The following is a 1153433-nucleotide window of genomic DNA, read 5'->3' on the forward strand; positions in this document are numbered from 1 at the left end:
GTTCTCCTTTCCCCATCTCGCCCTCGTCTGGTAAGCTCTTCTCAGGCTTCACATCTTGGCTCCATTGTCTGTTTCCTCGGGAAGCTTCTCCTGACTCTGCTGACCAGGTCCTTTATCCCTATAGGCTCCCAAAGCACTGCGTAGCTTCCCTCTGTTGCTCTCAACACAGACGACCATATTTACATGTATTTATGTGATGATAATATAACCGGCTGTCTCCCTCCAGCCTACATCACTCACTCCCGAGGGACTCTTATTTATTCTAGTCCTTACCACGTTCCCCGTGTATCACACAGTTGCTGCTACATGCTTAGTGAATGAGTGAATGAATGAATGACCTGCTAAAGCCCTAGATCGCCAACAGCGAACGATGACCTCCAAGATTATTGTCTTCATCTACTTGAAGAGAAGATGAATCTCTTTTCTTTCAAAAGTGTGTCCGTTTCTAGGCCAAATAGGCTCCTCCTCCAATGCCAAGTCATCTCTGTAATCCACTCACGTCTTCACTGGCCTGTCATTCTGCAAGAAGATGATCTGACTCTTGCTCCCTCAGATGAGCAGGGCACCAGTCCTAGTGTATTCTCAGAGCCCCTCCCCCGGGTCCATGGGGGTCCCTGGTCCTGGTGTGTGTCCGCTGAGCACCTTCCTTGTCCTCCAGAAGGGCTTCTAGTTCTCCATACTGTCTGGAAGGGTCTGGTCATCCAGCCATGCTCCAAAGAGGACAGGAGTCAAAGAGGAACCACAAACACTGTCCCCACTTGCCCAGCAATGGAGAAAGGGTGGGCAGTGTGGCCACTGGAACTCTGGAAGCTGGTTCTTCCAGCAGCCAAGGAGGATGACTCGCCTTCCCAGAGTGCTGGGTGCAGCCCGATCATACCATGTCCTGACAGCAGAAAGGGCAGGGCTTGACCTCATGCACAGGACGGTCCAGTTGTGGGGGACACGGGACATCCAGGGCTTTGCTCGACCAGCATAACAACTGTCCAGCAGTTGTCGGGATGTGAACTCTAGACAGTGGGTGCCCAGGTCCCAACACAACCTCTAGTGCCTTAGTTTCCTCCTAGGGAAAATGGGCTTTTAAATTTAAAAGCACCTATCTTTTAGGGGTGATAGGAAGGTTAAGTGAGTTATACAGGCAAAGTACTTAAGACAGGGCGGGTGCTATGGGTGCTATAAGATTAGCTATTAACTCTTGTTATTATTAGCGATTACAGTCACTGCTGAGTTGGCGTGCTATAAATGCCATCTCCCTATAAGCATCAGAATGCTCATGGTATAAGATGGATTGATTAATCCAGTTCTAGGCTGGGGAACAATCCCTGTGCATATCAATTTTCAAACAATGCACTATTTTTTAACTATTCTGTATTTTTAAAATAACACGGATGGAAGGAAACATCAACCCCTTTGATGTGTCCAAAGGATGTTTCAGAGACACGCGGGTGGCTCAGTCGGTTGAGGGTCCCACTTTTGGTCTCATCAAAATGTCATGATCTCAGGGTCAGGGGATTGAGCCCCATATCGGGCTCCGTGCTCCGCACAGAGTCTGTTTAAGACTCTCTCTCCCTCTGTCCCTCCCCACCTGCTCATTTGCTTTCTCTCTCAAATAAATTTTTTTTTAAAGGATGTTTCAGACTGCATAGGGCTCAGAAATCCCTTCAAAGAGCCCAGGGGTCCCTGTGATCCTAATGCAGGCAGCACGGAGTACTGTGAACATTGTAGGCTCCGGGACCAACCTCACCTGGGTTCAAGTCCTGGCACTGCCTTTTGCTGTAACTCCCCTGCACGCTCCTATGGACCTTTTCTCTGTGCCCATTTGGAAAATGGGGATAATACTAGCATTTTGGCAGAGGGTCATTGTGATCATTGATTTAAAAGCACGGAGCATATGTCCTAACACAGAGTAAGTCCCTGATAAATGTTTGCTTCTATCTGTTAGGATCAGACACAGTTCAACGCTATGAGGCACGGCGTCTCCCTGCAGTGGCTAAAAGCGTAGAAGACATAGGCTGATCTGTAGGGTGTTTAAACCCAAACCCCATGCCGTCTTGTTTCTCTGCCAGTCCTCTTGCTCGTAAAAACCAAGGACCTAGAGAACACTGAGTGATGCGAGTCAGCTCACTGTCTGGGTCCTGGGTCAACAGGAGTTGCCAGTAGGGATGTGATGTGATCAGGTTCAGCTTTTAGGAACACTCTTCCAGAATTTGAAATAGAGCAGCCTCCCTGCTCGGCCCCTGTAGAGGGGATTTGTCATTTTGTTTCCAGCGGGCGATGGTTTCCTCTCTCACACCTAATCCTAGCCAGAGCGGACACCGGCTGCCTGCCCCGGACTGGTCCAGCCGCCATCTATCTTGATGAGAAGCAATTTCATAAATTCAAATGGGGCAGGTTTCCTACGCAATTTATTTAGCTTAACAAGTTAATCAGAGTGCACGAGCCCAATTTGTCACTGTGCTGTTTTCTCTCGCTTGCCGCTCTAATTGTATAAATATGCCCAGAGGTTTGATGAAACTTCTAACGCATCAAACAACAAATGGCCCACTTACAGAGCGCACCGTGGCTATTTTGAAACAGGCGTCTCCCTCTTGAAGCTGGCAGATTCCTAACCATCCAACAGCCTGGCACGGTTAGGGGGCTGCTCCTTTGGGTTCAGCTTCGGATCCCAGAGCCTGGAGCAGAGCAGGCAGGGGGTGGGTAAGGAGTGCGGATGCTGTAGAAGGCCGCTGTCCCATCCTCCCTCGCATCCCCTCTCTCTTTGGGATTATTCAGGACGACCAATGGCCAGACTCAGGGACTCGAGAGCTCGATCTCTCCGGGGTCCAGGCCTCTTCCTCAGATTGTCATCTGAACTCCTTTCAGCACCTGATTTATTAAGAGGCTCAGGGAGAGGATGTTCTCCTGGTCCCTGGAAACTGCTAATAAATCTGGGGCGAGAATACAGGTGGCGGAGCTCTTGAGGCTGGACGGCCGAGGGAAGGGGGGTAAACCAAAACGAGTGTGTCCGCATTTGGTTCTGGAAGTGTGACTTTTCAGGATTTCCTTTTCATTTGTTTTGAACTCCCGCCTTTTGGATGCCAGCGCTCTGTCTCCTCTGTGTTCGGGTTCGCATTTCACCCTATAAACGTAAGTTTCATAAAGGAGGTGTCTAGCGAGGAGATAAAACATTCTGCAAGGCAAAGCACTCCTGTCCCCACCCCACCCCCCATCTTTCACACATTTTTGTCTCAAGCCACAGATGTTTCCTCTGCCTTATCGTGTGTGCCGAAAAGAAATCCAATATGCTGGGCTTTCAAATTTTCCGCCACAGAAACAAAGACAACAGGAGGGGCAGGGAGGGCATGCTTCGCCCCGAGCCCGGAGGCTAGGAGGGAAACGTGGAGGGCAGGTGCCCTGGGAGAGGTAAAGCATTCAAGTAAGAAATGCATCACCCACCTGTGCCACCCCAGAAGCCTCCAGTCGCAGGCCGGGCTGGGACTGTGCACATGGCCCTGGGGACTGCTGCCCAGACCCTCTATCCTGCTGCCTCACTCCCTAGAGATTTCCGTCTCCCTACGAGGTTAGCTGCACGCACCCTTGTCCAGGGCCGGGTGTCCTTCCCACCACGTCACCACAGCCAGGACGCCCCCCGGGGACCGGGTCCTCCGCCTCGTCCTACCCCACCCCACCCCAGTGTCTCAGATGTAACCTGACCACCAAAACTACTCTATGTAGGGTTTTCACCTTAACGCCCCCCATAGAATCTCCTGGAAGGCTCACACCCCCAGGTGTCTGAACCGTGTCATGAGTCACCAGACCTAAAGCGTGTCCAAGGAGGCCCTCACCCCATTCCAGCCATTCATTCTATCATCCTGTTGCCATGTCCCCTGGGCCCCCCTCCTTCTGTGACTACAGCCCCTGCCTGAGCTCACACACGTCTCCCTTCAACCCCGGCATGGGCAAATGCTTGAGCTTAACAGATATTTATTTTGATGTGGAATAGAAAACAAAATGACTTTTTTTCACTTATGATAGTGATACAAAGCTCTCTTTTGGATATATATATATCTAAACAGAGAATCAAATCCCTTTACACTTTGAGAAACCAGGCTACCTGACATGCCGGTGGGGCAGACTGGGTGAGAGCATGCACTCGAGTCTGAAACCCAGCTCTGCAGTGGGGCCCTGGGTGGGGCCCTGGGCAATTCCTTAACCTCTCTGTCCCTCCCAGGACTGCAGTGAGGGTTAAGTGAGTTACAGCTTATTCTATGCAGCGTGGGGTCCGTATGGTGTTCCTGCATCACCATCAAGGAACTCTGGACTGTCAGGGCTCCTCTCTGTGCTTCTGGAATAATGTTCTAAAGGCTGCACCTGATCACATCACATCCCGACTGAAAACCCTTCCCATTGCGCGTAGGAGGGAGTCTCACCACAACGGCCCCCAAGGTTTTCCACCAGCTGCCTCCATCCAAGTTCTACATCTTCTTCCCCTGCTCTTGGCCATCTGCTCTCCCTGGTGCTGCCACACCAGCCTCCAGACTGTACCCCAAATGCACCTCGTCTGCTCGTGCCTCCCGCCAGATGTGCTTTTCCCTCTACTTGTCCACTGGGCAAACTCCTCCTCGTGTTTCAAGATACGTTTCAAATATCAGCGTGCAAAGGGATCTTCCTTGTATCTGCTCCCCAGACAGGGTTCGGCTCCCTGAAACACACACACACAGACACACACACACACAAATTGCCCAAAGTGATTCCCTTTAAAATCACAAAGCTAAACTTATTCAAGGTTAAAATATCTTTTTAAAAAATGATTTTATTTATTCATGAGAGACACAGAGATAGACGCAGAAACATAGGCAGAGGGAGAAGCAGGCTCCATGTGGGGACCCTGACGTGGAACTTGATCCCAGGACCCCGGGATCACGATCTGAGCCAAAGGCAGACGCTCAACCACTGAGCCACCCAGGTGCCCCTTGATCTATTTTTTTTTTTAACATTACAAATGGAATCCCATGTTAGTCGTGTAATTGTGCAAAAGGGTTTGGTTTCGAGTTTGTCTTGAAAAATGAAAGGGAAATTATTTTAGACACGTTTATCTGATGTTTAACCACATTCAAGCTTCAGTGACAACTGAGTTCTTTTTGAGAACTCACAAAGAACAGCTTCGCTCTCAGCTATAATTCCCCCAGAACTGGGTTCTGTGTTGATACAACGGCTGTCCCGCCACGTCTGGCTTTGAAGGCAAAGATTATTGCAAAAAGGCTCATTTTGTGAACACGTCAGAGGACTTCATTCATTTTCTCAAGACCCTTTTGGGACCTCGACAGCTAGCTCTTCCTCTGGCAAGGCCCTGAGTGGGTGATCATCCCTGGAGCTCTTCCTTTGTTCGTTTGCCATCTGCCTTAGCTCCACCACGTGCCCTTCCAGCGGTGGCTGTGAGAGCAGCTCCGAGGACTCCTCAGGGATCACCTTCGCCAGCTTCTTGAAATGCATCTTTGGCGAGATGGGTGATTTCCAATTGCAGGTCATTTGAGTTGTGTCAACCTGGTGTTTTATGACACTTACAACATGGGGATAATGGAGAAGAACCTGAAGACAGATTTACGCAGGGCCTGAAGAGGTGTTCTTGGGATATTTGCTTCTCTCCACACCCTTCAAAAAATTAACACTCAGATGGCAAGGCCCTTGGTCTCTCTTCTATTTCTTACTATCTCCTGGATTATAACTGGATGCTTGTATTTGAGGGCACACACAACATGTGCCCCATATCTCCCTTCTGCATCTGTTCTCCTCACTCCTCTCCCCTTTGCCAAGCCTCCCCAACACACTCCCCCAATACCCACAGGCAACTATATACACAGACTTTCCTTCTTTCTCTCATTTTCTTTTCTTTTCTTTTCTTTTCTTCTTTTCTTTTCTTTTCTTTTCTTTTCTTTTCTTTTCTTAAGATTTTATCCATTTACTCATGAGAGACACAAAGAGAGGCAGAGACACAGGCAGAGGGAGAAGCAGGCTCCATGCCGGGAGCCTGACGTGGGACTCGATCCCAGAACCCCGGGATCATGACCTGAGCCGAAACAGATGCTCAACCACTGAGCTCCCCAGGCGCCCCTCTTTCTCTCATTTTCAAACATGTGATGTTGAGAAAGGCAGTTCTCGTAGATAACATCAGACGGGAATGGCACATATATTTTCATTATTAGGCTGTCTTATCAATTAACATGGCTGCCCCAGAGCACTGGGTCAAGGGTCTGAGACCATGTACTGCCTCCGTGGGAAAGATCCCCATTGTAGAGGATCTATGCCTGCCCTGAGCTCAGCCAGAGAATGGTGGGAATGAGAAATGGGATTCCAAACCTGGTCCAAGGGGGACTCTAGACCCATGGCTCCTCTCCAAGAGTTCTGCATAGCAAGTCCCATCTCTCGTCTCGTCTAATAGTCTAGAAACCATCTACAGAACCTCTTCTAAGCCAGAGTTTGGCCCAGAGCCCTGATAAAGGAGCAGTTTGAGCCCCTGTAAAGAAGCCCCTCATTTGCTGACTGGGTTGAGGGTGAGGTAAGGAAGCCTTTTTTTCTTCCTTTAGAAATACCACCAGCCCCAAGATACTCACCTCTCCAGTCCTGAGGAAGAGTGTGAGCCACATTTCCCACATTCGCCCAAATTGGTCATAGAGCCCCTTGAGCAGAAACACCAGAAATAGGTCATTGAAAGACAAGTATCCATGTTGGTAGATCCTACTCGCTTTCAATGAAACAATTCATTCATTCATTCATTCATTCATTCAGTGAGACAGACCATCGTCAGCCATCCTATGGCACAGGGGGGCCAAAGTCAGCCAGGTGCACCCTGAGGGCAGAGCTGGGCATGTCAAATAGATCTCTTAGAAAGAGCAATATTTTGGGGAGGCCATCATTTTTATAATGCCAACTTTATTTTTTATTTCTTAAATTTTTATTGTGGAGGATTTGGACAAATACAAAAGCTGACAGAATTAGTAAACCACCGCATATCCTTCACCAAATCCCATCAATATATTTACTGTTAATTACCTAAAGAGCACATGAATACATCCATTTGTAAAACTTTTTTTTTCAGACAACTGATATAAAGCTTGAGACCTCCTCCCCTAGTCCCATACCCCTTGCCAGCGCTGACTACTATCATTAGTTTGGTGGGTCTGCTTCCTGACCTCTTTCTGTAGATGCTTCTAGAAATACATGGTATTGCTCTGGCTTAGTTCTGTAAGTTTGTTTGTTTGTTTGTTTGTTTTTTAAGTGTTCGTTTTATATAGTTTATTTTGTACTGTTTGGATCTTCCTGCATCTCTCTCACTCTTGTTTTTTTGTTTGTTTGTTTTTATGTTTACCAACAAGAAGTTTTAGAGCGTTTTCCAAGTCTGTAGATAGAGTTCTACCTTTCGGTCATCACTGACAGTCCGTGCTAACCAGAGGACTGGAGCATGAAGTAAATCCTGGGGAGACGATAGCTGCCCCAGCACGTTATTTAACCGTTGCCCCAGGATGGACCCTTGGGTTGTTTCCAGCTGCGTACTAAACAATGTTGTGATGAACATCTTTGTGCAAATTATCCTTAGTTCGTGTGCAAGTACTTTCCTAGGGCAGATAGATACCTACAGGTGGAATTACTGGGTCAAGGGGCATGCCCAGGCAGTTTTAATGTTAGTAAATCCTGCTAGATTTTCTCATTTTCAAGTTATACTGCCACTAGAACTAAAAAAAAAATGTTCATTTCCCTACATTACACAATACTGAAACTGTTACACTTGAAAGTTGTTTGTAGTCTGATAGGTGAACAAATGAATATGATATAAATTTTAATTTGCATTTCACTGATAACTGGTAGATCTGAGTTATCTGTTCTTTCCTTCTTTGGGCCATTTTTATTTTCTTACATTATTTAGTGAAGATAAGGATATTTGATGCCAAGGCACATGGCCTATAGTAGCCACTACCAGGGTTTATTTCATGTCTCCTGTCCCCTCTGATTACTAGTCATCCTCAGCAATGCTGAGTGGTCCAACCGGTTGAGCACTGTGAGCTCTATGGTTTGGGATTATCATAGAAACACTGGACATGGGCCCTGACATCCAGGATTGGAGGAGATTCCAGAAAAATGAGAGACTTCTCTGACATCTTTAACCAGGGATGGCATCTTGGAGCAGAAGCTAGACAGGCTGTGTCAAGCAAGGGTCTGAGATGGTCTAGGGAAGAGCAAGCCTGAGAGGCCTTGGCTCCAAAGTGTGGGTTCCCGTTCTTGGCACCTCTCCACCACTCCTAGGCCCTATGCGGAACAATCAAAGCCACAGACAGCTTACCCCCATTAGGTCTCGGCCTCACTGGGACCCAGTCATCTCCAGAGAACTGGCACCAGCCCCGGGAGAGGACACAGCTGCAGAAGAAGCTTATGTTACAGGTAATTTTGGCAATTAAGACTCATGTTCAATTAAATGGATTTATATCATGTTACTTGGGAGGCCTAGTGATCTGGGGCAGGTCCCAAGTGGAATTAAGCACGGAGAACTCCAAGTTCCAAGCCCAAGCCCTCCCCAGTCTTCCTATCCAAGAATACTTTTCCTGCTCCCCGTCTGAGAGCTCGCAGGAAGAGAAGCGCCTGACTGCGCAGCCCCTTGTCCCACTTCCCTGAATTCCTCCTACACAGAGCCTGGCAACCCAGCTACTGGGTGGCCTCTCCTTTGCACCTTACAACAACCTTGTGAGGACCCTCCCCGTTTTTCAGATATGGACATTGAGTCTGGGAAAGCTCTCCTTCAAGGACACTCATCAGATAACTTGGAGATTATGACTCAGAGATTATGACGGATGATCTTGAGGTCTCTTTCTTATACCGGTATTTAGAGCTTTTTGTCTTGTTTTTTTTTGTTGTTGTTGTTGTTGTTGTTTTTATTTTTTGTTTTTTTTTATTTTTTTTATTTTTTATTTTGCTCTATCTGTATGTCAACCGTACCCTATTTGCTTAATATTTTTCTCTAAATCAACTTGCTTTTAAAAACGTATATACTTTTGTCTAGCAGGAAATCATGGGGTTTGTGTGTGTGTGTGTTGTGTGTTGTGTGTGTTTAAGATTTTTTTTTATTTATTTATGAGAGACACAGAGAGAGAGGCAGAGACATAGGCAGAGGGAGAAGCGGGCTCCTTGTGGGGATCTCGATGCGGGACTCGATCCCAGGCCCCCAGGATCATGACTTGAGCCAAAGGCAGACAGACACTCAACCGCTGGGCCATCCAAGTGCCTCAGAAATCATGGTTTTGTTGGATAAACTACATATGTTTTCTTCTCTGCCCATGTAACTATGGAATAAACAGAGTGCTATATATCACCAAACAGTCTCCTGGCGATGCCCAGGACGCCACATTTGTGCCTCACCTTGGAAACACTGCACACTGCTTCTTTAGGGGGCTGTGCCCCCCATACCCAGAGGCCAGCCCTCTGGTCGGGGGTCGGGGGCAGGGGTTTGTGGTGTATAACCTCTGGTGTCAGGCACACCAAATACCGGCCTTGCTACTTACTACCTTTCTGAACTTGACCAAACCTCTTAGTCTCTCGGAGTCTCGGTTTCTGTGTCTATAAAATGGGACTAATAATAGTACCCTCCTTTGGGGCTGCTGGCATAATTAGATTAAATAACACAGGACATGAATCTGACACTTGATAGCTCTCATTAGTTTCTGTGGCCTCTGGGAAGGAAAGGAAGCAGGGCATGGCCTGGTTCCCACCTGCAAGAGACCAGGGTAGAGTTCAGGTACAACTTGATGGGCTGCAAGGGCCAGTGTTCATACTCTGGGCAGAATGCAGAGTCTTCAGAGCTTCTGCCTTGAGCTCAGGCCTCCATTTGGCTACATTTTGAGCTCAATTCTGACAGGAAAAGTAATGATCCCAGAGCAGCTAGTCATCCCCCCGTCCCGACCCGTACAGAGCAGGCAAGGCCAGGACATGGGAGTCAGAGCAGCAGGCACTTGGGGCTGCTGCCCTCTCCACAGACCACACTAAACAATTCAGGGCACATCTATCTGCTTTGATGGTGGGCTCCACCTGGGGTTCCTAGGAAGCTGGAACCCTCACATGTGCTTAGGAGCAGGGGCATGGACAGGGCCGTATTATGACGTTGTTTGTGGGACTTGGGCACTTTTAGTATTGTGTTAGTACTGTTACACTTGAAAGTTGTTTGTCCCTTCCTTCATAAAAAAATATATTAGAACCTCTATTTTACAACTGTGTTGGTATAAAGACAAGTTGAATCCAGGCTGGATTCCTTGTTATATATTTATCACTATCACATTCATCTTCTTCTGATTTTCAAAGAAATTAACATTAAGACCTTCTCATGCACCCTAGAAGTACTGTGGGCCTAGCCACTGTCCTACTTGGAGGACAGGCTATCGTGGGGTGTAGGTGGTCTCAGGGTATAGAAGTTTTCCCTAGGGCTGAGCCCAAAGGGGAAAAGCCCATGGAGGAGTTTCTCCCAAACTGACTCTCGGGTACTCTGGGGCACACCTGAGTTTTCCAAATAGTCTGCAAGGAGCCATCCTCACCTGGACAGTGGAATCAGACCAGAGGCTAGAGCAAATGGGCCCAGGCTGGATCTGGGGTTCAAATGCCAGATTCCAGCTCCTCCCCAAATGTCAAAGGTAGAAGGAGAAACCCAACCAAGGAGAGGAGCTTGATGGGCGCTCCAGCCCTAGAAACAAATACCCCACACCCAAAGTCAACATGACCCTCGACAGACTCCTTCCTGACACATTTCCATTCCCCACCCCCACCCCCAAACTGGATCCCAAATACAAGTTCCTAATAGCAAGACGAGCCCTCAGCCTGGCAGCTCTGTGTAGAATACTTTCCTGACTCTTCGAGGCAGAGCTCTTGGTTTGAAGATGGCAAACCAACCCACATTGCTTCTGCAAAAGGGAGGACTTGTCACGCAGCTTTAGGATATCTCAGGGAAACTAGGGGCAGGAAAACCCTACTCTTTTGGGGGAGACTGGACCCACGAGCTAGAGAGCCCTCTGGGGTGGGGGGCCCTCTCCCTTTCATCTCTAGGTCTGTATACTTCACTCTTCTTCCTCTGCAACCTGGCCCAGTGGCAAATATATGGCAGCCCCATGCCTCCTTAGACTACGCATTCCCGTTCAGGGATGCCCTCAGCCACAGCAGTGCTGTCTCTTCATCTTGAGTTCCTGATCCCCAGGAAAGAGAAGCTGATTGGCTCAGCTTGGGTCAGGGGTCCTTCCAGCACTCCTGGGTGCCTGTGTCCTGTAGATTAAAAAGCATTTCCCACAGAGAGTTTCAGTGAGTGGTCCTAAGGACCCAAGAGTCTAGCTGGGAAGCTCCGTTGGCTTGGGCCATCCAGCTGAATCACATAGTTCATCAGAAGCAGAAGGAACGGAAGTTGAGTCGGGTCGCCAAAATGCATCCATCCAGTCTGCCCGTTGAGAGCGACCACGGGTAGGCAGAGCCATCCTGACGCAGCTGTCCTCACCCACGTTGCTTACAATCCTTCAACCAGAGTGTGATATTTACCCAACAGCCGCCCCTGGGGTCTTGGTCACAAACACACAACCCGGACCAGGCCACACAGAGGGCCACGGGCCGCTCATTCGTGCCTGGACACAACCCACTTTGCAAGCAAAGGATGGTTGCCTGACAGACGCCCCTTCTTCTCCCCAGGCCCCTGGGTGAGACTCAGCAAGAGGAAAGCAGCTCCGGGCCGGGTAGGCCTGGGAGACGGGCGGGAGATGGTAGTCCCCATCCAATAGCTCAGCTCTGGGCAGTGGCTGAGCCCTTCCAGCCAGCAAAGTTACGGCCAACATACCAGCATCCCAGACGCTGAGCAGATGACACTACTCGTCTGCCATCTCTCCCAGGGAGCCTGCCAAGTCCCCAGGCCCGGCCAGTGCTGACATTTAAAGCAAAGTGTGTGTCAACCATATTAAACAATATCCCAAGCTGTGGGTTATTAAGTGCAGGGTGAATTGACCACAGCAATTAAACTGAGATTAGGGAGTGATAAAGCCAGGGTCCCGGGGCCGCAGGCCCTGTCACACGGGGAGGCCTATTACAACGTGTGAAAGCCACATCAGAAACTCCGTGGCGTGGCCTTCAAAGAAAACTTGCCCTATCACCCCAGCCCCCCAGCTCCTCACCTTGATTTGACTTTTCTACCTCTGGCCATCTGAGGTCCTCAGAGGACACAGCTCCTGCCCAGCATCTGGGAATGACTGGAGACTGGCAAGTAGGGTCATGGGAACCTGGCCTCAAAGCAGTGTTCTACCCGTTGCGTCTGGAGGCTCGCTGCCTCCTCCTTGCCCCTTTCCCAATTCGGATGACACACGACGTGGGATCAGCCTTGAACTCCAGAGCAGGTAGGAGCCTCGTTGTGTGGCATCCTGTAGCCCCAGGCAGCCGCAGAGGAGCAGCTGGAGGCCACACAGGCGGGGCCAGCCAGGAAAGGCCCAGGGAGGGCCAACCCTATATGCCATCGACTGGGCGGAATGTAAGGGTGAGGGGAAGATATGCCGGCGCTGGACAGACCCCACACACCTTGAGGCAAACACGCGCTGCCCTTTGAGTCACTGGCTTCAGTCCCCTGGGCACCAGGGCCGTGCATGGTCTTGCCACAGCTCCATGGCCTGTCCTCCAGGCTGTTGGGTGGCCCCAGACATTTACACGCTACCTGGTGTGTGGGTGGGGGAAGCGGTGTCCAGAGGAGGCTCTCCTTCTAGATCCGGGTCTGAGCCCTGCACCCTGCCCAGGGAGCTGCCTCTGTCTCTCGGGGACTCAGCGTGCAGAGAGAGGCGGTGTAGCTCCAGAGCCTGTTGTCCCAGGAGCCTCGGGGGTCCAAGGCTCTGTGGTTGAGGCCATAGTGCTTGCAGTCAAGGCAGCCTGCAACCCAAGCTTTGGTCCTGCCTCTGGCTCAGTACGGCACCTCGAGCAGGTGGGCTGCCTCCCATTTTCTCATGTATAAAACTGCCCAGCAACAGGATATATACACACATATTTACGGTTGGGGAAGAATCTTTTTTTAAAGATCTATTTATTCATGAGAGACACAGAGAGAGGCAGAGACAGAGGCAGAGGGAGAAGCAGGCGCCTGCGGGGAACCCGATGCAGGACTCGATCCCAAGACCCCAGGATCACGCTCTGAGCTTAAGGCAGGTGCTCAACTGCTGAGCCACCAGGTGTCCCGTTGGGGAAGAATTTAACACAAGGGAGGCGCTCTGCTACATTGGTGGTGGTCATTATTTTATTTTTCCAGGAGAAGTCACCACTGAATTCTGTGGATTACCCCTGAGGATCACAGCGAGTTTATTCTCTGGGCTACTATACAGGATTTTGCCGAGGCCTCCCTTCCATGGCCGGCCACCGGCTTTGCACACACGTCCAGCAGAGCTGGAGGGGCCGCCGACTCTGCAGGATGCCCGTGGATCTCAGGCTCCTGCAAACACCGGCGTCTAAGGAGTTAGCTGGGAGGCCGCCCCCGTGGGAGCCTGCAAGGTGGGGAGACCGAAAAGCCAGTCCTTCACCCCGCTGTGCTGTGTCTCTCTCTCTGCCTTAGGTGGCTCTCAGAGACTGCATCTGCCTGTGGCACAGGCCCTTGGCAGACAGGAAGCTACGGGCCAGGCCGTAGCTTCCACTGGGTGACCCTGGTCCCGGTGCTTGGGAAACACAGCCTGTGCCCTTTATCGCGCCAGCCCCGGGAGGCTGGGGTGGTAGCTGCTTCCACCGCATGCCCCCACCCCCGACCCCTGCTCAGCACCTCTACCCCTCCTCTAGCTGTCATCAGTCCCCTGCCTTCACTCCCCTCTGTTGAAAACACTCGAGTTTTATGTGGAATTCAAGAAACAAAACAGAGGAGCACAGAAGAAGGTGGGGGGAATGTAACAGGATGAATCAGAGAGGGGGACAGACGGTAGGAGACTCTTAATCATAGGAAGCACACTGAGGGTTGCTGGAGGGGAGGCGGGAGAGGGGATGGGGTAAGTGGGTGATGGGCATCAAGGAGGGCACATGACGGAATGAGCGCTGGGTGTTACAAGCAATAATGAACCTCTGAAACCAATAATTCACTATATGCTAATTAGAATTTAAATAAATTAAAAAAAAAACAGCACTTGACTGGCTGGACCCTAACTCATCCACATTCCTCTCCAACGTGTCTTTATTGCATTCAGAGAGGGCAAGGTCCTAGAGAATTCCTCAGGATTTGACTTTTAATGGATAATGTGCCAAAACATACAGGCTTGATGGTAAGCCCCGGGGTGGGGGGACACGGTGGGAGGGGGGGAATGTTTGGTTAACACTTGCGTGCCCACAGCCCAGAACAGTGCTGACCCATAGCAGGCATACCTATAAATAGGTAAACTAATGATACGAAGGGAGGGCTACGAAGGCAGCCCCTCTTCTGGGGGAGGGGGTTCCATGATCGTGGTTGGGTCCGTTGAGGAAAGTTTCGCTTCTGTCTCAGCTGGTCTTTTATGACTAGAAATAACAATGATGGTGTTCAGAGGGTTAAAGAAACAGATTCCATCCTAGCTTCCAGAAAGGCCAAAGTTGCCCCCTGGACCAAGTCAGATGCAGTCCGGTGAGACGGGTTCCTGGGATTAGTGGAGAGCACTCCAACCTCACCTTACTTGAGCATTCTGCTCTACATTCATTTTCCTCCTTGCTTTGCTCTTTAAGGGGGCGGGTCAGTCAGGGGGGCTGGAGACCATCTTGTTTTATTTAACATATCCCTATATCCTTATAAAATGTCCAAAGTCTCTTCCAGTTGGAGAAAGATCTGAACACATGAATGCAGCAATAACGTAACCCAGAAATAGTGTGGGCTGGGGAAACGGTTGAACCCAATGCACTGGGCCTAGTTGCAAATGGGCCCCTGAGGTTAAGATGCCACTGGCCAAACGTTTCGAGCATTTTTGGGTTCTGAGTGGTCAGGAAGGATGAGGAATCTCTGCCCAAAACTCAGTAGATTCCAAACTATAAAAGCCTTGGGTCAACCATAAAGACATATATATTTGGTGCCTCTGGGAAGGGGGAAGAGGGGGTCCTCAGGCTGCCATCTGGCTTCTCAGCAGCCCCACCCCCCAACCGCACTGAGGCCAACTTAGCCTTAAGGACTCCAGGCTCTACCTCTACCCTGGATCACAATTTATCTGCCCCTGGAACTCCCCAGCAAGACCCTACTCTCACACTGGAAATCTTCTGATAAACTAACTCTGACTACAGTGTGAATAGTCCTGCATGGGCTTAACGTGTCTGCATGTGAATAGGAAAGGTGCCTTAAAATGCAAGCCCTTTGGGAAGGATTCTAGATACCATCAATGGAGCTGTAATATGGGAGATTTCTAGAAGGGAAGCCTTCCCACCGATAATCTATTGACTTACCTCTAAATTGCCCTTCCTGGTTACAGTTCAGCCACAGCAGGACCTGAACAAGCTACATCCTCTTCCTGAGCCCTGGTTTTCCATCTGTTACTTAAGTAGGTTGAATAAAGAGACATCTTAGGTCACTTTAATTCAAAAGTTGGTTCTTTGAATGCAAATTTCTTAGCTAGACATTTATATCTTCCCATTATTTGACCCTAAACTCAACTTTATTATCCATGACTCCCCTTACAGAAACAAGAGGGATCATATTAACAATGCTATTAAATAATCCTATAAAATCACTGGTGTTTTGGTGTTTCTTGAGTACTTACCATGGGCCAGGCATTACTTTAAGCACATTTTCCATTTGACCTCAGACAGCCCTAATGATAAGATTCCCATTTTACAGATGAGGAAACAAGGGCTTAAGTCATGTGCTGGTCCAGCAAGTAAAGGCTGGGGCTAGAGTTCAAACCCAGGCAACCTGTGCCCTAAGACATGACATCATGCTGGGTAGGCTTGTTCCCTGGACAAGATAGGGCCCCCCTCTCCCTACATCAATTCGAAAATTAGGCTCAGAGAGGTTAAGTCACTTGGTCAAGGTCACACAAGCAGTAAATTGAGCCTCTGAAGCACTTCCTTTGGGCTCCACCCTGTTTCCACTGGATCCCAAGACCTTCAGGCTGCCCTCTGGCTTTTCAGCAGCCCTTCCCCATCACGGTGGAGCTGCTTTACAAGTACCTCCCTCCCTCTCTCTCTCTCTCTCTCTCTACACTCCTCCACCCCTGCCCCCCCTCACTGCCTCCTGTTCGGGCTTTTAACTACCTGAACTGCCTCCTATCACTTGGCTGGAAAAGCATCAGAAAATCTGGATAAGAGGGGGACAGAGGGTCTGGGAGACTCAGCAAAGGCAGCTCTTTTCCATGAAAATAAAAATCAAGAAAGCCCAAGTCTTTTAATCTGACCCAGAAAATAAACTTCCTTTCTTCTGGGCTGGGATAGCAGATGCCAAGATCCACCTCAGGCCTTTAAAAAACAAAACCAAACCAAACACTACTAAGCCTTAAACCCCTCTATGATTCCGTTTATAATAAAAACATTGACTTCCCCTCTCCCCTGGTGGGGCGAATTGCTGCGGTTAAAGAATCTGTTTTTGTAGTCAGCTAATTACCCCCTTAAAGGATGGCTGATGATCTAACTTCCCGCCCTCAGCTTGGCCTCAGAGCTCCCCAACTTGGCTCCAGAGGGCTACGGGGCTGAGAATCAGGCCTGAAGAGGTTAGGGAAGAGAGGGACAGAAGCCCTCAGGGCCCCCACCCCCCAGAGCATGGCATAGGCACCCTCAAGGCAGAAAATCTGTCTTCCAACCTGCCTCTGCCACCTCCTGTCTTCGCAAGTGATGCTACTAACTTCCTGAGGCTCAGGCTTCTCATCTGTGAAATGGGGACACCAACGGTACCATGAGAAGTTGAAAGTCCGGGGTCTAGCACAGAGCGAGTGCTCAGTAAACACTAGATTCTTCTCCCTTGCCAGTCCTACTTTCCCTTTCCTTCCTGGACTACCCAACACTGAAGAGCCTGGCTAAGCACCTGCCTTCCCAACTTGCTCTTGCTCAATCATAGCAGCCATAATAACTATAACGAACATTTAATGAGCACCACCAGCCAGATGTATATTGAGTGGTTTAGAGCTGTTACCTTATTTAATTCTAGGAATGATCTTGAGACACATCCTATTCCTACTATTAGGCCCATTTTACAAAGGAAACAACTGAGACTCAGTAAGGCTAACTTACCCACCTAGGAAGGTTAGCTGTTGTAGAATTAAAAGTCAGCACTTTGATTTGAATGCCCATACTGGGGACCTCCCTAGAAGTCAGAAAAATTTATCTCTCCTCCCGTCCTTGGGAGATCGAAGAGAAAATTTAAGGCCCTGGGCCTACTATGGATACCAGACCAGAGGCAGAGGCTCTGTTCTCTACCGAAGTGCAGGTTATAGTAGAAAGAGGTGGTGCCGGGCCCAGCTCAGATATCATTGGATCCTACTGTATATGGGAGGTCCTTCAGTTCTCCACGATGCCCATTTGGAAGAGGAAAGAGGGAAGGGTGGAGAATACCCAACAATTCTTCCTTAAGATGGGAGCTAAGAAGGAAACTGGCAAAAGTCAGCACCGCAGAAGAATATGGCGGTCAGGGAGCCTCCCTCAGGGAAGCTAACATTGTAGGTGACTCCTAAAGGCAGAATGAGAATTAGCTGGGTGAATGTAGTATTCCAGAAGAGGGAACAGCACAGGAAAAACCACCAGCTCACAAAGAACTCCAGGTTTGTGCCTCCACTGTGCTTCCCAGCTCCATCAGCCTCTTGGTCCAGATTTCCAGTCTCAAACACATTGTTTTTCTTCTTAAATGACCCCCTCCTATGGCCCTTTGGGTGTATGCCAGGCTGGGAACTCTCCAGACCTGTGCAATGCTCTGTTCCTACAGCTTCTTGTTTGCCTCTCCCTCTGGCTTCCTGGATTCCTTATCTTCCTCTCTTGTGGTTTACACCCTTGTTATGGTCTGAACTTTGGGTCCCCACAAAATTCATAACTGGAAGCTCTAAAACCCAATGTGACTAGATTGGGGATGGGGCCCATGAGGAACTGATAAAGGACAAATGAGATGGTAAGGGTGGATGCTAATCTGATAGGGCTGGTGCCCTCATAAGACAAGAAAGAGATAGCAAACCTCTCCCCCACCCCCACCCCCATCCCTCCCTCTCTCCCTTTCTGCTGTGTGAGGACACAGTGAGAAGGTGGCCAACTATATGCCACAAAGAGAGCTTCCACCTGAACTCTAGCTGGCTAAACCTTGGTCTAGGACTTCCAGCTTCCAAAACTGTGAGGAAAAAACTTTCTATGGTTTTTAGCCACCTAGTTAGTCTATGATATTTTGTATAGCAACCCATATATGCTCATCTCGATGAAATAAACCTTTCAGTAGCTCTCTGGGAGTTTCAAGGTGGGGGGGTGTAGTTTTGTTTTGTTTTGTTTTTGCTTTTTAACTCTGAAAAATATTTTGGACAAAGAATTTGCTGAGTGTAGAATTTTAGGATGAGAAGACTCTCTTCCTAGGGTTTGATGGCTATTCTCCACTGTCTTCTAACTTCCACTGCTGTTGTTGAGAAGTCTCTGGATCTTCTTAACCCCCAATTCGTGAAGTGTGATTTTTTTTCTCCCTGAAATCTTTTACAACCTTCTCTTTATCTTTGTTCTGAATTGTCACCATAAGAGGACTCAGTGTCAATTGTTTCTCATTCATGGCTCTGGAAAGCCAATGGGTCATTGAATCTGAAAACTTCTGGGCAGTTTTCTTGCATTTTATTTTCCTTTCAAAATGTCTCTGTCTCTACTTACTGTGTGTCTACTTTCTGACCTTCCTGACCATAGAATCAAGATACATGAATTTGGCCTTTTTAAATAGATCTTTTCCCATAATAGCTATCTTTTGGGGTTTTCTTTTCCTAATTTGATCTTCTGATTTTCTCAACATTATCTTCCATCTCTTATTATTACATGTTAGTATTTTTGCCATTATACTTTCAGTTTCCAAGAACTCCTTTTTGTTCTACACCAGCTGATTTTCATAGATATAATATATTCTCTTATCACTCTGGGGATGTTATAGTTTGTTTTTTAATATTCATTCTAGCTCTTGTATTGTCTTTCTTTTTTCTTTTTTTGAGAAGGGTCTGGGTTTTTTCACACTGAAGACTTTTCTCAAATATATAAAGATCCTTGGCCTTCTGTTTATATTTAATAGAGAGGACCTAGAAAGCAAGTGGAAATCTGTGAGTGTGTTGATGACTGGTCAAAGGCCATATTTTGCTTTTGGAGACCCCCAAATGTCAATATTTATTGCTCTTTCCTTGGAGACCTTCGTTCTCCAGAGGGGGAATCTCTCATCTCCTGGGGGGTGGCAGTGAGGAAAAAGGGAGGGGGAGTCAGTACACAAGAAGCTAGAATTCAAGGAACCAAAGACAGGATCAGCCCTTTAACAGTTCAAATAGGATGGTTATTGAGATTCTGTGTACTGGGTAGAGGGAGAGGGGAAGGGGAAAAAGGGACTGGGAAGAGGGAGAAGGGAAAAATGGGTGGGTGAGGAGATGTATGTTATTGGTATCTTGGTTAAAACTCATTCTTGTCTGAAAACCCCAACACTTTCACTTATGCATTCTGTGTGGTGATTTCTATCTCAGATGGCATCTAAGAGGCTGTTAGATTTCTGTTTTATTCTCCCCTTGAAACTTTTTTGAGAGGTATAAATATGGGAAATAAATATAACTCAGTGTCTGACAGTTTTTCCTTTATATGTCCATCTTTTAGAAGGGACAGTTTTCGTATTTAAACCCCATAGTTTATTGCTTTCTGTTTTAGTGTTAAGTCTTTCTATTATACAAGTAGGAGGTATTTGTTACAGATAATCTAGACCAGGACTCAGCAAACATTTTCTGTAAAGAGCCAGCTAGCAAATATTCTAGGTTTTGTGGGCTAGGTTTTGTTGTCCCTACTCAACCCTGCTATTGTAGCTCAAAAGTGGCCATAGACAATACATAAATGAATAGCCCTGGCTGTGTTCCAATAAAACTTCCTTATAAAAACAGATGGTGGTCCAGCCTTGGCTCACAAACCAGTTTGCTGACCCCCCACCTGCAGAATACAGACTAATAAAATGAAGAAAACAAAACTACCAAAGATAATCGACGTTGGTATTTTGATGTGTATCTTTCCAATCTTTTCTCCACGTATATATATTTCATTTTCACAACAGGACTGTCATCTACACACAGTTCTAAACTGTTTTTCTCCCATAATATTTCAAGAATATTTATGCCATGAAAGAGTCTTCAATAACATTACTCTTACTAGCTGGGAAGTATTCCATCACATAGATCGATCACAATTTATGTAACAATCTCCCTATTGCAAGATTTTGTTTTTAATTTCCATCTCTCCTATAAAGAATCAGGGCTAATATTTAGTTGCTGTGCATGAGTCCAGTGACACCAATGCTGTACAGGAGCCATCTGTTCTGATTAGTTTGTGCTCTTGCCATGCCAGCCATTAAATTTTTTTTTTTTAACATCAAGCCTATAAACTATATGGGAGTAAATAACATGAGAAGTAAGTCTTAATACGATTTAATAATTACTTTAGGATAAATTCCTAGAGAAGAACTTGTTGCTTACAAAGTACTCACATTTTTAACATTTTTGACAAGCATTGTGAAATCAACGGCCAGAAAGGCTATGCCAATCTTTAATCCTACCAGCAGAATGTGAGGGGAACTTTTTTTCTACTAAGGATCTTTTTAATAAGTAAATTTCACATGTTATCATAAATTCTTAAATTTGTACAAGATATCTAGGATTAATGTCTATTCTCCCTCTCAGAAACACCATATAGAGTAGATTCTCTTAGCACATTTCAGGCACATAACTTTCAACTTCATCTTTCTCCGACACCTGTGCCACAGACTTTCATCACAAGAAGTACACTTAGAAAAAGGGATCCTGTGGTTAAAGACGTTCAGGAGAAGTGAAGGACTGTCATCCTGTTCTTTGACAGTCCGAGAGCTCTCCAGCCCCTTAAAAGCATTGAGAAGACCTGCATTCCATTTAGAACCATTTACTTCTTCAACCTAGAATTTAGTAAACAAAACTCTCTCTTCAAGTAATAGCGATAAGAATTCAAATGACTTAGTTCTTCAGAACAAGTTTGGGGAATCTGGTCTCAAGTGTGGACAGAAAGCATTATCTTATCGTTGTTCAATACTATGGTGTTCCCGCCCAATAATCCCACCACTAAACAGGATGGTAAACACAACACCACACCACAACGAGGAATTAAAATTATTGGCAAGTTCTAGAAAAACTTTTGGTGAGCACAAGCTAAAAACAAAACAAAACAAACAAAAAAAAAACAACAAAAAAACCCCCACAATAATATTAAGACTACTAATTCTAGATAAAGGGATGATGAGAGGGGCATAAGTGAATTGAAGTTGCTTGCCATATCCTGAGATATGAAGTAGGCAACCCATAGAGCATAAGAGACATAGTTTTACCTTCACAGGTAATAGCAAAGTTGAGGAACTCATTACCCCATCAAGTTCAAGGAACATTTAGGCAAATTAGTGGATGTCAGATTCATAATGGATTATTGGAGGAAAGCTAAAGATTCGGGGAAAGACAGTATTTCTGACCTTTTGGAAACTGACATCATAGAAGGAAATTACCATGTTCTTTCTTGGAGTCTGCCAGTCATCACTTAGTTCTTTTCTTAAAGGTCCCTAAAGGAGGAATTCTTTGCCTCCCTTAATACCCCATCTCATGCTATTCTATCATTAATTGTTGGGAAAGATCATCCTCATGCCTCATCAAAACCCTTCATCTTCTTTCTAGCCAGGAGCTGAAAAATAACAATTTGGGACTCTACTTCTTTTATTTATCAATATAAAGGGAGGAGAGAAGAGTTAAAATGTAGGGAGGGCCCTGAAAACTCACTCTTTCTATTGATTTTCAGTAATCTTCCCAGAGTAACTTAGAATTTGAAAAGTTTTATCAAAATGTGTTTCGCATTCACACATTAAAAAAGGAATAGCTCCCCCAATCACCCTCCTGCTTTCAATGATTCCTGAGTGATGTAAGTTCTATAAAGATGATATTCATTCAAGCTTGTTATGTCCTCTCTCCAGGGGCCTCTTTCATAACAGGGCACCTCTCAAGATCACTAGCAGCAAAATCTCAAAGTTTCTGGGCACTGTGGCCACACAATACATAACTCAGGAGATTCCCCTGTAGGTCAGCATCTCAAGGTCCTCTATGAACTCATTAACTTTCTCAGCCTTGATTGACAAAGAAGACAGAACACCTAGGAAAGACTGTCATTCTATCATGGAGAAGACATCATCTTACATTGCATCCAATCCATTTCATTTTGTGTATACAATCCGTATGCAAATGAGCTAGTGATAGGAAGGAATTTGCCCAAAACTCTGATTATTAAGAAGTGTGGCAAGGGTTAGAACCCTGGGTCCCCTCTTCTGCAGAGAGCTCTCTCCATTTCCTTCTGTTCCTCTCTACACTGTACACTTTTTGCCAACCCTATGGGGGAAGTTGATGGGTCAGAAGGGTCTAGGAAGATTCCTTTGTGAAGATAAAATCCGTCAATTTCTAGTCTTTAGAAACAGTAGAAATCTCATTTGGGGTTTTGAAGCCTTTGTCTTGTGTATGTTTAGAGTTAAACCTTTGGCTGGATGTGAAATGTTCCAGAACACTCTCCCCAACTGCCTAGCAAGACCCTTCCAAATGCCCTCCTTAATTATGCAGAAAGCATCTTTCTTGCTAGGTTGCCAAATAATATTGCAGGAACTAGAGCAAAGCTGGGACTTGTTTTCCTCTCTTCTCTTGACTGTACATCCTTAGTTTGGTTTTAAATTTCTCCATTCTCCATGGCTATTGGCAACACCGGATTAGTAATGCTAAAAAATTTATCTTTACAACCTATTGTCTTAGGTAAGATTGTATCAACAGCTCCAGATGGACCAATCTCTAAGAATAATTTCACTTCCTCTTATCATTGACAGGAATCACATTTACATATTCTACTGGTGGGCGAGATAATGCAGAGATGATTAATGTCCCTCGATGTACAGATACCTGTAGACTGTTTGATCAATGTCTCCCCAAGAAAGTGTCTTTCATTCTGGATGCTCAAAGTCCAAAAACGTGCTGTGATTAATGTAACTAAATGTTTGGGGTCGGCAGAAGCTGCAGGCTCTGTTCCCTGCGTCCCCGTCACACTAAAGAGAGGTCACGGGAGACTGGATTAGTCATGTGGAGAAAAAGTCTGTGGGGCGCATGTGTGCATGGGATTTCAAACATCCCCTTAAAGAAAGAAGCACAATCTTCCCTGGAATAGCTCCTCCAGAGACTCACAGGTCTGATTCTGTGCGTTGTATTAAAGTTAGGATGTATTCTGATTTATTTCACATATTTGTTAACCAGAAATATCTGGCTTCTCCAAGTTATCCCTTAGAGAGGCATTGGAACCAGCTAGAATCATGGAACATAAGGCATGGAAGGGAGTTAGATATTGTGCTTTGTTTTCTTAATCCTTCAGATTTACTTAAACATTTCCTCTGCGATGCCTTTAAAGAGGTACCAGTCAGGGTGGCAGAGTTTGAGCAGGGAGTCCGGGGGCAGCCTGGACTGCATTAGATGTCAGCTCTTCCTCAAGATGGGGGGATGTGGGGCAGGTTCCAAAACCCTCTTGTGCCTCAGTTTACTCATCTGTAATCTGGGGGTAATAACCACAAGTACTCTTAGGGTCGTTGGCAAACTTAAATAAGAAAACATCTTTAAAGTGCTTAGTTCAATGCTTGGCACTTCACAAGAATTTAATAACTTCTAGTTATTGTTGTTGTTATTAATCCTAAAAATAGCTTGTTGAAATGTCTCATACTCATGCATGTCTCATGCACACTTCATGCAAACAATGAGGCTTTCTTCAGGTACTGCCTGGCTACGTTCCTCCTGCAAGGAGATCTATTTTCCATTGGAAAATATTTTTAAGGAAATTATATTCAATTCAAGGACATTTACATAATAATATGCATATCTAAAACCTGACTAAGCCAGGCTGCCCCTAGCTGTGGGAGCTGAAGAGGCCATATTTAGGAATACAAATTACTTCTGGAATATGTTTCTGTGCCCTGGACTGCTCCCAAGGAACACACGTGGGTCACAATTAAATGGCAAAACTGGAAGATGTTAGAGGAATTCAGAAAGAAAATCCAGAACCACATAAGGTGTTCAAATCCAGAAGATGGAGTTTGGAGAGGATGAGCCAGAGGTGAGAGTGGTAGGAATTTCTCAAGGGTGAGGACCATAGGCGCTGGGAAATTCATTAGGACAATTCATCCATTCATTGATTCATCCATTCATTCAAGAAACATTTATCAAATGCCAGGTACAGTTCCAGGTGTTGAGATAATTCAGGAAACAGGTCAGACCCAGTTCCTGCTCTTGCAAGGTTTACATCCCAGCAGAGAGAACAGACAGGGCAAGCAGACAATAAATAAGGCTATGTCTGCCAAGCACAGGGCTGCAAGGAAAATGGAGCCCCACCCTTGTTTCTCCCTCTCTGGGCAATGAAGACGTGCTCCATAGAGAAGCAGCTCCTGTATGACTTTGGGGAAAAGCCATGCCCTCACCAGAGCCCGCTCTTTGGAATGTGAGACCCATAATTCTAAGTCCCCAATGTGAATCCTTGGAAAGATGGCTGCCAGCAGTTACACAATCTGGCCCAGGTTAAGCAGCACCCACTATGTCCACTGCCAGGTCCCCTTCCCTAGCCGCACCCCCAATCCACTATGACTTGCCTTGGACATAGTCTATTCCCAGGCCGACTGTGTCAGTCAGTCAGAATGGGTGCTAGTGGGTAAGCCTTTGGCCTCTACACCAGATGAGATTATGAAAGTCTAAGAAAAGACAAGCTTTCCTTGCTCACTGACACAATCAGAAGATGTGCTGACCCAACCATACAAGTAGGAGGGAGACCACTGTAGGGTGATGTGCATCGTATCCAAGCTTGTCCTGATGGAAGCCACTTTCGTCCCCTTCCACCGCCCATTTTTACCCACCAAAGGGCACAGGGCTCTCTGGAACCCCCAAACCCTGTGGCCCAGCCCCTTCCTCAGTGTCACACAAACACCTTGCTGTGAAGGTTCACCTCCAAGGCTGTGCTGGATGGGCTCAGGAGTTAGACCAACCAGAGTTTAAATCCTGACTCCACCCCTTGCCAGCTAAGTGACCTTAACCTAGCTAAACCTTAATTTTATCACATGGAAAATGGGGGAAATGCAACTAGCAGTATGAGGGCATCAGTGAACTCGTACTTTCAAAGCCTTGCAAATTGTTAGCTCATAACAAGAAGAAAGGAAGAAAAGAAGGAAGGAAAGAAGGAAGAGAGAATGAAAGAGAAAGAAAGAAGAAAGAAAGGAAAGAAGAAAGAAAGAAAGAAAGAAAGAAAGAAAGAAAGAAAGAAAGAAAGAAAGAAAGAAAGAGAAAGAGAGAAAGAGAAAGAGAAAGAGAAAGAGCAAGCTGCAAGAGCGCTTCACTGGGACGAAAATGCCTATTGCCTGCTAAATAATGCAGAGTGTTTGCCCTTTCTCACTGTGAAGGTTTAGAAAAAGGTTTATGTGATTTTGCATTTTTCTCCAACTGGGAGAGAGAGCCAGGAGGTAGAGCAGCAGCAGGGGGATGGGTCTCCAGCAAAAAAAAAAAAAAAAAGAAAAAAATATACACATTCAATAAATGGGAAAATTATTTAAATAAGCAATCCTGAGGAAAAAAATATGGAAGCCAATTTTATTCATAAAACAACTGATTTACAGCATTCTAGCTAAGAGCAGCTTTTAACTCAAGCCTCTGAGATCCTATTTATTATTCAGCAAAATATTCAAGATTAATAAAGGTATCTTTAATACTAATATAGCAGCAAGAGCTAATATATGTAAAATAATTATTATGAAAAGTATTATCAATATTTGGGGGAATAATGTACATGCATAATGAATGAATTTTGCCCCTGGGTTTAGGCTTACATCTTGGCCTGATTTTGCATGGAGAAATTCTGCATTATAATGAAAGGCAAAATGATCACACATTATAACTGCGAGTTTTTTATCACTGCTTAGAAGGATCCTAAAACTGTCACCTAAACAGGAAAAATATATATATATTCCATATAAGCATGCAGATGGTGAGATTTATCATTCTTTGAGTGGTGGAAAACACCCAAACACCCAATTGCTTTCAAAATGACAACTATCAGCCCTGAAGAAGAAAAGAAGAATTTTTTTAATAGCCAAATATCACAAAAATCTACTAAATTTTAGGCAAGGGAAGTGTTGCTTAGGTTTATTATTTTATTTTTAGAAATCCTCAGGTATTACTCAAATGGCATTTATAAATTAAATCGGATGAAGAATTATTTTCGTCTTTATGAGCCACTGAGGATGTTATAAAATTGAATAGAAACTCCTCCCCCACCTCTACCCTCACACCACACTTGCGGGATAAAAAATAAAATTCTATTCAGCAAAACTCTGAGCATGTCTCCTTGCATCAAACCTTGTTGGGGAGGAAGGGCAAGAAAGAAGGAAAAATTAGGGACCATTCCTTTCCTTCTAGAGCACTGAATCATATAATAGAACGGGTATCTCGGCAATGAGCTCTCTAGTCTAGTCCCTTTATTTTACGGATGAGGATGAATGAATGATGAATCCGTGCAAAGCTATGTTTCCTTACTTCTAAAGCAGAGGACTTTCTACCACCCCTCCCGCACCCCATCCACCAAGTTCACCGGGGCAACCGAGGAAGATGCAGTGTCTGCCGATGATGTCAACCGTTGCCACACAGAATCTGCACCTCCTCCACCGAGGAGGGGGTCACACTGAAGTTAGCCTTCACCACACTCAGCGCAGACCCCAATTTTAGCAAGAAATCAACTCACCATTTCTCAGGACCTACTCTACACAAAGCATAATGTGGACTCCACTCAACAGCCGCTATTCTTCTCTAACTGAAATCTCTGTGGCGAAGTCTTCTACCGTAAATGATCCCTCAGGTGGGGCACGCATGTTCAGCATCATCTAAAGAAAACAAAAGTTTCCAAGCATTTGCTAGCTCTGGAATTTATGTGTAAGAACTCATGTTTGAGAGGTTTTATTTTTTATGTTAAATGACGACACCATAAATCTCATGAACCGCGTAAATCAGACTTGACTCCAGCCCCGTGAGTGAGGCCAGGACCGATTTATGACGAGGCACAAGAGAAGAACAGTGTGTTTTATTTGTTTTACCACCTGGCATTTGCACGCAGAGGAGCCTTCGGGGGAGCTGACGTGTACAGGCCAGGGAACAATCCACAGGGCTACGATAAATCCACCTGCAATGAGCAACCCACCTTGGGTTGAGAACTTGGACTTGACTTCAAAGATAGGCTGTGTGGCTGTGTGGTGGAAGATACTTAGTCCCAAGCAGCGACGGCCTTTGGGTTGGAAGTCCACTATGACAACTGCCATATCTTGCCTTCAAACACTGCTACTTATTATGATCAACAGAGAGAGTCCTTTGTGGACTTTTCCCATCTTTATTAATGGGAAATTCAAGATCAATATGAAACATTTTAAGGGACATCGTATGAGTTCTGAAATGAAGATAATTTGCCTTAAAGAGTCCCAAGTCACTAAAGCCGTTTCCCTGAATCCTGTCTCTGGGATAATAGTCATTTATTAAACAAATATTTAATGAACATCTACTAAGGGGTGAGTCCCTCCTCTCATGGAGTTTACTGTCTAGTGGGGGAGACAGAAAATACAAGAGTAGTAGATCAGATGAGAATAACTGCTATAGAGAAAAATAAAGTAGAGTGACGGAGTGATTTATAAGATAGGAGAGTCCGGGAATGCCTCCTAGATAAGTGGCCATTTCATTAGAGGCCTGAAGTCAGAGAAAGAGCCACGCAGATAGCAGAGGTGAGTACAGCCACGCAGGGCGAAGACTGGAGATGGGACAAGGCTGATGTGTTCAAGGAGTACCCAGGGAGATTAGGACGGCCAGAGTGTAATGAGTGAGAAAGAGAGTCATATGATGAGACTGGAGACATCACTGGGGACCAGACCCATAGAAGGACTTGGGCTTTAATTCTGAGTGAGATGGAAATCTTAAGAAAACTTGAGCAAAAAAAAAAAAAAAAAAGAAAAGAAAAGAAAAGAAAACTTGAGCAGAGGAGCAGAACGATGTGAACTGTTTTGAAAGTTGCACTCTCCTTTTGGAGGACAGAGGGTTAGGAAGCAAAGATAGAAGCCAGGAGATCGGTTAACATACTACTGCAATAGTCCAAGCCAGAAGTCATGGGCGCCACTGGCAAATTCCCTTCCTCTATTTTATTTACTTTTTTTCTTTTTTTCTTTTCCTTCCTCTACTTTAATCTCAACTTGCACCTCATGCATATTTCTCACTAACCATTAAACACATTTTAAGGACAAAATCACAGTTGAACGTAGAGTCTGAGAGCTCTGGATAATTTGGCGAGCAGGGGAGCAGGGGGAGAGATGTTTCTGAAAACTAAGTTTTAAGTCCAGAGGACATAAGAAGTCCTTTTCCTTTTGAGACATATCGAAGATACTACAGTTCCATCTGTTAGACAACAGGATGCACCGGAGGATGATACCATTCTTTCTGATGACCCTAAAACCAATTTTTTTGTGCTGTAGGTTCAGCTTCTGGGGAAAGTCTTCCCTACACCCGTCTACCAATGTGTCCAGAAAGCAGTACTAGAGACCTCACCGGACTTAATGAAAGCTCAACTGCACTTCATAGAAAGGAGAGAGAAAAAGAGCATCAGGAGAGAGAGGGAGGGAGGGGGTGGGGGCCGCTCTGCTGTATCCTCTTCCAGCAAATTGGTTTCCAGTCATGTGAGCGGATTGGGAAGAGAACACTTACGAGTGATTACTAACACAGGAAGGTTGCAGGGGGGTGCACCGCGTAGACAGTGAAGAATGGGGCCAAATGGGAGGGAATGGACAAATTAATGATTAAGGAAGATTTTTTTTCTTCTAGGAGTCGTGTCCAGCCTGGCCTCCCAGATTTGAGCAATCTTTCACTGTCAAGAGAGGCTGGGAGATTGATTCAATTAAGATTAGCAGAGTCGGAAAAATGGCATCTGGGTTAGTTTTGGTGAGTGGTGTCCTCTCTCATCTCTTGGTGGTGGTGGTGGCCTGAACACACGCAGGGTCGAGCTCCATCGGGTCCCCGGGAAGGCGACGCAGGCTTCGGAAGTGGGGTTCGCGGACCAGACACTGGGCAGGAGAGGTGGCACTTCCCGGCTCTCTTCCTTGGAGGTCTCTTGCATGTGTCCTCCTTGGGGTTGATTTTCTTATAATTAACCACTCGTTGGAAAGGAAAGCACAGGAGATGGGGAAACTCTGAAATGGGGGCGGGGGGGGAGTCCTTGCTGGAATTTCCACTTGAAGCAAATGAATGTAATTGGTGGTCTCATTAATTCCGAGACGAGGCCCGGGTGCCCTCACCGGTGCTTCCCAGGGGCCGGAGGGCTCCGGAGACGCGAGCGTGTCTGCAACAGAGAGCGGCAGGCAGCGCCCCGTCTGCTGGCCAAGAGCCTCACAAGGCTTGAGGTCCGGGGGAGAAGGGATGGGGGAGGACATCACTGTCGCCTCGTCCCACTGCCACGCCGAGAAACCCAGATGCGCAATGCTCCGGCTTCTGCCCCGTGGATCTCTGCGTGGAGGGGCGGCGGCAGATGCTGACAACGGATGTGCCTTGCAATTCACCGCTGCCGCCTCTAAATTCGTATTCAGACCCTGTTGCTGGATAAGTTTAATGAAAGTGGTACTTTCCACGAGGTCCCTGGTGGCATTAGTTCACATTACAAAATCATTATACATAATTTGACACTATTGTGCACCGTTAGCTTAGAAAAAGAGCTTGTTTTACAGCTCTGGGGACAGAGGTCCCTCCAGATAAGGTTGGGCTTAAGAGAGAGGAGAGAAGTGCCTCCCTCTGGTTAGTAATGAGGACTTTGATGTTTGATGCAGCTACTCCCTTTATGCCCATCAAGACAGATATTTAGTCCAAGGGAAAAAAAAAAAAGAAAATAACTGAGTTAGGCTCCTAAAAGGCAGCGGAGGACCAGGCAGTGAGCTCTACCACTCTTAAAAGCAAATATTTCATCTTGATTTTAAAAGCCTCTCCCAGTGCCACAGACCCCTGCTTGATTTTTGTTGTTGTTGTTGTTGTTTTGAAAGGTCCTAAAAAAAAAAAAAAAAGGTCCTGCTCCTGGTGACTTGGCACAACTTGTCACACACTGTTCCACCCTGTTCCGCACAGCCACGCAGGGCTGGCATCCTCGTGGGCTGTGCAGGAGTGGCCTCACCCATCCTTAGAGATGAAAATGCTTATGCCTGCACGCAGGTAAATGGGTCCGTTCCTGAGTGCCTAAGCCCTGAATACCCCAACCCTTCCCTCAGGACCCCAGATGTCCTCAGGAGCCAGCAACTAAAGGGTTGATATCTGTCACTCCAGGGGACATGTAGGCTGAAATGGATTAATTTATGCCCCTCCCCAAACTCTTATATTAATGTCCTAATTTCTAATGTGACTACATTTGGGATGGGGCCATTAAGGGAGGTAATTAAAGTTAGATGAGATCCTAAGGGTGGGGCTCTAATCCAATAGGGCTAGTGTCCCTATAAGAAGAGGAAGAGGGGCACCTGGGCTGTTCAGTCCCTTAAGCATCTGTCTTCGGCTCAGGTCATGATCCCAGGGTCTTGGGATTGAATCCTGCATCAGGCTTCCTGCTCCGTGGGAGAGTGTGCTTCTCCCTCTCTCTCTGCCCTTCCTCTCTGTTGTCTCTCGTAGGCAAGTTCACTCTCTCTCTCTCTTTCTCAAATAAATAAAATTTAAGAAGAAGACGAGGAGGAGACTGCTCTCTGTGAAACACACACAGAGAAAGGGCCACGTGAGGACACAGTGAGAAGCAAGGAGAGAGGTCTTAGCAGAAATCAGCCCTGCCAGCACCTTGATCTTGGACTCCCAGGCTCCAGAACGATGAGAAGAGACATCTGTACTGAAGCCACCGCACCTGTGCTATGTGTTGTGGCCGCACTAGCTGACTAACACCCAGGGAGTTCTCATGGGTTAGTTCCCATGCCTCATATCCTTCAATAAATCATTTTGTTTTCACCTGTTAGCATCCTTTCCTACAAAAAGAAGTCATGTACCTCCCTCTAGCTACCTTCCAAAAGTACATGGTTCCAAAACAGAATTAGTTCACACCTACATGCCGGTGTGGACTTGGGGTGCCAGGTGTCATCTTGACCCCTGTCCCCTTAGACAGGTTGGCTAATTGGTCAGTCACCCAGGCCCCTGGAGCCCACCTGCTCTGATATCTAGTACCTGTCACTTCCTTCCACCTGCCCAAACCCTCCCTTGGCTCACAGACCAACATGTGTCCCCCTTACTACACTGGCAGCCACCAAAAGTCTGGCCTTCCTGCTCCAGGCTGTCTCTCTCCCACCCAATCGCCTCTCTTCAGAGACATAACTTTTCTAAGACCCCGAGCACTTCACTGGCCCACTTGAAACTCATCCGTGGATCCCTATCCCTCTTGGATAGAACCTGACAGCATGGGGCAGGCCTCGCAGAGTGGAGCTTTCCCCTTCCAGGTGATGCACATGCTTTCCCTTGTGCCTGAAGCAGCTCTCCCAAGCCCCCCCCCGCCCCCCCCCCCCCCACACCACACGGCCAGCTCTCACATGGCCTCCCATGGAGGGCACTGCTTACATGAGTCTGGCAGTTGGTCATTCTGACGCCCTCAAACACTTCCCAAGATGAGGACCTCGGCCCCTCTGGCTCTCCTATGGGCAAGTCCATCTTATGACTGATCTGAAATCGTGCTCCTTCCTATACTCTCCCTGCTGGTCCTCCTTCCCTCCCCCTACCTCCTCCTTGTCCCCCACAACCTTTCCAGCCTCTCAGGTTTCCTTAGCTCCATGAGAGTGGAAATGACATTACCCCTTACTCACTGCTGAATTTCCAGTGCCCATGAGGCCTGCCACCGCAGGGTAGGTGCCAAGTTAATACAGGATTAACTGTATTAATATGTTGAATACAGGATTTATTTAAATATTTAAAATACCCACCATTTGCTTTGACGTGGATGGAACTGGAGGGTATTATGCTGAGTGAAATAAGTCAATCGGAGAAGGACAAACATTATATGGTCTCATTCATTTGGGGAATATAAAAAATAGTGAAAGGGAATAAAGGGGAAAGGAGAAAAAATGAGTGGGAAATATCAGAAAGAGAGACAGAACGTGAGAGACTCCGAACTCTGGGAAAAGAACAAGGGGTGGTAAAAAGGGAGGTGGGCAGGGTGTGGGGGTGACTGGGTGATGGGCACTGAGGGGGGCACTCGATGGGATGAGCACTGGGTATTATGCTATATGTTGGCAAATTGAACTCCAAAAAAAAAATCATTTTTACATAAATAAATAAATAAATAAATAAATAAATAAATAAATAAATAAAATAAATAAAATAAAATAAAATAAAATAAAATAAAATGAATGCTAGGGCTCCAGGAGACCTCAGGGAGTAAGATCGAGTTAAACTTCCTCTTTATTAGGTGAACAAACCAGGGCTCGGCCACGGGAAGAGAATGGCCCAAGGTCACAAGGTGACAGAGTGGCCAGGCCAGGCTAGAATCTGGACGTCTGAAAGGGCTAGGAATACACAGCCAACCATAGGCCATTTGCAGGTGATCTAGGGAGAGAGTCGCTGGGTCCTTTCCCAGAGGCCGTCATTGGGATGGTGCAAACGTCAGCAAACTCCCATACCTGGTCCCACTACCATTTGTTCTCGAGAATACAATTTGAGATTGATGACATTTTAAAGGGTGTCATATTCTGGGCATTCACAACTTGGGCTAGAGTGCAGGAAATCCTGCTTGTCTCACAGAGGATGACAAATGTGCTCTGGGAAATTCCCCGAGGGAAGGAGAGCATCTCGGGGAATCTCCATCACATGGGTAGGTCTGGCCTAAGAGACCAGAGTGAGAAAGGGTGTTTAGGCAATTCCTTCATATTCTAGAAGTTTCTTGGGACACGTGTAATGTGGGAGGAATGTGTGTTTCAGATGGAGGGTGGGAGAGGAAGGTATGGTAGGAGGGACTTCAAGTCACCAGGGAATGGCTTCACCCCCAAATGCCTCTCCCTTCCTTGGAGGCCCCACTCCTTCCAATAAGGGGGAGGAAAGGTTGCTTTCAGGAGATCCAGGTGAACCTCCCACTCCCCAACCAAGAACAATGGAGGGAGAGAGATTCTCAGAGATTCAGGGGCAGGAAGCCACATTCCAAGGGAAATAGGTGGACAAAGAGAATCTAAATAACCACCCAAAGCAGAGGGAGAGAAAGGGACACAGCCTCCCAGGGGCTTCAAACCTGCAAATAAAGAAGAAACAACTCATTCCCCAGGAGAACCATGAAAAGGGAAAGACGACAAACAGACACGTTATTTTCCTCTGTCTCTCTCTCCGTCTCGCCCTCTTCCACCTCCTTTCTCCTCTTGTCTCTTTCTTCTTTCTGAGCCAGATGGCAGAGCCCACAGGGACCCCAGGTAAGTTGTCCGCCTCCTTGTGGGAATGGTTTTAGTCACACAAATAACGATAACGCTAAAGACACCTGGTATTTATGGAGACTTTACGACACACATTCCCGTTCCAGGTGCCTTGCATCGATTCCCTCCTTGAACCTTCCCCACCCTGGACCTGTGGTGCTGGGATTACGCCCCTCTTCCAGGCAAGGGCACAGAGGGCAGAGCAGCTGTCATCCGTCCCAAGTTTCGAGCGAGCCCTGTGCAGGGCTGGCATCCACCAGGGTGTCCTTCCTCCTGTGTCTCCAAGCTCCTGGCACTCACTGGATCTTGGAACTGCAGCCTTGGGGACCCCCAGTCATCTCAATGTGGGTTCATACACCCACGTTCACACTGGCCTTTACAACTTCCAGTACAATCCCTCATCTTCAACCTCAGTAGCTTCCCCTCTGAGGGCTTGAGGACTCCATCTTGCAGACCAAGAGGATTATCTCAAAAGAGCTTCAAGCTGTCCCCCTGCCAGGTGATCTAGTGGATTCCACACTCTTCTTCTAAGCTCCCCTATAGGCAAGGAGAGGAAGCAGGTAGCCCTGATAGACATTGGGGATAGAAGTGGGGAGAGAGGACAGAGTCCAAAGGCATGGAGGGCAAGCTCCAAACATCTATGGAAGCTCCTTTTTAATCTAAAAAGTTCACGAGGGGTTCACATTCTACTGCAGATTATGTCTGTCTCTGAGAAAACAGAAAAAATCATGTTTTTAACTACTTTGCTCGGAATAAAACAGATGATCTAAAAAGTGGCCCACATGCATCTCCCGACTTTATCCCCAGGTGGAGAAGGGCCTAGTCTGAGAGGATCGGAGCCAGCCCAGGCCTCACCTCACCCAACCATGTTCCAGCAGAGGCCCAGAGAGTGACGTGATTTGCCCAAGCTGCCCAACAAGACAGAGTCTAGGCCCCACACCTGCAGAGGCCTAATCCAGAATTCCTGCACCGCCTCTGATGCAGTGATTGAGCGCAGAGGCAGAGGGAGCTGGCAACGCTGGAGAAGAGTCCCCTTGTGGCTGAGGAGCCTCACCTCAGTGGGGTGGCCATCCTGACGGAGGCAATGACACCATCCACAGCACCCTTCTTGGCATTTCTGTTTCTGGATTGTTGATTCTTATAAAATGGGAATGATCATAGTATCAACTCCACGGTTTTGATATAAGAATTCAGTGAGATGCCACCAACGCCTGGCACATAGGAGGGGCCTCAATAAGTCAAACTCTTAAGACTGCCATCATCTTAAAGGAGGACGCTGCTTTTTTCCTGGTTCCCTTCTAAGACCTGCCACACTGGGAAGCTTCCCAAGGAAGCCCTTGTAGAGCTCTGATCACGTTAACCTGCCTCCACGGGGTGGTGTGGGGCTTCTCCAAGTGAACACCTGCAGAGAGCCCAGTCAAGGCCCCGGTACAAGGGAGCGCCTTACAGAGAGTTTCTGGGTATGCCTGTGTGCATATTGACTATTTTATATTAGGTAGTTTCAGATGGACAGCTTTATAATTTAATGTGTGCCTACGTTACAGAGCGATGGCCACCGTGTGTCCAGCTACCACCCATCACCGTATAAGTGACGCCCTTTTACCCACTGGTGCTTAACAGCAATGACCTTTTATATACTTAGAAGTAACCTCTACCTCCTTATATATATATAAAGACTTATCCCCTCCGGGCTTCTTTTCACGAAGCGCTATTTGGGTTGTCTCTCCAAGCGAATCTCTTTAGAGGACGCAGGAATGAGCATTCTGGGAAGATGACGTCAGGAGATCAGTGTTTTCTGGTGTCACAGGGGAGAAACTTCTTAATCCACACGGCGCTGACTTTTCCCCTCCCCGACCGGCTTGAACCCCCTGTCCGCCCAGCGCTGCCCTGGCAGGCTCCCAGAGCCCTCTGGCTCCATTCAAAATCCCCTTTTCAGAGATTTGGCAGTTTTATGGCCTTTAATGACCTCCTATTGTACCCTGATTGCCAATCAGGGCACACGTAATGACCGAGCAGCATCACTTAGCCCTTATTCCGATGACAATGGCCAGAGTGGCCAGCTCGCTGTTTTGACATGAGCGGGGTCACAGGGAAAGTTTTCGGGCGGGTGATTTAAGGAGGCCGGACCAGCCAGCACCCTCGACTCCTCCGTTGCTGGGACTTGGACAAAAGAATGAACTCTGAACTTTTCCTTTGACGGATGGAGGTCATTAAAACCGTGGTGGGGGCCCCTTCAAAGGCAGGTGTAGACCAGGCTGTCCCTCAAAGCGCCTAATAAAGAGAGAACAGGCAATTGTGTGGGACTCAGAGAAGGGGAACTTCTGAGAGATTCACTCAAGTGGTTCAAAGAAATCAATGAGCCGCTCTGGCCGATTGACAGGGGGCAGAAGTGCCGCGACATTCCCTCTACCACCCATTGAATGGGTGGCTGCCCCAATTGTTCCCAAACAGGGGCCACCACAATAAATGCTTGGGGTCCTTTCATGGGTACCCAGGGCTCCCGGGTCTTACGCCAGCAAGAGAATCCACAGAAAGGGACACCACCAACGCCCATTTTAAATTCCATCCATTTTAATAACGTGCCTAGAGATCTCCAAGCAGCTTAAAATACTAAAGGTTTCTTTTAAACATCTGGAAGATAACATCTAATTACTCGATCCTGCTCCAGGTTATTAATATGTAATCGGAGCTAATCCCACCCTACCCAAACAAACAGCAAACAAAAGCACTTCCCCTAGAAGTATCATCTTCACAGAGCACGGAGAGCCCCCAACATAGCTTGCAGATAACACCGCCCCCCAAGCCTCGTTCCCACCACAGCACAACCAGCTGGGACCACATGCTGGCCCTGGAGGGGCAAATCCAGAAATGTTGACCTCCTGGCAGTCGGCAGGACAAGTCAGCTAAATAGATTGACTGCAAATGACTTGAGTCATCCAAGTTCAACCATGAAGGGAAATGAAAGCTCAGGAAATTTCACCTCCCTCCTCTGTTTTTTTCTTTTTTTTTTTCCTTTCGAAAGGTGTTTTTGCTTTTCGCATAAGGGTCAGGAATTTTGATCCCAAAGGTCTGAGCGGGAATATAAATGGATTTGGACAAACTGGAAGCCGGCTCTTGGGGGAGTGGTGTGCTGAATGCATCATTAGGATCACTTGCCCGGCACATTACACACACATGCTCTCAGGATACCGAATTCGGCACCCCTCTCCTGCCAGGGCGATGCTTATTAAGGGTAATGCGATCGGATGAGAAGGCGACACACAGGCAACCACAAAGCCCAGAGGAAGCAGCTGTGGAGACAAATAATGAAGGTCCCGCCTCCCTAAAATGCACCCACGAGGCAGAGCCACATCCTTTTTGCATTGTCCAAGGACAAATCATTGCGGGTTCTTGAGCAGTCGGTGGTGTCAGCAAGACTGAAGGGAAAAGCCAGGGCTCCCCGGTCCCTGGAGGGGCCCCGGAAGCACCTAGCGGATGGAAGTCCACTGGAACCCCAACCTCTCCGTCCCTAACAGTGAAACTGACAGAAAGGAGTGGGGTGAGCCTCATGGAGCTCTAGAAAGAAAAGACAAAGGAGGCCATGAGAAACCATGAGGACTTTCCGTCTCTCCAGATCCCCAAGAAAAATGGTCTGACTCATCCCAGCAGGTCACCGTAGTACAACTCAGGCTTTTCGGCATCTGCGAGCCCGAGCCAGGGCGGAGAGTCCTAGGTGTTGGAGTTAAGGGTGGACAGCATAGACCCAGACCCCGTCTTCACTGGAAGATGGAAATTAAGCAGATCATTTCTCAAATAATAAATATTCTGACAGATGCTCCAAAGGAAAAACACCAGCGCTCTAAGAACCCAAGTGATGGCTGGGATGTCTGGGGGGATGAGGGTAGGAGTAGAGGTGCTTCAGGCCGTAGGGGCTGGCGGATGCCCCTCTTCACTGCAGAACCAAGTTAAGGAAGGAAGGGGAGAGGTGGGGGGGGAGGCTGGGAAGGGGGAGGGAGACAGGGGGAGGGGAGATGAGGAGCAGGAGGAGGAGAAGGACCAGAGAAGAAAACTAGGTTGTTTGGCAGGTCAGCTCCCAAAGAGGTTGGGGCAGAAATGTCTGGAAATATCTGGAAGGTGCAGATCTACCTAATTCCTGGGCCGGTTAAATCTGCCCTGAGGCCAAAGACCCACCAAGAGCTTCCATCTTGAGTTCATGCCATCCCACGCTCTCTGGACCGTGGAGGGAAGGAGCATCACAATCAGACATGACCGTCACCTTACTCAGCTGAGGGATAACCTATAAGTCTCGCTTCTCACCATCTCCTGCTAAACAGAGTTATCTATTAAAAGGTGGAAGGAAAGGGCACTAACTTGGCTACTGAGCATCTGCACGTTCTCACCTGCGATCCCTTTACCAGGGATGAGGGCCCGGGCACCGTCTTCAGCCGGATCTCCTGGTCGGGAAACACCACGACCTGCGGGTCATTAGCATGTGCCTGTTTCACAGATGGGAAAACCGAGGTTCAAAGAAGCCACGTGCCCGGAGTCACACGGCCTGTAAAAGCGGATCCGGAACTTATGCCCACGCAGTCCAGCTCCAGAACCCGTCCCCTGACCCTTTCTCCCAGGATGTGGGACATGGAAGAGCTTCCAGCCCTTCCCCCTGGCACCCGACTCCGAGGCGCGTCCGGCTCAAGATGCGGAGGCTCAGTTTCCCGAGAGACACTACACGCGCCTCGGGATGCGCAGCCTCCAGGTCGCAGGATGGAGGCCCGTTCTGAGCCCCACACCGCTAGGGGTGGCGCTGCTTTTTTTTTTTTTTTTTTTTTTTTGTTCATTCTTTCTTTCTTTCCTTTTTTTTTTTTTTTTTTTTTTTTTTTTTACAGGAAACATCTCAGTTAAATATGCAAGCGTGTTTAATTGCCGGGGCTCAGGCAACTTGTTTATCTTCCTTAAACACTGCCAGGGTGGCTCTCGTTTGTTATCTGGGGTGTGAAATGGAGGCTGACAACAATTAATACCTCCTCCCAGGCAGCTCGGCGGCTCTCTGACGGGAAGCTGTGTACTTCCGAGCAGGCCTGCGAGGAGGTGGCGGGCCCGGCCGTCACTCAGGATCCGGGCTGGGGGGAGTGACAGCGGCAGCTGACGGCCCCTCCCGCCGCCTCCTGAGAGGCCCCCATGATAAAGCGGCCTGCTTTGTGGTGTAATCAACTTGCTATACATGCATTACCTCCTAATGAGCGCCGTGTTTAAACAAGTGTATAGAACACATCTGTCCGGGCCTTGAGACTCGAGGCTGTGTGACCAATTTCAGCATCTGAAAGTTAAATTAATGGTAAAGGGTTTAATTGTGAGTAAACAATACGGCATTAAGGAGCAGTAAACACAGCAGTGGGGACCCACCGGCCGGGCTCCGGCATCACAGATGCGGCTGCCTCCACGTGACTCTTAATGGTCTCCCCCACCCGGACTTTCTGACGGTGTCCTGAAGCCCATTTGTCATCTAAATGGCCCGTCCCCCTTCTCGAACAGCATTTTGGCCCACGGTCCATTCCCGGGGCCTGCGGGGTCTGTGTGCTCTGGAAGGTGGGCAGGCCAACCCCGAGGCCGGCGGGGAGGGTCTGGAGAAGTTCCGAGGGGGCCCAGACGGGGACAGCCACCCCCCCAACCCATCCCCACCCCACCCCACCCCCGACACCCAGGCGACTGGCGTCCATCCGGAGCAGAGAATCCGCCTGCGACTCCGGGCTTCAGTGACAATGCTTCCAAACCTGGTTTTAAAACACCCTAGGGTGTCTCCCGTGAACAAAGGATGCCTCAAAAGCAAATTAAGTTCCCTTTAATTAAAGATCATAACATACGCCACGGAACATTCCGTCACGGTAGGGGGAAGGAAGAGACTGTCACATGAAATGAATAGGACTCCACAACTCTAAAAAGTTAAGAATTACGCCACAAAGACTCTGCACCTTCCCAACGTGTTCGCGGCGGTAGGCAATGCCATCCTGGAGCTGGAGGGTGAACTTGGCCGTGGGGGTAGGATGCGGAGGGGTAGCCGGGTGTTTCCCCGCCGGCGTGTGCACACAGCGAAGCCCTTGGCCTTGGGAAGGAGGAGGGCACAGGTCAGGTCCTCCCTGTCTTTCTCTCCATCCCCTCACTCAGCTGGACACGGCCCGGGGCCCAGGTCCTGGGAAGGTTCAGAGGCTCACAAGAGCCCAGGAAGATGCTCTCCCCAGAGGGACAGGTGCCTCTCTCTGCACCCTTAGCTGTCACCACCTGGGAAAGCCTGCAGCAGGTAACTCAGCCGCCCAGAACTTTCCTCCCCTTTGCCCTGCTTGCATCCCGAGCAAAGGAGTGTGTCCTGCAGCCCAATGCCCGTTGGCAGAACACTGAATTGGGGTCTGCTGCGGGGGGAGCTCAGCTCTGAACAGAGGAGCCCTGGTTCCTCAAGGACCTCACAGAAAAAGGGGCTGGTGGTGGCCAAGATCAAGCCATTTCTCTCCCTTCAGATGTAGGGCTGTGTGCTTTCAAAGACAATAGAGTCTCGTGGCGTCACACCCAGACTCCAAAGTCAGGGTCAGATCCAGGCTCTGCCACTTACAACTCTTGGAGCCTCAAATTCCCTCATCTGTGAAATGGGGTAATAACGGAGTTGATGAGAGGATTAGATCCATTAGTACTTGAATCCATTGGGAAGGGGCTTTGAACGCATATGGTAAGTGTAAATACTCAATTAATGCTGGAAGCATTATGATGGGTGTGCAACGGGTGCCCCTTTGCACAAGACCTAATCAAGCTGACGTGCAGGAAGAGCTCAAGGAAAAGCAGGGCCACCGCCGCGTCTGGCTCACGGGGTGCACCAGGCTGCTGGGCTCGCCGGCCCGGGCGTGTGCGCTGAGTCTTTTCCTCCGCCTGCTTGGTCCTCCCGCCTCCACAGCCAAGCACACAGGGCAGCCCCAGACCCTCTGGACGCCAGCTGTGCAGCACGAAGGTCACCGCAGCTCCAGCCCCGCCTAGCCAGGCAGACCTTCCACTCCATTCCGAACGCCCGGGCTCGGTTCCCACAAATAGTGTAAGTAAATTCTTGCCTCATAAAACCAGCCCCACGTCAAAACCAGCTCTCAAGCTGCAAGTCAAGTTTGCAGAGCTGCATTTCTTAGAAAGTCTTCCCAACATGTTGGCTCATTTCGAATGTTCTAAATACAGATAACCTCATATTTCTATTTCTGAAACCATCTTGCCAGTGATTTCTTTTTCTTTTTTAACACTAAATGGTTTTCTATATTCGTGTTGGGCAAATCTGTGTGCCCCTCAGAGACCCCAGAATTTCTAACTATGAGCTGTGACACCTGCACTGGAAGGGGGCTCTAGGGGACCTGCTTGAAAATGGCTCTGGGACCTACAAATGGCTGGAAGTGGGGTATAGTGGCTGGGCCTCTTCCTTCCTCCTCCACCTGGCTACCCTTTTGGTGGCAATCTACAAAAGTCTGGTTCTTCCAAAAGATGCACAAGAAATTATTACCTCACTTTGCCACACATTGGGTAATGGAGTTGCATCCCCACTAAGCCTATGTTGCCAAGTCTTTGTTGTCTCTTGCTTTAAAATTATTCCTGGTCTGACAAGTGCCACCTCCTGTTTCATGTCTGACAACCAGACCCATGGCACATGGAGACAGAGAATGACCAGGTTGAGACACCCCTTTTGTGACAGAGGAGTCCTTCTATGTTTCCAGGAATAGCCAGAACCAGAGTCCATGGCCCACCTAGGCCTGGTACCGACTCTACTCCTGCTGATCCTGCCCTGCTCTCCAGAAGAAGGTGGAGCAAGTTCAAGCTGGATTTCCAGCAATGACCTGTAGGCATGCAACAGATGTCTGTAATCCCTCAGAAGTGGAAAGAAAGAAATTCAGAAACCCTCTCCTTCACTGATTCTTGCCAAACTTTTGCCTCTGCTCTGAAATTCTACCTTCTGATGAAATCTTTTCCAGAGCTCCTATCAAGACCAAGGGATCAGAGCCTTAAGTCCCCTGACTTCAATATCAACCCTGATGCCCACCCTTCAAACCCAGAGCACATCTGCTGTGTTCTCTCATCAGGCTGAAAATCATTGTACCTTATCTGATTCATTTTGATTGATAAGACATGGCCCAGAGAAGTACATCTACCAGCAGAAAGTAACACAGCAATTAATTTACCAGGGTAAAATATAGACCCATCCCAAATACCATCATCATCATCGTACTCTGTGGTCCCTTCAAATAATGGTCTCCCTGCCCCTGAGGTCTTGTCCAACAGATATACCCTGTATATTTTAAGGATTTATTATTATTATTATTATTATTATTATTACTTGAGAGAGAGAGAGAGAGAGAGAGAGAGAGAGAGAGAAAGTGTGTGTGTGTGTGTGTGTGTGTGTGTGTGTGTGTGTAGGGAGAAGGAGAGGGGTAGAGGGAGATGTTGAGAAAGAACCTCAAGCAGACTCCATGCTGAAGACAGAGCCTGATGTGGGACTCAATCTCACAACCCTGAGATCATGACCTGACCCAAAATCAAGAGTCAGATGCCAAACCGACTGAGCCCCCCAGGCGCCCCTGGACACCCTGTGTATTTTAAAAGAGGAAATGCACTCGTTTTCTGCCCCAACTCCTTTAAAAAAACAAAAACAAAAACACAGGCCACGGACCCAGCTATATAAGCAGGAAGGGAAAAGGTAACTCATTGAGCCAACAGATCCTGTTTTCGTCCCTCTTCTGTGACTTTAGTTTGTCTTTAAAGTCCATTTTCACCCCTTATTGATTTTAGCTTTCTACTGGTCTATGAATGACAACTTGAATTAAGACAACACAGGCTGAGAGGCCACTAGGCAGTGCTCAGTGATATCCTGGGCTGCCTGGTGGAAAGCATCACAGCCCTGCAGCCTCCTGCCTGCCCTCAATCTCTTGAGGAGCGGTGGGCAGAAAGACGCCCCTACCCAGCTGTCTGGCATGGGGTCCAGTTAAGTGAGAATGGGGTTCTGAGGGGAGAGCCAAGCATCACCTCGCAGCTGCCGGCCCCATGGCCTCTTTATGGACAGAGGTGGTCTCTTCACTAAAGGGACTGTGTGTTAATTAGCAGTTCCAGAAGAGATTACAGATTCGGCCCTGCCTCTGCCTGCACTGAGCAGAAAATCTAAGCCTGGTTGGCCTGGTTCTTCCAGACTCACAGTTGCAGAGAGCAAACCCACCAAGGCACCTTTAAGTGACTGCATTTTCCTTCTCGCCAAGGCTCTTCACCTTGCACAACCTTTTGACAGAAGTGCCAGTTAGCCACCCATCAAAAGTCGTATTGATGATGTATCTTATCCCTTCATCTACTGTTAAACACACACACACACACACACACACACACACACACAAAATGTAACACAAATCTTTTAACCCAGGAATCCTGATTTTACAAATCCATCTTAAGGACATCACTGGGTAAGTGCATATGTTTATATAAGGACATTTACTGCAGTACTGTTTATGACAGACAAAAGTGGAAACATTCTAAATATCCAACAAGGACGGATTGGTAAATACCTTTTGATAAATCCATTTGATTAAATACTAGGCAGACATTTAAAATCATGCTGATCAACAGTATTTACAATGGAAAGATGTTTACAATATTTATGCTATGTAAATAAAAAATTAACAAATTACTGACTTAAATATGTATAGTCTGGGCAGCCCCAGTGGCTCAGCAGTTTAGCGCCACCTTTAGCCCAGGGTATGATCCTGGAGACCCCGGATCGAGTCCCACATCAGGCTTCCAGCATGGAGCCTGTTTCTCCCTCTGCCCCTCTCTCTGCCTCTCTCTCTCTCTGTCTCTCATGAATAAATAAATTAAATTAAAAAAAAAAGATGTATAGTCCTATTCTTGAAAAAAGAAACAAAAAACCCGACCACTTCCTGGAAATCCTCTATTGTTATTTGCATAGCAAACAAAGGAGAAAGGAGACAAGCCAAAATGTTAAGATTTGGGGAGGTTTTAATTCCCTTCTGAGTGATTTCTCCATGCATTCATTTATAATCAGGTAAAAAAATGATAAAGCTATTTTCATGGTGAGTAGTTAGAGCTGCATGGGCCAAAGAGATGGCCCGGAATAGTGCTCCAAGCTGTGTAATGTCACCCGAAGAGAGTTCCTGTCATGTCATATTTGGAGCTTTCGCTGCTCAAACAACAGCAATACAACCAATGCAGGGCACTTCCTATTTTCTCGTATCTTCCAGCATCCAGTGGGAGGCCCTGCACACAGTAGACTAATTTAGAAAGCCTGTTCCCACAGTCACTGTGGACAGCAGGAGGTTGATGAGACTTTTTTCTTTTGACCAAATAGACAGAGAAGACAGAGACCCAGAGAGAGAGAGTCTGACCCAACACCACAGTATACCAGGAACAACGTTCATCTCCATGGCTCCCCCATATTCCCAAAGCTGGAGATCCAATCCTGAGGGACAGACTGATAGAAGACCTCTCCATTTAGGAAGCTCCCAAGAAGATATTTCTAAACCCATTTTGGGGCCATGGATAAATCTGGTACCCTTGATGGGAGCTATAACCGTCTCCAAGAAAATACACACAAACACAATTTTGCAGACAGCCCAGGGGGCTTACGGGCCGTCATGAACCTTCTGTGAGTGACCCTGAGCCAACAAGTCCTGGGGAGGCTCTGCTCCTGGGGACCGGTCTCCATGGCAGGCCAGCACCCGTCTCCAGTTCTGATAATGAGCGCTTGCCTGCACACTTCCCACACCTTCACGTCCACCCCCAAGTTCCAGGCTCCGGGCCCCCCCAGAGCAGGCTGTGTAAGGGCCAACAGGGTGGGGAGATGATGGGAGAGGCAGTGAGCGGCAGGGGAGGTGGCCTCTGTTCTATGAGGAGGCCGCCATCTTGTCACTCCACAGCGCCTGACGGGGCTTCCTCAGGAGCAAGAGCACTTCCGCGTTGTGCAGGGATGTTAAAGAGGGCAATTAGAAGGTACCACAAGTCAGACCTCACGCACGCACGATCCTTCCAGATCTGAGGCCCGGCCTTCTGATCCTCTCAGCTGGTACAGAACTGGGGCCAGTAACAAAAGGTGTTAATAGCCTGATGAGGAGCCCATGCTGATAGATGACCCATTATGGTGATCGCTCTTGTGCGAATGGCAAATAGGTTTGATCAATTAGATTTTAATGTAAAGTGGGGCCTGGGGGAGAAAAACAGCAACCAGGAGAGGGAAGACCCTTTGTTACTAATGTGTCTGGAAAAAGCACTTAATTGAGGTCATAATAATATTAGCAGTTCTCATCATCAATAATTCAGCCTTATTTATTACTACCCGATAAAGTCCTGTCAGGTGGGGAATGTAGGGGGCTTTTGTTAGGGACAGGATACATGGGGTAGCCTCTCTCTCTCTCTCTCTCTCTCTCTCTCTCTCTCACCAGCTGCAGCTGCTGGGCCTCAACATCCAGGTTTCTCTCGTTCTCAAAATACTTTCTAGCCACCCTCTCCCTATAGGTAGAAACGGGGCACAGAAAACTGAAGTTCATCACCAGGCACGATGGACCCATCACCCATCCTCCCTGCCTCAAAATAAAAAATAATAATAATAATTTAAAAAATTAAAAAATAAATTTTTAAATTTTTCTTCGAAACGGCAACTAGTTTTGCTTCAGAAACCGCTCAGGAGAAAAACAATTTCTAGTGCCACCTGATTTAGTACCCTAAAGAATAACAAAAATTCTGCCTTTTTGCACACTCGGAGTCACCTGTGGTTTGTTATCTTTTGAAGCAAAAGAGAGAGCGCGCGCGCGCGTGTGCTAAATGAATGTATAATTGTACAATTAAAGATGCTAGCTCCAGTGCTAAAATTTAAAATGTATTAGTCTCATAAAACCGCCTCATTAGTCTCCGTGTCTTAAAGGACATACTTGTCCATAATGAGGCGAACGCAGGAAATGGTGCAGGGGTGAGGACAAGGGGAAGGAGGAGACATTTGAGCCGGCTGCCATTTCATTTTTCAGAAAGGGGGAGGAAAAACACTTAATAAAGATAATTGGGCTGGAAGTGCCTGTTCCCATCTGGAATCTCAACACAGTCAGACCCCAGGGCAGACGATCGGTCATTAACCAGGAAAATAACCTATTTGGAAGGGATCCGTTTGTTTTATAAATGATGCTCCACTTTAGAACAGCTTAACCGCACTAATAATAAAAGTTCCTCGAAACCCCGGCCAGGGGATGGTGCACAAATATCGATCCGGCTTCTGCTGGTAATGGCTGGACGTGGCTTCCGCTCTGCTCGCAGGAGAGAGCTTTTGAAGTTTGGCTTCTCCTTTTTTTTCAAGTCTAAATAGAATTTAAACTGCCCTTCGGTGATCAGTGGCTATTAGCGGCCTGAGTTAGGAAATAGCGAGTCGTGGGGTCAGGAGCGGGGGGCCCAGGTGGAGGATGGAGGGGGGAGGCGAGGCCCCCAGCGCAGGGGAGGGGAGAGGTCAGCTCGGAGCCCAGCAGCCTTGCAGGGTGGGTGGGACCCGGATTGCTACAGCCCTGGCAGAGACGAGGCCGTGGAAGCATTAATGCCACCCCCCTTAGCCTCAGCCCGGTCACTGTGTTCCCCCGACACAGACACACGTGTGTGCACACACACACACACACGCACACACACGCACACACAGGTAGGGCAGAAGCAGTCAGAGAAGTCATTCATCAAAGCCGAACTAGGAATTGTATAGATCAAGGCAGTGAGCAGAAGCCCAGCGCCTGATCCCACTGCCCCAATGGTGAAGACAACGGGGAGCGATTTACTATAATTAGAAATAAGGTTTCGGTGGCAAAGCTCCTCTGATCCACCTATTTCCAGGGAAGGTTGCTTAGCTGCTTAGGAGGGCGTGTGAAAGCGGGGTCTTCTGAGACAAAGGGAAACTGGGAGGTGGGGACTGAACCTGCAGGCAACCTGCCTTTTAAAGAAAAGGAGGGATCTGAGCCCCGAAGGAGCCAGCTCTCCACCAGTGTTCTCCGCTGGGGCAGCTCTGCCCCCCAAGGGACACTTGGCAAGGTCAGGGATATTTGGGGCTGTCACAACATGGGGGGCAAGGCACTGCTGGCGTCAAGCAGGGCAGAGGCCAGGGATGCTGCTGCACATCCTCCAGGGCACAGGGCCCACCCCACCCGCCCACATAACTATCTTCCCCAAATGTCAGCAGTGCCAAGGTGGAGAAGCCTGGTCTGCTCAGATCACCTTCACGGAGGTGATCACCCTCAGATCACCTTCCAGTTTACTCTGCGCACCCCCCCCCCCCAATGCTGGCCTCTGGCCTCACACGCCCTCTCCCTCCTCCCTTTCAGTTTCACTGGTTAACATGTTCCAGGAAAACGTCTTCCTTAGAAGTTTCTCAAGGACCATTTCTAGACATCACTTCCTGAAGGCATTGGTCTCTGCCTGGCAGCTGAAGGGAAAGGGGATGAAGGACCTGGGTGTCCTCTGTGGCTCCACTGGTCACATCTCCAGGGCACCTCCTGTAAATGGGGAGGATAAGAATGCTGCTCCGAGGGTCATAAGGAGGACATGGGGAAACATTTAGTTCAGGACCAGGCATGGATTAGTTGCCCAGAAAGGAATTCGAGGGGGCACCTGAGTGGCTCAGTGGTTGGGCGTCCGCCTTTGGCTCAGGGTGTGATCCCGGGATCCTGGGATCGAGTCCCACATCGGGCTCCCCATGGGATCCCACTTCTCCCTCTGCCTGTGTCTCTCCCTCTCTCTGTGTCCCTCATGAATAAATAAATAAAATCTTAAAAAAAAAAAAAAGACAGAAAAGAATCTGAGGAGACAGAGAGAGAGAGGTGGGGAGACGGGAGATAGAGACAGAAATGTTTGGGCAAGGGGGAGTTGGGAGTCCGCAGGTGCCGGGCACCATGGTGGCAAAATGGCTGCAACCCCCAACACCCATGGGTGTCCACCACCCATCCAGGGATGCCTGCCATTTTCTAACCATGAGAAATAAAGCTCATGCACAAAGCTCTTTAGAATCATCATCCCCATCCCCTACAAAGCTAAAGTGTGTGTCTGAGCAAAGCCCCCTCGTTCACCTTTCCCCCTCCCTTCTCCACCTTGATTCAGGAGAGAAAGGAGGAGGGTGGGGCATGGCCTTACCAAATTTCTCCCTGCATGCTCCACTGTTTCCTCCTGACAGCATTTGACTGTGCTTATTATTTCCAGCAAAGCCCTTATCATTTTCAATGTGAATTTCAAATCACACTGATCCAGCCCTTCTTAGCTAAAGTCAGCTTTATCAACCACAAGAGATGTGGGATTTGAGAGAGATCTAAGTAAATTCACATTGTTTGGATAAACTCATTCAGGGAGCTCAACAAATCAAAGCCGAAATGGATATGTATTCCAAAGAGACTGAGACAGCCGGGGGAGAGGAAAAAAAAAGAGAAAAAGTTACCATTAACATTTTTATTTCTTAACACACACACACACACACACACACACACACACACTGCAGCCCCTTTTTAATGAATGTGTTCACAACCTCCTTTTGAACCATTACCAGGGCTCCTTAGGACACCAGGTGAAGCCACAGAAGCCGCGCTGCTGATGACAAGGCAAGCAGGTTGCTGGAGAAATCACATCGCCCACCCCCACCGCCACCTCCCAACTTCGGTCAGCGAGACCACTATCAAATATGGTAATGGGTGAATTTATGCATTATCCCATAATTTAAGGAACTGTGTGTATCATGTATATTTAAAACTATTTCTCTATAGTTTTAATTATCTCAGTCTGCAGGGGCAAAAAGAAAAAAAGCAGGCAGCTCCCTTGCCTGAGACCGAAATGAAAGCATTTGCCTGCTGACAGCTAAGATGTCTGTCCTAGCTGGTTGAGATTTCCTATGAAATTTGCATTGGAAAGGCAGCTTTAAGTATACTTAAAATAAAAAGGGGGCATTTGCATCTAATTTGCTACACTTGCAGTATTAGAGTTTTATCTGAATAAAGACACGTCAACTGGATTTATATAGCTAAGCTGATAGCTGGGAAAGTCAACACCGAAAACATTAGCTAAATTCAACAAAGTTGGAGAACAGCTAATAATATTTACAAGTTTGGGGTTTGTGTTGGGTTTTTTTTTTTTTTCCCACTCCACTGATGACTTTAAACCTGTAGCAAATTATCTTCTTTTTACACAAGTTGGGTAATTACAAGGTTTTAATGAAAGGCATCTTCAGAGATGGACCCCTTCTCTCTCCCCCAACAATGCCACAATGTATGCTTATAAAATGGAGTGGTTAGGAATGTGATGTCATGGTGAATCCTGGTGGTTGGGGACTCAGGCAGTTTTGACTTCTGACTCGGCCACTAACTGGGCAAGTACCGCCTTCGGCCTAGTTTCTTCACGTGTAAAATGGGGATCGTGACATTTGTCATCCAAGGGCACCAGGGTTGTGCAGACTGGGAGTTGCAGTAAGGTGCCCAACCAAGGACACCTATCTGCTTGGTGCCCCTTGAAATCCATCCCCTATCAGCTTGGCAAGCCAGTCATGTCTGCATCCTCCCGGGATGGGAATTCACCCACCGGTGCTGCATGGCCAGCAGCCCCACTGCACCTCGCAGGGAGGTGAAGAGCTTTAAAATGAAATGGCAGAGGGGCACCTGGGTGGCCCAGTCGGTTGCGCCTCCAACTCTTGGTTTTGACTCAGGTCGTATCTCAGGATCCTGGGATTGAACCCTGACTTGGGCTTCATGCTCCACGGGGCGTCTGCTTCTCTGCCTCTCTTCTCTCCCTCTGCCCCTCCCTCTGCTCACACACATGCTTGAGCGCTCCCTCTCCCTCTCTCTCTCTAAAATAAATAAATCAATCTTTAAAAAATATATATTAAATGGCATAGGGTAAGCACTTGAATAGCATCTAGCACATAGGAAATGTCTGAAAAATGCCGGCTTGATGACAACGGTGATGAAGATCAACAATGAAATGCCACACAGCTGATCCATTTCTTCTATTGGAGGAAGAGCTTCAGCACTGTCTTCACTCACTTGAAAGGCTCCACTCTCATGGGGGTCGTCTGCAGACCAGCCTCGTGACCCCTGCAGCAGGAAAGGCAGGGGTGGCCCCGATGCCTTTTCGATTTAGAATGCTTTCCGCGCCCCCCAACACCCTTTCCTCAGCTGGCTGGGGGTGCAGTAAATCCCAGGCTCTTGGCACAGCCTCACACAGCTGGGACCAGATTCCTGCGTGCTGGGAGGCCCCTTCTGTGGCCACTTTTCCTAACCCAGCGTTGAAGGAAACACCCCGTTGGGAAGGGAGCATGACGCCCCCCTGTGTTGGCCTCCCTGCCTCACCATTCTCTGAGAAGCCCATGCAGCCTGCCCCCAAAGTTCCTCAGACCCCAGCTGCATCTCCAAGGAACTAGATCCATAGGTCTTTCTACCCGGAATCGTGGAGCTTACCCCAACCTCCTTCAAGCTCCACCCCTGAGGCTCTTCCCTTGGCTCAGAGCACTTACCTTTTGGGTGCGCAGGGGCAAGTCTCTTATTCCCACTCTGAGCCTTGGTTTCTTCATCTGTAACATGGGTATAGAAAGGATACCCACTTCTCAAATCTGTCGTGGTACAAAGTAGCTGATGGCAAACTACAGAGAAGGGACAGGCTGTCACATACCGAGGCCCCGCTTGGCGGAACAGGTTCCTGCCACCCAGCCACAGACCCACAACCAGAAGTCCTGACCTCAGGACCCCGAGCTAGGAGCACCTGTGTCCATTTCAGGGGCTGGTCAGAATCACTGGCTGATTCAGATATCCATGCTGATGGAAGGAAAAGAGCCTCCCACCCACTTAAGCTTGCCAAAGCCGGCCATCTGGGGGCACCGGCACACCGGCTGCAGGTTCTAATGTTTTAGTGGGAAAAAAAATGTTAAAACTATCTCCAATGTCAATAATCAGGATCCCCAGAGCCAAGAACACAGTGCCGCCCGGCTGGCAGCTTCCTCATGGCACACAGGATGATGTCACCAGACAAAAGATCCTGCTATTTAAAAACGATAAGCAGTGTGCTTTCACTACCCCGTTGACCCCCTGCAGATGCTGAGGATTGTGTTATCCCTAAGCAACAAAATGTCATCTCTGAGCAGGACATGGAGCACCTCCATGGTAGTGTGCTAGGGAAGCACCCCCACCAGAGCAAGAACGGGTGCACCTGTTATTTGGAAGGTGATCTCAGGAAGCACTGCAAGGGGACGAGGAGGTGAGACAGGATGGGGGGAAAGTCTAGCCAGAGTGGCTTCATGATTAGGACACCAGCCCATGTTCTGACCGCAGCCCTCCCCCCGTCTCTACTGTCCATCCTGTGAAAGCTGGAGACAGTGCAATGAGAAATGATGCGGATTACATGTGGACAATAATGGTAATCAAAAACCAGAAAAAGTAGATCAAAATCACTTCTGCTTGCTACCGTTGAAATAAGTGCTTAACACAGCGAGTGCTCAACACGGGTTAGTGTCTATGTTTCTAACTGTCTGAACCTCTTTCCTGACAAATACACAAATATATCTCCCTTTGGAGAAAAAGAAAAAAAAAAAAAAGGCAGGAGCTCAGAAGACTCGGAGACTGGCACACTCCCTCCCAGCAACCAGGACAGCTATGGAAGAGATGAAGGTTGCCCAGAGACTGCCGCTAAGCCCTATCCACCCAGCACTGGACCCCAGGGAGTCCAGATCCGAGGCCAGGAGAAACTAGAGGGGGCTGCACCCTGGGGCTCACAGGACCAGGCTAGATTGGGCAGTAGGGTGGGGAGAGAAAAGAAAAGGGACAGAGGACACTCAGAGGCCCACACAGAGGAGAATGTTCCCTGGGTGACTCTGGAAGCCTCGCTATGAGCTACCCTCAAAGAGCCTCCCTTTGTAATAGCCTAATGGCCTGAAATGTCCCATCAGCCAAGTTTTCTTTCCCTGGCATGTTTCCTAAGTCTGAACTGGCACATTTATAATATCTGAAGGTGCTCGATTCAGCAAATGGCACTTTTCTGTGTGGCCATCCCCACCTCCCAGAGAAGCCAACAAGCCTGTCTAATTCTATGTCCAGCCTGGATGCCAGAGCCAAAGCTTTACAGTCGCCTGGAGCTGCAAGCATCACCCTCGACAACTGAGCCTTTCCTCTCTACAGTGTCACTGCTCTACGGGCCTGGCAACCCAGAATGAACCCGAAGTCATCCAGGGCGCTGACTTCAGCAAGTCTACCTTTACGGACATCAGTACTAGAGCCACACAGACCTGAGCTTGAATCCTGTCTCTGTCACGTACTAGCTGGGCAACGCTGGATGTGTTGTTTACCCTCTCTGAGTCTCCAATTCCTCATCTGTAAGTTGAAGATATTTGGTTACTGATCTCAAGGGAATGTTTCTAGAATTAAGAGCTCATCTGTCTGATTCAGTATTATGACAGAATAGACGTTTAGGAAAAACCTTCCTGCCACATAACACATTCACCATAAAAAAAAGGTTGGATAGAGTATTTTGTAAGAAGGCCCTTTTTCCTCTAATGCAGGAAAGAGCTGGCAATAAAAGCAAATGAAATCCTTGGAGACCAGAAACAATCAGAATGCTCAAAAGCAAGCAGAAAGTAAGCATAGACTAGTGTTGGCCCAAGGAGCAGCTGCTAACACCTGGTGGATGCAAGCCTTCGTTGTAAAGGGGCTCTGGTGTGTGGAGCAGCAAAGATAAGGCTTTGAGACTCAAGCAAAGTAGCTGTTGAGATTGGTGACCCCTGAAAGGTGACCCTCTCCATGAATGAATTAGGATAGGAAATACCATCCCGTATATCAATAAAGCTGTTACAGAAAATAACTCGTCATCCCACAGATGAGAGACCATGGAGCTTTTACCAGTCTCTCCTAGGAGCTTAGACATGAGCCTAACTTGGGTTTCAAGTCAGAATCCATTCACCAAATCTATATATATGGCACAAAAAGCCCTATGCCTTTTAAATTTATTTTTAAGTGGCCCCATGTTGGTAGCTAATCAGGAAGACTGGCAGAAACAAATGCAAAATTTCTGTAGAGCACTGCCCCACGTGTAGGCCTCAAACTACTCCTACCGATAAAGAGCCAAGACAACATAACTTCATAAGAAAAACTCACAAAATCACAAGGAAACAAACCACCATGAGAACAAGACCTGCAAATCTGTATATATGTGAACAAAGAGAAACAGACCATAAAACCACCCATGTCTAGTGTGTTTTTAGAATTGAATGACTTTTATTAGTAGATTATACACACAATTACATTGATGAATTTCAAAAAACATGTGACTGAGTAAAAGAAGACAGATACAAAAGGGTTCATATTGTGTGATTTCCCATATTCCATTTAGGGAAAGTTGAAAACAGCCAAAACTATCTATGGTGGAGAAGTCAAAGAGTGGTTTCTGTGGAGAAGAAGGTGGGTGATATAGGGAGGGAGGGAGCAGCTTTAGGGGTGCTGGTCAGCTCCTGATTGCTCACCTGGGAGGTGGCTCTATATTATGTCCACTCTGAAAATTCATCAGGCCATAAACCTATGATTTCTGCCCTTCTCTCTATATAATTTATACTTAACATTTAAGCAAGAAAATAGGTAACTTAAATTGCACACAGTGTGAGGGGAAATTAGTGAACTTGACAACAGGTCTGAAGGAATTACTTAGGCTATAGCACAGTGAGAAACAGGGGTGCAAAAATTGAAAGAGGAGAGTTAGAAACCAGGGAGAGTAGAAGGAAAAGATCTAGCATACAGCTAATCTGAGTTCCAGAAAGAGGGGAGACAATACTCAAATAAGAACAGTTGAGAATTTTCCATATATTTTAAAGACTTTATTTATTCCTGAGAGACACAGAGAGGCAGAGACATAGGCAGAGGGAGAAGCGGATGCTCCACCACTGAGCCACCCAGGTGCCCCTTAGCACAGGTCTTGATCTCAGGGTCATGCATTCAAGTCCTGTGTTGGGCTCCATGCTGGGTGTGGAGCCTACCTAAACAACAACAACAATAAGGTTTTGGTAAAGCTGCAATGAGGTAATATAAGTCCAGTATTTGGCACTTAGTTAATGTAATGTAACGTTGGCTTCAAAATCAATCCCCTGTTGGGCCAGAGCAGGCGTGATAAGAGTCAAGTTCATCTTAAATTATTCCCAGAGGCTACTACCTCAGGATTCTCACTTGAAGCCTCAATTTAGCTCTCTACCTATAGAAAGTATTTATTTGACAAATGCCAGCTAAGGGCAGACTTATGTAGGAGCTTCAAGAAAGGAAATGTAATGGATGGATGCCTGGGTGACTCACAGTTGATCCTCTGCCTTTGGCTCAGGGCATGATCCTGGGATCCGGGATCGAGTCCCACACTGGGCTCCCTGCATGGGGCCTGCTTCTCCCTCTGCCTGTGTCTCTGCCTCTCTCTCTCTCTCTCTCTCTCTCTCTCATGAATAAATAAATAAAATCTTAAAAAAAAAAAAAAAGAAAAAGAAAGAAAATGTAATGGAAACCCACTCCCCACACCAGTCCCAGCCCACTTCCATTTCTAGGAACAACAACACTCCCTACACACCCACACTCAATATGCCCATCCGATGAAGAAACAAATCTAATAATTGTTCTTGTGAGTGCATTCTGCTTGTCACTCCAAAGTGACACACTGTGATCACAGTGAGATGTCACAGAGACTTTACAAAGTTAGCAGAGCAGGTTGAGAATCAGAGACTCAGAAGGATGAATGGCTTGCCCTGGGAAATAATGCACATACCTGTCAGGCAGACCTTGAATCCAGCTTGCATCTGGCTCACCTGCTTCCCATCTGGGGCCTGACCATGGACTCTAAAGCGCCCCCCCAGTCTTGCAATAAATGACTCTCTGTCATCATTCTGGTCCCCTTCTCAAAGAGGTCTTTCTAATTCATTCTCTACTGCTCCCCCATTTTCACCTCCAAATAGTACTCCCCCACTATTCCTAGTTACCTTCTATTAGCTGTCCATTCGGTTACTGCCTTTATCCACCAGAGCGTCACCCAGTGCCTACCAGAGTGCACAGCACGTGGTTGCCAGTCCATAAGTGTTTGTGGAGTGGATAAATTTAAGTCGAGTGAACTCATAAAATTGAATGAGCTCATTTATGCAGTTATCTTTCTTTAGGTAAGCAGCTATCATCACTGAACAGGGGTCAAATACTATACACACACACACACACACACACACACACACGTATGTATGTATTTCTCCTTACAATCCTTCCCCACCCACACTGAGCAGCACTCACTGGACAAAAAGTACTGGATGAATAAAGGGAATGGTTCATGAACATGACCATGACCATATGTACCTTCTGACTGCTGCCCTTTCTCACTCTAAGCCACTCCTGGGACAGAAGAACCAAGATCACTAGGAATTAAAATAAATCCATCCCTAGAAGCCGCTTCTCACCTTCTTGTTCTCATTCAATTAAATGAAGACAATGAATGGGAGTGCATCCCACCTGGTGATGGCCATTTAGAAAGCTTCCTCCTGCTTCTCTACCTTTGTTTTGTGGCTCTAGGACTTCACTGAGTCCCATCCCATCGCTAGATGGTGCAGAGGAAGGGAGAGCAGGGAGAGAGAGAGAGAAAGATAGAAATATGTTTGAAACAAAAAGAGAGAGAGGGGGAAAGAATGTAACAGTGTAAGGTTGGTCACACATTTGTCATTAAGTCAAAGCCGAATCCCAGTGTTTGTGTGAGGTAGAATTATCTCATTCTTTTAGCCTGTGAGTCTCTGTGATCCACCAGTCAAGTATGTGATTGGATTTCGGCTCAACAAAACCTGAAATTACACACCTATTGTGCTTGAGCTAAGCCTAGTTTCACAGTGGTGGAGAAGGCTTCTCCCAGCTTCCTTGGCAGTGTTCGATCCAACGCCTGTTCTCAGTGGCTGGTTGATGAATGAGTAATAGGATTAGAGTCTCATCTCGAGCCACATGGTAATTGTCATGTTGGGTGCAGGGAGAAAGGCTGGGGTGATGGATAGAGGCTACAGAGTGGAGGTGGGCCTGTTCCCTGACATGTGCCCAGTAACACAGACAGGCCAGGGGCTGCAGGGAGGACAGAGCCATGGCCTGGGAAGAGGCCGGCTAGCATTTACCAAGGGTCTTCAGGGTCGCTGATCATGCTAGGCACCTGCTGAGAACACATCCACCTTATCGAATGCTCAGAACTGCTCCCTGAGGTGGAGGAGGGGACATCTTTGGGGTTTTATCCTGCTTCACATTTATTCCCCACTTCTTGATACAGGACCCTCCTCCTTCTCATGGGGAACCAAACCATGCTCACTTCCAGGAGAAGCTTCTGGAAGGACTAACTCTACCTCCAGTTCTCAGGAAGGTCACATGACCGAGCTAATAGGAGATCCTGGCAGTAACTGGCAACAGTGCCCCCAGGCAATAGGCATGTTTGTTCCCCAGCCAGTGAAATGGCAGAGCATGAATCAATAGGGGAAGCAGGAAGAGCAACCACCAGGGGACATGAAATTGGGCCGTGGAATTCGGAAAGAGAGGGCCATGTTTTCTCTTTCTACTAATACCTCTACCTCTAAGACTAAGGTCAAGTCCACCCGCTGAATTTTTCAGCAAATAAAAGCTAGTAAACACCCCTTTTGGTTCCAGAGAACTTGACCTGGTTTTTCCATACAAGTGAATTATCGAATGTTTTACAAATGAGGAATCAAAGCTCACAGTAGTGGGGCTACCCACTCAAGGTCACACAGCTGAGAAGTGGCAGGGCTGGGATCTGACCAAGCCTTTTGGTTCCAAGCCCCACATGTTTTCCCAAACGCTGTCCATCTCCACCAGCTAGCTGTGGAGGGCCCAAAGACTCTGACACCACAAGGGAAGGAAAAAAAAAAAAAAAAAAAAAAAAAACTCAGCAGCCTGGGAGACCCAGGGCACATTTTGGGGTGAAGAAGGCCAACACCTGGTTTCCCATTCTGTCCATTGCTCATGGTCTTTCCCACTCTGGGCAAGAATCCACAGGGATTTTGAATGATGAAATTAATAAGAGCTTTAGAGACAGACCTAAGTTCAAATCCTGACTCACCAGTTTATTCCGGTTAAGTGACTTTGCATGTCTCTTATCCTCTCTAACATCGCTTCATCAAGCCCTTCTGGAACTGCTGTCCTCAGGGTTGTTTCAAGCCACGATTCACAGCCTGCTGCTTCTCCAACGCCAGCTCTGGCTCCGTCCCACCAGCCCTTTCCTCACCAGCCTCTTTGTTTTGTTTACAGGAAAGAAGATCCTGTCCCCTGGCCCCCATCTATGAAATGGAAATAAGTATACCTCCCCCTTATGGTGACTATGAGGATTAATCAGATAAAATACAGTTGTCTATTATGCCTTCTGGTTGCAAGGAACAGAAAAACCCATTTACTGTGATTTAAATGAAGAGAGGTATGTAGTTTTCTTGCATAACAAGTTATCAGGAATAGACAGTTACCTGATTACCTCAACGGCTCTACAATCCGCTTGCCTTTCTTTCACCTTGTGGTCACAAGGTGGCTGCAGCTGCCCTAAGAGCAGAACTCGCAGGACAGTAAGTTTTCATTCCCATCTTTTTAAAGACAGCATCCCGTGCACTGCCCCTTAGGCCTCACTGGCCCGAACTGGATCACATGACCACCCCTTGCCTTCCCGCCCACTTCCCCAGGGCCTCCAGCCCTGGCTCCTCTAGCTGCAAGGGATGCTGGGAAGACAAACCTGTGGGCAAAGGGAATGAGGAACTTCGGTGGCTTTGCCAATCTTTCTCTATCCTCTGGTCCTCTAGTAAAAGGAATAAGGAGGAAAGTGACCTCCAAGGAGACAATCACCACAGTCACCAGATTATATAAAGTGCTCTGGACAGAATCTGGTGCATATAAAATATTCTGTAACTGGCAATATTATTATTATTTTATTTTATTTTATTTATTTTATTTTATTTTATTTTATTTATTCATGAGAGACACACAGAGAGAGAGGCAAAGGGAGAAGCAGGCTTCTCATAGGGAGCCTGATGTGAGACTCAATCCCAGGACCCCGGGATCAGGACCTGAGCCAAAGACAGACATTCAACCACTGAGCCACCCAGGCATCCCTGTAACTGGAAATATTATTGTTGTTGTTGTTGTTACACTAAATGTTCTGCAGATCTCTCAGGAAAAGGCCTCCTACCACCCTAACCCTCCTAGGTGCCAAGCTTTAAGAAGCACAGCGCCTGCAGGCATCCAGCTCTGCCTCCCTTCCTGCGCCCGCACAGCCACCAGGAAGAGAGAGCTGGCTGGTGCTGGGAGGAGGCTCGGCTGTGGAATGTCTGGCCTGGTCCTTGCCACAGAGAGCAGCAATCATAGCAGCCTCTGCAGACAGAGAGCTGGAGCTGAACGATCCCATGCAAAGCAGATTTGGGAAGTGAGTTTCTACAGGAGAACGGCTCAGTGGGTGCTAAAGCCTTTCTGCGACTGTTGTCCTCAGGGTTGTTCAAGCTATGATTCATGGCCTGCTGCTTCTGTGACACCAGCCCTGGCCCCATCCCACCCATTCCTCACCAGCCCCTTTGTCTTGTTTGCCAGAAAGACAGTAGCTGATCATTCCCCATCTGTGAGAAGACAACGTGTTAGGGAAGTCGTTCTTTCCTGGAACATACGGGAGAGTGGCCCATCCTCCAGTCCCTCTGCACTCACTGGGTCCCCAAGGACTGATGCTTTCATTCATTAATTCAATAATTCATTCACTTCATTCATTTATTCAGTCAATCATATATTCCACAGATAGCTTTGAGTGTCTACTAGGGCTCAGTGCTGGGGTTATAAGCCAGCAAATAAACCACACATGCTGCTTGCTTTTTTTTTTTTTTTTTTTTTTTAAGATTTGATTTATTTATTCGTGAGACACAGAGAGAGAGACAGAGACAAAGGCAGAGCAGAAACAGGCTCCCTGAGGGGAGCTTGATGTGGGACTCAATGCCAGGACTCCAGGATCACAATCTGAGCCAAAGGCAGATGCTCAACCCCTGAGCCACCCAGGTGCCCCTACACATGCTGCTTTCAATCACCTCTCCTGACCTTGGCCTGGGACAAGTCCCCCAGACCTCCTTAAGGATGTTACCCGGGACACTCCCAACATCCCCATTCTTCCTCCTGCAATTCATGCTCTGGTCCTTCTAATCACAAGTGTCACCTTGTCCATGTCCGCAGGCTTCCACTTCACATACACTGGGATGGCTCTAATTAAAAAGGCAGACGATAACAAGTGTTGGAGAAGACAGGAAGAAATCGGAATCCTCATGCATGGTTGGTGGGAATGGAAGATGGTGCAGTCCCTTCGAGAGGCATCTGGAAATTACTCAAAGGTTAAACAGAGTCATCCTGTGATCCAGAAATCCCATTCCTAGGAGATTGAAGACAAACGTCACACAAACACATGTACACAAATGCTAATGACAACACTATTCATAAGGGCCCCAAAGTGGAAGCCATCCAGCTGTCCATCACCTGGGTAATATTATTCAACCACAAAAAGGCACGAAGTACTGATGTGTGCTAAAACGTGTGAACGTAGAAAACACTGCACTCAGTGAAAGAAGCCAGACACAAAAGGCCACATACTGTAGCATTCTATTTCTGTGAAAAATTCAGAGGAGAGAAATCCATTGAGGCAGAAAGTAGATTAGTGGTAGACATGGGCTGAAAGGGGGAGGAACCAGAAAGTGACAGCTAATGGGCTGGGGGCTCCTCGGGGGGATGATGAACATTCTTTGGGGGATTATAGAATTAGTGGTGATATTTGAACAACCTTCTAAATACATTAAAACCACTGAGTGGTCTATTTCAAGAGAGTCAGTGTTATGATGATATGTGAATTATATCTAAACAAACACACACACATACCCCTCCCTGGCTGCCCTAAGAAAATTAAGGTTTAGCTGGAGAAGCAGGGGCTGACCCATTGGCTTCCTGTCTTCTCTGGCATCAGCCCAGACTACCAGTCCTCCAGAGACGGGCCCTGCATGCTAAAGCCCCGCCGGCCTCCTGCAGACCCTGCTGCCAAGGGCTTGCTGCTGCAGCTATCGCCTCTCCCTCCACTCTCCTCTGCCCTGAGTTCACTGCCTGATGAGGCAACCCTGGTGGACGCTGGGCATGTCCTTGGGAAGGACGCCGGAGTGGAGGCCTCAGCGGTGTCCTGTCACCCACCAGCCTGGCCTGACTGTGTGATTCCGGAAAGGAGAAGAGGAGCACAAAGCAGCCACCAGTGCCACTGGAGGTGACTTTCATCACAACCCTTGCCCCAGTCAGAGCTGGCACACCAGCTTGGAAGAGTCACCATGGGGGTTGAGGATCAGTTCCTTTTTTCCTTACAAGTTTTCTAGCGAATCAGGCTGTACTTCAAGAAGCAACTGGGTGGAATTTTCTTTCAAACACAAAAGCTGGAATAGAAATGCCAGACAGTCCTCAGGCTGGTCTGCTAATTAGGAAGCCAGTTAACAAGCCCATCCTCCTTGGAAGACCTTAATGCCTTGAAGTGACATTTCCCCACCACCACCACCACCACCCCACCCTACCCTCGATCCAGTTAGATGCATCATCTTCACCTTTTATTCTCCAACTGTGTTGGGAGCTGGGGGGAAAAGCCCAAGTCCCACATTCCTGAGGTGAAGGGTGCTGTGCTTCCTAACAAACCAGCTCATCCTCCTCTCAGAAACTCCACTGCCCCTCTCTGCCTAACCCGCAGGCTTGTGTGAAGATCTCCTATCCTATAAAGGCTATGAAGATCCAGTACTGTAGGGAGGGATTGGGATCAAGAGGACAATTCTAATGACAACCACTTCCCTTAAGTACACGGAATTGCAGAGTCCAATGAGATTGAAGCACAACATGGGTGGGTGCCATATTGGTATGTGTTGTTTCTGAACCTGGAAAACAATAGCGTCAAGATGGACAAGCAGGGATCCATGGAGACCCCAAGCCCAAGGCTGCTCTTACCAAAGAAGGGGTCAGCCAAATGGGAGAAAAGATGCACACAGGCAGAAAGGGCTCTAGACCCACGAAAGGAAGGGTGGTTGCCCTTGGCTGTGCCACTCTTTCCAGGCTACTGCTGAACATCCAAAAGAGAAATGCATCAGCCTGGCCAATACCTGCTGCCAAATCCAGCACCCAGGAACAGGGTCTGGCTGGAGGAGGGGGATCCTTGAGCCCTCACCGAATCTGTTAGTTCCTGCAATCCTTCAGCCTTGGGGATGAATCTCCGACCATCAACAAGCCTCAGTTACAAAGCAGGCTCTTTTTACACTTCATTTCCCTGCCTCCCAGGGCAGATGTGAGGATCAAGAAGGATCACACAAGAGAAACAGATTAATATTCCAGAATGCCATGAAAATCTAAAAGAGACATGTCAAGAAAACACATTTGTCAGAAGGAACTCTTCAAAGATGGAAGAAAACTCTTGGTGTTAATTCAGCCCCTTATGGGAGTTTATGTGCCCCTTCAACTTACTCTATTTTCTCAGTGCTCCAGAAAGAGATAAAGTCTACAGAAATGTGGACATTCAGCCAAGTTAATACAACTCGAAGACTTATTCTTCCCTTGAACATGTATTAAGTGTCCACTGCATGCTGGGTTCTGAGCCGGATGCTGGGTTATGGACACGAGGCACACACAATCCCCGACCCCTTCCAGCAGGATAGGTAGACATTAAAAAAAAAAATTACACACTTGGTGGAGGCTCTGGAATAGTGTTCATGGTTTATCGAGGGCACAGCTCTGAGCACGGTGACAAGAGCAAGGAAAAGTTTCAGACAGAAGCACGAGCTTATTGTCAAGAGACTAGATTTGGGGGCCATGCAATCCAAGGTTTTATTTTTTTTTTAAGATTTTATTTATTCGTGAAGAGACACAGACAAAGAGGCAGAGAGATAGGTAGCGGGAGGAGCAGACTTCCTCCGGGGAGCCCGATGCGGGACTCGATCTCAGGACCCCAGGATCATACCCTGAGCCAAAGGCAGACGCTCAACCACTGAGACACCCAGGTGTGCCCAAACCTAGGGTGGAATAGCAACTTATTTGATTGGGTGACCTAGAGCAAACGACTTGAACTCCCCCTGCCTGGGTTTCCCCATCTGTAATCTAGAAAAGACATCAGGTCTACCCACAGGGCTGCAGGAAGAATTAAATACACAATGCATGAAAAGTGTTTAAGATGGAGCCTGATACACAGTCAGTGCTCGGTAAGGGGGGGCCTAGAGAGTGATGCTGCACTGACTTTTGAAAAAAAGACTATTCACCATGGAGCTGGCAAGGTCAGGGAATGAGTGTATAAAGGAACACCCGAGAAAGTGTTCAAGAAAGACCCAGAAGCCTAGTGCCCTTGAAGAATTGTGAGGCGGTGAAGGGTCCGTCTGCACCCCACCTCACCACCCCCAACCGAGATTCTCCCTTTGTTCAGTTCTCACCCACAGAAGCCAACAAGATGTCACCTGCCAGGCTGACCTTCACCTAAGGAAGGCTCCCCCCAGGCCGTGGGCGTTTGTTGCCGGCCTGATGGCGAGCCCCTCCTGGGCAGGGACGTCTCCTTGCCTGCACAGAAAACTGGGCCATACATCTCATTAAACCACCGGATTAAAATCCAAACTGGTTCTGCCCTGGCTAATTTGCTGCATGTACCAATTAAGTCCCCACCCCAAGGCCTCAGAGAGGCTGCTGGGAGAGCAGGTGGCCTGGAAGCCATGTCATGCGGTCAAGCAAGTGATGTCCGAAGAATGTGACCAGATCAGTAAGGGAAGCCTTGAGCGATGGCAGGAGGCACGGCGTCCAACACACGGAGAGAATTCTCTTTCCTTGCAATGTTCGTGGAATGGGAGACTGTTTAGCTGGTGAATAACTTCCCTGAAGAAATTCTGGGGCATTTCATCATCACCAGCTGGTGTTTCTTGGCAGCTGAAGCAAGATTATGACCGTGTTGAAATGGCACCTACTGCCTTGTAGGAACAAGGCATGACTTGCTACCTCCGCAGGCCCGCACAGCCTCCGCCTGCCTCCGTGGTGTGTCCCCCAGGCAGCCCCCCGGGGCAGCTCACTCCCAAGGCAGCTCCTTGGGCTTTACAATGAGAGAAGCTGGTGGAATGGGGGCCTCTGAGCCAGCCCCGAGACAAGTGCCACCGGCCGGCCACCAGCTCCCCCAAACACCGCAACCACCTCCGCTTCCAGAAACCCTTCCCGTTTTCAATTCCACCCAGGTGTACTTGGACACACTTGAAAAATCTGTTCAATAAATTACCACCTCTACATGACCTGACAATAGCCACAGATAATCCAGGGCTATTAGAAGGCTTGTTTACAACTCCTATAATTCTAGGTTGTGCAAAGCCCAGTAGGTTGGGAAAGGTGTCAACCTTCCCTCTGTTAATGGCACAACTTGTGTTCACAAATTATACATAATGGATCCAAAGATGTTACAGACATTTGAAAAACAAAAGCCGTGCCTCCTCCCAACCTCCCTTCTGGGAGTTTACCCTCAAGGAAATTACTGTGAATGTGGGCAAAAAAAATTTGCACAAGACTGTTGTTTATAATAACAAAAACTTTAGAAAGAACCTACAGTGCACAACAATAGAGGATTAGTTCAACAAACCTTGGAACACGCACGCACACAATGAGGCTCTAAGTAGCCATTGAAAATAATATTGCTGAAGACAGCGGGACATGGGGAAATTGTTAATTATCTATTGTTAGAGGGAGCAAAAAGCAGGTTACAAAGCAATAGCTGCAACTAATTCTATTAAAATATCTTACATAAATATATATATATATATATATATATATATATATATATATATATATATGTTTTTGGGGTTTTTTTTGAATAGTGTTTGGGAGGCAGGTGTGCTCCCCAGGCAGCCAGACAGGTTTGGGGTTTGAAGCTTCCAAGCTCTGTGACCTTGGGCAGATTATAGAACCTCTCTCTCTCTGGACTTCGGCTTCTCTATCTGTAAAATGCAGAAAATACCAACTTCATTGGGCTGTTGGGAAGAGCAATAAAATTACCCACATAAAGTGTTTAGCACCATGTCTGATATGAGATAAATGTTCAGTAAGAGGTGATTCTTGCTGTCGTTGTTGTTATGTGACAATGGTTGACTCCAGGAGGTAGCATTATAAGGATTGGGGGTTGTTTCTGCTTGTCCGTTTCCTAGAAGGTACTACTATTGTAATGACCAAGAAGAATTTTAAACTAATAAAGGTGGGGTAGGAATTGTTGCTTTTAAAGAGGGAAACTGGGACTAATGAGAGGTGAGGCGTGTCTGTGACCTCCTCTGCAAGTGGGGACTGAGGACCTGATTCTAATAGATCCTGCTGCCCAGACAGGAGGGGAGGAGCAGTGGGCTCAGGAGGACCCACATCTAAGGCAGGGGTTCTGGAGGAAGCAGGGGGCAGATGGTCCCAGACATTTACAAGCAAGGTGCCTCCCCTGTTCTCCCTTCCATTTCAGCTCCCCTAGGAATTTAGGTGATGGAGGGGTTTGAGCCTGTGGGGGGGAATGGGGCCTGAGGGAAGGGATGGATGGGGTTATAAATAAAAGAGGTGAAAGGGTGCTGGGGCACCTGGGTGGCTCAGCAGTTGAGCATCTGCCTTCAGATCAGGGCATGGTCCCGGGGTCCTGGGATCAAGTCCCACATCAGGCTCCCCGCAGGGAGCCTGCTTCTCCCTCTGCCTTCTCTCTGCCTCTCTCTGTGTGTCTCTCATGAATAAAATAAATAAAATATTTAAGAAAAAGAGGTGGAGGGGTGCTGAACTGGGGACACTAAAGGGGTCCCCATAAAAGGGGTATGTGGATGACTCAAAGCTAGTGTAGGTCACCCGTGTTTCGGAAAGTGCAAATTTGCCTAGTCTTGGGGCCCCAGAAGGTCAAGAACAGCGTCAAGCCTCTGGAGGTCTGGGTGGCCTCCTGCCCTCCTGCACAGGCCACCAGCTCCCAGCGCACCTCACCCAGGAGCCAGGCAGGCATCCACCCCGGGCCCTGAGAGCCTCCTTAATTAGCTCAGGTCTCCCAGGTGCCAGGGCATGTGGCCACAGTAGCTCAGGAGGGGGAAGGCCTGGGGTCCACAAAATCCAAAGCCAGTGTCGCCCCAGAGCAGAGTGGAGCCCAGGGACAGGACCAGAGGACGTTGCTCCTTGACACAACAGAGAAGCAGCCCCCAGATCAGAAGCTGGGATCAGACGGAGACCTGTGCCGGTGGTGGCGCGGGGCTTGGTTCTCAGGCAGAGAAATCCAGAACACAGAAAACACTGAGCCCAGTGTGGCCGCCTCCCTGGTGCCCTGGAGGGAGGTGAGGCCCAAGAGGACCGCCTGATAGCAGGAGGTCCCCACTGGCCCCAATTTCCCAGTGCACTGCTAGGATGGAGGGGCGAGGGGGGTGGGGAGCGCTCTGCCTCCAGCATCTCTGTGGGGAGAACTCGTAGCCCTACCTGAGGACCAGCAGCCCTGGTCCAGCTGATCAGCATTGCAAAGCCACTTTTTCAGGAAGGTGGGCCATTCAGACCCCAGGGCCATCTTCCTTTATGCCATTCCTGAAAAAAGAATTCTAAGATAGCACTTCCCACCCATCAGCATGGCCATAATCCAGAAATGGGAAATAACATGCGTCGGGCGAGAAGTTAGGACCATCATCTACTGCGGGTGGGAACGTGATATGGTACAACCCTGAAACAGTTCGGTGGCTCCTCGACAAGTTATACAGAGTGTAACTTGTATCCACTCTTAAGTGGATGCCCAAAAGAATTGAAAACAGGACCTCAGACTAGTACATGGACACACGTGTTCACAGCAGCATGATTCACAAGAGCTGAATGACGACAACCCAAATGTCCATCAATGGACAAATTACATTTTCTGGAATGTGGCATATTCCATAAAATGAAGTGTTATTCGGCCATGAAAAGGAATGACACGCTGACACATGCCACAACATTGATGAATCTCAAAAAACTATGCTAAGTGAAAAAAGCCAGATACAAAGGGTCACACATTGAGTATGAGTCTACTTACATGAAATACCCAGAATCTATAAATCCATAGAGGCAAAAAGCAGATGAGTAGTTTCCAGGGACTAGAGTAGGGTGGGAGCTAGGGGCGGACTGCTTAATTGACATGGGGTTTCCTTTTGGGTGATGCAAATGTTTGTTTTTGGAGCCACATAGAGGCAAATGTACTAAATGACACTGAATTTTATGTATAAACTGGCCAGTTTTGTCAGGTAAATTTCACCTCCATAAAAATAAACGAACCTTAATTATGAAATTACTGGGCCGTGTGTTTCACCCACGTGATCTATTTCATCCTCAGAACAGGCCCACGATGCAGAGATTTATTATCCCATTTTACTGATAAGAAAACTGAGGCTCAGAGAAGTGATGTAATTTGCCCAAGGCCTCATAGCTCATGCTCTGCCCAGCTGTCTCAGAGGCTGTTTCAAAACTGCCCAGAAATTCCCCAGAGTTGAGCAAGATGGCTCAGCAGTGTGCCGGGAACAGGCATCCTGGCCTGGGTGGTGAGGGGACAGGCCAGGGGCCTCAAGGGTGGTTCCATGCCCCTTTGGGGTGCCAGGATTCTGAGAATAATGGCAGGGGACCACAGAGGAGAGGGATGCCTAAGGTTGAGCATGGCCTATGGGAGAATTGTGGGGGTGTTGGGGCTGGGGCAGAGGCTGGGGTGGAGGCTGAGGAGGCCAAGGCCCTGCCCTCAGGAATCCAGACACCTGGGATGGTCAACTGTCCTTGATCCTTCAAACCAACACTGCCTGCGCGCTCCAGTCCTTATCTCGGAAACCTAACTCAGAACAGAGGCCGCGCAAGGAAGTACAAGGAGCCCTGGCTTCCAGGTCATAGCCACTGAGTTCTCTGAGTCGAGAAAAGGTGCATCTTGTCCTTCCTCTCTTCCTCCTCGTCTCCTCTTCTTCCTCTCCTTTCTTTCCGCTCTTCCTCTTCATCTTTCATTTCATAGCTAAGATTTATTGAAATGGCCATCCCATTACCCTCATGCTCTACAGCATCCTGAATAAGCACGGGACCGATTTCAGCCAATGAGGCACGGAGGGAAGACTACGGGTCTTCCAAGACATGCTTCCTTGCTCCAGGAAGAGATGGTCCTGCCCCTTTCTCTAGACATTGTCCCATTGGACTGTGTGGCCGGAAGCTGCTGCAACCATGCCACCCCTGGCCTCAGAATGCAATTACCATGAACCGGGGGAGCCGAGAAGGAAGGACATCGCCACTGCCACTGCCACCGAGCCACTGATGATGCTGGGCAGGGACCCATCATCATGCAAGAGAATAAATTTCCTGATTGCTTAATTGGTGTTTGCTCTTCCTTGCAGCCAAAAGGATCCCAACTGGCAGATACATAACGCTGATAAGAACTCTTGGGCAGAGAGGGGTTGAGTAACTGGTCTAAGATCACACAGCTGGTGGGACTGGAATCTGAGCCTGAGCATCTGGCCCCAGAGCTCTATCTTCCCCTGTAAGATGCTGCCTCCCCCCTTTGGACAATTGCCACTGCAAATAAAGTGCCTGGCACAGGTGGGGGTAAAAATATCTCCTGCACGGGGAGGGATAAAAATACAGGGGTAAAAATACCCCACAAGAGACACAAAGGGCCCAGGACAGAGCAGAGGGCGTGTCCAGTGGACATGCAGTCCCCACTCTTTCCATTTATCAGCCCTGACTTGATGTCTGCTTATTCCCAACAGCTCAGAAGCCAGACTTCCGCGTTTTTGCCAACGTCTGTCCCTCCAAGAAGAGCACAGGTCTCCACAGTCTGGCCCCCACCCTCCTGCTCCAGGCAGCCTTCCAAGAAATACCCCGAGCAGCTCCAACGCCCCCTTGCCTCTGCCTCTCCTGATCATCTTCCCTGACACACACGCATCAGTAATTTTGCAATAACCTGTTGCTCTGATCGATGTAGTGGTCAGAGGGATCTTCTAAAAATCAGACCACGATTACATCAGCCCCTTGCCTAAAACCCTCACCTGTTCCCCCTGTACTTGGGGTAAAGCCCAAACTTGCAACCATGACCTCACAGGCCATATAAGTCTGGACCCCGCCTTGTTTTCCAACCTCTCCTTGTACGAGGCTCCCTGCCCCCAGCCCCCCCCTACAGGCAGCTACCCCGGCCTGTTAGTTCCTCCAAACTGAGAAGCTCCTTCCTAACCCAGGGCCTTTGTCCTTGCTGCTCCGCGGCAGGAATAGCACCCTTACACCCAAGGTCTTGCCATAGTCAGCACATCTCAACACTCGGGTCTCAGGAGAGCACCCCCCGCCTCGGGGACCATCCGTCTCAGTCTCTACAAATCATTCTATCTTATTTCTCAATAGATCACATATGCTTCTCTGACATAGTGTCTTGTTTGTATGACTTTGTTTCATTATTTTCCACCATCCCCCTTGGAACGTAAGTTCTAAGAAACAGAGACAAGTCAGTTTGATTCATTGCCAAATGCTCACACCCAGAACAGTGCCTGGTACACAGCAGGTGCTCAATGGATACCCACAGAAGGCACAGAACTCTGTCTCCAGGAAGTTTTGCTGTCTACACTGCTTCTACGAGAAGCCACGCTCTCCGCGTGGAGTGCCTTTTACACCTGGGCTTATCTGGCCTTTCCAAGAACCTTTTCTCGTTGTCAGACGTGCTTTTCTCAGACTCGCTGTGGAAAAAGGGGTTTCAGTGCTCATCTCAGCCCTGCCAGTTTGTCACGATGTGACCTTGAGCAAGTCACTTCACCTCTCTCGGTGTGCCTCCGCTGCCCTCACTGTCACCCAGGGTCATGATTATTTTCACGACCTTCTTGTGAGGAATGAGTGAGGAAATGCACGGGCACTCAGCAGTGTCCCCGGTATAAAGGAGCGGCCTGTGTTTGTAACTTAGGACAGAATGTAAGAGAAAGAGAGGGGGTGGGAAGGGGGGGGTGGAAAGCTGCATGGGAATCTTGTTGACAGGTTCTGGGGCAGCCAGCCTCCTCTGGATCTCTTGGAGCAGCAGCATCTCAAGAGGACCCCTGCCCTGGGGAAAGAATGCAGGACATCTGGCTAGACACGGGTGCAAGCAACCTTTCTCAACTCCAGTAGGTTCCCTGATAGGATCAGGCAGTGATGGCGCCCAGAACTCAGCACTTCCCCCATCCTTGTTCTGGGGAGTGAGCTTTGGGGCATCGAGGGGCCAGGGAGGAAATCCACCCTCAGTCCCCAGGGCTCTCAGCAGTGGCAGCCGCTGCTAGGGAAAAGCTTCATGCCAGGATGGTTGGGTCTTAATAGCTGCTAATTGGTCATAAGGCAAATGGGGGAAGATATTAACGAGCAATCCATTTGGCTCCAAGTGAACGGACTATAACCCAGGGGATTTTATCGGTCTGGCTCTGCATTTTAAGAATTTTCATTTCAGGAGTGGCTTGGTGCTAAGATGGTGCACTGTGACCAAGGCTGTGTGACTGACAATGGGGGAGAGAGCTGAGGGTGACAGGATTCAGGCATCTGCAGCACAAGCCTCCACCATCTTCCTGTCCTCCTGCTGAGCTTAGGGTTGCTCTCAGACCTAAGAGGACCCCGCCCACCCATAGCATCCCACTCCCTTCTCCTACTCACCCCACTGACCCCTCCTGAAGGAATCAGGCCCACTCTCACAGAGGAATCCACCTTCATTTCTAGGTGGGGCCTTACCCAGAGAATGGGGTATTCTCTGAGAATGACCACATCTGGCATGCATGGATTACCAGTTCTCTTTGTCTTCTTCTTCTTCTCCTCCTCCTTCTCCTTCTTCTCCTTCTCCTCCTTCTCCTTCTCCTTCTCCTCCTTCTCCTCCTCCTCCTCCTTCTCCTTTTCTTCTTCTTCTTCTTCTTCTTCTTCTTCTTCTTCTTCTTCTTCTTCTTCTTCTTCTTCTTCTTCTTCTTCTTCTTCTTCCTTTATAATGGCTCTTAGAACAATATGTGCTAATTAAAAATTCAACAGAAATATATCGAGTAGAAAATGAAATAGACTCCACTCCATAATCTTGTTTCTCAGAAGTAACCACCATTAACATTTTGATCTAGAGCCTTACAAATACATGAATGGATAAATCTTACCTTTGATATTAAGTATTTCAGAGATTAGTGTAATGAATATCCAAGAGTGTACCTTCCATCTAAAGAAATGAAACATTACAGACAAAATTGAAAGTCCTTGCATCTTTTCCTTGTCTCATTTCCCCTTTCTCCAAAGGTAACCTTTGTCCAGAAATGATCCTTTCTATACCCCTGTTATATTTCTGACTATGTGTACTTAGATCCATATGCAGTATGTAACATCATTTTACTTAATGTTATTCTTCATAGAAATAGAATCATTGTATATGTAGCCTTCTGCAACTGCTGTTTCTTCTCTAAATTGTTTTCAGATTCTCCATGTAGATATTTGGCAATATCCAACAGTGTATGAAGGTTCCTGTGCTCCACATCCTCACCAACAAGGCATTGTTAACGCTCCAATTTTTACCAACCTATGGGATGTCAACTGATATTTCATGGTTGTTTCAACTGCATTTCCATGATTACTAATGAGATTGATTATCTTTCATATGTTTACTGGCCTTCCAGTTGTCTCTCCTGTGAATTGACTGTTCATACTCTTTCCCTAATTTCGATAGATAGATAGATGATAGATAGATAGATACTGATGATAGAGATGGAGGGTCTTGACACAATTTTCAAATTAGCAATTTATAAAACATTTCTTGATGTATAAGAGACATAGTCCCTATTTTTTTTTAAAGATTTTATTTATTTATTCATGAGAGACACAGAAAGAGAGGTAGTGGCACAGGCAAAGGGAGAAGCAGGCTCCATGTGGGGAGCCCGATGTGGGACTTGATCCCAGGATCCAGGATCACGACCTGAGCTGAAGGCAGACGCTCAACCACTGAGCCACCCAGGTGCCCCATAGTCCCTTTTCTATATAATATTCTGCAACATGCTTATTATGTTCTTACTATAGCTTGTACATCTTACCAGGTCAGCACTTTCTTGTGTATTCAGCCATTGCATAATATCTGTATATTACGATTTATTAATCATTCCTCTGGACAGACATTTCAAGGAGTTTCTCTTCTCCATTATAAATAATTAGTATTTTTGGAAAAATTATTTAGGTATAATCGCAGCTATTTCTAGAAAAGATGGTCAATTCTCAGTAAATTGTAAGTAGTAATCTATAACAAAGAGGAAATTAGAATTCAGTAAAGAGTGCAATGTAATAAATTCAGCATTAAATCTCTTCCAGACTTAATTCCTCCTCTTTCAGAAAAATTTTTAAACCAAAAAGTAATCTGCGAATAACCACTTTGGAATTCTGTTTGGCAAAATCCACTAAAGCTAAACATGCACCTGCCTATGACTCAGCAGTTCCACTCCCGGGTACCCAGCCAACAAAAATAAGTGTGCATATCCATGAAAAGACATGTATGAGAAGGTTCACAGCAGCTTTATTCATAAGTAACTTAAAATTGGGTATGAACCTGAGTGTATACCAACGGATACGTACAGTAACATGGATGGATCTGAGAACATTGTGTTGAACTGGAGATGCCAGACACAACAGAGGATATACTCTATCATCTCATTTATATGAAGCTCCAGATCAGTCAAAACCAATCTATGGTATTAGAGAAATCAAGATAATAGTTGCCTCTAAGCAGGGAAGGTATTGAAGGAGCCCACAGAGGCTTTCAGAGGTGTTGGAAATGTTCTGTATCCTAATTTGGGTCCTGGATTTATCGAACTTTACCTTTAAGAGATGTATACTTTGTATTTATTATGCTACTATGGCTTTTTTTTTTTTTTCTGAAACAACTTGGTTATTTTAACTTCTTTGTATCCTGCCTAAGTGAAAGGAAGGAGGAAACATTTTATTAGGAACCTAAGTGCTAAGCAGTAAGCTGAGCATTTTTATGAATTTTTAGTTATAAGTTTTAGTTTTAAATTGTAAGTTTTAGAAGTGCCCCGTGATACACGCATAACTGTTCCTTTGTTTACAGATGAGGAAACTGAGTGAAAAATTGATGTAACGTGTCCAAGATCATGGAGCCACTCGAGCTCTATTAATGACCATGTGAATTACAACTATAATAGTTGGCATTTGTCAGGCACGCCATGTGCGTGGCATTATTCTTAGTGCTTCACATGTACAATCTCACTTGTAATATCTCGTGTTATCTGCAATATGATCCTGTGTGCCAGGCATCATTATTAATTCCCATTTTACAGACGAGGACATTGTGGCTTAGAAAGTCACTTCCCCCCGGGGACACAGGGCCGATAAGGGGCGAGCACCATGATCTTCTCATTTCTGCATGACACCAGTCCCATTTCTGAGTTTTCCAGCTCCAAGAGTAGAATTTGCCTCACACTAGATAACCCTGGGGATGCTCTCCTTGTAGTGAGGCTGGCAGCTGTTTGCCTGGTTCCAGTGTCTTCTGATGGAAGCCTCTGTTTATTTGTTGACTTGTTTTTCACACTTGCTCATCTGTTTAGAAAGTCGGAAAACAGACCCATTCAGCATGGGAGCCCAAACATTCCAAGCTAAATTAGCAGGCATGTCTCCCCAAGGCCAAGGGGATCAGGGAGGGGAAGGAGAGAGAGAAAGAGACAGAAGAATCAGCACCCGGGACCCCAGGGACCCCAGCGCAGATAATAAACTAGCAGCAAAAGGCTTGTGGTTACATGTTTTTTTGTAGAATTGGATCTCACCTCGGGACCACAATTTAATGGGAAATACAGCTTGAAGGAGGTGAATGTTGAGGGCTTATGAAGAAATGGCCATCTAACTCAACAGGACCAGCTGGTCACCCTGAGCAAAGGGTGAGGGGGCAGAAAGGGTCAGCAGGGGTGGGAAAGGACAGAGAGCCCCTGGCCCACCACTGGCGGACTGTCCTGCAGTCCTGCAGAGGAGGCCTAGCAGAACCGAAAGGATCCCATTACACAGCCAGCTCTCCTTGGTGTCACTACTCCTCCAGCCACAGGGCTTCCATCTCTGGCCACGGTCATCCTGCTGCCAGCGGTAAGTCATTTCCACAAAGGAAATCCCCACCTCCGTACACCCCCAGCCTTCAGCCCACCCACCACGCTGCATCCCTTCCCTCACCTCCATGGGGGACATAGCTTCCCACAAGGCCCTTGGACAGAAGCCCTTGGGTTGGGAGGAGAAGGAAGTAGGGTCCCGGGGCAGCCTCAGGGACCCCAGACTCACTAACAATACAATAATAATAAGCTCAGCCGCCACCTAAGAGCCTACTGGGTACCATGGCCTCCAATCCCTTAGATGACCCTACAAGGGATATATATTAGCCCATCATATGGAGGTTTGAAGGAGAGTAGGCTGTCATTGTCCCCACATGTTGGCCTGGCTCCAGATTCCCTCACTGCCTCTGCAGAGGAAGAAGGAAGCAAGGAAAGAGCAGGTAAGGGAAGCAAGGACGTTGGCTTAACGCTCTGTATGCAGTAGGTGCTCATCGAGTACCGGGCTACTTCCACCATGACGGTTAACACGGTGATATATGCCCGACAGGGTTCACACGGCTCCTGATCCCTTCCCAGGGAAGGGGCCACTCTGACAGCCACTGTCGGTCGTCTGGGGCTCTCCTAGCTGCATCAGTGATGTTTCCAGAAGAAAAGATTGCTCCCTGGGGACGCACATACACTCACTCAGCCTCCCCTTAGAACCCCACAGCCAGGGAGAAGTCCGAGCCCCGACAGGCCACCGCCCAAGTGCTGGAGGGCTGGGAGCTCGGTGGTTCCGCCGGGGGTGAGGCTGACAATGCTGGAACGCAGTGAGGTCGGTAGGCAGGTCAGCTCTGCGTGCGAAGGGCAAGAGTTTCCCAGGATCGGAGAGGGATTAACACCCCCTGGAGGGCTTCCGGGTCCCAGCGCCCCAGGCGCTGCTGGTTCAAGAAAAGCCAGGCTCCCTGTTGGCCGCATCTAGGCTTACCCACTCAAGGACCCTTCGGCGGTGTGGATGGAGAGGGCGGCTATTGGGTGGTTGTTCTGGAAGAGTCGGGAAGAGCTTCAGCTCAGCCATCCTGGAAAACGATGGGCCTCAGATGGTGGCAGCCAGGAGTCCTAGAAAAAGGCTTCTTGCTCCAGTCCCCAGAGGCCAGCACCTGGAGAAACAATACCAGATTGTTCCCTGGAGGTGAAAACAGTCTGTTCAATTCCTACAGTGTGAAGAAGGAAGGCCCCGGGGGGACATTATTCACCCAGAAAATGCTTTTAGAATGCAAAAAGAAAGCCAGGCTTCCCTGAACGGAGCTGTTAGGAAAACCGGATTTGGAAGGCAAAATTGTTCATAGTCACATTTCCAAGTGATTACGGCCCGCAAAGTCATTTCCAGCCATGCCACCACACCTGTCCGGTCACCAGGGGACCTTTCAGTTCTGGGCAGCTGGAGTCTGGATGCTGATTATACGAGCTGTGCAACCTCGGGCAGGACCTCTGCTCTCACTGAGCCCTGGCTTCTTCGTCTACTCCCATAACCTACCCTTTCTGCTTCAGCCTCTCAGCCACTTGGCTGCCTGAGCAAACATTCCGGGAGTTATGAAAATTTCACTCCCCACGGTTGATTGATGACCCAAATTGCACAAATTTCTCACTTTCCCTGTAACCATGCCCTTGGACCATCAAAAGGTAGAGCCTGTTTCCCCAGCTCTTAAATCTGGGCTGCCTTGTGACTGGCTTTGGCCAACAGGATGCGGCGAAGTGACAATATTCCATTCCCTTCGTGTTTCTACTTGCTCCCTTGCACCCCTGCACTTGAGCCTGCAACCTGACACATATGGAGCCATGCTGAGTCCACCTGACACCTCAGACTTGCAAGAGAAGCCACTTAAGCAAAGTCACCTGCTGGTTCAAAGCTAACCACAGGGCAGTGAGTGAGCCCCTCCAATGAGTTCAGAGCAGCAGAACCAGTCAACCCAAAGACTTATAGGTACAAATAAATGTATTCTTCATATGTGCCACTGGGGGTTGGGTGGTTGTTACGCAGCATCACTGTGGTCACGTCTAACTGATACGCACCTACATACCCTGTCACTCACCAAATAAAAGCACAGTTGTTAAGTGGATAATGTTGGAACCAGTCCTCCTGATTTTGAATCCGACCTTCAACCCCTATCTAGCTGTGTGATCTTGGGCAAGTTATTGAAGTTCTTGGTCCCTCCATTTTCTCATCTAAAATCGCACTTGACCATGGGAGAGTCCACCTCATAGAGCTGCAGTGATTAAATGAATAAACAGCGCACCATGCTTAGAACAGCACCAGGTACAAAGTTAATGCTGTGTAAGTATTTGCTACTAATACGGTGTTCTCTGCTAAGTATATTATCAATCCACTTTCCTCTATCCTCTACTGATGTCACCCTAATCTAGGACATTTTCTGGATGGTTCTCCACCCCCATCATATGCTATTAATCCACTCTCTATAATGAAGCCAAAGGAATCTTTCCAAGGTGCAGGACTGACAGTGTCACACTTTGATGAAAACCTTTCAGTAGTGCCCCTTTGTCCTTGGGACAGTTTAAACTCCCCCACATGATTCCATGAACCTGCCTCTGTTTAATTCTCTGGCCTCCCCTCCCCCTGGCTCCCCACACACACGTCATCAGTAACAGCAAGAGTGATCAGAGCTGTGTTGGCCACTTCCCCACACAGAATTCCAGACAAGTTCTTCAAAGAGGGCTCTTCTACGTCTGGACCCAGGGGGTATTGTAATTCCTTGTCTCTGGGACTGGTTGTCACAGCCGATGAGACAGGTTGCAGGTGCAACCCTTCACCGTGTCTTCCCCTTTGTGTGGAGTTGCCAGTGGCACAAGAGGACCGCACCCCCTTGGCCTGAGTTCCTGAGTGACAAACGGCATGGAGTGGGGTTTACGCCCCTCCCCATCCTGGGCTTCCACACCACACCGTGCTGGGCGGGAAGCGCGAGTGAGTGATAAACCTTTGCTTGAAGTGACATTGGGCCTATTCGTTTCTGCACTATAACCTTGCCTCCCCTGACTGGTATAAAGGGGCCAGTCAGCTAAGACAGGAGGTAATCTCAGGTCCCTTATACTCTGGCAATCATTAGAGGTGACCCATGGTAGGGAGTGTACAGAGGGGGAGAGTTCTCGCAGTGTCGTTACTTAGATTTCAGTGGGAATAGCATGTACTTTCTGCAGACGGGCAGATAGATCTTTCCCATCTGACCGGAACACAATCCAAATGTTAAAATTAGAGACAAAAGTTAGCTGCTGAGGAAAACATCAAAACATGATCCTCCATTAGACCAGATTGGATTGGAAATGCCCCCATGGCTGCTGCGGTAACTCACAGGGGTAGGGCGGGGTGGGGGGGTGCTCTATTCAGATACAGAGCTGATTTGGCAGGACGGGGCGGGGGAGGGAGGGGTAAACCCCTACCTCCCACTCCACACACATACACCGCCCGCCCCAGGCTACGGCAGGCCGAACCACTGTCTGACCACAGTCTGGTCTCCTCTGCCCACCAAATCTGCTCCACAAATACATTTCAAATGATGTCTTTCAACACTTAACAAATGCCCAGAGATCTGCTAATATCAGACTGCTTGGAGACAACTTTTTTTTTAAGTTTTTATTTATTGATTTGAGAGTGAGAGAGAGAGCATGAGCAGGAGGAGGGGCAGAGGGAGAGGGAGAAGCAGACTCTCCGCTGAGCAGGGAGTCCGATGCAGGGCTCCATTCCAGGACTTTGGGATCATGACCTGACCTGAACTGAAGGCAGATGCTTAGCCCACTGAGCCACCCAGGCGCCCCTGGAGATAACTTTTTTGATGCTTATTTCGAACCTTCCTAGTAGGGAAGGCAGTCGTAAGTCTTTTTTCCCCCGCCACCTAGCTTCCCAAGGCTCCCCACACATCCTATCATCAGCCAGGTCAGACCCCCAAGCATGTTTTCCCACCACAGTCGGGGACCCTGACCACTGGCCCCCAACAGAAGGGCCACATTGCAGAACCTCTCCTATGTGACAAAGAAGGCCTGGAGGTTTGTGCAAGGGAAAGGGGAGCTGCATTCTGGCGGCACGCACTTTGATATGAAATTCTGGTCAGGGCTGGGCCCTTTATTAATTTGCTCCCCATGAGCATCAATGGAACTATTTCCGAAGACTGAAAACCCAGAGCGGGGGAGAGGCAGAGATCTCCTAAAAAGTACCATCTATGGAAAGTCCGTGCACCAAGACATGGGATGCCTCTTCACTTGCTTTCCTCTCTACTCCAAATCCTTCCCCAGTTCTGGGGGCATGGAGCAGGAATCTAGGTCTTTACCTGGTTCACCTTTTGACCAGATGAGGAGCTCAGCTCTACCTCAAATGAAGGAGGGAAAGAAGGCAGGACCAGAGCCATAATTTCCTGATGGTAGAGACACAGGCTTTTCATGGGGGTTGTCTTGCCCCCAGCTGCCCTGCCTTTTGGAGGCAAAGCAGCCTACAAGGGTAACACAGTACCTAAATCTTCATTTACTCAGTATTTATCGAGCACTTGCTATATGCCCAGTGCTATGCTGAGTCCCCACTTTGGCTAGTCAGGGTGGCTGGTGTGAATCTACAAAACACACCAGGGAGAAACATCTATCATATAGAACCAAGGTGAGTGCCATGAATAAGCAAAGAATGTGCAACAATTAGACATGAAAAATGAGACCCAGCTTTAGACTGGGGAGATGAGGACATCAAGGAAGGTCACTGTGAGGAAGCAGCATTTAGGAGGAAGCTGGGTATGGTTGGGCTAAATGGTGTTTTAGGCCAAGAACCCAGTTTCCCCATGGAGTTTCTGAGACTAGAAACACTTGAGACTGGAAAGCCAGGGAGAAAAGGCCGCCGTGGCCAAATAGTGTGGGGAGTTGAGGGACACTGGGTGCGGAGGAGACCAGGGAAGTCTGAGTGACTCAAATAGGCATTCATAAGAAGGTAAGTCTAGCCACCATGGCCCAAAGTGGGGCAGGCCCTAGAACGACCTCATTGACCTCAAAGGAAGCCCATTTATCTTCCCAAGTGAGTATGTTTCTTAGGGCTTAAGTGTACTGGACTCCTGCTGTGTTCCTCAAACCATCCATTTACTCCTCATCAGATGTATATTGAACATTTACTAAAACAGGCCATGGGATTCAACAGTGAATAAGGCACAGGTCCTGCCTTCAAAGAGCTTCGTACCTGGTGGTTGAAACTGTCCCCAAATCCATCGATTACAATATAGTGTGATAAGTGTTAGCATTGAGGCAATTCAGCCTAGAAGATCAGGGAGGCCTTCTTGGAGGTGACGACATGTCAGCTGAGTCTTAAAAAGGCATTTTGAATTTGTTGAGAGGAAGAAAAAGCCTCTCCAGACAGGGTACAAAGCATTTAGAAGCAATGACACTTTTGCTTTAATCACTGGTTCCCAACCTGTCACACATTAGACTTGCCTGGGGAGTTTTGAAAAACTGGGCTATCCTAGCTTCACCCTTTAGAGATTCTGATTCTGGCCTGGAGGTGAGCCCTGGATGATTCTAAAATGCAGCCAGGTTTGCGAACTCCTGCTCCAGTTAGTCCTTAGTTACAATCAGAACCTTGGAGGACATTGCCCTTTTGTCACCCAAGAAGACTGTCATTTTGCTCCCAGGATGCTTGATATCTGCCCCGAGAGCCCAGGGCAGCCATGGGGTGACCTCAGGACAAAGTAACAGCCCCAAAGTTCTCGGACTGGGCGACACAGACGTTTACTCCATACCTTCTCTCAGCCCTGACAAAGAATTCCCAGCCGATGCAGTAGACATGGAAGCCAACCACGCAAAGACTCGGGGGGAAACAAGAGTGAGGCAGGAGGGGGTGCCAAGGAGCCTCCGCTGACCTCCAGGCTTGATGCTGAGTCCAATTCCAGCTTTGTGATCTTGCCCTACCCATGCACTTGATTTACCCACCATTTCTCCTGGCTTAGTAAATAAACATGTGTGTTTCCAAAGGAAGCTTTGTACCAAGTGGATATTTGGAAATGGGAAGCTGGTGTTCCCGGTCCTCAATAAAAGGCAACCTTAAGAGTCAAACAGGGTACACCTGGGTGGCTCAGTGGCTGAGCATCTGCCTTCAGCTCAGGGCGTGATCCTGGGGTCCTGGGAGCCTGCTTCTCCCTCTGCCTGTGTCTCTGCCTCTCTGTGTGTATGTCTTTCATGAATAAATAAATAAAATCTTAAAAAAAAAAAGAGTCAAACTGACTTCTTAATAACGCTATTAAAGTCTGTTTGGATGCATTTGCGTACCAAAGCCTCTGTACCTGAAGCTTCCTCTGCTTGTGGTCTTGCTTTGGCTTTTTGCTTTTACTGTGGTAAAATATATAAAACATAACATTTGTCATTTCGATCATTTTCAGGGGCACAGCTCAGTACACTCATGTTGTGCAATGAGGACCATCATGCATCTCTAGACCCTCCTTCATTTTCCCAAACTGAAACTCCATATCCACTGAGCAACACCTTTCCTTTCCTCCTCTTCCCCTCCGCCACCCCCCCCCCCCAATTCCCAGGCAGGTTATTTTCTCTTTCTGATCTGTTCGTTTTAAAGGGAGATTGACAAGAATTGAAGGGGTATTAAGGACATATGAGCACCAACCAAGGTTCTTTTTTTAACTTAGTTGTGATTGGAAAGAGGCTGAGTGGGCAAAAGTTAGAGAGGAAGACAAACCATGAGAGACTCCTAACTCTGGGAAACAAAGGGTTGCAGAAGGGTGCGGGGATGGGGTAACTGGGTGACAAGCATTAAGGAGGGCACAGGATGAGATGAGCATTGGGTGTTACACTATATGTTGGCAAATTGAATTTATTTATTTATTTATTTATTTATTTATTTATTTATTTATTTTTAAAGATTTTAAAAATTTATTTATTCATGAGAGACACAATGAGAGAGGCAGAGACACAGGCAGAGGGAGAAGCAGGCTCCCCGCAGAGAGCCCCATGTGGGACTTGATCTGTGGTCTTCTGGCAAACACGCAATAAAATCTGAGTTGGACACCCAAAAAGGGAGCAAAGAGCAGGGAACTGTCACCATGATTGTCTCTCGGAATCCAACAAGGCTGAGAAAACTTATCCCCATTTTCCCAAAGAGGAAACTATAGCTCATCAAGGCAATACCTTACCCCAAGTGACACAGCTAGCCCACATCCAAGTCTCTGGGGCCAACTACATGCCTCTGCCCGTCTCACCCCATCAGACTGATCTCCACGGGCCAGCTTCAGGCTAGCCCAGCCAGAGGATGTGAAGAACGGGGACCCTCGGCATAGAGGCTGCTCTGAAGCTCTGTATAAACACGGTCCACACTCAGGAAGCGGACTCCTAACAAGTTAATCAGAATCAATCAGAACAGTGCATGCCCGGGTGACACTCTTCCTGGTGCATAAGGAGTGCTGTCACTCTCTGGCCATGGGGCCACCAAGCTGGTCCTTTAATGAATGCACATCTGCACATCCCAGGGGAGCCCACCCTGCGCCTTCCCAGGCCTTCACTGGGCAAACAGCTGCGTGCATACTCACTCTACATTTGGGTGTTCCTGCCTCTGCTGGATTCTGATGCAAATGGATTTGACACATCCACCGAGCAGCAACCTCCCAGCTGAGCTCCCCTGTTTGCTGATGGTTTCCAGCATCCTCTCTGGACTCCTTACCTCCATCTTTCGTGTTTGTTTAAATAACAGCCAGGTAGAGACCTCAGTTAGACATCCTCCAAGATGCCAAGACTGGAAGCAGCATCCCCTGCACGCCTCCCCACCCTCGACAGCCGTCTGTATGTTTGCAGATCTTTGACTGTCTCCATTTATTTGTGAGGCTGGGATGGACCCATATGAATAAAGCTTGCACATTAGTAGGAGTCTCCTGCATTTCCAGGCTCCGGGCTGCTGCCCGGTACTGCTTGACCCTTCAGCTGCCTGCACGCACCTTATTACCCACGCCCTCCCCAGCATGAGATGGATTATATGCACCGGCCTCCGAGACATCACGAACACAAACCCATTAAAGAGTTTGAGAACTTTCTTTAGAAAAAAAAAAATCTAAAAAAAAAAAAATCTACCATTACCTTTTATCCATCCTTTTTTGGGGGGGATGGAGAGGGAGTATCCATCTTACTATGATGAAACTGAGTTTTAAAAAATGAGTCTAAGATCTGTGTTTTCCCCAGATGAGAGCCCCACCAGGTGTTGAGAGAGAAGTGTTCTCTGCCAAGTGGTCAGGAGACGATGGGGTGGGTGAATGTGGCCCTCAGGAGAGAGAACCAGAAGTCAGGCTTGAGTCTGAAAGGCCTAAGGTGTCTGGCACAGAGAGGACAGGAGGTTATCTGCCCTGTGCCCCCAAGGCCAGCTAGGGATTGGGGGGAGCCTCCTTCACCCACAAGAGCTGAGTGGCCACTATGGCCTGGAGTTTGAGAGCAACTTTGAGAGGAAAGAGTTTATAAAATACTCCAAGATTTCCAGAACCTGGGCCTGCTAATCCTAAATTGTCCAGAAACATTGTTAAAACTTAATTGTCTTAAAGATGTTTGTCACTTGCCTGAAACAATTCATTCTCTTCCTCTGAAAATAGAGGCACTAAATATTAGAGAATAAAATGGCCTTTTCCATTTTTGAGACTAGATGTTTAAAAGCAGTCCTGCTTAAAAAAGTTCAAAGGCCATTTGATCCTGAATCAGTTTTTCCCTAAAACCCCATTATTTCCACCAAACCCAAATCATGCACATTGGGGGGTGAGAAGCAAGGATGAACAGGGAGCAGGGGAACCTGGAATTGGAGAGATCTGAGTCGGAGTCGGAGCCCCCCTTCTGAGGGGTCTCCAGCTACCCTGTAGAAGTGTGAGGATTCAAAGAGAATCCCTCAGCCCCATCCCTGACACACGGTCACTGCCAGGTGCCACAGCAGACACTGTTTGATGCCTTCCACCCACCATCCACCCTGCCCTTTCCTGCTTGCTGGGAGATCTCCCATGTCGCTCAGGGTGCTGTGTGTCCAGTGCTCATGAACCATGTCAGGCCAGCCACTGGAGAGCTGCCTCCCAGCACACCCTTCAGCTGGACGACCATGTGACTTAGACTGGACCAAAGCCACAGAACGAGAGCGTGTTACCTGCTTTCAGAAGAGCTTGTCCCCCTAGTATCTCTCCCTCCTACCTTTCATCTGGCTGCCATACTGTGACCGAGGTGCCCAAGCCGGAGAGCGAAGGCCAGCTGGCTGAGGAAAGCAGGGGGAGTATGTCCTCTGTGAGCTGGTCGGACTCCTCACCAAAACGGGAGCCACCCTTCTCCAGACCTCCTCTGCTAGCGTACGATTAACCAATTGCTTGGGTTGGTCGATTGGATCTTCTATTTTATTCTGCTACTGGTGGGGGACACCTTTCCTACCCATCATTCCCAGACCTGTCCATACTTCCCTTCCCGCCGGGGGATCCGGGAAGAACCATAACAAAATGGAATTCCAAAGGAAAACAATCCAAAATTTTAAGATAATCATTTTCATGACTGGGTAGTTCTGGTGGTTCCCAAGATACCAGCAACAAACCCCAAGGTCATCCCCAGCCTGGACGGTGAGGGGAGCTCCACCCAGCTCCACCCAGTGACCCCGGACAAGTCACTTACCCCTCCACCTACATATGCCTGTGTCTCTAGCTGCAAAAACAGGAATCGTGATACCTAATTTACAAAGCTGTTGACGAGGCCCTTCCTTGGAGGGCCTTTTGGAAAACACAAATCAGCACTACCGCCTACCCCCCTGGGTTCACGAGAGGCTCCCCCATCTACCACCTGCTGACCTCCTGGGCCTCGTCCCTCGACACTCACCCACGTCCTGCCAAATTTCCCTCAGGGGCTGGAACAGGGCCTGTGCTCTCTCCTCCATGTCTTCAACTATCTCCCCGTGCCTGGCACACTTGTTCTCCTGCCCTCTTACCTGCCTGGTCCCTGCTCCATTTTCTCTTCAGCTTAAAAGAGGCACCCGGGTGGTTCAGTCGGTTGGGTGTCTGCCTTCGGCTCAGATCATGATCCCAGAGTCTTGGGATTGAGCCCCATGTGGGGCTCCCTGTTCAGTGGGGAGCCTGCTTCTCCCCCTGCCCCTCCCCCTACTCATGCACTCGCTCGCGCTCGCTCTCTCTCTCTCTCTGAAATAAAGAAAATCTTACAAAAAACCAGTCACTTCTTGGAAGCTTTCCTTGATCTTGCTTGTGCGCCCGTACGTGCACACACATGCGCGTGCACACACATAGCCTTCTTAAGACTCCGTGGTCCCATTACCTGTCCAACAGCTGCCTTCCCCCATTGACTTCACCACTGGGCAGAGATCAGATCCTCCGGGCTCACCTTTGTACCTCCAGCTTCTAGCCCAGGCTGGACTCATAGTAGGCACTTCGTAAATATGTATTTATTAACGGTGCACACGCTCACGTGAAGCAGTAAGCGTAGACGCTAGCACAGCTGCAGGTATGGGGCAGGCACACAATGAATGCACACCTACGAGCAGACGGCTAGTGCAGCGGTTAAGGCCCCTCCCGCGCAGCAGTCCTGCCGGGGCTAGAATCCCAGCTGTGCCACTTATGAACTGTGTGACCCTGGGCAAGTCACTTAACCTCCCCGAGGCCCCGTTTCCTCGAGCACAAATAAGCATAACTAATAATAACCACCTCATAGTGTTGTTGTGGGAGTTCACATAGTTGATAAAAATAAAGTACCAGGCCATGGTTAAGTGCTAGCTATTATTACCGTCATCAAAACTGTTATTATGCCGGAGCCGTCCAAGTGGGGGGCTGGGGCAGTCCAGCCCACAGGGGACCCTGTCACCAGGTGTTCTCCGATGCCGGGCCCCGGCCCCCTCTGTCGCTGCCCACCCCGCGTCCCCAACAGAGATGCCACCCCCGAGGCTTGCCCTGCGCCCACCCTCCAGCCCTCCCGCCCGTCCACCAGCGGTCACAGACGCACACGCCTGATTGATAAAGTCCCTATCTGGTCATTTACGATCTGGCTGCTGAAGAGGCAGCTCCTGCCAGCTCGAAAAGCAATTAATCTACAAACAAGCTGGGCAACAGCAGGCCTGGGCATTGCAGTCTCGGCCGTGGCCGCTCCAGAGAGCAGATAAGGCTGCAGTCGGCTATTTATTGTACATTTTAATTAAGTGCTTGTTAACGACAGTTATTTTAACAGTCATAAAATTACTGTTGTAATGCATTTTGTTGGAGGGAGAATGGAGGGGCCGCAGGACTTTATGAAAGCAACCACAGATTGCCTTCACTTTAAATCAAAGAATAAATTCTGAAGAGGAAGGACGGTCCTGTGGTCCAGGCCGAGACGCTAATGGTTATTTAATGCGCTCATCAGTGTTTGTAAGTCCTGAGCATACGGCGCGGACACAACAGCCTCCAAACCCTCTTTAACACTTATTTGAGATGACAGGAAAAATGAAACCGTTTGTGCTTTCAATGGAAAAGCAATCATTGGTACATTATATTCGCCTTGCCCTATCATGCTAATGCATGGTAAAAATGTCACCAAATGTATTTAAGGGCCTGATGGACTGTTAACGTTGGATCCCTGGTACTGGACTGATTAATAAAAATCTTCAATTTGTATGTAAATGCAGCGAGGCCTCATATCATCCGCATACCTGCACCCAGAGAAAATAATAAAGTGAAGTTTAATGCGGGAATTATCAGCATTTATGGAGCTCTTAAAGCAGTGGCGGCCCTTGGAAGCAGGCGTGGAGGGAGGCGCTGGCGATGGGCAGAGATGTTTCTCGTGGGATGTGTGGGCTTCTCCCGAGGGCTGGCTGCCGCTGAGCTGCTCATACCACACCCCGGCGCCTTGCTTTCATCTGAGGCCTGAGCCAGGTGAAGGGACTCTGGAGGGTGAGTTGGGGCTGCTGCCAAGTTGTTCCCAGATGTGGCTCCTCTAGGGCTGACACCTCCATCTTGGGACATGTGCCTGTGTCCCTCCCGGCTCTGATCTAGAGGAACCCCATTGAGGGGTCAGACCACCTGCTAGGCCAGAGAAGTGGAGATGCACTGCCTGCTTGTAGGGACTTGACACCTTGGTACAAAGGGCCATAGTGACAAGAACAGCCACTTACTGCTGTGTGCCAGGCACAGAGCTACGCACTTTGCATGATATCTTAATCCTCATGATGTCTGTGCCAGGGACTGGCTCCCTCTTCACCAGACCCACTTCCTTTTCCTCTTGGACATGCAGCTGAACTACATTTCCCAGAGTCCCCTGCAGCTGTGAGTTGTCACGTGTTAGCTCAGGTTAGCTGAGAAGTGAACGCAAAAGATGGGATTAGACACAGAAGGATTTTATTGGTGGGGAGGAGGAGCAGAAAACAGCTGGGAGAGCCTTCAGGCCACATGAGGGTCTGAACTCTGTGGAAATGGAGAGAAAGGAGGATTGAGTAGAAAAAAATCTCAGATTGAGTCATGCTTCCAAGAAAGTTTCTGCCAGGCCAATGGGATATCTTTGAGCTACAGGTGCCCATTGGAAGAGGCTCTGATCTTGCTAGAGGAGGCCTGGCTAAAGACCTCCACCATGCTTGGCACCAGCTGGAAGAAGCATGGCCTCTCTCCACGTGAATGTGATGGTAAATCCAGGACAGCAGTTGGGGTTCTGCTCATTTAAGCTCCCCAGAGTAGGAATGCTGAGAAGTGCATTTTCATGGCTGCCACGCTTTTTAGCTGATGGAAGGTTGGCAGGACTCATGTGCACCCCTTCCAGGCCTGACCTATAAACCCTCCCATGGGCCATCTATACTCATTTCTCCTCCTTCACTTGATATGCACAAGTATGGGAACCTAGGATCTGTGTGTCAAAGAACCAAAGATGGAAGAAGCTTGAAGCTTGACCTGCCATTTGAAGGAGAGCTCCCTCATCCATCAGAAACATCCATTTAGGGAATCCCTGGGTGGACTCAGTAGTTTAGTGACTGCCTTCAGCCCACGGTATGATCCTGGAGTCCTGGGATCGAGTCCCACGTCAGGCTCCCTGCATGGAGCCTGCTTCTCCCTCTGCCTGTGTCTCTGCCTCTCTCTCTGTGTCTTTCATGAATAAATAAATAAAATCTTAAAAAAAAAAAAAAAGAAAGAAAGAAACATCCATTTAGGACATCACTGGAGTGGTAAATAAACTTGAATTGCATTAAGGCATTGAGATCAAGGCATTACATTAAGGCTATCACAGTGGTTAGGTTAAGTGTTAACCTAATATCAACTGCAGAAAGTGAGTGTCCTGGCTCTTGTTTCTCAAGTGAAAAAATAGTCCAGAGAAGTGACTTTCCCAAAGTTATACACTCTGGGTGCAGCAGCCCTGGGATTCACATCTGACCATCTCCCTCCTGACTGGCCAGAAACACATAGACCAGGAACACCAAAGTCCTTCTAGCACCCCTGCACCTTGCAGACATTAAAGGCCTCCATTCCTCACTCTCTGGGGTCCCCCTGAAAAAGGAAAGAGGGCAAGCTTCTAATGGAACTTTCAGAGTGTTGGAGTCTGTGAAGTTTATAGTAGGGAAAGGGTGGCCAGTAGATATTTGGGGGGACCAACCCTGTCCCCCCAAATTGCTCCTCTCTCTGGCTCCGGACAGCCCTATGAGCACACCAATCTTCCTGCCAGTGACAGCAAACCTCACGAGCCTAAGTCAGTACAATGATCTTGCAGCATAACTGGACAAGAGCTGTTAGTATTTTAAATGTAGCTTCTCCTTTGGCTAGAAATTCCATTTCTCAGAACTGATCCCATAAGAATGCCAACACCAGGGTGCCAAGAATATTTGTAAACAGACTTACTGCACGTTGTTTATATGGAAAAATACTAGTTGCAACCCAGCAGTTCACCAATCAGGTCTTGGTTATATAAAGTATCATATGTTCTCCTACTGATACACTGATACATGGAGCAGTGGGGTAGGTCTAGAGGGACTACTTTGGGAGTATATATATTATACTGGAGCAGGGGGGGGAGTTACAGAACATTATTATAATAATGATTCCATTTTTTAAAATGTAATAAAAAGTGTTCTCTTTGTTGACAAAAGGAAAAGGATATGCAGAGATGTTCACCGAACTGGTAAGAGTAATGAGGAGGCGGAAGTCTGATTTCTAAAAGAACTATCATTTCCTAGGCCACGCACTTTTGCGGTATCAGAATTGTTTACCATGAGCAAGGATTACTTCTCTAATCAGAATGAAATTTAAGAACCATGCTTTAAGTATCCTAGGGAGATGCTAGGACCTCAGGAGGCACAGTGGAGTGAGAAGTAAAACAGGGAAGAAAGCCCCAGAATGATGGATAGTGGCTGGGCTGTTGGTGTGAACACCCGGGGCTCCATCGCACCCAGAACCTTTTGGGGGAGGACGCACAGCACACCCCAGAGCCATCCCACCTAGGGGCGAAGAAGCGGGCTCTTTCTCCACCGACTCCCAGACTCCCACCTCTCACTAGTTGCTCCTGCTCCTGATGGTGTTAACAGCACTTGGCCTGTTCCACCCAGAGCCTGAGCATGTTCCTTCTTCCTGCCAGAAAAAGCCTTCGGAGAGCAGAGGCAGGTGCCCGAGGTAGGAGCCATCATCCACAGATCTGTCCACGGAGGCCTGCAGGTGACCTCTGGGGTAGACGGCAGGGATATGGGTGGAGACCAAGAGGCTCTGCTCCAACAGCATGCTTCTCCTCCTTCATTCCACGGTGTCCTGCACCGTGCTGACGTGCTGAGCTCATGTGAGGGACCAGGAAACACACAGTGAATCCAACTCTATATATATTAAATATACAATAATAATAATGTTGGGGCACCTGGGTGGCTCAGTGGTTGAGCGTTTGCCTTCGGCTCAAGGTGTGATCCCAGGGTCCTGGGATCGAGTCCCACATCAGGGTCCCCACAGCCAGCCTACTTCTCCCTCTGCCTGTGTCTCTGCCTCTCTCTGTATGTCTCTCACAAATAAATAAATAAAATATTTTAAAAAAGAAGAATATTATTAATATGTAGACATTTCAATGAGGCTAAGAACTCCTCACCTCCCAAATAAGAAAGGTTTTTGGTTTTTTGCTTTTATTTTTTTTCACACTTTTCCTCAATCCTCAATAATATCCAGGACTCCAAAATAAGGATAATAATAGTATAAGTAAAAAAGCCAATGACTGTGCTTGAGTAGCAACGATTACGTGCTAGGCATCATACAGTCCTAGTCTCTAATCGACTCCTCATAGCCCACCTGGGAGGAGCATGCCATCAGTAGCAGCTGTGGTCTTGGCTGTGGCCTGTCCCATCAGCCATACCCAACAGGGAGGCTGAGCTTGTGCTTTTGGGGCAGAGCAAGAGCACCCAAATTAAAGAATAGAATTAAGGCATTCAGCAGCTGCTGCTCCAGAAATCATAGGAGCAGGTGTCTGAATGCAGGCCCTTGTTGAATTCTCTTATGCTTTGAGTACTAGTTGCACTTCGAAATACATTCTTGTGAGTTCCTCTGTGCTTTGGGTGTCTATATAGGTCTGTATGGGGTCTTTTCTTGGTTTTCCTCTTACTGCGGCCATTTCTATGGACATTGGTGACATGCCAACTTCTTGCAGTTCAGGCACAGAGCCCCTTGCAAAGTCAAGACTCCATCATATTCTTCTTGCTTCCTGTCCTGAGACTCCCTCTGACCCCATGGGGCTCCTCAGACCCATGGAGACCCACTTAGCATTGGCCAGTTGGCCAGGCAATGTGTACCCCAAAACACCAGAGGCCATCCTTGACCAACAGGGGTGGAAAATGATGGGGATAAGCTTTTCCTTTTGTTGCCCAGGCAGATCATACTGATACTCATTTCATAATGCATCCCTGTGGTGTGTCTCCCATGCTCCTTGTATGACCTGACCACCTCCCCCCATCCCGTCCCACCCACCCCTGGCACCTCTGCTCCCTCTTTGGCTCCTGCTTCCTGGGATTCTCTCAAATAAACTACCTGCACAATAGCCTTTGCCTCAGGATCCGCTCCTGGAGGAGTCCAGGCCAAGACAAGGTTTTAATCAGAAATAATCAGAGTTCCCAAAGGGACACAGGCTTAAACAGGGTTTTTAAGTAGAAGATAGAAATTGCTTGGCAGAGAGAAATGAGATGGGGAACATTGGAAAGACAGGGAGAAAAATTAAGCCAAAAGAGAAAGAGAGGGAAGGAAGAAAATAAAACCTCAATTTGCTGGTTAGCCCGCAGCCTACCTCTCTTTCTAAGTTCCAAATTGCCTTCATTTTTTCAAAATTCCAATCAAGTCTATTCCAGAGGAAGCAATTTCTGCTAGTGCATGGTCCCCTCACCTCCTGACCCAAGAGAAGATCTCAGAACTTGAGCTAAAAGAAACCCAGCAGACATTAGCACATCAACTGGGAAAAGAAAAAAAAAAATCTATCCACAAGTCACTGCAGAGTATGTTCCATCTGATACAAAGGGTTCGCTCACCATCAGGACCCTAATGAGAATGTGGCCGGGACACTGGCAGGAGCTTTGTGACAAAGGAGGAGACAGTCGGGTGTCTACAGCAGCACATGTTCACACGAACCAACGGGGCAGCAACAACAACACACAAGATTTCTCCCTTTCCCCAAAGACACATGGACAGAAATAAAATAAGACTTTCCCTCCCAGATTTTGAAATTAACCCATTTTAAAGACCTCCTGGCTGCCTGCCTCGCACCACTGGCCCTTCTGGAGGAGGGGCGAGGACACATGTTGGCCATGCATGCCCACTCCCAGTAGGAGGTCCATGGCTGTCGGTCACCAACCATGTCACCGCAGCACTTGTTCAGGGCAAAAGCGAGAGATAGAGTCACTGATGGGGTAGCCACAGTCTCCAGGTGAACAACAGAGGGACTCATGGGAAACTGAGCCCTGTCTCCTCTTTCCTGCAGCAAAGGCAAGGAGGCAACTCTTTTTTTTCAATTTTTTTATATTGTGGTAAAATACACACATCGTAAAAATTACTGTCATATCTATTCAACTGTGCAGCTCAGCAGTATTAAGTAGATCAGCATTGTTGTACAACCATCACCACCATCTGCCCCTAGAGCTCTTTTCATCTTGGAGAAATGAAACTCTGTGCTTTTGTTCTTTTTTTGAGACAGAGAGAGAGAGTGAGGGTGAGAGAGACAACATGAGTAGGGGAGGAGGAGAGGGAGAGAGAATCTTAAGCAGTCTTCATGCCCAGCATGGAGCCCAATGCAGGGCTTGAGCTCACAACCCTGAGATCATGACCTGAGCCGAAATCAAGAGTTGGAAGCTTAACCAATGAGCCACCCAGGCGCCCCAAAACTGTGTCTCCATTAAACACTAACTCCCTACTCCCATTCCAGCAAGCTCTATTCTACTTTCTATCCCCATGAATCTGGTTATTCTAGAAGTAGCTCATAAAAGCGCAGTCATACAGTAGCTGTCTCTTTGTGACTGTCTCCTTTCACTCAGCACAATGTCCTCAAGGTTCATCCATGTCATAGTAGGTGTCCTTTATTTTTAAGGTTGAATCATATTCCATCGTACGCATTTACCACATTCTGTTTGCTCCCTCATCTGTTCATGGACATGGGAGTTCCTATCACTTTTTGCTATCGCGAGTAATGCTGTTTCTAATGTGAGTGCACAAATATCTCTTCCAGACTCTGCTTTCAATATCTTTGGGCATATCGGGAGGGAACATCTCTTAACTACAAGTGGCCCCATAAGAAGCCAGAAGAAGGGATGCAGGACAGTTGTTATCAACATAGGTTTTGCTATTAGAATGGGCTCTGAATCTTGATTCTATTTACACTCTCCACACGTGACGAAATAACACTTGTTGGGCACCCACCATAGGAACCCATTCCTCTAAGGTCTTCTGTATATGGTATTCGTATATGTATATGTATATAATTCTCATAGCGATTCTATAAGGTAGGTTTCATTATTAACCCTTTTTCATAGAGCAAGAAGGTGCATGGAAGTTGAGCAGTTTCCGTGGATTCAAGTAAGTGGTAGAGCCAAGATCTGAATTCAGACAGTCTGGTTCCTGAGCCCTATAATGATCATGATAATGAGAGGGAGGAGGAAGAAGAGGAAGAAGAAGAGGGAAGAAGGAAAAGAACGGGAGTTTTAAAGGAAACTGAGTACCATCTCCTGGGGCAGAAGAGGGGCAACATTTTTTTTTTCTTTTCATCAACATGAAACATGAAAAAAAAATCTCAGGACGGTGATGGTGATAATTTAGCCATCACTCATGTGTGCTAACTCCACATGAGTTGGGCATGGCCATAGCATCTAAGTGCTCATACTCTAAGCACTCTCTGGGCTAAGTATATTAATCCTGTTTTGCTCACAAAGAAGCTGAATGTCTGAATGGTTTCATGACTTGTACAAAGTCATGTGATGAACAAGAAGAGGATCCAGGTTCCAAAACCAGATCCTTCTGTCAACCAAGTCTTCCCCTGTCTGTTCGTTCAATCCCTGGTGTCGGCGTGAAACCCCCGATAAAGAATGAGGAAGGACCTGGAGCAGAGTTCATGTGTTCTTCCACCCTTCCGGCATGTTCTTTGGCCCAAGCAGAAATTCCAGGGACATCTGGCAAGAGGCAATAAGGTGTGACAGTTGGAAAGGAGGAAGAGGAAATGCCACGTAGCTGGAGATGAGGAACAGATTTGGGGGCAGCTTTTGGAGAACGAGCACCTTTGTGGCAGCTGCAGGACGCATGAGGATGAGAGCCGGGAAAAGAGGATTTTAGGAAGTGTCGCTCTAGATTACGACTTGAGTCCACGTGGAAGTATTTTAAGAGTCACAAGTAAAGATTAGGGTCCTTTTAAAATTATGTATTTTTTTTCAGACCCTGATCCTCTAAATACAACAATGAAGTAAGACTGGGCCACGTAGGGCCCCAGCTTATATTCGGGTTAAACCAGGTGAATAATAATATTGGGTGGACACTCGGTAGGTGCCACGCACTGGGTTTATGGCAAAACTGAGACAGAGGTGTCCCTCCACTCAGAGCTCTCTCTTCACAGGCCAAACCCAGCGGAGGGGATGGCTCAAATCAGGAAATGGCACTGTTTAGAGATACTTGGGGGCCTGAGATTAATACAGTTTTCTCCTTTAACGAAGAAGGGAATATCCAGGTAAGTCCAAGCCCTCCTTTGGTGTGGGTGTCTGTCCTGGCCTCCTCCGCCTTCCTCCATTCCTTGTGGCTGGGCTTTCTCCCACTCCCTACTATCCGGCTCCCCATATTCCCACTCTCCTGCTTTCCGACTCCAATTCTAATGGCAAATGTAACATCAGTCCTTCCTCCCTCATTCAGGGTGCTCCCCAATGGCGTTTCCCACCCCAGCCCTGGCTTCCATGGCCCACTCAAAACCTTTGGGTTTCCAACTCACTCCCAAAGAAGACTGGCGTTTCTCACCAATCCTTGGACCCAGTTCCCCCCAAAGTGACTGTTGATTGCTTCTAAATTCCACTCTCTCCTGTTCCCCTCTTTCCTCTGCCCGGTGTGCTCCAGTCTTGAGAAACAACCTTTTCCTTTTCTAAGCACTTACTGACTCTCTCTTCATTTAAAAGATTTACATATTAACTGTACCAAAAATTTTTTTGAAAAAATGAGAAAAGGTAAAAGAAAATGAACATCACCCAATCCCTCTGCCCAGGGATTAATCCCATCATTAGCTGCCATGTTGATGTGAAAACCCTGTAAGAGGCCCCCATTCCTCCCCAAGATGAGGAAACTGAGGCACAAAGAGGCTAATTGGCTTCTCACATCTTGCCCAGGTGGTAAGGGCCAGAGCAAGGATCCAGGTCTGTCTGACCCCAAAACTCTTTTTTTTATTTTTTTATTTTTTATTTTATTTTTTGACCCCAAAACTCTTGTTCTTAATCTGTCCACTCCCCCATCCTCTTGCTGTCCCTCCAGGGCTCTGGCCACTGGGGGCCATGTTCCTTCTCTGGCACAGATGGAGCAGGTGCAGCTAGTCTGGGCGGGCTATTTATCAAGACAGCATGTGCCCTCTGCCCATGGGAACAAACACCCACTCGGGGTGGCCAGTCATCAGAGAGGTATGAGATGCCCTCCCTCATCCTTACACCACAGAGCACCTCCTCTCCCGGGGCTTGTGCCAGCATGAAAGAAAATCCACACCTAATAGTCCGGCACATTTACCTTGTACCCGCCTAAGCCCCCCTTGAGAGGCAGAAAGCAGCTATAGGGAGAAGACATGGAAACATGGGGACAGGTTACCGCCTGAGGAACCCACTGTGGTGGTGTTCTTACCAATTCACATCATAAGCAAATGACTTTGAAGGTGCCTGGAACACATATTGGCTGGAGTGCCATGTCCTTGCTGCTCTGAATCCTCCCAGATACCCCTCAACATGTGTCTCATTCTTCTCCTAGGAACAAACCCCCACCCCAGGGGGTCATCCTAACCTTCCCCCAGCAATTTACATCAGCAACTCATTCACAAGAACCTTGAGGGCATAGGAGCTATGTGTATACACACACACAACCCACGTCTACACCTCTAATGTTATTACTGTGATGACTTGCTTAACACCTGTTTTCTCTGCTCAACTGTGAGCTCCATGAGGGTAAAAATGGTGTCTGAACTACCCACTGCATTCCTCAGCTTCTAGCACAAATTGCGCAGTGATGTGGGAGCGAACAGCAATCAACCTGGCTTGTCTCCATGTGTTTTCTTCCCTTCCTCCAACTCTCCCGTTCCTTGATCCCTGGCTCACTACATTCAACATTCCACTCAGCCACTGGTCAACACAGATCTCAAAACCTCCTGAGAATATCTAGCCTGATTTCTGCCCTTGGGAAAAACTTACAATCTGGTTGGAAAGGTAGGACCGAAAAAAAACATCAAATATTATTGGCCATCTAACACTTAGTAGATATATTTTGGGGGCCTTTTGGTTACAAGAAACAAAAACCCAACTCAAACTGACTTATGCAAATAGGGCAATGGTATGGATTTCAGGCATGGCTGGATCCAGGACTTCAGCTGTGTATAATAAGTCTCATCAGGCTCATTCTGTCCCTCTCCTTCCCCAGTAAGGACTGCATGTCTCAGTTCTGTCTTTCTCTGTGTTCCTTTCATTATCTAATGGAACCCTCCCTTTGTAGTGGCAAGATGACCATCCTCATCCCTATGCCTATATCCTATAAGTTCAGCTTTCCCTAAAAGAAACAGTCTCTTTTTCTCAACAGCTGCAGAGTAAAAAAACAATGGTAACAGAATTAGCATCGCAGGCCTAACCTGAGTCTTGTGCTCCATCTTGAACCCATCACAATAAATACACTTAGTAGCAAGGTCAGGGTCACATGCTCACCCCTGAAGCCAGGGCAGGATCTGAGCCATCCTAAAAATCATTCTGAGGTTGAGAGAGATGTTATTTCTCAAGAAAGTGGGGATGCTGCTATCAGAAGGGGGAAGGGATCTTGGGCAGCGCTGACTACATACCCACCAGAACAGGGATCAGCCACTCCTCCTTTAGACACATCCTTCATCTCTATTCTTCTCCTAGGTAAACTCCTTTGGCATTTACACCACAGTGAGAAAGTGGGCTGGGGGTGGTGGTGGTGGAGATATGGGTATTATTATCTTAATGTTATTTCACTTAATGGGTGAAAATCTAAACCCCTGACAGGTAGTAACTGGACAAGATCGCAGGGCTGGTTGTTGTCAGTCCTTTAAATCTTTATTTAGAATTGCAAAAATCTTTATTTAGAATTGAGAATCTGGGGTATGATTGGGGTGGGCCTGGGACTGGTACCATAGACCCAACCTGCTGATGGCAGTGTCTTTTTTTTTTTTTTAAAGATTTTATTTATTTATTCATGAGAGACACAGAGAGAGAGAGAGAGAGGCAGAGACACAGGCAGAGGGAGAAGCAGGCTCCATGCAGGGAGCCCGACGTGGGACTCGATCCCGGGTCTCCAGAATCAGGCCCTGGGCTGAAGGCGGCGCTAAACTGCTGAGCCACCCGAGCTGCCCCTGAAGGCAGTGTCTTAATTTGAGTTCCTAAAAGCAGGTGCTGAGCAAAGGATTTGGGTACAGGTAGTCGTTAGGGGGGTGATCCCAGGAAGCTCACTGAGGCAGGGAAGGGACGAAAGCCATTCAGGAGTGAGTCAATGGACAGGTTCCCACTGGGGGTTAAGCCCATGGGACCCCCTCAGATGAACCAAGTAGAACCTGCCTTAGAATGAGCCCACGAAGAGAGAAGAAAGCTGGAGTGTTTGTTCACGCAATCTTGTCACTCATTAATTAGCTAATTATAATTCTAAATATGAATATGGGGACATCTGGGTGGCTCAGTGGTTGGGCATCTGCCTTTGGCTCAGGTCGTGCGTGATCCTGGGGTCCTGGGATTAAGTCCCGCATCGGCCCCCCTGCAGGGAGCCTGCTTCTCCCTCTGCCTGTGTCTCTGCCTCTCTCTGTGTCTCATGAGTAAATAAATAAAATCTTAAAAAATAAAATAAATACGAATATGAATGGGAACATAAAAATCCTGTGTCGCAGAAGTACAATTCATGATACTCTGTGCATGTTTGTTAAAAGCATTCATGTGCTGGTGGCAAATATTGGGACAAACCAAAATCTTCCGGAACTTTATGTCGATGTTTCTTTACTCTTTGGGGTGACTAGGGAGCTCATGATAAAAGAAGTGGGGGTGCTGTCAGACGCTGGGGGGCCCTGTGTGCCATTGCCCTGGGCTCCACTCCTGTGACTGGGACAGTGGATTTTCTGGGATGCTGGGCACATTCTGGTGAACTAGCCTAAGATTTGGAATTTGTCGAGTCCCAAAGCCTTCAGCAGTGGCTCTCTGGACCTCAGCTGGACTCCATGCAGTGGCTGGATCATCAGAGCACAATGCAGATGACCCGGGGTTGTAGCCCGGCCACCTGGCCCAAGTCGCCAGCCCTTCCAGCTCCCCAAAGCTATCCCGGCAGGCCCTCTGCCCAAGGGTGAAACTTCCCTCCTGGGGACCTTGAAGTCTAAGACCCCAGCACTTTGGATCCCTCTCCTTCTGCAGTGGTCTTCCTTCCTTCCTCTGACCTTGCACAATGGAGAAAGCCCCGTTATCATCAATCACCCAGGGGCCTCCAGGGAACTACAGGATCTCTAAGTCCTTCAAAGCCCAAATCAAAAGCAACCACTCCATTTGGATCCTGACTGCTTTCACCGAAGCTTCCAAACTGGTTCTGTACTTGTCAGATGCGGAAGGAGGAAGGGGAAGGAGTAAGCAGAAAGGGAGGACGTCCCCAAGGTTTGGCCGGTGGGGGTATATGACAAAACAGTGACCCCACCAACCCCACAGCACCAACCACATCATTCACAGGGCCCAGAGCAAACTGAAAAAGTGGGCCTCTTGATTGAAAATTATTAAGACTTTAGTAGGACACCAAGAGCAGAGCATCAGAATGAGTGCACAGGACTGTACAACCACAAGGCTGGTCCTGCTCCGCTTCACAGACATTGCTCCCCTCCACCTCTCTCCCCCAGACAGGTCCTTTTTTTTTTTTTTAAGATTTTATTTATTTATTCCTGAGAGACACACAGAGAGAGACAGAGACACGGGCAGAGGGGGAAGCAGGCTCCCTGTAGGGAGACAGGATGGATACAGGACTTGATCCCAGGACTCTGGGATCACAACCTGAACCAAAGGCAGATGCTCAACTGCTGAGCCACCCAGGCCTCCCCAACACATCTTTCTAAGCCATCGAATGATATCCTCCGACCGGCTTTCCTGAGCTGTCTCCAAGGCCACCTCCCTCCCCAGTTACTTTCCCATCCTCCGGTTTTATTCTTTCATTGTTTTATCAGGCTCTGAAATTACTTGTTTAAAGTTGTTCATGAGTGTCCGTGTTTATATCTGAGTCCCCCAGGAGAACGTAAGCTTGAGAAGGCAGGGGTCCGGCCAGCTTTGCATGCCACCGTGTCCCTGGTGGCTATCACATGGCGGGCCACAGAGGGAGCCCACAGTCAGTGCGTGGCGAGAGGCGGATGAGCCAACCAGATCACGCACAGTGGGTTCAAAAGGCGACAGGGGCTCCGTGCCAGGCTCATGCCCTCCCTGGGAACAGCCCCAGCGTCCGCCCCAGGGCTGTTAGCTGACTTCTTTGCTTTTCAGCTCAACAGTGACATCGTGAAACTTGCACGGTTTGCCCTTTCGGCCCACTTTACAGGAAGAGGATATCCTGCAGAAATTAAAGAAAGGTGGGATGTTTAACAAAACCCCATAAATAAGCCCCTGGCATGCCTTGGTGACTCCTCCTGCCACTAGGTCCAAATGTCATGTTTTATTTCCAGTCAATGGTCAGAAAGGGAAATCACTTACGAAATGCCCAACCCCCAAAGTAAGTCCCCAACACCATGGCACTGTCCTGAAAATAATTTGGCAAACTAGCAATGTCTACTGAAGCTGAACATGTCCACATCCTATGTCCCATCCGTAGGGACACACCCAGCAAAAATGCAGCTGCATGCCCAGCAAAATGCATGAACCAGGATATCCCCAGCAGCCTTATTCATGCAAACTACCTCAATTCCCATCAGCAGCAAAGTTGATTAGAGAAATTGTACATGAAGCACCTTGCCAGTAACAGGAATAAACAATCTTCAAGCAACAATATAACATTGAGTGGAAGATACCAGAAACAAGAGAATACACTCTGTATGATTCTGTTCTCACCAAGTATAAAACCAGGCAAAACTAACCTTTGCTATTGGGAGTCTGGCTAGGGGGCACCGTCGGAGGTGTTGGGGTGACTAGGAGACCCAGGTTCTCCTGAGGGGCTGTCACCTTCTGTTTCTGGATGTGGATGCTGCTTACATGGGTGTTTTTCACTATGTAAAAATGTATTCTATACATAGGATACTTGCATTTCATGGATGTATATCATTCTTTGATAAGAAGTTAAAATTTTTATTGAAAAAGGGAAATCCTGGGGCTCCCAGGTAGCTCAGTCAGTCAGGGTCAGACTATGCAGTTTCTGCTGAGGATCATGAGATCAAGTCCAGAGTCAGGCTCTACAATCAGCGGAGTGTCTGCTTGAAATGCTCTCCCTCTGCTCCTCCCCCCACTCGCATGTGCACTCTCTCTCTCTGATAAATAAATCTTAAAAGAGAGAGAGAGAGAGAGAGAGAGAGAGAGAGAGAGGCACCTGGTGGCTCAGTGGTTGAGCATCTGCCTTTGGCTCAGGTCATGATCCTGGGATCCTGGGATCAAGTCCTGCATCGAGCTCCCTGCTTCTCCCTCTGCCTATGTCTCTGCCTTTCTATCTGTGTGTCTCTCATGAATAAAAAAATGAAATCTTTAAAAAATAAAAAAATGTATGTTAGGTACATAATCATATGCCAAAGTGCTTCCTTATGTGTTCTGAGCACTTGACATGGATTAAGTCATTTTTCCTCAAGGCATTTTACAGATGGGGAAACCAAGGCACAGAGAGGCCAAGTAACTTTCCCAAGATTCCCCGGGGAGTAAGAGACAGCGCTTGGATGTGAGCACAAGACTTTTTCCCAACAAGCCAGGCGACCCTGGAACCCGGATCATGATCCATACCCATGACTCGATGGTATGTGGAAGACACACACGTAAGGAGGAAACAACGGGTTGACTCCAGTGCCCAAAGAGCCAATAAGACAATCCCCCCAACCAATTTAATGAGGAAATGACACAAAAGCTCCTTGAATTGTGTATGGGTGAGAAGAAGGGGAGTGCATGGATCTGGGAAGAGGAAAGGAATGAGTTATCCAATTAAGATTTCACTTTCAGGAGTGAAACCCCAAATGCAGGTGGCACACGATGGCATGAACACTGCAAGAGCCTGGGTTGATTTTTTTCCCCCTTTCCTTTTTCCTCAAAGCCGCGAGGCGCCAGAGGGGGAGGGAGGTGAGAGCCCACACATATCCCAGCATGCCAGCCTGTGCCCTGCCGAGCAACCTGACTTGTCTACCGCTTCTAAACAGCTGGAAAAATGTCAAACTGTCATCAGTGATTAAAGTGGGATTTTCCAAAGGTTTCAAAAATATTTCAGAATTCAAGACCTTATTCCTCTTGCAGAAGATAAATCCAAGCAGCATTCCTTTAGCAGATGCATCATGGGACCCGTTTTCCCAGCTGGAGGTCTTCTCTGGGTTCCCGGGGTAGTAGAGGGCAGGCTTGGCCTTTGCTGTAGTTCTTTTAAAGATTCAAATAGGTCTTCTTGGCTGCTTCCAACCAACCACGATGCATGGGAACACATGCAACAGGCCCCAAGCTGCCCCAGAATGCATGTAACTCTGAAATGTGTTTATGGTGGGCCCATTTGCCCACTTCAAAAGCCTACAAGGCTCCTGAAGAATGGACCTGTGCCTTGTCCACTTCTGTGTGCAAGGTCAATTACACCACCTTCAGGGCTCAGTGCCAAATAAGAAGATGGGCTCCTGGTTCGAACATTAAGAATTTCAAGATTGCCGGGGTCCCTAGGTGGCTCAGGTGGTTAGGCCTCTGACTTGGTTTCAGCTCAGGTCGTGATCTCAGGGTTGTGAGATCTGGGCCCCAAGTCGGGCTGACCAATCAGAGTGGACCCAGCTTGGGGAAGGCCTTGCTATGCTATGCCTTGAGCCCTTTGGTCACTGGGACACTGGACCAGGGAAAAGACGGAACAGCTGGGGCAACAGGAGAGCTCTAGGAGGCTGAGGGTAAAGCAATAGGAATGTTGCCATATTTTAACAACCAACAAACTGTGCATGTCCAGACCCGCTGGATACCTGCCTCCTCATAATTATAGAGTCCTCCATGGTGGTCCAGACAGTGCACTGCTAATTCCAATCCCTAAAAGCCAATCTAAATCCACAAACATTTGGCATACCTACAGTGTACCATAGACTGAGGAAGTACCTGAGGAGACAGTAGACAAAGAACAGAATGGGGCATTCTGGAATATGATTGAGACTGGGCCTGGCACACAGTAGATGCTCAGTTAATACCTATGAAATTAAGCTAACTGAAATCAGAAGCCCCACCCAAGACATACAAGCCCTGTTAGACCCACTGTTCTAGATCCACAAGGCTTTGTAGTAGTTACCTATCATTACGGCACAATTATTCTAAAATACATCAGCTTAAAACAGGAATCGGCAAACTTTGCCTTAAAGGGCCAGATAGTAAATATCGTAGACTTGTGGGTCATATGGTCTCCATTGCAACTACTCAACAACTCCTGCTGATGGAGCGGGGAAGCAGCCGTAGACAATGTGTACACCAATGGTCTGTTTCTCTGTCCCAGTAAAACTATTTACAAAGACAAGTGGCCAGTCCACAGGCAACAGGCTCCTGACTCCCAGCATCCAACAACAAACGTGTATTATTTCACAGTTTTTGTGAGTCAGGAATCCAGGTGCAGCTTAGCTACGTGCTGGTGGCCTGACATTCCTCACGAGCTTGCAATCAAGTGGTTAGCCAGGCCTGCAGTCACCCGAAGACTCTGCTGGGACCGACTAATCTGCTGCCACGCTCACCCACACGGCTGCTGGCAGGCCTCAGTGCCTTGTCCTGCAGGCCTCGCACAACGCAGGAAGCTACTTGTGTGTGAGAGATTGGGAGAGAGAGAGATTCAGAAAGTGCCCAAGACTGAAGCCACAGTCATTTTATAACCTAACCTAATCTCAGAAGTGGCATCTCATCACTCGGGCCATATTTCAGTCAGTAAAAGTCAAAGTAAATCAGTAAGTCCAGCCCACACACAAAGGGAGGGCTCTCCAGGAGGACAGGAGCTGGGGATTAGTGGGGGTCACTGGAGGCTAGATGCTGCAGTCACTCATCTTGTCATTCATATAGTAAACATGGTTTTGCACCTACACCCGCTCAGGGTAAGCACTGGGAAGAAATATCCTGGAGACAAGACACACACGCCCCTGTCCTCCTGGCACTGCCAGCTTATATTTTTCTTAGAACTGATCCTGTTATAATAAATGAGAAAGTGAGGGGCGCTTTGGTGGCTCAGCTGGTTAAGCTTCTACCTTCTGCTCAGGTCATGGTCCCAGGGTCCTGGGATCGAGCCCCACGTGGTTGGGATCCCTGCTCAGCAAGGAGTCTGCTTCTCCCTCTCCCTCTGCCTCCTCCCTTCTGCTTGTGCTCTGTCTCCATCTCTCTCTCTCAAATAAATAAATAAGTAAAATCTTTTAAAAAAAGATAGAAAGAGACACAAAATTAGAAAAGAAAAAGAAAAAAAAAAACAACCTGAGAAAGATATTCCTGCATAATAAAAATGATTTTCCAGAACTCATAGATGTCTATCTAGCTCAACCAACAGTCCCGATAATAGAGAGCAAAACCCCAAATGCCTTCTGGAGCCAGAGAGACAGCATGAAAAAGTAAAGACCCCCCCCTTCCCACCTTAGAGCACAAATGTGTTCAACAGAGAACCTTGGGTCCCATCTCAAGAGAGCTATGACCCCCATTCAAATCCAGCCTGTTGGGCTCTGTCAAAATGTGGATCCAGTGTTGTTGGAAGTTATTTTTCAAGAAAAGTCTTAGAATTGGGATTTTATGTTAGATCTCTTAACTTTTTAAATATGGGCGATGGTGAGAGACTGTGTATGGCTTCTTCTATTCTCTGTCTCGGCTAAGCTTCCCCCGGTCTCAGGTCCTAAGGCAAAAGCTTACATGCAGGTGGTTTACATGGAAAAGGATTCCAGAGAGCAAGGACAGGGAGTGAGGGGGGACGGGGGAGAGCCACACAAAGTCTTGCTCTTAGGCTGACCATTGCTGTGGGAGCCAGATGCTGCTAACCCTTCTGAGGCACTTAGGGCCACGGGACATCGCCTACTCCAGGATGGAAGGTGGCAGGCATCCGTCCGCTGCCTCCCCTTTGGTCAAGGGAGCCCCACAGGTGTTCATTCCCCTGCACTTCCAGCTGGCATGCCCCTGGGGACCCACAGCTTGCCGCTGGCACCCCAAGCCAATGCATCAGAGGAGCCAGAGGTGCACTGTAGGGCTGTCAGGTGAACCTGCTCGTGCCTGTGGAAGCAGCAGCTGCAATAGGGTGAGGCTGAAAGTATTTGAAGTGGGTACAAGACTGGTCCCGTCCAGCGGTCCCCCTGCAGGAGGCACATATAGCCTCTTGCTGTTGAAGTCAAGCTTGGCCACGTGATTGTCCTGGCCAATGAAAGGTGAGCAGGAGCAACAGGTGTCACTTCCAAGCATTCGGTTCAAGAGCCACTATGTGACTCATCGTACTCTCTTGATCTCTGTCACCGGCAGGCAGCAACACTCCAGATGGGAGCTGCTCTGTCACCCTAGGTTCAGGAGTAAAAATGTCACGATCGGAACCATCGCTAATGACAGGTGGCCTGGGTGATTATCAGCCATTCAGGTTGAAGGATAGTTTGCGACCGAAGCAGAGCCCAGCCTAACCTGACTGATGCAGCAACCAAACCAAAAAAGAATGTTAAAAGTGTGCAAGGTGATCGAAGAGTGCAGGCTTTAAAGCCCAGGACACCACAATTGTGACCTCTGTCTTAGAAGAACAAAGGTCTAGGGATCCCTGGGTGGCGCAGCGGTTTGGCGCCTGCCTTTGGCCCAGGGCGCGATCCTGCAGACCCGGGACCGAATCCCACATCGGGCTCCCGGTGCATGGAGCCTGCTTCTCCCTCTGCCTATGTCTCTGCCTCTCTCTCTCTCTCTCTCTGTGACTATCATAAATAAATAAAAAATTAAAAAAAAATCTTTAAAAAAAAAAAAGATATATTTAAAAAAAAAAAAAAAGAAGAAGAACAAAGGTCTAGCTTCACAAGTGAACTACTGTGGTCCTTGAAGCTCACTTTGCAAGCTGTGGGTGTGGGGAATGGAGGGCTCTGCTGTGGACCCTGATACCGTGTTCTTAATACCATAATACCATCAACAGACAAGAAGGCTTCTGGAGCTGGCTTTGCTCCAAGTTGTTCATGCTAACAAGCACACAGAGAGGATGAGATGATGAGCAGAGTTGATGGGCAAGAGTTTAGGCCTATGAGAGTACATGGGGTTGGAAAGTAGAAAGGAGGCATCAAGTCGAAGGGCTGAATTTCATGACCTCCCTCTCCACTGAGGAAAGGGACAGAGACTCACGTATTCACTTCCTGTAAGTTCTGCAGGGCTTCCCAGATCAGCATCTTAGATTCAGCAATATCATCAAATAAATATCAGCATGCAGGCTGACTACAAAACACTTGAACACAAGGACTTCTTCCCTCACCACAGGGCCTTTGCACATGCTGTTCCTACTGTTCAGAACACCATGCAATGGAAATACAATGTGAACCACATATGCAACCTTAAATTTTCTGATACCCACATTTAGAAAGGTAAAAAGAAACAGTGAAATTAATTCTAAGAGTCATCTTTACTTAACAATATATCAAAAATATCCTCCTGGTTTCTCTCTCTGTGTCTATTTCTATGTCTTTTCTCCTCTTCTTACAAGGACACTAGTTTTACTGGACTGAGAACCCATTCCACTCCCGTAGGACATAAAACTCCAGCATACATTTCTTTTTTTTTTTTAAAGATTTTAAGATTTTAAGATTTTCTCTTATTCATGAGAAACCCAGAGAGAGAAACAGAGACATAGGCAGAGGGAGAAGCAGGCTCCCTCAGGGAGCCTGATGTGAGACTCGATCCCAGGACTCCAGGATCATGCCCTGGGCCGAAGGCAAATGCTCAACCACTGAGCCACCCAGGCGTCCATCCAGCATACATTTCATTTTAGCTAATTATATTTACTATGGTCTGACTTCCAAACGAGGTCACATTCTGAGGTTGTGGGAAAGAGATGAATTAGAGGAAGACACTATCCAACCGGGTACACCCGGTATTACTGTGTTGCTTTATAGTACTTGATGCTATCTTAATTTGTCCTGCTTGTTTTCCTGGTTAGTATTTCAATGCCCCACTAAAATGCAAGCTCCAGGAGAAAAGCTAGCTCCTCACTATCTGCTGCTCTTAGCACTGTTTCTAGCCCACAGAAGACACTCAATAAACATTTGCTGCCAAGAGAAATGGAGAAAAGGAGACAAGGAGAGAAGAAGCAGACCTTCTGGTTTGATTTTTTTTAAGGAGGAGGGGGAGAGGGAGAGAGAGAGAGAGAGAAAGAATCTCAAGAAGACTCTATACCCAAAGCAGAGCCCAACATGGGGCTCGATCTCACGACCCTGAGATCATGACCTGAGCTGAAATCAAGAATTGGTCGCTTAACCGATTGAGCCACCCAGGGGCCCCTGGTTTGATATTTTTAAGATGGTCCATGGGAATCAAGAAAGGGCTGATGCTATGGGGGCTTCCTACAAATGGTGGTTTGGGGACGAGCCTTCTATTCTCTTCCCAGAAGATTTAGAACAGGCCCAACTAGGGCTTTTGGACAACCTCTTAGAGCTATTCATTCCCGTGTCTCCTAGGAACTTGCCCTCAACCTCCCAGCTGTTCACCAGCCCCTCCTTGCCCCCCCGTCCCTCCTTGCCCCCCCCCCCCCCCGTGGAAAAGTAACTGCCAGCTGACCAGAAGAATGGCAGAGACAAAAGGAAAAAAAGGGACACTTGCAACTCCTGCCCAGGTGACACCTTGTGCCACTTTCTTCTCTTCGGAGGAGCAGTGTCTACCTGTAAGGGTGGCTGGTTCGTACAACTGAGAATGCAAGCAGTACCAACACTCCGCTGCCTACAGGTCATTGACAGAAGGGGCTGGGTAGGGACTGGAGTACCCTGGAGCGTACCCAGGTAAATGGGCAGCGGCCATGAACTCTAGGTTATGTGTTCACAAGGGAGAGGCTTGTGTTTCTTAGCCCTCCAGTGTTTCAAACAAACTGGGATCTAGATTTTTTAAATAAAATTACCTAATTAGCAAGTGTTGGCAAGCAATTCAATTTTTGAAGAACTCAATGGAAGCCAACCTCACCATTCCCTCCCCCCTAAAAGTATGCCTATGGCCCACTTCTAGGGAATGGGTCCTCAGTGTGTCTCTAACAGTCCAAAATTGCCAATCAGTGTGGACAGGAGCAAAATGGTACTCTGGTCTATAGACTCATACAGGTAAGGCTCAATCAAAAAAAGCAAGGAACAGGTTCCAATACCTACAGTTAGGCCTAGGCCAGCCAGAACACTTTCACCCCTTTCCTAAGCAGAGATAATGCAGCCTTGACCCAGGTCCCCTCCAAATATTTGCATGAAGTATGAGGATTAAGGTGAAGGGAAAGCTCAGCAGCCTGGCTGTCCTTTTCTTTCCCTCAATCCAGGGACTACTCTTTGCTTATCTCCCTTCCAAACTCCCAGCACCACCTCCCCAAGTCCGCAGAAAACCTTCCTCCCAGAGGGATCATAGTTAAGAATATCCAGTCTGGTCTGGACTCTCTATGCTTCAGTTTCCCCATCACTAAGATTAGGGCTAGGTCTTACCCAGCTTTGTGCAAATTAGAGACAAGCACTTTTCTCCCAGGGCAGCCCTAAGCCAGGGCACCAGCTTGATGAGTGCAGAAGGACTGGACTTCAGGACCCTCTTAAAGGCCCCTCAGCTGGATGCCTTTGTTCAGTGAGCAGCCTGCACAACCATACATGGCCACCCTGGATAGTTTTTCCTTTGTAGACCTTCTATGTGATACTGTTGAACACACATTATTTGTGATAATTAATAATTAATAATTATATTGCTTGATAATTAATGCTTGATACAATTATTTGCTAATTAATTATAACTCAACATTTTTTTTAATCCTAATTTTTTTTTTTTTTACATGCTCTTCAACAGAGTATGGGTTTACAGTGGTAAATTTTAAACCAGTGCAGCTTTTAGGGTCCTCAATATGATTTCAGGTATCTTGGAGACAGAGAATTAACATTGTTGAATAATAAGAAGCATTCCCTTTTCAATTCTCTCATTTTCTTCCAAAAGAGATTCGGTACTTAATATTTCCAACACTTGCTAATGATTACACACACACACACACACACACACAGGTCCTCTAGAAGTCCTTCCCAAGCAAGCAACATGGCTCGCATGTTTTAGATTGCCTGGTTTTAGTTGTTTTTTTATCTTTCCCCATTTCCCTTATGGTAAGAGCTACTTTTCAATTTACAGTAGCAGTATCAAGTTTTCTTTCCAATAACATGTATGTAAGTATTGAAAACGAGTCAACTGTAGGGAAAAAAAAAATGTTAAACAAATAACAGTAGAGGTGGTAGTGGAGGGTTTGAAGTTTGGGAAACCCGACACCACCCTATTCCAGACCAGGCCAGATCTGGATGTTTTCTCAGCTTTCCCGGCTTGAAGTTGGGAGGAGAAAGAGGGATCAGTGTAAACGTCTGACACCCAGAGGTCCCCTGCTCCACTGTGTCTGGAGCTGGGCCTCCGCGCCCTCCTGACTTTCCAGGACTGGGTTCCCTCGGAGCTCAATTCTTCAAGCACTTGCTCCCTGGAAGCTCCTGACTCTCATAAACCTCCACCTCTCCGAGAGGCATGTCCTCCTCCGAGAGGTCCTGTCTCTTGAGCTCTGGGGACCTCCTCAAGAGGGACGTGCCCCTCGAGAATGAATGCGCCCTCGGGGTGGGCTCGGGACGGCCCAGGGGTCTGCGCGCAAGCTGCCCTGGCCCGGCGACGGCCCCGCGCGCTCCCCGACCACGGAGGGAGCGGAGCAGGGTACACAATGCGGCTGTGTTCGATCCCGCGACGTGTCACTCACAATCGCCAACAATTTATTGCCATTAGACGACGTTGTCAGGCGCTAATTTCCTGGTGGCGCTCCATCACAGGCCTCGAAGCACCAGGGGAGGGGGCTCAGAGGCCCACGGGCCCGGGGGCGCGAGGGATCCGGCGCGAGCCAGGCGGGGGTTCCCGTAACCAGGCTTTAATGAGGGGCGCGCGGCCGGCCTTTGTGGAGGAGCCCGAGGAGGCCGCGCGCCCCCGGAGGTCACTTCCTCCCCGGGGCCCGAGCACCCCGCGATCCCGCTGAGGGCCGGCTGCGGCCACCAGGCTGGGTGCCCACTGCGGGGCCCCCCGGGGGCCGCGCCACCCTCGCCCGCCGCGAACTGCGGCCGGAAACGCAGTCTCTCCATGCAACAATGCAAACGCGCTCATTACCATCTCCTCAATATGCATGAAGAAAATGCGCGAGGCTGGCCGAGCCCCATCACCGGCGCTGGCCTCGGCATCCAATAAGGCGACAAATTCATCTCCCAAGACGGATGAGAAGGGGGCGCCGCGGGGAAGGAAGATCCACGGAGGGGAGGGGGGGAGACAGGTCCTGAAGAGGGAGAGAGGAGAGAAGAGAGAAAAACACACGCAGAGGAGAACCCGAGAGCCAGACCGAGGAGCGGAGAAGCACGCAGACCGGGAGGAAGGGGAGAAGGGGAGAGAGAGGGAGCGCTGGGGGCGAGAAGGGGGACCGTCACACGCACACGGGCAGGCAGAGATGAACAGAGACAAAGTCAGGGCAGGGGGGAGGAGCCCGACTGAGAAAAGTGAAGCGCAAAGTGGTCCAGAGGAGCAAATAAAACACCGGAGGTGGGGGTGGAGGAGGGAGCGGGGGAAAGGGAAGGGAAAGGGATGATTGGGGAATCGAATGCCTAGAAAGTGGGGGAGACAGACAGCCGGGGAGCGAAAAACAAAGGAGAGGGCGGCAGTGAAACTGCTGCAGTCAGGTGGAGACGAGGTTGGTCGTGGAGAGGTAAAGGAAAATCAGATCACTTGCGCTGCGGGCCAGGTTTTCCATCCCCGCCATCCTGGGCGCGGCGAGTGGCGGGCCGCGGCGGGGCCCGGGGGCGCCGGCCGGGCGGGGTTAGCGCGGGGGGCGCAGCGCGGAGCCGGGGGCCGCCGGCCGGCCTCGCGCTCCTCCTGCGGCGGCCCGGCCGGCTCCCGGGTGCACGAGCCCCGCTCGGGGCCCACCGCGCGCGTCGCGGCCCGCAGCTTCGGCGGCCTGGGCCGGGCGGCCTCTCCCCCGCCGAGAGCAAAGTTGGCAAAGTTTCTTGCAAAGTTTCCCCGACGCTCCTCGGGGCCCAGGGGCCGGCCTCGAGGCCCCGGCGACCGGCGGGGAGCGGCAACCCGTTCCGGGGCGGCTCTGCAAGGCCGCGGCCCCGCGCCTCCTGGGATCCCCGGGTCCGGATTCCGGCCTGATGCAAATCCCTCCGGGCGCGGACGCCGGGCCACGCACTCGGGCGTCCGCGAGGCTGCTAATAGCGGAGAGAGAGAATGCGGAAGAGGGAGAGAGAGGGAGAGAGAAGAAAAAAATATTCTCAGCTCAATTTAAGTCTCATGGAAAGGGCTTACAACTGTAATTAAATCATTAAATTCTTGTCTACGCTTCACAGAGCGGAGAGAAATTAACTTCCCACCAACCTCATTTTCTATTTGAACATGAAATAATGATTTTCTGCCCGTCTAATTACAAAGCCAACATCTGATCAAGCCAGCATCCAGAGGGGATTATCGCATGCACGAGTATTAGACCTCATTACCAGCTTGAGTGCAAAATTATTACATCTTGTAATTGGATGGTGAGATTTATATACAGATCGGCCCGGTTTCTGTAAGATTGTAATTACAAGCTTCGTTGGTTAGCTACTTATCAGAACTTTGCAGGAAAACAAAACAAATGACTGAGGAAAACGAGCATTTCATTAACCTGTAACCCGAGCGCGGGGGGAGGGAGCGGTGGGAGCGTGCGCCGCGGCGTCTGCAGGCAGCGGAGGGATCGCCGGCCGCACTGCAGCCCCGGGACTCCGGGTCTGGGAGGGAAGGACAGAAGATGGGCCTCTGCGGGGACACCCAGGGCTGCAGCGGCGCCCCCCGACGGGGACGCGCGCGCACCGTGAGGCTGGGCGAGGCGGGGGGCCGAAGGGGGCCCCGGTGGTGAGCCGCTCGCGTGCAGTGCGTGGCGCTGCCCCTGAGCCTGGAGGGCCGCGGGCCCTGGGCAGACGTCGGGCCGCGCGGCCCCAGGTGCGAGTCCAGCGAGCGCTGCCGTGTGCACCAAACGTGTCCTGCGGACACCCTCTGCGTGCACTGCCGCGCTCGGGGCCGCGTAGAGAGAGCGTCTACAGCAAGCCTCCGAAGCGCTTTGTGCGCTGGGAACGTTGGAAGGCGGCGAAAAGACGGAGAAGCTTTTGTGTGCGGCGGTTTGTGCGCGCACGCCCTTCCCAAATCAACTTCCCGTGCACCTGCTTCTCCTCCCTGTGCGAGTGTCACTTTAACCTCATCCCTTGGATTAAAAATCTCTGGAGATGGCTTGGCTGCCCTCGAACCCGCGAGTTCAGTCCGGGGGCCGAGCGCCACTGGCCGGTCGAGTTGCAGAGCCAGGGCCACGTCGGGGCTCGGCCGCCTGGGACGCTGAGTCCCGACGTGAAGTGCGAGCTCCCGGGCCAGGGCAGGGCCGATCTCTGCTGGACACTAGGGTAGTGGAGAGGCCGCTTCTGCTCGGGACCTGGGGCTCCTGGAGGGACCTAATGAATGGAGGTTCTCGGGTACGCGAATGGGTCTAGGGTTCGCCTTCGGGGCCACGGGCGCCCCCGGACCTGCGTGGTTGGTTCGCAGAGAACAGCCTCGCCCGGTCCCTGGCCTGTTTCCCACCTCCCGCAGCTCGACGCAGCCCAGTCGATAGCTGGTTAGGCGGGAGAAGCATCTCCGAGGCTCATAGTTTTCTCTTTTCCTTCTGGAAGAGCGGAGTTAAATAGCGAGCGTTTCATCCGGGCGTTTACAGCGCACCCCCCAGAGCCCCCGCCTCGGAGTCTGGCTCCTGGCTTGCTCGGGTCCGATGCCACCGCTTTGTGCAAACTCAAGGGTTCAGGGCCGTCGAGGCTCAAGGTCTGACACCTAAGGAAGCACTCGGGGAAATGATGTTACCCTCAATTCTGTAACCCCTGAGATCTTCCGTGAGAAGCTGAGCCCAGGATTCCCGAAGCCACTTGGCTGAGAGGTTTAACTGGAAACGAAATCAGGCGCCGGGGAAACATTTCAAAGCCAGAGCTTCCCCTGGTATCTCCCCCTCTGGGGGAGACTCCAGCTAAGGCGAGCGCCAGGTATCAGACAGAGAAGCAGGTGGGGAGGGGATATGGGAAAGAGCTCAGCCGCACGTGAGAAGGCCACACGTCCGTTTCCCCAGTTGAACCCCAGACGGGTCGCCCTCGAACCCCAAACTGGTCTCCCCCAAACTTTCCCGTCTCCTCACTACCACCACCACCACCACCACCACCACCACCACCACCTGCATTTTTCTCGGAGCCGCCGCCCTGTGCGAAGACCGGTGAAAGGAGCCGGGAGTGAGGGGTGGGGTCAGAACTGGGAGCTCATTCCTGAACTGCCCAGAGCTGCCCAGACCAGAGGGACAGCCTGGGGCCGGGACTCTCCGATCCCTCCACTCCGGTGGAATTTGGATTCAATTCCTCCATCAATCGGCGCGGCGGCCAGTTTCCGCCTCGCAGCCCGGGCTGGCCACTCCAGAACAGTCACCGCCTCCGGGTTGTCCCCGGAGCGCGGCACCGCTGCAGGCCTGGCCTGGGCGGCGGTCGCGGCCGCGGCCTAAAGCTTTCAGCCCGCAGTCGCCGCGACTCCGGGAATTTCAATCCCGCGGTGGGCTGCACGCCCTAATCCGTGGAGGCGGGCGTTCGGGTACTGGGATTTCAGGTTTGATTTAGGAAATATCCCACTGTGAAACTCAAAGCCTTGCCTCCCATCCCCACCCGAGATGGCGATAGGATCTTTGCAGAGAGAAAACAGTTTGGCACGGTGACCGGAGAGCAGAGGAAGGGGCAGGGAAGCGAAGGGTGTCTACGGACCGAAAACCCCAAGACAAACTTGTCGAGGCGCTCTCGGAAAGTTCCCGGAGCCTTCGCCACCTGGCTTTCTGCTCCTCCCCCCACGCACAGCCGCTTAGGGCGCCGCTGGGCTCCGCTCTCCAGTCGTGGCTCCCCGGGATCCCCAGGGGTCCGCACTCCAGCCCCTCCAAAGGCAGAGCCCGCCATTTCCATCAGACATTCGCACCCGGACACAGGCCGCGTTCAAGGAGCTGATTTCAGGGTTTGGTCCTGGGGGGGCGGGGTGGGGGGGCTGCTTCGCTCCCCCGGGCAATGAGATGGCCTCTGAAGCCTCGGCTAGAAGGCACCCCTTCCCCCCTCGCACCACTCTTCTAGTTCCTTCCTCTACGCCGCCGAGCGTGGCCTGGAGTCTCGGGGTGCGAGACGAAAAGGGGGCCCGGAGCCGAGGAGAGCCCCAGCGCCGGCCCCGGGCCGAATTCTGGTCCCGACCCAGGCCCCGCGCGGCGGCGGAGGGGGGGAGGTGCCGAGGGGCTGGCAGCCGGGAGGGGCCCGCTGACCCCGCACTAACCCGCGGCCCCGCGCCTCCCGCGGCCCCTCCCCGCGCAGGCCGGAGGGGGCGGGCGGGGACTCGGAGCGCCCGGGCTCGCGGCCCCGCCCCGCCCCGCCCCGCCCCGCGCGCAGTATCCTCCGGGGTGGGCGGCCTCGCCTGGAAGGCGCCCCGGCGATTGGCGACTCGGGAAGGAGACGCGAGGAAAAGTCGAATAAGAGGGCGCGACGTCAGACCCGAGATTTGGGGAAGGGCAGGGGAGGAGGTGAGGGCGGGGACGGACACACAGACACAGCCTCAGACCCAGATGCACGGACTCACACCCCCCGCACGGCACCTTAAGTGTCCCCAACTTTAGGCCGCCTGAGCCCGGGGCGCCGAGGCCAGGGCTGGGGGTGGGGGGGGGAGCCGTGGGAGTTGACTGAGTGAGATAAAAACAGGGGAGAAGAATGAGTGAAGGGGGCCGAAAGGGGAGAAGAGGAAAGGAATAGAGAGGACGGAAAAGCAGGAGAAGGAAGAGAGTTTCCGAGCGTCCAGGAGAGTGCAAGAGCCCGAAGGAGCGGAAGCGATCCTAGGGGGAAGAGGAGCGCGGGGAGGGCGGGGAGGGGAGAGGAAGGGCGAGGAGGAGGAGGAGGAGGAGTGAAAACTAGAGGAGGGCGAAGGAGGCGAGGCGCGACACCGCTCGGGGAGAGGAGGGCAGAGAGGAACGAGGCGCGGGCAGAGGCAGCTCCGGCTGCGAGAGGAGGGAGCGCGGCGCAGAGAGGAGGGGCTTGCGGGCCCGTAGAAATGTCAATCAGAGCCCGGAGCCCCGGGAATCTCCGCCAATCTGTTCGGACCTGACCTGGCTCCTCGCCGCCGCCGCCGCCGCCGCCGCCGCCGCCGCCGCCGCGGAGCAGATCAATAGGCGAACGCGGAGCGCAGCGCAGCGCGGGAGGCAGCGCGGCCCCAGCCCGGCCCAGCCCCCGATGCGCGCCGGAGCCCGCGGGCGGCGCTGAGCTGGGCGGCCCCGGGGGCCGGGCCCCCTCTCCGTCCGTGCCCCGCGGGCCACCATGTCCTTCCCCCAGCTCGGATACCAGTATATCCGCCCGCTCTACCCACCCGAGCGCCCGGGGGCCGCCGGCGGCGGCGGCGGCAGCGCGGGGGCCCGGGGCGGCCCGGGAGCCGGAGCCTCGGAGCTGGCCGCCTCGGGGTCCCTGTCCAACGTGCTCTCCTCCGTGTACGGGGCGCCCTATGCCGCGGCCGCAGCGGCCGCCGCCGCCGCCCAAGGCTACGGTGCCTTTCTGCCCTACGCCGCCGAGCTGCCCATCTTCCCGCAGCTGGTAAGCGCCCAGGGAGCCGGGGTGGCGGGGGGAGGGTAAGAGTTGGGGCGCGGGACAGGGTGAGCGCGCGGCAGTAACGAGCGGGGCCCAGGCCGGGAGGGTGGAGGCGGTGACGGCTGGGGCTCACCCGCGCGCCCTCCGCGCGTGTCCCTTCCCTCTCCATGTGCGTGCAGGGCGCGCAGTACGAGCTGAAAGACAGCCCGGGGGTGCAGCATCCGGCCGCGGCCGCCGCGTTTCCGCACCCGCACCCCGCCTTCTACCCGTATGGCCAGTACCAGTTCGGGGACCCGTCCCGTCCCAAGAACGCCACCCGGGAGAGCACCAGCACGCTCAAGGCCTGGCTGAACGAGCACCGCAAGAACCCCTACCCCACCAAGGGCGAGAAGATCATGCTGGCCATCATCACCAAGATGACCCTCACCCAGGTGTCCACCTGGTTCGCCAACGCGCGCCGGCGCCTCAAGAAGGAGAACAAGATGACTTGGGCGCCCCGCAGCCGCACCGACGAGGAGGGCAATGCTTATGGCAGCGAGCGCGAGGAGGAAGACGAGGAGGAGGACGAAGAAGACAGCAAGCGCGAGCTGGAGCTGGAGGAGGAGGAGCTCGTGGGGGAGGAGGAGGACACGGGGGGCGAGGGCCTGGCGGACGACGACGAGGACGAGGAGATCGACCTGGAGAACTTAGACGGCGCGGCCGTGGGGCCTGAGCTCGCCTTGGCCGGGGCGGCGCACCGGGACGGCGACCTCGGCCTGAGACCCATCGCAGACTCCAAGAATAGCGACTCGGACGACAGCTCGGAGGGCCTGGAGGAGCGTCCGCCGCCGGTGTTGAGTCTGGCCCCAGCGCCACCGCCGGTGGCCGCGGTGCCGCCGTCCCCGCCCTCGCCTCCCGCGGGCCTGGACCCCTGCGCTCCCGCGCCGGCGCCCGCCTCGGCCCTGCAGAAGCCCAAGATCTGGTCCCTGGCCGAGACGGCCACGAGCCCGGACAACCCGCGCCGCTCGCCCCCGGGCGCTGGGGGTTCCCCCCCCGGGGCAGCCGTCGCGCCCCCAGCCCTGCAGCTCTCGCCCGCCGCCGCGGCCGCCGCGGCTCACAGACTCGTCTCGGCGCCGCTGAGCAAGTTCCCCGCTTGGACCAACCGGCCGTTCCCAGGCCCGCCGCCGGGCCCACGCCCGCACCCGCTCTCCCTGCTCGGCTCGGCCCCTCCACACCTGCTGGGACTTCCCGGAGCCGCGGGCCACCCGGCCGCGGCCGCTGCTGCCTTCGCTCGGCCTGCGGAGCCCGAGGGCGGAGCAGGTGACTACGGAGCGCGGGCCGCGGAGGGCAGGGGTGGGTTCGGGTCGCGCGGGCGCGGGCGGGGGCGCGCAGGACCCCGGGGGCGCAGGGCGCTTTCCGCGGCCCTGACTGCGGCACTGGAGCGCTCTAAAGGCCCTCCTTTTTCTTCCCGGCTCCCCTTAGATCGCTGTAGTGCCTTGGAAGTGGAGAAAAAGTTACTCAAGACAGCTTTCCAGCCGGTGCCCAGGCGGTAAGAGACCCCGCGGTAGGGGGTGGGGTGGGGGGGGCGGGGATGGTGGGATGGGCAAGGGGGGGAGGGACAAACGCGGAGGCACACGCGCGCCTTTCGCCCCCGGGGGAGCGCAGCCGGGACGCGCTTTAGAAAGGGGCCGGAGCGCGGGGCCCTGGGTAGTCCCCGCGGGCGCACAGCCGGCCCCGAGGTCCCGGTCCTGGACCCCGGGCGCGGCCCAGGGTGCGGCTCGCTGGGCACCCGAGCCCGGCGGGCCCCTGGAGCGGGCGGCGGCTCCGGGAAGCCCACCTGCAGGCCTCCCAGCCCGGCCCCGCGATCTGCCGCCCTCCCGCCCTCGTGTCGGTGAAGGCCGACATCCACAGCGGGCCGGCATCTGACACGGAGACGCCTCCCAGCCCCCGGCCTCAGCCCCGGCCTGGGTCTCCCGGCCCTGGGCAGCGTCGGTGCTCCGAACTTGCCTTTGCAACCATTGCTTCTCTCTTCCAGGCCCCAGAACCACCTGGATGCCGCCCTGGTCCTATCGGCTCTCTCCTCGTCCTAGTACTTATTTTTAAAAATTTTAAATCGTTGTAATAATTGTAAAAAAAAAAAATCGCTCTGTATAGTTATGACTTGTAAGCATGTCCGTGTATGAATACCTTAAAAAGAAAACTAAACAAAAAAGAAAAAAAAATAAAACAAGTCCCCCTGAGTCCTCCCCAAGTGGCTTCTGTACCCCACATTAGCAGAGTCTGTGAGGGTTTTTGGTTTGTTTTTGTTTTTGTTTTTGTTTTGGTTCGGTTGATTTTGGGGGGTGGAGTCTCCGTGAGAATAACCGTGTCTGACTTTTTTTGTATATACAGAAAAATGTACATATGTGTGAACCAAATTGTACAAGAAAGTATCTATTTTTGGCTAAATAAATGAGCTGTTGCCACTTTGACTATAACCCGCCTGTCTGCCCCCCACCCCCCACGACCGATCGGCTTGGTTTTTGTTGTGTTTTGTTTCATCCACTCCCCCCACGCCCCCACCTTTGAGGAGTCGCCGGGATGAGAGGAAAAGGAGGAGAGTCAGGACCGTGTGATCGGGAGAGCGCGGAGGCCGAGGAGACACAGCAGTGGCGGGCCCTGGGGTTGCCGCTGGAGGTGAGGCAGTTGGAGAGAAGAACGTGGGGCGCCCGTGGGAAAGGGCAGGGGAAGCCTCAAGATGCCCTCGGAGAAGTCCGGGCAGTTGGGCCCACCTGCCTGTCCGCTTGAGCCACCGAGGGTTCTTGGGGCCTGCTCCTATGACAAAGCAGAAAGACTCAGAGAAGGGTCTGGATGCAGAAGGGTTAGGCTGGGAGGTTCCCATCACTCCCAGCCCCATTCGTAGAGACAGGCACAACTGAGGGGTTCTCAGTCTTCTGTAAGGGCATGTGCCGGCTCAGTTCAAGCCTCTTCCAACCTCCTTGCACCCTAGACTCCTCCTTACAGATGAGAGGGTGCGGGGTGGTGGTAGCAGAGGGTGGGTAGGGAGGAGCAGGGAGCCTAGGGATGAACATCCTTTCCTCTCCGGGACTGCGCCCAGGGCGAATTGAGTTGGGGGACCCGTGTCCTGGTAACATCGGTTTGTCTTGGCACCCCAGCGGGTTTTCCGCAAGTGCCCCAGAAGGACGGCTGTCTGGGGGTCCCGGTTGGGGGGGGCAGGGGTGTTGGGCCCCTGTACCTCTGCATCCGGGACTCAGGCTCCCAGCCGTCCAGGGGTGGGCGGGTTGGGGGAGGGAGCCGAGAAATTTGGGGCTGGAGCTCCCTCTACAGGACAAAAGGGCCACTCAGCGCCTACCTCGGCGGCCTCTCCAGCCAGGCCGGCGGCCACCAGCCCCCTCCTCCTCCTCTTGTTTTCTCTTTCAGTGGCCGGCGGCGGCCCAACTTTGACTTGAACAAGTTGTAGGGAGCGCCAGAAGAGTGCCGCCTCGGGGCATGAAGCGGAGGGTACCTCTTTTTGCATCTCCTTCCTCGTGATTAGTTAGTAAATTTAGAGGGTGGCCAGATACCAGGAGTTTGCCACCCACTCCCACCCCCTTGTGTGGAGCCTGTGACAATCCTGCAGGTCTCCTGGGAGGTTTGGGAAGCGCTTGCATGCCTGAAGCCACAGAACAAGGCAGGCATTCTATTTATAGTACCCCTTCCAGGTTGGGGAGGGGGAGCAGACCTGGATCCTAAATGCCCAGGCAGCTGCCTGCATGGCCCCCAAGGAACCTCACTGAGGCTGGGGAGTCTGGGTGTGGTGGCCCCCCAGGGGCAAGGGGGAAAGAGGGTCTGTTGGCATCTCGTGTGTTAGTAAGTGGCCTTTCCCAGAGGACTGGTGAAGCGGAGGCTGCTTTCTGAGCACAGACCTTCCAAGCAAGGCTGGGGGCTCCCCCTCTAGCCCTTTCCCCAGAAGTGGGAGATGTCTCTCGGGGCTCTGTCACCTCCCAGCTCTTTATTAATGGTGTTCATGGGATTCAGACGCCTTCCCAGGTCTCAGGTGGAGGCTGTGGTTCAGCTCAGGTCCTGGGCAAGGCTCCCCTGCCCCATGGAACGGGCTCCAATCCTCTGGGCCTGGAACCTCAGAGACCAGGGCCCCGGGCCAGACAGAGGCCTCTGCTGTTAGCCTGAGTGCCTATAGGTGGGCAGCCCCCCCGCCATAGCCTGTCCACTAGTGCCTCCCGAGCTCCACTGTGGCACAGATCTAGTTCCCAGGTCTATGTACGTCCTGTGAAACTCTAGGCAGATAATTAACTTCTCTGCACTGTTTCCTCATCTGTAAGATGGGAGTAATGCCACCTACCTCGCAGGATGTGCGGGTGAGAGAAAGCTCGTCCGGGGCTGGCCCGGGGTCACAGGGGTAGATAGCCCTGGTCTGACTAATACTCTATTCCAGAATCTCAGACGGCTCTCTTCAACTCTGGGCAATATTTCTGCCCATACACAACCTTCAGCCAGAAGAGTGAGGTGTCGGCCATCAGGCACCACAGGACCCAGTTCAAACCAGGGAGAAAGGAACGTCCTAGGCCATGGTGGTCAGGGAGAGGGTGAGAAGGCAGGCAGCCTCTCTGCCCTGAGCACCCACCAGGGGAGGAGGAAATGCCTCTGTTCACAGGGAGGTGGGTGTGGAGAGGCCAAGCTTGGAGAGATCTGATTCCCTGTGCTTGGCGTCTCTCTGGTGTAAACCCTGAGGCTTGCCCACTTCGTCAGGATGGTGGCCCTCTGATGAAACAGTCCTGCCTCTACGGAGCAGGCAGTGTGTGGGGGGCGGGGGGGGGGGGGGCAAGGACAGCTGGGAGAGATCTGGGAGTGGCTCCATGTAGCTGGATCTTCTCCGTCCAACAGAACACATGGGCCCTTCCCATGGCCCCAGATTGACCCCCATAGGATAACTTCAATCAAAACAAAAAAGATCCCATGGGCTTTCTAGCCAAAGGAGGGAAGAAGAAGCAGCTCCCCTGCCCATTTCACCATTTCTGCATCCTCCTCCCCAAGCCATCCCCTCCTCTCCCTCCTCTCAGGGATCCTAGGAACTCTCTCCATCCATACTTTATTGTGTGGACCTAAAATTTTAAAAGGAAAAAATAAGCTGGAGGGAGTACAGTTCAGAGAGAGAGAGAGAGAGTGAGGAGGAAGCCAGAGAGAATAAGGAGTAATAGAGAAAGAATGTCTGGGAATCTTATCCTGGGTCCTGATTAAGCTTCAATTAGAAATAAAATATGTCAATCACTCCTCCTGGAAGGGGTTCCTGCTGTCGGGGCTGGTTATGCAAAGCACGCCATGGTGTGTGGGGATAATCAATTAGGTCAGAGGAAGGAGTGTATGTCACCGCTTCCCTCATTATCTGCACGGAGCTGGAGGTGGGGGTGCATCACCGAGCCAGAGAGCCAGAGGAGAATAAAATTATCTCCCTAAGTGATGGCCCACCTCTGGGACTGGCACATTCATGATTTCCAATTGAATTTATTTTCACTGGAATACAGGGAGGAGGAAGCGGGGTCCAGTCAGAGGGCAACCTGGAAAAGCTACTGCGGTAGAGGCTTCCCCGGAGAATAAAGAGGGCTCCAGCCACTCACCTGCTCCAGGGGAGGCACGAGGAGAGGGCAAGTCCTCCCCAGCTGGGCCGATGGTCTCCAGGCCACCTGGAGAGTCCACTGTCTCAGGCCTGGGTTTTGGAAGGTGAGCCATAGGGATTGAATCCTTGGATGGGAATTGGATGTCAGACATCTTCACTGATTTGTTGGGACTTTTCATCAGGAACTCTGGCTGTGGGCCTAATATTCGTATCCTTCTAGAAACGTTGTCTGTATCTTCTAACTCCTAGCTGCATGTACCCTCTACTTCTGCCAAATGAAAGAGGGCAATCACGGGTATGTACAAATTATGTCTATGGGGCAGAGCTAACTCGAGCTTGAGGGGAGGCAGTGTCATCCCGACCTGGGCCTCCACCCTCACCATCTGCAAGATAGAGAGGATTGGAGTCGATGAATCCAAGGTTGTCGCATTTTGGGCATAAATAGAGGGAGCCCATAGCCTCTCTGGAGACTGCTTCCTGATCTTGATTAGCCACTGTCAGCGGATCCAGCCGGCCAACGTGACCACACTGAAAATGTCCATCTATTGGTGGCCTACCTGGCTCACTTGCAGCTCCTGCTTCCCTCTCAACAGAGGCTCCAGCCCCTCTGAAGACCATCCAGATTGTTTGCACGGAAAACCCCACAGGGCACCTCTTCCTGAGTGTGGGAGAGGTGGGTAGCCATGGCAAGAGGTCCCTAGGTTGAGCAGTGGTTCTCCGCTGGGCAATGCCCCCACTCCCAGGACATATGACCATGTCTGGAGACACTTTCCATTGTCTTGACTGTGGAAGGGTGCTGCTGGCATCTCATGGGTGGAGACCAGGGATGCCGCTGACACCAGGGATGCTGCCCCACAGACACTGGCCAGCCCCGACAGCAGAGAATTAGGAGGTCCGAAATGTCCATAATGCCTCGGTCAAGAAACCAAGAGGGTGAGGGAGGGGAGAGGCGTCTGGGGCCATTAGAGCAGTGTGTTTTCTCCCAGAAAACTCAGCTGTGTGGAAGGGAAACATTAGGGGAGGATGCTAAGTGGGGCCACTTTTTGCTCTTTAAAACTCTGGGCCCTGGAAGGAGGCCGTGGGGATGGGGGAGCACAAGCACGCAACTTTGCCAGCCTGGGAAATAGAAGAGGAGGTCTCTGCTCCCTGAGCCGCTGGAGGTGGGACCGTCTCAGGAGGGAGAGACAGACTCCTCTCCAAAGAGGATGTGTGTCTGGAAAGTTGGGGCCTTTCTCACTGGATATTTATATCAGGAGCAGGTTACGGGAATGTTCTCGCAGATGAAAGCCTAACTCCTGTGGTTTGGCTCATAATAATTGCCACCTCTTAACTGCCGCCAGCCCTTCCTACGCATAAATGTCTCTATTTATTTACTTGCTTATTTTACCCCAGAGTGGGTGTGGGCGTGTGGGTGTGGGTGCATGGGTGTGTGTGTGTGCACGGGTGTGTGTGGGTGCATGTAGGAGTGCGGGTGTGCGTGCATGTGGGGTGGGGGGTGCGTGTGGGTGTGTGTCCCGTGTCAGGGAGCAGGAGGGAGACAAAGGCAGGGTAAGGTCTTACTCTGGCCCGGCCTGTCTAGGACGGGAAGGCTGTGATTTCATGGCTTTTGTGCTGGTGGGGAGCCCTGCATTCTCCCACTGCTCTGGGCCGCTAACAAGTGGGCCCGTAGCCCTCCGGGACCTTTGGAGTGCACTCATCTGAGAGATTGTGCTTTTCTCAGCCGCTCAGATTTATTTTGCTAAAGTTACAGGGCAATTATGGAAATGCGCCCTTTGAAGCTGGGCTGATTTCTCTTTATTTTCTTCTCCCTGACAAAGCAGAGCTTCCCTGCCTCTTGTGGGCTTTTTTTCCCCCCTGCTCGCTCTCTCTCTTTCTCTCTCTCTTTCCTCTTTTTTTTTTTTTTCTGATAATTATTAGATAGCGGGAGTTTCCAGGGGTAATTTTAAAAAAATCTTTTGAACAGTGATAAAAATGTGTGTAGATTAAAATGACATTACTATTATTTTGATATTATGTTATGGTTTTTTTTATGGGATTTTGATGGCCAGCAGGGGAGAAATGAATTAATGATAGCAAGAGATAGGCCTCATGCTCAGATTGTGGGCCTGTGACATGCTGGCCTGCCTGAGGCCCCGAGTGGGGAGACCCTTGGCAACCTGGCAGGCCACCTGGTTGGCTCAAAGACTGGCTCAGCCTCCTGGGGCTCCCACTGGGCCCCCCAGAATGCAGAGCTCCAGGAATTTAACAGGATGAACGCCCTGCTTCCCCTTTCCTCACACCTCGGGGAGAAAGAGGCCCAGACTCAACAGAGCTGCGTTTTCTGGGCTTTGTACATTATTTATCACTGTTGCACAGAATCTGGAGGCTCTGTGTGAACCAACCCAACTTATTTCTCTCCTCCCACCCCACTTTGCTTGACTTGACGCTGGGGTGTTGAGGAAAAGTGTCTGAAGCCAGATGGTGTCCACCTCAATGCCGGGGAGGCCTTCAATGCGGGATGGGGCCTGCTTAGAGTTGGGGGTGGGGCTCAGTTTCTATTTTTTAGAGCGGCTTTGAAGTTTTCTTTGTCCATATTTTTCTTTGCTCCTTCCTCTTCCCTTCTTGTCTTTGGGGTGAATGGCTCATGATCTGTATACAAATGCTGACAGGAAGTCTCGCCCCCTTCAAGAGCTGGGCATTGGCCTCAGTGGCCGGAGTGGAGGCCGTGTCACCTCCTATTTCCTTCACCCTCTTTCACAAAATAAAATAACTAAAATAAAACGAATAAAATGGGGTTGAGTGCTTATTATTTGATAGGCCTAACCATTAACCATGCTAACTGCTTTCCATGAATTTTCGTTAATGCTCACAACCCCTCCTCAGGGAGACCTGATAAATAAATGAAGGCTTAAAGAGGTCAGGTTAAGAGACTCTTCTGGTACGAGGAGAACATTCCATAGGTATGTAGCTGTCTGGATTAAAGGGGTAATATAAGGGCACCTGGGTGGCTCAGCTGGTTACGCATCTGCCTTCAGTTCAGGTCATGATCCTGGGGTCCTGGGATAGAGCCCCATGTCAGGCGCCCTGCTCAGTGGGGAGTCTGCTTCTCCCTCTCCCTCTGCCCCTCCCCACTGCTTGTGCCCGCGCTCTCTCTCTCTCTCTCTCCCCCTCTGTCAAAGAGATAAATAAAATCTTACAAAAATAAATAAAAATCAAAGGGTAATATACATTTGTTTGTACAAGGAGCTGGTGTGATTGCCTCGGGGAAAGGACCCAGGCAGCTGAGGGTCAAGGACGGAGGGATGTTTTTTAGTCTCAATCCATTTGCTCCTTTTGAACCTTGTGACTGTGTTAACTCCTCAAGAAGCTTTTTAGATTTTAAATGACTAAAATGCGTGAGAGAGAGTGAGAAGAAAGACAGGCACACAGAAAGCCACTTCCCTGGATCCCACAGCATTCATTCATTCACTGACCCCTCAGGTAACCCTCCAGTACCACCCATATGTGCCAGGCCAGGCACCTTGGGTGCGGTGGTCCAGAGGGTGGGTCCCGCCATCAAATTGTCTTGGTTTAAATCCCAGCTCCGCTGCCCCCTAACTGTGTGACCTTGAGCTATTGACTGCACCTCTCTGAGCTTTGCCCCCTCATAAAACAGAAAAAAAAATCATTATAATTTTACCTCCCGCATAGACCATTGGGAGGATGAAATGAATTCATGTGCACTTAGAACAAGGTACCATGCAGAAGGATTTGCCTCATGCATACTAATTACCTAGTCTATTACAAATGTTATTTGCATTAATGGTAACAACAACGACCCTGGGCAATGGGCATGATTGTCCCCCACTTTATAGGTAGGTCAGCCCAAACTCAGCCACTTGCTCAGTGAAGCCAATGAGGGGTAGAGTCAGCATTCTGACCCCGTGTGCCACTTGCTTGGGATTCAGGGTGGAGTGCCCATCGGCTGTGACACCACTTTGCTCCTGCCCCACCTGCTTACCTGATCCGTGTGGACCTGACCCTGTCTTGCTGGGGCCAAGATCCTAGGAAGCCCCTACACCCTGCCTCCCACTGCAGCCCCCCATTTCCATCACAAAGTCAGCAAATTGCAAGGGCATGTGAATGGCTGTGTCACAGACACCACCTTGAGTCTGTGGCCTTTAAATTAAATTTTTAAAGTAAGTACAGGACAGAATGAGGATCTCTGTCCACCTGTTCAATTCCTCCTCACCTTTGGTCCTGGTGGAGAGGGGCTCTCAGGACAGTTACATGCCAGTGGCTTGTTGTAAGCAGTCATCCTTCCAAATCTCTCTGCATGTGCTCCCTGCAGCAGCAGCAGCAATCTGGGAGCTGGTTAGAAATGCAGAAGTCCAGGCCCCTCACAACTCCACTGAATCAGAATTGGTATCTTCCTAGGATTCTCTGGGGGACGTGGGTGCATATGAATGTGTGAGAAGCACTGGTCCCTATGCTTTTCAATAAAATATGTGGCCATTCCAGAACGGAGACAGGAACAGTCTCTGAGACCTGGACCTCTATGGGATAGGCAGGATGGAGGATGCACGAGGGAGGGTGGAGCAGAGGGGAGGAAAGGAAGGAATGAGAGGGGTAAAAGGAGAAGGTACCAGGCTTCAACATGAGGCTGAATTTATCAGGACTAACAACATATTGTGCCCCTTCCTCTATTTTTAATCATATTCAAGGTTGGCTGCGTGTAACAACAGGCTCCTCATGGCCACAGCTTCTGCCCTTCCAGATATTTCATGGCATGCGGATATATGTAATTAGAAAATGTGGGACTTTATTAACAGGAGCTGATTTCTAACAGCATGCCTCATAGTGATCCCCACTAAACTTGGGCGATCTTATGAAGGGAGGGGTGAGTCAATATGTCGGCATCTACTGCTACATAACAACCCCCGCCTCCCCCCCCCCCAAAAAAAAACACGCAGAGATAGGAGAGAACAAGCAGTCATTCTGAAACATGTTCTGTGCATCCGGATTTCAAGAGTAGCTTAGCTGGGTAGTTCTGGCCTGAGGTTTCTCATGGGGGTTACAGTCAAGATGTCAGGGCTGGCTGGAGTCATCTGGAAGCTTGGCTGGGTCTGAACATCCAATTCCAAGACAGTTTGCTCACACAGCTGTGGGCAGCAGTTCTCAGCTCCCTTCCACATGAATCTGTCCACAGAGCAGCCTGAGTGTCCACAATATGGCAGCCCTCTGCCCCCAGAACAAGGGGCCCCAGAGGGACCGAGATAGAAGGCACAGTTCTTTTTGATCTCTCTTCAGAAGTCACACTGTATCATTTCTGCAATATTCTACTAGTCAGCCCTCTTCCATATGGGAGGGAACTATGAAAAGGCATGAATATCATGATGCAGAGATCATTGGGGCCATCTTGGAGTCTGGTTACTACAGTCACTGACACATATGTGTGACTTAACTCAGCACCAGCTTTCCTTTCGAAGAAAAGACATTCCTGAGATCCTGAGCATCTGAGTGCCTGGGTGCCAGAGATAGAAATCCAGTTCAATAGCCTTTTCTAAAAAAGTTTTTGTTGGTTCATGTAACCAGGGAAGCCAAGACTGGAAGAAATAATAATGATAGTGTTTATTGATCACATGCTATGAGCTAAGTACCTGCTTTAACTCATTTAATCCTCACAAAGATTAAGAACTTGAAACCATCAGTACTTTGTTTCTTTTTTAATTTCAGCATCTACATCAGTGTTGGCCATCTTCTCAGAATTCCCCAGGTGGCAGGTATACCATCACCATTAACTCAGTATCCGTGGCCTTGAGAGCTGGTGATCCAAACAAAGGGAAAGAAAGAAACGGTTTCAATTGGTTCATCTCAGTTATAAAATCCCAAGGAAGAACTCTGATTGGCTCAATTTGGTCATGTGTTCATTACTGGGCCAATCACAATGGCCAGGGATGTGGCAGGAAGAGGAAGTTCTTTGAAGAAAGATAGGGTGCATCGTAGAAAGGGCAGATGGAAAGGGTGCAGGATGGGAGAGGGAAAGAAGATCTGCAAAGAGGTTTGGGATGCAGGTGATGAGAGAGCCATCGGTCAGTACCTCAAAGGCCAGGATCCCAGGCTGGTTACTGCACGAAGGGCAAAATCAAAGGCAGACCACCTCAGCCCTTTCCGACCAGCAGATTCCATCTGGCCGAGATGGACATGAGTCATGGCCCAACTTCTGGAGCTTCCCCACGTGAGTATCATCCCTAGGAAAAGAGCTGAGTGAAAGTACACCTGGAGATTCTGACGTCAGACCCAAAGTGGGGTACAAAAGTGCACATTCCCTTACGTCTTATTTTTTATCTTAGTTAGGAGCTTGCAACTCCGTAATATTTCCCTGTTTGTCTTTTTATAAAAGTAGCTTTTCTTGAAAAGATCTTTAGAGCCCCCATGGGCCCTATGGCTTTGATACCTCCTGGGGAACTACTGGGTACCATGGAGGTCTGCTGATGTGACTCAAGAAACTTGGAGGCAGGGGTCAACAAGAACCAGATCCCAATGTCTTGGGAGGGTGACAAGGGAGAGAAGAATGGGGTTGGTCTGGGGGAGCTCCTGGGGACTCATGTTTTGCTTAAAGTCAGTAGAATTTTAGGGCTTGGCATCCCCTCTTCTCTTCATGGTCCCTCTACCTCTTTTCCCCTCTGACACTTGATCCTGAGCTGAGGGATACACTTTGTCCTGGGGATTCTCTAGGAGCTTGGTGCATCCCAGAGCCTCATGTTACTGAGCACTTGATAAATATTCACCGAGTGACTTGCTGCTTTGGAATTTGATGATAAAATCAGGCTCTTCCTAATTTCCTTTTGGGTCGTTAGGACAATCTTTTGCAAATATTTTCTAAAATAAGAATTATTAAATACTCTAATTATAAATACCATTCTGTAAAAATAGCTTAATAAGTGCCAAATAGAAGAAGTTTAAATACAATTATAAAGTGTAATCATTCTATTTTAGTACATGTGCTGCCGAAGTGAGCACTAAAGTGTCATCATTATAAAAGAGTTAGTAGGGTACTAGAGTTCCCCTTTGTTCAGGTTTGCCATGTGACAGTGACTTGTCGTCATGCTTTTCTTTGCCAAGTCAGCAAGAGAGTCTCGTTTGAGGGCAACAGTTATTCCATTTGTCCTGTGTCCTCTCCCTGCCATGCCTGAGCAAACTCAGATATATGCCAGCCCTTCCCGAGCTCCCAAATATTAAGGTGGAGTCAGGACTGTTCTTGAGGTCACTCAGTAAGGTTGGGACTTGGGGTCCCTGTCACATGCTCTCACTGATTTTCCTAAGACGCTCCCTTATTGTCCACATAACAGTCAGGCCAAGAGGTCTCCACACCAGGGTCTGTCTTCCCAGCAAAGCTCCTGACCTTTTGTGTCCTAGAATACAGCAGAAGAACAGGATGGCACAGCCTGGCTGGAAATAGTACTTGGGAAAAGGCCATAGACTCAACGACTTGCTCCACAGCATGCAGAGGGGCCATTGCCAAAAAATATAATTATCCAGAAATGTGGAGCAGAGACACTGCAGGAGAGAGGGGCTGAGCAGAAGGATGAGAGGGGAAGGGAGGCAGAGGCAGTACCGATCTGATGGGTGGGCAGAGTCCCTCTCCATCAGTGGTGAGCTGTGACCAGGGGCGGGGACACATCCACAACTAAGGTAGACTGGTCTGTCAACTCTGACCTTCTAAGAAAGCTGTCTCGATGATTCAACCCTTCCAAGAAAGAGGCCCCTTCCATCCTGCAAAACTGTGGATGTTCATCCTCACTCTGCAAAGAGAGAATCAGACAATCTCCCCTAGAGGAACCCACCTGGGTAGGGTCCCGGGTCCTCAGATGGGATATTTGTGATGGGAGCAAAAGATGGGTGACCAGTTTGCCTGTGGGGAAACCACAGTGGAATATTCTCATCTCGCTGCCTCTGAGGTCTTTGGCTCATAGATTTTCAAGCATCTGCTGAGCTTCTTCTGAGTCAGGTTCCACTCTTGCTCTGGTTCTCATTGGTGTGACAGTTACAGCACATTGGTATTTCTCTTTGCTCCAGCAACACCCTCTTGAAGTACAATACAGGAGTATTAGTGGCAGGTTATAGGACCTCTCTGAATTGATACTAGTGTCTCCAACCCTGAGAACGCGTCATAACACACACCAGCACATAAGTGTGACATTCAAAATATTTAACAGCTGGGACCTCACTGGCATCAGAGCTGGCAGGGTCCTGAAGACTCCTGCTGTGTGCCAGGCATTGACAGGTCAGTCTGTGAGTCATGGGAATGTCTGGGAGGTCCCAGGGTAGAACCAGAGCAAAAGAGGGGACACTTGGGGATCTCAGGGCAGCACTCTTTACCAACTGCCATGGAACTATTTCAGGATTTTCAAAACAGAAAGAATTGGATATCCACCTACAGAATAAGAAAGTTGTATCCCTTTCTTATTCCATACATAAAAATTAACTCAATATATCAGAGAATTGACTATAAGAGCTAAAAACTATACAATTTATAGAAGAAGATATAAACATAAATCTTCGTGACTTGGGGTATGCTAAAGTCTTCTTTATTTTTTTTATATATTTTTTATTTATTTATGATAGTCATACAGAGAGAGAGAGAGAGAGAGAGAAGCACACAGGCAGAGGGAGAAGCAGGCTCCATGCACCGGGAGCCCGACGTGGGATTCGATCCCGGGTCTCCAGGATCGCGCCCCGGGCCAAAGGCAGGCGCCAAACCGCTGCGCCACCCAGGGATCCCTACTAAAGCCTTCTTTAGATATGACTCCAAAATCACAAGTAGCAGAAGAAAAAAAAAAAGAAAAAGAAAAACTTGACTCCATCAAAATGTAAGGCTGTGGGGATGCCTGAGTGGCTCAGTGGTTTAGCGTCTGCCTTTGGCCCAGGGTGTGATCCTGGAGTCCTGGGATCCAGTCCCACATCGGGCTCCCTACATGGAGCCTGCCTCTCCTTCTGCCTGTGTCTCTGCCTCTCTCTCTCTCTCTCTCTCTCTCTCTCTGTGTATCTCTCATAAATAAAAAATAAAATCTTAAAAAAATGTAAGGCTGTGCTACTATAAAGGACACCATCAAGAAAGTAACCAGAGAACCATAGAATGGGGGACATAATATTTGCAAATTATATATCTGATAAGGGAATTGCATCTAGAATATATTTTTCAAAAACTATTACAACTCAATAATGAAAGAAAAATAACCCAATTTAAAAATGATCAAAGGATCTGAATAGACTTTTCTCCAAAGGTAATATACAAATGGCTGATAAGCATGTGGAAAGATGCTCAACATGATTGATCATCAGAGAACTGCAAATCAAATCCATGATGAGACATCACTTCACACCGTGAGGACAGCTGTAATCAAAGAGTCGAATAATAACAAAGGTTGGACAGGATGCAGAGAAACTATCACCTTCATAGTTGGTGGGAATGGTGCAACCCCTTTGAAAAATAGATCAACAGTTATTCAAAAAGCTAAACATTGTTTTTATATGACCCGGATTTCCATTCCGAGATATATACTCACGAGAGATGAAAGCACACATCCACACAAAGCTCAGACATGAATCTTCAGAAGTAGCAGTATTTGTAACAGCCAAAAAGTGGAAACAGCCCAATGTCCATCACCTGATGAATGGATAAACAATATGTGGTCTGTCCATACAATGGGAATACTATTTAGCTATGAAAAAGATTGAAGTCTTGACATGTGCCATGATGTGGATGAACCTTGAAAATGTGTTAAGTGATAGAAGGCCATTGTAAAAAGATTGCATGCCATATGATCCCATATATGTGAAATACTCAGAATAGGCAAATCGATAGAAACAGGAACTGGTTTCCTAGGGTTGTTCCAGCTGGGAAGAAATACCGAATGACTGCTAGTGGGGCAGGGTTCCTTTTTGAAACAATGCAAATGTTCTAAAATCTATGTAGTGATGATTGCACAACTCTGTATTTTAAAGTCTGCTGAATATTGTACATTTTAAATAGATGAATTACAATCCATGTGAATTATAGCTCAAGAAAGTCACTGGATATGTCCCACTGGGGCAACACATAAACATACTACTTAAAGACACTCTCCAAAATGTTCAGACACGCATGCCTACACGTATGCATATATACGCACTAAGCAAACACAAGAAGAAGGAGAAAATTGGTTCGACACCAATAGCTGTGAATATTCCCCTCTAAGGCTCCTCTAAGTGAATTTTTGTTGCAAAGCTTTGGCATAAGAGGTCTCGCTGAAAACACATAGAATTTTATCTCCCCCAAAGAATAAAAAGCTTTTGTAACCTCAAATAATTATGTTCTGGAACTTTCTTATATGGCAAGCTCCCTGAGTCGTCTCTATAGCCTTCGTACAGTAACAGGATTCCATAGGACAGTATTTGCAGGGAGACCTGCCAGGGGCTTATAAAAGCCTGGTGCTGTTATCCCCTCAAAAAGCAGACAACTTCCCCCTGACGCCAGTAAACTGCTGTCACCTCACACTAACCTAGGAGAGGTGGTAGGGGAAGATGTTTTCCAGAATATTACAGTGCAGGGATGCAGCTCTGAGTGCAGGGAAGATGGAGGCTTTAGTGACACACCCTGTGGCTAGGGTCGGGAGCCCCCAGTCACACACCATGTGGGAGACTTGGAGAAGGCTGGTCGACAGGTAGATGAAACCCTTGTCTTCATCAGGAGGGCCCCGCAAAGCTCTGAAATGCACTCACAGGTTAACTGCCATTCCAGGCAAGATGGGTCCAGGTTGGAAGGAAGGCCTTCCTTCTCAATGGCTCGTCCTTGGTACTGCTGCCTGAGGTCACAACCATACACTCTGCTATGATGACAGCTGGTATCTGACATTTGTTGAGCACTCTGATAAGCATCTACAGGCTTATCTTGTTCTAGCCTCAAAGCCACTCACTCAGGTCAAAGCTATCATCGTGCCCCCTCTGCAGGTGGAGCACCAGAGTCTAAGGGGGACAGGGTGAAGGTCTGGGCCCAGGTCTCTGCCTAACACCGTTGCCAAAGTCCTCATCACTTACGCTTCAAAGGCAGGTGCTCCGACCCATACTTACAAACTAATAATTAGGGGAGAGATAGCAGAGGAGGGAAGAAGCTCGTTCTTTTCTTTCCTTGGCCACAGTGAATTACTGCTGAACTCAGCTTTCATTAGTGAATTACTGTCAAAACTCTTGAGAAGCAACATTTTGGAGGACAGAAGGGTGGGGGACAAATAGCCTCTCCAAGATAAAAGGAGAGAACAAATGGAGTGGAGGGTCTCTTACACTGAAGAAGTCTTCCTGCAGGTGTTTAGGAAGACAGCAGGACCAGTACGTTAAGTAAGATAGGGGAGCACAGACGCCCTCAAAGGCTGGGCCAGTCCCCTGCCCTTGGTCGCACGGGGACCCAGATAGAGGCCTCCTCACCTAAGGCTCCACGAGCTGTCCCCTCACAGAGGGCACCCCCTCCTTTTCTCTTCCTTCTGCCTGTGCGCATGTCAGAGACCCGTCCTGTAGATGAATGAAAAGGGGTTGAGGAAACCCATTTGCCCAGCCTGAGTTCCTCCATAGATCCACACTAAATGGCAAGGAGACCGCAGGCCAAGAAAGAGCCCCAACTGGGGCCAGACACACTGAGTTCGAGCCTCATAATCAACTCTAACAAGCCGTCCACTTGGGTTTCTTTCTTTTCATGTTTTTATTTTGACATACTTCTAAATTTACAGAAAAATTGCAAGGATCGTACCAAGAATTCCCGTAAACCCTTCACCCAGATGCCTCAAATGTAAACATTTTACCATATTTCTCTCTTTCTCATCAACGGATAGATAGCCAGAGACAGGCAATACTTGTTTTAGGTACTTATCTTTCACTTGTATAGATATATGAGTATATCGGTATTTAGATTTATCTATATTTACACAAGTGATAGCTATGTAAATATAAAGATCTCCACATAAAAATATTTATATATGTGTACAGTACACATATACAAGCCCATATCTACCATATACACATGTATGTGTATATATGTCCAAGAATATATGTAATTTACACTATGTATATATATATAAGTTGATACTTCCAATTCCGATCCAGCAGGGCCGAGTTCGTCAGATCCTTGTGCTCTCCGTACACGTCCCTCCTTTGTCAGTGAGAAACCTGGCTACTATGATGCACCATGTCTTCCCTTATTAGCCCAATCCCAGAATACACAGCATTTTCAGAATTGCTAACCTCTACGATTACAAAAAAGGAACCAACTTTCAAGAGCTAAAGATTCACACTGAGCTCTTTTGTCTTTCATCCAAACGCTGTTTCAAAACCACCGGGCTCTGCTCTCCCAACCCTTCCTTTCAGTGTGGTTTATTGTTTCATTTGAAATATAGTTCAGTTCATTTGTTTTCACTTGTACCTCATTTTAAGATTTTCCGCCAACCTTGATGATTTTACTCCCTTTTTTTTTTTTTGAGTGCATGACATTATTATCATGGTTCCCAAAGTCAGAATTGAACCAAAAACATATATTAAGAGAGGCTTTACTTCCTCCCATTCTTTCTTTTTTTTTCAACCCCCTTCCCACCCACTTCCTAGAACTAACCAATCTCATTAGTTTCTGTTTTATTCTTTTAGCTGTTGTTTTCTTGGCTTTGTACAAATATTTTCTTTTTCCCTTCCTTTTCCTACACAAAAAGTAGCATCCTGCTTGAGCAATAGGTCCTGGAAATCACCCCCACCCACCTAAGTCCCAGATGTCGTCTTCATTCTTTTGTACAGCAGCGTAGAACTCCACTGGGTGGACAGCACCACAATTGTTCAGCAAGTCTAGTAGTATTTAGATTGTTTCCAATATTTTGCAATTACAAACAATGCACCAAGACATAACCTGGTGCATTATTTTCACATTATTGGAATGCCATCCACTTTTAAGTGTTATGTAACAGTAGGGATTAGATCCAACTCCATGTAATAGAAAATCCCAAATAACAGAAATATATAATGGGTTATTCCCATATGCATGACAGAAGTCCAGAGGTAAGCAGTCCAGGGTTGGCACAGTGGCTCCTTCAGGGCCGTCAGGGACCCAGGCTCCTTTTGTCATTGTATTGTTCCATTCCTAGCGTGTTGTTTCCATCCCCATGGTCACCTCGTGACCCAAAGTGGACCTGACGCTCCTGCCATCACATCTGTGCCCCAGAAAGAAGGAATCAAGGGCAAAGAAAAAAGGGAGGGCCTTCCTCAGGGATTATTCTTTTATGAAGACATTCTGGAAGAATCTCTCAGCAATATCTACCTGCATCTCATTGACCAGAATTTAGTCACATATGTACAAGGGATGTTGAGGAAAATAGTCCTATAGCTGGCCACAGTACTGCCCTCAGTGATTAGGGCTCTTTTGGTGCAGAAGCAGGAGAGAATGGGTATTGGCCGGGCAACTAGCAATCTCTACCCCATGTTACTACAATTAACTTTGCAGCCCTTCCATTCTACTATACAACCTGTGAATCTTCTGTGAACAAGAGCAGACAAAGTCACCTCCCTCCCTAGAGTAGTTTGGGACAATCTTAGGAGCACTTTCATCACACCCAGCCAGTGCGAGGCCCTTCCCCCTTGGGGACCAGAAGCACCCTGGAGAAAGCAGCCACTGGGGACCACCTGTTATCTACGCCACGAGGAGGGTCAGATGTTTTCACGAGAAGAGGAAATACAATGATCCTTCAGCAAGCAGAGGAGATAAGCCCAGAAGCCAGATGCCACTGTCTCTCACCAGGCGCTAAAGGAACAATGTACTCAATGTTACCCGGAGAACCAAATGTATCAAGAGACATTTAAAAAAGTCCCCCGGTTTGTCCCAGGGGGATAGGAACTGTCCTAGGAAGCAGCGTTAAGTGTAACCTGAATAATGTCAGAGGGGCCAGAGGAGGCAGCGCTTCTGGGGTGAGTTTGGGAGCAGAGGCGGGGAGGGAGGAGCGTCGGTTGGGACGAGCAGGGGACACAGCTGCCAGACTCAGACTCCGAGACAAGGAGGGGAAGGGGACTCCCAGGGTGGCACGGCGAGAAGCACCGGGGTTCTGGTGGCCAAGGGACCCCGCCTTGATGGGTGACAACCATAAAGTCACTTCCCCTCTCTGGGACCTCCATTTGCTCACCCACAAACTGCTCTCTAGTTTGGAGCAGGTGGGAAGAATTCAGTGATGGATTAAAGCCCAGCAAGGAGGTGGGGCTCATGAACAACTAGCCTATCTTGTAGTGTGCCAGCTGCCGGGCAGTCCTCCCGCAGGTAGCAATATCCGGTCACCAGACCCTCCTGCACTGGACGGAGCCTTCGAGAAGGCAGGAGAGCACGCGCCTTCCTGGGGGAGGCCAGAGTCCCCTGTCTCCCTGGGACACAGTTAAAGGATCTGCCTGTTCTCACGGCTGAGCCTCGTTACCCTCTGCTACGTGAGGCCGGAGCAGGATGGCCCCAGGGGCCGAAAGAGGCCAGTCCACCTCAAGAGGTGGGACATTTTCGGTTTCCTGTTTCCTGCTTCAACATGCTGGTTCTAAAGGAATTTTGTCCCCAAGGCACTGTTCATTAAGAAATCACTTTCCTCATACTCAGGACTCCTAGGATGTCAACCTGTAATTTAGCCTTGTCCCAGTGTCCACTGGACGTGCAGCCCTGGACATGTCTCAGCCTCTGGAAGCGGCCCTCCCTTCCCCCTCAGGGTGTTTTGAGAAGCCAACAAAAGCTCTGCTCTCCATGGTTAAGTACCAGAAAGTGCTCATGCCCATAAAACCAACTCGTGTGAAAAAAGCACATTCATTCTTGTCCATTAAGCTCTTGAATAAGCCAAAAAGAAAGAAAGAGAGCGAGAGCGAGAGCGAGAGCGAAAGAAAGAAAGAAAGAAAGAAAGAAAGAAAGAAAGAAAGAAAGAGCTACCATGTATTGAGCACCGATAGGTCACCGATCTGCTAAACGGCAGAGCTGAGATTCAAACCCAGTGCTCCATCACCCCAAACCTAGACTCTTAAAAAGTTAGACCTTCTGGCAGAGGGCCTTTCTGAAGCTCAGAAGCAGAGCCTAGAAGCAAGGGCGCAGGACGGGTATCCTGTGGTGTGGGTGTCCCCAGGAGCCTTCCTCCTCCCGGGCGGTGCCCCCCTCCCTTGAAACCCAAACTCCTCCCTTCACTTCTCGGCCACAGTAAAAACCAAAGTTTATTTTCGTTCCCTCCCTCCCCATGTTAAAGGAAAGCAGAGCTTGGGCTCCACATTCCATTCTAAATAAGGGATCGGAGGACTGTTCAATCTAATTAAGATGATTTGGCAGTTTGGAAAGCCATATTTCACACACCCACGTGCACACAGGCACACACCCTGTGCACACACACACACACCCTGTGCACACGCGCACACACGCACACACCCTGTGCACACGCGCACAGACCCTCTAGGCAGCCCCGGCCCATCATCCCCAGCCAGGTGCTCTGCCGCCAACCTGGGGCCGCAGAGGCATCTGCCCCGCCACTGCTCCTCTGCAGGGTCTGGGGACGGTCCGCATGTCATTGCAGGGATTGGTCGCTCAAATGGGGACAGTGAGTCACCCGGCTCCTTCTCCTGCCTATTGATTGCCTTCTGGGACTTCCACGGCTCGGGCCCTTGCGTGCTCCAGACAGGAAGGCAGCTGTCAGTTGTGAGAAACTAGGGTTCCCTTTTTTTTCATAATTGAGTTTTTATTGGTTGTTCTGAGGATCAGTACAGACATTTCAATTTGTATACAGTTCTTAATGTATGTACCGAAAATCTAAAAAATCATGTGGTTGTGATTCTTTCCTAAAAGTTATTCCAGTGAACTTCCAGCTTAAAATTTGGAGGCAAATTTTCCTTAACAGTATAGAAACTAGGGTTCTGCCTCCAGGACGGCATCAGCTGGAGGGCAGGGTGCGGGCGACCACTACCAAGGGCAGCGATGGGCTGTAACCACCCACTCAGGTCTGAGGCCTCCCGTGCCCTCCTTGGTGATCAGCCAGCGGAGGAAGGGGGTCCTCTAAGACCGCCCTTCTCAATACGAGGTCTGTGGACCAGCATGTAGGTGTCACACAGGAGCTTATTAGACGTGCAAACCCCACATTAACACATGCACAGGAAAGTTGGTGAAACTCTGCTCTCAGTTGAAAACCTGGAGGCCTCTGCCACCCACCACCCCAGATGCAGATTCCTTAGCTTTCAGGGCTGAGTACCCGGCCAAATAAAGAAAAAGCTCTGCAGGAAGAGAACTTTGAGAAATATTATATTCCATGTTCTTCTCCAGAACACACAAAACCTATCAGCACATTAGAGGCACTGATAAGTCCTGCATAAAGGAACATTTACTTTTTTGTTTAACTGAATGCCTCCTAAATTTATTTAACCACTAAATATTCTTTTCATAGAACACCCACTGATGGAATATATTTGGGGAAATATTACCCTTACTTGTAAGAGGCAAGCAAAATTCCTCATATTATCTTTGGGAAAAGAGCAGCTGTGGTGTCCTCACGACAGTACATCTTAACAACCAGGTCTGAGACCTCAGGATGTCCAAATCAGGAACCTATTTCATTTTTTTTAAGATTTTATTTACTTATTCATGAAAGACACAGAGAGAGAGGCAGAGACACAGGCAGGGAGAGAATCAGGCTCCCTGCGAGAAGCCCGATGCAGGACTCAATCCAAGGATCCCAGGATCATGACCTGAGGCAAAGGCAGATGCTCAACCACTGACCAACCCAGGCACCCCTCAGGTACCTATTTCAAGGGTGACAGGAACATTTACATCACTTACCTTTGACTAGGGCCACACCCAAACCTCTTCAGGATTCCAACCTGGATTCCCATGGTCCCTCAAACTTAACATGCCCAACCCAACTGCATTCCAGAATACTTACCTATACCAACAGGAATCTTCTCCCAGGCTCCAGAACTGTGTCTTTACTCCCCTGACCCCTTATTGCCCCTCACTCCTCCCCCACCCCCTTTGCCTTGTCCCCTCCATCTGATCAATTGCCAAGCTGACTCTATTTTCTCTTTGTCACGTTTGTCATCTCTTCCCACTCTGCTCCCTCTCCTTATGACTAAGCAGGCGTCTTGTCCCTTAAGCACCTCCCTGTCCCGATTTCTCCATAATTCATCCTGCCCACTGTGACTAGAAGGATTTCTCAATGCATGGATGTGCTTCTGTCATTCGCCTGCTCAAACAAGTTCAAACAATATCATCACCATCAGCATCCTTGGGGATGACATTTACCAAGTGCTTGCTTTGTTCCGGTTCTCTTCCCATTTTGAAGACGGGGATGTTGAAGCACAGAGAGGGTAAGAACTTGTCTAAAGCTCCACATGAAGTAAACGGTCGCAAGAAGATTTGAGGTTTAGGAGATATGGCACCAAAAGCTTGGTGCTTCCTCCTTGCATGGCACTACCTCCCTTCACAGACCCTGGGCTGAGGTCTCCCTTGGCCTTCTGTTAGCCCTGTATGTCCCTTCTTTCTCACCCAGGCCAAGCCGCCACCATAGTGGAGTATGGCACCATTACTCATCTCCATCCATCAGCACCGCCATGAAATCTTTGCTGAAACACATTTCCTCCACTCCCAGCCCCACCACCCTCCATCTGTGTTTACTAGGATCCTCTCTCATCCCGAAGAGATGGCCATCTTTTAGAGGCCCTTAGCCTCAAAAAGGCTTAGTCTACCTGTGTCTCCTTTTGCCAAGCCTCCCACAGGGTCGGTGGCCCTCTGTCCCCTCCAGTCCATCCTGCACCCTGTTTTAAAAGATCTGGAGTGAGCTGGAAAACTTCTTATTATAGAAATACACCAAAAGGAAATAACATTTCAATTCAGCACATTATTTGTTGGGCACTGCCAACATCTGGAGCCGGATGAGAAAAACTTACAGCCTGGAAAGACAGGGTGTTCTTTTATTTAAACCCCATAATATCCCATGAGGTCATTAAACCACGATCATTCTCTTTCTATAGAGGAAGACTCAGAGAGGCAGAGACAGTTTGCCAAGGTCACACAGCAAGTAAACGAGAGAGCACAAAGTCCCTCCTGAGCAAATTGCCTCACGGGATTTTTTTAACGTGTTATTTTTAATTGCAAGAGAAATATAAATGTGTAAAAAATAAACCAAACAAATCTCAAACAATACCAAAGAGCATAATGGCAAAATGCCTCCATTCGGATTCTGAAATCACTAATACTGTATATTTCTAGGTGTTTGTATAGATCTATAAATGTACACGTATATTGTATGTATATGTGCTTATATCCTACGTACATACCACCCACCCACATAGGCAGATGTACGAATACTGAAGTAGTCTGTGCATGAGCTCCTGAACGTTTGCTCTGTGCACTCAGCAGTCTCTCCCAGGCATTATTCTAGGCTGGCCTGTGTGCTTTGCACCAAGGCCAGGATTAGTGAGAGCGGAGAGGCGCTGGGCACTTTCATGACGTCATGAGCACCTCCTGAAAATTTGCATCCGAGGCAGGTCTTTATTTCTACCCCAGTTCCCCACCCTGCCTTGTACACATTTTATTTAATCCTCAGAGGGAGTCCATGTTGTCAGAAAATATAGTTGACCCTTGAACAATATGAGGGTTGGGGTGCTGAGCTACCACACAGTCGAAAACTCAAGTATAGGTCTGACTCCCCAAGAACGTAGCTACTAATGGCCCATTGTTGACCGAAGCTTTACACTCACAGTTGATAACGTGCATTTGGTAGGTGACATGTATTCTCTATTATCTTCCTATAATAAAAGAAGCTAGAGAAAAGAAAACATTATTCAGAAAATCGTAAGAGGGTGCCTAGGGGGCTCAGTCAGTTAAGCATCTGCCTTCAGCTCAGGTCATGGTCCTGGGGTCCTGGGATCGAGTCCCGCATGAGGCTTTCTGCTCAGCAGGGAGTCTGCTTCTCCCTCGCCCTCTGCCCCTCCCCATCTCTTTCTGTCAAATAAATACATAAAATCAAAAAAAAAAAGAAAGAAAGAAAGAAAGAAAGAAAGAAAGAAAGAAAGAAAGAAAGAAAGAAAGAAGAAAGAAAGAAAGAAGAAAATCATAAGGAAGAGAAAACACATTTCCGGTCCTGTATAGTCTGTATCAGAAAAAATCCACATGCAAAGTGGACCTGCAGAGTTCCAACCCATGTTGTGCAAGGGTCAACTGTATGATGATGATGGTGGTGGTCTCTGTGTCACAAATCGGAAAATGGAGATGCAGAGATGTAAAGAGATTTGCCCAGCTTGAGTCCAGGCTGAACCTCAGGCTGTGTGTGTAGTTCCTAAGTCCTGGTCTACACCATAGGGCTCCATTGGAGCCTTTTTTAAAGAGTTTTATTTATTTATTCATGAGAGACACAGAGAGAGAGGCAGAGACATAGGCAATGGGGAACCTAAGGCAAGACTCGATCCCAGGACCCTGGGATCATGACCTGAGCCAAAGGCAGACACTCAATCACTCAGCCACCAAGAGGCCCCTCTGTTGGATCCCTTTAAGATTGAGGAGTTGCACCAGTGAAGCCTTCCCCTGGCAGACAGCTTCCTGAGAAGAGCAGGGGGGCCAGAACACTCTCGAGGAGGGAGGGGTCACGGAGGAGGTGGCATTTGAGATGAGTGGTGCAGCACGGCTGGGATTGCAACAGGTGGCACGTTGGGGGGGTAGCGCCCAGGGGAGGGAACTGGAGGCACAAGGGCCTGGAGGTGAGGAAGGACCGGAGCTGTTCCAGGACAGTCGGGTTTGGCTAGATGGGGTCAAGTGCTCAGAAGGCAGTGGGGAGGATTCACGAGATGAAAGGCGTGCCAACCCAGGGGCCCCCCTGGGCGGGGTGGGAGGCCTTCACCCTGTTGTGCGCAGGGGCAAGGTGACTTCTCTTAGGGCTGGAGTGGGCACCAAGCCTCTGCTGCGCTGGCAGCTGCCCCCATCTCTGCGCCTCGGCCTGGAGCAGGCCATTGCCTTTTCTCACCGGAGAAATAGCAAGAGAAGCAGACGAGCCCCTTGGGCTGCTGGCATCTTTCTGCCTTATATTTTGGCACAAAGGCACTCAGCTCTAAAGCATGACCCAGAAAGTTCTAGTGAGTCACGCGTCGTGGGCTGAGTCCCAGGGGTGCAGCTGGGCGGTCGTATGGCAGGGGCTGGTGTCTGGGTCCCGGGCGAAGCCAGGGCAAGAGGCAGGTGTGAAGACAGGGCGTGCCCCGTGCACGTGATGGTAGGAAAGGGCCCCTCTCCTCCCTCGCCCTCCACGGAAAAACATCTTCACTTCTGCAGTCCTCGCAAGCATGAGAATTTCTTCTGAGGGAGGCTGGAATGCCCAGGTTTTAGGAGAGCAGGCTCTTTCTCAATTATTTGTGTCCAGACTGCCCTTTCTGTGGATCATCTGTGGAAAATTGTTAATCCCTTAATGGGCTCCAGAGCCACCCAGCTTGTTTTGCTGCTAACCCCCATCATGCACTCGGCGTGGCCTCCCAGAGCGTCTGTCTGGCCTCTCCTTTGAGATCTGTATCCTCGGCCCAGAGAGGCGTGTCGGGGCCAGGGCAGAAGCAGCTGGATTCGCAGCTCAGCCTCACACAAACAGCTTCCCCCCATGCCTCCCCTCGGCCCACTCAACTACATCGTGGCCCTTCCCAGGCCGCTTCCGGCTGGAGGCTCCGTGGGAGGAGGCCCGCCGGTGCCCACCCTCGTGGCCTCACTGCCAGGCATCCAGGAGGTGCTTGCTAAATTACTAGAAGAAATGAGTTTTTCTAATGGGGCTGCTGCCAAGCTCCCCTAGCACTTGACACCTCGGTCACCTGACAAACACCACAGGCCTCTCGTGGGCGTATAGGGCCAACTGAGTTTTCCAGGAACTCCCCAACAACTTTTTTTTCTTCTTCTTCTTTTATTAGATTTTATTTATTTATTCATGAGGGACACAGAAAGAGACAGGCAGAGGGAGAAGCGGCTCCTTGCAGGGAGCCCAATGTGGGACTCGATCTGGGACCCCAGGATCACGCCCTGAGCCAAAGGCAGACGCTCAACTGCTGAGCCACCCAGGCATCCCCATTTCTTCTTTATTATAGAAAAATATGTATAACATCAAATTTACCATTTTACCAAGTTTAAAGTACTACTATGCAGCCATCAAAAAAAAAAAAAATGCAATCTTGCAATTTACAAGGACATGGATGGAACTGGAGGGTATTCTGTTGAGTGAAATAAGTCAATCAGTGAAAGACAATTCTCATATGATCTCACTCATATGTGGAATTTAAGAAACAAAACAAAGGATCATAGGGGAAGAGAGGAAAAAAATAAAACAAGAAGAAATCAGAGAGGGAGACAAACCATGTGAGATTCTTAACTCAGGGAAACAAACTGAGGGTTGCTGGAGGGAAGGTGGGTGGGGGGATGGGGTAACTGGGTGATAGGCATAAAGGAGAGCACGTGATAAGATGAGCACTGGGTGTTATATAAGACTGAGATATATATCTAGATATATATATCTATATATATATATATAGATATATATATATATCACTGACCTCTACCTCCAAAAATAATAATACATTATATGTTCATTAATTATGTGTTAATTAACATTTCATGTTAATTGAATTCAAACAAATTTAAAATAAAATAAATAATAAAGCGCACAATTCAGTGACTCTAGACTATTCAGTGTTAGACAGTCATTGCCACCATCCAGGTTCCAGAATATTTTCGTCACTGCCCGCCCTACTCCAAAAACCCTATAGTCCAAAACCCTAAACCTAGGCAACCAGTTTCTGTCTCCATGGATTTGACTATTCTGAACATTTCATATAAATGGAATGCTACACTATGTGGTTTTTTTTTTTTTGCATCTGTCTTCTTTCACCGAGCATACTGTCTTCAAGGTTCATCTTTGTTGTAGTGTCTAGCAGCACTTTGTTCCTTTTTTGGCCAAATAATACTCCATGGCATGGATGCACCCCAGGTTGCTAATCCCTCCACCCACTGGGGGACTTTCGAGCTGCTTCTATCTTGTAGCTATTGTGAATGCTGCTGCTATGAGCCTTCGCGCACAAGTTTTTGTTGGAATATTTACTTCCAATTCTTTCAGGTATATATACCTAGGTGTGGAATTGCTGGGCCATATGGTAATTCTATGTTTAATTTACTGGGGGAACTGCCAAACTCAATTGCCACCTTTTCCTAAAACACATTCATGTTGATTCTAGGACATTCAGAAAATGCCTGCACAGTAAAGCAGAAGTTAAAATCACCTGAAATCCTGGCACTGAAAGATACATATTGTCAACTTTTCTGAACATTTCCCACCATGATTCTTCAAAATGCCTTAAATATGGGGTGGCTCAGTTGGTTAAGCGTCTGCCTTCGGCTCAGGTCATGATCCCAGGGTCCTGGGGTCGAGCCCCACATGGGGTTTCCTGCTCAGCAGGGAGCCTGCTTCTCCCTCTCCTTCTGCCCCTCCCCACTCCCAATTCGTGCTTCGTTCTCTCACACTCTCTCACTCTCTCAAATCAATAAAATCTTAAGAAAAAAAAAAAGAATCCCCAGATACATGGTATACCTTCCCTTGAAAAGTTTTTACAAAGACAGAAAAGCCACTTAATGCCACCTTCTTGGTGACACTCAAGGCTATTTAAAAGTGCAAGGTCACCACTCCCCTCTTCCTTTCCTTTATTTTGCTCCCTAGCCCTTCCCTGTCTTCCTTATCTCAATAGCGCTTAGTGTAACCTGTCAAGGCTGGAGTTCTCAACTGTTTTGCTCGCTGCCCTGCGTGCAGTAGGGACATGGTAAGTATTTGTCGAATAAATTCATATTCATGAATAAACGAAAATGCAGTGGCCAATTTAAGAGTGAACTGCTATTTTATTATTTTTTATTGTTTTTAAAGATCTTATTTATTTATTCTTACGAGACACATAGAGAGAGGCAGAGACACAGGCAGAGGGAGAAGCAGGCTCCCCATGGGGAGCCGGATGCAGGACTCGATCCCAGGACCCCAGGATCATGCCCTGGGCCAAAGGCAGATGCTCAGCCACTGAGCCACCCAGGCATCCCTGAAAAGCTATTTTAACTGTGTTTGTCAACGTGCGGCAGAAATGGTTGTGTATTATTCCTCATGGGTGAGCAGCCACCCTGGAAATCTCTGCAGCCGGCCTCCTCCTCTGAAGAAGGATGGCATGCCTTAACCTGGCCATGGACATGGCCCCTGGGAATTCCATCAGCTGGGACCAAGGCCTTGCCCGCCCTTGAACATTCTGGGTTCTGTTTTGCAGGAGAGGCCCTGCTCATTTCCATCACAGTCCTGGAGAGGCCTGGAAAAGACGGTCCTGAAAGATCTCCTAACAGCCCAGAGCCCATTTGGTCCTAATTTCAGGACGGGCTTCTTCCGAACTCTAACCGAAGTCAAGGGTCCCCAGGGGAGACCATGTCTCTGCCTCCACCTCCCTGCCCAGGTCAGAGCAATTCTGCTGGCCACCTTGTCATGGGCCCGCTCCGCTCCTGATATTAGTTACAGATGATGGCAATTAGAGGCCGAATCTCCCTGGCTCCTGGTCGAATATTGAGACAGGGCTACAGCTATTTTAAGATTTTAAGCAGATTTATACTTAGTGCTTCAAAGACGGCCAGGCAGCAAGGAAAATATGGTAACTGTTGCTTTAAATTATAGCTATCATTACTTCAAAAGGAGATTCAATCAGAAACCACTGAAGACTAAAACTATTTACATCTCCTGACACTTAAAAGCAAGCGAGCAGTTTTAGCCTGTCAGCCTTGGACATGTTGGCTACAAAGAGAGAGGTACCTCACTGGCCGGCGAAGGAAAACATTTGCAAGGAAGCAGGAACCGAGAAGGGATCCTGGGGGTCCTCCCACTTGCCTGCCTCTCTCTCCCACAGTCTCGGAGGAATTCAGGGTCTGGGGCCCGCAGCAGTCTCCAAACGCCTGGCAAACCGGGCTCTCCCCAAGGCCAGGGGACTGCCCTTTCCTGTCTGGCCTCTGGCCTTCGGTCCCAGCCCTGGGGAATTCCTGTCTCATCCCATTAATACGAGTCCCACGACAGGACGGTCCCCTGCTTCTTCTGGGCTAAGCTGCACAGACAGGACAGGAGGGCTGGGTTATGTATCAATCAGAATCTGAGCCGCAGACGGGGCTCAGAAGTGTGGGCGCTGGAGACGGACTCCTCCGGGATAGACTGTGGGCTATTTAATTTACTAGCTGTGTGACCTCAGAGAAGCCACTTAACCTCTCTGAGACTCAGCATCCTTATCTGTAAAACTGGGGTATTGCACAGGATTTCTGAGAAGCTTAAACGAGACGGTGTGCATAAAGCATTTTATTAACAAGGATAGCGCTAGATGCCGTAATACATAACCCCTCTAATTTCAGCATCGCGACACAATGAGATTTATTTCTCACTCATATGACAACTCAGAGAAGGTGCTTATGGTCCCTAGGCAGCTTTTCTCCCTGTGATGATCTGGGGATTCAGGATCCCTCCATCCTGTGGCTAGACCATCTCCTAGTGTTTCAGAGTCCCCCGCGGCCGGTCTCAGGCAGGGCAAGAGTGAGCGTGCCAGGTGCCAAGGACACATCTTGGAAGATCCATGAAGGCAGCAGTCGCCTTGCCCTGTGTGTCAGTGCCTCTGAGAAGCCCCCCTTTCCCTCCCAGTCTGAATTAGAGGTCCTCCCTACATGCTTCCCTAGCACTTGTGCTTCTCTGTATCTGTCGCAGCCCCTGGAATGTAACTTTGCAGGCAGAGCCTGAGCCTCTGTTGCTCACAGCCAAATTCCAGAGGGACTTTGCACCTGGCACACAAGAGGGGGTTCAATAGATGCTGGCTGGAAGAATTTAAGAGTAAGATCCAGAACCTTGCCACATTCCTGCACACGGCAGATGCAGATCAGCGAATGGTGCTTAACAGGTGATTAGTGAACATTACTAGCTGGTAAATTTAGAAAAAGGATATACAGGCATTCTCTATACTAGAGGCTAACTATGGCCTGTGGGCCAAATGCGGCCCACCACCTGTTTTTGTAAATAAAGTTTTATTGGAACACAGACCCCATCTGTACATGAGGAGGGCTGAAAACCATCCCCAGATGGGCTGCTGCCTCCTGGGGGGAGCTCCACACAGGAAGAGCTCACTTGTTGGGTGGACAGTGGCTGTCACCTGCCACAAGCACTTAGTATACTGTTTTCCATTAACGTTGATATTATTTTACTTACTAGTGTTTTATTTTTTTTAAGATTTTATTTATTTATTTATGAGAAACACAGAGAGAGAGGGGGCGAGGCAGAGACACAGGCTGAGGGAGAAGCAGGCACCATGCAGGGAGCCCAATGTGGGACTAGATTCCAGGACCCCAGGATCACGCCCTGGGCCAAGGGCAGGTGCCAAACTGCTGAGCCACCCAGGGATCCCCCCTTACTAGTGTTTTAAAGCAATCTTGGAATTGCACAAAGGAGATGCAGGGAGATGTGTGATTACTGCAAGGTTACAGCTGGTACGCGGCAGAATGAGGATTAGAACTAAAGTCTCTTGGCCTCTGACCCACCCTGGAAACTAGGAGAAAGAATAAGAAGTTTCTACTTTGCGGGCTTTTTGCTTTAGACAGGCAGGGACCTTGGAAGTTTTGCTCTAGGTTTCAGGAAGCCGATGTTTCAGGGCTGCTGGCCATTTTGCAGGTTGGAAGAAGGTCAGCTCTGTTTTTCCTGGGTTCTGGAATAAAACCTTCCCAACCTGCAAGGCTCATCTGCAATTCCTAGCCCAGTATCACTTGCCCCCATCACCTATGTGATCTGGACCCTTTTTCCAACAAGAAAGTCATGGCAGGTGTCGTGGCCAGGCCGGTGTTCTCCAGGTGAGAGCTGGTGCCTGCCCATCCCTGGTGAGAAGGTATTAGAAAAAGGCCGCTTCTCCCTGCCCCCACCCATGGCTCACTCTGCCTCCATCCTGTCCGGGGCTCAACCCAGCCCCTCCCTTGCCTCCAGGCCCCGGATGGCCTAAGTAGTCACACACATACTACGTGACCTGAAGGACAGCCAGGGTGGGGCCCGTGGTGGCAACAGATGAGTCCCTTTCAGTTCTAGAGTTTTTTAAAAATGAGGAGTGTGTGGGGCAGCCTGGGTGTCCCAGGGGTCTAGCACCACCTTCAGCCCAGGGCCTGATCTTGGAGACCTGGGATCGAGTCCCATGTCGGGGCTCCCTGCATGGAGCCTGCTTCTCCCTCTGCCTGTCTCTGTGTGTGTGTGTGTGTGTGTCTCATAAATAAATAAATAAATAAATAAATAAATAAATAAATAAATAAATAAATAAATAATCTTTTTTAAAAAATGAGGAGTGTGGGAGAGAGACCCCATTCTCTAAGTGGGTGCGGTTGTTGGCCTGTTTTTCTGATGGGACGCCTTCATTATCATGAGACACACCCTCAGGCTATCAAGGATGTGCTTAAACTCAAGGAAGCCTCACGTCCTGGCTGTTTTCTGGCAGAGGAGTATCACTGTAGAACCATCAGATGTCCCTGAGGGGCAGCCATCGATTCCCAGAAGGAGCCAAGCCAAGGCTGAGACCCCGGGTGGTCCAGGGTGCTGGTTCTCACCCACACTGCTCAGGGCCCTAGGGAACTTAGGTGGACCTGGAAGCACAGCAGGCAGGGAAGATGTTCTCCCACACAACACGGCTGTAGGCAGAACCTGACAGTGCTGGGCATCCGTGTGTCCCATCCCCTCAAAGCTGCTCCCCACTCTCCCCTCCCTGCTCTATGGCCCAGAAGGCTGATCCAAATAGTCAGGTTCGTTCCCACACCCTCCCTGCTCATCTGTCCCTCGAACCCCCAGCTATCTCCTGATATCTCCTTAGCAATAGGGAGCCCAGCGAGGGACTAGAGGAGGGAGGCAGAGAGGAAAGGAGGAGAATGAGTTGGGGCAGTTACCCGCCAGCTCCCTGTGGGGCATCCAAGACAGGCCAGGAGGGGGCTCAGCAGGTGGCTCGAGAAGACCCTTCCTGTCTGGATTCTCTCGTCTGGATTCTGATAACGGCTCCCTCCCTTTGTCCCTTTGGGCAGAGGGGCGCCACAGCCCTGCTGTCATGCCTTGCATTTCTCAGCATCCTTGCCCACATCCTTGCAGATAGTGCCTTGTGAAGCTTCCTCAAATGATCCTAAGTGTCAGCTGCTGCAGGCCTGACCTGGTGGTGACAGTGCCAGCCCTCGCCAGACCCTGGTTTCCATCAGCCCCCGTGACTGGCACAGCCCTCCCAACCTCATCAGGGAGATGGTTGTGAAATATGCCCCCCTCGGGAAGGGCTCAGGGAGACCAGGGAACCCCGCCCCTGCCAGGTGGGCAGGAACCCCAGGCATTCCAGGAAAGGCCACTCTACAAGTAGCCGTAGATCTTTCTAGGCAAGATGCTGGGAGCATTTCGACCACAGTGAATGGTGGGGTGGGGCGGCCAGGCTAAGGAGAAGGACTGAAGGAGACAGTGAGCCCTTCCCTCATCTTCTTACTACCCCCGGGGAATTCCATGTCCAAGCGGTCGTAAAATACCCACCTGATTTAGGAGGAAATGGTGACAAAAGATGTGGCACCACCAGGAACACTCGTCCTCGTGATAAGTCGTGGAGGATTTAAAAGGGTTGCTGACATTTGCCGTTATGTATCTTTTCATTAGAGGTAACTATCACTTTAAGCAAATTGTTTCAGGGCCTGGAATGTAGCAATAAGTGATCTAATTAGTGTAGGCTGTAATTTAGGAAGGTTCATTATGTCACAGACATTATGACTCCTGGGTATTACTAAAGGACTCATTTGTAGCCCTTCGAATGATTTTCTCATGAACACACATAATGTCATCCATCGGACTAGCATGGAGCCTTAAGAAGATCGACTGGACGAAGCTGAAACTCCAGGCTTTTTTGGGAACTAGGTTTCAGGATAGTGGTAATAAACGGGGGAACAGGTAGTTCAAGGAAAACCGAGTTTCGACAAGAGCAGCATGGAACCCTTCAACTCTGCCACCCAATGTCAAATACGTCCCTTAGGACGAATGTGACATTCGTTGTGAACAGAGCAGCCTCTAACATCTAAAGATTTTAGCTCTTTGGGAGCCAGAGAGTCTGAGAAATGGCTGGCTTTGAGGTTTAGTCATTTTCTTTTGTATTCTCAGTCTCCAAAGAAAGAAAGCACACCTGTGATATCCATAGTCACAAAAATAAAACATGCTGTCAGCTGAACCACCAACTTGGGATTGTGTTACTGGGGCCAGGCCGAGGCTAGCCCGCTACTGTCTACCTACCTGTTTGCCCTTTCGTCCTGGGCATCCAGGTAGACTACATTTCCCAGCCTCCTTTGCAGTTCGGGTGGCCATGTGACCCAGCTCTGGCCAATGGGAAGTGGGCAGAATTGATGGGCATCGCTGCGGGGCTGGGCGCATCCAATCTTAGCGCTGAGCTCCTGTTTGCTGTCAGGATGCAGTTAACGGGGTGGAGGGTTCCGCGGGTGCAGGGGGTGATGAGAGCACCACCAGATGGAGAGGCCCTGAGTGACCTCCGTGGGGTCTCCTCCTCCATGGATGGACACGGGGCATAGACCGGACTAATCCCATGCCTATGGGGCCCCATTAAATCCTTGTTCCTCAGCACCCCCAGCCAAGATCTTGAGCAGCTCTTTTTATTATTTATTTATTTATTTACTTATTTATTTACTTATTTATTTATTTATTTATGTTCAATTTGCCAACATATAGCATAACACCCAGTGCCCATCCCATCAAGGGCCCCCCTCAGTGCCCATCACCCAGCCACCCCCACCCCCCGCCCACCTCCCTTTCCACACAACCCCCCCCCCCTTCTTTTCCCACAGTTAGGAGTCTCTCATGTTCTGTCTCTCTTTCTCATATTTCCCACTCATTTTTTCTCCAAGCAGCTCTTTGTGTTACAGGAGCAAGGCCATTCTTTTCCCGGCCTCTAAATATTTTTTTTAAAGAGTTACAGAAACTTAACCAATTTCCAAAACTTTCAACTTTATGAACATTCACAGACAGGAACAAAGCTGGCGTCCAACACGGTCAGATCTGCTCCCCGGGAACAATAGTCGTCAAGGGCAGGGAGTTAGTCTCTTTGCTTCTGATTGGATGGGCGCGGATGGTGGGGCTGGAGGGAGGCAGCATTCTGAGTGTCCGGCCAGGGTCACGGGGCAGGTGTAACCTCGACGGATCACTTGCACACACATCCAGGAGAGAAAACTAAGGAAAAACTTCCAGGGGCTATGCCAAGATCAAACAGCTAGGAAGGGCAGCAGAAGGAAACCCTCCTCTCCTATTTCTGCTTCCTCCCCGTCACCCATGTGGCGGCACAGGACAGCATGTCCACGGAGCAGCTGTTTTTTGGTGTGATGACCCTCAAACGGTCAGCAACTGTGGATAATTATAACCACAGAGGAACCACGTTCCCTAATGCATGGACCATAAACCCATCAGTTGTCTGGAGGCCACAGAGGGATTTATAAAAGGCCATTCGTCTAATTAATAATTGGTCCGCTGCCAACTTAAGTGGTTTGGTGCTGTTAAGTGTAAGTATATTTTTAATGTAAGGAACTTATTCCCATTAGCTGTCTTCTCTTTTGAAAATATGGCCAAGTGAGAGGCTGAGATTCCACACGCTGAATCACCTGGATTTGCTGGCCTCTTAAGAGTTTACCTGTCAGGCCAAGTTTATTTCCCACACCATGCTCCAAAGGACAAAGCCCATCTTTCATGCAATAAACATTGAGGGAAAATCCCGGCAACGGCAGGCTCATCCTTTGGCACTTTTTTTTTTTTTTTTTTTTGGTTCCAGGCCTGCCTGTGTAAACGTTGCCTAGCTCACAGCACAAAGCGCCATGTGTAGAGCCAGACCTTCTGCGTGACTGTGTGACCCACACAGACAATTAGGATATTTCCCGCCTTTGTGCTTAAGGGAGAAGCATCTCTAACAGACATCACTGGGGAAGGCATTTGTGTCTTGGTTTGTTCAATGTTTTGAGGGTCCCAGAGGCGACTTGGTGCTATGGAACTCGTGCCCACCCCCCCACCCCTTCCCCGGCAACCCCTGCCTGAACTCATATGTTGAAGCCCTAACTCCCAATGTGATAATATTTGGAGATGATGAGGCCTTTGGGAGGGAATCAAGTGACCCAGGGTGGAATCCTCAGGATGGGGTTAGTGGCCTTATAAGAAGAAACAATGGGAAGAAAGAGCTGTCTTTCTCTACTAAACGAGAAGACCATCTGCAAGCCAGGAATCAAATCAGCTGGCCCTTCGAAGTAGGACCTGCCAGCCTCCAGAACTGTGAAAAGTAACTTTCTCTTGCTCAAGCCACCCAGTCTAAGGTATTTTGTTAGAGCAGCCCAAGCTGACTAAGACACTTGATGAGGCCCTCTTCCGTCTGCCAGTTACCCTGCTGAGCGCCCTGCAGTTTATGGAATAAAACAAATCCTTTTTCCCTTAAGGAACAATGGCAGTAATTTGCTCTTGGTGATCCTTTCAAAATATCCCCAAGAATATTCTTCTGAGCCGGTCGCAAATCAAATTCCTCCAGCTGATTGTGATTTAACAATACGAGTTATTGAAATGTTTCATTTGGTCCAAAGCTTGCATCAGCTGCTTGATCTGATAGATTTGAAACAAAAGAGGAAAAAATGTTTTTCCATCCTCCTAGGACTTTTCCAGACTTGCTCTGCTTTTGCCAGGCTGTGATCTAATCCTAGAAACCTCTTCAGGACTGCTTGGGCCTAGGGAGTGTTATTTAAGGCAGGCCGGCTGCACACTTTGCAAGTGGCACTCAACACTCATCCATAATCAGATGCCTGGGCCATAGGTGCCTCTATTTAAATAGGGCTGCACTTTATGACTTCTCACTTGTTTAATCCACCCTCTACACATTGGGAAGTTTCAGGAAAGCCTTTGCACAGAGAGAGAAGAGAGCTGGTTTGGGGAAAATCAACTCAAATCCTTTCTCTAAATGTGAATCGCCTTTATAAAGATGTTAAGCACATTAGACATTTTCCCTCCAACATCCAGCTGTTTCTTCTAACTGCTTCCAGAAAACCCAGACAGAACCAGAAATGCTCCAAGGGGGAAAGAGCCCGGAATCACTGAAAAACAGCAACAGTCCCCTCCTCCAGCCTCCAGTGGAGGGGCCTCGAGTCTTCCAGAGACTCCTCCACCCAGCAAGCTGCCCTGTCACACCTACACAGGTGTGCTATCGGCGGGGGGCCCCCGCCTCCCCCGCAGCTGACTTGCCCACCACCCATTCCACCCACTCTCTCTTGTGTGCAGTCAGACCCAGATGTAAAGCAGATTACGGTGTCCGTATTCTTTACGAGAGAAAACACAAACACAGGTCTTTTCCTCGTTCCCTGCAGCAAAGCCAAACCCATTCGAGAGAACCTGTGGGAGAATGTCACCCGAAGAGTCGGTGCCCGGCAGCTTGCTTTAGACGACGACGGCGCCGCAGGGCTGGAAACATCTGGAGTGTGCAGAAGAGGCTCATCACTCTTCGAGCTGGAAAAACACGCACAGCCTGAGCAGGCTGCCAGGGACCGAGAGGAAGGCTCTCGACTTCCCAGCTCACCCGAGCCTCTCGAGGTTAATATTCCAAAGGCAAACACTGCATTTGCACAGCATGTTCTGTCTCGAGCCTTCACTCTGCTGAGTAAGTCACTTGATGCTTTTGAAGCAATTTTGAGGCCAAAGGCAGAGAAAAGCCTGCAAACAAATGATAGGACACTCAAAGCAATGATCCTGCTCACGTGTGCCCTTGTGTGCTTGGACAAGTGCCTCCGAGCCCATTCTTCTCTTCAGGATCCTTTCAGCAAAGCTGCCCATAGAGACAGGATGGTGACTGGCATCCCCATTTTATGGATGGGAAAACTGACATACACGGCCCTGGGAGGGATCTTCGGGAAAATCTCCTGCATTGGGCCTAAAGTCCCAGTGATACCTTGATGCCGTTGGGCTTAAGGAAAGCCACCGAAATCATTCTTGCCTGCTCTGCCACCCAATAGCATGTCTGATCTTAGCTGAATGCCTTCCTGTCCCAGAATCCTGTGACAGAGATAATAATCATACTTGCCCCAAAACATGGGTAAAAAAAGACTATCAAACTCTTGAAACAGTACCTGGCACATGGTAAGCACTTAATAAATGTTAATGATGGTGACGGTGGTAATGATTTTGAAACCTATGCTTAGATAGATTTCTAGAAAAAACTAAGTATAAACTTGTCCATCAGAATTCCAGATAAAAGAAGATTATAATTGGATGATGCTATGGGCTTTTAATTTCTCCCTTCCAAGATCAAATATTTAAAGAGGTCAGGCCTGACCTTCTCATTTCCATTTTGGTACAGGGTTCTGGTTATATTTGTAAGGTTCTTGGGGATGCCTGGGTGGCTCAGTAGGTTGAGCATCTGACTCGTGATTTCAGCTCAGGTCATATTCTCAGCATTCTGAGATCAAGCCCCACATTGGGCCCTGAGCTCAACAGGGAGTCTGCTTGAGGTTCTCCCTCTCCTTCTGCCCCTCCCTTGGCTCATGCTTGCTCACTCTTTTTCTCTCTAAAATAAAGAAATAAATCTTAAAAAAGAAAAGAAAAGAAAGGTTCTGAGTTGAGATGTCAAAAAAAAAAAATTCTCTGCTATCTGTTCCTGAATACGCCAGCACTGATGCCTCAGGCTGTTAGATCAATTGAAGAATCTCCCTGCACTTGGCAGCAGAGGTAATAACTAACTTTCTGCCAGGGAAGTAAAGGAAATCCAGAAATCTTTGACCTACCTCTTTGTGTTGGTATCTAACATTTTACTGTTTCTTTGACATCAAAAACCATCTGGAGATCCAATGGCAGAGCCTGCTGGCGCTTCTAGTGTGCGTGTTCTCCTCGCCTTCCTGGGCACACAGCCACCCTTACTGTCAGCTATGGCCATAGGGCTGAGCTCTGGCGGATAGAATATGAGCAGAAGGGATGTGCACCACTTTCAGGCCTCACATAGTTGATCCTTATTTTTCTCTTTCCTCATGTACCAGCAGACTGTAAAGAGCCCCATGGACTATAAGAGGGTTGAGTTTCAAGATGGAAGGAACCAGAGCCCCTGAGTCACTACACGGAGGAAAGCTGTCCATCAATCAAGAACACTTATTTTGAATCATGAATAAGAAATGAACTCATGTTGGGGTGCCTAGGTGGTAGAGTCTGTTGGGTGTCTCGCTCTTGGTTGTGGCCCAGGTTGTGATCTCAGGGTCATGGGACCAAGTCCCACATCAGGCTCCAGAATCAGCTCAGAGTCTGCTTAAGATTCTCTGTCTCCCTCTCCCTCTACCCTTCCCACTTGCGCTGTCTCTCTCACTCTCAAATAAGTAAATAAATCTTTAAAAAGAAAGAAGGAAGAAAGAAGAAAGAGAAAGAAAGAAAGAAAGAAAGAAAGAAAGAAAGAAAGAAAGGAAGGAAGGAAGGAAGGAAGGAAGGAAGGAAGGAAGGAAGGAAGGAAGGAAGGAAGGAAGAAAGAAAGAAAGAAAGAAAGAAAGAAAGAAAGAAAGAAAGAAAGAAAGAAAAAAAGAAGAAGAAAGAGAAAGAAAGAGAAAGAAGCTAACTTATATTAACCACTGGAGTTTGGGAGAAATGGTTTAAAAAGTCTGCCTGCCCCTAACTAGAGTAGCTCCCAATTGTGGCAAACTCTAAAGCAGTGACTTAGCTAAGTACACACAGCTAATTAGGGATTTAAGCTTCAACTTCTTATCCAAGGCTGTCACCACTAAAAGCCCCTTAGAAGATGTCATCCACTAGTGCCTGACACATAACAGGATCTCCAAAGTTGATGGATGAATGGATGGATAGATGGGCATGTAGGCTATTAAATGTATGGATATATGGGTTGAGGGGTTGGTGGATGGATAGAAGGATAGGTGGGTGGATGTGTGGATGAATGAGTGGTTGGATAGATGGATGGATGGGTAGGTGGATGGATGGGTGGATGGATGGGGGTATGGGTGTACCGATGGATGGATGGATAGATGGTTGGGAAATGGATGGATGGGTAGATGGATAGATGGGTGGATGGATGGGGGGGTATGGGTGGATAGATGGTTGGGTAGATGGATGGATGGGTAGATGGATGGATGGGTGGATGGATGGGTGGGTAGGTAGGCAATAACCCTATAGTCATTTATCCATTAAACTGTCTTCAGTTCACAGGAGAAGGAACAGAATGAGTTTGTTTTTCTTTGGGGTGGGATGGGGTTTCATGATCAACCCTGAGATCTCAGAGATGGGCAGTCCCATTCAGGGTTGTAAGGCCTGACCAAGGGCTGGTGAATGCACATTGGAATCAGTAGGGAAATCAACCATTCAGACTCCCTGGGGTCCTGATTCAGTCTTCCACATGGTGGAACACACTGCCCCCCCAAAAAGACAAGACTAAATAGACACAAGCCCAGCGAACTGAGGCTGGATTTTTTACGTGGCTAGCTGGAGGAGGGTCTGCCAAATATGAATATGGTGTTTATCAAGAAACAGAGGGCATATCAGCCAGCTGGGCCAGCCCCACCTCACTTGCCACCTGCTTATCTCCCCCCCCCCACCCCGCGTATGCCATTTCACTGTGTTGAGGTGCAGAACACTCAGACCTCCGCTCTGCCCAGGAACCCCCCTCTGCAGGGCTGCAGGGGCTGAGCTCCCCATGTTCAGCTCTCTGCAGGGATGGCTGGGCTCCCCTCCTCCCGGGGACGCGCCAGCCTCTCCGCCTCTGGCAAGCAGGCCCTTTCAGCCTGTCTTTATGTCCTTATCAGGGCTCCGCGGCAGGCCCAGGTGCCAGGCCTCATTCACTCAATTACCGTCTTCACGGGACACAATGCTCGCTTCTGAAAGCCTACACTGGGCGCAGATAGAGACACTTTCATGGCAAGGATTCAGAGCTAAATCCTCTTTTGATACTGTCAGAAACTCCCTGCCAAGCTGACACTGTATGTTAGAGGGAAAAAAGCTCACCAGCGCAGAAAGCCGAAATTAAATTAAACAGGATATTAATACCTAGTAGTTAAGGAAATGATATTTCCTTTTCTTGATTTCTCTCTCCCAACGCTGGAGCCAAAAAATGCATCCCAGCTCAGCTGAGCCAGCCGGGCCTCAGGTTTTCGAAAGCACAAGCAAATCCCCAACCATGACTGCTCTCAAGGCAGATCTTCCTTGGGGTCCCTTGGCCACCCCCAGCCCGACCCCACCAAACCCAGGCTTTCCAGCTCCCCTCCATTCTACTGAAGGACAGTCTGTTGAATCCCTCTGAAGTGGAAGGAAACTGATACTCAGTTCAAGTGGTGAGATTATGGGTGGGACTTTTTTTCCCTCTGCTGTATTCTAAATTTCCAAAAACTATGGCCATGTTATTTTTATAATAGAAACTGTATTTATGTTTTAAAAGGACAACCCCCTATGCCCTCTCTTCAAGTTCAGAGCTTTGTGCTATTTCTCGATCACATGCTTGGCAGCAGATCATCACTGATAATAACAAGCTCAATTGTCATTGAATCTGTATTGAATGGTGTCCATTTGGCACCTTCTGCGTGCCAGGCCCTGTGCTGAGCACTCGTGTGAATTGTTTCATTAAATCCTCATGACAGGTGTGTCAGGTTAGTAACTGCTACCATTCCCGCTCTAAAGATGATTCGCACACCATGTTCAAGGTAGTGTCATTTACAGTAGCCACAAGGTGGAAATGGCCCAAATGTCCATCAAGGGATAAACGGATCAACAAACTAGCAAATACATACAATGGGACAGCAGTCATCCTGAAAAAAAGGAAGGAAATCCTGACGCTACAGCGTGGATGGAATTTGAGGGCATGACGCTAAGTGAAAGAAGCTGGACACAAAAAGATAAATACTGTCTGATTCCTCTTGTGTGAGGTGCCAGAGTGGTCAAATTCACAGAAGAAAGGAAAATAGAACGGCGGGTGTCGGGGGCTGGGGTGGGAAGAATAGGAATTTTTTGTTTAACAGGTACAAAGTTTTAGTTTGGAAATGATGGAGAAGTTCTAGAAGTGGATGATGGTGATGGCTGCACAACTGGAATGTCCTCATTGCCATTGAACTGTACACTTAAAAACAGTTCAAAGGAGGGATGCCTGGGTGGCTCAGTGGTTGAGCGTCTGCCTTTGGCTCAGGTTGTAATCCTGGGGTCCTGGGATCGAGTTCTGCATCAGGGTTCCCTGAAGGGAGCCTGCTTCTCCCTCTGTGTCTCTGTCCCTTTCTTTGTGTCTCTCATGAATACATAAATAAAATCTTTTTTTCAAAAGATTTTTCATTTACTTATGGGAATCATGCTGGTGATAAGAATGCTCTAAAATAAATTTTGTGAGGATTGTACAACTTGATAAATAAAGGCCTTGGGGTGTGTACTCAAAAATTGTAAACTGTAGGACATGCAAAATATGTCTCAATCAGTTATTAAAAAAAATACAATCCAAGTTCTTGGGTAGCCTACAAGGCTCTATAGATGCTTCTCTGGTCACTTTCTTCTACTTCTCTCCCTCTTATTCACTCCACTCAAGCCCCAGTGGCCTCTCCCTGTTCCTTGAACATCCAAATGTGCTTATGCCTCAGGCCCTTTGCACTTACAGTTTGCTACTTCTGGATGAACACTCCCTCAGATGTGTATATGGCTTTCTCACTCCATCCAGATCTCTGCTTGCATGTTACCAAATCAGAGGGACCTTCCCTGATCCCCGTCTAAACTAGCCCCTAATCTTTCTGTCCCTTTAACCTGTTTCATTTTCCTTCTTAGTATGTATCGCCTCCTCTTGACCTATTATGTCTTTATTTAGTCTCTCTTGACCTAACAATGTAAGCACAACAAGAGCAAAGGATTTGTATGTGTTTGCTGCTGGCTCTGCCTTGTCTGCAGTTACTTGCCCTTGGTCAGCCTCAGAATCACACCCAGGTGTAGACAGACCTTAGAGAAGACCCGAGCCCAGCCTCTTCCAGAATGGCTTCCCCATGATGTTTGGCCAACCATGGGCAGACAGATCCCGAAAGTGCTAAACATGGAAGGGCTCTGAGAAGTTCTGTGTGGAGCTTGGTTGGACTGCTTATAACCTTCCCTAAATAAATTTGACCCCAGAACCCTTCCTCCTTCTTCCTTCCCCTCACTGAGCTATAGAAGATGCAACACCCATAGGGTCCTGGGGTAAACTTCCAGAGATGCCGTGTCCAGGCAAGCCTTTGTTTTGCGGGTGAGAAATTAGTGTCCCAGAATGGGAGAGGGACTTGCTCAAGCCTGGGGACTACAAGCCAGGCTTCCCAGCTCCCAATCCCATCATCCTTTCCTTAGTAACCTTTGTTTTTGACCTTCAGGGATACACGACATTGGCTGGATGCAGAAGAGGACCAACGTGCTCTGTTTCCCAGAGTTTGCCCTAGAGAATGGGAGAAATAGGGAAAAAGAAATACACAATTCTCCCTGTAGTGCTGTGACTTTACCGGGTTCACCAGCATTTATGAGCACTTACTATACGCGAGGCACTGTGCCCACGGCTTCACGCACTTCAACTCTTCTCATGGTATGTGAGCCCAGTGAGGAAGTCCCACTTTACAGGTTAGGAAACTGAGGCTTGGCGAGGCTCACTGACCTGTCCAGGACCACATAGCAGGGAGTCTGAGAGCCTAGATTCGCACTCCAGCTTTCCCAGCCGCTAAGATCCACTGCCTCCTCGGACCAGCTGCCTCTCACTGGTCCCCACTGGAGCCCCCCTGCCTCCACCAAGGTTAAGAGCTTTGCAAATCCCCCTAGGGAAACTCTGCCAGGGTCTGTAAGGAACAGATCAGGGAAAGGGCAGCTCCTCTACTTCACATCCTTTCATGTGTTCCAGACGAGAGGGGGCGTAGGGACAAGGCAGGTGACCTGGGCCACAGTCCGGGCTTGTTCTGGAGATCTCCTCCACTCACTTGTGGCCTGTGGGGTGTTAAATAATGAAAGGTATAGGTGGCAGAGGGGGTAAAGAACACTGTTCTCAGGCCTCCACATGTGCAAGTACCCTTTCCCTGTTTGTTTTCTCTCTTCTAGTAAAATGAGCTTCTCTGACAACCTCCTGGCACGGAACCCTGCGGAACGGAGACCAGCAGAAAGATTGATCCCCCATAAATCAGTACAGTTCAGTCTAACAAGCAATTATGTGATTGCAACAAGCGCTGTCAGAGGGGGCAGACCGCGGCCCAACACGCAGCCGCAGCGTCACATGATCTGCCCTCGCCGTTGCTGGGGTTTTTTTTTTTTTTCAAACAAAAAGAAATTCTCCAAATTCATGAAAAATAAAATAAAATAAAACCCCGACTGGAAGTAACAGATGGAAAAGGTGGAGCAGCAATAACTAGTGGCTCAAGAGGAAACGAGGGGAGGCCGCCCTCCTCGACCCCCACCCCACGGACCCCCCCCCCCCCCCCCCCCCCCCCCCGCCGCAGCTTCCCTACCCCACCCAAGTCTGAGTCACCCCCTCCCTCGCCAGTCCCTGCTCTGTTGGGTGTCTTCTTTTCTAAAGCTTTGCTATTTTGTTTATCATGGATTTTTCACAATAATTTTGATTCTAAGAAAAATACGGCATTAAAATATTATTTTATCCTGATCACTGGGTTTTCTGGCTCCTATGCAAATTTTGTATCACCTGCCTCACCTTTGACTCAGCCCTGGCTGAATGAATGCGGGCGGGAGACAACCAGCGTGCGGGGCAGCAGTGCTAGGTGCACTGATTCAGTGCAGGCGAGTGGGACAGGAGAGGACAGAAGGCCATGCAGATCCAGGTCAGCTGGATCTTCTCTCCTCCCTAAACCCCATGAGTCTAGACAAACCCCAGGAAAATGAACCCCCGTGAGGACTAATTCTCCCGTGGGCCGCAGAGCACAGGTGAGAATAAATACCGGATCAACTAACCCTCATAGGCTCTAGCCCCGTGCTCTGCGCATTCCTGAGTTCTGTACATGTGCCTGTTCATTAATTTCCCCACGACTCGTGGGTACGTCCTAGTAGGACGAACCATACGCTATTGCCACTAATCGACTGTTTCTGACTCGCACTGATGGCAGTTTCATGTCATGTGGCCTGAGAGTGTTATCCCCATGTCACTGATAAGCAAACTGAGCCATAGATGGGGAAGCTAACTTGCTCTAAGCCCCAAGGTGGTGGAGCCAGGATTCCAACCTGGGCAGTCTGGCATGAGGCCCTGCTCAGAATCACTCTCCTCTCCTCCTGCTCCCCCTGTAGATCCTCTCACTGTCATAGTAGGTCCTGTCCCTGATCAGGGCTGGTGGCTTTACTTTGTAAGGGGGTGGTGGTGCATGCTCTGAGAGATCAAAGAAGAGCTGCACAGGAGCCTGCCCTAACTTAGGACCAGCAGCCCAAGCAAAGGGGTGCCCTGATGCCTCCTCCAGACAGCCCAAAGGATTTGTAGCCTCAGCTGGCTTCTTGGCTGCAGGAACGTGTGTGGTGAAGTTTCAGGCCCCTGGAGCCCAGAGGTGATGGAGAAAGTGGACATACCATCATTTCATTATTTGTGGTGGTTGGCCCAGGGCAGGGGGCCCACAGGGAATGTGCCGCATTCGCTCCTGGAGGACAGTGGTCCCCTGCAAATGCAGTTCCAGCATTTATGGATGAGGTACATCAGGCGGCATTCCTAACCTGAAACTCCCACCCAGCCCAAATCCAGCAGCAGCTTTCCTACGATCCTGGAGGTTTCTAGACGGTGGGCAACTCCAGGCGGAGCTAAGGTCGAGCACCCAAACCACAGCCCTAGAGCACAGATCCAAAGAAGCACTGGATGAGCACACTGGTCGCTTTCACATGCCAGCCCAGAGTGGAACAGAGGCCCAGGACCAGAGTTCAAGCCGTGGTGGGAAGGCTCGAGGGCTGGGCACAGTTTTTGTTATTATGACTTCTAAACCTACCAGCTTCGCAGTGACAATCAGCAGTCAGTCCCCAACAGGCCTGAACTCAGCCCCTGAGAGGACGGAGACCTCAGCGGCTGCCTTCCTATCTGGGTGCAAGCTGGTGAGCGCACACCATTCAAACATTCCTTCCCTCCTCCCCAAAGGCCATCTGGGCCCAAGAACTCTTCTTATCTGATGCATCGTAGCCTCCCACGAATGCTCACCACCACTACCATTTCTGATTTTGTAGTTAATGCGAGGCCTCTGCATTGTAGCCTGGCGGCAGAGTCCAAATGAAGAAAAACTGCAGATTTGCAATTGCTTGTCTCTCCTCATTGTCTCCCCAGTTTTGGCAGGCAGACGATGTGAGCAGGACTCAGGGAGTTAATATTTGAAGCTCCTTCCCTGGTAGCACCAGCTCCCCGCGTCTCTTTTGTGCGAGTTTAATAAAATAAATTTTGAATATCAATAAAGTACGTCCTATTTTTCTTGGCATGTCCCGGCCCTGCTCCATCCTTCTATTGCAGAAGTCATGCTACAGACAGATCACTTTTCCACAGATCATTGATGTGGTGCCACGAGGGCTGCAGATGATTTGCTAAAATGCTCCAAAGGTATTCAAATTTCTTTAAAGAAGAAATTCAATTTATGTGCATTTATATTACAATGTCTGTCAGGAAGAAAGGTTATAATCACCAGCATATTTTAGATTTACATTTTCTTCTGTACATGAGGTAATGGTATTAGAGGGAAACTTTGAAGCTTAGGGTTGAATTGGACGCATGGTCCTATTTTCATTGCTGCTAAAAGCAGGTTTTTGAAGTTCTTGAGGAAAGCATATGTTAGCATATGTTAGAGAAATATCAAGAACAGGAGGCTGGGTGGCTGAGAGTTTAAAACATTTGTCTTTCCTTCTGGCCTCTCCATGTGGGGCACAGATAGGCTATGCCTCTACACCTCGACCCCTCCGGGAGCCATTTGGGGTGTCAGCGCCTGACACAGAGTCCAGGAGAAATGAGTGTGTGCCAAGGCCACTGCCCTTCCTCACCCTGGGAAGGCCCAGAGAGCCAACTCGGCGGTCCAGGGAGGGCAGGGAGGGGTGAACCACAGATTCACCCAGGAAGTAATCCTTGATCCTGGATATTTTTAAATTACTTCCAGTGCTTTCTTCTGGGAAAACTTCTAGGTTTTCCCAGGAAAATTTCTTCTCGGAAACTTCTGTTTTCAATCCTTTCACCATCCAATGGGCCAGTACAAGCAAGATGGTGGCTGAGCCTACGTCATGTAAACAAAAAACTGGCATCTGGGATTCTTGTCCAAGAGCCAAAGCTGGTAACAGGCACAACCAGGATTCCAATCCAGGGATTTGGTTCCATGGGCCACTGTGTTAATCCAGTTGCCTGGGGCCATCCAGATGGAGACCACATTTAGTGTCTTTAGCTATGCTCCCTAGACAAGGATCTGTGGGAAGCTGAGTGAACAAATGTTCTTTAGTGATCCTGACCCGATGCTCAACATCTCCCTCTTCTGCTCCATAGCAGAGTCTCGGACACCTGGCTTTGCTGCTTCCAAATTGCATATTTAAAAAATTGGGCCAGGGAAGGATGATGTTTTCTCAACTTCTTGTCCATGGTTAAGACTACATATTTTGTTTGGTGGGTATTTCTAACTGAATGTCACCACCTCTTTTATTGTGTTTCTTCCTAATGTAAAAATAATAACCACCGAGTATAAAACATTTAAGTTTACACTCAATTATAGAATTATGGGAGAAAAGGGAAATTAAGATCAATCTTAATTCTATTTCCCAGAAGTACCATTGTTAACATTTTGGTATATAACTTCCTGTATATCTTTTTTTAAAGATTTTTTTTTAAATTCATTCATGAGAGACACAAAGAGAGAGAGGCAAAGACACAGCAGAGAGAGAAGCAGGCTCCCCACAGGGAGCCCCAAGTGGAACTCGATCCTGGGACTCTAGGATTATGCTTTGGGCCGAAGGCAGGCACATAACCACTGAGCCACCCAGGAGTCCCAACTTCCTGTATATCTTATACACACACACATATATAACATGTTGAACATGTTTTATATAAATACATTTTTCATAAAAGTGAAATCATACTAAATTGTTTTATTGAGATGCTGGTTCACAACAGATTATGAGCATCTTTTTATACCACTGACTATCCTACAAGAGAATTTTAACGGCTGCATAGGATTCCCCTCTATGGTTGTACTTTAAAGTATTTAACCAATCCCTTTTTGTTGGACATTTAGGTTATTCCCAATTTTTCATGAATATAATTGATACCATGATGGACTTCGATGCAGCTAAATCTCAGCTCATAGCCACAATTATTTATTTAGGACAGACAAATCAATAAAAGTGAAATGTGGGGGCATACAGGATATGTATATTTTTAATTGTTTTGGTCAAGATTGCCACACTATCTCCAGAAAGATCATACCACTGACTTTTTCCATCAGCAGTGAGTGAGAGTCCATGTTTCATTGACCTAAACTCTAACTTAATTGGTTAAGAAAGCCACTTTTAAGTTATTATTCCACATGGAGAAAGGTAAACAATGTATTTCCTGGGAGCTCAGCCTCTTCTGGGAAAATAGGAAAAAATTACCTTAGTTAATGTAGAATTTGGGGAGGCTTCCCATGGGAGAGAGCTCACAGCTTGTAGACAGGTGTTCATGTGATATCCATGAGCCTTTTAGGGTGATGGAGACCTAAGGTTGGTATTTTACTTTCTGACCCTCCAGCAATCACTTAAACTTGGTAGGATGGAAATTCCTGGCTATGACGTGACAATGAAATAGAAGGCTTTGTTCTGTGTTTTAAGAGAAAAGAAAAAATCAAATAGGAGTTAGATGGAAGAGCACAATATGTGTCTTCCCCAAAGCCATGAACAGAGAAATGGAGAAGAGAGGTTAGTAACTGAAAGGAAAGACGCAAGGATTGGCTTAAAGGAACAGTAGTCTTTCTCCCGGTTCTGAGGCTCAGCTGAGCAGCTCTTCCTTGGGTTTTCCCTGGACCCAGTCATGCAACACAAGTCAGCTAGTAGGTGTACTAGGCTGGGAAGTCCCAGCTGACCTTACCCACCCTGGCTGCCACTGGGCACCTCAGGACCCTCCAAGTGTCCCCTCACCCTCTGGAGGGTGGGACTGGCTCCCTGGCTTGGCAGTCTTGGGGAGGTGTTCCAAGAGAGCCAAGGCAGGAACTGCGAGGCCCTTTAAGGCCTAGGATCCAAATTCACCCAGCCTTGCTTTTTCCAAAATGTCTTCTTATTGTGATAAAATTCATGCAACATAGAGGTTACCACTTTAATCATTTTTAAGTATATAATTCAGTGACATTAAGTACATTCATGTGGTTGTGCCACCATCACCATCATCCATCTCCAGAACTTTTCCATCTTCTTCCCAAACAGAAAGTCTACCCATAAAACACTAAATCCCCATTCCCCAGTCTGCCTAGCTACCAGCAGCCACCACACTGCCTCCGCCTCCAGGAATTTCACTACTCTGGGTATCTCCTAGAAGTGGAATCATACAGGGACACCTGGGTGGCTCAGATAGTTGGGTGTCTGCCTTCAGCTTGGGTCATAATCTCGGGATCCTGGGAGCAAGCCCCACATCCAGCTCCCTGCTCAGCAGCAAGTCTGCTTCTTCCTCTCCCTCTGCCCTCCCCTTGCTTGTGCTCTCTCACTCTCTCTCAAATAAATTTTTAAAACTCAAAAATCTTAAAAATAAAAAGAACTGGAATCATACAATGTTTGTCCTTTTGTGACTGGCTTATTTCACTTAGTATAGGGTGTTTAATCCATGTTGTGGCAGACGTGAGAATTTCCTTCCTTTTTAAGGCTGAATAATATTCCAATGTATGGATATAACACATTTTGTTCACCCGGCTATCCAAGGACACTTGGGTTCTTTCCACCTTTGGGCCACATTCACTTTGGCCACATTCTCTAAGTATAAGCAAGCCCAAGACCAGCCCAGAAATAGACCTACCGACTGCTGGGAGGAGCAGCAATATCACACTGGGAAGCCCATGGTGCAGGAGACCTGGTTTGTTGGGGCCATTCTACAATGCTCATCTACAGGAGCCAACAATAGCACTGACAGCCGGAAAGATCCTGACAGAAGCACAAGAAAATGTAACAGGTTATGAGTGCAACATCCAGAATGCTGGTGTAAAGAATAACTTTAGCACACACAGGAACGGGAAAGTAGGTGTGTTCACGGCACAGAGCTTCTGAGCCAAGAGAACTACCAGTACCTTCCAGTTCAGAGACATCGTGAGCTTAGTGCTTGCTTATGAGTTTAATCAAAATGAGCTCTGCGTAATGAGCGTATTGGTCTGTGCAGCGGCTGAGATGGAATTTGTGGGAAAAGAGGCAGGGATAGGGGGCAGAGGCCGTGAGTTCTAGCCTCCCGGACCCCCAAACAGGAAGCAGCCATGCTATCTCCCCAGAGTTAATTCCATACCTTCTCTGGGGTTGCAGTTTCTCAGTAGTAAAATAAAAATCACCACCTCTATCTTGTCATGAATAGATGAACTCATGTTTGTAAAAGTCGTTTAAAAAAAACACATGAAAAGAAAAACACGATTATGTCTTGCTCCTTCCTCCTTCCCTGGGTGATGTCTTTCAAGTAGCCACGTGCTCTTCCCTGGTGTCCGATTCTCTGTTCCTTCCCATCTGGGGTCCCTGACAATGGGCTTGTCTTTGCTTCATCTGCTTTCTCTCTGAAGTACAGCCAGGTGCCCCCAAAAGACTAAAGAGCTAAGTTTACCAGGGCGCTTCCTGGTCCATTTCGATTTCAAAGTGCGCTGCGGGTTCTGGATGCATGTTAAACAGTAACCCGGTCCTCAGCCCAGCGGCCCAGCTGCCCCTGCTTCCGTGCTGGTCACTGTCTATTTTCCTGTTCCCCTGCGAGGGGTGAATGACTGGAGGAGCAGAATAGAGGCCGCTGCCTTGTTGTCGCTGCCCCTCAGTTATAAGGCAGGAGGAGACACAGTCTCCCCGAGCCTCGGTTCTTCATCTGCAAAATGGGGTGATGCAGAGCCAGGATTAGCATGAGGCCGAATCACACAAGTGCTGTCTTACTTAAAATCTTGATAGTTTGGTCACCCTGGATTTTGTTTGCTTGTTTGTTTGTTTGTTTTTGCATTTACTTTTTAAAAATTGCATTAAAATCATTTCTTGGTTACTGAGTTCTTTGGCACCCCCTTCAATCTTGTATCTGTAGTGAGGGTCTCACTCGCCTCACCCTGGTCTTGGCTCTGATACCAGTGCTGATCTCAAGGGCATGTCGCAAGGGTTAAATGAGGTGACACATGGGAATCTGTGATGGACACACCGGCAGCACCTGACACAGTGAGCTGTGGTTTGCATCACCGTGCTTATTTCATCTGTCCCCATGCCTGGACAAGGAAACTATGGCTGAGAGTGGTCCCACGACCTACCCAGGGCCACCCAGCAGTTCAACACAGGTCTGCGTGACTTCAGAGAAATCCTTCTAATCCACTCTCCTCCATGCAGACAGGGTCATGGTGGCAGGGGATGGATTGGGAGGGCAGGAAAGAGTGGACTCTTTTTCCAGCCTAGACAGTCCATTTCATTTCATGTCACTGTCCCCGGAAATGGGTTCTGTCCAGAAATAAGCTGAGGTGTCTCTCCCTATGGCCCCCCAAACTCAGGTCAGGTATAACCATCTGCCATCCCCTCCCATGGTGCCCGGTTCAGATCACAGCAGATGTCACTCTCTGTCTCCTGCACCAGGCCAGGATGGGGCTCCTCCCACGCAGGCACCTGGCTGACTTTGCTCACACTCTGTCCTGGTGACTCCGAGCACAGCCTGGCACCAAACAGATACTCTAAGAGCACTGGCGGAAGGGAAATGAGTGCAGGGACAAGACAACAAAGAGAGCCTGCGCTGAAGTCCAGCAATCTACTGCAATACCAGGTTTCTCCTCTGCAAACCAGGGGCCATCACAACACCCACATCATGGTCTCTGTAAGGGTCAAAAAAGTAAGACACCAAACCCAATGCCTGGCACATAGAAAACACTCAATACGTAATAATTTAGATTTTTTTTCCTCTTGCATCCTAGAACCACAGAGTAATAGCCCAGAGTTTCTCAAACGCAGCTCTCTTGACATTTTGGGCTGGAGAGTCCTTCATCATAGGGGCTGCCCGGCACATTACAGGATGTACAACATTGCTGGCCTCCATCCACTAGATGCCAATAGCATGTCCCCAAGTGTGACAACCAAAAACAAAAACAAAATAAAACAAAACAAAAAAACATCTCCAGATCTTAACAAATGCCCCCTGAGGGACAGAATTGCCGCCGGGGTTGAGATTACTGATGCAGCCCCTTGACAGATTTTTTTTAAAGATTTTATTTATTTGGGGGGGGTTGTCGTGCATGAGTGGGGGGTGGGCAGAAAGAGAATCCCAAGAAGACTCCATGTTGAGTGGAGCCCAATGCAGGGCTCAATCTCACGACCCTGAGATCATGACCTGAGCCCAAATCAAGAGTCAGATGCTTAACCAACTGAGCCACCCAGGCACCCCGACACAGATATTTGAATGAAAAATGGATGATTCTCAAGAGGTTCTTATTTGCTGAATACTCTGCAATATACATGAGTTTGAGCTGGGTGGGTAGATATTAAAAGAAAAAGAAAAAGAATAGCGACAACATTCTGATCACAGATGGCAGTAATTGAGGGGTTCCCGGGGTTCCGGTGTATGTTGACTAGTCTTCGGGCATCACCTCTAATCCCAATGGTAGCCCCGTGGGGCAGGCATTACTAGTACATGTTCCAGAGGAGGAAACTGAGTTTGCAAGAGCACCAGGTGACTTGCCCAGGGCCACAGACCCATGAGTGGCAGGTCTGAAATGCCAAGCTGCTGGGTCCAGCTCCAAAAATTGTGTCTCTCCACAACTCTGTTGTGTCTTTCCAGAATCTTCCCAGCTACGTTCCAATTTCTACTTGAATAATCTCCATTGGACTGTGTATCTCTCCGCCTCTCAGCCTCCCTCCCCCACCAAATGGCCAAGAATGAAAATATCTGAGAAAATAAGCCGAATTTCTAAAAACTTATATCCAAATGTCTGGAAGGCTCTTGCATGGGTGATCAAATTAAGGGAAAGTATGCTTACACAGGAAGGGCCCCTGCCAAATTGAATTCTTGCTTGCCGCGTTGTTTTTGGACGAAGAACAGGACCCTCGGAGTATGGTTAGAGCCAAGATGATTCTGCCCCCAACAGCCCAAGAGCAGCACACAGGCTCCTGAGGCCCTGGTCACACGACCCTTCTGCCTTTAATTTCTGAAACTCCCTTAGGAAAGTATCTCCACTTGTGCCATCCAGAGCCACTTGGCCCTTCCTCTGCAGGTTCCAGCACCCTCCAGCCAAGATGAAGAGGGGCTGAGGTCACTGAGGCTCTTATCATTGCTACCTTGAGTATGGTCCCTGGATCACCCGTGGCGGCAGCGTCTGGGAGCTTGTTAGAAATGCAGGTTCAAAGGCCCAAGACCAAACCTGCTGAATCGGAAACTCTACAGGTAGGGCCCAGAAATCTGTGTGTTCACCAGCCCTCCTGGAGACTCTGATGCCACTGGTCTTGCCCCACACAGGCCTTCAGCCCTCTCCTTTGATGGGCTTCACTTGAAGGAAAGAGGTCTCTCCAATTTGGCCAAGATAAAGAATATGGGGTCTGAGCAAGGGAAAGGAGTTATCTGAATCTTGGATGCAAAAAGCATTTAGAAAGAAAGGGATAGAACAGGAAGAAAAAGGAACAAACGAGGAGGCCTCATGGTCAAGATGAGCTGCTTCAGCAGGGTCACTGTCTTGGCAACTAAATAGAGGACAGAGCATCAGAACTCAAAGCGACCAACATCTACTTTGCTCGCCATGTCTTCAGTCCCACACACAGAGCTGTCAGAGAGATCTAAGTCACAAATCAATGTTGTCACTTCCTTCTGAGCCTCCCCATTGACCTTGGGCTAAGGTCTGAAACTCCCTAGGCATGCCCCCCTAAGCTGGTCCTGCTACCTCCCTGGTGCCGGCCCCCGCCTGGCACTGAGAGCCCCAACACTACCAACCACTATCACTTCCCACACTCTGCCTGGCCTGTCTTGGTCTCCAGACTCAACATGCCTCTCCCTCTGTCGGGGTTTCTTCATCAACAGGTGTGTCTCCTAGGTACCTGCTCCCAAGAAGTCAAGGCCAGAAGTCAACGGCTGTGTGGACCCTCCAACCCCCAGCCAACTTGGCACAAAAGATATCCGTCTGGCTTCAACTCTTCCGGACCTTAAGGTCAAAGATAACCCATGTTGACAATGGCATGCCATTCGGTGATGGCTACCGGGAACTGTTCAGAAAAAAGTTGGCACCGTGTGGTACGCTTAGTTGGTAAAGGCAGAAGTTCGGGGGTCTGATGCCTTGTACTAGAAGAAAAAATTATCATCCTGCATCCCACCATTCCAAACCCTTCTGGTCCATCACTGGGGCATACCTCTTTTTTACATTCCAGGCTCCTTTGTTATTTCCAGGCTGACTCTCTTAATTGCCACCCAGGTTGAGCCTCAGAGTAGCAACCACCTGCATATTAAGAAGCCACAACCCATTTTCTAGAAGAAAAAAAAAAAATCAGGTTTTCACTTCAGCCCTTACTCCTGAACAAAGATATTTGGTAATCATCGCCCAACTTGCTTTAATATTTAGCCAGCATCTTGGTCAGGGAGCACTCATTTTTCATGGACCGTTCATTACAACGGTTCTCCACAATCGAGCACAACGCTGGGCTATCTTTTTCCAACCTTCCAAAACACAGCGGACCTGTGGTTTGCAGTCTACTCATTGTGGCCCAGAACACCAAGCGTCACAATCCTGGGGAACACCCAAGGTCAGAAGCGTATACCAGCCACAGGGGACACCCAGCAGTGGGGAGGCCCCTTGAGAAATGCCTTATGGGAGGGAGAAGGAGGGGCAGTCACCGGGCGGGACAGCCTCAAGAGAAGGCCAAGAGCAGAGCCAAAACAGTTGAGTGGCGAGGGGGAGGCTGGGTCTCGTGCCAGCTTATGGAGAAGTGACACATGTTTCTGCTTTAAGTGATCAGTTTTTACTCTTAACATTGAAGATTAAAATTAAGTGCATTACCATAGATCAGTTTACAGGGATTTGCTACATCTGTTTTGGAAATGTAAAACAAACTGAGTAACATCATTATGCGTATTACCAGAATTGGAGAAAGGTATCAGTCACAGCCCGGCTGCTCGGCCCAAGCTCTCCATCTCGGCGTTTCTCACGCGCGGCGGCGGGAGGAAGACGTGGGGCCAGGAGGGGAAGGAGGAGCCCGCGCTCCGGGCCTGTGCGGACGCCCCGCGGCCAGGTCAGCACGGGTCAGCGGCCCCGCAGGAGCCCCGCCGCGGCTGGCCCGGGGCGCTGGGGTCCCCCGGAGGGGGGAGTTCGAGTCCCGCTGCGGGAACGAGCGCGTGCTTTCGGGGCGCTCCTCCCGCCGCTCCCCCGGAGCCTTCCAAGCGGTGCTGCAGGGTCCCCCGTTTATCCAAGATTCCACATACAATCCCATAGTCAAACCCCCGCCTGCCCAGAGCGCCGAGTGACTGCCTACAGACCCGGCCAAACCCAGACATCTGCACCGAGGCGGCCTGCTCCGGGTGGATGACCACCGCCGCCCGATTCACCCCTGCAGCTCCCCGGGGGTAGCCCCGCCCTCGGCCCGTCCTGATTCACCCCTGCAGCTCTGGGGAGGCAGCCCTGCCCTCCGGCCTGATTCACCCCTGCAGCTCCCCCGGGGCAGCCCCGCCCTCGGGCCCGTCCTGATTCACCCCTGCAGCTCCCCGGGGGCAGCCCTGCCCTCGGGCCCGGCCTGATTCACCCCTGCAGCTCCCCCGGGACAGCCCCGCCCTCGGGTCTGGCCCGATTCACCCCTACAGCTCTGGGGGGGGGGGGGAAGGGCAGCCCTGCCCTCCGGCCTGATTCACCCCTGCAGCTCCTGGGGGCAACCTGCCCTCGGGCCCGGCCTGATTCACCCCTGCAGCTCTGGGGGGGGGGGGCAGCCCTGCCCTCCGGCCTGATTCACCCCTGCAGCTCCCCCGGGGCAGCCCCGCCCTCGGGCCCGTCCTGATTCACCCCTGCAGCTCCCCGGGGGCAGCCCTGCCCTCGGGCCCGGCCTGATTCACCCCTGCAGCTCCCCCGGGACAGCCCCGCCCTCGGGTCTGGCCCGATTCACCCCTACAGCTCTGGGGGGGGGGAGGGCAGCCCTGCCCTCCGGCCTGATTCACCCCTGCAGCTCCTGGGGGCAACCTGCCCTCGGGCCCGGCCTGATTCACCCCTGCAGCTCTGGGGGGGGGGGGGACAGCCCTGCCCTCCGGCCTGATTCACCCCTGCAGCTCCCCGGGGGCAGCCCGCCCTCGGACTGCTCCCCTGCGGGCGCCGGCTCCACGGCCGCCAACTGCCTCATCTGATTTCGTATTCTGCTGACAAACGATGTGCGCCCCCGCTTTATCTGGCTGCTAATATTAAATATCCGCGTGCAGCGAAGGCCTCTTAATTTGCTGGTTTCTCCCGGTACGGGGGGGGGGGGGTGGTGGACGGGGGGGGGGCTCCGAATGAACACGTGGTCCGGAGGCCGGGGGCGGGCGGGCCCCTCGCGTTGTGTCACTGGGTCCTCCCCGCGGCCTTGATTTGTCCCTCAACGTCCTGCTTCAAAGAGTGACCCAATCACCGGCTCAGCAAGCAGTCTGTTTATTATTACTTTTGATAGAAAGGCTCATAACATCCTGCAATGCGCGTGCATTTTTTATTCCGTTTGGCTCCTAGACACTAAAACCATTCGGGACCTTTATTAGGATGCACTCAGCCGCTCTTTGGGATGAGGTTGAGGTGGGATTTATGCCTCTGCGCTGCGCCCTGCACAGAGCGGCAATAATGCCTGTTTAGCAAGCACTTGGTTCGCGTGCGGGATGATCGGCCGTAAAAATTAAAGGGATACAAAGATAGATAAAAAGGAAAAAAACAGAGTGATCTCTTCAAGTGGGGCCTCCAGTAAGCCATTGCACAGGGAGGAGAAATTCATTCTTTTTTTTTTTTTTTTTTTTTAAGATTTTATTTATTCACGAGAGACACAGAGAGAGGCAGAGACACAGGCAGAGGGAGAAGCAGGCTCCGTGCAGGGAGTGGGTTGCGGGACTCGATCCCGGGTCTCCAGGATCACACCCTGCGCCGAAGTTGGTGCTAAACCGCTGAGCCTCCCGGCCGCCCTCTAATAGGGAATCTTACTCTCTAGTTGCATGGGCCAGGCCAGGGGGCCGGGGCTCGCAGAAGTCAGGCTGATGGCTCCGGGCTGTCACTTGCCAAAGGACTTCTGTGCCACCCGGCATGGACTGAGATGCCTGCATAGCCACACTTCCTTCCCATGTTTCCCTAATTCCTTCCAACCCCAAAGGCCTGTGGCCTTGAGATAGACGGGAGCCTGCGAGAGGGCCAGTCAGATGCCAGGGCTCAGGCCCCTGTGCCGGCCAAACCAGATGGACTCAGCGAGATGTGACACGAGTTTGAAGCAACTTCCCGACATTTGGCTGGGTGTCCAGGCAGCCGGCAGAGCACGCATGTTCCCTATGTGTTGGTGAGGTGCTTGCTTCCAAGGGCAGACATGATCCAGAAAACCCTTGGAAAGCACCCAGCACCATCCCCAGGAAAACCGGCCCCTTCAAGAGCTGTGTCCCAGGCAGGGCAGCCGAGGGCCAGTGTCCTTCCCTGTGGGAAACGGGCTTGGAGGAGGACGGTGAGTTGTGAACGGGAAAGGTGTCCTCTCCAGCTGCCCCTCAGCTCACCTCACCGAGGCAGGGGGTGCACAGCGAGGAGAAGCAACCCCATTCTCCAGCCCCTGCAGCTGGGTTCTCGGGGATTAGATTGGAGGCTTTGCCCTCTGCTTCCACCCCAAGTGAGGGCATGCAGGCTAAACGCGAGGTCCACAAGGCCGGCCGAGCTGCTGGCACCCACCCTGCAAGATGGCCACCCACCCACCCACCTCGCTGCCCCCCCTCTCTGGCTCTCACCCCTGCATTCCATTGGCCCCCAGAGATCATCTTAAAATAGAAATCAGACCAAGTCACTCTGTCACCTGTTCCAGCCCTCCCAAGGCTTCCCATCACATGCAGGAGAACATCCAGATCCTTCCCAGGGCCTGAGAGGCCCTCTGCATTGTGGCTTCTGCCTCTTTCTATCACTTCTCTCCTTCCACTCTCTGCCACGTCCTTTCTATGGTGGCCGCCTCGGCCTCCATTCTCTGCCTCTTGCTCTCCAGACTCTGGAACTTCACATATGCTGGTCCCCCTGCCCAGAATGCTGTTGCCCAGATAGGTGCATGGCTGCCTCTTCATCATACAGATTCTAGCTTAAACAGGGGAAATGTTTTGCCTCCCAGGGGAAATGGGGCCCCTATCTTATTCACAGCACCCTATTTTAATTATCAGCATAGCATTTAGTGCTACTCCCCCCCCCTTGTTTATTTATTGCTATTGTTTATTCAGCCTCCCTGTGCCAGGATATAAGCTATTTCAGAGCAAGGGTATCACCTGCTTTCTTCACCCCCATGTGCCTATTCCTTGAGTGGGGCCAGGCACAAAGTCAGGCTTAATAAATAATTAGTTGTTAGATGGATGAAGGGCAGTGGATACCACACAGCGGCAGTATAAGTACTTCACAAACATGATCCCTTGTGACAACCCTGGGCTCTGGCTACCGGGCTGTTATTATACCCATTTTACTTTCACCTAGGGGAAGGACTTACCCAAGGTCACACATCCTAGCAAAAGGTGGCAGTGAGGACTCACGCCCAGGGTCGTTTCTGATCCCAGAGCTGGTGTCCTCGACCACCAAGTTACACAGCCTCAATTTGTGGATGACGCACAAGGACATGGTGTCTCCCCAGATAACCCGAGTAGAAGGCAAGTTGGGTTCTTGCCTTATAAGCACTTCTGGGCAACAGGGCCTGTAACCACTTCCCTGCTTTCCCCATCCTGAGACTACTCTGGATTCCTGGCCTTGGCAGTGCCATGTATAAATTTAGCTTATGTGCAGTCCCAGCCTAATGCAAGAAAGCATGTTCCCTTCCCACCCCTCCCCTCTTATGCATCCCCGACTACCTTTCTAGACCCGCCCAGGGCCCCCTCTCTGTGCCTTCCACCCTCATGCACATGCCCTGAGTCCCCTGTCCCAACTTCTTGTGGGTCCCACTGTCCTCTTCTCACTCCCACCCTGAAGTCAATGACTCCTTAAAAAAAATTCACACAGCACAAACCATAGCAGGTCATGAGAAAGCAATGGAAAGAGGAACAAGCTTGACTGTCAATCAAAAAATTTTTAATGGATCCTCTGGCTTCCGACAGCTTTCACTACGTGCCTGTGGCTCATTTGAGGAATTATTCTCGGGTACCATTTGCTCTCCTGGCACCGCATCTCTAGCACGTGTATTAGACATGTCCCAGGGCGGAGTGTTTTGCTTAGTTACAGTGGATGACGAATGTTTCCACAGCTGCAAACAAGACACTTTTGCTAAGAAGTTGGGGCTGTCGGAGAGGCATGAGGACCTTACTATTGGTGTTTGAATGAAGAAAGAGAAGGAGAGCGGCAGGGATTCTTCTAGAAAGGCACCAGGGCAAACAGCAAATCGAAGAAAAGACAAATACAGTCGGCCTCTGCGGTGTCTCAACAGGCCCAGTGTTTATCTGGGAGCATACTGAGTAATTACATTAAAATTGGCAGAGACCCACTGTGTGCCCCAGTCTGAAAGCCATCCTAAGGACCAGCATATACCAAGGTCTTGCCACATGCCTGGCGTGGGTAGTACTTCACTTGCTCCTCGAGATAACTCAAGTTACAGATGAGGACACCAAGGCTCAGGAAGACAAAATAATTTGCCAGGGCTCGGAGTGCCAAATGACATCCATCAGCCTCTTAGCTACCCTGCTAAAAGCTTCTATCCTCTACTCTGCACATTTAGGTTAAGGAAAATGTTTTTCAACTCAGTGGTACAGAATCACCTAGGGCACTCTTTTCAAAAAACACCAATGCCAGAGCCCAGCTTAGACCAAATAAGTCAGAACCATTGGCAGTGGGCCCCTCTCAGGCAATGGTATTTTTGGAAAGCTTTCAAAAAGGTGGTTTTGAATGTGCAACCAGACTTGACATCCACTGAAGTGGTTCTCAAAGTGGGGTTCCCTGGACCAGTAGCAGCAGCACCTGGACACTGGTTAGATATGCAAACTCCAGAGCCCTACCCTAGACCCATTGAATCAGAAACTCTGGTAGAAGACAGAGCCCAGCAACTGATATTTTAATGACTCCTCCAGGTAATTCTGAAACATGCTAAAGCTCAGGACATGGTATGCTGATATATCTTTGAGATTCTGATTTCCATGGTTTTTTTTTGGATATCTTCCCAGAAGTGGGATTGCTGGATCACAGGGTAGTTGTACTTTTGGGAGGGAACTGCCACACTGTTTTACACAGAGACTGCACCATTTTGCATTCCCACCAACAGTGCTCACAGGTTTTAATTTCTCTGTATCCTCACCAGCACTAGTCTTTTTGTTTTTTGAGGGTTTTTGTTTTGTTTTGTTTTTGTTTTGGCAAAGCTACCTTAACATGTGTGAGGTGACATCTCATTGTGGTTTTTGTGTATTTCATTTCCCTGATAATTCATGACATTTTTTCATATACCTGTTGGCCATTTGTATAATCCCATGTTCATTGCAGTGCTATTCACAACCGCTAAGAGGTAGAAACAGTTTAAATGCCCATAGACAGATGAATGGATAAAGAAAATATTGCATAGACACACAATGAAATACGATACAGCCTTAGAAAAGAAGAATAGTCTGCAATGTACAGCACGTGGATAGACATTGAGGACATCATGCCAAATACAGAAAGACAAGTACTGCATGATTCCACTTAAATGAGGTATTTAAAATAGCTAAAATCAGGGACGCCTGGGTGACTCAGTTGGTTAAGCGTCTGACTCTTCCTTTTGGCTCAGGTCATGATCTCAGAGTCATGAGATGGAGCCCCGCAGGCTCCCTGCTCAGCATGGGATCTGCCTAAGATTCTCTCTCTCCCTCTATCCCTACCCCTGCCCCCGTCCCCAAAATATATAAATAAGATGGCCAAAATCATAAATTCAAAGACTGGAATGGTGGTTACAAGGGGCTGGAAGGAGGAAGAAAAGAGGAATTATTAATCAACAGGCATGAAGTTTCAGTTAAGTAAGATGAACAAGTTTCAGTTAAGTAAGATGAACTGGGCAGCATTGCAGCGATAGCTCGCAATGACATATAAAAATTGTTGAGAAGATAGAGCTCATGTTGTGTTCTTATCACAATTTTTTTAAAGATTTATTTATTTATTTACTTATGAGAGAGAAGGAGAGCATAAGTGTGGGGAAGGGCAGAGGGAGGTTCTTAAGCAGGCTCCATGCTCAGCATGGAGCCCGACTTGGGGCTCAATCTCATCCCCCTGAGATCATGACCCGAGCTGAAATTAAGAGTCAGATGCTTAACTGTCTGAGCCACCCAGGTGCCCCCACAATAATAAGGCATATTTTAAACCCACTGATCTTTGGGCCTTTGGCTCAGGTCATGATACTGGAGTCCTGGGATCAAGTCTGGCATCAGGCTCCCCACAGGGAGCCTGCTTCTCCCTCTGCCTGTGTCTCTGTGTGTTGCTCATGAATAAATAAATCAATAAAATCTTTAAAAAAAATAATAAACCCACTGCTCTTTCTAGAATATAAATTCCAAACAGGCAAGTTTTGTTCACCCCTGTATTCTCAGCATTCAGCACCAAAATACTTAAAACGTGAACGGATGGATAAATATTGCTTGCAGTATGACGCAGATGCCACTTCCCCTACATTAAGACAATCTGAACCGGTAAGGACTGAGATCCTACTTTGCAAAGCTAGTTAAGGATTCATTTCATTGGATTTATTTAACTATCTATATTGGCAAGATGAAAATCTTTGCAGGCCAAAAGCGTTTAGTCTGTTGTTTTTTTTCTTTCGAAACAAGCTACAGGGAGAATGAAATTAACACCAGCCACAGTTGGTAATTGCCCGCCTGGCCCTGCTGTGATTAGTCCTGGTTAAGCAGGCAGGTAGCTAATCTGCAAGGCTGTTTTATTTTCTGCCATCACCGCCCCCCAGCCCCCCCCCCCCCCAGGGTGGAGGACTGCTCATTATTGACAAAGACCGAGAATTTTCCCAGCAGTTCAGAGAGTGGATCCCGCATTCTTCTGCCCAACCCAACACTCAGACCGAGCTGTAGCTTCATCAGAGAGAATGAACCAGCCTTCCCGCTCTGCTCATTAAATGCTGGAAATGCGCTTTCTGCAGTGGCCTCCTTCCTGCAGGATTCCCTTTCCGCAGCCCGACCGCGGTTTTACCGTGTGTGTGATAAATGTCTGGGAATCGCAACAGTACTGCAAGGGAGCAATGGTGAAATTTGTCCCCACAATTAATGTGTCCGTGATTGGCAGAGGGGAGGGGAGGGAGGGCCGGAGCAGCGGGTGTTACAGAGCAATCAGCGATCAATGGCGGGAAGGTGACCTGACACCGCAATCGTCCGCAATCGTAATCAATATCACTCGGGCTCCGGGCTCCGGGAGCCTCTCTCCACCTCCCCTGCTTCATCTCGACAGAGTTGATTCTTGTATAAATACCTTAAATAAATAGCACGAGGAGAACACCCAGGGATACTTGAAATTACGTCCATATCGCGCCAAGGCAAAAAGCGGGTTCCGCTGGGGAGATCTGTCTCTCAGAACCAAACAAGCTTCTCCTTTAAAAACCCTCATAATTGGTTATTTACACACACCACGACTTCGCATTTAGGCTGCATCTCGATTATCATAAGCATTTCCAACGTGAAGGACCCGAGCGCTGACTGCGCAAGCTCCTCTAATTTCTGACAGTTCTAACTGGAGCTGGAGAGAAGCGGTGATTGATCTGCTTGGGATTTGAATGGGATACCGCCTGTCTCCAAGCCAGGGCTGTTTTCTGGGAACATGTGTTGTCTTGAAACCCTGGCTGACACTCTTCAGGAATCATAAGGATTAGAGGGGCCAAGATTTTTGTGTTCCTTACTGGCTTGCCTCCCACCCTCATCCCTTCCTCTGGTAAGGGGGAGGGAGGAGATTTTGCTGAGATTTTGTTGTGGAAAAACAATGCGGCCCCATGGATAGGGGTCCGCTCTGCTGGTTGGCGAGAAGCAACATCAATTACATGCAGATCAATTTAATCACAAACGCCAGAGCAGATTGAAAACAAAGGCACCTCCTGGAGCCCGTGGGGCCTGCGGGATGCTAAGGGAGGCAGGTCCCCAGGGACCTCCTAGAAATGCTCTTATTGATGGGAGCCTCCTAGCGGGGAAGGATCCTGGAGCTCCCAGCGGCTCTACCGCTCTAGGGCATCCTGAACGTCCTCCTTCTCTCCTGGTCCACAACCGCCCCCAAGCTCCCCCCCCCCCCGCCCCGCCTCCCACCTCAAGGCCCAGCTGCTGAGAATCCTCCTGAGAGCTGGAGAGTCCATCCCTACACCACCCTGATCCACGCGCCAACAGGACAACCAAAGTGGCCCTTTAAAAATTATACCGCAGGTCTTGGTACACCTGTGTTTACCACCTGCCGGTGACTTCCCCTGGCATTTGGAATGACAAGGCTCGGTGGCAGCAGTCCCCGTGCACCTCTCATAGACTACTCTCCCACTCAGTCACTATACTCAGGCCTTCTTTCTGTTCCTTGAACACACAAAGTTTATTCCTACCCCAGGGCCTTTGCTAATGCTGTGGCCTCCACCTGGACTGCTCTTTTGTGCTTCTCCTGTCTCTTCACATGGCAGGACATAACATAAGATGTAATATATAATATATGAGGTGTTATATATTATACATCATATATATTTATGTATGTAAATATCTTAGATCTGCCTCAGCTCAAATGCTACCTCCTCAGAGAAGCCTTCCCTGGCTTCCCACCTCAGGTCACCTCCCAGGCCCTTGTCCACCCCACAATAGCCATTCTCTAGCACATCACCATGGCATATTTTCTTCATAGTATGATCTCACCTGTGTATCCCTCTTATCCATTTCCCACCGGCAGAGGCTGGCCTCTCCTGCTCAGTGCCCTACCCACAGCATCTCAGGCAGTGCCTGGCACACAGTAGGTGCTCAGGAAATATTTGGGGGAAAGAAAGAAAGAATGAGCTTCAAAAAGGAAGCTCAGTGGCTAGACACCCCTCTGCCCTAAGTCCTGGTCCTGCCCACTTGATTACCAATTTCTCCAATGGCAAAATTAGGAGCCCCACCCCATGAAGCTCCCCGATCAGAGATGCTGGCCGTGTTGAGGACCCTACTGCCAGCCCTTTCCTTCTTCTGTCTCCTTCTGCTGGCTCAACCCCAGTGCTTTTTGGAGGCCCAACTGAAGACCCAGGAGGCTTCCAAAGCACTTGTGCCACCAAAGTGTCCTGTCCATTTAGGAAGGCTTGGGCCCCAAGCTTCCAAAGCCCTACATAGAGTAGTCTACGGGCCCTTACACTGTCCTCACCCCATTCTGGTTCCTTCTATCCCCTCTCATCCATTTGCACCAGCCTGGGAGCTTCCCTGGCATCCCTCAGGGTCTTTAGAGGGGACTTACCCCACACAGTCAGCATCTTTGCTCCCCAGTCAACACAACCACCAAAAACAGCCCCCAGGGAGAAGAGCCATGTCTCCGGCTTTATTTATTCCAGAGTTGATGTCTAGATTGCACAGCAGCTCAGAGCATGGGCTCTTGGGCCTGCTGTGGCCCTGCCACTCACTAACTGTGCAGCCTTGGTCAAGCGGCATAAGCCTCCGTGAAATGGAGATAATAATACTTAAATGAAATTAATGCTGACCATATTGTAAAGTACCTGCCCTATTATACCGCTTGTGGCAGTGGTATGGCAAACACGCGTGTGCACACGCCCACACATACTAGAATTCTGTGATTCTCTTCTGTTGGCATTAGTTTGTCATATCTGGTGCCCCATATAAATGAGCTCTTTTCCCCACTGTCCTATAGCTATACATTCATAACTTTTTTTTAGCATTATAGCTTTTTTCTCGGTAATCTGCCTTATTTTTTAAAGGCTTTTTTTTTTTTTTTTTTTTTAGAGCAGCTTTAGTTTCACAGCAACTTGGAGAGGAAAGATTTCCCATGTGCCCCCTCCACACACACGCACAGCCTCCCCTACCCTCAACATCCCCCACCAGAGTGGGACATTTGTTACAACTGATGAGCCGATAGCACATCCTTAGCACCCAGAGTCCAGAGTTTGCATTAGGGCTCACTCTTTGTGTTGGGCATTCTATGGGTTTGGCCAAGTACATAAGGCATGCATCCCATCATTCTAGTATCACACAGACCCTTTCCACTGCCCTAAAAATCCTCTGTGCTCTGCTTAGCTATCCCTCTATCCTAACCTCTAGTAACTGATGTATTTTACTGTCTGCATGGTGTTGTCTTTTCCAGAATGCCATGTCGTTGGAACCATATAGTGTGTAGTCTTTTCAATTGGCTCCTTTCATTTAGCAATACGTGTTTTTAGGCTCCTAAGTATCTTTTAATGGTTTGATCGCCCATTTCTTTCTGGTGCTAAATAATATTCCATTGTGTGGATGGACCATAGTTTATTTATCCATTCACTTCCTTTTTTTTTTTTTTTAAAGATTTTATCTATTCATGAGAGACACAGAAAGACAGAAAGGCAGAGACATAGGCAGAGGGAGAAGCAGGCTCCATGCTGGGAGCCCGATGTAGGACTCGATCCCAGGTCTCCAGGATCACACCCCGGGCTGCAGGCAGGCACTAAACTGCTGAGCCACCCGGGCTACCCTATCCATTCACTTCCTGAAGAATATCTTGGTTGCCCCCTCACCTTGGCTGAGGTGAAGCTGTTCTGTGAGCTTTCCCTGTCAACCAATGCCTTTGTGATCAAACTGTACAGTACTTTGTGCATTTGGGGTTTTAAAAGTTTTTTCTTATGCATTATATCAAATCTACCACTGCATGAGTGGAAATTAGGACTTAATATAGTTATTAGACATTGTCATATTTCTTCAAAAAAAATCTCTCCTATAAACCGTAAGAATAAGTATTTATAAAGGTGCTATAAACATCCATGTACAGATTTTTGTGTGGATATAGTTTTTCAACTCATTTGGGTAAATACCAAGGAAAGTGATTGTTGGATCAGATGTTAGCATTTTTAAAATTTAATTTAATTAATTTAATTTTTAAAATTTCCTTTATTTCTTTTAGACACATAAATAAAATCTTTATTTTAACATTATAGCATGCACACGAGCAGGGGAGGAACAGAGGAAGAGGGAGAGAGAGAGAATCTCAAGCTGAGGGCAGAGCCTGACCTAGGGCTCAATCCCAGAATCATGAGATCATGACCTGAGTCCAAAACTAAGAGTCAGCCACTTAGCCAACTGTGCCACCCAGGCACCCCAGCATAATAGCATTTTAATCTTTGAATTGTTCTCATTGGTTTCAACCACTCATCCATTTATTCCACACTTACCTCCTCGAGGGGCCTATCTGAGGGCTCAGTGCTAGGTCCTAGGGAAATGATGGGTATATAACAGATTTGGTGTCCACCCTTGGGGAAGGTACAGTCCAGTGGAAGAAACAGATAGGAGATAAGGAAACAGGTCAACATGTCATCACCGATGGGATGTGCATCATGAAGGGATTGTGTGGGCCAACAGAGACAAAGCAAATGAGACTAGATTCAGGAGGGAGATGTACTTAGCCAGAGCCATGAGGGAGGCCCCTATGAAGGGGTGACACCGAAGTCAGGACAAGAAGGGAGTGCAAGAGTTTCAGTCATGAGAAGGGCCCAGGGAAAGAGATCCTGATGGAGGGAATCAGGAAAAGAACTGGTGTATCCTCAAAACCAAGAAAAGCCATCATGAGGAGGGAAACTGGACTGCAGGGTCATATGAGTGCTTCTGGACAGTCCCTAGCCCCAGCTGACTGGAAGGAGACAGAAGCAAGTATGTCTTCCAGAGTGCCATCTGCCCAAGCACCTCCTCTGCCATCTGGGCATGCACAAGTCTTTAAAGCCCCTGTGCTGTGCACTTCTGACCCTGCCCAGGCCTAGGAACGATGTGGGATAAACCACACCGATCGCAGAGGGAGTGCAAGTAGTCTCAGCAAGCTTGGGAAAGAGGCCAGATCCTCGACCACCACCCCCCGTAGTGAGGAGGGCTCTAAACTCCACCCAAGGCCCTTGCATAACTCCTCTTCAGAAGAAGGCAAAGCAGAGATGCGTGTGTCGTGTGCTGCCCAGGCTCCAATGGGGCCATGCAACCTCAAAGGAGCCTCCTGTGCTAGTGCTCTGAGCCCCTGGCTTCTCCGCAATGGGAATGTCGCCCATGAGCCCTGGGCTGGGCTATTTCCTTCTTCACCACCATAGATTCAGGACCACCACCCCCTTTTCCCCATAGCGAACACCCAGCTCTGCCTGGGTTCTTCTGTTCTCAGGGCAGTAGGCCCAGTTACCATCCCGTGTGTTTCTGGGGAGGCTCCTCTGGCTGCGTCTGAGGACCCTATCTGTTCCGGTCCCTGAGAACTCTCCCTACTGAAGAAAAAGGAAACAGGAGTTTAATTCCTAGCAGGGCACTCCCTCCAAAGATGGGTGGCAGTGTAAATTACGGTAATGAGGGCCTGCCTTACGAGTTGCAGAGGAATTTATACCTCTCAAGTAAGCATACCGTCGCCATTCTGCCCAAAATACCACTTCCACTTTCCCTATATTTCACCATTAGGGATGCATTCCTTTGTGTTGACCAGATGCAGTATTAAGATACAGATGAGTGGGGAGATTGGGGGAGGTCCATAAGTCATGCATTCACCCGTGTAAAGGGGAGGAGGCTATGGATCAGTAGTTCTCAACCCTGGTGTATATTAGAATTATCTGGGCCACACTCCTGAATAATTGAAATTAAGTCTCTAGAGACAGGGCCCAGGCATCTGTAGTTAGCGAAAGCTGCCCAGGTCCTTCTGCTGCTATGCAAGTACCAACAACTGCTGCCATGGGCAAATCTTCACAAAATATACTAGGGGTCACCCAGTAGATGGCTTGCGCTTTGCAGGTTGAAGCCAAAGGAGAAGCCAGCCACTGTTCAGCTGGGGCCATACCAGATTCTCATGGCTGAGCTCTCTCAGCTGGCAGGGGCCCTTGGCCAGGTATGAGATGGATCCCCTGGCCTACTGGGGCCTTCCCAACATTCCCAGCATAGGGGCAGGAGCAAAGGACTCTGGGTTATATGGGGGAAAGAGAAGAATTTACTGATAAATGAGCAGGACACGCAACCAGAACCCTGAGCAGCAAGCTCCCTTCTCTGGCAGGAGGGGAACATTCTAACTCAGAAATCAGGAGCAAGCACCCCGTGCATTTCAGTGTAACACATACCCTGGTCCCGCTGCCTCAGCAGCAGCCTGCCTTGAGGGATCCAGGGGAAATGAAAATTAATGGGGTGGGGAAGGTAATCAGCAGTGAGTCCCACTTTTGTTAATAACCACCCTCCATCACGGGTAGAATGAGACAGAGCGTCCATTTGAGGCCAGGGTCACCTTGGGAGAAGAGGGTGGGAGCCTTGGAGGGGGTCTTCCTCCGGCCGGGGCCTCCCCAGGTCACAGAAGATGGTCCCAGCAACACACTGGCCCTCTGGAGCTTCTGGGCCCCGAGTGTGCTTTGAAGAGGGGCTCCAAGGGCTCCAAGAGAAAGGTCCCCGGCCCGCGGGGGGTGCCTCCCAGGCCTGCCTTTGCTGAGTGGTCGTGCCCACCACCGCTCTGCTTTTGTCCCTGAGACACTGCACTCCCGGGTCGCTGACCCCACCACGTCTAGCCCCTGCTGCTTCACCGCCACTGACACAGTCACCCTGAAAGACAGAGACACTTTGCGGTTGAAGGTCCTGCCAGCAGGAGGGCAGTCCCCAGCCTCTGAGTCTCTGAGCCCAGCCCCGCCGCCCCCATGGTACCTTCCCGATGCCACCCACCCCGCCCTGCCCTGCACCTAGAAATCACCAGGGCCTATAGACAAACTGCTCTCCCAAGTTAGCTCTTTGTTTCCAAAGCCATTTTCATCTCCCATCTGCTTGCTCAGCCTCCCCCGCCAGCACCGTGCTGCTCGGATGGGGAAGATGGGTGCAGGAGCCCAGATCGCAGGGCTTTGGCCTGTGCTGCTGGGCCCTGGGAACCCTGCCACGTGGCTGATGTCGCTGGGGGGAGACCCCGCAGGTCAGCAGGGCAACGGAGCCATCTCAGCCATTTCCCATATGCCAGGCACTGGAACGAGCCACATGGATATAGCACCTCACTAATTCAGCCCCACGAGCCAGTCAGGTCAGCGCGGTACAGTGGGGTTAAAGCTTGGATTCTGGAACCTGGCTTTCTGGCTTCAAATCCCTGCTCTGCCACTTACTAGCTGTGTGACCTGGGGCAAGGGACCAATCTCTCTGGGTCTCAAATGCCTGCAGCTGATCTGTCAGTGGAGTGCCAAGAAGGCCGCATACATAAAGAGCACTTAAAAACAAAGTCAAGGGTTGCTGCAGGGGAGGGGGGTGGCAGGGCCAGGGTAACCTGGCTGATGGGCATTAAAGAAGGGGGCCTTGATGGAATGAGCACTGGGTGTTCTAGGCGACTGCTGAATCACTAAACTCTACCTCTGAAACTAATGATACACATTTTTTTAAAATTTAAATTCTGTATTAACAAAAAATAAAAATAAATAAAAAATTGAAAATTTGAAAAACAAAAAGAAAAAAGAAACCAAAAACTTTTTAATTTAAAAATAATAAATAAAATAAATAAAATAAATAATAATAAAAATAAATAAAATTCACAATTTTTAAAAATAAAAATAAATGTGAAATGAATCTTTAAAATAAAAATTTTTTAAATAAAAAATAACTAAAAGTATCAAATTTTAAAAATTAAATAAAAAATAAAATAAAAATTCAGAAATTCTTAAAAATAAGTAATAGACACTAAGGAAAAACAATAAATAAATAAATAAATAAATAAATAAATAAATAAATAAATATTAAAAAATAAAACAAAGTCAAGTGTGTTAGTCTGGTCAGGCTGCCATAATAAACACACAGAGACCCATGGCTTACACAACAGAAGTTTATTTCTCACAGTCTAGAGGCTAGAAGTCCAAAATTAACTTTGCTGGCTGATTCGGTTCCCAGTGAACTTACACTTACAGAAAGAAGCCAAAGAAAGGACAGCACAACTTGAGAGAGGCTGAGAGACAGAGTCCCAGTGACTTTGTTTAAGCTCCTGGATATAGCTGTGCCTGAAGCCAGAGTTGTGAGATTGAGCCCTGAGATCATGCTAGACCTGAGCCCTGCTTAAGACGCTCTTTCTCCCTCTCCATCTGCCCCTTCCCCCTTTTCTCACTCTCAAAAATAAGTAAACAAATAAATAAATAAGCACATATGTACATACATAAATAAATAAATTTGTAAAATAGAGTGAAGAAACAGAAATTAGAAATTCTAAATAGGTCAGAGGCACTCAGGAGCCAGCTTGGAAATGACAGTCTTACCGTCTCCCTCTGTCATGCGGAGCCCTAGCATCAGCCAGAGGTGTATTCTAAACACGGTGGAGCGCTCCCCAAATAAATGTGGCCACTGGTCAGGCTGGGCCAGAAAAGACGATGGGATTTTCAACATCGCAGTTTGGAGGCACTGGGCTCTTCAGCGCCCAGAAATCAATGCACTATCACAGGGAGCCTCCATTTGAGAGGCACATGGCACTGATTGGGGGTGAGTCGGGCTGCAGATAGGTCAGGCAGGCCTGAATGAGCTCCTGGCGGTGTGCACACCAGAGCAGGCTGGGTGCGAATGCTTGATTCCAAGCAGCTAATGAGTCAGGGGTCAGTGGGTAGTTAGAATGGAGAACGGCCCCTCTCGGCCCCCAAGCTCCACTCTGGGCCAGGGGCAGGACAGGAGCAGATGACCCAGGGCAGGTCTGGGCCCCACAAGGATCTGGAGCCTTCACCCACTCAAGGGAAGAGGAGTTTAAGGCTGAGGGTCAGGGCCCCTGTGGAGACTGAGAGGAGGGGTCCCCCCCCCACACACACACACACAATACCCTTGCCCCTGAGTCTGTGGGGGAGGAGAATCAGAGTGAGACCCCTTGGCCATGGTAGCCCCACCCCTAACCCCAATCAGAAGTAACTCCTGCAAGGAGGACCTGATGGCTAAATTCAGCGCATCTGGAGATACCGCTACTAGGACCGAAGACAGGGTGGGGATGCAAGCAAAGGCAGGAAGACAGCTGAGGCGGGTGTGAGCACCAGCCTGAGTAATGGATTGGGCCTCAGAGAGTGAGGGGTTCATTAGCAGGGCAAAGCCCAGGCCCCCTCGGAAGAGCGGCCGGGTCGCTGCTCAAGCACTGCTCCCGGATCCCTCGCAAGCCGGATCAGCCCAGCTCTGCAGGATGGGAGGGAGGGCGGCCGGGGCTGCCCCCCTCATCACGGGCCACCAGAACGCGTTGGCTCCCGGTTCCACTTGGCTCCTTGAATACCCGAAAGGCACAGCCTGGGCCCATCAGGGCTCCTGGGTGACCAGCAACGGAGACCAACCCTGGCTGGCGAGCTCGGAGGGGCACTGTCTGGAAGGCTGTGGGGCAGCTCTCGGAATCAGAAAGGGCTCAGTGCTAGGCTCAAAAAGGCAGAGGAGAGGGACCCGGGGGAGGCGGGCAGGAGCCCGTACAGAGCCCCCTCGGTTCAGAACTCAGCCCCAGCCATTTTTCATCCTGAGAGAGTGAATGCGAATGGCTGACCTCCGGGCGCGGGCTCACCCATTGGCCAGAAGGGAGGGGCGGTGTCAAAGCCCGGGAGAATCTCATTGGCTGAACTCGAGCCGCTGCCCCACCCATTGGCCAAGCACCTTGATTGACAGTTCTGCCAAGAGCCGCCAGTGGGAGGGGAGCGGCCAGTCCCCGGAAGTAACGCTGGAGGTCTTACCGGAAGTGGAGGGAAGCGGGAGGACCAGTGGACCTGGGAGACGAAGGAAACCCCGAGTGGCCGTCGCAAGGTCAGCAACGCCAGGATCGGAGAGGCCGTTTTCCTGACGCTTCCAATTTACTCCGAATCTACTCGTGCTCCATCAGGTGGTCAGAAAGCATCCCTCCAGTGCCGACGCCCACGCCGTAGGGGAGCGGTCAGGAGGAGCCCCTGCTGGAGCTGCGGTCGCGGGCCTCACCTTGGGCGGGTCAGTGGCCCAGACGGGGTGCTCCCGCCATGGCTTCTCGCCCACCGCGGCCGCACCAGGCGGTGACTCTGGATGAGGACACAGGCTCGCCACGGACTCGCCCACCGCGGCCGCAGCGCCAAAGCCCGGGGTTGACGGTGATGCCGCGCGGATTCCCGGGGCAGGGTGGGCCCGGCGGTGGGCGACAGTGAGGAGGAGGAGGAGGAGGAGGAGGAGGAGGAGGAGGAGGAGGAGACGACCGTGTGGGGGGACTCAAGGAGCCGCCACGCTGAAGAAGGAAACCCAGGCCTGCAGTCAGGTTGTGTCTCATCCCAGGAGTGACCACAAAGCCCAGGCGCCACTTGGCGGATGTCCCTGCTGAGCCCGGGACGGAGGGGCTGGCAGATTCACAGCTGTGTGTGCCCAGGTAGCATCACGGAGTTCTCTGACCGACCTCTGGCTTCCCCTACCCTCCACCGGGTATCTTAAAACACAAGAGCCAAAATCAGGGAAAGCAGAGTGGATTTCCCATTTATTGAGCACCTCCTAAGGGCCGGGTGCTTTTCCTACAGCATCCCTAAGTCTCGGGACAACCCTGAGAGATGGACATGCTGGCTGGCTCCACCTTACAGTCCAGGAGACGGAGGCTCAGGAAGATGAGCTGCGATCGGTGCCCAGGAGCAGCTAATAACCAAAATCCTGGCTGGAGGGCACGTGGGTGGAGGGGCGAACGGCTGCCAAGGAGCCCACTTTTCCTTCCTCCGCTGGCACAGGGACCAGTGGCACTGGGTGGCCCTGCCGCGTCTGCTGGGCACAGGATCCGTGAGCCCTGGACACCTGCCCTCGCTAAGTTATGGCCTCGCTTAACCAAAGTTTGTCAAAGGGCAACCCTGAGAGAAGAAACAGACTTATCTTGCCAGAGCCCTGCTAAAATCCCAATAAGCCCGTTGCGAGCTAGAGATTGAAGTGCGATTTTGGCATCTCTCCTCTGGTGTGGAAAGAGCTTACACTGAGTCATATTTCAAAAAGGCACAACTGACACAGTATAATCTCTGGTCTTAACTCCCCCTGACCTTGAGAGAGCAGCAATAAAGCGCAGGGGCTGCGGGGCTGGGAGGAAGGCGGGCCGCCAGGAGAATCTCATCAGGCCCAGGCCCTGGCCCTGGCAGCGATGCCACGTCGCCGCAGGGGAGCAGTGGGGCCTCTCCTGCCATCCCCAGGCAGGGACAAAGCTCCCAGCCACGGAGGGGCAGCCACCTCCTCCTGGAGCCCCAGCGCCTCCCTGACTCAAGCCCCCTCGCCAGCCACTCCCAGGACTCACCGCCACCTCCTCTCCTCCTCCTCCTCCTCCTCCTCCTCCTCCTCCTCCTCCTCCTCCTCCTCCTCCTCCTCCTCCTCCTCCTCCTCGTCTTCCCCTTCCCACCCCTTTCTCTCTCCCAGTGACAATAATGAAGCTGAAAATGTCGCCAGAAAAGGCATCGATCTGTTTATCTATCACTCGCTAATCAAAAGTTTCCTGCCTCCTGTTAAAATACCAATGATTTCCTTTGCGAAATCAAACAGGTCTGTTCTCAGAGACGGGAGCGCGTCAGTGGAGACAGTTTAATTACCGCCCGTGATGCCTCTTCCCTGAATACCAATCTTTCCTAAGTTACATGATGAACACACTTTAGGGGAAGAATTAAATCAAAAAGCAGGAACTGACTAATGGTGGGCCGTCTCCCGTGGAATCGGGCTTCCCTGTTACTCGCTCTGTCCTCTCCCCGAGGCCCCTGTGATGCCAAGCACCCCACCCTAGGGAATCCCAGTACAGTGCAGGGGGGCCTACTGTTACATCCCCAGCCCCCTTGACACACAATAAACGCAAGGCTGAAGCCTGGGGGCGTTAGAGGCAAAGCCTGGTGCTCCATTCCAGTCCTGGTTCTGGCCATTTAATTTCTAGGAGCCTCAGTTTTCCTGCATGTAAAATGGGCATAGTGAATACCCACATCAAAGGCTGCCGTGAAGATTAAATCGAACGCAACAAGCCCAACCTTGATCATACGAGAGGTCAATTAATGAGAGTGGTTATTAGCATCTCATTATAACATTAATTAGAACATTAAATGTAACTGTAAGCAGATGTTTTTCATAGATTGATATCATATTCATATAAAATATGTGACTGCAGTTTTCTGTTAAGTAGGAACATGTTCCGTGTTTTTGGTCAGCTTAATATTTTTCTGTACCTCCTACTTTCCTATCGTCAGATGTTACTTTCACAATAAAGAAATTATTTAAAAACATATATGACCACACACTGATAGGTTTTTATGATTTTAGAATGTTGTTATAAAATGTAATTAGCACGGGGGCCTGGGTGGCTCAGTCGGTGAAGTGCTTGCCTTTGGCCCAGGTCACGATCCCAGGGTCTGGAATTGGGCCCCATGTTGGGCTCCCTGCTCAGCGGGGAGTCTGCCTCTCCCTCTGCCGCTCCCCCTGCCCCCAACTCATGCTCTCTCTCTCGCTCTCTCTGTCTCAAATACATCTTTTTAAAAATTTAAAAAATAAAAATATAAGAAGTAGTCAGCCTCCTTTATCTCCTTTATTCTTTATGAATTATTACAGACACAGGGAACAGCATACACCAGCGCACGTAAGCACTGCTCCTTCCCTGACTGCCTCCTGATGAGAGGAAGAAGCACAGTCACTTATACGATGTTCAAACCTCCCTCACCCCTCTCGCTGTCACCTCAGTGTGCCTCGATGAGCCTTTTCACCTCCACGTCGTCCTTCAGAAGGGTGAGCATGTCCACACCACCAAAGGGCTTGCTCCCCAGGCTCACCCAGAGTGCTGGCAGGGGGGTCCCTCTCCTGCTGATAAGCTCCTTTTGACAGGAAGAAATGACTACAACGTGACACCATTTATGGAAAAGAATAGACACACAGTTTTCAGATTTTATATTCTCAAAGAAAAATGATAACATTATGTATAAAAATAAAAATAATTCCCCTCTTCTGTCTGGAAAAATGGTAAGGCCCACGGCCCTCACATCCTTCCACCACCATTCCCACGTCTCCATTTCTTTCTCACACGCAGGTGTGTGCACACGTGTGCTCACACACGCACACGTGCGCGCACACACACACACACACGGCTCTCTTCCTGTCCTGATAATCTCCCACCTTCTTGTGTGGATGGAAGCCGGGTTTCCCCTGCCATTCATCACACCCCCCACTGATGCCACTCTGGACTCCCGCATCAGGGGACCAGCTGCAAGCCATGTCCCCAAATTGCTGACTCTGACCTTTCCTGGCCAGTGACCTCAGGAAGCATCCAAGCATTTGGAAATGAAGCCTGCCGGGCCCAAAAAGGAAGTCAGGTTTAGCCCTGGTGGGGGTGGGGGTGGGGCTTTCTGGGCTGGTTCCCCCAAAAGGCTTATCCCTGGGGCAGCTTCTTGACTTCCATCCTGCCCAGTGTCATGAGTGATGCCAGGAGGAGAGAAGGGATGCCCTTCAGGCTCTCCCAGCTCTCTCTGGGCACTTGCTGTCGGATTCTCTTCCCATCAGAATGCAGCTGGCAGGAAACTGAGGCTCAACTAGCTTATTCCCTGCCCCCCCTGAGCCTCCAACAGAAGCTAGATGCAGGCTTCCTTTAGAGCTTTGACCCAGGAGATCCCAAAGCGCCACGTACAAGAATAAGGAAGAAGACACTTTCCTGAGACTCTACCAGAAGATTCTAGAAGAGACTAAAATGTACCACACAATTTAACAGATATGCCTCGAGGGCTGGCCCCCGGAGGTGCATTACCTGACTGTGGACCACAGGCAGCGGTGACCAAGGCAGGTCTCCACCCTCAGGAGGCACACAGCCCTGCATGGACACCAGCGCCACTGCTGGCAGCTATGGCCCCAGGCTGGGAAGTCCTGTGGTGGGCAGGCCAGCCGTTTGGGGGCAGAGAGGGAGTTTTCAGCAATCAGGTGAGGCTTGGGGGGTGGGGGCTGGGAAGGGTGTGCAAGGGTGGAGGGCAGGCAGGGCACGTGGCCCAGGGCCTGGGGAGCCCATGTGGAAGAGCTACTCCTGAGGTCACTGGGGGAGCCATCGGGCAGCTCTGAACACAGCAGTGATGTGACCCTATCCCCACCTCACCTTGGCCCCATGTGGTATTTAAGAAATGCCCCCAGGAGGCTGATGGTTTGGTCCTGTGATTAGGAGTGGCTGGCATCCCTGCCTGTGACCAGTGACCAGCACTAAACCAGTGTCGCCCTGGGGCGGGGGCGGGGGGGGAGGCACTGGGTGCAGGCTTGTGGTGGGCCTCCACTTCTGGCCTCCATCCCTGCCTCCCTCTCTGCGTCCCCTTCCTCTCCATGTGTCCTCTCTCCCTCCCTCCACCCCGTTTTCTGCTCTCCCCTCATTTCTGCCCCTCCTCTTTCCCCGCCTCCCTGGACAGGTCCCCACCCACCTTCTGAGCACCACCAGCCTGGAGAGCAAGCGGCATGTCATTTATTTTTGTGGGCTCTTCTCACTGTTGGCACACACACAATTCCCACCCAGCTCATAATGTAAATATGACCTTTCTGATATTCATTATCAATTAAAGGAACAAATCTCCTTCTTTGAGCAGCACAAGAGACCTTTCCAGCCAAAGAGCACAAAAGGACCCCTCGGGCTGGCTTCCATCTCCATCCCATCCCCGGGCGCTGTGTGGGTGGGGTGGGTGGGGAGGCAGGGCAGGGCAGTCAGACAAATAGAAACAAACGTGGGTGGGAAGTCCCTGGGAAGTCAATGCTGCAATTGCCTGGGACCCCCAGCATCACAGAGGCTCCAAGGCAAGTGGGCTCCCCAGTTCCTTACCCTTCTTCCCCTGCTGGGTCCCCGCGGGAGGACACAGGCCCCCCACAACCCCCCTGAGCTGCAGCCACCAGAGCTCCAGCTTCTCAGGGGTCCCCTCCCACCCATGGCCAGGGCCTGATCTCAGCCCATGGGAGGAGCAGTTTCCAGGGCCTGCACCCTGGCACCTTGTGGAAAAAAGAAGAGTTTTCACATTTTATATAGATTTGTTTACAGAAAGTCGTTTTGCAAGGAGGTATACTTTCTCCCCTAGGCCCACGGTGCCCCAGCAACCCTTCATCCCTTTTGTTATTCATCCTTCCTCCTCCTCTTCCTCCCCCTCCTAGTCATTGTGTTCTGGAAGCACCCTCACAGCTCCCTCCCAACAGCGTTTCCCAGTTTCCTGCAGGAGCCAAACAAAAGCCTCGAAGGAGCTCAGAAGCTGTGGGAGCCAGCGCTGGGCCCTTCCCCTCCGGTGCCCCCCAGAGGACTCCTGCTCGCTGCTGTGTGGTCAGGGCAGCTCACCTGCAGCTCTGAGGAGGGGCTGGGGCCCCAGGCAGCTGAGAGAGAGAGAGAGAGAGAGAGAGAGAGCGCACCAAGCGAGGGGCAGGACGCCTGCCTAGGACGGTTTCAGGAAGGCGGCCTCAGAGCAACAGTCCTGCGCACACCCCAGCCCTCTCCTGCGGCTGCACCCCCAGCGCCTCATCCCAGATCCCCCCAGAGCCCCAGGCCCACACACCACCGCCCAGGACGAAAACCCCGACCCCCGGTCGCCTGTTGCTGTCACAGCCCGGGCCTAATTGCCGGTTAGAGAGGGGCGGCAATCCGGACCAGGCCGTGCGGCTGGCTGGGCTAACCACACCCGTCTGGGGCGCCTGGGGACCATGCTGTGTGCATTAGAGGCTCCGGGTCGCACAAACGGCATTGGGCACGGTGGTTGCCCAAGTCTGGTTCCCATTCCTAGAGCAGCGTGCCCACCAGCAGCCAGATTCCGACGGGGAGGCGGAGGGCAGTCTGCCAGCGGGCGGTGGAAGGCACAGTTGGAAAGCCGGGGCGACACAAAGCCAGGGGAGGTAGGGGTAGGGGGGAGAGAGGGAGAGGGCAAGAGGAGACCCAACACCCCCAAAAGGTTAGGTGGTTTGGCTTCCGTGTCAGAAACGTCCTGACCTGGAGCCCACTTTGTCTCCCTATTCGCTCCTGACAAGTGGATTCTCCAAGTTCAGTCCAAGGAGAAGAGGCAACAACAGCTCATGACCTTGAGTCAGAATCTGTTCTGTACTCTCCGAGGCCACAGCAGCAGGGGACACAGGGTGCTCATCCCACATCCCTTTCCAGATGATAGGCAAGCCAGGTCCACGCAGGCCTTCACTAGCTGCCCTCTAGAAAGAGCCAAGGCTCCCTTGGGGGCCTGCCCGCAGCCCGGGGCAGGCCAGGAACCCTTCCTCAGGCCTCTGCCCGCCTTCCCTCGGGGGCCAGGTGCACTCTGGTGACACCACAAGGCTGCCGGGGGTACTGCGGAGGGGAAACCCGGACTGGGCTCAAGAGGGGCACACAGACAGCACCTAGAGGGTACACACACACACACGTATTCACATATGCATACACCTGCGTGCGTGCACACACATGCACACACACACGCCCACATGCATATGCACACACACCCATACACACACTCACGTGCACACTTGCATACACATGCACTGCACAGGAGTGCGCATGTACCCAAGAGAACAGCGTGTGACCCACACATTTGCCAACATAGCATGGGCCCCTCTGTCTGGCCACATCTCCCCTCCCAACAGCCTTGGTTGACTTAAAATGTGACCCAATTTTGGGAGCTGGCAATAGGAAAGGGACTCCAGAAAGCGTCTCCTACATCATCCTGCCTCAGGGCACGACTGTTCTCTAAGCCACCTACCTGCTCACTGTCCCTTTACAACCCCTGGGTCTCCTGCCATCAGGGTATGTCCCAGATTTAGAAAACGAAGAATGGGAACATCCCATTCTTCAACCCATGTTCCCATTGGATGGGAACATCCAATGTACCCCTTACCAGGAATTTAATCGATGGGTATGCCAGGCATTTTTCCAGATTTTATTCATTGCAGCATTACTTATACCAGCAAAATAACTGGAAACCACCTTATCATCCATCACCAGGGCCGGGCTGAGTACAAGGTCGTGTATCCAAGACATGACAATCAAGTATCGACTAGGGTAACAGGGATGGTGAGACTCAGCCCTTATCCCCATGGAGCTCGTAGGCCACTGGTGACATCTGCATGTGGCCACTGGTGGCTGCCCTCACCCAGAGGCACAGCCATATCCACATGGGGCCTGTGGCAGCCAGGATGGAGCAACAGTGGGGAGCTCTCCCGGGTTAGGAATACAGTATCAGCAGCAGCATGGAACAATCATTGTGCCGGCTCCCTTTCCGCCTTGCTGGGATGAAACATGCCTTCAGCTGAAAGTTCAGCTACCATTACAAGCTTCCCCGCTGAAGGGAGCATGGCAGCCCAGACAGGGGCCAGGAAGGAGTCACTTTAGCAATTACATTTGCTATCCATTGTATCTATATCATTAACCTCATTAACCTCGGGGCAATTTTTAAGCCCAAAACATTGTGGCTTAAATAAACAAGAAGCATGTATTATCTGGCACAGTGTCTCTAGGTCAAGAATCTGAGAGCAGGGACTGAGAGCCGCCCTGGCCCAGGGGCTCCTCATCTGGCTGCAGTCAGGATGCCAGCCGGGATCGTGCTCATCAGAAGGCTTGACGGGGCTTGGAAAATCCATTTCCGAGGTGGGCATGGATGCAGCTGTGGACAGGAGGCCCCAGTGCCTTCCCCCTCGAGCTGCTTGAGCTTCCTCACACAATGGCAGCTGCTGTCTCCAGAGCACGTGGCCCCAGTAAAAGTAAGCTGAAAGCCACAGTGTCTTGCGTGCCCTGACCTTGAGGCGGCAACCATCATTTGCACAGTATTGTATTGGTTACTTGTCCTTTCTATTTAGTATGCAAGGGAACTACTCAAGGGATGACTACCAGGAGGTAGGGCTCACTGGGAGGGCCATCTTGGAGGTTGGTTAGCACGGTAAATAATATTCAGATTTGGCAACCCTGAGCGCCACCACCCTGATCTGCCCCACCCTACCCCTGGTCTCTGGTCCCCTCATCTGTCCCACAAATGTTCCCACTTGCAATCATCTCTCAAGTTTCCTTTGGAAAGGAAGAGATTGTAAATTGATTTGTTCATTTATTGAAATAGTACCCCCCCCCCAAAAAAAAGAAATAGTACCCATACTATTGTTCTGCATAGAAGGCCCTCATACCCTCTCCCATCTCGTGTCTACTGCGTCCCTTTCACACCCTATGTTCCTGCTAACTTCTATGACCTAAAAATCCCTAAATGTGGATGCTCACACCTGCTCCCTGCAGGCTGTATGTTTTAAAAATAGCTGTGTGACCTTTGATAGGTTTCTTGACCTCTCTGGGCTTCCCTTTCTTTATCTGTAAAATGAGGTGACTAAAAGTACCCGCCTCTCTGGGAATAAAGTGAAATAACACATGTCAAGTACTTAGGACAGCACCCGGCTTGGAGTAAGCACTATTAATATTCTCATTGTTGTGACCCTGTCAACACCTTATCCTCCCCTGGGAACCCCCTCTTCTTTTTAAAAAAAAAAATATTTTATTTATTCATTTGTGAGAGACACACAAGAGAGGCAGAGACATAAGTGGAGGGAGAAGCAGGCTCCCCATGGGGAACTGGATACGGGACTTGATCCTGGGACTCTGGGATCACACCCTGAGCCCAAGGCAGATGCTCAACTGCTGAGCCACCCAACCCTCTTTTCAACTCCACTTACCAGCATCCTACTACTCCTTTCCATAAAGCCCCCCTGGATCTCCTCACCATCTCTGCCAGAAATGAATCTCCAGTCCCCTGCACTAGTGGAGCCCATTCCTGCCTTCCTCAGCCTGGTGACATTCTGTCTGGTGACACCCAGCTCTTCACCCTCTCAATCCCACCCCACCCCCACCCCACCCACAGCTTAAATGCCAGCTCCTTGAGACTCCCCCAAGCCTCCAGCACACAGTGGGGGTGAGTGGGAGTCCCCCTCCCGGAGGATCAGTGAACAGGTGTTGAAGAAGACCTAGGAGAAATGAATGAGCAGAGACAAGTGGGGCACACCTGAATCTCTGCAAGATGAGACTTTGATGCTGCTTCCTTTTTTCCAGAGCCTGCTTTCTCAGCTACAAAAGATAACTTTAAACTTTTTTGAGTGCACCATTCAATAGCATCAGGTATATTACATTGTTGTGCAACCATCACCACCATCCTTCTCCATAAACCTTTCATCTTCCCAAACAGGACTCTGTCCCTATCAGACAGTAAGTCCCCATTCTCCCCCCACATTTCTACTTTCTTTTTCCATGAACTCAACTCTGCTGTGTGCCTCATAAGTGGAATCAAATAATATTTGTCCTTTGTGTCTAGCTTATTTTTCTTGGCATTCTGTTTCAAGGTTGTTGTAGCACATACCTGAGTTTCCTACCTTTTTAAGGTTGAATAATACTCCTCTGTGTGTTTGTATCACATTGTATTGATCCGCTTATTCATTGATGGACTTTGGAGCTGCTTCTACCTTTCAGTTACTGTGAATAATGCTGCTATGAACATGGGGTGTATGGATATCCGTCCCAGCCCCAGCTTTCAACTCCTTTGGATGAACACCCAGACCAGAATGGAATTGCTGGATCATATGGTAAGTCTACGTTTACTTTTTTTGAGGCATGCCACACTGTTTTCCACAGCAGCTGCACCACTGTATACTCCTGCTGGCAATGCACAAGAGCTCCAATCTCTGCACATTCTCACCAGCACCTGGTGTTTTCTGCTTTGTTTCATTTTCTGTTTTTTAATAGCCATCTTCGTGGATAAGAAGTGCTTAAGTCTTATCCTCTTATGGCTCTTGCCATTATTGGCCAAGAAAAACTTCTTGGTGCCCGGAACATAGTAACTACTCCATGAATGCTGGTAACTTCCATTATGTAATGCTTTGGCTCATGGGACTGTCCCTGGGAGGGAAGGACACTAAAGGCCAGTCATTGGCTCAAGAGGCAAAGACTCCATTTGGCTTTGCACCCAAAGCCAGATTCCAAAGTGTTAACCAGCACCAGCTCTGTCATCTTTCCTTTCGCCCCTTTGCTAGGTGACTCACATACCACACATCTGCCTCTATTTGTGGCCTTGGTCTCTTCTGTTCCCTAACGACCCCTTGAAGAGAAGTAAGTGACCTCACTAAATGTAGTGATGGGAGTGACCTAGGAATCAAGGGGTCCCTGGCCAGAGCTCTCAGAGACAAGTTGCTGAGGGATCAGCTTGGGTTCAGTGTTCCACAAGGAAGCAAAGGGTCTCTCCCAAGACCAGTTTATGAAGCACAGTTTCAGAGGCTGGTGAGTCCAGGTCATAGTCACTCTGCTTTGCTTGGTGCCCTAAACTGTGTCAGAGAGCTGCAAAAGCTCTCTCCTTTTGCATTCTTCTCTCCAGTTGAGCTGACCCTCCAGGGACACGCTCACTTGTCTCCTGGAAGCTCTCAAACAAGGGGCCACATGGTGCGGCGGCTAGATAAACCTAGGTTCTCATCCCAGATCTATCTCCTGCCAGCTGTGCCAACTGGATGAATTACTTCACCTTTCCTAATCTAGGTGAGGGGGAAGGGTGAGAACGTTCCATGCCCCACCCACCCCTTCACCCTCAGCCACAAGGGTAAAAATCTTGCCACATCTGCCACCCTGAGGTGCTACAACAGCTCTGCGCTTCATTTGGAGGGAAAATTCTCATGGACAGATTAGGATTTTCATCATAGAATCTATCCTCACAAAGATCCCCAGACCTGTTTACAGAAGGTGCTACACGAGGCAGAGTCCTCCTTTTCTAAGGACAGCAGAGCTACTTTCTTCATCTGGTTCAACTCAAAGCACTGCCTTCCAGCCAAACTCAGCTCCAGGAGTGGCCTTCCCTACTGCAACCCCAAAGGAGCATCTTCAAACGTACCAGAGTGATTGGGACTTGGATGTTTCTAGTTATTGTCAACAGTGTGATCAACATTTCCAGCTGAGGAGGGACCCCCAGCACATAAGTCAGACAGAAGAGCACCTGCTCCAGTTGAGATGGGAATTTGAGGGGTCACAGTAGGAAAGGGTGGTGATTGGGTGTAGAGAGTGATGTGTAGCTAAAATTGGTAACATGGTTTTGTTTCCACTCATTTTTTAAAAGATTTTATTTATTTATTCACAAGAGACACAGAGAGAGAGGCAGATACTCAGGCAGAGGGAGAAGAAGAGGGAGAAGCAGGCTTCCTTCAGGGAGCCTGATGCGGGACTTGATCCCAGGACCTCGGGATCACGACCTGAGCCAAAGGTAGGTGCTCAACCCCTGAGCCACGCAGGTGCCCCTGTTTCCAATTTTTTTAAGTAATCTCTATCCCTAATGTGGGGCTTGAACTCACAACTTTGAGATCAAGTATCTCATGCTCCCTGGAATAAGCCAGCTAGGCACCCCCTGTTTCCACTTCTTTAACAGGTATTTTTTATGTACTGCAAATGATACTGCTCGCCTTTTGTAGAATTCATGTATTTTCCTCTGAAATAATCTATTTAAATAAAAGAGTAATCCTTTGGATGGAAGGTATTAAGTAAATAACTATATAGTACTCAAAAGTGTCAAGATGGCCATCAAGATAGGGGTGTTTGGAGAAAGGGATCTAGCAGGCCAAGGATGATTACAAAGAGCGCCTTTACTTCTACACATTTGCTTCTGTCAAGTAATTAGTGCCAGTGATTATACAGAGTGGTTCGGGCTGTGCTGGGCTGTGCTATTGCTGTCTGCTGCCAACTCAGCACCACCACCAGCCATCTCCTTCCCAGGATTCCTGGGCAGCTGGGACTACATTTCCCAGAACCCCCTATGCAAGCAGGGTTGAAAACCTGTGAGAAGTTCGGAGGTGGGACCTGCAAGGTGGAAGAGAAGTCATTTTTCTTTGGAGGCAGTTGGCAGCCAAGTGCTTAAGATGATGTGGGGTTTAAGCAGCTTCCCAGAGAACTTCAAGAATGACTTACTTTGGTGCTACAGACTGAAGGAGTGAGGAGGAGCTTCCTAGATTTTAAGAATTGCAGGAACTTGCCGACAAACTCTTGAATAATCACTCACATATGTGCTAAAATGACATTATAGGAGCTCTGGAAATCAGTCAAAGATCCACAGCAACCTATCTCCAACCAAGAAAAAGTCACATTCAGCTGGTGGAAAATATGGTCTTTTTACTGGCCCTTGCCTGGCATTGCATGGTACAATTTAGGGGAAGAAGTAGCCTGATTCCCAGTTCCCTTCTAGAAATAAGCAAGAGCAGGGTGGACCTAATTTGCAATGCTCTAACCTGTGTGGGGGCTGCCAAAGGGATTCGCCTCCTGACCAGGAGCTCACGCTCATGCTCACGTAAGGATTCACAACCTGGATCTCAGGCAGGAAGTGGTAAATGTGGCTCAGGAAAATTCAAGAGGACTCCAGACCAGCAGACTCCTGACGCCAGCAATTATTGGTTGGGGAAGCAGGTAAGGTCTAAGAAGAAAGTGGAGACATTTAAAAGCAGTCACCTATATGGAGCAATACACAGGCCCAGGGGAGACCTATGTCCAGAAAAGCCCTGAGAAGACCTCAAACTTTCATGTGAGGCTGATCCCCAGGCTCGGTACTTGCCCTGCTGGTTGGTGAAGGTCCTGCCTGCCAGTCCACAAAGACTGGAAGAGGTGGCTGATTTTTTTAATACCCAATTTTAAACGAAGATCATGAAGTTTACAAAGAAACAGGAAAACACGGCCCACACAAAGGAACAAAATAGATCTCCAGACACAGTCCCTGAAAACACATGGGCATCAGACTTGCTAGGCAAAATCTTTACTTTTTTTAATGTTTGATACGCTTTAATTTTTACATATTATTTAATACATGCTATTTAATAAACATATTATTGATCTTACATTGTCCCCCCCCCAAGTTTGCTAATATAATCAAGCTATTAATTCGGTTTTTTCCTTTGTTAATTTGTGAGCTCTAACATGCTTTACCATTTCATAATGGTTGCCTCAACTTTCCAACACATAGGCCTCTACCATTATTTGAAAACATGATTTTTTCCCCTATGAGGATTTAAAGCTACACCAATATTTTTATTTAGAATATTTTCTTATTTACTTGGAATACTTTCATTTTTCTCCCTCTATTAAATTCATATTTTTTGATAAGGTCTTTAGAATGTGTTTACTTCTCTGCACTCTTTTTTTCTATCCATAACTCTTCTTTTTCTTTTTTTTTAATTTAAATTCAATTTGCCAACATATAACATTTAGTGCTCATCTCATCATGCGCCTTCCTTAATGCCAATTACCCAGTTACCGCATCACCCACCCCCTCTCCCCTTCAGCAACCCTGTTTGTTTCCCAGACTTAGGAGTCTCTTATGGTTTGTCTTCCTCTCTATTTTTTCCCCACTCAGTTGCCCTTCTTCCCTTATGGTCCCTTCCACTATTTCTTATATTCTACATATGAGTGAAGCCCTCTAATAATTGTATTTCTCCACCTGACTTATATCACTCAGCATAATGGGCAAAATCTTTAACAGAACTGTCTTAAACATCATTTTGTATGTCATAAGCACTATGAGTGTGCATGCCATGGCCTGATGTGCGTCTCCCTCAAACCTTATGACCTTGACACATTATCCATCTAACACACACACACACAAAAACCCTATCTGAAATAGGCTCTAACAGCTAAAAGAAAACACAAAGAACTAAAAGAAGTCAGGAAAATAATATGTGAACAAAATTTACACATGAACAAGAGACTGAAACTATTTTGAAAGAACCAAGAGGAAAATTAGAGGCTGAAAAATAGAGTAACTGGAAAATTTACTCATGCGGTTAAGAGAACAAGCAGAGGAAACAATCAGCAAACTTGAAGAGGAGTCATTTGAAATGATGAGTGTGAAGAGCAAAAAGAATGAAGAAAAGCAATAAGAACCAAAGGGACATATGAGATACCACTAAACAGGCTAACAGATGCATCATGGCAGTCCAGGAAGGAGAAGAGGGTAATAAAGGAGCAGAGAGGGATCCCTGGGTGGTGCAGCGGTTTGGCGCCTGCCTTTGGCCCAGGGCATGATCCTGGAGACCCAGGATCAAATCCCATGTCGGGCTCCCGGTGCATGGAGCCTGCTTCTCCCTCTGCCTGTGTCTCTGCCTCTCTCTCTCTCTCTGTGTGACTATCATAAATAAATAAAAAAAATAAAAAAATAAAATAAAGGAGCAGAGAGTTGAAGAAATAATGACCTCAAAGTCCCAAATTTTAGAAAATACATGGATCTACCTATCCAAGAATCTCAACAAACTTCCAAGTTTATTCAAGGAAAAATATGCATGCCCATTCGTCCAAAAATCTGGCTTCTGAGGAATTTTTCCATAAAGAAATATGATCATCTTAAACAGGAACATGGGTGGATAATCAGCTGCAAGTATTTGTCACAGCCATTTTGTAATTGTGAATAGCTGGAGCAACCTATACTTTCAACAAGGAGTTTGGGTAAATAAATCATATCTGTAAGATGGTACGTTGTGCAGCCATTACAAAATGTTGACAATGTCCACAATTGAACATAAAGAAAAGAGAGGGGCTTATAGGCATTCTAATTTTTGTAACGCAATATATATGTCTATATATGAAACAAGATTTGGAGAGATAGCCATGAAAGAAGGAATAGTAGGTTTTGTCTGAATGCATGGGATTAAGGATGTGCTTTTGTTTTCTTCATTTTGCTTCCGTTAAAAAAAAAAAAAACAACTATGAGAATAGCTAGGATAGAAAAGACAAAAAATAACAAGCATTGGCAAAAATATGGAGAAAAGGGAACCCCTGTACACCATTGGTGGGAACATAAATTGGTGCAGCTACTGTGGGAAACAGTATGGAGATTCCTCCAAAAATTAAAAATAGAACTACCATATGATTCAATACTTCCACTGCTGGGTATTTACCCAAAGGAAAACAGTAATTCAAAAAGATATGTGCATCCCGATGTTACTGCTGCTGTTATTTACAATAGCCAAGATATGGAAGCAACTGAAGTATCCATCGGTAGATGAAGGGATAAAGAAAATGTGGTATATGTATACAACGGAATATTATTCAGCCATAAAAAAGAATGAGATCCTGTCATTCGCAGCAACATGAATGGACCTAGAGGGCATTACACTAAGTGAAATAAATCAGACAGAAAAAGACAAATACTACATGATTTCCTTTATATATGAAATCCAAAACCCAAAACAAATGAACAAACAGAAAAACCCAAACAGACTCTTCAATAGAGAGAACAAATGGGTGGTTTCCCAGGGGGTGATGGAGGGAGGTAGGCAAAACAAGGGGATTAAGAGGTACCAACTTCCAGTTATAAAATAAATAAGTCATGGAGTTGAAAAGTACAATACAGGGAATCTAGCCAATAATACTGTAATAATGTCATATGGTGACAGATGGTGACTACACTCATCGTTATGAGCATTTTTTAAAAACTATTGGATTTATAATAAGAGATAAAGCCTTTCTTCAGAGAGTTAGAACAACTTATTTTAAGATTTGTGTGGAATCAGAAAGACCCCGAATAGCCAGGGGAATTTTAAAAAAGAAAATCATATCTGGGGGCATCACAATGCCAGATTTCAGGTTGTACTACAAAGCTGTGGTCATCAAGACAGTGTGGTACTGGCACAAAAACAGACACATAGATCAGTGGAACAGAATAGAGAACCCAGAAGTGGACCCTGAACTTTATGGTCAACTAATATTCGATAAAGGAGGAAAGACTATCCATTGGAAGAAAGACAGTCTCTTCAATAAATGGTGCTGGGAAAATTGGACATCCACATGCAGAAGAATGAAACTAGACCGCTCTCTTTCACCATACACAAAGATAAACTCAAAATGGATGAAAGATCTAAATGTGAGACAAGATTCCATCAAAATCCTAGAGAAGAACACAGGCAACACCCTTTTTGAACTCGGCCTCAGTAACTTCTTGCAAGATACATCCACGAAGGCAAAAGAAACAAAAGCAAAAATGAACTATTGGGACTTCATCAAGATAAGAAGCTTTTACACAGCAAAGGATACAGTCAACAAAACTAAAAGACAACCTACAGAATGGTGAGAATGGGGCAAATTAACAAGGCAGGAAACAACAAATGTTGGAGAGGATGCGGAGAAAAGGGAACCCTCTTACACTGTTGGTGGGAATGTGAACCGGTGCAGCCACTCTGGAAAACTGTGTGGAGGTTCCTCAAAGAGTTAAAAATAGACCTGCCCTACGACCCAACAATTGCACTATTGGGGATTTACCCCAAAGATACAGATGCAGTGAAACACCGGAACACCTGCACCCCGATGTTTATAGCAGCATTGGCCACGATAGCCAAACTGTGGAAGGAGCCTCGGTGTCCAACGAAAGATGAATGGATAAAGAAGATGTGGTTTATGTATACAATGGAATATTACTCAGCTATTAGAAATGACAAATACCCACCATTTGCTTCAACGTGGATGGAACTGGAGGGTATTATGCTGAGTGAAGTAAGTCAGTCGGAGAAGGACAAACATTATATGTTCTCATTCATTTGGGGAATATAAATAATAGTGAAAGGGAATATAAGGGAAGGGAGAAGAAATGTGTGGGAAATATCAGAAAGGGAGACAGAACGTAAAGACTGCTAACTCTGGGAAACGAACTAGGGGTGGTGGAAAGGGAGGAGGGCGGGGGGTGGGAGTGAATGGGTGACGGGCACTGGGGGTTATTCTGTATGTTAGTAAATTGAACACCAATAAAAAATTAAAAAATAATAATTAATTAAGAACAAAAAAAAAAAAGAGAGATAAAGCAGGCTATTTTAAAATGAGCCACATACCTAGGAAGTGTCAGAAGTGGGATTCGAACTTCTTTTGCTCCCAGTACACCATGCTGCCTTCTGTCCCAGCACCAAATGCCCTGCTGTTGAGTTTCCCTTCACTTAGAATGGCCTCTTTCCCAGGGGATGCCTCCCACCACAATGTCTCAATGAGGGCTCCCTTCATAATTTAAAGTGCTTTATCAGGCCTAGGGAGGATTTGTTAGCTGAGAAAACCTAAAGTTTCATCACTCGGTGGGCTTTCTAGTCTAAATTAGCTATTACAGAACCTAGCTTTTTGCTTCTGGACGCTAAACCTCAACCATCATTTCATTTCACCTGCAAATAAGAAAGCCACACACTCTGCAAGCCACACCTGCTCCATGCCCTCTTCAGACCTCCTTCACCAATCATGAGTGCAAGAGCCATGTATCAGGATGACCCAACGGTTAAAGCTGAATATTCTCATTTCTGACTTTGTCAAGGTATCTTCACAAATTTCCTCCTTAATTTACATAATTTCCCCTAGCATCGCCTTCCCCCAAGGGGCTTTGGATATCAAACATAAACAGGAAATACAAGTCAGTCCCCTCACCTTTGCCAAAGCCTAAATGAAATCAAATAAAAAAAGTAATAAAATAAAATGAATGATGATCATTACCTTGCCATGGCTATTTCAGAGTAACAAGGTCTGACAAGTATTAATTCACCATGCAGCCATATACATGCCCAGATTATATGATGCTATACTCACTTTCCAGTACCAGGGACTGAGATGTTTTCAACCCAAAGAATCTTTAGCCTTCAAGTTTAGGAACTTTGAACTGTGCAGTTTCTGCAAGGATAAAATTCCACCAGGAAAGGGATTCAGACAGAAGTCAACTGATGGATGGCTCCCCTCGGAATCTGCAGCTTTTAAAAATAAAATTGATCTCATCACAAATCCAGGAATACTTTGTCACCAAGAGTAGAAAACAGGACCACTGGAAAGCCATGTACTCACAAACGATGCTAAAGCCTCGAAATCACGAACTAGGGAATAGCAAAGAAGCCTATTTTATAGGTGAGGACAGATGTTTTCCTGGCACACTCTTTCAAGTTTCAAGAGAGCCCCAATGTCTAGAGCAGCAATGCCATTGGTTAGAAAACTCAGCTTGGGTTCAACAGGGCAATGAGGGTGATCTTCTCTGGGCCTGGGGTTTCCTAGGAAAGAGCTCGTCTTATACTAATAAGGCAGGAGCAACAAAAGTACACAGTCAACCTCTGGAAAAGAAGGAAAAATCAAGAAATGAAGGAAGCCCCAGGTTTCCAGGCAGAGGCTGAAGAATAGAGTCGACTCTCTGTAATACTACTAGTCGGGAGATACAAAATAGAAGGATCCAGAATCAAAGTCCTAAGAGTGTAATGTTCACTCACAAGAACTACTTTTGTATTCCTAGCAAACTACAACCTTACACTAAAACTTCTAAAAGGGAAAATGTGTAGGTCAAACCCATACCAAGGGAAAGCAAGAAAAAAAAAAAAGAAGAAAACAGGGTAGCGGGGGTGTTGTCATTGGACTCTTAGGGCATCAGGGTTTGTAGCTGCCAGCCTTTCCTTTTCAGGGGTTATTAAAATTTTTGAGATATATATATTATTTATATATAAAATATAAGTATATAAGGACCTATAATATATAAATATGTAAGTATATAATATGTAAGTATATGTAATATATAAATATATGTAAGTATATATAATATATATTCATAGTCCAAAATGTGAAAAGAAAATCATAAAATTAAAATTAATCGGGGTTTCATTAAAGTGTCTGCAAAACTTAATGTTATATCAACCTCATTAATGGCTAAGTTTAGCATTCATAAAAATTCCATTATGTTGGAAAACAGTTTGAAGGGTAGATATTTCTCCCTGTGCAGGGATTCCTAGGTGCAGCGATTGCCAAGAGATCTCAACCATCATAAACAAAACGGAGGTACTCAGAGCCCAAGCATTCCAAAGGCAAAACGATGTTTAAAAATCTTCTGGGCAATCGTAGCGAACGTGCGAGGTGGGTGCACCGCAATAGGAGTGTTGTGAGGCAGGGAGGGGTCTCGGAAGGTAAGGGTGCCTCCGCATCAAAGCAGCCCTGGCCCTGGGCCACCTCGGAGCCCGGGAGGCAGCAGCCAGGGGAACTGGCTCAGCAGCACCCCCACCCCAGTCCCTGGTCGGGTGGCCCTAGTGGCCCTAGTGCTGCCCGGCTCCCAGGCTCCCAGTGCCTCCCTGGCTAAGCTCCCACCTCTCTCTTAAGCTTCTATCACAACAACAGCCCCAGGGCCAGACCCCTAATTGTCAGCTTCTTCTAAGTGCCAGGAAAAAAACCCTCTCCAGTCCTCCTCCCCCCTCCCCAGCACAAGCCCAGGGGGTCAGGCAGGTTCAAAAGGTGAAATAAATGAATCTTTACACATTATAAGGACCCAAGCAACATTCTCTGTGGCATTAATGCCTGAAATGGCAGCAAGTAAAAGCAGGTGTGCTGGGCGCCCTGTCAGCTAATGACACTGATAAGCTTGCCATGCCCGGTTCTGCTTCATTTCAAACAGACTGCTGGAAAAAAAAAAGGAGGGGAAAGCCAGAGCAGAAATAATTGCGGGAGCTTCCAGTGAGCTCAGAGAGCCTGCAGGCAGAGACCAACGTGCCTGATTTCATCCTCTTCCTTTTATTTCTAGAACCTTAAACGTTCTGCTATTATAAAAGTCATCATGTCAGCCTTCTCCCCAGCCTCTCCGCTGCCCATTTTCAAATTGTATCAATTGGTAAGGCTTTTGGGCTGAAGGATTTTCATCTTGATTTATGGTTTCTGTGCTTTAGAGAGGAAGCAAGCCCCACTGACCTGATTCGAGCACGGAGGCCGCCGTCCTGGGCACGTGTCTATAATCGGATCCTCCCGAAAGCCGGGAGAAACCGGGCAAGGCTTGGTGTCTCTTGTTTCCCTTTTCTTTTCTTTTTTCCTTTCCTTTCCTTCCTTCCTTTTTCTCTCTCTTTCTTTTTTAAAAATACTATTATTAGGAGAGCAAATGGCAGGTGAACAGCACTGTCATCAATCTCCAGCTCAAGTGGGTGAAGGGTAGTCTTTGATCCTTAGCAGTGATTTGGCGGGGTTGGGGGGCAGGCTCTCGGTTCTTCAGGGTACTGATGACCACTGGCTTGGGCACCCGGACCCGGGAAATAAGGCCCAGCAGGGACCTTGCAGAGGGGCTGCCTCCAACTACTACCTTCTAAGCAAAGAAACCACAGGGTTGGAGAACAAGTGCTGTGCTGGCCTTTTGAACCAGAGGGCTGCATACGCAGTTAAAAATGAATAAATAGGGATCCCTGGGTGGCACAGCGGTTTGGCGCCTGCCTTTGGCCCAGGGCGTGATCCTGGAGACTTGGGATCGAATCCCACGTTGGGCTCCCGGTGCATGGAGCCTGCTTCTCCCTCTGCCTGTGTCTCTGCCTCTCTCTCTCTCTCTCTGTGACTATCATAAATAAAAAAAATATATATATATATAAATGAATAAATACCTACCTACATACATACACACACGCCTAAATGCCCATTTCTGCAAGCCCACGGGTGTGCGGGGAGCTGCTCCCATGTCACTCTCCAAGCTGGCCGGTGGGGGCCCCAGGGCGTGGGGTGTTAAAATGTTCAGCTGAGTCATGGGGAGGGCTTGGGAATAAAAAGCAACAGTCCTCTTGGCACAGTGTCCAGCCACCGGGGCTCTGGAATAAAGGATCTGCTGGCTTGGTCATGCAGAGAGATGAGCCCTGGTCCCACCTGTCACCCATCGCCCCGCGGGGGCAGCAGGCAGGAAGGGAGCCAGGAGATAGGGGGCCTGAGAAGGGGGTCCTTCCTCCACCCTGGGGGGCTGCGCGGACCGGGTTGGGAGCCGGGGCAAGCTCGGGCCAGCGTGCGGGGAAGGCCCGAGACCCTGGTAGACGTCAGGTCAGGTTCAGGGGCTGCTCGGTGCGGGCGCAGTCAAACGCACAGGTAAGTTCATCAGGCACCTGCTCTGAATTGATCGCGGGGCTCCGGGGATGAGGATGGGCGCCCCAGAGACATGAGGCCCCCCTCCCAGGTTCCCCACAGTCTCTTTCTTTGCTAATTCTCTCCACTTAATCTAAGTGTGCCTGTTACAGGCCTGTTGACTTCCAGCTTTGCTTTTCCGAGCCTCACCTCAATAAACAAACAAATAATAAAAATTAAAAAAAAAAAAATCACACCTCCCCGAGACTGGAGCCCCTTGCAAAGGCGCCAGCAGGAGAGGTGGCTCTCTATGGCCCACGTCAAACTGGCGAGAAATCAACCCTGGTGTTGAGAGACAGAGAAAGAGAGAGAGGGGGAGGGAGAGAGAGAGAGAGAGAGAGAGAGGAGAGAGAGGGAGAGAGAGGGAGAGAGAGGGAAAATGCTAATTGTGCCAGGGACGCTGACAGACTTGACAGTGTCTTCATTGAGAACTTGCCATCTGAAGTTCTCCCGGGCTCCTTCAGACACCGGAGGAGAGGCAGGAGGGAACCTGACAGGAAGTGAGGATTCGAGACTTCAAATACAAACATTATGAAAAACAAGCAACATCTGCAAACAGTAAGTACTTATTTATATTTTATGGAGTGTGTGCCTGGGATTCTGACAGGTTTTTAAACAGAGACCATATTAGGCCCATTCAGAGTGGAGAATGTCCCTTTTAAAAATGCATTACCCCGCTGCTCGGGCAGGTCGGCGGCTCCGCAGGCCTCAGGTGAGCCCTGACCCCGCCCGACCTGGTCTAACAAAACACACATGCGGGTTTGCAATGGGACCGTTTACGGCTCCCCTCTCAAGGTCAGCGCAGGTGGGCGCTGGAGGGTTAGTATTCAGCAGGCTTCTCCCTCAGCTGACAGAGCCGCTTTGAACTTTTCCCTTTTGAACAAATAGGACGGGAAACCGCAAAGAAACAAGTGCTGGGAATCATAGAAGAGAGTGCGCGCCGCAAATAAATAAATAAGCCGCAAATAAATAAATAAGTGGCCAGCCGTGTCCCCGGCAAATGAAAGGCACCACTCCTGGATTTCCAGTGTCTCCCTGCATTTGGGGCAGATGAGAAACTTTAAAATAAAAACAACAGAATAAACCGGCTCTCTTTTTCTTCCCCCACTCCGAAGGACGAACCCTTTATTTTTGACAACAAATAAGAAAGCAGTTGGCAGGTATGGTGTGCTGTGCACCATGAAATATTTAGTAAGGCGGTAAGGACTCCCCGGACAGCTTAAGAAAACCACGATTATATTCAGAGAGAAAGCCATGAACAAACAGAGGGGGGGAATACAAAGAAAGATAAAGGAAGGCCTTTCATCAGGACTTCCTGTCCAATAATGCAGCCAGGCTTGATCCATATGTTTTGAGAAAAATCAAAGTGTCACAACTATCCAAAATGTCAATAGCTCCGGTAAGGAATATTGTCTAACATTTTCTATTACACCGTTCAAGAATTTGCCTCCCAGCACAATTTGGAAGAAAACACTCTTTTATTTCAAAAACACTCAAAGAAAAGAAAGGAGTTGGGGGGGGGGGGAGAAGGAAGCGAAACAAGGCGCATTTCAGTGCCGCGTGTAATACAATAATGCTCTGGGCTCCCAAACCAGCCTGAAAGCCGATCCTCTGATGAAAGTGAGTTCTCCTCCACACCTCTCCTCTGTTCTGTCCTTTCTTTGCAGACACTCTCGCAAAGGCACTTCCTGGACAGTTGGATGTAACCGAGCAATCTCTGTGCAGCAGGAAACCAGAGAAGGTGGACTTTCAGCAGCCCTCATATTTGGATAATCCCGCATAATGATTTCAGGGCTTCGTCTGGAAAGCTCCACTGGCTCCCCTCCACGCTAGGCGCCTGGCCCTGCTGGTTGACCCCCGTTAAGGGAGGGGAGAGAGAGAGAGAGAGAGAGAGAGAGAGAGAGAGAGAGATCCTGGTGTGTAAACAAACAATTTATTGCTGCTTCTGCGAAATGTAAACAAAGTCCACACCCCTTGCCCCGGGATCAGTGGGCCTGGCCGAGTCTAGTTTGACAGCACAAGCGTCCTGCGCCTCCGAGTCGCCTCCTCAACATCCTGGAAACTCTAGAGGGAGAAATCCTGCACGAGTGGCTGCTGTCTGCGCCTCGTGGAATCTTAGAAACAGGCCTCCGACAATCAATATTACTGACAAATTAATCTCTGCGAATAAACTGTTGTTAGCTTCCAGGCTGTCCCGGTGCCCGACATAATTGTTTCAGTGAAGTTGAGGCCTGCGTGCCCGTTTGTTGGTATTTTTCCTGGTCGGCTACCTGTGGGTAGCCCTCCGACCGGCCCGAGGGCTTTGGTCTCATCAGATGAAATCCTCCAGCGGCCCTGGCCTTGCTGCTGTCCTTCCGTCTCTGCTAGGCCTTTTTCTCTGCTTCCCGACACATTCTGGCCAAATGCTGAGAAGATGCCCTTCACCCACCTCGCGGGAGAGACAGGGTGAGGGGGTGGGGCGGGCCGTAGTTGTCTACATTTCTGCCCAAACTCAGAACTTACCAGAAGCAGTTTGCAAGCACGAAGTGAGTCAGGCACTCCATGGCAGGGTTCCAAATTCTCCTTTAAAAAAAAAAAAAAAAAGATTTTATTTATTTATTTGACAGAGGCAGAGTATAAGCAGGAGGAGTGGCAGGCAGAGGGGAAGGGGAGAAGCAGACTCCCCACCGAGCAGGGAGTCAGACACAGGGCTCGGTCCCAGAGCCCTGGGATCATGACCGGAGTCAAAGGCAGACACCCAACCGACTGAGCCACCCAGCCGACTCCCCTATTTTTTTTTTCTTAAGGAATGGAAAGGGCACACGATACCTCTGTGACTTCAGGATTTCTAAGTGTGTGTGCAGTGGTGGTGGTGGGGGATTCCTATCCAGAGCTAAAATTCACCCAGTCTGCATCAGTATTAAACATTGGGATGCCCTGTATCACCTGCTACATAGCCCTTCTCCCCAGTCCCTCTGTGGCTTGTCACCCTGGCTTTCGCAGAACGCTCTACTTCCCTTAATTCAGCACCTAAAGGGTTAACGTCTGGCAGAGCAGAAGGAGCCTCCAGGACACCCCTGCCCAGGACCCATTGGTGAGGGCCGCTGCCCACTGTTGTGTGGTATCTTGGTATAACCCTGCCTCAGTTCCCCACATTCATTGCCAAGCCTGAGGTCATGCGGCCTTGCCCTTGGGGGAGTTCCTCAGGAGAGCTTTTCCTGAGCCCTCCCCTCCTTGGGACCCAGTTTCCCACGGACCTCAGTCTCCACCCAAGACATAGAGGGATGCTGTGGACACCCAGGAACAGCAGAGCAAACAGGCGAAACTCAAACGCCTCTTGCCCGAGCCACAAACAGTCAACAGCAGCAGAAATCAACAGTCACAAGGGTATAATTGTCATTAGTATGTAAATTCTAAAAGCTCAGTCAAAAATATCAATACCTCCCACTTAATTTATTACTATATAAAGATGGATGGTAGTGGAGCAGAGCATTGATTTTCAGAGCCCTTAAAAAAAAAAGGCGGGGAAGAAAATCGTCAAAGACAACTTAACACAAAATGCTGTGTCTCAAAATTAATCATCGCGCCTTTTTAAAACACACACGCACACTTACAAAAAAAAAAAAAAAACAACACTGTACCGACAGCGCGTGTGGTTCAATCTTCCTTGATTGGCTTTTCTGAAAATGAAGAAATGGAAGAGGCCATTTCTGCAAAGAGCCCTCTCAGAATGGATTAGATGTAAAGACGGGTTAGCATTTTTACTGTATCGACAGCCGACCATTAGGCCCGCGCGCTCCAGCCCCGCCGCCCAGAGCAAATCGAACAGGACAGAACAGAAGGGTTGCGGGCCGGGCGGGGGCAGGACGACCGCGGCTGCTCCTGCGGCCCAGGCTGTCACGCTCCCGCTCCCGCCGCCTGTAATTACGCCACCGCCTTCCTATTTACCAGAAAGTGTTCCTAGGAATAGTCATGACCGCTAAATAAAGAAATAAATTCATCATCAGCTTTAAAACTGTGCCGAGGAGCCCCGAACCCCGGGGACTGTGCCTGTGTCTGAAATGATGCCGAGATCAGAGCAGAGTCGTCCCCTGTGCTGGGGACGGATGGGTCACTTCTCTGCCTCTGACATTTTGAGATGTTTGCATTTATACGGAGGGGGAAGGGGGGGCGGGGAGGGAAGGAGAAGAGGGAGAGAAGACAATAAAGATGTTGAGGCGGGAGATTTTGGAAGTGGATCCCCAGGCCGCTGGTTTTGTCCTGTCCTTTCGGCAGCGGGACTCTGCACTGGGAACCTTCTCCTGACGACAGCGACCGAAGCCTTCTCTCAGCCCGGCCGGCCGGCGTCGTGTCTCTAAGTCTCCCGGAGAGATTTCCAGGAGAACAGGCGAGCCCACGGCTTAGGGTACTAAGGATGTTGTCTGTCTCCTATTTCCCGAATGCCCAGGACCGTCTCTCACGCTCCTCAACGAACCCTGCAAACTACAGATTATTATCTTGGGCTTTATTACGGCATCTGCAAAAACTTCTTTTTTTTTTCATAGGGTTGCTCCACTAATAATCAGGCTACGAGCCAAGGGCAGTGCCTCACATTGCTCAGCCTCGAATTGGGCACCTTGTTGAGGAGCATTTTATCCGAGGGAACCCCAGTCCCCGATACAGGCTGTTTATCAGGGTCCATGCTACCAGGCTGATATTTCTAATTTATCGAGATGCTTCAGAGGTATTCAGCAGGAATCCAGTTCTCCTCCTCACTCCGCTTGTGAAGTGGAACTGCGGTTTGAAAGGAACATCAACTTGCTAGCTGTCTTCCTGCTGTAATTGGGTTTAATTCATTATCTTTCATTTCAATAAAATCACAGAAAAACACAGGGATATAAATGTGTAGGCTAATTGCTTATGGAAATTCCGGGGCCGTACTTGGTATAAATTTACCTCTTGCACCAGGAAGACACAGTTGTGTCATTATCGTGGAATTTTACAACAATATGTAATTATAGAGAGAAGCAGGTGTAATTAGCAAGTCTTCCCACAAAGCAGGTAGCATTCTTGGTTAAATATTTACAGCTGCGCCAACAGCCAGTAATAATGAGAGTTTTCTCAGACGCACGTTACAGAGCATCCAACAAATATTATGAAAAGTGGTCATTATCAGCCCGGCAAGCACTGCTTTGCCTTCTCGTTTGCCAGAAATGCTTCTGTGTGGTTGCTGGACGGGAATCCGGGCTGGGTCGGCTGCGCGGTTTCAATGGTGATGAAGACAAGTAACTAAGATCTCTTCCCTTGTTGCTGCCGAGAGGAGCAATTAAAGCTGCATATTTAGAGATGACATCAGCCAGGAGTCCTGCACAGAGAGAGAATGCCTGGCTCTTCTCCCCTTCCTTCTTCCCTCGTCCCCTTTTCTGTCCAAAGCAAACCCACGGGAAACTGCAAAGGTGCAAAGAGTCTGCAGGCTTGCACACTCCAAACCGCTGGCCAGGGGTCAGGCTGACCTGCAGCTGGGGCACAAAATAAAATCAACGCCACCCACCCTGCGCAAACACCCTCTGTGGCTCTTTATTAGCAAATGATACGAACTTTGACCCAACCCAAACAACCTTTAATATTTTCCCCCCAAATATTTAAAAAAAAATTCATTCTGGGGCTCGAGAGGAGTCAGGGAGTCTGCGAGCCGTAATTTGACATCTGAATTATTCTGAGGCTAATATGGAAAGCTATTCACAAGCTTATTTGGAGACGTGTCAATCAAGATAGCACTTGTGCAGGGAAGATGGACCCGGGCTTAGGACTGCAGATAGCTTTCAGGGAACCACAAAATAAAAGGAAGCCAAGCTCTGATGATTATGTTACGTCTTCATTCTTGACGATGACATGGTTTTTTTCTTCTTCTTTTTTTTTTTTTTTTCTTGGTAGAGAGTACAAACGTAGGAGAGCAGTGTCCCCGGGATGTGCCTTTCTCCACACCTGTAAAAACATTTTAACGTTTATTAATGATGATAACCATAAACAACAAACATGGTGTCGGAACTCGCCTCTGTTAATTTCAAGGCGCTGATTAAGATTTTAAGCAACGCTTCTAAATTAGACTGTCAGGCTGCTGTCTCCGACGCAGGGTTGTTTGAGCAAGCAGCCTTTCTGAGTTGATTGTGAGCCGGGCTAGCAACGTTCAATGTTCTTTCATTCATTTTCCATGAGATGGGGGTGATTCAATTAGCCCTGATTGTCCATGAGATGTGGCCCAAAATAAAACGGCTGGGCTCTGACATCCTCCTCCCGAGGTATTTCCCAGCTGACAAGTAACAATGTTAATTACCCATTGTTATGATCTGAAAGACACCAGAATTTTAATTATGTAAATTTGAAGCCATTTTGTTCATAAGACCAAAAAAATAAGCAGACAGTGTTTTTCATAGAGGGAACTGTAATCCCTGTTTGGAATCTCCACAAACTTAGCTGCAGTGTGTGTGTGATGTGTCAGAGAAGAGTCCACTCCATCCATGCCTGAGCACCTGGGGATGACTTCTTCCTCTAGAGACAAAGAATAGGGCATTGTCTTTGACATTCTGTTTCTCCTGGCATCATTCTTGGGAGGCTCTGACAGCCCGTTTGTGGGGCCATGTCTGCTAACATAGAGGGTGTCTATAATGGATGGCTTTGCAAAACGTAGGAAACCCTTCCAATCTCAATACCTGTGAGGCCCCGACCATTGCCCAACAGAAATTACACCAGACACCTTCAACAGGTCCCCCCCCTCCCCGGGTACGTTGGAAACATTTTTTTTTTTTTTTTGCTAACCACCAAAACCCCAGTTAGAAAAATTCTGCTGGCTGGAAAAAAAATAGAATCATAGTCTCTTTGGAGCAATGGAGAATTCAGGAACCTTCTCAGTTCCCCAGAAAACACTTTATTCCAGAATGATGTGCTCCATGACTGTTGCCTTCCTCGAATCATCATACCCTGCATCCCTAGGAATCTATCAAATGTCCAGGAGGTATGTGGTACCCAAGAAAAACATGTTGGGTATTCCTGGTGGTCAAGCTGTACCTGATGTCAAGCTGAGACACTCCAATCTTCCCGGGGTTACGTGGTGGTATATCTCTGTGCCTTGGGAAAACTAATGGGGTAGAGAGAAATCATGTAACTCATCTAGAAAAGAATATAAAATTTTATTATTATATTAAAATGAACAGTGATAAATTATGGACTAGAATTTAAATTTATTGATTTTTAAAGATGAACAGGAGACATTTGAACATTTGAAAGAAAATGTTTCCCTGGAGTCGATTGCCTAACTCATGTCCCCATCACACCCTGAACCCTGAGAGGCTGAGTAAAGGGTGGTCCGAGTTTAACCCCCTCTGCTGGGTAATATCAGTGAGAGAGTTTGGAAGGTCTGGTATGTCTTGGCCCTCAAAGAGATTCCAATCTGGAGCCTTTTCCTCTGCTTCCTGGTGTGATTAAAAAGATGAACCAAACCGTGTCCCAGAGGACCTGGTCCTACCAATGGCATACTCTTTAATACAAAGGACCAGAATGAGAAGAGAAAGCTGGGGAGAGCAGGGGTAGGGAGGGAAGGGGTAGGAGAAGGTGTACTTCACTAAAAGGTGCTTTTCACATCAAGAGCCTGGAATACAAGTAGCTGGACTTAAAAAATATATATATTTTATTTATTTATTCACAAGAGACACAGAGACAGAGACAGAGGCAGAGGGAGAAGCAGGCTTCTCGCAGGGAGCCTGATATGGGACTCGATTCCAGGACCCTGGGATCAAGACCTGAGCCGAAGGCAGATGCTCAACACTGAGCCACCCAGGTGCCCCATAGCTGGACTTTATCTGCAAGGTAAGGAAACAGAGACCTCACCCTAAAACTTATCCTGCTTTCAGTAGGATTTTGGCAGAGTAGACTAGATAAAAACCTAAGAATAGCTTATAAGCAAGCTGGCCACAAGATGATAAAGGAAAGGAAGTAAAGTAACTGCCACTAATTGAGCACTTATTAGGTGCCAATTTATTATCTTCTCAGTCGTGGTCACACGCCCATTTTCCAGAGTGAGAAACCAAGGCTTGGGGAGACTGAGCCTCTTGCCCAAGGGACATACCCAACAAGTGATGGAGCCTGTGATCTCCACTGGCCACACTGCAATACTGTATTCCGGGTGCTTGAAATTTGGGGTGTCCGTAGATCTGGCTTGGGGAAGAAGAATCAAAATGGAAAAGGTCTCAACTAGAAAGATACAATGTAACTATTCCCGGGGGGTGACTTCACAGCCTCCTACCTGGGCCGGCTGTGCCTGTTGCCCTGTCTCCCTTCTCAGCTGCTGAGAAGCTCCCACCTCACGGATCCCTCCTTCCTCATCTACTCGCTCTTCCTGAAATGTCAGACTTCCTCCAGGTTCCATCCAAGACTGTCTCCTCTTCTCCCTCTGCCTCGTCTCTTTCTCCACCTCAGCGCTGCTGAGGGCATTCCAGGCTGGGTAGGCTTTGCTGTGGGGGCCCGTCCTCTGCATTGCAGGATGTTAAGCAGCATCCTTGGCTTCGACCCCCTAGACGTGGGCAGTAGTCCCCAGGCCCCCGGATTGTGACGACGGAGAATGTATTCCAGCCGTTGCCAAATGGCCCTTGGGGGCAAAGTCGCCCCTGGTTGTGAACCACTGCTCTAGATGATTTTACCCATTTCTATGTGTTTAATTACCAACCAGGCATTCAGAGCCTGACCATCTCCCAGAGGGGCTTGTCCAGTCCAGCCCTCTCTCCCAAGCCTGGACTTACTTACTGTCACTTAAAATCAGACCTCGTCTAGCAAGCGCCACCAGCTCCACATACTCCAGACTGAACCTGTCATCTCCCCCGCTGATGCCCAAAGCTTCCCCTCCTTTAGGTTTCCCATCTCAGAAACAGCATCAGAAAACTGGGAGTCACCCCTTATCTGCACCTCTCACCCCGTGCGCCCACAGGTGCACCTGCGCACATCCATGCCCCCAATCCATTACTATGTCCTGCTGGTTCTGGCTTCTAACCCACCACTTCCCATTTCCAGTGCCATCACCACCCCCCCTTCAAAACACCAGCATCTCCTGCTAGAACAGGTGCGCTAGGCAATGGGCTGTCCTCCTCGGCCCTGCCCTCCCAGTCCACGTGTACACATCATCCACCAGGGACTATTTGTAAAGATCTGATTGTGGTCACTGCTCCACTTCCTTATGACCCTTGGGTGGTTTCCCGTTGCTCTCAGAAGGAAGCCCAAATGCCCAGCATGGCTGCAGGCTGGCCTTGCCCACCCTGCCAGACTCACCACAAGCCACTCTCCTGGGACTTAGGGCAATTGAGCAGGTGTCCAGCCAGCCAGCCAGGAACATGGCTGAAGTCCAGCCCCACCAGCATCACCACCAGTTAACTGACCCCCATTCATCCTTGAGGACACCACCTAATTTACCCTGACTTGTGTCCCTCAGCCATGCTCCCTGGGTGTCAGGATCCTCCCCGCCTCCCTTACCACCACTGTCACTTATTGAATTGTGGATCTCCTCCAGGCACTGAGCTCTGTGAGGACTAAGACCATGATTGCTTCCTACACGTCATCTACACCTCCATGAGCTGTTCAGTACTATAGCCACGGTGCCTACTGGGCAAGTGTGACACAAGAATAAACACTGGATTTCAAAGATGTAGAACAACCAAAAAATAATGTAAAATGTTCCTGGATATTTCAGTTATATTGGGTTAAATGATTTATTAAGTATAGCACCTGCTCTGTTTACCTTTTAAAAGGTGGCTACTAGGGGCATCTGGGTGGCTCGGTTGGTTAAGTGTTTGTCTTCAGCTCAGGTCATGATCCCAGGGTCCTGGGATCGAGCCTCTCTTTTGGTTCCCTGCTCAGTGGGAAGTCTGCTTCTCCCTCTCCCTCTGCTCCTGCCCCCAATCGTGTGCCCTCTCTGTCTTTTGGTCTCTCTCAATTAAATAAATAAATAACATTTTTAAAAATAAATAAATAAAATGTGGCTACTAGAAAATTTAAAACTACTCATGTGGCCCACATTATGTTTCTGCTGAACAGTATTGGTCTAGACTCAGTGTAATGTCTGGTATGTAATAGCGGTTTGTTTTTAATATACATTAATAAATAGAATGAGCAATCCCATCATCCACATTAATGATCTAAAATCCAAATCAGATCTTGTTGCTTTGTTACTTAAAATCCTTCCGGAGCTTCAGGAAGGAATTCAAGCTCCTCCCCATGGCGGGCAAGGTCCTTCCAGACCCCTGGATCCTGACGGGGACTCGAGCCTGAAGTCTTTGCAGGTGCTATTCCTTCTGCCTGGGTCCACCCTTCCATGCCTCCTCTGCCCAGCTGTTTCGGACCTCTCTTTAAGTCCCTCTCTGGAAAGTCCTCCTGAGTCCCATGGGACGGTGTAGGGAGCCCCACTGTATTGGAAGTCATTCATTCAGTCAGCCATTCATTTGCTTACTCCATTAGCTCCTGGGGGTGCAACAGGGAGCCAAGTCAGAGATGCTGTCTGTCTTCAGGGAGCCTACAGACCTGCTGCTCTCTCACCAGAGTCTGGGTTCCTGACAAGCACCACATCTTCCATCTCTGAAGCCTGGGGTACAGAACATGCTCTGTAAGTGTGGTTATAGATAACACAATATTGTCTACCCCAATGCCACGGGTCTCACGCTAACGCACTCGCCAGTGGGTGTGTTCCCACACCAGCCTCAGCCTGGGGTGTGGGCCTCACCTTCTCCCTTCCTGACTATCCCTGGGGGGATGGGCTGGCTCAGCCATGCAGTTACCAGTTAGGCCAGGCATTTGCTCAGGGATTACTGGGCCCCTTCCAGAAGAGGATTACCTTGTGTCCAAACCCACTGGGCGTGGGAACAGCCTTCCAAATATTTGCTGAGAGTTTCTGACCTTTACCTTCTGTCCCACGGCCCCCCAGGGCTGGGATGTGAGCGATGCTACAGCAGGTGATTGGCAGCTCAGAGCTCCTCCCCTCTCCCTTCCTCCCTCCACCCCCAGAGGAGCCTCTGGTATTCAGTCCCAGCCTGGCTGGAAGGGCAGTGCCTCTGCTTAGTCACTCTTAATATTACACAGGGAATGCACGATGCTCTCCGTGTTGACTCTGCTAAGACCATTAATGCCCTTGGTGGCATCACTTTAATTTGCACTCTTGAAGGAAGGCAAACTGCTGTCCTTGGAGCCTGGGAGGATATTGCTTATATTAAAGATGAAGACGGAGTGGGGAAACCAGCTCTGACCCTCAGCAGTGGATAGGAGGATGTTGAGGGAGGGCCTGTGGCTTCTGGAAATTCAAATCCTGCCACCCCCACCCCTGGATGAGCCACTTCACCAGTCCAAAAGATATTGCCAGAGGTTCTCAGCAATGTTGGGGTTCTCCCTGCAGGCGAAGCCCAGGGGACTGAGCATCAAGGTCATTGCTGATCAAGGGGCAAGAACAGAAGAGGAAGAGCCTGGGCAGACACGCCCTCCCATCCAGGCTGCTGATGAGGGCAGGGGTAGAGCAGAAAAGGAGAGAGCCTGCCCTGCTGTGGAGGGACTTCCAGGAAGAAGATACTAGAGCTCCTGAAAGCAGCCATAGGAGCCATGGTGTGCTGGGAGCAGGGTTGCCCAATAAAATATAGGATGCCCAGTTAAATTTGGATTTCAGAAAAATCCTCGTTTCTTTAACAACTTTATTGAGTCGTCTTTGATACATAAAAATTGTATATATTTAAGATATGCAACTTGATGTTTTGATAGATGTATATACTGTGAAAAGAGCATCACAATCAAGCTGTCGCTTCTGCGTTACCATGGGCGGGTGTGTGCCGAGATTTAAATCAAAATCTACCCTCTTCGTAAATTGCAAGTATACAATATAGCGTTGTCGACCATCGTTACCATGCTGTACTTGAGGCCCCTAGAACCCACTCGTCTTGCACTACTGGAGCTCTGTACCCTTCGGCCCAAAGAAAATGTGGTATATGTTTATAATGGAATATTATTTGGCCTTTAAAAATTAAGAACAACCCTGCCATTTGCAACAACACAGGTGAACCCGGAGGACATTCTGCTGAGGGAAATAAGCCTGATGCAGAAAGACAAATATTGCATGATCTCACTTATATGTGGAACTTAAAATCGTAAAACTCATAGAATGGTGGTTGCCAGGAATGGGGGGAAGGGGTCGGAAGGGAAAATGAGGAGGTATTGATCGCAGGACACAGGAGTTTTTTATTATGGTAAAATACAGGAAACATAAAAATTACCATTTTAACCATGTTCCAGTGTCTATATATGACCCAGTGGCGTTATTGTGCCACCATCACCACCTTTTAGTTTCAGAACTTTGTCATTTTCCCAAACAGTAACCCATGAAACACTCACTCCAGGGGCCCCTGCCCCTTGGTTCCCCTATTCCAGACCTTTTGCATGAATGGAGTCATACAGCATGTGGTCTTTTGCGTCTGGCTCCTTATTACCTGGCATAATATTTTCGAGTCTCAGCCAGCCTGTAGCATGAGCCGGTCGTCGTTCGTTGTACGGAGAGATCACGTTTTCCTTGCCCATCACTCACCGATGGACACGTGAGTTGTTTTTACCTCGTGGCTCCTGTGAATGGAGCTGCTAGGAGCATTCGTGTAGAGGTTTTGATCGCACACCTGCTTCCGATAGTTCGGAGTCTATACCTCCGAAGTATGATAATGGGGAATTGCTGGGTCACATGTTGAGGAGCTGCCAGCAGCTCCTACTGGGTTGGCATCACTTGACATTCCCACCAGCCACGTCTCAGCGTACCAACAACTCCGTGGGATATAGCCGGATAGAGAGAGGGCTAAAGGGACAAATGCAGAACACACAGGGCAGAAAGTGAAGTCGGTGTGATTTGCTGCTGGCTGACTACGGGGAGCGGAAGACAAAGAAGTGTCAGGATGATGCCTGGGTTTCGGGGGGAGAGTGGTAGCTCTCACTGGGGTGGACATACCAAAGAGGACCCGGGTGCGTGGGTGGGGGGTCGAGCAGGGGCTCAGCTGGGGACACGTTCACATTCTCAGAGTGCCCACCCTGTTCCAAACCCTGTTTCCCAAGGCTTGCCTCCATGAGCGTATTCAATCCTCACCTAACCTTCCAAGGGGAGCTCACAGAGGGTTGGTAACTTTGCTGAGGTCACAGAGCTGGAGAAGTGGAGTGGCCCAGACTTGAGGACAGGTATCTCAGACACAAGGGCTGTGATGCCACGCTGCCCTCTCAGCAACCATGCCTCGTAGGAAACCCTGATGTGTCTACACCCCAGATGGGTGTTCTGTGCAATTATCGTGTACCCTAAGCGAGACATTTGTTTTTGTTGTTTATACACTCCTGAATTATCTCAAGATTTATGAAAACAAAAAATGTGTTTTATTTTTATAATTAGAAAGAGGATAGACCTTAAAAAAAAAAAAATCCAGCCAAACAGATGAAGTTGCAGGGAAGGCCAGAGGCCAACGGGCTTCTGTGGGATGAAAGACCTCCAAATAGGTGTCCTCGGCCTAGAAAAAGAAAGTCTAAGGACAGACAGGATCAAAGACCGAGACATTCAAAAACATGTGGCTGGGTGAATACCAAGTACCCTGGCTCCCCAGGACCACTGGAGGGGCTGGGCTCCCCTCGAGGCCGGGAAGAGGCTGTGTGCAGGCACATACAGGCAAGCACTACCCACATACGAGGGCCCGGCAGTTTTGCCACATTCCCCCCAAAACTATGTGTCTCTGCTACACTATAAAGGGGGAGATTGTAAATGGAGCCGTGGTTCTGAGGTAACTCCAGGGGTACCTGCGAAGTACAAGCTGGTGTGTCCTGCTTCCCGACCCGGCAGGTGGGGCCTCTGCTGACGGAGGGGCCCAGGCTCTTGCGGTGGCCCCACAGCGGGGTGAGGAATGCTTCGCAGACAACCCCCCATCGCAGCAGCCCCCCACTCTTCAGCTTGTGCAGCTGACAGTTCCTCAGGGTGGCATAAAGTGCCGCCAGACCCAGCTTCACCTCCCGGCACCTCACCCCCACCCCGAGGCTGGCTTCCCTGAGCCCCCTTAGAGAGACGGTCCCCCCCTCCCACCCGGAGAAGGCGACAGGTCTCGCACGGGAGAGAGCACCAAGCTGAGTTCTCTGAGAAAAGACTGGTCCAAAGCAGAAAAAACAAAAAAACAAAAAACAAACAAAACCCTTCCCTTCACAAGATAACAGATAGACCACCAGGGCTCCCTGAGTCCAGAGTGGTGGTGGCCAAAAATATATATAAACGGGCACAAGGAGAATGTGGGCATAATTCCAAGCGTCAGAGGCATGAGGGCTTCCAGTGAATCTGGCTCTGCCCACCCTGGAAGTCGCCTCAGAGCTGCCACCTCGCCCTTGGCACACCCTCGGGTTACTGGACGTTAGCCCTGAGTCTACGGGATCCTCTCCTTCAAATAACTTCAAGGATCAAGGAAGTCCTCGCATCCCCAAGCCTAGCACTTGACACCGCAAACGTTTATCATCCCAGGTCGGGAATCCTGGCTCGGCCTAGCCGGGTCCTCTGGTTTGGCATCGCTCACAGGGAGGAGCCCCCGTCGGGTGTCAGCCAGCGCTGTGGTCCCATCTCGAGGTTCAAGGGGAGGAGCCACCTCCAGGATCCCGGGTCCTCCTGAGCGGTGGCCACGTCGTTCTCTCCAGAGGGCAGCTCACAGCAAAGCTGGTTTCCCTCAGAGGGGGCCAAGGTTCCTGAGGCATCTTACTGGTGACGTCCAGAAGGCTACTGGGTAGGCGGGTCTGGAGTCTGCGGGAAGGGTCTGGGCAGGAGATGCAGTTGGTGAGTCACCAGCAAGTAGACGGTATTTATGTATTTATGTATTTATTTTAAAGATTGTATTTATTTATTCATGAGAGACACAGAGAGAGGCAGAGACACAGGCAGAGGGGGAAGCAGGAGCCCGATGCGGGACTCGATCCCGGGACCTCGGGGCCACGCCCTGAGCCGAAGGCAGCCGCTCACCCGCTGAGGCTCCAGGCATCCCCATGAGGGGACCGTATTTAAAGCCACGGGAGGGGATCCCTGGGTGGCGCAGCGGTTTGGCGCCTGCCTTTGGCCCAGGGCGCGATCCTGGAGACCCGGGATCGAATCCCACGTCGGGCTCCCTGTGCATGGAGCCTGCTTCTCTCTCTGCCTCTCTCTCTCTCTGTATGACTATCATAAATAAATAAAAAAATTTAAAAAAATAAAAATAAAGCCACGGGAAAGCGTTGGCTCGCCCAGGGAGGGAGGCGGCTAGAGACGTCGGTGCGCTCGAGGCTCCTGTGATGTGGTTCTCCGCAGGCGCTGGCAGGGCGGCTGGCGGCTGGCCCGAGCTGTCAGCCTCTTCATGAGCAGCATCTGTTGAGGACACCCTACGCTCCACGGCCTCGCCAGAGTGGCTGGTATCCGAGGGGGTGGAAGGGCCCAGTACCATCATCCCAACGCAGAGCTAGTCTGAGGGGTCATCCCAGCCTCACGGCTCTGGGGTGGAGTCGGGGGCAGGCGGGAGGAGGCCTCCCTTGATACTGCACCACAGCCCGCCCCTCCACCCAGCACTGCCTTGCCCTGCCTTCCCCTCCTCCTCCTGCCCTGCTCTTCCCCAGGCAGGAATCCCAGGTGTCCTGCCGGCCTCAGACCCGCTGGCAGGGAATGCCACCTGCCTCATGAGCACTGGCCCCTCTCCCTCCACGCCTCCCATCACCCGTGAACTTCCCATCTCTCAGCTCAACCACGGCTTCCTCAGGGGACTGCTGTGGGACTGTCCCTCCCTGCCACCAGAAGCCAGGGTCCTGCCATTATTGGTTTTCATAGGCCTCTGGGGTCCCCTCTCCTGGACACCTCTGCGTTTATGATTACACATGGATTTCTAGGTTTGTTTGGCTGTCGTCTGAGTCTTCTACTAGCCCACAGGCCCCACAGGGTCAGGAACAGCATCTCTTGTTCACCCCACATGCTCAGTCTCATCATGGGTCTGGCACACAGTAGGTCATCAGGACGTACGTGTTTGACGAACAAGGTCCCTGGTAATGACAAATGTCGGGGCTCCAATCCGGGTGACATTTCTGGCCTGAGGAAGACCAACCTACACTATTCCACTGAGGCCAAATTCCTTCTCCTGTGAATACCTTCCTTTAAGGGTGGGATTTTTTGTTCTCACGGAAGAACAGTGAGCCACCTGCCCAGCCCTTGCAAAGAAGGGAAGGGCTCGCCCTGTCCCTCAGGCCAAAAAGCATGTGTCTCTTCCCACGTGCGCCATCTCCCTTGTCTGGTCACCGCATCCCTACAAGGCCCTGCCCTGGGCTTGGCCCCAAAGTGGTACCTTGTTTTTCTTCCTTTGTACACAGGTTGCAGGGAGTGCTGGCAAGCCGAAGGCCCCATCAGGGCTGAGGGTTCAGCTCCTCTCATAATGGGAGGTCAAACGAAATGAAAACCCACCTCCCTTGCCCCATCATCTGAATTCCTACATTGGCTATGACATGGCTAAGGGGAAAATATTGGATTTATTTTTATGAGTTAGTCATCACCCTAAGGCCCTTAAGAGGAACCGGGCGAAGTGAATCCATTCAGAAGGTCGGGAGGTCATAGCTAACTTGTAAAAATAAATCCAATATTTTTTACTCTGTCTTATTAGATTTATATGATGCAGACATCCAAGGGAGGTTTGTTTTAAAAAAAAATGGTCATTTCCCAGCGCTATGTAGAGTATTTCTTCCTAGCCTCCACCAAACACCCATTCCATCTCTAGGCTCTCTGCTGGTCATCTGGCCAGGTGGCAATTTCTTGATTTTTAAAATAAAAATGGTTTGGAAATGAATACCTGAGAGTCTACATGTCCCCTCTATCATTTCATCTCCAGAAACCAGCGCCAATATTTCTTCTGAGCCTGAAGTAGCTAAACACGAAGGTCGGAAAGAACTGAATACATCTATTGGGTAGCGCTACCGGTAGGTTCAAAAATTCACTTCCCATCTGAAAAAATGAAGCAGTAAATAGTGTGGGATCAAATGGACCCATTGCTGTCACTCAGGAAACAAACTGTGCCGTCCACAGGCTTCTCTCCTGGTTCCCAGCCTGGTGCTCCCTCAGCTGGCGTCTCCCAAGTGACAATGAGGAGCATGGGCCTGCTCAGAGGTCTGTGGGGGACAGTCAGCAAAAATCCATCCCCATTCCTGGATACTTGCTCAAGCACCTTCCCCGTCTGCTCTCTCATTCCTTGCTCTCCAGATGTTGACTTTCTCTGCAACAGTTTGACAAGCCCAAGATCCAGGTGTGGGCGAGCCTGGTTTCTCCTGAGCCCTCTCTCCTTGGTGCACAGATGGCTGCCTTCTTGCTGTGTCCTCACGCGCTCGTCTTCTACGTGTGCACTCATGTCTGGTCTCTAAACTTCCTCTTGAGAGGGATGCCAGTCAGATGGGACTTGGGTCCAATCTAAAGACCTCATTTTAATTTAATTTCCCCTTTAAAGATCCTACCTCCGAAGGCAGTGATGTTTTGAGGTACAAGGAGTTAGGGTTTCAACATATGAACTTGAGGAGACAAAATTCAGCCCCTAACAGCCCCAACCCCGCAGACTAGACATCGAGCTTTCTACTGACAAGGAGGGCCTGTCTTCAAACAGTGTTCGTGCTCGGGACAGAAGGGGCACCGAACCTCCACAGGAAGAGGAACAATGATGTGCGAATCATCTTTTCGTGATGAGACTGTCGAGTGACCCTCATTCTTGTTCTCTCACAGCTGCATTTCCTATTTTAGTTGTGCGTGCGAGCCCGCAGACACTACCTTCTCTCCGATCACCCCTGTCTAACTACAGAGCCACTTTGGACAGAAAAAGAAGTAACGAGATCAACTGTTTAATCTGCCAATTATGAATGGTGGGAACGTGGAGAGCCCCCCATGGTTCGTTGCATTTCAACCTCTTTCTTGAAGCTGAAGTTTTGAATTATCCTGTGTTCTCAGGAGAAAAGCCATCAGTTTCTGCTCTGAATTTCCAAGGCCACTTTCCATCCCGTGATAAATACCCAACGCTACCCAGATTGATCCTGCTGGGCTGTACGTGTCACGGCTCCCCTGGAGAGAATGTGAGCAATAATGTCATCACACGACTCTCCGGCCGGCCAGCCCTTGCTCTGGCCTTCCACTACCCCACCCACTCCTCGTGAAGGATTCAGTGGAGAGACTAGGGCACCCTGGTTAGGCCAGGAGGCCTGGAGGAAGGTGAGTCCTGGCATTCTACGATAGCCATCAGCCAGTGCTTTAAATTCTGACCATTGCAAGCTTTGTTCACTCTCGGAGACAGGTCTCTATGTAAGCCAACTAGGCTGCTCTCCAAATAGTATGATTTTCAGGGCGCTGGAAGACTCTCCTGCACCTCAAAATTCCACCATCAAAGCCACTCCTTTGCATTAAGGAGGTATTTTCCAAGGTGTGCTCTGTGAAGCGCTGGGTTCATTTAAATCAGTATTTGGGGGAGGGTAAGGAAGGGTTTGTTAAGGAAAGAGAAGGACACTACATTTTCTTTCGCGTCATCTTCCCAGATGCTGGCCTGAGGTCTGCCACGCAGCAAATTCAATAAATTGACATAGGATGACTGTTAAATAGTCAAGTAAGTTTGGCAAGCAGCAGACAAAATCCAAATTTTGGGCTTTCTCAAACTTTCAGTGAGCTGACATATAGCTTAGGAAATGCCAAGAGAGGGGATCCCTGGGTGGCTCGGCAGCTTGGCGCCTGCTCAGGGTGTGATCCTGGGATCCCGGGATCGAGTCCCACATCGGGCTTCCTGCATGGAGCCTGCTTCTTCTCTGTCTGTGTCTCTCATGAATAAATAAATAAAATCTTAAAAAAAAAAACTTTAAAAAAAAAAAAAAGGAAATGCCAAGAGAGGGAACTTCCCGGCAAACATTTATTTGGGTTTAATAATTTCCAAGTGCAGGGGCACCTGGGTGGTCCAGTTGATTGAGCGCCTGACTTTTGATTTCGGCTCAGGTCATGGTCTCAGGTCGTGAGATTGAGCCCCATGACAGGCTCTGTGCTCAGCTCGGAATCTGCTTGGGATTCTCTCTCCCCTCTCCCTCTGCCCCTCCCCTGTGCGTGGGTGCTCACTCTCACTCATGTGTGCAAAATAAGTTAAGAAGGTAAGTAAATAAATACATAAAAATAAAAATTTCTCTAAAAAAGTGATAATATGCAAGGGCAGTTAACCACCTGACTGACTGACTCCTCTTGTTCTATGGTGGAGTCGGCTTATAGATTAAGAGCTTCATATGCAAAAAAAAAAAAAAGAGCTTCATATGCTAAAGAAAAGCACTGAGGAGGACATGAAGGGGTATAAACCTGATTTTTAAAATGGCCTTTGGGGCACCTGGGTAGCTCAGTAGTTGAGCATCTACCTTCGGCCCAGGGCGTGATTCCGGGGTCCTGGGGTCGAGTCTTGCATCGGGCTCCCTGCAGGGAGCCTGCTTCTCCCTCTGCCTGTGTCTGCCTCTCTCTGTGTGTCTCTCATGAATAAATGAATAAAATCTTTTTTTTAAAATGGCCTTTGGGGTGACTTGAAAAGCAGGTGTGCAGACAGGAAACCTGAAGATCCTGCCAGCCCATTTGAGGGACAGGATGCCTGAAGTTTCGTCTCTAGAATGTGCCCGATTCAAGGTCACATCAGGTCTGGGAGAGAACAGTAGAACGTTCTGGAGGAAGTCAGTTTCCTCAGATTTGTCACTGGGTCCCCAGCACAGCGGCCCCTGTCCAGGGCAGGTGGGTCTCCACCAGGACGGGGCAGTGAGCAGGGAGTGCTTGGGGACGAGGAAGGAGAAGACCCGGGAGAGCAGGGAACTGGGGCCTGGGAGAGCCATTGAAGTGGGTGGGGGTGCAGAGCTTGGACCCCAAAGAGCCCCAAGATGAATGTTAGGTAGCTCAGTTATGCCATAGCCTGAACCTGCTCCCCGATGCCGCCAAATAAACCACCACCTCCTCATCTAGAAACTAAGGCCCCTCTTCTCCTTCTAGAAAAAAGAGACAGAGACAGAGACAGAGAGACAGAACAGTTCCCATCCCTCAGAGCTTCAATTTAGCCCCCCTCTTTGATGAGCTGCCGGCAGGATGTGCACAAACGAGTGCAATTTAAAACTCCGGAAGCTCGGCTTTCAATAATTCCCTGCTAGGCTTCCGTCTGCGAAGAGTAAATAACACCACGGCTACAACCCTGGGAGCAGAATCACCAATAACAGCGCCACGCTTATAAACTTTCCCAATTTTCTGCAAATCTCCGCCGCTTTCTCTCTTGACTTGGGTCTGTATCAGATTTTTTTTTTCTTTATTGAACATCTGCCTTGGGAGCCACTGTCACAAAAAGTAATAAACACATCAATCCAGAAGAAAAAGAGAGGATTGTGCAGTCCAAACTACTTAGCCAATCAGATTGGCAGCTGGCAGCCTGCAGGGGTGGGGTGGGAGCTTCGGGGACCCCCTTCCCGGGGGACCTTCCTGGGGCGCCCCGCCCGCCGAGATGCGCCCAGCGCCTTCCCCACCTGTTAATTGCAGTTTGCAACGCTAATCGCAGATTTCAGCCTTTGCTGAGATCTCAAGCCCTGGGATTAATTTGGAAGTCTCCCGTTCAGCCAAACCGTGACAGCTCCTGTCTTGCCTTTGCCTCTTCCCAAATACTGGGGGGACAGTGCAAAGACTCGCCCCAGAATAAAGAATTCCTTAAGAAAATAAATCCAAACAATAAACGGTTGCCTCTCAGATCGCTACCCGTGGATTCTGCAAACATGTACTGGAGACGTGATTGCGGCGTTCACGGTCCCCGAAGGCCCCCCACCCCCCATCCAAATAACAACAACAAAAAATTATGCCTGAGAGGGAAACAAAAGCAATTTATGTTTTCCAGTTATCGTCCCAAAAATAGCCAATGATTACTTGCATACCGAACAGGCGAAATCAAATCTTTCACTACTGCTTAAAAAAAAAAAAATCCTATTACAAATTACATTTAACTCAGGTGTGTATAGTTTGCCAGTTCTTATCCAATTGTAAATTAGACCAGGGTTGCCTGTTGGGAGCGAAAAGTGGCTTTTGAAACATGTCTTATTGACTGGGTATAAATTACCTGCAGCAGATTTGTGAAGCAAATTTGAAGCAGGAGATGCCTCCAGGCAACACTGTATTGATTGTAGATTGATATTCAGCTGATTTTAAGGTGAAAAATAAATATTGTTTTAGCAGCAATTTAATTAACAAATCATTGCACAAATGGTAAGAATATTGTGTTGTCTAATACAGGGATTTGAGCCTTTTCTTTTTTCAATTATCTGATAAATGCTTAGTTTCACATGTAGATAAATTGTCTTTGGTTATCACTCTCCGTCTCTGTGAATCCGCATGAAGCAAAATCATGGTCCTGGACACCTTGCTCATTTTTCTTTAGACTCCAGAAGTGAGGTTTTCTCTGCTCCTAAGTGAAATGAACGTGCTCTTGGTCAGCACTGGCAAAAACTGAGCGGAGCCGTTTTTAGCAGAGCCCTCGTGGGACAGCGGGAACTGGGGGCATCAGGAGACCTCCGGCCCAAACCCCATCAAGCCAGCCCTGTCCTCAAGCTGTCATGTGATCCTGGGCACATCACTCCGCTTCTCCCAGCCCCAGTTCCTTGGTGGGTTGGATCTTCCCTAAAGTAATGGTGATGACCAGCTCTTGGAGGCAGAAGGCCTGGTTTCTAGTGTTTGCCTGTTCCCGCCCGTGGTGTAAATTCTCCCCCTCTGGCTGATTTGAAGCAACCAGTTGGACATGACTGCATGCATCATTGGGAAGAGATCCTGCCAGCACCCCCAACCAGCTCCAGGATGATAATGATGAATGTCAACATGGTTTTTTATTAATAGCATGTCCAGAATATCCAACATTTCTCTTTTGTTCTTTTAGGGGGAAAAAAGCAAAACAATGACAAAATCATCCAATGTGGAGATAACGTCTATAAGCATTCTCAGAAATCTTCCAATGAACCGATTTTTAAAAAAATATCTTTTCTCCCTTGATACAAAAATATTCCATATGCATAAAAAGAATGCAGGCAAATTCAGGGAAGTAAAAGGAATAAAAGCACGTAAATCTGTATATTGACCTCACCCAGGGATTAATATATTGGGGTATTGCTGATTCAGTTACTCCTCTGTGCCCTCTTTCTCCTTCTCCCTTACACACAGACTCACCCACACACACAGACACACACACATACACTCACACACAGACACACACTAATTTTACAAACATGAGATCAAACAAGCTTTTGTGAGTCTTGTTAACCAATGAAAATGTTATTATGTCATTAAATATTCCTGCATTTTTTAAGGGCTGCATCTCCAAGCTTTCATCAATCAGTCCTTTATTTCTGACCTCTAGGCTGTTACCAGCTGTCCGTTCATGTGGGACGACTATGGATTCATCTTGGACCAAATCTTTGTCCACAGCTATAATTATTCTATGAATCAATTGCAAGATCAGGAGCTGCTATATCTACTGTTGTTGTTGTTTTTTTTTCTAAAGATCAAACTTGTCACTGAAAGAAACCTCTTATTACCATCTCTGTATAAGATCAGAGAAACCCATGATCTAGGGACAGGCCCTACATTGATTGAGTGACATAATATGGTTTCTTTTGTTCATATTTTTCATTTAGTTTAATTTTGTTTTATTTTTGCAATGAAGAGCCAGTTAAGGGGTTGGTTGCTGTCATCTCGTCCATCAGATCCCACCGTTCTTCATAAGGGTGACCCGTAAACCTGGAGAAAGGGGCCCAGGAGGCCAGCTCCCCACCCCCTTGTCATTTCAGAGCAGCTGACCTGTGAAGGAAGGGGAAGAAGCCATCACTGAAGCCCATGGAATTGTCCCCACTTGGAGCAGGGAGAAGGCAGGAGGAGTGGGCAGGGAGAGCTCCGCACGCTTAGGAGCACTCACAGGCCCAAGGAAGGAGGCCCCCTGAAGGGCAATAGAAGCCACTCTTTTGCCATGGAAATTTACTGTGAAAAATAGACAGCTTTAGGATATTTCTGATTTGTCTTTTCAACAATATTCAAGAGGACATTGAAGCCAGAAATGAGACCAAGCGGGATGGGAAAGAAACAATCTGAGATAAGGGGAGAGTGAATGGAGAGAAAACACAATTGATTAATTAAAAACCATCATCTGAACAGCAGGTTGGATGCTGCAGAAAATCAATTTAATGAAGTAAGAGACAAATTCAAGACATCTTCCATTATACACGTGGGGACGTTTGATAGATACCGATTTACGGCGACAGAGAAAAATGACCAAAGACGCATTTGAAAAACTTAACAGTCGCCACTAACAGAACAAAAATGGAGTACCTCCTTCTAGATTATTTGTTTATTAAGAGGAAGAAAGTAAATGTGATATGTATATTTTTAAAGGAAGGGAAATCAAGCCTAAAACACAAAACAAAGTAACAGAAAACCAAATATTACCACCATTATTTATAATAAGATTAGCTGCTAAATATAAAACCGTATATGTGAGTTCACACTATTAAATTCAGAGATTTACAGACATAGTAAAAAAAAGTTGCTATTTGGTTAAATGGTCCTAAAAGAGAAGAACTCAAAAGTATCACATAAGGATATAAAAGATTTGAATAAAAAAGAAAAAAATATTTGAATAATAAGGTTGATTTAAGATATAACTCTCAATTTTGTTTCCTACCAAGGAGACCAAATTCTTTTAAATTTTCCAAAGAATCTTTATAAAAATTACCTTTGGCTTCCAAGGATGGTGACCTTAATGAATTCAAAAAGAATGATATTGCTCCTGACAGGTGGCTTTAAGATGGAAAATCGAGCCCCACCATTCTTTCCCCTTCATTTCCAAAATCCCATAGACATGTGTAAAGAAATCTAATGACACAGAACAAACTATATCTACCCCAGAAAACTGACAGGAATGCAACTAAGGGACCCAAATGTTATAGTAGTTCTAAAAAGTCACAGAAAGGGGAGTGAAAAATAACCCAACAAGTGACACAGAGCCTGCATTTCATGGCAGCCATGGGGGAACCTGAGAACTCCTGAGAAGACTCTGACACCCCAGGAGGCTGGAGAAACCTTCCTATCAGAAGGCGGGGCTCAAGGGGCGCCCAGGGGGCTCAGTCGGGTAAGGGTCTGCTCGGGTCATGACCCCAGGGTCTTGGGCAGGTCCTACATCAGGCTCCCTGCTCAGCGAGGAGTCTGCTTTTCCCTCTCCTCTGCCCCTCCCCACTGCTCATTCACTCTCTCTCTCTCTCAAATAAATAAATAAAATATTAAGAAAAAAATAAAAGAAGGGTAGGGCTCAGGATGAGGACAGCCCAGGGACAGCCAATCGGGCACTCAAGCAGGGTCCTCGGGATTTCTGATGCCAATCTCACTGTGATCAATGACGGGAATGGTCACCTGGGGGAAGCCCCTGGTCTGTGGGCTCCCTGTGACTCTGGGCTCTGGCCCCTTGCCCTCCTGACAAATTAAAGTATGAGGTGGTAAAGCCCCACAGAAAAGTCGTCATCATGTAATACACTTATTCAAAGCACAATTTTCTCATAGTCTCCATATGAAAAATGCAGCATCTCCATTCTCTGATTCCCAAATGATGAGCTGAGAGGTATAAAAAAGTTAGAGGTGTGGGGTGGGAATGATAGCTGCCTCATCCAGTTTTCTCATTCCCCTCACCCTTTAGTAGGTTTTTCCAGGAAAAAAAAAAAAAATCTAGGCATACTTTTTGAGTTGTTTTCCAAATTCGAATTGAATACAAATCATACATTTCTGATGTTTTTCCAAACTTTGAGACATACATCATTTCTTCAGCTCCTTGGAAGAACCCTTTTAATTAGGCTCAGTAGTATCGAGCCCATTTGACAGATGATGGATGAGAACACTGAGGCCCAGAGAAGTCAACTGGTTTGCCCAGAGTCACAGAGGGGTGGAGCTGACTCTTGAGTCCCCAACTTCTGACTCTCAGCCCACTGTTCTTGTCCCTTTACTGACAACCATAAAACCTTGACCCGAGTGACAAATAAATAAGAGCCTTGGCCACATTCGTGGGAGCCAAGATGGTTCTAAGTGAGTGAATACAACTAACAGGAGCAGCTATTACACGTGAACTTTTCTGTCCGGAGCTCACCCCGCTCTTTGACTCATTCTTCTCTCTAATGAAACGGGAAAGTGGCTGGAGCTTCTGCAGACCCTGTTTGTCCCTTTCCGGGGGGCCTGCCTGCTGGTCCACTCCGGGAGGTGAGGCCGGGCGGCGGGTGACTCCCCTGCAGGGGCGCGGGGGGCCGGGTGGGCAGGGCCCCGGGAGGGAGGGCGGCCTGCTAACATCGCTGACGTCCCAGCGCCGCTCCGTGTGACTTGCCCGCGGCTGAGGACCAGGCTCCCTGAGCTGTGGACTTGGTTGGCTCTTTCGTCCGAGGCCTGGCACGAAGATTTATGTGCCTGGTGTGACCGCACTCACCATCCATCACGATTAGTTACAATAAAATCTCTCTTCGTGTTTTTAAAAGCCCTTCGAGTTACATTCCATTATGCAGTTAACATGTCGCAGATGGTCGGGCCATGGCTCAACCAGAGAACCATTTTTTGATCTCTGAAAAGGAGGGCAGGGAACAGCGCTTGACCTCCCCAGAGCACCCCCCGCCCCCAGCCCTTGAGCCTGGGCTAGAGGAGAGAGAACAATTAGAAGGGGGGCCCTGGCTCGCCCCCCCCACACCCCCAAGAGCTCGGTGGCCAGAACGAAGCCAGTGGCTGAACAAAGCAGAAGGGCTTGGGTTACTGCCTGTCTCTTGAGGGAGGTTAACCTGGGTGCCCTCTGCGCCCGAGAACATTCCCCCAGCCTCCCCTCCATGGGCCTCTCCAGGCCGGCCTGCGTCTGACTCGTTCAGTTAACACTGGCTCAAAGCCCCTGCTGGGAACTCCACTGTTGAGAGGTGAAGGGACGATTGTTGATGGTGTCCCCCCAAATCTTGCCGCTCCCCACCCTGGTCTCAATGGCATGAGCTGCTAGCCCGCTGTGCTCTCAGGTGGTCACTCCCGGGTCCTGTCACTGCCTGCCGCCTGCCGTGTGGCCCGCTGGGGTGCGGGGGCTGCAGGATCCCCTCCCTTGACATCAGCCTTGGCCGTGTGGCTTGCTCTAGGCCTCGGCCTGCGGGCGGATGTGAGGTTGGCAGGAGCTTCAAACCGTTGTGTTCCCGCCGCTTTTCTTCCTTGTTTCCAATCCATCCAGAGACAGGGCCGCTGCCTCAGGCTGAGGCTTCAGAGAGCTGATCCCCCCAGCAGCTTACGGTGACCTGCAGCCACCCTGGGACCTGGTTTGTTTTATAAGCTGCTGTGATTCTGGGGCACCACTCAGGAAGATCGGGGCTCAGGCCCCAAACTCACCCCCCTAGCTCCTTCTTGCCCTCCTCTCCACACCAGTCTAACCCCAGTCGGGCCTGCTCTGCCGTTGCACCGTCCCCGCGGCCCCGGCCCCATCCACGGCTCCTGGTCTCCCCACCTGTGCTCTGCTCCAGTTTGCACGATCGCTCCTCCCCGCAGCTGGCCTGGGCATCAGAGGAGGCCACTGCCGTGCTTGACCTGCCTTCCAAGACTTTTCGTGGGTTTTTACAAAAGAAGTCCAACTCCTTGCCTGTCCCCATGCTCCGTGTGACCAGGCTCTTCACAGCTCTCCACGGCAGCCCATCCTTCTCACTGCCGTGTTTGGGGGCATCTGCCTCCTGGGCGTCCCCTCTCTTCCTCCGATGTGCCAATTCCTTTGCTGTCCCCCGATCTCCTCCTGTACTGTTCCCCCGCACATCACTTCTCCAGGAACCAGTGCAAACGGCGCTTCCTCGGAGAGGCCTCCCTGACCCACTCCCTCCCTTCCTGGCTCTGTTCAGTGCATTTATCATTACCTTGTTTGTTGGCCTATTTGCTTTCTATGTGCCCCTATACCCCACACTAGAATATAATCCCCAGGAGAGAAGGGACAGTTGTCTTTTCCTCTGATGCGTCTCCAATGCCTGACACACGGGTGCTTGATAGAATTTGTTGAGTAACAATAACATTCACTGAGCACTTGGATGCATTAACTCATCTAGAAACTTCGTGTGTGTCAACCCTCAGAAACTTGAGGTAGGGATGATTACCATCTTCATTTTATAGGTAAAGACTGACTCCAAGGCACAGAATGGTTGTCTCGCTTGGCGAAGGTCACACAGCTAGTGAGTGGGGGACCTGGGATTTGAGCCCAGGCAACCTGCCTCTAGAGCCTGGACACTTAACTACCTCCGTCTCTTGAGCAGATCTATGGCTTCGTAGGACTTTGCCAAGTCACACCCAACCAGAAATGACACCATCCTGAGAAAATAGACACGTTGTTGGAAGGCACCACTCTTCCTCCTGCCCTTCTGGAGGCACAGTGATACCGTGAAAGGAGGTGAACTCTGAGGCCAGACAGGTCTGGGTGGGCCCTTAGCTGTCATTCATCGAGGACTATCCATGTGCCTGTCACAGGGCCAAGGACTGGGCATGTGTTATGTCATTTCACAGATAGGGACACCGAGGTTTAGGAAGGTTGAGTGCACTGTGTATGCTCAGAGGCAGAGAGAGAGAGAGAGAGAGAGAGAGAGAGAGAGAGAATATTCCAGCTCAGACAGTGTGACCGTCTGATTGTGGGCAAGATACTTAATCCCTCCGAGTCCCAGGTGACTCATCTCCACAATGATACAAACGAGTAACACAAACTCACAGGACACCCAGAGCACCGAGCGGTCCCCGGAAGGCCGTCCGACGGCAGCGACAAATAGCAAGGAGACACCCCACCGCTGGGCACCATTGCTCATTAGAAATAACTGCCTAGGCCTGGCCATCAAGCAGTCGGGGATTCCAGAGACTCCCGAGAAAAGTATTGATCCGCTAACGACCCGCCTAAATCACTAGAAAGCCATCTGCAAACAAAACGCCCTTGAGAAATCATTAGTTGTCACCAGCTCCTTAACCTTCACGGCCAGTGGGGTCAGACGGCGAACTTCATTCCCCTAATGCTGTGGTGTCGCCGTCTCCCCCTGCCCGAGCTTCCCGGCCGCCCAGCTAACAGCTTCGGGGACAGGAGGCTCACCTTTCCAGACCCTCCGCTTCCCGCTGAAAAGGAATCCAGCCCAAGGCCGACCCCAGAGAGCTCCAAATCAGATTCATTTTCTCTAAATCCTAATAAATGAGAAGAAGGCAGGGTGTTTCATCTCCTGCTTATCAACCGCGTGATCCATCGTGGGGACATGGCCGGGAGGCCGGGAGCATGACAGATCCCTCTCCTTAGGGGGCAAATTCATCACACCTTCCATCTCCACCCTAAGTGCCTTCTCGGCCAACCCCGCCTGCCTTCGATCTACTCAGGGGCAGTCGGCCCGGCCCAGCCACAGGGCAGCAGCTTAGAGGCTTCACTTGAAACACACCAGGAGTCCCCTCCTTGAGGGTCTTAGTTCATTTATTTCCATTATAGATCCGAAACTGTGGCGGTGCCCAGGCTGCCAGCTGGAAGCTGACGGAGGGAAGGGGGCCAAGCAGGAGAGGATGAAGGTGGAGATGAAGAAAGCCACAGTCTGATTTCAGACTCCACGCATCAGGCTCAGGGATCTTCGTCAAGGACAGAGGGCAGGCTGACCTCCCTGAATGACCACAGCATCTCCCAAGCTCTGCAGGGTTGTGATCTGCCCAGGCTCCTGCTGGTCTCCCCTGCTCTGGGACAGAGGAGGCCCCTGAGGGACCCTGTGAGGACCCTAAGTAGCTCTCGGAATGAATTCCAGCAGAGCCCAGAGTCAGGGCTTTGTCAGAACCACAAGCCCTTCGGAGGGCATTCAAAGGGGGGAGGACCAATAGGGCTCAGACCATCTGGCCTGTGGAGAGCAGGGTGCAGGGATGCCCCTGAGCCATCAACAGTAGCAGAGTCGGAGCATCTGGCTGGCTCAGTCGGTGGGGCATGGGATTCTGGATTTTGGGGCTGTGAGTTCAACCCTCACATCGGGGGTAGTGTTTACCTTTAAAATCCCCCCAAACCCAAAGAGTAGCAGAGTCTACCATAGAACTGGATTCATGGCCAAATCAGAAGGGTTCTCTGCCATGCAAAGTCGGCTTCTTGGAGGAGAATACGGTCACTTCTTAAGTCAAGAAGCCAGCAGAGGATTTGAAAAATTGCAGAGGCGAGCTTAATATCTGTCTCTTTTAAATAGTTCATATTTGCTCCTTTCAAATGAGATGCAAGAGATTTATAATTGGATATAACCCTGACCCACAATTTATTCCTCAAACACCTTCCACCCTACCCACTGGGAACAGTTTCCCAGCTGCTCCCACAGTGCTACCCCTCCGCATTCTCCCTCAAGAACATTTTGAGAGCCCTGGTCAGCTCAAAAAGAAAAAAGACCACTCTTTAAAACAGAGAGATGCAGTTACCATCTGAATGTTGCTGAGTGTCGTCTTGGACAAGAAATGAAAGAGGGCCCTTAAAAACCTTTGGACAGATAGGATACCGAAACCATAGGCAACCAAAGGAGAGGAGAAAAAAATAGATACACTGAACTTCATCTTTGTGCTTCAAAATACACCATCAAAAAGGTGAAAAGACAACCCACGGAATGGGAGACTGTTGAGAGTCAGTATCTCATGAAGGACTAGTAACCAGAATATATAAAGAGCTCTTAGAACTCAACAATAAAGATCAGAAATAATTCAAGTAAGACATGAGTAAGGGATTTGAATAGACATTTTTTTTCCAAAGACAATCTACAAACGGTGAGTAAAATACACAAAAACATGCTCAATGCCATCAGTCTTTAGGGAGAAGCAAATCCAAACTGCAATGAGATGTTGCTTCACATCCCTTAGGACGGCTATCATCAAAAAGAAGGATGGTGATAAGGGTTGGTGAAGATGTGGACAAATGCATTGCTCATCAATTGCTGACAGGAAAGCAGAATGGTGCCGTTGCTTTGGAAAACGGTTTGGCAGGTCCTCACAAAGTGAAACATACAGTCACCGTATGACACGGCGATTCTAGGTATAGCCCAGGAGAATTTGAAGCACAACCACGTAAAAACCTGTACACAAGGGATCCCTGGGTGGCTCAGAGGTTTAGCACCTGCCTTCAGCCCAGGGTGTGATCCTGGGGACCCGGGATGGAGTCCCGCATTGGGCTCCCCACATGGAGACTGCTTCTCCCTCTGCCTGTGTCTCTACCCCTCTCTCTCTCTGTGTCTCTCATGAATAAATAAATACAATTTAAAAAAAAACAAATTTGTACACAAATGGCCATGGCATCATTATGCATAACAGCCTAAAAGTGGCAAAAACCAAAATATCCATGAGTTAACGAATAAATAAACCAAATGTGGTTCTATCCATACAATGGAATATTATTCAGCCTTCAGCAGGAACGAAGCATGTTACACACTATGACATGAATAAACCTTGAAAACAGTATGCTAAGTGAAAGAAGCCAGACATGGAGGTCACAGGTTGCAGGGTTCCATTTATATGAAATGCCCGGTATAGGTGAATCCATAGAATCAGAAAACAGACCAGTGGTTGCTGGGAGCTGGGGAGAGAGGAGATTGGGAGTGGCTTCTAATGGGTATGGGGTTTCTTTCTGAAGTGATGAAAATGTTCCACAGCTAGAGAGTGCTGGTGGTTGCATAGCTTGAAAATGTACTAAAAATCACTGAACTGTACACTTTAAGAGGGTGAATTTTATGGTATGTAAATTATATCTCAATTTTAAAAAATGAACTCTTTTGGCAGTGATTACAGGGATCAAAGGAAGACTTAACCTTGAGAGGGGTATACTCGCTAACTTCAGCAAAGCAGAAAGGCTAAGGGAGTCACCAGCCTGAGCAGGCCTGGCGCTGACTGAGCCAGGGAGGAAGGGGCTGGTGGATTGAAGGGGAGGGAGGGACGGAGGGAGGGCGGCCAGGAAGTTGCTGGCTTCCCAGGCAAGGTTCACCCGGAAGAGAGTCAGGCTTGTGTCTTTAAAGGTAAAGGAAGCTCCTCTGCTTCCAAGTAGTATGAGCCTCGATGAGCCCAAGGAAGATGAACCAGTGTTTCTGTGTCCTTTAAAGGTTCAGACGCTGAGGGTCCCCCCGAGAGCATCAGTTTTGTCCATGAGACACACACTAAGGTGTGGAAGCCAGGAGCCTTGGGTGATGGCCCCAGTTTTGACTTTACTCGCTGTCGAATAGCCCATGTCCTATAACTGTTTGGGATCTCAGCTTCCTTCCTCAAAAGAGAAGAAGTTAGAACAATTGATTTCCAAGATCCTCCTAGCCCAGGAAGGGCTAGGATCCTTGTTCCAGGATTCTGTAACAAGATGCCCCGAGCAAGTGACACTTTTCCTGTTTCCTGAAGTCTCATTTTTTTTGGAATCAGACTTTGATCATGAATCATATCATGTTATTTCCATCGTATTCCTCTTTCCTCCTCAAACTGGGCTAGAGGTTTGTCTAGCCGGAGTCTTGACTTCCCACAGGAGTCAAGAGAGAGGTGAAGCTCTTTGTAGGTGTTTAATGAATGTTTATGGGATGGCAGCTTGTAAAATGTTCTTTGGTATCCAAGCTAATGATCTGGTTTATGTCTGTACGGTTATGGAAAGCCTGGCCACTCTGTAGGTTGAGCACTAGGAAGTACTGTTGGTCTGAGACCGGACTCCAATTTTTTGAGCCCTTGCTGGTTCCAGAGGTGGACCCTGGGACTGTTCTTTGGGAGACTTCATCATGGAGAGATTTGGTAAGACTCTCCTCACTGTGCGGGGGAAACGAGGTCACCTCTCAACACACGCTTTAGATGAAAGTGCTAAGATGTCTGGTTTTTATGTCAAAGGCCAGTGTCATGGAGTACAAGGCTTATCTCTACAAGGAATTGTGATATTTACTGATTTTAAAAACCCACTTTCTCTTTTTTTTTTAAATTTTTATTGGAGTTCAATTTGTCAACATATAGCATAACACCAAGTGCTCTTCCCAAGTGCCCCCCTCAGTGCCCATCACCAGTCACCCCAATCTCCCACCCACCTCCCCTTCCACTACCCTTTGTTCATTTTCCAGAGTTAGGTGTCTCTCATGAAAAACCCACTTTCTCTTAAAAAGGTTGAGCAATGAGGCCTTTGGACCAGAGGTGGGGAAAGAAAGAACCTTAGGAAGGAGCTTCTTGCCTGCCAAGGAGCCCCATTGCCTCTCTGGCTGTCACTCTGGAGCATGGCCAGAGCCAAATGGATGTCACGTCTGCAGATGGAATCTGAAGGGCTGGCTATCCAAGACACCCCCGGCCTAGGTCTCCATCAGGGAGCCTTACCCACGTCAGTCCTCGAAGATTCCACACAGACCCATCACTCGGCAGAGCCTTAAGAACATCCCAGAATTTTAGGGCTCCATTTCAGTCCTATGAAAGGCTTAGTTCCAATAAAGATGCTGAGTTTTCTAGTTGCACTTTCTGTGTTCTCAGGGAAACTTCTGGATAGAGTCATGCAATCATGCTGTCATCTAAAGAGCACATCCAAAAGAGCCTGATTCCAAACACAGTAAACAAAACAGCAGCACAGTGGATGCCGCCACGATTCAGGATGTGGCTTGTGGGCATGGGGCATCCTTTCCGTGAGGCACTCTTGTCTGTGTGATTTAATTTCAGGGGCACCCCACCCCGAAACCTCCTCCTCACTGAATTTTGAACTTGTGCCATCGGCAAGCTATTCCTCTGGGTGAAACCCTCTCTGTGTTTAAACAGGAGGTACTCCCGGGAGGTCTCACTTTCTTGTTAGCGGAAATGCGTGCATTAGTGGGGGAAGAGGGGCTGTAAGTAGGGGCATTTGCAAAGGGGCCTAAGACACAGGAAGAATCGGTAGAAAAGTCTGAATTCATCCATGTCAGACCTTTGCTTTGGGCTGCTTTCATACCTAGAACCAAACGGAATGCATTTCTCTGATTTGTAGGGACTGTATGATTCCCACCAGGCAAACAATGGGTTAAGAAGAAGGGACGCCTGGGTGGCTCAATGGTTGAACATCTACCTTTGGCTCTGGTCGTGATCCTAGGGTCCTGGGATCGAGTCCTGCATCCGGCTCCCCGCAGGGAGGCTGCTTCTCCCTCTGCTTGTGTCTCTGCCTCTCTCTGTGTCTCTCATGAATAAATAAATAAAGTCTTTAAAAAAAAAGAAGAGGAAGAAGTTTGGACCACAGTGAGATACCACTATATACGTATATATGGACGTGGAGAAATTGGATCCCTTGTGCATTGCTGGTGAGAAAGTAAAATGGTGGAGCTGCTTTGGAAAACCGTATAGCGGTTCCACAAAAAAGTTAAAAATAGAAATCCCATGTGATCCAACAAGCTATTCCACTTTGGGGGGTATGCTCAAAGGAATTGAAGGCAGAACGTGAGTAGCTATGTGTACACCCGTGCTCCTCCCAGTAGTATTCACACTGGTTGAAAGGTGAAAATAACTCAAATGCCCACTGACGCATAAGTGGGTAAACAAAATGTGGTGTACACGCACCATGGGCTATTCTTCAGCTTAAAAAGAAAGGAAATTCTGTCCCCTGCTACAACATGGATGAACTGTTAAGGACATGACGCTAAGTGAAATTAGCCAGACACAAAAGAACAAATACTGTATGAGCCCACGTACATGAGATGCTAGGAGAGTTGAATGCATAGAAACTGAAAGTAGGGGTTATTGGGAAGGTGGATAAGAACTCATTGCCTGATGAGTACAAAGTTTCCGTATGAGAAGATGAGAAAGCTCTGGAGATGGATGATGGTGCTGGTTGCACAACAACGTGAATGTATTGAATGCTGCTGAACCGCACACTTAAAATGGTTAAAATGGTAAATTTTATGTATGTTTTACTACACACACACATTTTTTTAAAGGAAAGAAAAAATTCAGTAGCTGAAAAATAGGCTTCCCTTCTCTTTCCTCTAGAAATACCAGGGTTATAACCAGGGTTCAGATTAGAGTAGGAGCTGTGTCAGTTAGAATAAGGCTAGGCTGTTGCTAGGTAACAAGCATCCACCCCCCATTTCGCACCTATGCTATGCATTCATCATGGGTTGTCAGGGGAGTTCTGTCATCCTGCTCCTCCTGGCACAGCAGCACGTGCCAGAAGGAAAAGGATGTCCGAAGGGTCTTGCACAAATAAGTAAAGGCTTTGGCTTGAACACTACATGTGACGTATCTACTCTAAACTCTTTGGCCAGAACTGATCACATGGCTGTACCTGAGGCTGGGAAGTTCTATGACCGTGTTGTCTGCAAGTGGAGAGTCTGAAGTCTTACGCAAACACTACTAATGATTTCTTTAAAAGTATGTAGACTAGTCCAGGGGAATAATGCCCCTTGCCCCTGCTCATTGCCCTTGAAATGGAGAACGTCTTCTGATATGTGAACGTTCACCCAGCCACATCATTCATCTGGTCTCTTGTCCAACCACAAACCTCTTCTGAGAGTCTGCTAGATGGGCAAGATCTTCTTTGTGGGCCTGGTCACCTCTTGCCATCACAGATGGTTTCTGGTTGCATCAAGGAAAGGCTCAATCTCCAAGTCATCAAGGCCTAATTCCTCATGGTCTTTGGTGGTCAATCCTCTCCAGCTCAGTCACCCAGGCAAGGGCTCCTTCAGGGCTCTGGTCACTTCTTGCCACCTAAGATACTCTCCAGCTATTTCTAGGATGACTGAGGCAGCCATGCTCTGAGGGTCACTGGTTACCCAGGAGGACAGAAGCTCTCCAAGCCAAGACTGGAACGGCTGCCTCACTGGGCCAAGTAGAAGAATCTCCCCTAGAAGCCTTCTGTTTAAACTCTTGAGCAAACATTGAGCTGGGACAATGCATTCTAGGTCCCAAGGACAATGAGAGCGCCTGTGCTCATGCATTACATCCGCCTGGTACACCAAGGCCAGCAGGTCCCAGCATGCCATTCATCCTCATCTTTCCCAGTCTCTTCTCTCACCTCTTGCATTTCCTTCTCTCAGCTCATTCTCCTGTGTCTTCTGGGGGCTTCTTTCCATAGCCAATGAGCCCCCCAACCTTCATTCATTTATTCTATAAGTGCTTACTGAGCATCTCCTTTGTGCCAGGCACTGTTCTAGGGGCCAGAGACAAAGCAGTGAACAAACCAGACAGACATCCCTGCCTTGGTGGAAAAAAATTGCCGCAATCCACAAGGGAAGATGGCAGCTTACCCCGAGGTGCAGCGGTGGGAATGATGAGGAGTACCCAGATTATGGACGTATTGGACAAACTCCACTATTCTTCCGGATGCTCCTCCACTTTGCCATAATCAAACCCTTCTCCGTAACGAATCACTTCTTACGAATGTCCTACTCTATTGCTGCTCTTAGTCAATGGCTGCTTACTCCTTCACAGAGAAAACGGAGGCCTTCGATGTAAACATCCCAGCTCCTTGTGTGTCACCGTCATGCTACTCATGTGGACATGCGTCTCCACTCAGGATGAAGCTCTGCTGTTCAATCCAGTTCCCTCCCTTTCCGGAACAAGACTTCTTCTAGCATCTTTGAGCTTTCCTGAATTCTTCAGTCTCATCCTGTATGCTGTATTCTCCCTTCATCTTGTTAAACATGCTCAAGATGATTCTCCTTTAAAAATTAGAATTTAGAATATTAAAATGATGAACTTTCATATCAGTTTGGGAAAGTACTGTCTGTCCATTGACTGGGGAGACAAGACAAGTGGACACACTGTGGGGAGAGGAGGAAGAGTCAGAACCTTCTCTAACACATTCACTAAGAGAAGCGCAAGATGAATTATAGATTTGAAGGTACAAGCATAAAACAAAACAAAAAAGCAAGAGAAGAATAAGGGGAGCTTATAGGACAGAAACAAAGAAATGACAATGGAGAACACTGACGGATTTGACTATGTTAAAAATCCAAACATTTATTTATGATGAAATAGACCATATATGATAAGAGATTCCATAAACAACATTAAAAGACAAATGATAGACTGGAAAACATTATTTGTGACACATACAAGACAGGGATCATGTCCAAAATATACAAAGAGCTCCTGTAAATCAATGAAAAGAAGGGACTGAACTTTTTTTTTAATGACAAAGGATATGAACAGGCAATTTATAGGAAATAATCAATGGCTAGTATGCACATAAAATAAGGTTAAAAAAAACAGCCCCTTCTTTTCTTCCTTTCTTATACAGGTTATTGAGGCAGTAAAATGGTCTCTCCATTGCAGCCACTTTGTCTTCACTCTTAAATCCACTGCAGTCAAGCCTTGATGCCAAAATCACTAAAACCTCTCTGGCAAAGGCACCAATGGAAGGTATTTAGCCCTGCTAGAAAGACTGGTGTATTCGGAAAATAGGAAGCATCCTCTGATTGGAAGCAGAGGCTTGGTGGGGCTGAGGGTGAAGAGGAGCTGGGTGCAGGGATAGGAATGAGACAGGTGCCTGGGGACCAGAGGGCTGTGTGGCAGTACGTTTACTCTTTCAGAGGAAACTAGCTGTGGTCATTGCTGGGGGGAACAGCCTAGAAAGGCCAGACTGGAAGAGAAAGACCCAGGGGAAAGCTGTTGTCATTGTCCCAGTGGAACTATCAGGAGCTGGAATAAGGAGGTGGCAGACAGAGAAGGGACGGGCCCCTGGGGCCGTGATGAGCCTGCGGACTCTGGACGGAGGGAAGGAGGGTAAGCAGTGAGTCACAGCCAGAGAGGTGCTCCTGCCGAGGACACCTGTCCGAGACACGCATTCATCCACTGCGCCTTCCTGTTAACGCCACAATTGTTTTTAGGTCTTTGAAGAAAGACCAAGAAAGACTTCTCACAAGTAGGATGGTTTCTCCAGGGGTCCGCCTGCCCATATAGTCAAATAAATGAAAATCAAGCTGCCAGAAAGGGTAGTTTGGGAAGACATCTGACCCAAAAATAAATCCAAATGAACCATCCGATGCCCTATAACCTAAGTGTTTAAATATTTTCTAGGCTCCCTCTTCCCCAAACACGATCTCGATAAGCCTGGAGTCTCTGTGTTCCCACCCTCCGTAGGAAGAGGTGGATCTGCATCATCCGTCTTTTCTGCATCCCACGAATCCAGTTCATTGTGGATTTTATTTCAGATGGTGGAGGTGCTGGCACCCTGCGTCTCGTCTCCCTGGCACTGACTCCTCCCTCCACCCCCTTAGCAGCGGGGGGTGGGGTGGGGGCTCCTAAAAGAACAATAGATTTATAATATGAGCAAAACAAAGGAGTCTGGAAGGAACAGCTCGTGGAAATAAGTAGGTCAGCACACGATCAATTTCCCAAATTTCACATTATGTTTGAAAAATGCACCTCTACTACAGGAATCTGCTTCGGCCCTGTGGGCTAAGGCATGGAAAGTTTAAGTTCCTGCGAGGCTGCTTTATCAAGTAGCCCGAAGTTTACCCTGGAGGTGAAGCAATAAAATGGAAACAAAAAATAATTTAGCAGTTTTGCAGTTAGTTTAACCTGGCTTTCACCAGGTTCAACGGCTTCCTTCAATGGCTTTCACCTTCCTGGGGCTTGCCAGGCTCATAAAGCTACAAGCTGCATTTCAAAGCTATGAATTTGCTAAATAGAACTTCATTTCCTCTTCTTATTAGAGGTAATTAAATTTATTAGACGCCAGTAAAAGCCTTGTAAACAGAAAATATGAATGCTTATAAAATCTGCCCTGTCTTTTCAGCCTTGATAATTAAGATGTAACCAGAAAGCAGCTAATAACAGCTCATAATTTATGAGGTGCCGTTCAACCCCGAATCTGAGACATATTGTGGAGGTATTAAACACCGAGATGAAAATAATACCCCACTGAAACACATTATTTATTAAATACATAACCACTCAGAGAAATAAACACATCACACACAGAACTTGATATTTCTGATGGAAACAGTATATATACATCATCTCCTGCCTTGGATATATTACCCATCAAGCCAAATTCTTAAATCAAAGTCACAACTTGTTTAAATGCAAACTGCCCGTGGCGGCCCCAGCAAGCCCCAAATTTCCTCTAGACATTCACCTTGATGTCAGTTTTCAAAGACTGAGTCACTGTGAAGGTTTTGCATTATTGTTGTTTTTAACATTCGCGTGAGAAAAAGAAATCCCCCCAGCAAGCATTAGAGAAAAGAGAAACCGAGAGAAGACAGGGAAAAGATTTTAAAGAGAATAGCAAGAATCATAAATAAATGAAAAGATTTCCCTCCTCCAGCACAGATGCACTAAGAACCAACTGCAGACACCATGTCCCCCGCCCCAATGTTATCTGACCCCAAATGGAATCCTTTTATTGCAGATTAAGAATTTACGTTATTATCTTTATCAATAGTCCATCTGAAACCTGTACTTTAGAATAACTGGGTGGTGGACACTTTAAACACCATATTTCATCAGTTCAAAGTTGCCTTGATTATAAGGTACAACATTATTTTATGTATCATTAAAAAAGAAGAAATAAAACACTGCAAATTAAACTATGACACGTCACTGCTGAATCCTGATGTCAAAGACATTAAATAGAAGTGGTCAAGAAAGGCCTCACTGGAAGGTGACCGTTGAGAAAGAACCTAAGAAGGTGAGGGAGACAGGACGCCTGGGTGGCTCAGTGGTTGAGTGTCTGCCTATGGCTCAGGGCGTGATCCTGGAGACCTGGGATCGAGTCCTGCATCGAGCCTGCTTCTCCCTCTGCCTGTGCCTCTGCCTCTGTGTGTGTGTGTGTGTGTGTCTCATGAATAAATAAACAAAAATCTTAAGAAGAAGAGAAGAAGAAGAAGAAGAAGAAGAAGAAGAAGAAGAAGAAGGTGGTGAGGGAGTTGTGTGGATATCTGGGAGAAGAGTGCCAGCAGAGCAAAGAGTCCCTGCAAAGGCTCTGCGGTGGGTGAGTTCTTGGTGCAGGGAAGCCAGAGTGAACAGTGCAGAAAGAGATGGCTGGGGCTGAGAGTGGGAGTGGACAGGGCCATAGGAGATGAGATCAGAGAGGTGAGAACATATATAAAAGTTTCCTCCAGGAATGCCTGGGTGGCTCAGCGGTGGTTGAGCATCTGCCTTTGGCTCAGGGTGTGATCCCGGGGTCCCAGGTTCAAGTTCCGAATTGGGCCCCCTGGGAGGAGCCTGCTTCTCCGTCTGCCTATGTTTCTCTCTGTGTGTGTGTCTCTCATTAATAAATAAATACAATATTAAAAAAAAAAGTTTCCTCCAGTTTTCTGTGAAGTTGAGCACAAATTTTTAAATATCCTTTAAAAAATTTGGGGGAGTGGTGTTATCCATCAACTTCACTCTAAAACCCTACAGGGTAGCTTCTAGAATAGTTTCAGAATCCATGCGCCCTAGCATCCCTGCCATCTTTACAGGGGGTCCTCCTCCCAGACCCCCCTTCCCTGGCAGACTTGATGCCGGAAAGCTGTTCACTCGCCCAGTTCGTTCAGAGGGGACGCGTTTGTTCAATGGCCTCCAAGCTATGAAGGGCACCGACTGCTTTCACAGTGCGGGCTTCATGAGCTAGTGCCTTTGTTTCTCATCAGAGATCAGAAATTGCTTTTATACAATAATGCTCATGAAGAAACTGCCCCCGTGCCCCAAGTCACCACCCAGCCCCAAAAAGCAAAGTTTCTCACTGGAAAAGCTAGGTTTCTCTTTTTTGAGCAATTGCGGGGAGTCTTGCAGTATGCTAAAAGCTTCGTGTACTTTCTCTTTTTCACCCCTCAAACAATGCTACATCATAGGTGCTCTTAGGAGCCCCAATTAAAAGAAGGGAAGTGGGGGCACAGAGAACTCATAACCCGGAGATCAAATGGCAGAGGCTGCACGTAACTCTAAGTTACTCCTGCCTCTACTAGAGCTGGTTTCTGGTATGTCTGGTGAACCAAGGACCGAGGCAGAACCGAAAATGGTGCTAAGGTCAAGCACCGGAGGCCCAGTGCTCCCTGGCTCTCGAGCCAGACAGCCTGGATCTGAATCCAGTCTCTGCCAGCTCCTAGCTGTGCCATGTGGGGCACCCTCTATGGCCCGTCCATGCCCAAATGTTGTCACCTGGAAAACACAATGTGTTTCCATGTTGTGAGACAGCGTACCTCACGTTGTGCGCGGCGCAGATGGTTACCAGTCCCATGCACGGGGCTCCAAGGACACTCGGGCACAGCCTAGGCCAGCGTATCCAACAGGCCATTTCAGGTCACCAAAGGTCAAAGTGTCCTGCGAGTGAACGGGGGAGATGGGTCTCCTTCCGGCAGGAGTCACCAGGATACAGCAGCAGCACCCAGGGAAGCTGCTTCCCACGGGGCGGGCGTCGTCCTGAGGTACAGGCATGAGCGAGCTTTGTGCTGCCGGCGTGGAGTCCCTTCTTATGAGGGGTCCACTCATGAAATCACGTACAATTACTCCTAAGAGTCCCCTGGGGGGCTGCCATGCTGCAACTCGGTGTGCTGTCTTTTGTCTTTTTGTTTATTTATTTATTTTTTAAGTAAGCTCTAGGCCCTTGTTGGGGATTGAACTCATAACCCGGAGATGAAGAGTCGCATGCTCTACCAACTGGGCCAACCAGGGGCTCCTGTTCAGCACAGGAAGCTGCCCCCAAAATGTACAGGGAGCCCCAGCCAGTTTCCCCAGATTGTAACATCTTGTGTAGCTGATACACAGCATCAAAACCAAGAAACTGGCAGAGCTGGGATCCAGGGAGGTGATTCCAAATTCCCAGGGTGCCCGTGTGTGTGTGTGGGTGTGCACATGTGCAGGCAGTTCTCCACAACTGCATGCGTAGATTCACGTGACCGCCCCGGTCCAGGTGCAGAGCCGTTCCAGCACCTCGAGGCTCCCACCGCTGCCCCTGAGAAGCCACCCCTTCCCGTCCCTCTCCTCTGGCAACTACAATCTGTTCTCTCCAGCTCTATGCTTTTATTAGTTCATATTAGGTCATATGATAAATGGAACCGTTTATTTATACACATTTCCAGCGTATAACAGATTGGATTCTTTTCGCTCAGCATACGTCCCCTGAGACCCACCCAAGGTGCTGTGCGTATTGGTAGCCTATTGCTTTTTTATTGGTTAGTAGTGTTCCGAGGCGTGGATCTACTCACGTTTATTTACTCACTGCAGGTTGTTTACATTTGGAGGCTCTTGTGAATAGCTACTTAGCTCATGTGTGTACAGGTTTGGTGTGAATATAGATTTGCCTCCTGGGGGATGAATTTGGGTGCTCTTGCTGGGTCATGTGCTAACTGCTGTTTAGTTTTATAAGAAACTGCCCAACTATTTTTTCAGAGCGGCTCTGCCTTTCTACGTTCCCACCAGCAATGGGTAAGTGACCCCCCTCCTCCACGTTCTTGCCAGCATAAGGTGATACCACTACCTTTAAAAGGCAGCCAGCCGTAGGGGCACTTGGGTGAATCAGTTGGTTGAGTGTCAGACTCTTGATTTCAGTTCAGGTCATGATCTCGGGGTCATGGGATTAAGCCCCATATCGGGCTCCAAGCTCAGCGGGACGTCTGCTTGAGATTCTCTCTCTCCATCTCCCTCTGCCCCTCCTGCTCATGCTCACACCCTCTCTTTCAAACAGATAGATAGATAGATAGATAGATAGATAGATAGATGAATAAATAAAATATTTTTAAAAATAAAATAAAATAAAATGGCAGCCATTGTCACAGATATGTAGGGGTATACCTTGTGGTCTTATTTGCATTTCTCTCTCTTTTAAAAAAATAGGTTTTTATTTATTTATTCATGAGAGACACAGAGAGAGGCAGAGACACAGGCAGAGGGAGAAGCAGGCTCCCCGCAGGAAGCCCGATGCCAGACTCGATCTCAGGACCCCGGGATCACACCGTGAGCCAAAGGCAGATGCTCAGCCACTGAGTCACGCAGGCGTCAGTGGTTTATTTGCATTTCTCTAATGGCAAATGATATTGGCCATCTTTTCATGGGCATATTCACCACCTGTATGTCCTCTTTGGAGAAAGCTCTGCAGGGTTTCTCCTCCGGTGCTGGAACACGTTGTGGTTTTACATGGAGCACCAGGTGTAGCAGCTGGCTTGTGATTTAAGCCACGGGTAACTTCCAGAATGAGGGAACAGGGATTCTGGTCCCATCTCCCCCGACTCCTCCAGGCTGTGTACCCCGAGTGTAACTTGGGGAGGGAATCACCAGGCCATTTAGCCCTTATGTTTGTGTGTCCTTCCCGAGCACACAAGATTGGGTTAAATGTCTATGATTTGAGAGCAGTGTCTTACCAACTTTATGACCCCAGGCCAGTAGGGTCTGCAACTGTCTTGCCAACCCAAGCCCACTGCTCCAAGTCTGTGTCCGCTGAGGTCTTCCAGCTTTCCCTCGACCTCCGCGGGCCCCGGCAGGCAGTCTGCTGTTTGTGATCTTGCTCTCTGGAGCTGTGCTGGGCCTGGATCCCCAGGGCCTGCTGCTCGGAGAAGGCCTTGCCGGCTTGTCCTTGGGCTGCTTCCTCTGCCTCTGGGAGACCCCTGCTGCCATGCCCCAAACACCAGCTCAGAAGCCTTGGCTAACCTACTGGCACCTCCTTGACCGAATGTGTCTTTGGGACATGAACATTGCTGGCCAGAGGCTCCCTGGCCCCACCAGGCTCGGCTTGTCCTCTGGCCTGCCACTGAGGCCCACCATGCCCGGGGCCCGCACACGTAAGACACAGCACTGGAGCCACGGAAGGGTCCAGATGTTGTACAAAACACAGGCGAGAGGCAAATTTTGGGGGGTGAAGTTGGAGAGAGAGGTCAGGGGTAGATACGTAAGCTGTGGAGTGGAGACTGGACAGCAGGGTGACGGTCAGATGAATTCCACTCCAACGGGCAGCCAACGAATGCTTACGGGGTACTTCTTACATGTCAGACAAAGGTTCGCTCGATTGATAGCTAATAAATATTAACGGGTTTGGGGGGAGGGAGCGTCCTCCTGAGTTTGATGGACGTGCTAACCTGGAAGTCAAGAGCGCTGCTGTGAGCTCTGCCCTCCAGCATCCCGTGGTCCGCTCTGGAAGCCCAGTCTGACGAGTCAAATTATATTCCCAAACTGTCCGGGGACGGCACAAGCGGGAAGGATCCACGTGGGGTGGCTTGCAAGCGAGTCAAGGATTGAGGTGGCAAGAGGGGCCGCCCGCGGCCTGGACGGCGGAGGCGCAGCGCGGGCTGCGGGGAGGCGAGGAGGAGCAGCACAGCGACGGATGCAGGACACGGCAACGGGCACGCAACTGCGTTTCGGCTCCAACGTCCGCGCGCCAGCGAGCGATTTGGAAGTCCCTCCCGGAGCCGGAGGCCCCCCGCGCTGACCCTCTGTGAGGACACACGGGTCAGCCCCCCACGTTAGGGAGCGTCGCCCGCTGCCTCCCAGCACCCACCTTGGAAGAAGAAAAAAAAATCATGGACCAGGCCCCCCCACCTCTCCTCGTGAGCCATCGGGACCACGCGAGCCTGGGCCCAGGAGCACGCGGTCCGGAGCACCCCGCCAGGCCCCCCGGGGCCCGCCCTGCAGTCCCACTTGGAGGGGCAGGCTGCGGCTGCTGAGGCCAGACGCCGGCCCCAGAGCCACCCCCCCCACCCCCCGGGTTGGCCTCCCCGGCCGCATGGCTCAGGCTTCTCGAATTCAGGAAGAGCCTTAGGTTTGGCTCTTGGTTCTGTTTCTCCCCTTAAAAGAGCTGCCCTGGAACGCCTTTATCATCACTATTTTTTTTCCACGTTGCTGTATGGAGAGCGGTCTTGGCATGAGTGCTTGGATCCGGACACCGTAATAAGATTCATCGTCGTCATTTATACCCGGTGAGTCATTACTAAGTGCTGGACAAGATGTTAATCACCTAACATGCACAATCGCCGGTGGTAGGGCTAATTTTCTGAGTGAGTCTAGGGCTTGGCGATCCTTTTTCTGTAAAGAGCCAGGTAGTAAATATTTTAGGCTTTGTGGGTCCTATGGTCTCTGTGGCAACGACTCCATTCCGCCACGGGAGTGAGGGGACAGCCATAGACAATGCACAAACCCAAGTGTGGCTGCCTTCCCACACGACTTTATTTTATGAAAACAAGTGACGGGCCAGATTTGGCCGTAGGCTGTAATTTGTTGACTCCTGCTCTGCATTTTGCTCTTGTCACTTTTGCTTGGCCTGTGTGTTTGGGGTGATCAGTCTTGGCCTCTTTGATTTTAATAACCTGCACCATGAATTCCAATGGCTTGTTTGGGTAGTTAAAAAAAATCGCCAAAATTTTGTGGACCTTTGTGGCCCAGGGGAATGAGAATTAATGGCAACCAAACTATTTTCTAGACTATCAGAATTTCTTCTTTCTGGGCTGGAATTGGAGGGGTAGGCTGTTCTTGTTCTTGTGAGCACTCTGGAGCTGTCTTCTTCTTCAACATATTGGGGTTTATTTGGGAGGTGGATCCAAGAATCTTCATACTCTTCCCAAATCTTAGTACATACCAGGAGCTTAAAATCCAGTTTCTAGAATTCACCTTCAATAACTTAGTTTCTCCCATCTGTAAAACGGGTACAGTGTGTAAAAATGAGCGAGGGCCTGAGATCAGAAATGCTGGTCAAGAACAGGACTTTGAGGACACGGACCTTGTGTCCCTAGCACAGAGTCTGGCATTTAGGAAGGAATCGAGTGTTCGAAGGATCCACTTGGCAAAGGCTGAGAAGACGAGTCAACACAAGTGTTGGCAGTATGGCAGCCACTGGCAGGCCAGAGCGGGGGAGAGGGCATGGCTAGCTTCCCCACCTGGGGAGCTTCCACCTTCAGCTCGACAAGCTATGCCCCAGTGAGGAGGCCCCTGACTCAGCCACACTTCTGTTGCTTTGTGTGGGCAGAGTTTTGCTGGCCCAAGGCTGTCAAATTCACTTCGATGTTGGCCTCAGCTGGGGCTTCATGCTTTCAGAAAAATTTCCCCCACTGCCTTTCACTTGAGGTCCTTGGCAGGGATGCCTCTCCCATTCTGCACGCACAACTCACTTAATGGGCACAAAGATATGGGAGAAAGCTCAGGGAAAGGAAAAAAAAAAATAACAACAACCAAAAACCCCCCCATTCGACCCAGTCTAAACCTTGGGAAATCTAACAGGGTCTGCATCTCTTTAAAAACTATACACAGACATTTCTGGTCGAAGTGAAACCATGCTTCTCACAGAGGACTGGAGACAGCAAATGAAGCTTTAGTCATACACAGTTAGTTTCAAACTTATGTTACCGCTCACGGGGAGAAATCAATGTACAGTATATTAAAAACAATCACTGTGGCCCTTCAATGATCCAATAGTTGAGCTTTGAATGCATTCGAGCTAATGGGGGCTCTAATGGCTTCTGACAGATCATTCCATTGATCAAGAGGCATGTATGAAATACGCTGCCTACTAAACTCTGTTTTGATTTTGAGAAAAGAAAACTAAACGTCCATGGTAAACAGGGCTTTGATTGTTCACATGTTCACCAAGGGGCCGCTCAGCCTGACCCTGGTCGGGAGCCGCGGAGGGAGGGACAATGGGAATCCTATATACCTGGCCTGCTTTTCCCCGACTCTAATCAAGGCGTAATCAACTGGAAATCTCTGTCTGAAGCACTGGGGTGGGGGTGGGGTGCGGGGGGCAGGGGGTGACCAGAGGTCCAGTTTTCTGTGTTGGATGAGTTACGAGCGGTCTCTTGAGCCACTCTGAGAAATTGACTCAGCCCTTCCGGGGGGCTCTGGGGTTGCTAGGTTAGCTGCGCATGGTCCAAAACGAAGAATGGGATTCCCTGTTTGGAGGGATGAGTGGGGGTTTTCAGCAGGGAGATGACAGTTTTCCCAAGAAACTAACTAAAGCGTGTTCCCTTCACCTGGGGGTGCCCCAGTGCTGAGCACACTTATCCGCGGGTACAGGGATTTTGGCAGGGGGCATGAGGTCTGAAACAGATTTTTTAAAAACGTAGACTCCATGCTGCATGTGGAGCCTAACGTGGGGCTTGAACTCACGACCCTGAGATCCAGACCCGAGCTGAGACCAAGAGTTGGATGCTTAACCCACTGGGCCACCCAGGTGCCCCGGGGTCTGAAAAAAATTTCGAAAGTTCTTGGAGACTATTGTCACGCAGAAGGCCACTCCAGTGCCCCCTGGTCTAGCTGCTTGTGTGTGTGGGGGTGGTGGTGGTGGTGGGGAGGTGTTCAACTGTGAGCCATACGCCGCTCCCAGGTTACACGGGCCTTGCCCTAGTAGGGCTGATGAAAACGCACACCAGTGCTTCCATTGCCCATCCGAATCCTACTGGTCTCACAAAATAATCATAATCTTGCTTCCTTGCATGGGCACCGGACCTCAGCATCTACAAGCCCTTCCGTTGCTGTCTCTGTGGGGGTGCACCGGGGGGTGCTGGGATTCTCCCGTGGGGTTTCTTTCCACAGCAGACCCTCCCCTTGTCCCAGGAGCTGGGAAGGGCAGGCGGGATGCCCTTGAAACTGGCGCCACCAAGGGCAGGCTAATCCCTGGTCTTTATTTCATCTTTAATATCTAGCAAGACTGCGGAGGTGCTTCCTGCGGACAGTCACTCACTCAGCAGGTCAACTTGCTCTAAGCACACGCGGTCCGGTCCGGAAGCCCTGTGCTTTTCCTAAACTTCCTGTAGAACGGCCTTGACCTTCCTGTGCGTGGGGCACAGAGCTGACCTAGGCCAGCGCTTCCCATCTCGCAGCAGGAAGCTGCCCCACTTACCAGATTAAAAGCAACAGGAAAACCCTTGTGCTAGAAGCACTTCATTTGTATTGGTGCCATGTTTAGTCAGTGGCTTTTGTAAAATTGATGAATTTTGTCTAAAGGCAAGTGCAGACAGGCAAACAGATCTGTATCTGCTGTTATCCATTTAGCTTGACACACATGTGCAGAAGAACTATTTTACCTCGATTCTTTCAGGACTGATGAAAAGTAAATGCAAGCAAAGTCATGAACTGCATCATTGGAAAAGAATCACGGAATCTAATGCTGGAAGTTAATTAATGCTTCCCTCCCCTTGAAATAGACTGACCCTGGTGCTCAGACATTCACAGTCAATAAACAATTGTTGTACACAGATCATCCATTAGAAGGTGATGGCAAGAATTTTTTTAAGCAAATCTAAAATTGCAGCGGGTGACCTAATCCCACTGGAGGAAAGCAAGAGTGAAGAATCATTTTTCATAGGATCTCATTTATAAGAAGTTCCATGCCATCTGCCTAGAAAAAAATGGAAGCCGGGAGGTGCAAACGGGGAAATATAAATGGTAACGTGTTGTTCTGGCACTAAGTACGAGACACGATGTGACTCACTATACGGGCAGGATCCTGGGGACGGAACAATCCAGTGAGCGAGGCATTACTGTCCTCCCTGTTATATAAACAAAGACTGGCGGGCAGCCTGGGGGGGCTCAGCGGTTTAGCACCGCCTTCAGCCCAGGGTGTGATCCTGGAGACCCGGGATCGAGTCCCACGTCGGGCTCCCTGCATGGGGCCTGCTTCTCCCTCTGCCTGTGTCTCTGCCTCTCTCTGTGTGTGTCTCTCATGAATAAATAAAATAAATAAAATCTTTAAAAAAAAACAAAAACAAAAACAAAGACTGGGGCCCAGGGAGGTCAAGTGATTTGCCCAAGTCCCAAAGCTACCACGGTTATCAGAGGATAATAAACATTATAGCTCATAGACCTGCTCTCAAGACCTGCTACAACAGGCACTGCTGCAGGCATTTTATATGCACAGTATTTTTTTTTAAAGATTTTATTCATTTATTTGAGACAGCAAGAGAGAGAACAGCAGTGGGTGGGGGGCAGAGGCAGAGGGAGAAGGAGATTCCCCACTGAGCAGGGAGCCTGACCCGGGGCTTGAACCCAGGACCCCAGATCATGACTTGAGCCGAAGGCAGATGCTAACCGCCTGAGGCACCCAGGCGCCCCGCCCCCATGCACCGTATTGAATCTGCACAAGGACCTTAGGCGGTAGATCCATTACTATGATCCCCATTTTGTAGACAAGAAAACAGAGGCTTAAAAGGACGGCAGCCTTCGGGTCAGGCACCGGACCCGGAGTCAAAGTGGGGAAGCCCGCCGCCAGAAGCCTCTTGCTGCCATCCAGGAGTCAGAAGGAAAGCTGGTCGATGGGAACAGGATAAATGGAAGGGGGTGCAGAGGGGCCTAGTTTTCAACCGTGGGACAGGGATCTGCGCAGGTTATCTGGAAGGATGTCTTGCCTCTAAATGGTTCAGATCGCAGAGGAACTGGGCCCGTCCTGTGCGAACAGCGGGGCCCGGGGGACGGAGGGCCGTGGGCCGCGCTGCCGGGGGGGCCGGGCTGCAGCACCCGCGGGGCTGGCCATGTGCTTCCTCCTTACTGGTAGGAGACCACCCAGAGGCCGAGCCTGCAGACCCCTGCGTGGAGTCCCCAGCCGCTCTGGGAATGTGTATCGGGGTCTCTCAGGTGAGCATGAGTCGGTGTCTCCTTTTCCCTACGGCACTCAGGCCTGCCGCAGGTGCCCCTGTCCCACAGGAAGCTATGACCTGCACCTCCCCCTCCCCCCTGGCCCCTCGCCCCCCAGGCCCTAAAGCAGCCCAGCTCTCCTGCAGCCGCCGTCAGTACAACACACTCCTGGGCCTTTCCTCCCCCTTTATGGCTGTCAAATTGATTTCACCATCGTGGTACCTATGGCTCTCGATGAGACTTAATTAAAAATACCATTTAATCACAAAGTGACAAAGGCAAACTGGATAAATGGCATTACCACATCAGCACATCCTGATCCGCTCTCTCCTCTCCTTCTCAATCTGTTTGGAGGAGAATTGCCTTTTCAAATAAGAATCCCCCTGTCTTCTGTGCACTTGCCTCTGACAGATCTCCAAAATAAACAGTATTTAGCATGGCATGGATCCAAATGTATGCAATTTGCCCAGTGGTAAAATCAGCCTTAACTAGAGCAGAGGAAAAAAAAACAAAACAAAACCCACAACAGTTGCATTCGAAAATACCTTCCCCTGAAACACACAGAAACTGTTCTGCTGAATGTGGGGCGTCTATTAAATAGGGCCTATGGAATCTCATTTCCAGCATCCCTCGATTCAGTTGGTGATGGATTTAGCAGCTTATTACTAAAATTGTGTCACAGGTGATGCCATGACCCCGCTCTTCTCTGCCTAGCGAGCTCCCCTGACTGGGAGGCTGGGGTGGCAGGAGAGGCACTCCCCACCCCCTCAGTGCAGGAGTGGCTTGTTGCGAGGTGGCAGGGTGGGACGACCCCCATAATTGCACTTGGAGGGCCCCCCAGGACAGCTTCCCCATCTCAAGGTCTGAGCCACCTTCTGTCAATCCCCAGTGGGTCCCCTTCCCGGGACGTACGACCATGTGAAACCATCATGTTGTTGATCTGCAGGTATGCTGTACGTCCCCCCACTATTTCGGTCACTGTGTATCGCTCGCCCTCAGCACGGGGCTGGCACAGGGGAGCCCTTGGATGCCCGGGGTTCACAGAAGCCGCTGAGCCATGGTAGGTGGTCAAGAAAGGTTTGGGGGTTGCAGAAGGGAGGGGAAGAGCAACTGAGGGCAAGGGGATCTCTTCAGATCACTTTTCTCAAGAGAGTTAGGACTGGTGGGGGGGGGGGGAGCCAGGCAGGAAGCAGGTGGGGCTGCTGATTCCAGGTGGTCCCTGGGGCCAGGCCGCCTGCTCCCTCAACCACACTGTGGCCCATGTTCCCAGGAAAGTCCTTTCCTAGCTCTCAGGGGGAGAATGAGACCTTCCTTCGGCCTGTGGGAACTGGTTGATGGCCAGTAGCCCCAGAAACCCCCCTTCATATTGTCTCTTGCTGTCCCTCCTTCTACCCACCTGAACCCTCCCCACAGAGCATCCATAATCCCCAAGCACGCTGAGCTCACACTTGCTGAAAGCCATCATCTCTTCTGCGAAAACGAGATCTCACTTGTTAGGCTTGCTTTAGGCAGTGGTTTCTCCCACCCCTGGTGCATCACCTGGCCCCACCTGGAGGGGTTCGAGAACTATCTCCACCTAACCCCAAGCCAAGGAAGCAGGCCCGCCCACTAGCATTCAAGGAGAAAAGAGTGGGACCTCTCTCAGTTTCTTATCATATCTTTTTAATATTTTTATTGTTTATGAGTGACGTACAAGACATATTACTACAAGTAGTCCACAAATATAGCTCAATAGTAAAACACACACATTGGGGAAAGCACTAACCATGATTACCTATTTCTACGGTAGGGGAGCAAGCAAGCAGGTCTGGAGAGTGCTGACAGTGAGGGGTCGGGTTTATGATAAATGATTACGGGGAGCACCGGGGGCCATGGAGGCCCCTCACATCCTGCCCAAGAGTGAGAAGATGCTACTTAGCCCGTTGCCATGCCAGGATGGAGGCCTAGGGCTGCCAGATGTTCTGAATTCTAAAGAGAATGCACATGTTTTAATTTTTCTATGAGATCTCCCAATTTTTAAATATTGGCACCTCATGAAATGGTAACACAGAAGAAGCTCTGGCACGAAATCAGTCCAAGAGCAGGCCACACGGCCTTGGTGCCTAGAATGTGGTTTCTATGTGCCACACACTCCTTACCTCCAGGAGTTCATCTAATCTCTATGATAGCCCGGGGATGGTGAGGCAGGCAGCACTTCCTTTCTCTTTTACTGATGAGGCTCAAGGACATGAGGGGATTCATCCAAGGTCTGAGAGAACAGAGTCTCCAGATGATGAAACCCTGGCTGCTTTGGGTAATGTGGCCTTTCGGCGGTTGACTCCGTGGAAGTGAACGCTACCTTGAACTGGGGACATTCTAATGGTGGGACAGAGTCGGGTTCTCTGTGTGCCACTCAATGCGCAAAAGAGCTCTTCGGCTTCCAAACTACAGGTAAACCACTACCAGAGAAGGCGATGGGCTGGGGCAGGGGGCTAACTATTCTCGTGATTTCTGGGGTCACCATGGGGCAGGGGCCAAGCCAAAAAGGGAGAGATGTGTTAATGGCATCACGAGACAAAATCAGCATGAGGGCAGTGGGGGCCAACGTCTACATCGGGTCAGCTTACAGATACAGAAGAATACTAATATTTACCAGGTATCTACCTGTCAGAATTTGTTCTATACCTGTAGCTAGGTTATTCCATTTACTATTCACTTTGTCAGTTGGTGTTTTTAGTACCCCCGTCATAAGGATAAGGAAACTGAGGCACAGTGACATGTCAAAAGTCACAGAGCCAGTGTGCTGTTTTGATCCAGACACTCCAAAGCCAAAGCCCAGGTTTCCACCTCTACTAAACGTCTCCTCTCTGATGCACCGATATCATCAGAATGGGCCACTGGGACTCCCCGGGCCTCCATCCCATCTTTCGTTATGCATGGATGGATGGGGGAATTCTAGAAAAATGCATGTGTGGGCCAAGTCCATGAGGCAATGCAAACAGGTCTGCGTCTCTTTCATTAGATCAGGGAAACTTCTCAACGACAGATGTCAAGTGTATTTTAATTTCCAATACCTCCTCGTTCCCAGGGGCAGAGGACAGAACTCATAACTTGGGCTGTTACTGAGGTCTGGCTCACAGAAGGGACAGTGGCTGCTCTTCAATGACTCATTTCTCTTTTCATTCTTTTTGCCAATGGTGATGGTGGCTATAGACAAGTGGAGAAGAGAATTTCCTGCTCTCAAATTTTTTATAGAAGCATTATCCAACAGGACTTTCCACGATGGTGAAAATGTTCTGCATCTGTGCTGCCCAATATGCTAATCACCAGACATGTGTGGCTACCTAAGCAGCTGAGGAACTGAATTTTTAATTACAATGGAAACTGGATTTAAGAAGCTGCACCCAGCTAGGGGCTACCATATAGGACAGCACAGCCTCTAGAGGGCGTGGTGAGAAACTGGGGGGACCGGCATATAGGTTCTGTCTTCCCCCGGATGACTAAGAGTCTTCTATTCTAGAGTCTCTGAAAAGGCTTGGGAAGGTGGAAAGTAGGTTGGGCTCTGCCATAGACAGGGCCCACCCCTTGGCTCTTGGGAGCTGAATGGCTCCCATGAAAAATCCTAGTGGGGAACAGTATTTTGGGGGCAGGTTCTTGTTTCGTACCAAATCAGATTATAACACTGTGCCATCTTTTAATATTTTAGAACATTTTAATATTCGTGGGCTCCATTCCCTACTCTTTCCAACGGGGACCCAGGTTCTATAATCTAAAGGCCAAGTCTACCCATACTGCCCTTGCCTGAGCCTGTGGCAAGGTTAGAGGAAGGAGGCCAAAACTAGCTTTTCCTCCTCCACCTAAAACTTGGGCTCCTTCTAGGGTTTTGCTTCCAGAAGCAGACCTCTGAGTTCTGAAACGATGTCTGTGAGATCGAATGGCAGAGGCATCGAAGGATCATCCTTTTCCCAATACGGCCGACATTCCGGCTTCTGATCCACAGGCAGAGTTCGGGCAATCCGGGACTGGCACCTGGAAGAGTAGGAAGAGGCAATTAATCCATGGGAAGAAACTCCTGGAGGACCCCGGTTCTCGGGCAGTTTGGGACGACACGGCCGAATGCTCCAAAGACTGTCCTCCTGGGGGTTGGTTCTGACATGAAAGAATGAGTTCACCGAGCAGGACGCAGGTGTTCAGAGGGCGGAGGAACCGTTCTTGGCGGCGCTGGAACTTCTTTTTCTTTTTTCAATTCCCAGCTTTGTATTATCTCTAGTGGCTTCACAGAAGCCAATCACCGGGGAAATTCAGTTACTCTGCCTTTAAAATGGTGAATTATTTTTTCATTATCTCAACTGTTATTTAAAGTGTGTGATTAAGCCATTATCAGATTTAAATGTTTGTGGGATTTCGATGTATTACTAGATTACTGGGAAAGATTAAATTGAATTTACTGCATTAAAACGTCCAAGAATAGATTAAACAATATTATGGGCCGGGATTGACTTTGGAGATTCTAGAGATTTACAAGTGTCCCAGCTTGCTGTGCTCAGAAAAAGGCACTCCAAGGAGAGACGGATTTATAAGGATATATGCAAATAGAGGTTAATAATCATTTCCACTGATGAATAGGTGAGGAAAACTTCCACAAAATTAAATTAAAAGGCTAGCAAGAGTTACTCCCTAAGGAAAACACTTAAATCACGGTTTTTATTAAATGGATTATTCATCAATAGTAGAGAAATTAATTATCATATGTGACTAAATTATAGCCTTATAGGAAAAAAGTTGGGGCAGCATCATCCCCACCCTGGCAGGCATCTACCTCTCAGAGAGACCAGCTTATTTAAAATTGGTCTGGGAAAGCTCAGTGGCTTTAGCTTTATTCGTCTGAAACACGAGGATCAGAGAGAATGAAACACAAGTTGCAATAAGAAAGGAACAATTTCCCTGCCCTCTCGGAGCGCACAGTGGCGGAAGCACATGGACCCGAAAGAAGTACTATGAGTACACTCGGAAGAGATGTGTGGGTCCATCCCCACTCCCACCTTCTCCGCATTGTTCTCGAAATCAATTAAAAAGTGGTCATTCCCACGATTTGCCCTCTGTGGAGGACTAACTATGAAGACATCAAAGGATGGAATATCCTGGCCCTATTTCCAAGCCTGATGGTAGAGAAGGTTCCTAACTGAAAGACATCGTCTTCTCTGGGGAATTATTAATGGTGAGGTGATCCCCATGGGAAAACATACTTCAACTTTATACCTATTTGCTCGTGTGGTTAATTGCTCTACCGGCATCCTATGCACTCAATCCGTCGTACATTACACATAACATTCCAATATATCTTCAGCTCTCCGCATCAGACCCTGATAATAGCGTCTGTTAACATGCACTAAGTACTATTATGTAGCACATCACTTCATAAATAATAAGATTAGCTGACCTCAGGGCCCCAAGAAGAGTAATGTGTTTAAATGTTCTCATTATTTATTTAAAACAAGAATTAAAGCAACAGAAGCTGCTTTTGACAATCCTCTTAGCATAAATATTAAACTGTTTGCACTGATAAGCCCCACATAGCGCCGAAGAACAGAGGGTGCGTTCTGCAGACTACTTGGTGATAGGTGTTTGAGACGGTGCCGCTCGCTGTCGTGGTTCTGATGGTGTCTCTGTAGTTCTAGAAACAGTCTCTAAATCACATGAAAGGGATGCAGGGAAATTAATATTCAGAGGGAGCTGCAACTAATTACAAAGGAACTCAGCAAAGCTTTTTAAATTGTGCTCTCTCTCTCTCTCTCTCTCTGCTTTGGAATCACAGAGCAAGGCTCAATTTACTAGGTAGGGGAAGTTATTCCAAATTGAGCATCTCAACCTCTCAGTGGATAAATTATCTGCGCACACATTATCCTGGCTGGCAGATTAAGGGCCTATGATAAGTGTCGATCCACCTAGAATATCATAAGGTTTGTAAAAAGTCAATAGAGATGCTTTTTCACCTGTCAAATGGGTTTGCCCCCTCGCTTTGAGAAAGTATTAAAAATATTAAAGCCTGCTGCAGAGGTTTGCTCACGCCATGCAGTAGACGCTTCCCCCAGCTTTTTGTCTGGGTGAAGCTGCTCTGTGATTTTCTGCCGCCAAAGAAAGGCCTGGCTGGTGTGGAAACGACCTCCTTTCCATGGGGGCCCCCCCCGAGAGGCTAGGAGCTGGCTACACTCACAGGCTCCCCCTGGGCCGGAGGTAGAACCCGCGATGGGGTCCCTTCCCGGGTCTTAATTCAGAGCTCTCAAGGTCATTTTCAAACTTGTTTTAATGCTCAGTGTTCCTTGCCGATTTCCAAAAGGCGGCGAGTGATGGGGCCCCAGCAGAGGGCTCGTCGCTGGAGGTGATGCTTTCCCGATGGGAGGGGACACCCCTCACCCCACCTCCATCTACGGTCTAGTCCTGCATCGTGCCAGACTGCGAACTGAAAGAGAAGGGACTGAGGATGGCTCCGAGGCATTGCATCTTTTCCGTTTTCATTCCTCTTGCTCGATTCATTCATTCTGCCTCCTTTTGGCTCATCTCCTACGATGGGGCAGGACACCCCATGCAGGTTTCTCACCCTTGCTGAGCCTCAACTTCCTGTCGAGTAGGAGTGATGATGATGAGGAGGAGGAGAATGGTAATAACAGTAGTGACTTATGGGGTTATTGTGAAGGATAAATGAATTAATACACACAGAGTGCTTAGAACACTGCCTGGTGCGTAGGAAGCACTCAGCAGATATTATGGAGTATGATCGCTGCTGTTGCTTCTACCACGAGGACTGGTGATGGACAGATGATGACGCCGAGAACAGGGCTGCCTGTCCCTGTGGCAACACCCTCCCTTCACACTAACTGAGTGGGCGGCCCCTGGCCTGGCTCTCTTCTAGGAGAAGCTCTGGAGATACGGAAGCGGCTCTTTCTGGCTTGAATCTAACTGAGCCTGTGGTTGAACCCTATCACCATGTGACACTCCAGGACACTGCGGCTTATGTGTTCAAGCTGCTACAACCTCCCGGTGACAGGCTAAAATGCTCTGATTCAGAACAACTCCACAGTTGCTCCTGAAGACCTAGAATTAATAAAACGTGCTGTCATCGTACTTTCTAAGGGGTGGCTCTTCCAGACTGATTTGGCATATACAGGGAAGAAAGTCAGATTGTTTCTTAGCACGCAGGGTCTATAGTTCCTTGCAAAATAAGTTCTCTTAGGACCCTAACTTCTCTTAGGAAATGTGTTAGGAATGTGGACCACAGTGTACATTTGCAGTCTGCATCTATCCCTACCTTCCCCATCAAGAGATTATAATTTTCCCATAGGGAATCCATCCCCCCCTACCCCCCCCCCCCCATGGTTGGCCATGTGGTTTGGGTGGGATTGGCTCCACCTCTACAGCCAGAGGAGAGCCTTGACCAGCTCAGGCTAACAAGCATATTGCACTCTCCCAGCCATAGGGAAGAGGCTTAGGGGGAGGCACATGTCCCAGTCTAGGGCAAGAGGGAGAGACTAAACCAGAGGACTGGTGTGGGGGCTGCAAGAAAAGCCTTTCTTATCTCTGTGAACTATCAGGATGTACCATCTGGGACTGCCACAATCATTTTGCTAGGTGCAGCAAGGGGCTGGGTTCTGAGCAGTGTCATTCATAGCTAGATCAAGCCTCACCTGGAAGCCAGTTATGTTTAGAATTTTTTAGTTTCATGAGCCATGATTCAGTTAGGTTTTCCTGTCACTTGCAACTAAAGAGTCCTGGCTGACATGCTGGCCATGCTCCCTACCTGTGAGTTATTTCCCCCCTTTTACTACAACATCCGTTGCCACAGACCTGCCTGCCAAAGGGATGTGAACTGTCCTGCCTCCAAACTGAGATGCCGCTGCTGACACAGTATAGTGTGTGCAGGGATCATCCGAGTAAGGAAAGCAGGAAAACACTGGCTTTTGCTTTTGGTTTATTTTTTTTTAATTTTTAAAAAATTTTACTTATTTATTCATGAGAGAGAGAGGGAGAGAGAGAGAGAGAGAGAGAGAAAATGAGAGAGAGAGGCAGAGGGAGAAGTAGGCTCCATGCAGGGAGCCCGACGTGGGACCCGATCCTGGGTCTCCAGGATCACGCCCTGGGCTGAAGGCGGCGCTAAACCTCTGGGCCACCCAGACTGCCCTTGCTTTTGGTTTAAACGGTATTTCTATTTGGGACAAACTTCTATCCAAAAAACAAGGGTGTGCTGGTGTCATCCAAATAGTTCTCTGCATGCAAATAAGCTGGTTTCTATGACCACAGCTGGATGACTTTTCTCAAGACAGTTGAAAACAGTTTCCCTAAACTCAGTGTTCCCAGGGAGAGTAGGTCATTCTGGACCCACCTAAACAGTAAGAAAGTCATCTTGTCCTCTCTATTCCCATCGTAAAGCAAATCCTATTTTTCATGCTTCTTTAGTTAGCAAATAAATGTGGATCTACCCCGAAACCCCTGCCCCTTTCATGAAACATTACAAAGGGAGCAAAAGAAAATAATATACACGTCATCTCTCTCCCTCCCAAATTCCGATTATTTTGATACCAAGGACTCTCTATGAGCCACCCCAAACTCTCACTATGAAGGAATGGTTCTCCCTGAAATGGCCTGGTGGCACAATACAAAGCAACTGAAAGGTGTCCTACTGGCTGGCCCGGTAGCAGGCTGCCCAGAGGTCCCCTTCTCTCCCTGCAGGTGTAACTCATCCTGGGCCTCAGAGCCACTGATTTCCCCTAGGGCCACACTTGCATCTGGGTGATCGGGGTGGCAGCAACATTAGTGAACACTGGTCGCCATGCTAAAATTAACCACTTTAGCTAAAGTGTGTGTTAATTATGGGTATGCAAGCAGTCAATAAAAGGTTAATGCAAAAGTCAAAGGATACATTTCTTCCCTTATTGCGCCACTTCACAGACTAAATGACTAACATTATACTCTGTGTTTTTAATCAATAGGTTTTACAGTAATGTGCTGGCCATTGATTTTAAGAAAACATATATGGTCTTCCTCCTTGTCCCTAAATTTTGTAACAAATAAAGAAGGACAGGTAACATTTCCATAACTCTTGGTGACATGGTAAAGATCTCAGGAGAAATGTGTCTTGCTAAAAGATTCATCAAGATGAGCAAGCTTAAAAAAAATACACCCCCCCCCCAAAAAAAAAACAAACCCAAAAACGCGAGCTTGATGGGGAAATATTACCAGGCACACACTGTTGAGGAGACAAGAAAAATAAACTCCTGACAGGGAATTCCTTAATGGGAAACAGGACAGCAAGAGCAACTCCTGCTTAAAACAATTACATTCTGTACACTGTTTAAACAAAAGATTCTCAATACACAGCACTGTCTTAATTTGATTTTTATAACCCCAGAGAGATGGGGGAGGTGGGTATTTGACCCCCATTTCGAGTGAGGGCTGCCTTCCCCACGGTTAACCAGGAGGAAGTGAGTGGGTAAGCAGGGCTAGGCCAGGCCTGGGCATCTAGCTGGCTGTCCCTTCTACTGCATTCCATCCTTCTCATGCACTTCTGTTCGGGTGAAAACGGGCCCTGTCCCCTGACTATTTAGCTGTTCTTGACTCATTTAGATATTTGGGAGGTTCCAAAGCATTTCAGGGCAAAAAGAGGAGCAAAACATCTTTTCCCTTCAAGTTCTAGAAGAACTATTATCACAGCAAACGACAGACAAAACTTCCTTTTCACTCTGATGACTCTGCGGTTCTTACAGTGTAAGCATCTATAGTCCATAGAAACAAAAGATACGTGTTCATCTTTTAGGGAGCATAAGCTGCTTCTAATTATATTCCTGGGGTGACCTTGAGAAAAATCTCTCAACCTCTTCGTTTCCTCAGCTGTTACACGAAGCTAATGCTTCTCTGCTTCACTGGGTTATGGGAAGATAAAACCAAATATGCCTATAAAAGCCCTTTAAAATGGGTAAAATGTCACACAAATGTATAATTATGTCTCAATAATCCTTTCCTCTCTGTGCAGGTACTGGTCCTGTTTCAAAACCCCGGCTGATTATGCAATGTTGGCCAGAGGCGCTTGTAACGCCTATAAATAAAAAGGAAAGAAATCACACTTCTAAAGACTGCAGGGACTGAAACCAACAACTTCACCAGAAAATACCCAGTGAACTAGAAAAGCACAGTTCTCTTCAAGTCAGTTTTTTCCAGAATTGTAATTTACAATGAGGAGCTGACAGTCATTCTGGCTGATGGGAAACAGGAGCCTGTGTCAGGCTATCAACCCCATCGGAATGTGTTCCCTCGAACGATGGAGGCCAGCATGGAGGCTTCCGAGGCCTGGCTCAGGCCCACGGAGAAAATGCTGGTATGGCCTCACATCAAATGAGGCCCAACTGGCCAGATCAGCATGAAAGTGGTGGCAAGTAATGACGTAATTGGGCAACAATCTCCTCTGTGACCTTTAATGCTCTAGAGGGAGCAAGAGACCCCAAGGGAAGGCACAGAGGTTCTCTGTTCCTCCCATTTTTTCTGGGATCATGAGAGTCACAGCATCTTGCCCCATGGCGGGGGGGGGGGGGGGGGGGGGGCGGATTCCAGTGTTCACATGTAAGTAGTTTTCATATACCATACAATCTTGATCCCTGACAGTACTTGGTGACAATTTCAGGGATTTTCACACGTAATTCTCAGTCTCCAGGATGTCTCCCTTAAACATTACATTTCAAATCAAATCTTGGGTGAGCGGGTCACTCCACTGTGCTGTTTTGCATGGTCTCACTATGCTTTGCTCCAAATAATCTGTCTTCATCAGTGGTGAGGAGAGGATGCAGTCCAGCTTATGATACTCTACGTTTGACACTCCGAGGCCTTTCAAAAGAAGTGGGCTAACAAATTTATAATTTGTGCTCTTGGACTTTCTGTCACGGCCATCCCGGCACTGTGGGCCACTTTGAAAACAAAGAGTTGCCCGGTCGTATCTACCATAATGTTCTATCTTGACAAAGCTGGCTTTATAAAATCAGCTTCTTAAATTTGTATAACTCAGTTTACCCACGGCAGAACTACTAAGCAAAGCCAATTGCCAAATGAGTTTCAACAAAGGACACGTTCACTTTCTCTTTGAAAGGCTTTTAACCTCTTGCCTCTGTACCACATGTTAATGTTTCCAGATCAGTAAAGTCAACACATATCAGAGTGAGGAAAAGCCAAACTTTGGCCCACGGGTCAGCTTTTTTTTTTCTTTTCTTTTTTTTCCCATCGATATACCTTTTTAGTTGGTAGTATTTTTCAACCATGACCACTTGAGAGAGAGTAGGGTTGGCTTAACTTCTAGTTGTAGAAGAATCTACTCTGGGGTTCACACTTCAGGGAAGAAGTGAAGAGCCTTCAGCAGGAGAGCCTACTAAAGTGTGTTAAAAACCAAATAGCCCTAAAATGCTTATAAATGCTTGTGCTATCAAGCCACATGGCCAACGGGCCATTTTTCAAGAAACCACTGTGCCATTTAGCATGGATAACCCAGCTGTCTAGATCTTAGCTATCAGTCAGCACATTTACAGAGTACCGAGTGCGGGTCCCTACTGTCTATCCACTGGGAAGGGAAGGGAATAACACAGGCAGGGCCCAGCTGCTGTAAATGACTTGTGTTCTCCACATTCCCTTGGAACTCATAAAGCATTTTCCATATAAACAGTGGTTTTCATGGTTCCCAATTCTACCACCTATGATTTCTCTGAAATATCACATTAATATGCCATATAGCTCAATAACCATGAATATCAGGGGTTTGGGTTTTATTTTGTTAAATGAAATAAACAAAATGAAACAAAACATTTAGAGTTCCAACTTGGGACTCCAAGGAGAAAACTCCTTTGATATGGGTTTCCCATTCTCCTGGCTCATGGAACCAGGGCTTCTTTCCACTCCAATCACTGCTAAGAGCTCCTCTGGCCCATGGCAAGGCTCCATCAGAGAGGAGAAGGGGTAAGAATAAAGGTGCCCGGTTATGTACCTCCAGGAGATACATCTATTTAAATAAATGTTGGTCCTCAAATTGGAAACTGAGGCCCAGAAGATTAACTAACTTGTCCTAGATTTCATAGCCAAAGGAAAGAGTCCAGATTTGGCAAAATTGCTTGCCTCTAAATCTCAAGCTCTTTGCACCATTCCAAAATACCAATGTCAAAAGGATCACGTGGGGCTCTTGTTAAAAATACAGTTTACCAAAGGCACCTAGCCCCAAGTCAGACCCTCCGGTCAGTCTGAATTTTCCCGAGTGACGTTTTGGATCAGGCCAGTTTGCGAGAATGCTGCATGCACCATGTTAGCCTGCCACAAAGGACCACGAAGATGCTGAAATGGAATGTGGAGGGGGGACGTGTGGGTGTCTCTGGGTCCATAAAAAACACACGTTATATTCATGTCCCTTTCAGAGGACACCAGACTCCAAGTCAGCTCTTGCGGACATGCAACTTGGCCCCCTATGCAAGTAACTGGCGACTGTGCAGGGTCTGCACATAGGACAGGTCTCTAGGAGTCCTTCCCGGACTTTGGGGCCTCTGACAGGCCTGGGCGATCACTTAATAGGCGAGACTGCTTGGCCCACCGCTGGGGTGTAAACCCAGGGGGTGGAGGGTTGAGAACAATTTTATCCCCAGGTTCATTTGTCGGCTTGTCAGTGACATAATGATAGTGATGAATGGGCTACCTTGACAGCTCAACATTTAGGAGCTGCTGACCTTTGACCTCTGGTCACATGATAGGGTCACCTGAAACTTGCATGACTTCTACCTGGTCAAGGGTAACAATATGAGGGTCAAATAGGCTGGACGATTATATGTATCAAGTCTGAGGCAGCTTGGTCAGGAGCTTTAAGAGAGGCCGGGTTGGGTTCCCCGGCGCACAAAGCTATGGAACCACTGCAGAAATGCGCTCAACAAAAGATATACAATTTCAAAGCAGTCTAGAGTAACTTTCCTTGCGAGGGAATAGAATGAACTCATTATTTTTAAAGGGCAACAATGAAAACAAACACTTTGGAGGAAAATATATTGTGCCCGTGACTCTGCCGTGGGGAGGGAAGCGCCCAGGCGCAGGACTTAATGAGTGGTATTAATGCTCTCCCCGCAGCACGGCAGAAGGTCCAATTTGATGCAATTACTGGAATGAAATCCCCACCGGCTAGTATCAAGCCCTCCTTTCAGCCACAGAATACGGTTTCTCTGCTGTCCTGTCAGCACAGTACCCCACAAAGGACCACGATGGACAAAAGATAACCCTTTCCTAATTTCAGGACTTCCCCTGTCGCTTGAAACTCAAGTAAAGTTTGCACGGGGCAGTCTCAAACTTCACAAAGATTCCAGAATGGCTTACGGGCAGAAATTCAAGGCGGCTGTGATTTTTAGGTGCATGGTAACATTAAAGTATCTATCTATCTATCTATCTATCTATCTAGATATTGATATATCTATATCTATAGATATAGATATTTAATATAGAGATATTTCTTCTTGCAGATGCGAAGATTTTGCTTTTTGACTATCTGGTTAAATTCCATTTACTCACGATCAGATAGTAACAGTCACGTAGGTAACGAATACGGTGCCGCAAATGAAAGCTGAAAGGCCAATGTCACTGATTTGCAGAATCTAGAAACTTCATAACCCATGCAAGAAGCAGGCATTACAGAGAAATCTGATTTACATCAGAAGCCTGGTTCCTACAAAGGATTTTTCCCCGCAAAGTCAAAAGACCGACAGACAGACTGCCACTGGAGCATAATCCACTCATACTCCTGAGAGATGAGCAAAGCAAAGGACAATGGCTTACAGAATAAAAGGCCAGCTGTTCTGACTTTGGAATGCTCATTTGAGTTGTAAGCTGTGAAATAAATTTGAGTTGATGGTTCCCCCATCTGCTCACCTGTCAGTCCATCTCCACTGTACTGCTGTTTTTAGAAATACTTCCGTGTAACCCACTTAATTGGTTTTGGGGATGCCGAGAAACATCTCCCAAGTTTATTTTAACCTTATTCTGAACGTGAGGCTACTGGGCCTTTGTGTCTCTCCTCTTCTTCAAAAAGTATTCACTAGTGGGTCAAGAGCATGCATGGGAGAAAGCTCAGGGTAGCCCAACGCCAAGTGTGTGGCAGGGCAGTGAAATTCAGAACCAGAAGACGGGGGCCAAAAGGAAATGCCAGTTCATCGAGGACATACCAGCCCGCTGATGTGTTTACTCTCTGCGCTGGTTCAAAAGCTAAGGTAAAGTCCGAGTTCTTCCAATGGTCGGCCAGTCCCTCTGTGATCTACCCCTTCCCCACCCGGCTCTCTGACCCTTCCTCCCTCCGCTTGTCCCCGTGTTCACTTTGCGCCAGTCGGTACTGGCTCACCTGCTCTCCCCGGAACAGGAAAGAACACTCTCAGAGCATCAGTATCTGCTGTCTCTTCTACCTTGAAAAGTCTTCCCCTAAGACACCCATGTGGCTTGCTCCCCCAGGCCCTCAGGCCACTGCTCCATCAGTGAGGCCTAGCGTGACTGTCCTACCTAAGACAGCAACATCTCTCCTTCCCTCCAACCCCTTGCCGGCACTCCCCATTCCTCTTTCCCTGCCCTTTGGTCCTACACAACACCTGATACCATTTGGGGTGTGTGTGTGTGTGTGTGTGTGTGTGTGTGTGTGTGTGTGTCTGCAAAATAAGCTCTCCGAAAACAGGGATTTCTTTCTTTCCTTTTTTTTTTTTTAATATTTTATTTATTTATTCATGAGAGACACATACAGAGACACAGGCAGAGGGAGAAGCAGGCTCCCTTTGGAGAGCCTGATGTGGGACTTGATCCCAGGAACCCAGGATCATGACCTCAGCTGAAGGAAGATGCTCAACCACAGAGCCACCCATGTGCCCCGAAGACCAGGATTTCTGTGTGGTTTGCTCACCGCCATCTCCTCCAAGCCTAGCACAGAGTTTGGCATATTGTAGGCACGTTAAATACAGTGTGATGCACAGAAGTGCTTCCTTAAAATAGACTAATTTCCCTGCTATATAATCAGTTTTATAATAATGATAGTAAAAGTAGGAGGCATGATCAAAGGAGGAATAATATCATGACTAGCCACTGCCAAGGGGGATGGTGTGGCAGAAAGATCACTGGTTGGGAAATTCAAGATCCAGCCCTGCCACTACCTTACCCCGTGACCTGGGGCAAAATCGTGGCTTTCTGGTCATCAGTACTCAGGTCTGTAAAGTCAAGAGTTGAGTCAGGCAATCCTTAAGGTTTGGGTTCATCTCTTAGAAAATTGGGATTCTGGGGGCACCTGGATGGCTCAGCTGGTTGAGTGTCTTGACTCCAACTCTGGTCATGATCGCAAGGGTACTGGGATTGAGCCCCCACATTGGGCTCTCTGCTCAGTGGAGAGCCTGCTTCTCCCTCTCCCTCTGCCACTTCCCTGCTTGTGCATATACTCTCTGCCAAATAAGATTTAAAAAAAAAAAAAGAAAATTGGGATTGTACATATACACATAGTTAACGTCCACACACCTCATCTCGTGTGACCTGCACAACGAGGACAGGAAGGAGGGGTGATACCCAGTTTGGGAGACAAGGAAGCAGAGGCCTTGCTCCAGGTCACGTGGCCGGCAAGTCACTAAGCTGGAAGTGAGGTCACTGCCAGGCCAGCAGTTTTCTGATTAACTGTATTTCCTCTATTGGTAGAACTGGAAAGTGCCACCGGTTGCTGTTACTCTGATTCATAAACCACTTTTGCAGGCAAGTCCTAATCCCCTCAGAGGCAATATCCATATGTATCATAGAGTCCAGCGGGCAGAATGCAAGATTCTCCAAGCTGCCACCTTGTTCCAGGATTAGAGATTATAACCTGCTCCATTTGCCTATGGATGCTTTATGACAGGAACTCTGCTGTTCTTAGCTGACACCCACCATCCTTGAGCTCACCTCATGGTCCAGGGTCCTCTAGCCACAATGTCTCGAGTCCCAGGGAGCCCCAGGGAATAGGAGAAATGGTAGAGGGGGAAAATGTGTGGTCACCTCCTCTCTTTAGGCAGGACAGGCAACCCCTCCCCTTCTCTCTCACTGATGGGAACTCAGTCAATGGGCTGCAGGAGAGGCTGGCAAGTGGAGGTTTTTAGGGAGATGCATTACCCTCTTCTTTTCTCTGTCAAAACCAAGATCTAGACCGAAGGAAGAAGGAAAAAAAATGTGGGTATGATGAGCATGATTCTCTGCCACAGAATGGCAGCAAACGGATACTAAGACGTTTCTGCTGGAGATAAATGCTATGGAGAGGCAGGGGAGGGCGCTGGCCACAAGGGTCGTCCTAGCCATCTATCTGGGCGCACAGTTTTCTAGGGGAGTATAGGCATGTTCTAAGGGACAGCGAGGAGGCTGCTGTAGCTGAAGGAGGGTGACGAAGGGAAGGAGGAGATGGGATCAGGAGAGCCCAGGGTCTGGGAAGCCACTGTAAAGAGGGATCTTATTCTAAGTGAGATGGGAAAGGACAGAGGGGTTTCATGCAGGGCAGTGATATGATCTCTGGCCTGGTCCCCTGCAGAAAGCCTCCAGATTCCTTTAGGAATTGGGTCATCTCATGAGAGTCAACTTCTCTGCTTGACCCATACATAGTGCTGGTTTAATAGAGCAAAATATCCTCCTTAAGACTTGTTCCTGGCTGACAGGCCACCCCCCCCCCCCACGCTGGGGGCTGGGAGGGAGCAGGACCCTGAACCTGATCGTCCTAATGGCTTTGAAGCTTTGTTCCCCTCTTTGCGATGGAATAGAAAAGAAGAAACGACGCCAAAGCCGCCCTGTATTCCTAAGTTCACCTGATGTGTATCTTCAGAACTCAACTCACATCCAAATTATGCTGTTCTTTTTCTTCTTGGGGCTGTGGATTCAGGCTGAGGAAGCAGGGTAATCCTATATGCTGAGAGCCACGGAAGACTGAACAGGCCTCTGAGTCGGTGCTGGGTTTGCTTCTAAAGTGCCTCCGTTTGAAAGGAGTTTTTAAAAATTGCACTTCAATGGGAGGCAGGGCACACTCTGAAGTCCCCCAGCTGGTTTCTGCTGGGCTGCCAGCTTCATGGCCGGCACACGAAGCCCCTTGGAGCCCCGGGATGCAAGGATGAGCTGCCGGAGAGACTGCTTTGGGGTTGCAGAGTGGCCTTCGGGTTAACTGGTGGGCTTATTAGTTAATCATCATAACCACAACTTGCCCACCTGGGCATCTGTGAGGAGAAAGGCAGAGAGACAAGCCGCTCTCTCCTCATCACTGATGGTCTCACACGCCCGCCACCTAGACGGGCGGTGGCCCCATCTCACATTTCAGGGCTCCTGAAAGCGGGGTCTGCAGTTCTTCCTTCGCTGCCTGGGTGATCTCATTCTCCCAGCACCAGCAGTTTGCCTGTGAGGTGACCTTGGGAAGGGCGTTCAGGCAGCATTTTCTCATCTGTCAAGCTGAGACAGCCCCAGAGCCCCGGAGTCACGTCTGGTAAATACTCAAGCGCGGGCTGGCACTGGCCGTCTCATCTCATGGCCCCTCGGCTCCAGGAAGAAGCCTTCTTACCGGTGGGGGACAGAGTGAGGCCACGTCCTTGCCACGTCCCAGCCACGGATGGGTGGGGGCACACGACGAGAGCTCGGCTCCGTGCAGGAAGACACCCTTAGGCCCTCACTGTGGATCCCGGGCGCTTTCTCATTTGCCCAAATTCAGAAGGTCATCGGGAATCAAAGGACGACATCTGCTTGTGCAGAATGTCATTATAGAGGAGGCTGGGAACAAGAGGCCTGTTACAAGTCACCTTTCCAGCTCCCGAAAACAGGCCGAGTAACGGAGAAGTTCGGCTCCTCACTGAGCATTACAGGAGTGGGGTCAGCTGGGACCGGGCCAGGGCTCGGCGGTGAGCGGGACGGCACAGCGAGGACTTGATTAGCCGCTGTAACCTCCTGCCCCCGTGCCCGGCCTGCCAGGGAGCCCAGCTTCTCAGCAGACTGCTAAGTTAGAATTTACACTTTTTGGAAGGACGGCTCTGTAGTCAAGACCACCTGGGACTGAGCACAGAATACCTTACTGAGGGCCCATTATGCTTCCTCTGCAGCGCCAGCTGATAGGTTAGCTCGAGTGAGACCACAGGACCTGGGAAACCTGCTGTTCCTAATTTAAATTGCACTTTCTAGCTGGACACTGACTCATGAAGGTTCTGGTGGCCAAAGGCAGCCACTGGTTAAGTTACGAGGCCAGGGCTGTATGTATGTATAGCGCCGTCGGCAGGTGGCCGGCCCATGTGGTGTGAACGGAGCGGTACCAGGACGGCACGGTGTTGTTCCTCTGGCCTCCTCGACCCGGGCCAGAAAGTGCACCATTAATTGGTTCTCGCAAGCATGTGGGGACAATATAGGGGGAAGGCTTCTAGCGGTGCAACGGTTCCTAAGGAGGAGAATATTTTAAGTCACTGCTGAGATCATGCTGCTTCCTGGTGTGACAGAGAAGCATGTGAGCTCTGCACGCCCGGGGGAGTGGGGGGAAATGGGACAGAGGAAGGGGTGGGGGTCTCGGAAGCCCAATTTTACCTTCTTTACAGTTTCACCTAGGGTTGACCACATGACCAGCCTTCTGGGAGAGATTCATTCAGGAGGCCAGCAAATGCAGACTAGAAGCAATTTAATTGGTTCCAACTTAATGTCCTTTTCCAGTTGGTCTCGTGCAAGCACCTGGGAGTTATGGCCACTAACTTAAAATGATTTATAAAGTTCTTTCCCAGGAGAAAGGTCTCTGGACAGGCAGCGAGTGAGTCCGTGAATTATTTCTCCATGGTGGGTACAGTCAGAAGATGAGGGAATGGGTTCAACCGTAAAGAACCTGAAGCTCTCTCCAAAGAGGGAGGGAGGGGGCTCTCCTTTTCCCAGGAAGGTAAGTTTTGACTGCTGTGCCTAGCTCTTGCAGACGTCAGATTTGACAAACCTCTGCTTTTAGGAGCTCATCCTTATCTCATATGTCCTCACTTTACAGGCGAGGTGAATGGACTTGCTCAATACATTTGCGGCAGAGCTGGGAGACTAGAATTCAGGTCTTGGGAACCTTCATTCACCGTGGGCTTGCCTGCTTTTTCTTTTCTAACGTCATAACTGTTAATAGCAAACATTATTTAAGGATCTACTTTGTGCCAGATAGGGTTCTCCATCTTTCCAAGTAACCCTAATAACTCTGAAGTTGGTAGGATTATCAACATCTTACAGATGGGAACACTGAGGCAATAAGTGGTTTTGTAACTTGCCCAAGGTCAGAGACTGTGAGCGATGTGGCCAAGATATGAACCCAGGCACTCTGGCCCTAGAGCCATGTTCTAAAGCCACTACCCTATGATGTTTCTGAAACGATGTACACTCCCAGTCTGACATCTAATGATACAGAGAGCTTTATAATGTAAAAGCAAGAGTCTCCGTCTAGGGGCACCTGGCTGGCTCAGGAGGAAGAACATGCACTCTTGGTCTCGGGGTCATAAGTTCAAGCCTCACGCTGGGTATAGAGATTACTAAAAAATAAAAAAAAGAAGAAAGAGAGTCTCCCACCACTGGACTTGTTTCTAATGGTGGTTACCTTCTATATCTCTAACTAAGATGCACACACTGCTATTTCTTGACTTATGAACTCCAGATATTTATCTGTTGGCTTCCTGCAATGGTACATGAAGACCTGGCTCGCCCTTATTCTGCGCACGTGTGAGTGGTGTTTGTGGGAACCAGTCTCCAGCCATGGCCCCAGTGGACTAGCCCTCTGACAGTCACTCCTACGTTGGGTCAGTTGGCCTGTCACCTGCTTTAAACTGGCTGCAGCACTGGTGACAGTCCAACAGTTTCTCAGAAAAGCCTGACAGCTCTCGCTCTTGTGCTTTTGGGAGTCATGGGCAAGAAGGCTGGATCCCGGCTGTAGAGACCCCCACAAAGAAGCCACTTGGAGAGAGAGAGGCCCCGCAAGCCAGAGCTTCAGCTGCTGACGTCAGTAAGGCAGGACCCCTAGTGGGGCCCATGGAAGAACGTTCTATCGCTGAGCCCTGGTCAACACACAGAAAGCCAGAGTCTTCTGTGAGAAATAATGACTGCAGCCATTTTAAGCCTCTTAGTTCTGGGGTGATTTGTTATGCAACAAATAACTGAAAGTAGTGTTTTCTGTATTTTTAGTTCCTTAACTGGCTACCTCTGTAACTGTAGATAATATGCTTACCTTCTATATCTGGTTCCATTAGCTTTTTTTTTTGTTGTGCTGAAAATACATATAACATAAAACCTGGCATCTCAACTATTTTTAAGTATGTAGTGGCATTAATTGCATTGTGTAAACATCAGGCCTGTCTATTTCTGAACTCTTCCATCGTCTCAAACAGAGGCCCTATAACCATTCAGCAATCACTTCACATTCCCCCCTTCTCTGGCAGCTACAACCTCTCGTCTACTGTCTCCATGAATTTGCCTCTTCTAGATAGTTCTATAAATGGATTCACCATACAATATGTGTCCTTTTGTGTCTGTTGTATTTCACCTGGTGTAATGTTTTCAAGGTTCATCGATGGTGTAGCATGTATTAGAGTTTAATTCCTTTTCATGGCTGAATAATTCACTGTATGCAGATAGCACCTTTTATTTATCTACTTATCTGCTGATGGACTCTTGTGTTGTTTTCACTTTTGGCTGTTGTGAATAATGCTGCAAAGGACACTGGTGTACAAATATCTGTTTTGAGTTCCTACTTTCTTTTGGATATATACCTAGGAGTGGAATTGCTGGGTCATATGGCAATTCTACATTTTATTTTTTGAGGAACTGTCAGATTGTTTTCCAAAGGTACTGCATGATTTTACACTTCCACCAGCAGTGTAGGAGGGTTCCAACCTCTCCATATCCTTGTCAACACTGTTTTTTTTAAATTTGGTATAGCCATCCTAGTAGGTTGAAGTAGTCTGTCATTGTGGTTTTGATTTACTTTCCCTAATAACTGATGCTAAGCATCTTTTTCATTTACTTATTTGCCATTCGATATCTTCTCTGGAGAAATGTCTAATCAAGGTCTTTGCCCATTTTTTTTAAAAATTTATTTATGATAGTCACACACACACACAGAGAGAGAGAGAGAGAGAGAGAGGGAGTCAGAGACACAGGCAGAGGGAGAAGCAGGCTCCATGCACCGGGAGCCCGACGTGGGATTCGATCCTGGGTCTCCAGGATCGCGCCCTGGGCCAAAGGCAGGCGCCAAACCGCTGCGCCACCCAGGGATCCCCTCTTTGCCCATTTTTAAATTTGATTGCCTATTTGTTATTGAGTTTTAGGAGCCCTTTACATATTCTGGACATTAAATCTTATCAGATACATGATTTGCAATGTTTTGTCCTTATTTTGAAGGTTGTCTTCACTTTCTTGATAATGTTCTTTGATGCACAAAAATGTTTCTAATTTTGAAGAAGGCTAATTTATCTATTTTCTTGGGTTTTATTCATTTTGAGGAGAACTTTTCAACTTTCCCTTTTATAAGATAATAATAAGAGTACCCAACATAGGATGAAAGACTGAGTCACTTAACAGCATGAAACAAAGTTGAAGGAATATGAGATACCCAATGCTTCTTGTATGCTGGAAGGGTAATATTTGTGTTTATGTCATTCTCAAGTCAGTTGATGGTTTTCACCAAAGTCAACCTCTCCCTGACACTACTGTTAACCCAACTCTGAGTTATTCCCTAAACCTAACAGTGACTAATGGGAACAATTTAGAAAATAGCCTAGAATCTTTAATTTACACTTATGCAGATTGGAGGTTTTCATTCTGCACTTCTGCAAATGCATCTGCCTGGATAAATACCTTATTTCTTCCACCAACCCAGAGGGAACTGGTGGCCATCTCAGCAGCTACCCATTTCCGTCCAGAAGAATGGCAATATCTGAGGTGTCTGGTAAATCTTTTCACAAAACCCTTTGAATCTTTTGGCAAAATTATCTGATCTGTTAAAAGAATTTCCTGACACCTTCTGTGGCATTTGTATGAGACTAAGAAAGGGTTATTAAGACCACACATGTGTGCGTATCCTACTCGGCAAACCATCCCTTACATAATCAGTGATACTCCTTTACGACACAAGCATTAGCCAAATAGGCAAATGAAGAAAGGAATACCATGCAGGAGAAGGCTATCATAATAAGGGCTTTTCCCCAATATACAGGGCAGCTTGGGGAAACACAGTCTGACCGTCTGTACCTCTGAATCCGGGAAACAAAAAACCGACCATGATGATGCTCTCCTTGTAAAACAAGCTTTATTTGGGCCTTTCTGACAGCCAATTACCACTTTTCCCCCTATCAAAAACATTTAATTCACTGCCATTTGGAATGTCTATTTATTTGTGGGCACTTAGGATGTCAAATACCTCATAACTGCTTTTGTCCTTACTGTGAGAAAAGAAATGTGGCTCGGTAGAGAAAATTAAAAAGTGTTTTGAGCTCTCAGGTCAATATAAGCATTCTCAAAACTGTATTTGCAAAAGCTAGCATGCTGTTGAAATAACTGTTTGAACTAACTCGGTTCCAAACAGATAATGATGTTTTGCAGAATTGCTTATAAATTAAAACTGGAAACAACCTAAATGTCCATCATTGTGGGGATGATACTAAACTATGTCCACACTATGGACTTCTCTGCTACAATTAAGTAGAATAGAACAGATTTATATTCTGTGTTCTCATATGGGAAGATTTCCAAACATATGATGTACTGAGTAACACAACCAAGTTGGGTATTGATTTGTCCTGGCCTAATAGCCACTTATGGAAACGGCAAAAGAAAATACATATTTGTCCCCAGGACATCCATCTATCTGTAAATGCACAGAAAAATACCCAGAAGGGCAAGATGGTCAGAGACTGGGGCTAGTGGTCTAAGAGCACTTTTACAAAGTTTTAATTTTTGAATCGAGCAACTGTATTTGTGTATACCTGTGTGATTAAAAATGGATAAAGATGCTAACTGATGGTGAAGAAAACAAAATACCTAGGAGCCGGGGATGGGGATGTGAATCGGTTGTCGAAGCATATAAGTGCCTTCAGTTCTAATTTCCTTTCTACTAGTCAGAATTCTGGGAACTCTGCAAGAGGAAATTCTTGGCTTGGTCAGTACGGGACTTTGAAGTCAACAAGGTAAAAGAGTCCCTTTGCATTCATTCATTCATTTATTTGAGAGAGTGAGTGAGGGGGAGCACCAAGGGAGGGGTATAGGGAGAGCAAGCATCTTTTTTTTTTTTTTTTTTTTAGAGCAAGCATCTGAAGTAGGCTCATGTCTGGTGCAGAGCGGGACACAGGGCTCCATCTTACGACCCCAAGATCAAGACTTGAGCGGAAATCAAGAGTTGGACCCTCAACCGATTGAGCCACTCAGGTGCCCCGGTTCCTTTGCATCTTAAGGGAGAACCTGCCTCCAACATTCTGTGCTGCTTCAGTAAAGGCAGGGTCATCTGAGGATGACCTGCGGTCGTCGAGAAAGGGGATTCTTTTGCTGGTCTCTCTCACCTTCCCCAAACTTCTGCCATCCCACTGACACTGGAGCCCTGAGAGGGGGAGAGTGACAATAAAGGGCCCATGACCATACTCACTGGAAACACCGAAGCTTTATGCAACTCCTTTCAGCTACACGCCTCTTAAGGAAAAGCTGTCAAGCAACACAAAGGCAAAGTGGAAACAGATGTTTTTCTACCAAAAGGGCTCTCAAGAATGGCTTCAGATACTTCGGTTTGCTTTCTGGGTAGCTGTACCAACTGACTTCCTGGTCCACCATGACAGCCCCTGTGCGCTTCTTGGGCCCTTGGCGGGTACACGTGCCCAAACGGGGCCCGGGCATGGCAGCTGAGGGTTCCAGTGAGCCCTGAAGACGGAGGCAGGTCTGGAGTTCTCAGTCTCGGCTCGGCTTCAGAGCCACTGGCACCTGCCTATACTGCCTTGCTCCCCCCACCCCTCGCCGCTCCCCCAAAACAGGCCCGAGAGCCACTTCTTTGCAAGGCGAGCCTATTCTCTGGCTGAGTTCATTTTTCCCTTCTGGGGAAGGGAAGCCTGCTTGAACTCCTCTGAGATGGGAAGGGTCTTGGGAACACAAGCTCCCCCTCCTTTAGTTCACGACCCCCTCCCCTAAGGCTTTGCTTTTAGGCACCTTACTTGCTAAAGGCATTTAACTTTAATTCCATTTGACTTCAATTGTGTCCAAATTACTGTAAAAAGGAAGAAGACAACAAGCTGTAAATATGAAGAGAGACAGAAAATCATTGAGAATCCTGCCTTTATGAATATTTGATGAAGAGAGGTTAGATCCATAGCTGGTAAATTATAAGAAATTATGTCCATCATGTGACTCTGTCAGCAAAGGTTAATACAAATGGGTTGGGACTTAGTTGGGATGACAACGCAGATTAAAAAAGATTTGTCCTGTCCTCACTGCAATTAGTTTTTCTCCTATTATTAGTGTAATAGAGTTGATCGTTAGGATTATGGCAACAGAACAAATGTTCAGTGAAATCATTTTGTGTTTCAGACTCACATTGCATTTTTACAATAAATTTTTCATCTCTGCTAATCTTGCCCTTAATTGTGTGGTTGCTGTGGGCAGGATCCAATTATTAACTCTTTTGATCCTACGATGCCCTTGCCATCAAGCACGCTGATTACATGCAGACTGAACGGGTGATCCTACGTTTTTCTGCAGCTGGATACATGGATCTCGTGGTTCGTTTGGTGCATGCAGAAAAATGGTTAGTTTTGCTCAAATAACAGCTCCAGTCGAGTGTGAAATTGTTTATAATTGTGTTATAGGATTTTGCCCAGGTTAAAGGGCTTCTTGGGGCTTCCATTATGAACCTCATTTCTCAGGTATTTATGATTCATTTTCCACTTTTAAAAATTCTGAATTAGGCTTAACATTCTCCGCTTAGAGGCCTTACTGGTGTTGCTGTTATTATTATTATTTTGCAAAGGGGATTAAGGTAGTCATCCCACATTCTTTGTACCAAGGCAGAGAGTGTAATTGATGTCAAGCCTGGTAAGCTGGGATGTAGAACAAATGGCACCGTAGACCCAAATGGCTGAAGGCATGATTTCTCCAAGTGGCAGTCTGGATTTCCCGGGGTACCTTCATGCCCTTTGACAGAGTGGAAGAGCTTGAAGATGGAAGCCAGACAGAGGGTGGGATGAAAAACCAACAACCAAAGAAAGATATGCCAGACGGTATTTAAGTCCCTAGCTACTCCAGACTAGTGTCTGAATAATTAGAAACAATCTTGGACAATGTGGTGTCAGCTTACTTAGCTTTGCTACCCTCCTTCTAGAAAACTCCACTGTCCTCACCCAAGGTCACCCTTTGGATGCCAACCTATTTGTGAATTACATAACCCTTCATAGACTTGCTGTGTGCTTTTCAAATGAAGGATAGGGCTGATGGAATGTGTGAAGATCCACAGAAGACAGAGATAAAAGTCAATATGACTTGTGCCATGGAGGGTATGCAATGGAGGGGAAGATGCGGAGGATGGAGCATGCCCACAAGAGAAAAAGAAAATGAAGAAATAAAAATCTAAACACATCAATGTAATATATGCTAATAAACCAAGGGACCCTGGAGGCCCAATGCAGAAGACAAAGTGTTTTTTCCAACTCTAAAGTAAGGCTAGAAAATATGGATAATGAGGGAAAAACTGTCTTGGGAAGGGTTAAATGTGACAGCCAAAAGAATAATTGGAATTGTCAAGCCTCAAGCAATTTCACTGTGGAAGCAGTGTCTAAGCAAGGTCCACTGAGAGTCCCCCCCAACTGAAGCATACACGCTGCCCATACTTAGAGTCATCCCAAAGTAGGAAATTTAACACATCAGGGAGCCTGCTGGATTATCAGATCAACTAATCAATAGCATTGACAATATTTCTGCCTAAAAGCATGGGGGAGCAGTGAAGTAAGGCACCAAAGCGGACAGGATCTTTGCCAATACATTACCTTGGACCTTTGACTCCTGCCACAGGCCCAAGAGGCACATGACTTTTCTTCCCAAGACCTGGGATTTTCTGCCTAAGTAACTTTGACCTGCTTGAGTTGAGTCAATTGCATCCTTCATTAGGAATTGGTACAGGTGACGTATGCAAATGGCAAAGACCCAGTCTCCCAGGCTTCTGAAGCAGCATGTCGGGTCATGCCATTACCCACTTTTGGCAGCCCTCCCCGCCAGACTCTGTAAATCTCAGTGCTGTGTGCGGCGGCGCTGGACTCAGTGGGATACAAATAGCTTCTCCGTGTATCTGGATGGCTCTTGAGACTTGAGCTACCTGATGAGTTCTGTCCCCTCTGTCTGACCTATACCTGGTGGCTCTGAAAAGACATTTAGGCCCCTCTCAACTCGCTGAATTTAATGCTCCAGAAAGCAACTAGATTTCATCCATGAGGATGAAATTAACTCAGAGAGACAAAGAGAACACACTTTTCTTGTCCCCACGTCTATAAAAGAGCTTTGGGGCCATACGGAGCCTGCTGATTGAACCTACAGCACACATGCTCCATGGAGTCTGACAATCTCCCCAAATGGCTCCTATTGGTATAGCAATCTGGAGGCCAGCCCCCAAATGTCAGAATGAACCCCAAATCTAGAAACACACTTATAGCTGGTAGAGACACGAACAAGGGAAGAAGACTCACATTTGCTCAGTACCTGGCTGGTATGGACCTGTTAACTTATTTAATTTTCTCAACTCTACATAATTATTTCAAGTTCACTGATAGGAAAACTGTAGGTTTAGAAAGAGAGGTTTAATAACTTGTCCAAGGACAAAAAGAAGACTGAATTCAAATCCCGTTCCTGCCAGGCTCTGGACTACTACTCAAAACTCTCTGGAGCACCCATGCTGCCTCGTTCCCACCGGAGGAATGAAAGACACCTTACCACATGCAGCAAAAGCAAACAGTTGGAATGTCAATGCCACAAAACCCCTGAAGCTCCAGAGAAAAAGATGGCTGGACAGTGGCACGCTTTGGAAGGAACACTGGCGGTGGTGTTTGTTCTATTCTCAGGATATATACTGGGGAGTGCAAATAGGAGACTTAAAGGGGTAAAATGCAGAACTTCTTGGATACGGGTGCCTTGTGGTCCACATCTGTACCAGTCATCAGGCTCTCTAACCATGACAAAGCCAAGGTTTTCTAGAACTGGCATATGATTGTAGTCCGCCTGGCTGTGCTGTAACTATTTCAAGGACTATTAAATTAAACCCTGGAGACAGTTTCCCTTAAGATAAAGAGCATGCTTTTTATTGTGCCATCAAAGGAGACCAGAAAACCTGAATCTTTCAGCTTTAAAGACAACATAATGAGATCAGAGATTTTGCTTGCAAAGAAATTAACTTTCGGTTAATTAATGAAAGTAACCTTAAACAGCGGGCATGTTGCCAACAACCAGGACACTATAATAAAAGGGGGGGGGGTGGAGATAATGGGCTGCTTTCAAGGGGCCAGGCTCAGCAGCCCAGAAAAGAAATTTGATGAGGATGCTGCTTGTAAATTTGATCTCAAATTCTTAAGATGAACAAATAATAGTCTTATCTGTAATAAAGTCTGCTACAAATGCTTTCTTTTCGCCCATAATTTTCTGTTCAATTTAGATAGAAGATTTAATTAGATGTTGGTGAAACACCAGTTATTTAATAAAACCCTTAATAAAAATCTAATCTATGGTACATAGAAACTGCTGTAATATAATCGCAATTTAAAAAAATACATTTCAGAGTATTTACTTCTTACAATTAAGAAAAAAAATATATATGTGACGTGTTCTGTTTTCCGCTCAGAGTCTAAAAAGGCAAACTGAATGAAAACACAAACCAACCAAACCCAAACTGCAGCCCTTTCTCCTTTCTTGTAAAGTTTATTTTTACAGGTTTTCTTTTGTCCTACGCAACCAAAAGGGCTCTTCGAACCTGAATAGAGGCCATGAAGAACGATCCCTCTTATCTCAAAAAGATTTTTTTTCTCATAAAGATTTTTAAACTAAAATTTGCTTATTGTGAGAAATGGGTTTTTAAGGATTCCTGAAACTGTATGAGAAAAAAAGATGGGTCCCTATCTTTGTTAAATCTATTCAAAATTCTTCTGTCTGGACTATCACCAAACTCTGGAGTGATAAGGCTCTCTTCTGCCTAAGTCCAAGAGTATAATAAATTAACAGAATGAGGGACCCACTGCTCCTCTGAAGGTGATGTTAAGGACATTTGGAGTATATACTCTGAATCTCTAATACCTTGACCAAAGGTAGAATTCTAGACTGGACATCCTGAGCCCCGGGTGTCAGTCAGTATGGTCAAATCTTAGTGGTCAGGTTTCCTACACAAAACTTTGGGCCTGGTGGCAATGTTGGTTTCCCAACACACAGAGCTGCTCCTAAGTTCCCGGTTTCTGGTGTAAGAATTAAGTGGAAGTGAGATCCAAACTGTTTGATGCATTGGGCGGTCTGCTTTTTTTTTTTTTTACAGGTTTTACTGAAAGGAGTAGACAGCGTGGAGACCCTGCCCTTTTCGGACTGTATTACTTATTGGCCATGTCCCTTTCCTCAATATTCCACCATTTTTATGCTCTTCCATGATTATTTAGGTAGAAGAATATGAAGTAATTTCTCAGATAAACAAAAGGGGTGAGGTGGGGTGGAATGGGGTGGAGGTTAACTGAGATAGAAGAGTTAACGTCCCTTGTCTGAAAGAACAAGTAGAAGCTGGTGGAAATCAGTCTGCTTTTCTGCTGTCTACCGACATAGCATCAAAACTGAAATGCCTAGTGAATGAACTCTACGTCCTTGGCCAGGGCCATGTGGCATCTCTGCTCACATCTGACTTGAGAAGGTCACTGTTTAATGCATCTGGGTGTTGTGATCATCCAGATTTAATCATCAGGATGGGGTTCCAGTGGCTTCCACTGTATATAAATTTAAATAATGGCCCCTCCTCTCAGAAGGAAGGAAATCCACAGAGTTTGCCCATCTGTTCTGCGAGGCTGTTCATTTTGAGTTTCTGATTAGATGCCTCCTACTATCCTATGCATGCCACAATCTCCGAACAATGCCACAGTGTTTGGGGGACATTTAATAATTTATAGTGCTTGTTATTTTTGGTTCGAATTGAATTCCTCTTTGGCCACTGACACAGGGGCTTGGCATGGACTGGACATGGCCGGTACTTGCTAAGATATACTGTCCAGGCAGCCAGTGGGAATCTATTGGCCACTCTGGAACCCCACAGCCACTCAAGAATGTGTCCTGATTGGGTGTCTGATTGGATTTCATTTCTGTGTCTGCCATGCCAATACCTACATGGCTGGCTTAGCCACTCACACAAGTCCAACCCCAGACTGGGCTGGAGGATAAGAGAAATTGGGGACCTGCCAGAGGGTTCGAGGAAAATGGAATGAGGACATTGTAAGAAGATGACCTAATTGCCCACTTTGGGAAGTGGGCTAGGGGAGGTAGGGGTGAGATACATACAAGCTGTACTGTGTCTCTTCCCAATGTACACTAACTTATCAGTCAACTCCCCTCCCCTCTACAAGTGGGCTTCACCTGCTTTGTAGCCTTACTATTCCCCAGGACAAGAGACACATTCTTCTGTTAAACACACACACACACACACACACACACACACACACACACCTGCACGCTGTGCTTCTAGGTCCAAAAAGCCAAAAGGGGGGAAAAATCCCAGTTCCTTTTTTGGTAGAAAGCACAGAGGTGGTCTCTGAAGCTTTTTAAAATATTAAATTGTAATTAGGAGACATGAGGTTTTTGCTCTACTTGTGGGTTTCATACAACATCCTGCCTCAACAGGATCTTTTGGAGCCCATGACGCCTCCAAGCACGAGCTGTTCTTCCAGCGGGATGTTGACTTTTGTGGTCTATTAAGCAAGCAATGCATAAGTCAAAGTATACTCTTCCAGGAGAACATCAGCACAAGTGCTTCAGGCCAAACTGTACATAAGGCAGTCCCCTTTCCCATGGGTTTGCTCAAGAGAATGCTCTTTAACAGGACCAGGAGAATGGCAAACTTAGGTGTTCATACAACAATTACCCACTAGGTCCCCCAAACCACCTAAGGAGTCTATTTGTGTTGCTGGGGAAGTCACCAAGGTTCTTGGGCAGTGGGCCCTTCAGACTGACAGTCAAGGCAACCAACCCTGCTCTGGCTTCTTCATGTGGCCATTGGCAGCTGAGCCTCAGTAGCTGAGATCCTGAGCCTTGAAATCCAATAGAGGCTTAGGCTGGAGTCTTGACTTGTGACGGACCTTGGGAAAAGTACAAAATCATGCTAAGTGTCCTTATCTCTAAACAGGGCTACACATATCTATTTCACAGAGATGCTGTGAGGACCCAGTGAGACACAGCACAAAGTCTGGCACCTAACAACTAGCTCCATCAATGACAGCCTTTATTATGAGTGTAGTATCTTCCCTGGCATTTGGGGACTACAAGCTGTGACTGTTTTGTGACAGTCATTCTGTCACTGTCTTTAACAGTCAGGAATGCCTCTATTATTCTTATAAGCATGATGATTAGCTCTCTCTAGTATTTCAAAGCATGAAAACCATCCTATGGTTGGTAGTGACAGCCACCAGAAACAGTGTCAGGTTCTGGTACAGATGGTACAAAATGGTGGCTCAGAGGCCACCTTTAGCTCACATTTATTTTGGCCCAAATGGTATGGCTTTTGTAATTTTTTTAAAAATGTGAATTAGTTTTTTTGAGAAAAAGAAAAGAAATGGAAATGAAGAGATTTGAGTCAAAAATACATATTTCTGTCTTTGCTTGAGAAACAGGAAGATCTGCTTATTTGGCCAATAATCCCCCACAATGATAATTGGCCAGAGCTGAGTAATGGCTGCACCCTTTGGGTGGGACACACATGCTCCAGTTTGAAACAAATCTCACCTCTCCATGCTTGCCTGCTTCATCCATCTGTATTATCAGGTCCTGCTCTGGTCCGTTGGCTGTAGAAGAGCCAGCCCATTTCTGTCATCATTAGCCATCCGCTAGTTGTCTCTCTGGTTCCTTCCACAATTCTGCCATTCTGCTTTCTGAAGTTTTAGTTCAGAAGGGCCTTGGGGTTGCTTGAGTATTGCCTCATGAGTTACCTCACTCCACAGCAGTTACTTGGGTGGCATCTACGTGCTCTCTCCCCAGGGTGATCATCAACAACTAGTCTGGCCATCATTTGTTTTCGCTCTCTCAGCACGTTTACTTACATATTTTCTTCTGTCTTTACTTTGAGGCCAGTTCAGACCCAGATAATTGTAGAGAGATATCAGATTATAAAGCTCAGAATCAAGCTTCATTCTTGGTTTGGCCCATCTTGTGACTGTATCTCCTTATTATCAGGGATTGTGTTAGCAGACGCTGAATACACTTGTGAACACTCCCCCATCTCCAGGGACGTACTTAGCATATCTGACAGCTGAAGAACATCATTTATTAGGCCCTTCTCCTCTAATAGAATGAAATTATTCTCAGTAACAATCATATAATACTCAGTAGTAATTATTGTCTTGATTCATTCTTTAGTTTCAAATAAGTAATTAACAACGAAAAAATACATCTCAACTGAAAAATATTCAAATTCAGCCAAAGGCTGTGTGCACAGAATTAAGTTTTCATTTACCAAATTATTACCCAGATAGTCTGTAAACTGGTTCACTGTTTTAAACAAAAATATAAACTTCAGTGGTCACATGGTATGAGAGTCGAGGGATCCCCAACTGTGGTTTCTTTGTCTTAATCGCTGCCTATCATCAGTCATTTTCAATCTACTGTTTAGATGCAGGATGATGTGGCGCCATAGTCGTTGAAGACATAAATTAAATGAGAAGAGCTCAAACAATTCCAAATGGCAATGAACCTACTCTGAAATGGATAGGCACAGCTGAGTCTTTGCACGTCAGTTGCTGATGCTATAATTGAGAATCCTCTGAATTAATGTCTATGTAGAATACTATGTTCATTAAAGGACAGGTTATTTAAAATGTGCTAATTTGAGGCACCTGGGTGGCTCAGTTGGTTGAGCATCCACCTCTTGGTTTTGGCTTAAGTCATGATCTCAGGGTCATGAGACAGCCCTGTGACAGCCTCCAGGCTCAGCGGGGTTTCTGCTTGAGATTCTTTCTCTCCCTCTCCCACTACTCATACACACACACTCACTTTCTCTAATAAATAAATAAATCTTTTTAAAAAGGTGCTAATTTAAAGCCCACATATATGTAATATATATTAGAAATATATATTGGAAATGTGTATGTATTAGAAAACTTCACAAGTAATTCAGAAATTGTGTAGAAATGAGATCAACAAGAGTTTTGTAGAGAGAAGTCTTCTATCACGGGTGTTCTTTAGAACTGACAGAAAATGGTGATAATGAAAAGCAGACTGATTCTTGTTAGTTTTATTATTGTTTTTAGATCTTCTACAGACAATGCAGCCTTTATTGCCAGCATGGAGTGGAGAGAGGGAGAGCTGGGTGGACCATTCCCACTGCCCACCCTTGGTACATCACTGCCTATCTCTTCATTTGATTTCGGCGTTTTATTGTTAAGACATTTTGGTCTGGTTTCCTGACCCCGTTTGGCCCAGAACTTTGGTCTGAGTCTTTGATCTTCTTCTCCCAAATCCACTAATCTGGACTCTTGATCCAACCGCCTACCATTCTGGCCTCCAGACCTTGCTTGCCTCTTCCTGAGGACTCAGCTCCCCACACCAAACCTCTTGCCTACCTGCACCCTTGCCCACTGCTTTTTTTCAGATACCATCCTCTGTCTTTGATGATTTCTCTGGATGTGAACACTTGCCTGCTTGATGGAAGGGGACTCAGTAAGCTTTCTTTCCAGTAGCGCTGGCCTCTTGGCACAAACTCTACATTGTCCTACTGTTGCCTAGGTTTCACAGGAGCAATTCTAGGAAAAGCATCATCTTGATGTTAGTAGTTTGGTGGGCAAGGTGACTAGGGATGCATACTTAGTCTTACTTGATGCTAGAGAAAAACTGCTCAAAAGAATGGATGATTTACTAATGGCAGTCAAGCTGACCAGTATCAAGGCTAAAACAGGTGATAGCTCTGTTAGGTGTTGGGGTTGTTCTGGGGTTTAATGCTTTATTAGACTCCATGCTGTGTCTATGGGGCCACCAAAGGCAGCTTCAGCATTAGAGATGTCCATTTCTTAGGACAGTATGTTGCCTGATAGCAGAATTTATGGCCCTTAGTTCTGAGATGTCAATAAAATCATCTGGCCACGTGAGTGCCTTCTCCAGTACAGTCTAATATAGAATGCTTATCTTATTCAGGCACAACATCAGCTTTTAATATCCTACTAAATCTGCAAATCAATCCCTGATTTTAAGATTTCTTTGAGGGGAGTCTTAGGCAGCCTGGAGTTCCTTTATACATAACGATGATGATGCTCATAACTTTATCAGTTAATCACATATGTCAATAAGCACATAGACTGGTTAACTGAAATTGTTTCCCTCTGCCTTTGCTTAAAATTTTGGCCTATTGTTATAAGAAACAAGGGCTTTCGAAAAGAGTAGTGGTTGTGGCTCATCATTCTGGAAAATCAAAACAGAGTTTCAATATTTAATTCTAAATCCTTAGTATCCATTATTAACACACATGCCTTTACTTATTTGCAGCAAGGAATAATAATCCTAGCCTTTCATCCTGTTTCAAACGAAATAATACCAAGGAGGCATTTTAAGGTGTGGCTCTGATAGGCTAAATAATGGTTGTATCCTATTTATTTAGCCCCTAAAATCTAACAAAATATCAATATCCAATCACACAGGCTTTTAACTCCACATGATAATTTATATGTATATAATATATATACTGCATACATTATGTGTGTATATGTATATATATATACACAAATGTGTGTATACATGCAGAAACAGATAAGTCTATGTCATAGAATATCAACAGTTATACCAGTGTGTTTGAAAATGGTATTCAAATGTTCTGATATTCTTTACCATACATGCTTGCTTTGTGCAGTTCAAATGTTCCTCATTTCTGTGTAGCTATTATATGTTTCTAGGATGCTGCTTTGAAAAATCTGGGCCACCTTCAAAGATTTTTATAAAGTGACTCCTTTATTCTCATGAAGAGGAGAAAGGCGGGTTAATCATCTATTGACTCCTCAGCCTTATTACTCGCATAAAGCTCTGGCTTTGCTAAATTTCCGCTTTTTAGTTACCTAACAAACACACATCAGCAGGAGGTGCAGATAAAGATCGAAAGATTAAGCTTTGTCACTCAAATGATAATTAAAAAGAGTATTTTAAACACACTGTAAATATACACAAGCCATCATAAAATCATCAAAACCCTGCCAGAGCTCACCACCTCCAGAGTATATAGATTATCAGGGAGAGGGATATTGATGTTAAGTCCTGCTTGTCTTGGAAGATTGTCATTAACTGTCCCAAGCCTGCACTCAGACAGCCACCTGAGCTAGGGGAAGACGGGGAACCTGGCTTCACACATTCTCGTGGCAGATTAGTGGGATTTGGAGTGAGCAGTTTAATATGCATTTAATTGTGATCCCTTTCTATTCAATTCCAAGATTCCTTAAAATATATTATTCCAAGTACTTAAATAAAAACAACAGAAATCAAGATTCTGTTGTCCTGCTTTTAATAAATAATTTCATATATAGGAAAGATCTAGTAAAGCAGATTAATTTCTCCTAAAAATTTCATTTATAGCATGTCATAAAAAGACACATGAGCCCATGTATATTAGAAGCATGCAGTAACATCACCTTTCATAAAAAGAAAAGCTTGTCATCACAATCTTATTAGGATGTCATGCATTGTTAAACTGGTAAAATATTTCTGTATATTCCAATTAGTGCAACCATTTACTGGCACAGACATTATAGAGACAACTATCTTCTTTAAAAAAGTCCTTTCCGCTGGGAACTAATCCTTTGTTTGACAATTCAGAGAATGTTATTTAGAGATTTTAATTGCTCAGTTGATCTGTGGCTGGATCTCAATAATCAAAACAATAAAATTGTTGGTTTCTTTTTTTTTTTTTGACAACTGTAATAAAATGCTGGTAGTGTCCTGGGATAGTTAACTCAAAGCTGGATTGACACTGTCAGATTCTTTTTCATATATCTTCTTTATCAGAGCAAAACTAGCTCTTTCTTAAAAAGTAAAAAGTACACTAATGATATTGCCATTATCAGCAGATATTCCAAATATAACTTAACGTCTACCTGAAAAATTCAACCTGATTATAACAGCCTAATCTGATTACCAATGAAAAGGGCCTATGATTCTTAGACGGAAAGAAAAAAAATCTTCAAATCGGTTAGAAAAAGCCAAACATTCCAATAAAAATGGGCAAAACCATAGATAAATATTTCACAAGAGAAGAAACAGAAATACCTATTTAAATATGAAAAAATACCTCTGCCTCATTAGTAATCAAAATGACATAAATGAAGTCAAGGAAATAATCTATGTCCTCATCTATGAAACTGAAACAGTTCACACACACACACACACACACACACGTACACGCATGCACACACACATATACACAGTTTTCAGCATGGGTGAAGGTAGAGGAAAACAGGCGTGCTCACAGGCTGCTGGGGGAGACTATATAATTGGTTAAACCTTTTGGAAGAACATTTTGGTAATATGTGTCAGAAGCCTTAAAAATGTGCAGATCCTTTGACCCAGTAATTCAATTTCTAGGAATTTATCCTAAGGTGATAAATATTCACGCAAAATTTTCAGCCAAGGATATTCATCCCAGCATTTCATATGATAAGGGAAAAAGAGGAAAACAACCTAAATGTCCAACAGTAGGAGAAAAATTAAGCAAAGATGGTGTATTTACACAAGTTTCTATTAACAATCCTGTTCCCGAGGAATTAGGTTAAAGAGATGAAAAACTGCTTGTGATATAGTAAGTGAAAAAAGGCAGGTTATAAAATACCATGGCTCGAATTGTGCTTTAAAATATATGTCCGTACATATGAATGCACTGAATAAAACTTGGAAGACAGCACACTGAAACATTCTTAGTGGTTATCTCGAGGTGGTGGGACTAAAGGAGGTTTTTCTTTTGTTTTGTACTTCTCTGAATTTTCAGGAAAGTATTTTAATTAGCACAGATAAAATATTTTAATTTAAAACATGCTCATTGAACAAGCAAATTCAGAAGTATTGAGTCTTAAAAATGTTACCATATTTTCTAAATAATTTACTTTATGAAAAGTACTTGTAGATCTAAGTAAGTTTCTGCTTTATTTGGAGAAGAGTGTGGAGTATCTACACAATGATAAATTTTACAGCAATGTGGAAATAAGGCATTTACAAAAGTTTACAAGAGCAGAACTGGCAGTTAGGATGGTCAGGTTCCTGGCCTGAGAAAACAGTTCGTTCATTATACAATGTTAACCCACTGGACAGAATGTAGGACGCCCAAAACATGACATTTGGTGCCAAGGGAAACTGAGCAATTTGGTTTGGCACAAACAACTGGCTATTAATATCAGCCATTAGGAGAAACACAAATCAGCCATGAATTTGCACTTGATTTTGATTTTTAAAATTCTATAAATGTGGAAATTTTTATTTTAAATATTCATATTAAAAAAAAAAAAGAGTTCCTCCTGGCAACCACCAGCTTTCCCACTCCCACCTTCTCAACCCCCAAACACACACAGGGGGTACTTCCTGCTTCCTTTCTCACAGACAAAGAAGCCACTGGCATGAGCTCAGGGACCACACGCATTACTGAAAACCCAGGGCCAAGCCTGACCATGAAAATGAAGACCATTATGACCTTGTTGAGGTGAGATGCTTCAAAGTCTTACGACTTCTCATTCTGCAAGTAAAAATTAATTCATCTGCTTCCTAAAGAGTCAGAACAGAGTCATCTTACTCTCTTAACTTAATCTGTCTCCTGTCCAGCATCCCTGCTTCACGTTTTTTCTTTTCTACTGGATTCCATTTGGGTTATGAGGCATCCTGACTCTTGAGAGGGGCATCTGCTCTGGTCTGTTTGAAGGATAAATGCATGGGGGGGTGCAATGGGATGTGTACGGGAGGGAGAAAAAAGGAATTTTTGGCAGGTCCAAAAAATTACTGATGCATTGAGCACCTACTATGTGCTGAGTGCTTTCCACTCGTGTGTGAGTGCATTACCTCGTGTAATTTTGCATATCCCAGAATACCAAATTCCTTCTGTCTGCAAACCCCAGCCAGGATAATTCTTTGTGACTACCAATATTAAGGAATATTTTAAAACACAAAGCGTACGAGCTAATTTAGCCATTGGTTTCTTGATTTTTAATACCAGGGGAGGACTTAGATCCAAGCCAACAGCAGAAAGTACAAAAGTGATCACCTCTTCCTTCTGAACAGGGCAGAGGGGAGCTCCTCTAAAACCGGAAGCCCACTGTGGCACCTGTAGCCAGTCCAATAAACAACCTGTAGCCAGGTTGTTTAACTAAGGGCGGGGGCGAAGCTAGAGCCTGGGCAAAGGAAGATGGACAGCCTGTCTGGAACCAAGCCTGGTGTCTAGATTTTTGAGTTTGCTTTTGTTTTTCAAAGCTCTAGATTTCCAAATTCAGATGCAGAGCAGAATCGTCCTTCTCCATCCCCCACACAAGCCTGCCAGTACCCCCCACCTCATCTCTGCATACTGCTCGCTAAGCGGCTACAGTATAAATAACTGCAAGGAATGCTTTATGCTTGGCCACCCCTCCAGCAGGAGACAACTGGCTTTCTCGGTGGTGTTCAGCGAGCCCCACTGAGCCACTGCCGACGCCTCATTAGAACGCAAGACACTCCTGCCAGCCCTGGGCGCTGGATGCTAGCTGCCTGTGGTCTGCATCTGTAGTCATGACAGACGGCCGAGACTGTTGCCTTCCACTGAAGACCAAGTACATGATCCACTGCAGTTAATCAATAGGATAATGGAATGAATCAATAGGAAAGATTTTTAGAAGGTCTTAATTAAAGAAACACTTGCAGATACAAATGATGTCTTCAATGTATTGATAGTGCCAAGGTGAAGGGTTAAACACAAACAAAACCATCAACTTTATTTTGCCAGCATGCCTTCCACAGGAGAACAACCTAGCAGCCTCCTGGCCCCAGGGTCGGCCCATTAATCAGTCCCTTGTCAATTCCATGGCCACACTGTATGGGAAAATTAGGCTATGATCAAAAATTTTAATTACTAAACAGCGGCTCCAACAACGATGAAAAATAGATGTGCGCCCCCTGTCTGGCCTTCCAGTGCCCCTAAAGTGGGAGCAGCGTTCCCCATAAAAACCAGTTCTGCAGATGGACTCCCCTCTGGATGCGGTGCACAGAAATTAGAATAATTAAAGAAAGCCTAAATTGATGGATCCCATTTAGGCAGGAGGAAGTCTCCAGTGAGCCTTCTGCTCAAACATGTTACATCAATATTTTTGATTCCCTCGATGGTCCTGCGCTAGGTACTGGTTTAAAGAGACATCAATCTGTGATGTCAGCATTTATCTAATGAACCTTCAAAAATCAATGTCCAGGGTGGCCTGTAACATGCAGGCACCCAATTTGTCCACTCTCCTAGCCTTCCTGGCTAAACCCGGAGCCATAACAACAGTGGACGTGGACTCAAGTGGCAGGTGGGATGGTCAGACCAGAAAAGGCTGAGATTCCATCGTCCATCTCAACTCGGGGAACTCAAAAGATGCACAAGCGCCACGGGAAAGCCGAGCTCCCCTTCCGAACTCTCCAGGGCCTCCTGGCTCTGGACGGTGCCCCTCCTAAAACGATCTACGTCTTCGCGTCATGCCCCCCTCTCAAAATGTGCCTTTCCCTCACTCAAATCCCCTTCCCTTTACTGTTGCTTGACAGGATTTTGGTCCCCTTCCTGACAGCTCTGGCAATTTCCCCGCTTTTTGGGTTACTCGACCGGGATTCCCATTTCGCTTCGCTCAACGGGAGGCCCAGGCTCATTTCTCTGCTTGTTCGTGTTTATGCTCAACTCACCCTCACCCTTCTGCCGAGAGGGCTCCTTGACGCTGATATCTTGACACCCTAACAGGCAGAAGAGAGGGTCTAAGTTTGTTTCGCTCCTCTTTCGCCTCTTTAAAATAAATTGGCCTGTACCGGCTGCCGGGAGGCCGAGTTATTTCAAGTGCGAAACTCGGGGTGACAGGTCTGCCATTCACCACGCCAGGCCCGGGCCTGCCTTCTCGTCTCCGCTTCTACGCACGGCGGTTCGCTCCCTCTTGACCGCGAGGGCCGGGCCGGGGCGCGGCGTGGCCTCGGACAGCTGTAGGATGTGCTGTGCGGGCCGCCCGAGTTGTCGTACAACTCCTGTCTGTCTCCTTGAGTGCGGCTTTCGGCGGCCCCTCGTGCCAAGTTTGAGTCCAATTAAAGTACAATGAAAGGTACCATGATTTCATTTGCTTGGATTGTCACATTTCAGAAGTTCAGTAGCCTGCAAAATGTTCGCTGTCTCTCATTAAGCCGGTTCCAGCAACTGTGTAAAGGCTCTAATTTAGCTGCTTTCTATGCTGGGCTTTCAGGCCTGAAGATGCCTGCCTGCAGGGGAGCAGCCGACGCCACCCGACGTACCGGCAAGTGCTGCCGACCACACAGATGGAAAATGCTCGGGCCTAGCAAACCCGGCTCTGCCACAGAAAGGAGGCAATATTCGACAGGCTCCCACCACATCTTGTAGCGTCGCCCTGGCTCAATTGTTGTTGGAGAGAGGAGGGGATGTGCGTGCTCAGGGCGTGTGCCCGGGTTTGGTGGAGGGAGGCGGCCCACCGTCTGCAAGCTCATCGTATTTGCAGAACTTTAACTGAAGACCTGCAACTTCTTTTCCTGATAGAGACATTTCTTTCTCTAAAAAATCCTCACAAAAATATGAAGCTGGACTGTCGTTTAGATACACAGCTAAAAACGAATCGCCTTTCATCAAAGAGTGCTGTACGGAATCCGGTTTGTCCTGGAAATCTGACATGTATTAGACACTGGATAGATCTTAATTGAGTCCCAGTTGGGCTTATGGAGGAAAAAAAAAAATCACCATTCTGTAGACCGCGACTATGCTAATTCCCATTATGGCTCCGGTTTGATGAGGAAATTGCTATACAGATGCCAGCAATGCAAATTACCATTTACAGACTGCTTACTAGAGGCCAGGCAGTATGCTATAAGCTTACGTGTACTGTGTCATTTAATGCTCTCAATAATCCATTTTCCAGACGAGCAGACTGAGGTAGAGAACGTTAAGTCACTTGCTCAAAAGTCATGGCTGGTAAAAGAAAGAACCGAGGATCAAACCCAGGCCTGTCTGATTCCAAAGCCCTCCTTCCTAACAGTTTTTGCACTTCTGCTTCAGTGGCAAACTCTAGCGCAATTCCCAGGGGCTTCACAAACCAAGAACTAGCAGGTGCACTGTGACAGGAGCAATGTCTGTCCTGCTTCTCTCAGAGCAGAGATTAGTACGGCAGTGGGTCAATCTCCACCTCGGCTAATGCATTCACTTTGGTGGTCAGGGATCTTCTGGAGAGGTCCAATCCTGCTAACCACTCCATTTTCAAAAATAACACCTCTGAGTGTGTTTTTTTTCCTAACGACAAAAGAAAATGTAGAAAATGTAGAAATGCCCAAAAAAGACAAAAATAACTTGCAGTGCTATCACCTAGATACAGTCACTCTTGATGCAGATTCTCTACTGCCTTTTTTTGGGGGGTGGGGGGGCTACAAAACTTAGGATTCCAGTGTAATTAGCCCTGTGCTTGGTATTTTTCTCAATGAGTATGCAAATCCACCCAGACTATGCCTTGTATCCTTCCCATGGATAAACGTGATTATAATCACTGGATTAGGCTGGCTGCTCCCTGAATGTTAAACCTCGGGTTCTTATAAATGTGCTGCCATCTCAACTGACTCCATGAAGGCAAAACCTGGAACTTTTTTTTTAGGCCCAGGTGGTGAGAAGGGCCCCAGCTGGCTGAGAACCGAAGGTCAAAGAGGCCCTTGGTCTGTCTGAGTGTGCCAAACTCTGAATCCCAGAAGCTTAAAATGTAATCAGAGTTCCTGCTCTCAGCTCAGGGAACCACAGATCTCCTAGTATTCCTTAAAAAAAAAAAAAATAATACAGAGAAAGCCCAACATAAAACTGAAGAGATCAGTTTAATGATGTATGCGTAAAAAATAATCAAGATCAAAACATGCTTTCATTTTTCTGGGTAAATTTTTTTTTTTGAAACATATATGGTTGATATTCTTGCTTGGGAGATGGAAATGATACTCCAGCCTGCAGCAGTCAAGGGTTTACAGAACTGGGGCTGCTGCTCTTTGCCTGGCCCCGGGAAGGGTGTGATGAACACAATCTGAAATCAATACCAGGAACAGTTACTGCATCTCAATATTATTTGCCGAGATGGGCCACTGGAAGAGGAGTGGGGGAAGAGAGATATATGTCAATAGCTTTCACGAAGCACTCCACAGCCATGCACAAAGGGAGGTCAAATAACTATCAGCCTACCAATCCCCATTGTAAGTAGTAAAAATGATAAAATCAATATTATTAAATAAAAAGTTAGCACTGCTATTGAACTCTCTCATGATCGTGGCAGCGCTGGGCTGAAAATGAAGGAGGCTATTTTCCAATCTCTTTAGGGGCAAATGTTTAGGCTCATAAACATTTGCAAAATATAGGGGCAGATATTTTTCACATATAAACGGAGCCATGGGGACACGTGAACAATAGGCCAGGTAACTGTCACCTCGCTAGAACACAAGGATCCTTCCCACCCAGGTGAAGAGATATTCTGAGGGCTGCTAAAGGCTACATCATTTAGAGCTGGACTTTGCTCCTCTGTCCTTCAGGGTGATGGAGGTCAGACTGGCTCGGGGGCTTTCCAAGAAAACAGAAAGGTCCTATTTGCCGTCCCTTCAAATCTTGAGATTTGGAAATGTACCAGAAAAAAAAAAATCATGGGAGAGAAAAGGAAGAAAAAGGATAAAGGAAAAAGAAAAGAAAAAAATAAGGAAAGAAAACAAGGACATTTCAATAGCAGAGAATTGACCTATTCTTGTCAGCCCAGAGGACTGTGGGGAAGCTTCTCAAAGCCAAGAATGTGTTCTTTGCTGCTGGCGTTGGGTGGTTAATTGTGCAAGCCGAAGGTAGCATATAGCAGGTATTGAAAAAGATAAATTTAGACTAAAGATAGTCCAGCCAAAAATTCCTATGAAAGCAGCAAGCTCTAGTTATATCTGGAGGAGGAAAGGGGAAAAAAAAAAAAAGAAAGAAGGATGTGTAAAACTGAGTGACAGCCCATGGGCAAGACTGCATTTGCTGCTCTGACCTGCATTTAAACACAGAGCTGCTTAGCCTTTTGAACACCTAAAGTTGGCTCCCTTGTTTGCATTTCATAGAAACTACTATAGAAAGTAAACAAGAACCTTTGGTGAATTATTTAGCATACAAATAAACCAGCAAAGAAGGCTAAGTAGGCCTATATGAACTAACTGGATTGAAATATTCATCTGTAAATAACCCTCCAATCTGGTGCTTTCACGTACAAATACTACATGGAACATTAGACACAACTAGCTTCTAGGGATATTTAGGCTCACTAGAGAGCAATTTTTATGTCTACTGGCATCTGTGGGTAGTGATATGGACTGACTGTTAATATAACCAACATAAAATTTATGTGAACACTCAGTAAAATCGCAACCCACTGTCAGACAGCTGGTGGCTGATGCGGAGCACATGCGGGTTTTATATGCACTGCGTAAACTAACCTTTGCAATAAAGATTTAGCAGGTTTATTAGTTTAGGAAATCGCTATAATTAAGGATAATTCATAATGGCCGCTTATCCACTCTCCAGCAATAGCTAGCTTAATTTAGGCTCCATTTCTTGGAGCCATAAATAAGTGAGCTGCTATCTTCTGCACAGATGTAGCATTCAACCTGTTCATGTTGGCTGGTTTTTGCTTGTGTTTTAATCAAAATCATTAGTAGATAAGACCATAAAAAGCACAGGGTTTGAAATAAATTAGCAAGAAATGCATAGGCAAAGTTGGTGTGTGTGTGTATGCGCATGTGTGTGTATGTGTGTGTTAACTACTCAAAAAAAAAAAAAAAGTAACCTCTCCCTCCAGAGGTAAAAACAATTAAAAATAAATAATCCTTTTAAATGTATTAAAGGAATTTTCATTTACAAACCCAAGGAGAGAGAAAGTGACAGAGCAATAACATTAATGAAGGCCAGAGAAATACGAGTGTGACCTCTCTCCAGTATCTCCATTTAACTGTGCATGTAATTAAAGCCTGACCTTTGCAAATGCAGCCCACTCTGACGTGCGGCAGCCTCTCCTGCCATCCAACCTCACGCTTCAGGGACGGGAGATTGCCACGGCACAGGCTCCCGCCTTCAGTGTCTGCTCTCTGTCCCCACTGACAGGGACACCTTGCCTGTGGGTCCTTAGCGACGGCTGACACTCTTCTTCCATACATCTGCTCCATCTTTGTGTTACAGCCTGTGCACTTTGTGAACACCCTGGGCATGAGTCAGCGAAAGGCGACCGGTCCCAGGATATGGGTCTAGATCATCGTCGGCACCTCCACGTTGCCAGCTGGGTGGGTGAGCACGCCCTGGGTGTGGGGCCCTCTGCTGAGTCCTCCCTGGGCCTGGGCATGAAGAGCCAGCCAAGGGACACCTTCCCTTCTGGAACTTTCCTCCAGGGAACTGCAGCTTGGCTGTCACAGGAATTTGGAATCATAGAAACGGTGAAGCCCTACAGAGACTTAAGAGTAGCTTCGTTCAGGAGACTTTCTCAAGTGTGGAGTTAATCCTGGGGTCATGGAAAGGGTTTTGGTCTCAGAGTCAGAGGGTCTGGGATGAGTTCCCCGGCTGTGTCCCCAGGTTGGCCAGTCAACCTCCCTAAGCTTCAGCCTCCCCACTTACAAAGTGGAACATCATCACCTGTCCCACCTAGAGCATGGACTGCGGTAAGGACTTAGGGAAACAATGCCCACAAAGCCTCCCGGGACCTCGAAGGTGCTATGGGGAAGTGCAGCCAGCCACCTGGCAATGGGGTCTCTCCCACTGTAAGACAGGCCCACTGCTATCTGCCATGTTCGCTTGACCACGTTAAGAGGATCAAGAGAGAGAGAACGCGGGCAGCAGTGGCTAGTCAACTCTAAAGAGCATGACTGTGTCAGTTATTTGAGCCAGATCCCCTCCTGATAGTTTCAAAAGGTGTTTGCTGCCAGTCCACGGGTTCCAAGTACACCAAAGGTCCTCACAACCCCTCAGAGGCGGGATGGTGAGGACTTTGAGGAGGCTGAGGTAACGCCATGTGTTGAAGGCCACGATGCAAAATGGGCTGGGCACATCGGTATTTCAAAATTGTATCTTATCACCAAGACAATTTTTCCATTCCTGGTAAGTACTAAAGGTGGCTCAGCCTTCTCTGAATAGTTTGACCCGGTGACCAGAGGAGGAGCCAATAACCAGTTAAGTTAAACCCTGCAGAAGAAATTTCTCTCCCCAAGCATTGTTATGGAGAAGATGGGTGTGGAGCTAAAACTGAGGGAATTAGCATCATGAGACACTTTTTATTGACAAATGCTGGTATCCAGGGTCATGACCACAGAGTTGGCATACACGCCGAAGGCAAGGCCCCTGGCTTGCATTTCATCGCAAAGGCCCTGGGAAGGAGTGTGACCTTAGCTCCCAAGTTAATAAAAACAGCCACAGAGGTCCCGTCAGCCCACTGAGTGCCGCTTATCTGGCACGCTTACCTGCAGCCCTGTGATGGCAGGGGGCTCACCCTCGTTTTTATTCACGTGCAGGCCTATGTAATCAGGTGTGCGCTCGGAGATTTATATCCCATTACGGAAGTGATCTTGGTGAAATAAAAATCTAATGCTGCGGGCTGTAAAATAGCACTGGATCACAGAATGAGGTAGCAAGTGGGGTCAGGCAGTGGGCTGGCCCTTCCCCATTCCAGCATTCAGACTGAAAGTATTAGCCCAAAATGAGGAACATATTTATCAGGAAAATCTTTTATTCTTTTAAAATAGAGTTTCCTTTAGGAGTCAAAGTTCACAGGAACATTTACCATTCTGGTGCACAAATTGACATATTTAATAAGGCTTCTGGAAATTCAGAATTTAAATCATGGTTAGAAAGATAGGGTCAAAACATGTCAAACTGAGAGCCTAGGGTCAAAACAAAAAATGTTTTCATTATAGCCGAATCGCTCTAAAACAGTCTTAGCCTCCAAAAATTATGAACTAAAAGAAAGTATCTTAAAACCAATGAATAGGCCCCAGGGTTTTCTAAAGAAATATAAAGTGGTGAGGGCCTGCCCAGGCAGGAGAACAAATGCTGAAGTACACAGCGCCCTCAAACAGAAGTAGTAATAGTAACGACAGTTGTAAAAGTGTGAGTTACGTAAAACCATTTTTGAGGAAACAGAGCTTCAGATATGCAGGTATCCTGTGTTAAGTTCCCAGAAGTAAAATTAGCGGGGTATGTACAATTGAGCTAGATCAAGTACATTTCCACCTATGACAAAGGCAGGTGGCCAAAGATGACAGCACAGGAATAGAGCAAGAGAACTCCTTTGAGGGGGAGGGGGGGGAAAAAAAAACAAAAAACCTTGGTACTGTAAGTTTTTTTTTTTTTTAAATTATTACATTAAAAACAGTCTTGAACAAGGACTTGATAGATGATTCTTCGTACCCCGCAAGCAGCCAGTTTATTAATGCTAACAGTTCTGGTCACTGTTATAGAAAACAGATGCTGGGATATTGGTTTGCCTCCATCCCCACCTCCTGCTAAAATGCACATCGGACACAGGACCCATCCTGTGGGTCCTCAAGACATTTATGCTGATCTCTAGTGCCAAAATATTCTTTGTAGGTACAGAAAGAAAAGCATTTCTAAATGGCTGTCCTACGTCTCGACGCTTCTATCCCAACCCCTGACCATGCCCCGAGGAGGTTTTACTCTTGCCATTTATGCTTATTTTCACCTCAAATCTACTCCATAACTTCCCAGGGATCTCCTAGGGTACAGCCAGGCGTTCGCGACCTCAAGAATAATTAAAACAAAGCGTATTTCTGTGTAATATCAACAGTGGGATTCACGACTATAGAACACAGGGCGGTGTGGATCTCAAGCCCAAGTGGGAAACAGCAGATCCAGCACATGGCTTGTTTTTTCAAACGCTGTCCCTCAGAATTTCTTTCATTGAAGAAAAGCAGATTCCCAACCAGAAATAACAAACCTTTCCAACATAAAAGATAAATATGAGGCCCCCTGCTTCCGCCTGCCCTTTGCCTGGTGCCTCTGACACCAGCAGCTTAGCAGTAATATTTTGCTAACTATCAAAACTTGGATTCATTTCATTTGCAGATGGGGACCCCTATTGGTATGAAAAAAATCCCAGAGAAAATGGAAACTAAACACAGCCTTCTTGACCAAATATGCCTGAACTTACCAACAAAAAGAAGCAATCCCTACAATTCCAGTTCACCAGGGAAAACCGAGTTCAGACTCTGGGCTCCCCACCCTGCACCAGCACCAGCACCACCTCCCCCACCCCAGGGAAAGCCTGACCACCCCCCAAACCAGGCTCTGAAGTTCACCCCCTCGCCCACCCTGCGGGGGGGCGCGCACGTGCACACGCGTGCTCTTCTCCAGCTGCCTGTGTCACCGGGGCTGCAGTCCATCTCTTTGCTGACAGATCTCCGTGTTGGGCAGGATTTCCAATCCTTCATGACTATCTATTTGTCACTGCAGGTGAGTGGTGGCACTCAGCCTGATCCCCAGCCACTTTCACAGTTACTTATCTGTCTTTATGGATTCATCCTGTGTGTCAAGCCAGCGCATAACAGCATTACTGTCAGGGTGACAAAACTGTCCCCAGAGTGCCACAAATGATTCTCTCTCCTTCTGGCTGCTAGCAGGGGAAACAGTGACACCGCCTCGCTTCTCTCATCCTTCTCCGGCCCCAGCCTGGTTCGGCAGCTCCTCCTGCACGGAGGGAGAGCTGGCTCATGATGGGCTCGGGAAGAGCAGCCTGCGGGGCCCTAAAAATGCTAAAGAAAAACGGGACAGGGCTCCTGTGAACTGCAGTGCTTCCCGCCAGGCACCCAAGCTTCTGTCGCCTGCCCAGGTGCGGCCCCCCGAGTGTTTAACGCCTAGCGCTGAGGTGGCCCGAGAGTGGGTCCTCCCTCCTCTTCAACGCCCCAGGCCCGTCGCTTCCCCGGCCTGGCGTCCCGAGCACGCACAGTAGTCAGCAAAGGGCCCCCGAGGCTGTTAAGTGCCGGGCTGCTAGGCCCCAACTGCGATGGCGAGCTTTTAATTGCTGTCATTTTTAGAGCAGAAATATTAACTGGAACTAATAATCAATAATGATTGCAAGGGTACACTGGGTTTGCCAAATGATCTGCAATCATCTTCATGAGCTGACTGCTTCGGAAACAACAGCTCATTTCTCTTCTGTTCTGCAGTGGAGCCCCCCGTTCCACCTTCCTCCGCAGGCTTCCTTCCAAACGTAATTCCGACAGCAAGGCGGTGCCTGTGGCCATGTTGCTGGGAAGGAAGGTTTCTGCGTTTCCTTTATTTGAATCCCACCACGGCAGGCCAGAACGAACGCATCAAAAGAAACGCTGCCTTTCTACTGCCACCAGAAACTTGCTCGAGGATCCCACATTAAGACACGCTAGTCCGCAGCCGGGTCCGCAGTCATTTCACTGGCCTGCCCGGAGTGACCTCCTGATGCCACTCAACAGTTTCACAGACCCCTCCAAGTTCAAGGTCAGTGGCGCCTGGCTCTGTTCACCAGGGCAGCCACACTGTACTTGGGGCTTCAGTAAGTGTTAGAAAAATAGATAGTCAACAAGACACTCTACTCACCGGGTGGGGTCGGGGATGAAGTCTGGTTGGAAGGCTTTGCTTTCCCTTTGAAAGGTCAACCGAAATACAAGTGCATGCATGCGGGCGCGTGCGCGCGCGCACACACACATACACACACACAGACACACGTGCCAGTTCAGGCGTGCCTCAAACTCCGCTTTGTTCTTATCCTGATGAGCGCTCACTGTCTGAGTTTTTTTAAATAGGTTCAATCTGATTTCTGACACTGGAAAAACAAACCTAAAAGCAATTTAGAAAACACCTGCCCGTGAAGTCAGATGGCAAAATATCTAAAGCTTCTCTCGAAATCTGTGACCTCAGAGGCTGACATGGTTTGATGGGAAATTTAATGTAATAGGCTGCGAAAGCCAAGAGGCCTGTTGTCAGCAATGAAGTCTGAAAGTTAGCAGAATTAATAACACTGTACAATGGAAGAGCCCTCAAGGGACAAGGCTGCAGAACCAGGGCAGTGGGGAAAAATGACTTTTGAAGTCATTTCACTATGACATTCTGTCATCACTGCTAAACGGAAATAAAAAATCATCCGAATCACCACATGTTTCTTTGTGTGTCCTTCCCTTATCTAATATAAAGTAATAACACCCCACCCAGGCTGGGAATGGACCCTCGAGGGATTCCGAGAGCTCCATTTTGAATCACTAAATGCAATAAGAATAAATGCAAGTGGGAGTCTGTTTAGCAGAGAGTGATGCCTGGTCTGTTGCCCATCGAAAGCCAATAAATCTCAATGCTTCAACAAGAGATGAAAATGGTTATCTCATCATTGCAGTGCCAGGGCGAAATTTTCTCTGAGCCAGAGTATTTTTATGGATGATTTATGTCTGGGAAGGATAGTTATTTAGCAAAATGGCAGATAATGATGAATAGAAAGTAAATATGAATAGCAGCAAGGGAGTGGTGCTTTGCTGCCGCAACAGACCAAACAAAATCCCTCCATAAAGTACATGCCACAGATAATTGCCATTACACTGAAGCTAGCATCCCTCTATGACTGGGAGTGAAATACAAATGAGCCCATCTGATTTAGTAAGTGATTGCTCTTTGTTGTTCTAGAATACATGCCCCAGGAGCCTGCTAATTTTTCTTGAAAGCATACTCGGCGTCTACAGAGTCGTAGTCACGAGCACAGGCTTTGAGCTGCATTGATGGGTTCTAATCCCAACACAACTCCCTAGTTGTCAGACCTTGGGTGAGTTCCGTCAGCTTCCCAAACCTCAGTTTCCCCACCTGTAAAATGAAGACGACGGCACAGATCTCTGAGGCTGCTGGTAGGGACTGAGCAGGGGACCCTCGTCCAAAGAGCTTAGCACGATTCTTGGCACAGAACGAATGCTACATAAGTACTCCCTATTACTATTAGTCAGGGACCAGCCACCCAGGGAACCACTGATTACTCTTTTGATTTTGTCTGCTCTTCTTCGTTCACCGAGTCTTTCAGGTGAGCCCAGAGTAAGACTTGAAAAGAGGAAGAGTTCTAAGTGGAGATTTTGCAGTCTGGTTGGGTGGGAGTCAACATTTACTCAGCACATTTTTTTCATCGTCCCACCCTCACTATCCTTAATTCTCAAGGCACACGAAACGATCGCGTTATCAAGCGGGAAGAGGAAAGAAGGAACAAAAGAAATTATTCATGGAGTTACAATGCAAAGAAGTCGATTTTAAAAATAAACAGAACTGAATTTTTGGAGCCTCTGAATAAAAGATAAGTTGACTGCACACAGAATGTCAAAACGGAGTGGAAGGAAGGTATTTCTCCCCCCTCCCACCACCCAACACTTTTTTTTCTGTACTGAAGCACTACACAAAGAAAAAAAAACTAATTATAGTTTTAAACGTCCAAAACGCCATGTCCACCAAAAGCCCGATGCTCATTAGTACTAGTAATTAACTTTACAACTGTCAACACAAACAGCACACAGGCTGACAGATCGAGGGTAGCTCTGAGGGTGCTAATAAATCCGGAAATAACAACTTGACACACAGATGCATAAAAGGATGCAGGTGATAAAGAAATGTTGACATCAAATCTAATTATCTTCGAAACGGCCAACTACAGCACGAGCCACAGTCACGCACTGTTATTGCTGGTGATGAGCCCCACCGGAACGGCGCTGAACCGCCGCCTACAACCCCGCTTTTACAGCCCTTGTCAGGGCTGCTGAGGACAGTAACAAACAGGAAATTATCAGTGCCGCGACCCCTCCAAGTCAAAAATCCAGTGATGAATATGGGCTCAGCAAGGCATAGCAGATTACCCCCTCACGAGTTCTAAAGCTGGGATGATATATGACATTTTTATCAGGCACTTTCTCAGGAATGTCACCAAGAGGGAAAATAAAGGCCCTGCACAGAGGCGCCTAGGTGAATTATGCAACTGTAATTGCCGATCATAACCTGATATGAGTTGAAATTGCTCTGTTTTCATATTGAGATAGCATAAAATTGTCGGGAAATGCAATGGCTCCTTAATGTGGGCTAGATGAGTCTAATATTCTGATCATTTTTCACTCGGCTGCAAGGTAAATCGAGCTTCCTTAACACAGCCACTGTGGCCCAGGGCAATCGAAGGGCCCAATTTTACACTTGAATTGAGCAAATATGTGTAAACTACGATTTTTCATATTTTCTGCATGCATAAGAAGATGAAACATCTTTATCATCTGTATTGTCTGGCTGAGCTTATACAAAATATTAGTTTATCTGTCCTACTTTGGTTCATTCCATAAGCGAGACACATAGATCTGAAGGACAGGCAATATCTCCCATATAGAAAACAAGTCTATCTTTTATGCAGTCTCATTTCACAAGTTCTCCTATTTAAAACAACCACCACCACCACAAAAATCGACACAGTGGCAGGATACAAAGGAAGCATTTTTTTTTTTTTCCAAAGGGGAGGAAGAGGCAAATGAAGGTACCGAACACGAGCAACTGTTCGGTCACTCTCCCGTGCGTGCACACGAGCAGGGGAAAAGCCAAATAATCTCTGGTGTCTCTGCTAGATTGTCTCCCTTCTCCCCACTGAAATCAGTTATACCGGCAAGGGGATAAAGGAAATTTAATTGTTTTCCTGCTGAGGCCTGCGGCAAATGGAAAAAGAACATGTCGGCTTTCTTCCTCCTTGGAGTCAGCTCTAAACCTGGGATGATTGGGGCGGCCTGGTGCCTGGTCTGGTTCCTTCTTGCTCCCAAGCCCCATCCCCTAAAGGCTGGAGGACCCGGGCCAGACAGAGCTGCTTCTCTGCTACAAAGTGAATCCTCCTCCTCCATAGCCTCTGCTTCTCATCCCGGGGGCCTAGGCAGCCACATGAGGCCATCCTTGTACATGACCAGCTCTGTTTAGCCTGGAAGATGAGGTCCTGGAGATGGGTCTCTGAACAAATCAGCCCTTATAAGGGCCATTATAACAGGGGCCCCTATGATGTGTTCCTTCCACAGTGATCTGTGACTGACCAGCCATGTATTAGTGCTTTATTGGCCAGTATCTTTATCCTCTCAGCATTCCTAGAAGTATTCCATTGCTAGGCCTAAGGCCTGACTCATTCTCCTGCCATGTTCAGCCTCAAGCCACAGTGAAACGTGCATTTATTTATACAGCCAGCATATATACAAAGCATTAATATAGCCTCATGGGGTTTTTGTTCTTTTAGAGATAATCAAACAATTTGTTTTTAATCAAGAGACCCCTAGTTAATAGGGCTGTTGGTGACCGAGAGGCCAGGGAGAAATAAAGTGACAGACTAGGAAGAGCCACCAAGAGTCCAATTCAGCATGGGATGCTCAAAGCCAGGGCCAAGAATTTAGGCTAACCCTCCCCCTTCTCTAGTGGCCCACCAGTTCCATAATGAATCAATGCTTAACGAAGAACAAAGTGCTGAACAAGGTTTGCTGGAACTGTCTAAAACTAAATGAAGCTAAGGCACGGTTAGGAAGAAGTGTTTTCTGTGATGTGTGTGTGCTGGGATGCCAGGAGGCTACATGAGAGACCGCTTTGTTAGTTTTATGGCTCCCCCCCATTCTGGCTTCCTCCTTTGTACACCCACTGCACTTACATTGATGATACTTCAGTACTGTAAGTTCCTTAAAGGCCTTATTTGTCTTGGTATCAGCAGCATCTAGCTCAATCCCTGGCAGAGCTGGCAAATACCTACTGAGTAAGTGGATGAAGTGACGCTTGTGGTAATCAGCCACTGTATTCATTTTTTATTGCTGTGTAATAAGTTACCTTCAAATTAAGGCCTTAAAACAATGAGCATTATTATCTAGTAGTTTCTTTGGGTCAGGAATTTGGGAGTTGGATGGCTCTGGTTCTGGGCCTCTCACAAGGATGCAATGAACCTATCAAGTGGTGCTTGATTTGGGCTGGAAGATACACTTTCAAGGTCACTGGCATGGCTGTTGGCTGGAGGCCTCAGTGGCTTGTCATGAGGGCTTCTACATTGGGCTGCTCACAACATGGCAGTTGGCTTCCCCCAGAGTAAGTGGTCCAGAAAGAAAGAGATTGCAGGTAGCCGCACTGCCTTTTATGAACTAACTGTCTCCCTTATTCTACCCAGCAGAAGCAAGTCACCAAGTCTAGCACATATTGAAAAGTTGGGGATTACACAGGACTGTGAACATCAGGATTGAGGGCCATCCTGGAGACTGGTTACCACCGCTAGATTCTCAGATAACACATTAAAGCAACACTGACTGAGTTCCCTCTATGTAGCTAATCCTGCATTGGGTGCCAGGGACACAATGTTGGTGGAAACCAAAGTAGAAGGTTCCGCACTCACCGAGTTTACAATCCAGCAGGGAAGCTGGGTGCTCAACAACCAGAGCATCAGAGCTGGGGGTGGAATGCAGAACCCAGAGCACTCTTAAGCTTAAGATACTTAAACTTAGAGCCATAGGCTTTTTTTTTCTTTTTTTTTTTTTTTAAGATTTTTATTTATTTATTCATGAGAGACAGAGAAAGAGAGAGGCAGAGACACAGGCAGAGGGAGAAGCAGGCTCCATGCAGGAAGCCCGATGCAGGACTCGATCCCAGGACTCCAGGATCATGCCCTGGGCCGAAGGCAAGCACTCAACTGCTGAGCCACCCAGGCATCCTGAGCCATTGACTGTTAGATAGAATGTCATAATACGTGCTATTATCAAGCACTAGCCATCATTTTTGGCTCTTCCCCAAATAATTATATACTGTCCTGAAAACACACTGCTCTATTGTGATGGTGAGCCCTTTTAGGTACTGGGCAAGAATCAGAGGTGGTGTATCAGCTTCCTTTCTCCAATGAACTTTGGGCCAGGAGGGCAAAGACTTTCTTGACTGCCTGCCACTTCCATTCTTCAGAGAGAAAACCAAGTTATATACAGGTGGAGATGGAAACTCTGCTTTCTGAGCCCTGGAGATACCCTTCCAATCACTAGATACTAGAAGACCGAATTATGCCCATAGGTGATTTGAACCAAACTACACCAAAACAAAAACCTTCCTGTGTAGTTTATTGGTTGTTCTGTATTCTTCTCATTTTTTAAAATAAAGTAATAGGAGATATAAGTTTTTCTGTTTCTGTTTTTCTTGTTTTGTTCTGTTTTTTAATCCCAAGAATCGACCCCTTTCTTCCTAGGGGATCTTTATTGAATTGCAACACACTCGATATTATTAAGAATTCTGATCAGAGGTAAACATGCAAAACACTCAGCCAAGGGGATTAGGACTCTTTGTTAGTGTTTACGTTATCTGTTTTTAATTCCTATATATCCTTTCTTTATCTCAGTGTTTCAACACTAATTGCAAAACAGCCCTCACTAACAGTAATGAGTCCCTGGACCTTTGCAGACCTCCAGACAGAGCTCAGTGTGTAGATAAGGCCTCCCCTTAACAAGGCTCAGTATCTGGATCAAGGTCTTTTACTGCTTTTCCACTTTCTTTTGCTCATCTGGCCTTCCAGAGGCTAAACCAGCTCACTAAATCATGGAGTTCAGGGTGATATCTTAGTCAGCTGAGAGTCTAAACTCAACCAAATCTATTGAAATGGATATGCTTGCTGTTCCCGGCTTTCAAGATACTTCCTTACTTCAAATGGAGCAAGACTGAGCATCGGTATGTAAGAGCACCAATTCCACCTAGTTCTGAGAACAGGGCTTCATCAAAACTGGGCCCTGTCCCCCGGTTAATCTCAGTTTGCTGGTTTGAACTGACTAACGCTAAGTTAAGCTTGTTCTATATGATTTCAAGCATCAAGCACAGCTCCATTCTCCATCTTTTCCTTCCCTGAACGTTCATGCTGCATTTGCGGGTAATGCTGTCTGGGTTCTGCCTGCGTGGGAATCCTAGCCAAAGTGGTCAAAGAAAGAATGAGCTCTTCTATCAGTGGGGTTGGTTCAACTGACACTTATTTTATTTAGCAAGAGAGAAGCTACATTCTGTCTCTTCCTTCCTTTATCTCCCTTTTCCACTCAGCCATTTCTAAGATTACAAATATCTTTTACTCTTTTTTCATTGCCAGCTCACCTACACATTGAAATGGTACCTAGTTCATCTTCCTGTCTTGTCTCTTCCTGTATACTCCTTCCAGAGACTTAATTCAGAGACTGTTGCTAAGCAACGATACATCAGAGCAGCCACTCACCAATCACTAATTGTCCTCAGCACTTTAGCCTTACAAATCTGGACAGCCTGCAACAATGGCAAGGAGTTGCTGTGGCCAAAAACACACCCAGAGGTTTCTTAGCGCGGTGAGGACAGAGGCACCAGTGACCAGGTGCTACCATCACGGCTGTAACAAAGCCTCCCAGCCCCATACCTACCGAATTGCACCATTATAAGCCTACCAGCCTGGCGCACGGCTCTCTGGTCCTGCTCGGGAAATAAACCGGAGGTACGGTTGGAAATTTCTGAACGCACACACTGGCACAAATGTGCACACCGGCATTTCGCACACATTTGCCTTCCTCCCCGCTGGCCACCCCATTTCTTGAGTTTCTAGTTGAATTGAGGATCTATTAGTAATCAAATTTCAGCCCTCGATTTTATGGTGAGTGTAATGGAGTTAATTTCTCTAATGCTAGCAGTTCATGGAAAAGGTCTCTTGTGGCAGAGCAGGCCTGGGATCCGCAGCAGCTGTCAGAGATGCCGCTAAGGAATTCCTTATTAGCTAAGATGCAACCAGGCAGAAAACTCATTACACAGTGCTAAATATACTTAATCACATCTATTAGAGAAAAATGAACTTGATAATTACAACAAATAACTAAACTGCAGAAAGTGTTCAAGGGAAAAAAAAAAAACCAACAACCCACACCAGGATCTAAGGATACAGGGAACGTGAGCTGCGCAAGAGTCAAGGCAAACTAGGGATGTGTGTGGCTTTGTGCGGAAGGAGAGACCAGTCTCCAGGTAGGTGGAGCTGATTTAAGTCGCCTACGAAAATGACAGATTTACATTTCAAAAGTGCCCTTGTTTATTTAGTATATGTAAAATTTTAATTAGAAAGGAATCCTCGGAGGGTAAATGCTTTGTTTGTAGACTGGTTCTCAGTGAGGGTGGGGGGGCATGCTGTAAGGGAGCCCACAGTAAACACTCAGTTTGACAAATAGAGATCTGTAATAGCTCCGTTACACATACGGCTTCCCTGGAGCCTGACAGACGTTGAGAGCCAAATTTGTCTTTTTCTCTATCTCAGGTTTGAAGTCCCTGAGTTGGGGCGAGGGGGACCTTTACCATCCCCGTCCGTCCGAGGAATGCACAGAAGGAGCCCCACAGTGAATGCTGCCTATCAAGTTTTCTGGTGCCTGACCTTGCTCAGGAAAAGTCACTACTGACAGAGGTGGCTCAGGGCAGCTCCGCTGCTGCCGGTAGCTAGCGAGGCTGTGGAACCCAGTTAACTCTGAGCCGAGCCCCAGCAGGAGATGATCTTTGGAAACCAGGAGAAGGGGAAACCTGATCTCAGTTGGCCATGAGGAGAGATATCAGACTTCTGGGAGACAGAAATGGAGGGTGGACAGAGATAAGCATCCGAATACAGGCTGAAAGACAGGAGATGCCATCCTATCATAGAGTTAAGGGGAGCCCCAGGAAGGTGTGACAAGCGAGGGCCAAAGCGGGCCAAGCCTGGAGGGGTCCTGAGTCGCTGGCAACTTCTTCTCTGCAGAGAGGAAAGATGGGCATGGTTTTTAAGCATAGAAGTATCAGGATGGTTTCATGTCCTGATGCTTCATGTCCCTCATGTCTGCTGAGGAAAAAATACGCTGCCGTTACTTCTGAGCACTGATGATGGCACCAGGAGGCCCCCTGCCCCCTGGATTCCAAACACCCCGGGCAAAGCAAATGTCAAGCCTGTACAGTCACACAAATGATTGAGAAGCCCTTTCCTCTTATTCATACTTTAAAGGGGATAAAAACAGAAGCACTAAAATGTGGTCTCCCCAAAACACTCAAGTGTCCTAGTCAAAGAGGTCTACTTCCCTGTCTTACTCTTTTGGTGGGATGGTCTTTGGCATACGCGAGGGACATTCTTGTTTTGTCACCAACTCATTCTGTGTAACCTCAGTTTCCCACCAGGACTAAGCCCAGAGTCTCCTTCTCAGACTAAGCCCAGAAGCTTCTAGTGCAGTCCACTCTAGCCCTGGCAATACTACCATCAAGGCAAAGGAGCCCCTTTGCTGGGAACACCGGGATAGGGTCCTTGCTTCTCCCCATGGGAAGCACAGAGCCTCCAGAGCCACTGGCAGCCATCCTGTGACCCAGAGAGGAGAGTGTGATGGTGGGACCAACGTGAAGGAAGTATAAAACCAGCACAGGAACAAAAGAACACAGGTCACAGCCACCTCATTTGAACCCAAGATGGAACTGTACTAACACCAGATATTCTTGTCCTTTTCAAACTCATGAGCCAATAAATCAGCTTCCTCACTACTTTCCCCCATATCCCAGCCTGGTTCTTTCCCCCATCTTCAGCTGAAGGAATCCTAACTGATGGAGCATTAAATGTCCCCTATTGACCAGGATGCTTCACAGGGACTCAACCTGTCCCCGAAAGGACATGTGAATTAAGAGGAAAGCCCCGACCCAGGTGACTGCTGATGGTGCCTAGCGCCTGCAATCCCGCAGCCCGGCTGCCCCAGGAACGGGCATTTCCGAACCTGGGCCATGGCATGGCCATCACGGGGCACTGGCGCTGAGAGCTGCCGGGTCCAGAGATCAGAGGATGCGGGTGTATCAGCCCAAACCAGCCATCCAGCTGTACTGCGTTTCATCACATATCAATTTTTACTGAAAAGAAAACCATACAAATTTAATCAGCTCTTCATATGGAAATATTTAACTTTTTCCCCTGGAGTTGTTTGATATTATTGTTTTAAGAGTCGGGATTAAAAAAAAAGTCAAGATGTGTGATAGTGGTGGACACAGAAAAGCATCCATTTCTGGCAAGAATGCAAGTCTCATTTCCAGTAGACTCAAGTCTTAAATGCTCTGGCGTCTCCGTCAATTGCCTGCCTCAATGAAGGACATATTACATGCCCATAACCATGAAGTATAAGACAGGAATGATCCATCCTGCGCAGTCCTCACCCACAGTCAGGGCGGAACGCTATTATCAGTGAGAATAATATGATCTCAGAGAAGCTCCTGTTGCCCACAGGTTTAGGGAGTGTTCTGTTTTGGCATCCAAATCTCTGAGGCTTCCACTTTGCTCTTCTGCCCTTCAAAGATGTTATCAAACAGCCCTGTTCCGGAGCTTTTAATCTCTGAAAAGCTATAATGTAGAACTCTCTTACATATACACCTATTAAAGAACTATGTTCTCTCTCAGTAGTCATAAAGTGTAAAACACCTCTTAAAAGAGACTTCCTTTGTTTCCCAGCCAAGGGCACATGAGACGAAAAGAGGCTGCCTTTTAAATATAATTTTAAAACACTGTATTAAATAAAATGAAGTATTGATATACAAAGTGATTTAAAAATGAGGGCTGCTTTTGCGATCATGGGCGTTGTTAAGTGCAAAAATGATGTAAGCTGTCGGCCAAAGCCAAGAATTTTCCATCTCAGAAATGGGTCATCAGAAACCTGGTGGGGGCAGGGGTGGTGGTGAGGAAAACAGAGTGCATTGTCACCAACTACACTGGGAAGACCTGTCAGCTTGAGTGAGGGTGGGTGCCTTAGTGAGGAGGGCAGGGCAACACACATCGCTGGTTGCCATTCATGAGAAGGGCACATCCAACCCCAGCCAGGACAAATGTCTGAACTGTCCTGGACTGCCCCAAACCACAGTGCCAAATCCTTATAGACTTCTAACCCTGAGTTACTTGTAAAGCAATAATGTGTATTGGCTGTGCCGCCATTAGACACCATATGCAACCAGATGAATTTTCTCAAGAGCTACGTCACCTTATGGGGAGGGGTTAGGACTATGTCTATTTACTCAATGCCATGGTATCTGCCAGGCAGGCAGGGTTAATCTGGCAGGCTCCTGAAGACCTCTTCTGGCCTTCACTGTGTTAGCAACACTTACCCTTCCCCTCCAAGGAGGAGAAATGGTGGAAACTGTTAGCAATTCAGATGATTATAAGCCTGTTTCCCAGAGGAAGGTTTGCTGGAACCCAAAGCACAGACAACTTGATGTTGACGTTATGGATAATGCTTTTTTTGAGAGGAAAAAGAAATCCCATTTCTATTATGCAATCAGGAAACTGAAGATGTCTATCTCCAGATAACCAACTGGTTGTGGTACAATTTCAGTTGGAAACCTTCACAGAGAATGTTTTCCTACTGTCGGTTCTGGTGTTTCTGTCACTTCACATTGACTTTTTTTGCTTTCTGTAGCAAATAAATCAGAAAGTTAATAGTTCTGTTGATTTGTTGGCGCTTTCTTACCCCCCTCCTAAAAAAATAAAGAAAAGAAAAGAATAGCTTTAAAGGGGGAAAAACTGATCCCAGCGTGTTAACAACTCCATCGCGGTTTCAGGCTGTGGTCATGCCAACTGTCTAGTAAAAAGAGAAATTCCACTGTAGCAGAAGTAATAAAATCTTCTTTTAAAGCACAAATACCATGCGAGGAGGAAACGTAAACCCTTGCTTTGGGATGAGGAAGGGGGGGGGTGGCGTGGTATGAAGTAAAATATGGACTGGAACTCAGGAGATTTGCGGTGACCACACTGCTCTGGATAATCTTTCACCAAAAGCAGCTGTTTCCATGATCCCAGAATGTTCTTTCTCTTAATCCATCACCTAAAGAATTTTAGAAAGATGTAAGCTATTATCTAAGGCCATCTTCATTGTTATTCATAAGGCGAAATATTTATCGTCCACTGTTTTTTCAAAGAAGCTCTTCTCTGAGATGGAGTCAGAAGATTCTCTTCAGCAGAGCAACATGCTCATGGCAAGCTGATTGTGGGAGGCAGGTCGATAGGGGGGGAAACTTCTGTTCATATTCATATTTGCTGATATGCTGTTAGCCATCCCCCAACCAGAGAGCTGGGCATTTAACATCTGAGTCCTCTCGCTGGATTTCTAGGTCTCATAATTGACAAATAATTGACTTTCCTTAAAATCAGGGTCAAAGCTCCCCAAATTACCACCCTTGGTGATGAACACACTGGGCCAACTGTTCCCCAGGCAGCACGGAGGAATCCTGTCTGCCCCACAGGCCCCCACTTGGTTGCTCCAACAAAAGGCAGCAGTTGAATGTGGAGAAAAAGTCAAGTGAAAAGAGCGAGGATCCTGTGACATGAGGCATTCACCGGCCAGATTGTTTTCACACAATCACTCAATATCTCTGATGATGGCCAGACTTGGAAGGGGGATCCATTTGCCAGGTATCGCTCCGACGCTGAGAGCCAGCAGGCTGGAGGCAGAAGGCAGAGCCAAATTCCTGTTCCCCAATTCAGGCTCTCCATTAAACCCCCCACATCCTTGAGGCACAGCAGAACCCTGGGAAAACGCGGGCGGACCCACAGGGGCAGGGCCTCCCAGCAAGCAGGGTCTCTCTCAGATCCTACAGCACCTCCCACCCCCCAGGGGCCCTCCCTCTTCCCCCTTCCTAAAATGCTGCCTCAGGGGAAGGAGGGGCAGCAACTGGGGAGGTAAAATGCAGCAGCAGCCCCAGCCAGCACCTTAACACTTTAATGAATTAAATTGCAAAGACACAAAGAATTGTATTTCATTTCGTCTGGCTTTACCTCCAGCCCTCCCACTGCACGGGCTGAGGGGCTGTATGTAAACAGCATCATTCCCCCCCCTCCCCAGCACACTTTGGATTTAATTGTATTCCTAATTGAAAATGAAAATTAATTTGCTTTTGATCAATTCCAGGTGGCAGATCCGCCTGAAATGGTAGCCGAGCATTTTCCCTCCTTCTCTCTGGGTGACCACACGCACGTGCCCATAAACACCAGCGGGCGTTACTGGTGTAAACAGGCCCCAGTTTCTTCTCACAAGAGGTTCCCCCCCCACCCCCGGCCCCGCTCCCGCCCCGGGTGTCCCTCTTCCCCTTGCTGATTGGCACCGTTCAATTTTTAATAAAAGATTTACCAAAGTGACGACGCTTGTGGAAATGGGCCGCTGACAGACTGGGCCGGAATGAAGCTGTGGAGTTACAGATGTCGAACAATGGGGGCTTACATCGGGATGGACGCGGGGATCACAAATATCCCGGCATCTGGTTTCTTTATCTAAGTACCTTTCTTACGGTTTGGATCTTAATTTTTTACAGTTGACAGCAGTGTTATTTGAGCCAGTCAGTGGCATCTGGCTGCTGGAGGGGGAAAAAAAAAGAAAGAAAGAAAGAAAGAGAGAGAGAGAGAGGGAGAAAAAAAAAATCTCCATGCACTTTAATTAATTGTGGAGAAATTACATGGTCCTCCAACCGTGTAGTTTGTCATCAGTGCACATTACAGATTTATATTAGATGTTTCTCCACAGTGTCAGGAATAATTAAAAGGGGGTAGGAAATGATGCCAACCAGCAATGCTTTACATCAGTGGTGAAAGTTTTATATTTATTACAGCCAAACAATTTTAGAAGAAGATGTCAACTCAGAGGCTTGACTGTGCATGGAATACATATCAGGCTGGGGGGAAGCCAATGCCGCTGGAATAATGAGAGAGGGCTAACGTTTAATCTATCAGGCCGACTGGAATTGCTATGGCGTGCCACAGTTATTAATGGTGCGGCATCCCCTTTCCTCATAAAAACATTCGCCCAAAACAATAAGTAACATATGCCTTTTTCTTTTTCCTGAAATGATCTCCATCCGATTGTTCTTTCTGATCCGAATAAGAACAGAAGTGCCAACTGTATGCAAGCCACTTGTTTTGCTCCATTAATTCGTTTTACACTTCTATGGCTTGGGCAGCACTGGTGGAGCTATGTAGTCAAGAGGTATCAAGAGGACTCTTGCTTTCATTGAGCACGTGATTACAGACAGCATCCCTGCCGGGCCCTTCATGGAGGCCACCATGCCCTGACAACAGCCAACACGAGAGGTGACCGCCATCCTGTACCCGTCAGCCGAGAAACTCCAATGTTAGTCATTCCTGGTACCACCGAGCAAACCTGGAACTCATTCCTTTATCTTTTCCAGAGGTCAGAGCCAAGGACTACATTTGGAAACCAAAGGTCACAAAAAAGCAGATAAATGTCAAAGGGAACGGTCATCTAGAGGACATCAGTCTTCTGAGTCCGCCTTGCAAGAAACCAGATTTCCTTTTGTATCACCAGCACATCGGGCAGCGCATTTCAGGGGGATTATTAGATGCCCTCCACCTTCATCTTGCGTCAGCAAGAGAGTTGGTGCATGTGATAATCCCCTAATATGCCATGCCTGTCACTTCCTATTTATTAGCTCCTGGCCCTGGATATTTTCATAATTTCCGTTGAGCCGGCATGGCCCAAGAAGTGGAGACGTCCTGGGAGTCACGATCTCAGGACAGCCTTACCTTTGACCCCATGGACTCAGAGGAGACCAGGGCACCAAAGTGGTTCTCTCCTGGGGGTCTGTGGTCTGCATAGCAGGAATCCTCCTCCCTCAGACCTTCATGAGATATGGGAAAAGGCAACAGAAGCTTTTCATAGCAACACAGGTCTCAGAGAAATGCCAGGGGGTGTCCTAGGAAAATTCGCTTCAGGTTTTAGCAGGATTTTTCTACCATAAAGTAATAATACCCTCGATTATGTTAAACACTTTAATGATGACAATATCCTCAAATTACAGTGCTTTAAAATTTTTAAAGTGTTTTTGTGAATATTACTTCATTTTACTAATACTTGTGTAACTCAACGTAGAGGTATAAAAAGGAGAATAATCGTAGCACTTTTCTTCTTTAGAACTAAATAAAACATGCACCTCAGGCACATTTTCCCTTCACAGATGGCTTAGAACAGTCGGTGCTCAGTTTTCCAAATTATTCTCTATAGTTCAAATATAATCTAAACGCCTTTCTATGGCTCTACTTTCCTTCTGACTATTCCAACTACCTCTACTCCTCCTTGAAAGCTTTTCCACGTGCTTCCCGTTCGTCCAAGGGGTCATTCCCACCTCGGGGACTTTGCACTTGCTGTTCCCATTGTCTGGAACGCTAACTCCATGTCTGCATGGGGCTATCTCCCTCATGTATTTCAGATCTCAGCTTAAATGTCACCTCTCAGAGATGCCTTCCTTGAAATCTCTAATCACTACTCACACTTCTGCCCATTTCTTTTTTTTTTTTAAGATTTATTATTTATTCATAAGAGACACACAGAAAGAGTGAGAGGCAGAGACACAGGCAGAGGGAGAAGCAGGCTCCATGCAGGGAGCCCGATGCGGGACTTGATCCCGGGGTCTCCAGGATCACACCCTGGGCTGAAGGCGGCGCCAAACCGCTGAGCCACCAGGGCTGTCCTCTGCCCCATTTCTTAATTCACTTTCTGAAGTGATCTCCTTTATGTATTTATTTAACAGGGGTCCCCTGCATTGGAATGTAAGCTCCTAGAGAACTTGCAAATACTACAACTTCAGAGTAGATTTCTCTGTGTGCTTAGACGTATCTACAACTAGTTTCAAATAATCGAGTCAAATTTTTCTTTAATTCAGTAGAAAGTCTTTAATCTGGTTAGTGTAGTTGACATTTTTACCACATAAATGATTTTTCTTCATCCCGTTCAGATTTCAAAGCCACTGATGGAACCTCTCCTTTGGAGTGAACCTAAGGAAATTAACCAAATTTGAAGAGATGCTGTTGACTCATAGCTATTTTTATTGGAAAGAAAAGAATTATTAATAAAAGGTCAAGCCACCATATTTCCTGTCCCTAACGGGATTATTTTAAGGTCAATTATTTCACTGTTTGTATTAAAGTGGTTTGCTCGCTAGGTGTGAACTCTGCTTTGAACTGAGGTTTGCCCGGGGTTCCACCAAATGCCTGCTAAACACAGCTGCAGAGAGGAGAACCTATGTACAACTGTGGCCAAGGCTAAGAATTGCTGGCTCCCAACACTCTGGTATTGAACAGCCAGTGCCCATGGCAATCCTGCACAGTGGGGCTGGCCAGGGCCAGGAGAAAGGAAGTTTAAATGAGACCAGGCAGATGTGAATTCTATATAGAAAACAAAGTCCTACAGGAAGTGAGAGGCCTACGAGGTGATCGAAATCTCTGGAGAGGTTACCATTAGGATAAATCCTTGCTGATTTCACAGAAGTGAAAACGCTACCTACCTCCACCCCTGTGTTTCGGGCCCAATCTCAGCCCGGTTTTCTTCCTTCTCCTCCACCCCTCTGTCAGCTGGGAAACAAAGGAGTCCCACTTTTGGAGAAGCAGAGGTGCCTTTGGGGTTGCTCCTGACAATGTGTCCTCCTCACCAAATTCCCTAAACTTCAGTTACCTTCATTAAGCCACAACGGCACCGTGCTGTGTTCCATGCTGTACAAGAAGCTGAAGAGAGCAGGTTCCTGGGGTTGGGGAGCTAATGGTTTAAAGGCGCCTGACAGGTATGGCACATGCCATGTCAGCTCGGCTCAGATCCCTTCCCTCTGCTTCTCATCGTCCTTGAAAAACCAGCCTGCTCTTTTCAAGTAAAAGGAGCAGTGCAAGCAGTAGGCCTGCCTTTCCGAGGTGAGCCCTCCTGCTCTCACAAGCTCTGCTGGCTACTCCTGGCCCTGACCGCAGTGAGGGCATATTAGAACTCCGACAGTGTCGAAGAAACTGGATTTTCTTCCCTGGTTTTGTGGTCACAAGTATAGACAGTGAATTTGGGGGATGAGGGGCTTGTGAGTGGGAAAGGCACCTTCTAGGTTGAGCACCACCTTGGTGCAGCTGGTATAGCCGCAGAAAGAACTTTGCTGAGAGTCATCTAGCTTGTTTTAACCAAGTTGTGCCTCTAAGACCTGAAATGTTCTAGGCTTCCAGCACCCATCCTGAAGCCCTCTGGGGTCAAGTCATATGACATGACGTTTTTCCTAACTCCTAGAGAGTGATTCCATTTGTGCTTGAGAACATCTTATCCTCTGACTGCCTCTGAGAGTCCTCTTCCTGGGGCCAAGCATCTGCTTAGAACCTGACTGAATATAGCTGTGGCCATAGCTATGAGGATTTCATATTCAGTGTGTCTATTACTGGAATAGAAGTTTCAGGTGTGCCTTACATTCCATGAGCAAAAATATTGGGCATACAAGTTCAGGTAGCTCTAAGATGAGGAGAAGTAGAGTGGGATATATTTTTATTAAATATGCTCCCTAAAACTCTAAAAATAATTTAATGGCAATATTAAGGAAATTTAAAGTTACACATAATACCACTGGTCTAACAAACCTGCTTAACATCTACACGCCTATATAATTTTTACTATTTTTTAATCTATGGGCTATTTGACCATGATTTTGCTGTTTTTGTGTGATGGTACATTAGAAATACTTGCCCACACATTTCTAGGTTGTCTTCATAAACATTGCCTGTGTTTTTCTCAAGCCAAAGAGTATATAAAACTTAAAGCCATCTATTAAATGAGGGACTATAAATATAAATCCCTTGTTACTCAAAAACTTCTAGGCAATAGCAAAAAATAACACGTGAAATGCGCACGAGCTGTGATATGGTGGAGCAAAGCTGAAGAAGGGATGCATTAGGAGCCCTGATCTAAAAGCCTGAGCATGGGATGCTGTGAACTAGCTTCAGGACCTCTGGAAAATGAATCACTTTCAGTTCGTCTTAGTTTCCTCAACGAGACACAGAGGGTAGGGTTGGGTGAACTTTAAGATCCTTTCCTGCTCTAAAACTTTATGTTCGTTCCTTAAAGCAGCTTTATTCTGAGGAATGTGAAGAAGAACCGCAGGTACCTTAACTTCCTCCTTAAAGGAGTGGTCCAGTAAAAGAATACAGGCTTGTGTCCCTCGTCACCCTCTTTTGGGAACGGAGCTCTCCAACACACATGGCTTCAGTGGGAGGTTCCTGGAGCCCTGTTTGTTCGGTGGGACCTCACCCCCTATATGGAGGTGAGCGCCCCAGAAGTGGTAGCTGTTTTTCAGCCATGTGGACCTAAGATACAGGAGAAGTTGGTGTGCTGAAGGATGAGAGCAAGCACAAATTTAAGGAGATGCAGAAGTCAAGGACAGATGACCTCTCCATCTGTTCCTAAGATCAAGTTTGAGATTTCCTGTATCCATGACAGAGTCCTACCAAAATAATTGTGTCCCTTATTTTGCTGGTGTATCTCATATAACAAAGTAACTCATAGTTAACAGCTTTCATTAAGTGTCCTCTGCACTACATGTCTAGATCTCTTGGTAATTTTAAAAGAAAGTAAGCAGGGACCCCTGGGTGGCTCAGTGGTTGAGCCTTTGGCTCAGGGCGTGGCCCTGGGGTCCTGGGATCCAGTCCCATATCAGGCTTCCTGCATGGAGCCTGCTTCTCTCTCTGCCTGTGTCTCTGCCTCTCTCTCTCTCTCTGTGTGTGTGTCTCTCATGAATAAATAAATAAAATCTTAAAAAAAAAAAAAAAAAAGCAAACAGTATAGGTGGTTCTATCTACAGAAGAGGAACCGTGGCAGTGAGCTCGTAAAAACCCAAAAAACACAGAAATCCACATACTCTAGCACAAAGACTGTTAACTATTTCTGATCCTCTAGCTTCACTGGTGCTTTACAGTGTGGGAAACCATGAGCAGGAGCTAGAGATCCCCAAACTTCAGTGTTTGCATAAATGAACTCATTTCCGAATGAACCTGGAGTTCTGGGCAAAGAAGAAGAAAAAAAAAAAAAGAAAAAAAGGTTCACCATTTTGAATTTTGACCCCCCCGGATCCTCTCAACTTCTTGTGCTCTCAATGCTATGGCCTTGCATTCCCAAACCCCAAGAAATGTGGACTGATCTTTTGCTGTTTTCCCTCAGTCCAGCCCTAATGAATGCCCTCTTATGCACGCAGAGATGTTAACAGAGATAGGCGAGATGGAGGCTAGGAATAGAGTCCAGCCAAAATGTTTAAAACATTAAAGCACTACATATTAGATTAGGACTAATCTGGTAAACTCAGAATACCTTGAAATAGGGGAGACACATGAAAACATGAGCCTTTTTTTTTTGTGCTTTGCCTTAATCCACCTACCTATCGGAAGGTCTAATCTATCAGGTTTTTAAACCATATACCAGAGATATTTCCTTCACTCCTCGGGGGGAAAAAGACAAGAAGGAATTGGTTCCATATGAAACAATGTGATTTCGATTACATTTCTAAATTAAAGCTTTGCAGCCCCTGGATGTGATAATTGTGTTTGTTCATTACACCATCTTTACCACCACCGCCAAGAAAAATCCCAACCTCAAAAACAAACAATTAGGAAGGGAAAGAAACATATTCAGCATATACCCAGCACCCAGGAATCTATGTACAATTGAGGTTTGATTTACAGAGGAAGGAAGGGATGGGAAGATTTAAAAGCCCCTGACAATTCCAGTTATTTAACTTAAAAGCACAAACCCAAAGAATGTTCTCGGGTTTGTGTGCATCAAAACTTTCCCAAGGTTTCCCATAAGCGGTAGCAAGCTGCTTTGTCAAAGCGCTCAAAAAGCCCTTGCGACACACTGGGGTAATAATCTACAATTAAGTGTTCTCCAGTGGGCCTCAGCATGACAAACCATAATGGCTCCAAAGAAGCCCTTAAAACCTACCATGTCAATGAGCTCCCCCAAGCACGGGAATTTAGAGCTATGGATTAGACCTCTTAACCCTTCTCCTCCCCTCAAAATATCTTAAAGACCCTTTTCTCCCAGGGGAAGAGTCATTCTAGCCAGTGTCTAGTTAAGAGGTCTTTGTGAAGTCACATTTAGACCTAGTTACAGGACGTCTAATGAAGACTCTGCATTCAGCTGAGACCTCCCCTCATGTTGCCATAAGCCTGATTGAGGGGCCAGAACCATAGTGACCCCGCCAAAATGAAGCAGCAGCCTCTTAGGGGTCTCGTTTTGTTTCTGAATGTGAATGGCTCTGTGGTCTTGGAAACGACATCTGGTTTTTTTGATGCTTTAATTTTTATAGCTATAATGGCACCTTATCTTCCAGGTTTGTTTAAGGAATACCTTAACATAAAAGTAGAGGATTTCGCCAAAGAATGTGTCTTGTTTTCGATTGAAAGTAACAAAACTGACGAAATCAGATCCTGTTCAGTTAGTAAGGCCCTTCATGCTGAATATCAGTCACTGTGAGAGATGTGTGCCTTCTTTCAAACTGCAAGGAAAAATCTGGAATCAACTCTGTATTTTCTAAACTCAGTGGTTACAGTAATACAAAAAATGATATTGAAGTGGATGATCCCAATCTCTACACGTTTGAAATGGTGATCATATACCATTATTTTGGAAGGGATTTTCTTTTCCAATTATGTGTTGCTGATGCCTCCATGTGCTTCATTCCCAAATCACACCCTGCTGTTGGGGGCTGAGACCCTAATATACATGGTGCAGACACCAGCTTATTATTACAAATTCATTCAAGCCCATTCATGTGCAAATGGGAAATTTGACAGTACAATTATGAAGGACAACACTAGAAGAATTAAAGAAATTTTAGTGGCTTGAAAGCATTAATGACTCTTTTCAAGATCCTACAACTACTAGAGCACCTCTTTTACCTAGTCTTATGTTCACACCATCCTGTTGGTTTCAAAAGCTCAGAACATTACCCACCTATGGTTAAACAAGTTCCAGGGCACAGGACTGTACACAGCCTTGGGGAAAGTTTTTGGATAAGGACTGGTATAGAATTGGAAAGGATTATTTCCTAATAAAAGCTTCTCCCTTCCACTACATTCAGGCCAGCAGGCCACATTGAGATGGCAAAGTAAGGTACCTTTTTTTTTTTTTTGGCAAAAAATTTCCATCACTCTTTTTTTTTTTTTATATAGTAAGGGAATTCTTTTCATTTTAGAATCATAAAAAGCTCTTAAACTCTGGTTTTAGATGGAAAAGCAACTAGCTCTTTTATTAGGAAAATACTGTTGAGAGTAGCTTTATTTCCTTGTTAGAAAAACATCTGCCTTCCAAGAGACAGGGAAGTCAATGTTCATCATAAAGCCTATTTAAAAAGGTGAATGCAAGATTTCACATATATCCTTCAGTAATAGGGGAAATGATTAACATCTTTAATTTTTTATTTTCAGATTCGTAACTGGTTTCAAAATTTGGCAAGCATGGTTATGCCCTCACAAAGTGGCAGTGGGTCCTGGCAGCGCCCTTTTATACCTTCTCAGCTCTGAAGTGATACTGAGGTAGCTATGATGTGGGCAGGGTGACACAGTATTGCACACATCACAAGTCAGACTCTCCAAGAGCTGTGAGGACTTTAAAGGTGATTCATCTAGGGGCGTTTGGGTGGCACCGTCGGTTGAGCATCTGACTCTTGGTTTTGGCTCAGGTTGTGGTCTCGGGCTCGTGAGATCAAGCCCCGAGACAGGGTCCACACTCAGTGCAGAGTCTGCTTGGGTTTCTCTCTCGCTCTACCTCTCCCCCACTAAAATAAAACAATAAATCTTTAAAGGCCATTCACCTATTACAAAGTCACATTGCTCAGGGTTCGCAGGACTCAGGTGTGTCTGACCAACAGGAGACTTTTCCAATTCTCTGGAATGGGATGAGTACACATTCTATAAAGACAGTTTTATACAAGGACAGCTGAATGTACTCAACTCAACCTCTGCCCAGGTCTAGATGTTGAGATCTGGGCAATGGGCTTGGCAAAAAGTCGAGGGGTTTTTTGCTTCAGTTTCCCTCACACTTCACACTTGAGGGTGTTGCCCTGAGATTTCCCAGCTCCACAGCCTCACCTTCATTTCTCTGTTAGGTATAAAGCGGCCAATTCTTCAAAGATTATATAGGCTTAGTCACATCACTGAAGAAAAGCACTAGTTCTCGGAAGACAATAGTATCTCTGTGAGCAGGTGAAAAAAAAGTCAGTCTGCAATTGACAGGCCACTGGCAGTTGTCAGTTCTGAAAACCAAGGTGATGTAAAAGTCTTTTAACCTAAATAAAACGAAGGAGAAATCTGGCTGTCTATTGGTGAGGGCATGAACTAGCCCTTAACTACAAGCCCTGTAAGAAGAAAGTCAAGGTGATTACTAACCCACTATAAAATTGCAGAATCCCTAAAATATTTGGAAATCTTTTTTCTTTCAATTACTGGCTTTGTACTTTAGGTATGATTATATCTGAGGCCACTGAGTTGACACAAAGATCAAACAATCCCTCCCAGGATAACTCTGTGATTTTCACAGCCAGGAAGATGTCAAAGCCGTGCTTCTTTCTTTGCATCTCAGGTCTCCCCCAGAGCTACACATGGGGCTGGATCCTTAAAACTTCCCCTCTACTTCCACTAGTGGTGGAGCACACCCTCATTCCCACCAAACGGCCATTTACTTCCAAGTTTGAAATCGGAGTACCACCCTTGACTCTTTCCTCCTCATCCCCATAACCAATTGGTTATGAGGTTCTCTTACATTGGAGGTCCTCTGAAATTCATACGTTCTCTTCTGTTATCACTGCTGTGCCTGAATGCATGCCCACATCACGTCATTTCAGGAACACGACTTCTCTTTAAATACAACCCTTTAAATGAGAACCCAAATCTATGCCCGTCCTGCCCCCAAACTATTCTTCCCTAAAGTATCTCTGGCATCATGTCACTTCTCAGCTTTGGAAACCCTTGAAGGCTTCTCAGAATTCTCTTAGTACTCCCCACATATTTGGTCTAAGTTTCTTGAACATTCTGTTTCAGTCAGAAAGTCTAACACATGGAACCTGGTTTATACTATCTTATTCTGACCCTCATAATAAATTCTATCTAATTGAAAAGACCTCTTCCTATACAGCTGTCTATATCTTACCCTACCTGAAATTTCTCTTTTCCCTTAAATCTTACATATGTAGATTGAAATGAACTTACATTTGAATTTGGAACTGATTAATGAAATTACCACCTACCCTGGGTCTGTGAGGTGCACTGGCATTTTCTCAGAAGTCCATGAATTTTATGAGAACTTTTCAATTTTATGCCTTTATTTCAATAATAATCTAAAATAATTGCTTTACCAGTTACATAGACCAGATTTTTCTTTTGCACTGCCATTTCAAAATTGAAAAGCATTTTTTTTACAGAATACTTCAGTTCAGAATTCACAACTGGTGTCTATGAGCCCCTACATGAAGAACATTTTCCTTCTACAAGACATCTGTCAATGACAAGACAATCACATGTAGCCACGTGACCTCTCTTCCCCAGTGTTGTCTCAAACTGTAATTTAGATTCTTTATTGGAGTTTTTACTTTTCAGGTATTGAATGTTTCATCTTCACATACAGATAGTGAATTCTCTAGGAACAGGAATTATGTCTGAGACTACTCTGGATTCCTGATGCATAAAGCAAGTGATTGGTCAAAAGTGGTTACACTGGTTTTGACTATGAGGGCCTGACCTGATCCACATTGGGTGGTGGGGAGTGACAATGAAGACAGAGTTCCACTAGATATCCAACCGAAAATTATGCAAAGGTAGCACTGAAATTGTTCAAATGTCCCTTATCCTCACTAGAGTGGCATCAACTTGAAGGCCTTTCCCATAACGTCACAGAGCTCTGAAATAATGCTTTTCAAACAACAAGAGTTTTTATTATTATTTTCTTCCAATAAGACAATAAAAACTGAGCCTGCTTACTAGTATTAGTACTAAAATGGAAACATTTCTTTCTCATAACTGGTAAAGAGGTACTGGAATAAAAAAGCGTATTGAATTCGATCTAAATGTTGCTGGCAATTCCTTGATCTATGTTAATTTCATGCTAGTGTAGATAGAATTTTAGAAGTAGAATTCTAGAACATTCATCTCCTGTATGAACAGAGTGGTCCTGTGTATCATTCTAGACTGCATTAGTAGCAAAATGAAGGCAGAGGGAGATGCCAAGGAGGCAGGATTAGAAGGAGCAGAGAACCTCAGAATGGGATCTCACCACCTGAGAACTGGGAAAGGACTGGAAAATCACTTGACCACTATCCACGTACAGTGCTTATTTGATGACCTCAAGTGTTTCCTCATGCAAGTGTGCAGAGCTGACTTATATGGATTTGCAACATTTACTTTAATACATTAGTTAAGAACTGGGGCAGCAGTTGACAGCAGAAACCAGCACAAATGAAGCCATGGATTAATTTCCTAGAAGAAAGAATCTTCTTTAACTGGTGCCTTTTCCCTTGTCTTCCTCAGAGACAGGAATGGACGGGAGCAACTAGGAAGCAAGATGGCTGACGGGATGTGAGCTACTCCTGTGGGACGGTGAATGACATTCCTGTCTTCACCACAAGAGACCTGTGGAGTTTCACGGAGAGCCAAAAACTCACGGCTGGAAATCATTCGGATTTTACAAACCTGTGACAGATAAATACATAAGCAAATACAGACACATTTTGTCATGTACAAGCTCATTCCAGAGAATGTGCTGGAATTATGCAGGAAAGTAGAAGGGGAGTTATGGGGAGAGATGATGAGCTATTTGCAAAGTAACTCATATGCCTCATGTGTTGACTTGAGAAAAAAAGAAAAAGAGGCTGGGAAGGAAGCTTTAGAAGGAGAAGATAAAGCTAGGGCAAAACGAGCAGCTTTTCTTCATCTGTGAACCATTCTTTGTTCAGGGGCTACTGCATGTTCGGCATGAAAGTTAATTAACACACAGCGCACTACTGCCTGGAATGCCTTACATAATTACACCTGTAGGCTAATTAGGTAACTCTCTGCTGTCCCTTGTCTGAATCGCCCAAGCTACAAATCTCTCAAAGTGTGGCAAGCATTCATTTAAGTAAGGATTGTGACACGCCTGTGAAATCGAAAAGTTGTCACTTCCAACACGTTAGACACACTAACAGCCGAAGTGAGTTTCCCTATATGCTTTTCTCGCAGAAATGGAAATCTTGAGAGAAGTAGCATCTTCCTGCACTCCTCTGGCTTTTCGTCTGGTGTGGTCCACAGATGCCACAACAGCATGCCACGTAGAGCTGTATTTTGTAGATGACAGTGTCAGGCAATCACCCACTGAGGTATTTGTCTGTTACCTATTTAGTTTTAATAGGGTGAAATATTAATATTGATGAACTCTGAGTTGATGGAATTATAGGAAATTTAGATTTTTTTTCCCCTTAGATTTGTCTGGAATTATCTAAGCTTTCTATAATGAGGAAATATCTTTATGCTAATATAAACCTGGGAGGAGAAGGAAAAGACTGGTTAAAGAGTCCTCCATAAAATAACCCTATCCCTAATTTTCTCACACTAATGTATTAGTGACTACCATGTAATATATATAGTGTAACTTATTATTTCAGAATTTTATCCAGATTTTGAGACATTATGTACAATGAAATATTCATCTACAACAAGAGCTTTCTTCCATTTATACAATCAAATTGAATAAATGCCTAAGCTATGCTGTAAATTCCCAAGAATGTGTAACTTTGTCAAATGGGGCATAGATTTTAGAGGCATACGACGTAATAAGAGTTGTAATCAATAACGTTTAATAATGTTATGTTTATTTTTTTTCTCTGACCACTATTTGCAAGTGACACCATAAATCACCCTTGAGATTGATCACTTGGAGTGGCACACCTTTGTTTACAGGTGAAAATGACAAAAGGAACACCATGTCCTCCAATCTGTTGATCATGTGGGCAGGAGGTTCACCAGAGATCTCTACCCAACCTGTTCTGCAAACTGGTGGGAGGGGAGGGAGGACTGGGGGGTAGTGAGAAACGGAATTTAATTGGTTGCAAGGCCTGCATCCACAGCTACCATCGGCGATGCTACCCAACCGGTGGGCCCAGCCAAAGGGATCAGAAACAGGTCTACCATTGCCAAGTTCACACTCTGCCTGCAGCGACTGTCAACTAATGATAGATTAGACAAATCTGATTGCTCTATCAAAACATTCATCTCAAATCTTGATTAGTAAGCCTATTGAATTATGATTAATTCACAAGGGTGCTGCTGACAGATAAGATACTTTATCTGACAATGTGTACTAGTTGCTTTGCCTGAAGCCAAAAAAAAAAAAAAAAAAAGAAGAAGAAGAAGAAGAAAGAAAGAAAAAGAAAAAAAGAAAGGGGGGGGGGGGAAACAAAGCAAAACACAAATGACCGAAGTTGCTGGTAAAATAAACAGTATCAAGTACAACACATTGAGAGGGATAATGAGGCTGCACACGCCTTCTAATTTAGTGAAGAGCTTGTTTGTGCAGCCCCAGCCTTGATACAAAAAAACAAGAGGGATTTAGGGAAATACGCCGAGAACAATACACTGTGAACAAGTGGACGCCAGGGCACCCTCTGACCTTTTCCAGGAGTGCAGTTAGGAGGCTAACTTGGGACTGCTTCGGGAGGCGTCACCCTCGGTTTTGGCGACATCCCAGCCTCTGGAGCCAGAGCCAGAGCAGAACCGGCATGTCTTTCTCAACGTTACCATCCAATTACTCCCCTTGTCTCTGGGATGAAGACATCTGCGCACAGAAATAGTCAGCAGCAGACCTAAACTCTTGGGATTTGCGGAAGGTGGGCTGTTTTGGTTATCCTTGGGGGTTGAAGTGATGAGGGGGAGGAGGGAATGGAGCAGGGCTCTTGGGTTTTGTTCTCTTACAAAACAGTAAGAATGAGAATTTTTAAAAATATTCTTTTAAAAAAATTTAAAAAGTGAATCAATAAAATATTTTCTTCTTTGAGCTTTGTCTGAAAGCCAAGAAACATTCAATCTGAGAGACATACAAGTTTGAGTTTTAGTGCTTAATGACTACATGACTCAGGGAAAACTGAAACAGTATCGCTCATTCCTTTATCAAGCCAGCTTATCAGCCCTGAACCTAAATGTATCAATCAGTCCCCAGGCATTCACAGCTTTGTCGATCCCCCAAATTCAGCTGTGGTTGTTGTTGGGGTGTGGGGATGCACAGCAAAGAGTATGTGAAGTACTCAAAATCTCATGCAATTTTAGATGGTATCATTATCTTTTGCCGACTTTAGGATTTTACCAAAAGCCTAATGTCCTATAATCATGTTTCTCTTTAGCTAGTATTAACCTTTCGGTGACTTCTCTCTTCCCTCTCTCTGTCTCTCCCTCTCTCTCATAACTATCCTCTGTTAATCAATTGTGCACTGCAGATGGGGTCAAGGAAACCTACTTCCTTCTTTGATAGCCTCCAATGTTTCTACTCTTGGGGATAAAAGTGCTTTAAATGGAGTTATATTCTAGGAAAATCAATATATGATTACTGCAAAGATTTGTATTGATTGTCCTGTTGCATTGCAAAAAGGCTAAAGAAAAATGGCATGGCACATTTCCCTTCGATTTCGGTTCCACAGAGTTTGTTCTGACTGTTTTGGGCAAGAAGAAAATGTTGGAACTTTATTTAATGACCTAAAGTTTTCATCATTCAATCCACTCACTTCTCTCCCTACCCTAGAAAATGCTGCATTATCAGTGTACTGGCTGCTCATAGGTAATGCTGGGACTGGCAGGAGAGTCCTGGGGGCTGAAGACCGTCCACTTCGGCAAGGGGGCCGTGCCAGAAGCTGCTGGCTGCCTTCCTAACATCTGCTCTCCTCTTCTCCCTCCCTTGCAGAATCCTGGTTTTGCTAGGAGTAGCAATGCACCTGGCTGAAAAATATTCCTGTTTCCTTAATCAAAAGGGGTGACTAAGTGACTACATTTTAGCTAATGGGATTCAAGAGGAGACTGCTGGGTAGGGCTTCTGGGGAAGGTCTTTCCAATGGGGAGGCGGGTGACTCAAGGGCCAGGCACATTTGCCTTCCCTCCCTTTTTTCCTCCTCCTTACCAGTAATGTAAGTAGCTACTGTGGTTCTCTCATAGTGGTGAAGGAAACCTGCAGGGAGAAGCCATGCCAAAAGGAGGGCAGAGCAGAAAGACTGAAGGAGCCGTGAACATTGGTGGTGTGGTGCAGCCATCATAATGGCCCTATTCTTGGTGGATTTATTTCCCATGAAGGAAACAGAAATCCCTCTGAGGTTGAAGCCACTGTCATTCAGGTCTGTGATATCTGCAGCCAAATGGGAGACATTTCTCCTACAAAATGCCTTTTGATGTGGGCCCTTCATGTCATCCTGAGTAATAAAAAATTAGTTACTTCCAGGGCTAATGTCTTAGGCAACGGCCCCTGAGTGATCCAATTACTTCCTGGTCTTTGTAAGCCATTTAGTTGTTTTCCTAATCATTACTGCTGAGGAATTACGATAGTACTATAGTCTTTTAAGAAATGCAGTGTAACTTTGTTAACCGTAGTGGCCCAGCCTTCATTCCCCTTTCATCGAGGACGAGGATTCCAATCTTGTATAGGGAAATTTCTTCCCCCAGGAGTGTGCCGTCTTTAGTGGGACTGTCACCAAGGTGCTGCGGCCTCTTCCACTGAAGAGGTGGGCATGGGATCCAGGCTGGGCCCTGTTAGACTGTGATTCTTGAGTAGATAGAGCATATTCTTTCCAAGAGCAGCACCCTAATGAGTATCTGTGTTTTCCTCCTGCCTGGATCCTCAGAGCTGCACTGCTGCCTCTCCAGCTGAGTTACTCTTCCAGGTTACTGTAGACAGCCCCGTATCTTTCCCAAAAGAGATCCTCCCACTCTCTTGCTTTCCACACCCATCCTGCAAGTTAGCCAGTATTTCTTTCTGTTGCTTGCAACCCAAGAATTCTAACACAGAAATTATTCCCAGGAGGGAACATAAGGCATCCACATTCCTTTTGTTTAAAAGAAGGTCTTCAGAAAGTAATCTCTAGCCTCTACCTGGAGCAGCTACTACCCAGGGGCTCAGTGCTCGCCCAGGGCACGCTGCTCCAACTCTACACTTTGGAAGGTGCCGTTCTCAACTCAGTCACATACAGCAGATGCATCTCATCAAAATCATCTCATGGAATAATACAATTAGTTACAGTTTTTCTTTGAAAATTTTAAAATTTGAAGTCAATTTTCCAGAATTAAGAAATCCAGGAAACCAGTTCTTTGTCTTACTTAAAGACCAACAAATAACTGCCATTATTTAATGCAGAGGCTGGTTCCTAAAAGTGGGAGACTTGGGTTCTCACTGAATATGAGAATCCCAGGATCAGTAAACTAGAACCCCAAGGCTTTGAGGCCCATCTAGGTTGTTCTGGAAATAAGAGCCATTTATTATTCTTTTTAGTTTTATTTATTTGAGAGAGAAAGGAAGAGATGGAAAAGGAGGAGCAGAGAGGGAGGGAGAGCGAAAGACTCTCAAGCAGACTTCATGCTCAGCATGAAACCCAACCTGGAGCTCTATCTCACAACAGTGAGATCATGACCTGGGCCAAAACCAAGGGTTGGATATTTAACCAACTAAGCCCCCCAGGCACCCCTATCATATATAAATAAGAGAAGGAGCTTATTAAATTTAAGAGAAGGAGATTCTGAAAGCCTCTACTTTACGGCGAGAATGCTCATTGGAGAGTTCTACCTAATGGCTCACTGTGCCTAAGCATTGTAAAATTCTTACTCCATACAAGTAGGAGTTGCTTATGCCATCTACTGACTACTTAGCTTCAACAGTCTACTCCAACATTTCCTTTAAAGATTGCAACTTAAATAGAAAGTGATATTAAATTAAGAGAAAAATGAAATTATAGTAGGAATAATAACAGCTAATCTTTACTGAGTGCTTCCTATGTGGCAGACACTATTCCCCGAATATTATATATATAAAAAGTAATACAATACTTGTAATGATCCATGAGTTACTATCCCCTTCCTTCAGGTGGGGAATAAGGAGGTTCAGATGAGGCAGAGGGGTTAAGTAACTTGCCCAATACCATTTAGATTATAAATGAAAGAATCAGGATAAATCTCAATGTTACTGTGATAAAATTATATATTCCTCCAATACTACTGGAAGCAATATAAACTACTATAAACTAGTCCAGGAACCTATTTTAGTAATGTAGGGCAAAAAGCCACACAAATGTTACATCTTTTGCTTAAAATTACACTTCTAATAATGTCTTCCAAAGAAACAATGAAAAAAAAATCTAAATGAAAAAAATCTAAAGAAATTTTTATTGCAGCAATATCTGTAACAGTGAAACTAAGCAGAAGTAACCCAACTTTTTAATAATAGGGAATGATTAGAAAAAAAAATGGTATACAAACTTAATGAATTATTGTCATTAAAATGCATAAGTATTAAATTATGAAGCAACATGGGAAACACTTTGGTATTAAATAAGAAAGCAGGATATAAAATTATATGCATGCATAACTCAACAATCAAGCCTAAATTCAACAATGTATTCATATAGCCCATGGCAGGAAATTGACTTTCAAACCGAAAATAATTTGCGTTAGGAGAGTGGGACTCAAGAAAGGAAGAGAAATGGCCTGAAGTTTCCACTGTCCCCAGATGCTTCTGGATCTTGACTGGGAAAGGCTATCATCTTGCCTTCACTGTAGATTAACTAGAAAGCTACGAAGGAGGGGAAGCTTAGCAACGCAAGGCTCTTTATCCAGTCAAGGTAAATGAAGTTCGGCTGGTCAGGAGAGTAAATAAGATTAGTTATGGGCTCCAGGTCATCCACTCATGGAGGTCAGCGAGTGTGAGATTATTATCCTTGGTAGAAGAGCAGCAAAATAGCATTAAGGAATAAATTAATGAAAAAGGTAGAAGATTATTTGAACTAAAGCCCTAATCAGTTTAGAGATTTCACTCAACTGCTCTACTGGCCATCAGTCAAGCTCACAAAACAAATATGCTTGTTCTCTTAAGTAATTCCAGGAGATCTCCCTTTCTTGCTTCAAAGACATCCAATCTAAGGAAAGTCATGAATAAAGTTACTCCAGTTTGCTGTTACACTTCATACAAAACCCACTGAAGCATTAAGGGGCATGCTACTAAAATAGTAAAGCAGACTATTTATACTCGATGCATAATTGCTAGTCCTGTTTGGCCTTTGATTCCAAATAGAACATCATTCCATATCCATTCAGAAACACCGAATTCACCAACATGCAAACTGCATATTTTATTAAATAAACACAAAGTAGGAGATAATGACATACATTTGTTTTCATTACAAGTAGTAATGCAATATTTCTCCAAGGCTTACTGCATTAGCATTTCTTGCCACGTTCCAAATGCCTTTGAACTTTCTGAAAAGCTACATCTGTTAGCTCCCGTGTATACAGCAGAAAGTTACCAAGTGAATTAAGTTTTAATATAAATTGCTTTGTTCACTATTAAGATTGATGTTGGACACACTGTACTGTAAGTTGCAAACTGCAATTACAATTCGTTGCAATTATCTTTGGTTGTTAATAGCACAAGATAGCATGTCACTTTCTACCAAGTGTATAATTTATCATTTGTGTTTTTTTTCCGTGAACTCTTGTGGTATTCCAAACGTATAATCTTGTTGTATTTATTTCCCAGTGGCCCAACAAAATGCACAGCAAGTGCTGACTAGAACAAACTAAAAAGCACTGCTATTGACAAGCCGTCACTTGAGCAGTAATGAACATTCTGCCTCCACTTTCACCTCAACAAACCAGCAGCTTTAATTTATGATAAAGCAAAGGAGAGGCAACCTCCAGGTTTATTATACCCTCAGTGCTGTTTCAAATAAAGTAATTAGAAGGTCAAGAGACAGGTCTGGAAAGCCAAATATAAATGCAACCCTTCTGTACCGACATTAAAAAAAAAAAAAAGACTAGTGTGTTCAAAGAGCATTTTATCCATCTTTCTTCTCTAGAGCGGGGCAAGTCAATTTTTTTTAATACTACCGTAACCAATCAGAAACAGTGGCAGCTCCCCTCCTTCTCTCTCTAATTTGCTCCATATGGACGATGAACAACACACCTCAAAGACGCTGTCCTTAGGAGAACATGACTAGCTAGTCCAAAAAAGAAAAAAAAAAAAACTGCTTTGAATTGTAAACTCAGGACAGGTGATTAGGAATTTTATTCATTTATTTTTAATCAAGAATGAGTTAACATGTGAAGTGATGGAAAGCCTCTGGAGAAGTCCTAGCAGTGTTAAGGTAGTCCACAAATAAATGAGTTTTACAATTCTATTTTTAAGACATTTTGCTTAAGAAAAGAAAGTCTTGAAAAGACATCAGAGGGAAAGGAGTTGACTTGCAGAAAAATTACCCTTTCAATACACTTTGTTTTCAGTGATGAAAGAAACAATTATAATAAATAGCATGCTGTTTCTCAGAAACTGTCTGTAACATCATACTTCATTTTAAAAGTTCCTAATTTTGCTTATGCTGTAGTGTTTACTTTCCTCTATTTTGTTTCTCTTACACAACAACAACATCATGCTAAAAATGCTCCTAAAGGCCATGAAACCCAATGGACTATGACTCTATATCTAGTCCACCATCCGAGGAATCAGACAATTTTAAGGATGACATTAACTCTTCTAAACCAGCTGCTTTCAAACATTTGGATCCAAGGATTACTCGAGTGGGAAATAATGTCCCAAGAATCCACTCCATTTGTCCCCATTAGCCTACTGTTTCTCCCAGCGCCTAGATATAAGGTAGGGTAGGGAAGAGGAAAGAAGGATGGAAGGGTAGGAAGCAGGAAGTGGGGGGGGCGGAGAGAGAAGGTGAGGGCAAGAAGGAGACAAACTCAGAGCTCAACCAGCTTCTGCACAAGTGGAGAAGGTATATAACATGGGTGCTAGGTTTGAAAGACAGTTTTAAAAAGACCAAACTTTCAAAATAATGTGAGTCATTCTCGATGCCATAACCTATGAAAAGTAAGCTATCGGAGGCTATTGTGTCACCTTCATCTGGGATCTGTGGCATATATGCTCCAAAAGCCTTTCTGAAATGGCACTTCGACATATAATTTTTGCTTCAAGTAATTTTTTATCACTGTCTGCCCAAGTAGTTGGTATAATTACACTTGATTATATAAGTGGTAGAAATGTATGTAATCTCATAATTAGAACATGTAATTATGTTGTAAAAATCCCTACAAACTAAAACAAAAAGTATACAAGTACAGTAGGTGGAGTTTTTTCCTTTGTTTCATCTTTTTTTTTTTTTTTTTGTCTTCATCCAGAATTACAACTGAAGCAATGACTCTATCATGGCGTGGTAGGAAATGGTTGTATTTTGGGTTTTCATCTACTTGGCTGAAGAATGGGCAGGTTTGATCCAAGATCACCTTGATTATCTCCACTGCCAAAAAATACTTGCAAGTCAGGCATTAATAAGAAGATAGTATCTGTACCCTATGATTCAACTATGTACATGAAATGTAAAATAGTACTGAATTTCTGTGGCATGTAGTAGCTAGGCCTGTTTTTTCAACCCAGGGACATGTTTTCTTACATTGCTGCTCTCTCTTTGTTTTTAATGAAAAATGTAATGCTAATAATTTGTACAATTCGGGGAAAAAGAATGGAGAAATAAAGTAAATTATTTTCAAAACACTCTTTGAGGTGGTGATTTCAGCCCTTTCTCCAATTAGATACAACAAGAAGTATTTGACTGGTATGAATTCCTCAACCCCTCTCCTCCCCTTTCCTGGTCTTTCACTGGAGGACCAGTGAGCAATTCAACATTCAAAATGTTGGGCTGTGCAGTGGAGTAAGACGCACAGAGCCTGAGTAATACAGACTGGAAAGCGAGACTTGTTTCATCAGGGTGTAAACCTTCGGTTCCAGCCTAAGTCCTGACAGTGGCGCTCCTAGATGTCAAATCTCTACCAAACAGTAATTCTCGAACAGGAAAGCCAGTTCTACTTCTTTTCCATATGAGACCCATATACCAAAGGTTTATGAAAATAGAGGGGAGGTCCTGCTTTTTATCTCCAGTGCACAGTACTGAGACAGATTTTAAGGAAAACGTAAGGGAAATACAAAGCATGGTCACAGTACATGAGAACCTTACATGGAGACCAGCGCTCAGGACTTGTGTGTATCTTGCAGACAACCATTACATGCATAAAGTGTTACTATAGCATTCTAAATTGTTCTAAGAGTGTGCCAGAGACTGAAGAAAAAAACTTAGGGTGTCTTGGGAGATTACTGGTTACCTCCCCAACAACCATTCCCTTCTTCTTTGTTGCTAACAGAGCTCCTATTTTATTCATGCATTCAACTCAGAGAAAACAGATGCCACTGCCGGCTCAGAAGCAAATCTTAGTTAATAAAGCCAATCATGGTGTTTCCATTTTCCTTGGTAAATGGTTTAGCAGTGAACATCTGACCCAGATCTGGGCAGAGAGACTGGAAAGAAGGTCAACAGGGAATTTTCTAGGAAGGATTTCCTCACTCTTGAGAAGGAAGCCCTGGAAGAGTTGGTCTCTTTCCATCTTTGCTGTTTCAACATCTGGATGCAATGCCTGGAGCAGCTGCAGCCATTTGAAACATGAAGGAAGCCAATATAAGGGTAGAAGTTACGATGGTGAGCTTAAAAGAGAGGAATCCAGGTCTTCATGACATCACTGGGCCTATGATCATATCACACAGACAGCTGTCCTATTTCTGAACTTCCTGTAACATGAGATCATAATTGCCTTTGTTTAAGCCAAGTTGTTGTCAGAGCACAATTTGATACTGTACCCATTTGTCCCTTATGGAGAGGTAACATTCACATTTTTAGCTAATTATGGAAGAGCACCATTTATATTTTTAGCTTAGATACAAGCATGCCAACACATCTGAATTTAAATCTCATTCACTAAAATTAAATTGGTATCTGTACATATTACTGGGGAGGTTTTTAAAATTTAAAATTTCAAAATCCTTTGGAGCCCAATTTGGCAATTTCTATCGAGAATTACAAAGAAGCTTATCTTGATTTTGGCGCAGGTCAGCACCTCAGGATTTCAGTAACCATTTTACATGTATAAATAGTACTCCTTTAAATCCAGAGTAGAGTATATATTTCCTCCATGTTTTTGAATTATTTCCCTGAGGTAAAAAGTGAAATACTGGATCAAAATTGATAAGCTTCTTTGTAATTTGTAATTTGATGGAGTACTATTTATACATATAAAATGGTTACTGAAATTGTTAGTAAAGTGAAAAAATTATTATGACAAGTAAAAAAAAAAGAATACATAGAGTTGACTCTTTGTGGGGGAGGAAGGGGCAGAGGAAGAGTCTGAGAAGGAGAGAGAATCTTAAGCAGGTTGCATGCCCAGCCCAGAGCCTGATCCCACAATCCTGAGATGCTGACCTGCTCCAAAATCAAGAGTCGGACACTTAATCGATTGAGCCACCCAGGTGCCCCATTATACAGATGATTCTTGAACAACATGGGTTTGAACTGCATGGGTCCACTTCTAGGTGGTTTATTTTTTGGTATATGTAATACTGTACTATAAGTCTGTTCCTTATGATCTCTTAGAATTTTTTAGAGCTTACTTTATTAAAGGAATGCATTATATAATAAATGTAACGCATAAGATATGTGTTCATCAACTGTTTATGTTACTGGTAATACTTCCAGTCAACAGTAGGCTATTAAGTTTTGGGGGAGTCAAAAATTATATAGGGATTTTTGTGCAGAGGATCAGCACTCCTGACCCCTGCATTGTTCAAGGACCAAATGTAGTAAAAGCACCAAAAACAACAACAAATAATCTCAACATAGGTGTATGTTTAAGAGTTTGGAATAAAATCTATCAAAAAACACTTATAGAGGTTGATGTCATGGTTGGAGGTTAGAAATGAGTTCCCTCTTTCCTAGTCTTGTTTTTCCAAACTTCCTAAATAGAAAAAAAAATACATATATTCGAAATTTCCACACTACATTATTCAGCTGCTTAGTACAATTTATGGGCAATGACGACTGAAAATGTCTAGAGAGGGAGATTGGGATAGCCTGGGGAAAAGACTGGAGGCAGATGTAGAAAGCTCATTAGCACCAGGATTTCTTCACAAATAGTTGGATTTTCTTTTAAATTCTGACTCCCTCTTCCTTTAGTTCTGTCTCTCTTTCTTCTCTCTCTCTTCCTCTCTCTCTTTTCCTTTCTTTCCTTCTCTTCCTTCCTTCCTTCCTTCCTTTTTAAGGAGATGATTATTCCACAATTTGGGTAAGGTGAACAAGAATAGTTAAGTATGGGATGGTGAGTTAATGCACCATCCCTGAAAGCAGCCCACTGGGGAAAATCCCCATTTCTAAATAAGAAAAAGAAAATGCCAACTGCTTTGATTTGAGTGTTCTGCTTCAGAATAAATTTGCCTGGAAGCGCAGAAGGATACAAGGTGGGGGCTGGGAGGTAATAGTGCATTCTTCTAAATAAAAGCAGGGACATGGATGTTCCTTCTAATCTAAGCCAACAATGGCACTATTGACAGAGTCCCAAAGATGCTCATGATATTCCGCATAATTAAGAGGGATTGTTGGCATCAGAAGGACCAGAAATATTCTGTAGATTAACTGCTTACTTCATTGCTAATGACTGCCCAATTTCTTTAGACTAATTGGTGCAATCTACACTTTTGCAGCAAAGATGAAGTATCAACTTGATTTGGTGTCGATAAAAAATTGATGGATGCTTCTGACTGCTACTTCTTAACAATACACGGATTATTACTACTATAATTATCATAAATGACAAAACATGGGCAAGTGGTGATTACAAGTCTAATTCTATCTTGAGGTTTTAATGGCATAAACCACTCAGGCTTTACACTCATGATTTACTACATCATCAAAATCCCTGGAAGGATTACCCTTGGGTGAATGCCACTCATTATCTTACCAATAATACACTGGTTTGGTCCAACACAGAACAAATCATCAAGACTGAGTTCTTAGAAAAGCTCGGTTCAATACATAAATCTCTGGTTTGTGAAGGATGCATGTACTTGCCAAAATCTTTCTCTTCATTTCTGGGTGTTAGGTTGTATTTCAGGCTGACATGTAGAGAGTCTAGGGGTCTCTGGGTCACACGACAGCCTACCAAGCTGTATGCCAAAGCTTGGAGATGCTGTTACTAGCTTGGTTATGGCCAACCAAACATCACCAGAGTGCTATCAACTAGGCAGAGAGAGAAAAGGGTATAAATCTCACCTGCTCCCCACTGGGTTGGGTGCCAATACTAGAGTAGCAGAATACCCTTCTCTAGGGGAAGGGGACAGAGGAAGACTTCAAGGAGGAGTCTGTTGTCATTTTGGCGGGATGCTGTCAGCACCGAACAGCTTGGACAGCCGAACAACAAAACATGTACAACAGGCCCCTGTTGAGGCAGCTCCAGTACCATGAAGACCTCAGACCCCAAATGCAAATTGAAATGCCCCCTTCAAAGTCCAAGTGAGTAACGAGTAAGTAAAGCAGTGAAAGGTAGGGGTGGTGTGCGAGATAGCCCTCTACCATGAGCAGCTACCCACATTTGCCAGCTGGAGGGGAACCAGTACTGTCCACTCTTCTGTCTTGTTTTGTTTTCCAAGAGGTGTCAGACATCTTTACCTGTAGTGTGAAATATCTCAGTTTTAAAATGTTGTTGGACAACTGCATTTCTTAGCACGATGGTTAAGAGAGTGGCTTCCCGGACCAGACTGCCTGGAGTTGGATGTCAGCCCCTCTAACACTGGGGACACACCACTTCATCTGAATGTCAGTTTTCCTCGTATGTATAATGGGGATAATAACAGCTACCTCACTTCAGGGAGTTGTTTTGAGGGTGAAATGAGGAATAATGAAGGTGCATAAAATAGTCCTGACACGCAGTAACTGCTCAACAGTGGCTACTGTTACCTGAGGCTGGATTTGGCCTGCTGGCTCTCAGGCTGTGACCTCTGCTGTGGGAAGGAGTGATGTATGAGGCAAGAAAAATGGCCAAGAGCAACCGCTCGCAGGCTGACCGTGTGAGTAGGAATTCTGTTTTCCCTACTTGCTGGAGGCTGAATGACCCTGTGAGACATCTTCTGAAGCCTCAGCTTTCTCGTCTAACAAATAGGGATAATAAAACACCTGCTTCGTAGGGAGCTCTGAGGATGAAATTTAAAAACTGACACAAAGCACGTGGCACAGCACTCAGCACAGGGTAAACACTCAACACACACAAATAGTCATGATTCACGTTATTTCTTAAGCTGAATTTTTCCATATAGTCTTCGAATTTTAAATCTTTTTTTTAAAAAAAGCTAGTCCAGATTTCCTGCTCTTGTCCCATTCCTTTCCCTAGGCATTTTTGCCATGAGCATAGGTTTATTACTTTATTATTAGTTATGAACCATGAGAGATTCCCTTTTGAAAATTAATCTATGTTGCTTTTTAAGGTGGTACTTCATCTATTACAATTGTCCCCAAGGGCAAAGAACTCTTGCAACAAACAACTCTGTGTGTAAACGGTAGAGGTAACATATATTCTTAGGAGTGAAAGCTGCTATGGTGCTTTGCATGAGACATAATCGTTGTATACTATACTATAATATGTTATAATATGCTAAGATCCGGTTCAAGGGAATCTGCAATTAAAAAGTCCAGTACAATTAAAAGTGCCCGAAAAGCCACGTATGTTTCTACGCACACCCTTCAGGCAGGCTAGGTTTGTGTGAATGGCTGAGAACGGCATTTGCTAGCTGAGCCCTGACAGTGACTGCCTGGTGAGTGTAGCCAACCAAAATTCTCACACACTCTGAACAAAAGGAGGTTCATTTCATGGTTTGCATCATGGTGGAGCTTACTTTGGGGGGCTCCTGTAAATTTCATCTCAAAACTGGACAGGGATAGTTTCAACTGAAGCACGGCAGCCTCTGGAAAACTGAAGGGTATGTATGTGTGTCACTAGCAAAGAAAAATGCATTTCCCTTAAAATACTTATAAGACAGGTCCAGATTATACCAGAAATGCCAACAGGCACACACTGCTGCAGATGGACACCTTCAAGTCACCAGAGGTCCTCTACCACTTGCTTGTGACTTTCAAACACCCCTTTTGGCACATGAAGAATCTTGTATGTCACAGCTATTTGGGAAAATAAATTACGGATAGGATCTAGTATTCTGAGAACTGCTAGACTGTCAGGTATATAGGCTCCTGCTTCCAAGGATCAAGTTTACTCTGTGATTCACCAGGTAAATCTCTGGGCCTCTCCAAACCTCCAATCACTGAAAAGTGAGTCAATTAATACAGAAAAGCTGTGCTTTGCGAATGAAAAGTCATCAGAAAGTTTCCAAGAGAGATTTCTCTAGATAACAATCTCCATAGCTTCTTGTTTTATACCCTAGTCATGGTGCGTATTACAGGAACTGGACGTAAAGTAACTTTGATTTTCTTTGAGATCATTTAAATATTAAAAAGAAAAATGTTCCTAACGCCATCCTCAATGACTTCAGTGTCATCTCCTGGCGAATGTGGAGACCATCTGATGTGCGGGGGTGGGTGAGATTAAAGCACGGCTCCCTCTGGAAATATTCTAATGGAACCCCCTTCTCCTTCCTATGCCCTCCCCTCCAAAAGACTCACAATTGAAAAATGCCCAAATCCAATAAGAGATATCGCTTACTGTTGGGGATGCACATACCACAGGAAATGCTGGGGATAAAGGAAATCTGTGAATCAGAGAAAGATGTTGGTATGCAAGATTGAAGATATACCAGCTGGCCTACTGCTTCAGCTGGTTTCCAGAGGCCAGGAAGAAATTAGTCTCACAGTTCAGTTGAAAGAACACCTGGCCATTCACCCAGAGGCACAAATTCACTGTCGAACAGGGTTATCTTTGTTTTCATTCCAAACACACCTAGGAGTGAAGTTATTTAAAATCCTGTGACTCTCACTGTCCTACACTGCTCACCTTCACAAAAATCAGGAGGTGTGGATGAGGGCCCAGGGATGGGTTGTAAAATATCAGTGTCAATGGGACCCATTTTAAAGGCTAGGATGGTCTTCCTCTATTATAACTGGGTTGGAGCATGTCCTCTTGATTTCCCACATACATTTTATTGAAGATTTACAAATTTGAAGAGCTGGGAGGAAAATAATTGTATTAAAGCCAAAGCATTAACACTCTGCCCACAACCAAAAAGACATATGAGAGCTCCTGAGGCTTACAAGGATGGTTAATTAGCTCAGTGCTCCCTTGTCATTTGGGGCCTACATAAAACTAAAAGCAACGGTCTAAAATCAACTCAGGTTTATCATTGGTACGCAGGTCTGTGAGTGTGGGAAACGTCATTTTACTGCTGAATCCTCAAATCTGAAGCTAATTCCTCTTTCTCCAAAGAAGAATCAGGTTGTGTCTTGCCATGAAGCGCTGCCAAGCAGTGAGGCTGGGTGTGGTGAGTCCTGGAGGAAGCGACATGTTGGTAGAGGAGGTGACTGACCTGGATTTGAAGCAGAGAAGCCAGATGTGCCTACACAGGAGGCAGATGGGACAGGGTGATCGTAGAGGAGTCGGCAGTTGGGAGGGTTGAAAGGACTGGCAAAGACCATGGCCACGAGACTCTGAGGGAGACCCGGGCAGACCCAATCTGGAATGCAGCCTGGACATGGGGCCCTTAGGTGACACTATCTTAGACCAAGTATAAGGCACTGATCTCTGAAAAACCCAAACCTGCCAGTTCTATTGTTCACTTGTTCTTCTTCAATCCCTTTTGTATTCCCTTTTCTTGACCTGCTCAAGGGCATTCTCCGTTTTTCTGTCTTGCTCTTCTCTCTCAGGTTTGCCAAGCATTGCATATTTTTTTTAAGGCAACGTATAATTTACACTTTTGAGGAACATGGTTTGAAAGATGACAAAGAAGTTTTTTAAATTTGGAAATCAGTTTTAAACTTACAGAGAAGTTACAGGAATAGTACTCCAAACCAACCAGCTTTTCTTTATCCAAATCCAATTACTGTTAATCTCTCCTGGAATCTTTTTGCTGAGGGCACTCAACTGGTCAGGTAATGCACATTTGCACCATTAGAATGACCTTGTGCTTGGTGCCCCAAAGAGAACACAAGATGACAGTCTCTTTCCTTGAAGATTTAGAATTGGATTGTCAGGCAACCACAGATGCCCATGGCCACACTCAACTGGTTAGACTCTTTGAAAATAAAGTCTGAGCTTTTGGAAATTTCTTTACCTGCACATACTGAGGTAGGGAAGAAATGGAAAGAAACTATAGTCCCTAAGAGCAACTATAATTTGGCAATCCAGCATTTCCTCAAATGGGTCAAACAATTACCAGTAACTTGGCATATTAAGGTGCATTACATGGGTAAAAGGAGAGGATGGTAGGCCTTGGTCAAATACATTTGGGAAACATTTATTTAGACGAGGTTTATCAAGTAGATTTCTAAACTGCAGTTTTTCCTCGGAGCCTTCAATGGGCTCTGCTAATGGGCTTTGAAAGGGTGGGAATATATATATAATATTCCCTATTTCTCAAATAACATTGAATTAGCTCACAGGATTACAGTTTCATTGAATGCCCTTGGAAGTGTGAAGGAAGTTCACACTCTCAAAGGCAGAATGGGAAAAATGTGTGAAGTAACATGCAAACAATGGCAAAATATCGTAGCCCAAGTCCATGGCCAGAAGTAATGAAGTGATACCAAGTAAAAGAGGACAACTAATCAGAGAAAAAGCAGGAAACTAAGAGGAAGAGAACTTCAGTAGAATACTTCCGTAATACTGTTGGCAGATTTATTAGTTTTAAACTGCATCATACTATTATTATTCAAAAACCTAAATCAGCTTTCAAGCACTCATTGGATTGGGTCCAGACTTAGCAGAGGTAATAAGAAGGAGCTGGGAACCAACATGGAGTATCTACAGGGTGCCAGGTATTGCTTATAAAGTGTGTGAGTTCCTTGGACTGGCTTGTGTTAAGTCTCTACTGTATCTTCAGCACCAGCACAGGGTCTGACATGTAGTAGAAATGCAATGAATATTTCCAGAATCGAAATGAGTCTCCGTCTTATGGTGTGATGATATATTCATCAGATGGACTTCTGTAAGCTACATTTAAATGTTTCATTATTAGACCACAGATACCATGAGCTGGTGGTCCATCGCTTACAGACAGGGTTTTATTTGGCTTCTGGAGGGCTTTAAAGTAAATCAACAAGATTTAAGAGTTGGGAGATTTTCAGCAAAATCCAGATTTCCAGTTTCTTCTGAAATATTGGAAGATATGGCAACACTTGGCCGGCATTCCCCTAAGGCCACACCCAGGGCAGAGCAGAGTAGTGGCTGCAGCTGAGAAGCAGGTGTCACTGTCCTGACCACTCTCTGTTATCTCTACACCACTGGTCTCTGCTGCCAGTGACCCGTGTGCTGGTCCTCTTGGGCCCTCTTGGGCATCTGATCTATAATAACAATCGCCAACTTGTATAATGCTTACTATGGGCCAGGTACCATTCTTAACACCTTTACATCTATTAGTTCATAACAATCCTGGGAGGAAGGCATTCTTTCTTTTTTCTTCTTTTTCTAGAAAACCAGAACCATCTCTCCATCCATATTGTCATACTGAGCCCCTCTTTAGTAGACTGAACTATAAGAAATCAGCATTTTTATATTGTCAGATACTTGAATTGTGGCTCAATTTGATGAATGCGTTTCTACCACAGACTTCAAAACACAGAGAAGCAATCTTCTCATAGCCCTTCTGACCTACTTCTTTAGGTCGTGCAGTTCTTACATCTGTCTTAAATGACATTTGAGTGATCCTGAGGTGGGTGTTCTTACATGTCCAGTTTACAGACAAAGATCCAAGGAGAGAAGGGACATATAACCGGCCTCAGCTCTTGTACCTAGTAAGTGGCAGAGTGGGTATTGAACTCAGATCACTTGGCTTCACCACCATGGTCTGCTGCTTCCATTACCCAGACATACTTTGTTATTCCCCATTCTTTTCTAATTTGTCACATCTGTTTATCTTGTATATCCCCTCAAACTACATTGGCCTCAGTGGCATAAAATGCATCCTTTTTGTATTTTACTCTAGCAGATTGCTTTTTTTCTCAAACACCTTTTGATTTCACTGGATCAGGATGATGTGTGCAAGTAAATACATTTCCCAGCTCCCTTAACCTCCATCAGGAAACTAGCCAATGTCTGGCTCCCCAAGAGCAAGCCCAATATTGACGAAAGCTGCCACAAGCTGGCAGCCCCATGCAGTTGAGAATGGAAGGCTGCCTTCACACTTCTCACAATGACAAACACCACAAGCTTGCGTTACACACACTCTAGGCTGATGACTGGAATACACACATATTAAGTTTCATCCGTCTCCCATTTGGTTCAATGTGGGTTTACCCAAACAGCTGGCGTGGAGCCTATCCTTTCACTTAAATTAGTTCTAGTGCTCCACAGTTTTGATTTACTGACAAAGCACTCTCTTTATCTACTAGCAGCATAAGAGTTTTGTCTGGGCAGAAACGGCGGTTGGTACAATTGGGCCAGTGTGGGTACTTAGCATTTCCATGTGGGGCACTGACTAGAGAAAGGTATTTTAATTCCCAATTAGTCCATATCAGCAAATGAAATGTATTTTCCATTATTTCTTTACTCTGGATTCTGATTCATAAAATATCTTAAGGAAAACATATTTTACGTTACTGAGTCTTTGATTTCTCAGAGAAACTAATAAATAATCAACAAAAATATGATTAAAGACTGCTTGAGCTACCATCCAAAAAGGGACTCTAGCCAGCAAAGAATCTTTCTGATCCAAATCTTTTTATTCCTAGAAACAGAATTCTTACTTAGCCTTTCAAAAGCCTGATGAAGGCTTCTGCTAAGTTTTGACATAAGATTTTCATATTCAAAATATCTGTTGAAATAAGGGGAGAAGGGATATGGATCTTGAAACTGCATTAGCCTGAAATAGAGCTTAGTAAGCTAGAAAGGGAAATTACTTCTCTGTAATTGGAATTCTCTCCTAAAAAATCCCTTTGAAATCATGTTCAGCTACTTTCCCATTATGTGTCCCAGAGAAGCTAACTTTAACCCTTTCTAGAATTACCCACCATAAAAAAGTATTTGATATTTATAAATTGCTCTGGGAAGAGATTCCTGTGCAGTGGTCGGTGTCATCAAAGAACTTAATAATGAACGAGGAGCTCCCAAGAGTCATAGACATGGTTGAGAAAATGTTTTCTAGGACATTTCCTCCCACTCATGCTTACATTTATACATCACATTTATCTTGGCAGCATAGTCCTAAGACAGATGCCCGCAAACTCCTCAATTTGAGTTTCTTTACCTTTGAAATGACAACTAAGTTCTGCTCCAACACAGTTCTTTAAGTTCTTTGAAGGCCAGGATTGGGCTTGATCTTCCCTTGTATCTTCAACGCTGTTATACAGTAGTTGCTTGATAAATGCCTCATGAATCATGAGTGAATGAATGAGAGCCAGTGAGGTAATCAGGGCAATGACTTAACTTCTATTCTCTTCTGTTTTTCTTATCTGTAAAATGGTAATATCATCTTCCTCAAAGAACTCTCATGAGCATTAAACGAGATAATATAAGTAATACTACATGTATTACATTAGCACAGTGCTTAGGACACAGCTATACTATATAGCTGATAATGTAACTAATACGATAATTACATATAGTTCATATATAAATAAAATACTAAGCCAAGTCCTATGAAGGCTATAGAAAAATGGGATGGAAGAAGGTTCTCCTCCCTTTTATATCTACCTTGACGTGAAGACAAGAAACCTGGTACTGCCTGAAGATATACCATAATGCTACGGTGTTCCACTGAATTTCCATGCCATCAGGCTACATAGCTGCATCACATTAGAGTCAGTGCCTGGTATCAAAACCAAAAGAGGGGTTATCTGGCCTACAGGAAAATTCTGTGTATGTTTGACATATCCTGTTTTGTATCTGTCTTCTTTCCTTAAGTAGGGAGACTCATTCAATAGTATGCAGTGGCTAACATGGGTATTTCATAACTTGATAGCTATATGCCACTTCTATGGGCTCCTTAGCTCATAGTAATAATGAGCAACATCAACTTCAGTTTGACTTGGAAGGCAGTTATATCCATAGAATCACCTAACACAGGAAATTCTACTGCTTTATTTGTGAAAATTTTTAGTGTTTTCCTTAAAGATGTAACATGCAAAGTAAAGCTAATTAAACATTTTCGAGCCTATTCCTTTTTTTTTTTTCTAAAGATTTTATTCATTCATGAGAGACACAGAGAGAGCAGAGACACGAGCAGAGGGAGAAGCAGGCTCTCCAAGGGGAAAGGGATGTGGGACTCAATCCAGGACTCCAGGACCACAACCCAAGCCAAAGGTAGACACCTAACCACTCAGCCACCCAGGTGTGCCTTGAGTCTATTTCTTAACTATCATTCTTATTATTTATTTATTTTCTCAAGTTTCATTTTTAAACATTATAACACAATAACAATTATCTATTACTTTGAAATCAAAAGTAACATCAGTTTTGACACAATGTGTTTTGTGTTTCAAAAAAACCCTAGAGGGAAATCCCTAAAAAATACTGAGTATTATACAAACATAAGGTAGAATATAAGTCATGTAAGATGACCTTATTTTATCCTATCAAATATTAGGGTACAGAGGCTATTTATTGTTCTCTGTTTCAGAGTAATATAGTTTAATGTTCTCAGAGAAATTATATTCTTTCTTAGGAAATAATAACATTAACCAAGGCACTCACTAAAGAGATGTCAGAATATAAAATGACTTCAGATAATTTTTCTATAGCCAAACTATCAAACATAAGATGGAGAAATATACGTGTGAGTGTGTGAGTGTGTGTGTGTGTGTGTGTGTGTGTGTGGAGAGGGAGGGAGAGGGAGGGAGAGGGGGAGAGAGAGAGAGAGAGAGAAAACAGAGAGTCCTCTTTTTAAAAATCTGAACTATTTCTATCATATTTCCCAGGATGGTATCTCTATAGAAATTTCTGCATGGAGACATAAGGCCAAGGAAGCAACTATACCACCAGGAAAATCAACACAAATCTCAATTCTCTACTGTACACTTAAGGGTTAATTGGATATAAGTGGGCAAACATAGATGGCAAGTGATGTTAATAAATTTTTTTTAAGCATAGTAACAGATGTTGGCTGTCTTCCCCTACATCCATATCTAGGACCTCATGATCCTATTTGGAGCTCAAACCAACAACTCTTGGAGGAAGCCTCAGTGGTTGGCTTGAAACTCTTCAGGTTAGCCAGTCCCAAGCTAGTCTCAGAGCTTCCTTCCAGATCTGATAAAAGGTAGGAAAAAAGCACTGTTATCTCTTTAGTTCTTCCTAGCATTCCACAAGGGGTCAACACTGGAAAGCCTGGGTCAATATATCTCACAGTATTTCTTTTTCCCAAGACCTAGCACAAGGCTGCATGTAAAATGGTGGGAGAGCTGGTCTTTCTACATCAGAGCCACCCAAGGGAGAGTACGCCAAAGTGAGCCCACCTGCTTCCCATCGAAAGTCAACCCAAGCCTGTGTTTCTTTACTTTGCTGGCAACCCAGGTGCTATGCAGGTAACCTTCAAACACTCTGAACACCTTTAAGATTAAAGATTAAAGTGGGATTACTCTATAAAGTAAAATATGCATGGAAAAAAGCATCGGTTTCCAGAACAAAACTCTATAAAATCTAATTCAACATCTTGATGCCTGAGTTATCAGAGTTTACAAACGACAGTCAAGGTACATCATGTGCCTAAGAGACATGTGACATACATGTATTAAGAACTCAGAGTGAGGAATAACCACATTTTCTACCTTCGAAGAGCTTCCAATATGATGTTATAGACCAAAAAAAAAAAAAAAAATTAAATCAACATAAATACAATGTAAAATTACAAAAGTGTTAAGAAGAGAAGGATTATTTCAGAGACTGAATGGATCAAAGGGAGTAGATGGAATTATGAACAATATTTTGCAAACCTTCACTTATATCAGAATTTAAGGCCCATTATTTTTTCCCCATGCCCCTGGGTCCTCTCCAGTAATGAATGATGCTACATTTTAGGTACGCCTGGGTGGCTCAGTGGTTTAGAGCCTGCCCTCCACCCAGGGCATGATCCTGGAGTCTCGGATTGGGCTCCCTGCATGGAGTCTGCTTCTCCCTTTGCCTGTGTCTCTGTCTCTCTCTCTGTGTCTCTCTCATGAATAAATAAATAAAATCTTTTAAAAAAGAAAAAGGATGCTACATTTTAGACTCCTCTCTATCTCAGGATATAACAGAGAAAGGAGGTAAAGGTGCCCAGGTAAATGGCTTTGATAAATTCACATCACAGGGGGCCACCATAACCAAACTGGGATACCCACACTGGGCTGACAGGCAGAGCATGCTATAATGCTCATTCATTCATGCCTCACATATTTACTGAGTGCACATGTGTCAGGCACTGAGCTAGGCCTTGGAGATATATTTGTCCCTAAGCTCAGGAGAGAAGGTTTCATGTAGTGTGGGTTACACAGGATAAATCATCAGACAAACAAATAGGAGCTTCAGATGCAGTTGGGTGCTTTGAAGAGAAAAGAACAGGATGATGCAACCATCTGTGCAGGGAATGGAGAGGTAATTTACCAAAGGTAGTCAGGGAGGACCTCTTTAAGGTGACAACTGAATGACAAAAATTCAGAGGTCAGAAGGGCAGAGCGCATCAGGCCAAGGGAGGAGCAAATGCACAGGCCTGGAGACAAAAACACAGTTTATGAGCTGGAGGAACAGAACAGAAGCTGATGTGGGAAGATGGAGGAGGGGTGAGTACACAGAGGGGCAGGCAGGAACCAGGTGCTGGTAAGGAGATTGGCTTTGTTCTAGACGTGAAGCAAGAAAATGACAATGATCTCACATGAAGTGTTGTTTTTTAATCTAAAAAATTTTTGGTAACCGCTTTATTGAAATATAATTCAAATTCCATAGGATTTACCCATGTAAAGAGTACTCTTGCATGACTTTTAGTATATTCTTTTCTGCCACTCCAACCTGATAACCACAACTGTACTTCCTGTCTAGACTGATTCACGTATTCTGAACATTCCACATAAATGGAATCATAATATGTGGTACTTTGTGACTGGCTTCTTCACCTACCATGTTTTCAAAATTCACCCATGTAGCATCTATCAGTACCTCTTTTTTTTTTTTTATTGCCAATAATATTCTATTGTATAGATATACCACATTTTGATTATTCATTCAATTTGATGGACATCTGGGTTGGTTCCATTTTGGGCTTTTAGGAATAATGATGCTATGAACATTTGTGTGTAATTTTTGCATAAATATACATTCTCATTTCTCTTGGGTAACTAGGAGTGGAACTGCTGGATCGTATAATAATTCTATGTTTAACCTTTTTAGAACTTCTCAACTGTTTTCCAAAGAGTCTACACCATTTAATATCCCTGCCAACAATGTATTGAAGGCTCTAATTTTTCCCTATCATCATAGCACTTGGTATTGTCTTTATGATGAATAAGTTGCTTTTTTTAAAAAAGATTTTATTTATGAGAGAGAGAGAGTCTCGGAGACAGGTAGAGGGAGAAGCAGGCTCCATGCAGGCTAACGTGGGACTTGATCCAGGGTCTCCAAGATCAGGCCCTGGGCTGAAGGTGGCATTAAACCGCTGAGTCACCCAGGCTGCCCAATGAATACGTTTTTAAAAGATCCAAAAAACATTTATGTATCACTGCTTTAAAAAATAATTCTAGGGATGCCTGGGTGGTTCAGCAGTTGAGCTTCTGCCTTCAGCTGAGGGCATGATCCTGGGTTCCAGGATCAAGTCCCGCATTGGGCTCTCTGCAAGAAGCTGGCTTCTCCCTCTGCCTATGTCTCTGTCTGTATCTCTCTTTCTCTCTGTGTCTCTCATAAATACAGAAATAAATCTTTAAAAAAATAAAAATTTTTGTAAAACTCACTGCTTATTAAGAGTTTTGGAGAGCTGAAGTGCTTCAGGAATTCTAAAGAGTAATGTGATATTCAAGAGGAGCAGACATCTCTTTCCATGAAACTGCCACCAAATGGATAATAAGGATGGAGAGGCTCAAAGTAGAATTATATCTGTGCTCAGAATTTTAAAAAAATAAATAAAATAAAATAAAATAAAATAAAATAAAATAAAATAAAAAAAATTCATCTAGCTTCATAGCTATACAGAGACTACTCCTGTCTGTGCTTTCTCCTAGTCTTCTTCCACTTGTTTTTAAGTGGCAAAATGCAAGCACTTAAGTAGAAATTTGTTTTTCTCCCCCTCTCACCCGACCCCCTACCCCCAAGTGTTTGGAACACAATGTTACCAATCATCTGACCTAAAGCAAGCCTTTTCCGGGGCCAAAGCCTACTGGGGTTGGAAGGCTGTGAAGCTGGCAGCTTACATGCTGCCTGAGAGCACAACCCCGTGATCATGCACTGAAAGACTAGTTCCCAAGGGGTGCTGAGGAGGAATGAATCCTGGGCAACTAGTTCAGTGGCCTTAAAAGCCATAAAGTACAATAGGTGGATTGACATACTTTCTTAACTCCACCCTCATCGTCTCACAGGCCCATCAGAAGCACAGAATGAGTGCGAAATCCAATGGACTTCCTGAGTCCTATCCTATGCTTAGGGAGTAGGGGTAGCAAATCCTGAAGTTATCAGAGTAAGCAAAAATTAGAGTCAAAATTACACTCAAAAATCTCTTGAATTGAACACAAATATTTACTTGCCACTTGTAGCTCAATAGTAAGCCCAGCACAGCTAGGTTTTCCAACATCATTGGAATAGATAGTATTTCTTCAGTGAAGCACCAAATGATCAGTTAAATACCAAACAGTTGTCTTATGTTAGGGGCCATATTGTGGAAAAATCAACCAACCAATCAACCGACCATACCTTTGAGGACAGACTCATACTCAGAGTACAAAGAAATTCACCCTCAGAAGAGGTGGGTATAGATTCCTGACTGTCTCACATTTACTCCAGGGCAAATACTCATGGAATGGAATAGTAAGGAAAGAACTATTTAAATTGCTGTTGCTATTTCTCTTTCTCTCTTTCATTTAATATACACTATATTATATACATATATATATATCAAATATAGTTAAAACTATATTTGATGCAATTCATGGAAATCAGTTTCAGAAATCCAAAGTTTAGACAAAAGTCATCTTTGTCACAGATCATAAAAAGGCCGAGACTCAATTGCCAAAGAAACGTAAGATCAACAGGTTTCAGTAATGAAATTCCAGAGACAAGAAAACACCATGCAGTGGCCGACCTTACAAGTGAAAGGCTATTTAGATCTTATCTGGTTTAAACCCCTTGCTACAGATTTGAGTAAAATGGGATCCAAAGCTATTTAGTGACTTATCCAAGGTCACAAGTGGCAGAGCCTGATTCAGGGTGCAGACTGTCTGACTTCTATTTTACAAATTCTAATGAATCAAAGAAATAGCTCAAAGGTAAAAGTATACCTACTGGTTTCAACTTCATTATTCATCACACATTATACCAATTAAAATGCAATATATGGGTGATTATTGCTGTGCTTTAATCATATTGTGTTGTCTACTACATGCTGATGGACATATGTTTTGGAAAATCAAATAAAACCACAGAGTTGGTTGTCAGTGGCTCTGAATTTTTTTTTTTTTAATTTACATAGTCTCAGCTTGCCTTTGGGGAATTTGTAGACCAAAGCAAACCTGTCCCCTGGAGACACTGTGGAAACAGTTCTTAAAGCAGAGTTATTCTCTTTGTTGTTGCAGTCACTTATAATCAGAGAAATCGGAATGTTAGCCTGATTCCATAGAATTACATAGCAACTGCAGTTGGACCTGAATCCCCCATAGCAGTCCTATGAATCACCAGTAGGTGAGAATAATATCCACAATTCAAGATCTGACTTGGGCCCCAAAAGCTAGCACGACTTTTTCCCCCTTATATCTGTTCTCCATTCTCCACTCTAACACCCTCCTCTTCTTTGAAATCTGAGTAGGACTCCTCTGCCTGGTGACCTGTTGGAATATACTTGATTGTTTGCTTTCTCCTGTGTTTTTCTTAATGCAATAACTTGAAATGTCAACATGAGGTGACAAGTAAATCCTCAGTCAAAATAAGTTTGCAACCAAACAGGAGGAAGAAAAGAAAAAGCATGTGGAGAGCCGGCCATGGAGGTTGTTGAATGGTGGCCAAATCCATGGCCAAAGCACTAATAGAGCACAGCATTTATCATCACACAAGATCATTCCTGTTCTCTTATTCAGCAGGCTGCATTCTAGATCTTTTCCTTTGGGACTCACCATTTGCTCTGGTTCTGTACCTACTGCAAAAATTAGGTTACAGAAAGATCACGGCATGCTATCTGGATATTGACAGAAGCAGAAGCTATATGTACAAAGCCAGAAGTACGTATAGGAAGAATATGTGTCAATTCAGAGTGGGGGAGAATGTCTCTTGCTTTTTAAATTTCCCTGTAAGACAGAAACTTAGCAAATTAACGATACTGTCTATGATGCAGATGGGAGAGAATCCACACTTTCCCATTCTAACTTGGAACAGAGTTTGGGAGAATCAATTTCTGGCATCGTCTATATGAAAGGAGAAATGAAGGTCAGCGAAGTTGTAAATCACAGAGAGGGCACAATACCGACCAGCCAGCAACTGGCTGCTTTCATGGGATCTCTGGCAACAGCTTAGGCACCACACAAGTGTCCTCAAAGCAAAAATGTGCCACATAGTGAACATGTCACCATTTCAAGCAGTTTCCATATTTTCACAATAATTCCACCCCTCTCTTCCTCACTTTGGTTGTGTTGGCCCTGTGGTGGCTATGGCAGCTTGCCTCCATAGGACCCAAGCTGAGAGGGATGAGTTACAAACCCAAATCCCAGTGTTTGTTAAGGGGATTTATGCATTAGGTTCTCTGAAACTTTATCCAGAAAGTCTTCCTCATTCCTCTGTTGGGTTTCCGGAAGACAGAAATCCCCTCTGCATATCTCCCTTTGACTCGATGCTGGATACGGGCACATATAAATCCTGCTAATGACTTCTGCCTGTGGCTGACAGGTTCTGGTCTTTGGTGAAAGCTGGGTTCTCAAAAACTGCTTTTTGTTTATTTCCTAAAAGGATTTATTGCAGGACTTCTTCAGTTAGCATCAGCATTCCCCACCCCACAATGGCTGTCAACACCCTTCATTTACTTGGGTGCTCCAAATGGAGGGATCTGATTCATCTGGGACCCTAAACATTCTAACATTCAGAATTTTAAAACTGTCTTGGGTAAAAATCTAAGGGCCGTGTTTTGGGAGTTTCCTTTTTGGGAGATGGGAAGATGTTACTTTCTTAACACATTTCATTCTTGAGATACAGCACTCTTGGTTTTCCTTTGGGCATTCCCACCACTTGGGCTGCTTGGGGACTGACTGATTTAAGATAATCAGAATAGGCCTTATCTCCCTCACAGTTACAGGGACTGATTCAGGAATGGACACATAATTCATTCACATGAAGGAGGCATGGGAAGAATCTGGGATTAGTGATGTGATGGTATTTGTTAGGTCTGGGGCTACAACCATCCTGCATCTAGAAGAGGCTAAAGCTACCAGCAGCCATGAAGAACCTAAGAATGGAACCAGCTCAGAAGAACCAAAGAACAGAGAGATGAGATGGGTCCTGGTGATGTGGTTATTCCTGGGACTCAGCTATGCCTCGATGAGTTACCATGTCCTTTTCAATTACACAAACCAGTAAACTCTTTTTACCTAGGCCTATATATGTAAGTTGAGTCTTCTGTCTCTTGCAACTGGAAAAATAGTAATTGATACATAAATTCAGTTAAGTAGACTCTGGTATTTATCAAGTCTGTTCTAGAGTCCTACCTTCTCTCTTAGAATGTAGAAACATAATATTTTAACAATCTTGACATCTTGAACAGAGGTGCTGGCAACTCCTTCTTGTAACTTCAAGCACCTTGCTTGCCCTCCCAATCAGTACCCCTGCTCTTGGGTCTCTAACCTCTCTCACTACTGCTTTTTGTCCTTGGCATATACACATGCTCTTGACTTTCCCATCTTATGAAATATCCTCCTTTGCTCAACCCTCATTTTAGCTGTCACCTTATAACTCTATTTTCTTTCTTGGTCAAGCTTTCTGAAGTAGTCTATACCAGCCCTTCCCAAAGCCTCAGTTCTGCAAATGGTTATATATAAAAGAGTACACAATCAAATATATTTTGGGAAATGCCCCAGGTAGTAGCCTCCTTTTGGACAGTAACTCTCATGAAAATGAGAGTATTAAAGGCTCTGGGAGTTCTTACAGAGATGAGGACCATTCAATTTTATTTAACCCAATGTTTCCCAAACTGATTTGACCATGGAAACTACCCCCTCTTTAATTTGCTTAAAAACATCTAACATCTCAAGGATCTAGAGTTCTGAGGAACACACACTGGGAAATGATACTTATATGCGATGCCTTCATCTCTCACATCTCATTTATTTACTTAAAATGATTATAAGACTTTTTATTTAATTTTTTATAAGACTTTTTAAATACCAAAAGTATATAGCATAATATAACACACTTGTAGTTATCATGAGCTTTGCTAAATCTTAATGAAAAAGAAAAAGATCTAAATCAAATCTGGTGAAGGATTTACAGTTTCCAAATGTTCTATTTCTCTCATGCCTCTTTATCTTAACACACATTCCCTTTGCCTTGAATGTCCCATCTACCCTTGCCCCACCATTCTTTTCCTGGTGATATCCTCTTCCCATTCAAGACTCAGCTCAGTTATTACCTCCCTCTAGGAAACCTTTCCTGATCCCTCCTGTTCCCCAGCCCATCAGGGTTCTATGGTCCTCCTCTGAATTCCCAGACTACTCTGAATGTACCCCTATCAAAAGACAGCAATTATCATACTCCTGGCTAATTGTCTGCTTATTCAGCAGTCTTCTTTATTAGACTAAGAGTTCCTTAAAGATAGACACTGTCTTTTCTTTCTGTATCCTCAACATACTTTGCAGTGCCAGGAATAACATAGATAATAATTCAATGTTTCGTGAATGGTGAATGTTGCAGGGTTTCTCGGTGGGTCTCCTCTGTGCTTAACATCCCACAGATATCTTGACCTCTGTGTTCTCCTGACTTCTGTACATTTTACCTGGTCACTATCTTCATGTTGGGATGCTATCTCCACTTTCATTTTTCTGTCTCAAAGCAAGTGAATCAACTAGGATGTACTCTGCTGCAAGTAGCAAGAAACAAACTCTCAAAAGCTTAAGCCATCAGGATACTTATGTAAGAAGTCTGGAGGTGAAAGGCATTGAGGTTGGTCATCATGGATCCAGGCTTTCTTTCCATTTATTCTACCAGTAGTAGTGTACCAGTTTTTTGTCATCATGCATGTCACCTCATGGCTGCAGACTGGCTGCCGTGGGTCCAGAATCCTGTCCTCCCATTGTGTGGCAAGGCCAGATGCTTTCTTGAGGCTCTGTCTTTTAATCAGGGAGAAAACCCTTCCTTGAAGCCCCTAGCCGACTTCTCTATGTAGTTCCGACAAGTCAGCACTTGTGCTATGGCCCCCCAGCTTGCCAGGGAGGCTGTAAGCATCCGGCCCAGAAGAATAGAAACACCATGCCTGGCTTAACCTAACTGTGATTCACCACCTGTGGCTGTGATTCACCACCGGTGGCTGGCAGAGGGGCCAATCTCCCTGAAATCAAGGGGACTCTATCCACCACCTGAACAAAACAGATTCTCTTCACAGGGATGATGGAGGCAGGGTGGAGTTAAGGGACTGGCTGCTGGGTGGCCAACACAGTGTGCCTGCCAGACTTACACTGGTATGGCTGTCAGGGTACCGGGCTGTGAAACCAAAAGATTCAAGTTTCCGGGCTGCTGCTTCTCACTCACCAGCCACAGGCCCATAGCCAGCTCCTGGTGATCTCTGAGTTCAGTGCTCATTAGCTCTAACAGAAGGTCTCCTCAGTGTATCATGTGAGCTGCCTAATGACGTTTACAACAGAAAAGCAGCTCCCTATTCATCCAGCCTCTTAAGTTAGGTATCTCGTGACATTTCTTAAGGCAGGAAAACATTTGTCCATGCATTCATCTGGCAGTTGCTGTGTGTCTCCCTCAGGGCAGTATGGGTCACAGAGATAGTTAAGACAACCTCTGCCCTCAAGAGGCTCACTGTCTGGTGAACAAGACAAACATTTACATGAAGAGCTAAGCTTAACATGACAAGTGCCATAATTAAGATCTGTAGAAAGTGCCATGGACCAGAGAGGAGGTCAACTTGCTGGGCGAGGGAAGGATGCCGACAGGGCTGCCACCTACAGCTGTGCAAGCGGTGTTCTGCACATCTCACATAGGTGATGTGGAAGCCCTGGATGCTGAGCTCCAAAGCCCTCTTAAGAGAGGAAACATTTGTGCAGGAAGCAAAGGAAGGTTGGAGGTTGGACAGGGTAAAGAAGGACTCTGTGGAGAGGGAAAAAAAAAAAGTACAGTCCATAGAAAATTCAGGCTACAGTAAATGTTCTGGGGCAGACCTACTATTGAAGGAAGGGGTGGGGGTGGGGGGATGGGCAACAGAAAGGAGACTGGGTGTCAGGTGGGGCTTTTTAAAACCTGAACTTTATCCTTTAGTTGGCAATAGAGAGTCAATAGAAGTTTGAAAACATTAAAAGTTAACTCATTCCTTCAAAGGTGAATGAGGCCAATCCCATTTGCAAATTAAATAACTACTAAATTGCAGGGGTCCTAAAGTACTCCCGACTCTATTTAATAAACAAAGAAGTTATTATAATGTTCCAGAAAGAATTGTCAACTGTACTTCTCAGTTTTTCAGAGATTCTGATGAAATGAATACCTGTGTTTTGTCCTTCCATAAAACTGAACAGGTTAAGGATACATCCCATAAATCCTACAATTATTTCGAGCACAAAGCATAGCTTTACTACATTATCGCTTTTAAATAACACATCACCAGGTTCTGGTTCCCAAAACCACTTTGGGGAAAATGCTTTCCTAAGTGACATCACCCCCTTTTCCATATAAAATGAAAAAATAAAGGATCATATTCAGAAGTAGCGGGCTATGGGAGGAGGACTGGTATACCTTAAGAGCCCACTATGGAACCCCCTACTGCCCTGAGAGAAACAAAGAAATAAATTAAAAATATAAAAACCCCCAAATACACATAGTTGAGCTTAAGAGAGGTGGGCTGGTTTTCCCCAAATCCATTAATAAAATAAATCACTGTATTTCATATTCACAGTCATCTCTGAAAGTTCTCCTCTTAATTGCTCCATGGCATCATGTTTTATTTTAGTAAAGTTCAGATTTTATTGCCAGGGACTAATGGGCATAGAGTCCCTGAAGAACTTGTTTTAAAACATTGACCAGTCAACCATAAAAGGGATATTAAAACAGCTATAGAGGCTAAATAAGAATTAAAAAGTATAGCCACTTATTTTTAAATTAGAATCCTCTTTCGCATTTAGGAATATAATAAAATGTGTCATAAACTTTCTACTTTCATTCCAAAGTATTGTTGTAAGGATCGACTGTAATGCAGATACAAACCTTCTACAGTTAAGCAGCACTCATTAAAATCAAGGGCTGTTTTTAAGCATTATTAGAGACATTTTAAAATTATAAATGATAACAATGTTATAAAAACCTTCCAAGGAGAGAAACAGAAAAGGAGAAACAGGGGAAATCTAATGAAGAAGACTGTTAATAAACTCATGCCATCGGTAGGTCAAAATTCATAAGGCAAGCAGGGTCAAGTCCTGGGACACATCTGGGTAGAACTTGTAGTCCAACAGAAGGCTGTAAAATGTGTTCAGATGAGATCTGTATGGATCATGGTTGCATCATTTGGTGTCCCCTGCCTCCAGACTTGGAAGCTTTTCCATAACCTCGTAACATCTCACTTTACTAATACACCAGATTCCTTACCAAGGTTCAGTATCAATGATTAGTGAAGTAGCCCCATTTCGTAAGTGGGAAATCAGCCAGTAGAGAATCCATCTCTCAGTCTTGCCTCAAGTTCAATCTGACTAGGCACTCAGATCCCTAGTACTCTGATAACGGGTTACAGTCCTTCTCTTCTTCTGGTGGCCAAGAGGAGGGCAAAGATCGTTCACCCAGGAGGGAACGTACACTCAGATAATCTGTGCCGGGGCCTGGTCACACGCAGAATGCGGAAACGACTTTTCAGGCTTCCTTCTGAAATAGGGCACGAGGCACAGAGAGAAAGAAGATGGTTTTTCCCAGCAGAAGCACTCTCTGGCCAAATAGGACAGACACAGGATGTCCAACCAAAAGGAACAATCTTTTAGTGAACATGATCTCTGAAAGGATTTGAAAACAGAGATCTCAGCAGAAATCCAGGCTGGTGCCAAAAAGGGGGCAGGGGCCAGGGAAAGTGCAGGAGCAGGATGGCAAGGAGGCCCAGAAGCCACTTTACTTCTCATTCAGGGGCACCTTCCATTCCTCTCAACAGTTTTAAATAAAGGCATCTTGAACTGGTTTAGATTAGCCCTCACCAGGCACATTTGTAAAGATAAAAAGAACATGGTTGTTTTCCTTCCTCTGAAAGGGGGTTGGGAAGGGAGAGCAGGAATGTTCAGCCAGGCCTCTATGGAGGAGAGAAAACAAGACTCAAGTATGTTCTTATGCCCACGTTGCTTTGAAACTTCTAACTCCCAAGCTTCTTGTCCTCTTACTCCTTGGTCACAGAGACAGCAAAGGAGAAAAGGTGGTGTGTGTGTGTGTGGGGGGGGGGGGGGGGGCGGGGGGCGGAGGAGGGAGTGTGTTTTTCTTCCTCATCCTGTAGTTCATGGCAGCAACTAGCTTGTGTAAACATTCGGTAGCCCATCTGAACCCTATTTTAGAACAAAACAATTTCAGTTTTAAAGTGTTTGAATTACTTTAGCTAAATCTGAGGATTTGCCTATTGAATCTGGAGCTGTTCCCTTTCAACTCTGAATGAAGGAAGAATTATGAGGCTGGAATTATTCAATGAGAGCTATCTGTCCTGGCACTCAATCAAAGGGATTAGGATTTGGAAAGAAAAGCCTACAGGTGATCCTCCAGGAAGCATACCAAGCAGTTATCAAAAACATACAAGTTCAAAGCAGCTCAATTTTCATATGTTAAGTGTACTTGGATGCAGCCCCAGGCTCCTTTCTAGGTAAAAAATTGTGTTAAAGCTGTTTGTACTTGCATACTTAGCAGACAAGGGAATAAAAAAGCATGTGGTACACTGGGGCTGAGTCCACCTCACCTGCATGTAACACGATAAATCAATTTTGTTCTTTTGGTGAAATACAATCTGATACTGTGTCCAGGCTTCCCAGACCCATCCCTGACTCCTAACATCATGGCAGATATTCATTTACCTCATCAATGCAAAAGAGCTGTCACAACACAAATGCTGTGAGGTCAGGCACCCCGGCACCAGCAGCTTAACAATTAACAGTGCATGCTATTCACGAGGCTTGGGTGTTGTTTTCCCAAACACCATGATCTGGGCTTAATGGTGTATTACCTACTTAAGAGCTTTACTTGGGCACACTGAAAAGGAGGAAAAAAAGGACACACACTGAGATTTAGGTTATAGAAGAGGATGCTTTTGGGGTGGCCTTCCTGTACTAGCGGGTCATCAAGACATGCACTTTATATATTGCTGGGAAAATTCTGCAGGATGCACACAGAAGGATCCAACTTCCTTTGGTGTGCTCAAAAGAGCTCTGAGAAAATAAATGTGTACTATATAGAACTAAGGTAAAGAGAGGTTATGAAAGCCTATTTTCAGTCATTAGAAATATATGCAAAACATGTAATAGCCTACTGGATACATAATCCATACATAATCAATCGATGGCCAGAAAGGGAGGAGCAGAGGGGCATCTGGGTGGCTTAGTGGTTGAGTGTCTGCCTTCAGCTCAGGGTGTGATCCCAGGGTCCTGGTGAGTCCCCCATCCGTCTCTCTGCAGGGAGCCTGCTTCCCCCTCTGCCTGAGTCTCTCTGCTTCTCGCTCTCTGTGTGTCTCCCATGAATGAATAAATAAAATCTTTAAAAAATAAAATAAAAGGAGTAGCAGAAACTACCTGCTTCTGCTACATCCAACCGCTAAGGAAGGAAGGTCAATACAACTCCACTACAAGACTCAGCCTGTCACCGACTGACAGTGAGGGTGGTGAAGGGCCTAGAACCTGGCAAGACAGAGCAGAGCTCCAAGAGGCAAGCATGGCGATCTCTGACTGTAGGACTTCAGAGAGTGAGTTGGCTTACCCAAATTTTAGTAGCCTCATCTATAAAATGGGCATAAAAACCGACTTGCCCTAAGAGGCTGCTGATACTTATTCAATGTACGCTAAGAGGCACTGTGCATCCTACAAGCATTAACTTCTCTCCAACCACATTATGGAATAAATATTAACATTCTTTCCATCTTAGAGATGAAGAAAAAGGGAGCTGTATCCTTCCGTGTGTGCCCTGCAGAATTTTCACAGCAATATAAACTCCCAACTGAGAGATAACAAAATTAAACAAGCAGCTTGCTCCAAGTCACTGTACAGTAAGTGGCAGAGCAAAGATTCAGACCCAGGACTCAGAAGAAAAGGTCTATGTTCTTTCCCTTCTCTACCTGATTTGGCCTCCCTATACAGGAGTCTCTTGAATTTGAGCTGCCTTCTATGATTAACGTTATTACTAGCCTACTGAGCTAGAGCCCCTGGGGACCCTCCTCAAATCCTCCCTCTCCCTCCCTATTGCTAATCAATTTCCAAATCTCATGGCCCTGCCTCTGCAATGTCATTCTCTTGCCTGCATGGTGCTCTTTCTTCTGGCACCCAAGAGAGCTTCTATCACCTCTGGGGTTTAACAATTGCGACAGGCCAGCTTGCTTTTTCTTTTCTCTGAGTATTTGCTCATTCTCTTCCTGAAACTTGAAATATTACCTATCTCCTTGCTTAGCAGAATTGTTCCATGCCCAGAACACAAGCAGCTTCCTTTGACCTTGACTACTCTCTCGCCGGTGCACACAGCACATGGGCTGAACCTTTGGTATGTACTACATCCTCCTCGGCATTCTGCTTAGCCAGGCTTGCAGACCCCCACCCGTCTGTAGGAACTACCCTGTGTGTGCCATGAGTACTGGGTCATATTTATTTTTATTTTTGTGGCACCCAGGTCTTCCAAATATGTTTTTCTGAACCAGGAAAAATGGAGGACGGGGAGAAAGATTACCTCAAGATTCTTTCCAGGTCACAGATATTTGATTCAATGATACAACGATACAGATGATATAGATGATACAAATGATAAAAACAAAGAAATAAGAATGGCAACAAGAAAAACCCTGGTATTACATGAGGTATAAAGCATTAAAAAAATTCTAGGCAGGGACACCTATGTGGCTCCGCAGTTGAGTGCCTGCCTTCAGCTCAGGTCGTGATCCTGGGTCCTGGGATCAAGTCCCACATTGAGCTCCCTGCAGGGAGCCTGCTTCTCCTTCTGCCTGTGTCTCTGCCTCTCTCTGTGTCTCTCATGAATAAATAAATAAAATCTTAAAAAAAAAATCTAGGCATTGGTGCCAGACTGCCAAGGTTAAAATCCTTAAAATCCTCCTTCTACTACATACTAGTTATAAAACCTCGGGAAAGACTCTTAACTTCTTGGAGCTTCAATTTCTTTCCCTCAAAAATGAGGGATAAAGACATAACATACACCCCATAAGTTTGCTGTAAAGGATTAAACAATGCGTGGTACATTTAGAATAGCACTTGGCACATAGTAAGTGTTCAATAAATGGTAGATATAAAACTACATGGATAGAATATTTCCTCTCCTTGCCATCTAAAATACTAACCTCTTAAAACAGGTACAAAAAGGGAGAAGTAAGCATTACAGTTTGTGCTCTCTCAGAATCAGAGATGAAAAAACTCTAAGAAGTTGGATATTGCAAACTCTGCTAGACTTTTTTTTTTTTTTTTTGCATAGCTCAGTTTAAGGCCCCAACATAAAAGAGCAATGCCATAAACCTGGCTCCTCCTGGCTTCTTATTGTCTTGGCACTGAACAATCAATTTGAAAGTACATTAAGTTATTTAACAGGTCACCAAGTAGCAGAAAGCTAAAAGTTTAACCATATTTACAAGGAAGAATTATATGAAAATATTTTTATTGATACTATAAAAACCACCATTAAAAATGACTGCATTGAAATACTGAAAGTGTATGGAACAAATGGGCAACTCTTAAAATATTACCTGGTTCCAGACAGTCCAAATTTTGTGTCTCGTTAGCAAATAAGATAAGTGACTTTGTCTGAAATGATGTTTTATAAATCCTATTAACAGGCTATAAGAAAGGCAGTGGTTCCCAAAACAGGAGAATTAATTTCTGAGTTCAATCCCCATTGTACCCACAGCAATGTGGGGGGACTAGAGAGGAGGGGCTATTTTCAGACCAATATACTACTAATAGTCTCTAACAATTCTATTTTATACTTTTCAACATACCTGTATACTTATTACCTTACTTGCACCTCATGACAAGCTCGAGAGGTGGGTTGGGCAAATACTATTACTCCTGGGGTTTTGAACAATAATAGAGAAACGTGAAGTGGCTTCATTGAAATCAGTTTAAAGCAGAGCTAAGTTTGACTCCCGGGGGCTGTGCAGCCCTTTCCACATTGCATGGAGTTTTAAGAGTGGGTGTGCATGACATAGAGACAGATGCACCCCAATCTGGACAAATCTACAGAATACCATCCTTTTAAACTCTGTATCCAGATGAATTATAGAGTACTTGTTTGTTCTCCTACTATTTGAAAAATAGAAGTGATATACCCTCACCATCACATAAATAATAGCACAGTGCTTTGTATATAACTTTTTTAAAGAGCAGGACGTCCTCCAATGATTGGTGCAATTTTGTTTTTGCCCTTTCTTGCCAAAAAGAAAATATGGCTTTAATAGAAGTTTACATCTGCGTGGCATTACATGCATGTAAAACAGATGTAACCTAATTACATTTTCATTTAAATTGCTAAATAGCTACCTAAGTAAAAAGCTAAAATAACATACAAACAACAGTTACTATAATAACAAGTGTACTTAGAATTGAATGAAAAGGATCAAAGCTGCAGCGTATAGAATTTTAGTTGGTCTTTCAAAAAGAGAGCGACTTCGTAATGCTGCCTCCATGTACCTCTGTCATTCAATGTCTCTCCTGCTCGGCCTGAAGACACATGGACGGAAATCCATAGCATTTATATAAAGACTCTGGGTTTCATGAAGATTAGACACACTCTACTAGAGATTATATAGCAAAACCCTAAATTGGAAATTAGAATTCCAGGGCAATAGAATCAGCTTGATTATAGTTTTAAGCAGACCTGTCTAGGCTGAAATCAGAAATCACCTCCCAACCCTGAGATCAGAGCACCCTTTCTTGGATTTGTCGCAAAAGACATTGTGTCAGTCATTGCATATTCATGACCTGTCCCTTCCTGTGTGCCCCACAAAGGTTCGTCAGAAGGATCCAGAGCATTTGAGATGATGTTTAGCTTTAGAGAAGGGAACACATGGTTGGTCTTCACAAAGGAACAGAGGCAACACCACGTTGTTGGTCTGAGACAGCTGAAATCCTCAACAGTGTACTCTGGGAAACACAAACCGGTTTGACCTAGCTTTGCTGAGTAATGTCCATGCCAGCTTTTCCTTTATGATTTCAATCATATTTTTCACTCAAGTGAATCTCAGGTGATAGGTGACAGTGGTTGTTATTTTAAGTAGCCTGAGAAGAAAACTGTCTGTTTAGAGTGTTGGAGTAGTATAAAATTATTTAAAAATTAGAGTAGTCTATCACTAAAAGCAAAAGATCTAGCATTGGAATGCTAGAGTGAAAACACTCTCACATTCGCTTTCTTCTCTAAACCAGACCAGCCAGTTTTTCTGAATTTTGCAAAGGAGTGCAGAAAAATAAAAGACTTGGATCCAGCCAGTCCTGTTTGATCATGGGTCTGAAATGTTTAAGAGGAATTAAAACAACAACAAAACAAAATGGAACATCTCTCCTAAAACCAAAGGTTTTAAGCTGAGAACATCTTTATCAAAGAGATGGACAAACTCTAAAAATTAGCTTTAAATTATAGCCCAACACACCTACGCTTAGAGTTAGGTTTGGGCCCCCCTTTTCATTGGACTGAGCAAATGTCCTCTCTCTAGAGGTGCGAAAGTATGGAAAGGCAAAGGATCGGAGGAGGTGAGGCATTGAAAGACCTGAAAACAGGAAGATCACCTGGGGGCCAGCATCTGGTGTGAACGTTGGCACTTCTTCCTCAATGCTGCCTCAACATGGTATTTTAATGGGCAAGCAAAGGGCTGCCAGCACACACTGCCTCTCACTATTCTACAAACAGTCTGTACTTTCAATCTCATCAAGGACCAAAAAGGGCTCCCACACGTTTGGTGGCAAAGATTTTCTTTTTCGTATTTAGGCATCCTCCACCAAAACTGGGATGGTTCCCTGCCCGGATCGGTAAGAATGAGATTTGGGAAGAGAACAGGAAACAACTTTTGAGAATCTTCTTGTCGCCCAGCTATTCCCAAAGCCGAGAGCTTTGGCTTGCTCTCTTCAGATTGGCTGCTGTTCGCTTTCTGCAAAGGGCGTTTACAAAGTTTCACAATGTGTTGAGAACAAGCTTGCGAAAGACAAGTGAGGGCTTGTCATGATTTTGTAACCAATTATTTCATTTGTGTTTTATAAATCGGTCATAAATGTCATTGACTAATTGCTGCCCTCCCCACCCCCCACCCTCCCTCCGCCCCATACACTCACTGGAACAAACAGGCAACCTTGTACCACTCTTGCCAGGGGCCAAGAATTAATGGCAGGTTTTACACTAAACTTCCCCTATTTGGAAGGGCATCAGTGGCAGCTGAAGACACACTGTGATTTCTCTACTTAACCACCACGCCTCTCTGCTCTGAAAAACAAACAGATTTCCATCATTCTACTCTCCGCCCACCTGAGAAAGTCAGATGCCAGGAGAAAAGGTAACAGATGGCCCAAAAGAAACAATATTAAAATAATCATATTACAATGTTACTGACTGAATCAAGGTCTTTTCTTATCCATGTGATCATTACTAAACCAGTAGTTACTCAAAAGCTCACATTAAGTGATGATTTATCTGTCTGAACGTGGTATGAGCATTGTCTTCTATTGATGCTTAGTAGCTCTGGGATAGGAAATGTGAATAATGTCCTGCCTTGGAATGAACTTTAAAGAATAACCACATTCCAAAGGCTGATGCCAGAGGCGGGAAGGAGGAGAGAAGTAATTATTTTGAGATGGGTTAAAAGTCAGCAAGATAGGAAAGCTAAGGGCAGCTCTGTCCTATAAACTTTTCTGGAACTCTACTCCCTTAAGTCAGACTTGACAAAGGATCTGTCACACACATACACACACACACAGACATAAATATGACAAGCTGCCCTCATTTTTGGAGTAAGTACATTCTTCACAATGGTGTGTGAAGCCACAAAACAGTAACTGTTCAGAAACATACCAAGCCATAAACACCTTCCCTGGAGAATGAGAAGGTGTGCCACGAACTACCCAGCTCCTCCTTTTTTTCAATTTGTGAAAGCTGAAGTCACAAACATGGCTTGTAGGCCAAATTGAGCCCTCAGATACATTTTTAAACTTTTAAGAAAATTAATTGCCCCAATTTTTATGTAAAAAAAAAAATTCTGGATTTCCGGCTTCTTTTGGCAAAAAAGAAATCCGGCTAGTCCACCACAATGGGCCCACATGCCCTGGTGGCAGCTGCTCAATGGCTGTCTCCTTTAGGCTAAAGGGGTGATTTCTGGTTCTACATCATCCCCTCAACTCCCTAGCACATTGTACCTGGCCTACCTCACTCACTGACATGACCTGCAAACTCTTGTATGGATGTGACCTGACCATTTCTGCCATTTTGTGTAATTACTAATTAACTGCCCAGTAAATAATTATTTTCCCTATTTGAAGGCAGAGTAAAAAAAAAAAAAAGATTTCAGAAGCCCTGGTCCCATTGAACGATTCCAACTGTGACCAAAATTCTACCATACTGAGTGAGTCAGTGCCTGAATTTCAGAACCATGTGCGACATACATCCTTTTGCTCACCTAAAGATATCCTGGCCCCAGTCCACTCAGACTGGCTGGTCAGCCTTTCCTCCAGGTACCTGATACCCTTAGGGGTCTGTCGCATGTTTTGTGGACAAACTATGAAAATGAACCATACCATGCTCTAAAGGAAAAATGCATTCTATTTTTATTGACTCTTATTACTCTAAAATTAAGTCTGTTCAAAGTTGACCTATCAGACGTGCACTCTCAGCCTGACTTTTTTTACAGTTATGATAGAGAAAAACTATCATTCTTCGTGATATATTTTTTTATAATGAGGACCACACAAAAAAAAAAGGCAGAGAAATCTCAGGACCTTTGGAAATAGAAATGAATGTACATATTTTGCACTAGCAAGCAGTAATTACTTTACCATGTGAGGCTTAGGGTAGGTAGTAATGTGTAATACCTTTAAACTTGGAGCCATCCCAAAAAACAAACAGCAAAAAACCTGACCTCTGACCCTGTTTTGAAGCATCGCCACCCGCTTGGGTAGTGTTTGCATGTTGAAATATTTATTTCCTTCATAAAAAAATCTATCTGAATATCCAATCTCTCAGCAGAAAAGAGTCTTATTTCCATGTTAGCAGAAGCCCTTAAGTAATTTGGGGCTATGATCTGAACACTACAAGCTTTACCCACTTAAAACTTTGCCAGTTTCAAGCTGCATATTTTTCTCACCAGCTCCTCATTTGCAAAACATATTAGAAATTCAGGTGAAAGGTGACGAAGTTTCCACAGCTGGAAAGCCCAGTTAGAAAACTCTTATGTTCCTTGGGTATAGCTTCCAACAGAGCTGTGTTTCTGGGCATCCTGTCACTTGAAGACAGGGTTTATACCAGTGAGGATGAACAAGTTTTCACAAGCAGGTACTGTAGTGGTAACTTCTGGATGTGGTGTGGGAGAGACAGAAGCCTCTCCTGGCAAGCTATTTCACTGCAATACCTCTGATTGTGGTCATTAGAGTACAGGGATAGCACCCTAACAAGAGTTTCTTCATCTGTTCATTCATTATGGTATTCGAATAGAAGGCCTAATGAAAGTCACTTAGACTTTAATTTCTACCATGAAAAGGAAACTTAAAATATCACATAAGGCGCTCGACTGCATCACATTTGTAATTGTGGGCAGATGAAAGGAAAGAGGTGCAGCTGAGGATGCTGCGCCCCTTCACCAGCAGCAAGGATGAGATGAATCTGAGCATCTTTTCCATGATGCTAAGGAGGCAGTGTGGTGGGGTGAGCCTTTGCTTAATTTCCCTCTGAGGCCAGGATCGGGATACTATACAATGAAGCTCAGAATGGCTCTTAAAGCAGAAGGGCTTTAGGTTTTCCTTTGTGTTCATGGACGGACATCACTTAGAGGGGAAATAAATGTCTGTGCTTTTTTGGTGCAATGATTTGGGGAACACAAAGGAATACGGGCCTTTATCTTCAGATACCACTAGAACTTTACCTCCAACTGTAAAAAAAAAAAAAAAATTTTTTTTTTTTTAAATTGAGATATAGCTGGCACAACTTTACCTCCCAATTTAGTAAAAGCTCATTAGGCCTGAAATACTGTGCAGAACCCATGCTGTCTATCTGTGAGGAAAACTGGCCACACTCTGTTTAGATTTGTATATAATGTGAATCTGTGGGAATTCGGAATTCTGTAATTCCGAAGTATATCAGAAAATGGTTTTTGCATCTAATCCTGTATCAGTTAGGGTTGCTTTAGGTGGGGAAAAACCCAACTATGTTACAACAAGAAAGAAAATGGTTGTGTACTGAGCTATTTAAATACAATCATTTCTCTACTTCAGATCTTTTAATTTAGACTTACAAAAAGAACCAACCAAAGTACAAGCATAAAAGTGTGTCCCCTAACAGACAATATTGCCAGTGAGTGCTCAGCGTTACTTTGGATGTACAAACAAAAAGTTTTACAGACAGCTTTTTGGATCCTAACCTGCTTGGAAGGAGAGGCACTTTGTAAGTCATACAAGTTGCTGATGAGGGCTTCTGCAAGCCTTTCCAGCACCTTTGGGCTAATGAGAAAAAGGTGCCCCCTGTGGGCAAGGAAAGTCTCCCAGTTTGGAGACAGGAGTGTGGGCTGGACTTCAGCCCCTCTTATTTTTTTTTTTTTTAAGATTTTATTTATTCATCAGAGACACACACACACACACACACACAGAGGCAGAGATATAGGCACTGGGAGAAGCAGGGTCCCCGTGGGGTAGGCCCCAATGTGAAACTTGATCCCAGGACCCTGGGATCATGATCCGAGCCAAAGGCAGATGCTCAACCACTGAGCCACCCAGGTGCCCCATGTCAGCCCCCTTAGCTAGGAGTCTGGATGCAGAGTGAAACCAGTGTGGTGAGTATGGAACATAACAAATGCATAAGCAGGGCTCTTTCCAGCCACTCTGGTTTCCAGGTAGCCAAAGTCTTGTTAAATAAACTTACCAGCACACAGAGGTCAGGGACTTATTTCACAACTGTGTGATCAAATGATCCTGATAGCATCAAGTTAGAAGGATGAGGAATAAATCAAGGGATTCTAGTCAGAAATAATTAGGAGTCACAAAGAGCAGAGTCACATGGTTTCACTTCATGATTAACCAGTTCTTCTAGACTTAAGGGTGGAACTGGTTCTATCTTCATATTCTGGCTCTGAAGGGCACACATAGAGCTGAGATCAGCAGGTCTGGTTCTTTCACTGGTGAAAAGCCATGAGCAGCCTTCTGCTGGTGAGCATCAGAAGCTTGGAAGCCAGGTTTTCAAGCCCAGGGATGAGACTTATAGCATGGTTTGGCCTCAGGCTTCTTGTGGAAGCAAATTGCTCCAAGGAGAAGGCAAATTGAAGATCGACAGGAAGTGGGTAAGCATCAAAAAAAGCTTCAGAAATTACTAAGAGCTGGCTGGAGGCAAGCACTTCTTAATTTTACAATGAAACCAAGGAATGCAGAGTTGGTGACAGCAAAGTCACATCAGATGTAGAGACTTCTTAGTTCTCTTCTTTACTTCCATATTGGGGTTTTCTCCCCAAAGTTAGTTATAATCATAAATGAGGGGGTAAGACCTTGATAATGAGTTTCCAGCTTTGTACCTATTAACATACATGCCTCAAAAAGGAGAGATACAGGCAGAGACACAAGAAACTCACATACAGACACACAGCCAGGAAATAATGAACAATGTCCAGCCTTCATAGTGACAAAAAAATGAAATGAGATGTACCTTTTTGCCCATAAAATCAGCAATTTTTTAAATGGTAATACTCCACACTCTCAAACATGAGAAGGGAGAAGCATTCTCAAAAACGGTTGATGAAAATCTAAATTGGAACATCTTTCTGAAAATCATATTGGTAGTATTTTACACAAATATTCATTGCATGCATTTATCAAATACTATGATTTGTTATGAACTTAAAATGTACAATTTCTTTCACCCTGTAATTCCATACCTAGAAATGTATTCAATAAAGGCTCAAAAATTATAAAAGGTATTGATTATAATATTCAAAAATGAAAAAAAGAGGGGCATCTTGGTGACTGAGCTAAGTATCTAACACTTGATTTTGGCTCAGGTCATGATCTCAGGGTCATGAGACTGAGTCCCAAGAGGGGTGCCTGCTTAAGATTCTCCCTCTCCTGCCACCCCTCCCCCCACCCTAAAAAAAGTGAAAAAAGATGACTCAACACATTATTGTATATTTTGAGGTAAATTATTATTGAATGAAATATAATTAATGAGAAAATTATCACAAAATAATATGAAATAGATAAAGAAGTACAAATACTTTTTAAAACTGAAATCTTTCTAATTATACAAGCAGATACTAACAGTTTGGGGTGGTAGGATTATGAGTAATTTTTATCTTTTTCTTGTACTGTTATATAGTTTTCAAATTTTCTACCATGAGCATTTTTTAATTTTAAAAGCAGGAGAAAGTACTGAACAACAAAAATATAATTAGCTGAAGAGCAAATGTACTTAGAACTTCAAAAGCCTATAACTGAACAAGAAAACAGCAAAATGGTGGCATCGAAATTCCAAAATACACTTCAGCAGAGATTGACAAATACTGAAAATATATAAATTTGGAGTCCTGAAACAATGTTACAGTTGTGTGTTTAAACAGAATCAGAAAAGGTTCAAAACAGAAGATACACAGAGACCACCTGATTTAATCTCTTCATTAGATAATTGTGCAAATGAAGACTAGGTATTGCAATTACCCAGGACTCCTAGCTTCCAATGTATGCCCTTTCCATGACACTAGGGACAGCAGGACGTTTCATCTACATTACAAGTGTCAATCAACTAGTGGTAGCTGTTCAATATGCTGTGTTGAAAAGACTATAATAGGAGTTGAATAGGAAAAAATGCAGTAAGATTAGTGACATCTGCCATGGGCAGGAGAAGGGAGTGTGCTGGTAGGCATGCCACATACTTGACATTCTTGCAAAAGAAAATGACATAATATTATCTTCTCCAAACCAGGTGTTTGTCACTATAAAATCGTGAATGCCTATTTCTGGGGGAACATTTGATATAAATTAGGACTAAATAAATCTATAGCTTCAATGGGCAAAGAATGAAGCGGAAAATTCATACTTTCCAAATGAAAAGGGGCAATTACAAGTTTCATAAAGGTACAGCATCATGCTTCACTGAAACATTCATACTCTCTCCCCACAAAAATTAGCTGGGAGGCAAGAGCAAAAAAAAGTTGAGAAAGCAAACTCATGCCTTTTCTCTGGAAAGTTTTAAATAGAAATAAAGTTCAGATATGTGAGGGACGTTGCATGCAAATCTTGGGGTTAAAATAGCCAAAAGCCAATTAAGCCTTGGAGAAACTTCAAAAGAGTCAACTTCACGGAAAAGTTAAAGACCTCTGTAGGGAAATATCACCTATTTATCTATGAAAATAGTAAATACAATACCAGCAGATCAAGTCCTACTGTGTATTACATCATGATCGGGTAAGGTCTATTCCAGGAGTGCAAGGATGGCTCAACAGTATAAAATCTAATCATATAATATATCACATTTACAAATTAGAGGGAAAAAACCCAGATGTCAACCCAGTAGACAACCTCCTCCCTAAAAAATTAGGATCCGATTGAATGTAAAGTGTATTAATGAGAATAAAAATTCCTTTCCTTGATAAAAAGTATTTACCAGAAATCTCAGGAAATCTCAAACTGACTTGTGAAATATCAGAACTGTCCTAAAAAACAACTGAAAAAATATAAAGATGCCTACTGACCCTACTACGATTTAACACTGTGCTAGAAATCTCAGCAAAGACAGGAAGATCAATAAAAAAAAGGATCTCTGCTGGACATAAAAGGGCAACATCATTGCTATTTTATGTACTATTATTCCTTACCTATAAATTCCAAGGAAATTAACTGAAAAATTATCAGAACTAAGAAAAGAGTTTAATAAGGTAATTAAATAAATATAAAAACTTAGCAGCTATCCTACATATGTATAAATCCATTACAAGAGCAACAAACCCTCGAATGTACCCAAAAATAAATGTAAAGGATGTGAATAATTTTAAAACTCTACTTAAAGACACAAAAGATGACATAACAAATTAAGAGATACATGAGTTCAATGGATGAAGAAACAGGTTTCTTAAAGTTCCCTAACATAAAAATCTATAAACTCAATGCACTCATAATAAAAATGCCAACAGAATGTTTTTTAATTTTTAAAAAGATTTTATTTATTTGACAGAAAGAGCAGGCAGAGGGAGAAGCAGACTCCCCACTGAGCAGGGAGCCTGATGCAGGGATTGATGGATTGATCCCAGGACCCTGAGATCACGACCTGAGCTGAAGGCAGATGCTTAACCGACTGAGCCACCCAGGTGCCCCCCAACAGGATTTCTTAAATGGAATCTGACCATCTGATTCTAAAATTAGTTTGGAGGAAAAAGGCATGAGAACAGCAACAAAATTATAAACAAAGAACACAGGAGGGGAGCAGCCCTATATTTCAAAACACAATCTTTTGCTAATTAGGCAAAAATATAAATCAAAGAACAGATTTAATATACAGAACATTATTATAAAGAACTGCAAATCAAAAAGAGAAACGACTTAATAGAAAAACGCATAAAGGATATGAACAGACGACATGAGAAGAAAAAGTAAAAGGTTCAATAATAATGTGAAAAGAGGCTCACCAGTCATCAGGAAAATACAAATTAGAATGAGACACCCTTTTCACCTGACATAGTGGCAAAAATAAAATAAACAAGAGTGGTAAGTTTATATCAATTCTTCATACACAGCTGATGGAAATGTAAATCGGTGCAGCTCCTTTAAAGAGCTACTTACTGGTTACTAAAATCTTTAATGGGCACACATTTAATCTATTAATACCATTTCTTGGGATGTAGGCTACAGAAATAGTCCGTATATACACCAAGGGGCATGAAAAGGTGTGTTCACTACAATAGGTTTGTGATAGCAAAAAAATTAAAAAATTCATAGTCATCAAGAGCAAGGTAGTTAAAGTGGGATTGATAGCCATCCATATTATGAGATGTCACACAACAGTCAAAAGGAATTAATTAGATTTCTACCTTCAAATGTGAGTAGCTTTATAAGTCAGTGTAGAGTAAACAAACATAAGTCGAACTGTAGGGATTATATCATTTTATAAAAAATAAAAAGATAAAGAAAGAGGGAAAGAAGCAATGGATGAGAAAGGGATGGAAGGAAGATAAGACACTGCGTAGGAAAGAAAAAGAGAAAGAAAAAAGCAAAACAATGCCATATATTTTTATGAGCAACATATAAATGCACGCACGTAAGGAAGAGGGAGATCTAACAAACAGGCCAACGTGATTGTGAATACATTACTTTTTGCAGGGCAAAGTCATACATTTGCTGGGGCACTCAAAGGAGGGTTGCTTTTCTGAAGAAGAAATACAAAGTAGTCGTTATGTGCGGACGCTGGACATAGGCTGCTGGTTCTAACCGTTCTTTAAATCAATCTGCACCTCAGCTTTCTCATCTGTAAGTTGGGGTAATAATAGTACCTACTCATAGGATTACTATTATCAATGAATAAATTAATATACATCAAGCATATGTCTGGCATACAGTAAACTATCAGCACGATGTATTAGCTCTAAGTTAGGATGAGCCATACAAAATTGCTGATGTGACTGTTTTTATTTACACAAATAGTAATTTTATATGGTTTAACTTAATGTTATGTGTATTCTTTTGACTTTTTAAAAATATACATGACGTACCTTTTTTTTTAAAGGCTATGGAGAAGAAATGATGGGGGTTAAGATTAGCAGAGAGGAGCTGAAGGGAGTCACTGTGGACAGAAATATTAAATAATCCAATATATGTGTCTAGAAAGAGCTTGTTTTTCACAAGGAAAGCCAGTATTTAGAATAACTTTCCCAAGTAAAATTTGAGACATGCTTTCAAAATCTATTTTGTACATATTTCCATATGAACCCACTGGACCAAAATTTTTATACAAATGTCTATATTCTGCATAACAGTAACAATGTTATTAAACCTGGAACTTCAAATACTAAAAATGTAATAATTTATACCTTAGCATGAAATAATAAAATTTCTTTTGCCAAAGTATTGCATACTGCTTTACCCTAAATAAACAACATGTTTCAAATTTGCTATGATTGTAACACTCATACAATGTTTAGGACACAGTTGTAACACACACACACACACACACACACACACAATTACAATAATTAAGAAGCAAATCTCTGAATTTAAAATGGGTTGGACTGGCCTTAGTTTTAGTTTTTGAATACTAGTATCAATTTTTAAATGTACTTTCTATGAAAAACTAATGAAACATCCTCAGCTGAAGTCAATTTAGAAACAGAAAAATTTGTCTAAATATCAAAACAAATCTCTAGTATTAAATACACAAACAACTCCAGGAGAGTAGAGATTCCTAGGAAATAGTGCTATAAATAGTTTGACATTATTACACAATCTTCTCTGCATATCTCGTAATAGAAACTGCTATGGGTGATTGAAGAAATAAGCAACTTTGACATTTCTGGATGTAACTTGAGGAGATTATTTCATCATAAAGGATTGGTACAGAATATACTAACCAACAACTCAATATCAAAACTCTCCTTGCAACTCTAAAACAGTGCAGAATGACATTTAAGATAATCCATTTATCACCATCCAATACAGGCTGCTTGTTCACAAAATGTCAGTGACAAGGCTGGAGCATTCCCATCCCCAGGCAGAGAGTGCATGTGACAAGGAATCTTTAATATAGCATCAGCTTCATTTCCTTATATTCTACTGCCATACCCTGGACTTCGGCTCCCAGAGTTTTTGCAATTTATATGAGCAGCTGTACAAATGAACCGCCTTCTCTTTTTGTCACACACCAGAGAAACATTCCCCTCCAAGGATAATGAAGAGTCTGCATGTTCATTTGCCAGCACGCTATTTACTACTGGTGAATTGCTGATGTTTTTATCAGCCATCCTTGAAAAGCTCAGTGCTTCAATGTTCAACAATGGTACTTCTAAAAATGGAAATGGTTCTTTAAAGTAATAATAAAGATAATAGGGACTTGTGTTTATATGGTATTTATTTATATTTCAAAGTAGCTTTGTACATGGTATCTCATGTTCTTCAGCAGATCCCTGTAAAGATTGGTTATGAATTATCAGCATTTTATAGGTGAGGAAATGGAGAGGTAAGCAAGTTTTTGTTGTTTAAGGCCTCGTTGCAATCATCCAGAATCATTCAATGCTGGGGCTGAAATGATCCTTGGGAGAGAATTAAGAAGCCCCCCAGTTTGGAGATTGCCAACAGTGTTCTGTTTGACCAAAGAGGGCCCACAAATCTATATATCTATATATATCTTTTATAAAAATATCCAAATTTCCGGCTTTTTCTGAAACTGTACCAACACTGAACCCGCATCTGGCAGAGAATCAATTGGCTAGAGCTCATCAATTAAAGTGTGTGCTCCCTAATTCACTACCCAGTGCATTTTGCTCCTTCTACATTTGTTTTACACATAATAAAACACACAGATCTTTGGGGTAAGACCAATGAGTTTTGAAAAAGGTATATATGCTATGTAACCATCACCCAATCAAGAGACACATCTCCACCGCCATCCTCAAAGCTCTCTTATGTTCCTTTCTGATTCCTACCTCTCTTCCTTCTTACTCATCTTTGTCACCTGCACTTGAATTTGAAATTCCTCTTCAGATTATAGACAGGGAAGCCAAACCCTAGGGAGAGGCAGGGCCAGGAGTACAAGCAAGGGTTCCAAACTTCTGATCTCTACCACCATCCTTAAAGCTAAGTCTTTTCAACCTGTTGCCCCAAGAATTGACCTAAAAGAAAATGCCAGCATATCACCATCATCATAGGCCTTAAAGAGACACCAGGATAGGTGAACAATTTCAGGCTGTTCCTTCACTTCAAATGAATCAGATTTGGGAGTAGCAATGAAGTAGCAAATGGGAAGAAGTTTAGACAGAGACTCTTCCGGAAATATAACTGTGACCTAGATTTGATCAAGTGTATGTACTCCCCGCAGAGGAGGTGGGACTGCTCCATCCCCACCAAAGGGAGAGCATCTGGGGTCAGCCTCCTGCTGTGCCGCCTTGCCACTATTAAACTCTGAAATGGCAGGAGCCCAGCGGCAAAAATAACCTCTGCTCTCTGTGCCAGGCCACCTGCTTCTCGTCTAGGGCTGATGATCTTTGTTTAGGAGGCTAAGTGCCATATGGGATCCTGGATCCTTATTTGAGGGAGGAAAAAAAAAGATATGTATGAAATTAAGCCTGAATGCATTTCTGTGTGGAACTGACTCGTGCCTTACTTTCTCTATTAACCTCCTTGGTTAATTACGTTCCCACCTGAGGGTAAGGTATGAGGAGAAAGTGAAATGAGGTTTACTCCCACATTTATATTTATACTTAAGAGGTGAAGCGAGCAGTTCCACAAGGCCTTCCTCTGGCCAGTGCATGCTGGTATCTCAACTACCCATTAGGAGAATCTCCCAGTAGGCTCCATGCACATGGAAGAGTAAAACTCCTACTTCTTAAAAGTTTGTACCTCCTTCTCAGGAAAAAACAGCTCAGAGGGGCAGATGTGCCTGGAAAGCAGGGCTGACTTCCTTTGCAGGATGCACACCTGCCCTGGAGACCATGGGCTTTTTTTCCCCACCAAGACTGGAGTCTGGAACCAATGAGGAAATGCGATGGCTGGAAGTGACCAATGAACAGGTTCTGGTTCAGCACCGACATTTATGAGCCAAGAGGCGGATGGCCAGAAAGGCACGCACTGGTTAATAACTGCAATTTTTTACATGTCCCGGATTTCGATACTTTGAGCAACATAAGGTACACACAACATGGTTTCCGTTCCAAGTAATCCCTGAAAGGTAGAGTGAAGCGGCTCTATTTTGCTGCTGATAAGGCTGAGAGATTGAGGAATGAAAACTCACTTTAGTTCAGAAGAATGAAGTAGATGCTGGACAAATACTACATCTCACTGAGCTGTGGTTTCCTCCCCACGGGCGTAATAACACTCCCTGCCTAAGCAGGGCCTTACGAAGATCGAAGAATATATAGAGAATGCTAAGAAGTATTTCAGCACTCATTAAGTTCTTGTCGTTGCGCTATTATTAAACAAAGGGCAGAGCCAATAATAGAACCCCTGTGTCCCTATTACTGGCTCATGTGCCCTTTCTGTTAGACCGTGCTGTAAGAAACTCAGATTATAGATCATCTACCCTGTAGTTAGAACAAGCACTAGGCAAAGGGGGGACAGAGGGGATGCAGGGGGAGGGGGGAGAGACAGCAGACAAAAACCACCTAAGACATGGAGATTAGCTGTTATAAAGAAATGGCATCAGGTAATCATCATCCAAATTTGTGACTGCATTTCACAGAACAGTGCGGATGGGATTTTATTAGATGGTCCTGCCAAAAACATATTGGCAGATACAGCTCTGAGCTTGTGGTTCACCAGGCACACAAGAGCCCCTCTTCAGGAAGGGGATCCTGCTTGGGCCCTGGCCCAAGTCCAAGTTAATGCACAGTTAAAAGTAGCAGCTGCAGCAATGCTGAGATAGGGGGTCCCCTGGAGGAGGGTCTTGCCAAGGAGGCTCTTCCCGAATTACTTATCAATTGTTAACAGAGAGAACCTGAAAAAAATTACACACATAAGACGCAAACAAAACCTTGACAAAATTTGGCCTCAGTGAATGCAGATGTTTTAAGAATAAATACAATTAGTCACCAGATTTATTGGAAAATCTCAAATATATGTATGTAAATTCAAAAACACTGGAAGTCCAATTTTCACCTACCAATGGGGGTTCCATGTAAGATAATAATGCTGGCAAGGATATGTTGAAGGCCTTTATATTCAGATTTTGCTAATTGCAGTGCAAACTGGTACGACACTTTTGGAAAGCTATCTGGCAATATATACTGAAAGCCATAAAAACAGTCTTATCTTTTGACTTAGCCATCCTTCAGATTCCAAGGAAATAATCCAAAATAATGAAAAAGAGGCACGAGCAAATAGTTAACTGTAACACTACTTACCATGTTGTCGAATCAAAAGCAACTTAAATGTCCAACAACAAGGCAATGATTTTGCATACTGCGATACATTTCCTTGGTGGACTATGCTGTGGCCATTCTAAATTATATAAGGAGACTGACTATAATGGTAAGTGAAAAATGTAGGCTCCTAGGGTTACAACTATTTTTAAAACATGCACATAATAGACATATGCAGTAGATAAGGACTCAAAGGGAAGCACCCCAAAATATTAATCATTGTTTGAAGCCATTTTCTTCTATTTTTAAAAAATGTTTCCACATTGTCAGCTTATTATTCCGAATATCCCCTACTCTGATACTGTTACTGTACTGTGTATATCACTGTGTGCAAACTAGCAGCCCACAACACACATCTTTACTACAGATGAGCTTTCTCTGGCCTGCCTTGCTTTAAAACAGCGAAATATCTGCCAGCATTGAAAATGCTGAAAGTTTCACATCCACAGCTTCTACTAGAATCACAGAATTTCTCCCATCCCTACAAAGCAGTGACTGGCTGGAGTTGAAAAGTGACAGCCCTTGTAGACAGTGTAGGCGCTGGCCTGTATGTCACGGCCACCATCATGCCTGTTGGCTTTCCACCCGAGACCACGTTACTCCTTCACGCCACCTGCCAGTTCCTCATCTGTGTGATCACCAGGGGAAAGAAAAAATGGATGATGGAGAATTGCATCTATGTGATTCCTCTCTGAAAGGTGAATCACTGCATATTAAACTGGACCTCCAGTGTGGACTATCCTATCAGTGGAATCTCATGGGCCTAGCCACTCCTCTCCTCACTCCGGCACAGCCAATTCCAGGCTCTTCCTACCAATAAAAGGACAGTTGGGTCCATCTCACCTCCTCTACCCTGAAAGTGATCCTCAGTCAATGATCTCTGCTGGTGAGATCTTTCCTTGAAGTGAGGCCCTGACAAGGCCCAGGCCACTCTCCTTCTCCATGTCTGAAAGGATCAGTCTGTTAGATAGTACTTCAGAGCCACATTACCCTCGCTGCATTTCCGTGTTACAAATCTAAACCATTTTCCGGGCTTGAGACAGTGATCCAGCAGGTTAAGGGAGGTGCTTTCTCTCCCCTGTATGTCTTCCATTATCTGACAGAACTCTGGCTCAGTTTGCTGTGGGCAGATGTTTGCATTATTCTTTTCCCTGGGGCAAGGGGGTATAGGAACAGAGACTGTGTAGCAGCAAAGTGGAGACGTGGCACTGGAGGACAGGAGGGCCATCATATCTGCTCTAGGAAGACACAGTGGATGAGACACGGAACTTGCATTTGTAAATCTCCACAAAAAAGTCGCAAATTACTTTTACATTACAAAACAAAGTAACACTGCATGTTACGTTCACTCACACTTCTACAAAAGGCTACAATTGTGGTAGATGAATTAACTAGAAAACAAGCAAAAAAAACCCACAAAAAAACAAAGTACTTTCCTATTTTATGTGTCTGGTCTATAGGGAAGGCTGAACGAATAGCGCTGGGCCGTGCACCTTTAGCAGACACTAGAACTCCAGGCAGAGTGTCCTTAACTGTTTCCTAAAGCTTGCAAAAACTGTTCTTCAGGCAAGAGAGAAGATTTATTTCACATAAAGGACAAATGCTGTCCTTTAATTAACAACATCTATCTCTGGGACAAGCACATCAGGTATACAATACAGAAGATTCTTTTAATATAAAGGACAGATGGCAACTCCCCTCCTGGGACCTTCAAGGCTGCCCCAGAAAAACACACAATTTTAAAAGGCTTTGAGAATCCTCTAAGGAGAGCCAGTCAAGAGACAAGAATGCTTCACTGCCCCATTTACAAAGTAAATCAGAAAGTGTCTCGGAACCATTCAGAAACACTTGAAGAAGAGCCGGGTAAAGCTGAGAGAGGAAAATAATAACGTGTGCCTGGCAGTTAAGTTGCATCGCGAAAGTTTCCTTTCCTCTCAGCCTGAATGGCACTGGATGAAAAGGAGTTTTAATGTGAAGTCTTGACTAACACATGGGGCTCCTCCATCACATAACAACAGGGCAAAACAAAACTTTCAAACATTCTCTTTAAGCTAATACTGAAAAAAATGTCCAACTAGGACATTTCCACCCAGCTGGGCCCCAGGTTTGCTTGGTAAAAGGAGGATAGGATGGAGTCCCCAGCTTGAGTGGAATGTCTCTCCTTTTATGGTTCTCATTAATCTGACTCAACACACACGTGTTGGTACAAGATTCCTACAGCATGTGTTATACCTGCCTAACTGGGTGCTAACATTATAAACCACACATCAACACTTCTTGCCCGAGTGTTAATGTCTATTAATGTCCTGCTGGGTAAAAGGCTCTGAGAGCCAGCCCAGAGCCACAGCTCAAGATTGCCTGCCACAAGTTCTAGTCTTGAGTGTGCTGATTTTAGGTGGCCCATTTAATTAAAAGAATTTCTAAGGAGGGCGGGGGCATCTTGTGTTGTACTTGGTTTCTTGATCTCAAATTACAGAGGTGATCTTCACACAAGAAGCTCAACAGCCACCTAAACCCGAAGGAATTTAGGGTTGAGGACTCAGCCATGTGGAATTTGGCTACTGAAACCCTAGATACCAAATGAGGCGGTTTCCACTGCTGCACTGTGATGTTTTATAACACAATGATAGAGGGACCAAAAGGGCTTACCAGTGTCATAGTGAGTTTGCTTGTCTGCACATTTCCAATATGGCCTATGAAGTGGTGAACACTTTCTCCCGACTGTATTTATTAAGTTACCAACAGCACATAGAACGTGCTTGCGTATGCAATATACATGTCACTGACACAGCCGAATAAAGTACACACTGTGGATTGCTTTTACACAAAATAGGGAGAATGCTTAATGCCACATGAATGGACACATAGACAGCATGTATATGGAAACAAAATAACTGGAGGACAATTTAATAAATTTGGTGGAGTTTCCTCCAGCTTTGCTAGGCATCACTGAAAGTATGTATCTAAGCCACACCACTCCATCCTCGCAAATAAAAAAAAGAAAGAAAGAAAAGAAAAGAAAAGGAGAAGACGTACACACAAGCACAACCGTCAAAACTGGATTTGCCCTTCTCTAAATTAATCCAATTATTCAAATGTCAGTTATATCTGTCACAGGCTGGCTCCTTGGGCCGAACCAAACTGTTAAAAATTAAAACTGTTTTACTTCGTTTAGTCTTTCTGCCTTTTTAGTGTAAAATCCACGGTCCCGACAAAAAGTTGTGGGATTTGACACCCAGCGCAACACAACCCTATTGCTGTCGTCCATGCATAATTCACTTTGGAAATATGCACTTGCTTTAAAATATCACTAAAATATACATGTAACATATGCTAATTTCACTGCGTTGGCTTGTAAGCTCTAGCCACTAGGTTATATGTAAACTTCGCCAAGTGCATACACTGTACATAAAGGGATTATAAATGAAAGGAAATATCTCTGTCCCTAGCTCTCTGTCTCCAGCCTTGGCCAAACTGACAGCCCCAAATCCCAGCACCATCTAACATGCCCTTCCCGTGGAGAAGACAGCCTGTTCTCAGAGTCTTAATTACATCCCAGCTGACTGCCCAGCATTGCCAAAATCAGGCAACAAACGCTGGCCCTTCACTCACAATATGGTCTGCTAAACAGACTCCTGGTCACACAGAAAGAAACTTTCACAACGTGGAGAAATAAAGGGACAAGCAGGAGATCAAGGGAGAGCATAAATAGTAACCTAGGGGATGGAAGAGAGAGAAACAATTCATCCCCTCCATGCAAAAAAAAGAGAGAGAAAAAAAAAAAAGGAGGTGGGGGTTGGGGGCGAAAAACCTTCTCTTCCCAGAATCCTCAGACACCACTGAGCAGCAGAATTTTAACAAAGCTATCCTTATTACAATGAAATCAAAGCCCTACTCATCCAGCCAAGTACTGCTGCTCCTCAAGATGGACCGCTGATACTAAGATTCAGTAGATTAATGACTGTTAAGCAAGACTCATCCACCCCACATGGATCAGGCCATTATAATTACAGAAGAACAGCGTGCAACATTCTACCATTGCAAATGGTATCATATGTTTTCCTGGCTGGCTTTTTGGGAAGGATTTAGCTCATTTGACATGGGCAGAAGGTACCAGAGCCTTACATTCATATCCACCTGTCCGTCCTATCTGCATACATAAAATTAAGTTTCTTTCTGTTTGTGATTACATCACATGTAAGATGGTCCCCAAACTTAGAGGCTATTCTTGATTTGTACCCATTCTAAATACAGGATAATGGCATATATACATTCACTTTAGGGAGCTTCTGGAAGGCAACTGTTCTCCAGTGCAACAGAAATGTAGATCAACAAAAGATCTTGGTAGAGTGCTAATAGAGAAAGATCCACTCTGTGTATGAATGTACACTGAGAAAACATTTTCAAATATGAGCCCCAAATCAGAAGTTGCAAAGGCAGATGCTGGGAATTTTATGTGTTGATGTCAGTACTGACATTGTGTTTCCAGGGGTAACATTTATTCAACACAATGGGAACAGTGCCCACTGGCATTCTGTCATATAGCGACCCCAGTTGATTTGCAATTAAGCTGCTTCTCACATGGGCAACTCCACGTGTTATGCTCCAAGATGAATAGGGCTATGGATTTGGTTATTTTAATGAAGGCAGAGGAGCCTCCTGAACAAGGCCGGGCCAGGGCCAGATAGCTAGTTAAACAGTAAAAATAACTCAGACATGGTCAGCATAATTTACAATGTACTTAAACATATATCCTCATTAAGTTTTAAAATTACTCTATAATGTAAGGTTGGTATTATTCTGATTTTACGCAAGAGGGAACCGAAAGGTCAGAGAAGCTAAGTGGCTCACTAGAGAGAATAGGGCTTTGGACTGTGGGAGTCCTTTTTCCACTGCCCTATGCTGTTGCTCTAGAAAACACAGAGGTAAGACAAAATGAAGGTAACTAAATATTTCACACAGAGAGTGCTCGAGCAGAGAACACAAGTATCTCACTTTACAGTTAAGACTAGGGCTCAATAGGCACACCTTCAAGCAGGTAGCAATGAAGCTGAGAGGTTAAGAATGCCATTTCTGGGACGCCTGGGTGGCTCAGCGGTTGGGCATCTGCCTTCCACTCCTGGAGTGGTCGCTGGTACGGGGATGGAATCCCGCCTGGGGCTCCCTGCAGGGAGCCTGCTTCTCCCTCTGCCTGTGTCTCTGCCTCTCTCTCTCTGTCTCTCATGAAAAAAATAAATTTATAAAAAAGAATGCCATTTCTGATGGCACCTCTCCTCCTCTTCAATATAGCTGCTCCAGGTGAGGACAGTGAGTTTTAAGGAGAAAAAGCATGTCACAGTTAACTACTACTATTGTTATCACTAAAGCCACTGCTGATTCCCTCTGTAAGAGAAGGTGATGCCCTAATCCCTATAATACAGTGACACATGATGGAATGATTTATCAAAGGGGGTCATTATACAGAAATGGCATAACAACAAGGAAACTGCTACAGTTGCTGGGATAACAATTCTGAGACTCATAAACCGTTATTTGGATTTTTGTGTGCATGTGGTTTTACCTGCTAGAAAATGCTTAGTGAAAAAAAAAAGTTTCATTATAATATAATCTGAGTTCAGCATGACTTAGCTAGAAACCATAGCCTAATGCTATATGCAACCCTAAAATTATATCTTCACACTCCTTTATTCTTTGAGCTGATACAAAGCTGTAAGACAAGATAACACAGGATGCAGTATACTAAGCAGTGCTGAGTAATAGCTATTTCAATGATTCATTATTTTCTGTGTAACTTAAATAATGAAGATTTGGAATCCTTTTTCCATTATAGAAACGGACTACATTCAAATTGCATCTTGAGAATTGATACCAAACATCCTTTGGGGATAAATTCACTGCAATTTGAAGTCTGGGAAGGCAACCAAGATATATAATGGAAAGAACATGGACACATTTAACATGTGCTTAAACAAGAGATTTAAAAAAAAAAAAAAAGCCAACTTTAAAATCCAAGCCAATGAAAAGGGTTTCAAATTATGCTGAGAAGACATCTTTCTCACCAGCAATCTACATAAACAACTAATAAATGAAAAGAAAACATTTGTTGTGTTCTGGTTCCCTTAAACATAACTCTTTCTCAAGGTGTGGACTCCCTTAAACATAACTCTTTCTCAAGGTGTGGACTCTTTCTCACCATTTGGCCCATGAGCCAAATCCTGCCACCTGCTTTAGTAAATAAAGTTTTATTGGAACACAGCCACACTTACTCATTTACATATTGTCTTTGGTGGCTTTTGTGCTCTAAGAGCAGAGCAGTTGTGACAGAGACTGTGTGGCCCCAGGACCTAAAATATTTACTGTCTGGCCCTTTTCAGAAAAAGCTTGCCAGCCCCTGCTCTTGATGGAGACCTACTGTGACCCATATGGCAGGGAACTCAACCAATTCTAAGTAATTCGCCCTCATGAATTAGGTTTAAAGTTCAAATTTTAAGAAGTATACTTTATTTTGTATCCTGGCAGGGTTTTAGTTTTCACAGCAGTGATCAGAAGCCTAGCAAGTTGGCAGTATCATCAGGACAACTGAGGAATTTTAGCAATCTGCTTGAAGTTCCTAGCTGAAAGTTCTGCTTTCCAAAGTAACAGCCACTGATCTCAGAGGGACACAAATCCAAAACTGGTACTGTAGTTTTAGAAGCAACGGTTCCAAGTTTTGAGTCCCACCTTCTAAAAGTACTTACAATATACCCGGTGGCAACCATCACTCTAGCTTTGGGAGGCCCAGTTTCTTCGCTGGGAAGGTGACGATATACTCTACCTCAGTGAATTACAGAGAAGGAGATGGAAGGTTCCGGTGGATGCAAGGCACTTAAGACAAGGTTGATTCTCTAAATGTGAGCATATGAGAAGAAAGGAAATATTTCTGGATTTGCAGAATAAACTTTCAAGAGTCATTCCTTTTTATGCATTACCCTTACCTTATCCAAATATCTGTCATCTTAAGAATCTTTTTACTGTACTGATCTGGCTACAGGTGTATGAATTCCAAGTACCACCAAGAGGGGTCTTTGTTTTCCTCTGACTTTGCCTTTTATTTTTTAAGATTTTATTTATTTATTCATGAGAGACACAAAGAAAGAGGAAGAGACACAAGCAGAGGGAGAAGGAGGCTCCCTGCAGGGAGCCCAATGAGGGACTCAATCCCAGGACCCTGGGATCAGGACCTGAGCCAACCGACTGAGCCACCCAGGTGTCTCTGATTTTGCCTTTTGAGAGCCCAAACCTCAGTCATCCTCTCTGCTGCCTGCATCCCAGAGATCTTCCAAATTCAGACTCTTCTCTTATATACTATTATAATAACCAGTTGCTAAACAAGCTCTTATACAGCCTCATATGCTGAAGTCACCACCATGTTCTCTGTGCAATCCATACAAAACGAGTCAAATAATCTAAAGAGCCAACAGTAACTCAAAATATATAAAACACTAAGTCCAGGTAAGATTTGAAGAGACATGCCTACTGCTCATGCTAAAGAGATACAGAGGCAGAAATATGGAGAATTAGTTCTGGATCTGAAATGCACACATGCAGTTATTATGAAACAAGTTGTACTTGTGTTACAGTGATATTATTAGGATCTTCAAATACCCATGACAAGAATATGTGCATTTGGAGGATCTCTGGGCACAAGTTAATATAGGCTTATGAATATATTGCTTAAAAATACCTAGACCTATGGGGCATTTTGTTATTTAAAAAAATGCAACACAGGGGCACCTGGCTGACTCAGTCAGCTAAGCACTGACTTCAGCTCAGGTCATGATCTCAGGGTCCTAGGACTGAGGCTTACATTAGGCTTCCTGCTCAGCAGAGAGTCTGTTTCTCCCTCTCCCTCTGCCCCTCCCCCCAGTCATGGGATCTCTCTCTCCTGCTCCAATAAATAAATGAAATCTTAAAAAAAAAAAATGCAACACAGATCAGTCTTGGGTTTAGTTTTGAAGAAACTCAGTTTTTTCTACTGGATTTGAGGGTAAGAAAATAAATCTCTCAGGATTTAAACACAAATTCTATACTTGATACTCTACTCATATTCTATACATTTCATATATAAATTAGAGACTAATACTTCTCTCATTTTCTCAGTGGGCAAAGAAAATACTTCTCATTTTGAACTTTGCTGTAAATTAAAATAATTCAATTTCAGTTTTCAAATTCAATTTGCAAAGTAACTGAAACAAAGCTTATGAATATCGAAAATAATGTGGACCACCATACATGCAGTATGTTTGAGATCTCACAAACTCTATGGACTTTAACTTACAATATAAATGGTCCATCATAGACAGCCCGATACTAGCTTTTGGCATTCAAAGTACAGATGTCCATGTTGGCAAAGAAAGCACTTTCTCAAAGGACTTTCAGATGATTCTTTACAGGCTTCCAGGTATCCTCATATCAGGGAACTGTGAACTGGTCTGCAGACTGTCTAGGTATGGGGGTCTGTTGAATGATGAAGCAAGCATGGAGCTCTATAGCTATCTTTCTATACTTGGAGGTTTGAGCTTTTCACATTTGCCTCTAATCAAAATACAGAGTAGAATCTGTCTACTGCTTCCTAATGGGGACAGGAACAAAGCTTTGGATTCTAAAGGTGTGAATATGCCCCTGAAATTAAAAGAGTTCCACTATGTCTGCCAGCTGTGATCTTCAGAGAAAAATGATAGTGACAACAGCGTAGGGTGACTTCCCCTCACAGCATTAACTTGAAGGCGAGCATAGTGCTTCCACCACTAGCCAGATCTGAATTCTTGTTCTGGATCCTGCCAGAAGCCTTTACCATTAGTGCTGACCATGAGCAGAGCAGACAAGTGAATGCTGTAAAGGACATGGCTTCCTATGTCATATCTACTATGAGAAAGAGGTCCCTAAGACTGAGTCCTCTGAATATGGTTCATGTGCTATTATGGGAAATCTACAAACGATTTCCCCAAACTCTGGAATGAGATCTGGTCAAAGAAGGTAACAGAAATGAGGAGAGAGTGAAACAGGAGCAGGCGGTGAGAACCAGTAACAGGGCTGAGAGACTCCAAACCTATGACATACTTCAATAGGTTCTCACTGAAGTGGTACCACTTGAGGTGTTCGAGAACTACCACATCAAGTGGTGGATTCCAAAGGGGCCCTCTGGGAAGTCTTATTTCACACTGCCCATTTACCTATACAATGCAAGAGACTTAATGATTCTACGAAGGATGTGTCATGGATCAAGCCAACTGATCACTGTCAGCACTGGTCATCGTCATGGAATTCCCCAGGGCCAGTCCCAACATATGCTGCCTGAATTAGTACCAAAGGTAGATTTCAGAGCAGATTTCAGGTAAAGCTGATAAATGCCTGACCAGACCTAAACTGGAATGTCTCTGATAATAACGAAACACAAGCCGGTGCATCTGGCTAGCAAAATCTGTCTTCTCGGCCTTGAACAGAAGTTGGAATCTGCCTTGCAAGAATGCACAATACAACATCCGTGAATTAGCTCAAAGAATTTAATACCTGTTGCAATTTTCTCCAATTTAGTATATGAAATAATAACACAGACAGCAATTACCATAAAGAAAAACTTCAGGTGCAATAGCATTAGTTCAACAGCTGGGATCAAGTGTCAGCCCAGAATAACAAATTTCATTCATTTTATCTCCAGCTCTGGAGACATGCTGCTACTAGCTTTAATAGTCAGGAATGTCTGTTGGCTAAATGACTCTGCAGAGCTAGTCAAGTGAGGGCGGCCCGCGACAGTTTAATTGGGCTGCTTGCTAGAACTCTATCTGGGGGCTATAAGCAGTGGACTATAAACGAGCAGAAAGCTGCACTCGATGCTGAGCAGAGCAGCCTACAGGAGGAAAGAAAAAAAGGAGAGCTTCAGATGGCAGGATCTCTCACTGGCGTCAGGTTGGCTACAGGTGAACCGGAGCAGCGTAGCTCCTGCTGCAAAAGAAAGGGGGGCGGGTTAAGGGAGCAATCATTGATCTTGTATTGATTTCTGGACACCGTGTCCTAGATCTACTCCAAGATAGAATGACAGTTTTTGGTTTTGTGCTTGCGAGAGACAAAAATGAACAGCACCAGCCCTACTGGTTTCTGATCATATTTCCTTTAGAAACGTGCCACCCATAGATTTTTTTTTTTTTTTTCAGACAGGGAAATCCAAACAAGTTTATCACTGCAGGAAGAGGGTTAGGGGCTGGTTAATCAGCCATTTGTCTTCACTGCTCTGGATCTGGGAGTCAAGGGGTCGAAACCGAGCACAATTGGGCTCTTTGGTTTTATCTCAGGTAACCCCCCGTCTCTGGTAATTGAACCCATTCCTCGCGGTCAGAGTTCCTGTCACTCATATTCAATGTCTGTCATTACTGAGAAATGCTTCATGTCATATTACACTGACAGAACCACTACAAGCAAGGCTAGCAAGACTCCCCCAGCACCAGAGGTAAGACAATGGGAGCCTCTTTCAGACCAGTGATGTTTAACATTTTATGTGCTGACACTGTGTCTGTAAGCACAATATAATGAAAGTCTAGTAAATGGGAGATAAAAATTCATACTTTCCCTCCTTCAGGGGCTGCCAGGCAATATCAGAAATAAAACAAGTTGGCAGCTCCGACGATACCACTGCACCAGTGCCATGGCAGGCGTTTTCTAAGTGTGGTACGTGGATTTACACACGGACACACTCACCCATGAGCACACACATCCCCATTTGTTTTTGATGTGGCTTGTGTACAAATCTTACTTCTCCCTTGGCAGGGCATGAGTCACTGTCACAGGGTTGCTAACCTCAGAAATCAAACTCTCCTCTGAACGGATTCTGATACTCTCAGACTTTAAAAGAGAGAGAAGAGAAGGCCCAGCAGCGCCTTTAACAAAGAATGACTCCATCATTTCATCTGGAAGTCTCACAATGAGTTCTGAGCAAGAGTATGCCCCTGACGGGGGTTCAAAAGCACAAAGCCCACTCTTGAACACCATCAACTCCTCATTTTTAAGGTCTTCAACCTACTTTTCCAGCTGCACCATCCCTCATTTCTTCCCATGCAGCTTACATGGAAGCCTCCATGCTCTTTACTCAATCATACTTTGCCTTTTCATGCCCCCGGGCCTTTGCACATTTTCCTTCCCTTTGGGAAGCTTTTCCTCACCTCCCTCCTCCTTCAGGGCCAGCTCATACACTGTGTGGGTCTGAGTTCCCTTAGTGGTCCACAGCTCTCTTTGTGGTTAAGGGCTCTGGAATGATGCTGGGGTAGACTGAGTCCTCATTCTGGCACTTCAGCAAGTTTGTAAACTGTGCCTCTGTTTCTTCAGCCCTGAAATGGGGGTGAACAGTAATATCTACCTCATAGGGCTGCTGTGAAGATAAAATGAGATAATCCATTGTACCAGTTACGATGGTTACCTGGTGATAAGATAGTACCCGGGAGAAGAGTAAGTACTCAATAAATATCTGCTATAATGACAGTAATAAAATAATAATATTATGGTCATTGGTATTCTCAAGGCACTCTGTTTGCATTAATATGACATCTCGGAGAGCCTTGGTGGCTCAGTGGGTTAAGCGTCTGCCTTCAGTTCAGGTCGTGATCTCAGGGTCCTGGGATCGAGCCCTGTGTCAGACTCCCTGTTTAGTGGTGAGTCTGCTTCTCCCTCTCCCTCTAGGATCTCTCTCATTCTCACTCTCTCTCAAATAAATACAAATCTTTTTAAAAAATATGACATCTCATTTTTCTTTGCTTTAGAGTGATTGGTTTCCACTGCTCACTTCTGTTGGATATAGCACCGTGGGAATTAGTACTACCTGAGAATCCGTGAGAAATGCGAACTGCTTGGCCCCACCGAGGAAGACCTGCAATCTGTGTTTTTCACACCCACAAGGTGATCCTAACCTGTATCCAAAGGACAGTGGGAGGTGGAGGGCTTAGCTTTGGGGACCTGACTTCTTGCTCTGGAAGCCCGGCTCCTTTCCCTCCAGGCCTCTGTGTCCCTGGAAAAGTTCCTTAACATCTTTTTGCCTTGGTTTTCTCCTGTTAAAATGAGGGGTAATTAAAAAAAAAAAAAAAAAAAACCACTGGGATAAGTTGAGTTAATAAGCATTTAAAAAGTGCCTGGCATGGAGAAGTAGCCACTAGGGACTAGCTAGTACTTTAATTATTCAGGATTAACTGAGGAAATAATATATGAAAAGCACCTGCATGCTTATTAAAAATTCAACAAAGAGTTATGATTTGCAGTAGTATTCATCTGACTGTAAGCCTCCTGCAGCCAGAGACCCTGCCTTAGTGATCTCTGGCCCCTGAGAGCTCAGTAGTAGCTGTTCAGTAAGCAGGTGCTCTGAAGCAAGGTTTGCCACCTGGACTCTGCCATAACTCCAGCGGCCTAGGAGTCAGGTTGGGTATTGATTTGGGGTTGGTGCTTTGCTGGCCAGAAGGCCGAGAAGGGCAACAATTTGCTTTGGCTTCAGCAGCCTTCCTGAAGCCACCGGCTTCTGTGCTATCTTTTGCTAGGATCCCTCCGCTCCAGTTCCAAGGCTGCTTTCACGAAAGGTCACACCCCCCCTAAGCCTGGTAACTTTGGATTTAAAAATCATCTTGACTTGATATTTTAGAGGGAACATGGTAGGCTTAGTGAGTTTACTCTCTCTCTCTCTTTGAATACACCGGGTGTGGGACACCTTTTAACCTATCTGACAAAGCTTTAAAAAAAGCCTCTGCTTCCCAATAGCCTGCGGCCTGCAGCACAGAGTAAGGGCTAGACAGGAGCTATCCATGCTGGGGGAGGCAACCCCACAAAGGGTCATGGTGGCTCAGCACTCCTCTGGCAGAAACCAAACTGTATTCACAGATTCATCCCCTTCTTCACCCCTCCCTGGAGAAAGTCAACACGGGCTGAGGAAGAGACACAACCATCCCGTCAGCAGCTGGCCTTCCCTGACTGGTCTGCTTCCCTGATCTCTTCCAATAGTCAGGTAAACACCAGACCAAGGGTATCGAAAAGTTGGTTTTGTGGCAAAGGAAGGAACTAACCTGCTTGGAGGAAGTGCCCATTTCAGACAAGTGCCAGGCTGTCACCGTATTAGGAGAAACTGTGCTTCCACAGTAACTATAAATAAGCTAGTCCGCACAGTCGTCCAGCTAGTGGTCCAGCTGGCTCAACAGTCAGAACTGTAACAGTTAGTCTATATGAAGGTTTGCTCTTCCAATAGAAGACAGGATTCCTTCAGAGAATCGTAAGTGAGCCACCATTGGCAGTGAGCAAGAAGTAGCCTCTAAGTGTCGAAATAGGCATTCCTAATGATCCTGCCAGCAAAAAAGAATGGAGTGTGGGTTGTTGTGTGTGTGTGTGAAATTACATTTAAATCTCATGAACAAATAAACAAATTCCATGATCCTGATGATTGTTTCTACTATGGTTCCTTGTAACAAGAGGTTACTGGTGACTCGAGACTTTTTCCCTACTTCTAATAGAGGAATTTAGGAGACAAGAGAATGGAGTAAGCCTTCTTTTGATGGATCCATGGGAGCAACACAGGCAAACCCAGGTAACAGGGAGAGAAGCTGAAATTATAGTGGCATAAAAATAATTCATGTTTCTCTCCAGGGTATTATCACTATCAAATCGTACATAATAATATGTCAGATACAATCCCTGCATTCGGACACAGACCTATTCCCACTATTGCTCTGGAGCAGACCATGGAAAGAGTCTGAGACACCGACTAGACCCCCAGACACTTCACTGCTAACCATTTTCTGGAGCCCTACAATGAACCAGGCATTCAGACAGGACAGTTTCAGATCTCCAAGCACCACATTCTCAATAAAAAAAAAAAAAGAATTATCTTCACCAAACCAAGTGGGGAAAGCACGCTGCAAAGAAATTTCTAATGCTGAAATATTGCATTGCCAAATGTTCCTGTCAAGTCGTGGTTTAATTACCTTGGCCCCCATGCCTCTTATAATCACCTGTCATTAGCAACAATGCTTGCATCTGTTTCCACGTCTGTCAGAAATGCCAGGCCGGCTGAAGCCAGGGGAGAAGAAAACTTTTAGTGGGAGATGGCCTCGATTGAAAAAAAGTCACCTGAAAGTTGACCTATCTCCACCCAGGGCCATGCCTCAAAAGATAACCTAAGGAGAGGACGCCTGAGGCAAACACTGGAATGGTACAGAAGCAGATTTTAAATAGGGTTGTTTTGAGATTCCAAGACCAAAGAAGAAAATGTTGGGTCTCCCGTGGCATTTCTGCTTGCCTCCAGAAGTAAGAGAAGTGGTGATGTGTTCTACCTTCTAACATTGTCAGAGTCACTCTGCCCCTGCTGTCCTCTTCAACCCAGCAAGGTCACACCCGGCCCGTACTTCCTCCATTAATTCTCCTCTCCTTCTCCAGGGACTAGGTCTTGTTCTTCTTGCCACTTAGTAGCTGCCACTGCCTCCTCTAGCTGAGCTTTGGATTTTCTCCCAAAGACCAGCTTTGTAATAGGCCACAAGCTCCCTGGAGTCCTCTTGCAGCTCCACATCCCTAAAAACAAACATGGATCCTTTTGTTTTGACATTTTAGCACTTCAAGGGGGCGGGGGCAGGGTGTGATGGTGGAGATATATCATAGGGCTATTCAGAAACCTACAGTATTTTTAGTTAGTGGGTCTGGGTCGTGACTGCTAGGGTTTGCTTCTCTTCCAATACGTTTAATTGGTTCAAGTTAAAGTTTTGTCAATAACTACTTAAGTTTTCTCTGCATTTGGTTTCATTATCTACAAAATGGATAACAGTACCCCACCTTTGTAGGACTTCCGTGAAGAATAAATGTGAATACATACAAAGCACCAATACACAGTAGGTGCTCAATCTCAATCAATACCCGTTGAGCTCCATTTTGATTCCCTCTTTCTCTCCATAAAAACTTTCCCAGCTCCTTCGGGGCTTGTGCTTTGCTTATGGTCAAGGCCATGTACCCATTTCATTTTTCTGGCATAATTAGAATTGAGAGGCCTACCACAGCCTTGAGCACAGGTGGAAACCTTTAAAATACTGGTAAACAGAATTTGAATTTCATTTTTATTCATAGTCAACAAACGCCAGTGTGGAATGATATCTGTCCCCCTACCCTCTCCTGCCACTCCAACCCCCCCTCAACTTCTTTTCCCTCGGGTACCGTACTCTGATCTGGCTGGCTGGCTCCTTCTTCGTGGCTCTGCCCAGCGAGGCTCCCTTAGAGATTCCCTAAGAAGCTCTGGGTCCCCCCAACTGCTCACCCGTTTTTCTCCATAGTGCCCCTCACCTGACATCAGCTTCTTTAACCGTTCACTTGTGTTTGGTCTCTCTCCTCCGTTAGACCCTAAGCTCCGTGGCACAGGAGGCAGGCCGTGCTTCTTGTTCTTCGTTTTATCTCTCGCACCGGATACACAGTAAGTGCTCACTAAGTACCTTCTGAGTGAATGAATGGCACGTTGCTTTCTTCTTAACCACCCACCCATCTTCATGCCACTGGGGAGCCGGACTCAAGATTAATGCCCGGCTCCCATCTCATCAATGCTCAGAGATGCTTCCGTGGCTAAGCGCTGATAGAAACACAACGAACATTCTTTTGAACCCTGCCAGAGACGGTGATAACCAGCGGAAATCAGGTTTCTGCCCTGAAACAAGGCCTACCAAGGATTTGGGAATGAATCGGTCTTTATACAAAACACCTTTTCCACCCTCACTGGTGCATTCTACCCTCACTCCTGCCCAACCACATTCCCTAGGCACAGTGACCTGGACCCTCTGTCTTCTCCTGGCCCATGAACACTGTGAGCCTTGCTTTAACCAACGTCCCCGCTGTGTTGCTTCTGGCGAGGCAGCCTCTGGGCTCCACTGTGAAGGCTGCAGGGAGGCCACGTTGCTCGTGCTACCCTGACTGGAAGGGTGGAGCCTCTTTCTTCCACTTTCTGAAATGTACAGAACTGTAGCCCTTTTCTGGGCTGGAACCATACCAGGGCCCTTCTTGAATGCAGCCCACTCAGGAGTTCTCCGCTTCATTTTTTGGGCAGCCTGCCTCCTTCCTCTGACCTTCTCTTCTCCTGATCAGTATATTCAGTGATCATTATCTCATTAAGCCATATTTCAGGGCTTGGTCAAGGTGCATCATCTTACCTTAAATGATAATGTCATTTCATTCCAGGAAAAGGTTCAAAACCCTCTCCATACTCTGAGGCAGGTTTAGGGGAGAAAATCATGCTTCTTTTCGAATGAAAGACCCATCCACAGGTTGCCATGTTTCTGATACATATTTTAAAAGAAGATTATTTCTTTTCCCCACAAAGAAACCAGAGAACACTGGATTTCCCTTGATGGTGATTTCAGCAACTCTAGCCACTAACTCCTCTTTCTTAAGATGTGGTCAAGTAGATCCATTCTCTCTCTTTTTCCCTTGTCTTTTTGTATTTAAAAATGGATGGGAGAGAAAACTGTGAACCTTCTCCACATACACCAACAATCCGTGAACACCTCTTCCCTGACAGGCATTAGAGCCAGCTCCCGGGCACTACACTTTGTGCAGGAATCCAGTCTCCATTATTAAGTTTAAAGCTATGGATGAAGAAAACAAAAATGCCCTTATATTACAGATGTGCACTGGGGGCAGTCACTCTAGGGTATTTTACTAGTTCAAGATGGTAAAAGAAATCAGCCATAGCTGGCACCACCACATATTGTTTCAGAAAAATGTACTGTGGAGAATTGACAGTGTACCTATAATTTTAAAAGATTTGCTCATTTAAACCAACCGGCAGTATTTTCTGCCACATAATGGAGAAATTCACAGGATGCTGGGCCCCCTCACGGCTTCTGTGGCTATAAAAGCCCCTTCATGCTGGATTTTTTATATTTGGTAAATTAATAGTTTACTGTTCCAAGATTCCTATGTGTTTATATTATTGCTTTTCTAATATAAAAGTTTGCAGTTGTTATGGAAACATATGGTAACATTTGCTGCTAAATTTTAAATGCATTTTCTACCCCTGTTACACACCTGAAATGAAGCCAAAAACTCTCTTTGCTTTACATTAGGGTGAAATTCAAACTGGTCTGGGTGACTATAAATGGTTACTGTTTGTCTTGGCTCCTACCTGTATCAGATTTAGACTGAGGAATCTTAGGGAAGAAATTACACGGGATAAAATGGATATTTCAAAATTACAAGGCCTGCAATTCCAGTGGCTCCAAATATCAGCTTTCTGTTTCATCTCAGCCTGCCAGAGAGAAATGGTGGGGCTGCAAAATAAAAGATCGACAACATTTACTCTCTGGAGCCAAATGCTTCTTGTTTTGATTATACTGGCGGAGAAGGCTGCAGATCCTGATCAGTTAAGTCTTGTTAGCAAATTAAATGGTTGTAGATTACAATGGTGCAAGACATGAGTTTTAGCCCCTGGCTTCAACTGGAAATGACAAAAGGATAAATTCCTTCAGCCCATTTTGTTCTGCAATTTTCCTCCTTGAGCACCTCACAATTCACAAGTAATTGTTTGTGTGGACTTTTGGCCCATGGGAAGGCTGGCTGGGAAACATGCACTGGACAGGTGTCCTAAGCAGTCCCATTACCCATTTCTCCATGCCTTAACGCCTTATCCAAGTCAAGTCTCCATGTGCAATGTAACTAGTCATAAATACTACTGAAGAAAACAAAGCAACTTGGCTTAGAAAAACATCAGATGAGAGAGATGCAAATTCTTGCCTGCTTGAGCATTTTTCTGGGACTTTCAATCAAGATAAAGCAAGAGTCACAGAAGAGCTTCAGCTTCAAAAATGTGTGCCTCTGGTCTTGCTCTGGGACCCGAGAGACCTAACTCCCATCTATCTCTGGGTCCTGTGGGCTATATTCTTTTATTCATTTCTGCACATTTGTTCAGAGTTGAGATTAATTTTCATAGGTTAACTCTCTGGCTTTTCTTTCTGGGCATATAATCATGCTATTTGCTGAAGAATTTCACTTTACATTTCAATATTAAACAATGTTTCTATCTATTTGAAGTGGATAGGGGAAAGAATCAGGATGCTTTTCTAAGTACGGAAATAGAGAAGTTGCCAAAGATTTTTTTTTGTTCCACAGGCCCTTGGACAGTAAGAAATGTTAAGTCCCCCTGCATAGTACACATTTGGAGGGCTATCTGGCCTCCTATAACTGAAGAGTGATAAGGTGATAAGGTGATACCTTTCCTGCCTCCCTGCCTTTCTGCATCAATTCAAATGAAGAATGTCAAGTTTTAAGACACCTGTTCTAGTATACATCCAGGAGGCTATCTAAGGAAGCCAAGAACTCAGAATATAGTCACAGTAGGGTCTCATCAGCAGTGCAGGGTAGAGTGCTCACAACACATGGAGGGTTACTGCATTATTATATTATGCGTGAGTATATATAATATCTACAATATAAATACTGTATTAATTATATTATGTAACTAACAGGTAAACTGTTATATGCAGTGTTGTATATTTTCATGTTTCTCCATCTTCTTCTTTGAGGACAGGCAGAAGGTACTATTTCTTAAGCCATCAAGATGTAGGAAAATGCAATGATTAAAAAAAGGACACCAGACCCCCACTGCCTGGGCTTGAGTCCTGATTTGGTCACATCAACCTATGGCATTTTTGGTAAATTCTCTAGCCTTTCTGAGTCTTGGGTCCTTCAACAGTAAAATGGAAATATGAGTAGCACTTTAGTTAGCACTTCCTTCACTGGGTTGGCATGAAGAGTAAATAAGGACATATGGGGAAAACATTTAGAAGAGTACCTCGTATAGAATAAAGGGTCCAAGTTAGCTGCTACTGTTAATTATGATGATGATCATCTTCATAACCGACAGCATAATTATGACTGAGATACATATTTCTTGGCCCTTTTGGTTCCTAAGGCCAATGTTTCTTAAACTTTGATATGATCCACTGTCATGATTTTTAGCATTATCCATAAACCACTCTACATTGTATTTCTAGCATTTTTCTTTAAATTAACTTAAAAAATTTTTAACCCCCATACTTCAAGACCGACTTCACCTTTGACCTCATCAATATCATCTGAGAACCATGGATCCAAATGCTAATTATGCTTTTCTAAATCTGAAACAAAATACATTACTCTTAAAAAGTGCTTATGGGGGTATGACAAAAGCACCAGGTGTGCCCCCAGCATATTTTACACTCTAGGAGTGTCTGAACTAGGCCTTGGCATGTTTCAGAAGGGCCTACCTATGCAGGAACAGGGAGGCATTTGAAACTTGGCAGAAGCCCACCACCCATAACTATCTGCGTGGACAATATGCAGCCTTGTCAAGGGACTGGATGTGGATGACGGTCACTAGGCTTACTTCACTAAACACATACTCGAGTCTGAATCCTGTCTTGGTGCTAACGGACTGAAAATAGTTCCCTCTCATCAGCCTAAATTCCCAGCAATGCGAGCATCGTGTTGTTGGGTGGACTGTACACCAGGTGAGGCCCTTGTGAGAGAAAAAAAATGCCACCATATCCAGAAGTCTCGCCCAATCTCAACAGACCAGATTAAATGTATTTTGACCTCTGTGCTAACCCATTTTCATGTGATACATTTGGTACAAGAAAAGATTAATTACTTATGAAAAACAAGCTAACATCTCTACAGCAAATATATTCTCGCCATAGAGAATGGGACATAGAGGTTTGTGCTTGCATCATTAGCTCAGCTATAATAAATGAGACACTCCATGTGATGTATAATATGGTAAAGAAAACCCAGCTGTTTGCTTCTGTAGGCAAGTGCATAGGTGCACTGCACCTGAGTCTGCAAACACTTAATAAGCCCTCAACAACAAAGCTGCATCACTCAGAACAGCGATGGCTGAAAACCATTATCCATGGATAATTAACTATGTCAGGACACTGAGGTCCTAACATGAGGTCCTCATAATTCCCCACTAAGGGAAAGACAGTAAGACATTATTATATTACTAATATTTAATAAGAAGGCTGTTCTATTTGTGTGTTATTAATGCAAGCTGTAAGTTACAGCAGCATGTGAATTAGTATTAGGTCTTCTGAGCACTCTATCACTTGAAGGGCAATGCAACCCTTTGAGCTTAAGAACCGTAAAAAAATACTTCTATTTGGGATTAAATTCTTTTTAAATGTTATTTGCAATTTGTTCTTTTATTTTCCCTCTGATCATATGAACATATCCATGGCGCACATGTATCACTGGAAAAAGCCACCGCTAAAACAACCAATATTGAGGAAGCTGAAAGCCACATACTTGTAAAACATTTCTAGGGAACTCATTTGATCTTGAGAAAAGCCCATCCTTTTGCTCTCTCCAAGTATCCTGGTCATTTTGAGACTCTCCCCTATAACACAAAGTCTTTAAATTGCTCAGTAACAAGGATTTTTTGACGCTTGAAGACAAAAGCCCCTCTCCATTTATTAAGACGACTTCCAACTGTGTGGGGCTGTTCTTTACCTCGTAATTAAAATAGCACCTGAACAGGACCATCTGTGAACATGGATTAAGTTTTTACAAAATGTGAATATCCTTTCTTTTCTGCCAAAAAGCCTCTAAACCTCGTACTTATTTTGTGTGACATACCAACCACCACCACCACAAAAAAAAGAGGTATGCTTAAATAAACTTTTCCTACAATAAAAAGAAACAAGGAAAATGAAAGGAGGGTAAACATTTTGGTCTTCACTGCAACCTTCCATGCCTCAATTAAATCAATAAATTAACGTACAGCTCTGTAATTTGCTCTAAAGAACGAATGAACAGTCTTTGCTTTCTGCTCCTAACATTCTGTCAGTGGATGGCAACCCAGAGACACAGCATGCCACTTAATTTCCCTCTTCCTTTTTCAAATACACACATTTTGGAAAAGACATTATTTATACAAAAGGCTGCCAAGACATTGGGGTAAGATGGATTTGGATATACAGACGATTTCATGAGCTGGTCTTATTTAACCAAAATAAAGTCTCTTTGGGAGTTTTTTGCACAAACTGCAAATCCATAAATGCAGAGATTATAAACATTGATACAGACATTTCTTCCAGAGGGTTTTCTGACCTGATGTTAACTTTACATTAGAAATTCATGTTTCTTTAGAAATGTTGGCTTATTTTAGTGAAATGGTTCCTTTGGTACAGTGGGGGCTGTGATGTCAACCTGGCTGCATTCTAACAGCCCTTATGAAATATTTACAATGAAATTCAGCCACGCATGCGTAACAGCTGACTTTAGCAGCAGCCAGGGTCTATGCTTACTTTTCTCTTTTTATTAAAGGAAAGAAATTGCTTTTATATTTTCCTCTTCTCCAGAAGATCAAACCCACATGTATTTAACAACTTCCCAGACCACACCTCCATGTGGCCATCAGTCCGGATCAGTGAGACTAAAAGATTATTCTGACCACATGACAACTTTGAGCCATGAAAGAACAGCTGGGTTCCCCCATGGTGGAGCTAGGGATAAGGCCTAAGCTTGAGACTGCAACAGGAGAAATGGTGATCACTAGCAGTAGAGTCCCTGCCCTACTCCTATCCCCAAGAATCAAATCCTTCATCAGATTCAAATTTGCCAACATTTTTGCAGACACCCTTTTTATGGTGACACTATGCACCACATACACCTCATTCACTTCTAAAAACTCTCATGATTTCTCTGTAAAAGGAAAGAGGAGACTGCCAAGTTAGAGGCAAAATAAATAAACAAACAAACAAATACACACAAATATTTCCTCCAAGTAAGAACTCACACAGAGTAGAACAATGTTAAAAGGTCACTGAAGGCAATACCCAGACTGCATTCTGGTGCCCTGGCCCGGTCATTATCTCTATTCTTGAGAAGTATGAGAAAGTTGAGAAGAGTTTTCATTCAAAGAAGGCAGGACTTCCAGTCTATAGCAGAACCCTATCTACACCATCCAGTCCTCAGACAGGTATTGATTAATTAGCCTGAATGTTAAGGTACAAACATTAGAATTTCTGCTAACATTGGGGTGCCTGGGTTGCTCACCTGGTTGAGCGTCCAACTCCTTGTTTCAGCTCAGGTTATGATCTCAGCGTCGTGAGATTGAACCCTACAGTGGGCTCTGCATTCAGCTTGGAGTCTACTTGAGATTCTCTCCTACCCCTCCCCAGGCTCATGCCTGCTCGCCCCTCTAAAATAAATATTTAAATAAGTATATTTAAAAAAGAATTTCCACTAATATTCAAATAGAAGACTTGATAAGCATATACACATAGTCTCCATTTTCCATTTCTCTTGAAGATGCAGAGGACCTAGTAACATAGAGCCAGCCCCCCCTGCAAAGCAGAAGAGCTGCTCCTACTTCTGACAGGGTGTGTACCTCCTGAGCACCTCAGCCCCACCACTCCGGCTTCGTTCATCTGGGGTACCTGCCAGGCCCTGTACACATTTGTGTTTGTAACCTCTTGTCTGAATTCACTAGAAAACTCACAAATATCCAGGTATCATGCTGCTGTCAGTAAGAGCTCCGAAGGACACTTCCTTGGGAAAGCCCGGGGCCTCTTTGGGCACAGCCTCAACATTGCGTGGGCCCTCCTAACCCTCTTGAAACCAGTCTCATTCTCTTAGTTACACAGCCCAGGGCTGATGGGTCATACGCGCCTCTGGGTAGATGTGAAAATGCTCTGAAATATCCAGGGAGAAGCCAGCAGCTCACGGAAGGGGCAGAGCTCTCAAGCACTGTTTGTGTATGCTCTGCTCCACCTGGAACGTAGATTTATGCGTGCAGGCGTACCGACTTAACACACCCTCTCTGACTTCCCTGCCACAGCCTGTTCGCGATGCTGCTGGAAGATGCTGTGCTTAATACAGCTCCCGATTCTCAGAGGCCCCTCAGAGCTCTCCAAGCAAGCATAACATGCAGAATTTCAAATGAAGAACCAACAGCAGAAAGATCATTTACAGTAACTCTACAAACAAGCTAAATGAAAGACTTGTGTTCAGTCATTAAAAATAATAATGCTAAAGCCCTAAGGGCTGAAATGTAAAGCTTAGACTTCGTGTGAGGAAGCAGAAAAAGAGTGTGTTTATTATCCCAATAAGATAACCTGCTAATTTATTTAGTAGGCAATTTTAGAGTACATTCGTTCACAGTGAAATCTTACTTTATCAGATTATGTGAACAATAACAACCACAAATAAAATGCTGGTTGCAGCCACGGGCCTTCCAGGGGCTGCTGGGAGGTACCGCTCACTCCCGCCCCTCCATTCTGCCGTCTCCGGCCCAAACCCGGAGTTAGTTATAGAGTTATCTCTCTCACACTTTGCAGATGATGCCTAACATCATGACAACAGAGAAGAGGAAAGGTCTCCGGACCTGCCTACCTACAACAAGTTTCTGTAAAGTAATGAATACAGACAGCTTGGGGACCATCCACCTGCGCTGGCTGCCTCTTCCTGCCTGCAAAGTGAAACCACCAGGGATTGGCAGAAGGTACTTGTCTGACAGGGCCAGGACAGCCTTTCTCCTCAGTGACAGCCCGGGCCTACCCTCTTAAACCTGACCCACCGTAATTCCTTCACAATGCGGCGGCGAGGCAGCTGACAGTAGCAGCTGCAGCTCCTAAGCGAGATGGATGGAATTTTGCTAACTAGTTCCCCAAGTTACATTTTACCTTCAAGATAATTTATGAGCTGCTCTGGAGCCTTGAAGAGACAATATGCTTGCCATAAAATTAACTGTAACAGTCTTGTAGGTTATAATTAACACTGGGAGGGTAGCACCAACTGGATGAAACACATGGCATAATTGATGGTGAAACTGGAAATGAAGCAAGCTAACAAAATCATTACTGTGCACGCTGCTTAGCAAAACCTATGCTTTCCGAGGGTTAATTACAATCGCCTTCCAGGGCCCATATTCCAGTAGGGAAGGGGCCAGAGCTGGGCCGGGGCGGGGCGGGGGGTGAGGGTGGAGGCTTTGCTGGCAAGGCCACGGGGCACCTGGACGGATACGGAGACTGTCTACAGTCTGGAAAGAGAGGCATGCCCAACCGAGAGCCATGCCGAGCATCTGGCAGCGGGCTTCCCGGAGCTCCGGCTGAGCCCTACGCAGGCCTGCCTTATAGATAGGACTTCATTTTCTCAGTAAACAGCATCTTTTTTTCAGTGAAGTAAAAGATATGGATAAAAAGAAGAGACTCAGAACTTCCAAAATGCCCTTCAAAAGGCTTATGATATTTATTTAGAATACGGCAGAACTCCAGCATTTCAACTTGACGTGGGCATGTCTTAGTGAAAAATGAAGATAATTCCACTAAACCTAAAGGTTTATTGAACTAAAAAGTACCCTGTCCAGAAGAGAGTATGAAGAGAAAGCTAATCAGAAAAGTGTCAATCATTCCCACCTGGCAAAGAAACGCTAAATTGTTCCTTTCGTGCCCAGATACGACATGGCCTGATAAATACCTGAAAGCAGTGACTATTCTAAACACATTGGAATCACTCAAATAATTTCAATAAGTAACATGAGGGTGATTGACCTATTTTTGTTTTTTGATTTGTCGGTTTTGTTTTCTGTCCTGAGACAAGATGCTGAAACTCATTCCGATGTGTGATACAACAGTGTCCCCTACAGGCCGACAGAATTGTTCCTCCCCCCTCCCTCCCCCCAGTACTTCCTCAGCTGAAAGCAGAGTCAAACTTTGATCTGTAACCTGGAATATCCATTACAGGGTAAATTTGTAAAACGCACTGGAGACATCCCAGGATAGAGTAAGATCATGACTCTCCACACACGGTGAATACTTTCCGAGACTTAAGCACACTGTACAACTGGTGACGGACCCATCATAGAGGAGCTAAATGCTACCTGTTCACCTTAAGGGAACCCACTCAAATCAGCCCTGACTAACCAACCCTGCCTCAAAATTTCTCCACTTAGAGGGTTTACAGGTTCTTAGAGGCTAAAATTTGATGTTCCCATTGGCGCCCCTACTCCCACCTGAAAGACTGTAAACAATATAGGAGGAGGACACAGCTATAAAGGTAGTAACTTTCCTTGAAAAGAGAACACGGGCTGGAAATTACTTCTTTACAGAGAGAGGGGCACCCACAACTAAAAAGTGCCGAACGTGCTTAGATATTGGAGGAAAGAAACCTTTGCTAATATACTCATGCCTTTCTCCACCCTGGGTAGGATCCTGGAAGGGCTCTGAGCCCTATTATTGTGGGACCCATGCCAAAGTACTACACGAACCTATGAGTGGTTGTAAAGCCTCACAGCCCAGGTCTGTGCTGGGGCTGCTCTGGCTTAACTTCCATTTCCACCATTAGCCATGTTGCCTTGGGCAAGTTACTCCACCTCGCCATGCCTCTGTTTTCTCACCTCCTAAGCCACTTAAAACACTGGCACTTAGTCTTCAATAAACGTTAGCTGCTATTACTACTAAAATGAGCCCCACTGCAGGTTTCAAGGACAGTGGAGGGAGAAGGGTGACACGGTCAGGTGGAACACCTACCCTACCTCCAGCACTTCCCTGGGATCTAACTTACAGAGAGCACCTTGTCCAGCGGGAGGGTTGCTGAGACCCTGAGTATCAAGCCCCGAGCGAAAAGCCAGCTGGAGAAAGGATTCAAATTGGAGTTCAGGCCTCCGTCTGTCAGTTCTATGTGACAGTGCTTAATTAGTGTGGGGCCTGGCACAGGACAAAATCCATCTAGCATTCATCCCTACACAGGTGTGGTAAGGTGGGGCTCCTACCATGAGGCTGGGGCTTGACATGGGTGGGGGGGGACATACTCTCAAAGGATTAATGTGGCCAGGCTTATTTTTGACTTTTCTGTTTGGATCTAAAGGTGATGGGTAATTTTTCCTGAACACCTAGTGTGCTAGTTCTATTATTATCTCCTGTGCAAGTTACAAATGAGAAAACTAAGCTTCAGAGGGGTTAAGTAACTTCTCTCTAACTGCCTAGAGTTATTACAGACATGGATCCAAGACTCAAACCCAGGCAACCTGCTCAGAATCTATGCTCCCAACCTCCATGCCATGTTAATGAAATTTGCTCTGAAAGAAAACATCCCCCATTCATCATTGAGAATTAAATCCCTCTGGAAAGAAGTATCCCAGATTTTATCCCATGACCCATAATCACACATAAATTTCTCCTCTATTTCTCACTCTTGGAGACAAAATGCTTCCTACCCACTTGCAGCCAACACAATTTTACAATGGAGCAGTCTTCCCCACAACAGCTGGGCATATAGTGAGAGTCACATGGAGAGCACTTCAGAAGAGCCAGCCACTTTCTTCCCTCTCTTCCCCACTTTCTTTGCACAGAAGCCTGACTTAATACTCTTGCACAGCATTTATTGTACTATATTGCATAATACATTTCCCCTAGTCAAGTGTTACTCATCTCTATAACCTCAAGGCCCATGATAGTGTCTGCTACCAGCTCGGTACTCGATAAATATTTGCTGAGTCAATGCATAACTGACAGATCACTCACAGTAACCATAACCACCGTTTATTAAGTTCTGGAGTGCATTAACACGCGCAATCCCCCACCGCCTTTCTTCAAAGGAGATTTTCAGAGTTCCACTTAGGAACACACGTCTTGTCTGTCCTCCCTCTAGAACATAAGCTCCATGAGAGAAGCTCTTCCATCAGTGTTGTTACCACTCCACTTCCAGGACCTGCAACAGTGCTTGACAGCAAGTACTTGACAAATAGCAAGCACTTGGTAAGTATTTGTGGAAGAAATAAATGGATTAATCAATGCCTTTTCAAAAAGTTTAAGAAAGCACTGCCTGTGAGAAATAGTCAGCAACCAATCACAGTCAGAATCTGCCAGGAGTGAAGCTCATACTGAAGCCTGTGTGTTGATTTTATAAATAAGATGCGCAGAAGTCAATTGGCTTTTGTCTCCCATAAAACTGTTCAAATAATGACAGTAACAATGGTAATAACATTAACAACACTGGCCTCCTTAAGATAAGTTGCTGTATCTTGGAGAAAAGGTAACCCTATCTCTAGACTCATTTAATCCTTGCTCTAAATTTATACAATGTTTCAATTCCTACACATTTATGAGGAGGTTTTATGGAGTTACCAGGTTTTATGGAGTAATCTGGTTCAGATACACAAAGGACATTCTTCTGCTAAGGGCAGCAGAAAGCAGTGACTGCAATTATTAAAGGAGATGGGACAGATGTATTAAAAAGGAAAGGAAGAGATGGCAAATGGCAGGCTAGTGCCTTCCTCCTTCTCCCTCGAAGCTTCTTCATGTATTCCGCCCCCGCCCCCAACCCTGCAAACAAATTCAGCCAGTTAGGGTTAGAGTTAGCTACTGGACCGTATTCTTCTAGCTCCAAACTACCTCGGCCAGAAGTAGCAGCCCCTCTCTCTAACGTGAGTGATAGCAGTTGACATGATCAGACGACACCATCACATGTTGTCTCAGAAGATAGTAACCTCAGCTTCGTCATCCCATAGCCTGTCCTCGGGGCTATGCCTGTCCTCAGGGCTAGTGGTTCCACTTCTCATGACCACAGTTTCTGAGGGCAGCAAGCAAATTCTGGCCCAAATGTCAACTCACTAAGGTTGACGCTCATCACTGCACTGATACCATTAAAGGCATATCAGGATATTCACAGGTAACCAGCAAAAAGCAACTCCCTGGAGCAGGTAAAATGCGAACTTGAAGCCACATTTAATATGTATATATTATTTAATATATATGTGTATATATATTATATAAATTTACTTCAGAGAGACAGGGAAAGTGAGTGCAGGGGGTAGGGGGAGCAGAGGAGAGAGAGACAGAAACTCCCCACTGAGCACAGAGCCTGATGCAGGGCTCGATCCCATGACCCACGAGATCATGACCTGTGGTGACACCAAGAGTCAGACATTTAAATGACTGCACCACCCAGGGGCCCCTGTAGTCCCATTTAGGTTCAGCATTGCCCCTCCTGGCCTGAAAGTCATCCTCTTGTTCAGAGGAATGGCTCTAGGGAGGCCTCTCCCCCTTCCCCCATTTCTATTTCATTTCCAAGAACAGCATGGGATCAGGAATAGCTGCCTTAGAAATGAGACTATGTCTTTTTGTCTTGGTCCCAGCTCAATTCCATGGTGTCCATTTCTGGGCTCTTCCTCAAGGACCCAGATCAGCCTGTGCACACAGTGTCCTTCCTTGGACCTCCTGCTGGAAGCAGTAGTCAGGGTGCAGTCTTGGGACTTAAACACCAAAAAACCACATATCAGAAATTTCTCCTTACATTCAACTTCACGGTTTCTACCTCTGGCTAGATGAGATGAATACATACTCAAAAAAGCAAGAGGCCGGCGTCTCAAAGAGTCATTCCTCTTCAAAATTAAGAAGGAACTCAAAGTACTTACAAATACAGAATGGGTTGACGGGAAAGCTATTCTATTCAGGCAGCCACTGAATAAATCTGAGTGCCAGGCACTATTCTAGATGCAAGGATATGTGGCAAATAGGCAACAGGGTCCCTGCTCATATCGGGCATGGTTCTAATAAAGCTGACAGCTTAATGTTGCAATGAGCCGGGCTGCAGATTTTACAGCTGGATAACAGGCAAATGCCCTGCCCTCACAAGGTTTATATTCTGGTAGGGGAGACCAAATGTAAACAAAGAATCAAATATGTATATATGTGAGGCTATTCCTTTTTGTAAGCTCCTACCACACTGTAGGTTCCTTTGGATTAGACTTTAATGCTAAGTCATCTTCCAGGTTCTTGCAGAAAAAAAATGAAAATCTGCAGGCTAGCCACTGTGTTCCTATAAACCTGCCCTATCCTCCCCCACACTAAACTACACATTATTTCAGAATCAACACTGTACCATGCTCATCTTAATATTCCCCACAGCATTTAGCATGGTTATTTGTACATAACAGGCACTCAATAAATAACAGTTCATGGCTAAACTGGACTGGATCAACTTGTCAGTTTTGTATATAATTCAGGCCTGCCAGGAGGCAAAAGGAGAAACCACATATCCATGGAGAAAAACTTTCCTGTGCTAGTCTTGGGACCAGAGCTGATCCACAGAAGTTATACACAAACTGTTTTACTTGCTGCACCCAGATCACAGTTCTGAAGCTCATTCACTGTAGGAAAGGTTCTAACAGCTGGATTTTGGAGCCGTAACAAGATGTCCAAAGTGGATCTGTCCTGGAGGTAAGTGCAGATGGTAAAGGTTACAGTGGAGATGGTCAATAACAAGATGGTTCTCTTGTCCAGGAAAAGGGCTAACTCGGCAGTTCTCTGAGCTGACAAAGCCCAATATGCGGAAGACGTATATAAAGTCATCAAGATCTAGAGTTAATTTTGACTGGAAGTAAGTAGTTCTGAAAGTTTTCCTAAGAAATGGCCATAAACAGTTTTGAAACTGTTCTCAGCACCATTTTAAGGCTCCTCATACCCGAATGAAGTTGTCTACGATGGGACTATCGATGATCTTCTGAGCCTAGAAGTGGACGAGCTGTAAATAGTGTCTGTTTACTCAGTTACGTTCCTATCCAGTGTGCAATGGCTCCGAGAGGCTGTAACGAAAGGGATGGAGGAGAATGGGAGAAGGAATGAGGTGGGGGTTTTCCAAAACAAATACGCAGGGCTACCTGCAAATAAGCCAAGGGCTGGGCCTGCCTACAGAAACCAGGGAATGGGCCCAGCTGTACTCTCACGACAGCTTCATTTGGAGCCCTGGCCCCTTGCTAAGCCGAATACTCCTAATGGGCTCATGAGTTTCTCTCCAAGTAACGGGGGTGCATGCTTACATCAGTTGTGTTCTTAAATCTCCCGGTAAGAATCTAAGTGGTTAAGGAAGCGAATGAGAAAATGTTCAAGACATCATTCATCGTCAGGGAAATGCAAATCAAAACCACACTAGGATATCTACCATCCAAATAACAAAGGAGAGTGAGTGTTGGTGAGGTTGTGGAGAAAACTTCAAGCCCTGTGCACTACTGCTAGGAATATAAGACAGGGTGGCAGATATGGAAAACAGTCTGGCAAGTCCTCAAGTGACCATATGACTCAGCAATTCCACTCCTGGGTTTACACTCAGAGCAGAACAGCACAAAGAACAACCCACATGTCTGGTAAGTGAAGAATGCATAAACAAAACGTGGTCTATTCCTACAGTGGAATATTACTTGGCAATGAAAAAGAACAGAGTCCTTATATAGGCTACAACGCAGATCAACTCTGAAGGCACTATGTTAAATGAAAGAAGCAAGATACAAAAAGTCACATAGCGTAGGGTTCTATTTATATAAAATGTTCAGAAAAGGCAAATCCATAGAGATAGAAAGTAGGTTAGTGCTTGCCAGGGACAAGGGGACAAAGGGGCATTGAGAGTGGCTGTTAGCAGTTCTGGGGTTTCTTTCTGGGGTAACAGAAATGCTCCAGAATGGGATAATGGTGATGGTTGCACAATCTTGCGAGTATACTTTTAAGAATCACTTAAATGTACACTTTAGAATGACTAATTTTATGTTACATGAAATTTTATAGTTTGTGAATTTATATCTCAATTGAAAAAAAAAAAAACCCTAATGGCCTGGCTTTCGTCTTATGTTGTTGTATTTGCATCTTACTCAGCACAAATTTAAAGGTGTTATTTCCAAGCTAAAAAGCATTAAAATCAGACAAGTGTCCCTCAACTCCCTGTGTAGCCTCCACCTAGCTCTCAGCTCACTGTAGTTCCCCACAGGCAGAACAAGGTCAAGTCAAAATCCAAAATGAAACATATACTGACTTTGGATAATGTTTATTAGTTTTTTGTTTCCATTTTAAATATAACTATTGTCTGAGTGACAGTTGTATGTGTAGACAGTGTAGTTCAACATAAGAGGCTTTTCAAAAGCACAGCAATTCTGGTCTGCAATGATGTATACAGTGAAATATTCTCCTGAGTGGGTTGGAGCAACTTGCCTCTCCGTTGTGGTTTCAGGATGGTTCCACCACCTTCCTTTCCACTGCCTTCCACACCCCGCTTTTCTGGGAACTTGCTAGAATCTCATCCCCAGATACATTCTTCAACTGGCTGTCGAACACAATGTCTCCCCCATGGCATCTTATGTGGTGTTTTGTGTATGGTATATACAGGAAACACACAAAAATGTTCATGAAATAAACTCATTCTTATTTCAGAACACAGAGTCATAGCCGTGCCCACCGTCTCCGAAGGAGAGCACAGAGCTTAGTGAAACCCAACATCACAGTTCGGATGCCAGGACACTCTTCCCAGGGAGCTGGGAGAGAGCTTTAAGTAGATTACTCCTATCAATGAACAGGAAGGGAACATACAGCTTATGACCTGCCCAACGCTGGCAACTAGCATTGCTATGATGCTTTTTTGAAAAAGGAATAAAGAAAGGAGCAACTCTATCTACTCAATGGACATTACGTGCTTTCATCTTCCTTTTACAGACAAGAAATTACGAAGTTGTGTGTCTGAGAGTAACAGGTACATCTAGGATCCAAACGTGCACAATGTTTGGTGGCCAGGGGCTGAAGTGGATCGTAGCGTTTTTGTAGACCATTTTCCTGAACACTTGATTTACCTATATTCGCTCAACTGAGTGAGCAAGCTGAAAACAAAATATCTGATTCTCCTTCCACCATGTTCAAGGCAAAGGAAGCCCATTCCTCTCCTCCAGCTGACTACGGATAATTATTCCACAATAGACATGCCCTGAAAATTCTCCACAGTTGAGGAAAGGCACTAGGGATTTGTGGAAAATAAACCAAGGCGCCGATGTTTTGCTGTATTTTATTTAGAAAAACAACTCGGGCACGGACATGGAGCTGTACCTTTTCTTCAGCGCACTTTTCAAATGATAATTTCTTCCACTGTCACCATTAAATCTTAATCCATTCCAGCTCCTTGCATGGGTCATTGAGTCTATATGTACTGCTGTTATTTTAAAATGTTTCCCCTTGGTAGGGAGAGAGGGGGAGACAAGACGCTGGGAGCCAGATGGGCCTTCTTCACAGTTCATTTATCAGACCTAATACACAGGGCTCCACCCTCTTCTCTCTCACTACTGTGGTTAAACCTCCATATAATTTGGTAATCATTTTCATTATCAGAGAGTGACCCTAAAGCAGCCTCGCCCAGGACACCCAGTCCCTGCAGCTGCTCTTTTTCTGCCTTTTCCTACAGTAGACCCTAAGAACCTCAGGGTTTATTAGCTGCAGACTGACCTTTGGGCTGCGGAGGTCAAGAAGGGGTCAGATCAGAGGGCTCGCCCAGTTCTTTAAAAGCTATAACAAGCTGTCCATCAGGCAGAGTGGACTGTATAAACAAAGCCAAATCTTCAGAAATTCTGTACCACTTCTGTTAACACTTACCCTGCATTCACACAGCTTCTCCTGATGTACTTGGGATCATTCAACTCGGGGGAAGTGAATAGACAGCCCTAATAAGCCTATTTGGAGAGGGTTGTTTATGGGATTACCGAGCTTGGGGAAGGCGACCCACAGCATTCAGATATGCCTCTGGAATCACCGGGTTGTGTGACACTGTGACAAACTCAGTTACCCCGAGTCATGCAGAAGTGACACTTTGCTCAAAAAGTGAAATTACAGGGAACATATGCTTTCAGTTTAAGAGACTTCAGGGAGTCCAAACAATGCCTCAGCTGTGGGCCTGAGAGGGAGAGAAATATTTTAAAACCCAGTTACAAGTTTGGCTTCAAAACATTCTCCCTCATATCACTACTGCAGAGGAACTGCAGAGGGGCTGGGGGGGGGGGTGCTCTTTATGACAATGGACCCCTACTGGAGCCACTGCCGGCAGCAGAGTCTCTGCTGACCCCCATTTCTTGAGGCTGTACTACTCATCATGCATTCTCCAATGTGCAATAGAAGGTAATTAGAGTCATCTGTATTTAACTTTCGGAGGAAAAAATTTCTATATAATCTAACTGATCCCCTGACAGCTTTGATGAAAGTAAAATACTGTAACCTATTGCTTGGCCTTTGGCGAGCGCTAATTATTTTCTGTCAAAGCACATTTTTCCTCGTGTAATTCCAAAGTACACAATGAGCCAATCTCTAAAACACAGGCGGCTTGGTTAGCTCGGCAGTGGATGTTTTATAACTTTCACCACCACCCGCCTGATGGCTACTCGGGGTAGTGCCCGGTTCCAGACGGCCAGAGGAAGCTTTGATGAGGAAAAGAGAGGTGGTGTATGGTAACAGTCTGTTTATACAGATCATATGGATGAGTCTTTCAGATAGGTCACTGGGATGGGAAACATCAAATGGGGGTGGAGAAGGGGTGGCGGGGGGAGGATTATGGTTATTTAATACTCTGAAGACACTTTTCCTTCTGAGCTCTCAAGACATGACCCTCTTGAAATTTGCTTTCAGGTGTTTAGTTTTAAGGGGGTCTGCAGAGTGTCAGCAGCTAAGCTCTTTCTTTTCTCCTCCCCTACCACAAAGGACTTGAGAATTTTTGTTTCAGATGCTAGACTCCATCAACTTCAACACTGGCTCCAGCTCCTGATTAAATTGTTAGCAGTAAGGGCCAGAAATGCTGAAACCAGACTCCTTTTAAATAGGCCATTTCGGGCATGTTGTCTGATGATTTGGTGTAGTAGGAAATTATTGTTAACAAACCAAATGCACTCAACAGAAGACATCCATCCTCAACATTTGGTCTCTGAGCTGTGCTGTCTTTGGAGGGATGGGGCAGGGGGGGTAGTAAGGAAGGGTGTGGAAGAGAGATTATAGGGAAATTCTTTCTTTCCTTTTCTGTTTCTTATTTAATAAGAATCACCAGGGGAAAACGATATAAAAGGTTAAATATAGAAACACATCTTAGATGTCCCCATATGGTTTTTCCAGTATTTAATAAAATGTGCATATTTTAATGAATATATATGCTTAAGTTGGAATACAAGAAAAGTTAAATTGGAGATTATTTACTTACTGTAGTTGAAACTGTCCTTTAATCTGACTACACTACAAAAAAGGGAGAGGGAGAGTATCAAGGGGAATTTTAAAATTATTCTTCTAAATCAAGTATGAATTTAGAGATAATATACACACTTGAAAAGCAGCTTTCCAATACCTAGTTGGGGAGGACAGTTCATACTCTTCAGTGTCTCCTTTCTTGGAAAATGCTCATCTTCAGCCTTGTTCACAAACCAATTTTAATGATAATTATTACTAGTAAAGCCATCAATTATTATAAATTCTGTTGTATGAACTCATTTGGAGAAATATTATGTCTATCAATGTTCTTGACTCCCAGGCACATAGGATTTTTAAGCATCAGATAAGACCCCGCAACAAAATTCAGCCTGATCTTCCTGATTCCTCTCTCTCTTGCTGAGAGACAGATAATTCAACAATTTTTACCCAATTGCTGATCTAAAAGGTAACTCTAACATTCGGGGGAAGTGCTTCCAGCGTTCCAACCATTAATTGTTTTTCAAATAAAAGCAAGATAACAGAATCCATACTAAGCAAGCATCCATTCTGTAAAAACTGATGATCTATAGAAACTTTCTACCAGTAGCAACTTTCTAATCACAGGTAAGTCCATGAGCAAAGAAATGAGGTTGAAGCCAACATAATTCCTACTTGGCCAGTTATAAAACTGGGGTTGATAAATAGACCACTTTCAAGCAATCTGCCTCTCACTGAGTGATGTAAGAGCACTATGTGAATTTCCCAGACATCTGCCCTAACTAAATAGCAATGTTAGTCTTTTAGACTGTTGATTAAAAGGGTCCTTCAGCATCAGGTACTACTATTATATTATGCTCAGGATGCAAACATTTATGCGAAGTGTTACACTCAGGGATAAATCATATACACCTACAGATGACATCATGGCTCATTTCAATTAATGTAGGTACCATATGAAGCAGAGCTAACTTTGGCTGAAAGCAACTATAACTCGCTTATTTTTCATGGGTCCTCAAATCAGAGGGACGAGACCCACTGTAAGGAAGGGCTCGGCCGAATTACAGCTCCTGTTTTTTAGGAACAACAAATCCCCATTTTGTAACACAACTAACCTGGCATGCCACTCCCTCCTCAGGTTCTGGCGTGTAGTGAGCAAGGCAAGGATGGCGGTCAAGATTTCATTCCTTTGTTCCACAGGGACCCCTTCTCTTCTAACTTCATGAAGCACAGCATTTGTCTAGAAGAAATGGTCCAAAAAAGAGAGAACGTGAAAAATTAATAATAAAAAAAAGCCCATAAGCAAATAAGGACAGTAAATCAATGGCTTTTTTATTACAGTTCCCCTGCTAACAAATCAATACAGTAAATGATGGTCAAAATGGCCAGCATATATTTTGTATTTAATCAATGTACAAGGCACATAAGGTAAACTCTAAAGCTCCATTGCCTTAAGTAACACATCGAGATACTGTGTGTTCTCGCTCTAATTTCCTCAGTGCACCAATGGTCTTTTTCCTGGGAACTGTCTCCCATGAGCTATTATTAGAAATGATTTTCACGTACACTTCACTGTGAGTTGTTTGTTTTGCCTTTTGAAAAAGAGCAGTCTCTGACTTTCACTCTCTCTGTTTCCTGCCACCCAGCTGAGGATTTCTGCACTGCCTCTCGTATTTGAATCATTAATTTCTATTTCCAGCCATGCCAGCAATTTTGGGGGGGGGGGTGTCCACTCATTTTTCTTGCTTGTTGCAAAACAAGAGCTTGCAAAGAAAGGAACAATAAGAGTACAAAAAATCAAATTCAGTCTCAATGAATCCTTCCAGCTTTAAAAATCCACTACATATTTCAAATAATTATGTACAAGGATGCTCGTGCACAGCAGATTTCTGATTTGAGGAAGAATCAGTTATTCAACAGTCACTGCTCTGGTCCTTAAAAGAAATTAGGCTCACAGGAGAGTACAAAAACACTCAAGCTTCTACCTGGCATTGCAAAAGGTCAGATGTTGCTTTTAGAAATAGGTGAAGCCCTAGCACAACTGCTCACTCTAACAAGGAGCATTACACCGAAACTTGAATTTGAAAGTTATCATTTCAATTTTGTCTACAACTCACTCCTGTGTGCTAGTTCTACATACACGTATTTTAAACACACAAATTCATGTAACATTATAAAAAACAATTCAGAAAACAATATAGAGTATTCTACTGGGACCTGAAATGTAAGTGTGCAAATGCCTTTTGAGTTTTAATGATAAAACTTTTCATCACACATATTTATCTTCATACAACTGGAATAGAAATCTCAAGAATTTAGAGATGTTTTCCATTTAAAGTTGGTGTGGCTTCTTTGGAGATGTTATACCCAAAGCAATTGCTAAAAGGAATAATCTTTTTTTTTTAAGATTTTATTTATTTATTCATGAGAAACACACACACAGAGAGAGAGAGAGAGAGAGAGAGGAGGGAGGGAGGGAGGGAGAGAGAGAGGTAGCCCGACGTGGGATTCGATCCCGGGTCTTCAGGATCCCACTAAAAGGAATGAATCTTACTTTCTTTGTACTAGTCCGTATTGAACTGATGCCAATGCCTTCACTTGCTTAAAGAGCACACTTACAATTGTTTTCATGTAACTTGGAAGTACTCCTTCCTTACTCCTCTATGGCATTTTACAGTGTATACTGAAATGTCTTCCAGGACAGCCTTGAGAAGAGGTATAGTGAACATTTGTTGTCTGGTTGCCTTCTATCCAGACCCAGTCCCCCTTTCCTGTAACAACATCAAACCTTCTTTTAGGGAAGTCTTTTATTGTATGCAGTCTTAGAGAGACTGCCAACTAAAGTATTCCACTCTCTCCCATGAAGGGTGTGGGCTAGGCCAACCTGATTCGCTCTTCTAGGACTTCAGACACTGAAGAAAAATGACAAAGAAAGGGAAAAAATTTGGAGGCCATTTATCAATTTCCTTAGTTCCTACCACCCGTGGCCCTCAAAGTATTCTTGGTTTCCTGAACTTTCTAAGTAGAGATCATTCTTCTTCTTTTGATACCACGGAGTTATCCAATATCCTTTCAATCAAGTTCCATTTTGTTCAAATTCACCAGAATCTGTTTCTGTTGCTTACAATCAAAAACTAACTGATACAGAAAGATAAGATAGGAAATAGTACTCCACTGTTAAAGGATCCAAGATAATGTGACTAGCTATAGCCAAGAAAAGGACCCTGATCTCAGCTTCCTGAGTCCAGAGTTACAACTTCTACACCAGGCAATTCACCCAGTTGGACACTCAGTGAGCTTCGAGGGCAGTGACATTTTTAGCTCTCTGACCTAGGGAAGAAAACTCATTTTCTCTAGGTGCTTCTCCTGCATGAAGCCTGGGTTCCACGTGGCTAAAGCAGGAATTGCTAATGCAAATACCCACCAAAGCCAGAAAGGTAACATGAATAACTTAAGCAAGATTACCTGATGAGAGTATGTGTTCTGTGCAAAAAGGCAGTCACTATTCAACAATAGCCAACTCTGTCATTCAGAAAAGCTAAGTAGTGCCAGATTCATGAGTTTTCAAAATAAACAAGATATCCATTTTGATTTTTTTTATGTGAAAGTTTTTTATTTTAAATGTTTAAAACTTTTTTTTTTTTTTTTTTTTTTTTTAGCTTTTTAAATACCAGGTGGCCAAACAAGAAACACCAGTGACTGAACAGAACTCAGGTAGCTGTTAACTTGTGACCTCTAATGTAAAAGATGTCGAATTTCAGAGAGGTGCTAGTATCAATGGGTATTCTGACAATAACATCACTCCTTGTCTGTAATACCCTATCCCAAGTACTTAAGGTTGGAAGGAACCTCAAAAAGTCATATGGTTCATCACTATGTCTGTAGGTACATATTATTTTGCCAAAATAATAAGCAAAATGTTTCAAAGAGAAGACAAAGTACACATCTAGATGGCTCCAGGAACATAAATAAAATAAATTTCCATGTGACGGTATTAAAATAACTTTTTTAAAAAAGTCATTTATCTCTTCTTTACCTATTTGCATCATTTAAATTTTATCCAGAGGCCCTTGTTTTCCCTGGCCAGCCTCTGAGAGGAGGAGTAAGGATTAAAGAAAGTAAGTTATGCAAGACTGGGGACCCTGACTGCTTACTTCACTACTGTACCCCAGTGTTCCTAATGATTTTTATTTTATTTAAGATTTTATTTATTTACTCATGAGAGACACACAGAGAGAGGCAGAGGCACAGGCAGAGGGAGAAGCAGGCTCCCTGAGGGCAGCCCAATGCTAAACTCAATCCCAGAACCACGAGATCGTGCCCTGACATCCCCCTAATAATTTTTAATAAATATTTGTCAAATCAGTAAATAAAGAAGAAACTTGAAAAATAAGTATATCAAAAACAAAGAGTAAGAGAAGATGGCCTTTTAAGACTCTACTTTTAAATTCATTAAAAAAACTGAGATAGTTACATACTTTACAGAGGAACTCTCCACTTGACAAAAGGATCCACTTCAAGGTCTATCTAAATAAATAGCCCCCCTATTGTACAGTCTCCCAAATTTCAGTCATTCTAGCACAGTCTCAAAATTCTTGCCATGTTTGTGTATGAGGTATACAATATTTAATATTTTTATTTCAAATGACTCACATTGTAAAGTTTCTTCAAAAGAAAACTGGAAAACCTGTGGTACCCGCCATAAATGAAAAGATAACTGCAAAAATAATATAGTAAAAACAAAGCTGTATGTTTATTTCATTCTAGGTAGATGTTGCTTGCTGAAGGCTCTGGGACAGAAGCCTACTCTGTCGTTGTAAATGAGGCCATTAACAAGTGTTGGTGAATGTTAGGACCTGAAGACCTCCTTGACAGAGATGTGCACTGAAAAGGAATTGAAAAGGAAGTTCAAGGTCTCACAGCCTGGTCCCCACTACCTGCGGAATCCTGGAGCGCCACCTAGTGTTCCCCTAGTTGACACCCATGATCCATGTCCCAAGCTCTGGAAATACCACCTTACTACAGTGGTTTTCCAACACTTTACAGATAAACCTCTTTTTTTCCCCAAATGTATTCTACATGGAACTCAATACATAAAACAAAACTGGAGCAGTTCTCTTTGAAGAAGCTGCTATGGAAGACCTAACAGCTCCTTTTGTCATGGGGCATCTCTTCCAAACCCCAAGGAACTATGAACACAACTTGCCAACCTCAACCTCAGAGCATTAAAATAGCAATTCAATTTTTTATAGTTTATACATTGCTGGTGGGAATGCAAAATACTGCCATGTTTGGCAGTTCTGTACAAAGTTACACATACACACTTAATGTATGACCCACTGATCCCATTTCTGGGGATTTAGCTCAAGACACAGAAGCTTATGTGCACACAAAAACCGCTACAAAAATGTTCAGAGCAACTTTATTCATAACTGCCCTAAATTGGAAATAATATAAATGCCCTATAACAGGTAAATGGATAAACACACTGTGGTACATCTGTACAAAGGAATACTACTCAGCAGTAAAAAAGAAAAAAGAGACAAACAATTGACAGATGCAGCCACTTGTCTGAATCTCAAAGTCCTTATACTGAGTGAAAGAGGGTGGTCTCCAAAGATTAAACACTGCATGATTCCATCTACTTAACATTCTGGAAAAGGCAAATTACAGGGACAGAGAACAAATTAATGGTTGCCAGGGATCAGGACAGGTGATGGTTTATTACAAAGAGGCAGCATAAGGGAATTTTGGAATGATGGAATTATTCTGTACTATGGTGGTGGTGATGGTGTGAGTTTCTACATATGTTAAAACTCAGAACTGTATATCCCCAAAAGTTTATTTTATCACATGAAAATCTTCTAAAACCTAATTGTTAAAATTCATTTCATCACATTTTTAGGACAACCAAGAATGCAGAGAACAAGTGTACATATTAAATACACCTGAATAAAAGTAGTCAGTAAAAATAGAACTAGATCTAGATAGCAAAACAAATTTTGTTACCAAAAAAATGTTTTCAAGATATTGGAAAAGGATGGGTGAATTTAGATTGAGCATTCAGACCCTAAAATATAGTATTTCATAAAATTCAGAGTAAAGTCATTGCACAAAAGCTAATTTCAGAGTGTCAAAGAACATTCTTTTGACAAGGATTAACAGTGATATTTTTTTCCCTCATACTAGTGTTGGCTCCTCAAGGGTTGACTTTATGCCGGAAATGTTAATAGCCCATTTTCCCATCAGTAGTAACACAGGACTGTTTTCAAATAAGTACCAATTTTTAAACAGTCTCCTGTTACCAAAAACAAATTCTCCCTCTCAAAATTAAGGGCAAGTAAATCAGGGATTTAGAAATCATGCTCTGGGGTGAAATTTCGTTAGTAACTCTTCTTCAACAGAAATTGATGAAAATGCTGGCCTCTCAGGAAAAGACTATGAATATTCTTAGGGCTGCTAGCTGTTCAAATCCCAGCTGTCACCTCCTAGTTATGGGCTTTCAGTCCAATTGTAAAACAGAGATGACACTGGAACCTCTCCACGGGGTCTTAGTGAGGAGGAGGTACCCAGGACATATGCCACTATGATTATTATTGTTTAGGACTCACGTAACAGTCTCATGCTAGGTCATATTGTTTTAACAAAAGCATTTCTTCAAGTGTCTATGACTTCACATGAAACATGTGAAAAGGAAATCAGGTGACCACTGATCAATCACGACCTATCAGGAGCCAGAACAATATTCTTTTCCATCTCCCAGATGGTAGAAAACCTTTACCCTCTGATGGTGGGTTTTATTTTTAATGCCACTCCTGGTTTTAATTGACACCATTCTCTCTTAGGCTACCACCTAATACGTGTCCTGATCTTCTTCATCTCCTCTGTGGGTTCCCCAGGGCGAGATTCCTGGTTCTCATCTGATATCTTCTGTTTGCTCTCTCCATGGGTGATCTCCTCTCCAGTGGCTTCAAGGTTCCCCTGAGACTGATGTCTTCAAGTGGACCTTGCTGCCAAGCTCTGGCCCCATATAGCCCATGACTGCCTACCTCTCCTTAAATATACCCTTCAGACATAGAGTCTCAACCTCCACTCATCCACATCTCGACTATCATTGCTCTTGCATCATATCCTTCTTCATTGGTCTGCTCCTTCTCCTCTATTTCCTTAGCAGGGCGAATGACACCACTATCAACCCAATTACCTAATCCAGATGGCTGGGGCTATTCCTACTGGCTTCCCTGTCCTTTCCCTGTACTCCTGGTACCTAAACTTTAAATCCTGTCATCCCTCTCTGTTCAATACGACTCAGACTTATCTTTTCCCTGCTGCCACAGGCTGAGTTCAGGCCTCTCTCTTGCCCGGCCCATGTAGTAGCATCTGAATGAGCCTCTCTGCCTCCATCTCACCCCCTCACGAATGTTCTTCCTATAAGAGGGCTATCTCAGGGTCAAAGGAAACAAGGAGCTTCAGCTTCTAAAACTTCACCTAAACCAGAGTAGTTCTGTTTATAAGCTCCACTTACTGTCATTTGAGGGAAAAGTTTTTTTTTTTTTTTAGAAGCCTGAATTCTTAACCTGACCAAATAAAAACACAAAAAATCATACCAAAACAACATCTCTTAATACATGTCCTGACTGCTTCCCAAATTTTATCTCCTGCCATGTTCCATTCCATTTAGAACCAATTTCAGTTTCCTAAAAACACATGGCTGTTCTACACAATACATTTACTTGTTATATAACTGGCTAGTAACTGCTAATTCTTCAAGAAACATCTCAAATAACACCTCCTCTATGAAGTTCTCCACTAACCAAATCCTTCCGCCAGATTACATAGAGTTGATCATCCCTCCTTACTCTCGCTCTTGAACATCTCACAAACCTTGCTATGCTCCATTGCTCTTATTTACTCACTGGATGCTTCCTCCTCCAGAGTGGGAGCTCTATTAGAGCAGATAGGGCCCACGCCCATTTGTTCCCAATACCCTCCAAGGTGCCTGCTTTGGCACCATGTCATGAAAACAGACTCCTGAGGGATAGGGTGTTGAATAAATGAAAGCAAATTACATGCTGGAACATGTCTGGGAAAGAAGATGAACAATCAAGCCACAGAATACTATTTGAGATCAAAAACAGTATGTGAAACAAGCTCTGGTTTGATGCAAACTGTATCTGATGAGAATTCTAAGAAAAATGTTGTGAAAACTATTTTTAAACAAGAGCATCAAGAAAAGTAAGGCTATGCAATCCCTAGGAGACTATGTAGAAGAGTAATACATATTTGGAAGGATGTATCTAAAAGTACATCTAAAAGTTTTACTACACTGGGATCACGTGTAATCTTTGCACACCTTCCAAATAAGCCAAAAAAATCTCACTTTCTCCATTTCAAACACAAACAAACAAACAAACAAACAAACTACTTTGGACTCGTCTGACAACCTACAGCATCCTAAGGATCTCTAAGAATTCCCCCAGTGTTTTCAGCTACTCCTGGCTCAAAACTATGTACAAAACCAAGTAAAAAAACCATAATGAGAGAGGAAGGAGGGAGGGAGTGAAGGAGAAAGAGATTGACTGAGAATGAAAAAAGGAAAACCAAAACTCTAAGATTCTAAGCAGCCTCAGATTTGGGGTGCATGGGTGGCACAGTCGGTTGAGTGGCCAACTCTTGGTTTGGGCTCGGGTTGTGATCTCAGGGTCATGGATCCAGTCCCATGTCAGGCTCCATGCTCAGTGGGGCAGTCTGCTTGAGATTCTCTCTCTCCTTTTGCCCCTCCCACTTGTGCTCTCTCTCTAAAGTAAATAAATAAAAATTTTTAAAAGAAGTCTCAAATTTTAGGAAAAAGTCTCCCAATACTGAATTTATTCAATTAAAACTGAGCAATTCACCCAATTCTTGGTGGATGTATTTGTCTATGCCTTCCAGTATGTTCTAATTCTGGGGTATCAGAAAGAAAGCACATATGGACATACATGCAATAAACAGAATTTGTAGCATACAAGGTTTTTGGACAGGAATCACGCTGAGCTTTAAAAGGAGAATTACATACAACATTTACTTCTTACTAATAATTCAACAGAAGTCTTTAATTCTTTGGGCTCCTTTCTGATATGGGGTAACAGCTTCTGATAGGCCTTTAATTCTGAAACTCAAATTTAATCCACCCATCTTACAAATCAGAGAACTCTGTCTAAAGAAATGCACAGCAATAGGAGGCATTTCACAAACGTGGCTGATAATCCCTCTGTTTAGTTCATTTAAAAAAAAAATTCTGCTGCTGTTTTTCCAATTTCAAAAGTCATATAAATACCAGGATGCCAGAACTACATGCCTTTCCCATCTTCCCATCTCCTCTTCCTCATCAGCGCCAAAAAAGCAGGACCATCATTATGGGGAAATGCCCCACCGAACACTTTTTATACACAGAGCAGCCTCATGTTAGGGCTGTATTTCCCCTCTGCACACACAAATTACAAAGATATGCTCGGACTGATAAAGAGGGCTAAAGGTTCAACTTGTGAAGAAACTTGGTTTAAGATGTTATCAGCTGGGAAAGCTATTTCCTCACATCAACACTGCCACGGGCTGTCAAAAACCCAACCAGGGCTCCCCTCTTCAAAAGTCCAGGAACACTTTTTTTTTTTTCTCTTTTTCTTTCCTTTTTTTTTTTTTTTTTTAAAGAAGAAAGGCACAGAACCCACTGAGATAGCCTTAGCCCCATCAAAGAAAGGTCGATCTCAGGTCTTCCTTCATTTACTGATTGTCAGTTTAAGATGGCTCTTTTGTGAGGCCTCTGGAGCTCGGTGCTGAGTGATGCCTTCACATTTGCTAAACTGGACTGGGCATCATGAAGATCTCTAGCATGCTGGGATCCACAGCCCAGCAGAACAAATAAACACATCTCTCAGCCTTTTTGCCTACTTTATCTCCCTCTCTGGGAGCAAGAGGGTTTTGGGGGTGCTAATGTTTACACAATGTTCAAACTTTCTTTCCCCTGTTTCCTGAATTTGAGAAGACACATCCTGGATGACCTCGGCTGGGAGATAACACCAAGGCACCGCTGGCTGCCACATCTACTGGACTACTTCAGGCTGCTGTCTCCATCCTTCTCTTCCCCGTCTCTGCCTTTCATGGCGGGCTCAGCAAGGACAGCAGATGAGCTAGACTGTCTTGAACAGAAGGCACAAAGGCAGTAGTCTCCAAGACGCTGCCCACAAAGCAGCCTTTCATTTCTACCTACAGATCCACTTGGTTCAGTTCATCTCAAAGACCCACTTGATTTGAACGAACATTTCAGCAGACTTTTTACCAAATGAGCCTCAAAAATGTACTATTAAGTCATACTTTTAGCCTTTTCCCATCATGAGCTATTGAACTAAGGGAGCTCCTGGAAAGTAATCAGGATGCCTAGAGGGGAAGGAATGCCGGGAAAATGCTTCTTTGGTCAGTTTCCTCATCTCTGAAGGGGTGTCTGTAATAGCACCAACTATCCTTGTGATGATTACGTGAGATAATCCACTCTGAAAGCACTCTGCACAATGCTTGGCACGTACAAAATGCTCAACGAATGCTGGAGACCTATCACCAGCAGCATTATGTGTAAAAAAAAAAAAGATTGGGAAAAAAGATCCCAGACGGTATGGATAGCAATTGTTAAAAAAAAAATAAAATCCTAAAATACCACAGCCACGAATGTGAATAATTAGAGGGTTTTTTTTCCCCAAAGCACTTTAATAGGACCTCCCATTTTTCTCCTCCTACGAACACAGAAATCGTCATAGCTCATATGTTTATCAAGAAGCTCCGGAACCCCAGCAGTCGGCCTGGGTCTGCATGAACTCTCAGGATAGTCATGGTGATGACTGCTGAACACCGAGGCTGCTGGAGGGAAGGGTGACCCGACATATCACTTAACGTGGCGTATTGGGACAGTGAATGGAAGCTGGACCTCAGAACTGGCAACATTGGTGTTTCAGATGATGGTGAAAAACTGTCCATATATTTGTCAAGGAAGAAAAAAAAAGACAGAAAGAATGGGAGGGAGGGAAGGAGGATGGAAGGCAGGGAAGGAGGGAGAGGGAGGCCTGGTGGGGGATAAAGAGGAAGGGAAGGGGGAGAGGGAGCAAGGGGACAGGGGAGGAGGGAAGGGGGAGAGGGAGAAAAGGAAGGAAGGAAAAAAGAAGGAAAGAAAGAGGGAAAGAGAGAGAAAGGTGAAGAGGAAAAAAAGTGTTGTTTATAGAAGCCAGCTGCTTGGGCCTTGGCGCCAGCAGCCCCTCATCCTGCTATTTTACGCTTGCAACCCCACTGCCCCCACTGGCACAGGTACAACTAAATGTTGACTTCAATGCTTCAGAGAGCACTCGACTGATTTTGTACATGATTAATTGCCAAAGACATGGCTGGCCATATGGAACAGAGAAAGCATCAAGTAATTCATACTTCTGTATGTGATCGCTTGGCCCCTGTTGTTTTAATGTACAGGAAAGAGCTAGTATAGCACAGCCCTGGTGTCTTGCCCCTGACAGCCCATTAAGAAATCTCAAAGCACCTAGTCGAAGTTATGCTGTTGGCTTTTCAATAGCAGCCTAATAAAACAGAAGCAAAGCTTTCCAACTAGTCTTAAATCTTTCACATACAGTACATTAACTACTGTGGCTAAAACAACGGGCTTCTTATGATAGGAAATGGGATTTGATTTCTAGTCTCTGCATACTTACTGAAAGCCTTTTTTTGACCTTTATGGAGTTTCCAAAATCATTGTTCTTTTCCCCTCATTCTCCAAGTAGCCTCATAAGTTCCTTTGCTTTTGTAGAGTCTACCCTTAGTCACTACGACACGTGGTCTATATAATGAAGCAGATCCACACAGAGGTAGAGGAAACAGCATAATTATTCTTACCAAGAGAGCCCAAGAATCATTCTGGCTTTGGAAGCACTAGCTTTTTTTTTTTAAAACAAAACAAAACAACAAAAGTTATATACTTGGCGGGTGGGCGGGGGATGGGGGGGCTCACAAATATACTCTTATCACCCTTCCCATCCCCTCCCTTTCCCATCATTCTGTGAAATGAATCCATTCAATGTGGGAAAAAAATATCAATTTATTTTCCAGATGCTCTACTGTTGGCTCTGGGTGACACTCCACGCCAGGCCAAAGAGGGACGTGCCAACCCCAAGTAAAGTTCTGTCCCAGCTTATAGTCTATTAGCTTTATCCATTACTAAAATCTTTGCAGACTGTTATTTTCAGGTTGAAGGGCACACATATACATTTCCATGATGTTTCCCTTCCCAGGATTTTCAAATGACAGCACTAAAAACTGGAATACCATCAGTAGTTTCCTTTGTCAGGTCTGCAGTGTATTGGCAAGGGATGACTTTGTTGGCACTTTGCATTACAAAATATTTATACAATGTTTTATGTCTGAGGATGTTTAGGTGGTGAAATTATCCTCCCACCAGAAGACACCATATCTGGGAAATTCCACTTGACTGCCTATTCATTAGCAGGATTGTAATTGCCTCTACTGCTGAAGTGAACTAACAGCCCATTTAGAACTCTAAGCCAACGAAAATTTCTCTGCCTCCCTGCCACCTCTCCTTCCTCGGAACATGCTGGTACTTTCCAGGATGAGCAACTCAACCATTAAACAATATCATGAAACAGAGGGCATAAGCAAGAGGCTGGAAAGAAAAAAAGAAACAAAGGCACTGAAATTTGACTCAGTAATGTAGCAGTGAAGACACACTGCAAGATTTCTACAAAGACAAGATTTCTCACCTACCATGATGGGATAGATATTTCCTGTTTTATTTATGGGATGCTCCAGGGGTATGATGATAAAGTAATTCCTATTTTACAGATGCGAACACTGAGTTTGGGGAGCTGAGATTCCAAGAGTTATACAGGTCAGTGGCAGCAGAGGCACTATGCTAATTCTTTACATTTCTAGCTGCTCACTGCAATGGAAGCTCTAACAGACTATATGTGGAAGTATTACATGTAACCTATACAGAGAGAGAGAGTAAAAAGAAATACACATGAAAGTATCTCTCCAAAATCTCATCCATGGAAACAAACCCTACCTTAGCTGTCTCCTTTCCATAAAGAAAGTAAAAGGTTTAAAGTACAGACACGGCACACAGTCACACTCCCTGGATCCAGAATTAAGTGTGGGCATCTGCATACACCTCACATAATGAACACGAGAATGAGAGCCAGCTTCTTCCCAATTACTTTCCAATTCAGCAGGGCCTTGCCTTATCTGCATCTTTTCATCAAAAACTAGTCATTCTGCAAATAAAAAAGCAACAGTTCTCCCAACCCCACCACAACAGACATATGGCCCCGATTCGCAGCCACAGCTTCCAAGAATCTCCCTCCGCTAATCCACTCGTTGGCCTGTTAATTGTGGGTGAAGAATGGCTAACTATACCACGTACTACGTACTCATCCACTGATGATGTTTGGCCTAAAAGTGGCTCAGCGGCTTCCTGTCCTCGGGCGAGTGAAAAGTTACCCAAGATCTCCATCAGATCAGCTCTCCCCTTCCCCCAAACATCAGTAGCACAAAGGCTGAAGTGGTCTGTCATGCACACTGGATTATATGAAGTGTAAAACATTGGGGGAGAGGGGAAGGGGAGGGGAGGCCTTTGAAAGGGAACGGGGGAAAAAGAAATCACACTTGCAAGAGGATCCAGCTGACAGCCCAGTCCCTAACAAGTGAGACAAGTGAATATGTTTGGAAACATTGTGAATGCAGGAAGAGTGCAGGTCTTTTGTCTGCAGCCCTACAGTGTGTCTTTAACCCAACTGCTGCCTGCATCACTGAACATATGTTTTCTACACAAGAACTGAAGCAGAAAAGGCTCTTTGTTATAATTCACTCCTTTGTATATATCTGCCCTCCCCGCCCTGTCCACCCCCTCTTTCAGTAACATCCAAACCAAAGCCCTGGTGGACACTTTAACTGCCTGTGAGGGTGAGGCCAGAATGCCCAGCCGGGACCTTGTCCTGCCACCAGGCCTAGAGAACTGCTCTCCTCACAGTTGCAGTAACAGCAAGAGATATATTTATTTAGTGCCTATTATGTGCGAGATGTCACAATGAACATTTTATCAACATCATCTCATTGAATCCCATGGTCACCATATACGAGGCATCTTTGTCTTAAAGATGAGGAGATTAAAGTACTGAGAGAGTAACCCCCAAAGCCACAAGGGAAGAAGAGTTCAGTTTTAGATGTGTGGTACTGGCAATGCTTGGGGACACTTATCAAACAGGGGTACAAAGTTGGGAGAGAAGTGCAGATGTCGGATTTGAGACTATGGAAGATTTACACACCCACACACACCATTCTGTTCTTTAAACTAAACACTGCATCTGAGCTGGGAGAGCTGGGAGAGCTGGGAACTGGGGGGTAGAGAACTCAGAGTCAAGCAAAGCTGATGGGGCAGGCTTCCTAACTCCTGGCTGTGATGAAGAGAAGATTATAGGTCTCTCTTGTCCTTGTGGGTTTTACCACAAGGAGGACAAACACAGGCTCCAGAGTTCTAATACCTTAGTGGCTCAGAGTTGGCCATGAGCAAGTTACTTACCCTCTCTGTACTTCAGTATTCTCATCTGTAAAATGGGGGTATTTCTAGCATTTACTTTAGAGGGTACATGGGATTTAGCTTTTACGAACAAGGTCCTTAGAATAGTACCTGACATGTGGTAAGGTCCCAGTAAGTGTTAGCTACATTATATTTTTTTAAAAAAGATTTTACCTATTTATTCATGAGAGACACACACAGAGAGGCAGAGACACAGGCAGAGGGAGAAGCAGGCTCCATGCAGGAAGCCCAATGCTGGACTCGATCCCGGGACCCAGGATCATGACCTGAGGCAAAGGCAGCCACACAACCACCGAGCCCCCAGGCGTCCTAGTGTTAGCTACATTAGAGTCTCACTTACAGCCACAGTAAAAAGGCACTAAAACTGATCATTGTCTTTCTACTAACCTAAGTCTTTATTTCTTCCTTTCCCCCCTCCATGTTAACCATGCCTCTAAACCTGGTAAGTATCTTTTAACATGGATCCCTTTGGCTGTTGCTGGTGGGTGATGGGTGATGGCAACTAACATTATCCAGTGCCTACTACATGCTAGGCACTGCTCACACTCATTGTATCACTGAATCCTAAAATGAAGTCTATGAGAAAAAGGTATTATCATTTCCATTTTGCAGATGAAAAAGCTGAGATGCAGAAAGATTAAACAACTTGCCAAATTTTACACCGTTAGTAAGCAACAGAACCAAATATAACCCTGGCATCCAACTCCAATGACCGAAGCAAACCTATGTGTAAACGGATTTATATCGTATAAAGTCCTTTCAGGAATGGTATCTCATTTAAGCCTCATAAAAACTATGTGAGTTAGGTAGAGCAAATATTATTAACCACATTATTGCACATGAGGAATCTGGGGCTCAGCTAAACTAAATATCCCATTCAATATCAAAATTAGTGTAGGAGTTGAGCTACAACTAGCAATCCAGTGTTCTAACTCCCAGGGCCTGTGCATCTAAACTCAATTTACAGGACGGGATTACTAAAGGCAAATTCCATGGATTAAGTCAGTTAACTAGTCTCTGAAACCTGTGGACATCCCTAGTATCACAGTACTGGGCAACTAGATGCTTTCAATCAAAGTAGGGAAATAAAATATACACACAGGGTGGGGTGTGACCAAGGAGGTTACAGAAAACAACTGCTGAATTCAACATGGCTCTTAGAATTAATTTTGATTTACAGAAGTCATTTATGAAGCAGTCACTCTACTCAACTGCCCTGTTCACTGCCTATCATAACCTTAACATTTCCATTTAACACTGATCTGGCTAAGTACTCTCATCCCTTTCATTTTAAAGAAATGAAAACTGAAATGAGGACCTGTAAGACCAGAGAGAGAACCAATAAATTCCACCACAAACTTCTCCCCACTCTTAAAAAAAATCTTATTTTTCTTAAGATTCCTGAGGTCAGAAGTATGCCTTGCTACAATGAAGCATAGTCATATTGACAATGTGACTATTAAAACTCTCAATGAAGTAGCAATCTGGTAGGGAAAGATAATTCAGGGAAAAAAATCACATGAGCAGAGTTGCTATACTTGTCCTCTGATAACATCTACCTAAGACAAATGCAGTCTCTGCCTAGGACGCTCCCTGTAAACACAACTGTCTACAAAGTCTTCAATGCCAGCATGCCTTGCTACCTGGCACGTATCTACTCAGAGTGAAATGAACAAACACACACACACACACAGACACAAACACAATTTGGGGATATAGTTCTCAAATAAGAATTCAGAACCTACCTAAGTGCCTATTAAATCAGCAATCTAAGAACATATTACCAGTACATGAATAATTACAAAAAGAAAAGCACCTTACAGTGGTTATAAAAATATAATCAGAAAGGTATTAATAACATTAACAATGTAAAAAACCTATCACTTACTGAACATGTGATAAGCCCTGCTGTTCACTTTCCATGTATTCCTCACTAAATCTTCATGATAGTTCACTGAAATAGGTTTTATTACTATCGCAACGTGTAGATCAGAAGATCAAGGCACAGAGATATTACGTAACTTGTTTGAAATCACACAACTGGTAAGTGGTGGCGCCAGGATTCAAACCGAGGTAGTCTGAGTTCACTTAGCCGCTAAACTACATAATGACTAATCACATAGAGAGCACTTTTTGTGAGCCAGGGACACAGCAGCTCACTGAATCCTTCCAACAACATGACAAGGTTGGTTGCTATCATCAGCAAACTTATGTTGCAAGTTTAATAACTGGCCCAGGTTCTCACTGCCCATGGATAACAGAGTAAGCGCAGTCAGGAGAATTGGAGTCAATGATGCTAAGTTCTTAACAATGATTTCAGTAACAGACCAGGGTTCAGAGATGGGCTCTACCTGTGGAAGAAACAGTGGCTCACTCCTTCATTGTCTGGGGTCCGTCCCCCACCCTGACACATGGGCCTGAGGTCACAGGGAACAGCATCACTTTTGGAACACATCAGATCTTTCTACCTACATCCATTCCAGATACCTCAGATCTTTCCTAGCTATACTGTCCCAAGTCAAGGGGGAAAATGATAGTCTCATTTAGGGTTTGTTTTCAGCCTTTCTCACATTTATGAATATTACATACGAAAGGAATCTGAGTGGCAGACGGAAACACTAACTCCTGAATGCTAGTATTATCCAGAAGGTTACAAAAGTCCTCTAGGTTGGCAGATGCTGTTCTCTTGATATGATTTGTGCCACTGACAAGCAGTCGGCATTAGACACGTAAGTGTGGCTTAAGCAGGAGAATTGTAGCTTCCTCCTTAGTTGGGAATACATCCAACGTTCACATGAGCAATTAAAGAACATGATCGAAGGAGCATGAACATCTACACATTTATCAGAATCTGGGTCTGGAGTTTATGGAAACAAGATTTTCAACTCCAGATTTCTCAGGAATTTTTAAAACAAAACTATCACACCACTGCATTCATTTGCTTAAATTATTCCAACTGTGATTTGGAATAAACCAAACAAGTGGGATAGCTCAATAAGAACACAGAGGGACTTGGCATGTGAATGGGATACTTGGTGGCCTTCAGCAGGAGCAGTGGTGGGAATCTGCCCATGATTTGTCTTTGTCCTTTAATGCCTCCCACTTAGGGTGCTCTAAATTCTAGAGTTCTAACTGTATTTTATTCTTTTTTAAGAGAAAGAAGGACCAGTGCAACACCTTGGGGGTACAGACTGTGCAGAGCTTAACCTCGGCTTTAAATGGGTAGCGTGGCCACCACAAAGTTGCTCTGAGGGCCCCGAGGGCAACAAAAGCCGACATTTCTGCTATAAGTGATAGAGTTTAAGACGTGCAACGATACAGTTTAAGACGTGCAACGATACGACGGCTGTTGGCACGAAATCCTGATGAACTCTAACTCGCTGTAGTCAGAACAGTTTTATGCTTTGATAAGCAGATATGATTGGCTCATCTTCTAGAGATAATTGCTTCTCCTGCCTTGTTTAGTGGTTATATGTTCCAGACCCCAAGATTAAACTGTTGTAGAAAGACCGGTGATGGGCACAGGGCTTTCATGCTAGAACTGTCTCCATGAGACTGAGCAGGGACACTTTAACTTTGGGGTTTAGACAATGGGTATCCTGAAAGGGTTAGAAAAATGGGCAACAACTGAACCTCCTCCTCCCTCCTGTGTTCAAGTCAACCACCTGCTGTGGTATTTTTGTTTCAGTAACAAAGAAGCCTTCATGTTGGAGGCTCATATTTACTGTTTTGCTGCACTGGCCTCTCTAGTTTTAGTTAACTCTTAAGGAGCGGGGCAAGAAATATTTCTTGCCTGACACACCAATAAAGACACCGATATACTTTGGTGATGGGCCCCCACGAACAAATGGCCGTGGATCTACACCCACATGGGCAACCACACCGCCTGCCTACCTCAGTACCCCACCCTGGAGTCAGGAGCTCCTATATTTCTATTTAAGAAAGTCTTATCGGCCATGGGGAGCTGCATAAAATTTGTGATTTCACGGTGCCCTACAGTAACAGGTGCTGGGGTGAACAGGAATGTAAAGTGTTAAAAAGAAAGGGAGGGGATCCCTTCAGACACATGAAGCAGCTTGAAAACACTGACAGCAGAAAGGGGGAAATTTTTAAGCAATTTGGCCGGGTCAGTAAAAAGTAACACAGGTCAAAGGAACAAAATGGTACCCAAAATTTCTGCCTGTTGATAAATGGGCCTACTGTCTTGTGGTTGGGTGCACAGGCAAAGAAAGGCTGAGCAACTGTTGCATGGAGACAAAAATATGCTCTCTTTGTGGCACTCTGACAATAAGTTACTTCAGCTCGATGAGCGCATGAGGCCCCCATCCTCCCCGGATTTGAGGCTGGGGTATACATTAATGAAAACAAAAGGGCCCGTTTTCATTGTAACCATGCGGAAGGGTTAAGCATTTGACCTTCAAGTATGGTGCGCTTGTGCTCGCTGGAAAGGTTCTTGACAATATAAACAAGAATGACTGCTGTTACAGAAAGGGGACACAATTAAAAACAATCTCAGATGCTTGTTGTACAGCTGTTCGAGTTTCAGCTCTGCCTGACCTCTAAGGAGGCTACATGTTTAACGGAGACAATTTAAGATATTTTAGTGAGTCCCTTAACCATTCCCCATTGCCATCCTTGCCCTGGGGGATACCTACCCACAAACACAAAGCGCATTTCCAGTAATGAGATTTCATGCGGTGAGGTTCACCCTGAAAGCCATTTGCCTCCCTGGTCTGTCCTCCTCTTGCCGTCTGACCACCCGGAGAAGCGGCGAAGGGCCAGATCTTACAGGCACTTGGCGGGAGACAGGGATGTCTGACTTTGGAGAGCACGATTAGCACAGTGCCTTGGAAACAACTGTTTCCCCTCCCACCTTTTTCTTTTTACAAGCAAAATCTTACCGCACCTTACTTTCCAAAAAAGACGTTACTGAGAAAGAGTTGTTACTCTAGTAAGTGATCGTCGAATTTATCTGAAAAGGAATTCTCTATATTTGAACGAAAATACGGTCATTTATTTTCAGTCTGCAAAAGGGAAAGCCTGGAGACATCCCAAACATAGTTAGGAACAGATTTAAAACAAACAAACAAACCTGAGAGTGTCTTCCAAGCCACCAGAGAACATGGTTTCAAAAGAAATAGAAATTCTAAGGTAAAAGACTAACTCCTTTTCTGAGCTGAGGGAAATTACTGCCTTCCTGTTGCTGGATCTGCTTATGGCTAGCAGAAGGCCTTGAAATTCCTCCACAAGTAAGACGGTCCCTGGGAAGTGACTGTGAGAAGGTGCTGCCCACCACTGGGGCTGGAAGATGCTGGAAAGATGAGGGACTGCCAGCTTTACGGGAAGAAACCATGGCAGTCTGCTCCAGATTTGAGAAGCGAGGCTTCCCACTTGTGGGGAAGAAAGGAAGTCATACCGAGGTGAGACAAAGGGAAGAGACAGGCCAAATCTCGTAAAGAATGGGGCACGGGGAAAGTTTTGCTTGTCAAACACACTTTAATCTCTAAAGTCACTGGGCTTTGATGTTGCCCCAAACAGAAAACCTACATGGTTTGCAAGATTTACAGCATTTCTAGTGGGAACAGTTTTCATGCTCCAGGGTTTTTCCCTTCGGAGATTAAGGTTTATTTCATTGCTGATGTTCAATTGTGCCTGACTGTAAGAGCCTCATCAGAGACAAGGACATTTTCCTGCCCTCTGACTCATCAAATACACCCAACTTTTATTCATCAAATCAAGTTCGTTTTTCAAGGAACAAAGCTGCTGGAGATGATCCAAACTATAGGGTAATCACTGTCATTCTGACAAGATGGAAGTGTTGCTTTTGCAAAGAGTCAGCTCCTAAGAGAGATCGCCAAAAAAAGTAACTTAAAAATGGCTACACTAACCTTTATATTACAAAAGAGCACACAACTCATTTCGTGAGTTGAAAGGAAGAGAAGCGAGATAGATGGGAAAGAAAGAAATGAGTCACCACCTCTGCCTATACATTGAGGGCAACCTACCGCAAGCCCTAACACTCAACTAATTATAAGTCACATAGAACAGAAGTGCGTTAACAGGGCCACCAGAGGTACAGTTTGCTGAAGTGAGCTCTAAGCATTTCTACCCATACTCTTTTTTTTTTTTTTTTTTCTTAAGCTGGATTTGACTCTTTTGGACCCAAATGAGATTTGACCTGTAAGGCTAGAACTTTATAATGTCCTTGGCTAAGAAGCTGGTAGCAAATTTCAACTGGATCGTACTTAAGTAATTCCAGCTCAGTTTAGGAAAAAGGCAGGCAGGATCACAGAATAAATCACTGCTTGGATGCGGAGACACCTGCTTTTCGCCACAGTACCACTGCCAACTAAAACACCCCCTCTAAATGGACAGGCTTAATAAAAAAAAGAATTATATTCCCACTTTTCGGAATGGAAAATGTAAACAAACCCCTTAGGTGTCTTATTTGTAATGATGCTGATGGAAGCCACTCCTTTTTCACTGAAGTAAGCCAACACATCTCTGCAGTGCAACACACAAAACCACAGAACACGCAGGAGGGGAGAGACGAAACAGCAGCACATGATCAGCAGAGGCTAAAGTTATCACCCAGGTCTCCTGGCTTCCCATCACACGACCCTTCTGGAGGTTACAGCTTGAGGTTGCCTTGAGGACACACCATAACCATAAGTGAGGTCTTACTCAAAACTGCAACAATCTGATCCTTCACCTCGTACTCCCCATGACACTATTAAAAAAAAAAAAAAAAAAAGCCCAACCATTTTCTTTGGCTTGTCCACAACAGATACACACTTGTGCAATATTGAAGGTATGGTTGTCCCTTTGGGGGTTGACTTCTTCTGTGCAATTTGCAACAAAACACACCTTGGATTTTTAAGAGAGCTATCCTGTACTTACAATATTGATTTTTCATTTTGCTCTGTAAATACTACCACAACTTTAGAACTGATATACAGCATTAGCAGTTTCCCTGGCCTCAGAGACCAAATTAATCACAAAATCAACAGTATGTTTTTATGCCACAAGAGTTCAATTTTAGTTTTCAACATAAATTGCAGAACCACAGCCAGCGCCCAGTGCAATTTTGGAGATGCACTGCTAAATTGCCTCCCATTTGTGATTTAATACAACAATGGTTTTGCAAATTAAAATGCTGACAGCTTCAGGTCAGCCTTTCTTGTAGTCAGCTACCGGGCAAGTGAATGTCTCCGGGCTGATTTCTGGAGGAAGTCAGGAGAAAGCTAACTATAACACCCCCATCTGGCTAAAATGTGCCTCTTGTCAAGCACCTCAGGTTTACTTATCAACACCAGGGACTGACAAAACTTCTCTGAAAACCTCTTCTCAACTCAGACCACAGAAATGTATAGACGGGTTTGCCCAGCTCCCCTTGCCTTGTCCTCCTGTCCTTGCCATTCAATTCAGATTCTTTCCCTGCTGGATGCACCAGGAAGGTTTTTCTTGACTCTACAGACTTCTCTGGGGATTTGATACTTGTTATCTCCCTCAGTCCCACCATCTAGTCCTGGTTTTTTTCCAACCTCTCTGACTGACATCTCAGGTCATTTCCCTGGCTCTTCTGTACTTGTCTGAGGTCATCCCACCCTCTGTCCTGCATGCCCTTTACTCTCAAACCTACACTCTCTCTCACACACTCCTGATTCTTCAACCGTGGTCTCTGTGCAGATGACTGTCACGTGTCAGGTGCTTCTGGCACAGATCCACACAGGGGACAACTGTGCCAAGCCCCAAAGGAATGTCTCCTGAAGACCTGAATCCAACTCCAGATCTACTCTGGCTCTGATGTCTCTACCATCATTTCCAGATCTTCTTAGGTGTTCTACTCACTCCTCAAACTCAATATGCCCTCAAACTTCCTCCTCTTCTGTTCCTTAGCTTGGTAAATGGTATTATCATCCAGCCAGTAGCTACAACCGGAGTTACTTGTGAAACTATTAACTCCCTCATCTCTCAACTGCAACCTCCAAATGATGGTGAAGTTGTATGCCCCTCTTTAAAAATAAAACTCCAGGGGCACCTGGGTGGCTCAGTGGTTGAGCATCTGCCTTCAGCCAAGGTCATGATCCCAGGGTCCTAGGATCAAGTCCCACCTCAGGCTCCCTTCAGGGAGCCTGCTTCTTCCTCTTCCTATGTCTCCGCCTCTCTCTGTCTTTCATGAATAAATAAAACCTTTGAAAATATATAGAATAAAATAAAATAAAATATAATATAATAAAATAAAAACAAATTCTCTAGAATTTGGCCCTACCTTTTCTTCCCTCTGCTACTACCCTGGTTCAAAACCTCGTTATTTCTCATCAGGATATTTGCAAAAGGTCCTTGTGGCCACAGCCTCTCCTCTCCACAATCCACGTGCCACTGGGTACAATTCTAGAAATGGATCTGCCTGCCCTGCCACCCTATGAAAGGCTTTGAATCCCACTGCCACCACCATCTCCAGATTACAGGCCAAATTCCTAAGCCTGTCATTCAAGGCCCTTCTCTTGAGTTGATCCCCTTCTCCTCTTTCCACTGTTCTCTGCTTCCTGGGTACCTGTCCCTCATCTTCCATTTCATCCCAAACAAGTCTATGAAGTACAGGTTACAAAGGACTACATCATTTCTGCATATGAGCCCTAGTATTCTCTGGAGCAGTGCCCTTGTGCCTACTGTCTGCCCTGCTTAAAATAGGCCTTGTCCTTCTGTGAAAACTGCCTACTGAAAGTCAGTTCACTCTTCAAGGAACAATTTTTTTTTTTTTTTTAAGATTGTATTTATTTATTTGACACAGAGAGAACACAAGCAGGGGGCCGGGCAGGCAGAGGGACTGGAGAAGCAGACTTTCCACTGAGCAGGGTGCCTGATGTGGGGCTTGATCCCAAGACCCTGGAATCATGACCTGAGATAAAGGCAGATGCTTCACTGACTATGCCACCTAGGTGCCCCTCTTCGAGGTACAATTAATAGGCACCTCCTCAAAAAACCCCACAAAAAATAGCATCTCCACTTCCATGAAGTCTTCTCCAGTTTTTTTCAATCTGACTTTTATTCTCTGGGGCACGCTTGCAACATTTTGTTTCTACCTCCCATTTGACATCTCACATCATGTCTTACTTATGTGTGTGCCTATTTCCTTACAGGCATGCGACACTCCACAAGTACAGCACTCCTCGTTTTCTCCGATCTTTGACACATGAAATTTTTTTTTTTTAATTTTTCAATAACTGTCAGATTGACTGAAGCCTTATCTGGACTTTGTGCCCTTCTATTAGATGCCAGCTGAATCTGAAATGTACTTTGTCAAAAGACTTCATGAACTCTACTAGAAAAGGATGGAACAATCACGAAATGGCAATCTGGGCACCATCCCAGGCCAGCAGGACTGTGGGATTCTTAAGAGGAGGAAGCTAAGTTATCTTAACTTTAGCCCATAGAGAAAACCCATGGATATGCTCTTGGGTGCTTGGAGGTTATCACATTTCTCCTTCATGCCCAAGACATGTTTATAAACACAGAAGGCTATAATAAAACTCACATGAGACACAAAACTCAACTTCGGCAAGTGTTTACATTCTAATCAGGACAACAAATCACTTCTCACCAGGAGATTCCATCTCAGTCAGCATGAGGGTTCTTGTACATGTGCCAAGGGGACCATGGGCCAGAAAAATTCCTGGTTCCTTCAAGCTGGATGGTGATTGTGAGCATCAACACAGGAAGAGTGAGAAGGAATGGCATCTAAACAGCTCTTCTGACACTGCCATCCAGATTCTGTGGGGTTCCCACATGCCAAATATACAACTTGATAGTTCCTAATTTGTCACATAACCCCCAACTTAGGCAAGCATGTGGCAGTACCAAGGATGATAGCTCCCGACCTTTCTGACGGGAACAGGCTCCCGTGATTGCCTCTCTCTGGCAAGGGAAATAAAAATAGGACAACTTCAGGCACCCTGTCCTTCCTTAAAATCTAAGGTGAATGATGTTTGGGATGCTGAAATTAGGAAAGCAGTGGCAGAGAGGGTGTAACGGGGCTCCAGCCATGGCACCTCATCTTCACCAATTCACTCATCTGCTCACAATCTGTTAAGAGCTGGGCCCTGGCTGCATCATAAGACTTCCATGGGAGGGTTGTACATTTTAAGACTTGCCTCCCACAAGGAAAATCTGATGAAGGCTGTCTTACTGCAGATAACAGCACTCAAATTAATACTGTGGAATTGGTTTGTCCAATAATTGGGAGGAATCTAGACAAAGAAACAGCATGGCTATTCACATTCTATTTTACAACGTGATCAACCATTCCCCGTTCTTTGTCAAGGGACGGCTAATGAGATTCATAAATTCACTACCCAAAATCACTTCAGCTATTTTAATGTCTCCAGCAACACTGGATCTCCATGAGACAGATAAGTACTCCCAAGTTTTATCTGCCATAAAGACTCAATGCCTCTAGTCAGTGAGCCAGACATTTCATGAGGGTAAGAGTGAAATATAGGATAAGGACCTGACCTAGTCAGACAGGGCAAGGGAGGCTTTTCTGCTTTTCTGGGCAAGTTGAGGTGAGATCTGAAAAATCAGTAGAAATAATCCATATACCCATATATGTGTTGGTGGGAGAGGACATTCGAAGAAGAAACACTTGCAAAGTCCTTGAAGAAGGGAGCAGCTGTACTGGATTCATCAAGAAAATGCCAGTACGGCAAGCAATATGGAAGTAAAGAGACTGGAGGGAATGTAAGGCAGGAGAGGCGGGCTGGATAAAATATTTCAGTCTTTATCTTAACAGCAACTGGAACCCATTAATGGGTTGACTCAGGGAGGGGGCACCACTGGACCTGCATTTGAAAACATTGCCCCGGGCTGCTGTGTGAAGAATATAGAAATCCAGACAGCAATAGTCCGAGGGTGTGAGAGTAGTATTTTGGACTAGATTTGTAGCAGTGGACCTGAACAGAAATGGACAGACTCAGGACATATTTTAGATGTAAAAGTTCTTAGACTGGATTATGTGGGGGTGGGAAGAGGGGAGTTTTTTTTTTTTTTTTTTTTTTTTTTAAGAGGGGAGTTTTAAGGGAGGATCCCTGACTTCTGGCATGAAAAGCTATGTGGGTGGTGTTATCACTTCCTGAGATAGAGAACTCTAGAAGTAGACAAGCTTTGGAGGACTGCCAGCCTCACTTGTAGGGGGCCTTGAATATGGCCTGCATGTCCCTGCCTCTACAGTACACACACTATTCCCTCCAAGGAATCTCTCATCCCCATCTTCACCTCCCAGAATTCTGCACATTCTATAAGACTCAACTCAAAAGTCCCTGCCAATCACAAAGCCTTCTGAGATCCCATCCATCCAGATGTCTACCACTGTCTTCCCAACTTTCATAGTTCTATTTATATCTTCTACCAACATCATCTTCCACTTTATATACTAATTTTAAATGTGGCTATTTCCCTCTCGAGTCCTCCATTGAATTTGGGAAATATACATAGCAGGTACATTCGTGCTGGTTAAAGTAAGACAGCTTCCCCGTCAATTTGCTAATATGTTTGTAATTCATCCACACAATCAAGCTAATCTGGTAAGAGGTCAGATACCTGTTGGACAGGAGTTCTCAATCCTGAACACATGTCAGACTCACCTGTGAGCCTTTTTAAATATACAGCAACTTGATAATACCTTGGAACCAACAGAAGCCACAGTTTAGACCAATTAAATCAATGTCACTAGAGGTGAAACGCACATGATACATTTACAAAATTAATCCTGGATGATTCAAATGAGTAGCCAAGATGGAAAGCTATAGCTACTGAACCCAAACTCCTGGAGACGGTGCTCATGTCTTTAAAAAGGTGCATAAGGGTCTCTTACATACATCTTAACGCTGAATGCCTCTAATGCAGACAAATTATATTCCAGAGAAGCCTGAAAAGATAAGGTTTCTGCAGTTGGTAATGGATAATTACTGCACATTTTTAAACAAGGCAGTTTTCAAAATGCATTAAACCAAGAAAAAGGGGCAGCAGGTCATTCAACAAATATCGTGTAAGAGTACCTGTGGCATAAAAAGAGGCACCTCAGAGGAAGCATTTGTGTCTTCACTTGCCCAACAAATACTTTGGGTTCTGACTCTGAGCATTGAGAACATAGCAGTTAGACAGGACAAAGTCCCTGTCCTCAAGGTGCTTAACGTTCTAGCACAGGAAACAAACATTTATAGGACATAAATTCAGATATTACTAAGTGCCCTGAGGAAAAATCAAGTAGAGTAAAAAGTTAGACAAAGAGCCACTCTCAGATGACTTTTTTAAAAAGGCCTGAATGGGAAGCACAGATTATGTGTAAACATAACATAAGCCGAGATGGGGGTCTCAGAGAGCTATACGAATGTGTTAGATGAGAAGTAAGGGGACACGGAATTGGTAGATGGCAGGAGGAATAAACAGGATAGATTCAAATCAGCAATGCTAAAAATATGGCAGGCAATATGCAAAACGCTGCACCTATCACCTCAACAAATCTCATAATGATCTGCTAAGGGAAGCACTTCCATTATCCCCATTTTACAGATATAGATAACTAAAATCCCCAGATTGACCAGCCAGTATCATACACAGCTAAGTGACGGTTCCAAGGCTCGAATCCTAGCCTGACTCACTTGAGAGCTCAAGCTCTTAATCCAAAAATACCTAAGTTTGTAGACTTCAAAGGTGATGGGGTTCAACCTGAAATGACTTGGGAGTTATAGCCAGCAACAGAAGCAGACTTCTCAAGACAACAGGAGATGAGACCCAGCAGGGCCTAGAGTGATAGAGGGGCTTTCTACCCAGCTCCTGAGAATCAGTCTACCAACATGCTTTACTGAGGGGGTTGAAGGAAAGTTCTCCACCACCCTGCCCCCTGAGATCTCTTTTCATCCTTGCCTTTAAACTGAAAATAGAATTCCAACCCCCTCCCCCATAATCTCAAGTCCTCTCCAAAGACTTCTGAAGATAAACTCTTACCTAGGAAGAATATGTGCAGGCTAAAAGCTTCAACCCACAATTCTGGAGCCAAGCAGAAAAAGGCCATGAACAGACAATGAGCAACTGCTGAAATGACCTACTGAAGACTGACAGGTAGAAGAGAATGAAAGAAGCCGGAGAGGCCAAAGAGGCTCAGCATATCACAACACAACAACAGAAATTTGGTACTGAATAGAATCCCTTAAGAACATAACTAAAGAGTAAATTAGTCAATGTGCCATGTTTCCAGGGGTAAGGAGCCCCCCTTCACCTTCCGTTGACAGAAACAGCTATAGCACAGAGCCTTAAGACTTGGCAGGGTAAAGGGCCAAGTACCTCCCATATGGAAGGCAGTTTCACCATGTGATAACGTCACTGGATGCCAGGGCAACTGCTCTGATCACCTGGACTGATTCAGCTGACCTGGCACACAACTACGTGGTGAAAGAGAACAATCCTCCCACATTTACTTGCCAAGGAAATATGAGTGTTCCTTGCTATAGAACCTCTACTTCTATCAGAATTCTTTGGTTGCAAGTAACACAACAGGGTTTTAGCTAAGATTCTGGTGATTAAGAGAAGAGACTGGAGCCAGGCTGCCTCTGCTACCTGCAAAGCCTAGCTCTGTCACTCTCTGCTTCTGTGACCTCGGCAGTCTCTGACCTCTCTGAGCCTCAGTCTCTTCATCTATAAAACAGGAAGGAGAGATATGTAAATGAAAACTGTGAGACACCAGTTTTTACCAATCACAGCTGCAAAAAGTCTGTTAATATACTGCACTGGTGAGGATGTAGGAGAAACAAGTACTATATCACAAACTCTATATATATGTACATATACACAGATATATAAATACACATGCACACACAAACTTTGCTCCAAATTCTATGGACGGCAATTTGACTATCCCTCTTAAAGCTAAAAATACACATTCTTTGATCCAGCAATTCTGCTCCTAGATATTATCATAGATGTTATACATGAAAATCTTTTGCATTATAATATTCATTTCAACATTATTTGTGAATTCAGAAGACTAAAGATGGTAAGGGATTAGTTAGATAAATTATGAAACCACATGATGAAAAACCACGCAGTTGTGTAAAAGAATATACAAATATGGAAAGATTTCAGACTGTTACTCATTTGAGGAACAACACATAAACGTTTCTAAGTATACAGAATATCTCTGGAAAGGTACAGAAAATGTTGTGAAGGGTTTGAGGCTCCAGGAAGAGAAAAGGGTGGTTGAGGGAATTAGTGGTGAGAAAGACTTACTTTGCACTCATAAGCTTTTTGTACTTGTTAAATTCTGCCCTGTGCCCAGGTGTCACCAATAGTCCGAAAAGAGCTCACCACATGCTCATGAGGTAGTCAGACTAAGGCAATGCACTTATACCTGGAGCCACTGAAGAAAGTGGCTCCAGCATCTTTAACTTCCAGATGCTGTTAGAGAAGGAGAAACAGATGCTAGACAGGAAAATACAATATGTTCACCTTCATATGAAAGAGCCTTATTTTGACATGCCAGGTTCAAACACAGGGCAGAGAAAAGGGTCCAGAGCAACATTCATGTCATCATATTTTGCTACGTGCATCCAGTTGAAAGTTGGTAGATGCACTACAAGAGAGAAGGCATGGCCAATGGAAGACTTGGGAATGGTGGCAGATACTCAACTGGGAATTGGGAAATCTGGGCTCTAGGTCCACCAGTATTTGGCTCTGTTGCCTCCAGACAAGCCTCTGTACATTTTGAGCCCTTCCTTTTCCAAGAGAAAGAGAATGGATGCTCGTCCCTTGGGTCCCTTCTTACTCTGACATTGCAAGATTCCATGGCAGCTGGACCTCAGCTTGTCAGAATGTGGCAAGTGCGGGTACGGGCACAACTGGTATAGACAATACATAAAGATCATGAGAAAAGGTTCCAGGCCTTGAAAGAAAGTAAGCAATGACAAAACTGCATCACTGTTACCAGTCTCTTTTTTTTTTTTTTTTGGCATTATGAAGAATAAAGAGATACGAAGAGATATCAAGGAGATATCATTTTAAAAAGCATGAAGTCCATTCTCTAGGGAAATGTCACTTGGGTGTGACTCTCAGAAGGCTCTCTGGTAAAATGAAACAGTAGCCCCATAATATCATTTCTTCATCTCACCAATATGTTAGGAGAGATAGTAGTAGCCTCTAAATTCACTTCAGACCTTAGTTTCCTGAGCAGAATCAAAGTTGAGGCAATCCTACAGAAGCCCACATCTGAAGAACAAAGTAACAGGGAGTTATTAATCACTTGAGAATTAACACATTGTGCCTTAAAAGTAATAAAACCAGTCACTGGAAAATAGTAACATCGCACAGAGGAGCAGAATGAGAGTCTAGCAGAAATCTATATATAAAGGTGGAAGAGACCAGAGTGAACAACAACCATTTACATTCTGAACATTGACTCAGTCTTTTTTTTTTCTAAAGATTTTATTTATTTATTCATGAGAGACACAGAGAGAGAGGCAGAGACACAGGCAGAGGGAGAAGCAGGCTCCATGCAGGGAGCCTGATGTGGGACTTGATCCCGGATCTCCAGGATCACGCCCTGGGCTGAAGGCAGCGCTAAACCGCCCTGACTCAGTCTTTCAAGTGGTGTGACTGAGAAGCCGAAACGCAATGGCAAATACAGGGCAGCGTGGAGTCTACAGGCACTAATGTGAAGCTATTAGCCAAAGAATGGGGAGAAATGCAGGGGAAAGAAACCACTGTATTTCAGCAGTGGAAATGATAGATTACCACACTCGCTATCCTGAACCAAATCAAATAACTCCTGAATGACACTCTGGCTGTATTTCAAAATACTTTTATGTAAGTACATAAGTCCTCAAAAACTGTTGTCTCTCCAAGAGGCAGTGGAGATGTCACTTCCTCCAGACCTCAATTCCCATATCAAAATAAAGAAAGAAAGAAAGAAAATGAGATAGAGCTGAACAAGGAAGAGAATCATAAGTGGTTCACACGTGGGAAAACCTGGCTCTGACCGAAATCCAAAATTACTAGGCTGGTATTCAATCTGTGAGGAAAAAAAAAGACCCTGGTAGGAAAATACATCAGTTCATTTGTAATTCTCCTGCTAAAAACGTACAGTGTTGCTTATGTGCTGTATTCAGGATGCAGACAAGCCTTGAAATTAGCACAAATAACAGAATTTTGGCTTGTTTCCCCTTCACCGATGCGAGATAGTAAGATAGATTTCATTTTCTTTTTAGTTGCACATGATCAGCACTTGGCTTTCCAGGACTAAGACAGGAAGGCAGTCATTAAGGGGTGAAAGCACTGTACCTTGCAAAGAAATGCATTAGAAAAGGGTCCTTGCTAATCTTTCTAATCTTATCTCTCACTACTGGACTCACACAAACCACACTCCATCCAGTCTCATCAAGTTTGTGAGCAGATTTTGTGTTTTCCCACTATGATGTCTCTGCTTCTAGCATCTCTGAATATCCTCCACCCATCTCCATCTATCAAAATCCTTTGTATTCCCAAAGGCCTGTGTCAGAATCCACTCTCCCCTTTGATTTTTCTTCCTCTGAATTACTTACTGCTTTATGCCTTATCAACCTGGGAGACAGAAGTCCTGGCTTTTTGTAGAACTTCACACTTATCTGCACAAAGTGGAGCAGATGAGTGAAGAAATGACTAGAATGAAGAATTAATATTTCTTTTCTGATGCCACTCTATTAAAATAGGCTACAAATATAATTACAGTCTGGATATTTTTCAAGGTATATTCCATAAAAATATCTCCGCGCAGAATAACAAAAACAAGAATGCAAAGGGGGTAGATGTTAATGTTTCAGATTTAAAAGACAGAAACGGCGTGTTTTAACACAGCCTTGTTTATGAGAATATTCTATTCAATTTCCAGGTTTTGCAGACCACTCAGTAAGGTCAGTTTCTTTCAGAGCTCTTATTTGCTGCCTCCTGAAATGGAATCAAGGCTATCCTAACTTAGAAAACAACACTGCCTAACTAAACTAATTAAGCCAGATTCTTTTTCCCACCAAAGTAAAAAACAAACAAGCATTTTAAAGACAGATCCTGAGAACCCCAACAGGCCACCTTGTGTTCCTAATGCCTGGCTAGGAGGACACTATATATGTTCACTCTGTGTAAAGACAAAAGAGAGATGGGACACTCCAGAACAACCAGTCAGAATTGCTTGGGGTCAGCAGCGAATGCTACTAATTTCTCTCTCCTTAGCAAACGTCAGAGGAAGGAGTGGGGAGTCTTCAGCCTCCAGTGGCATGCACACCAAAAGCCTTTGTAAGACCTTCGGTCACCGCCTACTTCACCCAAGAAGCCAGGGCTGCCTCATGGACTCAGCAATGGCAGTTCTGCTGGTTGTAAAATTACAACCAAACTTTTCCCTTTGTTCTAGCAAAAGACTTCCTGTGAGAAAGCAGTAATCCTTTAAAGCTTTCCAGCCCAGAGGTCTCTCCTGGTTTGTATTCCCCCCAGCCCCAGCCCCCAGAGGAAAAGCTCAATCACATCACAAGGCATTTCTTGGTTCCAAGCTGTACTGGGGCTCAAGGACTCCTGGTGAGGAAGAAAACTGGTCATCTGAACATCCTTTCCTGGGATCTGTCTGAAGTGTAGACAAGCAGCAAAGATGAATATTAATATGCCTTCCATCATCAAAAGCTATTGCATACCCAAAGGATGATAAATATTTTAATCAGTTTTCAGCTTGTCTAGCGGAAGTCAGTTTACTCCTCAGAGATTTTCCTAGTTCTGTGCCCAAAACCTGTCCAGTACACACTGCTTTCCCCATATAACTCTTGGAAATTAGTAATAAAAATGTCCAAGCTTTGTTGGGCAACTCATTTAATTTTTTGTCAATTTTACTCTACTAAGTTTCCCAACAGGAAAATCTAAAATATGAAGGATGCCAACAGATGAGACAAAACACCAAGATTCTAAGTTTTAGCAGTACTGCTGCTAATAACCTACTTACGTCTCACATTTTAAAAATGTTTTTCATATTTGCATAAGTTGTTTGCCAGTGACTGCTCCATCTTCTCACTGTAAATGCCAAAGGCATAAAACAGGACATTCTCAGGCATCCTCTGTACTCTCGATATTATTATTTTTTAAATGTTAAAGGTGTTTGGGGGCATTGTTGGGAGGGTTGTTTGTTTAAAAATAAAACTAACCCCATAGTATTCCTGTTAAGCAGGACCTGACATTTTAGGGAAATGTACAGAGTTAAAAAGAATTTATTAAAGGCCATGCTGTTTAACGTGGGTGGGAGAAATGGCTGGACGGGAACATTGACCTCACATCAATTCATTCCTTCAACAAGTTAAGTGTCGGGTCCCTACTATGTACCAGACGCTGTTCAAGAAGCTGAGGAAATTACAGTGAATAAAACAAAGTCCGGCTCTCACAAAGATTATGTTAGATAGAGGCAGACAATAAATGCGAATCATGGTAGATGGTGGAGAGCAATAGGAAGCAAAGCATAACAGGGCAAGGCACTATCGTAAGAAACTCTCTCCAAGGAGTGACATGAAGTGAGGGAGTGAGTCATGCTAATAAACAGAGGGAATAATATTCTAGACGGATGTGACAGCAAATGCAAAGACCATGATGCAGGAGAAAGATGGGCATGTTCTAAAGACAGTAAGAGGGCAAGTGGGGGACTAGAAGGGAGGAAAAATAATGTTCTGGGGGTGTGGGTGGACAGACTCTGTAGTGCACTAGACCCACTGCAAGGAAGTGAGATATCTGCACGTGATAGTAGGTTTGGGCTGGGGGAGTGAAATACCAGACTTATATTTTAAACAAACACTCTTACAGGGATGGACACAGGGTGATAGAAGCAGGGAGGCTCTTTCTACAAATGATGGTGGTTCTTACCAAAGTGGTAGCACAGGGGGTAGTGAAGGGTGGCCAGATCACAAATATTTTAAAAACAGAGTTAACAGGATTCACTGCTAAATCAAGAGATAAATCAAGAGAACTCCAAGGTTATAGGTTAAGCAAATTATTGAACTGTGTGATACTGGGAGACAGGATTATGGGAGTTAAGAGTTTGGTTTGAGATATGTTGAATTTGAAATATTATTACTAAATAACTACATATGGCCCACCTTGCCCAATCACTGTTCGAGCCTCCAAGACATCAGACCCTGGTACTAATAGACAATACTAATCTATTACAGGCATTGGAATGTCCCACTACTTCCATCCAATAAAAAAAATTCACTGTTAACTGCACAAAAAGTATATGACATCAAATAAAACACAAGCCCTCTTAATTCCCCAACATCTGTTTAAGACCTAATGTATTATTCTGGGTATTTCATAATTGCTCATTTAAATTAGTAATATTTAAGTAAAGAGACATATATTTTCAAGCTACCACTTGTTCTAAGTCTTCATAAAAAGCAAATTATGTCTGAAATAGTAGAAATTAATTTTTTGAGTATTGCTATAATACTTCAGATTTTTATTTGAAGGCTAATTTAGTCAATCAATCAAACCAAAAACAAGTTGGAGGTCATCTGAGATTTTTATACACATCAAAGAAAAATTCACAAATGAGATCGTCACAGGTGGTTCCAGATGGGCTGAGGTCACATAGAGGAAATACAAAAAAAGTCAATCATAATTTACGTGTTAGGGGAAAAGACGGTGTTAAAAACATCATCTACAAATGATCACAGAGATACTTTCAGGAATCCTGAAAAGGCAACATATCAAGTTTCCCTTGGTTTAAAAAAAGGTCATTCTTTTGCAGGTGTCAATGAAAAGAGAGTAGGATCATGGTTATGTTACCCTTAATGCACGGAAGAGTCAACTTAATGTGTTCCCGGAGGTTTCTGGTAAGTCAGATTCTGGTACTGGGACCACGTTTCTCCATAGAGACATTTTTGCAAAATATGGAAAGATTCCCAGCCCAGCTTCCCAAAGTATTTAGCCCACGTAGGATAGAAACATTACCAGAGTAGCACTGGGCTCCAATTCATTGAGTCACACTAGCTCTGGGACTGACCCCAGTTCTGGAGGAAGGGAAATAAGAGGGAAGGGACGCTGTCACTAACAGGGACCCAGTCAAATGACCCCTAAGTAATGTCTCCTAAACTGAGGACTGTCTACAATTTCCTTCTAAAATCACTAGTGGAGGGACACTGCGGGGGGGCTCAGTGGGCTAAGCATCTGCCTTCGACTCCAATTATAATCTCAGAGTTCTGGGATCAAGCCCCACGTTGGGCTCTGAGTGCAGCGGAGAGTCTGCTTCTCCCTCTCCCCCTGCTCCTTCCCCTGTTCATGCTTTCTCTTTCTCAAATAAATAAGATACTTAGAAAAATAAAATTACTAGTGGTGCATTTTCTTTTTTTCATTTGATCATTGTAACAATTTTCTTCAGAAGGTAACAGTTTTAGGGACCACTTGTTAACCAGCTTGGGGGAAAAAATCCTATAATCTTGATAATGTTCCTAACAACTGGCATACATCCTTTGGAAATCCTTCTTTCCTTTTAAAATTATAGGTCTGCTGATTTTTTTTTAAACATAATTTCATTCTTCTAGACAGATTCTTCTAGAATATCCCAAAGGTATTTCTAATAAGATAAACAACAGACTAGAACTGAATTTAATGTCCCACTCCCTACCTTACTCACCCTCCAAAAGAACTAGAGGAAATAAGGTATACAATTGTTTTAGGCTGTATCTTTTCCAGAAAAAGATGGAAATTACTGACATCCCAATCCAGCACCAGGGGTTGTGATTCACATCTGAAATACTATGATGGGTCTGCTAGTCAAAGGAATCCAAAAGAAATTCCAGCAGTTAAGGTTATGCTAGCACCCGCCAGGGGAAAGTAGCAGGATCTTCACACCTTTACATCAATCCGAAACCTGGTGTGGCTAAAATTATTTAAAACAACCAAATCTGTCTATTTGAAAAGAAAATAGAACATGTGTGAAATGTGCACACCTGCCTGTGTGTGTGTGTGTGTGTGTGTGTGTGTGTTTAACAAAGGCTAGCAAAATGTAGTGAAAGCCTATGGAATCAAGGCTAAAATAGAAACTGTGGCTGTTTATTCCAGGTTTTCTCTGCACGTGCTCACAAGAGTTAAGAGAGATGGCAAGCCTCTCACTTGGAGTTTCCTAGCTCTTGTCACTCTGTTTCACTGTCTTCTGCATTTTTAGCATTGTTCCTCTTGTGTGCAGGGCAGAGGCACCTGAACGATCCTCTTAACATTCCTGGGATGTAGCAGGCACATCCTAGTACTTGGTACCAATAAAGCTCAATTCTCATACAGCTCATATAAGGGTTAAAAACAGAAAGTCCTACCCACTGGTTTGCTCTGATGTTCCTGGAGATATTGTCACTGGATGTATCCTCAGTAGAATTCTATTCAACACCTCTGTCTTTAAGTACAAAGCTGTAGGCTGTAGCAGCTTTAAGAAACATAAGTATCCCTTTTTTCTGCTGCACAGTATCTGTGTGTGAAATTCTCTAAAGGGGTTTAAGTATTTACCCTGAACACTATCAGACGGTTTCTAAAATTTTCCTTATCCAGTTGCAAAAACACTTCAAAGAGAATCATAAACATAGTCCTTTGTGCTTTCGATGCACATTCTGTTTCTCAAGCTTAAGCCTGAATTCTCTTGGAATTGTAAATTTTTTTTCCCAAAAAGACAGGATACACAATGCTTCCTTTTTTTTTTTTTTTTTTTTTAATTCATTACTAAGTCTGCAGTGACTAAGGGAAAAACTGGAAAACTCTGAGAGAAATCCAGGAGGCAATCAAAGAAGGAATCAAAACCTGTTAGAAATTCATTGCTAAATTACACTTACAATTTCCCCTCAGATATTTTACTCTTAATAGAACAATGCAGTTGTGGGTAATAACAGTGGGTGGCTGGAGAGGGAGGAGAATCGAAAGCATCAACCTTCAAAGAACACGTTTAAGAAAATAAAAACTGGGAGCTAAGGATATTTAGCCACTGTAGCTGAAAAGTGACTTTTCTTTTCTTTTCCAAATTTCCAAAGCTAAATATAGAGGTCCCTAAATTCAGTGTTTGTGTACCTAATTTGAATTATTGGATTCTTGTGACTGTTTACCTGCCTCCAATCTGTGTTTATCCTGAGCCATTCAGCACTGCCCCACTCCAAAAAGGGAGAAGGGAACTTAAATTTTCATTGGAAACCATCAGACATCTCACATCAAATCCTAAGTTTTACTACAATATATTCTGCTCTTGTATCAAAGATGCTAATTCCAAAAAATGGAAGAAAGGATTATGTTTGCAAATATAACTGAGTATATACAGCTAACATTTAAGGAAAGATATTTAAATATACACATACATACTTACACACACACAAGTATATATAAATATAAGTTGGTGGTTTCACTATTAACACAGGCAAAAAATTAGTATTTATATCACTTTCTTCCTCATACCCCCAAAAAATCTTCAATCTTAGAATAAAGATGAAAATGAATTTAGCTAATTGAATTCAAATAGAATAGCAGATACTGGTATACTCAGTATATACTTCAGTGCATTAAAAGGCAGCCTTGTTCCTCTATTCGGTTACAAAGAATTTAATCTAAGGCACTGTGATGATAGCTTCATTAATCTCTCCAAAAACAAACAAACTGCTCCTCAGCTTAATCACTGCTTGTGCCTGTGTAACCTATACTAAGAAAGGCTCCACCAGACAGCAGTGGACAGGCTCTTGGCATGAGTTCTCCCAGATGATTTACACAGGCCAAAATGACAAGGAAAAACGCATGACTCATCTTGAAATTAAACTATTATAACTAACTTGTAAAGGACAACCTTTACAGTCGTAAGTACATTGCTCTCTTAAAACTTTTAACAATAAGAAACTGGTAACAGAATTAAATAAAACACCTACTCATTTTCCACGTCTCTCTGCTCTCCTGGGCCAAATTTTAACATAAATGGGTAGAATTTAATGTAGCCTATAGCTTACCCAACATAATTATATGTTGTGTTTTACACTGTTTCAAAACGGATACATTAAAATGATCCAGTCTTGGCTCCTTCCCACTCAAGTCAATAAAGGTTATTAAGGCCAACTGCCATATAAACGCACTGCTATCTGGGTGCTAAAAACTGTCAAGACAGGAAATGCAATTCAAGATGATCAGGATTCTACTCTCCTCTTCTATAAGAAAGAAGCAATTAAAAAAAAATTTTTTTTAAAAGAGGCATGAAGAATTTTCTCTCCAGTGTATCAATAATCAGTACTTCTGAAAATATTTACTCTGGAAATTATTCTAGAATATTTCCATGGGATTATACTAAATTGACCTTTTGTTTTTTAAGGTCAGGGGAAAATGAATAAATGTCATCAATTTAGAGGACACCACACCTAGCATTCTTTTCTGTATCACTGTGAAGTTGATAGTGTTAAAACATTTTTATAGGTAAAATAAATGTCAGTTTTGCAAAGTGTGATACCAGACCCTGAGAGACAAATGGCCTATCCATTGAATCTGGCTACGGCAAGACTTCCTCACCTCACAGGAGACTTCGGCTTTTCAGACTTCTCTTTACCCAGAAAGCAAAGCTTGTACAGTTTCTTTCAAATGGTAACTCTCTCTTATCCTGAAGAGTCTCCTCATAATACACTAATCTTCATTGTGAAGTGGTGGGTTGGTTTAAGAAAATAAAATAAAATACAAATATCTGAATAGCATACCATCCTGCACAGGGAGCACAGATGAAATGAGAAGGCAAGGCTAAATTCTTGGGTTATAAGAATGGGTTGCGTTGCTTTGGGCTTGATGGCTCATAAATTCATGAGGTAATATTCAAGGAAAATGTGATATTTTATCAGAATGTCATTCAAATATAGGGTTTAACATTTACATCACAAGAGCAAGCAGAGAGTAAAACTATCCTTAGGGGGTAAAGTGGCAAGAATAAACAGTGTGATAAAAAACAGTGCTTGCTGGAACAGAGAATGGGAAGTAGAGGCTGGGTCAGTTTTAGAGGCAGTGGCCTAAAGTTTCTGAAATATGTGACTGGTTAGGACATGTGAAGAAGCAATTACCATTAAGGGAAGAAATGTGATTTCAAAGCTCATTTTCCATTCTTCTGTATCCAACCTGAGACTACACCTTCCAACCACAAAGTGGAAAAAAAAGAACAGAGAGAAATCACAACACAAGTCTCTTCCCTGGTGCGAGGGCCATCAAAGGTTGCTTTACTCATAAGCAAAAGGTGAAAAGTAATGTACATATTGCCTGAGGTGTTTTGTTTTGTTTCGACTGCAAGAGATCCATAAGATGGTGCACAACAGACAAAATAAATTAATTAGGGAAGTCTTAACACAAACCTGATTTTAAATTAAAAAAAAAAGCACAGAGATAAAGAAGAATCATTTGTCTAAAAGGATCATAATTTTGAGTAATATATTCCCTGGAAGCAAAGCAAGTACATTCAGAAATGCCGTTCAGATTAGTCTAATTCTATAGAATCCAAATGTGCACCAAACACTGCACTTTTTATGTTAAATTGCTGTTGAATTTGTTAACCCACAACTGATTTCCTGTGTTATGGAATCTTGGAGATTACAGCTAACTTGAAGCAACAGGGATAATTCTTGACAGTTAATGGTACATTTGTGTACATTTTCCTGAAAGGCCAGCATCTGGAGGCCTCAAACTGGTAGCTCAACATTGCCCCCTACTGCTTACAGCTGCAAACATATGAGGTGGGCTGGTACAAAAGCAGGAATTCCAAAGGGCCAGTGCCAGCCAGTCCCCCCATGCCCCAACCCTAGTATACAAATACCAGATGGCACTGTACTAACAGAGCCACAGAACCATGGACTCTCTCGATGATTATTATCTTCTGTCTCTTCCAATAGCAAAAATAAATCATTATGAATTTGTTAAAAGTCATTTAAAGAGGCTTGAAGCCATGCTTAAATTTAATTTAGAAGTATCATCCCTTTTATCTTGGACCAAACCTTCACTCTGCTGATAATGATCACCCTGAGGCTTGCTGAGGAGAGACACTGGGGCCATTGATTTCACTCAGAACACTCAGTAATGCCACACCAACTGCAAGGAAACTGGCTCTGGAGAATTCCCAAGATCACTCTTCTTCCTGGTATTTTTTATACAAGAGTCATAAAGTAAACAGAAGATATTCCGTCTAACTAATGTGCCATGGCCTGATTTCTTAAAAATTATAACTACATCTTTTAAATGAATTCATAATGAATATAATCAGTAAGCTCATAATACCCAAGACTACTCTTTAGAAGGAAAAAAAAAAAAACAAACAAAACCTTGAACAAAAGCAATGCAAAGAATTTTATTTTTTCTTAAATTTTCACTTATTTGTTTGCATAATCAATGAGTTCCTTTCTTATTTATTTGTCAATGCTAACTTGTGGAGTTGCCAAATTACAATGCCAAAGTCAACCCGATGTTTTAAGGAGTCAAAGCCTGCTAAATAAAGAGGTTCTTCTAACTCATATGTAAATGGACAAAACCAGAATAACACAATAAAAAAAAAAAGTCCCTGAAACTCAAGCTGCTTTTATATATACATCCCATAAAAATGGAGCATACTCCACACAGGCTAATTTTAGGAATGGGGCTAAGGAGATTAAGGCATGGACTTTTCATTACCTCTGACTCAGTTTTACAATGTTCAGTTTTATACTGAGGCTCAGGTCTTTAGAGGGATCCATTTTTGTGATACTATTAGTACAATAAAAGAAGGATTATAACATTCCTTCCTCAGATATATATCCATGAAAGGGCATGATCTAAAGATCTGAGGAGATGTCTGGAAAGCAAGGACTTCCGGATTCTGACCTAGATTTTCAAACTAAGACCCCTTCACAGTTCTGACTTGATCTTTTCATTATCATAAAATTGGGCTGAGCAACAGCTACACATTTTTGCTGCTCAGTTTACTGTTTCCAGGATATTTAGAAGTCTGTGCAGTGATACTACTTCTAGAGCGTGGCAGGCTTTTATCAGTTTCCCATGATGTTCCAAAGCCAAAGGTTTGGAGGCAGAAGAGGGAGGGAGTGAAGGGCATGACCCTAGGGCCAGCCTTACTGAGTTCAAATCCCAGTTCCCTCACTTTAGGGGCTGTGTGATCTTAAGGAAGTTATGTAAACCTTTTGTGGTTCAGTCTCCTGGTTTATGAAATAGAGAACCATCATACCTACACTTTATGGGGTTGTCATAAAAGTTAAATAAGTTATATATAAAACATTCAGAATAGTGCCTGGTACTTAATAAGTATCATATAAGAGTCTGCTATTGTTACTACTATTTAAATTAAGACTTAATTCAAAACTTGCAAGTGCCTCCACTCGCCTTCCAGCTATACTTCCCACTATATCCCCTGACTCCTAGCTTTGAGCACCCTGTCCCTCCCCGCTTCCACTCTTGTTTGTGTACTTCCTGGAGCCTGATGTTCTCTCCAAATGCCCTATCTGACCCTATACCTCCCCATCCAAAGTCCCCAAAAGCCACATCTGCTGGTCCACAGCAGTCCAGGTCCAGTGGTCCAAATTTAATATTCCCTCCTCTGGACTGTGATTTTTTTTTTTTTTTAAATCTCTATCACAGGCTTTCATTTTAACTAATGTAACACCTGGCTACATTCATGTCTCTCTGCTTGTTAAACTGAATGTAGTGGTTAAGAGCATGAGCCAGAAGGCCTGGGTCTCGATCTTGCTTAGCCGCTTACGCTGTGACCTTGGGTGAGGCACTTAATTTCTCAATGTCTCAGTTTTCACATCTATAACTGAAGACTCATAAGAGTTTCTACACCCTGTAGGAGTGTTGTATGAATTTTAGAAGTCAATACGGGGAAAATCCTTAGACCAGTGCCTGGTGCATCTGAAAATGCAAATGAATTTTAAATCTTATTGCTGCACTCTTCTTCCCTCCTCGTCGCTTCCTAGTATGTGTCCAGCATGGTGTCTTGTCTGTTGAAAATACCTGACCAAATGCTCACCCTTCTGAATTGAGCTTGTACTGACAAAATCGGAGCCGTTCCTTACGAAGTGTTACCTGACTCAATAATTTTGAATAATGAATTATGTATTTGTGTATGCGAATTAGGCAGCAGAGGAGTCACACAGCACAGCGCCCCAGAAAATATGGCCAGAGACCTCATGTACTTACCACACCTTCCATCTTCTTCCACAGTCCTTCCAGTTGAGTCATGGGTTGACACCACCAATCAGTGCATTTTCTGTATCGATTGCCTTGAAACCAATACTGTCTCAGCCACTCGAACTCAACCTGTGGACCATAAGGAGAAGGCAGCTGTCATAATGCCCTTTTGTGAGGGACAAAGACAATAATAATGCCCTTTGTGAGGGACAAAGACAATAATGTTGTCACTCGATTCTCCTCCAGTAACTTCACTGCTACAAGGGGAGAAGGGGTGAGAAAAGCTCAGCCTAACCAGTTTCCAATATAACCTGGAGTCTCTGGAGCACTTCTACAAAGCCAAGAAAAGAATAATCTTAAAACTGAGGTCCTCTTAGCAAGACAACCCAGCTTGGGCTGGGGAGGGGTCCTCCAACACATTTATTAGTCAGACATGAGGAAACTATATTCATCAACAGATACTGAAGAAAAATTAATTAATAAAAATAAATTTTACAGAACAGATAAACAAAACACAAATACGGAGATGCTAAAGTATATAGCAGCCTGCACTATGTACGATAGAGAAGATATAATCGAAATAGGTTTTTATTAAACATCTTTATTAAAGGCTTGTATTTAGAGCAAAACACAGAAACACATATTAAGAGATAATCAATTTCAAGTTTCTTAGATTTAAAATCAATAAAGAATTTACCAAAAAAAATAAATAAAAATAAAAAATAAAGAATTTACCATAGGCCAGGAGGAGCTGGTGAGAATCCCAGTCCTTAGAACAAAACAATACAGTTAATTGTGGGGACACATATTAAGAAGCTACAGCCATTCAAATTGTTACTTTTCAACTCAGGGCACGTGACAATAGGTAGAAAAAACAGCAAAGACATTAATAATTGTTTTTCTTTTTTTTTAATTTTTTTAATTTTTATTTATTTATGATAGTCACACAGAGAGAGAGAGGCAGAGACACAGGCAGAGGGAGAAGCAGGCTCCATGCACCGGGAGCCAGACGTGGGATTCGATCCCGGGTCTCCAGGATCGCGTCCTGGGCCAAAGGCAGGCGCCAAACCGCTGCACCACCCAGGGATCCCAATAATTGCTTTTCCTTCCTATGAACCTACCATGGTCATTATTATGGTTATCATTTGCCCCCTTAGCATTCCTCCTATTCTAGCAAAATTCCACTGTTCATCTGTTAACTGACCCCCTTCCCCAGCCCTAGTCCATGAGGTCTGAGGAGAGAGTGCCAGTCCTAGTATCAGGGGTAGAGTGTGCAATCCAAATGTCAGCCAATCAGCCCACCACATTTCCCTAGTCACAGAATTGGGTATGCGGGCAATCACTGTTCGTTCAATCACAGGAAGTCTAGGGACCGAGAAGATTCAGGAAGAGTATTCAACAACCATTCTGCCACCGAATGGGGAAAATGGAGACAACACAGTAAGAAGCAACTGCAAGATAAAAAGATAAAAACCAGGTGCTGCTGACACCACCTGGCTCTTGATCAAGCTGTTCCTAAAGTCTTTCCTATTTAAGCCAATTCAGGCTGAGTTTTCTGTCCTGTGCAACTGAAATAATTCCAGTGTATGTACGTGATAGGCTGAGGTAAAAGCTCTGGAAGGGTAAGAAACTGTTTTTTGTTCACTTTCCAAATCCTTAAAACTCATCTTCAACTTGAAAAAATCCAATTTTACTGTTAAAGTACAACACTATTCATCCTACAAGGTCTTTTTACCTCTATCCTCTAAAGAAATGTAGAGCTTTCACAGCTTAATGTTGGGTCACCTGACTTTGCTGAGGTAATCGGGTTCCCTACACAGACAAACTATTATAACCTTTACCTGTTACCACAAAGAATTTTTGTGTTTATCCATATTGAACTTTCATGAGGCAAACAAAAGCAACTTGTGAAGACTTAACAATGGTGAAAATGGCTCAAATAACTAGCCTGAGAACACCCAGTCATATGAAAGGGTTTTAGTTTACATTAACTAAATGTTTGTTTGATATGTAGAACTGATTTCAGTCAAAGCTGTTTAAACAAAAAAAAAAAATGAGGAATGTAGACAATATTAAGACAATAGCTGCTGAACCTTATCTGTGGTATTAAGAGACAGTTCTTAACAGAAGTAAACGTGACTACTTTGAAGGGAGAGCGAATATAAGTGTAGTTCAACTTCTCTGAAGATACAGGCTGAACTTTATTACAAGAGAAGATGTTTTTAAGAGATTTTTCATGAAACTGGTTCATGTGACAGGCACAGCCAATCAGCATGGCATCATGTCCTATGTCAGGGAGAGCTGAAAAGGTTTTACAAGGTCTTCCTATCTTGGGCCTGGTTATTTCCATTGCTGAAGATAAAACATGTAAGCACCAGCCACAATGGTGTCCCAAGAAAGAAAATTGAGTACCCTATGTAAATAGTTCATTCAACCTATCAAGGTATACATGAGTTTAGATTTCAGTAAATGAGAACTCAGAAGGTAGGAGAGGGGCATACCTGGAAACTCTGCTATCAGACAAGAAAGCAAAGAAAGAGCTTGTCCGTTTTAATAAATCCTGACTTCATCCTCCTCCTCAGATGCCCAGCCACCATTTGAACCAGACAGTGCCATGAGGAAGAATAAGGGCCCCACTACTAAATAGCTATGTCACCTACAAATAAGGATAATTACCTAATAACCACATAGGTTTGTGGTGTTCATTAGTAGGTGAATAATGAACAGCCTACTATAGGCCGGGCACTTGCTAGATACTAAGGAAGCAAACTCAGCAAGACATGAGGCCTAGAATTTGTTGTCCTCCCTAGGATCTCACAATCTGATAAAATTTTCATGGCAGGAAAAGTTTTAACATCCCTGTCAATTCATGCCCACCCCCCTTCCACCGAGGCCCGTCAGTAAAGTTCAACACTGAGGATTCAATCCCAGCAGAGGTTTATTTTATGAGCTGAAGTACTGCCCAGGAGATAATGATCTTTCTGGGCATCGAATCCACTGGCATGCATTTTATTCAACTCCATAACCTGACTTTTTCATTTCAGTGTTGTGGGCAAGAAACATTACAGGATTTTAAGCAAACTGTCACCCTCACCACTTCCCCCACTGCCAAGAGAAGCCGTTGGCTGCTTTCTTAAACTTAATTAAGGAAGCAAAAAAATAGTTTCAGCCCTTTGATTGAGAGTTTAAGTTACAAAAACAAACAAACAAAAACAACCCAAAACAAAAAACTAAATAAGCAAAAAAAGTTTTTATTTTTCCTCCCTAAACTGTGGGAAATAGAAAGGAAAAGTTGCAGGATGGATGCTGCACAAAAGCTGAGGGGTCGGGATTCAGAATAGAATGGAAGCCTGATTTTCTTCAGGGATTTAAAAATGAAAAGAAAAGAAAATCAAAGACCAACCATGGTAACTGACCAATAAAGTCCTAAGTGTGACAGGAGTAGGGTCTCCATCCCTTCTCCAGGGTACTATTCCCCCAGGAAGCTCATAACTATCGGAGCAGAGATAAGAGACAAACCATCAGGAAGGGAATGGCTGACTTCAGGCCAAGAACGCTCCACGGGTGATGTGGATCTCCCAAGATGCGAGCATCAGGGAGACAACACACAGGAACTCTCTTGAGGTGCCCTCGGAGTTTGTGATGCTTCTAAACCAGACTCCCAGATTTTGGACATGCCCTTAAAGGAAATTCACTGCTATTCAATCTTTTAAGCAACTGCAATACAAAGATAAGCAGTGCCCCCAGGTGTTTATTTACCCAGGGCCTACTGACAACCTAGAGGCCTTGCAGGTTCTTGAAGTGACATCTGAATCATCAGAGAAATATGAAAACATGTCCACAGCAGTGTCAGTTTCATAAATGTGACTCGGAAAGCCATCTCTTATAACCCTCGTAACTAACTTTTGCCTGGAACAGTCTAAAAGATCAGTCAAGGAAAATTGTTCTCCTAAAAATGTCTGGAAGTCTGAAGGGGAAGAAACTCACCTACCTTAGGCATTCAGTAGCAAAGTTCCAAATCATATTTATGAGCTACTACATCACCATATATTGTAAATCATCTCCAGCCTCTCACAGGTAAACAACTGACAGCTACTTTTCTTCTGCCAAGTTAGTTTGGGCTCTCCGTTTGGTCCCAGCTCAGCTCACACATTCCCTCATGAGAAGTGTGCACATGCCCACGGGGGTTAATGTCTCACTGTAGTAACTGGAATAAGTTATTTCACTGAGCAAGATGTTAGACCAGGGAGAGATGCTGATGTCCAATGTACCAAGAGCCACACTCCGAAGGCCCTTTTAGCTCTAAAAGATGCAGGTCTAGCCAGACCAAAGCTAGTTTTAAAAAGGGAAACAGAATATTTAAAAACATGCAAGAAGATTCTGCTTCCAACTGGACAAAAATCTTTGCTAAGTATCTTAAGTTAGGAAAAAATATCTGCTGAAGGTACTCAGTTCTATTCCCCAAAATTCCCAAAGTTCTTTTAGTTAGAAACCATCTAAGGAAAACAAGCCACATCTACACCCACATAGCCTGAAAGCTTGCAGTACATAAAACCAAAGGCTTCGTCCCATAATTGGTGCAGCAAAGGCACATGGCTTTTAAGAAAGAGGAGAAAGCAAACAATAAGGAACCCAAGGGAACTATTATGGACATGTGTGCTATTGCTTAACAATGGGACACGGTAGAAAGTGAGCATGCCAGCGCTCCAACCCAGGCCACCGTGTATGGCGAAAGAACAGTATCTGACAATATGCCTTGACATATGGAATTCATTCTCTCAGGGGATGGCCTTGAGGAATCAAAGACTGGGGTAATGGACACGATGAGCACACACACTATTTAGATTCCAGATCTCTCTCTATCCCTTCACCCCTAGACCGGTCTAAAGGGGCTAAAGTTTCTGACACATCTCTATCCCACTTGGCTAACGTATACAATGTCAAAAGCAGCCAGCCACTTCCCGAAGCTAATGGGTTCAGATGACAATATTCTACTGTTAGATAAACATGGTGATTTTACAGATTTCCCCCACTCGTGAATGATAACAAAACATGTCAGTCACAGAAGAAGACCAGAAGGAGGCAAAAACAGCCCACAAGGGTATTTAAGAGAGCACCCATTCTGCTAGCCCAAATCCTAACATTACAAGGTCTATTGAGAAGACTACATTTCCAGATTAGAATTTCTTTACTACAAATATGGAAAAAGACATCACTTTGCTCCCAAGCCTAATTCAATGAGGTCACTAGGCCCATAAACGCTTATCTTTCTTGAAGTTCTAGCTATCAGCAATGTCTCTAGTAAGGACAGGGAGGAGAGAAAATGGGATACTTATCAGGCACAAGGAAGGGAAGAAAGTCAGTCCTAAGTGCAGCTTATGAGCATCAGAAGTGATTATTATTTCCTCAAAAGGAAGAATTTCTTTGCCTTTGGTTCTGCACATTATGGCAATGTTTCATCAAGTGTGGCACAGTTCATAAGATCCTAAATATCTCTTTGGGTTTTTTTTTTTTTTTTTTAAGATTTTATTTACTTATTCATGAGAGACACAGAGAGGCAGAGACACAGGCAGAGGGAGAAGCAGGCTCCATGCAGGGAGCCCGACATGGGACCTGATCCCGGGACTCCAGGATCACGCCCCGGGCTGAAGGCAGGCACTAAACCACTGAGCCACTCCGGGATCCCCATCTAATTATCTCTTTGAAGACATTATATGACATTTGTGGAAGCGCCGTTTCTCTTCTGCTCCAAACCCCTCAATGACTCCCCATTTCCCTCTGAGTCAACTGGAAAGTGGTTGTCCTTACAGGGACCTCCAAGGACTGATCCGATCTGCTGCTCTCAGGTCCCCAATACCACCTCTGTGACCCATGTCCTGTCACTCACAGCCCCACTTATGCCATTCAAACTAGACTGTTCCTCACCTACTCTGGAAACATCAAGTATTCTCCCACAGATTATGCAGTGGCTTCTCCTTCTGCCCAAATTCATACTCCCCAGATATCCATATAGCTCACTTCTCATCGTCTTCAAGCCCCTGCTCATGGCACATCTTGTCAGTGGGAACGTTTTCCAATTCTCTCTAGCTAACACACAACCTGATGAACAGAGGCATTAAATTTATTATTTGTCATCTTCCTGTACTAGAACAACTGTTTTACTTACCAGTATATCCTAAAGCACACAGAAGAGTACCAGGCACACAGCCAGTCATTACTTGTTGAAAGGACGAAAGAGAACATGTTTATATTCTAAATTCTCCATCAATCCTTCCAGTTCTAGCAAAGAGAAAGTCGGAGATTGTTGACAGTCTTCAATGGTTCTCTCTCACCTGAATAACTTTTTTCTTTTAATATTTTTTTGTTTTGTTTTAATTTACAACAAAATTCATCCATTTTAAGTATAAAATTCAATGACTGTTAGAAAATGTATGGAGTTGTATGTGAATTTCCCTTTTTCTCCCATGGATAATGGAAACCTCAGGCTCAGAGCCTCCTCCCAGCAAGAGCATCTGCAGGAAGGTGGTAACACTGCTGTTTTCACTGGCGAGATTTTTCTGGTTCCTTATTCTTTTGGCTAGTGATAATGGCTTTTACTTGAATTGGTAATACAAAGCTTCCTTTTCAAAGAAATTTATTTACATAAAAAATGAGCTGAGTTATGGGGTGCCTGGATGGCTCAGTTGGTTAAGCATCTGACTCTTGGTTTGGCTCAGGTCATGACCTCAGGGTCTTAGGATCCAGCCCTGTGTTGGTCTCTGCGCTCAGTAGACAATACACTTGGGATTCTCTCTCCCCACCCACTCTCTCTCTCTCTCTCTCAAATAATAAATACATCTTTTAAAAAAATGAGCTCAGTTTTTAAATGTATTAAATAGACAACATGTACAATCCAAAGATAAAGCAAAAGTGGAAAGGGTGTTACTGAGAATAGCAAAGCTTGTGAAACATTGGCTGGTGGGATCCAGACCTGCTGTTCTGACACACTGCAGAACTTCACCTCACTTTGCAAATAAAAAGCAAGGCACTGTTGCTTGCTCTTATGGTCCACCTATGACTCCCATTTGTCTTTGCAGGAAGACTACTCTTCATGAGTCCTGTGTTTCTGCAGGTCTTGTGAGCAAGGCACTAACTTCCCTCTATCTCAGCCTCCTATTGCAAGAATGTTTGATATGGTGAAGCCTGGAAGATATAGTTTGCCCTCTAGAACAAAGGGCAAGGATGCTAACAGACTTGAAGGATAAAGACTGTATCTTGTTTGGAGCAAAGATCAGGATCACCTACTACCTATTATAAAAGATTCAGCTTCCCTTTGCTAAGGTTCCTCTCCTATAACACAATCCCTCCATATACCCACATTATAGGCCCACTTTGCATTGCCCTGTTGAAAGAGAGGCTTCCAGAACTGGGACAAAAATGCTGATACTCCAACTACTGCTGTTCTCCTAAGTAATTAAACTGCTCTTTGTCCCTCACTGAGGAATTTCAGGGCTCATACTCATATAAAATTATGGCAGATCAACTTGTTAGCTTGCACATAGCTTCCCAGTTCTTGAAAGTCTCACCTCATTGTGGATTTCTTCTCCTTGTTTCAGAACTACAGGCTCAAAGGATTTCAAAGAAACATCACCATTGTCTGCCTCATCACGGACATTCTGCAGAGCCAGCTGGCAGCGCTGTAAAATATAATCCAAGGTTCCGGTCGAGCACTGCAGAAACAGAACCAGCAACCGAGATTATAAGCAAAATCCAAGTTCATCATACATTACTTCCCAAGGATGTTCACATTTGCCCCTTTTCTGTACATTCATCTGTTGCCCCCACAGCTCAGTGCATACTCAAACTTAAGAATTACTAAAGTGGCCTACTCACTGGGCTCTGTGTTGCCAGCTTGGCCTCACCTGGGCCACTCTTCTTGCTGATTTTCTTATGTGGGCCTTATATCCCTAAACAGTAGGCTCCCTGAAGCTAAAGCCATGTACATATATGCAGACATAAATGTACATATATACATACATACACACACACACACACACACACACATTTTATTATATATATTTTTCTACATATACTACAGCATCTAGAACCAAGTCCTAAATGTAAAAGAAACTTAGTAAGGTAGTTTTTGGATAAATAAATAATTAGCCAGGAAGTCAAAGACACTGGCTTTATTATAAGTGCCCTGAACCTAACAATGGGAAAGAAAGGTAACCAGACTGATTGGTTCAACAGCCTACAAAACAGAACAGTAATGGCAGGGAAAAAATTTGAAGTTATAAACACCAAGCAAAGAACTCATTTTCCTTTCCTGCAAAAACCATACACCAAGTAGTTGCAGTCTTTGGCAGGATAGGTTCTTCAAATAATGAAGACTATGTAGTTCATGCCCTCAAGGCATGTTCAAAGGCATAACTTAGTACCTTTGTATTGGCAAGGGCACAGATAACTAGTTCATCCCTCTCTTTGTCTGTGGGAGCAAAACAGAGGTCAAATGGACAACTCCTCCTTTGAATGCTATATGTCAGAAAAGAAAAGGATGCAGATGGAAGTGTGCATCCGTTGGTTTTAATGGCAACATGATTTCCTAGAATGATAAAAAGCAGGCTATAAATATATCCTTTAGGCCCAATGAGGAAAATGTATCCCCAAAGTATTTTTATTTTAATATTTATAACTTAAGCAGATCCCTTAGAAATAACCTTGAAGGCTAATGCCCTGGTACAAAAATTATTTGTATGGTTACTGCCATTTATTTGTATGGTTACTGCCATTACACACATTTTACATTTTACACATTTTACACATGGATAAGCCTGAGAAAAATAAAGTTATGGTGCCAAAAACAGAAGCCTGACTAATATGTATTTTAATATAAAGATCTAAGAGTGCTGGGAGCCCAACAGCTCCAAGCTGCTACAAAGAAAAAAACAAAAAGTGAAGCTGAATCACCACTCACTTTTGTCCCAGAACCACTCCTACAACTGCTCTTAAAATGACGTTGTATCTATAAACATGCTCTACTCACACCTTTACTTTCCCAGGTATGGAGTGACCCAAGTAAGAGGTTACTAATCACAATGACATTTATTACAAAAGACTGGAAACAACCTAAATTCCCCATTAATAGCAGGCTCGTTAAATAAACTACAGTGAAGCCGCACTTGCAGCCAAAAGTAAGGGGATGGGGATGCTTTTCTTTCTGGGCGTACAGAGTTTTATCTCTTGTACAGAACCTATAACGAAGCCTGTTTTTTTGACAGGGGCAGGTAACAACTTTATTGAGACATAATTCACATGTCAGAGAAGTCACACACTGAAAACATGAAATTTTTTGTTTTTAGTATATTCACAGAGTTATGCAACAATCGCCACAATTAATTTTAGAACATTTTTGTCACCTCCCCAAAACAAACTGTACCCCTTAGCAGTCACCTGCCTCTTTCTGCCAAGCTTCCCAGCTCCAGACAACTACGAATCTACTCTCTATGACCACTGGTCTGGCTATGCTTGACCTTTCGTATAAATAAAATCATACAACAGGTGATCTTTTATGGCGGGCTTCTTTCACTGAGCATGGTAGTTCAAGGTTCATCCATGTTGTAGCCTGTATCGACAATTCCCTCCCTTTTATCACTAAGTAATATGTGATTGTATGGATATACCACTTTTGGTTTTACACTCATTATATGATGAACCTTTGGCTTATTCCCACCTTTTGCCTAATATGAGTCAGGCTGCTAAGAATATTCATGTACAGGTTTTCATTTCTCTCAAGTATGGCACTGCTGAGTTATGAAGTAACGCTATGTAGAATTCTTAGGAAGGATCAGACTCTTTTCCAAAGTGGCTGAACCGTTTTATATTCCCTCCAGCAGTGCATGAGGGTTCCAATTTCTGCACATCTTCATGAATACTTGTTACTGTGATTTTGACTGTAGCTACTCTAGTGGATGTGAAGTGGTAACTCACTGTGATTTTGATTTGCATTTCCCTGATGACTAATGATGTTCAAACATCTTTTTGTGTGCTTATTGGCCACTTGTACACCTTCTTTGCAGACATGTCTATTCAGATCTTTTATCATTTAAAAAACTGGATTATTTATCTTTTTAATTATTAGTTTGTAAGAGTTATTGATATACTCTAAACACACAAGTACCTTGTGACATAAGTGAAGGGAAAATACTTTCTCACATTCTCTAACTTCTCTTTCCACTTTCTTGATGGAACATTTTGAAACCTAATAGTTTTTTTTTTAGATTCATTTTTTTAAAAGATTTATTTACCTATTAGAGACAGAGAAAGAGAGAACGGGGGGAGGGGCAGAGAGAGTCTTAAGCAGACTCACTGCTGAGCATGAAGCCCAAGCAGGGCTTGATTTCACAACCCTGAAATCACAACCTAAGCTAAAACCAGGAGTTCAACACTTAACTGACTGTCCACTCAGGTGCCCCTATTTATTTATTTTAGAGAGAGAAAGAGAGAGAGAGAGCATTGGGGGGTGGGGAGATGGAGAGAGAGAATCTCCAGCAGATTCCACGCTGAGCACATGGCCCAACACAAGGCTCAATCTTACAACCCTGAGATCATGACCTGAGCTGAAACCAAGAGTTGGACACCCAACCAACTGCACCACCCAGGAGCCCCTAAAGCATAACAGTTTTTCACTTTGGTAAAGTCCAAATTATCTATTTTTTCTTTGGTTGTTTGTGCTTTTGGTGTCATATCTTAAAAAAAATCACTGCCTACCCCAAGGTATGAATTACTTACTACTAAGTAGTTATTACCAAGCCTTACTAAAACAAAAGTGCAGAATAGTATGTAGACTACTACTTGTACAAAAAATGTTTTTAATTGAACAAATATTTGCTTGTATATGTACTAAGTATCACAGAAAGGATAACAAGAAGCTGATAACACTGGTTGCTAGTAGGGAAGAGGAGCTGGTTGGCTTTAGAAGAAACAGATATTAAACTATCTATTTCTTGGGTACTTTTTGCATTTTGAACCATTTGAGTGGCTACCTATTCAAAATATAATTATACATAAAATTTAAGTTAATAAAGGATATTCAGGAGAACAGATTTCTTCTGTTCCAACAAGAAAGAAAAAATCCAATAAAGGTCAAGAGCCATCAGATATAATCTAGTCACATGTAATAAAAAAACTAAATAGATTTCTTCTGATTTAACTAATATGAAATTCAGAACATCACTTCCTTAAGACAATCTGTTTCTAATGTATTTTGAAGAGACAGAAAATAACAAATCATTTTGTGTGGCACAGATAAAGCATGCCATGTTAATTCTGGATGAAGGAGAAAACATTCATAAAATAAAAGTGAGGACTTCTAGTAAAAATAAGTAAGGACTACAACACTGCCCTCAAATCATAGATTTTTCCTATCTCCTCTCTGGATGGAAATAATAATGTAACCTTCATGTTAGAAAAAAATTTTCCCTCTTTTATTACAACAATGATTTAACATGAAATAAAAATTTATAGAAAAAACCATAATCCTGTCACCTTACCTTTTTTTATTGTTTTTATTGTACATGATTCTTTGTCTACACAGCTGTAATCAGAATGTACACATCAGTGTATATTCTGTTTTTCTCTGTGTGTTAAGTATTCAAAATAAGTATTTTCAGTGGTTGCTCATTGGGGCGATATTAATTTACTAGTCGTATACTCTAGAGGCACTAAAGTTCTGTTTAACTTTTCACAACTCTTTTTTTTTTTTTAACTTTTCACTACTCTTAATCACTCTAAGCAAACATCTTTATACATGTGTGAGTGTGTGTGTACTCCTTTTTAATTATTTCCTAGGTTTGGTTTCCAAACAGTGTTATGAGATCAAAGATATTTTTATGGTACTTTATACATATCCCCATATAGCTTTCCAAAAAGTATATCAATTAGAAAAACTTCTAGAAGTATATGAAGGTATCTGTTGCACTGTAACTTTACTGACACTGAACATTATCATTTTTTACTCTTCACAAAAATAAAAAGTTACATTAAAATGGTGATGTTTCAAAAAAGTTTTTTTTTACTTTTAGGTGATTATTAAAGCCTGTATACATAAGATCACATAAAACAGAGTTAGTCCATTTTTTCTTAAAAGACCAGATAGTAAGTCTTACAGGCTTGCTGGCCTAAGGTCTCGTTCCAACTATTCAGCTTTGCCATTGTTAACTCCAAAGCAGCCATAAACGATATGGAATCAAATGCGTGTGGCTATGTTTCAATTAAAATTTTATTTATAAAAACAGTTGGCTAGTCCACGGGGCATAGTGTGCTGACCCTGATCTATAATACAGAAAGCAAGATGGTCACATCATTCATAGTAGAGGTGTCTAATTAGTAGCCTGAACTTGGGTACAAAGCCTGTAAAAGACAGAGATTTGAGATAATGTTTTTCTCTCAACAGCATCACTACATATACCTGCTTCTTTATATAAAAGTTAATTAGTGCCCATGATGTTGCCTAAAACTTAGAAGACACAAATACAGCTGTGACTTAAGCAGAAAATGCTGAACCTCAGCATATTTTGAAAGCACTGCTACTCTAATAAAATTGGTCCACCTGGAAAAAAGGAAACCAGACCACAGGGATACTGTTCAAACTGTCCTCTGGGGGGCCCCTTTTGGTGGCTTCTGTATAGGCATGTCTACTGCAGGAGGTGGAGGAGGAGAATTTTTGTCCCTTGTTTGCATTTATCTGCTGGACCGTTCCATGGGGGAGCTCTAACTCAGCCTGTTTAAAATTGAATGAACTACTGTCTTCCCCTAATGTCTTAAACGGTCATTTCTACTAATGGCAATGACATCCCCAAATCACCCAGGCTTGAGAATCAGCCAAGAGCCCAGCACAGGGAAAGCATCCAATGAAGAGTTCATTCAATCATTTGTTTGTCCATTCATGCATTCATTCATTCTTATACTCCTTCCTTCTCAACTGTCTAACAGAACTTACTTCCAGGTCTCTTTTATCATTATCTGTGTGTTTGTTTGGTACCTGGCTTCCCAGTTAAAATGGAAGGTTCAACAAAGGTAGTGTCCACAGATGTCACATTGATGATGTTGACGGCTCTCTCTCTCAAGCCCGTTGTGCGGCTAAACATGTCACAGGGACTCAAGTATTTAGATGAGCAAATGGAAGAGAAGGGCAAGGGAGAAAAGGAAAAGAGCAAATGGAAGAGAAGGGGCCAGGGAGAAAAGGGGAAGGGGACAAAGGAGTGGTTCATGGGCTTGATGGTATCTTAATTTAGTAGACACTCATGCCCTCTCTACCCCACAGCAACATGACCAGACCACGAGAAAAGCTATTTAATTCCCGAAGGACATGCCACTGCCTTATAGACTCAGACTGAGAAGGTCTTGTGCTTGTGCTTCCTGCCACTTTGTACTATCCCTTCTGTTCAACTTCCCACCTCGGTCCTCCCTGTGGTATAATGAAAAGTCAATCTACAAAGCAAAGCATAGATAACAAGTTTGGATTCAAGGTCAACCTGCAGTCCTTTTCATGATTATTCCCCTGCTGTCTGGAACCCTCCTTAACCGATCACACAGTACTCCAGGGTAACTGTTAAGTATTTCCCACCTCTTAACTTTCCACTCTGAACCGGTCTAATCAGCTGACCATCAGCCACACTGCAAGTGGTAGCAGAATTTAGCAATAAAGTCTGGTTTATGGACACAACAGGGAAGCTCAGAAATTCCCTGGCACCACTGTAACTCTCTCCTTAATTTATATTCACATATGACCAGAAGCCTGACCAAAAAGTTAAGAGAAATGTAAATTCTCAACCATCAGAGCCCGGTCATAGCCAGCATATACACAAGCGCACAAATCCCCCCCATCTGCTTCTGGTCATCTCCTGTCCTTGACCTTGACAGATATAAACCCCTTAGAAAATCTAACTAGCAATATCTGCCAATAGCATTTTACCTTCTCCAAGAAACATAACCCCAAAGAAGCAAAATATACTTATCCCATGCTATGAATATTCTCTTAAAAACTGTATCCAACACAACTCAAAGTTAAAAAAGCAAGTAAATAAAGGCTAAAGTCAAGTTCGATGGAAGCAATTTTCCTATCAAATACTCTTCCAAAACTCTATGCAAAATTGCTCATTCAACCACTGCTGTCACATCCAATTAAGTTTGAATCACATTTTTATTTACACTTACCTCTGCCACTCGGTGGGTGGAACTAAACCGAGGTGGTAAACCAGCCAAAACACAGTGTTGGTGGGTGGCATTGAGATCATCTGTAGGAAAAATACCAAAAATTAAAAAATAAAAAAATAAAACCACACACACACACACACACATTTATTAGTCACTATAAACTATTCAACAAAAATACAAAGTAAACAGTAAATCCATCATTCAAGAACAACAATAACTGAGGAATTAACATCTACTTTGTATTCTTTAAACCATTCTTTATAACTAGGATGACTTTGCATATATATAAATAAAGTATATGTATAGACATCAAAACCATGACACTTCCAAGAGTGAAAGGGGATGTTAATTATTCCAGGACAACAGGTGTAAACCTGGATTGTCTTTAGCCAAAAGAGTACATGGTTATCCTACTTACGTGTAGTCTTACGATCACCACTCACCACTAAGTTTTACTCTTTATGAACTTCTTTCTCTTTCTCATGATACATCAAATTCTACCCATGCCTTTAGATAATAAGCCAAAACCTTTTTATACTATTTAGGGTGGAACAGCTTTCATCTGAAAATCTGCCTTTTTCTCTCCCCAATCAAAGTATCAACTTTACCCTAACAATTTTCCAGGCAAAAAACCAACCAACTCAGCAGTTGCAAAGTTTTGGCTCTCAGAAAAGAATTCTAGCCTATGGATTCACAACCCAAGAATGGAGTAGGTGGTGAATTCATCAGCTAAAGAATAAGCCTAAAACCACACGCAGTGGAAGAAAAACCAATGGCCAAGTTGTTGTGTATTCTAAGAAATGATGCCACATGTCAGGCAAAATCTCTATCACCTCTGCTTAGGACACCACTTTCTCTATTACAAAGAAGAGAAGGAAACAGTACTGGTCCCCAGCAGTGTGTGATTTCCTAAATAGGCAAGTGAGGCTTCTTACCAAGATACCAACACTCATAATGATTTAAACCAAAAGGCAGAAAACCATCATATCATTAAAATTAACTTTTAAACAAAATAATGGAAATGCAAAATGTCAGCCGAAGGTCTCCTGCTTCTGGACATTCTGGAGTAACAGTGACAAGGTTTGCCTTCCTACCTTAAACAACTATAAAAATGGACCAAAAGTAGGGACACCTGGATGGCTCAGCAGTTGGACATCTGCCTTTGGCTCAGGGCGTGATCCCAGGATCCAGGATTGAGTCCCACATCAGGTTCCCCGCAGGCAACCTCCTTTTCCCTCTGCCTGTGTCTCTGCCTCTCTCTCTCTCTCTCTCTATGTCTCTCATGAATAAATACATTTAATAAAAAAGAAAACAAAAATAGGAAACAAATGTTTCTGACACTGGAAAACAGAGCAAGATACAATCCCAAAGACAAACAAAATAGGTGAGCCCTAAGATTGCCCTAGCTTACTACCTAGAATGGAAAGGGGGAGTCAGACAGAACCCAGAGTTTTCAGTTTTCCCTCTTGTTGAGTTGTGAAGACAGAGACTAGAGTTTAGGAAAGCCAGGCAACAAGGATTTGTAAGACAGAATACTGGAACAGGAGAACCTGTACAAAGAGAAAACAAGTAAATATCTGCAGAAGAGTTTCTTCAAATCTGTGGCTAAGCACTGACCTGTCCACTTGTGAATGAAAGCTTCCCAAGAGCAAGAAAACAAGCACCAGCAAATGATAGGCTGAAAAATCTCAGACCTCATGTAAGGCTGAGGATATTTTGTGTTCTCAGCAGCTAGAATGGCACCTACTATGAGATAATGGGTTAGAGTCCTTGGAAAAGCAACAACTTAGCAGTAGAGCCAAATTAGTTCATCAAAGGCTGCCCTAGATCCACTTAATAGCTTAAAAGCAAGCCTCAAAAGTATCCAAGTTATTCCAAATACTTTAACTAGTCATTGGAGCAAAGTCTAACACTATTTAAAAGAATTTAACAAAATCAGATACCTAACAAAAAAAAATTCACAAATCTAGCATCCACTCAAGAAGTAACAGAGAAGAGGGGTACCTGGCTGGCTTGGTTGGTAGAGCTTATTATGACTCATGGTCTCAGGGTAATAAGTTTGAGCTCCATGTTGGATATAAAGATTACTTAAAAATAAAATCTCATAGGACTACCTGGATGGCTCAGTCAATTAAGCATCTGACTCTTAGTTTCGGCACAGGCTATGATCATAGGGTTGAGCCCCACATCAGGCTCTGCACTCAGTAGGAAGTCTGCTTCTCTCCCTCTCCTTCTGACCCTTCCCCTGCTCATGCTCTCTCTCTCTCTCTAAAATAAATAAATAAATATTTTTTAAAAATAAAATATTATAAGAAAAATAGTAACAGAGCAATGAAAGATGTGACATACATGATACATGACACATATGTATATATAAGATGTATACATATCACTCTCTTCTTTCACATATACACATCTTTCATATATATAAGTAAATAAAATGAGGCTTCTAAGGATGAAAAATGTAATATCTGAAATTTAAAAATTACACTGAATGAAATAAACAGCACTTTAGACATTGCAGAAAAAAAACCAGTGAATTAGAATACACAGAAATAAAAACTACCAAAAAATAAAGCACACAGAGAAAAAAAGACTAAGATAAATGAAAGGGCATCAATGACCTATGAGATACTACTGATCAGTTTAACATAAATATAATTTGATTCTCAGAAGAGGAGAATGACACAGGGCACCTGGGTGGCTCAGCCAGTTAAGCATATGACTCTTGGTTTCAGCTCAAGTCATGATCTCAGAGGTCATGGGATAAAGCCCTGCATCAGGCTCTGTGTTCACCGTGGAGTCTGCTTGGATTTTCTCTCTCCTCTCCCTTTGTGTCTCTCTCTTGCTCCTGTGTGCACATGCTCTCTCTCAAATAAATAAAATTTTTTTAAGATTTTTATTTATTTGAGAGAGACAGAGAAAGAGCACGAGCAGGGGGAGGAGTGGAGGAAGAGGGAGAAGCTGACTCCCCACTGAGCAGGGAGCCTGATGCAGGGCTCAATCCCAGGACCCTGAAACCATGTCCTGAGCTAAAGGCAGACATTTAACTGAGTCATCCAGGTGCCCCTAAATAAATAAATCTTAAAAAAAGAAGGAAGAAGAGGAAGAAGAGGAAGAAGAGGAAGAAGAAAGAAGAAAGCAGAAAGAAGAAAGAAGAAGAAGAAGGATAGAAAAAAATTACCTGAAAAAAATTATCTGAAGAAATGATGGCCAAAGAAAAAGATCAGAACAAAGAATAAGAGCAACAAATAGAAAATATTAACAAATAAGGTAGCTATTAAACCAATTATATCAATAGCCACTTTCAATGTCAGAGGAGTAAATATATCAATTAAAAGACAGAGATTGGCAGAGTGGATAAAAAGCCAAAACCCAACTATTTATATGTTGTCTACAGAAATTCACTTAGTATAAGGTCACATATAAACTAAAAATAAAGCAGGGGAGAAAGACATTCTATGCTAACACTAATCAAAACAAAGCTGGAACACCTATATGAATTTCAGTCTTTGTTTCTTCAAAACAAAGAAATTATCAAGGATAAAAAGGGCATTACAAAGTGATAAAGGAGTCAATCCTTCGTGAAGATATAGCAATTCTTATGTGTACGTGCCTTGAAAGAGAGCTGAATTATATGAAGCAAATCTAATACAACAGCAAGGAGAAGGATGTCTGTGTGGCTCAGCGGTTGAGCATCTGCCTTTGGCCCAGGCCATGATCCTGGAGTTCTGGGATCGAGTCCCACATCAGGCTTCCTGCATGGAGCCTGCTTCTCCCTCTGCCTATGTCTTTGCCTCTCTCTCTCCCTCTCTGTGTGTCTGTGTGTATGTCTGTCATGAATAAATAAATAAAATCTTAAAAAAATAAAAACAGAAGGAGAAATAGACAAGTCCACTATTATAGTTGGAAACTTCAACATCTCCTATCAGAAAAGGACAGATCCATTAAGTACAGAATCAATAAGGACGCAGCTGAACTCAAGAATACCATCAATCAATTGGATATAACTGACATTTGTAGACTACTTCATCCAAAAAGAGCTAAATACATATTCTTCTCAAGCTCATATGGAACATTTACCAAGATAGACCACATTCTGGGACCAGAACAAAATAAAAAACAAAACAAACATAAAAACAACCCAAATTTAAAGGATTAGAAATCATACAATGTCTGCTCTCAGACCATACAGGAATTAAATCACAAATCAGTTAACAAAAAGACAGCTAGAAAATCTTAAAATACTTAAAAGATTAAACAACTTCTAAATAACATAGTAAAAGAAGAAATTTCGGGACCCCTGGGTGGCTCAGCGGTTGAGCATCTGACTTTGGCTCAGGGCATGATCCTGGATTCCTGGGATCAAATACCACATCAGGCTTCTTGCATAGAGCCTGCTTCTCTCTCTGCCTATGTCTCTGTATCTCTGTGTCTCTCATGAATAAATAAAATCTTTTTTTAAAATAAAAAAAGGAGAAATCTCAAGAGAAATTTTAAAGTATTTTCAACTAAATGAAAATAAAAATACAACATCAAAATTTGTGAGCTGCAGCAAAAGCACTTCAAAGGGAAAAATTTAACATGCTGAATGCATACATTACAAAAAAAAAGATCTAAATTCTGTAATATAAGCTTCAATCTTAGAAAACTAGAAAAAGGAGAGCAAATTAAATCTAAAGGTAAAAAAAAATAACTAGAACAAATCAATGAAATAAAAAACAGAAAATCAACAGAGAAAGTCAATGAAACAAAGCTGGTTCTTTGAAAAGATCAATAAAATCAATAAGCCTCTGTCCAGGCTAAGAAAAAAAAGGAAAAATACAAATTACTAATACCAGAAATACAAAAGGGAACATCAGTGCAGATCCTATGGATATTAAAAGGCAAATAAAGTAAAATTATGAACAGCTCTCTGTCTACAAATTCAAAAATATAGATGAAATGGATCAATTCTTTGAAAGATTCAATCTGCCAAAACTCACATAAGAAATAGATCATCTGAATAGGCCTATGTGTACTGAAGAAACTGAGTCAAAATTAATTACCTTCTTAAACAGAAAGCATCAAGCCCATATGGGATCACTGGTAAATTCTACCAACCATTTAAGGAGAAAATTATATCTATTCTTTACCATTTCTTCCACAAGAAAAAAGAAGGAAGACGTCCTAATTCACTCTATGAGACCAAAAATACCCTAATACCAAAACCAGACAAAGATATCAGAAGAAAAGAAAACTGCAAACTAGTATCTCTCAAGAACACGAATGCAAAAATCCTCAACAAATACCAGAAAATAGAAACCAATAATATATATTTTATATACTTTTATATACATCTTATAGACTTATACAGAACTATCAAGTGAAATTTATCCAGGTATGCAAGGCTGGCTCAATATTTGAAAATCAATAAATATATCCCAGCACATCAACAGGCTAAAGAAAAAAATCACATGATCATATCAATAGATGCAGAAAAAAAATCTGACAAAATCCAACACAAATCCATAATAAAAACACTTAGTAAACTAGGACTAGAGAGTAATTTGTTCAATGTTACACAGATCATCTATAAAAAAATCTACAGCTAACATCATATTTAAACTTGATTTCTCACTAAGATAGGGAACAGGGCCAGAATGTTTCTTTTCTCTCTCTCTCTCTCTCTCTCTCTCTCTCTCTCTCTCTTTTTAAAGATTTTATTTATTTATTCATGAGAGACAGAGAGAGAGAGAGAGAGAGAGAGGGGCAGAGACACAGGCAGAGAAGCAGGCTCCATGCAGGCAGCCTGATGTGGGACTCGATCCTGGGACTCCAGGATCACGCCCTGGGCCTAAGGCAGGCGCTAAACTACTGAGCCACCCAGGGATCCCTAGAATGTCTCTTCTTATCATTCCTTTTCAATAGCACACCGGAAGTGTTTAATGAAATCAGCCAAAAAAAAAAAAAAAAAAAGGTATACAGATTGAGAAGGAAGAAATAAAACTCCTTCTTCACAGATGATATGACTTGTCTCTGTAGGAAATCCAAAAGAATCAACAACAAAAAACTCTCCTGGAATTAATAAGCAATTTTAGCATGGCAGTAGGATATAAGCTTAATATACAAAAGTCAATCAGTTTCCTAATGAGTAAGTGGAATTTGAAAGTAAAAATTTATTACCAATTATATTAGCATCCCCCATAATAAAATACTTAGATATAAATTCTAACAAAATATGTACAAGGATCTACATAAAGAAAACCAAAGGAGCGCCTGGGAGGTTCAGTTGGTTAAGCATCTGACTCTTGATTTTGGCTCAGGTTACAATCTCAGGCTTTTGAGAAAGCTCCAAGTCAGCCTCCATAGTGGGAGACTGGATCCTACTTGAAAGATTCTCTCTCTCCCTGTTTTCCTTCTCTCTACTAAAAAATAAAGAAAAAAGTAAAAAAAAAAGGAAAACCAAAAACCCTAATGAAATCAAAGAACTAAACAATGGAGAGATATTTCATGTTCATGGAAAGATTCAATATTGTCAATATGTCAGTTTTTCCCAACTTGATCTATAGATTCAATGCAATCCCAATCAAAATCCCAATAAGTTATTTTGTGGATTTTGACAAACTGATTCTACAGTTTCTATAGTGAGGCAAAAACCCAAAATAGCCAACACAATATTGAAGAAGAACAAAGTTGGACTTACCTAACTTCAAAAATTACTATAAAACTAGAGTAATCAAGACAATGTCTTATTGGCAAAAGAATGGGCAAAGAGATCAATGGAACAGAAGAAAAGAGAATCCAGAAAAAAGAGCCACATAAATATGGTCAACTGATCTTTGACAAAGGAGCAAAGGCAATAATACAATAGCAAGGATAATCTCTCCAATAAATGGTGTTGGAACAACTGGATAGCCACATGTAAAAAAAAAAAAAAAAAAAAATCTAAGAATCTAGAACCAAACTTTACACTTTTCACAAAAATTAACTCAAAATGGATCATAGATCTAAATATAAAATGTCTAAAACTAAAAAATAACAGAAGTGGAAATCTAGATGACTTTGGGCTAATGATGAGTCTTTGGATAAAACACCAAAAGCACACCCCAGGAAAGAAGTAATTGGTAAACTGCACTTCATAAAAATTAAAAACTGTTCTGTTAAACTCATTGTCATGAAAATAAGAAGACAAGCTACAAACTGGGATAAAATACTTGCAAAAGACATGCTCAATAAAGGGCTGCAGTTCAAAATATAAAGAACACTTGAAACTCAACAAGAAAACAAACAACTTTACTGAAGAAATGGGCAAAAGACCTGAACAGACACCTCACCAATATACAGACTGCAAATACGCACATGAAAAGATGCTCATTATCATTTGTCATGGAACTGCAAATTATAACAACCATTTGTCATGGAATTGCAAATTAAAAGACACTACTAAGCACCTATTAGAAGGGCCAAAATCCACTGATAACTGGTAACACCAAATGCTGACACAAATAACGTAAAAATAGAACATGCATTCGTTCCTGATGGGAATACAAAATGATATAGTTGTTTTGGAAGGCTATTTGTTCTGTAGGGGTTTTTTGTGGTTTTTTTTAAGATTTTATTTATTTATTCATGAGAGACAAAGAGAGAGACAGAGACACAGGCAGAGGAAGAAGCAGGCTCCATGCAAGAAGCCCAACGTGGGACTTGATCCCAGGACTCCAGGATCATGCCCTTAGCTGAAGGCGGCGCTAAACCGCTGAGCCACTGAGACTGCCCAGTTCTGTAGTTTCTTACAAACTAAACCTATTCTCACCATAAGATTCAGCATCTGCCCTCCTTGATATTCATCCAAATGAAATGAAAACTTAGGTCCACACAAAAACCTGTGAACAGATGTTTAGAGCAGCTTTATGAACAAGTGCCAAAACTTGGAAGCAACCAAAATATCTGTCAGTAGGTGGATAAACTGTGGCCCATTCAGACAATAGAATAATATTCAGCACTAAAAAGAAATGAGCTATCAATAAATGAAAAGAAATGAGGAAACCTAAATACATATCATTAGGTGAAAGAAGCCAATTGGAAAAGGCTATCTTCTCTAAGATTCCAATTATACAACATTCTAGAAAAGACAAGACTGCAGAGAACGTAAATAGATGGTAAGAGTTGAGTGGAGGGAGGGAATGAATAGAAGGGTTACAGAGGATTTTTAGGGCAGTGAAACTATCTTGTATGATACTATAATGGAAGATATGTCATAATACATTTCTTAAATACATAAAACATATCCATAAAATAGACAACAAGAGTGAACTCCATTGTAAAACATAGACTCTGAGTGATAATGATATGTCAAAGTAGGTTAATCAATTGTAATAATTGTAACCACTAGGAGCTAGGAGCCTAAACTGCTCTAAAAATAAACTCTATCTTTTAAAAAATTATCAACTGAAAAGTCTTTGGAAAATTATTTAACAGTCCATAGCTCACAGTCTTGAGACCAATATGCAGGTATATAACTATATAGTTTTTCTCCTAGGGTGTTCTCATGGCAAAGGAAAACACTCACATCATTTCATTCACTATGTAGATGAAGAACTACTTTGTGCCAGGTACTACTCTGGGCACAGTGAACAAAACAAAGTCCTTGCTTTCATGGGGGTTACATCAGGATGGGGAAGATATAGAGTAAGTAAATAAACAAGAAATTCAGACATGACTTGCTCTGGAGAAAACAGGACAATTTAAGAAGTATAAGAATTAGTGGGGGTGTGAAGGAATAACACACTACTAGATATGGAACTATTGCTGGGGAGAGCTAAGTTGGCTTGAGATCTGAATAACGAGGATCCTGGCAACACCAACATCTGGGATGAGAGAATTCCCAGCAGAAGAAAGAGCTGGCACCAAGGCACTGAATAAGCTCACTGTACTGGAGACTGCAGCAAGGTGCTCAAGGTGGAGAGGGAAAGGTGAACAGATGAAGGTGGTCGCCGTTGGTCACAGTCAGAATGTGGGGCTTAAGTCTAGATACAATGGGAAACGATTAGAAAACTTTAAGCAGGGGAAAAAAGGGTGATCTAAGTCTGAGTAGACCACTCTGACAGCTTTCTGGAAAAAAGGGAGGATGGAAAAGGGCAGGCTTTGGAGCAGGAAGACCTGTGGGGAAGCTGCTGCTCCACGTGGGAGCCGATGGTGATGTGGACCACCATGACTGAGCAGGAGATGGTGAGCAGTGATCAGGTCCAGAATGCTTTAGAGAAAAACAGAAGACCTGCTAAAAGATTGGATGGAGGAGGGAAGGAGGGGAGAGAGTGAAATTAAGAGCAGTACTGGGAGTTATCAAAGGAAAGAATGATTAAAGATGATTAAGTCACAAAACATTAGGTTGATGTGAAAACAGTGTTACAAAATGCAGTGAAAGGTGAGGACAGAGACGGGAGTGACAATTGTGGAGTTTTAAATACAAAGGAGAGGACAAGGAAGGAAGGAAAGGACCCAACCTCGGCAGCTGGGCTCAGAAGCGTGGTTTCAAGCCTGATGAAGGCTAAGTGAGAGACTCCCTTTCAGTCTGACCCCCCTCTGACGCCTCTGGTTAAACACACCTGAGAATTTCTGGTTAACCTGGACTATTTTGTCTAAAAGAACAAAATGAAGAGCAGAGGCTGGAGGAGGTTTCCTCAGGCAGATTCCCATAAAGGGTTGAAATCAATTTCTAAGAAATACATAAATGCCCTTCTCATTTACACAAATAAAAGCCTCACTGATCCTATGCTATTAGTACTAGGATCCATGGACATCATAGAGAAGGTGAAAACATCTTTTTAAAAAGATTTTTATTAACTTGGGAGAGAGAGTGAGAATGCACAGCAGCAGCAAGGGGAGAGGGAGAAAGAAGACTCCCCACTGAGCAGGAAGGAGCTGGGCTGGATCCCAGGACCCCGGGAATCACGACCTAAGCCAGAGGCAGATGCTTAACCAACTAAGCCACCCAGGTGCCCTAAAGAGAAAACATCTTAATGAACATTGGTTAAGTGCTTTTGTTCCACTGAGGGGCAACTAGTCTGATGCAGGCCAAGGGGCAAACACAGCATTCGAAAGAATACACTGAGCCCTATACCTTTATTCAAATCCTTGGCAATTTCCGAATCAAACAACTCTTTTGAAATTGCTCCCACCTGTCTCTAATCCATTATGGCTTCTAGAAAAAACCCTGTAATTTTCATCCAAGAGCTTCTAATTTATCTAAAACCCTAAGTCTGTACAAGTGGCTCCAACTTCATGGACTGTATGTACATCTTAAAAGATATGCTAAAAACATTTGCTAGCTTTACAAAACACGACTCTTAATTTTTAGGAAGAAAACACTAAAGATGTCTATTTGTTAGAGCTATTTCAGAATACAGCTAAACACTGACTAATTCTATATTCAAGTGGAATCAGAGTTTGTAGAATTTATTCAACAAAACAAATAGAAAAGCCCTCACTTTGCTGGCTAAATGCTGTGTGCTCTGTCAGTGGGTGAAGAGAGCTCTGGACATTCACTGTAGCATGAAATCTCATCTCATATATAAAAGACCATAGATGCAAAGGCATTAATTTCCGCCAGGGTGACTGAATCATGCCCACAATTCTCCTGAAATCCCACCTGCTGAGATTCCCCTCCCACACGGACCAACTGGGGCAGTCAGTCATCCCAAATTTAACCCAGCCCCTTACTTCCTTGGTTTTGTTGTCCAGTGTGTTACCAGGGCTATTTCATCCCAGATTCCTTAAAGTAACAATCAGGAGCTTCGTTAAAGGCACACTCCTGAGCTAAATAGGCCCAATACTGAAATCCAATCTTCCTGGCTTCACGCAGTCACTGAAGCTTTTCATTCTTACTCACCTGTCCATTCTCATCGCTCAATCTTAATATTTATGACCTTATTTTTCCTAGACATGGGGACATCCATGACTGAGAACATATTCAGAATTTAATAGCCACTGAAAGGGGGGAGGGGAAGCTTTGTGGCAAGATGTCGGTACAGACTCAGGCCTCTCAAGCTGCCCCATTCCCAGATTCCCCAAGGACATGATCAGGGGACTATTCAATTAGATCAAGACTTTTGTCAGCACTGAATATTAGAGAAAGGTGCTCAATATGCCAGAAATTGCGAGGGTTTGTTCTGGATAGGCTTAGGCGGGAGGAGATTAAAGAAAGGGTGAAGAGGGCTGACACATGAGTGTCTACACTGAAGGAGCAGCACCCTAGTAAATACAGCAAGCCGATTCCGGGAGTGCTCACCCTCAAACTCAAAAGAACTGGGAAGGTCTGACAGGCTACAGGGCAGCCAGGGGGCAGGCCCCTTGCCTCCACGGGGCAATCTTAAATGCAAGCAACCTGTGACACCCACAGACCCCAGGATGTGCTGCTGGTACAAGCTGCCACTTTGAGAAGACAGCCTGACATAGCTGAGGTAAGAAACTAGAACAAGTAGGTGCACCATAAGCTGTCATGGTTTGTCCATTGGGCAAGCATCTATACCACACGGAGATCAAAATGAGTTATTCAGGACACTCCAATTCTTGAAATCTCTTATCTGGCCAAAGAAGGATACATTTTCATCCTTCCATACTTCGATGGAAGGATTTGGCTGGGAATGTACACCAAGTTTTCAAAAGAAACAATCTCAACACCAATTTGCCCATAAACCAGTACTAGTCCTCCTTCTGAAGGAAGAAACAGACAGAGACAAATCACCAGACTCATGTAAAAACACTGCAGTTCAAAGGAAAGGAACCACTTTGAAACTGTCTCTGCTCAAAAGGTTTTACTCAAACTGACAGGACAAATTTTTTATAAAATTCTCAATATTTTAAGAAGACACTTGATTTAAGGAAGCACTGCATCTGTGAAAATGGGGCAAGTAGACATGAAGATGGAATAATCTGCCATCAGGAAAGATTGCTTGGAGTTGACTTTCTTTTTTAAATAGTGTCCTTTCATTTAAAATGATGGAAGATGGAGTGAACAACAGAATACATGCTACACAAAATTCAAATTGAAAGTGGATGAGGGAACTCAAAACATTCTCCTAGAACTTGGAGGGAATATGAAAATTAGTGACAGAACAGCTAAGAAATAAGGGACAGATTCTGGAAGCCAAAATATATGAAGAATCCTAGAAAGAAAGCAGGAAAAGGATAGATGAAAGAACCACCAAAGAACAGAGGATATTGCTCAAAGTTGTGAAGGGACTCTGTACTACAAAATGGTTGTTGAAATACATAAACATATTCTGTTCAAAAATTAAATACAAAATATGACAAATGTTCAAAGAAAAACCATAATTTATCACTACAGAATCAAAACAAAGATGATCTTAGACATCTCTCAAACATCAAGTATTAGAGCTCAAGGGAACAATATCCAGAGTTTTCAGGTAGGAAGACTGCGTGAGACACAAGAATCCTATAGCTATCTAAGGAGGTAGCAGCATGTGAAGGTATAGTCACTTTCAATATAAAAACTCAGAGAATATAAGCTACCACCATTCCTTTGCCATTAACCTTCATGACAAACTTGTTAGAGCCTATACTTCATTTAAATAAAACCACAATACAAAAAGAAAACATAGCAGTAAGCTCCTTGACATAGGTCTAAGCAATGACTTTTTAAATATGACACCAAAAGCAAAAGCAATGACAGCAAAAGTAAACAAGTAGGACTATATCAAACTAAAAAGCTCTGCACAGGAGTGCCTGGGGGGCTCAGCCAGTCAAATGTCTGACTATTGATTTTGCCTCAGGCCATGATCTCAGGGCTGTGAGATTGAGCCCCCAGTCAGGCTCCATACTGGGCAGTGGAGTCTGCTAGAGAGATTCTCTCTCTCCTCTGCCTGCCCCACTCCCCCTCTCATAAACAAACAAACAAACAAAAACAAATAAATAAAGAGCTCTGCACAGCAAAGGAGACCATCAACAAGATGGCAACCTACGGAATGGGAAAAAATATTTGCAAATCACATATCTGATAAGAGGTTAATATCCAAAACATATTATCCAAGAACTCCTACAACTCAAAAGCAAAAAGCAAGCAATCCAATTAAAAATAGGCAGAAGATTTGAGGAGACATTTCTCTAGAGGTACATGAAAAGGTGTTCAATATCACTAATCATCATAGAAATGCTAATTAAAACCACAATGAGATAATACCTCACACTGGTCAGAATGCCTACTATAAAAAAGACAAGGGCAGCCTGGGTGGCTCAGCGGTTTAGTACCACCTTCAGCCCAGGGCGTGATCCTGGAGGGATCCCTGCATGGAGCCTGCTTCTCTCCCCCGCCCCCCCCCCCAGCCCCAGGGTGTGATCCTGGAGGGATCCCTGCATGGAGCCTGCTTCTTTCTCTCTCTTCTCTCTCTCTCTCTCTCTCTCTCTGTTTCCCATGAATAAATAAAATCTTTAAAAAAAAAAAAAAAAAAGACAAGAAATAATAATGTTGGCAAGGTTATGGAGAAAAAACTTTTGGGGGATCCCTAGGTGGCTCAGCAGTTTAGCACCTGCCTTTGGCCCAGGGCGTGATCCTGGAGTCCCAGGATCGAGTCCCACATCAGGCTCCCTGCATGGAGTCAGGGAGTCTGTCTCCCTCTGCCTGTGTCTTTGCCTCTCTCTCTGTGTCTCTCATGAATAAACAAATAAAATCTTTAAAAAAAAAAAAAAAACTTTTGCACTCTTCATAGCAATGTAAATCAGTACTGCCACTATGGAAAATAGTATGGAGGTTCCTCAAAAAATTAAAAATAGAACTACCATAAAAATAAAACTTCCACTTCTTCATATTTACCCAAAGAAAATGAGCACACTAACTCAAAAAGGCATATGCATCACCATGTTCACTGCATCATTATTTACAACAACCAACTACCCACTGATGGATGAATGGGTAAAGAAATTATGGTACATAGATACAACGGAACACTAGCTATAAAAAAAGTATGAAATGTTGCCATTTACAACAACATGGGTAGACCTCCAGGGCAAGGAGGTCTAAATGAAATATGTCAGACAGAGAGATATGAATACCATAGATCTCATTTATATGTGGAATCTAAAACAAAAACAGGGACACCTGGGTGGCTCAGTGGTTGAGCATCTGCCTTTGGATCATATTGTGATCCCGGGGTCCTGGGATTGAGTCCCATATCAGGCTTTCTGCATGAAGCCTGCTTCTCCCTCTGCCTGTGTGTGTGTGTGTGTGTGTGTCTCATGAATAAATAAAATCCTTAAAAAATAAATAAATAAAATAAAACAAAAAAACAAGCTTAAAGATACAGAAAACAGGCTGGTGACTGCCTGATGTGGGGTATGGGGAGTGGGAAAAATGAGTAAAGGGGGTCAGGAGGTACAATTTTCTGGTTATAAAATAAAGAAGTCATGGGGATGTAATGTAATGTAATGTAAAATTGCCAAGAAAGCAGATTTTTAAATTTCTTATCACAAAAAAAAAAAAAAAAAAAAACGTGTTTCCTAACTACTGCTGACCTTGAAAACAAAACAGCCAGTTATCTTACTAGCAAAATGGGTTTATTCAAGAATGACAGGGGAACTGCAATTCAGGACACTTGAACTATGGCAAAACAACAGTCAATTTCAGAGAACAAAAAAAAGGAATGCTACTTTACAAAGGAAAAGGAGGAGTTGGGAGAGGCTGCTTGAACAAAAGCCCACTGGAGGCAAGTGAGAGTTCAGGGCAGTAAGGATTTCTCACTGGCTGAGTCGTGGCAGTTTCTCACTGGTTGGGCTATTGTGAGGCAAGTGGAAAATCTTCCTCCCTGTTCCTGGGGCAGTAAAGTAGTATCTTACTGCTGGCCTCTGACCCGAAAATAAGTTGGTAGGGCAAGAGAGCTCCCTTCTCTGCTCTCCCAACTCTATTATAAATGAAGTTTCCTCTATTCAGTTTCACATTATGTAAGATGACGATGTTAACTAGACTCACCGTGGAGAACGTTTCACAATGTATACAAATATCAAATCATTATGTTGTACATCTGAAACTAATATTACATGTCAATTATACCTCAATTTAAAAAATAAGTTTTTAGGGGATCCCTGGGTGGCACAGCGGTTTGGGCCTGCCTTTGGCCCAGGGCGCGATCCTGGGGACCCAGGATCGAGTCCCACATTGGGCTCCCAGTGCATGGAGCCTGCTTCTCCCTCTGCCTGTGTCTCTGCCTCTCTCTCTCTCTCTCTGTGACTATCATAAATAAATAAAATTTAAAAAAAAATAAAAAATAAGTTTTTAAAAGAAAAAAACTCACATGAAAATTATCAGTGAGCATAAAAGTAGTAAAATGATTTCAAATACGGCTATTTAATGCAAGTATTAAAAATCATTATCATCAGGTAATGATGCTTCAACTAAAAAAAAATAACATTAAATATCTAAGTGGAAATCCAAAAGAAATATGAAAAAACACCTGGGAAGCAGGCCAAAGGGTTGCATACAGGAAATGTGAAGAAAATCAAACACACCTTAACAGAAAAACGGGCAAATGACGATCAGATGCCGAACAGTAACAGAAAGAAATATGCAAGTGGCCAAGAAACATAGAAGAAGTTCGACCTCTTCAATAAATTTAAAAATGCGGTTTCAAACAGCAGCATGCTACTTTTCCTCTTTGAAGTGACAAAATACTTAGAAATTGCAATGTTCAGTATTATCTGGGGTGAGGGAAAGGAGGCCAGTGGTAGTAACTGACAGCCACATTTCATGCACTGTGGTGGAATGTACATTGTGACAGTCTGATATGTACAGTTTTAAAATAGTCACACCCAGGCAGCCGGGTGACTCAGCGGTTTAGCGCCGCCTTCAGCCTAGGGCATGATCCTGGAGAACTGGGATGGAGTCCCACGTTGGGCTCCCTGCATGGAGCCTGCTTCTCCCTCTGCCTGTGTCTCTGCCCCTCTCTCTCTCTGTGTCTCTCATGAATAAATAAATAAAATCTTTTTTAAAAAAATTAAAACTTAAAAAAATAAAATAGTTACACCCTCCTCTCATCTAGGTATTCCACTTCTAGTGTTTTTTTCCTAAAGCAATAATCACAGTTGCAAAGATATGTGTACAAAGATATTCACCAGAGCAATATACATGATATCAAATAAACACCAGAGATGCATTAAACCACCAAAAGTAGGGGAGTAATATTTAAGCCATTTTTAAAAATCACATTTCAAGGAATATTTAATAAGGAAAAATGCTCAAGATATGAAAGTAATGAAAAAAGGGTTTAAAACATTGTATCTAAGATAATACTAATTTTCTAAAAAAAAAAAAAAAAACAAACCCATATGTGTCCAAGTACAGAATGAGACACTAGATGGAATTAAACCAAATAGTTATGAAGAATATGATCTGTGCATGGTGACAATATGACATATTTGTATTTACGCTTTCCTATTGTTTATAAGTTCTTTAAAGTGGACATGCACTAAATTTCATCAAATCCAAGGTGCACCTTTTTTCTTCATATTTAGTATATCTGAAATTGGACTACATCTTCAGATTGATGGCATCTCTCCCTGGATGGCATATAGTACTACTTTTGTACGTAGCAATAAAAAATAAAACAATACATATCATTATTTTGGAAAGATCCAAAGGATAATGTTCAATGAGGAGATCCTAAGAAAAGAGGCATTCATTCCTCAAATTAAAACGATGGCACACAGCCATCAGTGAAGGCGGTATGAGCTTTGGATGGTTCTGTAAACCTTCCGCAAAATCCATTCTTCCATGGGAGTGAAAACTATCCTATAAAAACAAGCACAGAGGTGAAGATGGCCTGAGGATACACGACTTTCCCCCTCTTGTTTCTAAATTAACTTTTATGGAATGCTTAGTTTGTTGTTGGGTTGTAAAGAGGATAGATTCTTGAGGTTAATCATTCTTTTTCCCACCTTATGAACTTTAATCCCACTTTGGCAAGAGCTGCCTTTAATCTTCCAGACTGTAACTCTTCCCAAGAAACAGCAGGGCAGAGAAGCTTTGGGAAACAGAGAGATGAGAAGGGACACAGGTGGCTTGAAGGGGCAAACCTGAATGAGTAGTTTTCTTCTCTTTCCCCCTTTGAACAGGCAGGGCCATCACTTCTGCCCACTAGAACCACCCTAATGAAGTTAATGAATAAAACAGAAGCATCCACTTAAACCCTTGGTTCTGTTCCTCCATATACCTCCTGCCTTCCCTCTTGATTCATTCCTATGTCACATCTGCTTTTCCACCGGCACTTAAGGATGGTGGCTTTGGTTTCTGGCTTATACCTGGGGACGAAAAAAGGATGACCTCTACAAATACATGGCAAGTTCCCATTATGTACAAGGCATTAAGTGCTGTTATGCTGTGTAATAATACAGAGAAGACGGTAGTGGCTCTTAAAAACCTTAATTCTAACAGATAAGACCTCTGAACCAATTACTACAGTCCAGAGGGTAAAAAAGAATTACTGCATCTACACTGATTGGTTGATGCCTCTGCCATCATGGATATTAAATTCTTTAATGTCACCCTAAATAAATATACGTAGACAGAAAAACCCAACAAGGTGGAGGGAACAGCGTAAACAAATAGAAGGAAAAATGTTTGTGCCAAAGCCAATTTTAGGACAGAATTATAGCACAAGGCCACTACAATGATTTGACTGAGGACTATAATTTAGGTCTTTTTAAAAATTTTTCAATGTTTCTAGGGTCTAGAGGAATTATTCCACAGGAAGAATTTAAGGAATCTTCCATCATGGGGTATAATGCCTGGCCTTGAAATCTGCTACAGGGACTGTTTCAGGAATGTGAAACTCATTCCTTGTCATCCTGAACTGAAGCCTGCAGTAAGAGTCAATAAAATAAAAAAAAATAAAAAAAAAAATTAAAAAAATTAAAAAAACCTTCCTTTATGGCCATTCTTCCTATCTTTAGAGAAGTGGCAAAGATCACACACAGGATATGCAATCAAATCAAAAGTCTGAAAAATTTCTTTTCCACAGTTCATGCTTTTAGGAGTTATGTTATATAGATCAAGAGCCAAAGAAGGCATATTAAGACTGCCAGCCAAAGGGAAAAATTCCACCCAAGCAACCCAGGAGCAGATTTATCCTAATATAGTATGGCTCTAACTAGATAAAATATGACAATAAAGGATCTCAAAATTCATAGCAACTCATCCATCCTCAGCCTAAAAGAAACCAACACAGTTTTATTACCTTTAGTAGATTTTTAAATAAAAGATCTGGAAGAGAATGTACAGATTGATCCAGACACCGTATCACTTTGGAAAATTATATGATGTCACATGGTCATTTGAACTAGATATTAGGAAGCAAAGCATTGGTCACTGAAGGAACAGATTGCCATGGAAGATTCTAAAAACTGTCTTTGGAGATCCCCAAGTAGTAAATGAATGGCCCCCCATTTGGGGGAGGAACTTCATAAACTTTTCCAGCCAGGAGCTTTCCTTTTGCCTATATGTTTATGTTGCCATGATACTGGGGGTGCGGGGACCAAAACTTTGGTTTATTCATCTACTCAATAACTCCAAAATTATTAATAAAGCATCTACTATCTTCAAAGTACTGTTGTTAGGTGCTATGGAGGTTACACATTTTTAGGAACCTGAAATAGGATAGACAGAAGATATTTTTAGAAAATCCAAGGAAGAGAAAGACATGAGACCCAGATAAAAAACAGAATGGCCAAGGACCACAATGAGAAGAAGTCTCAGTATGATAACTGTAACTGGTGACTTTGAAGAAGTAGTAAGGCGAAATGACACAGACAGCACTAGGGCATGATTATCCTTTCAATAAGAATAACAAGAAAGTCTTGGTTCAAACACAAAGCAAGCTAAAATGGAGTATGACTCTGGGCCTCTGAAGAACTATAAAATCTTGACCTGACATTTGTAACATTTCCCTTCAATGGGACAAGGTTAGTGATTACTATGGATTCTCATTTTCTATTTATGGATCCAGTCACTTTGAATAAAGGAGACACACATAACAATTGTTACATACTGGTTTTCAAGTTTCAGATTCCATGTCCAAAGAAAGCAGGGTAGTCTTATCAAAATTATAGATCAATGTGTAGACATTATTAACTTCAATGATGTGAAAGTAATGATATGGCTGAAAGGGAATTTCCATCTCCCATTTTACATCCTAAGTGTCAGAGATATACGATATATCAGCTGTAAGGTAATCAATTAGGAAAAAAAACAAAAACAAAAACAAAAAACTAAAGTAAATGTTAACTAATAAAACTTAGCAAGAGTGAGGGGTACCTGGGTGGCTCAGTCAGTTAAATATCTGATTTAGGCTCAGGTCACGAACCCAGTGCCCTGGGATCCAGCCCTGTGTCAGGCTCCCCACTCAGCACAATCTATCTGTGCCTCTGACTCTCAACTCCTGCTCTTTCTCTCTCCCTCTCTCAAATAAATAAATAAAATCTTAAAAAAAATTTTTTTTGGCAAGAGTGAGAGAGTATAAAAGCCACATCCCCATTTTCATTTTTCTTCATGGAGGAATAGACAGTGCTTCAAGCTGCTGGATGGGGAAAGAGAGCAATATTAAGTATGTGTTTAAGAGTTAAGGAGGTAATCACTTAAAGAATAAAATGCAAATACATTGAAAAGTGGTTACTTCTAAGAAAGAGAACTCGGGGACAGGTGGCAAGGAGTTCTTCACTTCCCATTTTAGATCATCCTCAACTTTTTGAACTTGTACTTCCTAGTCTACATATTATTTTTATAATAACATGAATGAGGTACTGACAGGAAAAGATCTCCAGGACATATCATTAAAGAAAAACAGCAAGTACTAGAGTAATATATATAATATAGCTTATAAGATCCCATTTGTGTATTTTGTTAATAAAGTAGCAACAATATATATGTAAATCATATTGGTATAACTATATTTATGCTCATGTTTACAAAAGGATCACAAAGAAAAGTAAATGGGAACTTCCAAATTTTATTCTGCATTATTCCATACTATTTTAATCCCTTACATTGAGAATATACATATATTGATGTATTACTTGCTCAGTTACTTTTCACAGCATTCTGAAAGAAGATCCCGTGACTACGTAATGAGTAGAGCTGCACAATTTGACGGAAGAAAAAACAGCTTTAGTCTCAGAAAAACCTGTATTCTAACACAAGCTTCACTAGGTCCATCGCTCTGAACAAGTTACTTTGCCTCTCTAAACCTCCTTTCCCTTTTTATAAAACAGCTCTATTAAGATATAATTCACATACCAAGCAATTCGTTGAAAGCATATGATTCAATTTATTTTAGTGTGCTCATGGGATTGTGTGACCATCACCACAAATGAATTTTAGAACATTTTCAGACCCCTAAAAAAACCCACACACCCATTAGCAGGCAATCCTCATCAATTTTCTTTTCTGGCAAAAAATAGGGACCCAAGAGAGAGGACTACCTACTTGATGGACTTATTGTAAGAAAGAAAGGAAATATATCAAAGATTCCAGCACAGTGCCTGTCCCTCAGTAGATACTCATGCACTTCAAGTAAAGTTCAAGACATCAGTGATAGAGAAATATACACCAGGACTGGATATACTAGAAAAGTGGAAGAGATAGAGAAATCCTTTCAAGTACCTGGGACTCCTACCCTAGGAGCAAATTCCACAAGAGATGCATGCCCTCTCCCCAGTTTTACTGAATACAGACGAATCAGGTATCGAGACAAAAAAGCACCAGTTTGAAAATGTCAGCATTTGGGGTTACAGTTTTAGAGTGAAAGTTTCAGGAGGACAGATACATCCTCAACCAAAAACACGATGAGCAAGAAACAAATACCGTAGTTGCTGAGAAGGTAAGAAGAACACCACAAGTTAGTATTGGACGAGCAGTTCAAACTATGCTGTCATGTTTCCACTTTTCAAAGTGAAAATAAACATGACAGGTGCTCATTTGGCTGCTCGAGCACTTTCCACTGAAATGGCAATTCCTCAAGCTCACCGACTGCAGCCTGAAGTTATAATTTATTACTGTTTCTCCAGTATTCCCTTGCCTCGGCAAAAAGCAGAACATAGCACCTACGTTTCAAGACCCATGAGAGGTAATAAAGTATAATTATTTAGAATTTATGATTAAGCCATAAATTACAGGCACTTTTTACTTCAGCTGGTCAGTCAGGAGTTGGGGGAGGAAGGGTATGGGGTCAGAGGAAGAAATAACAAAAGCCTTTTCCTTTGAATAAAATGTCTACATCAGGGCAGGATTGAGGGACACCTGGAGGATTTACAAAGATACCACAGTCTCTAAGCTAAGTCCCAGGGGAGCCCCAATTAAGAGGCTTTAAATTCCTAGAAGCCTCTGTTCTTCTGCTCACAGGGCAGCAGACTCCAACTGGAGTGCTCATGATGACACCAAAAATAGAAGCAAGGCGTATTTTCAGGTTATACCAAATCAAACGTTCACAGAGCTCTGGGTTTTGCTGCTCTGAGGAATAGGCATTTCAAAGAAGGTGAACCTAATCTGTAAAACACTACTGGCCAGGCTCTATAGGTAGACTCATGCCTCAACCAAGGTAAGAGTATGGTTACCACAGAGCTCTGGTTCAACTCTTCTCCCCGTCAAGAAGCAGTTGGTGAGGTCGCCCTTTCTTGCTCTTCCTTTATGTAGTCATGGAAGTATATGTATGGAACAGTGATGGGCAAAGCTGGCAAAACTCAGGGCCTGAGGCAGGGTAAGAACATAACATTCAGCATTCTTCTGTCACCCACTCGCCTCCTGGGTTCTCCTGTAATGCCATGGCCCAGCTCCCCATCTTCACAGTTGGTCCCCACATTCAAATCGTAGTTTGCAAAGCTCTTTTTTTCTCTGGCCTCCCAATAACCCAAGGAAGCAAGTATCAAGAAGCTCTAGTTGTCCGGGGAGGCAGAGACTCGGGAGAAACATGCACAGTATGTAGCCAATAGACAACTCAGAGAGTCTGGGACCTGGTCACCTAACAGGAAATGGCCTTTCATCATTCTGCCCAAAACTGTTGGTGAAGTAAAGCAAAGCCAAATAAAGAAACAGTGTGTATTTCAATTCACATTGCTATTTTTTTTTTTTTTTTTTGCCATGGAAATTTTACTTGGCAACTAAAGCTTTGATAACTTTTTGAAGCTTTGTGATAACTTTTTGAAAATGAGACTTAATTTGGATTGAAGGAAACAAAAATAGGCCAGAGAGAACAGTCATGAACAGTGACAAAAAATAATAAATGAAGGGGAGGGGATAAAAAGGTTTACCTCAAAAAAAAAAAAAAAGGTTTACCTCAAATGTTTGCCTAGTGCTCACCTTTGTCCTGAAACATCCCATCTCTACACTAGGCTCCTGGTTAATGAACATAATTTGATGTCCCTTGAACTGTATAATCTGTTCTACAAAAAAACAAACCCACAGTTTGTCTCCAAGCCACTTTTAAGTCCCTAACTCCCTGGTTACATTCAGTCTATGGAAAACATCTGTGGCAAAGTAAATCATCCTACTCTGAGAAGGACCAGGGTGTATTTTTTTCCTTTAAGTGTGTTTTGAAGTCCTGGTTGGAAAATTAGTGAAAATTGTAAATCTGTTTGCAAATCTGGTCATGTCTAACTCTGAGATTAGGGCAAAGATTCCAATTTAAAAGTAAAACCGTGACAACCCCAGTTAAGCGTGTCCTCAGGCACTGCCAGCAGGGCCTTCACTCACTTCCACAGGCAGTGGATTTATTACAGGCACCCGACACGTTCCCCATCAGACACCCCTGGAGTATTTACTTGAGACAGCAGGGTTCAGTCTGCACTTCCTCTGCAGACCAATATATTATTATAAATTGAGCTAAACTGTTTCCTTTTCATAAGTGCTATGAAGTTCAGATTTCAGGTATCAGCACAGGGCCGAGGTCCCTCCACAGGGCTCCATATAGGATCTGGATTCTAACAAGTAAAGAGAAAAGGTAGCAACAGACTATGGTGCCTTTTATTTTTGTTTCTTTTTTTTTTTTTTTTTTTTTTTTTTTTTAAGAGGAGATGGTGGGAAGTTCATTACAGAAACTGAATAATAAAGAAAATAATAATCTTCTTTAAGAATAATAAGAAAATACATTAAAAATGAATATATTAAAAGCACATTTTAGCTACATTGTGCTGTGCCTGGCCCAGATCGGTAAGGTATCAACTATTTCCCCTATATCTGAAGAAGGCAGGAGCTGGAAAATCAGGAATAGATATTATATCTTGGATTATCAGCTTCTATAAAATAACAGCACTTACTTCTGTTTATAACCTACAGTAGTTAAAGGAACAAATGTATGTTTTAAAATGTATATTCATTATAACATATAGGTAAAAAAGGCAAAAGGCAATGTAATTAATATTTTCATTATTAATCTACTATTTCTGAGGAAAGAGAAACATAACTTTAAAAAGAAAGGGAAAAGAAAGAAGTGTACAGAATACTCCATTATCTTCTCTTTCCTTCCTGAACAATTTAGTTCTAAAGCCTTTAGGTGAAGCAGAGGCATCACGGTGAAGGAGGGAGAGGAGGGCCCAGGAGCCCAGAGTGGGGGTCCAATAGGAGGAAGAGAGGGCCCTTGATGTGGGTGTCAAGGCCCAAATGGGACAAAAGAACAAGTTCCAACCCATGCACCCTACTAACTGTGTAACCATGGTTATGTCACTACATCACTTTAACCCAAACTGATTTTTGGGCAATATAACTATCATCTACTTTTTAGTGCTATGGAGATGATTAAAAGGATGTCTGACTTGTTGTTAGTTGCCAGTAAATGTGCTAATTATTCACATACTACTATTATTCCAGATACACATACGTGCAGACTGAAAAAAAGACTGAAAAAAAATGGAAAAAAAAAAGACTGAAAAGGAATATACCAAAACAGGTATGAACCTGATTTTTATACTCTTCTTTCATTTCTTACCTTTCAGTGTTTGTTTCCTCTACAAGGAATATGTATTTTATTTACTCTCATAATCAGAAAAAAACACAAGATGTTCTTAAATAAACAGAAGGTAGCTAAACTTTTAAAATGTATATTTACTACTTTTATATGCAGAAAATTAATCTAGCAATTTAGAAGGGCACCAAATGATTATCACCTCTTTCAAAGTTACAAAACTGCTAATAGAAACTCTTGAGCAAAGTATCCAAAGGCAAATGGTTTATTGGCTGAAATTAAAACTCATTTATACTCAAGGTAAATATCCATATCCAAATGCTACATTAAAAGATGAGTAATAATCTATAACCTACAAATGATGCTTATCAATGGGGCAGGGACTTCAAAATAGATACTTAGTTCCCAAGGCAAGCAGGAGAGGGTCTCAGGAAGAGATGACCTTCAGCCTAAAAATCTTCCCACACAGAGATTTCAGTGTATTGGAATCAAGTCCCTTTGTGTGTATTGGAATCAAATGGTCCCTTCTAGAGCAGGAAAAGCACTATATGTGACATCTGCAAACCATCCTAATCCCCTGTATCAACCCAGTTACGTTAGGCAAATCACTTAAGAAAAGAACAATCTAAAAAAAAAAAAAAAAAAAAAAAGAAAAGAACAATCTGGGCAGCCCGGGTAGCTCAGTGGTTTAGCGCTGCCTTCAGCCCAGGGCCTGATCCTGGAGACCCCGGATAGAGTCCCGCATCGGGCTCCCCGCATGGAGCCTGCTTTTTCCCCTCTGCCTGTGTGTGTCTCTGCCTCTTTCTCTCTGTGTCTCTCATGAATAAATAAATAAAATCTTGGGATCCCTGGGTGGCGCAGCGGTTTGGCGCCTGCCTTTGGCCCAGGGCGCGATCCTGGAGACCCGGGATCGAATCCCACATCGGGCTCCCAGTGCATGGAGCCTGCTTCTCCCTCTGCCTGTGTCTCTGCCTCTCTCTCTCTCTCTGTGTGTTACTATCATAAATAAATAAAAAAATAAAAATAAAAAATAAATAAATAAATAAAATCTAAAAAAGAAAGAAAGAAAGAAAGAAAGAAAGAAAAGAAAAGAAAAGAAAAGAACAATCTCCATACCATCTCCACAACAAGCTTGATTACTAAGTGAATGAGACTATGTATGTGAAACTGATTCGTAAACTGTAGAGCAACCTGCAAATGGAAAGAAGAGATGTAGGGCTTACATAGATTAGTATTCAGCAAATGTAGCAATCACCCCACAGGAAGAAGTGAAGAGGTAAAGGGACACAACCGTAAGCACCACTAAAGTACACATCATGGGAAAGAAATTCCCTACATAATGATCTTCTCATCTTGCTGCTGACAAAGAGAAAGTCTCAGATTGGTACCATTATACAGTTACCTCTCTAACAGGGACACATGTCCCTTTTTCACAAAGACAGAACAGGACTCAGGATCTTCAGCAAACAAAAACAGCAGGTACTTAATGCTATTTTACTCTCTATATATTATTAAAACTCTTCTAATTATAAACCAAGTGATATTGGTCTTCTGCTTAAGACTGTGTCATAAAATCTCCTTCTAGGGGTAACTGGGTGGCTCAGTTGGTGAAGCATCTGCCTTCGGCTCAGGTCATGACCCTACAGTCTTGGGATCAAGTCCCATATTGGACTCCCTGCTCTGTGGGGAGCCTGCTTCTCCCTCTCCCTCTGCCTGCCACTCCCCCTGCTTGTACATGCTTGCTCTGTCAAATAAATAAATAAAATCCTAAAAAAAAATTTTTTTTTAAGTAAAGCAAATCCATTTCAGTGAAAGAAAGTGAATTTATTTTAGAGAAAAACATTACATAAGTAATAATACAGGCAGCATGGGGATCTGGCTAGAAACTCGAAGCTGACGTGTAAATGACTGAAATTTGGAAAATGCTTGATGAGATAATAACCTAAAGAACTAATCCAAACTCTGAATTTCTAGAAGGCAAAGACCAGGTTTTATCCATCTTCAATATCTCCTCCAGAACCTCTAGCAACATGGAGAACGTAGTGGGCCCTCTACAAATACTCAATTCATTGAGAAATAATTCTTATCATAAATACCAGCTTTGAGCCTTGGGGCTCTCCAATTCTAAAGCTAATACGTGAGTAGATTCCCCCAGGCAGGTAAGAGTAAGATAAACTCTGGATAGTGAGGAGCTAAAGCCAATGACAGAATAAACCTAGGGAGGCTTTGTAAGTAGAAAAGGATACTATCTATATACTGTGCACTGGAAAACAAGCATAAAGTCCAAAAACAAAACAAAATGCTTAGATCAAAAAGCCAAAAGCAAAAGCTGCACAAATGCCACAGCTTCTTCGGTTAGCCTAAGCACAGCTGAAATACTCTCCCCAAAGAACCCAATGACAAGTGGAGAGAAAGGCCTTGTCGTCAGGTCAGCTGGTCCTGAGAAGAAACTAACTTCAAAACTAGAAAAAAAGTTTCACTAAGACCTTGTACAGACAGGGAAATCATCTTACTATTTCAAACTGATAAGCTCATTTGGACAGCTGAGTAACTGATGAAAAGTCCTGAAAATTTTAGTACATTTAGGAACTCTATAAACAATTAGAATGGGGGAGAAAAAAAGTAACTTTCACAAACGAGCAATACCTGAAAAATAAGGGAATAAAAACAAAAAAAACTAGTTCCACCATGTAGAAGATTCATTATTGCTATAAAATACCTAAAAAGTTTATTTGAAAAGACATTCTAAGGACGCCTGGGTGACTGAGCTGGTTGGGCATCTGACTCTTGCTTTCAGTTCAGGTCATGATCTTATGGGAGCCCTGCACTGGGCTCCCAGCTTGGCAGGGAGTCAGCCTGAAGAGTCTTCTTCTGCCCCTCCCCAACTCACTCACATGCTTTCTCTCAAATAAATGAATAAATCTTAAAAAAAAAAAATAGACACATTCCAATATGTAGCTAGTAATCTAAACTTAGATAGTATAGCATTGGTATAGCTTGCCCCTCCTAATTACCAAGCATGAAGTAGCAGTCTCCTTGGTGAAGGGGTATTGCCAAGCCGGGAGTCTCTATGTCCCATGAGATCTTAAAACCAACATGCCAAGTATCAGGGTCTCTGCCTTCGAGCTGAGGGTCATCCTCACTTTCCTCTTCTGGACCTGTCAAAAAGAGAAGAGCCAGATCAGAAAGGAAATGTCTCATCTCAAGTTCTGGGCTTTATAATCTTTAGCTCAGGAATAATTAAGTTTTAATAAAAAATATATAGGAAGTGAGCTAGATCCTTTTACATCATATATTTTTAAAAGACACATTGTTTCAAATATTTTTAACATGTACTTTATTCTTTAATCAAAAAAATCTTTAAATGATGGGGAAATAACCACCGGTACCAAGGAAAATAAAAGATGATTTATTCAATTCCATGCAAATAAATTAGGTAATCTAGATTAAATGAACAGTTTTTTAGGAAGACAATAACATCAAAATCACTCCCAGAGGGTAGAAAAGCTAATGAAAGCAGAAAAGATAGACAGAAAGCTACAAAGAACTATCTCTTAGGAAAACACAGGTGTCAAAGAGTTCCAAAGAAGAATTCTACCAAACAATTAAGGAGTGGGTTATTTCCATATACTTAAATTGTTTAAGAGCACAGAAAAAGAAGTTCCCAAATTCTTTTTATGAAGATAGAATAATATATATTAAAAAGCAAAAAGAAAACACACACACATACACACAATCTCACATCTGAGAATCAATGCAAAATTCTTAAACATAGAGAAACAGAATCCAAATCTAACAGCATATTAAAAGAATAACATTCCATGACCAAGTAGAAATTATCATAAGAATACAAGGACAGTTCAATATGCAAAAGCTTAAAATTCATCATATTCACAGATGAAAACAGAGTCACCAGAGATACACAAAATATTCACTAAACACATCCTTCCAAAATAAATAAATAAATAAATAAACACATCCTTCCATAGCCAAAACATCAATAAAATAATAAGTGGACAGGTTCCTTAACATAATAAAATACAGATCTCTCTCAATCACAAGGCTACCATCATATTTTAATAGGGAAACATTAAAAATACTCCCAAAGTTAAGAATTAGAAAATAATGTCCTTTATCATCACAATGACTCATCACTATTTGGTAGGAATGACCAATCCAAGTGTGTTCTCTGGAGTTGCATAATAAATGAGCAATAATTAGATAAAAGAAAAGGTGCTTTTTTGCAAATACTACTTTTATCTGCAAATCAACCAGGAAAAATATATCCCAAACAATAGTCAAATTTAAGAAAATGTTAACTACAAATGTGTGCATATTAAAACATCCAGCAAGATTCCTAAACATGGGGAGGCCTGGGTGGCTCAGCAGTTATGTGTCTGCCTTTGGCTCAGGGCATGATCCCCGAGTTCCAGGATCGAGTTCACATAGGGCTCCTTGCATGGAGCCTGCTTCTCCCTCTGCCTAGGTCTCTGTCTCTCTCTGTGTGTCTCTCATGAATAAATCAATAAAATCTTCTAAAAAAATTCCTAAACATTTATTATCTATAAGAAAAAAATTGGGGCAACCCGGATGGCTCAGCGGTTTAGTAACACCTTCAGCCCAGGGCATGGTCTTTGGGACCCAGAATCAAGTCCCGCATCGGGCTCCCTGCCTGGAGCCTGCTCCTCCCTCTGCTTGTGTCTTTGCCTCTCTCTCTGCATTTCTCTGTGTCAGTCATGGATAAATAAATTAAATTAAAAAATAATAATTAAAAGAAAAAGAAAAACATTTTTTAAATATTATTGAAAGCCACAAAAGAAAGTTTAAACAAATGTAAAGGCCTATTATGTTCTAGAGACATAAACTTGAATGCCATGGGAATGTCAGTTCTCCCTAAATTTGTCTATAAATTTGATACAAACACAATAAAAATACCAACAGGATTGATTTTTAATTAAGTGGGGTTGGTAACTAGACAAGCTGATTCTATAAATCACATGGAAATATAACAAGCAGGCATAGCCAGGGAAATAGTTGTTTTGTTTTTTAAAGATTTTATTTATTTATTCATGAAAGACACACAGAGAGAGAGGCAGAGATATAGGCAGAGGGAGAAGCAGGCTCCCCACAAGGAGCCTGATGTGGGACTCGATCCCAGATACCACAATCACGCCCTGAGCCGAAGGCAGACACTGAACCACTGAGCCACCCAGGCATTCTGGGAAATAGTTTTTAATATATAAAGAGCTACTGCACATCAGGAAGATAAAGATCAATACTCAAACAGAAAAATGGGCAAAAGTTATGAAGACAGAACACATAAAAGGAAATAGGATAAGCATGTAAACATTTAAAAGATGTTCAAACTTATTCATAAGAGAAATGCAAATTAAAGCCACAACAAATATTTTTAACTTGTCAGAACAGATCAAACAGTTTGATAAAATAGAGTGTATGAGTGTAGCAAAATGGCATATTCACACTCTCTATAAAGGACAATTTAGCAATACTTATCAAAATTACAAATGCATAAACACTTTCAACTTAAAGGAATTCTACAATTCCACGTTTAGGAATACCCTATTTGCACAGGTTGCAAAATGACTTTTGAGCAAAGATGTTTATAAGAGCAAAAGATCAAAAATAACCTAAATAGGGGCACCTAGGTGGTTCAGTCAGTTGAGGATCCACTCTCAGTTTCGGCTCAGGTCATGAGCTTCAGCGTCCTGGGACTGAGCCCCAAGTCAGTCAAGCACTGAGCCTACTTAGGATTCTCCTTCTCTCCCTCCTTTCTCCCTCTATGCCTCTATCCCCACTTGTGTGCCATGCACGTGCATACTCATGTTCTCACTCTTAAAGACGAAGGAAGACGAAAAGAAAGAAGAAAGAGGGAAGAAGAAAGAGGGAAGGGAAGGGAGGGAAGGGAAGGGAAGGGAAGGGAAGGGAAGGGAAGGGAAGGGAAGGAAGGGAAGGGAAGGGAAGGGAAGGGGGAAGAGAAGAGAGGAAGGGAAGGAGGGAAGGAGGGAGGGAGGAAGGAAAGGAGGGAGGAAGGGAAGGGAAGGGAAGGGAAGGGAAGGGAAGGGAAGGGAAGGGAAGGGAAGGGAAGGGAAGGGAAGGGGGAAGAGAAGAGAGGAAGGGAAGGAGGGAAGGAGGGAGGGAGGAAGGAAAGGAGGAAGGAAGGAGGGAGGAAAGGAAGGAGGGAAGGAGGAAGGGAGGGAGGGTGAGAGGGAAGAAGGAAGGCAGGCAGAAAGAAAGAACCCAAATATCCAACAATAATTTTATGGTTAAATAAATTATGAAATGTACAGGCAATAAAATACTGTGTAACCACTAAAAGTAAGAGGACTATGCACTGATACAGAACTGATACATTTTTTAAGAGAAAGCAACCAACAGGATGTAATTTGTGTAAAAAATAATAACACATACATGTATGTGTGTGTATGTATGTATATACATACAAAGATATATGTGTGTGTGTACTATTTCTAGAAGGATATTCTATTCTAGAAGGATACCCAAGACTGATTTTTCGAGGAGGAGTAGGAGGAGGAGGAGAAGAAGAAGAAAGAAGAAAAGAAAAGAAAGAAGAAAGAAGAAAGAAGAAGAAGAAGAAGAAGAAGAAGAAGAAGAATACCAGGTACAGGTTGGGAGAGACACCTAAATGAAATGAAAGGCATATAATATGACCTGTCTAAATGAACAGTCCTGCAGGGACTTATAAAACTTATAAAAACTTAGAAAAGCTCATTTATGAAATATTTATTAAGCACTTACTATATCTGAGGCACTGACTTGGGCACCTGGGCTCTATCAATGAATCACTGCAGAGCTTTGCCCCAGTGGAGCTTTCTTTCTAGTGAAGTTATGAATGTTCATCACTGATTTCTAGAAAAAGGACAGTTTAAATTCCATTAGATGCCAGACTCCAGTCTTCAAGGGGAGGGGTCCATTTTTCTGTTTCATCCACATTTAGGGCTCTACTAACTCACACACAGAAGGCAATCAGTGAACCGTGGTAAAGTGGTACTCAACTGCTTACTTAAAAAACAAAATGCTCTTTCAGTTCACACCATTCACAGCCCTTCCTGGATTAGATGGAAGGACAAGATAATGCTAATTGAAGGGGGGAAAAAATCCTGTAAATTAAATCAAATAACATAATAAAGCACTACATTGCTAATTTAGTATAGTTCTTAACAGTAAAGAAGTTTAGAGAAGGGACAGGTTAGGTAGAGCAGAAATCTTGGAGAAAGCCAGACTTGAAAGACAAGTATGGTCTAGATTCATTGACGGTGAAGGAAGAAATGATGAAGGAAGACAAAAAATGCAAAGTTTCCTATGATCACAACAGGCAATGAAACACGTTTAACCTAGACTGTATTGTGTTCGTGTTACAAACAATCCAACAGTATATGCATCCCAGATGGTATACCTCCATATACAGAATTCCTAAATTCTGAACATATTACTCTACGGTCAGTAGCTGTGCATAAGTGTTAAAGGTAGTAACAGGGGGAAAGGGGTAGGGAGGAAGCCCCCTTTATAACTATAATTCACATTACTCTGCACAGTTATGGTGCAAAAAAACAGACCAGAAATCCAAGTTCAGTGAAGGAATGCTACTAAGCGACCTTTAAGCACATACCCAACTTTGGATATTCTTCAATTCCTTAAGTTTGAATCTAAAATCTGATATTGCAACAGGGCACCTGGGTGACAGGTGAGTGTCAAATCTCAGTTTCAGCTCAAGTCATGATCTCAGGGTCATGGGATTGAGCCCTGCATAAGGCTTCACTCTGAGCCTTATGGGCTATTATAGGCTCTGCACTCTGAGTGCAGAGTCTACCTGAGTTTCTCAGTCCCTCTCCCTCTGTTCCTACCCCCTCCCCCTGCTCCCTCTCCCTCTCTCTAAAATAATAAATAAATAGGTCTTTAAAATCTGACATTGCCATATGAACAGAATCTTACCTTTTTCTTTTTCCTATTCGTTATTTCTGATACATGATTTCTCAAGCATTCTTTAGTTGGGAGCAACTTTTAGCAAGTTTTCTTTTTTTTTTCTTTCTTTTTTTTTTTTTTGGAAGTTTTCTTTAAGAATAAAGTCCTACAGTAAAAAGTCTAAAGCCATTTTTCTAGGTTAATCCCACCAAAGACATTTAAAAGAAAACCCTCTAGAACATGAATGACAAATACCTTACATATCAGAGGACACAACTTATTCATTGGTTATGGCTTTTGTGAGCCCAGGTATGGAATTATTCTGAATTTTTCTCCAAGCTCAGCAGGAAAGAGTGGTATAATTAATAATGTTTGTCACTGGCACTAGAAGGAGGAGTTAGTAGCAACAGAACAAATATAGCAGATTTTGCTATCCACACCTGATGACATTCTCTAGGCATGTCTTACTTATACATAATACATAGCTATGGCTGAAATTCTGGAATTTGTAAAACTTGATCTTATAGACCAAAAAAGAACCTGCAAAAGGTGTACAACTTGACCTGCACGACATTTTCTTAACAAAACTAAGTTAGCTGCCAACTGAGACAAGTGTTTTTGCATAAAGATACAAACGTCCAGCTATTCTTGAATTACAGGATCCGGTATCCCTGAGCCAGTCCCAAGCTAAAAGCAGCTGCCCCTTTTAGACAAGGCATGTGCTTTCTGCTGGTGACTGTCTCCGTCAGCCATTTCCCTCATCGGCAGTACCTGCCTAGCCCCTATAGGCTTTTAAATCTACAAACTTTGTTTGCGCCCATAGGCAAACCATACCAATCACCTACTTACATAAAATAACTGGAAGCCAGTCACGCCCATTCATTTATGCACTGTCCAAGGCTGAGTAGCTAAGACATAGGCCGTAAGGCCCACAAAGCCAAAAATATTCATCATCTGGCCAGCCCCTTATTCAGAAAACATTTAACAACCCTGCTCTAAGTCTTAATATTTGTGATTTGATAGAGATGTCTACTGCACGTATTAGGGAGGAAGCCAGGCTGAATAAAATAAGAATGATGTCATGCAACTAGTGTTAGCATACAACATAATAAAGTAATTAATGCTAAATTATTTGATAAGCAGATCAATTTAGCAAAAGAATACTGCTATGAGAAATCGTATGTTTATATCTGTGATACCCTAGGGCTTTTGGTGGCTTCATTCCAGAGAGCCCTAATGATAACGGATATAGCAAGGAGCACCAGGGAAAAGAATAGAAATATTTTAAGAAGGTTTTTCATGTGTCTGTCTCTGGTGAAATTAACTATGACTGAACTTTAAAAAGAAATGATTTTTAAATTACAATGACAATGATGCTGTTGTGGTTTCAAGCCAGTGAGTATGGCTATTCTGCTAAGTGGTGATCTTCACTGGCTAATGGGCTGGTTGACAACTTTCCCCTCTATCTACTCTCCCCCCTTGTCCCAATATGGCACCAATAAAGTCTTGAATGGCAAACAGAGACAGTAATAGCAATCAATGTTTCCTGATGTCTCCCATAAATCTAGCACCTTTGAAACATGCTCATTAAAATAAGTTTTCTTGAAGGTTTGTTTCCCCCCTTGGGCTGGGTATGGAAGAGGGAGGGAAGCTGTGCATCTGATAAATTTTTTAATGCATAAGTATAGTGTTGCTCACTTTCTCAATAAAATCAACTTGTAATTATCTATAGCAACTGCAGCTGATTACTCTTGCTTCATGTTATTCTGCAAACAAGCAGAGGCAAAGGCTCCTACTTGCCTTTAAACCTCAGTAACACTGAAAGGATTGTGTCTCAGTGCATTTGATGCTTTCCTAGCTCCCACTAACCAAACTGTTCAAGAAGTAAAAGATGTGACAAAATAGAAAAGAATGCTAAATTTAAACGTCAAGTTTAAAATACCAACTCCCCCCATCAAATTAACCAATTTGATTTTTTTACACTAGTTTTTGAAGAGCAATTAATTCCCATTTGGTAAAAGATAAATGCCATCCAATATTTTGTTTGTATTTCTAAAGCTGTATGGAACCACTGTCACATAGGAACCAAAGACAGAAGACTGAGCATGAAGGAAGACAAGACAGTTCTAATCAAATAAAATATACTGCTTGAAATTTTGTACCACATTTAATAACATAGACCATTAATACTCTATGTCACATATCATTTCTCTGATATGTAAATTTATGTTCATTATCACCACACGTTAAAAATAGCCCAATTCGGGCAATCTGGATGGCTTAGCAGTTTAAGCGCTTGCCTTTGGCCCAGGGCGTGATCCTGGAGACCTGGGATCAAGTCCCATATCGGGCTCCCTGCATGCAGCCTGCTACTCCCTCTGCCTGTGTCTCTGCCTCTCTCTCTCTCTTTTTCTCTGTGTCTATCATGAATAAATAAATAAAATCTTTAAAAAATAGCCCAATTCCTATTCCCTATTCCTTTGGCCAAGTGCTAAGATTTCTAAGACTCTAGCCTGGGCAATTATATTCTCTGTTTTTTTTTAACTCCACACCCAGAAGGACCTAAGTCCTTCTAGTTCTAGGTCCCTTCCTATCCATGTCCCAGATCTTGAGGCAGGAGAAACCCAGAAATTGCAGCCAGCTAGCTGGTATACAAAACCTCATGATGCTTTCTCTGTCCCGTGCTGGCTGATCTGTGATATTCCAGTGTCTGGGATGGAGAACCCGTTTTGAACAAAGGGAGGAAGTCAGAGGGTTAAGAGGGTACGGTATGAGGTTTGGAAGACATCTTCTGGGGAGGGGGGAGATGGCATGTTGGGTGTACAAGAACATAATTAATTCTGAGTTGCAAGTGTATCACATAAATGACATACATTTGCAAGAAAAGAGGCTGGAGAGGGAGGCAGAGGCTAGGACACAGAGGGTTTTGAGAACCGTGATAAGGAACTTAGACTGAGGGCAGTAATAGATGCTAAAGACTTTTTCATAGGTTAGATCTGTTTTTCAGAGTATTCCTTTGGAAAGTAGACACTTCTGTGTACAGACTTTGTATAATTTTTCTGGACAGGTTTCCAAAGCAATGGCATAAGCCAGAGAACATTTGGGAAACACTTGAAAGGCATGTACTGCTGAGTGAAGTAAGTCAGTCGGAGAAGGACAAACATTATATGTTCTCATTCATTTGGGGAATATAAATAATAGTGAAAGGGAATATAAGGGAAGGGAGAAGAAATGTGTGGGAAATATCAGAAAGGGAGACAGAACGTAAAGACTGCTAACTCTGGGAAACGAACTAGGGGTGGTAGAAGGGGAGGAGGGCAGGGGGTGGGAGTGAATAGGTGACGGGCACTGGGGGTTATTCTGTATGTTGGTAAATTGAACACCAATAAAAAAATGAATGAATGAATGAAAGAAAGAAAGAAAGACAGACAGACAGACATGTACTTAAGAAAAGAAGGGTTAGCCAAGGAGAAACTGCCCTGGATGATTTCTACAACTTAGTAACACTATCCTTGTTTGGTTGTGAAGAACAAGTAGTCAGGCCTGCACCAGATTGACTTAAAGCAAACTCCTTCCCAGCCACTGAGGATTGAATAGTCTGAAGAAATTATTTCAGAGACATTTGAAGTTGGGGGGGGGAGGGGCCTAATCAGTTCCAGCTCAGAGTCTATTAGAAGAAGCTGGAAGCTGCTCTCAGATGCCTCAAAACAAGGAATTCAGGACAAACATAGTCCCTTGACACCGAAAGATTATAAAATTAATCAGAAGTTTTCTGGGTTTTCAGGAGAAATGTGGCAAACTCTTTCTCAAGAAGTCTAAAGCCTTTCAACATGATGTCTGGCTCTGTCAGCTTTCTGATTAAGCATTTGGAAAAAAAAATTTAAGATACAAATATTCACATACATAGGAGAATCTCATTACATTATGTTTCATGGACTTGGGGGGAAAAAGCAAAAGTGAGAAAAGAAGATAAAAACTGTTCTGTGGGGACACCTGGGTGGCTTAGTGGTTAAGTGTCTGCCTTTGGCCCAGAGTGTGATCCCGGAGTCCTGGGACTGAGTCCCACGTTGGGCTCCCTGCATGGAGCCTGCTTCTCCCTCTGCCTGTATCTCTCATGAATAAATAAGTGAAATCTTTTTAAAAAATTAAAAAAAAGAAACTGTTCTGGGGGCTCTTGGCTAAAGTTTCAAAACCGTTACATTATGAAGTAAAATATGAAATAAGAAGTGGAAGCAAAGATATTTCTCAAACAATACATTCTCCAAACCAGACTTTCTAACAATAGAGCTTTTAACTCCTTGAGCAACATCAAGAAAAGGACAGAGTCATAGAGATTTACGAGAAACCTTTCACATTGTAAATAACATAGAAGATCAGAACCAAACAGGATTAATCAGAAAAGATAATTGTTTGTTCATCTAGCTTCAGGAAAAGCTTACCCAGAGTTCAAAATACCTAATACCCAGTGTTTGTCCTTCTCAAAGCTCTTAAACAAGAAAGGGAGTGGCCACAATAGCTGGGGGCAGGCATTTGGGGGCCAGGAGAAGTCTGCTTGCCCAACGGAGGAAAGCAACAGTTAAGAGGAGCCAAAGGATGAAGGGAAAGGGACTGGAAATTGACCACACTATTAACTGTTGAAATAAGGTCCACTTGAAGCCAGTAACACACTGCTGGGCTTTGTATTAAGTGAGACAATGCCTTATCTTTTTAAATTAAGTCTGTTTAGGCCATGTATCTGCTATTTGCCATCAAAAGAATCCTAATTCTAAACAGAGATGGTAGTTGCAGAAATCAGAGTTATTGGACAGCGGCCAGAATGTAGATGAAAGGCATATACTACTCGAAACTAAAAATACTGACTTTAGGCAACAAATACTTACTTTTCTCCCATTATATATACCTACAAAGAAGGATACAAACCACATCTTCAAGGGGCTTACAATTCTAATTCATAACTTAAACATGCACAAAATTAATGTAAGGCCTCAGAAGGCAGGGCAGTGGTTATTGCTTGGGGAAAAAAATACACTGGAAAGAAGCATTTCTAGGGTGCTAATATAGATTATGTCATTCAGTAATACAAAATTAAATTGCCCAATTAAGGTCCTAGACAATAAAGCTTGTTCCACTCCAAAATCTGTCATCTCCTACTCATCACATGAATACATCATTAAAAATTCAGCCATTCTTGGGGATGATATTTGCAAATCATATATCTGTTAAGAGATTAGTAATCACAACATATAAAGAGCTCCTAAAACTCAACAACTAAAAAACAACCCGATTAAAAAATGGACAAAAAAGTTGAAGAGGAAAGGACACCTGGGTGGTATAGTCAGTTAAATGTCTGATTCTTGGTTTCAGCTCAAGTTGTGATCTCAGGGCCGTGGGATCAAGCCCCATGTTGGGCTCCATGCTCACTGCAGTCTGCTTAGAACTCTCTTTCCCTTTGGCCTCTCTCCCTAAAATAAATAAATAAATAATAAATAAATAAATAAATAAATAAATAAATCTATCTTAAGCAAAACTTGAAGAGACAGTTCTCCAAAGAAGATACACAAATGGCCAAGTAACAGTGAAACAAAACTCAACATTGTTAATCATCAGGGATCAACCAAGGGGCACGAGGGGGGATAATGGGTATGTTCACTATCTTGACTGTGGTCCTGGTTTCACAAGGGTGTTAAAACTTATGCAACCGTAAATTTTAAATATGTGCAGTTTATTGTATGTAAATTATACTGCAATAAAACTATTGAGGGAGGGGGGAATCAGCCATTCATATTGGCTGGCCTTCCCTTGACAACCAGGAGACGGTACTGTGGATTTTCTTTTCTCATCAGCACTGAACACTGTCACTCTTCACTGGTAAAGATGGGTAACACCATAAAAACGATTTTATCGCCTCTCCTTCTTCTAATCTGGCCCACCTTCTCTAATCTGGATTACTACAATAGCCCCTTTCTCCTGCTTCCAGTGCAGCCTCCCTCCTTCTACTCAAAACCACAATGGCTCCTACCTTATGCTATGCCATGGACGACCCAGTACCTTGTATTACAGTATTACTTCTTTAATATCTTCTATCCACTCTGCATTCACTGCTTTCCTTTCTGTCTTCACTGCTGTTACTCCCCCTCTTCTCTCACTCAATTCCATCCATACTTGCTGTTTCTGAGATATCTCAACATCACATTCCATCTCTGGGCCTTCGATATTCCCTCTACCCACCAGGCTGGTCCCGCTCATTCTCTTTATAATCTTAGCTCAAATGTGATCTTCTAAAGGAAGCCTACTTTCCTATTTATTTATTTACTTTAAAAGATTTATTTATTCATAGAGACACAGAGAGAGAGAGAGAGAGAGAGAGAGAGAGAGAGGCAGAGACACAGGCAGAGGGAGAAGCGGGCTCCATGGAGGGAGCCCGATGTGGAACTCGATCCCGGGTCTCCTGGATCATGACCTGGGCTGAAGGTGGCGCTAAACCGCTAAGCCACCGGGGCTGCCCCTACTTTCCTATTTAAAACTGTACATCTTGGGAAGCTCGGGTGGCGCAGCGGTTTAGCGCCGCCTGCATCCCGGGGCATGATCCTGGAGACCCAGGATCGAGACCCACGTGGGAAGTGGGAGCCCACTTCTCCCTCTGTCTGTGTCTGCCTCTGTGTGTGTGTGTGTGTGTCTATGAATAAATAAATAAAATCTTTTAAAAAAAAACTGTACATCTGGGACGTCTGGGTGGCTCAGCCTTTGGCTCAGGGCATGATCCCACAGTCCCAGGATCGAGTCCCGCATCAGGCTTCCTGTATGGAGCCTGCTTCTCCCTCTGCCTGTGTCTCTGCCTCTCTCTCTCTCTCCACGTGTGTCTCTCATGAATAAATAAAATCTTTATTAAATTAAATAAATAAATAAATAAATAATAAATAAATAAATAAATAAATAAAACCGTATACCTGTGCCTCCTACTTGTTAACAACCTTCTTGTTTGTTTCCTGTCTCTCCTTGCTAAAACATAAGCTCTGTGAGGGCAGGGATTTTTGTTCATGGTTCTAAGCCCAGCATCTAGAAGAATGTTTGGCAGACAGTAGCTGCACTGTTCAATGCACATATAATTACATAGGGATTAAATAAAATGTGACTTAGACCAACCAAAAAGTTTTACTGAACAGTGTAAGTGACTTCACAAATAACTAGCAGGGGCGCCTAGTTGGCCTAGTCGGTTGGACATCTTACAACTCTTTATTTCAGCTCAGGTCATGATCTCAGGGTTGTGCGATTGCGCCACACATTGGGCTCCATGCTCAGCGGGGAGACTGCTTGAGATTCTCTCTCTTGCTCTCCCTCTGCCCGTCCCCCCATGTATGCACACATGCACCCTCTCACTCTTTCTCTCTGAAATAAATAAATCTTTTTTTTTTTTTAATTTTTATTTATTTATGATAGTCACAGAGAGAGAGAGAGGCAGAGACATAGGTAGAGGGGGAAGCAGACTCCATGCACCGGGAGCCTGACGTGGGATTCGATCCCGGGTCTCCAGGATCGCGCCCTGGGCCAAAGGCAGGCGCCAAACCGCTGCGCCACCCAGGGATCCCATAAATAAATCTTTAAAAAAAATTACTAATAGCACATGGCATGAGTAGTTTTTTACAATGAAACACAGTCAAATGAGCTTTGAGATCTCAGACAGGGATGTGGGAGGCTAAGGAAAACATTAAATATCACAGTATTTTTCAAAATTATGAATGCTTCAAAACCCATAGCTGCAGTTACAATCTAGCCTGTCATGCTCTCAAAGATGAGCTCAGTAATACGAAACTTGTTTCAAAGTAAAGATTCAAGAATTATGGTAACGAATTTCCATCCATAAGTGATTTCAACTTTTCCTGAGTCAAAGACATGAATGGGAATCCTAGAATTCCAAGAAAATTATTATAAAGTCTCTACTTTCTAGCCTATCACATACTCAGCAGGAACTATGGATTCCTTTTCTTCCTTTGCTCTTCTTGGGAAATCTGGAAAATAATATCAAGAATCTGCAATACTTGGCACTATTTAAAATTCTTAAGAATTGTTTTTCCAAAAAAAAAAAAAAGAATTATTTTTCCTATAAAGAAAATGCTGCAAAAAATGTATCCTTCCAAATGAACATAAAACAGTAACCAATAATTATTTACTTGACCCTTTTGAAGGTATTCCAGTCAGAGAACAAGGTGTAGGACTGTATTAAACAATGAGTTGTTAATGCCTTCTCTGCTAAAATTTGTGCCTGTGTATGTATATATGTTTGGGTTTTTTTCGTTTTTCCATTTTTAATAACCAGGAGTAACAAGCAATTGCCAGCAAAGCTAGCATGGGAAAATCAAATACTCTGCCTATTTACACACAATTCCCTGAAGCCATTCCTGATTAAATATTGTACCATCTCAATCTTCTTACTGGGGATATCTATTAACTAGCACGGCTTGTGAAGCCAATGAATTTAGTATATAATTACACGTATCCTATACAAATTACTTCTCAATGACCTCTACTCACAGAAATAAACTAAAGACGGATGACTGACTCATTATAAATCTACATAAAGATTTCACTGGGAAAAGGTATTGAAAGCAAAGTCCTGAAGGATCTTAAGCTTCACCTGAATTTAATTTCATCAGGAAGTAATCTCTTCTGTTCTGAACTCCCAACGCATTTCATGTGAACTCCTGTGGCATGTAACAACACTTCCTTGTCACTAGGGAACTGTGTGACCTTGGACAAGTCACTGCCATTCTCCCCGCCTGAGTGTCTTCATCTGTAAAATGAGATGCTTGAACTAGGTGATTTCAAAAGTCCCTTCCAGATCTCATGGATGGCAAAGTTATAATCAAAAGAGCATACTTTAATTCACCTGTCCTTTCAAGGCAAAAAGGGCATTTGAATCACCCCTTTGGAGCCTCCCTAAGAAGAGCCAACTGAACTTCCTTTAGCAGTTGCTTGGCAAATCATGTTCAGGGCCTCAGAAAACAGTACGGTTGTCTGAAATTTCCATTCTCTTTATCCCCTTCAAGCACTTCCTAACCTCGACTGTAATATTAACCCAAATGGCTCTCTTCAAGTCCACCCTTGCCATACTTTTGGCAAGATTACAGGCAGGCCAGAGAAGTAAACATATCACTTGTCACCTGGAAGAAATGCATCCACCAAAAAGTTTCAAGGCACATGCTTTGTAAACCATCTGACTCAACATCACACACATAGCCGGAGACCTAGAGAGAGGTTCCATTTCATATAATAAGCATCTAATGCATTCCAATCACCTGATAGCATGTGTAAAAAGCCATGGCAGATGTTGTGGGAGGAGAGAAGCAAGGTGGTGGGCAGAAGAGGAGAGGATACAGGACCTGCTAGGAAGAGCAAGTAGAACATTCCCTCCACCTTTCCAGAGGTGGACATTTTAAAAACCCAAATCCCAGAGGGAGCTATACTGCAAGAATAGGAAATATCTGCTCAAAGGCAGTTAGCCTTAGCTGTTAAGACTCCAAAGCCAGAATATCTGAGTTCGAATCCCACCTCCGCTAACAGCTATATAACCATGGAAAAGTTCATCATCCCTCTGTGCCTCAGTGTCCTCACCTATAAAATGAAGAGAACAGCACTACTTCATTGACAGGGTTGGTATAAAAATAAAATGGATTAACATATATAAAATGCTTCTACCAATGCCCAGTACATAGTAAGTGCTCAATAAATGAGAGCTCCTGGAATTGTTGTTATTATTTATTAGATGAAGTTCTGGGATTCTCTGGGATTTGTTCTAAGAGAACAAAGGAATCATGCTGCTCTTACAGACTGCAATTCTGCAGTTCCCTCCTCCAGATGACAGTTACAAGGATAAACCTTTATGTATTTATGTATACTTGTATACTTTATCAGTCTTAACTTCTCCCAACCATAGAAACCATTCATTCGAAATATAAATTCCTTCTGAACAATATTCTAGGTTTCAAAAGAGACTTGATCCTCCACGCTCTTAGAGAACAATAGGACTCTTAAACTGTAGGGCTGAGAGGCGATCGGGGCACAAAGCCATCCCTGTAGCAGTCTGAGCTATCACATACCATGGCCTCAACAGCCTCAGCTTCAGAAAGCAGCCTCCTGAAGAAGGAAACTAACAAACTGGATACACTGTTCCCTCCCCATCAGAGTTCTTGGACGTGGTTGTTCTCAAATCCTTGGCAATACCTTAGTAAAGATCAGAGGAGCTCAGTTCTTTCCATTAGGACACTATCAAATCCCCTTTGGAGCAATTTTCTTAGGTCAGCATCATTATTTGAGGTGCCAGGGAAACTGGTAAAATTTCCAACACCTAAACTACTTGCTTGTTCTGGGCTGAGGACATGGGTTAAGATATTTTAGCTATCCCGAGGAAATGTCTGAGCTTGGAAAATGGCAAGCAATTTCAAGAGAACTAAGAGAATTATTTTTTTTAAATCACTTTTCTGGGGCAGCCCCGGTGGCTGCAGCTGGTTTGGCGCCGCCTGCAGCCCAGGGCGTGATCCTGGGGACCCTGGATCGAGTCCCACATCGGGCTCCCTGCATGGAGCCTGTTCTCCCTCTGCCTGTGTCTCTGCGCCTCTCTCTCTCTCTCTCTGTCTCTATGAATAAATAATTAAAATCTTAAAAAAAAAATCTCTTTTCCAAAACAGTTTAGAAAACAAAAAGCATACAGTGATAACGACATCCAATTAACAAAAACAGTTTTCAGGAAGCAGTGACCTGACCCTTCACTGTTCCAGTCCATTCCCTGGTTTTACAAGCATCTTTCAATAAGCAGGTAGAAGAGATAAACAGAAAACAGAGTAATGCTGTGTCTTGTCATCCTTTGTCAAATGCTCAGGCACAGGACAAAGTCAGCAATAGTCACGCTACCCTGGATATGCTCAACTTTCTTTTTGTAACCCCATGCTGAAAAACAATGGAGTCCCCAAACACGCAGAAACTGTACAACAGAAGAAGGAAAGTTCTGGTAGGCCACAAAAAGGTAGCCCTATGATCTCTGTTCCAAGGGGGCCAGATTTCAGAAACTTCAAGAACAAGTTTGCCCACAGCACCCCTTTGCAGTCTAAAACTATAGAGCTGATAGGGGAAGGGGTCGTTGGAGAGTGTCCTAAAACCAAAGGACTGTCTGCTGCCACAACTCACTTCAACTGCTTCTGGCCAGGAAGGACAGTAGTCAAATCTGTATGAAGCCAAGAACAAGTCCATATTTGACAAATCACTCCCATCAAGACAGTGATGTCAACCACAATAAAGTATCTTGGCAAGACTGGAAATGTGCACCTATGGGAACCTGGAAAGATTTGACAGATTTTTGTTTTCCCAGCCCTTTATCAGCAAGTTAATTATAGCAACTGTGCAGGCTACGGGAGCTTTAGAGAAAGGCAGTTGGCTGTCTGAAACCAAGATGCTGCTCTCTGGGCATGAGAAAGACAGAATGACAGTAGTGCTTACACATAGAAATATTCCATCTAAGTACAGTGTAACAATGAGCTAGACAGCCCCACTAGATGAGAAAGAGGTACACTCTGCAGATACCTGGGTGTGGCAAACCTACAAAGGACACATGACAGCCATGTCCGTACAGGTACACACACACGCTCACTTACTCCCACTCACGCACACGCACACCTCCAGAGCTTCCACGACTCATGTGCCACTCAGGGCTGCGTCTTCCCAGAGCAGACTGTACCTTCACAGCTATAACTGTACACTGCCACCGCCGACCGTTCCACCAGATTTTCATCATGATGCCAGCTCACGGCCATTTTCCCCATGCCAAAATAAGGCTCCTCTTTCAGGTATGGCATTTTCTGGGGATCCATGAAATTCAACAAAGTTACGTTGTATGCTGCTCTGTTCTTAATGTCCAGCTCATCTTGTCCATCAAAGGACCCCATACCGACCCTGGGGAAATCTGGACCTATACACACCGGCACGGCATCAATATTAGATTTCTCTTTGCAAGCAAGTTCTTCCAAAGCCTGGATGGTCTCTATCTGCAGGTAGTCATTGAGCTTGAGGAAGGTCTGACAGGCAGCAGCTATCCCGGCCTCGTCGTATTTTGTACTAGCACCCTTCACTGGCCAGGGCACCGTAAAGAGCCTGGTATTCAGGTACTTGTAGGTACAGCCTGGGTTGCCAATGAGGATGCGAGATACTGGAGTGAGTAAATCTTTGCCTTGGATCCTAACCAGGTCCCGAAAGAAGCAGCCATGCTTGTGCAGCGTTAGGAAGGCTTCTTGAACTTCTTTATGGAGGTCCTCAGGTACGCTGCCGGCTTCGCGGAGAATTAGTTTCGGGTATTTCAGCTGCCACTAAAACAAAACCAAAGCAAAAATATGTGTTCATGGAGAGCCATGAGTTTGTCATTCCCAGAAGTGTGTTTCTTTGTTAGCGTTAGGAGGAAAAAATAAAACTGTCAGGTAGTATTTCTATACAGGACTTGCATCTCTCCAGCCTCAAACAGAAGGCTACATGAAACAAATGTCATCAACTGTCCAGTCAAGATTTTCAAGTCCAAGCTCAAATTATTCATCTTTAATATAAATAAAATAATAATACTTTCTGCTTTGATCTCCCAGGCTCCCTCTACAGCTACTTCTCCCTGCCCTCAATCTGTCTGCCAACCTTTGGCCCTCCAGACAACACGATTTTATTAATTAACTGCTTACCATCTATTTATTAAGGGCTTACTAAGTGCTATGTCTTATTCTAAATGATTTAGACACATTAACTCATTTGTGACTCACAACTCCATGTGGCAGTACTGTTACTGTCTCTGGTTTATACAGGAGAATCTGGAAGCACAGAGACATTTTTAATACCTGCCCAGAGTCACATAGCTGATACATATTGTAGCTGGGATTTGAAGCCCCTGAGCTCTCGAGTCTGGTTCCAGGGCAGGAGTTCTGAACCACGAACTTGCTCTGCCTCCCAATAAATGACAAACTGGTCTCTGCTTTAATACTTTCACTGAAGGAGAAATCACTTCAAGTTGGGAATTAGATACCAAGTCCCATGAATACTAGAGCCAGGAGAATTTTGTTTACAACAATAAGACTAGTGCTCAGAGTGTATTCAGGACATATTGAATAAATGGGTGAATAAATGAGGTGTTCTATTGTGATTGAAAAAGTTGTGATCATTTTACTGGTGTCACTGGAGGAGAATACTGCAAAATAATCCCTCCTTTAATATGGAAACACATAGATTTATTACCACAGTGGAGGACTTCATTACCTGTTCAGCCACCACTCTGGCTCCTAGGAGTTAGGAACAGGTGACAAGCCAGAGTTCCCAGATTCTGTACGATGAAATGGACTTTTTTTTTTTTTACCAAAGCACAGGATTTTACATTTGATCCTATAAAGGTTAATCTGATCAGTACCTTCTCAGTACTCTTCTGCCCATGATTTTTGAAACACATTCCTTCTATATCTTCATTTTTTTTCATTCAATATGTCTACAGAGCACCCACCAAACACTACACAGAGATATGCTCCTTCCCTCACAGAGCTTTCTACCAGATCAGGTAATAAATAAGAGAAAGCAATCCCAAGTTGCATTAAGTATCAGGAAGGGACCAAAGACCGCAAAAGCTTTGAGGAAGGACACCAGACTGTTCTAGAGACAAAAAGAAAGAGAGTTTTACTAGAGCAAAAGTGCCAAAGACAGAGTGACATGCGGTGAGGCTGAAAGGAGGCAGAGGCCGGACCACATGGAGCCTGGGAGGCCAAAGGGGGAACCGGGAGTTGATGCAAAGTGTGCTGGAGAGGACCCAAGGGGAGAAGAGAAATTTTATTTACATTTTATAATACTATACATGTTTTATAGGCAGAGCAAAAGGCAGTGCTTATGGCCTCGGTAGGTGTGAAGGGTATAGAAAGGAAAGCAGTTATGGATGATTCTCAGTTTCTGGATTTAATAACTGAGTAAACAGCTTACCATTTATCTATCTATTTGAGAGAGGGAATGTTCACTCGCACGAGCAGGAGGGAAGAGAGAGAGGGAGAGAGTCTCAAGCAGATTCCGTGCTGGGTGTGAGCCTGAGATCATGACCTGAGCCAAAACCAAGAGTTGGACGCATTATCAACTGCGCCACCCAGGCCCCCCTCCATTCTTTTTTTTTTTAATAAGAAAGACTGGGACAAAACAGGAATGGTAGATGGAAGGATCGGAAGGAATAAGAAGCTCCATTTTGAAGCCGTAGCCATTAAGATACCTATGAGATCTTTAGATAGAAGACGCAAGGGGGGCAACTGCACAGACATACCTGGAAATCCAGGTGGCAACGTTAGCACACCTGTGGTCTATAAAGGCCTGAAAATGAATGAGCCCTCCCAGGGAAACAGCATGAACATGGAAGGGGAGTCAGGGGGCTAATAGCCATTTCCTGAGTCACAGAGGAAAGGAGCAAAAGAGACCTTTGAGGGAGAAAAGCGGGAGAGGATATTAATGCAAAAGTCAAAAGACAGAAAAAGACTTCAAGTGCTTCAAGAAGGATGGAGTAGGCGACCGCCCCTGGGAAGCCAACTGAGATGAGGACAGACATCGTGATCCCGGAGATGTGGCAGCATGGAGATAACTGATGACCATGGCAAGAGCAATTGCAGAAGAGTGGTGGGGATGACAGTCAGATGAGAGTCAGCTGGCGATGGAATGAAAGAGCAGCAGTGGAGATGGCATGTTTAAATGTCTGTCTCAGAGGGTCACACTCCGAAGGGGAACAGAAAAACACAGCTGTTGATAAAGGGAAATACTGAATCAGGGGACCATCTTCAGTTATGGAAGATAGGGGGGCACATCAGGGCTTGCCAGGATTCTCCTGGGAAGAGGCTGATGCTGCAGGACACAGCAGCTGATGATGCTGCAGGACACAGGGTGATTAACTACAGGAGCAAAATCCTTGAGTGGCCAGAGCAGGAGTCTCTCAAGGGAAGGTACCTGAATGAACCCTGTGGGGTTTGTATGGCAATCCGCCAGAGTTGGTGGGGAGAAGATGGTAGAACTGTTTTGGTTTTAATCTAAAAAACAAAAAAAAAAAAAAATCAAGTTTTACTAAAATATGTGTACATATATATGTGTGATATATAGACACATATACAAACATTTAATATGAGTTCTATTATAAAATAGACACAAGTATACCAGTAATACGTATGTCTGTTTAATGAATAACTATGGGTAGTGTGCTGGAGTCACTTCATATCCCCTTGAGAAAGCCTACTGTGTACATCTCTTCCCAAATGCACATTCAGTGACGTCATGTTGATAGCCATGCATGCTACTGGCCATGGAGATGTATTTACATCACAGAAATTAGTTAACACTAAAAACTGAGGCTGGGTTTTTTTTCCCCCTGAGACAGCCCATTCTTAAACACTTAGGAGGACACCACTGTACAGGCTTAAAATTTGTTACTGACAGGAATAGATGATCAAAAAACATTTGGATCAGAAGAAAGATACTTCCTACATCAGAATAAACAGGAAGGAGAAAGAAGATGTAAATTTGGAGAGGACTGTAATAGTAATTAATGGTTACTATTACTAATGGTAATAGGCAAATGACTAAGTCTCAGGGAGCTTTTAGAGGGAGACAGAGGGGAGCACTTTAATTTTCGCAGTGGAAGTGCAAACCAAATCAGTAGCTACAAACGTGTGCTGGTCAAGTTGGCTGCTTGCCAAACAGTTCTGGACTCTGCCATTACCCAGCTTTTTGGGCCCAATGTAGAATGATGCTTCCTAGCCACTCATGTTGGATGAGATATATGACTGTTTGGGTCCAGAAAAATGACGGGCTGTCACCTGTAGCCTGGAGCACTTTGTCACCAGTACCACACCCTCCAGAATGCTCTTTCTGCCACAGAAATCAGCCAGTGGCTACGTGGGTCCCCGAGTTACTAATTTAATGGGCAGTGATTCTCTGCCAATCCACTAATGATACGTAGGGTGAATAAGAAATATTGCTGGGGGAACCACTGAGATTTGAGGGTTGTCTGTCACTATGGCATTATCTAGCCTACTATGACTGCTCCAGAAATCAGGAAATAAGCAGGAAGTCTAAGTACGAAGAAAAATGAAGTTATCAAGCCTGCATTTGGAAAAATGACCTTACTAGGAAAGCGCAATAGGATGGCCCCGCTTCTCAGAGTGCCTATCTGAGGTGTGTGATCATAAATTTAAAGTGACAAAGAGCAGAGTTATGTGGCACAGCACTATGAATTGCCATCGAGACTGTCAGGGATGCATTTAGGATTTATAGTTTCTATACCCATTTATCCCATTTGAAAAATAAAAAGAGAAATACCATACTTTCTGTTTATGCAGCTCATGCAGAGAGCAGTGTAATCTAGTAAGCAACAATATTTATCACTAAACTGGTTATTCTCTGAGCAAGTCCCTGAGGCCTCAGTATACCCGAAGCACTTCTAACTAACAACAGTGGTTAAGAAGGAAATTTCTCCATACTTTCCTAACAATTCTAGGTTTTTTTTAAATAATCCTCAGTGTAAAATTTTAACAAAAAGTAAGATAATTCCCAAGAACTTTATTTGGGAACACACTCCCTGTGGGACTGAGAGGAGAAAGACTGGAGATAATACACACACACTTCCATCTATATCTACACACAGCTTGCAGCCACTGTTGAATATGCAGTGGGGCTGGAGACTGCAGAAGATGTATTTAACACAGGGGAATAATAACTCTAAGGACCTGGGAAATTCACATAACCATATGAGTATCACATGTAAATACCTTGACATTAAAAACAGCATTCTAAAAATAAAACAGTAATAATGACATGGGAAAGTATCTGCCCCCCCGCCACCAAATTTTTTTCACTGATCTCTCAGTCTCTTTCCCCTCAGACCACATAGGCCTCTTTTCCCATAGGCCTCAAGGAGCCAGCATTCAGCACCTACCTTCAGGGCAGGCTTTTTCTCCCAAAATCTATACCTGCCAGGCCCTTCTCATCCTGCAAGCCACTCACTTAAGAATCCTTCCCTGAACTGCTCCCATCAAACAAGTATCCCCCATTATCATTCATCACACCCTTCTCATTTATCTTTCACAGCACTTTTCAATCCATAACTACATATTTATTTGAACTATTATTTGTTTAATAATCTCTCCTGCAAGACTAAATCTCCCAGAAGAAGGACATGGTAGCAGTTTTATTCTCCACTATATACCCAAGCCCTTGGCTGACTCGAATAGAAGTGTTCAAGACTTGTCTCTAAGAGTAAGAGGATAAAAAAAAATCTAAGATTGAGAGAAAACAGATCAGTGAGGGTCTGGGCCGGGAGTAGGAAAGAAAGCTGATGACTGCAAAGATGCAGAAGGGATCTTTTGGGCATTTGGGAAATATTCTAAAACTACTGTGGTGATGGTTGCACAACTCTGCAAATTTACCAAAAATTATTGAATTGTATAATCTTAAAATTATTTTATGATATGTAAGTTGTACATATATTCAGCTTGATAAACTGTTTTTAAAAGATTGATACATTTGAATATATAAAATTTTAAACTTTTGCATAAGAATTATAAAATAAAAAGGCAAACACTAATTGGAAAAAAACTATTTGCAATATACATGGCAAAAATGGGCTAATCACTCTTAATAAAGAAATTTTCTAAATTTAAATACATGTACACATACGTATATAATATGTATAAACATATATATCATTAGAGAAATTCACACATAAATTAATGGGGAAGGCTCTTAAATATAAAAAAAAATTAACTGCACTAAAGTCAGAAAAAACATAAATTAACGTAATTTGAATTAAATTAGATTTAATTTGGTTTACCTATGAAATTTGCAAAAAATAAAATTTTATTGTAGTAAAATTGTAGTACACATTCCTGATGAGGCAAAATCAAATATTCTGATAGTCTACAACTAGGAATGCAAATTATTGCAACCTTGCTTCTGGCCAGTTGAACAAAATTCACCAGAACCTAAATATGCTCATATCTTTCCATCCAGTTATCCTACTTCTAAGAATTTATCATAGGGAAATAATAAGAGAAATGTACCAAGATTATAAGGATATTTATCATACTATTCTTTTTCTTAAATTTTTATTTATTTATGATAGTCACACACACAGAGAGAGAGAGAGAGAGAGGCAGAGACATAGGCAGAGGGAGAAGCAGGCTCCACGCACCGGGAGCCCGATGTGGGATTCGATCCCGGGTCTCCAGGATCGCGCCCTGGGCCAAAGGCAGGCACCAAACCGCTGCGCCACCCAGGGATCCCCATACTATTCTTTATAAGAATTAAAAGCTGAAAATGACCAAAATGCCCAACAGGGGATTAGAGGTAAAATGGTATATCTATGTGATGAAATGCTAAAGTAACACAACTTTAGAAAAATTTCTGTACTGTTTTGTGGAAAACTTAAATAACAAAGTACTAATAAACAAGAAAGTTTATGATGGTTATCTCTGGGTGATGAACTTGGGCATAATTTTAATTTTCTTCTTTAGATATCTGCATATTTTTTATATTTGCCAAAGTAAATGTAAAATACTTTTTAAATTAGAAACGAGGGAGAACATGTCACATTCAAAAATTCTTAATTTTCATGACATTTCTTATATTTGCCAAAATATTCTTTTTGATGACCCTGAATTTTCAAACTGTTTCTTTTTTTTTTTTTAAAGATTTTATTTATTTATGCATGAGAGACACAGAGAGAGAGAGAGAGAGAGAGGCACAGACACAGGCAGAGGGAGAAAGCAGGCTCCACGCAGGGAGCCCGACATGGGACTCGATCTCGGGTCTCCAGGATCATACCCTACGCCGAACACAGCGCTAAACTGCTGAGCCACCGGGCTGCCCTCAAAATGTCTCAATATAACTTCTGGCTCTAACTAAAATCTCATTTGGAATGCTGTTGAATTCTCTAGGAAATTATGACTTTAACACAATAAATACAAATGATAAGAACTGGCTGATTTAGTCAATCTCTTAAAAAAAAAAAAAAAGAAAGAAGAAAAGAAAAAAATCCAATAGAAAATTCCCTATCCTAAATGCCCATTCTAATTATTCATCAAGTAATTAGACTAGTGCCTGACACATAAAAGTACCATGTAGTGTTTCTTAAATTTTCCTTTAAAGAGAACTATAACTCTGGAAAAGAGCTGAACATTAAATAATTGAATATTAATTCATTCTGGCAAACAAATAAGTTCTCTTTTCATTTTGGACAGGTACATATAAAACAGCAGATATCACACAAGAATTTGGAACAGCTGTTGGCAGGTTTTCAAAAATGTCAGAATTTTTTTTATTGTTGAATCCCATTAAAGTTTTGCCAGGGAGTATATATAGAGTCATGCAACTGTATTAATAATTGCTTGGTCACTTAATATATCTCTTGAGATCTATAAAAGATTTCATGATCTAAATGATGATTTTAATAAGCAGTTGGAAAGGTATTTTAGGTATAAACCAGCAACATGCCAGACCTTTATCAGTGGCTGAAAGATGTGGAATGCTACATTTTCTGGATAATAAGCTTTATTTTCCACCTATTTTAAGCCATTATATAAAAATTCTACTGCTGGGCAGCCCGGGTGGCTCAGCGGTTTAGCGCTGCCTTCAGCCCAGGGCCTGATCCTTGGGATCCAGGATCAAGTCCCACATCAGGCTCCCTGCATGGAGCCTGCTTCTCCCTCTACCTGTGTCTCTGCCTCTCTCTCCTCTCTTTCTCTCTCTGTCTCTCATGAATAAATAAATAAAATCTTTTAAAAAAATTCTACTGCTTGTCCTCTCATAGCAAGGGGTGGTTCTGAAAGAATTTCATTACAGACAGAGGACAAACATGTTGCTATCTGGGTAAGATACGTTTTACAGGAGGCTCACCTAAATGAAGCCAGTGGAACTCAAGCTTCAGTAGAGTGAAATTAAATTCAAAATCTTCAGTGACTTGGGAAATGTACTTCATTTAAGAAGTGTTGTGATGTCAAAGGATTCTATTTCTCATCTAGCTGTTATCAGATTCTGCTGGTAACACTTGGCATTTTGCACTCCATAGAAATGTACACATTATCAATCATAATATTTGCTACATAATTTTTTCTTTTTTTTAAATTTTTATTTATTATTTATGATAGTCACACAGAGAGAAAGAGAGAGAGGCAGAGACACAGGCAGAGGGAGAAGCAGGCTCCATGCACCGGGAGCCCGACGTGGGATTCAATCCCGGGTCTCCAGGATCACGCCCTGGGCCAAAGGCAGGCGCCAAACCGCTGCGCCACCCAGGGATCCCTAATTTTTTCTTTTTTAAAAGATTTTATTTTGTTTATTTGAGAGAGAGTAAGAGAGAACACAGAGGAAGACAGAGGGAGAAGAAGATTTGCCACTGAGTAGGCAGCTGGATGCAAGGCTCGATCCCAGGACCCTGAGATCATGACCTGAGTTGAAGGCAGATGCTTAACCAACTGAGCCACCCAGGCGTCCCTATATATAATTTTCATCATAACATGCTTATGACTTGGTAGCCATTCCAAGACAAATGGACTGGACACGTAACTGGCCCAACATCCTGCTGTGCTCCAAAAGTAGGCTCTCTTCTGAGGTCACTGCATTGGTCCTGCTACAGCTATCACAATGAATCTTGTGATAACCTGTGGTTTGCTACAAAGTGACCCAAGAGATTATTTGTTCATTCATTTACTCATTCAATAGTTCTTTCTTCTTCTTCTTTTTTTTTTTTTAAAGTAGGCTCTATACCCATTGTGGAGCCCAATGCAGGGCTTGAACTCATGACCCTGAGATCTAGACCTGAGCTGAAATCAAGAGTTACACATATAACCAACTGAGCCACCCAGGCACCATAATTCAGTAGTTCATTTTTTTAATTTAAAATTTCTTGAATATCTGCTCTCTACCAGATACTGCATAAAGTGCCATAAATACAATGACAAGGTAGTTCCTGTTTTATAGCACCTCAGAGTTTAACAGTATAGATAAAAATAAAAAACAATAGCTAAAGAAAGACTTATCACAATTGAAGTATGAAAATACTACTATGGGAGCAGGGAATAAACAAGCAGGAAGGGAACCTGGAAAATTCTCAGTTATTGAATACATATTTATTGAGCATATACTATTTGCAAAGCACGAGGTACTGGGAATGCGAAGAGAACAAAACTTTGATAAGCTCTCCAGGAGCTCATATTTATTTACATGGTATATAAATATTTAGTACATAGGGTTCACAACATACATAGTATTTTACACATTTATTATTGACTTATTTACTTAGCAAAATATATAGTCTTTTTAGATCGTGGTTAAGTACCATGGAAAAAAAGAAATCCAAATTAAGTGGATGAGGACATGAGCCGTGAATGTTGCTGTTTCTCACAGGCTGGTCAGAGAAGGCCTTTGATAATAAGGTGACATCTGAGCAGAGGAATGCAAGAAATGAGGATACAAGCCCCACAGATACCTAAGGGAAAGAGTGTTCAGGCTAGGGGAACATTAAGTTGCAAAGGCCTTGGGGGCAGCAGTGTGCTCCATTGATTCTCTGAAGAGCAAGAATGCAGTAGGTTCAGGAAGTGAGCTGAGAGAAGTGATCAGGAACCAGATCTTACTGTGCTTTGTGGGTAAATGTAAGGTCCTACGGTTCTGCTCTGAACACAAAGAGAAGCTACCAAAGGGCTCTGAGCAAGAAAGTATAATGAGCTGACTGGAGTTTTAGAAAGAGCACTGCTACAGATGCTGTGGGAAAACAGACAGGAAGCTTTGCAACCATCTGAGAAAGAGAAAATGGGAGCTCTGGTCCTGGCGTATACAACAGAGGAGATGGGAGGTGGTTGGATTTTTAATATATTCTGAAAGTAAAACAAGTGGCATTTCCTGGTATCTTCACAGAAGAGGTTGTATTTAAACAAGGTCTTCAAGGGTGAGTAGATACTCACCAGACAGAAAAGGGGATAAGGGTGCGCTCCACACCCAGGGAATACCAGGCACCGAGGCATGGAAGGATGAAAAGACACAGCAGAGCCAGCATGTAGCAAGAGACTCTGCATGATGGGGAGTCTAAGGTTGGACTCCATTGTTAGGCAATGGATAGAGATGAGACCAGAGAGGTAGTCTGGAGTCATATGGTCAGTGGCATTAGAGGACATGTTGAGGAGGGTGTACTCTACCTTACAGGTAAGAGAACTGAGCAAAATTTAAGAAGCAAGGAGTGACAAGTCAAACATATTGATGGGAACACAATATTAATGCCACTGGAGAGGGCACAAGGAACCACACAGGAGAATAAGAAATCTGTGTTGGTGTAAAATAAATGATATCTGAGGGCCTGATCAAGGACTGTGTTGGTGGAACTGGAAAAGAAGAAACCCCTTGAGGGATTATAAAGAGGTAGCCCTGCCAGGGCCCAGCACCTGAACAAGGGATTGAAGCAATGGGTGGAAGGTGAGGACAGCAAGATTTATGATTTAGTGAACAGGACAAAGTGGGGGTTGTTGCCTTTAGAGAAGAGAATGAACAGCAGAATCCTGGTAAAAATGGATCCTTACCAAAATGTAAATCATAGCTTGTCACTTTTGTGGCTCCAAACCCTCTCACAGCTTCTCATGTCATTCAGAATCACAGCCAACATTTTCAGCACAGATGGCAAGTTCCCATATCATCGGGCCATGGCTTTCTGCTCTCATCCCTTCTGTTCTCAACTCTCACTTCACACCAGGTATGCTGGCCTCAGGGGCTCCTCCTCAAATATACCTCAGGGACTCCACTATTCCCTGTGTCCAGAACATTCTTCCCACAAGCATCTGGCTTGCTCCTACACCTCCGTAAGGTCTTTGTTTAAATGTCACTTGGAGAGAGCCTTATACAACCACCCTAATTTGCAATCTCCCACCCTACAGACCTTACAGTGCCCTCTTACTTTATCCCCCTACCTGTTTTCCCTTCCAACATTCATTTTTTGGTTTTCTTTTTCTTTCTGCTCCTTCCTCTACCCCTGCCTCATAAGAAATAAACTCAAAGAAGGAGGAACCTTCTGAGGGCTTTTACAACTTCATCTCTAATGCCTAAAACATTACCTGCACAGGGCAGGAGAGCTAAACACAGGTGTTCACTGCAGTCAGTAATGAATGAATATGGATCATGTTGTGTTAGATGCCCCTGAAAGACTTTTAGGCAGAGCCACCCAACAGGTAGTTGGAATTGGTAGCACTGGAGGTCACAGGGGAAAGCAGGGTTTGAAAGAGATGTGTGGGATTGTGGGGATGAAAGCAGAGCAATCCTAGAAGCACCAAAGAGATATAGTAGGATGATACTCAGAGTCAGATCTTGGAGTCAGACAGCCTGGACTCAAATCTGGGTCTTAACACTTCTTGCTTATTATAAGCCTTGAACAAAAATTTAAACCCTTCTGTGCTTCCCATTTTCTCATCTCTAAAATGGGATTAAAAAAAATCTGCCTCAGAGGATGTAAATGAGCAAGATGTAAGATAAGTGGTAAGATATAAATGAGCAAATACATGTAAAGGATGGAGAAGAGCAAGCAGTGCTAAAACCCTGTGCGTGGAAAGTACAGTAACTGTAAGCAAGGGGCCATACTTAGGAGAGAGACATTTTCTCGGGATAGGAGAGAGAGCATTCGTGTATCTGGAAGCCAGGATTTGTTTTTGGACTATCTAGTTCTTCATCTCTTTGTGCTCTGTGGTAAACCTACAGAAGTTTTCTCCAATTTCTACCTCGGGTTTGTTGTTGCTTTGTTTCTTTTCTCTACGGTCTTATCAGAAAAAAACAAAAAAATGTCTCTGAAGGTGTTTTGAGTCTGAGCATGGTATTCTGGGAGGCATACAGCGTGGCAGAAAGAGCACGGGACTTTGGAGTCAGGTAAATGTGGGCTTGAGCTCCACCTCTGCCGCTCAGATACAGAGCTTAGTCTGGATCTAAAGAGAAATTTCTAGAAGAGGAAGATATACTACCTACCTTGAACCCTGAAGCCTGAAGAAGAGCAGTTGCTAGCTGAACGCACATTTGTGGCACAAATGCACAAGGGAGTTGTGAGGACTGAATGTAAGAACCACACCGTGAGGGTCAACACACATACCCAACAGGGAAGCTGCAAAAAGTCTTGCTTTTGTGACTGGCAGCTGGACTGGCATTCCTGTGGCCACGGCCTATTTAAAGGGACCTGATGTCAACTCTAAACTTTCTATTTATTCATGTCATTAAAAAAGTAATTTCACTCTGTCTTTTAAGAGAATAGATTTCCTTTACTAAGGGTCTGTTGAAGCACTAACCCTTATTATAAGGTGTACTTAAAGTGATTAGATATTGGTATCAGGCTTGTTGTAGGTCTTGGAAAGATAAAAGAGCAGCCTTGATAGTTGTTGTTTGCCTTTGAGTTTCCTTTTATCCCCCGGTGTAGGGCTGGCTCTGAGCACAGCTGCTGATAACCTTTGTGTTTAATTCTTCATGTACTATTACTACTACTTGCACCATACCGAAGCCGTAAGACTCAGTAGCTGCTTTAAAAGAGTGTATGCAATCATGTACCAGATGGTTTCCATCTATGAAAACAGCAATAAGGATTTAAGAACTGATTGCATTTTGTAGGTTTGTTTTAAGGATCCTTTCAATAATTTTTATTTCTGATTATCAAAGAATACATGTTCATTTAAGACAACCTAGAAAACTAGAAAAGCTCAAAAGAGAATACCCTACCACACTGGCACATAACATTTCTGTATAAATGCTGCAAACATTTCCCAATGCCATCTTCTGGAGGAGGAGTGTATATGTATAAAAATAAAATTAAAAGCATATTAAACATTATCATATAACCTGCTTTTTAAAATTAACTAATATATGCATTAATTCACTCATCCATCCAAGCAAATTAATTAAATACCTACTAGGTGCCAGACACTGTACAAAGTACAGGGGATGAGGGAGACAAGCATAAAAATAAAATCACTGAGATAATATAGGTACATATAAAGTACTATGATGCACACAAGAGGGAGCAGAGACAAGCCTCTATGCTGTAGAGGTGTCAGGGAACATCCTACAAGAGATGACACGTTACTAACAGGTAATAGAAGTTCACCAAGGAAGGGAGGAGGCAGGGCAGCAGAAGATGTAGCAAGAAGGCCCACACATGAGACTGCCGGGCTAGTCTGAGGCCCTGCCAAAGTCTAGTGTAGGTAACAAGATGAAAGAGTTGGGGAGATAAGGCTAGAAATGCAAGAGCCAGGCAAAAAGCAGCCACTGCTGTGTTTGAAGCAGGGGGTTGACATGCTCAGATTTGTGTCTTGGTTAGAATATGTGCTATAGCTCTAAGGGTTAAGAAAGAAGGACAAAGAGGAAAAACTACAGCAATCCATAAAAGGACTGATCCAGTGAAAGACACTAAAGATCTAATGAGAATGGAGATGACAGATAATGTCCTGGAATGGACAGTGAACTGGAAGTCAAGAGACCTGGATTCCAGATGAGTAAACATCTTTCCTGTCTCCATTCTGCAGTTACTGAGAACTAGCCATATGCAAGTGCATGTCAGGTGTTAGAGAAACAAAGATGAGGGGGCCCAATTCTTATCCCCAAGAGCTTACATTCTAGTAGGAAAGAGTAGGTGAACATGTACTATTAGGGGCTGCCCAACATGCCTTCTTCTCTTTCTCTGGAAATAGGACTCCAATTTTCCTATGGAAAACCATCCATCTCTGACTCATAGTCTATGCAGTTTGAGTGGAAATGGTGAAAATAGTCATATTTGAACCCAACTCCACAAGTAGGTGCATGAACGAGGCTCGGCAAATAGGAGCATCTCACTACCCCCAACACAATGATTGGTTCAAGAATGGGTACAGAACTCTAACTGGACCAACAGGATCACTCCCAGGGAAATCAGAAGATGGAACCAGAAAAAAAGAAATGGCTATCTTCTTCTAAGATCCCATGCGCTTAAGACCACATACCTAGGCTGAAAGAGTCCACCTACGCATGCTAGCAGGTAGAGCCCATCGAGCATAAAATCACACAGAGAGCCAAACCATAACACAGAGAAAAGCAGTGATCAGATGATACCTTTTGAGGAGCTGGATTCAGGCCATGTACTCCTAGACATCTAAATTAAGAAAGTCAATAAATTCCCTTTTGCTACAATGAGTTTGGGTTTTTATCACTTGTATTTGAAAGAATACTGACTACTTCAGCAATACTATGTAATAATCACAACAGAGGTATTTATAAGGTACAAGGAGCACAGAACAAAGTGCAGTCAAGTCTACCTTTAGGTAAAGTAAGTCAAGGAGGTGATGTTTAAGTGAAGTCTTGAAGAATTAGCCACCTGGCAACAAGGTAAGAGGCCAAAAGATATTCTATGCAGAAGAAACACAATGAACAGAGGCAAGGAAGTAGAAGAAAGCATGGAATGTTTGAGGAAGAAAAAAGCAGTCCACTGTGCTAAAGCAGAAACAGATCATGAAAGAACTGGTATGTTCTGTGGGTGATGAGGAGTCACTGGATGACCAAATCAGACCATTTCACTTCTCATTTAACCTCTCCAGACCATAGGTGCTTCTTAGATCAGAGCAAATCAACACAAATTGATAAAAATATTAAAAACTTACCTGCTGATAGAATTCATCATCCTTGGGGGTCAGATAAGGAAGCCAAGTATCTTCAAGCTCTTCAAGAAGTCTCAATTTCTGTTTAGAAATAATAATGATTATAGGTGACTGAATATAAAGCAAGTAGAATATAAAACAACCCCTTATTTTTCCAATAATATCAAGAATAACTTAGCCAACCTGAATGCATAAAAGCTTTTAGGGACAGAAATTAGCCAAACACCTATTATAAAATATATTAATTTAATTACATATATTTAAATTACACATTGTATGAAGCATTCATTTGGAAATAATGACTTTATTCACTCTCATATTTCATGAAACAATTTGATTCACCAATCTTGACACGTTTCTTTAACATCAGGGTCTTTCTCATCACTGGAATCACCTTTTAGACATCTTCTACAGTTTTCCAGAGCAAACCTTCCTGTCTATAAAATCTGCCGGAGACATAGCAGTTTCTGAATCCTTCTAAGACAATAACACTGGAAAAACCAAATCAAACCACAGTATCCATTTACAGAATGTCAGGATATTTGGAAGATTGATTCATCCTATAAATATTTATTTGATATCATATCCACATATGTATTCCTTTTTAAATAATTTTTAAATTACTTACATCTCTAGAATAATCACTAATTCTGTGTTAAGCATCTTTGTTTCTTTTCTTTTCTAATTTTATGAAGAAAAACGTTTTTAAGCATACACAGCAAGAACTGTCTGAGGCCATTCCTGTGTCTTCCCAAATAATAACATACTATTCAAAGTAATCAGGTGAGGACCTCAAATTATAAAGTACTTTATAAAGAACTGAATACATATAAGGTGACGCTCTCCTTCTAAGGGATTTTTTTCAAAGAATACCTATGTAATCTACAAACATGTGTCTGTGTGTGTGTGAGCCCACATGGCATATAAATAGCATTATGTGTGTGTATATATAGACACACATTTCGCATAGGAATTACCTATAACTACAGAAAATTTCTCGAAAAAAAAAGGAAGAGGTAGAAACAATTGATTTTTAAGTAAACTGCAATAAAATGCATATTCAGGCTGTTATCAGCACCTTTATAAGAACTAGAAAATGGTATGCTGCACTGTGGGTCATTGCAGTCTTATTCCACACGCGTGGCTTGGGAAACACAAACTGGAATTTAGCCCCCACCTGCTTCAATGGACACTGTCTTTATGCAGAGAACAACCTGCTCAACCAGACATGGGGACCCTATCACCCTCACTTGTCCGAGAAAAGCAGCCTTTTCTCAAAGACCCACCACAGAGTAGTCCAGAGGAAAAAAACCTTTGGCCAGAACTTAAATCTCTCTGTATCTTTTTGCATATTATCCAAGGTAAATAAAGAAAAAAGAAATAGAAATACAGTAACCAGTTGATCTAAGAGAGGCAAAACCCTAAATTTTACTCATACAAAATTCTGGTCTATTTCTTTAATGAAAGCTTTCTGCTTGGACTCTAGGTATTTTCTCATCTAAAACGATTAAGACTGGGACACCTGGACGGCTCAGCGGTTGAGCGTCTGCCTTCGGCCCAGGGCTTGATCCTGGAGTCCAGGAGGGAGTCCCACATCGGGCTCCCTGCAGGGAGCCTGTTTCTCCCTCTGCCTAGGTCTCTGCCTCTCTCTCTCTCTCTCTCTCTCTTTGTGTCTCTCATGAATAAATATATAAGATCTTTTTTTTTATTGGAGTTCAATTTGCCAACATATATAAAATCTTAAAAATAGAAAAAAACACATGATAAGACTGTCTTATTAGTTAAACTATTAATAGCTTTCCTTTATGAAGAATCTATAATACTAAAACGAACTATTAGTTTAGACAAATCATTGGTTAAGTGGCTCATGTGTTTTCAACATTGGCCATTATGTGGGAGCATAGAAAGAACTAATGATATTTCCATTCATATACTTACACATTTATGTACTTCATCACAAATTTAATCAAAATCTATACCTCAATTGTCACTTCAACCTCAAGAAAGCCCACATTTTCCTATGAATCTTTTGCCAGTCCTTTTTATAGACAGAATACTTAAATGCTGGGAAAAAATTAAACACATTGTTAAAATTCTTGATTAACTCAAGCACAAATGATATCTCAACATTGATATGACTCTACCCTATAATAATAAATAAATACCACCTTAATATCTCTTCAGAAATCTTAAAATAAATAAATAAATAAATAAATAAATAAATAAATAAATAAATAGATATCACCTTAAGATCTCTTCAGGCAAGTCTATAAGGCTAATCTGTATATATGAAGGAACACAAATGTACACCTCTAAGAAATTAAATATTCTACCTTAATGAGATTAGATCAACAAGCATCAATGGAGGCTGAATTTCTATTTATAATTAATACTTTAGCTACATCATTTTAAAAACAACCATTTTCCAGCTCAACTGAAGTCCTGTGTATCAGGTATAAAACATTAGAATTTGAAAAGCTGTATCAAAAGGCTTAAATTCCACAGGAATGTTCCTACTACAGAGCAAGGAGAATATAAATGTTCTCCTTCCACTGGAAATTTTAATCTGATACTGTAAGCATCATTATATCTACATGACAGGAGAGAATGCAGATCCAGAAATCACTCCACTTAAGACCACACATATGTAATCTGTTCTGTGTATCAACATTCACAGCCTACAATTTTACCAATTAACTAATGAGATCAATTATAATCAATAATATTTATGAACTTAAAAAGAACTTTTGGTCATCCCCACCTTGGTGAAATCAATCAGGAATTAATATTAGATTAAATTGGTAGTTCATGAACTTCACATATTTCTTAAAAATTAAGATTGCTTTATAAAAAGACAAAGTCCCTCTAGAAAGCATGACTATAGAGAAAAAGTCCTCTTATACTCAAGAATGCAAATTAGTACAATACTGATAGACAGCAACTGACAATCCTATCAAAATTTATTTTTTTTAGATTTATTTATTTATTTTATGATAGACATAGAGAGAAAAAGAGGCAGAGACACAGGAGGAGGGAGAAGCAGGCTCCATGTCGGGAGCCGGACACGGGACTCGATCCTGGGACTCCAGGATCGTGCCCTGGGCCAAAGGAAGAGGGCCATAGGAGGGCCTGGGCCCTCCTATCAAAATTTAAATGCATTTGCCCATTGACTCAGAAATACTACTTCTAAGGATTTTTTTCTATGGATATACTTTACTTGCACCACGTTCAGAAGAACATACATGCAAGTTTACCCACTGGATCACTATCTGTAGAACAAAAACTTGGAAACATACTAAAACTACTTATTTGTACACTTTAAAAGAATGAGTATATTGGTATGTAAATTTCATCTCAACTAAACGAAGAGATCAGAAACAACACAAGTGTTTCCACACAGAGAACAGTTAAATAAACTATGGTACATCCACACAATGAGATACAATGCAACCGCAAACAAGAATGAGGAAGCTTCCCTGTTAGTGAAATAAAAAGTTCGCCAAAATATCTCAGGAAGTAAAAGGCAAGGACAAAATATCTGCTCATATGTGCATCCAGAACACATAAAAGATATGTGACAAATTACTGACATGGTTGCCTGCAGGCAGAGGTAGGAAAAAACTAGACGGGGACATAGGTGAAACAAGACTATTCAAAATATCCTAGGTATATTGTTTTGATTCTAGAAGCATGTAAACATACTGCCAATTCAACACATTACCTATTACTAACTCAAACATATTATCTACTAATTCTCAATGTAAAATTCAGTATAAAAATGCAGATGCCATGATATTTTACTTTGTTTTAGAAAATGTATGTTTTTGTGATATACAATAAAGTATTTGGGGGGAAACTATCATAGACCAGTACACTAAAGAATGTAGGGGGGTAAAAAACCAGAGCTCTGACAATTTCTTTGTGTCAAATGCCAAGTAGTCAGTAAACACACAAACATTAAAATGCACTCCTGAGTGGGGGTAGAAGGTGCTCGTGTTTGACTGTCAGATCTGGCTAACTGAGGCTCCTTGGCCTGATGTACAGATAAATCCACACAGCTGGGCCCTACCGCACACCAGTCAGCTCGCACACTTCTTTGCTGTCACACCGGTGTCAAATACATCAAGCTGCTCACAAATGCTGCACAAAAGCCAGAGAGTGCAAGACCCAAGCTCTCCCACCTGGTAGAAGGAGCACATGAAGGCCCTTCCATGAGGACTATGCCCCATTTCCAGAGCTCTATCAAGGAAACAAAACACATACCTTAATGCCACTCAAAACCACAAAGGTTGAAGCTAGAGGTAGAACTTTCACCCTGAGCCTCTTGACTCACTGTGAAAAGTTAAGCTATATCTGAGCTTGCAAATCTCATCAAAGAGAGACATGGTTTGCGAATACAGTAATTACATAAAAAGATTAACCAGATTATGACTCATAATATGCAGAGGTAGCTCACCTACAAATAAAGTATATTTTCTTCAGTCTCATCAGATTACATTGCTAACTACTCTTATCCTTTATCCATTTTTATTTTTCATTTTTAACATAATTTTTAACCTATGAATCATATTTTGTCAGGTTCGATAAAAATCTAATTTTGTTCTCAGATACTTTTCAAGATGCAGTCCCAAGCAACAGCTTATGAATATTTAGTGTAAAAACAATCACCTGATCTTTGGAGGATTTCAAGCAGTAAGTGGAAAAATTGACCTAGTCCTTAAGCAGGACATTGAGTGAGTATGTAAAACCTCCCTGAGGAGGATACATCAAACTAACGCCACAAAGACGAGTAAAAACTAGCTAAGCCAAAAGTAGTATAAATAAATATTTCATATACCCATATGCCATATTTACTTTTAATGAAAGGAAAAACAACGTACTTTAACCACTTTAAGAAACTTAGTATTCACTTTCCCCTGCTCGCTGAAAATAATGGCATGGCGAAAATAAAGAGAATTTGGAGGAAAGAGTAGAATTTGAGTCTAGACTCATCACTTCCCATATGTGGTACACCCAAATCGACCTCTCTGGATTTCAGAGTACTCATCTGTAAAAGACTGTTTCATAGAGTCTCACGAAGATGAAATAAAATCAGTTACAGTTTACTCATCTCTAAAACACTGTCATGTTTTGTGTGTTATTAGAATGAAATAAAATCAGTTACATATATTAGTGCATTTTACAAATAATAACCTATACAGATATTAAGGAAATGGCATTCAAATAGAGGATGGGGTCTATATAACAAAGCATGAGCTAAGAAGCCAAAAGTTAGTTCTATTATCAGTCCCATCCATCTAGATATACAATTTGGAACTAGTCTCTTATCTCCATGTGACGTGTAATGAGTAACACATATAGAAATCTAAGAATAGTACCCTAGCACATAAAAAACCCTCAATATACTATAGCAACCACTTATTATTTTCTCCCTTATTCTGGGAAATTAGTTTTATTTACTAGTTATGAATTATCTATAAAAGAATCTATGCATAACCCACCAAATTATACTTTATGCCATAAATTAATGCTACATGAGAAATTCAGATATTAATTTACTTGGGTGAACTACAGCAGAAACATATAAAAGCTCTCCATAAAATTTTATATATAAAAAATGCCTCAATTAGTTACACTGATAAAAATAAAAATTATTGTAAAATTTTAGAACAGACGAAGAAACAAAAACGCATCCAGTGATACAAGGTGACCAGCAAGAGATTATGTAGCTGGTCATGGGAAAATCTCAACTCATATTCTCATTTCCCAAGTACAAGGTCATTTCCACTATACTCCACCACTCCAACGAAGAGGCAACAGAAATTTTATCTTTTAACAACTGTTCAATTTTTACCTTAAAAAGTAAATATAAATACAAAAATCTTAAATGATTTTAATTAAAAGCAATCCTATTTTTTAAATTTAACACATACGCTTATACCACTAATTCTGGACACCCAAGTCTTGGCTGCTTTGGTAGCTCTACAATGCTTTCAAGAAATTCTTTTAAGAAATTTACTTTCACGGGGCAGCCCCGGTGGCGCAGCGGTTTAGCGCCGCCTGCAGCCCAGGGTGTGATCCTGGAGACCAGGGATCGAGTCCCACATCAGGCTTCCTGCATGGAGCCTGTTTCTCCCTCTGCCTGTGTCTCTGCCTCTCTCTCGCTCTCTCTGAATGAATGAATAAATCTTTTTTAAAAAAAAAATTTACTTCACATTTCTTACTGTATCCAATAATGGGAAACTACACTGTTGCAGACAACAAATTCAGCCAGAGTAAAAAAAAATCTCATAATCCACAAAACATCAGGAAAAATTCTCAGTTTTTTACCTCAGTAGTAACACAAAAGTAGCCCTAGATTGTTGCTCCACTCTTTCCTAGAAATCTTAAACCAACACTAAAAGGATTAGGGGAGTCTGGGTGGCTCAGTAAATTAAGCATCTGCCTTTGGCTCGGGTCATGATTCCAGGGTCCTGGGATCAAGCTCCTCATCAGTCTAGCTGCTTCTCCCTCTGCCCCTCCCCCTGCTTATGCTCTCGCTCTCTCTCTCTCTCATTCTCTCTCAAATAAATAAAATCTTAAAAAAAAAAAGACTAAAAGGATCAAATTGTTTCCAATTAAAAACTATAACCTTGGAAAGCAAGATAAGACTACAAGGCAAAGTAATGGAGAGAAAAATCAATCAATTGAAACTGGCTGCAAAATGGTACAAATAACAGAAGTACATTTTAAAAAGTAAGGGGACGTGGATTATTCAGTTAGTTAAGCATCTGACTCTTGATTTCGGGTCAGGTTGTGATACAGAGCCCTGCATCAGGCTCCATGCTCAATGCATATCTGCTTGAAGATACTCTCCACACCCTCTCCTGGTACCCCTCATGCCCTGACAAATAAAGAAGTCTTTTAAAAATAATAAATAAAAATTAAAAAGTGACATTAACTGTGATTCATAAATTCAATAGATTGAATATGGTAAGTAGAGGAACAGAAGAAATACAGAAAATTAAATCATGCATCTAGACAAGAAAACCTCAATGGCTGAGATGAAATGCAAACAGGATAGGATTCAAAAGAGATTATACATCTTAGAAGAAAAGAACAGTGAACATGAAAACATATCAATAGAAATTATCCAAGAGGAAACACAGGTTTAAAAAAAAAAAAACACATTAACAGAGCATTAGTGAGCTGTGAGAGGACTTTAACCACTGAAATGCATATAATTAGAGTCACCAAAGAATAAGAAAGGGAATGGGGAAAAAGAAAGAGAACTGGCCAAAAATTTTCCAGATTTGATAAAACTATATAATTTTCCAAATTTTATGAAAACTATAAATCCACAGATTCAAGATAGATATTCACAGAACCACAAGCATGAAAAACATAAGGAAATAACACTAAAGCACAATATAATCAGGTTATTTAAAATCAATGAAAACAGAAAATCTTAAAAGCAGAGAAAAAGAAACAGTATATATTAAAAAACAAATCATTATATAGTACACACACAGAAACAAATCATTACATGAAATATCTTTGAACAATGCTAGCCAGGAGACAGTGAAAAAATTTTTTCAAAGAACTGAGAAAAATATTTGTCAACTAGGTTTCTACACTAAGCCAAAATGTCTTTCAAAATCAAAGGCAAAACAAACATGTTTGCAGTTACAGAAAAATAAAAATAATATCAGCAAAGCTTCACTGTAAGAAATGATAAAGAAAGACTTCCAAGCAGAAAAAAAAGACACTAGGTAGAAATTGGAGTTTACACAAAGGAAGAAAGAAAATCAAAAGTAGTAACTTCACTGGAAATATACAAGACTTTATCCTTACTATTTAAATCTTTATGAAAGATAGCTATTTAAAGCAAAAATAATAGTACATTGTGGGGTTTATTATGTACGTAGAAGTGAAACAAACTGCAACAGTCCCATAATGGTCAAAGAGAAATGAAAGTATATTGTTATAAGATTCTTAAATTACATTTGAAGTGCAATAGTACTACTTAAAGAAATATTCTAGATAAAGATAGATGCTAGAAACCCTAAAACATCCATAAAATAGTAACAAAGAGTTACAGGCAATGAACCAACGAGGGAGATAAAATAGAATCATGAAAAATCAATCCAAAAAGGGAGAAATGGAAAAAAAGAGAAGAGTAGATGGTAAAACGGTAGAATTAACCCCAACCACATAACAATCACATTACATATAAACAGTCTAAACAATTAAATTAAAAGGAAGAGACTACCAGATTACATTTTAAAAAATCAATATCCAATTATCTGCTGCCTATAACAAATCGACTTCAAATAAAGAAACAAATGGGTTAAAAGTTAAAGGATGGATACAATAATATGACTCTAGTTAATGCTACAAAACTATACACTCAAAAAAGGTTACAATACTAAATTTTATGTTACACATATTTTGTGACAATAAAAAGTGATTTAAGAAAGAGTGGAAAACAATATTTACCACAGTAGTACTAATCAAAAGGAAGTTCAAGAAGTTATACTGATACCAAATAAAATGAGTTTCAGAGCAAAGAATATTTTAAGAGGTAAAGTAAGTCATGTCATGATAAAGGAGTCAATTCATCAAGAGACCAGAGTAATCTTAAATATCTATGCAACTAACAACAGATCTATAAAATACATGCAGAGAAAACTGATAGAACAGCAAACAGAAATAGGGGATTCCACAATTACAGTCAAAGATTTAAAGATTCTTCTCTCAGTAACTGGTGGAACAAACAGAACATTCAGAAGAACAGAAGACTAGAACAACACTATAAACCAACTTAACCTAATTGATATTTATATAACTTAACCAAACAATGACAACACACACATTTGTCTCAAATGCACACAGAACGTACTGCAAGATAGACATATCTAGATATCAATATAGTTCTTAAAATTCAGATCATTAAAAATATGTTCACTGAGGGAGAATGATGTCAGAAACACAGCTGAGTAAGACATCACTCAACTGTATGCCCCCCTCAACAAAAACAATTTGGTATCCATCCACAGACATAAGTGCCTTATGTGGGAGCTGTAGGATCCAGGACCATATACTAAGGGATCATGGAGGTGTCTCACCCACCTGGTAGCAACTAACAGGCATACAGACCTGGGTCCACTGCAGACCCCAAACTGGCCCATAAATAGGCTCCAGCCCCGTCTAAGCCAAGGTCCAGGAAGCCCTGAGGAACACTGACTTAGATGATTATCCAATCCATGGACTAGAGGGCCTTTGGGGAATTATCAGAGTCCAGTGGAGAAGCTCCAGCACACCATGGGAGCAAGAAAAATCCATGACCAGACATGTTGGAAGAATAAGAGGAATGATTTGATGTTACCCATGTTACTTCTCCTACAAGGGGGCACAGGTCAGTGCACAGAGTACTCAGTACCCTTCTTAGCCCATGATTTCTCCTATGGTAAAAAGTGAAACTGTGTGAGTGAGCAGCCAGCTTCCACATCTGTATGGGATGCTGCCAAAGAGGACCATTTCTCTCTCATCCCACTAAGAGTACCAAGTTATGAGCTTTACAACTGGGGCATAGTGACTGGCTAGGAGAACAATAGCCAAGGCTTAAAACATACATATTAAAGGGACAAATATCCTATTAACCATACCATGGACTCCATTAGAAGGCCAACTCACAAGGGGTGGGTCACCCTACCCATTGGTCTGATCTTTCCAACTGGCCCACAGGCACCCAGTGCTCCACAGTTCTCACCCACAAACCCCCTTCTGCTGCAGGTAGGCAGTTGATGAAAGCAAGCTTTTTTAGACAGCTAGTGAGCAAGCACAGAAAACCGTTTTGAATCTGTGGATCAAGGACAGACCACAAACCTGAGCATTTAACAGTGCCCTTGGAAAAGCAAAAGGCAAGTTGTCAGTACTCAGTCGTGCTTTGCAGGACTGAGAGAAGACATATAAACTTAAGAATTCTGCCACAAGAGGGAGCAGGAAGTGTAGAAGAGGAATATCCATATATTTGAGAAAGCCTCAAAATCCCTAGTAGGGCTGACAAAAGGGATTTCTCTCTGGAAGTCAGTCAGTAAAGACTGGAGGAGCCAGCAATGCAAAACTTTAAGGAATATGAAAAAAAATCAGGGCACTGTGATACTATCAAAGAATTGTAATAATTTTCTGGTAACCAACTCTAAAGACATAGAGATCTGTGAATTGCCCAGTAAAGAATTCAAAATAGATGTTTTAAGAAAGCTCAATAAGCTATGAGAATACACAGAAAGACAACTGAATGAAATTAGGAAAACAATACATGAACAAAATTAGAAGTTAAACAAAGAGACAGAAATGATACAGAATCAAACACTGAATGAAATAAAAAATACAATAGACAGTATGAACAGCAGAATGGGTCAAGCAGAATTACTGGGAGTAATTCCATGTGAAGGAAAAAAACAGGACCTCTGAAATTACCCAAGTAAAGGAAAACAAGGAAAAAAAAAGTGAGGAAAACCTACGTGAACTATGAGATACCACCAAAAGAAGCAGAATATGAACTACTGGAGTCTAAGGAGGCAAAAAGAGAGAGAGAGGTAGAAAGCATATTCCAAAAAATAAAGTCTGAGAATTTCCCAAATCTGGGGAAGGATTTGGCAATCCAAATTCACAATGCCCTTACTGTACTCAAACAGATTCAACTCAAAAAGTTCTAACTCAAGACACATTATAATAAAATTGTCAAAAATCAAAGACAAAGAGAAAATCTTAAAAGCAGCAAGAGAAGTTTGTCACCCACAAGGGAACTCTAATAAGGCTAGAGTGAATTTCTCAGCAGAAACCTCACACACCAAGAAAAAGTGGGATGATATACTCAAGGTGCTGGGGGAAAAAATGCCAACCAAAAGTACCAAAAATACTTTATCTAGCAAAGTTGTCCTTTAAAAATCAAGGAAAAATAAAGATATTTTTCAGATAAAATCTGACTTCAACCCTATTAGCTAACTACAAGAAATGCTACTTGTCAAGCTAACTTGACTTACAAGAAATGCTAAATAAAAAATTCTCCAAGCTGAAATGAAAGGATACTATTTATTCCAAAGAATGAATATATATAACATACAGGTAAAGTACACAGTAAACTTCAGAACTTTATTAGAGTTATATTGTAATATTGTGATGTGCTAACTAGTAAAAAGATTAAAGGACAAAAGCATTAAAGTAACTACAGCTATAATAATTTATTAATGTATATACAATATAAAAAGACATCAAAAACATAAAAAAAGAAAGAATAAAAGGGCAGAGTTTATGGAGCATCTGGCTGGCTCAGTTGGTAGAGCACGTGACTCCTGATCTCAGGGTTGTGAGTTCAAGCCCCACAACGGTTGTGAAGATTAAAAATAAAATATTAAAAAAAATAAAATAAAGGATAGAGTTTTTGTATGCAGGTAGAGTTAAGTTGTGATCAGCATAAAACAGTCTGTTATATGTATAAAATCTTTTATGGAAGCCTCATGGAACCATAAAGCCAAAACTTATATAGTAGATACACAAACATAAAGAGAAAGAAATCAAAGCATACCAGTATAAAAAAAATCATCAATGCACAAAGGATGACACTAAGAGAGGAAGAAAGGAAAAGGGAACTGCAAGATAACCAAAACACTATTGATATGTGTTAATGATATGGCATTAATAGTAAGCCCTTTCCTATTGATAATTATTCTAAATGTTAATGGATTAAATTCTCCAAACAAAAGACGTAGAGTGGCTAAATGGATTTAAAAAAAAAAAAAAAAAAAGACCCAAGTATGAAGAGACTCAATTAAAATCTAATGACACACAAAGGCTCAAGGTAAAGGACTAGAAAAAGACCATGCAAGGTGGAAACCAAAAACGAAAAGGGGTAGCTATACATATATAAAATAGACTTTAATTCAACTTTAACAAGAGACAAAGAAGGTCATTATATAATGACAGAAGGGCCAACTCATCAAGAGAATATAACAATTTTAAGTATGCACACACCCAACACTGGAGCACCTAAATACTATTAAACAAATACTAAAAGATCTGAAGAGAGAAACAGACAGCAATATAATAATAGTAGGGGAATTCAATACCTTATTCTCAACAATGGATAAATCATCCTGATAGAAAATCAATATGGAAACATTAAACTTGAACTGTACTTTAGACCCAATGGACCTAACAGACATATATAGAACATTCCATCCAACAGCAGCAGAATACACATTCTTCTTAAGCACAAACATTCCCTAGGTCAGATCCTATGTTAGGCAACAAAACAAGTCTTAGCTAATTAAAAAAACAGAAACAAACAAAAAAACAAGAAGCAAAACACAACACAACACAACAAAACAAAAACCTGAAATGGTGCCAAGTATTTTCTTAACCAGAATGGTATGAAACTAGAAATCAGTAACGGAAGGAAAGCTGAAAAATCCACAAATATGAGCAAACTAAATGATATACTCTTGAACAACCAACAGGTCAAAGAAGATATCAAAAGAATAATTTTAAAATATCTTGAAACAAACAAAAATGGAAACAACATATCAAAACTTATGGAATGCAGTGAAAGCAGTTCTGAGAAGAAAATATATAGGTATAAATGCTTAAGTTAAGAAAACAGAAAGATCTACAATATGCAACCTAACTTTAAACCTCAAGGAACTAGATCAAAAAAACAAACTAAGGCCATGTTTGCAGGAAATAACCAAAAGCAGGATGGAAGGAAATGAAATGGAGTCCAAAAAAAAAAAATGGAAAAGAACAAAAAAATTAATAACTCTGGTTATTTTTTTAAGGATAAGCAAAATGGACAAACCCTTAGCTCACCAGCTAGAAAAAAGAGAGAAGATTCAACTAAACACAATCAGAAATGAAAGAGGAGACATTACAACTGATGCCACAGAAATGGAAAGGATTATAAGAACAATTATATACCAATAAATTGAATAATCTAGAAGATACGGATAAAATCCTAGAAAGCAGTTACCTACTGAGACTGAATCATGAAGAAATAGAAACTCTAAACATAACAGTAACAAGTAAAAAGATTCGATGAGTAATCAAAAATTTCCCAACAAAGAAAAGCCCAGGACCTAGTGGTTTCACTGGTTAATCTACCAAACATTTAAAGAAGAATTAATGCAAATCCTGTTCAGACTGTTCCAAAATGTTAAAAAGAAAGGAACACTCCCAAAGTCATTTTACACAGCCAGCATTGCCCTGATACCAAAGCCCAGTAATGATACAAGAAAAAAACAAAACAACACTACCAGCCAATATTTCTTTTTTTAATGTTTGATGCAGAAAATCTCTGGGGTCAGGCAGGTGTACCTTTCCTTTTTTTTTTTAAAGATTTTATTTATTCATGTGACACAGAGACAGAGGACAGAAAGACAGGCAGAGGGAGAAGCAGGCTCCCTGTAGGGAGCCTGATGTGGGACCCAATCTCAGGACCCCAGGATCACAACCTGAGCCAAAGGCAGATGCTCAACCAGTGAGCCACCCAGGCATCCCAACAGGCCAATATTCCTGATAGAAATAAAAACAATTCTTTTTTTTAAAGATTTATTCATGATAGACACAGAGAGAGAGAGAGAGAGAGAGAGAGAGAGAGGCAGAGACACAGGAGAAGGGAGAAGCAGGCTCCACGCTGGGAGCCCAATGCGGGACTCGATCCAGGAACCCCAGGATCACACCCCAGGCCAAAGGCAGGCGCCAAACCACTGAGCCACCCAGGGATCCCCTAAAAACAATTCTCAATAAAATATTAGCAAACCAAACTCAACAGCATAGTAAAAGGATCATACACCATAATCAAGTGGTTTTTATACCTGGATATGCAAGGATATTCAATATACATAAATTAATAAGTGTAGTAGACCACATTAATAAAATATAAGGTAAAAATCATATGATCATCTCAAATGTTTTTAAAAAAACATTTGATGAAATACACCATTCTTGGCACGATTAAAAATTATCTTAAAAATCTGGTATAAAAACATTTGGCATAGAAAAAAATGTATCACAACATAATAAGGGCCATATAGGACAAGTCCACAGCTAACATCATACTTAATAAAGAAAGGTTCAAAGCTTTTCTTCTAAAAAAAAAAAAGATAGAGGTGCCTATTCTCACAACTCCTATTCAACATAGTACTAGAAATCCTAGCCAAAGCAATTAGGCAAGAAAAAGAAATAAAAGACATCCAAATCTAAAGGGAAGAAGCAGGGATGCCTAGGTGGCATAGTCAGGTAAATATCTGATTCTTGGTTTCAGCTCAGGTTGTGATCTCAGGGTGGTGAGATCAAGCTCCACATCAGGCTCTGTGCTCAGTGTAGTCTGCTTGAGACTCTCTCACCCTCTCCCTCTGCTCCCCCCTGCTTGCTCACTCTCTCTTAAATAAGTAAATAAATCTTAAAAAAAAAAAAAAAAAAAAGTAAGAAGCCAAGTTGTCTCTGGTTGCAGGTGACAGGACCTTATCTACAGGAAGATCCTAAATACTCCACCAAAAAACTGTTAGAATATAAAAATTCTGTAAAGTTACAGAATACAAAATCAACACACAAAAATCTGTTCCACTTCTCTACACTAACAATGAACTATTTGGATAAACACTTCTATTGATAATATCATAAATAATAAAATTAAATTAATAAAAGATGAATTTATAAGACTTTGATAAAATAAAATGAAGACAAATGAATGGAAAAGTATCCTATGTTCATGGATTAGAAGAATTAATATTGCTAAAATGTGCATACTACCCAAAGCCATCTATACATTCAATGCAATCTCTATCAAAACTCCAATGGCTTTTTTCACAACAACAACAAAAAATCCGAAACTTACAGGGAACCACAAAAGACTCCCAAATAGCCAAAACATTCCTGAGAAAGAACAAAATTGGGAATTTCAGATTTCCTGATTTCAAACTATACTACAATGCTATAGTAATAAGAACACTATGTTACTGGCATAAAAATCAGACATATAGGGCATTGGAACAGAATCAACAGCCCAGAAATAAACTCTCCTATATGTGGTCATTTAATATTTGACAAAGTAGCCAAGAATACTCAATGGGGAAAGAACAGTCACTTCAATTAATGGTATGGGGAAAACAGGATAATCACATGCAGAGAATGGATATGGACCCCTACATTACCAAGTCACAAAAATTAACTCAACATGGATTGAAGACTTAAACATAAGACTTGAAATCATAGGGATGCCTGGGTGGCTCAGCGGTTGAGCATCTGCCTTTGGCCCAGGGCGTGATCCTGGAGTCCCGGTATCGAGTCTCACATCAGGCTCCCTGCATGAAGCCTGCTTCTCTCTCTGCCTATGTCTCTGCCTTTCTCTCTTTGCACTCTCTGCGTCTCTCATGAATAAATAAATAAAACATTTAAAAAAAAAAACAGTTGAAATCATAAAACTCCTAGAAGAAAAATTAGGGGATCTTGACATTGATCTTGGCAATTATTTTGACATGAAAAGAAAGCACAAGCAACAAAAGCAAAAATACGTAAATGGGACTATATTAAACTAAAAAGCTTCTGCAAAGCAAATGAAACAAACAAAATAAAGTCAATCTATAGAATGGAAGAAAATATTTGTAAACCACCTCTCTGATAAGCAGTTATTATCCATAGTATATAAGGTAAAAAAAAATTTTTAATTAATTTAAAAAAACAAAGTATATAAGGTACTCATACAACCCAGTAGCAAAATAAAAAATAATAATAAATCTGATTTTTAAAAAGGCAGAGAACCTGAATAGATATTTTTCTAAGGAAGACATGAAAATCATCAAGGGGAAATAAAAAGGTGTCCAACATCACTAATAATCACGAAAATGCAAATCAAATCCACAGTAAGGTATCATCTCATAGCTGTTAGAATGGCTATTATCAAAAAGAGAAGAGATAACAAGTCTTGGTGAGAAAAGAGAATCTAAACCCTTATATACTATTGGCAGGAATAGAATATGGAGCTTCCTCAAAAAATTAAAAATATAACCACCATATGATGTAGCAATCCCACTCCTAGGTACATGGCCAAAAACAAAAACCAAAATCAAAAAAATGAAATCAGGATCTCAAAGAGGTATCCATACTTCCATGTTCACCGCAGTATCATTCACAATAACCAAGATATGGAAACAACCTAAGTGTCCATCTTTGATGAATTGATAAAGATTATATATATTATATATACCATATATATAAAATGGAATATTATTCAGCCATGAGAAGGAGGAAATCCTGCCAATTGGGATAATATGGATAAACCCTTGAGGGCATTATACTAAGTGAGAAAGATAAAAGACAAACACTGTATGATCTCACTTATGTGTGGAATCTAATAAAGCCAAACTATAGAAACAGAAAGCAGAATGATGGTTGCCAGAATGAGGGTTGGGGGAAGGAAAATGGAAGATGTTGGTCAAAAGGTACAAACTTCTAGTTATAATACTAGTAAGTTCTAGGGCTCTAATGTACAGCATGATCACTATAGTTAACAATACTGGTAATTGCTAAGGGTGTAGATCTTAAATAATCACACACACACACATACACACAAAAGCAATTATGTGAGATGACAGAGGTTTTAATTAACCCCATCATGGTAATCATTTTGCAATATTTATATATATCACATCATCACATTTTACACCTTAAACTTACACATTGTTACATGTCAATCATATCTCAATAAAGCTGGGGGGGGTGCGGTGTTATAATAAAATAAAATTAAATATCAATAATAGAAATAGATCTTGAAAATCCAAATTTCAAGTATTTGGAAAATCCAAAATTCAAGTATTTGGAATTAAATAACCCACTTCTAAATAATCCATTAATTAAAGAAGAAATAAAACAAGAAATTAGAATCTATTTTAAATTGAAAGAAAATGAAAAAAAAATTCAAGATTTCTGGGATATAACTATAGGTACAGGCCTATTATTTAAAAAAAGAAAAATGAAAAAAAAATTAAAAATAAAAAATAAAAATAAATAAAAAAAGAAAAATGGTTTCAAACCAATAACCTCAGCTTCCACCTGGAGAAAACAGAGAAAGAGGAGCAAATGAAACCTAAAGGAAGCAGAGGAAAGAAAATTATTAAAAAACTAGAAAAAAAAAGATCTGAATAGAAATTAATGAAATAGAAAACAGAAAAAGGAAAGAAAATCAAAGAAACCAGAAGCTGGTTCTTTGAGAAAAGAAAATTTAAAATACCTAGCTATAGTGATAAGAAAAAACAAAACAAAACACTGAAGTCTCAACGTGCCAATTAAAAGGTAAGTAAGGAGATATTATGAACTCAGATGAATAAATTCTACAACTTGGGCAAAATGAAAAAATTTCCTGAAAGACAGATTATCAAGGTTCACTGAAGAAGATAATCTGAAAAGCCCTTATCTGAAGAGCCCTTAATCTAATAATGAAATTGAATTTGTATTTTTAAAACTTGCCACAAAGAAAACTCAAAACTCAGAACCTTCGCTGTCAAATTCTATTAAACATTTCACAAAGAAATATCAAATCTATTCAAACTCATCCAAAAAATTAATGAAATTCAATCCCAAAACCACGCAGATTACAATAAAATTACAGAACACTATCCCTCAGGAATATGAATATACAAATTATTAACAAACAGCAAACTCATTCTGACAACACATTAAAAATATATATATATATGTCACCAAGTATTATTCCAGAAATGCCAGATAGGTTTAACATTCTAAAATTGACATAAGTCATATTATGAATAATCACCTTTACTGATGATGAAGAAAGAAAAACCATATGGTGATATGAATTGATACAGTAAGAACATTACATAATACCCAACATCAATCCTACTAAACTAAACACACTCCGTAAACTAGGGACATTCCTCAACCTGATAAAAGGAATCTGTGAAAACCATATAGCTAACACAATACTTAGCAATGAAAAGACTAAATGATTTCATTGTATGATCCAGAAAAAGGCAAGCATGTCTGTTCAAGACAAGGATGTCTGTTCATCCCTCTACTCCAGACTGTACTGAAGATTCTAGCCAGTGCAGTACAGCCGGAAAAAGAAATGAAAGCCATCCAGACTAGGAAGAAATAAAGAAAAGATAAAATTGTCTGTATTTGCATATAATACAAGCACCAATATAGAAAATCATACAGGCTCTACCGGGATCCCTGGGTGGCGCAGCGGTTCAGCACCTGCCTTTGGCCCAGGGCGTGATCCTGGAGACCCAGGATCGAGTAGCACGTCGGGCTGCCGGTGCATGGAGCCTGCTTCTCCCTCTGCCTATGTCTCTGCCTCTCTCTCTCTCTCTCTCTCTCTCTCTCTGGGTGACTATCATAAATAAATAAATAAAAATTAAAAAAAAAAAAGAAAGAAAATCATACAGGCTCTACCAAGAAAGCAACCAGAACTAGTAAGCTCAGCAAGGTTGCAGGAATACAACCTTGCAGGACGAGGCAGCAAGATCAATATACAAAAATCAGTTCTATAATATCAGAAACCAACTAAATGAAACTGAAATCTTTTAAAATATCACTTAAAGTAACATCAAAAATTAAAAACTACTTAGGGATGAATCTGGCAAAAGGTTTTTCCAGACTCACACTTGAAAAACTAGAAGAGAGTGCTAAAAAGAAATGAAATAATTTCTAAATAAATGTGGAGATATGCTATGTTCATAGATCAAAAGACTCAATAAAATGTCAAACTGCCTGCAGGATGATACAATCCCAATCCAAGATTCCTGTAAGGCTTTTTCTATAAATATTAACAAAATTAAAATTTATATGGAAATGCAAACACCTAAAGTGGCAAACAACTTTGCAAAAGAAGAATAAAGTTGAAGTACTCCACTCTACCTCTCATTATATAAAACCATAGAATTCAAGGCAGTGTGGTACTGACATAAAAGTAGGCAAATAGATAAATGGAACAAAAACAATCCCAAAGTAGACACACCTATTTGTGGTAAATGGATTCTGACAAAGATTCAAAATTAATTCTCTAGAAGAAGAAAAATAATCCTTCTAACAAATTATTCTTAAAGAATTATATTTCTTTTATGGATTGTGCTTTTGGTTTCATACGGAGGAAAATGCCTTGCCTAACTTAAAGACTCAAAGAATTTCCTATGTTTTCTTCTATTGGTATTATAGTTAAAGTTTTATATTAATTTTTATAGTTGGGTCTTATACTAGTATATTTATTCATTTAGAGTTAATTTCTATATGTGATACAAGATGTGGATTAAAGTTCTTGTTTGCTTTAATATGCAATTAAATTAATATGTAATTTAATTAGTAAGAACAAAAGTGAATCCAGAGTGAAAGTTTTTAATACAGGAAACAAATCTGGAAGACAATCAGTCTTCCAACCAGTCTGGAAAACAATCTGCTAGTTTCTTTAAAAGTTATAGAGCTACAACATAACAGCACATGTCAATACAAAAATGTGTACATAAACGTTCACAGCAGCTTTATCTGCAATTGCCAATCACAGAAATAAATGTCCACCAACAAGTGAACAAATAAACTGGAGTATACTGAAAAAAAGAGTAACTTGTGGTATATCAAAACAAAAATCAACATTCAGCTATAAAAAGAATGAATTACTGATACACACAACAACATGGATGAATCTCCATGGTTGACTGGGGCCAGGGCTGGAGGGAATATGATGGAAGCATTGCTAAGATGCCCAAAGAAACTACGGGGGTAACATAATACTCAACAAGCCTATACATGTGTTAAAACTTATCAAGTTCTTCAATCTAAAAATAGTGCCAGCTTATTGTATATCAGTTATATCTCAATAAACTGATTTTAAAAAAAAGAGAGGGGGAAAGTGAGGATTACTGAAATATGGTTTATCTTGCCTGCAAAATTGGACCTGGTGTCATCTGGAGCATAAACTCTTGGGTTACTATTCAGTTTCTTTCATCACTTTAATCAAACTTCCTACTGCTTCTTGAGGCAATTTAAGTAATGCACATTTTCCTAAATATCCATTTCATCTAAGTTAGCTCTCAAATGTATCATATGCTTTTATATCATTCTTAGAAATCAGGAATACTAGTTTGTGTACCTTCTTTTGAGGCCCTAATACCAGATCACACAGGATTTGCTTCTTTCTCATATTCTCTTTATTGCTATCCAGAGTTTTAGTTTTGCATTTATTTTAAAACAGAAAAGTAGGGGATCCCTGGGTGGCGCAGCGGTTTGGCGCCTGCCTTTGGCCCAGGGTGCGATCCTGGAGACCCGGGATCGAATCCCACATTGGGCTCCCGGTGCATGGAGCCTGCTTCTCCCTCTGCCTGTGTCTCTGCCTCTCTCTCTCTCTCTCTCTCTCTCTCTCTGTGACTATCATAAATAAATAAAAATTAAAAAAAAATAAAACAGAAAAGTAATATTTTAAATCGATAATTAATTTTCCATCCATTTATATGCTGCATTTATATGCTGACCCTGGTTTTCTATATTAAAAACTTTCCTCTCTCTATCTCTCTCTCTCTCTCTGTGACTATCATAAATAAATAAAAATAAAAAAAATAAAACAGAAGAGTAATATTTTAAATCGATAATTAATTTTCCATCCATTTATATGCTGCATTTATATGCTGACCCTGGTTTTCTATATTAAAAACTTTCCTTCTGGATTCGCTTTTGTTCTTACTAAATTGTAACGGTTATCCTGGTTAGAATTCATAGATGATAACTTTCCTCTCCAGGTCTTTTTTAATGACTGAAAATACCTGCATTTTTTTCATCAGTTTTAAAAACTGAAATTAATTATAGTCTCCTATCTTCCAGCATCTACTATTGCTACTAAGAATCTTTCTTTTGTAAATAATCTGCATTTGGGGAGAGGGGCAAATCTCAAAGATTTTTTTTCTTTATGTCCCTTGTATTCTAGTTTCAGGATGGTCCTGCTGAAAGTATCTGAAGACTCAGGTCTTTCATTATATAAAGAAAAGTCTCAACTCTAGCTCTTCACATGTTGCTTCTCCATCAAGACCTTCATCGTCTTTTTTTCTGAATTCCTAACAGACATATATTTGAACTCCTCAATATACCCCTCAAGTCTGCTAAATGTATGTTCTCATTCTATTGTTCTGTCTCTCTCTTTCTCTCTCTCCCTCCTGCTCTCCCTCTCTTAATCTTTTGTCTCTTCATGCAACCTTCAGGGAGAATTCTTTACTGCTCTCCTCCAACTCATCAATTCTCCTTTTAATTCTATCTAAAGTTCACCCCACCTATTATTATTTATATGACATTACTTTTCATTTCCAAAATTGTGAACTGGTTCATTTTTATGTATAGTTGTTCCTGTACCACTTGTGATTATTTGAGGACATTTTAAATTTTCACGTTTAGAAAAATGATGCATCTATTTATTCCTTTGAATTTCCTGAACAGGGCAACCCCGGCGGCGCAGTGGTTTAGCGCCTCCTGTGGCCTGGGTTGTGATTCTGGAGACCCGGGATCAAGTCCCACGTCAGGCTCCCTGAATGGAGCCTGCTTCTCCCTCTGCCTGTGTCTCTGCCTCTCTCTCTCTCTCTCTCTGTGTCTCTCATGAATAAATAAAATAAAATCTTTTAAAAAAATGAATTTCCTGAACATCTGAATATGCTTATTTTTGTTTGACTCTTTTGTTTTGTGTTGTGTTGTTTTATTGGCGAGCTCTACTAGTGTGGGGCTTGAACTCATGAGCCCAAGATCAAAAGTTGCATGCTATATTGACTGAGCCAGCCAGGCACCCTAGTCTTTGACTTCTGTAAAATTTATCTCATCTGCAATAATTCCTTGTTCTCATTGTTGAGTTTTTTAGCTATGGGGGCTTTTATCTCTTTTTTAATTTAAAATCTAGCTAGTTAATGTATGGTATGCTACTGTTTTCAGGAGTAGATTTCAGTGATTCATCACTTACATTACACTTAACATCTGGTGTTCACGTGACAAATACACTTGTTTTCTGTAAGTATATTTCTGGTACTTTGTTTTGAAGGCTAATTCTGAGTGGATGGCTTTTTTTGTCTTTGCCTTTTTCCCTTCCTCTCTCTCTCTCCATCTGTACTCACCTTTCCCTCCATAGTGATTTTATAGTTGCCTCCACAAGGATCACTATGCCACCAGCCCAAGACCAAGTCTCATATCATGGTGATTTGAAGTACCAATCAGACTGATCAGTTTCTATTCTGGAAGGTTTATCTATCTTCTCCTGTTCCTCAAATTCCATAGCTCCATACAAACTATTCCCCTGACAATGTGGGTCTTTTTTGAGTTCCCTTTTATGAGAAATACCACTTCACCCCTACCTCTGACTTTATGCAGTGAACCTAGTTCTGATTCCATCTTGAGAAGTGAATTTTTAGTCCCCATCATTCCCAAAGGACCTAAAATTCCCAACCGCTACTTTTTAATTTCCCACCTGAAGGCTTTGCATAGGACATGCCTTCAATCCAGCTTAGCCCTTTACGTTTAGTTCTCTTTCTGGTCCACAAAATCTTGCCCAAAAACCCACCTAGGACTCTTTTTTATCTTTTATTCTTTTAATGTGTTATCAATCATAACATAGTGTTATCAAACACTAACATAAATCATGTATTTGGAGCAGAAGGCATACACAAGCTATAAGCTTACTGCATCACTTGACAAGAAGGCACAGATGATTTCTTTATAATAAAAACTCTTAGCAGGAGATTCACTAGGTCAAAAGGTATATACCCTTTTAAGAGTCTTGATTCATATTGTGAAATTGCCCTCCAGGAAAACGGTATCCATTTCATGTCCATTAACAGACAAAATCCCTTTCTTTATTTACTCACACATCAATTATTATCAACCTTTTCAATCTCTGGCAAGTTGTTAAGTGAAAAAACAAGTTCGCCCTAATTTACATTTCTTTGATTATTAATCAGGTCGAGTAACTTTTCATATGTTAAGTGCTGCTTGCAGTAGCTCCTTTGTAAAATGCCTGTTCATGACTTTTGTCCATTTTATCTTTGCCCTTCCAGATCTAAGAATCTATACTTGATATCCAGGTAAAGACAATAAATCTGGGCATTATGCAAGTTAATTAGTAAGAATTCTCATTTCTCTTTCCTTATTATGAGCACCTGTCTAACAAATTACTCAGTTCCTAATAGAGTTTACCTCTTGCATCAAGCTGTAACACTAGGGTTTTCAACACTTTAAAAAATATCCTCCCTAAGACAGCACCTTTCAATGTAATTCATACTTTCCCAAGTATTCCACAAAGTTAGTAACAGCATTCCTTTTTCTTGTAAATTACTCTTTCACAAGAAAATTTTTTACAAGAAATTTTTTTCATAAGTCAAACCACATATATAAATATATGCTTTAGTTCTTCAGACAATAATTTGAGTATCAAAACCTATTTGTCTCACCAACCTGACCTTAAGTCCTAACCACTTACAATCATCAATTTTAAGAATGCAGTCCAAGTTTCAAAAGGAAAAGAAAGTTTCATAAAGAAAAAAATTCCTATGGTGAAAATCAGCTAAACAAGATCTAAAAGGAAATAAAGGTTGGGGAGTGATTGTGGAAAGGACTGGAACTTTGGGAGAACGGTACTTTACACATTTCAAAAACATATTATTAATATCAAAGCAAAAAGTACCTCTAACAAAATAAAATGCTGGATTTTTTTTAAAGATTTATTTTTATTTATTTATGACAGACATAGAGAGAGAGAGAGAGAGAGAGAAGCAGAGACACAGGCAGAGGGAGAAGCAGGCTCCATGCCGGGAGCCCGACGTGGAACTCGATCCCGGGACTCCAGGATCGCGCCCTGGGCCAAAGGCAGGCGCGAAACTGCTGAGCCACCCAGGGATCCCCAAAATGTTGGATTCTTTACTCAGGTTTAATGGCTTAGAAAGAACAATTCTAACTTCTTTTGACTTCATCTGGAGGCACTACCTTGTAAACTATAGATTGCTTAAGCCATCTCCAAGTACCTTCAACAGAGATACTCACTTACTCAAGATTCTTCTTCACAATCAAAATACTGCCCATAATTTTGTAGATGAATACAAGAACAAGGGCAACACAATTCCATACCACAAAAAAGAGATAATAGATTAATTAAAACTCCTTCACTGCCATTGTACCTACATTCTAGCTCTGAGGACCTAACAATTCACCTCTTACATTTCCAGGAGAACAACTTTCCTCTTGGCCACACTTGTTCAGATGAGAAAGTCACATTCCCTCAATCATATTTTAATCTTCAGGGAATTTCCACCTTGAGATCTTCTACCTTACTAGTCTACTCAAAGGTCAGAGAACAGAACTCCGTGAGATTTCACCTTGTGTCTTTCCCAGCTTAACATTATTAGTATGATCAAACTAAGCACTTTCTTGCTAGCAGTCCAATTGTAAAAAATAACACTTGAGACCAATAAGATTTCTGACTTCTTTGTAATTTTACAAAGCTTTAACCATTAAACCATGATCAAACAACCTGCCATGGGAAAGCAGATGTACATGATGCTGCAGTAAAGACATCAGTAAGTGACCTCAGTGACTGTCCATTAAATAATCCTTAGCTTTCTGCTGTCCCTTTCTGGCTCTCTGCTGTTTCCACAGCAAGTGCTGCATAATCAGACATTAAATACTTTCCCTTGTGTAGCCACAAGCGAATTATACAAGACATGATATATGACTTTAACAACAACAGAAATCCCTTAGCTGCTGACAGAGCTGTATCAACTATTAGTTTTGCCTAGCAGTTATAAAAAGTTAAAGAAAAATACCTGAAAGAATAAGTTATTTAATAACTATTTTATAGTTTTATAACCCAAAGTAGTTATTTCTTTTTTGTCTTCATTTATCCATTCCCAGGATTCCAGGAAGCCAATACACACTCTTTATTATCAAAATTTCTTGACTGAGGCATTCTATGAAACTCTAACTCCATCAGCATGTATTTAATCATTTTTTAAAGATTTATTTATTTATTCATGAGAGACACGCAGAGAGAGGCAGAGACACAGGCAGAGGGAGAAGCAGGCTCCCATAGGGAACCCGATGCAGGCCTCAATCCGGACTCCAGGATCATGCCCTGTGCCGAAGGCAGACGCCCAACCACTGAGCCACCCAGGCATCCCAGCATGTATTTAATCTTAATTCAATGTGTGTATTTTATGTTCACAAGTTTCCTCTTCCAATTATATCACTAATGAAAAATGACCACTTTCTGATAGAAAGTGAATAATAGAGGTGCCTGGGTGGCTTAGTCAGTTGAGAGTCACACTCTTGATTTGGGCTAGGTTGTAATCTCAGGGTCATGAGATCGAGCCCCCAGTCAGGCTCCAGCTCAACAGGAGTCTGCTTGTCCCTCTCCCTTTCCTGGCAAAAACGTGTGCATACATGTGCTCTCTCTGTCAAATAAATAAATATAATCTTTTTGAAACAATGAATAATAATACTAATAAAGTTATTCTTCTCCTACAAATATGCTAAGGCTTGCAACCTTATCTATCATGTGTGTAATTTCATTATGCTGTAAAAATACACAACTCCAATCAGAGATGTAAACCAGAAGACCAGGCCTTCCACTCAGTTATTCAGATTTTATCTACATGAACTAGATCTCTCTTTAAGCAGCCTCCAAACACAAGGGTAAAAGGCAGGAGTAAATAACGGTTAAGAGCTCAGGCTCTAAAATCAGCCCTTCCTGGTTCAAACTCTGTCTCTGCCAATTATTAGCTGTGTGAACTTGAGTAAGTCACTTAACTACCTGTGCCTCTACTTCCCTCTCTATAAAAGAGATACAGCAATCATATGTACCTCACAAGGTTGTTATGAAGATTAAATTAAATGGGTTATTATTTGTAAAGAAATAAATGTGTGTGCAATTACAAAACAATTAAGGGTTTAATACATATTATTTAATTACATCTTAATAAAAGTTTAGAAATAGACTGATAAATAATTTTGCCTGTCCTCCCAGTTCCATTCCTTCCTGCCATCCTTGGGGTTATGTGCCAGTCACCACAGTTCTATTGGACATCATCAAGCAACCTCTTTCTTTTCCTGGGTTTCATCTCTACATCCTTTGTGCTTACGTTAGCTCAGGCTTTAAAGAAAAAGAAAAAAAATTCCTACCACCTTAAAAAATTCATTAACTAATTCATTAATTAAACTCTTGCTTGCCCTAACCCTGCTGTGATGTGGCTTCCACCACTGCTAATTCTACTGAAACAACTCTTCCCAAGGTCAATGACCAACTCCATCTACTAAAATGCAGCATCACCCTCTTGGTCATTTGGGAAACACTGTACATAGTTACCTGCATCTCTTTTTCAAAATCCCCTTTTCCTTTGGTTTCAGTAATATCACCCATCCTCCCTATATTCCTCTAGCTATGCTCCCTCCTTCTCATCTGTTTCACCAGGTCTTCCTCTGCCCTTCATAGCAGACCTCCTATACCCTTCTTTTCTTTCAAAGCAGTCTTTCTTTAACCATTTTCATCTTCTTATAATGGGTTCCTTAAAGATAATGCTCAAATCCTCATCTCTAGCCCAAACCTACACTTAAAACTGTCTCCGGGATATTATTACAACATGCAAGCCCCCCCAGCACCTGAGACACAATAAGCCCAAATCAAAGTCAACATTCTCCTTTCCTACCTTCCTCAAGTTTGTTTCTCCTTCTTTTAATCTTAAATTAATGTCATGGTCCACCACACTGACAATGTTGAAAGTTCTGTTCCTGTTTCTCCTCACTCATCTCATTCATGTTTATTGGCTACAATCGGCTCTTCAATCTATGCTCTTTTAATTATTATGAAAATCTTATGAGGATGATACAGATATCATTATCCCCATTTTAAAGAAATGAAAACCAAGACTTGGACAAATAAAAATAAAACACCTGGTTCAAAAACCAGAAGCTAGTAATCTCACACCTGGGATGTGATTTCACTCATTTTATCTACAAAGCCCAGGCTGCACATTACGGTATACTAGGAATGCTTATTTAAACCTAAAGGTGCACATTCCAAACACTGCCTCTACTCAGAGCCAAGTCCCAAGGAGACAACAGTGATCATGACAGATATTTCATGACAGATATTTCAAGACAGATATTCCTGCTTACATGGGATTCAACACATAAGAGAAGCGTCAGACAATTAAAAAAGCAAACTACATCAAATGCAGGAAGTTCTATGATATAGGAAGCAAAGAGTGATACTGTAGCAACTAACTTAAAAGATAGGATAGGGAGCTCTTGGGGAAGGCTTTCCGTAAGAAGTGACATCTGAGCCGAGAACTGAAACATCAGTGGGTATGAGTCAAGCAGAGAGAAACAGTGGTCAAAAGGGTTCCAGAGATAGTATCTCACAACAGTTTGGAGGACTATTACCAACAATAACAATAACAACAAAAACTGCTGGCACAGATGTAGAGAAATTGGAACCCTTGGGCATTGCTGGTGGAACGTATAATGGTGCAGTCACTACAGAATACAGTCTGGCCATTCCTTCAAAAACTTAAGCAATTCCATTTCTGAGTATATACCCCAAAACTTGGAAGCTAGTTCTCAAAAAGTACTTGCACACCCATGTCTATAGCAGCATTCTTCCCAACAGCCAAAAAGTGGAAGCAACCCAAGTGTGCATCAACAGATGAATGGATAAACAAAAGTGGCATATTCATACAATAGATTATTCGTCCTTAAAAAGACAGGAAATTCTGACACATACTATAACATGAACGAACCCTGAGGAACACTATGCTAAATGAAATAAGCCAGTCACAAAAGGACAAACACTGCATGATTCCAATTCTGTGAGGTACACACATAGTTCATTCTAGAGACAGAAAGTGAAATGGTGGTTTCCAGGGCCTGGGAAGAGAGGTAAGTGGTTAGTTAAGAGTTTTATGGGGACAGAGTTTCCATACTGGAATGATGAGAAAGTTCTAGAGGTCAATGGTGGTGATGGCTGCATGACTATCAGAACAGACTTGTTGCTCTTGGTCTGTATGTTTAACAACAGGTGAAACTGTAAATGTCATGTTATATAGATCTTATACAATTTTTTAAAAAATTGTTCCAAAACACTATGCACAGTATTGTGGAAATCAGAAAGCAAAACTAGAACATGGACAATCTGAAGAAATCAAAAAGTTCAGAAAGGCTGGGGAGAAAAGACCAAAACACACACGCAGTTGCTGTAATTTCTAAACTACAAGTGACTTTAGAGTCGGAGGTCATATACTGTTCTCGTTCTCGAAATAAAGTAACCACACAGGAGTTTTTGGCATCATGGAGTTAGAGCAGAAAAAAATGCTAACAACCGGCTAATGAGAAATGAGAGCGTTCTCTAGGTTCAAAGTTAGGAAACTTCTATTGAATTCCAAGAGCAATGTGAAGTTTTTCTAGGCTGAGGGTAAAGAGACTTACTCACATGAAGTCTAAACCACAAAGAGTCTTAGGGCTCCATGACAGCTCTCTGAAAAGACAAGTAGTACTTGTTGCTTTTGGAAGACAACCTAGCTAATAAGGGGGAAGAAATGCCTTTGCTGGTGTTCTCTGAATATATTGTAGATCTTGAGCTCATGTTGCAGATCATTAGAGCTCTGCCTGCTGGTTAGATTACACATGAGGTTACGCCAATGGTTTCATTTTCGGGGTATCTCTCTCATCCATAAAATTCAATTCAAGCTAAAATCTGGCACTACAAAGTCCTTGCTCAGATGGTATTTTTATATTTGCATGTATGTAAATGAGCACATGCTAACACATATTTATATCATATAATGAACACCACATACAGGTCATAATAACTTTAAGGTGAACAGCTATGACAGATTTTAAGATGCCTTCATCACTGAAATATATTACAGCTTTTACGAACGTACTACAGTCTAACACTAAAATATTTCAAAATGAAATCTGGCATGTGATCAATTTATTCAAACACCTGGTCCTTATTATTTACACAATAGGTGGGAATGGGAAAATATAATGTACTTGTACACTTACTGATAGAGCACAGAGTATGTGCAAGAAGAGGCACATACCCAAGATCTCCCTACTCCCCAGGAGGTAACTGCCCCCATGAGACAGAGGCAGTATCCAGTACCGAGTATTCTCCCAAAAGAAAGAAAACTGAAAATAGAGGTTGAGCATGCATAAGGGCAATAGCAGACAGCCAGAGAGGTAAAAAGAATAGGAGGTCAAGGGTATAAAGAAAGAGCAAAGACTGAAGAGAAGGAATTTACTAACTTCAGTTAAGGCTTAAATCTGAAGAAGACGCCTCAAATTATAATTTCCTCAGCTCGGGAATCGCTACAGTTTACTCCCAACTCAGGGCACATATTCTCTAAATGCTGACGGAATGGCATTTCCTGGCAAAGAAACATAGCCAGTTTTCTTCTTGTGGCCCTTCACCAGCAATCTGCCACTCTGAACAAGAGCATGGCATTTCTGAGACCCACAATTCATAGTTACAGGAAGGAAGGGTACTCTCCTGGGACAGGAGGCAAAGGGACCAGCCCTGGAATTATCCAGTCACACAGAATCAAGGAAACATATCTCTGGATGTGCTCTGTCATAAACCAGCAAGAGTGAATCATTCTGTGTCCTTGCCTGCTCTGATTCTTCTCCACTGCTCACTATGGAGCCTAGGCTCATCTGCCCTCCCTCTGATAGTCTATTTTTTGGCTTGATTTACCTATAATTTCACTTGACTCACCTAGTCTGCCAGAGACCCACTATACAGTCTAAGACTAAAGCTGTTTATAGGATTAGTGAAATATACCAGACTTGCAGATGAGATAAAACAGAGGGGGGCAGGGAACTCAAAAGCTTGAAAAAAAATTTTACTTGCCAATTTAGCATTAATCTCATCCATTCTCACCTATGTCATTCCCCTTTCTGTTCCACATTAGGTCTCAAATTTAATCTGCTCTAACTATATGAGTCAGTCTAAAAGGAACAAGCAAGTTTCTCCTACTAACAATTCCTCTGAAACTTAACACAAAAGAGAGTTAATCTTTTCCCCCCAAATTCCAGTTGCCTGATTTTCCTTGGGCCAACAGGTACATCTGCACCTAGTATTTCATGTCAGGCAAAGCTTTCACTCCCTTGTCTGTAAAATGTGTGGTAGTAGATGACCTTTAGCTAGAGCCACTTCTCGGGTGAGTTTACAATGACCAAAATCAAAATAAGCGAGCAAATATTGGGTTGTATTTTTCATTAAAAGGAACCCCTTGTCCTGCTTCACCTCTTCCAACATTAGAGTTGTTTTCACCTGACTTTTCCCTTTGATCCGTAAGGTAATGGTGGTATGGACAGCAAGCTCCCCACAAAGACATTCAGGTTATAAAGCAAATGCTGCTGCCCTGGAAACTGAAGGTGTATGCTTTGTACGAGGGCGATATTTCTAAAGAACTTGTGTTCAGTGCCATACGGCCTGTCTGCCACCTTATGTTCCAGCATGAGGTCAGGAATAACCGGCTTCAAGTTAATGGTTTCAGAGTACCAGCTATTAGCATTTGTTTGCTTTTATGTGCTCTCTGCTTCTGACTGTTACCCATTAAAACTTCACAGTAACAGACTATCCAAGTGGATCACTGCATTCACAGTAGTCAAAAAGAATCCAGAATAAATCAGACATTCTAAATGCGTAACTGATGCCCGTGTTTATAAGAGAGCACATTATCTCATAAACTAGATTTGAGATAATCTCTTTGAATCCCATTTCACTCAGGAGCCAGAGCTGAATTTTCTGATTTTATTTTCATTATGCTCTGATTTGCCAAAAGATACACAGTGTGTGTTGCCATTCAGCCCTGAATCCACACTGGCAAAAATGCCTGGACCCACAGAGCCACAGCAGGGTGGCGCCTTGAGCGCCACACACGGCACTTTCTCCTCCTGGTACTCCCTGCACTTCCAAAATAGCAGCTTTCTCATTTATGGCCCATAATCTCCTAATCCAACAAATACTTTTTGAAGAAGTTTCATCATGAAAAGAGGGTGTGTGTGTGTGTGTGTTTACTTGTGTGCTGCCTTTCTCACTGTGACTTCTCTGAGACCACTAAACTTAGCTTTCCCCTCTTCCAATACATTCCTGATCCTTCCACTCCTCTCTTTTCTCAATGCTACTGCGGTAAGCCACGGTCCTCTCTTGGCGACAAGACTCTGATAGCCTCCTCCTGGTTGGTCTTCCTCTTGTCACATGTGCAGTCAGCACAACCTCTTTATATTTTTTTAAGATTTTATTTATTTGAAAGAGAGAGAGAGAGAGAGAGAGATGGAGCAAAAGTGGGGAAGAGGAGCAGAGGCAGAGAGAGAAATAGACTCCCCGCTGAGCAGAAAGCCCGATGTGGGACTCCATCCCAAGACCTCACGACCTGAGGGGAAGGCAGATGTTTCATCAATTGAACCACCCAGGCGCCCAAGACCACCTCTTAAAAAAGGACATCAGTTCATGTTCTATAGCTTAAAATTTTCTACCTTCTAAAGGGCTCCCAATTAACAGAGAATAAAACCCAAACTCTTCAGCCTGACCCAGCGCCTGCCTGCCTTCCCTAGCTCCAGCAAGGCCCCCTTCATGCACCACTCTCTAGTCACACGGATCTTCTTTCTGTTCCTTAAATGATACTCCCCCAGCCCCAGCTATGCAAGCCTGTCTCTTAGCGATCCATTGCCAAACCAGCCCAATCGTGGCCATCCTATCGAAACCAGAGCCCTCACTCCAGTCACTCTCGCTCATATATTCTGTTTTATCTGTACTTACTGTTTGTCTCTCCACTAGAAGGTAAGCTCTGTGAAAATGGAGATCAAATATATCTTCCTTTCTTCTTTCATTCAGTAATTACTCTGTGTCTGCTTTGTTCAAGGCATCGTTCTAGTCGCTTGGATTAAGTAGTGAACCAAGGAGTCAAAAATCCCTTCTCTGCCCTGATGTCCTGCCTGTTCATCAATGAACCTCCAATATGAAGCAGACACTCAACAAGTATCTGTTGAATGAATGAAACATAGCAGTGATGTGATCCTCAAGTTTCAGTCTTGTGCTTCAATATGCCTTTTAAAAATATTTTCAAAACATCAATCAAGTGACTAATGAATGAACTCTGTTGAGACTGGTCACACATATAGAAGGTAAAACAGAGTCAACAATAATGTCAAGAACCTTAGATATCTGGTGCTGAGTGTTGTCCAAAGGCCATCTAATTTACAGCATTTCTGTAAGAAAAATCTGCAGTCTGAATTCAAACTCCAAATACAATCTTTTTTCTTTCGTTTGTTTCAATTTTTTTAACATAGGGGAACATCATTGATCTCATCGATGACTGGTAATGAAACCCACTTGGCAATTACCTGTTAGATTTGTCACACCCAATTTAGCACTTGGAGCAATTATAAAAAGTAAAGCCCCAATGTGAAATCACTTAAGCTCCTTCTCCATTTTGCTGGTAGGCTGCCCTGAGTCCCACCCAGAGGAGCCCATCACTGCCAACACCTTGACAGCTCACCTATTTTCAGGTCTGCTGAGATCTGCCTGGCTATCGTCCTGCCAAGTCTAGGAACAGGAGTCCCAGAAAAACACAAATCCACCTCCTTTGTTCCAAAAAAAAATATTCACTCTCAAAAGTCACCAAGTTGGCTAACCATATTCAATTTATATGCTGAATCTACTCAAAGAACTAACACACACACACAAAGATAAAGGAGAGCCAAATGGGGCTATTACCAGTTCAGATACTATTTGTTTCACTCATTTACCTACATGATTTCAGAGAGTTTTCAGAGTGTATGTGGATGGATAGCAAACACACTGCTGGGCTTTGCAGAGCCCCCTGGGAAAAAAAAAAAAAAAAAAAAAGCATGCACAGAAAAGAACATAAAAATCTATTGAGGAAGAGGAAGATGCCAATAAAGAATACTGGGCCCAATTTCTAAAGAATATTGGGCCCAGTTTCTAATACCAAGGAAGGATTCATGCTCAATACTCATCTAACAAAGCAGAAGTATCCTGCTAGATCTGACTGCTCATTACAATTGCTTAAGGAGTTCATGTTTTTCAGTACAGCTTCCAATGCTTCATCCCAGTCCTACTGACTCAGAATCTCCAGGAGTAGGGTCTGGATGCCTGTGTGTGCACATCATTTCTAAAGCCCCTGAGGTAAAGTGATGATCAACCATAAACAGAAAGCACTGATTGACAGAATCTAAAATCTGTACTCAAACGCCATCGGAAGCTAGGCACCTTAGTGACTAAAGCAGGCAGGTAAAAGATAAAGGAATTAATGAAGCATGTATTTAAATTAAATTTAAAAATATACTGTAAGCCAAATTCGATCTGCTCCTCTTGATTTTATTTTTTTTATTTGAACTCTAACTTCTTAAAGTTAGGCACCATACTTTATTCATTCCTGTGTCAAGAACAGTATCTGATATACAGAAGGGTCAATCACTATTTGCTAAATTACTGATAAAAATAAGGGGAAATCCCAATGCTTTGGACACCATTAAGGGAACTGCCAGGGAACATTCCTCACCCACTCAAGTAAAATTTATTACACAACTACTATACATAAGGCTCTAAGGATACTACCCTGAGTAAGATCGACAAAATTCCTGTCTACGTGGGGCTTACATTCGGGGAGGACAGAGGACAGACTGGGCATTAACATTCATAAACAGATAGTAATGAATAATATTCTATCTGAAGTAAGCCAATTTCAGATAGTAATGTTATTCAGCATTAAAATAACTATATTTAGTCTCAAAGATTGTTAAAGCACACAAAATCAGGGCTGTCTGGGTAGCATAGTTGGTTAAGCATCTGACTCTTGGTTTCAGCTCAGGTTGTGATCTCAAGGTGATGAGATTGGGCCCCATGTCAGGGTCCACACTCAGTGTGGAGTCTGCTTGAGATTCTCTCTCCCTCTACCCCTCCCACTCATGCTCTTTCTCTGATCCTCAAATAAATGAATAAATCTTTTAAAAACACACACAAAAATCAGTAGAAGTTACTGGCTTCAGAGGAGTTGAAGAATACTCATTCACAGGGGGTGGGGGGTGGGGGGAGGTGGTAGAGAGAGAGTATAAGCTGAGGGTTACATGCCCTGAGCTCTGCCACTATACTAGTTGAATGACCTTGGACAAATCAAATCAATCTGCAGGAATTAGTTTAAATGATCCCTAAGACTTTCTAGCCTTAAGGTTTTATATTCTATTAATAAAGAAGCATTAGCAAAACTCCACATGCTGTGATGGTCATTCACAACCTAGTATCCAAACACTCCAATGTACCATCCCTCAATGGTTAGGGCTCTTGACATTTATATATTATTATAAGCTGAAAACATTTTCCAAGCATTTCATGAGTCCACCTTTACAGTTGACCTAAGGCAAAACCACAGGCCCAGCTATTTATTGCCACGGTGCAATGGCTACTGGCATGCCCAGACTAAGTTATGAAGCTGGCATTGATACAGGCCCTACAGCAAAGGAAATCAAGTATCAAGCTCAAGGTGATTAAGGAATCCAGAAATTAGTTAAATTCCCTCATTCAACAAACATTAATAAGAGACTGCAGGAAGCCAACCACCAATCTAATTCCTAAGGGGGGGGGAAAAAAAACACAGGCTTTTCCTATAAAAAGAAAAGGTGTGGGGATTCTTTTATTTATTTATTTTTTTATTTGTTTATCTGAGAGAGAGGGCATGTGCTCTCAAGCACATGAGTAGGGGGAAGGGGAAAGGGAGAGAATCTCAAGCAGACTCCCCGCTGGCCTGGGAGCCAGACATAGAGCTCCATCCCATGACCCATGAGATCATGACCTGAGCTGAAACCAAGAGTCAGATGCTCAACCAGCTTAGTCACCCAGGCATCCCTGGTAGGATTCTTAACCTGAGTTTCAGATGCTCCGTGAACCCCACAAAATGAAATGTCAAATTTGGGGTGTATGAGTACATTTCTGGGGAGAGAATCCATAGCTTTTATTAAATTCTCTAAACGGTCAATGATCCAAACCGGAGACACTACACAAGAAGACATTTTAAGCAAAGTCTCTCTTCTACTTTTTACACAAATCCCCATTGTATATACAAGGAAACTGAGGTTTAGAAAAGTTATGTGCCAAAGACACAGCCAAAAAGTGGCACAGCAGAAATCTGAACCCCAACCTACCAACCTCCACAGTCTGTGTCATACACTCTCAAAATTTCTATACCTTACCCCCCACCAAAAGGCTATTTAAAAGAATGAGTCAGGGCAGCCCAGGTGGCTCAGTGGTTTAGCACCGCCTTCAGCCCAGGGTGTGATCCTGGAGACCCAGGATCGAGTCCCACATCAGGCTCCCTGCATGGAGCCTGCTTCTCATTCTGCCTGTGTCCCTGCCTCTGTGTGTGTGTGTGTGTGTGTGTGTGTGTGTGTGTGTGTCTCATGAATAAATAAATAAAATCTTTAAAAAATAAAAAATACTAAAAGGCCCCATGGACCACAGACCATTATCATGTGTTGTCAGTGACCAAGGCAGAATCAAGTCTATTTCTAAGAAGCTGGGGGAGCCAAGACATCAATTTCTCAACTTCTGCCTCTACCCTAGTGGAGTAGGAAGACAGAAGTACAACAACCCAAACTAGAGGTTTATGACTTTAGGGATCCTTTCCATTTAGAAGTCAAAGTACATGAATCTCCTCAGGCAGCCCAACCCCAAGGTCACTAACTTGTACATTCCCATGGCAGGCATCACCTCTTGAATCTGATGGGTTGGCATACATCTCACTTTCTGAACTTTCCTCTGGATCTAACTCTTGGCCTTGACCCCTCATATCAACACAAAAGGCTGTTTCCATTTCATGAGTCACAGCAGGATTTACATTAAAAAGGCAACCTGGAAATCATGTGCCAAACATGACAAAATTTGAAGTAAATAAATATCCACTTATATCTCATGGTGTACTAGAAAGAACTGGGTCTTTGGAATCAGGATTCAGTCTAAGTCCTAAGACTGTTATTAGTAGCTGTGTAACCTTAGATAAGTTAGTTTATCATCCTGAACCATGACTGCTCAATTTCTAAAATAGAGATAACAATATTTCAGATTTTAATAATCCACAAATTTTTAGTGAGTGCCTAAGCACCACCGTTCTAGGCTCTGGGGTACATTTGGGAATGTAACCAAAAAGGTTTCTTCTTGGGCAGCACGAGTGGCTCAGCAGTTTAGCGCCGCCTTCAGCCCAGGGCGTGATCCTGCAGGCCTTGATCCTGCAGGCCTTGATCCTGCAGGCCTTGAGTCCCTGCAGGGCCTTGAGTCCCTGCAGGCCTTGAGTCCCTGCAGGGAGCCTGCTTCTCCTGCCTGTGTCTCTGCCTCTCTCTCTCTCTCTCTCTGTGTCTCTCATGAATAAATAAAATCTTTATAAAAAAAAAAAAAGAAAAAAAGGTTTCTTTCTTCATAAAGCTTGTATTTAGGTGGAAGACAAATAGCCAAACAAATAAAACGTAAAATAATTTTAATAACACTAATCACATTAAAATAATAATAGCTAACGGTTCTTAAACATATACAATGGGTCTGAAACTATTCTAAAAACTAATTATTAACTTATTTAAATCTCCTAAGAAAAGGACATACTATTATTATATACATTTTACAGGAAAAAAACTAAAGCCCCCGAAGGCTAAGTAACTCACCCAAAGTCACACAGCAAGTTAAGCAGAAGGGCAAAAATTGAAATCCAGACAATCTGACAGCAGAACCTCACTCTACACAGCATTTGGTGATATAATGAAAATTAAATGAATGATACACAGAGAGATGTTGCTGTAGCTCATCTGGTCAGTGAAGCTACACTGAGCAAATGTCATTTTAGGTAAGACACAAATCACAAGCAGCAGCAGCCAGGCCCAGAGTAAGGATCTAGGGAGAGCGGTCCTAGTAGGAAGAATAGCTGGTACAAAGGCCCTGAGACAGAACCTGCCTGGTGGCTTCCAGGGATAGAAAAAAGGCCAGTGAGGTTAGAGCCCAGTGACGTGCGTGGAAAGCGTGGCAGATGAGTTCTCAGATACAGGCCGAAGCCAGATTATATGCAGTCTTTGTCAGCCAGAGCACAAGGATTTCATTCTGTACACGATGCAGCATTACTGAAGGGCCTTACAGAGGGAGGTGACACAATCTGATGTGTATTTTTAAAATATGAGCCCAACTGCCATGGAGAATGGTTTATGAGGAAGAAGGGGCTGTGAAAAGTTGAAGCAGGGTGACCAGTGCCAGTCATGGTGACCTTGGCCATGGTAGCACTGACAGAGGAGGAGGAAAGTGTGCAGGTTCAGGACACATCAGAATCACCTTGAGGATCAGATGAGGATGGACAAAACCCCTAGCAGAGCATCTGACACACAGCGGGCACTTAGAAATGTTCATTACTTTCCCTATCTAACATTAATTATAAGAGGCTTGGAATAAAACTATAAATCATACCCAAAAGGACTAAGCCTCTCTGACACTCTCGCCCCCGTTCCTCCAAGGAAGCCCATAGCTTCAAGACTAAACTGGGAACACACCAAATTCAAAACACAATAGAGAATTGATCTATTAAAGGAGCTGGACTGTTAAATTAAAACCGTTTCTGTGTGCCAAACTGAAACACAAAGGGATCAGTCTTCTTTAACAATAAAGACCAGTTAAGAGGAGGCTCTGGTTACACAATCTCCTCCTCTTCACCGTGAGGCACTTAGATGGAATTTTTTTTTTAATAGAAAAGACAAACTCTAAGTAAATGTAATAATTGTTTCAATAATGTGCCCTAACCACCCAAGAAGTTACAAAAAGAAAAAAAGAAACTGGAAAATTGGGATTCTTCTATTACACGATCAGCTAATTGCTGCCTCAAGTCCAGGCTACACTCACACCATTGAAGGGATGATGCTGTTTGGGAGATCTGACAGCAATTAAAGAAGCAGAAAGAAGATCTGCCTTACAAATATTTAAAAATAAGCAAACAAACTAATATAACGATCAAAAGTTTGTCAATGAGGCCAACTGACTGAAATCATTTTCACATGTGGCCCCAAAAAGCGTCTTTTTAGAGAAGCTATGCCTCACTAATGTCCCAAACAGGTGGTCCTATTGTGATCTCAGTCGTTACAACTATTAGTACCCATCATTTTTTTTTCTAACAACAGCAACAACAACAAAACAAAAACAAAAATACAACTGAATGATCTGTTAAACATTAATGATCACCAAAAGCTGATAGAGCATCTCCGTGTGCTCAGTAACTAAAAAATACTGAGTCCCAGGAATGAGACCTTCAGCTGAGAACAAGCCCAAAATAGGAGAGAAATTTCCTCCTCTGGATTGCCTTACTGAAGCAGAGCTTCAGGATGAAGAGGAAATTGGCCTTAAAGATACAACCAATACAGCTCTTATTCCATTCTTTGAATTTTTAATGATTTAAATGCTAGTGCTGGAAATCATCCAAGGGTCTGAAATATCAACGCTATTTTCTTTTTTTCTTTTTCTTTTTTTTTTACTATTTTCATAATAATACTATTATTTGCTTTTTTTTTTCACTGTGTTGACAACTGCATCCCTAGTTTGAAAGAATGGCTGGTGAAACTGGTGATCTAGCACAACTCGAGCCAATAGCACAGAAGTGCACTATTCACTGTATTCTTTACCATCACATGTTCCAGTCAAGAAAAAAAAGTTAGTTTCATTTAAAAATGTCCCTGATGAAGCAGTAAACATTATTAATCTTATTAAATCTCAAATGTTTAGTAACTATCATTTTACTATTCTGTGCAACAAAATGGGAAGTATAAAGCACTTCTGATATATACCAAAGCAAAATGGTTGTCTCAAAGGAGAGCATGTGTGCAGTTATTCGAGCTGTAGACTAGCCACTTTTTCATGGAACACCATTTTTACCAAAAAAAAAAAAAAAATATATATATATATATATATATACACACACACACATATATAAATAGTTAACCAGACTTTGATATATGGCAGACATTTTCTCAAAATTTAATGAACTTAGCCTGTCATTTCCACATACCATATTTGCTGCCAATGAAAAAATTTTGAGTTTTCAATCAAAAATTAAAAATTTGGAAAATCTGTATTTGATACCTTGTGCTTGACAGTTACCTAATACCTAAAGGCTTTTCTGATAAAATCAGTGATGATATTAATGAATGATTTTTGACAATGTATAATAAATGCCAACATTTGGAAGATCTGCATAATTCAATGAACCCATAATTATCCAAATGACTAAAGCATGGTATTATAAAATCATACATGAGTAGGAGATCCACTCAAAATGCAAACTAAATCAATAAGTAATAATATAACAGAGTAGGAAAAGATAATTGATATGGTTTAAGATTCTACATTGCAACTAACCTTTAAGAAAGTATGACTTGTTGAATTTTGGTGTAATACCAAAGAACATCCACATTTAATAGCTAAAGAAGCAGTTAAAATATTTGCCTTTTCCATTAGTGTCTGTGTGAGACTGGATTTCCTTCTTATACTTCAACCAAAACAACACAGCACAACAACTGAATGCAAAAGCAAGTATGAGAAGCCAACTTCTATTAAGCTAGAAATTGAAGAGATTTGCAGTGAAGTAAAAACAATGCCACTCTTCTTGCTAATTTGTTTGTACTGGAGAGTCATTTTTCATTAAAAAATTATGTCAATATGTGGTGGATGTTTGCTATTTTTAAGTGAACTAATAAATATTTTTTAATTCCTCATTTTATTTCCTAATAAGGTACATAGAAATAGATACAGCCCATAAAAACAAAAGCTCTTTGGGGTCCTCACTAATTTTCAGCAATGTAAGTATAAAAGAATTCTGAAGCCAAAAAGTTGAGAATTTTGGCTTAAAGCAAATCTATAATAGCCGCCTTTCTCACACACACCCTGCACCAACCAAAAGTAGAAAAGAAGATAAACTGAATTTCTTTGGACTCTATTGTGTAATTTACTTAAGGCCCATGGGCCTTGCTAATTTGCATGTCTGATTTACTCAGAATCCTTTCTTCCTCCTCCTCTCTGGCAAGAAACCACAGACAAATTCTTTTGCTATTTCACAACCTGCTCTTAAGCAAACTGCAATGCAGTGGTATAGACATGGAGCTCATCCAGCCTGGCAAACAGGGATAAGAAGCTCAGCTCCAAGGTTTCCCAGCCAAGGGCCCTTTTCAAACACTAAAATCCACAAAACATAGCATTAGCTTGCACAAAGCAAATAGTTAATTTGTCCTTTCACTAGAAATCAAAAGGACAAAATCATGCAGCTAGAGTGTTGCTTCAACCCTCGCCCTGACCCTCCAACATCCCCTTTTTCCAAAGCAAGTGAATGTCTAAACCACAAAGAATCAACAACAATCAATCCATAACAAATATTTATACTGTCTGCATGAAAAAAAAAGGATATATAGTCATAAAAGGAAAACTAACAAAACAGGTAAGGAAAAAAAAAAAAAAGCCCAGGTAAACATTGCTATAAAAGTGTGAAGAATGCAGAGAATAACTGCACTAACATGACCAAGGGCATGAAGAAATGAGAAGAGAGTCAAAAATTAAACGCAGGTAGGGGTAGCAGAGCTGAAAAGCTGGTAAAGGACAAGACACTCCCAGACATCTCCTGATAAGACCTTTTGGCTAAAATTCAGTCACAACAGAGAGAAAATGAAAGATAATGCTAAAGTCCCCAAAGCCAAGCTAAGGAATCTGGACTCTATCCTGAATATTAACAAGGACACACAACAGGCTTTTGAGAAGGGTAGGAACATAATGGAAGTGTGCTATTTGTTTTGTTTTTTAAGCACTAATCTATTAATAATATGGCTGCATTAAAAAAAAACCACGACTAGAGTCCAGGGGATCACCTAAGGAGATGACTAGAAAGCCCGGGCAGACATGAGCTGGGTCTAAACAATGACATGGCAACAGAAATGAGAAAGAATCAAGAGCTACACTAGTAGACAGATCTAGATTTTAATGCGGTACCAAAACTGTTAAAAAAAAAAAAAAAAGTGGAACCCTACGGAAGTAAACATTAAGTCAAGGTAATTAATGACACATCTATTGAGGGCCTACTAAGCTTGTTGCTGTACCTAGGCAATAAATGAAATAAGGATTTGGACACAGATAAGTAATTTTAAACAAGCTGAGGGAAGGAGGTGGATATGATGGACTTGAACTCACATCTTTCCAATCTGTTATTACTGTGCTTCCCTATGCTGCAGAAGACAGAAAGTTTAAAAAACTACATTTCCCAGACCCCTGTGGAGTTAGGATTCTGAGTGAGAAATAGGTTCTGCCAATTAAATGGCTACATGTGAGATTTAGGAGGCAGGAAGAAAATAAAATGGAGACCATCTTCTTGCCGTTTAAACATTTTCTGTAGGCAACGTAGTCAGAAACACTGAAGACTCTGTCTGCCATGACCTCCCAAGGATCTGGCTATTCGCTCTGAGCTTATTAAATGTAAGCTGTGATGGCAGGACTTTCCTGTCCCCCAATTGCAGCTACCAGGCCATGTTCTTAAAAATCAATAGTTCTAGTAAAGGCTTCCTGATTCCAGCCTTCTTGGGTACAACAGATTACTGGCCAACTTGGCAAGCCAGGCTGTAGCACTGATCGAGAAGCCCATCTCTAGAGGCTCACTCTTGAGCCCATTTCTCCCAGTGACTGTAAGAATCTATTTCCCTATCTTACTAGACATGTGAGTGGGTTTAAATAAAGGCAGACTAAACAAGTGGAACTACTTGTACACAGGTAAAAGAATGGAACTGAAACTTGGAAACAAAGCCAGGATAGAGCGCAGAAAAAATACGGATTATCTTCATGGACACAACAACTGGGGAGACCCCAGGACTATACTAATTCATTCTCTAATATTTCCACAACTCAGTTTGGAATCAACAGAGAAAAATGCTTTTGGCTTTCTTAAGTAATTATAAACATCTGCCATTTATCTGAAGCTCTGAATATGAACAAAGGTATTCTGAAGAGTTCTCACTTCATTTTACCTGGTACTGCATACCAAAAGGATGCGTATCCTACACTGTATTTTAAGAAATGAGAGAACCAAAGCACTAAGAAGGTAAACAATTTGCCTAAGGTCACAGAGGGTAAGTTAGTGGTCCAACTAAAGTATTTCCTGCTTTAAACCTATTTTCTTCTGTTTGGTCTTCTGTCAGTTAACTCTAACCATGTTCTAAAGTAAATGTTAAAATTGTTGATGTAGAAATATTAGGAGCTTAAGAGGGCTTGTAAAACCACAAAGAATTAAATTGGGCCTAACTTATAACCATGGAAAAAATTAAAATTCCATATGTAATTTTCTTCTCCAATTTTACTTAAAATGTGGTGCCTGTGGCGGGCCCACTGTTCCCATGACATGCTTCCAACACACACAGTCCGAGGAGCAAGTGTCATCCAATTATTTGGACAGCTATTCATTTATTTTTGTATCATTCTAAGGGTTGGAAAATTAACAGTGTTGTGTTGACAAACCTTCACTAGGCCATTACATAAAAGCTCAAATATGTTTACACTACTCAACTCTGGTTTGAAGAAGCTCAACAGCAAGTTAATATAAACCTATTCTGAACAAATGTTCAGAAAGTAGCCCTGTCGGACAGAAGGTTAAGCTTTGACCTTCCCAACTTTTTCCACAGAATGTACAATCCATCACGTACAAAAGCACAGTGAAGATGTGAGGTGTTGGTAAGTACCGCTGTTAGTGAGAAATTCTGCTAATTATTACACCAAATAAGCATAGTTAACAGGCCATGGCCACAAGAGGGGCATGTTTCAGGGCATTAAATAGCTGCCTAGGGTGGAGATGAATATATTACACTATGCCCTTTACCAATAAAACAATTTCCCGGACACCTAGAAATCCAGTCAGCTGGAGCAAGATAACGAAAGTGTTCTTGGGCTCCACTGTGATGCTCCAGTGCCACCTAGTGACTCACACATTTTAACTCACAGAGTTAGGGCAACTGACAGGATCTTTATAACCTAAGCTTGGATGTAGGAAAAGGAAACAGGAAGAAGAAATGCAATTTTGAAAGCTCTCCCAACTAAATGCTTGCTTTTTAAAGTACATATATATATACTTTCCACTTTGGGGCAATTATGAATCATATATATATATGAAATTTTATATATATAAATTGTTATATATATATATATATAAAATTTTATTTTCTCCCCAACTCTGCATTCCTAAATAAGAATGGGTATGTCTCAAAATAAGCTCCTCTAAAACCAAATCAAAGGCCAAACTAATCAGTTGCATTCCAGAACTGTATCTTTGGTCAATTATCGTCCAACATAAAACTTGTTCAAAACTAAACTTCAATAGTGTCCAAGGTAGGAAAATATAGCGGAAGGCTGATAAGTTAAGACTAAATAGAACTAGGGGCATGTGGCTGTATCAGTCAGAAGAGCTTGCAACTCTTGATCTCGGGGTTCTGAGTTCAAGCCCCACGTTGGGCATTGAGATTACTTAAATGAATAAATTAAAGGTTTTTTCAAAAAGACTAAATAAAACTAAAGGCCTTGAATCCATAAGACATATGTAAAAATCAGCATGCTTTACATAATATATTAGCATAATGCAAATGGTTAGAAAAATAAGAAAACTTAGCAATCTGTGCAAGAGTTACCTGAAAATAACTTTAAGAAGTTCCATTCCACTCTTTGAACCAAAATTACCTTTCTCATTGAGCCTGTTTCCAGGCTGTTGATTGCTAAGGCTACATCAGATAGATACACTGAACATCCACACAAATACAGTGTATTCCCCAAACAGCACCACTGCCACAGAAATCCATGCCTTTCTCATGCTAATGGTTGGTGAAAAGAGATCTGGCCTACATTGCTGAAGATAGAGTAATGAACAAAAGCAAAGTCACCTTGTGGAGTTTACATTCTAATAAAGGAAGACAGACAAAAAAACAAAAAAATCTAGAAGATATCATATGATGGTAAGCAACATAGAGAAAAATAAGGGCAAAGGGAAGAGAGGACACCAACAGGCAATAAGATAGAGAGTGCTATTTCGGGGTAAACCGAGAAACCCTCTGGAGAATGCAGTGTTTCAACAGACTTAAAGGAAGTGAGGGAACCAGACATGCAAGTATCTAGGGATGGGGGATGGGGGGGAATTCTAAGGGAGAACAGCAAGTATAAAGGCTCAGGCAGGAAGCACTTGCCTTGTTTAAGGAATAGAATGGAGGCCAGTCTGGGTGGGTAAGAAAGGAGGAACATGACAGGAGACAAAGTCAGAGAAGATGTCGGCAGGTCAGATAGAAAAGCAGAGGATTTTTTTTTTTTTTTAATAGGAGCTTCACTGAGATACAATTCACATACCAATGGCCCTTTTTTTTTTTTTTTTTTTTACCAATGGCCCTTTTTAAAGTACATTATCCAGAATGTTTATTCAGAATTATACAATCATGCCCACAACTTAAGTTTCAGAACATTTTCATTACACCAAAAAAACCCAGTACCCATTAGCAAGTCACTCCATACCCCACTCTTACCCAGCTCCCGGCAACCACTAATCTAGTTTTTATCTCTATGCAACATACAACACATAGCCTTTTGTCACTAGCCTCTTTCACTCAGTATAGTGTTTTTGAAACTCATCCATGTGGTAGCACGTATCACTATTTCATCCTTTTCATTGCTGAATAGTAGTCCACTGAATGGATATACCATAATTTGATTATCCATTCATTATCAGATGAACATGTGGGTTGTTTCCACTTTGGGGCAATTATGAATAATGCTGCTATAAACATCTAAGTTCAAAGTTTCTGTGGGTTTATGTTTTCATTTGTCTTGGGTAACCAGTAATGGAACTGCTGGATTATATACGGCAACTATGTTTAACATTTGAGGAGCTGTAACAACATTTGAGCATAGGGGTGACATAATCTGATTTTTTTTTTTTTAAAGACTCATTTTGGTTGCTGCCATGTAGAAAGGGGCAAGGAAAGGAAGAGGGAAGCTAGTTTGGTAGAAACTGCAGTGATCCAGGACAGAGATGTTAACAGATTGAAGAAGAATGGTATAAGTAGGGGCTGTGAGAAGTGGTTGGAATCTTTTTTTTTTTTTTTAAGATTTTATTTATTTATTCATGAGAGACACACAGAGAGAGAAAGGCTGAGACATAGGCAGAGTGAGAAGCAGGCTCCATGCAGGGAGCCTGATGCGGGACTCAATCCCAGGTCTCCAGGATCATGTCCTGGGCCAATAGCAGCCACTAAACCGCTGAGCCACCCAGGGATCCCCAAGAAGTGGCTGGATTCTAAACATGTTTTGAAAGAGGATAGAATTTGCTGATAGATGAGATGTGGAAAAGAAAATGAAGAGTCAAGGATGTGTCTAAGATTTTTGTCCTGAGCAACTGGAAGGATGAAGTTGCGATGTACTGGGGTGGAGAGGACCACTCTGGAGGCTCCCCATGCTCCACTTTCAAGGATTCCTGCAATGCTGGATCAGAAGCAGCTGCCATATTTCTTATTTTGCCTATCCTTTTCAAGTAAGGCCATACCATAACCCTAATCTACATCAAAGTCCCTTCAGAGCCATCCTGGATATTTTGTTTTTGTAAGCAAATTCCAGTTGGCAAGACTAACCAAAAAAAAGAAGAGCCAAAAGCTATTATAATTAAGTAACCTCTGACAAGATCCATGATAAAAAGAGGTTTTTGAAACTACATTTCCCAAATGTCCATTCAGAAGTTCCTCACTTTAGAAGAATAGAATAATTCAGAAAGAGGAAACCATAGCCCAAGAGGCCAGGGGTGACACAACAGAAAGATCAATCAAACCCTAGCCTTCAAATACAACAGGCATGTTTTCTCTCTGGCATCTCCAAGACCAAGAACTTGGTTTATTAAATGTAGGATAATTCATGTTCTTAGATATCACTACAGCAAATATCCATAAGAAACTAAGAGAAGAGAAGGGGGGAAAAAAGAGGACCCTCTTTTTGGAGGGCAAGGAGTGGACACCTGAGCTCAAAATGCAAAATGTGTCTAGTCACTCCCATCACACACTTTTTAAGGCAACCAAAATGCATAACTAAGACTCAATAACAGAACTGTTTAAGAGACTTTCATAAGTCAGGATCACTACTACTTTTGAAGGCCCCACTCAACATCAAAATAAACATTAAACTGAACCCAGATTTTACATTAAAAAGTTTCTTTGCAACAGAAAAGTTTGAGTGGATTTGTATAATTTTGCACTGGAATTTATTTGGCTTTGAGTAACTCATTTACGATGACTATAATTTCTCAGTAATCACTAGGTGTACTTGGAAACTGAGAAGTTGGAAAAATCTAACTTACAAATTAATCTCAAATGCAAGAACAATACTAAATATAACAACTTACAAAGCTAATGTAAGAGTACATTTTATAAACTTTCAATTCAACAGGTATTCACTTTAATTCTGCAATTTTTTTTGTTTGGATTTAGAGTCATTTTCTTCAGTGCTCATACTGAGGTATATAGACCCCTGAAAAATGGTGGACAAGACTGGTAGTTGCTGAGTTCTGGCCACTGGAACATGAGCTGGAGTGATGAATGCCACTTCCAGGTCTGGCCCTAGAGAACTCCAAAACACATTTCTGTGTGCTCTTTTCCTCTTCTGGTGGGCTAGAATGGAGATAACCTAAGGTGACTTCACAAGCAATGTACTGAAAATGTAAAACCTCCTTCCATCTGCAACTCTACAAGAATGCACAGAGGAAGCCATCCCACCAACCTGCTTACATACTTAATACTGTTACATGAGCAAGAAACAAAATTTTACCACCTCCAACCCACTATACAGTATTTTGATATGATTTTTTTTTTTTTTTTGTAGCAATAAGCTATCCTACACCTAATTCAAACCCACAGAGCTAGACACAATGCCTGGAGTATCCCCCAGATAAATGGCCCTGATTGGAAACTTACACCTTCACCTTTTGAGTTGTGCAATAACTAATATATAATAAAAACAACAGCTATATAGTTACTAGTTATTTAGTTATTAGTTACTAATTGTTTACAGCTCTAAATGCTTTACATAAATTAATTCGTCTTCCTAACTCCCAGTGGTTGTTTCTATAATTGTCTTCACTTGAGAGAAAATGAAACTGAGGTAGAGAGAAGTTAAGTAACCTGCCCCTGGTAGCTAGTAAGTGGTAGAGCCAGTGTGGATGTGGCACCCATACTGTTTAGTCATTATGCTACACATACAAGGAAAGAGGTATTAACCTGAATCCCAAAAGAGCTTGATCTTCTCTCTCATTCACTAGGAGGCAAGATAAATGGACCAAATCAAATAGTTGCCCCTGTTTGTCACATACATGTTCATTATTAACCTTAAACAGGACTTCAGATAAATCAGGACAGTTATGATTTAATGCTCTCCCTAATCCTGACTAAAAAGGCATCTCTGCTGCATATGTGGGTAGATAGGTCCAAAAGTCAGTGGAATTATATGTTCCCTTCCATGAAAATGCAAATATCTCTGAAAGCAGCTAATAAGTAAATCTGTACTTTTCCAAAGAAGCAAGGATTAACTCCATTGTGGGTTAAATTAGCTGAACATCAGAAAAGGACATCCAAAGTAAACAGTCATGTACTGGTGGTAGCCAGGAGTGATGTGACCAAATGCACACTTGAGGAGGAATTCCAAATGTGGTCATGATCATTTTCCTGGTTAAAAGTAAACAGAGAAACAAGGCAAGTTTTGACATGGACAAGACATTCAAGATCATAAAAAAGCAACAGCCTCACCAGCAGGCCACAAGTCTAGATTAAATGCTATTTCGGATGACTCATAAACCACTCCCACAATGACTCTGCTCATGAGCCAAATAGAGTCCATTCCTCCATTTATAAAGCTGCCTATCCATTCCACCAAGGTTCTATGACACAGAACTGCCCCTTTGTGCACCAATCAGAGTATCCCAAAAAAAGTGTAAAATTCCCCTGGTATCATCTACCAGCTTAGCAAATGACTATTTCATCTTCTATCTCAAAGGGAACCACAACCCCACTTCCCAGTACTACCTCCCTAAAGGTAGAACTGCCCAGTAGTCATGATGCAGAGTCAAATGGCATTTACCTATTCAGCAACTGGTACTGTACTAGGAATGTTAACATTTATTATCTCTTCCAACTGCAAAGAATTTAAAACCTGAGCTCTGACAGCTAACACAGAAGACAGGTAGATGCATAAGTGGTCAAAATTCATGCAGCCCCTTCTCTGAGAGTAACCATGTGAAGAATCAAAGGACACTTAGACCATTTAAGACATAAAAACTGACTGTGATATTGCCAGCGTGGAAGGAATTCCCAAATGTTGGAAACCTTATCAAGTCACTGAGAACATATTCAAATATACCATGTGCCCAGGCCTGTGCTGAGTATTGTGGCCAACAGAAAAGGAGTTAATGTAACAGCTAATGTCACCACCATAGCAGCTAATATTAACATCAGTTGAGCATTTAGTATACTACACTGAGTGCCTTAACCTATATTAACTCATTTAAAACTTGAACCAACCCCATGAACAATCCAGCCAGAAGTTCAACATGGGAAAAATAAATGAGTCTTATTATAGTAGAAAGTCAAACCTTCTTCTATGAAACTGTTATTTTTGGATGATGTCTAGGAATTCTATATATACTTTAGGTCAGTAAACAATTTATCCCTTGATTATTATTAAATTAAAAATATCCTCAGAACCTGACTTGTAAACGTTATAAAACCTAACCTGTGGGCAGCCCGGGTAGCTCAGCGATTTAGCACCGCCTTCAGCCCAGGGCCTCATCCTGGAGACCAGGAATCGAGTCCCATGTCAGGCTCCCTGCATGGAGCCTGCTTCTCCCTCTGCCTGTGTCTCTGCCTCTCTCTGTGTGTCTCTCATGAATAAATAAATAAAATCTTAAAAAAAAAAAAACCTAACCTGTAAATGGAGAATGTCGAATGCTTCATATCACAATAACCACAAGGAAATTACTTTCCTTGATGCAACATTAAAATTAAGGAGTCCCATTAGCTTAATAATGCCACCTTTAAAAGAAGTACCAATGTGAGCCTTGCTCCAAAGTAGCCCTAGGGAAAAAAAAAAAGGAAAGTTCTTACAGCCTTTTTTTTTTTTTAAGATTTTATTTATTTATTCGTGACAGACACAGAGAGAGAGAGAGAGGCAGAGACACAGGCAGAGGGAGAAGAAGGCTCCATGCAGAGAGCCTGACGTGGGACTTGATCCCCAGTCTCCAGGATCACATCCCGGGCTGAAGGTGGTGCCAAATCACTGGGCTACCAGGGCTGCCCCTCTTACAACTTTTTGATTGAAGTTTTACAGCTAAAGATTCAACATGAAATCCACTGCTACTGATTAAGAAAATAATTTGAAAGTGTCAAAATTAGTTCCCAAAAGAGTTCCCATCTTTAAGGCCAGATTAAGGTAATAGGTGGGATTGAGCCATCTATCAGGTAAAATAAATGCTTCTGGACAGGGCCTAGACTACACAGGGTCAAGAAATTGTAAACAAAACACCACTTATAACAGAGCAGGTCAGCGCAGAGGCCTGACCCAGTGGGGGGATGCCCTGTAGCTGTAGGCCTAGAAGGCTACCCTGCAAATTCTCGACAGACGCTTAATCAATATCATGCCTTAGGACCTGAACTGCTACTATAAAATCAATATTACCTTTATTTTAAGTAGCAGGAGGAACAATGAGATTATCTTGTTCCTTACAAGTCTGTCATGGAAAATCTGGCTCATGGTGTGTGTCATCTTCTGTTTTTGCCTGGAAGGAAAGTGTTTGTTGGGCTTGGAGACAGTCTGGCACAGCAACCCAGAAATAATAGAAAAGGTAAAGGAATAACACTTCTGCTCAGAAAAGCTGGGGCCTAAATATACAGTACAACCTACAGAACAACAACGAATCATCAAGAGAGGAGCTCCAAGGCTTAAGCCCACAAGCTCCATTATGATGACTCTCCAAAGTTAGATTTCCTGAGCTCCAGATTCTCTCTACCCCACAGCCTCACTAGTGGCCCCTCAAATAAAGTACCAGGTGTGTGAATGTCGAAAAGACAACACCTGATCTCATACCTGCACCAACTCCTCCCTCAGCCTTCTGGTCTCAGACATGGTCACAATCCAGTGGATCATGCCTAAAAGCACAGAAGTTATCCTTGATTCCTCTGTTCTTTCAAACTCCATCAAACTCTGTCAGCTTGGCCTCTAAAATATAGCTGAAACCCCTCTCCTTCTCTCCACCTCCATAATCACCATGTGGGGCCAAGCCCTGAGCATCTCTCTTCTAATGTTTCCCCCTCATTGTGTGCTGGCCCTCCAGTATTCCCCCCACCTCGTTCCCCCACCAGCAACCAGAGTGAGCTCTTGAAAAAGCAAATCGGATGCAGGCGCTCTACACACACACACACACACACCTCCATCCTCTTAAGACCTTTCCATGGGTTCCCATCAGGCTTGGAATAAAACCTGAATCCTTACCACAGCCTGAAGGCCCTAATGTGATCTGGCCTCATTCTTTCTCCCTTTAGTCTTTTTCTCTCTCAAGTTCTAGCCACTGATCTTCTCTGTTCCTCCTATATGCAAAGCTCATCAGCACCTCAGAGCCAAGTCCCTGTGGCGGGAATGAATATCCTCATTACCCTTCAGATCTCACAAGGAAAACCACCTTGGCGCACTCTATCTCCAGCAGACCCTCTCCTCGCCCATTATCATACCATACTGTTCATTGCTAACAGACATGGCCTTATGTATGTATCATCTTTAGTACTGTTTATTTATTTCCTATCTTTGACAGAATGTTAACCTCCATAAGAGGAAGGACTTTGGTCTGTTTGTCACCACTAAATCCCCAGAGTCTAGTACAGCACTGAGCACATAATAGGCCTCGGTTAATACCTGCTTAATAAATACCCGAGTAGCACCTAGAAATCTGTTATTTATCCCAGTCAGGCTAAAAGTATCGGCGATGTGTTCTCACTCAGAGTATTATGGTCAGAGACAGAATTTAGGAACAGAGAAACCCCTGAACTGCCCTATATGGGATCAAACATCTCTAACACTTTCCATTTGAAAACAGTTCAAGAAGACAATAGGAATAAATAAATTCTCAGCTTTGCTTATGCTCTCTACTCCAAACCTAATCAGCAGAGAATGAGAGCAGAAGCTCAGATGATGTCTCCAATCACCAACATCGCATTTGCCTCTATAAATCAGTGGATTCAATGCTTCCTTTCTCCGTCCATCACAACACACACGCTTCTCACTAATCTCACATAGTTGTCTACAGGCCTCAATAAGCCCTCTGGTACACTGCTCCCCTCACTCCATCCATCAAGAGTTTATAAGTTCCACTTCCTAGATAAAGTGGTCTAAGTGAAGAGGAAGGGGAAAGCGTTAGTATTTATTCAAGTATCTCCCATATGCTGAGTATTGTGCTGAATGTTCAAAAGCTTTTTTACTATGTAAATTTTATTTAGCCCCATTTTTAGAAATGATAAAACTTAGGCCTGTGATTTGCCAGAAGTCCAGCAAGTAAGTGACAGAGGCAGGATTTCAATCCACATCATTGGAACTCTAAAATCCCAATTCTTTCCAAGTCTTCATATTAGCAACAAAAACAAGAAACATACCAATATTACCTTTTTTCTACAGTTTTAATTTGGGGAAACACACCCTTTAACAAGTAGAGCCATATCACATTTCACTGATACTGAGTCCTTAGACTATAAATTCCTTTGTATGCAATGGGTTCCTACATGACAAACAGTAAACTTCTTTAAAAGTTCCCTTATAGGGAATCCCTGAGTGGTTCAGCGGTTTAGCGCCTGCCTTCGGCCCAGGGCGTGATCCTGGAGTCCTGGGAACGGCGTAATCCTGGAGTCCCAGGATCGAGTCCCACGTCGGGCTCCCTGCGTGGAGCCTGCTTCTCCCTCTGCCTGTGTCTCTGCCTCTCTCTGTGTGTCTTTCACGAGTAAATAAATAAAAATAAAATCTCTTAAAAAATTAAATAAATAAATAAATAAAAGTTCCCTTATGTATGTATCTACATACATAGGACAGGGCCTAGGGTCCTGACATCTACATCTACAAAATATTATAGATGCAAAGGAAGGTCTGACCAAAGTTTCCCTTCCAACATATCATCTTGACTTTGTAAGTGATAGAAAATTGTCAATTTTGGTCAATGTGGATCAGCAGAACAAATAACCCAGTTCAGCATAATGCTTATCAAACATCCAGGGAGTTCATGACAGACACTGAAACCACAAAGCCAGATGATCCCCTTGAAAGGCCAATGTCTACAGTCAATCTGAGCTTATTAATACGTGATTCCATTCTCTCTACTACCACTAAAAAGCAAAGGCAAAAACATGACATTAAAACACCCCCTAACAGACAGCCCAGGTGGCTCAGCAGTTTAGTGCTGCCTTCAGTCCAGGGCCTGACCCAGGAGACCTGGGATCAAGTCCCACATCGGGCTCCCTGCATGGAGCCTGCTTCTCCCTCTGCCTGTGTCTCTGCCTCTCTCTCTCTCTCTCTCTCTCTCTCTGAATAAATAAAATCTTTAAAAATAATAATAATAAATAAATAAATATAACACCCCCCACCAAACACAATCTGTGGGTTTTTTATATAAATCACAGGTAAAATTAAATTTAATAAATTAAATTATTCTTGTCAAACTTTATTCATCATAACAACAAATATTTTCAATAACACTACATAAAACCATGAACTCTAAAAAGGTTTATTTCTAAAAGAAAAATTTACATGCAAAATTCCATGTAGAAGGGCAAAACAAATTGGTCTGACATGTTCATGTTAGCCCTTTCTATCCTGGAAAATATTAGAAATTCTCTAAATGTATCCACTCACATAAATATTGTCCAGATCTTTCCTAAGTAATCCAGACACTTCTTCCATTATATTAATTTTCTCTGTGGATCATTATTAAATAAATTCACCACAAGCCAATTTAAAACGGAACAGCATGAAAAAATAAATAAATGGCATATTGTGTTTGAAAGTAAGAACATATTAGGCTATTTGGTACTTTTGCTATTCAAGCCTCTGTGTTTACAGATAATAAAATGAGGGCTTTTAAGGCATGTTAAATCATGATATCGATTAAATCAAAACTCTAAACTTGTAGTGGCAAGAAATAGGACTTTTTAGTCTCTTTAAAGGACTGATTAAAAACTTGGCTCTTAGTAAGGAAACCTGCTTTTATGAAAAGCTCCTACAAACAACAGAATAGCACCAAATCAATACTCTTCTTCTTTATTTCCCTTCTCCTTTCTTCCTTCCTCTCTCTTTCTCTGTCTCTCTCTCTTTTTTTTTTTTTTTTGTTTTGTTTTGCTTTTAAGATCACAGAATGGTGAGCTGTGTGGCACCAGTTTCAACCCAAAACGATAAAAACCCACACTCTCTGCTCCCCACCCTAGTATGCTCTACAGCTGTAAATATTTCATGGTATTACCATCATTCACTCGGTGCTTATATTGTCTGATCAAGCCTCTATTTCTGTCTGTTAGATACTCTGGAGGATAGCGTTTTTTCATGTCTGCTGCTCAGTCACATAAAGCCCTTGCTTCTCAAAGGTTCTTCAAAGTTCAATAATTTATTAAACACTGCTGGGGTCGGTAAGCACTCACAGAAATGCATAACTATAGAATATGCGGAACTATTAAAGAGTTCCTTTAATAAAGAAGGTGACTTTAGAGAAAATGACAGCATTGTTGCTTATACTAGAGAGGCATACCTGGAACAACTGAAGCTCTCCTGTGCTAAGAGGCAAGAAGTTAAAATAAACGCAAGTACCTGGTTTCGGGTAACAGTCATTAAGCGAACACACTGTGAGATAAGACCTCCACAGAAGTCCAAAATCAGAAATCAAGTCCCAGATTTCCTGTTCCTCAGTGTGACTAGTTGGGTGACTAGTTGGGTCTCCACGTTCCCCTTTCTAAATACAGTTGAGAATTGGCAATTTCAGTAAAATACTTCTGAAGCTGTACACTAATGACATTTTTTATTTAGCAATATACTCCCTAAATCTACTCATTATACTTAGTCCTTCCTACTGATCTCTGAGCAATAAGCTCCGACGATAATGAAACAGAAATACATGTAACACACACACACACAAAGAAGTAATAAAACATTAGAGTACTATACTTTAATCAGCAAGTATTTATTGAATTCAGATTTATCAGGAGCCACAGAGAATACAAGCAGACAAACACATTGCTCTATGTGTCTACAAAATCTAGGTTGGGTGACAAGGCACACACTGAGTGCTTAGAGTTAGGACCCAAAGCAGTATAGAATTTATTGTTAAATTAAATGAGAGTTTTTGAGGGCCACAGTATTTCAGAGATGGTAGAAGAGGCGTATTTGAATGACAGTAGTCAAGGAATATGCTAGAAGGAAATTATTTTCTACATATTAAATTTTGCTTTCTTATTTTGATTTGATTTCCAAATCTTAGGAAAAGAAACGCTAATATCCAAATTAATGATTAACACAACAAATTCACTTTCACTTAAACATGGCAGATAATAGTCTGGGATCCCTCCTAAAATCAAGAGAATGAAAGGAAAGGTATTAGCCCATGAAAAATGTCAACCCCACATTCTGGAAGGTAGAAAAGGAATGTTAACTAGTGTTAACAGAAGAGGGAAAGTCAAAGCCTACTTACTGTCAGGGCAGGGATGGGGGTGGGGAGTCGAAAGACCAGCAAGTTGTAAACTGACTCATGCTACCATCTCCAGGAAGACTCAGGAATTACAGGAACCAGCTACCTCTGAAGGCAAGGGCATTTCAGAAGTGGAGGTGAAAATAGAAGTCTGGTGGGAAGTTTATGAATAGAGGGTAGACTCCACATCCTTTCTCCCAATCCCAACAGCCAAGTAACCAATGCAACCCTGACTGAGCAAGGGATGGTTTACTGTATGAAAGCTGGTGACCCAGAGAAGTCTAGACCTTCTAGTACCAGAGCAGACTGAGAATAGAAGTGACAGCTGCATGTCAGCTGAGGGCCCTCTTTTTTTTCTCGGGGGTTCCATAAATTCATGAAGGACCTGGAGGTGCCATTTTTCATCCCACATGCTAAGCACTCAGTGGATTCTTCTGATTTCAAAAGTCATTCATATTTTTAGACCAAGGAAATTTTATTATTTCTCTGATCATTTCTTCTGATATCTTGGTTCTCATTCTACAACTCCTAGAGTTAGATACTGGATCCCTGGGACTGGTCCTCTATTTTTATATCTTTCCTTTCTTCTTTTCTACTGCTTTGTTCTACTTTCTGAGTTCTACTTTGTTTTCTAACCCTACTGGAGTTTTTATTTTTACTATCATAGTTTTGAGAGTTATTTCTTGCTCTTTAAATAAGTCTTTTTAAAAAATTTACAATGGAAAATTTTAAACACACAGAAGTAGAGAGAACTGTATAATAAGCCCTCAGGTACTCACTATACAACTTCAACCATTATGAACATTTTACTCATTTTAACTCATCCATTCTCCAACGCTATCTACCTTTTTTTCTAAATTACTTCAGAGCAAACCTCAGACATCATCATAATCTTTCAGTTGTAACTCCTTGGTATGTGCCTCTAATATATAAAGACAACTTTTCTTTAAAAATATCATGATACTGGGATCCCTGGGTGGCGCAGCAGTTTGGCGCCTGTCTTTGGCCTAGGGCGCGATCCTGGAGACCCGGGATCAAATCCCACGTCGGGCTCCCGGTGCATGGAGCCTGCTTCTCCCTCTGCCTATGTCTCTGCCTCTCTCTCTCTCTCTCTCTCTGTGACTATCATAAATAAATTTTAAAAAATTAAAAAAATAAATTAAAAAAAAATATCATGATACCAAAAAAAGTATCCTGATACATTATCACAACCAACAGAATTAACAATATGAATGTTCCTTTTTGATTCACATCTTATTCCTGTTTCATGTAATTTCTTTCCTTATCTAAGAAAATTATTTATAATTTGTCTCTGACTCTCCACATTATACTATTTCTCTGTATTCCTTTCTGTTTTGGGGTGTTTTGTTTTGTTTTGTTGCTTTGTATTGTCATATTTTTTGGAGGCATTCCTCCATGCTTGATGATGCCTGCCTATCAGTTTTAAGTTCAAGTGCAGCCATACAAATGGAATTAGAAGCCATAAGTGCTGAAACTCAGTTTGTCAATTGGTGGGCCTTGCCATAGGGTAGTATGATGGAAACCTGGCCTTTTCTTTGGATATTCCCACATGTCAACCTATAGATCCTTCTTCAGGCTGGTCAACTTCCTTGAAGAGGAATCCTTAATTCTCTTCCCTGGTTACATTAGTTATATAACTGTTCTAAATAACAGAGATCACAGGCAGGCCTAGGCTACATCCAGCCTGAGGACCTAAGTGTGATTTATTTGGACCAAAAAAGTTTTAAAATTCAATTATTTACAATAAAGAGCTTTAAAAAAAAAAAAGATTGTATTTATTTATTCATGAGAGACAGAGAGAGAGAGAGAGGCAGAGACACAGGCAGAGGGAGAAGCAGACTCCATGCAGGGAGCCTGACGTGGGACTAAACCGCTGGGCCACCAGGGCTGCCCCAATAAAGAGCTTTCAAATAAAAATCCACATTTTGAGCTTTTTAAAAAAAGAAATTTAGAGCCTCTGCAAATACTGGACCCACATTCACTGAAGCTAAGTTAAAGCTGTCCCTCAAGGTAGTGCGGACATATTCTGGTTTCACTACAGGCACCACCAGTCCCTGCTGTCTCTCCTAAATTGAGACAGAGTTGCCACTTATAATAATCATCTTCCCCCATCTGGCCCCTGAGGTAGGCAAAGTTGAAGAGTCCTGCTGTAAAGAGATATGAATGCATAAAGGGAAAAGATATTTATAAAATACAGTTGGATTTATTTTATTTTGGGGTATCCTGGAAAAAGGATGGATAATCCAAAGGAAGAGTAGGATAAGGCAAAATACATCCAGCACTAGGCAACCACAAGTGGAACCCTGTATATTTCATATCTCAAAAATAAACAGCACTCCAACACCTGAGTACCCTCACTAGAGATGAAATCAGCTCTTCTCAAAGCGTCATATGCCAAAGACCTATATTTTAAGAGGGGGTGGGCACAAGGGAGGCAGAAACAGAGATTTATCCTTTGCATTCCTATAGAGAAACAAAATTCTCAAAAATGCTTTTCCTCTACAAAAGGGCAGGCAAATTATAATGCTTTACAGGCAGGAAGACAGATCAAGTTCTGAATTCAGACTTATAAAGGCCCTAAAGGCTCTTTTCTTAAATAATACACTTGACATCATATAAAATAAATATGTATATACAAATATATAGATATATACACATATATATGTATGTATATGTACACACATTCACATATATGACAGAGCCAAGCTTAGCAAAAACATCAGGTAAATTCCTAGAAGTTTCTAAAGACAGTTTAGACACGTTCAAGTGACTTTTTAAGACTCAAATGATCAGCCATTAAAAACATCCAGTGACATTTCTTTTTACTGGTTGGACACAATTTCACCAGTTTCAGACTGAAAGTCATCCTCATGACTCTTGGCTATATACCTATTAGCTAAAAATAACAGTGCTACAAAACTTGCTTTTGGACTAACAATCCTGTCATTTATCCTTTAAATGTTTATCTCCTTTGGTCACAATTTTATTGTAGTTAAACAGCAACTAGTGTGTGACCAGAAGCATTGAAAGGCTCTGCATACACAAAGAACATACTGTTGTGTTTCCCAGCTGAATGGACTTTTCCGTGTGTGTGAACAAAAGACAAGGTCCTGCTATTCTCCAAATTAAAAGGCAAGAAACAGCAAGGAAAAACACTGCACAGAAAACCTCTCAGTTCACTTTACAAATGCTAATGAAACAGTGAACCAAAGAGGCTGCTTTTCTCTTTCCCAAGTTTTCAAAGTCATGAAAAATAATTACACGTCTCGGCGTCGCTTTTAAAAGGGCTGTGTTGATAATAATTTGCAACCCGCTGAATCTAACACAGTCCATTCTATCTAATATGGATAATATGAGAGAAAGGACAGCCACATGCAAACACTGTGGCTTAAAACCAATGAGTCAGGCAAAATAGAAACAGTGCTATCTTACAAGGGATCTGAAAGCACTCAATAGACCTGACATTTGAAACCTGAAATTTTCAAAAGCTCCCCAGGTCCTTACAAAAGCAGATGAAGCTGAATCCCCAAGGCCCTCTGCTAAGCTGAGGGCCTAAGAGAAAAGAAGCTGTTGCTGCCACCAGCACTGGCAAGTGGTGAGGGCTCCCTGACCTAAAACTCGGGAAGGGCCACTGAGACCAGTCCCAGTTATCACTTCCCTAAATGAGTTATCTCCTGGTCCATCCCTCTGGCTAATTTAGCTCTCATCTATCTTTCATGTATCTCTCTTTAGTTCTTAAATAAATGAATGTATTTTCTTTTTTGGAGGTTTGCTTTAATTTGTAGGCCTGAAAGAAGGAAGAGTGAGGAAAGTATTTCAATTTTGACATTGTTACTTCAAAGGAGAGCAGGAGTCCAAGGGCTTGGGATTTATCTTCCTCTATTGCAATGTGTACAAACCATGTCTTACCTGGGATTAGGTTTGGCTTGCAAGTGACAGAAAATCCAAAATGACAGTGGCTCCGCCAGACTGGTGTGCTGATCCTCCAGCTGCCCGGAGACACTCAAGCCCCTGCCCACTGACCCACTCGGCTACCCCTGAGGACTGGCCCTCACTCTCAAGATCCCAAAGCTGCCCCAAACATTCTAGGCAGCAGGATAAAAGGAAGGGCCTGAGAAGAAAAGGGCAAAGGGCATAGACCACTTTTCTCTTAAGAAAAGGTCCCAAAAACTACCTCTGTGATACAGACTCTTGTGAGTCACATGGCCACACCGAAGCTGCAGGGGAAATGCAGCCTGTATTCTGGGTAACTAATTGCACTGGAAAACCCGTGACAGGAATATGCAACAGGGACTTGGGAGTTTATTCAAAGTCTCTGCCACATGGAGATTTCCAAGTTTTATAAAACTAGAAATAGTTGATGATTTCAGTCAAAAAAAAAAAAAATCCTCTTCAGAACAGGAAACTTGCAAATGCTGCAAACAGAAGAGTCAGTGAAATCTACAGACTTGACAATGGAGCCCTTGAACTACTCCCTATATCCCTCAAGTATACCTCAATGATCTGAATCAGACAGCTGAATATTCTCATGTTCTTCCTCCCTTGGGATTGAAAGTCCTGCCCCTGTGACACCCACAGACCTGGAGGGACCCTCCTCTGGGTCGTGTCAACTGTCCAAGTTCCTCAGCCCTGCAGCCCCGTCACCTCCCATCATTAAGAAAGAGGAGCCTCTCACATCTAAGGGGCAAATCTCACAGAAATGACATTTGGCTGATGCCCAAAGGTGACAGGGATGAGAGCAGGATAAATAAAGAATAATGTAGAAGCCAGTTGGGGCAGTCTTTCATTATAGCTCTTTCAAGAGCTATTAATCTTGGTCATAGTCAGTCGGCTAAAAATAATTACTTCTTCTAACACATGTTGTACATGCCAACTAGCCATGGTAACAGGTCAGCCCTTTTACCTAGGAAAGACGTGGCCTCTGGTTTGCCCACAGCCATCGGAATGGGTTTGCACAGTTGTTCTAGCACAAGCTTGTCAGTCTAACCGAACAAAACTATCAGGGGAAGGATCACTATCAGCAATATTGTCACACTATCAGTAAGTTGTAGAACTAACTGGAAGACCATTTAAAGACCATCAGAAACATTTTACAAGATGTAATTTCCTTTCATTATAATGAAGGGAAATAAAATTTTAAATACTTAAGCATTATTTTTTTCAAACTAACTAGTTCACTGTTGAGGAATTTTAATGGAGTGCTGTGTGTCCTGCCTCACCAGTAATTTCTCGACACCCCCTGAAGTTCAAGGTATCTTTGAGCCTGCAAGTCAGTTTGGTTTATGGAAAATGCTCCAGGCCTGAAATTCTAACTTGCAGGTTCAGCGCTAAATTAAACAGCTGAGTAATCTTGAAGAAGCCAACAAACTCTCTGGGCCTCGCATGGCTCAGCTGTACTACGGTTAAGTTTGACTCAAAAAAGCCATACAGTTCCTCACAGGTTAGACAGTACAAATGGGGACACCTGGGTGCCTTAGTTGATTAAGCGTCTGCCTTTGGCTCAGGTCATGAACCCAGGATTCTGGGATAGAGCCAGACATGGGGCTCCCTGTTCAGCAGGGAGTCTGCTTCTCCCTCTTCCTCTGCCCCTTCCCTACCCCCACCGAACCCATGCACCCTTGCTCTGTTGTTCTCTCAAATAAATCTTTTAAAAATAAAAGAAACAGTACAAATAGATGAGCTTACATAAGCCCATATTAAGTGTTATCACTTCTTCATCACCATCATCATCATCATCTATCTCAAGTTATAAAATTCCCCTGTAGATCTACCTGAGAGAGGGATTATGAGAGGATTCACAGCAGGATTTCCTTAAGTCATGGACATTTCCAAACCCACTTCGCTAACAATGCACAGAAGATATAAAAATTAAACAAAGACAAAATTGCACAAAGCAAGATGCCCGGTCACACAGACGGTGAAAGGACAGCAGGAGCAGCTGCTGGCTGGGGGTCAGTCAGTAGCAAGCAGTACCTCCACAGGAAGAAAGTAGAGAGTTTTAAATGACAACCCACCAGTCGGATCTCCTGCAGCTGGCAAGACAGCGCAAGTCCTATAGCTTCCTGAGATAGCAGAAAGCTGCAGATGCAGGGAGAAGTGGAGTCACTTCTCCAGTCCCACCTTTCCCTCCTAAGAAAATGGGGAGACTTGACCCAGTGAGCTCTTTTTCAAGAGATATCTAAATTACTGCAGTGGGCACTCTGTCAGATACTGTGAACAGGAGCTGCTCATCTCTCAAGGTGGCAGTCTTACCCAGGAACTGTGGGCGTAGGCTGGAGGATTTACACTAATTAGGAAGGACTCAAACCAAAGTGGCACCAAATAATGAGAAGCAGGAGTTACAGCCAAATTACAAGACCTCCTAGGACCATGAAAAATCCCACCAGAATTTTGCAAATTACATAAAGTTAATGTTATAAAGCATGCACACAGATGCAAAACTTGGAAGAATTTTTTCAATTATGCCAACAACAAAAACTGTAAGTTACTAGAGGGGCCGCTATAAATCTCATAACATTTTCATACAACCATAAATCATATAACATTTTCATACTTCACATCCTTATAGGGCTTGATGAATAAATGTCCAGATTGAAAACCTATCCCCAGATTTTCTTTTCTTTTTAAGCCCTCAATGAAGGATTCTGTAAGAAAAAAGAAAGCAGCAGCACATCTGACTGTGAATTTTACTTGCAAAGTCTTTATACCTTGGGGGAAATGGGTTTACTTTTATTATAACTATAAACTTCATTTATCATTTCACAGGAGACATTAAAATAATTGTGGGCAATGTGATACTGTCCCTTGCAAGCCACATTCCTGCCCTGCAGATAGACTGCTGCCACACAGCTGGGTTAGAAGATGGTGTTAAAATTACTGTGGAACCACATAATTGCTCCATCATTAGTGGTTGGGGAGAGGAGGGGACAGAAAAGGGATGAGTCTTCAAACAAATTATTCCACGTGGATTAAAAGGGAGTATGCACAAACATATGCAAGATTGGTTGCTGAGCTATAGTATAGGAATCAACTTTAAAAAAAAAATTTAAGGGGATCCCTGGGTGGCGCAGCGGTTTGGCGCCTGCCTTTGGCCCAGGGCGCGATCCTGGAGACCTGGGATCGAACCCACGTCGGGCTCCCGGTGCATGGAGCCTGCTTCTCCCTCTGCCTGTGTCTCTGCCTCTCTCTCTCACTGTGTGCCTATCATAAATAAATAACAAAAATAAATAAATAAAAATAAAAATAGATAAAAATAAATAAATAAATAAAAATAAAAAAATTTAAGATTTATTTATTTCACGGGGAGGGGCAGGAGAGACTCTTCAGGCAAACTCCCTGCTGGGCAAGGAGCCCAATGCAGGCACAATCTCAGTCTCAGGACCCTGAGATCATGACCTGAGCCAAAACCAAAAGTCGGATGCTCAACCGACTGAGCCACCCAGGTGCCCCAAAACAATTTTTAATAATACTCAAATACTAACTTCTTGAGTTAAAATTCCCAAAAACAAAATTGACTTATATTCAAATCCCCTTGACCCAGTTAGTCTGCTTATGTGCATATATGGAGACACCATACTCTGTTTACCCTTGCATCGGTTGATGGACATTTGCATGGTTTTCACTTTTTGACTATTATGAATAATGCTGCTACGAAAAGAAAAGTGTATTAAAAGAAAGCCTAACCCTGCAAAAAGCTGTCGCTGTCCTATTCTTTGACCTACCCAAACTTTCCCTCCTTAAAAAGGTAACTACTACTGAATAATTCCAGAGATACTCTACCTTTATGCAAGTATTTCATATACATAGTAAAAAGTATTCTGCATCTTGCTTTAAGTATCTTGAAGACTGTTTCATATTGGTACCTACAGAACGGTCTTTTCTACTAGAGCAGCTCACCAGCTACACCTTCCTTAATTTGTTAACATGTTCCCTTCAACGGATGTTTAAATTGTTTCTTACATTTTTGCCACTACAAATAATGCCACAATGAATATTCTTGTGCATGTCTTTGTGCACATTTGCCAATATAGAAAGTGGAATAAATTCATGGCTGGGTCAAAGGGGATTGGAATATAAATCCATTTTGTTTCTGGAAAACTTTAATTCAACAAGGGTTTAATAGAAGAAATTCAAATCCTCACTGCTACTTGAATAAGTGTGTATATAATCACCAGCATAACCAAAACATGAGCAATCAACTGCATAATTATTTTTAATATCTTTATTGAGATATAATTCACATAACAAAAAATACATCCATTTAGGGTATACACTTTAATGGTTTTTAGTATATTCACGGGGTTTTGCAATATTCGCCACAATCCATGTTTAGAACTTCACCATTACTCTAAAAGAGAACCCCCGCCCCATCGGCAGTTACTCCCAACTCCCCACCTCACCCCACTCCCAGCCCCAGGCAAGCACTAATCTGCTTTCTGTCCCTAGATTTGCCTGTTATAGACCCTTTACATAAATGGAATCATACAATATGCAGGCTTTGGTGTCTGGCTTTCACTTAGCATAATGTTTTCAAGATTTATCAATGCTGCGGCACATATCAGTACTTTGTGCCTTTTTATTACAGAATAATATTTCATAATAGGGTTACATGACATTTTGTTTATCCATTCACCAGTTGATGGACATTTGGGGTTGTTTCTCTTTTGAGTTATAATGAATAATGCTGCTACAAGCATTTGTGTAAAAGTTTTTGTGTGGACATGCCTTCAATTCCTGTGGGTATGGGTCAATGAGTGAGCAAATGAATGAATGAGTGAGTTAATCTATAGAAACCTGCATGAAGGTAGAATGAAAGAAAAAGAATGTTGTGAGGTGGCCAGGGTGGGGGGTGAGGGGGTGGGGGTGGATCGACAATGAATAGATTTAGGAGACAACTCTAACAATACTGTGACACCAGAGTATTTAAAGGTATTATACTTTTAAAATCTTTCAAGATATGACATTTATTTGAAAATGAGGATAAAATGAAATAAATGTCCATACACGTTAGATTTAAAAAAAAAAAATTGTCACCAGTTAAGGGAATAGAGGAGGAAAAGTTCTATTTCTTCAAACCTATGGCTTTCTACGCTTGCTTGCCAGTTTTCACCCTCCACAATGTTTTATCTCCCATGTTGTGTGTGAAATTTAATCAAATAACTTATTCTGAGCTTGCGCGATGTTGCCATGCACTATGCTAGGCAGAAAGACACACAGATTAATAAAACCATTGACTTCTGGTTCTTGAGGAGTTTGTATTTTAGTGAACATGATATTTCTGATAACAGTGTGTGGAGATTTTAAACCAGGGGTCAGCAAACGTTTCCTGTAAAAGACCATATAGTAATACGTTAGGCTTTGTAGGCCACATGTGGCTCCTACTGAATATCCTCCTTCTTCTTGTCTTTACGAGCCACCAAAAATGTAAAAACCTTTCTTAGCTCAAGGGCCAGCCTCTGGTATAAATTATAAGCAAAGAAAAAAATTACAGGTTTATAATCAAATTAAACACGCTAGACACAATTTAAAATTCATTAATTCTGAATTACAATAGCCGCAGCTCTGGTTTTTCTTACTAATTATTCTCTTATTTCCATGAATCTGTTTATACCGAAGTTAATTCTCCCATAGATTCCTTGATTATTGATGAAATAAACTTTTCTGTCTCTAAGTTATGTCTACACTTCAATTCTCAATTGAAACTACATTCCATCAAGCTGGCTAAAATCTGTAGAATATCAGGCCCTAGATAACATATATACACAGGTACACACATCTCTCCCTGCACTAATCCCTCTGTATAAAGCAGTCTAGGCTACATTGTGAATAAACTCCCAAATCTCAGGGGCTTGATGCAACAAAGGTTTGTATTGTTAAAGTTCCATGTCCAATATGGGCCAGTAGTGGAGGGGCTGGGCTCTACTCCACACAGTCATTCATGGACCCAGCCTAATGTAGACCCCATGATCTAAAACACATAGCTCCCAAGGTCACTGTGGCAGAGAAAATGAATAGCCTGCAAATGTCACCTCAGCTTAAATGTCTCAACCAGAAAATGACACCTGCCACTTCCCCTTACATTTCATTGGTCTGAAGGAATGGCCTGATCCCACCTCACTATAAAAAAGCTGGTTGTTTTTATTATCTTCCAGTATACTCAGAAAGAAGAGGAAAAACCAGGAGTTGAACAGAAAAAGCTAAAGCAAACATAGGATGCCAGGGACAATCTCACTATGGTTAGCAGGATGTGCCTCACTGATCTCAGTTATACATTATGCAGTCTGATTGTGAAGGTACGGTACATACACCACTCAGGCATAAATAAATCCACATTCACCATCCTTAGACTCTCCAGGCTAGTAAAACCAGGTCATACCACATTCCTGATTCCAACACAGCAGAAATGAACAAGACTTACTCAGCTATCTCTGGGATCATCCTATCTAGGGCTTATCCTGTAAGCAGTTCCAAGATTAATCAATTTTTAGATTTATCCAAAGAAACAAAACCCTCCTGTGACACCATCAATAGCAAATGTGCATTGAAATGCATACCTGAGAACATAATGAGAAAATGATAACTGATCATTTTGACAAAAGACCCTGAGCATCTTCCTCTGGGACCGCATGCCTCTCCTACAATGCCCTACATTCTCTTTTAGGGCCTATCTCAGAAACTCTATCTTTACCTTGGTTCATACATGATGCCATGCTCAGTAGTTTACACTTCATAGAGTGCTCAATAAACACTTCTTTATTTGAATGAAACTGATGGAAGTGACTCAATGAAATTATAGTGGAGCTGAATCCTGTTATACTATTGCCTCTTTCATAGCAACATTTGAGAGCTAAAAGGCTGGGACAGAAAGAGTGGCGCGTTTCCCAGAAGAATCAGAGAGGGGATGTGGAGTGGATAGCCAAGTTGGACTTTGGCTCACAATGCCCCAAGGACACTGACAAATAGCCCAATAATAACCCATCTGAGTCTCAGAAGTCACTCCTTAGAGCTGCTCTATAAAAGCCAAAGGGAATTATTCATTAGCAAGTGTGAATAACATTGGATACCACCAGCAGATTGTGTTTGGCTTTACTGAATTATTCATTAGCATTTGTGAGAAATGTACAATCCAAAGGGTGTTAAACCAATCCAGATTGTTCAGCAATGTTTGTTTTCCTTTAAAAAGATTAAAAAGAAAAAATCACCTCCAAGCTACAGTTCTTAAATTTAAGACCAGTTATAAATCTGGCTATACAAGTAGGTAAAGAGTAGAAAGTCAAGTAAGAAAGGGAGATCGGTGATCTTATTTAATATTCATCATTATAATGACAGGCAGTAGACTGAACCAATGTTTGTTTACCTGTCCACATCTTGCCTTTTTAGATGTTGTATGGTCAAAGACAGTAGGAGCTCTACAATGAGATTCATATGTGGAGGGGGAAGAAACTCCTTTGAGTCCTGTCACAGAGCAGATGCAAATTTAATTACTGCACGTTAAGCTTTCCATCTTGTCTAGATGTCCTTGGAAAGCAACTGTAAACAAGAAGCACTCGGCAATCAGGTGTCAGGGGCTCATTTGATCTGCTACGAAATATGTCACAAATCCCTGGCAGAAAGTAAGTCGAGAAGGGGAACAAAGAGAGAGAAGTGACAGTGGTGGAGGCAAATCTTGGGGGTGTGCCTGTTAGCGCTAGGGACCGCTCCCACTCCTGGCTCTGACTTCCCAGAGAAAATGCTACCTGCCTGACAACATTCTCTCATCTCACATTTGTTATACATTTTCCTGTGGTCTGCAGAAATCACCACCACAACTGGGGAGTCAACCAGGGAGATACTAAGCACAATTAAATTATTCGAGACTAAAGAAAACCTAGCTTGAGCTGATGTTTTTTTAAGACAATTGGAGAAATCCAGAAATTAATGCAGATTCAAAATTCAGGTAAAAGAGAGCATATCAGCCAGCCGTCTCAGAAAACCCTAGGCCGAGCTTCATTTCCATCTTTTTAGTGTGCCCCTAATTGAATAAGAAGAATGTTCAATTCTATGAAGCACCCGGTCTGAACCTGAGCTGTCAAATGCCCTGCTGTTTCTATGATAATGGGTGCTGGATTTGTAGGCAAGTGAAAGGAAGTGATCCCTGAGTGTACACAATTTGTAATTCTGCAAAGAGCCTGTAGCCTTCCTGAAGGGAGCCCACATCCAGAGTACACTGTTCACTTCTACAAGCCAACTTGCAGAAAACAGAGTTGTGCGCTCACAACCAAACCATAGTTCCAAAAGGCTAAATTATTTCTTGAGAACTTTAAAATTTTATTGACTTAAATAGAACTCTCCCCACTACTATAATGAATGAACAATTTCCAAATGGAGGGAACAAAATCTGAAAGCAAACAAGCTCTTTTAAATCTGAAGCCAAGTTAACTATCTCGAAGCCTCAATTTCTTCTTCTCTGAAATCAGGGAGAATGGCAACATTGTAGGACTCCTGCTAGAAATACAGAAGATAACACATGTAGGTAACAGCCAGTATTACTATAGTAAAGAACAGGAAAATTTATATTAATAATACAATCACTATTTGCCTAGTAACACAAGTTTTCCCATGAGAATAAATTATTAAGACTGTCCCTAAACACTCATCAAACATCTTATGATCATTTTACTACCTACCTAACATGTTTAAATGAGCACAGAAGTTCTTTCTGCCCACTTTAGAATACTTTTATAAATGAGTAGGAGGTATCAAAGACTCATCTAATCTTCCAGAGAATGATCTATGACTCAATATCAGCCCAAGAGCAAGGAGGAACAGAAGTAGAAAGCAAAAGATGAAAACAACAATTGGAATCAGTCCCAGCTCCAGGTTCATTCACTCTTTAATCTTGTGTTGTCAAATCTTCCTTACATCCCTTTTAGGTTCCTTCTAAAAGTATGATCTAGGAGAAAGAACAGAACCAAAAGGAGACACCTAGTGGCCAAGTGAGTTTCAATTCAGACGACAGTGAAATAGCAAATAATGTTAACTTTATAATCTTAGACCTTAAACTATCTTTAAACCCCCTTTTAAGCATGTGAAATATATAGATATTAAAAGCAAGAAAGATGGGGTGGCCCTGGTGGCTCAGCGGTTTAGCGCTGCCTTCATCCAAGGGCGTGATCCTGGAGACCCGGGATCGAGTCCCATGTCGGGCTCCCTGCATGGAGCCTGCTTCTCCCTCTGCCTGTGTCTCTGCCTCTGTGTGTGTGTGTGTGTGTGTCTCTCATGAATAAATAAATAAAATATTAAAAAAATAAAAATAAAAAATAAAAGCAAGAAAGAGAAATATAAGACAGAAATCTAAGTATCAGAAAGAGAAACATGTAAGTATAAAGGAAATACAATACTTTTATGTATAAAATGAAGCTGGATTTTAACTTCTACTTCAGCCTAAGATTCACTACCTATATAGATAGGGAGGGGCTAGTAATGGAAAGAAGGCAGGCTTTCTGGACTTATCCATACCTGGATTCAAATTCCAGCTGTGCTACTCACTCACTGATAGAGCAATATTTTCAAACCTCTTACACATCATGAAGCACGTAAAAAATTGTATTTTTGAGGTACCATGGAGTAACCAGACGAGGCTGCTGGGGCTGGAGCTGACAGGAACCAGAGAATCCAGCTGTCCCAGTCCTCATAAACTCAATCCAGGAGCTAAGAACTAAACTACAGATTGTTACAATCTATAACACATTCAAGGCACACCAGTGGGATGTGCTCCATCAACAATCCACTCAACATTATGGGGCCTTGGTTTCCTCATCTGTAAAATGGGGTAAATAATCCTACTTCACAGGTTTATTATGAGGATTAAATCAGGCAGCATATTAATGAAATACCTGGCACAAACCAGGTATTCAATAAATGCTTATTTCTTTTCTGTGCTACTTCTTTCACTATCAATGCAAGAGAACTTGTTATACCAATAAGTTAACTTCCAAACTTATAAGTAATATTAAGCATAGCTACTGTTTGAGCGCATATCATAAACCAGACAAGCATGGGGTTGTTACCACCCTTACAATCACCTTAGACGGTAGGTATAGTAGGTACCCTCTCTTGTCCACCCAGTGTCTATTCTCACAATTATTTCTGTCAACAAAATCCTGATTTTGACCTGGGCCACAATGGGCCCACCCAAAAAGCCTGCTCTCCCAGACTTCCTTGCAGCTGGGGTAGCCATTGGCATAACTCTAGTTAATGAAATACAAGTACAATTGCAAGCCAACTAATGATTTCCTTTTAAAAAAGAGAAAAAAGCCTTTCTACCCTCCTTTTCCTGAAAAGACCTCAGACCAATCCCTAAGGGTTAATCCACCATCTTTTTTTTAAGATTTTATTTATCTAGGGCCTGGGTGGCTCAGTGGCTGAGCGTCTGCCTTCAGCTCAGGTCATGATCCCGGAATCCTGGGATCGAGTCCCACATCGAGCTCCCTGCAGGGAGCCTGCTGCTTCTCCTTCTGCCTATGTCTCTGCCTCTTTCTGTGTGTCTCTCATGAATAAACAAATAAATTAAATCTTAAAAAAATATATATCTTGGTGCCTGGGTGGGAACGGGGTGAGATAATGACAGATGGTAGGAATAAGGCAAGGCAGGTAGGCACATTCATTTTGAGATAATGAAGCTGCAGGACAGTTTTTCATGAACATTCAAAAGGAAGACCCAGCCTTCATATCCAATCTCTCCAACCAGGACATAGTAGATACTCAATAAATGTCTGATGCATGAATTCCTCAATACTCATTGTCAAGCTTTTAACTGGTTTGGTGCACAACGAGAATGCACCAGAATGGCACTTTCTTGGAGAGAAAAAATTTGATTTTCTCTCACTCAGAAACAATATGGGGGAAGCTAACTGCTACATTGGAAACTGCCCTATGGAGAGGCCCATGTGGCAGGGAACTGATGTCTCCTCCCACCAACAGCCTCCAGCCAACAGACACAAGAGTGAGCTTGAAGACAGAGCCCCTCCTACCCTACTCAAGTCTTAAAATAACTGCAGCCCCATCCAACATCTTGAATGCAGCCTTCTGAGAGACCCTGATGGAGCCAGAGACACCCTGCTAATCTATATCTGGACTGATGACCCACAGAAGATGTAAGATAAGAAACAGTTGTTAATTTCAAGTCATGAAATTCTGCAGTAATTTGTCACACAGCAATGACAGTCTATTTGCCATCTTTCAAGGAAATGATAAGCTAAGAATGGCAGAAAAGGATGCTAAAACAAGACCCTGCCCCTCATGACCTTCTTGGGCAGCTTCATCACTACCTATCTCATGAGTCAGGTGAGAAAAAAATAAATAAATAAACCTTTAATTCATTAAACAATAAAAAGCAATTCTAAGTGATATAATTATCACTATTATTACCACTATTCCCAGGTAACATCTAATGGGTTTAACACAAACATAAAAAGAAAAGTAGTGGTTCTCAAATTTCAATTCAGTGGTAAAAAAAAAAAACCAAAAAAAAAGAACTTAATAGAATTTACTGGTAACCATAGTATTCCATAAAAAGGGTGGATTACAAAAGCACACAGGATGACTCCACTATTTAAAAGATACACACACAACATCTTCACATAAATACACAGGGAAAAATCTGAAAGGTTATAGACCAAGAATCAGCAATTTTTTTTCTGTTAAGGGCCAGACAGTAAGTACCTCAGGTTCTGGAGGCCATCAGTTTGGCCCAGGTACTGCCCTCTACTGTCTCAGCATGAAAGCAGGCAGGTGCAACATGGAGAGATGAGTGAGGACGGCTGCATTCTAGTAAGGCTTCCGTTATGGAAACTCATTTTTACATTTCATATTATTTTTATATGTCACAAAATGTTAATCTCCTGTATATTAGAATATACAGGGCGATTTTGTTCATGTTGACATGGGCAGTGGAAGAAGGAAAAAGAGTCTTGGGAGACATGGGGACTCTAAAACACACTGAAAAAGTAAGACCTGGTAACCAAAAGATTGGCAATAAAAACTGTCAGCTGAGCCACAGATAACATTTTCAGTGGTCCTCATGATCCTCCAAAGTGGACAGAAACCATGCATGTCTCTATCTGAAAACAAGCAATATGAGATGGAGAATTGAAACAGAATGAGAAAAAACCTAAGGTGAACTGTGTAGGTTTCCTCACAAAAAAAGTAAAACTACACCACAAAGAGCAGAAACACACACACAAAAACTGAAAATACTATATAAAGCACTTCTTCCACCTGTGTGTATATGAGAAATTTCATATTTTCAGAATACAGTCTGTTCACTTCACAGAAACCTAACACAGAATTTATTATAAATTCCTTATTTGCAATTTTGGTCAAAGTATATGTAAAATTCTTCAGGATTACAAAACAGATGTAACTGATGACATCCAGTCAGTATGTCCAGCTCTTAAAAAAATACACTCTACACCTACCCAGGTAACTACACATGTAACATTCGGTTTTGTAGGCACAATGTCATAAAGCCATTCTAGCTGTCACCATTCCTGTAGAAAAACAATAAGACAGGAAAAACACAAGTTCTGGTGTTTCTTGTTAACATTTACTGTGTGATCCTAGGGTTAGAGATGACACTGCTAAATATTCATGTCAGAATACAAGGCAGGCAGATCTTTCTAATTTTGAAAAGACTGTATCTAAAGTATGGAAGAAAGGCAATCGAATTATCTTAATTACTTCAAAACAAGTGACTTTTGGTTTGCCTTCTGGTCCTTAAATTCTTGTTCCTTCTGTATATCTACAATGGCTCTCTAGTGAGCAAATTTGTTTTCTCATCTTTTTTTATAAATAACAAAAAAAAGAATTTTTAAACATATGTAAATATTTTAAAAGATTAAATATTTTTGTATTTAACTGTTAGAAATACTTATGAACAAGATATGTCATCTCATATAATGGTCAACTTTATGTTATGTGAATTATACCTCAATTTAAAAAAAAAAAATGCAGGCCAAAAAATAAACCCACAATCACACTGATTTGTTAAAAGAGGTGGGGATGGGAAATACAATCCCTGACATAGCTCTAAATATCTGATTGAAAAACATTTTAATTATTTTTGGGCAATCTGTTGTTTTGAACTATCTATGCCCCTCTTCTCCCCCTCTATTCACATATATACTAGGCATCTCATCCATCTGTCTGTCAACTTGGAGTTTTCGTTCGTAAGAGTCAGAATATTTTTCTTTGGCTAGCGCACGGAACTGTGAGAATTAAATGAAGGCAGTAAAAAGATGGACAAGAACAAGTGTTTACGAGGATGTAAAGAAACTGGATCCCTTTTTACATTACTAGTGGGACGTAATACAGTACAGCTGCCACAGACAATAGTCAAGCAGTTCTTCAAAAAATTAAACATACAGAAGTGCCTGGGTGGCTCAGTCAGTTGAATGCTGAACTCTCAGTTTCAGCTCAGATAATGTCAGGGTCATGTGATCAAGCGCCAGATCTGGCTCTGCACTCAGCAGAGAGTCTGCCTGGGATTCTCTCTCTCTCTCCCTGCCTCCACTAACGTATCATGCATACTCTCTTTTAAATAAATAAATAAAGTTAAACATACGATTACCGCATGACTCAGCCAATTCCTCTTCTATGCATATGGCCAAGAGAAATGAAAACATATCTCCATAAAATCTTTGTTCACAAATGTTTATGGCAACATCATTCAGAATGGCTAAAAAGTGGAAACCACCCACATGTCCATCAAATGATGAATGGATAAACAAACCGTGGTATATCCACACAACGGAATATTATTCAGCCATAAAAAGAAAGTATTTACACATTCTACAACATCCATGAACCCTGAAAACATATAAATCATACTAAGTAAAAGAAGTCAGTCACAAGAGGCTACTTATTAATGGTTCCCTTTATATAAAATGTCTCTAACAGGCAAATCTATAAACAGAAAGTAGATTCACAGTTGCTTAGGGCTGGGAGTGCTGACTGAAAGGAGTGAATGGAGAATGACAGCTGATGAGTATAAGGGGGATTTTTTAAAGATGAAAATGTTCTAAAACTAGACTTCAGTGGTGATGGCCCCACAACCCTGTGAATAAGCTTTAAAAAAATGCATTGTATACTTTAAATGGGTAAACTATGTATGTAAATTACATTTCAATAAAGCTGTTTTAAAAAAATAGTCATCTCTAAGTGGGGAAGTTGAGGAGGAATAAAGGGGAGAGTTATTTCCCATTATAATCCCTCTGTATAATGTGATTTCTAGCACGTTATAAATGTGAAAAACTTGTTGGAAAAAGTACATGCAAAACTGTACAGACATCACTGAATACACATTCTTTCCTCATAACGTCAATCTGGCAGAACCAATATATGTTTCCCTAGAGGGCACCACACAGGCAAAATAAACGAAGGCTCATATTGCTGCTGGTAACAACAAGCACCCAAAATACACATGTATGTGTGAGTGAGTGGGTGTGTGTATATATGTGTGTGCACACCCGCATATGAATCTCCCGCACACAGAAATCAGCAACCTGTGTCCATCATGCAAAATTAAAAATAACATATCATAACAGGCCTCCCATTAGCACAAACTGTACTGCACTCTGCAGAAACAGATGCAGAAAGGATTCCTGCTCCCCAGGGACTCGCCACCAAAGAGGCAAACCAAGTAGGCCAATGCAAAGGCAAAGCATAAAGTGAACTGACGAGGGGGCACAATGGAAGGAAGGATTTGCAGAGATCGAAACTTTAAAACTAAATCTCAAGAAGGAACTGGACTTGCCCCCAGATGAACTGGGGGGACAGAGGAGGACAGTAGGTTAGAGGGATGAAGTGAAGTTGAAGGGGTGTTCCTGAGAAAATAAATGGCAAACAGAGGGACCTGGAAGGGGGAGGAAAGGCGGGGCAGAGCTGGGAGAGGAAGGGGAGGTTAGAGAATGGCCTGGGAATAAAAGGACACCTATGTACCTGTAGCACTTGGAATTGAGCCTACAGGCAATAGGAATACATTGAACTAATACCTACAATGAATTAAACCAGTCCAATAATGAGAAAAATCATCTTGTTAGCTAAGTAGAAGATGGATCAGCAAAAAGAGCAGAGGCTGGGAGAGAAGGAAAGAAGAGTGGAGAGAAAACCAGTTAGGAAGCGGTTGCAATTTTGCTGGAAGGAGGTATTTTGAGATAATCTGTGGAGGCGATAGAAATGAGGAGGGGTCACATGTTAGAGCTGCTCACAGACTGAGACTGGTGCCTGCCTGAAGACAGATGGGAGACAGAACACATGATCCCAAGATTTCCAGAGAGAAATCCATATTGACTTGGGTATGAGGAAAAAATTTTTCACCAATGATGCAGTGTTTCAAAGATACTAAGCTAGGAGTCTGACTGGGTTTGTCCCACTATAGCGGAGTACAGAGGAGTCCAATCGGCTTTCTCCTGGACAACGAACTCAGGAGCCAGACGGCCCATGTTAAAACCCAACTACCAGCTGCAGACTTCTGAGGGCCTGATTTAACCGTTCTGTCCCCAGTTTCTTCACCTATAAAACAGAGTTAATAATAAGATCTATTTCACGGGAGTAACATGACATCAAGTGAGATAAAGTGCACGTGCCATGTCAGCGCTTGCTATTTCTTCTACGGTGTCTGCGCAGCGATGTATTACTTCCCTCCATTTTATAAAATAAGACACTGAGGCTCAGGAAAGACCTGTTTCTTATGCTGCCAGTTAGAGGCAGACACTTCTGTCTGGCTGGCTTTGAAGACGATGCTGTTTACACTGTGCTGTGCCGCTTCCTGAGCTGCTCATTCAATCACACTCTAAGAAGCACATGGAATTCCCAAGCCACCAGCTTCCACAAGAAGAGCAGACTTGGTTTTGCCTTGATTTCCCAAGAGTACCTACACAAAAAGAGGGTGATCAGGGCATGAGCTGAGTCCTGCCTCAGGACGTGGGGAAGGATGTGACCTCGCCCTGGAGGCCTTCCCTGACACCCAAGTCGGTGTCAGCTGCCGTCCACACACTGCACGGCAAGCTGTGGATTCCCCCATTCTAAGCACTCCTTCCACTATTTTGCAAGAGTCTCTTTCCTAATCTCTCTGTCCAACTTGTCTATAAGCCCTATGAGTTCAGGGATGGTCCATCTTATTCAGCTTTGAGCAACAACCTGGAACACTGGAAGTGTTAATTAAATGTGTTGCATGAATGATTCTGAGTTCTAATCCTGGTTTTATATGTACTTATGTCAAAAGGTTGTATTATATGGTTAACAAAGGCCACATTCCTTGGCCATTCTGGAATAAAAGATAAAAGTCCCCTTTCCAGCCATACATTAATTGAATGTGGCAGAAACCACTGGCTGTCTACTCACCAGTTCTTCCTTCTGTCCCTATGAACAGGACAGCAATGAGGAGCACAATTTCAAGGAATGAATCATGAACCCTCAAAGCCAGGCACGACTTCTTGGCACAGACTGTGAGGACAGAATACCATGGCCTGGGTAGCATAACACAACTTATTTGTCAGTTGTGGAAGCTGGAAATCCTAGAGCAAGGTGTTGACAAGGTTAAGTTTCATTTTGAGGCAGCCCCATCTCATAGCATGCTCACAAGACCTGTGTCCATGGGGGTGGGGGGGAGGGAGGTGAGGGGAAGAGAGACGGAGGGAGGGAGGGAGGGAGGGAGGGAGAAAGAAAGACTGCACGAGCATTGCAATGTCTCTTAAGGGCACTAATCCCATCGTGAGGGGCCCATCCTCATGACCCCACTTAACCCTAATTACCTCCCCTCAAACCCCACCTCCAAATACCATCAAAGTGGAGGTTAGACCTCAACACACAAATGTGAGGGGACACAAACACTGAGCCTATAACACAGAGAAATCTTATTCCCTTTTGCCAGACACTAGATGCCCAGGCTTCCATGCAACCAGGAATGGCCAGATAATCCAGACCTGGCCCACAAGACATAATGAAGAGTCTACTAGGAGGCCTGCAAGGAAGAATCTAATAGAAAAACTCCCTCTTCTCTTCCCTTTTGGTTCTGGTACCAATTCCAATGGCAGAAGGGAATCCTGCATAGCATCAAATGACCAAACATATATTTCTCATATAAATCCCAATACTGCATCTTCCTACCCACTTCTTCCTGCTTTGAACATAGCTGCATGAGGACATGATATCTGGCACTATCACCACCATCTTGTGGTCACTAGCCAAAGGCCAAAAACTCCACATGGGTAAGAATGGCAGGGCAGCAAACTAACACATGCCAGTGTCCTTGATTATAATTATTAAGCCACTGCTCCAGAAGAACTTCCTTCTTCTGGGCAGCTTATAGTACAAAAAAGGTCATATTTAACCCACTACTGTATGGGAATTGTTATAGGTGGTAGGGTTTTTCAAACTCATACTGAACAAATGCATGAAATACTTCAATGGACATCCACTCTAATGTGCTACTGGCTGCCCAATCTGAGTTGTAGACATTTGAGATTTGCAATCAAATGAACATAATACTGTTCAATTCTGGGAGAAGAGAACTGTCATTTTAGAAATATTAAAGAATCCCTACATCACCAAAGAATGTCTATTCCTCTCAAATTGTGTACCAAGGGTTCATAACATTGCAGAACAGAATGGATAATGCTAGGAATACAGATTACTTCCTTTAAAAAATAAAAGATCAAATCTCTTATTCATAAGAAACCTAAATAATAGACCAGAAATCCAGAAACTGAAGTTGTGGCATTATCTGTCCTTTTTTACCATTTGCAAATTATGTTAACAAATGCAAAACTTCACATCTTAAGGAGAAAGAGAGGTCAGGCAAGGAACTTCACTATTAGATTTGACCTGGTGAGGGATGCCTGGGTGGCTCAGTGTTTGAGAGGATGCCTTCGGCTCAGGTTATGATCCTGGGGTCCGGGATCAAGCCCCGCATCAAGTTCCCTGTGAGGAGCCTGCTTCTCCCTCTGCCTGTGTCTCTGCCTCTCTCTCTCTCTCTCTCTTTCTCTCTCTCTCTGTCTCTCATGAATAAATCAATAAAATCTTAAAAAAAAAAAAAAAGATTTCACCTGGTGATACAAGAAGAAATGCTTTTTAAATGTTTTTTTTTTTTTCCATTCTGTACACTTTTTGAAAAATGGTTTGTCATGAGTTGATTCAAAGGATGGAGTTAGGGCAGCCCCGGTGGCTTAGCGGTTTAGTGCTGCCTGCAGTCCAGGGCATGATCCTGGAGACCTGGATCGAGTCCCACATCGGGCTCCCTGCATGGAGCCTGCTTCTCCCTCTGCCTAGGTCTCTGTCTCTCTTTCTCTCTGTGTCTCTCACGAATAAATAAATATTTGTTTAAAAAAAAAAAAGGATGGAGTTAAATTTCAAAAAAAATAACTTCAATCTGTAGAATCTATGTGCTTATACGACATGGCTAAAGCATTGCTTCTGTTGTTTTATTGTTACTGTTACGAGTCTTCTACCTTCTTGCTCATAAGTCTTCCATAGACATAAAACTCTTTTATTCTGGCTAAAGGAAGGCTACATTTTACAATTTAAAATTATAGAGGAAATTCTTATGTAATGTTCTTTATAACAACTCAAAGAGTGTTGCCTGTAACAGACATGAGACAAACTCAAATCTTTTCCTGAAAGCACCTACAGGTGTCATATGTAACTTTTTTCCATGTAATCTCTATATAATTTATATTTCAAGATGACAGGTTAAAGCACTCAATTATTGTCTTAAAAAAGGCTCAAATTACACCAAACATCTCAAAATAGCTATGACTTTCCAAAAGTTCTCAGATTCTGTCCTCAAAGGCATGTAAGTAAATACATTTAACTGAGATGAAAATCTTGCTTCGCTGGGGAGTGGGTAATTATCCCTCTTAATTTTCCATGCTGGTGTCTCCTCTAGACTATAAACTCTACAGGTAGCTCTCTATTTAGTTCACCTCTAGAGAAGTCCGCCAAACCATGTTAGAGATCTTGGCTCTAAATAAATGTAGGTTAGAATAAAACACAGACTGAAAAAGGAGCTCCCTCTAGGGTTTCAGGTCTTAAGGTTCTGCCAACAGACTGTTCCAGGGTTGCGATTTAAGTCCCCTCATGTCTTCAAATCTCTCTTAAAAAGCCAGACTCCTTTTTCTCCTTACTCATTCCTTCCTCTGTATCCAGCACATTTCATCAGGAGCCAAAAGTGTCAAACATTTTCACTGGTAAACAGAAATCTGTTGGTCGTGTGTGTGTGTATGTGTGTGTGTGTGTGTGTGTGTGTTTTAACCTGCTGTTATTATGAGAGGGGACAATGTAATCTGCCTCGGGCACCTCTCTCTCCATCCATGCCAGGCTGGTCATTTTCTTTTTATCAGAAAGGAGAGCAGGTCATCGAATTTTAGAGCATGTTGACACCAATACTAATAAAAGCAAGATAAGAAGTGGCTGCCCTTAAGGTGCCTGAACCTCCACCTAGCCTAAAACAGATACTTCACAGTTCCTACTTCACAGTTCCTACAGTGCAGTTGGAACTGGAAAGTGATTTGACACCACACTACCTTAACCACACAGACCCCAAGCACCTAATAGGAGAATTAAAAAACTGCAGCAGGGATAGTAGAGCCACCTAACTCAGGAGGTCACTCCTCACTCCCCCGGGCTAGCGAGAAGGTTCCTTTAAGAGGGTAACAATGAGGGGTGCCTGGGTGGTTCAGCCAGTCAAGTGGTGGACTCCTGGTTTCCGCTCAGGTCATGATCTAGGAGTTGTGGGATTGAGCCCCGAGTCCTGCCCTGTGCTCAACAGGGAGTCTGCTTATGGATTCTCTCTCCCTCTCCCTCGGTCCCCCCTCTGCTCTTGTTCTCTCCTCTCTAACTAAATTAATATTTTAAAAAGAGGCAACAAGGAATGAGAGCACTGACTTTTCAAGAAAACAGCAGAGGCATGAACATGGTTCATTCTGAATCACAAGTCTGACAATAGTACTAGTGAACTAAGAGATCTGCTCATCAGTAGCTTTCAAATTTTTCAAGTTCTAAACCATTCATTTTAAAGAAATCTTACCCAAGGTATAGACATATAAAATACATTTAAAAAGGCCAAGTTCTTCTCACCCCCTGCCTTGCCACAGCAGAGTACAAGGAGTGCCCAGGTCACAAGGGTGCATGCAAATCAGTGCACCAGAGCCTCCATACCACTCTGCCATTTCTAGGGCAACACTTGAGATTTTATTCTTCTTTCTCTCATTTTCTCTTCTTTCTTCTGCTCTTAATAATCATTAGTTCCTCAAGAGCATCTCTTACATTTAAAATCCCCAGTGCAGGAGGGTGCCTTGATGGCTCAGTTGGCTGAGCAACTGATTTTGGCTCAGGTCATGATCTCAGTGTCAGGAGACTGAGCCCAAAGTCAGGCTGTAAGCCCAGCAGGGAGTCTGCTTCTCTCCCCTTCCCTCTGCTCCTCCCCCTGCTTGTGTGCTGTGTGCATGCTCTCTCTCACTCACTCTCTCTCTCTCAAATAAATATCTAAAATAAAATAAAAAATAAATAAAATCTCCATCCAGTGGGGATCTAGCCCCACGTTGGGCCCTGTGCTGGGCAAGATAAGAAGTGGTGTGGAACTTACTTAAAATCCTCTATCTGCTCCTCCCCACTTCTAAAAAAATAATAATAAAATCCACAGTGAGATCCCAAATTCACTTGCAGGTAATCTAAGAAACACACTATAAAATCAGATACATTTTACAAACTATCTTGACACGGATTTATACACCTTTCCAAAAAGTAATCTGGCAATACATCAAAGGGACTTAAAAAATAATCTTAATTTTGACCTTATTGTTCTCTTCTAGGAATTTATTCATAAAAAATAAATTTAAAACACACATCAGGATGGCTAAACAAACCACTAAACACAGCTTGATTTATACTAATAAACAAAATCAGCTAAATGGTCAACAACATATGATGGGGTCTACTGTGCTTTGGCACTACAATGCTTCTAATATAACAAAAAAATGTAAAAAACTATGATAACTCTATACAATATTACCTAGAAAATATAAATGGATTGATAGGCAAACTAAAATTTACCTACTGAACTGGAATACTAAATCCAGGACTATCTTCCTCCACAGAAGATAAAACAATGTAAGTTTATCTGAGACTAACTTGCTGGGAGATACTGTATCCTGGCATTATTGAAATTATCGGGAAATCAATTCAATATTTCCATTTTCTAATGTGTTCATGTTCCACCCTCCTTTTCCCTTTACAAATATGTTGGCTACTTAAGGTAAGAGAAGAAGTTCCACCAAAGGTTCGCCTGGGGGGCTCAGTCGGTTAAGCCTCTGACTCTTAATTTTGTCTCATGTCATCATCTCAGGGTCATGAGATTGAGACCCTGCATCAGGCTCTGCACTTGGTGTGGAGTCTGCTTAAGATTCTCTCTCTCTCTCTGCCCTCTCCCCACCCCTGCACCTACTGCATCAAGGAAATAAATAAAATCTTTAAAAATATTTTTTAAAAATAATGGAATACTTTGTAGAGTTCTCATTATAAACTCCACAATAAATGCGTCTCTAAATGTTTCAGCAGTCCTTGTCTTCAAAGTGCTAACTAGTCAAGCAAACAGATAAATAGGTGTAGTGAGATAAAAGCTAACAAATGAGGACTGGGGAATCAGAAGTCTCAGAGGAGGTGGCATCAGAGGAAAGGCTTGCACTTTCTCCTTTCCTAAGTGCTGGTAAAATGGGAAGGGGGGCTTCAGGGAAAGAAGGGCATCTCTAAAGGCACAGAAGCTGGCATCTCTAGGGAGGCGGCATCTTCCCATAGCGGGAGGATCAGGTGTGAGGTGGCGAAGGTGAGAGGGGAGGGACAGGGGTCACTGCCTCTCACATGTTTCAGATCATACATGAAACTGAAACAAGAGGAACCTTGTCTGGCAAGCCCAGGAGTCTGAATTTTAACGTACAGCCAGGAGCAAATCTGAGAAATTGTAAATGGTGGAGTGACATGGCTACTTTATACCTTTCAAGTTGGCATGAAAGAAGTTGATAGAAGGGAAAAAGCAGGCTGAGTGAGGGTCTAAGGCCTAAACACAGGGCTGGCACAAAGATGAAAAGAAGAAAGAAGGAAAGACGTTAGGACAGAGGCCAGGAGTTTGGTGACCAACCTGATGAAGAGCAGGAGAGAGAAGAGCTGCCCTCCTTCTTCTGGAAGCCCCACCTCACATCTTCCCAGCACTGGCTCACTCCTTCCCTCAGTCAGTTCCGTCTGCTAGAAAGAAGCTTCCACTGAGAGCTCTTTGCTGACAACCCCAAGGACTCTTACCCTCACACTCTGTTTTATTTTTCTTCATAGCATTTAGAGCCACCAAGAGGAGGTATTTGTTTCCTTACTTATTTTCTGTCTCTCCCTACAGCACTTGAGCTCCATGAAGGCAACTGTTGCCTGCCCAGTTCATGTATTTCCACAACTTAGAACAGGGCTGGCACATAATAAGGGCTTAAAAAATATTTGTTGAATGAGTGAATGAATGAGTGACTAGGAGAGAAGGAAGGAAGGAGAAAGCAGGCAGATCACTCAGATCTGTGGTTTGAGTGCTTGCCTAAAATGAGATATTACTGTACTAAAATCAGGACAGTGGGTGAGGCAGGAGGAGTAGAAACACAAAGATCAACTGTTTTGAGTTCTATAATATTTTATCTGGCCAAGGATTACATTCTGATAAGTCTTTAATAAGTCTTTCCTGCTAAGGTAAAGACAAAAAGGAGACTGGGAAGTACCTGTGGAGGTCCTGGAGTACTTTTCAAGCAGGATCTCCTCCTTTCTTTCTCACCACAGTGTTAGTATTCCCAGCACATTGTCTGAAGACACTGAGACTGACACAGACTTACCCAAGATGACACAGCTGAGACTGGCAAAAACAAAACTAAAATTCACATCACTGGACTCGTACCCGTATCCACTACATAATACCAGAAGCAAACCAAATTTAGTAACCAGAACTTTTCATATACTTCAAGAACACTGTTAGGCTTTCCCTCACCCTTCTGCATTTTGGGACGATTTTTAACTCGGAGTTTCAAATTTATGAAAAAAGATGGCTTTACAGTCATAATCTTCTATATATCTAAGAAACATATTGCCTGAGACTGACCTCTGAAGTCTCGAAGCCTTAGTCTCAGCCAATTAAACACTGTGTTTGAACTTCTTTACCATGAGAAAAAAAAAGGGTCTTAAATGAGATCATCGTCACCCACCACCCATGTCCCCCTCTTCGTTCTTTATTTGAAATTTCCACTCGTGCTTCACAAATCACATAAACGGAGCTCTCCATCCCTTTGCAGCATCACACAAAGACCGAGTAAACGTTTCATCCTGTCAGCTAACCGCAGGTACCACTGGGCTGGCGTCTCGTCCCTTAAACCAATGGCCGAAAGCTGACAGATTATGCAAGACGGGGCTGAGTTTAACTGGCAGAGCCGCTCAGACCTGCACTGTGCTATCTGAAACTCAGACCACAGGAGACAACAGTTCACTTTTTTCACCGTGGCAACAGATTCAACCTCTTGGCCCTGTGGAAGCCATCTGAATATATATAACCAAAAGGAAAATGAAAAGAGAGAGAGAGAGAAAGAAAAGAAGAGAGAAAACTTCCTATCTCCTGATTGAAGAGATATTCAGCACTCAGATTTTTTATGCACATTTGATCATGCTGTTGACAGCCTTGGAAGTTAAGTAATATGGACTGCTGCACAGAGGCTTCAAACCTTGATGGAAACCAATGGCAGGCTCCTTTTGACAGTCCAATAATGACAAGCACGTTGCAGGCCAATGCCCGTCATTCACCAACATCTCCAACCTGCTCCAACTGCTGCACAGCGACTAAGTGGAGGGTCAGAGGTTAAGCTCCAAGAAGCCAGCAATGAAGGGCAACTGTCATGCACCACTGCCTATTGTGAAGCAGCAAGGAGTGGCTGTCTCCTCCAGAACATGCAAAACGTTCTCATTCTGTCCGGGCAGAGACACATCTGAAGGTCCTAAATGAGACCACTGCCAATTCATGAAGCTCCAAACTGACAGCATGCCATTCAAGCTGTCTCCGATTTGACTTTTTTCCTATTTCAAATCACAAATGCATGCAAAGTATACAGTTAAGCATAACTCTTCAGCCATGGTTTTAAGCATGCTATGCTTTTAGACACATACATAGCCTCAGACACATACACATTCTCAGATCCTAAAAGAAAAGAAAAGAAAGCGCAAAATTAATTCATTCTTCTTTAGGGAGTTTCTAATAAAGTATATAATTCAACATGGCACAGAAGAACCCTGGTGTCAGTTTTCTAGAAAAGTTCACAAATGTGTACAAAAGAAAATAATCTTAAAAAGGACTCATTTCATCTAATATCACCATATTACTATGAGAGCATAAGAATATAACTATACATGTAGAATTTTATTGAATGCAATATAATTTTAAGTACTAAGTAATTTATTAATACATTTTTAATTTTTTAAAGAGAATATCACTCACAAATTACTCAAGAGTTTCACATATGACACAAATACATCCTTCCACAATTCTCAGTTTGAAATCTTGTTTTTTATGTAATGGAATTATATGATCCCACTCAAGTGTGTGTATTAACATATATTAACAGAGCTTTGATCTTTATTGAGTAAAAAGAAATGTCTCATCTCATTTAGAAGCCATTTGATTGTCACTAAAAGTGATTGGCTGAGATCAAGAATTAAGTTGGAAAAGTCTTCTTATAGCCTTTTCACCAACAATAGTATTTCTACCCACAGGTAGAGTCCTTATAAGTGGCCCTCATCAGAGACAGCCTTTAGTGGAGTGAACTTGAAAATGAACCTTCTACAAAGGTGTTGGTCTACACACAGCTACAGCACTAACATCACTCTTAAAGCCCGGATCACTATCACCTACCCTGCCTCAAGAAAGCCTGGGGAGAGGAGATAACCTATCAACTATAGGGAACAAGGCCAAAACACCCCATCATTAAAGCCTGTACAGACTGAGATCAACTAATTGTCCTGTGCTATAACAACAAGAACATAGCTAGTATCTTAACATAGAGATTCAGAAAACCAAACACAAGTTATTTTAAGTAATGTATGAGCATGTATCAACCTTCTATTTTCAAGTAAAACCAGAAATTATGGTTCATAAACCCAGATGACTATACGTAGTTCTGATCAAGAGAAATATCACAAGCTGCAAGTACTTATTCAAATACTATTGGGACAACCCCTTTTTTTTTTAATATTTAACTTATTTATTTGAGAAAGAGTGAAACCCATTATAATACATAGTTCTGATCAAGAGATATATCGCAAACTACAAGACTTATTCACATACTATTGGGACAACTATTTTTCTTAAAAAAAAGATTTATTTATTTGAGAGAGAGAGAGAGTGAAAGACAGAGAGAGAGCAAGAACAGGGGGAGGGACAGAGGGAGAAGCAGGCTCCCTGCTGAGCAGGGAGCCCCATGTGGGCTCCATTCCAGGATCCTGGGATCATGACCTGAGCCCAAGTCAATTGCTCAACTGACTGAGCCACCCAGACACCCCAGGGACAACCACTTGAATAACACTGTTCAAAATAAAGTAACTAAGAGTGAGCATTCTGCAACATGAGAGACTTGATAAGAATGTGAATATGAAATGATTTCTCCTTCCTGGGGGATTATTTCAGGAAGAAAATTCCTTACTTCATATTCAGGCATAGCTGGTACACAAAATCACAAAGACTCCATTTGGAGATAGGAACTTCTTCCTCAAATCCTTTTATTTTAGACCTGGGTTGCAAACCTCAAAGCTTAATGTGAACTGATACAGGACAAATATAAGAAAGTACTCCTTCTGACATCCCTAGAATCCACTAATGTACTCATATTCCTACAGAATAATACAGAATGAAAACTTAAATGCCTTCAAAAACAGGTTAGCTGATCAATTACTCACAGATGCAGGAGTAATACAAGTAAACCAAAAATTTAGGAGAGGCAGATCCCAAGAAAACTTCACATGGTTAAGTCCAATGCTCAAATTATTCAAATATCACAAGGTCTACACTGTGGGAAAAAGAGGATGTGATCCCTAAATCTGTTGTCAACCTCAGATTCCAAAAACAAGGATTCCCTCTTCAGACCTTCCTGCTGTGTGACTTTGCATGAAAGGGTCCCCACTTCATCCTTTTATGCAGATGACAAACAGAAGAACTTGTCTGGACATCAACCTGCAGTCATAAAACCTTCATTTCCTTCATTTCCCCGTTTCAAAATATCTTGGAGGGACACCGGGTAGCTCAGTGGTTAAGTGTCTACCTTCAGCTCAGGTCATGATCCTGGAGTCCTGGGATCTCTCATGAATGAATGAATGAATGAATAAATGAATAAATGAATAAATAAATAAATAAATAAATACAATCTTTAAAAAAAAAATCTCGATGCCTGAGGGAAGAAGGAGAGAGATAATGACAGCTGGTAGGAATAAGGCAAGGCAGGTAGGCACATTCATTTTGAGATAACGAAGCTGAGGAGGTCAGTTTTCATGAACATTCAAAGGGAAGAGCCAGTCTTCATATCCAATCTCTCCAACCAGGACAGAGTAGATACTCAATAAATGTCTGAGGAATGTCCTGATGCATGAATTCCTCAACACTCACTGTCAAACTTTTAACTGGGTTGGTGCACAACGAGAATGCACCAGAATGGCACTTTCTTGGAAAGCAAACATTTGATTTGTATACTCAAGAGATCAGAGGGACAACTATTGTGTTGTACTTTCCCCATTCACTATCATCCCCTCTCACCTTTCCATATATCCCAAATTTCACTACCTAAAAGATTCTCCCACATGTGTATGTAAAGCATTTAGCAAGAATAAATTTTGTTTAAAGTTGCTAAATTCAGTCAAATTTTATCTCAGTCAAATCAGTGACTCCTGCTGTTTTAAGTGTGCCACAGATCGGTGGAGATGAGCAGAATTTCCACAGTGGGAGTTGGGGTCAAGAATGTGGCCCCGACAACTGTATGCTGCGAGCTGTTCCAGATATTCCCTCAGATCGAGACAAAGGTGGTTCTCCCCGCTCTTAACACTTGATTTTTTATCGGGCCCTCAGTGATAAAATGATACAGCATCTAATTTTATCTTTCTTTTGTAAATGAAACCAAAAGGCTATATGCTTACTGTTCAAATAATTTTAGAAACACTGCTGCATGCTCATGGTGGTGGAGGGTGGAGAATAAAGCTCAATGGAGGAACTCCTCTTCTCTCTCTGATTCCATAAGGTGAGATGCTTCAACGAAGTGCCTAAGTGCTTTGAGATCATCAGCTTAGAAGTCTAAGCTAACCCAAGGAGGTGCCCTGCTTTCCTTCTCTCAGCTGAACAAAAGCCAGACACACTCATTTTACCATATTCATTGTACACGGAGCTGTTCAGTGCAAGGAGTACCAGTTGCCTCCGGGTCATGAAATAATACTAAAAACTTTATAATCATTCATTGATTTAGTTTTCAGCATACTATATCATTTGAATCCAATGGGAGCATAAAGAGCTATTTGTGAGGTCAACCACGGTACAGACAGATGCTGACACGCTATTGATGGCAAGGTGGAAAGAAATTGCTAAATACAGCAGATCAATACCTCGTTTCACTGTTACAGCCTTCTGCAGACATAAAATATATATCTTTACAGCTACAAAAATAATAATAATGAAAGTGGGAGATAAATGCTTCCCTCAAGGTAAACTATTTGATTAGCTAAGGGCAAAGGTGACAGCAGCAGTTACACTAAAGTAACTTTATAGTCTTAAATAAAAACAGGAGGAAGAGCAGTAGATGAAATGGCAAAATGAATCAGGACACATGGGTGATTCAGATAAAACTCTTTTAAAAAATACAGTGATAGGCAAAGGACCACCAAAATCTAAGATTTTCCTATGGTCCACAAATACAGTTTCCTGAGATCTATTTATCACATGGTTTTATGCAAAACATTTCTAAACAAAATATTTTCTGTGGCTGATGGAGAATAAACAGTGTTGAAGGATAAATAAATGCTCTATAAAGTGTGAAAAAAAAAATGTTGCGAGTCAACCATATCTTTAGCACCTTGCTAGATATATAAGATAAACTTATAACTTGGTTCTTGGCCAGAGGGAGCTTATAATCTCTCTAAAGAAAAAGAGAATTACAGAAAACTCTAAGAAATATAAGCAATAATAAGATGACATATTTAAAATGACCAAATGTCAAAATGTATGGTTGGTACCATACACTAGTAAGTATACTATATGCACACTTACTGTTAACGTACATTCTGACATAGGAAATAAGGTCAGCAAGGAAAGAGATGAAAGAAATAATCCTCAAAAGCTTCATGAAAGAGGGAGAACTCAAGGCAATTCCTCAGGGATTGGTGGATCTAATAGAATATCATCAAATTAGTTTTCATTTCTCTGAGATGAAACTTGTTTTGTAAATCCCCGTAGTTTGGGCTTAAAAACAACCAAACAGAATTTACCATCAATTATCTGAGCTATAAAGTCTCATAGGAATCTTTAAAAACAGTCTAAAGGGTATCTTTATTTTCAAAAAGTTATACCTACTTTTTTCAGCTGCAATGAAATGCTAAAAAATGAAGGTGGAGAGCACAGGAGGGGTACTACATGATCTACTAGAAATCACAACACTAAAATGTCAGGGGTTATATTAAGTCCTCCAATGAATATTATTCTAAAAGAAAATATTTAATAATTACACAAAAACCTACTATCAATCATCAAAGCATTTGTATGGCATTTAGCAATTAAAGATCAACCTGTTAATCTAGGACCAACATATCAGGTGGCATTCATTTTCCCAAATAAAAAAAGGGGATATATCACCCCCCACAGCAATTAACAAAATAAATTAAAAATTTAAAAAAAAAATCTCAGTGCAAGAGAAGCAATGAAATTATAATGTAACTATAACTGAAAGGGAAGAAATAATCATATATTTTTCCTCCAAATAAGAATTTAGAAACAAACAGCTCTAAGGCATATAACAATAGAAAAGAAATTCTATCAACTTTATAATCTATTATCAATTTATATAAATTACACTAGCTGTCCAATCTTTTTATTTTGGGAAAAGAGTATGTTTCCAGCATTCTTCTGCAGAGGAAATGTGACTGAACCAAAAAAGGTTTACATCCTCAAGCAATGCACACTCATCTCACTAACCATGTGGTATTGTGGCTGTCTAGGGCACCCCAAGTAAACTAGAAATTCTATGGGTGGATGAAGGACTCCTAGATCTTAGTATACTTACTTAAGACTCTCTCAGTAATGAGCATTTGAAAATTCAGTCTCGGAAAACAGTCAATCTATAAACATTTATTGGATATCTGTCAACAAAGTTCTGTGCTAGATATTTCAGAGAATGTGTGTGTGTGTGTGTATTTTTTTTCCTAATAGTTTCTCCTCCAAAAAACTTGATACTCTATTGGGAAGTAGAGATAATTGAGTAGTGGATAAGATAAGAATACTAAAAGCTTCCTATTTTAAATCATATTTATATCTTCATAGCATTCTTAGTGTTGTGCTCAAGATTCTACATGCACCGGAGCACAAAGATAAAATATGATCTGTGGAACTAAGGAAGAGGGAGAAATACTGACAACTGCTCCAAAAACATGCACAAACTGCTACAGAAATACAGAAAATAAATTATTTTTAAAATTTTGAAATGCTTTCAATACTTAAATAAAAATAAAAAGGAAATAAATGAACTAAGTATTTACTGCAAGTATTTAGTAAAATAAAAAGTACTTTTTGGGGCACCTAGGTGGCTCAGTCAGTTAAGTGTCTGCGTTTGGCCCAGGTGATGGTCCCTGGGTCCTGGAATCAAGTGCTGTGTTGGGCTCCCTGCTCCGCAGGGAATCTTCTTCTCCTTCTCCCTCTGCCCCTCCCCCCACTGTGCTCCTGCTCACTCACTCACTGAATAATTAAAATCTTTATAAGAAAAAATGGTGGTTTAAGCAAAGCAGAAGGAAGGAAAAAATGAAGTTTGAGGTAAAAAGTAATGAATTAGTAAAGAATTAGCATAACAAGTTCAAGAGACAGTTTTCAAAAAAGAGATCACAAGCAAATGTAATGAAGTTCTGAAGAGAGTACACAAATACAGAAAGTTAAAATATAAAAGGAGATATAAAAAATGAATATGGAATTTTTAAATTATAAAACTGCACAATTCTACCTTGTAAGCCAGAGAAGGTTATGTTCATGCCAGTAACTATAAAACTTCAGTTTCGGGGGATCCCTGGGTGCTCAGCGGTTTAGCGCCTGCCTTTGGCCCAGGGTGTGATCCTGGAGTCCCGGGATCGAGTCCCACGTCGGGCTCCCAGTGCATGGAGCCTGCTTCTCCCTCTGCCTGTGTCTCTGCCTCCCTCTCTCTCTCTATGTCTATCATAAATAAATAAATAAATAAATAAATAAATAAATAAATAAATAAATAAATAAATCTAATCTATCTATCTTTAAAAAAAAAAAAAAAAAAACTTCAGTTTCCGGCAGCCCCGGTGGGGCAGCAGTTTAGCACCGCCGGCAGCCCAGGGCGTGATCCTGGAGACCTGGGATCGAGTCCCACGTCCGGCTCCCTAGATGGAGCCTGCTTCTCCCTCTGCCTGTGTCTCTGCCTCTCTCTCTCTGTGTCTCTATGAATAAATAAAAAAAATAAAAATAAAAAATAAAACTTCAGTTTCTGAGAAAACATGACCAAAATTTACTCAAAAGGAAACAAAACTACATAAAAGCAATACCTAGAAAAGATATTAGAACACTTATCCAGGGATCCCTGGGTGGCGCAGCGGTTTGGTGCCTGCCTTTGGCCCAGGGCACGATCCTGGACACCCGGGATCAAGTCCCACGACGGCTCCCGGTGCATGGAGCCTGCTTCTCCCTCTGCCTGTGTCTCTGCCTCTCTCTCTCTCACTGTGTGCCTATCATAAAAAAAAAAAAAAAAAAAAAAAAAAAAAAAGCACTTATCCAAAAATTACCTTCCCCAACATCACATGAAGAATTTTACAAGTAATTTAGTTCAAATGTCCAAGGGAAAAATAATTCTGATGCTTCTTAAAAGGCTCCAGAACAAAGAATGAGGAAAATGTTACAACTCATTTTATGACACAGGCTTATCTATGATACCAAAACTTGACAAAAGAAAGCACAGAAAGGAATGTTTCCCAATATTTTAACAGGTAAATATCTTCCTTCTACCATTAGCTTATCCTCAATCAGGCAAAAGAGCTTTATTAAATTTTACTAACTGAAGTCTGAATTATGGCCATAACGTGTATGTTAAATATGCCTCACTGAAGATTCTGAAAGACCCGTAGGGGGTACTACCAGCCAGCTTCCTTAACAATCACTCCTAGCGACCCATCTTGCTCTTCTAATTGAAATACTAAAAGAGTGAATTCAGTAGTATGTTAAAAAGCCAATATAATATGACCAAGTAGGATTTAGGCCAAGGAACCAATAAGAAACTATATTAATAGGTTATATTCTATCAGTAAAAGGCTTTACCATGTAAATAAATGTCAAAACTATATTCAAAAGAATTCAACCTCAGTCCCTAGTAAAAGAGTAAACTAAAAATCAAAGATTATTGCCAGCAACTATCATTATACTTACTACTAGAATCCTAAAACAGAATTCGTAAAGGCATGACTACCTGCTATTGCCTCTACTTAGAAGTTTTAGACAATGTAATAACACAAGAAAAAAAGAGAGAGGGGACTATAATTACTAAAGGGGGAAAGACCAAATTATATTTGCAGATGATTAAATTATGTGCTTAGTGTATACCTAGAAAACCCAAGAAAATCATACTGAAAAATATTAGAATAAGAATGCATTCTATCTTGTGGCCAATTACAAAAACAGCACACAAAATAAGCTTTCTCATATACCACCTTAAAAACATAATTTAAAAATATCCCATTTGCAACAGTAACCAAAAAATAATAAATATGTAAAATATCCAGTAATAAACTCAATAGGTAATAAAAAGTACTTTATTGAGTAAAATTACAAACCATTCTGGGAACATAAAAGAGAGCTTAAATTTATGAAAAGATAAATAACACTGTTGAATGAGAAATTGTTTTACCGTATTTATTTCAGTTCTTCCCAAATTAAGTTATAAGTGTAATGCAATAATAATTAAAATAGAAAGGGCTGATATACCTAGAAGACTCCAAAAAAGTGATTTTGGAAGTTTATCTGGAAAAAGTATTGTCCTCTCCATACAAAAGAGCCAAGGATTGTCTGAAAACAAATAATAGTCATGGGAGTCTTATACTGCCTGAAAGTGGAAGGTATCCTAAAACTCTGGTAATTAAAATGGTGCATCAAGGGTCCCTGGGTGGCTCAGCGGTTTAGCGCCTGCCTTTGGCCCAAGGCATAATCCTCAAGTCCCAGGATCGAGTCCCACATCGGGCTCCCGGCATGGAGCCTGCTTCTCCCTCTGCCTGTGTCTCTGCCTCTGCCTGTGTCTCTGCCTGTGTGTGTGTGTGTGTGTGTGTCTCTCATGAATAAATAAATCTTTAAAAACAAATAAAAAATAAAAAAAATAAAATGGTGTATCAAGAACAACAGACAAAACAAAACAAAAACAATAAAACAAATGACCAAAAAAAAACAAAAACAAAATAAGTAGATCTAAGTATTCTGGCATTCATTTAGTCAAGGCAGGAGATAAACTGGTTAACCTCATGAGGAGAAAACGTCAGACATCTACTCCATTTCATACAGCAACTAAATTCTTGATGTATTACAAGAATGATATAAAAAATTTTAAATCACAAAATAATAAGAACATACAAGTATCTAATCTGACACTTAGGTGGGAAAAGTTCCCCTAAAAGATGAAAACTTTTGAATAACAATAATTCAAAAGTAAAAGGCAGGCAATAAACAACCTAGGAAAAATATTTCCATCATTTGATTAACAAATAATATCCCTAATCTATGAAGAGTTCTTACAAGTCAGTAAGATAAACATACATTAGCAAAATGAACAAAGGTTATAATAAATCACAAAAGAAATATATTTTTGCCCAATCAACATGGTGAGAGGGAATTCAACCACAAACTTAGTAATTTTTTTTTTAAGGTTTTATTTATTTACTCATGAAAGACAGAGAGAGAGAGAGAGAGAGAGAGAGGCAGAGACACAGGCAGAGGGAGAAGCAGGCTCCATGCAAAGAGCCTGACGTGGGACTCGATCCCGGTCTCCAGGATCACACCCTGGACTGAAGGTGGCACTAAACCGCTGAGCCACCCGGGCTGCCCCACACTTAGTAATTAAAATACAAATTAGTTCTACAATGAGCTCCTACTGCATCTCCAAATTGTCAAATATTTTTCCTTTATGATAATTCCCAGTGTTGAAGAGGATGCAACAAATACGTATTCATAGGCATTCTTATTATAGTGAAAACTGGCATATCTTCTCTGGGTGGCAATCTGACAATGAAAACCAAAACTCTACAAATGTTAAACTGACAATTTGCCTTCTTGTAATATATCTGGTGGAAAATACCAGAGGTTCATACAAAGATTCATGTGCAAGAACGGTCACTGAAAGAAAATTTATAATTGCAGGAAAAAAAATCCATATGATGAAATAAGTACTAGATAATAAAAATCCATATGATAAAATGCTATACATCTTTGTTTAAAATGCCATACATAAATATGTATCATAAATATATTTTAGATAAAACTTGGCTCATAGTAATATACTGTACATATAGTAGGCATCTCTGGAAAATTATAGGCCTTTTTTTCCCCTTTTGCTATTTTTCTGTATTTTCAAGTTTTTCTAATATAGCAAACTATCATGTAATCAGGAAAAAATAGTATTTTAAATAAGAAATGCTTAATTATCTTATACGCCATACACATTGTGGTTAGCAACATGTTGAAAATAATCACATTACCTACAGTCACATCTACAATAATAAAAACAGCTAACACTTAACACTATATTCGCTTAACACCATTCTAAATACATAGAGTAAAGCAGTTAATCCTCACAACTATTATTATCTCCATTTTACAGATGAAGTTGAGGCTCAAAGAAATTGACTTGCCCAAGATTGCTCTGCTAGTAAGTAGGGAAGCTAGGGGGAAAACAAGGCAAACGGTCCAAAATCCACACTCTTAACCACAACAGGCTAAAGTCTCTCCTGACGAACTATATTCTAAAGCAACAAGTCTGATTTATAGCATAAATGTTAGAAGATAAACAATCGAATAAGCACTATTTCCTTTAAAGTAGTCTCCATGGGAAAACTATACATATCCAAAAATGTGGTCACTGATCAACACATTTTTGGAAATCCTTCCTTTGCCTGTCTCCAGGGGGCAGTAAACAAGTTTCCAATGAGAAAAATGAGATTTCTTCCAAACCACTTGCATTCAGATGCAAGTCTTAAAGTGTGATTAAGCTGCACAGTTTTGCTTATGGTAACACTTCAAGAAAAATCGATGAGGCTGATTTTACTATCACACCCATAACTGGTATCCATTCCCAGGAACTACATTCACAAGTGGATTTCACCATTTTGCTATTCATATTCCTATGAACACACTGAGCCAAAGTCATCAAAGGCAAAAACTATATCTTATTCATCCTTGAATCTCTAGCCTCTAACACAATTTCTGGCACACAAAGAGGACTAATTAAGTATTTCTGAATGAACTCTACAGAGAATGCCATACAAATGCTCTGAGCAATGACAATATAGGAGAATAAGTAAAAATACTGCCAAGAGGGCATCTGAGTCTGTATATAGATAAACATACAATGTGGTAGAAACTACAATAGAAAAAAAATGGAAATTTTAAGGAGTAATTCCTATAATTCTAAATATTAAGGAAGACAGAACTCAGTTTTTAACAGGTCTTCTTATAATAATTCCTAGCTGTACTCATTTCACAAAACACAAGGAGGGGGAGTAGATCTGCCCCCTAAGATGCCGTCTGCATTTAGACAATGATGTCTAAAAAGCAATCTACCGAACCAAGGATGCAGAAATAACCATAAACTTTCTCAGACAACGATGCAAAAACACATCTGCTACACAGAAGACATCAGGATGCATCCTGCCTATGGGTTCAATCGACAAAGCACAACGTGGTGCCTGAAATATAAATCAAAGAACCTTACATCCCTGGTACTTATTGACATTTGCTACCTGCAAATTTCTAATATGTGCAAGATGGGCCTATTTTTATTTACAGCACAAACCACAGACTGAATGTAAAACAAGATGCTTAATAAATCCAGAGGAACATAAAACACCAGCATAACTCAGACAGCAAGACAGACACTCACTCCTTAATTAAGTGGGTGATGTTCTGTTTAAAACAAAAAGACAACCCTGGGCTATAGCTAAGATTAAGCACTCAGTGTTGCGAGGGAAACGCCAACCATTTTCAGGGCAAAGGCTTTAAATCATGAAAAATAAACCATCTAATAGTCTGTATTCAATAGTAAGTAGACAGTCAGGACACAGACTGATTTGGATTAACACATTTTCAGTTATAACAAGTAATTTTACAGAGGATTAGTATCTTGATGGTCTGATCAATATGAGGCACCGCTGCTATTACAGATGAAGAGAAAATTGCCCCTCTGGTAATAAAGTGTGCGTGTCTTCGTTCTCCTTCATTTGCTGAGTCCATTACTGTAATGGTTCCAGCATTAACAGCTGGGGCAATTTAAGCAGCAGGGGTCTGATGAATTTAAAAGCTGGGCGCACTGGCTACTCATCCTTTCCTCCCTTGCAGTCTGCATATGCAACTCCTCTGCCTGGCTGCTTCCACCGCGAAGACCATGTTTTATGAGAACAATGACTCCGATTTCCCAATTATTGTCTCATTAATAGTGTTACCAGTCCATGTGACTAAAACAAAAAGTGCTCGCAGCACACTGGCTGCTGATTCTGCAAAAAGAAAAAAAAACCCTGCACAATATTTACCTAAATAACAAGATTGACATGACAACAGGCAAGAGGCCACATAAACTGAAATGTTTGCATTCATTTGTCGGGTGCTATTCTCAAGCAAAAACAAAACAAAACAAAAACAGAACATTCCTGCTGACAGGAAAAAAAAATTCATCAGCAAAAATGTTCCATCTTCTGTTTTCAAAAAAATGGTCAACTGGAAAACACTGAGATAATGGACTGCTGTGCATAGAAACAGAAAATCCATATTAATACGACCTTGAGACTTTAATCACACCCAATTCAGCAGAGTGAGTTAAGGTTGCCACATCAGCCCATTTTATATGATTATTAGAGAAATGCTGGCCCTTGAGGCTCAGCCTTGAATGATCCAGTCACTAAATGAAGGTGCCAAAGGGCAGACTTAGGGCTAATACAGAAATCAGAGCTCTGAATTTTCTGATCACAAACAGTTATGAAAACACTCATGCCCTGGCAACGTATCTCCTCCTCAGACCAGATGCAACATAATTTGGTCCTTCAGACTGAGTTTTCTACTTGGTTTCTACCAGCCTTAAAGGTCTCGACTGCCACTTAGCCATATGGCAGTTCTTTAACAGAAAGGAAGGCATGGTCACTTTGCAAGCATCTCATTTCCAAAACTACAGAGCAAATAAATGATGGGCATGACAACAAGACAGATGTGCACAGCATAAACAAAAATGCAAGCCTATAGCACCTATTCAAGGGTCAGCTTTCAAACATGCACTGGCCTTCCAGACAAACACAATGCCAAGGACAAAGGTTTGGAAACAAGTTCCTACCAATGCAAATCTTAATCTCCTGAACATTTCCTGATCCAACCCAATAGTCCCCTCCCCACCCCCACCCCCACCCCCCAGATTCCTTCCAGCTTACACTGGAAAATCAACTGGTGAGACAATTTTGTAAAATAATACAAAACCAGTTTATAACAGAAGTCAAGTGAATGTGGTTAGCAGGACTCTAAATCCACCTCTGAATAGTACCTTTTTCAAGGGTCCAAAAGTACCATCTCAACTATAATGTTCTTGCCTTCCAAATCTTAAAAAAAAAAAAAAGGAACAAGGAACGCCTGGGGTAGCTCAGCGGTTGAGCATCTGCCTTCAGCTCAGGGCATGATCCCAGTCCTCGGATAGTCCCACATCAGGCTCCCTGCATGGAGCCTGCTTCTCCCTCTGCCTGTTTCTCTGCCTCTATGTCTCTCATGAATAAATAAAATAAAACCTTTAAACAAACAAAAAAAGTTCTTGTCATCTAGAGGTTACAAAGTCACACTTTATAACTTTATCAAGAAATCTACCATAACAAACTAACAACTATAAAATACACAGAGGATGAACTAGCATCTGATATTTGAAAGAGTGCACCAGAAAACAATTGCTGGCAGGTGCTAAGCAAATGTTGAAAAAAAGAATCCTGTTTCTCAAAATTAATACCTATACCTATGTCAAGTAATTTACAATCCATAAAGTATTTAACGCTTTTCCATTATTTCTTTCAGGCTCCAGTTTCAGCTCTCACTAATGGAAGGCCTAATGACCAACAACAGGTGATGCTTTTGGGAATTCATTCATTCATTTGATAAATATGCACACACAACTGTGTGCTTGGCACAATGTGAAGTGCCAGGAATGGAATAATGGAATGGTGAATAACAGAACTAACCAGACAGGGTCTCCACTTTCCTGAAGCATACAGTCTAAAAGCCAATAATTGTATTGCCAAACCTAGCACAATAAAATCCAATCAGCAGCCAAGGAGCAAATATTATAATTAGTAAGGGTCACACACAACCTGTATCAGACATTGGAGGCTCTTAACGATTCAATCTTTCTTCAACAGATACCTATAAATGTCTCTTATATGCAAGACACTACTAGGTATACTAGAGAGAAGGAAGGATGAATCAGACACCAATATTGTCATCAAAGAATCTAATGGTTGTTTTTTTTTTTTAATTTTTATTTATTTATGATAGGCACACAGTGAGAGAGAGAGAGGCAGAGACATAGGCAGAGGGAGAAGCAGGCTCCATGCAGGGAGCCCGACGTGGGATTCGATCCCAGATCTCCAGGATCGCACCCTGGGCCAAAGGCAGGCGCTAAACCGCTGCGCCACCCAGGGATCCCCTAATGGTTGTTTAAAAGTGTCTAAGACATTTCTCAAATGGCAAATTTAGTTTTCAAAACTAACACTAGCATGGTTAAGAAGAGACCTAGAAATAATACAAAGTAACAAGATTCACAATGACTCAATGGTTTAGCTAGTTAAGTTTTCAAGGAATGTATATAAAGTGGTTTGAAAACCAGGAACAAATAAACTAACCCTTTTATCTAAAGAAGGCAATCGAAACTACCAAATGGTGATTAAAGGTTGACCCATATACTGGAAGAGAGATCAAGCAAAACTTTTAGGGAAAAAGATCACAGAGTAGAATCTGCTAGGATAAGTTTTAATTTCTTTTTTTTTTTTTTTTAAGATTTTATTTATTTATTCATGAGAGACACAGAGATAGAGGCAGAGATGCAGGCAGAGGGAGAAGCAGGCTCCATACAGGGAGCCTGACCTGGGACTTAATCCCTGTTCTTCAGGATCACACCCTGGGCTGAAGGCGGCGCTAAACCACTGAGCCACCCTGGGCAGCCCTAGTTTTAATTTCTTAAGTCCCCTGGTCATTGGCCACCATCAAAAATGTTCTACGTTTAGTTTCCTAAATTAGCAACAGATACACTGGCAAAATAATCCAAGATGGTCCATGGTGAAGGCAAAGACCAAAAGAACTTTCTCAGAACCTCACTAAAATATCAAACTGTAAAAAATAAAATAAAACTGAGGTAAAAAGACCTAAAAAGTACTTACATAAACAACAAACTTCTTTTTATTCAGTTATTATATTTATAACTCATTACATATAACTTAAGATTTATTTTATTAAATGATATTAAGACAATTGCCACCAAAAACAGACTTTTTAAATAATTTTTATTTGAAACAGCAAGTCTATTCTGGATATATTCCGTCACTGATAAAAATGTACAATACTTAAACAAAATTATTATGTTACTATTAAACGTATATAACCCTCTCAGTAATAAATGTAAACTGTTCTATTTTCAGTATTTTTTTAAAAAGATGATCTTACTCAAGCCAACATAAGAACCACTGAAACGAGTTTGGATTTCAGCATCTACATCTTTTCACTCCACGACTAAGGAATGGTTCTAATACCCTATTGAAATACCAACTGCTTTTTTCACAGAACTAGAAAAAAGAATTCTACAATCTGTATGGAAACAAAAAACTCCAAATTGTCAAAGCAAAAATTTTTTTAAGATTTATTCATTTATTTGGGGAGAAGGAGAGGAGCAGAGGGAGAGAGAACCCCAAGCAGAATCTGCGCTGAGTGCAGAGTCTGACATGGGGCTCAATATCTGGACCGTGAGACCACAACTGGAGCCAAAACCAAGAGTCGGACACTCAACTGTTCCACACAGGCGCCCCTCAAAGCAATCTTGAAAAAGAAAAACAAAGTTAGACGTATCACAATTCCAGATTTCAAGTTATACTACAAAGCTGTAGTAATCAAAACACTATGGTATTGGCACAAAACAGACATAAGATCAATGGAACAGAATAGAAAGCCAGAAAGAAACCCACAATTATATGATAAATTAATCTTTGATCAAGGAGGGAAAAATATGCAATTGGAAAAAGTATCTTCAACAAATGGTGTTGGGAAAACTGGACAGCAACATACAAAAGAATGAAACGGGACCACTTTCTTACACCAAACACAAAAATAAATGGATTAAAGACCTAAATGTGGGACCTGAAACCATAAAAATCCTAGAAGAGAGCACAGACATGGGCCATAACAACTTCCTTATAGATATGTCTCCTGAGGAAAGCGAAACAAAAGTAAAAATAAACTATTGGGATTACAGCAAGATAAAAAGCTTCTGCACAGCAAAGGACAGTCAACAAAACTAAAAAACAACTACTGAATGGGAGAAGTTATCTGCAAATGGCATAGCCATACAAGGGTTAGTATCCAGAATACATTAAAAAAATTTATAAAACTCAATACCCAAAAAACAAATAATCCAATTAAAAAATGGACATAAGATATGAATCGATATTTCTCCAAAGAAGACATCCAGATGGCCAACCGACCAACATTAAAATAGACTCAACATCACTGATCATCAAGGAAATATAAAGCAAAACTACAATGAGATGTTACCTCACACCTGCCAGAATGGCTAAAATCAACAACACAAGAAACAAGTGTTGACAAGAATGTGGGAAGAAAAGAACCTCTTGTACTGTTGGTGGGAAAGCAAACTGGTAGGGTCCCTATGGAAAACAGTACAGCAATTCCTCAAAAAATTAAAAACAGAACTACCCTATAATCCAGTAATCACACTACTGGGTATTTCCCCCAAAATACAAAAACACTAATTCAAAGGGATACACATACTCCTATGTTTACAGCAGCATCAATAGCCAAATTATGGAAGCTGCTCAAGTGCCCAGGGATAAATGAATGAATAAAGAAAATGTGGTATAGGGGCACCTAGCTGGCTCCGTCAGAAGAGCATGAGATTCTTAATCTCAAGGTCAAGGGTTTGGAGCCTACTCATTAAAAAAAAAAAAAAAGTGGTGTATCTATACAATGGAATATTATTTGGCCATTAAAAAGAATGAAACCTTGCCATTTGCAACAACATGGATAGAGCTAGAGAGTGCAATGCTAAGCAAAACACAAGTCAGTCAGAGAATAACAAATATTAGAGGATTTCATCATGTGTGCAATTGAAAAACAACACAAATGAACAAAGGAAAAAAAGAGACAAACCAAAAAACAGACTCTTAACTATAGAGAACAAACAGATGGTTACTAGAGGGGAGGTGAGTTGGGATATGGATGAAATAGAAAATGGAGATTAAGAGTACACTCACCATGATGAGCACTGAGTAATATATAGACTTGTTCAATCACTATACTGTACACCTGAAACTAATATAACACTGTGTTAACTATAGTGGAATTAGAAAAAAGAACAGGTCTAATATTTCTGAACAACCTCTAAAGGAGTCTTAGGCCTCTCATAAGGCTACATCCTTAGACAGATCTTAGGAAGGAATTCCATGATCCTACAACCTGATTAAACAGATCTTCCGGAGGAAGGAATTCCATGACTTCCATAGCACATAGATCCTCCCTGCTCCCATGTCCCACTTCCATGATAAAAACTCACCACTATACTCTTGGTACTTGTTTAATTATTACTTTTCATGGAAAGGCAGTCAGTTCCATAGAACCAAATCTGCCATATTTAGCCACGTGCCCCCAGTCCTAGATATGCTACTTGGCACTTAACCAGATTCCTCATTGGAATCACAGAACACAAAAAATGGTTTGAATGACTATTTTCTCAATTCTCCCAAGACTGGTACATAACTTATACCACGTGGGATCCACAGGAGAGAAGCTAGTGGAACCCCAGTTGAGAAATCTGTCCAATTAGTGGATATAAGTATACTAGGTGAATATCCTGAACAGAGGCTATAATATCTACAGGGATCAGGTAAGTGGTAACTTGATGCCAATGATGTGATGGTGGTAACAACTACTTTTATTTTTAATATGTGCAGGAATGTTCTGGGTGCTTTTATATACATCCCACTTAATCCTCATCATGATCATAAACATCACAATTTTACAGATGAAGAACCTGAGGTTGGGAGCAATGAAGCTGCTTGCCCCAATCAGTGATGGAGCAGGACTCGATTCCTGGAGTCTGCTTCTCCAGCCCCATATTCTAAACTGCTAACAGGCAAACGTGGAGTGTGGCAAAATGGAAAGTCCATCTACCATCTAAAGGGGCAGCCACCATGCAGCTCCAGGTGGTGCAGCGCATGCCTGGTGTTGCCAGAGAGTCTAGTTTTTCAAGAAAGCTAGACATCCAAATTTTTATCTCCACTTTGTATTATAAAATAATTCAGAAACTTCCAAACACAGTTTGGGCCAACTAAAACACATCTACAGGCAGGATAATTACGTGAGTTGTAAATGTGTGATCTCTAATGGTCCCTATCTTTCCGCAAAAACATACATGCCAAAAATGCATAATCTAAGTCTCCTTATAAGAAGTATTAGACAAATAAGAATACTGGTATAGCATACAAAGCAAACAGCCTGTAAGTCATCACAAATGTCAACAATGCCTCACTCATCCCAAATGTCAATGTCATGAAAGAAAGCAAAGAAGACCAGATTAGAGAAGGTTAAAAGAAACCAGACATATGACAACTACAGATTATGTGTGGTCCTAGAGTGGAACTTGGGCCAGAAAAAAAAAAAAATGCGATAAAAGATATTATTAGGACATTAGCAAAATTTACATACGAACTTTAGAATAAGAGTATTTTATCAAGGTAAACTTTTCTGAATGTGACAATTCACTGTATTTCCATATAACAGAGTGTCCTTGTTCTTAGAAAATACATGCCGAAGTAAAGGTAAAGCAGAGGTAAAGAGGAATGAGGTCTCCAACTTCTTCTGTAATGGTTCATTAAAAAAAAATAACAGGGGCACCTGGGTGGCTCAGTTGGTTAAGCATCTTTGCCTTTGGCTCAGGTCATGATCCTGGGATTCAGCCCCACATTGCCAGGGTGGGTGGAGTGGGGGTGGGGGTTGTCCCTGCTCAGCAGAGGGGCCTGTTTCTCCCTCCCCTGGCTGGTGTTCACTCACTCTCTAATAAATAAAATATTTTATAATAATAATAATGGTTTATGTGTATATTTAGGGAGACAGAAAGCAAAAAAGCAAATGTGACAAGATGTTAACGACTTGTGAATCTGCATAATAGGCCTGTGAGGGCTCTCTGCTCTACTCTTCAGCACTTCTATAAATTTTAAATCATTTTATTTTTTTTAAAGATTTTATTTATTTATTTAGCAGAGAGAGAGAACACAAGCATGGGAAGCAGTAGGCAGAAGGAGAGGGAGAAGTAGACTCCCCAATGAGCAGGGAGCCCGATGTGGGCTCAGTCCCAGGACCCTGGGATCATGACCCGAGCCAAAGGCAGACACTTAACGGACTGAGCCATCCAGGCACCCCTAAATCATTTTAAAATAACAAATTATAGCATCTGGAAAAACAAAAGCATGGAGGCAACCCTCTAGCGGTAAAGGGCCCTTCAGACGATCAAACTCATGCTAAGCCATATCTACCGTATCCCTGGCACAGGGACCTCATCACACTGGATCCTCTGAGTGACCCACACAAGAAGCCATGCTTGACTCCATTTTCTCCCTAGAGAAACTGAGGCACAGGGCACCAACCCTCCATCCCAACAGCAAGGAAATTTTTAAGGCCATGGTTCCAACTGAGACTTCCAACTACCAATCTGGACCATGCCACCGTATGCCTTACAAGAAAAATTCATTATAAAAATGCATGAATAGGGCGTTTAGGTGGCGCAGTCAGTAAAGCATCTGCCTTCAGCTCATGTCATGATCCCATGATCTAGTCCCACATCAGGCTCCCTGTGGGGAGTCTACTTCTCCATCTACCTCTGCCACCTCCCTTTCCCTCTCTCTTCCTCACTCATACTCCCTGTCTCAAATAAATAAAATCTTTTTAAAAATTAAAGAAATTCTTTTAAATGAATGAATATACTTTGGTGCATTCTTAGGTTTTAACACAGATTAAATAAACGTTATCAGGAAAAGCTAGATAACATTTAGTCCAGCCTTTTCATTCACCCTCCAGACTTGCACAACATATAAAAGTCTATAGCATAAGCAATCACAAGAAGAAAACACAATCTAAGTTATTTCAAAGAGAAAAGAAAAATCAAAAGTAATATTACCCATTATGGAGATAATTTAAAAAGCAAACAAGAAATCTTTGTGACCTTGGAATAGGTAACGATTTCATAGATATCATTAAAAAGCATTAATCATAAAAAGCAGTATCAATAAATTAGACCTTTATCAAAATTAAGTATTTTCGTACTTTAAACAATCATTTAATAAACTAAAAGACTGGAAAACTATGTTCACAATACATATCATCAACAAAGAACATCTAGAAAATCTGACAACTCCTAACACTTAATTTTAAGAAGACAGCCCAACCCAAAAAATGGGCAGAAGATTGAATAGACACTTCACAAAAACAAATGTAAACATGGTCAATAAACACATGAGAGGCTCAGCATCATTACATGTCAGGGAAATGAAAATCAAAGCCACGATGAGGGCCACTTGGGGGACTCAGTCTGTGAAGCATATGCCTTTGGCTCAGGTCATGATCCTAGGGTCCTGGGATGGAGCCCTATGTGCTGCTCCTGCTCAGCAGGGAGCCTGCTTCTCCCTCTCCCTCTGTCCCCCCTCCCCATTCATGCTCTCTCCTGCATGCTCTAGCTCAAATAAATAAAATCTTAAAATAAAAATAAAAAAAACACTTCACACCAAGATGGCTACAATCAAAAAGACATTAACAGGAGGTGACAAGTATGTGAAGAAACTGGAACCCTCAAGCAATGCTGGTGGAAACATAAAAGGGTGAATCTACATTGGAAAACAGTATCTTAGTCCATTCGGGCTTCCAAAACAAAATACCACAAACTGGGTGGCTTATAAACTGCAGAAATTCTTTGCATCTAGTTCTGGAGGCTAGCAGTTCAAGATTTAGGTACCAGCATGGTCAGGTTCTAGTGAGGACTCTCTTCCCGGTTGCAAACTCCAAACTTCTGGCTGTGTCCTCACAAGGCAGGAGGGATGAGGAGCTCTCTCAGGCCTCTTTTACAAGACACTAAACCCCTTACTAATCACCTCAAAAAGGTGGGGAAAAAGCCCCACCTCCTAATACCATGACGTTGGGATTTAGGATTTCAACATAAAAATTTTGGGAGGACTTAAACATTCTAACGAAAACAAACAGTACGGCACTTTCTTAAAATGTTAAATGCAGATTTACTATGTGACCAGCAAGTCCACTCCTAGGCATCTTCTCAAGAGAAAGGAAAATATATGTCTGTACAAAAAGTAGAATAGGAATATTCATAGCAGTGCTGTTTAAAACAGCCAAAAAGTATAAACAGCCTAAATATCCACCAACTGGTGAATGGATTAAACAAAGTGTGGCATATTCACACACTGGAATATTATACTATTTAGTCATAAACAGTAACTAAATATTGATTCATACATGTTACAACATGGATGAACCTCAAAACATTATGCTGGGTAAAGAAACCAAACACAAAAAAGACCACATACTGTCTGACTCCATTTACATGAAATCTCCAGAAAAGGTAACTTTTGAGGACAAAGAATTGATTAGTGGTTGCCTAGGGATGGGGGATAGGACAGGGGAATAAACTACAAATCAACACACATCTTCTTTGGGGGATGATGGAAAGGTTCTAAACTGAAATTATGGTGATTATTGCACAACTCTGTAAATATACTACAAATCACTGAACTGTACACTTAGAAGAGGTGAGTTTTATAGTACATAAATTATACCTCAAAAGGTTTTTTTAAAAAGATACTCAATGTCATTAGTCACCACTGAAATGGACATTAAAGCCACCTTGAGATACCACTACACAGCTACTAGAATGGCTAAAATTTTAAAGACTGACAATAATAAATATCAGTGAGGACATGGAGCACTAGAATTCTCGTACACATTTGATGAAGATATAAAATGGTGTACTGGGTGTGAATAACATCCCCCAAAATGATATGTCCAATCTTAACCCATGGTAGTTGTAAATGTGAAAAAGGATCTTTGCAGATTTAAATAAATCAAAGATCTTGATTGAGATTAAGATCATCCTGGATTTAGGGTAGGCCCTAAATATAATGACTGGTGTCTTTACTTGAGAAAGGAGAGGGAGATTTGACACACAAAAACACTTAGAAGGTGGCTATGGGAACACAGAAGCCAACTATGTTCTGGTTGCCCAAACCAAGAAATACCAGGAGTCACCAGAAGCCAAGAGAGGCAAGGAAGGATTCTTCCCTAGAACTTTCAGAGGGACCATGACCTGTCAACACCCTGCATCCAGATTTACCTTTAGAACTAAGAGAGAATAAATTTCTGTTGTTTTAAGACACCAAGTTCTGGCGGCCCTAGGAAACTAATGCAAATGGCAGAACCACTTTGGTAGTTTCTTAAAAGCTAAACAAAGAACTGAACAACTAGAATCCTGAGTGTTTATACAAGAGAAACAAAGACTTCTACATGAATGATGATAGTAGCTTTTTTTTTACATTAACAGTCCCAAACCAGAAATAATCCAAATGTTCTTAAGCAACAGGTGAATGAATAAACAATATGTGGTATATCCAAACAGTACACTACTGCTCAGCAATAAAAAAGGAATGAACTACTGATACACAGGACAACATGAATAAATCTCAAAGATCATCATGCTCAGTGAAAGTAGACAGACTCAAGAGTACATACGGTGTTTCCATTTATATGAAACCATAGAAAATAGACTCATCTACGTCAACAGAAAACATTATTTATTGGTAGTTGCTTGGGAACCAAGGTAGGGGAGACAATGACTGCAAATCAGCAAGAGGAAATTTCTGACTGAAAGGTTTGCTATGTCAACTATGATGGTGGTGTTGCAGATATAAACATCTGTCAAAACCCATCAAATTGCACACTATAAATGGGTACGAATTATTGTTCATATATTATACCTCAGTAAAGTTGATTAGAAATGAAAAAGTAAGTCATGAGTAACTGACCATTTTCTATTGAAGATTTAAAACTTAACTGTCGATACTTTGTTCTAACCAATAATATTTTCATAAGCAAATTTTAAAACAGTATCAAAGGAATTCTTTAAAGTAAACAGGAAGACAACTTGCTCTGTCAATTAAATACGTTTCACATGTTGAAAATGGAAAAAAGCTTTGAGTCAGAAGACCTCATTCTGAGCTCTAGTTCTGCATAGCCACCGAGTGGCCTTGGGCAAGTCATGATTCCCTCAAGCCTCAGTTTCCACATCCATAAAATGTGGATGACATGAGTATCTCATAGGCAAAGGGTAAAGTTTCAGTAGGGTAAAAGCTCCTTTGTGCAGGGATTCCATCTTAGCTAAAGTCATAATCCCAGTGTCTAGCAAATCATAGGTGTTCAATAAATCAATGAATGAATGAATGATGAATGAAATCATTCAATAAATCAATGAGAAGAATGAATAACGTAATTATAAAGGAAAGGTGATAAGGACATCATACACAATGCCACTGGGTGACATTTATCTCTTTCTATGCACTGTTGTAGTCTAATGCAGAAGGATCCTAGGCCCTTTGAATCCACTTTAGTATACTGTCCATATCACAGGCAGACTCCAGCATGAAAATGTCAGGTCCCTGGTGAGACCTTGTTATAACTCAGGTCATTATAGGACAGACTTTATATTTTAAATCCATAGAAGCACTGCCCTAAGACAAACACCTGTAGGACTCTAAATTCTACAAGAGCAAGAACTGTGTCTGTTTTAGTTATCATTGGTCCTCATCTCTAATATTTGCCTAATAAGGAGTAGGCAACCTAACAGCACGTGTAAAGGTTATGTAGCCAGATAAAGCAGGAAAGAGGGGCTTTTAAAAAGGCCAAAGTGGCTAATGGGTAGAGAGCAAGGAGAGTGTCATGTTCCATGAGGCTGTAGAAACAAGAAGGGTCCAAACCATGCAAGGCATTGTAGGCCGTGTGACATTGTGTCTTTCTCCTAAGAGCAAGAGAAAGTCATGGGAAATTTTTAAACAGGTGGTTGGCAGAGGAGGGAAGAAGGAAAGGGACATGATCAGATTTACATTGCAAAAAGATCACTCTCCAGAGTGTGCAAAACAGACTAGTTGTGTGGAAGAAAGGGGGCAGAGGCATGGGAGCTGTTAGGGTGGAGAGTAAGTGCAGACCAATAAGCAGACTGTTGCAACATCCATTAAAGAGATCATGGAAGCTTGGTCCAAGGTGCTGGAGACAGAAAAAGGGGGACAGGTTATCGACATATTTAAACAAACCAAAGGGACTTGATTTGCGGAATGAGAGAAAGGAAACCCTCAATTCTTCTGAACCTTACGATTTCGTCTGTAAAACAGGACAGTTGATAATCCATCTGCATAATCTCTCACAATCTTCTATGGTAGGAACATGAAATAATGTAAACTTTACAAACTTAACGTAGGTCCTGACGTATAATAAATGCTTAAAAAAAAAAAAAAAGTCGCTATAGATGTTATTATTGCCATCCATGAAATGGCAACTACCAGAGGCTGAAGCCCAAAAAGGTAGAAAATAGGATTGTAGTGAGACTTCTATCCGCTGAAGACACAGAGCACGACAGGCAGCCACTGAGATAACTGTTCCAAATAAACACGTCTGATTTCACCTGAACCAATCTCAGTCCTCGGAAACCATTACTGAAGAGAAAGCACAACTGTTAGGCTCAGTCATCTGAGAGTCCGGTAAACTGAGGCACCAGGGTAGCTACAAATGTGACCAAGGAATGAGGTGCAGAAGAGCAAAAGGAAACGGTGTCGCGATTCTCATTCGTGATCCAACAGGACTAGGCCCGCATCCTGACCAGCACGAAGGTATGTCCCCCCAGGGTGTCTGGTGCCCTTACTGACAAGGCCCTGTCATCCCTCGGCTTTAGACCGTGCGTCCGCTCGCCGTGCAACCGAATCCTCCCGGTTCCCGGCCCCTAGCTACAAGTGCACGAAGGATCCCACACTCGACAGTCGCCGACATACCTTAGCTTCGCGCTCTCTTTCCTCTGCGGTCGGGGTCCGCTTCATGCTGCCGCTACAGCCGCCTTCGCCACTGCGAGCCGCGTAGATCCTTCGCCCTGGACCCCGCCTCCTGCTTGTAGTTCTCTCGGCGTCCTGCTCCCGCCCGGCGCCATTCTCCGTCAGAGCCGCAGGAACTACCATTCCCAGGATGCAAGGCGGCGACGCTCGAGAGCGCCTCGGGGTTTGTAGCACGAGAATTTCCCAGGGCCGACAGCTACGCAGCGAGCTGGCGGGCTAAGGCTGGAGGAAAACTACATTTCCCAGGAGGAAACGGAGCCCGCCATGTTTTTCCCGTGCTCCTCTGGGTCAGCCGCCCAGCACGCCGTCGGCGCTATAGCAACGGTAGCTAGCCGCGGGGAGAGAGTGGCGGTGAGTACTCCGGGGGAGTTGAAGGGGACGGAGGTGGCCCACCATCTACCTGCAGCACGGGGCAGGGTCCTGGGGTCAGCTCTACGCCGGAGAGAAGGCACTAGAGTTCTGCTCGCGTGGAAAGCAGCCCGGCACGAGACAGCACATCCTCAGGCCTGAATCACAGCCCGCCCGTTATCCCCACGCCCAGCACCGGTTTGAAATGTTATAGCCCAGCCTTAAGTCCTAGCTGAGGAGCGTTAATGCTAATGGCTGTGCCCATCCAAGTCCTTCAAGCAGAAGGGCACAGAAACACAGTGCTCTCATTAGCCCTTAAACCTCCTGAATGGCCTGTTGTTTGTTTATCGCCTGATGACCCCCATAGGCTCTGAACTACATGACGGCGGGCATTCTTTTTACCTTTTTAGTCTCAATGCCACATATTCATTTAATCATCAGGTAAATATTTTTTAAAGATTTTGCTTATTCGAGAGAGAGAGAGAGGCAGAGACACAGGCAGAGGGCGAAGCAGGCTCCACGCAGGGAGCCCCAGGGGGGACTCGATCCCGGGTGTCCAGGATCAGGCCCTGGGCCGACGGCGGCGCTCAACCGCTGAGCCACCTGGGCTGCCCTCATCAATTAAGTATTAATGTCGGTGCCCACCTTGCACCAGACCGCTGTTCACTACCGCTGTGAATAGGACTGATAACCCATCTCAAGAGGCTTATACTTGATTAGTAGAAACAAACCAGTAATGAGGTAGTAAACAAATAATTTTAGGTAGAGATGACTGCTGCAACGGAAATAAGCAGTGATGAATTTGGGGGGGGGGGGGAAGAATACTCAAACACAGAGTGATCAGAGAAGGCATCTCAAGAAGTGACATTTGAGCTGAGCCCCAAAGAATGAGAAGCCTGCTCATGCAAAGGCTTTGAGCAAGACAGGGTACTGTGGATTTGAGGAACTTAAAGGAGTGTTGAGTGAAGTATGGCAAGCAAGGAGGGATAACAGAAGATGGTGTTGGAGAGGCATGACAGCACTGTGCAGGGTTTCTCAATCTCAGCACTATTAACATTTGGAGCCAGATCATTCTTGTGGTTTCTGTGCACTGTAGGATGCTTAACATCGTCTCTGGCCTCTAAAAGACAGTAGCACCGCCCTCCACCTTCCCAGTCGTGACAATCAAAAATATGACTGACCCCTTCTTAGATGTGTGTGACCTTAGGTATATTACCTAAGCTGTGTCTTGGTTTTCGCATTTGTAAAGTAGTAACAACCTCACGGGGATATTGTGAGACACTTGATTAATTCGTATAACTGGAGCCCTTAGAAGAGGCCTGGCACATTTTAGTAAGCATTCAGTAAATGTTAACACACCACCACCATCATCATTATTATAAAAGCTACCATGACTCTGTCATGGCAGAGTCATCGTTTAAACACACAAGTGTCCTATGTTTAAACTGCTTGATAATTTTAGTTCCTAAAATTGACTTTTCCTGTAGCAGTGTTTCCAAAAGAAGCAGGAGGTAATCTCTCAGGTATAAGTCTGTTCGTTGTTTATTGCACAGCTAAATGCAGTGGTTCTCAACCTTTGATGAGTTATGATAAAGTTTATGAACTCTTTCCCTAAAGATGTTGCATATAAACATATGCATACAAGATTTTATAAACCACCTCTTGGGTCTACAGACCCCAAAGCTCCATGGATTCCATTCATTCAGCAGTTATTTAGCAAATGCCTGCTATGTGCCAAGCTGTGTGTCAGCCTCTGAGAATACAGTACAGAGATACACAAGACAAATAAGCTGGGTTCTCTCGTGGACTTTACATTCTAGGCCCAACATCCTAGAGATTGAGAACCTCTGCCTTAAGGCATCTTTACTGGTAGTTTCCATTTGGCTTTTGGGGTGGTTTGAAATGAAAATATAAAATCTTTTTTTTTTCCCCACATACTAGACATTGCACAGACCGTTTATATCCACGTACAAAATTGAGTTACTGTGGTGCATCTCTGAAGAATAGAAACTGTAAAACTGTAAAGATGCCAAAATTAACTGGACAGCTTTGTATGTTGAGGTAGGAAGCCCTGGGACTAGACCTCATGGCAACAAACACAGGACAGAACAAAAACTCAGCTGGTGGATTTATGAAACATCTTTCACAAAACTTGGACCTACCCACTCATTTGTTCACCAAGCTAAAAATTAATAGTTAACTAATATTGACATCCCAGGCAAATATGCTACTGCTTTTAACTTACCATCTCACCCTTAGAATAACTGTGAGATAGCTAATTTTTTCTCCATTTTTAAAGTTAAGGAACCATGGCACCTGGCTGTCTGAGTTTTCAGTAGAGCATGTGACTCTTGATCTTGGGGCTGTGAGTTCAAGCCCCATGATGAGGGTAGAATTTACTTAAATAAATATATATAACAAAGTAAAATGAGTTTTTAAAAAATATAATAATGAAATAAAATTAAGGAACTGAAACTCAGCAAAATTAGGTGACTAGGCCAGCTAGTAAATAATAGAACAACCATTTGAATCAAGTTTCCAACTAGGTTTTTTCCAAGATACCTGCTTGCTTTGGGGGGCATAAAGGAGGGGGGGAATAGAGAGGAAGTATTTCTTAAATTTACAGGAGTTTGTTTTTGTTTCAGATCAAGAAATAAAAAGAAGGAAGAATGATAATCTTACCCCATTTCCTAAGCAAACTATAGGAAATACACTGTTGAAAGAAATGCTGACTGAATATAGTATTACTTGTACAATAGAAGCTTTTACTGTCTTCAAGCCGCACGTGTAGACAGTAGATGTCCATTAAAGTCATAATTCATTTTATTTGGTTCATTCCATTGCACAGTTAATGTTATATGTTGGAAAGATTTTATTTGAATTTTCTCTTCTCCACAGATAGACCATGTCTGGTCCCACTGATGAGACGGCAGGAGACCTGCCTGTGAAAGATATAGGTCTAAACCTCTCTGGAATGGGAGGGTTGCAAGGTATGGCCAGCTGTTATTTATTATCATTATGAACTTTGATCAGTAACTTTTAATTTAAAGTATTTCTGATATCCTTACAAACAAAGCCATTTAAGTAACTATATAGCTCTTGATTGTACTAAACAGGAACATGGAGAGTTTAGAACAACATATGGTATTTTACTGCATGCATCAATTATCAACAGCTCATAGAAAATGTAAAATCCCCCTCTGTTCTGATAAAGAATTGTTATAAATCATCTTTTTAAAATTCCACACATCAGTAGAAACTACACAGAATCAAGCCTCCAAATCGAATTGCCTGGTTTAAATCACATTCACCATTAAAATGTTTCTTTATGTTTAAATTTTATATGGGAGGAAATGCCATATTTAAAATTTTTTGCCTTTCAAGTAGAGTATCTCAAAATGGTTTGTTTATCCAAGTGATACTGACTTTGTATTATCAAATTAATACACATTAAAGGTTTCCTTTATCCTTTTATCATTTAGTGGTTGCCCTAGAGCTAAAAAAATCACTTTCAAATTGAGAATGAAAAACACTGCTTTGAGGAGCAATTTAGAGTGTAGAACTATGTTTTTGTTTGTGTATACAGTGTGTCAGCTCTGCTGTCATGCTACTGCATTTGTCATTGAGACAGCTGTGATATAAAATATATTCCACTAAGATGTCTTAATACCCCTGTGAATTAGAACAATTCAGGTGGCCACCTTGAACTATCACGGAAAGATGGTCAGTGTATTGTTCATTGAAAAAGATAAATTTGACTATACAGCTTTTATTTTTAAATTTACAAGATATATATATTATATATATATATATTATATATATATAAAATTTGCTTGAGATCTTTGGTGGAACATGAGGTATTCAGATACAATAAACATTAATTGTGCATAGCTGCTTATTGGAATTGGCTACTTTAAGTTCAGTTCTTGCCCTCGGTTTACCACTATAGGGGCTTTAACCTTTGTCCATTTGTTCTTTATTTCTTTTGGATGATAATGAAAATTAGCCAGTGATACAGAAAATACTGAATTTAAGTATATGTAAAAAATCATATACACATGCTAAAAGGTATAAAAGTTCTTTAAAAATATATATATAATATAGTTTATAAATGACTTGTAGAGGTTTATTTGTTTGTACTTGCAAATTTTACAGTTTATTTTCTAGAACCCAAAACCCATACATAGCTCCAAAAAACTTCTTATGTTCACCAAATTATTGTCATAACTCTTGCCTCTGTTAAAAAAAAGAAAGAGAACACAGTTGCAGATACTTTTTTAAAATTTTTTTCATAATTGAGCATATATGTTGAAAAGTCTTATCGAATCAGACTTCCATCTTATAAATTCTTAAAGAATGGTTATTTAAATATCCTGTTGAATGGATACTGTTATTGCCGAAATCCTCAATATTGCATGTAAACTTTTATTTTTTTTAAATTAAAAATTGTATTTATTTATTTGAGAGAGAGAAAGAACGCACAGGCAGGGGGAGCAGTAGAGGAAGAAGGAGAAGCAGACTCCCCACTGAGCAGGGAGTCCCTAGGGGGCTCAATCCCAGGACCCTGAGCGGAAGGCAGAGGCTCAACCAATTGAGCCGCCCAGGCGCACATGTGAACTTTTAATAGCAAAGATTATTATTCTTCCCTCTGATTGGTGATGTAAGCAATGCTATAGTGTATTCTAAAACAATCTTAAATGTAAATCACGAAGGAAAAAAGTGCATTGAGGATTAGATTAATATCAATGATTATCGGGATCCCTGGGTGGCGCAGCGGTTTAGCGCCTGCCTTTGGCCCAGGACACAATCCTGGAGACCCGGGATCAAATCCCACATCGGGCTCCCGGTGCATGGAGCCTGCTTCTCCCTCTGCCTGTGTCTCTGCCTCTCTCTCTCTCTCTCTGTGACTATCATAAATAAATTAATTACTTGATTTTTAAAAAAAAAAAAAAGATTCAGGCTATAAAAATGTTTTTAAAAAAATATCAATTATTATCATTTTTAGAGACTATTTTAAGTAATCGCACTATTAATTACCTTGGCATTTTTGCAGAAACATCAATGTCACGGACAATGAAGTCTCGCCAGGCAGTGTCACGTACCAGTCGGGAGGAACTGGAAGACAGATTTTTGCGTTTGCATGATGAGAACATTTTGCTTAAACAGCATGCCCGCAAGCAAGAGGATAAAATTAAAAGGTTATGATAAAAAGCTTTTAGCTTTTTCTCCTGACTCTGTAAAGTTTGGAGGATATGCTTTTTTATAAACTTAATTGAAAACTCCACCTGGAATCTTTTTTGGAACAAGGCAGGTTGTAAATAAATACAGTTTTTAAAAATGGAAAATCTTACAAACTAGAATAATAAACCAAAAAGATGATGAGTGTTTATTATGTCTGAAGTTGCTATTTGAAAGAAAAAGCTAATAGCTAAGAGTGCCACGAGTATATCATATCTATAAATAACTTCTGGTTTAATATTTATAGTTTAATAAGCAAATGGCCAAAGCATCTGTTTTTTAAATGCCTTGGTTTAAAATAAAAGTTTGAAAAAGTAATTAGCTATTCTAACTTGTTAGAATGCATGTTCCCTTAAGACTTGGGGTTTACTAATGAAAACCTCACTTCAGTATCTGGAACATACTTAACTTTGCTTGGATTAGTCTAGAATCTCTATTTCGAAGAGTCTCTACTGTTTCTGAAGAATTATTGTCACCTGATTTGTGTGCAAAAGATTTTTGCAGGGATAACTTCTTAAAAGTAGGTATTCTTTCATTTCTTCTTGTTCAGAAGTACTTTAACTATCTTCTGAGTGTGTGGCATTAAAAGCAAAAAAAGCACATTCCCATTTGTAAGCTTCAACAAGCCTGTATTCATATTCATGTTCTAGGTTAAATGAAAAGGTGAGAAAGCCATGGAAGAAAGAAGATTGGGGTGGAGGTGGGGTCAGTATTCTGCTTAGAATGTATCCTAACGGGGTGATTCTAGTTCAGTTTCTACTCTGTGGACTTTGTTTTAATGGCCCACTGACCTGCTGTGTTGGGGGCTTTTACTTTGAGTCCTTTTTTGAGTCATGATAATGTCTTTTTACAAGACATGTGACTCACTTGCCTGATTCCTTTTCTGACCAGTAACACACACGTATCCTATCAGAATGAAGAATGTAGTCTATGACCACTGAACAATTTTTTTTTCCTTTGTAGGCCTAATTGGTCAGTAAAATAATTGAATTCACAACCTTGACCTCATTAGTAATTTGTCCCAGCCAGAAAATATAAAACAACCTAATAATGAGCCATGTAGTTTAATGGAAAAAGGACTCAGCTAGAAGTCAAGTTGTATGCATGTGTTCTATTATTTCTCTGCCTCTAGCCTATGATATTATGTTCAAGCCATTTAACCTCCTGGGATGTTATTTTACTTAGCCCTGAGAGTAGTAATCCAATGACCACTATGACCCAAAGCTCTAAAATTCTTCTGAATTTCACTTCACAAACACAACCTAGAGGCATGTGTAGAACTGCTCTGATTTTTATTTTTACTTTTTAAATTTTAAGTAATCTATATACCCAATGTGGGGCTCAAACTTACAATTCTGAGATTAAGAGTCACATGTTCTACCAGCCGGGTACCCCAGAACAGTTTTAAATTTATCCTTAAGATGTAATTAGGACCACATCAGCATAAATATAGATTTGATAAGCCACCTTTTTCAATAAGTACTTAAACTTTATCAGATTACTTACAATGTATTAATAACACAAAATAATGATATCAAACAAATGAAAACTACTGCCCTTACTGGACAAACATGCAATCTTGTTTCTTAACAAAAAATTTACTTGAACATCCTTGAAAGAATTTAAAGCCACTCCACTGATGTGCCATTCTTAAAAATGTGGGTCATTTATTATTCTCCACATGTTGACTGCTTTTTTGTATTAAACCTGTGTCTTTTGAATGTGATCTCTATCTCTATGAAAGTCTCTCTGTAATAAAAGATTCAGATATTTCGGTTGACATCCCATTTAAATGTCAACCCTATTTCTATGGCTAAACCATTGGGTGGGGCTAAGGATCCTAAACTCATTAAAGGGCTAGATAGAGTGTGTGGCTCCGTTGGTCTTATGATACCTGCCCAAATTTTCCAGTGATATATCATTCTCTGGATTAGGTGGAAAAGGAACTAATCCATTGATTATTTTACTAGGGTGTTTGTGGTACTCTTGGATCTTGGTTTTTATTATCCTATATCCCTTATAAAGCATGTTTAATGGATTTGCCTCAAGGGAAAGAGAAAACAATCTTAACTGATTATGTTATGCATTGCTCTCCCTGATGCCACATGCTGTAGGCCGAGTAGCCAGAAGTGTAGATAGACATGTATTACTACCGCTTTTACAGAGGACTCTGCTTAGGGCAAAAAAAAAGGTTGTTCTATGACATCCCAAAGCTATTAAGGATTTTTTTATTTCACTTTTGTTCTCTTAAGTAAAAGCTTCTGTCCATAACCACGCTAAAATAAAGCAAACCCCGTTTAAAGAAAAATGAAGTGAGTTTTTATTTTCAATCTCCGTCTGGCTCTTTATAAAAATAGATTCACTATAAACTAGAATCAGCTATTGAAGATGTGCGACCAATTTTGTAAAGTCTTGAACTTGTGTCTCTCATCAAAGCCACCTTTTCTTTCTTGTCCTGCCAAGATTTTTCCATTCACTGTCAGGCATGTTTTCCGTACGTGTATATTACATCACCCCCATGTGCCCTTTCTGTCTTTTGTTCTGTCTAACCAGGTTTTATCAAAACTTAAAAGAATGAAAGGTATAAACTCCTAAGATGTCAAAAACACAACTTATGTCTAAATTTAAGGTAGCATTAAAATAATACTTTTTGCATCTAAGTATTTTCTGCCATTAAACATGAATGCTCCTTGGGTCCTAAGCAACATTTAGTGGCACATTTCAGTTTCTTCTGAATTTTTCATTGGGCTTTTTGTCTGTGTGTACCAATGCATTCTAACATTTTTGAATTTGTAACATGTCTCAATCTTAGAGAACCTGAAAACAGTTCCCCTAAAACAGATCACCTATATGCTACATAGTCTTAACACACTTTTCAAAAGTTGTAACTTACTGTGGCTTGCATCTATAACCCACCACATCCACAATCTGTAGCTACATTTAAGTGCATACAGCATTCCTACATAAGGTCATGCGTTAAAAATTGCATTTGAGGAACATATGGAGTAAATATGTGTCCTCTCTTTACTAACCTTAAATGATAAGCCTTAGGAAACTGTTATTTGTCAGTGCTATAAAGCAGATTGTTGCCCAGTGGTTTCAATTATCATCAAAGGATTCTTCACAGGCAGTAATAGTTACATCAAAACCTGAAATTTATTATTCAGGTTCTGCACTGAAGTCCTCACAGTGATTATGTTCCTTTCAACAGAATGCATTTTATGCTGACTTCTCACATTCCTTTTCATCTTTTTATTATTTCCCTAGAATGGCCACCAAGTTAATACGGCTCGTTAATGACAAGAAAAGATATGAGCGGGTTGGTGGCGGCCCCAAGCGGCTGGGACGAGATGTGGAAATGGAAGAAATGATGGAGAGGCTGCAAGAGAAAGTTCATGAGCTTGAAAGACAGAATGAAGTCCTTAAAAACAGACTCATTTCAGCCAAACAGCAACTTCAAATCCAAGGTTACAGGCAAACGCCGTACAACTATGTGCAGTCTCGTGTTAACACTGGGCGTAGAAAAGTGAATGAAAATGCAGGCTCACAAGAATGCCCCAGGAAAGGTAAAATAAGCTTATATTAAATCCTTAAATGTAAATCTTTTAATAGGTTGTTTTACACACGCACATACAGTATTTCTGTATTTCTCATGTTTTTAAGTTCCTTTAGAAATAGAAAAATAGTTTTTTGACTTGCGTTTTGATAAAATGTTAACATAAAAATCATTTGTTGAGTAAAACATTGAACATAACTATTTATCCTGATATGAGAGACACGTGTGAAACTGTAAAATAGAAGTTGAGTTTGAGGTGGTTTTCTGTATTTCAGGCAGAAATCACATTGACTCAGGCAAATGGGAAAACCAGTTAGTTTGCTTATTTATGATCATGCTTACTGTTTTGAGTGATCACACTTAATTTCCTTTTCCAAAGACCTTTTATAAAATTTTAGAATCACTTAAGTCTCTCATCATGTGGAGGCAACATGACCATGCAATGTGCACATAACTAAAGGTTTAAAAAATTGCATTCTTGCTCCTCTTCTTACTACCTGGTGACCTTGGGCAAGTCATCTAATCATTCTGAACTTGATCATTACATGTAAAATAAAAGGATTTAGGCAGGAGACCATAAAGATCTTCTTTATCTGTAGAAATGATCATAGGTTTATCATTTTCCTCATTCGAGAATGCATCACCAAAAACCTGCCCATGTTACAAAGCAATTCAGTTGCATAGGTGAAACTTACTATAAAAAGAACCTAAATGTTTCTAATAAAAATTCCCAGTTCTTCCAAGGACAGACCATTTGTAATGAGGCAAAAAGTTAATAAATATTTTAAGTATTTTTTAAGTAAATTTTTTAAGTTCAACTACTAGGGAAGGAAATAAAATTGTAGCTGCAGTTGATCTTCATTTGGAACATGCTTCACATAAACACCAAACATTTTGAGGAATACAAAAATCTGTGTAAAACTTTCAATTCAATTCATGTAGGAGGACAAAAAATGCCATATAAACAGAAAAGAAGAAAATTTTGTTCTGTTTTTTTCTCCAAGCCAAAATATTGACCCTCTCTCTTCTCTAGGAAGAGTTCCCTTGAAGTCAGTAAGGCCTCCACACAGCAGGAGGCAGCCACAGGATGAAAGGGCTCAGCTACTCCTAGCTTGTGAGATTGGCAGTAGACTTTGATATAACCAAAGCAGTCGTAGGGCATTATAAATTAAAAAATACATTCTGCTGCTAATTAACTTTCTACTTGGAAGAGGGCCTTGACCTCTCAGAGCCTCATCTTTCCCATATGTAAAATGGAGTAATAACACAGATGAGAAGAAAGGTCAAGAAATGGTAATTCCGTGGTGTGTATTTTACCTTTCTACTTTAGTTTGGTCAACTGTGACTGAAGTAGGGCAAGATCATCTCTAAAGTCTATAACGTGTTTTATACTAAATAAAAAAGCAGTGCCCAAATTTTAGATCAACGTGGAACTAATCTACTGCTGTGAATTGGTGTTTGAATAGAAGAGTCTGAGTCTGATGGAAGCTTACTCCTATAGGGAAAAAGAAGAAAAGAGACACAGAGCAGCTTAGTCTTTAAAATGTGACTATAAAGTTTAAATTTATCCTTGTGTTCATACACTTCTAGTAATTCAGATCTTTTTTCACTACTTGGTACAGAGTCCAAGACATAGAAGCTGCACAAAGCACTAAATAGTGATAAATGCTTTCTTTTTCTTTCTTTTTTTTTAAGATTTTGTTATTTATTCATGAGAGACACAGAGAAGCAGAGAGGCACGCACGCAGAGGGAGAAGTAGGCTCCCCATGGGGAGCCCAATGCGGGACTTGATCCCAGGACCCTGGGATCACGACCTGAGCCAAAGGCAAAGGCTCAACCACTGAGCTACCCAGGTGCCCCATTGAATACTTTCTCAACCATTATCTTTCTGAGTGAACTTAAGACACCATTATCAGGGTTGATACCTTAGTAATAATCTCTTCAATATCACCTTTGAGCCTGGATCTTACCCACACTTGTCAGAAGTATCACAGTGTAGGGTGACTTGGGGAGAACACTAGGCCCTCTCCACCTACAAGCCAACTTGCCTCCCAAGCTGCTATAAACATTACCATTTTCTATATGTGCCTTGTCAGGAGAAAGGATGCAAAGTACTGGTTTAAGATGTGATCATTGTAATGTAGAAACAATCCTTATTGTAAAGAACCAGTAGAACAAAGATTTTTATAAGCTGTGTATGCTTTAAAATGTAACCATTGTCAAACCACTGTTACACAGTAAGTTTTAAGATTATTTTAAGGGTAAGTAGGTTGGGGTTTGTTTGTTTTTTTTATTTCACTAGTGATGTTTAGTTTTTCCATGATTTATGTAGGAAAAGTTTATGAATTAGCATTACTGCCGAAATCGGCAAATTTTAACACAGTAAATTATTTTAATGGCTTTAGGCAGAGCCTTTCTGTTCTTTATTTTGAACTACAACCATAGATATTGAAAATTTTGGAACAGAAAATAATAGTTCCATTCTAATTAAAAATAAACTTTCTTAAGAAAATGAATTTTATCTGTACCTTATATCTGAGATTATGCTCCATTAAAAAAAATTAAATTATGTCATTTTATCTACCTTAAGCTCTAGTAACTTATTTTGTAAAGTAATCATACAATTAAAATTATGTCTCATTTTTATTTTTTTTAAAGATTTTATTCATTTATTCATGAGAAACAGAGAAAGAGAGAGAGGGAGAGAGGCAGAGACACAGGCAGAGGGAGAAGCAGGCTCCATGCAGAGAATCTGACGTGGGACTCAATCCGGTGTCTCCAGGATCTCATCCTGGATCGAAGGCAGCACTAAACCGCTGAGCCACCCGGGCTGCCCTATGTCTCATTTTTAATAATGGGACTAGACTTGTCCCATGCATCGACTATTTTTATAAGAAAAATATTTTAAGAGCAGCAGCAAAAATGTTTTATTTCAAAGAATCTCATTGGTGATACCTTTTTGAGTTACCTTTGTTTAAATATGGATTTTCATATTGAGTTGGAATAAGCCTAAGTACAGGAAAAGTTTTGACTTAAACCCACAGTATCTGTGAGTCACACAAAGGAAGATTAGGTTCAATATGTAAGGTCAAGGAATGTGAATGACTAATTAAAAAATTAAGAAGTCTATATCAAAAAATGCTAAAAAAAAAAAAAAAAGTCAAGGTTTTGAAACCTTTTTCCTTCATACTTTAGCTTATATTGTAAAGCCCTGACTTTGGTTCTTTCAGAAATTACTTTAGGAGTTCTAAATTTAAGTTGAATCAAATTATTTCTAGGTGATTTGGTTTCCATAGTAGAATTTGATGGGCAGTACTTGCTGCTACGTACATTTAATGTGCATCAACGATAGTACCTTTGGCAATAGATTTCTGATTCTCTGTGTTATACAGCACATATCTCTCAGTACATAAGAAATTTTCTTATATTGCAAATTTCTTCATGATAGCAAATCAAGAGTCCTTCTATCCCAATTTCACCTTTATAATCTTACTGATTGACTTTTAGGTATTAGATTCCAAGATGTCGATGTAGCAGAAACTCTACAACCCATGCTTACAAAATATGGCAACAGTTTACTTGAAGAAGCCAGAGGAGAAATAAGAAATTTGTACGTATTCTTTTTGTCGTCTTTTTAGAACTTTATTAATCATGTCTTTTTTGATACCTCCCTTTCCTTTATTTTAAACACAATTGGTTTATGTACAAATAGTTTGCTCCACTAAATAAATACATCTAGATCTGTGGGGTAAGAACAGATACTATATAACATGCTTCCAAAAAAATGAAGAAAATGAACAACTTAACCAACTACATCAGTGGAGGCGTTTATAGAATAGTCTTCTATATTATAATTTTCTCCCAAAAGGAATGTCATCAAGCCCAGTCATTTAGAATAGTACAAGATTTCGGGGCAACATTTCCATTCTCAGAAAAATTACAGGTAATTATTTTTTTAGATCCTGAATTAATTAGCCTTTTTGCGGTTAAAAAAAAAAGGAATTGAAGGGAGTGACTTAAAAGTTTGAAGTTATCAGATACATATGGATTTCAGATTTTGTTTCACTGTGATTCTATGGTACTGCATTCTTCATCATACTATGGTTTCAGAAAAGTTACTTCTGCCAAATTTAGCTTACTTTCCCAGTTAATCAAAGCCTCATGGTTTCAGTGTCTGTGAGTTACACAAACGAAGGTAAGGTTCCACCTTACCTGCAGGCCTTCACCTGAATCATCAAAAAGTAACAATTCTGAATGAGGAAAGAAAACATGAAACAGAGCATCACGGTGTAGATGGTTGCTCAAGAATAATATGGGCTTCAAATTACTTCTTTTGAATATTTTAAATACCAATTAGAACAATGACTAGCCTATGAAGGAATAAAACCAGGAGACTAGACCTAATCTTCTTGCCTGCTGTTCTGCTGAAAAACAAGGGTTTATACAAGCTTCCTGAGGCTCATTACACTGGGATGCTACCAAAACATGGTAGAGAAATAAATACGTGCAAAAAAACACTATTATGTTTTGCAAATTTCTCACACACGCTCTCTCTCTTGTTCACACTCTCACTCTCTTAAGAGTTAATTTGAACTATCTAGGCAGATGTACATAGGAAAGAACAAAAGTGTATAAATTACCTGAAGATGGCCAGATTGTGGAGTACATAATAGGTAACCAATACATACTGAATTGAATTAAATCAAAGTCCAAGTTATTGTCTAGGACATTATTATATAAAAAGCAGTATTTTGAATTATTCCACATGCACTTTTAAATCGTCGCATTTAATCTACTCGTCACTATATGCAGAGGCACTTAAGCTAAAAATTTTAACTTCTGCTTGCTTTTTATCATGAAGAACTTTCTTTGTACTGATCTTGAATACTGCAGACTTTTCCTCAAATTACAAATTCTTGTAAAGGTTCTTTATTTCAGGGAAAATGTTATTCAGTCACAGAGAGGCCAGATAGAAGAGTTAGAGCACTTGGCTGAGATCCTGAAAACTCAGTTGAGGAGAAAAGAAAATGAAATTGAGTTATCTCTTCTTCAGCTTCGAGAACAGCAGGCTACAGATCAAAGGTATGTTAAAACAGAAATATCACTTTGATAAGGTCAAAATTAGTTTAAAATACTTTATCATGTGCCATAGAAGGATAAGCCTAGTCTATTTTAAAAATCATGTTTTCACTTAACATTCTTCATATAAGCCTGCTCTAGACCTACTAACTGCTCTCAACAGCTCTAGCGGAAGGGCATTTTTCCCTAACCTACTTTGCTTCATCTTGTCTCCCCAACTCATTTATCCATTTGTTGCATTTACCATAACTGTGGGAAGTTCTAATGCCATTTGACTGCACCTACCAAGAGAAATATGTATGACAAGAACCCTGCTATTGACACAGCATGTGAATAAGTCCAGCCTCATTTAAGTTTTTCTCAAAGCTAAAAAAATTCCATAATACGGTACCAGCTTTTTTTGATCCCAAAAGATGTTTTTTTTACCTCTCCTAATCAAAATTTGCTTCAAATTCGGTTGGTTATTATGAATGACAGTGTGGCCCTACAGCAATCTCTTTGCTGCCTCTTCATTTTTGATGTTTATAATGTACTATATTTTCTTTCCCATCCTCCTTTGTCATTTGTGGTTCCTAATACCTTTCTCTCGTTTTGTACTTCCACACTGTCTTTCCAATAAGACTTTATCTTCTTACCATATTCTTCCTCAAATCATTTTCTCCCCTTCCATCCTTTTCTTTTTCCTTTCCTTTTCTTTTCTTTTCTTACCATTCTGTTTGTTTTCTTGGACTGAGGATACCCAGAAGTAGAGTATATTAAATTGCCAGGTACCCATCACTTAGCTTAAACAGTCATTAACATGTTCCCAATTTTGTTTCACGTATTCCTTCACCTTTATTTTCTTTAAATAATTAGCCCCAGTCAGATAAGATATCATCCCTCCAAGGAATATTAGTATATATTTCTGGTAGACACTTTTTTTTAATATAACTCCATGCCATGATTGCACCTAACAAAGTTAACAGCAATTCTTTGATACCTTCTAATACCAGCCTATATTTCAAACTTCCCTGAACATGTCTTCTCCTGTTTGGAATTCAGATGAGCTCTACACATTACATCTGACATCTCTTATGTCTCCTATTTCTCTCTTAATGTTTTTTAAACCAGACCTAGATCTCTATTTATTTTTCCCCCCTCCAGTGTATATGATATCATGCTTCTGTGGCTAGATTCTCATTTTGAAAAGCCAGTATGATTTTCTAGTTTCTCATTTTGGATTCAGTTTAATCCTCCTTTAACAAACTAACCTGCCATTGTAATATTTGAAAAAACTAGGAAAAGATGCATCATATGAGACTTACTTTAAAAACAATAAAGTTAGCTGAAAATACAGAAGAAGCTTTCTATTTCAAAGATTCAAATGGTTAGTATTCTCTGATAACTTCTGTTCCTGAAAAGTTATGTGTAAAATTAAGTTACATAATGAAATTCTATATATTTAGTGATATTTGTATACTCTTATAAGGGGAAGGCAAAAGACACATGAATGTTTTTGAGAATTATATTAGATGATACAATTTGAATACTGGCTTTGAACCAACTTGAATACGTAGGAGTTATCCCTTTTCCCCTAGGAAGAAGAACTGATTAGACTTTGTCTTCTTGGAAAACCAAGACGTTATTCCTTGTGAGGAACAGTGCTAAAGGACCAGACCTCAACACTGAATATGATCTTAATAAATTGCCAATAGCCATATTTAAAATATTTTCTAAATATAAAAATTCTGTGCTTAGACCAAGTCCAAGCTTAGAGCCCACCCCTATCACCTTTACTCAACAGCTGAGTACAAGGTTATCAGTGACTACTTCCTCTGTTATGTTTCTCAAATTCCCAAAGAGTAAGATGGATACTGTGTTGGCCATTCCCTCTTCCAAAGGGATATGATCGTCAGGAACTAGTGTTCATTGGAAGGGAGATCCAAATGTCCTTCAGTCCTAAGGCTAGGAAAGCAGAAGCAGTGGAGCAATAGACAGGTATGCATATTTTCTCCTATAAATATTGTCAACAACAGACACCAACATATACACCTGGATGTGTTTACCCTAAAAATTAACTAAGGCCCTCAGTGGGGAGCTATATTATTCACTCAGTAGCAGTCTCTTTTGTCACATCCAGAATTAGAGAAAAAATGAGTATTACAGGTAAAGGAACTTTGTTGCAGAGGCCAAAGAAACCAATTTGTACCTTACCTCACTGATTTTATAATATTGAAAATCAAATGTTATTTGCTTAGAAAGGAAAGGCACTTTTAGTAAATAGCATATTGTTCCTTGAAATACAGTTGTTGAAAACTGAAGAAATGACTTCCAATAAAGGTCTTTAAGTCTTTTTTCCTTATATGTTTACACATAGCTCAAAATTTTATGTGTAACAGCAATTTTTTGAGGCTAATGGAAAACTGTTGAAAAAAAATGTTGGGAGAATATAAAACTTGGTATAATTTACTGTAAAGAAAAATCACAAAATGGAAAACATATTTAAACTTCTCTTTCACGGATACATTATTTCAAATTTGAAATTCTAGAAGTCTGATCAGGATGTTGGGCTCCTTGTTCTCAAACATGAACCTAACATAGTCGTAATCTTCAGAGTGCGGTGCTTGATATTTATGGCAAAGAGCTTTTTCATAGAATATTACAGAAACTCTTCATAGTATGTGTTTAATAGACCAGTTTGGTTTGGCATCAACTTGACATAAACTTTTGGTTATCCAAAGCCCTTAATTGCTTTGAAGTAAAAGCCCAGTGCTGTTCTTTTTTATTAAAATCATGTTTTTTCCTGTTATTGTGGTCTATTTTGGAAGACTGAGTTGTGATTTTTGCATATGTTCTACATAATGCCTCATTAGCAAAAAATCTTGTATCATTTACAAGTAGCCTGAATGTCTGTGTTGTTTTGAACAAAAATCCATATTAAAATTTAAACAATATAAAAATGCACATTTTCTGCTTATTAAAAAGGCCGTCTTAAATTAAATGCAAAGCAGTAACCAGTGAACACATGTATGTGAACATTAAAATCAGAATGATTTTACCTTTTATTGACTTTTTCAACTCCAAAAATATTTATACTCTTACCAAATGTGTAACTAGTTTGTACTAAGTGGTTTTTTTTAGTAAATGTTAGGGTGTTTACCTTCTTAATTAAAAATCATGTAAGTTCCACAATATCCCAGTGGAGGAAATTTAACCTATAAATGTTCCAGACACTCTGATTTACCCTCTTCCCTTTGGTTGACAGCAGACTGTCAAATCTTAAAACAGAAAGTCCTTTTGCAGCCATGCAATGTAAGAAACAGCTTGGCCTTAGGGAGTCCATCTTTTCCTTCTAGGCACACAGAGGATTACTTCCTGGTACTCTTAATTTCTTCCCCAGCTTTTTATTTTAAAAAATTGCTCACCAACAGAAAAGTTGCAAGAATAGTAGTCTGAACGTTCACATGCCTTTCACCTCTTTGTATCTTTGTGAATGACATAAGTCTATTCTGTATTTGGCATTCATGCACTTTTCCCACTTCTCTGTCCTCTCTCCCTTCCTCCCACTGCCTCCCTCCATCTGAGATTTAGACACATGTATCATTTCGCCTTCTGTACACTTCTAAGTATCTTCTAGGAACAGAGACATCCTCCTGCATAACCATAGTATGGCTGTCATACTCTAGACACTTAACAATACAATAACAGCAATACTGTTATACAGTCCATCTTCACATTTCCCAATTGTATCCCTGATAGCTGTTTTTTTGTTTTGTTTTTTCCCAATAGCTGGTTTTGGTTTGTTTTGCTTTGTTTTGATCTAGTATCCAATTAGGGGTCATGTATTTAATTGTCGTGTCTTTTAGGTTTCCTTTATTCCAGAGTGGTTCCCCATTTCCAGCCCATTGATAGTTGTTTGCAGAATGCCCCTCAATTTGTATTTGTCTGATTGCCCGGCCCCCTAATTTAGAGGGCACATCTGGTCTTTGGATGGAAGGGTAACTGGGGCCAAGGATAACCATGCACACATTATTATTACACAGGCAGGTGATCTGTCATTTTTTTAAAAATATATCCACCAAGCTTTTGCTGTTGTTTTAAATACCTTAGAATTTGCCCAGTAGAAAGTATCACACCCAAATATCATTTCTCTTCTCCCTGTGTTTTTTAATATTAATATAATCTATCTTTCTGGGATATCAGCTTGACATTTTCTCAGCACTTAATATGAACCACACAAATTGTCACAATTTGTAGTAACTGGTATATTAGGACATACTTGAGAGTGGAGACACAGCTAGAACTAGGAATATCTCTGAGGAGGGAAACAGCCTAAAAGAATGGGAAGAAGTGGGGATCCCTGGGTGGCTCAGTGGTTTGGTGCCTGCCTTCAGCCCCGAGTGTGATCCTGGAGTCCCGGGATCGAGTCCTGCGTCGGGCTCCCTGCATGGAGCCTGCTTCTCCTTCTGCCTGTGCCTCTGCCTCTCTCTCTTTTTCTCTCTCTCTCTCTCTCTCATGAATAAATAAAATATTTAAGAAAAATTAAAAAATAAAAGTGGGAAGAAGTGGTCTCTTAAGATTGGATTTGACTGGCAGCTCTCTCATGTAAGGACTCTGGCCAAATTCTTTACTTTGCTCATAAGCCTTGGTTAGCTACCTCAGCTATAAAGTAAAGAGAATGAAACACGTAAGTTGTTCCCTACCTTTTAAGCAGCACACTTTCATCCCCTAGGGACCTCATGTTTGAAAGATTTTTGTCTACTAAGTAAGTGGTATGTATTTTAATCAACTTTCTGGGTTTTTTTCTTTGGTTTATCAAAAACCTGTATCATGCCAATGGTTGCTTCTGATAATTGTGAAGTAACTTACAACATTGGACTGACTTGGTATAATTCTAGCAAAAAATAAAAATACAAAACCTTCACCTTGGCAACTTAATTGCTGGTAAACCAACATTCTCCATTGAGCTTTTGGATATATTGAATGGAATTCTCAGATTGTCACTACTAGTTGGAATCTATTAAATTTGATCTGCAAAATGATCCCTTTAAGAAAATCAGCCAGGATTTCGGTTCTTCCTGTCTCCAACCAGTCCTTGGGAGTGCCCGCTCCATTTTCGTAAGAGAGTGATTCTGTGCATTTAGAGTGCTTGACAAAATTGTTTCTCTCCATTCCTCATGGGTGTTGCGAGTAAGAAAATATTGAGCTCTGATTTATATTTTGACTCACCATCACAAGAAAGGTATGATCCAGAGGCAAATAAACGTACACAGACAAATGTTTTCCCTTATGCAATCTTAGGGAGCATTATTTTCACCTATGAACTCAGGTAGCAGTTTTGAGCAAAAACCATTACCTTTCAAATAGACTTTCCTCAGCTTTTCAGTGAAGCTTGTTCCATTTAATTTACCAGCAACCTTCTGTAATCTTAATCAGTAGTGTTACCTTGCTAGTGACTGTTACCTGTGTACCCCTAGTAAAAGCTATGGATAACCTACATTTCTTTTAACAATATGCTTACAGAATGTCGTCCACTGTTTAAAAAAAAAAAATACAGTAGACATGTTTTAATCCTAAAGTTGTCTTCAACCTTATCCCCCAAATTTAGTCAGCTTAAAACTATGATTCAGAGAGAGCCTCTCCATTCTGTCATAAATATTTTACTCAACTACTTTCCAGAATCTCATAGCCTAGCTTCTGTATTCTACAGCCTTCTCTTCTAAATGGTGTTAAATATCATAACATTTTTGCCTCAAAAAAATCAAGAGGCTTTCTTTAGCATTCTCTGCTGGTACAAAGAGTGAAATGGTGATGAGGGTTGGGGGACAGGGTAGGGTGAGAGAGCTGTGTGCCTGGGGAGTAAAGTATAAGATACTTTCACTGAAGGAAAGATTTTTGCTTCTTAAGATTTCATATTAGACTATACATTACATAGCTCCACTGAAAGTTTTTCCTTCTCCAGTGTATCTGAGGTTTTAAGTTTCTGGATTTATTATGGCACCCAGTAGCAAAGCTGGAGTCAAGTGTTTTCAAGGCTTCCATTAGAAATTCCTTTTTCAGAGTTTATTGCTTGACTGTTTCCAATTATATGAGGGAAACTTGGCACATAGGTTGTTGAACTGGATTACTTTTTTCAACATAAAATCTAATTTATTTCAGTTTGTTTTTAATCTAGAGATGGGTCAACAACTCTTCCAATAGTTTTAGAAGATTTGATCATAAGTCTAAATAATAGGTCTATAAAAAAACAAGAGAAAGAAAAGAAACTGCATTTTCCAACTTAATTGTCCAAGGTTTTTTGCAAAATCCTTGTTGAAAAATTTGAGAAATTTATTTTTACAAAGCACATAATTAGACTGCTTGATATCTGTTTGCAGATCATTTCACCATGTGTAATGCAGCATGTATGAATTGTTGCATGACTGTCAGAGTTCATCTGAATGTTTTTTACCATGGATCGTTCTTTTTGTTAGAATGTTGTCATCCTGAAGATGTGATGTTCCCATCACAGTGCATGAAAGAGAGCAAGAAAGTATGGCGTGGCAGTCACTTAAAATACTGCTTATAAAATTAACTCCATCTCTGTTCTTCAAAGGAAACCAACCTGAGGACCTCCTCCTAGTACAGAGGTGTAGGACAAGCCTCTAAGCACCGACTCTAGCCCCCTCTTGCCTCCATCATCCTCACAATCCTTGTCAGCTTCTTCTGACATTCCTTTCCCTTCTTTCCCTCTCAATCTCCCCCTGTATTTTTTTTTATCATATTTCATTGGCCTATGAAAGATGTTGAGTCAATTGTCAGGCTTGAGACAATTTTCCATTGTATGTCTTCCTACAGGCCAGGTCACACTTATCACATTGTTGATTTTGATCTTCTATTTAGGACTTTCAGCTAAGCAGCCAGCCTCTTCTTCCCACCATGACCCTCAAAAATGTCTAATCATAGGGGCACCTGGGTGGCACAGTCAGTTAAGCACCCAACTCTTGGTTTCAGCTCAAGTTGTGATCTCAGGTTTATGAGATTGAGATTGAGCCTGTGTTGGGCTCCACGCTCAGCTCAGAATCCTCTTCAAGTTCTCTCTCCCTAAGCCTCTCCCACTTGTATGCTCTTTTTCTCTCTCTCTCTCAAATAAATAAATCATTGTTAAAAATCTAATCATAACAATGACTCTTACAGATAAAGCCCCTAAAAACTGACACTTGAAAATAATCATTAAAGACTTGCAGGTGTTGCAAGTGTACTCTTAAGCAAATTGACTTTTTATTTAAAGGACCACATTATTATTGTTGTTTTCTAACTCTACTAAAGTTGCATTTGTGTCCACCTGTTGGGCATTATTAGCATAAGATACGAAGTCACTTTTCTTGGCAATATTTTGAAAAGTTTAATCTTCAAGGAGGTTAGGAAAATATTCAGGTAAACATCCACCACTTAAAACACACTAAAAAGTTTTTGAAAGATGTTTACCATCCTTTGCCTTACAGAGAAAATTCAAAATTAAAACCTATTATTTCTATAACCTTGTGTGGCTGAATGAGTTATTGGTGCTTAATTCTTTGTTTTTATCGTTAAGTAATTGTTACTCAAACATATATAAATGTATATATATTTTTCTTGAAAATACTAAATGTTTAAAAACAAGAAAATATCGGAGATGACTGAAAATGTAAGAAGAGATTTGAAATTATTTGAATAGTTCAATCCTTCCATATCAATAACTGTCAGTCACCATTGAGTGGTCAAACCAAGTAATTCTGGAGAAAACAGATTGTTATATTTTGGTTTCTAATTATGAAAAAGTGAATATCTTCTTTATTTGATTTATGTAAAATATGTTTTCCCTTCATATTATAATATTTTTAGTGAATAAAGAGCATGCTATGAGGAAGAATAGAGAGTGTACTGCAGAATGTGTGCTCAGAACTACTAGATAACGTGTTTTAGACACATAATTATTTTAACATTGTGTTAAGACTGTATCCTGGGTAAGATCCAGGTTCTTGGACTTGTTTATCTTCTGTGTGAGGACAACTAACTGTCCGATGCCAAAATACAATGAACTTTCAAATATCAAAGAGGAAAATTAAGTATTTCAAGTCCTCAGCTGGTTTACAGATGTGTGAGCTTTGTAGTCCATTTTCTGGTTCCAGTAGGGCATTGTGACAATTTTTCCAATATGTGTACACTAGATAAGTTTTGGAAGTAAAATTACTTACTTTAAATCCTGAAATAATTTTCTGAATTTAAAATTTTTTATGTTTTTTTTTTAAGGAAATGAAGTTTTAAAACCGAGCTTCACAATTTCTAAAATACTTTTTTGAATGTAAAACGTATTAAATTAAGGAGTCTTTCTCTGTCAGGAAAGTAAATGCCTTTTGAAAACGGGTATTCATTTAGATCTGTGATTAACCTTTAACAAGATCTTCCTGTTAAATTCTACATTTGCTTTAATCTCAGTAGGAAAAATACAAACTAGTATTGCAGCATATAGAGTTTCTATATACCCTGTGGACGTTAAATGATCTCTTACAGCTAAAGGCACATCTGCAACATATTTAAATGCCAGCTTTGGGCATTATTAGTATAAAATGCTAAGTCACTTTTTTGGGAAATATTTTGAAAAGTTGAAACTCCAGGAGGAAACTCCAATAAATGGTAATCTTATGATACCATTTGTTTCGAGGGAGTGGTAGGAAGATGAGTGGCTGTCTTGCATATTTTTCTCTTAGGGAAAAGTAGTATGATCGTCCTTAAAATAAGTATGAAGTTTGGGGGTGGAACCATTACTGTGCTATAGACTGATGTCCTTTAACTCTTTCAGGACGCTGTAAAATGGTTTTAAGTGCATATTGTAAGTTGTTATAGGGGTGATACAAGTCATCAAATTTGAATCTCCCTTCAAACTCTGAGAATATATGAGTTTAACAAAGTTCAAGAACAGTGAGTTGTTGGCATTAAGTAATCTATCCTAAGTGTATAGTAAACTAAAAACCTTGGTGATTGATATGCAAGTGTATAAATTTTTCCTAGGTAATGTTTCAATGAAAAATTGTGATTCCACCACAGATTTTTTTCCTTTTGCCTTGCATTTTTTACTTTGTCTCTTTTTTTCTTAAACACATCGTTGAAGGTCAAACATTCGGGACAATGTAGAAATGATTAAGCTTCATAAACAACTAGTGGAGAAAAGCAACGCTCTTTCAGTAATGGAAGGAAAATTTATTCAGCTTCAAGAGGTAATGTGATCATTTATTTTATTATGGTGATGCATAGATACAAATGTATCTATGTGTATACCTAGTATATACAGAGATATACTATCAAAGATAGTGTTTAAGTTGTATTTTTTAAATAGAATGGTCCTAACACTAGAAAGTTATTTTTAAAGATGCTCTTTTTATTCTTAAATGTGTATAACTTCATATGTTATTTGTAATTTATAACTTAATAACTAAAGAAATAACTGCTTGGACTTTTCTTAAATACCTGTCTTCTTAAAATAATAGACATCATAAATTATTTCATGCCAAGAAAATGTATTTTTGACTCCTTTTATCTGTAATTATATGGGCACATAGCACTGAAGGTTTAAATGTATTTGCATCTGTCTTCAGTTATAAGCACTTATGAGATATCCAAGATAGACCAACTTATAAATACATCAGTAATCAGGTTTTGTTCAATCTTTCTTTGGTGTGGTGTTTTGTTTTGTCACTATCTACCATTATCACAAAATATTTGAGTGCCCATCATGTCAGCTATCAGTCTACTTATTTTAGATCTTAACCATTTTTGTTGACAATACTCAGGACTCTTCATCCCCATGGCTGCCTTAGGATTGTGGCCCCACAGAAATATGCCATCAGAAGGCTCCTATTTATTGGCACTGCATAATTAACATAGATTCTGGAATTAATGAACTCCAAAACATTCCAGATGAGAATTCATATTAAGCAGTACTTTCCTTAAAGTACTGAGACAAGGAAAGCAGTAAATTGATGGGCAGCATAGGGTGATCTGAAGCTTAAATTTACTATTGAATTAGATAAATATTTTTAAAATGTGTTTTGGTTAGTGTTTTCCCTCCTGCATGAACCTCCTTAAATGTGAAGTAGTAACTGCCTTCCATATAAATATGAGGGTTTATGAAAGAGAGAAGATGAATTGGAGAGTAGAGACGATAGCACTATCTGCCCAAAGATAGAAGAGGGAGATTAAGAAAACACAGAGCTGAGGGCCATTTCTAACATTGAGAATTAGGAAAGGAAATAAAGACTGAGCTTACATTCTTTTGTCACTTTCACCTTTTTGACTTCCATTTAACAGTGCTGCCAAGTATTTGTTCAAATACCAACTATGACAAGCGACTGCAATAGCACAGGTTCCTCTTGGGATTTGGTATTGCGTAAAGAAAGATTTGAAAAGTTCAGACCAACAGCTTTAGCAAATGAGGCAGGAGGCCCAGGAAAAGCTGGTTAAAGATAGCATGCTATAATATAATCCAAGATTAACAAAAACTGGACTCCAGTTACTCAGTAGCAATGTTTCTTTTAAATGATTGGAGAGGGCAGCCTGGGTGGCTCAACGGTTTAGTGCTGCCTTCAGCCCAGGGTATGATCCTGGAGACCCGGGATTGAGTCCCATGTCGGGCTCCCTGCATGGAGCCTGCTTCTCCCTCTGCCTGTGTCTGTGCCTCTCTCTGTGTCTCTCGTGAATAAATAAATAAAATCTTTTAAAAAAATAAAAAATAAATGATTGGAGAACTTCTGTAGAATGTTAAGGGATATTAATTAGCAGATGAGCCATTTCATGTTATGGTCTTTTGGTCTCTCTGGAAAGACTTTAATATGATCATCTTTTTATTTATTAAAAAAAGTATTGGCATTTAAGAATATAAATTTGAATCTAAAACATTCATAAATGCCATTTTAAAAATTAAGGAATTGGGATGCCTAGCTGGTTCGGTCGTTGGAGCATGCTACCCTTGATCTCAGAGTAGTGAGTTCAAGCCCCATATTGGGCATAGAGATTACTTATAAATAAATAAATAGATAGATAGATAGATAGATAGATAGATAGACAAAATTTTGTTTCTAAAAATTAAGACGACTTTAGTAATTATTTTTACTGAATTGAAAATTTCAATCTAGTTGTATTAAAACAACCCTCTCTTAGGCTGTTTATGTGCTGTGGTGACAAATCCTTTCAAGTTTGATTATCTATGGTTAACATTTATTTTGACCCATGTGGCAGCATTCTTAGCATGTCCAACCATTGTAACCACAGCAGAAAGGAAAAAAATTGCTAAAACTAATTTACTCACCGGTCGCTAATCAACCAGTCAAAAACTAGGAGGAAATAAAGGACAAAACGTTTTCTTTATGTGACTCTGTGCTAAGATAACCCTATATTTTTTTCCTAATTATACACTTAGGTCAATAGTGTCTCCATGGACAAGTAGCACATATATATTGTTTATGAGGTGAAGAATAATCTGTATATTGTGAACTTTAGGAGTAAATTCACTTACAAAATTGTAATTACTTACTAAACACAGAATCCAAAAATAATTTTGAAAAGATTTTCTTTTTGTTTTTTAGAAGCAAAGAAGACTCCGGATCAGCCATGATGCCTTGATGGCAAACGGAGATGAGCTAAATATGCAACTCAAAGAGCAACGTTTAAAATGCTGCAGTCTTGAGAAACAATTACATTCCATGACATTTTCTGAAAGAAAAATAGAAGAGGTAAGCTCCCAAGAGTTTATTAGCCATTCCTTGTATTAAAACTTCTCTGTCACTGTTTCAATAAAGTAAAATAGAGACATTTTAAAAATATGTTTACTTGAAGATCCTAAACTACATACATGGTGCTTTGAGCACAGCAAATATAGTCATGCCAACTCAGTGCCTAAAAATACTTGCAAATGTGCTGATACCCACTGTTTACCTAATGGATTGACTCTTGAGGAAAAAGAAAACACGACTTCCCAGTGGAACTTAACTTTCTCTGCCTCAACATCTGATTAGCCATTTGAGATACCAAGACCACGTTAGAGGACACATCTGTTTCTGAGGAGAGGGATAGTCTGTCGTGCAACATCAGCAATTTTGTGAAATTATTTCATTTTATTTCTAGGAAGTTATTTGAAAACTCATCTTTCTATTCTCGTTGCTACTCATGTCTCCAAGCTAGCACAGTCTCTTCCTGTAGTCTGTTAAACTTGTCCTGAAAGAGAATGGCAATGAAATAAATAAGATGCCTACATTCTGCTCTTATCTTGAAAGAATCCTTACTGTGTCTCAAACTAGCATCAAAAGAGAATTACGAACATAGAAATGAATTTTGAGAGTCTCTCACCCACAGGAAAACATTGTAACTACAAAATATACTGGTGAATAAAACTTAGACATGAATGCTAGAAATAAATACAGAAAGCTACTTTTTAGTTGTAAAGCTATAATGATTATCCTGAGTTTATTTCTAAAAATATTCATTAGGGTAAAACAGGATATATGATTCATTAGATGTGCTACTGATTCTTTGTACATTCATTGCACATTAGATGGCTAGCAAACATAAAAAATTGTGTCTTGAGAGTAAATTGTGATTGACAAGATTTGTTTGAGCCGTGAACCAAAAGAAAAGTTAATCCTTTTATTTTTTATGGGCCAATTGGAAATTAATACAAAATGAATGTAATGATAGAATTCATCAGGGAGGAAAGTAAAAAATATTATGTTTCTCAGACTTCATAGCAAACTTTTAACACATTCTTTATTGAGATTTGACACATGTCACCATAAAGCAATGCATACATTTCTGCTAAATTAAAACAGAAATATTAATTTCATGTTTACTTAACAACTTGGAAAAAATCAATGCTAAATTAAATACAGAAAATATAAGTTGACTAGTTAGCAACTGCAATTTAGAAATAAAGATGGAAACATGTTAGCCTCCCCTCATGTTATTTTACCCCCGTGTGGTTTTATTTGATAATCACCTAATGTGTCATTTTCTCTTCATTTTAGCTGCAGGATAGAATTAATGATTTAGAAAAGGAACGGGAACTTTTAAAGGAAAACTATGATAAACTTTATAACAGGTAAATCATGAATACATGCGTTTTCTCATTCCCTTGTTTGAGATCTTTTATATCAAAGCAGTAGATGTCAGAATGTCTAATAGTGATTAAAAAATTAGCAATGAATGATTGCAAGAAATATATATATATAATTTAATGTAATATATATACACATATATATTAAAATAAAAATAGCTTTTTTTAGGTATAGGTAAGAAATTGTTTAAGCCGAGCAGTAGACTCTTACTAGAAAATCATATCACTTTGTTGCTATTACCATTTATTGAATATAAACTGTAAGCAAGCAGGCTATGCTAAATACTCTTCATACATTATTATAAATTTCTCATAACAACCAGGAAATGTAGGTATTGTAAATGCCCATTTTGCAATGAAAACAAAACAGAATTAAGTCACTTCTCTACATTCATAAAGCTGTGTAGTGATAAAACTTGGATTTGTGCATCTTCTGGTCTCTCCAAGCCCTGGTCTCTTCCCTGGACTACCCAGCTTATTAGCTGAGAGTGATTCTCTTGGTGGAAAACAAACGTGTGCACTTAAAATTGTCTCTGTTCCTTATAAAGAGAAAATATCTTTCTCTCAAGATAAATTGTTTTAAGTTTATTTGTATAAGTAATCTTTACACCCAACGTGGGGCTGAAACTCATGACCCTGAGATCAAGAGTTGCAGGCTCTTCCAACTAGCAGCCAGGTGTACCCCCTCATATAAAATTTGAAAGAGCTAGTTCAGTTTTGTTTTTTAATCAACCTCATAGTGATGGTATTTTAAAAATTAATCCCTTCTGATAATGTTAGAAACAAAATTCTATACCACAGCTAAGCTTATTAGTTAAGCAGTACAGATATCTGTGTGTCTGTATATGTGTGTATTTTTAAGTCTTTTCAGTATATGGTAACTGATGAAGGATAAATACAGGTTCATATGAAAGTAAATTTAATATAAATATTGGAAGGTATATGTTATAGTTAATATTCAACAGTTGGCCCTATTGAGTGTATTCTGAAACATCAGAAAGTAGCCATCTGACACACAGATACACCTCTTAACTTTTTAACTGTATGTTTTGGATGTTTTATAAACTAAAGGTACATTTTGTAAATTAATCAAATCATACCTAAAGAGTGTGGTGATAAGGCTTTTAGTTATTTTTACTTTGAAAAGATACCTAGATTATTGTTAGGCGTCATTCCAGTGGCATAGATCATCTGTTTACCTACTAGTGTTGATTATCTTTGCATAGTGGCTCATTACATTAAAAGTTATCGATAGCAGATTCAGACATCAGTTATAAAATAATACCTGGGGCTCTCTCTCTCAAGGGTAGACTGGCTAAAAATCTTTATGTGGGATCTACCTTGGACCCCTTCCAGATCATTTGGCCCTATTGCTTTGTTCTGGCCTTTCTCTCATCAGCCCTGATTAATTTTACTTAAAGCATTTATTATGCCTCCTCTTTTACATTTACATTTCTGTAGAAAAATACAGGGTTTATATTGCTATATATCTAAATATTTAATAGTTCTGTGTTTGAAAATTCCAAATTTCAGTATATATAGATGACACAACTGCTGCATTATAGGGCAGAGAATAGTGCTATCCCCATATTTTAGAAATGTGAAAACTGAGACTGAAGAAAAATTGAGAGACTTGTATAGAGTCACACAGCATTGCTGAGACTCCAATGTAGTACCCAAACCCCATTCTTTTGACTCTGAAATTGAATTTTTCCCCCTGTTCTTCATTATCTCTCTGATTTTATTGCATTAGAAAACTGATCCTGTGGAAGGGAAATGTTCGTGCAATGATAGAACTACTAAGCATTCAGAAATTGTTATTGATTTATATTTATCCTCAACATCTTGTAACTTCAAATAATTTAACATGGTCTTAATACAAGAAAATAAGTGCCATTTGGCCATTACTTATACATTTTCTACTTCCCAATTTGAAGATTTACTGAACATACCTTCTGGGAATAAAAAACATTAAACTTAGCTGGGAATAATGCATAAATGGAATTTTGAGGGAGAGATGTTTTTCTCGTATTTACTTTATCACCGTGAAACTTTATCTCTCCATATTAGTAGATGATCTGAGAGTGTAAATCTGACTTTGAAGGGTTTTTTTTTTTTTTGAAGGGTTTTTTTTTTAATGTTTTATGCTTGAGCTACATTTTTTTCTTGTCACATTAAAAACAGACTTCATTATGCAGCTTGCACTTGAATTTTGTGTGAGATATATGGAAGTAAATGTGTGTAATGGGTGTCAAAACACTTTGTATCAAAAAAAGGAATTAATGTCACTTAAGCACAAAACCCAGCAAGCACACATGATAGCAAATAGAACTATAAAATTCTCTAGTACAAATTTTTAATATATATTATGTTTTCAGAAGCAGAATTAGAGACACTTCCACAAAAATCATTGTTGCCCTTAAGATTTTTTACAGCTTTTGTGTTTCGTGGTTCTGTTATTCATCATTGCCAACATCTAGTGCTCATCAAAAACTAAATAAATTTACTCCCTGTTTGGTTAGTCATGGTGATAGCATGTTTTTTAAAGGAGAGCATTTGTTTGTTATTCAAAATTGGCTAGTTTTCAGGAGAAAAATATGATTTGCAGATTACATTCTCATCTTCCTTTTCCAAATGAAATTTTGAATGTGTTTATTACTTGACATATGACATATTAGGGAATCATCTGGTAAAATAAAACCCTCATGTTAGTATTTGGTATGAGCTTGTTTTAATATGAGAGAACATTTTTGATATGATGCCAAGAAATAAGTATAACTTTAAGAAATATTCCATTTAAAAATTCAGAATAAACTTTTTGCAATGAAATTTGTGTGGTCAGAGAGAAACTTTATACTACAGTATTGTAAAGCTGTGTCCCATTTTTGAAGTTAGTATATATATCTAGTTTTAGCATGGTGTAACTGATGAATACAATAGTCCTTCTACTATTGTATATATGAATAACCTGGAAAACAGCAAAATATAGGTTTCACTACCCCTTTGAAACCTCCATCCCCCAGCCTCCCACTACCATCCAATTCAGATTTAGTTAATTTGAGATAGGATCCAGAGAATCTGTGAGAAGTGATTTTAAGGTATTACTCCTAAGAGGCACTAATACCTACTTTAAAAAAAAAAAGAAGAAAAAAAAAAGAGTTGGTTAGTTCTTGGAGATGGTGTTAACCGTTTTAAGAATCGGTTTTTACAATAGTAGTAGTCGTCTAATATCCAAAATTTAATGGAGCACTGCTGACCACTCACAGACTCTCTGGGCTCCATTTCTGTAAAGTGAGCACCTGTCCCCTACAATCTTCTAGGAATCATGAAAGCTCATGTGATCAAATACAAGCATTTTGTGCTTCCCAGAAATCAAACTGAGTACAGTTGGAGCATCATTTTCTTTCAGCAAGTGAAATATCCCTATGTAAATACGTATTTAATTTCCATTAGGTCTAAACTAAAGTACCTATGGATTTCTTTGTGGATGACTTAGAGCTTATTCTTCCCTCTCTCATACATTAGGATGCCCTTAAACATTGGAATATATGAAATTTCTTCTGTAAGAAAAAAGGCCTTAGGGTGGAGATTAATTTTTCAGCTCTTATTTCTATCTGATCATGTTGTTGATCAACGTTGTGTATGTTGACCCATGACTGCCAGTGGACATGCCAGTGACCACAGGCACCAATGGGCATTCGACTATAGATTGACATTTTCTCACTTCTGCAATAGAATGTGACAATGAAATGTGCACACAGACCAACTATGATCCCCCCTCACTTGTCACTATAGGCAATATACAAAAACATTTTCATGAATAAAAGTTTCTCAAAGACTGTTCTCATATGCAGATTTAATCATGTACACAGCCTTTACAAAGAAAATGGAGCCAGATGTGGTTCACCATTTATAGTTACACAGATGGCTCCAAGCATAGAGGAATACAGTAAATTCAAAAGGAATTCCTCATGAAACTCCAGTGGAATGTAATCCTAAATTTAGAGGGAAAATAGCAGTGGACTAAATTCAGATTGACTTATGCTGATTTACACTAGTATTTTGTGGGTTTGGAGAAACCAGGCTGCTAAATTGTTCTTAATTTAAACACATACAGCTTCTGATGTTTCTGCCAGATTAACTGTTGGTGATCTTTTTGCTGGTACTAATGCTATTGGAACACTACTGTTTCTAATTTTTGGCGTCTGATATAATGTATAATTGTGCCTATTTCATCATGCTAATTTTTTTTCCGGGTAGTACATGTTTTTAATAATACAAGACACACACACACACACGTGTTTGGTTTACATAATTTGACCAGACATAGAAATTGTTTGTTCTTTATTTTTAAAAAATGAAAATGTAAATGTAAAGGAATATTCTTTAATATTTAAAGTACATGCTTTGTTTGGATATCATTTAAGTCTAGATAATCATACCACTGATAAAATTAGCTTAAAAGACTGGTATATAGGTCCATGTGTTTCTTAAGATTCCATATGTGAAATGAGAACATTGATAGAAGAAACAGAGACCATATTTAGAGAAACTTCTAGAATTCCATTTATTTTTAAGCTCATATTATTTTAAATGCAATAAAAACATTCAAAATGTAAAATAGACACACAATTCTGTTCCTTTGAAAGCCATGCCTCTCAGAAAAGTATCTCTTTTAGAATAAAAACTCAAGACTAGCTGAGAGCAACATTAAGGGCAATTTTCAAAAACAAGTTTTTCTTCTATTTGCATCATTACAAAACCAGATTTTATGAGTTCTTATTTCATTTACTAGGTTTAAAATAAGGAGAAGAGTCAAAGCTGCTGATAATTATTCAATCATATCAAGCTTCACAGATAATAGTTTTCTGCTGAGATACAGATCGAGATCAGTTTTTCCAAAACCTGGCTATCACCTGGGGAAGTTTTATAAAACTATGAATTCCCGGGCCCCAGATCCTTCATTTTTCTATCCCTCTAAGGGTTTTTAGTGCAACAGTCTAGCACTAGTGTTTAGTTTATCGGCATTCGGGAACCACTGGTGCAAATGAATGCTGAGATTTTGTCATTAGTAGATTGTAACAAGAGTTTAAACTGTTGTGCTTCTACTAAGGAATAACATTTCTGTCTTCATCATTCTTACCGGGGTGTTCTCACTGGGTTTTCTTCACAGTTGTGTTACAAGTAAAACTTCATTCTTAGCTTGTTATTGCTGTGTGTGTTGTGTTAGGACAAAAACTACATTATCACTAATTCTTAATAGCAGAATTACTGTCTCATAGTTCACTGTGCTAGCACTTCATGGCCGGAATTCTGTGAATGTGTATTATTAAGCACAGACTCGGTAAAAGTTTCAGGTTCTAGAAGTGAAGATCAGGTGGCGAGCCTGTTTTCTCTGTTTGAAGAGGGTTTGTATGTGGGAGAGCAGAGTTTTATCCGAAGCCGATGGCTGAGGTTTGGAATTGCAGATTCCTCTAGAGTATGTACAGTATCTGAATTCCTTTACTAGTCCCACAAAAGCTGCACACTGCCAACTTTTCTGACTGTAGAGCTCTAAATTAAGGCCAGTTCCTTTGCTCATCCCACAAACCCTTTCATGTTTCCTAACCGCAGCCTGAGAAAGGCGCCTTGGTTTCAACAGCAGCAGACCAGCATATGTTTACTTAATTCCTAAGACATGATGACAGTGGTCTCTGTGCCACTAAAAGCTTTTCTCTTTGGTATTTTCGGTTGAAGCCGATTTCCAGGCTCTCCTTGCATGTCACGTGTGTTTTTGCAGTGCCTTCAGTGCTGCCCACGAAGAGCAATGGAAGTTAAAGGAACAGCAGCTGAAAGTACAGATCGCTCAACTCGAGACTGCCTTAAAATCTGACCTAACAGACAAAACTGAAATCCTTGACAGATTCAAAACCGAAAGAGGTACATATAAAACGACTACTGACTTATTCATTTCAGACATCTGTGTTACTCATTGTTATTCACTGACTCAGTCAGCACTGATTGTGGCGCCTACTGTTTTGCCAGGCACCGTGCTACATATGGGGGACATATCTTGTATTAATGGCCATCCATGTTCGTGAGTTTATTGGTCACTCAAAATTTCCATTTACTCAACCTACCTTATATGCCAAAGGAGTTTGTTTGTTTGTTTTCCTCATCAGTGATACTTTTTATTCAGGTTGTCTTTCATTTTTTGTTTTGTTTTGTTTCCTAAATGTCGAGCCTTTCTGTATTCAGCAGTCAATGAGCATTTACTGAGCTACCAGGATATGTTAGGCAGTGTTCAAAGTTCAGGGGGATACAGCAATGAACCAAACAGAGGCGTTGCCCTCATGCAACATAAATTCAATGGGGAGAAACTGAAAATAATTAAATATGCAACGTGTCAGGTGGTGGCAAGTGCAGTGGGAATAAAAAAGCGGGGTAAGATGATAGAGTAGCAGAAGTAGCTTGCTAGTTTTGATACGTCGAACAGGGAAGATCTCTGATAATGAGATATCTAAATCTACCCTATGACAGTGAACTTAAATACCAGGAAGACTTGTCAAGATATCCCTGCTAAAATAATAATCATTAATAAATTTTGTATACAAGTCACAGATCTCACCCTTCTCATCTCATGGAAACAAAATAATTATAATTAGAGTAGATGTCTGACTTACTAGATTATACACACAAATGCACAACAGAGGAATTGAATTATTTGCGTCAAATGTTGTATCTGTTGCTCATCTACTACATAAACCAAGTGATGTGATAACGTTGCTTCTTTTGAACATTTGCAGTTGTGTTGCATGAGAGCATTTCAAAGTTTAATGCAGGCTTAGTTAAAAAATACATTTCTACTTAGCACTCTATTTAGATAACAATGCCATATTTTATTAACTATAAGAGATATTTTTTCTCTTTTGACATCTCTGAAATTGGTATACATCTTATAAATGATAACATTTTAAAATTATGGTCTGACCTTTTTTTAATATTTTAAGAAATATGAAATCAGAACACTTATAATCAATGTAGTCTTAATTTCAGTGAAAGACACATTTGCAATATTTATTTACCAAGTGACTGAATTTCGTGAAAAATTATGAATTTTTCTTGGAAATACTGTGAGTAGAATAAAATAGTGGCATGATTTGTGACTGGGTGGGCACTTAAAAGTTTTGATGTCAAAGATACATATTTCCTGATTTTTATGTGGTACTTAACAGAGTGCTTTTGTTTAGTAGTTGCTCAGTAAATCCTTGCTGACTGAAGGAAGCAGAATCACTCTATATTCCCTCTCTTTTTGCCAACAACAAATATAAACTCTCCATTCTTAATGGAAGAGAAATGGGGAAAAAAAAAAAAAAAAGACCTGCCTTATTTCTGTGCTTTCTATATATCCCCAAATATTAACTCCAAAATTCTTTATCTCTAAGCATCTGAATTGGTCTCTGGAAAGAAACTCTTAAGGGGATAGAATCTTGGTGGTCTTTTTTAAAAAAAACTATCTATTGCTGAATTAATTCCAAAGGTTCTTTAAAATTATTTTTTTTAATTTTTATTTATTTATGATAGTCACAGAAAGAGAGAGAGGCAGAGACACAGGCAGAGGGAGAAGCAGGCTCCATGCATCGGGAGCCCGATGTGGGATTCGATCCCGGGTCTCCAGGATCGCGCCCTGGACCAAAGGCAGGCACCAAACCGCTGCGCCACCCAGGGATCCCGGTTCTTTTAAATTATTAAAACTGAAGTTGCTAAGTCATTTTAATCCACCATTAATACATTCCTCATTTTTTTTACTTTTTATGTCATGTATACCACTAAAAAAAGTCCAGTAAGCAAACAAGAAAAAAAATTCTAAAAGTCACTCAATCACACAACCCACAAAATAATCATTATTAATATTTTTATGTATATCCTTCCAGAGTTGTTTCTGTATGCACAGTCTTATAATGTGCTTTTTTATTTACTATATTATGAAATCGTTCCTTGAGTATAAATATAAATCCACATCATCATCACCATTTATTAAGTTGTCATAGTTTTCCATGTGAAGATGTACCAAAGATTGTTTAAGTCTTCTGTGGATGAATTTTTAAATAGCTTTAGTTTTTTTTTAAGTATCATAAACATCTTTCTACACAAATATTTACACATTTATTCAGTTGTTTCCTTAAGAAAAATTGCTAGAACTGAATCTTTCTTTTTAGTACAACTGTTATTTATTTTGCTTGACCTCCTGAAATTTATAGATCTAATGATTAAAGTTTGGGGGTTTTTTGTGAAAATGTTACAATAGATTATAAGAAAAATATTACAGCCTTGAATCATTTTTCCCCCAGGGAAATACTAAACAAAAAAAAATTGAAATTGTCTATATAAGGAAATCTTTTAATATTAGAAAGTTCCTTTTTGTATTACAGATTTTTAAATTGTTTCATTTTACTTTGAAGTCTCTTCACACATTTACCTTTTCATGTATCAAGTGTTCTTTGCCAGAAGATGTTTCCCTGGGTTCTTAGAATCATTCATCTAACTGGCAAATTATTTTTAGAGAATACTCACCTCTTTATTCAAGGTACAAATTAGTTTCAGATTGTGTGAATATGTGGGGGAAGGATATGTAAATGCAGTTTGCATTTGGTTAATGCTTAAATTAACTGCATGTGTTTAAAGGCCCTGCTTTTGAAAGTTCCTTTCTATCTTTAGCTGAAATGCATAATTCAGCATAATGCATATGGTTATATTGATCACAGCTGAAGATATTAGCACAAAGGAGCTCTGAAAATTGTTTAGTTGAATTGTTCTCTGCACTCTGCTTGTTAATGGTGTGCTTGAAGAACATAATTTTAAAAGAGTAAAATGTTATCTCATTTGAATAAAATACTGTTTAGCTTAACCTGCTTTTTGTCAAATCATAAGGTAAGGAGGTTATTTTTCATCTTGTACAGGATGCTTTGATTTTTCATATTATAATTCAGCAAGTCTATCTCTTCTTTGAACTATAGCATCTCCGTGCTTTTTAAAGACCCAGGAGTTATATCCCCAATAAACAGTTTGAGAAAGGGAAAATATTGTGGATAATTCTACATAAAATTTAGTAGAAAGAAAGGTACTAGTATCTAGTAATGTCTTTTCCCACTAATAAAATACTTTCCCACTAATAACATCCTACTTTTAAAAATATGAGGGGAAACGGGGACATTGTTGTGGAAACAGAAATCAACAAAGGAAGAAACATTTGAATAAGTTTATTTATACCTACTAGCATATCATTCTCAGGACCCTGCTGTGAAATATTGAGAGAATAGAAAAACTAGAACATAAAACTAGTAATCAAAATATACTTTGGATGAAGTCGTCATGTCCTTTCCCCTTTACCTCAACCTCACAACCCGTAGCACTTCTTGCAGGCCAGAGAAGGAAATTATATCAGCCTCAAGACCTTTGGTTTTACGTTTTTCTTACTGTACTTAACTTTCTTTCTGTTACCTAACCATTCCTATCTAGGTTTTTTAACCTAATCAACATAAAAGAAAGCATTCCACACTCTTACTCTATTCTGTAACTGAAAAAGATGTTTATCTCCTCTACAAATTCATGTTTATAATTAATCCTAATTTTTAGTTTAAAGACAAGTATTTGTCTTCAAAATTTCCAAGTACTGTTCACATTTGGAAATTGTCTCATTTAGGTCACTTAGTATTAGCAACTTATACTTGAGTATAACCTTTTAACCTTTCATCGATAAGATAAAAATGTTTATATATTTGATATTAAAATGTCTCTGCATACCCTAGAGTCACATTTTTTTTTTGCTTTTTAGTTTGTCAGGAAATATGTGACATCAAAAATAATCCAAATTTATTCCCTTTCTTCTTAATTGTGTAATTTATGATTTTCACTTACATGTAATATTTATAGCTTGGGAACACAAAGCATTTTAAAAATCAGAAATGTATTTGTGTATTCATGTAAAGAATTCTTGGCAAATGTGTTGGCTTGTTTTTTTTAAGAAAAGGAAACAAAAATGTACAACTTGAATTGAGGACTTTTGATAAACACAAATCTTTGAAAATAGGATGAGATTAGGAGACACTTTGGATGACATGGTTTGGAGTTAGTCTACGGGGAGCCAGAAAGGATACTTGACCCCCCACAGTGAACTGTGTTGAGAGGTATGCTGAAGAACATGAGACTAAAGAATAGATTTGTTAGCTAACTCTTTTTTTTTTCTTTTAAGTTAAACATATGTTTAACGCAGGGAATGAAAAATTAGTCTCTTTATGAATTTACCATCTTTTGTAGCTGTACCCTGTACTCCTACTTGTGAGTCCAGGCAAGTGAGTGCCTGGGCAGACATAACCTATCTATAGTCCTTAACGACAGCTTTGAGTCCATGTCCTACTAATTAACAGTACAAACTCAATGAATAAAGAGCACACATGAATTATTACTGATGCTACCATGCACTAGCTGAGAATCCATTTCTCCTATCTTAACAGATTTGTTCAAAATGTGGTTGATTAAAATGATGGGTTTAGTTAATACCAGAGAAATTAATGTTGTTTTAATAAAAAGACTTTATGCTAAATTGGGAAAAGAAAACTTAAGGAAGTCAATTAAGACACTAAAAGACAAAAATTTTTTTGCATGCCTTTCAGGACCCTTAATAAGTAAGTAAAAATCATAGATTTAGAAACATATTTTCTTAGGTATTTTAGATAGAATGTTCCTTTGAAGTCCCAGAGGCCACAATTTCCTTATATTAATACTGTGAACTTAAGTCTTCAGTTTTTGATAAGCAACTGGATCATATGGTAGACACATGATAGCGTTCATTTGTTCCTCATTCCCTCACTGCCTTTGTCTAGGTGCTAGCACAATTTCCTCTGACCAGAACAATACGTATCAGGAATTATATCAATTTTAAATACGTTCTTATGCCTCATGTTCTCTTACCTTTCTAATTGTGTCAACTTTTTTTCTAAGACCAAAATGAGAAACTCACTCAAGAAAACAGAGAACTACAGTTACAGTATCTGGAACAAAAGCAACAACTTGATGACCTTAAACACCGCATGAAGTTTTACAACCAGGTGAACTATTTTCTTACTTAGGAAATAAACTCCAAATTTTTATCTCAGTATTTTATGCTTGGAGGAAACTGTAGTACAAAGCAAAAGACTTCAAATATATTACTTAATTTCTTAATTCATGGTTATTAGGCAGCTTACATTTCAGGAGGAGATTCTGAATAGTTGGAATGTCTCGTGTACTTAGTTTCTTAATTCATGGTATCAGGCAGCTTATGTTCCATGAGGATAATCTGCATAGTTGGAATGTCTCTTGTACTTTCCATTAATATCTCATTGTGAGCTTTTACTTACTCTATCTTTTGCAGGATAGTGATATTAATGCTGATGAATTGAGTGAAGCTCTCCTACTTATAAAGGTAACTTTCTGAACTTCACCATGAATTTCATGTCTACATATAACTGTTTCAGCATAATGATGACCCTTGTCTGTAACCCTTATACTCAGAGAATGAATTATTCAGGAAAGTGGTCAGGTGACATTTAGTTATAGCATATACATATTTCATAATGACATCAAAATTACATTAAAATAGACCTCAAAAACTCTTATTTAAAGCACTTTCTCCAACTGTAACAAACATTTCACTTTTATACACCTCGCTATAAAACTAATCAGTAATTTTCTGTCCTAAGAGATATTGGTATATACCCTATTATCTTAAATAAAATATTGAATTATAAATATTACCAGAAGATATTTTTCAGGTCTAGGATATTCTGTTATTTATAAGAAGACCTGAGAAAATACATTTTGTTCCCTTTAAATCAACACAGTGTAGCTTTTAATCAATTGAAGAAATAGAAATGTACATGATTCTTCTTTATGTCATGAAGTAATAAACTGTTTTTAGAATTCTCTGTAATTGTTCCAAATGTCTATCCAAATATATTCTCTGTATCAGGATTTTTTAATTCCTGATGGAAAATGGAAATATATCTGTTTTCAATTAATGATTTGTTCCCTGCTATATCTATATTAATTCACATGATTACATTTTAGAAACTCTTATTTCAATAATAAAACATGTTTTTGTTTTAGGCTGAAAAATCACAAAAAAATGGAGACCTTTCCTTCTTAGAGAAAGTAGACAATAAAATTAACAAAGATCTAGAACGCTCCATGAAAGAGCTACAAGCAACTCACGCAGAAACAGTACAAGAACTTGAAAAGACACGAAACATGCTAATTATGCAACATAAAATTAATAAAGATTATCAGGTAATGTGCTGCACTAAGTCGGGAGAATAGGCTTCCTGTGATACACTCCTGGTGATTTACTTTCCAAAGCAGTATTATGTATTATTATCTGTCATAATCTCTTATCGTGCATTACCCACATGCCTGGAATTTGATCTTGTAACTAGGTTCTTAGAGTAAATAGCTTAAAAACAAATAATTTTTTTAAAGTCCTGGTTTTAGAGAAGAAATAGCAGCAATGAATTCACCTTTGCTGGTACTAGCACTTTCTGTAAATGGATTGTAGTTATCCTACACAACCACATGTTATTTTAGCCTTTAACAAACAGGAAAATCACCTCCATGAAAAGGCATCTGGGGTTTTGTTAATTTTACTTCTGATTTATGGACATCGCCAAGCACAATTTTCTAAGCTATAAGCTATTGGAGGTCAGAAAACCATGGTTTACAGTTCCTGATAGCCCCAGGATCTAGGAAATGCTTGAGTCATATTGCTTTAAAAAATGAAAATGGAACTAATCCTAAGTATTGAAACTTGTTATCTCTTATTTTTTAGATGGAAGTTGAAGCAGTGACCCAGAAGATGGAAAATTTGCAGCAAGATTATGAACTCAAAGTGGAACAATATGTTCATCTTCTTGATACCAGAGCTGCACGCATCCAGAAACTAGAAGGTACAGTTCTTTGTCCACAGTACCTAGATGAATGGATTTTACAATAGTTGAAAATGTCATCCAAATCTACATTCACGATTTATTTTTGCTCTATATTTTTCTGATTCATAGCTGTAATTAATAAATTCTCAGAATTTATGGAGTTTTATCAGAAAGATTGGTTTTTATCTGCTTCTTTCCTACTCAAGAATTTTTAGTAATTTTGTTGCTTTCCAGATTCAGTGTTGTAGGCAAGATTTCAAAGTACTTTGTGACATTGTAGACCTAACTTTGTAGACCCCGTTTCTAATTTCTCTTCTAAACAAGCTATGTATCTCATCCAAACAAGTGCGGTTGCTCTTTGTCAGATTCACCTTTCTCAGTCCTACCACGGTACCTTTGCTCCACCTGAGAGCCTCCTTTATGCCCAACATATACCCTTTTACCCTGCTTTGAAATCTACCCAATTGCAATGCACGCCTGTGCCAAGAAGCTGGCTCTGATCATTCATCTACTTGAAATGTCCTTGCAGTGGTTTCCAGACTTTAACAAGTATGAAAATCACATGAGGAGCTTGTTTCAAATGTAGCTTCCTAGGCCCTAGCCCTAGAGATCTGGGGGTCCATGATTCTATATATATTTGGAAATTACTCCGAGCAATTCAGATAGAGGTGCAGGGCTATACTTTGAAAAATACTATGTACTAACTATGTACTAACCATTTTTCCTCCTATGTACTCAAAAAATATTTGTGGGGATTATATTACGTAAGTGTTCTTTACTGTTGGAGTTTTGCATATTCCCTGTGACTGCAATATAAACTCTATGATGCTAAGTACTTTGTCTTTCTTTCAAGTCCCCTGACATACAATGTTTAATTCAAATGATTGATGCCAGCAGTAATTTTACACTCTTAAAAATTACTGAGGATCCCAAAGGCCTCCTTGCTTATATGGGTTATATTTATCATATTAAGAATTAAAAGAGAAATTTTGAAAATATTTATTTTATGTCATGCGAAATTAATAAACCTGTTATATGTTAACATAAGTTACAGTATTTATTTTTTAAAAGCTGTATTTTCCATACCAAAAAATAGTGAGAAGAGTGACATTGTTTTAAATTGTTTTACCTTTTTTTAATTGACGTTTTTGCAAACTTTTTGGTGTATACCTCAATAGAAAACAGCTGGGTTTTTAGACCTGCTTCTGCATTCAATCTGTTATGATATCACACATTATGTAGCCTGGGGAACTCCATTAAACACTTAACTTGTGAAAGAATAAAAACGAAAAAGGCAAGTGACATGTCAGTAGTATTTTAGAAATAGTTTTGACCTCACTAACCTTCAAAGCAGTTGCAGGAACCCTCGGGGTTCCCAGACTACACTTTGAGAACCATGGCTCTAAGTAGAAAGGTTCAATAAATATCTTTATCTGCCTGAACAGAGTTTTCCAAAAGAGCAGTATTTACCTTTTATTTCAAGTAGTACTCAATAAAAATTTGCTTAATAGAATTTTCCTAAATAACAAGGAAGTCACATCGTTTGGGATTTTCATTCCTATTAGTGTTACTAAATCTTCACCAATATAATTCATCTGTCCCTTAAATTCATTCATTCATAAATTCATTCCTTAAACATGCTCAGGTTCTTAATGCCTCCTGAGCAAAGTGCTAGGCAGGGAGGATCCAAATAGGAAAAAAAGCTCAGGTACCACCCTTAAGGAACTTAGATAAAATGGAGCACATAGGACAGGGGCACCTAGGTGGCTCAGTCCATTAAGCATCTGACTTTGGCTGAGTTGTGATCTTATAAGGTCATGGGATCACCCTGCATTGTCATGTGTGTCCTCCCTTCCCCATTCCGCCCCACACCTGGGCTTCACGCTCAGCAAGGAATCTGCTTCTCCCTCTCCCTCTGCTCCTCCCCCTGCTCCTGCTCTGCTGTCTTGAATAAATAAATAAAATATTTTTTTTCAAAAAAGATGGAGCACATAAATGGACAGTTATACTTGACCATGAAGAGTGTGAAGCTAGGAAAATGCAGAACATAACAAGGAAACACTAAGGAGAGAATGCCTATTTAAACCTGAAGATTCAGAGAGGACTCCGCAAAGTAGGTTTGAAATCTTTAAAGATGACAGAATTTGCCACTAAGTAAAAGCAGTGAAAGGCATTCCAGACAGTAGAGGACGCAGTGCTTTTCATTTGCAAATCTGCATGCGTACCCCTGTAGTTGGAACTCATGATTAGTAAAGGAAGGAAAATCTCTCCAGGTAAGGCTGGAAAGAGCCAAATCATGAAGGCCGTGTTGCCACCCTGAAGAGTTTGAGACTTAATAACCTAAAAAAACCACTAAACAATTTTTAAAGTAGGCAGTAATATACCCAGAATTGTATTTTGGAGATTATGCTGTAGTTATTAGAAAGGGTAAATAAGATTTGAAGGAAGGAAGCACTTTGGGTTCCATAATAATCTGAGTAGCAAACACTGGGAATGTAGGTAAGATGGCATTAGTAGACAGAGAATGGACAGGGACAAATTTGGAAAGATTAAAGAGACAATGTTGAATAGTCGTGACTCTATGAAGGTTGGGACAGTAAAGAGAAAGAAAAACTAGAACAATTCTGTGGCAACAAGTTTAAGCAACTGGTTGAATGGTAACACCGGTGCTTGAGATTCAGAGTACAGAAATAACTGGAAGAGAATACTCTACAGTAGCTATATTCTATTTTGGATAAATAGTTTGCTGTAGCTGGGTCCCTCATAGGCAGAGGGCTCAGCAAACCATGAGATGTATGGGTCTGGAATTCAGGAAATAGACTGAATTAAAAATAGAAAGAGGAGAGTCTTTGCATATTGCTAGTAGCAGAAGTCACAAAAGATGGAGATGATCATCCATGAGAATATGAGGGCTAAGAGGATAAAAACAGGACCCCCAGCAAACTATGAAAAAAAGAGAAACCCTTAGAAAAGAACAAGAGAGGTAGAAGGAGAAGCAGGGCAGACGATGACATGGAAACCAAGGTAGGATAGGGGTTCATAAAAGGGAAAGTGACCATCATTGTCGAGAAAGCAAAGAAATATAAAGTGATACAAGAACCTAAGTCTGTTCCATCTAGCAATTAATTTGTTAATGATAACCTTTTCTGGAGCAGTTTCATGAGAAAAGTAAGGCAGATACTTTTTTGCAGGAAGTTGAAAAGTGTCTGTTAGATGAGGAGTTGTAGATACGAAAAAGTATTTTACTTTTTCCATAAATTTAGATGTAACATGGGGATAAAATGTGTATCTAGAAAGAGATATATCTGTTTAAAAAGCAGCTTTATAGAAGTATAATTAACATACTTTAAACTGCATATATTTAAGGCATACAGTTTGAGGAGTTTGGGCCCATGGATACACTGTGAAACCATCACCACAATCAAGACAGTAAACATATCCATCACCCCCAAAGTAGAAAAGTATATATTTCCATAAGCTGAAGGGAAGGAGTCAGTGGAAAGAGAAATTGACTTTAAAGGAGAGAATATAATAAAGCAGAAGCAGAGGAATAGGGGGAATCCAAATATTTACCTCAGCTGTTCATTCAAAAGCCTTTTTTTTCCTTTTTCCTTTCCCCTGGTACAGGCTGTGTTATAACTTACGTTGTAATTTTGTTGTTAATAAGTGATGTCAAAACAAAGGATGAATTTTTATAGAATACAGTATTACTCACAGAAAAACAGTGTAGTCATAGAATTTAAGATTGAGACTCTTCACCAAAGCACTTAGACTTCCTACCACTTCAAAAGCCAGTTTGTATCTTCATATGTCAATATTTTAAAATATCTAAACTCTGTGTCTTCTCTTGCAGCCCAATTAAAGGATATTGCCTATGGCACCAAGCAGTATAAATTTAAACCAGAAATCACACCAGATGACTCTGTTGATGAATTTGATGAAACCATTCACTTAGAACGAGGCGAAAACCTACTTGAAATCCATATCAACAAAGTAACGTTTTCTTCTGAAGTTTTACGGGCATCTGGAGATAAAGAGCCTATCACTTTCTGTACCTATGCTTTCTATGATTTTGAGCTACAGACAACTCCCATAGTGCAAGGCCTTCACCCAGAATATAACTTCACTTCTCAATATCTCGTTCATGTTAATGACTTATTTTTACAATATATTCAGAAGAACACTATCACTCTTGAGGTCCACCAAGCTTACAGCACAGATTACGAAACAATTGCAGCAGGTCAGTTGAGATTCCATGAAATTCTAGAAAAAAGCGGTCGAATATTTTGCACAGCAAGTTTGGTTGGTAAGTACAATCTTATAAGCTTTGGATATTTGAATCACTAATTTGATTTGTATATTAATATGGTATTCTACATTACTGTCTTTTCTTATGGATTCAAGATGCCTTGAGGGTAGGACAGTGTCCTCTAAGTAATCTGCCTACAGTTGATTAGACTATCCTAAATGTCATTAATGATGTCAGTGCAATGGCAATTAATTTTTCACAAGTTTATAAGTGCACAGATTTATTTACCATATAATACCCTTTTTTGATTAAATATTAGTTGTAGTCATTTATCCGAGTTTAAGAGCTTATGTTATCACCATTACTAGACATTGGAAATACAGTGGTCAGTGCTAAGTAAGACAGAACCCCCGCCATCATGGAGCTTATCTTCTAGAGGGGAAGACAGGCCATAAAACAAATTCGTATCTCATCAGATGAAGAAAAATGAACAAGCTAACAAAGATGGAAGGTTGCTAATTCAGATAAGAGCTTCCTTGATAGGTGAACTGAGTAAAGATCCATGACGTCCGGGGGAAGAATGTTTCATGAAGAGGAAACAGCAAGTACCAAGATAGACAAAGATGACATGTTGGAGGAACAGCAGGAAGGCCAATGGTTAAAGCAGAAATGTGATTAAAGCAAAAGAAGGATGAGTACACAAAGTCAGCCTGAGAAAGGCAAATACCATATGATTTCACTCATATGTGGAATTTAAGAAACAAAACAAATGAGCAAAGGAAAAAAAAAAAAAGAGGAGGAGTAGCAAACCAAGAAACAGACTCTTAACTCTAGAGAATAAACTGCCTATTACCAGCAGGGAGGTGGGTGGGAGATGGGGAAATAGGTGATGGGGATGAAGGAGCACCTTGATGTATGGAAGTGTTGAATCACCAAAGTGTACACCTGAAATTAATATTACACTGTATGTTAACTAACTGGAATTTAAATAAAAGCTTTTTTTTAAAAAAAAGTACACTTTAAAAAACAAAAGCAAAAAAAACAGTAGAAGGACCAGATCATGCTCTAGAAACTTGTAGGTCCTGATGAGGCAAATGGATTTTTTTTTTCTCTGAGTAATTAAAGTCACTGGAGAGTTTTGAGGAAGAAAGTGACATGATCACACGTAGGTTTTAGGAAAACCACCCTGGGTGCTGGGGGAAGAATAGACTCTCGGGGCCAAAAGGGAAAATTAGGACCATTTTCAGGCTCTTGCATTAATTTGTGGAAAGATGATGATGGCTCAGATTAAGATGGTAATGAGAACGGTGACAAGAAGCAGTTTTTTTCAGTTGATGTTTGATTAACTTCAAGATTTGCTTATCAACCAGATGGAGAGTAATGAGGAAAATGGAGGAGGCAAGAATTTCTGGCATGCAGGATAAGGAGAATAGGGAAGCCATTTATTGAGTTAGGCCTGAGAAAGGAACAAATCTGAGAAAGAAAGTCAATTTTGTTTGAACAACTTAAGACTGTCTTGTTGGGACAGCCAAATAGAGATGGCACGCTTACCATTGGATACACCTCCCCAAAGGTTGGGGATAAACAAATGAAAAGGAGAGTCATTACCATATGGAATATATTTTAAGGCTTTGGCCTCTGTAATCTCACATAGAGGCTGAATGTACACAATGCAGAGAGAGTGGCCAAGGATTGAGCCTTGGAAAACTGCACAATTTAGAGTTTAGGAAGAAGAGACACCAGCAAAGGAAACTAAAGAGTGGCCAGTGATTTAGAAGGCAAACTAAAGAACAAACAGTATCCTAGAGGCCAGCCAAGAAACCATTTCAAAAAGAAAAGAGGGTGATTTAGCTTCTGGGGAGGGATTTTATTTGATTGATTGATTGATTGATTGATCACAGGGGTAACACATATTTACATGATTCAAAAATCATAAGGTGTAAAAGCTTATACCATAAAACACCTCTCTCTCCCACTTCTGTCCCTCAACTACCTTGGACCCCCTCACCAAAGCTATGAATTCTTCCAAAGAAATTTTAAGCATGTACAAGCAAATTATGTGTATCCATTAATATTCTGGTTTTAGGACTTTTTTTAAAAAAGATAGTAGATAGAATCATGTTTGTTTGTTGATGATCCATTAGTGAGAAAGTAAATAATGAAGTAGAAGAGAATGGGGAAAATAGTTTTAATAATATGCTATGCTCAGGAAAGCTTAAGTATAGAATATCCTCTATTCAACAAATATTGAGTACCCATTGTATACTAGTCACATTGGTAGGAATATATCAGTGGAAACCACAGCCCTTGGCCTCAAGAAACTTGGAGTGTGGGTGGAGAAATACGCTGGTGAATAGACAGTTAAGTGAAAGGAGTCAGTGTCCTAATGAGAGGACAAATCTTTCCCCTCTTTGAAGGAAGCAGAGAGCTTCTAAGTCCCCCAGAAACTGTAGAGGAAATCTTCACAGAGGAAGAGAGATGAATAGCTGCCCGAGTTGAAAAGAGTAGTGAGAGTGTACAAGGGGAAACATCATGCAAGCATGTATTACATCTGAAATATATTTGGCATAGCTATGGCATATGTCCCGGTACTTGTGGCACAGTAGAGAAGTGGGAAGGTGCCAAAGATTTCTTGAAAGCTGAATTATAATGTGGAATTTTATATTTAAAATTTTGAGATTTTATATTGTATCTGTCAGTCTACATGGAGTACAACTTGTTAAAAACAAGCTACTGTAGCATCAAAAAGAATCTGTGGAGTATGTAATACAGTGTTTAGGTTTTTTTTCTTTATATTTTGGAAGGATTTAAATAGTATGAATTGGAATATCTCAAACATAATTTGACATTGCTCTTTAATAATACTTAACATACAATGAAACTCAACTTGCAGAAATAACTTTATTTTCTTCAGCTCTGTTCTTTGCCAATCACACATCATTTGTGCAAGTCATACATTATTTTACTCAGAATAAAATTTTAACAGTGAGTTATGCATTGATTTGAAGGAACTAAAGGAGACATCCCAAATTTTGGCATAGTGGAATACTGGTTCAGATTACGGATTCCCATGGATCAAGCAATTCGACTTTATCGAGAACGAGCAAAGGCTTTGGGATACATAACATCAAATCATAAGGGGCCAGAGCAAATGCAATGGGTGAGCTGGTTGGACTTTAAGACATTTTTATGATACAGAAATTTTATAGTATGTCTTTTTATGTCATGCTTTAAACCAAAATCATTTTCTTTCACAGCCATCAAGTGACTCTTTTTAACTTCTTATTTCAAAATAATTATGACTTACAGGAAATACAAAAGCAGTACAGAGAAGTTCTATATACCCTTCACCCAGCTTCTCCCAATTGTAACACTCTCATAACTACACTACATTATCAAAGCCAGGAAATTGACATTGGTACAATACTATTAACTAGACCATAGACCTTACTCAGATTTTATGTTTTTACTTGTGTGTGTATATGCGTGTGTAGCATTAGTAGTTCTGTGCAGTTTTATCATGTATATATATTCATGTAACTGCCACCACAAGCAAGATACAGAATTGTTCCATCACTAGAAAGGAACTCCCTTGTGCTTCCCAGGGTACTTTCAAAAAATAGAATTGCAGTACTGTGAATTGGAAGTTTAAATGCAGTTCCTCAGAGCAGCATTTCCCTGTGTTTCATAGAGTCATAATGGCCTTACTTCCAAAAGAATTCCACAATACAATGAATGCAGAAAGCACTAAAGTGAGCCAAGTTAAATAGGGTCCTTGACTTTCATGTTTAACAAGAATCCCAAGAGGAAAGCTTCAAGTACACACTTGAGTTGAGTAACAAAGGGATAAAATATAGTTGAAACATTTTGGAATGTTTGCTCAAGTCATAATTATCTTTTTTCTTTTGGATTACTGTCACTGCTATCCATGTGGCTGGGCCCCCAGGGGCCAGATTTATGTCCAGTGGTCCTATTTTTCCCACTCTATACTCAATTATGAGTAATGATTCAGGGGTATCCACCTGACCCCAGTTAAGCCAATCGGATTCCACTTTTTTTTTTTTTTTTTTTTTTTTTATTTGTGATAGTCACAGAGAGAGAGAGAGAGAATGAGGCAGAGACACAGGCAGAGGGAGAAGCAGGCTCCATGCACCGGGAGCCTGACGTGGGATTCGATCCCGGGTCTCCAGGATCACGCCCTGGGCCAAAGGCAGGCGCCAAACCGCTGCGCCACCCAGGGATCCCTCGGATTCCACTTTCAAGAGAAAACAAGACTCTCCATGCTTGGAACATGTGAAATTGAGAGCTTTGGGGCAGCCATCTTCTACCATATTAACCAGCAAAGGAAAGAAAATGGGTCTGGAGAAAGGGAATAATGAGCAAGCATACAGAGAAAAATGGACACCAGATCAAGGGTAAATTCTGGCAGTTTTCTAGACCTCTTACCTTCCTAAGACCCACCACATTTCTGCTACGCAATTCCATGAAATAACCATATGGACTTAAAGTCTCATTTTGTTGTATTTGCTAGATGGAACTAGTTTCTATAATTTTCAATTAGAGAACCATGACTAATATAACACTGATTCCTGAACTTAGAATGACACCTGTTTCCTAGAGATCATCTTTCTGGACTAGTATTCTTTAGGACATACTATGGGAAATGCTGTAATGGAAAAGAGAATTAAAAATAGAGAGACACGGCTATTTATTTAGTTTTGTAGTTTGTTTTTAGATTCCCATTTTCTGGCTTGGGTGAGTCGTTTGTTGGAAATCCAGTTTTTGTGGGTAGATTTGGAGTGAGAACCACAGGGGGTATTTTTAAAAATCATTCCACTCTGCATTCTATAGTTGAATACAAACCAGCCCCAGGACAGCAGTATTGGAATTCCCTTCTCAGTTTTCTCCTCTCCATACCACCAGATGTCTCTACTGAGGACATTATGAGTTTGGTTCTATTTTGCCTTCTCCAGTAAACACTGCTGGAGTCAGAGGTTCCAGATGCTCAATCCAAATTTAGAAATACAGTGAAAGAGGAGCCCCCTTTGTAGAAAGTAGAGAATTCTCCAACACTAAACACGGCGCTGGAACACTAACGTTTCTTTATGCTAGGTCATCAGCTATGGTGAGCTTAACAAGTTAGTTACTGCAATTGTTTGCTAAAATGCTTATGCACTGGCACCTGAACAAAAGTTTCATATGGAGTTGTACAGTAGCTTCTACCTCTGCCTAATACCTTTCACTCATCTTTCTTCTGAAATGTCCTCCCAATCCAACTTATTATGTCCGCCGATGTTTATCTCTGACCTTGTTCTCTTGTTCTTATAACAGTTGAGCTTCAGTTTACTGGCTAATTTTAGGCTCATGTTTGCTTCCCCATACACCAAGGGTTGAAGATGAGGGCCAACTCAAATATAACAAAACAATGTCTGTGGGTGGACTCCATCAAATTCATTGGATTCTTACATAGGAGTGAGATATGGTCACAATAGCTGGAGTGGTTGAAGAATTAGCTCTTAATAAATTTGTGAACTAGAAAACATTTGTCTTTGGACCCATCTGTTCACTTTATTCATTAGCTATTAAATAGAATTAAAGAATTAAAGGTTTTAACAGTAGTCTCTACGTGTATGTTCAGGCATGTATGTTTATTGCTCATAGCTTAAGATCACCTGTTCACCTATGTTCTAGGGAGTATTGCTTTTGACTGAGGATCAGGTCTTTTACTGAGAAATTCACTATGAAGTGTAAATATGCATCTTTTTGTCCATTTACAAAATTATTTTGTTTGGAATTTGGCAGCTGCTGTTTATCTTCTCATTGTATTATTACTATAATATAAATATGTATTTTTTTCCAGTCAAGTCAGCAAGCACCCAAAACTGCCCAGCTCAGTTCTACTGATTCCACAGATGGCAACTTAAATGAACTTCATATTACAGTAAGGTGTTGCAACAACCTGCAGTCCCGAGGAAGCCACCTTCAGCCACACCCATATGTTGTATACAAGTTTTTTGATTTTGCAGACCATGATACAGCCATCATTCCCAGTAGCAATGATCCACAATTTGAGGATCATATGTGTTTCCCAGTGCCAATGAATATGGATTTGGATCGATACCTTAAGTCAGAGTCTCTGAGTTTTTATGTGTTTGATGATAGTGATACTCAAGAGAATATTTACATAGGAAAAGTCAATGTGCCTCTGATTTCATTGGCACATGACAGGTGTATCTCAGGTAAGCATATTTCTTGAATCTGAAATTATAAAAACAAACCTAAATTATACTTCAGTTACAGATATGATTAACCTTCCTAATGTTCTCAGATAATCTTAAACTTTGGGCCTATAGTTTTTTTTTCTAGTTATGTTCTTAGTAGTTCTGCAGATTACCAATATGTATCTTGACATATCAGTCTAAAATTAATACTAACAACTCTATCAAAATATAGAAAGTCTACCCCAATATAATTCCATTTCCTCCCCTCTTCTTTGTGCTATTACTGTTCTATATTTGTATAAAGAATACCTATATATGTTATAAACTCAACAATGCTATAATTATTCCTTTATATGATTTTTTGTCTTTTAAAGAAATCAGGAGGAGGGAGACTATAATTATAGACCTTCACGTTAACTTATGTGTTTACCAATTTTGGTATTCTTTCTTCCCTCCCTCCCCCTCTCCCATTTCTGATATTCTTTATTTCTTCCTATGGATTTGTGTTTCTGTCTGGCATTATTTCCGTACTCCAATATAACTCCACTGCCTCTTTCTCCTTTGTGCTATTATTACCATATACTTTTTATCTTTATGTAAGCTCAACAATATAATTTTGCTATTACTGTTTTATGCAGTTATCTTTTAAATCAGTTAAGAAATGACAAAAAACATATTTACACTGTCTTTCATAATTACCTATGTGATTATTTGTGTTGGTCTCTATTCCTTTATGTTGATTTGAGTTACCATCTGGTATCACTTCCTTATAACCTAGAGAACTTCCTTTAATATGTCTTGTAATTCAGGTCTGCTAGTAATGACTTCTCTCAATTTTTATCTAGGAATGTCTTTATTTTGCTTTTATTTTTTAAAGGATAGTCTTACCAGGTATAATATTCTTAGTCATCAGTTATTTTTTTCTTTTGCACTTTGGGTACATCAGGTAACTAATTTCTGGCATGCATTGTTTCTAACGAGAAATCAGCTCTTAATATGATTCCCTTGTACTTGATACTGTCTTCAAGATTTTCGTGTGTGTGTGTGTGTGTGTGTGTGCGTGTGTGTTTCTTTAAACAGACCGTGATGTGTATAGGTTTGGATCCCACTGTGTTTATCCTACTTGGAATTTGTTGAGCTTCTTTATGTGTAAGGTAATGTTATGTACAAAATATAGGGAGTTTTGTGCTGTTATTTCTTTTGTTCTTTTCATCCCTTTCTCTCTTGAATTCCCATTGCATGTATATCTGTGGTGTCCCACAGATCTCCGAAGCTCTATTCATTTTTTTCCATGTTCTCTCTGCATATTGGATAATCTCTACTGGTCAGTATTCAAGTTCACTGATTCATTCTGCTAGCTCAAATCTCCTATTGAGCCCCCCTACAGAATTTTGTTTTCGTAATTGTAATTTCAATTCCAGAATTTCTATTTAGTTCTTTTCTATAAAATTGCTCTTTATTATATTCTCTGTTTTATAAGGCATTGTCATCACATTTTCCTTTAATTCTTTAAATATCATTTATTTAAATTATTTGAACATATAATAGCTGTTCTGATGTTTTTGTCTGCTGAGTGTAACACCAAGAAGGCGTCTATTGAAGTGTAACACTTCTAGAAGGCGTCTATTGATGGCCTTTTTTCCTATATATGCAGCATACACTCCTGTTTTTCCACATGTGCCATGATTTTTTGTTATTGTTTAAAACTGGACATTTAGGATACTATATTATAGCAACTCTAGATTTCAACCCTCCCCTACTCCACAGGGTGCTTCTCTTGCTGTTTTTGCTTGGTAACTTGCCTGAACTAATTTCGTATCTTCCACTCACTGTACCTACTGATGTCTCTGCTAAGTTTTTATTTATCATTGATTGGTCATAGGTTGTACTTAATACCTTGAGCTGATAGGCTTCCACCCTTTGTGGGTTAGTGTACTTGTTGGGTAATTGTTTTTCAAAGTTCAGGCAGTCTGCAAGTCTCATGGTCAGCCAGGGAAGTAGCTTAATAGAGTCTGTTCTGACTTTTAATAGAGTCTGTTGTTACTGAGTTTCTTTTTTTTTTTTTTTAAGATTTTATTTATTCATGAGAGACACAGAGAGAGAGAAAGAGGCAGAGAGGCAGAGACACAGGCAGAGGGAGAAGCAGGCTACTTGCAGGGAGCCTGATGCGGAACTTGATCCCGGGATTCCAGGATCATGCCCTGGGCTGAAGGCAGGCGCTAAACCGCTGAGCCACCCAGGGATCCCCATTACTGAGTTTCTGTAGATTCTCATCAATATGTTCTCAATTTGTTGTATACCTTTTTTTAATTTCCAGAGCCCTTGAATGGTTGTTTTTGATCATTTTGTCCAGTTTTATCTTGTCATTCTTTTTGTGGGAAGGATTTACTGAGCTCTTCACTCAGCCACTCTGGAAGTCCCACCCATGCCTATAATAGAATTTTATCAACTCCTTATGTTCTATCTATATTCTTTTGTTCTAAAGTCTAGAGTTGTTTTGTGGCTCTTTCCCAGCCAGCCATTAAAAGATGTGTCAAACATTTGAGGACCACGTAAAGGATACTACTCCTAAACAACCATTATACTTGAAATATAGATTTGCTATCTTCAAGTCTGGAATTTTTCATACTGAAAAATTTAGTGCGATGACTAAAATTTGTGACTCTGTATTACAGTTACAAGCTAGGTGATACTCTTATTGCCGTTTTGGGCATTTTGTTTATTTTCTAGACTTTTTTTTTTTTTTTTTTTTGCTGTGCTACTATTAATTTGGAGTAATTTAACAAATCCCAGTGAAATATGTTAAAATTATGATAAAATCCTATGGTAATATGAAGACTTCCTTAGATACATAAATTATTTTAAATTGTGAGGTTTTAATATATTTTTCTATAGAGACAAGTCTTTTGCAAGAATATTTAAGGCAAAAGAAGGTTGATACTTGAGCTATAACCCAAATAATGTCTTAGAGGAAGGCTAAAAGTTCTGAGTAATCTCTGAATTTAATTTCAGTGAATTAAAATATTTATAAGTTAATTTTCTCATCTTGGAATCAATATTATCAGTGAGGCCTCAAGTTCTGAAAGCAATGTGCTTCAGAGATGAACCTATCAGATTATTTTGTCTTTATTCTCTAAGCCATTTGAGGTGTGAGTAAAAACCAAAATTATTTTTAAAGTTGTGGGTAGTTCTCTTTGTTCTTCTTTAATTCTTATGGTAATACTCTGGCATTTATTAAAATTATTTTTGTAACTTGACAGGAATGTTTGAGTTAACAGATCATAAAAAGCATCCTGCAGGAACCATTCATGTTATATTGAAATGGAAATTTGCTTACCTTCCACCAAGTGGATCTATAACAACTAAAGACTTAGGAAATTTTATACGCCAAGAAGAGTCAGAAGTTGTTCAAAGAGCACCTCCAGCATCCTCTGTTAGCACATTAGTTGTTGTGAGTAGCAGTGACTTTGAATTTCCTATAGAACTTAAGAAATAGTATTTAAAAAAAGAAAGAAAAAATAGCTGAAGTCTTATCTAAGTATATGTTCATGATACTCAGTTTGACATATTGATTTATCTTAGGCACCAACACCTAAACCAAGGCGGCGTTTAACACCTGTAGATAAGAAAGTGTCTTTTGTGGATATCACACCACATCAGAGTTCTGTAAGTAGTAACCACTGAAAATAATGATTTTTTTCTCGCATACCAAATATTTTAAATAAATGATATAGGTGTAGTATACTCTACCTGATTTCAAAGGAAACTAGTAAATAAAATACTTCTTTTTCCTTTAAATGTTGGCTTTATAATTTGGCATTGTGTATAAATGTTAACTCTTAATAGTTTTTGATCTAAACCCTCCTATGACTCCATTTGTAACTCCAGCTACTGCTCTAATTCTCTGCCCCCATTTATTGGGGGGCGGGGGTAGTGGGGGATGGGAAGAAACCTCTTCAGAAAGTCCTAATTCTGTTTCCCTTTCTTCACACTGTTTCTTGAACTCATGCTAGTCAAAATTCATCCTCAGTTAAAACCACTCTTGCTAAGGTCACCAATACTTTGATTTTGCCATATCCAGTAGTCAGTTTTCTGCCTCCCAGTAACATTCGACACAGTGGAATACTTGCTCCCTCTTTTTTTTTTTTTTTTTTACTTGCTCCCTCTTTACTTAGCTTCTGGAACACTGTATCTTTCTAGTTTCTCTCCAGCTTTACCCGTTATTCTTCTCACTGTCCTATACCAAATCTTCTATTGTCAAGTTGCCTCAGCAGTTTCACTGCAGACCTAGACTTCTACTCACTCTGTATCTACATTCAGAGGTCTTACCCAGTCTCATAGTGTTAAACATCTAGATACAATCTCTCTCATATTTATTACCTTCAGTCTTGATCTCAAATTCCAAATTTATTTCCTTCCTGCTTATTTCATATGTCCTGGATGTGTAATAGGAATCTAAACTTAACATGTCAAAAACCAAATGTGACTTCACAGCCCTCTTCCAAAATGTTTCTTTCATTGTTTCCCATTCTTAGTAAATGATTAATCATTCACTCAGTTTCACAGTCATGAAATTTTGAAGGCATTCCTTTGTCATTCTCTTTTTCACATCCTACAACCAGTTCATCCACCAGTTCATCCACCTGTCAGCTATACTTTGAAAATATACCCTGTATTCACATCATCTCCATTATCACCACTCAAGTCCCCATCATCTCTTTTGGACTTTAAAAATATTTTTTTTTCCTTGTAATTGAGATATAACTCTTAAATAGTTAAAGGACACAAAACTTAAGCATAGAGCTCAATGAATTTTTACCTATGTACACACTTGTGTAACCATCACCCAGATTAATTTTTTTTTTCCTCAGGGCACCTGGGTGGCTCAGTCCATTAAGTGTCTGCCTTCAGCTCAGGTCATGATCTCAGGGTCCTGGGATTGAGCTCCACATCAGGCTCTCTGCTTAGCAGGGAGTCTGCTTCCCCTCTCCCACTGCTCCTCCCCTACCCCATCCTACCCCCACTCATGTGTTTGCTCGCTCTCTTAAATAAATAAAATCTTTAAAAAATAAAAATAATTAAAAATAAAAATATATTTTCTCCTTAGAGTTTAAAATAATATCTGGCATATACAGTGCTTTTAATATATATGTGCTAAATAAATGAATTCAATAATAATTATTCAGGCAGTATTAAATAGCTAACACTTATTGAGTGCTCATTATGTGTCAGACACTGAACTAAATTCTATATGTCCACAAAATCATTTAATCCTCACAACAACCTTATGATCATATTAGAATTATTCCCATTGAAAGATCAGGAAAGTAAGGGGCACCTGGGTGCCTTAGTCAGTGAAGGATCTCAAGGGTTGTGAGATCAAGCCCCATGTTGAATGTTGGGCTTGCACTCAGGGCAGAGTCAACTTGAGATTCTCTCTCTCCCTTTCCCATGGCCCCTCCCCTACTTGCATATTCTCTCTCTTGCTCTCTAAAATAAAAATAAATCTTTAAAAAAAAATCAGGAGTAATATGAACAGAGCTTAAGTGACTTGCTTAGGACTGGGTGTTATGCTTGCTATATGTTGGCAAATCGGACTCCAATAAAAAAAATATACAAAAGAAAAGTAACTGCTCAGGTAAAATATTAGATCTGGGGTTCGAACATAAGTAGCCAGATTTCTACATAAATGATCATAAACATAAAAAAGACATACACAGAGATATGTGTTGGAATGTGATCACAATAGCTGAAAATAGTGATCTAGTTAAATGTCCAACACCAGTAAAATGGTTCATTAAATTATGATACATTCATTCATTTTTTTTTAAAGATTTGTCTGTCTACTCATGAGAAACACAAAGAGACAGCAAGGCAGAGACATAGGCAGAGGGAGAAGCAAGCTCCCTACAGGGAGCCGATGTGGTACTCCATCCCAGATCCCAGGATCATGCCCTGAGCCAAAGACAAATGCTCAACCACTGAGCCACCCAGTCGTCCCTACATCCATTCATTTTAATACAATATTTATTAACTATGATGTTTACCCGAAGTGTCATACTAGGAGAAAATTTTATGTTGTAATATTGAGGTTTTTTAAATGTAACAGTATATATTGTATTTGTAGTATAATTCCCACTATGTAACCAAGAAAGTTTTTTATTTGCATTAAAAATTAATCATAAAGGGCACCTGGATGGTTCAGTCAATCAGACGTCTTGACTGGTGATCTCTTATTAATGGATATTATCATTGGGTAATAAGAATATGGATTTATATTAATTTCTTTTGATTTCTGGTTTATCTTTCCCATTTTCTATATTGGACATGTTTACTTTTAAAATAGCAAAAATGCTATTTTAAAATAGCATTTTTAAAATATGCCTGGGGGGCATATTTTTTAAGCAAAATGCTTAAAAAAGCATTTTTAAAATATGCCAGGGGTGCCTGGGGGGCTCAGAGGTTGAGCATCAGCCTTCGGCTCAGGTCATGATCCCGGGGTCTTGGGATCGAGTCCCACATCTAGTGCCCCACGGGGAGCCTGCTTCTCCCTTTGCCTATGTCTTTGTCTTTTTCTATCTCTCATGATAAAGAAATAAAATCTTTTTTAAAAAATTAATAAATAAAATAGCAAAAATCATAAGCTGTATTTTAAAAATACACATCAGTTTATGAATCCTGGAAAATGGTTGACTAGAAATTGATATTTTATACAGTTAAAAAATAATGTTGATCATAGACATTATGTATCTTAGCATATGCAATTTTTAATTACATGAAAAATGTATAATCATCTTAGAAATATTAGAAAATACAAATAAGCAAAAAAAAATTAAAAATTAAATTTTTCCAAATCAATATATCAGAGATAGAATTTTAGTGAATTTCCTTCCATACTTATTCCCATGGGAATATGCACATTGCATGTTTGTTTTTTAACAAAACAATATAAAACTATGTATATTTTTCTGTAAATAGCTTTATTACTTAAAACTGTATTGGGCACTCTCTTCAGTGTCAGTAAGTACAGATCTACATTATCAAATTTTTCATGTTTGCAAAGAACTCAGGTATTTGTATATACCATATTTTACTTAATCCTATACTGTTGGACATTTGCATTGTTTTCACTTTTTTTGCAATTATAAACAATGCTTCAATGAATGATACTTGGAATTCTTTTTTTTTTTTTTTTTTAAGATTTTATTTATTTATTTGACAGAGAGAGAGAAGAAGCACAAGCAGGGAGAGCCGCAGCGGGAGAGGGAGAAGCAGACTCCCCACTGATCAGGGAGCCCAATGTAGGGTTCCATTCCAAGACTGTGGGATCATGAGCCAAAGGCAGGTGCTTAACCCACTGAGCCATTCAGGCACCCCACACTTAGCAGTTCTTAAATTACATATATATACCATAACTATCAACCATTTTACGGAAATACACTAAATTTAGGGTCATACAGATAACTACTGTATTTACTCTTCTCTCTATATATAAGTCTTAGGATCATTTGGGATTTAGTAATAAATATAAAGTAACATATATGCATGTTTTTACATCAATAAAAGGAAATATCTATTCCTCCTGAAGATGTGAAGGAAATTTCATCAGAAGTGGAGCATACACCAGAAATAGAAACTAATATGCCAGCTCTTTCACATATTCCTGAGGTATGGGTTTGAATTAAAATTATTTTGAAAGGTTTAATTTGGTTCCTAAAAGATTGTCTTTGTATTATCATGGATCAAGAATTCATAGCATTGATCATATTTTTGTGTATAACTTCGTGGGAACAGAAAAATCAAAACATGACCAGTGTTGTATCAGCTACAATTATGCTGATATTAGCAGCTAACAAATAAATATATGAATTAGAGTAATAATGTAAAATTCATTTTGATAATGATTTTTTTAATAATCAAAAATTAATTTGATATTAATGCATTTTTCATTCTTGGCCTATAATAATGTTTTCATTTATCCATTTTTCTGTGCAATTTTAATGATAGTTTTTCTAATGACTCACTTACATATAATGCCTGTCTGTATATTTAAGTCTCAAGCCTTACATGCTTTCTGAGGTGCTTCAGCAAGTCCACACACATGTGATCTAAGGAACAGTGAGTGTATCAGTGTGCTTGTATTTCTTCAGGTTTCTCAAGAAAGCAGTGAAGTTAAGGTAAAAGAGAAAATACAACAAGGAAAAGATGATGATGTGTCCTTCCTATCTGAGGGCCAGGTTGCAAATCAAAGCTGGACTTCTTCTGAAGATGAAACAGAAATAACTGAGGAATTGGAACCAGAAGGTGATTTTTTCCCTTTCTTAAATTAATATTATTTACTTAATTCTGTGCTTTTTTTAAAATCTGTTAGAGCATGCCTCCTAGGACATCTTCATGTAACAGTGGATCTACTCCATGATAACCTATTTCATGACCAACATGAGACACAATTCAGTCCAGTTAGCTACTGACAGCTGGAATTGTTGCACACCTTCTTATCTCTTTCTCTCTCTTTTTTTTTTAAAGATTTTACTTTTTTATTCATGAGAGACACAGAGAGAGAGAGAGAGAGAGGGAGGCAGAGACACAGGCAGAGGAATAAGCAGGCTCCATGCAGGGAGCCTGACGTGGGGCTCAATCCAGGCCCTGGGCCAAAGGTGGCACTAAACTGCTGAGCCACCCGGGCTGCCCACACACTTTCTTTTCTCAACCTGGAATGCCACAGTGTAATGAATGCAAGTCTTACTGCTGACCATGTTCCCAGTTTATATTTTAAGCGGCTTTATGTTCTCTTTGGGTTTTGTACTATCATCTGAATTATTCTAGAGAAATTAACTTTTTAAAAATTAAAACTAAGAACTCAGACAAAGAAGACAACTCTTAACAGGGTTTAATTTATATAAATATCTAGAAGAGGCAACAAGAGTAACAGCACTTAGGTGGTGCTTAGGGAATACAGAGATATAGAAAAGGAGTAGATTACAAGGGAGCATAAGGATACTTAACAGGGTGACAGATATGTTCACAAATTATACGTATATCATAGTATCAAATTTTTCTCTTTAAATATGTGCAGTTTATCATATGGCAATTTTGCCACAATAAAATTGCAAAATTTTAAATATGTTTCTACATAATAGTTAAGAATAACTTGGTTTTTGCACAATATAGTTGGTTAGGCTATAAGGAAACACCTATTACCCTGTCCTTCTCTTTGAAAAGATTATTTTTGAATTTCAGAGCAAGCTATATTATGTTTCTACTAAAACTAAACTAGGAGTTTTTCATCATTTTTTTTTCTCTTTCTACAATATAATGTAAAAGAAAATATCTTTGCTGCTAAGAAAGGTCTAGCCATGATTATCATATTCTCCTTTTAAGATCATCCTTATAACATATTCTTATTTCGCTCCATTTCACAAGGTATAAATATAATTGGTTAAACAGACTTGAACCACTAAATTTTTATTTTTTAACAGAGGAGGAAGACAGATCAGCATCTGACAGTGATGAGTGTATTATTCCAGCTCCTATCTCCAAGAATATCAAACAGGTCAGTAGCTTGATGCCAGCTAGAAGTGTTACAGAATAAAGCTGCTTTTCCTTAATAGTGTATCAGTCTTCATACATGAAAATCTTAAGGCAGAAATATTTCTGGGAAAATTTTAATGTATTCTCACAATCTTACCCATGTAATCATCTAGTACAAAAAAAAATTCATAGGTAGTTTCATTACATAATGGATCATAACATGTGTTATTTTTGCTTACATGTTAACAATACTTGTCATCAGCAGCTTTAATAGTTAACTTGCTGGGGGGGGATCCCTGGGTGGCTCAGGGGTTTAGTGCCTGCTTTTGGCCCAGGGCTAATCCTGGAGTCCTGGGATCGAGTCCCACATCAGGCTCCTGCATGGAGCCTGCTTCTCCCTCTGCCTGTGTCTCTGCCTCTCTCTCCCTTTGTGTCTCTCATGAATAAATAAATAAAATCTTAAAAAACAAAAAAATAGTTACTTGCTGGGATGCCTGGGTGGCTCAATGGTTGGGTGTCTGCCTTTGGCTCAGGTCATGATCCTAGGATCTGGAATTGAGTCCCACATCAGGCTCTCCTCAGGGAGTCTGCTTTTCTCCCTCTGCCTGTGTCTCTGCCTCTCTCTCTCTCTCTCTCTGTTTCTCATGAATAAATAAATAATAAATAAATAAATAAATAAATAAATAAATAAAATCTTAAAAAAAAAATAGTTACTTGCTAAAAACAGTTGACTTCCCTGACTCCTTTTCAGAATGATTATACAAAGATGTATTCAATCTAATATGAGGGGTGCCTGGGTGGCTCAGTCACTTAAACGTCTGACTTCAGTTCAAGTCATGATCTTAGGGTCCTAGGAGTGAGCTCCTCATCGGGCTCCCTGCTTAGCAGGAACTCTGCTTGTCCCTCTGCCTCTGTTCCTCCACCTGATGTGCACTCTCTCTCTCTCTCAAATAAATAAATAAAATCTTTTTTAAAATTCCAATCTGAGCTTTAAGAATTGAAAATGGGATATTGCATTTAAAAATATAATACTTGCAAATGTGAATTCATTCATATGTTAAATATGTCCCTGATAAACTATTAAAGTTATTTAATTTCTGCCAAAATATTAAACCTTCATAGAAGGTAATTTATCTTCTATAAGTATACTTTATATGGGAAATATACCACTTACCAGAGCATTTTTTATTTTAAGAGGGGGGTAGATTTTATAAAGAAAACGTTAGTAAAGTAGAAAGGCCCTAGCTTTTTCTATCCATTAATTTTCCTGAAATGATTCATTGTACTCCTTTTTTTTAGAATTTCTACTTTATGGATAAGAATTAGAACACTTCTTTCAACTCTTAAAATTCTTAGCTTAACCTCTCTGCAGAACAGATCCAAATACAAACAGATGATTGACAAATACAAACAGTTCATCTGTCCAGTGTTTTATTGTCATTATTATTAATTATTACCTGACCCATGCCATCCTGATATATGGAATCTTTATTGTTCAAAATCAGTAAATCAAGGAAGGAAGGAATCCTGAATATGATTGCCTATAGACTTTTAATGATACGTTTAGTTCAATTCAGTTTAGCTTTTTTGCTTTATCAAACTTGAAATTGTTAAATTATTTATCAAACTAATGCATAGAAATTCTCTGCTCTCTATTAGAAATTTTTGAAAATGGGAATCAAAGGGAAAATGGGCCCCTTGTGTGGGATTTAGCTTCATAGCCATTTGTATTAGGGTTTTCCAGGAAAACAGAACCAATAAGATAACATGAATAAATATGTACATATCAAGAGATGTAAGGAATTGAGTTGCATGGTTATGGAGACTGAGACGTCTCAGGATCTACATTCAGCAAGCTGGAGACCCAGGAAAGTCAATGGTGTGGTTCCAGTCTGAGTCTGAAGACCTTAAAACTTCGAGTGCCAATGGCATAAGTTCTAGCTGGAAAGCAGGTAGGTTCGAGACTTAAACAGAGTCAGTGTTTCAGTTCAAGTTCAAAGTCAGGAAGAGACCAGTGTTACATCTGAAGGCCATCAGACAAGAGGAGTTCTCAGCATTTTTGTTCTATTCTGGTCTTCAGTTGATTGGAGGAGGCCCCATCAACTTTAGGGAGGGCAGTGTGCTTTACTCAATCTAACAATTCAAATGTTAATCTTATCCAGAAACACCCAGAAGGACACACCTAGAATACTGTTTGACCAAAAGTCTGAAAATCAAGTGGTCCAGTCAAGTTACCAGATAAAAGTAACTATCAGGGGTTCCCAGGTGGCTCAGTTGGTTAAGTGTCAGATTCTTGGTTTTGGCTCAGGTCATGATCTCAGAGTTGTGAGATCAAGCCCCATGTTGGGCTCCATGCTCAGTGGGGAATCTGCTTCCCCTTTCCCCTGTGTCCCCCTCCCTGCTCTCACTTGGTGTGCTCTCCCTCTCTCTCAAATCAGTCAATCTTTTAAAAATTTAACTATCACATCATTTTATTAAGAATTCTCATTCATTACATCAAGAGTAGTAAGCCTACATGTCTGAATCAGATATTTCTTTCTCATGTATCAGTAGTTTTTCTGGAAGACTTTGCCTACTTCATCAGGATTTTGGGGTACCTATATAATTTAGCCTTTTGAACATAAGAATATGAGAACTAAGATACTGAATCAGTCCTGGAGTCTAAGAAGATAGGTACTAAGGGATGTATTTAGTCAAAGTACAAACAACACTCATCTCTCTTGTCATTATGCAGTGACTCCTTTGGATTCAGTGTCTGCAGTTTGTCATCACTTCTCCTAAGGAAGTAAATGTATTCTGGCCCTGCCCTCAGGGAACATGTACATTAATTGGGAAGATGTGTTCACGAAAAGTTAAGTAGTTATTCAACTGTTAAATTACAATTTAAAACAATGTCAAGAGATTGTACCAATCATTTTTATTTAAGATTTTATTTATTCATGAGAGACACAGAGAGAGGCAGACACATAGGCAGAGGGAGAAAGAAACAGGCTCCCTAGGGGGAACCTGATATGGGACTCAATCCCAGGACCCCAGAACAACCACTGAGCCACCCAGGCACCCCAGGAGGTATAGTACCAATAATTAATGTAATAGATAGTTGAGGTAAAGAATACTTAGCTGTTTTCTAGCCCCCTTCTCATTTTTTCAGATGAGCTTTTAAGTGATAAAGTGACTTGCTGATAATCTTGTCACCAATTAAGGAAATTCAGAGGAAGGAGAAATTTTAAGTGACTCTTCAGTAGACTTTAGGGAAGATATGCCCAGAGCTGGCCCACCTGTCCTCTTGTGAGCAATATGTCTACTTTTTCTAATTTTAAGCTGACTTTCACTGCTTTCCTTGTTTATTGCCCAAAGATAGCCACACAAAACTGCCCAGCCCCAAAGAGAAAAATCTAATTAGTCATGCAAAGCCACTGGATTGCATCCATCCTTATTCAGTTGTATACTCTTGATCCATTCTGTTATGGCCAATCACACAGTAAGAGGGAGTGTTCTGTTTCAATAATGACATCTCAAAGATGGGGATATATGATAACAGAGAGAAAATCATGTGCACTTCTAGTGCAGAGATACATATGCATTTCAGAAGTCAGGAATACACTAACTATAGAGCAGCCTTTTTATATAAGAGGATAGAAGACTTCAGATACAATGCAGAAGCTAAACATTTTGGATTTTATCTAGTAGATACTAAAGAGACATTGTAATAGTTCATTTTCTTTTTTTGTAAGGGTTTTTTTTTGAAGATTTATTTATTTATTCATGAGAGACACAAGACAGGGGCAGAGACATAGGCAGAGGGAGAAGCAGGGAGCCTGATGCGGGACTGGATCCTGGATCCTGGGATCAGGCCCTGAGCCAAAGGCAGACACCCAACCGCTGAGCTACCCAGGCATCCCAGTTAATTTTATTTTCTAAACAGTATATTTATCACTCAGAAGTAACTTTCAAAGTATAGGAAGGTGTTATCTAAATTATAGCACCTTAAACCAAAATGATTCTCAACTGGGGGAGATCTTGTCCCCCAGAGGACATTTGGCAATGTCTGGAGGAATTCTGGATTGTCACGCTGGGAGGGACTGCTACTGGCATCTAATAGGTAGGGGTTAGGGTTGCTGCTAAACATGCTACAATGCACAGGACTCACAGCCTCTTTGGCCCAAAATGTCCATAGTGCTGAGCTTGAGAATTCCTTCATTCATGGAACCATGTGTATTGGCAACATCACTAGCATCTCGGTGGAATTGTTCATTGCCTTTGACTAAGACAGAATAAAGAACTTCAATTTAACAAAGAGGTTTAGCGAAAGAAAGAACTAGGTCTCTAAAATATCCAACTAATTCTAATGTACACATCTATTTTTTCTTTTATAGTAAACTAGAGTTTTTTTCTTATTATTCCTGGGAAAGTAATTTGTGTTACTTTGCTACCGACTGCTACAGTCTTGACTACCATTCCAAATGTGATTTATTATAATGGTTTAAGATGCTTTCTCAAATGTGTGAATATCATTTAAAGTAAGCAACTGTTATAAGCAATGCTTTATGCCTCAGTAGCCCTTAATAACCTCCAACATGCTTTTAAAAATTCTACTTTTAGGATAAGGTACTAACCAGTATATTATGTTAATAGGTGATATTTAGTTTTGTTAAATTATTTACCAAATAGAGTAAAATAGTTTAATCTGTAAACTTAGGAACAAACCTCAAAAGATCATCATAATCATGAATTACCATATTTTCTAGTGATTATACCAGTTTTTCTCTGTGCTACTTTAACATTCATTCAATATGAGACATGGAACCTTTTTCTTTAAAGATTGAAAAATTAGTACAAAGAACTCCTAAATATACTTCACGCACATTCACCAATTGCTAACATTTTATTACATTTATCATTTCCATTGGTTCTCCTATATATGTATGCGTGCACCTGTGGATGTATATATACATACATTCTTGAATTATTTCCGAGTTGCAGAAATCATGCTCCTTTACCCTTAAATATTTCATGATAATAATACAATACTGGGGGATCCCTGGGTGGCTCAGCGGTTTAGCGCCTGCCTTCGGCCCAGGGCATGATCCTGGAGATCCGGGATTGAGTCCCGCATCGGGCTCCCGGCATGGAGCCTGCTTCTCCCTCTGCCTTGTGTCTCTGCCTCTCTCTCTCTATCATGAATAAATAAATAAAATCTTTTTTAAAAATAATACAATACTATTTAATATGCAGTCCCTATTAAAATTTTGCCAATTGTCCCAGTAGTATAATTTATAGCATTTGATTAATCTGGTCCAGGATCCAATCCATATTGCACACTGCATTTAGCTTTCCTCTCTCATTAGCCCTATAATCCATAATGATGGTTTCAGCCTTTCTTTATGTTGAATCTTTCACATTAACATTTTTTTAAAGAATACAGGTCATTTGTATTGTATAATATCCTTCAATTTGGATTTATGTGCTGTTTTTCCTATTATATTCCTTTATATGTTATGGTGGGAATACAATAAAAGCAGTGTTGTGTCCTTTTCAGTGTATCATGTCAGGAGGCACAGGGTGTCATTTTGTCCAATGATTGATGATGTTAACTTCCATTAAGGTGTTGTACCACAAAAACTTTTTTAAGCTTAAAAATCCTTGTGTCTCATTAGTTTCTTTCTTTACCTCTTCTTTAAGAACTGCTTCAGGTAGAAATCTCAGCACAGTGATACATGGCTCTCATCAGAAGGAAGGTATTATTGAATGGCTCTTATGTGCTAATAAGCACATCCTATGTAATATGTCCTCTAATATCACAATTCTACATTCATTAGCATCTACTGTGTGTCATAAAAGAAGCCGTTCCTGGCCTCAAAGCAGTCACAGTCTGCAGGGGAAACACAATCAATGCATAGTGGTTAGCACTAGGAGAATGGAATGCACAGGATGCTATGGGAACATTCAGGCAGGTACATTAGGGACCCTCATCAAGGAAGACTTCCTAAAGTCAGTGAAGCTTGAGCCAAGTGTTGAAGATGATTAGGAGTGAGTAAGGGCCATGGAGGGATCTTTAGAGTCAAAAGAATGATAGCTTAAGAATTAGAGAGAATGTGGAACATGGCTCTTTCTGGGAATTCAGAATGGTTTTAGGATGGGCTACGTTATGGCAACCTGAGGAGGCTCAGGAGGATATGCTGAAAAGATAGGCATGTCCTGAGCATTGAGGACTCCTTGTATCATCTGAGAAGGTTGAAGTCTATCCTAAAGTTCTATGAGCAGCCAATGAAGGATTTAAAGGGAGGGGGAAGATCACTCACTCATTAAACAGATCTTTACCATTTGCTGCGTTCCAAGCTTTTTTCTAGGCGCTGAGAATATAGCAGCAGAGAAGTAATCCTCTTGCTCTTAGGGAGTTTACCCTCTTGAATTGCATTTTAAAAGAGCATGCTATCAATAATGTAAAGAATAGATTAGAGGCACAGAGACTAATTAAAAAGTAATTAGAGAACCCTACTCTGTGGTTATCCCCACTTGATAGATTTTTTTAATTGCCTCTACCCTATAATGTCACAAAAGTGAGACCAGAAGTAGTGTCCTAGATAAGTATCATTTATGCCAATTACACTGTGAATCTGAATTACCTGCTACGCTGTATAAGCACTTTAAGATCACGCAGTTTCTTTTTTTCATAATTCAGAATCTCACAGCTCCTAGTTATCTCTTAGAAATGTTGATCCTTAAAAGGAATCTAACAGATTTCCCAGGACTTAGACATATTACTTGGTTCTTCCTCTTTTTTTCATGTCTGTGATGTATAATTAATCATAGATTACTTCATTTTGTTTCATTTCATTTACAACATTTATGAGCTTCGCTTTGTCAGAGTGAAATGCTTGTCCCCTCCTTTTCTTTCCAAAGTGGCATAATTAGTGTTAGCATCTTTTTTAACAGGCTACATAAAGTTTAGTGGCTGGATTAAATCAAGTCATTAACATAATGTGCTACCCAATTTGCCCCTATCTCTCTTCGTTTCCAGGACATCAAAGTGCCACAGAGCACCAGTGTAATTGGGCCTTGCTGGCCTGTCAGATTCCGTCAGCCTGATGACTGCTGCTTTTACTAAAAAGCTTCTAGGCATGATAATTAAGGGGGGAGAGGGGGAGAGTCTGAGAAATGTAAAACTTTGGACATTTCTCTATGAATATTTTATTAATTTGAATAATCAGAAGTTAACAGTATCAATTTGATGTATAATACATTGATTAAAAGCCTTGTTTTAGGTCCTTAAAATAGACATCAAAACCAAAAATTTGCATCTGCCATGGCATTAAAAAAAAGTAACAATCCTTCTTGCAAAATGTTTGTAGTTTTATCATTTAAGCAATGGAGTCTTCCATTTTCACAACAAAATGTATGGCCATCAATTCACAGATTTCTTAAGGTGCGCCCACAGGTAAGAATGGGAATTCACATGCTGAAAGAGCAGTGGTCTGTTCTGTACGTTGCATATTTACATCTTCCTCTGTTTCTACTAAGCAGTTTTGTAAAAACTGCCATATTTAATTGGACTAAATTACATTTCTACTTGGGAACCAGGTCCTCTTGAACAATATGAACTGGCATTCCCAGGTGATTGTAATAATGATGTTCGGCAAAATATATTTTAAGGATTTGAAAGGCAAAAATGCATAAAGCAACTCACTACTTTTAGAATTCATGTATTAAAAAATATTAAATCACTTCAGAATCAAATATGAGGGCACCTGGGTGACTCAGTTGGTTAAGCATCTGCCTTCGGCTCAGGTCATGATCCCAAGGTCCTGGAATTGAGTCCAATGGTCAGTGGGGCTCCCTGCTGAGCAGGGAGCCTGTTTTCTCTCTCTCTTCCTTCCCTTCTCCTCTGCTTGTGCTCTCTCTTGCTATCTCTCACACACACACATAAATAAATAAAATATTTAAAACAAAAAGTGAATCAAATATATCCTATCAGTGGGTAAAATAAGTCCCTCCCAAATTTTACATATAGAAGCTTAAGCTAGATAAAGTAGGTTTCAAAATATATTTTAGGTAAAACCAGAAATGTTGGATTATTCTCCTGGTAGTAACCGCTTCCAAAACTATTTTTTAGGTTTTGCTACTTAATTATCTCTTACTAATATACTATGAACATCTTTCCAATAGCAGTATACTCCATTTCTTTTAACATATACATAATATTCCATTGCACAGCTATACCATATTTATTTAAATAAGCCCCTTTTGGGAGAACCTTAAGTTTCTACTAGGTTTTGTTAATACAAACATTTCTGGTTAAAATAACAATGTATAAAAATTCCCCCACTTCCCCACATCACACCTTTGCCAAATTAATGGTTAAGAAATTATACTTCACTGATAATTCCATTATAAAGAAGCAAAAAAGGGGGAATATTTTATATATATATATACACATATTTTTATATGAGCATACAGACACACCATTTAGGTTTACATAAGCAAAGAAAATGTCTGGAAGTGTATAATCCAAACACCATTCATTAGCAGTGAGTTTCTCTGAGACATGGATCAGGACAGGGGTGAGCAAACTATGGCCCATGTGTCAAACCCAGCCCTCCTTTTTTGTAAATAAACTTTCATTGGGGAGCACCTGGGTGGCTCAGCGGTTGAGCGTCTGCCTTTGGCTCAGGGCGTGATCCTGAAGTTCTGGGATTGAGTCCCACATCGGGCTCCCTGCAGAGAGCCTGCTTCTCCCTCTGCCCGTGTCTCTGCCTCTTTGTGTGTCTCTCATGAATAAATAAATAAATAAATATTTTTTAAAAAAACTTTTATTGGAACATAGCTATACCCATCATATGACCTGCAATGCAAAAAATACTGGCTGGCTGACCCTTTACAGCAAAAAATTGCCAACCCCTGAGTTGGGAGAAAACAAGGAATTTTTTATACTTTGCTTTTAGGATTTATATTGTTGATTACTTTTAATAATGAGCGTAGATTGCGTCTAGAAAGGAAATAATTTGTAGGCTAATTATGCATTAAAATGTTAAATAACTAAAGAACAGTTTAATATTAATATCGTGGAAGCTTTTTTTTTAAGATTTTCTTTTTGGGGGGAATCCCTGGGTGGCTCAGTGGTTTAGCGCCTGCCTTTGGCCCACGGGATGATCCTAGAGTCCCAGGATCGAGTCCCACATAGGGCTCCCTGCAGGGAGCCTGCTTCTCCCTCTGCCTGTGTCTCTGCCTCTCTCTCTCTCTCTCTCTCTCTCTCTCTCTCTGTGTGTCTCTCATGAATAAATAAATTTTAAAAAATAAAATAAAATATTCTTTTTTGAGAGAGAGAGAAAAAAGTGTATAGGAGCAGGGGGAAAGGCAGAGAGAGATGCAGACTCCCCCTGAGAAGGCAGCCAGGAATTGGTGGAATTAGGCCTCCATCCCAGGACCCTGAGATCACGACCTAAGCTGAAGGCAGATGCTTAACCAAGTGAGCCACCAAGTTACCCTTGTAGAAGCCTTTTAATAAATATCTTAGAAAGGGTCAACAAATGTAGGTTCAATCTTTTTTGGTTTAGAGCAGTGGTTCTCAAAATGTGGTCCCCAAACCAGCAGCATCAGCATCACATGAGAACTTGTAAGGATGCAAATTCTTGGACCCCACCCCAGACCTCATGAATCAGAAACTCAGAGACTGGGTCCCAGCAATCTGTGTGTTATCAAGCCTCTCAGGTCATTCTGGGGTATGCTAGAGAGAATAACTTTAGGGAAAAGTGGTACTACTCACTGTGACTGCACACGGGATCACCTAGAGAGTGTTTTTAAATGCCAGGGCCCGGCTCCATCCGGATCAGCTAAATCCAAATTTTGTTTAAAGCTCCCCCGGTGATACTAATGTGCAGCCAGAATTGAGAACCACTGTACTATAACATCTGTTTTCAATGATGGTGAGAATGGAATGGCATATCAAAATCACCTGAAATTGAGGGTAATTTTTAAAATTCTCTCCTTCCTTCACATTATTGCCATAGTAAGCCACAGTTAATGATGGAAATGTGTCATATCCCTCAGGTGCATTAGGACAGGAATAAATATTCCAACCATTGCTTTAGAACATGTGGTAACAAGCTTCTGTAATTTGCTGACCATTATAGGTGCAGTAATTTACATGGTATATAAGGGATACCATGACAATATTCTAAAAATAAGTATTCCTATCCCTAGCACCATTTGTTTCTCCATTATGAACTTTTCAATATTTATATTATTTGTTCAATATAGGTCTTTCACAGAGCCTTTGAGAAAAGATAAGTTACCGCCATTGATAAAAGCTGAAGTCTTTTTGGTTTTGTTTGTTAAAAACATTGTTATCTCAACAATTTGAGTGTCTCTTCACTCTTATTTCTCCTAAAGAGCTATTAATTTGTTTTTTAAAAAAATAAAGAGCTGTTATTTTAAAAAACCAAAGACTTTTCAATCAAAACATGTGCGAAAAAAAAAAAAAAAACATGTGCGAAGAGCAGATATGATTCCTAATAAGAATTTTTTGGAGTCTAGTGTGAGTTGAGAGGACTTTTATTTGAGTTTTTGCAATGACTCTGCCCACCTCCAGCCTGAAGAAGGGAAGTTGTAAGAATCACCGTTAACCATTGCTACCTCACCCCACTTACATATGGCCCTGTAAGTGCCAACAGTGAGTTTGACTGTTTGAACCAACATTTTGAGCTTTTTTTTAGAGCTCACCCCAATTAAAATTTTGTTCTTAAAGGACATAGACATAGATCATCACCTTCCATTTCTGTTATGTATCATTTTGCTATAAACTACCAAGTTCTGGGGTGCCTGGCTGGCTCAGTGGTTGAGTCTGGTTTCTGCTCAAGGCATGATCCTGAGGTCCTGGGATCAAGTCGTACATCGAGCTTCTCACAGGGAGCCTGCTTCTCCCTCTACCTATGTTTCTGCCTCTCTCTGTGTTTCTCTCTTAACTAAATAAAATCTTAAAAAAAAAAAAAAGTACCAAGTTCTACCTACCATGGCTCCTAAGAGGTAGGCTTTATTTGTATTTATTTACACACACACACACATACATACACATTTTTATGGTGATAAATATAATACTCATGTAAATTCATGTAGCCATTTGGGGAGTGATTTGAATTTCTCATATCTGTCACTTAGCAATTCTTCTAAGAATCACTCACATATACAGAAAAACAAAGGGATAGACAATGCAACAACAGTGTAATAACAAAAAATTGTGATCAACTTCATTATCAGTAGAGAAATAAGTGAACTATAGATTATATATGCAATATAAATGGAATTCTGTAAAACAATATGAATGAGTTAGATTTTAATTATAAACATGAACAATCTCTATAGTATTGAGTGAGAAAAAAAACACAAGTTGCAGAATGGTTAACCACTAATTATAGAGAATGGTACCACTAATATAAAATGTAAAAACAGAAAACAGCACTGTACACATGTTGTAGAAAACATACAGGCATGTTTGGGAGTGATACACACCACCTTCAGGATACTAGTTTCCTCTGGGGGAATGAGAAAGGAGAGAAAGGAACTAGGAGAGGTGGGGGCTTTACCTGCATCTGAAATGTTTTAGTTCTTCAACAGTAACAACAAAAAAGTTTGAATCAGACACAGCAAAATAGTAACATCTGTTTAGGATGTTGAGTATTTGAATATGCCAAATTATTTTCTATATTTTATAAATTTACAGAAATGCTTAATCACTGTAGAGATTTAGAGTGAAATAAAACTCACATGTAATCTCACCGGAGTTAAAGTTAAATCTAATTGACTGAAACAAGTTGCAAAACCTTTATCATAGGCCCTTCTCAGTTAAGGAATACTATGTTTAAGGGCTGTCAAGTATAATTAATTTTTTTTTCTTTTGAAGATTTTATCCATTTATTCATGAGAGACACAGAGAGAGAGAGAGAGACGCAGAGGGAGAAGCAGGCTCCATGCAGGGAGCCCGACGTGGGACTGGATCCCAGGTCTCCAGGATCAGGCCCTGGGCTGAAGGCAGGTGCTAAACCGCTGAGCCACCCGGGCTGCCCCGAGTATAATTAATTTTTAGGACTCTAACAATTCAGCTCCAGTGTGGTTGCTCTGATGGTGAAAACCAAAGAAGAATTCAACATGAACCTCTGAAGTAAAACAAAAAAGTCAAGCATGCCAGTAAAAGCTTAAGTAAATACTATAGAAAAAATATGGCCTAAAACGTGAATTAACATCAGTCAGGAAGCAATAGTGGCATTGAGCCAAAATCATGAGAACTATAACTTTTTTTCTCTGCAAGTAATACTAGCTGTCATCACATCTTTAGATCATTCAATCACATGATATGTGGTGTCCATCTATACAGACAACAAAAAGAAAGTTGCTTGCAGTTCCTATTTGAGTGACTTCTATGACTTCTGTTTACCACAATCAGAACTTTTAAATGCTCTTTTTATATGCTGATGTCAACATCTTGCTAACTAGGAAGTTAATAGGCCAGTTGGTGAAGGAGACAAAAAAAGTAACATCATACTTAGTAACAAACATTCACACATATAGAAAAGAAAATGGGAGGGATACCTGGTTGGCTCAGTTGGTTAAGCATTAGACTCTCGATTTCGGCTCAGGTTATGATTTCAGGGTCATGAGATCAAATCCCAAGGCGGGCTCCCCACTCAGTGTGGAGTCTTAGGAGATTCTCTCTCTCTCCCTTTCCCTCTGCACCCCCACACCCCCACATTCATGCGTGCATGCACTACCTCTCTCTCACACACACACACAAAAAAAAAAAAAAAAACAGGAAAAGGCTAAAGCCTATGTATGCTGTGTGGCAAACTTACCATTTGTGGAGGCTACTAGGGTCCTGCCAAAGTAGACCTGTCATGTTCTAGTGATTCTGATCAGACATGATTATGCATCTATCTGCAGAGGCTTCGCTTTGTCATTTGAATATTGTTATCCTTTCCAAGTCTCCTAATGGAACTTTTTTTTGTTGTTTTATTATGAAAAATTGAAACATACAAAAAACTTGAAATAATAGTAACCTACCATCTCAATTGCACAATATTGGCCTGTCTTTGAAATAGCCTTACTTAACTAAAATCTAGAACGACAAGATTTCTGTACATTTTTCAATGGCTATTAATCGCCAACCTACCGAAACATGGGAGAAACAATATTTGTGAAAAGAGAAAACACTGGGGATCCCTGGGTGGCTCAGCAGTTTAGCGCCTTCCTTTGGCCCAGCGCATGATCCTGGAGTTCCAGGATCGAGTCCCACATTGGGCTCCCTGCATGGAGCCTGCTTCTCCCTCTGCCTGTGTCTCTGCCTCTCTCTCTCTCTCTCTCTCATGAATAAATAAAATCTTTAAAAAAAAATAAAAGAGAAAACACTAATAATTGAGCTTCCTCTATGTCTGGCAATATGCAAAAGATAATGTGAATATGTAAAAGATATTCAGCCTCCCTTGACTCTGTATCTTTAACTGATTATTGAGAGCCTACTATGTGCCAGATAGGATGTTAAGTAGAAGATTGGTAAGAGACAGTTCTGGCCTCCAGGAGCTCACAGTGTGAGAGAGGCAGGTAAGTAAAGAAATCCAGTATAGGGATCCCTGGGTGACTCAGCCGTATAGCGCCTGCCTTTAGCCCAGGGTGTGATCCTGGAATCCCAGGATCGATTCCCACATTGGGCTCCCTGCCTTGAGCCTGCTTCTCCTCCCTCTGCCTGTGCCTCTGCCTCTCTCTGTGTGTCTCTCATGAATGAATAAATAAAATCTTAAAAAAAAAAAAAAAAAGAAATCCAGTATAATGGGACTGAAAAGTACAATGACGGTCCAGTGGAGGAACCAACTTGCTCTTGAAGATTAGTAATGCTATCCTGAAAGGACAGTATGTATGGCCCAGGGCCTAAAATAAGTAGAATTTTGTCTAATAGAGAAGATTTTTCAATGCCAAACCTGAGCTATATAAATAGCACACCACTGGTCCAGGAAAACAGCAAGAATGGAGGTTAATAGTTTTCAAGCAGAGGTGATACCTGATTTGTTTTTAGAGAGAGACTTTGGCCACAAAAAGAGTAGTTGAGGCTGCCGACAAGGGATTAGGAGCAAGAGTGCCTCACCTCTCTTACAGCTCTAGAGTATATCCACTTAATTTTTGAGTCTGTACTACATACCACACCAGTGATACCATATGCAAGATAATAGTTCCTGTATCACTGAATTTACAGCCTCATGCCGTCCATCTGCTTATAGTTCTGCCAACCAGTTATCTTTTATGATTCCTTCTGACTTCTTCCTTGTTATTCTAGCAAACTACATTTTAATACTAGGAAGCTGTTGAATTAGTTCTTCCATCAGATCAGATGAGAACCTAAAGAAATTTCTCTAGAAATAAAAATGAGAAAATAAACCACATCCTATTTTATCTTTATATCCCCAGTAGTGGATACAATGTTGAAATATCATAAGCTTTCAATAATTTGATGAATCATTGAGATATTTAGGAAGTAAAATGAACAAGAATGGGTAATCTGTAGGATGATGTGGGTATGAAAAAAGAGATATCAGAAGTGACTCCAAGGTCTCCTGGGCTTAGGTGACCAGGGAGATGGTGATGTCACCTGAGATAGGAAACACCAGAGGATGAATGAGCTTGGGGAAGAGGAGAGAATTTGAGTTCATTTCTGACACTAAGTTGGAGTTGTCAGTTATGCAATTGAAGTGCTTCCTAACCTTCAAAATCTTTATATATAATCTAGTTGAACTTTTGATTCCAGAGGCAACACTACAACCAGTATTTTTCCAACATTGAAAAATAAATTGGCTGGTCCCAGTAGCCAAAATATATCATGTTTGGAAAATTCTTTATCCAGAGCATGCTTCCCTAGATATATATGATTTGGAAAACATATCCCCTTTTTGATGTATTTTAACTTGATTCATGTAGCATAAAAAGAACAAAGAAATGACAACTAATAACTTCTATCCATAATATTAGAGAATTTAGAAGGACATAGGATAGAGGTAATGAGATTAGGGTGGGATGGGGGGTAGTGGATAACAACAAAAAATTGGACGAGAAAGGAGATGTCATCATGTGAGGAATTTTAAAGCTCTTTTATTTATTTGAATAATGTGGGTTTTCTTTTGGTTTGTTTGGTATTAATGTTTTGATTTGTTTCTTTGGCTGTAATCTACTTTCATTTAGAATTATATTTTTGTATATAGCCTTACTTGACAACCTAAATATGTTCTTACAATAGTGTAAGTTTTCATATGAGGACTATAAACTTAATATTTAATAAAATAACCAACCCATTAAGTAAATTTTATTCCCCTGCTATTTAAAAGTTCGTTCATTTCTTCATAGGGTTCTATGATAAACAACTTTAAATTCTTCTTTTCACAATGTAGAAATAACCATGTATCTATCTCTTTTGCCTTTTTATGGCTAATTTCCTTTAATTCTTTTGTGCGGGCAAACAAATGTTTTATAAGAAGTTACTATTTTAGCAATTCTGAGTTTGTCAAATTACAACTCATGTAAAAGGCTTAATTATGCATTGTGCTACATTTGAAGCAGATTTATAAAATGGGTGTTCGTGTGTGGTATTTTGACAACCACCATACATTTTAAGGAAAAAATAATATCATTTAAAATATTTTCTTTACCATGTTAGTCTTTGGCAAGCAGAGAAGGGCTTTTCTGAAGTGAGGTTAGACAATGGAGCCAACTTCATTTTTTATGCACGTGAACGGAGAGGGCTTGAGGTTATTAGTTGAAACCGAGTAACCTTTCCAGGCTTTCATCTCTTTCTTTTCAAATTTGAATATGAAAAGCATATTCAAGTCAAAGACCATCACTTTAATGACATTTGGCAGTCATTTGATTTATTAGGTTTTAGAAAAAATTTTCCTTTAAATATTTCATCATACTATGCTAATCCTAGTAATATTGCCAGCTGCAGCCTTGTACCTGTATTAGTGGAGACAGAATGGTGTGGAATTTTCTCTGTCATCCTAGTAAAATTTCCATGAATCTACTGAATAATAAAATAACCTTATTGAAATATTCAGATTTGGGTTTTTAGTTAAAGTGTCTTAGAATACATAATAAAAGAAAATGTCTTTTGAAAGAGTGGGGTAAAATTACTTCATCAAATATTGAGGGGGTTTGACAGCAATAGAAATTGTTCTTTATGGGGATATTTTTACAATAGGATAATTATGCTTTTCAGTTTAATTAATTATATCATATGCTTTGAAATATCTAAGTAATCACTGTGGTGAATTTACACACTGATTTATGTTTGACAGTGAGTTCCTAAAAGTTGGTCCTATAGACAGGTTTTAGTTTCAGAATTTTCTAATTATTATTTAAAGCTATACAATTTACATTAGCATGCTTCTGAATTTAGTAAAGAGGAATTTAGTAAAAGGAAATGAAGCACAAATTTAAAATTGTAAAAACAAACAGGAGTTATCTTGGTGTGATCTAATTTTTAAGTCCGTCTGTTTGTTTTAAATCATTACTCAAGGAAACATGTATGGTTCATATACTGATGTCTGTGATACCAAAATCTATTAAGTAAGGATTGAAATGAAAATTACACAGTAAAACAGATATATTTTTAGTTGTTAATTCTGTAAAGATGAGATAAAAAATAAATTGCAAGGAAATATATGGTAGATTAGATAAAAATCTTGTTTCTTTTGTTTGAAAACATTACATATTGAATGAAATATATTATGGCAGAATATACAAGAGGATGAATTATAGTTTCTGCTCTAGTTAATATGGATTCATATAGCTACATTTATTAGCATAATAGCTATAAAGTATTCAACAGGCTTTGATCTCTGAATAACCGAAACTTCTCAGGTACTGTAGATTAAATAAAAGCAGTGATAAACATGTACTTCATTACATAGTTTGAAATAAGGCCAACTGATACTTGTCATTCTGAAAGCAATCGGAGATGAAGATCTCATAATCTTCGCCCCTGATAGACTACTAGTGGGGTATTTATAGCCTCAAATGTAAATCAGGAGACTATTGCCATGACACTGTTAACTTCAAACCCTGGGGCATTAGAATCTCATTCTCTCTCTCTCTGTCGTGAATAATCTATCATGTATAACTATACAGTAGTGTACAATGCGTTCCAAAAAAGAAACCCATTGGCCTTCATGTTTTATTTAAAATTTATACTGAAAAACAATAAAGAGGTTTTTGCTCATTTGTTTTATGTTACTTTGTTGTTTTTTTGTTTTGTTTTATTTTTGCTCTTTAAACAGCCATCAGAAAAAATTCGGATTGAGATCATAGCTCTAAGCCTTAATGATTCTCGAGTGACTGCAGATGACACTATCCAACGGCTGTTTGTTGAATGCAGATTCTACAGTCTTCCTGCTGAAGAGACACCTGTGTCACTTCCAAAACCCAAGAGTGGGCAGTGGGTCTACTATAATTATAGCAATGGTATGTATGGTTCCTTTATAACATAGACTTTTATTTTTGTCTTATCTGTGAAGGTAACTGCAGGAACAGGGAAAAAGTATAATTCTCTAATGTTCACATAAAGTCATGGAAGTCTCATCAGAATGGATTAATAAAAGTCAAAACTATAGCATAAGGATTAAAAAATTTTTTTAAGATTTTATTTATTTATTCATGAGAGACACAGAAAGAGAGGCAGAGACACAGGCAGGCTCTGTGCAAGGAGCCCAATGCAAGGACTCAATTCCAGGAATTCGGAATCACACCCAGAGGCAGACGCTCACCCGCTGAGCCATCCAGGCATCCCAGGATTAAGAAATTAAATTTGAAGTAATACTAAAGAGAAAAAAAAAATCTCTCTAGATGTTCCTGCTATATTATAGTATCAACAGAAAGTAATACTAAAGAGAAAAGGAAACAATATCTCTAGATGTTCCTTCTATATTATAGTATCAGCAGAAAAATGTCACCTCAGTTGCCAATTGAATTGAATCAAAAAGTATGGTATTTCATGGGGGGAAAAGTACTAGCTTTTTAATCATATGATTCAAACAATTTAATGACCTAATTTTTTCTATCTTTCTGATCAATGTTATCAGATGGATGTTTTTACAATATATGTGTACATCTCTCCTAGTGTCTATATGTTCAGGATTTTAATTGAGTGAGATAAATTCTTAGAATACCTTTTCATGGTTTAGCCCACACATGCACTGATAACTGGAGGCAGGTTTCCTCTTTGAGAGCTTTCTCTATCAGCTAGTTGACATCCAAGTCGGACCCAACTGGTACCCTGTAAATTCTTCAATCAGCCAACTTTAAGATGTTTTTAAAAATGGTATATATCAATGTATAATTCAAGAGGAGTAAAAATAGCATATCAATCTGACATGACCCTATGTTAAAACTGCTTCCTAAGTTCTAAAGCCCTATATTAAAACATAAAGATGGAGTGTTGCATTACCTTTAGCCAAAACAGGCCATCTTATGCTACTTGAACACTGATATTTTTTCTCACCAGTTTTATAAATTGTATTTTAATCAACATGTGTAATTGTGCTATTGATTTTATGTATACCATGCTACTGATTGATCATACAGTAAGATTACAAATGCTCATGGTTACTTGTGTGTGTATGTACATGTGTAGGCACATGTGCACACACCTGCTATTTTTGGAACTGTGGTCCAAAAATTAAGACAATAATCATGAGTATCCAGAAATCTGTTCCAGTCTTCCCTGTATCCACAATTCTTATTAGTTATGTGGGTAAGATGTTTAGATTTCATGGTATCCTATTTTCTTATCTGTTGAATAAGGTACTTTCTTAGATCCCTTCCAGCTCAAATTCTATAATTCTATAATGACAGATAGGTTGAGAAATCATATGGGAAATAAATAGTGTGGTCAGAACAAGAATCTGATTCTTCCTTCCTTTCACTGACTTGATATAACAAATATTTCCAAAAATACATTCTCAAGCTTCCTAGAGATCTTTTACCTGCAAAGTTTCAGAAAAGTAAACCATAGCAAAATATTATTAGTATTGAAAGAACTGATTAGACAGCTAATTATAATGAAAATACCATACCCCAAGAAAAGAGACAAACTCTTCTGGCTTTCGTATTATTCTTTTTTTTTAAAGGTCGGCAGTAGAATGTTTGGTTGGACTGACAACAAAATTGCTTTTTAGAAATTGTACATTGAGAAATTTGGCCCGCTGCACAACAGATTGTTTTTATTTGCTTAAGAAGCAATGCAAATCATTCTGGGGATGCAACCTGTTAGCACATGCTCAAGTGTCCTGAATTTTGTAAGGTTCTCACATGTAACCAAGGACTTTGGGGGCTTTTTGTTAGTTGGTTGGCATTGGCTCAGGTATATTTTTTCCTTTTACTACAAGATAGCCTACGATCTAATTGGTATTTTAACAATTGCTTATGGCTGTAATGAATAATTGTTCATCTGAATGCAACAAGAAAACCAGTAATTTATTAGAAATAAATTCTGTAGAAGTGTTTACTATATACCTTTTTTCAACTTCTCTTCCTACCTATTGGAATTTGACTGTAAGTATTTTAAAGGCTAAATGAAAAGAATTGTAAGGATATTTAAATCCTCTCCTGGTGGGAGGGGAGAGAAATGTATTTTGTGCTTCCGAGCAAAATAATGTTGTTTTTTATCTACTATATAAAAAAAAAAATGTAATCTTGGGTCATCAGCAAATTTGAGAAATAATATTAACGTCATAGGAGGCTTTATTTTATTTTTCACTTAATTATGACATAGTGAAAATGTTTATTTTTAAATTATTGTATTTGTATCACCTTTAGTACAGGGGAATCTCCTTGAATCTTTGGTTAATAAGTAACTATCTCATCTAATTATTGTAATGATTTGCCATTCACTTGTGACTTGATGTAAAAGGTCAATATAATGTAGACTTACATCTTCCAAATCTTATTAAATGTTAATGAAAGTAATTTTATTTCCAAACTGACTTTTTAATTCCGATGGAAAATCTAAAGGACAATTAGTACATGCTATTTCCTGTTTGAACACCATACCAGTTGAGAGGTTGACTGAACCTCACAATGATTTTTACCCTGCATTATGGCTTGAATCTTTTCAAAAGGGATTTGTCTCATGAGACCTAAATTAGGTACATAAAATGAGAGGTTTATTATAGTGATCCCCAGAATTATTTATAGCCTGATTCGGTCTTTATTAAGAGGTACTAATACCACTTTCACTTACACAAAAAATATATCTAATGCTAGGAAAAAACAAAGTTGAGTTCACTTGCTAGACATTTGTAGCATGAACAAAACATTTGTGTTTTATTGCGCCTGAAAATTTTGCTCAGAGAATGCTGAGAAAGCAAGAAAATAGTTTGGAAAAAATAAGATTAATGGTAGGTCTGAAGAATGTTGTCTGGACTGAATAAAACCTAGGGAATTGACAGTGGGAAGAAAAAAGATTAATGAAATCGTCCAAAGTTTTTATGAGACTTATACGGATCTGGGTCCTTAGTCGCTAAGCACTGAGCAGAGACTATGTTTTGGAACAATTAAAATTTAATTCAGAACATAAAAACAGAATTTACATTTTGTCACTAATAAGAAGAGAAATTTGACAAAGATAAGGATTAGGGGAATGATAACACTCTGACACAAAAAGTCTTCTGAGATTCAAGTTTATCAACCCTCTGTAATTAAGACATCTGCATTTCTGCCAAATGACACTGATAAAAAAAAAATGTAAAGATTTTTCCAACCTGCAGAAGTGAAGGATAGATTTTTAATGGTAGACAATTCAAGATCAGCTCAAGTTTTTGGACTACTGTCTTGTACCTTTCTTGAGACCTATGCTTTCAATAAGTTTATGTCAAAATCTAGCAAGTCTTAAATAAATGTGATTCTAATGAGTATAAAACTTAAATAACTTAATTTTTAGAGAGTTCTGATACTTTTCAATCAACAGAATTGCTTTTTTAAAGATCTATTTGAAGTTTTGAAACTGTAGAATTTTTTTTTAATTGTCTAGTTCCAGAACACCAAATGGTTATCTTTAGGACCCTGGTGTAGAGGTGGCCACAGTGTCCAAATTCCCTACATGTTCAACACAAAAGTTTCACTGGTTGCTGATCCCACTCAAAAAATAGGCAAAGGGATGTTGAGCTACACAGTGGTTCTCAGTGTGTGACATCCTGACCAGCAGCAGCTATGAAGATAAAAATGCAGATTCTCAGGCCCTGAGCCAGGCCTGCTGAATTAGAAACTTCAAGGTGAGCTCAATAATCTGCATTCTAACCAGCCCGCCCAGGGATGCAGGCATACACTAAAGGTGAAGAATAACTGATCTAGATTAAGACACCCATATTCTAGGCATTGTTGGTGCCAAGCAGAAGAGCTGGACTTCACATTTGGTATACCTTGAGAGAAGCAAGCTAATGGATAGGGAGCTTGAGCTTTTTCAGAAAGGAATTTTTAAAAAGTGTTCAACCGAAGAGAGTTGTTTAAGACACCTGGAGCAGCTGCACCTAAGCAATATCCCTTTGTGAAAGAGTGAAAGGAGGGTCAGGTGGCTTCCCTTGATTCAGGTACAGAACTCTCTCTCACACTCAGGTCTGTGCTGACCACATGGTTGCAGCTTAAACAGTAGAAAAAGTTTCAGCTTCATATGGAAGAAGGAGAAATTCTAGCATGGAGGTTAAGAAGGCAGGCTCTGGAGGCAGACTTTGCTGGATCCAAATTCTGGTTCTGCCACTTTCTAACTATATGAGCTTGGGCAAATTACTTACCTCCTCTGGGTCTATTTAATCATTTGTCAAATATGGAACAGCATGGTTCTTAATACATGCAATTGCCATAAGAAAAGTATTGCGTGTAATACTTAGTACATAAATACCAATTGATAAATGATGGCTGTCACTATTTGTGTCATTGTTAAGATAATAGGAAATACAGAGTGCTGGCCAACTGGATGAAGCAGAAGCAGAAGGTGTCCCAACTATATCTTTCTTTTTTCTTTTTAACCAATTTCAATGATAAAAAAAAAAAAAGTTAAACAGAATTGCCATAAGGTATAGCAACTCTACTTCTGGATACCTACCCAAAAGAATTGAAAGCAAGGACTCTGACAGATGTTCGGATACCTATGTTCATAGCAGCATTATTTACAGTAGCCAAAAGGTAGGAACAATCCAAATATCCATCAACAAACAAATGGGTAAACAAAATCTTTGTATCAAAATGGAACATTATTCAGTCTTAAAAAGGAGTGAAATTTCAGTTACATGCCATGTGGGTGAACTTTAAAAAGCATTATGCTAAGTGAATTAAGCCAGACACAAAAGGACAAATATTGCATGGTTCCACTTAGTTAGAGGTACCTAGAATAGTCCAGTTCATAGAGACAGAAAGTAGGATAGAGGTCACCAGGGACTGGGGGGAGGCGGAAGGGGGGAGATACTATTATCAGTTTGGGATGATGAGAATGTTCTGGAGATGGATGGTCATGATGGTTGTACAACAGTGTGAATATACTTTATGTCGTTGTATGTGTGCTTAAAAATGATTTAAATGATCAATTTTATGTTACTTGTATTTTACCACATTAAAAATTTTATTTCAAGCTATTGAGGTAACGTTATCAGAACTGGCCTAGTTTAATTGAAAAATTCTAGACTTTGGATTCAGTCCCATTGGCTTGGTGTACTGGTGGCCAAAATGAGGTCCAGTCTTCCAGCATTAGTAGAACTCACCTCTTTTTTTTTTTTTTTTGAACTCACCTCTTAGTAAGCCTTTTTAGCATTGATAAGCAAGGCACTATACTGATAAAATACTCTGAACCCTCTTTTTTGATTCTTATAAATCTCAGAAACCTGTATCATGAGCCACTTTTACTGATATTGCATCATGCAAACAGCAACAAGCTAAGAGCCGCTATTTGACCTTGGTTCTCACTTCTCTTAAACCCTTAACCCATCCCTACACAGACACGTATGTGTCTCCCACACTGTGTTCCCAATTCAGTGCCCAGCACGTCAAATGATTAAATGAATTTGTATTATCATAATTTGAGACTGGACTAAAATTGTCCAGGGGAACATTCTCAAGATGAAAAGTGTTCCCAGGGGAGTCTGGCTTTGGAATTGTCATGGTATCCTTCACCCTGTGTGTACTTTTGATCAAGGATAGTCTCTAAATTGAGATCTGGACACAGGGGGCATTTTACCTCCAAAATGTCTTCAGAAGCTAAGACATGCTGAATGGCTGCTGAGCTGAGAAAAAATAACCAGGTTGAAAATTGGTGTTCGCACTCTGAGATGCCATTTTCCTAAAGTGCAGGTGCTTATTTACGGCTTCAAGTGTTCACCGCCTTCTTCCTGATGGAACTTTAGATCAGTTATTTCATATCCTATTTCAGCCGAGTAAAGTCTGGCCACATTCCTGCATGCCAACATGCATGCTCTTTTTTTTTTTTTAGATTTATTTAGAGCATGTGGGGGGGGGGGGGCAGAGGAGAGAGAGAGAGAGAGAGAGAGAGAGAGAATCCCCAAGCAGACTCCCCATTGAGTGTGGAGCATGACCCAGGGCTCTATCCCAAGACCCTGGGATCATGATCTGAGCCCAAACCAAGGGTTGGATGATTAACCAACTGAGCCACCCCAGCCACCACCGCCCCCCCACCACGCACCATTAAAAATCAAAGACAAACTTCATACCCTTAAGGCCTCTTTCTCCCTTCCCTACATTTCTCTTCCCTTACCGCCCCCACCCGAACACCAGCAAACATCAGCCTATGGATTTCCTCAACCCAATACACTAGATGCCTCTTTTATTGCATGTTGTGGCAGGAGAGAAGGATTAAATTACTGAGGCTGTCAGAAAGGACAAGCTCTCTGCCATACATTATCATTATCACTCGTTTCTTGGGCAAGAGAAAATGCAGTAAATCCCTCAAATACAAAGCAATAAAGACTGCTGGCTTTTACTGTCATGACTGCCAGTGCCATTAACAGGCAGTGACAGCGATGTGGCACTCTTAGATGTCGCTTGTATCTTTTCTGACAGTGTGCACATAAACCTGCCAGTGACATGACATTAGATCACATGACTATTCAGATTTGATTCTGGTTTCCAGAGCTGCTTTCTTTTCCCAGGCATACAAGTGAGGTGGCATGACTTGTGTCTCTAAAAACAGGTATTTGTACAAATACAGAATGGTACTAATGTAGCATATTCTTGACTGACTTTTTCTGTGGATTTTTTTTTTGGGGGGGTATAGTGATCTACGTGGATAAAGAAAACAACCAAGCAAAGAGAGACATCTTAAAAGCTATACTACTGAAACAAGAGATGCCTAATAGAAGGTACATTTAAGCATTCTAAATTATCTGATGGTTTATATTAAATAAATCTCTGTAGCATGGTGTGGTGAAAGAAAGCTCAAGATGAAGAATCAGAACACCTGACTCACCCTGTGCCCTCAAATGAGTCTGTTTCCTCTCTGTCAATTTCCTCCTAGAAATAAAGTAGTCCTGCATACCATACAGAGTAACTATAAAGATCCCATGGTGCTTGCAAACCAAGACACCATACAGTGTATATCCAATATCCCATTACTGTTCAAGTATAACTATAAATAACATAACATGATTGCAAGGAGGGTGTACTCTCCAGCCAAATGGCTTGAATATAAATTCTTGTTCCATCACTTACTAGCTTTTTGACCTTAGACAACCACCCTCTGCCTCATTTTCTTCATCTGTGAAATGGTGATAATATTATATAGGATTGTTGTGAGGATTCAATGAGATAATGTATGTGGAATGGCTAGAATTGTACCTGGCACAGAGCGCACAGTCAGTGTTCATTTGTCATTGATGTAAGTAGTAGTAATGTCAATATTATTACTTATAATAGCTCATTAGCCTTCCAGACTATTTTACCTTACTCTCGTTGTTTAATTATATATCATTTCATGTGATTTTTTAATGCCTTTGTTTTTCAAATTTGAACAGAAGACTTTGCGATTCTCGTTCAGTAGAGAAAGTATACCCTTTTAAAGAAGGAAAAACCCTGATCTTAGTAATTTCCTGTTTCGTGTGTGCTCCCATGTGTACAGTTTGAGGAGTTATGTAAGGTGCTGCCCGTCAGCCCCATTTGCTGGCTCTCCTCCCTTGGCTGGAGTGGGCCCTTTATCTCTCTGTTGTCATCTTCTCCTTGCCCTTGTGGCCCTTACATGACACACTTAGTGCCTCAGAAACAGAGTTCATTCCTGCACACCTTAGGGATTCAAGTTCTCCCCTCTTCTAGAGGGCATGAAGCGAAGGTTAAAGACATTCTTTTTCTTTTTCTTTTTAAGATTTTATTTTTAAGTAACCTCTACACCCAGCATGAGGCTCAAACTCACAACTCTGAGATCAAGAGTCGCACGCTCCACTGACCGAGCCAGCCAGGCGCCCCAAGACATTCTGTTTTTCAAAAGAGCTTCCTAACTAGCATTTGATCTTCTTTTTCAAAAAAGGAGACTGGAATTCTTAGCTATTAGGATCTGATAGCAGCTTTTTCATTAACTCCTTGAAGTACATATATCAGTTCTTTGGATCTCAGTTCTGAAGAAGGGGTGCCAAAAGCTCTTGTTAATTAACCTGAAGTTCTGTTTTTCTCAGCATGGTAGATAATCATTCGAGTTTTACTTATTTACTTTGTACACTTGAGCTTCTTTCAAGGCCCCCTCAGATACCATCAGTGTTCCAGGGTTAGCCCAGGTCACAATGATTACACAGCCCTGCCATGTCATCTGCCGCTCTGTGGTCCACAGGCAGGCCATTACTGTCCAGGACTGAGCTCTCTTCCCATGAACAAGCCCTGGGCTCCACTTCCCAATCCTTTCAGTCTTATTTGTCTACCTCTGTGTTCACTTTGTTTTTGGAATGTTAGAACCTATTATAAGTAGAACTCCTCATCAGGGAGAGCAATTTTGTTTCCTCAAAAGTATGTATTTTTAAAAAGACAAATTCAGCTTTAAGTGTAGACCTGCCTTTCCTCAGACGACCTACTTACTTGTACCAAAATGGTTTTAAAAACTTTTTTAAATGTCCACAATAAATGTGATGACTTCCACTGACCCATCCTTGTTTCTCTAAAAATCTCTAAACACCCCTAGAGACCCAAGTGTTCACGTCATCTTGAGAAAAACCAAGAGAGGCACTGGGGGTGCAAGGTGACAATGCAGAGGGTGGGGGTGAGTAAATCCCTGGGGCACTACTGTGCAAGTCTCTGACCAGCACAGCAGATGAGGGCCATGCTCACTTTTTTCCCCTCACAGTATCATTTTCTTCAGGACAAAGAGGGATTTTATGTTTATATGTCTCCACAGCCAAAAGACAGTTGTTATTCCAGTGAATATTCTCACCTTTTGCAAATACTTACAGGTCTCATTACTTCACATTGTTTAAAGTACCTGCTAGCTTATAAGAATTCAGTTTTTCAGGCAGTAACCCTCTTGAATATTAGAGATACCTTACAAAGCCACAGTTAGAGAAGTTCGGCCAGTCTTCCTGACATACATAAATTTATGTACATTGTATAATGAATTATGTACACCACCTTCACACTCTGCCCCCTGCTATATTTGGAAGCACATAAGTGTCACTTTCAAAGGGAGGTAACATGTTGAAGTGAGATTTTAAAAATTATTTGAAGTCGTCATTTTGACACTGACTTAAGGTTCTTTTTTTGGTTTCATTTCTTCCCTTTAACATGTTCTGTTGAGCAGATCCAACATAACCATCAGCATTCCAGTATGTAAATCTCACAGGGTAACCCTTAGGCTCTTCTATGCTATTTTATATGAAAAGGAATTATTTCGAAATGAGGAGTCAAATTGTTAAACAATTTAAGGAGTTTTAGTGCTTTCTGATTTCCTAAATAACAGCAAGTGACATTTGAAGTCTAAATCTTGATGCCCAGCCCAGGGCCTGCCTCCTCCAGTAGACCTTCTTCAAATGAGCCAACCTTAAATAGCATCGTCCATTTTGCAGTTCATGTAGTAATTCAACAAATATTTATGATCCCCTGTATAAGTATTGGGAGCTAAATGCTGGACAAGGTGGAGTCACATTACAGAGTGTATGTCCCACGGAGGATGGTAGACAGAAAGTGAACAAATAAACCAATTACATATTACAGTAAGTACTAAGAGAACATTAAAAGTTGCTAAGCTGGAGAATAACAGCGACAGCACACCTAAGGAGGTGATGGTATGCTGGATAGGATAGTGAGGGATGAGAGGACCCAGTCAGGTCGTGAACAGTGCAAGGAAGGTCACTGCAGGCAGAGGGAACTGTGGGCCTGCAGGAAGACATAGATGTCTGTGTCTCGGACCTGACAGAGGAGGTTAGCAAGGCAGATCTCACTAAGAAGGGGAGAGTTCTGCAGGAGGGAGAAGGGATGCACTTCCCTTTCCACCTCCCTATGGGTATTTGGCATCTACTTGCTTGTTTAGTGTCCTAAAGAGGCTTTCTGTCCAGTCTGAGGACCAGGACAGGCACGTAGGTAACTTACTATCATCTTCTTAGGTGCACTATGGCTGTTATTTTCCAGTTTAGCAACTTTTAACTTTATCTTAGTACTTATTGTAATATGTAATTGCTTTATTTGTTCACTTGTTGTCTACCATCCTCCGTGGGACATAAACTCTGTAATGTGACTCCACCTCTTTGTTTGGCAGGCTTAACAGGAAGACATAAAAGGCGTCTTACATCTTATGTGCAGGGTAGCCTAAGCCAAATTGTAGCTTTTTAATTAATTCTAGTGTACCCTCTTCCCTTTTTTGCTTAACTTCATAGTTTCTTAATTTCATACTTGACATCTCATTTTGCTCTCTATAGAATTTAAAGCTAGGAATAGTGAATTTTGGTTTCTAGCCTTTCCCTGACATTTGGAACGATTTTTTTTTTCCTTTTTTGTCTCAGAATTCTCATATATTCAGCAGAGGTAATGGTCTGCATTTGTAAAGTGATAGAGATATGATCCTTAAATATGAGACATTATAGGAGGATAACACTTAACAATATTAGTACAATCTGCATAGCCTCTATCTTTTCTGGAAGTCTTGTGGATGTAAAATGTGCATCAGATATCACTTGTAATTCCTTCTCTTCCACTCATCATCATTTTAGGACAATTACTTTCATCATCATTCTTCTTGTTTAACTGACTGATACAGTCATTGTATAATTTGGCAATCTCAATTTTCAATTGAAACAAACCTTCCCTATGTCTTCTTTTTCTCTTCCATTAGAAATATAGAAGCTTAAGCAGCTCTACCTAGATTAAAAATAAGAATAATAAAAGAGCAAACATTTCCTCAGTTCTTATCATGCTCTAGGCACTGTTTACATGTATCATCTCATTTGATCCTCACAAGAGCCTTTGAGATAGGTATTCCCCTTCCCATTCTACAGATAAGATCAGAGAGGTTTAGTAATGTGTCTAACATCACACAGATCATAGTAGGAGAGCAGACATTTTAACTCACAATGGATGCCCTTTAACCATTCTATCTTAATGCCTTTGTTTTATGCATCATATAAAATACTCATCTTATCCACTTACAGACCAGGATCTGTACTCTTAATAAGTATTGTGTGAATAGGGGCTACCTTGTGTTTGAATGGAAGGGATTTCTATTTTATAATAAAAATTTTTGCTGGCTAAAAACAGGGACTTAGTAAAGGAATGAAATGTCAAATACTCACTTTCAGCAAATTAGTTAAAAATACTATCATGTTTACCTATAAGTGTTTGGAAAGGATTTTATTTGAGTGTATTGTTCAAGGCATGATTTCTCAGAGACTTAGATTTTCATGTAAAAATGTAATCTGAAAAAAAATGTAATCTGAGAAACAAGTTTCTTATTTTGTTTCTGATTTAGGATGGCTATGTTTTGAAAATGGTTAAAATGGTAGTTTACAAGCATCCATGGTTTAAGCTATGCTGCCAAGACATATCAAAAGAGTACTTAACTGTAAATTCCTGTCATTTGGTCAATCCAAGTGTGTTTGGCCTCAACACAAGCCACTAATTCAAATCAGTTACATCAGAACCCTACAATTATGTGTCTAAAAGTAAAATAAAACTTGGATGCTAGGACTGTAAGTTAAAAGATTGCTGAAGTAGTACAAACATTTCATGTAGCTGTTGGGCAGAGCTACAACATTTACCTAACATGACTCAGAATGTTACCCAGGAAACATAGTCCCTGCATTTCATAGAACACAGAGAGTTGGATTAGATAAATTTCTTGGTAGCCACTCTGAAGTTGTACATTTCTGCAGAAAATGTTGCATTTCTTTTGAAATTAGCGCCCTGATCTCCGTGGTCTTTATTCACTTGATCCTTTTAGCCTTAAAAGTAGATATGTCACAATACGATCAGATAGTGTATATTAGAGAGAACATCTGGTTCTTCTCTTTGCCTAGTAATTTCCTCAGATTCTAGAGTTAAATGTTAATCAGTGCTTAGAAAAGTGGATTTATGTTCATTTGAAGGCTGGGCATGCTATAATAATTCTAGTAGTTCGTGCTATAACTTATCTAACCTCATGTAATTTGCTTTTTATTGGAATAATTGGAAACTTCGAGATTTCATACTTACTGATAAAACCCCATTTGGGAGTTGAGTTTCATGGTGATTTTTTCCTCATTTGTGGGGATTTTGTTTTTTTCTCCTCTCAGTGTTCGCTTCACAGTGGTCAGTGACCCTCCAGAGGATGAACAGGATCTGGAGTGCGAGGACATTGGCATTGCTAACATTGATCTCGCTGACATGTTTCGGGAAGGGAGAGACATCATCGAGCAAAATATCGAAGGTATGGGTGGGAGTATTGCTCAATTTGTACAACAATTGCTGAAATCCAAATTCTTTATTAAATTTAGCTGGTTGCAGGGACATTGAGTCACACATTGGTTGAATCCTTTGCAACTCAAGCTGACTTTTCTTTGAGGCTGGAAGCTTTTCCCTACATCATTCCTTGCTCTCCTCCTCTGCCTTCCTTTTAGTCAAAAGAAATTTTAAAATAATTAATTGCACTTCACAAGGAACTATTCATTTTGTTAGTATTGAGGGTGAGTATCTGACAAAAATGCGGCCATTGGATTTTTTTAATGTTGTTTATGGAAGCTTCATGCTGTCAAGACTTATTTCAGCCAAAGCATGTTATTCTGAGTCATCATTATAATGTCTTTTGTAAGGCTTCTCTCTAATTCAGTGTTACAATTCAGTGATATAGCTACTGCAAATAACTCCAAGTTGTAATGGTCACTTATTTCCTCGCAGGATTCAGAGAGGAATAAAGGATTCCTGACAAAATGTACTCTCCTGAATTCTCACCTCAAAGGCATGAGTCCCATCAGTGCTTAATTACTACCCTCTATATTTTCATGTAACATATTTAGAACATGCTGAAGGAATTGTGCTTTATGATTCAGACGTTTAAAACTCATAATGAGGATGGCCAGGGCTCTACACAGTAAATGGACAAATGAGGCTGAGTCTTACTCCCATTTGTTAAGTTAGCAGAGCCATCTCTGGAAAACTGTACATGGCTTGTTTACTCATTTATTCATGCATTAAATGAACACTTATTTGAGCACCTCTTAAGTGCCAGACACCGTTACCCCAGAGTTCAGCTGTGGTTCACATGTCAAGCTGCCTGTCTTGAGTGTGTGCTGCATGCTCAGAAGTCAACATTAAGCTGATAATTAACCAAATTGGAAACCTATCCTAGGAATCTTTATGAACTATACATATCTAACTACATGACAGTTTGTCACAACTTTGTTTGGCACAGAAAAAGAAGATGAGAGGATTGCAATATTAACCTAAACTGTCTGAAAGACAACCAGAACCAAAAGAGGCTGAGAAAAGCAATGAAAATTATCTATGCTTTATATCCTTAATCTTCTCTCCGGACAGTTCTGTTTAGCAGTCCATCTTCTCATTCTGAGAGTCCACGCATGACCACTCTAATCTGACACAGATAGCTACTCTGGCCATGTTTTAAGTGAGAGTCAAAAAATTAAACACTCAGGGGTCAGGTCAGGATTTTAATGTTGTGTTCTGTGCCAGACACAGCAGTAGGGAGTCCCAAAGAAGAGATGTAAGTAAATCAGGGGAATGAGGTGGGGACCGCTTGTAGCCATGACCTCCTTTCCTGCTCAGATCTAAGTCTTTGTATTCCAAGTTTTGTTTAAAGGTTTCCTTAAAAAAAATTTTGGAACTGTCATATCATGATCCCTTTTAGGCCTTATTTCTTCAAACTTAGAACTTCTGATCTTGTGTGGAAATCGTTATCCTCTAGCCTTTCCACAAAGTAAACTTCAGGATAGATCACGAGTCTTCACTCCACAGGCAGTATGTTTGCACACATGTGATACCCCTGAAATGTGTATCTTCATATACACTTGACAAGCTGTAATTTATAGATTTCTGAGGTGCTGGTGAACTTTGGACTTTTATAGAGCTATCTCCATGTTTTCAATTCCTGTTACATATATCCTATCTGAAGAAAAATCTGTTGAATGATATTAACACTTTTCTGCCATTTTTCTCCATAGTCTTTGATGCCCGGGCAGGTGGTGGAGGTATTGGCAAGCTCAGGGTAACTGTCGAAGCGCTCCATGCCCTACGGTCTGTCTACGAGCAATATAGAGGTGACTTGGAGGCTGAAAGAAGCTGCTCCAGAGGCATCTCCTGCTCCTGAGTAAACACTCACATGAAAGCTCTAAGATGAGATTTCTGTAATTACTCTGGTGTATATAATCTATAATTCATGGGGTGCAGGGAGGGGGAGGCCTGGGTTTATAGTGTTCAAGTTTTGTATACTTTTCCATTTGTTTATTTTTCTATTCCCTTCTTCCCATGACTGCCACCCCTCAGGACTTAAGTTCTCCACTGTGGGCAGTACCTTCTCAATAATTTATACCTACATGATAGCTGAGAAAGTCTATTTGCATTTTCAACACTTTCTTATAAAGAACCGACATGCAATTCCCATTTTTATTTTTAATAAGCAAAAAGGATAAATCTTAGAAAACCTATGAAAAAGAAACACTTTTATGTTATCCCTAATCGTCCCACTAAATGGAATGCCTATGATTAGCCTCATTAAGAGTTTTATACTGTGAAGATTTTATTAGAAGCAATATATGAAAATTACTTGGATTAATGTGTTAATCTTCCTCTTTAAAATGCTAATATCCATTTTATGCACATTAAAGCTCAGTATGCATTTTCTTTGATGCATGCAGTTTCTATCAATTAAATATAAAGAATGAGACTTGGTACCAACTTATTAAATTACTGCAAGTTTTTGGTTTCCTTTCTTAAAAATCACACTTCTTATTTGTATGATTTTTATGGATTTGTAATGGTGATATGGGATCCAGGGACGTGTGTATATAAAGAGGAAATAGGTACATATATGTACATACATGAAATTAATATATGTATATATACATGAAATTCATATTTTGAAAACTTAGCTTATGACACAGAAAGAAAGTATTAAAAGTATGGCTCTAATTCTGATATGCTTAGTTAGACCTGAAAGGAATATCTTTTTTATCATTTTTTAAATTTACATCAAGCTTGTACAATGGTGGGGTGTATCTGGATAACCAGATCCTCAAAAAGCAGCTCAGAAAGTTAATTTTCTAGCTTTTACCCAATCTCACTGAAGGATTTAATTGATATTTTTAATGGAGCTGTGAATCAATGCTGCAAAGGAATTGTCTCTAGAGGTCTAGGATATAATGCATTTCATTTTTTAATTTACTTTTTTATTTGTCATTTTCTTCAAAGGATTTTTATAGGCTGTGGGTTTTCACTGTTTGCAAACAGGCTATGTTCCTTCTTAAGCATATGTAAAGTATTCAGGGAGATAAGTAATTTATTAAAATCTACCTAATTTGCCGTGATATATTAAATCTCTGCTTCAGTGATCACAGACCATTTCATTTAGAGAATTAGGCATTCCCTCTTTGTGTGATTAAAGCTCTGGAAAATGAGTTCTTTGCTCCTATTTGTGAACATTCAAAGCCTGCTAATGGCAAGAAGATGGAATAGATTATGAGACAATTCATTACAGTTCAACAGAAAAAAAAAGCAGCTATAATGCAAAAATGCAAGTATGAATATCTGCATATAGTTTGAACCATCTGTGCTCTAATGGCTTCAATAATGACTCTCGTCTTTAGGAGACTTTGAAATGACATCCGTACAATATTAATTTGTTGATGTACATTGTGGGACCAGTAGAGTACGATCTGACCACAGAAATCTATAAATTCTGTCTCTACCATTGGGCCTCCCTGTCTGGGGCCCACCATCTCCAAGAAGAATCTTGCTCTCATCAAACTCTGCAAATCTTCATAATAACTCATTCCTCTGGAACCTTCTAGAGACCACAAACATCTGCAGACTAAACCTCTCCAATCCTAGTAAACAGCCACATGTTTGTTGTCACTTCAGCTGGCTCTGAGCTCATCTTTTTGGCCTCTCTTTCTAGCTTTCTTTGGCTTCATGCAGTTACGGTGTCATTAAGGCCCATAATATTCCCTGCAGTAATTTAAAACAGCCGGATTATACCCTGGGATTAACTGAGTGGTTTTTGAGACATTTATTGTGGTATTCTCCCAGGAGGTTTGTATTATTGTTATAAAACGTTACATCCCAAACTAAATACCCGTTTCTGCAAGGAAAAGAACCGGATTGCACTGACTTCTTATGATCTTTAAGTGGAGAGGGGGAGTTTTTATTAGGGAACTTCTGAGACCTCGTCAGCTGGGTGGAATGTATACCTCAGATCCGATTAGAGAACTAGCCATGTTTCCATCACATTCAAGTTTGCCATAGAGATTATTAAAGATTCCTTTTCTAGTTTTAAAATAACACACCTTCCTGGGGATCCCTGGGTGGCGCAGCGGTTTGGCGCCTGCCTTTGGCCCAGGGCGCGATCCTGGAGACCCGGGATCGAATCCCACATCGGGCTTCCGGTGCATGGAGCCTGCTTCTCCCTCTGCCTGTGTCTCTGCCTCTCTCTCTCTCTGTGACTATCATAAATAAATAAATTAATTAATTAAAAAAAAAATAACACACCTTCCAACTATGTGAATTCTTACAAGACTCATTTTCTTAAGTAACAGAATACCCACTGACATTTTTTGAAAGGGTAAGTGATACTGAATGCCATCGTATGGATGCTTCAAGTGGGTTTCATAATCTGTTGGAGAATAGTTTTTTATCCTGTCTTGTGTTGACCAGAGTTCATTGAAAAAAAGTTCACCACCCTTTGGATTACAGAGCAATGGCTCTCTCTTGGGGAGCCAGGCCTGAACTAAAGTATGGCGAGGAGTGAGGGGGCGCCAACAGTGGCCTTGCCACACAAATTCTGGAGTTTAAGCAAGGCTTTTGTGAACCTACAGCTCTTGATGTAAATGTACACAGTACACTCAGCACTTTTGGGGGATGTAATGCTTTCAGTTTGGAAATATAAATAGAGATGTGATGTGGTATGTGGGAGAGTGTATTTTACATGGTTTTTTGCCTACTGTAGTAGAAATGTCAAATTCCCAGCCACTGTCATGAGAAGCAGTTGACAAAAATAAGTTTTATGGTTTACAGTGTGGTTTACATAGAGAACATTTCTCTTCACTCTCAATTTCAACATGTTTTCTAAATTATCATGGTTTATTGCCATTTAAGTTAAATTAGTTTTTTTAAGAATAAATAGAGAATATATTTAATCAAATAAAGAACAGCCACATTGAAATTCTGCTGTTCCTGCTGTTCATTCGTTACCACAAAACACAAATAGTTTCTATGTGTTATGAAGAAGTGTGGGCTCAGAAGTGGTCATGTGACTTGGGAGGTTCTGTGTGCACCGATGTTCCCACAATAAAACATAAATTATTTTAGTAATCTGACATCAAGAGCTGTGACAATGAAAACCACTTCTTACACATGTTCTAACAAGAATTTGATTAACATTTTTGTGGATATGGAAAATAACTTTTTTTAGTCAAACTACCACTATTGCTGAATTTAGAATGATTTCCTTATTCACTAGATAGCAAAATGTGAATCATGTCTGTGAACAAATATGAGAATAAAATGCCATCTTTGTGTAGTACAAAACAACCAAGGGAGAGCTCTGGTGATATCAAATTATCGAGTGATTGACAATATCAGGATGATAATTCATCCCCAACGATGAGAGTACATTTCAATAAGTCACTCATGCCTGAAGGCCTCTGACTACCTTAACAAAGAAAAACTAAACCCATGATTTATTATAGATTGGACAACATGCCTAATTAGATCCGTGAATGGGAGCAAACAGCTTTACATCCCTTTTGTTCAGAGCAAAAACAACCTTCAGGTCAACCAGAAAGCTAAAAAATATCAAAGATATAGAAACAAGTGTTTTAAAAACTGAAAATACAGAATTAGAAAACATCCCTCATTCTAATCTCTTTCATCTTGCAAGATAGATTTTCGGTTTCATTTCAAAGAGCCACCAGTGGACTGCACCTTTTAGTCTAACCTCCTGGAAAATTGAGCCCATGTTCCTGGTATTGTTAAACCTTCTGTTCTTACCCTTTCATTTTTCCATATAACATTAACTCATATCTTTAAACCATGTTTCTCCTTCAGCCTTTCTGAAGTAATATCTAGCTCTGTCAGTGTTAGAATATAGCTTCTTTTCTGTGGTGGACACCAACAGGCTTGTCTTTTGCCTTTTGCCCCTTCTCACTCTCTGTTGAGATTGACCTTTCTCATCCCTGTAACAGCATTGCCCCTCTCTTCGCTGAACACCATTAGTTTTCTTTGTAAATCAAATTCACCATCTTGATCTTTCTATTTCTGCCATCTGTTTACACCTATATTCAACTGAACATTTCCTCCTGTCTGTCCTTTTACTCATTTTTAGTTAGTCAAGGCACAATTTTTTCCTTTCTCTTCCTTTGGTGCTACAACCACTCCTTTAGATACCAGCATCCATGACAGCTCTAATAGCATTCCTCAAATCTGCCTTTATGTGAAGACTTTTTAAATTTGACCTAACAGGGCTACTTTTAGTCAGCCATTATGAAACTGAGGAAACAGCAAGCTAATTTTTGTATCTGTGTTTTTTGTAGTGAAGTAACAGAGGCTGGAATTCAGAAAGCTCTCAGAAAACACTGTTAAGAAGCTGAAGCATAAGGATTTTTTTTTTAAACGAAATGTGTCACTAAAATCAAGCTTTATTTGGCATAAATGTATTTTGTCCCAGTTACACAGGCCATCATTAACATTAGGAGAAATTTAAATAATTTTAAGAAGAAAACTGAAGAGATTACACACAACCCAAGATGAGGGAGCCTTTTCTAACCAAGAGAGCAAAGACAACCTATAAAATGAGATAGATGTCTTATGTTAACATTGAAGCAAGGTAACAGGCAAAACAATTCAAGGTGGAAAACAAGGGACAAAGAAGGACAATTTATACTAAAAAAGAAACAGGGGATCCCTGGGTGGCACAGCGGTTTGGTGCCTGCCTTGGCCCAGGGCGCGATTCTGGAGACCCGGGATCGAATCCCACGTCGGGCTCCCGGTGCATGGAGCCTGCTTCTCCCTCTGCCTGTGTCTCTGCCTCTCTCTCTCTCTCTGTGACTATCATAAATAAATAAAAAAAAAAATTTAAAAAAAATAAAAATAAAAAAAATAAAAAAGAAACAAGTCAAAGATCTAATGAACTTGAACATATATACACCTAACAGTATAGCCTTAAAGTACATGATGCAACAACTTGACAGAACTTTGTACAAAATTTATTTATTTGTTCCCTCAAGAACAAAGACCATGCTGAATGGAAAAATGTCAAGAACAGGTATGAGGCCTGATGGGGCAGAGTTATTGGCTATTGGAGAAATGAAAGAAAGAAGGTTGGAAAGTACATAGAACCAGAGGTGGTAGCCTTGGGAAGACTAGAAGAGAAAGAGACACTTTGAAAGGGGGAGGTTCCTTGGAGACACAGTAGTGAAATGAAAAAAAGAATCAGCTGAAACTATGGACCCCAGTGGAACAAGATAGTATTAAATGGTATCATTATCATTAAAGAGGTCATTTATTAAAGAAACGTCACTGCAGCAACAGAAGAGGATACTCTTGAGCTAAGAAACCCTGTAAGCTACCCAAACCTCTTCCCCACCTGTATGATTATCTTTCCTGGCCTGTTCAGGAAAATTGAAAACAAATAAATTTTACTTAAAATATCCTGTATCCATATTGCATAAGAAAATAAAACTTTTTGGCAGGGTGGAGTTCTACCTTAGTAATGATGAATTTGATAGTTTGGACCAGCATTCCTGTTGAGAACTGGAAAATCTGATATTATACACACGCACATACTATATATGAAGCATCTGAAAACATCAAAATGCCGCCAGCCACCTAGGCTGTAAGGAATCACTGGAACAAAATCTGGGAACTGAGGGAAGCCCAGAGGGTGAGCCAAGCATTAAAGCTGATTTGCTTCTAGAAGCATCTGCCAATTTAAAAGTATGGATGCAAAGCTGAACAGAGATTTCAACAGACTCATGGAGCTCTGAAGAACAATAATTAGAAATTTAGAGCCCACCAAAGACTAGAACTTAGAGCCCCCAGTAAATCCTTCAGGTTCAAATTATCTTTGCATATTTTATGTACAACGTTTGGTACACATAAAAAAATAACGAGGCACATAAGGAGACAAGACTGTGACTGAAGACTAAGACAACAGACCAGTGAAACTCACACAAGTAATTCAGAAAATGGAGTCATCACCTATGAACCTCAAAAAAAAACAAAAACAAAAACAAAACAACCACTGCTTAATATGTTAATAGAGTTAGAGATGCCTGAGTGGCTCATTCTGTTAAGTGTCTGCCTTTGGCTCAGTCAGGTCTTGATCCCAGGGGTCTGGGATTGAGCCTAGCATTGGGCTCCCTGTGGAGCCTGCTTCCCTTCTTCCCTGCCCCTCGCCCAACTTGTGCTTGCTCTCTTTCTCAAATAAGTAAAATCTTTAAAAAGTGTTAATAGAGTTAAAGATAATCTTGAGAAATTTGACATAGAATTGGACATTATTGAAAGAAAACAACTGGAAATATCGAATGTAGTCTATAATTACAATAAATGAAATTAAGAATTCACCAGGTGGATCTAACAGCAAATCAGACACAATTGAAAAGTGACTTGCTGAACTGTAAAAAAAAATATATTCTAAAAAACACCCATTCTGGGGCATCTGGGTGGCTCAGTTGGTTAAACATCTGACTCTTGATTTTGGCTCAGGTCATGATCTCAGGGTTGTGAGATTGGGCTCCCCACTCAGCATGGAATCTGCTTGAGATTCTCTCTCCCTCTGCTTCCCTCCTTCTCCCCCAAAACACTCTTGTGTTGTCTCTCTCTCTCTCTCTAAAAATAAATAAATCTTTTAAAAATATATATATCCATTCTGAGGCATGAAAAGTAACAAAAAAGGGAGGGGTGTATTAAAAGACATGGGATTGTGTGGAAGGTAATACTATACAATTAGACTTAATAGACCCAGGAGAGGAAAAGAGCATTAGAATCAATATTGCCAAAGATAATGATTAAGACTTTTTCAGAATACATATAAGGCACAGTTACAAGAATGGCCTCATTCTGTATGCTCAGGCTGGGGAAGTACAAAGAAAACCGCTTAAGGCACATTCTGTGGAAACTGCTGAAAACCAAAGACAAAAAAAAATTCTTAAAAGCAGTCAGAGACCTAAGACAACACTAGACTGAGAGCTGACTTAACTGAAACAGTGGAAGTCACTAGAAAATAGTATGAAACCCTTGGTGGGGGGGACCCCTGGGTGGCGCAGCGGTTTAGCGCCTGCCTTTGGCGCAGGGCGTGATCCTGGAGACCCGGGATCGAATCCCACGTCGGGCTCCCGGTGCATGGAGCCTGCTTCTCCCTCTGCCTGTGTCTCTGCCTCTCTCTCTCTCTCTCTCTGTGTGACTATCATAAATAAATAAATAAATAAAAATTAAAAAAAAAAAAAAAGAAACCCTTGGTGGGCCCTACCTCACTCATATCCTCACTCCTCATCTTTTATTCACAAAGGGGCCAACACTCCAGGGGACTCGACCAGCGGGAGCCAGGAACTAATGCATAAATACTCCCCTTGTCCATCCCTCTGACGGACAGTTCTAAGGTCCATTCTATAGGGTTCCAGCAGAATCCAGCCCCATCACTCATAGAGGTGATCACCTTGGCAATACAACTTGGCACTGGCTTTTCCATTTTATTTCTCCCAGTCTGTCCTCTGTGGGATAATTTCCCAAATAAAGTTCCCACATGCAAGTCCTCGTTTCAGGCCCTGCTTTTGGGGAACCCAGGCTGAAAGTAAGTACCAGGAGTGGCCCTAAAAGGCAGAACATTAGCATGGGACTCAAACTGGGTCACTCACAGATCAGATGGCAAAAAGGATGATAATTATTTATGGAAAATGGTGTGGTAACCCCTGGCATGTGACAGATTCTTTTTTTTTTTTTTTAAGATGTTATTTTTTCATGAGAGACACAGAGAGAGGCAGAGACATAGGCAGAGGGAGAAACAAGCTCCCTGTGGGGAGCCAGATGTGGGAATCGATCCCAGGACCCCAGGGAACACAACCTGAGCCGAAGGCAGATGCTCAACCACTGACCCACCCAGGTGCCCCATGTGACATATTCTTAATGATAGTGGATTAAGGTAAATGCGGGGAGAGGTCGGGGGGAGAGTGAAATACCATGTTATCAGCTACCTACTTTGCCAAACTTATGCTATACTTCCATTTTTTTTAAGTTGAAGAAAAACTTCAGTAGGTGGAAACTCCTAAAGGAATAAAGAAAACCAGCCCCAATGCAAAAGAATATAATACCATATTCCAACATGAATTAATTATAATTAAACAAGCATTTGCAGGTGGGAGGAGAAAACATACATCAGGAATTTAAAAACTCAATAGAAACTGACAAACTGGAACTAACGGGAATTGGCATTAGGAAAGAAAAGACAAATTAACCTTGTGATGACTAAATTATAAGGTACCTAAGAGAAAATAAGTGAGTGGAAATCAAAGGTGGAAAATAGTGGGTAGAAATGAAAGAAGCCAAGAATATGAAATGAAAGAAAGAATCAAAATGAAGCTATAACAAAATGATAGATATAATAGGTAGATATAAGTACATTTAGAGATGCCAAAGAGAAAACAGTGAAATAAGACAAATTCATAATACTTTAATTCAAGAAAGCTCTCCTGAAATAAAAGAAGACCTGAATCTACATAGTGAAATGGCCCACCATGTAGGAAAATTGCTTCAAAACAGTCAACTCTGAAATATATCTTAATAAAACAACTAGACATTAAAGTCAAAAATCAAGAAAAAAATAATCTTCTGGTCCTCCTAGCCAAAAGAAGAACATGAAGGGAGGTTGGCATTAGATTTCTCAACAGCAATTTAGAGAGCAAGGGAGTGGTCAAATAGTCTTAGCAAAGAAACTGATACAATGTGAACCAAGGATTTTTTTAAATCCAACTTGGATAGTCTTTCAAATATGAAGGCTATTGGAAAACAATTTTTACTATGGTGAAATTCATATAACACAAGTTTAACTGTTTTAAAGGGAACAATTCAGTGGCATTTAGTACATTTGCAATATTGTTCCATCTAGTTCTAAAACACTTCATCACTCCAAAATAAAAACCCTGTATACATTCAGCATTTATATGCTATCACCCTCCCTCCCAGCCCTTGGCAACCACCAATCTGCTTTCTGTTCCCTTGGATTTGTCTATTTGGGATATTTCATATAAATGGAATCCTGCAATATGTGGCCTGTGCCTGCCTTCTTTCACTTAGCATACTGTTCTTCTAGATTCACCCATGTTGTAGTATGTATCAGTACTTCATTCCCATTTATGGCTGAATAATACTCCATTGAATGGACAACCAAATTTGTTTATCCACCCATCCACTAATGGACACTTGTGTTGTTTCTACCTTTGGACTACTGTGAGAGTGCTGCTAGGAACATTTTGGTACAAGGATTTGTTTGACTACCTGTTTTAACTCTTTTGGGTGTATATAAATGGGTCATGTGATAATGTTTAACTTTTTGAGCATCTACCAAATTGTTTTCTACAAGAAAGGAACCATTTTCTTTTTTTTAAAGATTTTTTTTATTTATTCATGAGAGACACAGAGAAAGAGAGAGAGAGGCAGAGACATAGGCAGAGGGAGAAGCAGGCTCCCCACAAGGAGCCTGATGTGGGACTCAATCCAGCATCCCAGGATCACACCCTGGGCCAAAGGCAGCTGCTGGACCACTGAGCCATCCAAGCATCCCTCCTTTTTCCATTTTCAATAGCTATTCTTATGGGTGTGAAGCAGTATCTCATTATGGTTTTGATTTCTGTTTCCCTAGTGATGTTGAGCATCTTTTCCTGTGCTTGTTTATAGAAAAACAATTGCAGGCATGCAAGAATTCAGGGAATATGGTACTAATGAGCTCTTCGTGAGGAATCTACTAGAAGACCACCTTTGTCCAACTAAGATGTGAATGAAGAAACTTTTTTGAAGGACTGATGGTAAGCACTGACTATATTTAACCTCAGATCTTAGACCAATCAGTGGAGACAAGGTGGAAGAACAGTATGTGAGTGTTATGTGCTCTGATAACATGATTTTTTTAATAAGAGGAAAAGGAAAAATGGAAAAGTAGAATAAATTCATTGATTTCACATAGATTATAGGTGAGGGCCAAAGACAGCATTTAAAAAGCAGACAAACGGGCAGCCCCAGTGGCCCAGTGTTTTAGCATTTCCTTCAGCCCGGGTTGTGATCCTGGAATGCTGGATGGAGTACCCACATCAGGCTCCTTGCTGGGACCCTGCTTCTCCCTCTGCCTATGTCTCTTCCATCTCTCTCTCTTTCTCTGTGTGTCTCTCATGAGTAAATAAATAAAATTAAAAAAAAAAAAAGCAGACAAACCAGATAGTTGAAGCCTAAATAAGGAAGACATGGGCATTATATAAATATATTAGTGGAAAGATAACTACTAAAATAAAAACAAATCATTTTAATCACCAACATTTCTTTTATTAAAATGCAAAGAAAACAGACCAGAGAATGAAAACCACATGGTAAAAATGCATAGTAAATGCAACATAAAATAATCACACAGGACTAAAATCAAGTGTTTAAGTTGTAACAATAAATGTGAGTGGTTTTAACAAACTTATGAAAAGGAAAATATTTTCAAATTGTCTTACAAGGCAAAATCCAACTCTGTATTATAAGAGATACTTCCAAAACAAAGCACAATAAAATTAAAAGGATGGGCAAAACTATACCACACAAATGTAGACAAAGAAAGCAGGGATTGTGAACTTGATACCTGACAAGGTGAAATTCATGGAGGGAAAAGTGCTTAATGAGACAAAAGAAGGATACTTTTATAATCTTCACAGTGAAGATATAAATGATGTCTGTAACTGTGCATCAAATAATGCAGCAGCAACCTTCATAAAGCATAAATATAGGAGATAAGAAGAAATACATGAATTAGATCTACAGTAATTGATACATTAATTAGAAAAGACTATAGGTCCACTCTCAGCTCAACACAGGGCAAGTTGGAAAAGAAAAGAAATGATGTATCTATCCACACACACATAACCTAAACAACATAATCCCAAGGTACATCTTATGAACACATATTGAACCTTTCACCCTCATGAAAGAGAATATTTCTTCTTTTCAAATACATGTGGAAAATTCATGAAAATTGACCACATGTGAGGTCACTGAGAAAACTTCAATAAATTCTTTCAAATAAAAATAATGTAAACCAACAACATTGTCTTATCACAATGTCATAAAATGCAAAATAAAATCAAAAGGCATAAGTTCTTTTCCATCTGGAAATAAAATGTTATTAAGTAATTCTTTAGTCAATGGAGAAATATAAATTGAAATTGAACAGTTTCTTAGAAAAATGATTATGAAAACCCTATATATCAGAATCTTTGAGATACAGTTAAAGCAAAGAAAATGCATAGATTAAATGTAAGAATGAAAATAAAAGTATAACAATAAATTATCAATCTCAAGAGTTAAAAAAGAAACAAAAGTAAATCTAATGAAAGTAGAGAGACAGAAATAATAAAAATAAAAGCATAAGTAATTGAGTTAAAAACCAAATAGTAGAATTAATAGATAAAATACTTCTATGAAATAATCAACAAAATGGACCTAATCATTGTAAAAGAGAGAGAGCACAAGCACAAATGAAATAGGACACTGGGAGATTAACTATTGAATCAGTTAATCTGATGAGTTAATTGATCAGTTAAATTGATCAGTTAATCATGAATCTAAACTGTATAATTCTTTGAAAATAAATTGAAAACCTAGATGAAATAGATAATTTTCTGAAAAATACAATTTATCAAAATTGACCCTGGTAAAAAAAGAAAGCTTAAAATATCAATTTTCACAATGAAATATAATATTAAAAGTTCTAATTCCAGAGGCACCTCGGTGGCACAGTTGGTTAAGCTTCAGACTCTTGATTTCAGCTCAGGTGGTGATCTCAGGGTCGTGGAATCAAGTCCCGCATCAGGCTCTGTGCTCAGCCTGGAATGTGCTTGGGATTCTCTCTCCTCCCTCTGCCCTTCCTGCTCATGTTCTCTCTCTGTCTCTCTCTCCCCCTCTCTCTCTCAAATAATAAATATTTTTAAGTGCTAATTCCAAAAAAAGCACCAGGCTCAGAAGGTTTTACAAGGGAATTCTAATAACCTTCAAAGACTAAATAATTTTTAAAGTTCTTCAGAGTGTTCCAGAGATATAAAAAAAAAGAAAAACTCTCATAACCTTTTAAAGAACTGGATATATCATTGATCTGTAGACCAAATAAACACTGCACACACAGACACAAAAGCAAAAATCCTAAGTAAAATATTAGCAAATAGGCTTGAATACCAAATTAAAAATATAACAAGTCATGATCAAGAGGTGTTTATTCCAGGAATGCAATGTGGCTCACAAGGTCTTGAAACAGAGCCAATACATAAAAGAAGTTAGCACATCAAAGGTGGCGTACCAAGTTAGCAGAGAGAAGCAGACTACTCAATGGTGGCGTCAGAACCACTAAAAAGGCACCTAGAAAAGGTGCCTTTGGAATCCAAAATAAATTGGATTCCAACTCATTCCTTAAAGCAAAATAAATTCTACGAATATTTACATAACATAAAATGAAGCCGTAAATGCACTAGAAATAATTACTTTTAACCATTTCATAAAATCCAGAAGCTATGAGAGAAAATAGTAATCAATTTGACTATATTACAGAAGTAAAATTTTTTTCATGGCAAAAAAAAAAAAAAAAAAAAAAAACCCACGTCAAATCAAAGGACGAATGAAAAATTTGGAAAAATATTTGCTAAAAATGAGACAAACAGCTAGTTTCTTTACTAGAACTCCCAAAGAAAACAACAATAAGAAAAAGACCAAAACCCACAGAGAAGCAGGTAAAAGATATGAACAATTTACAGAAAATCCAAATGACGTAACAAATGAATATAATATTAACTTTCTTGAATGTGATGGTATTCAATGTGGAAAAGATGCTTAATGTGCTCGTAATAACAAAAATGTGTGTTTACAACCACAATGCGATATAATTTTTCAACTACCAGATTGACAAGATCAAAAATGTTGTTAACACATGGTGCTATCAGGACTATGGGAAACACATATTGCACACTCATGTATTGCTAGTGGGAGGTAACTACCCACAGACACTGTGGAGATCAGTTTGGCAATTCCATCAGAATAAAAAGTACACTTATCCTTAATCCAACAATTATGCCTCTAGGATTTTATCCCAAATACGTACTCATAAATACAGGGAATGATGTTTGGACATTATTTATTTCATCATTGTTTGGAAAGGCAAAAATTGGAAATACTCTAAATATCAAATAAGGAACTCATTAAAAAATTATGTTACAGTCATGAAATTGAATACAATGCCACTATTTAAAAGAAGGAGTCAGGGCACCCAGGTGGCTCCTGTCAGTTAAGCGTCTGACTCTTGATTTTGGCTCAGGTGGTGATCTCAGGGTGGTAAGATCTAGCCCCACCCCCACACCCATCCCCCCGCATTGGACTCCATGCTCAGTGCAGAGATTCTCTCACCCTCACCCTCAGCCCATCTGCCATCCTCACACTCCCTTTCTCTGTCAAATAAATAAATCTCTAAATAAATAAAGTGTACAGTTCAGTGATTTTTAAAATATATTCACACAATTCTGCAACCATCATAATAATGAAAATTTAGAACATCTTTAGCACTCCAAAAAGAAACCACTTATACATTAGCAATTATTTTCCATTTCCAGCTCCCTGACCCCCAGCCCCAGACAACCACTAATCTACTCTCTGTCTCTATGGTGCCTATTCCACACATTTCACATAAATGTGATCATACCATATCATATTTTTTAAGACTGGCTTCATTTCGCATTAATATTTTTGAAGTTCTTCTATATTGTAGCATGCGTCAGTTTTTGTTTTGTTTTGTTTTGTTTTGCTGAGTAATATTCCAGTTGTTATGGCTATACCACATTTTGTTTATTCATCAGGTGAAAGCATTTAGTTTTTTTCCACTTTGGGCTATTATAAGTAATCCTGTTATGAACATTTATGTACAGGTTTTTGTGTGGGTGTGAACTTTCATTACTCTTGGGTATATACCTAGGAGTGAAACTTCTAATATTTAGTAACTCTGTTTAACATTTTGAGCAATTGCTAGTGTTTCAAAGTGACCACACCATTTTCCATTTATGCAGTTTGAATTTTGAACCCTGTGCCAATATTATCTATCCATGACAATTAATAAAATATTTTTTAAATAATAAATTAGAACTATACCCATTGACTTGGGGAAATTTCCATTTGTATTATGAAAGATGTAAGGCAAGGTTCCATAAACTAAGAGAAATATGTATAATATGATTGTACTTTTGTAAATGGAAGACTAAAATATTTGTGTGTGCTTGCATGTGCAGTTTGTATCAGTTATAAATGTTTTTGGATGCAAGATAACAATAAACCAGATTAGCAGTGGTTAAAACAAAGGAGTTTGTTTTTCTTCCATGAGGGATAGTCTATATATAGACAGTTTCTAGCTTGTTTCAGCAGCTCTGTAGGGCTCTGAAAGACCCAGACCCTTCTTATCTATCTACCCCACCATCTTTCCACTGCATACAGCACCTACAAGCATGATATATGTGTTTTAGGTAGGAAGAAGGGCAAGGAGCAAAGACTCTCCTAAATGAGTCATCAAAAGTTTTTCTGGGAGCCCCACACATAGCTAACATCTCCTTGACCACACTTGGGTCATGTGGTCACATCTAGCTACAGGGTAGGCTGGGAAATATGGAGAAAGGATTATCATTATTGTCTTGGACCAGACATGACCCATTGCCAGGATTAAGCACACTGCATTGCAAATGAAGTCCAGAATCCTCTCGCAAAGAAGAATGGAACCACTGTCTGACAGTACATACATACAAATGAAAGATGATTATATGATCAGGGAAAAGAATGTGGAAGGATGCACATCAGAGTGCTAACGATGCTTTGGAAGGGGTTGCAAGAGAAGACAAAGCTGAAGGAGTGAGTGGGAATAAAATAGTGATGCATTAATTAAAACAATTAAGGACTCAGAAACCAAGCCCAGACACCAGGACACGTTCTAGCATACACTGGGTGGAACAAGGCCAATGTGAACAGCACTGGTTTAGCGTTATTATTCATTTCTTAAAAATGAGGAACTGGAGACTTGGAGACTGATGTCAGGAACCCACTGAATGTCTTTGGGTTTATATTGGTTTAATGATCTATAGTAAATGGAACAGAGTTCTCAATTTTAAAAAATTTAGTAGGAGCTACAAAGAGGACACTTTGGAGCTCCAAAACCATATCGGAAACCATAGGGGAAAACACTTGGCATATATACAGAACGAAAAGCCTTAAAAGGAGCGAGCCACAAACAACAAAATAAATCTTGGAATGAAGTGTTTTAACAGAGGGAATGTACAATGGCATCACATGTTTCCACAAGGGCTAGAGACCCTCCAATGTCTCTTGCTCAGCACTCTCAAGTCTGATCATTGTGTTTGCTCCCCAAACTGACAGAGTCAGAGCCAGAGTCTCTAAATCATTTTGGATAATAGAACCAAAAGCAGATGGGGGTGGGGGAGGGCATTTTGGATGCCTGTGGGGCCCTGCCTCATGGCCTCTCTGCCACATCTGAAGATTCTGGCTGTGGCTTCGGGTGGCCAGCTCTGACAGCTTCAACTCACTTCATTCTAATAGCATCTTGCCCCAGGTGCATAATGTGCTCTTTGCTCTTGTTCTGCATTTCTTCAGAAAGAAGGAAGAGTTTACTTAGTCTGTACCAGTAGGAGTTTACTTAGCCTTTATACATGCTATAACAATTTATTGCATAATAGAATGGTAGATTTGGGATCAGACTTGGCTGCCACACTACAATCTCTCTTAGGATGGCCCTCAAGGATAGGGATGGAAATCACACATGGGCCCAATATGATGGACCCCATCCATCAAGGCTGGTCCTAGCTACTGCACTGCTGAATTCTCAGCCTGCCAGTAGCACAGACTAACACTGAGCCCTCAATTTGGTACTATCTCTCAAGGAGACCAGCAAGCCATTGATGGCAAGTTGATACATTAGACTCCTACTTTGGAGGAGGCAGTAATTTGTCCTTACTGCAGTTGATACCTCCTCTGGATATGTGTTTGCCTTCCCTGTCCACAATGCCCCTACCCGTATTTCCATCCGAAGATAACAAAATGTTTGATTTACCAAATGACATCCCACACAGCATTGCCTCAGATCAAGGAAACCCTTTTATGGAAGAGGAGATATGACTGCTTCTACCAAATATTGCAGTGCCCAGAGGCAACTATCCTAATAGAATAATGGAATATCCTATTACAGGCTCAGCTGAAATGCCTGCTCAGAGACAACTGAGCAACTTGAAGTGCTGTCTTTCAGGATACAATTTATGTACCAAGTCTATAGCAAAAATATGTGGATCCAGACACCCAATATGAAGGGGCATAGGAGTAGGAGTGCCCCTTCACCTCCACTCCCAGTAACCCATTTGCAGAATATCTGCCTCCCATCCCTATCATTTTAGGTTGTGAGGGCCTGAGTCCTAAGAGGGGAACTAACTATCTCACCTAAGAGAACATAGTAAGAGTTCTACAGAAGCCACAATTAGTGCATCATCACTTTGGGTTCCTCATGCCCATGGACAAATAGGCAAGGAAAAAATAGAAATTATTATAGGGTGATGGATTAATGATGGCTCAAAACTACCCCCATCAAGAGATAGGATCTATTTTCCCTCCCCCTTGGATCTGGGCTGTGCCTGTAACTAAGACTAGCCAAGAGAATACAATGGAAGAAATTCTGTGTTTGTCTCTGATCTTCCCTTTAAGAAGTCGCTCATTTCCTTTGGGCTCTTCAGATATCTATCCATCTGAGCTCATTGGATGATAACACACAGGCTGTAGTATCTCTTAGACCAGGACTGCCAATATCTTTTCCAAAGATTTCTCTGATACTCATTTTATTGGAGTCCAGCTCCTTGCAGTGTGATTGTCTTGATACTAGCATTGTCATGTCATGCTGTAGCATAGCAACTTCTATGCCATGATGTTTAACAAATTCTGATGTTTAACATGTCTGGAGAGTTATAGTCATTAGCAGCTGTGGTTTCTGATACTGGGAACAGAGAAGGAAGGCATTCTTCCATGGAACACTATTACTAGCTTCCCAGGGAATGGAAAAACACCTCTGTTGATAATACTTGGCTTCAAGTTCAAGCAAAATATCAGGAGCAGTAGCTTGGAGAATGGTTGCTGCCTGCTAATCTCAAATCAGTATTGGCATATGCATTCTGGTCTATTTCTACTGAAGACATTTCATTTGAAATAGCTACACTGGCAAAATAATTGTAAATGTATATATTTTCATATTACATGTGGGAATGATTTGCATGCAAGACTACTTAAATGGCAAATAAAACATCCCCATCAAGCTCTAGTCAATACCATATTATTGCTTTTATGGCAATTAACATCCCACCTTGGATTAGTCTTGTTATTGTCACTATTTTTCTTATTAAAATCAGTGACCCAAAATTAAAAGCATAATCCATGAAAGAAATAATTGAGAAGCTGGACTTCATTAAAACTTAAACTTCTGCTCTGCAAAAGGCACTGTAAAGAGAATGAGAAGACTGGAAGAAAATATTTGCAAAAGAGATATCTGATAAAGGACTGTTGTCCAAAATATACAAAGAACTCAAAACTCAACAATAAGGAAAGTAACAACACAGTTTTTAAAATGGGCCAAAGATTTGGACACTTCATCAAAGAAGTATACAGATGGAAAATAAGCAAATGAAAGGATGCTTAACATATGTCATAGGGAATTACATATAAAAACAACAATGACATAACACTACACCTACTAGAATGGCCAAAATCTGGAACATTGATAGCACCAAATGCTGGCAAGAATGTACTACAACAGTCACTCTTGAACATTCCTGGTAGGAAAGCAAAATGATATAATCACTTTGGAGGACAGTTTGGCAGTTCCTTACAAAGCTAAACATATTCTTACCAAGCAGTCTGGCAACTATGCTCCTTAATATTAACCCTAATGAATTGAAAACTTATGTCCACACAAAAACCTGCATACAAACATTTATAGCAGCTTTATTCATAAATGCCAAAACTTGAAACAACCAAGATATCCTTCAATATGTGGAGGGATAAAAAGTGTGGTACAGGCATGTATGGAATATTATTCAGCATGAAAGCCATAGAAAGACAGAAAAGAACTTTCAATGCATATTACTAAGTGACAGAAGCCAATCTGAAAAGACTCTGTGCTGCATGATTCCAACTATATGACATTTTACAAAAAATAAAACTATGGATATTTGAAAAAGGCTGGTGGTTGCCATGGTTAGTAGGAGGGAGGGAGGAATAGCTGGAAGCAGAGGATAGTTAAGGCAGTGAAAGTATTCTGTATGGTGCTATCATGGTGGATACAGGTTATTATGCATTTGTCCAAACCTACGGAATGTCCAACACCAAGAGTGAACCCTAATGTAAACTATGGACTTTGAATGATAATATATCAATATAAGTTTACCATTGTAAGAAATGTCCCAGTCTGGTGCAGGATGTAGATACTGGGGAATATTGTGCATATGAAGGAATGGAGGATGGAGGAAGGCAAGAGGTTTATATACTCTGTACTTTCCACCCAATTTTGTTATGAACACACAACTGCTCTAGAACAAAAACCTACAGAAGAGAGTCGCATTTTCACATTCCTGCTTTTCTGAAGCCCTGAAGCTGTTTAGATATTAAGTTCTTTCATATAAGATTCTTGGGTGACAGAAGAAAAATATAAAAGAATTAGAGACAGCTGAGTTCACCGAACAAAATTGACTGGTTCTGCTAGTAACTGACTGCATGTCCATAATTAGACCAACTTCCTTGGATCTTTCACCATAACCTGATGTAAGTATATTGGACTAGACAGTTCTAAAATCACCTGCATCTTGAAATTGTGATTCTTTTATTTCAATTTTCTTTTTTTTTTTTTTTTTTTGTTTCCACATACAGATGGTATGGTTTCATGGCCACTGTCACATTATTCTAGAGAGAACTTAACTTTGAAAGTCAGGCAGTTACTTGTATTGGATAAATAAGAGGAAAGGTGTTGCAGGATTAGAGACTTGCATTTAAAAAAAAATGTATAATGATCCAGGAGATATTACCCAGCAAACTTGGCTCTGGAATATCCATTGTGATTCACACAGATTCTCAAGGACAGATTTCTCCCCAATATGGGAAGAATTTGAATGATTCAGTATGGATATTCTGAAGGGACATGGCTGTAACAGAAGGCACATGGAGAAGATATGTGTGAAATGGAATGAAAAAGAGTTGTGAACACTTACCAGATTTTATATTCTTAAAAGGTAAAAAGAGGATTATACTTTGAAAAGATTTTTTAAATTGATAAACTTTTAGCCAAATTCATCAAGAATAAAAGAGGGATGACTCAAATAAATAAAATTAGAAATGAAGGAGGAGAAATAAGAACCAAAACCACAGAAATATAAGATTATAAAAGAATACCATGAAAAATTACATGCCAAAAAATTGGACAACCTGGAAGAAATTGGTAAATTCCTAGGAACGTATAACCTTCCAAAATTGAATCAAGAAGAAATAGAAAATTTGAACAGACTGATTACTAGCAGTGAAATTGAATCAGTAACAAATAAAAGTCCAGGACCAGATGGCTTCTAAATGAATTCTACCATACATTTAAAAAGGAGTTAATACCTATTTTTCTTGAACTATTCCAAAAAATAGGAGAGGAAGGAAATCTTCCAAATTCATTCTACAATTCACTCATTCTACATCTATTACCATAATATCAAAACCAGTTGAAGACACTACAAAAAAAGAAAAAGAAAGAAAACTAAAGGCCAACATCTCTGATGAACATAGATAATCCTCAACAAAAATATTAGCAAACTGAATCCAACAATACACTAAAAAAAATCATTCACCACTATCAAGTGGATTTATTCCAGGAATACAAGGGTAGTTCAGTAGTCACAAATCAATCAATGTGATTTATCACATTAGTAAGGAAGAGCATAAGAACCATATGATCATCCTAAAGATGTACTTGACAAAGTACAATATCCATTCATCATTTAAAAAAGAAAGCTCTCAACAAAAGAGACTTGAAACATATGTGAACATAATAAAGCCATGTATGAAAAACCCACAGCTAACATCATAGTGGTGAAAAACTGAGAGCTTTTCCTCTAAGATCAGGAACAAGACAAGAATGTCCACCCCTACCACTTTTACTCAACATAGCACTGGAAGTCCTAGCCACAGCAATCAGACAACATAAAGAAATAAAAAGCATCCAAATTGGTAAGGAAGAAATAAAACTTTCATTATTTTCAGATGATGTGATATTATATGGGGGAAACCCTAAAGACTCTACAAAAAAACTGCTAGAACTGATAAATGAATTCAGTAAATTTGCAGTATACAAAATTAGTATACAGAAATCTGTTGCATTTTCCATATACTAATAATGATTTAGCAGAAAAATTAAGAAAACAATCCCATTTACAATAGTACCGAAAATAACAAAACACCTAGGAATAAAGTTAACCAAGGAGGTGAAAGACTTGTACTCTGTATAAAACACTGATAAAGAAATTGAAGATGACACAACAAATGGAAAGATATTCCATGCTTATGAATTGGAAAAACTAATATTGTTAAAGTGTCCATACTAAAAGCAATCTACAGATTTAATGCAATCCTTATCAAAATATCAACAACATTTTTCACAGAACTAGAAAAAATAACCCTAAATTTGTATGGAAACACAAGACTCCAGATAGCCAAAGCAATCTTCAGAAAGAAGAACAAAGATGGAGGTATCACAATCCCAGATTTCAAGATATACTACAAAGGTATAATAAGATGCTATAGCATTGATACAAAAATAGATACATAGATGAATAGAACTGAAATAGAGAGTCCAGAAAGAAACCCATGCTTATACGATCAATTAATCTGCAACAAAGGAGGCAAATATATACAATAGAGAAAAGACAGTCTCTTCAAAAACTGGTGCTGAGAAAACTGGATGGTTATATGCAAAAGAATGAAATTCGACCACTTTCTTATACCATACACAAAAATAAACTCCAAGTGGATCAGAGGCCTAAATAAGAGACCTGAAAACACAAAACTTCTAGAAAAAAATCATAGGCTGTACTTTCTTTGACACTGGCCACAGAAACATTTTTCTAGATGTTTCCTTTACAGGCAAAGGAAATGAGAACAAATTAAATTATTGGGAATATTCCAAAATAAAAGACTTTGCACAGCAATGGAAATCATTTTGAAACTAAAACTTTCACAAAACTAAAAGACAACCTACTAAATGGGAGAAGATATTTTCAAATAATATATACAATAAGAGGTTAATATCCAAAATACATAAGGAACTTACACAACCAAACACCCAAAAAAATCCAGATTAAAAATGGACAGAGGACATAAATTGACATTTTTCCAAAGAAGACTTACAGATAGCCAACAGACACATAAAAAGATCACTAATCATCAGAGAAATGCAAACCAAAACCACAATGAGATGGCACCTTACACCAGTCAGAATGGCTAGAATCAAAAAGACAAGAAATAGCAAGTGTTGGTGAGGATGTGGAGAAAAAGGAACACTTGTTCATTATTCGTGGGAATGCAAGTTAGTACACCCACTGTGGAAAACAGTATGGAGGTTCCTCAAAAAATTAAAAATTACTCTATGATCCAGTAATGTCACTAATGGGTAATTACCCAGGGAAAATTAAAACACTCATTTGAAAAGATATGTGCACCCCTACGTTTATTGCAGCATTATTTACAATAGCCAAGATATGAAAGCAACCCAAATGTCCATCCATAAATGAATGTATAAAGAAGATGTGGTATATATACATAAAATAGAATGAGATCTTGCCATTTGTAACAATATGAATGGACTTACAGGGTATAATGCTTAGTGAAATAAGTCAATCAGAGGAAGACAATTACCATATGATTTCACTCATATGTGGAATTTAAGAAACAAAACATAGGAAAAGAGATATAAACAAAAATAGACTCTTACATACAGAGAACAAAGTTGGTTGACAGAGGTGGATGGGGAGGGGTAAAAGAGATACAGAATATCAAGAGTGCACTTATCTTGATGAGCACTGAGTAATGTATAGAATTATTCAATCATATGTAAAATACTTACATGGTTCCAAAGTCAGATCTACAAAACAAGGTATATTTAAAGAAAAAAAAAGAATTTTTCAATCATTATATTGTACACTTGAAACTCAATATAGCATTCTATGTTAATTTTACTTCAATTTTAAAAAAAGATTGCACTGTAGTAATGACAGAGTAATAACTAAAACCTCTGGATAAAGTATTAAAAAACAAATATATGAATGCACTGGAGAAAGTTCCAAAGCAGGCATAAGCTAAAAAAATTCTCTCATTCTCATTCTTTCTCTCTCTGTCTCTATCTCTGTGTCTCTGTCTCTCTCTTTCTCTGTCTCTGTTCTGTCTCTTTCTGTCTCTGTCTCTCTCTGTCACACACACACACACACACACACACACACAGAACTTTTTGCCTGAGGTCAGGCTTTAGTCAGCCACCATTCAAGTGGCTCAGAAACTCTCAGTGTAGGAGGCATGAATAATAAGAGGACTTTAGGATGACCACAGCAGTTGAAAAACAGGGTATGGGGAAGAACATCATGAAAAGAAGAGATCCACAGAGAGAGAGAGCCCTAAATTCAATGTATAAATTCTGTTTAAATCTCTGGCTGCCTCTGACTTACACATTCATGGAACAGATTTCAGTTTTACGAAGAATAAAATAACAGATTTCAGTTGCCGCCCACCATTGAAGAGATAGAATTTGGAATTTGAATTCACTTAATTAACTGCTGATTAAGGGGACAACAAAAATCAAGAATCTTCAGAGGAATATAATAAATCTAGGGTCTTTACAACATATTATTCATAAAATCCAGGATATTAACCAAAATTACTAGACATACAAAGACAGAGGAAAATGTAATCCACCCTCAAGAGAGAAGGTAACCAATAGAGACATTAACCCCAAGAAGACCCAGGTATTGAGATTGGCAAACAGAATTTTAAAGGAGCTAGTGTTCAATAATGTAAAGAAAAATATGCTTGTAATGAATTAACAGATAGGAAATCTGAGCTGTGAAATAGAAACAATTGAAAAGAACCAAGCAGAAACTCTAGAACCAAACATTAAAATCTGAAGTAAAAAATGCATAGCTGATAATACATAACAGAAGAGTTAGTGAGTTTAAAATATATTAATAAAAAACAAGGAGCACCAAGGAAAAAAGACTTCAAAAGTATATAGAACATCACTGGTCTATGGGGAAATATGAAAAAGTCAAAAGGAGAGAGAGAAAAGATAAAATGGAAAAAATATTTAAATAAACCAAAGCAGAATAGATAGAAAGCAAAGCATACCTAGCATACCATACTCAAACTGATGAAAACTGGAAATGCAGAAAAAGTCTTGAGCAGTCAAAGAGAAATGATATATTACATTTTATATAAAGGGGGCAAGGCCACAAATGACCTCTGGCTTATCAGTAGAAAAAAGATGGAGGCCAGGAGACAGTGAAACCACATCTTTCAAATGCTGAGAGAGAAAGAAATGGTTAACTCACTATTCTATATCTAACAAAAGTATCCTTCAAGAATGAGGCAAAATGAAAACATTTTCGATAAGTAAAAGGTAAGAAAATGTCACCTGCAGACCTGCACTCTAAAGAATCCTAAGGAAGTTCTTCAGGCTGAAGGAAAGTAATACTGGCTAGAAACTTTCCATTAAACTTACCATTAATAATGTAAAAGAGTTATGACCAAATAGCACCATGAACCCATTTCTCTCCCAATGGAGGTAACAAAATATTGAGAGTAATCATGAGTGCTGTCTATAAAATATTTCTGGTTTTCTTCATTTTAGGAATATGATAGAATTGCCAGTTCTGCTTTTTGGGGTTTGATAAGGCCATATGACTTGCTTTAGTCGATGAAATGTGGCAGAAACTTTATCAGAGTGCACATTTTGCCTCATTTTCTTTTTCCAACCTTAATAATCACGCAACCAGAGATGGCACACACAGACTCTAGGCAGCCTTCAATAGATGTAGAGTATGAGAGAGATTTGGGGGGTTGTTTGTTGCCACAGCATAACCTAGCCTATCCTGACTCATACAGAAATTAGTACCTAGGAAATGGTTAAACCACCACAAAAGGAAAGTATATGGCACTGGCTTAGGGGCAAGCATTCAAATGTATAGCAACTGCCCTATCGGTGCCTGGAAGGTGTGTGATTCAGGCTTGCAGTGGAAAACATGGTAAAACTATCTGCTTTGATAACTTGGAAGGCAGATAATTTGTCCAATAAAAATTTCTCTTTCTGACATGCGATCCAGCAGACAATATTCAAGATAGTGAATATGCTGTCAGCATATGCCCCAAAGTGAGAGTGTATGGAACAAAATGGACATGAGAAACCTATTTTTTTAAGACACTGAAATTTTGGGGTTTGTTTTTGTAACAGAAGTCAATCCATCCTAACTGATAAAGTGGCACCACCCCAGCCCCCCCGAATCATTGGCCCACTCATGCTCATGGAGAACAGCTGCAGTTGGTAGGCAAACCACTCTGTGTTTTCACCAATGGAACATAGGCAGGTGGGGAATGCAGGACTGTAGGAACATCTATGGCTATTTACAAATTGAAAATATTCCCACTTCTAGCAAAAGGCTGAAAGCAATGCTTAGGATTATCCTAGACAGAGAACGAAGGGCAGAGGAATATCCACTTGACAGGTCCCCAACTCTGACATCTTGAAAATTCTGTCTTTATTGAAAGGAATTCAAATGAGAGCCTAGCCTAGAGAGAAGAGTCATTGCCAATATTAACACGTTCTCAAACAATGAAAGACCGGGGAATCCAACAATATAAACTGTGTGATCCCATCTTTGTTGTTAAGAAGATGTACTTCAGTGTGTACATATTTATACAAAAAGTCTAGAAATGTATATTCCAAAATATCAATGGTTGGCTACCTCTAGTATTACAGGTAATCTCTTTCTCTCTCTCTTTTTTTTTCTGTATCTGTATTTTCTCATTGTTCTAAAATGAATAAATGCAGTATTTATGAAATAAAAGCTTTCCAAACAAAATAAACAAATACAACAACCATGAAACAAAACTTTGGGAGAGAACAGGTCTGACAAGCCAGGAAAAAAATCTAGAAAGGCACAGGGCCAGTACTATGCAGAGTCCGCTGGTGGAACTGAAGTTCACCCCACAGAGAGTGAATGCAGAGAGAATTCTGTAAGTACACAGGTAGGAACTTTTCCTTGTCAGGTCCTGTGAATTTACCAAGAGAAGAGTCTGTGTTATTACAAGCTGGTTAGCACAAAATTTTCAGGGTTTCCTGAAGTTCACGACAAACGTTTTTGGAACTCTTTCAGGCCCATGTCTACACATGGAAAGTTCTTCCTACTTTAACTCACCCTTTGGCAGCATGCAGCGTGTTAACACCCCATTTGATCACCTTTAGCAAAAATTAGGGTTCTTCTGAAGTTCCTTCCAGCCCTCTGTACGAAGTTCAAGTGTTTGAAAATACCACACAATGCCAATCTGAGAGAGGCAATCTTTTGAGGGAAACAAAAACATGAATGCCCCAGCGTATTTTATGAGTTATCGTCAAAACCACCCATACCATACTCCATGTCGATTAATAAAGCTGTTCTTTTATGCAGAGCATTAGGGAAGAAAATGAGAGAAAGAAACAAAGTCTAGAATTCTAGGTCTTGAGTCCCTTTACAAAGCATTGCTAACAAAATGATCTGTTTCTGCCACAAACAACAGTGGGATCCTTTCTCTCACAGGCTCATCTCCCTCACAGTACAATGGAGAGGGTGTAGGGGTGACCAAGGTGGGGATTGTAGTGTCAGCCTCTCAATCTCCAAAGTCCCATCCAGCTCCAGCATTGTAGAACTGAGTCGCAAATCCTGGAAATCCCGTCTATTTCACGGTGTGTTAGCTGAAGAGGGGTTTCAAAAAGCTGTGATAAATGATGGACTCAAAACAAGCTCTAATAATCAAAAAAGTGGGGCAAAGCTGGTCCTGACCAAGATGCAAAACAAAACCCTTTTATGAAAGAAATAGGCCCCGTTCGAAGACATAAATCATCCTTCCTGCTAATACATTTCCTGCTGTACTTTCCCCCCAAGCTTTGTTGTTCATTTTTCTCACCATCAATAAATAAGAATTGTTTGTTACATATGTAACAACTTAGTGTTTTTCTTCTAAACCACTGTGCTCTGTGTGTTGAGGGCACATATTCTTTCCACCTGTTCTGATTGTCATTGGTGTTATTAAAGAAAAAAAAAACCTTTCCACTTGGGTTTATTCAGAGAGATTTAACATCTGATTTTACATGGAACTATTTAAAAGAAAAAGAACAACATGGCCTGAAGCACTTCTAGCATAGGGTGTGGAAGTATTTGATGTCCTGGTGCTTGTTCATAAAAGAATGTTGTTTTGAAATGTGCAGTGAAGTCAGGGAAAGAGATCCAAAGAAAGTTCCCGTTGAGACAAAATCAAATCAACCCACCGACCCCCAAACACTTCCCTCTTGGACCAGGGGGCCCCTTGGCTCTGTGCCCGCCATCTGTGCCCAGGGAGGCCTCGGCGTTGCTGCCTGCAGTGACGTGTGAACATGGGTTTGTCGCAGTCAGGGCACTGATAAAGGTAGTTCATGGATCGGGACCCACAAAACAGAGGCTGCCCCAGTGGTCGGGCCCGCATCACAAATTTAAAACCTACTTACGGGAAGTGCCCAACTGTCAAGGAAACGGAACGTGCACCACTCACAATCCTCCAAGTCCGAGCTGGCTGGCTTACCGGACGAACCCTGGAAAGAGGACCTGCTGGAGCAGCTTGCCCCGCTTCGGTCTCTTCTATCCTCCAGAAAGCTCCTGTGGCCCAGAACCCCTCGGGAAGAACACTCCTCTGTTGGTGAGGCCCTGTGCTCCCTCAAGGCCTGGACTGTCTGCTCTTGAACAGAGGACATCCAATCACTGCTAAATTGTTTTATTTTTGTCAACACTAACAGGCTTCTGGAGACACATCTGTCAGGGCTGACCCAGAGCCTCTGAAGGGACTCTGCAAGAATGAGTATCGACCAGGTAGTAGCCCTTCCCCCAGGAGCCCACAGGCTCGTGGGTTACCCTTTAAAGCCAAATAAAATGTCTGGAGCCACCAGGCAGGGCCAGGAGACACCTGCCTGGGCAGGGCATTTTAGGGGGTGCCACAAACTCAGCCATCAAAGGAAATCATATTTTATTTTATTTTTATTTTTTAAAAAAGATTTTATTTATTTATTAATGAAAGACAGAGAGAGAGAGAGAGAGAGAGAGAGAGGGAGAGAGGCAGAGACACAGGCAGAGGGAGAAGCAGGCTCCATGCAGGGAGCCCGACGTGGGATTCAATCCCAGGTCTCCAGGATCAAGCCCTGGGCTGAAGGCAGCACTAAACTGCTAAGCCACCCAAGCCCCAGGAAATCATATTTTAATGCAGCATTTTGAAAATCAAAATTAATGCAGAAAAGTCCATGATGAATAAATTACCAACATTATAAATAAAGAAGGATCCAGAACAATGCATTGCTCACCTATACCAGAGCCCGAGGCAAAAGGAAAAATCAGTCGTATACTGATACCCTGTCTGTATTTAAAATTTTGGTAGTCTGTTCGCCTTAGACTTTTGTATTTGGGTTTTTTAAAAATATTGCATTTAAATAGGATTTCTCTTGATGGCTGAGTTTTGGAGTGCACACTCTCAAATGTGCTGAGGCAAGTGCCTCAGCTGCCTGACCCCATCCCAACCCTGAGCTTCCTGCTAGGAAGCAACAGGACCCAGCTTCCTATCCTCCCTCCCTGTCTTCCAGGATGGTGAAGGAAAACAAGGTTTGTTAAGAATCCGCTCAGGGGTCAACAGGCGCTGCAGCCGGTCCCTCTGCGGTCAGTCATCTCCGCCTGTGTTGCTGACCGGCCTCTGGCCTCCACCACAGGGCACTGCCTGCTGAAAGGGCACCACCACGGCCCATGCACTACTGTATGGGACTTAGTCTCACTCTGGGTCTTGGGGACAGAGGATCAGGGGAGCAGCAGGTCAGGCAGCCGGTTACTACCACTCCAGCAGGAGCCAACTTTAAATTGGAAGTTTCTAGGGGCTCCTGGGTGGCTCAGTCGGTGGTGTCTGCCTTCGGCTCAGGTCATGATCTTAGGGTCCTGGGATAGAGTCCCACGTGGGGTTCCTTGCTTAGCAGGGAGCCTCTTTCTCCCTCTGTCCCTCCCCCACTCATTCTCTCTCTTTCAAGATTTTATTTATTGATTCATGAGACACAGAGAGAGAGGCAGAGACACAGGCAGAGGGAGAAGCAGGCCCCATGCAGGGAGCTCGATCTGGGACCCCAGGATCATGCTCTGGGCCAAAGGCAGACGCCAACCGCTGAGCCACCCAGGCGTCCCCCGCCACAAATAAAATCTTTACAAATAAATAAATATATTGGAAATTCCCGGCCCTCGCATTTCCTAGGACTCCTCGGCCGATGCGGGCCTCGGACCCTGAGGGGCACTGCCAACTTGGGGCAGTACCGGGGCCCTCAGCCCCGCCCCTGCCTGCGCCCCGAAGCCCTTCCCAAGGCCTCACAGGTAACCCCGAAGTCCAGCTCCTTTCCATGAGCCCCGGTGGGGCTCCTCCCCGTCCAAAGGCGCTGCTCGAGGTCCTGCCCCGGGCAGACGCCTCTCTCGGCAGCGGACGGACGGACGCACGGACCAGCTCTGTCCAGCACCAGGCGACGTTCCCTGTGGGCGCAGCCCTGCCCCGAGGCCCGCGGCCTGCAAGCCCCCGTCTTTCCCTCCCCACATCGCACGTGGCCCGGGCACCTGTGCGGGGGGCTGCTCGGCTCCGGCCCGGATGGCGGAGCGCGGGGCTCAAGGCGGCCGCATCCTGGGGCGCGGGGGGGCGCGGAGCATCTGGTTCCACCCTCGTCCCTGGGCGTTGCCGGTCGCCACCCAGACCCTCCCCAGAAGGGGCTCAGCTCCCGATTCCACAGCATAACCCAGAGCCCTGAGTGTGCACAGGTGGGGAGAGAAGGGTTTGAATCCCAGTGCCCTCTGCTCCCTGGTGACACGACCCTGTGCATGTGTCTTGGTCTCTCCAGGCCTGCTCCCCCCTCTGCAGAGTGAGAATCACAAATAGTACTGCCTGCAGGAGCCTGGGTGGCTCAGTGGGTGAAGGTGCTTTCGCCTCAGGTCATGGTCTCGGGGTACTGGGATCGAGTCCCGAGTCAGGTTCCCTGGTCAGCGGGGACTCTGCTTCTCCCTCTCCCTCTTTCTCTCCCCCTGTGTTCTCTCTCTCTCTCTCTCTCTCTCTCTCTCTCTCTCTCTCCCAAATAAATAAAATCTTAAATAAATAAATAGTACTACCACCAGTAGGCATTACTGTGGGGTAAATGAGTCTTCCAGGCTGAGCACTTGGAAGAGGATCTGGCACATGCTAAGTACTCCATGGCCATCAGCCACTCTTATTACCTCCTGGCTTGTGGCAAGTTTATTTTGAGGCGTGGAGAAGGCAGACAGAACCACTGGTCACCTCAGTGTCCCTGGGACACGGGGCTGAGGATGCTCCCAGACTCACTCTGGGTGGCACTGGACCCTCTCCTTCCCAGGAGCACTACAGGGATTGGAAAGCCCGCAGGAAAAGATCCCTTGGCTTCAGAGAAGGAGAAACTTAGAGGTTTAAGTGTAAATGGCCTTGAAGGCCAGAACACTGGGAGTCAAGTGTGCACACACCCCCTGCCTGACTCAGATCCCTGGCTTCAGAGCCAAACCCCTAAACGTGCCCTGACCCAGGTCAGGCCTGGAACGGAGCGTGTCTCCTGATAGTAATGCAAAGAGGCAGGAAGACTGCCTTCTTTATGCTTGCATAAAACTGGAGCTTTAGAGCACTTTTTGTTTCCAGGGAAGGTGTCTTGGTGGATGTACTTGGTCAAGAATGCCTTTGCAAAGCATGTCTCACACACCCCATATGGAAGGGCGCCCCACCGAGGGCTAGGCTCCTGCAGAATGCTTCGTGGCAGGAGGGGAGCAGAGCACTCCCCAGCCGTCCTCCAGATCAGTAAGAATTCTTTCCTTCGAGGGAGGATGACTTGCTTGTGGCCCCAGAGACCAGCTCCGGCTGTTAGACCCGCCCCACGTCCCATCCCTGGCCCTGTAGTCCTGTCCCCCATCCTTTACTGGCTTGAAAGATCCTGTCAGAGTCCAGAGCCTCCACATGAGCCCCCCAAAGGAACAGCTGGGACTCCGCCAGCCGGCACCATCACCTCCCAGGCAGCAAGCAAGACCCCAAGACACAGGCTGACATAAGCTTTACAAAATTCTCTGGAGCCAGCTGGCCTCACCTACTACGGAACCAAATGCCAGGAAACTCTGGCTGGCCCGCCAAGTCCCCTGGACCGAGGGATGGAGGACTTGTTGACATGTGCCTTCGTCCTTCAAGAATCCACTCCCCCCCACCTTCCCTCACCCCCGCCTGCACACTGCACCCGGCCGCACAGCGGGCTGAGTCCTTGCAGCTCCCTGCGCGAAGCTGGGGAAACAAGCTCCAGCTGGTGGGAGGTTTCCTGCAGGGCCCCTTTCCCACAGGTCCCCGGGGATACACCCGGTGGCGCGGGATCCAGGTGCCGGGAGGTGGAGCAGAGGCAACCCTAACCGTGAGCTGCTCCGGATCACAAAAAGGAAAGAGGAGTCTAATCTTCCAACTGCAGCCCATCGTTTGTTTCTTGGGGGATACGGTGGCCTCCGAGGGCTGCACTTTGCTTCTCTCCCCTATTCCCGAAGGGTGAGCCGTCCCAAGGCCTACGACCCACATACCGCCGCGGCACCTCCGGCTCCTGATCCATCGGTATCAGGACTCTTCAGTGTCCCCGGCAACAGCCAAGAGCAATCGAAGAGGAAGCAGACTCTCCATCAGGGAGATCCCAGCACATCCACAGCAGCGTGTCCCCCCCCCCACTCTGGCCCAGTCCCCACGCACAGGGCGGCCTCAGGCCTCCTCCTCCTCCTCCTCTCTCCACGCCCGCCTTGCCAGACAGCAGGGCCTGCTTCCCCTGAGCCAGCCTTGCCTTTCCCAGAAAACCTTTCCTTTACAATCCCCCTCCTCGGGGCACCTGGGGGGCTCAGTCAGTGAAGCATCCGCCTTTGGCTCGGGACATGATCTCAGGGTCCTGGAATCGAGTCCTGCGTGGGGCTCCCTGCTCAGCGGGGAGCCTGCTTCTCCCTCTGCCCAGCTCCCCCAACTATGTGAGCTCTCGTACTCTCCCTCTCTCAAATAAAAAAATAATCTTTAAATAAAAAAGAAACTAATCAAATCCCCCTCCTGCAGGCTGCTTCGGCTGCTCTCAGCCCCATAGCAAGTGGCTGGCCAGCCTTGTCACCAGGCACCCAATCCCCAGCTCCCCCCTTGTGACTCCCATCTTGTGTGCCTTTACCTCCGTCACCCGTTCACTTGTCGTGGGTAAGCACATGTTTTCTAAGGATGCAAAATAGACCTAAACACCTTAATTCTGGAAACTTACTGACGGTCAAACATTTACACAGCCACTAAAATCCCCTGTGTTAGTGTCATTTACATGTGTATCTGCGAGGAAAACATAAGGAGCCCGGTAGACAGCATTTTGTGGCTTTTCTCCATGAAGTCAAGTAGGCAAAAAGGAAGCACCGCTGCCAAATAGAACTATTCCCTCCGGCCTTTCTCCCCCCGACCAAAGAAAACAAAAGACCAGAAACACCTGTGCCACCCCTCTCCCTAGCTTCACTTCACAGGATTTTGGGAGCCCTGGCATCCATGAGGAGTGGGACACCCCCAGATCCGTGGCCGGGATCGTCAAAGCCCTGCATTTCTGTGAGTTTTGACTTGAGCTGAGGTCAGGACAGGACAAGGGCGGGAAATGTGCTTAAATGCTGACTGCCTGGAAGGGCTTTTCCATTTTGTGGTGTCGACCGTGGGTCAGACAGTCTCAGGGAATAAGCCGTAAGTGGAGGTGAGTCTTTCCATATGTCTTGCTTGAAAATTGAAAATGATCACCTAATGTAGTCCAGAATCCCTCCAAAACAGTTTTATTGTTTTGAAAAAGAAAAGGAAGAATGTGAGCCAGGTTGAGACGTCATGGGGTCTCTAATCTCAATGAACAAAGTGGGAGAACAATTCACCCCTGAAATTGAGTCAAAGAGAGATCCCAGCCGGTAGGGTAGCAGGTGGGCTGTGGGTCCGAGTGGACATTTCATAAAGCACCGTTTGATAAGGACGATGGCATGCAATAGTCCCAGGAACTCCAAGCTTCCACATTTTCTGATGAGAGGAAAGAGGCTGCTATCCTCCTGAGAGATTATTTAAAATAATTTTCTCAGTACTAACTGAGGGATTTTATGTATAAGGTGCAAAAAAGGATGGGGAAGATAATGGACAGCAATTTCCCCAGCAGGACTAGCAATCCACGGTAGAGAAGCTGACAATATTCTCCCATGTTCTACCCCAAAATACAGCCTCTTCCCCCAGATATATGAAATTCCACCATTAGAGATTCTTTCCTTTGTATTAGACATTCTTAACAATCATGAAAGGAAAACATTTCTTCCAAATCCCTCAAAGACTGAGTTACATTTCACTTCCAGCCTATTCTGCTCTATAGGAAGAGTATAGGGTATTTAGTTTCAGAACGAGTCAAGTAATTCTATTTCTAATTACAAAAGTGAACTGCTTTTCTGAACGAAATGATGTAATGTCTTGAATTTGCTTTAATATACTACAGAAGGTGGAGGAGTAGGTAGGGAGACAGAAAGAAGACTGGCTAAGAGCTGATTGTTGTGGAAGCTGAGTGATGGGTACATGGAAGTTCAGATCTCATACTCTGGGCTGTTATATATGTTTGCAAATTTCCATAATAGGATGTATTTATTTCAGAAAGGAAAACAAAAAGACTATGCTAAAAAATTAGTATGTTTTGTTGCATAATATCCAAAAGCCATAAAAAATATTTGAGTTGGACAATTAGTCTTCTATAATCCTTTCCCCTCCACCAGAGACTACAGCTGTAAACAACTGGTGTCTGTTGTTCCAGATTTTTTTTTAAATTCTAGAATTCTAAAGCCAAAAAGAACCTCAGAAGCTATCTAAGGAGGTCTAGTGTCTTCACTTGTGAGGATGTTGAAGGCCAGGACGAGGGTGGGTGGGTGTGGAAATGAGTACAAGGCAGAGGCCAAACTGGAATCCAGGTCCCCCTGTCCCATGGTCAGTCTGCACTGACCCTTCTCGGGGGACACAGTTTTCCCAAACACATGCTTGTTTACTTCCCTAGTTTACAATCTTTCTATATTGACCAGTGAGAGACCTGAAAGTCAAGCCCAAAGTATGAGGGCTTTTTACCCAAGAAGTAGATTCCACAGAGCTCGGTGATGAAGGCAGGAAACCACCTCCCACTTCCTACATTCTGGGGTCTGGAAGATGCTACGTACCCTCTGCAGAGATCAAAGTGTGAACTCCTGTCCCTACCACAAACCAGGACATAAATGAACAGCTCCAGTTGGCAGCCGTACCTACCATTGGCTTACAAATCCATCGAAGCAGAGAAGTGTAATTGGGAAGGAAAAGCAAATTCCAGCCCTAGATTCCAAGGATCCTTTGCTCGGCTGAGGAGGAGCAAAAGAGCTTAAACAAACCTGAAGCTAAGCCCCAGTGCATCATCATCCCACCGGACTAAATGATGAACCAGACAGGGCACTGTCGATCATGTTCACAGGACATTCCTCTGTCCACACAACCAGACATGCTGGCAGATTCGGGGGTGATACCTGCCAAAAGTCACCGGGAAGTCAGTAAAGGCAGAAAAGAGTCCTCGATCTCTACAACGCGAAGGCCTCCCCAGAGGTCACCTCATGTCTTGCCTTGCGCTGCATCATACCAAAGCCACCTAAAGCAGCAAGAGAGGAAGGGCAGTGACCTGGAGGGCCAACGGAGCTCCGTCTCCCTGGAAACCATCCCAGTGACTCCATGTGAGGGGCGAGGGAGCTGAGGTATTGATCCTCCAGCTCTGTCAGTCCTGAGCTGAGGGCGGCCCGGCATGTTTCCCAGCACGCTGGCCTGCCCCGCGTGAGGGCAGAGCTAATACAGGAATCCCTCTGCTGGAGATGGGCAGGTGCTGGCCGCGGACAGTCAGGCCACAGGGAAGGAGCAGGTGCTTCCCAAGGGCCATGGGGGTGGGGCAGGGGGGACCCCCACTCCTGCTGCAGGGCCTGTGCTGTATGTCCCCAGAGGCTGCCCATGCCAGGCTGGGAGACTGGGAACTCGGTAGGGCTAAACCCTCTTCCACCCAGACCCATCCGAGCCGGGGTGCCACAGGCCCCGTTCACCTCTCCTGAATCCTACCCAGGAAGCACGGCTCAGGGGCCTTCTGTTCTCAGATGGAAAAGCTGTCTGGGGGTCAGGGTTAGGTCCACGGGACAGGGATGCTGCCCCTTCTCAAGGACCCACAGGCATCTACACCCCCATCTTCTTCAACTGTCCCTCTGCCCTCCCCGCACGAGGCCTGAGGACCTGTGGGCTCACCTCGGGGAAGTGGGGCGTCCTCTAGGCCCAAACAAACATGGTGACCTGAGGCTAGCATTTTTGCCAGGGAGCCTTCCCACCCCCAAAAGGATAGGAAGTGACTCCGGCGGCTCATTGCCCCGGACATACACCCCCCTTCTCTCGCTGCAGTGAGCCCAGAGTGTCCTGAGCGGATGGGCAAGGCCTCGCGTACCCAGAAACACAGGGCCTCCTGCAAAGGATTCTCATCCCGCCGCCGTGCACCCCAGTGGCCAGAATCCAGGGCACACAGAGTACATGCCCTGTGAGGTCCTTCCACAGGAGACAGACAGAGATTCCCGTTGGAGGCAAGCGTGGGAGCCGCAGGAAAGGGGTGGGGGGCGGGAGCCGGGGCCCCCCCTCCGTCGCCCAGCCATCCTGCTGCGGTGTCTGGCCAGGTGGGACTCCCCAGGATGACATTCCCAGAATGACGGCAGGGAGAAAGCCACGGAATATTCTGGAGGAAAGGGGTGATGTGAGAAGATGTGGCAGCCCGGCGGGACAGTGCAGCCAAGACGTGAGACGGTCTCTGTCGCCAGACTCTGGCTTCGGGAACCCGGGGTGGCAGAGAAGACAGGAGGGACGAGACAAACAAAACCGAGGGACTGAAGCCAGGTCCTCCTGCAATGCCATCCCCCTCCACCGCCCTGGCCAAGCGGAGGCCCCTCAGTGGGCACGGGAGGGGGTGCCCGCCGGCTCCCCAAGGCCCCATCCGTGCTGCCAGGCCTCCAGGTGAGTCCCGGGCTCCCCGGAGGAGGCGGCTGACTTTCTAGGTGAATTCACCAGCGGGGTGGGAGTGACAGCCCGAGGTGGGGGGTGGGGGGGGCCTGGAGCAGAGAGATCGTCCAGGAGGAGGCCAGAGCCCGTGCGCATCTCCAAACGCGAGCACAATCCAACCCACCCAGCCAGGAGCTTGGCTTCTAGAAGCCCAGTCGGCTTTGGGGAAAATAAGAAGGTCTGAGTTTTCTGGTTGTTCACACTCAGAAACTAAAGCCCAAGAACTTCCCAACATCTGGCTCTAACCGCACAAAACCCCCACCAGGCCTGCTGGGGCACCATTTAGTGATGTTATGGCTCCATCTACAGCCCGAGGAAGGATCTCGCCGTAGATTTCTCCGGAAGCAGCAGCCAGGCCTTTGAGTTTCACAGGCTCCTTGCAATTAATGCTAATAAAGCCCTCTCCCTCCCTTAGCTGCGTCCTTTATTCAATGCAGATTTGGAACTGCCCTGGAAGTTATTTATTTCAGGCTGTGTCTACAACAGCAGCTGTTCGGAATATACTAGAAACCCTTTTAGCCAAAATTGGTTTGGAGTTTCTATTTTAAACCACTGTTTGTAATGAATGGAATTAAATGGAGTTCTTTGCCCGCCCCACCCCCTTTTTTTCTTTTTTAACAACAGAACGAATAAGAGCCTTTAAGATAGCAGGAACTTACTCTCCTTCACTCACTGAATAAACATTTCATTAGCACCTTCCCTGCGTCAGCCTCTGTGATCAGCAACAGTGTCAAGTCAGGCCGGAATACTTCCCATAATTGATTCGTCAGAGAATTTCTGCTACTTCCTCTTGGCTGGAACCCCCACATGGGGTGGGGGCAAAGGCAGGGAGAAAGACCAAGGTCACCCACAGATATGGAGCTTGGAGGGCTTTGAAACCCAGTGATGTAAAATCCTTTGACTCATGACAAAATGGAAGCTGGAAGCCTGTTCCATACAGGTAGGATTTTTGTCCTTTTTAATTTTTTTCCACAGGAGTGTAATTAGCTTTTTTCCTATTTAAAAAAAAATAACTTCTTTGTGCAGAAACCTTGGAAAACAAGTCAAAAGAGAATTTAAAAAAAAAAAAATCTAAGGTGTTAGTAATCCTATCAGCCAAAGATGACCACTTTGGCGGTTGACCAGCTTAACATGGCCTTGAACTAACTTTGTCTTTCTCACAATGGTACATGTACAAATGGTATATTCTCTCCAACCCCACAGGAGATAATTATCCTTCCACACCAAAGCCTATTCTGCGTGATTCTGAATGGCTACAGAGTATGCCTTCATGTGAATGAACCATAATTTCTTTAGCACAAGGCAGATTCCCAATTTTTCACAATTAAAAGCTCTGTACGGATGATATTCCTTCCCATGAACCTTAGCCATAAAATTTCTGGGTCAGAGGGCACATCCCATGGAGGCCGCTGGGCCAATATATCACATTGCCATCCAGGGTTAATCTAGAATTTCACGTCGCATATGAACCAACATCTACCTGTAGAAGCCCTGAGTGTTTCCCACTTCAGAGGGAGCAAATGGGTGTGAAGGGCACCTTTGCTGAGCATCCCAGCAGGAGATAGCAAGAGTAGTTCAGAATGGTTTTTTGAGGGTTCCTGGTGGCTCAGTTGGTTGAGCATCCGACTCTTGTTTTTGGCTCAGGTCATGATCTCAGGGTTATGAGATCGAGCCCCCCTGTTGGGCTCTGCACTGGGCATGGAGCCTGCTTGGGGTTCTCTCCTTTTCTCTCTCTCCTCGCTCTCTCAAATAAACAAATAGACATCTTTTTTTTTTTTTTTTTAGGATTTTATTTATTCATTCATGAGAGACACAGAAAGAGAGAGAGAGTGAGAGAGGCAAAGACACAGGCAAAGGGAGAAGCAGGCTCCACGCAGGGAGCCCGACGTGGGACTTGATCCTGGGTCTCCAGGATCAAGCCCTGGGCTGAAGGCAGCACTAAACTGCTGGGCCACCCAGGCTGCCCAAAAATCTTTTTTTTTTTTTAAAAAAAAAAGAATTTTTATTTTTTTTATAAATTCTCTACCTTGTAAGTGATTGAGACTGCAATGCCTCTAGTAAACAGGCAGCCAGACATGTCTGGGACCTGGTAAGGATTTAGTCAATAGAGCATTACCACAGGCTCCGCAGATTAAGGGAGACAGGCTGACGCGATTCCTCATCACCCATAGCTCACCGCTTGCCAGGGTGAAGTCGCCCCGGTTTATTTTTCCTCTTTCCACATCCTATCCACGATCTATGTCCACAGATGCTTTGCCTCACCCGGCATGTCTTATATGGTTGAGCTGGGTTCCTCTGGAGGCAATTACATTCATTAGGTCTTTGAAAAAAAATCCTGGTGCTTCTCGAATGCGAGGTGTGATCTAAGGAATCAATACACCGGCTTAAGGAAGACTTGCAGATCATTTTCTTTAGAATTGAAACATTCTTCTGTATTATCCCTCCAATTCGTGGGTTCACATGGGGTGCAAACAACTCAAGGGGTAGTGAAAGGCAGGTCTCACCCGAGGACTGCACAGCAAAAGTCAGCTGGGGGTTAATTTTGGAAAGAGAACAGGCAGAAAAAACTAGCTTCAGTTGAAAAGGAGAAACTAAATTTTGTTTCTTTGGTCTTTTTATTTTTAGATTTTATTTATTTATTCATGAGAGACACAGAGATAGAGGCAGAGACACAGGCAGGGAGCCCGATGCGGACTCGATCCTGGGTCTCAGGACTACACCCTGGGCTGAAGGCACCGCTAAACCCCTGGGCCACCCGGGCTGCCCTGTTTCTTTGGTCTTATGGGGCTCCTAACTGATGCTGTCATCAGCCACGAATAAAAGGGAAAGAATGTAGTAGAAAACCCCAGAACCTCAGAGCCTGATGTCACCTCTAAGTGGAAGGTGACGCAGAGACAAGAGTTGCCCAACCAAGGTCACAGGCTTGGGGGGATGGGGATGGGCTGGGGAGCCCTGCCTTTCCGGCTGCTCATCCATGTAACAGAAGGGGTGCTTAGTCGTTAGGGAGCAAGAAGACATCCAAAAGGGGAGGTGGCAAGGAGAGCCAGGAGCAGGAGAAGCCAGACTTGCTCTCTCAGATTCACACTTCTCCTAGGAAGGAGATGAATGGTGGACTCCCAACCCGCCGTGCCTGCCCGGTGATAGCTGCGCAGAGCAGGGCGGGGTGGGCGGCCCCCAGGGCCTCTGTTTCCATCGAATGTTCTGGTCACCTTGACATCCTGGCAGTTTCCCTTTACCGCACGTGTCATGCTGAGAGTGTGGGTGAGGCCCAGGCTCTGGTTCATGCTGAAGGCGTGTCCTCCGACGTGCCCTGGAACCTGGGCCTGCATCCTCTGCGAGTCCCTGGGGGCCTGCGGGGGAGCACCTGGGAGACGGCGCTGCTCACCTGCCTGGCACCCTCCCTCGGCCCTCACGTCGGGGGCACACCCCTGGTGCCCGGGACTTCTCCCAGCTTCCAATTCATCTGCCTGTGTTTGCTCCCAGGGTGGCAAACCGCCGAGAAGGCTTGGGGCAGTGGGGATCTCCTTATTACTGATAAAGCCGAGGCAGAGAAGTGATCAGTACCCCACACTTGGTAGCTCACAGTGGGACCCTTGGGCGTGCCAGACAAAACAGCAAAGATCTAATTACACTGACAGGGATAACTTACAAGGTCACACACCTTCCACCTGCCATCTCCAAACCAGATGGCCTTTCATTACACGCAACAATGAAATAAAATACTTCGAGGCTGACATTTCAATAGGTCCAAGGTCCTGAATACAGCTGAACAGCTCCCCATACTTTCCTGGGCCACAATTTCCCTGCTGGAAACGAAGGTTAATCATTTTGGCTTAAATCCCCTACTCCATCACCACGGCTTCTCAGAGCTGCAGTAACAGATATTTGCAGGGTTTTCCAAACTTGCCCGGTGCCAAGAATCACCTGGGAAACATGTCAAAATACAAACTCCCAGGCCAAACCCTGAACTGACTAAGTCAGCAGTTCAAGCAGGGGCCTGGGCATCTGTAGTTTTAAAGAGCTTGTGATGGTGTGTTCAGGCAAGTCTGGAAAATATTGAGGGAATCACCTTGAAATCCTTTAATGTTTCAGAAGGCACCAAGCTCTGAACACTCAAAGGTGCATTTATTATTGCTATGATTTCAGAGTAGGATTGTCAGCTTTAGCAAATAAAAATACAGGATGTCCAGTTCAATTTAAATTTCAGATAAACAAGGAATGACCTTTTTTTTTTTTTTTTTTTTTTTTTTAGTATAAGCATATCCCATGCAATATTTGGGTTATACTAAACATTTATTTTTATCTGGCAACTGTGTCAGATGCTATGTGCCCAGTTTATTGTGTAATCTGGAAATGCTCAAGAAAAAAAATAGTGCTTAGCAAAAGAAAGTATGTCACGGGCGCCTGGGTGGCTCAGTGGGCGAAGTGTCTGCCTTCGGCTTGGGTCATGATCCTGGGGTCCCACGTTGGTCCCCCGCTCAGCGGGGAGTCTGCTTCTCCCTGTGCCCCTCACCCTGCTCATGCTCTCTTCTATCACTCTCTCTTTCTCTCTCCAATAAATAAAATCTTTTCTATAAAAGAAAGCATGTCAGTGATAGAAAAGTGTCGATTTTACCTTCCACTCTCTAAGCCCCCCAGCTTTTTGCTCGGCCCCTGCATGGTCTGCTCACCAGCAAGAGGGAGCCCCAGCCTCTGGCTCTTCTTCATTCTGACGAAACAAACAAACTAACAAAAGCTACTGTTACTGAAGAAGACAAAGTGCTTTTAAAGATGAAATGTGGGGATCCCTGGGTGGCGCAGCGGTTTGGCGCCTGCCTTTGGCCCAGGGCGCGATCCTGGAGATCCGGGATCGAATCCCACGTCAGGCTCCCGGTGCATGGAGCCTGCTTCTCCCTCTGCCTGTGTCTCTGCCTCTCTCTCTCTCACTGTGTGCCTATCATGAATAAATAAAAAAATTAAAAAAAAAGATGAAATGTGAAGATTTTAACTCTGTACTAAACAACTTAGCATTCTGCTTATTGGTATCTAATATGAGACCATGGACCAGGTACAGAACTTTCCAACTTACAATGGACTTAGGTGCCGATAAACCCATCTTAAGTTGAAAATGCCATGTCATGCACTGAACCTACAGAACATCCTAGCTCAGCCCAGCCCACCGTAGATATGCTCAGAACACCCATAGTAGCCTACAGTTGGGCAAAATCATCTCACACAAAGCCTATTTTACAATAAAGTGTTGAAAATCTCAGTGAGTTACTGAATGGCCTCCTGCAAATGCAAAACAGAATGGCTGTAGGGGAGCAGAGTGGCTGGAAGCGTATCTGTTGGTTGTTCACCCTCATGATGGCAGGGCTTCCCAGCTCACAAGAGAGGATCCTACCACATATCACTAGACTGAGGAAAAGATCCAAATTCGAAATTCCCAGTACAGTGTCTACTGAATGTATACCGACTTTGCAAAATTTTAAGAGTCAGAAAATCGTAAGGGGGAACCATCTGTATGTTAACGCCATTCAGTTGCCATCTATCGGTTGATTTCAAAATGATTCTTTTAAAGATTTTATTTATCTATTTGACAGAGAGAGAAAGAGCACAAGAAGGCAGATCGGCAGGCAGAGGGAGAGGGAGGAGCAGGCCCTCCGCTGATAGAAAGAAGATGCTTCACCGACTGAGCCACCCGGGCACCCGACTTTAAAATAATTTAAGTAATTTTAAGCTATACACATTTTTTCCTCTGGCAAAACGTCCTGGACCACTCAGCCCCATGGTGTGGACGTGCCTCTATCAGATGACACCTGGCACGAGGTTGAAGGTTCTTCTTCCCAGGCCCCGATAGATATGTAGGCGCCTCACGGTTGGAAAGGTTTACAAGAGTGCCAATTTGGAAATCCCATCGTCAATTATGAAACAGACCTCCCCCGCACTGAGAGGAAGGAAAATGCAGAGATGAATATGAAAATCCGAAGGGCTGTATGGTCTAAGAATGAAATGTTTTCTAAATCAAATTAAGCTACACAGTGGAAATTGAGGAGAAAGTCCTTAAGGTGACTTTTGAATGAAAATGAAATGTCTGTTAGAAAGTTACAGAGGTGCAATGATACCAAGTGGCAGCCTTGTATCTCATTAATTTCAAACATAGATTTTTATGTGAGGCTATTTGATTATAATTTGATTATCTGACCCTGTAATTAAAGTTTATTGCCAATTTGGAAGCTTACATGTAAAATGAACTGGTTTTCTTCAAAGCAATATACAATCCTTTGGACTCATTGACTTCTGGTTTTGCATTTAAATGGAAAAGTCAGTTATAACGTGACAAACAGGTTGGGGTTTTGATCATTAATCCTGCTAAAGCAATATTCATAAATTCAATTCTGAATCAGTTGGAATACTTTTCTTTTATTAGTTTCTGTGTTATTAAATGAGATTGTTTCTGACTAATATATTTCTGGACTCAAACTGTAGCTCCGAGCTGTTATTCAAATCAAATAACATGCCCCTTACTTGTGCCTCACACTAATAAATGCCAACTTGTGATACATTTGCAAGAGACTGTCAGCAATATTAAAGAAGGCAATAATGCCACGGAGGTCTTGAAGTGAGCTGATTTTTCTAAGGGCTGATATCCGTCATTTCTCTCTCTCTCAAAAAAAAATAATAATAACCCAAACAGATATTCCAACCTTTTAGTCTTAAAGCCAAAAGCATACTTTGATTCATATAAACAGAATTTGCAAACACATTAAATAGCCAAGACATTGGAATTAGAAAACTTGTAACTTTGGGGTCCTGAGTCAGGGAAGTAGGAAGCTGATTACGGAGCAAAATCAAAGTCGTATTGGGAAGGAAAAAGTGCTGCTTAGCTTGGGAAATGGGTGAGTCTCTCATTCCAGGACATAGGTGGGAATGTGGGAAGGAGACTATGCTGCTTTTGCAATTAGAAAAACTATTCAGAAGAGCAAGAGGGGGGTCTTCGAGACCCTCTTCCCTGAACCCGTTTTACAGATGAGGAAACAGGCCTGGAGGAAAGTCAGCTGGCCACTCCCTGTGATTTTTTTCTGACAATTTTCCCACCATCCAGCCCACAAAAGGCTCAGGAATTTTTTGGGGAAGATTTTATTTATTTATTTATTTACTTATTCATGAGAGACATACACAGAGAGAGGTAGAGGGAGAAACAGAGTCTCTGCAGGGAGCCCGATGTGGGACTCGATCCTGGGACTCCGGGATCATGACTTGAGCCACCCAGGCACCCTAAGGCTCAGGAATCTGTGTGGAAAGTTCCGCTGGCCGGAGCAGGGGCCCAGCACCATCCTTCTGGCTGTCCGACCTCCAGCAAAGCACCTGAATACTGCGAGGCCCGGCCCCCTCCGATGTAGCCCATTCCTGCTCTTTCTCCTCGTTTCCAGAAGGAAATGAGACCAGGTAACTAATCTGTAAGGTCAGGTGTCTTATCATAGCTCACTGTTTTTTTTTTTTTTTTAAAGATTTTATTTATTTATTCATGAGAGACATAGAGAAGGAGACAGAGAGAGGCAGAGACACAGGCAGAGGGAGAAGCAGGCTCCATGCACGGAGCCTGACGTGGGACTCGATCCCGGGACTCCAGGAGGCCCTGGGCTGAAGGCGGCGCTAAACCGCTGAGCCACCGGGGATGCCCATAGCTCACTGTTTTAAGTTCAAATGCTTTACTGAGGTAAAGTCTATGATGCAGCTTTCCTGAATCATCATCAACCCTGAGTTTTGCATCATCTCGGATGACTTTCTCTGGGACCCGCAGTGCCTGGCGCCCAGCCCCAGCCTGCAGTGGTGGGTGTCCGTCCCTGCACCCTGCAGTGATGGGTGTTCCGGCCGGTGGGGCCACTGGCCATGGTCACCACAGGCAGGGCCGGGCTCAGGGCCCCGGGAGCAAAATGCTTGGCTTCTTCCACCAACACCGGTCTCCAAGCTTCTTTCAAGAAATTGAAGAATCTGCCCTTTGGGGGCAGCCCAGGGGCTCAGCGGTTTAGTAACGCCTTCAGCCCAGAGTGATCCTGGAGACCCGGGATGGAGTCCCACGTCGGGCTCCCTGCATGGGGCCTGCTTCTCCCTCTTGCCTGTGTCTCTGCCTCTCTCTGTCTCTGTCTCTGTCTCTCTCTCTGTCTCTGTCTCTCTGTGTCCCGGCCGGTGACAGGGGTCGTGCAGGCTCGCGGAAGCAGGTGCAGCTGGGCTGGGCTCACCTGCGAGGTGCTCTGGCCTCGGCCCCCCACGGGGTCCCCAGCTTGGGCTCGGCAGGAGGGGGCGGCTGGGCCCATGGCGGGCCGGGGGAGGCTGCTTCCTCAGGCCGCAGGTTTGTTGTGCAGGACACGGGGAGGGAGCTGCCAGCAAGGCGGCCGCATGAGTGTGACCCCAGAACCATGGACCCAGGGTGCCCGCCACCCCGAGACTGTCTCGGCGGAGCCCCTTCCCCAGGGGTTGGCCTGGGTTGCACCTCTGGCCGGTGTAGACCCCTCCCTTGGGCCCACTCTGCGGCTGAAGAGCCGGGTCGGGCTGGCGGCCGAGACCTCGGCTCCGGGCAGGGGATGGCGGGTCCCAGGCTCTGGCTCTGTCCCGAGAAGGACCTGCCCTGAGCGGTGCTGCTAAGGAGCAGGTGTCACTGCCCCGTGACAGCAAAGCTCAGGTCTCCTGACCGCCTCTTGACAGGGAGGCTCCCCACTCCATGACCACACTCCCCGCCCAGCGGTGGCAGGTTGGCACCCCCTCACCCCGCCGACCCCGCATGACCCTCCTGCCATGCACTTGGAGGCACCAAGCCCACCTGCAAGTAGGTTGTCGCATGTGTCCTGAGACGATGGGAACTCTCCTGGGCCTGTGCTGTGGCCTCTCATTAACCTAAAAGAACAGGAGCTGCAGTTCTTGGGGCCCAGCCCCAGCTGGTCACTGATACCATGGGGTGCACCTTGCCCCGGATGGCAGCGCTCGGGCTCTTTTCTGCCTTGGTGGTCGCAGTTTTGCCATTTTGCAAATGAGTGTACCCTCCGCGCCATTCTGTGTCAGCTTCTGCAAAGCCACATGACTCTACCCCCCCCCTTTTGAAAATATATATGTAATTTCCATATGTTTTACAGTGTGAATTTAGTGGTATTATGTTCACAAGGATGCAGCCATTACCACTAATTCAGAACATTTTCATGACACCACCCCCCATCCCTGCAAATGCACCCTCCCTTTTGAATGGAAATCGGAGTCAGGATAGACCCATGGAGTGGCTGGGGTGATGATGGTGTTATCACCTATGAGTGCTTGCTGTATACCAGCTACTGTGCATGGTGCTGTATGTATTTCCTACAGTGTGCATCACACCCGGAGATGGGTGCACCGTGCTATCCTCCTTTCATTCATGAGGGAACCGAGGTACAGAGAGCTAGAATGAGTGGCCCACCATCGTGGGATGGGATCCCAGGGTGGTGTGGCGTCTTCCCCTCCACTGCTTCTAATGGGTTTGTTCCCTGTGAAGTATGGAAAGATCTCTCCAGGCCTGCCATTGTGGCTTTTCTTTTTTTTTTTAGTTCTTAATTTTTTTTAATAGTAGCAAAATATATACAACACCAAAGTGATCATTTCAACCATTTTTAAGTGTCTGTTTCGGCCCAAGCCCCCTTCCCCAGGGGATTTGCCTTGGTTGTACCTCTGGCCGGTGTGGACCTCTCCTCTTCTGCCCAGTATGCCGCTAAAGAGCCAAATCAGGCTCTGAATACCAATTCAGTGGTATCCAGTATATTGGCTGTGCTGTGCAATCATCACCACCATCCATCTGAAGAACTTCACCATCGTCCCAAACAGAAACTCTGTACTCATTCAAAACTAACTCTCCATTTGCTCCTTCCCGTAGCCCTTGATAACCTAGTCCACTCTCTCAATGAAATTGCTTCTTCTAGACATTTCCTACATGTAGAATCCTACAATACTTGTCCTTCCATGTCTGCCTTATTTCACTTGGCACAGTGTCCAACATGTTCATCCATGTTGTAGACGGGGTCACGATGTCACTGCTTTTTAAGGCTGAATAATATTCCATTGTGTGAACATACTATACATTCTTGCTTATCCATTCATTGCTGATAGACACCTGGGTTATTTCTACCTCTTGGTTGTTGTGAATAGTGCTGCTATGAACACGTCTATATATACTAGCTTGAGGACCTGTTTTGAATTCTGTTGGACATAGGAGTGGAACTATGGGCTCTAGAGTAGTTCTATGTTTAACTTCTTGAGGAGCTGCCACACTGTATTCCACACAAGCTGCACCATTTTACATTTCTACCAACAGTGTACCTGCAAGGACTCCAATTTCTCCATATCCTCGCCAACCCTTATTTTTCACTTTTTGATAATAGCCATCCTGATGGGTCTGACATGGGTGTGAAGTGGTATCTCATTGTAGTTTTGATCTGTGTTTTCCTCATGACTAATGACGTTGAGCATGTAGCTTCTCATGTGGGGGGTGATTTATTTTTAAAGGTCACAAAGTGGAGAAGAGGGGTAGGTGCTGCTGGATAGAAAGTTATCCGGGGAAAATGTGTGTGTGAGGAGTGGGGGACGTGGTAATGAGCAAAGGCAAACATCTGTGTCGAGTCTACCTTTTTGTTTCTGAATTTTTTGAACCACTGTTCTCAGCCGTGGCTGCCTCTGAGAATTGCCTGGGGAGATTTTTTTTTTTTAAGGATTTTATTTATTTATTTGAGAGAGACAGCATGAGCGCGAGCAGGGGCAGAGGGAGAAGAGACTTCCTGCTGAGCAGAGAGCCCGATGAAGGGCTTGATCCCAGGGCCCCGGGATCCTGACGTGAGCCCAAGGCAGACACTTAACCAACTGAGCCACCCAGGTGCCCCCTGGGGAGATTTTTAAACTATGAAGGCCAGTCACCCCCCCCAGAGCTTCTGCCCTGAGCAGTCCAGATGGAGCTAGCATCAGAGGTTTCTGAAGCTCCGCAGCTGATGCTCATGCGCAGCCACTGCTCTCAGCAAACTGTCAGTGGGCATCACCCATCACCCTCCCAGCTGGTTTACAAAACTACATGCCTGCAAGCTGTGTGTTTGCGTGTGTATGTGTGTGTGTGTGAGAGAGAGAGAGAGAGAAAGAGAGAGAGAGAGAGAGAGAGAGAGAGAGAAGAGAGGTTTATCGTGATATTGCGCACATACATGAATTCTAGAACATTCTCGTCACCTCAGAAGCAAACCTCAGCTCTTTAGACATCACACTCCCAGTCCTATCCTCCTCCCAGCCCCCAGCTGCTGCTAAATTTCTGTCTCTGGGAATGTCTGTTCTGGACATTCCCTACGAATGGAATCATAATGCATGGCCTTTTGTGCCTGGCTTCTTTCACTTAGCATAGTGTTTTCCAGGCCTGTTGTAGCATGCATGGGTGCTGTATCGCTTTGTATGGCTGAATCATACTCTCGAGTCTGGATATGCCACCTTTTTATTTAGCCAGTCATGAGTTGGCAGTCATTTGTATTTCCACTTTTTGGCTATTGTGAGTGGTGCTACTATGACCACAGCTGTACAAGTTTGAGTGTGGACCTTCCAGCTTTCTAAGGTACCTCTTTACTCAGTATTGTCCCCTTACAGGGGAGGCCCACCTCTAATTTTTCATGAAAAAAAATTGGAAACCCCAGATCCCATGTCTTTAAATGTTTAAAAATCCCTTCTAAAATTTCCACTGCTTTGACGCATTCTGTGTAACTACTGTTTTTGCAGACTTCTTTTTTGAGTTTGCAGACTTTTTTTTTTTTTTTTTTTTTAATGATAGTCACACAGAGAGAGAGAGAGAGGCAGAGACACAGGCAGAGGGAGAAGCAGGCTCCATGCACCGGGAGCCTGACTTGGGATTTGATCCTGGGTCTCCAGGATCACGCCCTGGGCTAAAAGCTAAACCGCTGCGCCACCCAGGGATCCCTGAGTTTGCAGACTTTTTAAAAAAGATTGTATTTATTAATTTCAGAGAGAGATCAAGAGCATGCAGGAGTAGGGGGGAGGGCCAAGCAGACTCCCTGCCGAGCACGGAGCCTGATGCAGGGCTCGATTTCATGACCGTGAGATCATGACCTGAGCAGAAATCAAGGATTGGACACTTACCCGACTGAACCCCACCCTGCCCCGCATCCCCTGTTTTGTAGACTTGAATCACTTGGAGGCTCAAAATCTCTCAATCATCTTGAGACCATACTTAGCCATCTCCTTCCTTTGGGGTGCTTTTTCCCCCTCCTTAGAACTTCAGACAAAGCTCAGTGATGTGGTAACAATAACCGTGATGGTGGTGGCCCTTATTTCTCCCCCGCACTCACTCTTACACCTCCTTCAGGCAAGGCTTGTGTCAGAGCCGCCAAGCCCTCCGGAGGAGTAACAAGGAACTTCTGGCAGGGGTGCAGAGATGGAGAAACCAGGAGCCACCGGGTCTCTGGGAACCCCATCAGGGGAAGGAAGGGAACCAACTCTGAAATAATTACAATGCACATCAAATTCAACATTTCCCAAAATGTGGAAAGTATGTTGGTGTATATTGGGAAATGGTCTCAGGGGGCCTGGAGATACAGCAAGTAACACCGAATCAGCAAAGGACAAAGTTGTTCCCTTTTCAAGCTGGGAACAGATGAAGCAAGGAGAATGGCTCAGTTTGGTGCTAATAAGTCTGTAACACGTCTCTTCAATCTTGTCTCTTAAAAAATAAAATAAAAACAGACGTAGATCCAAGGCTCCAATCCTAATGATCCTAATGGTATTGAACCAGAAATTGGAAACATTGCTTTCATTGTATTTTATAGTTGGCTTCTAATTGACGAGTCTCATTGATTTTTCTCCCCCTGCCCCCCACCACCCCGGTGGAAAATTTTGGATGTTTTCTTTACGTCTACCATCATGACATAAAGTTTACTTTTAAAATAAACATACTTAAGTTTAAGTTTATAAAGAGTGAGTTCATTTGAAGGAAAAGACTAAGTAAACAGTAAAGCAGGTGGCCAGCAGATGTGGCAGGGATCATGAAGGTGGTATCCAAATGGGTCTGGAAAATATCCATGGATGTGCTCAAAGGTTTGAGGGAGCCCCCGGCTCGGCTTGGGAACAAGAAGCAGCCTGCCGTTACATCACAGGACGATGACCAATAACTTATAGATTGAAGGGACCTTAGAGATTAGGTCCCAGCCACAATTTCTGCAGGTGACGGAACCTAAGGCTATGAAGCTTGGAGGGCCTGGGGTCACATAGGTGTCCTTTGGGAGCCAGCACTGGGCTCAATGGCTGTGTATCTGCTGCCATCGGTCATATCAATCATGTGCTGGCTCATGCATATCATGGCTAGGTCATGTCATAGGACATTCTCTCTTCCCAGCTGATCTGATACAATAGCACATTTTGCTTCCAGTAATGTGACTAATGAGTACTCTGAATCATGTGGTTCTGTCTCCGCCACTTCGCAAAGCTCCACGGATGAGGCTCGTTTGTGAAGAATGATAGAAAGTTCTCTTTCTCTCTAGAAGTAAGACAACAACAGAGTTGTAACTGCTACAACTAGCAGTTCTGCTTATTAAATATTTCCAATGTTCCTTTCAGATACATGGTACGGCTGTCCTTCCTTCCCCCTGCTAGGTTTGAGGATAATTTGTTTTCCAGCATAGATAACTGATACGAAATCTGGCTCTTACCAGTGAGATAATGCATCTGCAGCATATCCAGTGGTGCCACCTGTGTGTTCCTTTTTATTGCTGAGGAGTACAGCATCAAACAGATGTACCACAGTTTATCCATTAGCAGTTGAGCATTTGAGTTTTTCCCTATTTCATGGTAATATGGTAATTATGAATAAACCTATCAGGTAGTATGATCTTTGTATTCAAATTGCTCTTTTTTTAAAAAGAAAATTCATTTCTCTACTTGAGAGCATGCACACGCATGTGTGCAATAGGGCATGGCATGTGCATGAGCAGGGGGCAGGGGCAGAGGGAGAAGCAGACTCTGCTGAGCGGGGAGCTCTATGTGAGGCTCGATCCCAGGACCTTGAGATCATGACCTGAGCCGAAGGCAGACGCTTAACCGATGGAGCCACCCAGGTGCTCTCAAATTGCTCTTGACATAAAATGGTTTTCTCCCTGTGGTCTTGTGTGGTTTGGTTCCTGCCACTGGGCACTCCTACCTCTTCTCAGGGCTCCCTCTCCCCACTTTCCCCGCTCCGTCCCTAGCCCAAGTGCTTCCTCCCAAGCTGGCTCTGACCTGGCCTTTCTCTGGCTGGCTCTCAATGCCTCCTCAGGGGCCTTCCTGACATCTCTACCTAAATCACCCTCCCCAGCAGGTGTCCTCCATCACCTCACCTATATGCCCCCTTCATAGCCCACCTAGTGGCCTGTAATCATCTATGTGTTTGTTATCCTCCTCCTACTGGAACATACTTTCCATCATGAGACCATGAGAGGGGAGAGGCTGTGTCTGTCTTTCCAAGGTCTTAGCACATTTTCTGGTGTTTCACAGGTATTTTCTGATGGAATGATGGGATAAATGAATAAATCAGAAACGTAGTGTAGGTTTGGCTTATATAAGTCTTGAGTGGCCAGTTACAAAGTTTGCTCTGAGGCAGGCAGTGGAAAAATCATTCAAAATGGTACCTTGAGAAAATTTTCTTCATTCAAAATAGTTTTGGTTACAGTGGGCTATAAAGAAAGCAAGGATTAGTATACATATATCTTACAGACATCGAATAGCCTGCAATTGTGGTTTCCAATTCTGTTAACTGCCATTTCCCTGTGTTGTTATGTTAACATTTAAGATATATCGGACTGATTTTATCCCTTGAAATTTCTTAGAATTTAAAGATCTATTATTCCAAAGAATATATAGCCTTGTTTATTTTTCCCTCTGACCAGTATTCAAAATTAAATAGGGAATGATATTATCATTGTGTGAATTCTGGAACAGAAGGGCATAAAATATATTGATGGGTGTGTATCTCACTTTTACTAGCAGTAAGGGTATGTGTGTAAAGGCACAAACAGCATGCAACATTCTGGTGTATCACCCTGTAAACCATAGATTTATTTTAAATGATGGGGTCTTACAATAGACTCTTCTAGAACAACAGCAAACAAAAATGTTTTATTCCAAGATTAATAGACAAAGCAATAATCACTTAATTCATCTCAAATTTCTGCCTGCTAGCAAATCTGGAAAAGAACACACAAAAGGTAGTTTTTACTTACTTTACTTACTTTAGTACAGTGATGTGGCATGGTTGGAGTACCCTATTTAACAGGGTTCCCTGGAACCCATTAACTACACACACACACACACACACACACACACACACACACATATATATATATATATATATATATTTTTTTTTTTTTTAGAAAGGGGGAGGAGGAGGAGGAGGGAGGAGGGGAATCTTAAGCAGGCTTCATGTCCAGCTCAGAGCTCAACAACATGGGGCTTGATCTTGTGACCCTGAGATCACAGCCTGAGCTGACATCAAGAGCTGGATGCCTAACCAAATGAGCCACTCAGGCACCCCATTACAAAAAGATTTTAAATTTATTTATTTATTTATTTATTTGGCAGAGACAGAGAGAGGGAGCACAAGCAAGATGAGAGACAGGGAGAGGAAGAGGTAGAAGCAGACTTACCTCTGAGCAGGGAGCCTGATGTGGGACTTGATCCCAGGACCCTGGGACCATGACCGGAGCTAAGGCAGGTTCTTAACCGACTAAGCCACCCAGGAGCCCCTACAAAATATTTTAAAGAAATATGGGAGCTCCTTCAATTGGCTCTTCTCCCACATGCATCCGTCCATACTGATCTCACACAATTTTAGCAAGGGCCTACCCCAGGTCCCAGAGACTCTGCAAGGGCCGAGCACACACTGCACATAAAGCAGCTATGTTCTCTGCCCTCCTAAAGCTTGTAGTCTAGAGTCATCACAAGGACCCCAACAACCTAGTCCCAGTGGAAGTGACCTTTAAGCCAAGCATGGCTCATGTAGGCATCAGCAACTGGAGTGTGTGATGGAGGCTTCTGCGAAGCACAACAGTTTAGCTCTGAGTAGCTCTTGAGAAAGTATGTGGCTCAGGACCCATGGCTGCCCACGGGCAGCTGCATAAGTGAGTGTAGGGCCTAGTGGGCAGGGGTGCGGGAGGAGGTGGGGGGGCTTGGCAACAGCCTCCTCAATGATTCACGTGTAACGGGAGAAACATCTTTAAAAATATGAATCACCTTTTCTGTTTGGCCTTTCTGAATGTGATGTTCTGGAGGAGAAGTTGACTGGGGGCATCAGATTTACTTGGGGCAAAAGGAGAGGTCCCACTCGTTTACAGAAAAGATACAAGAGAAGGGGTCACGCTCAGTGTTTGACATTCAAAATTAGTTTTGTGTGGTAAGCCAGACTTGGGGAGATTTTCTGGTTATCTCCTTGGTTAGGAGATCAAGAGCCAAGCTTGGAAGCAGCAGTGTCTGAAGGCCTCCCAGTCTGGGGGTGATGTCACTGTGGCCCTTGACCTGTGTGGCCTGTGCTTTGGAACAAGAGAATATGATGTAGAACTGTGACTTTCAAATACGTTTTCCATGATGCAGTAAGAAACTGATTTGACATTTTTTAACCTGAACACACACACATGTGTGTATAGTCAAAACACATTACAGAGGTGGCTCAGTTGGTTAAGCACCTGCCTTTAGCTCCGATCATGGACCCAGGGTCCTGGGATCGAGTCCCACGTTGGGGCTCCCTGCTCAGCAGGGAGTCTGCTTCTGCCTCTTCCTCTGCCCCCCACTCATATTCTGTCTCTCTCTCTCAAATAAAATCTTTAAAAAACACATTCCAGAGAACAGTTCTTAGCCTTGTTATATCTGGTATTTTCTTACTTTTAAATTTGTCTTTTTAACGAATGCGGGTCATGACCCACTGACTTTATTTCATCCCCCACCAATGGCTGATGACTCATAGTTTGAAAAAACACCAAGGTGGACGAATTGAATTGACCTTGGCAGATTTTGGAGGAGGAAGGTAGGAGAGACAAAAAGAAAGCAGTCTATGTGTCTCTATTTCCATACTTTGGCCTTGAGAGGGAAAGATGTGGCCAGAAAGAGTGCAGGGGGTGTTTCTGCACCAGCTCCCCCGAGGACCCTGGAAACAGACCCCCTGCCTCTGCATGAGGCAGTCAGGCCACAGCACAGTGAAACGGGTGGTGCGTGGCCAGGCAGAGGAACACAGCTTTCCATTCCATCCCATCGGGGTGTAGGTGCAACCTGAAGCCTCCACATCCAGGAGGGACAGGGAGACTCCACGCCAGAAGGTCGTGGGTGGGAGGGGCGTCCACCTGCCAAAGATGAGGCTGACCAGGCCAAGGGGGCCCAGATGGCTGATTCCAGCGCTCGAATGCCCCAGGGTGAGCAGTAGCCAGGAGTCAGGGGACACCTTTGCACAGGCTCTACCTCGGAGTAGAGCTGGCTGGAGGGGTGGGAGTCTGCAAAACCAGAACCCAAGTTCTTTTTCCAGCAAAGGTAGAAAATTGCCTAGAGAAGTTTTTAGAATTGTTGTATTAGGTTGGACTTAATTTAGCCTTTTTTCCCTTTCCTCTTGCTTTGCACCAGATAGGGATCCGCGAAGACTAGATAATTACTAGATAAACTGTGATGTGTGTCCACGTAAGGTGACGCTGGTAAGCGGGGCAACAGCCCAGGTGCTTGTGGAAAGCCCCATCTCCCCCACACCTTGCGCAGGGTCAACCAGCGAAGCGCTGCTGAAATGTCTAAGAACTGGTGGGTGGAGAAGGCGCCCCGATGGAAAGTGCCAACTTCCGTGGTGCCAATACCCCCCACCCGGCCCGCTCCCCACAACCAGTGAGGATGCTGCTGGACCCCGAAAGCTGGCGAGCCTCTCCCAGCTGCCGCCGGCACATCAGGCTCTCCTCCTGCACCCCTCGGGTTAGGGGCCCAGACTTGGGGATCTGCCCATGACCCCGAGGGCCAGATCAACTTTCCAGCCCCAAAACTCCCCTTCCGTGGGCGCTGGCTCAACTCGGATAGTCGCCCCCAATTGGGCAGGTCTCCCCAATGCCCCTTTTCCCCTGGAGCTCCTCCTCTTGCAAACCTTCAGAGCTCACCTGAGCCCTGCTGCCCGGCCAGCGGAGGACACAATCAGAGCAAAGCAGCCCTGGGGGCGGGAGGGGGGCTCCCGAGGTCATCGCAGGCCGGCCCCCTGCCTCCAGGCGGGTCTCCCCTTAAGTCGTCCTAGACAGAGGCGCCTGGCGCTGCCCATTTGCTCCGAGCGCCCCGAGCAGCCGCGGGAAGTTTTGTGCTGACTCGGTGGAGCGCGGCGCGGGGCACCGGGGAGTCATTAGCGCTGCGGCGCCGGGAGGGCCCGAGGCCTGTGGCAATTAGTCAGCTCTGCTCCTTGGCAGCACCAGCTGTCTCAGATGCAGCCGTCCTCCAGGTAGCCCTGTAATTGTCCCCGGAGAAGGCAGGTGGGTGAGGGGCCACCCGAGCTAACGGTAGCCCCGCAATCCTCCCAAAGAAAAAAAAAAAAGGAAAAAAAATTTTTTTGGAGTATTCAAATATTTCTCACTTACTTTCCAGAGCCTGTTATTGGTATAAAGGTTGAAGCTCAAGCAGCTTAACCGTTATGTGGAATGACCTTTAGTTTTAATATTAATATATTATCGTAAAGTCTGTGCGAATCACGAATGCAATTTTGGTATTCATATAAAATGCCATACGCTGAACCCGTTGCAACTTTTCCCCCCTCCCCTCCCGCCCCTCCAGGAGGCTGCCAACGAGGCGAATTAATATGCGTCATCTTCCTCGCCCCTTTATTTACTTAGAGAGGGTGGCCGGGCAACTTTATCAAGAGTAACATTATCAAGAGCTTTTCTGCAAGCTTCTTTATCATATTCACATCCGCGTCTGCTCGACACTTGTCAGTGTCAATCAAATCGCAATAATACGCAGATGATTTGCTCATTTGGTTTAATAAAATCTTTCTGCTTATTTGTGCTGGCTCCATTACACCACATAATTGCTGTGCCGCGGAGGTGCCAGGCAGCCGGTTGCCTGGGGGATAAGAGGGGACCGTCGCTATATGAAGGATTTGTTTCTTTGCCTCTGTCTCTCCCCAGTCACTCATATTCCTAAAATTAATATTGTATTTGAATCCAGCCCTGCTATTCTTATGCAGGCTAACATTGTTATTACTTATTATTTGGATGTGAAGTCATTTATTTTTAGTTTTATGTCCAAGCTGTCAAGCTAAATTTCATTGTGAACTGCCACATACAATTTTTAACTGCCATTTAAAACGAGATTCAAACTCTAAATTATGGAGTGAGCCTGTTCAAAGGGCCGGCCTGACAGGAAGTGCAAGAAGCCCCGTTTTCCCTGCAAATCAAAGGGGCTCCCGGTGATTATTTTTGTGGAAATGAAGAAGCTGCATGCGGCCTTAGTACTTGACGATCACCTTGATGGTGGCCGGACACCCAGGTGGGCACGTGGAGGGTGGGTGCAAAGGGTGGGTGTGGAGTCCGGGTGGCACTCGGAGCCCCTGTGCCACCTGCCCTAGAGGGTCTGCTGCATCTCAGGGAGAAACAGGGGCCACCTGCGTGGCCCCCTAAGGCAGGCTTGCAGAGAATGACCTGATGTGGGGCTGGGGGGCTGTCATGTAACCCCCCAACAGGATGCAAGGCTCCCCCAGAGTGTGGCTGAAGAGAAACCACAGTTAATTTAAAAGTTTTATTTTCTTAAGATTTTATTCATTTATTCATGAGAGACACGGAGAGAGGCAGAGACACAGGCAGAGGGAGAAGCAGGCTCCCTGCAAAGAGCCCCATACGGGACTCGATCCCGGGACCCTGGGATCATGACCTGAGCCAAAGGCAGATGCTCAACTGCTGAGCCACCCAAGCATCCCTAATTTAAAAGTTGTTTATGGTTTTGCTTTGGTGTTCCCACAAAGGATGCCTTTTGTGTGTGTGTGTGTGTGTGTGTGTGTGTGTGTGTGTGTGGAGCACAAACAAACATTCGTTAGTTTTATCTCTCTGGCTTGGAGGCTTTATCTTGCTGGCTCAGCGAGAGCCTGGTAGTGTGGACAGCTACAGGCCCAGGGATCGCGTCCCCCTACTACACGCGCTCCCATCCAGGATAAGGGGAAACAAATGTGCTTTATGTGAATCTGCTCATTAAACAGCCGTGAAGACACCATCTGGGGTCAGCATCATGCCTGTCCTGCTGATGACAAATGAAGATGCTGAGCTGTAGGCTGTGGCAGCAAGGGCTCTGGAAGCACCCACTCGAGCCCATGAGGGCAGAAAGAAGGGGCTTTGGCAGGAGGAGGCCCACGAGCAAAGCCAGTGCTGGGAGAAAGAGGCAGCTGCCACCAGGAGCTCAGCGACCGCAGTCGGGTCCCCAGGGCCACCAAGGACCTGGGCTTTCTCTGCCATCCAAGAAGGCCCAGCGCTCCAGGAAGCCCTTTGCAGCTGGAGCCTTGGGAGCCCTGGTATCTCTGCCCCTGTCAGTTCAGTTTAGGTTTGCAGGCAGGCAGGGGGCCCCAGCGGGCTGTCTGGGCCCTTTGTTACAGTGTCAGCTTGGAAACAAACCTGGGCGATCCCAACTCCTGCACCCCTCCCGGCCTTGGTCCCTGTGGCCACAGCAACCGCTCTGCCTCCAGGTCCCTCCTCCTCTGGTTGATCCCCTTAATCTCTAGTATTAAAAAGGTCTTAATTCTAAATGTGCACACTTTGTCTTGGGTGCCAGCTTGAGTTTATGAAATAAATTTGCCCTCAGAGCTGAGCTGCTGTGGTCGCTCTGGAAGGCGGAAGGGGTTGTCCCTGGTGAGAAAGGGTGTTGGTGACATCTCTGTTCCTCTGTCCCTTTCTTGCTTGGGCACTGCAAAGAGGCTTGTGTTCTTTTCACAGATCAGGTTTCTTGAGCTGGTGGCAGTTACTTTATGGGAGCTTCCGGTCCCAAGCCTGCCCAGTCCGGCTCCATCATCCATCTTCCCCTCCTGTCTGAGCACAAGTCTCTGGCTCTAGTTTTTGGTGGGTGAGTCATGGAGCCTGGTGGATCGTGAATCTTCAACCGGTGTGGCACCAACTTTTCTATTTTTAAATAACTTTGGTAGTTTGGTAACTACAGTAATAACTGTAATTCACCTACCATACAATCCTGCCGTTTAAAATGCACAATCCAACTGATTTTAGTATGTTCAGAGTTGTGCAACCATCATCAGTTTTAGAGCATCATCATCATCTCAAAAACGAACCTTGTCCCCTTTAGCCATCAGCCCTGTAGTCACCCCACTCACACCTGCTGCTCGCTCAGTCCTAAACAACCATTAATTTGTTTCTATAGATTTGCCTGTGCTGGTTATTTTATTTTTATTTTTATTTTAAGATTTTATTTATTTATTCATGAGAGACAGAGAGAGGGAGAGGCAGAGGGAGAAGCAGGCTCCATGCAGGGAACCCAATGCGGAATTAGATCCTGGGACTCCAGGATCACGCCCTGGGCCCAAGGCAGGTGACAAAATGCTGAGCCACCCAGGGATCCCCTGTGCTGGTTATTTTAGATAAATGGAATCATGTAATACGTGGTCTGCCTGTGACCGGCTTCTTTCCCTCCGTATCACATCTTCAAGGCTCATCTGCGTTGTAGCAGGCATCCCTACCCTGTTGCTTTCTCTGGCTGAACGATGCGCTGCTGTCAGATACGCCAGGTGTGTTTTATCCATTCATTCGTTCATGGGCATTTGGGCTGTTTCCACTTTTGGATTTTGTGAAGACTGCTGCTGTGAACATTTGTGTACAAGTTTTTGCTGGAACATCTCTTTTTAGTGCCTACGAGTAGAATCCCTGGGTCCTTGCCCCCAACTTTTGATCAATATTTAAAACTAATTTTGTCCACAAAGACTCACATCTGTTCACTCCTTCCTTCCTCCTTCACACTCCTCCCCCCAGAGACAAAGTCCACTGACATAAATGTATTGAGTAAAGATTTTGTAGCCAGACGGAGGACAGGATCCACGATGAATGCCCCACAGTTCCTGATGAATGAAAACCCTCATTTGGCCCCCTGGTTATATCTGTCAGCCCCTCCAGCCTGACCTCACCCCTCACCCCTGCCTTCTGCCCTCATTTCACTCCTTTCTGATGCACTTGAGTGGAGTCTCCCCTCCTTAAGCTTGCATGGCCACACACACTTGCGAATACCCTCTTTAAGTAGAGCAAAGGCCATCGAAGGCCATAGAGTGAGAAAAAGCTGAAGTCGGTAAAGCAGATCCTTGAGTTGCTGGAAGCTACGCTCCTTAGAGAACAATGGAGAGGAAACACAATTTTTCCCAGCACATTACAACCACAGCTAGAGCCTGTCCCAAGGGCCTGACTTCTTCCGCTCTCTGCAAGGTCCAGGGCCCATGCAGACGTCTCCAACTAGTGACCCTGAGGATGGGTTCAATTAAACCCTCAGTGTCTGGGAGGCCTCCTAGAAAAAAAACAGATTTCTGGTTTCCCTGGAAAGACCAGACCAGCGCTGGCCAGCGATTGCCCTGTTGACTGGGCCTGTACCTTACCCCAGCCCAGACCTGGCCTACATCCCTCACTTCCATGTCCCATTGGGCATCTGTGGGCATTTGGATTTCTAGCCCATGCTCTATGGCAACCTCAGTGTAGCATCAAGGGAAAAGCTTCAGGGATTAGGAATAGGCAGGCCTCTGCCTGCTGAGTATGGCCAGGGCGATAGATGATGCCTCTGCGGGTGACACACAGGTGAGCAGCATGAGCAGCAGAGACGCTGGTAAGCCCATCAGAGCCATTGCTGAGAGTTCTGTGCTCAGGCAATAAAACACAGACTCAAGATGCTTGACGATCGCTGCCCAGAGAGACAACCATGTGGATGATTTGTTTGTCCAACAAATATTTAATGAGCATCTACTATGTGCTAGGCACTGTTGTAAGTTCTGGAGACATGCCTTGGAGAAATATGCCTGGGTGCCTGGGTGGCTCGGTCAGTAAACCATCTGCCTTCACTCAGGTCATGATCCCGGGGTCCTGGGATAGAGCCCTGCATCAGGTTCCCTCCTTAGTAGGGAGGCTGCTTTGCCCTCTGCCTCTCCCCCTGCTATTCTCCTCTCTCTCTCTCAAATAAATAATTTTTAAAAAGTAAAAAGAAAACCATTATCCCTGTCCTAGTGAAGCAGACATTCAAAAGGGGAAAATAGATAATATATAAGATAAATAAGTAAAATACCTGGTTTATTGGTGAGAAGGGAAGTGTCAAAGTGAGGGGGGAGTATTAACAGAGGTGGAGGGAGGAGGGTTGTAACTGCAAATATAGTGGCCAAGGTAGACATCGCCTAGAAGGTGATGTTTGACTAAAGACCTTGGAAGTGAGGAGGTGAGCCACATCGTTGTCTGGAAGAGGAAATTCCCAGAGGGAAATGTCAGAAGGAACAGCAAGTGTCAAGGCCCTGTGGTCGGCATATCTGAGGAAGGCAAGGAGGCTGGTATAGATGGAACAGCATAAGCAAAGGGGACAGTGGTAGGAGATGAGGCCAGAGTAGGGTAAGGGATTACAGGGGGCCTTATGGGACACTACAAGGACTTTGGGTTTTACTCTGAGATGGGAAACCATTGGGAGTTTTGGGCAGAAGAGTGACATGATCTGAGTTGTTTTCACAGGGTCCAGTTAGCTGTGTTTGCAGGGCTGTCAGGAAGAGACCAGGCCAGAGGCTTTGACAACAGTTCAGGTGAGCAGTGAGAGTGGCGCAGGCCAGGGTGGAAGCAGACCAGGTGGTTACACATGGGTGGGTTCGGGCCACCGTTGCAGTAGGGGTGACCCAGGTTTGATGACAGGTTAAATGTGGGGAGCGGGGTGAGAGGAGGGATGACCCTAAGGTTATGACTGTGTACAACTTGGGAGGCCCTGGAGGGTCACATGCTGTGGCTGATGCCATGCCGTTGGAGGAGACCGTGTCTGAGCATAGACATGGTGTAAGCACCTGGTAACATGAGTCAGAAGGCCCAGAGGGAGGTCCAGGCTGGAGACACAGACCAGGAGTCTTTGGTGTATAGACTGGATGAGGTCACTAGTGTGCAAATGTAGATGGAGCAGAGGAGAGGTCTGCGGTGTGAGGCCAGGGATACCCAGGGAAGCCAAAGAAGGCAGCAGGTCAGTTATGCCCCAGAGATAGAAGTCCTTCTCCATCTAGCTCATCTTTTTTTTTTATTAATTTTTATTTATTTATGATAGTCAGAGAGAGAGAGAGAGAGAGGCAGAGACACAGGCAGAGGGAGAAGCAGGCTCCATGCACTGGGAGCCCGACGTGGGATTTGATCCCGGGTCTCCAGGATCGCGCCCTGGGTCAAAGGCAACCGCTGCGCCACCCAGAGATCCCTAACTCATCTTTTATAGCAAGGCAAATTGGGTCGTATCTACAGAACTGAGCTACAGAATTTTCTCTCAAGTGCTGTGGTGCCAAATCTACAGCTTACATTTTTATGCTCAATTTTTAGGCAAAGAGCTGGCATTTGTCTGTTCACACGGCTGAAATTTACAATGCACAGTGAAAAGTCTTCTCCTTCCCCTTGTTTCTCGGCCACTTGCCTCCTTACCCAGAGTCAACCATGTGCCCCATTCCTTGGACATCCTTCTGAAGGTGTTCTTAGCATGACCCTGGAGAAAGGTCTTTGTTTCTACAACTAAAACTCTTTCTGCTCCTGAGAAAGATAGAGAAAAATTAGCTCCAAGCCACAGAGAGGGAGATGGCGGGGGGTGGGGGGGGAGAGGGGGGCATGTGGTCCAGAAACCGGTCTGAATCCCCATCCTGCCACAACTACCACAACTGGCCAGGCATGGGTCCCATCCCTTGTTGGAAGGGCCTCTGCTTCTCAAACCATGAAATGAGGAGCATGGGCTCATATTAGCTCATCAAGAACTTCCTCATTCTTCTTCTGCAGTATTTCATTTTTCTGGACACACGGTAATTGGCTTAACTAGCCCCCTCACCGGGGAACTCTTACATCATTGCTAATCTTTTGCCACAATCACTAAACTTGTGAACTCGAAGTTTTGTACCTGTGAATATAAATCTGTTGGATAAATTTCTAGATGTGGAAGAGTCAGGTCAAAGGGCATGTGCGCTTAGATTTTTAATAGTGTCAAACAAGGTATCGATTTAAGCTCTCCAGAGACGTACATGAGGGTGCATGTGTTTTGATGCATTTTCCAAGAGTCCGTTACCAAATTGTTTGACTTTTTTCATCAATGGTTTTATTTATTTATTTATTTATTTTATTTTATTTTTTTTTTTTAATGGAGTTTTGGTCGGCAGGCAGGGTTGCCCGTGGGGGGATTGGCCGTAGCTCTAGACACAGCTCCCTGAAATGGCACTCGGCAGATTTAGATGAGCGAAGTCTGTGCTTGGTGGCCTCTCCCGGTAGCCCACACTCTTCTGGCCTCCTTCACTCGGAGGAAAGAGAAACTTATTCCCTCGAGGGTTGTCACCATTGGAAGTGGGATTGTCTCTGAAATTATTTACCTCCGAAACAGAAATGGAAGAGTAATAGTCACCAAAAAAGGTGATTAGTTCATGGTATTTGAGGCTCTCTATGATTCACTCATTCATTCATTCATTCGATTCAGCGGCCTGGGATGTTCGGGGCACCAAGCTGGATTCTGAGAAAATGCATGAGTTCAGGTGGCCACCCTTAAGGAAGCTTATGTTCTAGGAGGAGGCCAGACCGAGCAAACGATACGAGGATTCCAGGGCACAGTGAGGCCCGAGAAGAAAATATAATAGGCCAATGCGACAATGACCAAAGAGGATGAGGTGGGAGAAGCCCTCTGGGGAGGTGGCATTTCAGCCGAGGCCTGAAAGAGAGGAAGATTGTCACACAGGATCTGGCAAAGCAGCATTCTGGATAGAAGGAACGGGCCGTCCAGGGGAACATCCAAGGAGCACATGTAAGGCTTGTGAGCCCGTGCAGAGTGGATGGCGGGAGAACTGGGGGGACAGGCAGGCCACCGGGGAGGAGTGGACCGTCCCTGATGATTGCAGCCTGACGCCCAAGGAAGGCTGTCAGCAGTAGCTGGGCGGCTGGGGCCTGGGCCAACACCACACATCGGCTCCCATTTCAATGGTGGGAACACTGCGGTCGGGACCCATCTCAAGGAAGCAACCACGGCAAAGTCCCTGAACTCGAAATTCCAAAGAGATGCCCGCAAACAGATGATCTGCTGGGTGCAAATGATAGCTCCTTGCTTCCCAGGGCTTGTTTGATGAAAGCATTCTGCTTTCTACCCATTACAGAGCATTTTATAAAACAAAGCTTTACAAGCTGCTAAGAGGCGGCTCCTCTATCCCAGTGGTTCAAGCTGGAGCGGGATCTCTTTTGATTCCTGCTGAGAAGATCGTTCTGGCTGCCAGGTGGGCCTTTGGAGCCCCACAGGTCACAGGCGCCGACACCACCTTCCATCCACGGCCACGGGTGCCATCCCCTCCCAGGCCCACCTGCCTTTGCCACGCAGGTGCTCACCACCGCCTTGGGTCTTAACTTCTGTATCAGTGGTGGACTTCATCCTTTTTTCAGACCGACTCATTCCAGCACCCCAAGCTACCTCTCTGACTTCCCCTGCTACCCTGAAGAGCAAGGCCAGAGCAGAAAAGCTAAAGCTCCTCTGGCTTTCAGTGGCGTTTTGATTGTTGTGTGCAGCAGGCTGCAGGCAGAGGCCTCGGTTGTGTGGGGCTCGGCGGGGTCCTGTCTGTCCCTCGTGCCTCTCCCCTCAGCCACCAGCTGCCGGGGCAGCTGCATCCCGCTCCGTGTCTCCCTGTGCTCAGCACATCCCCCGTGGGGACCAAGAGGCCCATTTCTTTCTTATTTCCATTCCGGCCCCATGCCTAATTGCAGGAGGGGGTGAAAAGTGTAAAGAATGTTATGATGTCCCGCCATCCTTAAAATTCTGAAATTGCTTTGGTCTTTGTTGGTCAGCAAATAAATTAATTTTCACTTGAAGAAACATTATTTTTAATGCCTTTCATTCTGGCCTGGCCTCATCCCACGGTCCGATTACTAAGGTAACTACTACCAGCGAGGATGCCATGGGAGCCATAGATCAGAAATTGTTTACCAGACTTGCAGGCATCGATTTATTCAAGCTATCTGACACAGTTGATCATATTTTATTTTCCCAAATCTTCTCTCTCAAATTGATTTCTTCAGAAGGTTTTTTAATACAGGTTTATTCACCTGGCTAATCCATTTATCTCCAGTTCCACCTGTAAAGTTGAGACAATCTCTAGGGTGATCTGTGAGAGGAAAGAGACGTTCTCTCTGTGCCTCGCTTGCCACCCCCCGCCCTGGCCGACGCCTCCTGTGCAGGCACAGGCCCGCCCCACACACACGTGCACACATGCTCACACCCACACTCGGCTCCCACACCATCGCAGTGCAGCTGATCCACTAGAAGACCGTGAGCCTCCCCTCCCCTCCCTCGGCCTCTGTTTCCTCTGCAACATTGGAGGATCACACTACTTTCTCTTTAAAGTCCTGTCTGACTCGAGGTCTTTAGAATCAAAGGGTTGAGAGCTGGAAGGGAAGAGGGCATTGAGCCCGCTCTCCTCATTTCATGGTTTGAGATGCAGAGGCCCTTCCTACAAGGGAAGGGACCCATGCCTGGCCAGTCGTGGCAGTTGTGGCAGGATGGGGATTCAGACCGGTTTCTGGACCACAGCCCCCATCCCCCATCTCTCTCTCTGTGGCTTGGAGCTAATTTTTCTCTATCTTTCTCAGGAGCAGAAAGAGTTTTAGTTGTAGAAACAAAGACCTTGGGATCCCTGGATGGCGCAGCGGTTTGGCGCCTGCCTTTGGCCCAGGGCGCGATCCTGGAGACCTGGGATCGAATCCCACATCAGGCTCCCGGTGCATGGAGCCTGCTTCTCCCTCTGCTTGTGTCTCTGCCTCTCTCTCTCTCTGTGACTATCATAAAATAAATAAATAAATACCTTAAAAAAATTTAAAAAAAAAAAAAAAAAAAAAAGAAACAAAGACCTTTCTCCAGGGGCGCTCAGGCAAGTGGCCGCTGTGGCAGGTGTCCTTCCTTCTGTTGTTGCTGGAGCGATGGGGTGGGTGGAGAGGCATGTAGAGGAAGCAGGTCTTGAAAAATAATACGAACAGTATGCAAGGATGTGTAGACGCTGTGCGCTCTCATAAAGGACATTACCAACAAGGAATCTGAAGCATCACCCCAACCGGTCTAGGCTCCTGGAAGCTCAGGTGTGCCAGGAGATGGGTTTACCACTGTGAAAACAAACGTGGTGGAGCCTCCGTGCAAGGTCAGCCTCGGAATTTGCCTATGTGTGTGTGTCAGAGGTAAGCACCCCTAGCCTAGGGCCCCCACCTCTCAGCAAGTCCACGCTGCAACACTAACTACTTGTTGACATTGCCAAAGAGGCAACCCGGTCTGATTTATGCAGAAAATGTTTCTGCCCCTCCTGCTGTAGCTCTCTGGAGCCAGGGCATGCATGCTCTCTCATGGGCCTGTCTCTGATGGGGCCGTTCCTTTGGCACGTCTGACCCTGCCTTGCCCTGTACTATTGGGCGGACTTGTTGGATGTGTAGTTTGCAAGACGAGATGGAGGGTTGGGTCTCTGGTGAGCAGAAGCATTTGCTGTCACCAGAGAATCTTCCCATTGTCCCCATGGCTGTCAAACCAAGAGTGATGTCATGGAGGGGCTTTTGTCACACACCGTTTGGGACTGAAATCCGTCTCTTGCGTGCTCCTTGTCAGCAGAGGTAAGAGTGGTGAGCTGCCTCAGAGAGAAGCCTGGCAGGCAGGGCCTCCCTCAGGCTCACTTCATCTTCACCAAGGCCCCACTGTTCTCCCATTAGCTTCTCGAGACCACTGGCTCTGAGAGGACTGTTCATTGAGACTCTCCCTCAAATCAGGTACAGGTGACAGAACTGCCGAAAAATGAATATAAATGCACAGAAGGCTCGGCTGGATTGACAGGCCCTCCACTTCCTGAGAGGGTTGTTCCCTTGTTTGTGTGACTTGTGTTGTAAATACTGGGGATGGCCCTCCGCCCGGGAGTTTATAGAGTGCTAGGTGGGAATAAAATATGACCCTTCTCCAGAATAAATAGGTCTTGGATACCTCCAGGAGCCACTCAGCCAAGCCAACAGGACCATGGGAGACCACGTTTTTTGTCACTGAAGGATGCCTCTCTCTCCTGGCCTGGAAAGACCAGTGTGAAAGACCCATGTCAGATTATTAAAGCAGCCACTGTGGCTGTCTGCCTTGGGTGCCTCTTGTACCCCTGCTAGAGCTCAGTGTGGGCTCATCTGAGGAAGGGACCAAGGCACTAACCCCTTTCTCTTGCAGTTGTCACATCTCTTGGACTAGATTGTTTGCTTTTTTTTTTTTTTTAAGATTTATTTATTTATTCATGAGAGACACAGACTGAGAGAGACAGAGACACAGGCAGAGGGAGAAGCAGGCTCCCTGCAGGGAGTCCGATGTGGGACCTGATCCTGGATTCTAGGATCATGACCAGAGCCAAAGGCAGACGCCCAACCGCTGAGCCACCCAGGTGTCCCGATTGCTTGCTTTTTTAAGTCAAATGTTCTATGTATGCTTTATTTATCCATCACATGAAAAGGACCTATTTCCTAGGCCCTTGTTTCCTTGATGCTATCACTCCCACACATGGAGATCCATGGCTGATCAATGGCTCAGAACTCCTCGTAGGAATATATGCATCTAGCCCACATGGGCTATATTTAGCTGCTTCCCAGGGGTTGCAAACTGGCAGCCTGGGCCATTTTTGGTCATCTGTTCTTTGGCCTGTAAGCAAGGAGGTGGGCCTGTGGCTCATACTTGACTTGATTCCCACACTCATGTTGTCTGTTGGGCCATGGCTTGGAGAAATCTGCTAACACGTTGTTGGCAAAGACTGGTCAAGGAATCAGTGGAGACCCGTGTTGGGATCCATTTTTACCCATGGAGAGATTGTGACAATCAAGAGCTTTGACGTTCATTTTATCACTTCCTGTTTTCTTCGCATCCTTGATTGATCCACTAAGTGGTGGTTTGTGCCCACCTCCAGGAATGCGGGATGCGCGGAAGACACTCATCTTAATGTGGAAAGGGGAAAAACAATAAAGCCAGTCCTCAGCTCTGGAAATAAGCAGCCATTTCAGGGCGGCTAAAGGCATTCATTTGGTCAGCAAATAAGGGATAAGGGAGCTCCCTTTAATAAGGGAGCCAAGAAATCACAGTGGGGAAGGGATAGTCTCATCAATAAATGGTGTAGGGAAAACTGGATATCGACATGCAAAATAATGAAATTAGACTTTTATCTTACACCAGACACAAAAATCAATTCAAAATAGATTAAAGATTTAAACGTAAGACCTGAAACCCTGAAGCTCCTAGAAGAACATGAAGGGGACCAAAAGCTCCTTGACATTGATCTGAGCAATGATTTTTTTTGGATAGAACACGAAGAGCACAGGCATCAAAAGCAGAAGTCAACAAATGGGACATCAAACTAACAAGCTTCTACACGTTGAGGGAAACTGCCACCAATGTGAAAAAGCAACCAACAGAATGGGAGGGAGTATTTGTGAGCCAAGTATACGATCAGGAAACATAAGGAACATAAGGAACTCCTGCAACTCAACAGCAAAACAACAACAACAGAAACGAAATAACCTTATTTTAAAAAGTACAAAGGAGGGAAGCCTGGATGGCATGCTTGAGCTCTGCTTTTGGCTCAGGGTGTGATCCTGGAGTTCAGGGTTGAGTCCCACATGGGGCTCCCTGCATGGAGCCTGCTTCTCCCTCTGCCTAGGTCTCTCCCTCTCTCTCTGTGTCTCTCGTGAATAAATAAAATCTTTTTAAAAAAAAGTACAAAGGGGGACGCCTGGCTGGCTCAGCGGTTGAGCATCTGCCTTTGGCCCAGGGCGGGATCCCGGGATCCCGGGATCGAGTCCCACGTCGGGCTCCCTGCATGGAGACTGCTTCTCCCTCTGCCTGTGTCTCTGCCTCTCTCTCTCTCTCTGGGTCTCTCACGAATAAATAAATAAAATCTTTAAAAAAAAAAAAAAAAGTACAAAGGACCTGACTAGAACTTTCTCCAAAGAAGACCTACAACAAATGGCCAACAGTTAAATAAAAAAGTCCTCTGCATCACTAATTATCAGGAAAATGCCATTGAGAACCATAATGAGCTATAGGTCCACAACTATAAGGTGGCTACTATGAAAGTAAGTGTTGGCGAGGAAGTGGAGAAAAGGGACCCCTTATGCACTGTTGGTGGGAAGGTAAATTAGTGCAGCCTCTGTGGGAGATGGTATGGAAGTTCCTCAAAAGAGTAAAATCAGATCTACCCTCCAATCCAGCAACCCCACTCCTGGGTATATATCCAAAGAGATTTAAATCAGGATCTTTTTTTTTTTTTTTTTTTTTTTTTTAAGGAGTCTATTTATTTAATTGAGAGAGAGTGTGAGCAGAGGGAGGAGCAGAGGGAGAGGGACAAGCAGACTCCCTATCGAGCACAGTGCCCAACTCAGGGCTCCATCCTGCAACCCTGAGATCATGACCTGAACTGAAATAAAGAACCTGATGCTCAACTGACTGAGTCACCCAGGTGTCCCTAAACTCAGGATCTTGAAGTCTGCACTCCCATGTTCAATGCAATATTATTCACAATAGCCAAGACCTAAAAGGAACCTAAAGGCCAATTGATGGATAAATGGATAAAGCAAATGTAGTATTTACATATGACAGAGTATTATTCAGCCATAAAAAAGGAAGGAAATCCTGCCTTTTGAGACAACATGGCTAAATCTAGAAGACAATTGAAATAAGTCAGCTGTCAAAGAGCACCTACTATGTCATACCACGTGTATTAGAAATCTGAAGGAGTCAAATTTCTGGAAGCAAAGAGTAGGATGGGGGTTAGAGGGGCTGGGGGAGGGGGAAACAGAAGGTGTCCTCAAAGGCTACAAAGTGTCCATCATACAAAGTCATTAAATCCTGGAGAAATACTGAATCACACCCTGCCCATAATTAACAACACAATTTAGTTTTAAGCATAAAATTTGTTTCCTTAAAAATTTGCTATAAGGCACCTGGGTAGCTCAGTAGTTGAGCATCTGCCTTCAGCTCACGTCATAGTCATAATTCCAGGGTCCTGAGATCAAGTCTTGCATCAGGCTCCCTACCCTCTAGGGAGCCTGCTTCTCCCTCTGCCTATGTCTGCCTCTGTGTCTCTCATGAAAAAACAAAATCTTAAAAAAAGAGTCAAACTGACTAACGTGTTCTCTCTGCCTGCCATGCTGAGAACAGACTGAGAGGAAGCCAAGATGCCAAAGCCTAGTGAGGAGGCTGATGCTGTCATTTCGGTGAGATGTCAAAGGTCCTGGTGGCTCAGACCAGGGTCCTAGCAGTGGAGGCAGACGAATGAATTGGAGATCCTTGGTTTTGCAGAATAGTCCTTTGCTCTCCTGCCTCTCCATGAGTGTGACCTTGCATTTTACTGCTGAGCTTTCTGGCCAGGAAGCAGTAGTGACACACCCTCTAACCAGCTAGATTTCTGATGAGCTGCAATGGGCTCAAGTGGCTGTGTTGAGCGCCTGTGGCTATTCCAGGAAGGAAAGAGGAGGAGGACCCCAAGGTCCTGTACCCCATGCTGTGTGATTTAATGTAGAAAGATCCCAGTCAACAGGGATACTGGGATACTGGTTGTGAAGACACAATGGATGGTGGTTGGGGGCTGCAGGTTTTTTCCCAAACCTTCTTAGTAGTTAGGATTGCTCAGCTAACCCCAGAGGGCTCATCACCTGGGCTAATCTGCCTTCTGGAAGGAACCTGCTGATCCTACCACCTCGGCGCAACCAATGCAGCTTTGATTCGCTTAATGAGATTACAGTAAATACTTGTCCTGAGAAGCTGGATCACGTGACCCTGGGGTGATGGCCTAACTCTTGAGAAACTCAGATAACCAGGGGGCTGCATCTCCCTCTACCCAAATGCATAGAGACCCCACACCCACCCCAGTTTACCAACCTGGTCCTTAGCCACATGGGCGTATTCGGGGCTGGTTTTCTACTGGCCCTGGCACAGGGTGAGTATGGAGCCGTGGAGAGGGGGTTGCAGTAACTGTCTTCTAGCTCCCAGCCGTCAAGCCCTCCTAATTCCATCACCATCCCGTCACTCCCCAGATCACCCTAGGAGGACAGACTGTGTCTCTGGCCCCATGCTGGGAATTACTGTTACTGCCTCAACTCTTAAAGGCTTTGAGCCCTGAGTAGGTGTGGAAGGCTTGACTTGTGGCTAATCATTTTCATTTCAGGGAATGAGGATTCCACGTTCTGGTTCTGATGGGAAGGAGGAATGTAGGTGCAGAGGGGTACGCCAATCACGAGAAGGGTGCCAATGGAGAGGCTCTGGGGGCTAGCGGCACGAACTTTGTTAGGCAGGGCAGCCCTGAGGATGGTTTCTGAGATGAGACCCACAGATATTTAAGGCATCTTAGCTGAACGGGTCAGTAACCCATTTTGAGTCCATTCCTCTTCTCTGCGTACCTGAGCCCCTGATGGAATGCGCCCCTGCTTGAGACTAGTAAGTATTTTGTCTAAGGGACAATATAATGGAAATAGGAAATATCTCTTTTCGGTATGATTTTTTAGGAATGCAAATGTGGATGCAGGATTTTTTTTTAAAGAAATTTGTTTAGAATGTGCCTCTAACAATTTGAGAAACAGGTCGATTTACTACTTTGCTACATGCATTCTTCCCACTGCCCACCAGAGGGCACTCGACCATCCACTAGGAGATAGGAAGGTCCCTCCCTGCGGGTCATTTAAACTCAGGCTTAGAGCCAAGTTAGAGCAGAGCATGGTTTGCTTTTTAGTGTCAGTTGAAAGGAAAGGGCTCTGTAAACGGTGTCAAGAGAAACTGCTGCCTGTTCCTGGGGAAAATAAAAATACACTGATATCAACCCATTGGGATATTCAGTAATAGTCTCTGCCGTCAAGTTTATGTGGATTCACATTCCTGGAGATAGCAAGGAGGGCCTGGGTTTCCCATTCCTTCAGTAGCCTTTGCTTTCACGTCTCCACACATTAAGGAATATTTGGTACCTTGTCACATTAGAGAATGAGACAGAAAAGTTTACAGTGTACCAGTTAGCAGGGACCTGAGGCCCGACCGAGTCTGGCCACAGGGAGGATGTAGCAAATGTTGAAGTGGGAAATCCATAAAACATCCCTCCTTAAGATTGCCCTGCTTGCCCTTGCTAAGGTTCCTACACTAACCCACACAGCTCGCCACCTAGTGTCTTCTGAACCACGTCGTTCTTTTTCATATGGATTCAACTTCACTAGCATTAGGTAGGTATCTAGCAAGTGGCCATAAGAGCAAGTCCGATTCCCAGTCTCCTTGATATTTGTTAGATCAAAGACGTTGACAGGAAGTCAGCCTTAAGAGTGGGAAGTAGGAAATGCCAACTGAAAACTTCAAAATATACTAATATTTACAGTACCAGGTATTCAAGTAACTTGGGTTAGCACAGAGCATAATTGGTTTTTAATCCTGCATGCGTAATCACTAGGATGTAATTCTACAAAATCAGTAGTTTGTGGAAGTCTAGAAGCCTCTCACCCATGAAATATTCCTGCCAGAATTGGGGAATCTAATCAAGTCTTCAGAACTTACAGTTTACAAGAAATGCAGGGAAAGAGGACCAAGCTACACAACATCACAAGAAATCCAGGATGTAAAACATCCCGGTCTGTTCAGACAGTCCATGTTAATGGCAGGGAAGAGGGGATGTGAAAGGACTTCTAGAATATACGATTAAAGAAACCAGATGTAATGAGTGAATCTTGATTGGATCCTGGCTTGGGAAAATAAAAACTATGAAAGCTTTTTTTCATGATGTGTGGCAATTTAGGGCCATTTAAGTAGGTGTGGGCCTCCATTAGGACAAAGGATTTAGGGAATTCTCTCAAGTGTGATTATGGCAGTATAGTTCTGTAGGGAAATATCCTGCCTTTAGGACACACCTGCTGAAATATTCCGGAGTGAAGGTCACGATGACTGCAACTTATTTATAAATGATCTGAGAGAATAGAAAGGTAAAAGAAATACAGCAAAACCATTAATAATTGTTGAATCAGGTGATGAGTATAAGGATGGTCATAAGGTCTACGTTTCTAACAGCTTTCGTAATTAAAAAGTTGGAAAAGATCATGGTGGCAGTGTCATTTACTTTGGGGGCAGACCCTCAATATCAGTGACTTCTAAGATGTCCTTCAGGAACCACTATTCACCGATTATAAGAAAGGAAGGGGTCTTGTCTGCAACAGTGCCCGGCCCACAGCAGACCCTGAATTATTTAGCAGTGCATGAATATTGCTTTCTCTCTCATCTTTTTTTGTCTGAATCTGCCACTCCAGCTAAACTAAACTTAGGCCTTTATCATCTTTCAATGCTTTGAAACCACAGAGTGAGGTGGTTTAGCAAAGATAATGCCAATCAGAGAGAAGACTGCTCTTGTGGCTGGGGGTTTACTTGGCAGCAAGCTGAGAGAGTGGGTGCTTATTTGCTCTGCCATGTTCAAAATGCTGTTCGATTACGAGAGGAAACCTATTCTTTTCCAGCCCTCTGTGAGCTGCAGTGTTGTATACTGCTTGCTTTCCCTTAAAGCATAAATATTCAGTGGTCCATCAGATACTCTTATTTTTATTTTAATAAGTTGTAGTCTGTCTGTAGAAATCATCCCTTTCTCTACCTACCTATCCTCCAGCCAGCCACTCAGTAACTTATGTGAACTAGAGCAAGGGAGTAGGATCAGACACAACTCCAAACTACAAGCACATGTGTGATGTGATAGCAAGAACTGTGATGCCCAGGGAAGGTGCAGAAAGGACAAAGCCATTTCATCCCTCCATACCAGTGTTTCTCAAACTTCCATAATTGTCAGAAATTCATGATTTCTGCCATATGTAAGGATCACCGTTAATTATAGGATTATTCATAGCCTTCCTTGAACCCATTCACTTAAAATGCCTCCTATGGCCTCGAAGAAAACATTACTAACTATAAAAGCATAGTTTTGATGCGTTGATCTATTTTTTCTGACCTATTAAAAGAAATGTATCGCTATATAATCATCTCCTATATCTTGAAGAACATGTATAATCAGTGGTACATGTACCAAAAGAAATAGGAATCTACCTTTCAGAAAAGGATTCAGGGGTGAACAGGTCGAACTAAAAATCTTGGCTTATGCGTGCACGTGTATGAAACATACACATTTCAACTAAGCTTCATTATTTTACCCCTTCCTTCTGTTAAGACCTTCCTTTCGTAGTAAATCAGCGACCCAAAGGTTTTGTATGATTAATTTCCCGGGGATCAGGGGAAGAATGGTTTGGTGAATATTTTGCTGATTAGAACAGGAGCAGGAGCCCCAAGTGCTCATAGAGACCACATATCTATTATGTCCAACACCAAGAATTCATCTTTTGACACCAGTATCAGATATACTCTAAAACTTTAGAATAAGGAAGTGATTGAAAATGTTCTATAAGTAAGGTTTAGAGTCAGCTGGGTTTTATTCCTCCATGCTTTACATACTTTTTTTTATTTTGCTTTCATGTCTCATTATGTTTCCACGGTTTACACAGAAATCAAATAAAAATGTACCAGACCAAAGCTTTATAACACAGACAAGAAAAAAACACTAAGTATTATTCTGAAGTGCTAATAGATGTGGCTACTAAGATCTTTAGGTACTTTTTCAGCATGATAAGTGTACTCTATTCCCCATCTGCTATTTCACTGGGACCTCCCCCACCCACTTCCCCTCTGGTAACCATTTGCTCTCTCTAGTTAAGAGTCTGTGTCTTGGTTTGTCTTTTTATTTTTCCTTTGCTCATTTGTTTCTTAAATTCCACATATGAGTGAGATCAGACAGTACTTGTTCTCTTATTTCACTTAGCATTATACTCTCTAGCTCCATCCAGGTCATTGCAAATGGCAAGATTTTATTATTTTTGACGGCTGAGAAATATTCCATTGTGTGTGTGGTATGTGTGTGTGTGTGTGCGCGTGCATATGCATATATATCCACATCTTCCTTCATTCAATGGATACTTGGGCTGCTTCTAAAATTTCCTTCTATAATAACGCTGCTATAAACATAGGGGTGTGTATATCCCTTTGAATTAGTGTTTTTGTATTTTGAGGGAAACACCCAGTAGTGTGATACCTGGGATCGTAAGGTAGTTCTATTTTTAATTTTTTTTTTAATTTTTATTTATTTATGATAGTCATACAGAGAGAGAGAGAGAGAGAGAGAGGCAGAGACATAGGCAGAGTGAGAAGCAGGCTCCATGCACCGGGCGCCCGACGTGGGATTCGATCCCGGGACTCCAGGATCGCGCCCTGGGCCAAAGGCAGGCGCTAAACTGCTGCACCACCCAGGGATCCCTATTTTTAATTTTTTGAGGAACCTCCATACTGTTTTCCACTATGGCCGCACCAGTTTGCATTCCTACCAACAGTGCAAGAGGGTTCTTTTTTTTTTTTCTACTTCCTCGTCAACACTTGTGGTTTCTTGTGTTGTTGATTTTAGCCATCCTGACAGGTGTGAGGTGGTATCTCATTGTGGTTGATTTGCATTTTCCTGATGATGAGCATCTTTTCATGTGTCTGTTGGTCATCTGTATGTCTTCTTTGGAGGTATGTTTCTTCATGTCTTCTGCTCATTTTTAAATTGGATTATTTGGATTTTGGGTGTTGAGTTTTAGAAGTTCGTGAGTGGCTATGTCATTTGCAGAAATCTTTTCCCACTCCATAGGTTGTCTTTCAGTTTTGTTGTCTCCGTCACTGTGCCAAAGCTTTTTATTTTGATGATGTCTCAATAATTTCTATATGTTTTTGTTTCCCTTGCTTTAGCAGACATATCTTGAAAAATGCTGCTATGGCTAATGTTAGAGAAATTACTGCTTGTGCTCTCTTCTAGGATTTGTATGGTTTCAGGTCTCACATTTAATTCTTTAATCTATTCTGAGTTTGTTTTTGTGTATGGTGTGAAAGTGATCCAGTGTTATTCTTTTACATGTAGCCATCCAGTGTTCCCAGCACCATGTTGAAGAGTACCTATTTCAGTCTTAAAGAAACGGTGCCTTGAGGCTGCCTCATTTCCTTTGGAGTCAATCATCTTCATTTTCATAATGAACTACGTTCCTGCTGCAGATCTGGGGGCGTACAGGTTGGTAGGTGTTTTAAATTTACTTTAGTTGTTTCTGTCCCTCATTCGTCAAATACTTCTTGCATACCTACTACATCTGGGCATTGGATTGCCTGTTGGGGTGACCACAAAGAGAGAAACACATGGTCCTGGCCTTGTGGAGCTTACAGTATCCGTGTGGGAGACAGACACTAATAAGTCCTCTCCCAAATAAGTGGAAAATTGCCCCAAGGAAGTGATGTTTCAGCTGACATCTGTGTAGGGGAGAAAAAAGGTTCCAGGTCAAGGGAACAACCAAGTTCAAAGGCCCCACCTTGCGGCGGGGTGGGGTCGGGGAGGGAGCATCATACCTCAGAGGAACTAAAATAATGCAAGTGACCCCAGCCTGGGGCAGATGCTGCTGGACGCGGTCATGCCATTGGTTGAAGGGTTGGACTCCTCAACAAACACTGGGGCCCTGTCAGCAATGAAGAAGAGGATGCGGATATCAGGTGCATAAGCAACAGTACTCACAGAAACACCCCGAACATGTTCTATCAGAAATAGAACTCTCCCATTTCCCGCCTTCTCATAAACAGCATGGTTTACCGTCACTCATCTCAGTGAATGTTCTCACCATCCATCCAGTAGCTCAGGCCAAAAATCTAGCCATCATCCATGACGCCCCCTGTGTCTCCGTGTCCCTAGCCCCCATGTCTTAACGATGGCCCAGTCCTGTCCATGCCACCTCCTAAACCTCCCTGCAATGCATCCACCATTACCTTCCTACAGCAGTCTCCGGCTCAGCGACTGCAGTGGTTTCCCAGCGGTTCTCCTGTTTTGGTGGCCTTTTCAAAATGCAAATCTGATTATGTCACCGCCCTCCCTAAAGTCCGGAGATCCAGGGTCAATCCTGATTGGCTTTGGCCCGTCACGGCAGCCTCGCTGTTCCACTTGCCCTTGGCTCGTGTAGTTGTGGACGGACACCCAGTGACTCACCTCCGGTCACTGGGCCTTGGGCCATGCTTCCGGAGAGCTTCTGGGAAAGGTATTCTTGCTCTTTGGACAAGACCCCTGGAAGAAAGGGATCCTTTTACGGCTAGGCACTGCTGCACTGGGTGTGCCCGCGTCCCAGCCCCAGGGCCTGCCCGGCGGGGGCAGTCGGGTCTCAGCACGCGCCGCCCCGGGGGCCCCACCGTCTCCGGCCTCCAGGGCTGTCGTGGGCGGGAAGGCAGGAATGGGCTCGCCGACCGGAGGGGACCGCAGAGAAAGTCAGGGAGAGGACGAGCCGGCACCCAAGGCTGGGGGGGCCCGGGCCGGAGGCAAGGATTTCCTGCTGCCCCCGCCCCGATGGGCCCACGTCGCTGAGCGCCGACTCCGCGCGGCCTGGACGGGAGCGCGCGGGCTCCGGGGCCCGCCCGGGGCTGACCGAGTCCGCTGCCGCCGTCCCCGGGGCTCGCTCTCCCGACTTCAAAGGCTCCTCGGGGCGGGGCCGCCCGGCGGGGACCGGAGGGTCGGGGCGTCGGGGCCTCGAGCACCCGCGGGAAGACCGGCGACCCGAGCGCCGCCGCGGGGCGGGTTCCGCACGTTCCCCCGCCGGCAGGTCTAGACGCCCCTGTGGCAGCGCGACGGCCGAGCTGACGGGGCGCCCCCATCCCGGGGCCGGGACGCCGCGTTACGCCGCGTTTCTCCACGTTACATAAGACGGTCCCGTAGGCTCCCCGGACCTGACCGGACCCCGGGCGGACGGCGGACGGCGGTCGGCGGTCGCGGCGCCCCTCCCCGGAGCGGAGCGCGCACACCGCTGGCCCGCCCGCCGGCAGGTCGCGCTCTCGGGGGCCGCGGCCCCGCCCTGCCCCGGCCTTGGGAAACCCGCCGGCACCGCCTCCCTAAATGGCCGCGGCGGCCACGCACAAGCCCGTGGGCGGGGCTCTGTGATGACTGGCGGATGCCGTGACCAATTACGTCCAGGGGCTTGTTTGTTTGTTCCCTCCCCCCCCCGGGGGCCGAGACTTCCGTGACTGACAGTTCACTCCGGGCGCTGTTACATAAGGGGAGGGCCAAGGGCTGCCCCACCCGAGCGGAGCCGATTTGATTGGCAGGGAGCAGTGCGGTCGTCCCAACGCCCCCGGAAGAACGTCCTTGACGGACAGGTATGGGAGCCACTTGGCGCCGGGAGGCTGGGCGGAAGCGTCCGGGCCCAGGGGCGTGGGGCAGGGGGCGGGGCCCGACCCCGAGAGCAGGGCGGGGCAGGGAGCAGGCGGGGGCCGGGCTGGCGCTGCGGCCAGAGATGCTGTGGGGCCGCGACGGCGCTCGGCAGCCCGGAGCTCCGCGTTGAAAGCGCCGAGGTGAGGTGCGCTGCCGGCCGGCTGGGAGGGACGGGAGGGCCGTGGAGTCCTTAAAGCCGGGCCGCTAGCGCCTTCGGCCCTGTGTTTGTCTGCGCTGCCCGGCGCTCCCGACTCCCGAGCGACGGCGGCCGCGCTGGGACATGGGGGCGGGGCCGGGCACCTGTCCGCGTTTGCTGGCACCTGCTGCGCCGGCGGCCGCGGGCCCCGGGCCGGTGCTGGGGGCTGTCCAGGTGCTGGGCCCGGCCGCCCGAAGAAGGGAGGCGGGTCCGACCGGCTCGCCCGGTCCGCGGCCCGCCCTCCACGCCTCCGTCCTGCGCCCGGAGTTGGGGGGGTGTCCCCGAGCCCCGAGGCCTTCAGCTCTCCACCGGAGGGGCTCGCGGGCCCGGGGCCGGCCTTGAGCCGGCTGCGAGGCTGGGCCGTGGCCCCTGCCTTGCACCACCTCGAGACAGGTTTGTCCGGATTCCGTGCGTGTGCGGAGATGGATTTCCGCCCCGGGCGAGGGTGCGGGTCCCGGCTGTCCACAGCGAGCCGGGCCAGGGCCAGTGCTTTTTCGCCCTTGCTCAGGGCCTTGCTCGGTCTCCTTTTAGCGTGGAATTTAAAGCGTTTGGGGTGATGTATTAAGTTAGTGCCTATTTAGGGACCGTGGCGCGTAGGAAAGCAGCACCCTTCTTCTGGAGTTTTGGCTCATGTCGCGTTCAGATCGTTCGCACGGCCCAAGACACTGATTGCTCAGCTGTATGACGTAAGGGGAGACCATCCTGTTTGGTTTGTATGGCCAGGGCCGAACCAGCAGAAATTCTCAAATTGTGTTCTACGCTTCCTTCCATCTATGTCAGTTCTGTTGGAAAATGCTGGGCCGCGTCGGTAGACTAGACATCTCGTAAATGGTGTATTCTCTAAAAGGGTGCTGCAGTTTCTCGCGGTTGGAAACATAGGGCAGCAGTAGAAAATACCTCCTGCTTAAAGACAGAAGGAACTGGGGGGCAAGTTTTTATTTTTCTTTTCCCCCAAGTTTTGATTCCTAAATGCAGAGTCACAGACTCACTACGTGTTAGACTTGAAAGGGACCATATAGGTGAATGAGTCACTCCAGTAAATTTACATGGTGGTGAGCACTGTGTCCTAATGGGACGAGGTCCCCTTTAAGTCAGATGGGTCCTAGAAGTACTCTAGGTCAGAACATGCCCTCACACATCTTTGATGTCCCAACCATTCACATCTGTGCCCTAGACACCTTTAAAGGCAGACATGTGGAGAGCTCTCAGCAATAAGTTGCTGTTTGAGTGTAAGGCCACAGGTTAGTGGAAGAACCAGGATCCTCATTCCTTTAATTACTGGGTGGCATTAGGTTGTGGAAAGGAAAACAGCAGTAATTGGCATCATCCTGGTATGTGAGAGTTGGTATCCACCTGCGGACATCATAGGCTTGTCATTAAACAAATTTTTGCTCTCAGGGACATTTGGTACAGAATTCTCTAGTGATTTGCTCCTTATGAATTTAGTAGAATTTTGCTAACTTTTGACCCTTTTAACCTTCAGCTTTTTGATTGGTGCAGGTAGGAACTGAGAGGAGCTCTGCTTTACACAGAACCGAGCCTGGGGAAAATCACCAGAGCAGAGAAGTTGCTGTTCTTAGAGCCTGGCCTGCTGCTTTTTGTCTGCCTCTTCCTCTGTATTTTTAGTAAATGACCCAGTGACTTTATGACCTTTGAGGCATACTTTCTTGTCCACTCCTTGACACTGTGCTGGGAGATTTTGTTTGTGAAATGTCTCTGCATGCCTCTGTTGCATTTGTATGTACTGCTTGGCAATTCCTTCGTCATCTAATCCTACGGTTTCCACACATTAAATAGACATAAAAAGACCATTTCTCAGGGATGATCCTGCCAGGACCCAGTTGGTGCTCTCTGTCTTCTCTGCTCTACCTTCTCTGTTATGTCTTTGGCTCCGAGTTGCTGGGGAGAATAATTTTGTACTTAACTCTTTTTTAAAAGATTTTATTTATTTATTAATGAGAGACACAAAGGGAGAGAGAGGCAGAGACACAGGCAGAGGGAGAAGCAGGCTCCATGCAAGGAGCCCGATGTGGGACTCGATCCGGGGACTCCAGGATCAGCGCTGGGCCTAAGGCAGGTGCTAAACCACTGAGCCACCCAGGGATCCCCTACTTAACTCATTTAAGATGCTAATCAGTCCCCTTGGCTCTTTAATTCCCATAACTCTACACAGTGACAGGCCTTTTGCATATGCGGGTACAGCGCACCCTGCACCTGGCTTTCCTATAGTCAAATGCCTACTATAGATGCTAGTAGCAACTGGTGTAGTCCACCCATGTCTTCTGTATTTCTGGCACCAAAGCTTAATAACTGTGTCACTGAATATTATGAATCCTGGCCAGGGACTCGGTACACAGATTCCTGTAGGCGTTTAAAGGTGGGAAAGAAACTGGAGTCAGAAGAGAGAGGGGGTAATGAAGGAAACTTTTTGAAGATATCTTTTCCCCCTAATTTTCATCACTATGTATTATACAACGTTATGCTGAATTTCTCTGTAGAATGTTAGATTTATTTCTCAACTATTTTGGAAATCTTAACTGTTGGTGTTGCTATATTTCTGTGATTTTTCATCTCATTTTTAGGTAAAGTGACTTCTGAGGACAGAAGAGTTTGATGACACAGACCACTGAATTTTTTTGGAGTCCACGTTATGAACCCTTTCTGGAGCATGTCTGCAAGCTCTGTCCGCAAAGTAGGTATAGTTGATAAATTTAGCGAGGAAATCCATTTGAGTCAAGGTAGAGGTCAAAGTAATTTATACTGAGGTTGCCTATAACCTTAACAATAATTTTGTATGTTTTTGTACATTACTCTGGGTCTGAAAACCAGTGTTGTTTTCATGTGGGCCAAGCAGGAACATGCCCTCACACATTTTTGAAATGTGAATTAAATCAAGCTGGCTTTCCTTAGGATTTTTTTTCTTAAGTTTATTATTATTTTTTTAGTAATCTCTACACCCAACATGGGGTTCGAACTCACAACTCTTGAGATCAAGAGTCATATGTTCTTCCAATAAAGCCAGCCAGGCACCCATAGGTTTTACTCTTGAGAAATACTTTGCTGCTGAAAGACAGTTTCTGAGACTAAGATCGCATCTCAAGTAGAAATCATTCTGGAAATCACAATTCTAAGATTATCTTGATTTAGGGTATTTACACATGATGAAATTTGTGACACATTATTGTAGTAGTCTTTTTACTATTCTGTAAGGTTCCACAATCAGAGCAGCTTTGAGAAAGACCAGTCCAATGTGGTCACCTCAGACTTGAGGGCACCGGTTTAATTTTTCCAAACAAAATGTCTATTTTAAAATCGCAAAAACTACATTGTAGGAAAGCTTAATGCAGACAAAAGAGAAGGACTATAACCCATAATTCCACCTCTAGGAGACCAGCCCCAGGAATCATCATCTTTTCTATCCATATAATATTGATTCTTAATGTGGCTAATTTGGGCTTTGGTTGTACTTGAGCCAGAGAAGTGTCTCTTGAGATGGTGGCTTAATCTCTGACTCATGTGGACCTCTGTCTTTGACTAAGGCTGACAGTCTGCTGGGGATAGCCCAGATGTAGATCATCAGGGACAAGACCAGAGCAGCGCAAGTGAGAGCATAGCTTTGTTCGTTGTTTCTAAGTGAGGTGCTCACGCCAGGTGGTGACTAGTATCTGTCACCTCTACTGTTTGTTTTAAGCTGCTTCACACCTGACCTTCTACAGGACCTAAGAGCCAGTGGACTCTTCTCATCTCGTACAGTTGTCTAATTTCTAAGTAACCCCTTGCCCTCTTTTTGGGGTCACCAGAAGAAACCGTTTCTTGCTCTGTACATCCTGTTCATATTGGTGTTACTGTTTTTATAGGATGTAGCTTTAAAAATTTTTTTATTGCTTTAGTCTTCCTTCAGCTTTGTTCTTTTACTAATGGCCTGCCTGCTCAGAGGACTTTTTAGTCATCTTGATCATGGTGCTAGAATGTCCTTGTCAAAGAGTCATTCCAGCTTTTAGGTCAAGGGTAAGAGTACATCACATGTACTCTTGTCATTTAAGAATCACGCTAACAAATGTTCTCACAACTTCATCTTGAATAGCGATCTGAAGGTGAAGAGAAGGCATTAACAGGGGATGTGATAACCAGCCCTCCACGTGCCGCTCCAAAGAAACAGCTGCCTTGTATTCCCAAAAACGCTTTGCCCATAACTAAGCCTACATCCCCTGCCCCAGCAGCACAGTCAACAAATGGCGCACATGCTTCTTATGGACCCTTCTACCTGGAATACTCGCTTCTTGCAGAATTGTAAGTGCTTGAACTATCTTGTTAAATTTTAACTCACCTTTGAAGGTGAAAAATGAAATCTACTCTGGTACACTCCGTATATGGCTGGTATCATTCGGTCTTAAGGCTCAAATGCATCCCCCTCCAGTATCAGGTAAGATCTGAAGGCAGACATGGGCTTGCATCTCCATGTCTATTTTGGAGAGCAAGAGGAGGATACTGAGATTTGTGAAGCATCTAAAATGGGTCAGGAACTGAGTGACTTAATTTTGGTGTGCCTGTATATGAGGTGAGGACATCCCTTCCCAAAGGGGTGGTTGTGGACACCAGGACAGTGAGAGGACAGCAATCTGTTGGTTCTGGGGTCAGACCCAGCTGGAGGCTTGTGTTCCACTGTGTTAAGTATCTCATGAGACGCATCCTGGAAGACCAGGGAAAGAGTCCCTGTTGGCAAAGGTCAGGAAGCCAGACTGTAGGGACTGGAACAGTAGACCCAGAGAAGTGACAACGTAGCAGGTACTTCTTAAAGCTGCCTTCATGTACTTGAAGACCTGTCATTACAAAGAGGACTGGACTCCTGCTGTGTGACCCATAGAGGCAGAAGAAGTAGGCAGTTATAGGGAAGTCACAAAGATTGGGGCTCCAGGCAGGTAAGGGCAGGGCTAATCCTGGAAGCTGGAAGTCAGACCGAAGTCACACAAATCTGTAGCAGGAGGCAGGGGGCACTGCCCCAGAGTGCTGGGGGCCCCCTGACCGCACCCAGCCCACCACAGGGGCGCAATGTCAGCCTGGAGCGCTTGTTACTAGGACCGAGTTGTGGAGAATTCTTCATTGCTGTCGTTTTTAAATGTCTTTGTATAGCCTTCTGGAGCCTTCCCTCGCTGTACTCGCATCGTAATGGTCAGAGGGTCTGAGGCCCCGGCACAGTTGGCAGTGTGTGTGACTTGGTGGCAGTGGTCCCTTTGGCTTTATAATGGAGGCCTTGTGCCTGAGGCTGGGCAGCGAGTTGGACAGGCTTCTATTGTGGCCGTAAATCTGCTGTCTGTATTAGAGCACAGAACGGCCTTACTGTAGTAGACACATCTGCCAGCCAGCCATACTGCTGTTGACATGCTGAATTTTAGTGACTTAAAAACAGGATAACTGCTTTTAAAGAGGATTAAAAATGAGTGTGATGGTAAACAGGTAATGAAAACAGTCAACTAAGGTTCAACAAGTTATTTCTCAGTAAAATTCAGGCTTGGCAGGTTAAACGTGTTGTAAGGCCCAGGGTCGACATTGTTTAAGATCTGGTCTCAGCCGTATTCCTTTCCGCTCATGGTGACCAGGTCCCAGAAGAGCCAATGCCCCCTTTTTCCATGCACTTTTCTTGCTGCAGGGCCCACAGAGTTCAGGTGTCAGGTTCATGAGTTCAGGTGTCAGGTTCAGAGTTCAGGTGCCTGAGTCATGGTGTCACTTTGGAGGGGGGGAGGTGGAGAACCTAGGGGGAGCACCCCATGCAGAGCCTTCCTGCCTTCACTAAGATTATCGCAAATCTAAACACGGCCCTCGGCCATGTGGACTGGTATTCACACTTAAAATGACATCTAAGTGATGGCAATTCTGTGGACTTTTTATTCTTGTTACCTAAAATTGTGCTTTCACAGGTGGTTTTTGAATGTGTGGGTGAAATCTGTTGTCCAGTCACAAAAATAAAAATTGTACACTCGTTTCCCTAAAATTTAATGTCCAGAACTAGATCAGGTTGCATTGTTCAGAATCAGCTACTAGATGGTTTCCAAGGTGATGTTTTGGGAAAGTTGATTTCTGGGAGGAAAACTTGATTCTTTGTGTATCCCTGCTTGGCTTGAATTTGTCTGGGCCCCTCTCTAGCTCCTATTTCTCTGTGAGCTGGATTTGTAAAGCTGGGAAATGGGCAGGAGCCTGGGCCAGGTGAGATGGTGATGACTTGGCTTGTATGTTAGTTGTCAGTTGCCCCTCGAGGGACTGTTCCTTCTCTCCAAACATGAACGTAGGGTTGTGTGATCTGTATGTCATTTACATCCATACAATTTCATTATTCTGTTTCTGTTTTAGTACCCTGGTTGTGAAGCAGAAGCTGCCAGGTGTCTATGTGCAGCCATCCTACCGCTCTGCATTAAGTAAGAAGGATTTGCTCTTAATTTATAGTATACTTGGTTTCTCTGACACCATCTTGGGCCTTAACTGTTTTTGATTTTTTTCCTACAGTGTGGTTTGGAGTAATATTCATACGGCATGGTCTCTATCAAGATGGTGTATTTAAGTTTACAGTTTACATCCCTGATAACTACCCAGATGGTGACTGCCCAGTAAGTAAAAGTCAGGTCTGGCTTCATTCGTTGGGTCCGAGGAGGGCTTAAAGGACTTGAAAGATTTCTCGGCTCTTTTCTTGAGCTCATGATTTTACAATTTCAGTTTCTCAAAATGTTTTGTCTACTCAGTCATCTTTGAAGGGGATTTTTGTCCTTTGTTGCATCTTTTGCCACACCCGCCTCTGCCATTAGTTTTCCTTGTTTCTCTGCTCATGGTGTGTGAGAGAGGCTGGAAGCTGTCCTACGGCACTGACTGTGTGCATGGCAACCGCTGTGCTGCAGCAGAGCAAAGAGTGACTCCCACCCCCCATTCCACCCCCTGGATGCAAAATTTCATTTTACAAGAAAATGGCAGAAGTTGTTAAGTATTCCTCTTGAAGCAGCTCTTTGACTTAAAATACCATGACTGCCTTGTCCTGAAGCTGCCTTTGCAACTATCTGTATGGGTCTAATAAGCTCCTTGCTTCCATTAAAGGACACGTCTCTCTTTAAATACAGCGCTTGGTGTTTGATATTCCTGTCTTTCACCCGCTAGTGGATCCCACCTCAGGTGAACTGGATGTGAAGAGAGCATTTGCAAAATGGAGGTGAGTCAATAAGTGTTTACTTTGGTGATCTACCTCAGCAGGATGCTTCAATAATCCTACGTTGTTTCTCTTTAGGCGGAACCATAATCACATTTGGCAAGTTTTAATGTATGCAAGGAGGGTTTTTTACAAGATTGATACAGCAAGCCCCCTAAACCCAGAGGCTGCAGTCCTGTAGGTTACTCTGCTTTGTTCTTTTAGATAAATTTGCAAACGAAGCTAAGGAGATGATCTTGGTAACTTTTTGATTTAAACTTTTAACACAGGTATGAAAAAGATGTTCAGCTTTTTAAAAGTAAAGTGGTTGACAGTGTTAAGATGTGCACTGCTCGTTTGTTTGACCAACCTAAAATAGAAGACCCCTATGCAATTAGGTAAGTGGTACATGATCTAGATTAACCGCACTTTGCTGTCCTGTACTTCCATTTTCCAGGTGGTCTTAGAATGGGGATTTAAAAGGAAAGGGTATCATCTGTTAGCCTGCAACCTTTATCATTTGTTGGCAGCTCGCTTTCTGAAATCTCTTGGGCAGAAAGCTTGACATCTACTGGCATACTGTGCCAATAGCAAGCTATTTAGTCACTTTGATTTCCTAAGGATCCTTGTAATATGCATGTTCAAATGTCCAGACTTTTCTGTTCAGCTGGCAGTTTTAGCTGGAGCCCCTCTTAAACTGCCATAGCCCCACTGTCAATCAGATTGGGGGAAGGAGAGAAACTGAATAGGGTGACTAGGATGAATGGTGTGTTTCTTCAGCACTATGATATTTAATCTTGGAAGCATCCAAATGATTGTTGAGACCTGAGGAATTGGTGATTTAGCTCTCTGGCAGCACATATTGCTGGGAGGCTGGTTAAGTACAGTGGTTAAGAGCCTGGGCTCTGCAGATAGACTGGTTGGCTTTTGTGCTGACTGACTTGAGTGACCCAGAACAATTACTTAATTTTACTGCCATACTTTCTTCATCTGTAAATAACAGTACTTCAGGGATGGTTGTGAGGCTGAAATGAGCTGACCCACGTAAGCGTTCTATAAGGAATAGTTGCCCTGTGAGAGAATCATCTAGATTAATGTCTAAAACTTACATGTTGACAACTGATTATTGTTCCTTGTTAAGTTTTGTTAGGGAATTGGCTTAAGTATTCAGAAATGAATGTTATACAAATTTAGTAAGCCAAAGCAGATTTTTAAATATTTTTCTCTTCCTTAAGCTTTTCTCCATGGAATCCTTCTGTACATGATGAAGCCAGAGAGAAGATGCTGACTCAGAAAGTAAGTACATAACCATTTTTGAAACCATTAACTGTCTCCTTTCTGAAATGTCTTCTTCAGAGACTACTCATTATGTACACATAACTTTTTGGGAAATGAGTCTGTACAGCACCAAAGTCTCCATCAGCCCTATTTTTAATGTCTGTTTTTGATTATACCTAGAAGAAGCCTGAAGAACAGCACAATAAAAGTGTTCACGTTGCTGGCCTGTCATGGGTAAAGCCTGGTTCAGTACAACCTTTCAGTAAAGAAGAAAAAACAGTAGCAACTTAAGCGCTGGTGAATCTGGTGCACCGTGCACTTTCCTGCCGGACTCGGGCCTAGTTAGAGCTGACCGAGGGCAAAGGACTGCCGGAAGAGTAAAACCGTGCGAACGAGGACTGGTATCGTGTGTCCGTGTGTGCTTAGGTTCTAACAGCAAGTTTTGGAAACCTCTCTTTAAGTAACGCATTACTTCTGTCAGAAGTGTCTTTAGGGTGGTTATCTAGTTCAGTACTCCAAATTATTGGGGACCTCGAGGCTTAAGTATTTTTCTGCATATAATGCTAAAGGTAAGTTACATTCATTTACACTAATAGAGTAGATAGAGCTCGGCACTATCTAATGACTTTCACGTCCGTGGTTTCAGTTGTATATACATTAGGACGTGGAGAGGGGAGGTAGACGGGGGGAGGTTCCGTAGCTCATAAGCACTTGTAAGGGGGAGGTCATCTGCACCCCAGTCTTCAGCCTACTGTCTTACTGATTTACGGACTCCTGTCAATCACTGAGGTACACATTAGGTGAGTCAGAGGAAACCAGAACACTTGTTCATAGTTGTTTTTTTTTTCCCCGAAAGCAAATTACTGTATTTTTATGGCAGGAGGGAGAAAGTGTTAAACGGTTTCTAATGAAGTCAGATATTTAAATGATGAATGACTAATGTGTTTTGTAGAAACAAAATAAACCAATAAATGATTGTTCTTTGTCATTTATACAGGAAACCAAAACCCCTTTCTCAGTATAACTAAACAAAGATTAATTTATAAATGCTTTATTGAAAAATACACTTATTTTCATATAAAATTACAGTAGCAGTATCTTGAGAGGTTTTATAAATATTTTTGCACCACTATTCTAACTGAACAGTGTAAGTTCCATATTTCTTTCAGAGCAATATGAAGTTACCCAGTAACTTGGTTTATACTGATTCAATTTACAATTGAATTTTCTCCCTAATAAGATTATTTGTTCAACTTTAAAACTGCTGGAACAATAGTGATTAATAAAGGTATATATAGATAATTCAATAGCTGTTAAATAACATTTCTAATTTTTATAAATGGTACTATGTACTAATAAAAACCTAAATTCTCCAATCTATTTTTTAAACTGCCAAGAACACACCCAAAGATAAATTTATCACCTTAATAGACACGTGTCTTTCAGATAACTACCTCCTAAAGAGGAGGTCATAATTTTTCATATTCCCTTAATTCAACTTGATTTAAAATCTTTACTTAGCCAACTGATCCCTATTAACAACAAAAACCTGGAGAATTTAAAACACATGCCCAAAGGTGGCTACTGGGGCTTAAACAGTTTAAAAAAAAGTACAAAAGCATCAAAGATGATATTGCATGTTTAGCCTGGAAGTTTTGTACTTCATAAAGTTCACATTGTAGAAAGTGCCATCGCAAATATACAGCAAAATCTGGGTTACAAAATCATGCTTTTTACAGCCCTAAAGTGCCACTTCTTATACAAGTTCACTCACACATTGCACACCAAACAATCCAGCACTTACCACACTGTACCACACCAAACAATCCAGCACTTACCACACTGTACCACACCTAACAGGGAGAGGGAAGGATTCCATAAAGGGAATGGGAGGCCTGGGACAATAATCTAGGAGCTCCGAATCTGGGCTTTCTCCCTTGTTCTGTTTCAGGAATGCAAAAACCTCCTACTCCTACCAAGTGTTTTGTGACAAACACCTAAGTTTTTGTTTTGCTTTTCATGAGAAGCTGACCACAAAACAGGTAGGAATGAACGGAAATACAGTCCCTCTGCTGGAGCACATCAACAGAGACCTCTTACACATGTATTTGAGCACGCTCTGTTCCCTGTAATACTTAGAAAAGCATTGCTGAAGAGTTAAAAAAAAATCCCTGTTTGGATTCTAAGTAGCCTTGATGGCGAGCACTGAGTGGTAGGAAAAAGGCAGTTGGGATGAGTAGAGCTATCCTAAGGATACTGGAAGATTAGGAAAAGAGCCCCATAATCTAGCATGCATTAAATGGTGCTGCTGAACAGAGTTTGTGAAAAGACCGTTTCAGTACAACAGACTAACCTCAGTGAGAACCTCGGTCATTAGCTACGTCTTGGAGACGGCGTAATAAGGCAGAATGATTTTCTGGGCAAATTCTTTTTGCAGGGGATTCGCTTCCATCTTCCAAAAGAATCCCTCTCTTTTTGGTTGGAGTTTCTCCTGTCCGTATCATACTATTAATTTCTCTCAGTCTCTAGAGTGGGAGGAAAATAGATACAAAACAGTAATGCTAATATGCAGAGTTCAGTATTAAGAACCTCAAATGAGTTAAGAATTCACTTTGAAGAGTTTGAACATCTTTGTAAGACAAGACCTACTAAATTATATATTCTTCAATTTCACTTTTCAGCTGGCCGACGCTGATGACTATCTGGGTTGGAGGGCAGAGTATTTCTATTTTTTAACAGGTCCAGGGGTGATTCTGATGTATACTTTTCTAAAAATAAGAGTTCGCAAATTTGTGACTTTTTTTTACAGTAGATAAGGAGCATCACCTTGCTGTGCCATACTGAGTCAATTCCATATGTCTCCATTTTCCTTTTTTAAAAAAGTGTGATTTTACACAGTATTATGCCTTTTTCAGTCTAGTGTTACTCATATTTTAGCAGTTCTCAACTGGAATTTGATTCCTTAATTCCCTAAGGCATCCATTGTAGGTAATTAGTGTGATCTAGGAAGCACTAGTTATATTTCATCCTTGGAAGAATATACATATATATATATATAGTGCCTTCAGCATTAAGTTTCTCCAAAGCCCCAAAAGTCAGTTGCCACAGTATTTTCTGGTAGTTAGTTGGTTACAGTTTTTTGTTTTGTTTTGTTTTTTTACATGCCTCTTCCTTATCCATGCCTCCTTATGGAAAATAAACTCAGCATATTCATCTGTGTTTATACAGGACATCTCAAACAGGAAAGTAGGGAGAAGAGAATCATGAATCCTCTCATGATTACTACCCCACTGCACCAGTTTTGGCCAGTCTTACTTTATCTATACCCTCCTTCATTTCCCTTTCACCAGATTGTCTTAAAGCTAATTCTAGACATATTTTATTCTTCATTTTAAAATAAATTTTCTGAGGCTTTAAATAAAATCACTGGTATTCTTTTATTACATACGCACCTTCTCAAATCTTAACCACCTTAAGAAAGCTTTTCTTTGATTTTCTCTTCTTTCTTACATTTTCTAATCTCTAGTCTATTTACTTGAATATCCCTTATATTGATAATTGTATGTTACTTGTATATAATGTATATATCATTATATGAAATGTACAGTATAGCTGTATAATATACATAGCATATTAATATATACCATACATTAATATATACATCAGTTATATATAACATCAGTGTGTTAATGACATTATATATAATACACAATCTTACACATCACAATTTATTTACACAATATGTACATATTTATGTACATATTACATATGTAATATGTACATATTTTAAACACAAATAACTTAATCCAAAAACATTCATACAGAATGTGCTGCGATTTCTTGTCCTCATCCAGTCTGTCACCCAGCACCTACTGTTATCTTTCACTCACTGAACAGATCAGGCTACATATAGTCTCTGCTATCTATGAATGCACTCCCTAGAAATCTAATATTGTGTATTAAATGGGTTCAAAAAAATTTGAAATGGCAGGGGTGCCTGGGTAGCTCATTCAGTTAAGGGTCTGACTCCTGATCCCAGTTCAGGCCTTAATCTTAGGGTTGTGAGTTCAAGTGCCATGTTGGACTATTTAAAAAAAAATGGAAAATTTTATGTGTTTGGAATATTTGTTTAATCGACATTGCATCTTAGATCTTCCCATATCATATATGCACATCTCTTTAACTGCTATATGATATTCTATGTCTATCATACTTTAATCCCCTACTGATGTATTCTTTCCTCCCAGTTGTTTAATACTACAAGCAATGTTATAATATTCAACAGGCTGTGCCAATCCACTGAAACTTCCCTGACAAGTATCACTAATGATCCCCAATCCTGTTAATTACTTTGCATGGTATTCTATAATTCTTTATTCATGGTAGCATAAATGTTAGGCTATTACAGGTTGGTTCTAGACTCAAGGAACTTGTGATCTCAGCTATCATCTATGAAGTCATGGTGACAAATGTTTCTTCAACCAAGTCTAATTAGAGAAATTCTCAATTCTGTGCTAGAATTTTTTTTTTTTTTTGAAACCTTTCCAGGTGGTGATAGATTAAGCGTCTAGAGCATGGCTTTCAATCTTGCATAACTTTTTTTTTTTTTGCACAAATTGTCATTTTTTTAAAGATTCACCTAAGTAAAATTCACCTTTGTAAGTGTACACTTGTGCATGTTTTAACAAACCCAGTCATATAACTACCACTATAATGAACAGCTGCTTCATTCCAAAAAATCCTCACATTTCTAGTTAAAATGCTACCCCCTGCCTTTCCCCACAACAAGCACTGATGTGCTTGTCCCTATAGTTTTGCCTTTTCCAGAGTTTCATAGAAGTAAAACCCTATCGTAAGTGGCCTACCAAATCTAGTGTGTTTCACTTAGGCACAAGTGCATTCGAGGTTCCTCTGTGTTGCTGGGTGTTACCAGTTTGTAGTTGCCCATTATCCAGGTGTACCACAAATCTGCTTATCCATTAGCCAGCTGAAGGACATTTGGGTTATTTTCTACTTTTTGGCAATTACGAATAGTCCTAAACTTCAGTTCGTGTACACGTTTTTGTATGAACCTTGGGTGAACACCTAGAAGTGAAATTTCTGGTTATATGGTAAGGGTACGTTTATAAGAAAATGCCAAAATTATTTTCCAGGTGTTAGAGCCATGCTGTATCATTTTACATTCTCACCAGGAATATATGAAAACTTCCAACTGCTCCACATCATTGCCAGAATTTGTTACCGTTATGTTTTAGATTTTAGCCATTCTAATAGGCATGTAACGGATGAAGCGTGTTCAAATCTTTTGCCTAATTTTCAATTTGGTTGGTTTTCCTTTTGCATTTTGATAAATCCTATATATGTTGCAGAAATAAATCCTTTATCAGATGAGAGGTCTGTAAAATTTCTTCCCACTTTGTGGCTTGTTTTTTCTTTTAAAGAGCAGGAATTCTTAATTTTGATGAAGTCCCATTTATCAGTCTTTTATGGATTGTGCTTTTGATGATGTTATCTAAGAAATCTTTGTGTAAATCATGTTCACAAAGATTTTGTTCCCCTATGGTTTCTCCTATAAGTTTCATAGTTTTACACATTTAGGTCCATGGTCTGTTTTGATTCATTTTGATATGTGGTGCAGAGTATGGGTGCAAGTTTACTATTATTTTTGTATATAGTTACCTAGTTGTTCAGCACTGTCTGTTGAAAAGGCTGTCCTTTCTCCACTAAATTACTTTTGCACCTTTGTTGACAATCAGTTGACCGTGTATATGTGGTCTGTTTCTGGGTTTTTTTTTTTTTTTATTTGTGTGTCCTTTCATCAATACCACATTGTCTTGATTACCATAGCTTTACAGTTAAGTATTAAAGTCAGATAGGGTATCTTCCAATTTTTTCAAAATTGTTTTAATTATTTTAGTTCCTTTTGCATTTTCATATACACTTTGGAACCAGTTTGTTAACCTGCACAAATAATTCTGGGATTTTGTCAGGAATTGGGTTGAACTTACAGATCAATTGGAAGAAAACGGAGATCTTGAAAATGTCATCCAATTCATGAACATGGTATTTCTCCATTTTCTTAGTTTTTCCTTCACCACTGTTGTGTAGGTCTCAGGATAGGAGTCTTGTACGTCTTTTGTCAAGACTTATCACTAAATTGTTTTAAGTAGGCTCCACACCTAGTGTGGAGCCCAATATGGGGCTGGAACTCACAACCCTGAGATCAAGACCAGAGCTGAGATCAAGAGCTGGATGCCTACTGACTGAGCCACCCAGGCACCTCCTGAAGTATTTAATGTTGTAGTGCTTTAGAAAATTTTTACTTCTCATTACTTGCTGCTATATAGAAATAAATTTGATTTTTGTACATTAGTCATATAACCTTGCTAATCTTATTAGTTTCACTAACATTTTTTAGATTGTGTGGTTTTTCTATAGAGAAAATTATGTGAATGGTGATGGTTTTATTTCCTTTTCAGTCTGTATGCCTTCTTTATCTTGCCTTATTATATATGTGAAAGCCTATAGTTAGTTGAAGAGGAATGGTGAGAGCAGATATCCTTGCCTTGTTTCAGATCTTAATAGTAGAAGACTATATGCCTTTTCTCCAAGTATACTGTCAGATAATTTTGGTATGCAGACTTTATCAGATTGAGGAAATTCCAAGAGGTTTTATTGTGAATGAATGTTGTATTTGCCAAATGGTTTTTCTGCAACCACTGAGATGATTTATCACCTTCACCTTTTAGAAGCGTTTGTATAAAACTGGCATGACAGTTGACCATTGAACATGTTGGGTTTGAACGTTCGAATGGGTCCATTTATACTTGGGGTTTTTTTTTAGCAGAGTACTGTATTTTCCTTCTGATGTTAATATTTTCATTTACTTTACTGTAAGAATATAGTATATATGCAAATATGTGTTAGGTGTTTGTGTTCTTGGTAAGGTTTCCAGTCAACAGTAGGCTATTAATAATTAAGTTTGGGTGGAGTCAAAGTTGCACATAGATACTTGACTACATGGGGCATAGTGTCCTAAGCCCCATGTTGTTCAAGGGTCAACTGTATCTTCCTTAAATATTTGTTAGAATTTACCATTGAAGCCATGTGGTCCTATAGTTTTCTCTGAGAGGAGGTTTTTAAATTACAAATCCAGTTCATTTAAGAGATATAGGACCACTGAGACTACTTGTTGAGGGTATTTTAGAAGTGTATGTCTTTCAAGGAATTGATCCATTTCATCTGCATTATTACATTTATTGGCAAAAAGTTGTTTTTTTAACGTTCATTATAGTCTTAATAACTGTAGGACCTGTACCAATAGCTCTCACTTCTGATATTAGTGATTATTTCTTTTTTAATCCTAATCTGTGCAGAGACGTATCATTTTTTTAATCTTAAAAAAAAAAAAAACCACCCGGGTTTTTAATGGCCTTAATTTTCTGTATATTAAGTTGTCTGTTTCATGGGTTCCTGCGTTTTTTCTAGTTGCTTAGGGTGAAATTTTAGATCACTAGTTGGAGATCTTTCTTCTTTTCTCATATATATAAGTATTTTAGGTCTATAAATTTCCCTCCTTTAGCATTGCTTTTGCTGCATCCCACAAATTTCGGTATGTCAAATTTTCATTTTCATTTAGTTCAAAATACTTTACAATTTCTTTTCTTCTTTGACTCATAGAAATATGCAATTTAGTTTGCAAATATTTGGGGGTTTTCTAGGTATCTCTTACTGATTTCTGATTTGATTCTGTTGTGGTAAGAGAAAATACATTATCTGAACCCTTTAAAATTTCCTGAGACTTATTTTATGGACCTCGATGTGGTCTATCTTGGTAAATGTTACCTGTGCACCTGATGCTGTTGTTGGAGTGTTTTATAAATGTTAATTAGCCAGTATGGTTGTTCACATCTCGAATATCCTCACGGTTTATCTTCTGTTCACTTGTTCTATCAATTATGCTGAAATCTCTTGATGATAAATTTATTTTTTCTATTTAGGATTTTATGTCCTGTAACTGGGAAATAACCTTCTTTATCAGTGATAATATTCTTATTAATGATATGAAAGCTGGAGTGGCAACATTAATTACTGTTGGTAGAGTATATATAACTTTTTTCCATCCTTTTACTTTTTAAAAAAAAACACTTTATTGGGATATAGGTCACATATTATACAATTCAACCACTTGAAGTATACAAATCCATGGCTTTCAGTACGTTCCTAGAGTTGTGCAATCATTACCACATTCAATCATGTAATTCATTTGTGCAAATCATTACCACATATGCCCATTAACAGAAACCCTCCATTCCTCCCAGACCGAGGCAATCACTAATCTGCTTCTATAAATTTGCCTGTCCTGGACATTTCATATAAATGGCATCATATAATAATTACCCTTTTGTGACTGCTTTCACGTGGCATAATGTTTTCAAGTCCACCCATGGTATAGCATGTGTCACTACTTCCTTTTGGTTGGAGTAATACTCAACTATGTGGACACGCATTTATTCTTCAGTTAATGGGATATCTAAGTTATTGTCCTTTTACTTTAAAGTGGGCTACTTAGTTGGGTCTTGCTATTTTGTCCAGTCTTATAGTTTCTGCCTTTTAATTGATGTATTTAGACCACTTACATTTAATTGCTATTTGTTTGCTATTTTCCCATGTATTTTTTCCTTTTTCCTCCTTTTTCGGCCTTCTTTTGCACTGAATATTCTGACTTGTATTACTGAATTGAGTATTCATTTGGTTATAGGGTGAATATCTAACCACAGGCATACTTTGCTTTATTGTGCTTCACAAATAATGTGTATTTTGTGGCAACCCTGTGTCAAGCAAGTGTATCAGTGACATTTTCCAGCAGGATTTGCAACTTTGGATCTTTGTATCAAATTTTGGTAATTCCCACAATATTTCAGACTTTTTCATTATTATAATTGTTATTGATTATGATTCATTGAAAGTTCAGATAGCATATTTCTAAATTATGGTATGAACATTTTTTAAAAAAAGATACAATGACTACAGTATAGTATAAATATAACTTTTATATGCACTGGCAAGTCAGAAACTTCATTTGACTGGCTTTTCTATGGTAGTCTGGACCTGAACCTGCAATATCTCCGAGCTGTGCCTATATTAGAGGAATTGTCAGTCATGTCCTCCAGTTGATTTGGGGGCTATTGTTGACTTATGTTTCCGACCTTCACAATCCCACTAGCCACATCATTGGAATTAGATCACACTTATGTGGTGGTTGGAGGAAACTGTTTCTTAAGTATTTGGTCTTCCTATTCAGAAATATCAGTATGTCTTTGTTATTAAGGCTAACTGAGGTCTCTACAAGGGATAAATTTACTCCAAGGCATGTGACACCTTCTGATGCTACTGTAACAGAAATATGGAAAAGGTTTTCTGTTTTCTAAGTTTTGCTTTCTTGTTTTCTCCAACTTTTTATTTTAAAAGAAAAGTTAGAAAAATAGTACAGTGAACACCCAATTATCAGTAATTAACATTTTATCACATTTGTTTTCTCTCTATAATTTCTTTTTTAGTTGAACCATTTGAAAGTAAGTTGCTCATACTGGGACAATGCACTTCTGAAACATAAGCCAGTACTATCATCAATACCAAAGGAATTTAACAGAAATTTAAAAATAAAATTTAACGCTGAAGTCCACATTAAATTTTCCCACTTGTTCCCAAAATATCGTTGATAGCTGTCCTCTTCTATTTAGGATCCAATCAAAGATCATGCACTGCATTTAGGTGTCCTGTCTCTAGTCCTCTTCATTCTAGAACAGTACCTTCCCCATCTTCCCTTTCCTCATGATACTGACTTTTTTTTTTTCTTGCAATAGTCTAGGCCATTTTGTGTGTGTGTTTCTATCTAAGCCATCTTTATGAATACAAGTACCATGAAGGGGCTTTAGGATTGAAGTGTACTCCTAAACACAGCACATGATGCCCAGTGATCTACCCTTATTGCCTCAAGGACATTGTTTTCTTTCCTTTCCTGGTGCTTCCTGGATACCCCTTCCTTCCACACCTTAGCATCTTGCTAACTTTTATACCATTAAGGCCTGATTCAAGCTTTCCTTCTCAACAGAGATGGAGGCAGATGCTGCTACACAAATCTACTAAATAGGGCTGTCACACTACACGGTACAAAATGTCCATTTCTCCCCTTAGACAAAGAATCCAAAGGGCAGAGATACTACCTATCTCTGTAGAAACACTCCATAATCAGTTTAAACTGTAAATGCACAAATAAGAAAAGGAATGAATAAATCAATCTAAATTCTTTTGTTTCCAGCCATAAAGTTCTCCCCCTAACCCTTATTTTTTTCACTTTTCCCTGGTAGTTCCCATCACTCATGTGAGTACGGAGCATTTCCTAACAACCCCAATTCTGGGGTTGGGAGTTAATAAAGGCCAAGATGTATACTAGGCTCACCTTTGAAGGACTGTTGCTGAAGTAATAGAAAATCTTTTCTCGAGGAGAAAGCATTGTTTCATTTTTATGTGGAGAAATGTAGACAGGATGGTTTTGAGACAGCTGTATTCGGCGAGGAGAACCTGTTCTTACAAACGGATAGGGAGAGAGTGGAGGAGCATCCATCTGTTTAAAAAAAAAAAAATCCATATTCCTAAGAAAGGTAATGAAATTTCTAACCAGGTGTTTTTATGAAAATGGTTATTTTTATTGAAAGAGTGGAGAGGTATAATAAACCAGTAACTTTTTTGAATAGTAAACAGTATTAGCAGCAACAATTACACCTAAAGAAAACCATACGAATATAACACAAGTGCTTACTTTGTGGCAGTCACAGTTTTAAGCATTTTTAATACATTACGGCATTTAATCCCCCCAGTTAACCCTATATACTAGGGACTGTTCCTATTCCCACTTTTATATATGAAGAGATACAAGACAGAGAGAGTTAAGTAACTTGAAAGGTTACCATAGCTGGTAAGTTTTGGACAATGTGAATGCATGCAGTCTCTCTCTTGTATTACAGTAATTTTTAGGGAATCCAAAACCATCTTATTCTTGTTTACCGCTTCACAATAAAAAGAAATTCTGTTGGGTAGGCGTATTATCTCTTAGAGATTTCCTCAGTTTTATTTAACAAAAGGATGATTTCTAAGACTACTTCACCTATACAGCAGCTCATCGTAAGTGATTTCTCCTCCCTCACAAGTAAAAAAAGTATGCAATAATCCCTGTCAAACTTACTATGTTTGCCTGTGAGTACTTCATGGCAAATGTTTTAATTTGTTTTATGTAGATATTGTTGTAGAACTGAATGAGGTCTCCCCGCTCTTCTTCTTCCATGTCACTGTTGGCACCTGTGAGACGAGTAGGTGTCGGAGGGGCACTGCTAGGCTGTGGGACTGGCAAGGTGCTGCTTGACCTCATGACAGGACTGGAGTCTCTGCTGGCTGCAGCGGGTAGAACAAAGGATGTTAAACAGAAAGAGCTAGTGCAGACTGTTTTTAAAAAGTAAATTCATTAAGAGAAAGGCAAATAGTACTTGTTTAAATGGCAGCAAATGGGCACTCTATCTTCAACCCGGGGAGCAAAGCACAGATACTAAATAAGTATTAACCTTACCCCCTGCTATGTAGCAAGAGTTTACTGAGTAGTTTTCTCTAATAAATTACACCAAATTTTCTAGGACCCGTGCCCTGCATTAAGTGACACAAGTCAGCAATTAGGTATTTCCATAGCATGGTTTCAGTTGGTATGCCAAACTTTCCTGGAACTCAGACCAACAAATTCCTGCCTGAAACCTTCTCTAATTTCCCTGGAGAAAAATGCTATGCAGAATGTGCCTCAAAGCTATGGGATGAAGGACAACCAACTTTGCTACTAAATTTAGGATTCTATTTATTATTCCAACAATTTTTTTGCCAATATTTTAAGTTTCTATAGTCACAATTTCATTTAGTAATCTTTAGATCTAAAAAGTGAGAAGCTCCTAATTTTGTTTTCTAAGTGTTCATAAAGATCTTCAACACTTACTTCTGTCTTTGTTTAGTTCTGTTGGAGAATTCTGATGGCTTCTGCTATCACTGCTGCCAGAATTTCTTCTTTTCCTTTTCCCTTTTATCAAAACACTTCTGTATACCTTTAGAGACCATGATAAGAGGACAGATTTATTGAGCACATCTTAGACTACAGGACCTTCATATGTTACTAAATTCTCACAACGACTCGATGTAGTAATAGTTGTCCTCCTCAGGGAGGTTAATATATGCAGCCAAGGTCATATATCTGTTAAATAACAGAGCCAAGATTTATACTAGGGCCTGCTGGCCTCAAATTCCAAATATGGCCTATAATGTTATAACGGGCAGTACTAGCACCCAACCATAAAATCAGGTCATTCTAAATCAAATACAAAGATCTTGCATACCTATCCTTTGAGATAAATGAACAATATTAAAGGTAAAATGAATTTTAGATTTTCACTTAATGTTGTCTTGGTTAAGTGTACAGTACTGGTTTTCTAAACCAGCCTGAAAGGTGACACAGAAACGAAACAACTTCCTAAATTGACATCTATCATGTGATTATCCGAATTAAGGAATCAAATATTTTACCTTTTGGAGAAAAGAGGACTTAAACTAATCAAGATGTGAAGCTGTCACTCAATGATTAAACAATATTAAAGAAAAGAATTCCTTAAAGTAGATTCTTATTTTGTATCCTGGGGAAAGGCTTCAAAATCAACTGTGGTTAATTTTTCATATTTATCAAAGACTTTAAGCTTTATTTCAGCCCTGAGAGAAAATGTAGTTACCTGGCTCCGGGCCTGTGGCTGAGTCCTGTAACAACGCATAATATTCTGGAAGGACTTATCTTCTTTTGTGACCTGGCAAACAGTAAGAGTATTCTGAGAGAGAAAGTAACTTCCAGCAAAATATATTGAAGAGCTCTGTGAACCTACTTTCCCAGTAAAACTGGTGAAAATCATACAAACAGCCATTTCAAATCTCTGGAAATTGTCCTAAGAGTGTATAAAAAATGAAAAACTATTCAAGAAAATCTACTAAAATTCAGTAATAAGAGGGAGTAAGTGGCATCTGAACAAAGACCTGGCACAAAAAAAGTACATTTAACTAATTAAAAATTCACTCAAGGGACAAAATAGATCTGACTGGCAAAGAAAAAAAAGAATTAGCAATCTTGGGATAGACTGTGGAACCTGAAGAACACAGAAAAAGGAAATGCAGAAAAATTAACAGAGCTTCAGAGAGCTGTGAACATCATTCAGCACACAGAGAGAAGCAGAAAAAATGTTAAATAAAGCTGAAAGCTTCCCAAATTTGTTTAAAAAATAGTAACCCATACAACTAGGAAGCTCTAAGGATTCCAAGTATAGGATAAATGCAAAGAGATCCATACCCAGACATACAGTAAAAATGCTGAAAGCCCAAGAAAGGGAGAAGATCTTGAAAGCATAAAGAGAAGCCCAATAAAATAACAGGCAACTTCTATTCAGAAACTACAGAAGCTAAGAGGTGGTGAAACAACATATTCAAAGTGCTCAAAGTAAACTAAGAATTCAGTGTTCAGTTATCTTTCAAAAGTGAAAGAGAAATAAATAGAATCTCAAAAATGAAAGAGAAATAAATACAAAATAAACAATTTGCTGCTAACAGATTGATCTTACAAGAAATACTAGAAGTTCGTCAAATTAAAAGCAAGTGACTTCAGTAATTCAAATACACATAAAAAGCACTGATAAAGATAATTATGGAACCGTAAAGACAGCATATATTTCTCCTTAACTGATTTAAAAAGCCATTGTATAAAACAATACATTTATAATGTTTCACTGGGCCTAAAACATACAGTAATATAATATATTTGCCAAAAACTGCCTAGGAGGAGGAATGCTGTATTGGGCTAAGGAAATGACTCCAGATGACAACTTAAAACCACAGGAACTGATAAAGAGAATCAGAAATGATAAAATTAATAAAACAAAAGTTATACATTAAATATATTTTAGCTCCTTTAAAAGTCACAGAATTATTGTTGGATTCGCAACACTTACGGATATCACAATTCACCTCAAAAGATGAATAGGAAACAGCTACATAAGAGTAACACTTCTATATCTCACTGGAATTATGTTAGCATAAATCTGAAGCTGATATAGATAGTTAAGGTACGTATGTTGGGGTGGGGAAACTGGGGAGATGTTGGTCAAAGAGTACAAACTTCCAGTCATAAGATGAATACATTCTGGGGACCTGCTATCTAGCATGGTGACTACAGTTAACAACACTGTATTATATACTTGGAAGTTGCTAAGAGAGGTGATCTTAAGTGTTCTCACTACACAAAACAATTGGATTAGCTCCATGTGAAAGAATAAAGTTGAACTCCTACTTCCTACCATGTATTAGAAATTACTCAAAATGGATCAAAGACCTAAATGTAAGAGATAAGACTATAAAACTCTTGGAAGAAAACATAAATATCGATGACCTTGGACATAACAATGTATTCTTAGACACCAAAAGTTCAAGCAACAAAGAAAAAATATAAAAATTGACTTAATCAAAATTAAAAACTATATGGTTCAAATAACACCATCAAGTAAGTGGAAAAACACCCAAAGTATCTACAAATATCTGCAGAATATATAAACTACAGCTCAACCATAGAAAAGCACAAAACAATCCAAATAAAAAATGGACAAAGTATTTAAACTGGTATTTCACCAAAGATATACAAATGACCAGCAGACAAATGATTTCCTGATGGCCAGAATAAAAAACCCAAATAATAGTCAATAAGCACAATAAAAGACATTCAACATCATGAATCATTAGGAAAATAAACATCAAAACCACCATAATGGGGGCAGCCCAGTGGCTCAGTGGTTTAGCGCCACCTTCAGTCCAGGGCTGATCCTGGAGACTCAGGATCGAGTCCCACATCAGGCTCCCTGCATGGAGCCTGCTTCTCCCTCTGCCTCCTGTCTGCCTCTCTCTCTCTCTCTCTCTCTCTCTCTCTCTCTCTCATGAATAAATAAAATCTTAAAAAAAAAAACAACCCATAATGTATCAATCAATACTGAGATGACTATAATAAAAAATTGAAAAGCTGGCAAGGATGTAGAAAAATTAGAACTCTAATGCACTGCTAGTGGGAATGTAAAATGGTGCAGCTGCTGTCAAAAACACTGCAAGTTTCTCAAAAAACTAAACCTAAAATTACCATATGACCCAGCAATTCCACTTTTGGGTATATGCCTAAAAGAATGAAACTAAAAGTTCAACAAGATATTCATACACTCATCTTCATAGTAGCACAATTCACCATAGCTAAAAAGTGGAAGCTACCCAAGTGGCCATCAATGGATGAATGGATAAACAAAATGTGATATGTCCACACTATGGAGTATTACCCAGCCTTAAAAAGGAAGAAAATTATAACTCATGTTACAACACAGAAAGATCTTGAGGATGTTATACTAACTGAAATAAACCAGTCACGAAAAGACAAATACTGTAGGACTCCTAGAGGCACCCAGAATAGTCAAATTCATAGAGACAGAAAGTAGAATGATGGGTGCCAGGAGCTGAGGGAGGGGGAATGCAAAGAACCTATTTAATAAGTAAGTAGTTTTATTCTGTAGGGATGGAAATGTTTTGGAACAAGATAAAGGCTGGGTGTACAAGATTGGGAATGTACTAAGTACCACTGAATTGTTCATTTAAAAATGGTTGATTTATATGAATTTCACATCAATAAATTATTTTAGAAAAATGTCTGATAATAAAAAGTGCTAATGAGAAGGTGGAGAAATGAAGACTTCATATACTGCTAGCAGAAATACAAAATGCTGCAGTGACTTTGGAAAAACAGTCTGGCAGCTCCTCAAATGGTTAAACACAGTATAAGACCTTGCAATCCACCACCTTTAGGTATATAGAAAAGAGAAATGAAAACATGTCTATGCAAAAACTTGTACACAAATGTTCATAGCATTATTCATGATAGTCAAAAAGTGAAAATACCCGGATGGCCATCAATTAACAGATAATCAAAATGTCATATATTTATACAATGGAATATTATGTTCTAAAATTTACTGTGGTGAAGGTTGCACATATCTATAAATGTACTAAAAACCACTGAGCTGTACATTTTAAGTGAGCAAACCAAGGGGTGCCTGGGTGGCTCAGTCACTTAAGCATCCAACTCTTGATCTCAGCTCAGGTCTTCATCTCAGAGTTGTTAGTTCAAGCCCCACACTGGGTGTGGGGACTATTTGAATGAATGAATGAATGAATGAATGAATGAATGAGTGAATTATAGCTCAACAAAACTGTTAAAAGTGTTCTGAGAGTAAGGAAGTAGCATCTTTACTTTTTCCTTTTATATTCCAAATGGTACTCACCTTTGCCATCACATAAATGGCACACATCAACAGCTGGTCCAGGTGTCTGTCCATCATAAGTTCAGGACACTGAATTATGGAGAATTCAAAACAGGTCCAGATTTTTTTCCTCAGTTCATCTGAAATATCCAGTTTAGCACAAAGATCCCGAAGGCGGACACCTGCCAAGTGGTAAACCTGGTAGATAAACAAAAACATTTCAAAGTTTGTTTACCTAACACTTATACTTCCCAAGCTTATACCCTGATAAGGGTACATGAAAAATTACCTTTCTAAAGAAGAGTGATAAAGAGCTGGTCTTCCTGGGTCTAATACTGCTGCCAGTTAAAGGTGGGCCTTGTTTCTGCTGATGTCCACCTGGGGAAATCTGTTGAATGGCCACCTGACCAGGGACTTGCAAGGTTGTTCCTGTCACCTGTTGAGAGCTCAAACTTCCAGCCAGGGCCTGAGCACTGAGGGGCTGGATGGAGCTAGTCACGGCTTGTGCCTGCCCTCCAACATTGACCTGGACTGGGAAGAACGTTATCCCTCCATTTTCATTCGCAATACCTATAGTTTGTTAGGGAGAAGATGAGGATGATGAAAAGTTCTCTAGGCACGGGTTTCCAGTTTCTCCCCTCCTAGCCTCCTTCCCCCCCCCCCGCCCCCTTATCTCCTGTTGTCATTCCAGCCAAATCTCAGGTGACTTTCCAATAAATGCCACCGAGAAAGAACTCAATATTCAACTCTGCCTTCCTTACCTTGTACAGGAATGGTCACTGTTTGTCCATTGTTGGCTGTGACAGTGGCTGTTGCCATAGTGACCAAAGTCTGTCCAGGAACTGGTGTGACAGAAACAGTCTCCCCAGATACATTCTGCACAGGGACAGCATTGACGAGGGGTTGTGGGGGAATGCGCCCAGGTGTCCCTCCATCAGAAGGGCTATCATTCTCAACAAATAGCCGCCTTCTGGTAGAGCTGGCTGTTGGGGAGCTGTATCTATCATATAATGTGGCTGGAGATGTTATGCCTAGGGTCAGAAAAAAAAAAAAAATCAAACAAATGGTTTAACTCAAGGAAACTGAGATCTAACTTCCAGCCAAGCTCTTAAGTTCAAAACTAATAGGTATCTGAAATACTTCATAAACAAAAATTACAGGGATCATATTCATAAGTATATTCAACTAATGAAAATTCAACCACACACTATTAAGAGCAAAATTTAAACACAAGAATTTTTCTCTATTTGTTTCACAATGCTCCCTACTTTATTCCAGCTCCTGCTAAATCAAACTCTGCCCTCTACTACTACATAATCCTGATGACTTAGGGGCAATTTAAACAATTATTCTATTTTCCTATGATACTTTTGACCATATTCAATTTCTACCTAACACTCATGTACAATGTGATTTTCACTGTAAAGCCACTACTCAAAACAAGGGGACTTGATATTACTAGGACATCATCTGGGAGCATTCCCCCCCAGTTTTATCAATTTGCATCTTTGTCTTTTTCCATGTATAGAAAATTACTAAAACTCAATGTTCTTCAGCAAAAATGGATATATGTGTTTTGGACTCAATTAAGCTTAGTTTATTATATTCTTTAAACAATTTTATTAATGCATAATTCACATAAATTTCACTTAAATTGTACAATTCAATGCTTTGAATTTGGTATTCAAATTTTGGTATACCAAATTTTGAATCTGGTATATTGCTACCTTTTTAATATATATATATATATATATATATATATATATATAACATGTAATTTGCCATTTGAACTATTTTTGTATGTACAATGCAGGGCATTAATTCCATTCACAATATTGTGCAACCATCACCACTATTTCCCAAATTACTTTGTCATCCTAAACATAAACAACCCCTATAAACATTATAGCACAGTCTGTTGTTAAATATGCACATCAGTGGCTGAATTTTTAAGCAGCATTCCTTCCAACTGCACATCAATTGTTGTTTTTAATTTAAAAATATAGGTAGGGAGGTCATAAGAGGATAGGGGTACTCGTGACAGACTATAGCTTAACATTTTAATTTTCCAATGGCACAAAACCCAATAAACTTACTAGATTTGTATTTGGAACAAACCTACAATTGGAAAGAATGCATTAGGATCATTATCTTGTAAAGCATTAAGAGACCTCAAGAAAATGGAGAAGTGGTAAGTACAAAGAAAATGAGTTTATTATTATTTTTTTTAATCTTTATTTTTTTTTTAAGATTTTATTTATTTATTCATAGAGACACAGAGAGAGAGAGTGCGGCAGAGACATAGGCAGAGGGAGCCCGACGTGGAACTCAATCCAGGCCTCCAGGATCACACCCCAGGCTGCAGGCAGCGCTAAACCGCTGCGCCACAGGGGCTGCCCAAGAAAATGAGTTTAAAGTCAGGTCCTAAATCCACAGATTAGGGAAGGAAAAACTCTATAGAAACAGGACTGAGGAAGACCAGCTGTCAGATCTGTGTCTAAGATGGATAACAGGCAGAAAAATAGTTAAGCCATTATGATTCCTCTTCCAAAAAATGAGGAAATTTTCATATAGATTATCCATAGTTATTGAGTATGCACTGATTCTTGATTTTAAATCTGATCTTTTTTCTATAACCAGTGCTTATCAATTACATTAAAAGGTTCATCTAGAAATAATATCCTTCTAATGGCACGTAAGGATTTAGAACTCTCTGAATTTACAAAATTGCTTTTTAAAAGCAGTTTTGTCTTAACTATGTAAACTTAAACCTTGCATGTGGAAGATGTTACAAGAACAACCTGAAGGGGTGCTTGACTGGCTCAGCCTATTGAACATGATCTCAGGTTGTGAGTTTGAGCCCCATGATGGGCATAGAGATTACTTTAAAAAAAAAAAAAAAAAAAAAAAGCAGCTGCCTAAATAGAACCAGATGAATAGTGAAACTTCTCTTTTCTGTATTTCTGGGGCCAGCACTGCTGTCCTATAAACCAGTGTAGCACAGCTCAACTGACAAGAGTTAAAGCTGAACATGCTCTGGCCATTCAGTACTTTTAACTCATCAGCTTGTCTATACCTAGTTGCATCATACAACTCTATCTTTAAGAAGCTTTTGTTTTTTCCTGATTTTACTTTTTAAAAAAGATTTATTTGAGAGAGAGCAAGAGAGCAAGCACATGAGAGTTGTAGGAAGGGGAGGAGAGAAGCTCAAGTAGACTCTGTGTCAACCACGGATCCCAACATGGGGCTCAATCCCACGACCCCAAGATTACAACCTGAGCAGAAATCAAGAGTTGGACACTTAACCAACTAAGCCACCCAGGCACCCCTCTTCTGATTTTAAAAGAAATACATATTTATTTTTAAAAATTTACAGAAAGCACCTGGAATTCTATTAACCAATATTTCTTAACAGTTTGGTTTTCTTTAGCCTTTCTGTATGCTTATATATAATAAACACACACTTAAGATACATTAATTAATATTAGTATATATTATTAATATATTAATTATAATTAATTATATAGTATTCTCTTTATTTAATATTAATTATAGTATTATATATTAATATATAGTATTAATATATAGTTATATTAATATATAGTATTCTCTTTTTAAAGTCACTTGTTATTACATGTATCTTCCTGTGTTCTTAAATATATTTCAAAAGCACTACTTTTAAGTGATCCATGTGGTACTATAATACTCAACTTATTCTGGCTATACAAGGCTTTCTAGGGGAGGGTTCCAGTTAATAATGCACAAAATATTTCTTTTATTTAAACCCTATTAATTTCACTTCTAGTTTCAGATAGAATTTCAATTCTCAGATATTAGGCTCCCAAATACTCCCCTTAGTATTTTTTTTTTTTTAAGATTTTATTTATTTATTCATGACAGAGAGGCAGAGGAAGAGGGAGAAGCAGGCTCCTTACAGAGCAGGGAGCCCAATGCAGAACTCAATCCCATTGAGGATCATGACACAAGTTGAAGGCAGACACCCAACCAACTAGGCCACCTGGGTGCCCCCCTCCTAATATTTTAAACTTACTTCTTCCAAGTCCTCCAGTATCCGCACGAACTTCACTCACCCTTCTGGGAGTCAAAGGAGATCCAGCAATACAAATATCATCTGCTCTTTCCAGGTTCTGGGGTGGCATAACCTATAAAGAATGATATACAGAGTATCATTATTCAAAAAGGTATTTTCTTTAGAAATACAGTCACAATCTAAGGCAAAAGGAAACTTGGCTCACCAATTCTTTAATGTAAATAAAATCAGTGTCTTTTCCAGTTTCATACTGAAGTTGAAAAGGTCTGGCAAGCTTAAAAAAATTCAAAGCTAATAGGTGAATTCTAAATATGATTCAGCCTTCATTACTGATTTAGATAATTAGAATACCAGCCATTCTAAAGTACAGAGACTTGACTAGAAAATTAAGAGAGAATGCTGAATTCTTACTCTGGCACTGAAACCTTGAAGCAATCACACATTATTTCTGACTCCTAGAGTTAGGGGTTTCTTCTTAGATACAGGGGTGACTATACCATATTAAACCCAATGGCCACCCTCTCACTTCCCATAAGGGAGATACTAAGTTTAACTGCTCTCCGTGAAACAAGAATATAAACAGATTAGATCCTGTTATACTTTTGTTACAGAAAGATGTTAAGGTATTTTCACAAACCTCTTCACAAGTAGGAACTCTGTTTTCATTGTCTCTAATTCTGTCCCAGAGTGGAGACTCTGGTTTCCATGCCAAATGATCCAAGATCTGTTCTTCAATCTGATTAAGGTGTTTTACCACTTCTCTACAAAGACCATCTTCTGCTCTAATGAATACTTCTATCACCTGAAATAAAAAATGCCCTGGTTTAATAATTATTTTTGTCACTAAAAATGCATTTATTAAGTGTGAAGCAAAAATGGGTAAATTGCATTTTTTACATATTTATAGATACAACAGATAATTCATCAAAAATTAAAAATAGAGATCCCTGGGTGGCGCAGCAGTTTGGCGCCTGCCTTTGGCTCAGGGTGCGATCCTGGAGACCCGGGATCGAATTCCATGTTGGGCTCCTGGTGCATGGAGCCTGCTTCTCCCTCTGCCTGTGTCTCTGCCTCTCTCTCTCTCTCTCTCTGTGTGACTGTCATAAATAAATAAATAAATAATTTTAAAAAATTAAAAATATAAATAACAGCACTATTTTGAACAGGTGGTCTTCCTTTCACTGTCTTTATAAATTATTATTATTTAAAATGCATGTAGGAATTACAGAAAATCTTTTGTATAATGGCATATTTTAAATTGTTTTCAAAGAAAAAAGAGCCTCTTCTATTAAAGTTGAAAAATATTACCTTTTTTTTTTATTTTCAAAACAATTTATTTATTCATGAGACACAGAGAGCGAGCCAGAGACATAGGCAGAGGGAGAAGTAGATTCCTCGCAGGGAGCGTGACGTGGGACGTGATCCCTGGACCCAGGATCATACCCTGAGCCAAAGGCAGATACTCAACTACTGAGCCACCCAAGTGTCCCTGAGAAATATTACTCTTTAAATTTTTTTTTTAATTTTTATTTTTATAGATTTTATTTATTTATTCATGAGAGACACAGAGAGAGAGAGGCAGAGACATAGGCAGAGGGAGAAGCAGGCTCCACTCAGGGAGCCTGATGTGGGTCTCGATCCCAGGTCTCCAGGATCACACCCTGGGCAGTGGTAATAAACCGCTGAGCCACCTGGGCTGCCCAAAATTTCACATTTAAAGACTCTAGCTCAGTTGGTAAAGCATCTGACTCTTAATCTCAGGATCATGAGTTTAAGACTCACGTTGGGTGCAAAGATTACTGAAAAAAAAAAAAAAAACCCACAACAAATAGAATAAAAACTCTAAACATTCAATCTATGCCACTAAAAAAACTGACTTTGCTCTATTAGAATTAAGATAAACCCATACACTAAATCGATATCAAGACAGAAATAACTACCAAATCAATGCCATCACTTTACGCCTCTATATAATATGTTAAAGAGAACTTTTCTTCCAAAAGACACTTTCAATGTTATTTCTACAAAATAAAAAAAGGTTGGGGATCCTAGGTGGTTCAGTCAGTTAAGCATTTGACTCTTGATTTAAGCTCAGGTCTTGATCTCAGGGTTGTGAGGTCAAGCCTGGTGTTGGGCTCCACACTGGGTGTGGAGCCTACTTAATTAAAATAAAAAATTTAAAAAGATTACTATATAAGAATAGCTACTGATTTGTTTGCTACCTTTTTTGAAAGGCTTCTCAGCTAATACAATGAAAGTATCCTAAAAGCCCATGGCAGATAAAAGGAAGAAGCAAATGAAGCTTTTACCCAAATTAGGTCTTTATACTGTCTTAGAAGAATTTAAATAGTTCTTAAGACTCTTCTATTTCTCCTTCCCAGAGTAGAAATTACTAATTATATAATTAAGAAGAGAAGAGATGTACTTAGGTAGCAAAATGAATTAACTGGCTAACGACAGGAAGTTGATCACATTTCCAATTTCCTCATCAGTATTAGATTTTAAAAATACCTTATAAAAATGATAAAGTGGCACATCAAATATTTCAGTAATAAATGGAAAATTCCCAGGAGGCTTATAAGAAAAAGTGACGACCTCAAGGCAGCAGGCTAAAAGTGATCTATGGAATGCATCTTGTTCCAGAATGCCCTATAAAACAAAAGTTATTAACATTTAGAAACATTAGCCTGCTCTTATAAAGACATTTCCTACACAGTCAAGTTAAATAAAAATATCAAAGGAAGTCTTATTTTCCGAGTTAGGGAGAAGTATGTGCTTACTTTCTTACAGAACTTTTCTTAGCTTAATAAATAAGCCCATGTTTTAGCAAATATAAAAGAATGTAGAAGAACTTTCAAAAATCTTACCTATTGTATAATACAGTTGATACAAAAATTATATCCCTAACAAAAATATACATACATCCTGTTTAGGGGAATAACAATGTGGAAAGAGGCTACAAAACAGTATTTACAGTTAGAGGCCACTATCAGAAAAAGACAGCTGGAAGGCAGGTGACTGGCTAGATGGTAATGGGCCACAGGTGAACACACTTCTCTCAGGAGACATATTTACATCTCCTTTTTTTTTTTTTTTTTTTGCTTACTAATTTTCCAAATCTGTACATAAACACTTACTATTTTTGAATTAAAAAGTTACTTAAACACCAAAAACATAGGCAACAGAAAAAAAATAGGTAAATGTGGCTTCATCAAAATTAAAAACTTCTGTCTATCAAAGGACACTATCAATGAAGTAGAGAACTCACAGAATGGGAGAAAATATCTACAAACTGTATATAAGGGATTAATATCCAGAATACATAAAGAACTCTTGACCAACTCTTGACATCAAGAACAACTTGACCAAAAAAAGACAATCATATATTGTTGATTATGAATAATATTCTGAATACTATTCAGTCTTAAAAAGGAATGAAATTCTGACCTATGCTAAAATATGAATGAACCCTGAAAACATTGTGCCAAGTGACTGAGACACAAAAGCACAAATATTGTATGATTATATCTAGAATAGGTAAATTTGTGGAGACAAAGTAAAGTAGGGATTACTAGGGGCTGGAGGGAGGTGAGAATGGGGAGTCATTGCTTATTGGGTATAGACTTTCAGTTTGGGATGATGAAAAATTGGTAAGGGTTGCACAACACCGTGAATGTACTTAATGCCACTAAATTGTTCACTTAAAAATGCAGAAAATGGTAAATTTTATGTTATGTATATTTTCCTACAATAAAAAAAATTGTTTTAATAAGTTTCTTAGGTGGGTATATACAGGTATATACTTATTATGAGCCCCTAAACTGCAGCTATGTTTTATGTGTGTTTCAAAATTTAAAAATTTGTCTTAACAGCCTTTTAAATTCCCACAGCCATAATTTTATGTATAAAAAAGAAATGTAAATTGCTACATAAAATTAGAACTATTAGTTTTATAATTTTCTCTAAAATATTATTTTTAAAAAATTTTCAAAAATCATTTCTATTGATGTCATTAAAAGTAAATACTACATATTTCAAAATCAATTTATATTTCTTGACTAGTAAAATCTAGAAAAAATAATTACTTTAGTCAAAGAGCAATGGCTGAATATTTATGTTAAAGTCCTATCTAATCAATACTCAACTTATCCTGGATATACAAGGCTTCTTAGGGGGAGGGTGCCTGTTAATAAGTTCATGTATTCTAAAAACTCAATTTTTGTTCAATCTGAATGTTTCAATCTTTGACTACAGAGTCTTACTGCCAGAGAAGCTGTGAATTCTAGGATACAGCCTGCCGCACCAAGAAACATTAGTGGGGGACCAGAGGCAAGTACACTCAAGACATGAGTTTCTCCAGCTGCCAGTCTTAGTCTTTCAAAGCCACAGTTTTATTTTGTTTAGTTTAGCTGCGGTTGTGTGTAGGTAGGGCCGAAAGGAAACCATATCTTATCATGTTGACCAATACGCTGGTGATTTACTCACAGATAAATCCATGTCTCCCAGTCTTTTCTGTTCCTGTTCAATAACAGATTCTAATACTTTATAGTAAAGCATTTCTGCAAAACGAAAATGTTTGCTGGCAATTTCTGCATAAATAAAAGACAAAAGTCACATACAAAGAACATATTGTAGAAAGTGAGAGTCTATCCCAACCCCTGCCCACAAAATAAAATTTAAAAACCAACCAATTACTTCATAAATATGCACTTCCTATAGCTGCTGTTCCAATCATTCCTAAGATTTCTCAATTTTCTTCATGGTAACCAAGGTTACATTTTTCTAAAACAGTGAAATGGGGATCCCTGGGTGGCGCAGCGGTTTGGCGCCTGCCTTTGGCCCAGGGCGCGATCCTGGAGACCCGGGATCGAATCCCACATCGGGCTCCCGGTGCATGGAGCCTGCTTCTCCCTCTGCCTGTGTCTCTGTCTCTCTCTCTCTCTTTAACTATCATAAATGAATAAAAAAAATAAAAATAAAAATAAATAAAACAGTGAAATGAAATTTGCACTTAAAAACTGTCACAGCATTCCATTAAGAGACACTTTTTTTTTTTTTTTTTTAAGTTTGAACTGAGCAGCTCTGTGCTAAAAGGTATATATAATTGGTTTACTATTCCACTCATACTTGATTCTAATTCATGACAACAGAAAACTTCTGGAACAGGTGTGGGCATGAAACAGCTAATATCTTCTGAACTTAGTATTTTCAAGAATCATTATACTTCTAAATTTAATAAAGTCCAGTCTACAAATGAAATTAAAGATTTTGCAAACAAAGTAATCAGACATCAGTCTAAAGTTTCTCTTACAGAGAAGAGCCCAGAAACCACTTGGTTGACAGAAAAATTGGACATCTATATTCTACCCCTCAATCTAAAGTCCAAATCTTTTCTTCACATTTCTGATTCACTTACCAAGAAGACTATGTAGGTAAGCTCGTAGTTAAGTTAAAATGAGAACAAGATGGACAGTATTAAGTCTTACCTTTAGAATTACTGAAATCCTCATCTGGCTGGCAATGCTGAGAATATATTTCATACATTTCTTTCAATCTGTTGGCAATGGCCTGTGTTGGATCTCTAGAACATGTCCTAAGGAAAAAAAGAAAAGAATAAGAAATTATCCAACCAAAAGGTCCTGCCCCATCACAAAGTAATAAACTATTTACAACTCTGTAATTTTACTAACCTGTAAATATAAAATACTTTGAACAAAAACTACACACTTCCCAAATTATTCTAGGAGATTCCATACTTGCTTATCAAAAGTGTTGGTATAACCATTTTAAGCGAAAAAAATATTTCTTGTGCAGAGCTGTACCTTTACTACAGTTAAGGTTAGCATTCTTGACTGGCCCCCACCTACCCTACCCATCTGCAATCACTGGTAAACAAAATTGCCTTCAGCTGTTTCCTCAGAGGGCACTACAACCTCCATTAGGAACTCCTGGAAGAAAACAGAATGAGGTATATAAACTATATTACAGACTCCTATAAACCATTACTGGCACTCTACATCTTTTCCTCCAAAACGAGGTTTATTTCATTGTTTTTTGTTTGTTTGTTTGTTTGTTTGTTTTTTTAACTAGAAAGGCAATGTAAGTTCAATTAAGAAGCATTATACAAATTATCATCATGTGGGCCTTTGTAACATTTTTGTTTTTGTTTTTTTCCTTCAAGGATTAACATACCCTTTTAACTTGATTTTAAATATTTTTAAGGTTTAAAATTCCTAGTAGGAATTCCTGGTAGGAAAACATTATGTGAATGAATACCCAATGGCAAACCACTACAAAAGGTATGGGTTACACATGGGGCCGAGGGAGTAGGCATTCTCTTCATAGCACCCCAGGTTTCTCTCCATGAGAAGGTCAGAGGTACACTGGTGTGTATTACTGTGACATCCATTAGATAATCTAAGTTGCTTTTCCTTCAGCAAGGGTTTTGTGTGTCTGAAAAGCATTATGCTTGACCTCCAAATTTGATTGACAATTTACTGATAAGATTCATAATCTTTGAGTCACTCTGATATTTGATACATTTGCTGGGTTATGGGCCACATCTTAGAAGGCCACCGTAACTTCTGGATCCTGCATGGCAGCAAGAACCTTTGGGTCACTAAGAATTTCATTGAGCCCAAGCATCCCTTCCAATCCAGGCATTCCCACAGGAAAGCTACCTAGAAAAGATCCAATTTTGGTTCCTGATCATCATCTGGCTTCTTTCGCCCTCTGGGCTGCCTCATGTTCTTCCCTAACCTTCTTAACCATTTCTATTCTTTCTTTGATTTCTCATTCTTCACTTTTTGCTCACACTTTCTCTGATGTTTGGCAATTTTCTGTGCCCTCGGTGGAACTTCTTTCAGCAGGAGCTAGCATCTTCATCATAATCCAGTTTATAAGCAAGGGCAAGATCATGTGCTACTTCTTCCCAGTGGCCCAGAAGTCTGTGTGCTTTCCCTCACCACTTGTAAGGCTGAGCTGAATCAGGATTTATTTCAATAGCTCTGTCAGTCTTGGATGGCAGCATTTGGCTTCTGTAACTTGATGAAGACATGCTCTCTTGGCATACAGAATGGCCAAGCAAGGATTCAGCATGATGGCATCTATGAACAAGTCAATGGCTTTCTGCAGTTCACATCATTTAGAGCATCAATGGCAGCCACTTTTTTATCATTTGCCAGATCCATCATTTCCCCTGGTCACCTCTACATCATGACGCCTCATTTCTGGAGGGGTGTCAATAACTGGTTCAATCACACCTTTACTGTCAATTTCTAGACCACCTTCCTCACTTGATGGTTTGTCTGTCTTTATGTTTTCCTCTGCACTTCTTACTATCTGTTTTTTTCTTTCTTGATATCTTCTGATTTAGTTTTATGAGTAGCAGGTAATATTTTATCCTCCATGCTCTCCACCTACTCCTTCAGGAAGCACATTTCCTGTGCAGAATGCTCGGATCCTGCTTACACATTTTCACAAAGGCCTGAAGCTCGCTCACTTTGTGAGGGTCCATGGTCCAGAGGTGGTGGGAAGCCATAGGCACAGCAGAGGTTGCAGCCCCGTCCAGTTCCAGGTGCTGATGCTAGCTCAGTATGACTGTGTAGAAGTAATTATGTTTTTATCTTGATCACAGATATACATATTCATTGTAAAAGCATAGCACGTTTAGAAAATGACAAAGAAAATAAAAATCAGTAATAATCCTGCTAGACTTAGTTACTAAGTATAATATACAAGCAGAATTTTATTTAGAATTTTAATTTTTATTTAACACACAGGTACCTTTTAACAGAAAATAGGGCCAGTATTTACTGATAATATTTAACGCCACTAATGGTGTTTAAGATTAAAGAAGCTGCTACACCTGGCTAGAGATTCTAAAGAGATCTGTAAGATATGAAGACTAAGTCAGTCTTCTAAAATGTATTTATAAAATGCTTCTGTATTCCAGGTAAACAAGGTCTGAGAAACATGACTTAAGAAGAGGCCATACAGACATAGCCTACTAGGTACTAATGACAATCAAGTTTATAAGTAATGTAGACTTCATGAAAATGTAAAGGAAAATTTTAGTCAGCCTTGGTATTTAGTAAGTCCAGCTGTGAATAAGAAATTACTAAAGTATGTATATGGGGCCTTCTTATACTCTACCACCAGAAATAAAATGGGCTCCTATAGGGCCTATGTCATCAAATTCTATACGTTTTAGAACTAGGAGGGGTCTTGGAGGTAGTTTTTTCAAATAAATTTGCAAAACTATGTACAGGTCATGAGATTCAGTCTATTATGCTTTTCACTAAAAGCTCAAAGATCTTCCCAATAGTCTCAGGCAGACCAAAGGACTAAAGGCAGCTAACTCTAGAGCTTACAGAAGTTACAGTGGTTTGACATCAGTTATGAATATAACTGCTTAATCTGACCCACCCCTCATAAATTTGCTCAGGTCCAATCCTCTTTATGGAGTCCTTTGACAACTCCCATCTTTATTGATCCCGCTTTGCCTGAAATCTTAAGATAGAATAGTTGGTAACAATTTGGTGCTTTAATCTACAGTGATAGTGTTGTTAGTTACTGTCTCTCATCATATACTACATAAAAGAAATCTGAGTGCTATGGACTAAAAATTTGTGCTCCCCCTCCAAATTCCTATGTTGAAACCTAATCCCAAGTGTTATGGTGCATGGGAGGTGATTAGCTGATGAAAGTGGAGCCCTCACGAATGGGATTAGTGCCCTCCCTTGCCTCCTCACACCATGTGAAGACAGCAAAAAGACCAGGAAGCAGTTCTCACCAGATACTGCATCTTGGCACCCTGATACTACACTTGCAGCCTGTAGAACTGAGAGAAATTAATTACTGTTGTTTATAAGTCACCCCATCTATGGTCTTCTGTGGTAACAGCCGGAACAGACTAAGATATTGAGGAAAAATGATCACCTTCTATTCATACATCCCATATTACTAGGTCTTCCACAGACTAACAACAGGTCTAAGCATGCAACTGGTATATGATAAACAGTGAGTGAATTAAGGCACTAAAAGTTAAAAAATTAAAATAGAAAATGGTCAACAATCAAATCTTAGATGGCAAGAGCTCAAACTAACCTTAGTATCTGTTCCAGTTTCTCACTTGGTGCATTCCTGAGGCCTGTTAGCATGGTGTGAAGACGGCTTAAGCTGTGTGTTGCTGTAGACACTGGAGTCACACAAGGGCTGTTATCCTTCATGTACCTCACACCAGTAAGTGGTGTGGAGATTCTAAGTGCTTTAGACTAAATGGGGGATGGGGAGAAACAATATTTTAGGTCAGAATGACTTTCAATTACTTCACAAACAAGAATTTAAAACCAACCAGACTTTATCAATAAATTTTAATGATTCAAATATCACCATTCTTGTAATTTAAACATAACAATACCACTAGGAGCCACCATCCTCCATGTGAAGATGTTTGAAAGGACAATTAGTATTTTAGCCAGCTAGGAAGTTTGTCTCTTAAAAGTTAAACCTTTAAGAAGTTCCTGGGTGGCTCAGTTGGTTAAGTCTGACTTTGGCTCAGCTCATAATCCTGGGATCAAGCCCTGTGTTGGGCTCCCTGCTCAGCAGAGAATCTGCTTCTCCCTCTCCTCCTGCTTGTGCTCTCTCTCTCTCTCCCCCTCTCACTCACTCACTAATAAAATCTTTAAAAAAAAAAAAAAAGTCAAACCCTTAAGATAAGGCATAATTCCCTAGTATCCCTACTTCAAGCCAAAGCCCAAAGGCACAAATAAGCAATAAACTGTTAAGAATATCCCAGAGAAACAGAATTTTACAGTTCCCATCTACTGCTTTTTTTCTAACTACTCACAGATTCACAAAAGAAAGCTGTGAGTTAAACCTTGTCCAAATGGATTCCATGATTTAACAAAAGCCCATCTAAATAATCAAATCTGCCTCAGAGAGGTGGTACAAAACAACACTCCTGGACAAAAAAACAGCCTGACACAGAACAGCCTTCTTCAGCCTTCCTACCCCTCCTTTACCTTTAGTTACAGAAATCTCTCCATCTTCCCCTACTAAAGTAGACCTTCAGGAAAATATATTTAAGTCAACATTCTTAAATATAAATATGAAAAGTATATGACTTAATGTCTGAGATTTTAAGCATGAATGGATATGCCAGTGAAACATCTTTTCTGTTTTTTCTAATAAACTCTGAAAGGTTAAGGCAGCATAAGACTGTTTTTCAGTATTCAGGATAAACTATGTTTTCCTAGGTAGTCAGCATATTATATGCTAGAGATGGCAGTGAAAACACCTAGCAAAATTTTCACCCAGCAAAACAAACCACTCAAGTTTAATGCGATACAAACAGGCACCAAAAACTGCCCTACAGATATAAATCTATGCTTCCTCTGTGACTTAAACAGGATAGAGCCAAGACTTCCATTTGGTTTCAAAGAAGTTAATTCTGTAATTTTTTTAGGTCAGTAATATGATCTGGATAGGCTAACTACATTCAGAAGGCTGCTCCTTGCTCTACACACAGCTTTCCCTGGAGCCACCTTCTTCCCTGGATTTGACCCAGTGCTCTGCTGGGAGGGAAAAACACCTTGCATACGTACAGGAAAACCAACAGCAGCCAGCAGTGTCTCTCACCGTCCACAGGTAACAGTGCCTCTGCAAAGGGAACAAGTAGCACTACTACAAACAGCTTTCTGTCCACAGTCCTCAAAGTCAGCACGCAGCTTCTTGGTAGTACTGTTTAGTTCTTAACTTATGGCTTCCTGTGCATTTTGATCAAGAAGAGTCTTTCTTTGACTCAGGCATACTGTTATTTTTAAATATTAGGACATTCCTTCTCCAAGTAAAGACTTCTAAATTTTGGAGTGTCCCAGAGCTCTATCCTCAGACTTCTTTTATTCTATATCAGTTTATACTGCCAGGTAGCCTCTCTTCATTCCATGGCTTTAAAAGCCATCTATATCCTGATGTCTCCAGATGATACACACACAGCCCTAACCTCTGCTGTGAATTCCAATCTTGTATATCTAAACTGCCTACTCAACTTGCTAGCATACCTAAAAAGGCATCTCAAACTAACATACCATGTAATGCATACTCTGGGTTTTTTTCCCCCAGATTCACTCTTCTCCCTGAATAAATGTCAATTGTAAATATTCATGGACTGCCTACTATGTGCCAGGTGCTGAAGACAGCACTGGTCACAGCCCTCATGAAGCTTATATTCTAATACCAGTTGATGCATAACAAACAATTCTTTTTTTCCCCCTATCTTTGTATCTATTTATCTATTTATTGTCAGGCAAACAATTCTTTCTACCCACCCACTTATCTTAAGACAATGACAAATACTAAGAGGAACAGTAATTACAGAATAAGAGGGAAAGGAAGTGCTGAAGGTTGGGGAGGAAGTTGGCGGTTATTATTTTGTACAGTGGTTAGTCCACCGAAGACCCGAACGAAGGACTTAAACCCCAGGAATATCTTGAAGAAACATGTTCTAAGCAGAGGAAAGAGCAGGAGCAAAGGCTTTGAGCTGGAGTATACTCAGCGTATCTAAAGAATGAGAACAGAGGTTTATTGGGCATGAGCACAGTGAGTGAGGAGGAGAGTGGGAGGAGAGGAATTCAGAGAGGTTCACTGAAGACCTTAGAGGCCTCCGTAAGGACTTCAGCTTTCACACCATTTACACAACTGGAGTCACTGCTGTCCTCTTTCTCCCACAGCCTAGATCCAAGCCATCAGGCAATCCTGTGGGTGCCATCTCCACAATACAGCCTAAATATAACCACTGCTCTGGTCCAAACTATTGTGAGCTATCACCAGAACTACTGCAACAGCCTCTTAATTCTCTTTTTCCACCTTGCCCCTTGAAACACCTCCCCACAGAACCTTTAAACATGTCAATCAGACTGATTCAATCACACTTTCCCATAACACCTTCCTAATGGCTTTCCTTCCAATCAGAGCAAAAGCAAAAATCTTTACTACAGCTTCCAAAGCTCTGTATGGTCCACCTGTCCCTTGTGTCCCCACCCCCTCACTTTTTAATTACTCTTTCTTTCGCTCACTCATTCTATTCCTACCACATAACATTCTTACTGTTCCTCCAAAAAGCCAACCATACTCCCTTGGCTCTTGCATTCTCTGGGCTTCCAAAACACATTTCCCAGCTTTTCACATGGTTTGCTCCCTCACTTAACTTCACATCTCTGTTGATGTTACCTCCTCAGAGATGCCGTTCTCTACTGCGATACCTCTGGCAGCCCAAGGCCCACCCACCTGTCCTCCCTTTTCTCTAGAACTCTGTACTACTCTATTTTACTTGTCTTCATATATCATTATCTGATATCCTATATATTTACTTGTTTGGTTATCTATCTCCCCACATTAAAATATAAAACAGGGTGCTCGCTTCGGCAGCACATATACTAAAATACAAAACAGGATATTCATGCTGTTTCATTCACTGATGCACCCCAGGATCCAGGACATTATCTGGCATGTAGGATACCTTTAGAATGTTTGTTGAATGAATAAGCAAACCAGTCTTAAGCCTATCTTATGGGAGAGTTACCCCTTGGAATCATCCACACTGCCTCTGGAGGCACTTGTCAGAAGCTGTATATTTTCTGTGAACATCACACAATAGAAGGGAAACTCTTGATCTCCATCACCCTAAGTGTATACATGAAACAACACCATGACCCTGAAACTCAGTTTAACAGAATTTTCCTAAAAACTACAGATTCTCAGTTTCTCTAGCATTTAGATAAAGGGACCATTCCGGTCAATTGACATTTTCTATGTCTAGTATGCTCAATAATACAGACTACAGATTACTGGCCCATTTTTCCAAAACCAACAGTTATCAGCATGATACATTCATTTAAATTTATATTAAATGCTCTTTCTCTCAGAACTAATCAAAAACTTTGAAAGTTGATGTCAACAAAAATTAATCAGTAAACACAGAGACTTTTTGAATTAAGTATGACGAGCATTTTCTTTTTCATACTAGAAGTAAAATGCATGTGTGCACACACACACAATTACCAAAATGAAACGGAACCTCCGGCACATCTTCTCCTGCATTTCTGCTCTCTTGGCACTAGCCAGCTCACCTTGTCAAAGTGCTGCTGCAAGATGTTTTTCATCTGCACCCTTTCAGCAGTCTCTGTTCCTGAACCAGAATTCAGACACTTTGAGAGAGTCCCAATTTCCTCTTCAGCATCATCTCCAAGAAATATCCTTTCATCTAAATTCCCAACAGATAAAACATACTCCTCATAGGCTTTATTGATGGCTTTACTACAGGGGGAAAAAAACAAAAGAGGCGACATGTACACTCACAGAACTGCCATTTCAGTTGATATTTTAGGCTACTTATTTCATTGTTTTTAATTTACTAAGAAGTTCTCATAATTTTGTGAAAGCTAAATTGGAGATCACTGCTAATTATAAAAACTGAGGTGTATAAAACATAAGCTTGCGGGAATCCCTGGGTGGCTCAGTGGTTTGGCGCCTGCCTTTGGCCCAGGGCGTGATCCTGGAGTTCCGGGATAGAGTCCCATGTCGGGTTTCTGCATGGGGCCTGCTTCTTCCTCTGCCTGTGTCTCTGTCTCTCTCTGTGTCTCTCATGAACAAATAAATAAAATTAAAAAAAAAAATAAATAAGCTTGCTACACGGTGCTGGTCCTCCATACAGTATTTTGCTGACCGTGTTTCAGTGATGGTGGCCTGTACCAATCTGCCAGGCAAGTGCAGTTTCTAGTGATATGCTTAATTATCTTTCCTAGCTGCTCTAGGCATCTCCGAAGACTTCACTACTTCTACATTATCATTTTTAACCTATTTAACCTGTTTTGGAACTATTTCCAAAAGAAGTTATCTCAAAAACTATGATCCAAAAGCTTAACTATTAAAGCTTTAAAAAACAGCCATTCGATTTTCAATAAATTTAAAACCATATGGTTAGAGTAGCAGTTGACAAAAATTTTTTTACTGCTTTTCTATGTTTATCCCACAAGACAGTCTAAATTTCCAACGTACAAACAAAACACTAAACTCTGAGGTTTCCTAAGTACACAATTTAAAATACTAAAAGTTTGATGACAGAAGTACTCACAAACTCTCTCCAAAATTCCCAGGTTCTAAAAACCCTGTAAGATTTTCTTCTTTTCCTTTAAGGAGCTATGATGAAAGAAGAGATCCTTAAGTCATCATATTAAAACAAATCTTTCCCCAGAAAATATTTTCACATTATCTCTTTACTACTAACAAACCTTTTTTTCATAAAGTTTCCTAATATAGGGTTTCCAGAAATGTTCCTTTATTCCCTTTGCTTCCAAAACTAGACCATCATGTAAGGAACAGAGTTTCTCAATGACACAAGGTGGGTCAGAGGAAGGTTTAGAGTCCTTAGCATGAAAATCTTCAGACAGGCCTATAATGAATAAAATCACAGAACAGAGAAGTCAAGTAGCATTCAGTAAGTCAAACTGTAATACACAAAAATACAGAATCTAATCATCATGTGAGTTAGCATATAAGTATATAGGAAACAATGTACTAAGGGCCTAACCTGACTCTAAATTACCTCAAAAATAGCAAACAGAAGAAAACATAGGCAGTAATCTCTTCAACATCATCTTTAGCAACATATTTATAAATCTGTCTCCTCAAGTAAGGGAAACAAAAACAAAAAATCAACTACTGAGAGGACACCAAAACAACAAACTTCTGCATAACAAAGGTAACCATCAACAAAACAAAAAGGCAACCTAGTGAATAGGAGAAGAAATCTGTAAATGATTTATCCAATAAGGGGTTAATATCCAAAATATATAAAGAATTCATACAACTCAACACCAAAAAAACAAACAATCCGATTAAAAAATGGGCAGAGAACCTCAAGAAACATTTTTCCAAAGATATCCAAGTGGCCAACAGACACATGAAAAGATGCTCAACATGACTCATCATCATGGAAATGCAAATCAAAACCCCAGCGAGATACCACCTCACACCATTCAGAATGGCTGGTATCAAAAAAAAAAAAAAAAAAAAGAAAGAAAGAAAGAAAAAGAAAAGAAATAACAAGCAGTGGTGAGGATGTGCTGAAAAGGGAATAAACTGGTGCTGCCACTGTAGAAAACAGTATGGAATTTCCTCCAAAAATTTAAAATAGAAATACCATATGATCCAGTAATTCCACTAGTTATTTACCCAAAGAAAAGGAAGACGCTAATTCGGAAAGACATGCACCCTTATGTTTATTGCAGCATTATTTACAATAGCCAAGATATGGAAGCTACCCAAGTATCCATTAATAGATGTCTCTCTCTCTCTCTCAAACACACACACACAGGAATATTACTCAGCTGTAGAAAAAGAATGAGATCTTGCCATTTACAACAACATGGACAGACTTAGATGTATATTATGCTAGTATAGTTAAGTCAGACAGTGATAGACATGTTATTTTGCTTACACGTGGAATCTATAAAGCAAAACAAAGAAAGAAAAAACAGGTGGATCCCTGGGTGGCTCAGCAGTTTAGCGCCACCTTCAGCCCAGGGTGTGATCCTGGAGACCAGGGATCGAGTCCCTGCATGGAGCCTGCTTCTTCCTCTGCCTGTGTCTCTGCCTCTCTCTGTGTGTCTCTTATGAGTAAATAAATAAAATCTTAAAAAAAAAAAAAAAAAAAAGAAACAAAAAACAGACTCTTAAGTATAGAAAACAAACGGCTGCCAGAGGAGATGTGGATGGAGGAATGGACAAAATAGATAAAAGGAATTAAGCAATACAAACTGTTATACAAAATAACAAAAGTTATTTTGTAACTTCCAGGTGCAAAATATTAAGTCATCCCCTGACAGCCTGCTGCTGGGCCTGCTGCCGCCTGGTGGTGAGTCGCAGATGTCAGTCTCTGTTCTGTAGGATGGCTTTTGTTAAAGTTGTCAAAAATAAGGCTTGCATCAAGAGATACCAAGTAAAATTTAGGTGAAGACAAGAAGGTAACACTGATTACTATGCTCAAAAATGGTTGGTAATTTAGGATAAAAATAAGTACAACACATCCAAATACAGGATGATAGTTCACATAATCAACAGAGATATCATTTGTCAGATTACTCATGCCTGTACAGAAGAAGACATGATAGTCTGTGCAGCTCATGCTCATGAACTCCCAAAGTATGGTGTGAAGGCTGGTCTGACAAATTATGCTGACAAATTATTGTACAGACCTGCTGCTGGCCCACAGGCTTCTCAACAGGTTGGACAGGGACAAGATCTATGAAGGCCAAGTGGAAGTGACAGGAGATGAATACAATGTGGAAAGCATTGATGGTCAACCTGGTGCCTTCACCTGCTATGTGGATGCAGGGCTGGCCAGAACTACTACTGGAAATAAAGTTTTGGGGGCCCTCAAGGGAGCTGTGGATGGAGGCTTGTCTGTTGCTCAGAGTACCAAACAATTTCTTGGTTATGATGTGGAAAGTAAGGAATTCAATGCAGAAGTACATCTGAAGCACGTCATGGGTCAGATTATTGCAGATCTATTGTGTTACCTAATGGAAGAAGATGAAGATACCTACAAGGAACAACTCTGTCAATACATGAAGAACAAAGCATCTTCAGATATGGAGGAGATATAAAGAAAGCTCATGCTGCCACATGAGAGAACCCAATCTATGAGAAGAAGCCTAAGAAAGAAGTTAGAAAGAAGAGGGGGAACCACCCAAGATGTCTCTTGCCCAGAAGAAATATTAGGTAGCTCAGAAGACAAGCTTCCTTAGAGCTCAGGAGCAGGCTGCTGGAAGCTAATAAACCAAACCACAATTTCTATGAATATTTTTCAGATAAAGACAATAATAAACTTATTTATCATGCAGCTAAAATAAAATAAGTGAGTCACGGAGACGAAAAGTACAACATAAAGAACACAGTCAATAATATTGTAATAACACTGTATGGTGACAGTGAGTACACTTACTGTGGTGAGTGCTGGGTCGTGTAAAGAATTGTCGAATTACTGTTATACACTTGAAGCTAATGTGACATTGTATGTTAATTATACTTAAAAATTAAAAAATAGCAAATAGGTAAAGTGTATCACTACTCAAAAGATTTCAGTTATTCAATTATTTATCTGGAGAAACTTAAAGAAAAAAACCTAGAGAAACAATTTTAGTATATTGCTGTAAGATCTAAAAAACATTAAAAAAACCCATAAAAATAAAATATAACTTTGCAAATATGTCTGACATTAAAATAAAAAATACAACTTTGAAAAAAATTACTATTCAAAGTACATACTGCTTATATGCTTTCATTTCATTATACTGGATGCATCTAACATATTGATTTACAGCTTATTCTTGACCTAGACTCAGTATAAGAAAAACTAAATAAGAAGGGAAAAAATGAAAAGCAGCCAATAAATAGAAACCTGAAAGGGAGTTAGGAAGGAAATGAGAGAAAAAAAATAATAAATTAAAAACATTAAACTTACCAAAGCAGGAGCAACTGGTAACTAACTCCACTAACTTTAAAAATCTACCTTGAGAGTTGAACAAGTTAAAATTCTAATTGTAACCACCCCAAAATTGAAAATCACTCAGAATCCTATCATGGTATTATTTAAATAGCATTATATACTAGCTCAATAAATACTGTTTAATATTTATAATATTAAAAATATATTTATAATATTGTCTATAAGTTATGATTTGGTTTCTTCCTGTGTATCATTCATAGAAATCATATACCTTTAAAACCTGCTAAAATGCATTATCAAAGTAATAATGTTTACCCATCCTTTAGTTTAAGAACTAAAAATTCATTTTACTTATTTACAACTGTAACTACTCCTCTTCTGGAAAAAATGTGAAATGAAGATTATTTCAATAAATCCATTTTGAGCTCCTACTGTGTGTCAGGCCCAAAGCCTGGCAACACAGAAGAATATCAGTTTTAATGTCAATTTGCTACTCTGGGTTTTTAAATCCCTTTTTCTTGTTGAGTATATATATTGCAGAAACTTCTAAAATTGTCATGTAAGACTTTACACTTCATAATATTTGCAATTGCCTTTTCCATAAATATTTTTACAGAGATCTCAACTCCTAGCGATAAGTACTCTAGATAACAACTTTTCAAGGCACTTATGTTCTCCGATGCTAAGAAACCTGTAGTATGTGTACAACTCCCAAGAGTAAACACAATGTAGAAATGTCAGTAGTCCAATAAGCTCCAGCTTATAATCTTACCTTTAAAATTAGGGTTCACCAATTCTTTACGATTGGAACACTGAAGGGCATTTCCATAAACCAAGTCCAAAGCACACAGCAGAAGATGATAAGAATTGACCAAATCATCACTAATCATGGGGAAATTACCTACAGGAATGTAAACAGTTATCGAGTATATTTGCATCAACTTTATAACATTTTAAAAGTAATTTCTTCCTTTAATTAAGATGACATTATACAAGACTGTATCAAAGCTGACTCAAAAGCTACATGAAGTGTTCTGGCGAATTTACATTTTGAAACATTACCCTTAAAGTCTAATAAATTTCTAGGGGTGTAATGAAACCAAAAGTTTACTAAGAAGGACATTCATTCACTCAATATTCATTAAATAAGCATTAAATCCTTAGTAGCTAACCAAAATTTTATCACTGGCTTTTTTCTTTGAAAATTCTAAACAACTTTATAAATTATCTCAAACTATAGAAAATGCTTTTATGTGAAAATATTTTTCTGTCAAGAAAATTAATAGATATTGTACACGTGAAACTAATTAACATTATATGTTACCTATACTGGAATTAAAATTTAAAACAACTAATTGAGAACAAAGTAAAAAAATAAAAATATATGGAGATAAACAATGGTCCAACATCTTTGGGATGCACAAAAAGCAGTTCTAAGAGGGAAACTCATTAAATAAAAAAAAAAAAAAAAAAAAAAGATTAGTAGAAACACTTGGATGGGAACTGAAAAATGAGTTTTTCATGTATATACTTTAAAAAGACCAGAACCTATCATCAGACTCCTAACAGTAACATTTTAGATATTTTCTACATAATAATACAAACTCATACAAATTAATGCCACAGTATAACAATGAAAGATATTTAGGTCTAGAGCTAATATCCCAGAAATAATGCAGATGCATGGTAAGAAAGAAAACAAAACAAAACAAAACAAAACAAAACTCAAACCTATAGAAACATGTTTCTGCAATGCTAGTTTAACACTGAAATCAGTCTTTATAGGCAGGTAAACAGTATATATTCTTAGAAATTAAGAAATTCTTCTAGATTTCTAACTTTGAGCATATCCCTTTTCTGATTAAACACTACATATACATGCTTCCTACTGACTTTACATTCTTGTATCATCACATGAATTCAAGTTTAATGCTAATATACATCTAAGGAATTATTTCTAAACCTGAACATTTTCACACGTAATGCCTGCCCAAATGCATGCAGACACACACACACACACACACACACACACACACACACTTTGTTTCAGGCTTTTTTCCCCTCTCTTTTCTTCCAAAGAAAGTTACCACTTACCTCCATGTATCAGGATAATTCTTTTTGTATAGATGAAAACATTCAACAAATGAACTTACATGAATTAAAGAGAATTTTTTTTTCTGTTGTCAGAAAGGCAAATGATAATTAATAGGTTAAGTTTTGCACTGATACAACCAAACTAACTTGTTTGGTTCCACTATAAAGATGTTTAATGTTAAAATATACTCAGTTTCTCAAATGTAAAACAGGAAGCAGCACCTACTGGTTGCAAGCTACAAAGCCCATCACATTGACAAGCCTAAACTTGTCAGTGCTTTGTACTTGCCATAAAGGAAAAAAACAGCAGCACTGTAACTTCTAACAAAAAACTGAAAGGCCCCTAAAGATCAGAATCTTAAACTCCAGGACTGTCCCAATGTGACATACTTTACATTTCAAATACTGAGTTTAGAAATAAATCTCACTTTGTAAGATAAGTTACCTTTCAAACAACAAAGATAACTTGTTTCAACTCCAAGGTTGGCTTATTTATCAGGAACGAGGAGATTGGAGATTATAAAACAGGAAGTGGCACCAATTGGTCTTCAGACCACAAAGCCCTTCATGATGACAAGCCCAAACCTGTCACTACTCTATACTTGCTACAGGAAGTCAACAAAGATAACAGCAGAAAGTTGGCTTATGTATCAGGAATGAGATAATCTGGGATTGCCCATATGCTGCAGAGAAAGCCATGAGAAAGGTGCCTATAAAAGAGTACAACTCTCTCCAAATAACTAAATTGAGAACTGAATAAAACTAATGAAATGACTTTATTAGAAAAAGATTCTACTGAATCATAAAAGATCAGTGTCAGACAGTGAGGAGACAGACTCTTCAGATTAAATAATTATAAACTGAATTAATAATAAAACTGAAACACTGAGTTAACTGCAGAGACAAAAAATATGCTACTCCAAGTGATCAAGTGAGACCAAAATGTAAACAAGGACAATAAAATTCTTTTTAAATAGTTTATATGGTACCAAACACATTCATTCCTAGGTACACATACACCATAAGAGATATAAACAAAGCAGATAAAAATCTCAGAAGTCAGATATACCTGCCCAAAATCAAATGACAAGATTAATACTATATGTAATACCAGCCACAGCAAGCTAAAAGTGACAGCAAGGGTGACTGCCACTAGGAGAACAGTTTATAGGCTCTTACACTTTTATTTTGTACCACTTAACATATCACCTTTATCTCCACTAAAGAAACATCTCAGTGTGATGGAAAACAAAATAACGAACAGCTTATTTTTGGCAGAAGAAAGATTTTTCTTTTCAATCAACCACGTAGCTCAGGGAAAAAGGGTGAGCTCTCACTTAACTAGCTAGAGAGGATCAGACATATCAAACCCCAAGACCAATGGAGTGACACTTTCTTGCCAGAGGGCCTTTGCATCGGCATGAAACAGAGAGCTAGATCTGGGTTTAAACTTGAGCTCTGTTCCTAGTTTTTGGGCCTCACTTACCTAATCTTAAAAGTAAATAATTTGGGGTACTTGATCTAATTACGAGAATCTCTTATATTTATGAAATTCCTTTCAGCTCTATGATTCTTTGATTATAACTTTGTGTTTTATTGGGCTTTTGTAGTAGCAAAAGCATTCTACATAGTCCATGTAATTAATGTAACTGTATTTCCTTTTCTTATTTAGGTTACTAAGAATCATTTCTACATAGAAATACAGAGGACCAAAAACAAACAAAAAACATTTTTCAATGAATATAGACCTTGGTTAAGTTAAGGGAGATGAGAAGAGGGAGAAAATAAATTGTATTCAAAGGCATTTGAGCAAGCATATTTATCTGAACAAGATGCAAAAAGCAATCTGAACTATACATGCTGAGGATGAGCAGTCACGAAAAACACATCTCAAGACACCAGTACAAACCAAATGTGTTTTCAGTCTGTAACTCAGAGGAATAGCTTTGGGTGGCAAAGATGTTAAGTAAGAACAAAAATAAAGGACTTTCCACTTAATAAAAGAAGTTTTGGATATTACATAAAGAAATTCAAAAGACTTTTATGAAAATGTAATACTTAAAAACAAATCTGAGATTAAAACCCTTGAGAAATTTTTCAATGAGCATCTTTCCCTGATACACATTACAGGTTGACAAAATAATATCTGAACACATAGATAAATATTGTTCTGTCTTACCTTTTGCATATATAAAGAGCACCCAACAAAAATGGAAAACTTCAGACACGGTACAGGGCTGTCGCCTTTGGGGGAGGGAAAAAAAGTCATGAGATAAATTCATTGTAAGTATTCAAAAAAGACATCACAAATGACTATAAAGTATGTGAAAAACCAAACCCACAGTTAATGGGAGTGAGAACAAATTCCCTTCACACAGAAAACATATAAGAAGTTCTGTTCCAACCAAATTCTGGTAAGGACAAAGCCAGGGAAAGAGCTCATCTCAGAAAAAAGAAAATTCTCAAGAACTATAAAACAGTTCAAGGTCAAAACAGGTAAGGTAGGAAATGAGTAACAACAGTTCTTTTTTTTTTTTTTTTAAGATTTTATTTATTTATTCATGAGAGACAGAGAGGGGCAGAGACACAGGCAGAGGGAGATGCAGGCTCCATGCAGGGAGCCCGATGTGGGACTCGATCTGGGACCCCGGTGGGCTGAAGGCAGCTAAACTGCTGAGCCACCCGGGGTGCCCAACAACAGTTCTTTTGATGATGTGAGCAAGGCTAATGCTGCTTTCAGGCCCTTGTATACAATTGGATAATTTCCCTTTTTTTCCCCCTTTTCATAGCTGATGAGCTGTAAACTCTCCCTCCCAAAAGACATTCCAGTTTACATCAAATCACTACAGGACTATTTAATGTAGATTCTGGGCTTCCTAGGACTCCTTATTCTTTAAGGCTATCCGTTGTATTTTGCCAAGCTGTCTGCTGCAGGGAGTTTCAGACCTTTTTTAAGCTCTTGGCTTTTCTGCCAGAATCTCTGCCAATGTTTAGATATCTGTGGTCTCCACATCCCAACAAGGAGCTCTCAGGAGAAGAATCAGGACACTGGGGTTTAGTTCCCCCACTTTCCCCTTGAGGCACACTTGTTCTCCATGTGCCTCAGTCTCTTCATCTGCTGAATGATTATTCCACTTGGGCATAGTTTTGTACTTCAGTCACCAGTCCATGGTAAGGATTAAATGTCAAAGTGGCTTCCCAGGGTGCCTGGGGGGCTCAGTCAGTAAAGTGTCTGACTCTTGATTTCTGCTCAGATCATGTACGCAGAGTTGTGAGACTGAGCCCTGGGTCGGGTTCCATGCATAGCACAGTCTGCTTGAGACTCTCTCTCCCTCTGCCCCTCCCCACATTCGTGCATGCTTGCTCTAAGATAAATAAATAAAATCTTTAAATAAATAGATAAATAAAAGTGGCCTCCCTACCATAGGCACATGAGAATCCAGTTTTAACGCCTACCAAGATAAAGATTAAAAAGTCAAACTTTTTGGCTTAACACACAAGCCGCTCTAAAAACTGAATCTTCGGGGGATCCCTGGTTTTGGCACCTGCCTCTGACCCAGCGTGTGATTCTAGAGTCCTGGGATCAGGTCCCACATTGGGCTCCCTGTGTGAAGCCTGCTTCTCCTTCTGCCTGTGTCTCTGCCTCTCTCTCTCGCTCTCTGTGTCTCTCATGAATAAATAAATAAAATCTTAAAAAAAAAAAAAAAAAAAAGCCTGAATCTTCAACTTGAGAACCCTAGAACTTAACCTACTGGCCAAATTGCCACTTCCGGTGTATTCCTTCTTTATCCTCTGTAACAAAGGCTCTATCTACCCATTCACCCATTGAAATCCTATCCATTGTTCCTTTCTTCACAGAATGTTACCTGCCTGGCTCATGTACAGTGGTTTAACTTTGCCTCAAAAGTTGCATGTTTCTGTTATCTTTCACATTTATACATGCCTCCGCTCCACAACTATACTGTAAGCTCTCAAAAGGCAATGGCTGTGGGTGTTTGGTGTCTGGTTTTTTTCTTTTAAAGACTCATGTCCTGGGGCACCTGGGTGGCTTAGTCAGTTAAGAATTCAACTATGGATTTTGGCTCAGATCATGACCTCAGGGTCATAGGCTCTGCACTGGGCATGGTGCCTGCTAAGATTCTCTCTCTGCCTCTGCTCTCTCTCTCAAAAATAAATAAATACTTGTGTCCTACAGAATACCTAACAATGTACTTTGCATAGTAAGTTCTCAATAAATACCCAGTGACAAACACTCAAAGTGTGTGTGAGATGTAGTACAGAGTCTTGTGAAGCACAATAGCTCCACACTTAATTGTGTGACCCTGACCAAATTACCTGACCTCTCAAGGGCTTATGTTCTTCTACCTGTACAACATCAACCTCATACAGTTTCATAGGGATTCACTTACATAATGCAGGTTTAGGTCTTAAACAGTCCCCATAATAAATGCTCAGTAAATGGTATACATTATTACCATTAGTCAAAAGTACTAATAAATGTATACAGAGTGATCTAAATGTAAATTTTTAAAAAACAAAGCTATCTTAGAATTTTCTTAACTGCAATTAGGCAGTATACATACCCCAATAAATATCAAAGCAAGTACAATCTAAAATCATTTTCTACAACTCTCCAAAGAAGATATTCTGTATCTTTCTGTAAAGGATGACATCAGCCTCACTCAGACTTAAAACAAAGCATCTATCCAAACTATAAGCAAACTAGAGCAGCTGCTTCCATATTAGTGGGGTCACCTATCTAAGAAAGTACATAGTTTGTTTTATTTTTAAAAGCTGCTCACTTACTGTAAATACCCTTCACAAAAATTTTATATTGAAGGAGAGGCAAAAAAAAAAAAAAAAAAGAAAGAAAAAGAAAAGAAAGAAAGAAAGAAAGAAGAAGAGAGGCAAACATTATTTGTTCAATTATAATAACTCTTTTTCCCCAACTTTTCTTGTCAAGATTGTTCTAATTCTACTTTGAGAACAATTTCCATTTCTACTTTATGAAAAAGTGTTCATGATAAAGAATTTGTATACCATGACTGTCTTTATCTGCCAGGAAAGATGGAAAACGCTGAGCCAGAGTAAGTTTATAGATTTTGCAGACATGATCAGAAAGCACAAATTCATAATATTTTCAGCTCCCTTATTTTCCCCCCATCCAGTTTCCCTACTCTTTTTTTTTTTAATGATTTTAGATTTTGTGTTTTTTTTTTTAAGATTTTATTTATTTTCATGAGAGACACACACATACACACACACACACACACAGAGGCAGAGACACAGGCAGAGGGAGAAGCAGGCCCCATGCAGGGAGCCTGACAGACTCAATCCTGGGTCTCCAGGATCAGGCCCTGGGCTGAAGGTGGCGCTAAACCTCTGAGCCACCCAGGCTGCCCAAGTTTCTCTACACTTGATTGACTGTCAACTTCAAAATACACACTGAAGCCAGTTCAGAGGGGATTTACCTGTTATTCAGCTGGACAAAAAAGTCAAATAATAGAAATAGTCAACACAGACAATAACAGAAAATTAAGGAGTCAGATTCTATACTCAGGTGACTAAGTGCTGAAAATATTTAAGGTCTCACTTTTGCATTTTTGGGTACTTCAGTGAAAAGGGCAAGTTTATTGAAACAGTAATTCCATGCATTTTGCAATGTGAAGGAAGCCAAATTCTTCATGGCTAACATGCAATGAAAGCAAGAAATTATTATTAAAAGAGAGCTGCTGGAAAGAGATTATTTTTTTTTAAAGATTTTATTTATTTATTCATGAGAGATACACAGAGACAGAGAGAGAGAGAGAGATTGGCAGAGACACAGGAGGAGGGAGAAGCAGGCTCCATGCAGGGAGCCCGACGTGGGACTCGATCCTGGGTATCCAGGATCAGGCCCTGGGCTGAAGGCGGCACTAAACCGCTGAGCCACCCAGGCTGCCCAGAAAAAGAGATTATTTTTGAAATCGCATTTGTTTTTTTAAGACTAGCAAAATCGGGGCATCTGGGTGGCTCAATCAGTTATGAGACCAAATCTTGATTTTGGCTCAGGTCATGGCTTCACCAGTTGTGAGGCTGGGCCCCAGAGTGGCCTCTTCACCTGCCTCCTTGCCTCCTTACTGGGCAAAGAGCCTGCTTGAGATTCTCTCTGCCCCTCCCCCCACCTCACATACATATACTTTCTCTCTCTCTCTAAAAACAAACAAACAACTAGCAAAATAAGCGGAGGAGCACAAACTGAGAGATCAAAACTGTAGCACAGATAAAATATATGTATACGTATTCCTGACGAACAAATACAAAAACATACCGCTGTTTTCTTCCTCTCTGTTGACGGGGCTGCTCCTCTTGAGGATATTTAAAAATGTCCTGAAAAATGGGTTCATATTTCTTAAAAATTACCGCTGAAACAGTGAAGTTTCTTTCTAATCTCTCGGTACGTTCTCTGAAATGTGGGGGGAGATTTGCCATGTCTTCCCACTTCTTCATCTTGTTAAAAAATTCAATTAAGCTGATATTAAAAATAAAGAGAGATATTTTCAACATTAACAAGATAGAGTACACAAATGTAATTACATCAAAATTTAACTCATTAAGCTATATTACTTTGAGACAGTGATAAATATCACAACTCATGTCTCTGATTAGCTTCATCTCTTACAGACTGGTTTATTTCTCTGATTTTCCTAATCTGTTTTTTTCTGAGGTTATCCAAGGGTTTTATTTTTTAAATTATGAAATATATAAAAGTACAAAATAATTAATCAGAGTAATGTAACCGACACTTATGTACCCAACTGCCAGATTTAACAAACATTCACATACTAAATAAATTTTGCCGTGTTGGCTTTAGGTTCTACAGAAACTGCCAAATTCCCACTTTGTCCTCCTTCCCAAACTCTCCTCTGACTGCTCTGCCTCCTCAAAGATCACCACCATTCTAAAGTTAGTCCGAATCCTTCCCATCCATGTTTTTATACTTACTATCTAATGTAGTTACAATACAGGTCTACATGTATCCATAAACACTATGTAGTATCTTTTGTATGTGTAGTTTTAAGATTTTACATAAATAGTATCATACTATATAAGTGGCATTCTGCAACTTGCTTTTTCATTCAATATTTCTGAAATTAACATTGATACATGCAGATCTCCTTCATTTTAACTATTAAAAATATTCTTTAATAAATAATAGTGAAAGGGAATATAAGGGAAGGGAGAAGAAATGTGTGGGAAATATCAGAAAGGGAGACAGAACGTAAAGACTGCTAACTCTGGGAAACGAACTACGGGTGGTAGAAGGGGAGGAGGGCGGGGGGTGGGAGTGAATGGGTGACGGGCACTGGGGATTATTCTGTATGTTAGTAAATTGAACACCAATAAAAAATAAATTAAAAAAAATATTCTTTAGTATGAACTACCATGATTTTTTGCATTGGTTTCCCAACCAATGGAAATTGAGGCTTCTAATTTTACATTCTGACCAAAAAAATGCTGTAATCAATACATCCTTGTAGATGTATGTAAGAGCTTCTTTAGGAACCACACCAATAAGTAGAAGTGCTAAGTCAGAGACTGTGCATCTTCAGCTCGACCAGATATGGCTGAATTTCCCATTTAAGTGGCCATGGCAATTTATACTCTCACCAAGTACATCAGCAACATAGAGCTCCCATTTCTCTGAATAATGACCAAATAATGACCAAAGGTTTTATCAGACTCCAAATTTCCCCAATTTGAAGAGAATGACAGTTACTTTGTTTTTTACTTTGAACTTCCTTGATTTCTAGTGAAATTGAGCGTCTTTACATATATACTCACATATAGGTATGTGAGTTTTGACCTTTGTGAAATCATTCTTTACCCACTTTTAGTAGTTGTTTGTCAATCATGCAACCATTTGTTACTAGTTCTTTATATAATCCTGGATACTGACCTTTTCAGTTATACATACTGTAAATATCTTCTCCCAATATACTCTTTGTTTTTAATCCATTTTAGTCCATTATGGCAGTAAATAATCTGAACCCAGAGGTAAAAATTTAAAGATAGAAACTGAGTTTTTAAAATGGAAATACAACTGAAGCCTAGGACTGTATTACTTGCATTAAAATATTGGGTAAGTTCAATTTACTATTGTTTATGATGAAGATTCTATAATTTGACCTTTGCTTCTAAAGTTCCTTATCTGTCACTTAACTGGATTACTCTGCCTCCACTTTTCGTCTCCATAATGATTTTATTTTTGCACCTTATTTAAGTCCACTTATGCAGGTTTACAGCCCAGGTATTCAACTCTTTATGCACTGCCTCTTGTCCTTAGGCCTAAATATAACTCAGGATGGAGCTCAAGGTTAAGAAATAGACTACAGCTAAAATATTACATTTCTTGTTAATTAGTCTAATATTGATCAGACTAATTAAGTGATTAATTAGTGATTTTTTAAACTATTAGGTACATAAATTTTGACAGTGGTATTCTCCCAACAAAGTGCCAAATATCCTTTTTCCATCAATCCTTAGTGAATCATAAAAGAAAATTCACCCAAAAGGCATAAATAATAATCAATTCAATTATACAACAGATAGAAAAACGATTTCTTTCTGCCTCTTCTTTAAAACATCATTTGACTCTTCCAATAATCATAATACTGTTGCTTATCCCTCAACGAAAAGGAGAGGTATTTACACATTCCATATAGTAAAATACAAATTCTGTCCATGCAGTTCTAAGTTTAATACTGTATTTTATTAACCTTTGCAATTTAGAGTACTTCCTAAAGTTTCTCAATATCCTTATTTAGAATTCTCCCAACACTGTGCAATGGTAAATCATAATGTTTAACAGCAAACTCTTTATAAAATTGCCTAACACATTAAAATTTCAATAGTTTTCGCCAAAGAAGTATAATATAATAGATACTAACTTAGATGTGGTAAAGGGAAACCATGACCTAGTTTCTAAATTCAGCACTCTATAGATACAAACACCCAGGAGATAATGAACAAAGAGAATTCTTACTAACACTATGATTTTGGGGCTTTCATATTTGTCATTCTCTAGTTTTCAAACTCTGATATAGTTACCTCTGCTCTGAACATCTCAGGATTCTAGTTAAAGATACATAGTTTCCTTCAACTGTCCCTTTGCTTACAGTTGGCACAGATTTTCTGCAAGCCACATATAAGGCACATGCTAACCAGTGAAGATCATTTCCCTGTAAAATAAAAGAAAATTGATGTTTAGTTAACCAGCTATATAAACATTTCCATATAAACAACTTTTTAGGGTAGCCCCCGGTGGCTTAGTGGTTTGGCGCGCCGCCTTGGGCCCAGGGCGTGATCCTGGAGACCCGGGATCGAGTCCCACGACATGCTCCCTGCATGGACCCTGCTTCTCCCTCTACCTGTCTCTCTCTCTGTCTCTAATAAATAAATAAAATCTTAAAAAAAAAAACCCAAAACTTTTTAGATTAAACTCTTTAGATTAAACAAAAGGTGCTATTTTAGGTTTGTGGGAAACTGTATTTTCAATGATGGCTGTAGCCCATGTGCTCCTTATACTATATATTGACATTTTCACATTGAGAGACAGGAATCTGTGTTTTGTTCCCTCATTTTCAATTGTGTTAACTAATAGAGTAGGTGAAAATGATGCTCTGTAACTTGCGAGATCATAAAGGGCAATAAAGATTCTATCTGGTTCACTCTCTCAGCACATGTGCCTTGGGTGTCCCAGTGTGGGATAAATTAACAGTCACAGAGACTCGATTTTCTCATCTGAGGACTGTGAGAATGAAATGAGTTGCAAGCTTAAAGCACAGGAAACACAAGAAATCAAAAGGTAAAATTCTATAACCAATATTCTGTATTAAATGTTGTATGAGGGGTGCCTGGATGGCTTGGTCGGTTAATCGTCCTGCCTTCAGCTCAGATCACACAATCTCAGGGTCCTCGGATGGAGCCCTGCATCCCACTCCCTGCTCAGCGGGGAGCCTGCTTTTCCCTCTCTTCCCAGCTTGTGCTCTCTGTGGCTATCTCTGTCTCTCAAATAAATAAATAAAATCTTTAAAAAAAAAATCACAGGAGTCTTATTTTCCATCGTACACTTCCATGAGACTGACATCCTACGTGTTATCTTGCAGCATACCCCACTACAAGCTCCACAAGGGCAGAAATTTTTTAAGTTTTGTTCACTGCCCTGTCCCCACCATCTACAACAGTATCGGGCAAAGAGGTGATTTAAAAAAAAAAAAAATCGATAAATGAATATTCATTCATTCACTGAGTAAACGGAGCTAAGAATCTGAGATCCAAGTCTTTAACAAATTGAGTAATCAAACATGTTTTCAAAAATATTTTACTAACCATCTACTGCTTGTCACTTGCTTACGTAACACTGGATTTCATACAACTCAGCCCCTATGAGTTGAAATACCTCAACTGTATGGTGATACTACTTGTTCTATCCAATTTCGAAGACTGTTGAGAAGACAAAATAAGAGCTTATTTGCAACCACTTATGCCCATCACCAAAGAACGGCTGGAATCACTGACCAGACAACCACCGAGGAATAAAGAGGAAGATGGCCCATGCGGCCACATGCCCGCCCTGAGGACACGAGGGCGCTCTGTAAACTGAGGCGCAAGCACGGTCCATGACTGCCTTGTGCGCCACAAACCACACGGAACCTCGTGAGACCTTCAGCGCAAATCATCTCAGATGTACGTATCACGACATTGAGCTCCGGGGTGGCTAACTGTGCAAAGCCCCCTAGGTCTGTCAGGTCCTGAAGCCACTACAGGACTAGCCTTCCCGCTTCCCCGCCCCCACGCCGCAGAGCGCAACTACGGGGAGGAGGGACCTTGGCACACCAACAAACAGCGAGTAACCTCCGTGGGTCACACACAGGCGGAGACACCCTGCTCTTAGGACTGACTAGTACCTTCGTCAGGCCTTCCCATCCGGAGCCTATTGGCCCCGCTCTTGCCACGGACCGTAACGCAACGCAAGACAGTCCTCCGGCCTCCCGCCGGGCGCCACCCACCAGCGCCACAGCTGGTAAACAATCCCGACTTCCGTGTCACTTCCCATTGGTCCATGAAGGGGCGGTGCCTACGCAGCCGAGCCTCACTGGCTAGAATGGCCATTCTTCTCCCGTGCGAGCCCCGTCCGAGGAGAGGGACAGAGGCTGCCTGAGCGGCGGCGACGCCGGGGCGCTGCGCGGCGTGCGAGGTGACCGAGAGGTCGTCCGGGTCGTCGCGGGGCGTGCTTCCCGGGGACGGCCCGGGGACGGCCAGGGGGCGTGTGTCTACACGGAGGTAGGCCGACGGCCCGTTTCGTGTGCCCCACGGAAGACCCGCCTCACGCCACACACACAAACACAGCCCGAGACGTGAACGACGCGTTTGCCGTCCGGACGCGACGGCAGGGCCAAGGCAGGGCCAAGGCAGGGCCAAGGCAGGGCCAAGGCAGGCCCCGGGCGGCTCGGTGCGGCAGGGGCGGAGCGCAGGAGGGGCGCTGCCCCGGGCGGACCCCGCGGGAGCACAGCCAGGCGCCGGCGCCCCCGCCCCCGCCCCCGGCCTCGCAGCTGCACCTGCTCCGTCCGCCAGCGAGGGGGCTGTACTCCCGCAACCGTGACCGCAGCTCGGCCCCGCCCCCGGAGGGGGAAGCTGCGAGGCGGGGTTCCCCCGCGGGGCCACCGGAGGTTTCCTAAAGCAGGTCCCAGGAGCAGGGAGCGCAGGGACGGCGCGAGGGCCGCGGGGACCGGGGAGACCCGCGGAGACCCGCGGAGACCCGGGGCCTGCCCGACGGTCGCGCAGGACGCCCGGCCCGGGAGGGAGGGGCCCATCCCCGCGGCGGGGCGCGACCACTAGGCCCGGGACGCCCCTCGCCTCCGCCCCCGGGCGCACCTCCAGCGTGTAGCTCTCGCTCATGTTGCGGTAGCTGTCCCAGGCCTCGGCCCGCGCCGCCTCGTCCATGTTGAGGCGGCTGCACAGCTCGTCGAACCGCTGCTGGGTCTGAGGGGCCGGCGACCGGGCCGGCTGCGCGGCGTCCTCCGCCTCCCCGTCGTCTTCCTCCTCCTCATCCGAGGCTGCCGCCGCCGGAGGGGGAGGCGGGGGCGGCGGCGACTGGTCGCCTCCCGACGGCATGGCGCACCCCTGGGCGGCCGGTCCTCAGGGGAGCTGAGGGCCGGAGCCCGCAGCCATTCAAACCGCGAAGCGCCCGCCCGTCCGCCGTCCGCCGTCCGCACGGCGACTGCGCCGCCACCAAGGAAGCTAGACCTCAGGTAGGCACCCGTAGTTCTGAGCGGGGCCTGATGGGCAATGTAGTCCGAGCCGGAGGCCCACGGGGGCCAAAAACCATATTAAAAAAAAAAAAAATCAACGGACGTCGCGCTCCTGGGGCTAAAATAAAAGTGTCTTTGCGACGTTTTAAGTAAGTCTTCACGGTGGGACTATGCAGCAGGGCTGTGCTGAAGAGAAAACATCCAAGAAACAATGACTTGTGACGGCTTACTGCCCAAGGTGTCTCCGAAATTAATACTCATTATCTGCCTGTCTTTAACTGTAAAGTAAGAGTAAGGGATCCCTGGGTGGCGCAGCGGTTTAGCGCCTGCCTTTGGCCCAGGGCGCGATCCTGGAGACCCAGGATCGAATCCCACATCGGGCTCCCAGTGCATGGAGCCTGCTTCTCCCTCTGCCTGTGTCTCTGCGCCTCTCTCTCTCTCTCTCTGTGACTGTCATAAATAAATTAAAAAAAAAAAAACGTATAAAGTAAGAGTAATAGCAAGCAAGGGCCTGTTTACCTAAGTTCGAACTTCAGCATCGCTCCTAATTTCTAGTTCTTTCCTATATTTTAACTTTATGTGAGCCTTTCAAATAATCATTGGATTATTTATTTATTTATTTATTTATTTATTTTACAGCGGCAATTCTCTTATTTCCCAAAGGGCCAATTTACATTCGCTCTAAGTGATATATTTGTACTATCCTCAGTGGCTTACCTTTGTTCTTTTATTTTTATTTTGCTTTCTCTTTCATGCTTAGAGTAGACTTCAATCACTTTGAATCACTTTATTAACAATCCTCTTTGATTTACAAGTGGATGTAGTATAGGACATTTTTCTGTTTGAGGAACCACTAATGCATTGCCAATGGCCATGGGGTCACTTCTTTCTCTCTTCCTTGACCCTCCTTTTTTTTTTTTTTTTTTTTTTGAATTTTTTAAAGATTTTGTTTATTTATAAGACACACAGAGAGAGGCAGAAACAGGCAGAAGAGCAGGCTTTCCGCCAGAGCCGGAGGCAGAACTGGATCCCAGAATCACGACCTGAGCCAAATGCAGATGCTGAACCACTGAGCCACCCAGGCGCCCCTCTTCCATGACCCTTTGAACGCATCCACCTGCTGTGAGGAAGCCCAGGTTACTTGGAGAAGCATGCTATCAACGATCGACAAAGCTGGGCATTAAAGAGGTGAAAATAGATTTTATTCAGACACTACTGACAATGAAGTAAAGAGCTGAGCTCCATTCCAATCTGTGCAGGGGTCTTTAAAAAAAAAAAAAAGAGGAAACCTGGGTGGCATGAATAAATAAATAAAATCTTACCAAAAAAATCTGTGCACAGGTGAGTGGATGATTTAAAGGGAGAATGAAGGACTAGGGATGGGAGAAAGTGGAGCTCAACCAAAAAATTCCAAAGGGTTAGTGAGTGTCAATGTGATCAGGCCAGCAGGCAAGTTATTGAATTTAGGATTCTATCTTCCTTCCTACAAAGACTAGGAGACCGAGACCCTATATGGCTTTCAGATCATTGAGAAAGACACTTCAAATTGCAGGAGATACATACACATCTCAAAGGCACAGAGGAAGGAGTCACCATTGGAAGCCGTTTTCGGTAAATCGCCAGGTGTTGGCTAGAACCAAGGGTGAATTCTGGCAGCCATGAGTTTTCTTAGGCATTTTAATGCAGGGCTGCAGTCATCCTAGGGCACGCCCCTGTGCTGCTAGAAGCTATGCTATAGTTTGGTCATCTCTTGAGTACAGAAGTCTGGAGGAGAGTTGCATAGTTTTCATGGGGTGCATGCAACCTCAGCCCCAGCCATGTTGAATGAGCCAGTTTGGAAGCAGAACCTCCAGCTTTCAATCAAGCTGTTCCCAGCTAATACTTTATGGAGCAGAGATGAATCTTGCCACTGATCCCTGCTCAGGTGCAGATTTGTGGGCAAAAGAAATTATTATTATTCTTTCTTTTTTTATTATTATTCTTTCAAGTTACAAAGTTTTAGGATGACTTGTTATGCAGCAATAAATAAACACTGGGGTGGCTAGGTGGCTTAGTTGCTTCCACATCCGACTCTTGACTTTGGGCAGGTGTTGATTTCAGGGTCATGAGTTTGAGCCTGCATTGGGCTCCACGCTGTGCATGGAGCATACATTAAAAAAAGGAAAAAAGAAATAGGAAAAAATAAGCACCTATGGAGTATAAGACATGTTACGATCAACTATTTTTTTTAAAGATTTTATTTATTCATGAGAGATACAGAGAGAGAGAGGCAGAGACATAGGCAGAGGGAGAAGCAGGCTCCCTGTGGGGAGTCTGATGTGGGACTCCATCCCAGAACCCCAGGATCACAACCTAAGCCAAAGACAAACACTCAACCACTGAGATACTCCTCTATCAACTATTTTTATAGAAGCCTCAATTTTGCATGTATAAAATCCTTGCCCCGTTGTGATATGATAGCCCAGTAGAACGTCAAAGCCCCCAAATGGCGATCTAAAGATAAACTTTATTTTTACATTGCATATATGACCTTAGAATACATGAGTTAACTGTGAAATTTCACATAAACTTTTATAAGACAAAACACAGCGGTCTTGAACCTTTTTGGTCATGTCTTCCCAAAAGAATTACCTTGTAGAAAAGAAATATTTTATTATTTTTTTTTATTGGAGACCTTGTAGGATATTTTAAAGTTAACATCTAATAGTGTTTTTTTTTTTTAAGATTATTTATTTATTCATTAATGAGAGACACAGAGAGAGAGAGAGCACAGCAGAGGGAGGAGCAGGTTCCATGCAGGGAGCCCGACGTGGGACTCGATTCCTGGTCTCTAGGATCACGCCTTGGGATGAAGGTGCCGCTAACGCTGAGCGCCACCCCCCCCCCGCCCCCGCCCCCGCCCCCGCCCCCGGGCTGCCCTAAAAGTTTGTGTTAAAAGTTTGATGAACCTTTCAGCCCCTGAACGCCGTCGAGTAAGCATCGTTAAAGTCTCCCCTCCCACCGCCGTCATGTCTAAGTCAGAGTCTCCCAAGGAGCCTGAGCAGCTGCGGAAGCTCTTCATTGGAGGTTTGAGCTTGTAAACAACCGATGAGAGTCTGCGGTGCCATTTTGCGCAATGGGGAAGGCTTATGGACTGTGTGGTAATGAGAGACCCCAACACCAAGCGCTCCAGAGGCTTTGGGTTCCTCATGTAGGCCACCTGGAGGAGGTGGGTGCAACCATGAACACAAGGCCACACAAGGTGGATGGAAGAGTTGTGCAACCAAAGAGGGCTGTCTCCCGAGAAGATTCTCAAAGACCTGGTGCCCACTTCACTGTGAAAAAGATTTTTGTTGGTGGCATTAAAGAAAACACTGAAGAACGTCAGCTAAGAGATGATTTTGAACAGTATGGGAAAATGGAAGTGATTGAGATCATGACTGACCCAGGCAGTGGCAAAAAGAGAGGTTTTGCTTCTGTGACATTTGATGACCATGACTCTGTAGACAAGATTGTCATTCAAAAATACCATACTGTGAATGACCACAACTGTCAAGTAAGGAAAGCCCTATCGAAGCAAGAGATGGCTAATGCTTGGTCCAGCCAAAGAGGCCGAAGTGGTTCTGGAAACTTTAGTGGTGGTCGTGGAGGTGGTTTTGGTGGGAATGACACCTTTGGTCGTGGAGGGAATTTCAGTGGTCAAGGTGGCTTCAGAGGCAGTCGAGGTGGTGATGGATACGGTGGCAGTGGGGATGGCTAGAACGGATTTGGTAATGATGGAAGCAACTTTGGATGTGGCGGAAGCTATAACGATTTTGGCAATTACAACAATCAATCCTCAAATTTTGGACCCATGAAAGGAGGAAATTTTGGAGGCAGAAGCTCTGGCCCCTATGGTGGTGGAGGCCAGTACTTTGCCAAACCACGAAACCAAGGTGGCCATGGTGGTTCCAGCAGCAGCAGCAACTATGGCAGTGGCAGAAGGTTTTAATTTCTACCAGGGAACAAAGCTTAGCAGGAAAGGAGAGCCAGAGAAGTGACGGGAAGCAACAGGTTACAACAGATTTGTGAACTCAGCCAAGCAGTGGTGGCAGGGCCTAGCTGCTACAAAGAAGACATGTTCTAGATGATAGTCATGTGTATGGGCAAAAAACTTGAGGACTATATTTGTGACTAATTGTATAACGGGTTATTTTAGTTTCTGTTCTGTGGAAAGTGTAAAGCATTCCAACAAAGGGTTTTGTTTTATTTATTTATTTATTTATTTAATTTTATTTTTCCAACAAAGGGTTTTAATGTAGATTTTTTTTTTGCACCCATGCTGTTGATTGCTAAATGTAATGGTGTGATCATGATGCTGAATAAATGTCTTTTTAGAAAATAAAAAATAAATAAAAATTTGATGAAGTGTAATATCCAACATGGAACTATAAACCTTTTAAAACAAAACATTACTAACCTTTAAATATATCCAATGGACTCATAACAATTTGATACTCACTATAATCCATTTTTAAAATCCATGAATAAAATTTTTCTTTAACAATGAGAAATCTTATATCCTTCCTTTCTTTTACTTCATATTCCCATTTTATTATTCCAACAAAATTTTATCCTAATATGTTCTGTGCTCCAAAGTTCTTTATTGATTCCTTTCCTATTTTCTTTCAGCAAAAATGTATTTGTTACAAATGAATTTTTCAAGTATCTTTCTGTTTATTCTTTTATGTGTTCATCGAGATATAACTTGCATGCAGTAAACTTACTCTTGTAAGTATACAGCTCTGAATTTTGACGAAAACATAGAGTTACATTCACCACCATCAAACTACAGAACATTTCCAGCACCTGAAAAGTTTCCTATGCCCCTTTGTAGGAATCCCCTCATCCCATAGCCCCTGGCAACCACCAATTTTCTGTTCCTTATAGTTTTGCCTCTTCCAAAATGTCACATAAATGTAATCATATAACATATAGCCTTTGAGTTTGGCTTCTTTCAACTTAGCGTGATGCCTTTCAGATTCATCTATGTGCCAGTGGTTTGTTCCTTTTTATTGATAAGTAATATTCTATTGCACGGATGTCTCAGTGTTTACTTATCCATCCAACAGTTGAAGATATCTTGGTTGTTTCCAGTTTAGGGTAATTATAAGAAAAGCTACCATGACATTTATGTAAATGTTTTTTCATAACTTAAGTTTTTTGTTACTCTTGGGTATACACATAGGAGTGTGCTAGGGACTAAATGTGTTCTCCCCAAATTCATATGTTGAAGCCCTACCCCCCCCCCATGGGATTGTATTTGGAGATAGAGCATTTAGTAGGTAATTAAGGTTAAATGAGGTCATAAATGTGTGGCCTCATAAGAAAGCCACATGCATAGACTGAGGAAAGGCCACATGAGCACACAGGGAGAAGTGATCCTAGCAGACCAAGACAGAGCAGTGTTACTGGGTTATATGGTAAATGTTAAGCTTTACCATTTTTTCCCCCTAAAGTGTCTCTCTCATTTTACATTCCCACCCACAAGGAAATTTATATTTGGGGACTAAGTGGTACAAACTTCTAGTTATAAAAATAAATAAGTCATGGGAAGTAATGTACCGCATAGAGAATATAATCAATAATATTCTGATAACTTTGTATGGTGACAGGTAGTGACTAGACTTACCATGAGTATCATTTCATAATGTATAAAAATATTGAGGGATCCCTGGGTGGCGCAGCGGTTTGGCGCCTGCCTTTGGCCCAGGGCGCGATCCTGGAGACCCGGGATCGAATCCCACGTCGGGCTCCCAGTGCATGGAGCCTGCTTCTCCCTCTGCCTGTGTCTCTGCCTCTCTCTCTCTCTCTCTCTCCCCCTCTGTGACTAAAATAAATAAATAAAAATAAATAAAAATATTGAATCACTGCAATATACACCTGAAGCTGATAGAATGTCACAATTATTTTTTAAAAATATTTTATTTATTTATTCATGAGAGACAGAGAGAGGCAGAGGGAGAAAGAAGCAGGCTCCATGCAGGGAGCCCGATGTGGGACTCGATCCCGGGACTCCAGGATCACACCCTGGGCTGAAGGCAGATGCTCAACCGCTGAGCCACCCAGGTGTCCCTCACAATTATTTTAAAAACATGCATTTAAATTTACTTCCTATGATCAAGAAGCTCTAAGTGTTGTATTCCTTTCAGACTGAATGATCAGATGACTTTTATTGCTACTGTGGCTTCAGCTGTGTTTGCAATTTTGTGTCTCCCACAAATATTCAAAGAAAGAAGTGTTGGTACAAGCAAAAACCAGTTGAGGGCGCCATTGACTCAGGCAAGGCTGGAACCAATTTCTAGTTCATCTTGAGACCAGAGTTAACTAGCATTTCATCTGTGATTAATTCTAGTCAGGTATTTGTGTCTCTTATGAACTGATAGTATGAGCTCCTCAAGACAGCTTTCCCTATTGTGAATGAGAATCTGCCTGCTAAAAATTCAATTCACAGTATAAACTACAAAACCCAGCTAGACTGAGGTGTGCCTGGGTGGCTTACTCAGTTAAGTGTCAACTCAGGCGTCAACTTGATTTCGGCTCAAGTCATGATCTCAGGGTACTGGGATTGAGCCCCACATAGAGCTCTGTGCCCAACAGGGAGCCTGCTTGAGGATTCTCTCTCCCTGTGCCTCTCCATTCATTTTTTTTTTCTCTCTCTCAAATAAATAAATAAATCTCAAAAAAAAAAAAACAAAAACAAAAACAAAACAAAACAAAAAACCCTATTAGATTGAATATACAGGGAAGCCTTGGTAATCTGGAATGAATAGAACCTATCCTTTTAGTCCTCTATAAACAATTTTAAACGATAACTATTATAAAAATCATTGCCTTATAATGCCTATGGGGCCTGTTGAGTAGATATTAGGCTACATACCTTTAACTGCTTTGTACTGCAGAGTTTTAAGACATTTTTTCTAATCTTGAATAGCATTTTTTCTCTCACTTATGATATTCCATCAGTAACTTAATTGCAAAATTAAAAAAAAGGCTTTGTCTATTTTTTTTTTAAGATTTTATTTATTTATTCATGAGAGACAGAGAGAGAGAGAGGCAGAGACACAGGCAGAGGGAGAAGCAGGCTCCATGTAGGGAGCCCGATGTGGACTCGATTGCGAGACTCCAGGATCATGTCCTGGGTGGAAGGCAGGTGCTAAACTGCTGAACCACCCAGGGATCCCTGGCTTTGTCTATTTTTATCTTCCTTCTTGCATTCAGGCTATATGATGTTTCTTTTCACCAAAGTCACCCTTTCTTTTATTGGAGGGAAGAGTACTTGAAACAAAGTAACAGAGGTGGCTGGGAATGTGTGTCAAGTTCACCACCAATAGGCCATGAGTGAGGGCCTTGCTTTGAGTGGAGAGAGTGAATATTAATAACTGAGTTTAAGAAATCAATCTTAAAAAAAAAAAAATCAATCTTAACAAAAGACTCCTGAAAGCCACAGCAACCTTGAGAAAGAATTACACTTCCTGATTTCAAACAATACTACAAACCTATGGTAATCAAAACAGTACAGTGTTGGCATGAAAACAGACCCATGGTCACCAGAGTAAAATAAAAAGCCCAGAAATAAATCCATACATATATGGTCAATTAATTTATAATGAAGGAGCCAAGAATATACGATGAAAGAAGGATAGTCTCTTTGATTTGGTGTTGAGAAAACTGGACCACTACCTCACACCATATACAAAAATCAAAGTGTATTAAAGACATGGACACAGAACTGAAAACATAAAACTCCTAGAAGAAAACAAAGATCATAAGTGCCTCAACATTGGTCTTGGCAAAGATTTTCTGAATTTGATGCTAAAAGCAAAGGCAATAAGAGCAAAAATAAATAAATGGGGCTACATCCAACTAAAAATCTTCTGTATAGCAAAAAAAAAAAAAAATCAACAAAATGAAAAGTGAAACTGCAGAATGGGAGAAGATATTTGCAAATCATGTATCTGATAAGGGATTAATACCCAAAATATCTAAAGAATTCATAAAATTCAATAGAAACAAACAATTCCAGTAAAAAATAGACGATGTAAATAGACATTTTTTTCCCTAAAAAAAAAAAATAGACATTTTTTCCAAAGAAGACCTATAGTGACACCTGGATGGCTCAGCGGCTAAGCATCTGCCTTCTGGCTCAGGGCATGATCCCAGGGTCCTGGGATTAAGTCCCACATCGGGCTCCCTGCATGAGATCTGCTTCTACCTCTGCCTGTGTCTCTGCCTCTCTCCCTATGTCTCTTATGAATAAATAAAGTCTTTAAAAAACCAAAGAAGACATACAGATGGACAGAAGATACAGAAATAGGAGCTCAACATCATTAATTGTGAGGGAAATGCAAATCAAAATCACAAGATACTACTTCACATCTGTTAGAATGGTTATTCTCAGAAAGCTAATAAATAACAAGCGTTTGTAAGGATGTAGAGAAAAGGAAGCCCTTGTGCGCTTTGGTGGGAATATAAAATAGTGCAGCTGCTTTGGTAAAGAGTATGGGAGTTCCTAAAAAAATAAAAATAGAATTACCAGGGGCTTCTGGGTGGTTCAGTCAGTTAAGCAGCTGGCTCTTGGTGTCAGTTCTTCAACGCAGGACTGAGTTCAAGCCCCACAGTGGGCTCCATGCTGGGGGTGGGGTCTACATTAAAAAAAATAGAATTACTAAATCATCCAGCAATCACACTTCTGGATATTAATCCAAAGGAATTGAAATCAGGATCTTGAAGAGATATTTTCACCCCCATGTTCATTTCAGCATTAATCACAATAGCCAAGACATGAAAACAACCTAGGCATTCATTGATGGATGAATGGATAAAGATAATATATATGTACATATAAAATGGAATATTATTCAGCTATAAAAAGAAGGAAATCCCGCCATTCACAACAACATGGATGGACCTTAAAGGGCATGATGCTAAGTAAAATAAGTCAAGTGGAGAAAGACAAATACCGTATGATCTCATTCATATGTGAAATCTAAAAACATACAAACTCATAGGCACAAAGGAAAAATAGTGGTTGCCAGAAGCAGGGGATAGATAGTGGACAAAATGGGTGAAGGTGGTCAAAAGGTACAAACTTCCAGTTATCAAATAAATGAGTTCTGGGGATACAATGTATAGTATGGTGATTGTACCTACTGATACTGTATTGCATATTTGAAAGCTGCTAAGAAAGTAAATCTTAAAAGTTCACATCACAAGAAAAATACTGTGTAACTGTATGTGGTTATAGATTAATTAAATTTATTGTAGTCATCGTTTGTAGTCACACATATCAAATCATTGATAAATGCCTAAAATAATACAATGTTATATGTAGATTATATCTCATTTTAAAAAACATAATTAGGGGGGATCCCTGGGTGGCTCAGTGGTTTAGTGCCTGCCTTCCGCCCAGGGTGTGATCCTGGAGACCCAGAATTGAGTCCCACGTCAGGCTCCCTGAGGAGCCTGCTTCTCCCTCTGCTTGTGTCTCTGCCTCTCTCTCTCTCTCTCTGTCTCTCAAGAATAAATAAATGAAATCTTTAAAAATAAAAATAAAAAAATAAAATAAAAATAAAAAATAAAAAAAATTTAATTTAAAAAAAAGAATGTAAACTCTGGGGGCACCTGAGTAGTTCAGTCAGTTGAGCGGCCAACTCTTGGTTTTAGCTCAGGTCATGATCTTAGGGTTGTGAGATGGAGTCGTGCTCTGGGCTCTGCACTGCTCAGCACAGAGTCAGCTTGCCCTTCTCCCTCTGCTCCTTCCACCACTTGTGCACTCTCTCTCTCTCAAATAAATAAATAAATCCTAAAAAAGAGAGAAAGAGAGAAAGAGAGAGAGAGAGAGAGAGAAACAAGTCCTTCCAGTTCTCTCTCTCTGAGTGACTTCAGCCAAGATGAAATCTCCCTCTCCTTTATTACCACTCACCCATCCTTTCTTTCTTTCTTTTCTTTCTTTCTTTCAAGATTTTATTTATGTATTTATTTGAGAGAGCAAGTGAGAGAGAGAAAGACCATACAAGTCAGGGAAGAGGGCAGGCTCCCCACTGAGCAGAGAGCCCCGGGATCATGGCCTGAGCCAAAGGCAAAGCTTAACCAACTGAACCACCCAGGCACCCCTGACTTGTCCTTCTGCTGTGCCCTCTGGAACCCTTAGCATTTCCTCAGGCCAGGAGGAGGGGCTGTGTCTTGTCTGCTGCCCACTGTGCCCACCGTCCCCACCAGGCCCTCACTCCTCATGTCATTGAATCTCATGCTCTAAGTCCATCGTTTCTATTTTTTCCTAACAGAAAATGATATCATCATTCTTCTGGTGGATCAGGCCAAAAAACTTTGGAGCCATCCTTTTTTTTTTTTTTTTTAAGATTTATTTATTTATTTGAGAAAGAGTGAGAGTGAGAGAGAGAGAGTGAGCGCACAAGCAGGGGGAGAGGTAGAGGGAAAAGCAGACTCCCTGCTGAGCCAGGAGCCTGATGTGGGGCTCAATCCTACGACCCTGAGATAATGACCTGAGCTGAAGGCAGATGCTCCTCCAACTGAGCCACCCAGATGCCCTGGAGTCATCCTTAATTCCTCTTTTCCTCACCTCCTGCATTCAATTCATGAGCAATTGCTGTCAACTCAGACTTCAATTATTCAAAACCTAACCACCTGTCATCTCTTCTGGTGCCATTCCTCCAGCACAAGTTTCCATCATTTCTTACCAGCATCATTGCATTTTCCTCCCAACTGGTCTCCCTGCCTCTCTCCTTCCTTCTACAGCAATTTCTTCTCAATATAGAAGCTGTGGTGGTAATTTTATGTGTTGACTTGCCTGGGCCATAGTGCCTAGACATTGATCATACATTATTCAATGATTCTGGGGGGGTACCTATGGATGTGATACATAGTTAAATCACTGTACTTTGAGTAAAGCAGATTGCCCTTTGTAATGTGAGTGGGCCTCGTACAATCAGTTGAAGGCCTCAATAGAACAAAAAGACTGACCTCTCTCAAGCAAAAGAGAATTTTGCTAGAGATAGCTTTTGAACTTTAACCCCCTGAAGAACCCATTGGCTCTTTCCTAGGTCCTCAGCCTGCTGGCACACCTGCAGATTTTGAACTTTTCAGTCTCCATAGTCATGTGAACCAATTCCTTAAAATTGATCAATCTCTATCTCTCTCTTTTTCTGCCTCTCTCTTTTATTGGTCTGCTTCTCTGGAGAAGCCTGACTAATAAGCAGCTAAGGTAACATTTTTTTTTTTTTTAAGATTTTATTTCTTTATTTATGAGAGGCCTGGAGACCCAGGATCACACCCAGGGCTGACAGCGGCGCTAAACCACTGAGCCACCCGGGCTGCCCTAAGATAACATTTTTAAAAAGTGAGTCATATCTTGTCTCTCCTCTGCTCAAAATACCTCAATGTTTCCCATCTGATTCAGAATAAAAACCAAAGTCAAGAAAATGGTCTTGTAAAGTCCTTTAGGATCAGCCTCCTCTACCTACCTCCTCAAGCACATCTCCTGCTACTCTTCCCCTCTCTACTTCTGCCATTGCAGCCTATATGAATAAAGGTACAAAAATGCCTTACTTTGTGATGTGTCGGGCATGAATGGTGTTTGTAAAGGCATGAGCTTGGGATGTGATCACCAAGTGGATGAGTGGGGAAGAGAAGAGGATGAAGAATGGACTCCAGTGTTCGGAGGTCTGAGGGGAGGAGGAAGAGAAGAGGCAGGAAGTGAGCAACAAAGGAGGAAAAGGCAGGCAGTGTGGTGCCCGGAAGTGAAGAAAGAGCCTCAAGGGAAACAGAGTGAGCATCTGTGTCTAGTGATATTGATGAGACAAGAAGATACACAAATGTCCGTTGGACTGGTTGGTCAAGCTCACCAGGGGCCGATTTGGCCAGTGGGGACAGAAAACCAGATTGAGGCAGGTTTGGGAGGGTTTGGGAGGAGACAAATAAGAATGTAGAGAATCCTTGAGTTTTCCTGCAAAAGGGAGAAGAAAAGTAGTACAGGAGCCAGGGAGGATGTGCGGTCAGAAGAGTTCTGTTTTGTCCCTTCATGTGCTGTTACCTTAGGGGTGAAAGAAACAAGGGGCACCTGGGTGGCTCAGTCTGTCAAGCTGGGTTTCAGCTCAGCTCATGATCTCAGGGTGGTGAGATCGAGCTAGGTATGGGGCTCCGCGATCAGCCGGTCCGCTTGAGATTCTCTCTCTCTCTCTCTGCCCCTCCCCCTACTTGCATGCACACCCTCCCTCTGGCTCTTTCATAAAAAATAAATAAATAAAATATTTTTAAAAACCCAACCAGAGCATGTTTGGTGTTGGTAGAAACGATTCAGAACTGGGACCCCCTCGGCTCCTGCTTCCTGTCCTCTTGGAGCAGTGGGAGCAGGCTCCTCGCCGACGCATCCCCTACCTGTGCCCCCGGGGCCTCCTGCTGCGGCCACCCGCGCGCAACACGCTCCCTAACGACACCCCACACCTGCACGGGTTCCGGATCCCGTGGGAGCCCAGCCGGGCCTCGGCTCCCTGCCTCCCGCCCCGCCCAATCCTCACCGCCCCTGCCGCTTCCCGGTGTCTGACTCCGGCGCCCTCTGAGCCCCGCACCCCGGGGAGACGGGGAGGGGTGTCCGGCCCCGGCGCTCAGCCGCAGCCCGCAGTAACCGCTCCCCCTCCGCGACCCCTCTGCCCCCGGGCCTCGGGGAACCCCCTCCCGGCTCCCCGCCCGTCTGCTCGCCCCGCTGCGCCCCTTCCCCCTTCGCCGGCCTCGGTCCCCAGGCCCCCCACCTCTTCTCTCCCGGCGCGGCCCTCTCTTTCTGGGCAGCTCACCCAGCCCGCAGCCTGGATCGCCGGCCGGCCCCCGCCACGGCGTCTCGGGGCACACCTGTGTCCCCAGGTTACTCCGCTGCAGAGTACCCGGGCCAGCGCCCGGGCAGGATCCGCCGCCTGCCCCCCCCCCCGCCCCCCCCACCCGAGCCCCGCCGCCGCCCCGGGTCCTCAGCCGGGTCACCGGTCCCCGAGCGCCGTGGATTTCGCCGCGCGGTAAGCAGAGCGCGGACAGGCCCCGTTTCCTCAGCGAGGGCAGGAGACGCGCTGCTTCGCGCAGGGGGCGTGGAGGCCGGTGACCCTGGACCTGACCTGGGGCCGCAGCCGGAGCGCCCAGCGGGGATGCTGAGGGGGAGCAGCACCCTGTTCGAGGCCCGCGGGATTCAGAGGTGGGAGGGTGCTGGGTGGGCCGCAGCAATGGCCCGGACGTCAGCGCGCCTGGAGCAGAGCCACAAGGGCAAGAGTGGTAGGAACTGGTGTCAGAGGGGTGCGGGGGCTGCTCTCGAGCATGCTCAGGGGTCAAGGTGAGGCCTCTGGCTTGCGCTGCATTGCAGTGGGACGCCGGAGTGGGGGCTGGCTTGATCTGACTTATGAGGTTATTTTATTATTTTTTTAAGATTTTATTTATTTATTCATGACATACACACATGCAGAGAGAGAGAGAGACAGGCAGAGGGAGAAGCAGGCGCCCCACAGGGAGCCGGATGTGGGACTCGATCCTGGGTCTCCAGGATCACAACTTGAGCCTAAGGCAGATGCCCAACCGCTGAGCCACTCAGGCGTCCCTGATTTAGGATTTTAAAGGCTTAGGGCTGTAGGTGGCACAGACGATTAGGTTGACCACTTAGGAGGTTTTGTAATAGTTCACATGAGAGATCACGGTGGTTGGAACCAGAATGGAGACAGTAGAGGTAGGGAGGTGCCCAGATTCAGGAGATACACCCTCCCCCCAACATTTTACTATGATATAATTTATAGGGGTCCCTGGGTGGTTCCAATGGTTAAGCGTCTGCCTCTGGCTCAGGTTGTGATCTCAGGGTCCTGGGATCAAGCCCAGTGTCAAGCTCCTGGCTCGTTGGGAATCTGCTTCTCCTCCCTCTTCCTCTCGCCCTGTTTGTGCTCTCAATCTCTCTCCCTCATTCTCTGTGTCCCTCTGTCTCAAATGGATAAATACAATCTTAAAAAAAAAGAAAAATAATTTATACATGTAGATGTATATAAAACAAAATATATGTAAACAAAGAAGCTGAAAGAAGAATAAATAACAAAACCAATATTCACATGACCACCACCCAAGTTGAGAATTATGAATGCTTTAGAAGGGCCTGATGGCTGCATACGACAGTCCTCCCCATTCTTTTAGAGGTAACCACTAACTTAATTGGTATATTAATGATTCTCTTGCTTTTCTCTCTCTCTTTTTAAAATATTTTATTTATTCATGAGACACAGAGAGGCAGAGACATAGGCAGAGGGAGAAGCAGCTCCCTGCAGGGAGCCCGATGCAGGACTCAATCCCAGGACCCCAGGATCACGGTCTGGGCCGAAGGCAGGCATTCAACCACTGAGCCACCCAGGTGTCCCTCCCTTGCTTTTCTTTATACTTGCGCTGCTTATATCTGTACCTCCAAATAATAGAGTGCTGGGTTTTGAGAGACTAGGAGGTGAGCACAAGTGTAGTGGTGTCAGGGAGAGGTAACTGTGCCTCTGCATCTTACACGCAGCCTCCCGGGAGCAGGGGAGCTGAACAGGGCCTAGGAACTCGGTCTTGGCTTTACCTTTTGGAGGCTTGTAAGGGCTCCTGCTAGGATGTCAGGGTCAAGGTCATTGGGTGAGTCCTGAGAAGTAGAGCATTCACAGCGGCTGGAGGATCTAGAAGTATCACCCTCAGAATCCTGAAATTACTTGATGAAGTGTTCTGGGGTGGGTTTATGTTTATTCATCGTGCTGGACGTTCAATAGGTAATGTCCAATCTTGGGACATTTCCTTGAATTATTTAGTTCACAGATATTCTTTCTTTTTGTTCTGTTAATTGTATATTGGACCTTCTAAATTGCTCTTGGAACTTTTTTTCTTTACCTTACATCTCTTTGCCTATTTTCTGAAACGTTGTCTCAACTTACTACTCCTATTTAACATTTCTGTTGAAGTTTCATTTCTGCTAACATGTTTTTATTGACTTTTTCTTCTCTGAATTTGTAGAAATATATTCTATTGCTCTATATATTACACGTAAGCTAATATGCATTTTTTGCCTCATCTTCTTTCTCTCCATGGACGCAATTCTCAATCTCTTTGAAAACTTTTGGTAAGATTTCCTCTCTCTGCAGTTTCTGTTCCCTGCTCTTTGTTGTTTATCTGATTAAAGATTTCTTATTTATTCGTTTGAGAGACAGAGAGAGCACAAGTAGGGGGAGAGGCAGAGGGAGAAGGAGAAGCAGATCTCCTGCTGAACGGGGAGCCCCACCTGGGGCTCCATCCCAGGACCTGGAGATCATGACCCTGGCCGAAGGCAGGTGCTTAAGCATCTGAGCCATCCAGGTGCCCCTGTTTGTCTGTTTGGTCTGTCTTCTCTGTTAAAAGTTTTCCTCTGATGTCTGATAGATCTTGGCAATTGCTCATAATTAAAACTTTGGGGATAAAAAAACTGATGGGGGGGATCCCTGGGTGGCGCAGCGGTTTAGCGCCTGCCTTTGGCCCAGGGCGCGATCCTGGAGACCCAGGATCGAATCCCACGTTGGGCTCCCGGTGCATGGAGCCTGCTTCTCCCTCTGCCTGTGTCTCTGCCTCTCTCTCTCTCTCACTGTGTGCCTATCATAAATAAATAAAATAAAAAAAAATTTAAAAAAAAACTGATGGGTGTAAATGGCATGAGGTTTCTTTTTAGGGTGATATAAATGTTTTAAAATTGGATTGTGGTCCTAGGGCGCCTGGCTGGCTCAGTTGGTTAAGCATCTCACTCTTGATTTTGACTCAGGTCATGATATCAGGATTGTGAGATCAAGCCCCACATTGGGGTCTGCACTGGGTATGAAGCCTGCTTAAGATGCGCTCTCTCCTTCTGCCTCTCCACAACCCCCGCCCCCCGATAATCATAAAATATAAAATAACACAGGATTGTGGTAATGACTGTACAACTCTGTAAATATACTAGAATCTATTGACTTGTACATGTTTTTTTTTTTTTTCAGGTTTTTTTTTTTTATTTTTTTATTCATGCAAGACACAGAGCAGAGACACAGGCAGAGGGAGAAGCAGGCTCCCTGCAGGGACCCTGATGCAGGACTCGATCCCAGGACCCCGGGATCACGCCCTGAGCCAAAGGCGGATGCTTAACCACTGAGCCACCCAGGCGTCCCAGGCATCGGTATTTTTAAATCTCCTGAGGTGACTCTGATGGGCAACCGAGGTTGAGAAAGTGCTGCCCACTTTTTAATCCATCTCTCTGTTTATTACATGTTAAATACTTATTATGCTTTATCCAGACACAGACAAGGTGCAAGAATAGTGCAGAGCTTTCCTTTACGCCCTTCCCTCAGATTCCCCAAATGTTACCATTTTGACTTGTACATGTTTAATGGGTGAATTTGTACTATATAAATTACATCTCAATAAAGTTTTTTTTTTTTTTTTTTTTTTAAGCTAATAGGAAGCTCTCAGTACATAAATGAGGCTTGATGACTGTAGGACACGGTTTTTTCAAGCTTGGGACTACTGACATTTTGCACCTGATAATTCCTTGTTGTGGGGTGGGAGGTAGGGACTGTCCTGTGCGTCATAAGATGTTTAGCAGCATCGCTGATACCTACCAGCAGATGCCAGTGGGACACACACCCGTCATCGAATTGTGACACTGAAAATGTCTGTAGACATTGCCAAATGTCCCCTGGGGAGAAAAAAATTGCCCCCCACTGAGAAACACTGTGTAGGGTAATCAAAGTGTGCTATTTGTTGGGTAACCATCATGAAAATAGCTTTTAAAGTGCTTTCTTGGGGAAAAAATTAGAGTCCCCAGTGAATTGTCTTTGAATCTCCTGCTACAAAATATGTCTGGATGCCAGAATTCTGGGAGCCAACTGGGGGAAATGGCTCAGGATAGTAAGCTTTAGTAGCAGTCACTTAATCTTTTTGTTTCCATACGGTGGGCGGCCACGTCCTTGCCTGTGCCCGGAGGCGCCCAGCGCAGAAAAACTTTCCAGACTCCAGACCTTTGCCAAGACGCCAGGGGGACAGTCAGTGGCCAAGAGTGGGGAAAGGCTTCCCACTTTTTCTGTTAATAGTCACTCTTTTATTCTTAGTTGTAGATGAATTTGGGGCTGCTAAATCCTAAAATGTTTTGGGATACAGAAATGTAACTTGGATTAACTTTCAGCCTACCTTTCTTTTTTTTCTCTTTCCTTTTCTTTAGTTTTCTTTCCTTCTTTCTCCTTCCTTTTCTTTTTCTCCTTCCTTCCTTCCTTCTTTTTCTTTCTTTCTTTCTTCTTTCTTTCTTTCTTTCTTTCTTTCTTTCTTTCTTTCTTTCTTTCTTTCTTCTTTCTTTCTTTCTTTCTTTCTTTCTTTCTTTCTTCTTTCTTCTTTCTTTTCTTTCTTTCTTTCTTTCTTTCTTCTTTCTTTCTTTCTTTCTTTTTCTTTCTTTCTTTCTTTCTTTCTTTCTTTCTTTCTTTCTTTCTCTCTCTTTCTCTCTTTCTCTCTTTCTCTCTCTCTTTCTTTCTTTCTTTCTTTCTTTCTTTCTTTCTTTCTTTCCTTTCTTTTCCTTCTTTTCCTTCTTTTCTTTCTTTCTTCTTTCCTGAAGATCTAATCAGCTTTATTAAGCAACACATGAATCTGGCAGCCTTCCATTTAGCAAATGGAAAGGAGGTCCCAGTTTTCAGCGTTTCCTACTGTCAATTTGGGATTTAGCTTTTTTTTTTTTTTTTTTTTTTTGGAAACTTTGGTCAATTTTCAGTGGTCTGCTTTAGTTTCCAAAATTTTATAACTGTGTGGAGGTTTTGTTTTTTTTTCCTATTTCTCCCTGTACTATGGGTTGTCATTTAAAAGAATTCCTTTTACTGCAATTTAGTGGATTTGGTGACAATGCAAAATTATATGCATATGTTGGGTTCATTCCCTGGACCTGGAAAATGGGAATACGGAACAGTATTTATTGATGGATTGGATATGGGGGGGGGGTGGCAGTTGTCAAGGATGACACCTGTGTTAGGTCTGAGCATCTAAAAGTATGGTGAGGAGTAATCTAGGTTTGGAGCCTAGGTTTGGACATGCAGATGCGGGTGTCATGCAGCCAACCAGATATTCTAGGCTGGAGTTGAAGTGGAGATCACAGATTAGAGAAATTTCCTGGTCTCATCTTGGCAGTAAATGCACAGGGGAGCAAAAGAGGTTCCAGAACCCTTGCTTTTCCTGTTGTCCCAAAGGCCTGCTCTTGAGTAGCAGGAGCTGCTAGCCAGTCTAAACCTCAAGGATCAGCAAAAGAGGTCAGTAGAGGAAGCAGTGGTTTCCATAATCTCAGGAGCTCCATTGAGGCCAGGCTGTGTAAGATGTGATGGGGGAAAATGACTGAGTTTTTTGAGGTTAAAATTAAAAAGATTTTACACTGAGTTCATAAATTTTACCTTCGGTATTTTAAAACAATTTTATTGAGACAAAATCCACATACCATACAATTCACCCCTTTACAATTCACCATACAATTCAGTAGTTTTTTTTAGTATATTTAAGCAACAACCTCAAATCTATTATTGGAACATTTCCATCATATCATAAAAACAAAAACAAAACCCCCATACCCATTAGCAGTCTAATGCTCCCAGTCCTGGGCAACCACTAATCTACTTTCCATCTCTACAGAAAATTTGCCTATTCAAGACATTTCATATAAACAGAATAATACACTATGTGATCTTTTCTTTCACTTAGCATAATATTTTCAAGGCTTATCCATGACGGAGCTTGGGATCCCTGGGTGGCTCAGCGGTTTAGCGCCTGCCTCTGGCCCAGGGTGTGGTCCTGGAGTCCCGGAATCGAGTCCCACATCAGGCTCTTTGCATGGAGCCTGCTTCTCCCTCTGCCTGTGTCTCTGTCTCTCATGAATAAATAAATTTAGAGAGGCAGAGGGAGAAGCAGGTCCCATGCAGGGAGCCCCACGAGGGACTCGATCCTGGGTCTCCAGTATCATGCCCTGGGCTGAAGGTGGCGCTAAACTGCTGAGCCACCTGGGCTGTCCCTAAATAAAAATCTTAAAAAAAAAAAATTCATGCCTTTTAATTGGTGACTAATATTCATATTTAATTTATCCATTTATCAGTTGATGGACATTTGGGTTTTTTATACTTGGGGGCTCCTATGAACACTAATATGAATATTTGTTGAAAAGTTTTTGTGTGGGCGTATGTTTTTATTTCTTTGGGTCTCTACCTAGGAATAGAATTGCTGAGTCATAGGGCAATACCACAAGCAATTGCAAAACTGTGTTCCAGAATGTGCGCACCATTGTACATTCTCTCCAGCAGTGTAAGAGAGTTCTACTTTCTTCACATATTTGCTAACATTTGTTATCATCTGCCTTTTTGATTCTGTCCATCGTAAGGGTTATAAAGTTTTTAATTTTGATTGGCATTTATCTGATGGCTAACAATGTTGAGCTTATTCTCATGTGCTTATTAGCCATTTGTATATCTTCTTTAGAGAAATGTCTATTCAAATCTTTTGCCCATTTTTTAAAAAATTTTTTTTTATTTATTTATTCATGATAGTCACAGAGAGAGAGAGAGAGAGGCAGAGACACAGGCAGAGGGAGAAGCAGGCTCCTGCACCGGGAGCCCGATGCGGGACCCAATCCCAGGTCTCCAGGATCGCGCCCCGGGCCAAAGGCAGGCGCCAAACCGCTGCGCCACCCAGGGATCTCCTCTTTTGCCCATTTTACAACTGGGCTTTTGTCTCCATTGCTGGGTTGTAAGATTTTTTTTTTTAAAGATTTTATTTATTCATGAGAGACACAGAGAAAGAGAGGCAGAGACATAGAGAGAGAAGCAAGCTCCCTGCGGGAGCCTGATGTGGGACTCAATCCCAGGACCCAGGATCACACCTTGAGCCAAAGGCAGACACTCAACCACTGAGCCACCCAGGCGCCCCTGTAAGATTTCTTCATATTTTCTGCTACAAGGTATTTATCCAATACATGACTTGCAAATGTTTCCCCAAGTTCTGTGGGTTGTCTCTCTCTTTCAAATAAATAAAAATCTTTTTTTTTAAAAGAATCATTTTGCCTATTCTGAATCCTTGCATTTCTATATGAATTTTGGGATCCAGTGGTCAATTTCGGCAAATAAGCCAGCTGGGGTTTTGATAGGAGCTACCCTGAATCCGTACATCAGTTTGGGGATTCTTGTAATTTATTTAGGTCCTCTTTAATTTCTTTCAGTGGGGCAGCGCAGGTGGCTCAGAGGTTCAGCGCCTGCCTTCAGCCCAGGGTGTGATCCTGGAGACCCGGGTTCGAGTCCCATGTTGGGCTTCCTGCGTGGAGCTTGCTCCTCCCTCTGCCTCTCTCTCTCTCTCAATAATAAATAAAATCTTTAAGAAAAATAATTTCTTTCAGTGATGTTTTGTAGTTTTCAGTGTACAGGTTTTTTTTTTTTAAGATTTTATTTATTCATAGAGACAGAGGGAGAGAGGGGCAGAGACACAGGCAGAGGGAGAAGCAGGCTCCATACAGGAAGCCTGACATGGGACTTGATCCCAGGTCTTCAGGATCACACCTGGCTGCAGGCAGCACTAAACTGCTGTGCCACCAGGGCTGCCCAGTGTACAGGTTTTGTATTCTTTTGTTGAGTTTATTTCTAAATATTTTCTTTTTGAAGCTACCATAAATTTGTTTTCTTAATTTCATTTACCAATTGTTTTTGCTTGTGTTATAGGAATACAATGGTTTTTTTATGTTGAACTTGTGTTCTGCAACCTTCTTAAAAATTTTTACTAGTTCTAATAGCTGTTTTTGTTTTATAGTGAGTTTCTTAGGATTTTCTATTTACAAGATCATGTCATCTGCAATAGTTTTTCTTCTTGCTTCCCAGTATGGATGCCTTTTTCTCCTCTTCTTGCCTTATCGCCCTGAATAGAACCTCTAGGACAATATTCGGTTAAAGTGCCAAGAGTGGACACCTGGTCTTGTCATGACTTAGAAGATATTCAATCTTGGGGCACATGGGTGGCTCAGTCGGTTAAGTGACCGACTCTTGATTTTGGCTCAGGTCATGATTTCAGGGTTGTGAAATTAAGTCCTGCTTTGGGCTCAGCAAGTGGAGCCTGCTTGAGAGTCTTTCTCTCTTCCTGTCCTTCTGTCCCTCCCCCTCATTCACTCTCTTTCTTTAAAAAAAAAAATTCAATCTTTATTAAGTATGATGTTAGTTGTGGGTATTTTATGGATGCCTTTTACCAGGTTGAGGACGTTCTCTTGTATCTCTACTGTTTTTGTTTTTAAAACATGAAAGGGTATTGGATCTCATGAAACTTTCTTTTTTAATTTATTTTTTAAAAATATTTTATTTATTTATTCATGAGAGACACAGATAGAGAGAAGCAGAGACACAGGCAGAGGGAGAAGCAGGCTCCATGCAGGAAGCCCGATGCGGGACTCGATCCCGGGACTCCAGGATCACGCCCTGGGCCGAAGGCAGGCACCAAACCCCTGAGCCACCCAGGGATCCCAAAACTTTTTTTTTTTAATCAGTTTTTTTTTTAGGTTTTATTTAAATTCATGTTAGTTAACATATAGTGTATTATTAGTTCCAGGGGTAGAATTTGGTGATTCATCACTTGCATACAACACCCAGTGCTCATTATGAGTGCCCTCCTTAATGTTTGCCACCCATCTAGCCCATCCCCCCACTCATTTCCCTGTGAAATGTTTTTTTCTGCATCTATTGAGACAATTATGAGGCTTCCCTTCCTTTTTTCTGTTAATAGTACATCAGTTGTTTCTTGTCTGTTGAAGCAATTTTGCAATCCTGGGATAAATCCAACTTGGTCATGGTGTATAATACCTTTCATATGTTGCTGGATTCAGTTTGCATTTTATAGCCATATGGGCTATCAATCGGCAGTTTCCTTGTGGTGTCTTTGGCTTTAGTATCAGGATAGTATGGGCCTCATAAAACAAATTGGGGAATATTTCCTCTTCCATTTTTGGAAGAGCATGTGAGGAATAGGTGCTCTTTTTTCTTTTCCCCGCAATGAAGCCACCTCATCTAGGGATTTTATCATGTATTTTTGTTGCTGTTACTAATTCAGTCTTATTACTTTATTATGCTCTTTATCATAGTCTCAACTTTTTCTTGATTCAGTTTTACTAGTTTGTGTCTCAGAATTTGCCACTTCAACTAATTTTATCTAATTTATTGGCATACAATATTCATATTATTCCCATGATCCTTTTTTATTACTGTAAAGATAGGAATATCCTTTCATCTTTGAATCTAGTAATTTGAAGCTTGTTTTTACTGATCAGTCTAGCTGAAGATTTGTCAATTTTGTTGGTTTTTTAAAAGACCTACCTTTAATTTTGTAAATTTTCTTTAATTTTTACTTCATTAATCAGGCTGAAATCTTTATTTACTTCTTGCTTTGGGTTTAATTGGATCTTTTCCTAGTTTCTTAAAGAAGAAAGTTATGTTGATCTGAGATTTTTTTCTTAATATAAGTGTAAACACACTTAGAAATTTCCTTTTATGCACCACCTTGGCTACATCTCATATGATTTGGTATGTTGTATTTGCTTTCCTTCATCTGAAAATATTTTCTAATTTCCTTTGAGATTGAGATTTCTAAGACTCATTGGTTATTTATGAGTGTGTTATTTAATTTCCACATATTTGTGAATATCCATGCTTTGTGACTGATTTCAAATTCCATTCCATTGTGGCTGGAGAGCATACTTGGTATTATTAAATCTTTCAAAATTTGAGACTTGATTCATAGTCTATGCTGGAGAATTGTCTTGTGTGCCTTAAAATAATTTAAAAAAAATCCTGGTGGTGTGTCTAACATGCTTCTTAGGTCTAGTTGGTTTATAGTGTTGTCTAAACTTCTGTTTTGTTGTTGACCATTTGCCTACTTGTTCTATCCATTATTGAAAGTGAGATACTTATGTCTCCAAGCATTATCATGTATATTTTCCTTTCAATTTTGTTAGTTTTTGCTGCATGTATTTTGTGGTTCTGTTGTTAGGTGCCTGTATAAGTCTTATATTTTCCTGATGGAATGACCCTTATAACATTATAAAATGTTCTCATTAATTTCTAGCGACATTCGTTTCAAAGTTGATCTTTTATTAGTATAGATACTCCAGTTTTCTTATGTTTACTGTTTGCATGATATATCATAGATACATCATGCATATTTAAGATAGATGTGACCTAATTAATAATTCATATATATCTAAATAATTCACATATACATACATGAATTATTTAATTATGATCAATGAAGGCATGTCAAATCAGTGGAGACATCATATACTAAATAATGTTGGGATACTGCATAATTTTTTTAAAAAATTCAAATTATGATTCTTATACTATACGTAATTTTTTTGTAAAAAAATTTACAAAATAAATTCTAAGTCAACAAAGGCACTAAATATTAAAAAAAGTAAACATATATAGAATTTGGGGGTGAAAAGATTTTTCTGTGGAAAAATGTCAGAAACTTAAATGTGAAAAAATGGAATATCAAAATGACCACATAAAAATGTAAAACTTGCACATTAAAAAACAAAAACAAAACTCACAGGCAAATTGAGAAAAATATTTACCACTTATTTAACAGATATTGCACAGAGAACATGAACAGTTAATACACAGAATACAAATGGCCTTATGAAGAGATACGAAAGACTTTATATTGCTAATATAGAAATGTAAACTAAAATAAGAATCTATTTCTTTGTATATCAAATTGACAAAGATTAAAAAATATTTTCATGCCCAGGGTGCTAAAGAGACACGGAAAAGGAAGTAGTTTAATGCTCTGCTGTTGGGGTAGAAAACAATACAATCCAACTGGTCTTAAAATTCAAACATACCTATTTCATGCCTAGGTATTTATTTTAATGAAAAAAAATCATAAGTGTATGAAAAGATCTAACTACAAACATATCATTGCTTAAATAGCCTCAAACTGAAAAATATCTAAATGCTCAATAATTGGGCACTAAATAATTTTGCATCTGTATAGTGGAATGAGAAAGTCCTTAAAAATGCTGTGAAAGATTCTTTAATGACATGGAAAAAATTATCATGATATATAATAAATGAAAGAGGTTACAAAGTGGTATGTACAGTATAACTCCATTCTTAATAATATATAATATGTATATGCAAAGAAAAATGACCCAAAGGTTAACAGTTATCTCTGAGCATTCAACATCATGGCGGGGGGGGGGTGGTGGTGGTGGTGGTGGTTTATTTTGTGCTTCCCCAATTCCTCCTCCTCAATGCCCCATCCCCCAATTTTCTAGAATATGTATGTCTTATTTTTTAGTAAGAAAAAGGAAGAATAATTTAAAAATTCATCAAGATGGTACTTTTGCCTATTAATTTGGCAAAGATTACTTCAAAAGACAATACACAGTATTGGTAAGATTTTGGGGTGAGCATGCACAAAATGTATGCTGCTGTGGTAGTATAAATTGCTACTAATGGCATCGTTGTAAACTTGGCAACACAAATCAAAATCCTTAAAAACAGAGGAAGTAATTTCACTTCTAGGGATTAAGGAAGTCATAGGGATTAATGCAAAAGATGCATATAGAAACTCAAATGTCCATTTTTAAGTACATAGATAAGTTACATCTTACGTAGACATGAGACAATACTATGTATTAAGCATCACAACGCAGGGTACTTATGACATAGGTCAGTATATTAAGGGCAGAACAGTAAATATTATGTCCCAAATAATATTTTACATGAAGATGTATTGTCTAAGTTTCCTAGAGCTACCATAACAAATTATCACAAACAGAGTGGCTGAGAACAACAGAAATTTATTCTCCCACAATTCAGGCCAGAAGTCCAAAATCAAGGTGTTGGCCAGCTTGCTTCCTTCTGGAGGCTCTGAAGGAGAATCTGCTGCTCTCCTAGCTTCTGGCATTGCTGACAATCCTGGGGTGTTCCTTGGCTTGCATCTGTATTACTCCAATCTCTGCTGCCTGGCCCTTGACTTTCTTCCCTTTGTCCTCTCTTGTTATCAGGAACCAGTCATTGGACTTGGGGCCCACCCCGACTAGAATAATGGCATCATAACTAATTACACACGCTAGGACCCTATTTCCGAATAAGGTCACATACTGAGGTTTTGGGTTGAATAAATTTTTGTACGACACGATTCAACCCACTACATGTAGATAACACACATATAAAAACACTGGATGTCTGTATGAACAGTATTTATCTCAGTGTGGGTTTATGATGATTTCAGTATTTTTTCTTTGTGCTTTTCTGCATTTTAAAATAAATAGCTTATGTGCTGGAGTTGTATTTATGGAGAGACTAAGTTCTAAATTTGTTGCAGAAGATGAACATTTACCTGTAGTCAAAAAATCACTCTCTCTCCTATAGCTCACAAACTACAGAATACATTGTTTTGTACATAGTGTATCTTCTTTCAAAAACATCTGACATAGCCAGTTCTTCCTCTAGCACTGGTACAGATAGATTACTGTTCCTCTGGGTGAGCACTAGACAAAGTAGTTGGCTTGTGTTTACATGCTATATTGTACAAAAACAAAGTTTTCCTAAGCATGAAAGTATAGTTGAATGGGTTCTAAGTTAAATGAGTGCATGATGAGACTCTACTGTTCTACCTTTCTAATTAGGGTAATACTAAATTTCTTTCATGTTTACAAAAACACTGAAAACAATAGTGATGAATTAGGAAAGACTCTTGAGACCAAGGGGAGAAATAATCACATATCCAAAACATACTCCTTTATGAGGTTATGTACATCTTTCTGGACAATTTTAAAGGTCAGGAGAAGAAAACTTAAGGAAATAATGATATTGTGGATATAGTTATGGCCAACTTCTGTCTTTTAAAAATTCTTCCGAGGTATACTTTCCTTTTAGAGATTTAGGACTATGGTTGCTTTCACAAATGAATTAAGATAAATTACAGACAAAAGTCAGTTAGAAAAAGGAGTATTGTCATGTACAGAGGCTGACATCATGGGTAGTCAAAGAATATGTTTAATAAAAAATAATTAAACTTCCATTTGCTCTATAGAACATCATAGAAAGTAATTTAATAAATTACAAATGACTTTTTAAGACGTTTGCTCAACTACAGAAAGCAAATTCAGACTACACAAAACACAACTGGTAAATATTGCAAATGTCCAAAAGAAAAATTGGACTAAGACTTGAATCATGAAACCTGAAACAAGGGCTATAAATACAAGGCAATAACAGCTATAATTCTTTTAGTAACTACCAACACATACTTGGATATCCTTTCAACTGCAACTTTAGTATTATGTAATTCTACTGATTTTTTTTTCCTTATAACCCTTAACTTTACACAACCATATTTGCATTTTTTTAAGCTGACAGCTGGACAACTTTTCCCCAATCAATACTAAATAGAAGTGTCTTGAAACCCAAGAGAAAGTTTAAAGTTAGTATTAGCCTTAATGCTTTGACAACTGCAATTGCCTTATTACATAGAAAGAGAATCACTAAGATGTTAACCAAATTCATTTGATCATACTTAGGAAAATACTTTATCTCATAAATTTGATATAAATTAGATTTTTAGTGACAAGATCTAGGGCTTTTTTTTCCCTTTTTTTTTTTTAATTGGGGGAAAGAAAGGAATAAAGATTATGTGGGTAGAACTAGAGGGAGAGAGGGAAATATGGATGGTGTTGAAATACCCCACCTGCAAACTAAGTTAACTGTGTTTGAAAAACTTTGGCTATCTCATAGGTGTATTCTAGTTAAACAAAAGTGCAATACTGCAAAGGGAAGATACTAAATATGTAATATATCATTTTCATGATGAAGAATTACTACCCACTTCTCCTGGATGGGCATTATAGTGACTATTGCTAAGACATTGCATAAAGAACTATCAATTCAAAGTACTATTTTGGGAAAAATACAAAAAAGTCAATACAATCTCGATGGAACTTACATGATTTTGTAAATACATGTAACACTGTCTCTATAATAAGGGATTAGTTATCCTACATACAGAAACATAATTTACTGGTAAAGAACTGGAAAAGTCCAATAGAATTTGATGGATTTATGACAAAACAGAGTGCTATCAAAACGCACTGAAAGTTATTTTTTTTTTCCTGTGGGAGAGAAGTGGGGTACTTTTCCCCCCTAAATTTACTCCCTCGCAAACTTTATCACTGACTTATTCAAGTACCAGAAAAATGCTAACATCTTTCTCTCCTTAGGGTGTAAATGATATTTTATGTCCAATTCAGTCCTAATTGTTTTAAATGTACATGAAAGTGATTGCGGATCTCTACATCTTGTCGGAATTAATAGCAGCTTTAGCAGGAGAAACTGTATCACAAATCAAATATCGGACAAATTTTACATGAGAAAGGGTTCTAAGAAATTGATCAGAAGCCTTGGGCTCCATTTTTGTGGTTTACGGGTATAGCTTGTATATATTTTTTGAGATTATTCAAAGTGCATATTCAAAATGGGCCAACTCAGTATATTTAATATAAACTGACAACCCAACACTGATTCTGGGCAACATTTAGTCTGCTTATACCTAGAAACTCAAAAAAGAAATGAATTTAGACTATTCTGCATATTACTTTATCACTAGGATCTGTTAATCTTGGAATATTTCCATGACATAAAACACAAATAGAAATCTACACAAATAAAGCAAACAAACGGTTTCTTTTACATGAAGTATGCTGTGTGGAAGGTTCTTCTCAGTGGTATATCATGAGTTTGCCTTTTCTGAACCCTGGAAACAGACATTACTCATTGGAGACATAATGATTTCTTATAGGAGGCCAAACTTTGAATAAGTAAAACTAAGTATGTCTAGAGGGTGCCAAAGTCACATGACACAAGATTCTTTTATGACTTAATTTTACTGATATCAGAGTTAAGCTCAGCAAAAAGCAAGTCCTATTTCTTGCCAGATTAACATGATATATAGGATGTGTTTAAAAAACCCCTGAAAACAAGTATAGAATTAGAAACGAATGTAAACTTCCTAAACTAACTCAGCTGAGGTAACAGGTAGCCAGTTAAATTGGCTGATTGGGAAACTTATTTCTTCTTTAAAACACACTTGTACCTGAATTGGAAACGTCAGCAGTGCATCACAACACTAGAGCATTTTCATGTAATTAAAGCAATGGATGGTGATGTAGATTCTACAGCTTTCATGACATTCATTAGCTGCCCAAATTATTGCTGAGTTTTGATCTGTAAATTATAGGTGTCAAGGAGGCTGTAAAACTATATTCAAATTAAATCAGTAATATGCATAAAGTATTCTGTGTTCACTGCAAATATATTAAATATACAACTCTTATTGAGCATAATTTTCATAAAATTAACCCCCAACAAAATTATAATGCCTTTTTGTTGTAATTTTACACCTTTATGTATTTGATAGTACATACGAGTTCAGAAAGTTATGGATCTTAAGAAATATTACATGCAAAACGTCTCTGAAAGCAGTTTGCACTTCTAAACAAATAACTGAAATGTTCGGTCAGTAAGTTATTGATGCACTCAACACTGGGGTATTTACAATTCATAATTAAAGAAAAAAAATCCAAAATCAGTTCATAATTTAAGTGCAGTCTGGGAGTCAGTCTTCGTTACTAGAATCTGAATCCTCGGATGACGACGACGTACTGTCAGATCCAGATGAAGCATCGGCTTTCTCTGAACCCTCATCTGTGCTGTTCTCATTGAGAGGACTTGGTTCAGTTCCCCCTTTGTCTTCCTGATCTCTAACTCTGGAATCTTCCTCCTTTACTTCTAGGGACTTAGACGAGCCTAAGTCATTGTTTTTGTTTTTCTGTACGTCAAAAGTATTGGACTGGGACAAAGTTGGCATATGGAGATTAAGGCCTGGAGTGAGCAGCATCCCTGGATAGAGTATATTAGATAGCAGTAGTGGGTTAAGAGCTAATGGGTTGGCAGCTGCAGCTGTATTTAATGCAGCAGTAGAGGATGTGGAAGGAGAACTTGACACAGAGTTTTCTCCCCCATTCTCTGAATTTTGACTCTCTGTCCTTTCTTTTTTTCCTTCTAGCTCCTTCGAGTCATTTCCCTTTTTCTCTTCTGTTCCAGATTCGGTAGGCTTTGTCAGGAGTCCTCCCATGCCCAGCAGATTTGGTAAGCCAGTCATTCCTGACAGCAGCATGGGAAACATGGCGGCCATGTTTTTAGCTTCTCCTCCAGAAGAAAGGCCAGCAGGCATTCCCATCAGCCCTGCGGTTACTTGCAGGGACTGCAAGTTTTGTAGGTTTTGTTGTAAGGCCTGAAGGGTTGTGAGATCCACACCTGGAAGTAATCCGTTGGCTAACAAAGGATTGCCTGACGCGCTGGTGGCAGTTGCTGCTGCCGCCGCTGCCGCTGTGGCCTTGGCAATTCCACTTTTAGGCCGTCGCCCTCGCCTGCTGACTTCCTCTCTCACAACAGGACCAGTGAGAATACGCTCATACATACTTTCTGGAAGAAATCCCTGAAAAAAAAAATCAGCAATAATAGCTATATTAGAATAAAATTAATAGCTATCCCAATAAGATCGGTAATTATTCATGAACTTTAGTCTGTATTGATAGAACATAACCAATTATGGAAAAAATAGCCAGTTTCATATTATAAGTAGTGGTTTGAAATAGTTCTTCCACTTCTCATTTTTTCGTAGGGTAAGAGAGCAGAAAAGAGGTCTCTAGCTTTCTTCCATACTGTGAGGCATATATTTGTAGAAGAGTTCTAGCAAACAGAAGGTCCAAAGGCATTTTTTCATGAGGGTTACTTCCACACCCTTACATGTTTCACATCACTAATTACTCTAAAAGACTACAGAAGTGCCCATCTTCCAAGCTAGAAGAACAATAATAGACAAAGTAAAAGGTTAAGATTACAATGATATTCTTCATGTGAATCTTTGTCACTTTGGGAATAATGGGAATAAGGGAGATAAAGCCATGCTGAAAACATTCAAATGATTCTCCCACGACTTTCTGTGCTCAGAACTCCTAGAAGTGATGGGAATTTAGAACCTTTAGATCAGCACTGTCCAACAGAAATATAATGCAAATTATATACATAATTTAAAATTTTCTAGTAGCTGCATGAAGAAAAGGTAAAATAGGATGCCTGGGTGGCTCCATGATTGAGTGTCTGCCTTCAGCTCAGGGCATGATCCTGGAGTCCTGGGATCGAGTCCTACATCATGCTCCTAGAAGAGCCTGCCTCTCCCCCTGCCTATGTCTCCACTTCTATCTCTGTGTCTCTCATGAATAAATACATAAAATCTTAAAAAAAAAAAAAGTAAAATAGAAACAGGTGATATTAATTTTAGTAATATAGTCTATTTAACACAATTTTTTTTATTATTTAACCAAAACATTACCATTTCAATATGTAATCTATGAAAATAAATATATTTTCTATTTTTTCCAAATTTTGTCTTCAAAATCCTAAACCAGGGTGGGGGGATGAGCAAAATGAGTGAAAGAGAGTGGGAGACACAGGCTCCAGTTATGGGGGGCGGGCAGTGAAGGGCCGAGGGAGAGGGAGAATCCTAAGCATACTCTTCACCCAGCGCAGAGCCGAAAGTGGGACTTGGCCTCATGACCCTGGAATCATGACCTGACCCAAAATCAAGAGTCTGACGCTTAACTGACTGAGCTGCCCAGGTTCCCCAAGTCACAGGAATAAAAAGCACAGCATAAGGAAGATAGTCAGTGATGGTGTAGTAGTGCTGTATGGTGACAGGTGGTAGCTACACTTGTGGTGAACATAACATAATATATAAACTTGTCAAATCACTATATTGTACACCTGAAACTAGTGTCACATGGTATGTTAACCATATTAAAAAAAATCCTGAACCAGTGTTTTATACTTATTATATAATATGTATATGCCTTAATTCAGGCAGCCACATTTTAAGTGCTCAACAGCTACATACGTGGAGTGGCTACTATTTGTGACAGTGCAGTTCTAGACAGCAGTTTCAATGCCTCTCTTTTTTTATTTTTTAAAATAGGCTCCATGCCCAGGGTGGGGCTTGAACTCACAACCCTGAGGTTAAGAGCTGCATAGTCTACCAACTGAGCCAGCCAGACCCCACCTAGACAGCAGTTTCAAAGACCTTCATGATACTATTCTTATTTTTTTACTTTTAAAAAAAGTTTTTATTTATTTGCAAGAGAGGGAGCATGCAGGGGGAATGGCAGAGGGAGAGGGAGAAGCAGGCTCCCTACTGAGCACAGAACCCCACATGGGGCTTGATCCCAGGACCCTGAGATCATGACCTGAGCCAAAAGTAGACACTTAATCAACTGAGCCACCTAGGTGCTCCTTTCATGGTGCTATTTTTATTTCTAAATTTTTAAAATATATTTTTATTTTATTTATTTATTTTACATGGTACGATTTTTAAATCTCGTTTTGAACTGATCAACTTATTTGTTTTCTTTTAAAAAAGCACTAGGGGGATCCCTGGGTGGTGCAGCGGTTTGGCGCCTGCCTTTGGCCCAGGGCGCGATCCTGGAGACCCGGGATCAAATCCCACATCGGGCTCCCGGTGCATGGAGCCTGCTTCAGCCTCTGCCTGTGTCTCTGCCTCTCTCTCTCTCTGTGTGACTATCATAAATAAATAAAAATTAAAAAAAAAAAAAAAAAGCACTAGGGCTCACTGCAGAAAACAAGACAATGAAAAAAATACAAAGAAAAAAAATCATCCATAATTTCACCACTCAGAGAAACCATTGCTAACATTTTAGGAAGTATATTTCATTTTTCCCTTGTGCATATATACAGATTCTATAATTCTTCCCACTTTTCATTTCTAAAATAAATAGAATCACAATGAACATAGTTTATAGCCTGCTCTCTTCATTTGGACACTTATAGAAATAATAGCTGTTCTTTATTTAGCATTTACCACATAGTTAGGCTTTGCTTTTCCAAGAGCTTAATTACTACCCCGTTTAACATATTGTGACCTTTTTCTCCCTTGTCATTAGATGTTCTTCTGATATAATTTATGCACAGTGGCACAGTTTTTCAGTTAACTAGACAGGCACTTTAATCAGCTAAGCTATGGCACCGGCAGTGGCACAGCTTTCCAATATATGAATGGGCTATTCATATATTCCCAATTTTTTACTACTATACTATGATTGATGAATATCCTTATATATTTCTTTCCCCACATCTTTGGTTATTCTTTATGGCCTTGGTCAAATAGTTATTTTAGAGATTAAAATAGAAACAGATCAGTACATATTGATTCTGCAATCTAATTCAACAAGCATCTGAGTAATTTGCAATGTGTACTGCAAAATAAAAACTGTGAACTCAACACTGGCACATGTTTACACATTATTCTGTTAATTCTTAAAATTTCATCTCTGATATAATTAAATGGCAGCTAATTTTCCTTTTTGAGTACAGTTGACACATAACATTATATTAAATTTCAGGTGTACAACTTGGTGATTTGACAGGTTTAGACATTATGCTGCGCTCACCACAGTGTGGCTGCCATCTGTCCCAGTACATTGTTGTTCAGTATCACTGACTGTATTCCTTATGCTGGGCCTTTTATTCCCGTGATTTATTCATCCATAACTGGAAGCCCGTACCTCCATTTCCCCTTCATCCATTTTGCCCATCTCCCCACCTACCACCACTCTGGCAACCATCAGTTTGTTCTCTGCATTTATAGATCTGAGTCTGCTTTTTGTTTTGTTTTTGTTTTTAGACTCCACTTATGGGTGGAATCATATGGTATTTGTCTTTCTCAGTCTGACTAAATGGCATCTAATTTTTAAGATGATGTGTGAGTTAGTATTTACGAAATACTCACGGACTGCTTAACAACATCTCCCCATTCAGGAGCTACTCCATATTCTGAATTTTCTTTCAGGAATCTACATAAATCTTTCAAAGGAGGAGCAAATGCACCTCCAACCTGCAAATAAAAAAGATTGTTAGACACTTAAAAACACTATTAAATATGAAGATATTTCTTGCTTTTATTCTGGGCTATACAGAGTTTATTTCCTTAAAACACAGGTGTTTCTTAAATCATCTTTGACAATCTCTACTATATTAAAAAGGACTACCATAAGCCAAAAGTGCTGCTAATATCCTATATAGATACATGGTAATGTAAATTTTAAATGCTTTAAGTAAAGTGACTGGAATAGTAAAATGAATAACTACCATTCACTTGCTCTTCTAGATAAGCAATATATCCTAGTTAAGGGCATATACCCTCTGGAGTCAAACTTACCAGCTATGTGAACTGGGATAAACCAGGAAATCTCTCTGAACCTCAGTTTTCTGATCTGTAAAATGGCGATTAGAATAACACTTCCCTCACAGGGTTTTATGAGGATAAAATGAAACAATTTAAGTGCCTTAGGATAGCATCTGGCACATAACAAATAATAAATTCTTCTTCTGATTATATGCCAAGTATCATGCTAAGGACTTTAAGTATGTAAATTTATTTTAGTTCTCACTATATCCTTGAGATAGTATTATTTCTGTTTTTCAAATGAAGGAATTAAGCCTCAGAGAACTTATATAAGTCACCTATGCCAGCTAGTAGGCGTTAGGGGCAGCTTTCAAACTCCGGTCTCACAAACTCATGTTCTTATCTATTATATAAATTAAAACCCTGAAGTATAAAAATATAAACATCTTTGGAATGTGAACAGTGATATAACCAACTAATCACATTATGAAAAGATTTAAAAACTACATATACTAATCAGTAGGAAATTAAAATATTTTAAAACTTAAATGATTCGGATCTACCAATTCAATGTTCCTTTAGAGTTTAAAGGTACTTTGTAATTCCTCTTTCCAGACCTCTCTGAGTATATACTATTTCTTGATAGGATATAGACAGGATTTTAATATGGTCATTTATAATACCTACAAGTATTCTTTTTTAGTATTTTCTATAGTCTTAGTCTCTGTGGTTTCTGTTGCCTTCTCCTTTTTGTTATCCCTTTCATTAAGTTCCAATTTAAACGGAGGCCCTGTGGGTGGTTTATGGGGGATTCAGCAGGTAGATTCTTTTCAATCCTTAAGCCTATATGCTAGAGACTCAGAACAATAGATAACTACAAATTAAGGGAAATGAACAGGCCCCTTGTCCGGTTACCACAGTTAAAGATAAAATTAGGAGTGTTTAATACCTAACAGGTAAAGATAAAAAACTGTTTCATTTCCTTAAAATTGGCTAAGACTAATTTATTCATATCTGCTAATGCTAACTTTTGTTATATGAAGAAGTGCAAATATTTGTAATCATCTATGTAAGCACAAAATTAGGTAAAATGCTACTAAAACATCATCTTGTTTTTTTCCCTAATCTCCCTATGACATCATTTTAAAGCATTAACAAAAGCTGAATAAGCTCTCTCCATAAAACTGGGGACAAATTAGTATTAATTTTAATGAATTGGTGCACATAACAATTTTAAAACAATTGTAAAGGTAATTTAATTTCTGAGTGAAGAAACTCAATGAGAAATCTTCTGTTCTTATTCTGAGGCCATCTTTTTTATTTTGTTACATGCTTATCCACATAAAAAAACATAATAAAAACATCAGCTCTATAAGCCTACAAAAGTGCCACAGGTGTTCTATCGTTTACTTTTGAGGTGAAGGAGACATCTATTAATCCATAAACAAAAATAATTTGGGGAAACAAAATGTTGAACATTTGGTTTAGAAATAGAATTTGCAAAAACTGACTCTTAGCATTCATCAGTCAAAAAAGCAGAAAGAGAAATATTACAGTGCCCTTATTCTGTTTAGGGACCTTTGTTTAAGACAGTTCATTTTCACCTGTCAGAAAATTATGTAATATGCTGATTTAAAGGAACAAGATACTTTATGGCCATCTAATAGGAAATTACAGTGATAAAAATGTAAATCTCCAATGGCTTGATGAGAATAGTACCTCTTTCATCAGTTTCTCAACCTTTGCCCCATGGACATTCTGGATGGGTCTTCTACCATATCCTGTAGAATGTTTAGCAGCATCCTAACCTCTGCCTGTTAGATGTCAACAGCAGTCTTCTCCTTGCTTGCCATCTCCCCAATACCTATCTCCTCACCTCCCAAGTTGTAGCTACCAAAAATGTCTCCAAACACTGCCAAATGTCCCTGGAAGACCAAACTGCCCCCTATTGAGAACCACTGCTTTGAAGGTAGTGTCCTTTTGTAGTGCCACACTGATTAGGCACAGGTGTGTAAAGTGACTTGTTTATTTTATTCCACAGCTTAGCCAAAGATGTGGGAACTGAAATTAGATTGCATGAAATTATAGTCCATGTCTTTTCCCACAAAGCTGCTAGTCTTAACCCATTTCCATGTCTGTTAGGAAATATTCCATAATGAAGTAGTGTTCTTAAGTTCTCCTAAATATAAAGGATTAACAATAAATATATATATACCTTTCTGGCATTTCTTCTGTTAATCAGTTGAACACGTTCTTCTCCAGTAAGACTATTAACATCGAGTTTGTTAGGATTTCTGCAACGATGCCTTTTTTGTTTGGGCCTCCCTTCATGGAGCTGCACTCTCTAAAATATATAACCAAAGAAATTGCTTTAAAATCCTTACTTGTGCAAACAGTATAAAAGAGCTGATCCAATAATTTAATTCTATAATACTAAAGATACATATATAAATTACATATAATATATTGAAGATACATATATTTTACCTTCAATATATATCTAATAAAGAATTTACCCTTTAGTTACACTTTAAAAATATTTAAGCTTTAAATATATAATATAAAATATATAATTTAAAAATATTTAAGCTTTAAATATTTTAATATTTAATATAGTTGATTCTTGAACAACATGGGGATTAGGAGTACTGCCCCTACACAGTCGAAAATCCACATTTAATTCGATTACCCTAAAACTTACTGGTAATAGCCTGTTGACCAGAAGCCTTACTGATAATATAAACAGTTGATTAACAAATATGTAGTATGCTATATTTATATTATATCCTGTATTCTTACAACAAAGTAGGCTCAAGCAAAGAAAATGTTACTAAGAAAAGCATAATGAAGAGAAGATACATTCTCAGTACTGTACTGTAAATATCAAAGTCTAAGTGAACTTACACAATTCAAACCTGTGGTATTCAAGGGTCAACAGTATAATAAAATATTAAATATGACTTTAAAAAGGATTACATAAATCTTTTCCTTATATATTTAAACAAATATTCAAGGCCATCATATGATCAAAACACTATCATTCTGCATGCATTCTGGTTCCTGAAATGAGGTCCTTCCTTAAATGCTCTCACAGACCACTGTGTTCCTAATGTTTGAAGGAGTTGCCAATAATGCTGGAGCAGCCTCCTCTAAATCATACAGTTCCTTATTTTTTTTCCTGATAGATTTCATCGTAAATATCAGATTTTTTTCTGTGCTGATACAATCTATGTTTGTGCTAGTTGGGGCTTTTCTCTTCATCTCACTAATAGTCTTGCTTATCTCCCCTCAAGTAATCTTCACAATATTAAAAGATATTATTATTTTACAAATGGGAATCAAGGTGTGGAGGGGTTACCTTCCTCAAGATCATGCAACCAGCAAGTGGTAGTATCTGGCAATGAAACTCTTTCCATCAAACCATGCCGCTTACCTCTACAACTTAACAAAGCAGGGCTTGATGTTTGTAGCTATTTCTGACCAATGAGAACATTCAAGAGACGAATGCTCACTCTTCAGCATGGCAGACCCATCGCATCAGAGCCTGGACCTAAATTCACTTTTCTATCCAGTTACTATTTTACCCCACTCAATCTCTCACATATCCTGCAATATCAGACTGGCTGCTGTTTTATGAACATGCCTTATAGTGCTATCTTTTTTTAAAAAAACTCTTCTTGTTTAATATGATCATTAGTATTTTATTTTATTTTTTTTAATTATTATTATTATTTTTTTAATTTATGATAGGCACACAGTGAGAGAGAGAGAGAGGCAGAGACACAGGCAGATGGAGAAGCAGGCTCCATGCACCGGGAGCCTGACGTGGGATTCGATCCTGGGTCTCCAGGATCGCGCCCTGGGCCAAAGGCAGGCGCTAAACCGCTGCGCCACCCAGGGATCCCGATCATTAGTATTTTAAAGTAAACTCCCTGAGGAAAAGGACTGGAAATCTTATACCTTTACAACCCTCACTGGATCTAACACAGTACTCTGTATATTGGAGGCAATTTTTATTATTAAATGCAGAATGGAAAAATGGAAATGGCACTGTGTTGTATCATGGGGAAAATGATCATATTTTTTTCTGCTCATTTTCCTTACTCTTGGGCAGAACACATATTTACATAAGTGGGTAAAAATGTATGCTTCATCATTGCAGATTTGATAAACCACAAAAATAAAATATATCAAGATTTATAAGCCATCACCTACAGGAATAAAAGCTCCCAAATCTTCCACATAACCTGGATGCTCCTTAAGCCATTTTTCCAAATCCTTTCTCTTTGGCGCATCATCGCCTGCAAGTCTTGTCCCATCTTTGAGGTTAATAACTGGAACTGGACTTTCTGTATCAGGAATTCCTTGAGGTTGAGTATAGGACAATGCTGGATTTATCCCTGTAGAAATCTGTGAGGTGTTTAAGCCTAAAGTAACCTGTAGAAAAACACCAAATGAAAATACTATTTTCAATGCTTTATCATTTGATTTTTGGTCCAATAAAAGCAAGTTTTTTTGAAGAGGAAAAAAGTAAGTTGTTTAAAATTCTGAAAAAAAAAATAAAATTTTGCTAAATTTTTCAAATTTAAAAGTTTCATAAATCTTGGGCAGTGTTGGATTCCTCTGAGATACAATCCAAAAATATCTAATTTCAGAATTAATATTTTTATTCTATAAGATACTCACAAAGCAGCTACATATATATTTACTAGAATTGAATTTTGGACTCAAGGATCAGTAGTTTTTACTTACATGATTAGGTGGTTTATTTCTGTTAAAAAAGAGGATGTCAACACCTTCGACATTCTTCCTCCTTCCCCGCCTTTTTTTGACTATGGGCTGGTTGTCTAATCTAACTCCATTGGCACCAAGAGTTGACTGAATGGAAGTACCTAATCATATTAAAAAAATGCAAAATAGTGATCAAAATCTAAATCTTAAGCAAATCAAAAGCAGAAATTTTTCTAAATATATGAAAGTGTTAGTTCTTATTTTACATATCCTACATCAAGTAATTTTTGCGCTAAAACCACTCCTATTCCTCATTTAAGAACTTGGAGAACTATAAAGCCACTTTTTGATTTGTCTCTTCAAATTTTTTACTCTGATATTCACACACCTATCTTTCCATTTTAGAGGAAGAAACATGTCTTTCTCATATACAAGACAAATCCCTCTTTCTTTGAACCTATTGATTCCTACCTTTTCAAAAAAAGATCTTATTTATTTGAGAGAAAGAGAGACTGAGCAAGTGAACATGAGTGGGGGGAGGGTAGAGGGTGAGGGAGAAGCCGACTCCCTGCTGAGCAGGGAGCCTGACATAGGACTCAATCTCAGGACCCCGGGATCATGACCTGAATGAAGGCAGATCCTTAACCAACTGAGCCACCCAGGTGCCCCTAATTTCTACCTTTTCTGAAAGATTATTATTTTCAAGTATCTTCACTTTCTTGTGCCAAAATATCTTATTTTGCATTAGAGTCTTCTCCTCAACTTAAAAACATGGCCCATGTCAACAAAAAATAAACCTCTTTCAGCCTTTTTATAACTTTCAAAACTTTTAAAGGGTTGGTCTTTGATATACTCCTATTTTTCATGAACAACTCATTTCTCAATGTCCCATAGTCTGTTCCCATTTCCCATGCCAGCCTTTTAAAACTATTTTAAGATCATCACTAACTTTTTTTTTTTCATCACTAACTTTTTAGTTGCCAAATTAAACTGACCTTTATCATTCCTCATTTCAGTAGACTCTCAATAAAAATGTAAGAGGTATGAATCTAATAGTTCCATGCATTCAGCCAATTTTCCCAATAAGTAAACATTTATCAAATAGCTTGTACATAGGTATGAGGTACTATGATGGTTCAAAGATGAGTTAAATGCAGTTCTTGTCCTCAAAAAGTACAAAATCTACAACTCTCTTATTAGAAGAAAATATTGGGTGCCTGGGTGGCACAGCTGGATAAGATCTGATTCTTGGTTTCAGCTAGGGTGAATATTAGGGTCATGAGACTGGGCCCCATGTTGGACTCTGTGCTCAGTGTAGAGTCTGCTTAAGACAATCTCTCCCTCTCCCTCTGCTCCTCCCAACCACTCTCTAAAATAAATAAATCTTAAAAAAAAAGAAAATATTAAGGATGAGATATTTAAAATAGTTCACAGCTTATAGTGAGAAATGCTTTTTCAATCAAAGAGAATTTTTAGAGCAAGTCCTGTGTATCCCTGAATAAGGAGCTGCCCTTTGGCTGGTCATGTAACCTAATGGAAGCCATTTACATTCACCACACCTCAGTTTCAAAATGGCACCTTAATTCATATGGTAAGGAATAGCTACTTACAATGATTAAAAACCGTGTTTGCATATAAAAGCACAATAGGAATATGATATAACTTTATTTAAAAAACCCTTTCATTATCTACAAAATGAATTTTATTGTAAGGAGATTAACAAAATATTATAAATATGATTTGAAAATATTTTCACTATCATATATTTTAGCTATAATAAACCAACTTTCCCAAAGTATCATTTTTAAAAGTATCATTCTATTTTATAAGTTCTCATGGTTTCTTATTCATTCTAATATGAATGAAATACCTTACATCAGCCCCCTTTCCTACATAACCCTCAATCCCTGTCCCAGCTCAGTTTTCATGTTGCCTATAATCTAGATTCATTCACCTTTTCTAAGCAGGCTCTGATTTCATACAAATCTCTCTCCAGTAGGAGCTCACACAGTAGCTAGGTCAGTCTTATCACAAAACCATAGTATCGCGTCTCTGGTCCATACTATTCCCTGCTGCCCATCCTTCTCTGCCATGAAGGTCACTTTCCAGAAAGGCCATTATTTGGTCTTCCTCTTATAGATCCTATTCACTTCTACCTCTTCCAGGACTTTGCCTAAGTTTCTAGACAGTAGAGACTTTCCCCTTCTCCAGTATTTTTTAACTATACTGCATTGTGTAGCAAAACATATTATCTTGTTTTTTTTAATGACTAATATTTTAACATGTAGGTCTTTGTCTACCAAGCAACTGAAAGGCAGACAGTGTCTTTCATTTCTTTTTTACTTTCCCTTTATTGCTATTCCAATGTTATATAAGAAAGTATTTAATATAATTATCTCAGGAAACACAATTTTATACAAATGTACACAAATGTGTACAATTGTATACAATTTTTATACAAATCTTGGCCAGAAGGACACTTTGCTACCATCACCTTGACCTTCCTTGACAAGAATGGAGAGACTGAGCTGTGCATGAAGGCAGAGGAATCCCTGCCCCTGAGGAAGAGAGGTCAGGGTTGGCAGCGGTACTACTATGAGGGCCTTAAACAGACCTTTGGCTATGGTGCACGCTTATTTTAGGGCTGGCAGCAGGGGGACTGCCCACTACTTTGGGCCAGCCCTCTCCTGACTGGGGCTTGGAACCCCCAGGATTGCACCATCCCAACCACTAACTTGGGGCTGGGGCCCCTTCCCTCCACATATACCTTGGGTTTGTGCATATTTTCTGCTGGGTGGGATCAGAGGGCGATTTCTTTTATGTGTACATATGCTAAATAAACGTAATTTAAAAACTGTAAAAAAAATTGTATATATAATTGTATACAAAGTGTACGTTTATTAACATACCCTATCTGACCATTCATAACCATATTCTCAGACTTATTTCTGAGTGATTTTTAGAAACATTACTGATTTTAGCTAAAAACCAAAATGGAAAATTTAACCTAATCTACTCTAAAAAGTTTGTATTGTCTTCATCTTAGATGTAATTATAACAATATTAAAAATAGCTTCTTTTTGCTGAATGCCTACTGGGTACCATACACTGAACTAGGTTTAAAAAATGTTTTCTTAAATTCACAAAAACAAAGCCACAAAACACAGAGGTATTATTAAGCCTATTTTATAAATGAGATCAGAAACATTAAGTTACTGGCCCAATGTCACAGCTGGTAAATGAGAGAATTCAATCCCAGGTTGTTTGGCAACTCTATCATCCTCTGCTCACTATTCTAGATAGTTTCTCTAATGAGCTCTTTAGTTTTGTCCTACTGTAATTTATGCTATATTACTATTCCGTCCATTAATTAAATTACATTTCAACTTGTATCTTTACTTGAAACTTTCAGATAAAATTCAGAGGGTACCCACATAGATGTAAAAAGAGCTTAGGCTTCTGGATATTAAGAATTCTACTAATTTGTTTAGTATCTAATTCTAAAACCTGTGAAGTTTAGATCTTAACATAGGTTTAGCATCTAATTAAGTGCCAGGCTTCATAGTAGTCAGTCTGCATATATTATTTAATCTACCCAACAATGCTACCCAACAATGCTACCCAACAATGCATATATTATTTAATCTACCCAACAATGCTACTCTCCGACCCCAACTCTTTGTCTCACAAATAAGAAACGTAAGGCAAAAAATTGTTAACAGATTTCCTAAGATCCATGTTGGAAGAAAAATCTAGATTTCACTTTTGCAGTTATTTATTTTTTTTAAAGATTTTATTTATCCATGAGAGACACAGAAAGAGAGGCAGAGAAATAGGCAGAGAAGCAGGGAGAAGCAGGCTCCATGCAGGGAGCCCGACGTGGGACTCAATCCCGGGACTCCAGGACCATGCCCTGGGCCGAAGGCAGGTGCTAAACCGCTGAGCCACTCAGGGATCCCCTCACTTTTGCAGTTATTAAGATGGATGAGCACTGATGCTTAGATAATAACTCTATCTAGTTTTAATGCTTGAAGCTTTTAAATATTTTGTATTGCTGCAGATTGTGTTACAATTACTGCTCATACTATTAAAGATAATATTATTTATCTAAGAGTTAAAGGTAAAGGCTGTACATCCTTCAGCTGCAACAGAAATAAAACATTCAGATGATAGAAATGTCAATTCCATTTTATAGTAAAGTTATCAGAGTACAGGGATTCCTGGGTGGCTCAGTGGTTGAGCTGCTGCCTTCAGCCCAGGGAGTGAGATCCTGGAATCCCAGGATCGAGTCCCACATCAGGCTCCCTGCATGGAGCCTGCTTCTCCCTCTGCCTGTGTCTCTTATGAATAAGTAAATAAAATCTTAAAAAAAACAAGTTATCAGAGTATAAGCAGTGGTATTTTTAAAATTTTATTTACATTAACATATACTGTATTATTAGCTTCAGTAGTAGAGTTCAGTGATTCGTTGCATATAACACCCAGTGCTCATTATATCATGTGCCCTTCTTAATGCCCATCACCCAGTTACTCTCTCCCCTCTTTTTTTTTTTTTATAAAGATTTATTTATTTGAGAGAGAGGGAGATAAAGAGAGAGAGAAAACATGTGCACGTGTGTGTGCACAGTGGGGAGGGGCAGAGGGAGAGGGAGAAACAGACGCCCCACTGAGCAGGGAGCCCTACACGAGGTTTGATCCCAGGATCCTAAGATCATGACCTGAGCTGAAGACAGATGCTTAACTAACTTCGGGACAGATGCCTCAAGCAGTGGTATTTCTAAACTCCAAGTAGGTTACTCAAAAAAGTTCATAGCTTATCTTCCCCATCTGTTCCCATTTTCTTATTAAAAAAAGAGCTCCCTAAATATATGAAAAGCACAGTTTGGGGAAGTTATACTTCAGTAACAGAAGCATGGCTGACTTATTTTGAACTGCAATCTACACATGTCTGAAAGTCCAGGAACTAGAGAATTACAACAAATGGTTAATGAATCTGTAAGAGACCAAGTAATGCTGATGATACTAATTTATAATTTAATTGTAATTTATAATTAAAAAGTCATGATAGTAGCAATTGGGAATAGTTATCAATTTAACACTTATAATAAAGCATTATTTTCCCAAATCATAGGAATTCCATACACTGTGCACAAGCACAACAGAATTTGTGAAATGTTTCCAAGTACTGCATGGCAACTGGGGGTACTAGAATATGGAAACAGAGTCTGTAGCCTTATGTAAATGGAAGGTATAATAGAAATTCAAGTCTTTAATCTGCTTTAATTGACAACTTGTACTTTTAAAGATTCAGCTGGCCATAAGTAAAATTCTCAATTTTTGGTCCTACACTTTAAAAGGGACACAGACAAATTAAAGCACATTAGCCCAAGATCAACAAAACAAAACAAACTTCGTATGGTTTCCTCAGTGCCTATAGAGCACCCAACACATAGCTCCAATTTGGTGTTTAGTAAATACTGTTGATTCAAATTATCAAAAGGTCAGAAAAGACACAGTCACAAGAGGAGAAGATATGATCACGGATTTCAGAATGTTAAGATTATCATATAGACAGGAATAGCTTGATTCTGTGATACCTTTAAAGACAGAATTTCAATCATTAAGGAAAACCAGCTGCAGGCAAAATTTGCTTCCAAATAAGAAGGAATTTTGTGATAATCAGAGCTGCCCAGTAATATAAAGGGCTGTTTAAGGTAGGAACAATCTTTTTTCCTGCAAATATTCCATGAGACTGAAGGGTTATCTTTCAGGGTTAGTCATGACAATCCCGTATCCTGTAGATCACTGGACAACACTGTCTCTAAAATCTTTCCAGAACTTCTCATTTTAACTTCCTCCACTAATCACCATTAATATGTGATTTCGGTGTTTGCCTTCACATTCACAATCTGCTTTCATATTAAAATGCTGTTGGAACTTTTACCCGTATAAAACTACTTGACAGATTATTTCTACCCAAATATTTAGGACCCCAAAACAAGACTGCACCCTGCTTTAAAACATCAGATTAAAAGTCCCAGTAGGTTTTTATTAAGACCTAAAATTATATATTTATAGACATAAAAGAGACCTCAACATTAGAGGACAAATGAATTTTTAATAGAAGAATAAATAAAAGAGAATTTGGAAATGACAGCAGAAGTATTTCATGCTAAGGGAATTATCATCATCACAGTCACCTGATACTGGCATGGATTTGGGAAAATTGGCGAGGCTGGTCTCTGATGCACTCTGTAGCTCACGAAGCCGAGCGAGGTACTGCTGCTGCCCCAGAGCACCATCTTCACTGTCGAATGGTCTTTTCTGAGCAAGCCCCTGCTTCTGAAATGTCAACTTCAAACCACCTTCCTGTTAACAAACACCATTATCAAGAAAGAAACAATTAAAAAAAAAACTCATTTCAGCTATTAGGAGAAATTTTTTACTTAGAAAAAAATGAATTAAAAACCCTGAAACATTAATCAAGTTCTCTTCTTATTCAGAAATCAACTAAAGAAGAAAAAAATCAACTCATTTCTATAATGAATATTAAGTCTTCCATCTTAAAAGAAAAAAATCCAGGTACTATATACACTTTTCTGAGCAAAACAGTTTTTCATATGACTAGTACTATCAGCTTCGGACATACATTTCTAAGTACATTATTCAGATGACATTTCAGAGAACGTTACCCATGTATTAGACATGGAGTAATCAATTTAGCTTCAAAAATCATACTGAGAAATGAAATATTACTGATAACAGGGCATGCTAAATGTTTAAAAGAGAAAGTACACCAACATACCACTTAAATATTACATAAAAGAATCAAAACAATTAGAGTTTGTCAGACTGCTTAAGAAAAGCATTCTTGATCGGCAGAAGGACTATTTTCAGAAGTACAGGTAGAGAAACATATTTAATGATGATCCTTCTAGTAGAATATTCAAGTTTAATAACCTGGATTTCAAAAAGAAAACAATCCAAATACCAGAAAACAAGTATGTGAAGGAAGTAAGAGTGAGAGCAGGCAGCCACTTGCAGAAAAAGCATGCTGCACACGTAATCGCAATCGGGTCCTAGGGCAATAAAAATAAACATACGTCTTTGATTTTCACTGTAAACTCCTTTTCTCGTACATGCTTCTTCACCTTTGACATCTGTGTTGACTGATCATGTTCTTCTTTACCACCGGCACCTGGGGGAGTGGGTACACCAGGTTCGCTATATTCTGTAGCTGCACCAGGACTGTCCAGCAGTTTTGTGGTATAGAAAGAAGCTACTGTGTTGGCATCATAACTTCTTCTAGCTGAAGGCCACTTCCCTTTCAGCACTGTTTGACAAATACTGTCCAGCCGATTGATCATCACGCGGTCCTGGAAGAGCATGCCACATCAAAGTGTGATTTCAACAATCAGACCACAGACCTTTGGAGATGAAATGGCTCAGGGCCTTGATGGATATAATCCCAGTACAACATACATACATTTGGTATATATACACAGTCGCATACCCATATCATAATTCTGTAAGAATTCAAGTACGAATTTACATTGGAGTTCAAAAATATTATACGATAGACTTCTGTTATTTTTATTTTTATAATTACACAGTTAATACAGGTTCCTCGTAAAAATTCAAACAACTGAGAACTAGGTAAGAGTAGAGTTCTCCTTTTGTTAAAAAGGTTTTTTAGGGCAGCCCAAGTGGCTCAGCGGTTTAGCATCACCTTCAGCCCAGGGCATGATCCTGCAGACTTGGGATCGAGTCCCACGTTGGGCTCCCTGCATGGAGCCTGCTTCTCCCTCTGCCTGTGTCTCTGCCTCTCTCTCTCTGTTTCTCTCTGTGTCTCTCATAAGTAAAATAAAATCTTAAAAAAAAAAGTTTTTAAAAGATTTTAGAGAGCAACAGCGAGCATGTGCACTCAATGGGGGAAGGAGGTCGAGAGGGGGAAAGAATCTTAAGCAGACTCCATGCTGAGTACAGAGCCCAGGTGGGGCTCAATCTCATGACCCTGAGATCATGACCTGAGGGGAAATGAAGAGTTGGATGCTGAAGCAACTGCACCACCCATGTGCTTTGAGTAGAATTCTCCTAAAGGTTAAGTATTCTTACACTAGTCTAGCCACATACTGATAGAAGAATTATATGAATCCAACCTGAACTTTTGCCACTGAAAGCACATGTACCTAAGTGAACTTTTTTTCTAAGTCACCATTGGCTATGGTAAATTTCTTTAAGGAGACTCAGCTCAAAGCACCTACTTCATAAACAAATACTTGAATATTAACTTGTTTATGAATGTAAGCATTATCTCTTATTCCAAACATTCTAAGGTTATGTTGAGAAACATACACATTCCAGTAGACCTATTTACTTGATAGTAGTTGATACTTTTCATGCTAACACCAAAATGCCACCTACGTTTTACAGTGACTTATTTTTCCATATGAGAAGAATATCTACCATTAAAGAATCAAAACTACTCAAAAAAAGATCTGTTCCACAGGACACTATCCATTTACCTTTGGCCAATATGAAGCTGCTAGCATGTATCCCCCTTGTAAGATGTAAGCAGACTCTGGCGTCCCATTGTTCATCTGGAAACTATCCTGTGTCTCATCCTGGGTAGTGCTCAGTGATGCGACACTTTCTTCATCATAGGCTTTCACGTGAGGGGTACCTTCTGCTGAGAACAATTATAACTGTTTCAAAAAGACTGCATAAAACAAGTTTATATATACTTTTCAAATCTTAATTATTTAGATATATTTAAAAAGGAAAAATTTAGAAGTGAAACAAATGGTAAAAAAAAAAAAAAAAGGAAAAACTCACCTAGGATACAATAAAGTATTCATGGTTTAAAAAATTACCATAAGAGCAAAATGAGCAGCACTAAGAAGTTTAAGGGAAGAGGTTTACAAAACATCCCTTGCCTGCATGAAAATGTGACCCTCAGTTAATTGTGTAGGTCTGCTTCCCTGGAAACAGATAAACTCCTGACTGATCAACTATATTTGGACTGGGAGGACCATAAATACTTGACAGGCATACTAAAATTCTCCAAGGAGGGGATTCCTATAATTGGCCACGTCCTTGTGGCAACCCTGAAACTTGTGTCCATAGAGTTGTTACAAGAGACTCTGGCTCCTGTGCCCACTCAATGTCAACTCATTTCCTTGCACTTGAACTATGGGCTGTGGTGAGTACACCTGCAGGAGAGAGCCATGTAACACCACTCTGCTGGCAAGCTGTCATACCTATCCTCTATTGCTCTGAGTAGATAGCTGCTAAGTATGGCTGTTATAGAATACGATCCTGATTTGTTTACTGATCAACTTGTTCAGAAGAAATGCAACATTAAATTGATGGTGATCACAAGGAACTAAAATTATTGTGTAAAATGCCTAATTTCTGCTTGACTAACCCATTTTGCAGTACCTTGAATATTGAATAGAGGTATGTGCACCAGTAATTCTAGTTCCCTTTTCACTAGTGCTTCCTATGCAAATCTGTACGTATAAAATTTAAGTTAACCATTTTCAACATGCTTCAGTTATCTGAACCAAATTCTTTTCATTCTCACTTGAAATGTCATAAAACAGAAAAGCACTTTATGCATATACCTCGCTTTTGGACTTCTTCTTCTTCACTGTCACTTTCTTCTGATGAAGATGAAGAGGAGGATGATGAGGAAGAGGATGAGGATGAGGATGAAGACGATGCTGAAGAACAAGAGGATGAAGAAGAAGAACTAGAGCCTGATCGAGAGTGGGAACAAGAAGAGGAGGAAGACGAGGAAGAAGATGATCTGGAAGAACAGGATGATCTCTCAGAATCAGAGTCAGACTCAGAACTAGATTCGGATCCTCTTTTGTGGACTCGCTGTTTCTTAGAAGCTGGGTTTGGAGTTAGGGGTTCTGTTCTGGCTGCAACCATGCGTCTGTCTGTTTCACCTTTTCCACCAGATTTCTGGTCTCCAGTGGCCTGCGGTAGAACACCGTTCTTTGGACTTACAGGCTCAGACTTTATTAGTGTCCTGGTTTCCTCAGAAGACATAGATTCTTCTTCAGAAGACTGAGGCTCCTCTTTAAGATTTTCACTTTTAACTTTCATATCCTCTAGAATAATACCTTTAGCATCTAGGAGCCTAGGTAGAGAGGTAAGAGGAGAAGCAGAAAGTGCTACTTGATATTGCTGTAAAAGTGGGGTAGAAGTCCTTGAATGAGCCATCTTACTTTGACTGTAGTTCCTTTGAGCTGCCATAAAGGAGAGTTCAGGATCACGAAGAATGTGATAGTCTGTTCGGCTCACCCCATGTTTAGCAGCTCCAATGAGCAAGTCCCTGTCATGAGGGCCACATTCCCACCAGACTGGTAAGTCTGGGTTTGGATGGCAAAGCTTCAAGCGTTCAAACAATTGTGGATGTCGGAGGGCCTGTTCTCGTACTTTCCTTAGAAGTTCAATCCGATACAAAGTCCTAGAAGCACGTTCTTCTGTGATTGGTTGGATAAAAATATTTGGATCCACCAATTCTACATTAAAACAAGAATAAAAACGTTAACCTAAAAAACACTTTGTTACAGATTTAAAACAAATAATGCAACTTCTAAAATGTACATCTACTCAGTATCAGTGTGTAATCTCCAGAAATTCTTTTTAAAATTTATAAATGAGAAAAAATAAAAATTTTAAAAAGAAGTACCAAAATCCATACACATAACACTGGATCTTCTGAAAATAAGTAAAGGATAACTTTGAAGTATGTGAATATAAAGAAGAATTTAAGAAATTCCCTATGAGCTATGTCTTTACTAATCTGTGCCTTAATCAATTAGCAATAATTGTGCCTCAGATAAACCTCATTGGCTACAATACTGCCACTGCACAAAGCTTCTATGCTTTAATCAAAGAGAAGAACACTTACTGGAATCATAAGTAAAAATTAAAACTGTTAAATCATACTCTATAAACAAACCCTAGCTGCACCAGGGTAACTCAGTGCATTGCAATGAACTCAAAGGAACACCAAAGGCTTTCTTTAAATTTGAGGGAAATAAAGAAACTTCAAATGCTATGTGAGGTAATGGCTTGAGCTAATTCAGTTTCAACATTAGATTTTGCTATCCTGGCAGTTTAGAAGTATTAAAAAAAAAAAAGATAAGCATTTGTTGAAATAATGCAGGAGCCACTTAAAAGAGCTCGTATAATTTGAGCATCAAAATAATGACAGTATTGGGTTATAACCTACAGAATTAAATAAGTACTTATGAGTACATTCTGATATGAATAATTGATCAGCAGATGAAAGCAAAGCAACAGTCTGCTTGCAGCAGAATTCCACAGTAAAAACTATTACACACAAGGACCTACTCATGGATACTGAAATCAATGGGTAAAAGTTTGAGGAGAAACAAGATTTGTGTGATCTCAAAGTATCTCCTAAAGATATCTGTTAACTGCAGGGAAAAGACAGCAATTTTATACTGGGGAAACAGCATAGACTACCATAGCCAAACAATCAAGGGCAGTATCATCAGTGTTGGACATAACTGACATCCTGAACTCATGGTACGTTCCAAGAAGGACACACCATTTCTGCAGTACTCTTGACAAAATGCATAACCTCAATGCAATCATATGAAAACATAAGACAAATCCAAATTGAGGGATTTGTGGTAAAATAACAGATCAATATTTTTGTAAGGTATCAGGGTCATAAAAGACAAGAAAAACTGAGAGTCTCTTACAGACTATAGGAAGCTAAGGGGAAAGACTAACGAAATACAATGTGGGATCCTACAACTAAAAAGGACATCAGTGGACAAACTGTTAAGATCTGACTAGGTATTCAGTTTATAATGGCCCTGTACTAATGTTAGTTTCCAAGTCTGATAATACTATAATTAGTCATGTAAGATTTCACATGGGGGAGGGCAAAGTGAGATATACATGGAAACTTCTATAGTTTTTTGCAACTTTTCTGAAAGTCTAAAAGTAGTTCAAAATAAAAAGTTAAAAAAAAAAAAAGAAAAAAAAAAGAAAGGCAGCCCAGGTGGCTCAATGGTTTAGCACTGCCTTCAGCCCAGGGTGTGATCCTGGAGACCCAGTATCAAGTCCCACGTCAGGCTCCCTGCATGGAGCCTGCTTCTCCTTCTGTCTGTGTCTCTGCCTCTCTCTCTCTGTGTCTCTCATGGATAAATAAAAAAAATCTTTAAAAAAAAAAAAAAAAAAGACATCAAGGACCATACAAACATTAGTATGGAATGGGAAACAGAGAGGGAGTATCCATTCTACCTCCAGTGTTTGAGAGTTGTAGCGTGCCTGACAGGTGTACACATCGCATTAGTAAGTAAGTGTAACCATTTAAGAAAGAAGGGTAGTATTTTTTCTTTTTTTCAATTTACATTATATTTTCAATTGATCTGTTTGATCAAAATGTTGATTTGTCTCAAACAATTGATTTGATCTAGTAATTTCAAACCAGACTGTTGGACATAAATACTTACTAAGTTGTTTGGATCAATTCATTAAACAGAACTTTTAGCCTCAGGTGCTGTGAAAAATTAGAGACAGTAAGGGCTCTATGAACCGAGGAAGTTTGGAAAACTGATCTAAGTAAAACCTCACTCCCATTTCCAAATTTTTATTTTTTATTTATTTATGATAGTCACAGAGAGAGAGAGAGAGAGAGAGAGAGAGAGGCAGAGACATAGGCAGAGGGAGAAGCAGGCTCCATGCACCGGGAGCCCGATGTGGGATTTGATCCTGGGTCTCCAGGATCGCGCCCTGGGCCAAAGGCAGGCGCCAAACCGCTGCGCCACCCAGGGATCCCCTCACTCCCATTTCCAATGAGAAAACACTACCTTTTCAATCAATACTTAGTAATTAACCCTTTCCTTTTTGTTTTAAAACTAGAGTCAGAAGCGGTTCATTGATTCACTACATTTTATACTCTGCTGGTAGGAATTAAGAAAATAAATAAATAAGGGCCTCTTGGTAACCATAAATAACAGAAGACACAATATTTTGCTTTATCTGTGTTTTTAAACCATTGATAGTCTTACAAAAGGTGCTTTTTTACAAGAGATTTTATTTATTTATTCATGAGAGACACAGAGAAAGAGAGGCAGAGACATAGGCAAAGGGAGAAAGAAGCAGGTTCCCCGGGGAGGGGGCCTGGTACAGGACTCCACCCCAGGACCCTGGGATCAGGACCTGAGCCAAAGGCAGATGCTCAACCACTGAACCACCCAGGTGCCCCTGCAAAAGCTGTTTAAGTAGACTAAAATCTACTTTGAATCATCTGGTATTTGGGTAATCAAGTGATGGGCTTCTCTATTCAGCAGACTGACAACAGATCTGTTAGGACATAAAAAGCAAGCAAACAAACTCACATTTATGTCCTTTTATTAACCATTTATATTTTTTAGTATGAAATAGGAGTAGGAAGCCACTGGTTTAGCTGTCGGAAATCATATTCAACAAACAACAGAGACAGTGGCTTGTAATAGCACTACTGAGAGGGGCTGCTGGCAGGATGAGCTACTTCTCTGGGCTTCAAAGATAATGAAATAAATTCACCCCAGACCAGGGCTTTGGCTGAGCATTAGCACCTCTGATTATTCTTTTTTTAAGGCTCTAGGTGATTTTTTTTTCCTACTAAAATTCTTTAAAATGTCTTTTGAATGGAGGCCTCATTCTTTGCAAAATTATTCATGTAAATAAGCCCTCTAACACAGTTCCTTTAAGATGAACTAAAAATACAGATTAGTTCTATTTATCACAAGCTACCATTTATCTTCTACCTCCCCCTGATCATCAGCCTAATACTGAGTAAGCACTGGCCATTCCTCAAAACTCAAAGTGTAACTATTTGTTTTAGATCTTATTTTATTTTATTTTTTTAAAGATTTATTTATTTATTTATGAGAGAGAGAGAGAGAGAGAGAGAGAGAGAAAGTCAGAGACACAGGAGGAGGGAGAAGCAGGCTCCATGCCAGGAGCCTGATGTGGGAATAGGTCCCGGGACTCCAGGATCACGCCCTGAGCCAAAGGCAGGTGCTAAACTGCTGAGCCACCCAGGGATCCCTAGATCTTATTTTAATAGCAGGATTAACAAATAGGGAGACCTTTGAGCATAGCTTTTTTTTTTTTTTTTTAGCATAGTTTATTTGCAATTCTGAGAAATTATTGATGTGTTGAATTAGTATTGAAATAAACAAACTGGAAATTTCTGAATGTTAGTGCTTTTTGCTCTTTCGACCAAAACTAGGAAAGACAGAAATTTTATACCTACCTTCTTTGGAAGGAAGACGACAAACCCTCCGACACATAGACATGAATGCATACAAATACTTCTCCAAGCTATCATCAGTCTTCTTATGCAGCCTAGCCATAGCTCTAAATTTTGTCCAATCAAATTGGCCTCTATCAGGGTCAAATACCACTCCAAATGTAGACACAACTCTGTAAAAGTCAGCTTCTTCTCTTCTTGTCCATCTATTTTGAATCAGATTAAAAAAGAAGTCACATTGGTCACTAAATATTTTTCTTTTTTTAAAATTTAAATTCGATTAGCCGCCATAGGATACATCATTAGTTTCAGATGTTAAAATGAATATTTACTAATGCTGAATATAATGCCTATAATAAAATTTAAAACATTTCAAGTACCTAAAACTTGCATTGGGCTCTATACTCAGCAGGACTCTACTTAGATATTCTCTCCCTCTGCCCCTTCTCCCACTTGGGCACTCTCTCTCTCTCTCTCAAATAAATAGTCTTTAAAAAATGCTAGTTGACTCATCTATCCAATCACACTTCTTTTCCTTCAGACAATAATAGTTTTTTGCATATCTGCTATGTGAGAAAATATGTAGCAGATATGTAAAACATGATGACCCTACCTTTAGGGAAAAGATAAAAGATTTCAAACATATTTCTAGTATAAGGTAGCATGTTAGTTGTATGCATTATAGAAACCAAGAATTTTTGGAGAGCACAGAAGATGGGAGGACCACTTCAGACCTGAGTGATCAAGAAAGCATCACAGAAGTGGCATTTAAGATGGACTAAGGCTAAGATCGGCCTGGGAATTATAGGAGGAGGGCACAGTATAAGCAAAGTAGGAAGTAATCTATATTTTGGGGGTATGATGAGCATTCCAGATCCAGATCAACAAGGATATGGCTCATATTGGGGATAGAAGGAGATAGGGTTAGGGTCAGATTATGAAATAATTTATATACCTGGCTAAAAATAGTTTCTATTCAGTAGAGAGCTCCTAAAGATACTTAAAGAGGGTAATAATATTCTTATGCATCACAGATCTACAAACACAGCCTAATTTAGGGACACTTTTTCCTGGTTAAGTTATGGAATTGTGTGAATGAGAAAGAATATATGAGACCTTTGAAAAACATCAACAGGCCATTTTCATCACAGAGCTACAGTAAGATTAATGTGATAATAAAGTAAAAATAGCCTAGGAAACCAATCAGTATTAAAGAGTAGGAAGAAGGGTGTTCCAGGTGATAGGAACAATATAAGCAAGATATTGAGTCAAGAATACATAGGACATTATGGCTGAGGGACCAATATTGGATAGAATTAGAAATGCATGTGGATACCAAAAACTGCAGACTCTTGAACTGAGGTTTAAGAATTTAAACTTTATACCTGTAGTAAATAAGGAGCCATTAACTATCATGATAAATTTGGACTTTTAGGAAGATGAATCCAGATCTGACCAACCAACGGGAAAAGTGCATGTGGGAGGTTAAAGATGGCCATGAATTCTCTGCCACTCTTCCCAGGGAGAAGAGCAATCTCTTTCCTCTCCCTTTAATCGTGGTTGACCCTGTGACTTCTCTGACCCACAGAAGGTAGCAGAAATGAAACTTTGTAACCCTGAGGCTGAGCCTTAAGAAATTGCAGCTTCTTCTGCCTTTGCTACTGGAAATGTTCCCTCATTCAAGCTTCCAATTGGCAACCCAGTGCCAACTGCCAGCCATGTGGGTGAGGCCACTCTCCCTTCCAGCCATCTCAGCACTTCTGCCAATACCATGGAGAGAAGAACCATCTGGTCAACCCATAGAATTATGAGAAATAAAAAAGCTCATGTTTAAGTCATCACGTTTTGGGGTGTGTGTGGGCGTTATTATGCAATCATAGATAACTGAAACAGTGTATTTACAGAGGTAGTAGTATTTGAAGAAGATTATGTCTAGGACATTGAAAAATCTTAAATTTCAGACTGATTAAATTCTGGTTACAATGAATTATTTGTGCTGCAAATACAAAAGAAAACTGATATATTTTCTAGAGAACATCCAAGGACCCAGGCTTAACAACGAGGCCAGCTTTTTTGTTGTTGTTGTTGTTTTTTTTAAGATTTATTTATTTGAGAGAGGATGAGAGAGAGCAAGTACGAGCTGGAGGGAGAACAGAGGGAGAAGCAGACTTCTCACTGAGCGGGGAATCCAATGCAGGGCTCCATCCCAGGAACCTGAGATTATGTCCTGAGTCAAAGGCAGCCACTTACCAAATGAGCCACCCAGGAGCCCCACAAGGCCAGCTTATTGAAAAATACTGCTATTCTTTTCAACATACTCTTTTTTAAGAAGTTAAAGCTTTTGGGAAGAGAGAAGCATGCCTGTCTTAACAAGTTCTCTTGCAAAAAGGTCTCCCATTTTCTTCCCCTTTGATATCAGTAGTTCCAAGGGTTCATCCTCTATATAAAGCATAAACAGACTTGTCTTCCATACATTCTTCTATTTCATAGATGTCATAATGTAAGAATAAGGTAGAATGGATTTTATTTCATGTAATTTAAAAGTTTGCTTTATTAATAATTTAATTCCTGAGTTTGCATTGCAACTTCAGTTTTTTTAACTCACTTCATAAGCATGACAAAATAATGATTAAATATGAAGCATGGCTAGGAACTACAAAATGCAATAATCTTTGACCATATTTGTGTGTATATGTGTATGAGTATATATCTATGTACGTGTGTGCATGCATAAAACATTGCTTTGAGCAGCTTCTCTACTTACGTTTTTCATAAAGTGAGATACTCACACTCTAACAACCTTCTGAATGAATAACTACATTTATACAATTATACTAATATTAAAAATTTAGGGCTATTTTCTTACCTCTGCTGCCTTTCTATCTTGGCTGCCATTTTAGGATTGAGAGTGGCTTCTTCATAAAGAGGCTGCATTACACTGGCAGGCACTGAGAAAGTAGGCTGTATCTGCTGGATTTGTCTGTTTTTATTAGTACGCTGATATGCAGTGATGAGACGCCTCAAACGTGTAGTTAAAGCTGACTGAGTTGGCCAATAAATTTTATCACCCTCCATCAGTTGACCATCTATATTTAAAGAAACTCATGTCAATAATAATAATAATAATAATGAAAGCAACTAAAAACAGAAAACCCTGCCCTCCAAAACTAAATAGATATTAAAATGAAAGCTCATTTAAAAAATGCAAATTTCCTTACTTAAAACTTTTTTTCTTTCAATCTGATTATGTGGGAAAAAACCCACAAAGCCAAATATCTCATTATAAAAAAGTTTTCTTTTAACTACAGCTCTAAAAACGTCACAACAAACTTAAAAAACTTAAAAAAAGCTCAAAGTAAGTAGGTCACAGTGGATAAAGAACCACAATAGTATCTACCGAACATCACTTGCACAGAAAATACAACTCTTGCATTTCTAGGTCTAATATGTTTTACTGGCTGGCAAATATTCAAATGCCTTAAACTTAAATGAATTAAAAGTCAAACTGAAATCCCTGAGAAGTTGAATACTGTAAACTCTTACAATTAAAGACTTCTTCTGTATTAAATCTATCTCAATTTATGTGAGAATCAAAACAATTTAAAGGTCATTAGTGAGGAACATATATTATAAAAAATTCTCTACGACAATGCTGTCACTTTAAAGATTTTATTCACCTAATAAAGTGCAGGATCTAGCTTTCTATTTCCAGGGTATAATCTTATAATTACATATACCATAATTAAGCGGCAATCATTCATGCTAAGCAAATACTACTCTTTCCTTCCTAGTCAAACTATGAAAGGAGAAGGCCCTATTCTCCTTGGGTGTCAGCTGGGAGTGATTGTACTCTGGTGACAGCATGTTTTTATCTTGATAATCAGAAGGAAGGAGAAGCAAGACCTTGCAAAGAAAGGCTTTGCAGAAAAGGGGTGTGAGAAAGGATGGTTCCTAATATGCATGTGGAATTGATAAGCTATTGAATGCATTACTGAATCAGTTCTTTGATGATGAAATCTCATACATAAGTTTAATTATCAAGCCATAAAATCATGAAAGCTTTGATTCCATAAAAGCAGTGAGTCACGGCATAAAGATTTGCAACTAAAAATATTGTTAAAATCCCAGTCAACTAGTATGTCCTATATAATGATTATGATAGTCGTCAATAAAAATTTCATATGCATCTAAAACAACATAGAAGCGTGATAGTTTACTGATTTCATGGTATCATGAGAATGTGAATTTCCACTACTAAGTATAAAGAGAAATGCAATTTACCTCCATCTGCTATAACAAGATCTCCTGGTGAAGAAACATCATCCTTTTAAAAGAAAATTTAAATTTGTCACAGGGTGATTGGATCAAGATACATTAAAGAAGAAAAGAGAATCAAACCTCTTAATATAGTAATAGACAACTTTTTGCAATAGAATTAATGATAAATTTAGTAAAAATAAAAATCTTAATATCTTGTTCTCAATTCCCACGCTTTTACATTTCTCTGTTGCCTTATACACTTTAGACCAGTTACTTTCCACTAAAATTTTCCTCTCCCATGATTACACTTAGGCCAGTGCTTTTCCTTCACCCTAACTGCAAATATGCCCTAGGTTTCATCACTAATAGGTTTTTTTATATATATAATAACTTTCATAATTTATTCTTTCTCATATTTAATTAGATAACCTGCAAAACTCTTCTCTTTCAGCCTTGAACAGTTTGCTTGTGCTGTATATCTAGTTTTTATCTGTCAACAGAGAATCTCCAGTCAGATAATCCAACACTACTGTAAACATATTCACAACTTTAGTAGTTTTATTCCAATGGCTATTATTTCCTATTGTTATTTTAGAAAAGCCTGAAGTTAGAATTATCATCATTCCTTTGTAAGTGGGTCTTTTTACTCTGGTTGCTTTTAACATCTGCCATTTCACAGGGATGTTTTTTTGAGTGGATTTAATTTGTTTATTTTGCCAAGATTCACTTTATTTCTTGATTCTCAGAATACATATCTTTCACTGAATCTGAAAAATTCTCAGTGGGTATCTCTTAAAACAGGTCTCCCTTCTGCCCTCTGGAATACCTATTAGACATATGCCAGACATCATTATGTTATCCTCTTTGTCTCTAAAGAGTTTTTCATATTGATTTAATGTGTCTTAGCCCTAAATTCATTGCCTCTCACACCTTTTATTGGTTCTAAGAAAATGGATCTGGGCTCTTTAAATTTTTTTTTTTTGCCAGCCAGTTTGATGTTAAGCTTTCTCAGTAATGGCAACCAGAAAGACACTGTAGGAGGAAAAGGGTTTTACTTCTCTGGTTTGGGGGAACTCCTCCCTGGCTCACCTCTCACAGCACATGCAGCTTCCCCAAGGCCCACTTCTACAGTTCAAGCAGTTTCTTTAAGGGTCTGTTGGCCAGCAGCTTCCCCTAGCAGCCTTGGCCTCAGATGGTGGTTTCATAGCAGAGTGCCTCCAGTGAGACGCTTCCCTAGGAAAAGCTCCCTTGGCAGGTGGATTTCTAGCAAGTTGTGCGAGTGGGGCATCCCAGCAACTGTTCTGCCATCCAATGAGGTGTGGCTAATGTCCTCTCAAAAGAGAGGAGGATCCAGCCCTGCCTGGGACGGGGCTCTTCCTTGGCGGCTCTGTGTCAGCCCTGGAGTAGTAGCTAGTCCTCTCTACTTAAATCTCCCTATTATAGTCAATAATTCTTTACATTAAACTTTACTCAAATGACTATGTGGTTGGTTTCTTTCTCCTGATTGGGCTAAACTGAGCCATTGTGCTACATTATGGATCCTTTCCTCAAATCTGTTTTCTAAATCATTTCTTTTCTCAAGATCTGTGTTTAATTTGCCTCCTCGGCACAGTGTTTAACCTATTTGTTGAATTTTAACTTTCAATGTCTGTATTTTCCACTTCTAAAGTTATAAAAAATTCTTTTTTCATATGTCCCTTGTCTTTTAAAATCATGTATCTTTCTTTTTTGTTCTTGGGTCTTTTCTTTAATGTCTTTGACAGTTTAAAAAATTACTTATTTTCTATTTTAATAGACCTCCATCAGAAGTTCTTAGAGGTCTAATCTTGTTCTTTGTTGTATTTGCTAACATTCACTCATGGTGAATTGTTCCTCATAGATTTTAAATTTTTGGATTTTTGTCTTCATTTTATGGAGGGCTTTTATCTTCAGGACTCAAGTACAGTCTACACTGAAGCTGATTCTTCTACAACCCTTTTTCTTTTTGTTTCTACTAGGTACCTCAGGGGTATTACTAGCCTGGGACCTTTCCATATTACATTTTTTTGGCTCAAGAGTTCTTGGATCATGCAGAGGATATAAAAAAACCAGTACGCTCAAGAGAAAGCAGGCCTCTGGCTATGAATTCTCAAAGCAAACAATTTTTTTCCCTAGCCAGCACCCTCATGGAGATAAATTTCCTTGCTGTTTCCCTGTGTGTTTGTCAGGCAGTACTGTTCTCTGAGGGTTCTCATTCTATGCAGAGTCTCTGTTCTCACTGCCACACACAGGCCTGGACCCTCTCTAGTCCTCACACAGGCATCAATATCCAAGCCCCTTAGCCAGTTACAGTACCATCTAGTCCTCTCCACACCTTGATAAGTATAACAGAATCTCTCATCCCTAGCCAGTTACAGTACCATCTAGTCCTCTCCACACCTTGATAAGTATAACAGAATCTCTCATCCCTTTCCACATCCTTTCTCTACTCCACAGACTATCTTCTGTATTTTCACCCAACTCTGCTTCTTCCTTTTGACTTTCTATAAACAGAACACTTAGAACAGCTCAGAATTCCTCTAGGCCCTACCCTCTATTTTAAACCCTTTATGTAGGTATAGTTTCTATCTGTTGCTGTGTACTTCGAGTATCTACTTCTGGTTTTTCCCCTGACACTGTGCTTCTTAGATCCTAGTAGTGCAGCATGTGGGAAAGCTCCATTTCATCCATATGTCCACCCCAGCCTCCAGCTTGTCTAGAAGGGAGATCGGGCATATTCTGAAGGACTACTTGTGGTATCTGTCAACCCAAGTGGTTCACTAACTTAGCTAATCTTCTGAAGAAGAGAATTATGTATAGGAAAACATATGAAGGAAAAAACACACAAAAGAAAAAGCAAACAAAAGAAATCATGGAATAAGAATTGAGGATTTTAAAATAGGATCCAAAGCATACCTCTATATCATCTTTAAAGATAGCTGGGGCAGGTTTGTATTCTGGATCTTCCACATCCCTGTTAAAATACCAACAGATACTACAATTATCATGCTGGACTTAAACTTTCTCTTGACAGGACAAATGAGAGTCTTGTGGGAAGGACGTTTTAATGTGATTTTGTACTGAAATCTCTGTTCGTTAGCCTGAGGAGCCAGCCAAGCCACAGCATGAAGGTAGTTATGTGGCAAGTCAGAAGAAATCTACTTCTAATTGAGTCTTACTACCAAGTTCACTTTTAAATGTGCAATATTAACCTCAACAACAGTCCCTTACTTTTATCTTTTGGTAAGAAAACGAAGATAGTAAAGAGCTTATAACAGATAAAACGAACAAACATCCTATTTCTCTTCAATTGTAATATTCTTAGTTTCTTCTCTCTATGCTCTTAGAATTGTATGGCTTTAATGGCCATGACTGATAAGAATGGAAAAATGAAGGACTCACCACAAGAATGGGTATAGGGCAGGTGGAGTCTCTTCTTTGATCACACCACTGGATAAATTCTGATTTATTAGAGTTTTGTTAACTCTTTTAGATTGTAAACTCCAATTGTCTTACTACTACATTATTTAAAGATAAACATCACCAACAGAATATGCTGCTGATAGAGCTATATGAAAAAAATCACGTCTCTGAAGTGCACATACCCATCCATATAATCATTTGCCCTCTGTTCAGCAGCAACTGCTTTCTCATCAGGTTTTCCCACTCTTTCCAAGAAGCATAATGCTGGGTCTGCTCGGATAGTGTTATATTTTTCATAACCTGGGTGGGGCAGGGGGGGAGATCACCAATTAGAAAGTGAAAAGGATAAAAAGAAAAAAGGTGTATGAATATAAGCATTCCTCATATTTATAGTGGATGATGTTCCTGGACTAAAGGAACCATATATTAAAAACTACAGGGTAAAGCAGATTTTCTGGAAATTATCATAAATATTACATGATTTGGCATAGGTATATTTAAAAATTTATATTAAATTTATCAGTTAAAATGAAAAAGAGAAAAACTGATCATACAACAAACTTTACACAAGAAACTCTTCCTGAGGGGAAGTTAGTAAGACCTCTGTCCAGGAGGGGGCAGGTCATGTATGCCAGCCTTTTCATGAAGAAGTGTAGTGATGGACACATAATTTGGTGTTGTGTGCTCTCCATGATATGTATAATAGCATCAGTGTTACCGGAATGAAGCTATAGTTGGGAATCGTTAAACTGAGAACTAGTTGAATCACATTATACACAGAAGAGGACTACCTACTTTACTTCTCACTTACCATGTTTAAAAACTCCAATAAGAAGTGACTTATCAGCATCAAAATCCCACCATTCAGCAGGAACTTCTGAGTGGTCTGGTTCTGGGACCCAAACATCAATGTCACTTAAAAAAAAAATCACGATATGGCACTATGAATAATTACAAACAAGTCAAAGAGGAGGCAGACTTTACCTAGCTTGTAAAAAGCATTACTTTTTTTTTTTTAAGATTTTATTTATTTATTCATGAGAGACACAGAGAAAAAGAGGCAGAAACACAGGCAGAGGGAGAAGCAGGCTCCATGCAGGGAGCCTGATGTGGCACTTGATCCTGGAACTCCAGGATCACACCCTGGGCTGAAGGCAGGAGCCAAACTGCTGAGCCAACCAGGCGTCCCAGCATTATGGTTTTTAAGAAAAAGAGGTTAAGATTTTATTTCATTGATTTTTAAAAAAATTTTCCACGATTATCACCAATTAAAATTACAAAATTGTACAGCATCAACAAAATTACCAAAAAATGAATTAATATCCTTAAACTCAACAAAAGACATTTTTCAATAGGTTTACTGAATCTTTTTTTAAGGTTTACTTTATTTACTCTTAAAGAATCATTCTTTCTACTGATTTCCTTCAGATATAAACAAAGCATTTTATGGGAAAGTAGAATCTTTTGTCAGCAAACAAATTGACAAAAATAAGCTGGCTCAACTATTTCATTTTGTGTATGAGGAGCCTGAGGCTCTGGAAGGGCAAATTAACTGCTTTAGGCTGCAAAACAAGTTATATATTTTCTAGACTGCTATTGGTAAGAATATGCCACTGAAAAATTAAGCATTGCTTACAAGTGAAAGAACATGGCAAGTTTTTGATTCATAATTTGACTAAAATACTCAGAGTGCTATTTTTTCTCAGAGTGCTATTTTTATGCTGTATATAAATATCATGCCTAAAAATGACAATATGATAAAGTAAGAAAACTATAATAAATCCATGATGCTTTGGTAATTTGGCTGTTTTCATGAGTATGAAACAACTACTAAAGAGCACTCAACAATTCTGCAAACATAACTTCCTTTGCTTATCATTTGAAATTATTATTTTCCCAGAAACTTTTTATAAGTAACACATACATCACTGCTAAAAATGAAAACATGCCACGCATGGAAGGACTGAAACATTTACTTCTTTACATAATGATTCAAGCCACTGTCTCCCTCAGCCTAGCAGATCACTAACATCTGACAATAATTATCGAACAAATATCATTAATTTTTAAACGCACACGTATCATTCTTATATTTTACTCAACAAAGAAGGTAGAGGGGCATTGGGGTGGCTTGATTAGTTAAGCATCGGACTTAATTTTGGCTCAGGTCAGGATCTCAGGTGGTGAGATCAAGTTTCACGTGAGGCTCTGAGCTCAATGGGGAGTCCGCTTTACTCCTCCCTCTACACTGCATCTCCCTCAGATAAAAAAATTAAAAAAAAAGAGTTTATCTATTTATTTGAGAGAAAAAGAGAGCACAAGCAGGGGGAGGGGGAGAGGAAGAGGGATAGCCGACGCGGGGCTTGATCCCAGGACCCTGAGATCATGACCCGAGCTGAAGGCAGACGATTAACTGGCTGAGTCACCCAGGTGCCCCAATAAATAAATATTGGAGACTGGATAGGATAAATTACCTTGAAATCAAATTTTCTAGTTGAGAGTTTCCCTATTTGATATTTGTGAATTATCAGTTTTCAAGGAATCAGAGATATAACAAAACATAAAATTAAGCAGAATTTCATCTCCTTGTCTTAGCATCAAAATTTCATAAGTTAATAAACAAAAGCCTATTGTTCTGAAAAAATTTGAAGTTTTCTACTTACAATTAAGTTGTGTAGCAAAAGTTCATTTGTAAGCTCACTGTCTGGGAACTCAAAAGAACTTATCATATAGTAATAAACTGATAGTCAATATGTTCCTGAGCTAGTCCACAAGAACCTGATATTTACTAATACAGTGGAAAATACTAATATAGTGGAAATAAAGGACAATGGTAATGGAAACAAAAGACTTTTACAAGTCTTAAAAGTAAATAAAACATGATAAATATATAGAAAATTACTTTTTATTTTTCCTAAGTGTTTTGCCAGCAAACAGTTTTTAACCCAAGGAATATGGAGAAAAGGATGGAGACATTTCTCTAGATTCTTAAAGAAAGTTTTCTGCACTTAACTGAATATCTAATTACCTCTAATTTTTCTTAAAAACAGAAGGGTTGCAATCATATAGTTTTCTAGCTTAATGTAGGAAAATAGAAAAAGAATGATTTTCCTGTGATACAATGAAAACTGAAGAAATGATGAGGGAAAATACAGTTAATGAAGATATTTATTTTTGATTGATTTCCTGACCAGGACTAACGAAAGCATAAGAACCAAAAGATGAAGGTAAGAGGAAAAGAAAATAAGAGGGTCAGGTAATTCCCCTCACCAACCATCAGGTGGCATTTTAAGCCCAAAACACTGTGATAATCACCAGAGCTGGAAAGATTTCCTGCTTGTAAAGAGCATATACCTACCCAGCGTTCCAGTTTAAGGGCCAAATGCATGTTAAATGTTTGTTAACTGCTAGGGAAAGGAATATAATATGCTGCATGTGCTCCCGTTGTTGATTTCTGTTTCTGAAGACTCAGTTCATGTGCTTCCTCTTGCATAAAGCCACCTTTAACTTCTCCAGGCTAGATCATTCATTCAAACAGCATTCCTTATGTGCTAATAATAGCAATAATAAGGCAGTCACTCCCTGCCCTTGTGAAGAGGTACCTGCACCCCTGCATGGTGAGCTCTGTGATGGAGCACTTGGATATATGCCTGACCCAGACTTAAGAGGCCAGGAAAGGCTGAGCTGAGCTGAGCAGTGAGCGGGGGAGAATGGAGGAAAATGGGAGAGGAAATGTTCTGAAAGACTGCAAAGGCCTGGAGGCATTAGTAATCATGGCACACGTGAGAGATGTGGATCTGAAATTCAGAGGAAATATGTGAGCTGGAGATAGGTGTGCAAGTAGAGTATAGAAATAAGAACTGATGCCACAGAAAAGATGACAGCATTCAGGAAAAGGAGGTGACAAGAAGAAAGCATCCCTGAGAAGACATTTCAGAGATAGCCTGAAGAGGAGCTAGCAAAGCAGCGAGCAGAAAGCTAAAAAAGAACATCTGCAGGTGAATGCTATTACAAAAGCATTTGAAGAAGGGAGCAGTCAATAAAGGTAAAGTAGGACAGGGGCACCTGGGTGGCCTAGTTGGTTGAACGTCTGACTGTTGGCTTCAGCTTGGGTCGTTGGACCGAGCCCCATGTCAGGCTCTGCACTCAGCGGGACTCTGCTTGAAGATTCTCTCCCTCTACCCCTCCTCCCCACTCTCTCCCTCTCAAATAAATAAATCTTAAAAGAAAAAGGTAAAGTAAGATAAACATTTTGATATATCCATGGGTTTAGCAGCAAGCATGCTGGGGGGGATTTCTTGGAGGTGGTGGTGGAATGAGGGGTAAAGGCTGAACTGTGGGGGGTGGGGAGTACATCAGAAATCGGAGAGGAGAAAAAGGAGATACAAACGCAGAAGTCTGGCTGTGAAATCAAGGAGAATAAACATAAAATAGTGAGATGAGATGCTAGGTACGAAAGTGTTGTTTGTGTTTGTCTGTGTGTGTCAGTGTCTGAGGGAGATGTGAAGATGTGAAAATTCAAATGAGAATCCAGAGAGGGGGAGGTTAATGAAAGCAGAAAATGTAGGGAAAATTTGCAGAACATAGTTCCTGGGAAATCACAAATGGATTAGATCCTGTTAGGCGAAGAGAAAAGTGGAGTCACCTAGTCAACAAATATTTTTTGGGTTGTGAAAATAAAGATCAATAAAACAGCATATTTAACCTTTAAGCAGCTTAAACTGTAATGGAAAGAGAAAGAGAAAGGTGTACAAATAAACATACCTTTAATAGTAATAGGCATCATGAATGAGATAAAATAAGGTTAAGCAGTAGTAAGTAACTGGTAGGCTGCTTTAGCTACAGAGGCCAGGGAAGGCCTGTGGGAGGCGGTAAAACTTGAGTCTAGACCTGAAAAATTTGAAGAGACAGTTCTGTGGAAGATGAGGTGCAAGAGTGTACCAGGAGGCAGAGAGCAGAGTAAGCCTGATATGCTGGAGAAACAAAAACCCAGTGTGGCTGCAGCATCATGAGTGAGGGAAAGAACAAAGGAAGAGGTCATGAGTGATGTAGAGCCATAGGAACTGTGGACTTTATTCTAAGAGAAATGAGAAGCACCAGGAAAGTTTGAAGGAGAGGAACACCGTGGCCTGATTTTTGCTTCAGAAAGATCACTCTGGCTACTGTGTGAAGGTCAGTCTGTAGAGAGACAGATCTAATTAGGAGGCCATTGCAAATGTCTAAACGTGGCGTAGTGGTACTTTGTGCTAGAGATTTAGCAGAGGATGTGGTGATAAGTGTTCAGATTTGGACATATGCTGTAATTTGTCGAGCTCACAGATCTTCCTGAGAGGTATAAGAGGAAGAGAGGAATTAAGAATGGCCACCAAGCAACTGGGTGGTACATTTAGCAGAATGGAAAAGGCCTGTGTGTGGAAATGTGGGAGGAAAGGGTCGGAGGCAGAAGATTTGGGGCAGCCTGGGTGGCTCAGCCGTTTAGTGCCGTCTTCACAGGGCATAATCCTGGAGATCCCGGATCGAGTCCCACATCAAGCTCCCTTCATGGAGCCTGCTTCTCCCTCTGCCTTTGTCTCTGCCTCTCTCTCTCTCTCTCTCTCTCTCTCTGTGTGTGTGTCTCCCATGAATAAATAAAATAAAATCTTAAAAAAAAAAAACAAGATTTGGAGAGCCAGGGATAGTTTAAAGATGTCAACTAGACTTTCAAGTGCAAATGCTGGGAGGCAGCTCTCTAAGGTTAGAGCTCTGGGATGAAACATGCAAGTTTGAGAGTCATCTGTTTCTTGAGACTTGGTATGCTGAGACTGCAGGAGCTTACCTAAGGAGAGTGTAGACAAGAAAGAGAGCTGAGGGCAGAGCTCCTGGCTAATCCAATATAAGAGCTCACAAAGGTACACGAAGAGGAAAAGACCACTGAGGAAAAAGGACAACAAGTGGGTACAGTTGCATGAATGCCTACAGAAGACAGCATCTCAGAAAAGAAAAAAAGGTAAAAATAAAAACAGCATTTCAAGAAGAAAGGAGAAGCAGAATAAGGAACTGAGAGACCAGGGCATCGGATGGATCATATGTGGATATAAAAGTCAGTCGCCATACAACCTCTTCCACTGGAATAAGAGGGAAGAAAAGAATGAGCATAGAAAGGTTAAGTTTTAGATCTGGCAGCAGGAAGCTTACTCCTAACTGCTGTTATGATTATTATAGCTTTTAGTGACAGAGCCAAAGATTGAGACTAATGGAGGAAAGGCAAAAATTGGCAAGGGTGAATTCTCTACATGTGGTGGAATTTTGTGAACTTCACTGAATAAGGAACCACTTAATGTACAATTTTCTGGTCCTATAACTTTTGCCTCATTATATAACTGAGAATATAAACAGGTTATTTAATTTACCTTGCATCAACTCCATCAAATACTTTCTGACACTCATTTCCAATGACTTCTTGCTTTAGATAATACAGCATTCTCACACGAAGCAAAACCCTAAAAATGAGGGAAAAGAAATCAAAAGACACAAAGATATTAATCATTAAAGAAAATTCATCCATGAGGTTAAAATTGGAAAAGAATTTGTATACAGAATTTTTATAATTAAATAATAATTACTCTGATTAAATAAGTCTCATTACTACCATATATAGTAAAATAGGTTTCTCCAAAATCTTCACAATCATCATAATTTAATATCCAAGTAAGATATAATGAGATCATTTGGAGGCCAGTTTTATTTCTCTCTCTGTTGATGAAAACAGTGACACAAGAGGTACCATGATTTGCTGAAGGATACCCTGTAAGATTAAGATTAGGATTGGTCCTAGACCACACTGTCTCTGTACTCAAAATCAGCATGCTTAAAGATTTTTAATAAATTCAGAAATATAAACTTTTAACGAGTTGTGTTAAAAATACCCTACTACCTACTTATTACAGTGGTGTTTTATATGTTTTTTGTATCCTTCATCTTGAAGTAGCTGTTCAGGATTGTATTTTCGAAGCCATTCTGCTTTCTGTATATCAAATGAGCTTGTTTGAGTTTTTACTTTCTTCCCTTTTCGACCTCTGGGCACAGGGGCTGATAGGCCTGTTAAAAGAGAAGGACACATGAAATCAGGGATAAATTGTGTAAAGTTTTGGAATTTGAAACACCTTTTCAATGCAAGAAATTTCTGGAGACTTTAGAAGTCTGTGCAGGCTATACTGAGATCTTTAAAATATTAATGGTTAACAATACTGACCCAAAGGCAAGGTAAGTCAACGTGATGATTGTATATGCATATTAACAATTCCCCAAGTACCCACCAATTCTGTATCTGAAATTGATCACTCTTACTTTTTGTTCCAAAACTCATTATTTTTTCCCCCAAATGTAAAAACCAAAAGCTCCAACCTGCTAGGCTTTACTTTTAGCTTCCCTAGTTATAAAATAGTTAAGTTTTGCCTTCTTGATTTTCAAAACTGGATTAGGTATAGTCTTTGTGGGTTCTTGTTTAAGAGAGCTAAATTTGTTTTATTTGACACTTTTGTGAAATATTTTTTTTTTCTGTAAGGTTTTAAGTAATTTCTACACTCAATGCCTGAACTTAAAACTCCAAGATCGGGATCCCTGGGTGGCGCAGCGGTTTAGCGCCTGCCTTTGGCCCAGGGCACAATCCTGGAGACCCGGGATCGAATCCCACGTCGGGCTCCCGGTGCATGGAGCCTGCTCCTCCCTCTGCCTGTGTCTCTGCCTCTCTCTCTCTCTCTCTCTGTGTGTGACTATCATAAATAAATAAAAATTTATTAAAAAAAAAAAAAAAAAAACTCCAAGATCAACAGTCATGCGCTCCACTGACTGAGCCAGCCAGATGCCTCTGAAATCTATCTTTCTTTGTTTCTTTCTTTTCTTTCTTAAGATTTATTTATTTGAGAGAGAAAGAGAACGAGTGCAAGTGGAGAGAGGGGCACAGGGAGAGAACCCTCAAGGAGAGAACTGAGCATGGAGCCCAATGAGGGGATCAATCTCACAACCCATGAGATCATGACCTGAGCTGAAATCAAGAGTTGGACAGTTAACTGACTGAGTCACCCAGGCACTCCTGAAAGATTTAAAAAATACAACAAGGTATTCCTACTCTTAATCTTTACATATTCCATATTTGGTCGGTTTTTCATTAAAGGAAATAAGTATGCATACTGAAGTCCAATTTACTTCTTCCTTCCCAGAGATAAACAGTACTCTGAATTTGTCTTGTCATTCTATGCTTGTTTGTACTCACAGGTTGGAGAAATATTTAGTATTTAAGTTTTCAGATGTTATATTACAAATGCAATTCTGCAATTTATTGATTGCTTTGGTATTTTTTTTTTTTTTTTGAGATTTATACTTGCTGACTCAGGAGAATATAATTTATATCAACTGTGGTATAAAAATCTATTGTATGACTATTATTGCATATATACCACTGCTTACCTATTAATCTTCAATGATGTAGAGTTGTTTCACTTATAATTTTTAACAATTACTAAAAATATACTTTTGATTACTTTCAATTCTTATCTCCTATATCTTTTCCTTGCTGTATTCTACCAGCTAGGAATTTCACCACAATGATAAATAGAAGCTTAATGTGGACTTGCCCATTTTTTCTTAAAATTTTGACAATTTTGCATTTATTATTTTGAGACTGTTTTGTTTATGTATAAAGTTTATACTTATTTTTTCTTTTTTGGAGGGGAGGGGCAGGCCAGCACCCCTTGTTATATCTTTATTTAGTTATGGGTCATTTTTATTATTGTGTAGTCTCTTTTTGATACTTATTAATGCCTTCCACCTTAAATTGTACTCTGTTCTATGTTATTACTCATATCATCCTATAGTCCAATCCTCTTCACTCTTAAGCAGGCTCCACACCCAGCACGGAGCCTGATGTGGGGCTCGATCTCATGACCCTGAGATGGCGAGCTGAGCCAAAACCAAGAGTGAGACACTTAGTGGACTGAGCCACCCAGCTGCCACTAGAGAATAAACTTTCAATCATTCTTCATTTTGGCTACATAGGGTTGAAGAGGGTGTTTGGCAATCTGAACTCTCTTTAAGGGAATCCCTGGATGGCTCAGTGGTTGGGCATCTGCCTTCAGCCCAGGGTGTGATCCTGGAATCCTGGGATCAACATCAGGCTCCCTCATGGAGTCTGCTTCTCCCTCTGCCTCTCTCTCTCTGTGTCTCTCATGTCTCTCATGAATAAATAAATAAAATAAATAAAATCTTAAAAATCTTTAAAAAAACTCTCTTTAAACAACTTCTAGTCAAAATCTCTGTCCTTCATGCCTTTCAGAGGTTCCTGATGTGTCACAAATTGAAACTTTTGGATAATCTGTGAAGCACATGGGTTGGTTGTTGCCTCTTCCTACTGCTGATCTGAGAATTTAGCTTTCTCTTGTTGGCTGAGTTAGTAGGCACTCATCTATTTTCTTCCAAAATTGTGTTGCTATTTCCTCTCTCACTCTCTCTCTTCTTTTGAGGGTTTATGCCTATTTATTTTTTAATTATGGAATTAAGCATATTCAAAAATAGATGGAATAATATGATGGATCACTATGTCCCATCATCCAACTTTAATAATTATCAGCTCATGGCCAATTTTTTTTCATCGATACCTACCCTGTTCCCTCCTCAACCTTTCATATTATTTTGTCTAAGACCTCAGTCATTTTATTAATAAATACCTGAGTATCTTTCAGTGATATGGAAAAAGTCTCCTCTTAAATACCATTATCAGCTCCAAGAAATGCAATAATACTTCCTTAATATTTGATATTCAAATTTGCTATTATCTAATAAAGATAATAAAAAAATCCCCTGGGTTGTTTGCTTTGGCCAGGAACCCAATCGGGCCCCCACACTACAACTGGTTGAGGACTTACAAATCTTTGAGATTGAGGGTTTTCAATCTCAGCACTATTGATATTTTGAGCTGCATAGTTCTTCACTGTGGTGGGCTGTCTGTGCCCTGTTGACCTTTACCTACTAGATGCTAGTGACATGCTCAAAGCAGTGACAACCCTGAATGGTGGCAGGACTGGGCACAAAATCATGTCTGGTTCAGAACCTCTGGTTTATAGATAGCCTGTCTATCCACCCCCTATTTGTTTATTGAAGAAACTAAGACTTCTATCTGTAGAATTTATCAAGCATAATGCCTTATTTTCTTTCTCTTTACTGACATGTAAGTGGGGTTTCAAGGAAGAGTGAAATTACATTTGTGTTAGTCTTCCTTCTTTACCAGAGGTCCACTCTTCATACTACTAATTTCACTGCCCCTCTATTAAGACAGCCTCCAGTGACCACCCTAATCCAAAATAGGTGCTTTCTGTTCTTCTCCATCTAAGCACTTTATTACTTCACAGTACTTATCACATTCTGTAAGTATCTACTTTCTTATTATGTCTGTCTACCTGGCCAGAATAGAAAGTTCATGAGCTCAGGGATCCTGTTTCTTCTTCTCTTCTCAGTACCTTGCACAAGAAGCACATGGTACTGTAGCAGGTATTTGTTGATTAAATAGAACAAAACTGTAATGCAAGTTTTAGGGCATAGTAATATTTTTTTATCTTTACAGAAAATTCAATTACTTTATGCTATGAAACAATTACTTTATGCAGAAAAGATGTTCTATTAGAAAGGATGTGGAAAAAAAGGTACTTATATATACCCCTGGCAGAATGGCAAATTAGTATAGCCATATCTGGTGGCAAATTAAAGTATTTATGAAAACATTTTAAGTTTGATTCTGATTCAGTAAGTCTGACACCTAAGATTTTGTATTTCTAAGAAGCTTCCAGGAGATAATTATACTATTAATCCATACACTACATTTTAGGTGCTAAGGATGTATAGATGCTATACCTCAACAATTACATTTCTTGGTACTTATTTTAGTGAAAGATTTAGTCACATGTAGAAGGAAAAATGCAGGACAGTCACTAAAACTTTTCTTTCTCAATTGCCTAAAAACTAGAAATGTCGCTTTTTCGCAACGGGTTTGCCGCCAGAACACAGGTGTCGTGAAAACCACCGCTAAACCTAAACCAAAATGGGAAAGGAGAAGACTCACATCAACATCGTCGTCATTGGACACGTAGATTCGGGCAAGTCTACCACTACTGGCCCTCTGATCTACAAATGTGGTGGGATCGACAAAAGAACTATCGAAAAATTTGAGAAGGAGGCTGCTGAGATGGGAAAAGGCTCCTTCAAGTATGCCTGGGTCTTGGATAAACTGAAAGCTGAACGTGAACGTGGTATCACCATTGATATCTCCCTGTGGAAATTCGAGACCAGCAAGTATTACGTGACCATCATTGATGCCCCAGGACACAGAGACTTTATCAAAAACATGATTACAGGCACATCTCAGGCTGACTGTGCTGTCCTGATTGTTGCTGCTGGTGTTGGTGAATTTGAAGCAGGTATCTCCAAGAATGGGCAGACCCGTGAGCATGCCCTTCTCTTACACACTGGGTGTAAAACAACTAATTGTTGGTGTTAACAAAATGGATTCCACTGAACCACCCTACAGCCAGAAGAGATACGAGGAAATTGTTAAAGAAGTCAGCACCTACATTAAGAAAATTGGCTACAACCCCGACACAGTAGCATTTGTGCCAATTTCTGGTTGGAATGGTGACAACATGCTGGAGCCAAGTGCTAACATGCCTTGGTTCAAGGGATGGAAAGTCACCCGTAAAGATGGGAATGCCAGCGGAACCACACTGCTTGAAGCCCTGGATTGCATTCTGCCACCAACTCATCCAACTGATAAGCCCTTGCGTCTGCCTCTCCAAGACGTCTACAAAATTGGTGGTATTGGTACTGTCCCAGTGGGTCGAGTGGAGACTGGTGTTCTTAAGCCTGGTATGGTGGTCACCTTTGCTCCAGTCAATGTTACAACTGAAGTAAAGTCTGTTGAAATGCACCATGAAGCTTTGAGTGAGGCTCTTCCTGGGGACAATGTGGGCTTCAATGTCAAGAACGTATCTGTCAAAGATGTTCGTCGTGGCAACGTGGCTGGTGACAGCAAAAATGACCCACCAATGGAAGCAGCTGGCTTCACAGCTCAGGTGATTATCCTGAACCATCCAGGCCAAATCAGTGCTGGATATGCACCTGTGCTGGATTGTCACACAGCTCACATTGCCTGCAAGTTTGCTGAGCTGAAGGAAAAGATAGATCGTCGTTCTGGAAAGAAGCTGGAAGATGGTCCCAAGTTCTTGAAATATGGGGATGCTGCCATTGTTGATATGGTTCCTGGCAAACCTATGTGTGTTGAGAGCTTCTCTGACTATCCTCCTCTGGGCCGTTTCGCTGTTCGTGACATGAGACAGACGGTTGCTGTGGGTGTCATCAAAGCAGTGGACAAGAAGGCAGCTGGAGCTGGCAAAGTCACCAAGTCTGCCCAGAAAGCTCAGAAGGCTAAATGAATATTATCCCCAATACCTGCCACCCCAGTCTTAATCAGTGGTGGAAGAACGGTCTCAGAACTGTTTGTGTCAATTGGCCATTTAAGTTTAATAGTAAAAGACTGGTTAATGATAACAATGCATCGTAAAACCTTCAGAAGGAAAGGAGAATGTTTTGTGGACCATTTGTTTTTTTTTTTTTTTTTGTGCGTGTGTGGCAGTTTTAAGTTATTAGTTTTTAAAATCAGTACTTTTTAATGGAAACAACTTGACCAAAAATCTGTCACAGAATTTTGAGACCCATTAAAACAAAAGTTTAATGAGAAAAAAAACAAACAAAAAAAAACCAAAAAACCCCAAAAAACTAGAAATGTCCTAAGTGCCAATCATTAAAGCAGATGCTAAATAAACTAAGGACTACTCCTACTATGAACTACTAAAAAGGAGTTTTAAAAATGAGACAGATCTACATGAACACAGATGGGAAGTTCTGAGGCAACAACCTGCAAACTGATACATATCTAACAACCCAACCCAACCGAATCAATAAGTTGGTATTTGCTAAGTCAGAACTTGAATTGAGAGTGAACTTTAAGGGTTCTTTAATGTTATCTGTAATGCTTCAATACTTAACAAGATACTGTGGTATGTACTATCTATATAACTAAAAATAAATATTAAGAAAAGCAAGAATCTTCTTACCTAGATGATTTTGTAGCTCTCGTGTTTGCCCATCTTCAGTTGGAGTGATAAGATCCCATATGAAGCCTTTAATTTTCTCATCTCCTCGGTAGTGAACAAGGCAGTATGCTAAGAGGGCTCGGCAAATTATTTCTACATCATGTTCATTCAGCTGTCTTTTAAAACGGCCATGGGACAGAATTTCTCTCCATCGGCCCCATCTGGTTAAAAAGGTATATTTACATTAATATTGAGTCAAGTTCTAGAGTAAAACAGAACTTGTGGACAAAAGGCTTGAAAACTGCAAAAAACATATCTGGTCATTAATAGGATTTACCTAATAAAGATACCCCCCCAACCCAGCCTGCCCCATGAGTAAAATGCAGAACTATGGTAGAGTGATTTCGAGTGTATATTATTCAGCAATGGATAACAAGATTATCCATTTTATATTATTGAATATGCAAATCTCAGAACAAGGAATTTGACTTCAGTGACATGTTTATAATTTACAATTTAAGAATACTTCACTATTTTGCTAATAAATATACATTAAACATAATAAATTTAGGGCATTCAAAACAGATTTTGTTGATTCTAACAAGATAAAAAGAATAAAGTAGAATTTAGTGTATATTTTCTGTAGCTTTATGTAGCAGACTACTAACAAGAAACATTAAAAATAGTATTTTACCCATAAACTAGAAGATTTTTCTCTACTCTAAAGCATTCAGTTCTTCCATAGCCATTGGAACGGTCACAGGGTCTCCGGAGTTTGGGCTTTTCATCTCCTTCACTTTCGGCTTCAGATAATTCAGCCAATTCATCTTTTGTGGCACTAAAGGGTCTTGTTTGCTTCCTAATTCTTGGAGTGTCAATAACCAAGCTGTTCTGTAAAATTTAACAGCGATTACTCGAAGGCCCTTTCCCTATTTTGCTTACAACAGCATTTTTACATTTTCACCTTTCAAATGGTACAAAGATAATTATAAAAAGCCAGAAAACAGATTACAATCTGATGAAATTACAATTTCATCAACCTATCAAATCAACTGAAAAGTTTTTATATTTCTTTAAAATCCTTATTACAGGGGATCCCTGGGTGGCTCAGCAGTTTGGCACCTGCCTTCAGCCCAGGACATGATCCTGGAGTCCCGGTATTAAGTCCCATGTCAGGCTCCCTGCATGGAGCCTGCTTCTCCCTCTGCCTGTGTCTCTGCTCTCTCTCTCTGTGTGACTATCGTAGATAAAAAAAAAAAAAAAATGAAAAGAATTTGGTATCTAGCTTTATTATTAATATGAAAGTTATTGTTTTATGCTTCTATAATAACCATAAAATATATTATTAAACTACATTTATGCATTTTAATTTTCTCTTTACCTAATTCATAGTTTAGGTTGTTTTAAATTTTTTTTAAAGAATAAATAATGCTCAAATAAATCTTTGTAATCGAAGTTTATCCTAAAGATAAATCCAAAAAGGGAAAATATCCAGGAATGAAAATACTGGTCAAAGGATATAAGCATTTTATAGATCTAGAAACATGTTTTAGGCTTTTCTAAAAGACTTATATACAAAAAGCAAGGTAATAGGTGTATGAACCTCATGATGTTCATTCAATTTAATTCATTCAAAACAACTTTTATTTTTTTTTAAAGATTTTATTTGAAAGAGAGAGCGAGCACAAGCTCTCAAGAGGGGCAGAGGGAGAAGAAGCAGACTCCCCGCTGAGCAGGGAACCCAAAGCAGTCCTTAATCCCAGCACCCCGAGATTATGACCTGAGCTGAAGGCAGACGCTTAACTGACTGAGCCACTCAGGCAACTCCTCAAAACAACTTTTAAGTTGACCTGCTTTTTATCTTTAATGAAAAACTTCTAAGTTAGGAAGATATACTTTGAGAACATGTAAAAAAATCTGTTTCTTCTTCAATCTCATCCACTAATTTAGAATTCATCAATGGATCTTGTCTGCTACAGTTATAACTGTGGTAGGTCAATGATACCTCAAATCAAGGGATTTCTCCCTTATTCCTTCTGTATTTGTTAAATCAGGCTTCTTCAGTTAGAGTTAACCCTTTACCCTGCCTCAGTTTCTTTAAACAACAAAAAAACCCTTAACTGTATTTTCTGAGTAAAATTTCAAACATTTTTTGCCCATGATCTTTTGAGATTTTGATGTTTCCTTTCTTTCCCCAAAATTTTTAAAAAGGATTTACTTATTTATTTGAGAGAGAGAGAGAACAAGAAGAGGGGTGGGGGAAAGTGAAAATCTCAAGCAGACTATATGCTGAGTGGGGAGGCTAATGTAGGACTCGATCCCAGGACTCTAAGATCATGACCTGAGCTGAAATCAAGAAGTGGATGCTCAACCGAGCCACCCAGGTGCCCCTGATTTTGATGTGTTTCTGAACACTTAATGTTAGCTTTCATATAATAAAGGTATTAACTTTCATATATAAATGTCACCAGTCTGGTTGCCCTTCTATTTTCCATTACATACTTCTTAATCTCATATATTTAAGTATGCCAATCATTTCCTTTGTGATTTCTTTCTATTTAGAATATTTTCCTACCAAGTATTTGATAAAATAGAAATCTAGTTTTTTAATTTTTTTCATGCTTTCAAAAAATTTTTAAAAATTCATCACAAACTGGAATTTACTTGGTGTGGAGTATATCATTATAAGGTCTTCTCACTGCTCTCAGTCCTAATCATGATTATTATATAATTCCTTTTTCTCTAATACTATTTCTTTATTAAAACTATTCTTTCTTAATTTCTGCTTTTTTAAAAATTTTTATTTATTTATGATAGTCACAGAGAGAGAGAGAGAGAGAGAGGCAGAGACATAGGCAGAGGGAGAAGCAGACTCCATGCACCGGGAGCCCGACGTGGGATTTGATCCCGGGTCTCCAGGATCGCGCCCTGGGCTAAAAGCTAAACCGCTGCGCCACCCAGGGATCCCAATTTCTGCTCTTTTATTCTTTGCTCTTTATATGTTTTTCTCAGTATCATGTTGTTTGAATTATGGTTCCTTTATAATATTTTAATATGTTTTAACACTAGTCTGTTTTCTCTGTACTTCATTTTTGGAAAACCTCTAAATTTTTTTTTGAATTATAAATAAGAAAATGTAATTTACAAGTACAATTAAATGAGTGCGTGCTTATGTAAGTTTATATATAATGTGCTTAACTTGTCAGGGTAATCTTCAAGGCCCTATGATATGACCCATACCTACGGTCTTTGACCTTGCTTATCACCTCCTCATTAACTACCCACATTCTGCCATAATGTCGCTTCTATTTCTGGAATACATGGAGCTTATTTCACCAATGGCTCACTGCCATCCTCTGTACCTTGAAGGATTTTCCTCGTGTCTTTACTTTGCTGGCTCTTTCTACTCACTCAATCTCAGCACAGCTGTCCCATCAGAGTGACCTCCTCTGACCACCTAATTTAATGCTGTCTCCATATCTCCCGGCTTCTCTATCATCTGACTATCCTATTTTCTTCACTCTCTGCAATTGTCTTACATATTTGTTTACTTCTGTCTCACCCACCAGGATTCATAAAGCTGTATAAAAGCAGTGGTTGATCTGTCTTCTGCATATTAGCTTATTGTGAAAATGGTGCTCAACTCCTAATGGGCTCTAGCTGGACTAGCACACAAATGCATATTTGTGGATCCCCAATATATCCTTTTGAAAAATCACAAACAAATATTAATATAAGCATTGTTTTATATTTTCCTTTTTAAGTTGAAGTGTTTTGGAGCTCTTTCTAGGTCAGTAGTACATAAAGATACACATGATTATTTTTACCTAATGCATTAGACAGAAATGGATGTATTAGTCCTCTATCATAAGAGATTGAATTAGTTTAGAAGTTTTTTCTAAAACAAAAACGTGGCAATGAGCATCACTGTACTACGTTATCACTGTACATGTATGATTATTGCTTAAGACAGGTTCCTAAAATTACATTTAACATTCTTGTAATTTTTTTATAGATTTTTATTTATTTATTCATGAGAGAGAGACAGAGAGAAAGAGAGAGAGAGAGAGGAGAGGAGCGGCAGAGACATAGGCAGAGGGAGAAGCAGGCTCCATACAGGTAGCTTGACGTGAGACTCAATCCCGGGTCTCCAGGATCACGCCCTGGGCTGAAGGCAGCACTAAACCACTGAGCCACCGGGCTGCCCTAACATTCTTGATAATTCATTTTTCCAGAGGAACTTTAGATATTGCCTGATTATATGAAAAAGTTGCTAACATTTTTATTTGGGTTGCATTTCTATGTTCATAAATTCTTAAAGTGTTTAAAATACGTAGTTTTCAATTTCCAACTGACAAATCTTCCAATTAAATTTCATAATTTACTTTACTGAAATCATATACATTTGCCAGTAGGTATACCCCTAAATGTTTTATATCTTTTTTTTCCTACTGTGAATAGAGGTTTTCTTCCATTATATTTTTCTACTTCTGTTAGTACTGATATCTAGGAAGGCTAACTGGCATATTTATCTTTTAGCCAGTTAATTCATTAAACTAATTTATTAATTTTAATAATGGCTTCAAGATTCCACTGCTTTTTTAGACATATACACATGCCACATACAATGATGTTTTATAAATATCTTTTCAAACTAGTTGTTTCATACAGAATTACTTATATTTCTGAAATATATTAAATAGTAATGATTATATATGGCAGTGATGTTATTTCTTACTGTAAATTTTTACATTTTAAAAGGCTGTTAAAATAGGTCCCATGCATCAATGCTTAATATAAAATTCCTTTTATCATTTAGCTATTATCTTGATAATGGATGTTGTACAAACATTGATTCCTAATAAAAATAATCACAGAGGTTTTTTTTAAGTAAATAGTTATTATTGGTTCTACAAACTCTATTTTAGCTTCTGCACCCTTTCTTAACTCTAAGGGAAGTTATAAAAGAAAGTTTAAAATTCCCACTTTCAAAAGGAGAAAAAATGAGTGGGAAATATCAGAAAGGGAGACAGAACATGAGAGACTCCTAACTCTGGGAAATGAACAAGGAGTGGTGGAAAGGGAGGTGGGCGGAGGTGGGGGTGACTGTGTGACAGGCACTGAGGGGGGCACTTGGCGGGATGAGCACTGGGTGTTTGTTATGCTATATGATGGCAAATTGAACTCCAATAATAAAAAAAAAAACAACAAATTCCCACTTTCTTGGGATGCCTGGGTGGCTCAGTGGTTGAGCACCTCCCTTTGGCCCAGGCATGATCCTGGGGTCCTGGGATCAAGTCCCACATTGGGCTCCCTGCATGGAGCCTGCTTCTCCTTCTGCCTGTGTCTCTGCCTCTGTGTCTCTCATGAATAAATAAATAAAACCTAAAAAAAAATTAAAAAAGGAAATTTTATGATATAAATAAATAAATAAATAAATAAAATTGTCACTTTCTTGACAGTCTTTCTTCTTTTATATCTGACTAGATCATCATTAAAGGGAAAAGACTCCAAGAAAACAAAGTTAAAGAGCAAAATAAAAGTAACTAAGGATTTGAAGACATTTTAAAAATTGAAAAACATATTGTAATCTTAAGAATATAAATATCCAAATTTAAACTTTTGCTGTATTACCACCTACCATGGCAGATATCCGAGGTATTAAATTGAAGTAGCGTCTGACTCAATAGGTGATCATTCTAACACCCCACATCAATTTATTTATGCAGATGAATTTATTTCAGTAAATATGCAGTTGAATACCTTAAAATATGATAATAATATTACCAAAGTATCCCAACAGGTAATTTTTTTAAAGGGAAAGAAATACTTACTCTGCCATTGATGGCATCTATATCTATTTCTGCCTTTTTAGCCCATTTTTGCCAGAAGTTGGGATCATCTAAGGAAATATCTGTCCGATTTCCAGATGCCACAAAACTCGCCTGAAATACATAATATGGCAGTTTTTCAAAATGGTTTTGAAGCTTAGCGGAAAACCTATCATGGTATATTTACAACATTATCTTGTCATATTTACTGGGGATGGAATTTTAATTCAGCATACATACATACATTCAAAGGACGTTCTAAATGTGACAGCCTGAAACACAGCACAGCATCTGCTCAAGGCAAAAGGCTCATTGCCAACACAGGCTGGAGTTTTAGGAAAAGATTAAAGAAGCCATTACTGTTGTTTAACTCAAGCTTTTGGTAAGTAAGGATCAACTCTTTGGTCAAGAACTGCACAGGACAGTGACATACTTTATAGAAACACTACATGCATATTAAGAAATTAGGTTAGGTCAGAACAAGAATTTTAAGCCTGCTTGCCCTATATAGTTAATTTTCTGGTATATTGCTACTTTATTTCTATCACATTTTTAGATAGATATGTCTCTTAAAAAATGCAGTACAGGATATGAGAAAAAAATCACTTTACATTAAAAATGCTTTTCCTTACAACAAAAATACTACATAGTCAATGTAAAAATTTAAGAGATTATAGAGGAAAAAAAGAAAATATAACAGATTTACTTTCTTAAATATTGTAGAAATTACACAATCTTTTAGTTGGAACTTTAGATATTATAGCTCAACACTGGAACTTACAAACTAATAACCATTATTTGCAACCTAAGTTCCTGAAAACAGAAATGCTACTTCAAAGAAAGTCATCAAAGTGCTTTATAAAAATGAAATAAGCAGTGAGGATACATGGTACTTTAAAAAAAGGAAAGAGCCTGAAAAATGCATGGGAACACTTACAAGAATTCAAGGGGAGAATATAGTCACATAATTTTCAAAGGAGAATATAATTGGAAAATGGCTTTAAGATAATGCCTAATTATCTGGGATATAATCAAATGATAAAAATCTTCGTCAAAAAACCCATCTTGATGGAATTTTAAAATGCAGAAAATTACACATTAAAGGAGTAATAAAACAGCTATAAGCAAACAAACCATTTATGACATTCAAGAAGTTTGGAAGCCTGAAAGTTTGAACACTGGAAAATTGATGATATGAAGGAATTATTGGTAATTTTATTTTCATTTTTTAATTTTTAAAAGATTTATCTATTTTAGAGAGAGAGCTTGCGTGTGTGTGACTATGGGGAAGGGTAAATGGAGAGGGAGAGAGAGAATCTCAAGCAGACTGGATCCACACCAATACAGGGCTGGATCTCATGACTTTGAGAATATGATGTAAGCTGAAATCAAGAGTGGGACAACTTAACTGACTGCATCACCCAGGCACCCTGATAATTTTATTTTTAAATGTAATAATAAGTATTGTGGTTGTCTTAAAGGAAGTTTCATATGTACAATATCTATATGTCTGTATGTATAATACCTAGGATTTCCTTTAAAATAATAGGAAAGATGGAGCAGGTAATGATGAAGCAAGGTTGGCATGAGTTGATAATTGTTGAAGTTGGGTGACAAATGCACAGGTTTCATTATACCACAGTCTAACATTTGTAGTTTGAATCTTGGTATTGTGTCTAACAAATGAGGAGAAACAAAATTAAAATCCTAAATGCCTCTTGCTGAACATTAAGACTCTGTTCATGACACTGCTTACCAAGTAATAAGTACATTCATTCCACCAAACATTCTTTTGAGGCTGGATTAAGATGCTTGTGTATAACAAGTGTTGAAATATTATAAATGTTTAAAATGTGCATTTTACAGGCATTTTTATGAAACAAGTGATGAAAACACATGTTTTAATGAAATGAATTTAAATTTTTTTTGCTTGTTCTAAACTATAATTATGAAACTACTGAAAATAGGAATTTTTTTAAATAGTAATTTTTAACTTGTTGAAAGGATTAATGTGATAGGTTGAATAAAAGTTCCCAAAGATATTTAAGTCCCATTTCCTGGATCCTTGTGAATGTTAATGGCAAAAAGGACTTGGCAGACATGACAAAGTTAATAATTTTTGAAGTGGGGAGATAAGCTTATATTATACAGGTGGGCCCTAAATATAATCACAACTGTCCTTCTAAGAGGAAATAAGAGGAAAAGGCTATGTGACAACAGAAGCAGAGATTGGAATATGGTCGCAAGCCATGAAATGAAGGCACTTGAAAACTGGGAGAAGTAATAAACAGATTCTCCCCTGGACCCTGCAGAAGAAACCAGCCTTACATACACCTTGACTTTTAGCACTGTAAGACTCATTTTAGACTTCTGACATCCAGAACAATAAGATAATAAATTTGTATTCTGGTGATTTGTTACAGTGGCAACAGGAAATAATACAGTGAGACACCTCTTAATGATAAAGCAATGATTATAAAAACTCATATCCAACTTAAAGAGCATAGGCTAACTAGCTTGATAAAATGAAAAGTAGTATCCATTATCATCTGTATAAAAGTATCTGATAACAATCAAAGTGTTATGAATGAGTAAAGGAACAGACATTTAACTTTGCTCAAGTAATTCCTAAACCATGAGGAGACTTTGGTTAATTCAGAAAAGAAATTCTCATAACTGAAGACATATGACATCCAAAGTTTCAAATCTTCATTAATATAAACTTGAACATTGGAAAATTCACTGAAGTTCATAGGGTTTTATTTTGTACTACAGTTTCATTGATACACGCTTCTTGAGATTTAACACATCTGGCAAATGAACATCTGCTTTACATGGACATTTAATATGAAAATCCGTTAAAGGGAAACAATTAGATCTTTGAAACATAGTAGCTTACAGTTGCTAATCTTAAAAAAATTCTATGTTGCAGTGGATAATTGCTTTTATTCTGCTACCGGATAATTGCTGATAATTATAATTTACCTTAAAGAAATTATACTTTACTATTAAATAGCTTTTGTTATATTCATTTTAAGAAAATGATACATTTATTTTTCAAATAAAATAAAAACATATTTCTAAATAATTCTACATGCTATTGTTAAAACACATATAACCTATTTTCAAAATTACTTCTAAAATTCTCAAGGGTGATAACAAATGAATGTCTATAGAAATAAAATGCCTACTGTAGAAGAAATCATCAGGTTTGGGTTTACTGATTACTTTCAAAGGTTAAATCTTAATATCCTAATTACTCTAAAAATATTTTTCTCTCAATGTTTCCCCTCAATCATTAAAATCCCTTTATTGTTTACAAGGGAAGACTTTTTAAATGCAGAAATCCATCTTCTTACATCAAAAAAAGGCAGAAAGATAGTGGGTGCCACAGAAGGGCCCTTACAAATAAGCAATCCACCAAAGCTTAATACAGACTGCTTTGTTTTCGTGAATTAAGCAATTCAAAGCCTTGTTCTCTACAAGAAAATAAAGAAATTGGATGAGAAAATTTTCTATTTCTCGGATTCACCTGATTGCCCTTATGAAAATATTTCAAAACAAGATTTAGGTGATAAGAACCACTTATAAATGAAGCTACTATTAATGAGTTTTATTTGATGGACACGTACTAAGTCTAAATAAATAATCTTATTATGCACTCTGCTCCATAAATAGCTTTTTATTAAAAAAAAAACTATTTGATAATGCAAAGAAACAGACTGGAATTAATTCATTTATCCAAACTACTTAAAACAATTAAGCATAGAGGAAGTCTTTGGAAATTCCAGGAAAAAGTATAAAATACTATCAACTTTGCACCTTCAGTGCTACCATACAGTGGTGCCATATTTTAATATGCTAAATGTCCACTATATAGGGGCATTTGCATACCACTGTGGAAATGAACACTTTCCAAGATGACTATAGGCAAACTCTCTGGACTTCCTCATCTACTGAAGTACCTCTTTAGTCAGCCCTCTTTTCAAATACAAGTTACTCGATGGTCTGAGGGTTTCAAATAGAAATTTTAATGCTTAAGTATTTCATATTCCTATAGCACAGCTGGCTCTGATAAGAGTATACTTGAATAAAATAATACTCATATAACAGTTTATTATAAAGTAGAAAAAAAGCCACACAAGATTATGACACTTTCCTCTTTAAAGACAAGAAAGACTCTTAAAGATTAATTGTCCAAGGTCATTCAGTTGATTAGTCAGAATTCAAACTCTGGTAGTCTGGCTTTCTATAATGATTCTCATTAATACCATAAATGAGGAGGCCTTGGAAACACCTGCAGTCATTAAACGCTTTATACATGTCTACATTAATTAAAAAAAAAAACAAAACTTTAAAGAGAGTATCTCTAGGCATAGCATAACCAACAAAAGTGATTTCTATAATCTCTGTACACAGTGTATTGACAACTTGGGTAGAGCCAAGGAATCCCAAGTAAACAAGATATCTTAGGAAAGAAGTTAGAGCCAGTGTGTATCTACCCAATTGCGACCAGCTGTAGTTCTCAGCCTTATACTTCTGCAGTATTCCTTTTGTTTCCAAAATACTACTTTCTTCTGATTTATTCTCTGGGAACTCTCAAATCTCTGTCTGTATCCTAGGCAACTCTTTTGGACATCCCTGGTTGGATGCCCTGTAAGCACCACAAATACACAGCCCCAGTATTTTGTTTTCTCCACAAACTTCCTTCTCTTGCATTCTCTACTTTACTTAATGATTCCATGACCCTCCTCCCTACTTGAGCCAGAAATCTTCAAGTCCTTTCTGACTCCCCTTCCATACACTTTTAACTAGTCATCATCTCCTGTTGATTTAAGTGGTGCTCCACTACTGTAGTTCATCCATCATCATATCCTATATAAGCCTCTTATCCGGTATCCCTGCCTCCAGTTTTTCTCCTTTCAAACTCATTCTCTACACTGCTGCTAGAGTTAGATTTCTAAACTGCATTCATTATGTCCATTTTCTGCTTGAAGGGATTTAAAAGCTTTTTAACTGCCTCAGGATCAAGTTCAAATTCCTCCAAATGGAATTTTTTTGAGCCCTTCACAATTTAGGTCTGACCTCCCTAATCCCTTTTCATCTCCATTTAGTTCATCCTGTGCATCTATACATGCCTATGCCGTATTCCTTAAAATCTTCCTTGTAGTTTAGCAACACACGATTCATTTCTGTGACTAACACAATGAAATCCACACTGCCTTCAAGACTCAGCTCAGATGTGATTTTCTCCACAAAGGCTTTCCTGATTCTCTGCCTCTTCTATTTCATGTAAAATTAATTATTTCTTTCTTTGCTTTTTTCAGCAACTAGAATCCTTTCATTTTAGTATTCCTAACATCTAGCAAAGTACCTGACACTGATTTCATTAGTTTGCTGAATGAATGCAAAACAAAAATTTTCATTGGAAGACTGATTGATACTGCTTTGGGTGCAGTGTCTATGCTACCTGCTCTAACACAGAGTTCTCCATAAAGATAAAAAAAAGGCCTCTGGGGTGAGTATGGAGGGGGGAAATACAGAAAGGAAGTGAAGAGGAGAAGAGAAAACCTGTATGAATCAGTGCAAATGACACAGAATATTGCAATAATAAACTCTTCAGATGAATACAAGATATAGGTTTATCATATCTCTGTAAAAAAAGGAGGGGGGCATAAATGTAAAGGCAGTTATTAAACTTTTGAAATGTTTCCCCAAAATAAGGTAGATAGGTATTAACACTTCCTTTCAAGACACAAATTTCATTTTACCCTCCCCAAATTAGATTTAAGTATTTAAGATGCAATTAGAAATCTTTTCTTTAAATTACTTCAAATTATTGTCAGTTAATGTAAGATGATTTAACCTCCTACACTATTATTCACACCTTGCTCTGACTTTGGCATATATGTTCTTTAATTACTAAATCTGATTCTAGATGTTCTACTCAGATTAATGCATAGAACTATTTCTGGTTATTATACTTCATTTCTAGGATCAGAAGGGTACATATGAAATTTGATATGAGAGGCCAGAAAAAAAATGAAGGAAAATAATATACTACCTCTTTAAAGATAGTTCACTTTAAATGTTAAGTAGATACTCTGCAAATAATTAATAGAGTTAAAGAGGTTTTTTTTTTTTTTTTTTTTTTTTTTAGTTGTAAACATTACTGGTGTATTTATCAAATATCACACTCACTGTTACCTTGGCAAATGTTGACCCGCGTCCTTCTGACTCAATTGTAATAGTTTTTGTCCGACGTAGTAAAATCTGATCAATATCCTCCTCACAGAATTTAGAGCCTTCATCTTCTTCCTCCATAATGGCACCATAAGCACCTCTTCGAAGCAGATCTTCTATTTCCTTTTTAGAAAGCTGTTGAATCTAAAGAGAAAATAATTTGGTAACAGTTATTTTGAAGTTCCTAAAATGAAACAGTATCCCTAAGAAATTTCAAAGTACAGAGTCATGTTTAAACTGCATTTGGGGTTCAAGATATACAGAAAACAGAATCCTCTAAAAGAACACACTGAAGTTGTTGACTTCCTTCTTACTATCTTTAAAATAAGATTTGCCATGTGCCTCTAATAAAGGCTTAAGTTACAACAAAGGTTATGGGGCAGGTAACCTCTCAAGGTTTTTTTCAGTATTAGGGTTCTATATTTGTTACAAGCATAAAATATAAGGCAACAATATTGAGGGGGGAAAAAAAAGCCAAAAAATATCATTTAAAACAAAACAAAGCCAAAGGTAGTAGTTTGACACACACAAAATATTTGAAAAATTGTTTATAGAAATAATGCGGAAGAATTCACAAATTGCTTTGCTGTGCCATTAATACTAACCCTTAAAGCAGAGCCAAGAATTTCTGCCTTGAAAACATTCTTAGAATTCACAAGCAAAAAAACCCAAACAAACAAACAAAAAACCCCAAAAAACAGAAAAAGAATTCACAAGCACTGGAGCAATATAAACAGAACAGGATTCACAAGCATTAACTAACTAAATATAAGTCTATTCTGAATGCCTCTTTACATAAAAGTATCTATTTAGTGGTATGGATCAAAATTAAATGATACATTACCTGAAGTTAAAATTAAATGCAAGTAAGAACACAAAAATTTCAAATGAAAGGAAAATATACATACACCACCAACATTACTTTCTCTTCCGCTCATGCTCTGTAACACAGCCTTATCTAGACCCAGCTTCAGACTGGCTCGGTCAAACATCTCTCTCTCATATGAGTTACGAGTTACTAGTCGGTAGACTTTAACTGCTTTATTCTGACCGATTCTGTGGCAACGAGCTTGGGCCTATAAAAAATGAAGTTACAGATTCAATTTATTTTACAAAGTAGCACAAAAGGGATTACACAAAAGGCATTTAACAAAAGAGTATTGCGATGGAATATAGAAGTATGGAAGAATTTTTAGAAACTCTTGCTACTGAATTAACTCTAACCTTTTTCCAGAAATGGAGGTAGTGCTTATTAAAATGAGAAATGATTCCATAATCAGCAGTAAGTTAAAATTTAAGCTTATGTTATCAGAGAATATAAATCCATGGAGAATTATTGTTTTTTAAAGAGGGCATCATCAAGATTTTATTAATTTATTTTTTAAAAGATTTTATTTATTTATTCATGGGAGACACAAAGAGAGAGAGAGGCAGAGACACAGGCAGAGGGAGAAGCAGATTCCACACAGGGAGCCCAACGTGATACCAGATCTCAGGACCCTGGGACCACATCCTGAGCCAAAGGCAGGCGCTAAACTGCTCAGCCACCCAGGCGTCCCATCAAGATTTTAGACAGGAATATAAACTCTATGAACAGATTGTTTTTAGCTGGTGGCAACTCAACCTCTAAACTTAAAACCTAACCACGAATTTCTCAAGTTTTATTCTGCTATATTATCAGCAAACTTTTCAATACATTTTAGTTAAGCCGAGTAATTTGAAGGGGGATAAAAACTTAAAGGTATCTCTGGAGACATAATTGTACTTAAACATGGAAAGAACTAATTAATTAATATGCATACAAGTTGGAAGTAGAGACCTCAGAGATTACATAAGAGCTTCATTTTTTTTTTTTTTTTTGGAGAGGGGGAGAGAGAGAAAGTGGGGGATGGGGGCAGAAGGAGAGGGAGAATATTACATAGGTCCCACACCTAGCGAGAATCGATCCCACAATCCTGAGGTTGTGACTTGAGCTGAAATCAAGAGTCAGACACTTAATGAACTGAGCCACCAAGTGCCCCAAGAGCTTCAGATTTTATTTTGGGGTTCTACAAAACTTAAAATTTATGTGAAACATTTAGACTCTAAAGGTTCCACAGAATCAGTGGTCTTTCTCCCAAAGTATTAATTACCTTCCCATTATCTTCAGAAGACTACATCATAAATTATGGTTTTAAAATTTATAGGTGGCACTGATGCTATACTTTGCTGACATCTTTATTCTATATCACCTCTGTGCTCTTTACAACTCAGAATTGGGAGTGAACAACCTTGCTCCAGATCTAGGGAAAGTATAAGAGGCCAAATTTTTCATTAGTCTATGAGGACTAGATCTACATTAGCAGTAAGTAGGAAAAACCAAGTGAGAGGGAGAAGTTGGGGAATACCTTACAGTTTTTCTGGTTCCTCCTCGGGCTCTAAAATGTGATTTTATTTTAGATTAACTTTTAAAACATCACATATGCTGCAGACAGTGTGAGTATAAATATGCATCCAAAAGGCAAGTAATTATAATTTGGGTTTATCCTAGAGATTAGAAAACTATATCCTGTGGACCATATCTGACCTACCAACTAAGAATGGCTTTTACTCTTTTAAGGGACCATGAAAACAAACAACAAAGCTTGTGTGGCAGAGACCTTGTGTGATTCACAAAAGCCTAAAATATTTACTAACTGGCCTTCTACAGAAGGAGTTTGTCCCTGGTTTAATCTATTAATTTTGGATCTTTAAGATTTTGAAATAGCTTACATATAGTATACATTTATGTACAAATGAGAGGTTAATTTTTATTGTCAGGTATATTCTCAGTAACAATTTTCTATATTTGGTATTATAACTACTTATAGTAATAACATTAATTGCAATAGACTATCATGAACAATAAAAGAATTTCTTTTAATCTTTATGTTCTTATATCTTTCCCAAATGTTTATCTTCTACAAACTTTGATGCTATTTGATCACTCTACAAATATTAATATTCCTGTTTCTAGAGGTCCAAGTGCTGTCTTAACTTAGATGTATATATAAATTTTTTACAGTATTTCATAAAAAGGCATAGTCTATTAGTTCTTAATTCCATGCATACTATATGATTGAAAAGATGAAATTAGGAGAAATATTTATTTTTTAGAAAGATTCTAAAATTTTTATTATAAAGAAGTCATTCTTTTTTTTAAAAAAAATTATTTATTTGAGAGAGAGAAAGAGAGTGTACCTGGGGGAGGAAGGGCAGAGGCAGAGAGAAACTCAAGTAGGTGCCATGTTGAGTGTGGAGCCCAACTCGGGGCTCAATTTCACCACTCTGAGATCAGGGCCTGAGCTGAAACTGAGTCAGATACTCAACTGACTGAGCCACCGTGGTGCCCCACACAAAGAAGTCATTCTTAAAAGTTAGGTTCTCTCAAATTTACATAATATACTTCAAACAGATACTGTACTCAAGTAGATAAACCTATTCAGAAGATATATAATTTAAATATATTTTATTGTCATTAAATTAAGATAATTTAAACTATTTTATTAGGCACAGATATTTCTTAGGGAAACATATATGTTAGTTTATTCAGATAAGAATAAAAGAGGTGGAATATAAAAAATAATTCTAGGAGTGAAAAAGGAAATTTAATTCTTTTAGCCAAGGAATGTATTTACCTGCAGGTCATTCTGAGGATTCCAATCAGAATCAAAAATTATACATGTATCTGCAGCAGTTAGGTTGATGCCCAACCCACCAGCTCGGGTACATAGAAGGAAAACAAATCGATCTGAATCAGGTTTACTAAATCGGTCTATAGCAGCCTGTCGAAGATTCCCTCTGACTCTTCCATCGATTCGCTCATATAAATATCTATCAAATGAAATGTCATAAATTTAGTTAGATGAATATAATGAAAATAAAGACACATTCTATCAAATGTAAAGTCAGTTTCCTTGCAACATTATGTTTATTATAAAATTAAGAAGCAGTATCATCCCAACTAGTTTGTGTGGTTTTACAATTCTTCATGGTGGTGGTGGTTAGGGAGGAAATACAAAGTAGTACAAAGATACAGAATTCTTGATGTATAGATACAGTATCATCATAATGACTATTGTTCAGTAGTTGGAATTAAAAAAAACACAAAAACTGCCTTGCTGATCTCATTATAATGGTATATAATGACTTTTTTGTTGTTGTTTTTTGTTTTGTTTTGTTTTTTTAAATTTCTTTTTGTAAATTTTTATTTATTTATGATAGTCACACACACAGAGAGGGAGAGAGAGAGGCAGAGACATAGGCAGAGGGAGAAGCAGGCTCCAAGCACCGGGAGCCCGACGTGGGATTCGATCCCGGGTCTCCAGGATCGCGCCCTGGGCCAAAGGCAGGCGCTAAACCACTGCGCCACCCAGGGATCCCCTTTTTTTTTTTTTTTTAAAGCAAAGACTTTTATAAAACTTCAAGAGATTAACAATGTCCCTGTCTCAATCATGTTTTTCTTTTAAGATACTTGAGTTTAAATTATGTATCTATCAAGGGAAAACTAGAATGCTAATCCTTTTTTTTTTTCAACTTTTTAAACAAGTCTGTTTATTGAAAGGATCTGAAAATAGCAATAAGGCTTTTAACCTCATTTAATAAATTTGCAAGATATTAACAATATTTGAAATTGAAACATTAATAATTACTTAAAAATCCAAAGTTTTCTAGAACATTCCAAAACATGCTTTAGAATCCTAATTCTTTAAAGTCATTACTCTTAAGTAATTAACTTTTAATTTCTTTCCTCATTTACATAAAATTCAGAAACTGATAGACATTAATAAAATTAAAATTTATAAAAATTTAGGAATTAGAAGAGGAATACACATGACATTTGCCATACCTCTCCTGGCTCAAGACACTCCTTTACACATATAATTTATTAGAAACTCTGCAGGAGCTCACTCTTGTCTGCAGTACCTGTGAAATGGGGTGTGACTTCTAATAACCTGACATTAAAGAAATCTGGGGTTTTCCATGAAATTCGTCTTTGTTTTATAAAGTTCTTTGTATCAGATCAAGGAAATGTAAGAATATTGCAGTTTTATCTTCTTTTTTACTTCTATGATATAAAGTTGAGAATAATATACATTTTGGAATTAGACTAAAGGAGTGGAATACTGACACTAAAAACAGAACTAGAAATAAAAAATAAAAATGAACTACACAATTTCTGAAAAATCTAAATTAGTATAGACCTTTAGTTATCTATTATAAGAGTCAAAATCCATTGAACTAAAATCTACAGCTACATCTTTAGATTCCCTTTTAGAGTAGTATGTTGGCATCTGACTGGACAACTAATGTTCTGAGAAAATAACCTATGATAAATATCTTATTTATCTAAATACTGATCAGACAATATTGAAGATTTATTGTCATGCACCAAAACAAAATCAAACCCCACATTAAACAAATGAAAAGATTAAAAGCATGAATAAATATCAAATGGTATATGGTAAGAATCAAAGCGCGGCAAGCTCAGGTTCTAATTATGATAATGAAAGATCTGAAAAGGTAACCTTTTTTTTTTTTTTTTTTTTTGAAGGTGGCTATAAGTCCACTTAAACTGTCATTATTGCAAGATTTACAGATCAAGTAAAATGGATACTAATAAATCAATTCCTAGGTCAATAAATACTTGCCAATTTACAAGCTTTTCTTAGTCTCCTTAGCTCTGTCTACTATTTGCAACATATGTAGGTTAGAAGAACACCTGACACATAATCCTAAGCTATTTTTACTCAGATTTAAGTGGAGTCTTATCTAGATAAAGATGTAAGTCAACAAATGTTACAGTTCAGTGATGCAAAATCCTTAATAGCATAAAGTTAGTGTAATTCACAGTATAATTCAGTAGATGAATCATAAGCCTTACCTTTTATGAATGAGATAGTCCTCCAGGATGTCAAGGCAGCGTACCATCTGAGAGAATATGAGCACTTTATGACCTCCGGCTTTCATTTTGGGAAGCAATTTATCTATAAGGACCAATTTGCCAGCAGACTGGATCATTGCTTGAAGATGAAAATCAGAAGCAGCTGGATTATATGTATCTCTAAATTCTCCAAGTATTTTCTCTTCAGCACCTGTCAAAGAAACATAAGAAGATAGCATCAATGCACAGATGCAGGCAACCCCCAGCTGCTTTAAAAAAAAAAAAAAAATCAAAATTAGTGCTCCTCTGCGCTTCTGTAACACATTAAATTTTTCTGATGACAGGTATACTGTTTTTATTGGAATTATTTATGTTTGTGGCTAGACACCCATCAACATCAGACTATAATTCCACTGAGGATGTGGACAATGTCTTAAAGCATCTTTTTATCTCTCTAGACCTCTGGCATAATGCCTTATATAAATTTATGTTTGTTAAATGTTTAATGAATGCTATTAGGGAAAGAATTAATGAAAATGTGGTCCTAACCTACATGAGTAAACACATATTTTTAAACAAACATTTATTATTTAAAGACCAATACAACAGTGATCATAACTGAATGGTGATCATAATTAATCTGGATGTGTCTATGGGTATCCGGCCAGCCATCAAAACAAGGAAACAGAACAATTAAAAGGGAAGTCAAGTTATAGGTCTTGTGATACATACTTCCTCCAGAGAGTCTAACCAGCATTAAAGGCTCTCTGCCTTCCCTCCATTCATCTGATCATTAAAGAATAATGGGATGGCAAGAGAGTTACTTACAGGGCTAAGAAACCACATGTCCTGGATAAAGATGGGAGTATATTCCTAGGAATTGGTGAAAAGATACACAGAGGCAATGCTAGTCAAGAACCTAACAAGACCTTAAAAAGTAACATTATCACAGCACAAAAACAGAGTAATCCGAGACCTGGACTGGAAGAGCCCAGGAAAAAAAAAAAATCCAGAGCCCCAAAAGTAGGCTTTGTTGTCTTTGCACAGGAGGAGGATTCACCTGGAGGAGGAATTCCAGTCCACATTAGACTGAATGCAAGTCCTGCTTCTGGAACTTGGCATGTGATCATGGAGCACCCTGATTCTGAAAACACTCATAACCCCCCGAGAATACCAGAGTGAAGAGATGGAACATCACTGCCTTTTCTTGTAACAGCCACTATAGCTGTAGTGTTTATTTGCTTTTGTTTTTTAAAGTTCATGAGTACTTGTTTAAAGAAGTTAAGTTTTTGTTTGCCATCCTTTTTAGCTACCTTTGATAAGATATGGATGATTACAGCACTTCCTGAGCTCCATCATAGTATTGACCAAGTTAGGGACATTAGTCTGCCCTGCTCCTTTGGACAAAAATGAAAAGTTCTTCTCCAAAATAGCCCGGTAGTATTTCTTCTGAATGTTAGTAAGTTCCACTTCAATGATGGTTTCTTCCTTTGGTGCCAGCTTCTTTTCCACATCTTCTTTCAATCGTCTCAACATCATCGGCTTCAAGATAGCCTGAAGTTTCTGCACCTGCACAAAAAATAATGAAAAGATATGTAACATGTATGCACATTCAGTTACAAATACACACACACAATCACAGAGATAAGAGGTTTGATGCACTTCTTTACAAAGACCAGTGAGGATACCTGTTCCTCTGTTTTCAGGTCCCCAAATTCTTGCATAAATGTTGATTCAGAAGGAAACCTTAAAGGTTCTAGGAAATGAAGAAGACTGAATAGTTCTTCAACTGTATTTTGGAGAGGTGTGCCAGTCAGAAGCACCTTGTGTTCCTACATAAAGCAAGAATAATTCATGTCAAACACCACAGTCTGAGAATTACATGAAAGCTGACATAGGTTATTAAATGTTTAGTGTTTCAAAAGTACTTTTCTAACTATAATTTTCAAGAGACATCTCAAAAAACATCTCTACTCATGAATCTTCATTAATTTACTTTCTCAAATTACTTTTTAAAAACTCTATCATTATTGTAATACTACACTTTGTATGTTATTTTTACCTACTCAAGCTTTTAAAAGAAAAGTTCTAAATAATTAGGAAGCCTATTTTGGATTTTTCTCAAAGAAACAGACCTTTCAAGAACAAAGAAGGTATTTGTTTCTTTTGTACTCCACCATTTTTGGTATGGTAATTTGTATATAAAATGGTTCTCATTCTTTATAATTTGGCTAATTATCACCTGACTTTTTTTTTTTTTACCCTTTAATCCACCTGTGTTTATTTTAAACACTTTCCACAGGACCCCAAGGGGTCTCCAGACTGGGAGGACTGCTCCTAGCCCCCCAAGAGGCTGTGAGCCAAGGCCTCTCTGAGGCAGGAGAGAGAGCAGTTAAAATCACCTGACTTTTCACGCAAGAACAATTCTCAAATCATTAAGGCAATATAACAATATGAAGAGCTAACTGGAATATGCTTCTACACTAGAACAGCATTACAAATTAAACATAGTAGTAATAGGAAATAAATATTTTTAATGACAGTACAAATTATCATTTAAAATTTAACAACATCTCTAAATTCCTAAGCTAAATATTTCTACATGTATCACTATATATGCATATATATGTGTATACTGGCAAAAGTTTAGTCTAGAAAGATGCATAACAATCTATAAATACTGGAGTGGGGAGTAGAACTGAGGTGGGTATTGATAGTAAAAAGGAATGCTTCAGTTTTATGGTATGTAGCTCTGCATATTGGAGTTACTTGTTCAAGTGTTTATATACTAATTATGTGATCTCAATTAAATGAAAATGTTAAAAGACTCTGATTTGAAATAAGCAAACACACTAGTAAGAAGATGACTTTTAAAAATCCATGAATTATAACCAACCTATGCTGAGCATGGGGAATTTTTTTCCTTAGTAATTAAAACAAAATAAAAAACAAAAAACCCTCAATTGCCACAGATAAGAATCTGATCTATACTCTAAAATTTAAAAAGTGAGGTTAGCATTAGTTCTGTCTCTATCTGACCTATCACTAAGTAACTAAGACACTGCATTAAGTCAAATAATAAGTTACTTACCAGATTCATGAGTTTCAGACCTTCTAGAAGTTTGCAATTTTTATTTTTTAACCTATGTGCTTCATCAATAATCACACATCGCCATTCAATTGCATTAAGCTCTCCGCAGCCACCCAGAATCATTTCAAAAGTGGTGATGATGGCTTGGAATCTGTAAGCTCCTCGAATGATACGTCCCTAGAAATTTATTATCAAATACAATAATTTGCTAGAATGTCTTCATCACAATTTTTAATTCCTATCAAATAGCATAAAAATATATCTAACGATATCTGCTACAAAACATTTTCCACTGAAATTTTTATATATGCATACCTGCCCTTTAAATAATGAGGAAGTTTAGCATTAAAATGATTAAATTGCAGTGTTTTCAAGAATAATGCAAAAAATTATGCCAACACAATTATTTAATTTATAATTATATTCAAATCAGTATTCATTGATAAAATATTTTATAGTTTTTAAGAGTTGTAGTAACAATTTTAGATCAAGAAAGAAATGGCCATTATAAAATCTGGACAGTGAAATTTCAGCTTTAATGCTTATTACTTATATCCATGAGTTGACACATACAACGGCAAATAAATAGTTAATATCAAAATTAGCCACCTGAGTCAATTATTCAGCAAATATTTATTGAGTGTCTGTGTGCCAGACCCTGTTCTAGATGCTGGAGATACAGCAGTAAACAAAACAGACAAAAATAATTATCCAAGTGGAACTTACAGCCCAATGATTCAAATGTAGGACATAGCCATTAAGAAAATATTTTTAAAAGTTACAAAGTGATAAGGGCTGTGGAATAAAATAAGAAAGGTATATGGGGTCGGAGGTGACCACTGCAATTTTATGGATTGCATAGGAGGCTATTACTGAGAAGTGACAGTAGAGCAAAGTTCTGAAGATGAGGGAGAAAGCCATGTGATACCTACAGCTCTACAGTAGAAAGCAATCTTGGAAGAAGCAGCAAGTGTGAAGGCCCTAAGGTGGGAGTATCTACGGCAGTCTTCACATAGTAAGAATGCCAGAGAAGCTGAAACTCATTGAGTGGAGGAGATGAAGCTGTCCTGGGACTGGAAAGTTTGCTAAGGATTTGGCTCTTTCTCTAAGCAAGAGGCTACTGGAGGGTTTTGAGACAAGAAGTGACATGTATTTTAAGAGTCCCTTTGGTGGCCATAGAAAAATAGTCTGAAAGAGGCCAAGGACAGATCATAGAGATGACCAATATGGGTCTGTCATAGTAATCCAAGCAAGAGATTAACATTGGAAGTCATGAGAAGTATTCAGTTCTGAATGTATTTTGAAGGTTGAGCCAACAGGATTTGCTAATGGATAGGCATAGAGTGGGATAAAAAGAAGACTCAAGTTTACGTGTAAAATCTTTTAGCTTGAACAATTAGAATGTGGTGTTGCTACTTACAACAAGAAAATTCAGGATTTTGGACACGTTATGTTTGAGAAAACTACTTAGATATCCAAGTGGAATAGATGAATAGGCATTTGGAGAGCTCTTTGGAATTCAGGAAAGAAGTTAGAGTTGGTGATAAGATCTGGGGAGTTTCTAGCAGTATAGATGGTACTTAAGTTGTGTGACTGAATGAAACCTCTGACAGAAAGAGTATGGATATAAAAGAGTCTGAAGATTGAGCCCTGGGTCACCTCCAAGTTTAGATAGAGAAGGTACAAAGGAAACAGTAAAGGGGGCTTCAGAAAGAATAGGACAGTACAAATCCTGGAATCTAAACTAAGAAAATGTTAAATGGGACTGAAAACTATAAACTATCAGGGATTAGGAGAAATTAAGGGTTAAGAAAGATTGTGTATTCTGATTTAGAGTTTAATTCCTACTTTTTTAAAAAAAGGATTTTATTTATTTACACATGAGAGACACAGAGAAGAGGGGCAGAGACACAGGCAGAGGGAGAAGCAGGCTCCCTGCAGGGAGCCTGATGTGAGACTTGATCCCAGGACTCTGGGATCATGACCTCAGTCAAAGACAGACGCTCAACCACTGAGCCACCCAGGTGCCCAATACCTACTAACTTAATTAGATTAATCCATAATAATTATATGCATGGCTACTAAGTTGAAAAACAGATCCAATAGATATTATTTAGAAAGGCGTAAAGTATAAGTCTAGGGCATTTATATAGCTCTAACAACCTCAGGCAGAAGGCATTCAGGTAAAGTGATATCACAATGTTTATGAACAAGGGCTTTTGATTCTAATTACCTGGGTTTATTAATCCCAGTTTTGTTGGGATTTTGGAGGAAACTGCATAACTTCTTTATACCTCAGTTTCCTCATTTGCAAATGGGGCTAATATTATTACCTACTTACAAGGCAGGCATTACAAAGATTCAGGGAAATACTAATTCTAAAATGTCTGGTGGACTGCCTGGCACATGGCAAATACTAATAAATGATTGTGACTGTTTGTGTTATTATCTGTTACTTTTTTCAGGGTGATTCAGAAAATCTTAGCATATTTTACTACTATTATGATGTCGGGCTATTTAATAACTTGAAAAAGCAGAAGTCAAATATTCAATTCATTTATATTAAAATACACCCAAAATAATTAACTCAAAAAGTTAAATGTGTATCTAAGCACAGATCTATGTAGAGATTTATCTTTTTAAATTTTAAGCCTGTCAGATAATATCCTTCTAGAATGTATAACATTTACCACAATATATAATATTTAATATATACTATTCAGTTCATAACACATCAAGAATCTTTTAGCTTCTTGGCTATCATGTTTATACCAAACTCATATGGGACATATATTAAAACTTTTAAACATCTCTTAAACTCCTAATATTTTAATTATACTGTCTGTATAAAAACGAGATTAAACTAAGTCAGTCATAATCATTTTTATGATACCATACAGCTCTTAAAATCTACAAATGTATGATTGAGAAGAATAAAACACTATGGAAGGGAATCAAACTATAATCTGAGATGTCAAAGGCTTGAAAATACAAAGGTGACAGTTTCAATAAAATTGAGGAATAACTAAAGCGTTATATAGATGCTTAATTTCATAAGAATGTAACTGTTTCAATCATAAAAGTAAGAGAGACAATGAGGCTGAAGGAACTAACTTAATTAATTCATTTTCAGCTTCAAATAGATAGACAATCAGTTGCTACTGGGAAGAAAAGCAGTAGAAGGCTAGGCACATTACCTTACTTCAACCTGTATCATATCACATGACCTAGCCATACATTATAATGATCCTTATAAAACAAAAGAACTAGTGAAAGAAAAATAAATTATTAAGGTGCTACTGAGGTAGAATGTTAGCCAAAAAACCTATTCTAATTAAAACATATATGTTTGTGTGAACTATGTTTTTACTGATACTATTTCTTAATAAAATTCTTAAAGAGTCCTGTACCACTCAAAACTCTAATTGGTCCTTAATTGCTTTCTTAACTTTCTGCTAGAAAATTCATTATTATAATGCTAACTCTTAATTTTATGATGTGTGTATTTAGATGAAAAATAAGAAATCTCCAACTAAATTTCCTCCTAAAGAGGCCAAAGTAAAATGGAAAAAGTGCCTTTAGGATATAGAGGAGAAGAAAACCACCAAATCACCAGAGCACTGGAATAACCAATTCAAAAGGGAAAATGATAGAGAGGTATGCCTGACTCTGCATACAAAACAAATAAACCAAACTTAAAATATGTCTAAAATCAAAGTCCTTTGAACATGGAAAAGAACCTATGGTTTCATCTCAGTAAGCATTTAAACCCACAGTACTCACCAGGGGTGAAGATTTGAATTTTAGAAATGGAGAGAAAATAATGGAGGATGATCAAAGAGACATATTTTTCTAAAAATAAATTTAATGTATATTTAAAAGCAATGAGTAAAATTATTCTAGTTGAAAAATTAGGGATACAATCAAATTAGTATCTTTGTATAGATCAGCATACTTTATAGTGAACCGGAACATCACCCTAATTCCTTGTCATTGTTTTCTTCAGCTACTAAAGTTTATTGTAAAATAAATACAATGAAAAAAGAGATCGAACCAAGATGTACATAGGAAAATAAAATCCATCTCAAATTTGAAAATAATTAAAACATAATAATTGGCTTTTTCAAACTTGACCTTTCAAACAACAAACAAAATCATCAGTAACACACCTGTGAGTCCCTGAAGTACATCTCATATTGCTGTATCATTTGTCTGCTAATCAGGCTCCCATGATAAACCACAACATTAATATCAGTCCATGTACGAAATTCTCTCTCCCAGTTTGCAATGGTAGAAAGTGGAGCAATAATCAGGAAAGGTCCTCTTATACCAGTCAGAAGGATTTCGTAGAGGAATGTAATTGATTGAATGGTTTTGCCAAGACCCATTTCATCTGCTAAAATGCAGTTTCGTCTGAAATAAACAAATATATCATCCATGTATACATTGGATTTTTCTGTACACTACAATGTTTTTAAAGATAAATATACAAAAATAACCAAATATCAAGTTAAGATACTTGCATTTATAAAAACATAAAAAGTTGCCAAAGTGTACACTAAGCATGCTATTTTGTAAAAATAGGAAATTATAATTTTATTATAATCCTGCATAGGGAAAACTATAGATTTTTGTAGCTCCAAAATAAGATATCACCCATTAGAGGCATGATTTTGTTAAAGAATGAAACAGCATAAGTAAGGCAAACTAAACATATTTATTCAGGAAGCACTTATTAAATACCTTCTATATCTCAGGGAGAGTATGGGAAGATGGGATACAAAAGAAATAGGGCATATTCTCTGCCTTCCATGGGCTTGTATCTATTAGAAAAGCAGACATGTAAATAAATAAATAAATAGTCATGCAGTGTGCTATCACAGAAGTGCAAATAAAGCACTGGTATCAACTTTGGCTGGGCTCTAGAAGAATCTAAAAGCCTGAAAGAAACACAGACACACAGGGTTCTCCCCTACACATTATGATTCAATGTGTATGGAGTAGGATAAAAGCAGCTATAAGTTTTTTTTTTTAAGTTCCACAGATGATTATAATACATGGCCAGTTGAAAATCCTCAGGGTTAAGTTTATTGCTGAAGCTCAGAGGAGTAAGTGTCCATTTGTGGCAAAAAGAGATGAGGGGATGAGATCATTTTCCAAAGAGGAGTTCAATAATAGGTAGAATTTTGCCAGAGAGCTCAGCAAAGGAGTGGAGGTATAAGGAACTCAACATGGAGACTACAAACATAGTTTGGAGATGAGGGTGAAAGGAGGGAGTATTACTAAGATACGAAGAGATCAGAAATAAAGAGGTTAGACATCATTCTGTTATGCAACAGGAATCACTGAAAATGTTAAAGAAACCTGATGCAATTGGGTTTGTGTTTTGAGGTTTACTTTGGCTCCACCATGGCTATTAGAAGGTGAGGTGCCTAGAAGCTGGGACACTAACCAGGAAAGTACTGCAAGAATGCAGAAAACAATGGCGGGCACTTGGACTAAGGGAGGAGGACTAAGAGGAGAGAATGGTTTCCAAAGTTAATTATGACTTAGAATGCTTTAAACTCAGTGGCTTACCAGATATATGGGGTGTTGGATGAAAGTCAGATTTCAATCTGGTTGACTTAAATGAATCATTTTTTTTTTTAAAGTAGGCTCCACACCCAACATGGGGCTTGAACTCATGACCCTAACATCAAGAGCTGCGTGCTCTTACTGATGAGCCAGCCAGGCACCCCTGTATTGTGTTATTCTTAGGTGAAACACAAAATATGGAGGAAGAACAAGTTTGGTACAGAGGAAACAGGAAATGATAAGGTTAATTTTGAATTTTGTGTTGAAAGAATTGGTGAAATAGACTTTAAAGTAGCAAGAGGCAAAGAAAAATATGGCCTTGGATTTCAAGGCCTTAGAGATTAAGAGATGAGACTATTAGGATGTTATTGATAAAGGCAGAGGGGGTGTGGAGTAGAGCTTATGAAGAACAAACCTGTCCTAGGAGGAGAGAGCAACAGAGAAATGTTAGAAGGAAAAGCAATACCAAAAGGCAGGTAGAGGAAGGAAAACCAGCAGACCCGAGAGTCACAGGGTCTGGAGACAGTCCCACTGTGGAAGCTGCTGGCAGTGAGAATGGGGGAAAGTTTACAGTCAGTGACTACCTACAGCAGCAGGGAAACAGCAAATTAGGGCTGAAAAAATACCCCATGGATTGTGAAATAAACCATTTTAAAGATACAGAATCAAATACAGGCAACAGGTTTAAAGCTAGTTGATGAGGAAACGGAAGAGCTCCTCCTGTAGGCTGTTATTCCTAGAAATGACAGAGGGCTCAAGGTCACTAGAAGGAAAAACAGAGCCAAGAAGAGGAGGTTTATCCTTTTCTTTCTTATGTTTTTATGGTAGGTTAAACTGATCAGAGAGTGAAGGGACAGTACTAGTCTTGAGAGAGCTTGAAGATGTAAGAGCGCAGGATGACAGCTGATGGAAGTGAGGCTCTGAGAAGCCTGGAGGAGGTGTGTGTCAAGAACAGAGGTGGCATGTTAATCTTGGTAATGGGGAGGCACCTTTAACCTCTGGTACATGAGGATTCCTAAGAAAGGCTAAGAATGGAGATACGTCTGTCAGGCAGACAAGAACTTGAACAAGCTCATCCATTGGCCCTAGGGTTCTCTATGGAGCAGTCACGTGGAGTCAAAGGGTAGGGCTGTGATAGAGAGCCCAAGGAAAGTGCTGTAAGTTTAAAACAAGCCATGTAGGAAATGGGGAAGGGCAATGATGAGAGGATTTAAGCAAAACAGTTAACTTTTTTACCTGGAAGGGTCTCTTGGGAAAAATGATGGTTAACATTTAGAAAATATAAACTAGGGGGAAGAGCTCTGGGAAGGGTTAACATGTTCCCCTACCCTCACGTGACTGAGTCTCAGGACTCACCATCACCGAGTCTAATAACTCAGAGAAGAATCATGTGAGAAGTAAAAATATAGAAGAATGACTGTGAATAAAAAGTATCATCAAACTGTTCTATTATTACTAATAACAATCTTGGCTTGCTCTCTTGTATATGCCACTATGCTTTCTCAATCATTTTTACTTCCATTTTATACTTCTTTTGCAATTATCTTTTCACTGAAAAAAGTAAGATAATGTTCCACTCAGCATTTTGAACAACTTGGAAAATAAATAATTAATAGAAGAGGTAAATTCATTACTAGGTTCTTATATTTTGATTTCTATTCCTCATCAACTGCTAATAATCTGCTTCTCTGAAGACTTAACAGACCTACCTAATTCTTACTGATATTATTGCTCACTCTAACTAGATTCAATTACTGGCAGATAGTGTAAGTTGGTAAGTTGAAAAATATTCTGTAACATAACAGATGTTTTACAATGTTAAAAAAGACATTTCAGTGTTTATTACTAATTATCTTATCAATTTTCTTCTATTCTGATTGGCGTACATCTTTAAAGGAAGCAATTAAAGTCAAAATCCTAAATTATACTTTGCACATCCTTCTGAGGTAACCTCACTTTCAATAACAAAGACCCCATGACAGTAATAATATAGCAGATCAGTACCTATTTTACTTAATATATTTTGACACACATAAAAAAAGCAACACAGTAAATTTTTTTTCTATTAAGATATACTACATACCTATTGTACCAATTGAATAAGAGCCAGTTGAGTCCTTCCAGTTGATATTCCCTGAGTTGATTGCCATTTTTATAGTCCCTGGATTGATCAATTTTTTTCCAAATATTAGCAGGAGGACGATCCTTTGTGGAAAAACAAAGAATGATGCATTTCAGATTTTTTAATCTTTCATAAAACTCATACATGATAAAAGCATGCTTTTAAAATAATTAAAGGAGCTAACATTATATAGTATTATGATGAAATGTTACAAACATCTAAAGGCCAAATTAGTTCTGCACAAACTCTTCCAGAAAATTGAAGAAGGCAGCATACATTCCACTAACGCCACAAAGCTCAGGTACTAAAATCAAAGATATTACCAAAAACCCTTCTACACACCAATATCCCTAATGAATACAGATGCAAAGATTTATAACAAAATTTTAGCAAATGGAATCCAATATATGAAAGGATAATCCTCATGACCAAGTAGATTTTTTCCAGGAATGGAAGGTGTTTAAATTTGAAAATTAATCAATGTTGATCAACAGACTAAAAAACAAAAATATGACAATCTCAATAGATGCAGAAAAGGGATTTAAAAACTCTAACACCTATTCCTAATAAAAATTCTCATTAAATTTTGAATAGAAGGGAACTTCTTCAACCTGGTAAGTAAGGTACATCTATGAAAAGAGCCAAAGCTTAACATCATACTTAATGGTTCAAAACTAAAAGCTTTCTTCTTAAAATTGGGAAAAGGCAAGCATGTTTATTGTCACTGCTTCTATTCAACATTATACTGCAGTTTCTAAGAAGTATAATAAAGCAAAAACAAAAAAGGAATAAAAGGCTTTAAGATTGGCACGGAAAAAGTAAAACCATCTTAATTCACAGAAGACTTCATTTTGGGGGGATCCCTGGGTAGCTCAGTGGTTTAGCACCTGTCTTTGGCCCAGGGCGTGATCCTGGAGTCCCGGGATCGAGTTCTGCATCGGGCTCTTGGCATGGGCCTGCTTCTCCCTCTGCCTGTGTCTCTGCCCCCCTCTCCCTCTGTGTATGTGTGTGTGTGTGTGTGTGTCTATCATGAATAAATAAATAAAATCTTTAAAAAAAAAAAGACTTCATTTTTGTATGTAGAAAATCTATGGAATCTATAGCAAAGATAAACTAAGAAATGATTTTAGCAAGGTTGTATGATACAAGATCAATATACAGAAAGCTGTATTCTATATTGTAGAAACAAATTTAAAGATAATACCATTTTCTCTTTCATCAATAATAGCATCTAAAATATGACTTATTTAGGAATATATCTCTCAAAAGTTGTGTAAGACTGGTGTATTTAAAACCACAAAACACTGCTGAGAGAAATTAAAGAAGACCTAAACAAGTGGAATTTCGTGGACTCAAACACTGAACATTGTTATTAATTCTTCCTAATTGAACAGCAGATTCAACATAACCAAAATCCTAGTATGTTTTTGTAGAAATTGATATGCTGATTCTAAAACCATATGGAAATGCAAAAGACCAGAAATATCCAAAACAACTTGAAAAAGAATAAAGTTGGAGGACTTATACTGATTTCAAGACTTGTAAAAGTTACAGAATCAAGACTGGGTAGAATTGGTGTAAAGATAACAGACTAGTGGAACAGAATAGAGGGTTCGAAAATACACCCACATGTATTAACTCAATTGATTTTTCACAAAGTAGGAAAGGCAATTCAGTGGAGTAATGACAGTTTTTTCTTTTTATCCAAAAACTAGTGCTACAACAATTGGACACCCATAAACAAAAAATGAACTTTGATTCATACATGCACTATATACAAAAATTACTCAAAATTCATCATAGACCTAAATGTTACCTAAAACTAAAAAACTTCTGGCAAAGATCTCCTAGCTATAGCACCAAAAGTACGATCCATAAGGAAAAGACAGATAAACTAGACTTTATCAAAATTAGGAACTTCTGCTCTTTTACAGACATTGTTAAGACAGTGAAAAGACAAGCCAGAGACTTGGAGAAAACTTTTGCAAATCATATATCTGATAAAGGACTTGGATCTAGAATATATACATAATTCTTAGAGCCCAATAATAAGAAAGTATTAAGCCAATAAAAAATATGCAAAATATTTGAATAGGCACTTTATTAAAGATACACTAATGGCAAATAAACACATGAAAAGATTCTCAACATCATTATTCATTAGGAAATATAAATGAAAACCACAATGTCATACTATTATATACACATTAGAATTGCTAAGATTAAAAACACTGTTCCGAGTGTTGACAAGGATGTGAAACTACTAAAACTCTTATACAATGCTGTAGGGAATGTAATATGGTACAACCAAAGGGAAAAAACTTGGCAGTTTCTTAAAAAATTAAACATATACCTAACATATGACCCAGCCACTTTACTCATAGATATTTGCTGAAGAGAAATGAAAGCACATACCTAGATAATGACTTGCACACAAATATTCCTAATAACTTTATTTCTAATAGCCAATATAAGTATTCATCAATAGGTGAATGGATAAACAAACTGTGGGATATACATTACAACAGAATACTACTCAGCATTAGAAAGGAATGAACTACTGATGCATGTAATGAATGACATGAATCTTGAATACTGCATGAAAGAAGCTATACAAAAAACATTATACTGTCTATATAAAACTACAGAGAATTTAAAATAATGGATAGTGACATAAGAAAGATTAGTAGTTACCTACAGGGGGGCTTGGGGGTAGAGGAAGAAAGATTTGGGAGGGGGGATTACAAAGGGAAATGAGAATATGGGATTGAAGGATAGTTCGTTATCTTGATTATACTGATGGTTTCAGATGTCAAAACTTATCCAACTGTACACTTCAAATACACATAATTTATTGTATGTTGCTTCAAACTCAATAAATTTATCTTTAAAAAATATGATGCAGTTGGGTCTGGTTCAAGATGGTGACAGAGAAGCAAATGGTTTAAACCCCACATATGGCACCCCAGCTTTATGATCCGAACCTGAGAGATGAGCCCCCAAAACATCTATCTTTGAAACCCAGCAGGGCTTGCGTCCACGAAACCCACAAGGCTATATATGGTGAACTGAGAAACTATTCTTAAAGTGTTCACGTGGACTCACCTGGCTACACCCCAGGGCTAGTGCAGAGGCAGCCGACTAAAAAGGATGAGGTGTATCGAATTTTCTCTCATACATTTTAAATCTATCGTACATCTCTATACCACCTTTGATATTCATGGTACAAAGTATTTCTTTCAAAAGAAATCTAGAAGCATAACACTGTATGCAAAAAAAAAATTCATTTACATATATAGTTTAGTCATACTTATCCAAATATATTTTTTCTTTCTCAGTGATAAAAAGCTCTGTTATGAATTATTCTGGATAGCTAAGACATAAACTTTCTTAAGATTGCTGAATAGGTGGAAGGATAACATTATTCCAGCCCCAAATTAGTAGGGTCTGGGTCTCAGGAGGATAAATACGTTTCTGAGAAACAAGCACAAGGTTTCTTATGATCTCTTACTTTTAAATGATCTTATATTGGTACTAATCAACAAAATTACACCTCTAAAAATTACCAGGATGGTCAGGGTCAGTGTATGGTAATTCTGAATGAAAAACTGAATTAGGCCATCAGTATACAGAAAACAACTGGTTATTAGAGCTTTACTGTTACTTAATATAATTAGGGTGAATACAGAAAATATTTCTTCAGTGGTATGCAATGAACTTAAAAATAATTAACATATAATAATTATTTAATTATTGCTTAAAATATTTTCCACATTAAGTCATATTCTCCACAATTTTCTTTTCAGCAATCTGATCATTATTTAATATTTCATTAGAGTCAGAAAGAAATTTCATTTCCAGAACCTCTAAAAATACATGTTTTATATGTTATTTTATTTAATCATAATAGACTGGCAAAAAATCACTTACCTCCCACAGTATTTAACTATGATAGGTTAGCACTATTGTCAAGTCCACTTTATAGTAATTAAGGGGATTAATTCCATGGGATGATTTCCCTTTACCAAGGACTACACCATATCTACCTGTCTAAGGCAGTGGTTTTTCTCAGACATGTGCATCAAAATCATCTTTTTAAAAACAAATAGGCCCGGGGCTGCTCTCAAATATTCTAATTCAGAAGCCACAAACAAGGAATCAAGCATCTTGAATTTTTGAAAAGTTCTCAAGATGATTCTGATACGTACTTCCAACTGAGAATCAATGATGGAGAGAAATAGCTTACAGGATGAGGCCAGAGATCAGATTATCAATGAGACATAGTCCCCACTCCAAAAAGAAAACCTTTCCCTTCCACGATCTCCCTTGACTCATTCCTCCCTTAATTAGTTAACACTTTTGTTTTCCAGAACAAGGAAAGGCATTGAGAAGTCAAAGGAATGGAGGTAAGCTGCTGTTCTCTTGGTAACAGACATATGGATATTTCTGGGACATTACTTAAGAAGAACAGAAAATAAGAACAGAAAAAAATTATTATCAAAATATGATCTATTCCATGAACATTATTAGTTCATTTCCTTCTCTTCCATCACATCTCCACATTTTTCATGGCAGCTCTTCCTCACCCTTATGCTAATCAAAAAGTGATCTGTTCCTGCCTTTTCATGTATAAATATTTTCTCTTTAGTGAAATAAGAAATTTCTGTGACTAAATTACATTTGAAAGAGAACACGGCAAATATTAAATAAAATCATAACAGGTCTCTTCATGGTGAATTTCTTTTCATTGGCCCCCCAAAATTGTATTCACGTGACAATAATTCTATGTTTTAGGATTTAAAGTAAACAATTTTAGGAAATATAAGTAAAAATTATATAATTTTCAGCAATATCACAACTTGCCTTAGCTGCCTAGAATTCTATAGTTTCCGTACTAGAAAAGTCAATAACCTACTTAGATTTCTTATTTTTTGAACAGGGAAGAGATATGCATGTAATCAATTAAAAAAAAAAAGAACATATTTATTTTATGTAGGCTTTTAACAATATTCCATATAAAAGGTTCTTTTAAAATAATGCTCCTATGGAAGGAGATGAATGATTTAGTTATGGAGAATTAACTGGTTTATAGAAAAGAAGGAAAAGGTGGGTATAATAAGGATTTTTCCTTATTGTAGAAATAGAGAATTAATAACTCCACTTCAAGGGACACCTGGGTAGCTCAGCAGTTGAGCATCTGCCTTCGGCTCAGGGCGTGATCCTGGTCTGGGAATCAAGTCCTGCATCGGGCTCCCTGAGAGGAGTCTGCTTCTCCCTCTGTCTATGTCTCTGCCTCTTTCTCTCTGTGTATCTCATGAATAAATAAATTAAAGCTTTAAAATAATAATAATAATAAAAAACTTCCACCTCAAGCTGAAACTGATATTCTTGATATTTTTATAAACGGTCTGGGAGAAATCGTCATCAGAAACTCTTAAATTCAGAGATGAGGTGGAAGCATTTGCAACTTGTCTGGAGGGAAATTTGAAGGAAATACTCAGCAAAATTATAAATGCACATATGCTCTGACCAAGGCATTACACTTCTGACTTGTCTTACAGACACTTGTACATGGGCTCAATGTTCAATGCAGCATTGTTTATGACAGCAAAAAAATGGAATATTCACTAATGGAGGAATAGTTAAATTAACATACATAAGATACTATGTAGCAATTTTTAAAATACAGTATTCATTGTACACCAAAAGTGAAATTAAAAATGTAAAGATTACATTAAACCTGTTGAATAAAAGAAGTGCTAAGATTTTATGAAGTTGTCTAAGACACAGTTCTTACCAAATGTCTTGTATCAGGCCTTGAAGCTTGTAAGTGTTCAAACTCTTCTATTTTTGCAAGATCTACGTCTTCCTTTAGTTCCCATGTACTATCTTCATATGGTAATGAGCACCACTTTACTAAGTAGTAAATAACAGGCTGTAAAAAAAAATTTTTTTTTCACTTTACCATTTTGAAAAAGAGTAGAGACAGCTTAAATAAGCCTAACCTTCATTAATAAAAACTAATGAAACTTTTTTTTCAGTGTTTTTAAGTCATTAATTTTTAAAAAGCAGTACATTTTAACATTTGGAAAGTTTTAGGTTTTTCCTACTTAAATTTTTTTTTCCTAAATATTTACCTCACCAGTGTCTTTATCTTCACAAAAAGAGACTTCTAACACTCTGTCTACTTCAACGTAGTCTGGGTTAAATGGTTCCTCTTCCATCTACAATTAAAAAGTAACTTAATGGATAACTGACAAAGAAGTAAAAAGATAAAAGCAAAATCAATGCAAATTTACTAGTTATTTTCTAGAACAAACTGAAGTTTGATTTCAATTAAATTTTCAATAAATGGGACTCTTCTGTTTTAATTTCCAAAAGATATCTAAGATATTTGCCTGTATTATGAATTACCACATTACGTATAATAAAACCCTCCGAGTACCATCAAGAAATAAGGTACCTCACACAAGTGACTTACTCTAGAAGATACCTTCTAACATTTTCCTAGAAGAGCCTCTATACCTGTCTTGTGCCACTCTTCTCACTCAGGTCTATGTGTTGGAGACCAGTCACCCAACCTGCAGGCTCATCTCTCAGTTGCATCAAACATTCTTTATTTGCTGATTCCTGTGCTCAGAACCCAGTTACTTCAATGAATTCAAACTCTATTTGAGCTACCTTGAACGGCACTCACTCTTCTACCTTCTTTCCTGTGGTTTTTCTACTGGGTTAATGATAACAGAGTACCCCTTCCACACCTTACTTCCAGTTACACTAGTCAGAAATAGAGAAGTCAGCTCAGATTCTATCTTTTTGTGTCTTTTTTAATCTCCCACATCTAATAAGTCATCAATTCTTACAGATTCTGCCCTCAACTCCAACTCCAACTGGTTCTTCCTTCATCCTTCTCACTGCTTCATCACTTACTTGGACCTTGAAAACCTCCTGATAGTACTCAACTATCTTTCTTGCTTCCCTTTAATCCCTTTTCACATTGACCCTAGAGTGATGTTTCTCAGATATAAATCTTACCTATTGCCCCCTTGCTTCAATTCCTTCATTGACCCTCCCTTGTTTGGGGATCAGGCCCACATTGGTTTTTGTGGAATAAGCAGGATCCTACCTTTTTCCTCCAGCCTCATCTCCTATTGCTTGGCACAGCTGTCCCCCAGATTTCATGCTTCCAAAGTATAAAAACACAGGCTTTTCAAACTCCATGTTATGGCACACCTCCATGTTTTTATACTCCTTCTTCTCTCTTCTGAATAGACTATTGTTCCTTCTCTTGTCTGCCTGGCTGCTTCCTATTCATTCCTGAATGCCTTACTTTCAATAGCCCTTCTCGGCTATCTCTGCTGCCTCTCCTCCTCTGCTTAACCTCTAAGTACTGTAGTGCTCCATGGTTCTGTTTTTAGTTCTCTTTACTGTCTCAAATCCTTCCTGAACGAGAGTATCATCTCAGGATCTCTTGATAACAAAGAACACTGCCCATCATCAGAATGGTAATGAGGTACTTTAAGACAATCTGCATAGCTCCAATCTATGTTGTACCTGAGTCAAGTGAGAAAAATCAGTCTTTGTGAAAAATTAAAAGATTATTAGTTAAGTACTCTAAAATCTTCAGCTCATTAGGAACCTCTGTATTGGAGTGAGGATGTGAAAAGTTTTTGACCTCCCAGCATCCATAAACTGAGTAGGTCATTGAAATCATCAAATTTTTGAAGGAGATTCTATAATTACAAAAAAGTAACAGTAATTTCATGGTGAAAAAAAATCTCCCAGATACCACCATAATCTAGTGGTTAAAGTGAACACCACCAGTAACAGGGCAAATGAGTTCATACTCCTCCTGAGGATTCAGTGAGAAGGGTACAGTATCATTTCTGTGGTGGTCTTTTATTTTTAAATTTTAATTCCAGTGTAAACGTTCAGTGTTATATTAGTTTTGGATGTATAATACAGTAATGTTCTCTTAAAAAATACATAACTCAAAAAAATGCATGACTTGAATCCTCAGGCAATATGAGACAACCCCAAAATTAGGGACATTCTACAAAATAAACAACCTATACTCTTAAAAAAATGTCCAAGTAATGAAAACCAAAGAAAGACCAATTAACAGAAACATGATAACTAAATTCAACATCTGATGCTAAATTGGATTCTGGACCACAATAAGCACAAAACCACCTTTTTTTGGCTATAAAAATAGTGGAACAATTAGTGAAATATGAATAAGGTCGGTCTATAGATGAGCTAGTACTACATCAATATTAATTATACTATTAGTATGTAGCAGAATTTAAAAAATTCAATACTGGGATCCCTGGGTGGTGCAGCGGTTTAGCACCTGCTTTTGGCCCAGGGCGCGATCCTGGAGATCCGGGATCGAATCCCACGTCGGGCTCCCGGTGCATGGAGCCTGCTTCTCCCTCTGCCTATGTCTCTGCCTCTCTCTCTCTCTGTGACTATCATAAATAAGTAAAAATTAAAAAAAAAAAAAACTTAAAAAATTCAATACTGAAGTATTTGCAACTTACTTTCAAATGGTTTAAAGAGAAAAACCTATGTGCTTTGGAGGGAGGCAGAGAGAGAGGAGGACACAGGCAGAGGGAAAATGTGAATCATCAGGCCAACTGTTAAATATTAACATTTAGGGCATCTTATTAAAATACATGTAGGAAAATAAAATGTAGAGCAAAGGGAATATAATCAATGGTATTATAATAGAGCTGTCTAATGACAGATGGGAGTGACACTTGTGGTGAGCACAGGATAACATACAGACTAGTGGAATCACTATGTTGTATCCCTGAAACTAATGTAATACTGTGTGTCAATTATTTATATATGTGTGTGTGTGGATATATATACATATGTATATATGTAAGAATTCATTGTACTATTTTTGCAACCTAGATTTTTCAAAATAAAAACTCTACAAAATCTTCAAATTAAAAAGTTAAAAAAATTTAGATGAATCTCAAACCGTTCTAAAACAAGCCTATTGAAAAAAGTCAAAGATTTAGAGCAGAAAAGGACATCAACTAATTGGTGAAGCCTTTAAAATGAATTATTCCTATGATGGTTTATTCACACATACATAAACCTGGCAGAGAAAATAGGCTATGTATTTTATGTAGTGAAAGATCTTAAGTTTCCATTGACTTGCTATATTACCATTTCCATTACTTGAATAAATTTGCTGATAAAATTCTCTGAGAGGGACGCCTGGGTGGCTCGCTGGTTGAGCGTCTGCCTTTGGCTCAGGGCGTGATCCCGGAGTCCCGGGATTGAGTCCTGCATCAGGCTTCCCGCATGGGGCCTGCTTCTCCCTCTGCCTGTGTGTGTCGCTGCCTCTCTTTCTCTCTCTGTGTCTCTCATGAATAAATAAATAAATAAATAAAATCTTTAAATAAAATAAAATTCTCTGAGATATTAATCCACTCATATTCAACTCTAAGTATTGAAATACATGCTAATTTAAAAATACAAGAGTTATCTACCAATCTGAATCATCTGTGTTCCTGTTTCAGCTAGTTTCCAAGCTAACTTGGGAAGAGAAAATTATTCTACATAGATGGCATTTGTATGCAAATATCTAACTCAGAAGCCTAAAAATTAAAATGAATAATACTTGAATTTTTGATAAATAACTACATGTGTTCAGAGTTCAACATATCACAGTTTCATTTATTTCTTTATTCTTACGTCTGCCAAAAAATGTGCTCTTTGGGCTTGTCTCAATTTGAATCGTTTGATTTTCTGCTGGATCCTTTTATCTTTCAACAGCTGCTGCTCTGTGGCCCACTCACAGTGAAGATAGGAGCTAAAATTTTTATAAAAGCAGTGTATTAGAATAACACAGAAAAACATGATTTTGGGGTTCCTTAGATTTATTTTCAATCGCAGCATCCAATACAAAATATTCAACTTTATGAAGAGGTAGCTCATCATTTCATTTTACGTCAATAGATTGTGTACATTTTCTAAAGCCACTGTGATCACTCTATCCTAAGAAGACTATCATATAAGGACGAGCAATTTGCCACAGAGAAACAGAATGGTAAACAAAGGTGTAAGGGTAACAAGATACGATTTATCATTTATTTCCTCACTGTAACCATTTCATCATGATCAGAAAGAAAGCTAACCTCTTTTGAAACCCATGTAATTTTATTTTAAACATTTGCTTTTACTTAGGTAAGGAAAAAGTTGAAGAACATCTGAAAGTTCGACAATATAAATATAACTGTCTATAATTTGTAAAAGAATATTTTATAAAGACTTCTGTATTTTGATGTTAATAATGAACATTTTCTGAAAAATATTTGCTTACATTTTACCGTATGAAGTTTTGAACTAATAAAACATTTTAACATTCAGGTAAAATTTAAAAAGATAATTTAACTTAATATATTTATATTAAGTTATATTTTATAAACATAAACATAAATATTCATATTTAATTAATTTATAACAATAAAACTATTTATAATAATTATTAAATAATTTATTATTATTTATAATTAATAAATATTATTGATATCAATATTTATATTAATTTAAATATGAATCAGCATTTTCTATTGTTTTTCTAACTCAGATACTTACTAATTCTTGTATTTTACAAAAAATTCTTCTGTATCAATCATCACTCCAGGTGATACCTAAGAACATAAAATCAATACTTATGACTGATAATCAGGCCATGGAATATTATGCATAAAATGTCATGTGTGATTACTTACTTCCTTTTTTACAATTCTAGAAGATAGTATTTTGTCTACAATTGCAGCATCTTCTTCACTTGGATTCTCCTATGGGAGGGAGGAAAGAAAATACGACATCACATTCTAAAAATTCCTTTAGTTGCCACTTTGTATGTTTATGAACACATTAAAATTCAAGAAACATTTATTTAACACATGTGCCAGGCACTGTGGGAGGAATACAAAATGGAAATACAAAAATGGAAAAACAAATCATTGACATTATTGTCCTAGTCATCATTTGCCTCATCATGGTAAACATATTATGCTTCTTAATGGGCTCAGCATTATTATCAGCACTTTACATACATTAACTAATTTAATCCTATGAGGTAGGTACCCATTGTTATCTCCACTGTACAGATTAGGAAGCTCAGGCACAGAGAACATAAGTACTTGCCTAAGGTGTCAGATAGCTCAGCTGGCAGATGAGGGGTTGGTTCACAATCCAGATAAGGAAGATTAAAAGAATTACAAAAAGAGAAAAATGTATATGCAAAGGCAGAGTGCACCTATGTTCATAAGGTCAGAGCATTCAGTGCTTGTAAAGAAGTGGCAGGAGATAAGGTAAAAAAAAAATCCATACATATACATGATGTGCTAAAAATGCATCATTATGTTTTGTAGGACTTGGGAAGCTGTTAGAGGAGTTTGCAGTAGAAAAGTACTATGGGGCAGCCCGGATGGCTCAGTGGTTTAGCGCTGCCTTCAGCCCAGGGCCTGATCCTGGAACCCGGGATGGAGTTCCACGTTGGGCTCCCTGCATGGAGCCTGCCTCTCCTTCTGCCTGTGTCTCTGCCTCTCTCTCTCTCTCTCTCTCTCTGTGTGTGTCTCTCATGAATAAATAAGTAAAATCTTTTTTTTTTCTTTAAGTACTATGACCAGACCTGTAATTTAGATATATTCTGCAGAAAGGCTGGAATGTGGAGGAGTTTCAGAAATATATAGTTAGGGGGTGAAAAATGTGGGGATAAACTGGAGGAAGAAGCAAAAGAAGAAAACAGAGAGGATAAATTCCTAGGTTTCTGATCTGAATAATTAACGGTTCTATTAACTGCAACAGGGATTCTAGGAGGGAAAGCTGGAGTAGGTTTTAGGAACAGATTTCAAAAAATGTATGTTGGTTTCAAATGATTTGTAGTCATAATCCCAAATCTGTCTTACCACAAATAATTGTAAAGGCTGTTCACCAGGTAAAGGAGCTGAATTTTTTTTTATTTTCACAGAACCTTGAACCTCTTCTTCAGATTGTTTCCCTTCTGCATCTTCTGCGTATTTTTTTCTTTTAATTTGACGATTTGATCTTCTTTTCTGTAATGAACCATAAGGATGATGTTTATATGACAGATTTTAAGAAAAGATTATTTAAATAATTACTTTTAGTAATTCATGTAATTTTGTACATTAAATTTCTTTTTTTTGTACATTAAATTTCTGAAGTTGTATTCAACATTCATCTTTTCTCATTTTTCCTTTTAACTAAAGGAAGATTACAATTTGCCCTTTGCCACAGGCTTAGAATCTTGTTTTACTTCCTAAAGTTTCAAATAACAAAGATTAGTAATATCTTTATTACTTTTCTTTATAAATTGTTAAGAATAAAAAGATTTGTTTTCTTGAACTATTCCACACCTTGGGCAAAACTTGTTTTATTAGTAATACATTTATTGCTTGGTTACTTCTCTTTAGAAACTATTATTAAGAAGAGTAAAAACATGTTTTATTTAGCTTTTTCACACTTTGGGCAACAGGTGTTTTAAACTGTTAATACTTTCATGGTTTTTGCGCCAAACCTAAAAAGTGCATCAGATGAATACTGGTTAAATAATTAACTGGGGACATATAACTAGAGGAATAAATTAAACAATATTTACCATAAAACCCATGAACTTATGTTTAAAACAGAATAAAGAGTATAAAATGTTTTAAAAGAGATACATAAAACAATCAAGTAAATCTACCAAATAATTAAATGTGTATGAAAGAGGAACCAGTGTTTTACTAACTTTACTAGCTTTCCTTAAAAATAAAGAACATCACTATCAAAACCAGAGGTAAGCCTTTTGAAAAGTATTACATGTAGTATCATAATCTTAAAATAATCTAAGTGTTTTTAAATCAGGTATCAAATACAGATGGCTTTACTTACCTCCCTAAAGATCTAATATTTGCTGCTCCCTACTATAAAATCAAAATCTCACGTTGGCTTGAAGACTTCAAAGGACTTAGGTTTGCTTTTTTCCACCTCCCTAAAATCTCAAGGGTGGAGGCATCTCAGCCAACTTTTCTATTGCTTAATAATCGGTAAATCTACCCCCTTCTTCCTTTTTCTGTGCCATTTTGTTTTACATATTTAGTAACTCCTGTGACATTCCCCCATAATGTAACCTGCAAAATAACCCATGTCTTCTCCTTTTGGTTTCTGCCAATGTCAATTTCATAGGCCTTTCCTACTTCCATAGCCATGGCAAAGATGGTTCAATCAGTACAGCAGATGGAGAGAAAATGTTATCTGCATCCAAAAAGGTGCAGTGGCCTTTAACTTGCTTCTGCCTCTTTCTTTTGAGTTGTGGAATACTGAGAGAAAGAAAGGCACTAATATGGTGAGTTAGCTTAGCCAAATACAGTAGATAACTTCCTGGCTCATTTAGGATGAGTCTTACCATCTGTGGCCATGAAGATATTTACATTTTCAAAACTCAAAATAACATTTCTTTTAACATGGGACTCAGGAAGGTGGCTTATAAAAGTTATAATGAAAGGACTTTTAGAAGCCCAAATTTTCCTCATCTTGTTTTGAAAAAAAAAAAAAAAAAAAAAGTAATTCTTATTATTACTTGAGGGAAAAACTCTATGGACCTCTAACATAAGGCTAAAGGAATATTTAGATTTCTACAATGAGCATCATATGGCTCGGAATATTCAAGAATAGTTTAATACACAAACAGTAACATTCAGTATTCTAACAACAACATGTATTACCAATGTTATGTCTTATTGGGCACAAATCTCAATAATGACGTTTAAGAATAATTCAATATACTTTTAGAAGACTCTGATGTTTCCAGCACTTTCTGGTCATTTAGGCATCTAGTAGTTCTTTGAAATGCCTCACTTGGGTCTTTAGTAAATTGTAAATGAGTGGCCTGAAAGAATCCTTTGAACTCTTAAAAGTGTAAATTCAGTTGATTCTTCACAGATAAAATGAGCAATAAATTTGTAAACTGCACCCTCATGAAAACTTTATCAGTCTAAAAGATTAATTAAAAAGTCTGAGTTATAAGATCATAGCTGGAATCACTACAGTGGAATAAATTATATTCTACTAAAGTACCCAGTTACACATGAAGCAAAGCCAAATGAAGTGCCACTCTCATCAAATTATCTTTCTCTGTCATGTAGTATCACTACCACTTTAAAAATATAAAAACTAATTTGGTGTACACATTTTGGCTAATGTTTTTTTTCTGGCTTTCTTTCTCTTAATGTATTCAAAGCACGATTTAAAATAGTGACAAATTCTTTCAATTTCTTTTTTCCAGCTTTTTTCTTCTGTCTTAGAGGCTTCAATGGATCAGCCCACAACACTTCACATAAGCAGTCAGAAATACGCTCTTAAGTGACTAATATTTCATTATGATAACATGTTACTTGTTTCCTACAATAATCTTAATATAATGTACTGCAGGGGTTTTAAAAAAAATTAAGTCTACAAATGCAGTCAGACTGCTGAAGTACGCTATATTAAGATTAAAGGTAAAAAAATAAATATCACATTCAGATTTTTAGATTTCCACCTGACTCCAAACTTGAGACAAATTTTTCAGCCTTCAAATCTTGACAGTCCCTCGTGGTTGAAAGCTATACAGACCTTTCCATCATTTATATGATATGTTTAAATATATCAATAATATAGATTTAGAATTGCTTATTAGAAAATACTTCTTTCCTTCTCTGTGTATATTTTTGTTAAAGCAACATACCTAGTAGAGCAACCTAATACTACAATGAAAGGTGTGGAAGAAATGTGCATGTTAATCTATTCTACCATTTCATTGTTTGGTAATTACATAATGGAAAAATGGCCAGCCTTATGCTAGTAAAAATTAAATTGAATTTTCTCATGGTGAATAAGGTAACTGCAAGTTTGCCTGAGTGAAGAGTAACATGTGAAGAAAAGCCAGGCCATATAATATTAGGAGCTCAGTCACTGCCCTTACCTCAACTCTTGCAGCAGCCCAGGAGCCTTGAGCCACTACTCTCCCATTGGATAAGCTGCATAAGGAAGAAGAAAGGCCATTCAGGGGCTTTCTGGCCCCATAATTCAACAACTGCCACCACCCATACGGCCTAGAGTTGTACTTTAATTATTAAAGAGGAGAGGGTGGCCTGAATTATGACCTTTACTATATATGTATATATATATATTTTTTAACTTCACACAGTTATTTTGAATATCCACTTATAAAAAAAGGCAAAATGCATAGTATTCTTGTCTACATTACGGGATTTTTAATATAATTGGTTATCTTTTCTTTGACAGAAGCAGACCAAAGGAATTATCTCTAGGAATGATTCAATCCATTTGCTTTATCATTGTATGTGATTCTAAAAATTAGTATCTCCATCATTAAGTTCATTCAAAAGCACTCTTTAAGTACAGGATAATATCACTAGATATTTCTCCATGCTAAAAGCCATCAGGGACTTTGGACTGTTATTTAACCTCTCTGGGATTTGGCTTCATTATATGAAAAATGAGGGGTTTAGAAAGAATATGTAAGTTTCCTCCCAGATCCAACATTCTATGGTAATACTACCAGGAGCATATTGTCATAATGCTGTCTTCAAGTCCTACCATATAATAAAATGTAATTTTACTACTAAACTACAATATGAATAACCATAAAGCAGTTTTAGGCTATCTAAATAATCCTATCAGTTCTTCATTTCTCAGAAAAAAACGTGATACTCACTTGAGAGTCTTCCTCTTTGCATGCATGCTGTGGCATCTGCTCTGTATCAGATATCTCATCTGAAGATTCATTCTTTCTTTTTTGTTTCTTACCCAATGTAATAATGAGTTTGCTGTTTCAAGAGGAAAAGAGTAAACACTATGAACTCTCTGCCTTTTCTCCATTTGTGGTCATACTAAGATGGCCATGATAAACTTTTTTCCATTTCATATTACGTGAATGTTCAACCAAAGAGGATAATTATCATGAACTCCATAATGACATTTTCAAGACAAGAACTACATTTTAATGGAACAAACACAAACCAATGTTACAGCTAACATAGTTTTAAGCATAGAAAGGCAGTCAAGTTCTATAGCTTGTTTCTCAGGTTCAAAATTATTTTTCATGGGAAAAATGTCAGGTGATATAACTGTATATAGTAATTAAAATAATTCATTTATTATTTTGTAGATTTGGAATGAGAATTTTTCCCTTTCTACCTCTTACTAAATTCAAATTCTAGTTAATGTCCTTATATCCCACCTATTCCCTAGAATCCTCTACTACTTTTTACCCTAATTTCTCCCTTACTTGAAATACTTTAACAATTGTTAATTATTTCATTTACGTTAAGGCTTATCTTGGCTGTAGTATATGTTCCTAAAGAGTTAAAAAAGTATTTTTCTATATTTCCACAGTTTGCCTGTCTCTCTCATATATATGTGTATATGTGTGTTAATTAATGTTTATACACACACATCAAATACAAACGTTTAAAATGAAAATGTGGTATTGTTTATTTTTTCCTGATCAGAGGTGGAAAGTACAGAGCTTCCACATTTCCTTATTTTGAGTCAACAGATGAGAGGGCATGATTTTTTGGAGCACCATACTAATCACAAACCATGCTAACTGCTAATCAGGGAAATTCTATTTTAGATATCTATATTCCAAACAGAGAAAATTTCCCAAAATATTTTCAAGTATGATGTATCATAAAGATAGAAGAATTTTCTTCAACCATTATTTATTTTTATTTATTTTTAAAAAAGATTTTATTTATTTATTCATGAGAGATACGGGGGGGGGGGGGGCAGCGACATAGGTAGAGGGAGAAGCAGGCTCCATGCAGGGAGCCCGATGTGGGACTCAATCCCGGGACTCCAGGATCACACCCTGAGTCAAAGGCAGACGCTTAACCACTGAGCCACCCAGGCGTCCCAACAATTATGTATTAACATCGGAGAACTTGGAGGTTAAGAGCACATACTTCAAAATCACAGCATCAAAGATTTTAAACCTGATTCTACCATTTGCCTATCGGTAAGACACCTGGCAGATTACTTGATCTCTTTTCTTTTAGCCTTAGTTTCCTGACCTGGAAAATAGGGATACTATAATAGCTACCTCTACTGTTGTTGAGAATTAAGTGGGATAATGCAAATGAGTTCTTAGCAAAGTCCTGACACGGTAATTTCTGAACTAACTTCTAATTATTATATGCCAGGCACTCCTTGGTTCTAGGATTCGAAGATAAAGTGGACACAGTCCCTAGCATTGAAGTATCATTTTTAAAATATGAAAACACAGTTCAAACGCAAAAGTGGAAGTTAGTACCGGATGTAATGTGAACACAAAAGTGCTTATGTCTACTGAAGAGTACTGAAGTGCTTATGTCTATTGTAAAGGAATACCTTTTCAGAAAAGGTAAAGTCTGAGATAGGAAATGAATGATACAAGGTGTTCAACTGGTAGTGAAAGAATAGGGTGGGGTACATTCCAGGTTGGAGGGATATTATAGAAGAATGAGAGAGATGTGCAGTGACAAGAGCATGTCAGAGATACACAAACTACTAGAGGAGAAGGAAGGAGAGATGGTCTTCTAGATAAGGTGAGGATCACAGAAGATCCTTTTAAACTCCACAAGGCAGGAATTGAAACAGAATCTGTCTTGTTCATCACTGACAACAAATGGCTCAGAGATATTCGGAATAAATGAAAAAAAAAAAACAATTGGAAGATATGAGAATTTTATACAAATAAGTTCTAGGGATGTGATATACAGCATGATGATCAGTTAACAATACTGCATTGTATATTTGAAAGTTGCTAAGAGAATGAATCTTAAAAGTTCTCATCACTAACAAAATTTGTAACTAGTAAGGTGATGGATATTAACTATACTTTTGTGGCAGTAGCTTTGCCATAGGTGCATATGTCAGATTATTATGTTGTATACCTTAAACGAATACAATGTTGTATGTCAATTACATTTCAATAAAATTGCGGGGAGGGAGAATTTCAAACAAGAGAGCAATGCAACTAGAGGAGAAATGCAAGGCATGGAAACCAGCCATCTGGCAAATGACAACCCAAGTGAGACATGAAGGATGCAACACAGGGCATGGCTGTGTGGATAAAGAGGTGAAGAAAGGCGAAGGTTTTATTATGGAGGCAGAATCAAGAGACATGGTCACTGCCTGGATGGTTAGATGTGAGGCAAGAAACTTCTAGAAAGAGCTACTCCCAGATCATTCTTGCATGGCACGATTACCCCCTTAAACAGGAGACAGATAATTTTTACTTGGTAATATACTCACCTGCACTCTTCAGAGTATGTGAAGAAAGCAAATAAAAGAACAGCTTATGTTGGAACCAGGATATTAGAGAAGGTACAAAAAGATACTCAGAAACAACATTAAGGAAGCAACCATGTTTATACTTCATTCCCTCTCACCACTTTCATTGGTCATTTATTCCTTCTTTTGGTCCCTTTTCCTTACTCTGGTTCCCCTGCTAAAATAAAACTCTCCCTTGAGGTCATATCTACTATTAGATACCTCATGATCTTGTCCTTCCTCCTCCTCATCCGCAGTTCCTAAAAAAGCTGTCTATCCAGACCGCTTCATTTTCAGTCCTCAACCCACTATTATCTCAACTCTTGGAACTCCTTTTCATTTTCAAAGCTTCCATTTACCCAGTGTTTATGGAGGCAGTCTCTGCTGACTTTCACAGGCATTCTCTCATTTGAAGTTCATATAGTTCTGAGAGGCAAATACCAGCATTTTATAGGAAGAGGAAACGGAGGCTTAGGGAAGTGTATGCCTTGCTCAAAGTCACAATAATAGCAAGACTAGAGATAAAAATTCAGAATACCTCACTCCAGAGCTTGAACTGAGGCTCTTAGGTTGTTCCCAAATGCAACCCCTCACTTTCCCTAAACTTAAGCCTATTAATATGAAAATACTATACAAGTCAGAAAAGTCTACACATCAAAAGAGAATAGCTTTGTGAATTTCTCAAATGAACATAAATGTGTAACCAGCTTCTTCTAAATCAAGAAACAAGGCATTATAAGTTCCCAGAAGTCTCCTCTTCCAATAAAAACCTCCTCCTAAGGGTAAGCATGATGTTCCTTGTGATTACACAATACAGCCTAAGGCAATTGTGCAGCTGATTGTCAGTAGCAAGATCAGGGATAACACTAAGCAAAATTAGGTAGGAGAAATATATATTTGATACACTCCTCCTTTTGCTCAAATATTTTTAGAGATAAATATTGCCTAAATCTCTAGAAAAGAAATATTCGTAAGTGCTGCCCTATCAATCTTAGATACCTACCCTTTTTATTTTTTTTTTATTTTTTATTTTTATTTTTTTTCCTATCCTTTTTAGTGGAGGGAGGTAAGTCTAGTAAAAACATTTCCTGTAATACCTTAGGATAAACCTTCATTATATGAATTATTTGAAAATGTTCTTCAAAACAAAAAAAGATCTTTTAAACTGTGTTTTCCATATACTCTGCATTTTCTTCCAATGTTGTTCTGTAGGACTGGAATATCATCTGATTTCACAAACTCATTAACCACTCTTAACCTATGCAAAAATCTTTTTTAAATCCTAACTTTATAAGAGATATTTCAGATATAGTAGTTTCTTACTAAACCTTTAAAAGTTCAAAATGTTTACACATGTCCTTTCTGTTCAAACACAGTACATTTCCATGGTAGGAAAAAGGTGATTCCAAAACATTAAGTCATGCTTGACTGACATATTTCTGAGTAAAATACAGACATGTTTTAAGATTTAAAAACTAGGGTTACTTACACAGAATACTGATTCTTGGAAACAATGAAGTCATATTGGTTTATTGTAAAGTTCTAAAATGGTATATAGGTGATACTACAAAGGGGAACAAAGATTAGGTTGGTGTTGATGAGTAATTCCTAAATATGTGAGACATAGGCTTCATTAGAAGGCTGTCTGTTAAAAATAAAGATTCTTAATCAGAAAATATAAGACAAACCCAAACTGAGAGGCATTCTACAAAATCACTGGCCAGTATGCTTCAAAACTGAAAACATTTATAAAAGACAAAGACTGAGGAATCATCCCAAATTGGAGGAGTGGAAGGAGAAATGACAACACAATGAAATGGAAACAAAATTTGCATGAGGTCTCTAAGTTGATAGAATTGTATAAGTGCTTTTTCCTGGATTTGATAATCCTGCTTTGGTTACATAAGATGTTAACATTTGAGGAAGCTGGGTAAAGAGCCTAAAGGAACTCTGACCTATTTTTGCAAGTCTGAGATTAGTTCAAAGTAAAAAGTTAAAAAGAATTACAGATTTGGGATGCCCGGGTGGCTTAGCAGTTAAGCGCCTGCCTTCCGCCCAAAGCATGATACTGGAGTCCCGGGATCAAGTCCCACATCGGGGTCCCTGCATGGAGCCTGTTTCTCTCTCTGCCTATGTCTCTGCTTCTCTGTCTGTGTCTCTCATGAATAAATTAAATTAAAAAAAAAAAAAAAGAATTACAGATTTGTAGGGCCCAACCCCAGGATTCTGCTCTAGTAAGTGGGACTTCAATCAGACTTCTAAAAATTTCCCTAAGAAATTCTGATGTTCTACCAGATTTGGGAACTATGGTTCAGAGTTCTCTTAAGAACGAATATTCAGGATAATAAAATTATTTCATATTTATAGAGCACTTAAAACACCAAAGTACTTTTTGGTTCTCCTTCAATAAAATAAAATAAATAAAATAATAAAATTATTTCATATTTACAGAGCACTTAAAACACCAAAGTACTTTTTTGTTCTCCTTCAATCCTGAGAAAACCCTCTGAGACAGATAAGGTACTGGTCTCACTATACTAATAGGGAAGCTTTAGCTCCAAAAGGTGAAATAAATAAAATGCCTGAATCACAGGTTAAGTAAAAGACAATAAAGGGCTCTTTATTCCTACTGTACTATTTCTAACATCTTGCTGATTTTAATAAAATTTTCAAAAAGTATTTTGAAACTATACTTCAACCAGTCAAGAGATACCTAATAAATATACACAGTTTAATGGATACAGAGAAATATGAAACTATTATTATCTTTTTAGTAAATTATTAAGGTTAAAGTTTATCTGATTATTGAACAACCAGAAATCTCTACTGCCAGTATAATGACAAATGTTTGCCATAAATATTACTGAGGGAAATCAGGTGATCCAAAAGTAGGAAAAATAAAATGAAATCAGTTAAGTGAAATACCCAATTACCAAAGAGCATTCCATTCCTTCATCATGGATCACAGAGTCGACTATATGAATTCTAAAATAAAATATTATAAATGAAAGTAAAATTTCATTATAGATATTCTTCAAATAAGCTGACAGTTTGCTATTCTTAGAAATATCACCAAAGAGCCAAATACAGAATATATTAATAATAAAGGCTTTTTGCAAGTTTTTTTTTAAAACATTAAAGATCTGTTATCAATGTTAGCAAATTGTAGCAACAGATACATTCAGCAAGTAAAAGAACTAAATATCAAAACACAGCTTGTTTCAGACAGCAAAGGGCAATTTCAAACTAAGTATAAATTTGAAATGTTAATTCATTTGCACTAGAAAACATCAGTGTTTATACTTGACATCTATATTTGATTTTCAGATGTAATTTATGCACTCATCTGAATCCTGCCCACATGTTTATTAGTAGAGGCTGGGTAACAAGCTGCATTCTACACAGTGTCAATCTATAATTGCCCCCTGTTGATTCTCTCATTGCAATAATTGGACAAACAATGAATCTTCCCCAATTAGTCCATTTGTGTAATTAATGCATCCAATTCATCATAAGTGAAGGAAACAAGCAAAAATACTATTTCACATTATAATGTTTTTCTTCATAAGCCAAGTGAAAGACACTGTGGCTATTTTTAAAGTCAGAAAATATAAACTTGGGATCCCTGGGTGGCCCAGCAGTTTAGCGCCTGCCTTTGGCCCAGGGTGTGATCCTGGATACCCAGGATCGAGTCCCGCGTTGGGATGCATAGAGCCTGCTTCTCCCTCTGCCTGTGTCTCTGCCTCTCTCTCTCTCTGTGTCTCTCATGAATAAATAATTAAAATCTTAAAAAAAAAAAAAAAGAAAATATAAACTTTTTTTTTAAAGAAATACTTTTAATCTGGTGAAATTTCTCCAACTTAAGGGTCAACTCAAGACTCCAGCTTAAACTCCTCTGAGAAAAACAAGTTTTACAAGGGTTCTTTATTTCAGTTAATCCTTCAGTTTGTGAAAGTAACATTGTCTTGTATGCTCTTGGTAACTTGGACTATAAATTACTTCCTGTTTAAGGACAGATATGAGTTTTTCAAAAAGTTGAATTCACGGAGTTGTTTCATAGAGTTACTAAAGATACAGGTATTAGCTAAATATTAATTGTAGTCAATATATTTATCAGCAGTTTCATATTTTTAAAAAGTACTTTTTTTTTTTTAAAGATTTTATTTATTTATTCATGAGAGACAGACAGACAGAGAGAGAGAGAGAGGCAGAGACACAGGTAGAGGGAGAGGCAGGCTCCATGCGGGGAGCCCGATGTGGGACTTGATCCCGGGACTCCAGGATCACGCCCTGGGCCAAAGGCAGGCGCTAAACCGCTGAGCCACCCAGGGATCCCCTAAAAAGTACTTTTTTTAAAAAAAAGTGTTTATGTTGAAAAATATTGACAGAGTAGGAGCACTAAATCAAAAACTTTACTTCAGTGATTCTAAGATATATTTTTTCCCCACATATTAACATCTATGAAATCAAGATTCACTTAATGATCACACATATGCCATAGTTTTAACTGGCAATATATTTTTTTCCTTTCTTACTGACACATAAAATAATGGTGTGCCTCATAATCAATGATATCTTAGATTCAATAAAATACATACAACACATTATTTGCTAATGACAGATCTTACTAATACATTTAATGTAAAGGAATACTTCTTAAAAATGGAACTGCACATCTTCATTAAATTCATAAAAAATAATGTATGCTATATTAATTCTTTTTGCAGATGAATGCAGAAAGATTTTCACTGAGTTTAAGTTTAGATCGACGGAGTGAAATCAGTAAGACAAAAAAAAAAAAAAAAAAAAAGAAATTAGTAAGACATTTTACCTGTTTGGCATTTAAAAATTATAGAACCTCTATAGACTATTAATGGCATATGATTAACACTTAAAAATACATAATAAATTTATACATCTTTCAAAGTGTTTTTTGCCATATGCCAAGAAACAATTAATATATTTATATTTTATCTAAACAGATATTTAATTCTTCTATTTTAATACATGCAATCAGGGCCTCATTTGTCATTTTATTAATAACATGGAGTATAAATTGATAATTCTCAATTTCTAATGATTCATTATATTTTCCCTCAGATTTTGTTAATTCATTCTTTCCTTATATATTTTAGTATTTAGATGTGAAAGTATCGCTATGGACATGCACATGGGCAAATGTACATGTTAGTTTGGTTTGAAAAACACATACATCATATATATGTATATATATATGATGTGAAGCAATCAATAAATGTTATTTTCCTTCCCACTTTTTGGGGTTTCAAACAAACTATAGGAAAAAGGGCACAATATAATTTCAAAATTTAATTATGTTTCATTGTTTTCCTTTATAATATGACATCCTTTTATATTAAGTTTATATGACATCCTTAAATTCTACTTGAATTTGATAAATATTTCCTTATTTAGAAATAAATCCTTTATTTCTACTTTAATGAGAGAAGTTATTGTTAGCCACCTGATATCCAGTATAAAGAGAAATTATGAATAATACAAAAAAAGAAACAGTAAGTTTAATTCTGAAGGACTATTACTGATTAAGTTTATAGAGCCACAAAACATTTTTAAGTATCAGGATGCTTGGGTGGCTCAGTTGGTTAAGCGTTTGCATTAAGCGTCTGCCTTAAGCTCAGGTCATAATCCTGGGATGGAGTTCTGTATCGGGCTCCCGACCCACTGGGGAGTCTGCTTCTCCCTCTACCCTACCCCTCCTGCTCTAGTTCTCTCTCTCTTTCTCTCAAATAAATAAATAAAATCTTAAAATTTTTTTAAGTATCAAAATCATTCTATCAATGCCAATTGAATAGCCTGTAACACACACAAGTAAATTCTATTTTTTTAAAGATTTTATTTATCCATGAAAGACACAAAGAGAGAGAGGCAGAGACATATGCAGAGAGAGAAGCAAGCTCCATGCAAGTAGCCCGATGTGGGACTTGATCCCAGGACTCCAGGATCATGCCCTGGGCCAAAGGCAGACGCTCAACTGCTGAGCCACCCAAGTGTCCCACACAGGTAAATTCTAATTGACAACATGGAACCATAATTTAGGTGTTAAAGCTATAAACCATAAATTTTAAAATGCTCCAATCGAACCATGTGACATTCTATTATATAATTTCAAATCATACATAAAACCATAAGAAAACTGTACTCGAAGTCTTAGTATGAATTTATTTTAGAATCTAACTCTCTATTACTAAATCATTAGTTATGTCCCTGTGGTTTCAGTGCAGGATTAGCTTGCCATTTCTGTTTTTGATTTAACAAATAAAATTCAACCATTTGGTAACATTTAATATTTTATCTTCCACTCATTCATTCCATAAAATTGATTCCATTCCATTCATGGAGCATCTATTATGCACCTATTATTACTAAAGAATTATCTGCTATTCTAGTTGGAAGGCAGCTTGTTAGAACCTGACTGCTAAGATCATGACCAACATTAAAGTACAAAAAGGCTGTTTCCTGTCCTACCTCACTATTTTATCCTTGTCATTTCCATTTCAACTCACCCCCTTCCACATAACCATGGGCAACCCTTCCAAGCTTCAGGCATGTTTCAAACAAAATTTACCTCTCCTAAATGCTACCCTAGCTACCTGATAAATAGAAGCATACTCATATGAAAAAAGCCATTAATAAGCTAACTTACGACCTCTCTTAACAATTAGCAACTGTTCTTGTGTTTCTTTTTTTTCTTTTCTTTTCTTTTTTTTTTTTTTTTTAAATAGATGTGCTACCGAAATGTGCACTATCTGATTAAGTTTTTTAACTGGTCTTATTTGGGAACTGAGCCTTAATTGAAAAAGAACCTAGGCAGATGGATGAAAGTTTCGGCTTGGAGAAAGGGGCGTGGCTTATGTTTTCAAAAAATAATGACTAATATTTACGAAACTCCAGGTACTGCTCCATATGCTTTAAGCACTATTAAATCATTTCACCCCCAAAGTAACACCACGAGGCAAGTACTATCATTATCCTCTTTTTACACAGGAGGAAACTAAAGCTTGGAGATGTTAAGTGCTTGTCAGGGTCATGCTGCTTATAGGTAACAAAACTGGGATCTGAACAAATGTTCCTGGCTCCACAGCCAAAGAACTTAACCAAATTGGCACACTGTGTGCCAACCTAATTCACAGAGGTGTGAGGATGCAGTGAGACTGTACCTAAGTGCTCTGGAAAGGGTCCTTCTTTTCTTGTACTTAAAAAAAAAATTAATCTACAAAAGTAACAGGAATGATAAGGTTTCAAGCACACCACCAAGTAGAAGCAGTACTGGTTTTCTTCTTTCTAGACTCTCTCAAATCACACATGTCAGTGAAATGAGCACCAACTCTGACTATACATCAACCATAACTGTTTACAAATTTAGCTACTCTTAAAATTTCTATTTCACACTGCTGGTGGTTAAGCTCTAGCATCCATTCCCTTAAACTTTACCTGGTTTCTGACATTTGGTAGTAGCAATAGCCCAATTTTTCTCAAACTAGCAGAAAAATAAAACTTTCATAAGAAAATGTTTAATATATCATAAAAAGCTATTAATTAAAATTATGCAACTAAAGTATTTAAGTGACTTCACAAAGAAATTAAAAACTTGGTAAATTCAAAATTTACATGTAGTGGCTTAGTGGAAAGTACAGTAATATTTCAATTGACTTGTATAGGAACTCTAGGTTGTATGTGAATTTCACTTCCAACTACATTTTTTCCTCCAACATGACAATCTTTGTCTTTGTTTGATAAAGATGATCAAGAAGTTATTGTTTTACTCCAACAGCTTAATAGCAATAAACAGGGCATGCTTCTGTTTTACTTCATTTTACTTTAACTTGGTTGCCACTCATAAATTCCTCTATCAAAAGAATGCTCTTATCCTCTCAGAGTTTTTCTCTAGCAACTGCTCAGTGTCTTGCCATGTATTTCTTTCCAATACAATTCTCACCTACCTGTTTTCTCAAGAACACTCTAAAAACAAGTACTAAATTGATCAATGCTGAGCAATATTAAAATCATTTATTAATAATCTTTCTAATATAAATATCACAATAAGTCAGACATTCTAGTGTATTATACTACTTCTCCTTATATTCATTTTCATAAATCCACTTTTTCCTATTACAATTATTTCTAATTTCCCCTTACGTACACTGTTTTTCTTGAACCAGATTCACTTCTGGTATCTTTTGTCTCCATCTATTTCCTTCCAAATTTAAACTTATTGTAACTTTTGAAGTTTTTCTACCAGTTTCTCTTGGTTTGTGCATTATTTTTTTTTAATGCGTTTCCAAATAGTACATCACTTTGCCTGTATCTGTTTAAGTTAAAACTAGAAAACTTTAATTATACTATACCTTAATACATTAAAGGATTAAATATGGGATTTCCTAATTAATTTTCCTAATTAAAACTAGATAAAATACTGGAAAAATAAGGTACTTTCATGTAAAAAACCTTTAAATATAAAAGGAGCAGAATTTAACTTACAAATTTCATTTTAGCTGTCTACAAATAAAATGCAAAATCACAAACATTAATCACTGCTCTATCATGGCAAGAGAGCCCATGTTATTTAATGATTTGGATTGAAAGGAGTCAGGATATGACACTATACTTCAGTTTGGTGACTACATTTAAAATGCTGATTGATAATTTGTTTTTACCAATTTGTATTAGTTCTAAATATCTGTATAATGCATCAATTATTTCTTAAGCAAATGGAGATTTTCAAAATATAGAAATTCTTTACTGTGTACTTTGGAAAAAAAAGACAGATTAAACACTTTATCTAAAATTTCAATAAAACCTTCAAAAGTGACCAAATATTCCTGCAAAAACAATTCTAAACTGTTGGTCTTAGGTTATTTTTACCCTGGAATGCAAAAATTTAAATATAATACAAATATTAACATTATGTTTTATTTTTTGAAAATGTGTCAGTTGAGTAGTCAAAAACACCAAGGATTAATGTACCCTTCTAGAGCAATTCCTTGGCTTTATAATTCTCTTGGAGCATTAATCCTCACCTGGCCTCTTTATTACATAAAGTAAATCAGAAAGACAGTGAGAGAGACCAGTAAGAGCCGAGAGCTGCTCACGGTTGATTTAAATGGTTAGTTTTCTTGTCATTCCATTTAGTCCAAAGTTGTGGGTTTATGAGAAAAGATTGTAGTTCACATTTCCAAAGTATAAGATGCTCTATGAAGTAAAACTAAAACACAGTAAAGAAATCTTAAACAAGATTTTAATGCACTTTATATAAAGAAAGTGAATTTGGAACTGGTACAGAAATGGGCTTGGTTTTGTTTGTTTTCCTTTTTCTGTTTTATCCATGAAATATTCTATCTTAAATTCCTTTTACTAATATTAATGTGCAAAAAGCTATGATCACAGAATAGTAAAATGTAGTAAATCTTGGAATATTCCTCAATTCATTCCAGAAAAGGAAATAAGGTACACATAGTATATCTTACAAAACTTCAAAGAGGGAGTAAATACATTACACACACATCAAAAGTGAAAGATGAGACAGATCGTACTTTGGCAAAAAAATTCAAAGGGAATTAAATTCTTAACCAACTTACCCAATTTTTGTCTTCTCTTTTAACTTAGAACAAGTTTTTGTTTTTTTGCTCTCTTTGTCCTTTGGCTTGGATTTCATCCGTCTACCTTTCTTTTCCTCTTTTCCTTCAACTGAAGCACTAGGAAAGTTTTCGGGACTCATTACTCTCGGAATATTGCGCTCCCCACGTTCCTTTGCTTTTGCTATGGCCTCTGATATTATCCGATTAGCCTTTTCTTGCTTGCTTTCTGATTCCACCTTTTTCCTCTGCTTCTTTTCAGACATGATCCTCACCTGGGTATTCTGCAACTTAGTATATGTCCCAGAACCATCACTCTTCTTGGAAGATGGGGGCTAGAGAGATCAGAAGACTTTTTATACAACGTATCAAAGCACACCTAAAACAATTAACATAAATACACGAACATTTAAAATTACGTTTAAAGATAAAGTAAAATACGTGAGCCAATATGTGAGTACTACAAACAAATTTAAAATTGTAACAGTTTGCTGATCTAGAAATTAGTGTAGGTGTAAAAGGAGAAGCTCAACTACTGTTTTTAAAAATGAAGGTTAAAGAAGGATAAGGTAGATTCACAGCGTTCTTGATTAGTTAGTTGATTCAAATTCTGTCCTATAAATACTCTGGACATTTGAAATAAAAGTCTTTTCTTTCCTCTTCACTCCAGAACTCTGAAAATTATTAATAAATCTAAAATAGCAATTTTAATATAGAATGACTACTCCTTAGTTTATTATAATTTTTAGAAATGTAAAGCTTCTCTGATTTACAAGAAATTAGAACTAGAACCTGAAATCATTTAAATCATTTTTTAATGTGCAATCTATGCAGCAACATAGCTAGTTAGTAAACAGACATTCTCATACTTAAAATTAGAGAAAGTTTTAGTTTTTCCGTGAAAGAGTTAAATGTGGATTTTTTTTCTTTCTGTATCATAATTATTTCGCTCAAGCAATTCTGAAAAAAAAACCTCCAAGTTTTACAGTTTTACGTTAAAATTATTAATATTTTAGCAATATCACAGGAAGCAGATCAACAGCATTTAAAAAAGAATATCCTCTTCAAACACGCATTCATCCACATATACTTAGATCACAGTTTTGTTATGTTCTTACCCGTAAACATGCCTCTGACTATAGCAAAGGAAAAAACCACCAGGAATTTCCACACACATTTTCATGCTGATTCCAGTGTGCTTCACTGGATATCTTTTCTATACCTGCCTCATCAAAGGTTTCATAGCAGTGCTGCAGCACTGGGAAAGGAAGGAGGGTTTAGAATGCTCACTAAAATGCCACCTTAAGGCCTACAGGCTATAACAAATAACCAAGACTCGAGAAAACAGCAACAAGCTCAAGATGGCGATGCAGTACGACTCCCGCAGCAGCAGCCAGTAATAAGGAAGGTTATTCAATCCCATTAGCCTTTTAGCCCAAAGAACCCCTCCTCCTCCCACTCATTCAGGCTTTCACTTACCCTTCCTCTTGGCCTCTTCACTGAAGACATTTTTGGCGTCAGACAAAGGCTTGCCCTCTGCTTTTTCACCACCCCAGGCAGTGCTCAAGAAAAAAGCATTGAAAGAAGATTCCTAAATGGCCTATTTAGCAAGCTGCAACCAAGAGATGCACAACCCTCCACAAACACACATTGTGATTTATCAACACATTTCTGCCTTGGCAAGTTTATAGCCACTGTTCATCCTATTTAGATACGAAAAAGGCTGTAAACCCCTCCTAAAAAGCTGAGTTTCCTCAATAGCTGTAAGCAGATAGCCAGATTCCAACAAAGCACAGAAAGAAATGAATGCACAAAGCATCAAAATGCATCAGCATGAATATTAGAGATGTCGTTAAAAATACTGACTCCTTCTGCGGAAGTAGGCCAGCAGATGGTGCTACCAGTTATTATTCCATTAGACTCTGCAATTTAACCCCCGATGGACTGTTCTTCCCTCCATGTAACACATTAACTCTCACTCTGCCACTTCCTGCAGTCGTTTTAAAAAATACACATAAAACCTGATTTTAAGAGCTCATCTGAAAACTAAAATTGTAGAGAAATGGCTCTATGGAGCTATCAATATTAACAAACAAAATGCGACGCAATTTTTACTGGAGAAAAATACTTTTCTCCAGGATACCACAAAATACTGGAAGTAGGAAAATAGCTGATGAGGAGGAAAGGGTTAAAGAGCAGGTCATGCAAATGAACATAGAACAAGTGACTTCTCTTTGAGAAATTAGATAAGTTCCCTTCTGATTCTTCTAACAAAAAGCTAACAATGTTGTTTTTAAGACAGAGGAATGAAACTATTTTCATTTAAATTCTAAAGAGAAGTTTAAGATTTCAAAAAGAACACCGGAGAGCTGCCTGTATGCCCACAGAGAATAAGTAACGACACTTACATTTTTTCTTTATTTAAACCAGGAGAAATATGTTAATTTATTTTCCTAACAAAAAACTCATAAAACCTTCCTGACCTTTACCCTTCAGATTCTATTTTAACTGAACTGTGGAGTTTTCAGATAAAATTTTAGTTTCAGTCGCTTGCTAAAAATAAATAACAAGTCCTCCTGAATTTCATCTATACAACTTTTCTTTCTATAAAAAATGAGATTATTTTAATAAGCAGTGCCCTTACATACCTAAATAGCTACAAAATTCAAATTTGCTTCTTTCATTAATACCATTTTTTCAATTGCTCCTGGCAAGTTATTTGACGTTTCTTTGTTTTTTGTTTCTTTCCTTTTAAGCACCAAAGGTCTCAAAATGGAACAACATTATATGCCCAGTGTAGAGGAAAGACCAATGTGGACAGCAGGAAAAGTTAAAATTTGGAGAACCACTAATGGAAAGGAAAGGATCTGACTGCCCTGAGGCATCATCTACATAAAAATCACAATAACCAATAGTAAGGGCTAACACTTACTGAGCGCTTACTACTCTAAGCATTTCTCACATAATAGCTAATTTAATTCAGAATGGAAATAGGGTAATAGCAACAACGGAGAGAAGAGTAGCAAATGGTAGATACCCTCTTATAAAATGTATTATAAAATGCTAGAACAACCTGAGAGCAAGCAAAAAAATCATAATGATAACAATAATACAGCTGACACGTATTTAATCCTTACTGTGTTCCAGGCACTACTCCTCATACTATATAACAACTTAATCTTCAAAATAACCCCGTGAGGTATGTAGTTATAGCTGAGGATACAGAGGCATGAAGAAGTAACTCACCCCAGATCACACAGCGACTGACTGATGAAGCAAAGCACCTCGTTATAAAAACCATGCTCCTAATATGTGGTTCAAATATCATAATGTACACAGATTAATCTGAATACAAAAGAATCCAAATTACTTTCTCAAAATTTCAGAGACACTAGTAATATAAAGCTAGTATGAAATGAGTTTTCTCCTGTGCCCTTTCCAAGATGTAGAAATCAATTAGATATGGGTAGGTGAAGAGCAGAAGAGTCAATGCTTGGTTTCTAGACCAAGCACTGGCACAGGAGAAGGTAAAATAAATAGAATATCTAGTCAAGAAAGGATGTGTATGTGTGTGTGATAAGTTTAAAAGCTCCAGTAACTGAAAATTTAGACTGGATCCTTAGAGAAGTCAGGGCTGAAATAGAAGATGCCAGTTTAAAAAAAAAAAAAAGAAGACGCCCGTTTTCTTGCTGTTTTCTTTCTATAACCTTAACTCACTGACACTATCCTCAGAACCTAGGATGATTTCCAAAATATCTCACCTTCTCCCATTAAAGCTGTTCAAAATTTTATTACTTGACTCAAAATTCTAATTATTTAATGATAAATTTTAAGAGTAGACAACAATGGAGAAATCCTAGTCAAATATTTCTTCTGCTATTAAAAGACAGTATTTTAAAATTATATTCCCACAGAGCATCAGTATCACGGTGTTAAGTAACTAAACATTTTTAATGTAGGACATTTCCCAATTCACACATACACACATACAAAAGGGTAGTTGATATGCTTTTCTCAATGCTACAGTTTTTCCTCTCTCCTTTACGTAAGCACTCATCAAACTGTCAAGTCTACTTAATTGTATTTTGTTCTATTTTCCTCCTCATCCCACAGCTCCTGTTCTATCAACTTCCCACTTGTTATGGTTACACTATAGTGATAGAGAAAAATATCTCCCTTATCTGTAGGAAATATATATTAAAGGCTTTGGTGGTGATGATACATCAAGTCTGCAATCTACTTTCCAATTCTTTACAAAGTGAAAGAATTTCTTTGTACTTCACTTGTGATTTTTCTGTAAGTTTGTCATAATTCCAAAATGTTTTTTTAAACACAAGCTGTTTAAAAATCAAATACAAATACAAAGACAAAGGTCTTGTTCTCCAAAAACCTATACGGTAAATGACAAAAAAAAAAAAACAAAACAAAGAGAAGGCATATATGTTAATATCATATCTAAATTTTTATAAGACAAAGAAGTCATAGCAAAACATAGAGATGATTTTATGATATATTATGTTGATAGCAACTGAAAGGAATAGATGGAAGATCTACTATGTCATATACCCATACATGGGAAAATCAAGGATTTGTGGTATGAGTATTTTTCAAACCACAGGTCATGATGTAATGGCAACTCATGATATATATTTAGTGGGTCCAGATCAGCATGAGAGAAAGAAGAGATTTGTTCAAGAAATTAAAGGTGTCCACTGGGTGTTATACTATATGCTGGCAAATTAAATTTAAGTAAAATTAAAAAAAGAAATTCAGAAACAGCAAAATAAAATACAAAAAAAAAGAAAGAAGAAAAGAAAAGAAATTAGAAGTGTTAAAATCTGAGAGATAAGTCAGATCTCTCCTCTCTTGGTGGAATGATTTTGCTATGTACTCACCAACCCATAGTGGGAATTTGTCAATTTGAACTATTTTAGCTGCATACAAATAACTTATATTGTTGAATTACTAGTGGTGGATAGGAATGGAAATTACAAATTTCCAAAAAGAAGGGGAGAATGATAATATGGCCTGTGGGCATGAGCAGGGGAGAGGGGCAGAGGGAGAGAGAGAAGCAGACTCCCCGTTGAGCAGGGAGCCTGACAACGCAGGGCTCTATCCCAGGACCCTGAGATCATCATCTGAGCTGAAGGCAGATACTTAATCGAGCTACCCAGGCACCCCATTTCATGTATTTTTTAAGTATTATGAAAGAATAGAAGGCCTCAAATAATAAACCAGACACAATTCCTTAGTAAGAATAAAATACAGAACAAGAAATTTTCAACGACATAGATGAAACTGCATGATAGCTAAAAGTCTTCCAACCCTTCTCAGTAGAGGACTGTCAGGCTTCGAGCCTAGGTGTCGAGGTGGACAGAGACTCCAGGGGAAGACAATATGAAACAGAACAGGGACTGCAAGCCTTGAGCAAAAATGAGTGTTACTGCCTAGAGAGACAATGTAGAAGTAACAGAAGAGAACCAAGAGGGAAGCCCTAAAACACCAAGTTCAAGGAACTAGCAAATGAAGAGGAGCTAATGAAGGAAAACAAAAAGAAACTACAAGAATGGTACAGTATCAGCAAAAGAGCAGTGTTGTGGAAGCCAAGAGGAGAGAGTTAAAAATTCTGCAGTAAATATAGGAAAGTAAATATAGTAATTTAGTATTATAAATATAGCTTAAAAGGCATTTTAGTTCTCTTAAATTGTTTATGGTAAGTTGGTGTGCTAGTTTTTAACCTTTTTAAGATTTATATTATTTACTTAAATATTCATATAAAACCAACCTTCTAAAAACAATAAATTTATAGTAAATTTTAGTAATAGGTGTCAAACAATGTGGTGACTTCTTTTGTTTTCTCTTTATTTTTGTTTTTGTTTTTTTTTTGTTTTCTCTTTATTGCATTTTTTCCACAAGCTACCAATAAAGACCTGCTTTTAAAGAGAAAAGAAGGGGGGGAAATTGACCCAAGAGCAAACTATAATCTGTCAAAGTCTTTTTCTAAATTTTACCTTTAGCTCTATTTTCAGAGTTTTTGATGGAAGCAAAGTAATTATTTTACTTTGCTTTCTTCACATCTGTGAAGTGCCATGTTCACAAACTTAAAGGCCTACTCTCATCTTGCGACTTGTAGTATAGTACGTAGGTCTCTACTTTTGGCTAACTATGACATTCCTTTCTTTTTTTTAGTGTCATAAATCTTGAATTTTACATTGATAAGGTAATACTACTAAAAGTATTGTCTATTTTAATCACCCACATAGCAATTCAGGCAGATAGTACATCTTCACAAAGCCATGTTTTTCTAAATACAAATTTGTTTTATTTGACTTACAGGAAATACAGAGAGAGGAGAATATATTAGAGGACATCATGGGGCTGTAATCAGCAAGTCCAGAATGTGGAAAACTCTACAGACAAATGACTCAGTCTCTTCAACAAAGGAACAAAACAAAGAGATTTAAGACTAAACAATAAAAGAGAAAAAAAAAAGAGACACTTAAAATACATATCAACCAAATGTAATGAGTGGTCCTTGTTTTCAGAGACCTGGAAAAAATCAATTGTAAAAATAAATTTATTAAACTACTAAAAAAAAAACTACTATGAAATTTTAACTTTATGTTAGTAAGTTGAACACCAATAAAAAATAAATAAAAAAAAAAGAAATTTTAACTTTGACCATATATTTTATTATGAAGGAATTATATTTTAGGTATAAAAATTAATCTTGCAGTGGTATTTTAAAGACAAACATTTTTGTCTTTTTAGATATGTAAGTTGAAATATTTATAGATGAAATGATACAATTGAGACGTGCTTCAAAATAATCCATGGAGGGGGCACCTGGGTGGCTCAGTTCGTTGTGTCCAACTGTTAATTTCAGATCAGGTCATGATTTCAGGATCATGGGATCAAGCCCCACCTCGGGGCTCCATGCTGAGCAGGGGTCTGCTTGAGATTGATTCTCTCTCTCCTTTCCTTCTGCCCCTCTCTCTACTTGCTCGCTCTCTTTCTCTCAAATAAATAAATAAATAAATAAATAAGTAAATTCTTAAAAATCCATGGAGGAGGTGGGAATAATAATTAGAGGATCATACAGATGAAACAGTGCCTATAACAGATGGCTATTATAGCTGGGTGATGCATACCCTACTTTGGTGTACTTAAAATCTTATATAATAAAATTTAAAAAGTTATATTCTGGAAGTAACAAGTAGGTTGGTGTTAACAAGAAAATAGGTACATATAGAAGAATGATAAGTAATAAGGACTGAAAGGTAATGGGTTAGAATATCAGAAGTGTTGTAAGTTGTGCTAAAATATCTGGACTTTATGTTGAAAGAATGAGAGAATCAATAAATGATTACATATAGAGAACTTGATCCAATTTTTAGATTTAGGGTTGCTAAGTGGTTTCAATAAAAATACCTGAATATTTGACAAAAATTTATTTTGTTTTTGAAAACTTTTATTTATAAAAAGGCCATACATGATATGAAAACAAGTATTATTTAACCATTTATGTTAGTGTGTATTTTAATGTTATATTGTTTAAAAGTTCATCTTTTGCTTCCAGATAAATTGAAAGTATATTTTAAAAACATCAAACCACAAAACCTCACAAAGTTTACTACTTACTTGACAACATTAAATATACTGCATTTTTCAGTCTACAAATTAGCCATGCTACTACAAAGCTATGCTCAGCACAATGCTGTGATTTAGGGACTAAGCTCTAGAGTCAGTCAGACCCGGTTCTAGTCCCACTTTCATCATTTACTTGGGCCTCAGGTTCCTCATCTGTAAAATGGAAATATAACAGTACCTTGTAACACGAGGTCTACAGTGAGGCCTAACAGATAATGTGCAGTGTGGTGTCTGCAGACACATACTCAGAGATGTTAGGTATTATTGTTGTTGCTGTGATGTGACACTGTGCTCATCTCAGTGCATCATCCATATCAGGGGTATATGATGTCAGTATACCTTATTACTTACTAGTTGACTTTGATTGCTTGATTAAACTGGTATCTACCATGATTCTCTACTATAAATCTCTCCTTTTATAATTAGTATTTTATGAGACTAAGCAAATACCACGTTTCTCATATACATTTGCCCAGTAATTTTAGCATACATTGATGGTTCTTGCCTGTAACAATTATTGTGGTATTTGCCTAATGTAAATGTTCTATTTCTATCATTCTTCCCACATTTTCAATTGGAATTCTCCTGTAAATTAAAGCTGTCTCTATTCATTCACTCAATTATTTATATATAGCATATACTATATATAGTAGAGACTCATGGATATTTATTTAATTATATGGTTATAATCTGGTACTATGATTATTTATGTGTTGTTCAAATTATCCCACCTTTGGCCATTTAAATATGTATGGCCATTGCCAGACAATTCAAAATATCACATTAAAAAAATTAAAATATTATAGATAAGTATTACTTTGATAAATAATATTAATTTCCTCATACCACCTTTTCTAAAATGATTTTTAAGGGGAAAATTTTTTTTTAAGTTTTTTTTTTAAGTTTATTTATTTAAATCTCTATAACCAACATGGGGCTTGAACTCAGGACCCTGAGATCAAGAGCCACACGCTCTTCCAACATGAGCCACACAGAAGCCCTCAAAAAAAGTGTCTTAAAAAGACTTCGGAATATGTTAATTCACAAACCATTTTACAGCCCAAATTTTACATAATCTTGAGTATATTTTCTTATTTCATGATATTCCTATGTGGTTAAAAATAAAATCAAAACTTATTTCTAACTGCAGATGAAAGAGGTCAGGCACAGATGGGACAAGTATATGTCTATGACACTGAAACAACAGTAGAGCTCAATTCTTAAAAATCATTTTGCTAAGCATTGCCATTGCCTACCATTCCCACATAGGTGACTATTGATCTAAAGTTCATAAAGCAGGGGATCCCTGGGTGGCTCAGCAGTTTAGTGCCTGCCTTTGGCCCAGGGCCTGATCCTGGAGTCCCGGGATCGAGTCCCACGTCAGATTCCTGGCATGGAGCCTGCTTCTCCCTCCTCCTGTGTCTCTGCCTCTCTCTCTCTCCCTCTCTCTCTGTCTCTCATAAATAAATAAATAAGTTAAAAAAATAAAGTTCATAAAGCACTAAATTTATGATACTCTATAACAAATCAGTAACCTTTCCAATTTCCAAAGCAGTTTATCAAGTCGCCATCATTGGTTTTTTTCCCCAGACTGAGAGAGAGTAGAGTGTGGCAGTGGCACTCTGATAAAATCCAAAGGTGAAGTATACTTACAGCCTCAACAGGTCCTAATAAAGTAGAAGGGCAACAGTGTAAGCAAATTAACTGAGCAGTTGCATAAGTGGCTTGATAACACTAACCATAACAATCTCAATTTGGGGGGCATTGTTTCTGTATGTATTTATAAACTAAATACAAAGGAAAACACTTCTTTCAAATCTTTTAAAGAGGAAATTGAGAGTTATGTTGAAAGACATTTAGTTTTTGTATATCCTGTATTACAAAAAACTAGTTTTAATTTCAGAATCCTAAGATAACTTCTAAAAAACTACTAGAATACTCAAAGAGATTATTAACAAACAAATGACATGAAGGGGAAGTTAATATAAATACATTTACAATAAGGACAAAATAAGGCATTTAAACCTGATCTACATTTGTAGGCAAAAGAAATATAATTTTACTAGATGCTAAAAAGTAGCAATATATAAAAAGTCAAAAGCATTTTTAAAATCATAAAGTATATGTAATTTTGCCATATTAAAATTTCACCTTACAGAATGCAAAGTAAGTAATGAGAGAAACTGTATCTTTGGGTGTAATTCTAACCACAAGAAAAAGAAAATTATTTGTGGAAGCAGAAGTGAGGAGAACATGGTATAGGAATGCTAAAATGCCCTTTTGGGGTCTATGACAGTCTAGGCATAGCAGTTGTGTGTCACAGACTTTATAAAGGGAGAACTTTTAAAGTTATAGGGGAAAAAAAAGTATCATCATGTGACCTGAAACTACAAAATGACAGATAGATAGATCAGTAAGGTAGGAAATGTCATATCTCAAGTCAGGACTCCGAAACAAAATTCCAACACTATAAGTAGAAGTGATTCTAAGGAGGGGAGAAAGTGTCTCTAAAAGTACTGGTCACTGCCATCCAGATTTTAAGGAGCAGAGCACAGAAGACAGAATTAGTAACAACATGAGAAGCACTGACCTGTAAGAAGTGTGTTGTGAAGTCCACAATGACTTAAGGTTTGATAAATGACTAAGGGAAATTAAAAATGTTCCACCGACTATTTTGAACAAGAACAGCTGGGATATTGAGGGCACCATGTGTGAAAGGGGGATGGATGGGAAAGGAAGGGTAGGGAAGGTGGGGAAAGAAGACAAGAACATAATTCAGATAGGGTGTTATCCTGATGTTAAGTCTGAACCTGGTGGAGTCAGGGTACATTTCTTTTAAGAAAAGGAAGAAGCAAATCTAATCCTGTCAAGTGAGCCCTTCCAAAGTTTATCCAATAGATTTTACTTCCTCAGCTTGCACTTAAACCTCTCCAAAAGAACATTTTCAGTTTAAATTTGTGAACTGGTACCAACTGGTCAATCTCCTGGTTCCTACTGGCCTTTCATTTCAGCCTAATCTCTCTTCACCCACCCTATCATTAGTTCTTAATTAGCCTCCCTCTCAGAGCATACCTAAAAATGCTGATTTAAAAAAAAAAGTCCTATGAGGCTGAATCTATAAATGGGCATGCTTGCACACATACACAAAACAACTACTTAAGTAAAAAATAAATGGTACATGCCTTAGCAGCTCATGTGAAAAATACCAGGGACTTTTAGCTCACTCTAAACTAAATGAATGTATCGTGTCATGAGCTTGCTGAAAAAGCAAATTCAATCTTAGACTGCACAAACAGAAATATGGTATAATGAACAAGATAACTAACAGTATAATCTAGTTTCACCAAGAGAAATGTATTCTGTTTTGGGCTTAAGAGGAATATAAGCTAGATCACTCATACAAGACATATTATTTCAGTGCATACTACCTGCCAGACATTGTTATATGTGCTGGGAATAAAAGAATAAACAAGATGATGAAGTTGCTGCTGTAATGTAGGTTAAGAGTTGAGAGAGTGAAGAAAATAGGAAAAACATCAGGTAAAGGTAAAAGCTATGCGGAGAATGAAAATAGGATGATATGATTAGAAGTGGTAGGGTGATCATTTTAGAGTGGATTCAGGGAAGATCTAACTGAGGAGACCATTTATACTGAAATCTGAATGAAAAGAAAGACTAGCCAAGCAAAGATCAGAGGAAAGATGAATCAGAAATCATCTTAAGCAGGGATAAGAAATTAGCTACAAAGCAAAATAAACAATATATTGATTTTGTCTTCCTAAGTTTCCCTACTGAATAACATTTCCACTAGCCATACTATACTTTCCAGGCTGTTTGTTCATCTAGAGCCTATCCCATGGAAATGGGTACTCTTGCCCCTTAATTTCTCCTCAGATCTCAGGTCCTACATTTTTAAGCTGACTCCTTCTAGTAACAGGCCATCATTAGGGCACCTGGGTGGCTCAGATGGTTAAGTGTCTGCCTTTGGCTCAAGTCATGACTCTTGGGTCCTGGGACTGAGTCCCTCATTGGGCTTCTTGCTCAAGGGGGGAGTCTGCTTCTTCCTCTTCCTCTACCCCTCCCCCTGCTCATGCTCCCTCTCGCTCTTGTTAACTTTCTCTCAAATAAATAAATAAAATCTTTAAAAATATGCCATCATTATTCTTGATGGTCTCATTGTTTAAGAGAGTATTTTTGAACTGAGTTGAAATCTTATTTTGAGTCATTAATTCAGTGAATAGTCATTAACGTTTTTTTTTAAGATTTATTTATTTATTCATTCATTCATTCATTCATGAGAGACACACAGAGAGAGGCAGAGACACAGGCAGAGGGAGAAGCAGGCTCCCTGTGGGACCCCAGGATCACGCTCCAGGCCAAAGACAGATGCTCAACCACTGAGCCACCCAGGTGTCCCAACATTCTTTATATGTAGATCAGTGCTTTGTAAAACATTGGTTATATCTTAACGGACACACACCCTTACAAATATACATACCACAAACATTTCATAAACAGATACCTCTATACTTGGTCCCAGTTCAAAAAGTTTGAAAAACACTGTTATGAGAGGTTAATGAATGTTTCAATTTCATTTCATAGAGTTCAACCCAGGCTATTTTGGTCTATTGTATTTTGGAAGTGTTGGCTAACAGAATCAAAGAAACAAAATCCTAAACTTACACTAGAAGTAAGCTCTATATAGAGCAGGGACCGTGTCCATGTATTCCTGGAGACCAGCATACTATATATTACACAATAAAAAACATTTGATGAATGAATGAATAAGGGTTGAATAAAGTTCAAAAAAACTTATTTTTCTAACAGTAAGCATAGTAAAGATTTGGTCTTACCCAAAGAGAGGTTTGGCCTCCACCCTTAGCTTCTGGGGGATAACTTATGTCAGACCTGATAGGAATATCTTTAAGGTCAGGAGCTGCCCATCTTAGATCATATGATGGGGCTGATCACACCAAAAAGACCAATCACATGATTTAAGGTGAGAGACTTTGAATCATCTATTAGTCCAACTGAAGGCTGAGATCAACCATGTGCAATCAGTCATGTCTATTTGATGGACCTCCAATAAAAACTGACAATTAAGTTCAGGTGAGCTTCTCTGGTAGAAAATACTCTATGCCAATATCACACATCAATGCCGGGACCTGACTCCATGGGGAAAGTTTTGTGTGGTAGCACAGAGCTTCCAAGACTTCTCCATGTGTCTTTTTCTGTGGCTAATTTTAACCTGTAACCTACCCCATCATAAACCATAGCCACAAGTATAATGGCTTTCAGTGAGTTCTGTTATTGCTAACATATTATTAAAACTAAGGGTGGCTTTGGGAACCCCTAGAATTTGCAGTTGGTATCAGAAGTGAAGACAGTTTTTGGAATTGTGTTAATTTTGCAGTGCGATTACTCGAGTAAAACTATTCAATGAAAAAAAGTTTGATGAGAAAGTAAAGAGATCTTGATCTGAAAAGTATCTTCAAATGTGAGCTCCACTTAAAAAATTTTTCACAGTTTTTGTAAGAATCATGAAAGAATGAAAACTATGATTAGTAATGATTCCATTCTACCAGAAGCTCATCTATAGGAAATCTGAACTGAGAAAACTGCTTCACTAAATATTCCTATGCAATAGTCTAAAAAAAATCTGTACACAGCAAAACATCCATGTAACAAGAAACTGGGCAAAGGATCCACTGGATTTCTCTGTATTTTTTTTTTTTTACAACTGCATGCAAATGTGCAATTATCTTAAAAAGTTTAATTTATAAAAAATGAGAGCTTAAGATTTAATATTACTTATTTCTTCTAATAGGAGAAGAAATCCACAAAATGCTGAAAGAGGTTTGAGAGTTACTGTGACCAATGGTATTAATGATGAGGAGGGTGGAGCTGGAGCAAAGGAAGCTCTTTTAAAATCCACAAAAGTGGACAGAAAACTAAAAGAGAACATTGAAGCCTGTACTCACTGTAGGTTATGCTTTTGAATAACATGAGCATCATCTCTTTCTCGCCAGTTATATGTTCAATTTTCAAACACTTATTTTACTTTATATCCCAGCAATACTGAACTTTGAGTTTTAAAAAAGACATGTTATACTTGTCAAGTGTGTCCTTTCTCCAAAAGGTAGCCTAGCAAACATCTATGTAAAACTCAGTTTTTTACAATATGTAATTTTGCTGCTATATTTGCTTTACTATAATGTAATTACTTACAAATCAAGGTCATATTCAATTTGCATTTCTTTTTTTTTTAATTTTTATTTATTATTTATGATAGTCAGAGAGAGAGAGGCGGAGACACAGGCAGAGGGAGAAGCAGGCTCCATGCACCGGGAGCCCGACGTGGGATTCGATCCCGGGTCTCCAGGATCACGCCCTGGGCCAAAGGCATAAACCGCTGCACCACCCAGGGATCCCCAATTTGCATTTCTAAAACCTGGCCAGTGTTTGATACAGTTCTATCATCTGTATAAGGATAACCATAGCACCTAACCTAACAGAACTGCTGTGAATTTAAATGAGACAATCCAAATAAAGAATCTTAGAACAGTATTTGACATATAAAAAGCAGTCAGTAAATGTTAACCTTAATTACTGTGATCAAGATTAATGGTCCTTATATAAATGAGATAGCATTACACACCTGTTTCAATGGTTAAACAATTAAAAAAACAAACCAACCTAACAGTACTAAGTGGTGAAGACAATAAAGAGCAACTAAGCCCTACGACCCAGCAATTGCACTGTTGGGGATTTACCCCAAAGATACAAATGCAATGAAACGCCGGGACACCTGCACCCCGATGTTTATAGCAGCAATGGCCACGATAGCCAAACTGTGGAAGGAGCCTCGATGTCCAACGAAAGATGAGTGGATAAAGAAGATGTGGTTTATGTATACAATGGAATATTACTCAGCTATTAGAAATGACAAATACCCACCATTTGCTTCAACGTGGATGGAACTGGAGGGTATTATGCTGAGTGAAGTAAGTCAGTCGGAGAAGGACAAACATTATATGTTCTCATTCATTTGGGGAATATAAATAATAGTGAAAGGGAATATAAGGGAAGGGAGAAGAAATGTGTGGGAAATATCAGAAAGGGAGACAGAACGTAAAGACTGCTAACTCTGGGAAACGAACTAGGGGTGGTAGAAGGGGAGGAGGGCGGGGGGTGGGAGTGAATGGGTGACGGGCACTGGGGGTTATTCTGTATGTTAGTAAATTGAACACCAATAAAAAATAAATTAAAAAAAAAAGAGCAACTAAAACTCTTACACACTGCTGAAAGGAATGCAAAATAGTACTGCCATTTTGGAAAACTGGTTGCTTTTTATAAAGGTAAATAGAAGATCTTTTCATATATGATCCCAGCAATCTCACTGTGATATATTTGCCCAAGAGAAATGAAAACATTTAGTAACACAAAAACCTGTACACAAATGTTTTTGAGGCTTTATTGATAATTGCCAAAATTTGAAAACACCCTGAACATCCTTTAACTGGTAAATGCATTTGCAATCTTTGGCACATCAATTTGATGAAATGCTACTCAGGGTCCTGGAAGAACACACTACTGGTAACATGGGACCAAGAATATATTATGCTAAGTGGAAGAAGCCAGACTAAAGAGACAACATGCCACCTCATCCCATTTATACAACACTCTCAAAAGAGCAACACTACAAAGAAAGAAAATTAATTTTTGGTTACCAAGGTCTGGGCTTGGGGGAAAGACTGATTACAAAGATGCATGAGAGAAAGTTTTTGGGGGATTACGAGATTTTCTATTTTGATTGCAGTGTAGTCAAAACTCATAGAACTGTACACTAATAAAGATGAATTCTACTGGATGTAAATTATATCTCAATAAACCCACATAAAAATGATTTATGTTCTTTAGGCTTCAATTCCCATATTAAGAAGCTAATACCACTAGACCTCGAGATCTAGGTTGTCTTTTTTTTTTTTAAGATTTTATTTATTTATTCATGAGAGACACACACAGAGAGAGGCAGAGGAATAGGCAGAGAGAGAAGCAGGCTCCATGCAGAGAGCCCTATGTGAGACTAGATCCCAGGACTCCAGGATCATGCCCTGGGCCAAAGGCAGGTGCTAAACCACTGAGCCACCCAGGCATCCCTAGGTTAGTATCTTAATATCCCTTTCTCCTAACCCCTGTAGCTGTCGTTGAAGCCCCACCCTATGACTATTATCTGTCTCTAAATAGTGCCTCTAAATAGATCTGTCTCTTAGATCTCTTAGATTTCTGGATGGTCACTCTTTTGCTTTCAAGAGCCTATGACATATGTGACGAGACCTCCTTAATCCCATACAACTGCCTAATTAGACTTCTCTCTATAAACTACTGATGGGTCTTATAATTTCTTTTTAAAAAATATTTTATTTATTTATTCATGAGAGAGAGAGAGAGAGAGAGAGGCAAAGACATAGGCAGAGGGAGAAGCAGGCTCCATGCAAGGAGCCCGATGAATAATGAATTCAAACTATAGACCATTATCTCTTATCAATATAGACACAAACATCCTCAACAAAATAATAGCAAATATATATAAACATATACGTCATGAGCAAATGGAATTCATCCAGGAATACAAGGTATCTGAAAATCAAGTAACACAAAATATATCCATGGCATAAATAATAAAAACCACGTGATCATCCTAAGTAATGTAGAAAAAGCATTTGATGTTGAAAATCAACAACTCCTAATGATAAAAACACTAGGAGTAGAAGGGAACATACACACCTAATAACAGACATCTACAAAAAATTCATAGCTAGTATCATACTTAATGGTAAAAGACTGAATACATTCCCTAAGATCAGGAACAAGAGAAGGATGCCTACTCTTGCCATTTGTATTCATTATTGGGCAATTAGGAAATAAAAATAAAGAAAAAGCATACAGATTGGAAAGCAAGAAGCCACACTATACATGGAAGACATGATCTTTTATATTTTAAAAAACCTAAGTAAATATTTGCTAATCGTATCTGACAGGCTTAGATCTACATTATATAAAGAATTCCTACAACTAATAACAATATGACAAACAACCCAATTCAAAAATGAGCAAAAGATTGAATAGGCATTTCTCCAAAAAGAAGAAATATAAATAACCAATAAGCCTATGAAAAGATAGTCATCTTTAACAATCTAGGAAATGCAAATCAAAGCCACATTGAAGTACCACTTCACAACCACTAGGGTGGCTATACCAAGAAAGAGAAGAGTTGGCAAGTATGGAGAAATTAGAACCCTCATATACTGCTGGTGGGAATGTAAAATGGTGTAGTTAGTTAGTTGCACTGGAAAATAGTCTGAAAGTTACTCAAAAAGGTTAAACACAGAATTATGCTATGATCCAGTAATTCTATTCCTAGACATATACCCAACAGAAATGGAAACTTGTATGAATGTTTGTAGTAGCATTATTCATAACAGCCAAAAAGTGGAAACCACCCAAATATCCGTCACTAAGGAAAGGATAAACAAAATGTGGTACAGCCTAGCCATACAACTGAATATTTGGCAACAACAACAAAAGAAGTACCAATGCATACTACAACACAGATGAACTTTGAAAACATTATGCTAAATCAAAGAAGCCTGTCACAAAGGACCATATGTCGTATGATCCCATTTATTTCAAATGTCCAGAATAGGCAAATCCATAGACATAAAGTAGATTTGTGGTTGGCTAGGGCTTGAAGTAGTGAGGGAACTAGAAAGTAACTGTTAATGGATATGGGGTTTGTTCTGGGGGTACAGAAAATGTTCTAAAACCGATGATGGTAACAGACCCATAATTCTGTGAATATACTAAAAATTAATTATTTCTATAACTTAAATGGATATATTGTACAATACATGAATTACATCTCAAATTATTGATTTCTATACCTTAAATGGATAGATTGTACAATACATCAATTACATCTCAATAGGGCTTTAATTACAACAATGAATTCTTTGGGAATAAAATAACTTTATTCTTACTGCTTTGTTGAGGATTGCAAAGTTACACAGAATTTACATGGTTTCTCCTATAAAGTATTGTTATGGTCATTTAAATAACCATGTTTCTTTTTTCTAATGTATTCTTTTAATCACTTAAATACCAAGCAAGTTCCCTGGTAATTAAAAGAAACTGTTTCACATACAGGGCCTTTCTACATAACCTTTATCTCAAATTAAAAGTTGCAACTTACTCAAGTATATGGTAAAATGAAGCAAGACTGCACAAAACACCAAGATTAATTTATTCTGCATAAATATAGCATTATATATTTTCTGTTTCCCAAAACAGAAATCAGAAGCTTTCAATGTTAACTTAGTAGCTGTATATCATATCCCTAGAAGTTTAGTATATATTAACATTTAAAATACTCATTTCTACTTTTCTCATCTTTTCAACCTTCAAGAAAACACTTTTTTTCTTTTTCCTTTCATATCTGGTATCTCAAGAGTGGTCTACTGATGGTATCTTTTCTTACCACTTCAGCATCTTAATTTTTGACATTGTTGCTCATCACTTTTTTCTATTGCTTCCAAAACACTACAAGGTCTTAGATCTAATTATTCTTTCTTTACTTCTTGGTTTCTTCTTTTTTCCTCCTACCCCACAAGTGCAGGTTCCCCAGGATTCTGGCCAGAACTCTGTCTTCTCACTCTATACAGTTACCATATTATGTATCATACCTTCAAACCATCACTTTGTAGTAGATACTTGCAAAGTAAGTATCTTCTGAAATCTAGTGTTACATTTTTCAGTGGAATGTAGACTTCTTCACCTAAAGCAGTCTTACTGCCTTTGCTCTGTTCCATTTCAATAGCAGGTTAATGCTACTTAATAGTAGGTTCTTCTCTACCCTAAGTCTTCACTTAGCCCAGCATTTAAGGTCTTACACATGGCACCCAGCTAACTTCCCAAATCATCTCTCACTTCTATAAGTATCACTCATTCATTAAAATATATTTTCCCTTCCTTTAAAAATAATCTTTAACTACAAATTATATACACACACACACTTTTAGTTCTGTTCATGTTTTAGTGATTGATAAATATAAGATTAAACAGAATAATTTGTAAAGAGTTTAGAAAATAGGCACACAAAAAACCATTAAGTATCACAACAAGCACTGCATGGATTAGCTTATTTTAATATTGAGAACAATCTTACATGGTTGGTACCAATATTATTCACATTTTATAGATGAAGATAATGAAGTCTGGCAAGATGAACAAACTTGCCCAAGGTTACATGGCAGGTAAGTAGCAGAAGAAACAAGTTTTATTTATTTTTTATTTTTTATATATTTCTTTAATTTTTATTTATTTATGATAGTCTCTCACACACACACACACAGAGAGAGAGAGAGAGAGAGAGAGAGAGAGAGAGGCAGAGACATAGGCAGAGGGAGAAGCAGGCTCCATGCACCGGGAGCCTGACGTGGGATTCGATCCCGGGTCTCCAGGATCGCACCCTGGGCCAAAGGCAGGCGCTAAACTGCTGCGCCACCCAGGATCCCAAGAAACAAGTTTTAAACTCAAAGCTAATTCCAAAGTCACTATTTTGTTTTATTGTTAATGTTGAATTATATAACATTTCTAACATAGAGAAAACAAACACCCATGAAATGAAATTAAATAGATATTAATATTTGCCTTAGTTTAAATGTCTTTTAAATAAAGTTATATAACTATTCCTCTTTTGCCCATTCCCTTCTTTCCCCAGATGTTTATGGATATATATACCTCTGTAATGAAGTTACAGAAACACATATTGAAAAGACATGAAGTGTGAATAGTGGCTTGCTCTGAAAAGAGGAATGGGACGGGGGATTTTAATAGTTACCCATTGTGTTTTATTCTTAAAAAACAAACAGGTTTCAAACAAGTATATTTGTTAAACCTAGGTGGTAGATTTTTGGGTATCTGTATAATACTTCTATATTTTTGTTTTTTTGTACAGCTAAGTTTTCTTAAAAAGTACAAAAATATAGGTTAATGCTGATTCAAGGCTTAGTCTAGAAATGGATATTTTTAAGTGGCACATCATTTTGATCCCAGTAGCTTTTTTTTTTTAAGGTTTTATTTATTTATTCATGAGAGACACACAGAGAGAGGCAGAGACACAGGCAGAGGGGGAAGCAGGCTCCCTGTGGGGGAGCCTAATATGGGACTCAATCCCAGGACCCCATGATCACAGCCTAAGCCAAAGGCAGTTGCTCAACCACTAAGCCACCCAGGTGCCCCTGATCCCAATAGCTTTAAAAAAAGTATTATGTAGTAGGTGGATGGTTGTTGAATGTAACTGTTGAAAGGACTTGTGTTCATAAAACAAAGTTAGCTAATAAACACATTCTCCTATATACACTGTATTAATTTAAAATGCTTAATCTTACTGGGGATTTACAATTCCATGTAATAAATTTTAATGAAAAATAGGTCTTTTTATATACTTAATGCTTTATTCATAGAATTAAGGACATAAATGTATGAAATATCCTTATAAATAATTATAAAATATAAACTCTTTTTTTTTTCATCTAATTAGGCCAGATTTTTTCTTCCTAGCTCAAATTCTTATGTACATACAATAAGTATTAAAGACTGATTTCTATGTACATACAAGTATTGAAGACATTAATGAAGGGCTTTTCTAAAAATCAGAAATGTAAAAAACATCTGGCTCATCTAGAATATAAGGAACTTTAACTAAAATATATTATGGAAATGACAACACAAATTACATTAAACCCAAATGTACAGAGCATATCAATACTCTTCCAAAACAACATCAGTTTCCATGAAAATATCTCCAAAATATTATCCTCTGAAGTTACAATAAATCAGACTAACCAACTAGGAATAAAATCAACAATTAAAAACAAAAAATCCATCAAATGTTTCACAATAGCAAATACCCTGATATAATTAAAGTAACAAATTATAATGAGAATGTATGTGGTTAATTAATCATGCCTAGTAAAATATTTGTTTTACCATTTTTAATTAGAGATAACACTTCTCAAAAACTTTTCCAGGATTATTACTATCAACTAAAGGAATTAAATAGTGCTTTAGATGTTAACTCATCCAATACCATGCTGAAACACTAAGCTTGTTTTACATATAGGAAAAATTTTATTTTTTTAAAGGATTTTGTTTATTTGAGACAGAAAAAGAGAGAGCGAGCAAATGTACACGCATGAGCGAGGGGAGGAGCAGAAGGAGAGGGACAAGCAGACTGTGTGGAGAGCAAAGTTTAATGTGGGGTTTGGTCTCATTACCCTAAGATCATGACCTGAGCAGAAATCAACAGTCTGATGCTTAATGACCTGGGCCACTCAGGTGCCCCCAGGAAAAAAAATAAATAAATAAATATTTTATTTATTTATTAATGAGAGAGAGAGAGAGAGAGAGAGAGAGGCAGAGACACAGGCAGAGGGAGAAGCAGGCCCCATGCAGGGATCCTGACGCGGGACTTGATCCCAGGTCTCCAGGATCAGGCCCGGGGCTGAAGGCAGCGCTAAACCGCTGAGCCACCTAGGCTGCCCCCAGGAAAAATTTTTAAAGAAGCATTTCATCTTGCCTCCTCCATTACGGCAATTTAATACTCAAAAGTGTATCTGAACAATGTAAAAAAAAAATTGGTTTATACAATAATTGAGCAAAAGATATATATTCTTTTAGTTGTAATCTTTTCTAGTCTTTATATCACTCTGCTTATTCCTATAACTGTCATATAATCATTCCAATTTTTGCTTAAGTATGAGTTATTACACGACAGTAATTACTATTCCTAAAAAAATTTACAAGTACAATTTATTTATCCTAAAAATAGGATAAGCAAAAATAGGATAAGCCAAAAATTAAAATTCTAATATGAGAAATTCAAGAGATTGTGGTTTTCATACTCATTAAAGATATCCATTTCAATAACCGTATCATTAATAAATATTAGGATGCTGCTGCTATGCACTTCAGAAATCCACAGTGCTGAAAACCAATTGTATCCCTTATGTAGATTTTGACAAGTCTAGATGCTTTCTCCCACTAAAAAGACTGTCATCTGTATTTCTCCTTGATATATCACTAACAGTTTTCAGATATATATCTCTCTCATTCTTCTCTCCCCTAAAGGTAAAATAAATCTAAGAGATCCTTGGCAACTCACTTGTCTTCCTCAAATTATGCAAATCCCATTAATTTATCCCAGTCTTAGCCAACATTTTCCCTGAAAGATAAAATAAATTTAGAAAGTACATTAAAATAAAGGTAAGGGGGATCCCTGGGTGGCGCAGAGGTTTGGCGCCTGCCTTTGGCCCAGGGCGCTATCCTGGAGACCCGGGATCGAATCCCACGTCAGGCTCCCGGTGCATGGAGCCTGCTTCTCCCTCTGTCTATGTCTCTGCCTTTCTCTCTCTCTCTCTCTGTATGACTATCATAAATAAATTTTAAAAAAATTTAAAAAAATATATAAATAAATAAAAATAAAGGTAAGGAGCAGATGTCAAGAATGTCAGAGAGAAACTCAGTCATTTATAGACTACTACTCCTCAAAGGATATCCTAACAATGAGAAAATACATAAAAATCTGTCTGCCAGGCTTACTTAGTAATTTTTTTTAAAATGACAAAATAAGACTGGGCATATTTTAAGTTCTTATGTCATGATCAAAACTAGAGGATTAAAACATTTCATTGGCATATTTTAAGTGAAAATGATAAAAAATGAAGTAGCTTGTCCTAACAAGTGGGGAAACTTGAATATAAATTAGATTCAGATGACATGTAAAATTATTAATTAACATAGCTGTGATACTGGTTGTATAGAAGAATCTCATTCTCAGGAGACGGGTGATGACGTATTTAGAAGTCTCATGACTACAATTTACTTTCAAATCATACAGCCAAAACCAACAAAATCTACATTCTCATCTATAAATGAAAATAAAACAAACATGGCAAAGCATTAACAATTTTATTCAAGTGAAATGCATTTATTTACTATTCTTTCATTTATTTACTTCACTTATTTACTTTTCTGGATACTGAATACTTCTTTCTTTTTCGATACTGAATATTTTTCATTAAAAACAAAAACAAAAACAGAGAAAATAGCTTTCCTGACTTGCTGCCATACTAACAACTCACTGACTGGAGGAAATACATGTTTTCTCAGGACAATTTCACTTTAAAGTCTGGAATCCCAAGAACATAGTCAGTTTTGTTTTTAGGAAAATTTTAAAACTGTATGGTCATCCATAAACTCTTAAAAGTATTTCATAAATTGACAATATTTGAATTGATACAGAGCCCAATGTTTAGATAATGATTTCCACAGAGAGAAAATAATTCTCCTGGTCATAGACAAGCTATCCACATCCCTCACTAATTTACCAGCTCTCACCAACTAACAGAACAAATCTATGCCACTTGAAGAAAACACCTGAAGAAAACTCTTGAAGAAAAACACTTCCCTTTAGATCAGGCAAGAAGGGTCCTCTTCCTTGGGCTGCACAATTTAGAAGGTCTGGTTTCTTTGCTACACCCCTCCTCAGGGCCAAAAAGATATATTATCCCTTCTCTCCTCCAAAACATGCTCCAGGAATGCAGGAATTCTCTACCTAATACAGTCTCATACCTACCTGCGGAACCCATATGGGTCTATTCCCTAGGTTTATTCTCTCAAGGAATTCTTTGTAGGGCAAGGAATATATATTGCCAGTATGTGTTGCTTAGAACAAAGAGATGTGGCAAGGGAGGTGGAGCTTGTAGTGGAGGCTGAGAAGTCCATGTGTGTGTTCACGAGGCCCTTTAAAGTGCAGGATAAAACCAGGGCTGGAAGGGAAGTAGAATGGTCCACTTCTGTTGTATTCTGGATGTGGAACCCCAGAGAGTTCAAGAATTCTAATTCAAACCAGTGCTTCTGTTTGTCAAGGAAGAAGGAAAGAACATATTTAACAGTTTGTTGGCTTTATTTACAACTTTTAAATATTCTGACATACAATAATAAGAGCTTCCATTTGTCCTTTCTTTGAGACCCACAAATATTAGGTGACAAGTCTACATACAAAAGAAATGGTTATATAAGAAAAAAACAATAAAAAGGAAATAGGATCAGGGAATCATTTTTAGACTATACCACTAGAAAGCTAAGTAAACTTTACATTTGGGCCTCAGTTTCTACAAATGTAAACTTTAAACAAATTGATTCATGATTAAAACTACTTCTAGTTCTCAAGTTAAAAAAAAAAAAGTCCTTAAAAAAAGGAATCATTAAACAAGCTGACTTAATAATTTATAAAACCAAAAAAAAAAATTTATAAAACCATTTTCAAATTCATTGTCATATTAACCAGAAATTCCAAAAATGTATATCCACATATTACAGATGAGAAAACTATTAAGGAAGGTAATTTGCCTAAGACTCCTATGATAGTATGACAGGATCAGGACTTGAACCCAGTCCTCCAGACTCTAAATGCACTGCCTTTTCCACTTTATCAAAAAACTTCCACCTGAAAACCCTCTTCCAAAAGATTTGGTGTCCTACACCGAACTGAGAAACAAGTGACTAATACTAAGAACAAAGATAAAATTTTATATCTCTCTTTCATAAATAGCTCATTTCAAATATCAAGTATTATACCTCAATTCAGTAAGATACAACTACACGAATAACTTGAAGAAAGTGCTAAAAGCACATGATATAAAGCAACAGAATCAACAATAGCACTGTTAGAAATAAAATCCAGCAACACTTTGGAAATCAGATTATCTAGGGGAAAAAATAGTACCAATTCATGTAGTACTACAGTTACCTAATGACTTAACCTGAAATTGTGTAAAATCATTTGTAATCAATATTAATGTAAATGATTAAAACAAGTAAAAATAGCAGATTATATGTTACAAAATCATAACTTCTTTATCTTTTCTCAATACCTACTTTTAGTCGATCTTTGTTCAAGTTTTAGGTCTGTGATTTATGAACTATGCTACCTTGAGTCCAGTTTCCTCGTTTATAAATTAAGATGCCACTATTAATATCATAAGATCATTGTGAAGATAAAATGTGGTGACATATAAAACGTACCCACTGAAATGCCTGGGAGAGGACAGGAGCTTACTAAGTAATTGCTGAATGAGTAAAAAAATTTTTTTCTTAAAAATTTGTTGAACTTATTAAATCAGTTAAGTATGCATTATTAGGAAATCTGAAATTTTATGTTTTGGATAGTCAATTATAAATCATTGCAATCTAGATTCCCTAGATAATTCCTAGCTACAAGAAGCAGAAAAGACTGAAGGGTAAGTTACTCAAACAGACTTTTTGTAAGACAAGGTAATAAAGTCATAAAATAGGCCCTTGTTGATTCATTTTTAATTCAATTTGCCAACATATAGTATAACACCCAGTGCACATATAATGTGTCTCTCCTTAATGCCTATCATCCCACCCACTCCCCTTCTGCAACCCTTTGTTTGTTTCCCAGAATTAGGAGTCTCTCCTGGTTTGTCTTCCTCTCTAATTTTTCACCCTTCCCTTATGGTCCCTTTCACTATTTTTTATATTCCACATATGAGTGAAACCATATGATAACTGTCTTTCTCTGATTGACTTATTTCACTCAGCATAATACCCTGCATCGATGCATTCTTTAAAGTTATATCTTCTAAATTGGCCTCATGACTTGTGGAAGGCAGAAAAATGACCCTTAAAGATATCAGCCTCCTAATCCCCAAATATGTGAATATGTTATTATAGTGCAAAAGGGAATTCAGATTGCAGATGAAACAGAGGAGATTATCCTAGATAGTCCAAAGACCCACCATGATCACAAGGGTCCTTATAAGTGGAAGACAGAGACAGAAGACAGTCATACAATGAGAGAACAGCTTGACCAGCCGTTGCTGGAAGGGGGCCATAAGCCACAGAAATGTGGGCAGCCTCCATACACTGGCAAAGGCAAGAAAATGGATTCTCTTGTACAGTTTCTAGGAAGGAATGCAGCCCTGCCAACACCTTGATTTTAGCCCGGTGAGATCCATTTTAGACCTCTGATTTCCAGGAATATAATATAATAAATTAATGTTGCTTGAAGACACCAAATTTGTGATAATTTGTTACAGCAACAATAAGAAACTGCTACATAACTACAGGTCACTTCCAGCTTTACTATTTCCTAACTCTAAGGCAACAGAGGACACTGTGGGCTCCAGAATGCTACTGCTCTATTTGAAACCTTGCTTTGCCATTTACTAGCTGTATGTCCCTGAACAAGCTATTTAACCATTCCATGCTTCTAGCTCCCATCTATAAAAAGAGTAAATGATAAGATCTACCTCACAGAATTGTTTCAATTAAATGAGAAAATATATGTAAAGCCCTGAATGTGAGTATAACTGCTCAGTGTTTATTGGTTATTAGTATGTTTATTATTATTATTCACAATTATACAAGCCTTAAAAGGAAAGTCTGTGTACTTACCTTAATTTTCTAGGAATCTGTCTAATCACGGGTATACACAACAATTTGTCTACAAAGGTGTTTATTATATTATCCAAGAATAATAAACTAGTTAAATAAATTATGGTACTTCTTCTGCATTATAAATAATTACGAAGTCATTAAAATGGCAGTGTAAGTCTTCCAATTAAGGCCAAGATGGAGTAACAGGAACTGGATTTACCTTCATACTTGAAACAACTGAAAAACCAGGCAAAATATGTAACACAACAGTTTTTAGACCCAGGACATCAATTAACCCAAGACACTGATCCCTGAGAGAAGGAAAACAAATAAGCTAAGACTGCCTCCTATCCCAGCTTACTTCAAGGAGAGGGTTTCCGAGCTGAGGGACAGGGAAGGAGGAAGCCACATACAATTTTACAGCCTCCTTCAGTTGAGGAGATAGAGCTGGAAGTCCAGGAAAGCCAACCCAGCCTGTTTGCAGGGGTAAGTTCTGGAGACAAGAGAGCCTCATGGGAACACCTCTGGAGAGCTTCAGAAGTCTCCTCTCAAAGGCTTTAGGTAAGTACTGATCAGTACTACTAGTTTGTGGAGAAACTACCCAAAGCCCAGAACAAACTACTTGAAAGCAGCTGACATCTCACTGGAACCAAGAATAGCTCATCTTCCCATCAGCCTGAGTGGAAAATCATGTATTTCACAAGGCATTGGACAGAGAACTCACAAGGCTATTGTGTCAGTAGTGGGGTAAAATTAACCCTAAAGATTGCTCTAGTCCAACATAACAAAGCCTAAAAACAAATCTTATACACATAAACCAATTTCAAAGTAACTGTATCCCAGAACAAAACTCAAGAGTATTTATAGAAATGTAGAAGTTTCCATCACTTAACAAGGTCAAATTCAAAATGTCTGGCATCCTTTCAAAAATTATCAGGCATGCAAAGCAGCAGAAAACACAAACCATACTGAAGAGAAAAATCAATCATCAAAAGTAGACTCAGAAATGACAACAATGATAGATGTAGTAGACAAGGATAGTAGCACAACTGTTATAATTATACTCCAAATATTCAGTAAGTTAGAGGAAAGATTGAGCATGTTAAGTAGAGACGCGTAAGACATTATAATGAATGAAAACAAGATTTAAGAAATACATTGGATGGGGATTACACAACAGAAGAAAGGGTGGTGAATATATTCTAATAAAAACTATCCCAAAACAGAACAAAAAATCCAAAATGAAAGGCAGAGTTTTGGTTTAATCAGACATAGATTTTTTTTTAATTCGTAAGCCACATCTTTGTGCATACACACGAAGGAAAATATAAGTGAAATAAATCGGTGAAGGTATTCCTAAAAACTGCTTCCAAATTCAAAGTCCTAATTCTTCATCACTTTTCCAGTTAGAGTCATCAATATCCAAGTTCTGCCACATAAAATTATCCTCCATGCCATGAGAAGTGCTAGTGATGAGAAGTCCTAAAATAACCTGTAATATCATGAAAAGCCTCTGCTGAGTCTCCTGAACATGGTTCTGTAAATATATAGAGATAATTTTCTTTGATTCTGGCTCTAGAAATATTGCCAGCACTTGGAACAATTGGTTTCTACCACTCTAAAAGAGTGCTCTCTGCTCCTGTCTCTGGGATTTCCTTCCATGCTGCTGACACTCTGACACTTTGAGTGCACATACAGGCGACTCCAATCACTTCACAACTGCCACCTCCCTAACAGAGATTATAAAATGCCATCAATTGAAAGATGTATCCCAGTTTCAGAGGTCTTAAAACATGAAAGATGTGAATCTTGCAGTAGTTGAAATAAAATGCTCTTAGTCCTAAAAAAAAAAAAAAAAGGGTAGCCCTCATAAAAATGGTACATAAATGTTCGTAACACCTCTATTCACAACAATCTCAAACTAGAAACAATTATCTCCCAATAAGCAAATGGATAAACAAATTGCGGTATAGCCTTATAATGGAATACTATCTAGCAATAAAAAGGAACAAACTACTATACCTGCATCTACTGGATGAATCTCAAAGCAATTATGCTGAGTAAAAGAAACCAGATAAAAGAGAGAGCATGCTTTATTATTCCATGTGTATAACATTCTAGAAAATGCAAACTAATCTACAGTGACAGAAATGAGATCAGTGGTTATCTCTGGTGGGGCAAAGGGATGGAAAATGGAAGACAAGGGCAACAGGAAACGTTTTAGGGTGATGAGTATGTTCATTATTTTGATTGTGATGATGGTTTCACTGGTATATGTATGTCAAAATTTAGCAAACTGTACACTTTAAATATGTTCAGTTCATTATATGTCAGTTTAACAGCCAAAAATTTGATACAGAAAACAAATATGTAAATAGATACAACATAAGACTAAAAACATATACTGTGGGTCAGGATCTCAACTTCAAAAAATAAAAGACTGAAAGTATAGATCTCTCAAATATAAAAATAGATTATTTCTAGTTGGTGTGATGGGGGGTGTCTTTTATTGCTTGTACTTTCTAAATTTTTTCTAAGTACTTTCAATGAACATGTTTTACTTTTGTAGCTGTCAAATGTTTCTCTCTCTTCACATACTAGGTAGTCAGTAAATGCCAGAAATAATATTCATTATCAGATCTGAACTATTACAAATTCCCAAAGAAGAAACACACTAAAATATCCTACAAAGCTATATAAACTAGTATTTTTGTATCCACCACCATTTTTTATTATTTATATATCATATCTAGGCATATACTATTGACAATATATGATTTGGGAGGCTCATGCCTATTTATTATAAGGGTCTTATATCCCTTGTGAGTTACAAAAAAAAAAAAAAGCAGAATGCCTCTACCATACTGTCTTGTATGTGTCAGGTATTAAAAATATACTTGTTGGATTCATCAATAAATGAATGTCTTATAGACAAAACTGTCTTAAAATTACAACTACCTCAGTGCTTAGCACGCAGCATGTTCTCAAAAGTTTGTATTCAACTTTTTGAGAAACTTAAATCCCTCTCTTCAATATATATTTAACTTAAATCAAATGCCAAGCAAGGATCATTTCTTACTTCACACAGCACAGCACCATGCAAAAATCACAGAGGTTGACAAAGTACTTATGAAACTGAATAAAAGATTTCCGGAATTTGTTCATATGATCACAAGCTTCCGAAACACAAAACATGGCTAAGAAATTACACAACAGTACTCTGAGAGGTCATGGCATTACATAGGATAAACAAAGCAAATGAGTTCTTTAAAGAAATGGCTGATTCCAGGCCTGAGGGAAATTAAAAACATCTTGCACCAGAAAGAAGACAAGGAATTAGAGACTGATGAGGACATGTTAAAAGGGCATGGAGTTGGCCTGAAAGCATTCTCACTGGCCGAATATTCAAAAAGAATAAGCAGGGCAGTGGCTTATAACATATTTAGTGTTTTCCTAAATCTAAGGGTCCAACCCTTGATAGAAAATTTCCACTTACTAATTACAAAGGGGAAAGGTACTTTTACTAAGTGATAATACTTAGCATCACCAATAATGGGACAAACTAACATCATGCCCCCAACGTAATTCAATAGAAAGAAGTACACAAAATCATCTATGCAGCATTCTTACCAAAAGGGGAAAAAAAATGTATGTTATATTATGAAGAAACAATTAGACAAATACAGGGTATTGGCTTGGACTTTTAAAAAATGTCAATTTTGTTCAGGAAAGAACAAAAAGGCCCAGAAAATCTGTATTAGGTTAAAGATTTAAGGAGACAGAAAAACTAAATGCACTGCCTGGCTCTTAATTGGATCCTGGATTTTGAAACAACAATACATCTCTAAAGAATATTATGGGATAATTTAAGAAATTTGAATTTGGACTGTGTAGTATTTATATAGGACTACATTGGATTAGCATGGTATTTACTATTACTACCTGTTAATTTCTTGATTGTGATAAAAGGCTTGCATTCTTATAGGAGACTATGCCTGTTCTGAGAAGAGCCATGTTAAAGTATTTGGGGGTAAAGTGTCATAATATGCCGTTACTGGTGATGCTAAATAATACCACTTCGTAAAAGTACCTTTTATTAAAAATAAAAATAAAACAAGAAAGCAAATTTGGTAAAAATGAACAATTAGTGAATCTATGTAAATAGGAATATGGATGTTCATTGTATTATTCTTTTACTTTTCTGTAAGTTTAAATTACCTTTACAAAATAAAAAGTTAGAAAAAATAAATGATACTTTCAAAATAAATAGTTTGGAGAAATTCATAATATTGACATTTCTAATATCACTGAAGCTAATTTGGAGCTTCTTTTTTTCTTGTAAAATAACAAAAGTATAGGCCTACCCTTAGAACTCTCCTTCTGTTTGTACTTTTAGTAACTTAGCATAGCACCTGATATATAAATAGCATGTGCTCAAGGAACATGTGTTGTTTCTGCTAAGCAATTTAGTAGTGGTCTGATTTTAGACAAGTCGTTTTCCCTCCCAACACTTCAAATACTTGATCTGCAAATTCTAGGTAATAATACTGATTTGTATACACCTCCCATTATTCCTAAAAGACTCAAATAATGTTAACAAAGACACTTTTTGAAATACCTTGAAAATTTTACTATCTCTTTCTCTAATCATGCTCTTAATGTTTAACCATATGAATTTTTTAAAAATTACGGGACACCTGGGTAGCTCAGTGGTTGAGTGTCTGCCTTTTGGCTCACTGAGTGATGCTGGGGGTCCCACATCGGGCTCCCTGCAGGGAAGTCTGCTTCTCCCTCTGCCTGTGTCTCTGCCTCTTTCTCTGTGTCTCTCATGAATAAAAAAAAATACTTCTTACTTTCATTTGAGGTATTTAGGGAAAAAAGTACTAGGAAATTTATTATCTAGCAATATCATCTTCTAAGTATATCTGTCAATAACTAGTAATGTCTTTTTGACCAAAAAAATAGTGCTCAAAGTTGAATACATCACACAATTTTGTAAGGGTTAAGCAATAGTTTGTAATAAATATATTAGCTCAAAAGAAAAAGGTCTGCTTTCTTAGATCTGCCATTTATAAAGCAATTGGACCTCAGACAGTTCTATATTATATGCACATATATTATTATATGTATATGAAGAATCAAATAATGACAGATTGCTAAAACATCATGTAACAAGGAGCTAACCTAGAAACTACAACACCTTTAAACAGGGTAGGTCAAGGAAATTAATTTTTTATTTGTAAATCACTCATTCCAAGTCACTTAGCTAGAGGGCTAAGGGAAAGTGCTGGAAACCTGTTCATTGAAACTGAATCAGAAATTAAAAGAAAACAGCTCTGAAATTATAATATAGATCAATAGGAAAGTATGACTTAATTTTCAATGTGAGCTTTTCAAAGGTAAAGGGTCATATTGTTCATTTTTGCAACTTCACGGCCAGCATAATCTTTTACACCTAGGAACATATAGTGAATTCTGAACAAATAAAAATAAAAAATGCAACACTTCCAAAACACAGATGTTATGTAAAACTTAGGATATACAATTTATACCTACATTTGGCAAATAACAATAAGGGTGCATTTTTTTAAGACTAAAGATATACGTAAAAACTTATGGCACATTAAAAGCTACAGACACCAAACAAAGAAACAAAAAAACCTCAAAACAACATATTTCTCAATTTGTAGACAACCACTTATAATTGTACTTTATAACACAATACAGTTAACGTAAGTGACCATACTGTGGTATCACTCTCATTTTTGATCACTCTTAAAACATTGTAGACTTTAAACTACAAAGGGAATCTGCTAACTAGTTAGCAAGTTATGACTTCTCTAATACTGTTTTTGCTTTTTACCCTATTCTAGGGTAAAATCGTCTCCAACTCTAAAATCCTATGATTTCATGAAATGGTCAATGAAAACCTGGACTGCTTTCAAGTATAGAAATACATTCATATAGAAAAAAAAAACTTGCTTTAAAGATTGTCCTTTCATAATTTGCAAAGTACTCCTCGCATAATAAATGTGCAACATATTATTTGCATAGTCGAGCATAGCAAATTACCAGATTTTATTTAAATGAAACTGCAATCCAAGTTTCCCAACTATGCACTTACTCTTTTCATGCATTACCCATGACGCATTGTGCTAAAATATTCCCTTAGTTTAAAATAATCTCAGCCCAAATACCCAAATGAAGAAATCTGATCACCCATACTGAAGTACTCCAAAACAACTGTGTATTCATGTTATCATAATAGGTATAAAGTCTGATGGCTCAGGAGCCCTAACACATTGTTCTCAATTTCAGACATTAATAAGTAAATGACTGAGTAGTCCCTAAGGTAGCTGGGAATGAATCGCAGCAATAAAATTAAATACAACAAAATTTTGTTAGACCTACTTTGAAGTTTGGCTTGGATCTCATGCTCTTCACATACTGCACTAATCCACAAATTTCTCACCAACTGCTGCTTCTTCCCCACCCCTGGAATTCACTTCCTGTTCACCTCTCACCCTTAAGTATGCGTGGTAGAGGTCAACAGCCTTAAAGCTACTGTTAAAGGACTGGAGTTTCTGTTACTCTGATTCTTGGCAGGCTGGGGCAGAGCTCAACTCTTCTCTAATACATAGTACATAGCTCAATAATTAAGATTGTATTTTAGAACTAGCTAATATTACACAAATTTCCCCATTCAAATAGAATATTTTAATCCCAAGGACATGACAGAAATATCAAAACCAAAAACTAGTCCACTTTAACGGAGCGGGGGGAAAAAAACGAACTAAACGGGAAATTCCTGTACAGAATTTCTATTTTGTGTTTTTGGCTTAGACAACTAAGAATCTGAAACTTCTTATAAGCAATACCATGCCAAATGCATAAAGATTTAAGTAAACTCTGATAGAGGGATGGTATAAGATTAGTTCAAAGAGACAATCTAAAAATTCTTTCAAAGAGACAATCTAAAAATTCTTTAGCTTTTTCTCTTCTTTTTGTCTAGAGCATAAGTGGAATGACAAGTTTTTTAACTGTTCATATATCTGTTGCTTTTTTAACTTTGGAAAAGTTGCCACTGGGAGGAAAAAAAAGCCCAGCAATGAACTTGGGACCCTCTGAGTTCAAGGAGTATGAGCAACATACAGCGAATCTTTTTCTTTTTTTTTTTTTTACATAGATTTTCCTGTCTTTAAAGATTTTATTTATTTTGCTTTAGTTTTACATAGATTTTCCTCTCTCTCTTTAAAATTATTTATTTACTTACTTACTTACTTACTTACAGGAGCACACCCGTGCATGACCGAGTTGGGGAGGGGCTGAGGGAGAGGGACTCTCAAGGAGATTCCATGCTGAATGCCAAGAGGGGCTTGATTCCACAACCCTGATATCATGACCTGAGCCAAAATCAAGAGTCCTATGCTTAAACAACTGAGCCGCCCAGGTACCGCTTCTTTTTTTTTTTAAGATTTTATTTATTTATTCATGAGAGACACACACACAGAGAGAGAGAGAGAGAGAGAAAGAGAGAGAGGCAGAGACACAGGCAGAGGGAGAAGCAGGCTCCATCCAGGGAGCCCAGCGTGAGACTTGATCCAAGGTTTCCAGGATCAGACCCGGGCCGAAGGCAGCGCTAAACAACTGAGCCACCTGGGCTGCCCCCCTTCTCTTTTTTTTAAAAGAACTCTGCTTATACACAGAATTAGCTATGTTTCTGCTTAAGATAATTTTTATATATCTAATGTGTTCTGACAGATTTTTATGTAAGTGTTGATTCTTAGGTGTAAGAATAACTATTACACATTTGAACATACCAAGACCTCCCTATAAAACTCTTATTTCTCCTGATATTTTCCTAATCAAGCATTCAACCCCTATCACCATCGCCCTCTGGGGGCCAGAGGGAGAGCCATATAAATTAAAGAATTTCATGCTTAATAGACTACATTTCAACTATCTGGAAAATTTACTTATCTATAATAAATTCCTGACATTGCTGGATAGCAGAGAATTTGTCATATTTCTTTACCTTTCTTTATCATTTGTAATAACCACTGAGGAGCTAACTAGGCAATAGGAATGATGTGTCTTGCAATGAAACCCAAAATTACAACCACGGAGTCTTAAGAGTTGAAAACAACCTACCAACTTAGTCCATTTTACACCCATTACAGGAATTCTTTCTGTGACCCATCTGAGTCATTCTAATTACCTGCTTTCATTGGAAGGGATTTATTTCAAACTTCTTAATACCACATGATAATCTGCTTTTCTGTGACTTTCACTTAGTAGGCCTATTTCTGATCTCTGAAGTTCTTCAAACATTTGAAGATAATGATCAGGTTTACCTTTACGGCATTTGTCGTTATCATCTTATATGCAATTTTATTTAAAAAAAAAAAGAGACTCCATACTTTTGGAAGCAATAGCTATTTTGATTTACTTCTCTTTGCTTTGGGATTGTTTTTCCCTCTGGTAATGGATAAACTATTTGCCAACATAACCAGAAAACATGAGATGCATGTTCTTTTCCACCTAAAGATTCTAAAGCAGTTTTTTGCCTCACCAGTAGGGTAGACTTTTTGAAAGGGGTAGGAGTGAGTACGGAAGAATTGTTTAGTACACTATTACTATATAATACAACATATTTATTAACTTACTTTGAAGGAAAGTGAAAGTGGTTAAGACCATATATAATGGAATCAAACTTGTTTAAATCTAGTCTGGCCACTGGTTTATTTTCACTCTGGCTGTGTGACTTGGGATATATTACTTAACTCCTCTGTACCTCAGTTTCCTCCCATGGAAATTCAAGGAAATAACTATAACCAAATAAAAGGAATGTTGTGAGGGATGAAGGTGTTAATAATATGTTAAATATTTAGTATAGTGCTTAGTACAAAGTAAGTGTACTCTGTATTAGTCATTATAATTTTTTCTATTGCTGTGCATCTACATTAAATTGAATTATGGTAAAATATGTAAGAAAAATATAAAGACATTTTAATTAAACTTGATTCAGACTTTTCCAGATCTCCATAATAACTTTATTTTTTACATGGTACTTTAGCAACCTTACAATGGTAAACTACTCAGTCATTCAAAATCATTTTCAGCAAAACAGTTAATGACATGAAAAATGTCTGCAACACATTAATTGGAAGGTTAAAAAAGCCATTTGCCAAAAAGCATGAACTATTATTCTGATTTTCTTAAAAATGCAAAAATATGTCACTGGAGGACAGGGATGAGACAGACAACAGATCTCACTGGAAACTCATACAGCAAAACATCAACAGTGGTATCACTGGTAGTGACATTACAACTTATTTTCCATTTGTTTTCTACGTGGGCCAATTTTTTAATAACTATGTATTTTTTTATCAGAAAATAATCTTTTATAAAAAAAAAAACTGTCTTACATAGACTGTTCAAACCTGTCTTTCTCTTTCTTTAAAAGCCTATCAGTAATGTTAAGATCCCCTATATTCAGGAAGAAAATGAAATAAAAATTCAAGATACTAAAGAAAGTAATAAATTCATCAGAGTACAAAGCCCACAAGGAATTATGTGTAATTATGTATATCTTAAAGTTCTATTTTCTGTTTTGATTGCTATTTTAGCTATCCCACATATTTTTCTCTACCACTAAATTTTACATTAAATGTATAAACTTTGAGAGATCACATAATGTTCTATGTTATGTCTACTTCACTAATAAGACAAAAATGAAAGATTTTGTGCTACAAAATAGCAGAAATGTTTGTCATAAGGTAGCAATGAAAAGTTTATAGAATTATTTTCTCAAAATTCCTTTGCTCTAAAAATTACACATGAAAATAAGTCTAGTATTTTCTGTACTATGTTTTGTGAGCACTTATACTTAGGAACACTTGCTAGTTTACCTTTTTTCTTTTCCCTTTTTTAGTGGTAAAATTCTAGAGTCAATTATAGAAGAAATGTTATCAGCAATATTCACTGTTTTTAATGACTGACACAGATTTAAGAGTACTTACATCAAGACATTTGAAATTATATCCATGACCACCCCACCTCAGCTGGGAAATAAGAAAAAGCAAGGCTTAGAAGTATCCTTTACATATCCAACATTCTCACTGAAGCTTTCTAGAATTCTGAATAGAGTGCCATCATGAATTTTCACACATTAGTTTAAAGAATATCTTGTTTTCGCTATAACAAATTGTGTCTCATTGTTTGATTTTGATAAACCAAGATTTGTGCGCCCCTTTATTTTTTAATCTCTAAACGTCTATACATATTTAGCAATGCTAATTTAGTCTGAAATGAAATTACTTCAATTAAGACAGTTTAAAAAAACCTAAAAGAAAAAAATCTATTTCTATAGAATCTGAGGAAGGACCATAATAATGTAGAAGAGCTCCTTATCAATACATTTTTGCTATGTAATAACCATAACCATTCAGAACATGCCAAAAATTAAAGAATTTGTAAGCTCTGCCAAAATTTGTGAAACATTACATACATTAAATCATTTGATTTTTCACATATTTACAACATGTGACCTATAGTTCAGTACATATAAAATCTATATACAATTCATAAAACTCAATTGTAGTAATCCTCTACCTTCTCTACCAAATCCATCTCTCTTCTTCACCCTCACAATCAACAACTCCTCAAATACCATTCTTGGCACTAAGAATAACAGGAAACTTAAAAAAGCTTCTTAATAAGTCAAAAAAGTATCCCAAACCAATTGTCCTTTACTTACTTTTGAACATCTAATATAAACAAGAAGTTAGCAATACAAAGCAAATGTTGAAACAAAAAGGTAAGTACATTTAAACAAAGCCTTATGAATTTATCAGTTGAGAAAGATGATTTATGAAAGGTTGCTTAGGATGGGTCTGAAAAAATTTCTCTCAGATAATACCACCTACATGCTAGCATTGGAACTACTTCAGTTATTTATAATTACCCTTTATTCATTCTAAATCTGTAGAACATGTTTAGGAAAACAGGAATTAAAAAAAAATTAAATGATGAAAAGGCCCTAGAAAAGTAAAAAGTAAATAAATTTTGGGCTTCATACCTTCAAGTATATGCTAGACAAAATGACTAGTCCAATTAGTCAGAAATCTACATATTACGCGGATAGTTGACCCCAGGTTCAAGCAGTAGAGGTTTTTCCCAGGGTCTTTCTAAAGAAGATGCTTGATCCTCTTCCAGTAGAGGGAGCAAAATCATAATATTCTACTCAGGCCACAAAAATAGGAGGGAGGATTTAAGAGTGCCTTTTAAGTATCTTAAAATCTACCTAGACATTTCAAAAAATGTACTGAAAATACCATTTGAAACAGAAGTAAAATCAAGCTAAAGACAAAGATAAAGATTTTTATCTTCTTCAAACATTTCAAGGCATTGAAATGAATAAATGGTCCCTAAATGTTTAATTTCAAGTACTGTGATATATTACATTGTCCATCAGATCTCACAGGTAACCAAGGTACTGAAGCATTTTAGGAATCCTTAATATAACAAGATTTCAGACAAATGGTAGTATGTTACATTAAATACATTTTTATTATAGAAACAACACAGTAATGTGACAATAACTACAGAAAACAAAGGAAAGTATAATGGCAAGACCCTAAAACAACCTATCTCCTTTCAGTATTTTTTTCCATATGCATATTTTCATACTACTATGAAAAAAAGTGTAACTATAATAACATTAATTGCTTACTATATGCTAAGCACAGTTCTAAGTACTTTCACATATTATAACCCTTTTAATCCTTATCAAAACCTTATTAAGTAGATCCTGTTATGATTCCACATTTAAAAGATGAAGCAAACGAGACACAATGAAATTATCTAACTGGTTAAAAGTCACAGAGCTAATAAGTAACAGTAGCCAAGATTCTAAACCAGGTAGTTTGGTACCTGAGCCTGTACTCTTAAGCGCTTTACTGTGATCTTAATTTTGAATTATGCTTTTCCCCCGTCACTAACATATTGTCAGTGTTAGTCTTCAAACATTTTTTTTTAAAAAGATTTTATTTATTCATAAGAGGCAGATAGAAAGAGAGAGAGAGAGAGAGAGAGAGAGGCAGAGACACAGTCAGAGGGAAAAGCAGGCTCCATGCAGAGAGCCTGACGTAGGACTGGATCCTGGGTCTCCAGGATCACGCCCTGGGCCAAAGGCGGTGCTAAACCGATGAGAACCCGGGCTGCCCAGTCTTCAAACTTTTTAATGCCTGTTAATATTCCAACTAATATGTTATGATAAAATTCGCTGCTTCCAGTTGTCCTGTATAGTGTAAGATAAATATCTCTGGGTTAATATTACTTTTGCTATGCTTGGGGTATTGTAATACAGTATTTTTACATTCAAATTCACTACCAAACTATATTTTAAAATATTTGAATCAAATAACAAAGCTGGGATCCCTGGGTGGCGCAGCGGTTTGGTGCCTGCCTTTGGCCCAGGGCGTGATCCTGGAGACCCAGGATCGAGTCCCACATTGGGCTCCCGGTGCATGGAGCCTGCTTCTCCCTCTGCTTGTGTCTCTGCCTCTCTCTCTCTCTCTCTCTCTCTGTGACTATCATAAATAAATAAAAATTAAAAAAAAAAAAAAAAAAACAAATAACAAAGCTATATAAATTCTCACTTCACCATAAATTTGCCAGCATTAAGCATTAACAATTTTTTCTAATACATAAAAATAAAATCATGTTGCAAACTGAATTATTAGTTACATATTATTCTGAATGTTGTTTATTAACTCAATTTACCCTTCTGTGAATTCTAGATCCCATGCTTTAACTAGTTATCAAGTAAAGTCCTAAAAGTTTGCTTATCAATTTATATGAGCTTTTTGTAGGAATATTAACATGAAGTCCATTATATTTGTGATAAAATGTTTTCAGTCTATTGTTGACCTTTTAATTGTGGTTAAGTTTTCATTTTTGATAATAAATCATTCTGTTAAAAGCAATTATAATTGAAAGTTACAAAAAAGGTCTTAAAACTTTATAATTTTCTACATATAGAAGTTAATGTATTGCTTTGAGCACATCAGTAAATCACTTTCAAATATAAAATTGTTAAAGCAATAGAAACCAATGTCAAAATATGCCTGAGTTTGGAGAAGTCTGAGATGTGTCTCACATAAAATTAACTCAATGAGTAAAAGCCCATCCTACCCCAAATCACCAAAATAAAAGAGCTACATACCTGTCGCTGTAAATAAAGGCGATTTCTGTCATGTAAATGCTGATGATTGGAAAGGGAGGAGTGCCAACTCCGAGCCTGACCATGCAGCTGAGTTTGAGCCATATCCGAAGGCCGAGTTACAAGATGTGAAGTCAACTGCCGTTCAAGGTCATGATCTAAAACATGACTTGAATGATCTTGTCCAAATGCTGCCTCATCAAATTGGGGAAGGAGACCCTCCTGAAGGAGGTCTTCTGGGTCAAGTCCTGTGAATGGCTCAGTTTGAGATTCCACTTGATGAAGTAAATTCTCTTCTAAAGATGAAAAGCCATTAGTTTCTACGTGATCATTGAAATGGCCCATTTGAGTTCCTGAGTCAACAGGATCTGGGAAGTTCATGTGCACAGGAGATAATTTTGAATTGCTATAATTACCCTGAGGATGTGATGAATGCAACATTTGGAAATTATTTGAATTCAACGATGTATTGGTATTTAGCAAATGCTGAGTGGATTCTTGCTTGATTCCTCTATGAGGTGAAAAGGAGTTACTTCCGGTAAAATCAGATAAAGTCTGATTTGTATGATTAGGTGCAAGCACTGCAGAGGCCTGCAGAAGATTGTTTGGTGAGACATGATTACTGGAAAAGGAATAATGTGAAGAAAACTGCTGTGAATTACTGACAGAACAAGAAGTCATATTTGGAGAAGGTCCATTAAAATTCCCTTCTTGATGGTTGCTACACTTGAGGAAGTGAACTGAAGGATTTGAAGTTTGGGAAAATTGCTGCATTGAAAGAGACTGTTGTGATGTAGATGCATTAGTGATTTGTGATGGGTGGTTAACACTGACTCTGTGTGGACCAGAAACATTAACATCCATAAAATTTTTAGACTGGCTGAGAGAATTCTGCCCTGGGTTAAGATTATTTCTGTTTTGTTGTGAGCGTAGTGAAGTGCACTGTGTTTGTTGTTCACTGGCCTGAAATAAGGCAAAGTCATGGTGTACCACAAAGCTTTTGTTTTGATGCATAGAGTGAGAATGTCCTTGTTGGTGAAAAGGAGACCCATTTTGATTGGAAATGCTGGTAGCTGTCTGATGGCCCCACATTGGACTGCCATCTGCTACATCTGGAAACAAACCATTGGGCTGGTTTTGGGGGTGAATCGGGGAACAATTAAACTGAGAGTGTGGAGATAACACATGTTCAGCTGGGCTACCGAAAGGCTGATTGACTTGGTGAAATTTCATTGAATCAAACTGATTTAACTGCTCATAATCAGTTATCTTCTGATGTGTTGGAGTACCCTGAACATGGTTCAGTGAATCTATGTGCAAAGGTTCAAATTCTGCACCCAAGTTCAATTCATCAACTAGTGAAACAGGTCCTGGCTGTACAAATGCGTCATCTGACAAACCTTCTAAGGTCTCACCAAAAAGATTGGCATCATCAAAAAAGTCCATCATTGGATCTGTCATCTTGAAAAATCCAGTGACAATCTGTGCTGCTTACTCCGAATGAAGTATATTCGGCTTCTCTGTAGTGGATATTATTGGATCATTTCCAAAGGTCATCAACTAATCCGAAACAGGTCAATGTTCATTATTGCTCTAGATAATGACATGTCATGAAGTGTCAGAATCCTAGGAAAATAAAAAAAACAATTAAAGTTTAATGATGAGTATTTATTAAAGTTCTCCAAAGTTTATATATGATTTAAAAAATATACAATCTCAGTGTACAGTATTTTTTGGTAGAATGATTAAAAAATTGCAAAAAGCTCATTGATATTCCCTACAAGGAAAAAAATTCTGGTGCATGGGACATGACTGTATGCATTTAAAAGTAATAAGGTATATTACTTCACTTTGATGTAAATATATATATACTTACACATATATATATATTTAGACATATATATATATTTTTTCTTTTTTTTTTTTAAAGTAGGCTCTACACCTAGCATGGACCCCTATGCAAGGCTTGAACTCACAACCATGAGATCAAGACCTGAGCTGAAAAAAAAAAAAGACCTGAGCTGAGATCATGTGTTGGACGCTCTACTGACTGAGCCACCCAGGCACCACCAAAGCTCATGTATTTTGATGACAGAATGCAAACTTGAGAATGGTATGTCAGACTCTCACCTATACCATGAAATGACCATCACAGCCCAGCAGCTCTGGCATGTTTAGATAGCTGCTACCAGACCTTCTCAGATTAAGAAGTGTGTTGTGATATTTTGCTGTAGACCTCTTAAGCAGATAAATCTTATTTTTTATATAGAACATGTGGAAATACATCAAGAAGAACAATTGTATGGGTGTCTGGGCAGCTCAGTCAGTTGGATGTCCGATTTTTGGTTTCAACTCAAACCAAAAGAGTTTGGTCTCAATCTCGTGGTTGGGGGATAAAGCTGTGTTGGGCTCTGCGCTCAGTGTGGTGTCTGCTTCAGATTCTCTCTCCCTCTTCCTCCCATTCACTCTTTCTCTCTTAAATAAATAAATACATAAAATCAGAAGAAGACGACGACGACATTATTATTATTATTGTATGAAGTCATATTAAACCAGGCCAAATGAGATGAGTTAGCCATCTGGTCAGGTGACAGACAATGCAGACAGGTGATATGTTGGGTATGTTCCCACATATTGCTACCATGGTTGTGGTGCTCATCTCTATGGAAGATCAGCCTTCCTTTTTTTTTTTTTTGGATCAGCCTTCCTAAAGCCAACTGATTTTGATATTTATGCAGCAAAAGCAAGGACCTTCCTGTTAATGGTTATATACATTACTCTGTCCCTAGTCTCTCCCCAGCCTCATTAAATCATTTGGAATATATATATTGCTTATTTACTAAACAGAATAAATAAATGTATGGTGATAATCAAGCTGAGGCAAAAATAAACAGTAGTTTGAGCTAAGCAATGAATTAGTCTTATAGTGTTTAAAGAAAGAGATATATTTATGTGAATATATGTATACACACACATACATGCTATTTATGTGTGGAAAGGATCTAATAGGTTACTTGTTAATATGAAATGGTTGGCTCATTTTGTTCTAGGCCTGTATTATTACAAACATTTTTAACAGGTAATTTATGGCTCTGTCCTATCGTCTTGCATAGAGAATCACAAATGGAGGTTCCTGTTCCTCTACATATTAGTTTATTTAAAAATTAGCAAAGGCCTAAGAAACTTTTTCAGAATTTCTTTTTTGAGAGGTCGGTATCAGGAAATAAAAATTTCCTTAATAAAATGCTGGTTTTTTTTTAATTATTTAAGATTTTATTTATTTATTCATGAGAAACAGAGAGAGGCAGAGGGAGAAGCAGGCTCCCTATAGGGATCCTTATGTGGGACTAGATCCCAGGACCCTGGAATCACAACCTGAGCCAAAAGAAGACACTCAACCACTGAGCCACCCAGGCACCCAAATGCTCACTGTTTTAATGTAGAAATATTTCTGAAAAATTCTGAGAAAAACTACCAAAGTCCATATTAATTTTAACTGGAAACTGACTTATTATCAATTACATTAGTATGTACCTAAATCCTTTAACAAACATGACTTTAGAAGTAAAATACAAAAAGATTATTTTTCCAGATCTTATAATTGTGAGACAGAGCAGATGAAGGGCTATGTAGTCTGAATTGAACAAAGCCCTTAGCAAAACAGAAGGTAGGTTAAATCACTCCTCTGGAACGTATCTTAATTTCTGCTTCAGATTCCAGACTAGGGAATATTTATGTACACCTAAGTTATTAATCAGGAAAGTAATATTTTATGTTTCTATATGGTTGTATGATTGTCAAGAGGAACACAAAAAAAGAAATATAATGAAAGTTACCAAGTCCAGTATGTCATCAAATATGAGGCACATTAGTTGATACAACATGAAAAAAAATATTGCCAGACTGGCATTATACCATTTCAAAGGTGTTTAGACTTAATCTTATTCCAAAGGATTTGGCAATTTCTTCCCCCTTGAGGTACTCTGCTTGATCCAAAAATACTTGATTGTTGCTCTGTAAGTAAATGTGAATTGCTGTCATTTCTTCCACAAAAATTTTTGCTTCACTAATATTAAATTTATGCTTTGTGACCCTGTTTCTGTGCCTCTGCATAATCAACAGCTTTTTGGTTAAATACTTGAAAAGTGTATTTATTTAAAGATATTTTAGGGGCACCTGGGTGGCTCAGGTCGTTGAGTGCCCAACTCCTGATTTTGGCTCAGGGTGATCTCACAGTTGTGAGTTTGAGCTTGTGTTGGGTTCTTTGCTGGGTATGAAGCCTACTTAATAAGAAAAAAGATATTTTAAATAACAAACATGTGTAGTACTAATGTACACAGCCCATCCGAAGTGATGATAATATAAATAACTATAGGGCAGCCCTGGTGGCGCAGCGGTTTGGCGCTGCCTGCAGCCCGGGGCATGACCCTGGAGACCCTGTCGGGCTCTCTGCATGGTGCCTGCTTCTCCCTCTGCCTGTGTCTCTGCCTCTCTCTCTCTCTGTGTGTCTCTATGAATAAATAAATAAAGTCTTTAAAAATGTATATATATATATATATAAATAACTATGACTACATGTGTGTACGCACAGACAACTTGCTCCATGATCCCCACGTGACAGATACTGAGACACATGCCAATTTCAGAGATTTTTTTAAGATTATTTATTTGGGAGAGAGTGAGAGCAAATGGAGAGAGAGAGAGAGAGAGAGAGGGAATCTCAAGCCGACTCCAGACTGCAGAGACTCACATAGGGCTCAATCTCGACCCGAAGATCACAACCTGAGCTGATATCAAAAGCCAGACACTTAATTGACTGAGCCACTCAGGCACCCCACCAGTTACAGAGATATTAAAAGTGGGGAAAAAAATATACATCTTAGAATGATTAAAGTAATTTCTTGAATAATTAGAATGTATTAAGAGTTCAGAACCCACAACTATAAAAATCTACTGCCCAACTGAATGTTGAAAGTAAATTATTGGAAAGATAAGACATTAATCCATATATTTCTATTTATTGTGATTAACAGTGAACTTAAACACAAATAGAAAACATTCTGAATTTATAAAGATTTGCTACATGCCTATGCACTCCTTTTATTCCTAAAAAACAGTTAAAGAATCTTTAGGAGATTGCCCTGGAAAGAAATATACGATGCATCGGAGCAGTAATAATAGTCCATACAGGAAAGAAGTGGTATTGTCCTCGAATTTTTGTCCATGATGGCAAATGGTGCTCAAGTGGAGTGTTTTCTACATTTATGTAACCCGAGGCTTACCTAAAATATGAGAGAGGTAAAGAAATTTTAATTAAGAAAACAGTTTTGTGGGACGCCTGGGTGGCTTAGTGGTTGAGCACCTGCCTTCAGCCCAGGGCGCGATCCTGGAGTCCCGGGATCAAGTCCCACATCAGGCTCCCTGCATGGAGCCTGCTTCTCTCTCTGCCTGTGTCTCACATGAATAAATACAATCTAAAAACAAACAACAAAAAAACAGTTTTGCTATTTTTTCACTCAATAAACATTTATTGATAAAGAACTTCCAGGCCCTTAGATGATGAGTTATAATTGATCTCTGAAAGAGAATTTAGACATGTAACTAGAACATAATCAGTACATGCTACTTGTGCTTTGCTAAAGTCAGTACAAAAAAGGAACACCTCATGGTTAAGAAAATGAATATAGACACCAATACTATGTTAAGAAGAGACACATTCCATTTGTGACAAGGTATTTGTAAGTAGTCAACTTAGTTATAAAAATAGAGACTAAAGGCAAACAATGAAAAAAATGCCCATAAAATCTCATGAAACCTTGTTTTTTGATTTGAACAGTTTATTCTACAACTGACACAATGCTCCTTAAGTTCCACTTAAAGATCTATTGCTGTAATTCATTCTATAAAGGTACCATTTTCTAACTTTACGAAAATAGCACGTCAATCTAATTTAAACTTGCTATTTAATTAGGCAAATACTTATGGACTGTCCACTACATCCCAAAGCAACTTTGTGGAAACTACAAAAGTTTCTACCCTCAAGAAGGTTAAGAATCTAAATGGAGGCAGGGAATAATGTACCAGAAAAGCACATTACATATTGAATAAAATACGATAATTATGGCCTAATAGAGGTACAAGTTCATCTGCAAGATAACTTGTAAAGTTAAAAGAACATACTTGGCAAGTTACTTAGGAAAAGCTTCTTCCAACAGTTCACCTTTGAGGGAGTCTTCTAAAAGGATTAGAAGGGAAGGCCAAAGACTTCAGGAATAAGGTTGGAGCAGCAAGAGAGGAAGTTTTAGGGAACAGGACAACTGTTGCAGTGGGTATACAAAGGGAGAAAAGTAGAAAATAAAGGCAAAAATGTAAGCTGGAGCACTGCTGTAGGGACTTTATCAATTGAGCACAGTAAAATAATATCTGGGGGAAAGAATTCTTCTAAGGCCGAGATGAGTGTTTAGAATCAAAATAAAATTACTTCTTGATCTTCATTTCTACATTTATTGGATGCAGATGACATGAGTACTATACTGTCTGTCCTATACCTTCTGTCAATAGGACAGAAGAATCCCTGCCTTCCCAAAGGTCCTAATCCAGAGGGGAAGAAAACATAAAAAATAGTGGCATATGCCTTAGCAGAGATGCATACATGGCACTATGTTATGGTAGCACAGATTAGATTGTAATTAATTATTTCTGGGAAAGATGAGTAAAGGCATAGAGATGCGGTAACATTTGAACTAGGCCTTCAGAGTAAAAATAAAATTACTGAGCATGTTCCCAAACAGGATATATATACATATATACATACACACACACCTTCTTCAGTGGTAAGTTGACATCCTGAATGTCTAAGACATCTCTATATTCTCCAAATAAATCCCTCAATATTTTTCTACTAAATGAATTAGTCTTCTCGGTTAAGTTCCACACATTGAGTTACAGCATTGAGCTCTACCAAATTATTCAGTTTTCTATTAGACATCTCTTCAGCATTTCTGTACAGTATTAAATTTGTGCTACATTAATTTTTACTTTATTATGAGCTACTCATAACTATTTCAAATTTATACTTGGAGAAAATTCAGTTTCAGATTCAATTTCTATAGAAGGCCTCTTCTGACTCAACTGTGTCATAACCTGTGCATACTACAAATAACACTTCAATATACTAATGTATTAGATTTTTTTCTCTCGACTGTATAGCCTTGGAAAAAAGGAACACCTTTGTCATCTTTGTATCCTTAGTATGTTGCCTAGCATAGCAGATGTACAATAAATTTTTGCTAAATCAATGAATGACTGCTTAGGGATTAGAAAGAATATAATACTTAAATAAAAACAAAACAAAACAAAAAATAGACCTGAGTCCTGGCTCTTCTGCCTCTAGCTGTAGGACTTTGGGAAAAACCACATACTGTTTGTTTTCATCTGTAAAAAAAAAACAAAACCAAAAAATAACAACATAAACTATTAACTACAGTCCTGTCTGCCTCAAGGGGAATTATAAAGTACTAAATAAAAGAAGCAGTAACTCCTATTAGGAGAAGAAATAGGTCTTTTACAATCCCCTTACTGTCTTGCAGTATTCCTAAAACTGACAAGAGTAAGAACACTACAAGAAATGGCCAGAGGTAAGGAAGGACACAGCATTTCGGGAACCACTCAATAGTATAGTGTGGCCAGAGCATACTACCAATCAGACAGAGATGTCCAGGCAAGCAGAGGTCAGATATTCAAGGCTTTGAATTAGCCAGGTTAGAAATCTGGACTTTATCCTAGAGGCAATAGGGAGCTATTGCACTGTTTAAAATTTCTTCTCTGGTGTAATACTTGACTAACATTTTTACTGTGGTAAAATTATTATCACTGGTGGCTATTAACATTTGAAGTTATTTTTAGATAGCAAATAGCAACTCTCAATGACAGTGACTAAAACACTTAAGTTGTACCCAGAAATGTTTTTAAAAGAATAAAATGATAATGATAGGAGATATCTATCATTTTATTTTATTTTATTTTATTTTATTTTATTTTATTTTATTTTATTTTATTTTATTTTATTTTATTTTATTTATTTATTTATTTTTTTTTAGCAGGCTCCATGCAGGGAGCCTGATGTGGGACTCAAACCCGGGTCTCCAGGATCATGCCTTGGGCTGAAGGCAGGTGCTAACCGCTGAGCCACCCAGGGATCCCGATATCTATCATTTTAAAGAATATCTTTACTTGGCAAAACCAAAAGCTGGCAAATTTGAATTCACCATTTCTTTGTTTAAAAAAAGTCTATGAACTTCTAGAACAACACCAGTAAAGGTATCCAAACTATACTTGAATACCTGTTAAAAAGTTCTTTAAAAGTTCAATTTTCCGGGATGCCTGGATCGAGTTCCACATTGGGCTCCCTGCGAGGAGCCTGCCTCTCCTTCTGTCTATGTCTCTTCCTCACTCTCTGTGTCTCTCATAAATAAATAAATAAATATTCCATTTTCCTCCTGCCTTACTAGGCATCTATGTTGAGATTATTTAAAATAAACCTAATAATGGCAACTTTCAAATTCTTGAAGACTTAGGTCTCCCTATACCTTCTCTTTTCAAAGTTATAGGCAAAATATTTCCAGCTTATTGAAATGAGAAAAGTCTTATCTAAAACATAAAGAGATACTAGAGAATTCCCTCAGATGAATACAACTGAACATACAACATAGCAAAACTTATGAGATGCAGCAAAAACAATGCTCTAAGAGAAACTCATACTTGTAAACAACTACATTAAAAAAAATCTCAAATTATAACCTAAGGATACACCTTAAGGAAATGAGCAAATTAAATTCAAAGGAAGCAGAAATAAATAATAAACCTTAGAGTAGAGATAAATGAAATGAAGAAGAAAAAAGCAATAGAGAAAAATCAATTAAATTTAACATTAGTTCTCTGAAAATATCAACAAAATTGACAAGCTTTTAGCTAGACTGGCTAAGAAAAGACAGAAGATCCAAATTACTAAAAACAGAATCAAAAGAAGATATTAATACAGACTTTTACTTTACAATATAGACTTTATGAGTCCTTTTTATCTAAGAATCATAAGTCCTTTTAAGAATAATATGAACTGCACCAACAAATTGGATAAACCTAGACGACATGGACAAATTTTATGTCATATAAACTACCAAAATTGATCAGAAAAGAAGTAGAAAACCTAAATAGACCTAAACCAAATAAGATTGAATCTGTAATCAAAAACCTCCCAATAAAGAAAAGCCCAGGACCAGATGGCTTAAACGGTGAATTCTATCATATATTTAAAGAATTCATACCAATTCTTCTCAAATTCTTCCACAAAAGTGAAAAGTTAGAAGTACTCTCGAACTCATTTTGTGAAGCCAACATTACCCTGATAATGAAGCCATTTCCCTTGTAATGTCAAGGGAAAAAAACCCCAAAACCAAAAAGCAGAACAAGACACTAAAGACTAATATCTTTTATGAATGTAGATGCAGAAATTGTCAACAAAATACTAGCAGACCAAATCCAGCAGCATATTATACATAGACATTCATATACAGTATATTATATGAACAAGTGGGACTTATTCTAGGTGTGTAAAGGTAATTAACATACAAAAACCAATCGACGTAATACACTGCATTAATAGAATAAAGGTAAAAGCACATCACATCAATTGATGCAAAAAAAGCATTTGACAAAATCTAACACCCTTCCAACACCCTTACTTAATAAAAACACTTAATAAAACAGGCACAGAAAGGAATTTCCTCAACATGACAAAGGCCATGTATGAACAACTTATAGTTAACATCAAAGTCAACATAAGAGAATGAAAGCTTTCATCCCAAGATCAGGAGGAGACAAGGATGTCAAATTTTACCACTCCTATCCAATAGTACTGAAAGATCTAGCCAGAAAAAATAGGCAAGAAAAGAAAATAAAAGGCATCTAAATTAGAAAGGAAGCAGTACAATTATCTCTGTTCACAGATAACATGATCTTAATATGTAGAAAACTAAGTAACACACACCACACACAAACTGTTAGAGCTGATAAATTTAGCAAAATTGTAGGATACAAATCTATGCAGAAAAATCAGTTGTATTTCTGTATGACAACAATTAACATTCCAGAAAGGAAAAAAGAAAACAATTTGATTTACAATAGCATTAAAAAAATAAGAAATTGAAGGACATGTAAGATGTGTACACTGAAAGTTGTACATTATTTTGAAGACAAAACACTGCTGAAAGGAATTAAAGTGGATCTAAATAAATGGAGAGACATCGTGTGTATATACATGGAAAGATTTAATATTATTAAGATGACAATACTGCCTAAAGCAATCTACGCGTTCAATGCAATTCCTATAAAAATCCCAATGATTTTTTGCATGTGTAGAAAAACTCATCCTAAAATTCATATGGAATTCCAAGGGACCTAGCATAACCAAAACAATCTTGAAAAACAACGAAGTTGGAAGACCCACACTTCCCACTTTCAAAACTCACTGCAAAACTACAGTAATCAAAACAATGTGCTATTGGCATAAGTATAGACATAAAGACCAATGGGCTGGTAGGGAACGCCCAGAAATAAACCCTCCCATGGTCAACTGATTTTTGACAAGGGTGCTAAGAACGCTCAATAGGGAAAAAACAGTCTCTTCTACAACTGATGTTGGAAAAATCAGATAGCCACCTGCAAAAGAATCAAGTTTGAACTCTTACCTGATACCATAAAAAAAAAAAAATCAACTGAAATAAATCAAAAGATCTAAATTTAAGAGTAAATCATAACACTATTAGAAGAAAACATAAGGGCAAATCTTCATGACTTTGGACTGGCAATGGTTTCTTAAATATAACACCAAAAACATAGGTTAAAAAAAGGGGAAAAAAAAAAAACCCAGATAAATCAGGCTTCATAAAAATTAAAAACTTGTGCACCAAAGAATACTATTAAGAGAATAAAAAGACAACCCAAAGAATGGAACAAAATATGTGCAAATCATATATCTGATAAAAGTTTAATATCTAGAATTTATAAAGAACTCCTATGAACTCACTATAAAGATAAACAACCCAACTTAAAAATGGACAAAGAACTTTAATACACACTTATCCAAAGACGATACAGAAATGGCCAACAAACAGAAATACTTAACATCAGTCATTAAGAGAATGCAAACCAAAATCACAATGAGATATCACTTCACAACTACTAGAAATATTATTTCAAAAAATGAAAATGAAAAATGAATGGATGTGGAATAATTGGAAACCTCATACATTGCTGTTAATAATATAAAATGGCACAGCCTCTATGGAAAAGTGTGGTGGTTCCTCAAAAAGCTAAACAAAGAATTACCAAATAACCTAGCAATTGTTCTCCTAGACATATACTATACACCCAAAAGAATTAAAAACAGGGACTTGAATACCTATACACAGATGTCCATCATAGTAGCATTATCCACGATAGCCAAAAGTTCAAAAACAATTCAAGCATCCATCAATAGATGAATGAGCAAAATCTGGTAGATACCTAAAATGTAATGTTATCCAACTGTGAAAAGGGGATAAAGTTCTGATACATGCTACATCATGAATGAACCTCGAAAACATTACGGTAAATATAATAAGTAGACACAAAAGGGAAAATATTATATGATTTCACTTATATGAAATAACTAGAATAGGCAAATTTATAGAGATAAAAAGATTAGACACTACCAGAAGCTGTGGAGAAGGAAATAAGGACTTATTTCTTAATAAGTGGTTTCTGTTGGGGGAGTGGGAAAAAAATGGAAGATAGATGGTTGCACAATATTGTGAGTGGAATAAATGCCACTAAATTGCACACTTAACACATTTTTTTAAAAATCAGATTTAACAATAATTTTCATTTTTATTTTTTTAATTTTCATTTTTTTTAATTTTCATTTTTAAAAGAGCGAGATACATACCTTCCCTAAGACCTTTGTACTTGCTATGTACACTCTTCCCTCATTTCATTCACTTTTTTTTCAAAAGTAACTTTCTCAGTGAGGCCATTCCTGACCACTCTCTCTAAAATGTCATCATTTCCTGTCCAACACTGAATATTCCCCTTCCCTGTTTTATTTTTCTACCTTCATATTAGCTAACATTCTATATATTTTACACATTTATCATGTTAAAGCTTATGCTTCCCATAAAATATAAGTTCTAAGTAAAAAATTTTTATTTGATGTACCCCTGGTACTTCTTAAACAAACAGTATCTAAAATATAGTAAGTAGTCAATAAATACTCATGGAATGGACAAATAAGTTTTTCTTTTTGGGTTGGGAGGAGGGAATGCTATATATATAAGGCAGAAATTGTTTTATCATTTAAAAAAATCTTACATGAAACTTTTTAAAAATGGCAACATTGGGGGATGCCTGGGTAGCTCAGTGGTTCAGGGTCTGCCTTTGGCTCAGGCGTGATCCTGGGTCAGGGTATCAAGTATCACATTGGGACTCCTGCGAGAAGCCTGCTTCTCCCTCTATGTCTCTGCTTCTGTGTTGCTCATGAATAAACAATCTTTTAAAAAATAAATAAAATGACAACATTGGTTATCTGGACATTGAGTTTATTTATGGCCGATGTAAAAAACATTTTTTTATTTTTAATTGTGGTAAAACATAGATAATAAAACAAACACCATAACTATGTGTAAGTGTACAATTCAATACTTCTATCTAAGTATATTCATTGTGCAACCACTCTTTTTTATCTTGCAAATTTGAAACCATGTGTCCATTAAACACTCAATCTTCCCCACCTGCTACCTCTGGCAACCAACATTCTATCTTCTCTTTCTATGCATTTGACTATTCTAGATATCTTTTTTTTTTTCCTAGATATCTGATATAAGTAGAATCATATAGTATTTGTTTGTGATTGGGTTATTTCACTGAGCATAATTTCCTCAAGACCCATCCATGCTGTAGTATGTGTTAGAATTGTCCATTTTTTAAGGGCTGAATAATATTCCACTGTATGTATATTATGGTCTGTTTTTTATTGTTTTTCCCTCAATATTTCTCAAGTTCTTTTTGAACAAGAAGCATGATATGCTATAGAATCTACCCTTTAGTAGTATATTTAGACTTTTTCTTTCTTTTTTTTTTAATGGGAGTAAAAAATGTTGGATAGCAAATCACAAACTGTGACCCAATTTTCAGTCTTTATTTGGAAAACTTCTAGCCAAAGTACTCTGAAAGCAATTCTTTAATAAGGACATCAACTGTGTCTCTGCTTAATTTACTTAATAGTTACTTATAAACCTAAGCAGACACTTTCAAAATAGGCTAAAAGGATCCAAAAGAGAAAATTCATTACCCCAAACTATCAACTAAAACCTATTGATATTATTTGTTTTTCCTTATTCGGAGACCAAAATTGTAATCTCTAACTGAATGTGTGACATATTTAGCTCTCTGCCCTTCAGTTTCCTCATCAATGATAGGTTTGGATGAGATGCTCCTAAAGCTACCTTCTAACTCAACATTTTATACTATGGTTTATTTTCCATTCACATGTTCATAAATGTTTAAAAACTCTATAGACTTCCAAGAAAGGAATGAAAAAAAATACACCTATCTCAACAAAACTAGAGATATAAGCTCCATCAGGAAAAAGAAGCTTACAATTCTCATTAAGGAATAAATGCAAGGAAGACATAAAATAGTGGGTCCCACCTAAAATAAAAACTTAGCCAAAATTAAATTTTTAAAATACTTTTTAATTTAAAAAAGACCACGATTTTTTTCTCTTCCTGAAGACATTGATTATAGTGTTGTTGTTTGTTTTTTTTAAAGATTTTATTTATTTATTCTTGAGAGACACAGAGAGGCAGAGACATGGACAGAGGGAGAAGCAGACTCCCAGCCAGGAGGGAGCTTAATGTGGGATTTGATCCTAGGACCCTGGGATCATGACCTGAGCCAAAGGCAGACGCTCAACCACTGAGCCACCCAGATGTCCCAATCATAGTGTTCTATACCTAAAATTCCTTTTAAAAGTATATCAAAGGTAGTCATTATATTAGGTTGTAGGAATATCCTCATTTTTAAAATTTTTCAGGCTAATATGACCTTAACATATAACAACATGAATACTACCAAAAATTAGAACCCAAGAGAAATATAAACCAATCTGAAATAGCTGTCCAGTTGGACATCCTTCTAAATTATTTCCAACAGCAAACTAATAATTAAGTTCCTAGATCATTCTATTAATACACAAAATCATTACAGAAGCCCACATTGATAAAAGACTTTAATGTCATATATTCCAATCTCTATACTATTCTATTAAGTCCCATCCTTAACTCTGCTCTATGTATCATATGTTTTGGATTAATCTCACTACAATATATAACTTCAACTGTTTAATAATAAAAGATTCACTTGTCAATTAGAAAAATACCTGGCAAATATAAATGAGTAACTGCGTAACTGAAGAACCCCAGGTTTCTACCATCTCTCTAAACTGTGTAACCCTGAGCAGTTCTTGGAACCTCTCAGTCCGCTTTCCTCAGATAATCATCTACTTGGCAACTACTGCAGAGTTCAGAAGAATATATCCAAAGTCCCAAAACATAGTAAATGCTTGATAAATATGTATTTCACTCTCAATGGCCCACAGAAGTGGGAATGTAGATCAGAATTTTATGTTAACTTGCTCAAAAATTACAAAGACCCAAGCCTGTTATATCTAATTGTACTTAGTTTCCAACTCATTCAGAAAATGTTTATACAAATCAATGGTATCATCACATGCCTAAATTTGTCTTTGCCCTCCCAACATATATACTTGGTCATTTTATTCCCTTCCTAAAGACATCCACCTCTTTTTGCTTCTATTCTCCCATAGGTAATCTGTGCTCAACCATGCTGAAATATTGCCTGAATTCAAACATTCTCACATCTCCATTACTATGTATAAGTTTTCTATGCCTATAACACTGCCCTTCACCTCCCACCTTCCTCCATTTGATAAAGTAATGTCTTTGAGATTAAACTCAAGTCCTACCATCTCTAGGAAGCCTACAAGTACATGTAGACATACACTCTCCTCAAACTGGTAGGCACTCATATTTTGCGTCTCACACATTACACACCATATTATCATTCTTGGTCTAGTAGTACACCTAGAATGTCTACTTAGTAGATCTTATTTACTAAATCTGTCTTCCCTACTAAAGATGAGTGCAGAGGTTGGTTCTTACTCATCTCTGTACCCCTAGCATCTACTAGTACAATTCCTGGCACATAGGAAATGCTCAAATGTTTTCAAAATTCAACAGTGTCATAACATAAAACAAAACTCCTCAATCCTTAATAATCACTCCAAAAGCAGAGATTCATTATTTTAAGCAATAATATGTCATTTTTATGACTTTAAGAAGCTCCCATTGAACTGTCCACTTAAAAATAGTTAAAATAGTGTATCTTATGTTATATATTTTTTACCACACACAAAAAATTGAGAAGGGGAATGTAACGGTATTGATCTCATAGAACTACTGTAAAATAAACCACATAAAACACCATGAAAGCAGTCTTCAATCTATACTCTTTGGAGTACTGGGTAATCTTTAGCCACTGAAAGGAAGAGAGGGCTTCAGATCTCACCTTCCTCCATTTCCTCACCAACAAAAGATTTCACCCTAAATATTCAGCCTTTATATATCTTACAGATTAAGCTTTTGAGTAGGAGTTTCAAAAAACAAAGGATTCTGGAGTGCTTAGCTGGCTCAGTTGATAGAGCATGCAAGTCTTGATCTCAGGGTTATAAATTTGAGCACCACACTGGGTGCAGAGATTACTTAAAAAAAAAAAAAAAAAGGATTCCTTGCTTTTGAAAGACCTGAAAATCAGTAATAAATACAGTTATTTAATGTTTATATTAACATCTCCCTCTGCAGATAGTGATTTACTAAATTCAATTACTTAGTTTGCTGGCATTCACACTTAATTTAGTGTAAATCTCACAGAGAAATTTCTGAAACATAATCTCATCTCTACTCTTGGTAAAAGATGATTGAGACTAATTTGGGGCTGATACTGAAAATAGATTGTAAGTTTCCTACCTGCTAATGAGTCAGGGCAAGTTGTCTCATTGAAGTAGTCCTGAACATCAATCATACCCCTAGCCAAGTTACGTATAAATACATATTATAAAACCAAATAAATTTCAATTAGTATTTTAAAAAGGAAATTGATTTAAATGCACAATTTTCCAAAGTGTAAAATACACTAAAAATTGAGACACACATCAACTATTACCACCTAACTCACAGGGCTGTTGCACAGTTTAGAAATATACATGGTTTAGAAATACATTCAAAGTTCCTAAAATATAGAAAGCATTTAATAAAATGTAGCTTTTCCTCTCATACCTGTCATCTCACTCCTGATTTCCCAAGTCATTCAAATTCTCTTATGACTTTTAAGCTTCTCCAGACTGCCTCAGATTCTTCTGCTAATAATCTTTAATGCTTCAATACCCTTGTGACCATTTCCTTTTTTTTTTTTTTTTAAGATTTTATTTATTCATGAGAGACACACAGAGAGGCAAAGACACAGGCAGAGGGAGAAGCAGGCTCCCTGTGGGGAGCCTGATGCAGGACTTGATCCTGGGACCCTGGGATCACACCCTGAGCTGAAGGCAGACACTCAACCACTGAGCCACTCAGGGATGCTTGTGACCATTTTCAATTCACTCAACCCACCATATTCTATTAACACCACCAATGTAATGTGACCTCTAGACCTCAATCCAATTCAATGAACATTTCTGCCTATTTATAATATTTGTTATATGCCTGGCACCCTGGCACAGTATTGTCACAAGGTTAATAACAACCTGTACCTTCAATGTGGTCCTTGCTTTTGCTTAGAAAGTGTTTAAATACATTTCCCTATGCTTCTAGGCTATTTCCTCAAGCCTTCAACCCTAACCTCCCTAATTTCACCCAAGGAAAATTCTGCCTCTTACTCTTCCAAGGTTTCCCAATTGAAACTCACCAGTCATCTTTTCAGAAGCAGGTATCTCTCTTTGCTTCTATCTGTTTTCTTCTGGCTCTTCTCAGAAGAGGAAGCATAACTTTATTCCAAAGATAAAACTTTCACCTCTTTATGCCATTTCATCTAGCTTACACCCACATACATTCCATCTCTGTCTAGGATCTTTAATCATCCCTTAAAATAACCTGCTTCCTTTCTAACTTTAGGCAGTGTTTCTCCTACCTTAACAAAAATGTACACACAAAATCATCTTATATCTATCCTTTCATTCAATGACAAATACTGACACAAAGACCCACTTGCCTGTTAACCTCTTGTTAAAATTACTGCAACTATACTTTCAAGGGTGAATAATGAGCTCTTGGACAAATCCAAGTGTTCTCTCAATCCTTGTCTTTGACCACTAAGAAACACTTGCCACCACTAACAAAAAGTGACAGAAGCTAAACTCAAAAATGCCATCTTCTATATGATGCTTCCAATCATCCATGCATCTCATCTATCATATACTATTTAGGCACTGGATGCTTCAAGAACAAGGCCCATGACTTATTCATCTGTGGTACCAACTACTACCCTGCCTGGCCTATAACAAAAGCTGTTTACATGTTTCCTGAACTCAGTTCAAGTAACCCCTCTGCTTTCTGGGGATTCTCTCTGCTTCTAGGATACTACACTATCCTGATTTTCTTTTTTATAGCTTTCCTTACCTTTCTGATTCATTTAAAGTAATTTAATAGGCATAAGATTCTATGCAGTAACTTCATTTCTATCAAATCCATTTACTTAGCATTTCAAATTCAGTCAAATGTTGACACTTCTTCCTCAACATGTCTTCTAAGATGTGGTTTCAACATTCAAATCCTTTAGAAACTCAATTCCATTTTTTCTTGGAATACCATAAATTATTAAAAACATTTCTTCTTACTACTATATAAAATAAAGATATAAAATTCAATTCCCCAATACTTTAATGAGACCACAGAGCATCTCATTGCCTTCCTTGAAGTCTTTGACCAAAAGCATACCGAGAAAGCAATAGCCTGGGTCCCTATCTATATACATAATGATGCAAAACCCTATCACAGTAGCCCTGGGAGCTTTGGTCATTTCTGACATAACACTATTCATTTCAGGAATAATATAGATCCTTATAATACTTCCCCTCCTCCTTCCCCAGGGTCTTATTTTAAAGTACCGTGCACCTAATAGTTATGAAATTCACTTTGACTGAAGGTTTTTTCCTATCTCCTTCAAAATTTCTTTAAGTTACAGATACATGTTATTTTTTTGTTCTTTCTAAACCATAGCCCCTATAATGCTGTACTAGTCACTGTATTTCAAACCAAACATTTTTAAGAATTGAGAAAAGACAGTATCTTATTTGGTTATAACTTTGAAAACAAAAAGCTATGCTTTGTTTGAATATACTGTAATCTAATAGGCACAACATAGGTCCTCGTTTATGTCTCTTTTAGGTAGAAATAGCTATCCATCACCAAAAAGTCATCTTTGGAGACTTTTTAAAAAGAGCACAAGATTTTTCAAATACTGTATAGTGGTGTTTTATCAAACTACATAATTGAGTATAAAGCAATCGGCATTCTCATACACTGTTAAATATAAACTGGAACAACAAATCTGGAAAATGATCTGGCATTATTGGTAAAGTTGAATATACACATATCCATGACCAGTTTTTCCACTTCTAGAAAAATATATGCCACAGAAATGTGTGTACATCTGTGCTCACCAAAAGCCACATACAGAAATGCTCTTATCAGTATCATTCATAACAGTTCCAAACTGAAAACATGTTCATCCTACATTAGAATCAACAGCAATGAGAATGAATGAACTATTTCTATATGGAAAAACACAGATTAGTCTCAGATATAATATTACACAAAAGAACACATAGTATATGAATTAATTTACATAAAGCTCAAAACCCAGCCAAAACTACTCTATAGTTTTAGAAGTCAGCATAGTAGTTATCTCTGGGAGGCTGAAAGGGAGTGATGATTGCAAGGGAGTACGGGAGGAGCTTCTATTCCTTAGCCTAGGTAGTGGTTACAGAGATACGTTTACTTTGTAATAAATTACAGAGTTATAAACGTATGATATATACTTTTCTGAATGTCATAACTTATCAAAAAAACTAAAAACCTAATTGAAACAAGATGAATCATAAAAAAGTAAATATTTGTAAGTTACCATTTACAGTACATGCCACTCAAAATAATACTGGTAAGCAAATATAGAATGGTTTCTGAAAGGACTTAAGAAAACTCTGTATACTGATCTAGATACATGTTTACCAAATCAGAACTAAGTGTATTCTTGTTATTTGGATATATAGTGAATTCAGTGAGTTAAGCAACCTCCAAAATAAAATAGTCCCTAATACTAGAAAGCTCAGGCAACTCCATTTCTCTGTAGTTCTGTTTCTTCATCTATAAGATAGACTAAATAAATGTACCAAATCTATAATCTTGAATTTCTAGATTTATGCTAGGTAAAGCTGTTCAGTTCCTTAATTGAAGAAAAAAATTTAATGAATATTTTTAATGAATTGCTGTTTTAAAGATAAACAGTGTAAAAGTAAAATACCTGCCAAAAATATAAATACATTTATATGAATTCTAGTTAAAAAAGATAACTTTGAATTTACTCAGTAATGTGTAATAAACCACAAAACCTTAAGATAAAACAAACTTTATACAAAATATATGAAGCCTAACCATTATCCTATTTTTTCCTTCTTCTTATGAAAGAATAAAATATATTAGCAGTTATCTTTCAGAAGCACAGCCATTGATTTCCAATAGAATAAAATTTAATATACTTTACACTGCAGCTGCTTAGTCAGGTAAACTAAACTGAAATGACTACTGAACAAGAAAAATAATTTTTCTTTTTTTTTCCCTTCAGATTTGAAACTTCTTTGTTTTGTGTTTCTTTGTAGCAATAACATTTAAAATTACTGGTTAAAAAGTTTTAAAGTACAATAAAAAAAAGTTACTATTTGCTTAGTTAATAATGACAAATTAAACAGAAACAATATCTACAGTTATTTGATGAATAATAAATAGCTCCTTAATGGCCTGCACTTATAATTTTTACTCATAAGCACCAGAAGCCTCATTAAAAATGATAAATATCAGGCTGCCTACAAGCTAATAACTTAGAAGAGTGCCATTTTTTGAAAACATAAAAGATTATAAGACTTTTGAATTCTGCACCATGACCCAAATATCGGAACCCATCTAATACAGATTTTTTTCCTCAAACTTTATCTAATATTATCTATATCAAGGAAATTTTCACAAATAAACTTTCAAAAACTGAACTGTATTGTTAAAAAGATCATTTCAGTTACTAATCCTTCTAACACAAATATGAAGCTGCCTCTTCTCAAAACATACATTATGAGTATGTCGTAATATGGCGTCACATATATAGTTAAACCTATTCCGACTGAGGCATCTCTCATTCATTCAGATAAAGGTAGGACATCCCCTTGCCGTGCTCTTGTCTGGAAATGGTATTCAAAACTTAATTTCTTGCCAAACCTATTCTTCCCCTCATGTTCATCTCAGTAAATCTTACCATCACTTTTCTAGGTCTTCAAGCCGGGAACCTGGAGTTCACCCTGACATCTTTCCTTTAACATCCAATCCGTCATGAAGTTGTCAATGCCCCTGCCACTCCCATGAGATTATACTGCTACCCTAGTGCCAGCCACCATCATCTTACCTCAACAACTGTAGTAGTCTTTGCTTTCATCCTTGCCTTCCTCCATCCATTCTCAACCAGTGTCATTCTTAAAATGGAAAGCATAGTACTCCTCTACTTCAAAATCATCAGTGATTGACTGCATCATCGTTAGTAAAACCCAGATCTTCAACACGCCCTGCAAGGCCCTGTATGATCTGCTCTCTGGCTATCTTTTACTTGCATGAGTTTCCTCTATTATTATACTCCTGCCACACTGAACTTCTTTCATTTCTTCCAACATATTAAGCTCTTTCTTGCCTTCATACATATCCTTCTCTCTTCCAAGAAACTATCTAGCTTCTTATTCTTTGTCTGTACTTAAATATCGTCACCTGAGGCCTTCTCTGACCATGCAGTCTACAATCCTCCCCATTTTTCTTTCACAACAGTCTGTTCTCTTCCTTTATTGAATTCATCACAAGTTGCAATTTTACATTTGTTATTTACTTGCCTATTACCTGTCTCTACTAATAAACTATAAATTCTACAAAGGTAGGAATCACTTAATAAATTTATATTATATAAGAAATTGACTAATAAAGGAAACAATAAGTTAATTGGTTTAATGGATGAATGGATGTGAGTGACCTGGAGTTCAGAGAATGAATTATAGCTCAAAGTGGCTTCCATGGGACACCTGGGTGGCTCAGTTGGTTAGGCATCTGCCTTAAGCTCAGGTCATGATCCTGGAGTCCTGGGATTGAATCCTGCATCAGGTTCTTTGCTCAGCAGAGAGCCTGCTTCTCCCGCTCCCTCTGCCTGCCACTCTATCTAGTTGTGCTCTCTCTGTGTCAAATAAATAAATAAAATCTTAAAAAAAAAAAAAAAGTGGCTTCCACTTCTTTGAGTTTCCCTCATCGCGTGATCAGCTTTCCAACTGTTTCTAAAAGGGAGGGGCAGAAGGTGTTCCTGCAAAATTAAAAGCAATACAGTAGAGGGAAGGTCAGGAAGTTGTACATGATATGTCAAATAAGTGAGACAAATAATAACACTATAGTCTCATGGGAAGGAGAAATCCCTAAGGGCTACAATGACAAGAGACTATCTTACTTGCAAAGTGGAATTTGACCTCAATATTCATAGACTGGTAAAATTCAGGGGTAGAATGGATGGGAGTGAAGGCCAAACAAGTAAACAGAAACACAGTGTTAGAAGACAGTTATAAAACTGGAATGTGGCAACTTACATTCACAAAGTAAATAAGTGAAAAAAAAGCTAAGTCTTCTATTATGTAAGAAATCTGTATGGTTAAGAGGATTATCATCTTAAGACCACAACAGCTACAAAACATTTAAAAGGTTACAATAAAACCATAAAATGGTTCTATCTTTTCAGTGTCCATAAATCTCTTCTGATTCCAATTTTTGGCATTCAAAGTTTTTCAAACATTTATGACATTAGTTTCATAATTTATTTCACTCTAACCAAATGCCATAAGTTTCCATATTCTTACCAATGTTCTGTACTCACTATACTAATATATGATGGAATTTCCCCAGTAGATTATTTCAGTCATATTTATTTTTCCTTTATACTTTGACCTCTCCAGAATTTTGTCTTCTCTATCAAAGTATTTAGTTGACTTTTTCTTCCACTACATTTACATGAATGATTAACACATCTCTTTTTTTTTTTCTTTAAAGATTTTATTTATTCATGAGAGAGAGAGAGAGAGAGAGAGAGAGAGAGAAGCAGGCTCCACGCAGGAAGCCCAATGTGAGATTCGATCCCGGGACCCCAGGATCACACCCTGGGCCAAAGGCAGGAGCTAAACCGCTGAGCCACTCAGGGATCCCCAACACATCTAACTCTTCAGCGTAACTAATATGTTCACATGTGCCAAGGTTTTTATTTTACTATTGAAACTTCAATAGATCTTAAAGTCTGCAATGCTTTTTCAGTTGGTACCTTTTAAATTTATACATTCTCTCCTTCAGTTCTATGCCAAGGTCCAGCTTAATGTCTTAGAGAAGGCATTCAGTTACATTAGAAAAGGGATTTGGAATTAAAAGTTTGTAAAGATACTTCCAAGTTGAAAATTCTAGGATTTTATTAATCTCATCTTGTCATGAGTTTTTTTTTTTTTTTTTTCCTTTTAAACAACACTGCTTTCTTTATTCATACCTGCCTACTTGAGCTTATTCTTTTAAAAATGTTCTTTTCAGGTAAGGCCAACTATACCACAATTTGTTTCAAAACCTCTGCCTTTTCTTACACTTAAACCCAGGCATAATTTTTGTATCTCAGAGGACAGATCCAATGGGGCGTTCATAATCAGAGAATTGTAAAATTCAAGAAAACTTAGGTTCACAGAGGTTAAGAGACTTGACTACTATATAGCTAGTAAAGTGACAAAGTCCTGATTCTCTCCAATCAGAACTCCTTTCAAGTCAAGAAGGCTTTACTAGTTACACCAGCACAATTTTTTTCTTCTGATTGCTATTTCCTATGTCCTTAGGACATCATCTTCTCCTAGTTAATCAATCACAAGGTTTTTGTTTTCTAACTCTACAACACCCACTCCCCTGAAACTGTCCAGGATGACAAAGATACCTCAATCAAATATGGGAGGCAACTACTTTTTCTTCCCCCAGAGCATTTCATGTCTATATTATATGACCTGTAGTCTATAGGAAACTCACCCAGAACTGAGACCTATTAATACCTTGTAGGACACTATACCTACTTAATATGAAATGTCTAAGCAATAGAAGCAGAGACAAAATCTTGAAAGATACAGAATACATGTTTAACTTGCTTAGAGCAAATATTTATCCGGTTTCTATCCTATGGAGGGCTCTGTGCTATTAGCAAAAACTCCTACTTAATTTCAAGTTCTGTAAATCTAACAGAAATGAAGACACACTATGTTCATTCTTTTGCACTGAAACCCCCTCCCCCCAAAACCCAAAATCCACACACACTTGTGATTGGGCACACGCACACACACACACCCTCCCTCCGCAATGTGGAATCCCCGCCCCTGACCGGGTAAGTTCACCTTCTGTACATTTAAGTGTTTGCAGACCTGGCTGTTCTTTTACAAAGTACCTGTACAGTTGTGCACAGTTCAGGCAGAGCAACATTACACAAGGTAAGCCCTTTTTTTTTTTTTTTTTTTCTGTTCAAGATCCTAGTTGGTTAAGTAGAACTGGAGTTTGAAATCAGAGAAAAAGAAATGGTGAAAAGTAGCATGCAAAACTGAGAAACTAAACTGTGATAGTGCTTTTATTAATGAAAATAAACTTTATTCAAATACGGGGCAATCCTGAGGTATAGTTAGGAGTATTTCACATAATGGAGAAAAGTCATCATAATGTCCAATCCCAGACTCCCAGGAAAGTAACTGTGTAACAACACTGTTAGTATCACGACTGGAGAGATGTTTCGTCTACTTTGTTCTAAAAAGTTTTATTTCTTAAAAAAAAAAAAAAAAAAAAAAGGGAAAACAGAACCAAAAAAGGAACAGACAGAAACCACTCTGAGCTGGCGACTGCGACGACAGGCCAGCGAGACACCCAGGCTTTCCGGGTCGCGCTTGGCTTTGGGATGGATGTCCGCGAAGGCAGCCCTGGAACCACCCACCACGTCCCACAGCCGGCGCCCGAGAGAGCCCGGCGGCCGCGGGTCCCGACCCCGCCGCAGGCGCGGAGAGGCCCCCGGGGCCGCCCCTCGGCGCCGCCTCCCAGGGCAGGAGCGCGGCCGCGGCCGGCAGGCCAGGCCCGGGAGGGCGCGGGGCGTCCGGGCTCGGGGGCACCAGCGCCCGCGCGGGACGCCCTGTCATGAGTCACGGAGGCGAGAGCCGGCGGGCGGGGGAAGAGGCTGCAGGATGGAGGGGAGCGGGCTGACCCGAGGCCCCGACCTCGCGCCCGGCGGGGAAGCGGGCCCTGCCCACCCTGCCCTCACCTCCGCCCGACGCAACAGGCGCGGCGGCCGGGTCCCGACCCCGGGGTCTGCGGGCCGGGGGGCGGGGGCAGCAGCCCGCAGCCATGACAGGCGCGGGGCGGGCCGCGGGCGGGCTGGGCCGCACGTGCGGGCAGCGCCCCCTCCCCGGCCTCCCCGCGCGCCCCGCCGTCCCCGGGCGCGGGCCCCTCACCTCCGGCGGCGGCGGCGGCGGCGGCGGCGGCGGCCCCGGCCCGGCCGGCCCGGACCACGACCCCCACCCCCGCCCCGGCCGGGCGGCGGCGTGGGCGGCGGCGTTGGCGGCACGTACTCACCGCCGCTCGCTGGCTCTCGGGCTTCGCCATGACTGAGGCGCCCCTGCCGCCCCCCGCCTCGACCGAGACTGACACGCGCGGCTGGCCGGGCGGGGGCGGCCTCAGGCGACCACCCGGCTGACAGAACCCGCCCCCGCCTCTCCCCACCAGTTGAGCAGCGGCCGCTGCCCTGCGGTGCCCCCGGGCTTCCTCCCCACGCCCGGGGCGGCGGGTGGCAACGGCGGGCGGCGGCGGCGGCGGCGGCGGCACTTACCGGCGGCGCGGCCAGGCCCCCCTGTCAGCGCGGGGCCGGGAGGGAGCGGAGGGAGGAGTGAAGGGGCACCGCCTCCCCCGCGCCGCCACGCACCCGCCTGATTGGCCCAGTGCACTCCCCCAGCGCGACCCCACCAGCCCCTGCGAGCGGCACTCCGGCAGCTCCGGCGCGCCATTTGCATATTTGTGCCCGCGCCGCTGATTGGCCGGGGCTGGGGGGGGGGGCGGCCGTGACCGCGGCCGCTCCCGCCGCCGCTCCCGCCGCCGCTCCCGCCGCCGCTCCCGCCGCGTCGGGCGACCCAGGAGGGAGGCTCCCCCCCTCGCCGCGCCGCTTTCCCCCGCGGCCCGGCTCGACCCGGGGCGGGGGGCGGGGGGCGGCGGGAGGCGGGAGGCGGGGTCGCCGCCGCGCTCCAACATGGCCCCGCCGCGCCGCCGGCCCAATCGCCGGTGCGGTTACTCCGGGAGCCCGGGCGGCCCCGGGGCGGGGAAGTGTTGGGGCCGGGCGCCCTCTGGCCGGAGCGCGGGGCAGTGCAGTGCCCCGGCTCCCCTCGCCGCGCCGCCGCGGCCGCCACGTCAGGCCGCGCCCTCGCGACGGCCTCTCCCCTCCCCGCGGCCCCGCCGCCACGTCAGGCCCGGCAGGCGCGCCCCGGCCGCGAGCGGCCCGGCGGCGGGGTCGGCGCCGAGGTCACTCACGCGCTGGGCACCGGGTCCGCCCGCCCGCCCGCCCGGGGCCAGGTGTCCTGAGCGTGGGTCCGGGGCCGTGTCTTCTTCCGCCCTGACCCCGCCGCCGCACGCGCCTGTGCCGTGAACCGGGAGCGAGGAGACGGGCGCCGCGATGATGCAGCGATTCCGCCCAGGTGCCGAGCACCTGCTAGCGGGAAGGCGCGGGGCTGAGGACACCTAGTCTCCGCGAGGTTCAGGCCCGCGTTCTGACTTGCACGGCTGTGCGGGGAGAGGAGGAAGGAACGAGAAGGGCGGGGGGCGGGGGGCGGGGGTGGGGGGCACTGGGGTAGGAGTAGGTGGCCTAGTAGACAACCACCGGCCGACGCACCTGTGGGGACAGCCGGCTCCCCTTTCGCTCTGTCACTAATTAACTGTGTGACCTCCGTGAAGTCGTAACACGTCCCAGGGCCTCGGTTTTCCCTTCTGTAAAATGAAGAGGCTGGACACATTTTCTTAAAAAAAAAAAAAAAAAAAAAAAAAAAAAAAGCCTTCCAGCTCTAAAATTCTGTGGGTCTCTTTCAGGCCCTGGGCTGGCTTTTAGTGTCTAATTAAAGCTTTAAAATCCATTGTTGGCATGAGAGATAGACCAAATCAGGGGATGCTGGGACTGGAGTCTGCCTTATGTGTGTTTGTTGGAGACTGTTCACGGGTTCAGATCCACTGTGGGTGATATTTAGCACTCACCTTACAGGGGACGGAAGTGTCTGGAATTTAGACTCCACAAAGAAGCACAGAGCAGTGTCCCCGGGGTTGTTTATGCCTGAGCGGAAGGGAATGGCTACGGGACGCAGAGTGCTAGGCCCCCCCCCCCCCCCCCCCCCCCCACCGGGCCATTTCACTCTCTCTGTACCGGAGCAGGCCCTCCAGCTTGGATCGACACAAGTCTATTTAGCTCAGATGCTGAAGGGCCTGGGAGGGAACCCTGCTGAGAGAGACCTTACAATTACAGCTTTGATTCCCCTCAAGGATGCTTAATAACAACCACACACTAAGATAAGAAGGCACAGACACAGTTCACCCCTGAGCTCCCTACATTACTTCCTAGTTGAATACTGCTTTCATTTGCAAATCCAACCTGTTGAATCAAATTTAAGGCCAGTAACATCTCATTTATCTGGCATCAAAAAAGAGAATAGGATATTCCATATCTTGTCTAAAACTTCAGCTACTTGTTTTTTGTTTGTTTGTTTGTTTTTGTTTACAGAATTTTCTCCCCCAAGAAAACTCAGGTTTCCTGGAATCTTTGAACATTACTTACACTTGGGGATTAAAGAGCATCATTATCAGTATCAGCATTATTGTATTCTATTATGATCAATGAATGCCCTCAGAAATATGTAGATCTGTTTGTCCTTATGACAAATGGCCTCTAGACAAGCTGTTATTATTTTAAACTTACCTCTGCCTGTTTCTATGTCTCGTTCCTCACTCCTGGACTGATAATTTCTCTATTTTTTTAATCTAGCAACCTCCTTCCTTCTTTTCTCCCTTCCTCCCTCCCTCCCTCCCTTCCTCCTTCTATCCTACTATAAACAAACACTGATAAACTTTTATTAGTTTAGACTCTGGTTTTAAGTAAAGATTTTCTGTGAGATTCTCTCATGGGTTAACAAGTGCGTTTTTGTGACATCTATTTTGTTCAACTTATTTCTTATTCTTAGTGGTATTCTTGGTAACTTGGTAACTGAGGTTTCTGAGTATATGGATCCTGAAAAAGTTATTGCAAAGAATAGCTCTAAATCCCAGAATTAAGAAGCCAGATCAGTAAATACTATCCTCTGCAATTTATTTTTTAAAGTTTTGCTTAAGCAATAGCTATACCCCATGGAGGGCTCAAACTCATGTCCCTGAGATCAATAGGTCACATTCTCTTCTGACTGAGTCAGACAGGTGACCCTACCCGCTGCAATTTACATGAACAAAAATCAATTGTCATCAACAACCTCAAAATCTAGCAACACTGGCCTACCATTTCTATCAGGCAATGGAATATCCAGAGGCTGGTGGTAGCAATGCTCTCCAGATCCCTCTATTCCACTCTAGAGTAAAAATGGCTCTGGTTCTTCCCAGTGCCTTTCAAACCAAAAAAAGTCCTCTATTTGCAGATGCAATGATTCAAGTCCCCAGAAAGCTTGCACCATGACCAAGAGCAGTTCTTCTTACTCTGCAGGAAAACCACTCAAGTCCAATAGGTACCATTTACTGAAATTTAATTAGTCCTAGGCAGTGTTAAGGGTTTACACTTATTATTTCACTTTACCTTCACAACCACTCTATAAGGAAGGGATGATTTTTTTCCTACTGTATGGATGAATAAAACCAAAATCTTGCATTGATTACACAATTACTGAGTAGAAGAGGTAGGATTCAAACTTTGAGCTGTCTGGTCCTAAAGCTTATACCTCTTAACCATTATACTATATCCCTCCCTTCAGCCATAGTTTCTGATTCCATGTTTAGTAAGCAACCTCTTGGTTATTAATTTGGCATCTGAGAAGGGGGGGATAGGCATTCTGGTTCGGGACACCAAGAAAGAAATATCCCAAAATGCATACATCAAATGACATTTTCTGGCAAGTTGGAGGAATATGAACCAATGCTCTGGCACCTGTTCACATTTGGGGACAATTGATATACTCGATATCCTAAAACTCACTTCAGACCTGTTAGAATGGCTATTACCAAACGTACAAGAAATAAGTGTTGAGAGGATACAGAGAAAAGGGAACCCTTGTGCACTGTCAATGGAAATGTAAATTGGTGCTGCCACTATAGAAAACAGTATGGAGGTGCCTCAAAAATTAAAAATAGAACTACCAAATGAGCCAGCAATTCCTCTTCTGGGTTTTTATCTGAAGAAAACAAAACCCCTACCTTGAAAAGATATCTGCACCCCCCAGCCCTCTATTCACTATAGCATTATTTACAATAGCCAAGACATGGAAACAACCCAAGTATCTATTTTTTTAAGTTTATTTATTAAGTAATCTCTACCCTTAATGTGGTACTTGAACTCAAGATCCCGAGATCAAGAGTCCAATGCTCTTCCAACTGAGCCACCCAAGTGCCCTTACCTAAGTGTCTATTAATGGAGAAACAGATAAAGGCAATGTGGTATGTATACACAATGGGATATTATTCAACCATAAAAAGGAATGAAATCTTACCATTTCAACAACATGGATGGATCTTGAGGGTATTAAGCTAAGTGAAGTAAGTCAGACAGAGAAAGACAAAGACTACATGATCTCACTTATGTGTGAAATCTAAAAAAAAAACCAAAAAGCCAAAAAAAAATTTAAAAATAGAAATTAAAATTAAAAAAAAAAAAAAAAAAAAAAAAAGCCCAACCAAACTCATACATATAGAAAACAGACTCATGGCTGCCAGAGGAGGGGGTAGTGGATGGGAAAAATGGGTGAAGGGGTTCAAAAGATACAAAATTCCATGGTGTCTGGGTGGTGCAGTCAGTTGAGCAGTCAGTTGACTCTTGGTTTCGGCTCAGGTCATGATCTCAGGGTCTTGAGATTGAGCCCCAAATCAGGGTCTGCACTCCTCACAGGGGCTGACTCAGGCTCTCCCATTCATGTGCTCTCTCTCTCTCTCAAATAAATAAATCTTTTTTTAAAAAAGGTACAAACTTCCAGTTACAGAATAAGCCATAGGAATGTAATGTGCAGCCTGGTGACTACAGTTAATAATACTGTATTGCATATTTGAAAATTGGTAAAAGAATAAATCTTAAAAGTTCTCACCCCAAGAAGAAAAAGGTTTGTAATTATGTATGGTGATGGATGCTAATTAGATTTACTATGGTGATCATTTCCCAATATATACAAATATCAAATCATTATGTAATGTTTCAGGTAATCATTATCATTACCTGAAACCAATATGCTATATGTCAATCATACCTCAATAATTTTTTTCATTTTTTTACCTCAATAATTTTTTTAAAGGCCTAGACCTGCAAAGCTCAGCATTAGACACTATCTCAGTGGGACCTGCAAAAAGAAGGCCCACAGAATAGTCAAAACATCCTTGAAAAAAAAGACTGAAATGAATATAACTGTATGCTACCTGCACTGGATTAAAAGAAAAATCCTTTGGGGCACCTAGCTGGCTCAGTCCATAGAGCATGTGGCTCTTGATCTCAGGGTTGTGAGCTCAGTGTCTCTGACACTGGGGACAGAGGTTACTTGAAAAACAAAAAATAAAGAAAAAATTTTTTAAATCCATCAAAAAAAAAAAGAGTTGAAGGACTCATGCTTCCTGATTTCAAAACTTACTACAATGCTACAGTAACGTACAATGCTACACTAACGTACAATGCTACACTGAGGAACTGGCATAAGGATAGACATATAGATCAATGGAATAGAACTGAGAGTCCAGAAATAAACTTTTACATTATGGTCAATTTATTTTCAACAAGAGTGCTAAGACATGTAAGTTGAGAAAGACAAATGAATATACAAATGCTAGAGAATGAAGCTGGATCCCTACCTTATACCATACAGAAAAAAAGAAATCAAAAAGGATCATGGATCAATGGCACCTAGGTGACTCAGTTGGCTAGGTGTCTGCATTCAACTCAATTCGTGATCCTAAGATCCTGGGATAGAGCCCTGCATCCAGCTCTCTGCTCAGCAAGAAGTCTGCTTCTCCCTCTCCCTCTGCTCCTTCCTCTGTTTGTGCTCTCTCACTCTGTCTCCCAAAGAAATAAATAGGGCCCCTGGGTGGCTCAGTGGTTGAGCATCTGCCTTCGGCTCAGGGCATGATCCCAGGGTCTGCCTGTGTCTCTGACTCTCTCTCTCTCTCTCTCTGTCTCTCATGGATAAAGAAAGAAGGAAAGAAAAAAGAAAGAAAGAAAGAAAGAAAGAAAGAAAGAAAGAAAGAAAGAAGAAAGGAAGGAAGGAAGGAAGGAAGGAAGGAAGGAAGGAAGGAAGGAAGGAAGGAAGGAAGGAAGGAAAGAAAGAAAGAAAGAAAGAAAGAAAGAAAGAAAGAAAGAAAGGAGAAAGAAAATCTTTTTTTTTTTTTTTTTAAGAAAATCTTTTAAAAAAAGAGAGAGAGAGATCATGGACCTAGAGGTAAAAATAAAACTCTAGGAAGAAAACATAGGAGTAAATCTTCTGGACCTTGGGTTAGCAATGGTTTTGTACACAGTACATGACACCACAGCGCAAGCAACAAAAGGAAATATAGATAAATTGGGCTTCATTAAAATTAAAGCAACCAAAAAATAGATACACTGAACATCAACATAGAAAAACTTTTAGGATTCAAAAGACACTATTAAGAAAGTGCAAAGACACCCACGGAATGAGAAAATATTTGCAAATCATACATCTGATAAGGGTCCAGAATCCAGAATGTATGAAGACTTCTTGCAACTCAACAATAAAAAGATAAATAACCCAATGTAAAAATAAAGTATTTTAAGTGTACTTTGAATAGACATTTCTCCAGTGAAGATATACAAATAGCCAATATGCACAAGATGCATAACATTATTAGTTATTAGAGAAATGCAACTCAAAACCACAATGAGATACTACTTTACATCCATTAGGATGGCTCTAAAAAGAAAGGCAGGCAATAACAAGTGTTGATGAGAATGTGGAGAAGTTGGAACCCTCATATATTACTGGTAGAAATGTGAAATGGTGCAGCCATTTTGGAAAACAATTCCTTGAAAAGTTTTCCATCAACACCTTCCCCCCAAATGAAAACATGTTCACACAAAAACTTGCACGGAAATCTTCATATCAGCGTTATTCATCACAGCCCCCAAATGGAAACACACCAAATGTCTATCAACTGATGGATATTCAAAAATGGTTTATCCACACACTGGAATATTATTTAACTGTAAAGAAATATTAGGTCCTGATACAGGGTACAACATGGCTGAAACTTGAAAACATGTAGGGTGATCAAAGCCAAATGCAAAAGACCACATGTTGAATGACTCCATTTATGTAAACTGTCCAGAATAAGCTCTACAGAGACAGAAAGTAGATTAGTGGTTGTCGAGGGGGAAGGGGTGAAGAATGGAGAGTGGTTGGTAACAGTACTTTGGGGGGGATGAAAATGTTCTGAAATTAGTTTGTGATAATGGTTGTACAAGTCCATGGATATACCAAATACCACTGAAGTGTGAAGTCTATGATAAGTGAATACTACCTCAATAAAGCTATTTTAAAAAGTGATGCCCAGCCAGCAACTTCCAACTTTGTTATAGCATTATATACATTAAATCCATATATATGGGCTCTGTGTATATATATATTTATTTACACACACATATGAACACATGTTGGGACAAATGGCGCAGACATATATTAATTAATTTTTCAAATTAGTTAAGCAGCAAATAATGTTTTTAAGTCTGAAGATTGCTGATTGTAGCACTGTTACTTCTCAAGTTGCACTTGCCAGTTTTGTGACTTTGGTATAATTTACTTAATTTACATGCATTTTAATACCTACACCATATATGTGTACAAGGCTGGGTGCAGTATCAATTATGGAAGGGATTACTATCCCCACATAAATAATAAATTATTAATAATAAATATGTCATACAATATATATGAAAAACTGTGTGTATATATGAAAAACTGTGTGTATATTTTATACATTCATCTTTATTGATGTTCACTTACAGGTTGAGGCACTAAAGAAAATGTTCTTTCACAGACCAATGATAAGTACTTGTGAACGCTAAGATATACTTTTTTAACCTTTTACACATTTTATGTCAATTTAAATTTAAATTCTTATTTAAATGTTTTATGCCCCATTATATTATATAATATAACATAATTTCCATCTTTCTGCAATAATGAATATAGCTTGAAGAGCTCAGACACTATTCCAGTCCAGGAAAATAATTTGAAAGGAACTTTAGTTGGTTCAGCAGTGAGCAAAAACTTCACATTATCCTCTGGGAGTTGTGAAATCTCCTTAACTCAGTGAAGAACAGAGGTTCTTTTTAGGACAGGAGTGAAGGACATCACTAGAAAGCTCTTTAACCTTCTTTTTCAGGTCCTTGTTCAAGGAAACAGAAAAGAAGGCTAGGTAAGCTTTCAGCTGTAACTTAAAGCACCTCAAAGATCATTTGAAAGCATGTGTATAGCACTGTTTTCAAATCTGGAGGCTGCTGCTAATAACAATATTCAAAGGCTGTGTTGTGCCAGGCAGCCATTCTTCAGACTCTACTCTTAGGCCTATTTAATCAGGGACAGATCTTAGAGCCTCTAAGTTTGATCTAGTTTATCTCCTGCTTTAGCCAGGAATATACTTCAAAGCACGATCCTGCTTGACAGTTCAAATCTTCCACCGTCCTGCTTTTACACACAACTGCTTGTCCTAATCTTAAAAGGTCTTCAGGAAAAAAAGAGTTTTTGCTGTTTTCCTTGATAAGGCATCCTTGCTCATCCTTGAGCATTCCCTCTTTTTGTGCATCTGCTTCTCTTTGGGTAAGGCAAGCACTCCTTTAGGAGAAGTTACTTCTAAATTAAGTTTGGAGAGATCAAGGCGTGCAATGCAGCTGCTACTTGAAAAATGAGTTCATTCAACAAATATTAGAAGAGTATCCGTGAAGTGGCAGGTCCAGTGCTAGGTGCTGGGAAAACAATGAACAAGGCAGACAGGGTCCTCTGGCCTCATGGCCAATTATTTTGTGATGTAAATACCCACTAATTAACTATTTTTTATTAACTTTGGTAATACTTAACCTTCATTTACAGGTACTATAATCATTGTGCTTAGAAAGCCATATGTGATCTCTACAACATAACCAAAGAATTGATGGAAACCATAAACATGAATATATCTTATCAACTGACTTGTTTTATAGGCATTAGGGGCATCTTTTTTTTTTTCTTTTTTTTTTTTAAGATTTCACCCATTTATTCATGATAGACAGAGAGAGAGGCAGAGACACAGGCAGAGGGAGAAGCAGGCTCCATGCTGGGAGCCCTACGCGCAGAGCGGAACTCGTCCCGGGACTCCAGGATCGTGCCCTAGGCCAAAGGCAGGCGCTAAACTGCTGAGCCACCCAGGGATCCCCCATTAGGGGCATCTTATTTCAAGAAGAAAGCCCTCATGATGCAATTTAGATCCATCTTGTCTTGTCTTAAATCCATCTAAGCTTCAAAAAAGAGAAAACTGTACTAGGTTTCCTCTGAATATTTTCCTGACTTGTTTTTCTTCATTCATACTAGCCATGACTATGATCCAGTGACCATCTTTTCATGATCCCATTGGCTGAGTTTCACGCTCCCTACTTATGACATGGGAAGAGCTTATAAAACTCATATTGTTAGAAATAAAAGAAATCCCTTAATAATTACCACAGTCATTTAAAAATATAAATGGGTAAGTTTTTCTTGCCTCATATGAATTTAAGAAGGGTTATCTTTCTTATTAAGATCATCTTTTAATGCACTCCTATTTTATCAAGGCATCATTATGAGCTCTTTTGCAAAAGCATTTAGAAATTATTGGAATTCTTAGACATTTTGGTTGAGGAGATATATTAATTATAGTTGTTTTCCTTTGCATTTAACCCCATGGTTTGTTTTATAGAGGATGAGTAATAACATGCCAACCAGGAAAATTAATTCCAGGTTATATGATTGAAAAAACAATTTAAATTTAATAGCAGAGAGACCTCAGAAAGTTTTGCTAAAAATAAGTGTTGGGGCACCTGGCTGGCTCAGGGGTCCTGACTTTTAAGCACCACAATGGGTGTAGAGATTACTAAGAAAAAAAAAAAAGTAAGATTTAAAATAAATTAGTGTAGCTCTTTTCTCTGGTTGTCATTAGGTGTTAAGAAGTTAGTGAGCTTGCCCAATTTAAGTAGAAATCTTGTGTGAAAATACGGAAGGGAGTTGGGTCAGTTTTTTTTTTTTTCTTTTTTTTTAAGATTTCATTTATTTATTCATGACAGAGAGAAAGAGAGGCAGAGACACAGGCAGAGGGAGAAGCAGGCTCCATACAAGGAGCCCAATGTGGGACTTAATCCCGCGACTCCGGGATCACGCCCTGAGCCGAAGGCAGACCCTCAACCGCTGAGCTACCCAGGCATCCCTGGGTCTGTGTTTCTTCACACGAGAAATTCATAGAATTATGTAGGTCTCATACAGGCACAGAGTTGACTTCTCCAACCTTACACATATTTGACAAACATTCTTCCTTCCAGAAAGTTTGGTTTGGTAGAGACCTCAAAAATATTGTGTCAGAGAACTGAATGTGTCCTAAAATCAGGCCAGTTCTGCCACACTGATAGGCTGCATTCAAGTGATGGTTAGCAACAAGATAAAAGACTAAAGAATTAGGCCAAATCCTCTGGATATCAAATGTATAATTGAATTTTTTCCTTTTCATAGCTTATCTCAGTGTCATGTAGGACTGCTGAGTTTTTTCTCATAGTCAGCAGTTTTTGGCTAATACCTCGGAGTCTTCTTTGTCCAGTACACAGTGCCCTGGCTCCTGGAGGATACTTCTCTTTGTGTTTCCTTGGCAGAGTGTGTCCTATTTGGCAAGAACATACTGAGTGATTTGTGTGAACTATAAGAAATGTCAGGCTGGCACTTGCTCACTATCTGCCACTCCTCTTTCTAGATAAACGAAAGTGACTGCAGTCTTTTCTGTTCTTCAAACACACCACTCTCCTTGTCTTGGAACCTTTTCACCTTCCATTCCCTCTGCCTTATCATTGGCTCCCTTAAGTCTTGCAAAAAATGGCTTCTCAGGCAGTCCTTCCCTGACCCTACTCACAGTTTGCTTTCTTCCTAATACTTATCACTGTTTGTGTGTTTATTATTTGTCTCCACCCACTAGAAAGAAAGCATCTGTTGGCAGAGACAGGCTGTCTTGTTCCTGGAAGTATTCTAAGCACTGAGAACACAGGTGCTCAATAAATGTGTATTTTATAATGAACGAACTGTCCATCCAACATACCTGTAATGTTCTTGCAGAATAAACTGCTATTACTTGGGACTATCCCACCTGATTTTGAACAAAATACTAGGAGCCTCTTTCAGAGATTCTCAAACCTTACTACACATTAGAATCACCTGGGAGGGGTGCCTGGGTGGCTCAGTTGGTTGAGTGTCTGACTCTTAATTTCAGCTCAGGTCATAATCTCAAGGCCCTGGGATGGAGCCCTGCATTGTGCTCAGTAGGCAGTCTGCTTCTCCCTCTCCCTCTGCACCCCACCCCCACTTGTGCTCTCTCTCTCTCTCAAATAAAAAAAATACAATCTTAAAAAAAAAATCACTTGGGAAACTTAAAAATTACCTTTGCTGAGAGCTCTTCCTGACCGACAGGTGATGAGTCTCAGGCATTAGTGTATTTGAAAAGCTCTTTGTATAATTGCTTGTGTAGTCAAGGTAGCAAAGTACTGCTCTAAGTGACATGGAACTGAATGATCACCTGAATACCAAATTCTTATCCTCTGGGTGAGTCCTGCTTGTGTCACCTCTGTCTAGGGCAACCCAAAGTGTTCTTCTGACTATTCTTGTGGCTTCTAAATACCTGCCTCGTTATCACAGAGGGGCAGAATTAGGCACAAACCGTTTGACAAATGAGCCTCTAAGAAAAGAGAAAAGGCATCCAAATAACCTAGGTTCATCTGTTAGTATCTGCTCTGAAAGCCTCAAAGCAAAGGGAGCAAGTTCCAGCACACTTCCTACTTACTTCATAAAAGAAAGCCATACACAAACCCCTTCACATAGCTGTAGAAGTCAGAGGCAATCAATCAATCAATCAAGTATTGGGGCTACAAAGCAAACAACAACCAATGCTCCCCAAAGAGGGAAGTATCCAAATTCTGCTCTCTTCTCTGGTGGAGACAGAGGCCAGGTAGTAGTAGGCTTAGAAACACTTGCCCGTATTTTTCATAATGGCAAACTCTAAACTTTAAGACCTTACTTATAATTGGGACCTCTACTTTTTTTTTTTTAATGGAAAAACAATAGTTTCTGTTGTTTTTCTCAAGCCATGCAATTAATTAACTAGCTTTTTTCTTTATTTTGCAAAATCACCGTCAGAGATGTTAACAAAAACTAGGTTGATGCTGAAAACTCAATTAGTTTCCCCTCCAGTTTTAAAAGCCAAATGAGTATAATAAAATGGAAAGGACATAGGATTCGAAGCAGAAATATCTGAATTACGGTCTAGGCTCTCCCACTCACCAAGTGAATGAAGGATCAGCAGTTTTTCATGCCTGGGAAATGAGAATCGAGAATCATAACTCCTTTGCTGTCTAACATTGTTGCTTTTTCACAAACATTCTCTGAAAATGCTATAGCGTGCAAACGAAAATTACTGTCTTCTGTCTTGCAGGTGAGCCTTTAAGAAAAAATAAATTCCAGTGGTTACAGTAGTTAAAAACACTGATTTGGATACACTATGTGCCCAGCAAAGTGCTTAACAACAACAAAAGAACTCAAAAAACTAATCATCCACAATCAATGCTTGCCTTGTGCCACACTCTTGGCATATACCCACTACTAGGAAAACTGAATCCATTAGACCAGAACCGTAGGTAGATCAACAAACAGGGAAAGCCATTTCCTTTGCAGCAGGAGGAACTCAGCTTAGCCAAGTCCAGAAATATTCAACAAGCTTCCACTCAAGATTTTCAGTGGATGAGAGGCACTGGGGAGTTGAAAATTGACAACCAGTTTTGCAGTTGATCCTAGAACAGCTTAAAGTACCCAGAGCTCTTCTCTCTTAACTTCTCAAGGCTAGAAACAACCTTAGAGAGATTATCTGCCTGAGAATTTGCTGGGACAGGTATGGATTGAAAACCTGTGTGATCCAGGAAAGTCTTTAACCTCACCTAGCCACAGTTTCCTTGTTTGTCAGTGAAACAGACACAAAAATATCACCTTTGCAGGGTTAATAGTCTGAAGCTTAGTGGTGGTATACACAAAGGCAGCACCTATTAGGTTACCAATAAATTATAACTAATTTTTAAAAGTAAGTTGAGTGATATTCAAACTTGTGGAATGTTGATAAATTTATCAACCCATGTGAACCTGGAAAAGTATTTTAGAAGCAAATATGACTATATTGTATATGATCAAGATAATAGCACAAAAAGAACACATCTCTTCACCAAAACAAAGAAAGAAAATCCCCCCCAACAAGCCACTGAACTGGGTAATGTGTCAGAATCTCCCCCCTAATATTTGTTGGCTACTTGTTGATTTGATTTATGCCTCAGGTTGGAGCCAGAAGCAGCAAATGTAACCAGACAAGCAGTGGTAGGCAAATGGATGAAAGACCTACCCTTCAAATTAGCAGCAGGCTTCATGGTTTGCAAACCTCAACTAGTAACTCTTTATACTAGAGCTGATAAACTAATTCAGTGATTTTGAAACTTTTTTTGAAAGTGGGAAAGCTCTTCAAGAAGTTTAAATTTTTTTTTTTTTTTTTGGCAGAAGCTCCAGATGTAAAACAGAAAAGCAGAAGCCCCAAAGAGAAAATAGAACAAAGGCTGAGCTGTCTTTCTGCCAGCCCTGGGATCCTTCCACCCTTCCCCACCCCTCAAAGGCATCTCTGAAGTCTTCCTAGGTTTGGAGGGACACATTCTGAAAACCCTTAAATCCAGCCCCTCATTCTGCAGACAAAGAAATGAAACCCTGAGAGGTTGAGACCTACCCAATGTTGCACAGTGAGTTTGTGAGAATCAACAGCAGGACTGTGGCTTCTTAGCTCAGAATTTTCTCCCCCTCCATGAGGGCTACTCAGATGTTATTAGTTTTTTCCAAAATAACCCATTGGTTAAACAGATGAGGGAGAACCCTTGATAAAGGGGTCAGCTTGGCAAAGGTCAACTCTCTAAAAAATTGACCTTCTCAAACTGTCAGGTTGATGAGATGTCCCTCCTTTGCCCCCTTTCCTATCATGTTCCGTGATGTACCAAAATTATCCGTTTACATTAGAGATCAATAAATTGGTCTGCACGGTACATCTCACTACCTTGAATTAGTTGCCAATATTTAAATCAGAAGGTCTTGTCTAAAACTTTGGATTTCCACCTTCTATTGAGAATGAGACATTCTAGCAACACTGAGCTCTCAAACTCAGTAACATCCCCAGGAGCTGAGTAGAGAGAGGCCGGCACTCTCCCATTTGTTGTAATCCCCACTGGTCCCTACCTGCTTTGGCCACTGGTGTCTGTTCCCTGTAGGTATCGGAGTATGTGATCCATGGTCCAGAGCTTATGTCTATCAAAGCATTTTTGAGAACTGAACTTCTAGGAACAAGGTAAACCTAGGATACAGATATAGGGGATGATCTAATTTCAAAAGATGAGGTGGATGTCATCATAAAGAATACTGCTTTCCTGCACTGATTAAAGAGGAAACGTTCACAGTTTCCTGACTCATTTATTTTCTGAGGGCTGTTAAATTAACCATACACTAATAGAGTTACAAGTCCAAGAACCGCTTTCCTGTGTATCCCTAGTTACATCACAACTCCAAATGTTCCAAGCCCCTCAGGAGGTGCATTATTAGACCACACATCAGCCTGTCCTTGCATCCCATGACACCTTGGTGAGAAGGAGCTAGCTGAGGGGCCCCAGGACCATTCCCAAGACTGGACCACACGGCCATGGTAGGAGAAAGAAGAGTGGTTCAGGCCCTGTACTCCAGCAGTGGCAGGCCAGGTTCTCCCAGCAGAGTCTGCCTTGCTCCCTGCATTTGCCCAGATCTGTTACCTCCGCACACACCTTCTCTTGTCCAATCACCTTGCTCTCCTCCCTCCTTAGTATTTACAAAAGGGTCAGATAAACGAATTCATACAAAGCTTTCCATAGTTGATAGCTATATATTTTTACTTTAGCATTTCAACCTAAAAATGTGTATGGCCAGTAATAGAATTCTAGGGATGGAGATTAGTAGGTGGAAAGAACATTTAGAGATTTAAAAGGCCTCATTCTCAAATTAGTGCCTTGGGGTTTATTTACTTGACCCAAAAGGCCACCCTTGTATCCTTCTCCTCCTCCAGGACTTTGTTCAAATAGCCCTTTCTCAGTGAGGCTTTCCCTAACCACCTTAAATTAAAATTGTGACCCTCCTCCCTCCATCCCATCCTCCCTGGTGTCTCTTCTGCTTCATTCTTTTCCATATCACTTAGCAAAAGATGATACACTCACTCTGTCTTACTTATATTTTTCCTTTACTTTCACTAGAACATAAGCTCCATGGGGTAAGGATTTCTGTCTGTCCCTTACATCTTCAGTGCTGGCAGTATCTGGTCCATAGCAGATGCTCACTTAAAGGCTTGTTAAATAAATGGGCTTGTCAGGCCCAAGGCCCAGGATGACATTTACTTCAACAATTAACAGACACAAAGTAGCACTTCTTGATGATGAGAGTGGATGAATATTTAAAAGCTGGAAGGGACCTCAAAAGTTTTGGTGCTGTCTTTCCTTTATGTACACATATTTTGGAATGAACATATACATTTCCTTTCCTACATATTTTCAGAGATGAAATACATTTTTCGGGATGCCTGGGTGGTTCAGCGGTTAGGCGTCTGCCTTCAGCTCAGGGCATGATCCTGGGGTCTTGGGATTGAGTCCCATGTCGGGCTCCCTGAGAGGAGCCTGCTTCTCCCTCTGCCTGTGTCTCTGCCTCTCTCTCTCAGTCTCTCATGAATGAATAAATAAAATCTTAAAAAATATATATATATATTTTTAAGGTTTAATTTATTTATCTGACACACAGAGAGAACCAGAGAGCACAAGTGACAGGAACAGCAGAGGCAGAGGGAGAAGTAGGCTCCCCCATGGAGCGTGGAGCCTGATGGTGGTGGGGCTGCATCCCAGGACCCCAGGATCATGACCCAAGCTGAGGGCAGATGCCCAACAACTAAGCCACCACCCAAGTGCCCCTACATTCTTCTTTTAAAAAAATCTAGACTAGATGTAGGGTAGCTTATCTGGGAAGCAGAACACTGAATGAGTTTTTTGTTTTGTTTTGTTTTTCAAAATGGTACAGTATAACCACAACATAGGTAAGGGGTGTGTGTGTGTAGTGTGGCAGTTGCATCTTTAACTAGAACTTTTCTTCTTTTCCTCTGAGTGAATAATAATGGAGTTCAGTTCTTTATCTGAAATGTGTCCTAGTAAATACATGTATTAAGACCTACTTTGAAAACGAAGCAGAGGATGTTCCTGGCTACTTAACTCTGCAGCACTGCCTTCCAGCTGTCCTTTGGGAAAGAGCTATTTATTGTGGAGTTTTTGTTGGTATTTATACCTTTTTACTATGCTTCTTTGAATTCCTCAAACAGCACACTTGGGGGACCTTGATTTATTTCCCAAATATAAACATTATGAAATCCAAACTTTTGGTTCAAGTGTTTTAACCTGGCACACAAATTGACTGATAGATCCCAGACCAGTTAAGATTCCTGGTGGCAGAGTGTATGTGCTATCTGTACTGAACTAACAGGCCCAACGTGCTGAGCAGAAGTGGGCTCAGAAGAACAGTGAGAAACAGACCATTTCAGAGCAAGAAAATAGCCTATTGAGAAAAGTAATTATCACCCTTGGTATCACCAGTGAAAATTTTAAGGCCCAGAGCGTGTCAGATTAGGTTACCAACCCTCAGATCAAGGGAATATGGCCTAGAGATGAGAAATGACCTACCTTCTAGGTACCTGAACTGATGACATTTCCAACATAACCTCATAGTAGAATCTCAGCTCTGGTCTTTACTAAAAGTTGCAAACTATCCTAAAGAATAACAGACTCATAAGGTCATTCACTGTAGTACTGGCAGCAATGATAAAAGTTCAAAACAACCTCATTGGCTATCTTGGAGACCTAGTTAACCAGACTGAGGGAATGCCCATACAATGGAACACAATAACATCATTTTTTAAAAATGAAAACACTCTTTATGATCTGAATTAGAATTATTTCAAATGAGAAAACCAAGGTGTGTATAGGGGGGCAAAATAAGAATGCATACATACAACTATATTTTCTTTAAATGAAAAAAAAAAATTTAAGTAGGCTCCACACCCAATATAGGGCTTGAACTCACAGCCCTGAGATCAAGATTTGCATGCTCTAATGTCTGAGCCAGCCAGGCACCCTACAACTACACTAAATCACTGATTTCTTTTAGAAAAGGGCGCTGGACAATGGGAGACAAGGATTGGGGGAACACTCCTCACTGTATATCCTTGTGAATTTTGAACAAATGTAATTCCTGCTCAAAATAAATAAAATTAGTATTTTAAGAGAAATAAAATTGCATTAATGAGATTTTTAAAAATTAATTAAACTCCTCTTAACCTAAAGGTTACAGAAAAGAGACCTCATTGTAACATTCCTGTACCATTTCTACAAGTTTGAAATTTTTTCAAACTAAGAATGACTACCAAAAAAACCCTCCAACAAACAACAAAAACACCCCCCAAACAAAAAAACCCACCATGATCCTCTGCTCTAGGGTCATAAGTTGAGTGACTCCAGCTAGAGGCTGTCAAGAAAGTGGAAGTGTCAAAGATAATTTGCTTGCTTCAGAGGTATACTTACATTGGCCTGAGCGTGGAGGGCAGAATGGAAATTCTCTCTTTCCTGCCATGATGAAGTGGGTTTTCATTGTTGGCAATGCAGTTTCTTTCTTTCTTCCTTTTTTTTTTTTTTTTTAAGATTTTATTTATTTATTCATCAGAAACACAGAGAGAGAGGCAGGGACATAAGCAGAGGGAGAAGCAGGCTCCCTGCTTGGAGCCTGATGCAGGACTCGATCCCAGGACCCCAGGATCATGCCTTGAGCTGAAGGCAGACACTCAACCACTGAGCCACCCCGGTGCCCCACAATGCAATTTCTGAGTGTGCCATAAGAATGAGACACAACCTTCTTTAGCTGAAAATGGCCAACTCCTCCTTGTGTTGGTTAAATATAGGGGAAAAGCAGAAAATATCACAGTCAACCCTTCACCTCCAATCTTTGGCAACAGAGCAGGTAAAATGCCAAAGATGTAGGAAAGGACTTATGTGCAGTCAAAGCTTAGATTTTGGAAGAATCCTCTTGGAAGACCCCTGGGAAGAGGGGTAGCCCCTTGAGGACTCTTATCTGACAAGGAAGGTATTTCCTCTGTGTAGGCTTAAGTAAGAGTTGATGTACAATGAAGTATATGATGGAGGGAAGGATTAGTGAGAAGAGCAGAACATGGCCTAAGAGTCAACATATTTGTGTTTCCTTCATGACCTTAATTGTTGAAGTCTGAATAGCTTCCTTTATAAAACGGAATCATGACCACTGCCTCACCTACTTTCCTGGGCAGTAGTGAGGACCAAAAGACAAAAAGGCTTACAAAGTATTTTTTAAATGATTGGCTAGAGAGGAGTGTTAGGTTAATAAACATGAGGCAATATTTTTTTGCTGATTGTTAGGAGGTTTTCAGAGGGGCAAATGTGATCTTTAGGGTCAGACATATCAGAATGTTCTGGTCCTAACCCTTCATCTGCTGTGTGACCTAGGGCAAGCCCCTGAGCCTCTCTGAGCCTTAGTTTTTTCATTGCAAGATAGGGTGACTGTTACCTCCTTAATGAGGCAGCTATGAGAATTAAATGGAGCAACTCATCTGAAATACTGGGCATGCAGAGAGCTCACAAGCATGAGCTCCCCTCCCATGTGCCCTGGGTAATGAACCATGGTCTCAGTCAAGGGACTCTCCATTTACTTCATTCATCAAACTCTCTGTGAGATCTGCTCAATTCTTCTGTGAATCTGAAACTGTTCTAAAAAGTAAAGTCCATTGACTTTGTTACTTACTGAGTGTATAGGGCAGAGTGATAGGGAAATGGGGACTCTGGGGCCAGACTGTGTGAGTTTGATTCACAGCTCTACTACCTAATAGCTGGGTGACCTGGGGTAAAGGTCTGTAACAGCTCTTACTGCAGTTTTCTCATCTAGAAGCACTAAGTAAATTTGTGTGATGAATGTAAAACCATAATTATTAGACACTGTGCTCATGGGAATACAGTGGTGGACAAGGCTGTTTCAGCGAGGTGCTCTGCAATCACCTACCATTACCAGAAATGGTAGGCCCAAGGAGGTTAAGTAACTCCAGGGCCACTACAGCTAGTTAGTGACGAGGACTCCAGAAGACTAGTCAGGACTAGCTGAGAGAATTCCAGATTGCAAATCATTTCTCTACCACCCCATGCTGTGCAACCAGACTCAAGCCTGCAAACTGGAGAGCCCTGGAAGTACCAGAGGGGATTCTGGAAGTTGGAATTGGTCCCATAATTCTGCACATTCCTGACCTCCACCCTCTTTCTTCATCCCATTCCTTATGGTGCTGTTCTTGCCCCGCTACATGTGGATCTTCCTGCAAATGGCAGATGTGGAGTTCACGGTGGAGATGCTATGAAGGCATCACCTCCCCTAGGCCACTTGCATTTCTTTTGTGCTTATGTATCCTTAACGTGAACAAGGGTTAGGTCTTTCAGAGAACTACTATAGAGGGACAGATCCAGGTTTGCTAGGGCCTGAAGAATATACAACCCCAGGGGCTCTCTTTAGGAAGGGAATCCATGATTTCAAAATGAGGTACCAGGCCTTGAAAGGGAGACATGTAAGTGAAGTGTCCTGAAGTTCAAGCATAATTAACTTCCTGGTAAATCCAACTGTGCTCCTAGAGATGCTGAACTTTCTCCCTCCCTCTACTCCATCCCTCCTTCAACCCCTCTTCCCTTCCAGCCAGCTCACGGGCACCCATTCTGACATCTAGCCTCCACTGTGCACCAGGCAATAACTTCGTATGTTTACATTCTGATTTAAAAACAGGACTTTGGGGTGCCTGGGGGGCTCAGTCAGTGAAGCGTCTGCCTTCGACTCAGATCTTGATCCTGGGATCCTGGGATGGAGTCCTGCTTTGGTTGGGAGGAGGGTCCCTGCTCAGCGGGGAGCCTACCTCTCCCTCTGCCCCTCCCCCTACTTGTGTTCTCTCTCTGTCAAATAAATAAATTAATAATCTTAAAAAAACACAGGACTTTGCTTTACTCTGCAGGTTTTTCTTAATCTAAGTTATGATAAATGCATAGCTTTTCTTGATCTAAGAGAATAAAGTGATGAACAACTAATCTTTGGGTGATGTGCAAACATGCTATGTGGGGCTGTTAGCCTTGGCAGACCCTCCTAGAACCAGGGACTATGGTTTCCTATTTACATTTTGAAACATACACAGAGGTAGGCTCTTCTACGTTTGGGACATCCAACAAATAAAATAATCCTCTCTGGGATGCCTGGGTGGCTCAGCTGTTGAGTGTCTGCCTTTGGTTCAGGGCGTGGTCCCAGAGTCCCAGGATTGAGTCCTACATCGGGTTTCCTGCATAGATCCTGCTTCTCCCTCTGCCTCTGTCTCTGCCTCTCTCTCATGAATAAATAAAATCTTAAAAAAGAAAAAAACCTCTCAGAGGAGAGTGGGGAGGAGCTTCACAATCTAGAGAAAAGACTATTACGTAGCTGTGCATAGCTCTATATAATTGGTATGATATTTTTACACACATCACCTGATGCAGTGCTCATGCTATCAGATCTAACACAGTCTTATTTAAACACCCATAAGACAGATTGGGAACTGAGGCCTTAGGGTGACTTGCCAAGGTCACAGAGCTACTAACTGGGAAAGTCAGGCTTTGAAGAATGACTTCACGTTCTAATTCAACAGGAACTGGAATCTTCAGTTAATACCGCTTTGTACAGGCTTGACGCCCAAGGATGAGGCTTAATGTTTGATTCTGAACGCTTCCCTTTTAATTCCCTTCCTACAGCTCTCCCCCACCCCATCCCACTCCGCCCATTACCCCCATATCCAGAGGACACAAAGACTGCCCAGGCAACCACAGCACAAAGAACCCATAGACAAAATCCATAGAGGCCATTTGTGGATAATTTGGGGACAAGAACTTGTTCCCTGCTGGGGGGAACGTTTTCTCCATTTTTCTGGGCTGGGACGATCTGGATGAGTCATTGAGGCTTATCCTATGATTTGCATGGTTTCTCACCTCTCCCCTGCCCGTGGGCAGCAACGTCACCCAGCCCCAGAGGGGGATTGCATCTGCCCCTCACCGCTGGTAGCCAGCAGTCTGCTCACTCAGGGCCTGGCCCAGAGCCACGGAGCCCAGAGCAGGAGGGGAGGAAGCGTGTCTCCCAGTGGCTGTCAGCTTTCCCAGCTAACTCTCACCGCCCCATCCGCCCCCGCCCTGCACACACAGCCTCCAGCCTCCCAGCTTTCCACTTTCAGGCCTGTCTGGTGTTGTTCGTGTTCTGGGAGTAGGAGTGGCCCCCTCCCACTGGCCAGGGTGTCTTGTCTGGAGCCTGGGGCTGCCCCCGGCGACACTCGGGCATCCTGCCCGCTGGCCTGGCAGGCCTTCTCTCGGGACAATTAGGATCTGCTGTAATGGAGAGCTTGCAATATAGGTCAAGGTGCTCTCAGAAGGGCTCAGGGGAGGATCACCTGACTGGGAGGTGGGTGACTCAGCGGGAAAGGGAGGGATAGGAGCCGGAATCTCCTGGCCCGCAGGGCCTGCAGGAGGAGGTCAAGTTGTCTCTGTCTGGCTGACTGTCAGGTCTGGCTGCCTGTCCGGGGAGGAGGAAGAAGCTGCTGGAGACAGAAGGAAGGGTAAATGACCTCTGGTGACCTATCTAAGGTGGCATCTAAATCCCTGCCAGAGTGGCCTGTTACCCTGCCTGTAGCTGAAGCCACTCCCAGGTCAGTCTGCCTCTGTGGCTCCTAAAGACCTAATTAGCTGCCTCTCCTGCCAAAGGGGGGAAATCGAACGAGCAGAGTGCTCATCACTCCAGAATCCATGGACCCAGCCTCCCTGAAAGAAACCAAAGCCACTGGCATATCACACAAAGGCAGCCATCCTTCGTAGAGGCAATTCGGGTTTTCCCCCCAATTACTTTTGAATATGAGAATTACTAACCCATTTGATTTTGCATCCCCACATGGCAGGGGCCCCCTTTCAAGGCTGCAGCCGTGGCCATGCAGTTGCTAGAACAGCAGCTGCTCTGTCTGAGCCTCACTTCCTCTGGCTCCAGCTGCAGGTTCTTCCAGGCCAAGCGGGGAGTTTCCTCATTCTCGGGGCTTTCAGCCTTGCTCGCTGGCCACCCTCACCTCCCACCCCCCAGCTGCTCACCACCCTCTGTGGGTAGCGCTTCTGGGACTCCCTGGTTCCATGAGTCAGAGCCAGGCTGGAGACAGACAGCAGGCTTCCTTTACTAAATCAGCCTCCTGCCCTGCACACCACAGAGGGAAGCTATAATTACCCGTTTGGCCCGGCTCTGGGAACTGAGCCACAGACGCTTGACGAGGAGGGATGGTTCCTGATTCCTGCATTTATCTAGTGCACCCCAGTTTGGAAAGAGGAACAACAGCCAGGGGTTTGGGCCTGTTACACATCTGTCAGATGCCCTGCGTACCTAATGAGGTGCACTGGACCTGGACACCAATGTACGTTGCTAGAAAAATCGCCAGATACAAGCTGCCAGGAATTTTTTGTTTTGCCTTGTTTTTAAGAGCCTCCTGCCTCATTGCCAAACAGTTTCATTTGAGGCGGGCTGCTCATTGTTGATGTTGGTTTTTAAGAGATAAAGGAAAAGGCATTGAAACATTGTTTTGAATCTTCAGGACTGTTCTATTCTTTAGGCATACGGGCACCAAATCTCAGGCCTCCCAGCTGACAGAAATGTTTGAAACCTGACAGACACCTGAAGAAATAATTGGCTTCAAAATGGAAAATAAAACCACAAAACAAAATAATATAGTCGATCTTCATTAACTGTTCAATTTAGTAGACATTGGTTCATTCACGCATTCATTAATTCATTCACTTGCTCATTCATTTATTCACTTATTCACTCACTCATTTACCCACTTACTCATTCACTCTCTCATTCACTCATTCATTCATTCATTCATTCCCGGAAGCATACTTTATTCAATTCAATCAGCAAATATTTGTTGGCTATTTCTTTGTGCCAGGCACAATCTTAGGTACTAGGGATACATACGTACTAAACCAATGAAAGATATAGACCGAACTAAGTAGACAACTATTCCGGCCCTGTGCATCAATAGTACGACACATTGATAAGTAAAGGATATGGTAGGTTCAAGATAATAAGTGTGATCGATAGGGAAAAAATAGAACAATAATTTTAGGGGAATTGTCGGTAAAAGAGGAATTTATAACATCTCATGGCATTTGAGAACAATTTGTACATTAGATCTCTCAGACAGTGAGAGTTTTCTGTCTGTGTAATGATTGCCAAGAAATTTTAGCCAATCAGAAATTAAATGAGTTATCTTTGACTAGAGTAAAATTATAAAAATCTTTAAGCTTTGTTTATAAGCAAAACTTGGGTACATTTTAAATATATTTGATAGGCGATAAAAAGTGCTACAGCATCTGACCCTGCCTCTCGTTATAGATAGGTAAAGGCACCGCTCAGGTATTGATTGGATACCTCTAATAGAACAGGTAAGGGCTCAGGTATCAAATGCCAAGGTTCAGATTCTGGCTCCATCATTTACTACTTGTGTGATTCTGGGGAAGATATTTAATATTAGTCCCTCATCTTTCATATGGGAGTAATATAGAATCTGCCTGCAGGGTTTCTGGAACAATTAAATGAGATAATAAAAGTAAAGAAAGGTATTTGGTAGCATAGCACCTGGCACTTAGTAAGCACTCAGTAAATGTTATCTATTATTTTTATTGTTGTTTTGATGATGATAATGATAATGATGAGGTACCAGGCCCTGCGTGGGCTATTGGGAGCCCAGAGTTGAACAAGACAATGACATGATCCCAATTGGGAGAGGCTTTGCAAGCCTACTGTGCTTCATTATATCCTCATGGCTTCCTTGTGGGGTGATCCCCACCTCACCACTGATCATTGTAACCATACTGGGATAGCCAATAAAAATGAACAGACCACAGTGAGAAACCATTTAATAACCTTTCAGTTGGAAACAATTACAAAGTCTGATAATGCCAAGTGTTGGAAAGAATATGTATGGATCAATAGGATCTCTATAAATTTGTTGGTGGTAGGACTGTAAATTGCTACATTCACATTGTTCTCTAGGAGACATGTGCATGAATGTTTAAAGTAGTGAAAAGCTGGTAACAACTCGAATGTCCAGTGACAGACGAATAAATAAATACATTTAGAACATAATAGAGATGATTATAATATGAAAACAAGTGGACCATAGCTCTACAATACAGTATGGATGAAAATTAGCAATATAATATTATGAGAAAAAATATATTCTAGAAGACTACATACAGCAGAATATTCTCTTGTGTAAGGTGAAAACTGAAGTCTAAACGATATACCTTTTAGAAAAATACACTAAAATTATTTATTAGAAAAGCAAAGGAACGGTAAACTCAAGATTCAGGATGGGGGCGCGGTGCACCTGGGTGGCTCAGTCGGTTAAGCATTCGACTCTTGGTTTTGGCTCAAGTCGTGATCTCAGGGTCCTGGGATGGAGTCAAGCTGAGTGTGGACTCAGTACAGAGCCTGCTTGGGATTCTCTCTCTCCTCCCCTCCCTCCATCAATAAATAAATGTTTAATAAAAAAGATTCAGGATGGGGTAAGGGAGACAAAGTGATGCAAAGGGCAGGAACACACAGGAAGAATTGGGCAGTGGGTTCACAGGTGTCCACCATATTATAATCAAATAAGTAAACATAAATAATAAATAATCTTGTGCAAGGTCTAAGTGAAGATGAAAGAATGTCATTTACCAACGATCATGAATAATCCTGTGTGCTTAGATTTAATAAGAAAGAAAACAGAGGGGATCCCTGGGTGGCTCAGCAGTTTAACGCCTGCCTTTGGCCCAGGGCATGATCCTGGAGTCCTGGGGTCGAGTCCTGCGTTGGGATCCCTGCATGGTGCCTGCTTCTCCCTCTGCCTGTGTCTCTGCCTCTCTCTCTCTCTCTCTCTCTCTCTCTCTCTGTGTCTCTCATGAATAAATAAATAAAATCTTAAAAAAAAAAAAGAAAGAAAACAAATCTATCCTTGGGATAGGTACAGAGATACCTCAGGAGGGTATAGGCATGTCAAGAGAGAAAGCAAGTAAAAGATTCTAAAGAAGGGCAGGGCTGTGTGTGTTTCCATGAGGATTGGGCAGAGATGATCTTGGAGGTGGAGACCCCTTTGTCAGTCACATAATGCTGTGTGGGTTCAGTACTACCACCTGCAGTCAGAGGGTAGGCGTGAGCTGTCACTGTGATGGGGTCAGGGAAATGCCCTGGTTGAGCCCTATTCAGGTCATGGGTCTTGCTATGCAATGGCTGGCCCTCAGTGCCCTCTTCCAGGGATCTTTGCCAGACCTATCCCTGCAACTTTCCCCAATACAGACATGGTTCCTGTGTGTGGTGTTCTCAGATGGCACCAGTTCTGCTCTGCCCAGCCTTGACTGGGAGGGATGCTGGGTATGGATAGAGAACCCTCTTACAGCTCTGAATTCCAGGTGCCACCCCAAGATGATGCAGTTTGGTCACTGAGCCCACAGTCCCAGCCATCCTCTCTCCTGTTGTGTGAGGACCCCAGGGGGAAGTGTTCTCAGACCTCTGAGCTGCCAGCTGTCATGGCCACAGACTACAGGCTGGAGCAAGTGCTTTTCCTTTCCTTTTTTTTTTTTTTTTAAAAAAGATTCTTTCTTTCCTTCCTTCCTTCCTTCCTTCCTTCCTTCCTTCCTTCCTTCCTTCCTTCCTTCCTTCCTTCCTTCTTTCTATCACATGAGCAGGGAGAGAGTGGGGGAGAGAGAGAATCTCAAGTATACTCTGAGCAGAGCCTGACATGGGATTTGATCCCACGATCCTGAGATCATGACCCGAGCCAAAACCAAGAGTCAGATGCTTAACTGATTGAGCCACCCAGGTGCCCCCACAGTGCTTTTTCATTGAAAAAGATCTCCTTCGGGTCTCTGAGACTGGCACCAGGCAGAGGAATATTGGGTCAGTCCCTGTTGATTGATTCGCTTCAGGGACAGAACTAACCAGGACTCTCACAGGCACACAGAGGCTAGTTCTACCTCTTTTCTGTGCTCCTGCTGGTGGGGTCAGGCTTTCAGAACTCTGGGAACTGCTTTCATGCCCCCCTCCTCCTGCACCCCAGAATAATGATCAGTGCCTATGGCATGAGAGCACAGAAACTGGAATCAGAAAGTCCCCAGATCAGGTTGTAACTGGCCAGTTTCTAGCAGTCTTATTAGCTTAATACTCTGAGCCTTAGTTTTATATTTGTACAATGGGGACACTCATATTGCCTTTGCCTCACTTAAAGACATTAGTGAGGACCACATGACACAATAGGAGACAAAGCACTTATCAAACATCATCAAACATTCATCAAAAGGTGCGATGCAGGCAGCCCTGGTGGCTCACCGGTTTGGCACCGCGTTCAGTCCAGGGCGTGGTCCTGGAGACCCGGGATCGAGTCCCACGTCAGGCTCCCTGCATGGAGCCTGCTTCTCCCTCTGCCTATGTCTCTGCCTTTCTCTCTCTCTCTCTCTCTCTCTCTGTGTGTGTGTGTGTGTCTCACGTGAATATATAAATAAAATCTTAAAAAAAAAAAAAAGGTGCGATGCATCTGTGCTAGAATATGAGCCCATGGAGGGCAGCAGCCATGTCTGACTCATTCACTGCTATCCTCTCAGAATCAAGAACAGTGCCTGGCACATAGTAGGTGCTCCATAAAAATGCTTCTTGAATGAATGAATGAGAGTATTACAGATCAGAGTAAAAATCCTGATGAGTATGACAACTGCTAACATTAATTGCATCTCTGACCATGTGCCAGGCAAAATGCTGTTACCTTTATGTAGCTAATTGCATTGAACTTCACAACCCAATGAAGGAGGCATGAGTGTTACTCCCATTCTGCAGGTGGGTTAATGTGATTCAGGCAAGTTAGTGATTTTCCCCAGGCCACTGTGGAATAGGTCATTAACCCAAGTGAAATGAATTGGTGGGTTCAGTGAGGCTCACCATCCAAAGGTAGAGCTCAGGAGGCCTTAGTACCTGAGGAGCCACCGTGATGATCACTGGATTTTGACACTTCTTTCACTTTTCAGGACTCCAACACTAAAGCGCAGGTGCCTCTGGAAAGCAGTTCAACCTAAATTTCTAATCAGGGAATCATCTGGTTTGGCTTCCTTAGTTCAGAATGCAGGGTCTTCTGTAGGGATGGGATTTGATGGGGCGAGTGGTGGCTATGTGGCAGACAGGGGACTTGCCAGGAAGGGAGCTGAGATGGAGTCCAAGATGCATGTTGACTGCTTTGTAGAGAACTGGCTTAGGACCTCAGGAGGGCCAAAGGCTGTCTGGGCCCCCATATTGCCTTCATGGGGTGGTTGTGATGGAGCAGCCCAAACCCCGGAAGGTAAACAGCTTTATGACCAGGAGGTGTCTTGGAGCTGGACAATGATACTGGGAGTTGTTAAAGGGGCTCACTTTTATGTTTGAATTTTTTATGATAAAAATGTATTCACATGTTACCTGGGTAGTTAAGAAATACATTTGGAAAAAAAAAAGAAATACATTTGAATAAATGAAAAACTCAAGCAGCGGGAGTGGGGGAAGGTTGAGCAAAGGTCACGGGTTGGACTCTCCAAAGCAACACAGCTTCCAAGACTGCCAAGCTGCAGCTCTCCAGGACTTGGCTGATTTACTTGAGATGAACGGCAGCCCCCAGCCTTCCCAGGGCATGACGGCCAATGAGCCTGATCCACAGCTGGGGGCTGGAGGGGGTAGCGTTTGCCTTGCAGTTGGCAGCATCTCCCTGCCTCTTGCCTCTGAGCCTTCCTCATGAGAGACTCATTATGCAGTTTGGTCACATGCCCTATGCATTTTAATGAATGAGTCAGGGGACAGACTCAATTTGAAAGAGGAATCGCAGCTCTCGGCTGGGTGAAGGGCTCTCAAGGGATGCTCTAGCAGCTTGGATATTACAAGAAAAGGAAAGAAGGAAGCTATTTCCTTCCGAGAAAAAAAGAGAGAGAGGTCTGAAGAGGAAGGTCAGAAGGAGGGAGCGGAGGAGTGGGGGGGTGGGGGGGGTAGGGCAGGGAGGAGATAGGGACAGAAAGAACAGCCTAGAGTTCAGAAAACAGTCCTGGAACAGATGCTGCCTGCCACTCCCTCGCCCTTTACTTTGCACTTATTTACTGCAAACATTTAGTGCTTTTGAAGTGCCAGGCACCACACCAGGCATGGGAGTTACTGGACAACTGAGACATTGTACATAAGAGCAAATCAGTTTGGTCCCATCGGATAACTGGGGTAGGGGTCTAATGTGGGAGGTAGGGTGCGCCCAAGGAGATGGCACTCACTTTGTCTCCATGAGTACCCCCCCCCAGGGAGCCAGGGGGTACCCCGCTGATGGTCAAGGGCTACCACCTCTCAAGCCTGTCCCGTGTGCCAGATGTGGAGCGAGTGCTCCACGGTTAGCCTCTTGCTGAATCCTGGCCATTATCCTATGAGACCGATCCTGTTACTATCACATTTTTTATGGATGAGGAAACTGAAGCAGAGAGCAGCTTGCCCAAGGTCACCCAGGGATTTGAACTCAGGTCTGTCTGACTCCACTGCTCTTGGCAGCTCCGGCCGTGCTGTCAGCCAGCCGCGGCATGGGGAATGCTGGGGAAGGCCTTTCCCTTCCCAGGCTTCCTTCCAAGAACACTGTGAACTCCCAGGAGGAAGAGGTTGGTGTGAATCCAGATGCAGTCAGCACCAACCAGCCTGGGAGCGGATCTGAAACCTCACTGTTCAGGACTGTGTGTGTGTGTGTGTGTGTGTGTGTGTGTGTGTGTGTGAGAGAGAGAGAGAGACTGAGCCCAAGGGCAGCAGGGTGGGGGGGGGGGGGTGGAGGAAGGAAGCTCAGCCTCCACGCGGTCAGCTGGGGCGGCGTGCCTGTTCCCAGCCTCCACACCACAAAACACAGGGCAGCAGATGCTCAGCAGATGGGTGTGTGGGAGTGAGACTTACCCGCGGAGGGCGGGTGGGCAGGCCATGTCACTGAATTACTCAACAAAGCCACCTTGGCTTTGAACTTTGAGCCAGGATCTGCTGGAACAGGGCATGGAGAGGTGGCAGCAGCACTCACCACCGTGAAAGGATGTCTGCCTTCTTCCTACCCCCCTGCCCCCCCCCCCCCCAGTGGGAGAACACAGCCTGGGAAGGGGCCAAGAACCGAAAAGCCACTGCACACCTACATGAGCATGAATTTTTATAGCTGGGGAGAGAGAACACAAGCACGGTGGGACATGGGTGGGGGGGCTTGGGCTTCGTGCTGGAGAAGAAAGCCACGAGGCCACCTGCCACGAACCTGGGCGGCACACAGAAGCAGCCAGCTTTCACGGAGTGCTTACTACATGCCAGGGCTGCCAGACGCATTTGTCCCTGGGAACCCCCCTGCCGCCTCGTGAGGGACATTCTGTTATGGTGCCCACATTACCCAAGAAGAAAATAATGCCCAGACAGATTAATAACTTGCTAGGGTCACATGTCTTCCTGGCTTCCGGTTTCTGTGAGGAGGGATTTTCCCTAAAACTTGCTCTTGGTCTTTACTTTCACTACCCACGGCAATGGGATGGCTTGTCTGATTGGAAGGCTGACTACGATGATCTGCTCTGCTCCATCCTTCTTCTGGGCTCCCTTAGGAAGGCGATTTTGTTCTTACACTAAGCTACAGCCTCCATGCTAGCTCTAGTGACAATCGAGCTGGTACTCTGGCTCCCTGCCACTCCTTTGTCTTTTTATTCAATCTGTTCAGAACCTGGTGTGGAAGAGGGGTGCTGTTTTTTGGAAGGCTCTTTGGAGATCCCAACAACACTTAGGAGGATCCTGAGAGCTCCAGCCAAACCACTCCCATCGACCAGGGGACCAGGGGATTCTGCTCCCTCTCTACATCTTGGCAAAGGACACTCTTGGCTCCAGGACCAATTTCCCTTAGGAGGAGTCAGCCCTGCAACTAGCACTGCCTCTCCAGCCCCACACTTTTTTTTGGACTGGCGTGGTTTTTTTTTTGTTTTTTGGGTTTTTTTCTGGGACAAGGGAAACCAAGTCCACAGTTAAAGGGAGTCAGTCACAAGAGGGTTTCCCTGGGGTGGCAGTGTCTCAGCCTATGAACCAGCTCTTTCCCTTGCCACCTGTGAGGGCATCGACAATGGGTACTTGGCCACCCAGACTGCTACCAGTCTAGCTGGCTAACTCAGAACGAATCCTAGTAGCTGATATAAATAAACCCCATGTCAGGCCCTATATATCCCAGTTTCCAGTTCCAGTGGATCTGCCAGGCAATTCCGAGGCCTTTATGTTTCCGTGGTACTCTAGGGCAAGTTCATACTACCTTGCTTTGTGACTGTGGGCAGTCTTTAAAATTTTTTTTTAAATTTTCATTTATCTACTTTTAAAGGATTTCATTTCAGAGAGAGACCAGAGTGAGAGAGAATGTTTGTGCATACACACACACACACACACACACACACACACAGACACAAGCAGTGGGGGGCGGGGAGCAGAAGGAGAGAGAAAAGCAGGCTCACTGCCAAGCAGGGAGCCTGACAGAAGCTAGATCTCAGGACCCCTGGATTGTGACCTGAGCCAAAGGCAGATGTTTAAGCTACTGAGCCACCCTAGGCACCCTGTGGGCAAAGTCTTTACCTGCTCTGTGCTTTGACTTCCACATCTGTAATATGGGAAGATACTACTTGCACTCCTGTCAGTCTCATGGGATCGTTATGAGATCAAATATGTAGAAGTTATATGAAAAGGGATTTTAAAAAGGCTCCATGAAATAGAAGGGAATTATTATTTTAAGAGCTTCCATAATGTACTCAAAGACTCGCTAAGCATTAGGAGCGAGCATCTTCAGTTTTTTCACCAGTACTGATGGACCTCCACTTGGGTAACCATGCCCAGCCCCCTCTGCAAGTTCCCTTCAAGGGACCACGCCTCCTCCCACCCTCTCAGTCCCAGTAGATCCAGGACACTGCCTAAACAAATGAGAGCTTCTCACTCTCCTAGACCACAGTGATTACTTGCAGGGATGGTCATGTGACCCAATCAAGGTCAATGAGACTTCTGCTAGAACTTTTGGGAAGGAGATTCTCCATGGAGATCCTGGAAGAATGCTGCTGTCTTGTTACCACATTAACCCCAAACTAAAGTTGAAACAAATCTGGAGCCAAGAGGTAGAGTGAAACCAAGTCCTGATTTTGACAGTTGAATCCCAAATACCAAGCCATGTCCACCTGTGATGTTATGATTTATAGTAAGAAGTATATATTTGGTGCTTGACCACCATAGCTTCTGGTTTACAACTCCTAAAAACCTTTAGAATTTCCTGTAATGATGGGGGTGGTGGTGGTTAGTGTCTTCTGTTCTGTTAATGAGTGATTTTTGGAAAGCATCTAAGAAAGGAGGCTAGTTGCCAACAGAACCAATCTTGTGATTGGAAGGTTAAAATTTTCAATTCCAATCCCCTGACCTGCAGGGAAGTTACAGGGCTGGAGGCTGAAGGTTGAATCAATCAACAACGGACAATTTAATCAATTGTGCATATGTAATGAAGCCTTCATAAAAACCCAAAAGAACTGGGTTTGGAAAGCTTCCATAGTGGTGAACACATGGAAATCTGATGTGTTTGGAGAGAGCATGAAAGCTCTGTGCCCTTTCTAGTATCTTGCTCTATGGGGTCACTTCTATCTGGCTATTCCTCAGTTATAACCTTTTATAATAAACCTGTAATCTAGTAAGTGAACAATTTGTTTTCTCTGAGTTTTGAGAGCTGCTGTAACAAATTAATCAAGCCCAAGGAGGGGGTTGTGGGGACCTCCAATTTATAGCTGATCGGTCAGAAGCACAGGTGACTACCTGGACTTGTGAGTGGCCTCTGAAGTGTAGGGGTAGGGGGCAGTCTTATAAGATTGAGCCTTCAATCTGACGCATCTGACACTACCTCCATGTGAGATAATGTTAGAATTGAGTTGAATTGTAGGATGCTGGTGTCTTGGAGAATTCCTTGGTGGTGGGACTACCTCCCCCTCCCCCAACCATAAACACACACACCACACACAGGTTGGAAGTTGGATGCACATCCCTAGTACCATCTCCTGGACATCTTGATTTAAGGTAAGCCCCCATATTCCCTTTTTTTCCCAAAGGCACCTTGGGTTGGATTTTCTGTCCCTTGTTACCAAGACAGTCCTAATGGATACAGCATTATCTAATTTAATCTTGAATTTAAACCAGCTCTCCTGGTCTCTGGAACCTGCACTCTATCTACTCCATCAGGATTTGAGAAGGAATGAGTCTCACTGCTGCATCATATACTTCAGTAGCAACAGGGCTTCTGCTGGGAGAGGAGAGCCCCGATTCTCCTGCAGCCAATGGCTGAACACCATAATTCCACTGGTGTTCTCTGCCCCATGTACTCCTTCCTTGAAAGAAAAGTACCAATAAGAGGAGGTGTTCGATTACTGATGCTTCAGTGTCCCCCTTTTAGAGTTCCACCCTTTCTTCTGAAGATACTACAGTCTGGGAAAATGCAAATACATCCCAGGCCTCCCAGAGTTTACAATCTGAGCTGTGATGAGGATCAGTCATGACTTTTGTAGGAATAATGGCTTTGAGAGGTTTTGGTGCCTGGTGGGGATGGTAGATGTGGCACGCTGAAAGGGGGAAAAGGTGCAGAAAGGGACATCTCAGGAGTGGGTAAGTTTCAACTGTTGAAGGATCAAGTCAGCGATACACATCTGATAATGAGATGAAATAATAAAATACCTCCCAGATCCCTCCTATATTTGCTTCAGCATAACACGGGGATAGGGAAAGTGGATGATATAGAAGAATTAAGATTGGCCATGAGTCAATCATTCCTGAAGCTAGGTTATGGGTGTAGGAGGGTTTATCTTGTCTACCTGCACATATATTTGAAATTTCCACAGTAATTTCTTAAAGTATAATGAATAGCCGACAAAACGTTTTGTGCTTTACTCTTTCTAGAACCCTTTACACATATCTCATTAGGCACCTCACCAACGATGCCCCCCGCCCCCATTTTAAAGATGGTAAGACTGAGGCTGGAGAGGCTAAGTCATTTGTGCAGGTGGAATAGCAAGCTGGACCCAGGTTAGTCGGGGGCATGGGTCAACAGAGGCAGGCTGGGCGGCCCCTGCTTGATGGGGGTGGACAGGCGGGGATGGGTGCCCAGTGAACCAGTGCTGTCCACTTCCAACTCTAGAGGTAGCCTGGGCTCTGTACCATGGGTGTCGTTCAGACCCCCATGGGGCCTCAGGGAGTCGTGGAGCACGCAGGAGAAAGCTCCCTGCCACTGAATTCACGTGCTCCTTGGCAGTTAAGAAAGCACCGAGTCTAACACAGCAGGCTCTGGACCCTTTCACGGGCATCCTGAGGACTGTTGCCTGAGCATCTGGGGTTGATAAAAGGAGACCCACGTGGGCTTCCCTGCCCCCTTTCCCATAACTGTTTCCGCACTTCCCCTTGAAGCTCGGTGCGTGTGGCTGTTCTTTTCTTTTCTTTCCTCCAAACATATGGATTCCCAGCTCCGATTTCAAACTCAAATGCTCCTCTCCTATAAACTCCCCAAAGCTCTCAATTTCCTTTTTCCATTGCTCATTCTTTCCTAAAGTGTATGAAAAAAGCCTCTCTTAGCTCTGTTCCAATTTCCTTGTTTATAAAAGAAGGGCAAGGAGAACAGTGATTTCGGTGATCAAGGTTAAGCATGGCCTGATTCTTTCCTTGGGAGAACACACCTCAACAGCCTGAGAGATCAAAGCTTACCAGGTACAAGAACTAATCACAGGAAAACCCTGATTCCCCCCCAATAGTCAGCCTGCAGGAGGCCTGATACAGTGCCATCTGCTCCCTTTAGCTGGCTGAAATGTCCTTTTTGAAAGTCACTGATAGAATAGAGACAAGAAAAGTCACAAGCAGGCACAATTCCCAGAAGGTTACTGCTGAAGTGGGAGTGTGTTATCTGGGAAGGGAGGAACAGGTCCTGGCCTGCTCCTTAGCCCATGGCCTTGTATTTCCTCACAATAATGGCACCTTACCCCTTCTGGGCAGAAAAAGCCCAACCCTCAGCCCTGAAAGCATGCACATCAGCATCAACCGGGCCCAGGAAGGACAGCCAGTTCCATGCATCAGCAAGGGCCTAGGGGACACAAGGTCCTCACCCAGGCAGAGGTCACACACCATCAAGTGCCTTCGGCTGCCCATCAGGTAACATAAACAGCCTGTGGGATAAGGTGATAAAGGCAGCTGACCCTGCTCAGCCGGGAGGAGCAGTGGGTAGTGGCAGTGGGGACTGGAGACAGCAAGTCCTCCCTGGAAAGGGCTGCAGCTACTCACCTCTAGCTGGTTATTGCTGTTCAAGAAGGTGAGCCCTAGGTTGCCAGATCTTCCAGTTTCTCAAGGACGTGGAGATTGGGATTTGACATGAAGTCTCCCAGCTTGACAATGGATTTAAATGAAAAATTTTGTGAAGGCTGACAGTTTCGGCCAAATAAATGTTTAGCCGTCGGAATTCACCTCAACACTCCGCTTGCCATCCTGACCTAGGAAGCAGATCCTCTACATCTGCTGCATGGCAGACAGCATTGGGAAGAGGCCAGAGGAGGTCAGATGAAGCCACATGGCCAAGGGCCTTGGCTGGCACACGTAGGATGTAGGGCTGCTTGCTGTTCCCAGGGCTCACGAGACACTTTCAGGCTTCTGTCATTTTATCACGCTGCATCTGTGGCCAGCTGGGTCCCTCCCAGCAACCCTCCCACCTGCTTCAGACATTCTCCTCCTCTCCAAGGCCAGGTCATGTGGCAGTCCAGACCTCTCTCTTTGGGTAAGGCATGCCACTACCTCCACCTCTGACCAAATCTGAGTCAACTTTTAAAACAACTTATAATTCACCTGCCTGTTGAAGAATCAAATAACCCCTTCCTTTCTCTCGTACTTGACAAAATCATGACCAGTGACTCTGGGGACTTCAGGAGCTCTTTTTCCCCAAGAAACATACTGTGTTTGAAGGATAGCTTCTGGTCCTCATCTCCGGGGAGAGATAAGAGGGAAACTGAGGCACAGAGTTGAAAGCTATTTGCCTAAAGATACATTTATTTGGCAGGATTCCAAAGAGCTAGGGGAACCATGTACTCAGCTTTTTTTTTTTTTTTTTTTAAGTTTAGATGTCTTCCTGAATTATAACAAGAGAGATAAGTAGAATTGCTTTACAGTGGGGTGTAATCTATAATGCAAGGGAGAGAGGAAGAGAGAGGGAGAGAGAGATGAGGAAAGATGATAGGTCAAGGCATGATAATCAAATCTCTTTCCCTGGCATTACCTTTACTTGGCCACTTAAATTCTTTTATTCCTGCAATTCCTTATACACAGGGAGTGAGGAAGAGGGGTGGGACAGGACAGCAAAGAGACATTTCAGAGCAAGGGAAAGTGCTCTGCACAAGTGACTGCCTGCAGCAGGGTGTGTGCATGCATCTCTCTGGGTGTGTACAGATTCACATACTTAGTTTGTATGCAAGCCATTTTGGTAGGAAGAAGTGTTTCTATGCGGCAGGGGAATACCCTCCTAGGAAAATCTGCATGACTCGGGTCTCTGTCTCCCATCTCCTCCAACACACTGTGGCTATTCATTTCATTAACATGCATCTACAGAGCACCTTTCTGGGGTTTGGCACTGAAATTACCACAATGAACAAGAGAGACCTGGTCCCAGTCCTCAGGGGGCCCACCGGTTAAGAGGGAGGCAGACAGGTGAAAGGGAGATTGTGCTTCAGTGGGCAAGCACTTGGACAGCTAAAGTGAACCTGGAGAGGGCATTTCGGAAGAGGCTAAGCTTGAATGACAGAGGGGACAAGTCAGGGAATGCATTCTGGAAGAAATGAGATCTAAGCTGGGATGTGAAGGTCCAGTTGGTGCTGGACCAGGGCAAGGGAAGGCGGGTGCTGCAGGCAAAGGAACCAGCATGGACAAAGATCCAGGGGCAGATTTTCCCCCAGCACCTGCTGGTGCAAATCTGCTGTTTGAGCTCAGGCATGGGCCATTCCTGGGGACAGTTTCATGGAAATTCTGAGACCAGTATAGTACTGCTGTAGCAGTGGCTATAAACCAAGACTTGAGAACCTTAAAAGTCATTGTTGTCAGATTTAAACTGCTTTGCTAAAAGCACCCAAAATGCCCTCCTGTCCTCAAGGTACTCAGATGATAGGATGGAGAAGTGTTTGGGGGGAACCTCTAGAGTACAGCCCTTCCTCCTGATAAAGGACCTATACACTAAAGGTAAGGCATAGAACCTGAGGCCAAACTGACTTCGGAATTCCACTTTACAGAGAATAAAAAATGTTCAACTTTTGTTCTCTCTCTCTCTCTCTCTCTCTCTCTCTCTCTCTCTCTCCCCCCCCCCACCCTCACCTATTAGGCTAGGTAGAGTAATTGTTAGATTTTTTATATTATTTTTTAATTAGAGAGCAAGAAACTGAGGCTCACAGTGGAAAAGTATCCAAGGTTATTGGCTCATTCATTCACTCACTGACGCCACAAACATTAACAGGGCACCTGCTGTTGTCAGGCTTGTGCTAGGTGCTGTGGATATGGAAATGAATGACAGATACTCCCTACTCATAGAAGCCAAGGTTCAAATCCATTGCTCTGATTCCAATCCCAGTGCCCTATCCAATACACTGAACTGCAGGTTGGATATGTGGTCTCCGGGGCAGTGCACCCGTGGGTGAGTGTTTACAGCCCCACAGTCTTTCTCAGCATCAGCCCCACCTGCCTTCTCCCCATCCCTGCACTCCACCTGCAAATATACCATCAAAGAAAACACAGCATAGTTGCCATGCAAATGTATCTTCAAGGCAAGATGCAGCCCAGATTTTCTCTGGAAGTCCCTCCCATATAGAAACCATACCCACAAATGGTTGTCCTGGTTTTGGTTGTCTTGGAGTCACTGAAAATTTTCCCATTCCACCTCCACCCTCTGTACTAGCCTAAAGAGAGTGCTTTTAAACCCTCACTTTTTGCAAGTGTTCCCTCTAAACACCGTCTCCTGGAAGTTGGGATGGCATAAAGGTTCTTTCAAAGGAAAAGCAAGGGGGAATTGGGAGAGGGAATATAAAGCACAGGAAGAGGAAACACCAGACCTATTGCCTCCTGGACAGTTCTGCTGTGAGCCGCATCTGGCCAAGGTCAGAAATGACTGGCAAAACCCAACCAGACAGACATCTCTCAAAGATGCTTGGGAGAGGCTGGTGTATCTCTCCAGAGCCTGGGCAATGTTATTTCCTGGGGCAAAGCAAGTCACAAAGGATGAAAGCGGATGACTGAATGTCTGGGGCAGGGTGGGAGGCCTTGCCAGGAGGTGGGGGTGGAGCAGTGGAAAGGGAGGAGGGGCAGAGAGTTGGCTGGTTTTACACAGACAAATCTCTTCATTTTTCCAGACTGGAAAAAGCTGTTTGGGCTGTGCACATTTGCAGAGAGTCACGGTATTTACTACGCTTCCTGGCTCAACAGATTTCTTTTTGTCATTCAGTCAAACGCAGCTTGTATTTTTCATAGCCAGAGCTCAACAGCCCATGGGGGCTCTTCCCCCACGCTGTGTTCGAAAACACATCACCAGTGACTCAAAAAGCCCAACTCACATGGGCAGCAGGAGCCAGTGGGGGTAGCATGTTTTAGAGATAAAGACCCATATTTAGACAAACAGCGTCTCTCCCTTGGAGGTGTTTAATGATATTCCTTATTTTCCCAGCACACGTTGTTTTCTGAGCAACCTTAAGAATGAAAGGCTATTCTAGAAACTGATTCCTATGCACTTTGCATGTGACTCTCAGTTATCCATCCCGATGGTAGTGGATGGTAGGGTGCTGTGGGAAAACCGATTAAAAAAAAAAAAATCCCTTCTTGCCAAAATGTGCCTATCCAGAGTTCAATTCCAGAAGTGCTTCTGACCAGATGTCAGATTAGAAAGTTGTCTATTGAACCACTGTATGCTAAAACATTAATTCAATCTAGTGAATGTTAATTAAGCACTTACTATGTGCAAGGTATAGTGCTGGGGGTGGAAGTATCTGAGCTGACAACAACTTAACATGCACTTTACATTTTTAATAGAAAACAGAGTGTAAGCCCAATGGTATGCACGCCAGTGGTGGAATTTTAGGCATCAAAGATGGACCAGGTCAATAAGGGAAGTCTTTTTGGGGATAGGAGAGAGGAAAAACCCCCTTCACACCATATTCCTAGGTTCCTGTATGTGTAATGTGTGCCAAACCACCACACTGTGAGTATAGGCATTAAATCTTGCTCAAACAATCTGGAGACATGCTGCCTGAGAGTTGGAGAGTAGGAATTTCATCTTTAGAGATGACATGACATATTCAGGCAATCTCTGACCCCCTCAAGCCAAGAGGAAGGTAAATAAACAGGCATCCCTGGTGATGCAGGTTAATATCACCTGATGCTTTGGAATATAGCCTCTAACCTCCTCTTTTTGTGTTGTCAATGCACAAAGTCATCTTGCATTAATTTAAAGAAAGGACCTACACAGACTTCTCCTTGGACTTGCTTTTGATTCAGGAGCCCTGGGGAGCCAGAGGGGTGGAGGCTGATGGAGGGAAGTAAGGGAGGGTCTTTAGGGGACCAGGGAGTTGGGGGAGCTAGAAATTCTGTAGAGTCCAAGTTGATTATGCCAGATGTAGCTCAATTTTTTTTTTCTTTTAAAAGACTATTATGGGTTTCCTTTCCAAAGTGGAACTGCAGGGATGGAAAAATGAGTTTCAGTTGCTATGGAAATAGGAGTTGGCTAGAGCCTGCAGGAGCAGCAGCTGGAGTAGAACAAGTGGCCAGGAACCTGGCCCTGTGACAGAGGGGCTTCCGGCTGGGGATAAGACAACAACAGACTTTAGCAGAGAGGAGGAGGAAGAGGAGGAGGAGGAGGAGGAGGAGGAGGAGGAGAGAGGAGGCAGAGACTATCTCCAGACCCTGCAGCCTAAGAGTTCTGCAGGCATGTGGAGTGACAGAGAATGGTGCGTGTGTGTGTGTGTGTGTGTGTGTGTGTGTGTTGCTTGTGCATCCCCAAAGGCACAAAAACAAAAACAAAACAAAACCAAGAAGCAAAATAAATCACTGCCTGAGAAAGAACAGAGTTTTACCGGAGACTCTGAGGTCAAGAAAGCCCTAAGACAGTTGAATGACAGAGGAGAAGAGGCTTGCTATTTCAAAGACTTCCAGGGGGTAAGGAAATGCTTGAGCAGGGCCTAGCCCTCACACTCTGTGCTCCTTCACCTTTTGTCCTCACAAAACTCCTCAAACTGAAACTGATGTGGGCCAGAAACACAGCTAACAAAATCCCCGCGGGGTTGGTAAGACTGTGGGGGTGGGCAAGCTGGTTGTTCTATTTCATCTGCATTTCTGGGTGACTGTTTCTGTTCCAGGCAGAAAGCCTGCATGACTTAGGGGCTTGGACGTCTTCTGGAATGAGGCTTTGAAGGGGTTTGAATATTCTCAGCAACACATGCAGGGGAGATGCTTTGATTAGGCTTATGGTGACTTTGGGCCTTTGCTGGATCCCTCAGCAGGACCCACCTGGAGAAGTATAATGCTATTCCCAATCCTATCCCAGGAAGAGGAACCGTCCAGCCCATTTCCTCCCATCATGGTGGGGTTGAGTGGACAGGGGGAATCTCACACTGATGAAAGTACTCAAAGTTACACTTTGACACTATATAATTCTACTACTGTCTATATATGTTGCCCCTGAGAAACATGAAGAGGATTATATAGTTTAAGTTGACCACCATTCTAGCATCTTGTTTTGTATTTCTTCGTTTTTCAATATATCAAGACCCTCAAAAAGTAGAAGCAAGCATCAAAGAATAAAATGCTCGGGAATAAATTTAACCAAGGAAGTGAAAGACTTGTACATAGAAAACTGCAAAATGTTGCTGAGAGATATTAAAGAAGATACAAATAAATGGAAAGACATCCCATGTTCATAGATATGGAAGCTTAACACTAGGATGTTAATACTACTCAAAGCGATCTATAGATTTTTTTTTTAAGATTTTATTTATTTATTCATGATAGTCACAGAGAGAGAGAGAGGCAGAGACACAGGCAGAGGGAAAAGCAGGCTCCATGCAGGGAGCCTGATGTGGGATTCGATCCCGAGTCTCCAGGATCGCGCCCTGGGCCAAAGGCAGGCGCCAAACCGCTGCGCCACCCAGGGATCCCCGATCTATAGATTCTATGTAATTTCTATTAAAATGCCAATTTCTTTTTAGAAATAGAAAAATCCATACTAAAATATATGGAATCTTGAGAAACCCCAAATAGCCAAAATGATTTGGAGAAAGAAGAACAAAGCAGGAGCACTCATACTTTTTGATTTTATGACTAAGGTATAGTAATGAAAACAGTGTGCTACTGGTATACAAACAGACATTTAGACCAACAGAATAGAATACAGAGCCTAGAAATCAACTCTCACAATATGGTTGAATGATCTTCAACAGGGGATCAAAAATATTCAATGAGGAAAGAACAGTCTTTTCAACAAATGGTGTTGGGAGAACTAGATATCTACATACAAAAGAATGAAACTGGATACTTAAAATTACAAAAATTACTTAAAATGGATCAAAGACCTAAACATAAAATCTGAAACTATAAACTCCTATGAGAAAACATAGATGAAACCCATCGTGACATTGGATTTGACAACAATTTCTTGGAGTAACACCAAAAGCACAGACAACAAAAGAAAAAATAGACAAATTAAACTTCATCAAAATTAAAAACTTTTCTGTATCAAAGGACACCATCAACAGAGTGAAAAGACAGGATGGGAGAAAATACTTGCAAATCGTATATCTGATAAGGGACGAATATCCAGAATATATAAAGAATGTCTGTAACTCAACAGCAAACAAGCAAAAGCAAAAACACAAAATTCAACCTGATTCAAAAATGAGCAAAGGACTTAATAGACCTTTCTCCAAAGAAGATATATAAATAGCCAAAAAGTACAAGAAAAGATGCTCAAAATCACTAGTCATCAGGAAAATGCAAATTAAAACCACAGTGAGATCCTATTGGAATGGCTGTTATAAAAAAGAAACCCCAGAAAATAACAAATGTTGACAAGGACGTGGAGAAATAGAAACCTTTGTGCATTGCTGGTGGGAATGTAAAATGGTACAGACACTATGGAAATGGTATGGCAATTCTCCCCAAAATAAAATAATAGCATTACCCTATGATCCAGCAATTTCACTTTGGATACACACCCAAAAGAACTGAGAGCAGGGATATTTGTACCTTCATGTTCATGGCAGTATTATTCATAATGGTCAAAATTTGGAAGCAACCCAAGTGTCCATGGACAGATGAGTGGATGAAACCAAACGCCATGTATGCATACAATAAAATACTATTCTGTTTTAAAAAGGACATTCTGACACCCGCTACATCATACAAAGTGAAAGAAGCCTATCACAAGAGGACAAATGTTGCACAATATCATGTGTTCAGGGAACTTAAGAGTAGTCAAAATTGTAGAGACAGAAAGTAGAAAGATGGTTGTCTGAGGCTGGAGGAATGAGGCAACAGGGAGGAGATTAAAATTAATCAAACAGTGGGATGCCTGGGTGGCTCAGTGGTTAAACATCTGCCTTCAGCTCAGGGTGTGGTCCTGGGGTCTTGGGATCCAGTTGCACATCGGGCTCCCTGCATGGAGCCTGCTTCTTCCTCTGCCTATGTCTCTGCCTCTCTCTGTCTCTATGTCTCTCATGAATATAAATAAAATATTTTTAAAAAATTAATCAAACAGTGAAACCCATGTTTCATGAGTTTAGGAAGATGAAAAAGTTCTAGAAATGAGTGGTGGTGAATATTGGTTATACAGCCATGTTAACATATTTAATGTCACTGGACTGTACATTTTAAAATGGCTAAAATGGTCTTTTTTTTTTTTCACGCCAAAAGGGTTTTATTTAAGAGCCCGTAGTGCTGAAGCTCAGGAATTTGGAAGGTCACTCTCGGCCAGCCAGCAGGTGGCCCGGTGTTGATGTGTAAGGCGGAAGAATCCAGCTTTCCTGCATGGGGTTCCAGTTCCAAGGTTCGGAGGGTGCCCAGCTGCTGGCGGCTGGTCCCCCTGAGTCACCACTCTGTTACGTCATGTATATTTTCCCATAATTAACATATATATTAACCCCCCTTCCTTGCTATGATATGATGAGCGTGTTTATATACACATCTACATATGTGACCCAGGGTCAGACTCTCGACCTCTGAGTTCAGCCCTCACCGGCTGCCTGTCCAGTTAAACACAGTCCGCACCCAGGATATGTCCTTTCCCCTACTCCCATTGTCTTGTCAAAACTTACCACAGGCAAACAAGACCACCAGCTGGCGTGGGGAGCCCCTTGTGTGCAGGTGGGATGGCAAGATTGAATAGAGATGAGGACTGTTAAGGAAGGACAGTCCCCTTGCTCCGGTGCAGGGTCTAAAGTGATAAAGGCTGTAAGGCAAGAGTGGGCACAGCAGGCACTCTGGCAGTTGGCAGGAAGAGAGGGGACTTCTTGTTTGGCTGTCAGGTGGTATCACAGAGGAAGTGGTGTTTCAGGGGACTTTGAAGGAATGAGGATATGTGTCTGTGTGAACTGGCAGAGGACACTTTAGATGGGTTGTCTGTTTGGCTGGAGTGTGGGGTGACTGAGAGACAGGGGCTGGGAGAGAATGTGGGTTGGCCAGGAAGAGGAGGTGACCGGGGGAGAAGGTACAGGAACATGTGCCGCACAAGCCTGTCATATTGGAAGGTAAGTATTGGAAAGGCCTAGCTGGCCTTGGTTTGTAACCTCTTGGAGGAGATCCAGAAGGAATTTGAATGCCAAACTAACAATAATGACAATGTCTGTGTACAGAGGACTTCCTCTGTACATCTCACTCAATAACCCTAAGTGGTAGGTAACAACATTAGCTCCAGTTTCAGCAGAGAAAACGGAGGTCCCAGTGGTGCAGCGCCTTGCCAAGACCACACGCAAGGCCAGTAAGTAGTGGAGCTCGGGCTGTGAACCCAGACCTACGTGGGTCTCAAACTCTAATACGCAGAAAGAATGCCACAGGAGCTAGTTTAAAAACACAAATTCCATTCTCAGTGGCCAAAGACAGAAGAATCTGAGCAACAAGACTAGGAAGTATTGGATTACAAAGTATAATTATTATGAAGAGTATAAAATAAAACCCAGGCACCCAGGTGGCTCAGCTGGTTAAGCATCTGCCTTTGGCTCAGATCATGATCTCAGGGTCCTGGGATCAAGCCCTGTGTTGGGCTCTCTGCTCAGTGGGGAGCCCGATTCTCCTTCTCCCTCTGCTGCTTGCCTTGCTTGTTCTCAGTCTCTCTCTCTCATTCTCTCTCTCTCTCAAATAAAATAATAAAATCTTGAAAAAATAAAAATAAAATAAAAAATAAAATAAAACCCCTGAGTCCACACTTTTATAAATAAAATGAGAAATGAATAAATGGGAGAGAAGAGCCAAATCGCCTGTGCATAAGAATTCCAAATAAATGATGTAGATACACTGCTCTGAAGAAGGGAGAAGAGAACCCCCCAGTCCCTCAAGGATGAGCTGCACGTTATGACTGCAGAGAACAGTATGGAACCGTATGGAGAGGGGGGAAAGAGAGAAACTTGGCAGTGGAGACACCTGACAAATGCCACCTCAGTCAGGTGATTGAGCTCAGGATCAACAGTGGTAGGTGGTACTGACGTGAGGGGTGCTTGCCTGGACATGACAAAAATGGCATTTTACCACTGTGGGGCCTTCCTCTCCAAAACCCATACCCCCATTCTAATCCTGAGAAAAATATCAGACAGATTTCATGAGAGGGATATTCTACTATATACCTGACCAGTACCCCTCAAACCTGTGAAAGTCATCAAAAACAAGGAAAATCTGAGACAATGTTGTAGCCAGTAGGAACCTAAGATGATGTGACAAAGAAATGTAATACCAGATACTAGCGGATGTCTTAGAATTGAGAAAGGACATTAGGTAAACACTAAGAATAATCTCAATAAACTATGGAGTTACTAAGTTACTTTAGTTACTAAGAATGTATTAATATTGGTTCATTGATTGTAACAAATGTACCACTGTACATTTGTTAATCTTAACAATAAGGGGAGCTGGAGGTCCCTGGGTGGTTCAGTGGATTAAACATCAGCCTTTGACTCAGATCCTGATCTCAGGTCCTGGGATCATGCCCCACCTCAGTCAGGCTCCCTGCTCAGCAGGGGAGCCTGCTTCTCCCTCTCCCTTTGCCCCTCCCCGTATGATTTCTCTTTCTCTCTCTCTCTCTCTCTCTCTCTCTCTCTCTCTCTCCTCTCTCTCAAATAAATAAATAAATAGAATCTTTAAAAAAAATAATAGGGGAATCTGGGTGTGGGGTATATGGGAACTCTCTATACTATCATTGATTTCTCTATAAATCTCTACTGGCCTAAAAAAAAAAAAAAAAAAAAAAAAAGGTCTATTAAAAATAAATCCCCAAGTTAACCCTCAGAAGCCCCTCTGCTATGCCTCTGCACAAGTGTATCTGAGTGGTAAATGAAGCAGGCCCACTCCCTCCCTGCCTGTTAATGGACTGAAGACAAGCCTCAGATACCAGTGATGTCTTCAGGGGTGGGGAAATAGTTCACACCAAGGATATGGTAAGCCTCTCTTCCATTGGACTCCCTGAGGCTAGGGAATGGCACCTCTCTCATCAGACTGGCAGCCTTCCTAGTATGAGAACTGGGTCTCCCCTCTCAGACTGAGCAGCCTGGCAGCCCCTGAGGGCAGGGCCCACTTTCCCTCTGGAAGATGTCCCCAGGTGCCACAGATTCTCCATATGTATTTTGAGAAAAACGTACATTTTTAAAAGCTGGCAAAAAGTTGATTTGCTTCAAAATAATAGTCTCTCAACACTCAGAGAAGTATAATCAATGCTCATAACAGCAAACTCAATGATCTTTTGATCATTGACTGCCCTATGCTTCCTTTCCAGGACCCTTCTCACCCCAGACCCCAGGCACGGACGAGTGATAACAGTAGTAACTGGGATCCTGTCAATTCTGTAATGGAGCTCAGCATCCCAGAAAACCGCTTTTTCTCAGTTGCAAGAAGTTATTACTGGAAGGTACACAGCAAGTCACCCCCAAATCTGGGGAGAGTATATCAGCAGAATCCACACATACAATAACTGTAATTACTGATCTGCAGAAGTTCTTAAGACAGGACAGGATGTGCCTCTCTGGACAAAGCAGGAAGAGCAGGGCCTGGAAATCAAATCAAGACCTGACAATAAGAAGGAGTTTAAAAAAAAAAAAAAAAGGTCAATTGTATTAACATAAGATGCAGGAATATTGGCTAGACAGAGATGGTGAAGTGTGAGGAGCTCAGCAAAAATTGTACGAAAGAGAAGTCTCTGAGAGTCTTATTTCCCATTGTCCAGAGCAGTGGGATTTCTGGAAACTCTTGAGCATTACGGACAGCTCAGAGGCTGGCCAGGGATGCCCTCTTGATGAGGATCTTATCCTGGAATACCCTCTTGATAAGGATCTTAAGGTTGGTCCAGGGAGGCAAAGGTTTGGTCACTGATTTGAGTCGTGTCTACCATGAGAACAGGGATGTGGACCTAGGTCAGCAGAACTGCCACTGTGGACTCTTGTATCCCTCAGAGGATACAAGGATCTTAGGCTGTCCTGGCTATTAAAATCATTCACCTTGCACACCTTGTCTGGTCCCATGAATACCAAACTTCTACCTGGAACATGGCTTCCCACGTGGGCTTCCCCAGGCTGACATCAAGTTTTCAGGCTGCCTCGAAGTGCTTGTCCCATTGTGATTTAATATATTTGTGGTCTGGCTTCCTTACCAGGCTCCTGTAAATTTGGCTAGTCTGTCCTTTCAGCCTGATTAGCTCCATATGCACCAGGGAAGCTCCATCTCTAGCCTGCAAAGAATGAGCATGACCAGCATCCAGTCCCTTGTGATGCTAGCTTGGGGGTGAGGGGACTCTCTCTGAGTGACAGTCTCCCTCTGGGCATCACTGGTTAGCTGCTCTCTGCCTCCTCAATCACCCCAACTACAGCCATCCACTTTGAGCCCAGAATTGGCTATAAAAGCTTCTGTGTGATACAAAAGAATAAGGAAGAAAGAGGCCCTGTGCTTGGGTGAAGATGCCAAGAACACAGGATAGCATATAAGCAGAAGGAACTGGCAATGTTTAATCTAGAACTGGGAAGATCCGGGAGGGCCAGCAGGTTCCCTGTCATCAAATATCTGAAGGGACTGTAGGAACAGAAACAGGACAGATTTGTTCTCTGAGGCTCCAGAAGAAAGTATGACAACCAAAGGGCAGCAGATTTAGGGAGACAGATTTCAGCTGGATGAGAAAGAGGAACCTCTTACAGTAGGCTTCCTCTACCATCAGTAAGTTAAATAATAGCTTCATTTTTTTTTCTTTTGTCAAATTTGTGAGAAGCAGTGTCATCCTGAAATTAAGAACACAAACTGTAGGGCACCTGGGTGGCTTAGTCGGTGAAGCGTCTGCCTTCAGCTCAGGTCATGATCTCAGGGTCCTGGGATCCAGTCCAGCTCCTCGCTGCTCAGTGGGAAGTCTGCTTCTCCCTCTTTCTCTGCCATTCCCCCTGCTCCTGCTCTCTCTCTCTCTCTCTCTCAAATAAATAAATAAAATCTTTAAAGAAAAAGAAAAAGAACATAAACTGTGGAGCAGGACAACCTGGATTTACTTTCCAGTTGTCACTTACCGGCTATATAACTTTGGGCAAGTTTCTTCACTCCCCTATGCCTGTTTTCTCAGCTAATAATAGTACCTATGCTTAACTCTTGCAACTGTGGTGAGGAGTAATTAAATTATGCATATAGGGGCTTAGAATAACATCCAGCACATAGTAAGTGCTCAATAAGTGCCACTATCATTTTTATCATATTCTCATACTACCTATGCTATTTTTCATATTTTTCTTTAAGTAGATACATTATGTAAGTGTATTTTACTTTATTTTTTACAGATTTTACTTTTTTTTTTAAAGATTTATTTATTTATTCATGAGAGACACACAGAGAGAGGCAGAGACACAGGCAGAGGGAGAAGCAGGCTCCCTCCAGGGAGCCCGATGTGAGACTTGATCCCAGGACCCTGAGATCACACCCTGAGTGAAAGGCAGACATTCAACCGCTGAGCCACCCAGGCGTCCCACAGATTTTATTTATTTATTTGAGAGAGAGATAGAGAGCGTGAGCTTGAGCATGAGTGGGGGAGGGGCAGAGGGCGAGGGAGAAGCAGGGTGTCTGCCCCAAGGATGTGGGGCTTAATCCTAGGACTCTGGGATCATGACCTGAGCAGGAGGCATATGCCTCACTGACTGAGCCACCCAGGCACTCCTTAAATGTATTTTAAAGAAAACTTCATATTGCTACTGTAAATGCAGAGCCAGAAACACTTGCCATGTATAGGTGGAAACTGCAGAAATACACAAACCAACATTCTAAATTTACGCTGACCATGCTTGCCTGTTCAATGTCCTGAATTTGACGGCTGCTGTCTTTTCCATGAAAAACCGAGACGGGCCAGTCTACTCCTTCACTAACTAAGACTTCTTCTGTTGACTGTAGTCAGAAGAGAGGCTGGCAAGTTCAACAAAGTACAAGGCCGGTGTGGCCAGCAGCTCCTGGACTGGGGAGCCCCAGCAGCAGGGCAGGATCAGAGAGGCAGTTTACAAAGGGAATACCTATCCTAGTCTGAGACTTCAGGTTCTTTAGCTCCATGACTCCATTCCACACTAAATCATCTCACTACGTCCCCAGTGATAGGCAATGCACACTTAAAAAAAACCCAAAGCAGAAACACTTTGTAGCCCACCCATGCCGGTGACCACTCCCTGGAGGCCACCTGTGGACAGTTGGACCTGCCACCTCTTCTTCCCACCTGAATGTATTTTCTGCGCACAGATAGAGTGCGCGGAAGTGGGGAGGCCTTGAGGAGGGAGGGAAACACCCCAGCTTCCTTGCCTCTTTATGAGACACACAATCTCTCCAAGTATTCCCCAGTGAGACTGATCCGTTGCTCGGGGTGCTAACTCACTTATCAACACATCCTTCTTTGGTTTTCCTTCCCTTCCCCAGGTCCACCTCACTCTCACTGCACTTTCTGGGATCACTTCCCCAATAATGTCCTGGCACCCACATTGTCTCATGATCTGTTTTTGGGGAAACCCCAACTATGACATAGTTCAAACTTCTAGCAATGGAATGAGGTGCCCAGTGAGTAAGTTCCATGTTATTGATGGGAACTCAAGAAATAGCAGAGAATAGTTGATGGGGATTCATTGGTCAGGTAAAGATTTAACTAGATGGACATTTAGTATTCTTATGTCACTGAGGTCCCATGATTCTAGATAAAGAGTTGGCAAACTATAGCCCACTGACCCACTGCCCGAGCGAAGAATGGCTTATACATTTACAAAAACTTGTTCTTAAAGCAGTTTTTTTTGAAGATTTTATTTATTTATTCATGAGAGACACAGAGAGACAGAGGCAGGGACATAGGCAGAGGGAGAAGCAGGCTCCCTGTAGGGAGCCCGATGTGGGACTCGATCCCGGCACTCCGGGATCACACCCTGAGCCAAAGGCAGATGCTCAACCGTGGAGCCACCCAGGCATCCCTACAAAACAATTTTAAATTAAATTAAATTAAATTAAATTAAATTAAATTAAATTAAATTATTTTTAAAGATTTTATTTATTTTTTTGACAGAGAATGAGAGAAGAGAGAGAGAGAGAGAGAGCACACAAGCAGGCAGAAAGGCAGTCAGATGGCAAGGGAGAAGTAGGCTCCCTGCTGAGCAAAGAACCCGACGTGGGGCTCTATCCCAGGACCCAGGATCATGACCTGAGCCGAAGGCTGACTCCTAATGGACTGAGACACTCAGGCACCCCACATTTATAAATAGTTTTAAAAAATCAAAAGAAGATTTTGTGACCCATTAAAATCATACGAAATCCAAATTTCAGTGTCCGTAAATAAAGTTTTATTGGAACACAACTCATTTCCATATCTTCTAAAGCTGCTTTTACTCTACAACCACAGAGGTGAGTAGATGCCAACTGAAACTGTATGATCCACAAAGCTCAAAATATTTCCTATATGGCCCTTTACAGAAAAAAGTTTGCTGACCCCTACTTAAGATCATTGTCCTGCAGGGACAAGAGGCAGATTGAGACCTTGCTGTCCCATGGATGGGGAGACCCAGTGCCAGACCTAGTATTTCAGGGGTAGGTTTTTTTTTTTTTAAGATTTTATTTATTTATTCATGAGAGACACAGAGAGGCACAGACACAGGCAGAGGGAGAAGCAGGCTCCATGCAGGGAACCCAATGCGGGACTCGATCCCAGGACCCCGGGATCACGATCTGAGCCAAAGGCAGATGCTCAACCACGGAGCCACCCAGGTGTCCCTCAGGGATAGTTTGGATCAGACCTTCACATTTCCTTTTTCTACATCTTTGGGCCCTCCCTCACTACTCCCCCTGCCCCTACAAGCAACTGGGAGTCTTTCACTGAGGCATTAATGGTTTTATACCAGGAATATTTTTATTTTTAATACGCATGAGGACTTTTCTTCTCCACATTCTGCACACTGTCCCAAGTTGTTTCATCCATGCTTGATGGCTTCTGTAGCCATGTAGTTACTGATTCCTCCCCAGACCAAACCAAATCTCTAGCTCAGGATTAGTGACCTAAGATTTCTGATCAATACTCAAACGTCTGTTCAGCATCAGATTAAGAGGGAGGTACTAGAGGTCGGTACTGCTTACCAGTGGCGTACTTTTGCACAGTATGTTTAACTACATAAGGCATCAATTTCATCTTCCGCAGGAGGTGGAAACCATCCTCTCCAAGCCTGCCAGGATTACTGTGCTAATCGGATGAAATGAGAGCTGCCCACAAAACACACTACCACCTGGCCCCAGACTCTGTTATTATTGTTATTATTGCACTTCTGCTCTCTTTGCCCACCACATTCCCTGCACACTGGCTCTCCTTGAGTTTCCTGATCTTGCCAAACTCTTGGCGACCTCCTGGCCTTTGCATATATTACTTTCTCTGCTTGAAACACTCTTTCCTTATCACACTGGGTGCCTGTTCTGCTTCTAACCTTTCTGACACCCAATCTAAGGCAGGCCCCTTCTGTATGCCTCTCCACCTTGATTCTTTCATTGTACATGTGGTAATGTCTAATTACAGTTGATTCTCATTTTTTGCAGCAGCTATATTCCAAGAAGTTGCCGTGAATATGGAATTAGCAAATACCAAACCATTGCACCTAGGGAAAAAAACCTAAAGTTAGGTTTCTGGGAGACTCGTCACATTTTCATCAACAGATCAATACCTAACCTTGTTTTATGTGTGTTTCTGTTTAAAGACACCTAATTTAATATATATTGTTGATTCATTCCTATTGAACTCACAGCCAAAACCATTACAATTCATGCCTGAACAAAGCTTATCTTATACATATTTTCTCTGTAAGGCACATCACAACCTTCTTATGCTTGGGAGCACTAGTCAGCACTTGAGCACGATGCTTCAGGGCGATTTTCAACAGAGAAGTTGAAAATCATCAAAAAAAAAAAAAAAAGCACAAAAATGCAGAAAACATCGCACGAAATAGATCACAAAAAGGACACCCATTTACAATATGAGAGCTAACACCAGAAAGCAGAGTGTTGCCTTGTGTTGACCTCAGCTGGGAATGTGCATGTTTGTCAGCTCCAATTTTTGGGCACTCTGCCCATGTCCATGCATGACCACGAAAGCGCTGTCTATATTGATTTTAGGGTCACAAATAAATTGTACAGAGTAGAAGTCAGGACTGCAGAATCCGCCAAAAATGAGGATCCGCTGTATTTGTTCTCATTTCTCTCATTCACCAGAGTGTGAATTCACCAAGAGCTGGCTAACCTCTGTCTTACTCACCATTTTATGTCTACATCTGGGAAACTGTGTGGCACACAGTAGGCTCTTAATAATGAATATGCCATGAATGAACAAATGAGTCAATTCAGTGAAAGTGCCTTGTTGGCAGTAATGACAGCCATTGTTTATGGAAAATGCGCCATGACCTGCCTTGTGCTAAGTGTTTTCTCTCCATTCTCAACATGAGGGAAACAGCAGATTGCTTTTGCACATGGGTCCTAGAGTCAGATTGCCTGGGATCGGCCTCTTCTTAATCATATAGCCCTGAGCAAGCCCCTTGGCCTTTCTGAGGCCTAGTTTTTCAAACATCAGATGGGGTCATTATGGTACTATCCTGTGGGCCATAATGAGGAGTCAAATGTGACAATGCACAGAAAGCATTGAGCACAGCACCTGGTGCAGGTGTACCTGCAGGAAACATGACCTTAATTGTTAATAATTCCCACAATAACTCTAGGAGGTTTATACCATCGTGCCCATTTTGCAGATGGGGAAACTGAGACCAGAAGTGATATCGTGAGCTCTTGAGGGGGCTCTGGGGACTCCAAGCCCATGCTGGTAACCACTCTGCTGTTTCATGAGAATACACGGGATCATTTTTACTAGTTATAGGGGAGCTTACTCTGCCTCCTCAGCTGCATTTAGCAAAGTGAGGAGGGCAGCTCAAGAGTCTTCTCTCACATTCCACATCAGCCTCTTTCCATCCCCTGCCCGCTGCTGAGTTTAACCCTTTCAGAACCAGCCCTATTGGAGGGGAGGTGTTGGTTTGTTATCTTGGGTTTGACAGCTTAAAGGCGGAGATACTTCCTGCTTCAAAAGCAGGAGGGAGGAGGAGGAGGAGGAGGAGGAGGGGGGGGGAGGTGGGGGGGGGAGAAGAATCCGCATTCGGCGGCGCTGTGACACACGTCCTCGGGGTTTTCTCCAACCTTACATCAAGGGACCTCAAACTTAGCTGCTAGTTGCAATCTCCTGGGAAGCTTGTAAAGGACCAGATGCTCAGGCTGCAACCCAGACCGCTTACACTCGTCCCCGGGGTGGGGAGGGTGGCGGTGGGACGGGGGGCACCAGCGTTCTTTCATGCTCCCCAAGAGATCCCAACGTGCAGCCAAGTTTGAGGACGGTGCTCTGGATCGGATCCGCGCTCAGCTGCAAAGCTACCGTGGCTCCGGGCACCGGGAACTCTCTCCTTTGAGGACTCGCCGAGCGGGGCCTCGGGCGGGCTTTGCAGAGGCTCGGGCTGGGGCGACCCGCGGGCCGGCGAGCTGCGCTCCCGCCGGGTCCCTTCAGGCAAGGCACGTGCGGCCGCTCCGACGTGTCGGGTCCTCCCCGCCGCGCTGCCCGCCCCGGCCGCGGGGGCCCGGGGGAAACGCCCGAGGCTCGGGGGTCCTACCTTGGCCGCCGGCGCTGCGCTCCAGTCCCCGGAATCCTGGGGCTCAGGCCCGCCCGCCGCCGGCCCCGCTGCGGGCCCCCCCCCTCCGCGCCCGAGAGGCGCCGCTGGAGCGCAGGCGCCACCCAGCGGCGCGCGGAGGCGGTGCGGGGCCGCGGGCGGGGGCGGGGCGGGAGCGCGGGCGGTGGGCGGGGCCGCGGGCGGGGGCGGGGCGGGGCGGGAGCGCGGGCGGGGGCGGGGCGGGGCGGGAGCGCGGGCGGGGGCGGGGCGGGGCGGGAGCGCGGCCCACCTGCCCATGTGGGCGGCTGCCCCCGCGTCGCGCGCCCCGGCCCGGCCCCGCCGCCCCGCCCCTTCCCTCCCCCGGGGGCGCGGGGACCCCGACCCGCTGAACTTCCTCTCGGGGCCGCGAGGGCCCGCCAGGCCCGGGCTCCGCGCGGGGGAGCCGTCCTGGGATGTCCCCGGCTGCGCTCGGGATCCTCCTTTGCGGCCCCCGCTTCCAGTACAGCCCAGGTTGGCACAGCCTCCTTTTGAAATAATGTGGGAGCCCCGGACACGCCGGGGACCGGCCCTTCCCCTCCCACCAACCCTTTCCTCTTCTCCCTGCCCCAGCCCCCACCCCCTTGCCCTCCTGCCTGGTGCCCTCCAGGCTCTCGGGCTGACGGTGATTAGACTCCCAGTCTGCGGCAGAGCCTGTGCAGAGTTGGGAGACACAGGTCCCTTGGGACTTGGCAAACCGGGTCATCTTTCTCTGCCGGCTGCAATGACTTTTTTTGGGGGGGGGGGTTGGGGCTTTCTTGGTACCTCTCCTGACTCCCTGACACTCAATGCCCGTAGCCACCCCTTAGTCACTGGGGAGCTGGGAAGGGAGAGTAGATCTGCCCTAGGCTGGGGACCTGTTAGCTGATAATTAAGCAATGTCCAGAGGAGTCCCACTATCAGGCTTTTTGAGAGCAATGGGGACCCTAAGCCACCTCCCTTTCCTGAGGCTTCTGGTATTTATTATTATTATTATTATTATTATTAATTTTAAAGATTTTCTCTATTTATTCATGAGAGACACAGAGAGAGAGGCAGACACATAGTTAGAGGGAGAAGCAGACTCCCCACAGGGAGCCGGATGTGGACCTCTATCCCAGGACCCTGGGATCATGTCCTGAGCTGAAGGCAGATGCTGAGCCACCCAGGTGTCCTTGGTATTTATTATTTTTTTATGAAGACATGCCAAAACAGGGTTACAAAGATGGTGGACTATTTAAAGGGTTTACATTTCACTTCTTTCTTCCCTCTGCAAATGTTAACTGAGCACCTACTATGCCCCAGACACTTTCCTAAAAACAAGGGATATGACAAAGGGCAAAACACCCCCAATATCTCTGCCCTCACTGAATTCAGATTTAATGTAACAAATTAACACTTTTAGCATCCACAAAAATGCGGTGCGATGGAATTGAGCTCCTCACAGGATCAGTACAGGATTTACAATGCAAAAAAATGAATGTGTAGGGTACTGAAGGCCGAGTGGCCTGGTGATGGACACAGGTTTTGCAAGGCGGTATGTGAAATGCCTTCTTATCCTGGCCATTTATCTGTGCGATGACATCTGGGGATAATATCACCAGTGGAAAGATGAGAGACACTTTGTGAAAGTGAGGTCTATGCCAACCCCCAACCTGTGTGAGTGCCGGCCTCATATTTGGCCTCTTGGTACTGGTAGGCTCTGGCCCCAGTGACCATCGAAGGCAGAGGAAGAGGAGGGGGACGTATCACCCGTGGGCACTGCCTGGAAGGGCAAGGGGCAGTGTATGTGTTTGGTGTGTGTGTGTGTGTGTGTGTGTGTGTGACTGATATGGCCTGGTCCCCAGCTTATACACGGCCGGCTGGTGTTCTCTGGTGAAGGTGAATCGGTCAGAGAAGTGCTGACAAGGACATTTCCCATTCTCTCACTTTAAAGTGTCTCTGAGTCATTTCCAGATCATTCTTGCCCCAGTCCTTGCAAGAGCTCCCTCCCCCTCACCCCACTGTGCCCCAGAGCATGCCTGGGCAAAGTCCTAGAATTCTGACGTCAGGCATCACCTGATGGGGTTAAAGGTTTTCCTAAGGACTTTCCCTCTGAGTTCTCCTGCCGTTTTACTCATTCCACTCGGCACTGTGTTTCAGAAACTGCAATTATCAACAGGTCCGTTTTCTTGGTGGGCTCTTCATGGTGGGGGGGGGGGTCTCCGTGAGGGACAGCACAGTGTTTGGATAGGTAGAAGTCATGTGTATAATAATCACAAGTATTATTGTTGACAATGGCTTAGGTGCTAAGAATTTCCGATCAACTATTGATTTGAAACTTCACAATAATCCTGTGAAGTAGGCACTACTACGTTTCCCATTTTATAGATGAAGAAACTGAGACTCATGATGTAATTTGCCCTTGGGGGAAGAGTAAGCCAATGGTGTGGTCAGGACTTCAGTTTGGATTGCCCAACTGCAGAATATGTGCCTGTGAGCACCTCACCACCATTTGTGGAGCACCTACTATGTACCAGACACTATGTTTTAGATATGGGGCAGAATAGACAACACATTCTTGTTTTTATCCCTCTTGTTCTTTTGTTCTGTCCATGTTTTCCTTCAGATAGAATTTTGTTTTATTTTATTTTTCTTAACAATTTCATAGTTATGTTATGAGATACAACCCATTTTCAGTAGGAAAGGGCATATTTATCTTCCAGAGTGATGTTCCTTTAAAGAGGGTGAGAATCTGGGCACCTGGGTGGCTCAGTGGTTGAGCTTCTGCCTTTGGCTCAGTGCATGATTCCGGAGTCCTGGGATCGAGTCCTACATCAGACTCCATGCAAGGAGCCTGCTTCTCCCTCTGCCTATGCATCTGCCTCTGTGTCTCTCACGAATAAATAAAAATTTAAAGAGGGTGAGAATCCAAAAGGAAAGGACCCACACATGGGGGCAGCAGGGGCATGGACAGGGTGGCACCAAGACCCTGGCACAGGAAGGGTAGAGATGAAAGAGGCAGGAATACTAAAGAGACCAGGGACATGTGGTCTTGGCAGGCTGGTCATGTGGACTGAAAGACAGTTTGACTTTGGGGGTCACAATGTGTCTATGATTGGCAGGAGTAAGCCTGGTTACTTTCTGGTCATGAATTGTACCTGCAAACCCTGCCAGGTGTTATGAGGTACAATGGCAGAAAATATATATACTGTCTCATTGATTTCCCAAAGTCCAGGAAACTAAGAGTCAGAGATGTTAAACAACTAGCTGAAGTCCGCACAGCAGGAGCACGTTAGTAGAGTTAGCATTCAATCCCAGGTTCCTTTCAGGCTGAAACCCGGGCTTCTAACAGTTGGCTGCCTTTCCATAGGTAAATGTGAATTAAACTGAACTCCTGGGGAGGGATTTGCATTTCTTCCTTTTGTCCACGATGTCCTTTCCCTCCTCTACCAGCTAATATTCTGTTTATCCTTCTAGGTCTAGCTCAAAGAAGCCCTCCCTTACTCCCTCTTTCCAGTGTAGCCTTTTCCTTGCATAGTTTAATTCCCTGTGAAGATATTGCCTCCCCTGACAGATTCAATGCCCTATAGAGCAGGATCCACATGGGTTGTGCTAGGTTGTATGTTTGCCTTTCCACATCCAGTCTCCATTGTTCTCCACCTTGTTGTTAGTTCTGGGAGGGTGACCTAGTTCTACAAGACTACAAGAAGGCTTCTATGCCCACTGGCTTCAAGGCGAGCTTGGTCAGTGAGAGCCCTGACAGAGACCAGAGGGAGGACAAAGAGTGGCTTGGGGGTGCTTGGGGGTGCACCCTGCAGCTCTCTTTCTGTGGGGTGCCTTAGGCTGGCCACTCTCCTGATCTATAGTCACAGCTGTAAGGTGACACTCTGTATTCAGCTCTCTCTGCCTCTGGTTCTACAAACTGTGCAACACCCAAAATGGAACTTTGTAACATAGAGCTCAATAAACAGCTGTTGAGATAAATTAGGGGCAGGTGTATTTGTTTGCTTGAGTGAGTGAGTGAGTGAGTGAGAAGCAGGAGAAAAGGATTTAAATGATCTTGAGAACTAGGGCCAGATGGCAAATAAGCCCCAAGATTCCTGGCAGAGTGTTTTTATTTATTTTTTTGTTTGAATGATCTTTAAATTTTTTTTTTTGAAATCTTCCTCACTTAGCGTTTGGTAAATTTGACTCCTTAAAATTTTGCCGTATGAATGTATGAATTTTAATCCATGTACAGATTTGTGTAACTCCCACCACAACTTGAATACAGAACGGCTCCAGGGAACCTGGGGTAGTTCAGTCAGTTGGGCATCCAACTCTGGATCTCAGCTCAGGTCTTGATCTCAGGGTCATGAGTTCAAACCTCACGTTGGGCTCCATGCTGGGTATGGAGCCTACTTAAAAATAACAATAATAAAAGAAAGGAAAAAAAGAATACAGAATAGTTTTACCACCCTCAAAACTCCCCCAAACCATCCCTACATCTTTGTCTTTTTCAAAATGCGGTATAAAGGAATCAAACAGTAGGGAACCTTCTGAGACTTGCTTCTCTCACTCAACATAATATCTTTGCCGTTTACTGGAACTCTTACATGCAGCAATAGTTCATTCCTGTTTATTATTGAGTAGTACTCCAGTGTACGAATGTACCAGTTTATTTATCCATTCACATTATCATTGGGTTGTTTCCAGTTTTTGATTACTAATAGAACTGGTCTCACTATCCAGGTATAAGATATTGTGTGAACACAGGTCTTCATTTCCCTTAGATACTGTTATGGACTGAATGCGTATCCCATACCCCTCCATTCATATAGTGAAGCCCCAACCCTCAATGCAACTGCCTTGGAGATAGTGCTTTTATGGAAGTCATTAGGGTGAAATGAGGTCCTAAGGGTGGAGCCCAAATCTTGATGAACTAGTGTTCTTATAAAAAGAGAAAGGGACTCCAGGGCTTTCTTTGTGAACACAGAGGAGAGGCCATACACATGAGGATACATCAGGAGGGTGGCCATCTGAAAGCCGGGAAGACTCCTCACACCAGAAGCCACATTTGCCAACACCTTGATCATGGACTGAGGCTCTGCAGCTGTGAGAAGATGTCTATTGTTTAAACCACCCAGTTTGTGGTCTTCTGTTGTGGCAGCTTGAGCAGATTAATACAACAAAATAGTCTATGCTAAGTGTATGTTTAATTTTGCAAGAAACTGCCAAGCTGATTTCTCGAGTGGCTGTACCATTTTGCATTCCTCCAGCCTCATATGAGAGTTCCAGTCACTCTGCAACCTTGTCAACATATGGTACTGTTGGGAGTTTTTATTGGTGTTGATTTTTTTTTTTTATGTGCTATGTTTTGTAGGTTGTAAAAGCTAAGGAAGCAATTTGAAGCTGGAAATATTTTGGAAGTACCCTACTGAGGTCTCATCCATCTTTGGAGTCATCCATACCCCATTTCTCTGTTCTTATCTTTCTTTTAGCCTCGTTCTATCCCTAGGGTGATCCCTCCTCCCCTAGGCAGAACCAGTTAGTGATTGGCACATTATAGTCCTCATTAGAGGTGAACCCATTTCTGAGAATGTTGAGGAAGAGGGTAAGTATGTGCAGGGCTGGCCTCAGGAGCCCCGTGCATCATTTAAATTTCTGCTGTCATCATCTTGAAATGTTTAACACTTTTTAAAAAAATATTTTATTTATTTATTTATTTAAGAGAGAGAGGAGCGGGGAGAGAGTACAAGTAGCGGGGAGGAGGAGGGACAGAGGGAGAAGCAGTTTCCCCGCTGGGCAAAGAACCCAACACCTGGGACCCTGGGATCATGATCTGAGCTGGAGGCAGATGCTCAACTGACTGAGCCACCCAGGTACACCTTAATAATTTTTGAACAAGGGATCCACATTTTAACTTTGCACTGAGCCTCCACAAATTATGTAACCTGTCCAGGGTGTAGGAGGTCACAGGCAGGGCAAGGCTTCTCACTAAGTTATTTAGCAAAAAGCCCTCATGTGGTCCTGCTGACCACAGCTCTAGACAAACCCAAGTGCAACCTGAGGGTTATACCTGGCTCCTGGGCGCTCTTGGAGCCTGTCTTTTGTGCTGAGCTGGGTTAAGCATGATTAATTTGGAGGCTTCACAAGAGGATTGTTGCTCTAGGATCCCAGTATCTAAATGAGGATTTGCCTTAATTAGGGCCTCTTACTTGGAAGGCAAATGGAAGCTCCATCTTCCATCCTGACACCCCCAAAGTACTTTTGTACTTTGGCTTTTACATGGAGAGATAAATCAGCAACACCATAATGTCTTCTAATTGTCTCTCTGCCAGCCCAGTTGGCAAGAAGCTCATTCAAAGAAAGGTGATTTATGGGCAGTTTTACCACATTTAAGCAGATCACTGAATGCCCAGGTCCAAGAGGATGAATGGTATTAGCCAGAGGCACTGGGGGGCAAAGGGTGGGAGGGAGCAGGGAGTGGGGTCATCACAGGCTTTGGAGGCAGCATCCTGAACTGGCTGCTAAGCAGGTGCATGACCTTAAGGCAACTGACCTAACCACTCTGGACTTAATTATTTCAACTCTAAAGTGGAATTAATAATACTTCCCCACAGGAAAATTGGATCATAAGGAGTCCACAAGAAGACTCTGTAATGTGTCTGAGGCTCTCATGCATCCGCCCTCCGTAAGTGCACCGGGACTGATGTCACTTTTGAGTGCTCTGCACATACCTGGGAAAGAATAAATTTTGTACTTCTCTGAAAAGCCACTTCACAGACCTGCTTGATCCTCTTTCCAGCTTCCTAGGAGCTGGGTCAGGATTATCAGGCTCCTTTTGTTTTATTTTATCCAAGATTTGATTATTTATTTGAGAGAGACAGCATGGTGGAAGGGGCAGAGGGAGAGGGAGAGAGGATTCTCAAGTGGACTACCCACTGACCAGGGAGCCCAACATGGGGCTCCATCCTGGGACCCTGAGATCATGATCTGAGCCAAAATCAAGAGTCAGATGCTTAACCAACTGAGCCCCACAGTCCCATCATGGCCTGTGTCTCCTCATATCAAAAGGTACCACTAATCGGGCTCCTTTTAGATTTAGGAAAAGCAAAGATATGTGGTCAGAAAATAAACCAAGAGTACTATAGAGTGCTGGAGTGGCTAACTTCAGTTCCATACCTTTCTATACTGTGTGGGCTTCACTCAAGAGGCATTTACATTTGAGATCATTCACTCACAACTCCAAAAACCTTTACCTGTGTGTCCTAGATTAAAAGAGCAATGACAAGCTTACCAAACGGATGACCTCTAGGACAGTGTGTGAAGATGGTCTGATGGGCTCTTTCAAATAGATATAATTAGCATAGTGATGGAGGGACTGGAATCCCAGATGACCTGGATTCAAATCCCGTTCTGGCTGTTAGTGACTGTCTTCCATAAATTACTCACCATCTCTGTGTCTCAGTGGCACCATCTGCTAAATGATGTTTAAATAACATAATCGGCCTCAGAGAGTTGTTGTAGGGACTAAAGAAGATAATGAATGTAAACTTTGCTTGGCACAGAGTAGCACGCTATACTTGCTAGTTCTTTTCATTACATGTTTGGGTATCCCCTGGAGTCCACGGTCTTAGGACTCCCTATTCTTCAACTATGGGTGGAGTTGGCATTCTAAGGTAGGGGATGGTCTCCAAGTGGGAGGTCTGTGAGTTCTGGAACTGAATGTGACTCTGGGACAGGGAATGAGGCCATAGCTAGTTGCATAGTAACTTTGTGTATGGAGAGACAGGCTACTGTTTACAGGTAACTAGGTGAGGAGTTATAATCTGTAAAGAAGTTAAAGGTTAAATGAAGGGAATTCTGGTGAGATGAATGGGACCTGGTGCACTGAACCAGCTGCTGGGTTGTCAGGAAGGACAGCCTTCGGGACCCTGCCCCCCTCATGGATGAGGGTCAGCGTTTTATTATGCAGATTAGACTTGGCGTCTCCCTGTGACCATAGAAACCCAACCAGTTCTCTTTCAACAGTGCTCTGAGGAAGGGTTATTTAAATCTGGCACTGTAAGAGTAGCTGCAGCACAGACCCTCCTCAGAACAGCCCAGAACTCTGGGCCCTCTGCTCCCAAAGTGAGATGGGATGCCACACAAGCAAGAGCACCAAGGTGGTGGGGGAATCCCACAAACCTGGAGAACAGCCCGAGGGAGAAGAGCCAAATCTGGAGGCTGGCGCTGAGGCAGCAGATGGCAAGGACATCTCATCGAAGGATGGGGGCCCTGCACTCAAGAGCTGAGGTGTTTTCCTCTCGAGTCGGTCCGGACCCTCTCTTCATTCTTGGAACTGTCTTTGGCCTATGAAACCTGAGACAAACCCAGTCCTGAGAAGCTCCGAATACAAGGAGGAGAGAGAAATCTCTGCCTTCAGCAGGTTCCCTCCTCAGGCTTTGCTCTTTGGAGCTATGAGGAATCCTATTCTCCCTGGCTCTCTATGGAGAGGACAAAAGAAGTCTTCATGTGTCGTGGGACTTGTCCACAGCTTCTGCAGACGGGCAAGCCAGAATGTTCTGTAGCCATGTGCTACTGAGCTGTGACTGTCCGGGGACCCCCAGCTGCCTCACCTTCCGAACTCTCCTAAATGTCCACGGGGCTGTGTGGGGGGTCGGTTTGCTCTCTTTCTCTCCTTTCTCTTCAAGAGCTGGCCCAAGAGCCAACATCCCCAGCAGGGTCGTTTTTGTTTGGCTGGCTCCACACGGTTGGTGATGAATAATTTAATATTTAACTGGGAGAATTGTCTGTGAATTATGGGAACAATCAGGATCGGGCTGTGAAGAGAGTGAATAGGAGGCAGCAGGCCTGGTCATCCTGGAAGTGGAGCCCGGAGCACTGGTGTGAAGGACGAGGGCGCATGTTCCTGGTTTTTAAGCCCCCAGACAAATGCCCCTCTGCTGACACCCCTGTGTCTCCTCATATCAAAAGTCTGTCAATTTGGACTCTATAGCATCTGAGCTATCTGAATCCAGCCCTCAGAAATATTTCGCTGTTTACTAACATGCCTGTCAGCCTTTCTTCCTCACCCGCTCCCCCACCACCAATCCTGCGTGTGTTTTGTTTTTAATTCGAAAGCGTTTTAATTGGAAATCAAATGGACATGTTTGCAAATAAATGATGACAGACACATGTGAAAGACAGGCCTGCGGATGTGAGAAGAGAGGGCCAGCCAGAAGGGGTGGGTGTAACTCTGTGGAACAGAAGTGAGAAAAGAAGCTCTAGAGTCTTCTCTTTGTGCCAGGCACCACGCTGATGAGTTTACAGGGGTGCTTTATGGTAACCGGCACGGAGCAGCATAAAGTTGCTCCCATTTTATAGATGAGGCAACTGAGGCACCAAGAGGTTAAGTCGCTTGCCTGAGCTTGGCCATCTAGGACAGGGCAGAGCCCAGAGCCGAGGCCCCGCAGCGTGGCTCCCGAATTTATGCTGTTCATCACTGCCGAGTCCTGTTGGAAGTGGAGGTCTACCCTGTGAATACATGGAGATGCAAGTCCCATCACGGCCTGCACCTAGCAGGGGCCACTTCTCTTTCCTCATTTGGGTGTACCCACCTATGAAGAAGTAGGCAACTGGTCCTCTAGGTGTCGGTGCACTGCACATTTTGGGTGCCTTGAGGGACTGATGGAGAGGAGGAGATGGATGGAAGGGTGAGGAGGGATCGAGGGGGACAGAGAGAGAGAGAGAGGGAACAAGTGTGAGCCCGAGCTATTGCAAATGACCCTTCTTTTTAGCCATAGAAACCTCAGAAACTGAACGAGATTCTTTGGGGATGACAAGGCAACCAGGCTAAAGAGAAGGAAGGAAGAGAAGCAAAGACATTCAGCCTGAAAATGCACTTCAGCCTGAAAACGGTTCCTTTTGCCTCAGCAGAGCCTGACATTTTCCAAAGACAGTGTAGGAGAGACGGGGCCTCGTCAGCTGGCCCAAGGCCCTGCTCTGTCCCTGGGGGTGGTAAACTTTCAGTGTGCCAGGAAACAGGCCTGGGCTTGCAGCTGGGGATCAGGAAGTTTGGGGCCTCTTTCTACAGCTTACTGGGGATAGGCCAGACTCGGGTAACTGCTTTCAAATTTTTTAAAAAGACAATTCTGTTTTTCTCCCTCCTAATGGAAATTCATCCTGCAAAACAGGGTTTGCCTGGGAAGAAGCTGCTTACAATGCACCCTCAGGACTCCTGGAGAATGTTCTCAGCTGCTGGTGATGCTTTGAGGCTGGGTGGTGCTCATCTCACCTGCTACTGAGAGGCGGGACTCAGATTCTGCTTATCAAATCAAATGAAGGAAGGAGGCTCCAGGGCCTTAAACATTCAGACAGTAGGGTGGTTTGTTCTGTTTCCTTCAGGGATGGTGCAAAAATGCTCATTTGAGTAAATTCAAGATCTCCGAGGGCTTTTAAAAATAAGATTCTTTTATCCACTATCAGCTGTGACAGGCATCTGCATTTTGCCAGGAAGTTCATCTGATAATGGGAAAAAGTACCCAGTTTCTTTTTGAAGATATTCCATTTATTCCATGGGGACCTGGTACCACTTATCTGTCTCCCTCTGAGGCTCAAATGCCTGGTGAAGTGGTCAGAATTATGTCCACTTAAACATAACTTGAACCTTTTAAAAAACAGTTCTGCACAGACTCCGCACTTTTCACTTGAAAGCCATTGCTCTGGCCCATTTCCCAAACTACTAGAAGAGGAGTGCTTTGTTTACTAATCAACTTACCTATCTACATATTCTTCCCCTTGTCCTTCCTTTTATCCATCCATCCATCCATCCATCCATCCATCCCACTTCACTCACTCACTCACTCACTCACTCACTCTATTCAGCTCTTTCTTGGATTTTTCATTTATATGAGGCAATACATTTCCCCATTCAAACAAATACTTAATTGAATTTCTACTTTTCTCTGTTATTCATTCATTTCTTTCTTTATTCATTCATTAATTCAGCAGTTACTGGGTAGCTACCCTATGTCAAACTTCTTAGCACTAATAAAAAGTTGATGTGCATCTTTCTAGGAGCATAGCCTGGAACAGGGTGGTCCAGAGAAATCCTTCCAGCCCAGGTGAGGCCTGAGTTGAGGCTTCACAAGTAAGGAGGAATTAGCTAGAGAAAGAAGATGAGTGTTTCAAGAGAAGGGGAATGTATGACCCAAGATAGGAAGCTGCGTGGGGCATGATGTGTAGTGTTGTGGGAGCCTGAAGGGCATGCCACATAATAACAGGGAGGAGAAGCATGACAAGTAAAAAGGATCAGGTCTTGCAGGGCCTTGTATTTTATATCAAGAGGCTGAGAGATCATCCCAATGCTGATGAAGAGTCCACCGAAGAAGAATAGTGCTAGAACATTGACTGCTTTTGACTGCTTGGATCCTACCTTCTGGTAACAAAGCCCATCTTCTCCCCTTGGAGGACACTTTTCTTTCCACTCACAGTTTATATGATCCCATTCTCAGGCTCCAGGCTAAGTGCTGCTTGTACCTGGTTTGTTCAAGGAAGATCATCCGGCCCAAACCAGTCCAGACTTTTGTTGAAGCAATTAGTGAAGAAGTGTCCATTTTCTTTTGGAGTTAGTAAAATTGTAGGATTTAAGTCTGGAATCTCTTAGTGGCATTCCCTACTAGGGAAGGCCTTGAGAATGAAACCATAGAAGAGATTGGGACTGAGAGAAGTGGAGACCTATTCCTGATGAACTTGTTTGGACAACTGGATCCAGCCATGCTAGAAGCTAATACTATCCCTGGATGATTAACACAAGCCAATATATTCTCACTTTTTTTTTTTTCTTACTGAGAGTGGTTTGAATTTGGTTTCTATCATTTTCAAAGAGTTCTGGGTATATCACATCAACTCAGATGTGTATTTTAGGTGGAGTAACTTGGTAGCTGTTAGAAAGAGTTTAGAGGGATAAGGCTGGAGGCAAGAATACAAATTAGAAGACAAATGCCCAAAATAATAAAGACATATTAGATAGCTGTTAGTATTTATTGCAATGTTGCAACCAGCCACAAAATCTCAGTGGCACACAGCATAAACTTTCTCTTCTTTTGATTACATGTCTGTGGGTTACTGTGGCTCAGGTGATCAGCCTACATGAGGAGTGTTCACATGACAAGTAGCAGGAGCACAAGAGACTGAGTCTAAGGAAGTATCCTTTTGCATGGAGGGTGGAGGAGTGAATGTTTGCTAAACAATATTCTGACACAAATGGGATAGAGTGAAGAGGACAGATTCAAGAAATAGTTAAGAGGTAAAATCAACCAGTTTTGGTGATTGATTTTTCATTGGGGTTAAGGGAGAGAGAGGAGTCAAGGTTTCTACTCAGGTGGCGGGCTGATGATGGTGCCACAATATGAGAAAGGGACTCTGGGCAGAGGGATAGGTCTAGAGGGAGGGTGAGGAGTTGAGTGTTGGAACAGTTGAGTTTGATATGCTCATACAATGAAAATAATAACTTGATGACTGATTTAATTTAACTTAACATGGTGATCATTTCATGATATACACGCATATCAAATCATTATGTTGTACACCTGAAACTAATAGAATGTTACATGTCAAGTATACCTCAATTAAAAAAACAGCAAACATTTATGTCACTCATACTATGTCTGGGAATTGTTCCAAATGCTTTATTTGTAGGTCTCTTCTAATCCTCACAACCACCCTATTTTCACTTTACAGATTAAAGCCCAGGGAATTAAATAATTTACCCAGGTCTTTTAGCTCTCAAGGACAAAGCTAAAAACTGGCAGGTTGGCTAGCAGATAAGAATTTATTTGGGAGTTGTGGGAACCCTCTTGGACCTCCAGAGTTGGTATAAGATTGTTTAAAAGTGAAAACATTTGAGAGGCACCTGGGTGACTCAGTCTGTTAAGTGTATGACTCTTTCAGCTCAGGTCAAGATCTCAGGGGTGGTGAGATCAAGCCCTGTGTAAGGCTCCAAGCTCATCAAAGAGTCTGCTTGAAAATCGTCTCCTCTGCTCCTCTCCCCACTCTTTCTCTCAAATAAATAAATCTTAAATTTTTTAAAGTAAAAATGTTTGAACACATTTGATGCAGAGAGAAATCTTTTTTATTTTTTATTTTTTAAGTAATCTCTACACTCAATGTGGAGCTCAAACCCATGACCCCAAGATCAAGAGTCACATGCTTCACTGACTAAGCTCTACTACTAAGTTCTTATTTGAACTTCCATTATCACCTAAAGCATAGCCTTCTGAAAATACAGCTGCTATTAACTCCTCTCCTAGGGGGTTTCCTAAAAATTCATTTGCCAAGAAGGTAGATTTCCCATTCCCACTGGCATCAAAGAACCCAATAGACACTTCCATATTCTCCCACTGAAGACCTAAAAAGACCTTTTTAAAAAAATGGTATACAGGGGATCCCTGGGTGGCTCAGTGGTTGAGCGCCTGCCTTCAGCCCAGGACGTGATCCTGGGGTCCTAGTATCGAGTCCCACATCAGGCTCCCTGCATGGAGCCTGCTTCTCCCTCTGCCCGTGTCTCTGCCTCTCTCTCTCTCTCTCTCTCTCTCTGTGTCTCATGAATAAATAAATAAAATCTTTTAAAAAATTGGTATACATACACCTTTCTTTTGGGTAGCTCCATGAGTTTTCCATTACTGGCAGCTCTCCTGCATTGCACATGTGAAGATAAATCTTGTGTTTTCTTCTGTTAATCTGTATTTTTTCACTTAAATTTTCAGGCCCCCAACACTGGATCCAAGTTGGGAGAGGTAAAGTTTTCCTCCCAACAAAGTCATCAGAATACTTTCAGTTAAAGCCTGAGGGGAGTAGATTAGCACCCTCTCCTCTCACTCATATACCCTGAGGGGAAGAGCTATCCACAGCAGAAGAACACGTGTCAAGGGAAGGTCTCTGGAAAAAACAATATGTAAATGGTGGTGGGCTGGAAAAAACACAAAGAAACCGGAGAGGGATGAAAGATCAGACCAATGGAAGGTGACAATCAATGGCTGTCCTGTATAGAGCCCTTACCAAATTCCAGGCGCTGTGCGCAAAGATTTTACAAAAATTATTTAATTTGCTCCTCCTAATAGCTCCATAAGGCAGGTAAAATTCACACATTATGGGCGAGACCATACAAAGATAAAGGTAGAAGTTGGAGCCAACAAATCACAAGTCAAGGAACACCTGGGGCCACCAGAAATTGGAAGAAACAGGGAAGGATTCTTTCCTAGAGCCTTCTGGGGGGAAGATAGTCCTGCTATCACCTTAATTTGGTCTTGCAGCATCCAGAACTGAGAATGAATTTCTGCTGTTTCAAGCCATCCAGTTTATGGCACTTTGTTATGGCAGCCCTAGCAAACTAATAAAACTGCTATGCTATCACTGGCTTTCTCAGAGTAGAAGACTCTAGAAAGAGAGTGATGTCAGTGAATTCCAGGAGGAGGGATGGATTGTTGGGATTGGAGGAGAGTAGAAAGAGTCTGCCCCTTTAGAGGTGGGTTTCTGAATCACACTTGAGGCGTCTTCAAGGTATGCATGCTCATTCTCTTGATTTGGAGAAGACTCATTCCTATTCTCTCGTTAAAGAAAAAATTATCTGTGATGTTTGTTAAATATGGTAAGGCAGACTTACTCAGGGGACTACTACAATGAGGTTTTGTAGGGGGAGAGAAAGATCAGGTTCAACTCTGACTACACTAAGGACAAGTGGAAATTTGTTGCCAAAGAGCAAGGTAAGGGTTAGTGGATGGAAATAAGAGGAAACATCAAGGCTGGGGGATTCTTGCTTGACTGAATCAATAAGATTCTGGCTGAAGGCAGACAAGGGTGATAAGTTAGGGTAATTTGATCAGATATCAGGAGTGGGGGATTTTTTTGCTAAACTGACCCAGCAAGATTCTTGCTAAAATTGGACTAAATGGCCAATGATAGGACTCACAGTCAGGGCTTGAGGGCTTGGAGAAGTCTGATTAGTTAGGTCAAAGAGAATTTTTGTCACCCTCCACACCATGGCTGTCGTTGCCACTGATTGTGATGAGAATGTGTCATATTCATGCATTCAACTCACCTCAAGAGCATTATCGATGAGAAGATAGGGAGACTTAAATCAGGCCTTTTCTGATGTGTGTGGGTTGTGGTTGGTCATGGGGCTAATAATTAGGATAATTGAGACAGACTCTTTCCATAAAAGAGTAATTCCACTGGGCCCTTTCTGGGCTCTATGGATAGTTGCTTCCTCCCAGAGAGGTCGCCTGTGTTGTCCTATTCCTTCCACCTTTTGAAACAATAAAGGGCAAATATGACTGTGCCCAGGGACTGGTTAGCAAATCAACTGAACATCAAAACTCAGACTTTGAATAAAAGGTTAGTTAATAATGTCAAACAACTTCCTGACACATCTTTTCTTCTTCTAAATCTTTTTTGGAAAGTCTCCATGTCCCCTTCTCTTCTTAACCTCCAACTGCACCCCCCAAAACATGAGAAAACACCCTCATTATGCTGATGAAAATGCTGAGATTCTCTATTATTACATGAACTTAAATTTTTTTCTCATTAAAAGGAATAACTTCCAGTTTCCAGTTCTGCATGGAACTTGGAAGTTGCCACTCTATCTTAACAACAAGTGCAAAACTAAATAGACTGAAAAATCAACAGCTCTTTAGATCCATGATGAGAGGACACAGGGCAAGCTGCAACTGCAAAGATTGGAGAGACAGACTGGTTTATGCAGGAGTCACAGTTTATCTTGAAGAGAGACTTGTGGATAGAAGCTGCCTTCGAGGAACAAGTGCAGGGGAAGGAAAACCTGAACTTGTAATTAATGAATTGTTGGAAGCTCAATGTGGACAGGCCTGAGAGTTAAAAACTCTAGAGGAAGCCAGTTTGGGGGAGGGGGGGTGGTGTCTTCCCACTTTCATGAATTTTACCTCTAAGAACTCAACTAGGTTCTCACAGTAAATATCAGAGAAAAAGCCCCTCAGGCTTCCTGTATGGGGAGGGGAAAGGAATCATTTTGAAATATGTCAGAATACTCTGTTGACAAGTGTTGTGCCCAAGATTGCGAATCTGAGAAACCACTGAGGAGCCGACACCGATGTAAGCGCACGAGTTTATTAGCAAGCTTTAGGTCCAAGTATACCCGACACAGCGGAGCAGGGACTTGGACCCCGAAGTGGGTTACCGCTGGGTTTTTTATAGGCTGGTCTAGGGGATTTTCAGAAGGGATGGAAGAATTTCTCAAGTTCTGTTTACATTTTGATATGGGGCTTTCAAGGGCATTGAGCTCTGTTCTCATTCTAATATGGGATTTTCTACCACAGGGGTGGGCTCTGTTGTCTTTCTGATATGGGATTCTTGCTGAGGGCAATTCTGAGCTCTGTTGTCCTTCTGATATGGGATTCCCTGCGAGGACATTGAGGACATTCTGCAGTTTTTCCTATAAAGTTCAGCTCTTATTCACAGGGGCCTAAGATGGCTGTACTTGTGCTAATGCTAAACTTGAGGTGGAATGGCCTTGATTTTTCTCAGCCTCCACAACAAGGTCTGTCCTCATGGGAAACTGGTTAACCAGAGCTTAACCTGCTGAGGTATTATCAGATCCTAACTGGCCTAGGGAAGGGAAATACCCAATGCCAGTCAGTTCTAGCCCTCCACTTGGGTGAAGGGATAAACTCCAGCCCACTATAGCCATCCTTTCCCACTCAAAGGGGAAGGAAAAAAACTGAGAAAAACTTGTGAAGGTCACAGTTCAATGGCACAGGGTCATTAAAAGACTGAGACCTGGTGCTTGCACTAGGCAGCACACATACTAAAACCAAGACATAATCATAGGACTATAAAATGCTTCCCTTCTCCTCACACCTTACTGAAACATTACTACCTATAAAAACCTATTTACAACAATGGCTTTTACTCAGTACATCATGTCTGGCTATCAAGAAAATAAAGCATACTAAAAGAAAAAAAAAACCCACAAAATTTGAAGAGACTAAGCAAGCATCAGAACCAGACATGGTGGGGATGTTGGAATTATCAGTCTGGGAATTTAAAACAACTATGATGAATGTGTTAAGAGCTCTGGTGTATAAAATAGATAGCATACAAGAACAGATAGACCATGTAAGCAGAGGTATGGAAATACTAAGAAAGAACCAAAAAGAAATGCTGGAGATTAAAAAAAAAAAAAGAAAAAGAAAACTCACCACAACATAAATGAAAAATGCCTTGGATGGGCTTATTACTACATGGAATATGGCTGGAAGAAATCATCTCTGAGCTTGAGGATATTAGCAATAGATCTTAAAAACTTAAAAGCAAAGAGAAAAAATACTGAAAAAAAACCCCAGAACAAATTTGCAAGGACTATGGGACAACTATAAAAAGTGTAACATACACATAATGGAAATACCAGTAGAAAAAAGGAAGAGAAGAAATATTTGAAACAATAATAGCTGAGAATTTCTCCAAATAAACGTCAGACACAAAACCACAGATCCAAGAATCTCAGAGAACATCAAGTAACACAAATGCAAAAAAAAAAAAAAAAATTCACCAAAAACTATACCTGAGCATATAATTTTCAAACTACAGAAAATCAAAGATAAAGAAAAAATTCTGAAAGAAAGGGAGAAAATTTGACTTATAGAGGAACAAAGATAAGAATTACATCTGTGTTCTCCCCAGAAACTGTGCAAACAAGAAGAGCATGGAATGAATATTTAATGTGTTGAGAGAAAAAAAGAGATCAACCAAAGATTCTGTACCCTGTGAAATTATCCTTCAGAAGTAACAGAAAAATAAAGACTTTTTCAGAGAAACTAAAATTGAGGTAATTTGTTGTCAGTAGAACTAGGCTGCAAGAAATATTAAAATAGATTCTTTTAGAGAGAAAGGAAGTGATATAGATCAGATACTTGAATCTACACAAAGAAAAGAAGAGCATTGAAAGATTAAGTAAAGGTAAAATAAAAACTTTTATTTTTTTTTCTTAGTTGATCTAACATTGGATAATTTGTTAAAAATAATAATAGTAGTAGTAATGTATTCAATTATGTATGCTTATGTATGTATTGTGTTTGTGTATATATATATATATATGCTTATATATGTGCTTATTTTATATAAACAAAATGAATGACAGCAATGGTACAAAGGATGAGAGATAAAAATTAGGATTATTTTGTTATAAGATACACAACTTATGAAGTGGTACAGTGCGTGTGTCTGTGTGTGTGTTTTAAAGATTAGTCAAGTGCAGTAATGAGAAGCAGGGAAAAAGTAGAACAAGGACTGCAATCTGTAACTGACAGAACAGTCAATTGAGATAACTCACTACATTCAGACCAGCCTGATATTTGAAAGTGGACTTCAATTAGTTGTAAATGTATATTGTAAATGCTAGTCAACAAAGGAAAAATAATAAAAAGAAGTATAACTGAAGTACTAAGAGAGGAGAGAAAATAAAATCATATAAATTGCTCAATAAAAAACACAGAAGGCAGAAAAAGAGTAGAAGACAAGAACAAGTACAAAGAGCAAGAGAAAACAGAAGCAAATATAGTAGATATTCATCCAGCTGTATTATTTTTTTTTCATCCAGCTGTATTAATATCACCTGAATGTCATTAGTCTAAATGCACCAATTAAAAGATAAAGATAGGCACAGTGGATCATAAAACAAGACCTAACTGTTGTCTATAAGAAATCCATTTTGTTTTAATTTTTAAAAATATTTATTTGAGAGAGAAAGAGAGAGAGCATGAGTAGGGGGAAGGAGAGGGAGAAGCAGACTCCCCACTGAGCAGGGAACCTGCCGCGGGGCTCAATCTTGGATCATGACCTGAGCTGAAGGCAGATGCATAACCAACTGAGACACCCAGGTGCCCCAGACAGCCCATTTTAAATATAAAGATACACATAGATTAAAAGTAAACAAATGAAGAAAAATATTCTAACACTAACCAAGGGAATGCAAGAGCAGTATAATGACTTAAGACAGAGCAGACCTCAAACCAGGGAGTTATGAGGGATAAAGAAGGGCATTACATAATAATAAAGGCATCAGTTCTCCAAAAAGATATAATCATCCTTAATGTGTATGTGCCTAACAACAGAGTATCACACTGCAGGAGGTAAAAACTGATAGAACTGTGAGGAGAAATAGATGAAATCCATTATCCTCGTTGGAAATATCCATACCCTTCTATCAGAAATGGACAGATCCAACAGGCAGAAAATCACTAAGGACACAGTTGCACTCAACAGCATCTTAATCAACTAAATATAATGGACATCTATAGACTACTTCATCCAAGAACAGCAGAATATGTATTCTTCTTCATTGAACACAGAATACATATTCTTCTCAACATTCACTGAGAGAGCTCACATTCTGAGCCATAAGACACATCTTAATAAATTTAAAAGAATAGAAATCATGAAATGGCTACTTTCAGACCATAATGGAATTATACTAGAAATCAATAACAGAAAGGTAACTGGAACATCCCAAAATACATAAAGAGTAAATAGCACAATCCTAAATAAAACATGGGTCAAAGAAGAATTCTGAAAAGTAATTTAAAAAATATTTTGAACAAAATGAAAATGAAAACACAACTTACACAATTTGTGAGTTGCAGCAAAAGCAGCACTTAAAGGATAATTTATAACAATAAAAGCATGTATTGGAAAAGAAGAAAGATCTAAAATCAGTAATCTAATTTTCTACCTTAAGAAAATAGAAAAAGGGGGCAGCCCCAGTGGCGCAGCAGTTTAGCGCCACCTGCAGCCTGTGGTGTGATCCTGGAGACCTGGGATCGAGTCCCATGTCAGGCTTCCTGCATGGAGCCTGCTTCTTCCTCTGCCTGTCTCTGCCTCTCTCTCTCTCTCTGAATAAATAAATAAATAAATAAATAAATAAATAAATAAATCTTAAAAAAAAAGAAAATAGAAAAAGGAATATCAAATTAAATCCATAGTAAGCAGAAGAGAATAATAAAAGTTAGACTTGAAAGAAATTGAAAACAAGAAATCAATAGAGAAAAATATATAAAACCAAAAGCTAGTCTTTGAAAAGGTCAGTAAAATCAATAAACCTCTACCCAGGCTAATCAACAACAAAAAAAAGAGAAAGGACACAAATGACTAATAATTAGAAATGATAGGGGACATCACTACAGATCCCACGGACATTAAAAAGATAATAAAAGAATTCTATGAAAAACTCTATTCCTACAAATTTGATGATCTAGGTGAAATGGACCAATTCCTTAAAAGACACAATCTGCCAAAACTCACACAGGAAGACACAGGTGATCAGAACAGATGACCTATTATTTTACCTATTTCATTATCAGAAATGGATGATTACCTAAACAGATGATCTATTAAAAATTGAATCAATAATTCATAATCTTCCAAAACAGAAAGCACCAGGCCCAATGGGTTCACTGCTTGATTCTATCAAACTAAATGTTTGATAGAAATTATACTGGGAAGAAATTATACTAATTCTCTACAATTTCTTTCAGAGGATAGAAGCAGAGAGAATACTTCCCAAGTTACTCTACAAGGCCAGCATTACTCTAATACCAAAACAAGACCAAGACATTACAAGAAAACTGAGATGAATACATCTCATGAGCATGGGCAAAAATCCTCAAACAATACTAGCAACTCTAATCTGATACACTATACATCATGACAAAGTGATATTTATCCCAGTTATGCAAGGATGGTTCAATGTTCAAAAACCAATTAATGTAATCCATTATATCAATAAGCTAAAATGGAAAAATCACATGCTCATATTATTAGATGCAGAAGGATTTGATAAAATCCAGTGCCCAGTTATGATTAAAACAAAAACAAAAACTCTCACTGAACTAGGAATACAGAGTAATGCCCTCATCTTGATATAGAATATGTACAAACCGCACAGTTAGCATCGTAGTTAATCTTGTGAGAATCTTGAAGTTTTCCCACTAAGGTAAGGTATAAGGTAAAGATATCTCCTTTTACTACTCCTTTTCAACATTGTAGTGGAAAGTCCTTGCTAATGAAATATGATAAAAAATAAGATAAGAGAAGGAAATAAAGATATACAGACTGAAAAGGGAAAAATTAAACTGACTGTTCACAGAGATGACCATGCAGAAAAACCTGAAAGAATCAACCAGGGGAGCCTGGATGGCTCAGGCAGTTAAGCATCTGACTCTTGATTTCAGCTCAGGTCATGATCTCAGGGTGGTGAGATCCAGTTCTACACTGGGCTCTGCACTGGGCTCTCTCTCCCCCTCTCTCTGCCCCTCCTTCCTCTTTCTCTCTCTCAAAAAAAACAAAACAAAACAAAAGAATCAACCAAAAAACTAAAAAAAACCCCAAAAACCAAAAACCAAAAAACAAAAAACCTCAAACCCCTCAAACTAATAAACAATTACAGTAAGGCTGCAGGAGACAAGCTTAATATGCAAACATCCATCATTTTCCTATGTATTACAAATAAGCAAGGTGCTTCTTCATCTAGGAGATAAGGATGCTCCTCTCCTTAAAGTATCTGGAGGGCACCTCTCATGTGATGGTTTTATGAATCTCTCTCTGCTTCAGGAGGGAAGGGGAAGGGAAGATCAGAGAGACGTCTCTGCTTCTGCTGTTTTCTCAGACTCTTTCAGCTTACAATATTCAATATGCTAAGGTGCCATATTTTATGGTAATATGCCCTGAACCCTCTCACAAGACAGGTTTTTCAGGTCCCTGGCTGGCTCAGTCACTGGAGATGTGACTCTTGATCTTAGGGTTGTGGGTTTGAGCCCCATGTCAGCTATAGAGATGGCTTAAAAAAATAAAATCTTAAAAAAAAAAAAAAGCCAGGTTTTTATTCACTTGGGTATGGGAGAGTTCATAGAAAATTATGACTCAAGGAGGCTGTTAGAATTTGCTGCTTATATAAGAGGGGATATGGCAGGGCAGAGAAGCACTTTCTGGAGAACAAATGACTTCTTGGGAGGCTGGAAACAGAAAGGGCACTGATGAGAATGGAGATGACTTTAGAAACATGAGTGAGCTTTTAGGAGAATAAATGAGATCTAGGATGGTTCTGTGACAATGTGTGTTTGGATGTGGTGGTGAGAAAGGATTAGTTTTGCCTCTGGGGAGGGGAATTTTGGGGGAGGTTTGGCTTCTAGCTTGTCAAATTAATTAAACAAGGAGGGCATTAGACTGAGGGGGCTCTAATGCTGCGGCAGCTGATACAAGCACACCAAAATCTAAGCCTGAAACGATCTCAAGGTTATGAATTGAATCACTAAGGACCACCAATCACAAGCAGCCAACTAATTTTTAAGCTATAGCCAATCAGCTCCTGTCCTTTCTTTGCTGCCCCACCTTTTTTTAATCCCTAGGGCAGAGCTTGAACTCTTGACCTTGAGATCAAGACCTAATTGGAGGGGCACCTGGGTGGCTCAGTGGTTGAGCGTCTGTCTGCCTTTGGCTCAGGTGGTGGTCCCAGGGTCCCAGGGTCCTGGGATCAAGTCCCACATCGGGCTCCCTGCAAGGAGCCTGCTTCTCCCTCTGCCTGTGTCTCTGCCTCTCTCTCTGTGTCTCTCATGAATAAGTAAATAAAATATTAAAAAATAAACTTGATTGGAAATGAAGAGTGGATGCTTAAGGGACTTGAACCAACAGGTGCCACCACCCTGACCTTTTCTGTCTTTCCCCTGGCTCTTGTCAGAGGAGTGCTCCTCATCACTTCTGGTTTGGTGCTGCCCCAGTTGAACTGATTTTTGCTCAAATAAACAAGTATTTTAAAAAATTAATTATTATTTTAAACATTTTATTTAATTATACATATTATTTAATTAATTATAAAAGAATTTCAATTGTTACAGTCTCTATTGAAGAACTTTTAAAAGGTCTATGTCAAAACTCACAGTAACCCCCAAATTTCTTCCTTTCTCCTACTCAATTCTCCCACATCCAGAGTTAACCTTGAACTTCTTACCAAATTCCCTCAAACTCTTTCCCATACTCCCAACCTGTGGCTTGCCTGCTTCTCCTCCCTTCCCATCTTCTTCCTTGCTCTTTATTATGTATGTTGATTTTGCCTTGCTATTTTTTAAAAAAAGATTTTATTTATTTACTTGAGAGAGAAAGCAATAGTAGAGAGAGGGGGCAGAGGGCAAGGGAGAAGCGGCAGTGATGAGTAACTCAAAGGCGTGGTTAGAATTTGGGGTCATATAGCATTTTAACAAAGGATAACTGATTTTGTAGAGAAGCAACAAGACAAAAGAAAAGGACTCAACTTCTATGGTTGGTAAATTGTGGGAAGGTAAGTATGGGGAATCTAATGGTTGATCTGAGTTAGTAAGATTTGTTTGTGTAGACTCTCTCAGCACCATCTTGTCTGTGGTAGGAAGGTTGTTCTCTCCCTCTTGTTACTAGAAGTGGGAAGGGGGTACACCTTCACAGGGGAATTTATGTTCTGCTTCCAACTAGACAAGGGCAGGGCAGAAAGCTTGTCCTGTATAAGCTTCTTCGCCATGCATGTGCATTCAGCTCGACATAATTCTTATGCCAGCGTGGCATATTTTGAGATGGCATACTGCTAACACTTTCACTGGGACAGGTGGGCAGGATTCTATGCTGAGGCGAGGGGATGAGCTCAATGTAAACTTTATAAAGGAAAAAGCTTATAAAAGTGCCTAAAACATATTAAGCACTCACTATGGCTTGTTTTGATTACTTATTGAATAAATGAATGGGCTAACATATCCACTTGAATGTCCTAAAGACACATTAGTCAATTTGCCCAAACAAAACTCATGCTCCTCTCATCTCTTACCTGCTCCCCTAAATCTGTTTCTCTGCCCAGTGTTCCTTCTCATAGGAAATAGCACCACTATCCATCCTTGTTACTCAAACTAGGATCTGAATTCATTCTTGATGCATCCCACCCTTCATCATCCTCCTGATGTGAATTCACTGCCAAGCCCAGTTACTGTCTTGACTCCATCTCCTTTCCTCTACTTCTGCCAAAATCACCTGGACTGGGTTGCCATTCTCTTTCACCTGGATTATATTAATAATCTTTGAACTAGTCTCCAATGAAGCTGTACCCAGCTGCAGCCCAGCTTCATCCCACAGCCAGTGGGATCTTTTCAAAGCACACATCTGATCACCCCCGCACAATGGATGCCAACAACACAAAATGAACAAAACACATAAACTCTCTTTGATAGTTCTAATAAATATTAAAATTCTTATTGAAGGCCATATAAAGACTGTCCCTCAGTTACCCCTCCAGCCTGTTCTCTCCTCATGGTTACATCCCTACCTTTTACATTCTGGCAACACAGAACTGCTTTTGCTTCTTTATCTGTCTCCCATTCCCTCTTGAGATCTTGCATTTGCTTCTCCTCCAGCCTTCTGGACATTGTAACTCTGCCCTTCCCTTTTCTTTCTTTCTTTCTTTCTTTCTTTCTTTCTTTCTTTCTTTCTTTCTTTCTTTCTTTCTTTCTTTCCTTTCTTTCTTTCTTCTTTCTTCTTTCTTTCTCTCTGATTTCATTTATTTATTCATGAGAGACACAGAGAGAGGGAGAAAGAAAGAGAGAGAGAGGCAGAGACACAGGTAGAGGGAGAAGCAGGCTCCACGCAGGGAGCCCGACAGGACTCAGTCCTGGGACTCCAGGACCACGCCCCAGGCCGAAGGCAGGCGCCAAACCACTGAGCCACCCAGGGATCCCCTCCCTCATATTTCATTTCTCTGACACCCTTGCTGAGTCTATTCTCCACGAACCTGTCCTTTGCAACCCTGTCATGGTTGTCATTTTCCATTCACTTATGAGGTCTATTGTCAATGTCCCCATCTAGGTCTCCATGAGGGCCAGAATGGGCTCATATCCACTTGGATGTCCTAAATGTATTTTCTATTATCTAAAAAGAGGCCTATCCTAAGGTAGCACTCAATAAATATTTCATAGATGGGTGAATGGATAGACTTTTAAAATACTTTGCATTGAGGGCATGTGGAAAAGCGAACGTGTCATAGCGTTCAGCAAATTTTCACAAAGTGATAGTCCTGTTAGAAGTTTCTTTTCAGGTTTTGAATTCCTAAACTCAGCAGCTGAGAAGAGTTGCCCAAAGATAGCTGTAGGAAGTGAACACTAGAGGGCAGTACAGGCAAAGGAACGGAGAGTGGAGCCGCCAGGCAGTGGTCCAGGAGAACAGTGGATGCCCGACAGTTTCTCAGAGATGAAAAGGATTCTGGGAAGCTCCCTGCCATCCAGACATCCCTCCGGAGGCCAGAGCCTAAAGCAGCTTCCTGTGAAGTACTTAGGGAGCATGCCTTACTATTGCTGTTCCCTAACTGTGCTGGTCAGTACTTGCAGGTACAAGGAGGACAGTATGTATGGGTAATCTTAGAAAAACTCAGAAATGTGAAGGAGACAAAAAATTTGTCTTAGCAGTCACTCCAACAGGGGCTCAGACAACTGGAATGATTTCAGGATGGAACAGCAGCAATAATGACCTGGCTATCTGGTCTCACCTGCTAGTCCTTTATCTTGTGATACTGTTGGAGCTGGGGCTTCTGTCTCTGCTGCTTTCTCAAGGGCTCTTCCTCTATTTTTGTCTTCCAGCAACTACCTCTTCCCTTCTGCTGCCTTTTCCCACCTCTTTGCCCTTACATGCCCTATGCCAAAGTCTGTTTTGAGCTGCTGATTAATAGTAATTAGGTAGTGAGCAAGTATTCATCACCATCCATCTTGTTGTAAGTGGCCTTGTGTGCTACAATCAGAGGTGTGGACAGGGCAGCAAGGTCATGAACTATGAACCACAACTTTTTGGAAGGAACACCTGTGGCCTTTTTCCTCAGAAGGGTGACAAGAAATGGATTATTCTCCAAAATACTTGAAAATGAGTTAAAATCACTACCAACCTATTACTAACACAGCTAAACAGTCTCAGGCTATATTGTCTTTAATCATCATTCTTATTGGTTATTGAGTATATACTATCTGTTCATTCTAGACTAGAGGACTTTGAGGCTAAAACCTTTTGAATCTAAATTAGGCCACTTGCAAATTGTGTGTTCTTGGGCAAGTCACTTAACCTCTCTGAGCCACAGTTTTCATATCTGTACAATGAAGGTGATCATTACTTTCTGTGGCTAACCCTTTAGGATTAAGGTGAGAGAACTTTACCGGATGCAGACTAATAGATCAGTGGCTCTGAACGTTAGCTGTATGCTGTACATCAGAACCACTGGGGTCCTTTATTATTTTTTAAAAGATTTTTGATTTATTTATTTTAGAGAGAGACAGAGAACATGAATGGGGGGAGAGGCAGAGGAAGAAGGGAAGAGAGAATCTCAAGCAGACTCTGCGCTGAGCATGGAGCCTGACTTGGGGCTTGATCTCAGGACCCTGAGATCATTACCTGAGCTGAAACCCAGAGTCAAACGTCTAACTGACTGAGCCATCCAGGCACCCCTGGGGTACTTTAAGAGTGCACTGATATCCAGTCCTCACCTGCAAGTCTGGTTTGAGACTTGGGCAGGTTTGAAATGCTCCATAAGTGATTCCATTGCACATCTGCACTTCACCAAAGATAGACAGTATCTTTATTATCTGGGATGGCCAAAGAGATGAGGCCATGACTCCTACCCACTCAACTACTCCCTGGTCATCACTCCTGGCAGAAATTAACCTGTATGAAAGTACCCAATTGTGTTGGGGCCCCTGCCCTGGAGTATACAAAGACAGATTCCCTAAGGCCAATAATCTTGGTCAGGATGAAAGTCATGGGTAAGATGGAAGGGATTATCACAGTTGGGAACAGACATTTACAACCCAGGTGAGTCAAGATCCAAATTTAGGGCATACCTGTAGAGGGAACAATAACTCTAGGGAAAATCAAGCTAGAATGAAGGTGAGTTCTGGCCCTTCTTCTCCTGGAGAAGAGGAGTTTCAACATCCCCAAAGCCTTACGAACATGTCCTTTCTAAATGAGCTGGCTCAGAAAAGCCTAAGTATTGCCCATGAAAACATAGATTAAATAGGAATCAATTCCAATTTCAATGCATTTGAACCTTTTCATATTATAGTTGTAGAGCTAATTGCTCTGTATTGTCATATGCTATAGGGCAGAAAAGGCACCATTAAAGTACTAAAAATTCTTTCCATGAAATGGATTTGTGCCACAGAGAGAAGGCCACTGATGAGTTCTTTTTAGTGGGTTGTTTTAGAGGTGGAATTTCTTTCTTTTTTTGGCATCTTTGGGGAAAACTATCCAATTTGCAAGAGGACATATTCTCATGAAGACTGTGTAAGTTCTTAACAAAAAGTGATCATAGAGGTCAGTATTTGGAGATTTCATTGATCCATCCCTTCATTCATTCCTTTTTCATGAATTCCTTTTTTTTTTTTATTTGATGAACATTCTGTGCTTACCATACCAGACTTTGTGGAGTGGTGAGCAAAAGGAGATATAATTTCACTCTTCATGAGGCTTACATCCTTGTCAGGACACTAGTCAAATAGTCAAATAAATGTGGTATTCCAACTGTGACAAATGTGTTGGAACCAATAATGGGGGAGTTTGACTGCAGGACACCAGAGAAGCTTATTCTGAGAAAAGCTTTGTGGTGTTGAGATCTCAATTATCTCAGGGGTGGGTAGGTGTTAGCCATGCTGAGGGATCAGCATTTGCAAAGGCCCTGTGGTGGCAAGACTTTTGACTATTGACTGAAGAAGGTCAGTCAGTGTTCCTGGAGCTTGGAGAGAGATAGACATGGGTATGGAATGACACTGGAGAAAGAGAGACCACACAATGCTGGACATTTTAGGCTATGGTTACACTGTTGGTTTTTATCTTAAGAGCATAAGGATCCTCTAATAGAGCTCTAATTAGTGCAGGGTGTGATGGAGGGGGATGTGAGTAGGCTGGCCACTAGGAAATGAAACCAGGTAGGAGGTTATTGCTGTGCACAGGCAGGAGGTGGGAATTCCAAAGAATGCTGGATCAGACAGAAACTGATCCCTTCCCTGAGCATGCTGGGCATGTTAGCAGTTCCTCCAAGGTCTGGGCACACACACACACTCAACAATGGCACCTTCCTATATCAGCTTTTTCCCCAGCCTCTTAGGGATGGCACATCAAATCTCCACCAGCTCCTCCCCTTTCAAAGAGGAATGAGAAATGTATGTGCTTTTAGCAATTTCATTTGTTTTTATGGTTTGGGAATTTATTTGAAGTTCCCGAAGACATCGTGGTGGATGTGTGCCGAAACATTTCAATAACAGTCCGGAACTCACGAGATGGGCCAGAATAGGGCAGAGTTGTTCTCTTTTTCTTTTTCCAAGTATAGTGCTGTTTGCTTATTAAGAATTGTGTACTAAGAGATATTAGATGAAAATTTGGGAAAATGGGATGCGTGGGTGGTTCAGTGGCTGAGCATCTGCCTTTGGCTCAGGATGTGATCTTGGGGTCTTGGGATCAAGTCCTATGTCGGGCTCCCTGGAAGGAGCCTGCTTCTCCCTCTGCCTGTATCTCTGCCTCTCTGTGTCTCTCAATGAATAAATGAATAAAATCTTTTAAAAAAAGAAAATTTGGGAAAGTGATGTGATTGGCTGTACCTCATATTAGTCTCTTTACTTACATGATTTAAAAAAACTTTCCTGAGCTGTAATTCACATCTTGTAAAGTTCAGTCTTTTAAAGTATTGCATTCAATGCTTTTTATTATATTCATAGAGTTGTGCATCAATCCATTTTTAAAAAAGTGTAATTTTCCCTTTCATTTTTTCATTTTATTTATTTTTTTACAATCTTTATATTATAGAAAATTTCAAACATACATAAATTGAAAGATTAGTAAAATGAAACTCTTGGTACTCAACACCCTGCTTCAGCAATAATGAACACAGGCCGACCTTGTTTATCTATCTTCTCCCTTCCCGCTGGCTGACTTGGAAGCTGATATCAGATAACACGTCATTTTGACTGCAAATACTACTGAAATATGACTCTTTTGTTTAAGAAAATAAGCAGGATATTACTATCAACCAGAACATATTAACAAGAATGCTTTCATATTATCAAATATCCATACCACCAAATACCCATAAAGTCCTCTCTCTCTCTCTCTCATCTTCCTTCCATTCTTTTCTTTTCTTTTCTTTTTTTCTTTTCTTTTCTTTTCTTTTTTTTTTTTTTTTGGGAGGAGAGGGGAAGAGGGAGAAAGAAAGAGGATCTTAAGTAGGCTCCACACCCAGCAAGGAGCCAGACATGAGGCTCTATCTCACAACCCTGAGATCATGACCTGAGCTGAGATCAACAGTCAGGTGCTTAACTGAGTCACCCAGGTACCCCCCACTTTCTGTTCTCTTTAAATGAGTGGTTTGAGTAGGAACCTAAGAAAAACCCATATTGCATTTGGTTGATAGATCTCTTTAGTTCCCTTTTAATTTACAGATTCTTCCACCTTTCTTTTTTTAAAAAGATTTTATTTATGTATTTGAGAGGGGAGGGGTGTGGAGGGAAATGGACAAGCAGACTCCCTGCTGAGTGTGGAGCCAGATACAGGGCTCCATCCCACAATACTAACATCACGACCTGAGCTAAAATCACCAGGCAGCCACTCAACTGACTGAGGCACCCAGGCACCTCTCCTCCTTCCTTTTATCCTTGCAATTCATCTGTGGAAGAAATATGAGTTATTTGCCCTATTAGAACTTCCCTAAAGTGTTTATTTTTAATAGCAGCCTGAAGTAGGTGGAAAAGGAATTTGGAGCATAAACATCAGGGAGTCATGTATTTCTGGGTTCAAATCCTTTACTTGCTGTGCAGCCCTGGGGGAACAGCTCATCTCGCCTGATGGACACAGGAGTGGCATTATGTTGAGGACTGAGGCAGATAATGCACAGAATGCACATGGCATACAGAAAGTGCTCAATGAAACTTCTTCCTCTCCTTTTTATGTCTTCTTATAACTATTTATTTATTTATTAATTTATTTAAGATTTTATTCATTCATTCATGAAAGATACAGAGAGAGAGAGAGAGAGGGGCAGAGACACAGGCAGAGGGAGAAACAGGCCCCATTCAGGGAGCCCGACGTGGGACTCCATCCCAGGTCTCCAGGACCATGCCCTGGCGTGGAGCTCAAACTTTAGCGTGAAGGCAGTACTAAACTGCTGAGCCACCCAGGCTCTTATAACTTTTTAAAAATGATTTTATTTATTTACTTGAGAGAGAGAGAGAGAGCACAGAGGGAGAGGCAGAAGCAGACTCCTCACTGAGCAGGGAGGCTGATGTGGGGCTGGATTCCAGGACCCTGGGATCATGACCTGAGCGGTAGGGCAGACACTTAACTGACTGAGCTACCCAGGTGTCCCTCTTTTTATTTATATATAATATATTATTTACTACTGCATAATGATATTGTTTTATATGATTATGTACCATAAATAATTATATGTGTATATGTGATTTGTATAAATTATAACATATTTTATAATTATATTTTATTTTTGTTTATATATTTTTTTCATATTTAAAAAAATTCCTATTGGGAACAGAAGTCATAAATCCTATCTGATCTTGATTGTCAAGGATCTGAGAAATTGGTGGACAATTCTTTGAAAGATAAAGGATGGCTGGAGACCAGGGAAGCACCTGGAGTGTCTACGGGGGAGTGTAACTAGAAACAGAGTCCTCTGCAAGCTGAGAGGATTTCTTCATCACCACCTACCCCTGCACCACTTTTTCTAACCTTTTGCCATGTTCCTGCCCTTGGTGTCATGCCCATTGTCATTAGGTAGTCCAGTTTCCTGGTACATGGGAAGTCCAGTTTCCTGGTACATGGGAAGGCAGGTGATGACCAAATCCATGCTGCAGTATTAGCCATCCAAGTCTTGTCCTTTCAAGGAACATTTTTAAAAAGGTTTTATATATTTATGTAATCTACCTCCAACATGGAGCTCAAACTCACGACCCCAAGATTAAGAGTCACACTCTTCAGACTGAGCCAGCCAGATGCCCCAAAGAATATTTAAAAAAAGAAATTAGAAGAGAGTAATAGTTAATCTAAACACAAACATCTGGGACTAATGGGGAATTGTTTACCTGAACAGGTACTGTGAGACTTGGAAAGAGGGAAATATTTTTGCGTAAGGGGCACTAAAATCATATCACAAAGGTGATCAGTGCGTGAGAGCTGCAAAGATAATCTTCCTTTCATAAATTCATCCATCCATCCATTAATCCATTCATCAGCTAACATTTGTCTCCTATGTGGATAAATGGACAAAACCTTCGGTATCTGTTTTAAATTAGATCTAATACCCATATGGTCTCTTGACTTCACTCCACACCTGTTTGCAAAGAATCTCCAGCCTGAATATGAATTCAGGTGCCTCTGGTTGGGTGATAAATGAGATGACCCTGCTTTCTCAACAGTGTCCAGCCCTGGACTCTGCAATTTTCCATCACATGTTCAGAATATAGCTTCCTTTCATGGCTGCTTAATTATTATGGCTCAGAAGATCATAATACTAAATTAAAGTGAAATATAATTGCTCTGCCAGTTTTCACATCTGCCAGAACTCAGCTGATAACAACAGGATTCCATGAGCACCTCTAAGTCAGAATTTGTTGTCAGTGACGGGGAAGAAATTAAAAAAAAAAAAAAAAAAAAAAACAACAACCCCAAAACCAACAAACCAAAAACCTCTTCTTTCCACATTTGCCCTGAAGCCAGGCTGACATAACAGAAATGGAAAACAGTTGACACAGGCATAAAATTCTATGACAAAAGGAAAGTTGTGAAATAGAAAAATGAATTTCTTGGGGGAAAAACATAACTTCCACTGACAGCACTGTATTTAGGAAAAGAATTCTGTAGTCCGAGGATATTAAGGTCATTAAAAATAGCAGGGTTATTTTGGGGAGAGGGGATGGAGGTTCTTAATAACCTACCCCCCACTTTCTCCTTCAAATCTATATTAAAGTTAATCATCAATTGAAAGCAGGAATGATATTGGAAAATCATTCTTTTACAAACGGAAACTATTATAATTTAAAAGGGTGCAAATGAAACCATACATTTTCAGAAGGAGATCAATGAAAAGCACTTTATTAGAAAATATAAATCACTTTTTAATTTCAGATGCAACAAGAACTCATTTTTTCAGTTTCATTGAAATTGATTGGTACACCTGCAGAGAAAAGCAGCTTTATCATCTCGTTATCAGCCAATTAATATGCAGGTCTAAATGTGAATACTATTCCAGTTAACTAGAAATGGATGATTTTATTGAAGTCTTAATAGACTAGGAAAAGCTGCCTTCCACCCTGCTAAATGAGGTCAGTTGAGAAAAAAAAAAAAATCAGAAGTGTGTAACTTGGGATGGGTGGAATCTAAAACAATTTCTTTAACACTCTGGACACAGAGAAATGGAAGTAAAGTGACATGTCTGAAAGCAGACAGACCTGTTATGTGAAAGAAAAATCAGAATATTGAGTTTTCTTTTAATTGAAAAAGAGGGCCATTTGGGTTTGATTCTAAAGTCTGACATTCTCACTATTCAAACCTTGACAGTCCTTAGTTCTTAGACTCATCTCCATTTTAATCTCAGAGCAAGCAGGACTGCAAAATAGATGGAATCTATTTACCACACTCCCATTTTTTCCTTTCTGTGCTCATTTTCTACCTTCAGACATTCTCTCCAACACAGCTAGCATCCTCAACTTCTCTCTTCCTTTCCCCTATCAAAACAGCAAAGCGCCGTTGGGATAAACTAATTTATGCTGAAGTATAACTGACTAATAAAGTGTTGCATACCAATGATATTTTAAAAAAGAAAGATCTAAAGTGAGGTTTAGCAAACTTTTTCTGTAAAGGGCCAGGTAGTGTTTTCCACTTTGCAGGCCACCAGGTCTCTGTTGCAAGGATTCAATTCTGCTATTATAATATGAAACCTGACATAGACGATAAAGAAATGGTGTGGCTGTGTTCCAATAAAACTTTATTTACAAAGCAGGATACAGGCTAACTCTGGCTTGTGGGCTGTAGTTTGCTAATCCCTTATCTAAAGCAATAAGCCTATAAAAGTGGAAAGTCAGGTGTTAAGAAGGGGACTTACAAGGAGAGATTAGTTTCAGGTGATCAGGAGAGTTCCAAAGGTTCAGAAGACCTCTCTGGCACTCTTCAATTACCTTTGATTGTTTTGAAAATCACTTCTTCCTTCCCTTTCCCTTCCCTCCCTCCCTCCCCTCCTCCCTCCCTCCTTCCCTTCCTTCCCTCCCTTCCTCCCTCCCTCCCTCCTTCCCTTCCTTCCCTCCCTCCCTCTTTCCTTCCCTTCCTTCCTCTCTCCTTTCCTTCCTTCCTTCCTTCCTTCCTTCCTTCCTTCCTTCCTTCCTTCCTTCCTTCCTTCCTTCCTTCCTTCCTTCCTCTTTCCTTCTTCCTTCCTCTATCCTTTCAGTTCTCAAGCCTTTGGGGGAAAAATGCTCATCTTTTATGTCAGGAGATCTTCAAGCAAGAACAACTCTGCCCATTGCATGGAGTCAGTGGCAACAGTTGCTCACTCTTGAGTTCCTGCTAGCACTCCTGTAGCTGGCCTCAGTTGGGCATCTTCTGACAGAGGCAATTTTTTTAAAGATTATTTATTTATTCATGAGAGAGAGAGAGAGAGAGAGAGAGAGGCAGAGACACAGGCAGAGGGAGAAGCAGGGAGCCTGACATGGAACTTGATCCTGGGACTCCAAGATTACGACCTGAGCTGAAGGCAGTGCTAAACCGCTGAGCCATCCAAGGCTGCCCAGACAGAGGAACTTTCTATGGAATTAGGAAAGACTGGTCCCATGTCAAGAAATAGGTTTTGCTGGTGGAATATTACAGATGTGTCTAGGATCAGGATACCCATTTTCCACACTTGAATCAGTACTTACAGATCAATATGAACGTTGTCCTCCAATAGTTACTTGGCAGGACACTCCCAAGATATTGTTATTATTCTGAAAGTTAAAAAAATTTGCTGAACACATAGAATGTTATTTATTTTCGATTGTTTTTTGAATATTTTTTTGATTCATAAATAAAATATTACATTATAGAATGTTCAGAAAATAATGAAATGAAGATAACATTGTATATAATCCTAATTCCCTAACAAAATGTGGCAACTGCCTGGCATAAGATCTGGCACATATTAGGTGTTCAGAAAGTATCTTTTGAATGAATGAATAAATGTATATTTCTTTTGAAAATCCAACAAGTGGAAACTATCCTTCACGGGTAGATTTCATTTTTGGATGTAGCTAACAGTCCTTTTAAGTCAAGTGTTCTGAGGTGGTAGATTGGTCAATGTTGACCAATATGAACAACATTGGTCCTCAACATAATGAGGTTTGACTATAAAATATTGGGAACAACGGGGCTGAAAATTAGAAGGTTTGGATGCTAGCCTCAGCTCTGACATTAATGTGCTTTGTAATCTTGGGAATCCATCCATGGATCCATCACACCAAACAAGAAAGACATGGTCCCCCTTCTTCTGTAAGTTTACAGTCTATTAAGAGAGCAGACACTGGTCTTTCAATGGAGGTGATGTGGACTCTAAGAAGTGAAGGATCTCAATTTCTTCATCTGTAAAGCAAGAGATGGGTTGGATGTTTTTCAAGATCCAGTCCAGTCCTGCCATGGTGTGACTATGGTTTTATCGTTGCTTTTGATTAGAAAGCAAGTTTTGAAACAGATCAGTTTCACCTTGCATACAGACCTGCTATAGATTTGACTTGCAGCTTTTTAGGGGGAGTTAGCATGTTAAGTATCATGCCCCTATCTTTGAAGGTCTCTCCCTTGGTACTCAAGGGGGAAGCTTCAGGATGGTTTCTGAAGGGTATTTGAAGCTAGCCCTGCTATTTGTCTACAAAAAAAATTCCTTACATCACTAAGGGAGTGCTGAACAATCTAACAGCGTGGACACTGTAAGTGGTGTTTAGATTGTTAGCCATAGCCAGACTGCCTGTCTTCATCTGTTAGGGCTACATGCCACTGATCCTGGCCAGTGGTCTAAGTGCTTTAAAGGCTAGTGCCACAGTTTGGACCTGGTTAAAATGGGTCATACAGATTCATAGATGTTTAGGCATCATTTCTAGCTGGAAGGGATACCCCTGTGGTCCCTTTTCTGTGCCTCACGAATTGAATTTTTCACACAATGCTTGAAGAAGAGAAGTATTTTGGCTTTGTGTGGTTGCAACCTTGGTTTCACAAGAGACTTGCCAGTTACTATAGCTGTGTGAGTTTGGGCAGGTCCTTTATATTCCTGGAACTCAATTTTGCAATGCTTCTGAAAGGATTCAATGAAACCATCACAGAATCACCTTACACCACTGAAATTCTTCAATTCTAGATGGGACCCCAAATAGCTGGATCCCCTTTTCCCATATCAAAAATAACTTAGCATATAGAGCAGAAGTACAGAATGTTTCTCTCTCTCAGGATGGGATTAATTTTTATTATTTTTAAAATTTGTTGGGTGCCTGAGTGGCTCAGTTGGTTAAGTGTCTGCCTTTGGCTCAGCTCATGATCCCAGGGGTCTGGGATTGAGTCCCATATAGGGCTCCCTGCTCAGCAGGGAGTCTGCTTCTCCCTCTCCCTCTGTCTCTCCCCTCTTGTTCATGCTCACTCTCTCTGTCTCAAATAAATAAATAAAATCTTTTAAAAAATAAAAAAAAATTGTTTAAGTAAGCTCTAGGCCCAATGTGGGGCTTGAACTCATAATGTAAGATTAAGCATCACATGTTCTACCAAATTAGCCACCCAGGCACCCCGTGTTTAATTTTTTAAATTAATATTTAAAAAGTTATTATAAAAGTAATCTTAATTTTAAAGACAAAGAAAGCAATGCTAAAAATATCATGTATGTATGTATATATTCAGATCATTGTGTCATTACCCCATTACCATTACCCCATTACCCAGAGAGAACTACTGCATATATGGATAAATCTATGTTTATTGATAATAATAGCTACTTTGTGTATAGATAGGAAGAAATAACAAAGAGCTCTAAAAAACAAAGTTATGCTCTACATGCCTTGAAACCTTGTATTTGGAATATATTATTATGAATTTTTCCAATATTTATTCTTCTACTGGTTTTTGTAAAACATGATTTTTAAAAAGATCTTATTTATTTATTCATGAGACACACACAGAGAGAGACAGAGACACAGGCAGAAAAAGAAGCAGGCTCCATGCAGGGAGCTTGATGTGGGACTCGATCCCGGGACAGCAGGATCACACTCTGAGGCAAAAGCAGGTGTTCAACTGCTGAGCCACCCAGGTGTCCCAAAAACATGGTTTTTTAAAAGAAAGGCAGAAAGAGAGAGAGAGAGAGAGAGAGAGAGAAGGGGGAGAGGGAGAGAGAGAGTCCTAAGCAGGTTCTAGCATGGAGTCCCAACATGGGGCTTGATCTTATGACCCTGAGATCATGACCTGAACTGAAATTAAGAGTTGAACACCCAACCTACTGAGCCACTCAGGCGCCCTGTAAAACATGATTTTTTATAAAAGACTGTATAGTGTTCTATTGAATGTCTATGGACAATGATAATACCTCCAGATCTGACTTTCCCCTTTAATAGAGCGGAGCAGCTTAGTGCCCACATGGTCTTGTGAAACTGCACACCATCCCATCTCCTTTTCTTTCTTCTATTCCTCCTTCTCTTTTTCCTCTTCCCTTCTTCTTTGTCCTTCTTCCACTCTCTTCTCCTCCTTCAACTTTCCCTTTCTTTACATCTTGATCTTCTTTGTCTTCCTTTAATGTTATAATTGGACTGGTTATTTGCAGAGATGTCAGGCCAGTAAAAGAGAGAGAGAGAGAGATAGAGAGATAGAGATAGATAGATAGATGATAGATGATAGAGAGAGAGAGAGAGAGAGAGAGAGTGTGTGTGTGTGTGTGTGTGTGTGTGTGTATTTTGGTGACTACACTTTTGACCTTGAGTCTGGGGAGACACTAAAGGCACATCTTGGAGACAATTTCTGAAAGTCATTTGGTCCTTAGGAAGTCATGACCTCATTGGAGATATTCAAAGTGGTTGATACAAGAAAGGATTTTTTTTCTTCTTTAGATTAGAGATGTACAGGATTAGATTGAGTCATTTTGAGTAATGAGTTCCCCATTACTGGCTGCATTCAAGCAGAAGCTGACTGGTCACTTATTATAGGCCATATAATGTTCTCAGACAAAAAAATCAGCTCTAAGCTAAAAATGCTCATCCTGTTCCAGATTTGCCCTGAAGCTTCCCCTAAACATTTCAGTCTGACTCTCCCTCTAGGTTAGATTTAATGATTTCTAACTCCTTTCAAGTATGCAATTCTCCGAGTCTATGATTCTGAAACATAGGCTTTTATTGAAGTGCTAGTATTTAACTTTCTGAAATTGATGCTGATGAAAAAGAAAAACCAACAACAAACAAAACCTCAGATGGGAAAGAAAGTTTAATTGCAAATAATGAGATTTCAGTTTACCTGGGAATTTCAATTATTTAGGGCTTCCCTACTCCTCATTTCTATGGATACGTGATGGAATGTCTTAATGACAACAACATTAAATGACATATGTGAGGCATGTAAGGAAAGTAATATGCACACATTCTAGATGGACAGATGTTAGTTTCTACCTGCATGCTTGAACAAGATACTAGGTCCTGTATGGAATGTCACGCTAAAGACCCTTTAAATGCCTTGACTGAGCAATTTGGCCGTACCCCATTTTCTCATTTCAAAATGTTTCAGGTTCCTTTTGCTCCGTGAAATGCATGAAAGCTGCTTCTGACCACAGAGACTAATGTGCTGTCCCTTTTATCTCCAAAACGGGCTCCCAATTGGTTCCAGGGAAAGTGATTTCCCCAAACCTGGCTGCCAGCTGTAATTGGCTTATATGTGACCCATCCATTTCCACATGCTTGTTAGAGCTGGGTGCCAGGGTCTCCTCAGTCCCTCCCAGGCAGCTGGATGGGGGCAATAAATACCAGCAGGCATGCTGATAGAACCCCTGGAGTTGAGTGACCCCATGCTCCATGCTCCATGACCTGTTGGATGGAGTGGCTCCAGTATGGAGACTGCCTTTGAAACCAGATAGACACTGAAAACCCCTGGAGGAAAGAAAGCCTTATTTTTCCTCTCTTCTTACCTTCCTTTCCCCCTCCTTTCCTCCCTTCAGAGGCACAGGCAGTAGTAAGAAAGTATACAAACTAGAACCAGGGACACCTGGGTGGCATAGTCAGTTGAGTGTCCGACTCTTGGTTTCAGCTCTGCTCCTGATTTCAGGGTTGTGAGATCAAGTCCCGTGTTGGGCTCTGGACTCAGCAGGGAGTCTGCTTGGGACTCTTCTCTCCCTCTTCCTCTGCTCCTCCCCCACCCTGCTCTATTTATTCTCTCTGGAATAAATAAATAAATCTTAAAAAAACAAAAAACTAGAGCCCAATTACTTGTGTTTGAACCTGGCTTTGCACCTATTAGCTGTGTAACCTTGGGCAAGCTCCTCAGAATCTCAGTGCCTTAGTCTCCTCCCCTGTAAAGTGGGTATAATAATAGTATCTTCTTTCTAGTGTTGTGAGGACTGAATCTATTAATGTAAACAGAGCCTTTAAGACCATACCTGGCAAGTCATGTGTGTATGTATTTGCTAATATTTGATTCAAGGAACCTAATGCCTATAATGAGCTGAGCACAGGCTGGATGCCAGGCTCAAGTGATCATAGCCTTGGAGAGCCCTGGGGAGACATGATAGGCTTTTCCCTTTCCTCACTATCCTCCCTTCCCATAGTTCTTCCCCTCCTTTCTTCCTTTACATATTGGTTTCCTGTTGCCACTAAGAAATGATCACAAACATACCATTTTAAAACAACACAAATTTATTATGTTACCATTCTGTAGGTCAGAGATCTCAGTAGACTAGGGGCATCTGGGGGTGCAGTCGGTTAAGACTCTGCCTTCAGCTCTGGTCATGATCTCAGAGTTGTGAGATTGAGTCCCGTATTAGGTTCCATGCCCAGCATGGAGTCTGCTGGAGATTTTCTCTCTCCCTCTGCCTCTCTCCCTCTGCGCCTCTCCCCTCACCCATCTTTAATAAATAAATAAATCTTAGAAAAAAAGAAGTCTCAGTGGACTAAAAAGGTGTTGGTACGGTTGTGTTCTTTCCTGATTCTCTAGGAGATAATTTGTTTCCTCATCTTTTCTAGAAACTAACTTCTATTCCTTGGCTTGAGGTGCCCTGCATGTCACTCTGACTTCTGCTTCCCTTGTCACATCTTCTCTGACTCTCCTGTCTCTCTCTCTCTCTCTCTCTCTCTCCCATATAAGGGTTCCTCATGATTGCATCAGGCAACTTGCATAATCCGGGATAATCAGTCCATCTCACGATCCTTGACTTCTTCATATTTGCAAAGTCCTTTTAGTGTTATAAGATAGCATATTCGTAGGTTATAGGATTAGGACATGGACACGAGAGGGTCTGTTACTATGCCAACCATGTTTTTTTTTTTTTCCCCTCTCTTTCTTTCTTTTTAAAATGCTGGTCCTGGGGGCACCTGGGTGGCTTAGTCAATTGAGTGTCCCAACTCTTAATTTCAGCTCAGGTCATGATCTCAGGGTCATGAGATCAAGCCCTGTGTCAGGCTCCATGCTCAGTGGAGAGTCTGCTTGAAATTCTCTCCCTCTCCCCCCACTCATGTACCCTTGTGTTCTCTCTCAAATAAATAAATAAATCTTAAAAAAATAAAATGCAAAAAAAAATAAATAAAATGCTCGTCCTGTTCATAAATGTCCTTGATCTGGTGTGGGGCATCAGGGAAGCTGGGTTCCAGGCCCGACACTACACCAACTTGCTCTACATGTGACCTGGGGAAAGAATCCACCCATGTCTGCAGCACAAGGGATCAGACTTGTATATTAGTCAGGGTTTTCCTGAGAAACAGAACCAATAGGAAAGATATATAAAACAAACTATATACATTTGTTATGAGGAATTGACTGATGAGATTATGGAGGTTGAGAACTGGGGAGCCAATATAATGTATAAATTCAGTCCAAGAGGAGGAGAAGATTGATGTCCCAGCTTGAACATGTAGGGAGGAAGGGAATGGGGTCCTCCTTTCCTCTGCTTTTTGTTCTATTCAGGCCCTCAGTAGGTTGGAATGATAGCCACCCACACAGGGGAGGGCAATCTACTTGACTGAGATGACTGACTCAAAGGTTAATCTCATTCAGAAACCGGCACAGAAATAACGTTTAATCTGGGCACTCCATGGCCCCATCAATTTGGCACATAAAATTAATCATCATAACTTGTTAGACAGTGCCCAACTTCATATGAACAAAAAAAAATCACTTCCTTGATTTTCTTTTAATGGATATGATTAAATCATCCTGATTCTGTTGCTGCTGAGCCCCCACCTTGCTTCTTGGTGGCAAATTCACTCTGCTTGTTGGAGCTTTCCTTGTTTCTTGTGTTCAAATCTGTGGCATCTCAGAATGCACTCCCATCAGGCAGGCTGCTCCAGTGTCCACACCATTGATTCTCCAATGCCATCTCTGGGATGCCCATTTTCCCAGCCTATATGGTTCTTTTTAGATGCCATACTTGCAGTCAGAAAACTTTAGTGGCCCAGTCACCAGTCATCCTGGGTGTGACTTGAGGCTTGACCACCTAAGGAAACAGGGTCTGAGACCCGACTCACTGACTTCCATCCTGTGCCCAACCTGGGGAATCTCTTCTTTTGTATTTCCCTCCTGCTACACTTTTTATACTCTTTTTTTTTTTTTAAGATTTTATTTATTTATTTATTTATTTATTTATTTATTTATTTATTTATTTATGAAAGACACACAGAGAGAGGCAGGGACATAGGCAGAGGGAGAAGCAGGCTCCCTGCAGAGAGCCTGACGTGGGACTCAATCCCAGGACCAGGTGATCACTACCTGAGCCAAAGGCAGATGTTCAACCACTGAGCCATCCAAGTGCTCCTACACTTGGTATAATCTTATCAAAGCTTTACGCAAGATCCAGGAAGAGAAGTATCTTGTGGATAAGTTGAGTTTTGGACTTTCCAACAACAACTCCTGAAGCAAAAGGGTCTATTGTTATAGACTGAATGGTTTCCCCCCAAACTCATATGCTTAAACCTAATCCCCAATGTGATGGTGCTAGGAAGTGGGGCCTTTGGGAGGTGATTAGGTTATGAGGGTGGAGCCCTCACGAATGGAATTAGCACCCTTATAAAAGAGACTGGATAGAGCTCTCTTGCCCCTTCTGCTATGTGAAGACACAGCAAAGAGACAACCATCTATGATTCAGGAAGTGGGTCTTCACCAGACATGGAATCTGGAGGCACCTTGGTGTTAGACTTCACAGCCTCTAGAATGTGAGAAATAAATTTCGATTGCTTATAAGCTACCCATTAGGGTTTTCTGTTATGGCCAATCAGACCAAGACCTGCTTGGAAAAAATATAAACCAAACAAGTAAAAGTTAGCAGATCACTAGATTATCTTGTCCCAAATGGCTTTCAAAAGGTTTTCCACAGAGGCTGGTACTTCCTCAGAGCAGATGTCAAATGAGTGGAGTTCTACATCTGTTTCCCTCACTTCAAACAGAGTAGCTGCTCTGATGTCAGTTTTATGTATTGCAGATTTCTCCCAGGATTTTATTTAAAAGAAGGATTCTATGATTTAAAAATTTGTGAAACCACCGGAGTAGATGATCTCAAGGACCTCAATCACTTCCCAGGTGTGTGATTTTTGTACTTTCTAGCAAATTCAGCAGCCTTCTGAAGGAATCACTTATTCTCTATCACCTGCCTTTATATTTAACCAGAATCCCCTGTAAATAAAAGTGTCTGTACGATATATTCACAGCACAATAACCTGTGGTTCATCGCAATGCAGTGTGTGACCTTGGGAAGCATAAAGCTCTGTCTGTATCTCTTTTTTCTATGATGTGTGCTTAGACCTAGAATTGTTTTGTCAAAGGAGATGAGCATTTAAGCACAAGAGAACACACACACACACACATATGTATTTTACACGTATGTAAAATGCACAGTGTGGTTGTGGCAGAAAATTTAGAAAACAGAGCACTATAAGAAGAAAACAGAGATGACATCATCATTAATTCTAGCTTAGTTACTAATATGTTGAGGTGTTTTCTTCTGATATTTAAAAATCATGTGCACATTGTGTTCACAAATATTAAAACAAAATAGGGATCGTGTGATGTTTGTAGTTTTATGTTGACTTTTTCATATATTATCTCATGAGCATTTTGTTTTAATTGTTTTAAAAGTCATGATTTTAATGACTACACAAGAGTCTCTAAGATAGATGTGTCATAATTTCTTTACTGGTTTCCCTACTACTGGACATTTGAAATGTTTCTAACTTCCCATGATGGTTAATATGGTTTTAAGGAGCATATCTTTAAATCTTTACTTATGTTTCTAACAAATCTTTACTTACATTTCTAAACATTTCTTAAGATCACTTCAAAGGTATGAATGCAGTGAATCAAATGGGAATAAACTTTTCTCCCCCCTAAGGCTCTTGATAACTATTTCCAAAGTATCTTTCACTATTTTAAACTCCCTTCATCAGCTCTGTTGGAATCTTGATCTTGCTAAATCTATTAAAATTTGCTAACTGTTGGGTGAAATGTTAATCAGAGTTTTAGTGCCATATGAATTTATTAGACTCTCTTACTTTAAAATGTGACAACCTACATAGCTTTCAAATTAATGGAATATTCCAACATCTCCAATAGAGAACTTTTTTTTTTTTTTCTGAAGAATAAGACACAGAAATAAGAACAGGGCGAAAATAAGCCAGCGTGTTGATATATAAAAATGGAGAAAGAGAAAAAATAGTCTTCTAGTCCTGATGTGACCCATCTTCCAGCTGCCTCTTTCTCTAACACATAGTGGTTGTGAGTTGCTGTGGACTCCAATCAGGTTAGTAAAAACACCTGGGGGCTGCCGGGTGGGATCTGTCCTGAAGGCACCAATGTCTAGAATCCAGCCCAGTGATTTTTCATTTGTTAATTCAGGGATTTAGATTATAAATCCATTGAGAAAGGCCCGGGGAAGCTTATCCACGAAACTAGTGCACTTCCCCAAATCCTGTGGCAGGACATTGAAAGATGTCATATCCACCCAGGAAAGAGGCTTATGTGTCTCTTTCCAAATTTGCATTGGTTCTTGGATCCATTGGGAGGCTACAGGGACATTTTTTCCCCTTATCCTTCAGAACTTGGTGACCTCCGATTCCAGGGATAGAGTTATTCTGAGGCTTCTCCTCTCTATCTGGCTTGTGCAAAGTCACTAAAAACAGGCATTCTTTCTCCAGCATGTTACAATGTCTGCCAAATTTCTT

The 1153433-nt window shown here is 41.8% G+C and overlaps 8 protein-coding genes, 8 long non-coding RNA genes and 4 pseudogenes across 50 annotated transcripts; 11 read left to right on the forward strand and 9 right to left on the reverse strand.

Moving 5' to 3' along the window:
- Positions 1-14120: 14120 nt before the first annotated feature.
- Positions 14121-21628, reverse strand: LOC112660603 (uncharacterized). Its single transcript, XR_003137097.3, has 3 exons — positions 21482-21628; positions 15397-15486; positions 14121-14490 (listed from the first exon to the last, which is right to left on the reverse strand). It is a non-coding gene; the product is annotated as an uncharacterized LOC112660603 (long non-coding RNA).
- An 89594-nt stretch (positions 21629-111222) lies between these two features.
- IRX3 (iroquois homeobox 3) lies at positions 111223-114754 on the forward strand. Its single transcript, XM_025447896.3, has 4 exons — positions 111223-112304; positions 112478-113597; positions 113760-113826; positions 114313-114754. The coding sequence occupies exons 1-4, from the start codon at positions 112035-112037 to the stop codon at positions 114365-114367; spliced, it is 1512 nt and encodes a 503-aa protein (XP_025303681.1). The 5' UTR covers positions 111223-112034; the 3' UTR covers positions 114368-114754.
- Positions 114755-122796: 8042 nt separating this feature from the next.
- LOC112660523 (uncharacterized) lies at positions 122797-145586 on the reverse strand. The gene is made up of 5 exons (XR_003137005.3): positions 145440-145586; positions 127416-127516; positions 125694-125934; positions 123947-124097; positions 122797-123670 (listed from the first exon to the last, which is right to left on the reverse strand). It is a non-coding gene; the product is annotated as an uncharacterized LOC112660523 (long non-coding RNA).
- A 2384-nt stretch (positions 145587-147970) lies between these two features.
- LOC112660518 (uncharacterized) lies at positions 147971-162655 on the reverse strand. Its single transcript, XR_003137000.3, has 3 exons — positions 162331-162655; positions 161854-161978; positions 147971-149633 (listed from the first exon to the last, which is right to left on the reverse strand). It is a non-coding gene; the product is annotated as an uncharacterized LOC112660518 (long non-coding RNA).
- Positions 162656-197679: 35024 nt separating this feature from the next.
- On the forward strand, positions 197680-197776 carry LOC112660696 (small nucleolar RNA U13; annotated as a pseudogene).
- Positions 197777-204690: 6914 nt separating this feature from the next.
- Positions 204691-207217, forward strand: LOC112660526 (uncharacterized). 2 transcript variants are annotated; one of them, XR_004813954.2, is made up of 3 exons: positions 204691-204994; positions 205438-205588; positions 206698-207217. It is a non-coding gene; the product is annotated as an uncharacterized LOC112660526 (long non-coding RNA). The 2 variants fall into 2 exon arrangements; XR_003137008.3 differs by lacking the exon at positions 204691-204994 and having other exon boundaries at positions 205281-205588.
- On the reverse strand, positions 206490-634315 carry FTO (FTO alpha-ketoglutarate dependent dioxygenase). Of its 9 annotated transcripts, none has more exons than XM_035713646.2 (10): positions 633969-634315; positions 526240-526317; positions 511302-511926; positions 494650-494793; positions 467703-467782; positions 461072-461215; positions 453516-453635; positions 412807-412931; positions 207533-207592; positions 206490-206873 (listed from the first exon to the last, which is right to left on the reverse strand). In XM_035713646.2, exons 1-10 carry the CDS (start codon positions 634146-634148, stop codon positions 206819-206821), a joined length of 1611 nt encoding a protein of 536 aa, XP_035569539.1. In that variant the 5' UTR covers positions 634149-634315; the 3' UTR covers positions 206490-206818. The 9 variants fall into 9 exon arrangements, with proteins under 9 accessions (XP_035569539.1, XP_035569538.1, XP_025302887.1 ...); XM_035713645.2 differs by having other exon boundaries at positions 206490-206876; XM_025447102.3 differs by lacking the exons at positions 206490-206873; positions 207533-207592 and adding an exon at positions 255135-257501.
- LOC112660496 (uncharacterized) lies at positions 211535-217256 on the forward strand. 3 transcript variants are annotated; one of them, XR_007407460.1, is made up of 4 exons: positions 211535-212000; positions 212694-212851; positions 215486-215630; positions 216414-216650. It is a non-coding gene; the product is annotated as an uncharacterized LOC112660496 (long non-coding RNA). The 3 variants fall into 3 exon arrangements; XR_007407459.1 differs by lacking the exon at positions 216414-216650 and adding an exon at positions 216770-217256 and having other exon boundaries at positions 211546-212000; XR_003136975.3 differs by lacking the exon at positions 216414-216650 and adding an exon at positions 216770-217256 and having other exon boundaries at positions 211566-212000; positions 212768-212851.
- Positions 327360-334451, forward strand: LOC112659902 (uncharacterized). The gene is made up of 3 exons (XR_003136572.3): positions 327360-327543; positions 328856-329031; positions 334079-334451. It is a non-coding gene; the product is annotated as an uncharacterized LOC112659902 (long non-coding RNA).
- Positions 634248-728442, forward strand: RPGRIP1L (RPGRIP1 like). 5 transcript variants are annotated; one of them, XM_049104384.1, is made up of 27 exons: positions 634295-634376; positions 636315-636434; positions 637272-637363; positions 639427-639571; positions 642879-643177; positions 646676-646778; positions 648107-648250; positions 657357-657462; positions 659827-659973; positions 661261-661334; positions 667129-667268; positions 672330-672436; positions 672742-672792; positions 673476-673655; positions 674191-674308; positions 678144-678596; positions 681548-681699; positions 684400-684778; positions 688021-688211; positions 688343-688426; positions 692327-692428; positions 692911-693064; positions 694240-694313; positions 711595-711778; positions 718590-718674; positions 724048-724181; positions 725929-728442. In XM_049104384.1, exons 3-27 carry the CDS (start codon positions 637279-637281, stop codon positions 726072-726074), a joined length of 3837 nt encoding a protein of 1278 aa, XP_048960341.1. In that variant the 5' UTR covers positions 634295-634376; positions 636315-636434; positions 637272-637278; the 3' UTR covers positions 726075-728442. The 5 variants fall into 5 exon arrangements, with proteins under 5 accessions (XP_025302884.1, XP_048960346.1, XP_048960341.1 ...); XM_025447100.3 differs by lacking the exon at positions 634295-634376 and adding an exon at positions 634390-634814; XM_025447099.3 differs by lacking the exon at positions 636315-636434 and having other exon boundaries at positions 634248-634376.
- A 69845-nt stretch (positions 728443-798287) lies between these two features.
- On the reverse strand, positions 798288-801786 carry LOC125754092 (uncharacterized). 2 transcript variants are annotated; one of them, XR_007407485.1, is made up of 4 exons: positions 801355-801786; positions 800708-800999; positions 800297-800403; positions 798288-800200 (listed from the first exon to the last, which is right to left on the reverse strand). It is a non-coding gene; the product is annotated as an uncharacterized LOC125754092 (long non-coding RNA). The 2 variants fall into 2 exon arrangements; XR_007407486.1 differs by lacking the exon at positions 801355-801786 and adding an exon at positions 801122-801318.
- On the forward strand, positions 800846-811748 carry LOC112660469 (AKT interacting protein). 9 transcript variants are annotated; one of them, XM_025447996.3, is made up of 10 exons: positions 800846-800973; positions 804912-805021; positions 806414-806619; positions 808675-808739; positions 808828-808928; positions 809430-809518; positions 809594-809692; positions 809785-809892; positions 810730-810790; positions 810953-811748. In XM_025447996.3, the coding sequence occupies exons 2-10, from the start codon at positions 804980-804982 to the stop codon at positions 811061-811063; spliced, it is 882 nt and encodes a 293-aa protein (XP_025303781.1). In that variant the 5' UTR covers positions 800846-800973; positions 804912-804979; the 3' UTR covers positions 811064-811748. The 9 variants fall into 9 exon arrangements, with proteins under 9 accessions (XP_025303781.1, XP_048960432.1, XP_025303780.1 ...); XM_049104475.1 differs by having other exon boundaries at positions 800883-800973; positions 810956-811748; XM_025447995.3 differs by lacking the exon at positions 800846-800973 and adding an exon at positions 801923-802078.
- Positions 811749-811807: 59 nt separating this feature from the next.
- RBL2 (RB transcriptional corepressor like 2) lies at positions 811808-863138 on the reverse strand. 3 transcript variants are annotated; one of them, XM_025447992.3, is made up of 22 exons: positions 862755-863138; positions 859929-860059; positions 857149-857349; positions 853018-853082; positions 849517-849645; positions 845527-845687; positions 845370-845434; positions 844366-844552; positions 840344-840510; positions 836722-836828; positions 835721-835824; positions 833747-833884; positions 831873-832037; positions 831236-831347; positions 827946-828215; positions 827474-827754; positions 827206-827382; positions 823588-823659; positions 822807-822912; positions 822018-822223; positions 821235-821399; positions 811808-813297 (listed from the first exon to the last, which is right to left on the reverse strand). In XM_025447992.3, exons 1-22 carry the CDS (start codon positions 862992-862994, stop codon positions 813127-813129), a joined length of 3420 nt encoding a protein of 1139 aa, XP_025303777.1. In that variant the 5' UTR covers positions 862995-863138; the 3' UTR covers positions 811808-813126. The 3 variants fall into 3 exon arrangements, with proteins under 3 accessions (XP_025303777.1, XP_035569543.1, XP_035569544.1); XM_035713650.2 differs by lacking the exon at positions 862755-863138 and adding an exon at positions 861788-861938; XM_035713651.2 differs by lacking the exons at positions 859929-860059; positions 862755-863138 and adding an exon at positions 858778-858796.
- LOC112660468 (hsc70-interacting protein-like) lies at positions 836835-840337 on the reverse strand (annotated as a pseudogene).
- Positions 847154-848071, forward strand: LOC112660471 (60S ribosomal protein L5-like; annotated as a pseudogene).
- Position 863139: 1 nt separating the features above from the next.
- On the forward strand, positions 863140-864419 carry LOC112660472 (uncharacterized). Its single transcript, XR_003136962.3, has 2 exons — positions 863140-863369; positions 864075-864419. It is a non-coding gene; the product is annotated as an uncharacterized LOC112660472 (long non-coding RNA).
- A 1608-nt stretch (positions 864420-866027) lies between these two features.
- Positions 866028-867523, forward strand: HNRNPA1L3 (heterogeneous nuclear ribonucleoprotein A1 like 3). The gene is given in 2 exon segments (XM_049104446.1): positions 866028-866329; positions 866332-867523. Coding segments are annotated over 2 exon segments (1026 nt in total). The 5' UTR covers positions 866028-866073; the 3' UTR covers positions 867102-867523.
- Positions 867524-889174: 21651 nt separating this feature from the next.
- CHD9 (chromodomain helicase DNA binding protein 9) lies at positions 889175-1110102 on the reverse strand. Of its 9 annotated transcripts, none has more exons than XM_025447580.3 (39): positions 1110016-1110102; positions 1032424-1034046; positions 993024-993355; positions 980810-980921; positions 976998-977144; positions 975813-975881; positions 975676-975731; positions 974773-974890; positions 971196-971282; positions 970856-970993; positions 965020-965141; positions 961532-961775; positions 957363-957539; positions 955960-956103; positions 955585-955840; positions 954272-954482; positions 952026-952221; positions 949278-949445; positions 948334-948513; positions 942130-942240; positions 936990-937186; positions 936317-936516; positions 930098-930257; positions 929570-929659; positions 923992-924095; positions 923363-923480; positions 922674-922731; positions 919761-919803; positions 918346-918565; positions 915483-915685; positions 910810-911718; positions 909709-909872; positions 908287-908559; positions 907384-907552; positions 901205-901344; positions 900668-900889; positions 898668-898796; positions 896057-896161; positions 889175-892693 (listed from the first exon to the last, which is right to left on the reverse strand). In XM_025447580.3, exons 2-39 carry the CDS (start codon positions 1033879-1033881, stop codon positions 891812-891814), a joined length of 8712 nt encoding a protein of 2903 aa, XP_025303365.1. In that variant the 5' UTR covers positions 1033882-1034046; positions 1110016-1110102; the 3' UTR covers positions 889175-891811. The 9 variants fall into 9 exon arrangements, with proteins under 9 accessions (XP_025303365.1, XP_025303369.1, XP_025303367.1 ...); XM_025447584.3 differs by lacking the exon at positions 1110016-1110102 and adding an exon at positions 1057747-1057899 and having other exon boundaries at positions 908335-908559; positions 909709-909869; XM_025447582.3 differs by lacking the exon at positions 1110016-1110102 and adding an exon at positions 1057747-1057899 and having other exon boundaries at positions 909709-909869.
- On the reverse strand, positions 911914-912078 carry LOC112660700 (U4 spliceosomal RNA; annotated as a pseudogene).
- A 7181-nt stretch (positions 1110103-1117283) lies between the features above and the next one.
- Positions 1117284-1123070, forward strand: LOC125754093 (uncharacterized). Its single transcript, XM_049104503.1, has one exon. It carries the CDS (start codon positions 1118127-1118129, stop codon positions 1118283-1118285), a length of 159 nt encoding a protein of 52 aa, XP_048960460.1. The 5' UTR covers positions 1117284-1118126; the 3' UTR covers positions 1118286-1123070.
- Positions 1123071-1153433: the final 30363 nt, after the last annotated feature.

The sequence above is a fragment of the Canis lupus genome, chromosome 2 (assembly GCF_003254725.2).
Source record: "Canis lupus dingo isolate Sandy chromosome 2, ASM325472v2, whole genome shotgun sequence".
Taxonomy (NCBI): Eukaryota; Metazoa; Chordata; class Mammalia; order Carnivora; family Canidae; genus Canis; species Canis lupus.

What these genes read in the sequence shown, in the direction of transcription:
- LOC112660469 (XM_025447996.3), top strand. Translation starts at nt 804,980, where the DNA reads ATGAACCCTTTCTGGAGCATGTCTGCAAGCTCTGTCCGCAAA. An exon ending in TACTCGCTTCTTGCAGAATT is followed by an intron (nt 806,620 to 808,674) that starts GTAAGTGCTTGA and finishes TTTCTGTTTTAG; the next exon opens with TACCCTGGTTGTGAAGCAGA. An exon ending in AACCCAGAGGCTGCAGTCCT is followed by an intron (nt 809,693 to 809,784) that starts GTAGGTTACTCT and finishes CTTTTAACACAG; the next exon opens with GTATGAAAAAGATGTTCAGC.
- RPGRIP1L (XM_025447099.3), top strand. Translation starts at nt 637,279, where the DNA reads ATGTCTGGTCCCACTGATGAGACGGCAGGAGACCTGCCTGTGAAAGAT. An exon ending in CTGTTAGCACATTAGTTGTT is followed by an intron (nt 688,212 to 688,342) that starts GTGAGTAGCAGT and finishes GATTTATCTTAG; the next exon opens with GCACCAACACCTAAACCAAG. An exon ending in TGAGGAATTGGAACCAGAAG is followed by an intron (nt 693,065 to 694,239) that starts GTGATTTTTTCC and finishes ATTTTTTAACAG; the next exon opens with AGGAGGAAGACAGATCAGCA.
- LOC125754093 (XM_049104503.1), top strand. Translation starts at nt 1,118,127, where the DNA reads ATGGGATGCCACACAAGCAAGAGCACCAAGGTGGTGGGGGAATCCCAC.
- IRX3 (XM_025447896.3), top strand. Translation starts at nt 112,035, where the DNA reads ATGTCCTTCCCCCAGCTCGGATACCAGTATATCCGCCCGCTCTACCCA. An exon ending in TGCCCATCTTCCCGCAGCTG is followed by an intron (nt 112,305 to 112,477) that starts GTAAGCGCCCAG and finishes ATGTGCGTGCAG; the next exon opens with GGCGCGCAGTACGAGCTGAA. An exon ending in TTCCAGCCGGTGCCCAGGCG is followed by an intron (nt 113,827 to 114,312) that starts GTAAGAGACCCC and finishes TCTCTCTTCCAG; the next exon opens with GCCCCAGAACCACCTGGATG.
- RBL2 (XM_025447992.3), bottom strand. Translation starts at nt 862,994, where the DNA reads ATGCCGTCGGGAGGCGACCAGTCGCCGCCGCCCCCGCCTCCCCCTCCG. An exon ending in GGGAATTTTGGAGAGAGTTT is followed by an intron (nt 844,553 to 845,369) that starts GTGAGTACTTCT and finishes TTCCCCCTGTAG; the next exon opens with TAAAGCCATCAATAAAGCCT. An exon ending in GAGTTCCTACTTGTGAAGAG is followed by an intron (nt 831,348 to 831,872) that starts GTTTGTGAAAAT and finishes CATTCTTTATAG; the next exon opens with GTTATGCCACCCCAGAACCT.
- CHD9 (XM_025447580.3), bottom strand. Translation starts at nt 1,033,881, where the DNA reads ATGACAGATCCAATGATGGACTTTTTTGATGATGCCAATCTTTTTGGT. An exon ending in GTCTGAAACTCATGAATCTG is followed by an intron (nt 956,104 to 957,362) that starts GTAAGTAACTTA and finishes TGCTTTATGTAG; the next exon opens with GAACACAAGGTGCTTCTGAC. An exon ending in ACCTGAAAACAGAGGAACAG is followed by an intron (nt 955,841 to 955,959) that starts GTATCCTCACTG and finishes TTTTTTGTGCAG; the next exon opens with GTGCAGAAACTTCAGGCTAT.
- FTO (XM_025447102.3), bottom strand. Translation starts at nt 634,148, where the DNA reads ATGGTAGTTCCTGCGGCTCTGACGGAGAATGGCGCCGGGCGGGAGCAG. An exon ending in AGACTGCTACTTCATGCTTG is followed by an intron (nt 467,783 to 494,649) that starts GTAATTAGGAGG and finishes TTTTTCCTACAG; the next exon opens with ATGATCTCAATGCCACCCAC. An exon ending in AGGAGGGAGTGGCATGCCAG is followed by an intron (nt 257,502 to 412,806) that starts GTTAGTTGTGTT and finishes CTACTCTTCCAG; the next exon opens with GTGCCAGTCCCGGATTGCCC.